General features: G+C 37.9%; 10 protein-coding genes, 3 non-coding genes and 3 pseudogenes across 48 annotated transcripts; 8 read left to right on the top strand and 8 right to left on the bottom strand.

Moving 5' to 3' along the window:
• Window positions 1–55,983: 55,983 nt before the first annotated feature.
• On the bottom strand, window positions 55,984–97,888 carry PTGFR (prostaglandin F receptor). Of its 2 annotated transcripts, none has more exons than XM_012787316.2 (3): window positions 96,881–97,888; window positions 94,542–95,411; window positions 55,984–59,856 (listed from the first exon to the last, which is right to left on the bottom strand). In XM_012787316.2, exons 2-3 carry the CDS (start codon window positions 95,337–95,339, stop codon window positions 59,566–59,568), a joined length of 1,089 nt encoding a protein of 362 aa, XP_012642770.1. In that variant the 5' UTR covers window positions 95,340–95,411; window positions 96,881–97,888; the 3' UTR covers window positions 55,984–59,565. The 2 variants fall into 2 exon arrangements, with proteins under 2 accessions (XP_012642770.1, XP_075855684.1); XM_075999569.1 differs by lacking the exon at window positions 96,881–97,888 and adding an exon at window positions 95,983–96,094.
• A 245,692-nt stretch (window positions 97,889–343,580) lies between these two features.
• On the top strand, window positions 343,581–354,140 carry LOC105868661 (E3 ubiquitin-protein ligase RNFT1-like; annotated as a pseudogene).
• Window positions 354,141–378,809: 24,669 nt separating this feature from the next.
• On the bottom strand, window positions 378,810–462,726 carry GIPC2 (GIPC PDZ domain containing family member 2). Its single transcript, XM_012787336.3, has 6 exons — window positions 462,117–462,726; window positions 429,629–429,814; window positions 418,937–419,117; window positions 396,296–396,402; window positions 390,847–390,928; window positions 378,810–379,333 (listed from the first exon to the last, which is right to left on the bottom strand). The coding sequence occupies exons 1-6, from the start codon at window positions 462,351–462,353 to the stop codon at window positions 379,188–379,190; spliced, it is 939 nt and encodes a 312-aa protein (XP_012642790.1). The 5' UTR covers window positions 462,354–462,726; the 3' UTR covers window positions 378,810–379,187.
• LOC142869726 (U6 spliceosomal RNA) lies at window positions 424,228–424,332 on the top strand. The gene has a single exon (XR_012918299.1). It is a non-coding gene; the product is annotated as a U6 spliceosomal RNA (small nuclear RNA).
• Window positions 443,939–444,505, top strand: LOC105883878 (peptidyl-prolyl cis-trans isomerase A pseudogene; annotated as a pseudogene).
• Window positions 462,727–488,047: 25,321 nt separating the features above from the next.
• On the bottom strand, window positions 488,048–531,029 carry DNAJB4 (DnaJ heat shock protein family (Hsp40) member B4). Of its 10 annotated transcripts, none has more exons than XM_012787470.3 (4): window positions 530,912–530,994; window positions 499,811–500,098; window positions 491,371–491,939; window positions 488,048–490,000 (listed from the first exon to the last, which is right to left on the bottom strand). In XM_012787470.3, exons 2-4 carry the CDS (start codon window positions 500,019–500,021, stop codon window positions 489,767–489,769), a joined length of 1,014 nt encoding a protein of 337 aa, XP_012642924.1. In that variant the 5' UTR covers window positions 500,022–500,098; window positions 530,912–530,994; the 3' UTR covers window positions 488,048–489,766. The 10 variants fall into 10 exon arrangements, with proteins under 10 accessions (XP_012642924.1, XP_012642951.1, XP_012642942.1 ...); XM_012787497.3 differs by having other exon boundaries at window positions 499,811–500,052; window positions 530,912–530,932; XM_012787488.3 differs by lacking the exon at window positions 530,912–530,994 and adding an exon at window positions 530,587–530,873 and having other exon boundaries at window positions 499,811–500,052.
• Window positions 503,782–503,886, top strand: LOC142869776 (U6 spliceosomal RNA). Its single transcript, XR_012918339.1, has one exon. It is a non-coding gene; the product is annotated as a U6 spliceosomal RNA (small nuclear RNA).
• A 47-nt stretch (window positions 531,030–531,076) lies between the features above and the next one.
• FUBP1 (far upstream element binding protein 1) lies at window positions 531,077–570,078 on the top strand. Of its 14 annotated transcripts, XR_012916023.1 has the most exons (24): window positions 531,077–531,320; window positions 538,915–539,005; window positions 539,848–539,910; window positions 540,699–540,737; window positions 541,222–541,261; window positions 541,771–541,823; window positions 541,916–541,987; window positions 542,120–542,177; window positions 545,175–545,337; window positions 545,435–545,533; window positions 545,655–545,756; window positions 546,004–546,106; window positions 546,213–546,313; window positions 546,915–547,056; window positions 547,918–548,078; window positions 551,216–551,367; window positions 551,452–551,531; window positions 554,612–554,740; window positions 557,325–557,399; window positions 564,686–564,745; window positions 564,826–564,971; window positions 565,342–566,665; window positions 567,539–567,585; window positions 568,505–570,078. XR_012916023.1 is itself a non-coding variant. In XM_075999514.1 (22 exons), exons 1-22 carry the CDS (start codon window positions 531,201–531,203, stop codon window positions 568,533–568,535), a joined length of 2,064 nt encoding a protein of 687 aa, XP_075855629.1. In that variant the 5' UTR covers window positions 531,077–531,200; the 3' UTR covers window positions 568,536–570,078. The 14 variants fall into 14 exon arrangements, 10 of the variants coding, with proteins under 10 accessions (XP_075855629.1, XP_075855611.1, XP_020138081.2 ...); XR_012916020.1 differs by having other exon boundaries at window positions 567,539–570,078; XR_012916021.1 differs by having other exon boundaries at window positions 565,342–567,585.
• Window positions 570,079–571,110: 1,032 nt separating this feature from the next.
• NEXN (nexilin F-actin binding protein) lies at window positions 571,111–614,573 on the bottom strand. Of its 7 annotated transcripts, XM_075999516.1 has the most exons (15): window positions 614,436–614,573; window positions 600,011–600,115; window positions 594,497–594,575; window positions 592,111–592,302; window positions 591,831–591,909; window positions 591,591–591,739; window positions 586,887–586,928; window positions 585,443–585,640; window positions 585,176–585,352; window positions 581,926–582,114; window positions 578,141–578,338; window positions 574,849–575,070; window positions 571,902–572,087; window positions 571,298–571,655; window positions 571,111–571,208 (listed from the first exon to the last, which is right to left on the bottom strand). In XM_075999516.1, the coding sequence occupies exons 3-15, from the start codon at window positions 594,521–594,523 to the stop codon at window positions 571,195–571,197; spliced, it is 2,031 nt and encodes a 676-aa protein (XP_075855631.1). In that variant the 5' UTR covers window positions 594,524–594,575; window positions 600,011–600,115; window positions 614,436–614,573; the 3' UTR covers window positions 571,111–571,194. The 7 variants fall into 7 exon arrangements, with proteins under 7 accessions (XP_075855631.1, XP_075855645.1, XP_075855636.1 ...); XM_075999530.1 differs by lacking the exon at window positions 592,111–592,302; XM_075999521.1 differs by lacking the exon at window positions 600,011–600,115 and having other exon boundaries at window positions 614,436–614,564.
• Window positions 614,574–624,245: 9,672 nt separating this feature from the next.
• Window positions 624,246–705,830, bottom strand: MIGA1 (mitoguardin 1). 2 transcript variants are annotated; one of them, XM_012787437.3, is made up of 16 exons: window positions 705,697–705,830; window positions 702,818–702,931; window positions 686,726–686,903; window positions 683,986–684,122; window positions 679,949–680,075; window positions 676,157–676,290; window positions 675,212–675,335; window positions 646,526–646,626; window positions 637,653–637,771; window positions 637,325–637,397; window positions 636,576–636,662; window positions 635,326–635,424; window positions 634,055–634,189; window positions 632,354–632,407; window positions 627,325–627,441; window positions 624,246–625,295 (listed from the first exon to the last, which is right to left on the bottom strand). In XM_012787437.3, exons 2-16 carry the CDS (start codon window positions 702,914–702,916, stop codon window positions 625,077–625,079), a joined length of 1,803 nt encoding a protein of 600 aa, XP_012642891.1. In that variant the 5' UTR covers window positions 702,917–702,931; window positions 705,697–705,830; the 3' UTR covers window positions 624,246–625,076. The 2 variants fall into 2 exon arrangements, with proteins under 2 accessions (XP_012642891.1, XP_012642882.1); XM_012787428.2 differs by lacking the exon at window positions 705,697–705,830 and adding an exon at window positions 705,408–705,690.
• A 4,972-nt stretch (window positions 705,831–710,802) lies between these two features.
• On the bottom strand, window positions 710,803–711,370 carry LOC142865925 (small ribosomal subunit protein eS26). Its single transcript, XM_075999479.1, has one exon. It carries the CDS (start codon window positions 711,343–711,345, stop codon window positions 710,998–711,000), a length of 348 nt encoding a protein of 115 aa, XP_075855594.1. The 5' UTR covers window positions 711,346–711,370; the 3' UTR covers window positions 710,803–710,997.
• An 8,063-nt stretch (window positions 711,371–719,433) lies between these two features.
• USP33 (ubiquitin specific peptidase 33) lies at window positions 719,434–784,787 on the top strand. 2 transcript variants are annotated; one of them, XM_075999476.1, is made up of 24 exons: window positions 719,434–719,637; window positions 741,643–741,774; window positions 741,959–742,012; window positions 742,452–742,514; window positions 744,113–744,265; window positions 747,909–748,011; window positions 749,742–749,811; window positions 752,385–752,498; window positions 753,167–753,245; window positions 755,034–755,451; window positions 758,261–758,401; window positions 760,570–760,682; window positions 762,201–762,373; window positions 762,501–762,571; window positions 763,194–763,227; window positions 769,713–769,758; window positions 770,326–770,506; window positions 770,950–771,076; window positions 772,193–772,362; window positions 773,130–773,211; window positions 774,157–774,265; window positions 781,110–781,212; window positions 783,117–783,185; window positions 783,600–784,787. In XM_075999476.1, exons 2-24 carry the CDS (start codon window positions 741,694–741,696, stop codon window positions 783,755–783,757), a joined length of 2,712 nt encoding a protein of 903 aa, XP_075855591.1. In that variant the 5' UTR covers window positions 719,434–719,637; window positions 741,643–741,693; the 3' UTR covers window positions 783,758–784,787. The 2 variants fall into 2 exon arrangements, with proteins under 2 accessions (XP_075855591.1, XP_075855587.1); XM_075999472.1 differs by having other exon boundaries at window positions 762,477–762,571.
• LOC109730404 (sal-like protein 2 pseudogene) lies at window positions 765,510–769,139 on the bottom strand (annotated as a pseudogene).
• A 2,149-nt stretch (window positions 784,788–786,936) lies between the features above and the next one.
• LOC142869740 (U6 spliceosomal RNA) lies at window positions 786,937–787,041 on the top strand. The gene has a single exon (XR_012918311.1). It is a non-coding gene; the product is annotated as a U6 spliceosomal RNA (small nuclear RNA).
• A 4,579-nt stretch (window positions 787,042–791,620) lies between these two features.
• Window positions 791,621–902,910, top strand: ZZZ3 (zinc finger ZZ-type containing 3). 4 transcript variants are annotated; one of them, XM_020282460.2, is made up of 14 exons: window positions 791,622–792,625; window positions 833,246–833,373; window positions 835,130–835,283; window positions 840,966–842,521; window positions 885,302–885,440; window positions 887,675–887,822; window positions 887,912–888,024; window positions 888,719–888,790; window positions 889,845–889,946; window positions 890,583–890,678; window positions 892,788–892,940; window positions 899,182–899,316; window positions 901,226–901,326; window positions 901,624–902,910. In XM_020282460.2, exons 4-14 carry the CDS (start codon window positions 841,017–841,019, stop codon window positions 901,766–901,768), a joined length of 2,709 nt encoding a protein of 902 aa, XP_020138049.2. In that variant the 5' UTR covers window positions 791,622–792,625; window positions 833,246–833,373; window positions 835,130–835,283; window positions 840,966–841,016; the 3' UTR covers window positions 901,769–902,910. The 4 variants fall into 4 exon arrangements, with proteins under 4 accessions (XP_012643035.2, XP_020138049.2, XP_012642987.2 ...); XM_012787533.2 differs by having other exon boundaries at window positions 887,909–888,024; XM_012787542.3 differs by lacking the exon at window positions 791,622–792,625 and adding an exon at window positions 792,898–793,277 and having other exon boundaries at window positions 887,909–888,024.
• Window positions 902,911–906,536: 3,626 nt separating this feature from the next.
• AK5 (adenylate kinase 5) lies at window positions 906,537–1,145,688 on the bottom strand. Of its 2 annotated transcripts, none has more exons than XM_075999468.1 (14): window positions 1,145,292–1,145,688; window positions 1,140,793–1,140,979; window positions 1,134,496–1,134,591; window positions 1,131,452–1,131,621; window positions 1,131,238–1,131,351; window positions 1,099,430–1,099,621; window positions 1,032,673–1,032,763; window positions 1,026,404–1,026,480; window positions 966,355–966,397; window positions 963,485–963,529; window positions 936,907–937,070; window positions 934,510–934,626; window positions 928,290–928,481; window positions 906,537–908,469 (listed from the first exon to the last, which is right to left on the bottom strand). In XM_075999468.1, exons 1-14 carry the CDS (start codon window positions 1,145,349–1,145,351, stop codon window positions 908,401–908,403), a joined length of 1,617 nt encoding a protein of 538 aa, XP_075855583.1. In that variant the 5' UTR covers window positions 1,145,352–1,145,688; the 3' UTR covers window positions 906,537–908,400. The 2 variants fall into 2 exon arrangements, with proteins under 2 accessions (XP_075855583.1, XP_012643073.2); XM_012787619.3 differs by having other exon boundaries at window positions 1,134,496–1,134,663; window positions 1,145,292–1,145,687.
• Between the last annotated feature and the right edge of the window lie 7,640 nt (window positions 1,145,689–1,153,328).

Below are 1,153,328 nucleotides of genomic sequence, written 5' to 3'. Positions count from 1 at the left end.
TTTTCTTTTAGTTTTTATTTTTGAAATCCATATATCTTATATGTACAGCATTATTCAAATCTTTAGGTCTAGAAAAGCCTACTTACAAAGAGAACTAGATTATTCTGGCAGGACCTAGTTTTGACTAATTTATGATAGTACCTGATGATCATTTATTTCCTTCTTAGTTTATGCATTCATTCATCTAATCATTCATTTACCAAACATATATGGAGAGTCTTCAAGGTGCTGGGCACTTTCTAAGAGCTAGGGATATGGGCTCTGAATGTGACAGAAAAAGTTTCTTCCTTCATGGAGCTTTATTTTCAGTGGGAGAAAAATGAAAAAGAAACAAGAGAATACATTAGCAAGATAATTTTACATAGCAGAAAAGTTCTGTTAAGGTAATAAAAGCAAGCTTCTGTGGTAGACAGTTACAGGGAGAAATGATAGTTTAGATAGAGTGGCCAGGAAGAATTTCTTTGAGGAAGGATCATTTGAATGAAGACTGGAATAAGGAACTAGCCATGAAAATGACAAGAAAAAGACTTTTGGGAAGAGAAAACACCAACCAAAGGGAGATTTTGAAGCAGCAAGAAGCATGACAGGGAAAGTAAGAAGGCTGAATGTATAGGGAGCAACAGGGGAAGAATTACAGAATGAGGTAGGTGAGGTTGGCAAAGACCAGATCAGATGTGGCCTTAATAGGCATTTTAAGGAGTTTGGGAGAGATTTTGCATGTAATTCCAAGTGTAATGGGAAGTCACTGAAGCTTTTCAATGGAAGAATGATATGAACTGGCTGATAGATTTTTAAAAAATTACTGTGGATGCTGGGAAAAAAAACAGATTGCAAAGGAAGGGGGGTGCAAAAGCAGATGATAATCCAAGTGAGTTATGATGGACTCGCCTAAAGTGATGGGGGTTAGGATAAAATAAATGAAGAGATAGGAAAAATATTTGTAAGTAAAACCAGAAGAACTTGATGATGATTTGTTTATGGGACTGGCAGGAAGAAAGAAACAAAGAACAACTAAATGTTTGGTTTAAGCAACTTGTTGTATGGAGGTGCCATTTTCTGAACAAAGGAAAACTGAAGAAACATCAGATTTGGCACAGGGACCCAAAAATTCCATTTGGGATGTACAAAGTTAGATGCTAAACAATCAGGTAACATTTGTTAGGTGGTTGTTGAACATAGAGTTTAGAAGCTACTTAAGAGTGACTCTCACTGCATGATTTGTTCATTCCATTTGTCTTCTCCTCCCCTCTCTCTACCTTTGAGCTGGTTTTTGAAAGTTCCATCAGAATGCATATCCCAGGTTATATTTAGATAATGTATAATAAGTCCTTCCTGTAACCCTACAATCTAATATGCCTCAAAATAGCCATTGCTTAAAACAGAAAGAGACCAGTTTAATTTCTAGCTTACACATGGTATATTTATCTCATTTTTCTCCCCAGAAAGTAGTAAGTTGTCAGGGATCAGGAACTATTTCTTGTCCAATTTGCATTACTTGAACCAATCTAATATTTATGTAAAACAGGTAAACTAAACAGAGATTATATAATCAAAATGTTATGATTTTTAAAAAACACTTTTTAAGCCAGCTCAAAGAACAAAACTTTGACAATTTTTTATAAGGTAGATACCCATTGTTTGCCTGACTTACATTTGTTTTCTCCACTAATCTAGTAAGTCAAGCCAAACGTAGTAGCCAAACCAGTTAGGTAAAAATAGATGCAGATTTACCTAAACTGAAATTAGACACTACTTAAATATCATTCTTAACAGATGACTTCACTTTCTGATTTAAAGAAAAATACTTTTAAAAATCCACATTTAACTTTTAGTCAGAATGTAAACTAATGAGGAGGGGGGGAAAGAGAGAAGAAGAGAGAGTCAAGAGCAGAGTATATGAGAGAGAGAGAGAGAGAGAGAGAGAGAGAGAGAGAGAGAGAAGGAAAGAGATTACAGAGAAATATATTCCCATGTCTACATTTACATCTACAATAACAAAATACCATAGAGTGGTGGCCTTCAAACAACAGAAATTTATTTCTCAGTTCTGGAGGCTGACAAGACTAAGATCAAGGTGTTGACAGATTCAATGTCTGGTGAGGTCCCACTTCCTCGTAGACAGCTGTGTTCTCACTCTAACCCCACAATGTGGAAGGGTCCAGTGACCTCTCATGGGCCTCTATTACAAAAGTGTTAATATAATTCATGAGGGCTCTGCTCTCATTACTTAATCATTTTCCAAAGACTCCACCTCTTAACACCATCAATTTGGGGATGAGGGTTTCAACATATAAATTTGGGGAGAACATAAGCTTTACTAAATAACAAATGTTGAAAGAATTATGAATATAATTCTCTTTTCTTCTTTAAAATGGTCATGAATTCATACAGTTCTTGAAATTAAAGAAAAGCATCCAGAGTCTACCAGATCAGCAAATATGGCTCCCTACAAGTGTTCAAAAATTAAAAATGAGGACAAGATGGCAGACTAGAAGCAGCCCACATATGTCACTCTCAGCAAGAGGATCGAAAGTTACAGGCAGATGCCTACCTGTGAATAGCTCCTCTTGGAAGGACCATTGTAAAACGCTGGAGAAACAATGAGGGACATTCAGAGTGAAGTAGAAGGTGACAGGCTGATTCATTTGGCAAGGACAGATGGAACTTTTCAGGAGGCATCCACATATGGGGAAGATGGGGAGGAGGAGCCCTGGGGCTCCACACCTGCAGGCTCTGCGGCTGAGTTGGGAGGGGGGCCCCAACACCACTATACACCTCTTGTCTAATCAGTGAGCTGCTCAGAGTCTGAGCAACAACATTACACCAAGTGCCAGCCAAGCAGGGATCTGGTGACTACCCATCAGGGTTGCTGCAACTGATGCCATTCTGAGCTCTCAGGTACAGGGCACTTGGTATGCCTGGGGCTCAGCTTTGTGACAGCCACTTTCATATCACCCCTGCCTGGCTGGGGAGGAAGCAGGTTGAGTGAAAAAGGCCCTGCACTGTGCCCTGTGAGTGGGAGCTGTGACCCCTACCACCCAGTGTGGGATCTGAGCAGAAGGGGTGCGTCAGACTCCACAGGAACCACCTGAGAGGCCTTGCAGTGACTACCTCCAAGAAACCCAGGTTGAGGGACAAACTCTGGCCTCCTGGTGGCCCCAGACTGCAGTACCACCTCACATGACCTCCACACTGCTGCCCACCATGTGTAGCACAACCTCTGAAGTTCCTACACCGCTGGAGCCATGGTCCACTGGACAGCTCCATCTCCACAGTTTCCATGCTGCCAGAGTCAACACCTACCCAGCCAGTTCCACCTCATGGTTCCAGCACTACTTTCTGACCCCATAGCCCCTCCCACTTGTTTCCTGTTCTGCCTCCAAACCGCAACTCTGGCTTCCAAGGCTTCCACTGTGCCTAAATCTGTGACTCCACTCCCAAGACTTCAGTGCTTCCCCTGCTCTGCCTCCGAGGCTCCTGCACTTCCATAGGCCCCAGGATCTACCACTGAGGCTTCACTGCAGTTCCCAGGAAGATGGTTCCACCCCGAAGTCTCTAGCACCACTCTCAGACCCTGAAGACTCTGCCCAGGAAGCTCCAATGCTAATCCTGAACCCACAGCCCTACCCTCTGAGGCTCCAGCACTGCCCTTGGCTCCCCTAAACCTCTGCCCCTATGGCTCAGTGCTCCCACCAGGCCTACAACTCTGTCCCAGACGTTCCACCACTGTACCTGGGTCCTGAGACTCTAGTCCCAAGGCTAGACCACTGCTGTTGGGCCCACAGAACCATCCTGCAGTCCAACACTCCACCAGGGATCCTATAGCCTAGAGCTGCCATTATACCTGGACCTAATTTGAGAAACAACTACAGCCCAACAACCATGACCACTACCTAGATAGCCACTATCACCTCCACAGGAAGACCCCAAGCAGAGCAATCCCCCACAACACAAGCTTCCATGGGGAGAGTCTCACTGAGCCCCAAAGTTGAGCTTCCAACAATAACCTGGGGAATAACGCACCACTCCACATGAAGATCATCCTGCACTGGCTTAACCTGTAACAATCACAGGGGAATGGGATAAAACAGAACAGCTGCATTCCAGACTTTCACCATGCCCACTCCTCTACTGCTGGGTCAATTGTCCAGATTAAGACACAAAACCGCCCTCTAGAGGCCTCCCCTTCTTCTCACTAAGTAGGAGATTTCCCAGCAAAGAACATGTGCTTTGCCAACCAATAACAGTGAGCTGAGAGAAGAAGGTTCAGACTGGAGAAACCAGCAAAAGAACTCTGGCAAATGAAAAAACAAAACAGTTAGACACCTTCAAGGGATCACAAAGGATCTACAGTAGTGGATTCCAGCAAAAAGAATATTGTCAAAATGTCAGAAATGGAAATCAAAATATGAATGGCAAACAAGGTGAAACAGAATTGAAGACAAAGTTGAACACAAATTTTAAAAAGGCAAAAAAATATTTCAGGTCATCAATGAAGAAAAGAAAAAATTCACTAAAGAGCTAGACAACATAAGAAAGGATATAATAGAACTTAAAGAAATGAAAGGGTCATTTAGGAATTTTTAAAATACATCAGAAAGCTTCAACAACAGTCTAAGCCAAGAGAATAAAGAATCACAGAGCTTGAATACAAGGCTATCCAGCAAACCTAGTCACTCAAAGATGCAGAAAAGAGAATAGAGACTGAACAATCACTCAGAGAAATATCAGGTTATGTGAAGTGAACTAACATACAAATCATAGGTATCCCTGAGGAAGAACAAGAAAGAGCAAAAAGCATGAAAATCTATTCAATGAAATTATTAAGAAAAATATCCTAGTTATCACTAGAGATTCAGACATCCAGATACAAGATGGTTATTAACCGGGAAGATTCATAGCAAATAGGACATTTCCAAGACACATAGTCATCAACTTGGTCAAAGGCAAAATGAAGGAGAAAATTCTGCAAGCAGTGAGATAAAAGCAACAACAACTAACTTACAAAGTAAAACTCATCAGGCTAAAAGCAGACTTCTCAACAGAGACCTTGCAATCCAGAAAGAATATGGGCCCCATCTTCAGTCTTTTTAAGCAGATCAACAGCCAATCAATAATCTTGTATCCTGCAAAATCAAGTTTCAGAAATGATGGAGAAATAAGGCTTTTCCAAGCAGACAAGCATTGAGGGAATTTGTCATGATGAGACCTATCCTATAGGAAATACTCAGAAGAATATTATAAATGGATCAGCATATGCACCAGTATAAAATAACCCAAAAGCTAAAGTTTACAGCTTATGTAAACTTTATGAGAAGGACCTAATGGACATTTACAGAACAGCATGAGAGAGACCCAATGGACATTTATAGAACATGCTACCCAAAAACTTCTGAATATATTAGGTCATTAAATATGACATTTCTAATTTCAAATCAAAAGTGTAGTTTATTATATCTCAAACAAGAAGCAATAAAATGAATTTTAGTACTTGCCTAAACTATTGACAAAGTTTTGCCATCTTAAGTTTATTTATGCTAGCAGCCAAGAAGCCCAGAGAGTGAGTGGCAATAAAATCACAGAAGGCATTTTCCACAGCTTGTTGAGAATTGAATATTTTTCCTTGCAAGTGGTCCAAAGCCTAGAAGAAGTGGTAATCAGTTGGTGCAAGGTCTGGTGAATATGGTGGATGGCAGAAAGTTTCCAAGTCTAGCCTATGTAATTTGAGCAGCATTGTTTATTGTGACATGTGGTCTTACAAGAGGATTAGCCTGTCTCTACTGACCAATCTCAGCTGTTTAATGTCAAGCATCCTCATCATTTCATCCCACTGGTTGCAATAGAGATCCACTGTAATCAATTGACCAGGTTTCATGAAGCTGTAGTGGATAATACCAGCACTGGACCACCAAATAGACACCATTAGCTTTTTTTAATGAATATTTGGTTTTTATTATGTTTTGGCACTTCTACTTTATCCAACCATTGTGTTGAATGCTTACAATTATCAGAAAGAATATATTTTTCATCACATGCAACAATACAGTGTAGAAATGGTTCACCTTTGCGTCATAACAGCAAAGTAAAACAAATTTTGAGATAATTTCTCTTCTGACATTCATTAAATTCATGCAGTACTCATCTATCCAGCTTCTTTACCTTGCAATTTATTTCAAATGGTCCAATATAATTGGAATAGTAACGTCAAACCTTGCTGCTAATTCACACATAGGTTGAAATGGATTCTCTTCCACTACAGCTTCAGCTCATTGCTAACCACCTTGGTCTCAGATCATCCATATGGCTCAATTTCAAAATTAAAATTAAAATCACCAGAATGGTGATCTCAAACCATCAACATACTGTGCATTCTAAGATTAGCCATATCCTTCCTAAACACTTGGATGATATTTCAAGTTGTCTGCACTGCATGGCTTCTCATATTAAAAAATAACACAAATTTTTTACTTATCCATAGTTTTAAAAAAAAATGCTTAAAAAAATGTGAAAGATAATCACAAGCCAAAATGTGCATTTGAAAAACTGAGGATGTACCTGTACAATAGGAAAAAAAAAAACCAAGAAGTGTCAAAGTGAAATGCCAGAAATTTCAACTGTCAAACTTAATATTTAAGGAAATCAGACATTTCATACTTAATGACCTAATACATTCTGCCAATAAGCATAGGGGGCAGTCTCTAAGACTGATCATATCTCAGGCCACAGAAAAGGTCTTAACAAATTTTAAAAAATAGAAATAATACCATGGATCTTCTCAGACCCCAGTGGAATATAACTGCAAATCAATTCCAAGAGAAATACTCAAATCTACATAAAGTCAGGAAAATTAAACAACTTGCTGCTGAGCTAGCCTTGGGTCTATGATGAAATTAAGATGGAAATCTAAAGATTCCTTAAACTAAATGACAAGGAGGACACATGCTATCAAAATCTATGAGAAGAGACTCCCAGAGTTCAATAAATTAGAATGGTAACAGAAAAAAAAAAAAAAAACCTATGAGATTCAGCAAAAGAAATTCTAAGGGGAAAAATTCATAGCCTTAAATGTCTACATCAAAAACACAGAGGAAATGGGTGCCCACTGTCACCACTTCTATTCAAGATAGAACTAGAAGTCCTAGCCAGAGCAATTAGGTAAGAGAGACAAATAAAGTACATTAATATTGGAAATGAGGAGGTCAAATTGTTTTTCACTGATGATATGGTGTTGTATCTAGAAAATCTCAAAGACTCCACCAAAAGACTCTTAGAATTGATAAATAAATTCATCAAAGTCTCAGGTTACAAAATCAACGTACAAAATCAATATCATTTCTATACACTAATAACAGTAAAGCTGAGAGTCAAATCAAAGAGTCACTACCATTTACAATAGCTAAAAAGAAAATAAAATACCCAGGAATATACTTAACCAAGGAGGTGAAAGATCTCTACAAGGAGAATAATAAAACACTGATGAAAAAAATCACAGATGACACAAACAAATGCAAAAATATCTTATGCTCATAGATGGGTAGAATCAACATTGTTAAAATGTCCATACTGCCCAAAGTGATTTACAGATTCAATGCAATCCTCATCAAAATACCAACATTGTATTTCATGGATCTAGAAAAACTAGTTCTATACTTTGGAGCCAGAAAAGAGCTCAAATAACCAAAACAATCTTAAGTAAAAAGTAAAGATCTGCAGGCACCACATTACCAGACTTCAAAGCATACTACAAGGTTATAGTAACCAAAACAGCATGGTAAGGGTACAAAAATGGAGACATAGACCAATGGAACAGAACAGAGAACCCAGATACAAAACCATCTACCTACCACCAACTGATCTTTGACAAAGCAGACAAGAACATACACTGGGGGAAAGAATCCCTATTCAATAAATGGTGCTGGGAAAATTGGATAGCCACATGCAGAACAATAAAACAGTACCCCTATCTTTCACCACTTACAAAAATTAATTCAAGATGGATCAAAGATTTAAATGTAAGGCACAAAGCCATAAAAATTCTGGAAGAAAATGGAGGAAAAACTCTTCTAAATTACCTGCATAGGCAAAGAATTTATGACTAAGACACCAAATGCAACTATAGTAACAACAAATATAAATAAATGGGGCTTGATTAAATTTTAAAAACTTCTGCACAAGGAGTAAATAATCAACAGAGAAAATAGACAACCTATAAACTGGGAGAAAATATTCACAAACTATACATCCAATAAAGGGCTAATATCCAAAATCTACAAAGAACTCAAACATATCAGCAAGAAAAAACAACCCCATTAAAAAGTGGGCAAAACACATGAACAGAAGCCTTTCAAAAGAATAGACAAATGGCCAAAAAGGTATAAAAAAATACTCAAAATCACTAACCATCAGGGAAATGCAAATTAAAACCCCAAAGAGCTATCACCCTAGCCCTGTCATAATAGCTATTTAAAAGCCCAAAAACAATTGATTCTGGCATGGATACAGAGAGAAAGGAATGCTTATATACTGTTGGTGGAAATACAAATTAGTACAACATCTATGGAAAACAATAAGGAGATTCCTCAAAGAACTAAAAGTATACCAATCATTTGATCCAGCAATCCCACTACTTAGTGTCTAACCTAAGGAAAAGAAGTCATTTTATCAAAAAGATACCTTCACTCGAATGTTTATTGCAGCACAATTCACAATTACAAAGATGTGGAACCAACACAAATAACCATCAATTCCTGAGTGAATTAACAAACTGTGGATACCATAGAGTACTACTCAGCCATAAAACAAAATGAATTAATATCTTTTGCAACAATTTGAATGGAACTGGAGACCATTATCCTAAGTAAAGTATCTAAAGAGTGGAAAAACAAACACCATGTGTTTGTATTATTCTCTAATAATTTGGAACTAATTGATGGGCACACATGGGCACAGAGAGAAGTAAAGTTCATTGGAAATCAATGAAGGGAAAAGGGGGGAGGAGGGGAGGAGTAAATCCTACCTATCAGGTATAATGAATACTATTTGAGTAATGGACACACTAAAAACCATGACTTAAGCATTATGAAAGGTATCCATGTAACAAAAACATTTGTACCCCCTTAGTATTTTGATATAAAAAATTAAATGATAAATAATTATAGTATAAAACATATGTATATAAATAAAAGGTCCTCCTATTATTGGATGTCTGATTTTCAATAATATATTGCAGGAAACACTATGGTATGTTGAAAATAATTCTCTGGAGCCAGTAGGACTTGCATTGGAATACTTAGTCCCATATATTTCTGTTTAGTTCCAATCAACAAATATAAATCCTATCTCATATGTCCACTGCAGCAAATCATTAGAGTTCTATTTATTAAATCTCCTGAAAAACTTCCAAGAAACTAGAGTATAATATTAAGAGGATAATATTGATCAAGTTTTTTTACTGTGTTTCTGGAAAGCCAAATTTAATAGCATCTTTTCATTATTTTTTATTCATATGGTTTCTACTATCTTGCATTATATCCCAGTAAATCTAAACTATACAATTACAGGTCAAGACATAAAGAAGTAACAGCTGATAAAGAATGTCAGATTTAGATAGAGAAAAATTAAAATTATTTTTCATTATTATTGATTTATCAAACCTTTAAGAGACTATCTCTTATGTGCCTTGTTACTGAGCTAAGCTAAGCACTGAGGGGAGACTGCTAAAAAAATAATTACGGTCCCTGTCCTCACAGAGCACTTTCCATCCAATCAGGACACAGATCCTGACAATACACTCACACAAGTATTTATAAATTATAGATTCTGGTTAGTATGATGGTAGTCATAACTATTTAAATCTCCAACTTTTTTCATTATCCAATAGAATTGTTTTTAATGTTTGTGTCAGGGTAAGGTTGAATCCAGTTAGATGGAAAATATGCAAGTTTGGACACAATGAGATCAGATCACACATACTCATAGAGAAAGAAGAGGAACAACATGTAGTCAATTGGATTGTGGTGCTTCCAACCACATACTAGCCAGTAGCTTTAAAATATCACTTACAAATCTCTGGCACTTGAAAGATATGTACAGGTAAAACATTACATCTAAGTATCTTTTACTCTCCATTTTTTTGAGTTTCCCAAATCTTAGTCACCAATATTATTTCTGATTTACCATACAATCCTACATCTAGGAAATATGAAGTATAATCTGGCATAGAACTTATTCAGAAAAATTTAGTTTTGTATAGTAGGCTACATATTTGACATTGTGTAAACATTATGTTTATTTTTTCCCAAACACAATAGATTAATTTACAAAGGCTTAAGATCCTTTAAAATTCCATTTTATGGGCACATACACTCTCCATCTTCTTAATATCTTTGCTAATATCATATTAAATTTATTTGACTATGTTTGATACAACTGTACTAAAATTTCAATGTTATCAATAAATTAATTGTCTTATACTTCACAATTCTTACTATTATTTTTCAAAGTAGGAATGTTACTTTTTTCCCTTTCTGTATAAAGTAATTAACTTTGGTGAGAATCTCCCCATTCACTTTCAGAATAGTTTTCATTTCATACCTTATCTTAAATTTAGAGATATCGTTCTCATGATTGCATAAATCCTTGATTTTATTTTACTGGCTTGGCTCAAACTTGGCTCAAAGTCATTGGTTAGTTTCCAGGGAGAATGCTAAAGAAATAGTGAATAAATTGTGTATGTAGGGTGGGGGGTCTTTTCGCAAAGTACAGAGTCTTATTCAAGTTATTTCATTTAAGGAGGATCTAATTGGTAGAATGAACACAGAAATAAGAAATATACGAATCCTAGGTATAAATGTCAAGGGAATTCACAAAAAGCCAAGAACACAGACACTACAGAAACAAGAGATACCACCGTGCTGTTGGCCCTCTTGGACCAGAAAGTTCTTCAGTAGATAAGGCAGCTCTAAAAACCAGTCATCTTTTCCTCTCTTCCACAGCAGAAGTTCCTGCACCCCACTCTGTTCTTCTGCCACCAACATCACTCAGTTACTATGTCCACTTAGCCTCTAGCTACCAATTAACTAATTTTCTCCCCACTTCCCTATTCCAATTCCTGATAAAGAAAGAATCTAGTTGGGCCTGCTAATTACCATCAAACTTTTCACAACATCTTAATGTGTTCATCCTTGTTACAGAGATACATGGGCGATAAGTTTCCATGGCCTGGAATACGGGCACCACTGCTTTCTCAGCTAAGCTTTAGGAAACAGGTAAATGGCCAATGTTGGAACAATCACCTTGCACTCATGAAGAAAAAATAAGAAGAAAAACCACTGTAAATGATGATCATAAAAATGGAGTCATTCATGTTACCCCAACTAAAATGGAGTCAGGAGACCACTCAGGTCCCCTATTCCAGGAGCTGTTTTAGCAATTCAACAGTAAAACCATAAAGACTGTAACTTTAAGATTGCAACTTACCTAGTAACTGCTGTCACCCAATGATCAGAACTCACCAGTGTCCTCAAGACACCAACAGCACCAATGAACTTTCTTAAAAATAAATAAATAAATAACAATTTATCCAACCTTCTTCCTTTCCCCCAGTAAAAGCCCAGCCTTTTTCTTTGTTCTTCAGACACATCTAGAAGTTACTCTGGTTTGTGTGCACTAAATTGCAATTCTTCTTCTTGTATATTATTCCCAAGTAAACTCCTTACTTGGAGAGTCTTCCCTGTATATTTTTATTTAAGGTTGACACCACATTCTAACAATGGCAGAGAAGAAAACTGGAATCTTCCTCCAGCTTTCTGCTAGGAAGGAACACCTCCCTCCCATCTTCTCATTACCTGAGAAAAATAAACATTTTAAAAATTAGTCATTGTTAATTTGGTTTTCTTTATGCAGCAAAATATATTTCGCAACTGATACTGCTAGAATAAAACATCCTCTTGAAGCAATATGATCCAGCATTCATCTGACACCCAATGTCTGTATACTACCTTTGAAAAATTATACTCCTCCATTATTTCATTTAAAATAAATCATTTAATTGATATTTTATCCTCTGCTTATTAATAGCAATGTTCCCCTGAGCATATCCCTTGGATTTAAGAAATCCCATCCATTCCCATGGCTTTAATTATGCCCCATATGTTCAAAGCTGTTATATTACAATAGGACAGACCTCTCCACTAAACTTCAGACTTGTATTTAGGTGACAAGTGGATACATGAACTTCATCTTTAGTGATATAAGGCACTTAAAATTCATCATTTTCCTCTCTAAACCTGATCTTCGTCTGGTCTCTAACTTGAATAGCATAGGCTTCCATCTAGTGTACCTAAATCAGTGTCATTGAAATTAAACTTTTTTCCTCCCTCTTCCTTGCCTTCTAAATATAATTGCCACCAAGTCCTGGTAAACTGCCTTCTAAGTATTAGCTCTCTGTTCTGTCCTTCCCTCTCTATCCTTATTGCTACTGTCCCTGTTGTGATCATCAATGGGCTTAACAAGGCTCAGGCCATTGCCCCAACTAGACAAGGGCAACAGTCCCTCCAATACATTCTGCTCACTCTTGCGAGGGAGTCTTTCTAAAATACAAATCTCATATGATTTTCCTTTGTAAAATATAATAGTTGATGACTCATCATGGCTTTCAGGATGATGCAAATTCAGTGAAGCCCAGGTTCTATAAGATGCTCCAGACAATGCATACCTTTTAATAGACTCTTCCTTATGCCTGGACTAAGCTTTCCCTATCATTTCAATTCTGTTCTTATCCTAGTCTAACTTCCAGAAGACTACAAGAATCACTTCAGATGTCACCAATGGAAATAATGATCATATGTGAATATATTATATATCATTATTATTTATTAAAATATTGAGCAATCCAGGAGATGTCATGCTATTCTCAGTTTATAAATGAAAGGAAATGCTTCCAGAGAGTTTAAATGATGTGCCAAAGACCAAATAAATTAAAGATATATTCATATTTTGTTAATCAATGAATTTTATATTTTACAATAAAAAAGCAAAAGCAATGTATGCTTAAGATTGCCATGTGTTATTAAATTAATAATGCCCAATATAGGCTTCAAATTCCCATTGTGTTTTTTATTCTTATGAAGGTAATATTGACCACTCAATTGCCATGGCCTTAATGATTAATATGTAGTTTTAGTACACATACAGCTTTTAAAATTAGGAGATATTGAAAGGAGTTTAGCAAATATTTGTGAAACAGGAAGGAAGGATCAGTTTTTCGCACGAAGATGATATTATGTTACAATTTACACAAGGTGATTAGCCGCAGGAAAAGTAAGCACCTGTTTTGAAGAACACAAAGTGCAGGGATCAGATGTTGTTTCTTTCATTGTACAAAGAGCCTGATAATTTTCTAATGCTCTATTCCACTGCCATACCTTTATGCCTGATGACTTCACTAGAAATATTAAGAAGTTATGATTTGCCTTTCATTATTTATGCCCTTTGGGAACTGAGCTCAAATGCAGCCCTTCTGTCTCACTGAAGACATTTATTTTAACCCAGCTATCCAGCTGAGACCACTGAGGCACAATACATTCTAGGGAAGCTATGAGGCCAAATAAATTTATGCTGACGCTTTGATACTTTATAGGAATAAGTGTATATTTGAGTATTTACAATGAAACTCCAAATTATCTCCACCATAATAACTAGTAAACTGCTTCCAGGAACCTTAAAAGAGCTTTGCAAATATTAGCACGCTTATATGTATAACATTCTATGAAAGAAGAGGTTAAATATAGACAACATATAGATAGATTAACAGATAAAAAGATAGAACACAAAGTTATTATTAGAGAAAGGGAATGGAGACAAAACAGCTAAATGATAGATCAAATAATGTTTTGACAAAATTAAAATAGTAATAGAGTCTAGATTGGAAGTTTAATTCAGACTGTGTCATTATAAAAGACTAAATTACATTCAATGTATGTTGAAATAGGAGAAATTAGGCTGAATAAAAATAATCAATTTTATCCAGTTTTTTAATTTTGTTAGCATGAAATTAGGTGTAGTATTTTCCTAATTTTTAAAAATAATTTAGACATATGTTTGCTTTATCCAATTTCTTATTATTGATTTTATTAACTTTCTCCTTTTTATCTCAGTTATATTTGCCATAATTTTCAAGACAAGTAACCAATTTCTAAATTTCTCAATTTTCTTGTTTTGTCTATTTTCTAGGTTATTTCTTATTGGCTCTATACTCTTTTGATATAGAAGCCACTCTTCTTTTATGATAGGAAGCCACTTCCTCAATTATTGTCAGTTTCCTGAGTGGATCATTTTTGGCATTATGCTTTTCCTCTGAGCTTTTGGAATGAGATTACTTTTACCTTTCCCACAGAAATTTCCCATTAGTTCACAGTCCGTTCAAAAATTTTCATTGTTTTTTATTTTCATATTTCAATGGTTATATGTTTAATTCAACTATTTTAAATTATATGTTTCAACAATTTAAATACTTTACCTGAAGGAAAAAAAACATTCTATAAAAAAGACACCTGCACTTGAATGTTTATAGCAGCATAATTCACAATTGCAAAGATGTGGAAACAACCCAGGTGCCCATCAATACATATGTAGATTAACAAAATGCGTTATATTTATGCCATGGAGTATTACTCAGCCATAAAAAATTGTGAACTACTATATCAAATATAATAGATATATTCTTCACTGCCTGATAGGACTTTATCTCTTATCAAGCTCACTCTCCTCCATGGCTCCAGCTTTCACTGGACTCTGGTGACACTTCTCTTGTTTCCTTAAGCCCCCTCAAGTCCTAATGGTTTACCATTGCTGCTAGGCTCTAGAAACCTCAGTATCAGTATCTCGGTATGCTTTCAGTATACCTCTCAGTATCATGTGTTGGTTCCCTTAACCCTATTCCCACTTTTGTTAAAGTCTTTTCAGTAAAACTATCTCAGTCGATTTCTATTTTCTACCAAAACCCAACAATACAGGAAGATTAAAAATAATGGGTACAAATTGCTTACTAGAGTACGTTGGTACAAAGTATACAGCTATTAATAACAGCTATTATAATTGTGAGCTAGCACTCTACCTTTCCATAATTTTCAAGAGAGCAAACTATTTCTCCAGAGGTAGACTTTTAAGCTTATTTTCTTCTCACATATGCAAAAAAGGCTTGAAATTATGAAAGAATCTTGATATAGCACTAATATTTAATGATAGCAGTTTTTAATACACATTAATAAAATGATGTCTAGGCCAGTTAAATGGAACTACTCATACAAATCACTTTAGCATTGAGATAAATATTATTTATAAAAGCTTTTAGGATAGGAATCTGTTAAACATATTTTATTCTACCAGCATATAAAAAGTTGAATGGCATTTATTGGAATATTAGTTATGAAGCATGCAAAAGTTAAATAATCATACCCCCAAAATATTTACTGTGGTTTCCAATAGTCAAGTGCCCTAAATTACACAGATTTACAAACGTTAAGAATGTGGGTTAATTGAGCAAGCTGCTGCATGACCTCTAGCCCATAATAATCCTGCATATTTATCTGTTCTAACATAAAAAACTAAAAATCAGTTCCCTTGTATGTGAACTTACCAGAGCCTATTTTATTTCTTTCTCTCACTCTCTTAGCACACTCCTCAGTCACCCCAGCACCGGCACATGTGTGTACATATACACATGCCTACACGCATGGTGACTGTTCTGGAGAAGTCACCCAACATAGATTAGTTGAAAAATAAGAATCGGTGAGGCCATTAATTACTATAAAATGGAGTCTTTCTAAGCTACTTATATTAGCTTTCAAATTATACCAAACACCAACTTTTTGAATGAGCTAATGAATAAATAAACATTTACAGAGCACCTACTGTGTTTTGTCCAGTGAAGGTATGGGAGTGGGTGGGGTTCAGTATTTTAGTTGAAGGATTGCTATGGACTGAATGTTTCCTCAAAATGTTTCCTCAAAATTCACATGTTGAAATCTAATCCCCAATGTGATGATATCTGGATGTGGTGACATTCAGAGGGGACTATGTCATGAGTTAAGAGCCTTCATAAGTGGAATTAGTGCCCTTATAAAAAAGACCCCGGAAAGCTCCCTGTCCCTCAACCACGTGAGGACACATGAAGAAGACAGCCATCTATGAACTGGGAACTGAGCCCTCACCAGACATCCAAACTGCAGATTTCCAGCCTCCAGAACTGTGGGAAATAAATTTTCGTGGTTTATAAGGCACCCAGTTTATGGTATTCTGTTAAAGCAGCCTCAACAAACTAAGACAGTGACCAAAGAAGGCCTCTCTCAGGAAGGACCACTTACTCAGAAGGATCAACTTGAGAAACTGGGCCTACCAGTACTTAAAGATCTAGGGAAAGGGCACTCCAGGAAGAGATGCCCCTTTAAGGTGGCAAGACTGGCTTATCTGAGGGACAGAAAGAAGGCCAGTGCAGTTCATCATTGTGAGCTGAGGTCAAAGGATTCTGGGGGCATATCAAAAGGACCTTGTTAGTGAATGTAATGAACCTTTAAAAACATATTAAGATTTAATGCCGCCTCTCTTATAAGTCTTTATCTGGCAGAAATGACGTTGTAACCATACAGGGTAGGGTTCAAACTCACCTAAATTATTTTTCAGCTTAATATGAAGTCCCATCTCTCAGGAATGCTGTAGAATTCAAATGAGATTGTGGAAGTAAAGCCCTCTCTACCTACTTACTAATTAAAAGAATGGTTTTACATATTTTTGTCTCTGCAGCCATGTTCAAGAAGGTTTGGGTTATGGGAATTCTGACTATTGAGCAAATAGAAAGTTATAACTGTCATTATTTATGATATAATTTTTATAATATGCACACATAAATGCTTACATAGTGATATATAGGTAAATAGAAAGATCAATAGTGGATAGTGGATGGAAGACTGGTGATTGGATAGATCCTGACCCAGGGTCTACAATAACTAAATGAGGGTGAATATGAAATAAACTAACCAATGGAACTCAAGAATATCAATTTGGTAAAAAAAAAATTATATAGATAAAATTGTTTAGTACAGTACCCAACACATGGAAGTGATTCAACAAATGCTATTTTTTCTTCTTGCTTTTTAAATATTAACTGATATAAATCCTCCCCAAATTCTTGGGATTCCTAAATGTTATAATTTATTTAAAATTTTTTCCAAAATAAATTAAAGTACCTCAATTCCCTTTTACAGATTTATAGATAGTCCAGTAATTTCTTTCTTTCCTTCTTTCTTTCTTTCTTTCTTTCTTTCTTTCTTTCTTTCTTTCTTTCTTTCTTTCTTTCTTTCTTTTTTGAGATATAGACTTGCTTTTTCACCCCAGATAGAGTGCAGTTTCTTCATCATAGCTTCCTGCAATCTTCAACTCCTAGGCTCAAGGGATTCTCCTGCCTCAGCCTCTCCATTAGCTGAGACTACAGGTGCACTCCACCAGACCCAGATAATTTTTCTATTTTTAGTAGAGAGGGGTTCTCGCTCTTGCTTGGGCTGGTCTTGAACTCCTGACCTCAAGCAGTCCTCCTGCCTCAGCTGCCCAGAGTACTAGGATTACAGGTATGAGCCACTGTGCCCAGCCAGTAATATATTTTTGAGCTACACTCTTCATACTACCATTCCACCCTTCCCTCCCCTGCTCTCAGAATTGTCAGAGAACCCAAGGAGCACATACAATCCAAACACAAAGTTCCTCATTTTTTCCTCTCCTGGTATCTATTATCATTCATCTATTTGTTCTCATTGCTTCTAGATGCTGCAAGGGTGTCAGTGAATGCTTGTTCTCTACTTTCTGGCCTCTGCTGCAAGGTCACAGTAATCCTTTGACTCAGCTCTGGCACAGGCAGACACAGTTCTTAGAAGAAGTATGACCCAGTATGTATACTCAGTCCTCAGGGTGAGGTGTTAGGCCCAGGAGTAGATCTTGGTGTCCAGTAGATCTTCATATATGTACTGTTCTTCAAGGTCTCTCATTTCCCAGAGCCACAGAAATCAACTGGTGCAGGTATCTGAGCCTTGAGTTGTTCATGGCCACTGCCTCTCTTTTGAGTTCCAGGGAGGACTGCTTGATTTTTCCATCTGGAAAAAGACACGATCTTATTCCATTCTCCCTCCTGCATAAAAGATTTCCTCTGATACAGTCTGAATTTGTGAAACCCAAAGATCTATTTCTAGATTTTCTTGATGAGAGAACAACCTCCTTGTGTTCTCACTGTCACCCACACATAAAAGCTTGACTCACCCATCCCCCCCCCACTGCCTCAACTTTCTGAAGAGTAGACCTTGATTATCTCCAAGGAAAGCCAGACCTTTGACACTTCTCCTCCCCAGGATGGAAGCTTTTGTGCTTCAGAGGTGGGAATTACCTTCCCAAAGGCAGCCAGGAGGATACCAGGGATGATGTTGGTTGGAGCTGAATTAGAACTCCCTAGTGTAATGTTCCCTAGACATCCCTTTACATGTGTATACAATGTGTTTGGCATTCTTGCAGAAAAATATGAAGCCAGTGTGATCAAACCTCTTCCAGTGGCATTATAATGGATCATTCACTGAAGAAAACATTCATAATTTTCTCCATAAGAGCTAAAATCTGGCCTATAATCCTAGCATTCTGGGAGGCCGAAGCGGGCGGATTGCTTGAGGTCAGGAGTTCAAAACCAGCCTGAGCAAGACCCCGTCTCTACTAAAAATAGAAAGAAATTAATTGACCAACTAAATATATATATATATATATATATATATATATATACAAAAAAAAATTGCTAGGCATAATAGTGCATGCCTATAGTCCCAGCTACTCAGGAGGCTGAGGCAGTAGGATCACTTGAGCCCAGGAGATTGAGGTTGCTGTGAGCTAGGCTGATGCCACAGCACTCACTCTAGCCTAGGCAACAAAGTGAGACTCTGTTTAAAAAAAAAAAAAAGAGCTAAAATCTTTCTTTTTTTCAGAAATATATCCCAAGTAGCTAGAACAGTGCCTACCACAGAATGGGTATACAATAAATATTTGATGAATAAATTAAAGTTGGCAGGGTACTCTGCTACTAAGGATTATTTCTATACATATTACATTATATTAGTTGTTTTATTCAAATTAGAGAGAAATCTTCATTCAAAATTTGATCACGAACTTAAGAAATGGTTATGATTGTCATATCTTTGGGACTCCACACTGCATTTGAATACTGAGTTTTGCTAATCTGTCTTTGTACAACAATTCTAAAATGCCTGTTTGTTTTGAATGTGCACTAAGGATAGAAAGTCATGCTGAGCTGGCAGCACTGAAGCAATTTGCAGGAAAAGAAGACTCAGCTTCTCCAGATGAATCTGGAGGAAAGTTTCTTTAAGTGTTGAAGCTCAAACTGTATACCATGGTTTTTCATGCATAATGAATCATTAAAAAGCAACGTGAAGCTACAATAGTTTGCACAAGATGATTAATCACAAGATTCAAGTTATCATCATTTTCTCTTCTTGCAAAGGATGCCTAGGTGTTTTATTACTCACAAGAGTGCAGCCAGTTTTTCTCTCCCCTATTTTTTATTTTCTTTCTTTTTTCTATTTAAGTTTGTTTTAGTGATACCTAATATTAGTATATATTTGTGGGGTACATATGATATTTTATTACATATATAAAATGTGTAATGATCAAGTTAGGGTATTTAGAGTACTCATCACCCAAGTATTTATCATTCTATGTGGAGAGAACATTTCAAGTCCTCTCTTCTAGCTATTTTGAAATATACACTACATTGTTGCTAACTGTAGTCACCTTACTATGCCATCTAACATTAGAACTCACTCCTTCTGTCTAACTGTATGTTTGTACCCATTAACTAAACTCTCTTCATTCCCCTCCTCCTACACACACACCCTTCCCAGCCTCTTGTATCATTTTACACCCTACCTCCATGAGGTCAACTTTTCTAGCTCCCACTTATAAGTGAGAACATGTGATATTTGTCTTTCTGTGCCTTGCTTATTTTATTTAAGATAATGAACTCCAATTCCATCCACATTGCTGCAAATGACATGATTTCATTCCTTTTTATGGTCAAATAGTATTTCAGTGTGTAAATATACCATATTTTCTTACTCCATTCATCCATTAATGGACACTGAGGTTGATTCTGTACCCTTGCTATTGTAAATAGTGCCGCAATAAGCATAACGGTTCAGGTATCCTTTCAATGCACTGATTTCTTATCCTTTGGATAAATACTAGTAGTGTGACTGCTGAATTGTATGGTAGTTCCATTTTTTGTTTGTCTCCATACTGTTTTCCATAGTGGCTGTACTAATACATTCTCACCAAGAGGGTATAAGTTTACTCTTCTCTGCATCTATGCCAGCATCTGTTTTGTTTTGTTTTCCCCACAGACAGAAAATATTTGATAGCCCCTTTTCTAAGTATTTCAATTTGTTTTAACAGTGTCTTTTTTTTTCCTCATAGGTCTTGATCAGTATTTTTATTTTATTTCTTTAGTGAAGTAGAACACAAGGGAATAGAGTGGACTAGAAAATATCAGAATGCACTACACACAACAAGAATAAACACTGCTTTGTGAAACTTTCATTTCAATTAAATATGTGTGTGTACCTTTGTATATGTCATGATTAAATATATTTCTTATCACAGTTGCCCTAAAGAACTAGAGTTTAGTGTCTTTTTACAAAGAAAAATCTTTAATTTTGATAAAGCCCAATTTACTAATATTTTCCTTTTATGAATCATGTTTTTGGTGTTGTATCTAAAACTCATTGCCAAACCAAAAGTCATGTGAATTTTCTCCCAGAAATCTTATAGTTTTCCATTATACAGTTAGGTATATCATCCAGGTTGAGTTAATTTTTGTTTCAGGTGTGAAGTATGTGTCAATGTTCATTTTCTTGCATATGGATGTCCAGTTGTTCCAACACTATTTTTATTTTTAGCAATAATCAGTTGATTATATTTGTGTGGGTCTATTTTATGCAGGACCACCTACATTACCTATGGGGTCCAATGCAAAATAAAAATGTAATGCTCAATGTTCAAAAATTATTAAGAATTTCAAGGCTGTTACAGAAGAGCATTAAGCCAAGCATAGGGTGCTTCTGAGCACAGGGCCCTGTGCAACTGGACAGATTATACACCTATGAAGCTGGCTTCATTGACATGTCTGTCTTCATTACTGTAGCTTTGTATTAAATCCTGAAATAAAATAATGTGAGTCCTTCAACTTTGTGCTATTCTAATTCTTTGCTTTTTCGTATATTTTAGAATAACCTTGTTAATATCTATAAAATAGCTTGCTGGGATATTGGTCAGGATCACATTGAATCTATAGATCAAATTGGGAAAAACTGCTATTGTAACAATATTGAGTCTTCCAATCCATGAACACAAGATATCTCCCCATTAATTTAGAGCTCTGAAATTTTCCTTCATTAGTATTTCTAGTTCTTGGCATACAGATATTGTCCATATTTTGTTAAATTTCTAAATAAAGGTCTCATTTTTGTTGGTGCTATTATAAATGGTATTTTTTTAAAATTTCAAACATTCATTGCCAGTATATAGAAATATGATTGATTTTTATATATAGCTCTTGTGTCTTATAACATTAGTAAACTCACTTAAAAGTTCTAAGAATTTTTCTGTAAATTTTTGGGAACTTTCTATGTAGATATTCCTGTAACCTGAAATAGAAACAGCTTTATTTCATCTTTTCCAATTTTCTATTTTTAAGTATATCCTTACTATCCTCCACAGATCTCTAACTCCATAGGGGTTTTCTGGCATATCGAAATAGAGATTGTTTTCAATATACTATCATTACAGAAATTTAATCTATGTGATTTTGGTCCTCTTAAAGAAATTAGCAATTATCTTAAAGTAGACTAAATTTAACAAACAGGTATCTATATCCTTTCATTCAGTTCTTACCTCTAATTCAATATTCTATTCATCTTTATTTTATACATGTATATTTATACATTAGACAGCAATTTCTAATATTTGTGCCTGCCCTCATATCCAAACTTTTGTTTAATTAAATTTTTAAGAATCAAAAACATCATTACCCACTGGAAATTTAAATTATCCACAAAAATCTTTTTTTGATGCAGCCAGATATCTTCTTATTAATCTACCATAATTTGCTATAGGGACTTCCAGTTTTATCTTCTGAGTGGTCTGAAGGATTTTTTCTGCCTCTTTTTTGTACTAGAATATATATATATATATATATATATATATAGTCTATAGAATACAAATTTTTATAAATCCAGTTATCCAAATGTTGTGGAATTATCATTTTAGTGAATAATGCTAAAAGAGATGATTATTTTTTCTAGGTTGACTATATGACCCTATTTGCCAGGTAGCTGTTTATCAATTCTTCCTAGACCTAGACTTCCTTAACTCATTCAGGAAGGGAAGTACTCTACTTAGATTATACTGTAGGAATAAATTATAAAGAATTTGAGGAGAAACTATCTAGATGATTATCCTTCCTCCTCAGGAAGTCACTTTCATTTGAACTATTCATATAATTGAAGTAGAAGTGATTAGCTTACCCTGAATCATCAAGAAACTATCTCAGTTCTCCATTTCACCTGCTTCCCCAAGGATTCACCCACATTTGTTTCACAATCTTAGATCTTGTATTAATTCTTTATTTTCAGGACTGCTCGTCTTAGTTCGGGCTGCTATAACAAATTACCACAGAATTGGTGGCTTCAACAACAAATATTTATTTCTCACAGCTCTGGAGGCTGAGAAGTCCAAGATTAAGGTGCCAGTAGATCCAGTGTCTAGTGAGGGCCCACTTCTTGGTTTGCAAATGGCTGTCTCCCCGTTGTACCCTCACATGGCAGAAAGCAAAGAGAGGAATCAAGCCTGCTCTTGTTTCTTCTTAAGACACTAATCCTATCCTGAAAGCTTCATCCTCAGGGACCCATCTAACCCTCGTTAGCTCCCAAAGAAAGGACCTGCTCCAAATACTGTCACATTAAGGATTAAGTTTTCAACACATGAATTTGGGGGGAATACAAACATTCCATTGATAGCACTGCTATAGAAATTACTCAGTGATATTAAAAATAAAAAAAAATTGTTTTGTAGCTTCTCTAGAAACAAAGGATTTCTGGTTAAATAGATAGGATACAGAATTATTTGGGGTGAAATGTGCGCTAAAATCTGGTTTTATAGATTATCGTCCAGTAAAAAAGGTAAACGTGTCACTGCCATAGCTGAGTAAATTAAAGGAAAATGAAGGTGAGTCAAATTGCTAAAAATTGCATCATTTCTGTTGATGCTATTATAAATGGTATTTTCTTTTTTTAATTTCAAACATTCATTGCCAGTATATAGAAATATGATTGATTTTTGTGTATAGAAAGAATATGATTGATTTTTGTATATAGCTCTTGTGTCTCGTAACATCAGTAAACTCACTTATAAGTTGTATCAATACATGAAGGGAGTTTACAAATACAAACAATTCAGGCCTTTGATATTCATAAAGTTGTAAAGATAGTGAAGAACACAAACGTACTGAAAAGTCCTTCAATCCCCACTCTCAGCCCTTATGGATTGAGGAGTAGCTTCATATATTATTATCCATATATTATTTTGAATTATTATATAAGAAAAATTTTTTTCTCTTCTCCCTCATTTATTTATTTAATCATTTATTTATGTCAGTATGGACTCATAAATATTTTATACTTTGGGTTATAGTCCAATACTGTATTTTCTATTTGTTGCTCAAAATGTTCTAGTTTTGATCATTATATGCTCCCGTTTTCCTCTGACATAACCCTCAGCCTTTGTTTTTTAGCACTTCCTTAGTTTCTATAACTACAAGATACTGCTGGTTCATCTTGTGTTTATCCTGCCCCAGCCCTAGAAACAATCATTTCTCCAATGATTCCTGGTTACTTTCATTTAAGAATGACACAGAGAAACCAATATCTGAGTCCTTGGTTAGAATCTGATATATACTGAAGGAAGAGCCAACAGGATTTGCTGGTGGATTTAATAGAGGATATGAGATCAAGGATGATTTAACCTGAATAATTAAAACACTGGAGGTGCTACTAATTGAGATAGAGACATCTGGGATGAGCAGGTTTGTGGGACATGGGGGGAATCATGACTTAAGTTTTGGACATAATTAAAGTGCTAGATGTTCAAGTGGAACTGCCAAGTAGACAATTGTATGCTTCAGTCTGAACTTCCTGGGTGTTCTCTATCTTTAGATGAAGGGTTAATGTTTAGAGCCTGGTGAATAGCTTAATACACACACAATCTATTTCCATTAGTTATATGGAAGAAATTCTTGATGGTAAAAGTATTTTAATTATTGGAATAAATTACTTTTAAATGGTTATTAAATTCAATTTTAGAGGATATTTTTAAATATAAATATTCTAGAATAGAATAGAGAACAAATCAGAGATCCCCAAAACAAAGCCAAGCACATATGGTCAACTAATTTATGACAACTACACCAAGAAGACACAATGGAGAAAATATACTTTCTTTAATAACTGATGTTGGAAAAACTATATATTCATATGCAAAAGAATGAAATTGGACCCTTATCTTTCACTATACAAAGGATGAATTCAAAATGGATTAAAGACATAAACACAAGACCTGAAACCATAAAACTCCTAGAAGAAAACATAGTTGGAAAGCTCATTGACATTAACTTTGGCAATGATGTTTTTGAATATCACCCCAAAAGCTCAGGCAACAAAATCAAAAATAAACAAATGAGAGTACTGCAAACTAAAAAGCTTCTGCACAGCAAAGGAAATAATCAACAAAATGAATAGGCAGCCCATGGATTGGGAGAAAATATTTGCAAATCATATACCTGATAAGTGATTAAGAGCCAAAATATATATGGAATGCACACAACTCAATATCAAAAAATACATAGCCCAATTAAAAATAGGCAAAGGACAAGAATAGACATTTTCCAAAGAAGAGATAACAGTGGCCAATAGCTATATGAAAAGGTGCTCAATAACCCTAGTCATCAGGGAAATGCAAATCAAAACCATAATGCGGTATCACCTCATACCTGTTAGGATAACTATTATCAAAAAGACAAGAGTTAATAAGTGTTGGCAAGGGTATGGAGAAAAGTAAAACCTTGTACACTGTTGGTGGGAATGAAAATTTGTGCAACTATAATGGAAAACAGTATGGAGGCTCCTCAAAGAATCAAAAAATAGAACTACCATATGACTCGGTGATCCTTCTGCTGGGTATATTCCCAAAGGAAATAAAATCAGCACCTTGTGGAGATTATCTGGGCTCCCATGTTTATTGTACTTTATTCACAATAGCCAGGATATATAAACAACCCAATTATTCATCAACAGATGAATGGATAAAGAACTTATAGTATGTATATATGTATCTATTATAAATATGTATATATATATATATATAAAATTGAATATTATTCAGCCCTAAATCAGAAGATCTTACCATTTGTGACAACACGGATTAACCTGGAGAACATTATGCTAAGTGAAATATGTCAGACACAGAATGAAAAATGCTACATGAACTCACTTATATGTGGAATCTTTAAAAAGTTAAATACATAGCAACAGAGAGTCGAAATGTTGTTACCAATGGCAAGAAGTGGGTAGGAATAGAGAGATGTAGATGAAAGGGTACCAAGTTTCATTGATATAGGATGAATAAGTCTAGATAACACATACAACATGACTATAGTCAATAAGATTACATATTGCACAATGGAAATTTGCTAAGAGAGCAGATTTTAGGTATTCTTACACAAAAGGTGGGGAATTGTGTGGTGATGGACAATTATGTTAATTTGCTTGACTGTAGTAATTATTTATATATATCAAAATGTTATGTTGTATACCTTAAATATATACAATAAAAATAAATTAAAGTTGATGACACTGTAATTTTATTAATAACAATATAATAACAATACAAATATATGACATTATTTTAAATCTAAAAATGTGTTTTTGTCTGATTTATTGAAATTTTGTATTTAGAAAGGGAAAAATAAAATGAAGAGTTATGAGATTTTACATTAATTTATTTTCTGGTACTCCTAAAACAGAAGATCATCCAATTTTACCTGAAAGATATTTTAAGTTAAAACTAAACATAATGGAAGATTCATTGCTGCAGAAATTTTATTCATTGCTATTTTTGTCTTAATATAGACATTAAAATCATATACATTTTAATAAATAAATAGTTAATTATATTTATTGTTCAAAAAATACTTTGAACCAAATGAAACAGCTTTGCCTATTCATTGTTAAATTTTATATTAGCCCTTTAGTACACTAATATATGATATTCACAATCTGTATTGAAGTAAAAATCCATTCACACAGAATTAGTCTCTTATCCGGGATAGCTTAGCTTTTTCATAATAGTAATAAATACCTAAAGTTATTCTTGCAATTACTTTTTTTATATATCTTTTGCATTGGTCTCCAAAAAAATGTTCATGTCTATAATGATGTGAAATTATTTTAAGGTACAAATCTTAGTTTAAAATATACTTATATTTATTGTTTAATATTTGCCTTTGGAGCTTAAGATTTTAGACAAAAAAATAATAATAATAAACACTTTAAAAGCTATTTTCACAACATGTGGAATTCTTCAGTATGATTTAATAAAATATCCAACATACATATCTTTCTACATGTTCTTTCTGGTTGCAAGATCTAAAGGACTGGCAAAAGTATTTTGCATTTTTTTGAGAATTTTTTCACTCTCAAGTGGCCAAGAAAGGGAATACACCAATGTCTCAAAAGAATGAGTTCTACAGAAAAAGTTGGATTCTTTCTATCCTGTATATTATATATGGTATATGTAGTATATCTGTTATTCTTGGTATAACAACAATCAATCATGTTAGGATTTTTACTATTTCACCAACAAAATTATTTGTTTCAAATAAATAATGTACATATGTCAAAGCTAAGGACAAAATATAACACAGAAATTTCTCAATCCTTCCTCCTCCCCAGACATGGAATGTTCTAAGATTCTTCACAGAAAGTGAATTATTTCATTAAATCCTGATATACAACAGGCTTTTCTGGAGGCTTACAAGCCTGCAAATTGGTGTATAATCTATCACATTTACAAGTTACTGGATGTTATCTAAAATCAAAATAGAAGGAGACAAGACAGTAATTGGTCATGTCATCAAACAATAAAATAACTTAGGCATTTTATTGGTCTATGCCCTTCTCTTGAGCTTCCCTAGATTTGTAAGTCAAAGGAAATAAAATATCTCTTATAAACAAACCAGCAGCATGATGAGAAAAACTACTACTCTTGACAGCAAAATGCTAAATAAAATATTTTCACAATTCAGAGAAACCATTTCTCTGTTTCAAACCAGGACTTTAGCAAAACCATTCCTGATCAAAAGAATATAAGCCATGTTTTTAAAAATCTTCACAGAAGTAAATTTCATCACTGCTCTGGGGAAGACATTTTCCATTAACAAAATACCAGTCCAACAACAACGTTTCCTCTGGCCACTGAGTTACGTTCTGTGTTTTCTGTTTTCTATTAAATATTTCTGAAGTTGTCACCTTAGTTTTAGTCTGGAAATTTGGTGACAGAAAAGCAATAAGAACACAAGAATATGTTAGAGGATAAAGGGTAAAATTGAAACCTACCCTGATTCTTGAAAATCTAACAAAGCGAAAATGTATTTACTTAGACAAATTCAGTTGATAACATAGATAAAACAATAGTAAGTACTCAAACAATATTTGTGAAATAAATAAATGTAAAATATTTATACAAGATCACCATAATACAGATTTCCCCTATTAGCATTACTCTTCATATTAGAAATTTATGTATGTAGCACCAAACAGAGATGGGAATTTCAAAGTATAATATGTTTTCTTTTAGCCTATGATCAAAATGGCACATAAAATCTGATATAAGTGATATTTTACATATCTTAAGCTTTTGAAAAAGATGGATTAACACAGTATTATTATTCAACTGGTTTTGTTCTTGCTGTTGAATTCTTTCCATTTTTAATTTAGTATTTATTCAAAATTATGTGGCAGGGAATAAACTTATTAATTATGAGGTAAGTGGAGTATCAGAACTGATTAACTGTTGCTTTCTGTTTGTATACATTTTTTACAAAAAGTTTATAAGGATTAAGAATGTATTAAAATTCAATATTTTAGTTCTAATTCTACCTTTTACTCAATAAACTTGGCATCATTTTGGCCTCCTCGGGCCTCCTTTTGTAGAAGTGTAGTAATAATAATACCACACAATTATTATACTGATAAAATGGATCATTTGAAAAAATAAAGCTATTAGTGGTAGTCATTAATGTTACTTTGATATGTCACATGTGCTATTCTATGTTATGACACTATTCTGAGCTCTTTTCATGCATTATCTATTTCCCACTTTTAAAGAACTCTATAAGTAGATGTTATCACTTTTCTCTCACCAGTGTCACTTCAGTGCCTTGTTGTTTCCTTTAATATAACATTAATTGCAATATAACATGATCATTTCCTTAAATACCTGCTACTCTTCTATGGCAAGAACCTTCAGAGAAATTAATGCACCTTATTTATCTTATTCTTAGAATATAGCCTCTTGTTTTAGGGAGCACATTTTCCATGCTTCTACTTGTTTTCTGACTGACTTAGACAATTAAGTCAGCATTGAGTTGTTTATTATGGTTTCTTTGAAAAAGAGTAAGATCTTTCTTCTAGGTTTATTCTTCTAAAAAGCAGCAAGTCCAAAGGATAGTATACTTAATATTTTAGCCAGTTTGAGACTACTAAAACCAGTTTCCCATTCCTTACCTATCAATTAAAAAATTTGTTTCCTTAAACTGATCCATTTTCTTGTAAGATCCAAATTTCTGATTAACTTGCTAAAGTTAGATTATGTTGTCACCAAAAGAGAAAATACATTTGTCAGACTACCTGACAGGTCAAAAATAGCATAGATACAAAACATCACTGAGAGAAATTGGAGACAATGTATATAATAGATATATTATCATGTTCATAGATTAGAAGACTGTTAAGATTGTAAATAAATCCTTGCTAAGATTTGTTTTCATTCTTCCAAATCAATCTTAGAGTCAACACAATCATTATCAAATTTCAAAAGGATTTTTTGAGAAATTGATGAGCTGATTCTAAAATTGTGTAGAAATATAAAATTGCCAACAAAATCTAGAAAAAGAAAAAAGTTAAAGGACTTACACCACCTGATTTCAAACTTATATATTTTAAAGCTACTGTAATGCAAACAGCGTGATATTGACATAAGGATAGAGTAACAGGAAAAAAAAATTCAGTCTAGGGATAAAACTACACACTACACATTCAACTGATCTTCCACCAAGATGCAAACACAATTCAATGAGATGAGAAAAGTGTTTTTAACAAATGGCATTTGAACAACTAGATATTCATAAGAAAACAAACAATCCTTGACCCTTAAGTACCCCATACAAAAAAAAAAATTAATTTAATAAAGTCCATAGACCTAAGATAAAACCTAGAACTAAAAGCTCTTACAATAAAGCATAAAGAATTGAGGAGACAAAGATTTCTTGGATAAAACATAAAAATAAAAATAAATAAATGGGCTTCATCAAAATTTAAAAGTTTTACTCATCCAAAGACACCACAAAAAATTAATATGCAAATCACAGATCGGGGAAACTATATTTGCTGTACATATAACTGACAAAGGATTTGTATATAGATTATATGGAGGATTCTTATAAACCACAATAAAAATACAACCCAACCAGAAACTGAAAAAAGACTTAAAGAGACACTTAACAAAAGAAGACATATGAACTGTCAATAAACACACAAGAAGATGCTTAACATTCCACACCCATGAGAATGGCTAAAATAAAAAAGGTTGACATACTAAATTTTGGTGAGGATATAGAAAAACTGACACTTTCATATATTACTGGTAGAAGTGAGAAAATTTCACATCTTCTTTGGCGAACAAATATGACAATTCTTAAAAATGTAAACATCCATTCTAGGATCCCTCAATTCCACTCCTAGTTTTTTACCTAAGAGAAATGAAAACATATGTCAACAAAATGACTTGTACTTGCATATTTGTAGTAGTTTTATTATAATAAACAAAAACTAAAAGAGCCCAGATGTCCATCAACAAAAAAATAGATCAACAAACTGTGATACATTCAAACAATGGAATACTACTCAGCAATAAAGAGGAACAAATTGCTGATACAGGAATCAGTCTCAAAAACATTTGGCTGAACCAAAGAATCCAGACACAATAATGTACATGTATGATTCCGTTTATGTGACTTTCAAGAACAGACAAAATTAATCTGTGGTGATAGAAATCAGAAAGTAATTCCTTCCTGGGGACAAGGGGGTTGACTGGAAAAAGGCACAAGGGAATGTTTGTCTGGGGTGAGGAAATATCCTATATCTTGTTTTGGATGACGGTTACACACATATATACACAGTTGTCAAACTGAGAGTTTAAGATCTGAGCATAGATTATTATATGTAAATTATATTTAAATTTTAAAACTGCACACACTTTTCTAGAGTAAAGGAGACTAAAGAGACACTGCAACTGAATGCCACAGATGATCTAGGATTTTCTTTTGTTACAAAACATATTGCAATGATCCATGAAATTTGAATAGGGTCTATGGATTAGATGGGACTATAATATCAATAATAATTTTCTAATTTTGATAACTGCTCTGTGGTTATGTGAAGGAATATCCTTATTTTTAGAAAATGTATACTAAAGTACTCAGAGGTCAAAGGGTCCATTTTAGCAAGTAAAAAGGTTATACAAGAACTTTTTATACTATTTTTGCAACATTTTTCTCTGAAATTATTTCAATATAAAAAGATAAAAGAAAAAAATGCATGCAAAGTTTTTTTAGAAAATAGTTTTTCTCATGTGAACTCAAATATGAGTTCATGCTTTAGGTTGAGTTTCTGTGCATTTCTTCTGTGCTCGCTCCCTAAAATATTCTAACATATCCATAATTGTTCATAATGCATAGTCATATCTCTGATAGTAGCCTATAAATCTAATTTGGTTGGGTTTATTTTCTGTCTTTTTTTTCATTTATTTCAAAAGATTTAGGGCCTACAAATATTTTTTTGTCACATAGATGAACTGTATAATAGTAAAACCAGGCTTCTAATGTACCTGTCACCAGAATAATGGACATGGAACCTGATAGGTAATTTTTTATCCCTATAAAAAATTTATCTCCTATCCTCCCCTTCTCAGTTTTCAATGCCCATTATACTACTTTTGTATGACTATATATGTACACACACATACACACACACACACACACACACACACATTGTTTAGCTCCTATTTTTAAGTGAGAACATGTGGTATTTGTTTTTCCATTCCTGAGATACTTCACTTACAATAATGGTCTCAAGTTCCCTGAATTTGCTGCAAAAGACGTTATTTCATTCTTTTTTATGGCTGAGTTGTACTCTGTGGTATATATACACCACATTTTATTTATCCACTCCTCAGTTGATGGGCATGTAGTTTGATTCCATCTTTGCAATTGTGGATTGTCCTGTGATAAACACTCAGGTACAGGTGTCTTTTTGATATAATGACTTATTTTCTTTTGCTTAGATACCCAGTAGTGGGATTGCTGGATCAAATGCTGATCAAACTAATTTTAGTTCAATCTCAATACTCAGTCTCAATACTGTGTGCATTGAGGATGTACTTATTTATATTCCCACCAACATTGTGTAAGCATTCCCTTCTTACCGCATCCTCACCAATATATATTGTTTTAATTTGGTTGTTTTATGACTGGTAAGTCTTAGAGTCTGGATCACCTTTAAGCACTTGATAGGCTTTATGGTGTGAGGGTGTTTTTCAGTTTTATTCAGATATGGTGGGGATCATTGGCCCAAGCAGATCATGGTAAAGTCTGTTTTTATCACTGCTATGATCTCCTGCTACAAGGCACATTCCCCGGGGCCAAAGGGTCTTCAGCAAAGATATGCATGTTAAAATATTAATGGTTCAGCTCTATATTAGAAAGGCAATAATTTTTCAGTTTCCAAAGAACTTATGAAGCACAAAAGAATGAAGGGGGAAAAGAGAGAAATGACTAGAGAAGTAAAAGAAGCATGTGTTAAAAGCCCATCTCTGAATTCCAGGAAAATAAGAGTAAAAAAGTGAAGGTCCCAAAGAGACTGGCCCTAAGGACAGGGCTGACCTGTATTCCCCGTATTTGGGGGTCACAAGTTTTCATTTTAATCTGACACATTTCTCTTGCAACAACATGACAGTAGCTATACTTTTTAAATACTCAGGAAAATAAATGGTAAAATGTTAATTTTAAAAAAATCAGTTATTTTAAATGGATTATTATCTTACTAATCAGACACCTAAATTTGGGGGAAAAAACTTTCTATGTGAAGACCCATATTTTGTATTCAGCCTCCAAACAATGCATTATGTGGATATAGATTTCTTTACAAAGATGCACAGCCTCCCCCAGAATCAGGAAGCAGCCCTCATGTTACAAAATTTAAGACTTGTTCACTCCATAGTTGTTCAATGTTTTCTTCCAGCTCTTAGGTAAACAACTTTCCTCCAAAGCAAAATGAGGTCATCACAAGATAATATTAGAGTTAAAAATTATAATCAATAAATATTTTTGGAGTATGCATTTCTTTCATGGTGGTATATACACTCATGGAATACATTAATCAGAAGTCTTCAAGGTTAAAGGTCATAATTTATTTTTTACATAACAAGAAAAATTAATAGCATATTTAAAATTAAAAGGAAAAATATTTCATTACATAAGCCAATTAATACATTTTGGTAAATTTGAAAACACTGAATTTGACTCTATGTGTTTTCAGCTCAATAAGAAAAGTAAGAATATAAAACTACTATTTTGTGAGCAATATATAGTTTTTTTAAAAAAGAGTCATCTTTGATGATATTCAGAACCATACCTCAGTAGGAAAGCAATTGAATATTTGGTATAGTTGATGATTTTCTGTGACTAATATGACTCATAGCAGAGGAAGAGCAGAGAAAGCAGGCTGGACAATTAGTCAGAAGACCTGTCATCTCTTAACCACCAGTGGTGTGATTCACTAGCCAAGGGACCTTGGGCAAGCTTTTAACTTGTCTGGGTCCCCATCTAGAAACAGCAAAGAATACCCTTTGGCCTATTTGGTTCACAGTTATTGTGAAGATTTCTTCTGCTTTCATCCATCAATCACTCTTCACTCAGTAGACACATACTGAACTCTAGGAGATAGGTACTGGAGGCATGCAAATACAAAGCAAGGAACTTTTCTTCCAAAAGGAAAGATTTTTTAAAATGTATATAGATAACCAAAGTAAAACTACAATAGATAAGCAATAAAATGATAAGGTAAAAGACCATAAGCATTAGAAGGATGGAGAAATTATACACTTAATAGTAGTATTGAAGGCCTCAAGACAATGGCTGTGCCAAGCTGAAGATGGATGAGATTCAAAAAATAGAAATGAGAAGAGGGAGTTTTAGGTAAAAGGAAGTGCTTGAGCGGAATCATAAGGATGACAAATTTTTTAAAAAGGATGAATTTGACAATGGTGACTAAAGCAATATATTCAGAAGTGTAAGGAAGCCAGATGAGTAATGTAAATGACCTAACCTGGCAGGGAACCATGTTATACAGAGTAGCTGGAACGGGGGTGAACTAGACAGCACACATGCTGTTAAAGGTTTAAAATTTTAATTTTAAAAAGTAAAAAGAAACAAAGTGTGAGCTAACTCAACCATCCACACTCTAAATTCAGCCTGTGGAACGTTCTGAACTAGAAAGCAAGGGCAAGGGACAAAAAGTCAAAGCACATAGTAAAGGAAATTATGGCCAGATCCTACATAGCTTTGAACACCATACTTAAGAGTTCTGGCATAAGGGCTAAATCGAATGGGAGAGACCACTAATCCCACACCACTAAGAATGATACCTGCCATCTGCCAAGGACTGCTCTAGATACTGGAGATATAGCAGTGCACAAAACCAACAAAATCCCTGCCCTCATGGGGCTCCCATTCTAATGGACAGCAACAAATGACATATATAATGTCAGGTGGTCCCATGAAGAAACTAAAACCACATAATGAAATAGAAGTGTTGAGGTGAGATGCTATTTTAGATAAAGTGGTTCTGGAAGGCATCTTAGATGAGATGAAAGTTGAGCATAGATGTGAAGGAAGGGAAAGGGCAAGTCATACAAATAACTGAGAGCAAAGGCTACCAAGAAGAATAATAGCAAGCACAAAATCCTTGGGGTGGCATCTTGTTTAGCAGGTGGCAGAACAGCAAAGAAGCTCATGCATCTGGTGAGGAGTTAACAAGAAGAAAAAATAGTCGGGGCTCAGTTCAGGCAGGGCCTTGGGAAAATCATGAAAAAGACTGGGTTTTATTCAAACTATGGTAGATGTTCATTGAAGGGTTTGGGGTGAGGGAATGACATTTCATATTTACATTTTTAAAGGCTCCCTTTGGTTGTTGTGTGGGAAAATAATGGATGGTGGGGAATGGCAAAAGTGGAAGCAGAAAGACAGTTATAGGCTACTGTACTACCCAGCTGAGTTGTAAAAGCATATATTAAGCATCTACTGTGTCCTAGATACTGCATAATCAGCAGAGATTTTAAAATAAGAAAATGGGATATGTTTGGCCTCCAGGAACAGAGAATAAATGTAATAGGATCTTAGAGTGAAGCACAGTGTACCTTTTGTACAAAAGGTACAAAACAAAATGGGAGAAACATCTCAACTCTTAAAAAAAGAGAAAGCAAGATGACAGACCAAAGACACCACCAGCCAGAGCATCTCTGTAAGAAGGAGAAGTTTTAGATGAAAGAGAAAAAACAAACAGGTAAACATAGATCAGAAAAGGCTCCAAATGGTGCCCGAATCTACAGAAGACTCCATGGGAAGAGGTTATGGAGCAGAACAGGAAGGAGAAAGGCATCAGCAGGGATTAAGCCCTGAGAGGTTCAGAGACCAGTGAGAAGGGTAGGCAGATTTGTTAACATTCCCCTCCCTCACATCGAAGACTGTTGGTAGGTTCCAGAGCTTCTGGAGATACATTCTGCTAACACAAGCTTAGAGACTGCTGCTGCCAGTAAGCAGAGAGCTGCTTGTGGACATGGCACCAGACTCCCAGCCCAATCCCCCAGGACACCTCCAGCCCCACAGACCTGAGCCATATGGCAGGTGCCATATTGCTTCTCTACCCACCATATACCTTTGTCCTTCCCAGGAGCCCTTAACTCCTTAGGTTCCATCTTGCTTATCTCCACATAGACATTTCCCAACTCTGGAACAGACTATAGGAGCCACAGTAGTCCATTGGGTACTGGGTGACCTGCATGACTCCAGAGCCCCATCATTCTGGGCAGATTGCCTACAGATAGAGGGTTGGAGATTACCAGAGGGCAGACTTTCCTCCACTTAGACTATTTTTTGCCCTTCCCCTACCCTACCTGCAGCTGCCAAGAGAGATAATTGAGCCACCACATAGAGGTTCTCACAGGGAACAGGGCTCAGACCTCTCCTTTTGGAGTCCTGCAGCAGATAGAGGGGTGTTCAGACTGTGAGCTCCCTGCCTGCCAGCCCTCCCTGGTGCTGCTTTCACAGAAACTCCAGCAGAGTGGGACACACCCCAAAGTGGATGGACATTGAACCAGCTGGGGCACCCCATGAGAGACTTGGGACCAGTATCCTTCTCCTGGCATCATCAGAGGTTGATCTCTGGGGCTGAGGGGATGTGCCTCCAGGCCAGAACCTGTAAGCTCAGGACTTAATTGCATCACCTGGGGGCACTGAGGGGATATTTGTGAATTAGTCTCACACGGTGTTGGTGTCTGCAGGGGCAGATCTGCAGTGAGAGTTCAGTGTGGCTCCTAGCTGCAGCATGCTCACGGGGAACTGCTGCTCTCACAGGAGGACTATACTCCCAACTCAGGCCAGGATCATAGGCAGGAAAACTCCTGGCCCACATCACAGTCATGAGGGAGCTCAATTGGCTAGAGGTCCAGCCTGCTTACTGGCAGAGGCCCAGGAGAAACCAAAGAATAGTGGAGGGTAGAAAGGAGTGAGGCTTACTCCAGACTGCCAGATTCACACAGCACTTCCTCCACACAAAGACATTCTGGTTGAAGGAACACTTCAACTTTGTCCTTGGCAGCTTTGTCCAGAGGTAAGAAATAAAATTTTGACCCCTGCTAAAAGCATTTGCAGAGGTTGAGGGCAGGATCACCCAACATAGCCCCACCCAGCCTCACTTCCCTACCTATACCTGCTGAGGTGGAGAATAAAGACACACCTGGAAGTCTTGGGCCCCACCTGCCTGTTCTCAGGAGCACAGCTCCCGAGAAACTAGAGCTGGTCACAGGAACCAAAAACAACATTGCAACTTCTTCCTTCTGGCAAGAGGCACCTACTGACAGGCAAGCCAATTTGCATGCCCTTTTACAGCAGTTACTGACTCATCATACAGAGTATGGTTGATTCCCACCCACAAACATCCTCTACTGGCTCAGAGATTAAACTGGGTGTGTCATTATCTAAACAAAAGAAAATCCAAAGGTAGGAAGCAACAGCTGCCCCAGATGTGAAGGGATCAGCAAAAGAACTCCAGAAGTATGAAGAATCAAAGCAATAGGACACCAGCTCTCTAGCAATGGAAACCAACCAAAATCAGCAACTGAAATGACAAATGAAGAATTTAAAAAATGGATTGCAAGGAAGTTCAATAAAATGCAAGATAAAATGAAAACCCAAGACAAAGAAACTACAAAATGCAGGAAACGAATGGAAAAGTCACTAAAGAAATTAAAATATCAAAGAAAAATTAAACAGAACTTCTGGAAATGAAGAATTTATTCAAAGAATTATAAAACACAGTGGACAGCCTCAAAAATAGGGCAGATCAAGCAGAAAAAATAATCTCAGGGACTGAAGACAACACCTTTCAATTAAACAAGTCAGTGGAAGAGATAGAGCAGAGAAATAAAAGAGCAAAGCCTACAAGAAATGTGGGATTATGCAAAGAGGCATAACATATGTATCATAGACATCTATGAGGGTGAAGAAGAAAATACACAAGGGTTGGATAAACTATTTCAGGATATAATGGAGGAAAATTTCCCTGGTCTTCCTAGAAATCTAGATATCCAGGTACAAGAAGCTCAAAGGAATCCTGGGAGATCATTGGAAACAGGAAGACACCATGACACATAGTTATCAGACTGACAACAATAAACACAAAAGAGGCCCTCCTACAAGCTGTAAGGCAAAAGCAGAAGGTAACCTGCAAGGGAAAACCCATCAGACTGACTGCAGACTTCTCAACTGTGACCTTACAAACCAGAAGGGACTAGGGCCCCATTCTGAGTCTTCTCAAACAGAATAATGCCCAGCCTAGAATTTTGTATCCTGCAAAACTAAGCTTCTTATATGAGGGGGAAATAAAGTCTTTCAGACAAGCAAACACTGAGGGAATTTGTCAAAACAAGCCCTCACCTGCAGGGAGTGCTCAGAACTGTGTGTATTCATAAGGATTAGCACAATAGACACTCATCAGTGTAAAATCACCTAATTGTTAAAGGTCAAATGTCAGATATGACAATGGTTCAAGAGATAAAAACAAAGTAACAATGTCCTACTCAACAGGATGAACAGAAATCCACCCCACTTATCAATTCTTTCAATAAATGTGAATGGCTTGAACTACCCACTCAAGAGACATAGGCTGGCCAAATGAATAAATATACACAAGACAAGTATCTACTATCTTCAGGAAACATATATAACCAACAAAGATTCATTCAGACTTAAGGTGAAGGGATAGAAAATAATATTCCACACAAATAGAATTCAAAAGAAAGCTATTGTACCAGATCTCATATCAGAGAGCTTAGTCTTCAAATCAACAAAAGCAATGAAAGACAATGATGGTCATCATATAATGGTAAAGGGAACAATTCAACAAGAAGATATAACAATTTTAAATATTTACCCAACCAACAGAAGTGCCCCCAAATTCATAAAGAAAATCCTAAACAAAATGACAAAGAGCAGCACTGTAATAACCATGGACTTCAACACCCTTTGACAGAACATGACAAATCCTCCAAACAGAAAATAAGCAAAGAAACAATGGACTTAAACGGAACTCTAAACAAATGGGCCTAACATACACTTACAGAACATTCTACCCAAAACCCACTGAATATACATTCCTCTCATCAGCTCATGGGACATTCTTTAATATTGACCACATCCTAAACCAAAAAACATGTCTCAACAAATTAAAAAAAATAGAAAGTATAATACATATCTTCTCAGACCACAGTGGAATAAAATTAGAAATTAACTCCAGCAGACACTCTCATCTTTACCCAAAGTCATGAAAACTAAACAACTTTCTGCTGAATGATTATTGGGTTAAGGAGAAATCAAGAAGGAAATCAAAAGATTCTTTGAACTAAATGATAAAGGGGACACAAGTTATCAAAATCTGTGGGACACAGCTCGAGCCATCCTGAGACAAAAATTTACAAAAATGCCTACATCCAAAAGACAGAAAAATCAACAATCTAATGAATCATCTCAAATAATTGGAAAAGAATGAGCAAACTAACCCCAAACCCAGCAGGAGAAAAAAAATAACCAAGATCAGAGCAGAACTAAATGAAGTCAATAACAAAAGAACTATACGGAATATTAATGAAACAAAAAGTTGGTTCTTTGAAAAGATAATAAAAATTGACACACTTCTCACTAGATTAAACAAATCAGAAAAGAAAGTGCTCTAAGAAGCTTAATCAGGCCGGGTGCAGTGTCTCATGCCTGTAATCCTAGCACTCTGGGAGGCCGAGGTGGGTGGATTGCTCGAGGTCAGGAGTTGGAAACCAGCCTGAGCAAGAGTGAGACCCCAACTCTATTATAAATAGAAAGAAATTAATTGGCCAACTATATATATATATATATATATATATATATATATATAGAGAGAGAGAGAGAGAGAGAGAGAGAGAGAGAAAATTAGCCAGGCATGGTGACACATGCCTGTAGTCCCAGCTACTCAGGAGGCTGAGGCAGGAGAATCACTTGAGCCCAGGAGTTTGAGGTTGTGAGCTAGGCTGACTCCATGGCACTCAATCTAGCCTGGGCAACAAAATGAGACTCTGTCTCAAAAAAAAAAAAAAAAAAAAAAAAAAAAAAAAAGAAGCTTAATCAGGAATAAAAAAGGGGAAATTACAACTGATACCACAGATACAAATAGCATCTATGAATACTATAAAAATCTCTATGACATAAACTTGAAAATGTGAAGGAAATGGACAAATTCTTAGAAACACTCAGTCTCCCTAGGCTCAATCAGGAAGAAATAGAATTCCTGAACAGACCAATATCAAGTACTGAAATTGAAGCAATAATAAAAATCCTTCCAAAAAAAAAGTCCCAGACCAGATGTTTTGACACCTGAATTCTACAACACCTACAAAGAGCTAGTGCCTAGCCTGCAGAAATTATTCCACAACATCAAGAAGGAAGAAATTCTTCTCGACATGTTTTACAAAACTAACATCACTCTGATATCAAAGACAGGAAACGATGCAACAAAAAAAGAAAACCATAGGCCAATATCCCTTATGAGTATACATGCAAAAGTTCCAATAAAAATCCTAACAAATCAAATTCAGCTGCTCATCAGAAAAAATAATCCATCATGACCAAGTGGGCTTCATCTCAGAGATTTGGGAATGGTTCAACATATGCAAATCTATAAATGTATTCACCACATAAATAGAAGTAAAAACAAAGACCATATGATCCTCTCAATAGACACAGAAAAAGCATTTGACAAAATTCAGCACTCGTTTATGAAACACTTAACAAAGTAGACATAGACAGGGCTTACCTCAAAATAATAAAAGCCATATACAACAAACCCACAACAAACATCATACCAAATGGGGAAAAATTAAAAGCATTCCTGATTAGAACTGGAAACAAGCAAGGTTGCCCTCTATCACCACTTCTATTCAACATAGTGCTGAAAGTCCTAGCCAGAGCAGTCAGACAAGAGAAGGAAATCCAAAGGGCATCCAAATGGGTGCAGAAGAGCTCAAACGCTCACTGTTTGCTGACAATATGATACTATATCTAGAAAACCCCAAAGATTCTGCCATTATACTACTGGAATTGATAAATGCAGCAAAGTCTCAAGTTACAAAATTAGTGTATACAAATCAGTAGCATTCATATATGCCAACAACAGTCAAACTGAGACTCAATACATTTCACAGTGGGTACAAAGAGAATAAAATACCTAGGAATATATTTAACTAAGGAGATGAAAAACCTCTACTAGGAGAACTACAAAACACTGAGGAAGGAAATAGCAGAGGACATAAACAAATGGAAAACAATACCATGCTAATGAATTGGCAGAATCAGCATTGTTAAAATGTCTATACTACCCGAAGTGAACTACAGATTCAATGCAATCCCTATTAAAATACCAATGTCATATTTTGCAGATTGAGAAAAAATAATTCTATACTTCACATGAAACCAGAGAAGACCCCACATAGCTAAAGCAACCTTAAGCAAAAAGAACAAATTTGGAGGCATTAATTTACCAGACTTCAAGCTATACTACAAGGTTATAGTAAACAAAAGATCATGGTACTGGCACAAGAACAGAATTTTTGGGTATTTTATATATGTACCTACAGAGTATATTAAATATTCTTCCAGCTTCTCCAAAATTATTTTTAATTTCTCTCACCCACTAGAAATATGAGTATTCATTTATCTATGTTATTGCCTCTACTTGGCTTCATTTGCTTTTTAATTTTTGTTGTTTTAGTGGGTACATGGTGCCATTTCATCATCTCTTGCTAGGAATATGCAATATGTATCTTTAAATTAATATTTTTAAGTCAAATTCTTTTATCTAAAAAAATGAAAATAATAGGGCCTACTATGTGCTAAGCACTCTACAATGAAATTTTCATACCATTGAAAATGAAAATAATAGAGCCCACTATGTGCTAAACAGCCTACAATGAAATTTTCATGTCACTGAAGTCTTTAAAATCCCTTAAAAATATGGGTGGATTTTTATCTGTATTTTTTAGTTGAAGAAACTAAGGCTCAAATTGTTAAAGAAATAAACAAGGTTATAATACAAATAATGTAGCTGAATTCAAACTCACTTTGATTCCAAACTTCTCATTCTGTTTGCAAAAGTATATTTTCCTCCTACAATGCCTCAAAACATAAATAAGTGCAAAGTAGACAAGCATATGTAATGTATGTGACTTCATTTTTTTTCACCCTTAGTTGTTGGAAGATCATTTTCTATAATGAAAACTAAGCATTCCTTAAGAGATTATTTTACAACTAACCTCATGCTATTTTAGAACATTAAAAGCTGAAACTCTGGATTAAAGCAGGTCTCCAACACCAAAGGTGTGAGCAAAGCAATAAAAGGGAAAAATAAATCACATTGAAGTGTTAGCAACAGTCTAAGGAAATAATGGCCTAATTTACTGACAGCCCATGTGATCCATCCTTTAGTTGTTATTAATGAAAGGACTGGTGTGATTTGGATGTCATACAAATACAGGACACCCCTCTCTTGAGAGGAGCTGCAGTTCATGGCCCAGGTACCTATTCTAAGCCCCTGGGGTATTAGTGGTCCCTCAGTGGCTGCCCCAGGCAGCCCAGTGAGTTTGGGATCTTTAGAGCAAAACTGGGAAAGAAGCTTCCCAGACTGATTTTTACACCACCACCCCCACCCCCCCATATTACAAACGCCAGTTTGGGCGTGCTGTGTGTGTTCAACCGTGTCTGTGACTGTGACAGGCAGGGATGTCACACTGGGGGGCCTGGAAAGCCAACTCCATGTCTGTCACCCTCTACTAAGTACCCCAAGAAAATACATTAATGCCTTTCAAATCTGTTGGGAGGCAAAACATAAAGTCAATCTTTTTATTTCACACCAGAAACATTTCTTGGGTGTTTTGAAGTCTCTTTAGTGCTGAAGGAGATGACTCTGCTCCCAGTGGAGGCAAGGTAGCTCATCAGTGATAAAAATGGAACCCCACATCACAGCCCAGTCTGCTCCCTACTAGCGTGCGTGACCTCTCTGGCTCTCAGTCTCCTCACTGGTGAGACAGAGATAACAAGAACACCTGCCGCCTAGGTTTGCTGTGAATATTTAATGAGATAGTATATGCATTAGTTTGCAAGAGCTACCATAACAAAGTACCACAAGCCGTGTGGCTTATACCACAGAAATATTTTGCCTCACAGTTCTGGAGGTTAGAAATCCAAAATCAAGGGGTGGGTGGGGTTGGTTCCTTCTGCAGACTTTGAGGGCAGGATCTGTTCCAGGCCTCTGCCCTTGGCTTGCAGATGGCCGTCTTTTGCGTCCACACATCGACTTCCTTCTATACGTGTCTCTTCTCACATGGCATTCTTCTCATCAGAACACCAGTCATATGGAGCTAAAGGCTCAGTCTACTCCTGCATGATCTCAACTTAACTTACTAATTGCATCTGCAAAGACCGTATCTCCAAATAAGGTCACATTCTGAGGTCCTAAGCGTTAGGGTTGCAGCATACGAATTTTGAGGAGATAAAATTCAACGCATTACAAGGCATATACAAAGTCCTTGGTTCATAATTAGGCCTTATTAAACATCAGGTATTTATATTTTTATTAATAATATCTATCTAGAGCCAATAATTAGTCTTCGATAAAGAGTGAGTTCTAAAATATATCATCATGGATGGAAACAGTGGCTGCCTCATTACTTTTGTGTGAGGCCCCTCAGTCATTAATTCTTCTCTGTAGCAGATTTTTATTCACCAGTTTGGAATATATGAACAAGAACAGCTTGAATACAATTGTATTACTTTATAAATGGCATGAAGTCATGAAATTCAGAGAGAAACACAGTGACACTGTATTATATGTGTGTATATAGTATATGTACACTGATGCTATAGGGACAGGCACATGGTGTGTGAGGTTGAGTCAGGCTGAAGTATGCACAAATCCTGGTTACAAGGTTATTAATATCTCTCATCATTTGATTCATCATTTGTAAAACAGGACAACATCCCTATCTCATGGTGTTGTAAATATTGAATGAAATAACATATCTAAAACAAAGTCATAGTTAAGAATAAGCCACTCTTTAAATGAAAGCTACTGTGAAATAATTATTAATATTATTTCAGTAGAGTCACATTATTTGCACAGTTAACATGAAATTGAACTACAAATTCAGAAAAAGAAAAAAAGAGGAAAAAAATGTAAATAGTGATGGAGATTATGATCTCCATAATATTCTTATCTGATTTAGTGTGTTTGTGCTGCTATAACAAAATGCCTGAGTCTGGTTAGTTTATAAACAACAGAAGTTTATTTTCTCACAGTTCTGGCAGCTGGGCAATCCAAAATCAAAGCACCAGTAGGTTCAGTTTCTTGTGAAGGCTTGTTCCTCATAGGTAGGTTCTGTCTACAAGTTCTTGCATGGCAGAAGGGATGGGAGAGGAAAAAGGGCCTAAGCTAGTTCCCCCTAGCCCTTTATAAGACACTAATCCATTCATGAGGGTTCCGCCATGACTTAATCACTTTCCAGAAGGTTTCACCTCTTAACACTACCACAATGGGGACATGAATTTTGGAGGTGACACAACACTTCAAACCAAGTAATTCTTTATTATATTTGACACACTTCCATAGTTATTATGTAGACATATTACCCTGTATTGTTGTATACACTGAACCTCAAATACTGTACTTCATAGGTGATATAGCAGTTTTTCAAGAACAATTGAAAGTTTTTCTCACTTTAGAAACTAGCCGGCCCTTGAGAAGCCTCTCCCTGGTGTTCTCATCATCATAATATCAGTCCTTTGTCATTGTTTGCCAGGTCTTTTTCTGCTCCAATGTAGAAGAGCAGGCATCTCAAGAAATGGGAAACTATCCTGGCCTTGATTTACACTGTCCTCATTCTTGCCTTTCATTGGAGTGTTAAGCTTTGCAAAACTTGGCAGAAACCCTTGGGTTAGCATAACCCCCAGCACTGCTTGGGAATGCAGCGCTCACTCTCCCACCCTGTTCTAAGGTCCACTTCTGTCTTGGTAGGAGTGTCCTGGTCACTCCTGCCAGAGGCTGCACTGTCCTCCCAGAAACAGATGTGTCAAAGTGCTTAATCTCACTGATTTGTGGGGTCCTTCATGTACTTTAATTTGACAGATTTCCATTCACATCTGAAACAGCTTCAGCTCTAGCTTTGCAGACTCAGGATTTGAAGCCATAACTTGAGTTAATAAACATTTCTTTTCATCAAAACAGCTTGTTTATCCCCAGTGCAACAGCATTCCTGGCCTAATCTACGGAGTAAACATTATTCTTTAATTCCCACTTATTGTATCAGTGCACAGCACTTCAGACTTGTAAATAAAAAACACATTTCCAATGGATTTTTCTGAGTCAACTCGTTGATGCCTTCATTTACACTTTGAGGTCTCCACATCGATTTCTAAAGTATCTAGTATAATACTCTTCACCTAGTGAGCTGGATAATGTGCTGTGACAATTAATTAATATTGAAGAGGTACACGTCAACAATATTGGGTTCATTTTATTAGTGACTAATGTACTTGATTACTCTATAAAGAGTAGGCCTTCTGAGACTGATATTTTTTAAACTTCTTTAAACCATCATAAGCATAGTCAATATCTCCAAAACATCAACCACTTTGATTCCAGGAATACACTACTAAAGCGTTCAAGAGATGAGTGGCCAATGGTTAAAAATCTTTAGCAAAAGATCCTCCATAATGGATTTTATTTAGCCAATTCCTGAATACAGGGGGGAAAAAATCCTCTATTTGTCAAAGCGTTTAATGAAATCAATGGATTTACAAAGTAATGGTAAAAGCCGTAAGAACAGAGCAGATCTTCTTGGAGCATTGCAGAATAAATAAGCTGTAAGCTGTAGAGTAGAAGAAATAACATAGTTAGCCACACGATTCACTTTTTTTTCTTCTAGAAATATATATTATCTGAAAATCGAACTTAGATTGAACAAAGGCATTTTAGGAAAAATGATGACAGAGGAAAAGAGGGAAACGACAGAGAAAAAAACAGGGAAGCATTTCTGTTTTTCTTCTAAATTAAAAAGGGGTGGAGAGGAAAACTGAGAGGGTGAAATCTAGAAACCATAATGAGCAACCAAGGTCACTGGTGCGAACTCAAGGTCAGGACACAAGTCAGTCTCACTGCAGTGCACTTTCATTTCAGTAATCTCCCAAACCTGGATTTTTTCTCATCCTTTGTTTTTATTTCACTTGCTATTCCATCAACCCCCTTTATTTCACTAGCTTTTCCAGCATCTTTGACAAGTGTCAAGGGTTTTTTCCCCTAAAACTATGAATATCATTTTTAAAGTCAATTACATTGTTTTATATGGTATACGTTATTTCTGTGAAATCATTCCTTTGGTAAAGGAGTTTGTCAGTATGACTTCCTTCTAGAAAAAGAAAGCCTATTAATTTATTGGATATTATTTAATCTCCTTTTAAATCTGCGTAAATATCTTTGTTTGGATACCTAGTGCCCTGATATCTTCCAGACATTAACTTTGTTTTATCCTTTGTGAAATGCATGATAATATTAAAGTTCTAGGCACAACATGATGCCAAATGGCATTTCCAGCAGACACTAAAATCTTGATTCAGAATCTTTCATTTCATGGAGCCCTATCTTCTGTTTTCACAAAGGCACTTTGCCCCTACAAGTTCTTCCTTGCAAATTCACAAGATTAACACCAAACTGCAACATTACTGATTACTCTGTTAATCAGATGTGAATCTAGTTTAGCTGTTGTTTAAAATTTAGGTGAAGGTTGTGTTTTAAAATTTTCTGTGGTAAGACAATTAATTTTCTATGCCCTAAAAGTTCTGTTTCTCTCGTACTAAGCAATGGCGGTATGTAGTGAGCTGCAAAGTTTTTGGCAGATGCACCACAACTGCAAAGAGAAATGCTATTGTAGGTAAGTCACAAAGAACTGTACTTACTAACTGATACTGTACTCACTAACTGATATTTCCTATTGAGTAGGGAACACTTTTCTTCCTCTTCAAGAGTCACTAGAAAAATGACCCGGTTCTAATTGAATACTTTCTGTCTGGTGAGTTTGGCCACCAATGTGATAATGCCATTGTATTCATTCCTTCTTTCTCTTTCTGCTTCAACCTCATGGGAAGAGTTCACAGAAGTCAGACAGAGGGGCAGCCATTTTTTGAAAACAGTGCAGTATTTTGATCCTTCAAATACCTCAAATTGTGTAACACTGCAGTCCCCAACTCCTGGGCTGACCAGTGCCATCTGTGCATGGCCTGTCAGGAACCGGGGCCACACAGCGGGTGAACAGCAGGGCGGGCAAGTGAGCGAAGCTTCATCTGTATTTACAGCTGCTCCCCATAGCTCACCATCCCTCCTGTCCCTAGTCCATGGAAAAATTGTCTTCCATGAAACTGGTCCCTGGTGCCAAAAAGGTTGGGGACCACTGGTGCAATAGGCTGAAATCAGTCATTCTACTTCTCTAAGTAATTGACAAATATCAAAGCACCATAGCTTGATATGATATTACAATTGTGATGGAGATTTTCTTTTGGCTAGCTTAGACTATTTTCATACACCTGACAGTCTGTGAAATTTAATTTTTGATATTTCTAGGGATGCATAGCCTAAAAGAATGTAAAAAGAAATCAAATAGGCATATAAGAGAAACAACTAGTTAGCCTGAGAGAAACACATTATACCCCTATTACTTTTTCCATTCTCTTTGCTTTATTTTCCGCTTAATTAGTAAAAGATATTTAATACACTGTGCCTTACCATTGGGTAGCCCTCAGTTATGACTAATCCTGGGAACCTGATTTCCTGATTTTACAGGCTAACTCTTCATATTTTCCCAACTAATTGATGCTTGGATTTACTTAATTTGCTATTGAAAAAGCGATTGGAAGTATCAGAGATGGCTAAGAGAGGACCATGGACATTATATATTTGGCATTGGATAAAAATTTTCTTCAGGACAGAAGAAATTTCTTAAATCTGTGTCAGAGAATGGGAAAATTTTCCTTATTGGCTAGTTTCCATACAACACCTTCTCACTTAGTTAATAACTGTCTCAGACATTCAAGGATAAAACCACATCAAGCATTTCTTTGGAATGTGAAGACAAGAAATATTATTTCTCTTAAGGAACAATCAGGTAAACATTGGAAAATGAAGCAATAATGTAAGCATTACCTCATCTAGTCCCCCAAATGATTTTATTTGGTCCTTCCTGGTTATCCTCTTTTTGATGACTGTGATTGATATTTCAGAAGTCAGTAAGCTATCTTGAGTTATTCTCTCAAAGATCAAGAATGCATAGCAGCATTGATGATTCTTTGAATTTTTATTATTTTATGGCTTTCTGGTCTAGAACTTTCCTTATTTTATTAGTGCCTAAGGTAACAGTACTCAGAAAAAGGTCACAAATTATAGCTAGAACAGCAAGAAACTATGTTCTGGTTCTCATCAAAGTCTGTTTCCCAAAATAGTGTTAAGGAATTTCAGTAAGTATGCCAAACAAAAAGTTCTTACCCTAGCTAATATATTTTCAAGATATTAAAAAAAGTTAAACAGGTTTTTATCCTATTGTCGATTTTGACATGCCCTAAAAATAGTTTAGAATGAGTTTCTCAAATGTATTTGACCAAGGAAAATTTTGCTTAAGCAGCATCAATTAACAGCTATTCTTTCATTATATTAAAGTTTCAAAGAAGCTAGTATATTATGAATACAGAAATTCTGAAGGCACAAAATACCAAAGTTAAAGACAGAACATGAATATTGCACCATAGTCCTTCCCTGTGCACAAGAAGGTCTCCAAATATCTAGGACTAAGTGATTGCTGTAACTGTTATTTTCTGCTTCCTGCCCCAAAAGCTGAACTAATCAATTCTGTGATTTTTCTCTAGATAGCCATCTACATCAGTGAAAGAAAGTGGTGCAGATAGTTTTAAAAACTAGATTTGCAAACTTTTTGTATCACACTTGTATGCCACAGTTCAATAATTCACAGAGTATAGTCATTTAACATTCCCATAACACAAATTAAATTTGGATGTCACTGGAGAGACTTGACTGTCTTAGAATCTCTCTTGTCTTCGCTACCAATATTTTATCAGTGCAATTCTCCTGGTATTTGTTTTGTTTTGTTCTTTTCTGGTGTGTGTTGGGTGGGGGGGGGTTGTTGTTTTGGTTTTTGGTTTTGGGAGAGGGGTTTTGCTAACAATTTTCTACACCATTAACAGTAAAGTTGTACTGTGATAAATGCACAAAGCCCTTTAGAAACCTCTAAGACACTTCGTCTTTACTTCAGTTTCATTGTAAAATACTGTTAATAATACCTGTCTCATGGGGTTTTTGAGTATTATGAAAGGTGCATCTTGTACAATGCCTGGGATAGAGTATACCCGAAAAATTGTATTCCCCACCCATTTTCCCTTTACACACATGTCCCCTTTTCCCAGCTTCCCACTTGCAGTTGATATAGAAGTACATTTTCATTAATAATGTCAAGTGACTTTGTTGCTCAAAAACTTCTTAGGAAGGAAAGTATGAACTGGAAATAAATATTTTTTAAAAAAGTACACTCATCCTGGTTATTTGTTTATGAAATATGCTTGCAATGCAGATTAGAAGTGGTTAGGCATATTTCTGGAAAAACAAAAAACTTAATGAGTAGTATTTGGGGTATGCATATTAAACATAGAATACTTTAGTCACTTTTAAATAACATTAGACAAATGGAATTCTTATTGATGGCTCCAGTGTCAAGCCCTATAAACTAGGCTCTTAAATTATATCACCATATTTTAGAATTTTTTCGTGGCAGCAGTGTACCCTGGATTTTAAGAGGCTAGGATTTTAATCCTCTCTGTGTTTTTAAGCAAATAGTTTCTCTAAGCTATATTTTTGTCTACTTAAAATGACAATACAATAGTATAATAATACTACAGTAAAAATAAAATTAAAATAATTGGTAAGTTTATGAATCTAAAATTTCAGGCAAGAGAATCTGATTTTCACAACTGATGAAGAGGCCTAAACATTGTCCAATACAGTCAGTCTCAGAATACAAGCATAGCCGTTGGTTAAACACCCCTAATAATAATAGAAGACTCAGAAATCTCAGAGAAGAAAGAATGGTTTACAGGCTGATTAGACTTCCCAGAATGGATCCACTAAAAATAGGATAATGAAAGACTTTGTCTATCATGCTAAGTAGTTTGGACCTTATTCTGCAGGCAGTGAAAAATAAACATTTGAAAGCATGTAAGTAAAATGGACATAATTATTTTTTCAGAAGAAAATTCCAAACTCAATGTGAAGGGTCAAAGTCATGACCCTTTGGGGAACAATGTGATAGACACATTATGGACAGACTAGTTGGGGGAAAAAACCCAACTAGAAAGCTATACATCAAGTAAAATATGATGATACCTGACCTACAGTGGCTAATGTAATGAAGAGCCAAATTAAGAAGCTTACATGTTGGAACTCAACAACCATCTACCACCTCTTAATAAAGCACAATGTAAGCATTATTTCATGTAAGTCAGAGCAAGGAATGGCTCATATCTATGAATATTAATAAAAATGTATCATTAGGCAAGTGGAACTCCAACCACAGACTGCTTCTCAGATGATGTCAATATTTTAAAGTTTGATAATGACATTCTTACCTACTGCAAAATTTACTCAAAATTATAATTGAGATGTTAATTTCAGGAGGCAGTCATAATCTTGCAAAGAATTACTGGTAATACTCATGAGATTTAAATGATTTCCAATGACAATGTTGTAATATCTTGATAGATCATCTTCCATTCTTGAAATCTGCAGAGATTTTTCTTCTGAGGCTTCCAGACATTAAAATCCTCTCCCTTCTGTCCTCATATTTATCCCCCTTCCCAAATCAGGAATCTGGAAATTTCCTAAACCCAAGTACAAGTGAATGATAGCAGTGCCAGCCCGTAGGCTAAGTGGTTGATGTTGCTTCACTAGTTCAAAATGAACTGCTGTCTTGATTCTGAATTGAATCACAGTCCATCATAAATTCTTTTGGTGGGTTTCAAATATATTTATAATTTAGTTGCACATAAGCCATAAAGCAGGTTAAGTCAGTAAAGGACTAAAAACCTATCTTAACAGGCAACCAGTATGGGCTAACAGCATGTTTAGGGAACATGGAAGACAAAAGTCACAAATGCCATCATTCTATAGTCGAACTACATTATAACACAAAAGCACACCCACCTCACAAATCCAAGCTCCTCCTCACCTCAGGGCCTTGGCCCATGGGGTTCCTCTTGGAAAACTCTTTCTGATCATCACGAGTTTCTGAATAGAGTGATTAATAAGGGTATGTGCCACAAGTCAGAAAAAGGGTAAGACCCTCAGGAACTAGAACTAGAGCTTCTGGAGAATTCTATTTCATGGGAAATGCCATTATTTCTTAAAGTATCACTAAAAGCATCACTAAAGCACAATGTTAATATCTGCTTAACCACAATTTAGAAAGGAAATAGCTATGTAGTACTTCTAATTTTAGCTTCTTTAATACTCAGGACATTTTTGAGCTCTCTATTTTATATTTTCTTTTGAGTATCCCTGTGAGGAAATCACTAATCTTATAAAACCAAAATCATAAAGTCATGACAAATGTCACAATCTTCAGAACACTGTCTTCTATTGCCATTTTCAACTCTTCTAATAACTCAAGTCTTATAAATTAGCATATTTGGCACTGAGATTCAGAATGACACATTTAAAGAAGTGACTACTTAAAACATTTTATCTATTATATATTTACATTTGATATCTTTTGTAAATCTCATGGTAACCAATGATACTAATATATTCTTCCTTGGAAAGTGAGAAACTTTTCTGGATAGAACTATGCCTTGAAAAAGCACAGCCTGAGCTTTTGCTTCTTCTTCTTTTTTTTTTTCCTCTTACCTTGGAAATACCATTTATTTGGACTTGTATAAAAGACTCAGTATTTTTAATGCTTTCAGAATGGGATTTTGTATTCAGGTTTTTCAATTTGGTTTTGATCCATTTATTCTCAACTGTCATTCTAAATTGTTTTTTTTTTCTTGTTTTTTTATTACTTCATATTATGGGGGTACAAATATTGTTAGGGTTGCATATATTGCCTCTGCCCCCCTACCCCACCCCGCTATGCCAGAGCTTCTAGCGTGTGCAGCCTCCAGGTGGTGCGCACCACACCCACCGTGTAAGTACATACCCCTCCACTCCTCCCCCCTTCCACCTGTCCACTTCCCGATTACAGATTTTTTTTCCCAGACATTTTGGTTACAATGTATATCTTTCTAAATTGTTTGAATAAAATCCCCTTATAATTAATTTACTTCTCCCAAAAGAAAAGGATTAGTGTTATATTTTATTTGGAAAATAAATACCCATTATCTCCCTGAAAAGCCAAGAACTGATGAAAGATTCATTTTACTAGAGTAGGAAATTATGTTAAGAACAACTTGACTCAAACAATAGGGGAAAATACAAGGATCAAAGAAGATGATAAACATTGTAAGTGTAAGGAAGAAAATGTAAAATTAATCCAAATGGCCTTGAACTTTTTCTTTAAAAAAAAAAAGTTTTAGTTAGAATAATAAAATGTAAGCAATATTCCCAAAGACTAATATGGGAATTTTTCCTGTCTATATGATAACAAAAACCCTTTTGAAACCAGCAAGAGATTTGAGACCAGCTAACCCATGGTTCACTTACATCTGCTTTGGCTTTTTTGTATACAAATTTTATTGTCAATCTGTGTCATCTCATGTTCTTCTAGCCCCTTTATGTGCAGCTTTTACATTTTTCAGATCCAATTTATCTGGAGTTGGGGTTAAAAAAAGAATTAGGGAAGGAATAAAATTGCCAGTACTAAAAAATAGTGGTACAACTCTGCATTGTCAAAAAACGTCATGGTTCTTTGTATGTTTCATACCATGTCATATGGCTGGTAAGCCTAGTTGATTTGGCCAGTGGGTCTCAAAACATGTTCCTCAGACTGGCTTTGCCTGGGATCTTGTTAGAAATATAACTTCTCTGGCCCCACCCCATACCAACTGAACCAGTCACTGGAGTGGAGCCTAGCGATTTGATTTAGAAAATTCTCCATGTAAAAGGGATGCATGCTAATGTTTGAGAACATGCATGCAACATCATAAGGTGTTATAACATGCAACTGGATAAGCTGGTGGGCCAATAAACTCAAGTTAACAGGCTCAATCCAAATGGACCAGTTACTGTAGCTTTGTCTCAACATCACTGACTAATATACTCTTGTTAGAGACTGAATTGTGTCTGTCCATAATTCGTATGTTGAAGTTCCAACCCCCAGTTCCTCAGAACGTGACTGTTTTTGGTGGTATGGTCTTTACAGAGATCATTTAGTAAGGTCACTAGAGTGGGTCCTAATCCAGTATGACTGGTGTCCTGATGAGAAGATAAGATTGAAAAATAGACACACACAGAGGAAAGACCAGAGAAAGACAAAGGAAGAAGATGGCTAGACATCTACTAGACAAGGAGAGAGGCCCCAGAGGACATCACCCTGCCCACACCTTGACCTCAGACTGCTAACCTCCAGATTTGTCAGGAAATAAATTTCCGTTGTTCTAAACCATCCAGCCTGTGGTACTTTGTTACAGCAGTCCTAGCAAACTAATACAACTTCTAATTAACCCACTTAACCATCTGGAAACTTTATACTGTTAGGCACAGCAGACATCTGACAAAAAGGGAAAATGGCATCACATAAAATTATGTTCTTTGCTAGAAAAACTGGTGATTGCTTTTAGTGTCATTGTTGAATATTAAGTATAGTATTATTTTTATTATTTGATGGCCTAGTCTAGCATTTCTCAGTCTGAGTTAACAATAGAGGCCAGGCAAGCTAAGTTCAGTATGTCAAAAAGACTAATGGAAACCTACCCAGGATAAGATTTCAAGAATGTAATGAAAAAAATATTGGGTGAGGGGTGGGGAGGGGTATCTATTGGCTATAAATTTGGAGAGAAAAAGTTAAATAGTGACCTCATATACAGGAAGTAAATTCCAGGAAAACTAGAAAATCTAAGAATAAAAAAACCCTCTAATTGTAGAAAATGACAAGGGGGATGTATTTATAATCTGAGGAGAGAAAAATCTTTCTAAACAAGAAACAAATCATGGAATCCATAAAAGATTAGTCTGTCTGTGCAAAATATAAAACTCTGATGTGGTGAAAGACATCCTCTATACAAAATAAAATGACAGTCTGGAAGAAAAATATTTGTAACATATAAAAAATTAATATCCTTAATATACACAGTCCTCCTGCAAGTCAGTAAGAAAAAAATAAACATATTAAAATAGACAAAAGTCAGAAATAAGATAGAAGAAGTACAAGTGACTAACAAATGTATGAAAAGATGCTCAACTTCATTAGCAATGGGAAATACAAATAATATAAAGTGTAGTTTAAATATGATTTATTTTTGCCAATCAGCTTGGTGAAAATAAAAAGACTGCTAAAATACACAGTAGGTGATATCAGGAATCAGCCATTTTCTCATAGAAGAGAATCTGAGTACACATTGAACAGCAGTACATATCAGCATTGAAAATGAACATGCCTTAATCTAGTGATTCCACAAAACACAAAGATAGAAATATAAGAACATACATATTGAAACAGAATTCTTTGAAAGAGGAAAATAACTGGAAACAAAATGACTACATCAATAAGAAAATTGTTATTTAAATTATGGTACACTTATATTAGGTAATACTATCTAGCTGTTAAAAAGAATATTCTTATATACTGACATGGATTGACTACAATAAAAAGTTGCAAAACAACATTATGTCTAGTACAAATTCAATCTTTAAAACTAAAATTATATAAGTATATACTAGTATGTAGAATTGCTTCATTTAACATGGGAAATTAGCACTAGTACACCAAAATGCACATTGTTAATTTAGTATTTTACAAATCAGATATTAAAACTAATTCAAATAAAATTAAATATTAAACTCTAAGACTGAATTCATATCCTTTTTAAAGTGAAAATTTTAAGTGCATTTAAAATCAACATATAGTTCCTTTAGATTCCAATAATTCTGCCTCCACTTTACTGTAAAATAAATATAAAATGAAATTTTCACTATTCTTTCATAAACTATCTAGATTGTTAGCTGAAAATATATTTTATCAAATATGAGATTGATAGCATAAAAGCCTTCAAACTACTTTCTCATAATCACATATCATATTGTTTTCAGTTGATATTTATACAGGGCAGAAAGACAGCTCTGACAGAAATTCTGTGCAATAACTTCCTATAGAAGCTTAGAAACAAAATATTAGTATAAATGAACTTAAATCTCAAGATTGCTAAGATTTAATTTTAGTCAGGTTTCTGACTTACTTCATGTACTGTCATGTGTGGGCTCAAAATGAAGAGCCAATTCTGTCTGGAGAAAAAGAAATGTACAGTTTAATGTTGTTCCAGTGCTATTACACTATTTCAGGTTTTCTGACAGTTTGCTATCAAACTGTCATTCATTGACATAGAGTATATCAAGGTAAACATAAGCTATCATAAGGAAATTAAAAGTAAAAGGCAAAAAAATTCATTTTAGTCATTTACATTTGTTAGAAAAGCGACTATTGCAGACAATACTGCTGTTTAGCATTGTACAGAAATACTTCAGTCTCCTGAAATTTTAAGAACCAAGATTCCCCCTTTTTATTCTATAGTGTTCTTAATCATCTAAAATTCTATTAATTATAAACAGTGAATGTGGCATTCATTCTGTCTTACTTTTATAGATTACAAGAGCATGTTTCTATAGTAATTATGAAGAATGAGTCCTAAATGTGTTCATGTCACGTTCCTAAATAAAAAAAATAAATAACTAAAAAAAAAAAAAAAAATGGTTCCTGTTTAAGTGCTATTAGGAAAGCAAGAATTGAAAAAGGTTTGTTTACCTGCTGGGGAAATCATTAGTGCTATTTACCAACTTTCAGTTGCCCTCCTGGGGTATCATAGCATTGCACTCACCTGCCCCCCTTGAAGTTAGTAGGGCCATATTGTTGGTGTTAGCTGGAGAAGTGCGAGCAACTATTTATTCCCTCCAGGTGAAAGCTCTGAGAGCCTGTGTATGATTCACCATGCTCTGTGTTTTCCCCTCCAGCACAGGAACAGCAACATATGATGGTGGCTGCTTTGTCACCTGAGTTCTCTGAGTGATTACAAAGAGCAGAGTTCACCTTCAGAGTCGACAGGAGACACAGGTGAGGTACAAACCTTTGTGGAGCTTACAGCACTGAGATTTGGGGGTTGTTTGTTATCGCAGACTTATCTAGGCTGTTCTGACTGATACACCTAGGACACCAGGTTTAGGAAATGGGTCATATGCCTATCTGAATTATGACCTGCCTAGGTAAGGCAAGACACAGGTTAAAGAAAGATAGCAGATGTCACAAAAGAGTAGGCAGGGGAGGAATAGCAAAAGGTAATCATGGAAAGCAAGTTGATATTTTTCCCATCTAATAGCAGATAAAAATAGGAATTTAGATTCAAAAGTTCCAAGTTTATACGAGCTACCTAAAAATAACCACTCTTGACAAACATTAATCCAAGTTTATTATAAATTCATTTGTTTGACATTTTAAGCCAGTCAAAGCACTAAAATTACATGAGTTGCATACCAACACAAGCAACAAAATATACATATCACCACTGAATATCTTATACAATCCAACAACTATGAAGAGCACAAAATACATTTATTGACATAACAAAGAAAAACACATTCATCAACTATTAAAATGCGTAACAAGTTGAAGTCCAACCTTATTTACCAGGAGGTAAAATCTTTGACACCTAGATGAAGAAGTAATAAAATGTGCATTCCCAACCTTCATATTCTGACCCTAAACAGTTAATTTGTAACTATGATGGTATACAGGTGAAGCTTACAACAGTTTTCACAAATATTTCACTCTCTATTTAAAAGTGCTCTTTTCTGGGTTCTAAACTCAGATTAGGCACAAAACTAATGCAGGTTTTTCTTTTTAAGTATGAAAATGAATAAACAAGATGATCTGTCACATGATACAGATACATCTATATGTGCCTATATTAACTTTTAGGTATTTTCCACTTTAGATAAACAGATAATTAGAAGCAACTTTTCTAGAAAAAAACTTTAAAACGGCATATTTCTATCACCTAGTTAAACCCATTAGTAAAAGGTGTGATGTTTTTGGATGTACCCACAACTAATTAATTACAAGTCAAAATTACCTGTCTTTGTATTCATAATGATAAAAACCCATGTGTGCAGTATTTTATCTCATTTTTTTAAAAATTCACTAATACTTGGAAAAAGCCTGAAAATTTTTAAGTCATTTGCCCAGTATAATATAATTCCCCAGAAATTCCATGCTCAAATAGTATGTGAAGTTCCTTGGACACTACTTGACCCAGTTTGAAGGAAAATTCAATTACTCTGAAGGTTAATTATGAGTTTTACAATAGGACTTAACACAGTCACATTGGTAAACTCATTGAAACTATTTGTACTATTTATTTCCAGATATCTGAACAAATATATTTCTATGTTGAACATTAATATGAAAGTTGATGCTCCATTCTATTATTCATTATACAGTAAATTACCAAACTACATGCAACACACATAATAACAGAAATAAAATTCTAAAGTCAGATATGCACATTTTTGTGTTCACTTTCTTTAATTTTGTTTTCCTTGGAAGAAAAGCCTAAAACAATGCAAATACATATTTTTGTACTAATTTTTTTCAATTTTTGTTGACTACTTCTTTGGTTTAACATCATTTTAAGACTAATTTGGTTGTCCCAAACCTATGCACAGATAATATAGATAACCTTTCTAGGATATGCACAGAGTACCTTTCCTCTCACTCCCCAAAACTTTGCATGCTCACGCATTCTCACACATGGTCATGCCACAAGATCTCCTCAAGGCCAGGGTGACATCATGGCAATAGAGCAAGAATTCTGCCATTCATTTAGAAGTCTCAAAGAGAATAGGCCTGGGGCTCTTGGATGAGTTTCTTCTCCATGCCTCTCCCCAGTCAAAATGCATGGGCATGTTCACTGCAGCATCCTATCCCCCACGATGAGGGAGTATAGAGATTTGGTTCCTTGTTCCTTAGTTTACAGGACACCAACACTACTAAGCAGCTGTACAAAATAAATATCTCCTCTGAAAGTAAACGAACCATCTGAAAGTTTTTCTAAGCTTTAAGTGCTCTTGAGACACATGTGAAAATTTATGCAATGTAACCACAATCATAAATTGCAATGACTTTTATTTTAAGCATATACATTGGAGACATACACACACGTACATGCATATATACATACATACACACATATATATACACCACAGTAACATATAAATGTCAGTTTAAATTAAAAATCCACAAAAACTTTGCAATTCCATTCGATTTTGTGGCAAGAAACTCTTGCCTATAATTCAATCTGGCAAGTATTTATCAAGCATCTACTATGTACTCTATATACAAAAAATAACCTAAACTTGTGTGATTAATCATTTACTGGCCTTAAATTAAGAATATCATGTGCCAGTGTGTGTTTCTCTTCTTTAAACTCACTGAAAAAAAAAAGATTGCTTTTAAATCTTCAATGAGGCTATTTGATTAATTTCTTTTAATTTACTGTAAGAATTTACCAAAATTCACAAAAGTTAATAACAACTTCCAATGTAAATTGCCAATCAAAAGCAGAAGTTTATGAGTATGATAATTTAAATCTAGTTGAATTGCACATTTCCTAGAGAATGTGAAATCAATCTAACAGGGCAGATTAATTTTTAAATGGATTCAAGTTAATAAAAGCAAAAAAGTCTCATACAGAAATGCATTTCCCTATTATAAAGCAGAGCTATTTACCCTATTCTGTGATGGACGTAGGATATTTTGAATGAATACTAAAAATTCTTTAGATTGAATTATACAAAGAAAATGTCTGAATTATTATTGAGAAATTTGGGGGAGAGATTATTAATCCTTGATTTCCTGTTATAATGATCCCCAAATGCTTGGCTAATCACCAATCTTCCTCCCTTGATTCAGGTAGCACAGGCTTTGGGAGATGCAGTTTTATAGATTTAACAAACATACTGTCAACGGAATTTTCTGATATGCTTGCATATGTGTATGTATGCGTGTAAAACAGAAACACACTAGCTTCTGATAATCTTTGAATATTATATGTTGATTCAGTTTCTTTTGTTCTCTGACACAAATGACAGCTCAAGGTAAAACACCTTTAGTCAATGCTCTTTGCACCTACCACAGGGTTTAGGGTCTGTTTGCATTATCTATGGTAGAGCTGCTTAGAAACTGCTATAACTCAAGTTGCCTGTATAAGTGCTGAGATAGAGCCTTTGTTTCTCTAAAAGTTATTTATTATGTATCAGTGCACTCAAATTCTCAGAAGAAAATGGAATTATTTGAAAACTGCAAATCTATGACTTAAAAAAAAATCCTCAAAACACAATTGACCTTCATAATAATAAATGCAAGCGGTCGTATTTGTCATATAAGGTAAGCTGGGTCCATGCTAAACAGGCTTGCAAGATCAGGCAACCTGTCAGCCAGACCTGGCATATGTGGAGATTGTTATAAGTCACAGTGAATCACAGATGTCATGACCGTGCATTCATGTATTGACAGAGGCTACATAATGAGGGGTAAAAACAGACCAGATCAAAATATGAGGGGGCTCCATTTCACTGAGCCTAGTCTATAAGGAATAGCTACAGAGCAGTGACCCCCAAATAGCCATTTCACTGTGCAGGCACCATTAAATGTTCTCTGGCAAATAGGCCACGTAAATACATTTGGCCTCAACAGATTTACTCAAAGCACAAATAACACAGATAAGCTCAAAAATGCTTTCAATTTGACTCCCATGACATTATTTCATTGCATCTACCTCCAGTTGACAAGAGCAAGTGAAAACGTACAATTATACTGTTAATTTAACAAATTTCAAATGCTGAATCTGACCAAAGTACCCTCAAACCACATGCTGAGGTCTGAAATTTCCAGTTAGGCTGTATGTATCTAATTAACTGAAATATTGTCAAACATTTCTTAATTTTGTTCTAGCCCTACACTGACTTACTGTCCTATTTAACTAGGTGCTTGCTGATTTGTTTTCTCTGCAACTGGCGACTCCGAAATAGCAGCAACCTTTAAGGAATTTTTAATGGAGCTAAGCTCCCAAATATGTAAGCTGATGACATGTACTCCACAACAGCGTCTGGCAAGCTTGTAGAGATTCTTAAGGACAGCCTTCCGAAGAAGAATATATACCCAAGGATCTAAGATTTGATTCCATGTTGCCATTCGGAGAGCAAAAAGTATTGTTTCGCAAGTTTCCAGGGAATTATTTCCATTTATTCCAATGTTGGCCATTGTCACCTAGAAAACAAAATAAAATAAAAATAAAAATAAATTTTAAAAACCAGGGAAATCAGTTGATACAGAACATTTTTCAGTCCTATGGGTTTTTAATTTAACTAATTTGCAAAATACTGACAAAAAGAAATAAAGGGGAGTAGGAAAACTGATGCAAACACTTAAATCCTTTGAATTTGAATTAATATCAGAATTACAAAAATGATAACTTCTATGCTAATTAAACTGCACAAATAGAATGACCCAAGGGAGAACAAACACTGATCTCAGTAACTGACTTTCTCATACATGTGGGAATAGTAAATTCAAAGCCAATGCACATTTTTATATTTCAATGAAAAACTAAGTATGTGTAAGTAAATAAATTATAGATAAGCTAACAAATAGTTTTTTAAAATTAATTTAGAGCATCTGATATTAATTTGCACATGGTATGTGACATTGTTCTGGAATGTCACTTTTAGAATTTTCTATTTGGTACCCACAATGATACCAATGTCTTCAATTTCATATTCCCTTTCCTGCATCTTTCACCCTAGCCTTAACTTGGGTAAAACATTATAAAAAGTATGCAATGGAATTTTCTAAGGGCTTTGAGGAAATAGTTCCCCTCTACATTGTCATTGTGACTTAACAATAGCAATGTATATTTTGATTTCATGTATCCATTTCCTGGCCACCCATGATTTTGAAGAGATCATTTTGTGTAATCAATTCCATAAATGGCCTCAGCTACATGTTAGAAGTAGGCACACCACTGCACCCAGCTTTGACCTCCAAACAAACAGCTGCAGAACAAATAATGGGGCTTTGAAAACCTCTTAGATATAAAAGCAAATACGAAATAAATGAACAAAAGGTAAAACTGAAAAATTAAGCAAAGCCTCTTGGACCACTGCACCACTAGGATTCCAAGATTAAGAGAGGATGTAACAAAGCCTAAAACCCAATAAAAGGAAAATCAACACCGTTATCACAAAAAATATCTTACTATGCCTTGATGATACCAATGGTTGGTTGAAAGATAAATGTTCCTTATCAAAACCTTCATTGTCTACACAACAAACCACAAACTCCTCCGCTGCCTCCTTGATGCATGTGAAATCTACCAATCTAATCTCATCTTCCCAGCAAATACCCTATGATCCAACTGCTGTGAAGACCTCACCTGTCCCAGATGCACCGTTCCCCTCTGAGCTTTGTAACTCCCTTTGGTTGGAACTCCCATCACCCCTTTCTCTGCCTGACAAACTCCTATCCATACTTCAATCTCCATGTAAATACGGGCTCCATGAAACCTTCCCCACCTTCGCAGAGATGAATTAGCAGTTGTTCCCTCTTCTGTGTCCCCACAGCACCCTACTCATACCCAGTTACATCTCTTACAACACTACATAATAATTATGCATTTATCTGTGTATCTATCTGTATATGAGCTTCTCTCGGTTTTCTTTTTATTTCTAAAACCCAGTAAAAAGCTGGCATTTAGGATGTACTCAGTAAGTGTTTGGTTATTTTTTATTCAGCAAGGTTATCATCACACACACGCACAACTGATCATCAGAGAAACACTTGACCATCCATCACAAGAGTCTAGTGTCTTTAAATGTTTCTAAAAGTTTTAATACAACAGCAGCCACTAGTGAAGGTTTCCAGGGTGGTCTCTTGACACTTAAAATGAACAGGATCTTGTAGTTCATGCAAATCCCTTGGGAAATGTTTCCCTCAGGGTTCATTTCCTGGGGAAATAATGTATCAGACTGAAGCCTTAAATATACTGTAGCTAAATAATATAAAAATAAAAATAGCAGTCCCTGCACAATAGTACCTGTGTCAGATACAGGTTTGAGGAAATACACCTATATGGGAAAGCAGGGCCAAAACCTGATTGGCAGTTGCATTGTGATATTTCCACTTTATTTTTCTTTACTCACCAAATATTTGCCAGTTATCTGCTGTGTGCCAAGCAAATGTGCTAGGCACTGAGAATATAATGGTGAACAAAGCAGACACTGTGCCTGCCTTGTGGAATTTATAATCTGTTTGCTAAAATGTGTATTGCTGTTCAAGGATGAATATTTCTCTTGCTTCATGGGTATTAAATGTATGCATTTCCTATTAATGACTAGGTGTATTCCTGGAGATCTCACAGTCCAGCCAAGACACTGCTCTATATAGATGGGAATAAACATGCTCAGTATAATTGCATGGAGCAGCTGGCCCTGCTTTAGAGATGTGTAAATTAAAAATGCCCAATTTACATGGCACACACTTCTCTGATTCTGCTCTATCCCCTGCAAACAGTAGTGTGGTCACCAGCTGTGAAAAGACATTGAGTTCTCTTCTGAGGGAGCCCAGGCCCCAGGCTTCTCTCCATAACACCAGGGCAGCACCCAGGCACTCAGAATCGCTCTCTCTCCCACGTTTAACCCCCAACCCCAGCCTTCAAAACAGGTTGCTCCATAGATTGGCTTGAAAAAAACACTAATCATTTAGCCACCAATAAAGATCTGTGGAGACTTTTTCTGTAAAAGAAACATCATTAGTATATTATTGATAATAGTATATTTTTGATAATTCAGGACTACCTAAGTATCCAACAAAAGATAAATTATGATATTTTCACATAATAACGTGAAAATATACAAACACTAATGCCTGTAATTCAGTGTTAACTTTTGAAAAGCAAGTTAGCAAACTGTGATTGTGGGATCCAAATTAAAAAAAGAATAAGTGATTTTGTGCATAAAAAAGACCTGCGGTGTATATCAATGTTTTCATTGGTTAATTCTAAGCAGTAGAACTACAGAGGATTTCTATTTTCTCCTTTAGTTTGTCTCTAATAGTTGTCTCTAGTTTTTTAGATAGATCATGCATTGTTGTGTGCGTATGGTTTTTCCCCTAAAAATTTGTGGAAAGATACTATTTTACTAAAGAATCCGGACTAATGTGGATTATTTATGTACATCTATGTACATGTGAGTGAGGCAGCACTGAAGGGACCACAGAATTGCCTAGAAAACTGAATCCTTAGTAAGACCAGCCGGAGACCAACAGGAGCTGGGGTCAGAATGAGAATGTCTGCAAGCCAGACCCACAAAAGCAGTCTGAAGTCATTTTCCCTGGACTCTGGCGACAGTCACTTCACAAGTGTTGAGAGCAGGCAGTTTCCTCCGACAAGCCCACCTGAACTTGCCTTCCGGGTAGCTATGTTCAGATTCTCATTATACACGCAGCCTTTCATCGAGTCTCTACGAATTACCTGACACATGGAACTAAGGGAATATGTATTGTTTTCTAAACTATCTTCCTTTGGACCTTGGCACATTACAGTTGCTCATCTTTGTTAATGACTAGAATTCTAACGGAGAAGTGAACAGGACCAAGTATTTGAATATTCTGTGGAAAAACTAATTAATTCACCTGATACCTCCAAGGCACTCAACACTAAGAGAGAAATAGTGAGGTGAATGAAGTATATAGGAAGGAGAATCTATGTTCATTGTTGGGTCGCAAAGAGCAAAATAAGTAGGCAATACAATAAAATCTCCACACTCCTTTAAGCCACATAAAACAATTTTATCAACTGTAAGGTCGCCAAAATTAATGAACCTGCCGGGATACTTTACTCATAGATAACAGAAACCGTGTTTCCTAAAGTTCTATTCTGGAAGTTTTATTCTATCATTCCCTGCCCTGTTGGCCAGAGCCAGGACTCCAGTGGCTGTTTATGATTAAAAGCAATGGTACATTCAAGGATTATGCTTCTGTTCCTTGGAGTGTTCATAGAAGCAAATCAACACATCAGTGAATAGGTTCTGAGTGCTTACTATATCTAAGCCTTGTTCTGGATGCCAGCGATGCAGACGAGAATATTTAGAGAAATCCTAACATATGACATATTCTCCTTATTCGTCTAGTTCTTATCTCTGTCTCCGACACTAAATAAAGTCTAATCTTCCTGAAAACATATATATCTTTGATTGGTTCTGTGCTGTATCCACAGCACCTGGCATGCAGTAGGGCAGCCAGTATTTGTTGAATGAATGAAGTCCCTATGAGGAGCGACCAACAAACAAGCAAATAGAAAGTTGTATTTAGTATAATAAAGCCAAGTAAAAGGTGCCAAAGGCAGGTCTATTTACTGTTACATGATCACAGATGCAATCATTCAAAAGTATAAGATTTGGCAATTTTTCTAGTACATCAAAACTTCATTTATTCAGACTTGACTAATTTTGAATGTATGGTGATTCTGCTGCAGACTGTCCGAATTTCTCCTTGGCACTCCTTTTTAAAGGAAATTTAAGTGAATACTTAATCAAAATCCCTTCTGGGAGAATATCCAGCTTCTTTAAATACCAAACCACCTTCTAGAATTTTATCAACATCTATTTGCATATGAGTAATACCTATGAAAATGACACTCAGTTCTCATACAGTTATTGAAGCAGATATTTTCATATGTAGTTCATCTTACTCCAAGGAGCAAACCATTCTTTTCCAACTTTCTGTCATCAAGAAAGAAGACTAGTTTGGGAACAGTCTTTTGGGAAAATATGTACACAGAAGTATAACTCATGACTTATAAGTTATTGCCCTTATAACATTATCATACAAAGACTAATCTATAAGTTTGGCACTTGAATAACCACAGAGATAGGGGGCTAATTGTGATTACATAATTACAACCCTGCATTACTGTATAATGAAATAGGTTCATCTGGGGGCTTTGCCAAAGGATTATTCCATGAAGTCTCCACGTTCAGAGAAGTTTATTCTAGGTGTTAATTGGGATAATAGCATCTGAAAAACTATGTGTAAATGATTAATTTTGAAATGTCACAGCACCTATGAGTATTTGCAAGTGATAAATTTCATTTTAATTTAACTTCAATGCCAACTTTGGAAAAGTCATATTATATAAAACACTGAATTCATCTCAGTTCAACAGGTTACTTTTAGAATTAAGTATATATGTGGTGATTTAACTCTATAGATTATACTCTTGAGCATAGAATATTTTATCTCTGCATAGTGACTACAAGAAACTTCATAAAAAAGATCTCATTTTGTGCAACTCCAGAATAATATGCTTTTTAAAAACTCCAAAATAATGAAATGTAGAGGCTCTGATAGGATACATCTTTTCAACTATGAACTTTTCTATGCCTACATTGTTGAATGGAGAAGGTAATAATATTTTCATTGTTTCTCATTGATTGAATACTCATTAAAATTAAGACAATTTTTGTACATGGTGAATGATTCAGAGATAAGTAAAACAAATATTACAACTGGGGTAAAAAAAAAAAAAGGACATAAGTACTTGACATTTCTTATCTCACAACTTTAGAACAGCTATGAAATATTACCCGTACCCACAGTACACAGCAGTGTTGCAAAATACAAAAATTTGTACAGATTAATATTTTTCTGCTTGATTTGTTGGTAGAGGATTTCCCAGTGGTCCAACTGGCAGCACATTGCTGTCTGCCGGAAGACTTTCAGACTTACAAAGACATGAGAAAACAGGACACACCATAAGGATGCTGCTCCCATTGGAATGGGACAATCCCAAATCACACTACTGTGCTTTACATGCATCCTCACTCCTTACACCAGCTAAGGAGAAGTCTAAAATGAACCATGGGAAAAAATTTTAACTGTACATAGAGAAGAAAATATGTGTGATAGCTGAAAAATCAGAAAATTACTCTTTCTAAAGAAGGTTCATTTCTAGAATCCATGCATTTTCCTTTGCTCTTCTTCCAGACCTGCACTCTTTTTGAGGCTTAGTGGGAAAATTTATGGCAAAATCCTAAGAATAATTATTTGTGGTCCTTCTATTGCTAGTCCTTAAAATATGATGTAATATCTTTTTATGACACTTTTCATGGGAATAAAATATAAGCATTTATTCCAGAATACCAAATACTAGCAAAAATTAAAAATGAAGATAGAAGGAATAAGTTCTGTTTGTTCTGTTTGTTAGCAGAGTAGGGTGACCATAGTTAACAACATTGTATTATATAGTTCAAAATAGCTAAAAAAAGATGACTTGAAATGTTGCCAACACATAGAAATAATAAATACTCAACATGATGGAGCCCCTAAATACCCTAACCTGATCATTACACATTCTATGAACATAACAAAATAACATATGTACTCCATAAACAGGTACAAATGTAATTTAATATGTGTTAATAATTTTTTTAAAAATAAATATTTATATATTATATAGAGAGTCACCTTTCATGTCATTTAAGAAAAATAGGAAATGAAAAACGAATACTATTGAAAGATATGCCCTACCGACCAAACAGAGACTGTACCAGGTTATAATAAAAGTAAATTATTCATAACTGAATGAAAACAAACTATATATTTAAAAAATATCCAGATTAAAACTGCAGACTCTATCATAGAATTTGACTGCTATCGAAACACTGGCTAGCATGAATCCACAAGAAGTGATCATTCCAGCAATTATGGGAGAGCTAGTCTTAGACCCTAAACATGGGAAAGGCAGAAACTCCTCTTTAAACCAGAGCCACATGCTATGCCACCTAGGAATGAGAGACACAGTAAATAATGACCACAACTAGAACTGAGTATTTCTCCAGGCTAAGAAGGCTCTTTTTATACATGAGGCTCTTTTTATATATGAGTGTTTTTATAACACTCACAACAACCCAATGACATATGTATTCTTGTTATCTACATTTTACGGATAAGGAAGCTATGGCTCAGCTCGATAAGGAACTTGCCCATGGTAATGTCAGGGCCTGAATAAAAACCTGTCCATAGCCTGTACTCTTAATTACTACACTTGACCCCCTAGGGGCCCTGCAGTTAGTTTCCTGAATCTTCTTACCAAACTTTGCCAGGAGAGTAGAGAAAACTTTCTAAGGAGTGGGAGACATTCAGAGAGGAACTTGCCTAGAGGAACGGAGACCTCACAGTGACCAGGCTTAGGGAAGGATGCCCTTGGAATCTGCAGCAATGTCAAGAGAATGGCTTTTCCTGGCGCAGGTCCTGCCTCTGCTCTGGCCAATATCTCCACCCACACCAAGGCAGTGGTGGGGATAGAAGGGGAAAGCAATGCAGATTTGAAGTCCTGCCCCAATTGTAAAAATACTAGGAGAAGCTCTTCTCTTTCTCCCACCAGATCAACATAGATACACTCCCTTTGCCCTGGAGATAGGCAGAGGATGATAAGGCAAGCACAACCAGGCAAGGTTTAGGATTGAGGCCACCAAGTCAGAGGGGTCCAGGAAATTCAGTTCAAATTTCTCTGCCCAAAGCTAGTCAGGATCTACAGTAAATGATTATGTGTTCGTGTGATCACTACCACCACAACCAAAGTTCACGTGAGTAAAGCAGAAATGTAACTAAAGTGATTCTGAGAAGAGAGGAAAACAAAATGTGCTTCATTTATTATGCACACACAGGATTGTCTACATAACTTCCCATGAGAAGACAGAATCACAAATCTTAGAGGATGCAGGAAAGTTTTATCCAGTCTTCCTCACCAAGCAAAAATTCCTTACAGATATCATTTAGTATCTGCTGTGAAAAACTCAACACTACTCAGGAGAGAATCTGTTCCATTTGAACTTATGAGCTCTGTTATCAGGGGCTAAAACCCGAGTTTTATTCTCAAAAGAATCATGGAATAAGTCCACTTGCTAAATGTCAGCCTTTCAGGTGCTTTAAAAATAACACTTCTCTTACATATTTCTCCATCTCTTCAACTGTCCTTCATACATCATGGTTTGCAAACCCCTGGGTGTCTACCTTATACTCTACTTCTTTAATATTCCTTTTAAAAAAATACACTGGCCAGAAATAAACTTAACATTCTACATACTATCCAATGAGTACAAAGTTCAGTGGAACATCCCTTCCTGTGATTTGGACAAACTACTGCTAGCTGTGCCTCCAGGATCATATTAGCTATGTTCTCCTTTTCACATTCCCTTATGAATTGATCCTAGCTCATAGTACCTCACAGGAAATTAGCCTCTTACCTATTAATTTCACTCTTAGTGAATATGCAGAGTAAGGAAACCTTCACTTTGCCTTGCTTATTTTTCCAATTATTTAATGACTTTGATATATGGATATGTAAATATTTATACCTAAATATGCAGAGTTACAGTCACATATCTGTATGGACTTAACTTGATGGTATAAACATCCAATTCTGGAGCCCCAAATGTCAAATCAGAGCCAGTGCTGTTTGATCCACTTTCCTGATGCCTCTCAAATCTACACCTTGCTTCCTCTGCCCACTCTTGTTGAGTGTCTTATCACTTCTAAACCAGACATTATATTAAGGCTCCTAAGTGGTTTTCCAGATTTTATTTATTTATTTATTTATTTTGACTTATTTATTCTAGTTATCAAATATTTCATAACTGCCAAAACATCCCATTTTCCCTGTCCTTCCCTCACTAGGAATGACCTATCTAAATCCTGCCTTCCTGCCTATGCCATCTTCTCCCTAATCTCTCTGCACTCAGTGATCCTCATTCTACATTCCCATCATGCTTTGCATCACTCCTTTCGCATTAATGGACATAATATCAGTATTGTATATAGAATATACTATAATGAGGTAATACCAGTATATGTATGATAGTCCCTCAATTATATTGTCAGTGTCTTCAGGGTAGGAGCCATGTCCTTAACTTTCTCAAATCCTCCTCCTCTGCTTCATACAAGATAATCAGGAAGAGACTCCTGCAGTTGAGGCAGGAAATACAAGAAGAAACAGGCCGTTACAAGTACAAAAGTTAGGAGGGTTAGACATAAAGCAGGCCAGACAACCACAGGTCCAAGGAATCAAGGATTTAAGGTGAAAAACTAGAGACAAAAAAGAAGCTTTTGTCTCAAGGAACGCCTCAGGCTCTTTGAGACCTTTAACCTCTAGTCTGCCCCAAAGTGCCTCTTCACTTAAGATTAAAGAACCTGGTAAAGTCAAAGTGTGTTTTCACTTTTCTAATTTTTTTAAGGTGATAAACCATACATCTCCCATAGGTCTTTACTGTCCTTAAGGAAGGGTCATGACTGAGGACCACTGGGGTGGGTGAAGAAGAGAGCCACAGATGCAGAGAGACCCACCTGGGCCAGATCCAGGAGGGACATTCAAGGTGCTACAACAGAGATGTCTCTGTCTTAGGGACTTTCTCTTAGTTCAAGGACTTCTGCCATCCCTGCATCTTCTGCATATAATAGTTTAATATATTCAATCTTATTAAATCAAGCTCACTGACTCATCCATTAGTTTGATTTAACTTTAAAGAAGCTTTGGCCCACCTACTCCTGTCCATGGAATATTCCTGTTGGTATCTGACACCTCCAGCCACTGGGGCAGTGCAGGACGACCAGGGCCACTGGGGCGGCTTAGGCACGGTAGGGATCATGGAACCCTTTATCTCAGCGTGTCTTCAAGGAGAGGGAGACGAGGGAAGGGAAAAGTCATGTTGGCATCCTATGTATTTTAATTCACTTGGTCCTCACAAAATCCCTGGGGCAGTTGCCTTTTGTCTGACATTGCCAATAAGAAAACCAAATCGCAGAGGCATTAACTGGCCCATGTTCACATGTCACATGTCACATGTTCACAGCCACAAGTCAATCTGGCTGCAAAGCTTCTGATTTTTCACCCCACCACTCCCAGCAATGAGAACAGTGTGGTATGCTATATTTATGAACAAGATGTTTAAAAAAGAAAACAGCTCACATTTATTGAGGACTTACCATGTTCCAGGCACTGTTTTAATATTTTACTTCTATTCTCTCATTTAATCCTGTTAACACCTCTGGGAGAAGGATTAATAGTATTATCCTTCCTTGACGAAGAAGCTTCAGACCCTTCTCTGAAGAAGAAGAGAGATTAACTTGCCCACGGTCATCCAACTAGAATGTGGTGGAGTCAGGATTCGAACAGTGGGAGATGGTGGGTAAGAATCCCTGTGCTGGCCTCCTTAGCACTGGTAGATCTTATTGCTAACTCTCTCTGTTTCTAGTTTTGTCTGCCTATGTCTAGTAGAACCACTATTGATAGTGATTCTAGCACTCTATCACCAGTATTTCTATTATTATACCTTTACTAGTATATATATATTTTACAATAAGGAACCTATGCTAATACATATTTTGGTCCAAATCTCTTGTGCCATAACACAGATATAACCGACAAAGGGCCAGCCAAGGTGGCTCACACCAGTAATCCTAGCACTCTGGGAGGCTGAGGTGGGAGGATCATTTGAGGTCAGGAGTTTGAGACCAGCCTGAATGAGAGTGAGACTCTGTCTCTCCTAAAAATAGAAAAAAATTAGCTGAGAAACTAAAAATAGAAGAAAAAAAAAAAAGTCCCAGCTACTTGGGAGGCTGAGGCAGGAGGATTGCTTAAGCCCAGGAGTTTGAGGTTCTGTGAGCTAGGCTGACACCACGGCACTCTAGCCCAAGTGACAAAGCAAGACTCTGTCTCAAGAAAAGAAAAAAGATATAAGTGACAGGAAAATCAGCTCGGTTGAGAATCACATAAACAAGGTGTCCTTCAGAAGAATGCTTGTCAAAATAATGGAAGGGCAGAAGAGAGCTATCTGTCCCAGAATGGAAAAGTAATTTCTAAAAAGGCATTAACTAATAGATATAAGTGATTAAAAAAATAAGACAATGCTCAGTAATTTTTGGGGTTTTTTTGCTTCCTTTTTCCTACCTATCCTATAATGAGTGCCATGATTTTCATTTCAGTAGTCTCTTTTCTCTCATTCTTTAGATCCTTAGATAACAATTCACCAAATTGTTACCACTGTTCCATCATTTCTGTTCTCTGGCAATGATGGAAATTTAAAAGAATAGTAGGCAAAAAGTTTAAAGTGGTAGAAGAAGAAAACACGTGTATAAAAACATATATGTTTGTATATATGTCGTGCCTTGTTTCAAAAAGAATTTGAGGCATTTTATTTTATGCTTTCAACATCACTGTAAAATCTGGCTTTTTCCAGCTATTATTATCAACATCAAACCCATAGTTAAGGTAAGAAAATTTATGCTCCAAATATTGACAATGATAGATGCATAAGATGTTTTCATCCTTATCAAGAAAGGTTTATCTAAAATATCATAAGAAAGTTATCATCAGCATATCTTCTATGAGAAAATGAGAACATAACTAGTCAGAAATTAATTGTAATATTGGAGGTACACTATTTCAGAAACAAAAGATGACTTTGTTTGACTGCTAGCAACAGAGTTTTAATAGAAAAAGCAGATTATACTAGTAAAGTGTTTCAATAACCACCCATCCTGAAACACATTGTTTTTCCAGACAGAAGTTTCCAACTGGCCCAGTTGGTTTATTACTGCAGTAGTTTGGAAAGATTTTCCAAAGCATTTTCAAAGTTGTAGTACAATAATTTATTATTTAGTGAGAATTTTTAGTGAAATGAGCATCCCTTTAAAAATAAAGGATATACATAAATTTTAGGGAAAACTCATCTTTGAAAAAGCCAACCTAAACCTAAAGATAAAACACAAAGTTAGGTAAAGACAAACAAATCGAGACACACAGAGTACATAGCTAGGAACACACAGGAAGAGGCGGGGGCAGAATTAATAACCAATGTCTACTAAACTCTAAAGCATAATATGAGTATAATTAAAAATGAAATCAATCTATACTTCTGGTCAAGAAAAACTCAGCCCTTCGTGATTATCCAATGAATGTAATTAAAAATAATTCAGTTTCATGGTGGCATTTGAGTCAATCTGGTAGTTTGGTCACAGAAATAAGACAACTTGAGGTTTTTTTGTGTTTGACTTTTCTGAACATACTTCTCAGGAGTTATACTTTTAATTTTTCTTCAGCAAACCTAAATAGCAACTTGAAATTCATCTTTCCTAGGTATAAGTCAATGTATACTAGGTAATAGCCTAATGGCTTAAGTATCTGATCATATTCACCCTCTCTCATGTAATTTTCAGCACTTTGAACACATATCCTATCTCATGACCTAAAATACTGGCCTCAAACTCAGTTCCAAGTTCCTTTCCTCTACAAAACAATCTAGTGCTATGACTATACCCCACATGATTTTCTCTCGACAGTTTTCCATGGATTATTCATTCTTCAGCCATTCCAGAAGCATGTGGCATGGCATGATTTTGAGGATGCAATTACAATGACATTTCCATATTCCATTAATCACTGCTTCCCTAAGACCTCAGAAAGGCTGTCATTTACTTGTGTATTTGCATAATAAGGATTATTAAAAAAATCACAGTAAATCTTTTTGTTAGTTTAATAGACAATTAAGACAGGCCATCAATCATTCCCTAAAAATCAAACAATTTTACTACAGTATGAAAACTCGCTGTCTTTATGTCATTTAAACTTTTATATTAAGATTCCCGTAGCTTTTTAAAATCACAAACATCCAAGTTTTAAATACAAACAGATATTTAGCTTGAGCTGACATTCTTTCCAAAAAACATACTAATCACCATATTGTGATGAATAGTCTTTTATGAAGCATTTTATCTCACCCTAAAAATTCATAGTTGGTAATTTGAATTATATCTGCTGCCATTGTGGCTGAAGTCTATGGCTTGTGGAAAAGTATAAAGAGAAAACCTTGAGAATGTGTCAAAGTGGTCTATTAGAAAGGAAACTTTAGCCATGCTGACTATTACCTATCCTTCATAATGCCTACCAGGTCCAGACAGATCTGCCTTCTATGAAACAGATTAAGTTCTCCATCTATTTTATGGATAAGTCACAGTTAGTTCTCCAATGAGCACAAGGGCATTCTGTCCCTTTTAATGAGTGACTGCAGCCCATGTATGAAATGTCTTCTTGATTCACTACTGCCCCAAACCTTTGCTCCACCGAGGCACCTCATTCCCATTACTCTCTCTCTCTCTGGTCACAGTCTCTGTCTTGAGTATTTCCTTGCCATGCTACTGATTAAAGATAGCTTACTGCCTCACTTGTAACTTGCTAAACAGTGATATGCATGGTTGACCCCATTCTTTTTTTTGGGGGGGGGCGGTCCAGTCTGGGGAAGCTATATTATAGAGCACAAAGAAAAATGCTGGTGACGTGACTTTATTCCAATAAAATCACTGTATTCTTGCCCTGCCCCTTGATGTTCAGGAAGATCTATAGGCAAAACTGTTAGGGACCCTGTATGTTTGTGGCTATGGTATTAAAACTATACAGGTTCTCTCTACTCTGTCAATTTATACCTCACATTTCAATGGTTCCCTGCTGACAAATGACACCAAACATAGAGCAAAAGGCAAGTGCACTAGAACATGATTAGTAGGATCCAGTCATCTCATTTAAGACTCTCTCTTAAAATATATCAGATCTCAGCTCTCAATGAGGTGTTGATCTTAATGCTACAGTAACCCTACACTTCACAGTCTCTAGAAAAAAGTATTGGTTTGTCTTCAATTTCTGTCTCTGAATAAGACACCACTTTGGAACAAAGATCTAGCAACAAATTTTTAATTCCAGTGAATGACTTAAATTGTACATAATTTTTGCAGTACGGGGGAGGAACTGTTGTGTGTATGTATGAGTGAGTGTGTGTGTGTGTGTGTGTCTGTTTTGGGATTTAAAAGCATATTGTCAATCTAGTATACAGACTCAATAACAAACCAAAATCAACTAAAGGTCTCCTTGGTATAATCATTACGTAAAGAATTATTATATAAGAATAGTGCTAATTCCAGAAGACTGCTTCCAATTGGAACAGTTTCTAAGATTTCAAAACAATAAACAAAATATTCTGATACTATGTTTAATTAAGTCCTACTGTATGATAAAAAAATTAATTAGCTGGCCATTGTCCCTGGTTCCTGGAAGGGAGCCTCTAATCCCTCAGAATTTCGTAAGTGATAGGAGTGTCTTTATTATTTATGTTGGACACCTTGGACCATATCTGAGTTTATGCTAATAAGCTGACTGAGGGTGGACTCTAGATAATTTCAGGATGGAAGCTGGCCTTACTGGAAAGACTAACCCTATGATTAGAGATTTAGGGTTTTGAACCACATGGTATCAGCCTGAGCTACAAAGTGAATTCAGTGACATGGTCAAGGATTCAATCAATTAGGCCTAAGTAATGAAACCCAATTAAAAACTCTGGACAACTAAGGCTCAGGTGTACTTCCCTGGTTGGTGATGCACATTCATGTAATGGGAGGGGAAAACATCCTGAGGACATGGAAGGTTGGTGTTTAGGATGCTCCCAGACCTCATCATAGAGATCTCTTCTTTTGGCTGGTCCTGATTTATGTCCTTAACAATAAATTGTAACTGCAAGTATAATATTTTCTGAATTCTACAATTCTAGTGAGTTATCAAACCTGAGGAAGTAGTGGGAACCCCTGAGTTTGTAGCCAGTTTTTAGAAGTGCATGTGGCCTGAGGATCCTCAAACTTGTAGCTGGTGTCTGAAGTTAGGGGAGTCTTGCAGATACTGTGCTCTTAATCTGTGAAATTTGAACTAACACCAAATAGTGTCAGAGTTGCATTGAAGGTCCCTGGTACATTTTTAAGCATGGCAGTACCGCAAAGGTTAAGCAAGGGTGGAGGTATTACAACAGCCTTGGACTGCTTCAATTTATGTATCCTGATATTCATCTGGCATCTTGGAATTCTGCTCTTACTTGAACTCAGCCTTGTTTAGATCCTCTTAGCAGAGAACCTAGTTGAATGTACCCAGACTTCTGACCTACAGAACTCTGAGATAATAAAATGGGCACTGTTTCATGCTGCTAAGTTTGAAGGAATCTATTCCACAGCAATTGAAAACTAATAGAGTACTTATGAGTGACTTAAAATTAGGAAACAGTGAAATGTATACAGTATATCAAAAACCTACAAGAGAGTCATTACACTTAATGGAGAAAGTATAGATGTATTTTAAAATATGGAACAAGGATGCCCATTATTATTACCATTGTTTAACATAGCATTGTAATTATTTTCCAATGCTATAAAAAAATTATAAAAAGTCAAAGAAAAGAGATAAACTTTTGTTAGCTAGAAAAACAAACTCAATAAACAATTGCAACCAAGGAGTTCAGCATGTTGCTGAATTAATAACGATCAGCTTAGAAAAATCAAAAACATTTATCTACACAAATAATACTAACTATAGAATACACTAAAAAATACCACTTAAAAAATCAAACAGATTATAAATTACCTAGGAATTTTCTTAATCAAGAAATAAACAAGACTATTAAAGGGACGTAAATTTTTAATTTCTATTTTTAAACTTGTATATAAAGAAGATATATTACTTTGTTAGTAAAAATATATTCTACCAATAATCATATTCAAAACATTTAGAACACTGACACCAATCAGTCAGAATGGCACGGGCCATAAACAAGTAGTTCAGCCATAGGGGTATATGCCAGCTGATCAAGAACCTTGTACCTTACCATTGTTAAGTGGTTATTACACTTCTCTCCTTGAAAGAGTGGGAAAGGGCAAACTTTAGCCTTCCACCTTCTTCATGAACAATTTCTTTCAATAACTTTTCCTGTAGTCAGGGAAAATGGAACATAGCACAATTAAACCAACAAGGCAAGATGGCTTACTTAAAACATTGCAAGAAGCAAAGAACACAGCTGGTACAGAAAGGAGAAGAAGTGTCCACAGAACTAGTGAATAGAAAATAGTCCGTGTGGCCTGCATCAGACCAGCACGCTGGCCATCCTATCCTGTCTGATGGGACAAGGTAAAAAGTCTAGCTCAGATTGGTTCTCCCTGCATGAACTCAGAGTTTTTCCAAGAATACAAATGCTGGGGACTTCACCATTACCTGTCATCAAATTATGAAATGACAATGTTAAAAATCTATTATGGAACTTGACTCTCAGACCCCCAAAAGGTAATGAAAAGATAGCAATTAAAACACATCAATGTACTTAAATAAGTACCTTGACAAAGTCTGCCAGAATGATAGGTAAATTTAACATAGAAAGCAGTTTAAGGCGTCAGATTATTTTTGCTTTATGAATATATTCAAGATAGGTAGTAGAGACACACTCTATATACTTTAACCATAATCAATGCCAAACTGAAACAAACCATTGCCAAATTGCACTAATGAGTCACTCAAATCACTAAGAAAGGCCTAAGTAATCCTGGGTAGGTCTGAGAAAATGACCACCAAAGGTTATCCTCCTGCCCTTAGGAGATCATCAGCAAAAGCTCAGGAATTTTTTTTTCTTTTTTTTCTTTTTTTTTTTTTTTTTGCACTACCATAAAACTACAGCTCCAATTTCACTGGTCTCTTTCCAGCTTATTTTTTCCATCAAGCTACCAAGTTTTGAGGTATTATTTGCAATACCAGAAAGCCAAGCCCATCCTCTGTGGTTATATGGAAGAGATTGTATTTTTAAGATGCTTTGCAAATAATACCACAAAAATGGCCTCACTTAAACGAACATGACTTTTTTCACAAATAAAGGAGAGGAGATAAAATATATGTGATCAACAAGAAAAGATGCTTTGTATTCAGATGAGTTGTTTAATAAAGAAGGTGAGCTGACCTAACTCTCAAATTTTTCTGGTTGGGTTAACCAGTGAAAGATACAAGGTCCAATATCCCCTAACCTTGAACTTCAAAAATCCAAAATCTCAAAAAATATTGGTGTCTGGTTGGCATCTTAGAGAAGAATTGACCTTATTAAACACATTCATATTAAGAAGCACATCATGAAAAGAAAGGAGGTGGTATAAACCTAAAATGACATTTATTACAAGTTTATGGAAAAGAAATCAGTGTGAGGAAAAGATGAGGTAATTTAACCCAAGGAAGAAAAGACAAAAAGAAAATTTATAAATCAAAAGACAAGAATTGCATTTGTAGAAGAGGATCCAGTCTCATAATTGATAGGTAAGAACCTGTTCCACTATACCCAAAGACCACCAGAGAATGCAATGTACGTGAACTCAAGGGGGCTTTGGTCAAGAACTCTCTTCCCTTAGTCTTCGGCATAGATTAAACACAGATGAAGTTTCTTAGCAAAGCTTTTTCTTGGAAGGCCATAGGCACTTGGTCATAGGGTTCTTTTGTAACAGACCTGGTTCTGTTCATGACTCCCCAAATAAACTACAAATTCCTTTGGGGTTAGGATCCCATTTTAATCATGTTTATATACCCATGTAGCACATGTGTAAGCACTCAGTGAATGCTTTCATTTATTACCACTGAATTTTACTAGAGTAACAAATGGAATCACGGTGATAACAGTTATAATAACCACCATGCAGCATCTTTTACCAGATGTTTACCAGACATCATGTGAAAACTCATGGTACCTGATTAAGGCAGCGATAAGGTCAGTATTGATGTCTATATTTTAAAATTGAGCTTAAAACTGATGCTCACACACATAGGTACTACAGTAATAGGGTATTGGGCAGGTGGGAGGGGGGGTATATACATACATAATGAGTGAGATGTGCACCATCTAGGGGATGGTCATGATGGAGACTCAGACTTTTGGGGGGAGGGGGGAAATGGGCATTTATTGAAACCTTAAAATCTGTACCCCCATAATATGCCGAAATAAAAAAAAACAAAAAACTGATGCTCACAAAGATCCTTAATGTTTGCCAAAGGACATATGGTTAGTGTGTTCAAACTTGGGCAGGGAGAAATTTCTACGCACTACAATAGGCTCGACAAACTTATCCAATTTTAAGTAGAGGTTCAAATGTAGACTAAAGAGATTGGTGTTTTACTCTCATACAGATGGTTTCAGTACAGTGTATGTTGTGGAGTCACCATGGATGAAGATGCTCATTGATTCAGACAACATAAATCAGGATACCTTGGCATATAGTAGGAGCCTGATGAAAATTTGGTAGGTGAATGCAGAACCAAAGTAAGAAACTCAATCAGCTTCCCAAGTCAAAGCATCCTGTTCAAGTGGGAATAAATGCTGATTCTTTCTTCCCAGTAACAGAAGTTGGAGTATAGTTAAGCACTTTGAATCAGAAAGCACAGCTTCTTCTCAAATCAGAATTTTCTGAGGCTATTTACAGTATAGTGATGTCTCTTTTTCTACCCAGAAAGATTAATTTCTGCGGGGTACTCAATTTTTCAAATATTTTAAGTCCTGCAGAAAAGGCACTGCGAAATAAAATGATACGCACTGCTCATGTTTCACACAGTTTAAACAGTAGGAGATGCGGTGTTAAAATCGAAGGTGAAAAAAATGTTGCTTTTTTTTTTTTATTGCAGAATCAAATCCTAACTAAACCCCAAACAAGAGATGTCTAAACTCCTAGTCCATGGTCTATCTGATGTGTAATATATGCTTCTCCTATAAATTTATGTACATGTGTATCTTTCATACTGTAATTACAAAAGCAATAATGGCATAGTCCTCTTTTATATTAAAATAATTATTATGGCACTTCAAAGCTCATTTCTCTAAGGTCAAGAATCCATTTGTGACTAAAACAGAGTTTACTAATTTTCTGTGTGTATAAATCTGCATAAAACCAAAACCAAAAAATTAATAATAACAGAGAATAATAGAGAGCCAAATAACTTCATCTCAAATAGAAGAAAAATGCAGATACACTCAAGCAAATGAATGCCTCTCAAACTATTCTTTGCTAAATCAGCAGAGAAGTTATCACATTATTAACCAAGTAGAAGAGATAAGATATAACTAAGTACATTTCCACTGAAATTTTAGCCACAAAATATAATTGTGTTTTAAGCCATAAGGAAAATTATTTTGAAAGTATTTCCTTTGTTACTCACAAGCTAATCTTTAATAGCACTTTATTATTTGCTTGACTTCCCAATATAAATTGTAGAAAAGTAATCTATTCATTACTTATGCATCAAATGAAATGTCCAGTAAAAAAACTTTCTGCTATAACTTGCTCCATTATAATCCATTCTCTACCCAGAAGTCAAAGTAGTCTTTTTAAATCGTGCATCATATCATATCTTTCCCTTGTTAAGAAAGCCTCCAATAGCCAAACAAAGTTTAATCCAAACTCACCATCGCTTGCAAAGTCTTAGACCATCAGACCCCTACTACTGTCTTTTGTTTCCTCAAATCCTACTACCTTCACCTGTGCTCCCTTGCTCCGGTTAATAACCTGTACTTTGTCCCTCATTACAAGAAGCTCATGCCCGCCATCAGGTTTTTATGCTGGATTTTCCTTCTGTCCAGCCACCCTGCCCCTGTATCTTCCCATGGCTGGCTCCTTTCTGTCACCTCATCATGAGGACATCCTTGACCATTCAGTCTAAAATAGCCCCAATTCCCCTCACAGTCACAGCACTTATCACTTTTTTGAAATCATCCTGTTAATTGACGTTACTTATTATCTATCCTTCTCCAAACCACCCCTAACCCCCCTGCAATCATCACCTTCAGAAGGATGCAGCTTGCATGGGAGAAGGAATATTGCCTCTCTTGTCCAGTACCATAGCTCTAGCACTAGAACAGTATCTGACACATGGAAGATACTGAGAAATACTGAATAGCTGAATGAGTATTTCTAAGCATATTATATTTGTGGATATATTTTAATTGTTTTTATACAGTGAATTCTTACTAAGGCCATTTATCTTTGATTCCTTAAAAATCAAGAACTATGGTATCCTCCAGCTGCACATATGCCTGGATATGACTGAAAACAGTAGTATCTAGATAGCAAAAACATCAGATTTTGCAGGACACTTGGGATAAACAAGCTGTTCAGTGACGAATAAAATTTTCAAGATAAAAGTTTGCTTTGTTGAAATGAAAATTCCAAAACTGGCTCTTCATGGCACCTTCTGGTTTTAATCAAAGCATGACTGGTCCCCTCCCAACACTCACCGATGACTTCTTTCCCCAGGATAGGACTTTCTCCTTTCAATGGTAGAAGAGGAGAGAAAAACACTTCTCAAAGGGTAAAAAAAAAATATATGTACAAAATCTATGTTATTGTTAATACCCAATGCCTAATAATAAAGCTGCCATTTTTAAAAATTTGGAATTTTTAAATTTACTCAGATAAATTAGGACTGATTTAGGTTGGGAGCAGGGGAAGGCAGGCAACAAGGGCATTGTCAATGCTCTGAAAGGAAGAAAAGAAACAAGATCATTTTTTAAAAAAATTATTGGAGGCACCCTTTTTAGCAAATTTGCTCAAAGATTGCTGTCTATCAGGCTGATGTCAGCGTAATAACAGAATGCAAAAATAATCCTCCTTTTAATCATGTAATATCTTCCTCCACAAACCATAGCCAACTTAATATCTTTGAGTTTTCTTCATGTCATAGCTCTTCCTCATGAATCATGATTTAAATCTGAAGATCTTTTAATTTTAACTAAAATTTCAGTTATAATATATGATTAATAATGTTGTACAACTACTCATGATGCTAAATATAAACAATGTTGAGTTTAATATGATTTAACCTTTGGGTAAACCCTCTGAACATGTGTATTCATAAATGTTTTCCATGTCTGAGGAATTCTACAATGGGAAATGTAATGAAGATTCAATGGTTAAATATCTGTAAAGCACTTACAGCCTGTCTGGCACATAGTAGGAGCTATACAGGTGTTTTTTAATTAATCAATTCTTACAGTACAAAACAAAATTTCTAAATAAGAACTTTAAATTTAGTTATAGTCACATTTCAAAATACTTTATGCTTTTTTAAAAAAGTAATACATAAAAATAAAATCCTTTTGTGACATTCATATGTACTTAATGACCACAGCTATAAGGATGTTGTTTTATTCTCTAATTTCATTTGTGATGAAAGGATTCTAAAGGGAGAGCTGCATTTTCCTTGGACCTTTCCAAGAAGTGTACAAAGCACCACAGGAAACAGTAGAAACATATGACGTTAACTTTTTCACTAAGGAGCTCCCTATCCACTAAATAGTCACAAAACAAATATCATGAATTCTAGGATTATACAGAATTAGACACTATATTTTATCCATAAAAAGAGAGATAAATTCAAGATAGAATAACCAGAGCAAGTTTCATGGAGAATATTACAAATGTAAATAAAAACGAGTCAAGAATTTCAGAATCATAATTCCCCTAATAAAAAGAAAATCAGATTGAAATCAGTGTAATATGCTATATAGTAAATATATATATATATATTCTTCTTAGAGAGATGATTTTTAGCCACCAGCCACATATACATTTGACTACACTTCATGTTAAGCCATGCAATTTGGTCCTTTTATTTAAGAAACTTTGGATTTTCTAATTTTGGAGGGAAAATGTTTAGTTACTTAACCAGCAATTACAAGAGTGCTCTGATTTTAATTATAAAATCATTATTTAATAAATTGTATCTACCTTTCTTAAAGTAATGATAGCATGTTAATCACCCTCCCTTCTTCTTCTTCTTCTTCTTTTTTTTTTTTTTTTTGAGACAGTCTCACTTTGTTGCCCAGGCTAGAGTGAGTGCAGTGGCGTCAGCCTAGCTCACAGCAACCTCAAACTCCTGGGCTCAAGCAATCCTGCTGCCTTAGCCTCCCAAGTAGCTGGGACTACAGGCATGCGCCATCATGCGTGGCTAATTTTATATATATACATATATATATATATATATCTCAGTTGGCCAATTAATTTCTTTCTATTTATAGTAGAGACAGGGTCTCGCTCTTGCTCAGGCTGGTTTCAAACTCCTGACCTTGAATCACCCTCCCTTCTTCAGGCTGGGTGGAATAGGTCTGTCACTGAGAAGGAAAGCCTAAGGCTAGGCTTCTCCCTCTACTCTCCCTAAAGAAGCCTCCTGTTTCCCACAGATTACCGTGGACTTCAGTGGACAGGAAAATGAGGTTAATTCCAAAAGGGAGAATTTCAGCCTTTGAGCTGAAAGATTTTGAAAATGCTTCTGGGGAGCAAGAGGTAGCAGACAAATTCCTCAGCACTTACTGGGTCCTATTCCTTTGCTCAGTGCCTGAATGCACAGGACATCATTCAGATACATCAGTGCGATGCATGATTTTTAATTGATTGCTGCTTGTTTCTTTGTACTGTTTAGCAGATAAATATCATCTAGGTGAGTTGAATTGATTTCAATTTGAGCTTTTGGCAACCATATAAAACAAACCAAGAAGTCCAAGAGAAAGGTGGCACCAATGCTGTGGTTACATCTTAATGTCAATTCATATGCCAGGGAGGCATTTGAGATAAGGCTGTTGATAAGAGGTGAAACAGATCATTCATTCATCTTTACAGTCAAACATAAAATGTCTTGCTAAATAGACTATGTGGAAACCCAAATCAATCTAATACTATCTAAATAAGCAAACTGGCTTTTCTATTATGACCATTTAGCTTACATAGACAACCTAAGGTGGGCAATTAGAAGAAGTTTAATAACACACAATGGAAATTACTCCTACTCAGACTGCTATCTTTTCCACCATCCAGGAAAGCTAGGTTTCCATCATAAAATATGTATATGTCATTATAGAAGCACATAAAGATTAAAATGTATCAGAAACTAATTCTCTGTTCACCACAATGAATACATGAATAATGACAGAGATATCAGCTGCTACTTTTTTGTTGCAATTTGAAAATAAGTCTTTATACAAGGAAATGAGGAATAAGAAGGCATTCATCTTGTTCCTTCTTTCTTTATGCAATTCTAGTCCAGCTTTTCCCCATAGATGCATTTATAATTTAGGCAGACACAGAGGATATGCTAGATTGAAGGAATATTCTCAGTTTCTTCCAAATGCACAGGTCTTGAGCAACTCCGAACCAAAAGTAGAGAGTCCTAGATCAGGAACAGGCAATTACAAACTGAAGATCACCGTTGTCAACATCACATTCTTGGGACTAGGCAAATGGACCTGCTTTCTAAACGATAATTTAGTCCTGCTCTTTCATCCACTGACTCCCTTCTAAATCAACTTCATGCTTCTAAATTAGCAGAACTAAAACGACTACCAGAATATAGACAGGAGAATATAAGCATAAAAGTTACACCCCACATTACATTTTTTTAAATATCAGAATTCTGGAGCCCAACAAAGAGGTACTGTGGGCATGAGAAAGAATGAAATAAAATATTTACTTGTTCTGTTTAAATTATATGATGATACTGTATTGCATTAATAAGAATGGCACTAAGTTTCTTAGACTATACCCAAATACCAAAACATCTCACCAGTCCAATTTTGAAAATCAACTCAATAAAAGGAATTGATTATATTGATTATACCACTTATATCAGTATCTTGTAGACAAGATACTGTAGACAAAATTACTGAATGGCAAAAAAGTTATATGCTAAATTAATTTTCCATGTTAAGGCTGGTCTTTATTATTTATACAAAATATTATAAGAAATACAAGTTTCAAAGTAATAATGACCACTCTGGTTTGAGAAAGTAATTTGAACTTCATATGTTGCTTTCTTCCCACCCAAATTCCCATTGGAATGACCAAATCATAAACAACATATATACCTACCAATGTTGGCAAAGCCAAGGCAAAAAGTTGAGGGTGGGTCAGAGATAGATAGCAGAGAAATGTTTGAGCCACATGAAATTCTCTGAGGTATAGAGCGAAAGCTGCCACATGTGGCAGGGGACAATGACATTCATTCTCAGGCTGAACTTGGTACAGGAAAGGGGGCATGGATGTCACCCACTCCTCATGAGGGCCATGATGATTCAGAAGGAGGACAGTGAGCCAGGTAACTGTGGACTGAACTAACACTCATAGAAAGGAGCTGTACAGCAAAACCATGAAGTTACAGCCACATACCAGAGGAAAAAATGCAACTGCCAAATTCCCAAATAAGAGGAATGCAATAAAAGGAGAATACCAAATTTGTCTATACAATTTTTGTAGAACTTTTTGTAGAAAAGATTAAAGATACATGAAAGATAAGTATTATGAATAATAAATCAAGGATTTCTGATATACTTGTAGTAAGTATTTCATAAGGAAAATCAAAGTAGACAAAGTAAAAACAGAAAAAAGAAATTTCTCTGAAGTAAAAAAAAAAATGAGTCACATTAAAAGATTACCTTGAGTACAAGCAAAAAAGTAATAAAAGTATGCCCATACTAAAATAAATTCCAAGGATAATCCTATAAGCAACCATACAGGAAGGAAAAGGATTATTGATTTTTGGACATCTTTATGGCACTAAATGAAGAAAACAAAACAAAATAAGGTTAATAAAGTCTTTAAGGTAAAATAATTTTGATGTAAAATTCAATAACCAGCAACACTATTGACCAAGAGAAATATATTTTCAAACATACAATTTTGAAAGCAAGCCTTCTCCTTATTCTTCACATTAAGTCTTACTTTATAGTTCAGCTGATCTAGAAATCAATCAAAATAACTAATATTAGAAATGAGATAATATCATCAAAAAGAAATTATAGCAATAGCAATGCCAATAACACAAAATGGCAGTCAAATTCTACATAATTTTTAATTGTTTATAGCATAGTTATGAAACTTACTGCATTCAACATTTAACAAATTTTATTGAATACCCTGTGTCACAGATACTGTACTAGGCTTTGCAAATGCAATCAATGATTACCAAAATGAACATAGTCCATATCCTCAAGGAACTTCTTAAAATGTCAAAAATAATTTTATAAAATGGAGAGACATGAATTAAGAAAAAAATAACAATCCAAATCTAAAATGTAAACGTGGTGTTCCACTCCAGTACAGTCAAATAAGCTCCTACAGAACCAACCTTTATTCAAAGCTATTTAATATAAATAAATAGCCACAAACAAAAACAAAATAAAAACACTACCTGAAGACACTGAAGAAACAACCCAAAGCAGGCAAATTCTAGAGGAGAGTCAATGCTTGGAAAAGAATAAGTTTACCATTTTATTGTTTCTAGTCTGAGCGCATACCCTGGTCTGTGCCATTCAGAGTAGCTAAAACTCTGATACTAAACTCACAGTCTTTCTAGCCTAAAAAACCAGAGGATAGAGTTCCCTTGGAAACAAGAGCCTTAAAGTGATACAAGTGTATCTACCATTTGATCCAGCAATCCCATTACTGGGTATCTACCCAAAAGAACAAAAGACACTCTATAAAAAAGACACCTGAACTCGAATGTTTATAGCAGCACAATTCGCAATTGCAAAGATGTGGAAACAATCCAAGTGCCCATCAATACATTTTAGTGTATTTCTCTGTTATCTGACCCTGACTCTCAAATTGTAGCAGAAAATATTTCTCCTTGGCTCCATTACTTAGGAATGAAGACTATATTCATTTTTGTAATAAAAAAAAAACAGGGCCGGGCGCTGTGGCTCACGCCTGTAATCCTAGCTCTTGGGAGGCCGAGGCGGGCAGATTGCTCAAGGTCAGGAGTTCAAAACCAGCCTGAGCAAGAGCGAGACCCCGTCTCTACTATAAATAGAAAGAAATTAATTGGCCAACTGATATATATATCAAAAAAATTAGCCGGGCATGGTGGCGCATGCCTGTAGTCCCAGCTACCCGGGAGGCTGAGGCAGAAGGATCACTCGAGCCCAGGAGTTTGAGGTTGCTGTGAGCTAGGCTGACGCCACGGCACTCACTCTAGCCTGGGCAACAAAGCGAGACTCTGTCTCAAAAAAAAAAAAAAAAAAAAAAACATGAGTGGATTAATAAAATGTGGTATATGTATACCATGGAGTTCTATTCAGCTCTAAGAAACAACGGTGATATAGCACCTCTTGTATTTTCCTGGATAGAGCTGGAACTCATTTTATTAAGTGAAGTATCCCAAGAATGGAAAAACAAGCACCACATGTACTCACCAGCAAATTGGTATTAACTGATCAACACGTAAGTGGACATACAGGAATAACATTTATCGGGTGTTGGGCAGGTCGGGGGGTGAGGGGATGGGAATATACATACACAAAGAGCGTGATGCACATCATCTGGGGGATGGACATGCTTGAAGCTCTCACTTGAGGGGGTAGGGGGAACAAGGGCAATAAACCTAACCTTAACATTTGTACCCCCATAATATGCTGAAAAAATAAATAAATAAAAAAGTCAATGAAAGGAAGTCCCAAATATTATATATAAACTCTGACCAAACCTTGGGCTGACCCTTGAACCATGCATTTGTGGAGTAGACGCCATGTATACTAGCTAAAGATTACTTTTTTTTTTAGAGACAGGTCTCACTCTGTCACCCAAGTCACCCAAGCCAGGGTATAGTGGCACAATCATAGCTCACTACAACCTCAAATCCCTGGGCTCAAGTGATCCTTCTGCCTCAGTCTCCTTAGTAGCCAGGACTACAGGTGCACACCACCACATCCAGCTAATTTGTTTTATTTTTATCATAGAGACAGGGTCTTGCTATGTTGCCCAGGTTGGTCTCAAATTCCTGGCCTCTTTGAGTGCTTTATCTTTTGCTCCTTGGTACTACTCACAATTTTGAGTAGTAGTGCCTTATACCTTATGATATGTGATGTACCTTATCATATATATATATGATACCTTACAGTGCCTTATACCTTATGATCACAATACTTTCTTACTATGTTTAACTTGATTCTAATTATTTATAAATTATTACCTTATAAATTATTACAATTATAAATTATTAGGATGTTTTAATTAGAATAAAATGCAAAAGATAAGCAGGCAATATCTTTACTTCTAATGAGATACTGAAATAAGAGGCAATAATCTGAAACTTCAAATGGAAATGTCCAAGAAATTTTTCTGAAGCTATTAGCTTCTTTCTGCCTTTGCACTACAACCAACCTTTCCATAGATGGAGAAGAAAATGAAACACATCTGATAGTGGACAGCAATAATACCAATAGACTTCTTGAGTATTTTCAGATTTTCTTGTGCATTTACTCTGTGCCAATCACTCTGTTATGAGATTCTAATCATTTAATCGTATGGTACCTCTGAGTAAGTACTGTTATTAGAATCACAGATGTGACTTTAGAGTAACTCCAAGGTCATAGCTAAAAAGTGATGAGGCTGAGATTCGTGTCCCCAGCCTGTACTCCAAATAACTATGCTATTCTCAAGGGAAGGCCTGATTTGGGACTGTGCACAAAAAGCTAAAATAGTTCCTTTCATATAATCCAATTGTCTCTGTCTCCTTCACCATCACACCACAGCCACACTCCATTTCAGCAACCCATAGTCTGAATTTTATTTGGGGACTCAGTAACTGAGGAGGAGTGAGAAAAGCCACCACCCTGTCTACATAAAACCACGACTGTATCCACTCCTTTGTGGCATTAGCACTCTTACACCCAGGACATAGGGCAGATAGAATGACAGGTTTACACAGGCTTTGAAAGGTATATTTACAAGTATCAAAAGACAAATTTCTCCTATTGGATGAAGTCCTCTATGAATACAGATAAATGACATTGATACACCAGGTAAAATTGGTGTGGCTATAAATGCCTTCCAAAGCAAATATAAATGGAATGCATTTTATATATCTCCTATAAGAATAAGTCTAAGCAAATAAATTAAAACTGGCAACCCAGAGGGATTTGGAACACATTAACATCTTGAATTGTTCTTCAAATGTTTTGAGGCTTAATAAAAAGCCCAAAACACATTAAGCCAGAAGATTTTCATATCCATGAGGGTATAAATTTAATCCACATGTTTCTGATTCATTTACACTTAAATCATTCAAGTAATGTTTTGTAAGTGCCGTCTCAATGTCTATGATATCTTTGGGCATTTTTATAACTCTTTCTCCTTAAAAACAGGAAGTCATGTTTTCCCAAGAGTAAATGAACTTAAAATAACAAAGTACTCCAGACCACCGTGCTCATCCAAAACAACAGATTTTTGTGTAAATTCTCAACCTAGCAGTGTCACTTCTTAATTGATTGACCTTTGCTGGGCCAGTTTTACACCACGCTCCCATGGAGGGAATGCAGTTATATTCCGTGAGTTCAATTCCACATACAGCCTATGCATAGCTCACTCTATTTATCGAATCACACTCCAAAAGTTTGTGTAATACACTTTATGTGTAGACAGTATATGGACTTCTGAAAAATAGTCCTGAGGTAGATTCTGCAGGCAAGAGACTTTGAGGCTGAGATCTGCACGCAGCAGGCTTTCTGGGGGTCGTGAGGAGGATTGGGAAGGAGAAGAGATGCAAAGTCCTTGGCAGATGCTTCAGCAAGTTCTGAAGCACCAATGGCCCTTCAGAAATGTCCCAAATGAGGCAAAGGGCAAGTGCCTTGGATCCCCACATCTACCCGTCACTGCACACAGACTGACCCCAGGCACGGGGACACAACCCCAGGCAAGGCAGTTCCTTCAGCTGAAGAAAATTTCCCAGAGCAAGACTCACCCACAGGAAGATCTGGGCGGGGTACCACAGTGTCCACTAAACAGGCCTGTCAGATTTTTCTGAGAATTAATCCTCGGTGAATATAAAACCTACTTAATCTTTAGTCTCCTTAACAGTACAAATTGAGGCATATGCATTCACTCAATCAACTGGTAAAGACATGATGTACACACGCCCATTTTTCAGACAAATTTCAACATTTACCATAAAGATTTCATTTTATGACAATAAACATGCAATATCTTGAAGTCTTTACTCGAAGTAATTTTCTCCTCTTGTCCCCTGACTTGATTCCCTCAAGGATAAAACACCACTAAAAAAAATACATTATTAAAAAATTGTGTGACTATAGAGAAAAAGGCAGTGCTAAAAACTCTCAGGCAAGGTTAATTCAAATTTCTATTACCTAATATTTTCCTATGCCTTCTATACTTCCCATTCAATACTTGGTTCATCAGTATTAATTTAACAAACACTGATTAATGGCCCACTATTTTTAGAAACTAAAACACAAACTAATAACATTGAATCAAGCCACCAAGGACCACTGAGACTAACAGAGGAAATGACGTGTAAAAAAAAAAATATTATGATATCATAAAATAAAATACCCAAGTCCAGTTTATCCATGAAATTCCTCTAGATGCTGACAAAATGTCTAAATTCTAACCCTGGGTTCCAACTTTAGAATGTCCAGGATTCCCCAGGACTCCACTCCCAACTGATGCTCTTAGGAAACCTCTGAACAGAGACTCGCCTCCTCTCAGATTTCTTTAATACAAATCACAATTAGAAGTATTAAAAGTACTCCTGGGACCTACCAAATAGGTCCTGACCTCCTCAGCAGAATGAGTCCAAATCAGATATGAGGGTACTAAAGGGGCCCTCCTTTACATAACATTCATTTGGCAAATACTTGTCAACCCCAACTATGTGCCAGGCACTGGTCTAGGAACTGAGGATATAGCAGTCAGCAAGATCTCTTCCCTCAAAGAGCACACATGCTAGGGGCAAAAGCCAAACAACCAAATAAACAAAGAAATGTAAACACTGTTATCAGATACTGCTAAGTGCTATGAGAGAAATAAAGCAAAGAAAAGAGACAAAAAGAGAAAACATACTTTTTAAGATAGGCTAGATAGAGGAGGGGATATTTGAGCCATCAGAGGCATGAGGGAGAGAGCCACAGGGGTGTCAGGAGGAGAGTGTTCCAGGCAAGAGAACGCCAAAGACCGGGGGTGAGAACATGCTCCCAAATCTCTCAGAACAGCTCCTCTGCCAGCTGCAGTCCTTGACCCCATGCCACTTACTCCATGCCCACTTGACTGTGAGAAAGCACTCTGAACTCCCATAGTTTAAACTACATTAACATATCTCTAAGGTGTGCCTTTTCTTCCAGATATGAATGTTGAGTTTTATGTGTCTAAATTGTTTAAGAACTTCATAGAAGTAGAACCCAGGTGACATCAGGTCCTGTACCCAGATGATTTCTATGCTGCTTCCATATTCCAAACAAAGGACACTCCCACTTCACACACACACAAAATAAACTATAACAATTTATGACAATATTGCCTCTAAAATCAGCACAGATCCAGGAATAAACCAAAAGATCTACATTCCAATATCTAAAGCAACTGTATAAAAGAGTCTATTGTGTTTTTAAATTTTAGAATGCCGCCCTTTACAAGCCCTCTTATTTGGTATAATCAGATCCAATGCTGGATTGGTTAATTTTTTAATTTGAGGAATAATTTAACAATAATGTGTGTGCATGTATATATATATATATGTATACTGATACATAGGTATATACAGAAATACATACACTATATATATATACACACACATATGTACATACAGAATATATATACATGTACATATTTAATGTTTATATATTTTTTACATTTTCTTTTCACTTAAAACATATAAATATACATCTATTCACCATTCTTTGGGTTTTGAGGCATGCACTCAAGACACATACACAGATTCTCACTACACCATTCTTAAATATGACAAAGAGGGTCATCTTTCAAAGAAAACAATCTTCACTAATATCAAAATGCTCTAGATGTCATGTTCCTCCATCACTTGCCATTAGCCCTCTAAGATCTGGTCATTATGATGCCAATATTGTTAGTAATTTCAGTCAAAGTTCAATTAGCCACCCAGTTACTTGATCTATATCTGACAAACACCTTAGTGACCAAATAATGTTTAACTATGTTGACTGGAAGTATTAGCATAAAAGTAACCTTAGAAAAACCCACACTTAAACTCTGCATATGCAAGAGAACATATTTCTTGGTAAACTCACCCACATAGCCTTCTTTTCCCAATTCAAAATGATTCTCTATGCATGAAGAAAAGGTAAAACAAATGTATGGCCTACTACTAAAAGACAGCTGAAGTTTAATAATGTCTGAGGTCTACAGTTGCTGATTAGGGAACAGATTAAAATTACTATTCGATTTCAGTATTTGCTTAACTCTTACCTACAAAACTCAGAATCCATATTCTGGTCAATCATTTCCAATCTCTTGACATCCATACTACGTAAGTTTCAGTCAACCAGTCAACAAGTATTTATTGCTCTGCCAAATAGGTGAGATACTCATAGCAATAATAATTAATTCTTTTTAAAGTTACACATTCTAGAAATGGAGCATTAAAAAGAATCATTACCTGCATAAAGGCAGAAACAAAGATTATTAAGAAAATATTTCTTGAAAATGCTGATAAACACCTTTTTTTCCCCTCACAATGAGAACATCAAAAGAATGTCTTCAAGATTTCCTTATTCAGGAAAAGTGATTGACCTATCATGCACATGGAACAATTTTATAATTGCTGTTTCACTTTGAAAGATTTTTGGATTTAAATTGTTGCTAAACAGAACCATAAGCTAATAAGTAGATGTTGTAGTTTCCTGCATTTTTCAATTGAGATTGTAATTAAATGAATTTATATGCATTTACTACATTTAAAACTATAAAACTCAGATATCATAAAATTTAAAAGTCCTTTGCATGTTATAGTTTAAACAAATACTATGTTTTACTACATTCCTAAATGTCGTTTACTAGGGGGGGGGAAGCACATTTTTCCCTTTCAGGAAAATAAAACATATTAAAGATTTTTTAAGCTGCAGGGGATATTCAGGGCAATGACACTTCTGTATGATACTTAATGGAGGACACATGTCATTATACATTTTAAAAACCCACAGAATATAAAACATCAAGAGAGAACCCTAATGTAAACTATGGACTTTAGTTAATAATAATATACCAGCTTTGGCTCATCAGTTGTAACAAATGTGCCAAAGCAAGATGTTAATAATACCTCAGGTGAAACATTTCTCCTGGGGTGACAGAGGAATATGTAAACTCTCAGTGACATCCACTCATTTTTCTGTAAGCCTAGAACTACTCAAACTATATATATATATATATATGTATATATATATATATATATACTTTATTAAAAAGAGAGCATTCAAAAAATCATTCATAAGTATCCCCTTCCAAATAAATTTAGGTAGTTTGAGAAATTATGCCAGTACTGATAAGTTTTAACACACTACATTCTGCCAAGCACAGACATCATCATCTGCACCTTTCTGATTTCTTCCTTTTAGCATATGCACCTCTACCTTTTTTCTAGTTTGAGGCTAGAAAATGACAGTGAACACAGGCCAGAGTGTGTGCAGATGCTCATTCAAATTACAAATCCAACAATTCATGCTTATCAATTATAAAGAAAAGGCACAGGGTATAAAGTAGCACATTGATCTAAAAGCTGTCACTGTCATTGTATATCTATGAGGTTCTAGAAGCTTGGTTTCAGAGGTATTTTTAAAAGTAAGAAGCTTTTAAAGTACAAAGTGGGCAGAAGACTGACAGATCAGTTATTAAAATCCTCCTAGATATTCCTTGGGTGGGAAAAGAGAAATGTTTCACCTGAGGTCTTAGTGTTGGGTGTTATTTTGGCATTCTCAAGCCTGAGATTTTTTACTAGAGTTCCATTAATACCTGTCTGATGACCCTAACTTAATCCCCAAGGCACTTGTGCCCAGACCACAAAAGTTATAAATCTTTCAGTCAGAAATTGCCATGAAGACCCAAGTCTCCACAAAAGAAACCAGGAATGCAAAGAATGCTTAAAACAACTCAAATTATGAACCCATCAAGGAGTTTGTATCATGTACCTCCTATCCATCTAACACAAAAATACTTTTCACAGTAAAAAGCATTTTAGAAATATTGCTATATTGGTGTGATAGATGTATCAATAACTCATAAATAGAAAATAGACCTTAAAAAATGTTTTATGAAAAATGAAACTATGTTTCCACTAGGAAATAGGTCCAAAATATGAATTAAATTGTTGTATCTATCCTAACAGTGAAGGAAACCAAAAATCCAGGAAAGGAAATTAGGGAAAAACATAAACTCAAAATATTCATGGCAAGAAACTAAAATTTCACTTTCTTCCATGGTCTTACAGTAGTTAGTCTATCACTTTTATTTCTCAAAATCAAAAACCAGAACTAAACAGAATTTTTAAGATACCTCAGAACAAAAACCAAAACATAACTGATTACCTCAGTTGTCCAGAGTGTCTGTCTCTCATTTAGTTTACTATTTCATCTTTTAAAGGTTTTTCCAGAGCTATGGCCTTCCTGTGAAAAGTTTTCTTAAACATTTTTCAGCCACTTCTTTTCTCATTTTCTTTGTATTCCTTTTACAACCCCCAAATTAGTTTCAATTCACTCAGATTCACTTTTTGTTTTGAAAAGCTACTTTATTTCAAAACTTAATTTTAAGGAAAACAAAGCATTACCCTCAGGAAATTCCTTTTGTCAAGTGGCATAAATTAAACTCCTCAAAAATGAACACTGAAGTGGTTCCAGTGTTGTTAGAACTGGTCTCTGTTATTCACTTCAAACATCTATACTATAAGCACAACAAATCAGAGCCTTGTTGGGCTTACCTAAGGCCTCGTAAAGTGACAATAAGCAAATCTCTAAAGGTTGACTAGCCACTGATAGAACAACCCTCCCCCTGGGTGGGTCCCTAAGATCTGGCCAACTCAAGAACACAAAAAAATATTCAAATAATTTAATAATTCAAGAAGCTAAATTCAGATTGTGAGGCAATAATATTAATAGAAATAAAAAAATATTAGAAAAGTAGAACTCACTTTGTAAATCAAATTGACTTTATCGTAGCATCTGTCTGAAGCAGCAGCTCTCACAAACTTTTATGTGTATAACAATCATCTGAACTGTTTATTAAAACTTCAATGGCAACAATTTTGGGGCCATAGACTTGTTTGAGGCTTAGGAAAATTCATTAGTAACAAGCACCTTCGTTCAACCAGGTAAGGTATGATGGCAACCTTTGCCTCACCTCTACCTTTGTCTGATTTCCACCTTTGCATCACCTATATAACTATTTGTGGATGCCAGCCCACTTCCCCACTGTCACAGAAATAGGAATGAAAACATCTTTGCTGTCACTTGCTCCCTACAAAAGAATTTTTTTCTCATTCATATCATGTTGTCGCTCCTTCCTTCATAAAGTAAAATGTTGGAAGAAGTTGTCCTCTATCTGGAAGGTAATATGAATGATTTATGTTTGTTGCTAATTCCTTAACCTTAGCCTATTTTCCAAATAAAAATATCAAGCCATCACATATACCTGCCAGCTAACTAAAAAATAAAAAACTGGCGGCATTGTTCCTGGATTAGTGAACTCATGATTTCTTACTTGAACTATCCAACTATCTCAACTCATAACCACCCCTTGCTAGTTGAGGCCTGGATGTTACAGGTTTAGAAGAACTCCGTAGCAAATGTGCCTTGTCTACAAGTTAAAAGTCTGTGTGACTTTCTACCAAGACATACTGGAGTCCATTTCAATGTTGTATTTGGTAGTTGGTCACTTTGTTCACATTTTAGAAACTAATCATATTCAGTACATTAAAAATGTTACTTCTACCAAAACTACTTTACGAGGTACTGCAAGCAGATAACACTATGGCTAGAATTATTTAGCAGTACATTTCTTTCAATTCTAGACTTGTGGGAAAATAATCATGTGTACCATAGCACCCATGGCACATTCTAAGCCAGAGCTGAATGCTGACATAAATTTTGGGTAGGAGTAAAAGCTGGTATTTAAAAGATTGAACTTACAGACTAACAACTTTGAAAATGACAACAAATCTTGAACTGGACATGGATAAACCCAAGAAAGCCAAAACTGTCAAAACACCAGGCTCTTACCAGAAATGGACTCCAGCAAATGCAGGAGACACACATTATAGCCACGAGCTGGATGACCATTTCGAAATGATGAGACCTGCCTTGTCTGTGCTGCTGACTTTTAAATTTAACTCTTAAAAGTGTAATTCCTGTGATGGCATTGCATAATAATGAAACACCAAGGGCTAAGAGCCCCAGAAAAGAAAAAAGTAGAAGGTAGAATCTATCTTCCCAGTCTTTGATGTTCTCTGTGTTGTAGAAACACCAGGTCCTCGACGCCTGAATTTTATAGTCCCGATGTCCAAGGATGGGCAGCAAAGCTATAAAAACAGCAAACAAGCACACGCCACTCAGCATCATTTTCACATGTTTGGATGTAATTTTCGTAGAATGAAATATTGGCTTGGTGACTCCAATACACCGCTCAATGGCCATCACACTGCCTAGAAAAAGTGGGCACAGACCAGAGAACACCATGCAGATACCAAAAACACTGCAAAGAATATTTGATTGGTCAAAGCGAATCCAGTCTTTATCAGATGCATATACAAATACTGCTATAGCTCCATTGATGAGATGGCCAAAGAAGTCTGTGATTACCAGGCCACTAGCCAAAAGCAGAAACGATGCCTTGGACTTCTGTCTAAATCTCTGATATGCCTTCATGAGAATGGCAATGGCAAGGCTGTTTGACAAGATTCCCACTGTCATGAAGATTATTGAAAAAAATACTGAAAGCCGGTTTTCTGTCTGGCAGGTTGTGTTTGAAAGGAGCCCAGCTGCAGGAGACACTGGCTGCTTGGAATTGTTCATGGACATTGTTGTAGAGATAAAAGCCGGCCACTCAAGTCATCTCCCTCTGAAAACCGTGCAGCCTTGCAGTCCAAACATCTGTAGCATAAAGAGGAAGGAATTATGAACACGGCATTACTGCTCCTCTGACATTTATGACTGAAGAGCCCCAGCACCCTGCGGCGGGATTGGATTTATCTGGCCTATCATAAGCAAGGTTGCATCATACTGAAAGCAGCACACATCTGCCTGTGGTTCCACATTTCATTTTCAAGGTGAAGAAGCCGCCAAAATTGAGACGCCTTTGGTTAACCTCTGTGGCCTCTCTGCAAATGGGCACCTCCTAAATGTCTTCCTGACACTTCACTGACACCGTAAAACTTTTAAATTTTACAAAATCGCCAACAAGGTTAGATTTAAACCCAATAAACTTTTAAAAACCATAATAGCCTACTGATATAACTACATGCCCTTCCAACATCTCTGCTCTTTTCTATGATGGGCTTTGTCCCCAAACTGCAGATTATTCCTTAGCTGAACTACCTGTTTGTCAGGCAGACATAATCTCCTCCAAACTTTGGAAGGGGACCAGCAAGTTTACTGATGCTAAATGGAGCTTTTCTGAATACGTTTCTAAAGCCTAAATCACGTAATAGCAACCCGCACACACATTGGAGGCATGGAAGGCAGAGTGGTGAGGATCTAGAAAGGTTTTCTGGTCTCGCTGCCACCTGAGCAGAACTGGTTCGCGATGGGGAAGGGGGCGGGCCGCACTCACTCTGCGCACCACCTCTGCCTACAAGCTGTTAAGTGACATCTTTGGAGTAGCAACGTGCAAGGCGAAGTATTTATTTGTCACTCTTTCCCTAGGGGGAGGGGAATTGAGGCCTGAGTCACAGACACTCGATACACGCGACTACAGCCACCCTGCCCCGAGCTAATTGAATTGGCGTTTCCCAAGCCTCTTTCCGGGAGGCTGGGGGTTCCGAAGCCAGCCTTTGCTGGGACTGGCCCGAGTGGGACTGCGTGGACTGCCCGAAGGGCGGCCACCTCCTCCAGGTCTTACTCACAAATTCGACTTTCGCCTGTTGTTACCCCCACCACCCCCAACCCTCGCATTGCGACATCCTCCCCAAACCTACTAACTCCCTGAAACTTTCTGCAATTACTCAAACCCCAGAGAGTTGTTTTCCCTCCCACCCTGGGGGGCGCCAAAGGTCTGCGCCAGCCCGGGGTGAGAAACTCGAGGAGTCGCCCGGCAGGGAACCACACGGGGACAAGGGGATGGAGTTCTTTGCCTATTTCCCTCCCCTGAGACCCTTTCCACCCAGTCCCCATCCGCACAACTCAGAATGGGGATGAGTCGGCCCAAGTACCCTTCTGTCTCTGCGGGTCTCCCCAGCGTGGGAATCTGGTCCAAACTTGGTGCCAAGCGCAGCCTCAGTGCCCTCCAGCGTTGCCGGCTGTGGCTGCCGCCGGGCGCCCCGGGAGTGGGTTTGTTCAACCTGGGTCGGGTTGGGCATGCGGAAGCCGAAGTCTGCGGATCCAGCCACCAAAGGGGTGGTTACCTTGGCATCCCCGGCCGCCAGCCCGGCTCGTTGCGGAGCAGAAGAGCGCGCCCCTCTGTGCGCCATGGCGCGCCCGACCTCGCGTCGCCGCCGCCGGCGCAGCTGCCACGGAGCGCCGCGCCCCGCTCCCGCTCCCGCGCCGGCTCGCGTCCCGCCGCTCGTCCCCTCGCGCGGAACCTGCCAGCTGGGCCCCTCCGATCCCTCTGCACCTAGCTGCGCTCGCAGGCTGGGAGGGACGGAGGGCGCGGGTGACCTCCGCCCCTTCTTCTCGCTCCTCTCCGCCCCCTTTTCCGTGGGCACAGAGCAGGACTGGGAGAGGCGCGGGCACCGCGCTCGGACGCTACGGCCATCCCATCAGCGGCGCAGCTGCCCTCTCAGCCGTGGGATCAGCTAGGGAAAGTTTTGTTTTAAAATCATTTGCAAAGGAAAGGAGCCACCTCTGAGGATGCGAGGTAGGAGTCTGGAGAACTGAGGAAAGCTTAGAGAGAGTGTGTTGGGCTGTCAGTTTGTAGCTTGCGGACTGAACTCATTCCAAGTCCAGCGCGAAAAGTACACAGAAATCAGGTAGAAAGAGGTAGTGTATTTGTGGGGAGGTTTTGTGGCAGATATCCCCAGGGAGTTAAAAAACAAGTATTCAAGCCAAGTGTTCTAAATGGAAACACTCACAGCCTTAGGGTTCCCCGCCACACAGAGGACTGGACTGTTTCCAGCTTTCTAAGGAATGTGAGAAGGGAGAGGGGTGAGTTGCCTTCTTTAAGAACACCTACAGATAAGGGATTAGTCACATTATACTGATTTTTCGAGTCCATTGGTGAGAGACCTTCTAGTGGTATATATACCCAAAGAGATGTGCATCTAACAAATTTCGTGGAGATGATTTTATGATGAAGAAAAGAAATATCCACTTTTTCATCAAGAATTATGATTTGAGCCATTTTTATACAGTGATTGCTTTTTGCTCCATACCTTTTTGATCCATATCTATTAAATGTGTCTCATTTTTCTAGCGAACCACTACGTGAATCTATTACTAACTTTTGCTTTTCATTTTAGTAAAATGATGCCACTTGTGTAAAAAAAAAAAAATACAGTGCCACACAGAAACAAACCTTGTTTCTCCATTCTAAAATCAAAAGGGGCCTCTAAATTCCTGAAAATTGGAAAGGATCATAAAATGCAAAAGTGAGATAAAATAAATTAGCCATTAACTGTAGAAAAGAATGATTGCAGTTTTCTCCTGTGGTAGATATTGAGATATGATCATAATGTATAAAATAAACTGTTACTCAAATATGTACAGGGAACTAAACATTTTGGTTAATCAAATATCCTGGTTAGTAGAGAACTATTATACCTAGATGGCAAATAGACAAAGAACAACTATGTAATAAGCCACACTGAAAATGTGAATTACACTGAGAATTACTCTTTCCTTTAATCATTAATAATACTTAATCACATTACATTATGATTATCAGTTTACGTATGTCTCTCCCACTGAAATCCCCATTGAAATTCCTGCAGAGGTCTTGTTCATCTCTTTATCCTCACCTAAGACAGTGCCTGGCCACTCACCAAATGTTGTTTGCACTGATAAATGCTATAGTGAGCATTTCAGTATTATACTTCAGGGTCCTAAAAACTTTCAGGCTGTCACTGGAGCAACTCACTTAACATCAGCTGTTTTAGCTACTGTGAAAGAAAAAGAATAAGAAATTCTTATTAATGTAATGTCAGATCATAGCATTCATTGTGTAGTATATTCAAATTAACATAAAATTCTTTCACAAAGTACTAGATAATTCTGATTTTTAAAGAAATATCAACTGTACATGTATCCTTGTTCCTTTTTTAGAATTCGTTCCTTAATCAAGACATATTTCATCTGAGCATTAATAAAAGATTCTAAAACACCTACATCTCTTCTCCTCAAGAGAGAATACATTACTATTAGTAGTAGAGCATGTTACCAGTCTCTAAGGAAGAAGGAAGAATAAACAATTACCTTCAATCGACAAATACACACACACACACACACAAGTGTTTGTGCCTGGCCTTAGGGGACCCAAAACTGACCCCCTATGTGAAGTCCCCAAAGACAGCCCTTGAGTGTTTATATGAAGAAAAAGAACTGGCGAATCCGCAGATGAAGGGAACTAACAGACCAAAAAGTAGTAGAGGGCGGAGGATAATTGATAAACTCTTTTGAATAGTACAGTTTGTGTTGTTACTTCTAAGAAGTGTACACTCTAATAGAACTATTCATTTATACATTCATTCAACAAATTCACTGGGCACCTACATTGTGCCAGGCACTGTTTCCAGGAGGCAGAGATATATCTGTGTGAACAAAGCACCCAAGCCTCTGTTCTGGTATGGCTTCTAGGCTAGAAAAATGCACTTACCTTTGTGGCATACATGCCCAAAACCTTGATGTGATTTTAGATGTCCAGGATTCCCTTTATGTTAAACAAAGGCAGAGCTGATGCCAGCCTGTCTACAAGAAGATAACATGCCATGACATGTGTGTGCTTGGCAATCGCCTTCATTCAGGATTAGAGGAAGGACACTTTGTTCAAGAGGTGTGCCACTATATTTAAACTCAGAGAAACAGGGGCTCTGTGTCACTGAGGTTGAAATAAAAACTCTGTAAAATTCAAAGGGAGTTTTGGAAGTTGATTTTTATAGTTTAAATAAATTGTCTGAATTCATTGATCAGTTCCAGGAGTTTCTTGGTTGAATCCTTGGGGTTTTCTAGATACAATATCATATCATCAGCAAACAGTGAAAGTTTGATCTCTTCTGCCCCTATTTGGATACCTTTGATTCCATTTTCCTGTCTGATTGCTGTAGCCAAGACTTCCAGCACTATGTTGAACAGAAGTGGAGATAGTGGGCAGCCTTGTCTGGTTCCAGTTCTAAGTGGGAATGATTTCAATCTTTCCCCATTCAATATGATGTTGGCTATGGGTCTGTCATATATGGCTTGTATCATTTTTAGGTATGTCCCTTCTATGCCTATTTTCTTAAGTGTTCGTATCATGAAAGGGTGTTGAATTTTGTCAAAAGCTTTTTCTGCATCTATTGAAAGAATCATGTGGTCTTTGTTTTTGCTTCTGTTTATGTGGTGAATTGCATTTATAGATTTACGTATGTTGAACCATCCCTGCATCCCTGGGATGAAGCCCACTTGGTCGTGGTGGATTATTTTTTTGATAAGTGTCTGTATTCGGTTAGCTAAGATTTTGTTGAAAATTTTGGCATCTATATTCATTAGGGATATTTATATTTTCCTGGTTAGAGCTGGAACCCATACTACTAAGTGAAGTATCCCAAGATTGGAAAAACAACACCAGATATATTCTCCAGCAAACTGGTATTAACTGAGTAGCACCTAAGTGGACACATAGGTGCTACAGTAATAGGGTATTGGGCAGGTGGGAGGGGGGAGGGGGGCAGGTATATACAGTGAGATGTGCACCATCTGGGGGATGGTCATGATGGAGACTCAGACTTTTGGGGGGAGGGGGGGAAATAGGCATTTATTGAAACCTTAAAATCTGTACCCCCATAATATGCCAAAATAAAAAAAATAATTAAAAAAAATAAATAAAATAAATTGTCTGGAAAAGCGTCGTTGGAATTTGCCATCAAGGTTAATAGTAAAAAACATGCCCCAGTTCGGTAGTAATAAAAATAATAACAATGACTTTTTTATGTTTATTGTTATTCTGTAACTATTTGATACATAAAAGTAATATATGTAACACATTTATAAGTTGTAAATTGTAAAATAAACACCCATGAACCCACTACCTGATTTAAGGACTGCATTCATTTTCTAGGGCTACTGTAACAAAATATCACAAACGGGATGGCTTTGAACAACAGAAATTTATTATTTTATAATCTGGAGGCTGGAAGTGTGAAATCAAGATGTCAGCAGGGTAAATGCCGTCTAAGAGCTATGAAGGAGAATCTATTCCATGCCTCTTGCCCAGCTTTTGATGATTTCCTGGCAATCTTTGACATTCTTAGGCTTGTAGATGAATCACTCCAACTTCTGCCTTCATTTTCATATATGTTCTCCCTGCATTTGTGTCTTGACATGGCTTCAGTCATATTGGGGTGGGTCCGCCCCACTCCAATATGATCTGATCTCATCTAATTATATTTGCAGCTACCCAATTTCCAAATAAGGTCATATTCTGCAATATGCGGGGTAAAGACTTCAAGAAATCTTTTCAGGGGGAGGGAGCAGTTGAACCCACAAAAAGGACTATACTAGAACATTACCAATATTACATCTACCTATATGCCTCTCCCTCCATTCCATTTCTTTGTCTCCCTCCCCCAGATAAACACTATCCTGAATTGTGTGTCATCATTCTCTTATAGTTTTATCTTGTTTTATCACATAAATATACAAATGAATTAATACATTATTTAATTTTTCTTGATTTGTAACTTAATCTTCTACAACTTGCTCTTTTCAAGCAAGATTTTCAAAATTCATGCACATTGATGTATTCAGTAGTAGTTTATTCATTTACAAAATTCCATAATATCCTAACATTTGGATATTCAAATTTTTGGAATAGTATTCTGGCATAGTTACTAGGGCTGTTTTCCTAGATTTTTGTCTTTATGAAACATTCTGCTATGAATGGTCTTGTATTCATTACCTTGTATAGGAATTTCTTTAGGACATGTACCAGAATGAAATCATAAGAGTTCAACTTTATAAGATAACGCTAAACTATTGTATCAATTCGCATTCCCTCAAGCTACATACATGCGTTCCCTTCATCTACATTCATGACAATGCTTACAATTGCCTAGCTTCTTAATTTTCACTAACCAGATGGTTGTAAAATGATTTCGCATTGTGGACCTAAATTACATTTCCCTTACCATTCATTTTTCTTCTTCTATGAAATGTCTGTCCATCTCTTTTGCCCAATTTTTTATTGGGTCATCTTCTTATTATTGATTTTTCATGTGTTCTGAACACTAATGCTCTATAAATTATATGTTTTGCAAATATCTTTTTCCAAATCACAGCTTGCCTTTTCCTTTTCTTTATGCTGCCTTTTTTTTACAGTTCTTAATTTTAATATAATCAAATTTGAATATTTTAAATATCATCTTTTGTGTTTTAGCATTTTGTATTGCATTTTAAAATTTCTTTCAGACCTCTAGATTATAAAGATATTCTACTATATATTTTCTAAATATTTTACAATTTTTACCATTCACATTTAAATCTTTAGTATTTAAATAAGGATTTTTGAATATAATGTGAGGTAGGAATTCAGGGGTTTATTTTCTCCTTAAGGATAACCAATTTCTGTGATGCCACTCATAAATAAATAATTCTATTATGGATTGAATTTTGTCCCCAAGAAATGAAACATTGCAGTGCTAATGCCCAGTACCTCATCCAGCACTAATAGGATTAGTAGTCCCTAATCTAATATGACTGATGTCCTTATAAGAAGGGGAAATTTGGATACACGCCCAGGTAGGGAGAACACAGTGTGAACATGAGGATGGCCATCTGCAAGCCAAGGAAAGAGAGAGACCTGAAATAGATTTTTCCCTCAGAAGGAACCAAACTACCAACACCTTAATTTCAGAATTCTAGCTTCCAGACTGTAAGGCAATACATTTTTTGTTTATTTGTTATTTGTGGTTTAATCCACCTAGTTTGTGGTACTTTGTTATGGCAGACCTAGCAAACTGACACACCTTGCTTTCCCCACTAATTCAGAATATATATCCTCATATGTCAAGTTTCCATATATGCATGGGAACACTACCATTTTTGACTACCTACCATAGAGTAGTTAGTCAAACACTATACTAGGTGTTTTAATTATGTTATAATATTTAATCCTCTAAACAGTTGTATGAAGTCCAAATGCACAACCTCCTCCTAATTGTCTTCCATCTTGTTGGGTTCCACTGCTCTCCTGTAGTCAGACTGATCTATTAAGTACAGGTGCCAAAGCAGGCCAACCAAGGTCATATTCAAGCTCTTCCCCTTATAACCAGTTCTGTAATTAGGAAGTTGCTTAATTCCTTTATGCCTCAGTTTCCTAATTTTAATAATGCAAATATCTGCTTCACAGACTTTTTATGAGAATTAAATTAGTCAAGCACTTTGAAGAGTACCTGAAGCTCCATATGTGGCAGGTATTATGATATCTTTATAAAATGCAAGTATGGTTATGCTGGTCCCCAGCTTACAACCCTGAAATGGCTCCCCATTTGTCATCATTCCCCCCAAGTGGGTTCTCTGGAGCCTTACTTCATAAAAGCATAATATGTTTATTTAAATAGGAATTCAGTTTGGGAAAGCTATTAAACAAATGTTAAATAGAATTGTTTACTGTAGAAAATTAACAGATACTAATGCATATGTGAAGATCCTGGAAGGGAGAGAATGTTCAGTGGGTCTCATTGAACTCTGGAAAGTACTACTTGGGAAGCTCTATTATCAGCCTTAGAATAAACCCAGAATTCTCTAATTTCTCACACCTAGAACTCTATGCTTCAGCAACATTGACATTCTTGGCTCCTGAAACTTTTCTCCTGGCCTTCATGCATCTGATGCCCTGTATCTTCAACAACCTTCCTTCCACCCCTTACGTATTGCCTGACTCCTATTCAGTCTTCAGGGCTCAGCATGCCATGAGTTAGTGTGCTCTTCGTACCCCACCCATCTGCAAGTCTGTCAACATCATTGTGTTTCCAGCACCTTTCACATACTATGGTAAGTATTCAGGAATGAATGCATGAATAAATGAATGAGCAAATGAAGTAGATATGTTGCAGACGTGGAAACCCAAGCACAAAGAAGTTAAGTAAGTTAGCTGGTTAGAATAGCAAGCACATGTGACAAAATCAAGTCATCTGACCACAAAACCCATACTCTTCCCAAGTCTTTATACTGCCTCTGGGTTTAATAAAACATAAAATCCTGTCCTTACACACAAGGTTGTTGCTGCTAACTCTACCACCAGAAGGACAGATGCCTGCATTATTTTTCATTCAGTGCAGAAGGCTTTTTAATAATACATCAACATTCTTTCACAATATCCCTGACCAACAGTGGCACTTTTTTTCTTATTTGTTAATCACAGAAAAAGAATATAAATTCTGAGAGGTGGAAAGGAAGGAAATGTTTGGAGAAAGCTGAATACAAAGATAATATTTATTGGTTTTCTACCCTGTACCAAATACTGTGACAGGCTCTTTTAATGCACACATTAATGCCATCAGATGGTTGTGTTTATTCTCATTGTGTGGAACAGAGATAAGGAAACTGAAGCTTAGAAGTGTGATTTGTTTGCCCAAGATCACACAGCCATGATGATAGTGAGACACAGCCCAAACCGTGAAGTGCTGAGCTCTTTCTGCTTCACTCAGGGGATACAAGGGCAGTGCGGACCCTCTTAAACTTACCATCTATTCCCCCAACCCCGCGTCAGCCAGGGCCCTGCTCCCGGTCACTCCCTTCAGCGCCCTGGATTCTTGTCTCTATTTGCTATCTATTCTACCAGTTGTTGAACTCTTAAAGTTAGCAAGGCATTGTGCTAAGGATATTGAAGATGGAGGGATGTTGTAGCCCCAGTTTCTGCCCTCAAGAAACTTACAATCTGGTGGGGCTTGCTAGTTCTTGTTAACAGCTCCTATTTTTTACTTTCCTTTCTATTTTATCTTCCATCCATTTGCACTTTTAGAACATTATCTTCCTGACTTATTTGACTTCAATATTTAACATGGCTATCTAGATCCACCCAACAAAGAAACAAATTCAATCTACTCAGTTAACTTTTTCTAATGGCCCTGACCAGGAGAGACATAAGATATACACAGTTCAACAAGGGTGAAAATAACAACCAAGTTTGTTGCACAGAAGGGAATGGACTAAACGTAGCAACAGAAATGCCTAGAGGCACTGGGTCTCCCAGGAAGGGTGCCAGAAATGAGACAGTGCTGCGGAAACAAATATTGCTACTTTCATTTATTTTGTTCATGCTTGCATATTAAAAGATATAAAATTTACATCTATTGGACACTGTGTCTCATGCACCATGCTAAATGTTTTACATGTACTATCCAATTAACTCTCACAAGAATTCTATGAAAAAAGGCAAAACCATAATCCCCACTTAGCCCATGAGGCAACTGATGCACAGAGAGAGATTAGGTGGTTAAATCACATAACAGTAGAGTCGTAATGCAGTCCTGGGTCTATTCAGCTCCCAAACCCATGACCTTAACTCCTGGCCCAGACTGCCTCACTGAAGAAGCAAGACTCCCCTGCACACTCAATCTGGACACAGCGGGTTATCCCAGTATCGGCAGCTTGGGACAGCCCAGTAATGCAGTCCCATCATGGCATGTTCTTTTGTGGCTAAGTGATTGTCAGGGGTCATCTTGACTCCTTGGCTGTATGCCATCAACACTTGTCTGCAATTTTCACATGAACTTTACCTTAGTGAAGCTTCAAAATGCCAGTATCTAAATCCAAAATGAATCTGAAATCACCATGAAGGATGATGATAGCATCCTTGGAAAAGTAAAGAAAATCACCTCTTTAAAAAAAAACATTAAAACTTAGTCTCTTGAACTGTAATTCAAGTAAAGAGAGCTTGAAGGGGAAGATATTGATAAGCTTCCCATTCCTCTAACTCCACACAAAGAGAAAACAGTTTTCTGTGAAAGATGGAGCCCTCACAGCTGTGTAAACAATAATGTGAAAAGAGCTGAACTTGAGAGTAGAGCTGACTTCTTGGGTTGTGCAACCGAGAAAGTCCCACAGGGCCCAGAGCTCAGATGGACTCCACAGTTAAGGTCAGTGCTTTGCAGCTGCTATCTTGAAACTGTTAATAATTTAATCTTTAAATTTGTGTTTTGTAAGTAAAATCCAATAGCACAATGGAGCATGCGCCAGGGTCTTGGAGCTACCTGCTGGTGCACAGCTCTGCTTCCCTGGGAAGGACCTCCCTGCAACCAGTTCTCAGCCACTCATTGCCCCTTCCCAACCCCCTGAACCCCCATCACTTCTGCTAATTTCCCTTCTATACTTCCACCCAGTGACTGCTGCCACCCTTCACCAGGAAAGGGGCCTGGTCTCAAGCTTGGATGGGGTTGGGCCCAAGACACCTTGTGCATCCTGTAGTGGGGCCTGGGAGCTGCCATTCTACAAATGAGACATGTCTGGGGAGGGAGCAACAAGCCTCTCACCCACTCTCATCCTAGTACTGAACACTCCTGGCACAGACATGTTTAGGGGTCATCCATCTACCAAACGGTGGGGCGGTGGGCCCAAGGCAATGGGAGACACCTGGCTCGACTCCCCTGCCCCAGCCCTCTGCACTGGTGGGCACAGCACATTGGTCCCTTGACTGATATGAGAAAGAACCCAGAAGCCATTAGGTCCAACCCCAAATCACAAAGCAGAGCCCTTAAGAGCCCCTGAGGGTCCACACTGGCCTCACGAGTATCCCTATGCCCTGAGCACCCACCCCCTCAGCCAGCTCTGTGCCCTGGGGATCCTCCTTTCTTCCTTCAGTCTTCCTGATTCTGTCTTGAGTTTGTCTCTTCTAACTAGTTAGAGACACCCTCCCAGGACAAGCAACAAAATACAAATTGTGTACTTTTGGTGATTCCAAACACAAGTGGAATGTTCTGACATGTGCATTTAAATTGGCATTGCACAATATAAAGATGAACAATAAAAGTAATGCTAATAATTTGGCATTTTAATTTTATTTCCTTAGAACGTAAATAAATAGAAAATAAAAAAGACCATGACTGATAGTCCAGAGAGATACCACAAAAGAAAGGAAACAGTTGTATGTTTCTGTACTTTAAGACACTTCTATTCTCTGCTTTTCATAGTTCTCTTTTATCTTTCACACACTGAACACAGCCACTGGGTCTGAGACATCTACGTATCCTTTATCATAGTGCCCAAGCTGTAACGTCTAATCAATAAATATTTGATTAGTGAATGGATAAACTCCTATAGCAATTTTTCCTTCCCGTATGGCACTAAAAACATTCTATCAGCTAAACTGACAAAGATACTGTGTCCTCTTTGTATTTGCATCTTCTGTGAAAATTAGTACAATTCTCATGTTGGTGTCATTAATGTGTGTTGAATAATGACATACATTTGTATTTTTCCCTTGTCTCAATAACTATGCCTCTCTAGATAACATGAAGTGGAGAATAAAAAGTATAAAATGAATAAGTAAAAACAAAAACATACTCTCAAATTATCCAATGAGGTAGGAAAAAATGAGGGGAAAACTCATTTTCAGCCTGAATTGTGCAACTAATTACTCACACTCTCCATGTTTCATGACTAGGCATAGCTGAAGCAGTGCATCTTATTTTCTGAAAGCCAAGGATAACTTACTATAATATGTCTGCCATTATTTCTTTTATTATAAAATTTCAAGAAATCAAATTGAAAATTAAAAGCACTATATTGTCATGAATATTTAAAATGTACCAAAAAATATCTTGGCTTTCTGAATGTGACTTCTCTAACAGTAAGAGGATCCCATCTTGTGAAAATGTCAGTCAGAACCAATTATCACTAACCAGCGGGAACAAAAGTGCTGTGAGAACATTGTGTCTCTGACACACATGTGGAAGTTTGTTCTTTCATACAATCAAATTTTTATGCTCAACAGGATAATCATCACACAGAAATTTCTCCCTTTCCAGAACACCTCGCTTGTGCATCTAATAGCTTCTGCATATCTCTGCTACAGCCGATGGTCTAAACACAATTGAATGAAGGCAAAACTTTCCTTAAAATATATACATTCCCTCTATTCCTTTAAACAATCTCATGTTTCCAGTGGGTCAATGTATTAGTCATCATCGATGCACCCTCTCTCCCCACCCCACCAATACCTCAGCATGCCAATCAGTCATGATTATCTTAGACAAGTCACTTGACCCTTCTGAGTTCCAGATGTCTCATCTACACACTAGAAAGCAACAGGGAAAAGAAGGAAAAAAAGGAGACATGAGTAGGCTGGAATGGTCTTTAAGATTATCTATTAGGGTTCTCCAGAGAAAGAGAGCCAATAGGGTGGGGGTATGTGTGTGTGTGTGTGTGTGTGTGTGTGTGTGTGTGTGTGTGTGTTGTACATACAGAGAGAGAGAAAGACAGAGAGAGACAGACAGACAGACAGAGGGCTCATGCAGTTTTGGAGGGTGGCAACTCCGAAATCTACAGTGTGGACCAGCAGGCTGGAGAAGAGACAATGACGCAGCTCCAGTCTGATGGCAGAGCCCCAGGACATGTTCCAGTTCCAGCCTGAAGGCAGTCTGAAGGCAGTCTTCTGGAGGATTCCTTCTTGCTGTGGGATACTGGTTCTTCTGTTCTATTCAGGCCTTCCATTGATTAGATGAGGCCCACCCATGTCCTAGAGGGCAATCTGCTTTGCCCAAAGTTCACCAGTTTAAATGTTAATCTCATCCTAAAATATTTCCCAAACTAACACATAAAATTAAGCATCATAGATTCAAGATAAATTCTTTCAAGCTAAGTTCCCAGGTCCAACTGATTCTAGTTCTGCAGAACTTCTTGCATCTATCTCCTTCTCTTCAGTTTCACTGGAAAAACCCTAAGACTGAGATTTACTTCTCACTTAGACAAATATAGCAGTCTCCTGACTAATTTCTCTGCTTCTTCCTACTTTAAATCATAATACACACTATTGACAGATTAATCTTCCCAAAGTATAAATATGGGTTTAAAATCTTTCAGTAGATAAATCATTAATCAATCTTTTATCAATTAATCATTAAGCAAAAATTTCTGTAGTTTCTACAGAGGTTTCTACAAAGTTTCTACAGAGGTTTCTAACAAAACCTCCTCAGTCTAGTCCTGTCTTCCCTTCCCTTAATCTTTCTTTGACCCAACTATCTTCCAAATACACACTGTGCTTTCTCACCTCAGTACCTGAACTCCCACCATCTCCTCATACCTCAATTCTCCTTATCCAAATCCTACCTATATTTTAAAGCCCCATTCAAACACCATTTCTTCCATCAAACCTTCCTAAATGCCCCACTTCCTACCTTGTTCTGAGCTGGAATTCTATCTCTTTTAACTACTAGAGAAATATTTTTTCTTTCTTCTAAAGTTATCATTCTCTATCTTGCATCATGCATATTTGTGTTCTTATTCTCTCTGCTCACTATTAATTTCTTAAGGACAGAGTCATCAATCAAATGGTTTTAATGAATGAATGCACACATCTCTGTAAGTGGATATACAATGGACTTTTTGAACTGCCAGACAAATCTGATAAAATGTTTTGTCCAACTATTTTTAGTTCATTGGTGAATTCTAAATAATACAAAACTGTAATGAAATGGTACATAAAATTATAAGTAGCCTGGACTTAGTCCAACCATTTTTGTTCTGGAAAAAGAGTCTCATGAGAAAAGGTGAACGAAAATGAATGGAGGTGATAAAACACCAGCCTTTGCTTGGGACCCTCTAACTTAAATCATTGTTGTCAGCACTTCATTGTCCTTTAGGTATGTAGGATTTCAACTCAATGCTCTAATTGTCACACAGACAGAATGTCCTATGCACAGCTAAACTTGGCACGGCTATGCAAAGACTTTTGCAAAAACTTTTGCAACAAAAAGAAAATAATCATGGCACATAGATATATATATAGCCTGTTTACCAATTACTGACCCCTTGGCTAACTTAGTCCCAGGGCTCAAAAATCCTCTCTGACTCCACCACTGTGATGCTTAATTTCATGTGTCAACATGACTTTCCATGATGCCCAGATAGTTGTTCAAACATTATTCTGAATGTTTCTACAAGGGTTTTTTTTTTTCCTTTGGATGAGGCTTACATTTAAATCAGAAGACGTTGAGTAAAGTAGATTGCCCTCCAAAATCTGGGTGGCCTTCATCCAATTAGTTGAAAGCCTGAAAAGAACGAGAGTCTGACCTCCCCCTAGCAAGAGGAAATTATGCCAGCAAACAGCCTTTGAACTTGAACTGCAACATCAGCTTTTCCCTCCGTCTCCAGTCTGCTAGCCTGTGCTGCAAATTATGGAATTTCCAGCCTCCACAATAACATGAGCCAATTCCTTAAAATACATGTATCTTTCTTCCCCATACATACATATATAAATTATATATTAAATGTATATATATTTATATATGCATATATTTGTGTATGTGTGTATCCTATTGGCTATGTTTCTCTGGAGAACCCTGACTGATATAACCCTCCTAATCCTATCCTTTGGTCTACTAAATGAAATTGGCCCTCCCATATACCATGCAGGTTGTCAGGGAACCAGCCAAATGGAATAACATTCCAGTCACACAAGCAACTAGAATACAGAATAAGAAACCAAGAAAGAAGCTCATTTGTACAGAATGGATGAATGTAGTGGGATTAGTAGAAGATTCAGCTTACAAGACATGCAGGTGCTCAGAACTCATCCCAGCTACCCCATTTACAAGGTCTTCTCGCATTTCCAAAGTCTAGAACACAGATATACCTCCATCTCATAACAGACTCAGGAATCTTCAAAATCTTAAAGTGAAAAGTAGCTGGGTAAGTCAAGGAAAAACACTTCAGCTAATTCTAACATTGGTTTATTCAAAAAATATTTACTTGTTCAGCTTGAACAAAATTCTGGATGTAATGATTCTAGACTGTTTCTGGAGTGAGTTTGCCATCATGTTATATGGTCCAAATTTAAGGCGGCAAGAGACTTTGATAGAACTGGCATGGTAAACATAATCCAAATATTACATGAGGAAAAGAAAGAGAAGTTGAGTTCAGAATCACACCACATCTGCAGGTGATTTAAGACTTTAACCACATCCAGGGAGTGGAATGGAAAACACATTGGGTAAACCTTGCTTCTGCTGAAAGGCTGAAGGTGCTTGGAATAGGAAATGAACCACTGGGCCAGGGCTATGCTGGCAGTTACTGTGTCATTGTGCCTTCAAAATGCCAGGACATCTGCTCAAAGCAAGCATTTCAGCCTGTTCTGCTATGTAGTACTGATCCTTCCAACTGAAATTTAGTCACTACTTTTTGATATCCCTGCTTCATACATAGAATCTGCCACAGTTTCAAAGACATTAAACCCATATATGGATAGCACCAAGAGCTGGTTCTGTAATTCAAAACTATATGCTGAAAGAAGAAAAAAACATTTAAGAAGAAACTATTTCATCAAAATTATGAAAGTTTGACTTTAAAAGAATCAATCAAACATGTACAAAATAGAAGGAAAAGGTGATATCAAATGAACATTTTTTAGTTTCAAATAGATTATTTATATGTTTACACTCAAATTTAAGGAAAGTTTTGTCTCACACACATAATCAATTTGTTGATTGATTTCATTCTTCCAAACTATTTGGTGTTCTGAAACTAACATAGAAGACATCTCTGTGTCTATAGTTATCCTTTAGTTTACCCTGTCAATTATTTTGCAATTGAGACCTATTGAATTGAATTAACCAGATATTTATTATCATCCAAAGGATGAAGGAACTTCTAGTAAATCTGTAAAATGACTTCTTCCTAACAGTAGACTTTACAAATGGCCTACATAATCAGCCTGCAGTTAACTCTCTAATTTTCTTTCTTGTTTGTCTCTTACTTTAGCCACCTGGCTTATTTCCTTAAACATACCAGGCAGACTCCTGCTTTAGAGCATTTATACTGTCATTCCGTCTGCCTGGAATAGTTTTCCCACGGATGTGCACTTAGCTAACTCCTTTACTCAACTTCTCAATGAGGTCTGTTCTCAACCAACCTCATTATTACAACCATTTCTCTGCAGCACCCCTGAACAGATGAGGGACTCTCGATTCCCCTTACCTTGCACTACTTTTCCTCTTTTCCCGTAGCACTTATTAGCTTCTAACACACTATATGATTGACTGATGATTGATTGATTGTAATTATTATTTACTCTCTGTCTCCTCCTCTAAAATGAAATCTTCATGAATGTATTAGTTTGTCATGGTTGCTGTAACAAATTACCACAAATTTGGTGGCTTAAAACAACATAAACATGTCCTCTTACAGTTCTGAAGGTCAGAAGTCCAAAATTGGTTTCACCGGACTAAAGTCAAGGTGTCGGCAGGGAGGTTCTGAGGGAAGAATCCATTTCTTTTCCTTTTTCAGCTTCTAGTAGCCATTCACATTTCTTGGTTTGTGGCCCCATCCCACCTCTTCAAAGAGCATGACTTCAATCTCTGCTTACACCATCACATTGCCTTTTCCTCTTCTGAAGTAAAACTTTCCTTTTTGCCTCTTATAATGACATTTGTAACTACATTCAGGGCTCACCAGCATAATCCAGAATCATCTCCCATATCAAGCTCCTTAACTGAATTATATATCACCTAAGTCTATGTAATATTCTATATCCTTTTTGTAATTTCAAAAACATTTACAGCATCTTCCCCAGGAGTAGATTCCATTTCAAGAAAACTTTTTCTTTGCTCATCATCATAAGTAACTCATCATTCATTCAAGTTTTATCTGAGATTATAAAAATTTATTCACATCCTTCTAATTCTGATTCTCTTGCTATTTCCAATACATCTGTAGTTACATCTTCCACTAAAGTCTTAAATACCTTGAAGTCATCCATGAGGGTTAAAATCAAGTTATTCATAATTAATGTTGATATTTTAACCTCCTCTCATGGATCACAAATGTTCTTAATGGTATCTAGAATGCTGAATCCTTTCCAGAAGTTTGCTATTGCCCAGATTCATCAGAAGAATCACTACTGATGGCACTACTGATGGCCTTACATGATGTAATTTTTAAATAATAAGACTTGAAAGTAGAAATTATTCCTTGATCTGTGAAATATGATGTTGGCATTTTGATGGAGATTGCACTGAATCTGTAAATCACTTTGGGTAGTATGGACATTTTAACAATGTTGATTCTACCAGTCCATGAACATAATATATTTTTTCACTTGTTTGTATCATCTGTGATTTCTTTCATCAGTATTTTGTAGTTTTCTTTGTAGAGATCTTTCACCTCCTGGGTTAAACATATTCCTAGGTATGTTATTTTCTTTGTAGCTATTATGAATAGTATTGAGTCTTTGATTTGACTCTCAGTTTGACTTTTATTAGTATATAGACATGCTACTGATTTGTGTACATTGATTTTGTAACCCAAGACTTTGCTGAATTTATTTATCAATTCCAGAAATCTCTTGGTGGAGTCTTTGGGGTTTTCTAACTATAAGATCATATCATCTGCAAAGAGCAATAGTTTGACCTCCTCTTTCCCTATTTGAATACTCTTTATTTCTTTCTCCTGTCTGATTGCTCTGGCTAGGACTTCCAGCACTATGTTAAATAGAAGTGATAACAGTGGCCACCCTTGTCTTGTTACAGTTCTTAGTAGGAGTGCTTTCAACTTTTCCCCAATATGATATTGGCTGTGGGTTTGCCAAACATGCCTGTTATACTTTTGAGGTATGTTCCTTCTACGCCTCATTTGTTGAGGGTTTTTATCATGAAAGGGTACTGAATTTTGTCAAATACTCTTTCTACGTCTATTAAGATAATCATATGGTCTTTGTTTTTGCTTTTGTTTATATGGTGAATCACATTTATTTATTTACATATACTGAACCATTCTTGCATCCTTGGTATAAAGCCCACTTTGTCATGGTGGATTTTTTTTTTTTTTTGATGTGCTGTTGAATTCAGTTTGCTAATATTTTATTGAGGATTTTTGCATACATATTCATAAGAAATATTGGGCTGTAATTTCCTTCTTTTGTTGTGCCCTTTTCTGGCCTTGGTATCAAGGTGTTAATTCTACACTTCATTTGGAACCAGAAAAGAGCTGAACAGCCAAATAAATACTAAGCAAAGGAACCAAATCAGGAGGCATCATAGTACCAGACTTCAAACTGTACTACAAGGCTATAGTAACCAGAACAGCATGGTATTGGCACAAAAATACAGACATAGACCAATGGAACAGAACAGAGAACCCAATATAAAAATATCCACATACAGCCAACTAATCTTTGACAAAGCAGACAACAACATACACTGTGGAAAATAATCTCTATTTAATAAATGGTGCTAAGAAAATTGGATAGCCTCATGCAGAAGACTGAAACAGGATCTGCATATCTCATCTCTCACAAAAATCAACTCATAATGGATAAAAGACTTAAATGTAAGGCATGGAACAATAAGAATTCTAGAAAAAAAGTATGAGAAAAACTCTTCTAAATATTGGTCCAGGCAAAGAATTTATAAAGAAGTTCCCAATGGCAATCACAGCAACACCAAAAATAAATAAATCAGACTTGATTAAATTCAAAATCTTCTGCACAGTAAAGGAAATAATTAACAGAGCAAATAGACAACCTGCAGAATGGGAGAAAATATTCAGAAGCTATACATCCAGTAAAAGACTAATAACCAGAATCTATAAAGAATTCAAGCAAATCAGCAAGAAAACATCAAACAACCCCATTAAAAAGTAGACAAAAGACATGAACAGAAATTTCTCAGGAGATAGACAAATAGCCAATAAACATAAGAAAAAATGCTCAATATCACTAATCATCAGGTAAATGCAAATTGAAAGCATAATGAGACGTCACCCCAGTCAGAATGGCTTCTATTAAAGAGTCCAAAAACAGTAGATGTTGATGTGGATGCAGAGAGAAAGGAATGCTTATAAACTTCTGGTGGGACTGCAAATTAGCAAAACCTCTATGGAAAATAGTATGGAGATTCCTCAAAGAACTAAAAGTTGGCCTACCATTTGATCTAGCAGTCCCACTACTGGATGTTTACCCAAAGGAAAAGAAATCATTTTATCAAAAAAGATACCTACCTGTGAATGTTTATTGCAGCACAATTCACAACTGAAAATATGTATAATCAACTTTCATGCCCATCAATTCATGAGTTGGTTAACAAAATGTGTGTATACCATGGAATACTAATCAGCCATGAAGAAAGATGACTTAATGCCTTTTGCAACAATGTAGGTGAAACTGGAGACAATTATCCTAAGTAAAGTATCTAAACAATGGAAAAACAAACACCACTATTAAATTGGAACTAACTGATGAGCACACATGTGCATAGAGGGAAGTAAATCTCAATGGAAATCAAACAGGTAGAGTGGGAAGGATGGGATGACTGAAAACCTACCTAACAGGTACAATAAACACTATCTGGGTGACAAGCACACTTTTAACCCCGATTCAAGCATTATAATAGCAATCCATGTAACCAAAAACATTGTTGGAAAGTAGTATAGAGATACCTCAAAGAACTAAAAATAGAACTACCATTTGATACTACTGGGTTACTCAAAGAAAAAATACATTCTATAAAAAAGACAACTGCAGTCGAATATTTATTGCAGCACAATTCACAATTGCAAAGATGTGGAAACAACCCAAGGGACCATCAATACATGAATGAATTAATAAAATGTGGTGTATCATGGAGTACTACTCAGCCATAAAAAATGATGAACTAATACCTCTTGCATTATCCTTGATTGAGCTGGAGACCATTCTTCCATGTGAAGTATCACAGGAATGGACAAACACCATGTGTACTCACCATTAAATTGGAACTAATAGATCAACACTTACAATCACACATGGAAATAACATTCATTGGAAATCCAGGAGGTGGCAGGAGGGAGAAAGGTATGAGTAAATTCACACCTAACAGGTACAGTGCACACTGTGTGGGAATGGGCACACTTATAACTTAGATTCAAACGGTATGAAAGCAACTTATGTAACCAAAAAGTTTATACCCCCATAATCTGAAATTTAAAAAAAAAAAACTTTTGTATTGCCATAATACTTTGAAATTAAAAAAAAGAAAGAAATTATTCTTTGACCTATAGGTTGCAGTATGGATGTTGTGTTAGCAGGCATAAAAACAACATTCATCTCTTTATATGTCTGCATCAGAGCTATTGGGTGACCACGTGCATTGTCAATGAGCAGTAATGTTTTGAAGGGAATCTTTTTTTCTGAACAGTCAGTCTCAACAGTTGGCCTAATATATTCAGTAAACCATATTGTAAACAGACATGCTATCATCTAGGCTTTGTTGTTTCATTTATAGATCAAGCCATAGTAGATTTAGCATAATTCTTACGTGTCCTAGGATTATTGAAATGATAAATGAGCATTGGCTTCAACTTAAAGTACCAGCTGCATTAGCCCATAAAAAGAGAGTCAGTTTTTCCTAGGCATCCAGGCAGCAAAAAAAAAAAAAAAAAGAGAGTCAGTCTATTCTTTTAAGGCTTTGAAGCCAGGTATTAACTTCTCCTCTCCAGCTTTGAGAGTCTTAAATGGCATCTTCTTTCAATAGAAGACTGTTTTGTCTACATTGAAAATCTGTTGTTTATTGTAGCCACCTTTATCAATGATCTTAACTAGATCTTCTGGATAATAATGCTGTAGTTTCTACATTAGCACTTGCTGCTTCACCTTGTACTTTTGTGTTTTGGAGATGGTGTCTTTCCTTAAACTTCATGAACCAACCTCTGCTAGTTTCCAGCTTTTCTTCTACAGCTTCCTCACCTCTCTCTCCTTCATAGAATTGAAGACAGCTAGGGCCTTGCTCTGGATTAGGCTTTGGCTTAAGGGAACGCTATGGCTTTCAACATGCCTGACTCACTAAGTTTACTCATTTCTAGTTTGGATATAAAGTGAGAGATTTGCAACTTTTCACTTAAACAATGAGAAACCATTGTAGAGTTATTAATTGACCTAATTTCAATATGATTGTGTCTCAGGGAATAAGGAGGCTCAAACAAAGGGAGAAAGATGGTAGGACAGCCAGTCAGTAGAGCAGTGAGAACACACGCAACATTTATCCATTAAGTTTGCCATCTTATTAAGGGCACAATTTGTGGTGCCCCAAAACAGTTACAATAGTAACCTCAAAGAACACTAATCACAGATCACCATGACAGATATAATAATAAGGAAACAGTTTGAACTATTATAAGAATTACCAAAACATGACCCAGAGTCAGAAGTGAGAGCATGCTGTTGTAAAAATGGAGGCAATAGACTTGCTCAACACAGGATTACCACAAACCTGCAATTTGTAAAAATCACAGTATCTGTAAAGCATAATAATGTGAAGTACAATAAAATGAGGTATTCCTCTATTTAGAGTTCTTAATTCAAAATGTTTAGCTAGCCAGTCAACAGTTATCGAGTGACATATTAAACTTAGCATGTGCTTAAAGGTATTTATTCCATCTTGCTTTTATCTCTTGGTTCTAAAAAGAAAAGACGTTTATTGCAGATAATAACTCACAATACTGACTCTCAAAAAATATATATTTTATCACTAAATTTTTGGGTAACTCTTTATTAATAATTACTGGATCGTTAATCCACCCTATGGAGCAATTTATGAAGCTATGAACATATGTTTTATTCATTCGTTGTGCTCCAAAAACAATCTGATTGTGACTTGAAGGGTGAATTAAAACAAATTGTAAAATAAAAATACAAGTTTAGAATTAAAAATCAAGGCCAGGCACAGTGGCTGACACCTGTAATCCCCGCACTTTGGAAGGCCGAGGCAGGAGGATCGCTTGAGGCCAGGAGTTCAAGGCAAGCATAGGCAACATAGTGAGACTCTTGTCTGTACAAAAAAAGTTTTAAAAACTAGCCAGGCATAGTGGTACATGCCTATAATCCCAACTACTTGGGAGGCTTAGATGGGAGGAGAGACAAGAATCCCCCTGAGACCAGGAATTGGTGAGCTATGATCATGCCAGTGCACTCCAGCCTGGGTGACAAAGCAAGACTCTGTCTTAAGGGGGAAAAAAATCAAGACTAAGCAAAATACAAATAAAAGAGCAGGATATCAAAACCAGAAAAGTTTAAAACTGCAATTCGTAAGTGTTATAGGATTACTATAATTGAGCCTCATATTTGGATCTAAGCTTCTTAGCAGGTTTCTTCTTTGTGTAAAAAAGGAAATAGTTATATGGTTGTTGCAGATACAGAAGGGAGGAAGAATGTCAGGGGAGGGTGGGAACTGTTCCTGGCAAATTGGTGAGAGATACCACAATGTATCATTACATCTATGGAAAACATTATATAACGTGTAAAACACAATGGTGATTAAGGATACTGGAGTCATAAAGATCTGGGTTTGATAATTAATCCCACTATTTAACCTCTGTAAACTTCTTTTTTCTCATGTGTTAACAAGGATTTTTTAAAAAAAAAAAAAAAACCTATTATAAAAAGTAAATTATGAGATGCATGCTAAGCAATTGACCATGGACAGCAATACCTACCTTAAAGCGTTGCTGTGAGGAATAAGTGATAGAAGTGGTGCAAAGTAATGCAGCATTAAGTGGGGGGGGGGGGGAGAAGGGGAGTGAGAGATAGTCAATAACTGTCTAGGGCTGAGAGAGCTGTGACTGATGGATGCATCCAAATTTATGATGAGAATGGTTCTGCTATTGCTGTGCTGCAGCATGCACTTGACTTTCAAAACAACTGTTGTATGTAATTCTCTCACGCACAACAGTTTTATAAAAATAATTCATTACAGTTAATGAATTAAAATCAACTACAATTAATTATTAAATCAGATGACTGTGTTATAGTAGCTCATTCGATCAGCTCATTAGGCAGAGCCGTTGTCTTGTTCTCCTCTAACTGGGTCATGAAGCACAGCCCTGAGCGTCAGGAGCACCAGCTTTCTCTTTGACCACCTTGTCTTCACCTCCTGCCCTGTGATTAATAACATGGCAATGACTAGATCCCATTAAATGAGAGCAGTCTCTTCATTTCTCCTGAACATTTATCAGGTATTTAATGATGGCTTTCGTGGAGTATTGTACACTTTGAAAACTCTTGACATGCCCAGTTTTTATAATTAAAGAAAACTTTTACTTTGTTATCAGCATGCTTGGACTTTCTGAAGAAATCAACATTTTTGAGCATTTACTATGGGTCCATGCACCATTTTAAGTACTTTACATATATTAACTTATTAACACATTTTATCCTCCTGGCAGCACTCCGGGGTGGATACTATTATTATCCCAGTATTGAGGACAAGGAAACTGAGGTACAAAGAAGGTAAGTGACTTGTCCACGTTCTCTAAGTTAGTAAATGTAGGTTGAAGGCAATCTCAGGCAGTAACGAGCCACAGCCCATATTCTTAATCAAATTCTGCTGACTAACCCTACACCACAGGTACCAGAGGCAATTGGAATGTAATGTCACTGCCATTTCACTCTAAAAAGCTGAAGTGATGAGATAAGAAAAGAAATATGTAAGTATGGAATTTTTCCTCACTGAAGAATTTGTATAATCCCTGTCCCCAGAAAGGATAGCTCATCTTCCTCTGTGCTCATCCCAAATCTTCAATCCTTTGTACTTGGACCAAATATTTATAGAGTGCACATCAGCTCGAGACCGTGCTAGATATGGAATGCATTCTTATTCTCTCATAACTGAAGAATCCATGAGTTAGGACATTAATTGGCCCTCACTTGGATCTTGATCTCACAGCAGCTGAACTCTCAAGCCTAATAAAACCAGTGTGGGATCAAATTTAAAATAATGTATTATCAGGAATATTAAGAATTAAAGGACCTAGCAAAACTTACAGCACATTTACTACATGTTGTTACCCATTTTATGATATATAACACTTTATTCATAACATTTTCTCACATTTAAATTTTATATATGTAAATACTTTTATAATATACATATTTTATACACTTTAGATTTTCAAAACATTTCTCAAATCTCAATTTTATTAAACACTTTAATAACTTTTTCTCATTGCTTTTTAAATCAGCCTGCTTCCATACAAAATATATGACTGCATCAATACTGTTCCATACTTTTCCAAACTGAAAAACTGCCTGTATATACCCAGGCAGCTCCTATTGCAGTTCTCTGCTTCATGGTTTATGGTGGTCACCAGAACACCTTAGTTACTTATAATGTCACCTGGGATGGCAGGTGCTTATTTTAAAATATAGGTTATACTTCCACTCAAATCCCTACACCGCTCGTTTTGACCAGTAAGCAGAGTGCATCTCTAGGAAGTCGTATGACATACCGAAAATAGCTCAGGTCCTGGCACCAGTGTTCCTGGATCAACTCCAGCTGCACCACATATTCATTGTGACTTAAGCAAATTGCCTGTTCTCTCTGTGCCTTGATGTCCTCAACTGCACATTGGGAGTATGAAGTACTAGCTGTAGCACTGATATTCCCTGGCATGCACCACTATGAAGCTCTGGTTCTTAAAATATTGAAATACTTTCACACCAGAAGATAAACAGCGGCCTCCTCAAACACCCCAGGGCCCCGTCATACACAACCTCCACCCGGGCCTCTCCCCCAGGGTCACGCCTGTGCCCCACAATGCTGCTAATAAAAAGCTAAAGCCTTAAAGAGCAGGGACCTTATGGCACTGCTACAGCTCTGTGGCCTGAATTCATTCCAATAGGCCAGAGCCCATACCTTATAGTTTGTGAAGTGTTTTGAATTTTACTTCTGCCTATTTCATAGGGTTGTTGTAAGGAGTAAATAAATATCACACTTATTACAGTTAATGTTCAATAAATGTATATTATTACTTTGATCAACAATAATAGGTAATGTACAGTGACAACCATATGTACAACTTGAATATATCAGCCACTAAATGTTTTCTTAGTTATCACATAGCATCAATTCTTAAAGCTATTTGAACTACAAAATTAGTGCTTCTCAGATTAGTGAAAGTTAAGCAGTGAAAAGAATCTCTGTGGGAAAAAACCTCAATTGTATATATCTGTGCTTATTAATATTAATAATACAAAACAAATAGCTTTTCTGAGAATTACAAATTTGAAAAGGTTTAGGAGTATATCCAATAATAAGTGATGCTTCTGTGTGTGGATACAGTTATACTTCTCCCAGTGTAAAACAGGAGCTTTTCTAATATAATAAATGCTTTTTGAAAATGTCTTTTCTCTGGAGTCCAAGAAGAACTTAATTAAATACTAACAGCTCTTTAATAGCATTGCAAAATGAAAGCAAAGTTTCAAAATAATAGTCCAGAGGGGTTTTTGTAAATTACATTGAACATTTGTTTGAGGGGGAAAAAAACAATTAAATTCTATAGATCAATCCCTAAAAACATTTCATTTTAAAATCTCATTAAAAACTATATTTATAAACTGAAATCTTTTTCTTTCTGCTAGTGGTTTCCAGGGATCTAAGTTCAAAAACAGCCTCTGCATATGTGTGTGTGCATGTGTGTGTGCACAGGGAAGCAGTAGGGTGCACTGAAACTGCTCCAGGATGAACTAACCAGCTGTGAATTAGAAATAACAACCAGTAGCTCAAATAAATTCACGTTCTTTTAAAACCAAGCAACAACTAAGAAAAAGATTTTTAATTACTAAAATATTAACAGTCTTAACTGGGAATGAACTATTGCTTTGCCCCACCAGCATTTTTTCTCTACAGACATTGGAGACAGGTTTTAGGATTCAGCCCACGAAAATTTCATTCTTGGTATTTTTTTAAATTACAGAATAGGATGGGGGTACATTTTGGTTACATGAATTGCTTTTGTACAGTTTGAGTCAAAGTTATAAGTGTGTCCATCACCCAGATAGTGTGCATTGTATCTGTTACGTGGGAATTTACCCATCCCTGCCTCCCCACCTCACCTGCTTGGTTTCCACTGATTTTTACTACCACATGTGCACAAGTGTTGATTTATTAGTTCCAATTTAGCAATGAGCACATGTCGTGTTTGTTTTTCCATTTCTGTGATATTTCAAAGTATGGTCTCCAGTTCCATCCAGGTTGTTAAAAAAAGTGTTAGTTCACCATTTCTTTTTAGTACACATATACCACATTTTATTAATCCACTCATGTATTGATGGGCACTTGGGTTGTTTCCACAACTTTGCAATTATGAACTGTGCTGCCAAAAACACTTGAGTGCAAGTGTCTTTTTTATATAAGTGACTTATTTTTTTACTTTGGGTAAATACCCAGTCAGTAGTGGGATTGCTGGATCAGATGGTAGGTCTACTTTTAGTTTTTTCAGATAACTCCATACTGCTTTCCATAGAGGTTGTACTAGTTTTCAGTCCCACCAATAGCCTATAAGTGTTTCATTCTTTCTGCATCCACACCAGCATCTATTGTTTGGGGATTCTTTGACAAAAGCCATTCTCACTGGAGTTAGGTGATATCTTGTTGTGGCTTTGATTTTCATTTCCCTGATGATTAGACATTGAGCATTTTTTTCATATGTTTACTGGCCATTAGTCTATCTTCTCTTGAAGAGCTTCTGTTTATGCTTTTTTCCCAATTTTAATAGGTTTTTTTAAAATTTTTTCTTGCTGATTTGCTTGAGTTCTTTGTAGATTCTGGTTATTAGCCCTTTATCAGATGGATAGCATGCAAATATTTTCTCCCACTCTGTAGGTTGTCTATTCACTCTAATGATTATTTCCTTGCTGTGCAAAAGCTTTTTAATTTAAACAGGTCCCATTTATTTATTTTTGTCATTGCTCTGATTGCCATTGGAGTTTTCTCCACAAATTCTTTGCCTAAGCTGATATCTATAAGAGTTTTTCCAACCTCTTCTTCTGAAATTCTTATAGTTTCATGTCTTAGGTTTAAGTCTCTTATCCATTGTGAATTAATTTTTGTGAATGGTAAGAAACACAGATCCTGTTTCAATCTTCTACATGTGGCTCTCCAATTTTCCCAGCACCGTTTGTTGAATAGGGATTCTTTTCCCCAGTATATTTTTTGTCTGCTTTGTCAAATATCAGATGGCAATATGAGCATGCTTTTATATCTGGGTTCTCAGTCTTGTTCCATGGGTTGATGTCTCTGTTCTTATGCCAATCACATGCTGTTTTGGTCACTATAGCCTTTACTATGGCTTGAAGTCTGGTAAATTGATGCTTCATGATTTGTTCTTCTTGTTTAAGGTTGCTTTGGCTATATGGGGTAGATCCCATAGCTCCCAGGGGTTTGCTTGATCTCTACTCCCCCTGAGGTGAGGGAAGGAGCAAGACAAATCATGGCTGGATTGTGGGAACTTGAAAGGCTTTGTAAAGCCTCAGTGGGGCACAGAAGTTGCTACCCAGCCACGAGGGGGAGCCACTGGTAGGTGGTGTAGAACAAGCTTCCCAAGCCAAGAGGGCTGTTCATAGGGAAGGGACCACAAAACTTTTGTACACTAAGGCCCAAGACTGGTATCTTTCTGCCCATATCCAGTAGTGCAGTTTGTCTGTGGGAAGCGGTCAGTACTCCCCCCAATAGCCACTTCTTGGACTCATCTCACATCCTGTAAAATTGAGTCAGTAATTGCTGTAAAGGCTATGCAAATTAGCCTCCTTGTTAGTGGGTATTGCTTGCCAGAAAGAACAGCTGCAATGTTGTTTTTGGGTCCAGTGATAGCTCTAGCCCCTCAGGAAAAGCACTCAAATGCCCCAGGTGGTGGGTGGGGTCCTGGAACTTCAGGTGACTCCTTATTCTCTGCCAAGGCAGAGACCAGTTGGGGAGTGCAGCTGGGTGGGGCTGGGTTGCATAAGCTTGGCCTGAAGCTCTACAAAAGCTAGCAAGGTAGTTGTTTTGGGACAGGTCAAAGGTCTGCTCCCAGCTTTTGGGCAAAACCACCAGGGAGGAGCTGAAGTGGCCCCACCCAATCGGCAAGTCTGCTTGTGGAGGAGGGGCCACCTGAGATTCACAATCTGGCAGTCTGCAATGGGCCTCTCTCCTCTCCCTGCTCTCTATTCCACATTCCACAGTCTCCCCTAGGCATCTTCTGGCAGGCAGGAGTTCAAGCCAGCCCAGCTCCCCCACAACTCTGCTGCAGGCTAGGAGGTTCCCCACCTAGGATCCTGGCCTGAGATGAGATTGTGGCCCTCCCATGGGGGAAGGGGTGCACTATGAGCATACCACAGCACTCCCCCCAGATCCACCTATGTGGGCTCCATTGCCTACCAAGACCAGGGTTATCAATCCCTGACTATACCAGGGAGGAGCACACTGGTCCCGAGTCACCCACAGGGTGCCTGAGCAGAATCAATGTCCCTCTGCCTTAAGGTGTGCCACACTCTGATGGAGCAAACAGGTAAGCAGTACCAGGGAGGGCTGCTGAACAGGGAGCTCACAGACCAAGCACCCCTCAATCCTCTGCTGAGCCCCGAGAAAAAAGGCTTGAGCCCCACTCACTGTGGAAGCCCCAGTGTTGTGGCTCAATTGTCTCTCTTGCCAGCCACTAGTGGGGGAGGGGAAGGAGAGGAAAAGAGTCTGGATGGAGGAATGCTAGTACTCTAGTCATCTCCAAGCCTCTTTCTGAGAGTCTACCCAGAATGTCCAGGCTCTAGAATCACTCAGATCACCTGGGACCCACTGGACCCCTGTAGCTCCTGCAGTCTGGGTCAGAGTTGAAAAATGTCTGTGTGGGAACAAGCAAGGTGAAACCTGGGGAGTTGAAGCCTCCTGGGAAGGACAAAGGCGTAAGTTGGTAGAGAAGCAATACGGCACCTGCCATCCTGGCTTGGTTCTGTGGAGCCTGGGGTCCTATCCATAAGAAGCTCCCAACTCACTGGTGACAGTAGCCTCTGGGTTCATATGAGCAGAAAGTCACTCCAGAAGCTTGGGAACCCACCAATTGTCAGACATGTTTGGGAAGGGAAAAACAAACCACTCCACTTGCTAGACTCCAAGCCCCTCCAAGGTTGATCTTTGCTGATATCTTGCTCCTTCTTGTTCTGCTCTGCAACTTCTTCCTATGGAGTTTCTTGAAGGTTGTGGCACCCTTCCTTCAGACACACATCCGATCTATGTCTGTCTGTTCCTTTTTTTCTCTTTTATCTAAAATTTCTCCTTCTTGCTGAGATGCTCTGGCAGATAAAATATGTCTTCATTCTTGGTATTTTTATGAGGTTTAAGGTAATTTTATAAAAAGTGAAACCTAGTTGCTAGATATCTTCTAGAAAAGAACTGTTTGGGAAAAATGTGAAAAATTAATGATAGCCATCTACCAGCGTCCTTCTAAAACCCAGAATCAGTGATTCAGAAGGAGGGACAGGAAGCTGAGGTCCAAAAATTCTGTTTGTAAACCTAACAATATTTGTACCCCCATAATACGATAAAATTTAAAAAAAAAGAAAATAATTGACTCTTATGGTTCAAGTCATGTAAAAAAAAAACTCTGTTTTTCTTAAGTGCACATATAGTAGTAACATTCATCGCATGTCGGGCAGGTGGGAGGGGTGAGGAGGGAAAGGGTATATTCACACCTAATGGGTGCAATACACACCATCTGGGGGATGGACACGCCTGAAGCTCTGACGCGGGTGGGGCAAAGGCAATATATGTAACCTAAACATTTGTACCCCAGTAATATGCTGAAATAAAAAAATTTTAAAAATAAAATTAAAAAAGAAAACTCTGTGAGTAATGCCTAACTCAAGCTGTTCCCAGCAGCCACAGGCAGCCAGCTGTGCAGAGCAAAGTCTGGCACTGAATGGTCCTCTTCTCACCATACAAAGGGTCTGCAGGGAAGAAGTGAGTATTAAACTACTCTGAACCACTGGGCAGAAAATTCTAGATAAATATTTGAGTCTTACTGTCATTTTCCTTATTAAAAAAGAGACAAGACAAAAAGCTTCCATTTGAAAAAGTCATTGTTTATCAAAGGAAAATCTGAAAATATGTAAGATTTCAATTAAATGTTCTTTTTTTCTTTCTTTTTTTCCTTTTTTTTCTTTTGCTATTAAAAAAAACCACAGTTTATCAGTGGAGACTTAGGATTTTAAACTAATATCAATATTTTTTTATTTTTAAGTATAAGTTTTCAAATTTTCAAATTATAAATATGCAACATCATTAAGCTAAAATCATTTCCCAAGAAATGACAAGATAAATGTTCATGAAGGAAAAAATTTATAAAGATAAATTTTTGTAATTTTTCCTATTTTATTTTAATGACTATTACAACTCTTAATATATACACATAAGAATAAAATATTAAGTTGCAAAATAATTGGATCACAATAAAGAAGAACCACTCCCCTACTCCCCTTTCCTTCTCTTCCAGAAATGAGAAATAGTTTGTAGAAAGATCTTAGAAATATGAAGCATAACCAAAAGGTGGCATAAAAAAAACACAATATTCAAGGTAGAGAGAGCAATAGTGACAAATATAGTTATTATTTATAAAATTTTCATAATTTTATAAAAATAGCATACCAGAGATCTATAGGTCCCCTGCCATGAGAAATTATAAAAAGTGAAAATTCACTTACTCAACAAATAAAGTTTGAAGTGATGCTATGTCATTGTTTGACATTCTGAAGATGTATCAGTGAACAAAGCAGACCAAATACCCTTCCCTCACAGAACTTACATTGTAATGGGAGGAGACATTGGGCCCTTGAACTATCTGCTCCCTCTGTCATAAATACTCTCACTGCATTCTCTGTTGACATCTTTTCATGTTTTAGGTTTCCAATTTTAAAAATTCTATTTTTTTTTAATTACAGACAAAAAATATTGTAAAGGAAGCATGCAATCCACTAAGGATTTTGATACATGCTCTGAATAAGAGTGAGGTCATCTACAAGTCAACATCTGGGATACCTTACCAATAGCTACAGATTTCAATAAATTCTGAAATTCTCTCAGTAAATTCTGTTCTCTTAATTGTACACTGCTCCCTTGTACAATGTACAAGAAACAATTAGTTTTAAAAATAAAAGAAAAAAACAAAAAAGACAGCATGAGCTTTAAGGACTGACCAGGAATGATACTATGGTGTGTAGTGAGGGCAGTTATCACTTAGTTTTTGCTTAAATGTGCAAGGAACCATGTTAGCTGCATACAGTAACTCATCTAAACCTCATAACAACCTTATGAAGAAGGTGCTATTCCCATATCCATTCACAGAAAAAGAAGTTTAAATTAGTGGTTCAGTAACTTTCTTAAAGTTACATAAGTAGTAAGCAGAAGAATTGAGCTGGGATTCATACCCAGATCTTTCTGACTCCAAAGCCCAAGTTCAATTGCTCCCTAAAAGAGCACTGTCTTAGTCCTTTTGCACTGCTATAACAAAATACTACAGAGTAGACAGTTTACAACAATAAAAATGCATTTCTTACAGTCTGGAGGCTGAGAAGTTCAAGATCAAGCTACCAGCAGGTTTAGTTTCTGGTGAGGGTCCATTCTTTCTGCTTCCAAGATGGCACTTTGTTGCTGCATCCTCCAGGAGGAGACAAACACTGTGTCCTCACGTTGTGGAAGGGACAGAAATAAAAAATAGGCAAAAGGGAGAGAATCAGTTCTCTTGCATCTCTTTCATAAGATCATTAGTCCCATTCATGAAGGCTGAGCCCTCATGACTTAATCCCCTCCTAAAAGCCCCACCTCTTTCTACTATCACATTGACTGTTAAGTTTCAACATATGAGTTTGGGGGAAAACATGAAAACCATAACAATCCCACTGGGAAGCTGAAACAGGGACCTTATTGAAGTTTGAGATACCTAAGAGGAGACACCCAAATGGAAATGTCAGGTGCATAGTATATATATGAGTCTGGAGGTCAAATGATAGGTCTGATATGGAGATTGGAGATTGTTGGCATGTAGGCAGTGTTCAAAGCTATAGAAAAGAGTGAGATAACCTTGGGAGAGATGAAGATAAAAGAGGAAGGCCACTGAGAAGATGAGCATGATAGAAACTAGTTCAGTTGATACATAAGGATATCAAGGTATAAACCAAACTAAAAAACAATAATGAAATGATGTTTGCAGATTACCACCACAAACACAACATCTATCTTGCCTCTTAAGAAAGTCCTCAATATCATATGTGAGGCCAGGCATGATGGCTAACACTTGTAATCCTAGCACTCTGGGAGGCCGAGGCAGGTGGATCGTTTGAGCTCAGGAGTTGGAGACCAGCTTCAGCAAGAGTCAGACCCCGTCTCTACTAAAAAAAAAAAAAAAAAAAAAAAAATAGAAAGACATTAGCTGGACAACTAAAAATATATAGAAAAAATTAGGCGGGTATGGTGGTGCATGGCTGTAGCCCAGCTACTCGGGAGGCTGAGGCAGCAGGATTGCTTGAGCCCAGGAGTTTGAGGTTGCTGTGAGCTAGGTTGATGCCATGGCACTCTAGCCTGGGCAACAGAGTGAGACTCTGTCTCAAAAAAAAAAAAAAAAAAAAAAAGAAAAGAAATCATATGTGAATTGTCAGTGTCAAAGCACAAGTGATCTTCAATAACAAATTATTAGAATAGTTACTATTTTATATACTTTTCAGAAAAGAATCATCTACGAACTTTACAACTACCAGTGAAGTATCTTTTGTTATTTTACAGAGAAGGGATTTGAAGATAACATTGGTTAAGGAATATGTGCATTAACACAAAACCATGTGTCATGTCAGAGCTTCCCAAATGTGCCATGGCATGCTGGTGTGCCATGAAGGTGTGGCAAGATATTGATCCTTCACTCTTTAGCTGGAAGAAGTCTAGGGCAGCCAAAATAGTTGTCTAGTTGCTTCTGGCATCAAGCAAGCTGGTCTATTTACCCAAGTCTAAAAACTATAATTTTTTACTGTGCTATATTATGAGAAAGTTTAGAAAGCAAGTCACAGAGTCAGGTCTCAAACCTAGGTCTTCACACTTGAATTTTTGTTTTCTTTTTACTATGCTATACACCTTGTTAAATTTAGTTTGTCTGCCAGGCTGAAGGCAGTCTTTATCATAACATCTCTCTAATGGTTATATTATATTTCTTGAATTTGGCAGTGATTACTTTGTGAAAATTTATCAAGGTATATACTTAGGATTTGTGTGTTCTTCATTATGTATATTTCAATTTTAAAAGTTTACTAAAACTTAATTTTATGGCTTCAGTATGAAAAATGGTTTGACAGGAATGAAACTGAAAACACAGAGACTAGTTACAAGATGAATTCACTTGATTATAGATCATTTTCTAGTTCTACAGATGGAAAAAAGAGCAAATTGATTCCTCTAGTTATATGAGATTTTATAAGTACAGACTCCCAAAAGGGAAGTAAGCCAAGAGCTGGCCTTAGTGCCTCCTACCAACCCCCTAGAACCAGTGAGCAGGAAAGGAGAGGGGCTGGGGCAGGGCCTGGGACAGCCCATACAGAGGGAAGAGAAGGAGGATGGACACCATTCTGCGAGCTTGGAGTTTCCAAAGAGGCTGCTCTTTGCAAGGTGGTTATCTTGGTGCCTCTAACTTCACTGGAGACATTGCCAAGGAACCCTTGTTTTATGGGCCTCACTGGGTGTCAAGCTGGGTGTCCTATGGAGAGAAACTAGGCACTCAGTGTGCCTGTGCAAGTGCAAGTAATCCACCAATCCTTTAAAAATATTTTATTAAATTCCAACAACATCCTTACATTGCAAACATAGCATTTGCACCTAAATTCAAAGAAATATGTTATATTGTTAATTTTACTTCTAGGTCCATAGGCTTTATCTAATTTAAACGATGAAAAGTAGAAAGTGCCATTAAAATCTGGCATTTGGATGAAATGCAGTCCTCAAAATACATCTGCTGATACTGGAGGCTCTATAGAAACTGGATGAGAGATGATAGACCAAAATGGTGGCAGTGGCAATAAAAAAGAATGGACAGATTCAAAATACATTTGAGAGGTAGTAAAGACTGAACTATATGAGAGGTGAAGAAATGGAAAAGGAAAAGAGTAAATCTCAGGTTTCTAGATTTCATAACTGGGCAAAAAATGCTACCATTTTTTGAGAAAGAAAATACATGTAGACTCAGGTACAAGTATATCAAGAGTTCTCTTGGGACTTTGTAAGATTGAGTTGTCTATGAGGAGATATCCAAATTGAAATACCAGGTAGGCAGCTGGATATTTGAGTCCAGAAGTGGGAGGCCTGAGATGGAGATATACACTTGGAGATTGTTGGAATGTAGACAATATTCAAAGCCATAGGAAAGAGTGAGATAAACTTGCCAGAGATGAAGATAACAAAGGAAGGCCACTAAGAATTGAACATGATAGAAAAAAAAGAGAAATCTACATAAACACAATATGAAGGTCATTAATGAAATTAACAAGAGCAGTTTCCCTGGGTGACAGGGCTAGAAACAACATTAGAGTTGGTTTAATAGTAAATGGAATTATTACGTATTAACAATAACTTTCTTAAAAGAAAAGTTAATGGAGGTAAAGAGAGGGAAATCACAAGTGTTAAAATGTCTTTCAGGAATGCTGTTTTACATGCATTGACCCATTTCATTCTCTCACCAAGCTTATGAGACAGATATCCTTATTATCCCCATTTTACAGATGAAGAAACTCTGGCTTGGAGAGGGTGACACTTGCTTAAAGTTACACAGTTATTAAGTGCCAGAGTTGGAATTTGAACCCAAGTCACTCTAACTCTTAAGTCCATTCTCTTAACGACTGTTCAATATGGTAAGATATATAGTGCCAGATAAAATAAAGATTTGGGAACTCAATGAATCATCTGTTCAATGAACAAGAGTTAAATCAGACAACAAATTCAGAGATGTTAATCTAAAACAGGAGCAATTTTAAATACCTGAAAATTGGATTTGGCATTTGATATGGTTTTGATGTTTGTCCCCTCCAAACCTCATGTTGAAATTTGATTCCCAATATTGGAGATGGGGCCCAGTGAAAGATGTTTGTGTCATGGGGGCAGATTCCTCATGAATAGATTAATGCCTTCCCTTGGAGGTAAGTGAATTCTCTATTAGTGCCTGTGACAACTGGTTGTTAAAGAGGTTGGCACCTCTGCCTCTCTCTCTTGCTTCCTCTCTCACCATGTGATCTCTGCACATACTGGCTCCCCTTCGCCTTCTGCATGAGTGGAAGCAGCCTGAAGCTCTCACCAGATGCACATGCTCAATCTTGAACTTTTCACACATCAGCATCAGGAGCCAAGTGGAACCTTTTTTCCTTCATAAATGCAGCCTCAATTATTCCTTTACTGCAGCAAAATATGGACTAAGACAAAAAAAAATGTTCATCTACAACAGAGGTTATTTTAATGGATTGAAAAACTGGATTTGGGCCAGGACCGGTGGCTCATGCCTGTAATCCTAGCACTCTGGGAGGCTGAGGTGGGCGGATCACTTGAGGTCAGGAGTTCGAGACCAGCCTGAGAAAGAGCAAGACTCCATCTCTACTAAAAATAGAAAGAAATTAATTGGCCAACTATAATATATAGAAAAAATTAGCCGGGCATGTTGGCGCATGCCTGTAGTCCCAGCTACTCAGGAGGCTGAGGCAGAAGGATTGCTTGAGCCCAGGAGTTTGAGGTTGCTGTGAGCTAGGCTGATGCCATGGCACTCTAGCCCGGGCAACAGAGTGAAACTCTGTCTCAAAAAAAAAAAAAAAGAAAAGAAAAAGAAAAATTGGATTTGGTGCTCAAAAGCAGGTATTTATAATTGGGGACTGAAGTGTTATTTAAACATTAATCCATCAAAAAATGCACTTAGCACTTCCTATTCACTGAACTTAGTGGTAAGATAACACTAAGTACAGTATAAGACCTGTCTCTGTCCTCAACTAGCTGAGCACACTTATCTACTACATTGATCAAGTGATAAGCCAAACCATTAATGCTTAGTGCAATCTAGATAGTATTTGCTGATATTTCTGTGTGCAACAGTAGAAAGAGATATTTCAAAGCTATTATAAACCCAATTTAAATATTCAAATACACTTACTTTTTCAGGCATTTTTAAATCTGTGAAAGATTAATATTACATTGCTTGCTTACCCATTTTTTTCTTTGTTCATCTAATTACTTCAAAATCCTATATTTTATCAGATTATATACACGCACTTCAAAGAGCATGTGGTTATAAAATATTATGTACTACTACATTGCTAAAAGTACAATGATTCTTATGTCTTGACACTTCAATTTGGACTTTAAGAGGCATACAACTGAGTGTTTTATTTCCATTCCTGTGCTCTTCAGACAAACTTCCTTCAGCATTGGGCCATTCCAATGATCATTATTCTATAATATGTCCCTTCTTCTACATCAATCAAAATCATAAAGTTACTTTATTAAATAAATCTGTGAGTTTGTACATTCTTCCTTGTATTGCTCAAATGTTTTTTCCAGATCTTTTTATTTTATCACAGAAGTTTTCCATAAGTCAGCTTCAGCCAAATTCCTGAGATTCATACTTGGTCTTTATACTACATTGCTTCCCAAAATCTCCATGAGTGATTTACTACTGAACTAACAAACTATCAAATCCCCTAGGAACTTATATGTACCTACAAATATTTTATATAATATACATATAGTGTGTATATATGTATTAATATATTTAAACATATGCATTCAACTTTATGAATAATTAGAAATATATATAATATATACTTTAATATATGGCAATATATTATGATATGTTATATATATGTATATATTCTACTAACAGCTGTGTTTTTCTACCTTGATTTAGATTTTAGGTTCTTACCAATTCTATATTTTGACTTATTTTCCAAGAACACTTGTTATTTATCAATCAATAAGTGTCAGAGAACTTGATGCCTCTATATAAACAGAATTTTGTTTGAGCATGCAGCCAGATCTTGGCACAGTCCTTGACTGAGGGATGTTGCCAAACTTCATCAATCAGTTGAGCAAGTAGCAGCTAAGCTTCTGCTGTTGCTGAACACTCCACGCACACCAAAGACCTTTGACGTGACTCCATTGTCTTGCAAACTCTTTCCTGGTAAGGGATCCATGATCACATAACTTAGTGAACACTATGCCCATGAATCTATGCTCAGCAAATAAAAGATAATCCTAGAACTCTATTGAGAGTTAGCAAGGGATCTTAGTCATCTTAGCATCCTCAGTTCCTAGCACACAACCTGTCACACAAATGTCTGTGGAATGGATGGGGATAGTGGAGACAATGTTAACATTGTTTTAATATTCCATTATAATTTTGTAACTTCTTTCCACCAATCTAATACTTTGAATTTTTTTCTGTTTCCTTAATTCTTCTCACTTCCCAATCTCCCTTATCCAATCCACTTGTAAATTTAGGGGGTCCTGTTTCCAATATAAATCATGAATCATCAATCCTCTTCTCTACTTCACAACTTAGCCCAAGTCACACCATAAATCTCACGTGGAATAGTGCCATAGCCTCCTTACTAGTCTCTGCTTCCATTGCCTATCTCCAATGTTCCATACAACATTCAGAATAATTTTTTAAAATATAAATCTTGTTAATGTCACTCACTTGTCTAACATGCATCATTGAGCACCCAATATGCTTCAAATGAAATCCAACCTCTTTCCATGGCCTCCTAAATTCTGTATGATCTAGGTCCTATCTATCCTATAATATTAAATACAAAAATAAAAAGAAAAATATAAAACTCAAGTTAACTCATTATTCTTCTAAAGGATGTAATAAAAAATAATTAAGACAAAAAGGAGTCAAAGAAGAATTCCCACAGGTAGAAGCAAAAATTAATAAACTAGAAATGTAATATTTCTAACAATTGCAAGATGATATGGAAACCTTTTCTAGTGCCAATGAAATATACAAATATCTAAAAACTCTAAATAAGAAGAAAAAAGAAAAAGAAAACTTAATATGCAAAGTTAGGAAAAAGAAAGGCAATATAATCATAGATACATATGAAATTGAAAAGACTAGGCTAAAAAATGAAATCATAAAAAAATTGTCAAATTTGCATGATCTTAAAAATCACCAGGCTTTTAACAACCACCATTATTAATACTCAACAGTAAGCAACAGGTATTGTTAGCAATTAGCCTTGATTGGGTGCCTGCTATTTGCCAAACACTATTCCAAGCACTTTACAGTATTTTGTTAGGTGACTGAAACCTCACTCCATTTTTATAAACAAGGAAACAGAGACAAGCGAAGTTAACTTGTTCACTTTTACACAGCTATTAAGTAGTAGGCCTAGTATTAGAATATGGACTATAAAGAGACCATGGAGCTCATCTTCTTAATCTCTATATTATAAGCAGAAATGATTTACCATTGACAAGACATTATTTGTAAGAATTAAAGAAGAAAAATTATATGATCAGTTCAAGAAAAGTGCAAAAGACACTTGATAAAATATAATATGAATTCCTGAGTTTAAAAAAAAACACTCAACTTCCTTCACACGATTAAAAAAAGTATTTCTGAGAAGCCAACTGCGCACAAGGGTGAAACAATACTCAAGGGTGAAACAAGAGAGCAGGGTTTTTCCAATGGGCATTAAGGGGAGGAGATGTCCACAGGTATGTTCAGAAAAAAATAGTATTCCGAAGAGCAAATAAGTTTAATAGCTAAACAAATTAAACAGATTTTTTTTACTGAGGCTTTAATATACTAACATGTTTTTTCTGTGACTCTCCTGAAAGAGAATTTAGCATGCTATTTCCCAAGCTTCTTTGTTTAACTGAACCCTTTGTTGTCCTCTCTGGAAACTAGTGTCCATAGTTTGGAAAAGGCTGCACTATAGCGCTGAAGGCATCTGCACTGAAACAATCCTTACTGATACAATAAGGATTCCCACTCTGATAGCCATGATTCAACATTATTCTAGATGATTTAGCCAATGCAAAAAAGGGAAAAAATAAGAGTTAAATATAGGAAAGGAATAAAAAACATTATTTGTAAATAAGATGATTACCTACATAGAAAATTCAAGATCAAGATAATCAATTGAAAACTAAAAATAATAATAATAACTAAGAGTGCTAGATACAAAATAGATATGTATATAGATTGATCTCTACCTTCAATGGTAGAGACAGTTTGTCCAGACAGATTTATATGTAGTTAGTGAGTAGAGAAAATAAAGATAAGAGGGGAAAAAAATCACTGAAAATGCACAAATTATTTAATAATTCCCCTAGTCTTATCTCAAGGGTAGCAATAATGATTGGAAGAACAGTACATATCCCTAGCTCCTGAATTTCATTTGTCATAGAGAATTGTGTCAATTGAGATGGTATTGGATAATAAAATTAGAAATAACTATGCTCATAATTAGCTATGTGACCTTTGACAAGATAGCTTTCCTGGGTCCAAGATTTTATAGAATCTCAGTATTAAAAGGAAAATTTTATATCACATAATGTGGACCAAAAAGCCTTATAAATATTTATATCCATGATAAACTGTCCATGTCAGACAGTTTATCATAAGAAAGAAGTCAAAAATATGCACAATGCTGTTCACATTACACTTTAAGAGTGAAACTAACAATGTCATTGAGCACAAAAGCCTGTTTAAAGAAATTATGGTACATCCATCTTATGGAATACTAAGCTGATCTAAAAATGTATGTGTCCACACATGAGAAAGTGTATACTATGTGGGAACAGAGAAAAGTAGGTTACAAAACAGTGTACATGGTGTGATTCCAGTTTTGCAAATATACGTACACTCAGGACCCTACTTCCTTGGCTGTCTACATTTGAACAACCACATATATACATACCACATACCTATATGTCCTATGTGCAAAATGTTACTGGTGCTTATTTCTGCTTAGTAAGATTATACAATAGATGATTTATATTTTCTTCTCAGGCTTTCCATGCTTGCAAAATCTTCCAAAATCTCTGTAACCTGAAAAAAATTCAATAAATGGTATTTTAACTTATCTAGTTTAATCATAAAAGCCCTTTTTTAATCACCTTGAATAATATTCCTCCTAACTTGTTTTTCCATTCCATGCTCAAAAGCGTTCTATAAAATGGTCTTAGAATCTGTAGAAAAAGCTGCAAAAACTAAGAAAATTTGTCTTCACACTTTGCTGTAATCTGATTTCCCTATAACTTCCCTTAAGTGGTTATGAAAGGTAAGTTCATTCCTGTTATGAAGAATAGACCTTCAAACGTTTTTAAGATACCAAACATTTTTCCCATGACTCTTCTTTTTTTTCCAGGTTAAATATCCCCCAGTTCTCTACTTCATTCCATTTTGTGGCATAGATTTGTAACATTTCCCTGAGCATGTAGAAAGATCCTCTAAGTTGTAGGATGAGAAAGAAGTGGATACTGTCCGGGTCACTGACTAGTTTCAAAACTGGGGTAGGCATGATAAAAGCAATAGCTGAAGTATCACTTTACGGTGTAGCATTCTTGCTCAAAGACACTGCCTTTGCTAATTTAAAATAGCAATGTTTTTCAAACAAATTGCTCAAACTATTAATCTATTTTTGGAAGAATCGAAGCCTGCCTGTCAATTGTCTAAAATGGAGTTAGGGTAAGTTACAACCTGAAAGTTATTCAAGTAGCAAAACATTATGTTTTTCATCTCCATTTTGTTCTGTTGTTCAAGAAATCTCATAATGATTCCACCTACAGGATAAGGAGTCAGAAAAACAACTATTCCAACCCATCTTTCTATGGGAGAGAGGAGAGAGATTAAAAAAAAAAAAAAGAGGCCCATTGTTAATGAGAAATTTCTCAGTCCCAAGGATTTATAAAGATTCCTAGTAACAGAATATCTTAACCAAAAGTTCCAATAAAAGCAAACAAAAGCATATAAATCATCCATGCAGGCTTATAAAAGCTATTCAGTCATACGAGCAGACTTACAGTGGAAAAACAAGTAGACAGAAGAAAACAAAAGTATGAAATCGAAGTACAGGATTGAGAAAAATGTGGTAACATTCAAATATGATGAAGGCTAAAAGACACTACCACAGTCACATCTACAGACAAAGGATTGCGTGAGAGCCCGTGGAGGAGAAAGGAGAAAAACACAGCAGCCCTCTCTCATGCTGAAGCCCTGGGCTCATCTACTGGGACACTTTGGTGTAGGGGGAAGATGATTCTACAATGCAATGTCCTGAGTTGTCCTCAGCTCTCTGTGATAGCTTTTTTCAACTAGTGAGTTAAAAATACAGAAATATCCCTGAAACTTTGTTTCTGCAGTTATCCCCCTGTCCTGCATTGTTAATATCTCCCCCTCTATTCAGTCATCCCAGAGCATTAAGGCATGCTGTAAGAACTCCCGTTGTGGGCTCCAAACCCTCCCATAGCTATCGTCTCATTTTCCCATTCCACTTTAAAACAAAGCTTAGCAAAATAGTTCACAATACTCTGCCTCCACTTCTATACTTTCCAATCCCTTTTTTTATTAATTTTTAATTGCATAAATAATACTTATTCAATGTACCTGGTGAAGAAATGCAAATAATATATAGATGTTCTATAGAAGATAACCAATGTTAATAACATAGCTTGTATTCATCTACATCCTCTTTCACATGTATGCAGATATATATGCATGTATATGAGGGTTTTGTTATTGCTTGTCCTTATAAAGTGAAATTTTATGGTATAAATTATTTGCTACATACTTTACTAATTTGACAATTTATTGTAAAATCCACTCCAACCTGGCTTCTGTCCTATCATGCCGCTAAAATTTCTTGTTAATATTAGTATATATCTCCTTGTTACCAGCTTGCTCCATACTGTCAATTACAATGATTATGTTTATAGTTCTTATCTTACTCTAGTGCATGATGGTGTAAGAGGTGACTACCTCTACTTTCTTTTAAGAAGCATCCTTACTTGCTTTTATGATACATCAATTCCTGATGTTCTTCCTATCTCACTGGGTAACTCCACAATCTTCTTTGTTGGCTTCTCCTCTACTGACTCCTTGATGTTCGAAAATTTTGGGCTCCATCCCAGGTTCTTTTTACTTTTCTACCTCTACAATCTCGACTTTATATTTCATAGAAATCTCAAATCTCTCATGTTCAATATTAAACTGATCTTCACCTCAACTACCCATTCACTCCATCAAACAGCCAATGTATCATCAGGTGGGTAGTTGGATATATAAGTTTGGAGAACAGGAAAAAGTTCCAGATGGAGATATAAATACATGAGTCATCAGTAATAGATAGTATTCAAATCCATGGGCATGAATGAGATCACTTAAGGAGAGATTAAAGCCAGAGATTTCCACACAAGTATTTTTTTTTAATTTTTAATTTTTTTATTTCAGCATATTATGGGGGTACAAATGTTTGGGTTACATATATTGCTTTTGCCCCATGCGAGTCAGAGCTTCAAGCATGTCCATCCCCTACATGGTGCACACTGCACCCATTAAGAGTGAATGTACCCATCCCCTCCTTCCTGCCCCCATCTGCCCCACACCCAATGTGGAAACAACACAAGTGCCCATCAATGCATGAGTGGATTAATAAAATGTGGCATATGTTCACACAAGTATTTTGAAGAAATTTTTTAAGGGTATTTTTATTAATTTAAATTTAGAGTGTTTTTTAAAAGGAAAATGCAGTGTGAGGAAAGCAATGGATTATTTCATGACTATCGATTAATACTTCAGCCCTAACAAGGAAGAGATTCTCCTTGCAGCTATTTAAATGGCTCAGAGGGAAAGACAATAGTCTGGAGTTATAAAGGTCTGCAGAACCCAAATTGAGTTTAGCTGTGTCCAGCCAGAGCAGCATTTGCAATGTCATGGGCCTGTGTTTCAGCTCTTATATACAACCTTTATCTCAGGTGCCCTTCTTTGTCAAAAAACCAAAGATTAACTATCTGTCCATTGTCTCTGTATTAGCCTTAGAAGGAAGCTCACACCTTGAGTTACATGTTGTTTTCAGAAACATAAAAATGGAAAGTTAGTTACTCCAGGTTTCTTATCTGAAAATCAAACCCACTGCTAGAGCTGTCGGAACCAACTAAGCCAGATGAACTAGTAAAATAAAATTACTAACATATAAAATATGTGAGCTGATCAAGTCACATAAAATCAATAAAATAACCATGAACTTTTGTCTCTGTCAGGTAAAATTAACTCTTCAGTCTTAAAAAATATAGTCACCATAAACATTGTATATGATAGTGAACACTCTGTTTAAAGAGGATAATGTGGTGATATATGTAGTTTGGCAACTGTGTCTCTATCAGTTATGGAACAACACAGCAATTTATCATGAAACTGAGCCAACAGAATAATACTTGACCCAATAATGTGTCCAAACAAGTGTTTATTGGTGTATATTCCAAGCATCCAAAGAATGAACCAGCTCTTTGAATGATGTTAGGTTCTATGTGAGGGAGTCACACATGTTACCTCTGAGTGTTCACATGTATTATCTATGAGTGTTCAAAAACCTTCATGGTCTCTCTTAGCAGTTCATTCTAATTTATTATCATATGAGATATCAAGTAAGTTCTTGAGTGGAAAATCTAAGATCTAGTTATTGATCCAAAGGAGTTACACCTCCAAAAGTAACACTCATTTTTTTTTGTTTAATCTCTAAATACTGATTCATACCTACTGCATGTCAGACACTCAGCACTGGAGAAACAGAGCTGCATAACACATAATCATTACCCCAAGGCACTTATAACCAAGTGAGGATACACTTACAAACACAGAATATTGTATATACGTTCCTGAGCTGTGTGTGTACTATGGGAATTTGGGTTTGTTGTTTGTTGTTTGTTTGTTTGTTTTGTTTTTTTACCTTCAATTGATTAGAGAGGAGTTACAAAATACTAAAAAAGGAAATTTTAGAATAATAGTAAATTGATAATGGTGAAGAAAGGATCAGCACAAATCATTGAAGCTAAGAATTTCAAGAGCAATTCAAAAAGGGTTAACATAGAAAGAGTTGAATGTAAAGAAAGTTCAGCCATGTCAGAGTTGAGAAAAGTTAGCCAATCCTTAAGAAACAAATGCTTGAGACATTTGCTAATTTGAAATAGAAAAGAAAGAGAGGGGGAAAAAAGGAGAGAAAAAAAGGAAAGAAGAGGAGAAGGAGAAAGATCAAGAGACGATGAGATGATCTCTTCAGTTCTCTTCAAACTTTAAGAGGAAACATGAGCTGTGAATGGAGACAGGCCAATTTCTAAATATTATAACAACTGTAATAATATTGCTGTTGCAGATTTTTAAAAACAAGCAAACAACATGCCTGTTAAATTATTGGGTTTTCAAATTCTAGCAGTTCACTGGAAAAAGAAAATTTGATCTCCCTTGGATTTCTAAGTGGATTTTTTTCTTATTTAAAAAAAAAGATCAATCATCAGACACCATCACAATAAAAAGTTTCTGTGGAATGGGCTAACTGAGAAACACTTTGGGTTTGGTGATTATTTCAAGATATTTTTCAAATATCTGTGGCTCTACCAAACCCAAAACACATTTTGTGTTCTCCCAAATGCCAAAGAAGTTTTGCCAAGTGCTTTTGTACATTTAATTTTTTAAGTCATGTGTATTTTATATGAAATTTAATTCATATGTTTTTTATTTACTTATATACAAATAATCAAAATTTTGTTTTGTAATAACTACTTGATGTCCACAGAGGCATTTTACAAACTATTTTAATAATTTTTTAAGTCTTTTTTCCTAGAAATAAGTGATTTCTTTTTTTTCCTTGAATTCACTTAAAGCTTTTATTCCCCACTTTTATGCCCCAACAGTAATTAAAGTAGAAAAGCTAGCATTTTTGTTTCATTTTTAATTACAAATATAACAAGGTTCCATGTTTTCCCTAGTAACATGAAGATAGAAAACTGGGGGGAAAAAAAATTTTTTTTTGCTGACATCTTACATTTTGTTATCCTTTTATTTCCTTTTTTCTACATATTATTAGTGGAAAAATGTATATGTGATGGAATAACTTAATGCAAGGAATTTAAACTCCCAGAAAAAGTGGCAACTTCGGCAAATTCTGTTTAGCATAAGCAATGGTAAATAATAATTAAATAAAGAAGTAACCATACAGCACTATATTACTACTGACAATGCTAAAAACCAAAGAGACACCAGTCAAACTTGGCAAAAAGCAACTGTTCGATGGTTAGTGCTCTAAAACAAGATGCAATCAAGGGATCTCATTAAAATATGCTTGCATCCTATCCACTCCAGTCTCTCCTTCACTTCCCCATCACACAGACACACATGCACACACATACACATGCGTTTCAAAAATTAGTCCTTAAAATTTAACATTTGCAATCACAGTATAATCTTTTCCATCTTTTCTTCTGAATAACTGGGAGAATTATGCAGACTATCTTTAATCATTTGGAGAGGCTCTGCCTCTTTATGCTATAAAGGGTAACAATAATAAAATGTTTATATTTAATTTAACTTAAAATTTAACTTGATTACATTTAAAATGTTTACATTAATTTAATTTAAATGTTTTACATTTAATTGGAACATTTAATCCTATATAATTATTTCTATTCTTATGTTAATAGTTTATTCCTTTAATATTCTATTCCTGTGATGAAAATTCTTTCTATTCTAGCATTACTAGGATTCAACTTCTTTTTTTTTTTTTTTTTTTTTTTTTGAGACAGAGTCTCGCTTGTTGCCCAGACTAGAGTGAGTGCCGTGGCGTCAGCCTAGCTCACAGCAACCTCAAACTCCTGGGCTCAAGCAATCCCGCTGGCTCAGCCTCCCGAGTAGCTGGGACTACAGGCATGCGCCACCATGCCCAGCTAATTTTTATATATATATTAGTTGGCCAATTAATTTCTTTCTATTTATAGTAGAGTCGGGGTCTCGCTCTTGCTCAGGCTGGTTTTGAACTCCTGACCTTGAGCAATCCGCCCGCCTCAGCCTCCCAGAGTGCTAGGATTACAGGCGTGAGCCACCGCGCCCAGCTGGATTCAACTTCTTAACCTTTTATCCCTTTACCTACATATTTTCATTCTTAAGCTCTTTATAATTTTACCTGATATTTGTGCACTTTCCCTAATGTTTACATCAAAAAATATAATGAATAAACATTAGGACTGAAAAACCACAGCCCTGACATCTCTATGAATATTAAGTGCTACTCATATTTCTGCCTGTGTAGCATATCATCCTATATGATCAAGAGACTACTTAAAGGATTCCACATATGAAGCCTTAGAGACATCACATTCATTCCATTACACAAAGTTTTGGATGTCAAATTCCCTCAAACTTAACCTCTATGTATGGATTTGGAAATACCTTGTTAGTGGGAAAACAGCTTGCTTGCAGCACTCAGCTTGCAAAGATTAAATTAAGCATTTGCAAAACATTGTACTTTAAGAGTAGGAGAGGCGTAAAGGCATACTGTGAGGCATATAGCCTTCACAGTAACTATAAATTATTCTCACAATAGATTTTATTTAATAATAATACATTTTTGCTTGGAATTTCTGGTTCCAAATCCTTCCTATCACAGGCATAGCAGACAATATCTATCACATACCCTGTTTTATAGTCAGCACAGTGCGGCAACAGGAGTAAGCACTGGGGCGGGGTCAGTCCTGGGTTAGAACACCACCTCAGCTACTTATTAGCTGCGTGACATTCACCAGGTCACTTTAACATTGTTAAGACTTATGGGGTCATTGTGAGAATTTAATGTACCAAATACTGCCCATTTTACCTCATTTAATCTTCACCAAAATCCTGTCATAATTCAATCGGTAACACTCAGTAATAACTTAATAGGTATTTTAGAGTTGAATAAATATTTTAAAATGTTAAAATGTTCATCATAGTACTTGGCACACAATAAACATTCATAAGTGAATTCCTTCCCCTGCTATATGCTAGTGCATAAAGCTCCACGTATGCATAAGGAGAGTAAAAGGTAGATACAGCTGTTTAGTTACTAAATACTTGTCTTGGTTTTAATAAGCTCTGTTCATCCTGCTTACAATTAGCTCTTGTATCACTAAGAGCCGGTTGTGAAATATAGGTCCCTCACCCTCTCCTGGTTAGAATTCGCTTTGCTGTCCTTTCATAAGTCAAAACCAGCAAGGTTTATTGTAAAGAGTAAAGATGAATGAGCTTAGTTATCTCACATTCCAGTAGATTCCTTTCTTTTTTTTTTTTTAAATTGGTATCTCTTCAGGAGAACAGCCTGAAAGAAAAGCCAATTCTAAAAAGTACCATCTTTCATAAAGAAGGATAGGTGGGCTTGTCTTTACTAAATCTCTCTTTTCTCTGTCCCCTTCAATAATGCTTTTATTGTCCATTTTGTTCAAAGTACCTAGGATGGATGACTACCTGCATTCTCTCTTTTTCTAATGCAAAGCCAAGCGCACACAATAATTTGGCTGGTTAGGAAGTAAAGAAAAATACAAAGAGGAGACAGAATCCTCCTCCCCTGGCTAACAGACTAGAGCTTTCCTGCAAGGAGCTAGTAGAACACTGATGAAAATGCCTTGTGTTATTTAATTGTTGTTGACTGAATTCTTAGTCACTAACTCACAACATAAACAAATGCACCCACTGGAGAATCCTGAAGAATCAGATGCTAGGACAAACAGCCAGGCAACATCTCTTCTTGCCTGACTCACTGCTGCTTCTGAAGTCTTCAGTCCTGGTTACTGAAATCCCCGGGCCATGGGGACCACCTAGAAGCTTCCTTTTACTACAGACTTTCCTTCCCATAGTTACAGTACTCACACATTAAGCCATATGGTTTCTCTGGTTATACTATTGTACTTGTATTCTAAGTTTAAACTTCTTATATCTGGCAACCTACTTGTATAATTGGAAAACTCCCCTATTCTGTAGAGAGGTATCTTAATATTTATAAAATATTTTTTCTTCAGACGCATATTAACTTCTAATTCATGTTTATAACGGAGTCCTCTGTCTGTATACTTAAAAAGTCTTTGATATTTTAAACATGCTAACAACATTTTAAAATTAAATTCTTATTAATGGTGAGTAAGCTTCTGGCACCTATTTTCAAGTTTCAGCCTTCATTAAGCTGTCTAAAGAGTTGCTGAATTGTTAATACACATTTATCGCAACTCAAGAAACATTGAACTTCTATATGTGCACAGCACTGTGCTAGGTACTACAATATGGTAATATATTTGAGATTTAAACCAAAATAACTGCAGCAATGCCTATGTATTATTAATACCAATAATAATAGAACCTCTATAATTTGCTTAAGAATGTAATTGCATATAATGTAATTATTATTTTTCCCTATACTAAATCTTTATTCCTTTAGTATTTTAAAATCCTTTCTACTCCTTCATTGTTTTAGTATAACTCTTTAATATCTTATGCCTTTGACTGGTATACAAATTATCTGCTAAACTAGCAAAACATGAACACAGTCTTATTTTTTTTAAAAATAAGTGATGGCCATATCTCCCACTTCTCTGTAATATATTATAATTGCTTTAATAAGAACCTGTTTTCAACATGCAGTTATACTATTTTCTTCAAGCAGCTGAGTAACTTGTTTTTATATTTAACACTAAATGTTTCAACAGTTTATTACCAATATGAAATTCAGTCATAAAATTTAAATCATCTGCATAGTACAGTCCAGTTCTCTGGCAAAAGCAATAAATATATTGGAAGCTTACAATTTTATATAAAATTTAAAACAGTTCTCCAAGTAAATAACCTTAGCTTGTTTTACTAGATGATTACTTTAACATTCTCTCCAACTTCATAAAACCAAGTAATTGCTCAATGCTCCACATCCCTTCATGTTGAAAGGCCCAGTTCCACCATCAGCATAATACATGCAGTGCTATTTATTGCTCACCAACCCAGGTACAGCGTGAAAGTGTATAAGTTGGTTTTAAAAAGCAATGAGTATCTCATATAAAAAGTTAATATAAATGCCAAGTTATATTACATCATCAAAAATAAAGTTGCTTGAGTGAACTAAACAAATGGAAAGGGACCTTGAGAACATGCCACTAGATTTTCTTCCCTCTCCCTAGAGCTAAAGCCATACTGGCCTTCTGCCTAAGTTTCTCACTTCTAAACATTCTCATTAAGACCCTACTAAGTTTCATAAATTTGTTGGCTAGGCTGTCTAGTAGAATTCATTATATAACCCTGGGTGAGGACCATGTTTTCATTTACAGGGGCTTCATTCTTTATACTTGGAGGAAAGACAATGAAAAATTTCTTTTTGCATAAATCATGGGTTTGTTTATTGTTGTTTATATTAAAGAAGCTATAAAACCAAAGCTATATTCTATTTATTATAAAAGGTTAAAGCATACCAACTGAATGATCTAAACAACAGGTGCCAATACCAGACTACAGCAAGATCCTGGAAGTAGAAGGTTGCTGTCTCCACTGTGATGTTTGTAGTGGAACAACTGGTGGGGAGTCTGCAACATTACATGACATATTGGTCACCAGAATAATTACCCTCAACTTCAATGCAGATATAGGAGAAACACTGATAAAATAGCAGGTTCCCAGTGCCCCTGAAACTATCACCTAATTGCAGGCATACACGCTGGTTGAAATTGTCATTATCTCATTTGTCTCCTGCCCAATCGAAGTTAAAAGGGAGGCCCTTGGCATCAAAGCAAGATCATTATACAAATATTTATTAGCTTGCTCTTTCTACCCCTTCCATGTTACAGATGAATATCACCCACATACAGATTGATTGCTCCAAAGGATCAGTTTAAATAAATGTTCATTTCCTGGGCCCCACTCCTGACTGCTGCCTTTCTGGATCATTCTTTCCTTGCAGTTAATATGTAACTATCTGAACACTCCTTCTCAGGTTCTCTTTTTTCCATACCAGAAGAGCTAAGGTAAAAAGTAGGAAGATGTCCAGCAGCTCCTGAATCAGCTTTTCCCAGAATGACTTTGTTACTTTGTTGAAAGTGTTTAGAACCCTAGAAACACCTATATACAACTCTACATCAAAGTAAAACAGAGATTTTTCAGATTATCTATATCCTTCTCTTTTTCAATTAACGGTAATACTCATGAGCAGTAAAAGAAAGAATGATTAAAAAAAAAAAGAAAGAAAAAAAAAAAAGAAAGAATGATTATAAAATCAGCCAGACTTGGATTGAAGCCCTGCTTAGACCCCTCTGTTAATCATTAGCAAGTTGGTGAACCTCTACAAACCTCAGTTTCCTGGTTTGTAAAATATGCAGAATAATGACCACCTATCAAGAAAATTGCTAAATATTGTAACTCAAGTACCTAACAATAATAAGTACCCAATAAATATGAGCTATTATTCTTTTTAACTTGCTATAAAATTGTCCACTGAACCTTTTTTCCTTGGACAGCATCCTGATTCACTTGAGCTACCCACGCTCTAATGATTTCTAATGATTTCCCCCTCATGTGATAAGAAAGGCAGTGTGGTTCAGAGGCAGAACGCCCACTGGCCATTTCTTAGACTTGAACTTTAAAAATAAACCTACTTTATTTCTTCTTCTTCTTCTTTTCTTCCTTTCCCTTTCTTTCTTAACTCAAAAATGGGTTGACCAAGGTAAGCATCTGCACAGGGGCTGCAGGGGAAAGGTGGGGATCCCAGAGGAGACATTGGAGCCCAAGCTGAATGAGGAGAGCGTCCACCCAAGGAGGAAGTGATAGTGGCAGCCCAGTGAGAGGTGACAGAGCCCTGAATAGGTAAAAAGGATGTTGTTGCTGGGAGACAGCCCAATGTAGGTTGCTAAAGCTACAGCAGGGTTCGGAAATTATCCATGTAGAAGGCTGACCAGTCACCAGATGTCAGAGGCAAATGGAATGTGAAGATCCTCCATATATGGGGGCAACCCAGCATGGGGTGTCAAATCCCAAGTGGGATAAGGAGCATATCAAGTCAAAGCCCAAGCAGGGTGAATAGACCACCCTCAATAGAAAGGGTGTTGGCAGCAGCAGATTTGTTATATTCAAGCAAACAAGTGAATATATTGAGCTATAGAAAAGTAGATTTCTTACAGTTACTACAAAATGCAAATATGGAAATATGGTAAAATAAATTACATATATAGAAAGAGAAAAAATAAAATTATCCCTTCCATGTTGAATTGGAATTGGAGATATCTCTATGAAAAGAAAATACAGATACTGTAGATTATCTGTCTATATATTCTGTAGTTCTTTCAACTCAAAGGGCCTTGGAGCAGCAACAGTACAGTAGCAATGAGCTCACCCAGCACCAAGAGTTTGCTTCTAAATACTTTTCTGTAACAAAAAGAACTAAAGGTTCTTATAGAAATGGATAATTCCAGGGCTGGGGGAGGGAAAGGACAAAATGAGCCTGGAACCTCTTGTGCCAGAAAGACAGGAAGTGCTCAAAGGACGACCGGGTATGTCAGAGAACCTAGAAGTCAGCTTGAAGGAGATTCCCTCAATCAAATGAGAGTAACAATTAGAGCTTGAAAATAATTAATGATAGAAAGGGATCATAATCCTTTGAATAAAATAGGGATCTATGAGTCCATGCTGATATAAATAAATTAAATAAATAAATAAGAAGTTTGATAAGGAATGAAATGTCTAGCTAGCCTCAAGTACTTCTCCACAAAACACTTATTAATTATAAAGAATAATTAATTATAAAGGGAAGCTGGCAGAGACCTCCTTAATCAAATGATCACTGTGATCATCACCAATAATGGGACTATTAGAAATCTCGATGGAGCACAATGAGACGAACCCAGCACTACTTCTGTGATACGCCTACCAAAGACACATAAACTGAATCTAATAAATACGAGACATAAGAAAAACACATTGAGGACATTCCACAAATAACTGCCCTATAATTGTCATGGTCATGAAAGTCAAGGAAAGAATGAAGAGAGATTGAAGAAGATTAAAAAGTCACACAGGGGGACGGGCACAGTGGCTGATGCTTGTAATCCTAGCATTCTAGGAGGCCAAGGCGGGAGGATTGCTTGAGCTCAGGAGTTTGAGACCAGCCTGAACAAGAGCAAGACCCTATCTCTACTAAAAATAGAAAGAAATTAGCCAAACAACTAAATATATATATATATATGTATGTATATATGAAAAGTTAGCCGGGCACGGGTGGCGCATGTCTGTGGTCCCAGCTACTTGATAGGCTGAGGCAGTAGGATCACTTGAGCCCAGGAGTTTGAGGTTCCTGTGAGCTAGCCATGGCACTCTAGCACAGACAAAAGAGTGAGACTCTGTCTCAAAAAAAAAAATGTCACACATGACAACTGAATGGTAATCTGGGCTATTGATGTGAATCCTTTTGCTATAAAGGGCATTTTTCAGATAATTCATAAAACTTGAATGGTATTTGATGATTAGATGGCAGTAACGTATCAATGTTAGTTTCATAATTTTGATGATTTTATTGTAGTTCACTAGGATCATATCCTTAGTAGGAAATACACACCAAAGCACCCGCAGGTAGGTGATAGGGCATCATAAAGGCTAATTGCTCTCAAATAATTTAGAGGAAAAAAGAGTTCTTTGTATTCTTCTTTTTTTTTTTTTTTTGTAAATTTTTCTGTAAATTTGAGATTGCTTCAAAGTAAAATTTTTTTATAAATAAATACACTGATATAAATGCACTGAAATATGAGAACTTTTAACACATCATGAAAAGATAGAAGCAAAGATCTCACAATAATTCAATGGCTGCTGCAAGCTACCTGACAGGTTTTATGCATGTTTTTGTAAAACATGGCCATTTCATGTTTGGCAGCCAGCCCTGCTGGTCCTGCCACTGCTTTCCAAGTGCAGCATCCAGAGCAAGCACTGGACCAGGAAAGCGAGCTGCCTCTATCCAGTAAGAGCAAGGGCACAAGTTGCCACTACAGCTCTGAATGCTGAAATCCACCACCGGAGCCCACATCTTTGTTTACTGGCATGGGAAATCCTTTATGCCAGCATGAGTTCATAATCAAGTTAATTTTAAAACCAAAATTGGAATTCTATTGGCTTATTTCAGTACCCGACAGACAGCTTGTGATACACGTGGTTTTAAGAATGTGCCTTTGAAGAGGCAGCAGGTACCCCAAACCAAAGTGGCTGACAAGTTGACAGCCAGCAGCACAAAATACACAACCTAGGTGGTATATAAAGGCTAGCACTCGTGCCATTATTTATAGAGTGCAAAATCCCACAATATAAAAACTGTAATAAAATAAAATCTTAGCTTTACGTCTCTGATGATGAATCATTTGAGAGTTTTCATATAAAAAAGTATTCTAAATTAGTGGTCTGATACAAAACATTATCTAGGTTTGGGCCACTCCAAATATGAATCTGTGTTCAGTAACCACACAGATATATTCATATCTTTAGGTCAACTCAGAAAGTTCTGCTGTTCTAGCTCTGGCTCCCAACTCTAGCAGAGGGTTTATTACACATCACAGGAAAAGGCAATCTCAGCCATTTGCAATATTTTTTTTCTTGCTGTGGTTTGCTGCTCATCAATCCCTCTTCCCCCACCCACCCAGGGAATATATTCATTTTGTTTTCATTTAAATGGTATCTACTCTGTATACTTTTTGGTCTGCTCATTTTCCTTTTAGCAACATAGTAATATAGTATGATTATTTTTTGATGTCAACCTTTTCCAGAATCTGGCTGCATAATATTCTCCTATATTAATGTGCCTATTTTTTTTAACTATTTCCCTTTTAGTTGACATATAGTTAACACTTTTTATCTGCATCTCTGCTTGTTAAATATCCTTTGGATAACTCCCTAAAAGTGAAATCACTGAGACAAAATGTGTACATCCATTGTGAATTTCGTTAGAGTTAACAAATTGCCCCCAGAAAGGGTTTAACAATTTGTTCTCCCACTAACTTTTGCCGCCTTCTTCCCCTTGCCAGCACTAAGTATTATCACATTTCAGTAAAAATGAGTTAAATCATTTAAAAATAATAATAATAATTGTACCTAATATCATAGGCCACTCCTTAAGGGGAAACACGGTGCTTAGAAAGTCAGCATATTTGAGCACTAGGTTTTTGTGTTTGGTTTTTGTTTTTCAGAGAACACCATTGCCTTAAAAGGATAGTTATCTGCTTGTCTCAAAGAGAATAACCTTCTGGATACTACCATCCTTCGCATAGTTGTCTGGCTAAAACAAATTGTCTGCAAAGCAAAGAATATTTACTTCCCTGGACTTCTTTCTGAGTTCTGCACCAGTCATTCAAGTGTTGCAACTCATTTCTTTTTGCCAACATCAGCCCATTCACCAACTGTTTTCAATTAGCTATGGTGTTGAGATGGTGTTTGCATTTTGTACCCCCTACCTTTTCAGAAACATAAATTTCCAAAACAATTACCTATTAGGCTGGAATCTCATGCTTTTGAGGGTGATTTTTTTCTTTCTTTACTGTTCTTTTATTTTTTTTCCACCCGGTTTGTGCTTATTTTGGAAAGTTTATAAATTCACTTAGTTCTGTCTGAGAATCAGATAGCCAAATAAACATAGGTGCCATTTTTGGCAGCATAGCTATTAAAATATCATGCATTCTTTTGGTTATTCTACTGGATTTTAACTTTCATTAATACTACTACAGGAAACATAAGATTATTCCCTCCATTCATATTATTTTTAAAATAAAGATGCAGAGACACAAGATAAGGCAATTGGATTTAGCTAATTGAATATATTTAGAGAAAAGAGTTCTTGAGATGTAAATGAGCAAACATCAAAGTTACTTACTTGGGTTTTTCAAAACCACATTACTCTTTCTCACATTGCCAACAAGCAGATTTCCTCCCCTCAGTATTCCATTATGGACTTTTTAAACTTTGAAATATATTATAATAGAGAGAGTAATGTAAAATGAACAAAGACATTATAAATGCAGTAGGAGGGGAAAATCACTATTGTTATATCACTATTATTATATAGCCCTTTTGATTTTAGTATGTGCTTTCATATAATGAAAATTTCAAACTAATGTTGCATGAAAGATTACTGTGCATTTAAATTTCCTTGCTTTTAGACAAATCCATTTATAATGAGGAAAATGAAGATGGAACTTAGCATTAATTAATTTAAAAGAATGATGCTTTGTAAATGATTTGCAGGTGCTATTACAGGTTCAAGACTGCGTCTGTTCCATAGTTTGGTCTAGTCACACAAGGGGAGATTAACCAAACAGTTATCAGTTTTGAGAACTCCTAGACTGAGCAATAATGCTAAATCAGGAAAGGAACTTTACAATTTAGGAGAATCCTCAGTATTCAGTTTCACTCCTGTAATAGCTCATTTAAAAAAAAAATTCAGTTTCAAATGGAGTTTTGTTTTTTGCACACATCCTTTCTTTCTTTTTCTTTTCTTTTTTCTTTTTTTTTTTTTTTTTTTCACTTCTGGAGGTCCCTTTATTTAACTCTCTTGAGAAGGTAAGTGGATATTCCTTTTGCCAATGCAAATAATTCTGGATACTTTAGAAAGAACAAGCTATTTGTTAGCTGGGTTCAATGTACTGACCTATGACCCCATCTCCACGTACTGTGGGAACCAAGTCCTGCAGGCGCTCTGCCCACCAAGCTCAGGCTGAACTCTTGTCAAAACAGACAAGCAGGATTTTAGGATGTAAAGTCAAAGAGACCTGTACTCTAATCCTGTCTCTGCCACTTGCTGGCAATGTGACGTTGGGCAAATCTTTCCACCTTCCCGTGTCAGTTTTCTCATCTGTAAAATGAGAACGATAGCAGTGCTTACCTGACAGCGTAATTGTAAAGATTAAGAAACACAATGTAAAGCACTTTGAAGGTCTTGAAACATCATAAACACTGTAATATATAAGCTATTTTTATTATCCTTTTTATTTTACTCTGCATATAGTCCAGAAAATGTAAACAGAAAACATAAAAACTGAATTATATTCAAAATTTAAGCTTACTGGAATCTTGCAAATTTTATTATTTCTCTTTCTTTGCCTACTCATGATATAGTTAGTTTTATAAATTATAGCATTTCGTATACTTATATATAAGATTCAAATATGTGATTTTCTTACAAATGCATTTTCTCACATTTAAAAAAATTAATTAAAACAATTAAATCAATTAAAACAATGAAAAAAATCAAATGTTCATTTGAAAAGATTCAGAATAGCTTTTAAAGCTATTTTAAGTTTCAAGTACTTAAAAAGTTTTTGAAAATCTTAAAATTATCAATGGGAAAACTTATTTTAAAGAGGTTCAAGGGATATTTTTCCATACTAAAAGGGCTGCAAGTGGTGGCTCACAGTTTATAATTCCAGCACTTTGGGAGGCTGAGACCAGAAGATGGCTTGAGGCCAGAAGTTGAAGGTTGCAATAAGCTATAATGAGATCACTACATTCCAGCCTGGGTGACAGAGTGAGAGAAAGAAAGAAAAGAAAGAAAAGAAAAGAAAAGAAAAGAAAGAAAGAAAGAAAGAAAGAAAGAAAGAAAGAAAGAAAGAAAGAAAGAAAGAAAGAAAGAAAGAAAGAAAGAAAGAAAGAAAGAAAGAAAGAAAGAAAGAAAGAAAGAAAGAAAGAAAGAAAGAAAGAAAGAAAGAAAGAAAGAAAGAAAGAAAGAAAGGAAAGAAAGAAAGAAAGAGGGAAAGGGGAAAGGAAAAGAAAGGAAAGGAAAGGAAAGGAAGGAAAGGAAAGGAAAGGAAAGGAAAGGAAAGGAAAGGAAAGGAAAGGAAAGGAAAGGAAAGGAAAGGAAAGGAAAGGAAAGGAAAGGAAAGGAAAGGAAAGGAAAGGAAAGGAAAGGAAAGGAAAGGAAAGGAAAGGAAAGGAAAGGAAAGGAAGGCAGGCGGAAAAGGAAAGGAAAGGAAGGAAAGAAGGAAGGAAGGAAGGAAGGAAGGAAGGAAGGAAGGAAGGAAGGAAGGAAGGAAGGAAGGCCTCATTTATTTATTTAAAAACCTTATTCTTTTATTTATAAAAGAAAAAACAAAAATCTATAGAAGTTTCATTTAACAATGAAATAATATTATTAAGTACCTACTATATCAAGTACCTACTAAGTAGGTATTATGTAGCTACTCCAAGCAACTGTTCTTGGTAATGAGCCAATAGGAGCCACCTCCGGCTTCCTCACAGAGATTGGCAATGCTAGCATTATTCAGCTCATATCATTCATAGTCCTGGCAAACTTGATATGTAGGCCCCAGGATTTACCTTGTCAATAATACACCTGTTTAAAAATGAATAAGCAAAACATTGAGATTTTATTTATAACTGTACTTTTCCGGGAGCTTTTTCCCTTTGACTAGAACTGTAATATCTAAATTTGTGAGGAGTGTTGAATTAGTCTAACTTATTTGTATAAAAATCCACTAGATATGACTATGAAATGACAAACTCAATTTTTGAAATTTTAATCTCAGATGAGCTTATTGTTTTAAATCATTAAACTACCCCTTACGATAGTTTTGAAGATTAAATGACAACATGTTTGTACAATACCTAGTACAGAATAAGAACACAATAAATGGCAGCTATTAGTATTATTATTTACAGCCAGGGCAAAGGCAGGAAGATTCACATCCACACATTAGGCTGCTTAGCATTACTCTTTTGCATTGACTAGTGTGCTTCACAGTGCAAATTTAGCCTATGTAATAACAACTTTCATATTATATTTTTAAGTATTTTCTAGTTTTTGAGAGGCCTTCTCTGATCTAAATCTCTATACTCTGATTTCTCTAATAATTCTGAAGGGTATGTATTCATTTCATCACTTTACACATAAGGAAACTGAGGCTCCAGGAGTGAAATGGTCTGGCCAAGTTGGCACGGTTAGTAAGCGACAGAACTAGGACCCAGACCTACACTTGTCTGCAGTCTTCCCATTTGTCATGCTGCACCTACTGGAACATTTTTGCTAATAAAACTGAATTTATAAAATTGTCTTTCAAATCTTTCTTCTTGAATCCAGATTTCCTAGAGACTCCAAAAAGATGTCTGGGAGTTGCTAACCACTATTCCAATGAAACTATACACACACAAAAAAATTTCAGCAGTTTGTATCTTGTTACATAGAATTATTTCCCAATGTCAGAAAAACTGAAGGTGATTTGAGAGTGACAAAAGCATCACCTTGACAGATTAATGTTTGGACTGATAACGTATAGTTCCTTTCTCTCCCCATTTTGTCTCCTATATAACAAGAACTAAGAAACAAAATGAGACTTTTGGGGGGAGGAGGGGAAATGGGCATTTATTGAAACCTTAAAATCTGTACCCCCATAATATGCCGAAATAAAAAAAAAAAAGAAACAAAATGCAGGAATCTCGGGTAGAAGTGTCCTCTCTGAGCATCAGCTGAACATACGTACCTCTCTGTGATACCTGCCCTGCTCTAACATGGTTGACGACACTAAGACAACTTTAGAAGCCAGACCAAAATTGGGTGGCAAACATGTCCCTGCAGCGAATGGAGAGTATAAAATGTCTTTTACTAAAAACAGTCAAAATTACCACCAGCTTTACAGACACATGTCAGCTTCTAGATTGACAGGCAATATAGCGGGGTAAACTGATGGTTCAAAAGTTGGTTCCCATTAGGGACTCCAAGACAGATGAAAAGGCAAGCTACCTCTGAAATAAATAGAAGCATATAATTAGGACAGTCAAGACACCTCCAGGATGCACACAAATGAACAGGACTTAAAGTACTATTTTTTTTAAGCAGAAGATGAAATTTTAAAAACTAATATAATTAATAGTGAATCCATGACTTTCTTAAATCACATAGTGGCAATTTTAGAGGCAACTATTCATTTAAATATTCTGAATTTCCTTCTAATCTGAATCTTCATTTACTTTCTGAATTAAGCAATTTCTTAAGATATTTAACATATTGGCCAATGCTTTATATTTTGTACAATATCTTACTTAAATGCAGAATCAATTCTATCATTAATCTGCTCAGTCCTCAGGAGTCATGGTGACTTGGAGAGAATACCCTTAGAGTTATTTTGCTTGGTCATTCTAATCAGCCCTGCAACCTCAAGCGGAGCTGATTGAGCCAAACACATATCAGTACAAATAAAACATTGCAAGAGACTTGGCAGATCTTTGTGGTGGTGTCTGACTATTTTCCACTAGGCAACGCCAGCTCCACCACCACTCAGCTGTTCCTATTCTACTTGCAATCAAAACTCCAACATCTGGAAAGAATAATCATTATTTTAGTATGTTGGTCCTTAGAGGGCTCATGAAAGTAGAAAAAAAGAAGAAGCCCCCAAAGATGTCTCAGTCACTTAGAAAGTGAAGTTGTAAAAAATAGGCTTTCTTTCCCCTACATTAGTAGTTAAGAGGGAGAGCAAAAATTAAATATGCTCAGGGAGCTGTCTTTTATTGGCATTTACAATTTCTTACAAATCTTATAGAATTTTTTTGGCACATATGGCAATGGCAGGATTAGTCTCCCAGTAAACTCAAATGCTAACTTCAGTGTAATGTCATTCTTGCTTGTTGAATCCTCTGAAGTCTTAAGTGACTACAGATCTACAGTCTAGCACAGTGCCTGGGACATCATAGGTGCTCAATAAGCATTGGTTGAAATAAAATCAAATGAAAAATCTACATGTATCTGACCTTTAAAGCCATTGGAAAAAAATAATGAAGAGGACTGTGGATATAATGTTCAAGATTAATTCACTAACAATAAAAAACAGGGGCCCTATAGGAAATTCCCACCAAAATATAGGAAACTCACCCAAAAGGAGGAGGATGTCACTCTAAGTTGATCACTGCAAGAGGAATTCCACAGGGGTGAAGCTCATCCTGTCCTTGGATTACATTTTGTGGGGCCCAAATCTTATACCCTGGGGAAGAATATTTCCCAGTTTTGAGAACTAGACCACTGACACTGCTACTAGGGCAGTGGCAGAAATGGAGACACTGACAGACAACAGCCCTGTGGTCAAGGCAAGAGAAACAAGGCAGCAGCAATGGTGCAAACCACAGCCCATAGCCAGGAGCCTAAGGACCCACAGACTAGAGGCAAAGAAAGACCAGTAATATTACATGGGCAGGCTCAGAGCACAAACCATCACCACAACTGCCCACCCTCTTGGTTAACTTAGAAAGGACTATATGGAGGAATCCTATTTTATTCAGTCAGTATTTATTTCATCTGGTATAGAAGCCATGGCTTGGCTTCTGATATGGCTACAATTTTTCAGCAAGGAAAGTAATTCTCCATGTGGACAAAAGCCAGAATGGATATAAATGGGCAGAGGTAGGAATGGTAAAATAATCATAATCCTAGCACTTTAATTATTTTGAAGCAAACACTTCATAAATCTGAGCTTCATAATTCTTGAGTGTGAATTGGATACAATTCCACATGCTCTGAATGCTCCACAAAGCAGTTCTAAGTTTGTAATGGCATCTTATACATGAAAGTACTTGGGAAGGTGGGACAGTAAACCAAAGCAATCTTAGGAAGTAGGATGAAGTTCCAGTGTTAGAGATAACTCAAGCATAAGATGCGTACAGTTTAGAACCTTCAAGGACTTTGTCATCCAGCCTAGAAGTCTCAAAAGTCACAAAAATAATTATAATAAAGTAGGTAGTAGATGAGTAGACAAAAGTGCTATAGAAACATAGTGAATTATGCTTGGGAGGTCACCAAAGAGGTGATATATGAGTAAGAGCTTGATGAAAAAACCAGTGTGGTAGACATGTGTGTGCAGGTAGTGGGGGTAGGACCCTCCAGGTAAAAGAAACTGTGTTTGCAAAGGCATAGAGGCATGAAAGCACATGGACACGTTAGGGGATCAACAAGTACTCTTGTTTGGCCACAGCTTAGGGCACATGGGAAGGAGTAGAGACTGAAAAATTTAATTTAAAGTCAGAGTGCAAATACATACTAAAGAATATGGCCTTCTCTCTCAATCAATGAGAATGCCACTCGATGTTTTTAAGCAAGGAGCCTGACATAATCAGAATCCTGCCTCAGAGAGTTCACCCCTGCTGTGAACAAAACAAATTGGGGACATTCTTTTTTCTCATGACTGCTTTGGCTATTTGGAGCCTTTTATGGTTTGATACAAATTTTCAGATTTTTAAAAATATTTCCATGAAGAATGTCATTGGTTTTTTGATAGGGATTGTATTGAATTTGTAGATTGCTTTGGGTAATGTGAATATTTTAATAATATTAATTTTTCCAATCCATAAAAAAGGAATATTTCCCCTTTTTTGTTTGTTTGTTTTCTTCTATTTTTTTCATCAGTGTTTTATAATTGTCATTGTACAGATCTTTCACTTATTTGGTTAAATTTATTTCTATGTATTTTTTGTAGTTATTATAAATGGGATTGCTTTCTTGATTTCTTTTTCAGATTGTTCACTGTTGATATGTGCAAATTCTACTAATTTTTGTGAACAAGGCTGGAGGCATCACACTACCTGACTTCAAAATATTCTACAAAGCTATAGTAACCAAGAAAGCATTGTACTGGGATTAAAATTTTTTTAAAAAGACACATAGACCAATGGAACAAAATAGAGAATCCAAAAATAACTACATACATATGGTCATAGCCAATACATTTTTGACAAAAGTGTCAAGAATGTACATTGGGGAAAGGACAATCTCTTCAATAAATGATGCTGAGAAAACTGTATATCCATATGCAGAAGAATGAAACTAGACCCCTATCTTTCACCATATACAAAAAATCAATTCAAAATTGATTAAAGATTTAAATGTACTACTGGAAGAATGGAAGAAAACATTGGAGAAATGCTTCAGGACAATGGTCTGGGAAAAGACTTTTTGGGTAATACCTCAAAATTATAGGCAACTAAAGCAAAGATTGACAAGTGGGATTACATCAAGGTAAAAAGCTTCTGCAAAACAAAGGAAACAATCAATATAATGAAGAGGCAACCTACAGAATGGGAGAAAATTTTTGCAAACTATCCATCCAACAAGGGATTAATAATCAGGGTATATTAGGAACTGAAACAATTCAACAGCAAAAAACCCCAAATAATCCAATTCAAAAATTGTCAAATGATCTGAATAGACATTTCTCAAAAGAAGACATAATGGCTGGGCACAGTGGCTTATGCCTGTAATCCTAGCACTCTGGGAGGCCGAGGCGGGAGGATTGCTCAAGGTCAGAAGTTCGAGACTAGCTGGAACAAGAGCAAAACCCCATCTCTACTAAAAATAGAAGAAAATTATCTGGACAACTAAAAATATATATAGAAAAGTTTAGCTGGGCATGGTGGCACATGCCTGTAGTCCCAGCTACTCGTGGAGGCTGAGGCAGGATTGCTTGAGCCCAGGAGTTTGAGGTTGCTGTGAGCTAGGCTGATGCCATGGCACTCTAGCCCAGGCAACAGAGTGATATTCTGTCTCAAAAAAATAAATAAATAAATAAAATAATATAAAAAAGAAAGAAAAAAGAAAAAGTTAATAAATAAAAAATAGAAGACATGCTAATGGTCAATAGGTATATTAAAAAATGCTTAACATCACTAATCCTCAGGCAAATGCAAATCAAAACCACAGTGAGATATCATCTCATCCCAGTTAAAATGGTTATCATCAAAAAGAAAAAAAAACAGATGCCAGCAAAGATATGGACAAAGGGGAGCTCTCATACACTGTTGGTGGGAGTGTATATTAATACAGCCACTGTATAAAGCAGTATGGAGGTTCATCAAAAAATAAAAATGGAAATACCATATGATTCATCCATCCCACAGCTGGATATATATCCAAAAGAAAGAAAATCTGTATGTCAAGGAAATACCTGTGCTCCCAAGTTTATTACAGCACTATTCACAGTAGCCAAGATACAGAATCAACCAAAGTGTCCATCAGTGGATGAATGGATAAAGAAAATGTGGCATATAAACACTATGGGATATTATTCAGCCATATAAAAAAATAAAGTCCTATAATTTGCAGCAACATGGATGAGCCTGGAGGATTATATTAAGTGAAATAAGCCAGGGCACATACAAACAACTATCACATGTTCTCACTCATATGTGGGAGCTAAAAAAGTAAATCTCATGAAGGAGAGAGTTGATTTGTGGTTATCAGAAGCTGGAAAGGGGGTGAGGAAGATGAGAGATTGGTTAGTGGGTACAAAAATACAGTCCGAGAGAAGGAATAAGGTCTAGCACTCAGTAGCACAGTAGGGTGACTATAGTTAGCAATAAGTTACCATATATTTAAAAATAGCTAGAAGAGAAGATACTGGGAATGGAATGTTCCCAGTATAAATAAATGGTAAATGTTTGAGGTGATAGATATCCCAATTACTCTGATAGGATCATTACACATTGTATGCATATATCAAAATATCACATATACCTCATATACGTCTACAATTACTAGGTGCCAATAAAAAATAAATCAGAGACAGTTACAAAGGGCTTCATTTTTTAATGTCAAGTGTGTGTCACTTAAGTGCTTTGTTTCAAGTGACCTGGAAGAGCACATGTCTTGTTCCCTTCTGTATCTCGTTGGATACACAGTATCAAACACAGAACCTGGCATGTGACAGGGCTTCATGAATACTTGTTGAATTAATTGATTGTTATTGGAATCTGTAATTGTGTGAAGATTTTCATAGAATCACTTTAAACTTATTTAACCCTTAATATGTGATATTATTCTCACTTATGTGTATCCTATACATCTTTATATTTCCGAGAGCTGGCATATAACCAGAGTCCAATCAATCCCTGTGAACTGGACTGAACACAAGAGCACCCACAAGGCCTGACTCACTGAACAAAGGGATGTAAGTTCTGTTGAGTTTTAGCAAAATAAGGGAGTTCAAATTATTATTGACACTTTTCATTTGTAATTTATAAAATAGATAGGTGCACTCCTGAAAAGTTAAAAAAAAAAAAAGTTAAAAAATAGCCTTAAAAATGTATGTTTTTACTGATATGTGCACTATGAGTGCTATGGTTTGGATGTGGTTTGTCCCCACCAATACTCACGTAGAGGCTTGACATCTAAGGTGGCAGTGTTGGGAGGTGGGGCCTAGTGACAGATGTTTGGACCATGAGAACACCGACCTCATGAATAGATTAATGTCTTGTCAAGGTAGTGAGTTCTCACTCTTACAAGACTGGACTAATGCTCGAGGGAGTGGATTAGTTACTGCAAGAGCAGGTTGTCCTAAAGGGAGGTTCCTCTTCACATTTGGTCCCTCTTTGCACATGCCACTTGCCTTTCAACCTTCTGCCATGTTATGATGCAGCACAGAAGCCCTCATCAGAAGCCAAGCGGATGCCAGCACTAGTCCCATTGAACTTCCCAGCTTGCAGAACCATGAGCTACATATTAATATATTGCTTTTCTTTATAAATTACCCAGTCTCAGGTATCCTGTTACAGCAACACAAAACAGACTAAGACAAAGAGTTACAAAAATGTGACAAATCGGCTAACTAGATGATAGCAGTAGCCCATTATTAACCAAATCAACTTCCAGAAGTTAATGAGCACAGTGCTTGAAGTTCCAAATTGTGATAAAAATATTAAATTTAGGGGGGTAATTAAGAGTTTATGAAAATAACTATTGGTAATATTAGTTGCCATTTTTGGAGGTTAAAAATGGCAACTGATATGTCAGTACCCATAGCTTAAGTTAATGGTTTACTCAATACAAGACTATCATGATTTTTTAATAACTCTTCATGACAAAGTGTCCAAATGAGTCCAAAGATAATAAAAAAGTAAACACTGGTCTTTCTTGTTATACATGTGGAACAAAACTATTTTAGGAAACATATTACAGACTAAATTCTAAAATCTATTAGCAATGTTAGGTAGATTAAGGTACCAAGACAATTTTTTTTTATTTTTTTTATTTTTTTTTCCAAGACACATTTTATTTACTCTGTGGTAAAGATTTTTAAAGTTTTTTAAACTTTCAATAAAATTTTTATATAAGCTAAAAATTCTTATAGAGCATATCTACATGGGACTAAATCCAACAGTCAAAAATTTGAAAATGCCATTAAACCAGTTATTTGTTATTACATAGAATAAAGAAATCTAATTATTTTTGCTGAATTGAGTCAAATTTACTTGCATGTATGGATACAATCATATTGTGAGACACACTTGCAAATATTATTAAGACTTATGTCCTAAAATGACTTTTCCCTGAAGGCAATTGACTTGGTAAACAAATAAGATAATTTATAAGCAAATAGAGGTTAACAGTCCAAGAGTTGCTGCCGAAACACAGAACAACTCATCAGCAGAAAAAATATAAAACACAATGCCAGAGAAAGAGGACTGTGGTTGGTTATGGCAATTGATTTCCAACACTCAGGCAGGGACGTGTGAAATATGAGAAAATAAGAACAAACAGCATATACATCCCATGGAACAAAAGGAAAGCAAAAAGGACCCAAAAGTTATCTTCCCTATAAATCCCTAAGTTTCATCATTAGCAATTCCGTCTGTTTTGTTAAATTCCAGTGCCTTCTGTCCAGAAGTGCTTTAAGAAATATTATTCATGACATGAATATTATTATTCATTCCTGGGAGGGATAATACAATACATGGCAGAGTCATGACTTAAAAAAAAATAAAAGGATACAAATCCAGACTTTTCTGAATCCAAAGCCAAATAACATTATAGTGGACATGCATAAGATTTTTATTTTTATTTTTTGTTCTTTAAACATAATTTCCTTAGGACATTTTTCTAGGAGAGGGGAAATATGAAGCCATGGGTGGGCCATAAGGAATGGGTCAAAAAACATGATGTATGTTACCAATTCATCTTTCAAAAGTGTAGGCAAATGCTTCTTTTACACCATCACCTCTTGATATTAGAATTTACCATTTTTTAATCTTTATTAATTTAATAGGTAAAAGTGAAACCTCACTCTTGTCTTAATTTTCACTTATTTGATTATTAGCTGTACCAAAGATAATTTCATATGTTTATTGGTCATTCATATTTCTTCTTTTAAGGAACTTTTTCCTGTTTATGCCCTTTAACCATTCACTACTGAGATCTTAGAAATTATATCATCAATTTCTATACACACTGTATATATTATGAATACTACTACTTTATCCTATTTGTTACAAATATTTTCCCATTTGCATTTATCTTGTTTATTTTTTAAGTACATAAGAACATTTTAAATACTCATGTTTCAAATCTATAGAACTGTCCATTTTCTAGGAGAATATATTTTAAAAAGAAACTTTATCCTATCCCTCAGCTCATTTGGGGTTAAAAAAAAGTGGAAACATGTAATTTAAGATTTTGTTTTCTTTGACGAACAGAGTAATTAATCCTAAAACATGACCTTCTACAGGAAGAGGTTCAAATGGTAGCATCTAAAGTACAAGATAGAATAACATTCATTGTCTCAGATCAGTCAGTTAATTAAAGGTATCAGTTGGAACCAAAAAAAATGCATGCCCAGTACTTTCCAAATCTAAGAATCTCTCCACTATTTTTTCTGGGAAATCTTGCTCTTCCAAAAGACCACAAACCACTTCTAGGACATCATAATAGCAGGGAAATTATGCCAACCAAGCTTTGAGATTCACAGTGTATAAATACAAGATAATAATCACAGCAGGGCAACCACACACCACCATCAGTATGCTTACTCAATTGATTACAAGGAAGAAGACAAAGCTATTCTAGAGAGAAGGCCATTCCATTCTTTCTACCTGAAATATCCTTCTACTTTCTTCCTCGTTATCTCTATCTATTAAAATTATTCAAGATCCAGGTCATCATCCCTCTTTTGTGAAGTCTTCCATGATCACTGTGTTAAATATCATCTCTCCTTCTTCTGAAAGCCTTATTGTGTATCCCACGTCTGTAGCCCTTATCATAAAATCTTTTTTTATAGTTTTTGCTATAGTTGGCTTAGCTCTTCCTTCTTATGACACACATCATCATCATCACCACCATCTGTAATCAATACTAGATTATAGCAACAACATCATACAATCTTTTATTGCCCCTTGAATATAATACTGACAAAATATCTTCTGAATAAATGAGATTGAATAAATGAGTTTTTTTAAACACACACTCTTTTTGCAAGTTCCTTAAGAATCTCAAATAGATGGTGATGGGCACACTAAAAACCTCAACTTAAGCATTATACAAAGTATCACCCATGTCACAAAAACATTTGTAGCCCCTTAATATTTTGAAATTTTAAAAAATGAAAAAGGAACCTCAAATAGAAAATATGAATTTAGCATATGACAAAATCAGTTCCTTTATGACAAAAAGAAGCTCTGTGGATAATTTTCTGCAACCATAGTCACTGTTAAGTCATCATAGTCGTAAAAGGATTCAGCCACTGATTCCTCCTCTAGTCCTCTAGGCTGTTATAGAAGTGCACTCCACCTTATTATGGTGAATGATTGCAGAAGGCAAAATTTTTATAGAGATGGGCTAAATAACAGACACAGAGGTGAAAATGACTCAGTTTAGCAAGTGTTTAAAATAAACATGTCTTTCAACCTTTTCCCCACTCTTTGATCCTGCTGGACATCAAGCCTTCCTTAAGCCTCAAACGCTCCAAATTTAAGGAAGAATGACTTCCTTACTAAGTCACTCTCCTGTCCTACCCATAAATCACATTTGGTTTCAGCTTTCTTGGTCCTTGGAGAAACAGAGTTCTTTTCTGACTCTGCTCAGGTCCCTAAGTGTTTCTTCATTATTTTAGGTTCTATACTTCTTAAAGTCAGCGGAACTTTCATTCTTCCAAACTCTTCCTGAAAAGGTTATCTATTTGATGACCTTATGACCCCACTCAGCTTACCTGATTACTTATTCATCTTTGAGCAAAAATTTATTGAGTATCAGCCATGTGTTCAGTATCAGAGAAACAACTGTGTGTATGAAGATACAGTTCCTGTCTCCGCAAACTTAATAGTCAGGAAAGCCATCCAATTAAACAAACCTAACCAGAGGAATTAGTAAGAAATTAATTGATGTCATATAAATAATATGTTATATATGTTTATTTTTTTCTTCTTTTGTCTCACTAGCCAAATTAATGTTGATCTTCCTTGTATAGGAACAGACCTCTGTGTTCCAGAATTTGGCGCTTGATTGATGTTTGTGTATTTGAAAGTGTACATCAAATGAGAAAACCAAGTCAGGTAAGCTGAGAAGGTGATAGATAGAAACTGATGCTTCCCAAACGGCAGCAGTGGTCCAAACCCACAAGTAAGTGTGTGTGTGTGTGTGTGTGTGTGTGTGTGTGTGTGTGTGTGTGTGTGTTTGGGGAGAGGGATGGGGACAGAGAGAATAAGGAAGGAAAAAGAGAGACAATTATAGTCAGTTCATACCCAACACCCTAGATATGGCAGGACATTCATACCCAACACACTAGATGTGGCAGGACATCCATACCCAACACTCTAGATGTGGCAGGACATTCATACCCAACACTCTAGATGTGCCAGGACATCCATACCCAACACTCTAGATGTGGCAGGACATTCATACCCAACACTCTAGATGTGCCAGGACATTCATACCCAACACTCTAGATGTGGCAGGACATTCATACCCAACACTCTAGATGTGCCAGGACATCCATACTCAACACTCTAGATGTGGCAGGACATTCATACCCAACACTCTAGATGTGCCAGGACATCCATACCAAACACTCTAGATGTGCCAGGACATCCATACCCAACACCCTAGATGTGGCAGGACATTCATACCCAACATACTAGATGTGGCAGGACATTCATACCCAACACCCTAGATATGCCAGGACATTCATATCCAGCACTCTAGATGTGGCAAGACATTCATACCCAACACCCTAGATGTGGCAGGACATTCACACCCAACACTCTAGATGGGGATGGATATGAGAATGCCTAAGATTGAAGCACTAAGCACCTTGGCTTCAAAGACTGAGCTTAGCATGTAAGAACTGAGTAGCCCAGCCAAATCACTGCCTTTGAAAGGGTTGTGTGGAGCCTGGACAAGAGGCTCTCACAAAAAATTCCTGACCTCTCCTCCATTTGTTTCCCCCCATACTTCATAAGCCCCAAGGACCTGACTCAACACAAAGGAGAAGGAAGGAATCTAAAAAAAAAATCTGAAATTCTTCCTCTTGCCAACCTTGGAACAAGGGCTGGAAGCTGGACTTTAGCAGAGAGAAATATGATATTTCTTACACTCTATGCGTCACAAACAGTTTGCAACCATTTATCACACAAGTGATTCAGATAAATTGTTCAAGGTGAGCTAACTCTAAGAACTAAATCTTGGGGAGTAGCCTATCCCAGATTTTCTCTATGTATATCTCTCCCCCTTCTAAATTCTGTTTCTTCACAAAGTGTCATTAGTGTCACCAGTGTCATTAGTCCATGGAGTTGCCCAGAATTCATCTCTGCCAGTCCTATTAACAAATTTGAAACACTCATTCAGTTCCTTCTTCTTGCCCTGGAAGAAGTCTTCTTGTGGGTCTGTTTGTTTTCATAGTGAGTTGTTTATTAATTCTAGCAAGAGAGCACAATTTTCATGCACAATACCAAAGAAAGGTATTTTTGTTGTGTGGATGTTCATTCCCTTTGTATAAACACAAATTTTTTAAGGGATGCCCATAAAAAAATGACGGAGGAAAAGGATCCAAACCCAGCTAGCAGATCAGACAGGTCCCTTCTGGTGAGCTCTGCGATGGCAAATACTGGAACCACACTAACCTTAAATTCTGTTGCAAACCTGAAACCTTACATTTACATGAATTACAACTCTCCCCAGGTGTTTGAAATCCCCAAATAATCCACAGCAACTTGAAGAAAGGAAAATCTATCTTCATAGTTACCCTCAAAGTGTTCACAATTATGCAATCCAGTGGGGCCATCCATTATCACAACTCAAATCATTGGCAATATCTCTCAAATAGCACAATTTTTGTGTAATTGCCTGTCATCCAGCCATTTATCATAGTAAACTTTTTGTTTAAATTCAATTAATTACAGACAGACATTGTCATGACACTTTGAAGTTTTTTTAATCCAAGCTTTCCAAAGAGTTTCCTAAAAGAAATTGCCATTTAATTGTAGGTTGTTTGTGTGTGCTGGCCTCCAATAAATTATTTTTCTTCTTTTTTTTTTTTTTTTTTTGAGACAGAGTCTCACTCTGTTGCCCAGGCTACAGTGCCATGGCATCAGCCTAGCTCACAGCAACCTCAAACTCCTGGGCTCAAGCAATCCTCTTGCCTCAGCTTCCTCAGTAGCTGGGACTACAGGCATGTGCCACCATGCCTGGCTAATTTTTTCTATATATTTTTAGTTGTCCAGCTAATTTCTTTCTCTCTTTTTTTTTTTTTAGTACAGATGGGGTCTCACTCTTGTTCATGCTGGTCTTGAACTCCTGACCTCGAGCAATCCGCCCGCCTCAGGTTCCCACAGTACTAGGATTACAGGCATGAGCCACCATGCAAATTTTTCTTCTTAACAACATTTAAATGAAGGAAATTTAAGAACTCCACCATATTTAGTATGGAAATTATTTTCAGATCATCTCCCATTTAACCTCTTTGTTACTGCTATTTCTTTGTGAGGCAAATGGTAGGAGAAGAAAAAGAGGAGAAGGAAGAAAAGGAACCGTGGAACAAATGTGTACTATACTGTTCTCTTCTGGGCTTTTATCTGATTTAATCCTCACAAGGATTAACCTTCAAGAAAGATAACAACATCCCTCTTTTACAATTGAAGAAATTCAGACATAGGGCCTTTAAATAGATTGCTTGCCCAAGGTCAAAATGAAAAGTCCAATGTCAGTAATTTTTTTTACTGCTTTCCCCTCACTCAGTCAACCAGTAAGTGGTTGAAATATGGGTCTGAATCCAGGCTTGTCTGCTGCAAAGCTTAGGTAGGTATATTATGCTTTGCTCATGAGTCATAGAGGACCAACCATGCTGGGAAACAATCTCTGCATAATCCTAGAACGTTCCATGTTTTAACTAGAAACTAGACTTAGTAAGGCACTCCTTCATTTTCTTATCTGGACTTGATCAAGTCCTCTAGTATTATTTCCACATCATTTCTCTGTCCAATACAAAAGTGCATGCCAAAGAGCCAATATTTTACCAAGAGTTTTAAAAATCTCATGACCTCATATCCAAAAAAAAAAAAAAATTATTGTACTGAAAAGGTTATCATACTGAATCTTCCTTTCAGTATTGGCAAGCTCTCTAGTGTTTTAGCTAAAACCATAAAGCAGACAGAGCTGTGTGATGAATAGTCTTCTAGAACTCTTTGTCACTGATAACGGAGGCTTCCATTATAAATGGCTAGAAAGCACTTTTCCATTATAAAGTATTACATAAGTACTGACTGACAGTAATACAAAACTATGCCAAACTGCAATAAAATGGCCCTTATGAATTATATAAGCAAAAACAAGATCAAGCACAGTCAGCCACATTTTTCCATATCCTTCACAAACTTCAAGTGTACTAACAAGGACTGTTAGATACTTTAAAGAGAATTTTAAGACACATATCCTTCTAAAAGGCTTTAAATAAGGCTCTTTTGTTCTAGAGAAAAAAAATTCTATAACAGGTAAGATGAGAAGGATGCTTTGGGCCTAGATTTTACTGGCTAGAAAGGTGAGGCCTCCATGGTAGATAATGTAGCTACAGCCTGGAAAAAGTGTGCAGAAAGTAAGTCAAGACACACCCTCAGAACCAAGGGTTTAAAATGTACCAGAACTTCTCACATCTGCTCAGTCACTTAGATTTTCTACAAGATCCTAAGAGAGCAGGAACGTAGATTTTTCAAGTTCTCCTAATAGACAACAGTGGAAAAAGGATAAAAAAACAAAGATTTTTTTTTTTCCTTTGTTAAGAGACCTCACCATAAGTCAAAACAAAGCCAGGCTGCCAATAAATAGTTGAGCCATCTGTTTCTCAACGTGATTCCTTTTAGAGAAAGGAAGGCCCTGAGCTTGCTGAGTTTGGAAATAAAATGTAAAACCAACTACTCTTCTCAACCCTCTTCACAAATATATTTATTCACTCAGGACTATTTATTAAGCATCTGCCATGTACCTGACACTGTGTCAATTGCTGGGGACCTAACTAAAAACAGACTTCCTCTGACAGTTTGGCATTTCTGTTACCACCATCATCTTCTGAAAAGAAGACTGAGGTTCAGAGGAGTCAAGTAACCAGCCCAAAGCACGCGGGGAGGGAGTCCCAGGACCGGTATCCCAGCCCCCCAGCCCCACCCCACCCTGGCCTGCCTCCTTAGCAGGCGCCGCTCTCACCAAAGACAGCGGGGGGCGGGGGGTGATTCACTTTCTCCTCCCAATCTCCCCGCCACATCTCAGACACTGAGAGAATTCTGGGTGGAAGGGAGATGACGTGAAGAGCCAGACACACCAACCTCTCCCACAAAGAATAAACTTCAAATGACCTATCCTGCTAATAAAGTGGTTCTGACCTCTAACTACTCAAATATTCCACAAATGCAAACTGCATATCTGAATTCTTATCATTCATTTTTTCATTTCCATGTCTAAGTACTCCCTACTTGGACAGATCTTCACTCTACTTCTCTTCCACAATCTGTGATCTACAAGCCCATGTCTCTGTCTCAGAGAGACTGGTTATCGCCAATCCCTTCACATAAAATAGGCCTCCTCCAATTCTATCCTTTCATAACATTTAATACAATACGTAATTACATATGTATTTGTGGGTTTTATTTAACATCTCTCTCCCACATTAAAATGAAAGCTCCACACAACCAAGGATCAAAATCCCTTTTTCCTAGCCCCTGACATAGAGACTAGAATATAGTAGGTGCTCAATAAATATTTGTTAAATTACTGAATGAATGAGTATATTAAACCTATAATCTGTGGCTATAACCAAATATTATCTGCACCCAAGCACCTATTTAACATTGTATCTTATCTCCACAAATAAAAATATCTTGTTATCTTTTCATTTTTTTTTCATGATTACCATTTTCTCATATCTTAACTTACATATTTATTATGTCTTATCATTTATGGTCTGTTCCTACCACTAGAATGTAAGTGCCAGAATGATAAGTATTATAGGATTGTGCTTGCTCATAGTAGATACTCAATAAATATTTGCCAAAGGAATGAATGAATAGATAAACTCTCTTAACATTAATCATTCAAAGATACACTCTTTTTGAGCTGACTCTATTGAAATACTTATAATGTTATTTAAAGGGTTAAAATATAGAGTATTAAAATACATATATTTTCTAAATTTCAATTTTGATTTCTAAAAGGACCTCAATTATTAGTGTCAAAGGACAGTTTTACAATAATATTTGGGTATCTCTTAACCTAGTGCCCCTATTGTTTCTAAAGTTCCAATAGCTATTTAAATCTGTTTCAACCTCCAGGTTTTATTTTTCTAGCTAAGTGATCTAGATGCAACTTCAGATTTGTATATTTATCATTGCCCCTTGATTAATTAAAATAGTAGAATTTTAGGACAGGAAAGGAAATATATTGATTACCTGCTCTCTATCTCAGTATCCAAGTAAGGGTACCAAAGCTCAGAGAATTCACAATAAATTTCCCAGGAGCATACCAGTGTGCTGTCAGGACAAGACTTCTACAGCAGACCTCTCTATACTTCCACTTCCAACAGCACATTTAAACGTATGCCTTGGGTATTCTAAACTATACACAAGGAATTTTTATTCTCTCACCATGCTTTTTCCCCCCAAGTAATTAGCTTTTCTCATAGTCTTCTTAAACATTCAGCTATTGTTATGAATTATAAGGGATTTTTCCCTTCTTGAGTAATCCTGTTTACCTAATGTTATCAAAGATATCTTTAAATGTGAGTTACGCAGCTTTATCCAAAGAATTTTGCCCACTGTGGTTAGTAGATGGAAATTTCGTAATGAAAATATTGAAATTTCTGGGAGTCTAGAGCTTTGTGGTCTGTTAAAGTGCAAGGTCGCTCAACTATCGAACTGTATTGCTTGAAGGCACTTGTTCAATTTGAATATTAGCATTAAAATACTACAAACAAAATACCTAGATTAATAGTATTATGATGTTCACATGGCTTTAATCTTTATACACTCTTCCTTCACTGAGATTGCTAAGATACCTCTGATAAGGAAGTTTCCTTGACTTCATTCTCAAGCACTTAGAAATAGCATGAAATTTGAATCTTGCAAAGCTAACGCATTACTTTAACCCTTAATGCTGCAATATGACACAATTCTCATATATTCATATTCTATTCATGTTAATATTCTTTTTTATTGAGCTATAATTCACATACCATGAAATCCATTCTTTTCAAGTATACAGTTCCATGGTTTTTGGTATATTCACAGAGTTTTTCAATCATTAACACTATCTAACTTCAGAAAATTTTCATCATCCAAGAAGAAATGATGTCTCATTCTTCTGGTGGGAACTGTTTCCTAAATAAAATAAATTTCTATTTTCCTAAGTAAAACAAAAAGTATAGCTTCTAAGACCTTCTCTACAAGGACTTAGTCTTTGTTTCATGGTTGATCTCTAGCATAATTGCTCCAAAATCTTCCCACTGAGGTTCTAGAACTTCTTTCGAAATAAAAGAGCTTCTTAGGTATATTTTGAAAAATAGATATAGAGAAAACTGTGTATTATCTTCCCCAACACTTTCAGTTGTTAGTAATGTGGACTTTTATATACTAGTAAATTATCCTACACTAGTCATCCAGTAAACTAATATTCATTGAATGCCTACCATGCTTTTGGTGCCCAGATTGAAGCATCCAGAGTAACAAAATCAATGTGAGTGAGAGATGTTTAATATAATAGTAGATCCTGTCTATATATCAACTGCTAAATTAGCATCAGAGAATAAAGGAAAAAGCAACATAAAACTCTCTCATGTTACATTATTAGGATCTCTCTCTCTCTTAGCAACTCAGAGATCTATCACTTATTTATCCAATATTTACTATGAATCTGTAAGATTATAATATGGTTTAAAAATTACTGTACAGATAGAACAATCTTGTTCCCAAAATATCTAAGTGTACCAAGAAATAATATGACTACTAAGGTCAAAAATGTCTTTGCTGATGGTGTGATATTTTTACCCGAATGCAAAAGTGATGATTCTTTATTGTAGTACCATATGTCTTATTTTTTCCTATGCCCTCCCTCTAAATTGACATAAAATATATGTATAATCTCATTAAGAAGAAAACAAAAATAGAGCTCATTCAGATAATAATAGTTATTGAACACTTAAATAGACATGTGTTTTGTATCTCTTCCCTTGTGCAACCACTGCTACCCTTTCCATGAAAATCCTGCTCAGTCCGTGCTTCCAATAGAACTAACCTCAGCCCCTTCACACCCTCCAGACCCAGACCTCTGTCCATGAGCTAGCACTGTCTTGGACAGTTTGAACAGTCTTGAGTCATTTGGGTGACTGGGAGTTCTTCAATTTTGCAGTAAATTTCAAATTTCTGAAAGAGCTCTGATAAGACACTCTTTAAAAAAATCACAAATGTCAATAGGAATAAAATTGTATCCACCTGTCAAGATTAATGTCTATTTAATGAGGAACTGCATCATTGTCAAGCAATACAAAATACTTAAGGGAGCATGAAACATTGAGCCAAACTTCTCCATTGCTGGAGAGACAAAACAGCATGTCAAGTTGGCTCAGCCCTTGCCACTTGATATGTTTACACAAATATCTAGCACTTCAGATGGTTACACAAGAGAGAACAGCAGGATCACTTCAGTCTCGTGGATATGACCAGACTAACAAGATTGCATCATAAATTCACACAATAGCAGGTCTAGAGCCATGAGCTGTTTTAGCAAGTCAGAGGACTTGTTACACGTCAATCTTAACACTGCCACCCTCAGCAAACGAAATTAGTGCAATTATGACTCTAGGGGAAGTTGGCAAATGAGATAACTGTTTTTGACTTCTTTTATTGAAAGAACATTTTTACCTTGTATAATTATTATTAGTATTATTAAAATATGATTACTTTCCACATTAGGGCCAGGTTTGGGTGTTAAAGTTTTCTTTCCCCCTATTGCCTTTTCATAATCCCTTGTGCTACAGTGACAAGGAAGGCAGGAGACCCATGCTGGGGGGTGATGAACAACTGTGCCTTTCTCCTCAGCCTGTACCTTCTCCCATGCATACATATGGTCAATTTGATGAGAAACTCTTCATTCGACTATCTCAGCACCCACTTGAAAATTGTGACTTTTACAACAAAGTTCAAGGGAGTTCTGTGATAATTTTATCAACAGGTCATTAGCACACAGCACCAGAAATATTGGCAGCTACAACAAGGCAGCCAGGGAACTAGGTGGCTTGAATGAAAAAATGATTTACATTTTCTGGAAAAAATGTAAATCAAGACAATGTATTATCAGTTATCAGTTTATTAATAACAATATGAGTCATATTATTTATGCTACATGTAAGTTTTGAATTGATAAAGTAACTAAGGAGAAAGATATGAAGCCTATTTTGCATAAATATAGGTATAGATATTAATAGCTAATAGCTAAATAATAAGACTATTTTGGATAAATATGAAAGTGACAGAAAGATTTTTAAACTAATTTTTTCTTGTTTTATTTTATTAAAGTTCGCTTCAAAATTATACCTAAGTTTATCTTGCTCCTATAACTCCACTAGTGAAATCCCAGAAATCTTGATGTCTTTTGAACTTGAAACTTAGAGTATTCCTTAAGTCCTATTTTAAGAAATGATCTTTTATCTTATCTCTTGAATAATGCTTCTGTTATTTTCTTCAGTAACCTTTCCACTTTGTGAAACAATAAAATCTCTAAACTATAACCACCGCTGAAGGAACCAAACCTTCCTTCTTTACAAATATATTCAAATAATATACTATTTGAATATTAATTATAGTGATTATAATTACTATAATTTATAGTAATCTTAATTACTATTAATTATAGAATTCTTATTTAAATTTTCAGTTCTATTTAATCTCCATTCCCTCACTGGACAATCTGATCCAGTCCTATTTTATTCAATTATTAGTCATTCAATAACTGGGAACATAAAGATGAATAAGAAATATGTTCTTACTTACAAACAAGTAAGCAAATAACTGAAAAACAGGTGTTATGATAGACATAGCTAAAGACTATTGGGCAGAGGAAGAGGAAGGAAGCACCAGAGAAGTATATTTTATTATAGAGTGAGGCTGGGGCAAAAGTTAGGGCAGACTGCCTAGAGATAGTGAGAAAACCTACCTGTAGAACAAGACTTATTTCAGGTAAATCATTATTCACCAGGAGACTGGGGAGGAAGAGAAGAAACAACATGAGCAAAAAAGCCTGGCTTAAATTATCATTTGTAAGTTAAAATAACACCATATGGAATTGATTGCTACATTGTTGCTGATTATGTTCATTGTGACTTGGTGTTCTCTGTATAAAATCCATTAAGACATCATTGCTGGCATTGTTGTTAGTCTGTCACTTATCTTCAGTCCAAGTAAAAACTGGTAACAGTATGTTAGAAGTCCACATTTTTAAGTAGACATATCCTATGATTCAGCCATCATTTTTCAAGGAATCTATCTTACAGAAATAGCAGCATGGTTACATAAATATACATGAACAAAAATGTATAGTGTACTGCATATGCATAAATATAAAATTTCCATTGTATCTGACTTTAACTAAAGGATTTAGAGCATTGGAGAACTGCAAGCAATATAGCAAATGTTCTGCTTTCTTTCCATGTACCCACTCCAAGACCTCTCTCAGATAGTTACTGAGAGTCTTGCAGCCCCATCACATATAACATAAGAAAGAAAGAAGATAGAAATCTGAAGACAGACTAATTTACTTAGTTCAAGCAAAAAAGCAAAAAACAAAGACAGTATCATCTCCCTATTTCAAAACTTGCTTTAAAAAAACACAGTAATCGAAACAACTAGCATGCTGGCATTAAGGACAGACATAGAGATCAATGAAATAGAATTGAGCATTCAGAAAGAAACCCTCACATCTATAGTAAATTGATATTTGACCTAGTTGTCAAGAGCATCAAAGGAGAAAATAATAGTCTTCAAAAAATGGTGCTGGGACAACTAGATGCAAAGGAATGGAGTTGGACCCCATACACAAAAATTAACTCAAAATGGATGAAAGACCTAAATTTAAAGGCTAAAACTTTAAACTTCATTTAAAACTTTTTAAAAACATAAATCTCTTAGAAGAAAACTTAGGGGTAAATATTCATTACCTTGGATTTGGCAATAGTTTCTTGCATAAGACATCAAAAGTAAAAGTGAAGAAAGAAAAATATGTAAATTAGACTTCATCAACAGTAAAAACTTTTGTTCATCAAAGATGACTATCAAGAGAGTGAAAAGACTATTATAGAATGGGAAAAATGAATGCAGATCTTATATAGTAAGGTCTAGTATACAGAATATATAAAGAACTGTTACAAATTAACAACAAAAAGAGAAACAACCCACCCAATTTTGAAAATGGATAAAGTACTTGGATAGTTCTCCAAAGAAGTTATAAAAATAGCCAACAAGCACAAGAAAAGATGCTCAAAGTTATTTGTCATTAGAGAAATGCAAATCAAAACCACACAATACTATTTTACACCTACTAGGATAGCTATACTCAAATAAATGAAAAGTAACAAGCGTTGTAGACAGGAGAAAAAATGGAGTGCTTATACGTTGCTGGTGAAAATGTAAAATGATGCAGCTGCTGTGGAAAACAATTGGGTGGTTCCTCAATAAGTTAATCATGAAATTACCATTTGACCCAGCAAACTCAATCCTGGGCATATACCCAAAAGAATTAAAAACAAGTTTCCAAATAAAAACATGTACATGGACTAAGCACAGTGGCTCATGCCTGTAATTCTAGCACTTTGGGAGGCCAAGGTGGGAGGATCACTTGAGGCCAAAAGTTTGAGACCAGCCTGAGCAAGAGGGAGACTACATCTCTATAAAAAAATACAAAAATTAGCCAGACATGGTCATGCATGCCTATAGTCCCAGCTAGCTGGGGAGGCTGAAGCAAGAGGATCACTTGAGCCTAGGAGAGCAAGGCTGCAGTGAATTATGATGAGGCCACTGCACTCCAGCCTGGGCAACAAAGTTAGATCCTGTCTCAAAAGAAAAAAAAAAAAAAGTGTACGTGAATTAGCCAAAGGGTAGAAATAACCCAAATGCCCATCAACTGATAAGTGGATAAAGAAAATGTGGTATATCCGTACCAGGGACTATTATTAGTCAGCCATAAAAACAAAGTGCTGATACATGCTACAACATGAATGAACCTTGAAAACATTATGCTAAGCGTAAGCTAAATGAAACCAGATACAAAAGACCACATATTGTAAGATTCATTTATATGAAATATACAGAATCGGCAAATGCATAAAGACAGAGAGATTCATGATTTCCAGGAGATAGAAGGAATGGAGAATAGAAAGTGACTGCTTAATGGGTACAGAGTTTTCTTTTGGGGTGATGAAAACGTTATGCAACTACATAGCAGCAATGGTTGCACAACACTATGAATGTACTAAATGCTGCTGAAATGTATACTCTTAAATGGTGGAAATTGTTCATTTTTACTTTATCTGTATTTTATCACAATAAAAAAATGCTAAAAAATTGTCATTTATATTTTGCAGATCACAAAAATGAAACAAAAAACTTATTAAATGAAAAAATTATTTATTAAATGAAAAGGAGAGTATGCATCTTAAGCTGAGAGGCTGAGGACTCAGTTCTTTTTGTGTGCATATAACAGAATCCTAGCTATTTAGATGCACATAGAATAGAGAACAACAGCAAAAGCAAGCCAAGAAAGGACACAGGAAAACATACTAAGTGATCTAGTTGTGTGTCTCCCTTGACAAAACTATTTGTTGAAGTATTTACCTACAACAAAGCATACTTCACAAGTCAAGCAAGAACTTCCTTTTTAAAATTTTTTTTTTATTTCCAAATATTAATTAGTGGCATATAAGTGTTTTTGTTACATGGATATCGTCTATAATGCTTAAGTCAGGGCTTTTGGTGTGCCTGTCATCAGAATAGTGTTCATTGTACCCAATAAGTAAGTTTTTATCCCACGTCCACTCTCCCACCCCACCCACTTCTTAGATTCTCATGTCCTTTATATTGCTTTGTGTTCATCTGTACCCATCTATTAACTCCCAAGTATAAGTGAGAACACAGTGGTATTTGGTTTTCCATTCCTTAGGTAGATAGTTCACTTAGGATAATGATCTCCAGTTCACTCCACGTTGCTACAAATGACATTATTTTATTCCTTTTTATGGCTGAGTATTATTACTCCGTAGTGTATATATATATATATAGATATAGATATAGATATATATAACATATTTTCTTTATCCAGTCATGAATTAAAGGATATTTAGGTTGATTCCACATCTTTGCCAATGTAAATTGTGCTTCAATAAAGTGTATTCAAGTGCAGATGTCTTTTGAATACATGACTTACGTATGCTTATTCATGCCACAGTGCTACATATGGGTGGAGATGTATGGTATGTCTATCATTAAAACACAGCATTTAAAACCTAACAAAGCCCCTACAGTGTCTGACCCATTGTAAATGCCCCAAATTTTATGTTGAATACTGCTAAATATATTCTTACTCTTGTCAGAAGAGTATCTCTCTAGGCAACAAGTCATGTGTACCCAAGACCTGAAAAATCCAATCTCACCTTGGTGATTGTCAACTTGGTAGCATTCGTACCTTTCATAGATTTCTTCAATCAAAGTGGCATTTAACTCAAAAGAAACATAGAAATGTATATTTAGATTGAAAGTTGTCCCATTTAAATGACCACTGCAATAGTCATGTTTCTCTCTCTCTCTCTCTCTCTCTCTCTCTCTCTCTCTCTCTCTCTCTCTCTCTCTCTCTCTCTCTCTCTCTCTCTCTCTCTCTTTCTCTCTCTTTCTCTCTCTCCTTCCTCTCCCATAAATGCAAAAACTCATTAAGCACAACAATCATAATTTTTTCTTAGCTATCTCTTGTCCAGAGTTTCTCAACAGGGCAGTATTAACATTTTGGGCCAGGGAACTGTTTGTCTGGCAGAAGAAATGTCCTGTGCACTGTGGGATGTTTAGCAGCATCCCAGGCCTCTACCCACTGGAGGCCACTTGCAGCCAGTCACCCCACCCCCACCCCACCCCTGCCAGTTATGACAACCAAAAACTGTCTCTAGACATTGCAAAGTTCCCTGAGGGGTGGGGGGCACAAAATCACTTCCTGCTGGAGAACCACTACTCTGGAGCACACCAAATTATGGGCACATGATTCCCCTTGAGTAATGTCATGAATGCAAGAAGTTTGGGGATCACTTCGAAGCCTGAGAATGCTGATGCACATTTGTTTTTATTTATCATTTGGAGCAGTTTAACTTAGCCAAACCACAGATCCACTAAATTTTACTGTCTAGTTGATAATATCCCCCCTAATAAGTTTCCCTAAGTGTCCCACAGAATCATCCAGGATTCTAAGTTATCTTGGAAAATGTTCACTTTGCTTTGGAAAATAGTACTTGAGTTACATGCCATCAGGACATAAAGTCCTTCCTCAGTACCTTACTAAGACATCTTTTGAAGAGGCCACATATATATATAATAAGTTTTTAAACCTCTTTAACAAGAACTCTACGGTGCTGTGTAAAAACAAGAATAGAAGACTACACCCAGCATAGCAAGAATTAAAGATACCACAGGGCTGGGGAACTTGAGAAGAAATAAGTGAAATCCCATCAATATGCCTTTTCATCAGATTTTATTGACATAGCCTCAAACCTAAAGAGTTTCATCCAAAACTTTAAATGCAGTTCAGCAGGAGCCAAACCACACAATTGAAACATTGAACTTCATGTAAAGTGAAACCGGGAGAAGTTTTGCCAGCTCAGACCAGAGCAGCACTCACAAAGAGGGCCAGATCAGTCAGAAAGTTAGCGTGAAAACAGGGTTTTCAGCATTTCTGCATTTGCCGGTACTGGTTATCAGTCTTGCCAAGACTTCAGTCCACACATTTAAGCTCTTGAAAACTTAAAATCCTCTGGGATTCTAGAGTGTCATTCATATATTGTTCATCTGTTATTTGAGAACACTAAATAAATACTACAGCAAATCTTTCACAGTTATTTTAATAGTGATAGACTTGAGAATTTGGAAGGAACTGCTACAGATAATTTTTGTCAAAAAAACTTAGTTGCACTATTATAATCTGTTTCTCATTATATTTGTGCTATTCAAGTCATGCATAGCCCATAAAATCTCAGAAAGGGCTACAAATAAAATTATAAAGAGTCAAAAAACATAATGGAGTTCCATATTCCCAAAATTTTTGTAGAAGGCAGCTGCAAAAGCAGACAGCTCTTATTTGTCTCCCTGTGGATCAAGGTCTAAATAATTATTCCAGTAAAAATTTCTCCCCATCCTATAAGAAGAACAAATGACAAATAGTCAGAAAATAACAAACAATTGGGGTACTTAAGTGTCCATTTGAATGCACGGACAAGGCAGATACTGAATGGGGTAACCCCTTCTTGTGTTGTCATGATAATATACAGGGTGAGACATGGAGATGTCACAACCTCAATTCCATCAGAAAAAATGTATAGGAGAGAAATATTAGAAGCCACTTCAACAGACTGTCTCCATTATAGGTTTACTATTTATTCTGTTAAGAAACATTTCTCAAATACCTACTGATGTGAGACATGTTTCCTGTCTTTAATGGCTTGTGGTATAAAGGAGAAATAATAGATTCATTACAATAACCTAGTAGATGAGGTATAACAACAATAAGCACGATAAAAAATATTAGATAAATTGCCGTGGAAATTTAGAGGAAGAACAAATTGATTCCTGCTGTGGGTATAAAAGGAGGCTCTATGGAAAAGATAACATTGGATGTGAAACCTCAGGGCCTAGCTCAGACATATTTCTATGTAAAGCCCTATAGGAAGACATTCCTGCTGTCGAAATACTTCCCAGAGACACTTTTCCAGTCTCTACCATAGCTTTGTCACTGGTAAACAGTGTCTTTGTTCCCCGCTAGGGGAAAGCTCCTTGAGGGCTATGGCATGTCTTTGTGATATTTGTATTCCCTCTGCTGTAGCACAGTCTCCTCCTGCTATACCTGCCATGGCTACTTAGTAATTGTAGATTACTATACCCCCCACTATACCTGCCATGGCTACGTAGTAATTGTACATTACTATACCTCCCACTATACCTGCCATGGCTACTTAGTAATTGTAGATTACTACACCTCCCACTATACCTGCCATGGCTACTTAGTAATTGTGGATTACTACACCTCCCACCAGACCTGCCATGGCTACTTAGTAATTGTAGATTACTATATGTCCCACTATACCTGCCATGGCTACTTAGTAATTGTAGATTACCATACCCCCCACTATACCTGCCATGGCTACGTAGTAATTGTACATTACTATACCTCCCACTATACCTGCCATGGCTACTTAGTAATTGTAGATTACTACACCTCCCACTATACCTGCCATGGCTACTTAGTAATTGTGGATTACTACACCTCCCACCAGACCTGCCATGGCCACTTAGTAATTGTAGATTACTATATGTCCCACTATACCTGCCATGGCTACTTAGTAATTGTAGATTACTATACCCCCCACTATACCTGCCATGGCTACTTAGTAATTGTAGATTACTATACCCCCCACCATACCTGCCATGGCTACTTAGTAATTGTAGATTACTATACCCCCCACTATACCTGCCATGGCTACGTAGTAATTGTACATTACTATACCTCCCACTATACCTGCCATGGCTACTTAGTAATTGTAGATTACTACACCTCCCACTATACCTGCCATGGCTACTTAGTAATTGTAGATTACTATATGTCCCACTATACCTGCCATGGCTACTTAGTAATTGTAGATTACTATACCCCCCACTATACCTGCCATGGCTACTTAGTAATTGTAGATTACTATACCCCCCACCATACCTGCCATGGCTACTTAGTAATTGTAGATTACTATACCTCCCACTATACCTGTCATGGCTACTTAGCATTGTAGATTTGATCTGATCTGAAAAAAGAAATGTTGTGTGGAATATTGCTGTTACCTGTGTGATTCCATGGAGTGGAAGCTCCCTGCTCCTTGGTTCTTACCTGGCCTTGGAATTCTCACAGACCATCAAGAGCAATAAAGGACCCATCGCCAACAATTATATTTAGAAGGGAACATGGTTGCCCTATACCTGTAACACTCTATAAGACTTTCCTCATTTCTCTTCTCCCCTTTACTCGCTTCATCCCAGGGACTATAGAATAGCCCATCAGACTGAGGGGTTTGGTAACACTCGGGCATTCTCTCCACTTTTTTCCTCTTTGGGAGCTAGTCATTGGCACAGGTCTGCTCCTACCTTGAAGAGGCCTATCTTAGTCCAGCATTAGCAAGGAATAGATGGGAAAGTCCAACTAATTCAGAGATTAATTTTAAAGATGATCTAAGTCTCACATGAATCTACTTCTTCCAACTAACCTTTGTTATTGATAAAGATCATCCTTTGTGTTTTGTCGATTCTTAGTAGAATGTAAATACCACATAATCAGGAATTTGTGTCTGTTTTGTTCAATGACTGTATCCCAGCTTCCTAGTGCCTGGCATATAATAGGCTGTCAATAAATACTTGATGATTTGTTGAACACATTTGTTCAGAACCTGGTCAAGAAAAAGGGTACTATTTATTAATCCCCATCAGAGACCCCAAAACTAACTTAAATAGATATTTGGCAAATATTTGCTAAGTGAATGAGTCAATGATCCTCTCACCACAATCACAACTTTGATGAAGATTTGCAAAAGTCTGTTTATGGTATTTAAAAAAGATATATGGTTTAAGATATATATTTTTTCTACATTCTCACATAATAGTTTTATTTAGGTAGAGGAAATGTTGAACTTTGCCTATTACAGCAAATTATATAGCAAGTGCTCAGTGCTAGAAGTCTAATTAGCACTCAAGCTCAGATCCAATTTTTGACCTGTGGAATAGATTTAGCCAGGAATACTTGTTCTCCTATTCAGCCAATCAATTGTATCCTCATGTGCTGCGAGAGTATAAGCTATCCAGAGAAAAATAATATGTGTGTTTTTAACTAATAGGGATCTTAATTCTATGATGTGATTCTAATCTAAGGGTTTCATTTTGAACATAAGTAGTAAGAAGATAGGAACATGTACTTCTAGAACCTGACCTTCAGCAAATAATGATGTGAAACAACCTTGTTATCTTGTTATCTTTTTGCTTTTGTGTAATTTGTTATTTAGGGAAAAAATGAGAAAAATGGAGACAGAAGGAAAATTACTTTTTTCTTCCTTGAAAATAAATCTTTTTGGTAAATTAAGATGAAAATAAGTATCCAAAAATGAATATATTGTCAATGAAAAGCTTTAAGATAATTATTCAGTGTTTTAAAGTTTTTTATATCTAGAATAATTTAAGACAAATAAGTCCAATTTTATGTTTAGACCAATTTAAGACTGCCCTGTGGGCAAGAACTTGGATGCAATTAACCAGTGCTCCTTAACATCTTCACAAATTTAAAACTGACAAAGAGCTCCAAGATGCAAATAAACAACTGAAAGTATGCTTAACATACTTAACTATCACAATAGTATCAGGATGCCTGATAAGATAAATTATTTTAACAATAAATGCCTTTTGATTCAAGGTAATAAGGTGTTCCCAGCTGAGTTTTTTCCCCTTATGATAAAGCATTTGAAATCAATTATGTGTCTTCTCAATACGTTCTTTGAGAATCAAATTAGGTAGCCAAAAATGTTCATCACATATGTAACTTATTTAATTATAGAGAAGTAAGTATAAGGAGATAAAAGAAGGGGAGAAAAGAGAGCTGATTGTATGGACTAAATGAATGGAGAAAATACAATCATCAGTTTCGGAAATGAGCATAGAGCCTAAATAGGAGGGGACACAATTAGAGTAGTAAATGGGAGGGAACAAAAGAGGATTCTAGAGTTAGCTTAAGAAGGAAGCCTGGAAAGAAAGACAAAGGAAAGAGGTAACAACTGCTAGAATAACAAGTGCACTGAAAGTGACCTGAGAGGAAGCTTTCCCACCCCTTCCCTCCATCCCTATGACCCTGCAACAGCAAAATCATTAGCATTCCTTGGGAAGAGCAGTACTAATCAAACTGCACCAAAAATTACTCATGGAAGCAATAGGCTACTGCATCTGGATTTATCCCTCTAGCTCAGGTATTTCTCCACTATGTTTGGCTTCATAGCTCTCATTGTGCTTAACAGTGACAGACATAGTCTTGAGCTTTGGCCTTTGTGGTTGATTAAAGATGTCCACAAATGCTTCAATCCTCCTCCCATAGAGAGGTGGGGTCTACGTACCCTTTTCTTGAATGTGGGTGTGCTCTGTGTCTATTTTGACCAATATATTATGAAAGTAACACTGCAACAGTTTCTGGACCCAGGCCTTAATAGACTGGCAGTTCTATTTCCTGTCTCTTGGAATAGTTGCTCTTGGGACCCAGCTACCATGTTTTGAGAAAACCCAAGCATCCCAATGGAAAGGCCCAAGGCCTCCAACCTTGTTTCCCAGCTGAGCTACCAGGCAACAGTTAGCACCAACTTGTTAGCCACTGAACAAGCCACCTTGGAAGTGGCTCCACCAACACCAGACAAAGTGGCCCAGTTGAAATCATGTGGAAAAGAAAATAGTCATCCCCACCAAGCCCAGTCCAAATTGCAAATTTGTAAGCAAAATGAATAGTGTTATCTTAAGCCACTAAGTTTTGGTGTGGTTTATTACACAGCAATAAATAATTGGGAGAGCCATTGAGCAAAATAAACACATTTCATGTCAGGAAAGCATTTCTTAAAGTAGGTAAAGGTTGAAGGAGGAAGGACATTTTAGCCTCTAGATGAAGTAAATAAATTCTATCTCTCTCACTCTCTCTCTTTTTCTCTCTCTGATCATTAGGGTCCTGTCCTTCAGTCTTTTGTTTTAATATTGTGAAAGAAAAAAACAAAATAGCATTCAGCCAGGACCTTCTGTTCTTGGTTATTTGTGGTTTGTTGACTCATATAGTTCTTTGAGACCTCAAAACATTAGAAACAATGACTAACCTAAGCAACTGAAGAGATGTTCACATGTTCTCATCAATTTGTTCCCAAGATGCCTGTTTGCCATTTGTAGCTGAAGCCTTCAGAAAAATCTTACCAGCAGAGGTGTTCATTCAGAGTTTGTTTAAGCTGACCTATTGTGGTAAATAGCTAGTCAAAGAAATTCATATGAGCAATTTCCTAGATATTTGTGCATGGCCCACTTAGCTTTCTTTATTAGTTATCAATTTGAAAATCAATGGCAAGATGGCAAGAATCAAGTGAATCTGGTAAATTCATTCAACAGTTTGTTTAGCTTCTGCCTATAGAAACACTGCCTCTTTGCCCCAATCATGTGGCACTATAAGTTTCCTCTGTCATGGCATTTCCCACTCTGCCCTGCAACATGCATTTGTCTGTCCTGGTACCGATCTGCCCCTGCCTAGAAAGAGCCAGGCCTCATGGTCTTTGTATGCCCTGTTGCTAACAATGTGTAGCATATCCTAAGTGCCCAATAAGAGTCTGTAAGTAAACTAAGTAGTAAAATGAATACCGGGCATATTTAAACATGGGTATAAGTTGCCCCCAAATGAGCAGTGGACTCTCAGTGGAGAAATTTTTTTCCAGAACTTTTTTTATTGATTCTTCCTAAACACAAACATGAATCCAAAATTCAATTTTGCAATTTTGAACAAAACAAAATGTTTATTCTGGGTAATATTTAAGTTTTAAAAATTGGGCCACTTCATTCCACTCAAAGCCAGAGAGGATGAATTAGACATGAGAGAAGAAGGTTAGACAAGCAATTCCACATTTAATGGGTTCTTGGCTTCTTTTTAGACTTTACCTTTCATAGATAATAATGTTCGTTGACCCAAGTATGGGAACATTAAAACTTCAGAATATTTTTCAATGGAAGAAAATTTTATCTATGAAAAGGTGATTCCCCTTCTTTGTAAAATAGAAGTCTGAATTTTCAGAGATAATTTCCATAAAGGAAGAAAATGAAGAGATAATATACAGCAATGTGCTGTCTAATGATGTTTCTGTCAATGACAGACTGTTTATACAACAATAGGATTATAATGTAGCTGAAAATTTCCAATCAACTAGGAAATCGATGTCTTGATGATCCTGACCCTGTGTAGGCCTAGGCTACTGTATGTGTCTGTATCTTAGTTTTGGTGGTTTTTCTGGTTATTTTTTGTTTGTTTGTTTTTTCTTTGAGACAGAGTCTAGCTTTGTTGCCCAAGCTAGAGTGCCATGGCATCAGCCTAGCTCACAGCAACCTCAAACTCCTGGGCTCAAGAAATCCTGCTGCCTCAGCCTCCCAGGTAGCTGGGACTACAGGCGTGCGCCATCATGCCTGGCTAATTTTTTCTATATATATTAGTTGGCCAATTAATTTCTTTCTATTTATAGTAGAGACGCGGTCTCTCTCTTGCTCAGGCTGGTTTCAAACTCCTGACCTCGAGCAATCCGCCCGCCTCAGCCTCCCAGAGTGCTAGGATTACAGGCGTGAGCCACGCACCCAGCCTGTATCTTAGTTTTTAACAAAAATTTTCTTTAAAAAAATTTAAAGGTTATAGAATAAGGATATAAAGAAAGAAAATATTGTTGTACAGCTGTATAATGTATTTCTGTTTTAAGCTATTCTGTTTAAGCTTTTTGTTATTACAAAAAGTCAAAAGTTTAAAAAATTTTAAAAATTATAAAATAAAAAAGTTACAGTAAGCTAAGGTTAATTATTGTTAAAAAGAGAAAAATACTTTTTATAAATTTAGTGTAAGTGCACCGTATACAGTCTACAGTAGTGTACAGTAATGTCCTATGACTCCACATCCACTCACCATTCATTCCTGACTCACCCATAGCAACTTCTGGTCCTGCAGCCTCCTTTTATGGTAAGTGCCCTATACAGGTGTACCATTTTTTTATCTTTTATGTCATATTTTACTGTAGTTTTTCTATGTTCTATATATTTAGACACAAATATTTACCATTGTGTTACAATTGCCTGCAATATTCAATAAAGTACGTGTTTGTAACCTAGGAGCAATAGGCTACACCATTCAGCCTATGTGTGTAGTGGGCTGTATCATCTAAGTTTGTGTAAGCGCACTCTATAATATTACCACCACAACAAAAACATGTAACAATGCACTTCTCAGAACATATTCCCATCATTAAGTGACCTAAGAATGTAGTTCTAAGAGTGGACCATGCAGTAGAAAGAATCTCAGAACTTGAAGACAGGTCTTTTGAAATAATCCAGTCAGACAAAAATAAAAAAGAATCAAACAGAATGAGCAAAGCCTTCGAGATGTCTATAACTACATAAAGTGACTGAACCTATGAATTATTGGCATTCCCAAGGGGGAAGAGAGATAAAGAAGCTTAGAAAACTTATTTAAGAAAATAAGTGATGAAATATTCCCAGGACTAGGATGACAGACATTCAGATACAAGAGGCCCAATGATCCCCAGGCAAATAATACATTGCAAAAAGGACTTCACTATGGCATATTATAATCAAGATTACCAAATTCAAAGTGAAAGAAAGAATTTTAAAATTAGCAAGAGGAAAGCATCTACTCACTTATAAAGGAAACCCCATGAGACTAACAGCAGTCTATCCAGTAGAAACCTTATAGACCAGAAGAGAATGGGATTGCATTGTCAGCCAAGAATTTTATATCCTGACAGATATGCTTCATAAACAAAGGAGAAATAAAGTGTTTGTTGGCCAGTGTTTCCCAGGCCAACAAACACTGAGAGAATTCATCACCACTAGATTGGCACTACAAAAAATGCTAAAAGGTGTCCTAAATATGAAAATGAAAAGTCAATATTCATCATCATGAAAACACATGAATATACAAAACTCAAAGGTCTGATTTAAAAAAACTCAAAGGGTGAAGAGAAAGGAATTAAATGGCAACATGACAGAAGATCAGCGAACCACAAAGAAAAAAATAGAGAAACAGAATTTATAAAACAACTAGAAATCAACTAACAATATGACAATAACTAAGCCTCGAATATCAATATTAACCTTGAACATAAATTGACTAAATGCTCCACTAAAAAGGTATAGATTGGCAGAATGGATTAAAAAGCATGATCCAACTGTATGCTGCTTATAAGAAATTCACACATAAAGACACATATATACTGAAAGTAACACAGTGGTAAAAGATATTCCACAAAAATGGAAACCAAGAGCAAGCAGGAGTAGCTATACTGATATCAGATAAAACAGATTTTAAATCAAAAACAGTAGAGAAAAAAAAGAGACTAAGAAGGTCATTATATAAAGATAAAAGGATCAATCCAGCAAAAGAATATAATGATCCTAAACATGTGTGCACCCAACATTGAAGCACCCAGATTCACAAAGCAAATGTTACTAGACCTAAAGAAGGAGATAACACAATAACACAATAATAGTGGGGAACTTCAACCACCCACTCAGCACTAGACAGATCATCAAGACACAGAATCAACAAAGAAACATTGACCTTAAATTGGACTTTAGACCAAATGGACTTAAAAGACAATTTACAAAACATTCCACCTGACAACTATAGAATATACATTTTTTTCATCAGCACATGGAACATTCTCCAAGATAAACCACATGATAAACCACAAAACAAGTCTTACCAAATTTTTAAAACTTAAAATCATATCAAGTATCTTCTCAGACCACAGTAGAATAAAGCTAGAAATGAATACAAAGAGGAACTTCATTAACTATACAAACACAGGGAAATTAAGCAATATGCTCCTGAATGATCACTAGTCAACAAAGAAATAAAGACAGAAGTTCAAAATTTTTGCAAAATGAATAAAATTGAAAATACAACATACCAAAATCTGTGAGATACAGCAAAAGAGTACTAAGAGGGAAGTTTATAACATCAAATGCCTATATCAAAAAAGTGGAAAGATCACAATTAACAACCTATTGTTACACCTCAAGGAAATAGAAAAATAAGAATAAACCAAACCCAAAGTTAGCAGGATAAATGACAAAGATCAGAGCAGAAATCAATGATAAAGACCAAAAAAAAAAAAAAATGCAAAGGATCAATGAAACAAAAAGCTACTTCTTTGAAAAAATAAACAAAAACTGATAAACCACTAGCTGCACTAACCAAGAAGATAGAAAATCCAAATAAATACAATCAGAAATGAAAAAAGTGACATTAAAACTGATACCAAGGAAATACAAAAGATCATCAGAGACTAATATGAACCTTTATATGCTTGCAAACTAGAAAACCTATGGGAAATGGATGAATTCTTGAAAACATATAATCTCCTGAGATCAAACCAGGAAGAAATAGAACTCCTAAATAGACCAATAATGAGTAATGAGATGGAATCAGTAATTAAAAAACAAAAATCTTCCAACAACAAAAAACCAGGACCAGAGAAATTGACATTTAAATTCTACCAGACATAAAAAGAAGAACTTGTGCCAATCCTACTGAACCTGTCCCAAAAGATCTAGAATGAGGGAATCCTCCCTAACTCATTCAATAAAGCCAGGAAAAGAGTAACAAAAAAAAAAAAAGACCAGTATCTCTGGTGAACATAGATGCAAAAATGCTCAACAAAATACTCACAAACTAACTCCAACAGCACATCAAAAGCATAATTCATCATGATCAAATAAGTTTCATCCCAGGGATACAAGGATGGTTCAACATACACAAGTCAATAAATGTGACTTACCTCATAAACAGGATTAAAAGCAAATCCCATGATCATCTTTAATAGATATGGAAAAAGCATTCACTAAAATTCAGTACCTCTTCATGATAAAATCCCTCAAAAAACTTGACATAAATAAAATATGTCTCAAAATGATAAAAGCCATATATAAAAAACCCATATCCAACATCAAACTGAATGGGGAAAAGTTGAAAGCATTCCCCCTAAGAATCAGAACAAGACAAGGATGCTCACTGTCACCACTTCTATTCAATACAGTACTGCAAGTCCTAGCCAGAGCAATCAGGCAAGAGAAAGAAGTAAAAGAGATCTAAATCAGAAAAGAAGAAATCAAATTATCTTTGTTTGTTGATGATATGATCATTTTTTTCTATTTTTTTTATTTCAGGAAATTATGAGGGTGCAAACATTTTGGTTACATGTTATGACTTTGCCACATCCCAACCATGATTTGAGATGTGCCCTGCCCCTCTCAACGACACTCACCGCATCCATTCATTGAGAGTTTACCCACCCCCAATCCCCCTACCCCAAAGAATATTACTATTGTATGAGCACCTTATTGTTGATAAGTCAGTGCCAGTTTGATGGCAAGTACATGTGGTGCCTATTCTTACATTCTTGTGATACCTCACTTCAGATGATAGGCTCAAGCTCTATCTAGGAAAATATAAGAGGTACTAGATCACCGTTGTTTTTATATTTGAATAGTATTCCATTGTATAAATACCATATTTTATTAATCTACTCATGGATTGACTAGTACTTGGTCTTATACCTAGAAAACTCTAAGTACTCCTGCAAAAGACTCCTAGATTTGATAAATAAATTTGGCAAAGTCTCAGGTTATAAAATCAAAATACAAAAATCAATAGCACCTCTATATTCCAACAATGACCAAGCTCAGAACCAAATCAAGAACTAACTCCATTTATAATAGCTGGGGAGGAAAAATAAAATACCTGAAATAAATTTAACCAAGAAAATAAAATATCTCTACAGGGAGAACTACAAAACACTGATGAACAAAACTGTAGAAGACACAAACAAACGGAAAATCATCCCATGCCCATGAATTGAAAGAATCAATATTGTTAAAATTACCATACTGGCCAAAGCAATCTACAGATTCAGTGCAATTCTTAAGACCCCAAAGCAAATACAACAAAAATAAAAATATACAAATGAGACTTAATTAAACTAAAATACCTCTGCACAGCAAAATGAATAATCAGCAGATTAAATAGACAACTTACAGAGTGGGAGAAAATATCAGCAAACTATGTGTCCAACAAAGGACTGATACCAAGAATCTACAAGGAACTCAAACAACTTGGCAAGAAGAGAACAAACAACTCCATTAATGACATGAATGGGCATTTTTCAAAAGAATATATACGAATGCCAAAATAAAATCAACATGAAAAAATGCTCAACATCACTAATCATCAGGGAAATGCAAATTAAAAGCACAGTGACATAACATCTTCCTGAAATTAGAATGCCAATTATTAAAAAGTGAAAAGAGGCCGGGCGCTGTGGCTCACGCCTGTAATCCTAGCTCTTGGGAGGCCGAGGCGGGCGGATTGCTCAAGGTCAGGAGTTCGAAACCAGCCTGAGCAAGAGCGAGACCCCGTCTCTACTATAAATAGAAAGAAATTAATTGGCCAACTGATATATATTTAAAAAATTAGCCGGGCATGGTGGCGCATGCCTGTAGTCCCAGCTACTCGGGAGGCTGAGGCAGAAGGATCACTCAAGCCCAGGAGTTTGAGGTTGCTGTGAGCTAGGCTGACGCCACGGCACTCACTCTAGCCTGGACAACAAAGTGAGACTCTGTCTCAAAAAAAAAAAAAAAAAAAAAAAAAAAGTGAAAAGAAAAAGAAATAGATGTGGCACAGATGCAGTGTAAAGGGAACACTTATACACTGTTGATGGGAATGTAAATTAGTAAAAACCTTCTGGAGATCAGTATGGAGGTTTTTCAAGGAATTAAAAGTAAATCTACCTTTCAATTCTGCAGTCTCACTTCTAGGTATCTATTCAGAGGAAAAGAAATCATAATATCAAAAAGATACCTTGTCTGAGCACAGTGGCTCATGCCTGTAATCCTACTATAAAAAAATAGAAAGAAATTAATTGGCCAACTAATATATATATAAAAAATTAGCCTGGCATGGTGGCACATGCCTGTAGTCCCAGCTACTCGGGAGGCTGAGGCAGGAAGATTGCTTGACCCCAGGAGTTTGAGGTTGCTATGAGCTAGGCTGACGCCACAGCACTCAGTCTAGCCTGGGCAACAAAGCGAGACTCTGTCTCAAAAAAAAAAAAAAAAATAGAAAGCAATTAGCTGGACAACTAAAAATATATAGAAAAAATTAGCCAAGCATGGTGGTGCATGCCTATAGTCTTAGCTACTCAGGAGGCTGAGGCAGATAGGTTGCTTAAGCCCAGGAGTTTGAGGTTGCTGTGAGCTAGGCTAACACCACGGCACTCTAGCTAGCCCCAGTAACAGAACAAGACTCTGTCTCAAAAAAAAAAAGATACCTGTACTCATACGTTTACTGCAACACAATTCACATTTGCACATTTGCAAACATATAGAATCAACCTAAGTGCTTATCAACTGAGGAGTGGATAAAGAAAAGTTGTGTGTATATGTGTGTGTGTATATATATATATATATACACACACACACCATGAAGTACTTCTCAGTAATAAAAAAGAATGAAATAAAGTCTTTTGCAGCAATTTGGACGGAGCTGGAGGCCATTATACTAAGTGAAGTAACTCAGAAACAGAAAGATAATCAACTATCATAGGAGTAATTTAGATGTTTATTCCAATGGACAATATTTCATTGTCTAGAAGAATAGTGCCTGGCTTCTGTTGAGGTGACGGATCCATACTAATCTTATCAAAGGGTTACTTGGCTGCACCTTAAGTGTTCTCATTTTTCTCAATATGGATAGGCTGAGAATTTTCTAAATTCTTAAATTTTGCTTCCTTTTTGCTTAACAATTTAATCATTTAAGTCATTTTTCTCTTTCATACTTTACTATAAACAGAGGAGCTAAATGCACCTTCAACATTTTGCTTAGCAATATCTCCAACTAAATATCCAATTTTATTGCTTGCAAGTTCTACCTTCCACAGAACACTAGAATATACACACAATTCAGCCAAATTCTTTGCCATTTTATAAGAAGGTTCACATTTTTTCCAATTTCCAAAGCTACTTCCAATTTTTTTAGGTATTTGTTACAAAAGTACCCCCATTTCTTGATATCAATTTCTGTATTACTCAGGGTCTCCAGGGAAACAAAACCAATAGTATATATAGAGACATATAGGAAGAGACTTATTACAAAGGATTGGCTCTTGTGATTATGGAAGCTGAGAGGTCACACTATCTACTGCCCACAAGCTGGAGGCCCAGGAAAGCGAATGGTGTCTGTCCCTACCCCAATCCCAAGGCCCAAGAACCAGAAGCGCCAATGTCCAAGGGCAAGAGAAGATGGAGTCTCAGCTCAAGCAGAAAGAAAATTAATCATTCCTCCACCTTTTTATTCTATTCAGACCCTCAATAGACTAGAGGGTGAGTGCAAACTTCCTTACTCAGTCTACCAATTCAAATACTAATATCTTCTGGAACTCCCTCACAGATACACCTGGAGATTATCTTTCACCAGCTATTTGGGCATTCCTTAGCCCAGGCAAGTTGACACATAAAATTAACCCTCATGGGATAAGTAACACATCTAAGGCCACACAGATAGATAGTAGTACAACTAGAACTAGTTCTCATATCTTCAATCATAATCAATCATAATTAATAATATGATATATATTTAATAAAATTTTTAATATAGAAAGAATATAGTGACATATTTCAGATTTGCCTCCATCCAACATGATAATATGGTTAAGTAAGAGGATATAAAGATTTTGTAATCATGAAGGAAAAAGAGAGGACACTGCATTATGGATAAAGCTTGCACTAAAAGGCCTCCTTTCAGTAGCAATGTAACAACATAAACTTGGGCAAATCATCTCCTTAGCCTCAATTTCTTCATTTGTCAAATTAAGACATTGAACTAGTTATTTGCTGAGGCTTTTTCCAGCTTTGATTTTAGATCATGACTTAGAATTTTCAAAATAGAGCACATCAGTTATTGGATTTCAACCTAAACACATTACCACCGTGGCTTAACTCCATAACCCAGCTAAAATCAGGAAAAAATGTGAGGTCTGGGGTCTGGAAATGAAATAAGGACAATGTTCTATAGCTGAAAATCAGGCTTGCTCTCCATTCCTGGTAATGTCTCTTTTCCAGTGCTCACAATAGGTGAGCATTCTCATTTCTTTCCCTGTCCCTTCATCCGTAGGCATCCACACCTTTCCATATATCAGTAAGCCATCCCCAAAAAAACCTTTTATGAAATCAGACCACTGAGTGTCAGCATCAAGCTCTGGCCTAGTTTTGACCTGCAATTGACTGAGTGAGCTACTTTTGATCATCCAAGCAATCAAAATGTATCACCTTTGAAAATGATGCCTGCTCAGGACCCAATCAAAAGCCATCACCTGAATTTTTTTTTCATTTCCACTGACAAGTAAAGGAGAATTCTAACTACCACCAAACTTTTGAGCAAGAGGTTTTAAATTTGGCTAATTTCAGGTATGTCATCATGCTTATAATAAGCAACATGTAAATTCTGTGGGCATCCATTTCCTAGTATAATAAAGTCTCACTATGCAAGACAGGAAGCCCTGCTATTATTCTCTCTGGAGCAATTGTTTCAATGGAGAAGAATCCAAAATTCTAATGCCAAGAGTCACATTAGTGCTATTATTCTACCTGAAAATAAGTTTCTACCATCCACAAGAAGTACCCTTTTGACACACACACACATAAGAAAAAACCTTCAGCCTTAACACTCATATTTTTGTTTTCATTAGTTATAAAATTCTATTTCTACTCCTTCCTTCTCTGGATTGTTTTCATTCCCTACTTGCCTGTAACAAAGTATCACAAATGGGGTGGTTTAAGACAACAGAAATGTATTCTCTCACTGTTCTGGAGGCTAGAAATCTAAAATCAAAGCATAGCAGACCCATGAATACTTCTTAGGTTCTACAGCATGATCCTTCCTTGCCTCTTCCTGCTTCTACTAGTTCCAGGCATTCCTTGTTTTGTGGAAGCATAGCTTTAATCTCTGTCTCCTACTTCGCATGACTGTCATCTCTGTGTCTGTCTGTGTCCAAATTTTCTTCTTCTTATAAGGATACCAATCATATCGGATTAAGGCCCACCTTAATCCAGTGTGACCTCATCTTAACTGGATTGTGTCTGTGAAGCCCCTATTTCCAAATAAGGTCACAACCACAGGTACCAAGGACTAGGGCTTCAACATATCTTTTAGGGAAACAGAATTCTGCCCATAACCCTACCTCTTTCTCTGTTTATATTGTCAATGTGAATGTCACAGCATGAAAAGTGCAAATAGCAAGGAAGGGGTTGTTAAGTAATTGAACTTAGAGGGATCACCAACTCATCATGTTGTGAGTGTGGACAGTTACTTGTCTGCTTGCACCACTGGACTATGAGTTCCTACAGGGCAGAGATTGGAAGAGATGGAATGGCAGGGCTGGTGGGGACTAGGGAACCCTGAGAGAAGAATTGCATCCCACTTCTTAGAAAATTAGTCAGGCTAGAGCTCTAATTCAGCCACTTCTGTATTCTCTAAATAAAGGTGGTTTTACCTCCCCAAGCAGCTAAGTTATCGTAAGGGGCTGTGGCCCCAAACCATCTGGTTAGATAGTGAACAATCACAATTCCAACAATAGTCATCTTCTGAATACTTACCGTGTGCCAGGCATTTAAATCTTATATGATCTACGTTATGTCATCCCGTCCTTAACAAATTATCATTAACTCTCAAATTGTAATGACTCTATCCATTTCTCCTGGCACAAAAACAGCAAGAGAATGCACTGTTGGCTTTTGATTAGTCGTCCCATACACAGTGGTGTTGTCATCCTTTGTCCCCACTTCCACCCTCCTACATGGTGATGTGCTGTGTATGGGGAATAGCCAAGAGAGATGTGTCATGCTCTAGCCAGCCTTCCCCGGTAAGTGATCTTAGGAGGCCAATATGAATGAGCCATGGCCTTCCTCGGTCATTATGGATTTTTAAAACTGAAGGCAGCAAAGCAGATGGGGTTTTTGTTCAAGAAACTAAGGTTACTGAAAGGATTAAATAGATTGAATGCTAAAGCTGTAGTAACAAAATTTATAAACAGAAATTAAGATTCTTTCAGACTGCAGTTAATGCAAGTATTTCAGAATATAAACTTGCTACCTTGAGCTATTTTTTCACACTTGCCATACTTGTTATGCTTACCATACTTGCAAGACTTGGCTTCTATTAGTCATCTCTTCACATGCATGTGGTTACAGAATCAGCAGCAAAAGGCTAAAGTTTATCTTGTGACCCAGAGGTCTGGGCAGCCTGGGCTGGTTCCAGGGACAGGCTTTGCATAGTTTCCTTAGAGTCTCTCAGCCAAGGAGACAAGTCACATATGCTAGACATGCAGCCTCCTTTCTTATTAGATGAAGCCAGCAGGCTTAAAGAAAGCTTTTCAGTGCTGTCATGTATTGGAAATACTTAAAAGTCCATTAAGTTGTAATCCCATATTTGAAAAAGTCAGCTAGGCAAGCTATTCATCTGTCTGTATCATTCTTGGCCAAGTAATAGCCTGTAACTACCTTCTTCTCCAATTCAGAGGAGCTCTATAGAATTCTTTGTGCTGAGTTGAAACCTGTCATCTAAAAACTTCCCTCCATTGGATCTAATTTTACATTTAACATTTTATGGCTCTTCAAATGTTTGAAGACACTCTCATGTTTTCTCTGAGTCTTCTCTTTCCATGTGTCTCCAACTATGGTTTCTAGTTCCCCTTTCCTGGTCATTTTCTCTCTTGCTATGCACCAATTTCTCTTTTTGTGTGGTTAATACTTGGCTCCACAGTACTCCATGTGCAATTTCACCAATATTAAATAAAGAATGACTGATATTAATACTTCCCTAATTCTGGACATGATAATTTTACTAATGCAACAGCTAATGAAGCTTACTTTGCATTGGTGACAACATTTTGAATCACATTAAAATTACTGAAATCTTCTAAATAAATTTTAGATGAGCTTCTCAATCATATTTCTTAAATATAGTATTTCTGCAATTTATTTGGGTAAAAATATAATTTATATTTCTCCATCAGACTTCATGTTAGTAGATCTTGCCTATATTTTTATTGTTTCACACAATATATTCCTACTACTTATCTAATACAAACTCACTAAATATCAAATATCCATTCTGAGGTCAATCATAAACTTGAAAAGCTTAAAACTAGTGGAAGAATTTTGCCACTGTTCCCCTTACGCTCAAACTAATCCATTTGTACATACTTTCAGTGTGGTCTATCAATTACACATTCATCTAATTTTACAAATATCCAACTCATATCTCTCCATTATATCTGAAAGAATGTGGTGATAAACCTACCATATACACCATTTCTCTATTCTAATTTTCAATTTATTCTGAGGCATGTTTCATGCAGAACCTTTAATTTGATGTATTGTTAAGTGTTTTAATACTTGTATGAAATGTAGAAAGATGTATAAGAAATAAATTAGGAGAGACTAAAAAAAATAATTTTCAATTTAAAAAAGTATTAACCAAAGCCTAATATGAGCTGTTTTAGTAAATCCACACTGGCTCCTAGCAGTCACACAACCCATCCTTTTAATGATACATTCTGGAAATTTTCCTGAGATTAAAACCAAGCTCATCAGTCTATCATCTGCAAAACTTCCCTTTGAGCCCTTTTCGAAAATTAAAACCACATTTTTTCTTTGCCATTCTTTATACTTTTGTTCTTCTAAGACAAAGAAAACTAAAATTAGGGATTTTTCCCCTATTTCCTTTGCTGGTTATCTCAGGATTCTGGGACCTAATTCATTGAGGCAAAAAAAAAAAAAACCCCTAGAAGTCACTTAACCACTTACTTCAGTCTTCCTGAGTTCAGTTTTCTCTGTAGTGTACACTTTATATTTCTAGTCCAGAGTGCACTTTCCTCAACAAAGATATTAAAAAACAAAAAGACTCTCCTTTCTTTAACACTCACAAACATTACACTTCTATTGATGAATATTCATGCAGAAAAATGAAGGAGAGGCAGATATTTCTATGCATAGCACCAAAAGAAGACATCATAAAGAAAGCAAATTGCATACTTAAAATTACCAAAACCTCTATACATCAGAAAATACATATAAACAAAATTTTTAAGCAAATGTCAATCTTTGAAATATATTTGTAAATTAATATTTTCATAAATATTTTATAGCCTTATATATAAAGAGTTATTTAAAGAATAGTTGGAAAATATAGCCATACCAATAAAAAAAACTGTATAAAATTCAAAAAAAAGGAAATTAAAGGAGCAAAGAAAGTAGGAACCAATAAGCCTATAAAAATATGCCCACACTTACTAAAGATCAAACAAATGGAAATGTAAGCAAAACATTTTACACTTAACAAACTAGGAAAAGTGTTTTGTTAAATACACAATACTTTGACTTTGTTAAAAGTCAAAGATCTAGGGAAACTGACATTCTCATATACAATACTATAAATTGGAGCTCTAAGAAGTAATTTGTCAAGAACTATCAAAATCTTATACTAATTATTTTTTTTATTTCAAAATATTCATTAAGGGGGTGTAAGTGTTTTTGTTACTTTAATATCTGTGTAAAGCTTAATTCAGGGCTTTTGGTGTGCCCATCACCAGAATAGTGTTCATTGTATACAACAGATAAGTTTTTATCCCATGCTCACCCTCCTGCTGTCCCTCCTTCTTAGTTTCTCATGTCCTTTATATTGCTTTGTGCCCATGTGTACCATATATTAGCTTCCACTTATTAATAAGAACATATAGTATTTGGTTTTCCATTCCTGAGATACTTCACTTAGGATAATGGTCTCCAGTTCCCTCCATGTTGCTTTAATTGAAATTATTTCATTCCTTTTTATGGATGAATAGCACTCCATGGTGTGTGTGTGTGTGTGTGTGTGTGTGTGTGTGTGTGTGTGTACACCACTTAGATTTATTCCACATCTTTGCAATTGTGAATTGTGCTGTGATAAAATATTCATGTGCAGGTGTCTATTTGATAAAATGACATCATTTCCTTTGGGTAGATACCCAGCAGTAAGATTGCTGGATCAAATGGTAGGCCTACATTTATTTCTTTGAGGAACCCCCATACTATTTTCCATAGAGATTGTACTAATTTGCAGTCCCACCAGCAGTGTATAAGCATTCTTTTCTCTCTACATCCCCACCAGCATCTGTTGTTTTTTGACTTTTTAGTAATGGCCATTCTGATAGGGGTAATGTGGCATCTCACTGTAGTTTTAATTTGCATCTCCCTGATAATCAGTGATGCTGAACATTTGTTCATACGTTTCTTGGCCATTTGCCTATCTTCTTTTGAAAAACTTCTGTTCATGTCATTTGCCCACTTTTTGATGGGGTTATTAATCTTAAGTAAAAAGAACAAATCCAGAAGCATCACATCACCTGACTTCAAATTATACTACCAAGCTACAGTAACCAAACAATATGGCACTGGTAAAAAAGTGGAGACATAGAACAATGGAACAGAATACAGAACCCAGAATTAAAACCATCTACCTATAACAAAACAGACAACACACACTGGAAAAAGGAAGCCCTACTCAACAAATAGTTCTGGGAAAATTGGGTAGCCACATGCAGAAGAATGAACTAGGGTCCCTATCTCTCATCACATACAAAAATTAATTCAAGATGGATTAAAGACTTAAATGTAAGGCATGAAACCATAAAAATTCTAGGAAAAAATATAGGAAAAACTCTTTTAGACATCAGCCTATTCAAAGAATTTATGATTAAGACCCCAAAGGCAAATATAGCAACAACAAAAATAAATAAATGAGACTTAATTAAATTAAAAAGCTTCTGCACAGCAAAGGAAATAATCAGTAGAGTGAATAGACAAACTACAGAATGGGAGAAAATATTTACAAACCTTACATCTGACAAAGGACTGATGTCCAGAATCTACTAAGAACTCTAACAAATCAGCAAGGAAAAAAACATAACCTTATACTAATTGTTTCATATGCATTATCCTACTTAATGTGTCTCCAAATAGTCACTTCACATATGGCTAAAGTTAATCTTATGAACTAAGCCATCTGGGCACCAAAAGATACTAAGATGACAGGGTCACTTAGTCATATAGTTCTTGCTATTTCATTAATGACATCAATTCTCATACCTATTGGGAAATGAAACTGTCAGCGACACAAGTTAAACATTCTTCATTAGGTGCTTTTGATTTAGCCTCAGAAGACTTCCAGAATATATTTTGACAGTTGAAGCATTCCTGACTATTAAAATGCCACCTCATGTTAATATTATTTGGAATTAGAAGCACATTATCTATTATATTAGCCTGCATTTCTAACACTTGGGGTGGAAAAAAGGCACATTAATCATGTCTTTCTATCTTCTGAGATATTAATAGTTTCTTATATGATCTCAAAATGGCAGTTCTACAGTCCTATATTTTTTATCTTAGTTATAATTTTCCACATGGGTACTTTATGTATAGGATAGTTTTTCTCTCCTTTTTCGCAAATCCGTGTCTTTTCTAACATAGATTCTTAATTTTAAGTTCCAAATCACTGTATAACATATTCCCCTATTTATAACTCTGTTATAATGTCAAATGCATTTCGTATATTAGCTATGTTTACATAGCTGACAAAACTATTTGGATGACTATTTTCTTAACAATTATTTTTTAGATGAATTACTATAAACAATTCTATCCCTACTGATGTTTTTATTTTTATAATAAACTGTTTCATAGCTTTACTTGGATAGTGTTCTCCCTCCTGTTCCACATCCATCTTGAATTCCCCTTACTTAAGAGAAGGAAATCATTCAGGAAAAAAAAGCACTAGGAGACAGATAAGATTCAAAAGTCAAGGTACAGGTGAGTAGAAATTTTTGTGCAAAGTTAAAAGAATTGAAGAAACTCAATTCTTGTATTCTAGTATTGGCATGATTAAATAAGAGTAAAATATTACCCATGGAATATTAATCCAGACCTTCCAAGTAAGAGCCAACAGCCAGTTCTACATAGAAAATGAAGCAGACCTGACAAATAAAGAATAAGGGAAACATTCTATTATCATGTCAAGATGGAAGTAATAGGTCACACAGTAGCTAGTTAACTTTCTACTGAAAAATACAGAAGTTGTTGGAAGCAGTTACTATGGCTAACAAAGTAGTATATTATCTTACTAGGGCAAGTATTGATCTGACATGTATCAGAGGAAAAAAAATAACATTCTACAATATTTCACAAAACACTTTCACATCAGTATTTCACTAAATCTCTCAAAACCCAGCCAAGGCATGTATTATAAGATAACTTTAAAGTTGTTAGGTTGCTAAAGCTAAGCACTAAAGCTAGCTAGCACTAAACTAAAGTTTAAATCACTTAGCTAAAGCTAAGCACTAAAGCTAGCTAGCACTAGACTAGTTCTAGCTAAAACTAAACTAGCTTAGCTAGAACTAAATCTAGCTAAACTATAACCCATGTTTATACTATTATAATACTATATCGGACTGTCCCTTAAAAATCAATATTGATAAATTGATAAATGATTTTTTTAATGTAGTTGCAATTTTCTCACCAGCTACCTCTCCCACATAATTCATCAGCAGTATGTGCACAAGCAATACAATCAGTCAGAATGACAAGCTGACTCAATAAAGTGGGTAGGTTTTGGATACATGCTGTTTTTTTATCTTCATTTTCTACTGAAAATGAATCAGTTCATTTGGCAAGAAAATTAGTTTTCTAAAACCATTAGTTTTCTTGATGAAGGTTCTTGCTGAAGTTTCCAATATCCATCTATAATATTTGAGCTTTTGGATAGATAGCCTGAGCTAAGTAGTTTTACTGTGAGTGAGTGTTTAGTGTGGACTGAATTTGTTATCCATATCAGTGGTCTCCAGCTTTTTTGGCACCAGGGACCAGTTTCATGGAAGACAAATTTTCCATGGATGGGAGATGGGGGGAGGCAGAGCTCAGGCAGTGATGTGCGTGACAGGGAGGGGAGCGGCTGTAAATACAAATGAAGCTTCCTTGTCTGGTCACTGCTCACCTCCTGCTGTGTGCCCCCCCACACACACACACACACCACACACACCCCACCCCATTCCTAAGTTTCATAAAAGACTATTTTTCCCTGGACAGGGGAGTGAGGGGTGGTGGGGCTTTGAGGCCCAGCCCCTAACAGGCCACAAACTGGTACCAGTCAGTGGCCTGTGGGTTTACGGCTGCAGGTGTAGATAATAGACACACTTTGCTTAAAAACTTAGAGTATAACCCTAAGATACCACATTGAGTATGACTATGAAAAATAATTACAGGTTTACTTTTATGCTCGTTCATGAAATAATTAAATAAAATATAGCTTAGCCTAGAGTAAATGACATTGGTTTCATGACTAGTATCCTATTAGTTCTATGCTAATTTTGGACAAAAGGCAGGCTATTTCTTTGGACTCTTGATTTTTTAAGTCAGAAAGGAATGAAGTTTTGGGTTTCAGGGCTGTTCTAAACTAAAAATGCTTTTATAGCATAATTTGGCAAGCAGTTTATGTTGTCTCTTTTGTAACACCTCAGAGCACCTGGTAGAGAGAGAGCTCTGACTCTGGAGTTGAAAGGGAAATCAACAAAGACATGTGGTCTCACCAAGCCTGCTAGGGCAGCAGAAGTCAGCCACACTCTGCTTTGCAAGCATTTGCCTTGTCCTACCAATGTGTGCTGAGATTTTCATCAGAGCTCAGGTCTCTGGAACCTAAATTCAAAACCCTAAATATTTGTAGAGAACCCCAAGCTCTAAACATAATTTCTAATATTATTGAGTTGAAGAGAAGCTGTTTCTAATCTAGCACATTTCACAAACAACATTCCTCTTATGTGATGCTGATGAAGCGCCAAATTCTGTACTTCTGAGAACTGTTTTGCAGTATACAAGACCACAGTCTGTGGCAGGGGAAGGCCCCTTTTACTTTTGCCATAATTAAGGATATTTTGCCTTAACTAAATTTTCCAAAATTCCTCATTCCTCTAACAGCTTTCTGGTCATCCCACTCCACCCAACCTCCAGTGTGATACAGGGAGAAGTATATTGGACTGAAAATCAGGAGTGCTGAATTCTGGTACCTGTTCTTCCATTGAGTAGCTATGTAATCTTGGAAGTCACTTAACCTCTCTGTGCCTCTTTTTCTTCCAGGGTAAACTGGGAGGTCAGACTGGATCCAAGCTTCTGAGTAGTTATCCATGGATATATATAGATATAATGGGCCCTGGAAACAGCAAACAGTTGTCTGCCAAAAAGAAAAAGAGGAAGAGCTCCTATGTGCCTGCTGTAAGGCATAAACATCAAGTAACTGACAAAGGAAAACCCATAGGGCTAACTACAGACTTCTCGACTGGGATCTTACAAGCTAGAAGGGGTTGGGGCCACATCTTCTATCTTCTTAAACATAACAACTGCCAGCCTAGAATTTTGTATCCTGCAAAACTAAGTTTCATATATGAAGGAGAATTAAAGACTTTTCCACTAGCTTGAGCAAGAGTGAGACCCCATCTCTACTGAAGGTAGAAAGAAATTAATTGGCCAACTAAAAATATATAGAAAAAAATTATCCAGGAATGGTGGTACATGCCTGTAGTCCCAGCTACTCAGGAGGCTGAAGCAGAAGGATTGCTTGAGCCTAGGACTTTGAGGTTGTTGTGAGCTAGGGTGATGCCACAGCACTCTATCCCAGGCAACGGAGCAAGATTCTGTCTAAAAAAAAAAAAAAAAAAAAAAAAAAAGACTTTTCCAGACAAGCAAACATTGAGGGAATTTGTCAAAACCCGGCCTGCCATGTAAGATACTCAGAACTGCGTTATATACGGATCAGCACAATAGTCACCCACCAAATTAAGGCCACCCAAAAGCTAAAGTGCAGAGTTCATATAAAACAATAGTATAAGAGGTAAAACAAAGCAACAAGGTACTACCCAACAGGATCAACAGAACAGCATCCAACATATCAATTCTATCAATCAACATAAACGGTCTGAATGCCCAACTCAAGAGACATAGGCTATCTGAATGGATAAAACAATACAAGCCAAGTGGCTGCTGTCTCCAGGACACGGATCTAACACACAAGAACTCATTCATACTCAAGATAAAGGGATGGAAAAAATATTCCATGCAAATGGAAACCAAAAAAAACAGGTGTACTCATTCTTGTATCAGATAAAATAATAAAGACAAAGATTTTCATTATATAATGGTAAAGGGAGCAATTCAACAAGAAGATATAACAATCCTAAATATGAGGGAGGGAAAGGGCATTTATTGAAACCTTAAAATCTGTACCCCCATATGCTGAAATAAAAATAAATAAATAAATAAATAAACAATCCTAAATATGTATGCACCTAACACAGGAGCACTCAGATTCATAAAGCAAACCTTACTAGATCTAAGCAAAGAGATAAACAGCAACAACCTAATTGTCAGGGACTTCAATACCCTGCTGACAGAACTGGACGGATCACCCAAGCATAACATAAATAAAGAAACACTGGACTTAAAGGGGACTCTAGAAGAAATGGACCTAACAGACATTTATAGAACACTTTACCCAAAAACTACTAAATATACATTCTTCTCATCAGCACATGGAACATTCTTCAAGATTGATCATATCTTAGGCCACAAAACATGGCTCAACAAATTTAAAAATTTAGAAATTATATCATATATCTTCTCAGACCACAGTGGAATAAAACTAGAAATCAACTCCAAGATATCAATCAATACTACAAAAGTCATGGAAATTGAACAATCCGCTGCTGAAAGATTCTTTGATCAATGAGAAAATTAAGTTGAAAATTAAAAGATTCCTTGAACTGAGTGACAAAGGGGACATAAGTTATCTAAATCTATGGGATACAGGAAAAGCAGTCATAAGGGGAAAATTTATAGCCTAAAATGCCTACATGAAAAAGATAGAAAGATCACAAATTAACAATCTAATGACACATCTCAAGGAACTAGAATAGGAAGACCAAACCAAATCCACAGCCAGCAGAATAAAAGAAATAACTAATGTCAGCATAGAACTAAATAAAATTGAAAACAAAAAAATTACACAACAGATCAACAAAACAAAAGTTAGTTCTTAAAAAGAAATAAACAAAATTGATAGACCTCTTGCTAGATTAACGAGGAAGAGAAAGAACTCAAATGAGCTCAATCAGAAATGAAAAGGAGATATTACAACTGATACCACAGAAATACAAAATATCATCTGTGAATATTATGAAAATCTCTATGGGCATAAACTCAAAAATCTAGATGAAACAGATAAATTTTTAGAAATGCACAACCTCCCAAGACTTAATCGAGAAAAAATAGAACTTCCAAACAAACCAATAACAAACAATGAGATTGAAGCAGAAATAAAATATCTTCCAACAACAACAACAACAAAAAGACCCAGACCAGATGGAATTTTACCAGACCTACAAAGAAGAATTGGTACCCATTCTGCAGAAATCATTCCATAACAGTGAGAAGGAAGAAATCTTCCCCAACTTATTCTACAAAGCCAGTGTCACCTTGATACCAAAGGCAGGAAAGGATACAACAAAAAAAAGAAAACTACGGACCAATATCCCTTATGCATATAGATGCAAATATTCTTAATAAAATACTAGCAAACTAAATTCAAAAATGATCCACAATGACTAAGTGGGCCTCATCCCAGGATTTCAAGGATGGTTCAACATATGTAAATCAATAAATATAATTCACCACATTAAAAAAAGCAAAAACAAAGATTATATGATCATTTCAATAGATGCAGAAATAGCATTTGTCAAAATTCAGCACACTTTCATGACAAAAACCCTCAACAAACTAGGCATAGAAGGAACATATCTCAAATTACAAACCATTTATGGCAAATCCACAGCCAGCATCATACTGAATGGGGAAAACTTGAAAGCATCCCCACTAAGAACTGGAACAAGACAAGTATGCTCACTGTCACCACTTCTATTCAACATAGTGCTGAAATTCATAGCCAGAGAAATCAGACAAGGGAAAGAAATTAAGGGCATTCAAATTGAGAAATAAGAGGTCAAAATATCACTTTTTGCAAACAATATAATCTTACATCGATAATGGAAAACCCCAAAGATTCCACCAAGGGACTCCTGGAATTGATAAACAAATTCGGCAAAGTCTCAGTTTACAAAATCAATGTACACAAATTAGTAGCATATTTATTGACCAACAACAGTCAAGCTGAGAATCAAATAAAAGACTCAATACCATTCACAATGAAAATACCTAGGAATACACTTAACCAATGAGGTGAAAGTTCTCTACAAAGAGAACTACAAAACACTGAGGAAAGAAATCATAGATGATACAAACAAGTGGAAAAACATATCATGCTCATGGATCAGTAGAATCAACATTGTTTAAATGTATTTGCTACCCAAAGTGATATATAGATTCAACGCAATCCCCATCACAATTTCAATGTTATATTTCACAGATCTAGAAAAAATAATTCTATGCTTTGTGTGAAATCAGAAAAGAGTCCAAACAGCCAAAGCAATCTTAAACAAAAGGAACAAATTGGGGGGGCCTCGCATTACCAGACTTCAAACTACACTGCAAGGCTACAGTAACACAAACAACATGGTATTGGCACAAAAATAAAGACATAGACCAATGGAACAGAACAGAAAACCCAGATATAAAACCATCCACATACAGCCAACTGATCTTCAACAAAGCAGACAATAATATACACTGGGGAAAAGAATCTCTATTCAATAAACAGTGCTGGGAAAATTGGATAGCCACATGCAGAAGAATGAAACAGGACTCCTGTCTCTCACCACTCAGAAAAATTAACTCAAGATGGATAAAGGACTTAGATCTAAGGCATGAAACCATCAGAATTCTAGAAAAAAATGTGGAAAAAATTCTTCTAGATATCAGCCTAGGCAAAGAATTTTGAAGAAGGTCTCAATGGCAATCATAGCAACAACAAAAATAAATAAATAAGGCTTGATTAAATTAAAAGGCTTCTGCACAGCCAAGGAAATAATTAACAGAGCAAGTAGACAACCTTCAGAATGGGAGAAAATATTTGCAAGCTATATACCTGATAAAGGACTAATAACCAGAATCTACAAAGAACGCCAGCAAATCAGCAAGAAAACATCAAACAATCCCATTAAAAAGTGGGAAAAAGACATGAACAGAAGCTTCTCAAAAGATGATAGACAAATGGCCAATAAAAATATGAAAAAATGCTCAGTGTTGGCCGGGCGCTGTGGCTCACGCCTGTAATCCTAGCTCTTGGGAGGCCGAGGCGGGCGGATTGCTCAAGGTCAGGAGTTCAAAACCAGCCTGAGCAAGAGCGAGACCCCGTCTCTACTATAAATAGAAAGAAATTAATTGGCCAACTGATATATATATAAAAAATTAGCTGGGCATGGTGGCGCATGCCTGTAGTCCCAGCTACTTGGGAGGCTGAGGCAGGAGGATCACTTGAGCCCAGGAGTTTGAGGTTGCTGTGAGCTAGGCTGATGCCATGGCACTCACTCTAGCCTGGACAACAAAGTGAGACTCTGTCTCAAAAAAAAAAAAAAAAAAAATGCTCAGTGTTACTAAACATCAAGGAAATGCAAATTGAAAGCACTGTGAGAAATCACCTTACCCCAGTCATAATGGCTTTTATTAAAAAGCCCAAAAACAATAGATACTGGTGTGGATGCAGAGAGAAAGGAATGCTTATACACTGTTGGTGGGACTGCAAATTAGCAAAACCTCTATGGAAAATAGTATGGAGATTCCTTAAAGAACTAAAAGTAGACCTACCATTTGATCTAGCAATCCCACTACCCAAAGGAAAGGAAGTCAATTTAGCAAAAAGACACCTGAAGATGAATTTTTTATCACAGCACAATTCACAGTTGCAAAAATGTGGATCGACTCCAATGCCCATCAATTCATGAATGGATTAACAAAATGTGGTATATGTATACCATGGAATACTACTCAGCCATGAAGAAGGATGACTTAATGCTTTTTGCAGCAATTTGGATGGAACTGGAGACCATTATCCCAAATCAAAATATCTAAAGAATGGAAAAACAAATATCGAATGTGCTCACTATTAAATTGGAACTAACTTTTGGGCGCATGTGTGCATAGAGGGAAGTAAATCACAAAGGAAATCAACTGCGGGAAGAGGGAAGGAAGAGATGGGTGAAAACATATCTAATGGGTACAATGCACACTATGTGGATGATGGGCACACTTTTAACTCTGACTCAAGCATTACAAAAGCAAATCATATAACCAAAAACATTTGTGCCCCCATAATACTTTGAAATAAAAGGAAGAAGAGGAAAAGGAAGAAGAACAAGAGCAAAAAGAAAAAAAAAAGGAGGAGGAAGAAAAGGAAGAGGATAAGGAAGAAGAGATGGAGGAGGGGGAAGAGGAGAAAGAGGCAGAGGAAGACAAAGAGAAGAAGGAGGAAGAAGAGGATGAGGGCAAGAAAGAAGTGGGGGGAACTTATACCACTTAAGGGACCTATCTATTGCTTTTATCTTTCTCATGGATTAAGGTTCTACATGAGGTTCTACATAATATTTTATTGGGGACTATTAAAAAATGTAGTTTTACTGCTAAAAAAGGTATAAAATCACTGGATACAATGATTTTTGAAAGTCTCTACAGCTTTAAAATTCTCTTAGTCATTGTGATAGTTATGGATTATCCTTAGTCACCTTTTATTTAGTGTCTCCTATGTGGCAGGCACTGCACTAAGTCCTTTTTGTCCACTGTTTCATTTAATTCTCATGACAACTCTGCAGAGTCCATATTTATTATTCCATTTTCCCTCCCATGGCTTACAGCTTGTTACATAAGGAGTCAGTGTTTACACCAGGATCCATCAGGTGGATCAAAGCCCATGGTTTTTTATTCTTACTACAGGACTCCATAACTGAAGCTAAATTAAAGTTATCTTTAAGAAAAGTACTTGGAAAATTGGCAGAGTGTGGTAGGCAGCATAACGGCCTTCTAAAGACGTCCATATCCTAATCAAAACCTATAAAAGAAACTTTGCAGGTGTGATTGAGGATATTGAGATGAGTAGATTATTCTGGATTATCAGCTTGGGCCAAATGTCATCACAGTAGTCCTTATGAGGAAAGAGGAAGTACAAGAAAGTGAGAGAAGGAGATATGATAATGAATGCAGAGAACCAGAGTGATGCAGCATGAGAAAGACTCCACCAGCCATTGCAGGCTTAGAAATGGAGGAAGAGGCGGTGAGCCAAGGAATGAGGACAGCTTCTGGAAGCCGGAAAAGCAAGGAAACAGATTTTCCTCTAGAACCTCCAGAAAGAACACAGCCCTCTGCCAATACTTAGATTTTTAGCTCAGTGAGAACACCTTGGACTTCTAACCTCCAGAACTGTATGATAACAAATTTGTATTGTTTAACTCACTAAGTTTGTGTTAATTTGTTACAACAGCAGTGGGAAAGTAATACACAGAGTAATACTGAGTAGTTGCCTGTAATTTCCTTTGAAGAACTTCAGCATAGACAGTGGGGTATCACATCTATTAGGTTGAGTTACAAGCCATGTAATTGGATGCTCTAATCAAGAATTTGTGCTGCGCAGGTCAGCTAGCTGCATACTGTAAGGCCACACTCCAGAGGTGGCTATCGCAAGTGCTTCTGTCCCCATATCACTGACCATCAGCAGATATTTTATTAATTAGTATAATTAATGTCAAAAATACTGTTTTATTGGTGAAATCAGTGGCTTGTTAGTTAGCAAAGTAAATATTAGAAATGCTTTTGTATGTGGTAAATTTAAAGTATTCAATATATGTAGATTGGCTAAAATATTTTGGAGATATTCCCCACCCTTGCCTGAACAAAGTATTAAGAAACTCATGAGCATTTTAGCCTGAGTCCTTCAAGATGGTTTTTGTTGCTTGACCTCTAAATGGTCCTGGGTCCAGTTACTGAAGGATTTCTGGTTTCCTGATATCAACTGTAAGAGAAGCAGCATCCTGCCTCTAAAACATCATCATGTCTTCCTTGAGAGAGCCATTCTTGCATGGTGGTGTCAGAGCACCAAAAAGATCAGAAAGCTGATTTTCATCAGTACAGAATCTATGACCTATTTTGTGCCTCCTACTAATAATTATTTCAACCCCTGAAATTTTTCAACAGCTATTATTAATTACCAAAGAAACTTAAACACAGGGTATAATTAAATTAGCCTAGGTCAGTTTGCAACAATAGTCAATTTACAGTAGCTACATACCTTGGAAAACATAAAATGAACCTTTCTATTCATTTGCAGTAGTAAAGGCGTATTCTATTACTAACGAGATCTGCAATGATAACTGTGAAAGGCTACTGTTTATTAACACAGAATAAATTCCTGGACTTTCTTTCACTAAATTATATTTCAGGTGTTGCAACAGAAGAAAAATGACACATATCTTCATCATAGAACATACTCTTCTAAAAGTACCTTCAAAGCTATCGCTATGATTGTTTGAGATATAACCTTCTATTACAGGCTGTGGTGAGATCATCAACCTTTGTCCAATGATCTCAGTGGAAAATTTCTACTCAGTGTACAAGCATGAAAGTCAAAAGGCCAAAAAAGTTGTCAAAAAGCCTACAAGTAGTAAGGAAAATGGGGCAACGAAGAAGTGAGTTATAAGAAAATGTGGTACATGTGAGTGTCTGCCAAATTTCTGAGAACCGCTTTCCTACTCATCTCACAGACTCCTGGGGGAAAAAAATCAGAAAGAAAATCCAGGTGGGATAAAATATCTTTGGCAGGGCCTTCACCTGTCAGAGGGCATACTGATATTTAAGAAAGGATGAAAGTAGGGCAGATAAATAGAGGACATAATAAATCAGATTTTTTCGTATGCACATGAAAACCACCCAAACAAATGTTTCATTGCAACATGTTGTTTCAATTCTCTATTCTCTGCAATATGTTGAGGGGAAGTTTCCAGGCAAAATGCCTCATGATGGGTACCGATGAGCCATATGGGAATGATGAACACAATGTCTGTTTGCTTCCACACACATGAACCAGTCTAAGTGATTTGATTAACTCTACCAGACTTCTCAGTCAAAAAGAGAAATTGTAGAGTCAGTTGCTTGTTTGTTTTGCTTCACAGAATGTTAGGCTAGAAACTCCATCTATCCCAGCTCTTTTATTTTACTAAGACATTAACACATAGCCAGTTAGTGGCAGAATAAAGCGATCATTCTATACCACCATTGTTCTATCGTATCTATTTGATGTGTGTGTACTATTTGGATATTTTCCTTTTATTAATTTACATAAAATGATAGTGCATGTGACAAGCAGTCTAAATAAGACTTCTTTCTTAATCTGTTGACATTTTGAGTAAACAATAATGCTATTTTCATTGTTGACGCATTCTTTTGCTTCTATTCAATTATTACATGCAACATGCTCTTTCCTAGTTGCCTGCCTTTGACTATGATTTTCCATCTGCCTGTGATATCCTTGACCCAGTTATCTGCCTGGCCAACCCCCTTCCTCACAAAGACCCAGTCACCTAGACCTTCTGCGAAGCCTTCCCTGAGTAGCCCAGGAAGAGGCAGTCAGTTGCACCCCCTCTGCCCTCCCTTTGCATTCTGCACAGTCCTCTTTGGCCATCCTCATGCAGGGATGTAAATAGCTTTATGCATCAGCATCTCCCATTAAATTATAAACTATGTGAAGTCTGGGATTATTCCTAAGAATTCTGTTTTCTGCTTACACTCTATTAGACTTTCTTCCCTAGCATCTAGCATACAGTTGATTGTATAACAAGGCTCAAAAAATGAATTAAATCTTGGAGATAAAGAGACACATTTTAATGTCATTGCAACAATTATCAACACTTAAAATACATCCATTCATTTATTATGCAACATGTGAGAAAAGGAAATAAGGCAGACCCTCCCCCATAGAAGCTCATACTCTAGTGGAGACAAGTAAACCACTGCAAACATTTGTAACATGGGTAATATCACTTTAAAACTAATTTCAAAATCTTTTCTTTTTGTTTGGTTTTTCTTCCATTATTTTTACCAGAACTTGGTGACTATTTTCTAAATTGGCTGGCCAACGGTATTCTTAAACAGAATATGCATTTGAGCATATCCACATGTGATATTTACATTTGCATGATTTCTATTCCAAACTTCCATTAAAAACTATTTTAGAGAATGGGAGAGCACAATAATGGTACCCAAAGATGCCCATGTCCTATTCCCCAGAACTTGTGAATATGTTCTATTAAGGAAATTAAGGTTGCCGATGAAGAAAGTTTTTTAAACAGCTATGCTTGAGATGGGAAGATTACCCTGGGTTGTCTAGGTGGACCCAGCGTAATCACAAAGGCCCTTAAATGAAGATGAGCAAAGCAAAAGAGTCAAAATAAGAGAAATGGTATCATGAGAAAGACTCAACCAGCTAGTTTGAAGATGGAGGAATGGGGCCATGAACCAAGGAATGTGGTGGCTTCTAGAAGCTGGAATTGGCAAGGAAATAGAATCTCCCTGGAGTCTTCAGAAGTACAACCCTGCTCACACCTAATTTTAGCTCAGCAAGACTCATTTCAGATTTTGGACCTCCAAAATGGTCAGAGAATAAATTTTTATAGCTGAAGCCTCTAAATTTGTAGTAATTTGTTCCAGTAGCAACAAAAAAAATGATACAGTGAGAATGTAGCCATGTGAAAACTGTCATGTATATACGCACTTTCAGAACTGAATAAAAAAGGCAGTCAGCATTTTTTGAATGACCGCATTTCACAAATCACTAAGATACTTTTGGTCTTTTATTTTTGCCAAGGAAATTTGTTAAATTGAACCCAATCTCACTTACTATGGCAATGCTTCTAATTTCCCTAATGAGGGTTAAGTTATAAAGCTAATATAATGTCAGTGATTTTAGATGTAACTAAGCAATGACCAGGCACTCCACTGCTAAATTTTTGCAGAGATATTGAAAGAGGAAAAATGTTTAAGAGTAATTATGAGGCCTACAGATTGGGTAGTAAAAGGAGCAATATACAAAATCATATTTTATTATTGATAATTTTATTCTATTAAGAAACAATGTTCCTATTTGAGCTATTCTGATATGATCATTTCCATAGATTTTTTCCACAATCATTGATACATAGCAAATATAATAGAGAAAACCTAAACAACTTCAGTAACTACAATATATATTTCTGCTTTCCTGGCCAATGTTGTAAAAATGGTCTCCAAAACTTTTTAAGAGAAATAATCCTGTGAAAATGACACGGCTATTTTTTAAGGCACACATGACTTGTCGACTTTCAAGAGGAAATTTTTGGCCTTGGCTTCGCAATCCAAGTACATAATTATGTGAGTTTGTAGATAATAAGAATAATTGAGTCCTGACAGCAAATGTTCAACTATCATTTTCTGGAAGTAAATGCGTCAATAATGACAATTACTTTGATTTCAAGGTTCTGGATCCTAATATCCAGTTATGTTGATCTAAAAGAATTCATACTTAACCTTCATCTTCTAAGTATGTCAAAAGCCACTGACATTTGGTATTTAAGTATTACATACTAGCCAACAGTATTATACTAGTCAGCATAGGCTGTCATAACAAAATACCATAAACTGGGTGGCTCAAACAGAAATTTATTTTCTCGTAGTTCTGAAAGCTGGAAAGTCCAACATCAACGTCTAGCCATTTTCACACTTTGGCAAAGGCTGTCTTCCTGGCCACCTTTCTGCTGTGTCTTCACATGGTGGAGAAAAAGGGAACAAGCTTTCTGGTGTCTCTTCTTATAAGGACATCATCTAACCCTAATTACCTGCCAAGGGCCCTATTTCCAAATATTATCACATTGGAGGATAAAGTTTCAACATACAGGTTTGAGGAAGATAAAAATATTCTGTCTATATCAAGCATTATCAACTTCTTCCTCCATGTCACCCTGTCTCTATGTGAGATCTATCTCCATCTCTCATCCAATAAGTCACTGTCAATTCACATTTGCACTATCTTTCCAATCTAATCTCCAAGTTCATCCCCATTACCAATGTTTTATTTTAAGCTGTTATCTTCCCTCACTTCTAACTCTCTGATCCTGCCCATTGCCCATACTACCTTCAACATCATTTTCCTTTTCTACTTTGAAACTTCTGTTGGCCCCTAGTTTCCTACAGATTAACCATCAAATTCTTTATCTTAGCATTCAATACCCTCCACAGTGTGGGACCAACCTACTTTTATGGCGTTATTGCTCACTGTTCTCTACTTCCTACCCTTCAGGCAAACAAAACTTCCCATTATATCCCTCAATAAATCACACCCTTTCACACTTCAGTGCTTCTACAGTTGTTCCAGACTCGTGCATTCCCTGCCTGGCAAATCCTGTCATCCTTTTAAATACCTAGGACATCCTTGAGGTTTCCCTAAGAATCAAATCCCTTCTCTGTGATGCCATAGGCTTTTGCTAATATACCATTACAATATTTATCACATTGAATTATAATTATCTTTTTACATATTGTCTCAATGAAATACAGAGGTTTTCAAATTTGTGATTCCTGCGAGGCTCCTGTACACTGAAGCTAAATACCAAATAAACTTTTACATCTTCCTTCTAGATCATGCAAAATACAAAGGGTATATGATGGGATACCCTAGTGTACAGATGCCAAGCCAAAGATTAAATTTGTGGTCTTTTGTGCTTCTCTTCATCTTTATTGGTAAAGGAAGTGACAGTTACAACTGTATTGTATGTGAAGAAAATTATTTATAGGTCAGAAAGTCACCTTGGAATCACTAAAGGTAGCTTCTTTTATAGGACAGGAATAGATGAAATAAATAGCTCAGTCATCTGAGAGAAGGGGTATCAGTTTCCAAGGGCAACCATAACAAATTGCCACAGATTTGGTGTCTTCAAACAATAGAAATTTATTCTGTCAAAGTTCTGGAGGCCAAGGTCTGGAATCAGTTTTGCTGAGCCAAAATCCCAGTTCTGGCTGAGCAGCACTCCCTCCAGAAGCTCTGAGGGAAAATTTGTTTTTTGCCTCTTCCAGCTTGTGCTGGCTTCTGGTTTTTCTTGCCTTGTGTCCACAACACTCCAATCTCTGCCTCTGTGGTCACATTGACTTCTCCTCTGTGTGTGTCTTTTAAATCTTCCTCTCCTGTCCTCCTACGTGGACACACGTGATGGCATTTAAGGCCTTTCTAGATAATCCAGAATAAACTTTTCTTGTGAAGATCATTAATCACATCTGGAAAGACTCTTTATCCTTATAAGGTAACATTTACAGACTCCAGCAATTAGATAATTATATCTTTGGATGTCATTATTCAGCATAACAAAGGATTTAAAAAAAATCCTGATTAAGAACAAAAAGTAGGAACAGGTATTATCATCAAAAATGGCAGGGGCCGGTGTGGTGGCTCACACCTGTAATCCTAGCACTCCAGGAAGCCAAGGAGGGTGGATCGTTTGAGCTCAGGAGTTCAACACCAGCCTGAGCAAGAGTGAGACCCCCATCTCTACCAAAAAAATAGAAAGAAATTAGCTGGACAACTAAAAATATATTTTAAAAATGGCAGGAACACCAATATTCTATTCTTCCCCAAAAGCAATGAATAAACTGTCAAAAAATGTCAGAATCACTTTGGAACTCTGGAATATAATCAAAAATATACAACAACCAGGGGAATGCTTAGTGAAGAAAGAAGCTGCTAAGTTTCAGTGTTTAAGGAAATCTCTGTCAAATCACTAGCTGACAGAACAGAACTTAATGGCCACATCCAACAAAAAATATAACTGTAATACACTGTTTAAAAAAACTATTAATATAAAACTCTTAAGAGGAAATTTAGGGGTAAATCTTCATACCTTGGATTTGGTAATGGTTTCCTAAATATGACACCAAAAGCACACATAACAAAGGGAAAAAAGTAACAAATTAGACTTCATCAAAATTAAAAACTTTCATTCATCACAGAATGGAATCAAATATTTGCAAGTTATGTAGCTGATAAAGGTCTAGTATCCAGAATATATAAAGAACTCTTACAACTCAATGACAAAAAGGCAAAAAAATAAAAAAATTAAAATTGGGCAAAGGACTTGAATAGACATTTCTCCCAAAAAAGTATGTAAATAGCCAAAAAAACACATGAAAAATATACTCAACATCATTAGCCACTAACTAAATACAAACACAAATTTCAATGAAATACCACTTTAGACCCACTAGGATGATTATCATTTTAAAAATGGAAAATAACAAGTTTTGGCAAGGATGTGGGAAAATTAGAACCTGTATATATTGCTACTAGGAATGTAAAATGGTACAGCCACTGAGGAAAACAGTTTGTGGTTTTCCAAAGAAATTAAATATAAAATTACTTTAGAAATAGATATTCAGACAAAACTGGCACACAACTGTTCATAGAAGACTATTCATAATGGCCAAAAGGTGAGAATAACCCAAATGTCCATCAACTGATGAATGGAAAAACAAAATGTGGTATATACATGCAATGGCATATTATTCAGTCATTCAGTCATAAAACAGAATGAAATACTGATTCATGCTACAACATTGAAGAACCTTGAAATCACTATACTAAATGAAAGACTCCAGACACAAAAGACCACATATTGTATTGTCCATTGATATGAAATATCCAGAATAGACAAATCCATAGAGACAGAAATCAGATTAGTGGTTTCCGGGCACTGGAGGAAAGGGGAAATTGGAGTGGCTACTGGGTGGGTGCAGGGTTTCCTTTTGGGAAGAGGAAAATGTTCTGGAACTAGATAGTGGTAATCGTTATAAACATTGCTAATATACTAACTGCTGCTGAATTGTACATTTTTAAATGATTTAAATGGCAAAACTTAACACTCTGTGAATTAAATAAAAGTAAACAATTTTTTAAAAATAGAAAATTCACCTCATCCCCTAGGAAACTGATACTGAAAGAGAAAAGAGGTCAGTGGTTCTGGATCCATTAAATGTTAAAACCAGTCCCAGCCCCACACCCCAGGACTGGCTTGGCCCCGAGAAGCCGACTGTGAATCTGAAGTGACAAAGCTGACAGGGAGGACTCCAACACCCTGGGCAGATGCCCGACAGGCATGAGGATCCCACAGCAAGACATTATACTGGGGGAATATCTTTTCTCCCTGACTTCCACCCAAGGATTACGGTAGCAGCTGCAGCAAAGGAGCTAACCTTTGCCGTTGTGCTGGTGGCCCAAACTTTATGACTGGTCTGAGGAGCAGTGTCCCTTGGCTCACATTTGCTGGAAAGACTCAACTGCCACCACTGTCCTGTCTATGCATCTAGATCTTCTAGTGGAAGATCTAGTGCATCTTCCACTAGAGAGATTTATCCACTCCCGTGTTTCTGAGCTGTCTAGAGTGTTGCCCAGCAGCGCTGGCTCACTCCTGCCTTTAAAACTCTCTTGTTTTCACCCAAAATAACACTAGGTATGTGGGAAACCTGTCATCCAGAAGATTAGCTTTTGCTGAATGAATGTTCTAGCACTCACAGCTGACTCCACAGTAGCCCAGGATTCCCCAAGACCAGTTTCTGCTCAGCCACCACAATCCCTCTGCCGAAAGCTACACATCAAAATTAAAAAGAGCGAGACTTAGTTTCTCCTTCAAGATACTCAAAAGCACAAGGGGCCCTGGATTTCGGGGGGGGGGGGTTGTTTGTTTGTTTGTTTGTTGAATCTTCTTTCTGGTGAGGGAGGTACTCAAGCTTTTGCACTTCAGAAACTTAAAGACATTGCTATGCTTAGATTGTGTATAGTGACACCAAGTGACAGGAAGTCAAAGTCCCTTTTTGCTATCAGTTCTCCAACTGATTGAGCCTGCTGTTTTGTGTAAGTATGTATCTTTCCTTTTGCAGAAGCTGTTTATAAAAACATCACATCTTTTCTGAATTGCTTTCTGACATTTTATTATCACCAAGGTCAAATTGCCCTAAGGCTAATCACAGCAACAAAAACAGAAACTCAGGAGTGGGTAAGATAAGCTTTCAGTGTCCTTTCCAACTAGTCATCAATTTTGTAAAAGTTGATATAACCAATAACCTCTACCCAAAAAATATGGAGAAAATACAGCAAAGGATGAAGAAATGACTCAGTATGCTGTTTGGCCACACTCAGCCTTCAGGGAAATCCAATTGAGGAGATTGGGAGCCATACTCAGGAAGACTCCCACACTGCCATTTCAAATTGCTTTTACTGGTTCGCCCTTCCCTGGGGCAATCTAAGCATGTTTTGTTTTGCTTTGCTTTGCTTTGTTGTTTTTGTTGGTGGTGGTATCAGCAACAAACATAAGAATAAATATAAATGTAATTTGACAATCATTCTGATACTTTACTTCTGGGTTTAATAATAGGATGAAAACATTATTTTTCACAGCCTGGTACATCAAGCACTTGTATAAGAATGACCTGGAATATTTGCTATTAATGTAGACCCAAGGGCTCTCCCAGCCCTGCCAATCAGATCTCTCTGGAATCTGCATATTTGCTCTACTTCATAGACCATCTTATTATATACTAAAGTTTGAACTAAGGCAGAAGGCATAAAAGACATTCCCAAAAATAGTTTTTTCATGTCCTCCAAACCATCTATCTAACACACTGGGGTATAAATTCCTAGAGAGCGGAGATCATGTATTTATTACTTATCTGCCACTCATTCATTCACCAATCTATTATCCAATATACCTTTGTTAAGCACCTATTATTTACCAATCATTGAATTAAATGCTGATTAAATAAAGCAGAATGCACATAACAGACACTCAATAAATGTTAGTTGAATGAATCAACTAATGAATGAACAAACCGAAGGAACACTTTACCTTATTGGTAAGAATCTTAAAAACAGGTTTTCTTCCTTATCTGTTGGGAAACCAACACATTATTAATCTTCTAGTCAACCATTTATTTCATTAGGCATCATTCCAAATCATTATGCTGAATAAAAATAGTAATTGCATAAGAACATATATCACAAATCTCATCAATGTTTCATTCTAAATGTCTATATGAAAATGAGCATTGCTGTTATTTATGAAATCAGTTATCATTCTAAAAAGTTTATATGGATAATACTAACTAGCATTGTTCTTCATATTCTGAAAGGTAGATGTCACTCATCCAGAGATCTTTTATTATCATGTATGGACCAAAATTAGCCCATGCTTTTCCAAAAGTCGTTCCTGTGAGGAGCCGTACTCTCCTCCTCATTCTATTCCCATTGAGAATCACATGTCCCTGGGTTAAATTTAATGAAAAATGTCATTCTTCCGTATATGTTGTTTACCTTAGCTAATATCTGAGTTCCTAGAAAGTTCCCTATAAATTGATTCATTTAAGTGGAGCACAGCATTTGAAGGAAATCTGTGGCAAATCTTTCTATAACAAAGAATTTAATATTGATTTAGCACTTAGTATGTGCCAGGTATTAAGCTAAGTGCTTTGCATACATTATCTCATTGAATGATCCAAACTTCTCAATGAGGTAAATGATATTATTAAATCCAGTTTATCAATGGGTAAAGTTAGATAAAGAAACATTCAAGAACTCATCCAAAAACCCAGCTAGAAGAAAGAAAAGCCAAGGTTTAAAACCAGCTCTGTCTGCTCTTGGACTATAGCTCTTCTCTCTTCTAGAACATTTTTATAACTGATTCCTTTTAGTGAACTACACACTATTAATCATTATCTCAGTTTAACTCAATAGCCAGATAAATCTTTTTAAATTAATAGAATAATGCTAGGCATATAGTATATCCTAAATAAATTTTAGTGTCTTTTTTCTTCTATTTTTGTAAAACACCAAGTTTCAAGCTATTGAAAACATAGTTTTCTAGTGGACATAAAAAATGAATAAAAAAATTTATGATGGAGAAGACCATCTTATACTAATTCTCATTAAGCCATCTGGAAGACATATGATTACTGAATTACTTAATCACTGCAATAACTTTCTCATAAATGACTATGGCTTTGTCACCACAAATATTTGAAATTTTGCTATAAATTTTGCCAATCAGCAGCCCAATTGCCTTTCTGCATGGCATACAACTCACGGCTCAATAAATCTGGTTATACTTTATTCCTCAGTTATTCCCAACCCAAATATCTACCTGCTTCTAAAAGCACCTCAAAATGTTGTATTGTCATCCAGCCACCTGCTTCATAGGTGACTTACTGTTTGACCTGCTAGGAAAGTTTTGAATTATAAGCATAAAAAAAAAAAAAAAAAAAAAAAAAAAAAAAAAAAAACACCAGTATGTACTTCTATGGAGGAAATTCACAGTAAATAAAGCATTTGCTCCAGACAAAATCTTTAATGTGCCACATAATGATGTTGCTTGATGACTACCTTGGAAAATTTTTAAGTCATGACCACCTTCCCACTGTTATCCAAAAAAACTTCTGAAGTGGCTTCTCTCACTGTCAGACAATGACTTCTCAAAGAAGTACAGGCCAATCTCCATTCATTCACTTTACAAATACTTACTACATGTACAACACGCCAGGCACTGCATTAGGTGCTGGGGATACAGTGGTGAATAAAGTGAACATACATGCTACTCTTGTTTCCAGAGAATCTGCCCACATAAACAAGGTAAGAAAGATCCTTTTAGCAAATAACTTCACCCAAGCAATCCAAATGACTGCTCTATTCTTTTTCAAAGGGTTTCTCCCTCAAGACCTTTGGTAATGACTTCATAAGGCTGATATTGTCAAAAAAAAAAACTGTCCACCCACCCTAAAAGTTAACTAAAACAGAAGAGGCAAGCCTTTTTTAACTGACCCTGAACACCAAAGTCAGGCAAAATGACTGTCAGATGATCCGACAGGCTGCACAGATGAATGACTTGGTTTGACTCAGCCTACTGAGTCATTCTTACTATAATAAGTCACTCTATAATGCTGCATTTCTTAGTTTACTCCAGGTTTATAATAATACCACGACTCTTCCAATTTAAATTCTTTGAGGACACACCATTGAGTCAAAGTCTCCTCAAAAAGAGTCAGTCACCCAGAAGAGCCACTTCAATTTTTCCAGGCTGTAGATTAGTCCAAGATAGCTCTTCTCCAATTCCTTTCTTCTCCTTCCCCCTCCTATCCCTTAAGTATAAACACATAAACATTCCTCCCAAGATACTCTTTAGTCGCCTCTTCTTTTCCTTCACTTTTTCTTTGAATAACCTCTTCCATGCCTGTAGTTTCTACAGTTACCCCTCAGAGACAGCCCTCTCTGTGGTATCGCTCACTGTATCTTTTTCTACTGGGGATGGTTGTGGTGGCTACAGAAGCCGCTTGAGTCAGAAGAGACCTGGACCTGAACTGCCATCAGCAGCAGCCTGGAGGTGAGGTGGGGACATAGCCTGGGAAGGGGGAGCCAGAGGCATGTTGTCATGGATATGCATCAAGAGCAAGCAAACCACAAACAGGAGTTGGTAAAAAACCAGGATAAACTGGCAAGACGAATGACTGGATGAGTTGGCAAGATGGGTATGGTTGATCAGCATTAGAGGCAAAAACTGGGGTTAGGGATGAATTCCAATGAGTCTAATTGTCCACTTCCTTTTTGGTTCCCTTCCTTTCCTGAACAATTCGGTTTTAAAGCCATTAGTGGGAGCATAGCATAACAATATAGTTTTTGCTGAAAGTAAGAGGCAGCCATGGTGGCCTTGAGCAGGATATCAGAGCACAGCCAGGGTGAGGAGGGGAGCCACCATGGGGGGTGGGGGAGGAAGGTTGCTACGGTTTGCTATGATGTCAGCACCTGAGCAGGGCAGGGAGGGCAACCATGTGGAGGGGAGATGGAATGAGGAAGGCATCCAGACTAGAGGGAGACCCAGAGTGAGATTTCAAAGCCCAAGCAGGGTGAAGAGGGTATGAACAAGGTGGTACAGACTGGTGTGCGCTGTCGCAGCCCAAGGAGCTTGAGGAGGTATCTATACAGAGTGCCTAGTGCAGGAAGTCAGTGCCTGAGCAGGGTAGAGAGGGCATCCATGGCTGTGGGGGGAGGGAGGATATACTGACATGTGTTACTAGAGCCCATGGAGAGATAAAATAGGACATCCGTGGGGAGGGGTGCCTTCAACACGTGGTGTTGAAGCCTGCGTGGGCTGGGAACACAACCATGCAAAGGAATGGGTAATAGTTGAGATGGGAAATTAATTAGTTATATGCAGGAAAATTGATCAAATAAATAAATATACTAAGGTTAAAGGGATCCAGGTTTCTTGCTGTCAGTGAAAGAAGATACAACTGTGGAAAGAGGAGATTGGAATGAACCATGTGGTACTGAATCAAAATCAGAGATATCTGTGTAAACACAATTTCCATTATCTAGATGTATATCAAAATATTAATGTAAATGTGTATATGTATTTATAAATATATAAATATGTGTACATATGAATGTAAAAATGTGTGTGCATATATATCACACAAAAACACATACCACCTAGCTCTGTCACTGAGAAAGTGTGGGAACAGCAATACTCCAACAGCAATGAGCACCCCAAGTGCCCAGATCTTGGCTTCTGAATACCTGTCTCCACTCAAAAAAAATAAAGGCCCAATGAAGAAATGGGGATTCTATTAATAGGATTGGGACAGGAATTTCATATGCCAAAATGTGAGAAAGTGCTCAAAGAATGACGGGGACAGGTCTAAAAATATGAAAACCAATTTAAAGAGACTCATGCTGACCAAATAGTTGGTAATCTGAGAATCAATAGAAATAGTAATAGTAATAGATTATTATAATCCATTAAATAAAAATTAAAAATCATCAAACCATCCTAAGATAAATAAACAAATTAAAAGATTGAAGAGGAGGGGGCATGGGCAATATATGTAACCTTAACACTTGTACTCCCATAATACGCTAAAAGAAAAAAAGATTGAAGAGGAATGAGATATTTACATAGTTTCAAATTATCTTCCCACAAAAACGTTATTAATTGCAAAAATAAAAAGAATAAGTTTACAGCAAGGAAGATCGACAGACACCACCCAAATCAAGTGGTCAAAATGATTAATTATAGAACAAATGGCAATCATAAGCCAACTAATAGGATGCAATAAGAATACAGCATCACTTCTGTGATCAATCTTTTTTTTTCTAGTTAACGAGTAAAAATTGTGTATATTTATGGTATACAACATGTTTTGATATATGTACACATTGTGGAATGACTAAATCAAACTAATGTATGCACTACCTCATGTACTTATTATTTTTTATGATGAGAACACTTAAAATCTACTCAGCCATTTTCAAGTATATATAGTTTTGACTATAATCACAATGCAATAAATCTCTTGAACTTATTCCTCCTACCTGAAATTTTGTGTCCTTTGACCAACATTTCTCCAATCCCTCTGCCCACCACCACCAGCCTCTGGTTATGAAGGTAAATCAGTCTTGAGTCTAATCCTAGGGACCTTGATTACCAAAATCCTTCTGGAAATATCAGCCTCTTGGGCAATATGATGTTGCAACATGGAATCTACCAGAGAGCCACAGCAAGTTTCCATCTACTTTGGATAATCTGCAAAGCAAAGTTCAGCTTCTGTGTGGGCTCAGGAGATACAACAATACCATGAACAAATAGAGAGAGGTGCAGGCAATATCTCATGCTCTTCCTGTACATTATGTCAGCACTCCTCATACTAAGCCTGTGTGCTAGATATTGTTATTGCCCCATTTCATAGAGAAGAAAACTTAGGCAAAGAACAAGTAAGTCACTTGCCTAAAGTCACACACCTAATGGGTTGAAGAGCTGAAATGCTCAATCTGACTAGAGTCCCTGCTCTTGTTCATTCTTATGTTTCCTCTAAAAAAGGAAGGAAAGATGAGGAAGTATATTTAAATAGGGACAATTCTGAATAAATCCTTATGTGATGACCTTGGTGTTCTGAGTAAATGAGGAAATACCATCTTAGCTAAAGGTCAAGGATGAGGCTGGGAATTAGAAAAAGAAGTTGTTGTTTACAAAAAGCTTTATTTTTCCTCCTCCAGGTTTTTTTTTATTTCAGAATATTACAGGGGTACAAATATTTAGGATACATATATTGCCTTTGCACGTGTAAGACTGGAAAAGGAAGGGACCCTGCTATGGGTGAATAAAAGACTTGCTAAGCATCATCAGAAGCCCAAGCGAGTTTGGAACGTTTGCAGTAGGAATGACACCAGCAGCGTGGTTATGCAACTTTCTTGAGCACTTCTCAGAAACCCAGAAGCAGAAATCAAGAAAACAGATCATTGATCCATAGCTGGGGGCCTGGAAAGAGGGTGAGATGGACAGTAAATGTGTTAAGGGAATTGAGGATGATGGTTGAGAATTGTTGAAATACTTGATCATTGGGTCTAGGCCAAATTGGAAAGGAAGCAAAGCTAATGAATGTCTCTTGAGTCAAGTAATAAGAATGAAGGCACTTTCTTTTCAGCATATAAGAACTTTAGAAATTTGTCTTAGCCATTTTATTTTACGTCTTTAACTTCATAAAGCTAGAACAAGTTCCCTACATTTTATCCTTTAGTTGAAAACCACATATGTCTGTTAAATACTAAGTATACTAGATCAAGAATCAGGAGACTTAGGCCGGGCGCGGTGGCTCAAGCCTGTAATCCTAGCTCTTGGGAGGCCGAGGCGGGCGGATTACTCGAGGTCAGGAGTTCGAAACCAGCCTGAGCAAGAGCGAGACTCCGTCTCTACTATAAATAGAAACAAATTAATTGGCCAATTAATATATATATATATATAAAATTAGCCGGGCATGGTGGCGCATGCCTGTAGTCCCAGCTACTCGGGAGGCTGAGGCAGAAGGATTGCTTGAGCCCAGGAGTTTGAGGTTGCTGTGAGCTAGGCTGATGCCACAGCACTCACTCTAGCCTGGGCAACAAGCGAGACTCTGTCTCAAAAAAAAAAAAAAAAAAGAATCAGGAGACTTAGAACTAGTCCCAGCTCTGTACTAGTGAGATAACTAACCAACTAAGTCACTCAGCCACTCTGTGCCTCAGTTTATACCTCTGTGAAAGAAGAAAAAAGAAGATTGGATTTAATGACCTAATATTTAATGCTTCATTTCTTCTTTTCATTGCATGATGAAAAATAAATTGCGTAAATCTCCAAGCTAGTTTTCTAGCTTTAACATAATTGAAACTTTCTTTCCTAAAATGTATGTTCCATAAAATGTTTTTTAAACCAAACAGCTTCACATCTTTCAGTATCAGCTGCATAGTTTCAACAAGCAGACAGTGAAATGATGTACAAAATACAATAGAAGCCATTAACTGCTCAACACCTCCATCTTCAGGGTCTCAGAAGTCTTAAAATAGGATGGTGATCCACATAGTATCACTTAAGACAATCTCTAGTCTCACAGTAGACCCAATTAGGTATTAATGTTGGCACCATGCCCAACAAGTCTGCATTTTTCAATTATTTAAGTTCAATTATTTTTCTTTCTTTCAATATCCTCTTCACTCCTTTATGTCATATGGTTCTTACCACCTAGAACTATAGGCTTTTACTAATCAATATTTACTAAATGTTTTCTAAATTCAGAATTATTTTAAGCTTGGAATTCATCATTCCTTTACAGCAGTGCTCATAGAGTCCAGAGCTTCCTGGAGAGAAGATATATTCCTGGCTGTCTGAATAGTGCCTGGTATCTTTTTTTTTTTTTTTTTTTTTTTTTTTAGAGATACAGTCTCACTCTGTCACGCAGGCTGGAGTGCAGTGGCATCATCATAGCTAACTGCACCCTCAAACTCCTGGGCTCAAGCGATCCTCCTGCCTCAGCTTCCCTAGTAGCTGGGACTACAAGGATGCACCACCATGCCAGGCTAATTTTTTTCTAGTAGAGATGGGTACTCATTCTTGCTAAGGCTGGTCTGGAACTCCTAGCCTCAAGTGATCCTCATGCCTCACCCATCCAAAGTGCTAGGATTATGTGTCTGCTACTGTTGATGGAGCATGTGCTTTGGTTTGAGGCAGATCTGATTCCAAATCTTAGTCCAGTGGCTTACTAGCATTGGTGAGACCTGTGTCAACTTTCCTTGCGTGTCAGGGCTCCAGTTTTCTAATTCATTTGAACAGGGAGGGTTTTGCCTCTTTCCAGCATTGCCATAGAATTAAAAGAGGTAAAGTTACCAAATACCAAAAAATAAATATTTGTTCCCCCCTCAATCTTTCATGAAGGAGACAATAAAATGTTATCTCTACAAGCATGAAGATTTACGCCCAGGAAGCTAGCAGATCTCTTAAAGCATGTGCTGGGAACACCACCAGGTAGAGCTTCCACGAGTTCAGGGTTGCCTCTAGTGGATTGACGATGAAAGCACGTGTCACAATTACACAATGGGTTAAAATGTCAAGAAGTGAAATAGACTTTATAATGAGAAAAAAAGGCATATCTATGAGGAAGAGATTATAAATGGACTTATTTAATCAACAAGTGTGCATGCAGTTGCTCCTGTATGCCAGACTAAGCATTGAGAATATGAGACAATTTTATCCTCAAACAATCTCAAGAAAATCATTTTAGCATTCCTACTTATACAGGTAGGTTTCTAACAGCTGTATCAGGAGTTATGTTGGGAATAACAGCTGGGAATTTGAGTTATGTCTACTTTAGGATTCAAATGTGTTTAGGATATGAAGTTGGATATGAAGAATTGGGGGACTCAGCAGAAATCAATTTATATTATGGAATTGAGGAGCCTTCTTGAGGGAAAACTCACCTAAGCTGGCACCAAACCTGGTCCAGGGAAACTAATTCAGGGTTGGACAGGGTGTGATTTTGAACTTATAGCCGAGCTTATTCTCTGTCCCCAGAGCATATAAACTAAAACCTGAATTTCAGAGGAAAGGAGGCTGTAAGAAAAGAGCAATTAATAAGTAAAAGGGCTATTTCACTGAGCTTTCATTGGAATATTTTGAGGGAAAGGTAACACCACTGAAGTCAACAGTTTTGAGGGGGGAAAATCTTCAATTCCTTGTACAAATGTAGATTTAGCACCTAGCCTAGTTCCTACCACATAGTAATTGTTCCATAAATACATGTGAATAGATGAATATTGAGTTTCCTCCTTTATGTTTTATCAACTCTGGAAAAAAATGAGTAAGATAGTCTTCATCTTTGACAGACTAACTACAATTAACACTATAAAAATAGTGTATGTGCAAATACTTATGGAATCACAAAGCCAGGAGAAATTCATTTGTCTGGTGGGTTTAGTGTGGACTTCAAGAGATGAATTTACAGCAGAGCAATGAAGAATAAGGAGATCAGATGGGCAGAGGGGTTGCCAGGTAAGAGAAGGACACCAGTAGGAAATGAAAATTTTGATGAATTAGGAGCAACAGTAGCACAACAATGGGTGCTAAGGATTAGAATTTCCTTCTTTAATGGTGAAAAAAATAGAAAAAAATATTTGGAATGATAACTCACTTTTTCATGTTTTCCTCTACTGTCCTAATATATTTCATATTATTTACTATCTAAATATTCTGAATTTTCATGTTCTAAGCTTACTAAGAATCATAGAGCCCTTCATAAATAGGAGTTATGCACACTGTTCTAAGTCAATGTGTCTCAATTCTTTTTCCTTTGGAAAAGGTTTTATCCCAGAAGGCACTTCCATCCCTCAGGAGAGTAAACCCCTGCTAGGCCCACTTTGCAGGTTTTCCAAGTAAACCGCTACAAATGGATAGATCAGGGTCACCTGTTTCCTTATACAGTAGACTCTTAGTAATGTTGTCAGCACAGCTGACTCAAAGACCAAAAAGAATTGGAAGAAAATGGAGAGAAAGGTAGGGAGGAAGAGAGAGTGAAAGACAGACAAAGAAGATGGGAGAGAGGGAGATAGACAGATAGAGATAAAGGAAGAAAAAGATAAAGGAGAATGAAAGGGAGAGAGAGAAAGAAGAGGGAGGTAGAAAGAGGACAGGAAAAGATGGAGGAAGTGAAGGAGGAAGAGAGAATAGGTGTAACAGAAAGATATAGATAAAAAAGAGAGAGAAAGGGAGAGAGGGAAAGAGGAAGACAGAAAAAGAGGAAGAGAGAACAAACAAGATGATAGGAGAGAGACAGGGAAAGAAAATAAGATGGGAAAGAGAGAGGAAGAAAAGGAGAGAAGAGAGGAAAGGAGAGAGGATGAGTGAGAAGGGAGAATGGGAGAGGAAAAAAACAGAGTTGATCTGATGAGGACTAGTAGCTCTACCTTTGAAATAAATCCATGTTTCTGTATATAACATGAATTGGTGAGTAATTTCAGTATGATACAATATAGATGACTTTAGGATTTATTTGCTAAGAAAATTAAACGTCTGCCTAATATTACACACTTGCGTTGGGCATTATATTTTAGTAAACTTTAAATTTTAAAACGCATTCTTTTTTTTTTTTTTTTTCTTTTTTGATGTAGAGTTTTGTTCTGTTGCCTGGCCTAGAGTGCAGTGGCGTCATCATAGCTTACTGCAACCTCAAACTCCTAGGCTAAAGCGATCCTCCTGCCTCAGCCTCCCAAGTAGCTGAGACTATAGGTGTGCGCCACGACACCCAGCTAATTTTTCTATTTTAGTAGAGACATGGTCTCACGCTTGCTTAGGCTCCTCTCAAACTCCTGAGCTCAAGCAATCCTCCAACCTCGGCTGCCCAGAACGCTAGGTTTTATAGGTATGAGCCATGGCACCTGTCCAAAAAAAATGCCCTCTTAATGCTAACACATTTTGGTAACACATGTTAACTTTTTCATTGCCTTACATTTTCTATTTTTGCCCTTTTTAAAGAGAAACATTTTCCTAGATTTTTATTTCAAAGAATTTTGCAGAAAATATTTTTGTCTTAGATTAACTTAAAAATAGATTTTATTCTTCTTACATCTTGCTTTAACAATTTCTCAGGTTGTACATGGGAATTTTATGAAACTTTAACTTTTTCTGGAGAACTCCATTGAGAGATTCTACATGCTGACACTGATAATCTTTTTATGTATGTGTGGTTATACATTATTAACTAATTTTTATCAGCCAACAATTCAAAGAGATGATAGTGAACTAGCTTTCATTGTAAAATGTATTAATTTATTAAATCAGAAAATGGAAACATTCTCCAAAGATAGTTAATGTAAAATCTAGGACTTTCTGCTACATTTCACTTAAAGTCTATCTCAATGCTTAAACACTATTTCACTTATAAGCATCTAGGAACAAAAACTAGAGAATTTATTAAACATTGTAAGTTATAATAAAACAATTCACAGTAACTCAGTCCAATTCAATAAAAAACTCAAATGGTTCTGTACTACTACCAAATAATCATCCATAAAAATAACCATTGCATCATAAAAAAATTTTTGTTGAATCAGATAATTATTTTTATTAATTCAAAAGCAATTGACCTTTCTACTCTATTTCAAAAAAATTTAGAGGCCTAAAATAGAAACCCTCATTCAAAAAAGCATATAAATAGATAGATTACTCTGTCTGATTATTTTGCATCAAATTAGTACTCCCTCCAAAAGAATAAAATAATTATAACTATTTGACTCTAATTTTAAATTTTTGATTTTTTAACATGGAAAATATTTAATGGTATTATGAAATCCTATCTCCAACAATGTAGAAAATTATGACAACCATAGAAACAAATATCAGCAATGTCAAAAAAACACTGACACACCTATAAAGAAATCATGAAATTCACTTCTCTTTTCAGAAGGATTTTTATCCTCTAAAATACACTGACTAGTTTCCATACTCATTCATATCGACATCACTTAGCCAACTTGTTATTGCATAGTTTTGACTCTAATATCAGAATCTAGTGCCAGTGAATATCCAGATTACTCTTTGGAGTGAACATGGAAAACAACTATTTGTCCAGAGATGTCTCATCATTTTGATTAATATTTTGCCATACTTTACAAACGTCCAGATTTTTCAGGCTTCATATAATTGAAATTTAAAATGAGATTCCAGGATTAAAATCAGTTCCCATTGAACCCAACTGATCCCAAATATGCTTTGTACAAAAACTTTATTTTATTTATTTATTTTTTTTTTTTCTTGAGACAGAGTCTCACTTTGTTGCCCAGGCTAGAGTGAGTGCCGTGGCATCAGCCTAGCTCACAGCAACCTCACACTCTTGAGCTCAAGCAATCCTGCTGCCTCAGCCTCCCAAGTAGCTGGGACTACAGGCATGCACCACCATGCCCGGCTAGTTTTTTCTATATACATTAGTTGGCCAATTAATTTCTTTCTATTTATAGTAGAGACAGGGTCTCACTCTTGCTCAGGCTGGTTTTGAACTCCTGACCTCGAGCAATCCACCCACCTCGGCCTCCCAGAGTGCTAGGATTACAGGTGTGAGCCACCGCGCCTGGCCTGAACAAAAACTTTAAATAGGTCACTCAAAGGGCTATTGTCATCATGATCAAACAATAATACACCTAGGAGTAAGATTTCTGGACCATATAGCAATTCCATGTTTAAAATTTTGAGGATATACCAAGCTATTTTCTAAAGTGGCTATACTTTGAACAATAGAATTCTAGCAATGTTATTAGCACACCAAATTCAAAGAACACTCCTACCAGCAATGCATCAATATCAGAGTTCTAATTTTCCAATTTCTCCACTTCACTTCCAACACTTGTTATTGTCTGTGTTTTCTATTATAGCCTTTATGGTGGGTGTGAAGTCAAACCTCATTGCTTTTAAATTTGCATTTCCCTAATGACTAATGATGTTGAGCATCTTTTTATGAGCTTATTAGCCATTGGTATATCTTCTTTAAACAAATGTCTTCTAATCCTTTACCCATTTTTAAATTGAATTGTCTATCTTTTTATTATTAAGTATAGAAGTTGTTTTTATATTCTGTATGCTAGTAACTTATCTATATAATTTACAAATATTTTTTTCCAGATCTGTAGGTTATATTTTCACTTTCTTTTATTTGTTTTTACTCTAAAGGAGTTTGTTCATTTTAATCTGTTTCTAATTCATTGGTATAAAGTTATTCACAGTGTCTGTAGGACCTATAGTGATTTCCTTTCTTTCACACCTGGTACTGATAATTTGTGTTTTCTTTTTTCCTAACCAGCCTACTAGAGGTTTTTGATTTTAATGACCTTTTCAAAGAAAAAACTTTAGTTTCATTGATTATGGTTTTCTGTGGCAATTCCACGAATTTTGGGCTTTATATTTATTATTTCCTTCCTTCTGCTTGTTTTGAATGTAACTGGCTATTCTTTTTCTAGTTTCTTACGGAGAAGATTAGACCACTGATCTGAGGCCTTTTTTCATGTCTCCTATGTCTTAAGTTTTTATTTTAAAATATGTAACTGACAAGTGAAAATTTTATATATTCAAGATATATTACATGGTTATTTGATATGCATATACATTGTGTAATGATTACCATAATCAAATTAATTAACACATCCATCACCACCCATAGTTACCATTTTGAGAGGACACTTAAAATCTGCTCTCCTATGAAATTTCAAATTTCAAATAAACAATACAAATTTTTTTTTTTGAGACAGGGACTCACTCTGTCACCTGGGCTAGAGTGCAGTGGTGTCATCATAGCTCAATGCAAATTCAAACTCCAGATCTCAAGTGATACTCCTGCCTTAGCCCCTCAAGCAGCTGGAACTACAGGCACATGACCATGCCAAGCTAACTTTTTTTTCGTTTTTTGTAAAGACAGGGTCTCGTTGTTGCCCAGGCTAGTCTTAGTCTTCCCACCTCAGCCTCCCAAAGTGCTAGGATTACAAGTGTGAATCACTGTGCCTGGCCAAACAGTATCATATTATTAATTATAGTCACCATGCTGTACCTTAGATCCCCAGAACTTATCCATCTTATAACTGAAAATTTGTACCTATAACCAACATCTCATCTCCTCCCCCAAGACCCAGGCAATCACCATTCTGCTCTCTGCTTCTATGAGTTTGACTTTTTTAGATTCCACATCTGTGAGATCATACAGTCTTTGTCATTTCATGTCTGGTTTATTTCAGTTAACATAATATCCTCCAGGTTCATCTATGTTTTCACAAATGGCAGGATTTCCTTATTTTTTATGGCTGAAGACTATTCCATAATATACACGTGTGTGTGTCCACATACCACATTTTCTTTATCCATCCATCAATCTTGGCAATAATATTTTAGATATGACACCAAAAGCACAGGCAACAAAAGTAAAAATAAACAAGTGGGCCTACATCGAACTAAAAAGTTTCTGCACAGCAAATGAAAAGGCAACCTACAGAATGAGAGAAAATATTTGCAAACCATGTATCTGATAAGGGATTAATATCCAAAATATATAAGAATCTCACATAACTCAACAGCCAAAAAACAAATAGCCTTATTTAAAAATGGTCAAAGGACCTGAATAGACATTTTTCCAAAAAAGACATACAAATGGCCAACTGGTATATGAAAAGGTGCTCAACATCATTGATCATCAGAGAAATGTGTATCAAAACCACAATGAGCCATCACCTCACACCTGTTATAATGGCTATTACCAAAAATACAAGAGGTAACAAGTGTTGCTGAGGATATGGAGAAAAGGTAACACTTGTACACTGTTGGTAGAAATGTAAATTGGCACAGACATTATGGAAAACAGCATGGAGTTTCCTCATAAAGTTAAAAAGAGAATTACAATATGATCCAGCAATCCCACTTCTGAGTATATATCCAAAGGAAATTAAATCAGCATCTTAAAGAGAGATCTTTTTTTTTTTTTTTTTTTTTTGAGACAGAGTCTCGCTTTGTTGTCCAGGCTAGAGTGAGTGCCGTGGCGTCAGCCTGGCTCACAGCAACCTCAAACTCCTGGGCTTGAGCGATCCTTCTGCCTCAGCCTCCCGAGTAGCTGGGACTACAGGCATGCGCCACCATGCCCGGCTAATTTTTTATATACATATCAGTTGGCCAATTAATTTCTTTCTATTTATAGTAGAGACGGGGTCTCGCTCTTGCTCAGGCTGGTTTTGAACTCCTGACCTTGAGCAATCCGCCCGCCTCGGCCTCCCAGAGAGCTAGGATTACAGGCGTGAGCCACCACGCCCGGCCGAGAGATCTTTTTTTACATAGGCAATTAATGGCTAAAAATTTCTTTCTAAGTACTACTTAGAAAGTAGTACTACACTCCCCAAATGTTTATGTGTTGTGCTTTTATTATCATTGGTTCAAAATATTTTATAGTTTTACTTGTGACATCATCAGAAACTTGCAGAATCTCACCCTTGGTCCTCTATCTCATGGAATGAGAGCTATCACGGTAGGAAAGACTAAGTGAAAGCCTAAAAACAATGCTATATTTCTGGAGGAATTGCAGAGATCAGTTAGATTAATTGTATCATAAAAGATTGGAAAGATGCACATGTAGTGATTCCTATCACATCCCCATTCAACTCACGTAATCCGGCTTGTATAGAAGACAGACAGATCTTGGAAGATGACAAGGAATTTCAAAAATTTAATCAGGAGATGACTCCAAATCCAACTGCTGTTCCAGATATTGTTTCTTTACCGAACCAAATTAACACATCCTCTGACATGCAGCTACTGCTTTGTCAAATGTTTTTATCCCTATACCTGTTAATGAAGACAATTAGAAGCAGTTTTCTTTCAGTTGGCAGGGCCAGAAATACACCTTTATGGTCCTACCTTCAACAAAACACAATTGCAAAATTAGTGAATGGGAGATGTGGGGGATATGAAGGAAGATATCTCCAAATGGACACAGTTGTGTCCCCTATGAATTCTCACCAAAGAGCAACCTCAGCAGAGGAGAATCTTAATAATCAGATGAGTGAGGTAACCCATTCTGTGGATCTCAGGAAATTTCTTTCCCCCATTGGACACATGAACAAAGGAATGAAAGTTTCACTTGAACTCAGTAATGTGGACATTCACTCACCAAAGCCTATTTAGCTATAACAGCTGCAGAAATGCCAAACCTGCCAACAGCAGAGACCGACACTGAGCCCCTAATATGTCACTATCTCCCAGGGGAACTAGCCAGTCACCAGGTGGCAGATTAATTACCCTGGACTAATTCTATCAAGGAAAGCTCAGAACTTTCTTCTCACTGGAATCGTTTCTCTGAATATGAATTTTCCTTTCCAGTCCTCAATGACTTTGTCAACCTTTGTCAAGGTCTTAAATAATGCCTTATTCACCATCATCATATTCCACACTGCATTGCTTCTGACCAGGGGACTCATTTCACAGAGTATACCCATAGGCTCGTACTTACATAATTCAACAGTGCTACCATTTTCCCCAATACTCTGAAACTGCTGGCCTGATAGAGCTATGGGATGGCTTTTTAAAGACTTAGTTACGAGGCAAGCTATGGGGCTCTCAAGTGATGTCATTTAGGATTCAGTATTTTCTCTGAATCGGTAACCACTATATAGCCAGTTTCTCCCATAGCCATGACTCATGATTCCAAAAATCAAGAGATGGAGATGAAAATGACTTTTCTCATTATTATCTCTAGTGAGCCGCCAACAAAAATTTGTTTTGCATTTCTGCAGCGTTACTGATTTAGAAATCTGGCTTTCCAACAGAGGAGTGCTTCTACCAAGTAAAACATTAATGACACACCTGACCACTTTGAGTTCCTCATGCCAGTAAAATAACACACAATTGAGATAATAAGAGTGATTAATCTTGGCTTATCAAGAGAAACTTGGTTTGCTACTACACAATGAGAGCAGGAATAAGTAAAATGGAAGAGTTCTTTTGGAGTGCATCTTATTAACTCCAAATCCTGTAATTAAATTCAGTAGAAAACTACAGCTTAATGCAGGTAGGGCTGCTGATGGCCAGACTTTTCAATTATGAAGATTTGAGTCACCACAACAAATAAAAATCTATGACCAGCTGAAATGTTATAAACTATTTTTTTCCTTTTTTTTTTTTACCCCTTTCCCTAGTACTGAACATAATATGTATTCACAGTGATTAATTTTATATTTCAGCATTTAAGATACAGGGTACTAAAGGAGAAGCATGACTCAAAAGAATGAGCATCATTCAAAGATTGGTAAAGTGGGACTTTGTGTATACTCTGCTAGAAAAAGTGTTAGAATTAGGTTGTATGAGGAATGATTGCATTATGTTAACTGAAGGAATGGTTTTGCTATTGAATTTATTTGAATGTTAACCATGGTTTTAAAAATGTGTGTATAAATGGCAAGTTAACACGAGGTGAACTGCACTGGATTATGCTCTCGTCAATTTGGTTAAACTATAAATTTCATTTTCCAAAATCCTCTTCCCAATGGTATGGAAAAGAGAACTTAGCAAGAAATGCAAGGTAGAAGTGAAGCAGGAACCATTACTTTCAGAAATTCATCCCAGTCAGACATAGTGAGAAACAGATGCAGAGGTGTCCAGCCTGTGACTTGCTCTTATCTGATCCTCATCCAGCTTGTCTTCCAACCTATTGGCCCTACTGGCCAAAGGAAACCCCAGGCCTAACACCACAATCTTGGCTGTGGAACTACAGAGGCATCCAAGGAACCTCTCTACAAACTCCTACTTTGAGATCTCACTTTGACAGCTGGATGTGCTTGTCCTCTCATATTTTCCTGCAAGCTGTGACTTCTCTGCCCACTCCAGTGCTTCAGAAGGACTGCTTAGTGACTGGTCTGTAGGGCTCGACAGGTGCACTCCCCCTTTCAGATCTTCACTTCCTTAGCTTTCCCATATTTGTATGTCTAATTCCTAAAATAAATTCCTTATTCCCATAATATTCATAGAGCTCTGGCTTCCCTGAAAAACCCTGACTATTCCCTAACTGATCCCGTTTATAGCCACAAGAGCCTAATTGCTCACAGATAATTCCAGGAGTTACATTGGGTGGGCAAGGGACAAGTCTTTGTGTAGCAGTAAACTAGCTATTCCAGCTTTGAGCTTCATTAGCATGTTTTAAACATCTAGGCCGGGCGCGGTGGCTCACGCCTGTAATCCTAGCACTCTGGGAGGCCGAGGCAGGCGGATTGCTTGAGGTCAGGTGTTCGAAACCAGCCTCAGCAAGAGTGAGACCCTGTCTCTATTATAAATACAAAGAAATTAATTGGCCAACTAATATATATAGAAAAAATTAACCGGGCATGGTGGCGCATGCCTGTAGTCCCAGCTACTTGGGAGGCTGAGGCAGAAGGATTGCTTGAGCCCAGGAGTTTGAGGTTGCTGTGTGCTAGGCTGACGCCAAGGCACTCACTCTAGCCTGCGCAACAAAGAGAGACTCTGTCTCAAAAAAAATAAAATAAAATAAAAAATAAAAAAAAAAATAAACATCTTAAGAATCACTTATATATGGTTTTCACGTTTACCACGACTCTCATAAGAAGATATCCCCTCAATCCACAATCACCTTTTGGAGAGAATGTATTTTTGTCCAGTACCTCATGCCACTGAATGATTCATGTCTAGAATGCCATATGAAGTAAATGGGGATATACTATTTGATTGGCTTATCATTACAATTCATGTTTCTTAATTTCCTCAATGTTTTTTCCATTTTAAACCAAGAGTCATTTTGTAATATATTATGCAGTTTCTAAACATATGGTAGCCTTAGGGTTTTGTTTGCTTTGTTTTGTTCTTTTTTGAGCTTTTTGTTAATGATTTCTAATTTTATTACATTACAATCATAGAACATAGCTACTATTATTCACTTGAAAATTATTGAAACTTCCTTAACGGCCTAATGCAATATACATTTTTGTAATAGTATTTAATTGCTCAATAAATGTAGTCTGTGTTTATTGTGTGTATATTCTTCAATATATTTAATAGAATTTATTAATTGCATTTTTAATAGATTTTATCTTTCTTTTTGGCTGTTTACTCTATTAGTCTTTATACCAATACTATGCTGTTTTGATTGCTATAGCTTTATATTATATTTCAAAGTCATGTAGCGTGATGCCTCCAGCTTTGTTCTTTTTGTTCTGGATTTCTTTGGCTATTCAGGCCCTTTTGTGGTTCCATATAAATTTTAGAATTGTTTTTTCTATTTCTGTGAAAAATGACACTAGTATTTTGATAGGGATGGCATTGAATCTGTACATTGCTTTAGGCGATATTCTTCCAATACATGAGCATGGGGTGTCTTTCCAGTTGTTTCTGTCTTCTTCAATTTCTTTAATCAAAATTTTATAGTTTTCCTTGGAGAGGTCTTTCACTTCCTTGGTTAAATGTATTCCTAGGTTATTTTTGTAGCTATTATAAATGGGACTGCCTTCTTGATTTATTTCTCAGCAAGTTTATTATTGGTGTATAGAGATGCTCCTGATATTTGTATGTTGATTTTGTCTCCTGCAACTTCACTGAATTTATCTATCAGATCTGAGAGTTTTTTGGTGGAGTCTGTAGGTTTCTCTAGCTATAAGATCATGACATATGCAAAAGGGACAATTTGACTTCCTCTTTTGTAATTTGGATGCCTTTTCCTTCTTTCTCTTGCCTGACTACTCTGGCTAGACTTGCAATACTATTTTGAATAGGAGTGGTGAAAGTGGGCATTCTTGTCTTGTTCCAGTTCTTTCTTACTATTATTATTTCAGCATATTTTTTTTTTTTTGAGACAGAGTCTCGCTTTGTTGCCCAGGCTAGAGTGAGTGCCGTGGCGTCAGCCTAGCTCACAGCAACCTCAAACTCCTGGGCTCGAGTGATCCTTCTGCCTCAGCCTCCCGGGTAGCTGGGACTACAGGCATGCGCCACCATGCCCGGCTAATTTTTTATATATATATCGGTTGGCCAATTAATTTCTTTCTATTTATAGTAGAGACGGGGTCTCGCTCTTGCTCAGGCTGGTTTCGAACTCCTGACCTTGAGCAATCCGCCCGCCTCGGCCTCTCAAGAGCTAGGATTACAGGCGTGAGCCACAGCGCCCGGCCTATTTCAGCATATTATGGGGGTACAAATGTTAAGGTTACGTATATTGCCCTTGTCCCTCCCCCCCTTGAGTCAGAGCTTCAAGCGTGACCATCCCCCAGAGAGTGCACATCTTCCAGTTCTTAGAGGAAAGCCTTTCAATTTTTTCCTATTTAGTATGATGATAGCTATGGCTTTGTCATATATGCCCTTTATTATGTTCAGGTATGTTCCCTCTATTCCTACTTTGTTGAGAGATTTTTATCATGAAGGGATGTTGAATTTTATCAAATGCTTTTTCTGTATCTAATGTGATGATCATATGGTTTTTGTCCTTTGCTCTGTTGATGTGATGTATCATATTTATTAATTTGTGTATGCTGAACCATCTTTGCATCCCTGGCATAAATCCCACTTGATCATGATGTACTACCTTTTTCATGTGTTATTGTATTTGGTTTGCTTGTATTTTGTTGAGGATTTTTGTATCTATCTTCCAGGGATATTGGCCTGTAGTTTTATTTTTTGTTGCATCTTTGTCTGGTTTTGGTATCGGCATAATGCTGACCTTGTAGAATGAGTTAAGAAGAATTGCCTCCTCTTCAATTTTTTAGACTAGTTTGAGGAGAATTAGCATTAGTTTTTTGGGGGGTGTTTTTGTTTTTGTTTTGAGAAAGAGTCTCACTCTGTTGCCCAGGATAGAATGCAGTGGTGTCATCATAGCTCTCTGCAATCTCAAACTCCTGGGCTCAAGCAATTTTCCTGACTCAGCCTCACAAGTCATTGGGACTACAGCCATGCACCACTAAACCTGGCTAATTTGTCTTTTTCTTTTCTTTTTTCCTTTTTTTTCATAAATATGGGGTCGCTTGCTCAGGTTGCTCTCAAATTCCTGGCCTCAAGCAATCCTTCCACCTCAGCCTCCCAGAGTGCTAGGATTACAAACATGGGCCACTGTGCCCAGCCTAGTTCTTCTTTTAAAGTTTGGTATAATTTAGCAATGAAGCTATCTGGTTCTAGACTCTTCTTTGTTGGGAGACTTTTTATTACTGATTCAATCTCGTTACTCACTGTTGGTCTGTTCAGATTTTCTATTTCTTTCTAATTCAATCTTGGTAGATTGTATGTCTAGAAATGTATCCATTTCCTCTAGGTTTTAAAGTTTCCAAAATACGGGGAATCTCAAAAGTCACCATACATAAGGAAAATGAAAAGTGGTAGCTAAATGTACCTTTATTTACAAAATAGTAATTATGAAATTTTACAAAAATTTTCCTTTTAATGCTAAAGCCCATACTAAGGGACCTGATACACAGAAAAGAGGCAAAACAGTAGAAAAATAAACAAAACCACAGTGGTTTCCTTGAAAAGATCAACGAAATTGATAAGCTCTGAGTTATTCTTAGCAAAAATAAAAAGTTACTGAGAGAAAAAGAGATGAATAGGATCTTCCATTATAAGGAATGAAAGAGTGGTTATCACAGCAAATCCTATAGACATTAGAAGAATAATGACAGACTACCACGAGGGACTCTATGACACAATGTTTATTGGCATATAGAGACATTTTTCCTCAGGGCTGTAGCATCTGTTTTGTTTTTGTTTTGTTCTGTTTTGTTTTATGGGCTTGTAAACTGGAGGGTACTAGCTATTATTCTGTCCAGTATTGTGTAATGAGAATGGCTGGAAGGCCAGTCTCTAGTCTGTCTGTCCCGGTGAGTTAAATGAACAGCGATGAAAGTGGAGTCTTAGGCACACAAAACCATTATTTGTTGCCATTCCACCAGGCAAAACCTGTGAGTAGGGTTTCGCCCTTACATACCTGGAAGAAGCACTGTTGGGAGAAGGCAGTCTTCCCGCACTAACCATCCCATGGCGTTTGGAGAGGGAGGGGATGGAGGAGTGAGAATCCAAGGGCAACTGGTCACTCTGGAGACTACTTCCCGCCATCTCATCCCAGCAGAGCTTTTGTGCTATTCCGTTACTATCTTTAGGCTGTTGCTGGCACTTTCTGTGGTGAAGAGGTAGGCATTGATTGTCCCCAGGAAACAAGGAGGAGGCAAGAGCATTATTTACAAACTTCCCTGCAACCTCTCACTGCCTCTGGCCGCCTGCCACCTGGGACCGCAGCCACTACACGCTGTGGCTCAAGATAGCCTCAGCCCCAGCCCCTCGTTTTATATTTTCCTCAGGCTGATTTCTCCATCTTGACGGGAACCAGAAACATTTTCAATTCTTTCTGGAAGCCTGTGCTTTACACCAGTATTATTCTTGACCATCGTCCAAAAGATAATTCCCTCTTGTCCGCTGTCCTCCCCCACAGCCTCCTTCAAATTTTGCTGTGGGCTTCTTTCCTCTAAGCCAATCACACTGCTCCCTTCCCTCTAAAACCTATTTATTGTGTCAGAGAGAAGAATCTCCTCTCAGAGCAAAAGTATCTTTACAACATCCTCAGTCTCTTCCAATGCCCTGCCTGAACTGAGTCCTGGATGCACCCCAAGTACACAGCCTCCCCCACAGCCCCCTCAGGGGCCGACACCCATTCTGCCATACAGAGCAGGCTTAGGTGCTGGGATCAGCCTTGTCCTGTTCCCCACTGCTGTGTCCCACTCTTTTCTCCTCCTCCTCCAGGTAAAAGTCACTGCTCCTTTAAGGATCATGTCTCTCTTACTCCTCATCACCGCTGCTGACCAGCAACTTGTCCAAGGTCGGTCACACAATTCATTAAAAGAGCCAAGATTCAGGGAGATTCGAGCAGGAAGAGAAGACAGCACACTCGAAAATTCCAAAGTCAAAAATATATGGATTTTTATCATATTATCTATACTTTTCTCTCCTCCCTTTGGCACTAAAAAAGTCAAGAATTGATGCACCACCAACGATTTGGGAATCTTCTGTATCAAAAGCAGCTGGATAAGTTGTTGAGTTGGCAAGTGAAGTGAATCATTAAAGAAAAAAGTATAAAACACAAATCAGTCTATTTTAATTTTTATTAGAAAATAAAGTTATTTTGCTAGAAATTCCTGGTGCTGACACAGTTATTACTAGAATATTTATGAAAGTTGAGCAATGTTGGTCCCAAGATAGTTAAAACAACCTAACTAAAGTGCTAAAAAAAGAAATTAAATGTCTTCCAAATCCTGATTCATGAGAGGAATCTAAGATACCTTGCCCTTACTTCTTCCTTTTCAAAAGTAATGTCTAATAATGCTTTATTCTATGATTGTAACCTTTTATTAGTTTTTCAAGCATTATCTAATGACCACATCTACATAATATTTATAAAGACAGGCATGAAGAAATAGAACAAGAAAGTCATTAGTATATATTTCCAAAGCAATATATAATTGTATGTATATAAAATCTCCTGTTATGTGCTGAAAAACCCTAATACACATATCATATCTATATATACACACACACACACACAAACTTCTTAAGCTGGATGGTAAGTGCATGGATATTGTTTTGCCATTATTCTTTGCATATTATTATTTCTATATATTAAATATGTGATATAACTAATTGATTTTACAGGGCAACACAGGCTTGGGTCTTATCTCCCAATGGTTTTCTCTGTTTCTTGAGCTAGTGAGATGAAAAATCATGCCGCAGTCCCCATGCTGCAGAGTGGACAAGAGTCTACTATAAGCACGCAGCCCCAAGGGCTAAATTTGGGGCAGAAAGTAGCAAGCCTCAGTTCAGCCCCAGGCCTAAGCCTTGTTATCAACACAGTCCATGGAAAGCCCTATGTTTTGGGGTAATGAAGTGATGCCTTGGGTTTTTTGTTGTTGCTGTTTTATTTCTAAGTATTGCAGGGTAAAAATAATTTTGGTTACATGAATCGCTTTTGTAATGCTTAAGTCATGATTATGAGAGTGCACATCACCCTGATATTTTTTGTTGTACCTGTTCGGTAAGTTTTCACCTGTCCCCTCCTCCTGCCTCCCCTGTAGTTAATTTCCCTTGAGTTTTACTTCCTTCTATGCACATGCTTGCTCACTGGTTAGTTCCAATTTAGTAGTGAGTACATGTGGTGTTTGTTTTTTCATTTTCAGATACTTCATTTAGGATAATGGTCTCCAGTTTCATCCAAATTGCTGCAAAAAGCATTAATTTATCCTTCTTATGGCTGAGTAGTATATAGTACTCCATGGTATACATATGCTACATTTTGTTAATCCACTGATGTATTGATGGGCACTTGGGTTGACTCCACATCTGTACAATTACGAATCGTGCCACAATAAACATTCAAGTGCAGGTGTCTTTTTGATAAACTGACTTCTTTTCCTTTGGGAAAAGGATACTCAGTACTGGGATTGCTGGGTCAAATAGTAGGTCAATTTTCAGTTCTTTGAGGAATCTCTATATTATTTTCCATAGAGCTTGTACTAACTTGCATTCCCAACAACAGTGTATAAGCATTCCTTTCTCCCTGCATCCACACCAGCATCTACTGTTTTTGGACTTTTTAATAAAAGATATTCTGACTGGAGTAAGATGATAGCTCATCGTGGTTTTAATTTGCATTTCCCTAATGATTTGTGATGTTGAGCATTTTTTCATATGTTTATTAGCCTTTTGTCTGTATTCTTTTGAAAAATTTCCGTTCATATCTTTTGCTCACTGTTTAATGGGGTTGTTTGATTTTTTCTTGCTGATCTGATTGAGTTCTTTGTAGATTCTGGTTATTAGTCCTTTGTCAGTGTATAGCTTCTGAATATTTTCTCCAATTCTGTAGTTTGTCTATTTTCTCTGTTAATTATTTCCTTTACTGTGCAGAAGGTTTTTAATTCAATCAAGTCCCATTTATTTATTTTTGTTGTTACTATGATTGTCATGGGGTCTCCATAAATTCGTTGCCTAGGCTGAAAATTAGAAGTGTTTTCTCCACATTTTCTTCTAGAATTCTTATGGTTTCATGCCTTACATTTAAGTCCTTTATTCATCTTGAATTAATTTTTGTGAATGGTGAGAGATATCGATCCTGTTTCATTCTTCTGCACGTGGCTATCCAATTTTCCCAGCACCATTTATTGAATAGGGATTCTTTTCCCCAGTGTATATTGTTATCTGCTTTGTCAAAGATCAGTTGGCTGTATGTGGATGGTTTTATATCTGGGTTTTCTGTTCTGTTCCATTGGTCTATGTCTCTATTTTTGTGTCAATACAATGCCAATTTAGTTACTATAGCCTTATAGTATAGTTGAAAGTCTGGTAATATGATGCCTACTGATTAGTTTTTTGTTTTTGTTTTGTTTTGTTTTTGCTTAAGATTGCTTTGGCTATTCAGGCTCTTTTCTGGTTCCACATAAAGCATAGAATTAATTTTTTCCAGATCTGTGAAATACCATGTTGGTGTTTTCATGGGAATTGCATTAAACCTGTAAATCACTTTGGGTAGTATGGACATTTTAACAATGTCGATTCTACCAATCCACAAGCGTGATATGTTTCTCCACTTGTTTGTGTCATCTGTGACTTCTTTCCTCAGTGTTTTGTAGTTCTCTTTATAGAGATCTTTCACCTCCTTAGTTAAGTATATTCCATGGCATTCACCACATTTAACTTTCAATACAAAGCAATTCTTGATGAATGCTATAAAATGAATGTACTTAAGTTTCACATTCTTGTAAAATGTTGTCATCTTAATTTAAATTTTATAATAGTATAATAAATATAAATGAATGCTGACCATTAGAAGAGTCCCATCACTTAACTAATTTTAACCATTCTGTATTAAACTTTTTTTTTTTTTACTAGTGTCTGTCTTGTGTTATGTATTAAACTTTTGAAGAGTATTCTCAACATACAAAAATAAATCCATTTTTTATGTTATACTGGTCATGAGTACCATCTACAAAAGTTCTTCAGTCAAATGTAAATTTTCATGAATACCAAGATAAATATAGACTACTAACTGGTATTATTTATACCTGTATTCTCATCAGCCACAATTGAAAGAACTCTACAAACACTCCTATACATACTTTCAACATATCAAAAAATGATATTTCTACAGGGGCTTATATCTATAAAGGCTTGCTTCTGTTTAGTAGACAATTTCTGCTGCTCTCAGTACATGATCTTCTCATAAATTCACCATCTAAAAAGTTTTGACTTCTTGTCAATTTTTTCCAATTAACCTATAATTGCTTTCTATAGCCTCTGCACCTATTTATTTACATTCCAAAGTAAGCCCTATTGAAATTTTGGGTTCTTTATAAGATCCCTAGGTTCTTCTTCTTATCAATCATCTTTACCTTATATCATTCATAGTCATGGTATGGTTTGTTTCATAATGATGTTTTTAAGCTGTATTCTTTCAAAACAGATGTTCTTTGAATATTAAAGCATGAAATATTTTTCTCTTACATGTGTACACACAAAATATTCCCTGTTGCTCTTCTTCATTTTTCTTGATGTGTATAGGCTTCTTGTTCTATCTTTTAGTTTGCCACTGATGCTAGAGGCAAGGATACAAGAAATGTTTCATTTCTCTCTTAATAAATAGTAACTGACACTTAGTGTCAGAAAGACCATATAAAGAGGCAGGGTCCAGAGTAACTCCAGTATTCACCCCCAGTCAATAATTGTGATCCAAAAATGTGAGTCCAGTGTTGTCAAATAGCCTGATGTTTCAAGAGATGCCAGAAATACACACTCCAGGGGGAAAAAACTTGAAATTAATAATCTTCAACAATGACAAATAATTCAATTTTGTCTAACACTGAGCAGCTAAGATAAAACACATTGCTGGCCAGGTATAGTCTACAGTGGATCTATATGAGACTCCAGAAAACACTTTGGTGTTTCAGTTGTTGACTTGACCTTATCAAATTGAAAGGTAATTTAAGATACATAAGTTTAAAGAACTCCTAAGGAAACATAGGATTCCAGTGGCAGTTAATTAAATTCTAGATTCCTAAGCTCTGCAGAAATATTCCTGTACTTACAATTAAATGGCAAAACAACAGGCATCTGGCCCACCATCAATGAATGCAAGCTCACTCTGGGCAGTATTTAAATGAAAAGATAATTGGAAAAAGTTAAGTTACCTTTCTCCCTTCAATCTTTACACACAGTGATACTGACATTCTTTCCTTTTTCCTCCCTTTTTCTGCCTTATCAAATCTGAAAGTGTGTAATGTTGTGCCATTTTATAGTTTCCCAATAGTAAAAATACCAGAATATCTACAATTATCAAGTAAAAAAAAAAAAATCAAAGGAGATAAGGGAGATGATTAACTCAATATTTAAATTTAATAATTTAGTCAAAACGTTAAAGGAAATTCTATCCTATCTGAAAAAGTAGCAGAATAAAACAATTTCTGAAAAACTTCCTGGTGACTGATGGTTTAATTGCATATGGTTTTGCAGAATGACTACCCTTGTAGGAGTTAATTAACAGTCATTTAATGAAAATTTTAAGATGTTAGCAATTCCAGCTTTAATTTCATTGTGATTAACATAATTTATTCATCAACATTGTCTTTTAATTTTTAATTATTGTTAGTCTTAAAACACATTCTGATCGTCTATTTTACCAAATTAACCTTTGTGATGTAATGAAAAGGTACAAGTCATAGACTGCATTAGGAAATTTACAGACACTGATGATAATATTCAAAACCTCTTAACATTGTTTCTTAGATCAAGGCCCCTCATAAGTTTTAAAAGCTCTTAATTGACTTGCTATCATAGGTCACACAGACTCAATAAAGTGTGCAAAACTAATGTTAATGTCTGCAAGTAATGTTCTGAAAAAGAGACCGAGGAAGCACAATAATTCTACCAATTTACTCATTGATATATTACCAGCAATATATAATACTTATTCATTTCATAAATGTTAGTTAAGCACCTACTATGTGCCTACCAAGCCCCCTATACTAAGTGCTGGATATAAAATGATGAGCAAGCACCCAGAGAGATTATATAATTACTCTTTATTAAAAGCTGCATCACATACAATACTGTTATAAAAAGATATGTCAATTCAAATTGCAAAACTGAAGCATAGCCTACTATAAATACCCTTATAGTCTTTCTACATTTTCTGCTGAAACAATTAGAAGTTTCAAAAGTGTAGAAATGATACCCTGTTAATAGCACTATGCACATATTAGAGGTAATTGTGCATTGTTATATCAAGTATTCGAATGCCCTAGGGATTCATTATTTAATCAAGTGTTTCCAGAGTTAGCTAGCATATTATTAACCAGCTTCTCTATTCTGCCTCATGCACATTGCTTGTGTATAAAAAACAAGCACTAAACTTGAAATCCCATGAGATATTTTATTTTAATAAAAAACATATATCTGTATATATATAAACAAACATGTACACACACTTTATATATGTATGCCCTACCTGTTCACTGAAGAACCCTAGAAACTGATCAACATAGTAGCCAAATTCCCATTAATGCCATTAATTCTGATTAAAAGAAGCCAAGCTTTCTTGAAGAAGTTGCTAATTCCAAGTTGGTGGCAGGAGACATACAAGAAGAACATGGACTATATTGCCATATGATACAGCAAGGAAGCTATCAACAGGATTCAAGAGCCAACTGAAAAGGACATCAGTGGTCAAAGAAGGGACAATCTGAGCTTCAACGAAGAAAAGAATTGCAATGGGTTGAAACTTAGCAAATATGTATAAATTCGTGAGTTCATAATAATATTTTTTAAAGTCATAAAATGATAGAGAATCAATTACCATTATAATGGTTTAAAAGGAGAAAGGGCAATCCAGCCTTGATAAGATAGCAAAGGATTTAGCCTGCCTTTCTTGTGTAAATTGAAACTGGGCAACCTAATAGTTGAGGAGGAAAAGCGTTTCTTTATTAAGTATTCCAATTATGAGATGAAAATGAAATTACGGAATTAGAATAATTCCATTTGAATTCATAAATTAAGGCATTATGCATTGACAGCTTCTAATATTAAAGAAAATCAAAACTAGGCTTGATGTACCCCCAATGCAGAAAACAGCACCACCGGTAGTCTTGCTGAAGTGTTAGGACCTTAATTTGATCATTTATCTGGATCTAACTGCCAATTTACAGGAAATACAGGGAACAAAGGGACAAGCTGAACTGTACCATGAGAGTGCAATCAGTAAACTCCAGATAGTGGGAAACTTTAGAGGTCAAAAAAAGCATCAGTTCTTCAGAAGAAAATATGTAAGGGAAAGGTAGAAATTCTCAATAAGGGGCTTGAGATACATGATCTTATTGCCATTTCCCAAAATCCCCATTTTATACCAAGAGAAACTTTAGTTCCTCTAAGAAAATGAGTAAGCTATCTAGACTGGAAAATCTTTTCATGGTTCTAATTAATCAAATACTTAGATACATGTGATGTTAAAAGAATGTATTCACAGTAAGATTGACTTTTGAATGGCATGTGGCAGTTTGAAAGCAGTGGAGTTAAACTGACCAAAATAAACTATGAGATTGTGGATAGTGAGTTGGGATTCCATTCTGCACTCTTCAGAGCCAACTTGTGAGGCCTTGGATAAATCCAGCATATATATGGTCCAAAGGTTTCATATGTAGTAATGCAAAAGCATGAGCAATACAAAAGAACTGTAAGCACAAAACATCTTTTAAAAGAAAGAGGCTAGAAACGTTTCCCTGGTTCTGGCTGTAGACCTCTACAGGTACACAGCTACATTTTCTCAGGGTTGTGCCAAAAACTGGTGGTAGGTGGGGGTGAAGAATGAGTCATACTACCAGGACAGTCATCCAAAGAAAACTCTGTGCCAGGAATGAGCAAATCATTGACTGGGAAGTGATGCAGAAGGTCCGAGAGCCAAAAGAATTTAATTGAGCTAAGTCTCAAGCTGGAAAACCCAAACAGACAGAAAGTTGAAGAAATATATTATAGGTCAACGCTGGGTGGTCAGAGATGACACCAAGATACAAAAAAATTAAGGCCAGTATAGATGCTGAATTTAACACAGCCCAACAGAAATATGCCAAACAATAGGCAAGGACACCTAGTACCTTTAAAATCAAAAAAATATTGTTATGTAATGCAGCTTTTATTTGAACACTAAAAGTAGCCCTAACTTTTTAACAAGTATGGCTAATGGAAAAAAATTCTTTTGAGGGAGGTTTGGAGGGATCCAAACAAAAGCCAAGATTAGTTATTAGTAGTAGATGAAAACAGAATCTTGAAGATCAATTTTTATCAGATAATGAAGAATTACCCTCTGTCCCACTGTCTCAGTTCATCTTCTGGTGCTATAATAGAATCCCATAGATTGGGTAATTTATAAAGAATAGAAGCATATTTGGCTCACTGTTCTAGAGCCTGAGAAGTTGAAGAGCACAGTGCCTAGAGCAAGGCCATCTGGCAAGAGCCTTCTGCTGCATTAGCCCACAGAGTAAGGCACCTCATGGCAAGAGAGCATGGGAGACAGACAGAGAAAGAAATGGGACCAAATTTCATCCTTTTATCAGAACCACTCCCACAATAACTAACCCACTCCCCCGATAATGGCATTAAACTATGTATGAGAATGAGGTCCTCATAACCTAATCAGCTCTTAAAGACCCCAACTACCAATACCATGATATAGGTAATTATATTTCAACATGAATTTGGAAGGGACAAACTGTAGCACCACATTGTTTTATAAATCAAGGGAGAAAAAAGTACCCTGTTTAGTGTTAAATAAATACCTCAAATGATAATAAAATTTAAAATGATCACTTCTGTCTGAGAAAGTAAAGTTGGTTGGGCTTGTTACAGCTCTTATTCATTTGACCAGAGAAAGAACCGAGTGGCACACGAAAAGACAGAGAACAGCCTTTATTCTTCTACAGCAGGCTCAGCACACCTACTGTTACAGCTCTCTTCATGTCGTCCTACTTTCTCCCCCTTCCTGCCCTTCTGCCCCTACTTTTATACCCTTGGTAGGGCTCAAGAAGCATCCAATTAACTACAAGCTTTAACATCCAATCAGCAACAAGCTTTAACATCCAATCAACAACAAGCTTTAACATCCAATCAAAAACAGTGGGATTCAAAAATTACCCAATCGGGATCACGCAAACAGCTTGGCCGGAAACAGGCAGGGAACTTGTGCCTGGGGGCATTCCGGCAGGCCAGGTCCCGGTGGCACACGGGGGTCCCAGCGGCTGTGTGCCACAGGAGTCGGGGTAGCTGTGTGCCTCTAACTGGCCACGCACAGCACTGCCCCCCCCAGGCGGCAATTAGCCGAGTCCCGGCGCCCCGACATTTTCCGCATCATTATAATAACACAGGAGGGCAATATCTGGGTAAACTAAGAGAAACTTGTGAGGCCTACATATGTTCCTCAACACATATTAGAACCAATGTCAATCTTTCAGATAAAACCATTCTGCAGTGAAAACTAATTATTGGTCAGAGATATTTCTTTCAAGAAGTCAAGTACTATCATAACTAACTTTTTATTCTTTCAAACTGCTTTACTGTAGATCTTCCTGAAAAAACTACACCTTTTTTTTAAATCGCTTATCATGAGAAGAAAAATGTTCTGTCAGAGGTTTAGATCTGGAAAGAGATAGAAAACAAGTTATTCTCATGGCAGGACTTTGTTTATATGTTTGAGAAACAATAAATTCTAAGAATACTTGTGGGAAAACATATTACTCTTAGCCATCAATCAGAAATCAACATGTTGGGAACTTTCACTTCCAGCCAAGATGGATAAAGAGACTGGTTTACCCTCCCACCTTAAACAACTAGAAGACCAAACAAAATAGAAACACAGAAAATACTCTGTATTTCTTTTTCAATAGGAAAAAAAAAAAAAGTGGTTTCCATACATTGTACAACAGGCAGCATGAGACTTGGTCCCTGGGAAAACAGAAACAAATGAAGTGAGTTTTACTTACTGCCTAGAAGAATTTCCATCCTGCCGCACAGGGAGGAGGTAACCCAAACAGAGATCAATGATATCCCTGGGTTAAAGAGACAGAGCTTGGAGTACAGGGAAGTGCAGGGAACCAGAATGTGTGGGAAAGAATACTAGGAGAGGAGCTGCACAGGGAAAGTGCAGAGGGGCCCCTCCACTCTCCATAGTTACAACGTGACTATCTTGGCATGGGTGAAAGGAAACTGCCCCAGGCCAAGCAAAGAACCAGTAGACCAAACAATTCCCTGAATTCACACAGGGCTTGAAATATTTTGGGTTCCCACTAGCCAGAATGAAAAGACATCCTAATACCCACAATATTGGATAAAGTCCCCAGAAGGGTAGAGTCTTAGTAGTGAGACTAAATTAGCCCTAGACTAAATACTGGATCTTCTTTTAAAAAGCTTAAAACAACCCCAAAAGGCTCAAACTGACTTCTAGTAACTTACCTGCATGCCAAAGCAAAGCCCAACAACCTTTAAAGGATTATAACAAAATCTAACATAAAATAAAAATTTAGTATCCAATCAAAAATTCCCAATACTATATGACCCACAGCCAAGAGAAAAATTAAACAATAGAAACAGATCCAGAAATTATAGAGATGGCAGAATTAGCAGAAAAGGACATTAAAATAACTATTAAATGATTAACTATTAAAACTTTAACTCATGTTAAAGATAGGAGAGGAAAACCTGAAAGAGGAGTAAAAAGAGGGGAGAGTATTTTTTAAAACCCAAATGAGACATCTTGAGATGGAAAATACAATATCAGGCGATGAGGGAGTAAACATGTTTCAAGAAAATTTGTTATGAGGTAAAATCCACAAAAATCTGGTTCTGTACTTTAACCAGAGGGGCCATTTCTGTAGATAGCAACTACCAGGGCTCTATAATCAAATAACATAATGATCTTCATTGTAATAGAATTGTTTCCCAAACTTCTTTAAGACACATTCCCAATAGCCAGAATTCATGAATCTTGTTTCATCTTAAGACATCTCTCGTGTTTGCCATCAAATAGCACCATCTTCCCTATTTCTATAGGTTTCAGAAACTATTCTAGTGGGAGCAGGAGGGGAGACACAAACTATTAATAATAGAATATATTTGCTCATGTACAATGAGGTCAGCAGTGACCTACCAGGATGCTTTCCAGTCCTTACCTTGCATAGGTTCTCTATGGAATATGCTACTGATGGCTGCTTCTTCCTTAAAACTCTGGAGATCCTCAGCTTTTCACCATCATTTCTCTTGCTGTGTCTGCCTTCTTTCCTAACCTCTTCCTCTCAGTGTCCTTTGCTGTGTTGATTTAAGCTAAGAAACCTTAAATTTAAGGACCCCTAGCAATGTGTTCCCTGAGTCAGATATTTTTATAAAATTTGTAAGAAATTTTAAAAGTGAGATATGTTCCCTGCATTTTGGAATCCAGTTAAGGGAATGCCTAGTTAAAGATATATTTAGAGAGGGCTTAAAGTGATCACAGGCATACCTCAGAGATACTGTGGTTTCAATTCCAGACCACCTCAATAAAGTGAATATCATGATAAAGCAAGTCATAAGAATTTTTTTATCTTCCCAATGCATATAAAAGTTATGTTTACAGTATACTGTAGCCTTTGAAGTGTGCAATAATAACATTGTTTAAAAAATGTATTCACCTTAATTAAAAATGCTTTATTGCTAAAAAATGACAGTGATCGTCTGAGCGTTCAGTGAGTCAAAACCTTTTTTGCTGGTGGAGGGTCTTGCCTCAATGTTGAGGGCTGCTGATTGATCAGGGTGGTGATTGCTAAAGGCTAGCATGGCTGAAGCAATTTCTTAAAACAAGGCAATAAAGTTTGCTCATCAATTGACTCTTCCTTTCATGCAAGATTTCTCTGCAATATGTGATGCTACTTGATAGCATTTTACCCACCACAGCAGGACTTCTTTCAAAACTGGAGTCAATCCTTTCTAACTGTGCTGCTGCTTTATCAAATAAATGGAATATTCTAAATCCTTTGTTGTCATTTCAACAATGTCCACAGCATCTTCACCAGGAGTAGTTTCCATCCTAAGAAACGCTTTCTTTGCTCATCGTAAGAAACAACTTTTCATCAATTCAGGTTTTACCATGAGATTGCAGCAAGTCAGTCATAGCTTCAGGCTCCACTGCTAATTCTAGTTCTCTTGCTATTTCCACATCTGCAGTCTTGAAAACTTCAAAGTCATTCATGAGGGCTAGAATCAACTTCTTCCAAACTCCTGTTAATGTTGATATTTTTACCTCCTATGAATCATGAATGTTCTTAATGGCATCTAGAATGCTAAATCTTTTCCAGATGTTTTTAATTGACATTGTCCAGCTCCATCAGAGGATTACTATCTATGGCAGCTATAATCTTACAAAATGTATTTCTTCAATAATAAGACTTGAAAGTCAAAATTACTCCTTGACCCATGGGCTACAGAATGAATGTTGTGTTAGCAGGAATAAAAACATTAATCTCCTTGTACATCTCTATCAGAAGTCTCAGGTGACCAGGTGCATTGTCAATGAGCAGTAACATATATTGAAAGGAACCTTTTTTTTTCTGAGCAGTAGGTCACAACAGTGGGCTTAAATATTCAGTAACCCATGCTATAGCAGATGTGCTATCATCCAGGCTTTGTTGTCTTATTTATAGAGCATAGGCAGAGTAGATTTAGCATAATTCTTTTTTTTTTATTTTAGTGTATTATGAGGGTACAAGTGTTAAGGTTACATATATTGCCCTTCCCCACACACACACAATTTAGCATAATTCTTAAGGGCCCTAGGATTTTTAGAATGGGAAATGAGCATTGGCCTCAACTTAAAGTCGCCAGCTGCATTAGCCCTAAAGAGAGAGTCAGCCTGCCCTTTATATCTAAGAAGCCAGGCATTGACTTCTTTGCTCTAGCTAGGAAAGTCCTAGATGGCATCTTCTTCCAACAGAAGACTGTTTCATCTACACTAAAAATCTGTTGTTTATTGTAGCCACGTTGATCAGTGATCTTAGCTAGATCTGGATAACTTGCTGCAGCTTCTACATCAGCACTTGCTGCTTCACCTTGTACTTTTGTGTTCTAGAGATGGATTCTTTCCTTAAACCTCATGAGCCAACCTCTGCTAGCTTCCAAATTTTATTCTACAGCTTCTTCACATCTCTCAGCCCCTGTAGAATTAAAGACAGTGAGGGCCTTGCTCTGGATTAGGCTTTGGCTTAACAGAATGTTATAGCTAGTTTGATCTTCTATCCAGACCACTAAAACTTTCTCTGTATCAGCAATAAGGCTGTTTTACTTTATTACCATTTGTGTGTTCACTTTTAATTTCCTTCAAAAACTTTTCCCTTGCATTCACAACTTGGCTAACTGTTTGGCACAAGTTGCCCAGCTTTTGCCTATCTCAGTTTTTGACATGCCTTCCTCTCTAAGCTTAATCATTTCTAACTTTTGATTTAAAGTGAGAGATGTGTAACTCTTCACTTGAACATTTAGAGGACAGTATAGGGTTATTAATTGGCCTGATCTCAATATTGGTGTGTCTCAGGAAATAGGGAGGCCTGAGGAAAGGGGAGAGACAGGGTAGCAGCCCATCAGTGGAACAGTCAGAATATACGCATTTATCAATTAAGTTTGAGTGGTCCATGGTGCCCCAAAACAAGTACAATCTCAACATCAAAGATCATTGATCACAGATCACCACAACAGCCAGGATACTAATGAAAAATTTGAAATATTGTGAGAATTACTAAAATGGGATTTGGAGGCATGAAATAAGCACATGCTGTTAGAAAAATGGCTCCAACAGACTTGCTCGTTGCAGGGTTGCCACAAATCTTCAATTTGCGAAAAATGCAGTATCTGCAAAGCACGATAAATGAGGTCTGCCTGTACGTTTATGTGGTCTGCAGTCACTTCCATGTATCGTCAAGTATTGCTCACCACTGCAGAGCAGGAGCTCTCCTGCCAGCCACAGTGCCAGCTCACCCAGCATTAGGACACTGAGGTGCAGCGCCAGAGGCCACGTTGTGATATGAACATGTCCTATGACGCCCAGCACCAGAGATATATGAGAAATGAAGGAAAAATAAGGTTTGAAATGTACACAGCCAGATAAATTTTGTAAAAAATTCTTCTAATCATCAGTTGGGAAAAATTATAATTGGAGGATCCAGTTCTCAGTAACACCTAATCTAAAAGGAATTTCTCTCCTGCCAGAAATATACTCAATAAGGCAACATGCACAATTACAACTATACATACAAAAGAAAATATATTCCTGTTTTTATAGGACACAAACCCATCACACTATTACAAACAGTAAATTGTCTATATCTGATGTTTCATGGGTGTTTTTAATTCCAAAGTATTATGGGAGTACAAATATTTCATGTTTTATGCATTCCAAAATGTAAGTTTACATCTTACCATAATGGATACATCTTGTCGTGAGCTAGTATAGGTCAAGCTTTGCAACATAGGTTACAATAGGGGTGGCACAGCTGGTATGGTTAGTAGGACCAGGGTCAGGGATCCAGCAGGTTATGGCTAATATGATAGAAGCAAGGCTAGAACCAGGGATCCAGGCAATATGATCACCAAGGCCAAGGTGGTCCATGAGATTCACAAGACCCATGCAGCCAGAGTGGGTGATGTGGCAGAGGCTGTGAATGAGGCCAACACAGCTGCCATGCTTACCAGGGACGGGGTTGAAGACTCAACCAGTCCAGTCGCCTTGCTTAGTGGACCTGCACCAGTGATTCAGCTGGCATGGCTGATGTGTTCAGCAGGTCAAGGATTTGGCAAAAGCAAAGGGAAGCTTAACCCTGTGATTGCTTTTTTCTTAAAATATTATTGAAATGCCCATCACAATGTTTTTCAACTACCCAGGAGGGCAGTGAACGAGAAATAAATTTCTTTCATGTTTGAGCCATTATATGTTTTGGTTTTATTGTTATAGCAGTTTACCTATTCTAGGTTACACACTCACACACACACACACACACACACACACACCACCCTTTGTATTACCTTCAGAGTCAGAGAACTATTGTACTCAGCCTGGGGGGCCCTGAAAGACAGGCCATGTTCCTATCAGAAAGGTGGGTTTCTGTTAAAACAAGGAACAGAGATGGAATATTGTAGAGATGTGTGAGACAGAGCAGAGATTTTGATAGAAGAAAAAATATTTCTAAAAGACACAATGGACAAAGTTGCCAGAGAGGGAAGCAGGATAAATCTAAGTTGGGAGCAGAAAGCGCACAACAGTATTGGGACGAACACTGACACTTCAGAGATGACTAGATTGGCTTATGTTAGGAGTCTTGGCACCAGACTAGGATGATGGCATGGCAGCATTAACCTCAAGGCTCTGGTTAAAACTCTAACAGATGACAACCATCTGCCACCCTATTAAGCCTATAACCTACATGGATCAATCCCTGAGCAAAGTTTCATTCAAAAAACATTACCCACAGCTGAAAAATTAAAGAAATTCCATTTTTTACTTACATCTCCTAAAGAATGTTAAAAGAATCTGATACATAATGCACAGCAACACTTCTCACATCCCTTTCGTCTTGGTTCCCTGATTATTTCATATGTGTCTTACACAGGAGGAAAAATGCTCAAAACTATTCAATGAGGGAAGGAGCCAGGCTTCAGGGTAGAGAAGCCTGGGCTTGAGCTGGAGTCAGCCTTTGATTTCTGGCCTCTCAGTTGTAACCTGTGACGTCAGCTAAGTGTTCTGAACCCCCTTTCCAGGAGAAGGGAGGAAGTTATCTACCTCGTAGTTTTGTCATTAGGATTACATTTTTAACTGAGATAGGGTTCATGCAATAGGGCTCAGGAAAATACCAACAAATGTCACTTGGGAGCAGGATGGAAGTCACAGGCCTCAGGGGCAGTGGGGTCTCAGGTTCCCCTTTCTTGCAGCCTCCTATGGTGCTCAAGGGCTGGAGCAGAACTAGGTGTACCCTGAGCTGTGCTCCTCGTGTGGGACCCCACCCACCTCTCTGTTTTTATGCGATAAGCATGTGATGTCATTAATAGGGAAAACGAACACCCAGGCCCAGGCACCAGGCAATGTAAGCGTAGATGCCAGCTGGTTAGGAGCTTGTGGGGAAACAGCAGCTGCCCAGAACGTGGAAACTGAGGAGCACTGGATGCTGAGGGAAGTCGAAGCCAGAAACGGCCACTGTCACTGAGGGGAGAGGGAGCTCCTGGCCCAACTACTTCAGATCATGCAGCTCTGAATCCATCTCCAAAGCAATTCAAAACACTAATCAAATGCTTGTCTCCACAACAGGATATGGGTAAAGACTTTGAAAACCATGTGTACTCTCCAAATGTTTGTAAAGTCATCACTGATGATTTATACTAACTTTCTGATCCATGTAACCTAAAACATTTGTACCCCCTTAATATTTTGAAATTTAAAAAAATAACTGGTCTTTGGTACTAGCCACTAAGAATACAAATGAACAAATGGGGGTGTGGAGATAAATGTCCCTTCTTCACTCCCAAATGCCCTTCTCTCTACTCTGAGATTGATAAACTTGATAATACCAAGTTTTATCAATTATTGTTAACCTTTTTGATTCACTAAGCTCTTTGAGAATAAGGCAAGCTATTCACCCTCAACTCTAGAAAAGCTGATGTATATGTATGCACATCCAAAAACGGCATATAATTCCAATGAAGTCCAAGTAGACTCCAAGCTAAAATCCTGTGAGATAGATTACTAGCTCCCTTTTTCTATGGGAAAACTCAGTCTTAAAAAAAGTCAATTAATTTTCTCAAGGTGGTGAATTGATTAACAGAAATGTGAACCCAGATTCTCTGATTCCAGAGATGCTATTCCTATGCTATTCCTATGACCAATGCTATTCCTATGACCCACACAGAGCTATCTCAGTTCTTTACAAACATACATCCATCAATAGGTTGGGCTCAGCTGGCTCACTTCTCACAGTACTTCAAAAAGATAGGAGTTAGGCCAGGCGCAGTGGCTCATGCCTGTAATCCTAGCACTCTGGGAGGCTGAGGCAGGCAGATTGCTTGAGGTCAGGAGTTCAAAACCAGCCTGAGCAAGAGCGAGACCCCATCTCAAATATAAAGAAATTAATTGGCCAACTAATATATATAGAAAAAATTAGCCAGGCATGGTGGCACATGTTTGTAGTTCCAGCTATTCAAGAGGCTGAGGCAGCAGGATTACTTGAGCCCAGGACTTTGAGGTTGCTGTGAGCTAGGCTGACGCCACGGCACTCACTGTAGCCTGGGCAACAAAAGTGAGACTCTGTCTCAAAAAAAAAGATAGGAGTCACTTGTAAGCATCCAATTGCACCTTTCACTTCCTATGAGGGTACAACTACACAAATTCTTGATATTGGTCTATTCGTTCTACAAATATATAAGTCTGCCACTATAAGCTTCAAGGATAAGGAGCTGAAATATGTATGGTCACTACTACAATCATGAAGCTTATGACCTAGTTTGCTATCTCTCCTCTTAAAAGCAGAAGACCCCTGAAATGGTCACTTGTTTATATAACACTCTATATAAGAAAACGTCTAAATTACCACCAATTTTAATATTCAAATATATACATTTGCATGCATGTGTGTCTGTGTGTGTGTGTGTGTGTGTGTGTGTGTATATATATAGATAGATAGGTAGATATTTACATATATAACCAGCTTTAAGCTGGTTCGTTGGCATATATATTTTACCTTAAAAGTAAGAGATGTTATTGGTATTAAGTCAGTATATATGAAATGTCTGATTTTGAATCAAAAGTGTAATTTATTATGTCTCAAACAAGAAGCAGTAAAATTAATCAAAGTATGTGTTTAAACTATCACCACAGTTTTGCCATTTTAACGGTAGCTTGCTTATGCCAGCAGTGAAGAAGGCTAGAGAGCAAATGGCAATAAAATCCCCAAAGGTGTTTTCCACAGCTTGTTGAGAATTGAATAATTTTCCTTGCAAGAAGTGGTCCAAAGCCTGGAAGAAGTGGTAGTCAGTTGTGCAAGGTCTGGTGAATATGGTGGATGACAGAGAGTTTCCAAGTCCAGTTTCTGTAGTTTGAGCAGTGTTGTGTGTGTGACATGTAGTCAAATATTATCTTACAAGAGGATTAGCCTGTCTCTATTGACCAATCGTGTCTGCTTAATGACAAGCATCTTCATCATTTCATCCATCTGATTGCAGTAGACCTCTGTTGTAATTGATTTTCCAGGTTTCATGAAGCTATAGTGGATAACACCAGTGCCGGACCACCAAACAGACACCATTAGTTTTTTTTGATGAATATTTAGTTTGGGACTCTGTTTCGGTACTTCATCTTTATCCAACCATTGTGCCAAATGCTTGCAATTGTCAAAAAAGAACCCATTTTTCAAGACATGTAACAATACAGCGTGGAAATGGTTCACCTTTTCTTACAGTGTAGAAATGGTTTCACCTGCTTTTGTGAGAGAAAAGAAAGGCAAGCTTTGAGACGATTTTTCTTCTGACGCTTATTTAATTCATGCAGAATCCATCTACCCAGCTTCTTTACCTTGCTAATTTGTTTCAAATGGTCCAATATTGTTGGAATAGTGACCTCAAACCTTGCTGCTAATTCATGGGTAGGTTGAGATGGATTTGCTTCCACTACAGCTTTCAGCTCATCATTATCCACCTTGATCTCAGGTTGCCCACGTGGCTCATTTTCAAGATTAAAATCACCAGAGCAGAACCTCTCAAACCATCAACATACTGTGCATTCATTAGCCACATCCTTCCCAAATACTTCATGGATATTTTGAGCCATCTGCACTACATTGGTTCCACGACGGAACGCATATTGAAAAATAACGCAAATTTTTGACTTACCCATGATTTCACAAAAATTGCTCTAAAAAAAATTTGAAAGATAATCACAAGCCAAACTATGCATTTGAAAGAATAAGCATGTACCTTCAGAACAAAAATAAAACAAGAAGTGTCAAGGTGAAATGTCAGAAACAGTGACTATCAAACTTAGTACTTCAGGAAATTGGACATTTCATACTTAATAACCTAATCATTAATGGTAATATGCAATTGACAGGTTGGTTAAATTTCCTCTTTTAACTCTCAAAAAGCAAACTATGGTTGACCCCTGAACAGAGACAAAAGTTAGGAACACCAACCTTTTGGGGTTTTTTGTTTGCTTGTTTTTTGTTTTTGAGACAGGATCTCACTCTGTTGCCCCAAGCTAGAGTACAGTGGCCTTATCATAGCTCACTGCAAACTGAAACTTCTGGACTCAAGCAATCCTCCCACCTCAGCCTCCAAAGTAGCTGGAACTATGGGCACCACCATCACACCTGCTAATTTTTTAATATTTTGTAGAAATGGGGTCTCACTAATATTGCTCAGGCTAGTCTGGTCTATGAACTCCTAGCCTCAAGCAATCCTCCCACATCGGCCTCCCAAGGTGCTTGGATTACAGGCATGAACCATTGCACCAAGCTGCTGTGTCAAGCTTTGTGCAGTAGAAAATTCACATATAACTTTTAACTCCTCCCAAATTTAATTATTAATACTAATAGCCTACTGTTGACCAGAAGTCTTACTGATAACATACCCCATCAATAAATAATACATATTTTGTATGGTACATGTATTATATACTGTATTCTTAAAATAAAGTAAGTTAGAGAAAAGAAAATGTTATTAAGAAAATCACAAGAAAGATAAAATATACTTACTGTCCATTGAGTGGCAATAGATCATGGTAAAGGTCTTCATCCTCATCATCTTCACATCGAGTAGGCTGAGGAGGAAGGGGAAGAGAAGGGGTAGGTCTTGCTGTCTCAAGGGTGGCAGAGGTGGAAGAAAATCTATGCATAAGTGGACCCACACAGTTCTAACCCATGTTTTTCAAGGGTCAACTGTAATTGGCTTGCTCTTATTGAAAAAATATATATATATTTTTTGAGACAGAGTCTCACTTTGTTGCCCAGGCTAGAGTGAGTGCCATGTGGCAGCCTAGCTCACAGCAACCTCAAACTCCTGGGCTCAAGCAATCCTACTGCCTCAGCCTCCAGCTAGGACTACAAGCATGTGCCACCATGCCTGGCTAATTTTTTTTTATATATGTCAGTTGGCCAATTAATTTCTTTCTATTTATAGTAGAGACGGGTCTCGCTTTTGCTCAGGCTGGTTTCGAACTCCTGACCTCGAGCGATCCGCCTGCCTCAGCCTCCCAGAGTGCTAGGATTACAAGTGTGAGCCACCGTGCCCGGCCTGAAAAAATAACTTAAAAGAGATTTTGAACACCTTCTCCTTCATGACTCCAGACTCTCTACAAATTTATTATTCAATGACTATGATATTATGGTCACATTATTTAAGAATATTGATTTTAAGGGTGCTATAGGAGGAAAATGATGTGCTAAAAAGGAGTAATAGCATTCCATGGCCTTGTGGGAACTTTTTGGAAATTAAAGACGTTATGCTAGCTCAATACATGCAGTTCTGTCTTGAACTGGTCAGGTTAGACTAGGTGGCTGCAGTAACAAACAATTCCAAAATTTCAGGGACATAAAGCAGCAGAAGTTTATTTCTTGCTCAAGCAGAGCCCATGGCTGGTCCAGGATGCTCTCCAGAGCAGCTGTCCTCCACATGTTGGCCGGGCATTCTCAGCTGCTTCAGTTTAATGGCATCTCCATCTCAACATGTCCCTCCATTGTTGCCAAAATGAAAGAAAGAGAACATAGAGAACACACCCAACTCTTAAATGTTTCCACTCAGATGTTCCCTCTCCTCCTGTTTCATTGGCAACGGCAGGTCACATGGCCATACCTACCTTCACTGGAGCAGAGAACTGTCCCTCCTATCTGGCCACAGGGAGAGGGTGAGAATCAGATGCTAGTGCACAGAAGTAATATCGAACATGGGTATCTTTGGACTTAATATCAACAACACGATTGGACAAATAGTTTTCAATGTGGAAAGTTTAACTGAAACTATTTTTCTTTTGTTTTATTTAAGAAGGGAAGATGATATATCACCTTTTTTTCATTATAACTTTTAGTAGTATTTTAAGCTAAGTCACTGTACATGACAGGAATGCAATATTTTAATTATTTCAAATGTTTTCATTAGATTAAATCTAGACTAGAGAAGCCACCACCTCATATTCATTCTGAAATAAAACAGACAAATTTACACAGTACATGCTCAAAGTCACAAGCTATTAGTCATATCTGAGTGTCATTGGTCTGTCTGATTTCCCGTTCTAATTTCACTCGCACTAGCCAAGGCATTGAATTAACTTTTAGAGGCGGCTAGTTCAGTAACTTTGGGACAATATGTCTCGAATGTTGACCTGATGAGCAAATTAAATAATAAAAATGAAAATGCTGTTAAATCTCTAAATCAAAATGAGAATTAATGTTATTTTAAATACACATAATTTGCAAGGCTTGGTTAAAAATAATCTACCCTAGAATTTAAATTCCAGGTAGTAGTCAAAATATATGATTAGCTCTTACCATAATATCCAGCGATATGGAAAAAAATTTGGTAGGGTTTTTGATTATTTTTCACTATTACTTATTTTCTAGTTTTATTAGCAACTGGGCATATCCACTCAAGTTCTTAAAAAACTCTAATGAGTAGCATTTATGCAATCCCTTCTATGGGATCACTCTCATTTTTGGCTCCCAGGAAAAAGCAAGAGGTGGTCCAAAGTGAAAAATTACTCAAATTAAACCCATCTGCTGATACTAACATAATAGAGCTAACTTGGATGTACAAAGGAAAAACAATCAGGGTTTTATGTAATGTATCTTGTCCCAGAAAGAGGAAGGGCATGGGTTCTTGTTACTGAACTATTTGGCTTTGCATTTAATGTCCACGTTATGTGAATTATCTAGTTATATTAAAATCTCATTTTAAAACTAAATACTGGTCTAATGTTTTTAAAACTATTTTTAATAACAGATTCAAGCAAACAAAAAAGGAGAATGAGAAAGAGAGAATGGGAAGTAGAGAAGGAGAAAGGGAAAAACGAAAGAAATAAAAACAATTTGAAATGTGTTAGTGATCAGTCTGACAGATAAACTCCCATTTGAAGTGCATATATTTGTAGTCTTATGGTTAGATATCTACAGAAATTGCTTTCCCAAGCAATAAAATTGAAAATGTTTTCTCCTTGGTCAGGAACTAATGCAACAAGCCAAAGAAAAAAGATTAGGCCCACAGATAACCTTATAATTCCTTGGAATAACTTTTTATTAATTTTATTTAAGCTAAGAAATTATTTCCTTCCCAAAAAATGCCTTCTCCACCTTTCCCCATTTTTCCCTCTGACTGGACAGGACAATGTTTCAAAATAAATTTTCCTTTTTGACACAGCCTTTCTAGTCTCTTTGATTCTTACCAGGTGTATTCCTCTGAACTGTGTTTTCATTCTGACTTGTGATAAGACAATCCATTCTGTATCAAACCAAAGAAACCAAATCTCTAAAGGAGCATTATACTACTGTTCAAAGTTTTGTCAAGAGATATCATTTTAAAAGCTGATCATCACTCAAGAAGAATAAACACTAGGGAAAAAAATAGTAATGGTCCAGACTGAACTTGGAACCCTGAAAAAGCAATGGAACATTTCTTAAATATGGTTTTCATTTTGGTCACCAGAATACAACAGCGTCTTACTAATGAGCCACATTTTCTCTGTACCTTATATGTGGAAATTCAGTTTTGTGAAATACTTTGACTCATCGGTTCTTTTTCTCCTTAGCATTTTTTGTAAAAAAAAACTACACATATCCACATATGTACTAAGTAGCCAAAAATTTGTTCTGGCTCTGCCAGATATCAGCATGTTTCAAATTAACAGAGTTGGCATAAGACACTGAACATATGGACCATACTGACTGCCTGACTGCCTAACAATTAAATTAATACAATTTCTCCTATGGCTACGAAGGTTTGAGGCAACCCGCAGATCTCGAAATTCAGAGTGTTATCAAGCATGCCTACCAAACACAGCTTATGCTGGCAAATAAAGCCATGAAAAATAAACCATAAGGCAAACAGTGTGGAATTTGAACCTGAGATGTAGCCACCCAGCACCGGGACGGCAATGCAGCCTGGTAGTGGGAGACACACTTCCTATGAGATGCATGACAGTCCCAACAAATGGAGCCCTAAAGTCGTCAGATGGTGCAGCTCACCGCTAGTCTGCGCATCCAAATCTGATCATGAAAGGAGCGCTTACTTTTCATACCGCTTTGAACTTGAAGTTAGAATGATTTGGTTGTCACCCCATTTGTTTTGAGTTTTAGGCCTTTTTAGATGGACTCTTCTCTTATCCAGGAATAGGGTGGGCCTTACTCAAACGCGATAAATATAATTTGAGGTTAACTGGAAAAATTCTCTCTGCCTCAAAGTAATCTTCCCTCTGACATTTTGCTGATTCCACAAATTCCACTACAAGAAATTGGTTCATGTTAGATGAAGACTACTCCCTCATGATCCCCTCAAATGTCAAGTACTGTAAGAAAGGTATGGTGCTGTGCTCTAAAGGATCTTTGGGTGGATTTGTGAAAGTGCTTTTATTCTTTCCAGTAGGGGGTGGTAAACTATGGCCGGTGGGCCAGAGTGTTTGGGAGCATAGCCATGCTCATTCCTTGACCTACGGCTGCTTTTGTGCTGCAACGGCCAGTGGAGTTGAGCAGTTGAGACAGAGACTATACGGCCCACAAAACCTAAAACATTTACCATCTGGCTCTTTAGAGAAAAAACTTACAATTCCTGATACAGAGCAATGGGCCTCTTTGGCACCCAGAAGTACGGGGGAAAAGAAAAAGGAGATGGGGAATATGAAGTAACTCTGCCTTGTATTTAGGGAACGTGCTGCTTTTAAGGAAGGATCTTTGCATAACTAATTCTCACAATATGATCTGCAGAGATTGATATCACAGACTCTAGCACACAAAGGTGCTCAAGAAATATCTGTTCATTCACTCAACAAATAATGTATCAAGCCTTATTATGTGTAAGGTACTGTTATACAAGATGTGGAAAGAGCAGTAAGCCAAAAAAAAAAGTAAGAAAACTCTACGCTCGTTAGAGCTTTTGTTTTAGTGTGGGGAGAATAAAACAAACATATAATTATACAAATGATTAAATAATAATATGTTAGTACAAAAGAACAGTGGAGAGGTGTAATTTTACAGAGCAATCACGAAAGGCCTCCCTGATTCCAAGACATTTGAGCAGAGACTCGCAGGAAAGGAAGGAAGGTTGTGGGCTACCCGAAGGAACCAAAAAGGCCCTGAGCTGTTAAGAAGCTTGGTGGGTCCCAAGAAGCCACTATGGCTGGAACACAGTGACAGAAGGGTCATGGCATTTCAGAGGTCAGAGGGGGAACCAATGCAGCAACAGTTAGGACCTAGAAGGCCACAGTGGGAACTTCACATTTTACTCTGAGCTATGAAAACCATTAAGAAAAGGAGACACAATCTCAGTTGCATTCAGAATAATCATGGAGCATGAACTGTAGGGAGACCACGGTTAATATATTCATAGAGTAAACCAATTGCTATAAAAACAGACAAAAATTCTACATACTACATTCTTTCTCCATTGGGAAAACACCTTAATTGAACTCGTCTGGTTGTTAAAGGTAAGCTTCACCAACCCCATCTTGGACATATCCTAGAAGGGAAAGGTTTAAAACAGGGAAAATTAAATTGCCAATTGCCTTTTATAATAAACTGATGAAATTGTTTTGTATTCCCCTGCAAGGTGGGGAAGACACAGATTTGGGCTACTCTGAGGGGAATCAAAAAGGAAGATGACAGGAGAAAGAAGCAACTTGAGCCACAGAGCTGCTGGCAGGGACCTGAGAAGATCCCAGTGGGCGGAGATGGCCAGAGAATTGGACCACAATGATGTCTAATATCCAAGTTTAACTTGTTTACTTCTGTGTTGGGATGTAATAACCCCACGCACACTCTCCATCACTCCCAAACATTCATGAAATATATCCTGTTACACATGACTGATGTTAGAGATGTTTTTAGAAAATTTTAAGCAGTAAAGAAACAGATTTCATTATAACCTACATCAGGAGAAACCTAAGCTCTCCCATTCTCTCCACCAAGAAAGGAAAATTGCTCAAATAAAAATACTGGTGACAACATGCTCATATTGTGTGGGTTAGGAAATCAAGATACTTTATTCAGAAGATTTTTAACTCCAGAATGCTAGAAGATTTGTGGTCTACCATCCTAGTAGCCAAAACTTGGTTGCATATGCAAGTTCAAATTAAGGATATTGAGGCACTAATAAGATAGGTGACCTTGCATACCTATTAGATGAAAGTCATGAAATGAGTTCCATAATAAAGCTGGGGCCCAAGCCCAGTCTTTAACTCCAGGTCCATTCCACCACACGCCAGCTGCCTCGCTAACACAACTTTTCCCAAGCCCAGCTGTGCTGATGGTGTATTGAGCCAGATGTTCCAAAGACTCAAGTCACTTCCTGAGAGAAATTACTCATGTAGAAAAGGAGGCTAGCAAACAAATCTAAGACTCTAATCTAAAGAGCAAGTGTGCCTCCCTGAAGGGCATTCTCCAAGGTAAATAAATCCTTTGTGCCTAAATCTACATTTTAGCAGATGCATGACCATTTTCAATTCATCGATCCAGAAGTGAAAAAGGAAAGAAAAGATCAACCAACCAAAATGGGGTACTTTAAACAGACCCATGTAAGGTCAGAGTGGCACAGGGTGGCTCTGCTTGCCACACCCCAGCCTTCACCAAAGATACACTCACAGCTGTAGTCACCACACATACCTACCACCTCCGGAGCACCAGGCCTGAGGAATTATCACATGCTCAGAAAGGCCCCAGAATTAGGCACATTCACTGGGAAAAGTCTTCAATTTCCCAAACATGGTATACAAGAAGAATTAATAAAATTCTGTGCATTTTTAAAACTTTTTATAGAATTATCCATTGCTAACAGTTGAGATACAAGAAGGAAACGCACCAAGTTTTAACTGACTTAATTTTAGGACCTGTACAAGTTACCTAACCTCTCTGAGGCCATTACCAATAAAATGGAAATCATCGTGTCCACTTTATACAATGGTTTTCAGAATTGGAGATAATACACACATAGTGTGTGGCACTATACCCAGCACAGAGATAGGGCACAACAAGTAGCGCCCATTATTAATAATGAATAATAATAATTACTTGAAGTAAGCAGAAGTGATCCCATGCTGAGGCAGTGGTGAGGGCCACTGATATGATTTATGGAGCATATTAGAGTGCTTGCTGGTAATAGTCAAGTTTCAACCTAAGGGTGCCACATGCTTCCATATGTAATTTCTCTTTTTAAGGATATAAGGACTGGCCAGGTGCAGTGGCTCACACCTGTAATCCTAGCACTCTGGAAGGCCAAGGCAGGAGGATCACTTGAGTTCAGGAGTTCGAGACCAGCCTGAGTAGGAGAAAGATACTGTCTCTACTAAAAATAGAAAAAAAATTAGCTGGGCATCATGGCACGCACCTGTAGTCCCAGCTACTCAGGAGGCTGAGGCAGAAGGATCCCTTGAGCCCAGGAGATTGAGGTTGCAGTGAGCTATGATGATGCCACTACACTCTAGCTGGGGTGACAGAGCAAGATGCTGTCTCAAAAAAAAAAAAAAAATACAAGGATCCAAGAGGCACAACATGTTCAAGACAAAAATAGGACTTCAAATTTCCATAAGCAGCATAAATGCCTCTCATCACTATAATCTGTTTCTGTCCCCAAACTAAGATACTGTATAAATATCATAGCCTCAGTTATGCTGAAGAAGACCTTCACAATCACCAGATTTGAGAAATAGAAACCACAATTTACTTGCTCCGTATCAGCCCAAACCTTTGCAACCTTTATTTAAACAACAAATGTTGACAATGCAAGGAGCAATTCTGGGAATGTGTAGGTCAGGATGGCCAGGCAATAGAAGGCCCTGGACAACTGAGCCTACACCACTCTACTGGGAAACGTAAGAGGCAGGTTGGCCCAGAAGACCTGCACCACCACTAGTCACAACATGTGCAAATCAAAAACCTTTCCCGAGATTCAGTGTCCAGATCTGTAAAGAGGGGATAACAACTGACTCACTTGCTTTATTGGAATATTGAAATGATGTACATGAGTGTGCTTTATAAACTATGAAGAGCTGTGTACAAGCTATTTTAACCATTGTTTGTCAATCTGCTTTATACACAGCAAAACAAACTTTTGGTTTATGGGTGAGCAGTAAGCTAACAATTAATGTGGGGGGGTATTTTCTGGATTTCATTGTTGTTATTGATGGTGGTGGTGGTGGTGGTGGTGGCGCTGGTTTCCTTCTTCATTTCCAGAATGACCTTGATCCTCCTTTATAGGAATTCCTAAACTGGAGAGTAAATTAGGCAGCTGGGACTCTCATAGATCACCAAGTGACTTATGTATAGTAAATTTTCATTGCACCCATGGTCTCATTACAGGCATGGGCTTTGCCCTGGGCAGGAAAAATAGGGCTCCCTAGATGTAACCTTGAGCTTGTGATTGGTCTCTGGTAATTCCTCCTCTCCTCTGTAGCTCTCCCTCTTTCAGTAATATCCTAAACTTCCCCAGCAGTCAAGATTCTCATATTGTTCCCTGGTCACCCAGAGCCCCCACCAGCACCCCATTCTAGCCCAGCATCCTGAGGAAAGACCCTCAGTTTGGGCCTTTCTAGTCCTGCATCCTCCCCTCTCATAGCAAATTATACCTGGTCCATGTTGCATCATTCTTTATAACACCTACCCTCTGCCAACACGCTAATGAAAGACAATGAGGTCTCTCCCAGGGAAGGGATTTTCATTTGGATCTTCTCAGATAATGCTTGGATCCCAAAGGAGAGACTATAGTCTTAGGAAATTGAAAAACCAGCACGACAGCTATTTGAGGCACTCACACATACTGTCACTTATTCATTCATCAAGCATGTATTTAACAACCACAGTTGCTAAAAAATCAGTTGGAGAAAAAAGGGATTACAAAGGCCTTGAATGCAGTGTGCAATGAGGGGCCAGGTGAGAGATAATTGGCCTGGGTACATAAGCCAGGGCTAAGGCTACTCTCAGCCAAAGCCCAGCATCTCTAACTAGGTCACCCCATACCCACTACATCATGCTGCTACCCAGCAACCAAGTTCTAGCTGCAATAAAGCATTTCAAGTTGCAATTAAAAATTCATTAAAAAATGCAGAAGATATAATTCTTGCCTTCAAGGATCACCCAATCAGATGGAAAAGACAAACAAGAAAGCAGTTCATTATAATACAAGGAGATATTGGCTTATAATTGATCTAATCAAATATCCCTAATACCAAATAAATACCAGGAACTTAAAGAATTTTATTCCCTACCAACAGAATGCATATACCATATAACACTGATACCATGTACTAAAAGCCCCTAATGGTAATGGGAGTTAGGGTGTGCCCTTCAGAAGCAAAATTCCAAGGATGCTCTCAAGTTAGAAACTCACAGTCAAACTCCTACTCCTGACAACAAATGGGACGTTTAAAATAACAGAGCTCAGCCGCATTTTCTTCACCAGCAGTAGTAATTGCTCAGCAGTAACTCAGCTCATTAGATCAACTTATTTCCAGAAAGCCTATGATGTAAATCCTTAATTGTGGTCATTTTAGACAGGACAAATAGAAAAACAAGGTATTTGTCCCCTTTGTCTTAATTAGACCGTCTTTCGCTGAGCTTTAGGATTTACTAAGGTGCAGTAACCACCTGACAACAAGGCTATCAATGCACCATTGGAATTAAGTAATCAAATGAGACCAAAAGGGGACTCAGTGAGTGCTAATCCAATCAGCAGCAGTGAGGACCTGCCTCTCTCAGTTAATCCAAGAAAGGAACTGACCAACCAACAGGGGCCACACACAAGGCAACAGGTTAATGCTTCAATCATGGGCAACACTCCCTCTCTTTAATATACTTTAACATACACACCAATGAATACAAAAGTGCTCTATCAAGAAATTGAGTGTTAGGGGTCTTTAACATGCTGCTCCCATTTGAGCTCCAGGCCAAGAGGCAAATGATTTAGACTTCCATTCTTGTCGGTTCTCCTTGATGGTTTCAATCTGAAAATGTCTAGGGAAGCCCCTTCAATAACAATAAATATGGCTGAATAAGATTTCAAAAAATTTTATTTCTCTCGTCTTTTTCTTCCAACCCCTATCTCTGATGACAGAAGAACTGTTTATTTTAACTTGTTTGTTTCAGAATCTGGATTATGTTTTCAATCTAAATGGAAGCCAAACTTCTAGGAGAGGAATTGGTTCAAATCTTGTTGAAACAGAAAAAGACAAAACTACATTTGAGAAAGAATGTTTTTAAACAAATAGTAAATAACAATGAATATCTTTAAAATGTCTTTAGAATGTATAAGTAAAGAAATCACAAAGTAGAGAATAAAAGCAGCAGGGATTCTGGATATTAGCTCTTATAAAATGTCTGATTCAAAACACACAGTGGAAAAAGTGGAAGAAAACAAGACACTTTATCACCTGTGCCTTTGTTCCAAATGAACAGAAAATACTGATTACTGAGACCTTGGTATGTTCTTGTAAAAGTTAGCTCAGCTTGCACTTCTATAAAATGAAAATAACAATAAAACCTACCTTAAGGTACACCATAAGGGTTAAAGGAGGTAATACCTGAGAAGCATTTAATAAAGTAATCAATAAATAAATACTTGTAGGCTGGGCTCAGTGTGTCTATAATACTATAATACTCTGGGAGCCTGAGGCAGGAGGATCACTTGAGTTTAGGAGTTCAAGACCAGCCCAAGCAAGAGTAAGACCCTGTCTCTACTAAAAATAGAAAAAAATCAGCAGACAGAAAAAATTAGCCAGGCGTGGTGGCACACATGTAGTCCCAGCTACTCGGGAGGCTGAGGCAAGAGGATCACTTGAGCCCAGGAGTCTGAGGCTGCTGTGAGCTAGGCTGACGCCACAGCACTCTAGCCTCTAGCCTGGGCAACAGAGCAATACTGTCTCAAATAAATAAATAATACATGCTCTTATTTATCCATTTGCTCACTCAGTTTAATGACAATAATGTTTAATGTTTAGTAACAGCCCACTACATGTTGGACAATGCACTGGAAATACAGTAACAACCAAACCAGTCACAACCTCTACCCCTATAGAACTTAAAGCCTAGATAGGCTGCCCAAAGTTCAGTGAACCCAAAAACAAAAACAAAACACAAAAAAAGGCAAAAAACTTTGACTCATAGCAGCCTCTTCTTATGTACCTGGATGGATAGTGGGTAGTCACTAGTACTGTTTATAAAATATTTCCAGCTTTCCTCCTTCCAAATACATGCTGGGATTATGCTACCTCTTTGAAATTGGGTGTGCCTATATGACTTGCTTTGGCCAACAAAATCTGAATGGAAAGGACATGTGTCATTGCTAGGCTGAGACTTTAAAATTTATGACATATTCCCCAACTTCTCATCTCTCTGACATATATTAGTGGAGTTTCCATCAACCTCAGCTCTTGAATGAGTGTGGTAAGTAGAGTTTCCCTCTGGTAACCTGGGCTGGAAATGTAGCATGAAGGAGAAATATATTTTTATTGTGTTAAGCCACTGAGACTTGAGGTTACTTGTGACTGCATTATGTCCTCTCCTACCCTAACCAATAGGTGCGTTGTTGTCATTCTTTTAGAGTCTAAGTTGTGAACTACCTATGCCAACTAGTCACCCAAATGTCATTACAACCTGTATGCAGTGCATTGAGACAGGAGGTATAAAAGTAAACAGCTAAACAGTGGGGTAAGGGTGGGAGGGAGCTGAGGGGACAATGACTTTAGACCCAAAGAACAATGAGTGTAAAAAAAAAAAAAAACCCTGAAACATCAAAAAAAGTCTTATGAAGAAATTTCTAGAAGGCCATGATGGCTAGACTTCAAGGAGCAAGGGAAATTTAGGCAGGATCTAATTATAAAGCTTTGCAAGACACGGTAAAAAGTTTGGCTTTTACTTACTATATGAGTTTACTAGGCTTGCTATGACAAAGTCCCATGACTGGGTGGCTAAAACAACACAATTATATGCTTGGTTTTCTCTGAGGCCTCTTTCCTTGGCTTGTAGATGGCCATCTGCTCCCTGTGTCTTCATATTTTCAATAAATTTTATTGTGTATATTTAAGGTATACAACATGATATTAAAGGATACATATAGATATAAAATGGATACTACAGTGAAGCATATTAACATATCCATCATCTCATAACCCGTCTTATCTGTATTTGTGGCAAGAACAGCTAAAATCTACTAATTTTGCAAGAATTTCAAACACAATACAATATTACCTGTAGTCCTCATGTAGAACATTAGATCTCTAGACTGGTTCATTCCAACTGCCACTTTTATCCTCTGACCTCCATCTCTCTAATTCCTTTCCCCACCACCTCTGTTTTATTCTCTATCTACGTATATTTGACCTTTTTTTTTAGATTCTGTATATAAATAAGATCATGCAATATTTTTCTTCCTATGTCTGGTTTATTTCACTTAGCATAATGTTCTCTGTGTTCATGTGTGTTGTGGAAAATGGCAGGATCTTTTTCTTTCTTAAGGCTGAATAATATTGCATTGTTTATGGGTGTGTGTGTGTGTGTGTGTGTGTGTGTGTGTGTGTGTGTGTGTACACTTAGGTTGTTTCCATATCTTGGCTCTTGTGAATAATGCTGCAATGAACATGGGAGTGCAGATATCTTTACAAGATGGTGATTTCATTTCCTTTTGAGTATATGCCCAGAAGAGGGATTGCTGGATCATGTGGTGGTTCTATTTTTAATTTCTTTACAAGCCTCCATAGTGTTTTTCATAATGATTGCACAAATATACCTTTCCACCAACAGTGTACAATGGTCCCCTTTCCTCCATATCCTTGTCAACATTTGTTTTCTTTTGACGTTTTGATAAAAGCCACCCAAATGGACATGAGGTGGTATCTCATTGTGGTTTTTATTTGCATTTCCCTGATGATTAATGTTGAGAACCGTTTCATATAAATGTTGGCCATTTTTAGTCTTCTTCGGAGAAATGTCTATTCTGGTCCTTTGCCCATTTTTTAAATGAGTTATTTGTTTTTCTACTATTAAATTGTATGAGTTCTTTATAAACTTTAGATATTAACCACTCGCTAGATATATGGCTTGTAAATATTTTTTCCCAATCCATAGGCTGCCTTGTCATTTTGTTGATTATTTTCTTTGCTGTGCCTCCCTATATCTTTACATGGTCTCCCATCTGTATCTGTGTCCTAACTCTTCTCGTAGGGACATCAGTCTTATTGGATTACACTTCACCCTAATGACCTCTTAATTATCTCTTTAAACACCCTATTCCCAAATACAATCACATTCTGAAATATTGGGTGTTAGGACTTCAACATACAGATTTGGGGGGAGGACACAATGCAGCCCATAACACTTGTGCAAATAAGGAAGTCATTAAAAGGATATAGTGGGGAAATGATACAATCCAATTTATTTTTTAAAAGTAGTGGGACTACAATACACAGAAAAGATTGAAGAAAAGGAAAAGTGGTGATAGGGAGATGAGTTCAGAGATTATTTCAGTAATCCAGACCCCAACCAGACATTCTTAATCTGGAGTCCACAGGTAGGCTGGGGTAGGGAGTGACCCAAAATTTTCCCAATGCCATATTTATAGAGTCGCATGAGGATGCATATTGACCCATAACATGATTTAGTCTTAAACCCTTACAGTCCAACAGCCAACATAAAGAAGAAATTATTAAGAAACCCCATGAAACTCATAATATTCAAAGGGATTCAAGCACAAAATACATAAAAGCACTTACTAAAATACCTTTGTTCTCCTGCCCAGTTTGCTCCTTTCCTGCAGGTATTCCAGCATCCCTCTCCTCAAAACTCCTCAGGGAAAAATATTGCTCTATCACTCCTCCACTGCCAAAAGGGTTTTCTTTTAAATCCTGATATTTGCAACAATAGGGATGGAACTGGAGAACAGTATGTTAAATGAAATACGCTAAGCACAGAAAGAAAAATCTTGCATTGTCTCACTCACATGTGGGACCTAAATATTAAAAACAATTGAACTCATGGAGAAGGAGAGTAGAATGATGGTTACCAGAGATGGAGAAGGGTAGTAGGGGAGGAGGGATAAAGTGAGGATGGTTAATGAGTATAAAAATATAGTTAGTTAAATAGAATGAACAATATTTGATAGCACAACAAAGCACTTATAATCAACAATAAGTTAGGGTATACTTCAAAATTACTAAGAGTGGAATTGAAATGTTCCTAACACAAAGAAATGATAAATGCCTGAGGTGATGGATATCCCAATTATCCTGATTTCATTAATTTGCATTGTATGTCTGCATCAAAACATCCCATGTCCCCTAAAAAGATATACAACTATTATGTACCCTTAATAAGTAAAAATAAATAATTTTTTAAAAAGTGTTTTCTCTTCTTCCCATCCTTTCTTTCCTTTCTCTCTAAGAACTTTATTATTTACATCAAATTAGCTTCTCTTCTGTAAAAAGAAGTATTTAGAGGGAGAGAAAAATTGCTTCACTTAGACTGAGGATTCTACTAGGGAAAATCTCTGAGCATTCCCACATGAATCATTTTTTTCCGACCTCATGCATTTTCTTAACAGTCTTTGTTTTCCTGAGATTCTCAAAGCGGTTAGTAAATATCTTTGATGGTTACTTAAACAAAAAAATCAAAAGAAAAAGAATGTGTGCGGGCGATGACAGAGAGATTGTGATTGTCTAGGAACTGAACAAGGCCATCTGACCATTCTCTAACAGTCAGATGGCCCGCAAATAGGCCATCACATCTGTGGCTATCCACCCTGCCTATACTGCATCCCAAAACCAACTGTGCACTGATGAGACTTCAAACAAAGCTAACAGAGTGCCTAGGTATTACCTCAAAGGACAAGACTCTTGTAAACAAAGGTATTCTACTTTGAGCACAATCCATTAAGAAATCCCAAGTAAACTGGTGATTTAGGTCAGCCAACCCAGTACTAAGTGATCTTGCCATTCCAACCAAATAAGAAGTTAATGAAAATATGTAAACAGTGATTCTATCAGAACACAAACCTGCTGTGTGTAGACCATTAAGAGACATTGTGATGAGACACAAAAGAAATGAAACACAGACTTCCATAAGGGAGGGAAATAAATTGTGCCCTCACTTTGCCTTCCTTTCCCACCTAATTTCTTCCCAACCTCCAAGTCCCAGCTGAGAGCTTATTCCTTTGTGAGTCCTCACTGCAGGCTTAGCTAAATGTCTCCTCTCTTATTCCCACAGCATCCTGTGGGTTCCTCTATCATTACCATGTTGTGCTTAATATTATCTGTCTCCTCTACTAAATTGTGAGCTTCCATAGAACAGAAACAGGATCTTATTTTTTTGCTTTTAGAGCACCTAGAAATTCAATACTTTGAACATTTACAAAGTAGGTAAATACTCACTGATAAGCCTGGCTTCAAATTTTATGCCATTTCTACAATATTAACCTGCATCATGGAATAAAAATAACTAAGTAATTTGCCTATGATTTAGAGTCTGGAAATTTTTTCAGAGAAGCTAGTTCTGAACAGGAATCATAGGTATCCTGGCCCAATTTCTGCCTAAGGATTAAGTAGTACAGCCCCATTTCCTTGGAAAGCAGTGGAGGTTGGGAGCAGGAAGTTGGTGGAGGCTGGTGGAGAAATGAAGGCAAGGCAGTTTTGCCCATTCTTCAGTCATCTATGGAAGCATGTTCTCATATTACTCAACCTTTCAAAGGGAACTTCCCACACTCCTTCTAACCATATCCCATCCAAAGTTTCCCTCTGAATCACTCAAGAGCCATCTAGATGTGGGTAGAATAACACCAAGTTATTGCAATACTGTTTTTCTTAAATATCGTGAGTATTACATCTCAGTGAGCCTATTAATGGTTTGAGCCTCCTACTTCAGGATATATAGAAGAACAACATCAGAAATACATTAAGTGGAATCAAAAAATTAAACCCTTCTATGAATCTACCTGCATCAGAACCACCAACCAGGCTATGTGAAATGCAGATTTGGGGGTCTATTCCAGACCTAGTCAATATGATTCTCTGAGGTTGGAGGCTAATGAGATATCTCTTCTTAACAAGCCCCTGAGTAATCCCATCTATTAGAAATTCAGCTCAGAGATTCTATTTTCAGGGAAGTCTTTTTGCACCCTCGCCCAGGCTTGTGAGCTTCCCCCAACAGTTCCTCTCATTGTGATTGCCATGTTATCTGTCTCCTTTGCTACACTGGGTTCCAAGAAGGCAGCAGCTTTATCTTCTTGTTTACATCTAGTCCCCAGGGTTTCGAACAGTGCTGATGAATTGAATGAATGATTCCTACGCACTATAAGTTGAACAGCCAGAACCCTAGGGCTAAAGTACCTTCTAGGGCATGCAGGTCTGGCCCCTGCCTACCTCTTCATCTTTTCCCCCATAAATCTCTGCTTCACACTCAATATTCAAATGACATTCAACTGCTCCTTACACACTCTTTCACTTCCCTGTGCTATTTCTCAATTTGTTCTTTCTTCTGAACTCCTATCACTATGTGCCATCTCCTCCATTCACACACTCCCCCAACACACCTCCCAACCACTGGATAATTCCTACTCATTCTTTCTAAGTTGCTACTCACGCATCTCCTTCTTTTAGTTTCCACACTCCCACTACCCTAGAAAAACCTCTCTTCCTGGGATCAGTGGCAGCCTATGCATATTTCCACCTTTGCTCCTAATAATTACCTCTCTCTATGTTGATCACCTACATTAGACTATGAACTCCTTGAGGATGCAGATGATATCTTATTCATCTATCCATTCCTGGTTTATATTCCACTTCTTGGTACAGAGTAGCCATTCAAAAAGTTACTGCTTAAAGAATGAATGAACAGACAAGCAAACAGAGCCAAATACTCAGGCACAACTGTGAACAAATGCCGGAACATGTGCATGAACACTTCCCAAAATGGTGGTTGCATTAGTTGATTCCAATAGGGTCCCACGAGTTGAGGGACAAAGCCAGCCATCTTGTCAGATTTGCAAGGCTGGTTATGCCAGAAAGGACTGATATGTGCTCACACCCCAAGCCAGGTAGACAAGAAGCTAAGGATTCTAAGGCTCATTAACTAAATCAGAGCAAGAAACAAGCTCCTAAGCCTGGGTGCAGGTCAGTGACCAGCAGCACAGTGGCCAAAGAACATGGAGGAAAGTAAAGGAAGCAGGGAGACAGGGGTCCAAGATCAAGTCCATAAGACAATGAGTCAGTCACGGTGGCTTCTGGGTGAGCAAGCCTCACCAGTTTTGGTAAGCCTATCACATCCTCTTAAAGTGACAGTGCTCTCTGGATAGGACCCATCAATAAGTTCCAGGTTAAAAGAATAAAAATCCTGTTGTGTTTTCTACTAAAAATCCCAGTGTTTTAGTTTCCTACTTCTGCTTTAACAAATCATCACAAACTTAGTGTCTTAAAACATCATAAATTTATTACCTTGCAGTTCTAAAGAAGTCCAAAAATGGTTCTTACAGGGCAAAAGTCAACATATCAGCAGTGCTGTGTTCCTTCTGGGAACCCTTCCTCCCCTCCCTCTCTTTAGGGGAGAAACTATTCCTTGCTTCTCTAGCTTCCAGAGGCTGCCCTCATGCTTTGGTTCATGGCTTCTTCCAGCAATGGCATCATTCCAACCTCTGCATCTGTCATAGCATCTCTTTCTCTGATTCTCTCTCTCTCTCTCTCTCTCTCTCTCTCTCTCTCTCTCTCTCTCTCTCTCTCTCTCTCTCTCTGCCATCTCCTTCCTCTTATAAGAACCCTTGTGGTCTGAGGCTTCCACAGAGAGGGGGGCTCAAATCTTTCCTCTTAAAGACCTGCAAAGGACTAAGTGGTACTTGGACTGTGAACTCCCTGCCCATCAGCACTCCACAGTGCTGCTCGCTTGGCTGCTCCATCAGCCAGAAGCAAAGGGACATAAAACCTGTCTGAGCACCCCATAGGTAATTTGGGACCAGCATGCTTCTCCCTGGCACAGTTAGGAACTGATCTTCAAGGACCAAGGGACAGGCCCACAGGCCAGATCCTACATCCCCAGAACTCAACCATGTTGCTCAGGGGCACAGAGGGGAGATGTGTGAGTTAAGCTTGGGAGATAAGACAGCCCACATGGAAAGAACTGAGAAGAAAGGGCAACATGGGTCCCAGCCATAGTGCCCTCACAGAGGACCCCTCTCTCAACAGGAAGACTGCACTCTCAGCCCAGGGAAGGATCCTGGATAGGGAAGCTTCCAGCCCACAGCACCATTGTGGGGAAACTCAGCTAGTCTGAGCTCCTACGTGCTGGCAGATGCCTTAGGGAGACCACAGAGTAAGAGAGTTGGAAAAGGGCCAAACATGCTCCTGACAGCCACATTATGAATCTCAGATGGCCTATCCATGATGATCAGACTTTCTGGCTGGGTATGCCCACTTCTGCCCCTCCCTAGAGGTCTGGGAGTAGACCTTTGACACCTGCCAAGACAGCTACCTTACCAGTTTTTGGTGAGCCTGAAGTCAGGCTCACCCAATCCAGCCCTACCCAGCCTCACTCCCCTACTGCCTCTGCTGTGATGGAGAATATGGACTCACCTGGAAATGCCAGAGCCCTGCCCACCATCTGGGGCATTTACGTGCTTCTCCCAAGTGGCTAGAGCTAGTCACAAGTCCAGAAAACAATACTGCAGCTCATTCCTTCTGACAAGCACCACCTACTGACAGAGAATCCAATTTACTCAACCCATTACAGCATTTACTGATCCAAAAATATAGCATGTGATTGATTATTACCCACAAGCACTACATACTGTCTAGAGATTAAACTGGGTGTGCCAATACAATTCACACCATTAAGAAAACCACAACCTTGGGCTGAAGAAAGAGAAAGGAATTCAAAGACCTCCACCCTCCCTCATCAAATAGAGACAGAGAATCTACCCACACACATAGCTTACCACTGCTACAGCCTACAAACAAGTAGCAACTGAGAAAAACACCATGTTAAGGTTATCTATAACCAAGGCATTCATCCAGAACCTAAATCACCATCAAAGTACCCACAAGCAAAGCCAAAGGTTCTTATCCAACATTTGCTACAATCACACTCTTACTAGTGAGGGGGAGGAAGAAAAGAAGCCCCATCTAAACAAAAGAAAAACCAAAAAGAAAAATCAGAAGCCACAGCTGCGCTACATGAGAAGGAATCAGTGAAAGAATTCCGGAAGTATGAAAAATCAAAGTGAAAGGACACCCCTGAAAGGGAACACCAGCTCACTAGCAATGGATACCAACCAAAATGAAAATATTGAAATGACAGATTAAAAATTCCAAATATGTATTGTAAGGAAGTTCAATAAAATCCAAGAGAAAATGGAAAACCAACTTAAAAGAAACCAGAGAAACCATTCAGGAAATAAATGAAAAATTCACTAAAAAGGTCAACATACTTTTTAAAACAATAAATACAACCTCTGGAAATGAAAAATTCATTTAAGGAAATACAAAATTCAGCGGAAAGTTTTAAGAATAGACTAGACAAGGCAGAAGAAAGAATCTCAGAGCTGGAAGACAACTCTGTTGAATTACCTCAGTCAGTCAAAAATAAAGAAGAGAGAATTAAAAGGAATGAACAAAGCCTATAAGATATATGAGATTATTTAAAAATGGCCAAATGTAAGAATCATAGGCATCCCTGAAAGTAAAGAAAAAAAATGCACAAAGGCTGGAAAACCTATTTGAGGGAATAATGGAGGAAAACTTCCCTGATCTTGTTAGAGATTTAGACATCCAGGTATAAGAAGCTCAATGAACACCTCAGAAATTCATTAAAAAGAGGCAATCACCAAGACACATAGTCATCGGACTGGCCAAAGTCAACACAAAGGAGGAAATCCTGCAAGCCATGAAGCAAAAACATCAAGTAACTTACAAAGAAAAACCCATAAAGTTAACTGCAGACTTCTCAACTGTGACCTTATGAGACAGAAGGGATTGGGGCCACATCTTCAGTCTTCTTAAACAGAACAGCTGCCAACCTAGAATTTTGTATCCTGCAAAACTAAGTTTCATGTTTGAAAAAGAAATACAGACTTTTGCAGACAAGGAAACACTGAGGAAATTTGTCAAGACCAGACCTTGCCTGCAGGAATACTCACAACTACATCATACATGGATCAGCACAATAGATACCACATCATCATAAAACTACCCAAAAGCTAAAGCTCAGAGCTCATGTAAAACAATAGCATGAGAGATTAAACATACCAACAGGGTACTACCCAACAGAATGAATAGAACAGCATACAACATATCAATTCTATCAATCAACATGAATAGTCTGAATGCCCAACTCAATGGACATAGGCTAGCTGAATGGATGGAAAAGTACAACGCAAATATCTTCTGTCTCCAGGAAACATATATAACTTACAAACACTCACACAGACTCATGGTGAAGGCATGAAAAAAATATTCCATTCAAATGGAAACCAAAAGAAAACAGGTACAGCCATTTTCATATCAGATAAAATTGACTTTAAGTCAACAATAGTAAAGAAAGACAAAGATGGTCATTATATAGGGGTAAAGGGAGCAATTCAACAAGAAGATATAACAATCCTAAATATTTATGATCTAACACAGGAGCACCCAGATTCACAAAGCAAACCCTACTAGATCTAAGCAAAGAGATAAACAGCAACATCATAATTTCCAGGGACTTCAACACTCCACCAACAAAACTGCACAGATCATCGCAGCAGAAAATCAATAGAGAAACACTGGACTTAAACAGCACTCTAGAACAAATGGACCTAACTGACACTTACAGAACATTTTACCCAAAAACTACTGAATATACATTCTTCTCATTAGCACATGGAACATTCTCCAAGATAAATGATATCTTAGGCCACAAAATATGACTCAACAAATAAAAAAACAGAAACCACAGCATGCATCTTGTCAGAGCATGGTGAATAAAACAAAAAATCAACTCCAACAGAAACACTTAATTCTACATAAAATAATGGAAATTAAACAACCTTCTGCTGAACAATTATTGCATCAATAATGAAATTAGGATGAAAATCAAAGGATTCCTTGAACTGAATGACAAAGGGAGCATAAGGTACCAAAATATATGGGATTCAGAAAATACATTCTTAAGGGGAAATTTCATAGCCTTAAATGCCTACATCAAAAAGACATAAAGATCACAAATTAACAATCTAATGACTCATTTCAAGGAACTAGAATAAGAAGAGCAAACCAAACCCAAAACCAGCAGAATAAAAGAAATAACTAAGGTCCAAGCAGAACCAAATGAAATAGAAAACAAAAAAAATACAAAGGATCAAAGAAACAAAAAGTTGGTTCCTTGATAAGACAAACAAGATTGATAGACCTCTTGCTAGGAATAGAAGAGAAAGGACCCTAATAAGCTCAATCAGGAATGAAAAAGGAGATATACAACTGATTCCACTGGAATACAATATATCATCTGTGAATATAGTGAAAATCTCTATGCATATAAATTTGAAAAGAGACTAAATGGACAAATTCCTGGAAACACATAACCTCCCAAGATCCAATCAGGAAGAAATAGAATTCCTGAACAGACCAAAAACATGCAAAGAGATTGAAGCAATAATAAAAAAATCTTCCAAGCAAAAAAGCCCCAGACCAGATGGATTCACAGCTGAATTTTACCAGACCTACAAAGAAGAGTTGATACCCATACTTCAGAAATTATTCCATAACATCAAGAAGGGAATCCTTCCCAACTCATTGTATGATGCCAGTATCACCTTGATACCAAAGCCAGGAAAGGACACAACAAAAAAAAAAGAAACCACACACCAGCATCCCTTATGAATATAGATGCAAAAATACTCAACAAAATACTAGCAAACTGAATTCCACAGCACATCAAAAAAATAATTCACCATGACCAAATGAGCTTCATCCCAGGAAGGCAAGGATGGTTCAAAGTATGTAAATAAATAAATTTAATTCACCACATAAACAGAAGCAAAAACAAAAATCATATGATCATCTCAATAGATCCAGGAAAAGCATTCAACCAAATGCAGCACCCTTTCATGATGAAAACCTTCAACAAACTAGGCATAGAAGGAACATAACTCAAACTTATAGAAGCCATATATGACAAATCTACATCCAGCATCATACTAAATGGGGATAAGTTGAAAGCACCCCCAGTAAGAACTGAAACAAGACAAGGGTGCCCACTGTCACCATTTCTATTCAACATAGTGCTAGAAGTCCTAGCCAGAGCAATCAAGCAAGACAAAGGAATAAAATGTATCCAAATCAGGAAAGAGAAGGGCAAACTATCACTTTTTGCTGATGATATGATCTTATATCAAGAAAACCCCAAAGAGTCCATCAACAGACTCTTGGGATTGATAAATAAATTCAGCAAAGCCTCAGGTTACAAAATCAATGTACACAAATAGTAGCATTCCTATACACCAATAACAGTCAAGATAATAATCAAATTAAAGACTCAATACCATTCACGGCAACTACAAAGAAAATAAATAGCTAGAAATATACTTAACCATGGTAGTGAAAGATGTCTACAAGAGAATTACAAAACACTGAGAAAAGAAATTGCAGATGGCACAATCAAATGAAAAATATAGCATGCTCATGGATTGTTAGAATCAACATTGTTAAAATGTTTATACTATCCAAAGTGATTTCCAGATTCAATGTAATCCCCATCAAAATACCAACATCAAATTTGATAGACCTACAAAAAATAACTGTATGCTTTGTTTGGAACCAGAAAAGAGCCCAAATAGCCAAAACAATCTTAAGCAAAATGAACAAATCAGGAGGTATCACATTACCAGACTTCAAACTACACTACAAGGCTATAGTAAACAAAACAGCATGATATTGGCACAAAAATAGAGACATAGACCAATGGAACAGATCAGAGAACCCACATATAAACCATCTCCAACTAATCTTTGACAAATCAGACAATAATATACATTGGGAAAAGGAAGCTCTATTCCGTAAATGGTGCGGGAAAACTGGATAGCTACATGCAGAAGAATGAAACAGGATCCATATCTCTCACCATTCACAAAAATTAATTCAAGATGGATAAAAGATTTAAATGTGAGGCATGAAACCATAAGAATTCTAGAAGAAAATGTTGGGAAGACTCTTCTAGTTTTCAGCCTAGGCAAAGAATTTATGAAGAAGACCACAATGGCAACCACAGCAACAACAAAAATAAATAAATGGGACTTAATTAAATTAACAAGCTTCAGCACATCCAAGGAAATAATTAACAGAGAAAATAAACAACCTTCAGAATGAGAGAAAATATTCACAATCTAAACATCTGATAAAGGGCTAATAACCAGAATCTACAAATAACTCAAGCAAATCAGCAGGAAAAAATCAAACAACCCCATTAAAAAAGTGAGCAAAAGACATAAACAGAAGCTTCTCAAAAGAAGATAGAAGAATGGCCAATAAACATATGAAAAAATGCTCATGACTAATCATCAGGTAAATGCAAATCAAAACCACAATGAGATATCACCTTACCCAAGTCAGAATGGTGTTTATTAAAAAGTCCAAAAACAATAGATGCCGGCATGGATACAGAGAGAAAGAAACACTTATACACTGCTGGTGGGACTGCAAATTAGTACTTCTATGGAAAATAATACGGAGATTCCTCAAATAACTAAAAGTCAACCTACCATTTGATCCACAAATCCCACTACTGGGTATCTACACAAAGCAAAAGAAGTCATTTTAGCAAAAAGACACCCGCATGTGAATGTTTATTGCAGCACAATTCACAATTGAGAAGATATGTAATCAACCCAAGTGCCCATCAATTCGTGAGTGGATTAATAAAATGTGGTATACGTATACCATGGAGCATTACTCAGTCATAAAAAAAAAAAGGTGATCTAGTATCTTTTGTAACAACCTGGATAGAACTGGAGACCATTCTTCTTAGTGTAGTATCATAAGAATGGATATATTCACATATACTCAATACTAAATTGGAATTAATTGATCAACACTTATGTGCACATATGGAAGTAAAACTCAAGGGAAATCAAGTAGGGGGGAGGGAGGAGGAAGGGATGGGTAAATTCACACCTAACGGGTACAATGCACAGTAACTGGGTGAAGAGCACACTTATAATTGACTCAAACTGTCAAAAGCAAATTATGTAACCAAAACATGTGTACCCCCATAAAATTCTGAAATATAAAAAAGAAGAGATATATGTCTACTATGGAATACTATGCAGCCATTAAGAAGGATGAATTAAGCCCTTTTGCAACAATTTTAATGGAACTGGAGACCATTATCCTAAGTGAAGTATCTAAAGAATGGAAAAACAAATACCACATGTATTAACTATTAAATTAAATTAAATTGGAACTAACCAATGAGCACATATGTGCACAGAGGGAAGTAATACTCAGCAGAAATCAAGCAGGACAGAGGTGGGAGGAGGGGGTAGGCAAAAACCTACTTAATGGGTACCATGAACATTGTCTGAATGATGGGCACACTTATAACCTGGACTCAAACATAACAAAATCAATGTATATAACCAATAATATTTCTACCTCCATAAAATTTTGAAATAAAAAATACAATAAAAACCCTTGTGGTTACATTGAGCCTGCCTAGATAATCTCCTGTCTCAAATTCTTAACTTAATCACGTTTGCAAAGTGCCTTTGCCATGTAAGGTAACCTATTCACAGGCTCGAGGATTAGGACCTGAACCTCTTTGGGGGGCCATTGTTCTGTTTACCACATTCAGCCATAGAAAGAAAAGTTTTTTTAACTGAATCAAATTTTGATAGAATAAGCATATAACTCTAAGCTTCCTATCAGTGACAGGAAATAAATAAAGTGACACAAGAATCTGAAAACCAGGGAGTGAAGAAAGTAAAATTAGAATTGTGTCATAATTTATAGTTTCAATTGGTTTTCCTTGATTAAAAATTCTTATATAAATACAATACTGTCACTCCTAAAAGAAGACTACAGTTAAGCACTGCCACCTTTGCTTTCATTTGGTTATGCATCTTTCCTCTCCAGGTCCTCTCTTTGTGAGCAAGGATGTGCACCTCAGAACCATAGTGATAACCAGTGGAATGCATCGCTGCCAGCAATTCATGTAGCACAGGGATTCAACTGAGATATATGAAAAAGAAAAAGGTCAAAAAGGATTCAATCCAAGACATGAAAAGATGAAGAGTCTGAGTTTTCTAAAAAGAAAAAAAATATAGCCAATGCTTAAAAACACACCTCTGCATTTTATTAAAAGTAGAAATTCCCCTAGGGCTTTCCATCTATAAATTATTGAAAATAAAAATGGAAAACATTTTCAATGCCATGTATGACCATAATGGGAGTCCATATGTTTTGACCAGCTTAAACAAAGGCAAGTTACACACTCACTAGCAAATAGCAACAGATGACACCAGGAGGGGCCAATGCTGAGTAAACCAGGCAAACAGGGATGGAAGATTGTCACTGAAAGATAAACAATTTACCTTTGGTTCCAGCCAGAAGAGAAGAAAAATCATTATCAGCAAATAGCTGGTAATGTTGGCAAACACTCAGTATGTTTCTCTAATTTGCCTATTTTCCTCCTTGCTTAAAATGGAAGAGAGAGAAAAAAAAGGTTCAGAGCTCTTTTCAAAGCCTTGATTGAAAGTCTGCCATTTTTTTTAAGACAGCTTAGTTTATCCCTGCAAAATTGTTCTTACTTTAATAGACCATGTCACATAATTTTACAAGTGGCGAGGACTTCATTTTGTTTAAAACAAGGAAGATGTCAGCATGTTTATCAGCATTAGAGAGCCCACAGAGAAAGCTAAAAATATGATAGAAGAGGAAATAACAAATTGAGTCCTGAAGGAGATGAAAAAAGGAAGTCAACAGCACAGAAGGAATGAGTGGATATGTCTTTCTTGGAAGCTGGAAGCAAGCTGAAGCTGAAGCTGAAGCTATGAAACTTGGTGACGAAGGGGACAGGAAGCTGAGAGATGTTATCCCTGAGATCCTTGAAGTTTCCCTCATGTTGGACAAGGCAAACATATCTGTTAATGTGAGAGGGGTTGGTGCAGCGCAAAACAAAGTATAAGAACTGTAAAGTCAAAGATGGAGGTTTGGGATAGTCACTGAGGACAACTAGGAGAGGAAGTTTTCCAGATATTTGGACAGTTTTGAAGGCCCATCTAAGATTATGGACCACAAATGTAGAGGAAAAAAATCCACACAATTATATTAGTTTTTCCAATAGCCTAAATGTAGAGGTAGAGAAAGTGGATGGCTAGATTGATCCAAGTTTGAGGGTTTACAAGACCAATGGAATAAAAAAGGGGGGAAGGGAGGCCAGGATGAACAAGAACAGGCATCAAAGCTATAGGAGAAGAGACAGTCTGTGATAAGTGAAGGGAATTAGATAGATTTAAACATGAAAAAGATAAGGGCAACCTGTGTTTTGGCTGTAATTTCTCTGGCTACAGGGCAGAAGATGCAATTTAAGACAGCTAAGACTAATAAAACACTGGCAAGCTTTCTCACTATCCAAGACAAAGATGGCAAGTTTCTGAACTGGCAATGGTAGATTATTAGATTCCTGTGACTGCCATAACAAATCACCACAAACTGAGTGGCTTAAAACAAGATGCATATACTCTCTCACAGTCACATATTTCTGGAAACCAGAAATCCAAAATCAAGTTTTTGGCAGGGCACTCACTCTAGAGCACACAGAGGAGAATCCTTCCTTACCTATTCCAGCTCTGGTAGCTGTCAGCATTCCCTGGTTTCCTTGGCTTGTGGCCACATCGCTCCAATCATCGCCTCTGTCCTCACCTTCACATTGCATTCTCCTCTGTGTGTGTGTCTTTATTTTCCCATCTTCCATCACAATTTGCCCTCTGCCTTTCACTTGTAAGGACACTTGTCATTGGATTTAGGTTCTATACAGATAATCCAGTATAATCTCAGCTCAAGACCCTTACCTTAATGACATCTGTAAAGACCCCTTTTCATATAAGGCAACATTCACAAGTTTCAGGAATTTGGTGTGGACATATTTTGGGAGGATTACCATCCAACCCATTATAGATAATAAAAAGTGGGAGAGACAAATCTAAAAACTATTTGAGAAGTTTAGAAGTACAGCCAATAGAACTTGATGATTAGTTGACTATGGGAGTGAAGGAGAGGGAGAAGTCAAGAGTAACTTCCAAATAAAGTACCTAGACAGTGCCACCAGCTGCAATAGAGAAGGTGAATGGAGATACCACTTAATGAAGAAGAGAACTACCTTTTGAACATGTTGAGTTTGAAGTGTCCATGGGACATCTAGATGGAGATGTTCAGCAGATAATGGGATCTGTGCATCTTGATCTCAGGCTGGGAATAGGGATTTGTGAGTTTAATGAACATTTAAGTGGTAATTTGAAGCCTCAGAGAGGATAATATTGCTCAAGAAAATAATAGGTGGCAAGAATTACTAGAAATGGACAGCTGACAGTTAAGAGGTAGACAGAGAAAGAGAAGCTCATAAAAGAGATCAAGAATGAATGGTTGAACAGGTACAAATAATTCCAAGATGATATGGTGTCCAGAAGCCAAGAGAATAGTTTCTAGAAGCGAAAAACAGTGATCAATGTCCAATAGAGCACAGAGGGTGAGATGAGTAAAGTATTGAAGTAGATGACAGAGGTGGACGGGTACCATGTGGGTGTCCAAGGGAAAAGCAGTCCAAATGGCATGCTCGGTGAATAACAAGGAAGCCACTGGGATAGAACAGAGTTGCAAGAGAAGTCAGTAACAAAGCAGGTAAGAGGTTACAGATGTCCTGGTAGTGTAAGACCTTTGCAGTCAGTGTAAGGACTGTGGCTTTTATTCCGAGTGAAAATGAGAAGCTTCCAGAGGGTTTTCTGCAAAGAAATGACATGATCTGACTTCTTTTTTTTTTTTTTTTTTTTTTGAGACAGAGTCTCACTCTGTTGCCCTGGCTAGAGTGCCATGGCGTCACCTAGCTCACAGCAACCTCAAACTCTTGGGCTCAAGCAATCCTTCTGCCTCAGCCTCCTGAGTAGCTGGGACTACAGGCATGCACCACCATGCCCAGCTAATATTTTCTATATATTTTTTAGTTGGCCAATTAATTTCTTTCTATTTTTAGTAGAGACGGGGTCTCACTCTTGCTCAGGCTGGTTTCAAACTCCTGACCTTGAGCAATCCTCCCGCCTCGGCCTCCCAGAGAGCTAGGATTACAGGTGTGAGCCACCACGCCCAGCCCTATCTGACTTCTTTTTAGCAGGATCTGGAAAACTGTGTGAGAACGAGAGATGAGGCTCAAAAGATATGTTGGAGATAGACTGTAGAAGCGAGGGTGTAATCAGGGAGATAGTTAGGAAGCGATGGCAACGACTTCAGCAAGAGATGATGGCAGCTTAGACCAAGGTGATAGCTATGAAGGTGAGAGGAAGTGATGCAATTACAAATATTTGAAGATGGAGTCAAAAAAATAGCTGAAGACTTGGACATAGAGTGATAAAAAGACAAGTCAAGGATAATTCCAGAGATCTTGGCCTAAGTTCTTGAAGGCTGGAGTGCCCATAAGGGAGCAGCACACCTTCTGTACAAACAGTGGGTTCACTATGCACATGAAACTTCAAAGTAAGGGTCTAATGCCAAGTAGATTGCCTACCCTATGTCCCTTTTGTGTAATAATTTTGGTGCAGCCACTGTCTGTGCTGCTTCAAGGGACATGTCAAGTCACTAAAGCACAAAGTGCAAAAGCAAGAACAAAAGATGAGGCTCAAAATAAATGTTAAAGACAAATTGTAAAGAGCTAGAAAAGAAACAAAACAACTCCTGAAGAATCTCACTTGATTGTCTTAGAGTATGTTGCATTGCGTACTACAAACTTGAAAATGCACAGATGTTCCTCCCATAATCCACCAGAAAAACTGGTGATTCACTCCTTAGCAAGAAAGATACTGGAAAACATTGATTAAATTGAACCCACCAGTACAACATCATTGCTGAAAAATTCATACTTAAGGGGAAAGAAAAATAAGGATGTTCTTCATGAAAAAATGAGCCAACTACATATTCTTAATATCCCCCCTACATTGGAGAATCATGAGCTATAAATATTGTGAAATGATGCTAGCGAATTGAATAGGTTTGCTTCCCGAACTCTCTGGGTGTTGTCTGAGACATTTAAAGGGTCAGAGCTTGGCAACAGCTCAGTACTGTGTGGAAATTCATAAGGGATGTACTCTATCTTGGGAGCCTTTCAGTCACTCAGGAAACTCTAAATTATGGGAATAAGATATTGCACATGCAAATTATATTCACTCTGAAATTTATTAGTGTTGCTCCAACATCTTCTATTCAAAAGCAGCCAGACTCTCTCCCATGGGCATATGACTTCCACTGAATCCAAGAGGGATTAGGCCAATCCAAGAAGAGTACAATGGAGCCTTCAGAATTGGGGAACAGAGTTAACATTTTCCTGCTGAAAATAGACATGAATATCCCAGAATTCTTTCACCTAGAAGAAACATGTTGTACCTGGAGGTTAGATTCCCAGGTCAGCCCACAAACATTTATTTAATCCACACTTTTCCTAAAACACTGTATAAACAGTACTCCAAGACCTGTCAATTGAGAACCTTGTGTCTGTTGATTTAATGAGGGAGTATTTTTGGAACGCTCGTTAAGTGCCAGGAACAGCGCCTATACTGAGGTTACAAGTTTTGCAGAATACACAGGCTCTTGCCCTCAAAGAACTCACAGGGAGTGGCACAGACAAGGAGAACATGTAACCCAGCAGAGAACTGTCACTATTAAGACAAAACAAGCACAGGTGGGGGTGTGGGAAGAGGGACGTCTAGTGTTGACACCTGAAGGAAAATGGGCTTTCAAGGTAGGTGAAATGGCTGGGCAAGAGCAGAGCTGCAAAGCGCAGTCAAAGCTCCAGCTGAAGTCATATGAACGCATCTCTGCGACAGTTGTTACTCTCCCTTGCTCTCAGAGCTGGCAGCCCACCAGACTGGGAGCTCCCAGTGGGGGTTCTGCTGGCTGGTGCAAGACTTCTAGCAGAAGAGGAAGCACTGAGGAGGGTGAAGAGTCACAGCCAGTGCTTTGGGGCATGGAGCAAGCAGGGCAAGGCCAAAAAAGGAAATAACATCTCTAGGACATAGGTATGAGGCACTTTGGAGAGGGCATGTCATAGGTGAACCATTATGAAGAACCCGTCCTATTCCTAAAGCTATCCAAGTTCTGAGGACATAAGAATCCATAAAATATGTTCCCAGCATCATTTAATAAGGAACATAAAATATGTTCCTCAACATCTTGAGGTCTTCCAGGGAAACCAAGTGCAGTAGTAACGTGTTGTAAAATGGTGGACATGATAGTCTCTACCTCAGATGGTTATTACAAGGATTGTAGAACATGATGCACATACGTAGTAATTGGCACATGGTAAAAGCTCAGTAAATGTTAATATGATTAAATGCAATTCTGTGCATATGTTCAGGTACAATGTATAGAGTGAAGGAAGAAATGGCCAATTCTAATGAAAGGAAGACAGAAAAAGCATGAAGGCTCTACCAACAACAGTGTTCATCACACAGGCTGGGACATGGAGGCTGGAGGATATTTAGACAGAGAAAGCTAAGACAAAGAGGCAAAACTAGCCTGCACTGCTTGGCCTCAAGCAGAAACTCAAGACCACCCTCTGCTTCCCATCCCCAAACGACAATTCTCAAGGAAGAGATGCTGCTACAAATCAGCTAGGGATATTTATTAGATAACAATAATAATAATCACAATTGCAAATATTATTATTACTAGTTCTTACTGTATCCCAGATACAGGGTTAAAATGTAACAGACATTCATGTCAGTTAATCCTCACAGTCAGGATGAAGGTATGGTAATGAGTCCCATTTTACAAGTGAGAGGTGTTCAGCTTTCAAGAGCCATAATCTTAACCACTACTCTGTATCACCTGTTATATATGAGGAAAGCATGAGTCAAGCATGCATATTTTGAAATTACTGTTCTTAAGTTAGGGACTTGCTGTATAGTGCTATACACATTTCTGGATTTTCTTTAAAGTTTGTAGGGTTAAAGAAGGAAAAGAGGTGTATTTCTTTCCATTGTTAAGAAAAAGAAACAAATGACAACAAAGGGAGCCCATACTGTCAGCCTTTCAGTAGATGGTGTTTTTCCCATTTGTATCTTCCGTGTACATTAGTGTAAATCTTTCCATAATCACGTATTCTTCAGTGCATCTGTTTTAATGGTTGAATAGTATTTATTATATGGGTGCACCATGGTTTATTTAATTAATCCTTTGGTATGTGTGTATCTTTTGCTATTATAAACATCCTTGTATATGCATTTTTGTACATATGCATAGTTATTTATCTAGGATAAATTTCTAGATGTGGAATCACTGGTTCAAAAAGTATGTACCATCTACTGAAAGACTGACAGTGTTGGGATTACGTGGTCGGGGGGTGGTATTTTCTTTTTTGTGTTTGTATTTCCTAAATTTCTATGATAAGAATGTGAATAATTCTATACTAAGAATGCCTTTCAACGAAAATATTTTCATTCTTCAACCTCCTCTCATAAAAACCATTGCAAAGAAAGTTCCTACCATGTGTTAGGCACTTTTAATCAGTGTCTCTGATTCTCATTATAACCTAACAGAGTAGCTATTATCTCTGCATTTTAAATGAGGAAACTGAGGTACAGAGCAAGTAATAACTTTCCCAAAGTCACTAAGATACTAAAGAGCAAAGCCAGGTTTCAGCCTAGAACTACTTGACATTAGTCTTTATTCTTCAGTACATCCAGCTGCCTTTAAAATTACTGAATTCCTGACCATCTATCAAAACCCCTCTACAATAGTGAGAGAGCACTGGCTCCTAACCACCACTGGTGTCCAGAATCTAAAAGTTGCTGAAGCAAAGCAAATATTTTGAAATCTTTGTATTAAAAACAAGCTTTTATCAAAGGTCTATTTGGAATCACTATAAGCTGCACAGAACCCAAAGCCAGACAACAGCCAGTAACTCTCCTCTGAAAACTTCATTAACACAACCATTAAGAGATGGAGAAAATCCATCAAAATCCCAAGATGTCAAAAAGTTTGACACATGATGGAGAATTATACTACACTCTTCTTCAAAAATGCTGACAGGATTACAAGCATTCTATCTTCCTGTCTCATTTTCTGTCTACACTTAGAAGCACAGAGGCATCACAAGTACTAAAGCTGCCATTTTTAAAATGTCTTGATTGATAAAACTGGTGTTTTGCCCTTTGGGTCCTCAGCTGCCAGTAATGCCTGTCATACCCTATATAGATCATCCTCATATTACCAACTCCAGATGCTCTGGACCTAGCCCAAATCATCCACTTCCCTCAATAATTTCATTATGGCTTCTTCACTGTATTCATATATTCAGCTACTTGAAGTAGTAAATTCCGCAAGTTATCACCCTCTGAGTGGGCAGCATTTTCCTTAAGTAATTTTTTAAAGCTATACAAAGAGTTTCCTTTTGTTCCAGTGTAGAGGACATAAAAAGTCTATATTTTATATTATCCATTATTTCAAACTTCAACCTTAGCTTTAGTCTTTCTGAAGTCATCAACGAATAAAAAGTCACATTCCAGCCTGGGCTTGGTGTGGCTCACACCTGTAATCCTAGCACTGTGGGAGGCTGAGGCAGGTGGATCGTTTGAACTCAGGAGTTCAAGACCAGCCTGAGCAAGAGCAAGACCCCATCTCTACTAAAAAAATATAAATAAATTAGCTAGACAACTAAAAATATATGTAGAAAAAATTAGGTGGGCACAATAGCACATGCCTGCAGTTCTAGCTACCCAGGAGGCTGAGGCAATAGATTGCTTGAGCTCAGGAGTTTGAGGTTGCTGTGAGCTACACTGATGCCACAGCACTCTAGCCTGGGCAACAGAGTAAAACATTGTCTCAAAACAAACAAACAAACAAACAAACTCACATTCCATTACAATAGAATATTGTTCAGCCTTTAAAAAGAAGGAAATCCTACCATTTGTGACAACATGGTCCAACCTGGAATACTTCATGCTATGTAAAATAAGGCAGACACAGAAAAGCAAATACTGTACTTAAATGTTAACTCTAAAACAGTCAAACTCATAAAAATGGAAAATAGAAGTGTAGTCAGAGGTGGAAAAAATGGGGAGATAAAGGTCAAAGAGTACAAAGTTGCAGTTATAAGATGAATGAAGTTGCGGAGACTTAATGTATAGCATAGTGACTATAGTGTACAGTTAATGTATTGTATACTTGAAATATGCTAAAAGAGTAGATCTTAAGTAGGCTCACCACACACACAGAAAAGTGCATGAGGTGTTGGATATGTTAATTAGCTTGATTGTGGTGATCATTTCACCCTATATATGTATGTCAAAATATCACATTGTGCACCTTGAATATATACAATTTTTATTTGTCAGTTATACCTCACTAAAGTTGAGGAGAAGTTAAATAAATAAATAAAAACAATATATCTGCTGGGCACAACCATGTTGCTTCTTAAATTGCTTAAAGCAAAAAGCATCATCTAATCAACTTTGTATCAAAAAGACCAAGAAATTGTTACAGGAAAAATTTATATAGGGAAGAGTAGCACAAAAACAAGCATCCTTGCATGAATTTTCCAGAAACCTAGTAGTTGTTCCATATCTTTTCAAAAGCTTTTCTCAAAACTGCCTACCAAATCTCACTACAACAAACTCTGAATCTGAGCCCCAGATAAAGACCTTTCCTTTCATCCTAACTTGATGCAAAGAGAAGAATGGAGAAATTAGAAAGATAATAATATCTGTGAACTATACTGTGATCCTGTATTATATTGAGTCAACAAATGCTTTAAGACTAGTTACTATAGTGCCCAGTTTACTCAACTTACCTAGTGTTTAGAAAGCTTTATTCAAAAAGGAATATAATTGTATCTCATTTATTGTTGATTAGATATGGCAATTTGTGGTCATCGATACTGGAAACCAGGTCCATTTTCAGGAGGCTAATCCTCTTCTCTCTACTGTAAAATAATATTTTATTATTTCAATTTTCAGTCCCATTTAACCACAATAGCAGTCTCCGTCAGCAATATCAACTATACTATTTCTATATCTTCTCTCTCTTTCCTATCCCTCAGCCTACAGGAGTTAACTAGTTTCCATTCAAAGAGAAGAGATTCTAACGCTAAAACAAAATGATCCCACCCCTGTGGAAACCCTCATTAAGAAAAAAATTAACTCTCCAAAAACTGCAAAAGATACCAGCAGCTGTTCTGTTACATAATAATACAAGACAGTTTTCTTGAAAAACTTGGGTCAAAGTCCAGGAAACATCTAGAATGATTGTCTTTCTGAAGTAAACATCTGTGTTGATGGGAAATTAAGACATAAACACACATGTGTATTCAGAATTCAAACACAATTCCCAAGTGAAATGTTAGAATTCCACTGGTTTTTATAGGGAAAAAAATAGATCTCCTAAGCTTTGTAAAATTTTGTATAACAGCAGCCAAATTCAGCCACACAAGATTTTTATTTGTGTTTTTTGGGAAGCAATTAGGAAAATTAAAACTGATTTTTTTTTAGGTCTTTTGAGTAACTTGAGCACCTTCACCAACCCCTGCATTAAGCCTATGGTCCTTTTGTGCAATTGACGCCAGCCACGGTATTTGTCCACGATGATGGTTTCTTTCCCAGGCTAGTCATTGATTTTTCCATTCTACAGAACACTTAGTCATGACTAACTGCTGTGTTTATATGCTCTGTTACAGAAACATTCCTCACACCACAAGCAGCAAGGGCTGTCACTCTTGTGCCACTGCCTTCCCTCCTATTCCTATTCTCCTGTCCAAGGATAGATCACAATGGAAAGATTACTTCACTGGTTTTATAAAATACACTAGAGCAATCCCACTTCCTAAAGGAACCACACCCTTGTAGTCAAAAAAAGAGAATACTGAGGCACCACAAAAATAAGATAGCACATGTGAACCCACCCTGTCTCATTTTGGATGTGCATCTCCTTAGGGCAGGAAACATTTCTTCTTGGTGTTCTTTCTGGTGCCAAATTTAGCTTTATAGAGAAGTAAATTCATAAAAAAAAAAACAAAAAAAAAAACCTAATGATGAGACCCGAACAGCTTTTCTTACTGTTTCCTTTTCTTTGTTTATTTTTAGTATCTTTTTGTAAAATCACATTTTAAAAAAGAAAGGGATACAGGAGCAAGACAAATGAAGGAAAATATGAAGAAGTTAAATAGCACTTTATATACCCCATCTCCAAGCCTCACAGACAGCCTGCAAGGTAGGCACTACTATCCCCATTTTATAAAAGAAGAACTTGAGGTGTTTAAGGGATTAACTTGTCCATGGCACACAACTAGTAATTAACAAAGACAGGTTTCAAACTCACTGACTGATGAGTACCTGGAATTCAGCCTTTCTGCCAGGTAAGTGCAGAGCTCTTGACAATCAGTTGAACTAATAGTCAACCAGAGAGAAAAAAACCACAATACTATGATGGAATCATTTTATTCTTGAAATAAAATAAATAAAGCTGATACAGCCAAAAGCCCATCTTGGCCATAAAGCAATCTTAGGAAAGCATCCATAAAATGTCTAGTTTTAAGCAATATAACTTCCTAGCCTCATCAGGAAGTTATGTAATAAAGTAGCGGCAAGATGTTTATATAATGAGGCAACTTGTTTTATGAGATTACTACATATAAACTGGTAAAGAGTTGGGGGTCTGTATTACTTTTCTATTGCAACAAATTACCGCAAATCCAGCAGCTTAAAAAAAATAAATAACCACTTATGGGCGGGGTGCAGTGGCTCATGCCTGTAATCCTAACACTCTGGGAGGCCAAGGCAGGAGGACTACTTAAGCTCAGGGGTTTGAGACCAGCCTGAACAAGAGCAAGACCCCATCTCTACAAAAAATAGAAAAAATTAGCCAGGTGTGGTGGCACATATAGGTAGTCCCAGCTACTTGGGAGACTGAAGCAAGAGGATTGCTTAAGCTCAGGAGTTTGAGGTTGTTGTGAGTTAGGCTGATGCCACAACACTCTAGCCAGGGCAACAGAGTGAGACTCTGTCTCCAAATAAAATAAAATACCACTTACTAGTACACAGTTTTATAGCTCAGAAGTCTGGCATGGCATGGCAAGGTTCTGTACTCTTGATTTTATGAGGCTGAAACCAAGGTGTCAGCTAGGCTAACTTTTTGTCTGAAGGCTCTGGAGGAAAATCTACTTCCGAGTGCATTTTTGTTACTGGCAGAATTCAGTTCCTTGCAATTGTAGGACCTAGGTCCCCATTTTGTTGGTAGCTACTGCCAGCCAGAGAAGACTGTGCTCTTACAGGGATCATGTGACTAGTCCAGGCCCACCTGCATAATCTCCCTTTCTGAAGTCAACTGTGACATATAACAGAATGTAATCATGGGAGGGAAATCCATCAAGCTCCCAGTCTGGGGAATTAGATGGAGCATTTATACCAGATGAAGGAAAGTGATATCTTGATAATCATCCTAGAATTCTGGGAGGAAGTGACATAGACTGAAAATGTATACAAGATATGTTGAACAAAAGAAGCCAAACACAAAGTATTACACACTGCTTGATTCTGTTTCTATGAAGTTCAAAATAGATGAAACTAATCAGTTCTGTCAGAAATCAAGATAGTGGTGATCCTTAAGGTCAGGAGGGATAGAAACCACAGTATACATGAGAAGGAGGAATTCATTCAACAGGCACATGCTCAGTGCCTACCAGATGCTAAATAAAGGTGAATCCATGGCAATCAAGACAAGGACTCTGTCCTCATGGGTTTAAAAAATCTAAATAAGTATCTACCATAATTTCTGATAAGCATCATACTTGGGAAAGTAGGGAGGGCTCTGACAGTATACAGCACGGGGAACTAAACTAATCCAAAGGGTCAAAAACTTATATTTAAACTGAGACCTTAAATCAAATTAGAGAGTAGGCAGGCAAGAGAGGGGTAAAGTTCACTTAGTGATGTTAGCAGACTATGGACTGATCATGACTTACCTATAAGACGTAGCTGCATAAAGACCATGTGGTCTCTTCTCCATCACTGTGAGAATGGCCTCTGGAGCAATGGAGACATTAGTCCTCCTCTATCCTGTACTGGTCAAACAACTCCTTTAGTGTGTGATCATTTCTGGACATTCTTTTTCAAAAGGGATATTTACAGGCTAGAGAGTGACCTAAGGGTAAACACCATGATGATGCAGGAGCTTGAATCCAAGTAAAAGGATTACAGCAGAATGGCACCATGGCTTCATGCTCACGTTCTACAATCAGACTGCCTGGGTTGGAATCCTGACTCCACCACTTGCTGCTAATAGAATGTCCTCGGTCACTTACTTTCTCTAAGTCTCTGTCTCTTTATCTCCAAGATGGGGAGTGGTGATGCCACACTGCTAAGAATTCACTGAAAGGATAGTCTCTTTAAGAAAGGAGAGAGGACTGTCCACATGTCCTCAGGTGGAAGACGCATTAGACTCATTTTGTATAGGCAGTGTTGACAGATTTTGAATGTGGAAAAATGCATCTCCTGCCACCCTCTGAGACTCACCAGCCACACCTAATTATCATTGCCCAAACACACCAATATCTCTTAAGTGTCTATGCCTCCGCTTATTTTGTTCCTTTCTCTGGTATACCTTATTTGCTTGAAAAGCTTCTGTTAATACTTCTCCTCCAAGTCTCATCTCATGCATTGCTTCATCTAGAAAGATTTTCCTGACTGTCCAAGACAGAATTGAGTGATCACTTGTCCATAATAATACTTCCAAGCACTTGTGAATATCTCTGACGGAACCCATATCACGTTGCACCGAAATTGCTTATTCATACATTCATATCCTCACTCTTTTGAGCTTCTTGAGTAGAGAGACCATACATGGCACTTGGCACTTAGTAGACAGCAAAATTGTTCACTGAGTGAATTGAATGAATGAAGACCAACGCCCTAAGAGGCAATGAATTCCTGCCAGCAGAAATATTTAAACAAAGACTAGACAATTATTTAGCAGGAGGTACAGAGAGGATTGGAGTATCTGATACTGGGCCACTAAATTGGACCCTCCAAATCTTAAGTTTCCTTGGAGCTAAATGAAGAAAACTAGCAATGGAAAAGGCACAGAGAAGGGAACTGATGTATCCGGGGAATAGCAAGTGGCTCTGTTTGCCTGGGCAAGAGCAGACAGGATGGAGGAAGTCAAGATTCCAGCAAGAAGAGATGACGCACCCAAAAAAGTCAAGGGAACTTATTTAATACATGTATTATTTAAGAGGAGTGGGCAAACTATAGTATCCACCGTGGGATGATAAAGCCCACAGGCACGAGCACTAGCAGGCAGCCCTTTCCACTCGTGGGTCTGAAGGGGCAAAGGAAGGAAGTGGAGTTGCCAGAACCCTGTGACAGATGGGGTGGCTTGATGTGAGTCGTGGCCTTGGTAAAGGAACAAGATTTAGTAACGGCCAAAATCAGGGACCAACAGGAAGAGAAGGGAGGAGTAAATATCCAGACACCCCACCTCCCTCTGTCACCCTCCAGTAGGCTGACAGTGCCTGCCGATGGCCAAACCCAGTGAAGCCAGAGAGTAAGGAAGCTGGGGTGAGGCCACCTGTAGCAGGCAGCCTCCTGAACCCCAGAGCAGGAAGAGCAGCGTGCCTGGAGGGCCCAACAAAAATAAGCAACATAAATCTGGAAAGGCAAGTGGAGATGGGCTGTAGAGGCCCTGCGCGGCAAGCTGGTGGCCTGAGCATCACCCGGGGACCGCTCAAGAGCTGCTACAGAGTTTGGGGCATGAGGCCACGTGATCCGGGCTTTGCCTGAAGGTGATTTGTTTGGTGGCTGCAATCAGAACGAACTCTGAATGGAGAGAGGGAACAGGAGGCAGGGAAACAAGCTAGGAAATCACCGATGTGGCTGAAGCAAGAGGAGAGGTGCCTTGAAGACGGGGCGCCCTCCTCATTCGCAGCCTCCACTTCAGGACTCCTTATTCTCCAGCAGAGGCTGCTGGCCTTGCTTGTGGGCCACCCACGCCGCCACAGAGGTGGAGAAGACATTTCTCCTCTAACCTGAGAAAACATTTCTGACCTGGGAGTTTCCCATTGATGTTCACTTCACCTCCTTTCCTCGGTGACTGAAATTACACTGAGCATCACGAGAGGAAGACGGCGGCAGCAGCTGAAGGTCACACCTAGAGCAGAGGGCAGTAATTGAGTTGCTTACCGCAAAAAGCCAAAAAATGAATAGAGATCCAAAGGAGGAAAGCTCTCCCTCAGTAACCACCTCCCAGGGATCCTGATGTCCTGACGCTTTTCTGGTTCCCCAGCCTCTCCTCACACAGTGACCAAATGCACCCTCCCTGCCTAGCCCCTTCCAAAAACTGCCTTCCTTGGGCCTCATCTCAAAGGACCTCATTCTCAGTTTTTCAGTTCACAACCAATCTGATAACTTGATGGGCAATTAGCAGGGCATGGAAATGGCCAGAAGAGTAACATCTGCTCCGTGACGCTTTCCCTTCCTGCAGGAGCAGATTCCTCCTTCCGTCTCATCCCCCTACCTCCTTGCAGCTGCATCCCACGCTCCAGGTGGGCGCCCTGCTTCAGCGGGCGGAGCCAGAGGGACCGCTGGGTAATTCCTTTCCCCAGGTGGATGGGAAATAGCTCCAGCTGTATTTCTTGTTTCCTGTTCAGAATGAGAGTCTTTGTTTTTATTGGCATTATTATACTAAGTTTCCTGAAATAAAAAGAGCAGCTGCTCCTCTGAGTTCTTAGCTGCTCTCTGGCACTCTATGCAACCAGGCCTCATTTGACTGGGATTTACATCTTCTTTTCTCCACTGCCTCATTAGAAGCTTAGCACGGCTAAGAGGATTATTCACAATACGGTATCGCTGAACACATAGCTCAGCTTTAAAGATTTGTCTCTCAACAAACTCCTTGTCAGGCTCTTCAAGATCAAGGCGTAGAAGGAAAGAGCGTCTGAAAGAGAAACAGAGTTCCACACACTCAGAAGCTCTTCCCAGACTTGCGACATTACCATGTATCACCAGCAACGTGAATCAACAAATCCTGATAAATAAGTTTCTATTTCAGACTGAAGGGTAAAGTAACACAAAGCAGCAACACCAGGTGGGTGTGCCCCCACACACTCTCACTCCCTCTCTCTAACCTGTTCTAAAACAATCCTCCTTCCACAGCTAGACGCCACAGCCATACACCACACTCCAACTGGAGTTCTTACAACAAATAAAGTGTCCGTGAGAACCTTCCCCGCTACGCCTGCACTCGCGGTGCGTCCATTCTCAAGGACAGCAGGAACACCCGTTGGCCAACCCAGGGCTTTTGCTTAGACCCAGGGCTGTGGTGGAGACGGTCAGACGCCCCTCAGTGGAAACTAGCAAGGCCAGTTGAAGGCCAAAGTGGCAAGAAACCACTTGGAAACCACGCGTGCCCCTGAAACAGTAAATAACGTCGTGTGGATTCAACAATTCATTCTGTTAATGAATCCAGCACACAATTATTTATCTTGCTACAGATTTGTTTTTGTTTTCTGACATGTTTTAAAAAACCAATGTTGATGACGGGGGGGGGGGGGGGGGGGGGGGACTACTTTCTTAAAGTCTCCTGATTTCTGTAACCAAATCTGTTTTCTATAGTGAGAACTGCACAAATAAATTATTCCCATCACTACCCTGATGCAATCTAAATCTCGTTTCTAGAACTAGGCTTGTTTTCTTGTCTTTCAAATAGACATACTACAGCTGCCTTCCCAGTGGAGCCCTGTGCAAAAAGAGGAGGCACAACCCAAAGAGGGCTGGCAAAGGGAAAACTCCCCAGGTGGGTGGGAAACCACCAGCTGCAGCAGGGTGGTGAGGACTGCATGGACAGACAGGATCCACGCACTGCAGTGACCATCGCTCATGCAGATGCTTTTGCTTTTATCATCTGAATCGTGGCTCTTTAGAAGGATGGCTGTTGGCTTAGCTTTTAGAAAGCACCCCACATTCCCAAGCTTCATGGATCAGCTCCTAAATTTGCATCCTATTTTCTTGAGCAAAAAGGGAGATAATCAGTACTGAAAAGCTCTGAGAACAGGGAAAAGTGAGTAAACAGCTTATTTGGTTTTCCCCCAGTAGAACATAAGTTCTTCAAGGGCAGAAGCATAGTGTCGGTGGTTCAGTGTGAACCATCAGTGTAATAACAGAACAAGCCAGTCAGGGGAGTGGTGGGCTCCTTCTCAAATCGGACCCTGCTTAAGCTGCAGAGGAAGAGAATAACAGAGGTCTGGACTTCTTTGTTTTTTCAACCAGACATTGTTCTGGGATTTTTTTTTTTTCAAAGAAACGTCATTTTCCCTGGCTGGGAGATAAAAAGCTTCATTTTATCAGCCTGCACTAAGTGGTTCAGCTTATGAACATAACGGTCTCTGGCTTTTGTCATTAGAATGAGTTGTTCAAGTATACAGTACTCAAAGATGATGTTCTCAGACCATTATAAGCAGGATTCTTTCATATAAACATGTCTCAACTAACTCCTATGGGTCTGGCATGGGCAAGGGATGTTGAGTCATTTTTCAAATAGAGGTTTGTAATGATCTCCTCCTCTCACCCTACCAGTTAATAATGGCATGTGCTTGAGAAGCAGCTGGCCAGGGTCTCACCTACACGATTGCATATCTTAAACGGAGAAAGCTGACTGGCATTAATGTACGTAGGAGAGACTATATACCACAGTGGACTATATACCACAGTGGTTAGGCATACTGACTCTGAAGCTAGCCGTCTGGGTTCAATTCCCACTGGGTCGACTAGAACGCATCATCTAACCTCCACAGTAATAAAGACAAAGGATTTAGATAAGGACTTGGCATATAGTAAGTACTCTACTGTTAGTTATTATTATTACAACCCTGGTTTAACAGGGTTAAAGCCACCAAGAGGAATCACTGAGGATCCAAGGCCTACCCTTCCTCCACCTGACGTGGCCCGAGTCACTCCATACACTACTCATGAGCCTCGCTGACGCTGCCCTGTCTTGCTAGTGACACCTCTACGAGGCAGCCTTGTCCAGCCTCTCAGTGTGGCCACACCAGTCTCCTGTGTGACCCTGTTGCCCTCACAAACATAAGGAGGACTCTCTCCACCATCGTTGCATCTCTTTATCAGATTCCTAACTGTAACTTTGATTGCTCCATGTTTTAATCAATCTCCCATAAAGCGTAGCTTCGCCGTTTTAGTTTCCTACAGGACTATCTTCCAAATAACTTGAAAAAAGCTATTCCCTGGGCTAAGTCAGAAAGCATTTGAATGGCAGCTCAAATAACCTGCTCAAAATGTCTCTTCCCACTGGTTGTAAATTACTGTTCCACTGAAGTAGTTAAGGCATCTTAACCCCTCCCTATATATCAGTATCATTATAATTTATGGACAGAAGTCCCCCCTTCATCTGTGGTTTCACTTTTCATGGCTCAAAAATAGATAAGTTTAGGCATACCTCATTTTATTGCACTTTGTTATATTATACTTCACAGATATTGCACTTTTTACAAATTGAAGGTTCGCAGTAATGCTGGGTTGAGCAAGTCTATCGGCACCATTTTTCCAACAGCATGTGTTCACTTTATGTCTCTGTGTCAGCACTTTTTAGCAATAAAATATTTTTAATTAAAGTATGTGCATTGTTTTTCTAGATACAATGCTATTGTACACCTAATAGACCAAAAGTTATGGTAAACATAACTTTTATATACACATAGAAACCCAAAAATTTGTGTGACTCGCTTTATTGCAATATTTGCTTTATTGCATTGGTCTGGAACCAACCCTGTAGTATCTCTGAGTTATTCCTGTACAGAACAATGAGATATTTTGAGAGACACAGAAAAAGATCACATTCGCATAACTTTTACTATAGTACATTGTTATGGTTGTTCTATTTCATGATTAGTTATTGTAGTTAATCTCTTACTGTGCCTAATTTATAAATTAAGCTTTATCATAGGCATGTAAATGAAAAAACATAGTATAATATAGGGTTCAGTACTAGCCACAGTTTCAAGTGTCCACTGGGGGGTCTTACAAGTGGATCCCAAAGATAAAAGGAGACTATAGTACATCCCCCCACATCCCATATAAACACATACGCGCACACACACACACACACACACACAGCCTTGCACAACACCTTATCGGAGAATTTTAGTCTCCTTTTCTTGAGGACCAATCAACAACTCCACATTCTCTTTACCATATTCTGAGGGCACCTATCAAGTTCTCATGCAAATAGAGTTCTGTTTGAGAAATGTTGAGGTTCTTGAGGTTTCTATATAGATTAGTCCCTCTCTAGGGCTACAGACTTCTTTGACCCTGTATCTTTCCTGATGTTTCCATGTTAGTATTTCTTAAATTATGATCAAGGCCCATTGACATCAAAATTATTGGGCTGTCTTGTGAAACACTTGTATCAGCTGGGTCAGAATCTGAGAGTAACAGTCAAAATTTTGAATTTTTATAAGATCTTCTTTCTATGTACTCTAAAGTTTGAGAACTACTGTTCTACATAATTTTGAAATCTACATCATTTTGAAATAATCATTAAGTATATTAACAACCATTATGTGTCTCTCTGACCAATTGAACGGTTGGAAGCTATTATAGTGACATTTAACATGAAATCCTGTATATTGTCCTTTATTATTTAAAATATGATCTTGTTATCACTAAGACAAAGAATGTCTGCAAGGCAGGACAACCTCCAGTCTCAGGAACCAATGACAGCAATGACAACCTCTGGTCTCAGTTTGCCTCCTTCAAAGTCAAAGGATTGTTATAAATATACAGTTGAATCCCAAAATAGCAAGTCTAAACAGCCTATAGGTATAGCCTAGTAGTTTGGTGCCTGAAGTTTGCACTCAGAAAGACCACAGTTTAATTCTCAGTATGGGCACTAATTCCCTGTGTGGCCTTCAATTTTCTTAACCAGTCTGTGCCTCAGTTTTCTCATCTGTAAGATTTAGATACTAATATTGATCTCATGGATTTTTGGTAAGGATTAAGGGAGAAAATGCAGGCAAGGCATTCACTACAATGCATAGTAGGCACATGCTAAAAAGATAGAATCAACATGGTTAAAATGTCCATACTACCCAAAGTGGTCTACACATTCACTGCAATCCCCATCAAAATACCAATGTCATATTTCACAGATCTAGAAAAAAATAATGCTATGCTTCATTTGGAACCAGAAAAGAGCCCAAATAGCCAAAGCAATCTTAAGCAAAAGGAACAAATAAGGAGACATCACATTACCAGATTTCAAACTATACTACAAGACTATAGTAAACAAAACAGCATGGGATTGGCACAAAAATAGAAACCTAGACCAATGGAAAAAAACAGAAAACCCACATATAAAACCATCCACATACAGCCAACTGATCTTTGACAAAGCCAATAATAATACACATTGAGGAAAAGAAACCCTATTCAATAAATGGTGCTGGGAAAAATTGAATAGCCACATGCAGAAGAATGAAATAGGATTCGTATCTCTCATCACTCCCAAAAGTTAATTCAAGATGGATAAAGGACTTAACTGTAAGGCATAAAACTATAAGAATTCTAGAAGAAAATGTTGGAAAAATTCTTCTGTATATCGGCCTAGGCAAAGAATTTATGAAGAATGGCAATCATAGCAACAAAAAAATAAATAAGTGGGACTTAATTAAATTAAAAAGCTTCTGCACAGCCAAGGATAAACTAACAGAGCAAATAGACCACCCACAGAATGGGAGAAAATATTCACAAGCTCTATCTCCGATAAAGGACTAATAACCAGAATCTACAAAGAACTCAAGAAAATCAGCAAGAAAAAAATCAAACAACTCCATTAAAAAGTGGGCAAAAGACATGAACAGAAGCTTCTCAAAAGAAAATACATGAATGGCCAATAAACATATGAAAAATGCTCAATGTTCCTAATCATCAGGTAAATGCAAATCAAAATCACAATGAGATATCACCTTACCCAACTCAGAATGGCTTTTATTAAAAAGTCCAAAAACAATACATGTAGAGAGAAAGGAATGCTTATACACTGTTGGTGGGACTGCAAATTAGTACAACCTCTATGGAAAACAATATGGAGATTCCTCAAAGAACTAAAAGTCAATTTACCATTTGATCCAGCAATCCCACTACTGGGTATTTACAAGGAAAAGAAGTCATTTTATCGAAAAGACACCTGCACAAAAATGTTTACTGCAGCACAATTCACAATTGCAAAGATGTGGAATCAACCCAAATGCCCATCAATTCATGAGTGGATTAACAAAATGTGGTATATTCATACCATGCAATACTACTCAGCCATGAAGAAGGATAACTTAGTGCCTTTGCAACAATTTTGATAGAACTGGAGACCATTATCCTAAGTGAAGTATCTAAAGAACGGAAAAGTAAACGCCACATGTACTCACTATTAAATTGGAACTAACTGATGAGCACAAATGTGCATAGAGGGAAGTAAATCTCAAAGGAAATCAAGTGGGGGGGGTGGATTGGGCAAAAACTTACCTAACAACTACAATGAACACTATTTGGGTGATGGGTACACTTATTTAAGCTTGACTAGAATATTACAAAAGTGATCCATGTAACAAAAAACATTTGTACTTCCATAATACTTTAAATTTTTTTAAAAGACGTTATTTCTGCATAGAAATCATTCCCAGTGGATTCTGACTAAACCAAACTACTCTCATCTAAATAAAATTTTCAAGGTTGTTAATGAGCTACTGGCCTGATGCCACTTTTCCCTCTTTCCACATACCTGGATACCTTGACTGCAAATACTGTGGTCTGCAAAACACAAGGGAGCAAGGCAACACAAATCACAACAGCCGGATCTTCTGCCAGACAACTCCAACCCTAGAGAGGAGTCTAAGGAAAGTAGGTTAAAAACCAGAATATGAAACAGAGTCTTCAAAGGTGGGACAGACTCACACAATAAATACTTAAAAGCACATAAATCAGGCACTGTTTGGTGCTGGGATTATAGCTCAGAACAGAAACTCTGCCCAGTGGAACTTATACCCCAGTGCAGGGAAGCAGACAATAAACAAATAAATTAGTAAAATATAAAATATACAATATGTCTGGTAATTAAATGTGCTATACAGAAATAGAAAACAAACGTGAGGACTAAACAGAGTCAGGGTGTTAATCAAGATAAAGCAGAAGGGGGGAGGCCGGGATGAGTGTATACAACCACAACGAGTAAGATATGCAACGTTTGGGGGATGGACATGCTTGAAGCTCTTACTTGAGGGTAGAGGGGGGCATGGGCAATATAAGTAAACTTAACACTTGTACCTCCATAATACACTAAAATAAAAAAATAATTAATTAATTAATTAAAAGAAGAGATAGGAAAGAAAAAAAAGATAAAGCAGAAAAAGCTATTAAAAGAGATGGGGGGGAGTGTTTTGCCTACTCTCTACTCACTACTCAATACTTCTGACATAAGATGGGGTGGGGGCATAATAACCTGTTGATTATAGAGGATATTTCAAAGGATGCAGATGAACAGCCAGATGGAAAAGATGCATAAGAAGAGGCATGGGGGAAGGGACTTACCATCCTCCAGGAATCTCCATGTGTTTAGCTATCCAGAAGCTCCCAAGGCCAGTTCTTCTGGGCTTTTGTGGAGTCTTTATTACATAAGCTTGATTGGTTAAATCATTGGTCATTGATGATCAATCCTTTAGCCCCTCTCCCTTCCCTGGAATTTGGGGATGGGACTGAAAGTCTCAACCTTCTAATCTTGCCTTGGTCTTTCTGGTAACCAGCCCCCATCCTGAAGCTATCTAGGGGCCCCCACCACCAGTTATCACATTAGCATACAGCAGACACTCATCACTCGGGAGTTTCCAAGGGTTTTAAGAGCTGTGTCAGGAAACTGGGACAAAGACCAAATATATATTTCACGATATCACACCTGTGCATTACTCCATTGATATTATCTCCCCTTGCCCTAGGTCCACGCCCACAACTGAAAACAAGTGACCATACATGTAATTAATACTCAGTTATTATTAATATTTCCTGAATGAATAGCATGCCTCAAGAGGAAACCAAAATATAAGAAAATAAAGCAACCTTTACATATCTGTTTCAACTGGATAGAGTTAATATCTAGCATGCTTACATAATAAATAGTTGTTGAGTACATCAATGAATAAGTGAAGATATTCCAGCCTTTAGGGAAGAACAATTACAGCTCTATTTAGACAGACTGGCCATGAAAACAAGGGCTAATCTGTTTAGGCCTGCTCAACTTAACCTGCACTGCTTAATTTTAGGGACTTGCTTTTTGTTGGTTTTTAAGTCTATGTACCTATAAGCCACACTAAACACTATACATTTAAACCTCCACTAGCTCCCTTACAGATAACATCTCTGGCGTATATATCACCAAGGTAATGGCTGCTTAAGTTGTCTTTCTGGAACTTAGGGCCAGCTCTTGTCCAGTTCAAACCAGTTGAGGCATATATTGAACCACCCCTGCATTTCTGGGATGAAGCCCATTTGATCCAGCAATCCCATTACTGAGCATCTACCCAAAGAACAAAAGACATTCTATAAAAAAGACATCTGTTCTAGAACGTTTATAGCAGCACAATTCACAATTACAAAGATATGGAAACAACCGAAGTGCCCATCAATACATGAGTGGATTAATAAAATGTGATATATGTATGCCATAGAGTTCTACTCAGCCACAAAAAACAATGGTGATCTAGCACTGTTGTGGCAAGGTGTACAGCTAGTGTTACAGCTCTTGTGTTACAGCTCTTGACCAGGGAAAGAACCGAGCTGCAAACGGAGAGTCCGAGAACAGTCTTTATTCCTCCGGCAGGCTCAGCCAACTTCTGACCTGCCCCCTTCCTTGTTCTCCTCCTGCTTTTATACCCTTGGTAGGACTCAAAAAGCATCCAATCAGCAACAAGCTTTAACATTCAATCAGCAACAAGCTTTAACATCCAATCAGCAACAGTGGGATTCAAAAGGTACCCAATCAGGATGATGCAAGCAGCGCTGCTGGAGGACAGGAGCAGGCGGCCAGCATGGAGCGAGGGCCCAGACAGCCGACGTCTGCACACAGGGTCTGGACAGCAGGTGTACATGAGGCCCGGCCCCAGCAGCGCACACCCCACCGCGGCCTCCAGCAAGCCCCCCACAGCACCAGCCCTCAGGGATGCAGAGCAGTGGAGAGGCGGCAGTGAGGGGCTGCCTCCCAGCGCCCGATGGTTTTCTGCATCAGCACCTCTGTATTATCCTGGGTAGAGCTGGAGCTCATTCTACTAAGTCAAGTATCCCTAGAATGGAAAACAAGCACCACATGTACTTGCCATCAAGTTGGTATTAAAGTAATCAACACTTAAGTGCACATATAGTAATAACATTCATCGGGTGTCAGGCAGATGGGGGGTGGATATATACACACCTAATGGGTGCAGTGCGCACTGTCTGGGGGATGGACATGCTTGAAGCTCTGACTTGGTGTGGCAAGGGCAATATATGCAACCTAAACATTTGTACCCCTGTAATATACTGAAATAAAAAAAAAAGAAAAAAACAGGTTCTAAAACAAAAGTAAGATTAAAGAATCAATATTTAACATTAGTTGAAATGTTTGCTTGGCGCAAAAATATTATCATTTATTAAGAAGACATATTTTTTAAGAAACAAGGTCTTGCTCTGTTGCCAAGGCTAAAGTGCAATGACATGATTATAGCTCACTGCAGCCTCAAACTCCTGGGCTTAAGCAATCCTCCTGCCTCAGCTTCCCTAGTAGCTAGAACCACAGGCATGTGCCACCACACCCAGCTATTTTTTTTTTTTTTTTAGAGATAGGGTCTCACTATGTTGCCCAGGCTGGTCTCCAGCTCCTGGTCTCAAGCAGTTTTCCCACCCCAGCCTCCCAAAATGCTGGGATTACAGGCATAGCCACCATGCCCAGGCAAGAAGGCCCTTTAACTTATTTAAATCACAAGCTATTCCAATGATGTAGTTATTTTCCACATATGCCAATCAGGAGATATTAAGACATATACTCAAGGCTTCACGCCTTGTAGTAATAAAGACATGAGTAAAACCATTATGTCTGATTCTAAAACCTATGGTTTTTCCATTGCATAACACTACCTCAAATAAACTGAAATACTGTTCAAATTTGAATATGCTGTTCTCAATTTGGGCATCTGGATTGACAAAAATAAAAATATAGCACATGTGGAATTGAACTAATTGTCACATTAATAAATCTAGAAACATTAGAGAAAATACAACTCTATACGGTTCAACATGGCAGGAAAAATTACTATATCCAGATTATTAAAATGTATAGAAACTATGGGCAAAGGTGCAGAAAAGAGCAAAGAGCTTGCAAAACTTTGAGGGAGACAGAGGTGGAAAAAAAGGATAATCATCTCATCTTATTTTCAAACCTGAGGACACCACTGGGAAAGAAACAAGCTCTGTTCTTCATCATTTCTTTGTTCACTTTTGGCTCAAGTAAATTGAGGTCCATGCTGGGAATAAATGGGATGTGCTTTGAGGTAGTTACCAAATCAGCAGTGGCACAAGGAGTACTGCTCATGAAAATTATTCCAACTGTCTGACTCGGATGCCAGTTCAGATTTCAACTCCCTGTGGCCATTTTGGTTAAAAAGGATCTCATACTGATTTTCAAGGAAGCATTTAAGGTTTGTATTTCATCTTCAGGGGAAAAAAAAAAAAAGGATGCATTTGTTCTCTGCCTTGGATCAGAAATGTGCTTGCCTTTGTAAAGATTGCATAGAGAAAGAACACTCACCTGGAATCTCTTAAAACTTATTTCTCATTGCTTCCCTTTTTCTGTCCAATTTCCCAGCAATTGTTTGAAGACCAACTTGGTAACCTTTCCTTGCTTACTTCTGCAATAGTATATTCTGAAATTATGACATCAGAGCTAATTATTATTTGATAGTATGCTGAGATACTCAGTAAACTCCTGATTATTATTCATTTATTCAGTAAACTTTGCTTGGGAATCTATTATATGCCAGGCAGTATGTTAGGTACTAGGGATCCAAAAATGAATAAGACAGGTCCTTACCTTCAAAGTGGTTATGTCTACTGCGAATAGAAACAGATAGGTAAGTTGTCTATGTCCATATCACCCTGAATGTACCTGATCTTGTCTGATCTTGGAAGCTAAGCAGGGTCAGGCCTGGCTAGTACTTGGATGGGAGACAGATAGGTAGGTAGATATATATTTCATTGATGTGTTCATGTTATCAACAAATATCGAGCAGCTATTATATTCTGGATATTCATGTTATCTGCCTGGGATACAAAGATAAAAATGTGCACCTCACCAGAAAAGTAATACTATCCAGGTAATGCAAAGAAAAATTCAGAAGAAAAAAAACATAGTTTAGAAATCAAGAGAAATGAGTGTTCTTAAATGAGCTATATGGAAATGAGATAAACTTGGCCTGGGATAAACTTACACTTTTGAAAATGGGATGAAAGAGCACAAAAAAGATGAGCAGGGAGGCAGAAAATGGGAAGGGAAGAAGGACAATAAAGAATCTTCCAAATGTATGGCTTATTCCTCATCCTTGGCACTGCAAGCTTTGCGGGAATTAACAGCCTGAGCATGGCCCTATCTGCCCTTAAGGAAGTGGGCCAGTGGAGGTTAACAGTTTTCCTTTGAGCCTTTTCCAGGAGTTGCCACAAAGCTACTCACTAGCAGACTGTCTATGTGACAATTGAGACTGGCTATTGATGGCTGGAGATGAAGGGAAGTGCTGGTTATTATTAGGTCATTAAATATGAAATGTCCAATTTCCAGTCAAACGTGTCATTTATTATATCTCAAACAAGAAGCAATACAATTAATCAATGTATATGGCTAAACTATTGGCACAGTTTTGCTGTCTTTATGATAGCCTGTTTATGCCAGCAGTGGGAAAGCCTGGAGAGCAAGTGGCGATAAAATCATGAAAGGCATTTTCCGCAGCTTGTTGGGAATTGAATATTTATCCTTGCAAGAAGTGGTCCAAAGCCTGGAAGAAGTGGTAGTCAATTGGTGCAAGGTCTGGTGAATACAGTGGATGACAGAGAGTTTCCAGGTCCAGCTTCTGCAGTTTGAGCAGCACTGTCTTTTGCGACATGTGGTCTTATAAGAGGATTGGCCTGTCTCTATTGACCAGTCTCGGCTTCTCAATTGCAAGCATTCTCATCATTTCATCCAATTGGTTACAGAAAATATCCTCGATTGACCAGATTTCATGAAGCTGTAGTGGATAATACCAGCACTGCACCACCAAACAGACACCATTCGCTTCTTTTTTCCAGCATATTATGGGGGTACAAATGTTAAGGTTATGTATATGGCCCTTGCCCCTCCTCCCCCCTCGAGTCAGAGCTTCAAGTGTGGCCATCCCCCAGTTGGTGCACATCACACTCATTATGTGTGTATATACCCATCCCCTCCCCCCACCTGCCCAACACCCAGTAGATGTTATTCCTATATGTCCATGTAGGTGTTGATCAGTTAATACCAACTTGCTGGTGAGTACATGTGGTGCTTATTTTTCCATTCTTGGGATACTTCACTTAATAGAATGGGTTCCAGCTCTAGCGAGGAAAATACAAGAGGTGCTATATCACCATTGTTTCTTGTGACGAATATTCAGTTTTGGACTGTGTTTCAGGACTTCATCTTTATCCAACTGTTGTGCTAAATGCTTGTGATTGTCAAAAAGAATCCATTTTTCATCACACATAAAAATACAACGTAGAAATGGTTCGCCTTTATGTTGTGACAGCAAAGAAAGCAAGGTTTGAGGCAATTTCTCTGCTGATGCTTGTTTAATTCATGCAGAACACATATATCAAGCTTCTTTATTTACAGTTTGTTTCAAATGGCCCAATATTGTTGGAATAGTAACATCAAACCTTGCTGCTAATTCACACATAGGTAGAGATGAATTCGCTTCCACGACAGTTTTCAGCTCATCATTATCCATCTTGGTATCTGGTCGCACATGTGGCTCATTTTCAAAATTAAAATCACCAGAATGGAACTTCTCAAACCATCAAATTACTGTGCGTTCATTAGCCACGTCCTTCCCAAATACTTCATTGATAGTTTGAGCTGTCTGCGCTGCATTGGTTCCATGACAGAACTCATATTCAAAAATAAATCAAATTTTTAACTTATCCATGGTTTCACAAAAATTGCTCTAAAAAAAAGGAAAAATAATCACAAGCCACACTGTGCATTTGAAAAGACGAGAATGTACCTTCACAATTTAAAACAAACAAAAAAAAAGCGTCAAAGTCAAACGTCAGAGATATCAACTGTCAAACTTAGTACTTAAGGAAATCAGACATTCCATATGTAATAACCTAATAGCTAAGTGCAAAAGTACCCTAACATAACTATTCTAGTGAGAAATACCAACTGCTTTTTGGACTCACTCTTTTGCCCATTTTGTTTCCAACCCAGCTCTATCTCTATGTGCTAAGCTTTGGGGTTTATATTGACTTTCAATTATTTCACTTGAGTAATACTCCTAATTAGTGCAAGCACAAGTCTTTTATCATCTCTGAAACACTGCCAAGCTTTGCTCTCCCCTCAGCAAAGGAAAACTTAATTAACATTTTGTTAATTTCTAAAAGTGTTTCAATTTGTCCTTCTCTGGGGTTTCCACCTGCTCTGAGAAACGGGAAAAAATATTCATAAAGAATACAGTAGATGAGGCATAAAAATTTACATGGAACTAATCCAATTGTCAGCATGATTCAGAAAACCTAGATTGTTTTGGAAACTACTGTGGCAGGTGGTATATAAAGTATTAACCCATAAATAACAAGTGGGGAGAGATGTGAGACAGCATTGCAATCCCTGTAGCTCCCACCCCCACTTTAAACTAATCCTGGCATCATCTGCTGCCCTCAAAAAAGCTGGGCCATACTTGAAATGCAAATAGAAACAAAAGAAGTTAAATTTTAGCTTTTAAACTTCCAGAGCCAAGGACCTAGAATAGGCAATAAATTTGGAAGACTATTTAACTAGCCAATCCTTCTATCCCTCCTCCACCCCACAACAGGAAGAGCCAGAAAGACCTTTATAGAATAGAGGAGGTAACAAGAGTTTGGAGAAAAACAAAAGATGAGTCCTGTTCCTTGCCTAACCCTACCAGGGACTTGTAGCATGAAAGGGAGGTGGTTGTCCCTGTCAGCCTGAGGACATGAGACAGGCCCCTGTGAGAAGGCCCTCAGCCCTGCAAGTTCCTTTGCTACAGAGAGGAAAGGCAGACTGCAGGCAGGGCTGGAAAGAGCCCTGACTTTTCTCTCTGTTCTTGAGTGGCACAGGAAAGTGTCTGTAATTGCCATGCCCCAAGGGAGACACAGAAATTAGCAGAGAGAGAGAGAAAGAACTAGAACTCCAAGGGCCCCACAGTGGGATTGGCAGAGTTCTGAGATACTCCCAAGATTTCCAGCCCCTGGGGTCAGCCCTCAAGTGTGTCAGGACTTTCAAATATAAGATTCCACAACAGTGATTAGGCTATCTTATATGGCAAAGGTGAAAGGAATTTGAAGACTTGATTAAGGTGCCTAATCAGTTGACCTGAGTTAATCAAAAAGGAGATTATCTAGGGTGGGTGTGACCTAATCAGGGGAGCCCTGAAATTGGAAGTGAGAAGGATTCTTCTGCTGGCCTTGAATGAGCCAATGGCTGTGCTGTGAGAGGGTCCCCGGGAAGGTCCTGAGGGCAGTCCTAGGAGCTGAGAGTGGCTCCTGACCAACAGGTAGCAAGAAAGCAAAAACCTCAGGCATACAAATACAGGAAACAAATTCTACCAACAGCCCAAACGAGCTTAGAGGCAGATGCTTCCCCAGAACCTCCAGGTGAGGACACATCCTGGCGGCCCCTTGATTTCATCCCTGTAAGACACTGAGCAGTGGACTCAGCTCAACAGGACCTGGATTTCTGACCCATAGAAATTGTCAGATAATATACAGGTGTGTTTTTTTTTAAGCCACTGGGTTTGTGATCATTTGTCAGGCAGCCATATAAAATGGATACACATGACCAGGAATAAGAATTTCAGCTATAAGAAACAATGGTGATATAGCACTTCTTGTATTTTCCTGGATAGAGCTGGAACTCATTTTATTAAGTGAAGTATCCCAAGAATGGAAAAACAAGCACCACATGTACTCATCAGCAAATTGGTTTCACTGATCAACACCTAAGTGGACATATAGGAATAACATTTATCGGGCATTGAGCAGGTGGGAGGGGGGAAAGGGGATCGGTGTATACATATATAACAAGTGCGATGGGCACCATCTGGGGGATGGACACGCTTGAAGCTCTGACTCCAGGGAGGAAAGAGGGGAAAGGCAACACATGTAACCTAAACATTTGTGCCCCATAATATGCTGAAATTAAAAAAAAAAGAATACAGAGATGAAACCATGAGGCTAGGGACAAGATGGGACTCTGTGGGTACCAGCTTGGAGGGGAACACACAAGGCTCAGCAAGATGAGCACTTTTGCAGGATACAGCAACAGAGACCTGGACACTTTTAAGGAAGACACAGAAATCTCCCACCTGTTTGAGGTGGCATTTGTACCTCTCCCCAGGCCAACCTCAGCAGCAACCCCAGAAACAAGAAAATCAGGAGGATAGTGTTAAAAAATCCTAAAGTTAACAGTTTAAACCTGAAATGTGTAAGAAAAATATCAGAAGTGCCTGAGTTAATTTCTAAGTGGTTGGATTAAGATTTCTGTCTCAGACGGTACAGAAGTTCAAGATAAAAATTTTTGTTGTGGGAGGAGGGAGAGGTTTCGTTTTTATACAGTAAGGTTTGGGATGTAAAATCCATTTCCGCCCCAACATCTTCCACTGGAGTTTTGCATGGACAGGCAGGACCACATTACAGAAACACAGGGCCAAGGGTAAAAGGAATCTTTTCTCTCCAACATAGTTACCCTGTGGAAATCAATTTAAAATTAACATCAAGGGCAGCCTTAAAAAGTAGCCCCAGAGACTTTTAGGGTAAAATGAATAAAAAGAATAAAGCCAGAACACAGACCCCTGCCCACTCCAAACCTAACAAAGTGAATACCAAACAAATGTCAAGAACCAGGAGCACTCAAGGGAGCCACATAACTCCAAGGCTATGATTGAAACAGCGACTGGACAAAGAAAAATAGGAAGATTCCAGGAATCAAGCTATATTCCTCCCCTACACTCTTGTCTCCCCTTCACCTACCCCCAAACCCACTCTTCGAGCAATACATGGGACCAAAGGTGAGGCAACAAAGACCTGGGAAAGATTCACTGATCCTTCAATGAGGCAAGAAATACATGGAGAAGGGAAGTAGCAGCCAGGAAGATGCCCAGACGTTTCCTTGACAAGAAAAGCTTCTTCACTGTAAACTCACCATTTTATTTTTTCTAGCCAAAAGAAAGTAAATGAAGATTCTACCCAAAATATACAAATAACATCACAAAAGCTATAAGAAAGATAAACAATCCAATAGAAAGAAAGGTAAAATTCAGAAGCAAATGTTTCAAACAAGAGGAAACAAAAATTGCCAATAAATATATAAAAGGATGCTCAACCTCATCGGCAATCAGCAAAACGCGTGAACAACACAATGGGATTTTATTTTACACCCGACAGATTGGCAAACATTAAAAGATGTAACAATAACCAGCGCAGGCAAGGATGTGAGGGGCTGGGGGTTCTCATAAACTGCCAGTGGGGGCATAAATTAGAAGCCCTGGAAAGCAATCCAGCATTGTTTTGGGGATTGGAGGCAACTGATCCCAGATTTGGATGTGCTGCTCTGACCCATTTACAGAATAGCCCTAATGCTGCTAGTTTTGAGTAGGGCCAGAGCTACAGAACTCTCTGCAGGAGGTCTGAGCTTGGATGCACGCCACCCTTGTGACCAGTAAATACAGGGGAAGTCCAAGTGTCTGTGATAAACAGAGATGTGGTTTGGAGTCTTTGGCATGCTGTGATAAAAGAATCAGAGCAAAGACCCCTGGGGTCCTCCTCTGCTGATAACTTAATTTCACCTTTTAAGAAACAGCTCCTGGTTTGCTAGTGGACTTAACTGAAATAAAATGCTTGAACAAGACCCCAGCTACCCATCAGGAATGTGAATGAGGTGCTATTTGATCCATTGTTTCAGTTATCTCTTGCTGCATAACAAATCACCCTAAAACATAGTGGTTTAAGACTACAAGCCAGATAACAGAGTTGACTATGCAACAGTCAGAATGGAGAGATATACCCAAATGGTGATTTTTAAATCCCCTGATCATTTTAAAATTACATTTACAGACTTTAATAATTCAACTAGTGAGTAACTTCTACCTCACTTTGCAAATAATTTCCAGATTTTTATTGACTTAAATAGCTGTGTCTATAAAGTGTAGGCATGGGGGACTGTAGGGACTACAGAAACAGACCGTAGTAAGAAGTGGATAAAGTATTTCCTGTATAAATCCTCACTTTCCCAGAATTATGATACTTGAGAACATTTTGGAATGCAGTTATTCTGAAATCATAATGTAAGCAAAGTTAGTGTTACTGCTTATTCTCAAGTGAATTCTTAGTAGGAAATCAACCTGACAAACCTTGGCTGCAGAGAGAGATGGCAAATACCTCTAGTTTCTGGTAAATACCATTATTCTTTCAGCTGTATCTTCCCCCAGACAATCACAGAGATGGGTCTCCTAAGAGTGCATTTTAAAGAAAAAGTAAATCAAATGACAATAACCAGAACTGAACTAATAACTGATCTTCCAGCTCTCTCAGAGGAGCTATGTACCTTCTTGCACACCAACATCCAGAGAGCACATTCGTGTTACACGTGTATAGCCAGACATTGCCAGGCAAGGTGAACAGAATAAACCAATTTACTCTATCTCTGAGTACCCCTCAACCATGAAAAAAATCTTTGATGAGATTTCCAGTTAAGACTTAGAATAATTATGAATGACTTCTCTTCTAGCTAACTGGAAAGAAAAAAGTATTTTAAATTAATTTAAGATGCTATTAAAAATATTATATATTAAAAAAAAAAGATTTAGAATATTTACTTAGCCAACTTCCAAAAATGTTCCCAAACACACCAGTGCACCAGAATTTCCAGAGTAAGAAGTAGTTCACTGCCATTCCTCCTATCCCATAAAACTGGCAAAGATTTTGATTCTTCTGTGGGTAAATCTTATCCTGCTCTCAGTTACAACCAACAGAAGTTTCATAAAAACTGCACAGGCATGGTGGCTTGCACTTGTAATCCCGGCTACTGGGGAGGCCGAGGCAAGAGGATTACTCACGCCCAGGAGTTTGAGACCAGCCTGGGCAGCATATCAAGACCCTATCTCTAAAAAAAATAAAAAACCTATAGTCTCAGCTACTGAGGAGGCGAAGCAGGAGGATCGCTTTAGCCTCAATGAGCTATGATCATTGCACTGTAGCCTGAGTGACAAAGCAAGACCCCCAGAAAAATAAAATTAAAAAAAAAAAAAGAAGTTTCGTAAGAACTATTTCAAGTCACTAGAATCATTTAAATAATTTCTGCTTCAAGTCAATGAAAACAAGGTCAAAATTTCAGTTCCTGATGGGTCAAGCAGTAACCCTCTGTTCTTTGGGCAGTGTCTGGTTCTCTAGAGAGCATCCCATAGGTACTATCAGAACCAATTTCATTACCATCCTTGATTTGTTTCTTACCCCCTTTAAGGACCAGAAACAAGAGAGATTCGGAACACATTTTTCACTGCTAAACCCACAATTTACCTTCCTATTATTAAATGTTTCATTTCATTCCTGGCTCAGATGTGGCTTTCTGGAACCCTCTGCCTCTCATTCCTCTCCCAGAAATATAAAAGGACTATCTCTCCTTCACCCTCAGATCCTTTCACCCTTTCCCTGCTTAGTACCACTGTGATAGCACTTACCACACTGTGTTGTAATAATGGGGCTCCCTTTCTAGATTTATAGACTCCCTGGGGCACTTGCCCCACTTTGGTAAACCCAGTGCTTGCCATGGTGCCTGCACATGGAAGCTTCCCAATCCATGTTTTTTGAATGAGTAACCTGGCTTCCTGTCTATAGCCCTGGATTATGTTTTTTAATTTAGCTTCCAACCATAATTTCTTCCACCAAGATTGGGGCCTTTTGCTTAAACACTGGTCTGGACTTCCATTAGCAGCCCAGCCCAGCTGCAGAGCCTTCTGATCAAGGTAGTGTGACATTCTGCTGCTCCCTCCTGGCCACAGCCGGTCTTGTTCCACCCAGGAACCCTTTCCTCTATTCCAAGTGAGAAATAAATTAGTGTCCTTGGACACAAAGGGACAAGATAAAATAATGCAAATCTTTTTCTACTATTTGAAATACAATTCTAAGAAATGCTATCTGATCTGCTAAAGACCACAGACACCACTGAGCACCCATCAGGTAAGCAGGCACTATGCTGCACTTTACACATACCATCTCACTCAATCCTGCCAATGCTGTGAGGAACAGATTATTGTCTCCATTTCTTTATTATCAGAATATTATGGACAGCCGGGTGTGGTGGCTCACACCTGTAATCTTAGCACTCAGGGAGGCCGAGGCGGGAGGAATGCTTGAGGTCAGGAGTTCGAAACCAGCCTGAGCAAAAGCGAGACCCTGTCTCTACTAAAAAATAGAAAAAATTAGCCAGTCAACTAAAAAATGAAACAAAAAAATTAGCTGGGCAGGGTGGCTCAAGCCTGTAGTCCCAGCTACTTAGGAGGCTGTGGCAGGAGGATCACTTGAGCCCAGGAGTTTGAGGTTGCTGTGAGCTAGGCTGATGGCACAGCACTTACTCTAGCCCAGACAATAAAGTAAGACTCTGTCTCAAAAAAAAAAAAAAAGAATATTATGGGGATACAAACGTTTTGTACATGAATTGCCTTTATACAGTTTGAGTCAAAGTTCTAAGTGTGTCCATCACCCAGATAGCGTGCATTATACCCGTTAGGTGTGAATTTACCCACCCCCTCCTCCCCCCATTGTCCCCATTTTAAAGATGAGAAAGCTAACATTTAAAATGTATGCAACTAACCAAAGATAACATAGCTAAGTAAATAGTAGGGCTGGAATTCACACCCAGGTCTGTCTAACTCCAATGCCAATGTCAATGCTATTTCCACTATACCGCTAAGCCATACTACAGTGGACCTGAAATTGGCCTCTACCAAGTATACCTAATGAACACACTTGAAACAATGAAAAACATATCTTCAAGACAGAAGATACCAAGACTAAGAAAAGGGTGAGGCTTGGAAAATATGAAAAAAAAAATCTTTTGGTCAAAGGAATTTGATGACAGTTAAGACAGATGTAGCAATGCAAAGTGTTGTAACTCTGGTTGAAAGACATGCAACTTTTTAATGAATCATATTAAGATTCAAAATAAGGCCAGGCTCACGCCTGTAATCCTAGCACTCTGGGAGGCTGAGGTGGGCAGATTGCTCGAGGTCAGGGGTTCGAAACCAGCCTGAGCAAGAGCAAGACCTCGTCTCTACTATAAATAGAAAGAAATTAATTGGCCAACTAATATATATAGAAAAAAAAAAAAATCAGCCAAGCATGGTGGTGCATGCCTGTAGTCCCAGCTACTCGGGAGGCTGAGACAGAAGGATTGCTTGAGCCCGGGAGTTTGAGGTTGCTATGAGATAGGCTGACGCCACGGCACTCACTCTGGCCCGGGCAACAAAGTGAGACTCTGTCTCAAAAATTAAAAAAAGATTCAAAATAATTAGGAAAATCAGGCCTTCATCAATAAAACTCTCTCTTCATAAATAAACCATATGTCAATATGTTTTTAAACACATATAACACTATGTGAACAGAGAATGCTACACAAAAACCAAGAGTTAATTGTAAAGTTGTAATCTTTTTTCCCACCCTGCTTTTTCAAGCACACAAACTGTCTCATTAGTTGTTGTAAATATTAAATAACCCGGGCCAGAAGTGACTAGCATGCAAATAACTGTTCAACACAAAATGTTCTCCTACGATCAGATAACGGAATAAGATTAATCAGAGAAAGTATTTTCACTTCTAGATAATCTTCGACTACTTACCCAGAGAAAGTATTAACTATTTCTTTGATCAAATGACAGATAATAGTGCAAACAAAATTTACATGGGGGGGAGGGAATGATGTTTGAGAAAGAGCCGGGGTTTTAATATATAAATCCATGCTGCTAATCTAGCTTCAAGTTACCTATGATTCGCCTCTTTTCCTCCAACTCCCCTCCCCAGCCATCTGACTGCCTTGATTTACTGCAAGCCATTAAAGAAAAATGTCAACTCATTCAAACATTACAGACCATTGCATTCATCAAACATGCCAGCACTTTCCCACGTCAAACCCTTCACTCAGTCTCCCCAACACATCCCTTGCTTAGCTGCCTCCTCATCCCTCGGGGCCCAGCTAAGTGTGTCACTTCCGTGGAGAGGTCTTCCCCAACCTCAAACTGCCAAGCCAGTCCCCCGAGCTCTTCTCTCCTGCTGCATCCTTCTCTTTTCCTTCAAAGCCCTGGCCACTCTTTACAAAGATGAGTTTATTTGTTTAGCTCTTTCCCACACGAGCTCCATGAGGCTAGGAACCTTGCTATTTTGTTCATTACTGTTTATCCAAGATCTAGCACAGTGTTTAGAGTTAGTGGGAGCTCAAAAATATTTGCTAAGTGAATCAAATTGAGTCAAAATATGTAATATCCTTATACCCTTTACCAAGTAAGTCCTCAATCGAAAAAAACCATCCCTAAACACATTTTTCATGACATTGTGACTAATTCTAAACAAGCCATCCAACCAGGTGTGGTGGCACGTGCCTGTAGTCCCAGCTACTCGGGAGGCCGAGGCAGAAGGATCGCTTGTGCCCAGGAGTTTGAGGTTGCTGTGAGCTAGGCTGATGCCACGGCACTCACTCTAGCCCGGGCAACAGCGCGAGACTCTGTCTCTAAATAAATAAACATACAAGCCATCCCTTTCTAGTACTGCTCAGTGAGCTTCAATTAAGGTGGATTTTATTTAAAATTAAACTTTACTTCAATTTTACCAATTACCTTCTTTGATAAAAATCTTAATAATTTTGGTAATGATAACTGACCTTGCTGCACATGCAACATTTTTAGTGGTGCTTTACATATTCTGAAGCTGAGACTTAATGTGTTTTTGTAATTACTTTTGCAACAATATCAGAAAATTTGTCTGTCCATGTTCAGTTCACCCTTTTCCAAAGTTACCTTCTTCAAAGGAAACTTTATTTGTAGTTTAGTTTAGGTTGTACAACCACATCTGCCCTTTTTTGTTGCATTGTTTGCTGTTTTAGAACCATCTGATGCACTCACAAGAGGATTTCATGAAACTACTGTCCCTCATCCCTTCAGCCCCTCACCGAGTCCTGAGCTCTTACTGCCTAAATGTCTCTGGAATCCCTTCACTGTTCTCCATCCCTCTTGTTTCCACCGTGGCCACCATCCTTTCCTGGATAGGGAGGACTGCAGTAGCTCCCAGAGGTCTACCTGCACCCATCCTGGCTCCCTCGATGCACTCTCTCCTAAGCCAGAATGTTCTTTCCAGGCTCGTAGCACTTTCTGGCTCACACGTGCTCTCCCTACTGTGCAACCACGCTGCCCTCAGAGACACGCGGACTGTGCACTCTCCCTCCCCACACAGGTCCTTCACACATGCCGTTCCCTGCTCCCTGGGCCAGAACGTTCCTCTTCACCTCTTTCTCTAACTCCACCTTATCCTTCAGTTTTCAACACAAGCTTCTCTACCTCAGGGAAAACACCCTGATCGACTAACTCAGTCAAGTCCCTAGATCTCACCTCATTCAGGCTTGCAGAGGACCATGTGCCTCTACTTTGGAGCACTCACCGCAGTTGTGCAGGTTGGTTATTTTCTGTAGCCCCTGCTCCCAACAAGGCTGTGAGCCCATGAGACCAGGACCGGGTTGGCATGTGCTCACCTTCCTATCCCCAGCACTGAGCCCCTCAATAAAATATTTTGGGGAAGCTCTTATTACTCCCATTTTACTATTTTATGCAAAAGGAAACAGAGGCTTAGAGAGGTTATATAATTTTCCCAGTGCCACACTGCTCCTGACTAATACAGCTAACATCCAAACCTAAGTCGCATAAAATGCAAAATGGCATGAAAAATATGACGACATCTTTATTAGGAATACACGCGCAAGTGGGCTAGAACTGGAAGGTAGCATGCAAATACCAGAAAAGTTACGTTAAGGTGATAAGATTATAAAGTGGGGTTTTTTGGACTTTTTTAACTTTTTTCCAAAAAATAAAAAGTTTGCCATTTTAAAAGAGTTTAATGGTCATTCAGGGCCACTTTCCTCCATTAGGGAAAATGGGGGTGCACTCATGGGCAGAGCTGTCCCCTCAGCAGTTGCTCCTGCTTTGCTGCAAATTCTCCTCCCATCTGCTCTAAGCCCCCTGCAGGCCACAGCTGAGTCACAGGCTCCTTGATAGGATGCTCCTACTTCCAGAGAGTCTCAGCGGAGAGGACTGTGAGGCAGGCCACACATCCTTGTATTGCCCCCATCCCTTCACTCTCCACTGCACTGATAGATCAGTCTTTGCTAACAGGTTAGACAGAGCCAAACAAAATTGTAAAGTGGGAGTGGATGTTCTTAACCCTATGCGAGATAAGGTTGTCATTAAAATCCATGGGGAAAGCATTAAGAAGCTAAAACTCTTCACAATGGTCATCATCCCTGTCCCTAATCTGGTTCCCCTTTCCTCACCAAGCCTCCAGCAGTGGACTCTCCACCTCCCTTAGAAATAACCTCACTCCCTACCCAGTGGGAATTGGCCAGACTCTAGAGTATATTGTCTAATTCCCCACATCCCTCCAGCTCTGTGTCGTCTGTGGGATGCCGTAATCACTCAGGAGAACATTTCCCTAAACCTGAGTTATTCAGCTTAGAATATCATCACTAGGGATTACTCGAAGTCAGCTCAGGTAGGCTCTAGCAGTCTCTTGTCTGATTTTTTGGAGATCTCCCCACCACTGTGAAAGGCAGTTGTGCTTCTTCACCATCCAGTGGTTAATTACTGGATCAAACACAGATACATTCACCTTCCAATGACAAATTGTAAGTCTCGGGGTAAGTACAACCCAAATCCCCACAAAAGAACACTAACGTTTTGCGTGCTATATATAATCTGCACCCGTGTCTGTCCCTGCCCACAACACAGAAAGCAACTTGCACTATCATGCAGAATAGTGGCAATGACCTTCTGTTCATCTTCTTACCTTCATTCTATGCCCTTGAGTTTACCAATGAACAAAAACCACCTAAGAAACAAAAGCTATTAGAAAGTCACCTAATCCTTGTCAGTACTCCTTAGCTAAACAAATTTCTGACTGAAACCATGAAATGAAAGAATTTTAATTTACTTTATGGATCAAATTTTTGAGATAGGCATTCTCCCAAACTCATTAAATTACAGTTTAGCTGAATATACAGACTCCTAGGTTAGCATCTGTTATTTCCCCTCAGCATTTTGAAGATAATATTTCATTTTCTTCTGAAATTAATTAATGTTGATGAGAATCACCATCAGTTTAACTGACCTTTTTAATAAGTCATCTCTTTTCTCTGTAAGACTTTGAGATTTTTCTTTGTCTTTGATCTATAAACTCTCCATGATGTTTCCAGATATAGATTTGGCTTTATTTATCTCAATCCAGACTAGATAGTCTCCTTTAATCTGAATATTTATATCTTTTTAATTCTGAAAAATTAATGGTTATTTTGCTTCAGATATTACCTCACCCTCATTCTCTCGATTCTGTTCTTCTTGATCCTATTAGATACTTGAAGTAACTTTTCAGTCCAATCTTTCTAAGATTTTTCATCTCTTTTCTACACACTGTATTCTGAGTGATTTTCTCTAATAAATCTTCCAATTTACTGATGTTATCTTCAACTATGTTTAATGTACTATTTGACCTAACTCTTGGGTTATTTAAATATCTCTATCTTTTATCTTTTATTTGCAGAAGTTCTGCTTGATTCTTTTTCTTCTTTCCTGGTTCATTTTTTATACTCTCCTGTTCTTCTCCTATGGGCTTCACTATGGGCTTTTTAAGTCCTTAAAAATATTAAATATACTAATTATAAAATATACTTCAGATTATTTTATTGTCTCCAGTTCCTGTGGTATTAATTCTCTTGTTAGTTGTATCTGCTGACTCCTCATGGTGATTTCTTTCCTCATGTGATTTGCAATTTTTTATCTGGAGCAGAGAGTCCCATGGATGACCTCTGGTCATCTCTATGGAACAAAATTTCCCATTTTTCTCTGCTTTCTCTAGATCAGTGCATATATTAATTTTTCAGCTTGGCATTCCACAAGAGTGATAAAGCAGGATGCTACCCCCACTTTCCCTGGGCCAGTGAGCCACACTGGTCCAGTCCCTTTATGGGATGGACAGTTCTATGAAGCTTCTTGCTCTATGCCATGGTCTCAGACCTAGTTTCCTACCTTGCACAGTCCTAAGACCTCACTTTCTGACTTTGTGTAAGTGTTAGAATCCCAATCCCAGCCAAAAAGGGCTTTATCTGGCATCACCATCCCCAAGGTCTACCTTAGCCTCACCTCGCCCTTCTGGCTTTGAGTTTTTTTATACATTTCTTACAAATTTCTTACATATGAGGATTTTCATCTATTTCTTTTAAACATGGCTCAGTTCTTTTTAAAATTGTTTTAATCATTTTTAATTTATATTACATTTCTGGGTTTTAGAGTAAAATTTTCTTTATCTCATTATATTACATTATATTAGCCAAAAATCATTTCATAATTTCTGTATATGTGGAAAGACAATGGATGGACTGCTCTCAAAAAATAAATGTTTCCTATAGTTGGAATAAAATTTAGTGGAAAAAGAAGGAACCACGACACATCCCTGAGTGAGAAGGTCCCGAGGGTCAGGCTGGACAGGTAGTCAATCATTGCCGTCCAGCATAACTGAGGGCTGTAGATCCAGACCTCCTGGCTGCCACAGGAGTAAATGTCCCATGGCTTGTGACATCCTCAGGACTACGAAATGGTGTTCTCAAATGCTAGGGGGCTTTTACTAGCCTGTGTCACACAAGATTAGATCCAAAAACAGAAGCTACAGTAGGTTTTTGAGTGAGAAAAAGTTTAATACAGGGAAATAGAGGTTTACATAATTGTTGGAAAGCGGGAGATCAAAGGTCAAGAATGTCACCTCTGAAGAACTACAAGTGTAGAGATTCCAGAAACTTCTGGGACAACAAAATAGGCAAATCTCAGGAAGTTGCTGGAGGCTGCTGGGAGCCATCACCAGTACTCCCAGGAGGATGCTTAATAGCTGTGGGCAGAAGCCACACCTGCCATCAGCTGAGGACTGCAGTCCTCTGTAAAATAATGGCATCTCCTTCCCTCCACCTTGCAAATGTCAATGGAGCGCCTCTCAGCAGACTCTACCCAGAGCCATGCTCTTAAGAGAGTCTGGAAAATGTGCTTTCCAGGATTGACTTCCTGTTGCTGAGGAGAGATATTAGAAGGGAGAGGTTGGTACTATCTACAACCATAAAGAACATATACCTCCATAATATGCCGAAATAAAAAAAAAAAAGAACATATAGCTCTTCCCTTTATTGCACATATTCTGTGTGTGTGTGTGTGTGTGTGATCCCCCCACTCAACTCTCCAATGATATAATAAATCCCTGTCTATCTGTTTAATACCCAGCACAAAGCCTGTAACAAGCACTTAACAAATACATAAGAAATAAATGAATGCATGGATAGATGAAAGAATGAATGACAAAAATTAACAGCAGGATATATAATGTGTCATGAGACCACCAAGGATAGATTTACTACATCTATCTAAAAGGGGAATGCATTATTTCCATTTCTTTTTTTTTTTAAGTTTCCTTAAAGTAATGTAGTTTTTATAATGCTAGGGATTTTTTGCTACATAAATAAATACTAAGCTGTTTTCTAGAATTTTAGTTTTGTGATATTATAGATTTAATTCTATGATATTCTTTTTCTTTCTTTAGTCCTTTGGACAATTATTTAATTATTCTCATTTCCCATGTCTCTTGAGGCATCTTGCTAGATTGATTTATTTGAATATTTCTTCCACTATAATTTTCCAAGTATAACTTTTGGTGGCCAAACTTCTGAGTATGGTTTTATTGCTACTATCATTTAAATAATAATATCACCTTTGAAAATATGAATGCTAAACATAGTGGGATGTGGGGAAAGAAGACCAAAGGATCATAGTGACATGAAGTCTTATTAGAGAGAAAACATAGATATTGGGCATCCCATTTCTTCCCACCAATATTTCAGCAATTTTCTCCACTCTCTTTCTTTGCTGAGGTTGAGGTCTAGGCTGGAGGTACACATTTAGGAGTAATCAATACCTAGATAGGATATAGATGGGACTTAAGTCATGAAATTGAATGAAATCACCAAAGAACTATAAATAAAAAGCAAAAATAGAAAAAAAAAATACTAAGCTGTTTTTTAGTCTCCCAATCTTTTGGCAATATATCTACTTACATAGAAACACTCAACTTTCCCAGAATCTCTTTCAGAACCTCCACCAAAGTCTTTAGCTTTCTGGAAATACTGGAAACTAGGAGGCTTGAGTCCTGATTACCTACATAAATCATTATATTATCCTGAATTAGATTACTTGAATAAGTCATTAAAATTCTATAAACCTGAGTGTGCATCCCTGTTTACTCTGCAATTCTGGCAACAATGCTATTACTATATTTCCTCTAATTAAACCTACTTTTCCTCAAAGATAGAAAGTTAAGCTTCTTTTTAAAGAGTTCTTTCTAAATATTTATATTTTCCCATTTATTCATTCTACCAACTTTAAGTACTTTTTGAGAGCCTAATGTTGTATTAAGATTAATGACACAATGGTACCATGATATTAATGAAGATACTACAAAACAGCAGAAGTTCCTAACAGAAGTGTGTTCAGAGTCCCGTGGAATTTCAGAAGAAGCAATGGTCACTTAAGAGGATCAGTATCATGCTAATAAAAGAGATGATACTGGAGCTCAACCCGGAAATATGAACTACAACAGGACACAGAAAGGAAAAAAGACATTCCAGATAGAGGAAGCAGTGCATACAAGGACTTAGAGTCATTCTATCAAGTAGGGCTCAATCAGGGAAGCAGAATCACTATGACAGGCATGAAGTAAGAGATTTATTGTAGAGATTAAACCTTACACAATTGTAGGAGAAGCTAGGAAAGTGAAAGTCTGGAAGGGGAAGGATGGAGGATCACAGAAAAGTCACTGACTTGGGACAATGAAAATGGGAGCTAGCAAAGAAATCAATGGAAGGCAGTTGCTTCTGTGCCTGTGCTCAGTCTGAAGTCACTATGGGTCAGCAGGTCTGGCAGATGAGAAAAAAAGCCGAACATGAATCATGGGAGAGCAAGGACAAACCAGAACCTGCAAAGATAAAGAAGAGTCTGTAAGTACAAGGTGGGACATACAAAGACAAGCTGGACCCAGTATCTGTCTCTAACTCACGATGCAGGTGCCTCGTGGAAGAAACTGGTATCCTTCATCACACATTGCACTTATTCCTGGCTGAGGACTCAGAGACATTGAGGAGGAAATTTGGCAAGAGCAGGAGGAGCTGTGTGTCCAGTGGCTGCCCCACACCTGCCAGGTCAGGCCTGGGCCCTGCACTGCCCTCCTGGGCCTGATGCCTGCTGCTTTACTTGCACCTTCATATCTCGCACCAATTTCTCTTATGGCCAACCCTAATGCAGAATCATACAGGGAGGTTGATCCTGAGATGTGTAGCTCCAGTTTGGCTAAGTTGACACAGTCTAAAACCCCACAGACAGGAAAAAATTATTCAGGGAGCAGCACATAGCTCATTTTGTTGATAAGTGAGAAATAAGTTGGGGGAGGGTGGAAGAGGAGAATAATGAACCTATAAAGAAGGTTGGTAAGACACAAGCCTATGACGAAGGTTGGTAAGATCCAAACAGTAAGATCTCTATTTGTTCCATAACGGTTCTAAGTGTTCTAGCTGAGCAGTAATAAACTATTGTGGCAGAATGGCTAGTTGTTCACCAATCTCATCTCCTCTCCCTGAAAACACAGAAAATCTACATTCCATGCTGTCTCCTGCAGTTAAGGACAAGGTCCCATGGCTGAGTTCTGACCAGTGAAATATGGGCAGGAATGAAGAATAGTACATCCATTCCTGTCAGTAAAATGTCCCACAAAATCTTCCATGTTCTCTCTCCACTGTGTTCTTGCTCTTCTGTGTTTCTGTCTATGTTCCCAAAAGTTAAAGACTCCAAGATGCTAGAGCCACATAATGGAAGGAACCCAGATCCACTGAGTTACTCCTTGGAGGAGAACTATTCAACCTGCATTGCATTGCGATGTGTGCTAAAAATAAATCTTTATAGTGTTGGGCCACTGAGATTTGGAGATGGCTTACTATAGCAGCCTACATTGCTTTACCTTGACTCAACAACCAAAAGACTTTTTTTAGCATAACTATGATCTAACTGGCCTAGACTAATTTGTCTAGTCTGGCCTAGACAAATTAAAAGAATTCAATATTCCAAAATCTTTTAATTAATAATTCTTCACTTTCAAACTGACTTGTAAACTATCATTTATCAAATACTAAATTCCTATTTTCTGGAATTTAAAGTTTCAATTTAAAGTTGAATTCCACTGATCTATCCATTCCAGGACTTATATCTTTTTGTTAATGTAATTTCATATTATATTTAACTTCTTAGAAGATAACACCTTATTTTTTCTTTTCATAATTTATCAGCTTTTTCATTTAGTGTCCCAAGTGAATTGTTAACTCAATTTTTTTAGATTGCTCAAAAAATTCAATTGTTTTTTGTATTTAAATTATGATAAACCCATAAATTAATTAATTTGGAATAATTTATGTCTTCAAAGTTTTTAGTACTCCAGTCAAGGAATAATATGTATCCCTTAATTATTGTTCTTTAATTTTTCTCAGAAGAGTTGTTACTATATTTCATGCAAGTTCCACTTATTCTTTAAGATATTTTTACATCTTGTAAAGTTCTTATGAGTGGGATGCTTTCTTCTATTTTTTTGTCTAATTTTTAATAGGTATGTCTAGCCACTTTATTAAACTTACACTCTCTAATCCTAATTGTTTACACCTTATTTCTCTTGGAATTTCTAGGTACCCAATACCTTCTGACTATAATAATATCATGTTTATTCAGCATAATTTTTGTTTCATGTCTGATTATCCATAACTTCTAGAATAATGCTAAATTTAAAAATGGTAATTAGTAGGCATTCTTGCTTCATTTATAATTTTAATACTATTACCTCCAAAAATTTGGTGTTAAATAGTAAGATAATACATCCATGCTGTTTTAAGCCACTAAATTTTTGGTAATTTGTGGTAGCAGTAATAGAAAACGAATCCACTTTCGCTTGTGCTGCTTGTTCACTCTCTGGCCTGAGAATTGATGCACTGCCTCCCACACATGTTCAACCTCAGGCCCAGCATATCTGCACATTGATACCCAGCAACAAAGCAATGGCATGGCTAAAACACGTAAACAAGACTTGAGCAAAATTTGTGGGATGCCAGCAGCATTACCTTAACTGAATACCATAATTTACAAACCGACTTCTACTCCATAAATGTATTGTGTTAATTAAGTGGCATAATAGATGTTAAGTACTACACAGTCTGGCCTAGACAAAGCAGTCAACAAACATTAGCTGTTATTATTATGGTGATTGTTGTCGATAATCCCCTCGGCAAAAAGGGAGGCTTTGACTATAAATACCTGAAGAAGCTATAGCAACTGATTGACCATGTTGACACAAACGAAAGAGATGGGTCTGATTTTGGATGTAGATGATATAAAGAATGTGAACGGGGCTGGGCATGGGGGCTCACGCCTGTAATCCTACCACTCTGAGAGGCCGAGGCAGGAGGATCACTTGAGGTCAGGAGTTCCAGACCAGCCTGAGTGACAGCAAGACTCTATCTCTACTAAAAATAGAAAAAATTAGCCAGGTGTGGTAGCAAGCACCTGCAGTCTCAGCTACTCGGGAGGCTGAGGCAGGAGGATCGCTTGAGCCCAGGAGTTTGAGGTTGCTGTGAGCTAAGCTGACACCGAGGCACTCTAGCCCAGGCAACAGAGCAAGACTCTTGTCTCAAAAAAAAAAAAAAAAAGAATGTGAGAATAAAGGTCTGCAACACAAACCATAGCATAGTGACACCAGCCTTCATACCAGAAAACAGGCCAAATTGGAACTTAGTACACAAAATAAAAAGCACAAGTGAATTATTCTTTCACAGATTTTTTTCAGTTAACATACATTTGCCTATAATGGTGTATCAAAGAATCATGTTAGAGAAAGACCTAGAGAAGAAAGATGTAAAGGAAAATACTTTATTAACAAAAATAATAATGGCCGACATCTATTGAACATTCATTCTGTGGCAGATTGTGTGTTAAATGCTTTCCAAATAATATGAGCTAATTGGGGTCATGATTATTAGAATTAAGAAAATATTTAAATGGATAACATCCTCAATGCCCACAGTTCTTGCCTGTCAAAATGTTTTTTTTTTTTTTTTTTTTTTTGAGACAGAGTCTCACTTTGTTGCCCAGGCTAGAGTGAGTGCCGTGGAGTCAACCTAGTTCACAGCAACCTCAAACTCCTGGCTCAAGCAATCCTCCTGCCTCAGCCTCCCAAGTAGCTGGGACTACAGGCATTCACCACCATGCCCGGCTAATTTTTTGTATATATATTAGTTGGCCAATTAATTTCTTTCTATTTATAGTAGAGACGGGGTCTCGCTCTTGCTCAGGCTGGTTTCGAACTCCTGACCTCGTCAAAATGTTATTTTAACTCTTTTAGACTATGCCAAAGTATTTGGAATCACAGGCTACTCGTGTCTACTGTGACAAATTTAGGCTAGGGTTTATCAAATTTTTACCAATTTTTAAGTGGAGATGGAAATCCACAAGCCTAACAATGTTGCTTAGAAACTATAAATCAGCAAAGAACAATACTCTGAAAGGACATTGAGACCAAAACAATCTGACGAGTTCTGCAAAGACATAGTCCAGCACACTTTGGATAAATGCATCAGGGATAAAGGCTTCTCAGAACTCTCTCTAAATGCCCTTATCTTCACTTCTTTTAGGTGGAGGAGCAGTCCCAAAATGATCACCTTCTAAAGTGGAATTCACAATGTAAAAAGTCATAAAAAACAAGAATGGAATATAATTATAAGAAAAATAAGAAAGCCTGAGAACAACCAGAAGGGCTTTGTTAATTTATGTTTAGGACAGGAAAAACAGTGATAAAACCACTTGGGAGCAGAGGATATAACATATCCATTCATTTATTCCTTAGGTAATAGAATAGATGGTAAGTACCAGGCTATAGTAGATGATTAGAATGCAATGATAAATAACACACTGTCTCTGCTCTGGGGAAGCTTACATTCTAGCATGATAAAGGGACATAAAATGTAACAAAGGTGAACTGAATTATTCATCTATTTTGTTTCCATGAAACAAAAATGGGCTTTGTTCTGCACAGAGCCTATAATGTTCAATAGCTCTTCTAAGAAAAACCATCCAGGACCTTCTTGCAGATGCACAAGCTTATTCAGCCTTGTTTTGTATTGCATATACCTGTTCCACCATATCCAGGTAGCTCCAGTCAGAAGAGGGCACTTAGCCCAAGGGCAGTTCATCTACAGATTGACTGCAAGAACTGATGCTAACACAATCCACACAGAAAGACGAGTTTGAGGTGATAGATTTGGTAATTACCCTAATTTCATCATTATACAATGTATACATCAAAACATCACATTGTACCCCATACATATCTACATTATGTGTCAATTACAAATAACATAAAACACTTTTTTAAAAGATGAAAGCAACAATAAGAAAATCACAGTGTTGGCCGGGCACAGTGGCTCATACCTGTAATCCTAGCACTCTGGGAGGCCGGGGCAGGCGGATTGCTCAAGGTCAGGAGTTCAAAACCAGCCTGAGCAAGAGTGAGACCCCGTCTCTACTGTATATAGTAAGAAATTAATTGGCCAACTAATATATATAGAAAAAATTAGCCGGGCATGGTGGCGCATGCCTGTAGTCCCATCTACTCAGGAGGCTGAGGCAGCAGGATCGCTTGAGCCCAGAAGTTTGAGGTTGCTGTGAGCTAGGCTGACGCCACAGCATTCACTCTAGCCTGGGCAACAAAGTGAGACTCTGTCTCAACAAAAAAAAAAAAAGAAAAGAAAAGAAAATGACAGTGTTAAAGAAAGTGAAATAATGAGGAGTAAGAAAAGGCTATGAGTAGTTATAAACCCACCACAGAAAGAAAGCCAGATTGGTAAGAGAAGAAGATACAAAAAGACACCTCTAATAATTTTAACATCTGGTCAAGATGGAGTAATAGGGACCAGATTTACCCTCACACCTGAAACAAATATATTTGTTTGAAAGAAACAAATAAAGAAATAAAGAAAAACAAATATATTAATGGTTTTCAGCGTGCTGGACATCAGGCGATGAGGGACACTGATCCCTGAAAGAGGGAAACAAACAAGGTGAGCCCAACAATTACTCCCTGCCTCTGAAGCTGAGAAAAGAACCACCAGAAATTATCAGAAGTAACTGTGTTAGTCAAGGTTCACCAGAGAAGCAAAACTGACAGGACATGTATACATATAGCATGAGATGTTTATTTTAAGAAATTGGCTCACGTGACTGTGTAGGCTTGGCGAGTCTAAAATCTGTAGGCTAGGCCAGCAGGCTGAGACCCCGAGAAGACTTGCGGTGTGAGTCCCAGTGCTGCCTGCTGGCAGGATTCCTTCTTGCTCAGGGGAGGCCAGTCTTTGTTCTGTTAAGGCTTTCTACTGACGGGATGAGATCCACTCATAATACGGAGGGTAATCGGCTTTACTCAAAGTCCACCCATTTAAATGTTATTATCTTCCAAGAAAACACTCTCACAGAAATATCCAGAATAATGGTTGCCCAAATATCTGGGCACAATGGCCCAGTCATGTTGACACATAAAATTAACATTACACAACAATACCTGGTGCTCACACAGGTCCAGGAATCATGCCTGTTTACACTAGCCAGACTGAAAAAAATAATACTCAATTCCTAGGGCATCATAGTACTCACAGGGTCTTGCCTCAGGAAGGGGAAAAATTTAGCCCTAGACTGAGCTCTACAATGGTTCTATCTAACAAGGACGAAATGCAAGACCCACAAGGATCATTATGTTTCCAAGTAACTCAACTGCATCCCAAAACAAAGTTCAAGAATATTTATAGGAATACAAAAATATCTAGCACCTAGCAAAGTAAAAGTCACAACATCTGACATCCAATCAAAAATTACATGGCATGCAAAAAAAAAAAAAAAGCAGAAAGTATAATCTATAAGAAGGAGAAAACATAAAAACTGGTGCAGAACAGACACACATAATAAAACTAATAAGCAAATACTTTTTTTAAAGTTTTTATAACTATATTCCATATGTTGGAAAAGTAAAGACTGAACATACTAATACTAAATATACATATGTGAGATGTTTTTTGAAATATCTAAACTGAACTCTAGAAATGAAAAAATGAAATGTCTGAGAAGAAAAATACACTAGATGAGATTAATAGTATATTAGACATTCCAGAATAAGATATAAGTGAACTTAAATATTGAATAAAAAAAGCAAGATCCAGTCATACACTGGCTACTAGAAACTCACTTTAAATATAAAGATATAAATAGGTTAAAAATAAAAGGATAGGAGAAAGTATAAAACATTAACACTAATCAAAAAAAAAGCTATAGTGGCTGTATTAACATCAAACAAAGTATAATTCAGAGCAAAAAATATTACCAGGGACAAAGCATGTCATTGCATAATGACAAATGGGTCAGTTCCTCAAAGAACATAATAATCATCAAAGTTTATACACATTAATAATCGAGCACAATTCAGGAAACAAACTGGTAAAACTATAAGGAGAAATTAACAGATCCATGAATTACAGTCAGTTTTCAATATCCTTCTCTCCATAACTGATAAAACAAGTACACAGAAAAATCAGTAACAATAAGGAAGACTTCAGTGACATTACTGTGGCCTGAATTGTGTCCCCCAAAAAGATATGTTCAAATCCTAATCCCTGGCCAGGCATGGTGGCTCACACCTGTAATCCTAGCACTCTGGGAGGCTGAGGCGGGCTGATCATTTGAACTCAGGAGTTCAAGACCAGCATGACCTAGAGTGAGACGCCATCTCTACTAGAAAAATAGAAAGAAATTAGCTGGACAATTAAAAATATATATATATACATACATATATATATTAGCCAAGCATGGTGCATGCCTGTAGCCCAGCTACTCGGGAGGCTAAGGCAGGAGGATCACTTGACCCCAGGAGTTTGAGGTTGCTGTGAGCTAGGCTGATGCCACAGTACTCTAGCCTGGCAACAGAGGGAGACTCTGTCTCAAAAAAAAATAAATATCCTAATCCCTGGTACCTGTAAATGTGACCTTATTTGGAAATAGATTCTTTGTCGAAGTAACCAAGTTAAAATGAGTTCATACTGGATTAAGGGGGTTCCTAATACATGACTAGTGTCCTTATCAGAAGAGGGAAATTTGGACACAGACAGGAAGAATATCACGTGACGATGGAGGCAGAGATTGAAGTGATGCGTCTTCAAGGTAAGGATTGCCAGCAACCACCAGAAGCTAAGGAAGAGCAAAGATCCTCCCCAGGAGCCTTCAGAAAGAGCATTGGCCCTGCCATCATGTTGATTTTGAAATTCTAGCCTCCAGACCTGTGAGAAAATAAATTTCTGTTGTTTTAAGCCACCCAGTTTGTGGCAATTTTTTACAGTAGCCCTAGGAAATTAATACAACTACCAGCCAATTTGTCCTAATTGACGTTTATAGAGCACTCTACCCAACCACAGCAGAAAACACTTTCTTGTCAAGTGTAAGGTATCAAGAGATGGCCTATATCCTGGACCATAAAACGAGCTTCAATAAACTTAAAGGGATTCAACTCATACAAAGTATATTTTATGACCACAAAGGAATTAAATTATAAATCAATAACAGAAGGACAGCTGGAAAATCCTCAAATATTTGAAAACTAAACAATACACTTTCAATTAACCCACAGATCAAAGAAGACTGAGAGAAAACATTTGGAAATCACATCTCTGATAAAGATCTTGTATCTGGAATATATAAAAACTCTCTAAACTCAATAATAAGAAAAGAAAGCCAGGCGTGATGGCTCCTGCCTATAATCTCAGCTACTCAAGAAGCTGAGGTGGGAGGATCTTTTGAAGCCAGGAGCTCAACATTAGCCTGGGCAATGCATGGAGACTTCATCTCTAAAAAAAAAAGAAAGAAATTCTCTACCACTGTGTAGAAAAAAAAAAAAAAAGAAAGAAAGAAAATAAATAGTCTATAAAAATACAAGGGGCAAAACATTTTAACAGAAACTTCACAAAAGAAGACATATGATTCTGAACTGTGCACATTGTTAAAAGAAAACCAAAAAAAAAGTAAAAAAAAAAAAAGAAGACATATGAATGGCAAGTAAGCCCATGAAAAAAAATGCTCAACATTATTAGTCATGAGAAAAATGCAAATTAAAATAACAGTGAAATATTACTATACTTGAATAGCTAAAAATTAAAAGACTGACCAAACCAAAAGATGGTAAGTATGTGAAGTTCCTGGAACTCTTGTATACTATACTGCTCTTTTTAAACGTTATAATCACTTTGGGGAAAGGTTTGGTATTTTCCTTAAAAAGCTTGGCATACACCTAACATATGATCCAGCTATTCCACTCCAAGTTATTCACCCAAGAGAAATGAAAGCCTATGTCCATATGTACAAAGACTTATACACAAATGTTCATAGTACTTTTACTTATAAATGGCCAAAATCTGAAATAACCCAAATGTTTGCCAATAGGTGAATGGATAAACAAAATGTGAAATAACCATGCAATGGAATACTGCTCAGCAATAAAAAGGATAAACTATTATACATACAATAATATGGATGAATCTCAAAATAATTATCCTTAGTGATAGTAGTCAGTCAAAAAAGTATTAATGTTGGGTAGATAGTGAGGGTTTCTAGGTCTCCTAGGGATGAAAGTGGGTGCTGCTGAGATTCACCCCCCATGGGCTTTCAGAGAGGCTGATGGGATATACTCAGAGGCATTAAGACTCAGGTCATGCAGCTCCCAACTGTCCAATCAAACTGGTTCCATGGTGACATCTGAGTCACGAGGGAGGTCCCAAGCTGGGCACTACAAAACAAGATGCAAACCATAACCAACCCCTCCCTTTTTTTTTTTTTTTTTTGCATCCTTCCTTATGCTCTCTCTTTGCTGTGACAGTGGGTCCAGTTGTCATCTGTGGTGTATGCATCACGCTCTGTAAACCTATATCTTGCTCTTGCACCAGAATCCTGTCTTTCTCTCCTCAATAAACCTCATTTTCATGCTTGCCTTACTTTGGCATGTCTGGTCATTCTTCAGCCATGAGCACGCCAAGAACCTGCACACTGAGACCTGACATTAATCATACTGTATGATTCCATTTATATATATAAAAGCCTAGAAAATGCAAACCAATCTACACTGACAGAGAGCAGATCAGTGATTCCTGAGGACAAAGGCCAGGGAGTAGATAGAAAGAGAGGACTAAGAGGGAGGGATTACGAAAGGGCATGAGGAAAACTTTTCTTCTTGTTAAAAGTAAAATAAGCTCAGGAAATAAAATTTAGCTCCTGTTCAATTTGCATATCAGATTTGGGGAAATGCTTACATAACTCCTCAGCCAGACCTGTAGAGCCACCAGTGTGCAACACCAGCCTGGGAAAGCCACAGGCATGAGACTTCAGTACATAAGAACCAAAGTATGGATGGTGTCCAGGAAAAGCATGAGAGCCAGGCTGCCTAAGGCCTTGGGCTCCAGGCTCCCACCCCAGTGGGAGTGTCTGGAAGGCAGGACATGGAGTCACAGATTATTCTCCAGCCTTAAGATTTAATGTTGTTTGCCCTGTTGGGTTTTGGACTTACTTGGGACCTCTTACTCCTTTCTTCTTTCTTATTGGTTCCTTTTGGAATAGGAATGTCAATCCTATGCCTGTCCCACTATTGTATTTTGGAAGTACATAACCTGTCTGATTTCACAAGCTCACATCTGGAGAGCAATTTGCCTTGAGTCTCACCCATATAGTGATTTAAATGAGACTCTGGACTTCAGAATTTTAAGTTGATGCTGCAGTGGTTTAAGATCTTTGGGAGCTATTGGGATGGAATTAATGTATTTTGCATGTGAGAACATGAATTTCGGTAGCCAGGGTGAAACGCTATGGTTTGAATGTGCCCCCAAAGTTCATGTGTTGGAAACTTAATTCCCAATGCAACAGTGTTAAGGGATGGAACCTTTAAGAGATGATTACATTATGAGCGCTCTGTCCTTATGAGTGGGTTAATGCTGTTATTAAAATGGATGGCAAGAGCAGGTTCTCTCTATTCTGCTCTTCTGCCAAGTGAGGATATAGTGTTCATCCCCCGCTTGTCCTTCCACTTTCTGCCATGTGAGGACGCAGCAAGAAGTCCCTTACTAGATGCCATTGCCTTGATCTTGGACTTCCCAGCCTCCAGAATTGTGATAAGTAAATTTCTGTTCTTTGTAAATTATCCAGTCTGTGGTATTCTATTATAGTAGTCCAAACAGACTAAGACAATGAACTTCCATGGGTTTGCTGGACCCAGCCCATTCTTCAGCCCTCACACATTGAAGTTCCATGCCTGTGGTTTTCTCAGGCTGCAGTTGCACACTGGTGGGATCTTGGGGCAAGCCCCACTCCCACAGCTCCATTAGGCATTGCCCTAGTGGGGACTCCACCCCTGTGGCAGGTCTTTTCCTAGGGCCCATGGCTGTGCACAGTGTCCTTTGAAATCTCAGTGAGGTAGCCATGCCACCACAGCTCATGCACTCTGTGCACCTGTAGAGTTAGCACCACATGGATGTCTACAAACCCACCACTTTCCTCCTCCAGAACAGCAGCCTGAGCCATACCTGGGCCCACTGCAAGGAATGCTGTACTGGAAGCTGGGAGCAGAAGCTTGAAGTGGCCCTGGGCAGCAAGCTCCAGGTCTCATGGGTGCCCTGGGCCTTTCCCTCTAAACTGCTCTGCCCTCAAGGCCTTAGCATTCTCAGTCTGTGATGAGTGTGACAGCCTCAAAGATCTCTGAAATACTATCAGGGTCATTCTTCCATTGTCTTCATGAATAGCATTTGGTTTCCTTCTACCTATACAAATCTCCTTATCAAAAGGCCACTTTGCTACATCCTTGTTTTCTCCCCTAAACTCTCTTTTCTATTTTTTACATAGCCAGGCTGAGGAGTTTCCAAATCTTTACGTTCTGCTTCCCTTTTGATTATAAATTCTGCCTTAAAATTGTTTCTTTCTTCTTGCATTTTACTAAAAGCACAACCACACACATACACACAAAAAATCACAGATTGGGTAATTTATAAAGAATACAAATTTATTTCTCACAGTTCTGGAGGCTGAGAAGTCCAAGATCAAGGTGCCAGCATCTTGTGAGTCCCTTCTTGCTGCATACTCACGTGGCATAAGTGGGAGGGTGAAAAGGGCATGATCACTGTGTTGTGATACAGCAAAAGAGCAGAAGAGAGTGAGCCCACTGCTATAGCCCCTTTTGTAGCAGCATTAAGATGGCACTGCCCTCATGGCCTAAACACATCTCATTAAGCCCCACCTCCCAATGCTCTTGCATGGGGGATTATGTTTCTAACATATGAATTTGGGGGGACAGATTCAGACCATAGCAGTATGACTGAAGAGGGGTGTGCAAAGGGGGAAGCAGTAGACAAGTTCAGAGGAGTAGCAAGGTCCAGATGATGTGAGACCTCATAGGCATTGTGAAGCCATTGGCTTTTACTCTTAGTGAAATGGGGACTCTTCAGGGGATTTTGAATAGAGAAGTGACATATATAACTTCAAATGTGAAAGAATCACTCTGATTGCTATGTTGAGAATAGACTATAACGTGGCTAGTACAGACACAGCAAAACTGATATGGAGGCTATTGCAGTAACACAAAGGAAAGATGAGTGGGTTCTGTTGCAGAATAGAAATAGTGGAGGTCAAACTCCAGATACATTTTGAAGGTGGAGCCAACAGGATTTGCTCATGGGTTGGATGCAGAGTATGAAAGAGAGAAGTTAAGTTTGCCTCCAAAGTTTTTAGCCTGACCAACTAGAAGAATGAAGGTGCCATCAATTGAGAAGAAAGCTGAGGATGAAACAGATTTATTAAGGAAAACCAGGAGTTCACTTTTAAACATAAGCTGGGAGACGGAGCTGTCCTGGGGACTATGATTTGGGAGCCATTGGCACATAGATGGTATTTTACACCATGTGACTGGATGAGATCTCCAAGGGTGATTGTAGATAGAGAAGAGAACCGAGGACTAAGAGAGCTTGACAACAACGAAGAGCTTAGAGAAAAAAGGAGCCAGCAAAGTGAGACTGAGAAGAAACAAGTAAAGTAGGAAGAAAACCAAGAGATTGTGCTATCACACAAGGCAAATAAAGAACATATTAATATGTCATGGAGGAGGGTGAGATCCTCTGTGTCAAATGCTGCTGACAGGTTAAGATGAAGACTAAGAATAGACTATTGGATTTAGTCATGTGGAGGCCATTGGTAGCTTCAACTAGAGCATTTTCAGTAGACTTGGAGAACAGGGCGGGGGAGAGCCTGATTGGAATGTATTTAAAGGGATTTCTAGTTTCTTTTTAGGACCTAGAACACTGGAAAAAGCATTGCCAAAAAAGGAAAAAGAAGAATCTACAAAATCACAATGTTTCTTAAACTCATCAGAAAGCTAAGGTTGCAGAACAGCAATCAACTATCCCAAAATTTAGGGATACAGAGGTGCCTTCGATGAGAGAGGAGATGCAAGAACTTGCTTACCTGAGGCAGATACTAGATGTTATATAAGCCAATAAGGATCCAACTAAAATTTTTAACAGATTGCTAGGTGCATACTGTGGCCAATAAGATGATATAGAAAACCTGGAAGGCACAAACACAATGGGGAACTTACAGACTCTTTTCCACAGACCTCACTGGGCTGGCAGCACAAAGGGAGACCTGAAAGAGACTTCTTGTGGTACAGTCCTGAGGAGGGGAACAGCAGCCTCTGTGGAAAAGGCACAGAGCCCTGATTAGATCCTTCTACCTGTCTCCTTGACAGAAATATGGAGGGAGAGTGTGGGAGCTTGTGATTAATTCAAACCCCTACAATGTATGCCTAGCAGAAGGATAAGTATGCCCATTTCCAGATGTCTGCCTTTCAATCAGAAATTTTGAATTGAAGGAAAATGAAAACACAAATATCAAAATGTGTGGTATGCAGCTAAAACGGTATTTAGAAGGAAATTTGGAATATTAAATATGTTAGAAAATACGAAAATTCTCATATTAATGATCAAAGTCTCTACCTTAAAAAACTAGAAAAAAGTAACAAATTCAAAGCAAGCAGAAAGAAGGAAAGAATAAAGATAAGAGAAGAAATTGACAAAAATTAAGAACAGAAAATTGATTTTAAAAATCAACAAAACAAAAAGTTGATTCTCAGAATACCAATAAAATTGATAAACTCTTAGCCAAACTGATCAAGAAGGCACTTTCCCATCTCATCCTTCCATCCATCCTGCTTTACCAATCACCCAGACTGAGGCAACTAAGAGGCAAGTGCCTGGGAAGCATCCAAGAACCCGAAGGAACATTGGAGCACGTAGGGGAGAGATCCAGGATTTTCCCTAATGACCATAATGCAGATCACTGCATGGAATGGCCCCAAGTGTCTACAACAACAAACTCCCTCTCTTTAAGAAGTTGGCTAAGTCAAATCGAGCGGAGCAACCATTCTAGAGTTGGACCAATCCACTGGTTAAAAGATGTAACTCAAAGCCAAAGTAAAGTGCTGCTTTTCTCCTGTAATTGACTGGCAAAAGTAACATTGTTAATATTAGGTTGTAACAAACCCCCTTTCCAGAAAAAGGGCAGAGTCCTGGGGTTACATGAGGAAAGTGGATCTGCAGGAAACTCAGCGGATTGGGACATTTTGCCCAAAGCCCTGGGTTCCGGCCTCCTCACAGCAATTAGTAACAGGGAGTCTTCTGAGTTTCAATGTCATGTCTCACACAGTTCTTATTTTACCTCCCAAGAGACAAAAAAAAAAAAAATCAGAAGAGTTTTTCTCTTTTTTATTATTCTTTTTTTTTTTTTTTATAAAGTCAGATTCTAGGAGACATTTTTGTCTTTTTTTCTGCCAAGGTTTTTCCCTCAAATGAAAAACACAGCTTTGTCCAGCCAAGAGGACAAAAAAAAAAAGAGGTCATCTGAAAAGCCTTATTCCTTGAGTAAATTATTTCAGGCATCTTGACTGCTAACACACAGATATAGTCTCTTGAAAGCTCAAATAACTCTTCCACATCAGGCCCAAGAATATTGCCCTCATAGACAACAGGCCTTCAGGGAAAGTCAACACCTCTGAGGTTTTCTTGCAAAAAGAAATTTGCTTTTTGCTGATTCCAAACGCTTGTGTCTCTGACCTCAGTGGCCCTCAATATGCAAGACCCCATCCCTTTCAATAGCAAATATTTCTCAGGGCTCCCTTTACTGTCCTAAAACGGACTTCATAAAAAATTGTAACCTTCCTACACATGTAATTTTTCAACATAACAGTATAATATCCTATAATACAAAGAAGAAATGAAAATAATGGAATTTATAATAAATAATGTACATGCAAAGAGACTCAGGCACAACTATACCAAAGACACAGTGAAGTACTCAATGCATCTACACAGAGAATTAGTGGGAATTTGACATCTACAAAACAGACTAATTTAGGTGTATTGTATTGGTGATTGAAAGGCCAAAAGCAACATAGCTATTGGGTAATGTGATTTCCTAAATAGGGAAAACTCTTGATAAAATTCCAAATAAATCAGGTATACTCTTCCATCAATTTACACAGTAGTTGTAGTCATGGAAAATTCAGCCTATTTTGAAAGCATGCAAAAAATACTGTGAATGCATATGTTATTAGTCCTAGATTAATAATTATAAAGAAGTTTCCACTTACCTAAGTGACTGGAGAAGACTTCAAATTATGCAAAACATGGAACAACTCTTCCTTGTGTGGGCCTGTCCTACAAATTGCAACTTACTAGCAACCCTAGCCTCAGCCCCCTAAATGCCTCCAGCACCCTCTTAGACAACAAAAAACAGTCCCCCATTGTCCAAAATGCACTCTAGGGGACAGTATCATTCCTATTAATGATAGGGCACTCTTTTATCTGTGTGCTTAAGAAAACAAGCATATTCTAAAAGAGATCTCACTTCGAAGTTCATGTTTTCAGACTTAGCTTTGACTTTAGTACATCTGAATCAGAAGTGTGGAAACAAGTCTGAGTTCTAGAGTCACACCTTGATTTAAATCTCAATTTCACCACTCAATTTGCTAAATTTCACCTGGTATCCTTGAACAATCCCTTATTCTCTCCGATTACCAGTTCCTCTTCTATAAAATGGAAAAAATTACATCTTTATAGCAGGACTACAAATTTAACTTGCACTCAACTCAGTAATGTCTTCATTGTTCACAAACTAATCTGGCATCTCTCCCAAGCCCACGTTCACACTTAATGGGGAAAGAATTAACTGTATGTCTGATGCAGTTTAAATATAAATCCAATTTGATCATTAAAACAATCCCTTTGGGTAATGTTGAGAGTCTCTAGGGGAAAAAATGTTTAGTCTCCCAACTGGACTGGCTTCGTGGGCATGTGAACTGTGCAGTTGCACATGGCCCTACACTCCAAAGGGCCCCCCAAGATTTTGAGATCTTGAAATTCTTAACTTTTGAACAATGGACTTGCATTTTCATTTTGTACTGGGCCCAGCAAATTATGTAACCAATAGTGGCCTTTAGACAGCTGCCTCCTTCTCCCGCTTCTGTCCTTAAAGATGGCATCTGGATATCTGAAGAGAACGGGTGTGCATGGGTTCTTGTAGCACTGGGGTAAGAGCCTCCTGGCCCCATGTGGGTCATTAGCATGCATTGGGAAGTTACTACTGGCCACCAGGACAATGACCATTATTCACCAGGGGCTCCTTGCTGGGTTGGGACCTCGTAGCACCTCTGCATGATTCAGCCTTAACCCTGCTGTGTTGGCTGCAGGAGTGACTGTTCTGTCCCTCACTCAATCTATAGGCCTGGCAGTCCACCCTGCCTCAGTGAGGCAGAGTGGCAAAGGATATCTGGAAAGCCTACTAGCTCTCATCACACCATCTGTAAAACATGGAAACTGAGAGCAACTTAGGAAAACAAAGCCACAAGATCTCCTTCTGTCTGACCACGCGGCATGGCCAAGTTGTTGCGGTCATAGCCCAGGCTGGTGAGGTGGGCAGGACGAGACATGTGCTTTCTAGGGCCATCAACTCAGAGATGGGAAACAGCTCACCTTTCTACCCTTGCTCTTCTTACTCTCACTCTTGTAACACAGCTTCCTCTTTTCAAGCCAAGAGAAAAAATTAAAAGACACTTCTCGTCCTATTCCATTACACAATCTCCTTAGCCAAAAAAGGAAAGGAATGAGGGAGGTTTTTCTTTACTTTCCCTGTATCGTATCCTCTGGCTTCCTGATGCTAATCTTGTAGTTAAGCTTTAAATATGTACAAGGGTGTCTTCTCTATATGATGGGGACCCTTCTGTGATCTGAGTTTTCTAGGCTCAGCTAGTAATGTGAGAAATGGGAAATAAAGCAATTTAGCAAACCCCCTCTCTCTACAATACCTAAGAGATCAAGATCTCATTTCCTCTTTCCCTGGGGCAATAACCCTCATGGTGCCCCCTTAAAGGCCTGCCTTTTGCAAAAAATAATAATAAAAATAAGAGGGAAAATAAAATGCATCCATTTAACATTTGCAAAAATTTTAAGCCAAACTCAACCACAAAAAAACAAAAAATTCAATTAAAAAGCATGCCAAGGACTTAAATAGACATCTCTCCAAAGAAGATATACAAATATCTAAGAAGCATGTGAAGATAGTAAGCATCACTAATCATTAAGGAAATGAAAATCAAAACCATAATGATCATACTCATTAGGATGGCTATCATCAAAAGCACAGAAATAACAAGTGTTGGCAAAAATGTGGAGAAATTGGAACTTTTACGCTTTGCTGGTGGGAATGTAAAATGGTGCAGCCACTGTGGCATTTATTTACAAAATTAAACCAAAATTAAACATAGAAATATTATATTTCCCTGTAATTCCACTTCTAGGTATATACCCAAAAGAATTGAAAGCAGGGACTCAAAAGATATTTGTACACCAATGTTCAGAGTAGCATTATTCACAATAGCCAAAAGGCGGAAACAACTCAAATGTTCACCGACAGATGAACAGATAAGCAAAAAATGGTGTATACATACAGTGGAATATTATTCGGCCTTAAAAAGTAATGAAATTCTGATACATGCTATACCATGGATTAACTTTGAAGACACTGTGATAAGTTAAATAAGCCCAACACAAAGGTACAAATATTTTATGATTCTACTTAGATAAGGTACTTAAATAGTCAAATTCATAGAGGCAGGAGGCAGAAATGGGGAGTTATTATTTAATGGGTACAGAGTTTCAATTTGGGATGAGGGAAAAGTTCTGGAGATAGATAGTTGTGACGGTTGCACAACAATGGGAATACACTTAATATCACTGAACTGTACATTTGAAACTAGTTTAAATGGTAAACTTTATGTTATATATATTTTACCACAATAAAAACAAAGTAAGCCAGGGAGAGGGATGAGGTGATGGACTAGCAGCAGCCTGCACCCACTGCTCTAGGGATGGGCCTTCTTGGAAAGAGCATGGTAAAGCATCAAAGAGGTTATGGGGGACATTCAGAGTGAAGGAGAAGGTGACAGGTGATTCATTCTGCTAGATCGGCAGGAACCTGGGGGAGGCATCCACACGTGGGGAAGGACAGGAGGACAGAGTTCTGGGCCTCCACGCTCCCCCTTGCAGGCACTGGGGGGAAATTGTGAGGGGGGGCCCCAACCCCGCCACAGACCTCTCGTCTGGTCATGGAGCTGCTTGCAGTCTGTGCAGCAACACTGCACCGGAGAGCAGGTGCAGCAGGGACCTGATGGCTACTGTTTCCAGGTTACTGCAGCTAACATTGTTCAGAGCTCCAGGTGTGCAAGGGGCTCAGCTTGGCTGCAGCTGACTAGGTGTCACCCACACTAGGCTGGGAAAGGAGGAGATAGAGCAGGTGCTCTCCGCCGCGTGCCCTGTGACTGGGGGCCAAGCACTCCTCCACCCCAACAGGGTCTATTTGACTAGACCCTGGCACCATAGACACCACCTGAGACACCTTGCAGGGACTGCATTTGCAGGACCTGGGCAGGGGGAAAGCCCTCGTCCAGCAGCCTCACCCCTGCGACCCCCATGCTGCCCCTCCACCTCAAGGTTACTACCCTACTGTCTGACCCCATGGCCCCACTCGTGCAGCTCCGGCCCTGCCTCCAGGCGGCAGCTGCGGCTCCAAGGCTCCAGCACTTCCCCAGTTCCCCCTCTGAGGCCCCAGCGCTCCTGCTAGGCCGCACAGCTCCACCTCTGATGCTTCAGGGCTCCTGTCGGCCCCCAGGCTCCACCCCAGTGCTGCTGCTGGGCGCAGGCTCTGTCTCCAAAGCTCCACTGCAGAAGCGGGCCACGGCTCAGCGCCACCTTCTGTCCCGAGGCTCTAACCCTGAGGCACCACCATTGCGGCTGCTGGAAAAGCAGCTCCACTCCGGTGGCTTCAGCACTGCTCCCAGGTCCTGAAGCTGCCCCTGGAGCTCCAGCACTGCCGGACCGCTCCCATCCCCGGCTATGACGCTCCCCACAGCCATGGAGCTTCACGGCCCACCCGTGGGGCTCACACTGGCCGCCTGGAGGGAACAACCCCAAGGTCCGACGGTCCACAAGCGACCCACCAACATTGAGCCTCCATCACATCTGGACCTGGTTGGAGCAAACACCCACAGCGTGGACACCTGTGGCCACTGCCTAGACGGCCCCCCCTTTATACCTCCGGAGGTATAAAACAATACCTCCAACAAGATCTCACCCAGCCCCCAACTTGAGCTTCCAACAGTGGTGTCGGCAACAACCCACCTCCACATAAACAGCATCAAGCATGGGCTTTCACTATGGTGATCACAGGAAAATGGGATGAAACAGAACAGCTGCATTAATGGCTCTTGTTGGGCCTGCCAGTCTCCTGCTGGGTCAATCTTCCAAAGTAGGTCACAAAGGCACCATCTAGGAACCTCTCCTTCTTCTCACTAAATAGGAGAGTTCTCAGCAAAGGAGAACAGCTGCCCTGCAAACCTATCTGCACTGAGCTGAGAGAAGAGGATTCACATGAGAGGAAATCAGTGAAAGAACTCCGGCAACATGAAAAAACAAAACAGTTCAACATGCTCAAGGGATCACAATGGGTTTACAGCAAAGGAAAGGAAATTGTCGAAATACCAGAAAGAATGCCGAATATGGATGGAAAGTAAGATGAATGAAAGTGAAGAGAAAGTTGAAAACCAACAAAAAGAAGCAAAAAAAATAAATAAAATACTTCAGGATATCAATAAAAAAATGAAAAGGTCACCAAAGAGCCAGACAACGTAAGAAAGGATATGATAGAACTTAAAGAAATGAAAGAGTTTAGCAAAACTCTTTAGCAAATTTAACATTTAGCAAATTTAAAAATACAACAGATCATTAATCATGTAATCAAACTAAAAAAAAAGAAAGAAAAAGAAAAGAAAATAAATAAATAAATAAAATACAACAGAAAGTTTCAAAAACAGGCTAAACAAAGCAGAAGAAAGAATCTCAGAGCTTGAAGACAAGGCTCTCGAACTAACTCAGTCAGTCAAAGATCCAGAAAAGAAAATAAGGGAGAATGAACGATCACTCAGGAAATATGGGACTATAGGAAGCGAACTAATATATAAACTATAAGTATCCCTGAGAGAGGAGAAGAAGAAAAAGCAAAAAGCGTGGAAAATCTATTGCAGGGGGTCATTGAGGAAAACTTCCCTGGTATCACCAGAGATTCAGTCCTTAGATCCAAACAACTTAGTAAATGTGTATGTTATAACAACTTAGTTATCGCTTGAAATATAATACATATAAATTTTTTAAGATAATGTTTTGTTTCACTCTTAGCTGCGATAATGGGATACATGAACCTGTTGGAACTGCAGAGCTTCTGATATCTTGAAATCAGATGGGACATCACCACCCTCATCTCCTGTTCCATACTCATTTTCATGCAGTACTTGCTTTTTTTTACAGCAACCACCAAAATCCAGCTTTGCAAAAATATGACAGCTTCAAAAGCAATATATCGGTATGATGTTAACACTGCGAACTACATCAAGCTAGTAGCTTGTGTGATGTCCAACAGTCAGAGGGTATAACTATGCTTCCCTCGAAATTTTAAAATATCCCACAACCCCCTGTGAATTCACCCTGACATCCCAAGGCACCTCAGCCACAGTTCGAGAACTGCAGCATTAGAATGATAGTTTGGAATGTGCTGTGGTAGATGGTTGGGGTAACGCCCCCGTGAATCATGCCTTCCTGTACCCATGCACTCCCATAGCCCCCTCCACATGGGCACAAGCCAATGTGACTTGCTTTGGCCAATGGAACATTAGCAAATGTGACACAGGCAGAGATCTGAGAGGTACGTATGCATTGAGATTTGCCCTCTCTCTCTGCTGGAAACCCTTCTGCCACCATGTGGCACACTCAGGTGAGCCCCCTGGATGATGAGACTTCATGGAGAGAGGCCCCAGTCATCCCAGCTAAGACCCCAGACATGTTAGTGAGGCCAACTTAGGCCATCCAGCTCCAGCCAAACCAACCCAGACCAAAAAAACTGCTCCCTGAACCATGTAATCATGAAACATAATAAAACATTTTTTGTTTTAAACCACTATGTTTTGGGTGCTTTTAGGCAGTAAAAACTAACTGGTACAATGTTAAAGATATTGAGCTTTACACTTTAGGCAATGGAAAACCAATAAAAGAATCCATTTCTTAATTAAGTTGAATAAGAGTTATTAAATGGATGGATGCATATTCATTCAATTGTCCCCTTGGAGTTCTCTTAGAAAGAGCTTGTGACTTCCAGTCTTAGAGCCTCAGGAACAGATCCCAAACTTCATCAACATTTCATTGTGAACAGGATTAGAAAATTTCACTTCATTTGTTTGAACCACATTTCCTAAAATTATAATGTCAATGATCATTAATCTGTAAGGAAGCCTGTTTGTAAAGGAAAATGTGAAATTTTAATTTGCTTGTTAAAAAGCTGAATAGAAGTCCTTATTGTAAGAATGGCCTGTTCAGCCAGAGGTCAGATTGCTGACCACCATAACCACAGTTATGGCCAACACCCAGCAGCAAACTCAGAAACAACTCTGGCCTCACAGTGGCAGAGAGATATCTGCCACAAGATGCTGGACCTTGATCTAATCAGAGCTTTTCCCAACCAAATGCTTGCACAATATAGTAGGGTCTCAAATGAACCAGAATACACAGGTTCCAAGATGGAACATTTTCAGCAGGGGAAGTAGGCCAACAATCTAAAAATCACAGGCATGACCTTGAAAACACAACAACCGGGAGTGGCCTTCAGGACTCCATGGTTTAATGAGCTCAGAGAACATCACCACTCTCTAACACAATAAAATATTCTTTATGAAGATAAGACTGAGTCATCAAGAAAATGTTAAATGTTTATTGAAATGAATTGAAAACACTTCAATAAGATTTTCATTAAAAATGATTGATAAAAATAGTTTAGGCTCTTAAAGTAGTAAATGCTAGCCATCTAGAAAATTCAGATATGTGGAAAATTCCATTTCCCAGGAGCCATTACAAATAATGATGTTTTTGGCATCTCCATAAATTGGAGGCTACTCTGTACACCAGCTCACCCTGACCTTGTTATGATCTACTGCTTTATTCTCTTGAATGGGAGAATTCTCCCAGCCCTCAACAGCCCCAGGATGACTGAGGCACTAGCTCTCCTCAGACAGCAGCTTCAGCTTCCTGGGAAGGAGACAAGGAGATCAATGGGGCAGTGGAGGAAGAAGATGAGTCTTGTCTCATTTGGGCCTACAGGTGAGCTTCCTTCTGACCAGGTCAGGCCCTGCAGGGAAGGTGAGCGTAGGGGTGTATCCACAGATCGCCATGAGGCCATGTCCTGTGAGTGGTGTCCATGTAAAGGAGGTGTCCAGCTGGGAAACGCTGATCCAATTCTAGACCTCTTACCTGTGACCAAGGTCCTGCTTACCTCCACCAAGGAAACTTCCTGAGAGACAGAAGAATAAGCAAGGTAACGCAGGCACCAGACACCATAAACATAGCAAACAGCAGCAAATACCGCCCATGCAGAGGAAAAAAGTCAATTAACCCGTTTTTACTTTACTTTTAACAAAAGTATTACAGATGCTTTAGAAAATACAGATGAGAAAAGAAGAGAGAAAAAGAGAGAGGAAAAGAGCAGACTATACACATAGATAAGTTGTGAAGCCTCAGGTTAATTGCTTTCTTTTAGTTTATGTATATTGCTTGTTTTTAGGAAGTTGGGTTGAGCAGCCGATCGCAGTAAATTTTTGGGATGGAACAAAAGGTCAAGCGCGTGGACAGGTTATGCACCTAGAGTATAAAGGGCTCCGTCCCACAGTGCGCAGGGTCTTTGTCCCAATAGAGGCCGCCATATCGGTGCTCTGGGACTTAGACCCTAGCTCGAGCTAGTCAATAAAACTCCTTTTGATGATTTCAGCCTCAGTGACCCTGTCTCTTTGTTCTGTGGTCCCACGGTTTCCTGCTCTAACAAAATGTGTTGTGTTCATATGCAGATGCTGTGTTAGAATCCACTTTTCTTTATCAGTATATACATCAATGGGATCATTTTTAATAACTGCATCATATTCAGTTTTATAAATATATTTTTAATCAATCCCATGTTTTGAGATATCCAAATTTTGTTTTGTTGTTACTTCTTGGGATGTTCAATACTAACTGAGCAGTAGAGGAGAGTCAGACAGATAGAAATCAACATATTGTCCTATCTTGAATTGCAAAAATAAAGACTAACAAAAAAAAAAAACAGAAATCAACATATCAAAAAATGTATACTTTTTTTTTTTTTTAATGAAAACAGGATGGATGACATGACTCAGGTGTGCAGTCCTAACACGGTCCCTGGAAGTAAACAGAGTTTTCCACACAGGCACAGGCAGAGCGGGAAAACTGCAGGCCTGGGGGGGGGGGGGGCTTCCCTATCACAGCACCACTTGGCAGCAAGCCCAGATAAGCACAAGCTCTCTACAGCAGATAGATCCCAAAGTGGAGGACTGGAGGGACAGGATCCCCGACTCATCAACTAAACAAGTTACTTCTTTTCCGCGGGAGAAAATTATGTGGTGGGAGAGGGCCCGGAAGTATTACAGAAGCGGCTGTCCTTCCACACAGAAACAGGGTGCCAGACAGAAGAGGTTACCCAGCCAGTGTCATTCTGTAAACCAGGCTACAGTAAATATCCTTTCCTCTACGACTTTGTGCATTTGTCCTATTATTTTCTTAGAACAAATTTCTAGAAGTGGGATTCTAGAGTCAACGCTAAAAACATTTCTAAACCGTTTCCCACATGCTATCAAGTTGCAGAGAAAAGCCACAGATTTACACTCCCAATACCAATGGATGAAAGTGCCCATTTCTTCATGCTCTGCTATTGCAATAGGTTAAAATATTATCTCACTATTGTTTTGGTTTGCATTTTCTTACTTGTGAGATTAAAATTTTTTCATATAGTTATTGACCATTTTTATTTCTTCTTTACTGACTCCTTTGAAAAGTTCTTGCCCATTTCTCTAGTGAGATTTTCATTTATTCTTATTCATTTGTAAGATGCAAAAATATTTAAGCAAGTCACTCTTCTTAATCAGAATTGTGATGCACTGGGTGGCAGTTAGAATCATTAAGCCTAATAAAACATGACACTGGTACTGAGAGTGATCATTTCCATATTTATTAAAACTTTTACTTACACCAATGGAAGAATATATTGGCAGAAGAGACAAGTTTTTAGAAGTCAATATCTACAGCTCACAGAAGTGCTTAGATTTAATATCTTCTGATATTAAGTTATACTCTTGCATTTTTATTACAAATTTTAAGTTATTGAATGATTATTGATTCAGAAATTTCTAATGTGAAAAAATCCTTATAGATGTGCTTTATTTCCAGCATATTCCATACATGGAAATATGAGATTTATTTTAGAGATTAAAAAAAAAGACCTCAGAGAGTAATTACTTGTTCTCTTTATTACAAGTCCATTATCAGAAACTTCAAGAATAAACTACTCTCTGAGTAACTACTAACTGACTGTTAAAATGATTGAACTCATATAGACATTATATAATTTACAGATAGCTGCCAGGATGTTGATCCAGAATTTGCCATTGATAGCACTTTTATATTTTTAAGTATTAAAACTGTTCATAAACAATATTCTTAAAGAACTTTTTATGGATTATTCAATAATATTTTTGTAAGAGGTCTTAAAGGATATTGAACAAATTCTAGTAAACAATGCCTTGACAAAAATGTCCTTATTCATTCTATTAAAAGAATTTCCATTCTTTTTTTTTTTTTTTGAGACAGTCGCTTCGTTGCCCAGGTTGCCCAGGCTAGAGTGAGTGCCATGGTGTCATCCTAGTTTACAGCAACCTCAAACTCCTGGACTCAAGCAATCCTGCTGCCTCAGCCTCCCGAGTAGCTGGGACTACAGGCATGCGCCACCATGCCTGGCTAATTTTTTCTATATATATTAGTTGGCCAATTAATTTCTTTCTATTTATAGTAGAGAAGGGGTCTCGCTCTTGCTCAGGCTGGTTTTGAACTCCTGACCTCGAGCAATAATCCGCCCACCTCGGCCTCCCAGAGTGCTAGGATTACAGGCGTGAGCCACCGCACCCGGCCAAGAATTTCCATTCTTAACAAAAACAATTATACTTTAAAATCTACTAAATTGTTAAATTCTAAAATTCCTGGTATTATGCATTGTCTTTACATTTCTCAATAAGTATGTCAATACCTGTTATCTCCCTTATAATTCATTATCATTCATTAATTCAATAAACATTTTTAAGAACTTGCTAACAAACATTATCAGGAACTTTGTGCCACATTTGGAGCTAAGAATACAAAGATAAATAAAAAGAGATCCTACCCTCAAAGAAAATACGAAGGCTGTCCAGAAAGTATCCAACCATTGTTAATATAACAAGAACAGTTATACGGCTGGATACTTTCCGGACAGCCCTCGCTCGTATGTTCTAGAGTTTATGGTCTACTAGGGGAGATAGTCCACAGCTAATTGTGATGGTTAATATTTATGTGTCAACTTGACTGGGTTAAGAGATGCCCAGATAACTGGTAAAACATTATTTCTGCATATGTCTGTAAGAGTATTTTCAGAAGAGATTAGCATTTGAATCAGGAAGCTGAGTAAAGAAGATGCCCTCACCATTGTAGGCAGGGATCATGCAATACAGTGAGGGCCTGGATAGAATAAAAAGGTCTCTCTTTGAGCTGGGATATCTGTCTTCTCCTGCCCTCAGACATCAGAGCTCTGGGTTCTCTGGCCTTTGGACCCTGGAACTTATACCATGTAACCCACTGGTTCTCAGACCTTTGGCCTTGGACTACATTACACCACTGGCTTTCCTCATTCTCCAGCTTGCAGATGGCATATCATGGGCCTTCTCAGACTCCATAATCACATGAGCCAATCCCCATAATAAATCTCTCTCTCTCTCTCTCTCTCTCTCTCTCTCTTTCTCTCTCTCTCTCTCTCTCTCTCTCTCTCTCTCTCTATATATATATATATATATATATATATATATATATATTATTGGTTCTGTTTCTGTGGAGAACTCTGACCATACTTTATATAGTGGGGGAAATTAGGCAGGTAGCAGAAAAACAGAATCCATTGTGATACAATCAAGCATTGACTGACCCCCCAAGGGAACAGCCATTAACTGAGGCTGAGGGGTCTTCTAGGAAGAAGTGACAGTGAGTCATTGAGACCTGCAGAATGAGCAGGTTCTATCCAGGGGAAGAAACAAAAGGTATTCAGGTGTAAAGGCACAAAGGCAGGATGGATAACCATGGGGAGCACTGTGACAAGGAGTTGGGTTTGGTCAAAGCATAGAGTTGGGGTGGGGATAGACAGTAGTAAGAGATTGCACTATAGGCCGGGCGCTGTGGCTCACGCCTGTAATCCTAGCTCTTGGGAGGCCGAGGCGGGCGGATTGCTCAAGGTCAGGAGTTCAAAACCAGCCTGAGCAAGAGCGAGACCCCGTCTCTACTATAAATAGAAAGAAATTAATTGGCCAACTGATATATATATAAAAAAATTAGCCGGGCATGGTGGCGCATGCCTGTAGTCCCAGCTACTCGGGAGGCTGAGGCAGAAGGATCACTCGAGCCCGGGAGTTTGAGGTTGCTGTGAGCTAGGCTGACGCCACGGCACTCACTCTAGCCTGGGCAACAAAGCGAGACTCTGTCTCAAAAAAAAAAAAAAAAAAAAAAAAAAGAGATTGCACTATAGAGGGAAGAATAATATTTCCATATTTATTATTGAAAATTTAGCATGTACCAGCCACTATCTTAAGTGCTTTCTATTTCATTCAATCCTAACAAAAATTGATGAGGAAAGCACTATTCTTACCTCCCTCCCCCATTTTACAGCTAAATAAACAGAAGCCCAGTGAGATTAAAACACTTGTACAAGGTCATATATTTTACAAGTGGCTCAGATAGTATTCCAACTTAGAAATTCCAAATTCCAAATTCCAATTCCAGAGTCTGGGCTCATCTGCTAATTATGAATGGATTTTATGCTATGCTAAGGACTTTGAACTTTACCTTGAAGGACATTGGGGGGCCAAGAAGAATTTTAAGCAGGAGAATGACATGGTCGGTTTTCTTTTTTAAAGGATGGCCCGAATTACTGGGCTGGGGAGGAAGGAGGGTCTAGATCTGAAATAGGACCACCATGTACATATCTGCAGGTTGTATCCTGTACAAGTCTAGGAAGGGCTATTATATTGTGATTTGTCGATGGCAACCACTGCTGTTGTGCAGTGCACAACCTACATGGCCGTACTTAATGGCCTTGCAAGTCAGGAAGCTATTAGTCTATTTTTGTTGCTATAACAGAATACCTGAAACTGGATAATTAATAAAGAAAAGAGGTTTATTTAGCTCACAATTCTGCAGGCTGAGAAGTTCAAGGGCACAGCCTTGGCTTCTAACCAGGGCTTTTGCACTGAATCACAATGTGGTAGACAAGGTCAAAGGAGAAGGTGACATATGCAAAGAACAGAAAAGCTGAGGGAAGTCCTGGCTTCATAACAACCCACTCTTCCAGAACTAATCCATTCCCACAAGAACTAATCCAGTCTCAGGAGCGTGAGAATTCATTCACTACCACCAGAAAAACACCACTCCATTTACGAGAGATCTGCCCCCATAACGCAAACACCTCTCACTAGACCCCCGACTTCCCAATACCACCACACTGGGGATCAAATATTAACATGAGTTTTGGTGAGGACAAACCCCATCCAAACCACAGCATACAGTAACGTAGGCATAAAATGTATGAATGCTGGAACTGAGGAAGGGCAAAGGCAAAGAAGGGGTCATAATCCAGAGGTGTTAAGATGTAGAATCAACAGGAGATGATGACTAGGTGGTGAAGGTGGTAAAGCAAAGAGAGCAGTCAAAGATAAAGTGGTTCTATTTTGTATCAATCTGGCTAAATGGTAGCTACATTTTAAAATCCCCTTCCCTATTTGGTTCTGGGTTAGGTTAGACCAAAAGAGAAACTTGTATGAGATTCAGAAAGTGAAGTGGACCAGCAGCCATTATGCCCTGAAGGTCGTCGTGGTCACAGATGATGAACCAGAGACACAGGTGCTAGCAGGTGTCAGTCTGTCCTCAATTTTCTTCCCAACTCTATATCCTCTTCTGCCTCCATGCCCAGCTGTTCTTTTCATTGGCAAGCCCTGCTGACCCACAGCAACCTGTGACCAGATGCTACTGCAAACTCACAAGGCAACAGCTAGGAACAGTCCACAGCCTCCCATAACTTCTCCAATAGCCCCATTTGTGGTCCCTCCCCAGCAGATTGCCCTGGAGCTCTGACTAGTCAGCCAGGCCGGAGTTTCAGTAGGGTTACCAGTCACTCTTTCCTTATTCACCAACTCTTCTTACTAAATTCCTGCTTTCCCAGTTCCTGATCCCAGCAGGCTTTTTTGTACCAATTAAAAAGACTATTCTAAAATTCATATAGAACTGCAAAGTAGCCAAAATGACTTTGAAAAAGAACAAAGTTGGAGGACTTTTCACCATTTGATTTCAAGACTTATTATAAAGGAATGTATAACAGAACTGTGAAGATGGACAGCCAAATTATACAGGAGCAAAACATTTGGTAAAACTGTTGCCTTCGTTCTGGAGATGTTTATATCCAGATAAACTTCATGCCTACAGAATGTGCTGAAAACCCAAGATCCAGAATTATAAGGAATTTCTCTTGACGCTGGACTTCTAACAACTTTTATATATGCAAACAAAAGCATTATAAATCAGACCTTTCTAAGAGAAAGGTGCTCAAAGACTCAGTACGCTAGGTTACTGGTACTTGTAGCAGGATTTTCTGTTCTTTCTCATTCCCAGTCACTTCATGACAGCTTAATCTTTTTAAATCCTACTTTGGATCATTCGCGCCTCTAAAAAGTACTTTGGATTGCTGGAATTACAGACTTCGTTCTGAAATTTCTTTTTATAGCTCAAAAGGTATTATTTTAGTGGTGCCTTCTTTCATCATCCCTTTTAAATCTAAGAGTTACTGGTATATGCTCTTAAAAGAATTATGTCAGTATCTCTGAATTTTGTTCCCATACCAGTGTGGTCTTGTTACTTTATTGGCTTTGGGGAGTCTGGTAACATAACTAGATAGGTTCTTGGGATATTACTAGCCTTAGTCTACTTCATTTTAAAGTTTTTGGATTTTTTTTTTTGTACATCTGAGAACTTTCAAATAGATTTTGTGACTATTTTTTACACAACCGAATTACAGATTGGTTTGTTCAGATGTGGGTAATTTGTTCTGTGTGTCAAACTGAATTTCAGAAACCTATTCATTCCACCTGCTAGCATATATTTTCCAAAAAGAGTCCATTACCTTAGGGTTTTACAGAGAGAAAACATGTCCACTGTGCAGAACTGTTTTCAGACCACATAAACAAATGGAAAGATGGAGCCACTTTATCACACCCTCAAAGATTTTAATTTCTATCAACTATTAAAACCACAAAACACTAATTTCATTTAGTTACAGTGGCTATTGCTAGAAGCATTAGGCTGGACTTTCAGTTCTATAAGTTAGGAAAAATGTCTCCAAACATTTTTAGAATATTAGAATATAAGTGTTTATTTCAATTGAGCATTTTTTAAAGATTTAACTGAATGAAAAAGCACTGTCTTTTTAAAATTTATAAGTAATGGTCAACCTAATGTGTATTTCAACAACATTTATTCTACCCAAATTACTCAAAAATGTTTGCAGTATAAAATTATAAATGCATTTTTTCTTAGTGTAACCAAAACAGCAATTGGATACTAGAACTAATGGTATTAGAAGAATTTAAGTATTCTTTTCTGAACATTGTTTACATGGTGAAAACATTTTTCATAGAATTTTAAGATACATCTTATCCAGAAGTAGAATTTTCTTTAGCATCAACTTTTATAATTTCCATTCTCAAAATTTTTTTAATTTTTATAAAATTTATATTTTAATGAAAGTCCTCTATGCTATATTTTACTGCTAACAATCAGATTCTTAAGTGAATAATAATTGATTAAGGATATTGTACTTTAATATTACATTATTCTCTGTAAAATGATTAGCAATCTATGAGAATCAATCATTTGAATTTTTGAAAAACCTCAATGTTGTTGCAAAGATTACATTAAAGGTAGCCTTTCCACCCAAACCTACTGGCCTCAAAGTAGCTACCATTAAATTGAGAAAGAAGAGGGTGCGGGCAAGGAGACAAATAAATAAGTGAGACTTGAGAATGACATCTAAGCAAAACTTTGGATATATTTACAGGCATGTGAAACTGTCTGAAAGCCAACTAATCAGAAATTTTCTAAGTTTCTGCATAAATTTTATGCCAAATAAACATGATCCCAACCTGAAAAATCCTTTGACTATTTGAGCACCAGAGCATTCCTCGGGACCCCACACTTGCATAAACAGGTGGCCGGCTGTGAAAGCTGTATGGCCTTCAAGAAGAATACACTCCCAAATGTCATCTTCAGATGTGGCCTTGGAGGACAGGACCTGAAGACCCTCCCAGGGAATGGGCCAAGCACCCTGGGCAATGCAGTTCCTCCCAGAGAGCAGAAGGAAGCAACTTCCCCACCCACAGGGTAGAAGACTTTCATAATGCCTGCTCCATAGGGTTTCGTGAGTTCTAGCAACCAGTAGTTGCTGAGTGTCTTCCACTCTTCTCTTTTTCAAATAAATTTTTATCCCAGTCATCCTTGCCCTGCTCCACCATTGCAAATTGAGAGGGGAGGGGACGAACAGCTTGTCTTTTTATTCCCAGGTCGCCACAAGAAGCCCCATCCAGACACCATGGAGAAGGTTGTGCATCATCTGGAGATCCTAAACTTAGTGCTGCTGCTGCTGCTGCTACTCTGACTTTGTGGGTCCCTGGGCTGCTCTGAGGGTCTTTGCTTTGCCTCCCAGGGGGAAAGGGTGAGTCTTTTCTGTGCAAAAGAGGAAGAATGAAATAGATCATTTGTGACCAGAAAGAAAGAGTATGGAAGAAACTGGTTAGCAAGTCCCCCAGAACCATTCCCTTTTTCTCCTGGGCACCCTGCTACACTCTGCTTCCCAGTCTCCCTTGCAGCTGGCATGTCATGTGTCTCCATCCCAACCAATGAAACGTGGGCACCAGGTCTGGTCTATTTATCCTCTGACTCATGACCCTGCATGCTCTCTCCCTTCCAGCTGGCTAGACTGGAGATGACGAGGACAACCTTGGAGTATTGGTGTGAAGACAGTGGAGCCATAGGACAGAGAAACCTGCGTCCCTAAAAATGTGGAGAAAGGCCACTGTCTAAGAATGTCTACAGCTGACTATAAACTTTAACCATATTAAGCCCCTGAGATTTGGGAGTTTATCTGTTACCATCACCAGGCTTCCCTCATCTATATGCAGGCAGAAGGAACAGCACAGGGAAAGAGAGAAGATTGCAATTCCTGAAATAGCCTGAGGAGGCCAAGGAGTTCTCGCAGGCTGAAATGTAGACTCAAGGGAAAGAGTATCAGAAGACGAACTAAAACGTTTCCTTTGGACAAACTGCTGCAGGTCTTAATGCCATGTAAAAATTGGGACTTTATTCTATAGAAAATGAGGACCATCAAAAAAATTATTTTTTCTTCAATTTAAAACCTCTATAGTAAATGCTGCCAGTAATCTGCCTTTTCTGAAGCAATTAAGAATCCAAATTTTTCACACACTGTTGCTCCCCAAAATTGAAAATATGAAAAATGTAATCACCAAGCTGACAACAACTTTTGCAGTCTGTTAAAGCTGCAACTCATATCAAAATGAATTGTGCCAAATTCATTAAGGAAATTGAGAAATCAATAACCTTCAGAGAAAAACTCACCTTGTAAAATCTGCTTCATGAAACTGGGGGCTGTATGTGTGCATGCATGAGCGTGTTTTGCAGGCTAAAATTACATTACTTTTCTTCACACAATTACTTGCTCTCACATCTATGCTACAATTTTCCGTCTGTGCTTTGCTCTGTGCCTGGAATTCTCTCTCTGCCCCATTGCCAGCCATTGGTTATGATGCCACTAAAACCCCACCTGTGCAATCTTCCCTGGTTCCAGTGGGGTGTGTTCTTTCCCTTGTTTGTAATCCCATCATCTCTCTCTCAGGAAGTTACCACTCTCCACTTTGCATCATAGCTATTTTCTGACTTGCTGGTCTTGTCTTATCCCTGCTCTAAACCACAACCCTCCTGAGAACAAAGAGTATTTGTTTCTATTCCTTTTTTATATTTCCAGTACCAAGTATAGCAACTTATATGTACATGATGGATATTCAATAAGTATTTTCCAGCTGGGTACAGTGACTCACACTTGTAATTCCAGCACTTTGGGAAGCTAAGGCAGGAGGATCACTTGAGGCTGGGAGTTTGAGATCAGCCTAAGCAATATAGTGAGACCACACCTCTGCAAAAAAACCTTTTAAAAATTAGCCAGGCATGGTGGCACTTGTCCCAGCTGCTCGGGAGGCTGAGGCAGGAGGATCGCTTGGGCCCAGGAGTTTGAGGTTGTTGTGAGCTAGGCTCGTGCCACTGTACTCCTGCCCAGGGCAAGTCCCTGTCTCTAAATTAATTTAATTTAATTTAAAAAATAAGTATATTCTGAATGTTAGAATTTTAAACCCAAAGTCACCTGGGGACGCTGACTCTACACACACTAATCATCACTATAACCCACTCTTTGATCCAGAGCTTAATTGTAGGATGATTTTGATGTCTTCTCAGGGAAGGCAGGCAATTTTTAAGACAGTTAAATGACGATGTGCAAAGAAAGTAAAAATAGAAAACTACACCCCTGGTTCCAAATAGTGCCTGGTTGTATCACAAAAATTAAGACTGTCCAATGAACCAATATCTTAGCTTACTGACTAAAAGAGATCGAAATCTCCAAGTCTTCTTTATTGCAAAAAAACCTTTTTATAAAAAAATCTCTATTAACTTTTAAAACACCATGTCAGCATTCTCTCTTACACAAGCCAGCAAGGAGAAAATGGGCAGTTGCCTCCCTTTCTAATATCAATACCATTTGCTAATGGTATTGATGTGGGGGATCTGGGTGGGAAGGCAATATCAACTATCTATAATGTTCCCACATTGGTGCCATAAGAGAGTTGGAAGCTAAAACACAGGGACAAATCAGCATTATTCGGTAGAGAATGGTCAAAGCCAAAAGTAGAAAAGATCAATGTCTATAAAATATTGAAGTATACCAAATTTGTTTACTAAGGTCTGGAATCTAATAAAGAAGGAGATATAGGCTTGAAGTTCAAGTGGAAATGAATTTAGGGTAAGTAAAGGTATGCTCAAGTTTTTTCTAAGTGGGGTAAACCCTGGATTTTTATTGTTGTTGTTGTTAACTAAAAGACAAGAACAGACCCAAATGAAAATAGAAATGAATCCATAGACGATGTCTCCATAAAGTTTATTAATAACAGATTTTTGTAGGAGTAGTCCCCAACATGTTGGGTTCTGACACCTGGTGGCCGCTGCAATTATTATTACAAAGAGAACTTAACTACATACCCACATCCAGCCGTGTCTAGGGGTTGTACAATTGCAGTGCCTAACACGCACATACCACCATTCGACATGAATATGCACTCCACTGATGAGTGACAGGATGCCAGGCAGGTTGGGGGGCCAGGCAGGCTAATCCAGCAGGGACACACTCCGTGGGAGAAGCCGCCCAAGGGAAGGAGAGGACTCCACTCCTCAGGGAGGCCCTTGATCCATGGAGGGATCCTGGCGGGAGCACCAGCTTTGAAAGGCCCTGAGTAAAAGGAAGAGAGAGAGGTAGAGCTGGCGAGATGATGTAAGGCTCCTCGGGGGGGAAATGGAACCTCTCAGAGCTACAGGAAAATTACGTCACAAAATTCTGTATGTGGTTAAATTTTGTGTGGGAAATGGTTAAGGGGTTGAAGCTTCTGGTTGTGACACACAGCTCATCCCAGATAGCAAAAAAGCAGTAATAAAGCAAAACATGAGGAGTTAGAGTGGGAAACTCAAAGAAACACAAAGAGCACTTTGCCTGTTACAGGCCCTGGAAATGGTGTTCAAGCCAACTTTCATCTGACCTTCAGGGGCATGGGCATCTTGAGTAATCCCTTAGTTTCTTAAATAAGTTCTCTTAAAAATATTCCTGAATCCTTGAAAGATTTTTTTCCATTTATTGCCTTAGTTGATAGAATAAAATAATTTTTACAACTATTACACTAAAAAAAAAAAAAAAACTTTCATAATAGAAGATTTAAGAACCACTATTTTCAGAGCATTAGCCGATTATGGTTGATGTCAAGAGGAACGAGTTGTTCACCTCATCACAGAGGGAAGGCTGACCGAGTCCACTGCAGGACATTGTCTGTTTGAGAGCATTTACAGACACTACATCCCTGCCCCATAGGCTGTTGGATAAATAAGAACACTGGCCGCAGGAAGGCCCAGAATGGGTGTACATCGAGCTTTCATCAAAACTTCTGCTTTCCTTTCCTTGCTCCACCCAATTTAATCCTCACAACAACCCTATATGGTAGTTAATATTATTATTTCAATAATAAAGATGAAGAAACTGAGGCACAGAAATGACTAATGTCACGCAGCTAGTAAATGCAAATGTTAAATACGTTATGTTCAAAAATGAACTTTTCTCTCAACCTTTTCTTGTCTTTATAGTAACTTTATAATTTATACACTTTATCAGTCTGAATTTAACACAAGTACTATTTAGTCTCAAATATTTAAGAATCTACAATTCCCTTTATAGCAATTAGGGGTATAATTTACATTTGTATCTCTTATTTTCAAACTTGGTAATTGCATGTCTAATTTTAAATCTAGACTGTCAATTACTATGTCTTCAGGGAACACCTAAACTTACTAAGACATGGATTTGACATTCATTCTTTTAGAGTTACTCTCCTTTCTGATAAAAATCTTACTTAAGTAAAGGTTATTATTTTTTACATTTACCATCTAGACAAAGACAAGGAAAAAATGCCTGAGTGAGGGAAATGAGTAGTGAGGAAACAGAAAGGACAACTTAAATCAGGTGGTGATGATTATTAACAAAATTACAAACAGCAGCTAATAAAATGCCTGGTGAAAAAAAGGAAATCAAACTTTAGGACAACAAGAATGATGTCCAGAACAAATGACAATATCCTACCTTCTGGTCCAGAGCTGAGGGTTAGAATTAGGAGAAGGTCTCAAAGCTAGGCTTCCCTGACAGCAAGAATCACATCCGTATGTCCCCAGCATAAGGTATAATGCAAACCTACATAATAAGTGCTCATTAAAATTTTTAAGCTGAGAAAGAATGGATATTTTTAGAAAAGCAATTTAGCAGAAGGAAATAAAAGGAAAAAGAAAGGCATGTGATGTCCAGGCATGTGATGCAGCCTGGTTACAGGTTTATTAGCTACAGAAGCTGAGATTCCAAGACCTTCTCTTTGGATTATCAATTGACAAGTTCCCAAAGCCTCATACACTTGCTTAGTTCAAGAAATACTTACATTCTTGCCTAAGTCAATAGAATATATCAAAAATTGGATATTAAGAACCTCCACTACATTTTTTTTTCCTAAAAAGCTAGTAACTTTTCCCGGTTAATTAGGAAAAAATAATGTTCACATTCATTTCAAAGTCTTCTTTTCTGATATTTCTTTTTTTTTTTTTTTATAGAAGTAGATCCTGCAGATTCTTTTCTGATATTTCTATCACCTTTATACATTTGGACTTGTCTTTTAGCTTGAAAAATCTTTTTCTGAAACATATACAGTAGGATTTATGTTAATTTCAGTCCTGATTAGAAATGCAAAGTCAGGGCCAGGCTCAGTGGCTCACGCCTTGTAATTCTAGCACTCTAGGAGGCTGAGGTGGGAGGATTTCTTGAGCTCAGGAGACCAGCCTGAGCAAGAGCGAGACTCCGTCTCTACTATAAATAGAAAGAAGTTAGCCAAACAACTAAAAAAAATAGAAAAAATTAGCCAGACACAGTGGCACGTGCCTGTAGTCCCAGGTACCTGGGAGGCTGAGGCAGGAGGATGGCTTGAGCCCAGGACTTTGAGGTTGCTGTGGGCTAGGCTGATGCCACAGCACTCTAGCTGGAGCTACAGAGTGAGAATCTGTCTCAAAACAAAAGAAATGCAAAGTCAGCTTCACTTTATGTATAACATTGTGGAATTCTGATGCAATCAGAGGTTAGACACTCCTTCAAAGCCATGAGAATTCTCCCATATGTATAGCAATACAAAACCTTTTCACTTCATACAGTACATTTTCTAGGAAGAAGCCCCAAAATTTCACAATCGATAGCTGTATCAATAGAACATCAATTACATAAAGACTTTTTCTCAAAACTTTTAGAGCAAGAGCATAACTGCTGGCCCGGGTCACAGGGTCAAGATCTTTGCAACTGGAAAAAGTGCCTTGAGATCCTTCAAATTCCAATACTCTATTTGAAAGAATCAGCACAGCCAATTACGTGGACGCAGAGTCAGCTCGCTAGGAAGCACATATAGAAAGGGCAACTTCATTAGGATTGAGGTGTGGTCAGAGAAGAATGAACACTGTTAATTAACCCTGGTGTTAGATGTCAGCCAATAATTTTTCTAACCACTCTTACTGATGAAATTATAAAATCATAGAAATTTAGGATTGGAAAAGACATTAACATATCTAGATTCTAGGGCAAAACACTGCATCAGATGCATGACTACCCATATTTTGTTAATTCATTTCTTATGTTTAATAAAAAGTATTTGGAGGAGAGTGAAGAAAGTCTGAATTGAGCACTTTTAAACTTACTGGCAATTTTACTTCCAACTTGAGTTAAAAAATGACTTGCCAAAAACCAAGGAACTACAGTATAAAACATTTAGGAAGACAGTTACTTGGGAAATTCTGACAGTTTTTTTAAATGTTTAAGCATCTGTTTTAAAACTGATTTTAAGCAACTTAATGGAGAAAAAGACAAGATTAACAATCAAAAAGAAAAAAGTTGAAAAATATGGACACTACTTCTCGGTCAAATGCTGAAACTATGGTCACAAATATGTGTCTCTGCTATTTATAGTGGAATCTGTGTCACTGGCATAGGTCAGTCACTTGATTTTTATTCTGACATTTCTCTATGGCTTTGTAGCTAGATTTCATAAGATAATATCTTTTCCCCTGAAGTCCAAGACTTTGTTTAAATGATGAGTCCACAGATGCTAAACATTTCCCAAACTTGTTACCACTAGTCAGTCACTTGGTTCAATTATTTAAGACCTTTCACCTAACACAGGACATAAATGACCATGAGAGACTTTCTGGAGAATAATGCTCTGCAGTCCATCTAGAAGAGCCAGCTTTAAAAATTATGTCCTCCTTTAGCACTAAAAATTTATCACTTACGTCTCTGAGATGAAGCAAAGCCTGAAACAAAATACAACTGTCATCCATGCAACCTTGATTTTCTAGGATACTCTAAATTCCATGTATTTAAATATAGTATAAAGTAATAATAGAAGTTTGGTTAAATAAATTGTAATATATAAACAATGGGCAACCATACAGCTATTTAAAAGATGTTGTAGAAGAATATCAAATGGAAAATGTCTGTAATATGTAATTAGATTAGAAGACAGTATACAAAACACAATTAGAGTACAATCCTGATTTCGTAGAAACAAAAGAGAGAGAGAGAGGGAGACAACAGATATATACCAAAATGATAATTGTAGTTATATTAATGTGGTAAAATTATGAAAATTTTATTTTTACTTTGAACTTTTCCATATTTGCTAACTTTTCTATAAAAAGTATTATTTTATTAAATAGATTGAAGATAATTGTAAAAAGACAATACAGTCACTATCACTTATTCAGCAAAAGGTATCCTGGAAAAATGTAATAAAAGTTGCAATATTTTTCTATAATCTTCAGTATAAATAAGCATCTTTTGCATGGTCTTTGAATTTGCTGTCACCTATTCTTTCTGGTCAAATCTGTGTTCTTTAGTATTGCTGCATAACAATTTACCCCAAAATCAGCAGCTTAAAACCATACACATTTATTATCTCAGTTTCAGTGGGAAATGAATCTAAGGACAGCTTATCCGGGTCCCCTGCTTCATGGTGTCTTTGTCAAAGTGTTGACCCATTGTCTACAGTCTCATCTGAAGGTCTGACTCCAGAAGGATCAACTGCCCACGCTCGCTCAGTGATACTTCACAGCAATCAGTTCTTCACAGGCTGTTGGACAAAAAAAACCTCAGTTTCTTGGTAGCTGGTGGCCAGAGGTTGCCCTCATTTCCTTAACAATGTACCTCTCCCACCTGGCAGCTTGCTTCATCAAAGCATGCAAGCCGAAAAGATAACAGAAAGCCTCTGCTAGCAAGAGAATCTCTTGCTAGCAGAGAAGTCACAATATTTGATAACCTAATCACAGATGTGACAGCCTATCACCTTTGCCATATTCTATGGCTAGAGCCAAGTCATTAAGTCCAGCCCACACTCAGGAGAGAAGATTACCTAAGGATATGAATACCAGAAGATGGAGATCACTGGGGACCATCTTCAACATCTGCCTTCCACATCATGCTTTCCCATTAGCCTTTTTGTCAATTTCTCTGCTATACCTTGGAATCAGTTCTACTCTTTTATAACCTGCAATTTCTCTTCCTTCATAGTCTACAAATTTATACAAATAAATACAATAAAAATCAAGTTCTGTATCAACATCATGCTATATTTTTTTTATTTCGGCATATTATGGGGGTACAGATTTTAAGGTTTCGATAAATGCCCATTCCCTCCTCCCCCCATACATTTTAAATTAATTGATAAAATTTAAGCATGATTGGGCATGGTGGTTCACACCTGTAATCCCAGCATTTTGGGAGGCAGAGGCAGAGGATCACATAAGGCCAGGAGTTCAAGACCAACCTGGGAAACATAGTGAGATCCCTGTCTCTATAAAAAAATAAAAATTAGCTGAGCATGGTAGCATGTGCCTGTAGTCCTAGATACTAAGAAGGCTGAGGCAGGAAGGATTGTTTGAGCCCAGCAGTTTGAGGTTACAGTGAGCTATGATCACACCATTGCACTCCAGCCTGGGTGGCAGAGCAAGACCCCTGTATCAAAAAAAAAAAAAAAAAAAAATCAGCATGATGTATTTATGCAACAGTTTCTATAAAACAGGAATTCTCTCTTTCTAAAACAAAAAAATTCACATTTCCTAACAATTTGCACATAGCATCATTTGGGAGCTGGGGCAAATTCCTCCATAGTTACTGAATTATTTAGGTTTTCTACCCATGTTGAATCAATTTGGATCATTTTTGACCAAAAATATATATATTTTAACTGCAGTTGACTGGCAAGAATTCCTTCTTGAGTCAGGCAGATGGTTGCTGAATATTCTAGTTTTCAGCATATTTCAAACTTATTTAAATGGAAAGGTGGGAGAAGGCAATCAGGCACTTCTAGCTAGCTGCCATCACATTCAGAACCCTCTCCACCAGCTTTTGAAAACTCAATGTCTGCCTGGCAGTGTATCAGTAGTCATAATAAGTAAATGTATTGCATACTATGTTCTAGATACTCTGCTAAGTGCTTTAGGTATAATGTAATCTTTACAATAACTTCATAACAAGCAGGTATTACTAATCCCATTTAAGAGATGAGGAAATGGAATATTGAAGAAGTAATTTATCCAACCGGTAGGTGACAGAGGTAGTTAAGTATCCAAGTCTTTATGATTTCAACCCATTTCTTTAACCGTGATGCAATTTTGTCTTCCATCATGAGCCATTTTTCTCTGCCAATCTTCAATATATCACTTAATTGATGTTTACAAACATTACCTATTTCTCTCACCTGTCACAGATGGTGAAAGAATCTAAACTGAAAAAGGAAAAAAAAAAAAGGAGTCTGACTCTATAAGATACAAAAGTCTTTTACTACAATGTTGCAAGAGGCATAGGCTTGGGAAATCCTAGGATTTTCCAAAAGCTGAAAATGTTGCACATTTTACAACATTTTCTTGCCAAAATGAAATTCTAAGTGCAGGGTTTGTTCTATAATATGTTCAATGATATGGCAACGCTATCAGCAGCACTTACACTGCTGCTTTTATGTCTTAGAGCCAAGAGATTTATAGCAGCATGAATCTCCCCATGTATGGGACGTGGAAACATTACATTATCTACAGTTATTAAAACAAAAATGAAGATATCTATTATGAGAATGGCTGAACTAGTGCCTCAACAATCGATCAGGGACAGAATTATACTAATTAAGAGTCAGTGATTAGAATAATTAAGGGAGAGTGAGTATTCATTCAGATCAGTTCTTAGAGTAAATAAAGGAAAATATTACTATCATTTAGCCTTGCTTGTGAAATCCAGCTTGGAAAGTAAATATGTAATTTATTGGGAAGATGTTTTAGCATGGACAAGAGGGAGGCAAAAAAGCCATTTGCTCGTTTAGATCAGTTAAAAGCCTATTAGTTCCTTAATGTGATTTGTCTGTATCCTTTGCATTGAGATATTCTTTAATAGTGAAGTTAGCTTAATAAAGTTATTCCGAGTGAATCGCCATTTGCCTTAGAACAAAGGGATGTTTTTAAGAAAAATAAGAAAACTAGAACACTTCAGTCCCCCAATAAGGCAGGTAAATACAACTGAAAGAAAAACACAGTGGCTGGTCTCCACTCACTGAGTCCCATACTAAAAGCAGCCCTGATGTGTGCCCTATCACCAAAGACGGAAATGCAGACAGAGGAGTGTACCAACAAGTTGCCTCGTGCCACACAACTCAACAGTTAGTCTTTGAAATTCACTTGTACTACATGTCTTTGAGAATAACATCCTCTAATGTAGATGATTTTGTCTTGAGGCAATAGTATCTGCTTGAATGGTATTGTCGTATCCTGTGTCCAATAGTTATCTTCACCAACTCTCATGTAAGCCTCAACAAAAGATGTTAGCTAGTTCTTATTCATTTAAGTACTGATTTTACTTAAAAGTAGAAGCATGGCCACATAAACAAAGGAAAAATAGTTTACCAATCTATATAAATATGTTCTGGCTATCTGCTTACTATCTATCATGCCAAAACATAGTCTGGAGGGATGGATTTTTACCAATTTGGAAAATAAGTTTGGGTTGGTCTGATTTCAATACAGATTATTGGCTGGGTGCGGTGGCTCACGCCTATAATCCTAGCACTCTGGGAGGCCGAGGCGGGTGGATAGCTCGAGGTCAGAAGTTTGAAACAAGCCTGAGCAAGAGGGAGACCCCCATCTCTACTATAAATAGAAAGAAATTAATTGGCCAACTAGTATATATAGAAAAAATTAGCCAGGCATGGTGGCGCATGCCTATAGTCCCAGCTACTCAGGAGGCTGAGGCAGAAGGATCACTTGAGCCCAGGAGTTTGAGGTTGCTGTGAGCTAGGCTGATGTCACGGCACTCACTCTAGCCTGGGCAACACAGCAAGACTCTGTCTCAAAATAAATAAATAAATACAGACTATTGGTAATGACAAAAAAAAAAATGTGGATTGGCATGCACATCATCTATTTCAATCTCTTTGTGTTATTCTTCTTATACCATCATGACCAAAAAGCTAAATTACCTTTCCCAGATTTCCTTTCAGCTATGAGTTCTGGATATGACTTAATTCTGCCAACAATGTGCACTTAGCATTTGAATTCAAAACCAAGTTAATCATGACAGAGACAGGACATGGGGCATAGTTCATGCTGGTGCAGACAGATAGGAAGTAGTATGGACCCAGAGTCGGTACCAGTTTAGCAGAAGCAGCTTTGGCAGCCCAATTGGGAAGCAAGGCTTGGGAATTCATTCTAGTGTCTGCCTCCTCAGCTGAGAGTCTTCCCTGGAGTCCTTCAAACAATTCTGAGGCCTTTTTAGTCACCTATACAAAATCTCTTTCTGCTTAAAACAGAGCAGATTCTGTTCTCTGTAACTGAATCCTGACTAACAAGATAGTTTATATAAAATTCAGTTTCTAGGGCCCAGGAACAATGAGAGGTTCAAGACTGTCAGGGGAGGCACACTGTCTCAAGGGCAATGAGACTGATACTCAAAGTGGAGATTCTTTGTGCCCTCAAAAAGATGAGTCATAATCCTCCAGATCCACAGAAAACGAGGCACAGGCACCATGGCTCATGCCTGTAATCCCAGCACTTTGGGAGGCTGAGGCAGGAGGGTCATTTGAGCCCAGAAGTTTGAAACCAGCCTGAGAAACATAGCAAGATCCCGTCTCTACTAACAATTAAAAAATTAGTTGAGCATGGTGGCACACACCTGTAATCCTAGCTACTCATGACACTGAGATGGGATGATCGATTGAGCCCAGAAGTTCAAGGCTGCAGTGAGCTATGATGGGGCTGCTGCTCTCCAGCCTGGGCAACAGAGCAAGACTATGTCTCAAAAAAAAAAAAAAAAAAAAACAAGAAAAGAAAAGAAAAGAAAATGAAGCACATAGATAGGTCCCCATGACTGTCAATCAGGAGAACATGATCTCTCACAGGCAACTAAAATCCAGGTCCAACATTTGGTTGGGATATTTGGTTCTAATTAGGAGGAACATGCCATACCTAATGAAACACTGTGGACAGAGAAAACAAACGTCAGTGCAAAAATGAGCCACAATCAGCTATGTTAATAATTTCTAACAATAATTCTAACAATTCTAACAATAATTTCATGTGTGACATTCACCACCTAACTGTCCATGCTACTCCTGAAACCAATTACTAAGCTCCAGAGATAATGAAATCCTTATTATCAAAGTAACATGAAGAATTCAGACATTTAAACTAAGAAAATGCTTATAACACTGCTTTCCAGTAGGTGTAGTGAAGAGAAATTCTCTAGTAGCCATAGTTTCCTTTCAACTTCCCCTTTGCTTTTACATCTCTGCTATTCCAAAGATAACATTCTGAATTGAGGGTGTTGATCTGTGATTCAGCTGCTTCTCTTATGGGCAACTCAATCTCATACAGCAGCAGGAAATCATTCATACAGGCCCTGGACCAAGCAAGTATGGTCTATATTTTTATAATTATAGGAAACTATTAATATTCCAACTTTAAAAACTCTTATTTCTAGCAAATGTCATTTAGCTGTAGCTAATGAGTCTCCCAAGTAACATCAGGTGATAATAGAGCTAATACACACTAAATAAGAGGAAAATTTTCACAGTATCATAGCTCAAAAACATTGGTGAATTGCTTAAATGTGAAAAACGTCAGAAAGAAGAAATAGTTCAACTGACAGCTGTTGAAACAGTAATATATGAACCAATGCCTGGCCATAATTCTATCTCAATGGAAGTCTTTTCCTAATGTGAATTATCTACATAATATTGATTGCTAAATGCAAAGAAGTTCAACTTGCTTTATTTATTCAAGCAAAGAACAATTTAATTCACAATCCACTGTTTGCTTGAACCTCATTTTAAAGTTTTGAAGTCATGAATAGGGCTTCAAAGTTTTTAATGTACCTATTTAATTTTATGCTTGGTATGAAGTCATCTATAACTTTCACAGGATATTAACCATAATCACCTCTGCAGCACTTCAGTGCTCAGTCATTTCTTCGCTTCTCAGGTCCACAGGAACGTCGGTTGGTTTGGTAGAATTAGTCATTCACTTTGAATACCCTCTGGGACCACATGATGTAATCCCCCAAGTTCAGAAAAGAAGCTATCTGGGTATGAAAGATGCATTAGCTGTCATGGGGCTATCCTTACTAGGATTACAGATGACCTCAAAAATCAGACTGGACAAATCAGAATGGATACAACAAGAATATAACAAATACTCGACTGGCTATTCAGGTTCTCAAAAGAAGAAAGTAGACTTGAGGAAGCAGCCAGGGCAAGCAATGCCACCTACTGGTCAGCCAAGGTAGAAAAAAGAAAGAGCCTAGCGAATTCACTTCTGCCATATTGGGCGATTTGGGGTGGTGAGAGTGGGAGATCCCCTTCTAATCAGTGAAATAAACATTAGATCACCTGGAGGAAACTTTCTGGAATATAGCTAATTCATTTTAAAAGATTAAACCAAATTGATTAGCTATGCTTATCAAGAAAGTTGAGAAAGGAGAATCACAAATATACTCGACAGAATTTCAGAATGATCACTCTCTAAAATGCCACTGTCTTGATTTCAGTCTACCTACTTCAGAATTTCCCTGGACCATATTTAAATTGGAAATCAATAAACATATTCCCATTACAAATGAATATTTGATTCTCTGGAAAGGAACATGATTGATTTCATTTTTTTTTAAATCAACACAGTTACAAATAGAGTTATTTTGAGTTTAATATTGAGGGAAGTCTCACAAGTATTCCTTATTCATTATCTCACAAGTTAATATGTTGAAATTGACTGATTTTCTGTATAGGAAAGAATTGAGCTGGAAATATATTAAGGAAATTTATAATCACTTCTATAAATTCACCCCTTCAGCATACAAATTAGAGTTTTAGTCCAGAAATGGGCCTTCTGAAGCAATATAACTTTCCAATTCATTCCTCAGAACTTAAATATCTCAGAGCTTTAAAAGTGGTTAATAATAAGATTCCATGGTCCATAAAACCTCAAATGCTAACGCCATTTTCAAACAGTAAATGGCACACAAGGCATTTGATAACAAGCTGTTACTTCCCTAAAATTTCTCTTTCATAAATTAATTGGCCAACTAAAAATATATAGAAAACATTAGCCGGGCATGGTGGTGCATGCCTGTAGTACCAGCTACTGGGAGGCTGAGGCAGGAGGATTGCTTGAGTCCAGGCGTTGGAGGTTGCTGTGAGATAGGCTGACACCACAGCACTCTAGGCCGGGCAACAGAGTGAGACTCTGTCTCAAAAAAAAAAGAAATTCTCTTTCATACTATCAAAAAAAAAAAAAAAAAAGCTAAAGAACACAGCAATTTCCCTTAATCGTTTTGTGAAATATAAACTAAACAATAATGACTCCAGAAAGCAAAATACCCACAGAAGCTTTAAAGGATTCCAAGGCCAGCCCTCATCCTCCTTCTCCAACAAAAGGTCAGGACCTTTATATGTCGTAATCTTTTTTTTTTTTTCTTTTAGTCATACTGACAAGAATTTATTATTCCAGTGACAATGTTTTTTAAAATTCTAGATTTAATAATCACTAATTTTATTTTTTTACCTAAAGAACCACTAAAATCCTTCAGCATATGGTTTCTAACCTAAAATCCATCACTTAGCCATTTGAATTTACTTCTTCCTGGCCTGACCTCTGCGAAGCTGTTGTCTTACTCAGGCTAAAGAGAGCAGTCATTTGAACCTATAACTTTGCTCTCCAGGCTTTAATCCCCTACGCCACTTTCTTCGGTTGAGTGACTAGTACATTCTACATTGTTCTGGTAAAAAATTAACAGAATCAGCTTTGGAGAGAGCTCAGGACTTAAAACTGGGTTCAAATCTTGCCTTTGCCACTAACAAAATACATGCCCTAGAGCAAGTGATTTAATTTCTCTGGGCCTGTTTCTTCATCTTTAAAGTGGGGGTAATCATCCCCTACCGCAAGAGGTTACGAAAGATTAGGTGAACTGATTCCCTGTGACTAGGCACAAAGTAAACATTCAACAAATATTTGCCAAAGTTCCTCATCAATAATTGTTTTAAGTGTTTCATATACACCAGGCCATATGTTAAGTGCTGGTGATACAATGTTGAGAAAGACAGGAACAACCCATCCCAAGAAACATATTAAAGTGCAAAATAACATAAAATAAAAGTATAGACCAGGCGCGGCGGCTCACTCCTGTAATCCTAGCACTCTGGAAGGCTGAGATGGGAGGATCGTTCAAGGTCAGGAGTTCAAAAACAGCCTGAGCAAGAGCAAGACCCCATCTCTACTAAAAATAGAAACAAATTAATTGGCCAACTAAAAATATATAGAAAAAATTAGCTGGGCATGGTGGCACATGCCTGTAGTCCCAGCTACTCGCAGAGACTGAGACAGAAGTACTGCTTGAGGCCAGGAGTTTGAGGTTGCTGTGAGCTAGGCTGGCGCCATGGCACTCTAGCCCAGGCAAGAGAGTGAGACTCTGTCTCAAAAAAAAAAAGAAAAAAAAAAAAAGTATATAGGGCTGGGCACAATGGCTCATGCCTATAATCCTAGCACTCTGGGAGGCCAAGGCGGAAGGACCTGCTTGAGGTCAGGAGTTCAAGAACAGCCTGAGAAAGAGTGAGATCCCATCTCTACAAAAAATAGAAAACTTAGGTGGACATAGTGGCACACACCTGTAGTACCAGCTACCCGGAGGCAGAGGCAGGAGTCTCACTTGAGCCCAGGACTTTGAGGTTGCAGTGAGCTAGGATGATGCCAGTGTACTCTAGCTAGGGCAACAGAGCAAGACTCTATCTCAAAAAAAAAAAAAAAAAAAAGCATAGGAATAGAGTCATTACTAATAGCCATGTGTTATGATGGAATTAAACAAGGGCTGAGATGGAGAATACAGAGAATAAGGGGAGGAAAAGGTAAAGAATGGCTGCTCCAAAGGAGCACCATTTAAACTAATAACCAGAGTGGGCCCTAGAAGCAGACAACTATAGTCCCAGCTACTCTGGAGGGTAAGATGGGAGGATGGCTCAAACCCAGAAGTTCAACTCCTGCCTGGGCAACATAATGAGACTTTGTCTTTAAACATAAACAAACAAAATAATATAAAATAATAGCCAAAGGATGACAAGGATCTGGCTGAACAAATAAAAGGAAGAGTGTTCAAGGCGGAGAAAATAGCAAGCAAAAAAGCTCTGAGAAAGGTAAGAGCGTGGAAGTGAAAGAAAGTTCAATGTAACCACAGCATAGAGCTAGGGAGAGTGTGAAATGAAGCTGTCAGGGCTTCAAAGGCCACTAAATGAGCTTGAAGGGGAGTGATGTGATCCCATTAATGTGTAACAGGAAGGGTCACTCCCTCGTGTCCTAACCAGGGGTCTCATGCTAGTTCAGGCCAGCCTCCCCACGTACAGGTGTGAAGGTTTCTCCCACCATTCCCTTGGACTCCTAGTCCCTTCTAAGGCTTATGCATGTGAGTCATGTCATTGCAAAAAAAAAAAAAAAAAAAAAGTGTCAGGGAGCAGAGCATCCATACATATAAACCAGAAAGGTTTGGGCTGATGGGGTGACACTCCTGATGGACAATAACAGGCAAGGCTGCTGACAAACAAATCCTCACCAAACATTGATGATAGGAACAAGCAGGGGATGGGAAGTGCTGGTACTGTAAATGCTGTCAGCCAATGAGTCAAGCTTCCACAAGGGGCTTGGGTACTTGCGATGATTAATTTTATGTCAACTTGACTGGACTAAGGGATGCCCAGGTAGCTGGTAAACATTATTTCTGGGTGTGTTTTAGAGTGTGTTTCCAGAAGAGATCAGCATGTGAATTGATGAACTAAGTAAACCAAATGACCCTTCCCAATGTGGTTGGGCATCACTCAACCTATTGAGGGCCTGAAAAGAACAAAATAGGCATAGGAAGGCAAATTCTCTCTGCTTGAGCTGGCACACCCATCTTCTCCTGCCCTTGGACATTGGTGCTCCTGGTTCTCAGACTTTCAGACTTAGACCAGGACTTACCCCATCATCCTACTAAACCTTCATCCTCAGGCCTTAGGACTCAAATTCAGACACGCCCCCAGCTTTCTAGGTTCTCCAGGCTGTGAATGACAGATTATATATATGTATATATATCTCCATCCTGTTGTTTCTGTTTCTCTGGAGAGCCCTAATGCGGTGCTCAAACACCTCCCCCACTGGGGTCACTGTGGGCCTGAATGCCTCTGTGCCATGCTAAGAGATCAGGGATCTTTTGAAGTCTTTTGTTCCGGTCAATCTAAACACTCCATCCATCTTTTTCACCCAAAAGTTGGAAAAAAAAAAAAAATAAACACTCCATCCAGTTACAATATGCCTGTGGGAAAACAAGGCACAGTCCTCCTCTGCTTGAACATCTGAAGACATCGCTCTCTCCCCATCCAAAAGACGCTCACAAACTTCTTTATAGCCTTTAGTCTACACCTGCGAAATTCTCCCTTTGCCTTTTCCATCCTCCTAACTCTCTCACAGTAGACTCTGTGGGCCCTTTGGTAGCAGAAGTTCAATAATCCAAAAACTGGTGCCCCTTCCCTCAGAGACAAAAAGGGCTTAATATCAAATTCTCCGAGAAAAGAAAGAAATGAGATATTTACATTGTCACTTAGAAAAAAAAGCTGCACCTTCAGGTCCCGCCACAGACATCTTTAGAGCACTCTCATCCTGCGTAAACTCCAAATTGCAGGAGGGCAGGAGTGGGGGCAGAGGAGCAGCCGGAGCCTGCTGCAGCAGCCCAGATGAGACACAAGGGTGTGGACTCAGGAGGTGACAGCAAAACCGGGAAGAAGCAGAGATAGATATTGGGGAGATATTTTTGGAAATACGATGAAAAGGACTTACTGATGAATTTGATGGAGCAGGTGAAGAAGCAGTGAGGGAAAGTGTGATGCCACTTCCTGCCAGAGAAAATTGAGGAAAACGAGGCTTTTAAGAAAAATCTAAAGTTTCTTCCTGGACACGTTAAAGTTTCAAGACACCAAGTGGAGATGTCAAGGAAGAAGTTGAATATCTGAGTTTGGAGCTGAGAAGAGAGGTCTGAACTGTAGATATAAATTTAGGAGTCATAAAAATAAAAATGTTTAAAGTCACAGGAACAGATGAGTCACCCAAGAAAAACAGGTAATGTGAGGGGTAGGAACCCAGAGGCCTGAGGAACCCCACAGTGGGGGTTGCATGAGAAGACAGAGCCAGTAAAGGAAGGAATCAGAGGAGGGAAGGGCATTGCAGGAATAAGGCCACAACTGCCCTCCCAAAGCCAAAATATCACAGGGTTCTTCCACCACTCTTGCAGTTTACAGGATTTCCTCACTTTCCCTCAGTGCCACTCCACAGTGGTCATGTTTTGTTTTATGGGGAAGAAAGTTTCTGGTTTATTTCATTTTTATGTTTCCGTTTACTCATCACTGAAGAGCTGTTAAAATTAAAATTAAAACAAATCGAATTATGTATATAATAACCTATCTGAACCATAAGGGGGTAGAAATGCTAACTTTTAGGGAAACCACTTTTCTAAGGCTGATTTAATTCATCAGATCTATAATTTTTAAAAATCATAAACATTATTCCCCATGTATTTTTAGATGACTCATAAGATAAAGCATAAATTGTGTTCAATACTCTACCCCCTACATGAAGGGACTCTTGCTAACAGAATATCTATACAAGGAGATTTCAAAAAACATTTTTATAAGCTTAGCTCTTCCATAATCAGAACCTCAGCACCCACTGAAGTTCCTGTCATTGAGAGAGGCTAATCTTCTTACCATGCATGTCAATTCCACTCTATTAAAAGCAAAAAAACATTCTTTAAAAAACATAGTTTCAAAGGATCCTCATCTGCAAAACTATAGGATAAAATACCTAACAATGGAAAGTAAATAGCTAATATCTATTTATATCATCAGTAAGCATCAAACACTGCTTGTGAGGCAAAGCCATCACTAAAGTGAGGCAAAGCCATCACATGGGTTGATCTACAGTGTGTCAATCAAGAAGTCTATTTCATTAAGGTAACAAACCCTTCCAACATACCAAGTTATATTTAGAAAATCAGCAACTTTGTAAAATTAAGAGAAGTCCCATCATAAGTAGCTTTTTCCCACACTACCTGATGTTCATGTTAGCATTTATCTAATTGTATTAGAAATCTCTTTCATGTCTTTCCCTACCTTGATAGATCATAAGTTCTTGAAGTCTTACCTATCTTTCCACCCCAATGATAGGCCAGGGCCTTCAGAGACCTCAAAGGAAGGGTCCATGATTTACCTAGAGGATGTGTCAAAATGTGATTGCTGGGCCTCACCTCCAAACATATGGAATTACCATGGTTTCTCTAATGATTCCCAACAGCACTGACTATCAAGAAGATAATAAATCCAAAGGGCATAACTACCTAAGAGCTATGGGTTGGTACTTCTACTTCTTAACTCACACAATTGTTTGGAAACTACTCACATAAAATTTGATGAATGAAAAAATAAAGGGGAAAGTGTCACCCAGGGTAAACCTTCATCTTGTAACAGAAACAGCTTATGACTTTTATCTTAGAGCATTAAGAGCAGATCCATGCATTTCTACTGAATCAAAGCAAATAATTTTGGGATTTTAAAGCTAGAGAGTCCTTATTATACCTTGCACAAAATACATTAAGAAAAAATATACCAAAGATATGTTAAAAACATAAAGGCTTAAACAATACCTTGTGTTATTCCTGTTATTTATTTAAACAATATTAAGAAATCTAAAATTATTAAACCCAACTTTTTTATGACAAAAATATCCATCACTTTTTTTCATGAAGAGGTATATAAGAAATATAAAATTATAGCTTTACAAATAATTCACTTTTTGATCAACACGTAACTAAATATGTATATCTATAAGTAGAAATATAATAATATATTTTAGAACAGTATAAAAATATAATTTATACTTTTATATATTGATTAATAGATCCCCAAATTTCAGCCTTAAAGAAAACATTTTAAAGTAATGCTATGATTTTTATAAAAAAGAAAACCTCTTTTTTTCCAAAACAAATGTAGAATGTCTTATCTATACATAGTCCATACTATTGCATGGCAAAAATGGTTCAAAATATAAAATGTTTACTCAAAACTACCTTTAGAAAATAGTCTTTAATTTCTCCTTTTTGTTACTGCTTGGAAAATATCTATAGCTATACTTAAATCTTACGACGACTAATGTCTCCAATTGAAATAAAGATGTGATATCCAATTTTCACCCTCCTAGCAGATAATAGCCATGAGTCATTTCTTAGAACTAGGTTTTCAGGTAATAGGGTAGGGACAGACTGTGCTATTTTGTACACTTCACAACTTTAGAAACATTTTATAACCACGATATGTGTAAGAACTTGTAATTACTCTATCTCCTTCAATCTATGTCAAGAAGATAATAAATGTGCATTTTGCACAGGGCACTAATACTTGGGTCTGTGAGTTGAATAGCATCTCCCATCTCTGTATTCACTAATAGCTTGGGTAAAACACTTAAATGTTCTTCTAACTTAGTACCTCCACCAGAGTAATAGCAACGCTATTGGTATATTTTTAGGTATATCAGAGAGTGAAAGGGCCATTATATAATCAATCTTTTACATCTTTGGTTGATAACTGTGCTCTATTTAGAGAACCATTATGTTGATAACTCCATTTCGCTGATGAAATTCATTTTGCTATTATGCTAGACGGGCAATGATAACTGAAGGAGACCAGGGAGCCTCTAGATGTGATAAAGATCTAGTAATAAATAACAGGGAACTAAATAAAGTGAGTTACTTGGAAAATGTCTATTTGCTAAAGTTACCAAGGGAAATATTACATACTATACATCATTTGAAAAAAATAAGTTATCTCTTTTTACTTAATTATCAGTCACATTATAATATTGGATATAGCAACTCCAGAGGTTAACTGATTACTGCTTTTATAATTGAATTCTTAAAGAGTTTCACATCTTAAAATTATCTAATTATATTTTTGAAACACCACAGAAACCCAAAATGTACCTATCTGTAATTATCAGAATGCATACATCCAATCAGGACCCAGCTATGTTCAAAGCCACAATGAGCCCAATTTTCAATTATCTGCATTTCCTGCCACAATCTAAAAAAAACACATTGTGTGTGCTCTTATTAGTGGTCACTGAAAGAAGATGCTGTTTTCAATGGAAGAAAATCAAGAACAAATAAATTAATCATCCTCCACTGGAAAAAAAAAAAAAAAAACAAGGGAAAACAACACAGTCCTGAAATCGTCTGACAGTGCCAATAAAATGGAATGTTTAAAAAAATGGTGTGTCTCATAGCAGCAAAAGAGTACCCCACACTTAAAGATTATGTGACTACACTAAAAACAGACCATTTTTGTGCACTGAGAGTTACAAAAAGGCACAAAGTTCACAAATAGATGGCATTTTCAGGTATGGGAGCAAAATGGCATAAAGAAACTGACCTTATTATTAGTTTAGCAATAAAAGTGAAAGAGAAAAACATTTCAAAGGAAAACCTATTACAGGTTGTATATAAAGCAGTTGGGCCCAGCTGAAGCCCTTAGTAATGACAGTGGTCCACTGAATGCTGACAGACAAGAATAGTTACAGTTATGCATGGATATTGGCACCTTATACAGAAAATTCTAGAAACATCATTGTGAATATGACATTCCATAAATCACAGGGAATCAGCACATGATTTAGTTCAGCCTTTATGCAAGCCCAAAAAAGGAAGAAGAAACTGACATCCATCAATAATAAGTAACGACTCACTTTAAATCTAGTATCTAGTGCCAAAAAATTTATTTATTTTTTTGCTGTTCAAACTGTTTCCATGGGCCTCCTAAGTCAGCCGATAACTTTCCTATCCCTAAATATATAGGTTCTTTTTCTATGTCTTTCCAAGAGAAGTGGTATTAAGAATAAATATTTTGGCTGGGCACGGTGGCTCACGCCTGTAATCCTAGCACTCTGGGAGGCCAAAGCGGGCAGATTGCTCGAGGTCAGGAGTTCGAAACCAGCCTGAGCAAGAGGGAGACCCTGTCTCTACTATAAACAGAAAGAAATTAATTGGCCAACTAATATATATATATATATATATATATACATATATATATATATATAAATTAGCTGGGCATGGTGGCACATGCCTGTAGTCCCAGCTACTCGGGAGGCTGAGGCAGGAGGACTGCTTGAACCCAGGAGTTTGAGGTTGCTGTGAGCTAGGCTGACACCACAGCACTCACTCTAGCCTGGGCAAGAAGCGAGACACTGTCAAAAAAAAAAAGAAGAAATATTTTGGAACCTCAAAAAGAAATCCACTAAACAAGCACCAACAAATCACAACCTGAGGGGGTTCTATTTTCAAGTGATGAGCAGGAGCAATGGGACAATCTTTGTTACGCATTAATGACTGAAACAGCTCCTGTACAGGTTTCAAATTAATCAGACAAAGAATATCAGTTTCACAGCATTAGACTTGTGAAAGGGGAGTGGATAGCAGTAACAGTAAAGTTTTCCCCAAAAAACAACAGAGTTATCTAAGCAATAACCCAACAAGAAAAGGGAACTACTTCTGATTTCCTAAACTATGTCCCTCACAGGTGCTTATTTCTGATTACCATGGCAGCACACAACGTTTTTCATCTAACACTTGAGAAGAATGCTTGGTCACACCACGCTCTGCCTTATTAAATGATCTATGTTGAAACCATTCATTTCCATTTCTCTTACCTCTGTAAAATGTCAAATAAGAATGATAAGACAGTCATTTACCCTCAATTTTCTCAAGCATGTAAGGTTTAGAGGGAATGTGCTAGAACTCTAAAATAATAGGCTAATATATTTTCTCAATTCTCCCATCCTCCTTTATTTCCACTTGGAGGAAATCTATTTCTGATAGTATCTCCTCTAAAGATTAGGGGCAGAAAAGGGCTGCTGTTTAACCCAAAAAGATTTTTTTCTCAAACATAGTTATTTTGAGTAAATACCTTTCAAAAGATAAATTCTATAAAGGACATAAGACGTTCCCTGGAGTGCTTACAAAAGGTAACACGAAAGTAGCTATGAGTGAAAAAAAATAATGTTTTAAGTACCAAAACAAAAATGCAAGTGGCTCTACCCTACCTGCCTCTTCTTCACCCTTCTTGCGCACATGCAACCACGCACACACAGCACCGTGGATTCCAACCACAAGTTTTAAAAGCAATTACAAAGAAGGAAAGAAAAATCATTCAATCCTCATTTTACAAAGCAGGAACGTGGGCCTTAGAGATCAACAGGCCATAAGAATCTTCCTTCCCTTACTCAGTGGGTCAAAAAAAAAACCAAACAATGCTTCTAGACCTGTGGGAGGCATAATTCACATTTCATTTCCTGAACATGTCCTGTTCAAACCAGGATAACAAAATGAAGATGCTATGAAGTAAATCATACTCCAATTCTAATTTTCATTACATTGAGATTTTGCAAAAGAACTACAGAGCTATTGCAATCAACTACTCATATGTGGGAAACAAGCATGGGAGTTAATGAGGAGCAAAATCATCTCTCTAGAAATACTTCTTAAAACTTTTTTAAAACTTTTGAAGGAATATTAAAAGTGATCATATTTTAGGTAATTTATTTCAAGAATACTACAGAAGCAATTGCATTTAAAAATACCCAGAAATCAAAATTATATTTTAAAGAATGTATTCCATACACATACAATTAAACCAGAGTTCGTGCAGTGTCCAGAAGCAGATCTTAGGGGGCTTTTTTTAAACAAGAACAATGGCTCATTTCTTCAGAGGCGGATCACCCACATCATAATCATCCTCGTCTGGCATCACCAATGGCTCCCCAAAGATCAAAGACAAATTCATCTGGGAACGCAAATTCTCCAAGAGTTTCGTTGAGTGCCATAGAAAATTCATCTGGATTACTTTTGTCCTTTCCAGCTTCAAACATTGTGGTAGCTGTCAAAAATAATTTTAAAAAATTAATAATAAATGGAGATAGCAACAAGGGACTGAAAAAACGGCAATAAGAAAATTACTTTCTAAAATTCATATGCATATGTATCATATATTTCTAGTGCAAATGAAAACAGTAAGATATCCCTCTCACATATCAAGGTAGTAGAGGTATTTTTCAACAATCTGTCCCCTGCACTCAGGTTTGCAGCTGCCACCCCTGCCCTCTACCCAACCTTGAGGCCCATCATTTGGGGACCTCAGGCATTCCTGTGGGTAAAACAAGATCTCCTGAGAGAAAACCCTGTGGCTAACACTGGCAGGAAACTTAGAGTACTTCCCTCATCTCCCTATAGTCACTAGTTCTCTCTGCTTCCTCCTCCCATTCCCAACTATGATGGAGTCTAGTCCTCCCTCCCCAAAGGAAAAAAAAAGAAGACAAAGGATGGCAGCTTACAAGAGAGCAATAAAGCTAGGGAGAAGGAGAGGAAGACATACATCCACCCATGGAATCAAGGTATCTTTTCTGAGCTCCTCTCCTGTTTAGGACAGAAAGTGAAAGTGGTGCCCTTGTTCTGTTTTTCTAGTAAGCTGCCTAGCCCCATATTCTACGTCTGGGAACCAGCATCTTCAGGAGTACACATTCCCATGGGACTTGCCCCGAGGTGGCTGGGAGCCCATGAGGTTCAGCTGGTTTTTGCTCAGCCCCCTATAAGCACCAACAACCAGAAAGAGACAATATGAATGTGACTTGGGATTTGGGTGAAGAACTTCCAGGTGAAAGGGAAACACCAAATCCCAAGAGAAATACTCCAGCCTCTCTTTCCTCCCAGGTTAAGAATGAACTAATCAAAGTTCATACGATTTCCCTTAATGAGCACAAGATCTGGTCTTTCAGCTAAATCCAGTAGGGCTCTTCAGAGTAGATAAGAGCTGTTTCTCTTCCCAGTGGTTCAGTACTAACACAAGGCTAGGAAGAAAGGAGAGATGTGGCCCGTGGCCCACAAAAGGGCCCCATGATCAGAGCAGAAGCGGGGTGCGGGTGGAGTGACCAGGTACAGGGACCAAAGTTCTAGTAAGGTCAGGAGGGCTTCCATCTTGAGTAGGACAGGACAGTACAGACGTGGTGAGGAGGATATGGGGGCAGGAAGGAAGGACAGCAGTCCCAGCAATGAGAGATTGGTTACATACATGGAAATTCATCACAGGAGTCTATATATCAAGAACAATGGGAATCAAGTTTGTCACTGCTAGAGAAGGATAAATAAGGAAAGGGAAAAAACAAGAATTATTCCTAAAGAATTGTAATGCCAGATATCAGAGGAAATATATATATATATGTATATTATATATATATATATTCAATTGAGAGATTCTAAAAATATAAATGCATGAATACACACACACACATTTCTCAGTCCTGGAAGCATGACACCTCAAGAGTAATGAGAATACAAGGCACTCAAAATTTGGTTCTTAAATATCATTCCCCATTAAAAAGAATGAGAGTTTCTTGGAGAAGTGGTTGATTCCAAGGCTAGAGCAGGCAAAGTGCAATATGAACCGAGAGCATCTTGTACCAGAAAGAAAGTATTGTTTAAAAAATGATAGGAACATGTGAAAAGGACACAGAAGTCAGAGTGCAAGAGCTCCCACTGACAAAATCAGGGATAACTTTAGCATCAAAATAAGTAGGAACAGTAACAGATTATAACTCCACTGAATAAAATAGGAAACCATGACTCCATAATGAAATAGATGATTAATTGATTGATTACAGATAGATAAAAGAAAGAACTAAAGAAACTGATTCATGAGGAACAGTTTATTTACATAGTTTCAAAACATCTCCCCACAAAATACTTATTAAGGAAAATAACTTTACAATACAGAAACCTAACACCACCTAAGTCATCAAAGTGAACATAAATAAGAGAACAAATCAAAAACCTGTGCCTCCTGATAAGATGTAATGAAAAAAAGACAACACCACATTTATGATATTCCTGACAAAGAAGTGTGAAAACTTGAATGTAATTATGGGAAAAAAATTAGACAAACCAAAATTGAGGAAGATACTGGGGGAAAAAACCCTGACTTACACCCTTTCATGAACATCAAGTTCATGAAAATCAAGTAAAGAACAGGGAACTATAACTTGCAATCTCTGGTTTTGGTTCCTAGTCACAAGATAAGAAAAATGCTCTTCAAAATTCTCATACTCTAACCTTACAGTCCAAAATATACAAGCTCACTCATTCTGGCATAGGAGAAAAGTGAAGAAAACCCCCAAACTCAATACAATCCCAAAGCTGGTCAGACTTCCATACTTCTACGTGTTCTATCTCCACTATCGCAGCCGTTATTACTAGTAATAATTGCTAGTGATCATTACTAAGAATGATAATAGCCACATTTATTATTTGTGACGTGACAGGAATGTATTATTTAATTTGATGTCGTGGCAACCTTATAAGGTTGTTAATATTATGCCCCTTTTAAAGACATGGAAATTAAGACTCAAAAAGAAATTAAGAATAAAGCATGCACTTGAACATGTTATAAATTTTTGCTAATGCATTAAATATAAACATAGCTTTTAAATGTCCTTACAGGAAAATTAATGGTATAATTTTATACTTTTTGATAAAACATTAATCTCTGATTTAAGAGAAAAGCCAAAGAAACTTTAGCAAAATGAAGTACTTTTTAGAAAATTATAGCATATTAACATAGACAGATATTAAAATGAGTTTTATCCATTGACTATAATAGAGCTGCAATAATATTTAATATCTGACTACAATCTGGCAAAAATATTCCACTAAAAGAGAATTTTATACCCCATATAGTAGCTAAGTTCTGACCTCTAGTGGCAATTTTTCATTACTACCACTGAACTTTTTTTTTTTTTGAGAGAGAGAGTCTCGCTTTGTTGCCCAGGCTAGAGTGAGTGCCATGGTGTCAGCCTAGCTCACAGCAACCTCAAACTCCTGGGCTCAAGCAATCCTGCTGCCTCAGCCTCCCAAGTAGCTGGGACTACAGGCATGTGCCACCATGCCCGGCTAATTTTTTCTATATATATTAGTTGGCCAATTAATTTCTTTCTATTTATAGTAGAGACGGAGTCTCGCTCTTGCTCAGGCTGGTTTCGAACTCCTGACCTTGAGCGATCCGCCCGCCTTGGCCTCCCAGAGTGCTAGGATTACAGGCACGAGCCACCATGACCGGTCCACTGAACTATTTTTACATTATTTTAATGACAAATCTATTTTGGTGATGTAGATCAACGTATAGTTTCCATTAAGTTTTTAAATATTTAAGCAGAACTTTTAGATATAAAATATTACTACATGGTTAAAAATTTTGGTATCAAAGTCCCGGAATTAAATCTTAGCTCTTAACTTGTTAGGTAAACTTTGGGCAAATTACCAAACTTCTCTGAAACTCACTTTTCAAATCTATAAAACGGCAAATAACAGCATTTAGATAAATATTAATCATCCCCATTGTTAATTTAATCATGAAATCTGTAACTGGACCTCATTTTATGGAGGGTCTTCAGCCCTTATCTTCACTAAGACTTTTCATAAATAATAATATCAACCCATTTCCAACAAGTCACATAAGTCAAACTGCAAAAATCACAGCCAATTTAGAATACAATCTCTAATGAAAATCTATTTCCAGAATTTCATTGGCTTTATCTGAGAAGGATGACTTGGATAGTGTTCATTTTTTTTAATTTGTTGAAAAAAAAGAAAGTGATCCTAGGAAGAAATGTAATTATCCCTGTTAAAACACCATTAGTGTATACTTTTTCAGCAGTCATAAAAGACTTTATGGGAAAAATGACTGGGAACTATCATTTAGATTTCTTTTCCACACATCTCTGGATCTCTTAATAAATTAGAAATCCTAATTTTATTAAGAATGAAACAAAGAAAACTACTAAGCATTGATGAAAGAAATTGTAGATGACATAAACAAAACATAGAAAAACATCCCATGCTCATGGATTAGAAGAATCAATATTGTTAAAATGACCATACTGTCCAAAGTAATCTACTAATTCAATGCAATTCCTATCAAAATATCAACATCATTTTTCACAGAATTAGAAAAAGCAATTCTAAAGTTCATATGGAACCAAAAAAACAGCCCAACAGCCAAAGCAATCCTATGTGAAAACGACAAAGCTGGAAGCATCACATTACCAGACTTCAAATTATACTACAAAGCAAGAGTGGCCAAAATAGCATGGTGCTGGTATAAAAATAGACGTATAGATCAATGGAACAGAACAGAAAACCCAGAAATAAAGCCACCAACCTATAGCTAATTGATCTTCAACAAAAACATACTGGGCAAAGGACACTCTATTCAATAAATGGTGCTGGGAAACAAATGAAACTGGACCCCTATCTCTGACTATATACAAAAATTAACTAAAAATGGACTAAAGACTTAAATGTCTCGGTTCTTCCCTGGTCTATAAAAAAAAATAAATAAATAAATAAAAATTTTAAAAAAAGACTTAAATGTGGCCAGGCTCTGTGGCTCACACCTGTAATGAGCACTTTGGAGGCTGAGACAGGAGGATGGCTTGAGGACAGAAGTTTGAGACCAACCTGGGCCACATAGCAAGATCCCATCTCTAATAAAAAATTTAAAAATTAGCCAGGTGTAGTGGTGCATGCCTACAGTCCCAGCTACTCAGGAGGCTAAGGCAGGAAGATCGCTTGAGCCCAGGAATTCAAGATTACAGTGAGCTATGATCACACCACTGCTCTCCAGCCTAGGTGACAGTGAAAAAAGGGGTGGGGGGGACTTAAATATCTAAAACTATAAAAATTCTAGAAGACAATCTAGAAAAATTCTTCTGGACATTGACCTAGGCAAAGACTTGGCCGGGTGCGGTGGCTCATGCCTGTACTCCTAGCTCTCTGGGAGGCCGAGGTGGGAGGATCGCTCAAGGTCAGGAGGTCGAAACCAGCCTGAGCAAGAGCGAGACCCTGTCTCTACTAAAAATAAACACAAATTAATTGGCCAACTAAAACTATATAGAAAAAAGTTCGCTGGGCATGGTGGTGCACGCCTGTAGTCCCAGCTACTCAGGAGGCCAAGGCGGGCAGATTGCTCGAGGTCAGGAGTTCGAAACCAGCCTGACCAAGAGTGAGACCCTGTCTCTACCATAAATAGAAAAAAATTAATTGGCCAACTGATATATATAGAAAAAATTAGCCAGGCATGGTGGCGCATGCCTGTAGTCCCAGCTACTCGGGAGGCTGAGGCAGGAGGATTGCTTTAGCCCAGGAGTTTGAGGTTGCTGTGAGCTAGGCTGATGCCACGGCACTCACTCTAGCCTGGGCAACAAAGTGAGACTCTGTCTCAAAAAAAAAAAAACAGAAATAGACAAACAAGACATAACTAAAAAGCATCTGAACAGCAAAAGAAATAATAGAGTGAAGAGACAGCTTACAGAATGGGAGAAAATATTTGCAAACTATGCAAAGGACTAATATCCAGAATCTATAAGGAACTCAAATAACTCAAAATAAATAAATAGGCCGGGCGCGGTGGCTCAAGCCTGTAATCCTAGCACTCTGGGAGGCCGAGGCGGGCGGATTGCTCGAGGTCAGGAGTTCGAAACCAGCCTGAGCAAGAGCAAGACCCCGTCTCTACTATAAATAGAAAGAAATTAATTGGCCAACTAATATATATATGTAAAATTAGCCGGGCATGGTGGCGCATGCCTGTAGTCCCAGCTACTCGGGAGGCTGAGGCAGAAGGATTGCTTGAGCCCAGGAGTTTGAGGTTGCTGTGAGCTAGGCTGACGCCACGGCACTCACTCTAGCCTGGGCAACAAGCGAGACTGTGTCTCAAAAAAAAAATAAAAAAAAATAATAAATAAATAAATAATCCTATTGAAAAGTGGGCAAAGGACATAAACAGACATTTTTCAAAAAAAAGACATACAAATGACCAGCAAGCATATGAAAAAATGCTCAACATCACTAACCATCAGAGAAAGGCAAATTAAAAGCACAATGAGATACCATCTTACACCACCTTACACAGCCATCTTAACAGTCAGAATGGCTATTATTAAAAAGTCAAAAAATAACAAATGTTGGCAAGGATGTGGAGAAAAGGGAACACTTATACACTGTTGGTGGGTATAGAAATTAGTACAACTTCTGTGGAAAACACTATGGAGATTCCTCAAAGATCTAAAAATAGAACTACCATTAGATCCAGCAGCCCCACTACTGGGTATCTATCCAAAGGAAAAGAAATTTTTATATCAAAAAGATACCTGCACTGGAATGTTTATCACAGCACTATTCACAAAAGTAAAGACATGGAATCAACCTAAGTGTCCATCAATGGATGACTGGAAAAAGAAAATGTCACAAACACACATACACCATTGAATGCTACTCAGACACAAAAAAAGAATGAAATGGACAAAACTTGGGGGCCATTATCTTAAGTGAAATAACTAGAAACAGAGGCTGGGCGTGGTGGCTCACGCCTATAATCCTAGCACTCTGGGAGGCCAAGGCGGGCGGATTGCTCGAGGTCAGGAGTTTGAAACCAGCCTGAGCAAGAGGGAGACCCCGTCTCTACTATCAATAGAAAGAAATTAATTGGCCAACTAATATATATAGAAAAAATTAGCCGGTCATGGTGGCACATGCCTGTAGTCCTAGCTACTCAGGAGGCTGAGGCAGGAGGATTGCTTGAGCCCAGGAGTCTAAGGTTGCTGTGAGCTAGGCTGATGCCATAGCACTCACTCTAGCTTGAGCAACAAAGCGAGACTCTGTCTCAAAAAATATATATATATATATATATATATATATGTGTGTGTGTGTATATATATATATATATATATATATATATAAAACTAGAAGCAGAAAGCCAAATACTACACATTCTCACTGATAACTGGGAGCTAAACAATGTGAACACATGGACATAGAAAATGGAATAATAACATTGGAGACTCAGGAGGGTAGCAGATGGGCGAGGGATGAGGAATTACTTAATGGGCACAATATACACTATTTGGATAATGACTACACTAAAAGCCCAGATTTCACCACTATGCAATATATCCATGTAATGAAACTACACTTGTGAACCTTAAATTCATACAAATAAAAAAATTTAAAAATATATATATATATATATACAAAACTGAAAAATAATTAAATAAAAAAACTTAAGGGAATAGAATCATTCCCATTTTGCTCTTCTGCCTTCTGCCAAGGAAGGACACAGTAAGAGGACCCTCACCACACACTGAATACTGGCACCTTGATCTTGAACTTCCCAGCCCACAGAACTGTGAGCAATTAATTTTTATTGTTTATTTTTTAATAATAATAAATGTCTCATAATCCTTTTTGAGGATAATGTTTTAAATCATTTATTGTCATATCACTTTTTATAATTTTTTTTTTTTTTTTGAGACAGAGTCTTGCTCTAGAGCACCATAGCTCACTGTAACCTGAAACTCCTCAGCTGGAGTGATCCTCCTGCCTCAGCCTCCCAAGTAAGTGGGTCTACAGTAGCTGGGACTACAGATGCATGCCACCACTCCCAGCTAATTTTTCTATTTTTAGTAGAGATGGGGTCTCACTCTTGCTCAGGCTAGTCTCAAACTCCTGAGTTTAAGCAGTCCTCCTGCCTCGGCCTCCCAGAGTGCTAGCTAGGAATCCAGGCATGAACCACAACACCCAGCCTATAATTTTTTAAATATATGTTTATATTAACAAGTCCAGAATAATGTGATATCCACGTAATTCATATTAAGAATTAACATTTCTGAAAGCTAAGAAATACTAGGAATACATACAAGTAAATGTATTTATTTGTATGTTAAATAAGTGCCACATTTGTGATTTATATTTCATGCTAATCAGATCTGAATAATGAAAGAAATTCCCAATTTACCAGTGGTTAACATTCTTCAAATAATTATTTTCCTTACATTTTACCTCCCTAGGCGACTAATCACATTGCTAATCATGTGTAATAATAACAACTTTTCATGCCAATTGAAGGAATTTGCTACAGATGATTAATTAACCTTACAAAGGAATTGGTGGTTAATTTACAAGGAAATTGTGAGGAGTGTTTAGTGCCCTGAGTTTCTCAGAGTAAAAGAAAACTGATTTTTAAAAAATTATTGGCTGGATCCAGTGGCTCATGCCTATAATCTCAGCACTCTGGGAAGCCAAGGTGGGAAGATCACTTGAAGCCAGGAGTTCTGGATCAGCCTGAGCAAGAGCAAGAATCTGTCTGAACTAAAGATAGAAAAAACACAAAGAATACAAAGGAAAAATACAAAAATTAGCTGGGTGTGGTGGCGCATGCTTATAGTCCCAGCTACTCAGGAGGCTGAGGCAGGAGAATCACTTGAGCCCAGGAGTTTTAGGGTGCAGTGAGCTATGACGATGCCACTGCACTCTAGTCAGGGCAACAGAGTGAGACTCTACCCCAAAAAAAAAAGAAAGAAAAAAAATTGTTTCTTAATTCATTTATAATTATTTGTACTATTGTCCAACACTCTACCCTGTATACTTATATATTTTAATAACAAAAGGGCAAACTAATTTATTTAACTATTAACTATTCTCAATTTATACTTAAGTAACTATAAGGCCTGTATTCAAACATAAGTTCTGAAGCTGAGAAGTGTTTTAAGTTCCCATGTTTCAAAGTTGTGGTTCGCCTGAATTTGAGCTCAAAATCCAGCAATTGTTTGGATCAGAATTCCACTATTTTCACAGAGTTCATGGGAATGCATTAAAACTTTGTTATATTCTATCTTGCCACTAGGAATCATGATATATTTTCTTACCTTCTTTTAAATGAAGCTCAGGGAAAAATTATCTTTACTTACAAATTGCAAATATATTGATAAATTTGTATTTATGAAATGTATCAATTTTACTACATTTGTGATATTATAAGGACAGAATGTCTAACTCTTTAGGGCCACTAATTATTCTATATTATCTGTGTGTCTACTACACTTTCTGAGCTTTCTTATGATTTTTACAGTTGAGCCTAATGTTGTTCCAGGGTAATTGTATCAGATGAAAATATCATTAATTTTTGGTTTATTTTTTCAAAGTTTATATCTTTTTGGTCCTGGTGCTGTTTACTCTGATTGCATGGCTACTGCTTCCAGGAAAATATTGAGTAAAATACTTTTTACTTGGAAAAAAAAAAAATCTAGCAATTGATATGTTAGTTCCTGAATCTTCTAATAGTCATACAGTTATGCTATTTGAAAACTTCTCGACTGAATAGAAATGCATTATATTATTCTGCCAGTAATACTACCTCGTTAAGTAGAGTTAAAGGGTACTACCATTCCTAAATCCCATATACCCTCATTTGCACATGCATTTGCACATCCGTCACAGGCCCATCTCACATATGCACATCCTGATATTTTTCCAAATGCAAAAGAACTGAGAAGAAAAATTGTAAGACACTGGTTTTCAGCTTTAACATCTTGTCTGCTTAGAGCACAAATTTGTTACATGCAAATTTTTTATTTTTCTTCAAGGAGGAAGAAACAGAGTACCAATGTTTTTCAGTTACAGACATCATCTGTACATTCAGTATAAAAATTCTAAATTTCAAGCAGGCAAGAAAAAATAAACAGATTTTGTCAAATAAAATTTATAGGAGGCCATTGGTTTGGACTCCTGCACTAGGCCCAACAGACGAAACCAAAATGGAACTACTCATGCTGAAGTTCCATTCACCAAGCCACAACTAAATTGTTTATCTGATCTAAGAAATCAGGAAAGGGAGATATCATAGCCAAATCCCCAAACAGGCCAGTTTTAGCTGGCATAAGCAAGTCCCCTCTGCTTTAACCTTTATAAGGAAAGCAACCTTAAAATGGCCAATCTGCTTCTTGCTCTGTTTCTGCTTTTTTCAGCAGTTTTCTGTCTATAAAGCCAAACTCCTCTGCTCAGCTCATCAGAACACCCATTCTATTTTATAGAACAGGCTGTTGCCTGATTCTAGAATTGCAAATAAAAGCAATTTAAGATCTTTAAGCTAAATTGGTTTTAAATCTTGTCTTTTGACAATTCCAAAAGGAAAATGGAAGATGAGTGGAAATAGAAAAGAGAAGGATATCATAGCTGAGGCCTGTGTCTAAAAAAAAAGGAAAGAAAGAAAAAAGAAAAGAGAAGGATGAATGAGCTTCAGCTACTCCAACTGGTAGCAGGTAAACAAAACAGTCAAGTCCTTGACTTTAAAAAATGTATTAAGTACCTGATTCAAACACACACCCACAAATGCTTACAGGTACAAACTCCTCCGCTGGGGTATACATTTACTCTTTTCCCCACCAAGCATCCCACTTTCCCTTCTTAAGGGAAGGGATATCTTGCTTCTACACAGGAAATGCCAGGCCTTTCATCCTCTTGACCCTTGTATTTCAGGCTTACTCTGAGCCCCAGAGGTAGGGCATTTGACCCAGACCTAACCCTCTCCTGACATCAGTGGGTCACTTCAGCCAACCAGAAAAATCAGAGACAATCTTGGGCATTTTGTTTGAATGGCTCAAGTCATCTCTCTTAAGAGAGGTCCTCCCTCTTTCCCATTGTCCTTGATGCCAAGAGGATGTAGAGGGTGGAGCCATGGCAGTCATTCTGGCTCTATGAGGGAGGGCCTGAAGGGACCAGGGAGGGATACCATGAGGGCCTAAAATGAAACCAGAATTGAGAGAAGAGAAATCACATCCTGATAACAGCATGAGAACTCTGGATCTAGCTTCTTGATGCCAAGATCTATCTCAGTACTTTTCAGTTATAAGAACCAATAAATTTCTCCTTTTTTCCTTAAACTTGTTGGAGATAGGGTTTTTTTGTTTCATTTTGATTTTAGTTTTTGTCATTTGTAACCAATAGAGTATTCACTAATAAACCAAGACCCTGACATCTTAATAATGACATAAAAAATACACAGAAATTTAATTGCTCAAATGCCCATATTAGTCATATGCCAAATGTGTCTTCTTCATATTTCTGATTCATTGTTTTATGGGATTTCAGTAGCTCTATTTAATGGTGCGCAGTTTTAATATCATAATAAATATACAATTTAATCAGTATAAATTTGATTGTATCAAATAATTATGCTTTTCATATGTATCATTTATAAAATTATTTTCAAATATATTTTTTAAATCCATAAAACATGACTGGAAAAGATATTATTAGTCACAGTTTATAGACTAAGAACTAACCAAAATTTTTAAGTGTTGACCTGGCCCTAAGACCTCATACCTAGTAAGTGATAAGGATCAGGACTTTTTTTCATTATTCTTTATTATCTTTATATTCATCATTCATCACTCCACAAATACTTTTTATCTTGAAAAGTATAATTGGCTATAAGTGCAAACAAGTCATAAGTAAGCATTAAGTTCCATCAAAGTAAGAGATATAAGACTTTTTAAAATAGTATAATCTTACCTAAATCAATATCTCGAATTCCCATGTACAATTCAAGAAGATCATCAATCTTTTCAATTGCCTTTGCTTTGGTTTCAGAAGGCTGTATCAAAGAAGAGAGAAATAACATAATACATTACATTTATATTGAAATTTCATGATTTGTGGGGCATATATAAGGAGAAATCTGATGTGCAGCCAGGTCATAGTTGTATACTTCAGCTAATTTTAATGGAAATAGATCTTCTACAATGTGCTCTGTAACTAAATACAAATCAATACAGCAAATACTTATATTTAGTGTCAGCATTAAGTGTTACAGATTCAAAACAGAAAAGCCAGGAACACAGTTCTTAAGTAGCTAACAATCTAGAAATGAGGAGAGATGTGAAAATAAATAATTGTATAACAATTTTTAAAGCATAAAAAAGGTACAGAAGCATCACAAGGGAGGAAGCAACTTTATTTCTCTAATAGTCATGGAAGATTTCCAAAAGAAGGTGACTTAACAACTGCAAGATGAACAGGAGATAAGCAGGGGAGGGCACGTCAAGCAGAAGGCAATAGATAGGCAAAGTCTACCTGATGTAACAGAGTCTGAGAGAAGATGACATCAAGTCAGAGGGACTGCAAGAAGTCCCATGTGACTGGAGAACACAGTGACAAACATGACTAGGTCGGAAGGGGTCCTTTGCCATGAGGATTTTGGTCTCTATTGTGCAGGCCAGCATCTCCAAACTTTTGATGGCTCACCCTAATAGTAAAACATTTCTGAACATATATCCTTATGATTTGTGTTAGTTAATTTTATTGTACCACTTATAAATTATATACATGTATTACCATATTGATATGTTGTATACATTACAAAAATACCCTTAAAAAGGGAAATTTTATAAAAATGAGATAATAATGAAATTATTTATTTTTTGTTTATTTATTTATTTATTTATTTGGTGGGGTAGAGATGGAGTCATGCTATGTTGCCCAGGCTAGTCTCAAACTCCTGGCCTCAAAAGACCCTCCTGCCTTGGTCTCTCTAAGTGCTGAGATTGCAGGTTTGAGCCGCCACACCTGACCTGAAATAGCATTTTTAAAATACTTTTTGTGTTAGGCATCAATGGTACCAAAACATTTTTGCTCTTCCTAAAACTATCATTAAAAGTTTCATAAAAAGAAACATGATTGTATAAGTCTTAATATTCTTTTAAATTTTGGGTTTACTATTGGATACATTCTGATTCTAAGTTCAGTTGATTTCAAAACTTGGTTTTAAATGGTTTCATAGCTAAAAAAAGGAATTGCCCAAAGATGTTAAATACTCAACTCTAGGTGCAAATATAGAATTCGTGATTAGTTAGATTGTAAGAATTTCACATTACTTTTAATATTGTTATAACTATATGTTGCTTTGTAGTCTCAAAATGTATTAAAATCAGGCATTTTTTTTTTTTTTTTTTTTTTTTTTTTTTGAGACATAGTCTCGCTTTGTTGCCTAGGCTAGAGTGAGTGCCATGGCGTCAGCCTAGCTCACAGCAACCTCAAACTCCTGGGCTCAAGCAATCCTTCTGTCTCATCCTCCCAAGTAGCTGGGACTACAGGCATGAGCCACCATGCCCGGCTAATTTTTTTATATATATTAGTTGGCCAATTAGTTTCTTTCTATTTATAGTAGAGACGGGGTCTCGCTCTTGCTCAGGCTGGTTTCGAACTCCCGACCTCGAGCAATCCACCCGCCTCAGCCTCCCAGAGAGCTAGGATTACAGGCGTGAGCCACCGCGCCCGGCCTAAAATCAGGCATTTTATAGCAAATGAAAATTTATTTCCTTGAAGATATTAGTACAATTTTCTCACATTTTTATTTACAAGAACTAAGCCTTAAAAACAATAACAGAGACGACATATTGCTCTTGCCTTCATTACAGTGTATTTTGAATTGTCTGTGTAAAGCAACCGGCTATGCAAAGTAATCTAGGTATTAACCTTTGTATCTATCCAGTCATATTATAAGTGATGGTCACAGGTGTCAGTATCCTTATACACAATGGCCACCAATATTTCACCATTTGAATAGCTCCTATTAGCTATTGATTAGCTCTTGATGTATACCTCTTCTCTACCCACGTTCTGTTTGCCTGGGTTGCGTCCTCACCTTTTCTGGTTTGCAGAGGTTTCTTAATTTGTCTCCCTGCCTGCAGTCTTCAGGTTCTCAAATCCATCCTGCTCCACAACCAATCCCCTAGAACCAAGGGATTTTTCTACAACACAAAATTGACTGTGTTGCTCTCCTTGCAATTCCTAAATGGCTCTCTCATGATGCCCAGGCCCTTCACCTCCTAACCCCAGCCTAAACCTTCAGCCTTATCACCCCCAACCAGATACTCCCAGTACCCGATTCCCCAATCTCATGGGAGGCTTACAAGGCCCTCAAGCCCATCATTGTTTCATGCCTAGAATACTCTTCTTCTTCTCATTTTGAACCCACTCACTCATTTCTTCTAGAAGGAAACTCTCCCTGACTTCCTTTCTTTCCCTATCACAGATAACAGTTGATGAGTCCCTTCTTCGTGACAGTGTATATCCTGTACATACTTTCATTAACCCTGTCCCGCTGGCCTGTAAGAGCTTCTTTTCATGCCTCTCTCCCTTTAGAGGAGAAACAAGGTCGTTATGCATCTTCGCATCATCAGCACCTAGACTGTGCCTGTCTCAACAAGCACATATTGAATAGAGTACGAGGTATGCAAGTGCAGTATCTTATAGTTTTCAGCATTTGTGCTAGGTTATAAGGGAGTGATTTGTTTCAAATCCTGTAAATCCTTTAAATCCTTAAGTGTTTGAAATTTAAATTGTAGGTCATTTGTATCAGATTTAATATTAGCACCAAACCAGCTTTTTCCTTTCATTATGAGCTATTTTTAATTGCCCTATTTAATTAAACAGGCTATGAAAATAGGAATGGATTTTTAGATGTTTATCTTTGAATGAATCTTTCCTATGTCCCCAGATAGACTTTAAGCTACTCTTTTTCATCCCAGCAACTTATATGTGGCTTGTGTTTACATAAGTAAATATTTATGAATTATGCTATTAGAACATGCAGACGCTTCTTCCTTTGCGAGCTGTTTAAAGGTCTGCCCATTTTTCCTCGAAGCCCTGAGAAAAGACAGAGTTGAGCTTCTCCTTGCTCCCCACTGCTGGCCCCTTCCCTCTATTCTTCCACTGGGGTTTGTCCGGTCCTTCAATAGACAGTTACTGGCCCTCCACAATATGCCAGGCAGTGTGTTGGGCAAGTGGGAAAGCAAAGGCTCAAAATGACCAGAAGTCACTGTCCTGGGTTTTCTTCACGTGCCTCATCATCTGATTTGCAAAATGCTTTTGGCTTTCCCAGGTCTCTTAGCTGCCATTTGCTTCCTGATCAATCCTTTCTTTCCCCCAGAACCAAAGCACCCCACTCAGAATCTTCCTCCGGATTCCCCAAAGCTGATAACACCCTGAGTGGCTCAGATATTCCTAAGGCTACCTTGGCCTCATGGGCGCTTGAATGTCTGCTCTAACCAACCACTCCCATGGCTGACCCTGGGGCACTGTCACCCAACCAGCTCTGGGATCCCACTCTGTGAGACAGCCTCCCGACTGCTCACCTGTGTCCTTTGTTCTTCAAACACATGGGAATCCTGGGAGAGTGTCACACACACAGAGGCCTGTGCCCATGCCCGCAGGAGTTCCCGGCCCTCAGACACCTACCCAACTTCCCTTCACCTGTGGGATGACTTCATTCCCATTTCCGTCGCTGTTGCGTGCGGACCTGCTGCTTGTCACTCAGAATCTTCACCACTGCCACCCCAACCCTGCTGTTCCCTTCTTCCACCCTTCTTGCCTTCATTTGTCTCTTCGCCTTCTAGTGTTTTTCACTCAAACACTGACTTTTATACAGACACAGTCAGTCCATCAGCAAAACCCTTGCTTTTTTCAAGCTAAAATGAATCCTTAATTAATTAATTAATTCAGCAAAGATCTGAGTTCCTTTGATATATCAGGTCCTATTCTAGGTGGTGGTGACACAGCAGCGAACAAGACATGAGCAAAGGAGCTAGGCAACAGACAAAATTAAATAAATAAAGACATGAGTCCTACGGTATTTAGTGCTTTGAAGAAAACAAACAGTCTGGGCGTGGTGGCTCAGGCCTGTAATCCTAGCACTCAGGGAGGCTGAGGGAGGATCGCTTGAAATCAGCAGTTCGAGACCTGCCTCAGCAAGAGCGAGACCCCATCTCACTAAAAAAGAAATAAATTAGCAGGGCAACTAAAATAGAAAAAAATATATATATATTAGCCAGGCATGGTGGCGCATGCCTGTAGTCCCAGATACTCGGGAGGCTGAGGCAAGAGAATTGCTTGAGGCCAGGAGTTTGAGGTTGCTGTGAGCTAGGCTGATGCCTCGGCACTCTAGCTTAGGCAACAGAGTGAGACTCTGTCTCAAAAAAAAAAAAAAAAAGAAAGAAAGAAAAGAAAACAAAGGCATGGGAAAGTGGGCAGTAGGAGGGGTGGAGGAATTGCTATTTATACAGGACACTCAGAAAAGGCCTTTGACGTGAGCACTCAGGCCAAGAAAACAGCAACACAGAGACCCTGGGGTGGGGATACAACTGCAGCATTTGGGGACAGGGAGGAAACTGATGTGGCTGATGCAGAGGAAGCCAGGCAGGAGTGGTAGGAAGTGAGATCAGAGAAGAAATGCGGGATCATGTTGGTCTCTCTGAGGAATTTAGCTTTTATTCTGAAAGACATGGGAAGCCACCAGAGGGTTGTGAACAGAAAAGTAACATAACCTCGCTTGTATTTTTAAAGGATAATTCTGGCTGCTGCTGAGCATAAATGGAAAGAGGGCAAGGAGGAGCACGAGGAGAGTAAACAGAAGGTGACAGCAATACACAGGGTGAGATGATGGTGCCTCGGGCCATGGTGGTGGGACAGAGGAAGAGAGTGGAGGTTGGACTCAGGTCTCTCGATGAGGTAGATCCACCAGGATTTGCTGATGGAAGCGATGTGGGATGAAAAAGAGAAGGGTCAAAGATGAGTACAAAATCTTGTACTTGAGAAGAGGAATTTATAAATATAATCTTTCATTATCAAAGTCTTCTTAAGTATCTTTAGTCCTACAGGTAGCTCTGAGACGAATTCTGCTCAGTTTTTGAGACAGTCCAGATGTCTACGGATTCTAGAAAAGTCATCTGCAGGCAGCTGAGAATTTCTATAGGTCATAATTTCTCACACACTTAGTTTCTATATTTCCTTTAGCCTTCAGTAATTTCCATATTGCTTAAATAATGAACTAAAAGTCCATGTTTTAATTAGAATGAATGGCATTTTATTTAACTTTGTCATTTTTGCCTTTATTTCCAACTCTAATAAACATGAATATCTATACATTTCCAAGCAGAATAGGAAGTAAATAAACATAACATACCACTTCTTCTATGGTGGCATGACCTTTTGGCCTCAGGCGAAGAGTTTCCCTTCCGGTACCAATTTTTTCTGCTGATGACTTTCCAGCTTTTGACCTTGGCCCTATTTCTATAAATATACAAAGAATGCAGAAAGGTACATATATTCAAGAAGAATTCCAACAGATTGCTGTGAAAGCTACTGTAGTTCTTATCACAAAACTATAGATAATTATTGTAGAGATATGATAAAAGGCATGCCTTCTTATAGAATTTCCCAAACTAAAATAAATTCACCTCTCATCCATTATTCTCATGTGGGAATCTGTATGAGAGAGTTCTGACTACAAAAAGAAAACGGATTACGTGAAATGTACAGATGGGAAAGACTGAAAGTTATAAGTAAGAAAAAATAAAACCATTAGCTATATTAGAAGAGTAAAGAAGGGTAAGTGGCAAGAAAGCAGCAGAAAAAGTTCAGCTGGACTTCATCAAGGTCATGAAGAAGGGGAAGAATCAGGTCTTGAAAGAACAGAGGACAGAGGCACTATAATTTGAGGACCTGCCCTCTACCTGATGCTTTATGTGCAAAATTCCATTTATTTAATACATACCAACCTACAAGGCGTGTTATAACTCTCATTTTTCAGATAAGGGACTTAAACTCAGTAAGAAATGAGGCTGGGATTCAAAACCAGGTCTTACGGGTACAGACCACATTCCAGATCCTACTATATGTTTTCCTCAACAACACTCGAGCCCCACACTTCTTGGAAGCAATTTTATCACTTGGAAGTAATAAAATCAGAGATGGCATACTAAGAGAGCCAGATTCCTAAAGGAAAAACGCCTGGGAGCAGGTTCCAAGGCAGGAATTCTCCAACAGCAATGATAAAGAAAGGAGTTAGAGTCCACATGAAGCCACTCCTTTCCTTATGCTTGTTTTTTCTGTTGTGTATTGTTTTTTGTTTTTTTTTCAGTGCACCAAGAGTCACCCCCAATACCAAGCAGAAACATAAATGAGTGAAAGGGAAGGGCAGGGACCAAGGATAATGGAAAGGATAATGCAGGCCAGTCCCACAACTTACTACCCTGTGGGAATGCAGGCCCTGCACACCCGGATCTACTTTTTTGCAAAGAAACTGGATACTCAAGAGTCTTTTATGAATCTCTCGATTTTTAAGTTTTTTAAGTTTAGGCAATTAAGTCAAACTTTTAAAAACAACATGTTGGCAAAAATAAAAGAGATCTATGGGTCAGATTCCAATTGCAGGCCACCAAGATTTCAACCACAGTCTCTTGAAACATCCCTAGACCCCTTAACTGAGGACTCTATGTGGCAGCAGTTTGGGGCAAGGCAAGAGGTGGATGGGGAGAGGGATGCCACACCAAAGAACTGGAAACAACTGAGCTCCGGTGAGGAGACACAGGCAGGTCAGAAAATAAGAGTGGATGGTGAGGTCTATGCAAAGCTGTCAAGAGACAGACATAGAGGCCAGGAGCGGTGGCTCACACCTGTAATCCTAGCACTCTGGGAGGCTAAGGTGGGCGGATTGCTCAAGGTAAGGAGTTTGAAACCAGCCTGAGCAAGAGCAAGACCCCGTCTCTACTATAAATAGAAAGAAATTAATTGGCCAACTAATATATAGAGAAAAAATTAGCCGGGCATGGTGGCGCATGCCTGTAGTCCCAGCTACTCGGGAGGCTGAGGCAGGAGGATTGCTTGAGCCCAGGAGTTTGGGGTTGCTGTGAGCTAGGCTGACGAGACGGCACTCATTCTAGCCTGGGCAACAAAGTGAGACTCTGTCTCCAAAAAAAAAAGAGACAGACATCGAGTGGCCCACAAGAATGCATTCTTGCTTACTTAGAACCTAGAATAATTCTCATCTTCAGCCAAGTACTGTTTTGCTATTGGGAATCTATGCCAAAGCGATCAAGGATTTTGCATATCAGTTTTAACCTACATTCAGGAAAAAATTCACTAAAACATTAAGTTTTCCTCTGAGAATGAAATTATTAAAAATTATCATGCAATGAGTACACCAGGTCCCCCTAAGCAAAAACCTATAAATGGTGGCTGATGAGTTCTGGGAACACCCAAATGCTACTCCTGGTGATTGAATGGATTCTCAGGAGACTAGAGCTGTGTCAGCAAGCCTCCAGCACGGCCTTGCCGGTTACATTGCATCCTGAGGGAAAAAGGATTCTCATGTGCTCGGCATAGAGTTTCAAAAAGAGTGCCCAGAGAAAACGATTAAGTCCATCTGTCATCAGCAGTGTGAGTGCTGCCAGTCTAGAGTCACGTGTACGTCCCTAAAGTGGTGAAGACAGCCACAGCTTAACAGTACTAACAATAACCTAAGCAGCTCCACCCCACACTGACCCCGCCCTCTGAGAGCTCACCAAGCAACCTACCCTTTATAATTCATCCTCTCATATAAATTTCCTACAGGGTGGAAAATGAACAGCCCATCTAACACCTGTGTTTTTGTCCACCACTACATATACATTTCTATAATAATTGTAAAGTGGCCGGGTGTGGTGGCTCACGCCTATAATCCTAGCACTCTGGGAGGCCTAGGCGGGCTGATTGCTCGAGGTCAGGAGTTCGAAACTAGCCTGAGCAAGAACAAGACCCCGTCTCTACTATAAAAAAAAATAGAAAGAAAGAAATTGGCCAACTAAGATATATATAAAAAAAAAATCAGCCGGGCATGGTGGCGCATGCCTGTAGTCCCAGCTACTCGGGAGGCTGAGGCAGGAGGATCGCTTGAGTCCAGGGTTTGAGGTTGCTGTGAGCTAGGCTGACGCCACGGCACTCACTCTAGTCTGGGCAAGAAAGCGAGACTCTGTCTCAAAAAAATAAATAAATAAATAAAATAATTGTAAAGTAATATATTGGCATTCTGACTTACCAACATGTGCCTCTTATAAGTTTGGTGAGTATGATACAGCCCTGAAAAAATGAACAACTCTGATACATTGAAAAAAAAATAAAAAACCTTTTTGAAACTTACAAAGCTGACACATCATTATTGCCCAAAGTCCATAGTTTACATTAGGGTTCACTCCTGGTGTTGTATATTCTTACAGGTTGAAGAAATATATAATAATATATATTCACCAGTATAGGATCACATACAATACTATTACCACCCTAAAAATCCCCTGTAATCCACCTATTCTTCCCAGATTTTTTTTTTTATCATTATGTATTTGTATGTATTTGCCAAGCCGTCTTCTCAAAAGTGGCACCTCAAAACTAACCACTTGGTGGCACCAAAGCAAAAGTTAAATTTTAAGGTCTGGCCTAGACCAGCATCCAGAAGGGCAGTTTTCACCTACAAGGAAACAGAAGGCATGTTTCTCTATGATCCGATGATTTAGGTCCATAAATCAACTTGTTTATACATGAAAACAGGCAGGAAAATCCTGTTCATCCACAGGGGGGAGAAAACAGGTTTAGTGTTTTGAAACATTTTGAAAATCACGACTATTTTATAGTCTGGCCTACTTTTGGGGTGCTGGCCTGTCTAAGCATGTCTGACCAACTAGGCCAAGCCCTGAATCAGTCACTTCATGGTAATGGATGTGGTTTATACAGTAGACATTGGTAACCAGCCTGCAGCTAGCTGATTCACTAGCCCCTATCCCCACCAAATGTACTGGTCACTAGGGCTCAGGAGCACTCAGCTCATGGGTGCCTCGCTGCTCCCATGCTGGAGTTGCACATTACCTAGAAATAGTCATGTTTATTCCCACACCTTTTTGTGGCAATGTATCTGTCACTCTAATTATGTGCTTTAATGTAAAAGTACATGAGCTGATGAAATGAGTGTAAAATAAGGAGTTATTATTGCTATGAAAACTAGGTTGACTGCTTTGGAAAAACTCCATGAGGGTGAGTTGCAAAAAAAAAAAAAGAAAAAGAAAGAAAATTAGGTGTAGGCAAGACTCCTCTAGGAGCTTAGGAAAAATATCTTTAAACATCCTTCATTTCATATAAATGGGTTTTTTTCATGAAATAAAGCCCATAGATATGCATTAAAGTTTGGATTATATAAGAAAGAGGAAAGAACTCCAATTTGTGATCTCTACGCAAAGAAAAGGCATTTTGCATTACGAGTGGTTTTTTTTTAAATGTATATTTCTGTTTTAAATTAAAATGTTTATACATACATGTATCATTCTTTATAAGACCCCATTTAACTGAAACTTTTTTTTTTGAGACAAAGTGTCACTCTGTTGCCCAGGCTAGAGTGCAGTGATGTCATCATAGTTCAATACAACCTCAAAGTCCTGGGTTCATGCTGTCTTCTTGCCTCAGCCTCCCAAGTAGCTAGGACCACAGGTGTGTGCCACAACATCTGGCTCATTTTTCTACTTTTTTATAGACAGGGTCTCACTATGTCGCTCAGGTTGGTCTCGAACTCCTGGCCTTATTCAATCTCCCTACCTATGCCTCCCAAAGTGCTAGGATTGCAGGCATGAACTATTGCGCTTGGCCTGACACTTTTCAGTAAACAGGTGAACCCCTAGCCTCTGCTATACAGTGAAGCTCAGGAAGAGAAATGGGGAAATGGAGAAGACAGAAAGGTATCTGTCCCATCCCAAAAGCCTGCGCCTGAGCCGTAGGGAAAGAAGAGGTGCTGAAAGAAATGAAAAGCTCTGTTTTCAGCAGGAACACATGCAACATGGCTTAGATCCTCTACAGGTTGACCCAGTGGGGAGCCTGGGTATTCTCCCCACTTCTGCACAGAACAAGCCTTGTTCTGGTCCCATCAGGGCCCTTGCTGGCCTGGAGCATCACCATAAGAGCACAGGCAGAGACCACGATTCCAACATGAGGTGGGCACAGATGGACACAGCTGTCTCTAAGGTGTTCAGTGAACAAGAGCTAGCCCAAAGATGCCCACAGGAAAGAATGGAATGGTTAGGATACAGAGAACCAACAAGGTGCCTAACAGGACCAGTTCTTTTGAGCACATGTAAAACCCTTGGGAACATTTAGAAATAGTTGTAAATGGGTATGCTGCAGTGGGCTGAGGGCCTGTTTGAAAAGGAGGCAAGAGAAAAAATAAATCAGTGGCATTTTGGTGACAGAAAGGAAACCAACCAACCACTTTCCATTCAAAACAGTGGGATAAAAGTTCTTCTAATATTTCCCATCAGGTTTCAGCTGAAAGTAAGACCCCTTTCATTTTCCTGACTTCTCAAAAACATTATCTGGCCCTTTTAAAACATCTTGCAAGGACTTTACTACTGAGGTCTGATCATGTCTGCCTTAGCGCTCAGTTTCAAACATGGTGTGATAATGCCTGTGAGTCATGTGCTCAGCTGCATTCTGATCATTTATACCTAATGGCTTTCCTAGGAGGAAATTAATATCTTGATTTAATCTACACTGTTATCCACCATGTCGTGGTTAACAGTGTGTACTCTAGAGTCAGAGGACCTGAGTTAAAACCCCAGCTCCTCTGTTTACAAATTGTGTGACCTTGAAGACTATGTCCCTACCTGTGAAGTGAGAGTAACACCCATTTACAGTGTGGTGTTCAGCACTCAAAGGGCTACTGTAAGAAAGGAGCTTAGCCCGGCAGCCTGGATCGCATTAACAGGGTGCCACTGCTGGAGTATAGAATTTGCTTCTACTGGTGTATTTCAACCTGCAGAGACAGGAATCTGCTCTTCCACTCCCTCCCTAACAAAACCACTTATATCGGTTTTCTCTCTGAAAATGAGAAACATGCAAAGGTCTCTCTTCAAATGTTCAGAAAGTTGTCACTTCAAATACCAGGGGCAAAGGTCTCTTTTTTATTCTATTTCTCTCTTCTGTAAAACAATCTCTTGTCAATTTAGGAGAGAGTTGAAACAACCAATGGCCCTCCCATGGCTCCACTCAGATTCTCCAAAGAGGATGAGGGCTCAACGCCCTCCAGCGTCCATCTCTGTGGTGGCAGGATTTAAAGGGAAGGGGAAAAAGAAGGGTCCACTGAGGGGCCAGAGAACACAGAGTGAAATCTGTGGACTCTGTAGTCCCTTTGTCCCCCCTTTCTACCTCAATATCCCCTATTAAAGTCATGTGACACCATGTGGGCAAGGGACAGACATATCGTCACTCCATCCCGGAGAAGTGAACATACAGCCCACTCCCCTAACTGCCTGTGTAGGGCGAACTCATTACCTCATCAAATTCAACAATCAATTCCTGTAATTCCATCTCTGAAGTTACACAGCATCAAAAGAGTGAGCCAGCTGGCAACTCAGGCAGGACTTTGCAGGATGTGCACACCAACAACCCTCAGCATCGCAGGCCCAGAAATGCTTATATTGGTAGTGTTCCCAGAGCTGATCTAAATCTTAGGGATCAATTCTCACCAACAAAGCTTACAAAGAACAGATGTCATCAAATCCGTTTATTGATCCATAGGGAAAGATGGTATCAAAGGTCCAAGTGGACTCCCATGCTTCCTTCTGAAGAGCCTGAAACTTCCTGCAGAAATTGATTTTTAAGCAGAGACCCAACCATCAGGGTAAAGACAGCAAGACTAATGGGGAAGAAAGGAGGGGAGGGGAAAGTGTTCCAGGCTACAGTTCAGCAAGTGTAAAGGGCCCCAGAAGCAATGAGTGGAGAGTTTACATTTCAGAGTCCCTCCTAACTGGGTGAGTCTCAGTTCACAAGTTCTGTACCCCTCCCAGGAATGATTCACTTAGAATTTTCTTCCCGTTGAGTACCTGAAAGTTGAGTGTGCATGGAACCAGAGCAAAGGCCTTGGGAATGAAGGACAATTCTCTGCAAACAGGTAATTCACAAATACGTAGTACACAGACATATTTGTTAGATGTGCAGTGTTTTCAGGTGTTTTTAATTAGTTGCCATCTTTTAAAAAATTGGGTGATTTCTTATAAAAACTTAAATTTTAGGTTTCTCTTGGAGACTGACATTTCTACAAAGCAATAATAGTTAGAGTCAATAACTGTACCCTGGGTCTGGAGCTCCCTGCCCTCATTTTCAGATAAACTCTCAAGGTGGAGTGGTTCCCTCTACAGATGGCTACTAGCAAGTATGATATGTTGTTTCTTACATTAGTGTTTTTCTTAAAGAAATTTTATTTCAAAGGAATATACACATATATAATATTCATTTAGGGATAGTGATGTAATTCACCTGGGGAAAGTCAATTTAAAGGTAACGACTTTTTTAAACCAAGTAGTTAAAATTCTTTATATGCTCTTATTTATTCCGATAGATATTGTTATTATCCTAATTTTATTACTGAGGAACTCAAGGCTTGAGGAAGTGAGATGATTTCACCAGGGTCACAGACAATTGGCAAGTGGGCAGAGCTAGAATAAAAAGGCCTGGCAGGTCTACCCCAGAGACACTACTTGATTTTGCGTTCTACCAAAAATCACGGGTGGCCATTGATAACAAAGTTGTCTTAGTACCCACTGGTCATTTAAGGACCGCTGTGGTTCGGGAGAAGCTGACTCCTCCCAGCTTCAGATATGGGACACATGAATGCACCAAGCCAACTGATCCCCTTCATCACAGTGATTATTTCAGCGGTGAGCATGTGATAACAGTCAGGTAGGTCAGAATAAATCTCAGGACTTTTGCTAAAAATTCTGAGACAAGGACACTCTCCTTTTCTGCTCTGTGAGAATAAGGAAGCAGATGGTCCCAGCAATTGCTGATTGCTATCTTGGGATACAACGTGAAGCTAACCTTATAAGGATACTGAATGACGGAGTTGATCTGTCAAACAGAGAAGAGAGAAAATGAGTCAAATGAGTCCTAGTCACATAGTATGGGCCCTCCATAGAGCTTTGCTAATGCCAGCATCACTCACGGACTGCTGATAAATAAGATTCCCTTTTCTGCGTAAGCCAGTTGGTAGGGTTTTCCACCGTCTCCAACTGAAAGGCATCTCACGGATACGGAATTCTGTCCAGTGAAGCAACCCATCTAAAAAGAGCTTCCAATGCATGGACACACTCAAATGGCACCGTCTGTAACAGGCCACGTGCTTTCTACCCTGCATCCACCCTGAACATACACAACACACTTCTCAGAATAATTGACACACAATCTAGCTGTGTCCCAGAATTTAAAATGTTAACTATGCATTCCCTTTTTCTATGTGTCCTTCTCTCCAAAATTTCTCTGACTTCTTCAGAATAGGCTTTAAAAAAAAAAATACAGCTAACAGGGTACTTGGACAAACAAAAGCAAGAAAAAGGAGATATATACTGATGCCACCTGCATGAAGATGTCAGTTGTTGTCTATTGGATCAAAAGCGCTGCCGACACATGAATGAGCCCCGCAAGAACACAAAGTTCACTCTTAACTGTTCCTTTGATGAGACAGAACAGTGCATGTCAAGTATCAGAAGTACAATACCTATGCCCAAAATCTTCTTGTTCTTTAGTTAAAGGGTAATTTGAGGAAACCCCAACTCTGTTTTTATAACTCCCTAAAACTGCAAGCAAAAGTTAATGTGCATCTCTGGGGAGAAAGTTCATAGCTTTAATCCAAAAGAGTCTGTGTTACAACAAAAAATTATAAACTTAAGGAAAATTCCAATTTAAGGAAGTAAAGGATAATTATGGTTTTTTAAAAAAGTAACTAAAATATTTTTATTCTTTTACTTATTTTACTCTATAGTAAATATTTATCACGGGAATTCAAGAAAAAAATTATCATGGAAATTCAAGAACTAAAAATTATCATGGGAATTCAAGAAATGAAAGTAATTGTTCATGTTTATTACTGACATTTATTACACACATTTCCCCCTAAACTTTAAAAAGTTAAGTAGTTCAAAACCACAATGAGATACCACCTAACCCCAGTGAGAATGGCCTGTATCAAGAAATTCCAAAACAACAAATGCTGGAGAGGATGTGGAGAGACAGGAACACTCTTACACTGCTGGTGGGACTGCAAATTAGTGCAACCTTTATGGAAAAGAATTTGGAGATACCTCAAACAGCTAAAAATAGAAATACCATTCGATCCAGCAATAGCATTGTTAGGCATCTACCCAAAAGAGCATAAGACATTCTATTCTAAAGACATCTGCACCCGAATGTTTATGGCAGCACAATTCACTATTGCAAGGACATGGAAACGACCCCAGGGCCCGTCAATTCATGAGTGGATAATTAAAATGTGGTATATGTTCACAATGGAATATTACTCAATTCTAAGAAACGACAGCGAGCTAGCACCGCTTATACTATCCTGGATTAAGCTTAAGCCCATTATCCAAAGTGAGGCGACACAAGATCAGAAAAATGGGCTCCACATGTACTGGCCATCAAATTGGTACTGACTGATTAAAACTATAGTGCTCAAATGGTGGTAGTGTTCACCAGGGATTCAGGGGTTTGGGAGGTAGACCCACATCTTAGGGATGTGATGAGCACTGTGGAGGAGAAGAGCATACCTCTAACCCTTCCTAAGGAGAGGCAAAGATATAAAATGTAACCAAAATGTAAAAAAAAAGAAAAAACATTTATCAGGTGTGGGGCAGGTGGGAGGGGGAGGAGGGGAGGAGTGTATACCTACGTAATGAGTGCGATGCGCACCACCTGGAGGATGGACCGCTAGAAGCTCTGACTCAGTGGGGGCAAGGGGGTGGCAAGGGCAATATATGTAACCTTAACAACATTTGTACCCCCATAATATGATGAAATTTAAAAAAATTTTTTAAAGTTAAATAGTTAACAGATACTGCCAGTTTAAAGAGTTGATACAACATACTATCCTACCACATTTCTCACTATTGAACTATTATAAATAGTCTCTTATTATGAATAGTTCAATTAAAGAAAATTGTTTAATGAGGAGAATCATGGAGTTGAAAATTGTAAAGCCATTACATGTAGAATAATTAAGTTTCCTCTATTTCTTAGAATTCTAGCCTTATTAATAAATAATTGTTTTCTGGTTACGAAAGTTAATATGTTTGTTTTATTTTTAAAATTTGGAAAACACAAGAAGCCTAAAGAAATAAAAGTTATCCATATACTCACCACCTAACAATAACCACTGTTAACACTTGACAATCAGCAAGTCATTATTCTCTACACTTAAGTATAGTTTTTACAAAATTGGGGTATTACTATACATTGTTTTTTAAATCTGCTTTTTCACTATTTTGTGAAATATTAACTTTGAGAGCACAATGCCTAATAGTTCATAAGCAAAAATTTTTAACTATGTAGCCTAATGTTTTTATATAGTAATTTGTGATTTTGTGAGGTAGTTATTACTACTTTATGTTGCAGATAAGGAAACAAAGATTCAGATTCAGACTTTTTTTCCCTTTCTCTTTTAGAAACCAGGTCTCACTCTCTCACATAAATTGGAGTGGAGTGGCATGATCATAGATCACTGCAGCCTCGAACTTCTGGGCTCCAACAGTCCTCCTGTCTCAGACTCCCAAATAGCTAGGACTACATGTATGCACCACCACGCCCAGTTGATTTTTTTTTTTTTTAGAGATGGGATCTCTCACTATGTTGACCAGGCTGGTCTTGAACTCCTGGCCTCAACCAATCCTCCCACCTCAGCCTTCCAAAGTTCTCGGACTACAGGCATGAGCCACCATGCCCAGCCTGCCTTTTCACTTAATATATTATAAGCAGATAATTCCATTTGTGTTGAAAAACTTTTAACTTTTCCTGAAAACATACTCTGATTATAATTTTGAGCATAATTTGTGAGATCCATTTTCCTATAATTATATGACAATTCCCATTGTGAAAATACTCTCTGTGGGTGTGATGGCTAACACCTGTAATCCTAGCACTCTGGGAGGCTCAAGAGGAAGGATCCCTTGAGGTCAGGAGTTTGAGGCTAGCCTGAGCAAGAGTGAGATCCTGTCTCTACAAAAAAATAGAAAAATTAGCCAGGCATAGTGGCGCATGCCTATAGTCCCAGCTACCTGGGAGGCTGAGGCAGGAAGATCATTTGAGCCCAGGAGTATGAGGTTGCAGTGAGCTGTGATGATGCCATTGCACTCCATCCAGGACAACAGAGTAAGACTCTGTCTCAAAAAACAAAACTCTCTGGCAGAATATGTATTATTTGTATAATTGCTGTTTTTCTAATAAGTTATATTACATTCATACTATTTTGGTCAGATTAAAGAAGCCATTTACATTTTAGCATCACCTTTGACCCCTTCATTTCACATTGCTATTTTAGTTACTAAGCTTAAAAATAGTTGAAAACTATGATCTATCTTTTTTCAGGGTTGTTATTAATTCCAAATGCTCCTTAAAAAACATTATATTCTAAGAAATTAACCACTATATATAGGGTAAATGTCTTGAAAAATATAGCTTACAAAGTTTTTAGTATTATAGATTATAATAATTTCACTTTTCTCAGATTAAAAATGTGAGCATTTAATAAAACATTTTACTAGTGGAGAGAGTCCATATTTTGATAACCAGCTGGGCCTTTACTGCGGTAACATATTTATCAGTCACGCTCAGCATTGGTCTAACACATCTGCCCACCCCACAGAAGGGATCTTGGCTCTTCATTCATCTTCTCCCGTAGTATCTTTGTGGCAAATGCCAAACCAATGTCTAGCTAGATATGGGAAGAAGAACCAACTCTACAACACAAAAAGATGATTAGTGACATGTTCCATCCCCCAGAATTTGTCATTGTGAGTATTTTAAACCTCTGCCCAAAAATACATGAAGGAATACCACTGTCAGATAAAAATGCAATACACCTAAAACTGGACTTCTCCCCCTAACTATCCTCTAAACCATTTCTGCAGCCCAACTGCCTCATTTCCAATTATAGCATCATTATTATCACAGGCTCCTAGGATAGAAATCTTGGGAGTGACATTTGCTTCTGAAACTTCTCTCCTTTCCCCTTTAACTAAGTGTCACCAATCCACCTCCCAACACCATTTTTTTTCCCTGCTTACTGCTCAGGTGTTGTTCTTTCTTTTGAATTTCCACTGCTGCCCCCACTCCCAGGACTGATCATTTTCTTCCTAAACTGTTACAACAGCCTCTTACATGGTTTCCCCTCTAGTCAAACATAGCCATGTCGGTCTTCCAGGCTTACTTCCCAACACTCTGTTTCATCGTGTCATTACCCCCTAAAACAGGGGTCCTCAAACTTTTTAAACAGGGGCCAGTTCACTGTCCCTCAGACCGTTGGAGGGCCGTTGGAGAGTGCGGCGCACATTCCACACATGTGCACTGTGGGCCCAGGACGAGTCCGCTGCTAAGCAGGACAGGCAGAGGTACCAAGAACACCCGCTGGGCCGGATAAATGTCCTCAGCAGGCCGGATGTGGCCCGCGGGCCGCAGTTTGAGGACACCTGCTCTAAAACAAGCTCAGGTCCCCCACCTAGTTTTCAGAGCTTGTCTTAGTATGGCTCTGAGGTGCTTGTGCAGCCTACTTTGTACAATTTTCAAGGCTAGGCTCCTCCCTGTCCCGAACACTTCTCATAGGAAATCTTCCTTTCCTTGTCTGTACTTTCCTTCCCAACCTCCAAGGCCACATTCAAGTGCAATCTTTTCCAGGAATCTTTCTCACCTAGCCCATCCTACTCATATCTTTTCCTTCTCTGAACATCTATCTGAATTTCTGTAGTGGCTTTTAAATTTTACTTCACAATTCTGGATAAAAGAAATGTCAAATTGAATTTGACTTTCAACCTCCCCTCACCCTCCATGCCAGAGGTGTGGTGAGAAATTCAGTCTTGGTTTTGTTTTCAAAGTCTCTTTCCCTCCCAGGATCCAGAGGGCTGATGTCTTACTGGGGTCCTCATAGGGCCCACCCTGAGGCTCTATATCCAAGTCAATGTGTTCACCTGCAGGCCAAACTCAAGGTACAGGTCTTTCAACTTAGTGAAGCCACAGCATTTAAAGCTCAAATATTTCTATGCCCTTCTATCAGATATACTGTCACCTCTCATAAGAATGGGACACTTGTCCCTGATATTGGTGGGACCTGCCATAAGCTACCTGCCCCACAGCTTTCTCTTTGGGGAAGTCCCTTTCCAATCTTACCACTTCTCTCTGCCCCCATCACTCTCTAAATTTTAGAACCCCTCCCAATAAAGCCCCCAGCTAAGTTGTACTTTAAGTCTGCATTACAGCACATATCATAGCCTACATTATATTCTGAAGAGGCAGTAACACATTAATGTTAAGACCACAAGCCCCAGGAGCAAACAGGACTGGACTGCTATGCCCGCACGAGTTATTTAACTGCCCAGATCTTCAGTTTACTTATCTGAAGAGCCCTCATAGGAATGGCATGAGGATTAAATCAGGCTATAATAGCAGAAGTCCTAGTAGTAATGGCTTACACTTATCTAGGACTGTCCCCAACTAAGTACATTACATATATTGACTCATGTCATCCTCACAATATTTTATGGATAAGTAAACAGGTATAAAGGAATTAAGTAACACCCAAGATTACATAGTTAATAAGCAACAGAGAAAGGACTCAAACCCAAGCAGTTTGGCACAGAGTCTATGATCTTTATCACTACACTATATTGCATTCAACAATGGTAACTATTATTGTTAATAGAATTACTTTATTCTTAATATAGCTGCCTCCTTCACCAGCAAATTGGTATTAACTGATCAACACATAAGTGGACATATAGGAATAACATCTATCGGGTATCAGGCAGGTGGTGGGCGGAGGGGATGGGTATATACATACATAATGAGTGTGATGTGCACCAACGGGAGGATGGACATGCTTGAAGCTTCGACTCGAGGGGGATGGGGAGGCAAGGGAAATATACGTAACCTTAACATTTGTACCCCCATAATATGCTGGAAAAAATTTTTAAAAAAACGAAAAAAATATATATATATCCCTCTTTATGTAAGCCATAAGTTTCCTAAAGACCCCAAACATGCTGGCTCATCCATACAGCTGTCAGAGAGCTGGCTCTGAAAGCTGACCGCATGGCTTAGGAGCCTGCCTCCCCTGCTCACTAGCTCTAGTCTTGGGCAAATTGCTTTATGTTTTAGGGTAGTTGTGAGGACTAAATTATCTCCTACTTAAAAAGTACTTATCGGCCGGGCGCGGTGGCTCACGCCTGTAATCCTAGCACTTTGGGAGGCCGAGGCGGGCGGATTGCTCAAGGTCAGGAGTTCGAAACCAGCCTGAGCGAGACCCCCGTCTCTACCAAAAATAGAAATAAATTAATTGACCAACTAAAAATATATATACAAAAAATTAGCCGGGCATGGTGGCGCATGCCTGTAGTCCCAGCTACTCGGGAGGCTGAGGCAGTAGGATCGCTGAGCCCCGGAGATTGAGGTTGCTGTGAGCCAGGCTGACGCCACGGCACTCACTCTAGCCTGGGCAACAAAGTGAGACTCTGTCTCAAAAAAAAAAATAAATAAATAAATAAAAAATAAAAAGTACTTATCTTTTCAAAGAACCAACTGTTTGTTTCATTGATCTTTTGCATTGTTTTTTAGTTTTCCATTTAATGTTTAGTTCTGTTCTGGCCTTAGTTATTTGTTTTCTTCTGCTGGCTTTGAGTTTGGTTGGCTTTTCTTTTTCTAGTTCCTTGAGATGCTCTTCCTTTTCTAGTTCCATTAGATTGATAATTTGTGATCTTTCTGTCTTTTTGATGTAGGCATTTAAGACTATGAATTTTACTCTTGGGACTGCTATGCTGAATCCCATAGATTTGGGGGACTTGATTAAATTAAAAAGTTCTGCACAGCTAAGGAAATAATCAACAGAGCAAATAGACAACCTACAGAATGGGAGAAAATATTGGCATGTTACACAACCAATAAAGGGCTAAAACTAGAATCCACAAAGAACTCAAGCAACTCAGCAAGAAAAAAACAACCCCATTAAAAAGTAGGCAAAAGAAATTAACAGAAGCTTTTCAAAAGAAGATAGACAGGCCGGGCGCGGTGGCTCACGCCTGTAATCCTAGCTCTTGGGAGGCCGAGGCGGGCGGATTGCTCAAGGTCAGGAGTTCAAAACTAGCCTGAGCAAGAGCGAGACCCCGTCTCTACTATAAATAGAAAGAAATTAATTGGCCAACTGATATATATATAAAAAAATTAGCCGGGCATGGTGGCACATGCCTGTAGTCCCAGCTACTCGGGAGGCTGAGGCAGAAGGATCGCTCGAGCCCAGGAGTTTGAGGTTGCTGTGAGCTAGGCTGACGCCACGGCACTCACTCTAGCCTGGACAACAAACCGAGACTCTGTCTCAAAAAAAAAAAAAAAAAAAAAAAAGAAGATAGACAAATGGCCAATAAACATTTAAAAATATGCTCAATGTCACTGATCATCAGGGAAATGCAAATTAAAACTACAATGAAATATTACCTTACTCCAGTTAAAATGGCTCTTATTAAAGTCCAAAAACAATAGATGCTGGCATGGATACATAAAGAAAGGAACATTTATACACTGTTGGTGGGACTATAAATTAGTACAACCTCTATAGAAAACACTATGGAGATTCCTCAAAGAACTAAAAGTAAACCTACCATTTGATCCAGCAATCCCACTGCTGGGTATTTACCCAAAGGAAAAGAAGTCATTTTAGCAAAAAGACACCTGCACTTGAATGTTCATTGCAGCACAATTCACAATTGCAAGGATGTGGAATCAGCCCAATTGCCATCAATTCATGAGTGGATTAACAAAATGTAGTATATGTATGGAATATTACTCAGCCATGAGGAAGGATGAATTAAGCCCTTTTGCAACAATTTGGATGGAACTGGAGAGCATTGTGAAGTATCTAAAGAATGGAAAACAAACACCACGTGCACTTGCTATTAAACTAGAACTAACCGATGAGCACACATGTGCACAGAGGGAAGTAAAACTCAATGGAAATCAAGCAGGGCAGTGTGGGAAGGTGGGGATGGGTGAAAACCTACCTAACGGGTACAATGAACATTATCTGGGTGATGGCCACACTTATATAACCCTGTCTCAAGCATAATAAAATTGATACATGAAACCAAAAACATTCATACCTCCACAAAACCTTAAAATTTTCAAAAAGTACTTAGAGAAGCAAATGGCCACTACTATTATGGTACACTGATATATTTCACTATTTGATATGAGACGTGACATTATCTGTCTTCCCAGAATCTGGAACAGTGCCAGAGCTCTCAAAAAATACTCTCTAATGACCAACTTATCTGCATTGTTCTTCCTGTTTCATGTGGGTTTATCTTGTTTCTAAAATCGCACCTTAAAGGTAACACCTTAATAATAATAGTAATAATAATAGCTAACTTTTATTGAAGACTTGCTATGCACCAGGGACTGTTCTATGATTTTTTTTCATGTGTTTAATCATTTAATCTTCACAACCGCCCAATGTGGTCGACACAGCTTCCCTTTGGTATAAAGAAACCAAGGTGCAGAAATATTAAATATTAAATATTATATTAATATATAATACATGTTATGTGACCCAATGTCACATATCACACAGCCAGTACCTGGCAGAGCCTAATACTTAAACTACTGCACTTTGTTATCTTTTTTGTAACTTTTCATATTCCCTAGTATATTTGATAGACTTCAGTATATATGAAAAGGTACCAAAAGCATTTGTTGATTAAAATATTTTTCTTATTCTGATGCTGAATGAACTGTAAAAAAAAAAAAAAAAAAAAAAAAAAAAAAAAAAAATAAAATATTTTTCTTAGAATAGAATGAAGAATAAAAAAATTTTAATGTTTGAAATGTCTATCTAAAAAAGTCAAAATCTAAAAGCCACAGTTTATCTCAACATCAAATAGGCTTAGCTTTTGAAATGAGTATATCAGTTAAGCTGAATCATGAAGATGAGGTCCGACTTTTCCAGCTGTGGATGACTCAAAGGACTAAGATGTACTTCGCATACTTAACATCCTATTCTGATGGATACATAGCACAGAAATGATGCCTCTAAAAGAAGACATAACCCAGAGATCTGTTACAAAATCTAACCCCAAAACAAAGATTATAAATGTTTTAGGAGGTAAGCTTTTCCTTTCAACTCATTTCTGATTTTAAGGACAGAAATATTAGGCCTCCTTTCACAAACCTCTTTCCACAAAGGGTAAGAATCACAAATTGAAGAAATTCTCCAGGATAAATGAAGTTGAGACTCATTTAACTAAAACTGAATTAAAGCTTCATAGATTTAACACATATTTTTCTGCAATTAAGACTTCATAGGAAAACAAACGAGTTAGACTGGTCTGGTTGTAGAGTTATTTCAATGGAAGAATGGATTTTCATAACCTTGGGAAAATCTAGGCTTACAAGGCAAACCTTGCAGGGCTGAGCTCATCATGAAGACATGTTCCTTTTCATTGGCAAAAAGGGAAAGGAAGTGAGCCATGCCCTAAAAAACACCACTAGAGACATTCCAGCCGATACTTGATAAGGACTGGGAATGCTGCCATCAACTCATGGCTGGAAGAAGGAAAATTTGGATCAGAGAGCAGCTGACCAGGAGAAACCGTGTTAGGTATGGGAAAGATTTCCCATTAAACTTCAAACTTTCAACAAGGAAGTCATTTAAACCAGTGGTTTTCAAATGTTCTTTTTTGCTGCGACCTATAGTAAGAAATATATACATTATATCATGACCCATAAATATATACAAACATACATGCAAACTGAAACATGCATATTTGTAACTGAAACAATGCTTAACCTTACTATGTACAAAGCACTATGATATTTTCAATTCTATTCTACTATGTATTCTAAACACACTGGTTGAGAAAAACAGTGTTTTAAATTCTGACCAGCACAGGAGATTCTGAGGATACATCTTATAATGGCCATTATTCCTTCCTCAGAGCCCCACAGCCAACTTGGGAACGCTGTAATGGAGCATCTGCTCTTGAGGCAAGTGACTTGATCTTGAATACATGGATAAAGGCCACTCAGAAGGCTGTCTCCTCCATGTCTGGCCATCCCTCCCTATGCAAGCTCCTCCTCTTTCTGTCCCTTCAATGATGATTTGTTCCCCCCAACAGCTGTGTTTGATCCTTTTATCACTCTGAGTCTATTTCCATGGCTTTCCCTAATTGAAAGACAGCTGCTCATATACCCCATTCACTCCAATTCTCAGTGCTCATCTACCTCTTATACATTTCCCACTGAATTGTCCCACAGATTTCAAACTCATTAGGTCCAAAATTGTATTTATAATCTCTCTTCCCTATCTCCTCACCCAAACCTATTTCTTTTCCAGCTTTCCTTATCTCAAAGAATGGCACCTCCTCATCTTTTCTGTTTCAAATCAAATCCCTTCTTTAGGAAGCTTTTCCTGAACTCCTTAGATAAACTTGACACCTCCCACTTTTACACCTCCAGTACATTACAGGACCTCTAACATCCCTTATTGAACTTATTTCTTTTCATACTCATCTCTCCTCACTAGATATGAGCTTCTAGATCTGGATTTTATTTATACACGTATGAAGCATATAGTATAATGATAGCATAGAGTAGGCTCTCAATAAATGGTGACTATTATTTTCTAGGGCAACTAGGACCTTAAGATCAGCATACACTAATTAATTGTTCCATAAGTGTCTGCTGAATGAAAATATAACCAGTATGTTCTTGCCATCTATCTGAGGTCAGAGGACTGCTAAAGTATTAACACCAGTACCTTCTAGATTGTTAGGAAGCCAAAAATCTACTTTCATAGTCAAAGAAATGTAATATATATATATATATATATTTTGGCCTGTTGGCCTCTGTGTTAGCTTACTAGGGCTGCCATAACAAACTACCACAGATATGGTGGCTTAAACAATAGAAATTTATTTTCTCACAGTTTTGGAAGCTAGAAGTCTGGGATCAACGTGTCCCCAAGGTTGATTTTTTTCTGAGGCCCTTCTCCTTGGCTTATAGATAGATGGCTATCTTCATGTTCAAATGGCATTCTCCCTGTATATGTGTCTGTGTCCAAATTTCCTCTTCTGACAAATATACCAGACATGTTAGATTACAGCCCACCCTGAAGACCTCACTTTAACCTCATTACCTCTATTAAAGAGCCTTTTTCCAAATACAGTCACATTCTAAAATACTGGAGATTAGGACTTCAATATACGAATTTTGAAGGACACAATTCAAGCCATAACAGCCTCCTATTAGACAGTGAGCTCCTGAAAAGGCAGAAGCTATAGCTTAATCTTCCTTCTTAGTATCTGCTAAGGCTAGCAGAGTACCTGGAACAAAGCAGACTCTCAACAAATAATTTGTGGGATACATAAACTAAGGATCTTCCCAGAAGTACAGTCCAAATCTGTAGATAACTGTCCCCTCCAAATCTGGTGGTCAGCACCAAGAAAAATGTGGCTTTGCTCTTCCCTGAAAGTTTGATGTCATTGTTTCTAGACAGTCCATTGCTGAACAGCTAATTACATGGCACCCAACACATAGCAGAAAAATAAAACTCGTAAGACCAGATATCCAAAACCATTGACAGTATCCTTCTCTCCAGATCCATTCCGATACTCCCAGACTGACGGCCGTCATACATAGTTACAGTCAGATTCAAAGTCAAGAGAAAACTAACACTGCTCTGCCTGCGGAACAAGATATAGCAGCTTAGGAGAAATAGTAAAATGGACATCTGCTACTTTTTCCCTATCCACAAGGAAACTTCCCCCTTACTGTTCTGTATGATTTCAGTAAGTTGGTGAGAAAATGTCAAAATACTGGAGTGTGTGGCCATCTCGGACAGCTTTTGGTAACACCCTAGAAATGACTTAGCTACAGCCAAGGTAGCCTGTATGAATGTAGAGAAAATTCTGTCTCACTAAGACTGGGCTTTCTCCTGGTAGGAATGCAAGGCAACAGCAAGTCAGATAATCATGAAAGACTGTGAAATTTGAATTCTTGGCCCTGAGTCAATGATAATGCTAGAAGACACAGAAGAAAGGAAGGAAACATAACAAAAGATAAGATTGGGACCAAGAGAATTGGATGATTGCCTGATCCCCCACTTACGTCTTAATATATTCTCTTTTCCTGGTAAAGAGTGAATCACTGGGATGAAGCCACAGAATGAGGAACAAACTCAGAGGCAAAAATAAGCAAAATTAAGAGCTGAAGGATGGACAGAGCAGCAAAGCTTACTTCTAAGAGAGAAACTCCCAAGCCAGTGCCCCAAGTCCAGGATCAACCCCCAGAGTGAAAAAGGCACACAGACCAGCAGCTTGAGTTAAACTTTAATAATGCCTTGGATAATAAAAACCTATCACTGCTCCAAATCAATCTCCAGGTATCCTAAGCCACAGCACCACCAGAATTTAAACCCCTATTAGGAAAGTCCTACCGAAAATGCTTCTCAAATGTGTCCATGGATTTTGTGAGGGAACAGAAAACAGGTTCAATACTCAGCTAGGTATGTAAGGTAGTGAAGTATATTAACTATTGATACTACGTATGTGTCTGACACTGAAAGGAAAACTCTAATCATGGAACAATAGTGGCTAAATACAATGACCTCTGTAACAATCAAGGCTATCACCAATCTAGCATTCATGTTAAAGTGTATCAGTAACTTTCTACAAAGACACAGGGACCAAAAGACTTAGATGGAAACAACAGAAAAAAAAATAGGAAAAGATTAACTCTGGAAAACAGATTAGGTGGTAGAGATAAACGCAGGAAAAATTATATTCCTTGAATTGTATTAAGAATGGCTTTGAGGCCGGGCGCTGTGGCTCACGCCTGTAATCCTAGCTCTTGGGAGGCCGAGCCGGGCGGATTGCTCAAGGTCAGGAGTTCAAAACCAGCCTGAGCAAGAGCGAGACCCCGTCTCTACTAAAAATAGAAAGAAATTAATTGGCCAACTGATATATATATAAAAAAAATTAGCCGGGCATGGTGGCTCATGCCTGTAGTCCCAGCTACTCAGGAGGCTGAGGCAGAAGGATTACTCGAGCCCAGGAGTTTGAGGTTGCTGTGAGCTAGGCTGACGCCACGGCACTCACTCTAGCCTGGGCAACAAAGTGAGACTCTGTCTCAAAAAAAAAAAAAAGAATGGCTTTGAGCTGGGCATGGTGGCTCACGCCTATAATCCTAGCACTCTGGGAGGCTGAGGCGGGAGGATTGCTTGAGCTCAGGAGTTCAAGACCAGCCTGAGCAAGAGTGAGACCGTCTCTACTATAAATAGAAAGAAATTAGCCAAACAACTAAAAATAGAAAAAATTAGCCGGGCATGGTGGCAAGTGCCTGTAGTCTCACCCACTTGGGAGGCAGAGGCAGGAGAATTGCTTGAGCCCAGGAGTTTGAGGTTGCTGTGAGCTAGGCTGATGCCACAGCACTCTAGCCCAGGCAAGAGATTGAGACTCTGTCTCAAAAAAAAAAGGCTTTGATTTACAAAATCAAATAAGAATATTTATCTCAAACCACCTACACCCTATCAGTTTATTCACCACACTAACTGGGGAGCTGGTTACTCAATGAAGCCATTTCAAAAGGAGCTGCTGGGTGGAAACCTGACTGCTGCGTGCCTTCCCCTGTGAGAAGCGACTCCTCTGCGGCAGTACACCAGGCTGAATGGCGGTACCTACAGCGGCGGCTCCTAGAGAGGGCCCTCCAGGAGCAGCACTGCTATGAGGCATCCTTTTCTTATACCTTCTATGGAACAGTCTCCCACAAGTAATATAACCTACACTGCATTTCTATTAAATGGCACAGAGTCACAAAGGACCAGAGAAAAATTTCTAATTCCATGTGGCTGAGATCTGCCACTTACTTGCTGAGAGAAAATGTAATTTCCCAGACCCAGTGTATCCTCCCAACCTGAGAAAGCAGCCTTAGAGCCCAACGGGAAGGAATATTTAGGTTCTGTGGGCAAAGGAAAGAACACAGGGTAGGTGGGGCCACGATGAGCAAGGGCAAGCCTGGGATGATTCTGCCAGAGATATTTTAACACTGATGAACACGAGGCTTTCGTTGGCTTATTAAAATAGCGCTGTGTAGTGAGAGAGAAGCTGGCACATTTTCCCATAGATGAGATGCCCCTGAGGGTTTGAACAACAGTTGGAATACAGCTGCCATGGCTACGACCAAGCAAGTACAGATGTCACACTAAAGTGCAAAGAATTTCATACCATCCCATGGTGCTAAATTCAAAATGCCAAAGGGAAAAAGTACTGGTGAAAGAGTTCTTTAAAATAGACTAGATAACAATTTTAAATACCAATTCTATGTGTAACTAAAATTTTTGCTGCTGAGGTCCATGAGCAACAGTTACTACAGTTTAAAGAGTTCAATCAAAAATCTTACTGCTCAGCAATAGGAAAACAATACAATGTGCTATTCTCAGAGACTGGAAGAGCCACATCAAATTCAGTCACTAGACATTAGACTTCATAATCCCAAATGTATGGAAAATGTCCTTTTACAAAACATTTTTCTTTTTTCCTCCTTTAATAGTTTTTTTTCCTTATAAATAGAGCTGTATATCATTTAGTATGTTCTTAACCAACATGTTAGATAAGAAGATAGACTAAATGCACATGCCACCACATCACGGTACTCATTTCCTTTAGAAAGATAACAGGGAAAAGGGAACATTATACATACATACACACACACATACACACACCCCACAACTTACCAAATTCCTTCTTAGGTTCTATTAACTTCAAGGTAAAGAGTTCCTCTTTTTTCAATTCCTTTAACTTCTTAGCAACCTCATAGTGACGCTGTCCAACAACACTTTCTCCATTTATAGATTCAATATGATCCCCAACACAAATGGTTTTAACTGAGTCAATGATGCCACCATCTTTAATTCTCTGAAAGAAAATTAATGATAAGATAATGCAAAAAAAATTGTATAACATTATTTTTCATGCTTTTGAGGCATTATATAAAATGTACTGACCTACTAACAATGCAGTTTACTGCTCCCTTAGAGATGGAAGATGAAACCACCAAGGACCGCCATCTTACCTCCATCCATTCTTCATCTTCCTTATCATTCAGAATTCAGCTCTGTCACAGTCAGCACCCCCTCTGGGACACTTTTCCTGACAATCCCCAACCCACTCCCCTCCCCCTAAATGGGCAAGGTGCTATTCTCATGCTTTTACAGTGTCTTTTGCTATATATGCTGAACCCTGAGCTAAGCACTTTTCATTCACTGTTTCATTTAATTCTACCAACCTTTATGAGATTCTCATATCATAGATCTGGAAAACTGAGGTGTGGGAAGATCAAGTAATTTGCCAGATTCAACATGGCATAGTGCAACTGTTCATTTACTCCTCAGTCTCCATTACTAAGCTACAATATCCATGGGGACAGAGATGGTCTTATCACCACTGTATGTCCTCTGCCTAGCACAATGCCTGCACAGAAAAGTCCCTCCATAAATGATTGTTGAAACATTTCAACATGAAGCCCACTACATAAGAATAGTGTGAGCTTTTTCTACATTTAATTACAAATGCAAAGACTCAAAGAATGGCATGATCTTAGCGTAGAAGACCCATACCTAATAAGAGACAAATATGGTTACCATTTCAGAAGTCAGTAAGGGTGATTTTATATTACTGCTTTTCATTTGTGTATTTTTCTTTTTTTTTTTTTTTGTTTGAGACACAGTCTCACTCTGTTGCCCAGGCGAGAGTGCCGTGTTGTCAGTCTAGCTCACAGCAACCTCAAACTCCTGGGCTCAGGTGATCCTCCTGCCTCAGCCTCCCAGGTAGCTGGGACTACAGGCATAAGCCACCATACCTGGCTAGTTTTTTCTATATATATTTTTAGTTGTCCAGCTAATTTCTTTCTATTTTTTTAGTAGAGACGGTGGTCTTGCTCTTGCTCAGGCTGGTCTTGAATCCCTGAGCTCAAACAATCCACCCGCCTCTGCCTCCCAGAGTGCTAGGATTACAGGCATAAGCCACCACACCTGGCCTCATTTATGTATTTTAAACGAGGAGAACATAGAACCCAAGGAGGAACTTCAAGTTGTTCTTTCTTAAACCTATCTTACGTCTCTATAATACATCTATAGTGTAGAGTCTCAAAATAAGATCTAAGATCCCTAAGACGGCACCAAGAATTTCTGTAAGGCTTTTCAGAAGACAGCTCTAGAAAACTCTACAGGTGTAAAAGCCCTGCAAAGGATGTATATAGTTCTTCCACAGTAAGAAGGAGAAGGGCAAAATGAAGGCCACAATCTGCCTCAAGAGTCATAAATCCGTCATGGGAATGATAGGATAGAAATTTTAGGAGTGGCTGTGATTATGTAATAAAAGCATGTGTATTTCCCACCCTTGCCAGGTGGAAGTATAAGGTTTTCTGAATCAGCAGGGTGATTGATCATTGGGTCCAAGAGCAAAAAGAAAACTAATCTCCTGTACCCCCAGCATCTTCATAATATTATCATCCAGGAAAAAAGAGGGGGAAAAAAAGCTGGAAAGGACTAACCTGGCAAGGTTGAGTATTTTTAATCTTTAAATTGTATTACTATATACCAAAACTCACAATAGATTTCTTTTTTACCCCCAAATTTTAAGACTATTGCTATGTTCATTGTGGCAAAGGTTACTTTGTACCAAGTGTTAACATACTATATACAAATGATACAATAATGTCGATTTAAACAGAGCTCATTATTTATCATTACAAACAGTTAATTACAAAGCAAAGAACCCAGAAATTTCATAATCTACTTGACATTGTTTTATTAGAAACCCACACTAGCTTTATATAGTGAACAGAAACAAACAATGGTAACCACAACACACCACTCAGTACAACTAGAGTTTCTAAACTGTTGTAGAAAAATAAACAAAGTTAAACAAATGACTAGAGTCTACAGAAGAAAAAAACACTATTAAATATTCTGTTATATAACCATTCCTAAGCCATTAGAGAATTTGAAAATCTATATTTAACTGACTTTTTTTATTTTTAGAATTTTTATTCTAACTTATTTCTTGGTACATCTTGTGCCTATTTTTTTCCTTTGATCAACTATGCCATATAAATTTCAGTGTCCCATTACATATCATTTTTAGTTTTTAAAGACTTATTATAATTTTATTAAAAATGAGCATTATATAAAAATTAAGTGAAAGACTTTAAAGACACATATGAATCTTACCGGTGAATTACAGGTCAGAGTGACAGAAATCTAGGGTTGCCCAGGTCTACAAGTAGCCACAAAGGTCAGGAGAGAGAGGAAAGGCAGTCACCAGAAGTCAGAGCACACATCAGGGTACGAATCCAGGTGGCCAAGAGAAAAGTCAAAGCATATGTAATTAACAGAAGCAGCAGATAAGGATCTGGGATGAAGAGACAGGAAAACCAATATAAGAAACTTGGAGATAAAAACCAGAAGATGAACTAGACTTAGAAGCAAAATTGGAGACATCAATTAGATATTTTATGGGTTACGTGAGACTTCTAGGTGAACAGAATAAAGAATGAGGTAGCAGTGGAGACAAGTTTCTGAAATCTAATTTACATTAATAATCATATAACTTGATAATAATATTGCTAAAAGTGCTACTCAGACCCAAAGGACTAAGAGGAAAAAAAGAGAAGTAAGTATAGCATTAATGCTATACTTATATTTCCTGATTAACTTATACTATTCTCCATAACACTTAGGAACTTTCTCTCATCTAGTTTTGGAGTTTGATGCTGCAAAAGGCAGATAAGACTTTTTTTTTTTTTGGAAGATAGGATTTACAACATTATTACACATAGAGGTTTCCAAACGTTTTAGATTATTATAATGTCTTCCGTTATATTCATATCATATTTCAGAGAATTCTGCCCTATCATCACAGTATCTGCAGAGCTCCAGGGTGGCATCCTACTCTCCCCAAAATCTTAAGCAGCAGGCTAAAGGTTGTTAGAGCTGCATTTCCCACCACCACACTCAGCAACTTTGATCTTGCTTATAATAATAAACATTCATAAAACAATTATAAATAGTTATCTCATTTAGTCCTCACAATAAAACTAGGAAAGGAATATTTGTTATTCCATTTAATGAATGAAGAAATCAAAGCACAATGATTACATGGCTTGGCCCAGATAATAACTAAAGAGAACTGGGTATCAAATAGAGGTGGTATAATTATAAAAATTAAAAAATTGTAAAAGAAAAAAAAAATCAGATGTAGAATCCAAGGTTTTCTGACCACAATTTGCTGAGTTTGGGGTTATAAATGTCCAAAATGATCTATCACCTTTGAACTCTGAAATTTTTTTTGACAAAACCTATCTTTTCACTTTCATCTCCTTACTTCTACTAAAGCTGTTTCTTATCAATATCATGGCCTCCAGATCTCATATATCACCTATTTTCTCAAATCATCACTTTTATTCTGGCTTTATAGGCCTCTGCTCCGACCTTAGCTTCCATCCTAGAATCCTCTATCATCTACATTTCCAGGCTTGCTGATTCTTAGTTTGGGCAACTGAATAAGCAAAATATTAGAAATATATGAATACCATATTTATCTGAATAATGATCACTCTAGAATGTGACAAATTTGGTTCCACTAAAGTAAAAGTATGCCAAATCATAAAGATCTACAAGAGGTATTCTGAGAATGACTGTTTTGAGGTTAATCATAAACTATTTCAATTCAAAATGAAATCAATTTTTTTTAATGTAACCTAATTTCTACTTCTGTTTCTTTTTTTTTCAAGACAGAGTCTCACTCTGTCACCCTGGATAGAGTGCAGTGGCATCATTGTAGCTCCTACAACCTCAAACTCCTGGCCTCAAGAGATCCTCTTGCTTCAGCCTCCCTCCCAAGTAGCTGGGACTACAGGCACACATCACTATGCCCAGCTAATTTTTCTATTTTTAGTAGAGACATGGTCTTGCTATTGCTCTTGCTTAGGCTGATCTCGAATTCCTAAATTCAAGCAATCCTGACTCAGCCTCCCAGACCCTATCAACACAAAACATTTTAAAAAATTAGCCAGGCACAATGGCACATGCCTGTAATCCCAGCCACTCGAGAGGCTGAGGCAAGAGGATCACTGAGGCAAGAGGAGCCCAGGAGTTTGAGGTTACGGTGAGCTGTGATTAGGCCACTATACTCTACTTTGGGTAACAGAGGGAGACCCTGTCTCAAAATAAGTAAAAAATAAAATCACAAATGTTTAAGTCTGTTGTCTTTCACCTGAAAAGTTTCATCTGCGAGAACAATGTAGAACTATAAAATGCATTTTTCTGCCATCGATCTCTCTCCCAATTATGTTATGATTATTGCTATCATTATTAAAGTATTAGCTATCAATTATGAGCACTGTCAGGCATTTTATATGCGTCATTATATTTATACCCAAAATAATCCTATAAAATAGGTGCTAATATTCTCACTTGAGAGAAGGCTCAGAAAGGTTTAATGCCTTGCCCAAGGTCACACAGCTGGTAAATAAGTCGTTTGACCGACACTGACCGCAGCTCTTGTTCCTATGCATCCCACTGCACCACCTCCCTAATCACAAAATCCTCCCCCTGGTCTGAATCCCCATCACACTACCCTACTCTGACTTCCATCTACTCTTACTGCCAGCCACTGTTTAAAGCATATCAAAGCCGGGCGTGATGGCTCACGCCTGTAATCCTAGCACTCTGGGAGGCCAAGGCGGGTGGATTGCTCAAGGTCAGGAGTTCAAGGCCAGCCTGAGCAAGAGCGAGACCCCATCTCTACTAAAAAATAGAAAGAAATTAATTGGTCAACTAAAAATATATAGAAAAACTTAGCTGGGCATGGTGGTGCATGCCTGTAGTCCCAGCTACTTGGGAGGCTGAGGCAGAAGGATTGCTTGAGCCCCAGGAGTTTGAGGTTACTGTGAGCGAGGCTGATGCCACGGCACTCTAGCCTAAGCAACACAGTGAGACTCTGTCTCAAAAAAAAAGCATATCAAGTACTTACTGCAACAGCACACACTCTAAAATTGTAACCATACAGAGAAGATTAGCATGGCCCCTGCACAAATGACACGCAAACTCATGAAACATTCCATTTTTTTCTGCTTGTCTTGGCAAAAAGATACACAGGAAGGATGAGATAGCAGTTAATGAAATTGCTTACCTCTAAGGAGTAGGGGAAGGGAGTCAGGGGCAAGAAGGGATAGGAGAGAGAGTGGCACATCTCTGAAGATATGTTTAATATAGTTTTGACTTTTTGAATCATGTTAAGATTTTACATATTCAGAAAATAAAATTAAATCAACATGGGTAAGGAAAAAACTCCAACAGAAGCAGATGGACTCAACAGTATTTCATCACGCTTGAAGCTCTGACTCAAGGGGGGCGGGGCATGGGCAATATACGTAACCTTAACATTTTAGGCATGGGCAATATACGTAACTGTAACATTTGTACCCCCATATGCTGAAATTTTTTAAAAATGTACATATAGGGTTTAAAAAGTCACAGATAAGTTTTATAACAGCATATGTAACACATAAAAACATTTGATTGGTTTACATCTGTGTCCCCTTTGTGAAAATAAAATCTTAAGGGCAAGGATTGCATTTTATTCATCTGTGTATAGTACAGTACCTGCTTTATGGTTGGGGGTCAATAAATCTTTGTTAAATGAATGAAAAAGAAAAACAGCATTTCAAATGACTAACCATCACCCATGGTGGGGGTTAGAGGGCAGGAGCAAACCATTCAGCACTTTGAATCTACATATATATTTAGTCTAAAGACAAAATGAAGTCCATACAAATTCTGAACTCTTAATAGGTTTATTTTTCATAGTATTATGGATATAGCAATTCTAAAAAACTATTTTGCATATATTGTAGGACCAAGCAAATGAGTAAGCATTTTAATGATTTTAGAAATAAATATTTTGATGGGGAAGCCATGGAAGAACCCTGTAGGGCATAATGAGCATTACAGGCAAAGTTATGAATTTATAATTTCTAATAATATGTTTTCTAATCCTACCACTGAAAGGACCTAGAAATAACGACACGCCAGTGGCAATGAATAAGCACAATTAACATCAGAACTTGATTTTGAAATATCAATCCCTGTTAAAAAAACATCGGAGCTCCTTAGAGAAAGGTTGATTCCAGGCCTGGAAAGGTTGATTCCAGATCTAAGATGACTCTAGAACATCTTCCACTAGAAAGAAAGAAACTGCTCAATAAAATGATGGGAGCCACGTCAAAAGGACACAGGAGCCACCTTAAAGGGATTCCTGCAGGCCAAATCTCAGGGAATTTGAGCATCCAAATAAATGATAGTAACGGATTATAACCCACTGAGTAAAATATGAAATTATGTGTCCATGTTGATAATAAGGAGCAGGGGTTTTTTTCTATAATAAAATGTTTTCTAAGAAATATATAAAAAGTGATAAAATTAGGAAAATCATCATTTTGCCATCATAAACAAGACTCATCAACAGATGGTAAATCTCTGGTGTGCAAGTAAGAAAACAGGATATTTTCACAATATCGAAGTATCTCTCCACGATTACTTACTATAAAGGAAAATATAATAACTGCAGTGAAAAAGACTAATGGACACTATCTTAGACAAGTGACAAAAATTAACATCAAAAATAAAGAGACAAACCAACATCAGGTAAATTCTGATGTGGTGCACTGAGAAGGACACAGCATTACTGACATAATTTTCCTGCTAAAAATGCACAACCTATTTCTCAACATGAGGAAACACCAGAAAAACCCAAATTAAGGGATATCCTGTATAAGGCTTAGCAGCTATTCTAGGTTAGAGTAAATTAAAAAGTGAAATGCATGATCCTGGGCTGGACCTGTGTCAGGGAAAAATAATGGACACTGACAGAACTGCAATATGGACTATAGTTTAAAAGTATTTTATCAATGTTAGATCTTCTGAATTTCATATCTGGACTGTAGTTACGCATAGGAGAATGTCATTGTTCTTAGTAACTACATTCTGAAGTACTAAGGGGCAAGGGTATGTGTGTGTATAGATGAGAGAGAACAATAAAGCAAACGTGGCAAATGGTAAGATTGGAGATTTGGGGCCCGGCGCGGTGGCTCATGCCTGTAATCCTAGCACTCTGGGAGGCCGAGGCAGGCGGATAGCTCGAGGTCAGGAGTTTGAAACCAGCCTGAGCTAGAGTGAGACCCCGTCTCTACTATAAATAAGAAGAAATTAATTGGTCAACTAATATATATAGAAAAAATTAGGCGGGCATGGTGGCGCATGCCTGTAGTCCCAGCTACTTGGGAGGCTGAGGCAGTAGAATTGCTTGAACCCAGGAGTTTGAAGTTGCTGTGAGCTAGGCTGACACCACGGCACTCACTCTAGCCTGGGCAGCAACGTGAGACACTGTCTCAAAAAAAAAAAAAAAAGATTGGAGATTTGGGTAAATGATGTACAAGAGTTCTTTGTATTATTGTTGCAGTCTTTCTATAAGTATTAAATTATCCCCTCCCCCAATTTTTAAGATATTCTATCAACCATATACACATATGCTATGCATCTAAGTTGAGCTCCATGTTGACAGATTATGCTCCACTTTCTCCTTTGATTCCATGTCCTATGTCCCCACAGGGCTAGTGACTAGTACTCTGAGGCAGGCAAATGTTTGACAAGTCATTAAAATAAAAAATAGAAGTACAAGCTCCAAACGTCAGAGGCTAAGATCTAAAAAATCCACACATGTTTGCAAAACTTCCAAGTCCTTCTCTGCTGCATGTGCCTCATGTCCTGAGCTTCCCTTGGATAATCCCACATGACTTTCCCAACTCACAGATTTTCCATTTGGTCACCCACTCAGCCTCCAGCACAGTCATATCTTTCACAGAGCTAAATATAGCCATTCTATCAAGTGGGAAGTTAAAGTACCATTTACAGTTAAGAAGATAACTTCCCCAAGACTATTTCTTTAATGATGACAATGCATCACCAAATCAGGATTTGGACAAAATAGAGGCATAAAACATGCTATGTTGCATGAAGTCTACAAATAATTCTTAGCACAGTGAATAGGAATGCCAGCTCTGAAGTTAGACCTCTTGGATTCAAATCTTGAATGTGTCCAGCTGTATAACTTTGGGCAAGCTACTTAACCTTACTGATTCCTGCAGGCCAAATCTTAGGAAATTTGAGCATCCAAATAAATGATAGTGACATCCTGATCCTGTTTCTACATGTAAAATAAAGGTTGCCCATAGTACCACCTCATAGATGAATCTCACAGACATCATGTTGAGCTAAAGAAGCCAGAAATAGGCCAGGCACAGTGGCTCTTGCCTATAATCCTAGCACTCTGGGAGGCCGAGGTGGGAGGATTGCTTGAACTCAGGAGTTCAACACCAGCCAGAGCAAGAGTGAGAACTGTCCCCCCCCTCCCTCCACCCCCAACCCCACCACTGACCCTGGTCTCTACTAAAAAATACAAAAATTAGCCAGGCATGGTGGCGTGCACTTGTAGTCCCAGCTACTCGGGAGGTTGAGGCAAGAGGATCACGTGAGTCCAGGAGTTTGAGGTTGAGTAAGCTAGGATGACACCACTGCATTCTACCCAGGAAAACACAGCAAGACTGTCTCAAAAACAAAAGTCAAAAATAGTACATAATCTATATTATATGAAGTTCAAGAACAAGCAAATGGTATCAGAGGTCAGAATAGTGGCTACTTTTGTGGAAGAAGAGTATTGACTGGGAGGGGGCACAAGTAGCTGTAACAATAACAGCAGTTTCATATTGAATGCTTACCATGTACTAGGCTCTTTGCATACATTTGCTCATTTAATCCTCACAACAATTCTATTTTGTTTGTTTTGTTTTCTTATTTACTTTTTTTGAGATAACACATTTTTTTTTTTGAGACAGACTCACTTTGTTGCCCAGGCTAGAGTGAGTGCTGTGGCATCAGCCTAGCTCACAGCAACCTCAAACTCCTGGGCTCAAGCAATCCTTCTGCCTCAGCCTCCCGAGTAGCTGGGACCACAGGCGTGTGCCACCATGCCCGGCTAATTTTTTGTATATATATTTTTAGTTGGTCAATTAATTTCTTTCTATTTTAGCAGAGACAGGGTCTCGCTCAAGCTGGTTTTGAACTCCCAACCTCGAGCAATCCGCCCGCCTCGGCCTCCCAGAGTGCTAGGATTACAGGCGAGAGCCACTGTGCCCTGCCTAAGATAACACATTTTTAATGTATACCTTAATGCCTTCTGGGTGGCAAAAATGCAACTTCCCTTGATGTTTACATACTCACCACCTGGTTATGTGTGAGTATGTAAACATCCATTAAGCTGTACATTAAAAATGTGTTACCTCAAAAAAAGTAAATATAAAAAAAATAAAACAAAATATAATTGTGAGGATTAAATAAGCATATGTATACAAAGAGCCTCATACATGGTAAGCATTCAATATGAATCAGCTGTTTTATTATTACAGCTACTTATTACAAAAATAGAATTATGATTTTTCAGAGATGTGTCTACCTTTCTTTTTACCACTCCTCAATTCTTACAATTTCGTACAATTTCAAACTTTTCTCTTTACAACTTGATATTGCTCTCTTTGTATTTAAATAAAGGAATTACAGTCATCCCATCCCTGAGTATACATGGGGGATTGGTTCCAGGACCTCCTATGAATACTAAAATGTACAGATGCTCAGGGCCTTGCTGTAAAATGATGCAGTATTTGCATATAACCTATGCCCTCTCTCCTGTACACTTTAAATCATCTCTAAATTACTTATAATACCTTATACAACATAAACCCTATGTAAATAGTTGTTATACTGTATTGTTTAGAAATAGTGACGAAAATAAAAGTCTTACATGTTCCCCACAGACAATTTTTTAAAAAATATTTTCGATCTGCAGTTGATTGAATCTACTATGAAACCCACAGATACAGAGGGCTAATTATATATAGTTCAGAAAATTCTGAAGAGCATTTTTAAAGAAACAAGGTAGCCAAAAGTATGTAGAGTTGGAAGTAACGCTAACTCAATGGCAATCAGCCTGAAAGTCATCAGAAGTCAGAGCTACAGACCTGGGAAAGCTTACATGGAAAATGAGTAGGCACCAGGCCCAGGCTTTGCTTTTCAGTTAGTTCTAAATTCTACAGAAGTTTAAACTAAAGGGAAGAAATTCTAGGAAATGGTAAACAAACAAAAAATAATAATATCTTCAGATATTGTTAAAGTGAAAGTGAAACATCACAGATTCATCCATCCCTGCAGAGCCAGCTCTCACACTGAAAATCATTTCTAAAATCCTTTGATCTGGTAGATTTTCTTAAATGTTGTCCTCAATTAGGTCACACCGTGTTAATTTTTAAAACTTACCTTTATGAAAGCATAGCCAACACCATTGTCTGTAATGGTGAGACCAAGTGAATCCTCAGATTTATACACATTCACTTCTTTTTTGATTCCTTTCACATGGGCAAAGATCAAATCCTGCAGTCCTATTTGTCCTCCTAGGAGTCTGTCCATGTCAATTTTAGGCGTGTTTAAAGTACAATATAAGATCTGCAAAGAAAAAGAAACATTTTAGGTCAGTTTCTATCATGATTACATTCTGTCATTAATTTATTCATAAATATTTCAGTGAAATTGTGCTCAATTTAAAAGGCTACATCATAGTCTGAACAACATAGCAAGACTTCATCTCTACAAAAAATTGAAAATTAGCCGGGCATGGTGGCACATGCCTGTAGTCCCAGATATTCAGGAGGCCGAGGGAGAAGGATGGCTTGAGCCCAAGAGTTTGAGGTTGCAGTGACCTAAGATGACACCACTGCACTCTAGCCCAGGCAACAGAGTGAGACTATGTCTCAAAAATAAATAAAGAACAATTTAATGTTATATCATAAAATGTATTTTTATGTTGGCTGGATAGAATTTGGCAATGTACATTCATTATCTCATGTAATCCTCACAATAGTTTTATAAACTACATTATTATCCCTATATTGCAAATGAGGACATCAAGGGTTGGCAAGATTAAGTAATTTGCCTAAGGTCACACAGACAGTACTTGTCAGAGCCAAGGACTTGAGATCATGTCTCAGCAACTTCAAAGTATTCAAAGTGGTTTAAACTATGTGGCCTATCCTTTATAATGCTCAAATCAAAGGTTATATTCCCAAAGGTCTGCAAGCTGCTATATACTGCATGATGTGTACACTACAATGAAAATACAGGCAAACCTATAAGCCTATATTTGAAAACTGGTAAATACGTTTTCTTTTAAGAGCTAGTATCTCGCTCCATCTTCCAGGCTGGAGTGCAGTGACACAATCATAGCCCACTGTAACCTTGAACTCCTGGGCTCAAGCAATCCTCCTGCTTCAGCCTCCAGAATAACTAGGGCTACAGGCATGAGCCACTATGACCAGCCCATTTTTTCTAATGTGGAAAATTTTATTTGTCTTGCTATCTAGTCCTTGAAAAAAGCAATTTAATTAGTGAATGAGGTGTTAAAATGAAAGCGTTTGGGAGCTAAAAGGGACCTTAAAGACTAATTCATCTAAATCCTTAATTTTAAAAAAAAAAAGGGAACTGAAATCTGGAGAAGTTAAAACAACTTGCCCAAATTCACGTGATGTAGAAAAAGAACAAAAAAGAAACCAAACAGTGAAAAGTTGTGTGGAGATTTTAAAGAGATTTTTTTATGCTTTCCAAGTCTTTGTTTGACCTTATTTTCCTTTAAAAATATGGCTCATTCGACTAAAATGTGCAATGCAACTCCTAATTTTGGCAATCATAATCCGAGTAATTTGTAGGGCCCAAATTATAGTAGATAAGGAAGACTGAGAACATGTCATTGGTTAAAACATTAAGTTCAACAACATTTAGTGAGTACATTCCACATACCAAACCAAAGAAGGGCATTTTAGTATGCTGTTTCACGCCAAAATGGCTAAATGTAATTTTTGTTAACTTTTTTTTATTATTGAGCAATGTTGACCACAGATATTGCTAGCCTTTCCTCCACCCCAGCCTCACTTCAGCCCTCACTCTGTCACCTCTCTCCCCATATCCCTAGCTTCACACCAATCCTAATTCCCACCCAAACCTTAAGCCTTAGCACATCCATAATCCTCATGAAGCTCAAAAACAGGGTGCAATTACTACTTACTGAATGGCTTTTAGGCCATCTCAAAACGTGTCAAAATTAGAAGAGCTTCATAAAATAAAACTCTCCCTGCTATACAATTAAAGGTTCAGAGTGGTCAGCCAAGCTCAGACCAGATCTTTGGAGGTATGTCATGGGGCACAAAATAATGAAAGCCTTCGGGGGGGGGGGGAAACTACCACCTTCATCCTTTTTCATCCCAGGCTTTGGTGAGCCTTTAAGTTGACCCCTCGTGTTCCTGGGTAGGGCAAAATACATTCAGCTTTGTGGACAGTAAATTTTCACAAACATTCTCTATCGTAAAAATCTGTGATATTCCCAGGGGGAAAAGAAGTTAGTTAAGCCAAGAATAGCACCCAACTCTGATTCAAAATAATTAACTCACTGACAAAAATTATGATGAGCAGGTAGAGGGAGAAGGGACTAAGCAGAGAAAACAGCTTTTCTGACTTTTCTTCTCAAAATAATGGGAAGTAAGTAGAAGAAATAACAGTTTTCTCCTTGGTTTTTGTTTTTTTTTTTTCCTGGTGTATCTGTCAATGGTAATCATAGTAGATCCCAAATACCAGCTTACCATTGAGACAGGAAATAAAACTTTCAAACATAATAATGGGGTAACAGGATAAATTTCCTGTTAAAGATTTTCTTAAAAAAAAAGAAATCTCACACAAACTGAACTAATTACTAAGCCACTTCCTTTGCTTCCTTTCTTTCAACTTTTCACATGCTTCATCACTGTAGAGCAAATACTAGATTTCCTGTAGGTAGAACCCTTTTCCATCATGCTTCCTCCCCTGCAGAATAACATTCCACTCCAGGCAGCCAAAAGTTGGCAGGCAAGGCACTTTTTTTTCCTGGAAGGAATGGAGCCAACTATATCTTTCACTGAATGGAGCTCCATGGGAAGCCATGCTGCAAACCTGCAGGAATGTGATGGCCTCTGGGAGGTGGAGTAAGAACAGCAGGTCACTAGGGCTCCATGACATCACAGGAGAATAAGATCAGTTCTTCACGGAAGAATAAGAACCTACCATGCACACAGTATCACTGCACAACTATCATCTCTAAAGATGTGATAAAAGCCTAGACATTCAAACACATCCTCAAGGATACTGTATTTTGAACTGCAAAATAAAGTGATATATTACCTTAACGATGCAAAGTCCTGCTCATTCATCTACTCATCAAAAGTCATGAATATATAAATCAAAAGAAACCTCAAGTACATACTGTGAAGTTTTCCACCCTCATTCGTACAGTTCCCTCAATCCAAAAATCTAAAATGGCTGTCCACTCTCCCCACGCCACCCCAATGCCCTTGTCCATTGAGACCCTGCTCGAATGTGACAGCACAGGTAGACTCAATCACTCTTTCCACTTTGCTCACATAGTATAAAACTAGTACCTCATTGAGTACCTGAGTCACCTTGCCTTGAAGTCCAATTGGCTTAACACACCTATTTGTCACTCTCACTCTGTTAAGAAAAAGGAGATCTTAGTCATCATTGTCCCATAATGTCTGACATACTGCCTCACTCAGTTTATATCTGAATGGCATTTACAAAGCACATTCACTTACCTCATTCAATACGGCATACCCATATACTAGGTCTTATTATCCATATTTTGTAAATGAGAAAACTATAACTTTATCCAATTAATACAATTAGTAAATGTTTAAGAAAACATGACAGATTCAAGGTGAGAAAGCTGACTTTAAAAAAAAAAAAAAAAGAATAAAAATAAACAAGAAAATTAACAGTGAAGTGGTCATATTATCAATGTTCCTCTAAGAAATATTTGCCCCAGAGTCTAAGTATGCTGGATAATAGGCAGTAAAATGCAGTACTTAACATTGTGGCGGGGGGGAGTTGTCTGTTTTTTTACACTCTTTGGTGGATGAACTAACCCAAATAAAAAGTAAATGTATGGTGGCAAGGTATTATGCAACATAAGGAAAATGACTGATCCACTAGATATAACCTTAAGGATTCATTTTATAACCAAAAACATCATTAACACCTTCCAGGGTATCTACATTTGTTGCTTAGCTACCATCACTGCCTATTTCCATAAAATAGATGAAGTACTCATTCCATTTTCTAGAGCATCACTGCACAACAGAAATGTAATGTGAGCCACATAATCTTCCATTGTCTAATAGTCATACTAACAAAAGTAAAAATAGGTAAAATTCATTTACACAGTTCAATTATATAACCCAGTATATCCAAAATACTATCATTTCAACATATAATCAACATGAAAATTAATAAGATAGCTTACATTTTGTATTACATTTTTAAGATCTAGTATGTATTTACCCTTATCTCTTATTTCCATTTCTCTAATCACCCGTATTTAAAGTGCTAAGTACCCATATTTGGCTAGTGCCTACAATATTGGGCAGCTCAGTTCTAGAATTTCATGTCTTTATCCATTTTATACTTTTTATTTTGCCCATTTCTATAATATCTGCTCATGTTATTCCCTTGGCCAAATATGCCATAGCTTGAACACAACTTCTATGTCTGTCAAAGTCTTCCCCATACAATGATGCCTAGCTAATTTTTTCTATTATAATTATCCCAGGGTAAAATTATTTCTTTATCTTATATATACCTAATAGACTTCACACATCTCGTGTGGGACTTACCACCACATATCACTTTGTAAATTTTTAGGAAGCAGAGATTTTATCTTATTTATCTTATTGTGTCCCTATCGCTATACTTTACCTATAGGGAGAGGTTGATTAATTGAAGGAGAAAGCTATTGCCCTTTGGGGCCAGTGATGAGGGAGGGCTTTGAATTGTTACTATTGTGTTGGACATCAATATCTATAGTACCTGTATCCTTTGTCCCTAATTTTCCTTTGGAAACTTCTCTTCCTCATTTTGAGTCATAGGGTAGCTTGGATAGGAGTGACGTCGTCCTCAGTTCCATTGGGAATGAATCATGATTAGGTTTAAATCATTTAGTGGTTGATTCATATTCCAATTTAGGTAAGCTAAATCCAAGAAAAGAATTTGTTGAGTTTTCTGGGTAAAGACTCTTCTCTTTTCCACAGAAGCTGCTGGAAAGGTGACTGGCTCTAAATTAAGTGAACTCTAAAACTACTACAGTTACGGTCCTTGCCTGCGGGAGTGACCACTGCGTTGGTGCTCTGGGGCTCGGACCCTGGCTAGCCAGAAAATAAAGCTCCTCTTGTGTGATCGCAAAATAAATAAATAAATAAATAAAACTACTACAGTTACCTCTGTAACCATTAGAGGAGTGGGCCTGAGAACAACGCTGACACAAAGAAGTGCAGGGCCTCTGGGTCCAGACTGACGTAAAGATAGTCAGTAGTGGACACTGCAAGTTGTCCGCTCTTTCCCACTCCTAACACAATCCCCAGATATCCATGTATCCCGTGAGCTTTGGCGCTGCGGTCCCCAGCCCTGCCCCTGCCAGGATACCAGGCCACACAGCATGAAGACAGCGAAGCCCCACCTGCACCCACGCCGGCTCCACATGGGCGGCATCAGACTCGCATTGGAGCCGGAACCGCACCGCAAACTGCGCATGCGCGTGCGAGGGATCCAGGCCGGCTCCCCGTCAGAAGCCAACGCCTGATGGTCTGAGGTGCAGCCCAGGCGACCCACCTCCACCCCCACCCCTCGACCGTGGAAAAACTGCCTTCCAGGAAACCGATTACTGGTGTCAAAAAGATTGAGGGCCACTGCTTTGGAGGAAAACTATTCATATCCGCTGTTAAAAGATATAAAGCTGAAGTATTCTAAGTGGTGATTTAGCGGTAGGCATGTGGCCCAATGCTGGACAATAACACACAGGAGGAAGATGTCCAGGAAGCTTCTGGGAAAGATGTTTTACTCCTAACAAAAAAACGCAGAGAGTCACTTTCTTCCCCTAGATGTTGCCTTATCTGTGTGTGATCTAGAAATCTCCACCACCACCTTACTGCCAGCCAAGGAAAATAGCAATGCCAAGAATGGCAAAGCAAAAAGATGGAATAAAGCTAGGTCCTGATGACACTGGTGAGTTGCTCTGTTAACCAACTCCGAGCCCACTCTCCCTATTTTGTGTAAAATAAGTCACCTCGTTTTAGCCAGTTTGAGTAAGTAGTTTTCTGTTATTTGCAGCTGATCCACCCCACCTGATGTATAGTATTCTACCCCAGAATGTTTAGTTACAGGAGCCAACAAATTTCATCAAGACATCCTAGGCTGGATTTTATGTTCCTTCCAACTAAAAGATTCCTAATTGATGGAAACACTATACCTTGTATCTATATAACTCTTCATAGTTTAAAGGTTTTTCTGCCTACTATCTCATTGTATCTTAAAAAAAAAAATCTATTAAGTATATGGTGAGTTTTGTTTCTTTCAAAGCACTGAGGTATTATGGCATCCTAATTTCGTATTCTATCCTTTCTAACAAAAATTTCAGACAGGGCTCCTTCCTTACTTCCGATATCAGCAAAATAAATCTCTAGAGTGGAGCTATCTCATCCTTGTAATGGTTGTTAAGTAGAAAAGCAATAAAAGGAAAGACAAGAGAAGAAAATAATGGAGGTCCTGGACCTAGTCCCAATTCCATACCCTTCAATCTTCAATCTCAGTGAGTTTAGTGGAGTCACATGACCTCCTTAATCCTCATGTAATTGTGGCATCAGTAAAGCTTGGTCTACATCAAACAGTTGTTACAAGAATTCAATAAGAGACTATATATAAAAGTACTTTTTAAACTAAAAAGCTCTATTTAAATATAAATAGATATTATTTATATTATTAATAGTTTTTATTATTCCTTGAATATTGATGCTTCTTAATGATATTTACACCTATGTTTGATAGCTTCTTAAACTGCATGAATTTTCCTGAATATATCAGATTTTGCTCCTTTAATATCATAACCAGGATAGAATTAATTTCTCCCCATAAACTATGTTATCATTTGACTTTTTTGTGATTGAAGAACAACACATAGGCCGGGCACGGGCATGGTGGTTCACGCCTTGTAATCCTAGCACTCCGGGAGGCCGAGGCGGGTGGATTGCTCAAGGTCGAAACCAGCCTGAGCTGGTTTGAAACCAGCCTGAGCAAGAGCGCACTCACTCTAGTCTGAAAGCGAGACTGTCTCAAAAAATAAAAATAGGCCGGGCGCGGTGGCTCTCGCCTGTAGTCCTAGCTCTCTGGGAGGCCGAGGCGGGCGGATTGCTCGAGTTCAGGAGTTCGAAACCAGCCTGAGCAAGAGCGAGACCCCGTCTCTACTATAAATGGAAAGAAATTAATTGGCCAACTAAAAATATATACAAAAAATTAGCCGGGCATGGTGGTGCATGCCTGTAGTCCCAGCTACTCGGGAGGCTGAGGCAGGAGAATTGCTTGAGCCCAGGAGTTTGAGGTTGCTGTGAGCTAGGCTGACGCCAAGGCACTCACTCTAGCCTGGGCAACAAAGCAAGACTCTGTCTCAAAAAAAAAAAAAATAAAAATAAAAATAAAAATAAAAAAGAAGAAGAACAACACATAGACAGTAGTATTCTTACTGCCTATTTATATTTCAATTGTTATTTTCTTCAGTATTTTCAAATTCTTACCTCATAGTTATTATGATTATTCATCACTGCAATTCAACATGGCTAGGATCATAAAAGTTGGAATTATTGTATGGGGCCATTAATATAAATTAATATTGTTTTTTCTCTTGTGGCACCATTATACACTCCACAAATGTGTTTTGTGAATAGTGTTAAATAAATCATTTGTCATTACTGCTTCAAAAGATATTCTGGTCCACAAGCAGGTTAACAAATCTCTCCCCAAACACATCAAATTCATGTTTAAAACTCCAGAAAGTTCACTTCCAACTTTCTTTTGTTTAATGCCTTGCTTAAATAGGAACTGAGCTGGCCAAAGATTCTACATGTCCAAAGATATCTGAAAGAAATTATTTGTGGATATGATTTTAAATGCAAGCAACTGGAATCTTTTGTGGTTATCTAAAGTAGCAGTATTACTAAATATTTTTATATGACTACTTTCCTACATTTCAATCTTCTAAGAACTTTGCTTACTTTTTACACTTATCTCAAATAAACATTATAGAAATATCAGCCAGTGAATTAAACCATACTTTTTTTTTTTTTTTTTGAGTCAGGGTCTTGCTCTGTTGTCCAACTTAGAATGCAGTGACATCATCATAGCTCACCACAGCCTCAAATGCCTGGTCTTGAGCAACTCTCTTGCCTCAGCCTACCTCGTAGCTGAGACTAAGGTGTGCGCCAACACGCCCAGCTAATTTTTCTACTTTTTGGAGAGACAAGGTCTCACTATGTTGCACAGGCTAGTCTCGAATTTCTGTCCTGAAGTGATCCTCCTGCCTTGGCCTCCCAAAGTGCTAGGAAAACAGATGTAAGCCATTGTGCCCAGCCTAAACCTTTATTTTTTTTCTGCTCAGGGTTGATTGCTTCTAAACCATACTTTTATCAGGAGTTAATACTACATATTTACATACAAGAAAACCACTTGGATTATGTTTCCTTTGTTAGTGCTTACGGTTTTATCTGGATTGTTCTTATCATCTAAATCTCAAAGGCTTTTTCTCATAGGAAAAAAAATGATTATTTTACACCCACCTAGTTAATAGTCCTTAAAATGGCAGAATTAAAAACAACCTGAAACTAAGAACAAAATAATTATTGGGGAGAAAAGATTACTCACCTACCCTGAACAGAAAGGATCAGCTTTGGCCAAGCCACAAGGACAGAATTACATCATTCAAAACTCTTCCAAAAAGCTCTGTGTGTCTTATGCTACCTAACACACTTCACCAAAAATATTTTGTAAATGTGTTGTGTCAAGGAACTTCTAAAATTCAAACTATTCTTCAATTATTTTAACAGACTGGGGCAACTGCTCGTCCCTCTGAGTTGTATACAGTTTTGATACTGGTTCCCACTCCCAGTGAAATACCGTACTGTGAATGCAAAGGAGCTGGGGAGATAAAGGTCAGCAAGGATTCTTTTTCATTTAATCAATATTAAAGTCCAAGAAACATTGATTACTTGTGCATACCAGCTATTTTCATAAGCCAGCTCACCAAATTCTTACAACTCTGTATGAGAGGTATCATTATACCATTTGTTACAGCTCAGAAAATAAAGGCTTATAGGCAGATAATGGCTTGCCTAGGGTTACATATTTACTAGATGATTAAATATGAAATGTCTGATTTCAAATCAAACATGTAGTTTATTATATCTCAAACAAGAAGCAGTACAATTAATCAAAGTATGGGCCTAAACTATCAACGCAGTTTTGCCACCTTAATGGTAGCTTGTTTATGCCAGCAGTGAAGAAGCCTGGAGAGCAAGTGGCGATGAAATCATGAAAGGTGTTTTCCACATATTGTTGAGAACTGAATATTTTTTCTAGCAAGAAGGGATCCACAGCCTGGAAGAAGTGTTAGTCAGTTGGTGCAAGGTCTGGTGAATACACTGGAGGACAGTGAGTTTCAAAGTCCCACTTCTGTAGTTTGAGCAGCGTTTGTGCAATATGTGGCTGAGCGTTATCTTGCAAGAGGATTGGCCTGTCTCTATTGACCAATCTCAGCTGCTTAATGGCAGGTGTCCTCATCATTTCATCCAATTGGTTGCAGTAGACATCTGCTGTAATGGATTGACCAGGTTTCATGAAGCTGTAATGGATAATACCAGTGCTAAACCACCAGACACCATTAGCTTTTTATTTATGAATATTCAGTTTTGGACTGCATTTCAGCACTTTGTTTGTATCCAACCATTGTGCCAAATGCTTGTGTGATTGTCAAAAAGAATCCATTTTTCATCACACGTAACATTACAGTATAGAAATGGCTTGCCTTTATGTCGTGACAGCAAAGAAAGGCAAGCTTCAAGACTATTTCTGTGTTGACGCTCTTTTAATTCATATGGTACCCATCTATCCAGCTTCTTTACCTTGCCCATTTGTTTCAAATGGTCCATTATTGTTGGAATAGTAACATAAAACCTTGCTGCTAATTCACAGGTAGGTTGAGATGGAGTAGCTTCCACTACAGCTTTCAGCTCATCATTATCCACCTTGGTCTCAGGTCCCCATGTGGGTCCTTTTCAAAATTAAAATAACCAGAATGGAACTTCTCAAACCATCATTGAACAATGCATTCATCCACATCCTTCCCAAACACTTTGTTGATATTAATATTTTGGCTGTCTGTGCTGCATTGGTTCCACAATGGAACTCCTCATATTTGAAAATAATGTGAAGTTTTGACTTACCCATAGTTTTACAAAAATTGCTTTAAAAAAAAAATTTGAAAGATAATCACAAGCCAAAACACATTTGAAAGTCTGAGGGTGTATCTTCACAATAAAAATAAAACAAGAAGTGTCGAAGTGAAATGTCAGAGCTATCAACTGTTAAACTTAGTACTTAAGGAAATCAGACATTTCATGCTTAATAACCTAATAGTATTTGGTACGCTGGGATTCCAACCTTGGTTGTCCAACTCCAACCTCTTTTCCCTGCAATGCCTGACACCTAATATCTGCACGGGGACATCTGAGTTACTGGTCACTGCCTAACGCATTAGCTCAACTAATCCTTGCAAATCCAGTCATGAAGACAAATATCAATATGCCCTGCACAGAGGAGAAAACCAGCTCAGACTTGTTAAATAATTTGTCTAAAGTTATATAGCTAGTGAATGACAAAGTCAGAACTAGAATTCAGACTCCTGGGCTTTTTCTAACCATGATGCTATAGCTGTGATGTAAATATAAATTCAGCTTTTAATTAAAAACTCCTAGAAGACAGAGACTATACAGTTTTATACTTTATATGAAACCATATACAGTGTGCTTATTTAATAAAACACCTACTTCCTAAAAGGAGTAAGACAGCTTGCAAAAAGGAGCTATTTGTAATTGGACTTTAAAAGCCAAACATATTAGATGGTTTAATAAATATCAAACTAGCAATAATGTATTATTGTTTAACTGAATTACTATAAGTAATTTTTAAATTTCTTCCTGTTAATTTTATTTCTTTTTTTTTTTTTTTGTACCTCTTCTGCTACTGGAGACCAGAAATCTTCCTGTTAATTTTAAACGGACAAGTTATATGCAAGTGTTTGTATTATAAACACAGTCATTTAAAATTTCATGCTTATTATTTTCCCAGTATAATACATATGCTAAATTTCTAAGATTTATTTCAAAATATACATGATTTTATATATACAGTGCCTTTGCCTTCACCTCGTCAATAGCTACAGTCATCTAGAAACAAGTTTCACAGATTGGAAGATAAAATTGGCAACAAGACAGATATTTAGAAACATGACACTGTATGCTCTATTTAGACCTCCATGAGGATATTGTATAAAGCCCTGCCTTGAACCGTGTAGAACTTTCTATAAATGATTCACTTCTAAATTAGCTACCCTGGGTCAGCAGTGGCAAGCCTTAAATAAAAAGTGAATCACCCTTTGTACTCTTTCATCTCCTCCAGGACAATTGCTTTTTTTTTCAGTATTTTTTTTTTATTTCGGCGTATTATAGGAGTACAGATTTTAAGGTTTCAATAAATGCCCTTTCCTCCCCTCCCCCTACAAGTCTGAGTCTTCAGCATGACCATCCCCCAGATGGTGCACATCTCACTCATTTTTAAGGAGTAAAATAATATGACCCAAAGAATTCTATTCAAAAAATTAGAAAGACAGTCAAATTCATATTTTGAATCTACTGACTTCCTAGAATAACCAAAAGAACTTAGTTTTTTTACTAAATAACTCTGCTAAAGGCAACTACGTACACAAGACAATCAAAATCCCAAAGCAATCCTTGAAGCACAAGAAAAAGGGATAGGTTTTAGTCTTGCCTTTGTGGACATTACACAGACACTAAACCAACAAGATAAATCAAATTTGCATAACTATATATATCATCCTCTCCCACACTATTCTTACAGTCAGAGGAGCTATCTGAGCTTATCCTAGTCTAATAATTCTGCAAGGTTACATGCCAATTTGAAAGACATCATAAATCACTGCTATTCCCCCTTGTCAAGTGCAGTTGCAAATTTTCCAGCTTTCTGAATCACATGTATTCCTAAAAGCCTCCACTTGTTTGATACTAAAGTTGGAAGAGAACCTAACGAGGCAGTGAGAGATTATAACAGGAGACATTTTACACCCTGGAACAGTAGAATGTTTATAAAACATAATAATTATACATGAAAATTATTAGTAAAGAGATTTGTGAATTAAACATTCCAGTTTACCAAACAAATATATAAACATAATTTGCAAACAATACCCACTAGACCTCAAAAGATCCTTAAACAGGCCGGGCGCGGTGGCTCACGCCTGTAATCCTAGCTCTTGGGAGGCCGAGGCAGGCGGATTGCTCAAGGTCAGGAGTTCAAAACCAGCCTGAGCAAGAGCGAGACCCCGTCTCTACTATAAATAGAAAGAAATTAATTGGCCAACTGATATATATAGAAAAAAAAAAATTAGCCGGGCATGGTGGCGCATGCCTGTAGTCCCAGCTACTCAGGAGGCTGAGGCAGAAGGATTGCTCGAGCCCAGGAGTTTGAGGTTGCTGTGAGCTAGGCTGACGCCATGGCACTCACTCTAGCCTGGACAACAAAGCGAGACTCTGTCTCAAAAAAAAAAAAAAAAAAGATCCTTAAACAAAACTTTCAGATATGTTTGGCAGAAGGCTTACGTAGCACAGTGTTCCTGTTGGCCCAGGAGGCTGACTTCTAACCCGTACTGTGAAATGTCTAAAGAGCATGCGAATATTTAAGAACCACCCAAATGAATCGTGGAAAATTGGAAAGCAAGCATGGTGAGCCATTCCGATGTCCAGACGGAGCAATGGGGGAAGATGGTCTAATCCTTACTATTCCCTAGAACAGAAATTCTGACAGAAAGAGATGAGCACTTTATGGGGAAAATATGGGCCACTTGAGAAACTATCAAACATCTTAGGAGAAAATACGAATTGATTTCTATTCAAAACTAGGACATTAGGACACTTGAAAGACAGCAGGAAAATGTACTACAGGGTTCCCTAGATGAGGGTGACAAAGGACTCAGAAGAAGGGAGTGAAGGCAAACCCACTAGCCACCTTAGATACTTAAATTACTCATGAGGAAATCTGGGAGCATAAGAAAATGCACCTACGGGTAGGGCTGGTGTGACTGAGCACACAGGTGAGGTTAGCCATGAATCTGGGGGCTGTGTGACAGTTCCTCCAAGCTCGGGTTGCTCAATTTTGAACCATCTCCTGCCCAGGGATAGACAGCCCAATAAACTGAAAACGGGAAAAGGTAGAGAAGAGCTGCCAAGAATAGAATTCTGTCACTGACTTGGAGACACCACGGGACAGCCCTGGCTGAAAGATTGACCTTTGCTCGGAGTTGTTTATTATAGCTCCCCGCTCCCCGCTCTCACTAAGCAGCTTCTCCCCACCCTCTGCTGCCAACATTACTGCCACGCCAGTGTCCGGGCAGGCAGAGCACTCAGGGAAGAGAGGGAGAGGACCAAGCAGGGCCGAAGAAACTGACAGGCTACCGTGGGGCTCCATCCTCGACCCAGAATGTGTCACCAAGCCAGAGCCAGGACGAGAAGTACCAGTCTGCTGGCTCCAGGCCGGGTGCTGACACTGAGCCCTCACTACCTGCTTCTATTTTTATGACCACACCAGTGCCCCTGCCATCCCTCCCCAAATACTTATAAGGTGAAACCTTTCTTATTGCCCAGGAAAGGGCTTATGTATTGTTGGTACTTAATTAGCAAGTATATGATAAACTTTCTCACATCATATTTTTTTCTTTCTCCTTTTCTTTTCTTTTTTTTTTTTTTACTTGTTTCCTTTATTTTTTCTTAGAAGAAATAAGCAAGCAGATTCTTTCTCCTTTTCTAGCAGGCAATTTGGTTATAATTAGGATAAATCCAGGTCCCTGTTTATCCTTGTTGTCCCAGAGTAAATATAAATACCATCCCTTTCACTCTATGAAGTATCTGAGTTTGGAATATAATTTGTATGGTCATCCTTTTTTCCCCCCTTTTAGAGATAGACTCTTGCTTTGTCACCCAGGCTGGAGCACAGTGGCCTGATCACAGCTCGCTGTAACCTCAAACTCCTGGTCTCAAGTGATCCTCCCAAGCAGCTAGGACTGCAGGCCCGCCAACAGGCCCAGCTGATTTTTTTTTTTTTTTTTTTGCAAAGACAAGATCTCACTATGTTACCCAGGATGATCTCAAACTCCTAGCCTCCTACTTCAGCCTCCCAAAGTACTAGGATTATAGGCATGAGCTACCATGCCCAGTCTGCTCACATATTTATAATGCATTTCCTGTTAAGCTGATCAAATAAGCATGTTCCTATTTCTGAATGCTGAGATGAAGACAGCGTGAAATAAAAAGAAAATCAGATGGCTTTGCAGACACTGCTGCTTCCCGGAATCACCTGCTACCAACCATGGTCAACCCCACCGTGTTCTTCGATATTGCTGTCAACGGCGAGCCCTTGGGCCACATCCCCTTTGAGCTATTTGCAGACAAAGTTCCAAAGACAGCAGAAAACTTTCATGCTCTGAGCACTGGAGAGAGAGGATTTGGTTATAAGGGTTCCTGTTTTCACAGAATTATTCCAGGGTTTATGTGCCAGGGTGGTGACTTCACACGCCATAATGGCACTGGTGGCAAGTCTATCTACGGGGAGAAATTTGAGGATGAGAACTTCATCTTGAAGCATACAGGTCCTGGCATCTTGTCCATGGCAAATGCTGGGCCCAACACAAATGGTTCCCAGTTTTTCATCTGCACTGCCAAGACTGAGTGGTTGGATGGCAAGCATGCGGTCTTCGGCAAGGTGAAAGAGAGCATGAATATTGTGGAAGCCATGGAGTGCTTTGGGTCCAGGAATGGCAAGACCACCAAGAAGATCACCATTGCTGACTGTGGACAACTCTAATAAATTTGACTTAAATGTTTTATCTTAATCATCATACCATTCCTTCTGTAGCTCAGAACACCCCTCTATCCCATTTGCTCGCAATATCCTATAATCTTTGTGCTCTCGCTGCAGTTCTTTGGGTTCCCATATTTTCCTTATTCCCCTCCACATCTAGCTGGATTGCAGAGTTAAGTTTATGATTATGAAATAAAAACTAAATAACAACAACAAAAAAAAATCAGATGATGTACATGTTAGAGAAAGGCAGTGGCAGAGCTCCTCCTCTATCCCTTGGTGTTGAAGTAATCTTCCCCACATGCCCCAATCCTGGGCTTCTTGGAAGTAAATATAAGTGCCCATGACTTGAACACAATCACCAAGATTCTAGGAGACTCAAAGAGTGTGGAGAAAGTTGGAAATTAGCTCTAAATGTTCAGTGGCGGAAGAGAGTAGAACAGAATTATATGCTGAGACAAATTCTGTCACAGGCATTCTCTATGCCTAAAAATATGACACAAAGAAATCTTAATACATGTATTAATAAAAAGTTATGTTTGGCTCAGCAGAATAAGCATTGACAAATGCAATACAAAACAATTCTGAGTAAAATGGCATATTTACTATTTCTGAAGTTTAACTGATATATTCAACTTTGTTGACTGAAATAGTTTATTAGGCTTACATTAAATTATATTGAAGCAGCCTCAGAGGAGTCCAGATTAGTTACTGTAATCAAATTCGACACTGAGATGGTTTTGTTTGAGGATCATGTATTTTTTTTTCTTTCTTTCTTTTTTTTTTTTTTTTTTTGAGACAGAGACTTGCTTTGTTGCCCAGGCTAGAGTGAGTGCCATGGCATCATCAGCCTAGCTTATAGCAACCTCAAACTCCTGGGCTCAAGCAATCCTCCTGCCTCAGCCTCCCGAGTAGCTGGGACTACAGGCTTGCGCCACCATGCCCAGCTAATTTTTTCTATATATATTAGTTGGCCAATTAATTTCTTTCTATTTATAGTAGAGATGGGGTCTTGCTCTTGCAGGCTGGTTTCGAACTCCTGACCTTGGGCAATCCGCCCGCCTTGGCTTCCCAGAGAGCTAGGATTACAGGCGTGAGCCACTACCCCCGGCGAGGATCATATATAGAAATGGGCTTTTAAAAGATCCATTAAAAGTCCATCATGCTAATTTAACAGGGAAAATTTAATAGATTGCTGTTGGATAGCTTCCACTAAATTAACGTAGGAGAATTATAACCAAAGCCTCAGCTGCTATCATTAACAAACAAACAAAAACTGTAACGATATATTAGTTACAAACAGAAATCAGTGGTAACCTTAGTGAGTGAATTTAAACATTTATCTAAAACAAAATTTAGTAAAACATTTGGTTCTTATAATTCATTGATATTTGGACTCAGCATTAGCTAATGCATCTCACTCATTGTATGAGTGTACTAATTTGGAATATTGTAGGGGTAAACCATTCTCATTCCCTTACTTCTGAGAATATACATGGATATCAGATTTTCTCCTTATTCCTCTGGTGGCAGGCTCTTTTGCAAGGGTGGCTGGCCCAAAGGAAGTCCTTCTATTTCTATGAGTCCAGTTAGGGAAGCAATTTTGATTTTTTTCATTGTATCTTTCCTCTTAATATAACCTTTATCAGCAATAAACAATATATTTTGTTTCTCTGTATGCTGACCTTTTAACCTTGCTTTAATCTGTTCAGGATCCAGGCAGGGATGGACACACTCTTTGTTGAGTTTCCTCAAGAAACCTAACCTACAGCATTCTGTCATTGGGTGTATTGAGTTGGCCATTCTGTCCTCATCTTTCCTAATGAAGAGTCTTTCTTTCTTTTTTTCCCCCTCAAAGTCATTGATTCTGGTTCTCTAATAACTCAAAATTCATTATCAATAAATTCTATGCTGTTAGCAAGAAAAATTACAAGTGAACATAGATTAGCTCACATTTAACAAGATTTTTAAAAATAAGCCTTTTAGGCCGGGCGCGGTGGCTCACGCCTGTAATCCTAGCTCTCTGGGAGGCTGAGGCGGGCGGATTGCTCAAGGTCAGGAGTTCAAAACCAGCCTGAGCAAGAGCAAGACCCCGTCTCTACTATAAATAGAAAGAAACTAATTGGCCAACTGATATATATATAAAAAATTAGCCGGGCATGGTGGCGCATGCCTGTAGTCCCAGCTACTCGGGAGGCTGAGACAGAAGGATCGCTCGAGCCCAGGAGTTTGAGGTTGCTGTGAGCTAGGCTGACGCCACGGCACTCACACTAGCCTGGGCAACAAAGCGAGACTCTGTCTCAAAAAAAAAAAAAAAAAAAAAATAAGCCTTTTAGTCTGGGCGTGGTGGCTCACGCCTGTAATCCTAGCACTCTGGGAGGCCGAGGCTGGTGGATCGCTCGAGGTCAGGAGTTGGAAACCAGCCTGAGCAAGACTGAGACCCCGTCTCTACTATAAATAGAAAGAAATTAATTGGCCAACTAATATATAGAGAAAAAATTAGCCGGGTATGGTGGCACATGCCTGTAGTCCCAGCTACTCTGGAGGCTGAGGCAGGAGGATCGCTTGAGCCCAGGAGTTTGAGGTTGCTGTGAGCGAGGCTGATGCCACGGCACTCACTTTACCCTGGGCAACAAAGTGAGACTCTGTCTCAAAATAAATAAAATAAAATAAGCTTTTTAAGTAGATAATCTAAACTTTTTACTATGATTCCAATTCTATGATCTTTGCCAATAAAATATAGATAGAAGAGGTGAGATTTGATTTCACATTAGAGTATATTAGATGGGCCATTTATTTGTATTTATAAATGTCATGTCTTAGAATCATGTGTTCAATTATTTAGATCACCCACAAAGGCAAATTTCAAGGAGTTTAATTTAACCTAATTTCAAAATGGCATCTCCTCTGAGATATGGATTCTTAAGACTGTCATGTACAGCCCACAGCTATTTCCCTTCGCTTCTGTGGAAGTAGAAAATTAGAGTCCTTGATTTTGTGAAAACAGGAGAACCTCAATAATTTAACCTGGTTTGTATCATGAGAGAAAATTGCTAAGCTTCATGCTTAGAATCTCCTATGCTATATTTTAAAGAAACTTCTGCAAGTGGGTTGAAAGTTGTCCTTTATGCAGCTGTGGTAATGGAATGAAAATTGCTTATCTTGGGAACAATGATTATATCATCCTTATATTATCTGTACTCAAATAGTTTACACTGCTGTAGGGGTAGGCAGGTGCATTGTTATGTTTCCTTCTTGCCACCATCATTTCCTATAAGCATACAGTGCAGAGTATACAGTGCAAGAAAAGCAAACGGCATCACATTTTTTGTTTTAAATTTTCATTACGTTTTTATTACCTATGTAACAATGTCACTGAAGAAAAAATAAAATACATATATAAAGACAAAAAATAGACTTTTAAGTTTGTTTTCTTTATTTTCCAGGTTTAGGCAAAGGTTGGGAGAAGGAAAATTGTACAGGTCTAGAGTAGAAAAATCATAATGAAAACTTGCAAAAATAAGGGTCATCAAAAATCTTTTTTGAGGGAAAGAACACTAACACTGAACCATGTTCTGTTCACTTAACACACTATTTAACTTAATTCTCACAAAAATCCTATAAGGTAGGTATTTTATTTGTACATATTATCAGCAAGAAAAATGGAGGCTAGAAAGTGGCATCTCTAAAAATCAAAGCCAGGACAGGCCACCCTACCCTGAAACTCATCTCCCCATCTGACTGAACCTGAAGCCTGTGCTTTCCTATTATGCCACCCTGACTTTCCAGCTGCCTGAGGCCCCTTTAAACCTGTTAAATAGCCACAGCAACAAGTGACACTTCAGGATATTACAAAAGATTGGAATATCACAAAGTTAACAAACCAACCTCATGCTTCACTCTGTATACTTACAGTCCTATAAGATCAATCCTAAAACTAAAAGTATAAAACAAACAGGTGGTCTTTCACCTTGTGTTCCATTCTTGTTGCTTTCCGCCCTTTTTTCTCACCTCCTAATTTCATAGTGTAGAGCAATTACTTAACCTCTAACAACCAGGTGTCTGATAAGCTTAAGAATCACTAATATAATGGAAAGAACAAGGGCTTTGGAGCCAGACAGACCTAGGGATCAAAGACATCCCTCTGGGCTTGGGCTATATAACTTGAGTAATTTACCCTTTATTTGAGCTCTAGGTACCTCATCTATAGATTGCAATAATTTCTGGGAGTTTGGGTGGGAATTGCCATTTCAGTTAAGATAGCAGAGGTTAAGTGGTGATAGATATTCCAGAATAATTCCCTTCAACTTAATTCTCGAGATATGCTTCCCCTCCTCCACACACCTCTACACAGAGGCAGGAAACTCAAGATAGGAAGGGGAAAGTCCAAAGAATACAGAAGTAGCAGGAATCATGACCTAACCACACCCAGAACACACAGCTAGTATCAAATGTGAGCAATTTCAGGAGGTTAAATTAGGCTCTGACCCTGGATCATAAAGGACATAGTATTAACACCAATCATACAACCACTAATACATAATGAAGTACACAGACGTCTAAATTGGATATGGAATTATTATTTCCTCAGCCTTGTTATTGTGTATCCCTTTAACACCATTTTAAACATTGTAACTTAAGAACCTGAGACTTTTATAGACCAAGATACAGATCTTGGATTTAAGCCATCAAAATAAATAAATAAATAAAAGGTTGGAACTGTCACTCTACATGTGCTTTGATTTATCTCCAGGGAGATTTTTATACACATAGCAAATATATTTCTGAATGCCTGAGTTCTTAAGTTTCTTAGCCACTACTTACAGAGGGACAGAAATGTTTCTAAAACGCAAACATTCTATCACTGACAAGCTTTTATGTCCCTTCTTGCCTTTCATTTAGCCATATAAGCCGCAGGACCTCCCTGGTATTAGTCCATGGCCAAGTTCAACTTCGTATCCCTCATTTTAATCAACAAAACCTCAGAATCCTCAGCACACCCCAAACAGCAGACTAGAGTTTCTAAGGTGAGTGAGGAAGGCCTGTTTCTTGGATCTCGACCCAGAGAAGCAGTAACAGCCATCCACCTTCAGCAAACACCTCTATCCCAAAGGTATCTGTTAATTAATTACTGCTCTCTGAAGGAGTAGTTTCAAGGAACACCTTTGTTTATCTCAGGTGATGGAGGTTCATCCTAAGGAGACACAAGGAAGCAGAGGAAGCAGAGGAAACCCTTTCAGGAATTAGGTAGACTTCTTAGAAATTATTAAAATTTGGTGCATCTCTTGTATTATCCTACATAGAGCTGGAGCCCATTCTACTAAGTGAAGTATCACAAGAATGGAAAAACAAGCAACACATGTATTCACCGTAAAATTGGTATTAACTGATTTAACTGACCAACACTTAAGTGCACATATAGTAGTAACATTCACTGGGTGTCGGGCAGGTGGGGCGGGGGAGGAGTGGATGGGTATGTACACACGTAATGGGTGCGGTGCATTCCATCTGGGGGATGGACACGCTTGAAGCTCTGACTCGGGTGGGGTAAAGGCAATACATGTAACTAAACATTCGTACCCCCGTAATATGCTGAAATTTAAAAAAAAATTTGGTGCATCACCAAAAACACAGTAGCAGCTCTCCTGGCACAAAGGACACTCTGGTGGCCCTCTGAGACACTTCAAGGATACTAGTGACTGCCATTCCCAGGCCTCACTGTCTTCTTCTTATATCTACTTCTCCTCTTCTCCCACTACCAACTATATAGCACAGAGGTACAGTATGCTCCTAATAGGGTTTTAAAAAAGTATGGGGGTATACCCACACAGATATGCACATATTTACATATATACACATTTATAAATTCAGAGTATTTTTCTAGAAAAAGAGCCCAAAAAAAGTGCCTATAGCAGATACTTCTGGATTTGGGGTGATGTCACCCACATATTTTGAATTTTTATCATGTGTATATAATACTTTTCAATTAAAATAATGTCATTTACTCTGTAGCTCCACTGTGGACTTATGCTTTACCGAATAATTTTTGCTAGTAACTTCAGTGAATGAAACACAAAAGCAGAAATCTCTTTCCTTTGGTGGCCTCTGGGCAAACACTATGGATACCCTCATTAACTGAGAGCCAACAGGTGATGGGAAGAGGAGGATCCGAGAGGAGAGGAGAGTCGCAGTTAACACCAAGATAAAGTCAAAAGATGAGACAGGTTAGATTAGGAATAGATCTTATGAACTGATTACAGCTATCCTACCCATGTCCTATACCTATAAAGCTTTGAGGCAACTACAAAAGAACTTGCGTGATACCACCATTCCAAATGTCCAAGCATTACATTTGATGTCATAAAAGCAAAAAAGATGCCTTAGCTTCTGAAAATTTCTTATTTCAAGTTTATGTTATTATGCCTTACTGAATTATATTCATAGAATTCTATTTTCCAAAATTCTTCATTGAGTTAAAAAACACTTCATCTTGATTTTATTTATCTCTAATTGATAGAGAGTGCTATTAGTACTTCAGTTTTAAGCTCTCTATCCAGTACTTTTCTAATAAGAAAGAAGTGATCTCCAAACGACAACTGACACATTAACTGCCATGTGAGTTGTATTTAACTCATGCTAGTCTGGGCCTTGTGAAGTGTATATAACTCACATGTCTCTTTGCCTCTACCCTTACGAACTATTTTTCAAGTTACATGTAACTCATGTACAGAAAACAATAAAAAAACAAATTTTTAATTAAATTAGAAAGGAACATTTTGTTTTCAAAGTTTTTACTCTATTTTCATAATAAGACACTGTGCCCCCAGGGAAAATTTTCTTTTTTTAGTGTGGCAGTCAATGTGTTAAATACACATGGGTCTCTACCATTTGAAGGATTTCTAGAGTCCATCCACTAGCAAAACACTGTCAAAATACCCTTTTTATGCCCCTCAATAATTTGTGCATAAAAATGACACTCAGATATTTTTAATTGAATACACAAGCTCTGGAGGAACATTCAGGCTGGAAAGGAACTTGGATCTCTTCATTTAATCCAGTAGCTCCCAAACACACATCTACCAATGGATGACAGGCCAGCTGTCTAAAGATATCAGAGAAGCTTTTAAAAATTACAACATTCTCAGGCCCCAATCCAAATCTGTAAGGGTGAGGCCTGTGTTCTTTAAAAAGATCACCAGATCTGAGATGCAATCAGCTTTGGGAACCACTGATCTAGTCTACCCAGCCCATATAACCTATGAAGAAACTGAAGCCCAATGACATGGGAGACTTGCCCAAAGTTGGATAGTGAAGAGAACAGAACAGTAAAAATATCAGAAGACAAGGACAAACTGGAAAGTATCTGGCAGAGTTCTTTAGTATGAGATGACAGAGATAAGCATTCACTAATCAGAATGTTATTAATTATCAGAGAACTTTTTTAATCACAGAATAACTGATGAATAGCTTTTGAAAAAAAAAATCAGCATTTGAAAAAATATATATCTTGGTCCAAAGAGTGTTACGCAGGAAAAAAAGAGTTTCATACAGAGTTTCATAGTTTCATTAGTATGGGAAATGATAAATACAAAGATTCTTATTTTTTTTAGCTTTTAGTGGACTTCTCAAAGCCTTTAATACATATTATGAACTTATAAGATATATTTCCCGAAATTATTTGACAACTGAAGGCATTTTTCTATAGTTCTAGCCAAAAATTCAGAGGGCTGTAAAAAGACACAGTTGCTTCACTGTATAGACAACTGAAACAAAGAATAGAGAAGGGACTTTTCAAAATGGGCTAGAGACTATTCCAGAAGAAATACTGACAACATTGTAAAAGGTAAGACTTATACGTTTTCCCTGTTGATTTTATTCATTCAATCAATAAATAACTTTATACTTTTGATATTGTCTCATCACAAAAAAAATCAAACTTCATTTGATTAAGCATTAAGATACAGCTATCAATTTACAGGAAATACAATAATAGACTAAAGGAATGCAATCAACAAAAAACTGAAAAATTATACAAGATAAAAGATCTGGCTTCTTCAAAAAATATACTGGAAAAGGAAAAAAAACAAGATGAAGGGTAAATCTACAGATTGGGAGACTCAAAAAATAAGTCTAAATTATGGTGATTAGGAAAGCACATTTAAGTGATAAAAGTATAAAGAAAAGTGCGGGTTCATTACCATACAAGTAAAGATAGTTACTCTTGGGGGAGGCAAGTGAAAGGGGGAACATGGAAGGTTCTCTTGTGGCTAGTAAGGTCTAACTCCTGACACAGGTGTGGTTACAAACATGTTCAGCTTATCCTTTAAGTTGTACATTTGTTTTATGTGCTTCTTTCTACCTCATTATATTTAATAATAAAAACTTGTAAATGGGGATGAAGAGAAATGTTGGCAAATGTTGACAACTGCTGAAGCTAGGCACATGAGAGTTAATTACATTATCTCCTTGCTTTTGCACAAATTTTCTGTAATAAAAAGTTTAAATTTTTTAGAAATAGTTTTACTGCATACTAACTGGCAGCACCTGCCCAGACAGAGCAGCTCTTAATCTTATGGAAGAGACAAACATTAAACCAACAGTTACCATGAAGTCTGATAAGCGTCGTGGAAGCTCAGAGGAAAGACACAGAACCCAGTCCTGAGGTGGCAGCAAGGCCTTGAGTAGCAACTCTCGAGTCCTGAAGCACAAGTGAGAGTTAACAGTGAAAGAGTAAGGGAAAAATTTCCAGATAAAGGGAAGAACAATGAATAAAAGTCACCAAGAACTGCAAACAGTTTCATGTTCGAGACAGACCACGGAAGGTATCTTCCATTTACATTCCCCTAATTCAAGAAGTTTCAAAATACTTGTCATGTCCACAGTCCTCTCCTGCAGGACTCCTTATCCATTGTTCACCTCTGTACGACATGATCCTGGAGGCTGGACCAGAGATGAGTCCCTGACCCACAGGCCTGAGGGTCCTGTCCCACCTGTACTATGCCATGACACGAACACTCTCTCTTAGAGAGTTTAAGACACATAGAGCAGGGTACAGAAAGTAGACAGGGTTGGCCGGGTGTTATGGCTCATGCCTGTAACCCTAGCAGTTAGGAGGCAGAGGCAGGAGGATTGTTTGAGGTCAGGAGCTCAAGACCAGCCTGAGCAAGAGCGAGACCCTGTCTCTACTAAAAATACAAAAATTAGCCGGTGTGGTCACGTGCACTTATAATGCCAGCTACTCAGGAGGCTGACACAGGAGTTTTATGTTCAAAATACCTGTCATGTCCACAGTCCTCTCCTTGAGATATACTTCTGATATCGAGCCCAGGAGTTGGAGGTTGCTGTGAGCTAGGCTGATGCCACGGCACTCTAGCTTGGGCAAGAGAGTAAGACTCTGTCTCAGAAAAAAAAAAAAGAAAGAAAGCAGAGAAGCAAAAAAACACAAAGATACAGGGGGTCAAGGTAATAAGGGACTGGGAGGAGCAAAGTCAAGAGGATGAGAAAAGAGTATCAGTCAAGAGCAGAATAAGGAGGAGGGGGGAAGAGAGGGAGTAAGAGAGGTAGAGGGAGAAAGAGAGAGAGGCTGAGATGGAGGGTAAAGGACAACTAGACTTGTTCTCCAAAGTTCTCCAAAGTCTAAAGATACTGCCTTAACTTGGACACGATGAACAATATTGTTCACGGAAACTGCACAGATGTAGCTGTCCTGAGGTTATTTTCCTCTATATTTTAACAATAAACACTGCTACAGACTAAATGTTTGTGTTCTCTAAAATCCATGTGTTGAAATCCTAAACCCCAAGGTGACAGTATTTAGAGGTAGGGTCTTTGAAAGGTGACTGGATTATGAAGGTGGAGCCCTCATGAATGGGATTAATGCCCTTATTTATATATATTTTTTAAAAAATCCCCAGAGAGCTCCCTTGCCCCCTCTGTCACATGAGGGTGCAACATGGCGGTGGCTGTCTATAAACCAGAAAGTGGGCCCTCACCAGACACCCAATCTGCTGGCACTTTGATCTAGGACTTACAGCCTCCAGAACCGTGAGAAATTTCTGTTGTTTACTGGCACCTCAGGCTATGGTAGTTGCAGCAGCCAAACAGACACATACATACACGTAGAAATTTCCCAAGGTAACCTGAGTTCCTCCATTGCTTGCAACCTGTGGACAGCCTTCCTCTCCACTCAGGATGGCTGGAATGGCAGGAGCAGGGGAGGGAAGGTGAAGGGGCCAGCCGTCGGCCTACAGGGTAGCAGGAGCTTGAACAGGAGTCTACCCCTGCCCAGGGGTTTGAACTTTATCCTAGGGTGGTTAATACACCTACTTCAGATGACTTCCAGCACAAGAGCAGTCTTATCCATTTCGTACCTTCTTGATAGCAGTGAAGTCTGTAAGGCAGCTGGGTGGATTCTCTTCCCACTTCTCAAAATGAGTCATGTTTTTCTTGCTTGAATTTATCATAAAAATGATGCTGATGCTCATGAGAGGATATTAAGCATACACAATGATTATATTTATAACTTTTCAGATGGTACTACGTAAATCCAGAAGATACTGTTATATTCCATTTAAACTGAATATTTATAAAGAAAACAGAACGAATGGTTTATTGTGCTTCTACTTTATAAAACACATGCCAGGGATCATTGCCTCTCTGAAAAACATTTGAGTTATTCTTATCACCTACAGAATGAAATCTGTACAACTTCAAGGACATCTGTAGTCTCATGACTATATCTGCAGTTTCGGTCTCCTACTATATCTACCTTCCACCTTTATTTGGCAAATGTTTATGGAGCAGCCTAGTCATTTAGCAACTCAGGGAACAAGATTGAAAAAGAAAAAAGTCCCAGCCCTCAGGAAGAGGAAATAGTAACTAAAATCAATTTAGTGTGCAAATGTTATGTTAAAAATCGCGCATTAGTGGTTATCTAGATTGGTGGATTCACAGGGAAGGTTCCTTGGAAGGACGACAGTTGAGACTAGAAAGGTGAGTAGGAGCTATTGGAACAAAGATATAAGAGCAGCATGAGAAATGAAGAAAGAAGCAGTTAAATATCCTTGAACGTAAAGGGGACTGTTAAGAGATGAGATTGGAGCAGGAGGCACAGGAGAGGACTCAAGCAGCAGGCAGGAATATGAGACATTGCTGGCGGGGGTTATTTGTAACTAGCTGGGAGCTGTGGACGTTTTTAAAAACATTGGTATGATCAGCATATCAAAATATTAAAAAATCAAGAATGGGCAGAGTCAGGGCAGCCAAACTCAGGGTGCCCCTTTAGAATTTGCATCGTAATCATCCCCCAGTGACAACTGACAATTGTCAATACCCTCCAGCCAAAGACCCCCAGGTGCAGTTTACTGCTCCTTGCAACTAGGGTGAGAGTGCTCCATGGGAAACCCTGGGGGTCTCAAGAAGTGGTGTTAGAAAGGAGTTGGGCAGGTGTTAGGTGACTTGGGGGAGGGTTTGTTCTGGATACAGTGCTGTCAGAAAGTGAGGATAATTCTATGAGCAAGTGTCATAATAAACCTATCTATAAGATGGAAGAAATTATCACAGTCCCAGAGTAGTCTTACCCGATGTGTTTTGTTTTGTTTTTTTCTGGCATATTATGGGGGTACAGATTTTAAGGTTTCAATAAATGCCTTTTCCCCCCCTCCCCCCACAAGTCTGAGTTTCCAGCATGACCATCCCCCAGATGGTGCACATCTCACTCACTATGTATGTATATACCCGCCCCCTCTCCCCTCCCCCCTCCCCAATACCCTATTACTGTAGTACCTATGTGTCCACTTAGGTGCTGCTCAGTTAATACCAGTTTGCTGGTGAGTATATGTGGTGCTTGTTTTTCCATTCTTGGGATACTTCACTTAGTAGTATGGGTTCCAGCTCTAACCAGGAAAATATAAGATGTGCTATATCACCGTTGTTTCTTAGAGCTGAATAGTACTCCATGGTATACATATACCACATTTTATTAATCCCTTCTTGGACTGATGGGCACTTGGGCTGTTTCCACAGCCCGATGTTGATGTCCTAGGCAATTGTTTATGTCTTAGCTCCCAGGTCTCAGGGACTGCTTTCCTCTTTCTCACACTTTTTCTTCTGATTTTAGTGGGCTTACTTCATAGTCCTCAGAGCTTGGTAGTTAAATTCACACCAAATTCCCAATTCCTTCATTTTTATGGGGTTTTCTTGTTTATTTTTCCTGGGGGAGGGGACTGTATGCAACTCAGTAAATCCCATTTTGCTCTCTTCTTCCCAGCTTCCCACTTCTGAGCCAGAAAGACAACAGCTCCACTTGCCAGCTCTCTGCATTGCTGGGAAATTATAAAGTCTGCAGAGCATGTCCTCTAGAAATACCACATAAATACAGAATATTGACTTTCATCAGAGCTCAGTGCTGCTGTCAGCAAGTTGAGAAGAGACACCGGTTTCTGGGAAGCCTCACAAGGCAGTGCCCCATATGCTCTAACTCATTTAGGAATTGACTTTGCTTGCAAACAGAGTGTCAAGTTTTATTATTTCAGAGATGGATATGTTAATTAGCTTCACTGTAATAATAATTTCACTATGTATGTGTATATCAAAACATCATCTGTATATGTTAAATATATACAACTTAAAACATTTTTTTAAAGATGAGTGGTATTCATCACTGCCCCCCCATCAAACAGCTAGTCCCTTTCCTCATAGTACAACATAAAATTAACCCCTACATACCAGTATTTTAACCAGTACTAAAGCTATAAAGATACAGAATTTTAAGTAGTGAATTTGTGAGGATTCCTTTATTCAAGGAATTGTGGGGTTTTTTTTGTTTTGTTGTGTTTTTGAGACAGAGTGTTGCTTTGTTGCCCAGGCTAGAGTGAGCACCATGGCTTCAGCCTAGCTCACAGCAACCTCAATCTCCTGGGCTCAAGTGATCCTTCTGCCTCAGCCTCCCGAGTAGCTGGGACTACAGGCATGCACCACCATGCCCAGCTAATTTTTTCTATATATATTAGTTGGCCAATTAATTTCTTTCTATTTATAGTAGAGACAGGGGGTCTCACTCTTGCTCAGGCTGGTTTCGAACTCCTGACCTCGAGCGATCCGCCCGCCTCGGCCTCCCAGAGTGCTAGGATTACAGGCGTGAGCCACCGTGCCAGGCCAAGGAATTGTTTTTGAGCTCCATCTATGTTTCAGATACGGTCCAGGCCCTTGGGGCTACATCAGTAAATAAAAAAGACAGAAATCCTTGCTTGCCTTGCTAGCTCATATTGTGGGAAGACCATAAAATAACTTAAATATATGTAGGATGTTAGTCTGCTATGGAAAAAATTAAGCGGAGAAGGGAAGAGGGGGTGCTATACTTCTAGACCGGATGATCAGTGCCAGCCTCACCAAGAAGATGACACCTTAGCAGACTTCGGGAAAGCATCCTGTAGGAAGAGGTTCTGGCAGAAACAACAACCAGTGCAAAAGCCTTAAGGCTCCTGCGGTTCAAGACATAGCCAGGAAGCCAGACTGGCTGGAGCAGAAGGAACTGATTTTAGAGAGGTAACAGGGCTACAGCCTATCATATGATTTTGGCTTTTGTTCCAAGTGAGATGTGAAGCCATGGAGGGTTTTGAGATGAGAATGAGAAACAAACTGTATCTCATTGGAGACAGCAACTTTTGAGGAGTTTTGCTATAAAGAAGAAATGAATGGGGTGGTAGCATAGGATATGGGAACAGGTGGCACAAGAAGATTGGTCTGTTAGTTTTAAGATAAATAATAGCATGCTTTTAGGTATAGAGTGTGAAGTTAAAAATCATAGTTCTTATCTTCTCTGCTTCTCAAGTACGATGCTTTATTTAACTGCATTATGTATCCAAAGAAAATGAGGCCCGGTGTGGTGGCTCACGCCTGTAATCCTAGCACTCTGGGAGGCCAAGGCGGGCGGATTGCTCAAGGTCAGGAGTTGGAAACCAGCCTGAGCAAGAGTGAGATCCTGTCTCTACTATAAATAGAAATAAATTAATTGGCCAACTAATATATATAGAAAAAATTAGCCGGGCATGGTGGTGCATGCCTGTAGTCCCAGCTACTGGGGAGGCTGAGGCAGGAGGATCACTTGAGCTCAGGAGTTTGAGGTTGCTGTGAGCTAGGCTGATGCCACGGCACTCACTCTAGACTGGGCAACAAAGCGAGACTCTGTCTCAAAAAAAAAAAAAAGAAAAGAAAATGAGTTAGTGAATGATTCATTCAGTCAGTGAACTATTTGGTATCTAATATCATGGACATACTAACATAACCATGTCAAAAGAAATAATTACGGAATTCTATAAAGAAACTAAATCCGAGTTTCCAGTTCTGGAAAGCTTCTGACTACAAACTGATTTATCTATTTCTTAAAAAGTTTTCACATTCATTATCTTTTCCTACCATCTTTCCACATAATAGAGAATATGAAAACATGCCACGGCACAAACTACTTGCCAAACAATTACAGTAGTCAAATATTCAAAATGCCCCTTCAACAAAATTTAGGACTATATCTCAAGGGCTTTTATATAACCTGAACATTTTAAAAGATAGCATTAAACTTTTTGAAAAAACAATCCTGCATTAACATTATGAGTTAGCTGTTCCTTAGATGAGATTAATTTACAGGTACTTTTTTTCTTTTTACTGAATTGCTCGTTTAGTTGTTTTGAAAAAAGACATCAGATATAAAGGCTTTTTGTATAATTGGCCATCTGTTTCAACTTAATGATAACAATAAACTGCACCCTGCCCAGACTTGGTAACAAATCTTAAGTGATTCATAGGCTTCATTAGCTTCTTTCTTCAAGGACCATGAAATCTACAACAGCATCTTTTTGAAGCGATAAATATTTTTTTGGTTGAGACTGAGGCTTTAATTGAAAAAAAAAATCTGCTTAAAAAGGAAGTTTTTCTGGGTTTGCATTTGGTATTTGAATGCAGTTACCAAGAATCTCTCAGCTGCTATGTAACAGACTTGGAACCAGGGAAACTGAATTCAAGTCCTGACTCCACCACATATGAGCCTGTTTAATTTTACAGAGTCTCACTTAGCTCAACTGTAAAATGAAAAAATTCTGGTGCAGATGGAATGACTACCTTGTAGGCTTCCGTGCCTAGCACGGTTGTGGACCCATTATGGGTCCCCAGTAAGTTTGTCTGTGTCTACCCCACCTGACATCAAGCCCTTTCCTTTTTCCCCCTCAGTAGAGAGCTCCAGAGAAGGGTAGGACTTACCTATTCACTCCTATGAAGAGGGGGGACATTTTTGTTTTGTCCCCACTAACATCTCAAAAGTTACTTACACCATTATTATTGAGAAAACTGCTTGCTGGGGGAATGAGATAAGAAACAGAATCTCCCTGGTATTCATTTGATTTTAATAAGTTACTTCTGTTTCAAAGTGAACTAGTGAGATGCTTATGATGTACTATACTATCATGACCAATACTTTCTCCTAAAAATACTTAACTCTTTTTAATACAGATGGAAAACTTTCATTAATGTTGGTTACATGCAAAAGGATGCTAATATACATATATAGAGGTTATGAAAATTTATTTGTGAACTTTGATATAACACATCAAAACAGCTTGTGTTTATTATCTTGGAATTTTATCTTGCAAATCAGTGCACTGAAAATGTTGAACACAGCTACCCAGCTATTGCAGAGAGACTCTGGAAAACTTAGGAAGCAATATAGCTTCATGGAATTTGGAGTCAGGAAAAAAATACTGGGTTCAAATCCAGGCTCTGCCACTTGCTATGTGTAATTCTGAAAAGTTCCGAACTTCAAAGCCTCAGTTTCCTCTCTGTGAAGCAGAGATAGTAATAATATTACCTATTAAGGATTAAGTGAATTGAATAAAATCAGGTATCTTGAGCTCAGAATAATGTCATATATAATGATGAGGAAAACTGTTAATGCAAAGTGCAAATGCTCCTTGACTTACCAAGGGGCTACATCCCAATAAATACATTAGGCAAAAATATCATTAGTATTCTCCAGTAAATTCACGGTAAAGTATTAATAGAAAAATCTTAAATTGAGCATATCGGAGAGCATCTGTAACTAAAACTGGAGTTCCTGGTTGCAGGAGAGACATTTAAAGTTGTCAGTTAAGTATGCTAATGGGCTCACAAGCTTAGACATCAGAAGATCCAAATGTAAATAGCAACCCAGTTTTTTTCTTGCTAGTTATATTACCTTAGCCAAAGCAATCACTTGGCACCTCAGCCTCTCATTTAACTGTTAGGTATTAATAGTATTAGTTACAATTATCAAGCACTGGCCATATACCATTCAATCTGATAGGTTTACATAAGAACTCCATCCAGTATTCGCAATACCCTTCAAGGTAAGATATCTTTACTAATATTTTGTAGGTGGCTAAAACTGAAATAAGTTAGAATTGTTCAAGGCCACAAGGCTAGCTAGTAAATGGTAGAATCTGGCTCCACACCCAAGTTTATTGTATTTAACCTGCCACCCACCTCCCCTAGAGAAGATTTTTAAAAAATTATTCCTGTGAAAGTGCTTTTTGAACTGAAAATTCCCATACAAATATAAAATGTTATTTATATCCTATATCAATATAAACAAGTCACAAATGGGTTTGTGGTTTTTCTCTTGGTGCCTGGGAACCCTGAAAAAAAAGGGTTATACTTTTGGCTCTCTTTCATCTCCTCTTGGAATTTTGCCTTGACCTCAATTTCCCTGGAACAGAGCTGACAAACAACTAAACAACAGACATCCAGATGCCCTGCTCCGACACTCCAGGGCAGCGCTCTGCACTGCTGGGAGTCCAGGGCAACAAAATCACGTGCTTTTCCTAGAAATGTGGACAAAATATTTCTTGAGCTAACTTCCCACACGAACACTTGCAGTTCACATGGGTGAGCACAAATAAAGTAGTCACATAAACGTCCATATCAACTAGTGCTTTCAAGATCATGCCTGCACCAAACTCCAGTTCCAGGCCCACACACCATCTAATTAAGGGAAACTTCAGTCCCTTTTTAGCATATGATGTAAAAGTTACAGCTGATCTCTCCCATCAAAATTATGATTAGTCTCATGGGATTAAGTATGATTCTCTAGGTTACCTACTCTTGGAATAACAGCCCAGCTTTTTAAACATCTTGGAAATACCACCAAAGGGTTTCCGGGTGTTGATGTTAGAAATGACAGATGAGGGGCAAAGTGGGCCTCGGTTTGGTATCACCTGGACTGCACTTCAATCCCCCCTCCTTAATTTACCAAGATGCCCAACGTGACTCTCTCACGCCTGCGGAGGAAACAGAAGGGTAAAGTCCAGAAGAGGTGGAGGGTATTTGCCGGGCCAGATCTTGACTCTGGGGAGTTGCTCACGCCCTGAACCATTGAACCTGAGACGTCTGGAGCAAATGCATTTGCCTGCGGAAGAAAGGTTGCCTCGCCCGCAGTTTCCCAAAGGCCAGATCTCCGAGGATGTGGCTTTCTCTGCTCCTGGTACTCACCTTTCCCCTTCCCAGTAAGGCTCACTCACTGCCCCTGGGACGCTCCCGGAGGACCCTACCCTGCATCCGCCCAGGCTCAGGGACGCGCCGCTCGACCAGCCTCGGCCAATTTAAGCCGGCGCGTCGGAGAGACGGGGAGCGGGGCGGAGAGGCTGCACCCCCGGCCCCTTACCTCCGACGGCGAGATCCCATACACGCCGGCGATCCTGGCGTAGAGCTCCTGGATGCTAGAGAAATCCTCCACCCGGCCCGTGGGGCTGCCGTGCGCCAGCTGCGTGTGGAAGACCAGCCTGCGCGCGGGAACCGGGGGGCCGGGGAGGCTCCCGCCGCCCGCGCCCATCTGCTCGCCCTCCACCAGCTGGGCGGTCTCCTTGGACTTCTTCTTCTTTCCCCGCAGTCCCAGGGGCATCTTGCCTGGCCGAGAGCGCGGGCCCACCTAGGCCGCCGCCAGCCACCGCCTCCGCCCCAGCCCCGCGCCCCGGACTTTGCGCCCCGGGTCCGTGCAGGTAAATGTCGCCGCTGGGCCAATGGCAGTGGCGCTTCCGCCTGGAGCGCGAGTCGGGGGCCCCCTCCTCCACCTGCAGGAGCCAGCACCTGGACGGAGGCAGCCGCCGCGCTGCCTTGGGAAGGATCTGGGAGAAGGAAAGTTATGCAGAGTCCCTCATCTCATCTCCAGGTTATGCCTCCTCCTTGAGAAAAATGACTGGACTTCGGTGAAGCCCTGGGGATGCCGAAAGTACAGAACGTTACGTCTTAGAATGCAAGCACGCTGATCCTTCCGTGCTTTTCATAAATTCCTAGGGGGCACTGACACACGATGCGGCCACAGGGCTTCAAGTCCGCACGTCTGGGCCTTTGCGGACAGAGATTTAAGCAGAAGTCAACCTTCGGCTGCCTTCTCTGGGTCTTACATGCTGCAGGGCAGAATTAGAAGGAAGAGTCACCACAACCCTGAGCTTGGTGCCACGTTCAGTTCATAGTCAAACAAACTCAGCACCTCTCAGTATTTTTTCCTGGGCAGCTTTCTCTCCCAACGTTCAGCACCCTTCCCAAGTCATTTGCCCCACCTCTGCCCTTCTGTGTCTCTGGTGAGGACCATGCCTCATATTCCACAGAGAAAACAGGTCATTTGGTGCGAAGCGTGGACTCCCTCAATTCCCCACCTCCTGTCTGTAACTCCACCCACCTCCCCTCTCCAAGCTTGGAAGAAATCTCGCTTTATTTGACCCTTGATCTGATCACGCCACTCAAGGATCTTTCTTTCTTTCTTTTTTTTTATTAACTTGAGAGAGTCTCAGTCTGTCACCCAGGCTAGAGTGTCGTCAGCCTAGCTCAGAGCAACCTCAAATTCCTGGGCTTAAGCAATCCTTCTGCCTTAGCCTCCAGAGTAGCTGGGACTACAGGCATGTGCCACCATGCCCAGCTAATTTTTTTCTATATATTTTTAGTTGTTCCGCTAATTTCTTTCTATTTACAGTAGGGGGGGGGTCTCACTCTTGCTCAGGCTGGTCTTGAACGCCTGACCTTGAGTGATCCTCCACCTTGGCCTCCTAGAGTGCTAGGATTACAGGCGTGAGCCACCACCGGCAGCCAAGGATCTCTATTTTTAAGCTACCTCCCCAGCCCATGCCACCAATGGTCAACATTGTTGCATAGTTTTCAAGTCCTCCATCTTTGCAGTCCCATCTGGCTGTTTTTCACAACAAAGCAAAAGTCTCAAATTAATAACTGCATTTCCTCACTTCCCCCATTGCTCTTGGACTCACTGTGATCAGACTTGGCCCTGCACTCCACTGAAATTGTACTTAGTATGGTCTCACCTCTTAATCACCAAACATAACTGTTTTCAGTCCTTATCTTACTTGATTTTTTTTTTTTTTAATAGAGACAGGGTCTCTCTCTGTAGCCCAGGCTGGACGAGGGCAGAGGCCTGATCATAGCTCATTGCAGCCTGGAACTCCTGAGTTCAAGGGATCCTCTCACCTCTACCATCCAAGAAGCTGGGACTACAGATGCCCACCATCACTCCCAAATAACTTTTTTTACTTTTTGTAAAGACAGGTCTCACTATGCTGCTCAGGCTGGTCTCAAACTTCTGGCCTCAAGCAATCCTTTTAGCTCAGCCTCCCATCTGACTGACGAACAACTAATCATTTTATTCTTAAATTTTGCCTCTCTTTTGTCTTCCTTACCACCCCCACCTACCCCCCCCCCCCAAACTGCTACTGTCTAGGAACTGTGTTCACTAAGGCTGTTTTCCTCAGCCATCTTCTCTGTTTGCATATTCTCCCTCAATGACCACATCTGCTATCTTGTTTTCACAGTGTTGACTTCCAAATTTATATCTCCAGCTCATTCGACCAGAAAGAGAATTACTGCAGGAAACTCACAATTGAGATTGTACAAAACTGACCTCATCGTTTCTCCTGAATGTATGCTTTCTTTTTATTCCTAAAGTCAGTGAATAGGACCACCATGCACTCAGTGGCCCAGACCAGACACCGTTAAGTCGTCATACTAGGCTTTTTCCCTTCCCCTCACCTCTCACTTCAACTCAGTTCTGAAAACCCATGTGTCTGAAATTAAGGTTAGCAGATGCACTGGGGGAGGAGAGAAGAGTCCATGAATTCTTTAGGATAACTTTAAAATTTTTGTTTTATATTTCTGTGACTTAGAAAAATAATATAAACATATTCTGATTCATCTAGAAAATTAATATAAACATGTTCCTAAAAATGGGATACTGCCACAGGATCTCAGGTCAGGTCTCGAATTTGCCTTCAGGTTATGATTGCTGTAGCACCAAATAGTATTACTTTAATTGTCTTGGGCTAATGGGAAAAGAGTAGGAAAAAACCTAATAAGCAAATGATGCATTCCCATCAAGTGAAAGCCAAAAGGCTTCACAATGCATTATATGCACAAAGAGCTCACAGAAATTTGATTAAAGAAAAGTAGGAGGAAAAATGAGTCACTGTGAGGTACTGACAGCTATGTTATCAATACTGAGAACATAGAAAGGAACACAGGAGGATGTGAAATTAAGAAAAAATTCAAAGAGAAGAATAACTTTGAGTTGTGTCAAATAAAATATCAAATCGTGAGGGCAGAAGTGTTGACGCAGGGTGGAAAGATTGGATTCTATAACCCTTTGAATTTCTTTAATTTCTAAATCCTATTTTTGCTTGCCTAGAAAGTGAAAGTTTGCCTCAAGGCCTACATCAAGTTCACCTTTGCTGTGAAATCTCACTTAAGTAATCAGCTGTTTTGGGTATGATGGCTGCAGTAAACAGATGGTACACTCAAATTAAGGTATTTGGTGATGGTTTAATAAAGAGACTGGGCAGTGGTAGTCAGGGTAGGTATAACTCTAACATATAGTACCCCAGGGCTGTTTCTATCCTAAAATCCAAAGGATGAAGAATTAGAAAGTTCTGTAGAGAGGCCTGGGGCAGTGGCTCACGCCTGTAATCCTAACACTCTGGGAGTCCGAGGCTGGCGGATTGCACGAGGTCAGAAGTTTGAAACCAGCCTGAGTGACAGCGAGACCCCAGTCTCTACTAAAAATAGAAAGAAATTAATTGATCGACTAAAAATATATATACAAAAAATTAGCAGGGCATAGTGGTGAATGCCTGTAGTCCTAGCTACTCGGGAAGCTGAGGCAGTAGGATCCCTTGAGCCCAGGAGTTTGAGGTTGCTGTGAGCTAGGCTGATGCCACAGCACTCACTCTAGCCTGGGCAACAAAGTGAGACTCTGTCTCAAAAAAATAAAATAAAAATAAAAAAATAAAGTTATGTAGAGAGAATCACCTTAAGAAGAGCTATGACATTTCCTTGAACATCCTGCCAGAAGCAACCTGGAAGAAAAGCACCTGGGGAAATTAATAGCCTGACCCAGTATTACCCTTAGACCCAGGCAGAAGGGGCTCCTGCTCTGGACCTCCCTCAGCTGCACAACATCCTACGAGATAGGGAGTCGACAATGCCAAGGGGGCATGGCCACCCAGAATTCATACCCTCCTTTCTAGACCATGTTATAGGTACACAGGATCCTGGATTTCCCTGCCCAGGTGGCCCCCAATATGTCTCCAGAATCTGTATAGGCTTTTCCAGGGTCCAGGTAGCCAGCATCCCTATGCCTGAGGTGTGGGTAATGAGCAGCTCTTTGCCAGGGTAGAGCGAGGATGTGAGGAGGGTGAGGAGCACAGGACAGAGCTGGGTAGAAAAAGAATGTGGTAGGCTGCAGGCAGAGGCCTGTCTCTCACCATGTCCCAATATTCCAGTGTGGAACTCTGACAAATTACAAAACCCTAAATTTGAACTTGGCCTTTCAGGTTATTATAAAGACATATTGGCCAAAATAGGAGCATAGAATATATATTATTTGACAGTTCGTTTATAAGCAATTAGTATTAAACAGGCATATGGTATCTGAGCCTGCATTTGTAGTCTCACCCCAGGTCCTGTTGGGAGTCGACTACCTCTCACCACCCTACCCAACGGAGAGACAGAGACACCGAGGATGCAAACACACAAGAGGAGTTTATTTTCTGGCTAGCCAGGGTCCAAGCCTTGAGCACCAACGCAGTGGCCACTCTGGTAGGCAAGGACCCCGACCAGGGTTGCAGTGTGCCTTTTATCCCTATGGTGCATACGCTATGCAGTGGCTGATCACGCGTGGATCATGCATTGACCTTTAACATGATTGGTTGGCTGGTAGCCCCACTATACAGGGGTTCAAACGATGCAAAGTTGGTGCAAGCAAGCAAGCAAGCAACAGTTTCCATGGCACAGGCAAGCAAGCAACAGTTTCCAGAAGCCAGATGTTGCTTCCGGCTTCACTGGGGGTGCGGGGCCTTGCAGGTGTGCAATGACTCGACCCCTCACAGTCCCACAAATGTGCCTACCCTGACCTCATTCTCCTCCCACCCTCAGATTACCTACCTAGACTCAACATTGAACTCAACCAGAGGACAGAGGGAAAAGAGTCTCCAGGAGACATGAGAAATGTAGAGGTTAGCTAGAGAGAGAAACGGAAGCTAGCTGGCACACCAGCCCACCTAATTCCTCATTTTCCTGAATTCTTAATACACATCCATTGTACTAAAAATGGTTCTTTAAAACAAAATTTTGTGTTTGCATATATGCTGACTTTTTTCACATATAGTAAGTTGTGAAATCAAACTAGATAGTTCCTTGATGGTGGAAACCAGGTTCCTTATTCCTCTTTGTATCCTGTTCAGATTCTCCCATAATGTTATATATGTAATAGATATCAGTAAATATGATTGGATAAAATTGATTAACCTTTGTTACTATTAACACCTAAGATATATGAATTAAATATAATTAATTAAAAGCATTAGGTCTTCACTTTACATCTAGGCTTAGGGTTCAACCCACATTTTCAATCTATAATATTTCTATTCAGTAGCATTTGGTGTTTCTAACAACCTTAAAGTATCAGCTATAAAATCAAATATTAATATAAGTGAGTCATTTAAAAAATTCTAGAATTTGGCAAGGCATAGTGGCTCACATCTGTAATACCAGCACTTTGGGAGGCCAAGGCAGGAGTATCACTTGAGGCCAGGAGTTTGAGACTATTATGGGCAACATAGCCAAACCCTATCCTGTCTCTACAAAAAAATTAAAAAATTAGCCTGGCCTGGTGGTGGAAGCCTGTAGTCCCAGCTACTTGGGAGGCTGAGGTGGAAGGATTGCTTGATCCCAAGAGTTGAAAGCTGCAGTGAGCTATGGATCATGTCATTGTACTCCCACCCGGGCTATAAAGCCAGACCCCCATCTCTTAAGAAGAAAAACAAAACCTAGAATAAAACTAACCTAACCTTATACATATATCTGCCAAAATCAATATTACCTTGTTTATAAGAATACATGTAGCTATCAAATGAATTATAAATTTACCAACTTGTTTTTCCCAGCAAATATAGACTCTAATTACATGTAACATTAGGAGTTCTGGAGAAACACACACTGATCACCTCCCTCCATCCATCCCCCCACCCCCATTACATAGGTATGCAGTAAGCAAATACTTGGGAGAAAATAAAACACAGGATTTGTTAAACCATATGCAGTTTTTCCTAGGACTAAAGATAGCATGTTTTATAGTTGCGTGGCAACAACGAACAACTGAAGGTGGCAAATGGGGGAGGAAATAACTCTTAGCTAAAATTCAAATGAATTTTGTTCACATAATTGGAAATAGAGAACTAGAAAATGGAAAGAGGGAAAGGAGGTGAATTAATGGAGTGGGAAGAGTAAAGTTAATAATCAGTAAGAATAAATATTAATAGGAGATCATTGAGTACCTACAGTGTGTCTGGCTTAGGGCTCAGGATTTTACATACCTTATTTTATCCGTGGGTACTCAGAGGAAACCTGGCATGAAGTCTAAATTACTCTACATCTCCAAGGTTATGGTAAATAAACATTAAAGAGGCAAGAACACATGTGAACGGTGAGCCAATTTAACATAAGCTCTCCTACAGTAACATAAATATGGAAAAGCTGCATCAGGTTTAGAGATCAGCCACATCCATAAGGTCATAATCATTCAAGAACTATATACAAAACTGAAAATTGTAATAGTAATTGATTGACATATAAGCTTTTGATGACTCTTTCAGAGTTAAGCAAATAATTTCCTTTATGCAGAGAGAAATGCATAAAGATATAGCAATGACAAAAAGAAATGTAATTTCTTTAAGGAAAAATAAACATATAAGAGTAGAAATTTTTTTACCATGAATGGAGCTTGCAAAAAAAGAAATAAAAAGAGAAAAAAAGTAGTAATAAAAGTTTAAAAAAATAAAAAGAGTAGAAATTTTTGAATATTTCTATTATAGGCCAAACATATGAAATCTGGAGTCAATCTATTTTCTACTTGCTGGGGGGGGAGGGAGGTAAAAGATTGTCAGCACCTGAGAGTCATTAGCTGGTGATGAGATAATTTTCTCTAACTGTTTCATTTTAAACTTGAAATAAATGCAAATGATAGATTCTTGGACATGGCCAAATATTTTTCATTTTGTTCCTTAGTTTATTGGAAAAAATTATGCTAGTAAATGTTATCCAAAAATATTTTGCCACATTTGGTCATTAATTTTAAAACATTGAACTTACCCAGTAAATTTTTTTAAATTAAGAATTTGGGCCGGGCACGGTGGCTCGCACCTGTAATCCTAGCACTCTGGGAGGCCAAGGCAGATGGATTGCTCGAGGTCAGGAGTTCGAAACCAGCCTAAGCAAGAGCAAGATGCCGTCTCTACTATAAATAGAAAGAAATTAATTGGCTAACTAATATATATAGAAAAAAATTAGCCGGGCATGGTGGCACATGCCTGTAGTCCCAGCTACTCGGGAGGCTGAGGTAGCAGGATTTCTTGAGCCCAGGAGATTGAGGTTGCTATGAGCTAGGCTGACGCCACGGTACTCACTCTAGCCGAGGTAATAAAGTGAGACTTTCAAAAAAAAAAAAAATTTTTTTTTACCTGAAAACTAATTATTAAAATATAACCTCAATAAGTTGAGATGACGTAAAGTTTTGCTATAATTTTAGCAGAGGCAGAGATGAAGTTTATATCTGCCAAACTGAATGCAAAGAATTTGATTTTTGTGGAATAGAAATAACCTGAAAATCTAAATGGAGTTTTTGAGTGGGTATCCTATTTTCCTTTCAAAAGCCAAGTAAACAAATTGAGATAGTGAGTTTATGTATTGAAAAAAAGGAAAAAAATCAGTGATAAGGGAATGTTATAGTATCAGTGCAGAGATACATTATTTTCTATGCTTTCTGAAACTATTAAAATTAAGGGAAGCTGTTCAGGATATCAAATAAGAGCATGAGTTTTAGATCAAGAGACCTGGTTTAAGTCATTGTGCTATTACATGCTAGTAGTTGACAGTGATCTTGGGCAAATCTTTTCATCTCTTTTGGCTATTAATAATTTTTCTAAAATTATTAATCTAAAAGTATCTAAAAGTACTCCTTACAGTTCATACAAGGATTATATAAAATAACATTTATAGATCAGGTGGCATAGTGCCTAGCACATAGTAAATGATTTTTTTGGTTTTTTTTTGGAAACAGAGTCTCACTCTGTTGCCCTGAGTAGGGTACCATGGCATCAGCCTGGCTCACAGCAACCTCAAACTCCTGGGCTCAAGCAATCCTCCTGCCTCAGCCTCCCAAGTAGCTCCGACTATAGGCGCACAGTACAACGCCTCGCTAATTTTTCTATTTTTAGTAGAGATGGAATCTCGCTCTTGCCCAGGCTGGTCTTGAACTCCTGAGTTCAAGCAACCCTCCCACCTCAGCCTCACAGAGTGCTAGGATTACAGGCATGAGCCACCACACCAGGCAGTAAATGATTAAGAAATAACAGTTTTGGGGGATGGGCTCGGTGGCTCATGCCTGTAGTCCTAGCACTCTGGGAGGCCAAGGCGGGTGGATCGTTCATGGTCAAGAGTTCAAAACCAGCCTGAGCAAGAACGAGACCCCGTCTATCACTAAAAATAGAAACAAATTAATAGGCCAACTAAATATATATATATATGTATATATATAAATTAGCCAGGCATGATGGCACATGCCTGTAGTCCCAGCTACTTGGGAGGGTGAAGCAGAAGGATTGCTTGAGCCCAGGAGTTTGAGGTTGCTGTGAGCTAGGCTGACACCACAGCACTCTAGCTCTGGCAACAGAGTGAGATTCTGTCTCAAAAAAAAAAAAGTACTAGGAAGAAGTTTGAATTTTATTTTTCACAATTGATAATAACCAATAATGTGGTTAATGCAGAACACCAGACCAGCAATGAGGAACCCTAGACCAAGCTCTACTAACCATTAGCTTGTGGGCAAGTCATTCACCAGGTCTAGGTACCATTTTTTTCACTTGCTTAAAAAAAAATAAAAAGCTGAGAATTGGACTGAATGATTCCTTTACATACAAAAGTATTACAATTCTGTGATTCAGTATAAAACTATGGAACTATAACTTTTATCATTATCATGTAGAAGGTGAAAATGGATTCTTCCTACTTAAATAGAAAATTTAGGGCTGGGAGGCCGGGTGCGGTGGCTAGCGCCTGTAATCCTAGCACTCTGGGAGGCCGAGGCGGGTGGATTGCTCAAGGTCAGGGGTTCGAAACCAGCCTGAGCAAGAGCAAGACCTCGTCTCTATCATAAATAGAAAGAAATCAATTGGCCAGCTAATATATATAGAAAAAATTAGCCAGGCATGGTGGTGCATGCCTATAGTCCCAGCTATTCGGGAGGCTGAGGCAGGAGGATTGCTTAAGCCCAGGAGTTTGAGGTTGCTGTGAGCTAGGCTGACGCCACGGCACTCACTCTAGCCTGGGCAACAGAGTGAGACTCTGTCTCAAAAAAAAAAAAAAATTTAGGGCTGGGCACGGTGGCTCACACCTGTAATCCCAACACTCTGGGAGGCCGAGGTGGGAGGATGGTTGAAACCACGAGTTCAAGACCAGCCTAAGCAAGAGCAAGACCCCATCTCCACTAAAAAAATTTTAAAAAAAGAAAAAGAAAAACTTAAAATTGTATTATCCTGTGGTGGTTAAAAGATGATTCAGTTTTGCTAATATCTGGTTCTAAGTTTATAACAAGCAGACATTTTCTTTCTAATGATTAAATCACATATACAACTAAAGAAAGTTCATCCCATTCTCTGCTATTATAGCACTTTCTTTTCTGCCAGGATCTCAAGGCTTTGAAAATATCCAGAATGACATAAAAATTCAAAGCAAAGTATTTAGGCACGATACCTGGCACTTTAATAAGTGCTAAATATTTGTTGAAATGAGTTTTTCCCTACTTCTCAATTCTATTGCTAACTTTAACTCAAGCCCTTTAATCTCTTAACATGATCATTTTAATTGTCTTCTAACTGGTCTCATTTCTCCTGTTCTATATCTTTCCCATCCATCTGCCATACTTCTACCTGTGAGTGATTTTTAGCAAACTTAAATCTGATTGTGTTATTTTCCTGTTTAAATCTGCTTGTTTTTTTTTTTTTTGAGACAGAGTCTCACTTTGTTGCCCAGGCTAGAGTGAGTGCCGTGGCGTCAGCCCAGCTCACAGCAACCTCAATCTCCTGGGCTCAAGTGATCCTCCTGCCTCAGCCTTCCAAGTAGCTGGGACTACAGGCATGTGCCACCATGCCCGGCTAATTTTTTGTGTATATATTTTTAGTTGGTCAATTAATTTCTTAGTAGAGACGAGGGTGGGGAGGGGGGTCTCGCTCAGGGTGGTTTCGAACTCCTGACCTGGAGCAATCCGCCCGCCTTGGCCTCCCAGAGTGCTAAGATTACAGGCGTGAGCCACCACACCCGGCCAATCTGCTTGTTTTTTGTTGCTTATAGCAGAAATGCTTAAAGTGTGGTTCCCAGATCAGCACACAGGAACTTTCTGCAAATACAAATTCTCAGGTCCCACCCCAAGCCCACTATCCATGTTTTAGCAAATCTTCCACGTGACTCTAACACACACAGAAGTTTAGGAACCACTGGCTTACAGGATAAAATACAGATACCTTAGGATAGCGTACATTCAGCACTCATTCCCTTCATATTCCTCTTTCTCTCTCCCAAATTCTATATTCTAGCCCTGTTACAGTGCTGGCAGTTCCCTAAACACCACTTCACCCTTTGCTCACGGCACTCATGGAAGGCACTTTCCCAACACGGCAACCTGACAGTTCTCTGCTCATTTTTCAAAATTCGGCTCAAGGGTACCTGAAGTATTGTGGCAAATATAGCTAAATGGAGCCTCTGACAAACCCCAACAAAAAAATCAGGGTGCAGAGCCCTAGGATTTGGGAGTAAGGGCATGTCCTCTGCTGCCAACAACCATTTTCCCTTTGAAAAGCAGGTCCTGACTTGATGATGGGTTCTGGTAGAGACTGACCACCTCATCATGGGACACCAAGTGATTATGCAAACTGAGCTACCCCACATGAATTGAATGCTACTTAGGCAACCAAATCTTAAAGTTGAAACACATACTCCATTATTAATGGAATAATGCATTCCATTATTAAATAGAAATGATATGTGCAAGATTGGGCCCAGGTTATGATGAGTTAATAAAGGAGGAAAAGCACAGGTCTGCACATTTTGCTGGCACAGCCAGAACTGAGCAGCTGGTATATTACATCCCACTTGTGGGTGGCCCTGAAAGACATAGTGATAGGAAATTCCCCCACTTCACTTGGAGCAGTTCACTTGTTTACTTCGAATGAACAGAGAAATGGTCTGGTATTTAATTCCCTTGGCCACATTCCTTTTACTCCTCTAGCTGATAAGGTAAATTGAGGAAGGGCCTACAAGGGCCCTAGGGTAATCAGTGAGTTAAAGGGCTTGCAAGATGAGCCCAAGGGCACCACGGAAACACTACTGATCATTCTGCCTACTGCAAGAAGTAATTCACCAGCCTAAGGGCTTTGGAAAAGAAGGAGGAAGAGGAATGAATATGCAAGGACTACAAGTCAATCTACATTTTTTGCTTGTTTTTTCTTTTTTTGAGACAGGGTCTCACTGTGTTACCCAGGCTGGTCTGGAACATCTGGACCGAAGGGGTCCTTCTGCCTTTGCCACCCCTATATTTGTTTTCATTATCATCTCTTGCCACCAAGGCTTTTGCTTTGCCCTGATAATACTCTGCAGTATCAGCATTTGCAGACTGGGCTGTTGCCTTCAATTCTGGCAACGAAGCTGCAGGTAATGTCTGTTATGAGACAACGCTAGAGAAAGTCAACAACAGACTTAAAGAGCTTTCTTCCAACAAATCCTCTCTCCAGACTGCCACTCATATAACACTCAACATGGTTGAAAACAGCTTTGAATTTCTACAGTGTTTCTACTGCTTCCATCTAGCCCTGTGGGTTCTATAGGAGCTGATTATGAGAGAGGGAGCTTGCAGTTCCTGCTGCTTTCCTATCCTGGCCAGAAATTGGAAACCATCAAATTCTCATGAATCTAATGCTTGGTATATAGTTTGCTCTTAAATGTTTAATTAGTTTACAAACCAATAAATTCTAGCAACTAAGGTCTGAAACCAGGATTCTAAGTCCTCTCTTAAATGAAGATATGCTATGAGTAATAATAACTAATATTTATTATTCAGCCCAAAACTATTATAGGTGTTTATTTCTTTAAAAGAAGGAAAACATATAATAAATGAAACAACTATGATTTCCTTTTGTGTTCTGAGTAACAAGAAAAAGCAGCTTACTTCTTTATAATAACCACATACAATTTAAGTGCTCACTGTGTATAATGATTTACCTAATAGGTTAATATCTTCCAAACACATTTAGTCTACTAGTACTCTGATATTTTTTTAAAAAAGCTTTTAATTTTTCTGAAAATATGTTTTCATGACTTTGAAAAATATATGTATACGCACACACCACTTAATGCAAATTAATTTTCCAATAATTTCTAATTTTCTTATAACAACAGTTATTAGATAATTTCTTCAGCTGTTGCTTTAGAGATGTATGTATGTGGCCCATTTATTTATATCCCAGAAACACATTTTTGGCTGAAATAGTAGTAATAAAGAGGACACTTACCTAAAAGTCTATGAATTCCAGCAGGCTACACACAAATACTATGTATACTCTCTTAAAACATTAAGATTACACTGAATGCTTACAAATGAAAATCATTTGATATAACAACTTGGGAAACATACTTTCCCCTACATTATATTTGTGGTCCCTAATGATGACCATAAAATTAAGAAAGAATATGAAAATAGAATTTAGTCATATACTTTTTTTTTTTTTTTTTCTTTTTTTTAGAGACGGGGTCTCGCTATGTTGCCCAGGCTGGAGTGCAGTGGCTATTCACAGGCGCGATCCCACTACTGATCAGCACGGGAGTTTTGACCTGCTCCGTTTCCGACCTGGGCCGGTTCACCCCTCCTTAGGCAACCTGGTGGTCCCCCGCTCCCGGGAGGTCACCATATTGATGCCAAACTTAGTGCGGACACCCGATCGGCATAGCGCACTACAGCCCAGAACTCCTGGGCTCAAGCGATCCTCCCATCTCAGCCTCCCGAGTAGCTGGGACTACAGGCGCGCGCCACCGCGTCCGGCTGTCATATACTTTTAATGATATTTTGTTTTCTCCTCTATAATGCTGACAGGAATGGTTGTGATGCTGGCAAACAAAATGTAAATTTTTAAAAGCAAATTTTAAGTTTATTTTTAAAATTTAAAGTAAATTTTAAAAAATTTTAAAACGTGCATCATTAGAAGTTTTTTTCTCTTTAATCAGGGTAAAGCCACCCATCAGAATTAAGCTCACTCAAATCCATTCTGAACTAAAATATAAATAAATCTAATGAGAAACTTAAGACATTTCTATATTTCTGATTAAAACACCCAATCTCTTTATATTAAACCTTTATAAAATCTTTGGTTTATAAATTTAATTTTTTAAAAATGTTATTAGCATGTGTTTGCTAAAATAATATATAAACAGAATTTGGTGTGCTTTTATTTTTACAGCTATAAACAAAATTTGAAGGAAATCAGAATGTTATTATCACAGTTAATGTGGGCCTTTAATAACACAAATTTAATACAAATTAATTTTCCTATCTATAATTATCTTTAGTTGGAGAGGGCAATAAACTTCATCTATAAATTAATTAAAATAATAGTCTTTTATTAGAATTTGTCTTATGCTAAAAAAATAGCTAAATACTGCTGTTCCAACAACCAAATAAGAAGTAAAAACCTCCCAGTTAATGGTTTAAAAATGAATTAAACAAATTGACAATTAAGGTTTAAATTTTAGCATTTGCTACATTTATATCTATAAAGAAGTTCTAGGAGTGTTTTTCAAACTGTAGAGCTATTTCATAAATGTAGATCATGAAATAAATGTGGTCAAATACAATCAGAAAAAAATTGATAAACTATAGTAAAATTAAAAATATCAGAGTTGGCCAGGTACGATGGCTTACTCCTGTAATCCTAGCACATTGGGAGGTTAAGTTGAGAGGACAGCTTGAGGTCAGGAGTTCAAGACCAGCCTGAGTAACAGTGAGACCACATCTCTACAAAAAATTAAAAAATTAGCTGGGCATGGTGGTGCACATCTGTAGTCTCAGCTACCAAGGAGGCTGAGGTGGGAGGATTGCTTGAGCCCAGGAGTTTGAGGTTGCAGTGAGCTGTGATCACATCACTGCCCTCATGTGTCCAAGCAACAAAGCAAGACTGTCTCCATATAAAACAGAGTGAGCAAAAATATTACTCATTAAAATATTGATCCTCTTTCTCCAAAGACATGAATATGAATAACTTAAAAAGTTATAGAAAACATACCTGTCATCCCTTTGAAAAGCAAATTTCTTCTGTTAGGATTTACATTCTATGGTTAATTTATTTTAAAAACAACCATTTAAAGTCCCTGGAAATGGTCCTAAGGACATACAGCAAATGAAGAAAGATTTATTCAAAAAATCTAAAATTTGGTAATAACAGTGGTAGTCTATAGTATCTGAACCAAAATCCACTGCATCTCTCCTTCTCCCAACTCAGCAAGGTGGGAACTCCAGACTGCCACAGCCAAGAATATTCCCATTATTCCCCCAGTCATGAGAATTATAACCCAATCAGAGGATTATCTTCCTGGGAAGGCAGAACATCAGCATTTCTCATCCTGCACCAGCTATTTATTGCTGGGGTTAAGTTCTAGGTGAGTGTAGGGGAAATTTGGGAGATCCCTTCTTCCATCCTTACATGTGTGATGGAGGGTCTACATTGGGCTTGCCACTGCTGAGAATACTAGAGCTCTTGGTGCCCTTATCCTGGCTCATGGTACAGGTGTTCCATACTGGGAGAGACAAACTGAAAATACTTGGGGCTGCTGCCAACCTCTGCTCCCAGCATTCAGCTCTTAAGGCAGAGGTATCACTCAGAAAGTTACCGTTTTTTCCCCCCTCTCCTGTCCTTGTATCTAAGGCAGGAAACAAGAACATCATGCACCATCCTCTCCCTAATTAGACAGTTAGGGTTGGATGTTGTGTATTGCAGGGTTTGTTTATTTTGTTCTGAAATTAAAGGGAAGGTGGGGGGTTGGGGAGGGAGGCAGGGAGAGAGGAAGAAATCTTTTTTTTTTTTAGAAGAAGAAATCTTTGTCTTCATCCCCAGCACTAGTTTGTGAAGAGATAAGGGCAAAGAGACAGCTGGGAGGAGCCCTTCTGGGGTCAGAACAAATCTCAAAATTTCACAATTATTCCTTTAAAGGAGTCCAAATTGCCCCAATTTCTGGAGCAATTTATACCCCATGACATTGTTTTAAACAAAAACAGAACAACCAGTTGGCAATTTGTGAAGCTTAACATCTGGGTGTGGTCAGGGAAAGAGCCAGTCAGAGAGAGACCTGTCCAAACCACTGTCATCCCGGGGTGACAACGGACATCCCCAAGGCCGTGTCCCCTGAGGAGCAACCTCAGAGGCTTCGCTAAAACAATTCAGCCAATCACTAAACAAGTAAATAACAACGATAAGTTCCAGAGGTTGATAGGGACCAGTATCTAGAGTTGCTATAATATATTACCTTAAAAAAAGTATGGCACATACACTGGAAAAAAAGAAGGCAGCAGAAACTGCCTGGCAATTGACCAGATGTTGGATTTCACAGACAAAGACCTGAACGTAGCCATTATAAATATGTTCAAAGAACTAAAGGTAACCATATTAACTAAGTAAAGAAATATATGGTAATAATGTCTCATTGAATAGAGAACACCAATAAAGAGATAGAAATCATTAAGAAAAAGAAGAACCAAATGGACATTCTAGAGCTGAAAGGATAATAACAAATAAATTCACTAGAGAGGTTCAACGGTAAATTTGAACTGGCAGAAAAAAGAATTAGCAAACTTGAAGACAGATTTATAAAATTATGCATTCCAAAGAATAGAGGGAAAAAAAGAATGAAGAAAACTGAACAGAGCCTCAGAGAAATGTGGAACATTAAGTACATCAATATATGCAAAACGAGTGCCAGAAGGAGAGGAGAGACAAAAAAAGCAGAAAAAGTATTGATGAAGTAATGGCTGAAAACTTCACACATTTGTTGAAAAATATTAACCTATACATCTAGGAAACTCAAAAGCTCCACATATGGTAAGTGCAAAGAAAGCCACAGAGAGACATGTCATAGTAAAAAATGCTGAAAGGAAAAGAAGAGGAAATTTTGAAAGCAGCAAGAGATAAATGACTCATCACTTAAAAGGAACCTGAATAAAGTCAGCTAACTTCTAACCAAAAATAACAGAGGCCAGAGGCAATGGGACAACAGAATCAAAGTGCTTAAAAAAAAACCGTCAACCAAGAATCCTATATCCAACTATAGGAAGAAAAATGAAAGCAAAATAAAGACATTCTAGATAAACACACACACACACACACACACACACACACACACATATAAAAAAACAGAGGATAAGAAAACTCACCTTACAAAAAACATTAACAAAATTTCTTCAGGCTGAAAGCAAATGACCCCAGGTAGTAATTCAAATCCATGTGAACAAAGAGCACTAAGAAAGCCAATTATGTAATTATAAAATGCAATGTATATGCATATTTCTTGTTCTTCTCTTAACTGATTTAAAAAGCAAATGTATAAAACAATCTGTATATAATGTATTGTTGGCACTATAATATTTAGAAATGTAGTGCATTTATCAATAACAGCACAAAGGTGATGGGTGAGACCAATGCTGTATTGAAGAAATTACTCCAGATGGTAACTCAAATTCACAAGAACAAATGGAGAGAACCAGAGCTATCAACAAGAAGGCTAATATTACAATAGCTATAAGTATATATTTGCTCTCCTATTTTCTCTCAGCTCCTTTAAGAGACATAAAATTATATAAAGTAGTAGTTATAAGCATGTACTGTTGGGTTTATGACAATTATAGATATAATATGTATAACAACATCACAAAAAAGAGGAAAGGAAAAATAGTGCTATATAGGAGTAATGTCTATATCTCACAGGAACCAGGTTAATATTAATCAGAAACTAAGCTGGCTAAGTTGTATATTGTAATCCCTAGAGCAACTACTAAGGAAATAATTCAAAAATATGCAGTGGAAAAAATCATTAAAGAAATTAAAATGCTATGTTAGAAAATATTCACTTCATGCAAAAGAAAGCAGTAAAAGGAGGAATAGAGGGACCAAAAAAAGAGCATATATAAAGCAAAAAAGTGGCAGATGTAAGTCCAAGTATATCAATAATAACACTAAATGTGAATGGATTAAGCCAATCAAAGGCAGAAAATGTTAGACTAGATTTTAAAAAAAAGTTCCAACTCTATGCTGTCTGTAGGAAACACAATTTAGATTTAAAAGTATAAATGGATTGAAAGTAAAAGGATGAAAAAAGATACATTATGCAAACAGCAACCACAAGAAAGCTGAAGTGACTATACTACTATCAGACAAAATAGACTTTAAAACAAAAAAATCTCAGGCCGGGCTCAGTGGCTCACGCCTGTAATCCTAGCACTCTGGTAGACTAAGGCGGGAGGATCACTCAAGGTCAGGAGTTCGAAACCAGCCTGAGCAAGAGCGAGACCCTGTCTCTACTAAAAATACAAAGAAATTAATTAGCCAACTAAAAATATATAGAAAAAATTAGCCAGGCATGGTGGCACATGCCTGTAGTCTCAGCTACCTGGGAGGCTGAGGAAGGAGGCTCGCCTAAGCCCAGGAGTTTGAGGTTGCTGTGAGCTAGGCTGACGCCACGGCACTCTAGCTTGGGTGACAGAGTGAGACTTTGTCTCAAAAAAAAAAACATTAAATAAAACAAAAAATCTCACTAGAGGTAAAGATGGGCATTTTATAATGTTAAAATGTCAATGATATTTTATAATAATAAACAGATTAATCCATCAGGAAGTTATAACTTATAAATGTATATGTACTAGGAAACAGAACATCATAAAAAGAAAAAAAAAAAAGAAACAGAACACCAAAATACTTGAAACAAAAAATGACAAATGAAAGGAGAAAAAGACAGTTTAACAATAATAGTTGGAGATTTCCATAGTCCACTTTCAATAATGAGTAGAATAAGTAAGTAGAAGATCAACAATGAAACAGAAGACTTGAACAACACTATAAACCAACTAGACCTATCTGACGTCTATAGAATACTCTGCCCAACAACAGTAAGATGTGTATCATTCTCAAGTTCACATGGAACATTCTCCAAGATAGACCATATGCTGATCATAAAACAAACCTCAATAAACTTAAAAGTATAAAAATAATAAACTCTATGAGGACAGGGATCAGGTTAGTTAAATTCATCATTACATCTAACACAGATCTTGGCACAGAAGAGACATGAATTTTTATTTTATTTCAATCAAAACTAATACAACAAATTTCCTCTGTCCTCAATTTACACAAAGCAGGAGAAAAGAGATATATCATAATCATAAAACTAACATAATTTAGATACAAGGAAAAAATAACTTCAAATTCTTGGTTCTTCCCTAAATGACGTCTAGGCAGAAACAACTACTAACTGGTAGAGAACGCATTTCTCATAGGCAGAGGGCATATGGTGCATTTCCACTGACATGCTTTCTTGTGTATTATGTCCTCAATCCTAAAGCTTATAAAAACCTTGTAAAGATAATTCTTATCTCTGACCCCGGCATGTGGCCTAGGGTACTATACAAAAATTTTCCTGGCAATACCAACAGCTAAGATGGCCTTCGTGTAAACAAGGCATCACAATGAAGTTGTCACTATCCATTCATTGAAATAAATTCATGGCTTTTGTCGATCTCCTAAAGTTATTATCTTAATTTAGTGGATATGGAGAGATTGGTTCAATTTTTTGAGATAGAACAAATGAAGATAACTATTAATATCATCTTCATAACCATGTAGCCATGAATAGTAGAAATAGCAGGTCAAAAATCACTAACTGGGCTTGAATCTGTTTCATCTTTTCTAGCTGTGTGACCTGGGATAAAGGTCTTTATCTGAATCTCTGTTTCCTCATCTGCAGCATAAAGTAATAATAACTACCTCACAAAATTATAAATTACTATACATAAATATTAGGCCACATAGTTGAAAATGTTGATTATGAACTAAGCCTTAGGCACTGTGCTTTCAGAAAGTTAATATTTCACAAACTAAAATCAAAAGTAAGCACGATTTTTACTTTGAATTTAAAAAGTACTTACAAATTCCACAATGTATACGTACTTCAAAACATCATTTTGTGCACAACAAATGCATATAATTTTATTGATTGATATAAAAAAATAGTACTTGCTGCAGTATATAAGTAGACATAAGATATCTGGTTCAGGCTTTTCAGAATAGTCACATATTCACAGTAATATATACTCAATATTCAAATATCTAAGCCTAACTACATTCACTAGTTTGAATTGTGTGTTGCTCTGATTTCATGCCTTTACTTTTTGAAAATATTTTAATTCAAATGTTTAATAACAATAACAAAAATACATTTTTAAAACAAAAGCCTATGTAAAGAAACTATTGAGATTCACATAGCACATATATGGTCTCTATTCCTTTTTTTTTTTTTTTTTTTGAGACAGAGTCTCGCTTTGTTGCCCAGGCTAGGGTGAGTGCCGTTTTGTCAGCCTAGCTCACAGCAACCTCAAACTCCTGGGCTTGAGCGATCCTTCTGCCTCAGCCTCCCGAGTAGCTGGGACTACAGGCATGCGCCACCATGCCCGGCTAATTTTTTTTATATATATATCAGTTGGCCAATTAATTTTTTTCTATTTATAGTAGAGACGGGGTCTCCCTCTTGCTCAGGCTGGTTTTGAACTCCTGACCTCGAGCAATCCGCCCGCCTTGGCCTCCCAAGAGCTAGGATTACAGGCGTGAGCCACCGCGCCCGGCTTTTTTTTTTTTTTTTTGAGACAAAGTCTCACTCTGTCACCCTGGCTAGAGTGCTGTGATGTCATCATAACTCACTGCAACCTCAGTCTCCTGGGCTCAAGCAATCCTCCTTCCTCAGCTTCCCAAAGTGCTAGGATTACAAACATAAGCCATTGCACCTGACTATATTCCTTTTTGTTTGTTTGTTTGTTTGTTTTAGCTACACATAGGTCTTGAAAAAATTCAAACTCATTACAGTTGTCAAAAATACAAGTAAGGCCGGGGTGCGGTGGCTCACGCCTGTAATCCTAGCACTCTGGGAGGCCAACCCGGGTGGAATGCTAGAGGTCAGGAGTTCGAAACCAGCCTGAGAGAGACCCTGTCTCTACTAAAAATAGAAAGAAATTAATTGACCAACTAAAAATATATATAGAAAAAATTAGCTGGCATGGTGACACATGCCTGTAGTCCCAGCTACTCGGGAGGCTGAGGCAGTAGGATCACTTGAACCCACGAGATTGAGGTTGCTGTGAGCTAGGCTGATGTCACGGCACTCACTCTAGCCTGGGCAACAAAGTGAGACTCTGTCTCAAAAAAAAAAAATACAAGTAAAACAATAAAGTATTTTTATATTAATTAAAAGATTGGTAAATACTGAACACTTCAATATTCTAACTGTAAATAAAAATAAGATACCTCATTAGAGGAAAATGTTGGAAACACTCTCCTAGACATTGGCCTAGGCAAAGAATTTATGAAGAAGACCCCAAAGGCAATCACAGCAGCAACAAAAATAAATAAATGGGACCTGATCAAACTAAAAAGCTTCTGCACAGCCAAAGAAACAGTCATGAAAGCAAACAGACAACCTACAGAATGGGAGAAAATTTTCTCATCCTACACATCTGATAAGGGGCTGATAACTAGAATCTACTTAGAACTCACGAAAATCAGCAAGAAAAAATCAAACAACCCTATCAAAAAGTGGGCAAAGGACATGAACAGAAACTTTTCTAAAGAAGACAGAATAATGGCTAACAAACATATGAAAAAATGCTCAACATCTCTAATCATCAGGGAAATGCAAATCAAAACCACAATGAGATATCATTTATCTCCAGTAAGAATGGCTTTTATCAAAAAGTCCCCAAAACAATAGATGTTGGCTGTTGGCGTGGATGCGGAGAGAGAGGAACACTCCCACACTGCTGGTGGGACTGCAAACTAGTTCAACCTCTGTGGAAAGCAATATGGAGATACCTTAAAGTGATACAAGTAGATCTACCATTTGATCCAGCAATCTCACTACTGGGCATCTATCCAAAAGAACAAAGGACAATCTACAAAAAAGACACCTGCACTCGAATGTTTATAGCAGCACAATTCACAATTGCAAAGCTGTGGAAACAACCCACGTGCCCATCAATACATGAGTGGATTAATAAAATGTGGTATATGTATACCATGAAGTACTATTCAGCTCTAAGAAACAACGGTGATATAGCACATCTTGTATTTTCCCGGATAGAGCTGGAACCCATACTACTAAGTGAAGTATCCAAAGAATGGAAAAACAAGCACCACATATACTCACCAGCAAATTGGTATTAACTGATCAGCACCTAAGTGGACACATAGGAATTACATTTATTGGGTATTGGGCAGGTGGGAGGGGGGAGGGGGGGCAGGTATACACACACATAATGAGTGAGATGTGCACCATCTGGAGGATGGTCACACTTGAAGCTCAGACTTGTGGGGGGAGAGGGGGAAAGGACATTATTTGAAAGCTTATATTTGTACCCCCATAATATGCTAAAATAAAAAAGGACAAAATAAGGATGCTGTTATATAGTGTAATTTGGAAAGTTCTAGGAAATTCAGTAATTGTTGAAGTATTGTAAAATTAAAATATTAATATAATTATTTTTGAAATTAAAAAATAAGATTTCTTAATTTCATTCTAAAATGTTCAATATATTTTAAATTACATTATTTTGGTTAAATGATCTGGGTACCACAATGAAATAGTTTATATTATATATATTTTATGGCTCATAAGTCTACCTTTGGTTTTGGTGCCAAAGCAGAGATAATATAACTTTATACACTCTCTTCAAACTTTATGAGAATAAGCGCATATAACCTAGCAACAAATTTTTAAATAATACTGAGGCCCCATTATCAGCCTGGTTTCCAATTTTAATTTCTGAATAATTGCCTCCAAAATTTACACATTAAATATTCTGGAAAAAAGCACAAAATGTGTAAGTATTCCTATTGTGTAATTACTATGCTGAAGTTGCCCGTGCCAATTTTCAAGCTTGCCTCCATAAGTAAAAGAGTGTAATTTATAAAAGCCACAGTAAAATATGAATATTTAATATAATTTCCCCATCTGAGAAGATTATGTTTCAGAAAGCATTGTGGTAGAAAAATGATTAGGAATTTAAGTTGTTAAGGACAAAAACAGTTTTAGGCAAAACTCTAAAAAAACAGTTTTTAGGTTCACTAAAATGAAAACTGTATTAAATAAAGAGAATGATAGTCTATATATTCATTATTAAAAATAGATACTATGTAGATTTACCATTCCTTGCTCACTAGAAACTTTTCAGGATCTCTCAATTCTCACAGCTTCAATCAGATGCTTGCAAATTTATTTTTGCTTTGTTAGACATAATAAGCATATCAAGAAGGCAATTAAAAAAAAAGAAAGCCTAACCTCATTCCAAATGTTTAATGCTTTTTAGATCTTATGATTTTCAGTTAATTCCATCTCTTGAGCCCCTTCATCCTCAGTCCAGAGATGGAAAGTGTATACTTGAGGAAAAAAACTTGTGCAACTTTTGTTTAACCTTCTCAGATAAGCATAACTAATATTTCTCATGCCCTTCTCTAATACAGGACCTTCCATTATAACTTCATGTCACAAAAGTACTTCCTGTCCAGACTTTTTGTATTCATTTTAATGCCATCCCTTTAACAGAAGCAGCAGCAGAGTTCTTTGCCTTTGGCTTTATTTCTCATGTTTAAGTCTGTAGCCAAAATTTGAAATTTTCCTCTATCACTCACTTTATTGCTCATTTTCTTTTTCCAACCTTCAGTTTCCTCTTTTAAAAATTAACTCAATTACCACATGTACTCACCAGCAAATTGGTATTAATGGATCAACACCCAAGTGGACATATAGGAGTAACATTTATCAGGTGTCAGGAGGGTGGGAGGGGGGAGGAGGAGAAGGGTATATACAACCACAACGAGTAAGAGGTGCAATGTTTGGGGGATGGACACGCTTGAAGCTCTTACTCCTGGGGGGAGAGGGGCATGGGCAATATATGTAACCTTAACACTTGTACCCCCAGAATACGCTAAAATAAAAGAAAAAAAGATCACAAAAAAATAAAAATAAATAAAAGATAAAACTATATCCTAAAAAAAAAAAATTAACTCAATTAAGAATGGCTCAAGGCCAGGCATGGTGGCTCATGCCTGTAATCCTAGCAATCTGGGAGGCTGAGGTGGGAGGATTGCTCAAGGTCAGGTGTTAGAAACCAGACTGAGCAAGAGCAAGACCCCATCTCTACTATAAATAGAAAGAAATTAATTGGCCAACTAAAAAAACATATAGAAAAAATTAGCCAGGCATAGTGGCGCATGCCTGTAGTCCCAGCTACTGGGGAGGCTGAGCCGAAGAATTGCTTGAGCCTAGGAGTTTGAGGTTGCTGTGAGCTAGGCTGACGCCAAGGCACTCTAGCCCAGGCAACAGAGTGAGACTCTTGTCTTAAAAAAAAAAAAAAAGAAAAGAATGGCTCAAGAACTATTATACATTCACACAAACCAAAATTCTATCAGATAAGGAGATGTCCCAACAAATTTTTAGCTTGGGAAGGATTACTATGCTAATATTGTAGAGCTTCCACATGTTATTACTCATTACAAACTTTTCTCCTCAATAAAATCTGCAGGGTTTTCTCTTCCTTTCTTCCTCCTTTGCTCTCTCCCTCCTTCTATCCCTCTCTCTCCTTTTCTTTTTTATAATGATATTTCACATTTGGATAGGACCTTTTACTTACAAAAATCTTCATTTATATTGTTCATGTAAAAGCTCAGGTATGACCTTACATTATTTTGAGAATAACATTGCAGTAGTTTTTAAAATTAATGAAGGGTATATCCTAATTATGAACTATTATTGCTATATTAATTTCTGATTTTTTAAAAGCCTGGTTTTGTAATTAATATTTCAAAGTCTTTCTAGTCAGCACCATCAAGTTATAACTTTAGAGTCTATTAATATATGCATAAATGACTCAAAATATTTCAAATAAATATGCTGAATTACAGACTTCACAACAAAATAGGCAATTTTTAAAAATTTATTATAAAAATTATTTTTTAATTTTCATTTTTTTACTTTTTTTTTTTTTTTTTTTTGAGACAGAGTCTCACTTTGTTGTCCAGGCTAGAGTGAGTGCCGTGGCGTCAGCCTAGCTCACAGCAACCTCAAACTCCTGGGCTTGAGTGATCCTTCTGCCTCAGCCTCCCGAGTAGCTGGGACTACAGGCATGCGCCACTATGCCCGGCTAATTTTTTTTTTATATATATATATATCAGTTGGCCAATCAATTTCTTTCTGTTTATAGTAGAGACGGGGTCTCGCTCTTGCTCAGGCTGGTTTTGAACTCCTGACCTTGAGCAATCCGCCCGCCTCGGCCTCCCAAGAGCTAGGATTACAGGCGTGAGCCACAGCGCCCGGCCTCATTTTTTTACTTTTTGAGCAATGATTTTGCTAAAGAAAATAGGCAAATTAACTTTAAAAGAATTTGATTTTAAAATCAAAAGAGACCGGGTACGGTGGCTCACACCTGTAATCCTAGCACTCTGGGAGGCCGAGGCGGGCAGATTGCTCAAGGTCAGGAGTTTGAAACCAGCCTGAGCAAGAGTGAGACCCGTCTCTACTATAAATAGAAATAAATTAATTGGCCAACTAATATATATTCAAAAAATTAGCCAGGCATGGTGGCACATGCCTGTAGTCCCAGCTACTCAGGAGGCTGAGGCAGCAGGATTGCTTGAGACCAGGAGTTTGAGGTTGCTGTGAGCTAGGCTGACACCACAACACTCACTCTAGCCTGGGCAAGAGAGTGAGATTTTGTCCAAAAAAAAAAAAAAAAATCAAAAGAACTCTCCTAATTGGGATAAATAAGAAAACTTTAAAATTCTAAATTTACAACTACTTTTAATTGAAGAAATAAAAATTTAGTACTTACTACATGCTAAGGCATCATCAGTACCCTTTTTAAGACAAGAGAGATATGAGTATACTATTTTTGTATAGCTATGTAAACTTATTTTACTACTAGAATAATAATCCTCCACTTAAAAAACACATTTCAGGCCAGGTGAGGTGGCTCACGCCTGTAATCCTAGCACTCTGGGAGGCCTCGGCAGGCAGATCGTTTGAGCTCAGGAGTTCCAGATCAGCCTGAGCAAGAGTGAGACACTGTGTCTACTAAAAATAGAAAAAAAACGATTGGCCAACTAACAGAAAAAATTAGCTGAACATGTAGGCGCATGTCTGTAGTCCCAGTTACTCAGAAGGCTTAGGCAGAAGGATCGCTTGAGCCCAGGAGTTTGAGGTTGCTGTGAGCTAGGCTGATGCCACAGCGCTCTAGCAGAGCAACAGAGTGAGACTCTGTCTCAAAACAAAACAAAACAAAAAAACCACATTTCAATCCAAAGATCATCCATGCATCTAATCTCTAAATCCTTTGTTTTACCTGGGAGAAAATGCTTAATCAAGAAAATTGCAATAAATAATAATGGGTTTAAAATAGAAACTATCAGGCACCACTCTGACTGATGCTTTTCAGCTCCAGCTCTTTAGACTTATGAGAAAATTTCCATGATGTTCACACTTCCAGAGGGAGTTTTAACTGTCATTCAAAGAAGTAAAATTATAAAAGAACCATTTATGAATTAGATAGAATTATAAGTATGATTATCTGAATTCTCTGGTATTCTTTCAAGCATTTTCCATTTGCCACTAAAGTATGTGGTTATTCTCAGAGATTCTACTCATAGGTACATAACCAAGAGAATTGAAAAATTATGTACACACAAAAACTTGCACACAAACGTTCATAGCAGCAATATTTATAATAGGCAAAAAGTAGAAGTAACCCAAATACCTATAAACTAATGAAAGGGTAAACAAAATGTGGTATATCCATACAATTTGCCATAAAAAAGAATAAGTACTGATACATGATACAACATGGATGTACCTTGAAAATATCATGCTAAATGAAAGAAGCCAGACCCCAAATGGCCACCTATTGTTTGATTCCATTTATATGAAATGTACAGAATAGACAAATGCATACCGACAAAACAGAGATTAGTGTTTGTCAGGGGCTGGAGGATAAGAGGAATGGGAAGTGCGTGCTAATGGATATAAGGTTTCTTTTTGGGGTGATGAAAATATTCTGGAATTGGAAAGTGGTGATGATTGCACAACTCTGTGAATATATTAAAACCACTGAATTGTACTTTAAAAGGGTAAACTATGGCATGTAAATTATATTTCAAAGCTATAAAGTATATGGCTATTACAATATATTTATATTGAATTTCTAAAAGAAGATTTCATATTCTGCTAAAAGGTGATAGGACCCAGTATACCTGTGTGTGTGTATATGAATCATCCTGAAAATAACTTAACCAAAAACTTTGTTTTAAAATATCATTCTTACTATAGTTATAAAACAGGAAACAAAATAATTTTTAAACATAAATATATTTTAAAAATTAAAACACCTAAGAAATGCAATCTATACATATGAAAAAGTAAAATATTTATATGCATAACTAGTAGCAACATTATCCATAAGCAGCAGTTAGTGTTTATTTTCCCCATATTTTGGTTTAACACCATAGTGTAGTGATAGTTTATTCTTTTTAGGGAAATTGCATAAGGTACATATAGCATATTATGAGTAAGTTATAGAAGACTGTATAATTGGAAAATTAATTCCAAGTAACAGTATTTCCTCTAAAAACATATTTATTATTAAACAAATAATTTTAAACTAGCAGACAACAAAATGAGCCTATAACTTATTAAGTCCAACATATATAGTCAACTTGCATAAAATTACATATGGCATTTAAAAAGTCTATATCTAAAATATCAGTAATTCAGGCAATTGGGATTTCCACAGGAGATAAACTGCTATTAATTTTCTTTTTATGAAGAAAAAGTCTGCCCTAAGAATATTACAACTATGTTATTAAGAAATGCTACAGCATACTTTAAAAATTAAAATGGTGAAACATATGCATCAGGATATTCTTTTACTGGTGTCAGCCCTATAGCAGCATTTCAGAAGATGATTTAAATATAAAAACTATATTTCCAAATGACTTGGGTTTTTATTCTCTTCTAGAAATACATATTACATGTATACTTTAGTTAAGAATTTTAATTTCCATTATAAATGAGAACCTTTCATACTGATCATCTAAAGATATAAGAAATAAAGTACCTGGACAGTCCAGTACTTTATTAGAAATATATCCACTGACTTCACAAAAACAACTTTTACAAATAAGCAAATTACTAAAAATTTCTGATTTGGGAGGAGTGAAATAAAATACAGTGAATGGTTTTCTCTTCATCTCTAACTGTAAAAATCCCTTTTGCCTATTTATTTGACCCGTCTCTATTCATGCAATTTAATGAACCCTTAAAAGAATTTACACATCTTTATACAGAATTCACATCTACATCAGTAAACTGCCAGTCCTTTTATATTTTCAGTGCCTTATCAAAATATGGGTAACAAAGTTCTTCATTCTATGAGGCAGGAAGATGTTTCCTAAGTATTTCTTTGGATGATGAGGATATAGTATCTGGGAAGGACACCTCGAATTCTATTAGAAGGTCACCGCGTTGCTCAGGATTTTTTGGAAACGGCAGCCCATATCCAATAATTCTTCTCCTCATTCCAGGTTTCACAATATCATTTATTGACATGGGTATGTTTCTTCCATCCATTGTTGGCACAGTAATTGAGCAGCCACACAATGCCTACAATGGACCAAATACAATAAAATTAACATATTTCAAAACTTAAAGATCAAAGCAAAAATATTACCAGGTGATAAAGGATCATACCACTAAGGCAAAATTTTAACCTCTAAGACAACCATAGTTATAGAATTTTTTCCCCATTAGAAAATTCCTTTAGGACATGAATAATCAGATATATTACAAAAGAAGAAAAGTAGAAGGAAAGGGAAAGAAAAAGAAAAAGAGAAGTAAAGTATGTCTTCCACACTGCTTTGGAATGAAATGGATGTTTGAAGCTGTTGTTGTAACATTCAAGATACAGGAATTGGAATGGGAGAAGAGGGAGAAACTCAGGACTGGAAAGAACAGGATAAGAGAAACTACCTACTTCAGAAAATAGGACAAGAAATACATTTGTTTTAGTCAATAAATATTTACTGAGTGTCTATTGTATGCCACACATTTCTGGTAGATGATGAGCCTTGAAGGGACCAGGAACACAGACTTCATCTCAAGGTATGCACAAGGAACTCACAGAACCATATAAGCAAATTAGCAATTATAATACAGTATAGTGTTGGCACAGAGGTCTTTTGTGAAAGAAAGGGCACCAAACTTAACCCCTTAGCTTCTGGGAGTAGAGGATACCCGAGCTAAACACTAGACCAGGTATTGGGACAGGGTTAGAAACAACAGTGCTCTATAGAGTAGGGGCTCAAATAATGACACAGAAGTATACAAGATAATAAGAGAGCAAACTTAGGGAAATGTATCTACATTTATGACTAGAAATCAGATTTTAAGTGATCTTTTATTTTAAGCTAAAGAGTTTGGACTTTTCCATAGATGCTGTGTAGATAGAGCCATTTAAGAATTTTAAGCAGGGACCTATGAGGGTTACAATCCAATTTGAGAAATAGTACAAATAAGAACTCAAATAAGAAGTATAGTAAAGCAGTATCAGTATAATTTGTGAATTTGTAAAAATTTGTTATTTATAATAAATTATGAATTACTGTCTTTTAATACTTCCAAATGAACAACTTTAGCATAAATCTTACACGTGGACGAATGTGATGAGATTATCACTACAGATCTCATAAACTACACGTGTAAAAATGGTGTAAAAACAGTCGCAAAGGACATAATCCAGGTAGCACTTAAAATTGACATTTAAGTTATCAGTGTAAGTAACTAAACTTAGAAAATATAAACTTATCCATAAAAGTGGTATAATAAAATAGTTGTACTACTTCAGAAGGTTATTATGAGAATTTTTAAAAATGTATAGTAAGGTTGAATAAATGTTAGCTATTACTTAGATACATTCCCTAAAATCAGCTGCATGATTCTGTTTGGTCTCAGAATCCCAGATCCTGCTAACTTACCTCTCGTAAACTAACTTTAGCAGTATAAATTATATTTGATCCATCCCTTTTAAATTTGGGGTGATCTTTGTCTTTAATGATAAAAACAATGTCTGCTGGAATACTATTTGGTGTTTCATCTCCTTCCCTTGGAAAGGTAATTTTGGTGCCTTCTTTCCACCCTTTCTTAATCTCAATGGTAAGAATTTTGTCCTCAGATCTATAGCTCCTTCCATCAGAGTTTAGCCTTTTTCGGGAAATCTTCATACGTTTGGTACAACCACTAAATATTTCTTCAAGTGACACTCTAAGTTCATGAATAACTGGAGGATCTTGTTTGAGTCGGGATGGCCCCACAGAATTCCTGTCTCTTGGATATCCATTCATGCTGAATCCAAAGGCACTAAAAGGATCTCCATCTATTTCCATTTCTTCAGTATCTCTACCACCAGCCATCCGTCTTCCAAAGAAAATTTCAAAGGGGTTGGACCCTCCGAAGAATGCTGCAAATGTGGCATGAGGATCACCATGGAAGGTGTACCGGAAGGTACCCCCTTGTCCATCAGTACCTCCTGCTCCTCCTTTCAACCCTAAGTGAAGAGACATGAATGATTAGAAAAAAGCTTGCAACTCTCAGAAGTTAAGCTTTCAAAAACTGTATTGCTAATAAACTTTGGCCACTTAGGCTATAATTTATTAATATTGGCCAGACATACCATTATCATTAAATACAGAACAGCTATAAATTTTTAGCTTTCAAACTCTTCTTCCAAATCCCCATTTTTAATAATTTATTCCTGAATCTTTGTTCCACAGGTAAATAAGAAAAAAATAAAACTGTGAACATCTTATCTCATAAACTACTAGTATGGCATACTAAAGTATGTAAATTTAAGTTTTTTAAAAGATGTCAGTTAAAAAGGTCTTCAGTAATCAATGTAAAATGCAGAATCTAAATCTTTAAGTACCATTATAATCAAGAAGTACAAACAATTTAATGTAAAATACAATATTCATTGTATTTGTATTTGTATATTCATTGTAACTATTAATAGCTTTTTTGGAGGGTCATCTTTTACTGTTTAAGAATTAAAATAAAACACTGTGGCAGAGAGGGAAAAAATTCTAATAATGAGGATACCCTATGAAAAATATTTTTGTAGACACTAAAATTGTTATTCCTATCCTAGATATCAAAGTTGTTTTTATATAAGCATACCATATCATAGCATTAATTTGTTGTGTTTTTTTTTTTGAGACAGAGTCTCACTCTGTTGCCCAGGCTACAGTGCCGTGGCGTCAGCCTAGCTCACAGCAACCTCAAACTCCTGGGCTTAAGTGATCCTTCTGCTTCAGCCTACCGAGTAACTGGGACTACAGGCATGCGCCACCATGCCCCATTAATTTTGTTCTATATATTTCAGTTGGCCAATTAATTTGTTTCTATTTTTAGTAGAGACGAGGTCTCATTCTTGCTCAGGCTGGTTTTGAACTCCTGACCTTGAGTGATTCTCCCGCCTCGGCCTCCCTCCCACAGTGCTAGGATTACAGGTGTGAGCCACCATATCCGGCCCATCATAGCATTAATTTCAAAGCATGTAAAAAGAAGACTTAAATCAAGAGCAGAAAACCTTCTTGACACATATGGCCCTTTGGACTGGTTATTTCTGTCTGTTGTGAACAACCCACTTCAGGCAGCAATATAGTGACCTTCTGGCCCTTTGCTCAAAGGTTCAACTAGGTAATATTCAGCTCACAAAAGAGTACATATTTGAAAAAGCATTTTCCACTGTGTCAAAAAGATTCTGCTGAAACCCACAAAACAAGAGTATAGTGATGTTTTAAGCAGTTAATACTGACAAGGATTTCGACCGTTATAGTATTAGCAGTTTCTGAGTGAGCCTTAAAAAAATTCATAACCAAGGAAACAAGCAGTAAAACAATCTAAAAGTTGTAAAACCATGAAGAATTCAAGAGATTAAACAGAGAGATTCTAATATCTTTTTTTTATTATTATATTAAATTAAATTAAGCCTGAAGACCTACCAATATATGTCTCTAAAAGAATAACTAGGACAGAAAAAAAGAGAAAAAAGATTTTTGACTTGTCTCTATCAAACTATATGGAAACATCAGCATCATTCTCTAAGTATGGGATTTTTTTTTTTTATTTCAGCATATTATGGGGGTACAGATTTTAAGGTTTCAATAAATGCCCATTTCCCCCCCTCCCCCCAAAAGTCTGAGTCTCCATCATGACCATTCCCCAGATGGTGCACATCTCACTCATTATGTATGTATATACCCGCCCCCCTCCCATCTTTTTTTTTTTGACAGAGTCTCACTCTCTTGCCTGGGCTAGAGTGCCGTGGCGTCAGCCTAGCTCACAGCAACCTCAAACTCCTGGGCTCAAGCAATCCTGCTGCCTCAGCCTCCTGAGTAGCTGGGACTATAGGCATGTGCCACCATACCCCATTAATTTTTTTCTATATATTTTAGTTGGCCAATTAATTTGTTTCTATTTTTAGTAGAGACAGGGTCTTGCTCTTGCTCAGGCTGGTTTCTAACTCCTGACCTTGAGCGATCCTCCTGAGTGCTAGGATTACAGGCGTGAGCCACTGTGCCTGGCAGATTCTAATATCTTTAAACAGTAATTTGAGGGCAGGAAATATATTTTATTCATTTTGCACTGTTCATGCATATGGGGTTGGAAATGGTGGGCATTCATGTTTATTGAATGAAGGGAATGAACTAATTCTTCAAATCTTCCTAAATCGAAACTAGAAAGGTGTTTTGAGTATCAGTATAGAGAAGAGGGCAGAGGCAAAAGCAATATAAAATGTAAACACACATACTCAGATATGAAAGATTTAGTCATGTAAAATGCCACTGGAAAAACTCAGCATGCTTTCAAAGAGACTTAGTTTTGCATGTTTTATTCTACATTTGGCTTCTTTCATTAAAATACATATATTAACACGTATTCTACATCTAACAGAGTCTCAACTGATGTCTAAATTTTTACCTTTATCCATGCATAGAAATCTGGAGAGACCAAGAGAAACCTAATAAACTAAAAATTGTCAAAATATATAATGAATGATATATTTAAATGGCAGGGAAATTCCCTGTAGAAACTAAATGACAAGTAGAAGCAGGACAAGAACTTTTAATATGCAGCTCATCCAAATCTTTCTTTTGTAAATTTTAGTAGTACAATTATAACTCCCAATGTTAAAAAGCTAATGACAGATTTTTTTAAATGGTAGAGTATGTATACAACTTCAAGATCATGATCAAGGTTACTAAACCAATGCTTAAATCATTTTATCCTTCATCCCACAGATTTAATAAAATATAATAATTTACCACAGAGTTAAGTAAATTGGGTAAATTAGCTTGCCCAATCTAACCCTCTACAAGACAAAATCAAAGTGCTTTGGACTCATAATGAATTCATGAAAAGAAAGAATAACATTGTAAGTTATTACATCATGGGTTTGGCTTTTCCCTAAGACCCCTTCCCCTCCTCTGCCAAAAATAGTAACTCAGTCAGAATTACAAAGTCCCTGAGAAGATTTACACAGTCTAAAGTATTTATCAAAGCTAACAAAAAGCTTCCAATGCAGCTCTGAAGTTTTCCTAGACACTATAAACAGTCAACTATGTAGCTGAGATAAAGAATGATGTTACTCTAATAACTGAGAAAATCCTACCAAAATTCATGCCAATATACTAAAACATAAATTATTGTCCAAGTATCACTTGCATTGCCTAGCATTTACATTATAACAGGCATATCATCAACGACATAGCCAATTCTTAATTACATACATTTTGATGGCTAATGGAAATTTTTAATATTAATTGGATTCCCTCTGCTATCCAAAACATTTTCTAGACACTCTGTGTAATCAAGAAATGTACTATAGAATCAACAATTGTCTATGTTTTAGCAGAACTGTTATTGTTTTAAAACCAACTAACAGGCCAATTTGCAGCCCCAAACCAAATATGTGTTTGGAATGCTATATATAACAATGACTTTTTCCAGTGGTTAGTTAAGTTGATTAAAGTTCATCAAAAGAAGAAACTCTGGAGAAGTAGGATTTCAAAGAAAAAAATGACAGTACTTTAATAACTCTTACTTTAAGGAGATCTAATATGTAAAATGTAAATTTATAGCAAGACTTCAGAGAGTTATAAAATAATGAGATACTTTAAACAGTTTTAATTCACAAAAATCCAATTTACTTACATATTTTTAGAACACATAGTAAATAAAAGAGGTCCAGGTGATTAAATATATAAGTTATAGAAAAGAAAAAGCAAATTAGTAACAAGATCAATATACTAAACACAAGTTTTATCATATAAACACTACCTTTAGCATTTGAAGCTACTGAGTAAACTACAAGCAATAAACAAAATAAGGAAGGCATAAACAAAGAAAATGTTAGAGAATCAGAATAAATAAGATGTGTTATTAAAAATCTTTTTAAAAATCTTTTAATACAAACTTCTGTTGACATCCACTAAACCATTCAGAACTAAGCCTAAAACTTTTGGGGAAAGAGTGTTTCAAAATCCAACTTTAAATTTCTATAGTTCTGTTTTTTGTTTTCAAATTATTCAACTATGGAGGAAATTTATTTTTAAAAATAGCCTACATATTATAAAATTAAACCATTATAAATATATAATTCTGATTTTAGTAAATTTATAGAGTTGTGCTACCATCACCACAATCTAGTTGTAGAACATTTCCATCTTTCCAAAGAGTTCTCCAGTTCCTATCTGTAACTAATCTCTTTCTGCTCCTACCTCCAGCCTTAGGCAAGAAAGATCTGCTTTTTCTATAAATTTGCCTTTCTCAGACATTTCATACAAATGGAATCATACGATATGAAGTCTTTTACATCTGGCTTCTTTCATTTAGCAGTTTTTGAGGTTCATCCATGTTGTAGTATGTTTCATTAAATTGGTCATTTTAATAGCTAAATAGTTCCCCATTGAATGTATGTACCACATTTTGTTTATCAATCACTAATTAGTAGTATTTTTAGATTGTTTCCAGTTTTGGACCATTATAAATAATGCTGCTATGAGCACACAAGTATGTGTCTTTGTGTGGGCATATGTTTTCTTTTCTCTTTTATACATTCCTAGAATTGCTAGGTCATATGGTAAATTTAAGACATCTCTATTTTTATCCAACTGTTTTTTTTTTCTTCTTCTTTTTCTTATTTTTTGAGAGACAGTGTCTCACTGTGTTGCTCAGGGTGAACTCAAAGTCCTGGGCTCAAGCAATCCTCCTGCCTCAGCCTCCCTAAGTAGCTGGGACTACAGGCGTGTACCACTTCACCCACTATCAAGTGTTTTTCAAACAAAGCATTTTTAAATGGTAGATATTAGAAATTTTTAGAATACAAATAAACTAGATCACTGGTTCTCTTATTCCTAAATAAATAAATTTACCATATCCAACTCATACACTTCTCAGTTCATGGTTCCTTATTCCCACTGTCCCAGCTTAAAGTCTCAAGAGTATAATAATTAGGGGGAGGGGGTAGAAAGGATATCAGGTATATTAGTAGTGTTTCCACAGTCCTAAATTCATTGTTTTGGTACTACTGGAGAAACTTATGGAACCAGGACTGCAGGTACAAAGATCAATGAAAGGCAAAGAGAAAAAATGTTTTCATTTTCTCAGTGTATCAAAAGGGGATTTTTAAAAGAATTAATGAGATATTCTTAATAAAGGTAAATAAATATAATAATTCTCTTTGAAGGAAGAATAATTCTAAAAAATAATTCAAATAGGGCCAGGCATGGTGGCTCACTCCTGTAATCCCAGCATTTTGGGAGGCTGAGGCGTGAGTATTGCTTGAGGCCAGGAGTTCAAGATCAGCCTGGGCAAGATAGTCAGACCCTGTCTCTACAAAAAAATTAAAAACTTAGCCAGGCATAGTGGCAGGCACCTGTACTCCTAGCTACTCGGGAGGCTGAGGCAGGAAGATCCCTTTGAGCCCAGGAGGTGGAGGCTGCAGTGAGCCATGATCGTGCCACTGCACTCTTGCCTGGGCAACAGAGAGAAACCATGTCTCTCTAAAATAACAATAACATTCATTCAACTTTATTTTCAAGTAACCTACAACTAGAGAATGATATTTCTTTTTTCTTTTTTTTTTTTTTTGAGACAGAGTCTCACTTTTGTTGCCCTGGCTAGAGTGAGTGCCATGGTATCAGCCTAGCTCACAGCAACATCAAACTCCTGGGCTCAAGCGATCCTCCTGCCTCAGCCTCCCAAGTAGCTGGGACTACAGGCATGCACCACCATGCCCGGCTAATTTTTTGTATATATACTTTTAGTTGGTCAATTAATTTCTTTCTATTTTTAGTAGAGACGGGGTCTCGCTCAGGCTGGTTTCTAACTCCCGACCTTGAGCAATCCGCCCGCCTAGGCCTCCCAGAGTGCTAGGATTACAGGCGTGAGCCACCGCACCCGGCCTGAGAATGATATTTCTAAATAATATAGTTCAATGTTTTAAAAAACTTACTTTCTCCTAACACTTTCCTCCTATTGTTTATGTCAATTATCTGAGTCAAGAACAAAAAAAGATTCAGGGTATATATAGATGATAATTTAGTTTTTTAAAAATTCACTCACTGGTAATGAGTGAACAAAAATCAAATAAGAAAAATTACTCAAGAAAAGCACTATTAAGAGGTAATGTTAAATCAAGAAAAATGTATCATTTGGTGACTTTCAAATTCTGAAGACAAATATCCTTTAACAAATCATGAATCCAATAGCTTAGCCAAAAACAAACTTGAGCTATCGGTGCGATGTGGGCAAATATCTTAGATTTAAAGCCATGGATATCTGCTTTTTCATGGGAATTTATAATATTCTTCCATGTTTATGGATTTCTTTACAAAATTACAAAGTCAGTTTTTCAGAAGAGTAGTATATTTATTATTGGTAGTATCTCAGAATTCTGCTTAGCTTTTTGAGATGAACCAAATCATGCTATTTTGAGTAGTAAAGCCATAGAAAACATGCAGGATTGAATTGCCCATTATTTGCCCATATATTTTTCAATATCTACTCTGTAAGAACCTGATACTGCAGGTTCTCACCATACCAAAACCAGCAGCATAAACTTCAATTTTTGGCAGCTCACAGACCAAAAAAGAAAAACAAGGGGAAAAAAAAATCCTCTACATATAGTCACCATGCTTATCTACATTTAATTTGTTTAATTCAAAATGAGCAGTCACTGCTTAACTATATTTAAAGGATATATTTCTAATTAGAAAAATTTGATGTTAAATGCCATAAAGGAAGCAAAGGGATAACAAAAAAGTTTTCATAGCTATAATGATTTAAAAGATAGTATTTTGGGAGAAAAACTAATAATAAAACAACTTAGTCTTGATTTTTAAAGTTGAAAATCCCAGAACCTGTAAAAACGAAAGCTTTTTTTGTTATTATTAATTAGAAATTTAAAAGTCTTACTCTATAGCCACATCTATGTGGAGGTAATGGACAGACCTGACTTAAAATCCAGAATGATAAAAGGATAATCTTAAATTACCCCCATTTACTTTGTTCATTAGTTTCTGATCTCCCAATGCAAGAAACAAAAGTATGACAGGGAAAGGAAGGGGAAGTTGTCAGGCTTTGGTCTGTACCAAGACAGTAAAATCTCAAAAGAAATAATATTACCTAAAAGTAAATCAATGATTACTCTAATTAGGTGGCCATTTTAGGTCAAAAATTATATTTCTGGGATCTCATTTTCTTGGCACACAATTACTGTTTACAATTAAGCTAAAAACTTGTTCTGGTATTTTATGACATCACGAAAATTCTTTCCTCCCCAGGCAGAATGCCAAAAACAACTAGAAGCTAAATGCCTGCGCCTTCTGCTTCTGAGAGAGACAACTCTGTCTTGTTTCCTCTAAACTAGCCTTGCCATAAGAAAGGCAAAAAACTTCTTTTTGTTTTTGCAAATAAAATATAAACTTCCAGAATCTCAACTGCCAATCTTAAGATTTTACATGACTGAAAACTCTTTATTGGTTCTGACAGGAAATTCACTAGAAAACAAAACAGGTTGCATAAGACTTTTGACACAATTCATTAATGAGTATGGGAATTTAAGGTTTCTTTTAAATGTTAATATCTTAAGTCTAATGGTACAATATATATAATACAAAATGCTAAAATTTTTAAAAAAGGAAAACAAAGACATTTCATTCATAGCTATCCAATGTTCATTCATATGATCAGGGATGAAATCTTGTTTTTATCCATTATTTGTTTTTCTACTTTTGATATGTCTGAGGATCCAATTTAAGCATAACAAGGAAGGTGGAAAGAAAAAAAAAGATCGGGAGAGGGAGAGAAAGAGACAGAGCCAAAGAGGCAGAAAGATATACACAGGATACTTACCTTCCTCTCCAAACTGATCATATATTTCTCTCTTTTTAGGATCACTCAATACTTCATAAGCTTCTGCGACCTCTTTAAATTTTTCCTCTGCCTGAGGAGATTTGTTCTTGTCCGGATGAAATTTGAGGGCTTGTTTTCGGTAAGCCTTTTTAATATCTTCATCTGAAGCTCCTTTTTCAATTCCCAAAATGTAATAATAGTCTTTCCCCATTTCGAATTCCTTGAAATGAACTTAGATTTCCCTTTGTAAAAGAAAACAGCGTCCCCAGTCTTAGCAATACACCGATTCTAAGAAAAATAAACCAAACTGGGTATTTTAAAAGTTAAAGCAAATCAGCAATTCAGCTAGCAGTCTTAAGGCAACAAGCAGACAGCGTCTCTGCATTTAATTCGTTCACCAACAGCTCACTTACAGATAAATATACGCTACACAGGAGACGGCCTCCTTCTAGATCCTCCCATTTTCACTACGTGTCTCTGTACTTTCTAGAACAGCAAATGCTACAGGACGTCACTTTCCCAGCTGCCTCTAGTCAAAATACTGAGCTATGTTTTCTCCTCCTCCTCCACGATTAACTATTCATTCTCCTTCTGGCTCTACCATTTTTATTTCCTATTTAAGAGGCCAAGTGGATTAACAAACCAGTATTTCAACACAGAATGTCATAACTACATATTTATTTACTCTATTCTAGGTGAAAAAACAATAAAAATGATTATAGCCATTAAGCATCCTGTTAAAAGAAGTTAAAATTATTATACAAATAAAAGTACCTTTGGATTTATTTTAGGTATTTTAATTTCAAGTTATTCATCTGTATACAATACTAAAATATGGGCTATTTAAATTAAAATTTTCAAATTTATATCATTTTCAAAATTCCTGGGGACTATTAATCAGAAATGCCAGGAAGTCAAGATAACATCTTAACATTATAAAAAGGATATCTATCATAAAATTGAAAAGCACTATGTTAAAATAAGGACTTAAATATGATTTTAGCTAATGATTTTAACTAGTTCTTTTTTATAGTATACAAGAGTTTATAGTTTTAGCAAACTAATATTTATCTGTAAAAGCTTAATATCTGAATTTAGTTACTTCAACTAAAACAGAATGAGACCTCAATTCCCAGGGACACTATTTAAAGAATTTTTGTGCTGCAGGAAAGCTAGTAGAAAAGTATCAGGTTACAGACAGTACATATTCATGTTCTTTATAAGACTTTAACTAGATCAACTTAAAAGCTGGATATGCTATTTAAAGTAATATGAGAAATATTTTTTTTTAGAAACACATTTCCCTAATTATAAATATATACTCATTGTCAAAGATAGGAAAAAAATCAAATAAAAATTTCCCTATCATTCCATTTTAGGTAGTCTCTGTTAAATGGTATATATTTACTTCTAATCCTTTATTCTATGAATATTTACAGTTATTTCTGTAGTTTTGTAGCTTTTTTATTAACAAAGTTTAGATCGTAGCATTTATATACCCTTTTGATGCCTGCTTTTTTCATATAACATGTTTTGGATATTTAGGAGGCATATTTTCAATGTATATAACTCATCTTTTATCTCTGATATGGTTCCTTTCTTTTAAAAAATATTCCCATTTCTAATATTGAAAAGATGGATTAATAAGAAAACGTCAAAAGATTTGCATGCATCTTACAGTGAAATATCTTACATCTGTAAATTTAAAAAAAAACCTTTATGAGGAAAAGAAAATGCACATATATGTTTAGAATGTAATGAAAGGTGATGATCATATGTTAACCTTTAAAGAAATGGGAACACCTACTCTGTATGCCAAGCAATGATGATTCAGCAATTCTTTATGAATGTTCATTTTTGTGCACTTTGACAGCTATGATTTCCTATTCCTCAAAACTCTCTACTTTTAAAACACCTTGACATTAGAAATTTATAACATCTATCTAGCCTACCTACGAGTTACAGAGGTTTGTCAGCTATTTAGCAATTTTTTTAGTACCACCAAGGAATACTCAATGTCAAAAGATATTTTCAAATCCAAAAAAACTTAGGGAAAAATGCTAATATCCAAAATCAACTTAAGAACTCTTTTAAAAAGCATATTGCCAAGTTGGAATCCAGTGTGAGGAGCAGCATCAAATAAAGTAAAAACATAATAAATATCACCTACTATAAAGTTAATTTCCAAGGGAATTTCTTTAAATATTTATTACCAAAGGAACACTGACATTACTACCTATGAAAAACATGAAATTGTTCTGGAAGGTAATGTTGGGAGAAAAAAATAGATACTTATCTGATTCAATCATTTTCAGAGAGCTAGAAATATTATCAGGACTTGACATATTAAATGATTTTAAAACCTGAAGACTAGGTCTTTCACCTTTGGAGAAATTGCATTATATATTAACAGATGGAAAGAATCTGGCTCTCTAGACATCAAGAAGGATGAATAGGGATTTGCACATTTCTTCAACTATCACACACACACACAAGAATCACAGAAGTTGAAAGGCCTGAATTCACTCAACTTGGACATTTCAAGTTAATAAGGAAGCAAATATGATTTTGATTAATACTATTAGATAATAAAACATTCTGGCTAGGTTTTGGTAAAACAAGCAAATAGTTTGCACACTTGTAGCCTTGTAAAGCTTTGTAAATAATTCTTTCAAATATTTGAAACAGTTATTAAAAAGCAGTAACTTCCAGAAAAAAGCAAAAAAAAAAAAAAAGCAGTAACTACTATTTTAGAAGCTCTATAAATACCACATCCAGAAATTTATCCTTAGAAAATAATTCAAAGACAAAAATTATTATATATACAAATACACTCATTGAAAATAGATGAAATAGAGTAATGGATCAATATGATCATCATTAAAACCAGTCTCCTGAATACCCTGCTATGTTATATCTGATCTCTTTATAATACAACTATAAACTATACCTTAGTCTCTATATATTCTTTTATTTCTCTCTATTTCCTATCAATTTCCTTATCCTCTGTGGCGACCCCTATCTTAAAGACTTGGCTCCATGGGGAAAAATAGCTAATCTCCTCGCAGGCCTGCCTCAACTACTCTCCCCTGCAAATGAAATAGAGTAATGGATCAATATGATCATCATTAAAAGTACATAGTACTTTGGAGACATTTTACTCTTACAGTCACTTTTTCAAATTGAGAGGTCTCCTCTACTACTTAGGGGTTGAAAATCCATTATACAAGCACTTCACATTAAATTTTGGTCATCCAGGTTTATACGATATGAATGTGGGGATTTTTCTGTGGAGAATAGTCATCCCTGCAAATAATTATCATGACAAAAGTAGGAAGAGTATGTGAAGGGAACAACATTGGCAGCCTTTAGGGAAAATGGAACACAGAAGAGCTGTAATCAAAGTTTATTTAATATTAATAAATGTGTTTCTAAAAGTAAAAATAAAATAAAAAATGCTACATAGAAAATAGTCTATTTAAAAATGTTATTTAGAAGTCATATAAATCCCTGTTTATTTGATGTTATGTGTATGTGTGACAGAAGATTTGGAGAGAACAAAAACTAGTTCAGGTTAGTAAATGACATACATTTTTCTCCTCAAATTAAAATTAAAGAATGCTATAATATTTTTTAACCAAGATATAAAATTGGTGTTTGCATTTTTAAATTTTTACTTTACTATACAAACATTGGTGAAATTATTCCATGAAATCATAATTCTCTTCCCTTTATTAAAAGAAAATTACAGAGTCTCAGATTTCTCCTCCTCTAAATATTTACAATTTACAACATGCAGTTCTCATGCTGGGATAGGGTTGTTCATTTCTAACTGATTGGAAGTTACAATGTATTTTAAAGAAATTCTTTTAATTTTTTCAACCACATCAGAAAACATAAATTTGTTTATTACTTTGTTTATCCAAGTTAGTAGCAACAACATTTTTGTGCTTAAGAATATCTTGTGGGGAGTGCTCACTTCAGCAGCACATATACTAAAATTGGAACGATACAGAGATTAGCATGGCCCCTAAAAAAAAAAAAGAATATATTGCGGGGAAATGTGTCATTCTATTTTAGGGAGACATAGGCTAGAATTAAGTAAAAATTCTAATGAAATTTACATTGTTTTCCCATAGTGTAATGGTGAGCACTCTGGACTCTGAAGTTTACATTGTTTTCAACAACTTCAATGGAGCTTCCTTATTTGGAATATTATGCTTTAATAATATAGGGAAATTATTTTTACAGAGGTATGAGTTCCTTATTTTATGATCACAGTTTAACTAATATTTTATTTTATTTATTTATTTATTTTTTTTTTTTTATTTATTTATTTTTTTTTTTGAGACAGAGTCTCGCTTTGTTGCCCAGGCTAGAGTGAGTGCCGTGGCGTCAGCCTAGCTCACAGCAACCTCAAACTCCTGGGCTCGAGTGATCCTTCTGCCTCAGCCTCCCGGGTAGCTGGGACTACAGGCATGCGCCACCATGCCCGGCTAATTTTTTATATATATATCAGTTGGCCAATTAATTTCTTTCGATTTATAGTAGAGACGGGGTCTCGCTCTTGCTCAGGCTGGTTTTGAACTCCTGACCTTGAGCAATCCGCCCGCCTCGGCCTCCCAAGAGCTAGGATTACAGGCGTGAGCCACAGCGCCCGGCCTAACTAATATTTTTAGATAATAAGAATGGGAACTAAAGATAACATTTTAACCACACAAAAAAATTAAAAATATAACTAGTCATACCACTGATGCCATCTTCATCGTTTACTTTGGCTTTATTCATATATGATAAGTCTTCTTTTTTCTTCTTTTTCAAATAATTTCTCAGTTATAATAAATTAGTACAAAGGAAGATAGGATGCCTTCTAGAGTCTCAGAAGAAATTTCTATTAAAATTCTGATTGGCCGGGCCTAGGGGCTCATGTCTGTAACCCTAGCACTCTGGTAGGCCGAGGTCAGAGGATCGCATGAGCTCAGGAGTTCAAGACCAGCCTGAGCAAGAGTGAGGTCCCATCTCTATTTATAATTTAAAAATAAATAAATAAATACAATTCAGATTACTGCTTAAATGCTTGAGGACAAATGACTTCTAATGTTTTACCAATGCACCTGTTGAAAACTTTTTCTGGGGCAGAGAGCGGTGGCCCACACTTGGAATCCTAGCACTCCGGGAGGCCAAGGTGGGAGCATGGTTTGAGCTCAAGAGTTTGACACCAGCCTGAGCAAGAGCGAGACCCCGTCTCTACTAAAATTACTTAAAAAAAAAAAAAAAGAAAAGAAAGAAAACTTTTCCTGCCAATACTTAATTCTTAAATGGATCACATTTAGTCCTGAAATTTCTCATAAGCAATTCATATTAGAAAATTATGACTTCTATTCCCTAATACTTCATATCCAAAAATAAGCAAATAAACTGAGGCTCTTTTATATCCTGTTAATAGTGCTTTAGATAATTGAATATATAACCTCAAATCTAAGTAGATCACAGTGATTATAAAACTGCCACGCTGGCACCAGCGAATACTGATAGTGCAGTGGTTAAAAGCACTGATTCTGGAGCCAGACTGCCTGGGTTAGAATCCTGGTAACTCTATGGCCTTGAACTTATATCTTTCTGTGACTCAGTTTCCTCATTTGTCAAATGGCTTTAACATTAATACCAACTTTGTAGGGTTGCAGTGAAGATTACGTGAGATCAATGTGTGATACACTTAAATGCAACTGGCACATAGTGAAGACTATGAAAGTATTATTCTTTTGATGACAATAATATCATATGCAATAGAACAATTTTTATAGGAAAAAATCACTATACCATATGTATAACAAAATGTCCTTGTTTATAAGCATATACACACACAGAGCTTTCCATCTTCTTCCATATATCCTAGTTAATATTTGCTATGTATTCATCTTGACTGTTAACATTTTAAATCATTAAAACTTCACATAGGTAGCATTCATTGTATTTCAGTTCCAATATTTATATTCTTAAAATATATATCTTTGACTTTGGAGTCAGAAGAGTTCACAGCCTTTCCAGCCTTAATTTCTGTCAATGCCTCAGATACCTCAGTCTTACTGAATTACTTGAAAGTTGCCTAAGGAAAACTATTATTAACATTTATTACTGAATCTTCAATTCCTGTTAGAGGACTAGCATAAAGGGGATACAAATGTCTAAAGAATAAATTAAAGAATAAAGACCTAAGAATTTGAATGCTTGGTTTCTAATCTCAGCTCTGCCACTTAAAAGGAAAGTAACTTAGTTTTGTTTTGTTTTGTTTTTTAATTTCATTATACTGAAACATCCTGGTCTGCTAAAGTAAACTGTTTAATGTCTCTGAATTCCTAGCTCACAAAGGTTATCATGAGAATCAGATAATACATGTGAAAACAGTAAAATTTATATTATGACACACATGTATAAGTTATTTTCATTATTTTAAGTTATACAAACTATTTTGCTACTACTTGGAGGTTATTGACAAATAAGTTTTCTTTTACTCAGTATGTTTTACTTGATAGAAAGCATTAAAGTAACTACCAGATTCATCTCTGAAGGACTCAGGCATCCTCCAAGATCATGCCCTTTCCCAAGTTCCCTTGTCAGACCTTTATTGCACTGAATTTTAGTCTCTTTTCACACAGCGCTAAAAAAAAAAAAAAAAGTTCTATGCCTTTCCCATAATAATAGCATTTATATAATACTTTAGTTTATATAATGAAACACTTCCATATGCTTTCTCACATGCAATCTTTATATGTGCATACACATCTGATACTCAAAACAAGAGAGGATTTCAAAGAAATTTTCTATAGCTGCAATCTAATTATGAGCCATGATATTCTTAACAATACCTAAATAGACATTGTCCCAATATTAACATAAAATTAAGGAGGATTAAACTATGTCTATTTTAATATTTGACCTGATTTTTAGATATTGTCTAAGTAATTACAATAAATTTAACTATTGGCTATTTAATAATGAACTACATCTTACCTCTCCATGTTATACTTTCCTAAAAAACCTTCAAACACTAAGGCATCATTACCATAGATTTCTGTGCAGCAAATGCTTATGCCTAAGTTCGGAACTCAGACTCCAAATTTTCATTCCTGTGGGAAAGCTTCAGACTTTGAGCATAATAATTACAATACATATAAATTTTATAATGGTTACAAATGCAACTTTATCTTTTTTTGTTGCTTTTAAAATTTTTTTCTTTTCTTTTCTTTTTAATTTTTTTTTTTTTTAAAGGTGAGGGTATTTTTCAGAAGTGAGCATTTGCATGTGTAGCCACTTTATTCCTATGAGATAGGTGTCAGATGTTGTATTGATAATTAATTTTATCAATCGCTGTGCAGACTTTTTTTGCCTCTTTTTAATTTTTAATTTATTTTTTCCTCACCAACCCTGGTCTAGCAACTTTATCTTTAGTGGAAAAACAGAGAAATTTTTAAAGAACTTCATTTCTTATCCCATCTGGGTTACAAGATTAAACCCCATCTATTTAAAATTAAATTGTTTAAAAAATCCTACTTTTCCTCCTTATATTTATAAATATCCTTCTTTAGGCAACTGCAGTACTTTGGACTCATTATATTTGGAATTATAATGCTATTATAAATGCTATTGACCACCCATTTTTATGGTATTTGATGGGTACTACATAAACTGTTTAGAAAGATGGTTATCACAGTACACTTTTCCTATGAATAAAGTAACTCAATCACTCAGTAAATATTTACTCAGTGCTTACTAGGTGTCACACACTGTTTCAGATGTTATCAACTAGACAGATAACATCCTTGCTCTCATTCAATTTATATTCCAGTAGGAGAAGACAAACAATAAACAAGTTAAATAAAGAAATGGGATAATTTCGGCCAGTTTTAAGAGCTTTAAAGAAAATATTACTGGCTGGGCGCGGTGGCTCATGCCTGTAATCCTAGAACTCTGGGAGGTCAAAGTGGGTGGATTGCTCGAGGTCAGGAGTTCGAGACCAGCCTGAGCAAGAGCAAGACCTCATCTCTACTGTAAATAGAAACAAATTAATTGGCCAACTTATATAGAAAAAATTAGCCGGACGTGGTGGCGCATGCCTGTAGTCCCAGCTACTCAGGAGGCTGAGGCAGGAGGATCGCTTGAGCCCAGGAGTTTGAGGTTGCTGTGAGCTAGGCTGACGCCACGGCACTCACTCTAGCCTGGACAACAAAGCGAGACTCTGTCTCAAAAAAAAAAAAAAAAAGAAAAAAAAAAGAAAAGAAAAGAAAAAGAAAATATTACTGAGATGGAGCTTGATGGAGAGGGGCTATATAGTCAGAGTGATCAGGGAAGGCCTTCCTGTTTAGCTCTGCCTTAAAAATTATACCAAAGTTCCACAAAAAGGGAAGTAGTTATTTTGGCTAGAGGAATAAGAGTAATTCTGGATGCCATACATATATATTTTTTTTAAGAGACAGGGTCTTGCTCTGTCACCCAGGCAGGATAGGAGTGCAGTGGCATGATCATGGGTCACTGTAACCTGTAACTCCTGAGCTCAAACAATCCTCCTGTCTCAGCCTCCTGAGTACCTGGGATTACAGGAGTAAGCCATCAAGACTGGCCCTGGATATCATATTTTTTAAAAGATATAGGCAGATTATAAACTTTCAGAAAAGTAAATGGGCTGATATGGAGCTCTCGATGACCTACTTAGATTCTATTATCAGGAAGAAATGTATTCAGTTCTCTTCACTATTTCCATTTATTCCCTTTCCCCATGTACAAATCTAAACACAATCCCTTCAGGCCTAAAGCTAACAGTCAAATTCAATAAAGTATAATACAAAGACAGTGAGCAATTAATGGCCAAATAAGTGCTACTTAACTACTACAGGAGTTGAGACAAACATGGCATAGAGGAAAGAGCATAAACTTGAAATGAGAAGATTTGGTTTAGTATTCCAAGTGTCCCCAACCTATGGTGAGTTGTATAAATATTTCATTATATATTATGATGTTATAGTAATAATCATAAAGTGCAAAATAAATGTAATGCACTTGAATCATCCTGAAACCATCCTTTCCCTCCCCAGTCCATGGAAAAATTGTCTTCCATGAAACCTCTCTCTGATGCCAAAATGATTGGAGACCGCTGCAGTATTCTTAGCTTTGCTACTTTGTATCCTTATGAGTTCTGGAAAAGCCATGTATTTTCTGACTCTCAATTCTCTTATGTATAAAATGGATGACATTGTTTACCTCATTAGATTGACAAAAAGAATCAGAAAATATATGAAAGAGCTTTACAAAGAGTGAAGTATTATACAAATGTTAATTATTTTCCTAATCTTGGGCTGGAGAGGTAAGGATGGGAAAGGCTTCAGAAAAGAAAAATATGAGCAACATCTTAAATGATTGGACGATTTTGAAAGAAAGAGAGGAAGGCGGGGAAGGTTTGTGATTTGGACCAGGAACACAAAGCCTAGAAGCAAAAGAGCGTAAAATGTATTTGATAAAGCAAAAAGAGTGGTTAGATTAACACATAGGAGCTAGAAAAGCTCACCCTACAAAGGTGAGAGAAAAAAGTTATGGTCAGATTGTTGAAAGTTTTTAATGTAATACTTAATGACTGCTCTTTCATGCTTTTCAAAAAGTGCTAATTCAATTGTTTGGCCTTTGAAACAAACATTATTTTAAAAGCTTGCTTCACTTCTTAAATGTCAATTTATTTCAAAACTAGTGAAATTACTTTTTTTGGTTGTCTTAGTGAGGTAAACAGTTCTTCAAGTTTTATTAATAATTTTAAGTTTCCATGAGCACCAATAAAAGATGCCAAGCTAACCTAAAATGTTTGATAGAAAGAAGAGCTTTACTAGTCTTAATTCTCCTTGGACTATTGTCTCTATCACCTAAATTTCCCAGTACTTTTATCACTGTAGTTATAGTAATAATTCCCCAAATTTTCAAATTTTGATACTGTGTCACTGCTTGTTTTTATACTTCCCTGCACAAAGCATTATAATAGAATATACACATTTATTTTATTGATCTAATGGTCTTTTAAAAAGACGTAAAATGAAATTCAAAAAATTAAAAAGTACATGTCTTCAAAAAATTGGCAAAATAAAATTGCTTTAAAAAGTTTATAAAAGTTAGTAATCTGGAGATAGCCAGGGATCAGAAATATTTTATACTTACAAAAATCATTTCCCTTTTTTGGAGTATAAAATTTTATTCTAACAGTGATGACATAAAATGTATCCTAATAGGCCAGGTGCGGTGGCTCATGCCTATAATCCTAGCACTCTAGGAGGCCGAGGCGGGCAGACTGCTCAAGGTCAGGGGTTTGAAACCAGCCTGAGCAAGAGTGAGACCCCGTCTCTACTATGAATAGAAAGAAATTAATTGGCCAACTTACATAGAAAAATTAGCCGGGCATGGTGGCGCATGCCTGTAGTTCCAGCTACTTGGGAGGCTGAGGCAGAAGGATTGCTTGAGCCCAGAAGTTTGAGGTTGCTGTGAGCTAGGCTGACGCCACGGCACTCACTCTAGCCTGGGCAACAAAGCGAGACTCTGTCTCAAACAAAATAAAATAATAAAAAATAAAATGTATCCTAAAATATCCAAGTAACAACTAGCCCTTCTTTCTTACCCTCTTTTATAAGAAGTCCTGGAAAAGATTACTAGTAGACTAGTGAACATACAGTGAGTTAATCTCATGCTTTCCTAACATTTTGGAATCATTTAAAATAAAGTATTCTTTACACTAATTTTAAACATTGAGTAAGATAGCCAAAAGAAACTATAGAATTTCTGGATCAATTTAAATGGGTTCTGATAAACTGATATTTTTTTTCTTTTTTTCTTTTAATTTTTATAAATTTATTTTTACTTATACTTATTCTTTTTTTTTCTTTGCCTCTAAAGGGAGTTGATACAGTTGTGGCTAAACTGATATTTGATTGTGATACTCTGACTATGTTGAAAGATTACACAAACTTACTAGACCCAGTGCTGTCCAACAGAAGAAATATAAAGCAAGCTACAAATGTAAGCACTTGTAGAATCTACACTTAAAAAAAGTAGAAACGTGAAATTAATTTTAATAATATATTTTATTTATCCCAGTAAATCTAAGATATCATCATTGCAACATGTAATTGATATAAAAATTATCAATGAGATGCTTTACATCCTTTTTTTGGTACTAAGTCTTCAAAATCCATTGTATAGTTTAGACTTACACAACGCTTCAATTCAGATAGCCACATTTCAGCAGCTTAACAGCCTCATATGGCTAGTGGTAACTTAGTTGGACAGGGCAGATCTAGTGGTGCCTTCTAATCACCAGTGCTATGATCCAATTTTTCAGAAACCTCAGCCTATGAACCTCAACCCAAGTATATTATCAATATATATATACATATCTCTCAGATGCATACTTAGGGGGAATAAAGTCTTAACTGGTGAACTCTAAAGAGAAGTTCATTTTTACTAATAATATTCCATTTTTCACTTACCTAAAAGATATGAGGATTCTTTTGAAATAATACTTTACATTTAAAGTAGCGGGAATAGCTTTATTTACATATGCTCAAAGTATACTTTTTTTTTTTTTTTTGAGACAGAGTCTTACTCTGTTGCCCAGGTTAGAGTGCCATGGCATCAGCCTAGCTCACAGAAACCTCAAAGTCCTGAGTTCAAGCGATCCTTCTGCCTCACCCTCCCGAGTAGCTGGGACTACAGGCATGCACGACCATGCCCGGCTAATTTTTTTCTATTTTTGGTAGAGAGGGGGGTCCTGCTCTTGCTCACGCTGGTCTCGAACTCCTGAGCTCAAATGATCCGCCCACGTATACTTTGTTAATGTTGAATGTAAAAGCAACATTAAGAAATGAGGAATTTATGTGATTTTCATTCTCCTCTTTTCTAATGTTTCTCTTATATGTGGCCAGAGAAAGCAACTTAACTGGCTCGTCAGAAAGAGAGCAGCAGTCTGTGGCCAAAATGAAATCAATAACTGCTGAGAGTAACATAAATAATACCGAGAAAAAAAATGTCTGTAGCATAAGAGGTGAGGCAGGGGTACAAGAGGACATACTGCTATTTCACTGAACTGTTAGGCTCTTAGCCAAGACTGCAACAAACTGATTATCTAGCAAGTTTGTTTAGCTCTTCAATTGTTTATAAGTCTAAAATGATTTCTTTTAATTTAAATCAGTACCAAATTTGAACTATGAATTATCTTTATGTTGTATCCATGAAGGCATATAATGAAACTACTGCTACTATGGAGACTTAACTATAATTCAAAGATTTTAATGACAGCTATCAAATATAAATAAGTATTAGAACATTTATGAAAATAAGCCAGCCAGGTACAGTGGCTTACACTTATGGTCTCAGCCACCTGGGAGGCTGAGGCAGGAGGATCATCTGAGCCTAGGAGTTTGAGGTTGCAGTGAGCTATGACGACAGCACTGCACTCTAGCCCAGGCACCAGAGTGAGACCCTGTCTCCAAAAAAAAAAGCCAACATGTTCTATAGTATTCACCAACTTCTATAAAACTAAGTCATTGACTGCCTAATTCCAAATGCAATGAGCTCCAACTATTATAATTGCCTAAAGAGGAATATTTATAGATAAAAGAGTTAGGATTTCTAAAGTAATTTAATTTTAAATGGATGGGTTTTAATGTTTGAGTTTTCAACATTTAAAAAAATGTAGGCTTTTTATTATCTAGGACAAAATCTATGTATCAAGGCAAATTATCGACACTCTACTGTGTTATATACTGTTATATGTGCCAAGAAGGATAAAACAGAAGGCTAGTTCTTCCCCTCAAGGAGTTTATATTATAAATATATAAAAGTTCTTGTCTATTGCTGTTTTTGTCATATAGTGGTAGAATTTGAGTAGTTGCAGCAGAGACCATATGGTCCACAGGCCCAAAATATTTACTGTCTGGCCTTTAATGTTTACTGAGTCTTGCTTATACAAATTATTTTTGACTGGAGGGCGAGGACAGTTTAAAAAAATTACTAAACACAATAAAATTTTATTGTATCAGGCAAACTTTAAAGACTAGAGTTTCTATTATAAGCACTCAGAAAATAAAGATCATCTTTTTATTTACGGTAAAATAAAAGTTGTCACTGATTCTTAACCTGGACATGCCTGCTAAGGGGAAGATATTAGAATATTTGGGGTCTAAGATGTTTATCAAAAGGAGGAACATGTGTTTAAGAGGTTGAGAAACACAGCTTAATAATCATATCTCTGTGTTGTTTGGCTTGACCATTCCCATCTAACTCATGATGCCTGGCCATAAATGACTTTGGCTGTTTCCCCAAATCAAATTTTCCCTGAAGTAGTTGATTCTGATTTGCCATAATTATGTTCTATAAAATCACTACAAATACAGAATTAGCAACTACTGAATCATCACCCCTAAAGGAAATATGTAAGTTAGGTTTCTGTCAGACTCTGCTCACATTTTCATGAACTGATCAATACATAACCTCTTTTATATGTATTTTTCTGGCTAAAGGCATCCCATTTAGTATATTTTCATTTATTGAAATTGAACTCATGACCAACAGCACTGTAACTCATGCCTGAATGATGCTTATCTAACACATGTATTTTTTCCAAAGGAAACATTATAGACTTCTTGTGCTTAGGAACACTAGGCAGCACTTCAGCATAACCTTGGAGGCCACTTTATAGTGAAATTACCAAAAAAAAGCACAAAAATGCAAAACTGTGGCACTAAATAGATCATGAAAAGATTTGTTTACATTATGAGAGCTAAAAAGAGGGCAAAACACTGACTTATTCCACCTCAGCTAGTTCATATCATTCAAGTTTTTGCCACTCTGCACATGCACATGTGTGCAAATGACATCAAAAGCATGAGTATTGGAGGTCGAGGCGGGCGGACTGCTCGAGGTCAGGAGTTCAAAACCAGCCTGAGCAAGAGCGAGACCCTGTCTCTACTATAAATAGAAACAAATTAATTGGCCAACTAATATATAGAAAAAATTAGCCGGGCATGGTGGTGCATGCCCGTAGTCCCAGCTACTCGGGAGGCTGAGGCAGAAGGATTGCTTGAACCCAGGAGTTTGAGGTTGCTGTGAGCTAGGCTGATGCCACGGCACTCACTCTAGCCTGGGCAACAAAGTGAGATTCTGTCTCAAAAAAAAAAAAAAAAGCATGAGTATTGAGTTTTGAGGTTACAAATAAATTGCAGTGGCTAGGAGAATTCACAAATACGGAATTGGTGAAAAATGAGAATCAACTGTATAATGATGTGCCACTACTGAGAATCTTCTAAATTAACTATAGCCAGTTAAAATATTGGTTTTGATCTTCTATATTTTCTTAAGAAACAAAACAAAAACAAAAAATTATTGTGGAGCAACAGTAAGTACACAGGCACCAAAGGCAATGTGTTTGAAGTGATCCTTGTTATATACATGCAAAGTGGGGGGTGTAGCTGTATTGCCCTCTTCTCTACTCCAGGAGCCCTTCACCCAGCTTACTTTGCTTTGAGACCCAGGCTCCAGTTGGGCTTCTATGAATCCCAGCTTGGGTTAGGTTCCCCTGACCTTGATCTTTTACACTTTTCCCCATAGCTCCGCTCTATCACATATCACCCTGCATAACCATCTGTTTGCTTATGCCTTACCCACTGGGTTATAACCTCCCCGAGGGATCCTGTTTTATTCTCTTTTTTATTTCTGGAACAAGGCCTTTACAATACATTGCTGTTTAATAAATTTTACTGAGTGAATGAAAGAGATGAGTAATTTCTAGAACCTAAAGTAAGATGACTATAATATAAAGAGACAAATAGGTAAATTTAATAAGAAATATTACTTAAATATAATCTGTACAATTTACCAACCAGCTGGATGTGGGGATAAGCATTTCAGATTGCCCATTTCTAGACTGACAAAGGTGTATATAGTTCCTACTAATGAAAGTATAAAATATAAAAGCACATTTGAAGGGAAACACAAGTTCCACTGTGAACATGCTTATCACCCTATTAAATTACCCCTTCCTCTATGCTTCCTTGATAGTAAATTTTATTGCTTTAAGACAACATTCCTAATTACTACTGTGTTGTAATAACTTGCATCTCTGGCTAAGTCCCCCAACTAAAATGTAATACAGGGCAAGTTTTACTTAATTTTTGACTCCCCAAAACCTAGCATGACATTCACTTGCATTGAATGTGGATGATGTCCAGGAGACAGATATTCTGAACTGAAGCTTAGACAAGAAATCTTGGCTAGAGGTAAAGATTTAGAAAGGATCCTAACTCAAATGGTATTTTATAGTGTGAAGGAATAATTTTTGGAAAGAATCAAAGACAGAACTTTGGGATGAACAGCATTTGAGGGGCACATCAATCAAGAGAAGACAATGAAGACTGAGAAGGAACCATCAGAGATCAACCAGGTGAAAATGATATGGCAGATACTGTTGGTTACCTACCAAACAGCCATTCATATCTTCTTTCTGGCTAACAGCTATCTAATTTCTTCCAGGAATAGAGTAATGAACTCAGGGAAGATGGGAGCTTCCGCCAGTCCCTGGAGAATGACTCAAAGTTGGTTTAAGTCAATCATAGCAATCACATTTCCTTAGGGTAGTGATTGGTGGAGGGCTAAACATGTAACATGGTTCTGGCCAATGAGATGTAAAAGAAATGCTCTGGAGATTTTCCTCCCAGGAGAAGCCCCAGCACTGCCTTCCTGTTTTCAAATAATGAAAATTCGATGCTTGCTATCTTACAACCCTGAAGATAGACATCTGTGACACAGGAGAATGGCAGAATACAAAAATAGAAAGAGCCTGAGTTCTTGATAGGTTGTTGCAATATCTGAATTGATCTTGGAACCACCCATCACTAGACTTCTTAAGAGACTGTTACTTGGGGCTGAAAGCATCCCAATATCACCAGTGTCCCCAAACCAAAAGATAGAAAGTAAAAGATACAGGGAAGTAAAGAAAGATGATAGAAAAGCACCCATAAGCATGAGAATGATTCTGGTTTCAGTACTAATAGCTAATTCTGGTAAGCACTCAAAAAAAAAAAATATTAACTGTGTGCAAGTACTATTCTAAAAACACAGAAAACCTCATTTAATCTTTCACAATTCTAGAAGGTAGACAGAATTGTGAGCAATAAAAGCAAATGCCAGAATGCAGTGAATTTAACATTAAGAGGGAAATGAAAATGGAACAGTAAATTTAAATATTTTGAAAAAGCTGTCCGAAGGAAAGAAGATAAAGTTGCAATAAGGAAAGGATAAAGGAGGATTTAAAATAAGGTAGACAACAATATGAAGAAAGATGAGATATGAGAGAGAGAGGAAAATTGCAAGTTGAGAGTAAAGTAGGGTGTTTGATAACAATGGTGATAGTTTGCCACAGCAATTATGGAAAATAGGGAAGAAGCTGCTCGGAAACAAGTAAAGAATTAATATATCCCACTAAGAACCCAGCTGAAACCAGAAACCATGATGAATAGACACTCCATTCATTTCTTTTTTTTTTTTTTTTTTTTGAGACAGAGTCTCGCTTTGTTGCCTAGGCTAGAGTGAGTGCCGTGGCGTCAGCCTAGCTCACAGCAACCTCAAACTCCTGGGCTCAAGCAATCCTTCTGCCTCAGCCTCCCAAGTAGCTGGGACTACAGGCATGCGCCACCATGCCTGGCTCATTTTCCTATATATATTAGTTGGCCAATTAATTTCTTTCTATTTACAGTAGAGACGGGGTCTGGCTCTTGCTCAGGCTGGTTTCGAACTCCTGACCTCGAGCAATCCGCCCGCCTCGGCCTCCCAGAGAGCTAGGATTACAGGCTTGAGCCACCGCGCCCGGCCTCACTCCATTCATTTCTTCACAAATATTTTATTATGGACCTTCCACATGCCTAGGCACCTTTTTGGGTGCTAGGGATACAGTATGAACAAAAATCCCTGCCTCATGTTCCTTACATGCTAGTGGTGGTAGTGGAAATACAATAAAAAAAGATTTTTTAAAATACTATAATAGATGACAGTAGAAGCTAAGAAAAATAAACTAGAAGAGGGAAAGTGTGGATTACATTTTTAGCTGGGGTGGCCAGAAATAACTTCACAGAGAAAATGGCATTTGCACTATAACCTGGAAGGGGGAAAGCTGTGGATGTGGTAGAATATACCAGGTAGAGGGAAATACCAAACACAAAATCCTGGAAGCGAGGGAATGCCAGGTATCTTTGAGGAACTGTAAGGTGGCTAATGTAGCTGAGTCAGAATGACAAGGACAGTGAAGGGGTTGAAAGGTGGTCAGAGGAATAATTGCAATATATAGCCTTATAAGCCACTAAAGATTTTGACTTGTATTCTGAAGAAAGGTGAGAAGACATTGGTGAGTTTTGGATCACTTTGGTTTCTAAGTTAAGATTAGCATAGGATGGTGAGCAAGAGTGGAAGACTAATAAGAATGCCTTGTAATAATTCAGATAGTTTGGACCATGAGGTAGCAGTGGAGGTGGTGAGAAGTGGTCAATTTGTGGATCTATTTTAAAGGTATAATCAATAGGATTTCCTGGTGAATCAGACATGAGATGTGAGAGAAATCAATAATGACACCAACGTTTTTCAGCTATAGCAAACTGAGAATAGAACTGCTATTTACTAAAACTAGAAGAGAAGGGGGAAATTAGGGAACTTAATACTGGACATACTAATTTTAAGATGCATGGAAATTCTAGTAAACAGTTGGATGAGTCTGGTATTCACAGAAGCAGTCTAGACAGAAGATAAAAATTTGGGAATAGTATAGAAATCTTTAAAACCATGAAACTAAATGAAATTACTAGAGTGAATGTCTAGGGATAGGGATAAAGGGAAAAAAGATAGGGAAAAAAGGGTACAAGGATTGAATTCTAGGACTGACAAATGTAGTAGTAATAACTAATACTAGGAAAGTGTGGCCTCTCCTCTCCCTCCCTCACCCTAGGAGATGAATCTTATTTATTCAAAACCAAGTATGGGGCCGGGCGCTGTGGCTCACGCCTGAGGCGGGTGGATTGCTCAAGGTCAGGAGTTCAAAACCAGCCTGAGCAAGAGCGAGACCCCGTCTCTACTATAAATAGAAAGAAATTAATTGGCCAACTGATATATATATAAAAAAATTAGCCGGGCATGGTGGCGCATGCCTGTAGTCCCAGCTACCCGGGAGGCTGAGGCAGAAGGATCACTCGAGCCCAGGAGTTTGAGGTTGCTGTGAGCTAGGCTGACGCCACGGCACTCACTCTAGCCTGGGCAACAAAGCGAGACTCTGTCTCAAAAAAAAAAAAAAAAAAAAAAAAAAAACCAAGTATGGGCTGGGCACGGTGGCTCACGCTTGTAATCCTAGCACTCTGGGAGGCCCCGAGGCGGGCGGATTGCTCAAGGTCAGGAGTTCAAAACCAGCCTGAGGGAGACCCCGTCTCTACCATAAAAATAGAAAGAAATTAATTGGCCAACTAATATATATATATATATAAATCAGCCGGGCATGGTGGCTCATGCCTGTAGTCCCAGCTACTCGGGAGGCTGAGGCAGGAGGATTGCTTGAGCCCAGGAGTTTGAGGTTGCTGTGAGCTAGGCTGACGCCACGGCACTCACTCTAGCCTAGGCAAAAAAGCGAGACTCTGTCTCAAAAAAAAAAACAAAAAAAAAAACCCAAGTATGGCACTTAATAGAGTAAGGCTGTGACTCAGCTCTAGTCAAGACAAAGTTAATCTGATTGGTAGTTGGGGGTGTGGGGATGTCAGTAGAAGAAACTTTCTTCCAGCATTTAACAATCATGACTGCATGACACCTAGAACTGTGGCAACCATTATACAGTCATTAGGGGAGCTAAGCCAACAAGCTGAGGATGGCAGAGGGGAGCTAAGCCAACAAGCTGAGGATGGCAGAGGACAAGGATGAAAAAAACATGGATACCTCATAAATTGAATTACTAAATCAATCAGTCTTAGAGCCACACTGCTTCTGGATTTTTAGTTATTATTTAAGCCACTAAATAAGGGGTTTCATTATTTGTGGTCAGAAGTATCTGGATACAATCATCTCATTCAATTTTCATAACAATGCTTAGTGTATGAAAGAGCTAATAGACTCAAAAAGGTTAAATAACTTGGTAAGGTCACTTAAGTAGCAAATGGTGAAATGAAGCTCCTCTGACTCCAATGTCTATTTGAACTGATTAAGAGCTGTGGATTTAAAGAGTAGACACAACTGGAAGGCAAAGGGGACTGGGAGTTGAGAATTACTGCAGTTACTGGCAAATTTAAGCCAGGAAGTAATAGAGATTGAAAGAAAAGGGAAGTGTCAAAAGACTAGAGGAACAACAGATTTAGTACAATAGTAAACAAGCTAAACTGACAAGAGGTCTTCTTGAGAGATTATCAGAGTTGAAGATTTTTATTGTTTGAAGTCTGGATGAAGTCTGGGTGCAGGCTGTGGCCATGAGTAGGAAGGGAATTGCATTTTCAGTGGCCAAGGATTAACACAGTAATATTTACTAACATCTACTACATGGCACACATTATCTTGTACACACCTGGGATATACAGGGTATCCCAAAAGTTTCCATACAAAGGAAAAATTTTGTAATCAATATTTTGCACATAAAGGTACATTTAGCTACTATTTCCCATTTTCCCTATGTATGGCAACTTTTGGGACACCCTGTAGCAGTGACTAAAATAGACAGGGTGCCCTGTGGAGTTCACACTTAGTGTGAAGAACAGGCAATAAACAAGTAAACTAGAACTTTGGTATACAGAGTTTTAGGCCAGCACAGTCAGAGGCACTCAATGGTATCTAATCTAAGTTCTCTGGTTAAGGCCTGGCCAGCAAGCTGAAGCCTTTACTCACAGTTACAAACAGAAGACTCAATGACTAGCATTCACGAGATTATTTCAAATAATTTAACATACACTAGGAAATAAATGTTTAATGAAGGAATGATATATTGATCATTCATTTTCTCCCATTCCAACTCTTCAATCTATTGCTTCAAAGATTATGACTATTATTTATTAGACTGATGCAAACTGTCTGAAAATAAATAGGGAGTCTTTGCAAAGTGATTCATGATTTCTTTCAATACTGACTCCCTAGTATGTTTCAGAGGGTGGGACATTTGTCTTTTGTTTACTACTATATCTCCAGCACCTAAAATAATACATAGTATTTTTGTTGAATTGAATCAATTAATAAACAAGCACCTACTAGATGCCAGACATTATGCTAATCTCAAAAGTAAGATAGCTCTTGCCCTTAAGAATTTACCATTTAAAGGCTCTAACTAAAAAATCTCTTGATCTTTACTGGTATCAAAGTACAGAGTTTAAGGAGCAAAGTTAAGAATCTGAAAGTAATTTCTGTCCTGGCTAAAAGGAGTTTATTTTAAACTACATGCTTTTAAGTTAAAAAAAAACAAAAAAAACTACAGTTCTATCTTGAAAAATTAGTATCATTAGTTGCTACAATTAGATAACCAGGCATAAACAATGATCACGATAAATCACAGGAAAACAGTACCTTCAGATGTTTCTTAAAATTTTAATTCCTTTTTCTTCTCAAGTACATATCCCTTCAAATACATTTTTTAAGATGAAATGAGAATATCAGTTAATGTGAAGCCACATGAAAGAATGGATTCAGAAGGCAAATTCCAAAGAGATCACTTCTATAAATAGAGACATGGAAATGTCAGAATAGAGGAACAAAGTTCCACTAAAAAACAACAACAAAATTGTTATATCAAATGACTCTTACATCTCATACACACTCATCTTTAGTTAAGGATTTCATTGGCAAAGATCCTTCATCTTTCAACAATATATTTTCAGAACAAAATTTAAGTAAAGATAGATGTCCTGATTACAAAAATCAAGATGTTCTTGGTTCTGCATAGATTCTTCTTGCCTTTGTACCTAAGGAGCAGAAAACCTCCATCTGAAACACCCAAACCCGCTGCTTCATATAAAATATATTTCATGAAATAGGGAGGGGGGGGTATATACATACATAAATAGTGAGATGTGCACCATCTGGGGATGGTCATGATGGAGACTCAGACTTTTGGGGGGAGGGGGGAAAATGGGCATTTATTGAAACCTTAAAATCTGTACCCCCATAATATGCCGAAATAATATATATATATATATATATATATATATATATATATATATATATTTCATGAAATAAAGAGCACTGGATTAGGAATCTAGTCTTTGCTCTGCAATTAATCTTGTCATTTTATATTAATACAAGCCACTCAAGCAACCTATGTCAGTTTCCTTTACCATAAAAATGAGAGAAATGGACTAAATGATTTTCAAGGTCTTTCCAAGTCTTATATTCTTTTTTCTTTTTAGAAAGAGTCTCACTCTGTTGCCTGGGCTAGAGTACCATGGCCTCAGCCTAGCTCACAGCACCTCAAACTCCTGGGCTCAAGGGATCCTCCTGCCTCAGCCTCCCAAGTAGCTGGGACTACAGGCATGTGCCACCATGCCCGGTTAATTTTTTCTATATATTTTTAGTTGTCCAATTAGTTTTTTTCTATGTTTAGTAAAGATGGGGTCTTGCTCTTGCTCATGCTGGTTTCTAACTCCTGATCTTGAGCAATCCTCCCGCCTCGGCCTCCCAGAGTGCTAGGATTCTAGGCGTGAGCCACTGCACCCGGCTGCAAGTCTTATATTCAAGAAAAGTTTGAATGAACCTACCTCTCAGTGCCATCTGGCCTCAAAGGTACCCAACATTCACAACCATATATTCAACAATTTGTTGCACTCTATCTTTGTATTAATAGAAAAATGATAAGTAGAAGAATAAAGAATTCAACTTTATGTTTAATGAGCTTTCACCAACATAAACGTACTAAGACATAAGGGGCAAACCAAAAAGTAAGAACCAGTCCTTGACCAGCCCTCTTTTATACGGAGGGAAAAAGGAAGAGGACAAGGTCTCTTGTCCTCTTCCTACAATCTAGCTGGGGAAACACATTTTAATTCGGTTTAATTTTCCAAATGTTTATTAAATACTTTTTATGTAAAAAGGGCAGTTTTCAAACCTTGATGAGCATAAGAGTCAGCTATGACACTCACTTTCTGAAAAAAATGAAATGTAGATTTCCTAAAATATGATTTAGTAGGTCCAAATGGAGCTCAGGTATCTGGATTTTTCTAAAAACCACCCCAGATGACACTGATAGCCCTTGGTTAAGAAACACTGTCCAGATAACAAAAAGTTGATAGGGTTCTGCTAAAAGATCAACTTTCAATTGATTAATGAATTGGGCAGCTCCAAATTGAAAGTGATTCAATGGTTTAGAGCTGAAGGAGCAGGAAGGAAAAGCTTTCATAGGATGAATACAGAAGCAAGGCAAAGGAAATATTTGATTGGTTAAAGTGGAGCAGCAGCATGATTTGGATCATTCCAGTGAAAAATCCCTAGAGGTTAGTTAGCAGTTTCTAATTGGTTGACAGTTTACATTGAGTAAGGTTTCAGTTTCTTATTTAGGAACCCAGGGCACTGGAGCCACCTCAGTCTAATGGCTTTGCATTTAATTATTTTAATAGTTCAAAAACAGACAATGTTTCTAGACCTTACATTTATCTCAAGACTATATACTATAACTAGAAACAAACTGAAAGCCATTAAAAATAAAAGTCTGCCAGAGCTTGTAGACTTCAGTTGTATTTCAGTGGTTCTCAAATGTCTGCATTTAAGGGATTAAGAAAGCTTTACAGGAAGGTTTTACAGATTCAAATATAAACCAGTTAGAGCAGTCTCTGGGCAAAGAAGTTGAGGCAACCCTTCAAATTTTTAAAAAGCTCCCTATAATCAATGAAGACAACCAGTGAGTAAAAGATCACTGGAATTGATTAGTCAGGTTAAGTTTCATGAAAAAAACATGGTTTTTTTTTAATCTGAATTTTTTGTTTACCTAAGTTAATAAAAAAGATAAGTGTAACAGAAGGAACTGATATCTAAATACATGATCCAAGTATGGAAAGGAAAAAATAAGTATGTTTTTGATCACAAAATAAGAGGAGAATAAGAATAGTAATAAACATGTAAATTTGTTTTAGACATTTGGTTTTGATGCAACATGTAAAACGAAAGTCTTCTAGATAGCTGTGCAGACACAGCTTTGGAAACATCTGGGGAATTAGTATAGGACCAATTTAAAGTAAATTATATGTATTATTACACCTATCTAAAGCAGTTTTATTATTGTTGGAAAGCATGCTATAGAATAAGCTAAAATCACTCAAGAACTAGGTGGTAAGGCCACTTTCTTGAGACAGATCCTTTCAAGAGTCCCAAATATTCAACTTAGTATTATTACCTAAAATAACGGGAAGCTGGACTGTTACGTCTCACCAGCAGGGGCAAAGAGCTCTAAACTTTGCTCACTAAAAAGTGATAATTCAACTTCTTATAAAGCCTATAATGCTGTGTTATATCTCCTATGATCCTGTTCAAAAGACAGATCCTACCAAAGAATGTTTGCAGTTAGCCAAACACTCTATTTATATTCAAAGAGGCCTTTTGTGTGATACACTAAGAATGTTTCTACTCTATTAGATTTGAAGAATACTATAAAATTGAGAATGACATTTTAATGACCTCCTAGGTATTCTTTCCATCTTTCCTGAAGAGATCCTAAAAAGCAGAAAAAAATTGTCACATTTTCATGAATAGAACTTTTGTCTCAAACATTGTCCTCAAAGATTAAACTGTAAAGCATTTTACTCAGAATTCTCATAAGAGTCTAATCTAGAAACTCTTAGTGATATGCTTCATTTGGTAGACCAGCTGTTTTGTAAAGAAATCGAATATACAAATAGTACAAACACTATCATAGGTACATAGAAAGAAAATTAATCAATCCTATCCTTGCCTTGAAGAGGCTTACAATCTAGTTAGTGATGTAGACTACAAACACATAAATCCCCTGAACAATGTATTTGAAAAATGACACTAATTGTCAATCATCACCATGTATGTGTGTATATACATACATATACTTTGATGTATGCACACACATACCATAAAGCAGTATTAAGCAGTATTTAAGGCATATTACTAACCCATCCAATGCAATTAACAATACAGAAACCTCACATGTTATACAACACATGGGTTCTTTAAGTTTGAAGTTAAATCTATTTTTATTTCTTTACATAAAAAGCTGACTTCCCAGGCCGGGCGCTGTGGCTCACGCCTGTAATCCTAGCTCTTGGGAGGCCGAGGCGGGCGGATTGCTCAAGGTCAGGAGTTCAAAACCAGCCTGAGCGAGACCCCGTCTCTACTATAAATAGAAAGAAATTAATTGGCCAACTGATATATATATAAAAAAATTAGCCGGGCATGGTGGCGCATGCCTGTAGTCCCAGCTACTCGGGAGGCTGAGGCTGGAGGATCGCTTGAGCCCAGGAGTTTGAGGTTGCTGTGAGCTAGGCTGACGCCACGGCACTCACTCTAGCCTGGACAACAAAGCGAGACTCTGTCTCAAAAAAAAAAAAAAAAAAAAAAAAAGCTGACTTCCCATGAAGAATTTTGGCCTAGTCTTGATAAAAACTAATGGAAGTATTTTAACAATCCAAATAAAAAATACTAAATTGTGAACCAGACCCTATAAATTACAAAGAAATACATTTCATTACCTTTTTACAGACAATTCTATCCTTTCAAGTCAGGCTGCCTGAGTTCAAATCACAGCTCTGACACTACTATGTGACCCTGAGCAAGTTAGTTAACATATCTGTACCCCAGAGCAAAAGACATAATAGCACCTATCTCATAAAGCCTGTTATGAGAATAAATGAATAGATTAATAGATATAAAGCACTTAGAACAGTGCCCATGATACAGCATTAGCTATTATTAAATATTAGCTATTGCTGTTTCAGTATGCTACCCAGGGAAGACAAAGACACAGCCCTTACTGTCATGGACCTTACAATCTAGTGGAAATCCAAATAAACAATAAGGGATATTATGGTATAATTATCATGATATGGTACAAGAGAACAAAGAGGAATCTCTGGAGTTCTAGACAGGCTTTCTAGAAAAAATATGGAATTAACAGGCAACAGTAAAATGGAACAGGTCAGAAATATGTACCTCACAGAGAAAGATTATGTGCAAAGGCCCAGAAGTTCTATGAACAGGTAGAAATGGCAAGGATAGTAAAAGGCAGGATTTAGGGTAAATCAATGGTCATGAGCAATACCCTTAAGTCCTCTAACAGTCCTTCAATTAGGAAACACTATCAAATTTGACATCCAAATCAGAGAAGAAATTTCTGGTAACTCAGGGTGAGATGACACTATGGCAACTTCTGAAATGGAAACAAAAAACACTGTAAAACACAAAAATTTTTATTATCTTTTAATGATTGGCTACTTTTCAGTAACAGAATAAATTGCCCTCTTTTGGTATGCTGGTGAAAAAGAGAATTGAGACTTACCAAAGGGCACACGGGTCACACTTGAATCTAGATCCTCTGGAACCAAGTTCAGTCTTTTCCACTACATTGGGCTGCTTCAAGTTTTAGACACTGGTCAAACTGTTATTTTTTACAATGTTCCAAAGTTACATTTGTATTAACAACTTTGTCCTTTAAAATGCAAATATCTCCTCGTTCCACTTGTACCTTAGTCTGAAACAGAATTCTAGAAACTCAATTGAAGAAGGGAGGTAAAAGTCATTAAGACCAATCACTCACCTAATAATCAAATATCCTAACAACATCCTGGACCATCACTTTCATTTGAAGTTGCTGCTTCCCTCCTATCTAACCTGTATCTGTTATGATTGTGCACTGGAAAAACACAGACCTGGTTTAAATGACAGAACACAGCTTAAAGTTATAAGGACTTCTGGCTAGGAATTATTAGGAGGCAAGTGATGAGTATAAAGTGAGGAAAAGAACATACAATTTTGCCACTCTAAAATGCCTGTTGAAAAAGTCCTAACGGTTGGGAGTCCAAAATGGGAAGATTGCTTGAGGCCAGGAGTTCAAAACCAGTCTGAGCAAGAGCAAGACCCTGTCTCTACAAAAAATGGAAAAATTAGCCAGGAATGGTGTTGCGCACCTGTAGTCCCAGCTACTCAGGAGGCCGAAGCAGGATCACTTGAGCTCAGGAATTTGAGGCTTCAGTAAGCTATGATGACGTCACTGCATTCTAGCCTGGGCAACAGAGCAAGACCCTGTATCCAAAAAACAAAACACCACATAATGGTCTATTTTTCTCCATTAGCTACAAATAAGAAACTGTCACTATTTCACAGATTTAGTAACTCCAACAATGAAAAGTTACGCTAAGAAAGAATCACTGTTAATTTGATAACCAGTAAATCGTAAGGTAAAAGGAAGAATCCTACCAGTATCTTTCACAATCTACCTTTAATTATGTTTATTAATCTTTTTTTTTTTTTTGAGTCAGACTCTCACGTTTCACTCTGTTGCCCAGGCTAGAGTGCTATGGCATCAGCCTAGCTCACAGCAACCTCAAACTCCTGGGCTCAAGCAATCCTTCTGCCTCAGCCTCCCAAGTAGCTGGGACTACAGGCATGTGACACTGTGCCTGGCTAATTTTTTCTATATATTATTAGTTGGCCAATTAATTTCTTTCTATTTTAGTAGAGACAGGGTCTTGCTATTGCTCAGGGTGGTTTTGAACTCCTGAGCTAAAATGATCCTCCTGCCTTGGCCTCCCAGAGTGCTAGGATTACAGGCGTGAGCCACCTTGCCCGGCCCTTTATTAATCTTTTCATTCTGTCATTTGGCAAATCTAGATGCTCCCTACTAGACTTCTTTTTTTAAAAAAAAGAGAAAGGGTCTTGCTCTGTCACCTAGGCTGGAGTGCAGTGGTGCCATTACAGCACACTGCAACCTCAAACTCCCAGGCTCAAGCAATCCTCATACCTCAGCCTACCAAGCAGCTGGGACTATACATGTGCGCCACCATGCCCGGCTAATTTTTCTATTTTTTGACAGTCTATGTTGCCCACGCTGGTCTTGAACACCTGGCCTCAAGGGAGTCTCCTGCCTTGGTGTCCCAAAGTAGTAGGATTACAGGCATAAGCCATTATACCTGGTCCTTACTAGACTTTTATAAGCCCCAAAACACTGACTTTTGCTTCATCCTGAGGATGAAATATAGGATATCTATCAGAAGTTAATTTTTTAATATTAAAGGAATTAAATTTTATTTTTTTAGGCAATTGTCCAAGTTCTTTTTTTTTTTTTTAAGACTGGTCAAGTGGAGCAGTGGGAGTGGAGAAGGAACAAAGGAATCTGTAACTGGTTGTGATCAATTAGTTGTAAACAATTATCCAAGTTCTAATAATTGATTCTACAATTTCTGTAATAAGAGTGTGACTATAAGATATAATTTACCTCTCAAGACACAATAAAATTTAGACTATTAGCTATGACATATTCACTTTTAAGAGGATTTATATTACAAAGAGGAATAAATTTAGTCACCAAAAGTCTGCTTTCATCAGTTATAAGAAAATTAGCTATAGTAACCAGCAAAGTACAAATGGCTTTGAGAAGATTAAATGAGCTCAGATCACATATTTCGCCTAAGAAAGTCACTGGCTACAGTTTTCCCACAATTTGGTTGTTTTTATAGGATCCCAAGTTTTACCAAAACCAAGATTTGAACATAGCTGTTTAATACAAAAAATTTACAGAAGTGGAATATATTGATTATCCTTTTATCATGAAGTACCACAAGATGAATTGCCAATTTGCATAGTACTTTATGATTTCTGAAGAATGCAGATATCTCCTTTGAGGATGACAAGGCAGGTTATGGTCATTATGTGGATGAGAAATCTGAGACACAGACTCAGCCATTTGCCCAAGGTCAAAAAACCAACTAAACCATAGCAGTACATTATTTTTCAATACTCATTCATTCAACAAATATCTGGTGTGTCAAGACTCCGTATTAGGCACTGTTCAATAGTGGAAACAGAGAGGGTCCCTGCTCATTAGAAGTTTACATTCTAATAATGGGAGACACAATAAGTAAACAAATGGAACATAGATAATTTTGGATAAATGCTATAAAGAGAACATGGTAATGAAATAAACTGCAGAATAGCATAACCACAGTAATCAAGAGTGGTCTAAGAAAGGTAACATCTGAAGTGAGGCCTGAATAAGGACAAATCATGCAGATGAAGGCCTTTAAGAGTGTACAAGACAGAGGCAAATACAAGTGTAAAGTCTCAGAAGCAGGAAAGATCTTGGACAGCAACGTGGCCAATTACCTAGAGTGGAATTAGAGGGAGGAGCATTTAGAGACAGCAGCCTTAATGTGTGGAGCCCTAAGGCCACTCTAGGATAGGATCTAAAGTGCAGTATAAGTGAGATGATCTAATTTATATTTTTAAAAATGATGATCTAATTTATATTTTAAAAAAATTATCAAGCTGCTATATGAAGACTGCACTGTAATACAATCAGATACAGGTACTGTATCTGAGCTTCAAAAGTACTGATAATGGTCTATTCCTTGGAAAATATTCCTGGAGAGTGGGAACATCAGTACCTGTTACTTTTGAACTGTTACATATATACATTTTTCTGTACAAAATTTCAGAATTTTTTCAAATGGAAATTGTAGGCCGGGCACAGTGGCTCACGCCTGTAATCCTAGCACTCTGGGAGGCCAAGGCAGGCGGATTGCTTGAGGTCAGGAGTTCGGAACCCAGCCTGAGCAAGAACGAGACCCTGTCTCTACTATAAATAGAAAGAAATTAATTGGCCAACTAATATACACAGAAAAAATTAGCTGGGCACTGTGGTGCATGCCTGTAGTCCCAGCTACTTGGGAGGCTGAGGCAGTAGGATTGCTTGAGCCCAGGAGTTTGAGATTGCTGTGAGCTAGGCTGATGGCCATGGCACTCACTCTAGCCTGGGCAACAAAGCGAGACTCTGTCTCAAAAAAAAAAGTAAATTGTAGAGATGTAAGGGTAGAATCAGAGAAATCAATAGGAATGGTACTGTAACAATCCATGAGTAAGGTAATGGTAACTAGAACTAGGATGGGAACTAGAGGAGGTGAAAAGTAATGGAATTTAGAATATATTTAAAGTATATATAGGCAGTATGGTCAATAGGTCTTTCTGCTAGATACAAGGAAGAGGCAGGGACAGGAATTAAGGCTGAGTGGTGGTTCTCAATAAGGGGTGATTTTGCTCCCCAAGGCCCCAGGGCAAGGTCTGAAGACATTTTTGGTTGTCACATCTAGCAGTGGGTAGAAGAGTGGGAGGATTGGTACTGGCATCTGTGGTAGAGTCCAAGGATGCTGCTATCTTAAACATACTATAATGCGTAGTTGTACTGCAAAACAAAGAATTATCTGGTCCAAAATGTCAATAGTGCTGAAGTTGAGAAATCCTGATCTACACTGATTCCAATTGGTTCCCATTCTAGAATACCCATACTTCCAAAGAATCTACAAAAAAAAAAAAAAATCAGAAATGGAGGTCTTTACTTATTTTCAATATTTAGTGACAACTAAAATAAACTGTAGTATACATGAAATAAAGTTTGTTTTGAGAGTAAATTATATCACTCTGGTAAAATTAAGTTGATCAAAAGGTCTAATTAGCATATGTGTCTAATTTTAAAAGTATGAAAAAAACCAAAACATTCTCAAGATAGAATTGGAAAATTTCTATGTAGCAATACCACCCAACACTCCTTTTACAGTTTTTCTATGCACTGCTGCGATTAAATCTGTATTCAGTCCAATACATTTACTGCTTTTTCAATGAAAATTCCACCAAAATTCAAAGGGATAGATATGAACACTGAAAAAGGTGATCAGAGCTATTTGGATAAGACGATAGGAAAAGCTGATTAGAAAAAAATGATGGTCCATGTGCATCTATGTGCATATAACTGTTAACTAACTTATTTTGGGGCTTGAGCAACTGGACAGTGTTAGGTTACCAGCAAGACTGCAGCACACATTTTTCTCTCAATTACTCTATGAGGAGCAACAGGAAATGTGTTTCTTAGACCTAATACAAAGAGGTCAAAATGCCACAACGTTGGGAAAGTTCATTTAACCTCATTCTTTGTTATTTAAATAGAAAGAATTTGGGGGGGAAATCACTGTGATACACACAGTGATAAACAGAATATGACTTCTAAAGTACTATAATGATTCCTGGAACTACTAGTATTAACACAGTAAATTACATGCCACAGTATGTTCGGAAAAGTCTGAAGAAATATGAGATTACCTGGTAACTGAAGTAGATCACAGAAAATACCAAAAAAAAAAAAAAATCTAGCCCCGCTTTGACGATTCAGAACTTTAGATTCGACTGACTACTCACAGGTTGGAGCTGGGAAAAACTACTTCTAAGAAGCCACAGTCAATTCTAGTCAAGAAACAGATGCTATTCTTAATTATAAGGACCTCACTAAAAATGGTCACAGACACGTACAATAATAGGTTATTGAGTCTGGCTACCACAGAATTTTAGGAACGAGCACGTTTTTAAAAGATAAAGGAAAGGGCAGTCATACTGTCACTGCCTGATCAACATTATTTTAAACAAAAATTTAAAAATCAGCTCTAGAACTAAAAAGCTTCCAGCCTGAATTCATCCCCACTTACGATAATACTCAAAAATCTGACAGTCTAGAAGTAAATACAGGGACACTTTACTACCCTGAAAATCATGCTGGGTTCCCACTAGGCCAGGAAGACGTTTTCAGGTGCATAATCGCGCGCTGTCCTCGGCGCGCTCCTCCAGGCGCCCACAGGGCGGAAGCGCTCTCGAGACACTGTTGCGTCAACGTCACGCCCGTCGTCGTCACGCCCATCCCCACGGACACACAGAATGACCCCCGGCGGAAAATTCTACCACAACACCTCCCTGAGGCGGCGACTGGTAAGAAACTTTTTTTCTTCAGGATTTCTAGAACCCAACCCCAACCGCGGCCGTAGCACCAGTCTCACCCATCACCCCGAAAGAACAATTACTCGGCCTCACCCCAAGAACGCGCGGAGAGGAGGCGCCAAAACAAACCCCATTCTCGCGAAATCTGAAACTCAATTCTCACGATAGCTCTCAGCTTTTCGTGTCTCAGCCCCACCCCCGCACCAGCGCGTTGCCTCAGAAATATCGCGAGATCTCCGTCTTTTAGTCCCCGCCCCTTTACGGCACGATGGTCGCGCAAGAATGTGATAGAGCTTCGGCGGCCGCCATTTTCTTTCTTTCTTAGCTGTTAGCTGAGAGCAGTTCTCTGTGGAAAAACGGCAGTGGCTACTGTAGTGTAGCCATGGCAGACTATTCAACAGTGCCTCCACCCTCTTCTGGCTCAGCTGGTGGTGGTGGTGGTGGCGGTGGTGGTGGAGGAGTAAACGATGCTTTCAAAGATGCGCTGCAGAGAGCCCGGCAGGTAAGTCTGGACCGCGCGGCGGGATCCCGAAAGCTCACGGTAATTGGCCGCTGGCTGAGTAGGCCGCTACCCCTTCGCGCGTGAGGAAGAGGAAAGGGCTACCCTTCCGGACTGAAATAGAAGGAGGCCAACGTATCCCTGTTGGTAATACTGACTGGAGACCAGAGCCCAGCTTTGTGTTCTTACAGTCTAAGCTACTTAGAAACCCAACGCGTGCTACGCAAAGATGGCCTTAAGTCTTTCTCCTACTTCTGCGGCACTCGCGTTTCTCCAAGGAGTTAGTTTAGCTTCTTTTTCTCAGAATGAATATTCTTTTCCACGTAAAGCGCGCTTAGTTTTACTCAGTAATACGGAAAGTTCTGGTAATGAGTTTGGGGAAGGACTAGGGTCTGTCTGCTGTGGCCATAGTAAGGAAAAGGATTTATTAGTCTTCACTGCTTCCAGCTCATTTGAGTTCTCCCTCGCAATTAAAGCAGCTTTCGATCTCATTCACCTTCACACCACTGCAAGGAAGAGACTTAAGCAGCCTTCCTCTGGGCGGGATTTAGGTGTCAGTCTGTTCTACAAGTCCTTCCCCCTTATTTTTCAAAATGGCTTCAGGCCCATTATACCCGAGGTTTCTATTTGAATCTGCCTCTCTGTTCAGAGTCGTAAACTGACCCGACCTCTTTGTATTACGTAGGTGCACACATTTGCCCTGAAGGCACTTATTTCCCAGGTGAAACCTGTTTAAAAGAAAAATAGTGCATGTACTCCAGGAAAATTAAAGGTTTCTTAATTCGAACTTTTTATATAGTCTCCTAATATATTTATAAAAATGTGTGATGATACCGACTTTTATGTAAGCAAAAGACTCTTATTCTGGTTATGACACTAGCGCATGTTGTGCTAGGTTCTAGGCATTTTAGAATAGATAAGGAAATGGTTATTAGAAACCAGTTTTGTGATATGTTTTGATTGCAGTAGAAGTTCACTTCAAGTTTTTATCCTCCAATAATGATTAAAGGATTATTGAGTCAATCAAAATTCATAAAATCTGTGGCAATATAATACATCACTCTTATTTTTCCAACCTGAACGCATTATACAGATGTACCTGTACTTGTTTATAACCAAAAATATTAGGATTAGTCAAAATAGGGTCATCATTAATACGGTTTTTCCCATGTATTTTTTAAAATTCTGAACATGTTTAGAATAGCAGCTGAAATATTTATATAACTCTGACAGAAACTCTTAGCAGGCTCTATTAGATTGGATTGGAAGACTTACCTGAACTATTTTATTCAACCAGCACATTGAACTAATTTGTGTCACATGGTGTAGTAGATACTGGAGATTATTTTAAATGTGTGAATTGGAGTCCTGCTTTCTAGGAAGCTGTGATAGTCAAGGAACCAAATGCCAAATGAACATGATTATCTGATTAATGCTTTGATTAATGAGGAAAGAGACACACAATATGGACAGTTAATTCATAGGCTTGTTCTGATAACTAGAGTTTCTACTTGTCTATGAGTCAGGCACTTGTTCAGGACACCAGGGAGGAGGGTGCCCAACTGCCTGAGTAAAGGGGTGACACTTGAGCAAGACATTAAAGAAAGAGTGAGAGTGTGACCAGTATGGAAAAGAAGCAACATGTGCAGAGGTATGGGGATTTTTGGAATGACAACCCTAGAATGGAATCAGTGGAGGATAGTATTGGTAGGATAAAGAGGGTAGAAAACAAGATGAGAAAAAGTATAGATGGATCCAAAATGACCTGCGGTTGCTGTACTTTAAAATTGGACTTCATTATTGAACTAAACCATAATTTCCTGCTTTAGACTTTTTTAAATGGAGAAATTGTCCTCAAACTGTGGAATTAGTTATATGCCAGTAGATCATCTGTACTAATGTCTTTGTGTAATGATTTGATTATCTCTTACAGAATTGATCTTAAATTTGAGATTACAAGTTTAGCTTTTGAGTGGAATTGCCCATTTGAGAATGTCTCTAAATATTAATTGTAGTTGCTTGTTTAATTATGTAAGTGCAGAATGTACAGAAGGGTAGTTACTAAAGGAACAAGTTAGGTTAATATCTGAACTACTTTTTCGTTATCTGTTTATTAAGAGGACATTGAATTGCATTTCCAAAATCCCCATCTAACCTTAAGTTTCTTTTCTTTGTCCAGAGTACTATGCTATGAAGAGGTATAAGAACAGCTTCTTGCTCTCAAGGAGCTTCAAGAGCTGTACCAGTGGGGATGCTGTTGGTATTTTTAGCTGGACAGTTCTTTGTTACCCAGTAAAACAGGGCAAGTGGTTATGATCCCTGGCCCTTACCTAATAAATGCCAGTAGTGCTTACTATAGCTGGTTGTTGCCATCTGATAATTTAAACCAAGTTGCTCAATCTTCTTTTTTTTCCCTAGAGAATCCTGATAGCCTATTTTTATGTGAAATTTCCAGATTTTTTAATGCTCTGAGCTGCATCCAGCAAAGGGACACCAGATTGCTTCTCTAGTGTAGGGTTTCCAACCAGTACACTTTAGAAATTTATTTTTGCGTATTTTAAGCTGTAACTCCAGAGAATGGGATTGGGATTCTTTAAGTCTTTGGCAATCATACTGATAAGTTCTGTCTTTAGAACATTGGAAAATTAAAATATATTTACTTTTTTTTCCTCGAGATTATATGAAAGTAGTCAATCAGAGACTGAGACTAGTGGTAGATTTACAAGCTAAGCAAGACTATTAACCCTCATTCCTTCCCCTCCAGATAACTATGAAATTAGGCATTACATACTCAATTATACTTGAAATCTCTTCTGTCATAATTGTAAAATTGATTCACGCTGCAGTATGTTATTTGGTGAAATGAAAATATAAAATAGAGCTGTTGGGTTTTTATTACCATAAGTCTCTTCAGTGAAAACTAGCATTTGAACATGACTTTAAAAAAAAAATTGTGACAGTATAGCAAGGCTTGATTGTGATAAATAAATGGTGGTATAGTAATATATCTAGTGTCTGTACCTCTCCACATTTCTATTGTATGGGAACTAATTCCATCTGGACTTTGTCCGTAGTAGGTACTCAATATTTACTGATTTTGTATCAATAAATGTTTTTAATGAGGTAAAGCTGCAGTGGTCCCCATCCTCTGGGCCATGGCCCAGTACCAGTCCAGTGCCCTGTTAAGATATCACCACCTGAACTCCATACCACCTCCCCCCCCAGACTCAGTCCGTGGAAAAATTGTCTTCCATGAAACCGGACTTGAGCATCTGCAGATTTTGGTATATCTGCATGGATCGTGGAAATCAGTCTTCCATGGATACCAAGAGACAATTGTAGTTAGTCATATCACCTGATTTTAGAGAGTTTTTTTTTTTTTAAAGCTAATTCTCATAAGATAATTCAGTAAGCCATAATACCCCCACCTTATCCAAGGGGGATACTTTACAAGACCCATACACATACAGTACCAAACCATGTATATATACACGGTACTGTGTTTTTTACTATACATACATATGCTAAAATGTAAGTTATAAATTAGGCACAGTATTAATAATAATGAAATAGAACAATAATATACTGTAATAAAAGTTATGTGAGTGAGGGCTGATGTGCTTTCTCTCTGAATATCTTATTGTGCTGTGCCATGGGTAACTGATACCATGAAAAGCCTCAGAAAAAGGAGTATTATTGTATCTCCTAAGTTTCTTTTCAATTCCAAAATTTCTGGATTCTAGGAGTGGTCAATGGAGGTGAAAAATGCTAAAACAATGAAAGCAGGAAAAAATACTTATTCAAGAAATAGAGCAAGGTCCAGATGGAAAGCTTGAATTGTTTCGTAAATTGAAATCAAATAAGGAAGTTGCCCACACTTAATATATGTCTGATAAGATTTGGATAGAGGTGTAGCTTGGTTTTTAGGAATTATTGTTTTTCTTAATCCTCCTTGTAGTGACCTGGAAAGGGTGTGTTTTCTATTGCTCTTGGAAAATTGGTGATCATATATATCTGTGGTGGTGGTGGTAGTGTTTTAAGAGTTGGGGTCAGGCTCTGTGTGGTGGCTCATGCCTGCAATCCTAACACTCTGGGAGACTAAGGCGGGAGGGAGGATCACTTAAGGTCAGGAGTTCAAAACAAGCCTGAGCAAGAACAAGACACACACACCCCCAACCCCCCACCCCAGTCTCTACTAAAAAATAGAAAAAATTAGCCAGGTATGGTGGTGCATACCTGTAGGCCAAGCTACTTGGGAGGCTGAGGCAGGAGGATCGCTTGAGCCCAGGAGTTGAGGTTGCTGTGAGCTAGGCTGATGCCATGGCATTGTAGCCTGGCCAACAGAGTGAGACTGTCTCAAAAAAAAAATGTTGCAATCTTGTTATCTTGGCTGGTCTGAAACCCTAGCCACCAGCCTGAAAGTAGCTGGGACTACAGGAGCTTGTAGCCACAAAAACTCTTCTTTAATGTCCTTGTATTGATCCTCAATTTTTGAGATGTAACTGGTTCTTTTGAGTGAACCTAGATATCAACTTTCATTTTTCTTTGGATAGTTTTTGACCTAGTCAATGAATAAGGAAATATTTTAAGTGTCTTCTCTTTGTAGAAGTACCTTGGGGTTTATTTAAGAAGTGCTGCTTTGCAAACTCAAGAGTGTCTGTAAAAACTAACTGTAGAAAGTATTCACAGCCTAAAATGTAATTGGTAGTACCATTTTCTCTGGTCTGAAATACTTTCTAATACCAGTGTCTGTCAAATAGGGTAGTGTATTTAAATTCTAGGGGAACAATTTAAATGCTAAGTGCTTTAAGACCTAAGGGTGAAAATGCAGTGTTTTCAAGTATGATTAGGAAAACTTTAAGAAATAAGATTTGGGCCAGATGCGGTGGCTCACACCTGTAATCCCAACACTCAGGGAGGCTGAGGCGGGAGAATAGCTCAAAGTCAGGAGTTCAAAACCAGCCTGAGCAAGAGCGAGACCCCATCTCTACTAAAAATATGAAAAAATTAGCTGGGCATGGTGGTGCATACCTGTGTTCCCAGCTACTCAGGAGGCTGAGGCAGAAGGATCCCTTGAGCCCAGGAATTTGAGGTTGCTGTGAGCTAGGCTAACACCATGGCACTGTAGCCCGGACAACAGAGTGAAACTCTGTCTCAAAAAAAAAAAAAAAAAGATTTGAATTAGACTGCAAAGACAAAATGAAGCTTTTAATTGAGAGAGTGAAAGATGATTAAAGAAGGTAGATTCACCAAAGCTGTAGAGAATCAGGAAAATCAAGTTGTATGCCTTTTTTTATCAAGCATTTTAATACTTGATCCTAATACACTTTGTAGTGTTTGCATTTACAGATTAAGAAGAGGAAATCTAGGAAGTATAGTTATTAATAGTGTATGAGTACTCATAAATATTAGACTTAAGGGATCCATATTGGATTTATGACTCAAGTCCTTGCGTATACTCTTCTCCAGTTTTCTGATTGTTAAAAAGCTTGAGGGCTGGGCGAGGTGGCTCACGCCTGTAATCCTAGCACTCTGGGAGGCCGAGGCAGGATCGTTTGAGCTCTTGAGTTCGAGACCAGCCTGAGCAAAGAGTGAGACGCCATCTCTACCAAAAATAGAAAGAAGTTAATTGTATAGCTAAAAATATACAGAAAAAATTAGCAGGACAAGGTGGCGCATTCCTGTAGTCCCAGTTACTCAGGGAGGCTGGGGCAGGATTGCTTGAGCCCAGGAGTTTGAGGTTACTGTGAGCTAGGCTGACGCCACAGCACTCTAGCCAGGGCAATAAAGTAAGACTGTCTAAAAAAAAAAAAGCTCGAAGCAGTTGGATTATGCACATCAGGATCTCTTTGGGGAATTTTAGTCACCAAAAATTTGGTTGCCTTTAAGTTTTTTGGGGTTTTTTTGTTTTGTTTTTTTGAGTCAAGAGTCTCACTCTGTTGCCCAGACTAGAGTGTTGTGGGGTCTGCCTAGCTCACAGCAACCTCAAACTCTTGGACTTAAGTGATCCTACTGCCTCAGCCTCCTGAGTAGCTGGGACTACAGGCATGCGCCACCATGCTCGGCTAATTTTTTCTGTATATATTCTTTTGGTTGGCCAATTACTTTCTTTATATTTTTAGTAGAGATGGGGTCTCGTTCTTGCTTAGGCTGGTTTCGAACTCCTGACCTTGAGCCATTCTCCCGCCTCAGCCTCCCAGAGTGCTGGGATTACAGGCATGAGCTGCCTTGCCTGGCCCTTTAAGTTTTTTATCATGGAAAATTTCAGGTATACTCAGTAGAAAGAATGATATAATGAATGCTCATGAGCCCATCACAACATCTTCAGTAATGAATATAAAACACAGTGTGGAGTTTGGCCCATTGCTGACACTAAGCAATATTAGTTCCATTTCTCTTATCATAGAAAAATGCAATAAATATTCACTGGCTGTGCCTTACTTGTGACTTATAGCTGGTATTTCTCATATAGCATTTGTTTAGTCTAATGCAAGCAATTATTTGCCCCATTCTAAAAGTTAAAAATCTTCTAAGAGAGAAGTGACTTTAATAGAATTATGGTTCTGTAGCTGAGGCTTTCTTAGACTAGAGCTTTCCAGGCTCTCCTACATGTGTAATTTGAACAGCATTGTCCAATAGAAATATGATACAAGCCACATGTTTTGTCTAACCCAACATATCCAAAATATTACTCTTTTGACATGTGTTTAGTATAAACATTTTTGAGATGCTTTACATTCTTTATGTCCCAAATTTTCAATATTGAGTACATATTTCACACTTAAAGCACACGTCAGGCCTGACACGGTGGCTCACGCCTATAATCCTAGCACTCTGGGAGGCCGAGGTGGGTGGATTGCTCAAGGTCAGGAGTTCGAAACCAGCCTGAGCAAGAGTGAGACCCCATCTCTACTATAAATAGAAATTAATTGGCCAATTAATATATATATATATAAATAAAATTAGCCAGGCATGGTGGCGCATGCCTGTAGTCCCAGCTACTTGGGAGGCTGAGGCAGGAGGATTGCTTGAGCCTAGGAGTTTGAGGTTGCTGAGAGCTAGGCTGACACCATGGCACTCAACTCTAGGCTAGGCAACAAAGTGAGACTGTCTCAAAAAAAAAAAAAAAAAAAAGCACATGTCAGCTCAGGCTAGCCACATTTCACGTACTCAGTAACCACATACACCTAGTGACTACCTTATTAGAGTCCCACAAAGTGTTCATATTCTCTATACCCATGCACATCTTTTCAAGTGTCATAGGAGAGAGCCATGGCAAGAAATCTGCCTTCTGATAGAATTGAGATCCAGATTTTCTTTAAAGCTGTTTGGTCTCTCCTTAAGATTCCTAATTAATTACTTCTTTGTTGGTTCTTATGGGCATCTATCAGAAAATTCCAGGTGTTGATTATTTGTTAACTCCCTTGAAGTATAATGGTAATAATAAATTGAACTGTAATTTAAATTTGTCAAGTGAGTTTTCTTACTGAATATTTAGCATATATATGTATTACAAAATAAAGGAGGAAATTTAGTAATGAATAACACATAGTAGTTTGTCTTGCTGTCCTTAATGATAGTGTGTTTTTGGTTTAAGATTGCAGCAAAAATTGGAGGTGATGCTGGGACATCACTGAATTCAAATGACTATGGTTATGGGGGACAAAAAAGACCGTTAGAAGATGGAGGTAAGTTATAGCCATAAGTATTTTGTTTTATACAGTGTTTAGTTGAAGTGATTTTCAGTGTTTTTCAAATGTTATTTTATTGAGATAATACTTTCATTATAAGGTTTTTTAAAACTGTGCAGTTTATATTAGCCTCAGAAGAGGGGAAAAAAGAGGCCTAGACAAGGTAGGTAAAATTTGAATCAACCAGAAACTTTTGTCTTTTTAGAAAACAGCCTATTTTCCTTTTCTTAGTATTATACCAGATTGACAATTTGCACAGACATTTTGTTAATAATATTGGGGAAAAAACCCAAAATATAAATTGTTTAGGAGATACTTCACTGTTTTTTCCCATATATAAATGAATCTTTATATGCTATGTTTTCTTTTTTTTTTTTTTTTTTTTTTTGCTGTTTCAGATTTTACTTTAAAGGTGGCAGTTGGTATAGTGTGCTATAGTGTGTTGCAGGTTATATCATTTTTTGTTATTTGTTTTGTTTTAGTACATTGTGTTTCAGGTTTAACTTTAAACATGTGGATTAAAACAGTGGATTTATAGTGCTTTATATTTTTTTAAAAACATAATTGTTGAAGCTTCTGAACTTAGAAGTCTGCGCATGTTTTTTGTTTAGGTTTGATGTATGAATTTTGATACATTTTCTTTTGGCCCTTATTTTTCTAAAGGAAAAGTCTCACTGAGCCTTTAGAATATATTTGTAGCTGTTGACCCAGGAGTACTTAGTTTCCTTTTATTTAAGTGTCTTTTGTATTTATGGTGAGGTTTTCAATATACAAAAAAAAAATGAGCTAATGATGCTTCAGATGTTGTGTGTAATGTATTCTTTTTATTTTATGTGTAGATGGCTCTTGGACAAGTACGAGCAGTACAACACACTGGGAGGGAATGCCCTCTCCTTTTAAAGGCAGGAATTTTTATTTATTACCTGTGTTTAGTATGTAAACATGAAATAAACCAGTGGATTCTTAAATGGACACAAATATTTCTTGGAATATGTGTCTGAATTTTTGCTGCACAACATTCTTATGTTTAATCATTTAAGTTTGAAGGGGGGAGGAGAATGTAGTACTTTCAGCTATAGGTTGTCTATTCCAAGATATGACTTGTATTCATCTGTGCAATGGATTTAGATGAAGGTAGTCATGTAGTTGCTTTGAATTTTGCTGTTGAAGTTTTATGCCATGAAATGTTTGTTTAGAAATAAAGAACAGTTTAGATTGAGATTGCCTTGTAATGTGGGGTTTTGTTTTGGGATTTTTTTTTTTTTTTGGTCATAGCTTTGTGGTCACTGTCAGATACATTCTACTTTTGATATATTTTCATATTTTGATAGTTCCCCCCCCCAATCTTCAGTTCCTGCAATGGAAGCATCATTAGCCTTTAACATGTAATAGTACTGGACCTAAATATTGTCTTGTATCATTTTAAAGTGCTTAGCATACATTAAGATTAGTGATTTGGTAACAAAGCGAATTATTTTAAATGTCTGTGCATTTTTTTAAAACAAAAGAATGAAAGAAATATAGTTTTTCTTATAGATTACTGAGTTTGGGTTGAGGTTTGGTAACAATGATAAACCAGATCCTAAGATATTTCAATGAATGCTTATATTGATATTTATTCTTGCTTGGGAGGGGAGAAGCTTTGTGGGATTTTTTTTGGCAAAAAATTAAAAGACTCTTAATTTTGCAGATCAACCGGATGCTAAGAAAGTTGCTCCTCAAAATGACTGTAAGTATTTATTTTAAACTGGGTTAAAAAGTAACTGAATTTTAACATTAAGGTTTTGTTCTTATTTTTGATGGATATCTTTGAAGTTAGTTGATCATATTCTTTTGAATGTCCAGCCTGAATTTCTTTGTAAATATATACCTTTTGCTCCTATTTTACGATCTCTCACTTTAGTTATGGCCAAGTATAAATAAAGATTGGTTGCTGAGTTATTTATTTATTTAACTATAACATTCTTAAACTATGTTTGTACCTCTTGAAAAAGAAAGAATTTCTGTGCTATGCTGTTGCTAATACAATGTCTGCTCTTTCACTGGCTTTTTTACTTCTCTCAATGCTGACTTAGGTATTCTGTGTAAAATTTTACTCTCTTCAAGGTGTTGTCTGTGCATCAGGGAGAGACTTAGAATGCTTGATGTGATTGTGCTGTTAAATATATAAGTAAACCAGAATTTTGAATTTTCATTTTTATTTCTTTTGGTAGCTTTTGGAACACAGTTACCACCAATGCATCAGCAGCAAAGGTATAGTCAAAAGCTTTTCAAAAAGTACTTTGCAGGTTTTAGTTGAGCTATATTTGTAGACAGAACCAAGTTAGTGTTTAGTGAATCTGTGTCTGCATAATTTTTTGTATATATATGTAGTTTATTTCCTTTCACATTGGAAGATAACATAACAATCATTTTTCTTTTTTGAGTGAGATACATTTGTAATTTGGAAGGATAGGTGGGACATTTTAGAAGAACTGGAGTAATTAGTATAACTATTAAGATGATATTCTCTGAACTCTAACTCCTTTGCGGTTCATGTCTTCAGACTGTTCCATTTACCATTCCTTCCTGACTTGATGTGTATCATCTTAATTAAGATTCTTAGTTTACCTAATAAGAGCCATAATTTTGCCATGAATGTGTACTTAGAACCTTAGTTTAAGCCATTAGGAGACATTAGACTTCCATTTTCATTAGTAGTTTACCTTTTATATGTAAATAAGTTAGCTTTGAAGGAAAATGTTAGTTTCTGTTATTCTTAGCAGGTCTGTAATGACAGAAGAATACAAAGTTCCAGATGGAATGGTTGGCTTTAGTAAGTAACCTGATTTTTTTTTTAAAGTTTTGAAAATATAAAGCATACTTTATAATCTTTCAGCAAATAATTTTTTTTTTAATTTTTACTAGTAATTGGCAGAGGAGGTGAACAGATCTCACGCATACAACAGGAATCTGGATGCAAAATACAGATAGCTCCTGGTAACATTATTCTCTTGGTATTTTCAAAGTGACTACAAAACTAGTATTTTTTTAGGTTTCTAGTGATAATGATGCTACCTATTAATCTTTTGACCTAAAATTTTCTTTCCCTTTTTTTTTTTTTAATTTTAGACAGTGGTGGCCTTCCAGAAAGGTCCTGTATGTTAACTGGAACACCTGAATCTGTGCAGTAAGTATGAAAATCTGAAAAGTCTTCTTATAGTAATATGAACTTTGTCTTTGTTCTTCATTACTGCTCTCTTTAACACCATCATCTCCCTGCCCACTTCCTTTGAAAGTCTAGTAACTCCAAAGTTCATGCCCCATACCTTTCTTAATTCAGGTTCATCATTTGTACCATTGGACACAGAAAATAATTTAAACCATCTTTATATCTACTCCAGTCTCTACTTGAGAAGCCGAATGTAGTAGCCTGGAGAAAAATGCATGATCACATTAACTGTCACTAAAACTCAAAACAATTAAGCTCAAGTGAACTTTTGTGTTGCCTTCATTTCTCTAGGTTCCATTCATTCTGTGCCAAGGCTTGTTAGTACTATATGCCCCCCTCCTCCAAATCTTCAGCATCTAACCCCCTCTCTCCCACTTAAGCTTATTTGAGATAATAGAAGCAAATAAGAAACAGTTCTACCTTTCACTACCACTAAATCTCTGAGCCTTCATTTGTTTCCTATACCCATAGTACTCAGATATTTCCTTTGTGTTCATGTGCCTAAGGCCAGCCCTTCCTTCCTGCTGAAGGTCATGTCCCTGCAATTGAGCTTTCTCTTGAATTATTTTCCCTTCTTTTCTAGATAATTTATAGCAGCATACCAACATGCTTCAAAATCTTATCTGAACAAAACCCATCCCTGAACCCCAGATTTTATTTCTCTGCTCTATTTTACAATAAATTTCCTTTGATAAGGTGGCTGTACTTGCCATATCATCTGCCTGTTTTTTCTCTTGAACTCCATGTCAGTTAGGCTTTTATTTTCAACCTTTTCATTGAAATTTCTCTTATTAGAAAATGAATGTCATGTCGTTCAGCCTGTCAGCAGTGTGACAGTGAACCACTGCCTCCTTAAAACACTTGATTTATTTGTCTTTGGGATACCTATGTGACTGGCTGCTCTTTCTCAGTCTTGGCTATTCTGCTTTAACTTCTGGTCTCTCATTATGAGAGTGCTCCAAAATTCAGTCCTGGTATGGTATGTTGACACATATCTATCAGATGATTTCATTCAATCTATTAAGCTGAATTTAATATATGGCTTTATATACCATGAGTTTTATATACTCTTGAATTTTTATTTTCAGCCGTAATCTTTCCCCTAAGTTACAGATTCATATGTTTGCTGCTCATTCAGTATCTCCACTTAAATGTCTGTTAGACATCTACAACTTTGATCATCAAAACAGAATCTTTGACTTCTGCCTTATCCCCGAGCTACTCTTTTATTCAACTTATTTATCCTCATCTCTCTGAATGGGCAAATCTGTTTTAATGTTTTATCTTTCTCTCATGCACCATTTATCCATAAGCAACTCTTGGTCATTTTTTCCATAATTTATTCACAATCCAGCCTCTTCTTGCCACCTTCTATACCATGACACCATTTGCTTGTATTATTGCAACATGTTTTCATTCTTTTTACCCTTGTCCCACAGTAGTCTATTCTTGTAGTAGTCTAGCCATAGTGACCCTTTTAAAATGTAAATCAGTTCATATCACTACTTTGCTCAAAATCCTATAATGCCTCCACATTTAGTGTAAAAGTTAATGTCTTTCCATGGCCTAGCCTATCTGCTACCTTTCTCACTTCATTTTTTACCATTCTTCCATCAACTCTTTTCTAACCTCCTGTAGTCTTTCAGCACACCATGCATGCTTTTTTTGAGTTCTTTGCGCTTCTTGTTTCTTCTGTAACATTTTTTTCTCAGATATTACATAGTCACTCCCCCACTTCTTTCAGGTATTATCTCTATTAGTAAGGCCCCCCCATATTGGTTTTGTATTGAATAGTATTCCCTCTCACAAATGCATGCATGTGTATTCTGTCCTTATCTTGCTTTGATTTTCTTTATAGTACTTACCAAATGACATGTTATTTATTGAAATTCTGTTTTTACTTAATTTAATGAAGTTAATCATTCTAGCAGAAACTTTATTTTCTTTAGTCCTCTAACCCCATTACCTAGAAGATCACTTAGTTGATATTTAAGTATTTGTTGAATGAATAAATATTAACATTTGAGTGAGCAATATGGTGCTTTAACATTTAATTCTTGGAGGAATTAGCTTAGTTCTGAGATAACTTTATAATATTCCTTAGAAATTTGTATGGTTCTCAAAAATTAAAATTGTATACCTAGAAAGTTTATTGCATAGTCACAATCTTTGCCTCCTAATTTTTGGTTTTGTTTTGTTTTCATTTTAGTTAACAGCAAAGCCATTGTTAGCAGCCAGGCTAGGTAGCTCACACCTGTAATCCCAGCACTTTGGGAGGCCAAGCTGGGAGGTTCACTTGAGGCCAGGAGATTGAGACCAGCCTGGGCAACATAGCAAGATACCATCTCTACAAAAAATTTAAAAATTAGTTAGGAGTGTTGGTGCACACCTGTAATCCTAGCTACTTGGGAAGCCGAGGCAGGAAGAAGCGCTTGAGCCCAGGATTTTGAGGCTGTAGCAATGAACTTTCATCAGGCCATTATACATACTCTAGCCTGGGCCATGAAGACCCCATCAATAAAAAAAACAAGGCCAGGTGCAGCAGCTCATGCCTCTGTAATCCTAGCTCTCTGGGAGGCTGAGGCGGGAGGATTGCTTGAGGTCACAAGTTTGAGACCAGCCTGAGCAAGAGCAAGACCCTATCTCTACAAAAATTAGAAAAATTATCCTGACATGGTGGTACATGCCTGTCTCAGCTACTTCAGATCTGCTAAAGCGAGAGGATGGCTTGAGCTCAGGAGTTTGAGATTGCAGTAAGCTATAATGACACCACTGAACTATAGCTGAGGGGAGAAAGAGAAACTCAATCAAACAAATAAATAAATGAGTATTAGCTTTAAGGTACCCAATCTTGAATTGGGATAGGAGTACTTGGTTATATTATTTTATATTTCTCTATTTGGAAAAGCTTGAGTGTGCTACCCCTTATTTTTTTAATATTAATTTGTTAAACAGATCAGCAAAACGGCTACTGGACCAGATTGTTGAAAAAGGAAGACCAGCTCCTGGCTTCCATCATGGTGATGGACCAGGAAATGCAGTTCAAGAAATCATGATTCCAGCTAGCAAGGCAGGATTAGTTATTGGAAAGGGAGGAGAGACTATTAAACAACTTCAGGTATTGTTATATTTATAACTGATTACTTTTTGTCTGTTTTGAGGTCAGTTTTCTTCCACTCTTTTGTTAATAAATATGATTTCTCTGATTATAACAGGAGCGGGCTGGAGTTAAAATGGTTATGATTCAAGATGGACCTCAGAACACTGGCGCTGATAAACCTCTTAGGATTACAGGAGACCCATATAAAGTTCAAGTAAACTTAATTTTCTACTTTATAAAGGAGTTTGGGTTGGACGAGATTGAGCAAAACGTGCATGAATAGTTAAAATGTTTTGAGACATGCTTTCTAAATTAGCTAACTTTTTCTACTTTAGCAAGCCAAGGAAATGGTGTTAGAGTTAATTCGTGATCAAGGTGGTTTCAGAGAAGTTCGAAATGAGTATGGGTCAAGAATAGGAGGAAATGAAGGGATAGATGTAAGTAAAAATCATTCAGAAATGGTTGTATACTAATCTATAAGTAAAATTATAGTGGTTTTCCTATTTTGTATTGGATAGCCTTCTCTAACATAGTTCTTTTCTCCTAGAATACAGAATTGTATATGTTGTATCTTGTTGCTCTTTTGAAATAAATATAGCATTGTATATATTAATACTTTTGTGATTTGATGCAAATTAACTTTGAGGAAATAGCTTTCCTAATACTTAGTCTTCTTTACATAAGGTTCCGATTCCAAGGTTTGCTGTTGGTATTGTAATAGGAAGAAATGGAGAGATGATCAAAAAAATACAAAATGATGCTGGTGTTCGAATTCAGTTTAAGCCAGGTGAGTATGTCTGTTAATCTTCTAAGTGTGGTGGGAATTATTATTATTGAATTAACCCATATACATTTATTATTTAATTCACCCCATTTCTTTCTTTGTTTTGAAGATGATGGAACAACACCTGATAGAATAGCACAAATAACAGGACCTCCAGACCGTTGCCAACATGCTGCAGAAATTATTACAGACCTTCTTCGAAGTGTTCAGGTTTGATAAAAAAAATTTAACATTTTCATGAGAAAGTGTTTTCTTTCATCTAATCTGAAAATTCTCCTCCCACCCCTTATATTTTTATGTAATAGTCTGCTTAATAATGCTTTAATGGCTAAAAAAGTAAAATTGCTTTAAGGTGAGTAGGAAGAAGTGCTATATAAATGCACTACCGTATTCACCCCAGTATAAAAAAATAAATAGTAGCAGGAGCTGGCTGAGGTGACTCAGACCTATAACATCGCAGTTACTTGAGAAGCTGAGGTAGGAGGATTGCTTGAGACTAGGAGTTTGAGACCAGCCTGGACAACATAGCAAGACCTCATCATCTCTTTAAAAAATTTTTATTTAGTTTTGCATGGTGGCACACACCTATAGCACTTGTAGTCTTAGCTAACTCAGGAGGCTGAGGCAGGATGATCACTTGAGCCTAGGACTTAGAGAGAGAGAGAAAAAATCATAGCTGTTAACTGATGATTGTTTAGGCCAAGTCATCTCTAAATTTCTGGCTCACAAATAGTCACAATAATTTTACCATGGAAAGAAAGGTTTGTTTCTGTTCTGACTTTTCTGCTTGTCTTTCTTTTCCTCTCCTTAGGCTGGTAATCCTGGTGGACCTGGACCTGGTGGTCGAGGAAGAGGTAGAGGTCAAGGCAACTGGAATATGGGACCACCTGGTGGACTACAGGAATTTAATTTCATTGTGCCAACTGGGAAAACTGGATTAATAATAGGAAAAGGCAATGTATTTTAAATTATCTTAATGTTTAACACATAAAAAGAGCAGGATTTGAATCTCACTGACTTCTAGAGAAAAAGGACCAACAGTTAATTATTAGTGTAAGGAAACTTCTTTTGACCCAGAAACTGGTTTGAGTATTTTTCTTTGTTCATTTTGCTTTTTCCTTCATATTTATTAAAATTTGAACATGTTGGTTTATCTTTACATTGCTTTTTTTTTTCTTTTTAAACAAAAGTAAAAGCAAGATTTACATTGCTTTTAAAAGCAATTTATTTAAAGCTAATATTTTGGTAAATTATAATCCACATTAAGATTATATATAAGCATACTAAGTAAATGTATTTTTAAGAAAAGCATGAAATATTTTGTATAATTTGATTTAAAGTATGGAATATTAAACGGAAAACCCTAATAGAATATTGTTGAATAGGATACTAGCCAAAATTTTTTTTAGTGGCACATTTATTTATTTATATTTTTTTAGAGAGAGGGTATTCCTCTGTCATGACCAGGGTGGAATGCAGTGGTATCACCGTAGCTCACTGCAACCTCAAACTCCTGGGCTCAAGGGATCCTCCCATTTCAGCCTCCTAAGTAGCTAGGACTATAGACGTGCAATACTATGCCTGGCTAATTTTTTTTTCTTTTTTGTAGAGATGGGGTCTTGCTATGTTGCCCAGGCTGGTCTCGAACTCCTGGGCTCAAGCAATCCTCCTGCCTCGGCCTCCCAAAGTGCTGGGATTACAGGCATGAGCCACTGCACTCAGCCAGTGGCCTCTTTAATTGTGACCATTTTCTTCTGAATAGCTTCTCTTACATCCTTGGAGCCTTTAGAGAAATTACTGTCTTTTGGTTTTAGGAGGTGAAACCATAAAAAGCATAAGCCAACAGTCTGGTGCAAGAATAGAACTTCAGAGAAATCCTCCACCTAATGCAGATCCTAATATGAAGTTATTTACAATTCGTGGCACTCCACAGCAAATAGACTATGCTCGGCAACTTATAGAAGAAAAGATTGGTGTGAGTATACTTTAAACTTTTAACTTACAGTGTAGACCCCATTAAATAACATTAATTCAGGTATACCACAGGAAAATGTACAATTTTTAGTCTGAATTATAGGTTTTGTGATATAATAGATACATAAAACATTAAAAAGATTTTCCAGCTATAAAAGTAACCTAATTAAATATGCAGTGACAGATTTTCAGAACTACCTTATATTTGGGTAGCATTACTTGCAGGCATGATGTTAGTATTGGTGGAAGGTTGTGAAGCATAGTTGAAGGAGATAGTTATGGGAATTCATTATTTATTAAGGTCTTAAATGCAACCATGGGGAAGTAAAAAAGATGAATCAGATGTGGACTGGCTCACAATCATTTGGGGGTTTTAAATGCAGACTATTTGGGTCTTTCCCACTTCTACACAAGTATATACATAGATACTATATGTGCACATTTTTGTAAGATGTACTTTAGACAGATGTATTAGGTGATTCTGGTGCACATCCAAATTGGGATGTTTTTGCTCTAGAAAAGTTTGCTTGTAGTAGAACAAAAAAGTATGAAGAGCCTTGATGGCATTTTTGTAAATGAGGCAGATAGTATTTTACTGGTTTTTTTATGATGATGAATTAGTTAACATAAGGTGTGAACATCTTAATAATAATAATTAGAATTTCTTGGGGAAACTCTTCTTTAATTTTTTTTTCTTTTCTTTTTTTTTTGAGACAGAGTCTCACTCTGTTGCCCAGGCTAGGGTGCTGTGGCATCAGCCCAGCTCACAGCAACTTCAATCTCCTGAGCTCAACCAATCCTCCTGCCTCAGCCTCCCAGGTAGCTGGGACTATAGGCATGCGCTACCATGCCTGGCTGATTTTTTACATATGTTTTTAGTTGGCCAATTAATTTCTTTCTATTTTTTAGTAGAGACGGAGTCTCACTCTTGCTCAGGCTGGTCTCAAATTCCTGAGCTCAAATGCTCCTCCTGCCTCGGCCTCCCAGAGTGCTAGGATTACAGGTGTGAGCCACCGTGCCTGGCCTTAAATTTTTTAATTCATTATTTTATTTTTATTTATTTATTTATTTATTTATTTTGAGACAGAGTCTCACTTTGTTGCCCAGGCTAGTGTGAGTGCCATGGCATCAGCCTAGCTGACAGCAACCTCAAACTCCTGGGCTCAAGCAATCCTTCCGCCTCAGCCTCCCAAGTAGCTGGGATTACAGGCATGCGCCACCATGCCCGGCTCATTTTTTCTATATATATATTAGTTGGCCAATTAATTTCTTTCTATTTATAGTAGAGACGGGGTCTCGCTCTTGCTCAGGTTGGTTTTGAACTCCTGACCTCAAGCAATCCGCCCGCCTTGGCCTCCCAGAGTGCTAGGATTACAGGCGTGAGCCAGTGCGCCCGGCCTATTTTTATTTTTTGAAAGAGTCTCACTGTGTCACCCAAGCTGGAGTACATTGGCCCAATCAAAGCTCACCTCTACAGTCTCAAACTCCTGGGCTCAAGGGATCCTCTTGCCTCAGCCTCTGGAATAGCTGGCACTGTAGGCACCACACTTGACTAATTTTGAAATTTTTTGTAGAGCTAGGATCTTGCTTTGTTGCCCAGGCTGGTCTCAGACTCCTGGCCTTAAGTGATCCTCCCACCTTTACCTCCCAAAGTACTGGTATTACAGGCATGACCCACCCCACCTGGCTCTTAGGAAAGTCCTTTTTGGTGTTTTTCATGCTATGAATGGGGTGCAAAAATCAAGTTTGACACTGTGTCTACTTAAACAATAATAGATGTAGAAAAGACATTTAAAGTACATCTTACAAAAATGTATACATTCATTGTATGTTCTTTTGTACAGGTATTTAGTTTAATTGTTCAAAAAATGAAGCTATTTGTGGACTCTCAGTGAAGGCAGACGCTGAAGCCAAGCAGAAAAATGAATAGCACATCTTGGGTTTTGATTTTATAGTATTAGCCTCACATGTATGGGTTAGGATTTCTGTTGGATTCATGGAGAAATAAGATAGATTGTTTCAATTTAGTTAATTTAGTATGGTGGTTAAAAGCATAGACTCTAGAGTCAGGCTGCCTGGGTTCAAAATCCCATTAATCATTTACTGGCTACGTGACCTTAGAGAAGTTATTTATACTCTTTTTTGGCTCGGTTTCCTTCTATAACATGAGGATGATGTTAACTATTTCATAGAGTTGTAGGGATTACATGAATGTGCATGTATGTGTGTAACTTAAAAGAATGACTGGCTTATATGCTAAATACTTTTGAGTATTTACTATTTGGAAAAGATGAGTCATGGATAATAAAAGGGATAGCAACAGTCAGTGACTTAAAGAGACAAGTTAATAAAAGGGACTTTAAACATAATGAAGTCTTAGTTTAATTATTTTGCAGTGAGAAAATTGACAAGTAAATGTAGTTTAAGCACTTTGGTCTTTGCAAGTTAGCTTACCAAGAAAAATCAGCTAAGTATTTTTAATTAGAATGTGGCATAATAATAATAAAATATCCTGATTTGTCGCATGAATTACAAACGGAGTTTTCATGCTATTAGAGGACATTGTTTAAATTATTGACCTAAATGGAGTTCCAGTGACAGAAAGAGAATGGTTGTAAGGACTTTCGTTAGGGAACTAGTTGTTGTGTTATAGGTGAAGTGTTCAGAAGACAATTCATGATATGGGACCTAAGCAATTTAGGAAACATTGCCAAGATTGTCATCCAGTGTTAGGAGAGTGGAGGTAGAGTAGATACAGAGAGAACAGCTAGAGAGTGTCCTCTAGAAGAGCTAGAGATAAGGACCTAATATGTAGTAGACTTGCATGATTAAGATAAAAAAGTAAGAATACAAAAGGAAAGAGAAATAGTGCTGTCTGAAAAAAGTAGAGTAGAAGCTCAAGGATGTGTATCACTATTTGCATTTAGTTGTGAAATGCTATTGATTTTAATGAATTTTACATGTCTCATTAATATGGTAGTGTTAAAATAATTTTTGTAACATCAGTGAGGAAAGGTAGGAAAATCTAAAATTTGTTCCTTATGACTGGAAGAGGCTAGAAATGGAAGATAATTTGGCCTTAGAGTTGTTAATTACTCTGTTTTCCTGATTTTTGTATGTCATCTTACTTTTTTGCAGGGCCCAGTAAATCCTTTAGGGCCACCTGTACCCCATGGGCCCCATGGGGTCCCAGGCCCCCATGGGCCTCCTGGGCCTCCCGGGCCTGGAACTCCAATGGGACCATACAACCCTGCACCTTATAATCCAGGACCACCTGGCCCGGCTCCACAGTAAGTATTGGTTTTGGTTCTGGGCTTTTCCTTAAAGATTCTAGCTTTTGGTAAATTGTATTTTTATGCTGATTTTCTTTTCAGTGGTCCTCCAGCCCCTTATGCTCCCCAGGGGTGGGGAAATGCATATCCACACTGGCAGCAGCAGGCTCCTCCTGATCCAGGTAAAAAAAAAAAAAGATAGTTATCATTATGTGCTATCTGTATTGTTTGTTTTCCACCCCTGTTACATTCTTAAATGTCCTAGTATGGATTCTATATTGTATGCTTTATCTTCATTAATTTTAGTCTTTTGGCAGAGTATTAGGCACTGCTTCTACGACAGCGTATAAGACTTACATGAGTATGTTGTCTGCTTTTATGAAACTTTTTTTCTACCTGCATTTGGCTTTCTCTAATTATGAATTGACACAGCAGAATGCCAAAAGCTGCAGGAAGAAGTGCAGTATCTTAGGTTTTAGGTACCAGTGCTGTCAGTTGTATAGCATGTTAAATGTTATAATATCCATGAAAGAATAAGTTACATTTATTTATAAAATTATGTGAGAGAGTAACAGAGTGTTAAAATACTTGGTCATTAAATTCCCAAGTTATCAAATAAGATATAAATTGTTTTAGTACTTTTGATAAGGCAACTTCATGTTAGTAAAAATCAGTCCTATATTTAATAACTGCATGCTAGAACTCTGAAATATACTTAAATATTTTCTATATTCAGATCTGGATTTTATATATATTACATTCTATTCTACTCTTGCATCTTCTCATGCTCCGTAGTTTGCTTTCCAACTTGGTCGAAGAGTCATTCTTTGAAATCAGTTGACGTTTATTTATGATCCTTTTTTCTCACCTGCTACCTACCTTTTAAGTCTCTCACTGGAGAAGTTTCAAGGAAGGTATACTGAATTATGGACTACTTTCTACACATAGTATATTTATCCAAAAAAAAACCAGAAGTAATTGATTTAAATGAAATTATTATGTTGCATTTGATTGAACATTTTGATATTTAATTGTGGCCCTGTATTATAATATACTTTAATTTCATAGGAAGTATGCTCTTTGGAATATGATGACACAACATGACAGTCACCAAATAACCACAACTTCTACTTGTTCAAGAAACAACTTGAGTTGTGCTAGGATCTGGGTATGCAAAGTGAGGTTCATGTGCTATAGCAGAAGAATGCACTCCCAGCGTAAGCAATCCTGTGATAGAAGGGTTCACAGGGTACAGAAAAAGTATCAAATATGATTTATTGTATAATATTCTGAAAGTTCATCTTTTGAGAATGAAAGGACTTTTCTTTCTCTCTTAAGCTAATTAGGAGGATGTGATTAAGCAAAGGAATGTGACTTAACAGTTTGAGTAGGTTAAGGGGCAGATTTATATTATGTAAGTTGGAATTGCCAGGATTTCAACTATGAGAAGTGTTTGAGTAGGGAGCATGATTGAGAAAAACAATGAAAATAAGGAGTAGTCAGTCTCTGTTTCACAATCTGTTTTCAGTTTGGAGTAGTAGTGAAGTCACCACTATGAGAACCGGTCAATGAACGTAGCTTTCAGCATTGCCTTTGGGAAAGAAGTAACCCATTTAGTTAAAAGATAGTCAGCTGGTTGGCCCACCTCAGAGTTATGATGGGTTACTGTGAGTGCTTGGGTTAGATATTGCTTATATTAGACTTAGAATTGTGGAATATTTTATCATCAATATTATCTGAACTAAAATCTGTTTTTATAAAAAAATGTTAATGGTCCGTTGTAGATTTATGTAGTGGTCAAGAATTTAGACTTCAGAGTAAACAAACCTAGATCAGTCCTATGTAGATCCCACAACTTACTAATTGTGGGATGTCAAGCACGTTTTTAAATTCCTAGGTTTCTGTTTTCTTACCTATAAATGGTAAATGAATGATTATTAAGTTCTTAGTACATACTCGTTATATGTAACTATGAGTCTGGTTTTTTGGTATGGTTTACACATTTGTGAATACAAGTATCATCACTTCCTAAAGTCTTTTAATTTCTTTATCCAGACATTGCGTCAAGTGAAATACTTGTATTTCTAAGTTAACAGAGATAATGACACTATTGAGATATATACATATCCAACATAGAAAAGCAGTACAGTGAGCAGCTGAAAGTTTCGAGGGTGGCTTAATAATACCTTGTAATTTTATCATCTTATAATTTTCTTTTTCTAGAAATCCTTGCTCCTTTTTCTCAAACTTCACTAACCTTTGTTAAGCTGCTGAGAATTGCTGCCTGTTTGGGATGAAGGCTAAACGGATACACAGACTTTGGCTAAGGAAATTATATTCTTGGGGATATAAACTAATAACAATACACCTGTAGTGTTATATGATATTCCTAGTATAAAAAGGACAAAATCAGCAAGAGGATTTCTGGTTTCTAGAAGACTGAGAGGTCTCAAACGGTTCCCACATCAGTTGATACATTAAGGATGAGCCAAGTGTGGAGGAAATGATAACATGGCCAGAGGCCTAGACATGAACATGTTGACTTCTGAAAACAAGCAATGTGTTACGGCTGGAACTGGAGTGTTGAGATAGTGACAGAGGAGGAGATGAGGCTGGAATCGAAAGGATAAGCCAGAGGGTCCAGATTGTTAAGATGTTGAATATGTTGTATTTAAAAGCATTGACCATTCGGAACATTCTAGGGGATAAATGAAGAATTTCCAGTAGGGTAATGACGAGTTTATGACATTTACTGTGAAATAGAATGAAATGTGGCTAATCGCTTTCTTTTTTCCTAAAATTTTTTTCTCTTCGTTGGAAATAGTACAGAAGAGCATTCATAGTTCTAAAATAACTCTTTCTTTACAAGTGTTACACCCTAGAAATCTTTTCTGTTAGTCATCTGCCACATAGAACTGTTATACTTGAGGGGGGGAAAAAACAAGAGCACAGGATGGTTTAAGCATTGGATTCAGAGCCAAAAGATCTTTATTATTATCATCCCAATTCTGCCACTCACTAGTTTTGTAACCTAGGAAAGTCACTTGATCTATGAACCTCGATTTTCTATAATAAAGGCTAATGGTGACAATGAAAAGAATAGAAAATTTGTAAGTTTTCATTTCCTATTTATTTTTGATATTCTAGTTAATTTTGGGTTCTGCGTATTTGCCAAAGAGCTGTGTGTTTGTATGTGTGAGAGAGATGGAGAGAGATTACAGACTTTATATGCAAACCTTGAACTTGTGTTTATTAATTCCAGCTAAAGCAGGAACGGATCCAAATTCAGCAGCCTGGGCTGCTTATTATGCTCACTATTATCAACAGCAAGCACAGCCACCACCTGCAGCTCCTGCAGGCGCACCAACTACAACCCAAACTAATGGACAAGGTAACTAAAGAGCTTATTTTGTATGTGAAAGCCAAAACTTATATTTGGAATTATATGTGCGGTACATCACTGTTAATACCTAAAATTTCTAGCATTCAATTATAACTTCAGTAAGCAGATTTTTCTTTTGTTAAAAAGTTACTTGGGGGCTGGGCTCGATGGCTCACACCTGTAATCTTAGCACTCTGGGAGGCTGAGGCTGGAGGATTGCTCAAGGTCTGGAGTTCGAGACCAGCCCAAGCAAGAGCAAGACCCCGTCTCTACTAAAGATAGAAATTAATTGGCCAACTAAACATATATAGAAAAAATTAGCCAGGCATAGTGGCGCATGCCTGTAGTCCCAGCTACTCGGGAGGCTGAGGCAGGAGGATTGCCTAAGCCCAGGAGTTTGAGGTTGCTGTGAGCTAGGCTGATGCCACGGCACACTAGCCTAGGCAACAGAGTAAGACTCTGTCTCCTCTCCTCCCCAAAAAAAGTTACTTGGAAATAATTTCAATTTTTCAAAAGAGTTGTAAGAATAATACCAAGAACACCCAGATAGCACAGCTGTTAGTTTTATTTCCTCATTTATTCCATTATGGTCTCTGTGATATGTGTATGTTCATATCCATTATCATTCTGAAAGGAACCATTTAAGACTAAACTGTAGACATGATGTCCTATTAACCTTAAATACTCCTTTATGTATTTCTCTAAAAATACATAACCATCATGTGCCCTTCAAATCAGTTAATATTAACGTATCATTACTGTGTGAATGCATAGCCCTTATTCAGATTTTACCAATTGTCCCAACATTTTCTCTCTCTTTTAAACTAGTGTCCCATCAGTAACATGTATCTTATTTACTTGTCAGATCTTATTAAGTCTCACTGATCTGAAATACTTCCACATTCTTTTGTTATAAAATGTATAAACCTTTTGTAGGATATCAACCCAGGTCCCTTCAACCCTTTATCATGACTGAGGTCATGCTTACTTGGCAGGAAAAACTCAAATGATGCTGAGCTCTACTTAGTGACTTAGTCTGTTATATCAGAGGTGATAAAATAATGAAATGAGTTCCATCCCTGGTGATGGTAAACTTGATTATTGGGTCAAACTGGTGTCTGCTAGGATTCTATACCATGAAATCACAATTTTTGTGTATGAAATTAATTAGTATTTTCTGTGGTCTTCTACTGAGGTTATGCCAGTATCCTGTCCTCCTCAAACTCCAACCTATCAGCCTTAGCCTTCATTGCCAACTCTTGCCTGATTTAACTACCACTATGATGATAATTTTCTATTTCCATCATTGTACCTTTATTAGTTGGTATTTTACCATAAGGAGGAACTTTCCTTTTCATCCTATTGAGTTTTTTATGTTGGTATGGATTTCTCTTTTTTTCCCTAATAGATTATGCTTTTAAACTATTTTTTATCGATAGATTATCCTAGATTTGGCCAACAGGAGTATCTTCAAGGTGGCTCCTTTATCCTTCTGAAATACTTGTCATTCTTTTTTATTTCAGCATATTGTGGGGGTACAGATTTTAAGGTTTCAATAAATGCCCATTTCCCCCCCTCCCCCCAAAAGTCTGAGTCTCCATCATGACCATCCCCAGATGGTGCACATCTCACTCATTATGTATGTATATACCCTCCCCCCTCCCACCTGCCCAATACCCTATTACTGTAGTACCTATGTGTTCGCTTAGGTGCTACTCAGTTAATACCAGTTTGTTGGAGAATATATCTGGTGCTTGTTTCTCCATTCTTGGGATACTTCACTTAGTAGTATGGGTTCCAGCTCTAACCAGGAAAATATAAGATGTGCTATATCACCATTGTTTCTTAGAGCTGAATAGTACTCCATGGTATACATATACCACATTTTATTAATCCATTCTTGGATTGATGGGCACTTGGGCTGTTTCCACAGCCTTGCAATTATGAATTGTGCTGCTATAAACATTCGAGTGCAGGTGTCTTTTTTGTAGAGTGTCAAATACTTGTCATTCTTGAAGCCCTTCTTTACTGCTTGATAAGATGCATATTTTGTGTTTTCTGGGCTTCATCCCTGGAATCAGCCATTTCTACAAAGAACCCTGAGTCCTTTTAGTAGAGGATGGTATTTAGAAACCAAACTAAGTGTGCTCATTACTGCTACCTCCTTTCAGCAAACAAGACAGCTAGGAAATTCATTTGCATACAAATATGAAAAACACGGCAGCATCCATTATCTTTTTTTTAATCTAATATATCACCTGCAAATTCATTTCAGCACTTCAAAGTTTTCTAGCCTTTTCTCTTTTAGAACTTAAAACTGGTGAGAAACCGTTATTCTCAGTGTATTTCCTTATTTGACCCAATTTACTTATGCTTAATAGTAAAAGTCTTCCAAACACATTGGTTGTCTTCTCTGTCCACCACCTCTGTATCCCCAGTGCCTTCTTGTCTTTGGCACCAGCAGGAATGCCAGTACCATGCAGCACCTCCCTCCTATTCTCACTGCTAACTCTTATACTCAGCAGAAAGAAAGGCCAAAAATTGCCTTTTAAAAACTTTAACCCTGTTTTTCATTTTGTTTTTCTTGAAAAAGGAGATCAGCAAAATCCAGCTCCAGCTGGACAGGTTGATTATACCAAGGCTTGGGAAGAGTACTACAAGAAAATGGGTATGTTGTACCTTTTAATTTTTAATTTTTTATCTTAAAAAATAATTTATTCTTTCCTACCCTCTCACTGCCTTTAACATTGCACATACATTTCTTAAAAATACGTATTTAAGTTGAAACACTTAGTAAATACATGTTAGAATGTTGAAGATTTTAATAAAAGCATGTTGGTACCACATTTTTATTACCTCAGGTGACTTTCATCCATTTATTAACTTGTAAAATCTTGAGGAGGAGAATAATTGAATAAGAATGCATTCTAAAGTTACTGGACTTGGAGACATATGAAGACCTTTTCAAATAATAATTTTTAAATTTGTGGTTACATAGCAAGGAAGTCTATTTCTAGTTGCATTTGTCAACCAGTTATTTAAACTAGAAATATCCTCACTGGCACATATGACGTTGAATATTACTAGAGTGCCGGGCAAAAGTTGGTTGTGTGCAGTATCATATTTGCTGCAAAATAAAGCAGGTAAAAAGTAACCTACAGTGACAGAGGGAGTGAATTAAATAACATTTGCATATATGAAAAAGGGAAAACAATCACTTAGAAAAGCCATTTTCATTGAGCAATTATAGTGTACATACTATATACAAAGCATAATTATAGATTCTGAGAATGCATTTATGGGCATAATAGCTAGGAATCCTGCCTTCTGTTTATATGCTTGTGACAATTACAGCTGTTTTAAGAAATTTGTAAATACATTACTATAAATTGCTGTGAAGGAAAAGAACTGTATCTTCACTGACATTTAACATGTACTGATTGGGGAATATTTCACACAACTGCTAAATTGTGGAACCAGAATTTGACTTTTAAGAGGGTCTCGGTCCCAAGCATGTGCCCTAGGTCTGTCTGTTTTGAGGACCATTGTAACCTATTGTTATACTCTGGAAAAAATAGTTATTTTTCAGATGCTTCTGCTCTTAGCCATTTATAATTAACACACAGCACAGCCAGTTATCACAAATGAAAGGCTAAGTAAATAAACTTGCCCATCTTCCACTAGCATAGAAAGAATCTATAGATGGTAGAGTTTTATCATAAGATATAGTCTACATGTAATTCTCAATGTAAGTTTTAATACATTTCTTTGTAAAGAAATGTTTCTCATTTTCCACTGAAAGAAAAATTTTCAGAAGGATAATATTAATCTTTTTTTGTGTAAAAGTATATATATCTCGTTATAAAGATGTTCTACATAACATTTCTTTTTAAAGAAAGAAAAAATGGCTTTTCAGAAGAATTATGCCTCATCTTATTTCTGAGGCTATAACAGATTCATTGATTTATGTTTTGGGGAGCCAGGTTATTATCTTAAGCAGATCTACAGTAGCTAAAATTCTACAAAAAGAAATTTTTAACTTCAAAACAACATACTCTAATTTCGGTGACTACATAATTTGTTTTCTCAGCTGGGATACTTTTGAGAATGAATGAATAGGGGATACAATTAATAATTATGCTCTGACAACATAGTAGTCAGGACCCTTAGTCACCTTAACTTCAAGGAAATAGCATCACCATTTTAAAGAGTTGAACATGAGTCCGGTATGGTGGCACATGCCTGTAGTCTGAGCTATGTGGGAGGCTGAGATAGGAGGAGACTTTGAGCCAGGAGATCAGGGCCAGCTTAGGCAACATAGAGCCTCTGTCTCTAAAAAGAAATGTTTTTCTAAAAGGGGTCAGATATGTTCAGATTAAAAACCATTAACTCTGACTTGTATTTTTATGATGGATAATATGCCAGACATGTTCTCTAATTATTAAGTAGCTAAAAACAAAGGCCTATTGATGGACTTTGGTAATTGAGGAATGAGTTTGGATTCTGTCCTCTATCTTATTGTTTCTTTGCAACATGGCCATTAATAAATTCATTATTTAGCCTTTACATTTTTTTTTTTTGGAGACAGAGTCTCGCTTTGTTGCCCTGGCTAGAGTGAGTGCCATGGCGTCAGCCTAGCTCACAGCAACCTCAATCTCCTGGGCTCAAGCAATCCTGCTGCCTCAGCCTCCCAAGTAGCTGGGACTACAGGCATGCGCCACTATGCCCGGCTAATTTTTTTTTTATATATATATATATTCATATATATATGTATTGGCCAATTAATTTCTTTCTATTTATAGTAGAGATGGGGTCTCCCTCTAGCTCAGGCTGGTTTCGAACTCCTGACCTCGAGCAATCCGCCCACCTCGGCCTCCCAGAGTGCTAGGATTACAGGCGTGAGCCACCACACCCGGCCTAGCCTTTACATTTTATTTGTGCAAAATGGGTGGATGTGTTGAATTCTAATTTTTATTGTTAAGGATAGACATTTCACTTTGCCTTCGTTTTAATTTTTTATTGTCTACCATTTCCCTGCCAACTATTTTCTAAATGTCTAGTTTTGGAGATACTGTGCTGTACTGTCTTGAATCTTCGGTCCGAACAAATGCTGTAGAAATAATTAAATAACACTGTGTGACTCAAGATCTTCCGTCCCCCTCCTTCTTTTCTGTTGTATATTTTTCCATAGTACTGCAGTGATCACCTGTTCATAGAGGAAAATGGACAGGTAGGGTGATGATTCCCTCTCATATGTAAATCTTAAAGGAAATAATGCTAGGTAATTTAGTCAGGTGTTTAATGAGCATTTTTGTTGTATGATAGCTACTGGGTCAATTTTTATCTTTTTCTATAAAAACTCTTTTAGAGGCTGGCCACTGTGGCTCATGCCTATAATCCTAGCACTCTGGGAGGCAGGAGGATCGCTCAAGGTCAGAAATTTGAAACCAGCCTGAGCAAGAGCAAGACCCCATCTCTACTAAAAATAGGAAGAAATTAATTGGTCAACTAAAAATATAATAGAAAAAGGACGCGCGGGCTCCGCCGCCTCGGCCGCGCGCGGGGGAGGGGGAAAAAATATAATAGAAAAAATTAGCTGGGCCTGGTGGTGCATGCCTGTAGTCCCAGCTACTCGGGAGTCTGAGGCAGGAGGATCGCTTGAGCCCCAGGAGTTTGAGGTTGCTGTGAGCTAGGCCGACGCCATGGCACTATAGCCCAGGCAACAGAGCCAGACTGTGTCTCAGAAAAAAAAAAAAGCTCTTTTAGTAAATGATTAGTTGTGTGTGACTGCTCTAATGTCTGCTATTAATAGGTAACTTGTCCACAGAAGCTTTTTACCGCAAGTAAGAGACCTAAAGACATAAAACTTAATGTAGTTCAGTCTTCAAGTTTCTTAAAGGAGAAAAAGGAATAAAAATATAGAGACATAAAAATCTTAATTTCCAAATCCAACTCCCTTATTGACTCTTCTAGTGGCAGGGCTAGGATTTCTTAGGACTCCAGATTTCCTGATTCCTCATCCAGGTGCCCTCTTCACCAAACTAGGAGGGCTGTCCTGGCTTTTGAAGCCTAATTTCAGTTTTTCCTATTAAGAAGGGAAAACCCTATTATTAGTCCTGTAAATTTGTTATTTGCTTATTAGTAAATAAACCTCAATTGAAACAGATTTAAGTTTCCAAAATTAGTTTTGGAATTTTTAAAAAGCATTCTAAATTTCCTAGGCTAACACTAGGAGAACTGAGGAGAGACAGTGATTTTAAAGATGAAATTATAGAGGGTTTAAAAGGGCGGGACGCGGTGGCTCACGCCTGTCATCCTAGCACTCTGGGAGGCCCAGGCGGGCGGATCATGTGAGCTCAGGAGTTGGAGACCAGCCCAAGCAAGAGTGAGACCCCGTCTCTATCAAAAATAGAAAAAATTAGCCAGGCATGATGGTGCATGCCAATAGTCCCAGCTACTCAGGAGGCTGAGGCAGAAGGATTGCTTGAGTCCCAGGAGTTTGAGGTTGCTGTGAGCTAGGCTGATGCCACAGCACTCTAACCTGGGTAACAGAGTAGTGAGACTCTTGTCTCAAAAAAAAAAAAAAAAGAAAAAGAAAAGAATTTTAAGTCAAGGAATGGCAGCAATCTGGAGGTGGGTATTTTTGAAGCTAGAAGAGATAAAGACCCTTAGGAAACAAATGAGGTTTCAAAGTAGAGAGGGGTAATTCTGGTTTGCATGAGGCTAAGCCGAAGACATTTTAGGGAAAGTTTGACTTAGGGAAGGCCTTTATAATGTTAAGCACTGATATAGGTAGACTTTGAACCCCTTAACATCTTGTACCTTCAACCTAAAGGAGGAGATTACGGGAAGTATGCCAGGTATATAGGGATTCTTAGTGGAGGAATTTATTCAAACAAGGCCTGTCTCTTGGGCTGTAATGTTACAAGTAAACTAGAGAAAGTTCATTTTATCCTTTGGACAAAATAAAATTAGAGCAAAACTTCATATGTTATAAAGCTCTATGTAAATATTAGATAATGTTCTCCTGCGGTATAGACTAAAATATCTGGCATCAAAACAGTAACCAAAGAGGAATAAGGGGAGCAAGATAAGGAAGTGTACATGTCTAAAGGAGGTTAGGAGTTACAGGAGGCCATGGGAGAGAGCCTAGTCTTAAGCCTAGTCTTTTTTTTTTTTTTTTTTTTTTTTTTTTTTTTTTGAGACAGAGTCTCGCTTTGTTGCCCAGGCTAGAGTGAGTGCCGTGGCGTCAGCCTAGCTCACAGCAACCTCAAACTCCTGGGCTCGAGCGATCCTTCTGCCTCAGCCTCCCGAGTAGCTGGGACTACAGGCATGCGCCACCATGCCCGGCTAATTTTTTATATATATATATCAGTTGGCCAATTAATTTATTTCTATTTATAGTAGAGACGGGGTCTCGCTCTTGCTCAGGCTGGTTTTGAACTCCTGACCTTGAGCAATCCGCCCGCCTCGGCCTCCCAAGAGCTAGGATTACAGGCGTGAGCCACCGCGCCCGGCAAGCCTAGTCTTAAGAAAGGATAGGAAGAGTTCTTTCTCTACTTCAACTGGGCAAAATGAATCACATTGTGTCCTTTAGATTTGGAAGACTGAAGTGAGTTTTCCTTAGACATCTTTTAAGATTGGAATGTCAAATGTTGACAACTTATTCAACAAGTGTTTGTTTTTCTTAGAGTATAATGTGTTTACTATAAGCTTCCTATAGGGATATATCAGTTTGGGAGGGTTGTGGTTTTTTAGGGAATATTTGACAAATTTCCTTGATGCATCTGCCTGTTTCAACCAAATTATAATTAACACATTAACTGCTATGTGAGTTGTATTTAACCCTCGTAATGCGGCGGGCCAAAATATCAGCTTTTGCGTCTAGGGCAAAAAGTGAGGTGAGCCGATACATCTGCCCGTTGCACTAGACACAAAAGCCGATATTTCAGCCGGCCACACTAAGAGGGTTATTAACTCAGGCTAGTTTTGAGCCCAGGGCCTGGTGAAGCATATTTGTAACTCACACGTCTCTTTACCTTAGGAACCACATGATGCACAGGCAACTCACACTGCCATGCTGTAGCATACATGTTACGTGATGGGTGGCCCCTGGGCAAAACCCTGCAATTGGTTTGTTAAAATCTTGCTTGTTGATGTTCTTGTTGTTGCAATTAATATCGACAGTTTAATAGCATGTAACACAGAAAACAATATAAAAAACCTAATTTTTCATTAAATTAGAATCGTTTTCGAAGTTTTTATGCCATTTTTGTAATAACACCCTGACTCCAAGGAAAAAAAATTTTTTTTCTAGTGTGACAGTATGTTAATTTGCCTTGAAAATGAGTATCTCTTACAATGAGGCTTAGTTTTTGTTGTAAACCTAAAATGGAAATTGTTGCTACTTTTTTTAAAGTGTGCAATTTTTAAGAGACATTGTATGGTTTTGTTGCTATTGTTAGTGGGGTTTGGGCAGTTTTCTAAATATTGAAACCTGTTTCAGATTTGCTTAAATTGTGTCTCTTCATTATGATTAAATTGTTAAACTCATTTCTTCTTTGAAAAGAGTTATTTATTAGAAGACAAAGAAAAATATGGGAATTTTTTAAATAGTGTATGAGATTTCTCTGTTGTTACCCAAGGAAGAGAGGGTTTTTTTGTGTGTGTATTTTTAAAGTTAATAGTCATAAATCTGAAATTTTTATTCAGTGACCTGTTTTACAATGGTGATAGACTGCTTTCTGAAACTAAAAAGTTGCCTTACTGACAATATCAAGCAAACATAAAAACAACTTCCTGTTTGTCTTTGCTCCTGTATTTTTTGTCTATAATAATTATTTCATAAAGCCAAGTAAATTACAAACTAAATGAAAATAGTGCTCAAGTAAAGGGGCTGAATAGAGAAATACATGTTCTGTTCCCTCTTCAAGTTTTATTTAAAAAATTTTTATGCCTAGAGAAAATTGGGGAAAATGCTACAGCAGACACCCAGTTGCACTGTTTTCTAAGTTTGCCATATATACTTTATATGTATATTATGTTAATTGTTTATGAACCATTTCAAAGTAAGTTGCAGACAGCTTGCTCTAAATACACTCAGTATTATCACCAACAGACAGACCTTATTTAAATTTCCATAGCTGTCAAGAAAGTGTCCTTTTTAGTTGTGTATGTGTTTTAAATTCACAGCCCATTCAAATTTATGCATTGCATTCGGTTGTATCTCTTTAATCTTTTAATTCAGGAAAGTCACCCTCCCTAGAAAAAAGATTTGATCATGAAAGCTTTGTGTATTTCATTGATCTTGTTCTTTATAGCCTTTGTCAGGTTACTTTCAATAAAATTATGTTGTAAGTTGAACACATCCTTAAAACTTTAAACGTCTAACTAAAATGTATATGGAAGGCTAGTCTTTGTACATAGTTTATAGGTTGCTAATCAGGAAAAATCATGGCCTTTAAATGGATTGTTTTTTTTTTCCAAAAATACTCTTTATAATCCTCCATTGAGGACTTGCCTTTTATTTAAAACCTATAATTATCCAAATGTTTCAGAGAACAAAAAAATCATGGGTTTTCCCCTCTCCCTCACTCTCTTCATCATCACTGCCAGAGAACCATCTAAAGGACTACTTATTGAAACATATGCCAAACTGGTTTGGAACATGTAACAACAGTTCAGCACTGCTGGAATTGATCACTATGCCTAAATCTTTTGCCCTTCAAAGGTTAAAGCTATGTAGATTTTGGCTTTGGTTGATTTATGATTACTATAAGGCAGAAAGAAAATAATGTGGTTTTTTTTTTTTTAATTGCAGAGTGGTTTTCTGACACTACTAATGAATATTTAAAATAAAACAGGAGCAATTCTGACCCTCTACTTTTATCTTTATAACCTTTACTTAACAGTGGATATATAATTTTGTATTAAAATTTAGGGGGTTTTTTTTAGGTCAACAAGGGCAGACACAAGATTATTCAAAGGCTTGGGAGGAATATTACAAGAAGCAAGGTATTATTTTTATTAGAAATGAGATTCTTTTGGGCTTTTAATTGTGGTTACAGCAACAAAATTCTTTTGTTTTTTCAAAGGTCAAGCAGTTCCTGCTCCTACTGGGGCTCCACCAGGTGGTCAGCCAGATTATAGTGCAGCCTGGGCTGAGTACTATAGACAACAAGCAGCCTACTATGCCCAGACAAGTCCCCAGGGAATGCCACAGCATCCTCCAGCACCTCAGGTATAATAAGCTCGTTAATTTGTTGGTTTCTAATCTAATCATATTTTCTGCATGTTTGCTGTTTGTCTGTTTGGGAGTATGTTTGCCTTTTAAATTTTTACCTGGCAAAGTATAACTATTAAATGAAGTATTGTGGTATATTGTTTGGGTTTTTTGTTTTTTTTCTGGCAACTGAGTGCTGAATACTTCTACAATGCCTTTGATTTTAAAAATAAATTTTCTTCCCCCAGGGATTTGCAAATCATGCAAGAAGCCACCACCATATATATTAACCAGTTTTTCTTTCTTAAAGGATTCACTCCTGAATTAGCTCCATTTCAAGGATTTTCTTTAACTTTTTGTGTATTTCTTATGTATCTCTTCTGCACAGGGCCAATAATAAGAAGTGGACAATACAGTATTTGCTTCATTGTGTGGGGGAAAAAAACCTTTGTTAAATATATGGATGCAGACGACTTGATGAAGATCTTAATTTTGTTTTTGGTTTAAAATAGTGTTTTTTGGTTTTTTTTTTTTTGAAAATGTACAAAATATCTATCACTACTGATAGGAGGTTAATATTTCTGTGTAGAAATGAAAATTGGTTTGTTTTTAGTATTTAGTGTAGATGTACACATTCCAGCAAATGTATTTGCAACTATTATGTGGTCGATGCTTTGTGATATAAATGTACTTTTTCAATGTATACTTTCACTTTTAAAATGCCTGTTTTGTGCTTTACAATAAATGATATGAAACCTCCTGTGTCGGTAAGTTGGATATGTGGCTATTTAAAGGATTCATAATTTCTTAGCAATGATAAATTAAGATACATATACACAAATATATAAGCTTTCCCCGTGAACTATTGAGTTTAATAAACACTGGCATGTTTTTTCCCCCTTGCAGTATAGTGATAGATTGGAGAATCTTTTCCATTTATTGTATTTGGCTGTTTCAGCACAAGTAATCCTGATATCTTCATTTTTTTTCCTTCTGTTTGATTAAAAACTGCATGTGTGTACAGTGATCTTTTGGCATACTTCCATTGCATTAACAGTGAAATTTCCTTTTATACATGACCACTGTTTCAGACCTGTACTGCTGCTATAACAGTTAACCTTTCTGTTCTTAATTTCATAATTACTTGATTTCCAAGACTGTTTCAGCATAACTAATTTTAAACAGTTTTCAGATAGTGAATATGAGCAGCCTAATAAGAACAGTGTTTTTCCATGTAAAGCAACTCTTTCAATGTATATAATATTAGTGTGTTTCTTTCTAAATTTAGGGTAGAAAAGTGAATAGTGTGCAAAAAGTATAGCTACATTGCATCTGCCATTGAAACATAAATGGGGTATGGAAACGTTCAAGCTTTTTTTTTCTTTTTGCAGTATAGATAAGCTTTGTTTTGTAAATGCACAAGTCCAGTCATTGAATCAACTTAATTTTTTTATGTATTTGAAATCATTTTATTACTCTTTAACACTCATGCTGAAGTTCTGATATTTTGTTGAAATCCATTGTTTTACTCTTTGCATATTTGTTGGCTCTTTGCATATTAATATATTAGACTACATGCAAATACAGTCTGTCTTGCCATTGTCTGTTGAAGTGCAGGTTTGATCCAGCCAGTATAGAACTAGCTCTGTAGGGGTGAGGAGGACTGTGCTGTGTATCATCCTTGATTGTGTTCCTTCAAGGAGCATTGCACTGTAAGTACATCAGAATGACAAATTGATGAACTGCAACAGTATCTTTTTGTCAATGTTCCACATAATGCAAATGCCATAGTTTGTTTGAATATTATGTTGGAATACAGTGCTGATATCTTGGAAAACCATAACTGCTTTTTAATTTAACATAGAATAATACATAGTTTTGTATTTTTTTTTAAGTGAGCTTAATGGGTAAGTATTTTTGATGTGCTTTAGCTATAGCTAAAGAAAACTGATCATTAACAAAGTTGAATAATATTACTCACTGGTGCTCCTAAAATATTGTTTTTCAGTGTAAAATATGCATCTTATATATTAATATGAAAGACTTGAAATGTATCAAACAGAAGTGGATTTCAGTTTGCAAATAATGAGCAATGTAGCAGTTTAACACCATTTCATAGATATATATTCTGTCATTGGTGGAGAGCACCATTCGTTGTTTTGAATATATTTTAAAGGAAGATGTACAAGGACATAAATGTTGAGATTGTCTACAGGATGGAAAATACCAGTACAGTTCATTGTAGATAATTTTGAAATGTTTTTGCTTGTTTTATATAACCTAGAGTGACTTCCCTTACCCTTATTTAGATCTGGATATGTAGTTCTAGTTTGAAGGTTAATAGTTAAGGAGTTAGTTATGTTATCTTTAAGAGTAGGGTATTGACATGAACAATTTCAGTATTTTGCATGATACTGTTTTATAGATGATCTTTTTGGAAGTGGTGCATTTATTAATTAAACTGGAGAAATAGTTCAGTTGAATTTCAATATCATAACTCACAAATTGGAGGCTGTTGATTTTGATTCATTTAAGGTTTAAAATCTTTATTAATTGCAAACAGTGCAATTATTTATACTTCACAGTGCCTTCCCAGACCTTCCACCTTAGGTTCTGCTGCAAAAAGCAACAGGTAAGCACAACCTAAGGACATATATAAATAAATATTTCAGTACATTAATGTTGTCCCTGTGAGGTTTTTGTGGTTGTGTATTCAAAAGCAATCTGCTACTGCTTCCCCAAAGTGTATTTTGTTATTTATGCTACCATTTTAGTGGAAAGTCTGTAAGTTGTTCAAGCAACTGTTTACATTTCTGGGTTATGTTTTTTACTTTAGTTGTTTTTTTTTTTTTTTTCCTAAACAAGAAAATGATGAGTAGATTGCTGCTGTAAGTGAACTACATCCAACCAAATATTTTTGTATTTTTCCCCAAATACCAGAAGTGTTATAATTAAGAAAGGACAATTACCCAGTTTTCAAAATTTAGAAAATCACTTGTTCAGAAACTTCAACAGCCTTCACAATCTGTTTATATGATTGACAGAACATTTCTTTGCCCTCCAAAGCTATGACTTCTTTATTTTTTTTCTTATTCTTGAGCTATAGTAATTCAGTAGGAACATTATGGGTCAGAGTTGTATTATGATTTTTTCTTAGATAATTCAGTTTTCATTACTTTTATATATGCTGAAAAAGGAAAAAATTATAAGGAATACTGGCAGTATGTTTTCATAAAAGGCATGTGCATCAGTGAAATGTTAACTGTATAGCAAATAACCTTTCATAATCTGTAGCAACCAATATTTTTCTGATTTAATATTTTAATAACTGACGCTGCATTTATTTTATTTTTTGCCAGTTTAAAATGTTTGTGTGTTTTTATAGATGATTTTAACTGGTACATATTTTGAGTTAAGATGAATGTATTAAAGCAGCATCATATCAGTTTTGTTTATTCGATTTCTAAAATGTGCTGATCCTTGTAAAACTCCTGCTTATCTCTGCAACAAAGAAAAATATTCAAAAATACTGCCTTCATTTTCACACACAGTGCTGAAGATGCTGCAAGCACCAAATCATAGCTCATAAAATCAGGTCCTGAGATAGTTACCCATAAAGAGGAATCCTTTGAGTGTATGCCATTGGTGAGCCGATGAGCATGGACCATAGAAGGGCTCAATGTAGAAGGTAAAATTGGCAAATCATAATTGAGAAATATGAAATGTATTCCCATACATAATATGGTATAGGGTGTAATGTACCTGCTTTTGATCACTTTTCCTTTTAAAGTGCTTTTCACTTTGATCTTAAATGTTCCGTGAACTGTTAAATTTCTTAAGTTATATAGTTACTGCACCACATTTATATATATGTATGTTTTAATAGTCAATGATAGGTATGTAAGATTGATAATATAAAGGGGCTCTTTGAACATTAAGAGCCCATCAGGTTTTGGTTAGTTGTAGTTTGCATTTTATAAAAGAACATATAGATGAATGCTAATAGATATTGGGGCATTGTTTCTATCTCATGAGAATTTTTTATTCATTACCATAAGCCTTCACTGATACTATAAGTGTTATTTTAAATGGCACTAAAGAACCTTGAAATAAATGGAAAACAGAAAAGGTGAGCCAGTTGATTTGAATGCAGTGGATATTAGTTTAGAACAATGTTTAGTTTAGATTGAAATTGAACTGATTGATTTTCATTTAGCACTTAAAAATTTGACAATATGTTTTTATTTTTCTTTAAGACATCTTAGTGTGGTGATGCTTAGAGTTCTATGGTTTGATGTTTCTTTTAGAAATGAGAAATATAGTTTTTTTTAATTAATGAAAATGGTTTTAATACTAAAACTAGTAATTTGATACTAGTTGTTTATAAACGTTGTAAAATATATCCTTAACTTGGTAGCTAATTCATAGGGTGGGTTTGGGTAGGAGAAGCAGAGTACTTTCAGAGGGAAATAGGACTAATTCAGAAGTGGTACCATTTCATTTGTTTGAATACTCTGCCAGTAGAACCAGTTCTACCTAGAAAGTTACCTGTTGTGTGGAATAATGATAATAGAGTTTATTAATTAATGAGGATGTCTTATTTTTATTTTCTGCAAGTTCTGCCTCATTTTAAAATGCATTTTAACAATACCTAGTTAAAGATAATTTTGACTCTGAAAATAACCTTATTTTTTATTTAGTTAGTGACTTGATTTTTCTTGCCACAATATAAACTTTTAAGGGATTTTTAAATTGGTGCTTTTAAGAAGCAAATGAATCCCAGGGTTTTATTTCCTTCAGTGATACCCCTATAGAAACTCTTAAATGTATTTGTGCATATATATATTTTTTCTTATGCATGCTCGATGCATTTTCGTCCTGAGAAAAATGTTCTCTACAGAAACTACCCGTGTGTTAAAAGAAGATTGGCTTAAAATGGCTACTGTGATGGGAACAGTGTCTTAGGGAGATGCAGCTTGGACTTGAGGTAAATTGAATACTTTACAAACTGTGGTTTAGAGTTTGCTTTAATAACATTGTATGTAAAAGGGCACATGATTGCTGTAATTTTGTATTCATTATGGTTTCCTCAATAAATAAATGTACATTGGTGAATATTATCAGAGTGCTTTGTTTCTTTTATACATGTAATACTCAATAAAAATAATTTTCTACTTTTTACTTGACTTTTTCATTAAAGGTTTGCTGTGAGAAAATACTGGGATGATAAAGAGGTAAACATCTGCACAAGTCTTTAAAATACAAAAAGACTTTTTTAAATACAGAAATGACTTTATTTTGGGTTTACATTGTAAAATAAAATTGTCTTCCAGAAAATTAAAATATAAAACAACTTGATAATAGAATATGGTAGCTAATTATTTACAAACTCATTTTAAAGACTATAAATTGAAGGTTGTGCCATTATTTTCCTAAGTCTAATATGCTTAGATCTTAAAACCTTCAATTATGTTAAGTATTTTCTCCTGTATGATCTATTAATACAAAGTTTTCTCATTAAAATATAATTTGTTCAGGCAAGATCACAACATAAATTTGCTTTATAAATTTGATTATATATTACACACATTTGAAAAAATACATGTTCAATATTTTCAGCACTCAGAACACTGTATAGGCAGTGGGTTCTATCAAATTTTCTCCGGCAATTGTTTCTTTAAAGTCCTACTTAAATTTTGTTTTTCTCCATGGCACTCTCCCCTCCCCCCCCTGCACCGCCCCAAATATATCTGCTCAGAAAGACTTTGGAACTACAACCACCCAAATAATGTGCTACTAAGGAAAAAGCCCACTCATTGACAGGTTCCAAATTCATTGTCTCAGCTATTTCAGACTAATTTTAGGTGTAAAGGCTCATAAATGACATTCTTTCATGCAAAATAACGTACTGGGTTTTTAAAAACATAGTTGCTGTAAATTCTCATGGGAAATACACAGCCTTTAATAAGTTTTGATAAAATAGTTGAGCAAATTTTCCACTGACCTCTCCCCCATTAAATACATTGTTTTGACTGCTACTGTATATACGATGGCAATAAATTTGGTGCTCATTTAGAAAAGAACATATTCTTTAGATGAGCTTGTGTTTTGAAGACTTATGAAAAGGAATAAGAAGTCAACATAGTGGCACTTCTGGTTTCCTTTTTGGCCCCGCCACAGAGAAGATGGATGTAGTAAGAAAGTTGGAGAAAAAGAAAGTTCCAGGGGGAGAAGAGGGAAACTAGTAGTCATCAGCTAGAAAAGAGAAAAAGAAAGGTGATTTTTTTTTTTTAAGGGAAAAAAAACTTAATAGTATGTAAGTTAAAAGAGTGATCAGTTCTTACTTTCAATGGTAAGAATACAGGTACTAGCTGCAGAGCCTTTATTGTTGACTGCTTTACACATATACTCTCCTCCATCTTCTGGGAAAGTTTCTGGTAAGTAAAGGCAGTAAGTTTCTCCCCTTTCAATATATTGGTAGTCTTCTCCATCCTGCAGTATTTCTCCTTCAAACCACCATGTCACTTCTGGTTTGGGTTCTCCTGTTACTTTAACAGTAAACCTAACTGGCTCACTGTCTACAACAGATGTGTTTTTAAGAGGCTTCTTGAACCATGGAGCTCCTAATCTGGTTGGTTCTTCATCTTCAGTAGTGGAGCCATTCATGATGCTACCCTCTTCTTCCTCATCCTCTTCTCTTTTCTGTATTAAAATATATGCATTCAGGTTAGTATTTAAAATACAGTATTTTGGGGGCAGTGGTTTAGTAACAGAATTTTGAAGGTAAAAGTGTTAGAACATGTAAGTATGCTTACTAAAAGTGTACTTAACAACATTCCAGTGACTTTGAAAGCTATTAAAACTTTTTTTTTTTTTTTTTTACCCTTCACATAAAACTGGTTTTTAAGAGAACATCTTTGGAAAATAAAGAATATGTAAGCCTGATACCTTTTGTAGTGCTGCATCAATTTCTCTTTGTTCAAATTGCATGCGTAGTAACTTTTGTTCTTCAATTCTTCTTTGTTCTTCTTCTTCTCTTGCCTTAGCCATTTGTTCAAATCTAGCTTTCATATTCACTTTATGAGTAAACGGGGCCTCACTTTTTTTTGCAGGCTTGATATCAACATCTTCTTCCTTCAAGAAAGTGGGCCAAGAATAATAATGGCTTGTTTTCTAAAAACCAAGAACTAAAGTATCAGTAGTTCTGAAAGTAGTATTTGTAAGCACAAAATAAACATGTTTTGATATGCATATTTGTGCTACACTGCAGACATGCATATCTTCACTATTCCCCAATTCAGGAAAAGTGACTGGTATATTTAAGAAGCATTCGTCTAATTACACTCTTTTTCTCCCAATGTAAAGGTAAACTTACTATCACTGGGATCCCAGCCTATTTACCTAACCAATTCAGTACTTGGTTTTGATACTGAATAATAGAAAAAGGTCAGAATACTATATGTTCTTATAATTGTTAAAATACTTTCTTACAAGAGACTCATTACTCTTCACCCTACTACTTAATATGAGAAGTGTTTCTTTTCTATTATTTCTCACTTCATGATTTTCCTTCCTTATCCTTGAGACGAATTCCATCCAAATTTACTGATGGTCAAATGCAGGGGTGGGTGTTTATAGGTAGAAAAACGTGGAGATAATTGAAAAAGGCAATGGTTGGAACATGAAGTCATTAAAGTGAAATATGTGAGTCATTCAGGGATGAGAGTTGGAAGCCATGGAAATAATAAAGGGAGTGATTTAAGAGCAGAGTGTCAATTATCAAATAGAAAAATGCCAATTTGGTAATGATGTCACTGATGACCTTTAAGAGTAATTTTAGTAGAGGTTAACACCATGGTTTCTAAAAGTACTTTCGCTGTAGTTGACTCTTGGTTTCTAATCTACTTTGGCTTTTGTGGCTCTCTGTAAATCTCACCATTTATATATAATACTATGGGGAAGTTGTTTCAGGGTATCCAACTAAAGGGAAATTTTGAAACAAGCTGCAGATTAATTGCCTGTGTAAGAAAAATCTTGGTTCAGGGATGTTTTCACATCCGCTTGAGGGAGTTGCACCTTAATTCCAACTGAAAGGAGCAGAAAGGGGTAAAAGAAAGTTGGGCAGTTTTTCTGGTTCTGAATCAGATTTTTATTTGATGTCTGAAAGATAGACTAAGAAAAATACATGTTAAACAGCAGTTTGATTACTTTTAGCTCAAGTTTTTCTGAGACTTAAAAAACAAGACCTCTTCACACTATACATTTAATTCTATTGTTTATCACATGAACCTTCAAGATAGAATATTTCAACAACTATTATAACAGTCCCTCCCCATTAATAACTTGCCTTCTAGCTATTAGCATAAGTTTATATATGTTTATAACTTCATTTAGCTGCCTCAAACCTGCATTTATAAAATACAAAATTTGGTGCTGGTCACAGTAGCTCACACCTGTAGTCCCGGCTACTTGGGAGAGTGAGGTGGGAGGATATGTTGACCATTGACATTTTCTCAAGTCAGAAACTAGATATATGATCAGATTTGAGGAAGGAGGATTGCTTGTAGGGGTTCAGATTGTGAGGTCCTACAATATAAGTTGATTGCACTGTACCAAAACTATGTGAACATAAGTTTTTAAAGCTATTTCAATGACCTTTAATCCAGGAAGGTATGATAGGAGGGACTTAACGTCCTCCACAGGAATCCATTCAGGACATCCTGAATATAAGAGTTCAGCCATGTCCTAACCTCACATCCATTTACGGGAAAGAGCCAGTAAAAGCAATAAAACGAGGTCACTTAACTACTTCCATTATTCTTAAACCTCGTTTTGTAGGGATAGGTATGACTGCTCTGAGGTTCCACTTTAACCAAAAAGGGAAGCAAGTGCATGCTGACTGAACTGAACTTTCTGTGACACATTTACATCCCTAATCTCAATTGATGTGGCCATCCGTCCACTAAATATTTGTGTTCTCTAGGGTTTTATCATTCACCTTCAAACTATTAACTTTCTGAGTGACTTTTACTTCTATACTTTTAGCTACTATCCATAAAAGTTACAATGATAGCTCTTCTCATCTGAGCTCAAGCCCTGTTTTAGGTCTTTATCCAAATATAGCTCAAACTTTACATGTCCAAAATAATTTATTCACCCCGCCTTTCCAGATATGATTTTTTCTGTAGCTTCACCTGGTTTCCCTGGTAATCCTGAAGTAATGTTAGGTACCTCACCAACCAACTGCCCCAAAAGCAGCCTGTTACCCAGTTTTGTTAAAGTTGGGTGTATTTTTCTCCCTTGGCTCCAACTTCATGCCTTTGTGCTTATCTTCCAGCTCATTATCCATGATCCCAGAATTATTTCATAAACATAAGTTTTTTATTACTCTGCCCTAAAAATATGGTTATTAACATTGTTCCCCAGATCGTAGTTCCTGCAAGGTTAAAATGGCCATTCATCAACTATCCACAACCTACTTTTACAACTTTATATCCTATCACCTGTGAACCTTGCCTTACGCCCTTTGAACCTGTTTTCTTATAGACCTCATCTGTAAAATTAGTATGAATTATCTCTGGAGTTTAACTCAAATACACTGATCTCCCCAATTCACTAAAACATATCCCAATTAATATTTTTGATCCATTTTGCTACAGTGAACCATTTGATGTTCACTATGGGTTTTAACACTAATAAGGGTTGTTTTGAAACTGTTGGAGTGTGGAAGTCTGTCAAAGTCTCTTGAGATCTTGATGTGCTGTTAGTTCCCAGATTACTATATGCACCAGTGGTTAACTGTAAGTATTAAAAGTTACTTCAAAGCCAAATGTTATTTCTATTAAATTCATTATCATTGCTGTACCATAGTATGTTGATTATAAAAGTAATATACCTCATGAAAGTTTTCTGCTTCTCGCTCTTTAATTTCAAGGTCAATTGCTCTCCTTCTTGCTCGTTCTTCCTCTATCTTTTTCTGTATTTCTTTTTCAGACAACTGTCCAATTTTTTCAAACTTGCTTTTTAGATTTTTAGCCTGAATAGAGCCGCTCCTTTTTAATTTGATTAATTCTTCATATTCTTTGCTCAATCCAAAGGTTTCACTTTCTTCCTCTTGCTTCAAAAAAATTATATTTTATATGTTGAATATCAGCAAGTTAGTTTGTATAATGACCATCCAAAAAGTGTGCATTTTTTCCCATTTGAATCCAGAAATAAAGCTTAAGTAATGTCTTCCCTAAATACAAGTAAATACAATTTACTAAGTAAAAGTATTGCTACAGGCCAGGCACGGTGCCTCACACCTGTAATCCTAGCACTCTGGGAGACCAAGGTGGCAGGATCTGTCAAGCTCAGGAGTTCAAGACCAGCCCAGCCTGAGCAAGAGGGAGACCCTCCCCAGTCTCTACTTAAAAAATAGAAAAATTAGCCGGGCACAGTGGCACACACCTTTAGTCCCAGCTACTTGGGAGGCTGAGGCAGGAAGATAGCTGGAGCCCAGGAGTTTGAGGTTGCAGTGAGCCATGACGCCACTGCACTCCACATGGAACGGAAGGGAGACTGTCTCAATAAAATATATATATACACACACACACATACACAGATTTACTTAGAGCTTTAGAAAACATTCCATTTAAAATATTTTCATTAGGGAATATGGCTAAAGTCCTAACATACCATAATAACCTGCTACAACTAAAATATGCATGGCAAGATGAGTTTTTACTATGTTGTAGAAAGATCTTTGTTGGGGAAAGGCAAAGAACACTGGACTAGGAGTCAGATATGAGTTTAGTTCTGGCTCTGATACTGTGTGGTCTTTTGTGTAAACTGCTGGGTATGATTTTCTTCATCTCTAAATAGAGCCAGAGCATCTCTAAAATTTCTCCTGTTTTTGATTTTATGGTAGTCTTATAAAGCTACATTAATATTCAGGGTAACAAGCATTTCTGAAGATACAGTCTGGTAAAATCCCTACATTTCTCTACATAGTACTTTTATCCTCAATTATATATTCTGTACGGAAACATAGAAAAGAAGTCAACCAAGACTGGGCTGCAGTTCTTTATTCCATTTTAATATTGTTCTTTTATTCAGGTTCCCTTTCCCTGACTTTTCACAATTTATTATTAATACTATTCCTTTGTAAGTGACTTTGCTACACTAAATCCTAACCTCACTATGTGAAATGGTAAAATATTGCAGTTATTCCTATTATACTTTTCCTAGAGAAGACCTAGAGTTCTAGGCAGGGTTTAAAAAGGGGGGAATAGGGGTTGTCACAGTCTGTGATGTGACATGAGGCTTAATTTCTTGGCTTATTAACCAAGGGGTAAAAGAGAAAACGTATTCCTTTATACTACTTACACTTTTCAGACTATGTGGCTGAAAATACTCAATAAAATGCCAGAAACTAGCACATTTATGATACACATATCACAATGTTTTCTAAATCATTCTGTTCAAAATTAACCATTGAACTAATAAGCTACAGTGTAGTAATATTGGAATTGCCTTGCTACTTGTCTTGAAAACACCATACATTAGGTTGAGTCATTTAATAGCACCAGAATGTCTTAACAGTTGTATACTGCCCTATATTACCTAGATTATATCTCAATAATACACTAAAATATACACTTTAGAAGTGAGTTTTCGTAGACAATTCATTTTTAGCTTCCTATATAAAATGCCTCTAAATTTTTTGAGGGGCAAGAAGAGGTTAGACCTTGGAATGTTCTCCTACAGCATTTTCATGGTATTTTATTCATGTATTTATATGGCATTTATATTCTCTGGGCCAGCTAGATAATTTGCCAGCCACAGCCAGGGCAGAGAAGTAAAACTCCCCTTCCCACAGGCCCACTGCCCCAACCATGACAAACGGGCAACTTCCAAGAGATTGCAGCCTATGCATAGGGATCCCATCCACAGAGTTCTTAGAAGTTTGTAAGAGGACCCCACCAAGTCACCTACCAGTCTGAGGCTGGGACAGTTGCTGCTTACTTTGCCCCAAGTCATCGGGCTGAGTGCTGGACCCTAACCCTTTCAGTGCACATGGCCTTGTCCCCTGCAAGGCAGGAGTAAAGACAGGTCCTTTATTTTTTTTTTTTTTTTTGAGACAGAGTCTTGCTCTGTCACCCCAGTGAGAGTGCAGTGGTATCATCATAGCTCACCACAACCTCAAACTCCTGGGCTAAGGATTTTTCCTGCCGCAACTTCCTAAGTAGATGGGACTACAGGTATGGGTTACCATGCCCAGCTAATTTTTTTTTCTATTTTTAGTAAAAACAGTCTCCCTGTTGCTCAGGCTGGCCTTGAACTCCTGACTTCAAGCAGTCCTGCCCCTCAGCCTCCCAGAGTGCTAGGATTACAGGGATAGGCCACCACGCTTCTTTCCCCCTCTCTTCCGCTGTCCATGCCCGGGCATCGTGGCACATGCCAATAGTCAGTCCCTTCTACTCTGGGGGCTGAGGCAGGATTGCTTGAGCCCAGAAGTTTGAGGTTGCAGTGAGCTGTGATGCACCACTACACTCTACCCAGGGTGACAGAGTGAGACCCTATCTCAAAGGAAAAGAAAAAGACTTGCCAAACTGATGAGCCTATTAGCATCTGTGATACTCCTGTAGTTTGATCTTATTTTGATTAAATTTATCAGTTTCTTTGTTTCAAGGAAAATCAGTATAAATGGGTATATTAAGTACTCTAGAACAACAGTTCTCAATCATGGTGTACTCACATAATTCTGAGGTAAATTGGAATAAATATATACTTAAGGAACTACAGTAATATCACAGTCACTTGCAAACCTATATATTTTTTTAAACTAGCAAGGGAGGAATAGAGAGTTATATAGTACACTAGAAAGTACACATAACTGCAGAAGCCTGTACCAAGTAAGCACCTCAGGAGTATGCTGAGTATCATTTACGTGAATAATAATTATAAGGTTATTATAAGATAATATACTTAGCTTAATAAATACAAATATAAATAGATAGGTTTTTTTGTTGTTGTTTTTTTAGAGACAGGGTCTTGCTCTGTCATCCAGGCTGGAGTGGTGCATGGCTCACTGCAGCCTTGAGCTCCTGGGTTCAGGTGATCTCATGCTTCAGCCTCCTGAGTAGCTGGGACTATATAGGTGTGGCCCACTGTGCCCAGGTGATAGCTATTACTTAAAATCTTACCTCTCCCATTTCTTGTCTCAGTTGTTCAAACTCCTGTTTCTCCATTTCTAGTTTATGCTTCCGTTCCTCCTCTGTTCGTCGTTTTTCTTCTTCCATTTTTTGTTTTAATAATTCTTCAAAATTAATTTCCAGTTTTCCCGGTGTAAGAGATTCTTGAGAAATTGTTTTATACATCTCTGGGGAGTCATCATCTACTACCTATTTAAAGTAATTTTTTAAATCACTCTTTCTGAAATTATACATACTAGAAAGGGAATATTTCTTGAAGAAACTGGGATATCTTGAATAAAAATGTTTCACATTGAACTATAAACCAGGAGACATAAATTAATAATAAACAAGGGAGGAATTACTAGAAAATGTAAGACTGAAGTATTTTGTGGTTTTGGAGGAAATGGTAACTATTCTCCATTCCAGTGAACACAAAGAAATACTTTGACTTTATACTGTAATTTGAATTAGACATTAACATTTTCTAATATTGAGAACATTTTTAATCAAATTAAAGTGAATCTCCATTCTGATAATTAAAATAGAACATTTCAGTTAAATCCTGGTCTTGTCTGAATGAATGAGATAACCCATACGATCTCTTCATAATCAAGTAAAAATCACTCTTAGTACTATGATTTTATGTATTTGCTGTCAGGCTAACTATCAAGAAATAATAATAGTTAACACTTAGAGCTGCCAAGTATAGTTATATGTACTTTACATGTATTAATTTATTTAATCCTCTAACCCTATGAAGTAGATATTAATATCCTCATTTTACAGATGAAACTGAGGCACTGCCAAGTAACTTGTCAACACAAATACTATGTGGCAAATTATCTGCCATTTAGCTGTAACCTTGGGCAAGTTACCTAGCCTGAGTCTGGGTTTCCTTATCTGTGACAACTTTCATAGGGTTGTCATAAGGATTAAAGAAAGTTTAGAAACACTTGGCAGTGTCTCTAACACCATGGTAAGCTGTCAAAAGGTAGTCCTATCCTTACATTATCATCCCTTATATATAAGCAATCCCTAAACTGCAAATAGAAACTTTCTGATTTTTTTTTTTTTTTTTTTTTAGACAGAGTCTCACTTTGTTGCCCAGGCTAGAGTGAGTGCCCTGGCGTTAGCCTAGCTCACAGCAACCTCAAACTCCTGGGCTCAAGCGATTCTCCTGCCTCAGCCTCCCGAGTAGCTGGGACTACAGGCATGTGCCACCATACCCGGCTAATTTTTTATATATATATATATATATATATATATATATATATCAGTTGGCCAATTAATTTGTTTCTATTTATAGTGGAGACGGGGTCTTGCTCTTGCTCAGGCTGGTTTCGAACTCCTGACCTTGAGCAATCCTCCTGCCCCGGCCTCCCAGAGTGCTAGGATTACAGGCGTGAGCCACCGCGCCTGGCCAAACTTTCTGATTTTTAAGTTGTTGACAGCAAATACATTTGACCATGAAAAACAATTTTCTAATTCTGTTTTTCTGTCCACTGAAAGTATATACATAAACCTCAGGTCTGAACTGTGACTCTGTGATTGAAAAGGACCTAGGGGAATGAGAGAAGCAAGGGGTAATTATTCATTGGCTCCAACTTTTTTTTTTTTTTTTTTTTAAAGCCAGTCAAATTTAGCAGTGGGGGGTTGAATACCAACTTTAGTGGCTCCAACTTTTATCAAGACTTTAAACCCACACTTTACTACAGAACTAGTTTAACTCAGAAACAACATTTAAACCGTTTTGCAATCCAAAGATTGCCAAAAATTTTAAATTTTATTATATGAGTTAACTGAGCTATAGTGTGAAATTACAATACTTGGTCCTGGATAAGAAAACAGTATAAATGAAGAAGTTTTTCTCTCTTGTCTGGATAGAGAAATTTCTCTAGGAAACTTGGTTTTGGCTTAACACAGTTTTTTTCCCCTGCACTTTTTCCATTAGTGAATCACAGTAAAGAGCAATTTTGGCCTAAAATCTGCCCCCGGGACTAGGTCTCCTGATCTTCACAGCTACTTCTCTTCTACCACTTCTGAACCTACTTATTTTCTAAAAAATAAGTCCATTCACAATGTCTGTAGGGTTTCTATGTAGAAACCATTGGTGAATCAGGGATTTCCTAATACATGCAAGATAGTTTCACTATCACATACTCCATAAATATTGGAGGTCTCTTATACTAGGTATCCTACCACATGCTTGGTGAAAATGGTCTTGGCCTCACCAAGTGAGAAAGACAGCCATGAGAGTTAACAATATAGCATTAGTGCTATACTAGGGGAGTACTAAATGCTGTAAGAATTCATAGGATGTATTTATTATCAGGAAAGGCTTTCAGAGTAAACAGAAGGTTATGAATAGAAGATAGCAGAGCATAGGTAAAGGAGAAAGGGACACATTTCAGACAGTATTTATGAAGGCGGAGAGATTCTCACTTCAAAGAAATAGAAACAAATTTAATATATCTGGAACAAAGCAGATTAAGGGGAATGATCAAGAAATGAAACTGAAGTAATATACTATGGCAAGATTATTGAAGAAATTTGTTTTAAAAGTTTTTGGATTGGCCGGGCGCGGTGGCTCACGCCTATAATCCTAGCACTCTGGGAGGCAGAGCGGGCAGATTGCTCAAGGTCAGGAGTTCGAAACCAGCCTGAGCAAGAGGGAGATCCCGTCTCTACTATAAATAGAAACAAATTAATTGGCCAACTAATATATATAGAAAAAATTAGCCAGGTATGGTGGTTCATGCCTGTAATCCTAGCACATTGGGAGGTTGAGGTGGGAGGATCACTTGAGGCCGGGAGTTTGAGACCAGCTTGGGCAACATAGTGAGACCCCTGTCTCTACAAAAAAAAAAAAAAAAGGCAGGTACAATGGCAGATGCCGGTAGTCTCAGCTACTCAGGAGGCTGAGATAGGAGGATGGCTTGAGCCCAGGACTTTGAGGTTGCACTGAATTATGATGATGCCACTGCACTTCGGCCCAGGCGACGGAGTGAGACTCTATGTCAAAAAAAAAAAAAAGTTTCGAGAAGGGGATGCAGTATTCATATGTCAAATTGCTTAAAAATAGTTGGCAAGGAAGGGATGGGTATATACACACATAATGGGTGCAGTGCGCATCGTATGGGAGATGGACACACTGGAAGCTCTGATTCGGGTGGGGCAAGGTCAATATACATAACCTAAACATTTGTACCCCTGTAATATGCTGAAATTTAAAAAATTAAAAAAAATTAAACTAATATGGGAAGTACAGTTATAACTTTGTGATGATTAAGTTAGATATCAATATTTAGGAGTGATAGGTGAGCATTTTAGAGAGTTAAGTAATTGTGATTAAATGACTGGTCATTTAATATATACTGGATATGATAAAAATTTAAAAGAAAGAAAGGAAGGAAGAACAAGGTAAAGAGGGAATGTAGGAAGAGAGGGGAGGAGACAATGGAGAGGAAGAAAGGATAAGTGAGGGGAGAGAACTCCCTGCTTCTTCTTAGGCATTCAGTTCTGGAAAACATGCCTTCCCAGAGAAGGAAGATAATAGTCAATCCTTTATGCCAGGCACAGCAATTTAATCACGACCTTCTCAACGCTAAATTGGAGCAAATACCTTCAACCAGCTGGTGTTATTATTCCATAGGAGACTTTAAAATCGATTTGCCACTCCTACACTTGGCACAGATTCTAGGAATAATAGGGTGTTCTCCAAAGCCTAATAATTTCTATTAACATACTCTAAAAGCTAAATTCTAGTGGCAATCTCCAGTTAGGTTCTGTCTTACCATGCTTCTCCTTGCTTCAGCAAATGCCTTCTTTTCTTCCTCTATTCTCCTTCTGGCTTCTTCCTCTGCTTTCCTTTTTTCATCTTCTCTCCTTTGCCTTTCTATTTCTTCAAAACTGAGTTTGAGTCTACCTGGGCGGTATACTTTTAAAATTTTTTCTGTGTCTTGGTTTTCTTCCTCTTCATTTACCTAACCAAAGAAACACTTCATTATTGAGAATTGAGATTCATCAAAGACAGAAATGAATTAGCAATCAAAAGACTCAGAGAAGTGTTTCAATGCCCTTAATATACTGTGTGTGTGTGTGTGTGTGTGTGTGTGTGTGACAGAACAAGACTCTGTCACCCAGGCTAGAGTGCAGTGGTGTCATTATAACTCAACTACAACCTCAGATTTCTGGGCTCTCCTGCCTCAACCTCCCAAAGTGGTAGGATTACAGGCATAAGCCACCTTGCTCTAGCTTTTTTTTTTTTTTTTTGAGACAGAGTCTCACTTTGTTGTCCAGGCTAGAGTGAGTGCCATGGCGTCAGCCTAGCTCATGGCAACCTCAAACTCCTGGACTCAAGCAATCCTGTTGCCTCAGCCTCCCGAGTAGCTGGGACTACAGGCATGCCCCACCATGCTCGGCTAATTTTTTCTATATATATTAGTTGGCCAATTAGTTTCTCTCTATTTATAGTAGAGACGGGGTTTCACTCTTGCTCAGGCTGGTTTCAAACTCCTGACCTCCAGCAATCCACCCGCCTTGGCCTCCCAGAGTGCTAGGATTACAGGCGTGAGCCACCGCGCCCGGGCCTTGCTCTAGCTTTTAGTGAAGTATATAATGGGTAGGGCCAGGAGTTTGAGACCAGCTCTGAGCAAAAGCAAGACCCTCTCTCTAAAAAAAAAAAGAAGAAAGAAAGAAAAGAAAAATTAGCCAGGCATTGTGGTAGGTTGGCCACCTATAGTCCCAGCGGCTCAGAAGGCTGAGGCAGGACAATTTGCTTGAGCCCAGGAGTTTGAGGTTGCTCTAGCCAGAGCCATAGAGCAAGACCCTTTCTCCAAAATAAATAAATATTTTTTAAGAACATTAACTCTCCCAGAACAAAGATAAAGTTTGTGTGTGTACTTAAACTAAGTTCAAGTATATCTACACAGAGTCTCATTTGGTACCAAAACAAAGTTTTCATTTTGTAATTTTCATGGATTTTTTTTTTTTACTGTGGTGTTTTTCCTTATACTAATCAGATAAAAGATTATTATCTAGAATTATTTTTATATAAAATCCAAATTTTATGATTTTATAATTATAGTTTTATTAAATTAAAATATTAATTGAAAATTATTTTTAATTAACAATATTTCTTTGTTTTTTGTTTTTAAAGCTCAGACAAGCAGTTGGATAAATTAACAATATTTCTATTTCTTTATTAAGTTGACCACCAGTAATATCTAAAATGTGTAGGTATTATGTAACTATAATTACCCAAAAGTAATAACATTTTTAAGTAAAATGTTATTTTATTAGAAAATTAACATTTTTGAGATATAATTCTTAGAACATCATTAATGAAAGCTGATCAAGAAGTTCTCAGCACCTAAGTGGACACACAGGTACTACGGTAATAGGGTATTGGGCAGGGGGGAGGGGGGGGCCGGGTATATACATACATAATGAGTGAGATGTGCACCATCTGGGGGATGGTCATGCTGGAAACTCAGACTTGTGGGGGGAGGGGGGAAAGGGCATTTATTGAAACCTTAAAATCTGTACCCCCATAATATGCCGAAAAAAAAAAGAAACAGAAGTTAAAAAAAAAAAAGTTCTGGTAACTTAAAAAATTATAAATGTTGTGTCCGGGTGCCATGGCTCCTGCCTGTAATCCCAGCACTTTGGAGGCCTGAGGTGGGAGGATTGCTTGAGGCCAGGAGCTTACCAGCCTGGGCAAGTAAGACCCTGTCTCTAAAAAAGATTTAAAAAATTAGCTGGTGTGGTGGCATGAGCCTGTAGTCCCAGCTACTCAGGAGGCCGAGGCGGGAGGATCATTTGAGCTCAGGAGTTGGAGACCAGCCTCAGCAAGAGACCCTGTCTCTACTAAAAATAGAAAAATTAGCCAGGCATGGTGGTGTGTGCCTGTAATCCCAGCTACAGGAGGCTGAGGCAGGAGAATAGCTTGAGCCCAGGACTTTGAGGTTGCTGTGAGCTAGGCTGACACCATGGTACTCTAGCCCAGGGGACAGAGTGAGACTCCATCTCAAAAAAAAAAAGTTTGAGGTTCCACTGAGCTATGAATGGGCCACTGCACTCCAACCTGGGCAACAGAGCCAGACCCTGTCTTTAAAAAAAAAAAAAAAAAAAGGCCGGGCGTGGTGACTCACGCCTGTAATCCTAGCACTCTGGGAGGCTGAGGCAGGTGGATTGCTTGAGGTCAGGAGTTTGAAACCAGCCTGAGCAAGAGCGAGACCCAGTCTCTACTATAAATAGAAACAAACTAATTGGCCAACTAACATTTAGAAAAAATTAGCCGGGCATGGTGGTGCATGCCTGTAGTCCCAGCTACTCGGGAGGCTGAGGCAACAGGATTGCTTGAGCCCAGGAGTTTGAGGTTGCTGTGAGCTAGGCTGATGCCATGGCACGCACTCTAGCTTGGGCAACAAAGCGAGACTTTGTCTCAAAAAAAAAGACAAAAAAAAAAAAAAAAGCATAGAGAGATTAAATAACTTGTCCATGATTACATAGTTAATAAATGGTTGATAACTGAATCTAGGTAGTCTGGCTCCCAAATCCATGCTGTTAACCACTATGCTACATATAAATATATATACAAACATACATCCACATACACTCACACACCCACCCCTTATAGAGCAAACTGCATATTTGAATCATAATAAATTGTTATTTTGATATATTCAAATATTTTAAAACTACTAAAACCAAGTACATTTATAATTAGACTTAAAAATGTCTCACCCCCATGTCATTAAATACATTTCAAGCTGAACTTACAGATGAAGAGAAACCAGATTCACTGAGTAATTATTTTGCTAATTTATATATTAATAAAAATTTATAAAAATAAAAATTTAAAGCATCTTGGGTAAAATGCTCCAAAATGGAAACAAACAATACAGATGCATTTTATATATGAAATATATACACAATTTCAAAATCAGGCCCTTTTATATATAAAATCTTTTTGAATTTATATTATCTAAAGCCAGCTACCTTCCCTATTATGCAATGTAAGGTTTCAGTGTAAGTATTTACCATTTGCCGCCTTGCTTCTTCAAAAGCACGCTTCTCTTCTTCTAAACGTTGTCTTGCTTCCTCTTCAGCTTGCTTCTTTCGGTTTTCTTGTCTTTGTCGCTCCAATTCTTCAAAAGTTAGTTTCAGTTTTCCAGGAGAAAGTGATTCTTTTTTTGCCTCACTTTCCATTTCATCATCCTAAGAAACATTATTAAAACGCATCTTTTAGTCATAAAGAGAAATGTTAATTAACTTAACTGCTTTGACTTGTTCCTTAAAAAAAATTACCATGACCAATGAAAGACACTTTGCTTCTTTGAGAGATCGTAGTTGTTCTTCATATCTTATTCTTTTATCTTCTTCATGCTTGATCCTGTCTTTCTCTTCTCGTTCTTTTTCTAGATCCTCAAAATTCTTTTTCATTTTTCCAGATGCTTTGTATGATTTGACAGGTACTACTGTTATAAGTAGTGAATCATCTCCTTCCTATTTTATAAAATAGATAATTAGCATGTTTCTTCTTAATCAAAATTTAAATTTCATGGGACTTTACCTCCATCATTGGTGAATTCCATTACATTGCCATCCATGTTATCATGAAGAACAAAAAAGTATCTTTTTACAGATTACTATTAAATATCTCCTCTAAATTCATTGTACATTATGAGTTAATCTTATTGAAATTCATTGCTGACAAGATTCAAGAAGCATTCTATTTCCCAGAAGATGGAGTTAATACAGCTGTTCAGATAAGAAAACTGCGGTGACATTGCCTGAATTTAGTTATCCATGCACTAATCCCAGAAAAGGTGCATGTGAGTGTAAGCTAGATCAATTTGATGGTGGATAGATTCAGTTTAAACACAGACAAAAGTTTCTCCATATGATTTTTCTCTGCATGTAATCTTTTAAGTACTTAAACTAATACTTAGTGAGGAAAATACCACAGTATTTCCAAGTGATTTATTAAACATTTATATTATAGATAAAACTCTTTGGCATTTGATCCTATTAAAATATTTTTAATTTATTTTTTAATTCATTTTAATACATTTAATCTGTTACATAATCTATTGTTGCCTCTATTACATAATCTATTGTTGCCTCTAACTTTTCTCAAAATTAAGGACAAGAGTTATAAAATATAACATATGCCCCTAAAAGTTGCTCCCAATTTATGTGGCTGTAGTTTTAGGAACACCATCAAATTGTTTGATTGATTTTTAACTTATTCTGTTAGATTAAAAGAGATGTCTAAAATTTTTGTGGTTGTTGAAGATTCCTGCATGGTAATAGATACTGCACTCTATACATAGTATGTGAAAACCAAAACACAAACTCTCAGGAACTCTGAGGAAAGAAAACAAATGATGAGAAGAAAACTGCCTTTTAAAAATGTTAGCTTTCAACAATCTCAACTGTTAGTAACACAGTTCAAGAAATATATATAGTCTTGGCAGAGTATCCCAAACTGAGACTAAAGAGATTTGTCTTTCTAATCTAACTATGAAAGCAAAAACATACTTTTCTTTAAAAACACTAAGGTATAGTGTTTGTAAGTGCAAAAGTATGATCTTGCTTTGAGAAACATACATCTGTCTTTTTGTTGTTATCGCTATATTTATAATAAAAAGAGTAAAATAAAAGCCCTTTTTATATTTTCTTAGATTAAAAGAATGTGTGAATCAGATAATTTTAGGTGAATGTTTCATTAAAGGAAATGTCTGTTTACCTCTGATGCTGATTCAGTTCCCGTATTGTTTATGTCCTCAATCTATTGAATGAGAATTTCATATCATTACATTACATCAGATTTCTGCTTTTTGCTTTTAAACATACAAATGAAAAGTAATTTTGTTGTGACTTATAGTAAATTTTCAAATTTATAATTTTTGAAATGTTTTATGTTGTTCCAAATTAGGCAAATGTATCCTTTTAAATGGAGGTTAAGCCTTACAGTAGTTGTTGCATATTGATACATACCAATATCCAGGAAATAACATATTAAGAAAAAATTAAGATAAAGCCTACCTTAATAAATCTGGAAATTGAATAATGGACCAAACTCTTATGACCAGGCTGTGAGCTTATAAGCAGCAATTATTAATTTAATTAGCAATTTAAACTGAGACACACAGAAACATTTCTCCATTCTCTGTCCCTGCCCCGGCAAAAGGAAAACTTATCATTAACAATCAAAAAATTGTCATTATTACATTTTAAAACATAAATATATGGCAAAAATATGACTTATACAATAACAAAGTGTGGTAAAAGATGAAGCTAGTTTAGAAGGAAAAATAATTCTGGTAGTCATAATGGTTTCTCTATATTTTGATCAGATCTAAGTAGGAAAGAGCTTCATTTAAAAAATGAGAGCTCAGGCCGGGCGCGGTGGCTCACGCCTGTAATCCTAGCTCTCTGGGAGGCCGAGGCGGGCGGATTGCTCAAGGTCAGGAGTTCAAAACCAGCCTGAGCAAGAGCGAGACCCCGTCTCTACTATAAATAGAAACAAATTAATTGGCCAACTGATATGTATATAAAAAATTAGCCGGGCATGGTGGCGCATGCCTGTAGTCCCAGCTACTCGGGAGGCTGAGGCAGAAGGATCGCTCGAGCCCAGGAGTGTGAGGTTGCTGTGAGCTAGGCTGACGCCACGGCACTCACTCTAGCCTGGACAACAAAGCGAGACTCTGTCTCAAAAAAAAAAAAAAAAAAAAAATGAGAGCTCAATTTGGCCATTACTAGTAAAAAACCACCATTAGGTTAGCTTGAGGGAAGGCTAATGTACTGTTCTTAAACAACTGAGATTTGAGAGATGATAGGTGGTTTAAATAAAGCAATGTCTGAGATCTCAGGAAAAGAAAACATAAGCAATGGGAAAATGGGAACCGTTAGAAAGTAAGAATTCAGATTGTTGATTGATTAAGATACCCAATTTCTTTCCTTTTTTTTTTTTTTTTTCTTTTTAAGACAAGATCTCACTCTATCACCCAGGCTAGAGTGCAGTGGCATGATCAGAGCTCACTGTAGCCTTGAACTCCACGGCTCAAGTGATCCTCCAAACTCAGTCTCCCAAGTAGCTAGGACAATAGGCATGTACCACCATGCCTGGCTAATTTATTGATTTATTTTTATTTTTTGTAGAGATAGGGTCTTGCTCTGTTTCCCAAACTAGTCTCCAATTCCTGGCCTCAAGCAATCCTCCTGCCTTGGCCTCCCGAAGTGCTAGGATTACAGGTATGAGCTACCAGGCCCAGCCTAAGAGCCTAAGGTGCCCAATTTCTTAAAAAACAAATTATTCTGAATAGTTTATTAAAAATAAATCTATTTTACAATGGTTTATTTTTAAAAGTTTTATTCAGAATAACTTTGTACACTACAAAATAATTTATTTTGTTCAGAATAATTTTGTTACAGACTTACTTGTTAATATTGATTCCCTATGTAAATGGTGAAGGTTTTATTGAATGATGTATTATACTAAGAAAATTTTAATGGATCTATAATAAAATCATTACAAAATTACTTCCCCCAGCATTGTTTCTTGGCCTTTTGGCTAAGATCAAGTGTAGTACAAAATGACTTACCTTTAAAAGAATACTGACAACTCCTCTACAAGTCATTTTAATTTCTCAATAAAATGATCTAGGATATATGGTAAGAAGCCAGACATTAAGAATATAGGAAATAAAAATACTAAATTTCTTGATCCCAACTTTTTCTTACTGCTACAACCTTCTCAGATCTTTATTAGCTTATAGTAAAATAATAAAGTATATTTGAAGATTTTTTTTTTTTTGCTTGCTTCTTGGCTCATTTTAAGCTCTCACCCAAACAACAAAAGATAGAATACTTTTTCTTCCCCCAACAAAAAAGGATGAAAATTAATTTGTCTAAGTGGCCATGGTGTCAGTATATTAATAGAGAATAGATAATCAGAAGTTCAGTTATACTATTGATTTTGAGAAGCTATCAATGAAGAGCTACTTCTCAACTATTTCTTTTGCTTTATGGAAAGGAAACTGCTTTTGCTCCTTCCCAAATCAACTTCCTTTTCTCCCCTCTTTTTTCAACATCCCCACTAATAACTTCTCTTTTTCTAAGTTGATAGACTTTAACTTTGCCCATCAGGGTATCTTCAAAGATAACCAGATAATACCAAATCAAGGTTCTTCCCCAAATTTTATTGGCATTTGAGTCTAATATCCAGTACACAAAGTATATCCATTTTTAATACATTTACTCCCACACTAGAAAAATTTTTTTTTTCCTTTTGGGGCCACGGTGTTTTATTACTAAAATAGAATAATAACTTTGAAAACAAAACAATCCTTTCTAACTTAATGAAAAATTTGTTATTTCTTATTGTTTTCTGTGTGTGAGTTATATGCAACTTGAAAAATAGTTCACATGACTCCCAAGGTGAAGAGACATGTGAGTTACATATGCTTCACAAGACCCCAGGCTCAAAAACTATCATGAGTTAAATACAACTTATATGGCAATTAATGTGTTAATTCATTATAAGATCCTAGAATCTCAGAATCTTGGATGTCAATAAGACTCCCCCTGACTCAGGAATCCCTTTTATAGCATTCTTGCTTATGGATTTGTAGAAGAAGCTTTAGCAAAAAAACATTAAGACTCTTTGAGCTGGACATAGTGGCTCACACCTGTAATCCCAGCACTTTGGGAGGCCAAGGCAAGAGGATCACTTGAGGCCAAGAGTTCAAGACCAGCCTGGGCCAGACACAGCAAGACCCTGTCTCTACAAAAAAATTTAAAAAAAGAAAAATTAGGCATGGTGGCACATGCCAATAGTCCCAGTTGCTTGGGAGGCTGAGGCAGGAGGATTGCCTGAACTCAGGAATTAGAAGCTACAGTGAGCTATGATGGCACTACTGCACTCCATCTAGCCTAGGTAACAGAGAGATCCTATCTCTAAAAACAAAAACAAAAAGACTCTTCTTGACTACCTATACCATATTCCTTATATTTAAAGATACATTAAATTACATTATATTTGAGTGGAAGATATACTTAATTGCATTTTAAAATTAGACTTTACATATTTACAAGATAAAATTACTATTAATAATTTACTTTGCTCTGCCTTCATATTCTTTTTTTTTTTTTTTTTTAAATTTGTAACCAAAAACATTTGTATGCCTTCATATTCTTAAATAATTTAATAGGCAAAAAATTTCATTAACCAAGGTTCTACTGCACCCTGCCACATAGCAAGTATTTAGAGTTACTAAAAACGTAGTCCATTTTCATAATCATGTTGTGTTTCTGTCTCTGTCTGAGAATCCTATGCCTTTACCATACTCTAACTCACCACTTCAACACACACACAGGTTTTCTTTGAGAAACCACTGCCTGCCTATTCCATTATTGGGGATGTAGTGAGTCTTAAGTCTAGGAAATAATCAGTGCTGAAAAAGGACACAAGATTTAAAAGAAGACTAACCCCATGTACATGCTCAATGTTTTCTGCCAAACACCATATATTTTAATTATATATTTTATTATTATTTTATTTCCTAATTTTATAATTTATGATATAATTACAAATATAATTACATATCTAGATATTTTATATTTATAATATATAATTTATAATAATTCTCCTATATTAAAATTTTAGTCCCTTGTGAAATTTTATTACAAAATTAATGCTAAAGACAAAAAAAAAGGAAAAAAAGAAAAAATTAATGCTAATCTTTAATGACCGGAAGTGGCAGTAGTAAAGTATATAGCATCCTTTCTTCAGATAAAGAAGTACAAAAGGAATAAAATATAGGAAATTCTCATTCTTTTTTTATACGTCAGCAAGTATATGTCATCATTTGCCACCATACTAGTGGCTATTTGTGTCATAAAGTGGTCATTTGCAAAGCCAGGGTAAATAAATTTCTTTGGCCTGAAAGGATAGCATATGCTTTGCTTTCATTGTCACTTTTCTTTTTAGAAAGATAGTGGAAACTGAAGAGCATAGCAAATAGATTTAAGACACTTAAAGTATTGCTTTAAAAAACCAGCATTTATAAGTATTGCTGTTAAAAGACTAGTATTTTGTTAGGTGCTTGTGAATAGTTTATGTATGAAATTGCCTAACATCTTTGTATAAAATCTGCTAATATGTCAAGAAAAATAAGGAATGTGGACAGTGTGAGGAAATGTGGACAGAATAAGATTATCTATAACAAAATCATGTCAATATTCTGTCTTAAAATAGGCACATTCTGCCCTTACCTTTCTAGGTATCTGACATTAAATATTTTCACTTAAGATCCTGTTTCCAGGTTAGCTGCTATTTAATTGGGTTTATGTTGTATTAAAATAGTTTAATTAGGCAACATACTGATTAGTTTTATTTTGTACAATTAGTTGCACAAACAAATACCAACTTAATATTTGGCGATGATACCTGCTCAGCCCTTTTTGCTAATTCACGCTCAATTTTCCTCTTTTCTAGCATATCCTGCTCAATTCTGCGTTTTCGTTCCTCCTCAGTTCTCTTCCTTTGTTCCTCTTGTCTTTGTTTCTCCATTTCAGCAAATTTACCTTTAACAGTTCCTAAGAATATATAAAAGAAGAATTTGATACTTTGTTATATGTTTCTCTTTTTCTGCAATTTAATTTACAATTTACCCCTCGAGTTTCTTACCTATTAGCTTTGGGACATAAGCCTTTTCTACCTTAGAAGACACTGATTCCTCATCATCAGAAGCAAGCATTTCTTTAATCTAGACAATTAAATAAATTAATATGAGCACATGTCCAAAAATTAGACTAAATCACAGTATATGCAGAGTTTATATTAGCTTATAAATACAGAAAAGTATTTTAATTATAGTTAATATAAAATGTGATTAATGTGAATAATAAAATATAAATAAAAAAATGAAAATGAATAGTTTCACAAGAATAAAGTAAAATAAAATAACCTCCTGCTTTCTCCTGTTCCATTCTCTCTCTCTAATATATTGTTCTTTTCTTCTTTGTTTTTCGTCTCTAGATCTCCTTTGATTTCTTTCTTCCCTGGCTCTCTGCATGGCTTCAAACTTATCCTTTACATCACCCTTGCCAAGTTTTGGCACATAGGTTTTTGGGATAGGTTTAGATGAAGAAAGCAGAATCTTAATTAGAAGAAAATAAAGAGAAGAAAGCTTAAAAAAAGATAAGAAGAAATTAGATAAAGATATATGAGAGCAAACAATGTAAAAAATTTTATTGAAACAGAAAACAGAAATGAGTTTGAAACCTTAATTTGAACCACCACCACCTGATAAGATACTTTCTAAAATCTAACTATGAAAAATAAAATTACAGAAAACATGAGAGTAGAAATTTCATTAACATATAGTAATCAAGTTCCATTTTGTGGGTAGTATTCCACTGAAGCTGAAGACCAGTAAAGTATAAAAATCAAATACTGAATTCTAATTAAAAAACAATCTGTATTGTGTTGCCCTACTTCATTATTAAACATTCAGGACATCACTTTCTTAAAAGGTACCATGTCTAATTTCAGCAAATTTGGTGACGTTGAAAACAAAGCAAAAGTTTTGAGGCTTTAAACTTGAAAGCCTAATTTGCATATTACATACTTGCTGGTTTCTATATCTAATATAAGTAAAAGTGACAGCCAGTCCTTTATTCCCCATTTGTGGTTGAGGTTGCACCATGGTCTGTGTGCACAAGCAGTGATTTATGTTGGTAGTACTGCTGTGCTGCCCAACTATAACTTCCTTAAGCCATGTTAGAAATGTGTAAGAAGACTGTATCATTCCATGTAGGATGTGGATTTTAGGATTTTCCTAAAAGGAAAATTCCCACATGGCAAAAGAGGTTTCCAGAGAAGAAGAATCTGGTAGAAAACTGTAAAACTAGGAAGACAAATTATTTTCATTATTTTGAAAATTAAGCCAAGCTCTAAAAGAAGTTTCAGTAAATAAAACTTCAGTGCCTCAGGCCGGGCACGGTGGCTCACGCCTATAATCCTAGCTCTTTGGGAGGCCAAGGCAGGCGGATTGCCCGAGGTCAGGAGTTCAAAACCAGCCTGAGCAAGAGCAAGACCCCATCTCTATTATAAATAGAAAGAAATTAATTGGCCAACTGATATATATAGAAAAAATTAGCTGGGCATGGTGGCGCATGCCTGTAGTCCCAGCTAATTGGGAGGCTGAGGCAGAAGAATTGCTTGAGCCCAGGAGTTTGAGGTTGCTGTGAACTAGGCTGACGTCATGGCACTCACTCTAGCCTGGACAACAAAGTGAGACTCTGTCTCAAAAAAAAAAAAAAAACTTCAGTGCCTCAGAACATCAAACCCTTTCTCCTACTGAAAATGGCAGATTGTTTTGTAATCTACTATATGTCATTGACCATTTAAGTATTTTTAACTTTATAATTTTGGAGTATCAGCAACTGACCTCTTGTTACTACAACCTCAGTAACTATAGTCAAGAACCAGGAAAATGCTAAGAAAAATCTTATTGCAGCCACTGGAAGAAAGAGCTATGAAGAATCCTCACCTGAGAATTAATTATCTTTTCCCTGTGAATATAGGTCAAATTTGTTGGGTTTTTTTTTAATACTAAAATATTTTTTTAATACTGAAATACTGTTTTTTTAATACTGAAAGAATAATTTCTAAGACTTATCAAGATACTTAAAATTCTACTCAAGATGCTAGCCATCACATTCACTTTACTGTCATTCACAAATCATGCCTCCTAGCTTAGAATTCAAATGAAAATACTGGTCTCAAACCAGCTGGTGAATTGTATCTCTTCTTGTTTTACATCTCAACATTATGTTATTATTATAACATATTATTATGTTAAAGTTATTATGTTATTATTAACATATGTTAATGTTATTATTATAACTTTTTTTTTTTTTTTTTTGAGACAGAGTCTCACTTTGTTGCCCAGGCTAGAGTGAGTGCCATGACGTCAGCCTAGCTCACAGCAACCTCAAGCTCCTGGGCTCAAGCAATCCTCCTGCCTCAGCCTCCCAAGTAGCTGGGACTACATGCCCAGCTAACTTTTTTTCTAGATATATTAGATGGCCAATTAATTTCTTTCTATTTATAGTAGAGACGGGGTCTCGCTCTTGCTCAGGCTGGTTTCGAACTCCTGACCTCGAGCAATCTGCCCGCCTCGGCCTCCTAGAGAGCTAGGATTACAGGCGTGAGCCACCTCGCCCAGCCTATAACATATTATTATGAACTCCTAAATATTACCTTTCCACCAAACAACTGCCCTCTCAGCAATTCTACAGTTAACCCTACATTTCCCTCATTTGCTTTTTTTCACTTTCGAGACTTACCTCAGCTTTTTGGGAAATATCATTCATGTTTGCTCTATGTAGTCTTGAGCTGATTATGAAGTTTTGTATATTTTTGCACCTGAAAAAAAATTTTAATATTGTATAAGAATGCTTAATGACTTTGTTTTTAGTATGTTACATATTTTTATAAATAAAAATAGCAGTTAATTGCCCCTCAAAAATATTGGCATAATCCAAGCAATTAATAATTTGTAATAACCTTTTGTAATAACCTTCAGCTCCTTTTCTCACGATTCATAGTATAGGAAATACAAGGTGCATGGTGTTAAAAGATCCCTGAAAGTTTTTGAACCAGAATAACTTGGTGAATATATCAAGTGTACTTAAAAACAATATGTATTTTGCAATTATTTGCATTATTCTATAAATATCAACTAGATTAAGGTAGTTGATATTAGTTGTTTTGGATTTTCTGTATCTTTACTTTTTTTTTTTTTTTGGCTCGTTCTATCAATCTTTTCTTTTCCTTTTTTTTTTTTTTTTGAGACAGGGTCTTGCTCTGTTACCCTGGCTAGAGTGCAGTGGCACCATAATACCTCACTGCAACCTCAAACTCCTGGGCTCAAATGATCCTCCTGCCTCAGCCTCCCAAGTAGCTGGAACTACAGGCTCACCAAATCTGGCTAATTTTAAAGATTTTTTGTAGAGACAGTCTCACCATGTTGTCCAGGCTGGTATTGAACTATTGGCATTAAAAGATCATCCCATCTCAGCCTCCCAAAATGCTAGGATTACAGGTATGAACCACCACGCCTGGCCTACATGGAATTTTCTATTCTCCTTGTAATTCTGTCATTTTTATTACATGTATAATTAAGTTTATTTAAGTGCATACACATCATGATTGTAATATCTTTCTTGAATTGACCATTGATCAGTATGAAATTTCCCTCTTCTTACCTCATTGTCTTGAACTTATCTGATATTAAAACAGTGACATCAAACTTTCTTAGGTTTATAGTTTGCATGGTCTCTAATTTTCTAGCTATTTACTCTCAGCTTATCTATATTTTTTATATGTGAAGTATATCTCTTGGATACAGCATAAAATTGCACCTTGCTTTTTAAAAGAGATCAATTCTGATAATTTTTCTTTTATTTACAGTGTTTAGTTCATTAACATTTAATGTAATTATTGATGTGAATGGATTTAGGTCTACCATTTTACTATTTTAGGGTTTTTTTGGTGTGTGTGTGTGTGTGTGTGTGGTTCTTTTGTTTGTTTTCTCCTTTGGGATTTTTCTAGCCAAATTTTATTTTCATAGACTTTATTTTTTAGAGCAGTTTAGGTTCATAGCAAAATTGAGTACAAGATACAGAGGTTTCCTATATATTCTCTTCTCCCATGCATGCATAACCTCCCCATTACCAATATCTCCCACCAGGGTGGTACCTTTGTTATAACTGATGAACCTACACTGGCACATCATTATTATGCAGAAACCATAGTTTACATTAGGGTTCACTCCTGATGTTGTACATTCTATGGTTTTGAACAAATGTGTGATGACATGTATCCACCATTATAGTATCATACAGAGTAATTTCACTACTCTAAAAATCTTCCATGTTCCACCTACTCATTCTTCCCTCCCCTAAGCCTGGGCACCACTATTCTTTTTATCATCTCCGTAAGTTTTGCCTTTTCCAGAATGTCAGATAGTTGGAACCATATATACAGCCTTATCATACTGACTTTTTCCACTTGGTAATATGCACTTAAGTTTCCTCCATGTCTTTTTATGGCTTGATGGCTCATTTCTTTTTGTCATTGAATAATATTTCATTGCCTAGATGTACCACAATTTATCCATTCACCTACTGATTGACATATTGGCCGCTTCCAAGTTTTGGCAATTATGAATGATTTGATTGTTTTTTTAAGAGACAGGGTCTTGCTGTTTTGTCTAGGCTGGGTGCAGTGGCCCAATCATAGCTTACTATAACCTCAAATTCCTGGGCTCAAGTGATCCCCCTGCCTCAGTCTCCCCATAGCTGGGACTACAAGCACACACCATCATACCTGACTAGTTTTTTTTATTTTTATTTTTTGTCAAGAGACAGTCTCACTATGTTGCCCAGGCTGGTCTTGAACTCCCAGGCTCAAGCAATCCTCCTGCCTCAGCCTCCCATGTAGCTGAGACTACAGACACGCACCACCATGCCTGGCTAACTTTTCTTACTCTTGCTCAGGCTACGGTAGTATAGAACTCCTGGCCTCAAACAATCCTCCCCCTTTGGCCTCAGAAAGGGCTAGGGTTACAGGCATGATCCACTGCACTCGGCCTTCATATCAATTTTAGAATCAGTTTGTCAATATCCACAAAAGAACTTGCTGGGATTTTGATTCAGATTGCATTGAAATCTGTAGATGGATTTGGGGAAAAATAGTAGATATCTTAATAACATTGAGTCTTCTCATCCATGAATATAGTATCTCCTCCCCTTTGTGTGCATCTCCTATAATTTCTCAGAAATATTTTGTAATTTTCAGTGTGCAGGTCTTCTGCATCTTTTGGTAGATCTATCCCTAAATAATCTCATGTTTGCTGATACTACTGTAAATGGTATTGTTTTTTAGATTTCCATTAATGATTGATTGTTGATAGTACAAGTTGAATATCCCTTACCTGAAATGCTTGGGACCAGGAGTGCTTTGGATCTCAATTCTGGGGGGATTTTGGAATATTTCCATATACATAATGAGCTATCTGTGGGATGGGACCCAAGTCTAAACACAAAATTCACCTATGTTTCATATACATTTGTTTCATAACATAGCCTGAAGGTAATTTTATGTAATATTTTAAATAATTTTTTGCATGAAACAAAGTTTTGACTGCAACCTATCACGAGGTCAGGTGTGGAATTTTCCACTTGTGACATCATGTTGGTATTCAATAAATTTCAGATTTCAGAGTATTTGGATTTTGGATTTTCAGATTAGGGATACTCAACCTGTATATAGAAATACAATTTTTAAATTCTGGTATTACTGTGTTGATAGATGAACAACAACCCTGCTAAAGTAACTTAGTTCTTTTGGATTTTTTGTAGATTCCAGTAGATTCTCTACATACATAGATCACATCATCTGTGAACACAGTTCTACTTTTTCTCTCCAGTGTGGATGCCTTTTACTTCTTCTTCTGGTCTCACTATACTGCTAGAACCTCCAGGACAATGTTAATTGGAAGTGGTAAGAGCAGATACCTTTGCCTTGTTCCTGATTTTAGGAGAAATATGCTCAGTATTTCACCATTAACTAAGATGTTAGCTGTAGATTTTTCTTTGATGCTCTTTATCAGATTGAGTAAATTTGCTGGAGTAACTAGGAGGAATGGATATTGCATTTAATCTAATCCTTTTTCTTTATCTGTTGAGATAATCATATAGTTTTTATTTTTAGTTTATTAAAATGGTAAATTACATTATTATAAATTAATATGGTGAATTAACTGATTTTGAAATGTTAAATCACCTTACATTCCTAGGATAAACCTCAATTGGTCATGATGCATTATCCTTTTATGATATTGCTGGATTTAACTTGATAAAATTTTGTTAAGTTTGTATCTGTGTTTAGGAAGAATATTGGTCTGCAATTATCTTTTCTTGTAATGTCTGCTTTAGGTAACAGAATAATAATGCCTTCATAGAAGGGAAGTATGGGAAGTATTCTCTCTTCTTTAATTTTCTGGAAGAGTTTATGTAGAATTTAGTATTATTTTTTCCTTAAATGTTTGTAAGAACTTCCCAGTGAAGCCATGTGGGGCTGAAGTTTTCTTTGTGGGAAGGAGACAATATGATGGAGTGGGTGGGACATAATTTCATGTAATTATTAACAAGATTCTAGCTTTTTTTTTTTTTTTTTTGAGACAAGGTCCCACTTTGTCACCCAGACTAGAGTGCAGTAGCCTGACCATAGCACACTGCAACCTTGAATTCTTGGACTCAAACAATCCTCCTGCCTCAGCCTCCTAAGTAGCTAGGACTACAGGTGTGCACCACCATGCCCAGTTAATTTTTATTTTTTGTAAAGACAGAATCTCACTATGTTGCCCAGGCTAGTTTCAAACTCCTGGCTTGAAGCGATCCTCCTCCCTCAGCCTTCCAAAGTGCTGGGATTACAGGCATGAGCCACTGCACCTGGCAAGATTAGTGGGTCTGTGGGTGTTTATTATATTATTAAAAATAATTAAATAAAGAAAAGTGTCCATGCATGATGAGCATGTGTCATGAACCAAGGGTTATGAATAATCTAGTTTTATGTGCCTGAGATAAAAATAAAACATAGCTTGAGTCCTATCCTCTTTCCTGAACCATTATATCATTTGGTTACCTATTAAGTATTTCTTCTTGTGTAACCAACAAAGCCTACCCTGCATTCTCATAGCTTCTCAAACCTTACAGTTATTTCTGATTCATTCTTCTTCTATATCTTCTAGATTCAAGATTTATGAATGTGTCTTTCAAACTTTCTTTTACTTCACCATTTCCATGCTTCTATATAATATTATACAAGCCTTTATCACCTCGCACTTGGATTACCACAATTTGGTAATCAGACCTAAATTCCAAATTCCAGATCTGCTGCTTCCTAGTGAGGGTTAGATAAGCTATGTGAAAAATCCTAAAATAACATTAGTAGGAATAACACCTAACATTAGTAGGTATCAATAATTTTGATTAATTTTATTACTCTTGGTGTTTCTCATTAGAATTTACTCAATTCAGTAAAAACTTATATTTCCCTGCCAGTGAGCATATATAACATATTACTTGTGTAATTTTTTTTTTTTAGACAGGGTCTTGCTCTGTTGCCCAGGCTTAGAGTGCAGTGGCGTCATCATAGCTCACTGTAACTCAAACTCCTAGGTTCATATGATCTTCCATCCTCAGTATCCCAAGTAGCTGGGACTACAGGCGTGTGTTACCATGACTGGTTGGTTTTTCTATTTTTTGTAGAGACAAGGGTCTCATTATGTTGCTCAGGTTGATCGAACTCCTGGCCTCAAGCAATCCTCCTGCTTGGGACTCCCAACATGGTAGAATTATAGGCATGAGTCGCACGCCTAGTCTTGTGTAGTTTTTAAAAGAGTAATGCCAAAGGGTATGAGAAAACTTTGAGCAACCTCACACAGGATTGTAGGGACTAATAATTTTAGCTGAATTAGCCAGAGGGAACCTCAAGAAGTCTTTTTTTTTTCCTCCTGGTGAAATGAAAGAAAATTGGGTGGCTTGTTGACAGTGAAGAATTAGCCTGTCAAGAGTAGTCCTGGAAAATAAATGAATCAGCTAGCTCTATTCATTTAATTTTTTAAAATCCTCAAATTATATCTTGACTTAATTATAGATTTAGAAGAAAAATAAGATTGATTTTTAAAATTTGCTATGAATAAAATCACTTAAAATAGTTTTTTAAAATGTCATTTCAATATTCTGAGCTCTCATTTTGAAAGTCAGTGAAAATTTGAACAGCACTAGCCTTACCTTTTTAGGTTAAAATGTAAGTAAATGATCCTTTACTGGCAGTTTGCTCTGTTCTGGCTTTTGTTTGTTTTCTTTCTTAGAGGAATGTTCCAGGATATGTTCTGCCTTTTGAGCATAAAATGTAGCAAAGTAAGTTCATTAGCTTTTTGCATTATAGAATTGCATTTTAAGGTATAGATTACAAACCAATAGGACTTGCATCTCTTAAATATTTTTATGTTAGAGGAGAAAACTTTTAATACATACAGGATTCCTTTATAGTTAATTGAAAAGAAGTGTGACACTGACTTAGTAGATTCTCATGATTATTATTATTCTCATGTAGAGAATAATATCTTAGAGGTTATCTAATAGGATCTGAAGTCTTACATAAATTGTAACAAATGGGAAAAATGAGACTTAATAAAATCAAGTAGTCTGCCCAAGATTACACAACAAATGAATGGTGGACATGGGATGAAAATAGGCAGTCTGACTACAGAGTCTGCACTCTTATCCATTATACTATGGTGATACATGAAAGCAGTACAACTAGGAGGGGAAATACTAGTCAGCTTACACTGTTTTACCTACTGGTGTAGTCAACAGGAGCTTTAATCCAATTATTTTAGACTGACAATACTGAGCAGTAGACATATGTTGGAAGCCAAAAAGCCATGATTGATAGTATTCTCTACATTAAGTGAATTTCTAACCTTTAGCCAGCAATTGGCAATAGAACATGGTATTATTGGGTAAGTGAAAAACAGGTATCTTACCTGACATGACATGTGAACAACAGAATTTTTATTTAATCAAGCTTATTTCTTTTCCCTTTTTTTGAGACAGGATCTCACTCTGTCACCCAGGCTGGAGTACAGTGGCCTCATCATAGCTTATTGCAACCTCAAACTCCTGGGCTTAAGCAATCCTCCTTCCTCAGCTGGAACTACAGGCACATGCCACCATGCCCAGCTAATTTTTCTATTTTTTACTGAGACGGCGTCTTGCTCTTGCTCAGGCTGGTCTCAAACTCCTGGCCTCAAGTAATCCTCCTGCCTCAACCTGTAAGTGCTGTGATTACAGATATGAGCCACCACTGAGTGTATACCATTGTATCCACAGCAACGAGGACATGCCTGGCAGAGAAGAAACGTATAATAATTGTTTGCTCAATAAGTAAGTCTTGCCAGCTTCAAGATGAAGTATCTTACAAACAGTTAAACATTGTCTGGATATAATGCAGGACTATCATGATTATTATTATGAAGGATATAATATAATAAAACATACGGTTTATTACACAAATATTTATTAAGCATCTACCCTGTGCCAGGCACTCTGCTCAGCACTGAATTGCTGAATGGACAGACACTGTCTTTATTCTCATGTTGTTAACAGTCTCTTGGCAAAAACTCTCAACAAAAGCCTAGGAACTGGATTTTTCAATGGTCTAATCTGATTTGCTATCTGTAAACACAGGTAATGCTATAACATCAAGTATACCTGATAGAGAATTGAAAAGCAGTATACAAGATACCACAACTTCCAATTAGATGCCTAAGACCAATGACTTCCATTTTCAGTCCACATTTTGCACCTCTCTTACTCTCTGATATTCATCTGTACAGCTGGTAGACTCAGTGCTGCCTTCCCAGATTGTAGGGGATCTGTTACTGCCCAGTGCTTAGCTCAACTACATTATAATTTAACATAAACCCTAGAGCCATCATGAAAAGTTTTTCAATATGCAGGCAAAAACTGATGAGTCTGAAAACACCCCCTGTTCCCTTGATTCAATTTTTATTCTCTTAATAAACTGTCTTTACTACATTTTAAATCTTTTGTAGAACATTTACAGAAGATTATTAAATTAGTCTTTTGGAAACATATTCTCAATTCCAAATATCATACATTAAATATGTATAGCTTTTTAGACATCAATCACACCTTAATGATGTTGTTTTTTAAAATTCCAAAAATCGCCTGGGCGCAGTGGCTCAAGCCTGTAATCCTAGCTCTCTGGGAGGCCAACGCGGGCAGATTGCTCAAGGTCAGGAGTTCAAAACCAACCTGAGCAAGAGCAAGACCCCATCTCTACTATAGCAGAAAGAAATTAATTGGCCAACTAATATATATAGAAAAAATTAGCCGGGCGTGGTGGTGCATGCCTGTAGTCCCAGCTACTCAGGAGGCTGAGGCAGGAGAATTGCTTGAGCCCAGGAGATTGAGGTTGCTGTGAGCTAGGCTGACGCCACGGCACTCACTCTAGCCTGGGCAACAAAGTGAGACTATGTCTCAAAAAAAAAAAAAAAAAAAATTCCAAAAATCCACTTAATCTTTGTCTCATTTTATCGTCTCTTCCCACTTTCATGCTTACATATATTAATCAATTTCACCTTCCAGTCTATAAACATATGTGGAATTTGCTGCTTTATTTAGCAAAGAGGCCCCAGCTCCTCCTCCAATTTAATGTAATTATGCTGACCAGAAATATTTGTTTCTATTTAGTATTCATATGTATCACTATCATTTTGATAAATAAACTTAAAAAATGAGAAGCTATAAAATTCAAACTATTCACTTTAACAGTTGTCTTTCCTTCAGAATCCTGATAAACATTTTCCAATCATCCAGTATTTTCAAAAGGTACTAGAATCCAACTGTGATGGGGACATAGTTACTTCAGTTACTAAAGGAAAGGTGTTCTAATGTAGTTTCCTCAAAACTCCTAATTGACACATATTATTAATAATACAGTACTGATTATAAGTATGCACTATTATTAATAGTCAAGTTAGATTTTAAAAGTTCCAGAGTAACTTCTAGCCATGATTCTTCTGATTTCTTTTTTTTTCTTTTGATTTATCATCAAGTAGCAGTCCCCTAGGTTCTCAACTACTGCAATCTCTACCTCTCTGTGCTCACTAAAACTCTAGTCTATCACTCTAATTCCGAGGATATTAACTGTACAATATATAGTTATATATTATATACTCCAGAGTTGGAGTATAGTGCATCATAGATCAGAATTAAAATCCTTATCTGCGCTTGATGGGCCTTTTGCAGATTCCCGAAGATTCTCTCGTTTCCCTTGTCTTCTCCCATTCCTTCGACCTTCCACCTAGACATATATATTCAGTAGCCTTTTTCCACCTCCAAGACCTTTCTTAAGTCACTTCTTTACCAACGAAGCGTCTTCCTAAACTAATTATAGCTATCCACTTCACTCTAAAAATGGTTGTATTTTTCTCTTTCAGTCTCAGATCTCTAAATGTTCTTAGGTTCCTAGGTATAGCTGGCATAAACTTACAATTTTTATATTGTTAAACATCTCAAACACATCATTCTAATATATCTTCTTTATTTACCTTTTTATTATGAAAAATTTCAGGGCTCACAAAATTAAAAAGACTAACAATAATGAACCCCATACACCCATCACCAAGTTTCAACAATTAGCTTTTTACACTGTCTTAAAAATACAAAGTCTGTTTCATTTATTTATTTATTTATTTTTTGAGACAGAGTCTCACTCTGTTGCCCAGGCTAGAGTGAGTGCCGTGGCGTCAGCCTAGCTCACAGCAACCTCAAACTCCTGGGCTCAGGTGATCCTCCTGCCTCAGCCTCCCAAGTAGATGGGACTACAGGCATGCACCACCATGCCCGGCTAATTTTTTGTATATATTAGTTGGCCAATTAATTTCTTTCTATTGATAGTAGAGATGGGGGTCTCACTCTTGCTCAGGCTGGTTTGAACTCCTGACCTCGAGCAATCCGCCCACCTCGGCCTCCCAGAGTGCTAGGATTACAAGCGTGAGCCACCGCGCCCGGCCTGTTTCATTTATTTTGTGCAACACCTATTTCAGCCTAACACACACAGCATAAACCCATCTTATAGATGTTTTAACTCATATTCCTGCTGCATCCACCACATCCTCGAGTCTTTGTAGTGCATCCTCCTATCCCCTCAGTATTATGAACAGAATCGCAACCCATAACTCTTTCCTTTTATTCTCCTTTGGGAAGACTTTATTTTTTAAATTATTATTTAAGTAATTTTTTTTCTTTTTCTTTTTTTTTTTTTTTTTTTGAGACAGAGTCTCGCTTTGTTGCCCGGGCTAGAGTGAGTGCCGTGGCGTCAGCCTAGCTCACAGCAACCTCAAACTCCTGGGCTCGAGTGATCCTTCTGCCTCAGCCTCCCGGGTAGCTGGGACTACAGGCATGCGCCACCATGCCCGGCTAATTTTATATATATATATATCAGTTGGCCAATTAATTTGTTTCTATTTATAGTAGAGACGGGGTCTCGCTCAGGCTGGTTTTGAACTCCTGACCTTGAGCAATCCGCCCGCCTCGGCCTCCCAAGAGCTAGGATTACAGGGCCTTCTTTTTCTTTTTTTCTTTCTTTCTTTTTTTTTTTTTTTTGGTCACCCAAGCTGGAGTGCAGTGGTGTGATCACAGCTCACTGCAGCCTCGAACTCCTGGCCTCAGGTGATCCTCACACCTCAGATTCCCAAAGCGCTGGGAATATAAGGGTGAGGAAGATTTTATTTTATTTTTGTTTTTGAGAGAAGGTCTTGCTCTGTTGCCTGGGCTAGAGTGCAGTGGCATCATCATAGCTCACTACAACCTCAAACTCCTGGGCTCAAACAATCCTCCTGCCTTAGCTTCCTGAGTAGCTGGGATTACAGGTGCACACCACCACGCCCAGCTAATTTTTCTATTTTTCATAGAGATGCGGTCTCAAATTCCTGGGTTCAAGTGTTCCTCCTGCCTTGCCTTCCCAAAGTGCTAGGATTACAGGCATAAACCACTGCGCCTGGCCTTGAAAGACTTTAAAGTAACCACTCACTTAAAGAAAACTGGTATAAGTTCTCATTTGAAGTCATTAATAAAGTAATAAAAACTTACTTATATAAATACATGTGAGGGTTGTTTTTTTTTTTTTTTTCTTTTAAACTATCATTAAGCCAGGGAGGTGGCCTGTAATTCTAGCACTCTGGGAGGCCAAGGCAGGAGGATCCCTTGAGGTTAGGAGTTCGAGACCAGCCTGAGCAAGAGCTAGACCCCCGTCTTTACTAAAAATAGAAAGTATCGGCCAGGCATGGTGGCACACGCCTGCTACTCCCAGCTACTCAGGAGGCTAAGGCAGGAGGATGGCTTGAGCCTAGGAGTTTGAGGTTGCTGTGAGCTAGGCTGATTCCACGGCACTCTAGCCCAACAGAGGCAACAGAGCAAGACTGTCTCAAAAACAAACAAACAAACAAAAAACCTATCATACATTAAAGGAAAGTTCTGGAGCCTCTAAACTGAACAAAGGAGAAGGAGGAAAACTCACAATTGAATCCCATTATGTGCCGTGTACTAAGTGGTTTGCATGTTATTTTATAAATTTAGAGCTAATGAATATGATAGAACTAATAATAAATAGGAAAAGATAAAGAAATTAGCTAAAATGATATTTATTAATTCAAGAAACATTTATTGAAAATCTTTCTACAATGTGCTAGATACAGCATAAGGTACTATGTATACAATACACAATGATGAATAGGATAAAATATCTATTCTCATTGAATTCATAGTCTAGATGGGATGAAATATAATTACCAAAAAATATAATAAGGCTTACATGTTTAGTTTAGAAATGCTTTATTTAGGTAACATCTAAACCTACATAAACACATATAAAAGTAAGCTTTAGCCAGGTACAGTGGCCTGGATCTGTACTCCCAGTTATTCAGGCGGCTGAGGCAGGAGGATCACTTTATCCCAAGAGTTCAAATCTAGCCTGGGCAACATAGTGAGACCCTATCTCTAAAAAAAAAAAAAAAAAAAAAAAAAAAAAAAGTAAAAATAAGCTCTGTAATGTTAAAGAAAATGTTCCATTAAAAGAAAGGCCATTGGCAGGGCGCGGTGGCTCACGCCTGTAATCCTAGCTCTCTGGGAGGCCGAGGGAGGCGGATTGCTCAAGGTCAGGAGTTCAAAACCAGCCTGAGCAAGAGCGAGACCCCGTCTCTACTATAAATAGAAAGAAATTAATTGGCCAACTGATATATATAGAAAAAATTAGCCGGGCATGGTGGTGCATGCCTGTAGTCCCAGCTACTCGGGAGGCTGAGGCAGAAGGATCGCTCGAGCCCAGGAGTCTGAGGTTGCTGTGAGCTAGGCTGACGCCACAGCACTCACTCTAGCCTGGACAACAAAGCGAGACTCTGTCTCAAAAAAAAAGAAAGAAAGGCCATGAATTACATGAATGGGTCTCAAACGTTTTGGGTTCAGGGCCTAAAGTCTGTGCCTATTACTGAGGATCCTAGATAGGTTTTGTTTATATGGATTATAGCTATAGATATTTAATATATTAGAAATTAAAACAGAAAGTATTCAAATAGACACACAAGTCATTTAAAACAAGAACAAGCCTTTGTTTAAACATAAAAACATTTTATGAAAAATAACTCTATTTTCCAGAATAAAAGTAATTAGTAAGAAGAGTGACATTGTTTTACATTTTTGCAAATCTCACTAGTATCTAGCTTAACAAAAGAGAAATATATCCACATATCTACTTCTGCAAACTATTATGACATGTTGTTTTGACTGTATGACCTCATACAAATATGTAGTTGGAAAAGGAAGGACTTTATGGACCCCTAAAGGATCTTGGAGACTCACAGGGGTTCTAAGACTACATTTTGAAATTTGCTGAATTACAGGAAAGAACATCCTATCAAACCATATCAGTTCCCACACTAGAAAGGGAATAGTTAGACTGAGCACTGGCTCACTGCATTTTAGAATACTAATTGAAGACTGGTTTGACAACTTAATTCCTATACTCAGATTAAGAAAAATCTGTGAGATTCCAGACTTTTCTTAATCTAGGGTTAAGTGATTTTTCTTCTGTCTGAGCAGGTAGATGCAATGTCCTTGGCCACCTTAAAAGAGCAGCAGCAACATAACAATTCAGCTCCATTGCATTTTCTAAGTGTCTAAGGTCCAGGCAAGCTAATTGAATCATTATCAAGAATAAGATTAGAGGAAAAACACTAACCAAAAGATAAGGTTGAATTGATGGAGTTTATCAACAAGAGTTTGGTAATAATAAAGAAGGCTGGAATGATAAAGGGATTTAGTGATACCATTCTAGCATAGTAAGCATTCATGCTAAATGAAGACAATTAAGGGGCCATCACAGGTTTTAGAGGGAATACTGCAATATTGCTATTGCTATGGGGCATGGTTTATCCAAAAAGTTGCAATTTTTCCAAATATGACAGATTAGGTCTGTATTTACAATATAATATTTTTATAAGAAGGAGAATCTGCTGTATGGGAAACATTATGCCTGGCAAAGGGATACAAAATGAATAAGAGAAAGCCCTTGAAATCAAATAGCCTTGGTGAGAGAAATAAATGGAACCACAGCTAATTATAATACAAAGTAGTAAGTGCTATAATAGCAGTATTATAACAGGGCTATAGAAACATGGAAAAGACTATGGTGTGATTAAGGAAGGGGTTGGGTTAAAGATGGTTTCACAGAGGATGATAACATTTGAGTTAGACCTTGAAGGATGAGTAGGATTTCACACAGAAGATGGTAAGGGCATCCAGGCAAAAGAAACAAGGTGAACAAAAATGCCAATGCTTGAGATCCACTGTAAATTTGAGGAGCTATAAGTTGTCCAGTGAGGCCGGGTGCAGGGGCTCATGCCTGTAATCCTAGCACTCTGGGAGACCAAGGCGGGCAGATTGCTCGAGGTCAGGAGTTCGAAACCAGCCTGAGCAAGAGCGAGACCCCGTCTCTACTATCAATAGAAAAGAAATTGATTGGCCAACTAATATACAGAGAAAAAATTAGCCAGGCATGGTGGCGCATGCCTATAGTCCCAGCTACTCGGGAGGCTGAGGCAGCAGGATTGCCTGAGCACAGGAGTTTGAGGTTGCTGTGAGCTAGGCTGACGCCAAGGCACTCACTCTAGCCTGGGCAACAAAGTGAGACTCTGTCTCAAAAAAACAAACAAAAAAATTGTCCAGTGAATCTATGGCAAAACTAGAAAGACAAATTAAAAAGAATTCTGAATGTCATATTAAGAAAAAGTTTAGATACTATCTAATAATACTATAGGCAACAGGAAGCCAGTGAAGTATTTTTTTAGGCAGGAACATAATCAGATATGTATTACAGAAATAAAAAAAGAGAGATTCTTATAGCAATGTAGAAAATGGAGTGAAATGGGGAAAGACTAGAGGGAAAAGGACAAGTACAGTGATCTTGGCAGGAGAAGATAAGGGCTAAATTAGGACACTGGCATTACAAATGAAAAGCTAGAAGAGACATTTTAGAAGTGGAATTGACAGGACATGGTGACCATTATTTATTTAACAAATATGTATCAAGCTCCTCCTATGTGCCAGGCACTATCCTAGGTGGTGAGAAAATGAAAGTGAACAAAAAGACAAAGTCTCAGTCTTCACGGAACTTACACTGCAGTGGGGACACTAGTGCGAGAACTTTGGACAATTTGATCTGGAGGGGTAGAGGTGAGGAAAGAATACTGTCAAAGATGAACCCAAGGTTTCTACTCTGAGCAAATGGGTAGACAGGGTAGCATTAACTGAGATTAAATTAAAAAGCATGTTTGAGTCAGAAAATCAGCTTAGTTTTGAACAGGTTTTACTACCTGTCAGAATTACATTTGGTGTCTGATTACACCTGGATTAAGAATAGTGGAATCTTAGAGCTTATTTTCTAAGCACCTTAAAGATCACTTAGTCCAATAGTCCTACCCCTTCATTTATCATATGACTTATCCAAGGTTATAAGTTGTTCAGAAGCAGAACAAGGAATTAGACTCCAGGTTTCTTGGCTTTTAGTTAACTACTCATTTCACTCTATAATTCTTCATTTTTACCTATTTTAAGTACATCAAACAGTACATATATATAAACAATGTGCCAAATATAATACTAATGGTGTCAAACTAGCATAGTAATTAAAGAGGTAGGTTTCAAGAGGTTTTTGAAAATAATTTAATGGCTTGATAAAATAGTTTCAAGAATAAAATAATTCCCAGGTTGGATGTTAAGATATGAAGCTCAAGCTGTGAGAGAATATATAAGACTCTCAGCAGAATATAATATTAAGTACAACAGATTTTTCTCAAATATTCATGTTAATACTTCTGTTCTAGAATTTTATTGGTCCTATGTTTAACCTCCAAATTTTCTAAATTTAATTAATTTTCCTTGACTTTTTCAGATATGTAATTGAAATAGTTCAAGAATAGCAAATAGTACAGTAGCTCACAACTGTAATCCTAGCACTCTGGGAGGCTGAGGCAGGAGGATCACTTGAGCTCAGGAATTTGAGACCAGCCTGAGCAAGAGCAAGACTCTGTCTATACTAAAAGTACAAAAAATTGACCAGGCATGGTGGTGTGTGCGTGTAGTCCCAGCTACTCAAGAGGCTGAGGCAGAAGGTTTGATTGAGCCCAGGAGTTAGAGGTTGCAGTGAGCTATGATGACGCCAATCAAAACAACAATTTGAAATCGTAGCTTTCTATCATTTACAATGACTGTTTCATGGTGTTAATGTATTATCCCCTTTCCCAAGGAGAAGAGAATTGTCAAGACAGTGATAGCTTTAATATGCATTTCATTGAACTCAAGCAAATTCTTGGTCTTAAATGTAACACTTAACTATATACTATAAGTGTATGTTAAAACATAACTCTTAGTCTTTGTAACAAACAACAAAATTGTTTTGAGCTTCATAAACTGTGAGCCTAAATTTTTTCATTTTTCCCTTGTATGAGAAACATAAACTTAAGTATAATGTAACTTTATTACATTTAATTAATGATGATTGCAACCTTATGCTTTAAAAAGTATACTATAAAACCTGTCATAAACCTCATCACAATTCAAAAATACGAAATTAGGGCCGGGCGCGGTGGCTCACGCCTGTAATCCTAGCACTCTGGGAGACCAAGACGGGCAGATTGCTCGAGGTCAGGAGTTCGAAACCAGCCTGACCAAGAGCGAGACCCCCGTCTCTGCTATAAATAGAAAGAAATTAATTGGCCAACTAATATATATAGAAAAAATTAGCCGGGCATCGTGGCACATGCCTGTAGTCCCAGCTACTCAGAAGGCTGAGGCAGAAGGATTGCTTGAGCCCAGGACTTTGAGGTTGCTGTGAGCTAGGCTGACGCCACGGCACTCTAGCCTGGGCAACAAAGCAAGACTCTGTCTCAAAAAAAAAAAAAAATACAAAATTATATCCTATTTTACAAACTATTTGAAGTAGTGATATTTTCCACTCCTACCAATACACAATTCATTGAAAACCAATAATCTTTCTTTCAACCTGCCTTGATATTCTTCTATAATAATTTTATATAACACTTTGCCTTCATATTACAGTATATGATAACTTTTCAAAGTATACTCACCACACTATGAGACCCTGAAAGATAAGAACTGCTCTATTCCTTTATTTTTATTTGTTTCACACAACACCTAGGACATAGTACAAGCTTGATTCCTATTCCAGCTAGGGAATGACAGAGATAACAGGAAAACTGTCTGATCTAAAGTCAGCCCAAAGACTCATGATGGATATCTACAAAAGGAGGGCTGATGGCACAGATGCACTAACTAAATAAAATAAGAACAGAAAATAAAATGAAGTTTAGATATGCTAAACTAAATATCATGAACAACCAGAAACTGAGGACTTCAGGAAGTCGCTTCCCAAGAAAATGGATGGATGTGGTAATCACTGGAAGAGTCCAGGCCTCCTCACCCTCTCTGCAAGTGGAAGGTGGTCTTTCAATGAAGGACACAGCTGGGAATAGGAAGACCCAGGCCTCTGGCTCCAAACAAGTCAGTGTGGCAGGGAGGTAGAAGAACAGTAATTAATTCCTCCCTATGGCCAAGTTCTAGGGGGTCACAAAATATCTCCTAAACACTTCTTGAATGGAGAGGAAATAGAATTATTAATATTTTAAGAGATTCTAGGAAAGATTTCTTTACCAGAAATATCTCCCCTATGCTTCCTAAAATACCACCAGTGAAAATATTTGATTTGTTTTGGTTAGCAATGCATGATCCCTTCAGCTCTAATGGACACTAACAATTAATGTCAGTGAATGCTAACCTCTTCTTCCCACTCCCATGATCACATTAAGAGGTTTGCAATCAAAATACATCCATATTTAAAATCCAGGTTCCCAACGCTAAGTCCAGCAGACTTTCCATCCTATCATATACTATATGTTCTTGTCCTAATATTTAGATCAGGGGACTCCATACTCACATGTCTAGGGTCAGGTAATGTAAATGTAATGTAAGGTAATGTTAAGTCATACTATTGACAGGTAATGTAAATGAGATAACTAGTTGTATTAATAAAACAGTAGGGAATCCTGGAGATTACTTTCACAGGGAGTGTGTGGCCTGTTTGTGGGGCAGCCACTACTTAATTCCAGGGCATTGTTGCTAGGCAAAAATGTAGACCCAATTTTGTTCAGATCCTCCAATTTTCAAGAGAGGATGTAAATACATATTTTTTAACATAAAATGTATCAATTTTCAAACATGTCTGTGGCTAGAAGTATCATTTTGATTGTCAATCTGTGGCCCAGATCTAAAGGAATAGACAGCATTGAGAAAATGGAAAGAGGCAAAGGGAGGCCTATTCACCAACCTCGAACCTAGCCTAAGGAGCCCTGCCTAATCTGCTTGTCTTCCAATCTGAGAGCAAAAAGGAAAAGATATCAAGAAGGAAAAAAGGGCGAAGAAAAAAAATCACCTGTTGATCACTTACTAGATGGCAGACGCTGCAGCAGATGCTTTCACATATGTTGTTTCATTGAGATATGACAATGCAAGAAAAAAAACTTTATGCATGGGAAAAAGACCAGAGGGGGAATATATCAAAATACTAACAATAGGGGTGTCATTATGAAAGCCACTTTTGCCATTCTTCATAATTTTTAACCATAAATATAATATGGTTGTATTAAGTTTATAATACAAATTACTACTAAAAACTATGGTGGATTTCTAGGTACAAATCCACCCATCCTAGAGTATAGAAAGTACACTACCATAAATTAAGTGAAATCATATATTCAATATTTAAGTGTATGTAATATATATGCAATTATAAAGCCAGAAGAAAGAGAACACAGCAGAAACTACACAAGTGATAGGGATCACAGATTGACTAAAGAACAGAAATGTGTGAAATTGTTAAGAATGTTGAAGTCATTTTCTCTCTAAATGATGAAATTACCAAGATTTTTGTGCGTGTGTTTGTGGCCTGCATAGTTATAAAATACAGTAAAAGTCCTCTCTTCTGTAAAAACTAAATTTTAGATATTTTCCCCTCTGTTACATAGTTTTCCACATTCATTGCATTGTTTTATTTTAGGCACATAAAAATCTCATGTTTTTATTTAAATAGTATTCCTTTTTTGAGTTTATGGTGTTTCAAAGATAACATATAGATTTTATTCTTTTCATAAATGAAGTATGTCAATATAGGCTGCTTGGGTTCTAAACAATCTAAATCTCCAATTAATCTCTTCCAAATATATGCATATAGTTTTCATTCTATTCATAAATGAAACCCTAACCTAAATACTTCAAGTGAAATTTCAGGGGAAAAATACTGTTCAAAAACCTAGATAATGCATTCCTCTGTTGATGCTAAATATAGTCATCTCAAGATGACATACATTTTGACAATGATCAGCCTTACATGTCAAATTTTCAAAAATAGAACAGATTCCATTTTAAGGTGAGCAGGAACAATTGCTATTCACATTTCAATTTTAAATGGATTTAAAAGTGCAAATCTTCCATTAAACCTGGATTATATCAATAACTATAATGAGGAAAACTAAATTTAAAAGAATTTAATTATAGTTTTTGCTTAGGGATCTTTAAGAGAAATAAAAAAGACTTGCACGCATTTTTCTTTAAATTATTCCGCAGAAACATCAGTGAAAAAATAAAACACCTTCAAAAATAGGGGGACAATAGCAACCAGGAAGAAAAATCTTAACTAGCTACACTGAATATTATACTAAACTTATACTAAATATACCTCTCCCCAATAAACCTTTCTCTCATTTGATTAATTACACATTTTTCTTCCCTTACCAATACCCCAAAGCTCAAAAGAATTCCAGAAACGTGTATTTTGAGTTTTCTTATGCAGCAATTTAACCTGTAAAAGAATAATATTAAAGGGGAAAATTACGTGGCCCACTCAGCAACGTGTGACTAAGATGGTATAAATACTTAAGTTTTTAAGTACTTAATCACACTACCCAAGACATAGTTATGTTGTGACGTCCAGGCCAACGGGCTCCTGTTACATGAATTCATTAACAAAATTTAGCCGATGAATGATGTTCCCATTGCTTTGGTCAGGGAACTAATTTCTTTCATATTATGGCTCACTTCTTTTCCCCACCTGCCTCTTTCCCAAGGACGGACATTTTGTTAGAGCATACCCTTAAGCTATTTTTGCCTTGTTATCTATTTCTCTGCCTACTCTCTTTGTTCACGTTATGGCCTTTAGTAAATGCAAAAGGGATATCTCAAAGTCATTGCAATAACCACCTAACCTCTCAACTTAGTTATTTTCTTTTACAAATGCCAGCCATAATACATTTTTTTAGCTTTTGCAGAGCGTTTCACAGTTTGCAAACAGTTGGAATGGCTTGGCGTTTTCCAAAGCATGTAGACAAGGAGTTCCCGAGAAGGGACTACATTCTTCACTCCAACTTCCAGCTCTAGCTGTTCAACCACCAGCATCCCACCTCGGGTAGAATCGCGGAAAAAACAGTGTGGACACAGGGGTTGGGAGGTGGGGTAGATGCCAGGCTGTTAAGTCCTATTTCACTCGCCACCCTCCTCCACGGGGGCCGCTCCAGAACGCTGTCTTAAGAATAACCGGCACTGCCGGTGGAGACGGAGACCGTGACGGAGGCACGTGGTGGGGACGACACTCAACTTCACCCGCCCGGACCCCAAGGGCACAGTAAGGGGACCGACACCCACTCATCCATCTCACAGAGGGCTCTTCCCCTGCAGTAGGGAAAGCACTCAAAACTCGGCCGACAAGGCAAGGCAATCGCAACCAGGAGCCGAAGGCCAGCTGAGGCGGAGCGACGGCGAGGCAGACCCTGGCCCGCACCCTGCCCGGCCCGCAGGACGCGGCTCCGAGGCCCGCTGCGCTCAGGCCGGCCGCCAGCGCGCGGCCACCGCTGGACGGAGCCGGGCGCGCTCCGGTGCCGCGGCGCAGCGGGCCGGGAGCCGGGGCTCCAGGCGCCTTTCAGCAGCCGCCGTCGCCGCCCCCTCCGGGGGTCCCGTACCTCCATCTCCACTGCCCCACCCCACGTTCCGCAACTCCTCTTACCCGCCAGGAGCCGGTGACAAGCGCAGGTCCTCCTTTCGCTCGGAGAGAAAGGGCGCGTCCGCCAGCGGGGTGCGGGTAGGGGTCTGCGCGCTCTGGCCGCTGCCACTTCTGCTCCAGCCGCTGGGAGCCTTCTGGCTGCCGCCGCCGCCGCCGCCGCCGCCGTCTCCAGCAGCAAGTTTCCATAAAAGTCCTGGTGCGCAGCCTGTTCCCGCATTCCAGGCGGGCCCAGCGCCGGCTGCAGCTGTTCCAAAACACAAGGCCAGTTCCCCCAACCCCCACCTCCGCCGTATCGCCGGGACAGGGGGGGAGAGTCGGGGAGAAAAGCAGGGGAGGGGGAACAGTGGCTGCCAACTTTCCTCCAGAACTTGCCTGTCGCCTGGCCTCAGGTGCCTGAGTTGACCCTCTAACCTTGGGCCTTGGGCCCGCCTCCACCTCCGAGAAGGCCCCGGGAAGGGAGGCTGCCCCCCCCCCCTGAAGGAAAGGAATGATGCTGGAATGGGCTTCTTTACCAGGCTGAGGCTGGCTCCCCCCACCCAAACCCGTTTGCCCTGGGGCCCACCTCTCAGCTACTCTACCCGTCCTAGTTTCCAATCGAGAAGCCAAGCCTCTACATTATCTTCGCCCAAAGTATTGACCTTTGGCCAACTTTCCCTATATTAGCCAGAGTGTGGGGCAGCAATCCGGAACACTTCATCTATTGCTCCCCTTTTCTTGGCTCTGGTTTTCTTTTTCTTTTATAGCCGCTAGACCACTGGGATTTGGCTCTGGTCTTTAAATCCAAAGAGAGCGGTCTAAAAGAAAAAAGTTGAAGGCAGAAAAGGAATAAAAGAATATATGTTCATGTGTGTGTTTATATATATGTAAATTTTCAGCCTGGCACTGTGGTTCACACCTGTAATCCTAGCACTCTAGGAGGCAGAGGCAGGAGGATCGCTTGAGGTCAGGAGTTTGAGACCAGCTTGAGCAACAGCGAAACCCCCGTCTCTACTAAAAAATAGAAAAAAATTAGCCGGGCAACTAAAAATAGAAAAAAATTAGCTGGGCATGATATTAGCTGGGTATGGTGGTACAAGCCTGTAGTCCCAGCTACTTGGGAGGCTGACGCAGGAGGATCCCTTGAGCCCAGGAGTTTGAGGTTGCTGTGAGCTAAGCTGACATCGCAGCACTCTATCCTGGGCAACAGAGTGAGACTCTGTCACACACACCAAAAAAATCTCCCACCTTTCCTTAACTGAAGGCAGATCACCTCTGGTCTTCCTAAATTTTCATAAAGGCATCTTTAAATATTAGGCACCCACAGATCTTTTTCAGCTTTGACCACCAGACTGTCAATTAAATCCATCAGACAACACCATAGTAAAACCTGAAATGTGCACCCAGAGGGGGTATTTTTCAGTAGGGGAGATCCTCTGTTCTTCACAGCACTTTAAAAAATAAAATAAGATCAACTGGCATCCAGACAGATAAATCAAGGAGAACGGTAACCACTTTCAACTTCAGGCCCTAGGCAGACAGCAGTGCTCAGGGTGTAATTCGGGGATCTTGAAAAGGCCTTCTGCTTTTAAACATAACTATTTCCCAGTCCCTTCTCCACACTCTTTACTCAGGATGGAAATTCTTTTAAGAAGGGTAAGCCATTTATTCCTCAATTAGAGAAAAGTTCTAAATTGGTCATTGAAACAGCTATTTAAATGTACTCTAGTGCAAATGGTGATATGTAGTCAGGATGGTCTAGCATATGTCCCAGTTCCCTTTGATACAGTCACCTTGGCCTTCTTCGGTTCGTGGAAATTTCCAAAGTCATTCTGGTTGTAGGGCCTTTACATAGGCTGTTCCCTCGACATGAAATCCACTTGCCCTACTCTTTCTTCACCTAACTTCAACACACCCTTTCAATCTCTGCTTAAATGCTGTTTCCTCAGAAAGCCCTTCCTTGCACCCAAATCTGTATCTATGATACACTCTGATTCCACCCTTTTCTTCCCCATACTTACCAATTTATAACTAAATATTTTGTTAAAGGAATAGAAGCTTTCTAATTTTTTACTTTTTTATTTCTACCCCAACAGATACACCAGATTAAACAAAGTTCTGATTCTGTCTATAAAACACTGATAGCTATCCATGGCATGTGAGGCCTACTTATTCCACCACCAATTCATCATTCATTCATTCAATAAATACTCAGTTTTAGATACCAAGGATACAGCAGTGACAAAACGAAGGCAGACAATGAGCAAATAAATGAACTATGTAGTGCCTAGTGATATCACTGTGAATAAATCAAAGTAGGGAAGTAGGGAATGCTGAGGATGGACTTCCAGATCAAAGTCCAAAAACCTCTTTTCCTCATACTTCGCAGTTACCAAAATCCTACCAGTTCTACCTAAAAAGGTACCAAGAAAAAAAATATGCCAAGCATTTCTGGATGTTGTAATTTTAGACAGAATGGCTAGGAAACCCTCAAATGAGTAAAAGTCTTGAGGAAAGTGAGGCAGTGAGCCATGTAAGTATCTGGAGATGCAAATATCTGGAGGAAGACCAGTCCAGGGAGAGGTACAAAGGCCCAAAAGAGCCTGTCTGACATGTTCTAGGAAGAACAAAGAGGCTTGTGTGGGTGAAGCTGAGTAGGTGAGGGGTAAATAATAGGAGGTACACTGGGGCAGGAGACAGACTGTAGGACTCATTTTGTAGAACACTGTAAGTACTTTGTTTTTTACTCTAAGATCAGTGGCCATTGGTGGATTTTGAACAAAATAGTCACATTATCTGACATGTTTGTAATATGTAATACACTCAGTGGGGAAAGAAAAGAAGCAGGGAGACCAGTTAGGAGGTGTCACAATTATCAGAATGAGAGGTAACAGGGTTTGGGCCAAGGTGATAGCTAGGAAGGTAATGAGAAATGCTTGGCATATTTGTGTGTGTGTGTGTGTGTGTGTGTCTGTGTGTATGGTACCTTTTTAGGTAGAACTGGTAGGATTTTGGTAACTGAATTGAGGTGTGAGGAAAAGAGGTTTCTGGACTTTGAACTGGAAGAATCGAGTTGTCATTTACTCACATGCAGAAGACTATAAGAAGAGGTTTAAGCAGGGGTAGTCAGGAGCTGTTTTGACACACCAAGTTTGAGATTACTAGAAGTCCAAGATCTGCCAATGTGTATAAACATTCCTTATATATTTATAATGAATCAGTAAGGTTTATAATAAATCAGTAAAGTTTGTTCTAAATTTGATTATATCAGTTGCATGTTTTTGAAATTACATAAACATTATAAAAATGAAGAAATATAAAAGTAAAAAGAAAGTTGTAGTTATTATAAAAGCTAATGCTTTTATTTTAAAAAAAGCCTTGATAGGCCGGGCGCGGTGGCTCACGCCTGTAATCCTAGCTCTCTGGGAGGCCGAGGCGGGCGGATTGCTCAAGGTCAGGAGTTCAAAACCAGCCTGAGCAAGAGCGAGACCCCGTCTCTACTATAAATAGAAAGAAATTAATTGGCCAACTAATATATACAAAAAATTAGCCGGGCATGGTGGCGAATGCCTGTAGTCCCAACTACTTGGGAGGCTGAGGCAGGAGGATTGCTTGAGCCAGGAGTTTGAGGTTGCTGTGAGCTAGGCTGACGCTACGGCACTCACTCTAGCCTGGGCAACAAAGCGAGACTCTGTCTCAAAAAAAAAAAAAAAAGACTTGATAAAGGGAAATAGCTTACAAAAACTACCATCAAGCTGGGGGCGGGGCACAGAGACAAATGTGAAAGATTTGGTACAAAATTATAAAAATCTAGGGAGGTTCTACACTCATTACCTTTCATGTGTCTAAGTTTTTTTCTCTTTTAGAAGTAAGGAAAACTTGGCTGGGTGCGGTGGCTGTAATCCTAGCACTCTGGGAGGTCGAGACTCCACTAAAAAAATAGAAAGAAATTAGCTGGACAACTAAAAATATGTAGAAAAAATTAGCCGGGCATGGTGGTGCATGCCTGTAGTCCAGCTACTCAGGAGGCCCAGGCAGGAGGATCACTTGAACCCCCGAGTTTGAGGTTGCTGTGAGCTAGGCTGACACCATGGCACTCTAGCCCGGGAAATAGAGTGAGACTCTGTCTAAAAAAAAAAGTAAGGAAAACTTGATGATTCCGGGTATAGTTTATGTAACAAACATATCTTGAAATACTGAGTGAATCCAACTGAAGGCCTTGATGCTATATCAAAAGATTGGCCAAAGAATGTATATTTTTTCATTTAAAATTAAAATGTCAGCCGGGCGCAGTGGCTCACGCCTGTAATCCTAGCACTCTGGGAGGCCGAGGCAGGCAGATTGCTCGAGGTCAGGAGTTCGAAACCAGCCTGAGCAAGAGCAAGACCCTGTCTCTACTAAAATAATAAAATAGAAAGAAATTAATTGGCCAACTATATAGAAAACTTTAGCCGGGCATGGTGGCGCATGCCTGTAGTCCCAGCTACTCAGGAGGCTGAGGCAGGAGGATCGCTTGAGCCCAGGAGATGGAGGTTGCTGTGAGCTAGGTTGACGCAATGGCACTCACTCTAGCCTGGGCAACAAAGTGAAACCCTGTCTCAAAAAAAAAAAAATTAAAATGTCTATGTCTATATTATCTATCACTTATTATGATTGCCTGTCATGGTATCCAGCCACCGATAGGATCCCAAATGATCCTACCTTCTTGTATTCACACACTGTAGTTCCTTCCCACATTTTGTCAGGTTTGGCCCATATGACCAATAGACTATGGCAGAAGTGATATCACTTCCACGTCTAGGTTATAAAAAATATTGTGTCTTTTACCTTGCTATCCCTTGCATTAGTCATGCTGGGGGAAGCCAGCTGCCATGTCTTAAAGACACTCAGGCAGCCCTATGGAGATGTCCAGTTGGTAAGGAACTAAAGTACTTTGCCAAAGGCCAGCAAGGGACTGAAGCCTCCTGACAACAGACATGTGAGTGAGCAGATCTTTGAAGCAAATCTTCCAGCCTTCATCAAGCCATCAGATGGCTGCAACCTCAAGAGAGTTGGAACCACCAGACAGGCTATTCCTGGATTCTCGACCCTAAGAAACTGTGAGCTAATGTTTGTTGTTTCAAGCTGCTAAATTTTGGGATAATTTGTTATGTAGCAAAGGATAATGAATATACTTGCTTTAACCTTTTTTATTATCCATCTTATACAACATGAAATATGTGGTCCTTTTTAAAGTTCTTGGGACCATTCTCTCACACAGAATATTTATTAAATAAGAATTAACAAAGTTGTGGAAGTCTTATATTTTAAGTGCTTTAAAATCAAAGTGCTTCTCTATATTTAAATACTATGGTGTCATTTCAAACATAGCAAATTATAAACGTTCTATAATTTCCTATATATAAATGTACTTTGTGAGATGCTTCTGTGACACACACGAGATAGTTAAAAGCAAACTGTTGAGATGTTGGGTGATATTTGATGTACCAGTTGCTTTGCTGTGACTTTTAAGTAGAGAATAAAAAAGTGTCATAGAAGGAAGGTTTGCTTTTTTTTCTTTTCTTTTCTGTACTGGAATCTAGTCCTTCCCTGCCCAGATGATGAAGGTAACTGTAGGGTTTTCACTGCTCAGATGTAGAAAAGCCAATGAAAGAACTTGAGCAGACAAAAGAGCTTGTGCAACCTGATCAAAGATGTCAGTAGCATAAAGAGAGAAAGACATCAAGGAGGAAGAAGTGGCAGGGTAAAGTATCAGAGAATACAGGGCATGGGAAGAAACAGTGCAGAAAAAAAACAGAAGTCAAAAGCAGCATAAGCACAGTCAGTGAGTTTATAAAGATTTCCAGAAAAGCTCTACAAAATAGTGCAACAATAGGACATACATAAGAACTCACAGAGAGATGTTGAAAGTGTAAAACATTAAGTTCAGATAGTGGGATCAAAGAAGATGCATGAGACAACACAGTATGGCAAATAATGACCAAAAAAAACCAGATGAGATTAAGATGCGAACTAGTTTTCTATCCTACATCCTACCTAGGAAAAGATTCAACTCATGTTTGCATGATTTGCTCATTAAGTAATATATTTCAGTTTATGTGTTTAATAATTTTTAAAAATACAACTATATATATCTGTCTGTAATATTTAATTATTCTAAAATAAACTTATTAAGTTCCACACTAAGAATACTGTTTTTACATCCCGGTGAACGCTTTCCACATGTGGTGACTACAGCAGTGTCCAGGAAGCATCCCTCTCCGCGATTACATATATCTGAACCCAAGTGAATGAGAAGGGAGGTTCAGATCATCAGTGTGGTAAATTTATGTCATGCTTAATGGCATTATTCACCAAAACACTTTAATTAAAACACAAGTACTGGCCGGGCGCGGTGGCTCACGCCTGTAATCCTAGCTCTTGGGAGGCCGAGGCGGGCGGATTGCTCAAGGTCAGGAGTTCAAAACCAGCCTGAGCAAGAGCGAGACCCCGTCTCTACTATAAATAGAAAGAAATTAATTGGCCAACTGATATATATATAAAAAAATTAGCCGGGCATGGTGGCGCATGCCTGTAGTCCCAGCTACTCGGGAGGCTGAGGCAGAAGGATCGCTCGAGCCCAGGAGTTTGAGGTTGCTGTGAGCTAGGCTGACGCCACGGCACTCACTCTAGCCTGGGCAACAAACCGAGACTCTGTCTCAAAAAAAAAAACAAAACACAAGTACTTTCACTTCATGTGTCACATTAGTACACAAAGGTAACCTTTTATATTCGATTCCAATGCCTCTACAGTTGTCATGTTTTCTGTGCCTATCTATGTGGTCTTATGGACTGAAAGCTCTCATAAGGTAGGGTTGGATGAGCAGGCGTGACCTCGTAATTATATATAAACTTTGTTTAAAATATTCCATACATCAGTAAGATGTGCCATCACTCTTTTATTTGGCAGTAATAGAAATACATCCATGTTACAGTGCTTATTTTGGCTAGAACCAAGTGCTATTTTTTTCTGCTACTGTAGTGTTTTACTTTTCTACAAAGCAATGAGTGCAGTTCTTACATTTAGGAAATAGAAACATTTACTGATATCAGCCAAGTGAAGCTAATACATGGTTGTTCTCAAACTAAACAAAACAATAACGTAACATAATCACTAGGAACAATGTAAGAATGTCCTTATTTCCATTAGTCACAGAGTATATAAAGTCTTAATTCTCACATACATATTTCTTAATTTGATTAATCCAAGCAAAAAACCAAAAGATTTGAATTCAGCCTAATTCTTATAATTACTTTGAAATTTACATAAAATAATTTCTGAATACATGTTCACATTAAAATAAAAGCAAATGGGTTATACACATAATTCAAAATTTCTGATTATAAAAGGTACACTAAATGTTACTTTGGCATTCCTATTTTCTAGGCTTAAAAGAATGATAGATGAAGGAAAAATTCTTTCGTAATACAAATAATCACTCTTCGAAATTATGTACCTAGAAAATGTTACAGTCTTAAGGCAAGAAAACATTTGTAAATATTTTCATAAAGTCAGTTAATTTAACAAATTAACAGAATCATAGTAAACAGATGTAAATAAAGAATATTACTTGATGAGAAAGAAAGTTCTTTGGAGCTTACTGTAACAGTATGGAAAACTTCTTTTTAAAAAAATAATGCCATTTTTACATTAAAAAACATATTGTTAACTTTTTACCCTTTTTACCCTAACTTATTAACCTTTTAGTTGAATAAAAATACAGAGAAAACAAAATACAAAAAAGAAATACCAAATATAAATCACCTGAACATTTATCTTTTTTCTTCCAGAAAGGAGGAAAAAAGCCATTTTCTCAGGACTAATTCAAGACCCTCTTTTAACTTACATATGGAAATGGATGGTAGGGCTCATGGTAGCAATGGCAATTTTATGATAATACTACCATTAGTAAGTGTTCAACAGGGTTTTACCCTAAAAGCCTCTAAATTAGTTTAATCATTTTTTATTTTTTAAAACATTGCTTTTGCTGTTTAACCCAATTTTAAGGCAAATGGAAACTGGTATATATGTCTTAAATACCCTTCTGCAGTCAGAAATGCTCTTTTTTGGAAGATGTTTCCTTTAAAAGTTCAAGTTTCTTCTCTTACAAGAGAGGTTTTTCCTATACTTATTGCCCTGCAATTCAATTTGGTCACTCTTCTCCCTTTTGTGAAAGGCCACAAAGAAAGCATCTTGCTAAAGTAATAGCTATCGAACAGACCCAAAATTAATCAAACTAAAGCACTAAATTTACAAGCCAACCTTCTCAATATGAACAACTTTTTTGAAAAAAGATGAAATGTAAAAGAGAAAAAAAGATACCTTCTAGAAAGTCATTCATCATATCGGATAAAATAAATTCCCTAGAGTTATCATATGTTATAGCAGCATTATTAAATAGTGCAATTCTTCAAAATTGATTTCAAACAATAGCCCCCTCAAAAAAGTAATTAAGTTTACTTATAGCTTTGCCTATAAAACCACAGCTTAAAACATTTAGCCTTCAAATGGGTAAATTAATATAAGCAATAACTGTCTTCCCTGCATGGTAATGGGAAGTAGTATGCATGCACACATGGGTATGTGTGTGCTTCATTCAAGGCCAGTGATACCTCAACAACAGTGGAAAAACTCATAATATTAAATTAAAAGTAAAACAATATAGAATGGAATTTTTAGTTTTTATACATCTAATCATATTGCTCCATCAATAATAAGAATTATGGCTAGGTAACTATTAAATTAAGACTCTATGTAAGAAAAGTCAAGGAGCTACATACTCAAAAGCAGTTATAGCAATATTTTGTATGTTTAATGCTATAACCTACACAGTACATGCAAAACAGCATAAAGATTCTGAATTTCCTATTTTATAATTAATTTACATAAAGGTGGCACAAACATAAATTTAATATCTTAAAAGATTATGGTTTTTTTTTCACACTTCATTTTCTATTCATTAATCAGAAACTAGGCACTTTAATCTAAAAATGCACTTGTAAAAAATGCATTTTAGGTCCATCTGTGTAACTCACTCCTAAAATGAATAAAGCATACTTTAGAAGCAAAATCAACAAATCTAACCATTGACATACCCAATCAGCCACTCCAAATAAGTGGTTTATGGATTCAGGAACAAAATTAATGCAACTCTGAAAGTATATTATACTCTATAGAAAAGCCTTACTCATAACAACCACCCATTTGTTCACGTATTTATCATAACAGACTATTTTATTAAAAATATTTTTGTTGTATATTCAGAGGAAGAAAAAAAACCCTTCTGCAAAACCTCACTAAGATTCAAAGTATAAATATTTTTAAAATATGAGAATATGACAAATTCTTAGTATGCTGAGTTCTCTGGGGGAAGAACTAAAAGCCAGTTTTGTAAAAGGAGAAATTATTTTACTGTACCAAGTTTAATACCTTCAGATGTTGGAAGAAAGTCTCAAAATTACACATAAGATGGCTCACGCCTGTAATCCTAGCTCTTGGGAGGCCGAGGCGGGCGGATTGCTCAAGGTCAGGAGTTCAAAACCAGCCTGAGCAAGAGCGAGACCCCGTCTCTACTATAAATAGAAAGAAATTAATTGGCCAACTGATATATATAGAAAAAATTAGCCGGGCATGGTGGCGCATGCCTGTAGTCCCAGCTACCCGGGAGGCTGAGGCAGAAGGATCACTTGAGCCCAGGAGTTTGAGGTTGCTGTGAGCTAGGCTGACGCCACGGCACTCACTCTAGCCTGGACAACAAAGTGAGACTCTGTCTCAAAAAAAAAAAAAAAAAAAAAATTACACATAAGAAAGGTAAATTCTTAAATGCTTTTCTTAGTTAATAAATGTTATCTTTTAAATCAGTATTCATTCAAGGGAAAAAATGCTCTACTTTATCAAAAGATAAAAGAAAGTTCTTCAGTCTCTCTATTGTAACTTATAGGACCAACATTAATATATTTTGGAAACTATAGTTATTATAATATAAAGTTATAAACTGTAAACTTCTCAATGTCAATTCATTTAAATGTTTTGTAACAATATTCAGTGATTACAATGTCTTTGATTCAAATACATAAGCAAATGCACAAGCAATAATGTAAGCAGTACATATTAAACACCATTACTGCCCGAAACTTGATAAACAAGTGAATAACTTTGTAATTAAAAATATATTTTCAGGCAAAGTTAAATATGTTGACAGTAGCAGTAATATATTCTTGCATGTGTGGACCACAAAGGTCTTGGCTAAAGTGTGTATTTTCAAGGTGCAAAGAATAAAAACGGCTTTTGAGACTGACAGTGAACATTTCGGACAGCTTCAAGACAACAAATCAATTCACTCCCAAGTACTGGGTTCAATTCAAGCAATATTCCTGTAAAATCACAACATTTCACGAATTAAATTATTACCTACAGATTGTAAAAAGCCACTCTGGATACACCACACAGGGATTCAAAGACAGACTAACTTCTGTATAAGTACAGTACAGTCACTAATTTTTTACTAGATTTTTTTTTCCTGAGTCCACACCCACCAATTCTGTTGATTTTGTAATATATACAAAATCAATAGTTACCTTAAAATTTTTATTTCATAGCACACTCAAATTGTATGATTTTCTCCATACTTATTGCACTTTGGCTTCCAACAGCCCACTGGACATAACATGACCATGACTGCTTATACAACTACTTGTATGCCTCAGGGCATCTGCTCCAAGATAGGCCATTAAAAGTTCAGTGCGGCGCCTGAGTAACTGCATGAGGTCTTCAGCCAAAGTCTCTATACTTGAATAGCGAACCTTCTCGAAGTCAAAAATGTCTTTGAGAAAGAAAAGAACTTGATTCTGGAAAATGAACACAAAGCAAATTGGCATTTATTAGACCAAAATTATATTAAATCTGATGAGTTACTAATATTGCAAAAAGCACTGAATCAGGAGTCAGAAGACCTGAGTTCCAGTGCATTTTATGCCTCATTGGAAAAGAGACTATGAATATAAATGATTTAATCTTTTGGAGGTCTCACTTTCTTTTTCTGTAAAATAAAGAGATAAAACCACCCATCCTACTTACTACTTGGGGCTGATGTGATGGTTAAAAAAGATAATGTTATGGTAAGTGCCTGTAAACCCCAAAGCACTGTATAAATGTAAGGAGCTATTTTTAATCCTCTCCCTTCAATGTTACCTCTAAGAACTGGTTCTACTTTAAGGTAGAGGAATAAACTATTTCAATAATTATAAATTATAATTTTTAAATGTATACTTTCCTGTACAAATACAACCTTAAGGCACATGTAAAATAAAAATAATTTCAGATCTTAAAACAATGGAAGATCCTGAAGGATATTTCATTTCAATAAGTTAATACTTACACTGAATCCCATTTTGAGCAAGTTGTATACTACTAAGTATTAAGTCTCAGCTATTAAATCTTCAGAATGGAAAAAAAGTAATTCCAAAGAGTAAAAGACTGACATCTAATGTCTATCCTCCAGAAACCAAATGTTAAAAAGTACTAAGAAGGCATACTTCACTGATTCACTAGATTTTATATATGGAAGGGTCAATTAGCAATTAGCAATCAACCTGCCAAGCCCCCTCACTGTACATATGAAGAAATGGAAGATCAAAGAATGATTGGCCCTGAGTAAGAATATTCACTAATGAAAGACTTAATTTTCAGCCTCAGTTTTTTCCACTAAAACACCCTTACATTTGGGTGGTCAAGGATACTAGTCAGGGCCGGGTGCGGTGGCTCACGCCTGTAATCCTAGCGCTCTGGGAGGCGGAGGCAGGCGGATTGCTGGAGGTCAGGAGTTCGAAACCAGCTTGAGCAACAGCGAGACCCCGTCTCTACTATAAATAGAAAGAAATTAATTGGCCAACTAAGATATATATAGAAAAAAATTAGCCAGGCATGGTGGCTCATGCCTGTAGTCCTAGCTACTCAGGAGGCTGAGGCAGTAGGATTGCTTGAGCCCAGGAGTTTGAAGTTGCTGTGAGCTAGGCTGACACAATGGCACTCACTCTAGCCTGGGCAACAAAGTGAGACTCTGTCTCAAAAAAAAAGAAAAAAAAGGATAATAGTCAAAAATCAGTGAGTTCTGAATGATACTAAAATATATATTTCCTAAACCATTTATACAAATATTAATACATTAACAGCACATAAATATAAAAATATAATTTTTATAATTAATGCTATACTAAACATACAAACTTTCAAACATTCAAAACTTTCAAATTCATACTTAATTGTGTTTACTTTTATTTATTCCTTGAAATTCAGCCTGAACTCAACTATTAAATAGAGAGATTTTTCTGGGCACTTTGCCAGCCAGAAAATTCTGCAATGAGCTGTAATTTGTGTTTTGGCAAACTTAAACTGCTGACACTGGGACACAACTTTAAACTCCCATGCTATTTCTCACAACTTGGATTTTATAATTCATGTTATCTTTAACCAGAATGTTATTCTATATTACCATATGTGCAATACAGATATTGTTTTTTTTTTAATTGTAAAGTGTCCAGAAATGAAGAACAAACCAATTACACCAGTTCGATTGTAACGTGGCAATACCATACAAGACCATGTATCCACTGCATAAGGAATTGATATGGTCAATGGGACTTGTTGCATCTAACCCAGAATAAAGCACCAAATCTATAAAAACTGGTTCACTATAATAACAGTGGTATTATAAAATGCCACTAATATAATACTGGCATTTAAACACTGAATTTAGATGACTTTTATAACTTTACTTTTAAATAATATTCTTCCATTAATACAAAAGCAAAAACGAATAAAACCTTACCTGCTTTTTGATTTAGGAAAAAAAAGAAATGATTCAATGACTGAACATACCTTAAAGAAGCAACATAAATCATAGAGAGAATTTCTAGGACCCAGAAAGCCCCAGGCTAGGACTGGGCTGATGTGTTCACAAATGGCATAAAAATGGGCAAAAAATCCATCTGGGATCTGTTGGGAAGTAAAGGAGAATCAAGTTACTTTTACCTTCTTGTTTTGGCTTTCTCAAGTAGAGAAACTGCAATTACTATCCATTATATGACCAGCTCTTTTTGAGGGCAGACCAAGGGTTAACAAAGTTAATAAACTGCAAATAACTTTTAGAATCATAGAATATTTTATGTAGATTTCATATCCTAGCAAATAGTTTCAGTGCTGAGAAACACTATTTCTCTTAAAAGGCATTTTCACCTCATAAGAATACTTCATTAAAAAAAGCAATAGGCCGGGCGCTGTGGCTCACGCCTGTAATCCTAGCTCTTGGGAGGCCGAGGCGGGCGGATTGCTCAAGGTCAGGAAGTTCAAAACCAGCCTGAGCAAGAGCGAGACCCCGTCTCTACTATAAATAGAAAGAAATTAATTGGCCAACTGATATATATATAAAAAAAATTAGCCGGGCATGGTGGCGCATGCCTGTAGTCCCAGCTACTCCGGAGGCTGAGGCAGAAGGATCACTCAAGCCCAGGAGATTGAGGTTGCTGTGAGCTAGGCTAACGCCACGGCACTCACTCTAGCCTGGGCAACAAAGTGAGACTCTGTCTCAAAAAAAAAAAAAAAAAAAAAAAAGCAATCATATCGGTGTCGTAACCAAGCAATATTACGAATGCTACAGTGTTCCTTAGCCATGGAATTTTTAGGATTATTAAGAATAACATAGTTTCAGCTGTTTAAAAGCCCCACTCAATCAAATAATTGTATTAACTGGAAAAGACTAACATGATTTTAAAATGATTAAACACTAAATTATTCTTACTAGAATCCTAACCTTTAGTTAGGAACCTGATATTATTTAATCATTTAATTGTGTAATTGCCTCTTCTTGTGAAATATGAGTGCAGATAGTTGTGTTTATTAATAACTTTCTAAATTTCCCTTGTTAAATAACACCCACTGGGATTTGTTATACAGACTAGGGAAAACTATGCCTTAAAATTCTGTCTCTTGGAGGAATTAGTTCCTTTTCTACAGTCTCCAACAGAACCTTCCAAACCTCAATTTAAAAAACATAAGGCCAGGTGTGGTGGCTCACACCTGTAATCCTGGCACTCTGGGAGGCCGAGGCGGGAGGATTGCTCGAGGTCAGGAGTTCGAAACCAGCCTGAGCAAGAGCAAGACCCTGTCCCTACTATAAATAGAAAGAAATTAATTGGCCAACTCATATATATAGAAAAAATTAGCTGGGCATGGTGGTGCATGCCTGTAGTCCCAGCTACTTGGGAGGCTGAGGCAGTAGGATTGCTTGAGCCCAGGAGTTTGAGGTTGTCGTGAGCTAGGCTGACGCCACAGCACTCACTCTAGCCTGGGCAACAAAGTGAGACTCTGTCTCAAAAAAATATAATAATAATAATAAAAATCATAAGATGGCTAGGAACAGTGGCTCATGCCTATAATTCCAGCACTTTGGGAGGTTGAGGTGGGAGGATTGCTTGAGGCTAAGAGTTTGAGACCAACCTGGACAACATAGCAAGATCCCATCTCTACAAAAAAAATTTTTTTAAATAAAATAGCAGTTACTATTTAATGAGTACCCATTATATACCAGACAATGTGCTAGGTTCTATTTAATTTACTAAAACATTCCTCCAAAAGTATGTTATGTTAACATCATTTTATACACGTAAAAAATGATACTTGAAAGGGGTTAAATAACCTGCCCTAAATCACACATAGCTAGTTAGTGAAAGCCAAAAAGTTATCAGGGATATACTGAAGATATTCTACTGTAAGATATGTTCTACATACATTAAAATTCTAAGCCGAGTGCAGTGGCTTATGCCTGTAATCCCAGAGATTCAGGAGGCTGAGACAGGTAGATTGCTTGAGGTCAGGAGTTTGAGACCAGCCTAGACAACACAGTGAGACCTTGTCTCTTAAAAAAAAAAAAAAAAAAAAAAAAATAGCCAGGCCTGGTGATGCACACCTGTAATCCCAGCTTTTGGGGAGGCTAAGGTAGAAGGATCTCTTGAGCCCAGGAGTTTGAGACTACAGTGAGCTATGATTGTATCACTGTACTCCAGCCTGGGTGACAAAGCATGACCCTGTCTCTAAAAAGTAAATTAAAACTTAAAAAGTATTAAAATTCTAAATCCCATACAGACTCAAAGTGTATCAGGAGTTCAGAGAAGTAGGAAGTTAGTATGAACTGAAGTAGAAGGACATACTTCAGCTAGGAATACTGTAATCAACTGTAGGTAAGATTTATTTAAGTACAGAGGGAGTCTGGCATTCCAGGTATAGGAAATAGTTCCCCAGTAGGTGAGACATCTGTATCTGTAGATACAAAAAGAAAACTACTAGAGGCCGGGCACGGTGGCTCACGTCTGTAATCCTAGCACTCTGGGAGGCCGAGGCAGGCGGATCGTTCAAGGTCAGGAGTTCAAGACAAAAAGAAAACTAGACTAAAGCACATTTTATATTCTAAGAAATAGGAAATAAAGTTAAATATATCATTAGTAACAATTCTTTCATCCTTATATTAATAGCAGTCCTGTAAAGTAGGCATTAACTCCATTTCACAAAGGGGAAAACTAAAGGTCAAGTGATGGTCAGTACCATGTTTCCCCCAAAATAGGACCTACCCATAAAATAAGCCCTAGCAGGATTTCTAAGCATTTGGGCAATATAAGCCCTACCCCGAAAATAAGACCTAGTGATGGCTACACAGTGTATCTGCACAACCCATGCATTTTGTTGCAGAGCGGTAAAGAAGACAAGCAGCCCTTCTCATCTGCTCCATGAAAGCTCTATTGCTAGACATGAGAGATTGGGGCCAATGGTTCTAAAGGAAACAGAGTTGCAAGAAATTCAGGATAGAATTCGGTGTTTGGAGAGTTATGATGATGTTCCAGAAGACGACGACTTAATTATATTTGAATAAATGTAGATTGTTGTACCGTACTTAAAAAAACATAACATATCCCCTAAAAATAAGCCCTAGGGTGTCTTCTTGAGGTAAAATAAATACAAGACCCTGTCTTATTTTTAGGGAAACATGGTAACTTGCTATGATCATGCTAGCTAGTGTAAGAATCAAATCCAAGTCTACAAGTCTGTTCTCAGGTTCTAAACCAGTTCTCAAACATTAGAGTTTATAATCATCATTAAGGAACTTGTTTAAAATATAGGGTCTCCAGAATCATTTGTAAATAAGAATTATTCAAATATAAGACTTCCTTCCCTTCCCTCCCTTCCCTTCCCTCCCTTCCCTCCCTCCCTTCCTCCCGTCCGTCCGTCCTTCCTTCCTTCCTTCCTTCCTTCCGTCCTTCCTTCCGTCCTTCCTTCCTTCCGTCCGTCCTTCCGTCCGTCCTTCCGTCCTTCATTTTTTTTTTTTTTCAGACAGAATCTCACTGTTACCCAGGCTACAGTGCTGTGGCATCAGCCTAGCTCACAGCAACCTCAAACTCCTGGGCTCAAGCAATCCTTCTGCCTCAGCCTCCTGAGTAGCTGGGACTACAGGCATGCACCACCATGCTCGGCTAATTTTTTCTATATATTTTTAGTTGGCCAATTAATTTCTTTCTATTTTATTCTTTTAATAGAGACAGGGTCAGGGTCTTGCTCTTGCTCAGGCTGGTTTCGAACTCCAGACCTTGAGCAATCTTCCAGCCTCAGCCTTTCAGAGTGCTAGGATTACAGGCGTGAGCCACCACGCTCAGCCTGTAATTATTTCTAATAGCGCTTTCTGAAAATGCTATGAGGACTATAATTTAGAATCAATGTACTTGCTAAAACTGTCTCAAAGTTATAAGTATCAGATTAAAAAATATGAGTATGATAAAACACTATAGGTCCTTGGACAAATAATAATAATAATGTAGTAATAGCCAACACTTGCACAATGCACTATGCCAAACCATGTTCTAAGCACTTTACACTGAATCTTCAAAAAACCTTATGAAGTGGATACTATTTCTATACTTTTTTTTTTTTTTTTTTTTTTTTTTTTTTTGAGACAGAGTCTCGCTTTCTTGCCTAGGCTAGAGTGAGTGCCATGGCGTCAGCCTAGCTCACAGCAACCTCAAACTCCTGGGCTCAAGCAATCCTCCTGCCTCAGCCTCCCGAGTAGCTGGGACTACAGGCACGAGCCACCATGCCCGGCTGATTTTTATATTATATATATTAGTTGGCCAATTAATTTCTTTCTATTTTTATGGTAGAGACGGGGTCTCGCTCAGGCTGGTTTTGAACTCCTGACCTTGAGCAATCCGCCCGCCTCGGCCTCCCAGAGTGCTAGGATTACAGGCGTGAGCCACCGCGCCCGGCCTTATACTTTTTTTAAGAGATGAGAAAACAGGCATAGAGAGCAACTTGCCCAAGGTCACATAGCTAGTAATGGCATTTGACCCAGGCGGTGTCACTTCAGAGTCCAGGCTCTTTAACACTAGGAGCATATGGATGAGATGGGTTACAGGGTGTGGAGCATGGAAAAAGAATATAAACTTTGATACTGTTTTTGGTAGGGGCTTGAACTGAATTAAAACAGCTATTAGAATCAAATCTTTATTTCTCAGTTGGTTTACATAAAGTGGAATATACCATTATTAAAGAACTTTTAAAAATATTAATATCATTAAGAGAAAAGACAAAAAATCTATCAGAGCTGTTTCCAACCCTAAACCCTTTCACACTTAGTTAAAACACCATGCATACCTCAATACTTGCTATACTGAACTACTTAGAATATTAAGGAAGAGGGAGAAGCCATTTTAAAAGAAGCCAACCCACTACCAATTAGTCACTCATCTAGCTTGAGGGACAGTCCCTCTTATCAGCTGCCATCCCCACATGAGAACTGACTCAGAGGTTTTCCTGACAGGATCCTCACATTATTTAACACAGGAGTCCAGGGCATAAAAAATTTTACCTTCATCTGTTGTCTTTTCTGTTTCAGCACTGACCAACAACTTGAAGCTACAGCCTACATATATGCAGGGGAGAAAAACAAGATTTAAATTTACAGCTACATAAATGTTTCCATTTAAAAAACAGTGGTTTTTATTAGAAATTCAAAGTTTAGGGGTCTAAAAAGTTTAAAACATTAACTACTAATAAAAACTAGTCTAGGCTCCTTAAAAGTTATTTCATTTTTATAAATTTTAAAATTAAATACAAAGCCACTGAAGGAAAAAGGTTGAACTCTGCTACCAAGCAGCTTGATAATTAAAATTCAGTTCTCAGAGTTCTTAAATTCTGTTCCCAACGTAAAAAAGTGAAAATATGTATACATATATATAGATGCACAAATAAATGTTCTAATGTGTAATAATAAAGACAAAGTAATATTTTTTTCCTTCAAGGATAGTACTGCTGGAATATTTGTGGGTAGAGCTAAAAATTTTATTCAAATGAAAAACTAAGATATATAATCATGACAAGACAAAAACACCCAGCAGATCCTGAAGAAATCTGACCCTGCTCTGGCATGACCCAACTTTGATGAATGTCACTTTACCAAATCAATTACAGAAATGAATAACATGTTTGGACCACAGGGAGGAATATTAAAAAAAAAAAGAACATGTACTTTTTATAATTCAAACATACTTAATTGAGGAAAAGGTGGATGTATTAAAAATGCTTTAAAATTTAATATCAAGGCCGGGCGCTGTGGCTCACGCCTGTAATCCTAGCTCTTGGGAGGCCGAGGCGGGCGGATTGCTCAAGGTCAGGAGTTCGAAACCAGCCTGAGCAAGAGCGAGACCCCGTCTCTACTATAAATAGAAAGAAATTAATTGGCCAACCGATATATATATAAAAAATTAGCCGGGCATGGTGGCGCATGCCTGTAGTCCCAGCTACCCGGGAGGCTGAGGCAGAAGGATCACTTGAGCCCAGGAGTTTGAGGTTGCTGTGAGCTAGGCTGACGCCACGGCACTCACTCTAGCCTGGGCAACAAAGCGAGACTCTGTCTCAAAAAAAAAAAAAAAAAAAAAAAAAAAATTTAATATCAAGAAATTCCAAAATAATTGTGAATTGCCATTTGGAACATTTTTTTAAAGGCATTCAAACTTCATCATCAAACATGATATCCACCCCGCCTTCCTTCCAGGTACACATTTAAATCCCAACAAAAACAAATTTCAAACAGAGATTTGAGTCAAAAAATAACAGAAACTGAAAACATTCAAAATACAGAATATAGTTTAATCTTTTTTTATTTCTGCACGTGCCTAATTTTCTCTCCTAAGTTTTGAGAGAATTTGAGAAAATGAATCTCCATATTTTCCTATGAAAGATATATAGTCGCTTTTTAAAAACTATAACTGCTATATTTCAGTTTAACCATTCAGCCATTTCAGTTATAGGCAATATTTTGTTAGGCCTGAACTAGTCTGAAGCCCAAGTTTCTTTAGAGACCTGGAGAAAAACAGGTCAAGGCTGGGACTGGTTGACGGGCCAAGAAAGAGAATTTCGTCTGAAGGTGTCACCCCAATACCAAAGGCTGAGCTCAGCTTCCACACTAGTCATCTCACAAGGAGGTGTGTATGTAAATCTTATTGATCTTCCCAGTTTGACCATTTTAAAATCATAGTTAAATGGCTAAGAAAGGTAAACCATCACTTACTGTTTCTTTGAAGGAAGAGTTTAGCCATCGATTATTTACTACATTCTGTATGGATGTGGGTGGGTTTTCTAAATCTTCAAAGGAATCCATTAATATAAAATCCAGAACAACATCATAAAAGTTTAGATTTTTCACCTGCATTAAATTATGAGTTAAAACAGAAATTATTACATAGAGCTGAAATAAAATCTGACCCAAGGGGTTCATACTTTATAATAACAGGGTTTTTTCTTTTTAGTTGAATCAGATTATTAAAAAAATATCAAAAAAAGAGCCGGGCATGGTGTGCTGGGAATTATCTGTTTTGAGGTGTTGCTACTCCTAGACCCTCTTAGTAAATAGAGCTAGGAAGTATACATATGTTTCTGTACACATAAACCTCTATATTTGTTTTTATTTTATTTTATTTTATTTTATTTTTTTTTGAGACAGAGTCTCGCTTTCTTGCCTAGACTAGAGTGAGTGCCGTGGCGTCAGCCTAGCTCACAGCAACCTCAAACTCCTGGGCTCAAGCGATCCTGCTGCCTCAGCCTCCCGAGTAGCTGGGACTACAGGCACGAGCCACCATGCCCGGCTGATTTTTATATTATATATATATTAGTTGGCCAATTAATTTCTTTCTATTTTTATGGTAGAGACGGGGTCTCGCTCAGGCTGGTTTTGAACTCCTGACCTTGAGCAATCCGCCAGCCTCGGCCTCCCAGAGTGCTAGGATTACAGGCGTGAGCCACCGCGCCCGGCCATATATTTGTTTTTATACCTATAATATATTATAAACTATGAATTTACACTGACAGCTCCAATTCCAATCCTAGCTTTTTATACCTTCCTTCTCTGACAGTGAAAATTTGGCTCTGATTTTTCTCGGTATATTGATTTATTACATCCTGTATACGTAGCCAATCCTCCACCCCCACCAAGCTGCCCCTGTTGTCTCATCCTAAACTGTCCCTGTATAGGCCACCATTACTCTTCTGCTGGGGCCTTGCCAATTGACCTTTGGATAGAAGGAAGGAAAGAAGGGAAGGAGGGAGACAAGCAAGGAAAGGAAGGCTTTTTAAAAGACAATTACTTAAAATTGTTGCCTTAATGTATAAAAAGTGTGGCTGCTATTGTGTTTGACTCTGTGAGAAGAATGATGTTGCCCTACCACCAAACAATTGGCTTTATTGTCATTTAACAAGGACAAGGAAACGGTGGCCTCAACTCACAAACATTACATGCAAATAGCCAACTAAGAAGACTAAATAATATAAAAAATTTGAATTTACCCCTCTAGCAGCAAGTTCCATTTCAGTACTATCCCAGTGATCAGTCTGCTCTAAAAAATAGATCATTTCATCAAAAACATCTTCAAACTTCTTTGGATTCTGCAGAAGAAAACACATTTTAATTCTAAACTCAACCTTATAACAAGGCTAAAGCCTACAAAGTAAATAAGTTACTCTTCAAGTAAGTTTGTCAGATCTTAATTCTATTAACTGAACTAAAATACATTTTTAAGGTATGCCAAATTTATTTGGTCTATTTTGTTCCAATAGTTTGCAGAAGCTAAGACTAAGAATGTTAGTGAGCTGTACAATCAAACTACTCACTACTCAAATATGTATGCCTGTTTAGGTCAGTCCTTAAAATAAAAACTTGGTTTTAACAGACATTATGTGATGCTTTTATTACAGTTCTGCTCCTTCTGGTGGAACTCTATTTCAAATCATTGGGTTTATATGTCATGCGAAGGCTGAGAAAGCAACATAAAATTTACTTTGGGAATTGCAAGTAGTTAATATGACCTTACATATACTCAACACTTTACATTTACTTACCACTTTATTAAGGTGCTTTCTCACTTATCATTTATTTAATCACAACAATCCTCTGAAATAGGGTAATATAAAATCCTATTATACAAGTGAGGAAACTGAGGTTCAAGGGGGTTGGGTCTGAAAACCAGGTATGCAAATGGGTCCATGAAGGCCTATTTTGTTTTATTTTCTCATCATCTGGACAAACCTTGCATAAAGTAAAGTGGTTCCTTAAAGTCTGAATGAAGTTCTTGTCATTGCTTCTGCCTCATTCAGATCCATGAAGGTGAGTAAGGGTAAAAGGGAGCTCAATTTATATTCCAGATTTCTGAGACCTCTATTTCCTGTAACCCTCTTCTTGAACAGGATTGAGGAGGTATTATTAATAGTAATAATAATAGTAATAGTAATAATAGTAATAATAATCGTGCTGGTTATAGGAACAGATCTAATGATGATCCTCACCATGACATTCATAGACTTTATGGCAAACTGGAAATAATTTATGAGAAACAACTTGGTCAAAATGGTATGAACTTTATATTATACATAGAAAATAATGCAACCCAAATAGAAGTCAATGCTCTTTGGGTTATTTATTTTTAAAATGTGAACCTTCGCAACTACTCACAGAACCTTTTCTTCTAACAAATATGTACTGTATTTTCATATTCAGTTCAATAAAAATAATAAAAACCTTGCCAATAAAACAAGTTTACCTTTCGTGCTTTCACAATTAAAGCTGATAAAATTTTCCTTCCACTCTCAGCAAGGAATATCCTGTTGGCTGTTTCTGAAAGAATTACCTGAAAAAAATTCATCACCAAACAAAGAAAAGAGAGACTTATGATGAGTTTGAACGGACATTTATAGCACATCTATGCATAAATAACCCTAATCCAGTTAATGCATTGCATGTGGTACTATTTCAACAGACAGACCACAAAGACAATCCAAATTTACTAAAATAAAAAGAGCTCTTGAATCCTATAGTCCAAAAAAGATTAAAGAGGAATAAATTTGAATTTAAATTCTGTTGAACGTAGTGTTAGAAAGTCTAAAATAAATTTTATATAGCCCCAAAACATAAGAAAACAAAGATATTTTATTAAATGACCTTATTTCTTTTTAGGAAATCAATGATTTTATAATCGATCCAAATTTAATCTAGAATACACACTGAGTGATAATATGAGCTTTTATTTTAAGCAGCAATTTTTACACACCTGCAGCATCAAAATATCCTGCTTTGACAAAGTATGGCAGAGGACCTGGGAAGCCGTGGGAGAGAACGATGACACATGGACAAATGAAGGGAGGTAGTAGGGAGGAAAAATAAGCTTAGCAGACTTTATATCTGCTATTGGGAATAAGGGTAATAGGCAGCAAGGAGCTGTCCTTGTTTACATACAATGGACTCTTCAGCATGAGGGTGGGGATGAGTGGCTGGGTAAGTTAAAAAAAATACCTGAAAAGCCTGTCGAATACAGTGAAGTTTGGCAAGAAAATCACTGTCTCCTAGGCACTCCAACATTTCAGTTCTATGTAATAAACAAGGAAGACAATTGTTAAACTACATTCAAGTCAAGCCTACTACAAATTTGGACTCAAACAAGGCTTAACCTCAGGACCTTAATATAAAACACATGTCTTCTCGATACTGACAGAACATGTAAAAAAAAATTTTTTTAACTTGGACCTAAAAACATTTTTCCCTGTTCTCACAAACATTTTCAATAAATATCATACTACAACTGTAATATTCTTCATAAACATAAGTAAAACTGAAATGGTACCTCAGTACTCTTGAGTAAATTTTTCCTTCTTCCACTAAATGCATGGCTTCTTCATAAAAAGGGCAGTGACAAAGAGATTCCAGGCTGTAGGTATGCCGTACTTCTCTGTGCTCTGCAAGCTAAGGAAACAGTGGATTAAAACAGACTATACTGATAAAAAAGAAACATTATAAAAGAAATAAAATAGGATTTCACCAACATCAAAATACACTAAATTTGATTAAAGTATAAAAACCATTCAATAGCATTTTATAGCTATTGAGTTTACTTTATTTCAAAATTCAGTTGTTGAAAAGAGTAAAATTTTATAACCAGCTTAGTTCATTTTAAGTTCAATTACTTAAATTCATAGAGTGCACAGAAAAGTGATACTTTATCTTATAGTTCACTGGTGAGAATAACTAAAAAGGAAGCATTAAAAAAAAAGAGGATTTCATCATACATAGAGTACTTAAAAGTATTATAACTCATTATAGATGAAGCAAAACTTTCTACAAAAACATTGAAATAAGCTCACTTTGGCTATTCTAAGGGTTTTTTTTTCTTACATGTATCTTTGATTATAACTGAAAAACAGTCATGTGCTTCTGGTTTGCATAACAACTCTACAAATGGAATTCCAGTCTTCTGACAGTTCATTAAAAAGCAACAGTTGTAAACACTGTAGAGTAGCCAGCTAAGCAAAAACAAAACAAAATAAAACACACACCAGAAAAACTTATGGAGTGATTTTATCTTTTAATACCAGATGATCCATTTAATGACACACTGTACTTTTTGGCTTTTGTTTTTTAAAAAATAATAGTTTTGAGATACAATTCACATACCATAAAATTCATCCTCTTAGAGAACACAATGCAGTTATTTTTAGAATATTCAGAGTTGTGCAACCAGCATCACTTTCTAATTCCAGAACATTTTTATTATACCACAAGAAACACCCTCTACACATCAGTAGTCACTCCTAACTCCCTCCTTGCCCTAGTCCCTGGAAACCATTCATCTACTTGCAGTCTTTATAGAGTTTCCTACTACGAAAATTAATGTAAATGGAATCCAACAATATGTGGTCTTTTGTATTTTGGCTTCTTTTGCTTAGTGTAATGTTTTCAAGGTTCATCTATGATGTAAGTACATTATTAGCACTTCAGTCTTTTACAGCTGAATAAAATTCCATTGTATAGATATACCACATTTGTTTATCCATTCCTTAGAAACTGATAGAAATTTCGGTTGTTTCCACTTTTTGGCTATCATGAATAAGGCTGCTATGAACATTTGTGTACAAGGTTATTTTTGTTTTTCAGGTCTGACAAGGCTAATAGTGTGTACAAGTTTTGTGTAGACATGTTTTAAATTCTCTTAATATGTACCTAAGTATGTAAGGGTCAAATGGTAACTCTATATTTTACTTTTTGAGGTACTGCCAAACTGTTTTGCAAAGTGGCCACCCATTTTCCATTACCACCAGCAATGTATGGAGATTCAAATTCCTCCACATCCTCAATAACAAGTTATTGTCCATCTTTTTGATTAAGCCCTTCTAGTGGATGTGAAGTGGTTTGCATTCCCAAATGACTAATGATGTTGAGCATTTTTTCTTAGGCCTGTTGGCTATTTATATATCTTCTTTGTAAAAATGTCTGTCCAAATCCTTTCCCCATTTTAAAGTGGATTATTTGTCCATTTATTGTCGAGTAGTAAGAGTTTTTTATATATTCTAAATACAAGCCCTTTATCAGAGATACGATTTACAATTATTTTCTTCCATTCTGCTATCCTTTCACTTTCTTTTGGTGTTCTTTGAAGCACAAAAGTTTTTACTTTTAATACAGTCCAATTAGTCTATTTTTTCTTTGCCTTAACTTTTACTTCCTGCTTGCAATGAACATCAAGGTCAGCCAAAAGTGAGATTAGGGACTTCTAAGGTTTTTCCTGGGCATGTGCATAGCCCTGTACATGCATATGCCCTTCTAGATTCCCAAAAATATGTTGCCACTTTTCAAAGCCTTCTTTGAACATCTCCTTGCTCAGTTTTTCCTTTTGAGCTTTTTGTTTAGCCCCTGTTTAGCCCCAACTGGTACTGCCACCTCAGGCAGCTGGAATGGTAAACAACTGCCACTGACTATTTTCTACAAAGGCACTAGGGATAGCACTGTATACACAGAGTGAGCTCTAAGTCAGATCATATAAAGACAAGCCCTGAGAACAGAGAGCTTTGCAGGCAGTTGCTATACAGGTCAAACAGTGACAATTCTTTAGGATTGGGCCTTTTGGGAAGTGCCAAAGCCATTAAGTTCCTTTCAGTGGATGCCAGGCTGCTGATTTTCACAGCAACCTGTGAAATAGGTGCAAGACTTGGATTTCAAGACTACTATGAAGAGGGAGATAGAAATAGAGCAAATTAAAAATCCACAAAGTTCACTGCTCTTATGGAGATTCAGCCATTTTTCTCAAATATTTTTGCAAGTCTTTTGTCAATTTTCAGAGTTCTAAAAATTTTGATTTTTGACAATTTTTGCCAGTGTTCTCGATGCTTTTGCGGAAGAGATTTTTGGACATCTTTATTCCACTATTCCAGAAGTACCTCTCCAGGCTTTAGTTTTGGCATTTCACATCAGCCAGCACTGTGCTTAAAGATTTACCCTGATTACATTTAATCCTTACAACAACATATAAAACAGGTACTATCATTATTAACATTTTACAGATGAAGAAACAGATTAAATTAGCAGGAACTTATTCCAAGTCCCACAACTAAATGGCAAGATTTAAACCCAGATATATTATTCCAGAGCTTATACTCTTAAGCACCAAACTATACCCTCTCTATTAGCCTTTTCTAACGAGCCAAAGGATAAAAAGTTTCAGTGTCAGCAATATTTAGGATAATATAAATATACCTATTAGGCCAGAAGGGGAGAAAAAGATATATGAAGATGAAAATATCTACCATTACATATTCCGTGCTTTCAGTAACATTTTCCCTCACATTTCAGGGAACATATTAACACCAATGGCAAAGTCTTTTTGTGGTTTAAAAAAAATTTACTGGCTTTTGAAAAATAACTTAGAATGGAAATTCTTTAGATTCTAAATAGTTTTGAAGTTTTGTAGCACTGTTAAATAGGATTCTTGTATACCTACTAATAGAGAAAAATTCTAAGAAGGAAACTGGGTGCCAATTAAATTCTCTACACAAAATAATTTATACTAATAAGAAGTGAACAAATCCAACAATGAGATATTCGAGAGTTAAGTCTTGATTTATTGGTCTTCCCTGCTTATTTGTTAGTTCGGCTGACATGATCGTCTAAATAAGCCTCCTAAAATAGGGTTGCAGCTGTGAAAATATATCATATTGAAGATTTGATACTAGCTAAAATTATCATCAACTGATCTTAAGACACAATGACAACTCATAAACATTTATTTAAATCATTAATCTTAAATTTTTTAAAGCAAAAATCAACTCACTAAAATACTGGCTTAAATTCTCATTTTAGAATACATTTTATAGGAATAATTTTTTCACAAAATCCCAAAAACTCTTTTAAAGGTTTCAGAAAAAGATTAACTTCACTAGAGCTGAGATGTTACTTCAGAAGCAGAGGTCAATGAAAACTATGGAAACATGCAATTTGCCATGAAAAAAAGTCATTTTTTTGCATAGTGAAATGTCCTATATTCTTAAATTATTCTTCCTCTAAAAGGAAACATTTCAAATAAAGGACATATTTTAATATTTCCAAAGAGAAAAATGATACTATATTAGCTTACACCAAGGCATCATCTTGCCTTATTAGTTACCTCCGATATTTCACAAGTACCATAAAAATGACCACAGAAGAAATCAAAGAAGTCAGTAACAACAGCAACAATAAAAATTAATAAAATACAAATCCTACAAATAAAGCAACTTGTGAAAACAATGATTTGGGATTAGTTAAGGATTTCAAACATCCTAAATTACTTCTCTTGCCCTTCAGGAGGTACAAGAGGGACTGGGCCTTATCTTCCTTGGCATTTGAAGATTTTGCTAAATGTGAGTATTTTTTAAAAGCCTTAATTCATTTTTCCAGACCAGGGCCTCTGAATGACCACACACAACATGTCTGAAGCCTCAAATCAATTATAAGTGGGGTTAGGCTAAGTTCCATTTTTTTTTTTTTTTGAGACAGAGTCTCGCTTTGTTGTCCAGGCTAGAGTGAGTGCCGTGGCGTCAGCCTAGCTCACAGCAACCTCAAACTCCTGGGCTTGAGTGATCCTTCTGCCTCAGCCTCCCAAGTAGCTGGGATTACAGGCATGCGCCACCATGCCCGGCTAATTTTTTCTATATATATCAGTTGGCCAATTAATTTCTTTCTATTTATAGTAGAGACGGGGTCTCGCTCTTGCTCAGGCTGGTTTTGAACTCCTGACCTTGAGCAATCCGCCCGCCTCCGCCTCCCAAGAGCTAGGATTACAGGCGTGAGCCACAGCGCCCGGCCTAAGTTCCATTTTAATATGGACTAATTTTTACATGTTTATATTTTCCTTTCAAATCAATCACCTAAAATCATAAATAGGACTTACAGTTAAAGAAAGCAGGCTACTACCTATCTGTATCCCCTAAGAGAAAGCAGAAAAGAAATTTAAAAATGGAATAAACTAGCCGGGAGCTGTGGCTCACACCTGTAACCCTAGCATTCTGGGAGGCTGAGGCGGGCAGATTGCTCAAGGTCAGGAGTTCCAAACCAGCCTGAGCAAGAGCGAGACCCTGTCTCTACTATAAATAGAAATAAATTAACTGGCCAACTAAAAATATATAGAAAAAGTTAGCAGGGCATGATGGTGCATCCCTGTAGTCCCAGTTACTCGGGAGGCTGAGGCAGCAGGATTGCTTGAGCCCAGGAGTTTGAGGTTGCTGTGAGCTAGGCTGACACCACGCACTCTAGCCCAGGCAACAGAGTGAGACTCTGTCTCAAAAAAAAAAAAAAAAAAAAAAAAAAAGGGAATAAACCTATAATAGCTATCCACCAAACTAAACTGGCCCTCCGTGATTATCTTATCCTGGTTGCTCACATCCCATCCCACATTGAATTATTGGTGTAACCAATAGCATATCGCAGAAGTGAGGGAGTGCAATTTCTGAGGATAGGTCAAAACAGTCATTGCTTCCACCTAGCTGTCTCTTGGATCACTTCCTCTGGGGAAAGCTAGGTGCCATGTTGTGAAAATATTCAAACAGTCCTATAGAAAAGTCAATATGGTGAGAAACTTAGGTCTTCTGCAAAATAGGTAGCAATACTTTGCCATCCATGTGAGTGAGTTATCTTGGGAACAAATCTTCCAGCTCCAGTCAAGCCTTCCTACTTTCACAGAAGAAAAATTTTAAATGATAGATATATAGCCCTTCCTTTCCAGATTATGATTTTCCTAAATATTTATCTTTGTCCTTTTATATATTTTTATTAGTGAATTTTTTTGGATTGCTAGAAACAAATGCTGTCAAGTGAGAGAGATGGATATAGCAAAAGCTTTCCAAGCTTCCATTCAGAGTACAACTAGAGATATCTGAATTATAAAAAATAAAATCTTCTCTTTATAAGAAAAGCCTGTAACTTATATGCTAAACACATATACATGTTGCAGAGTGATAATTCTAAGAAAAATGGAATCTATAGCTGAAAATGGCTCTCTTTGCAATATTAGTTTCTACCTATTAAATGACAATCTCTTTAACAGATGGAAGAGTTAGGAGTACAATGCAATGGCATCCTGACATTAAAAGACTTTTCAGAACTTGAAAGAAACCATTATGCTAAGTGAAAGAAGGCCAAACACAACATATCACACTATATAATTCCGTTCATATGCAATGTCTAGAATAAGGTAAATCCATAGAGTCAGAAAGTAGATTACTGGTTGCCAAGGGCTGAGGGGCAGAGGATTTGAAGGGTGACTATTATGGGTAGAGATTTATTTTGGAGGTAGTAAAAATGTTCTGGAATTAGAAAGTAGTGCTGGTTGCACAACTCTGTGAATATACTAAAAACTACTGAACTATATACCTTAAAAGGGTAAATTTTGTAGCATATGAATTGTATTTCAAAACCTACTGTATTTTTTAAAAAGCCTTTTCTCAGCTGTGATTCCAAACCAATGTTTGGCAAGGCTTATAGAGGAAAATTGTGTTAATCACTTTCACAAACGATTGACCTAGCTTAGAGAAAAGCCTATGCCAGGAATTGTTTTTTCTAAATAGGCAAGAAATCATTTTGGCAATTTTGAAAAAAGTCTTCAAATAATCAAAAACTGTTAACTTCCCAAAGAGTTCTAATGTTACTGTCTTAATAATTTTCATCATTAAAATAGTTTTCCCTAATTTAAGTCCTTGGCATATAATAAATGCAGTTAAAAATAATCTAACATAATAATATTATAACCTAAAAGAATTTACCTTGGAACATTCACATTACGAGATCATACTTTCATACCCTAGAAGCTTTCCTAAGAATGTTGCTTAGATATTGAATCCTTTTAACGTATATTCATACATTTTGTTTCTCATGAGGATTTAAAATTTTTTATTAAATTTTATTAAACAACAAATTTAAAGTGAGTACAATAAACACTTGGCAAAAAAAATTTTTTTTTTCTTTTTAGAGATGAAATCTCACTCTGTTGCCCAGGCTGGAGTATAGTAGTATGATCACAGCTCACTGCATGCTTGAACTCCTGGACTCAAAGAGATCCTTCTGCCTCAGCCTACCAAGTAGCTGAGACTTACAGGTATGCACCACAGTGCCTGGCTAATTTGTCTAATCTGTTGCCTGCTTGGGCTGGTCTCAAAATCATGGCCTCAAGCAATCCTCCCACCTCAGCCTCCTAAATTGCTTAGGATTACAGGTGTGAGCCCCTAGCTGGCAAAATATTTTTTTCAAGTTGCATATTATTAGTAGAAAGAGACTTATTTTTTAAATTAAATTTTATTTTATTTTTTTTAGAGACAAGGTCTTGCTGTCACCCAGGCTGGAATACAGTGGCACAATCTCCCAGGCTCAACCTATCCTCCTGCCTTAGCCTCCTACAGTACTGATATCACAGGCATAAGCCACCACACCCAGCTAGAAAGAAACTTTAGAGCATTTAGATATATTATTCCTCAGAGTGGAAAACAATGCAAAGTGAATAGAAATTTTTCTCCTTACAAACTATCTAGGACTTAGTGTCTACAGAACAGAAAGATAAACATGTGTTGAACAGTAAGTAAAAGGAAGAGGAAACAGCTTTCCCATAGAACAAGTAGATATATTTTATTGAAATTTATAACTGCAAAAAATTTTTCGAACTCCTGACCTGGAGCAATCCGCCCGCCTCAGCCTCCCAGAGTGCTAGGATTACAGGAGTAAGCCATCGCGCCTGGCCAAAAAATTTTTAAAAATATAAACAATTCAGGAGATGATACAGAATGTGATGGCTAAGATATATACATACAGAAAAATGTTGAGAGGATGAAAGAGATTATGGATCAGTATTGCTTTAAAAAAAAAAGGCAAAATCAAGGTTTAGGGTATAGGTTTTGGAATACCTAAAGCTTTCCACCTTAAAGATTAAATTCAGGCCGGGCAAGGTGGCTCATGTCTATAATCCTACCACTCTGGGAGGCAGAGGTGGGAGGATTGCTCAAGGCCAGGAGTTTGAAACCAGCCTAAGCAAGAACAAGACCCCGTCTCTACTATAAAATAGAAAGAAATTAATCGGCCAACTCATATATATAGAAAAAGTTGACCGGGCATGGTGGCGCATGCCTGTAGTCCCAGCTACTTGGGAGGCTGAGGCAGCAGGATTGCTTGAGCCCAGGAGTTTGAGGTTGCTGTGAGCTAGGCTGACTGCCACGGCACTCATTCTAGCCTGGGTAACAAAAGGAGACTCTAAAAAAAAAAAGAAGAAAAAAAAATTCACACATCAATTACAGATGTATAACACTATTTAATGAAATAGATAGCATCTAATATCCAAAGTCTACCATACAATGCAAATACTGAGATAAAATTGGCCATGTGTGATTTTTAAAGCTGTTTTAAGTAGAAAAAAATATAAAAAGATGACTTCTTTGCAAGCAGTCTCTTTGGGCACAAAATTTAAATCCCAGTAGAAAATAAATTGCCCACAGATTTATAATTCTGTGATCATCACTGTTTATACACTAGTGTATTTATAGCTAGCCCTTTTTCCTCCTCCTATATATTTATATACCACACATCTTTTTTGTTTTCTTTTTATAATACAAAGTTATAATCATACACTATATATAAAACTTTATATACTACTCTTTTCATTTAACATATGTTCCCATGTCATTAAAAATTACTATAAACATGTTTATGGCTCTATAATATTTCAAATTATGGATGTACTATAATTTGTCATTAGACTGTTTTCAGTCTTTCATTATTTCTGAAATGTCACAGTGAGTATTTTTATAATTTCTGAATCTTAACACTTCCTTGGAATAAGTATCTAGAAGTAGCATTTCTGAACTAAGGAATCTGAATCTTTTTAAGATTCTTGGAAAAAAAAATCCAAGATGAAGGTGCCAGCAGGAAAAAAACAACTCTTGATATGAGTTGAAAAAGTGCTTTTCATTAAGATATTAAATTATATGCCTCACCCATAATCTACAACATATGAAAGTACTCACCTAAAGTATGTGTTTACATGCTTAAAGAGACTATAAAACTTATTTTCCTGTTATACATCTTTGTATCCTAGTATCTCCCACATGTAAATGCCAAATAAATGGTGACTGAACTGAATTATAGTACAAAGCTAAAACTGTTCTCTCCAAAAAAGAAAGAGTAATCCTCATGAGGAAACACACATCTCACCTCTGCCGCTGAAGCAAAGGAATCCGTTGACCCGACGCTTAACGTGTCTCGCAGGCCAAAGTCATCCACATTCCCCTTCATGGTAATATCTGTATCTTTATCTTAAAAGTGAAAGGTAAAAAGTTCAGAAAGTGATATTCTTAGTCACTGCCATACTTCACATTCTATAGCTTGGTTTTTTTTCCCCTTGTCTTTATTTAGCCTACTAGGATCTGAAAGGAAAATACAAATCAATGGAATATAATCTGAGGAGACTCTCAAAAGTATCCCTTGTTTAACTGATTATGAAACACTGCAGAACAGAGAAGAAGGTGCTAAAAAGCAGATGTTTATTTTTAATTTAAAAAGGGATTATGCTTTATTTTGGTTTAAAAGGGCTTTTGAGTATGCCATAACCAAAGTTGGATTATCTACTATACATAGTATAATCAGTATATACCAAAGCTAGTTTAAAACAGAGCAATTATTTGCAAGTAGTCTTGCCTTTTGGGAGAACTGATAGGTTCATTCAAATCAACTGAATTATTAACATGAAATATTGTATGGCCAGTCACTTGTGATAAGCTGATCAATTAAAACAATTCAAGAGGAAATTTGTGAGTTTTTAAGGCTTTAAGGCCTACTTGAAAAGACTGAACAGCTAAAAAAAGATCATATCGAGGTCACTGATGTTTACTCTGCTGACTTGGGGGTCAAATATAACTGCCCCAATAATTTTAAAGAGCTGTAAAAATGTAATTGTTTGGAAATTGTTAATCTGGCCATACCAAGACAGGCTGTCTATTAGCAATACATAGCATTTTGAATGTGGGTGAGAATATCTTCACATACTATTATTAGGAATCTGTTAACATTAAAATTTCAAATCAATACTTTACTTGCCCACATATGTAACTACATTGTAGCAAACAAGTGATATACTTCAAAATTTCTCACAACTATGAAAAAGCAAAGAATAAAATATATACAGACTTTTGAAATTTTGGTTCTCAATCTGCTAAATTAGTCAGACACTTTATCTCCTTTAAACGAAACCAGAAATCTCCTTGGTTTTCATTTATTCAAATTTCCATTCCATCATTTTTCCCAAAATAAAATTCATTACCTTTACCAGAAATCTTTCAAGTTCTGTTTAAAATCCCTAAGTATCAGAAAATACAATTTGTGACTCTATACAGGAAGTGTGGAGTTTTTTTAATCCAAACCATTAATTTAGTTTAAACTCAAAAGTTGTACAATTATATTCCAAGCTCTAAGCCAAGCAGAAGAGAGAATAAGCCACAATTGGTACAAGGTTCATTCTTACTATCCTCCATGCAGCATATTTTTTCCCTACTTTATGTTTGGTGGGACTAGATTTTACATTTTAAATAGTTGCCTTCCAAGTTTAAGTTATAATTGTCTTCAAATGAAGTTTACATCAATCCTTTTAAAGTACCTAAAACTTTCGAGCTTAAAAATTCCTCCAACTATTAAATGACTAGTTATAGGACAAAATCTGAGGTTAGGCTGGGCTAGATGGCTACTGCCTGTAATCCTAGCACTCTAGGAGCCTGAGGGGGAATGATTGCTTGAGGCCAGGAGTTTAAGACCAGCATGAGCAAGAGTGAGACCCTATCTCCACTAAAAATGGAAAAAATTAGCCAGGCGTGGTGGTGTGTGCCTATAGTGCCACTGGGGAGACTGAGGCAGGAGGATTGCTTGAGCCCTGGAGTTTCTAGTTGCAGTGAGCTATGATGATGCCACTGCACTCTAGCCTGGGTGACAGAGCGAGACTCTGTCCCCCACAAAAAGAGAAATGAGGTTAAATTATTCTATTTCAAAAATATTTTAGAGGCCGGGTGTGGTGGCTCATGCCTGTAATCCTAGCACTCTGGGAGGCCAACGCATTTGGATTGTTCAAGGTCAGGAGTTCCAAACCAACCAACCTGAGCAACAGTGAGACCCCGTCTCTACTACAAATAGAAAAAAAATTAATTGGCCAACTAAAAATATATAGAAAAAATTAGCCAGGCAGGGTGGCACATGCCTATAGTCCCAGCTACTCAGGAGGCTGAGGCAGAAGGAGTGTTTGAGCCCAGGAGTTCGAGAGGTTGCTGTGAGATAGGCTGATGCCATAGCACTCTAGCCAGGGCAACACAGTGAGACTCTGTGTCAAAAAAAAAAAAATTTTAGAAATTTATACTTTGCTATCAAACTCGAGAGTAAAACAAGATAATTATAAATCGTATAAAAACTGGAGTTTCTGGATACTCAATTATCCAGAAAAATTCCCATAATTCTCTTTTCAAAGTGTGCTAAAATACACACTTTGAGCTTATTTACAAAATTTTATCAGTATTTACAACTTTCAAACTTTCATCATCTTAATTATTTTCCATTCTTAGTATTACTGTGCAAAAAGAAATCACAGTACAATTTTCATAATACCAAAGCATTATTAAAGTAGGATTAAATTTACAAGTGAATTAACTCTTGGTTCCATTGCCTTTTGCTATTTTCACAGTGGAACACAGACGTTCATCTGGTGTCACTTTACCTTTCAGACATTACCCATAAGCTGTTAAAAATCTGTTTTACTTCAGTCAACAGTAACAAGCTACTCAATGTCATCAGATCAGTTACTATGGTTGTACTTTATTTTTTAAAAAATCTAACAAAGAAAAATGGCTCAATTCCAGAGGAACTGGAAAGATTTACTGATTAAATTCAAGTCCATAAACCACAGACCATACCTCTTACACTTCAGTAATTGTTATGATTCCTGGAATAGCATTTTTAATAGTTATGAAAAGAAATAATGCATCTGTTTTTTAGGTAAGCCAATAAAAAGTATAAAGAAAGAATCTTGGGCAACATCCCAAACTAACTGCTTTCAATGCATCCAATTAAAATTTAAAATACTCTTTCTAAAAAGTATCATCAACTCTAGATTGTGATATTGAAAGACAGGGACAGCATAAAAATTAAAAACCAAAGGCTTCACCTTATTTCATATTTTCAGATACTTCTTGCCAAATTTTTCTTAGCAGGAAGAAATGCTAAAACCACAATGATGTACCATTATGCATCTACTAGAGGACTAAAAATTAGGGGGAAAAATGACAATTTTTTGTCAAAGATGTATAGCAGTAGAAATTCTCACACACCACTGGTGGATACAACTGGTAGAACCACTTTGGAAAGTCTGGCATTATCTAGGAAAGTTCAAGATTGCATTCCCTATGACCTAGCAATTCTACCTTTGGGTGTATTTTACAAAAATGCAAACTTATATGCATAAGAATAGTCATAACAATACTGTTTATAATGGCTCCAAACTGGAAAAAAAAAACAAACAACTGTCTATTTACCATAGAATATATAAACAAACTGTAGTATATTCATATAATGAAATACCATAAAACAGTGAAAATGAATGAATTGCTGCTACTTGTAAGAATGTGGATGATCTGTTTGCTGCTTCTGGTACCAAACAAAAAAGAAAAAAAAAAAAAAAAAAAGAAGAAAAGAATGTGGATGAATCTTGAAATATGTTGAACAAAGAATTATATTCATGATTTCATTCATACGAAATTCAAAACCAGTCAAAACTAAGCTACAGTGATCAGGGCTACACGTTTAGTTGATAAAACTATAAAGAAAAGCTAGAAAGCATTATAATAATTAGCATGAGCATCAGGACAGTGGTTAGCTTTGGGGATGAGTGGCAGGGGTACTGATTAGGAGGGGGTAAAAGGAGACCTGTGGAGTTGGCAATATTATATGTTTTGATCTACATGACAGTTACACAGGAATGTGTGATAAATCACTGTACATTTTATTTTGTGCACTTTTATGTAAGGGTTTAACAGAAGCAAAGAAAAAAAACCAATACTGGCTATATGTTTTGGCCCCAAAGGGCTGAGAATAGAAAAGGTTCAATCAGAGCTTCCAAGGTGGGGAGAAGGATGGGTAAGACAATAAATGCATCCTGTATTTCAGTGTTGGCAATGAAGCTATAAATTATTATATTATTAGATATGAATTTTATTCCCTGATTGAGGAAGCACCTATAATGATGCTAGATTCAAAAGTCAAAAGACGTGATGTGTTACATATAATAGCAAATTGAAAACAATTTATCTGCACCCTGTGGGGAATACCAATAGCAGCAGCAGTGCACAAATGCCAAGCAGATACCACTCAACCTTTTTTTTTTTTTTTTTTTTTGAGACAAAGAGTCTCACTCTGTCACCACAAGTAGAGTGTAGTGGCATCATCACAGCTCACTGCAACCTCAAATTCCTGGACTTAAGCAATCCTCCTGTCTCAGCCTCCCAAATAGCTAGGACTACAAGTGCGCATCACTACGCCCGGCTAATTTTTCTATTTTTGTAGAGATGGGGTCTCCCTCTTGCTCAGTCTAGTCTCAACTCCTGAGCTTGAGAGATCCTCCTACTTTGGCCTCCCAGAGTGGCAGGTTTATAGGCATGAGCCACCACACATGGCCCCCACTCATAACCTTTTTCCTCCTACCTCATCAATCATTCTTTGCTAGTTACTGATTGGTTTAGAATTTTAAGTGAGAATGTTTAGGTGGGAATGATCAAATACTTTCAGGAAGGAGAAGACATAGAAACTAAGAGATGCATGCTATTTAATAACAATAAAAGTGTGATGGAATTCATTAAAATACACAATTATTTTGCATTCACTATTTGCCAGATACCAAGTTACATATATTATCTTATTTAATTCCCATATCCTTTGAGGTAGATACTATTAGTTTTCTAATTTTATGTATCAGGAAGCTCAGGCATAAAGAGGTTAAGTAACTGTTCCATATTTAGAAAGAAATACAATGGCAGGATTCAAACTCAGGATACCAGATTCCACATTATAAAACTATGGAGTCCTGGTAGCTATTAGCTACATGTGTCTATTAAACACATGAAATGAGATGTGCTATAAGTATAAAATCCACAATGGCTTTTGAAGACTTAGTACCAAAAAATATAAAATATCTGACTAATACATATTGTTAACAGGTTTGAGGAAATACATTACTAAAAGTAATTTTACCTGTTTAATTTTAGCTTTCAATGTGGCTATTAGAAATCTTAAAATTACATTTGTGGCTCACTATATTTCTCTTGGACAGTGTTGTTACAGCATTCCTTTTTCATATCTTATCTGTAGTACAAAGAGATTACAAGTTCTTTAGAAGATTCAACTTACTTTTTTTTTTTTTTTTTTTAAGAGACGAGGGTCTCTGTTGCCCAGGTTGGAGTGCAATGGCTCGATCATAGCTCAATGTAATCTTGAACCTGGGTTCATGTGATCAACCCGTCTCAGCCTGCCAAGTAGCTAAGACTACAGACATGTAACACCATGCCCAGCTAATTTTTTTTTAGAGACAGGGTCTTATTATGTTACCCAGGCTAGTCTCAAACTCCTGGTCTTGAGGAGGCCTCCCACCTTGGCCTCCCAAAGTGCTGGGATTATAAGTGTGAACCACTGTGCCTGGATTCAACTTACATTTGTTGAGTGACTACTATATGTCCAGGCATTCTAATACTTTCACAGACCATTCAATTTCATTTAACATATGGAATTAGTAGATAAGACTAGCCTAATTATGCTCAATGAATGTTTTATTGTAACTAGGAAAAAAAGCCACTTTCTAATCAAATGGCTACTGCTCTGGCTTCAATGGCTCCTCATCTGGTTTTTCAAAGCTTTCCATAATCTCTGACCATCGAACTATCCAATGTTATTTTCCAGTAATTACTAAAACAAACAAACCTCTCAGTTCTAGCTGGGGGTATGGCCACAACACTCCCACTTCTCATACAATGCAATGGGTAAAGGCCTGGGCTTTGGAGTCAGCCAGCCAGCATTTGGCTCACAACCCTAAGACTTGCCACTTACTATCCAGATATACTAAGGATAATATTATTGATTTCACAGAGTTGTTGTAAGGATTAATTGAAAGATCTGTGAAGGCACAGTACTTGGTACATGGTGCAAAATAATTTTCACTATTATTATCATTGTCAAATGCATTCTTTACTCAAGGCTCTAGCTTCTGTGTCTTCTGTACATATAAACTACTCTTCTGCTCCCTTGCCCCATGCTACCCGGGAACACACATTCTCTTTTTTAACACTCAGCTCAAGTATTACCCCGTAACCTTTCTCCAAAAAATTATCAAATTTGTTGCTTCTATGAAAGACAGTGTAGCAAAGCTGAAAATCATGGTTTTTGGAGCCAGATGGCTTGGATTCTAATACTGACTCTGCTATTTATTATAATAGCTATGTAACCTGAGACAGTTTATCTTTTCTGCTCCTCAGCTGTAAAATGGGAATGAAATCAACCTCATAGGGTTGTGTGAGAATTAAATGAGTTAATGTATATAAAGCATTCAATAAATAGCTCTTCATATTATTACTCAAAAGAAAAATATGTACATTTAATAAATTACATTTTTATTAACTATTGCCTGAATATATAACCTTTCTGTTTAGCTGGACTAAAGCAACTTGAGTAGAGGGACTTTCTCATTTCTTCTTTCCTTTTCTTCCTTTTTTCTGATGGTTCCTACAGTCCTCAGGAGAGCACTGAACACATTATAAACATCTAAATATCTATTCAACTCTAGTTTAGAGAGCCTGTTATATATTTCCTCTGGGCCATTTTGCCTGCAATATAACTTTAACTTATTTTCAGAGCCCTTTTAAATTCTTGATATTTCCAAAACCCAGCCCTAAATTAACTAAAATTACGATACTATCTTATATACCTGAAATATGCAGTTTACACCCCTTAATGAATGATAATTAGCCTAAGTAGTGCCTAAAAGAAAGCTTCCTATAAAATGTTGATTGTACATTAAAAATAGCCCATATATATTGGATGCTGACTCACAGCAACAACAACAAAAAAAAAAAAAAAAAAAGAAAGAAAAAGAAGAGAAAAACACCCCATAAATTACCACACTAACTCTCATGGAGTAGCTTTTTATTTTCTTGTAACCTTTTGAAATCAGTAAATATAAATTTTTAAAAATATGTTTTTAAGCTGGGGGCGGTGGCTCACGCCTGTAATCCTAGCTCTCTGGGAGGCTGAGGCGGGCGGATTGCTCGAGGTCAGGAGTTCGAAACCAGCCTGAGCAAGAGCCAGACCCCGTCTCTACTATAAATAGAAAGAAATTAATTGGCCAACTAATATATATATAAAATTAGCCGGGCATGGTGGCACATGCCTGTAGTCCCAGCTACTCGGGAGGCTGAGGCAGCAGGATCGCTTGAGCCCAGGAGATTGAGGTTGCTGTGAGCTAGGCTGACGCCATGGCACTCACTCTAGCCTGGTCAACAAGCGAGACTCTGTCTCAAAAAAAAAAAAAAAAAATATGTTTTTAGCTGTCTCAATCACCCAAAACTTTTAAAACATTCATGCATAGACATAAACGATGTTCTTCTTTGGAAGAACACTGAAACTATAATGCTTAATTTTAACTAAATTGTCACATATTTTAGGCCAAAAATCTGACTGGATTCAAGCCTTCCCTCTTCTTTCACAATCTCATAATTCACATATTACTTAAGTTCTTCCAAAGCAAGATTTGCTCTAAAAGTTTAAAAGAAAAGAAAACTAGAAGACACTTCAGCCCTGGAACTTGGAACTTCAGGCCTGGATCCTGGATCTATTTCTCTAGGGCCTAGACCCACCCAAGTGGGTTTTCTGCGCCTCACTTTTGCTATCCCTAGGCACATTCTATTTTTTGTCACTTAGAAAACATTGGGTCTATTTTAACCTCAGCAGGTTCTAGTGAAGATTCCAAAGATGCCACTCTTCTTTTAAAATCCAGGCTGTCCACTGTAGATTTTATAACACCAGTAAGAAGCAGCAGCCTGCCAAATGTCTCAATGTCATCTGACTTTGATGTCAGCAGCTATTCTCCAGGTGATTTTCAGCAGTTTAAACATGAATTGGAAGCTTGTCCTTTTATGGTTTTATTAAAAATGGAAAAGCTCCTGCAGCCAACAAGGTTAGCTATTTTCCAAACAGAATCTACTATAATTTGTTTTAATTTGTTTAAATAATCAAGAATCTAATAAATTACTGTTATTCTTTGCATATTTTGTATGACTATCTGCCCATCCATACTGTGGATGATTTTTTTTTTCCTGATTTGTTTTAAAATGCTAAAGTATAATTTGAGAGAAAGAACAAAGTTGAATACCAAAATCAAAAACAACACAATTTCAGAATGTGAAACAACTAAGAGAGCAATAACATTTTCTTGATTTTTAACCTCCATGTGCCTCAAGATTGAAAAGAGTAACAATAAAATCCATTGGAACAAAAGAAAGGAGAACTGCTAGGTTCCTGATGTGCTATGACTTACACATAACAATATTATTATGTAAAATAATAATATATACACAAAAACAGCCTGACGCTACCTAAAAGAAGATTTCCATAACAGTTGTCTCTGGTTTTCCCTATTTATCAAAACTTTTATATACCATCATCAGCCAACAACACAACTGTGACTCCTAACTGGGAAGTACAGCTGTCAAGGCAAAACGAGTGACAGAAGGAAAGAGAAAGAGGTCCACTCATACATTTTAGGTGAGTAGCAGCATTTTCTACCTTTTTTTTTTTTTTTTAAGAAGAAAGAAGTGACTGGATTAACGCAAAGTGGAACAAGAAGAAATTAAAATTAGGCCTGCAGTTGTAGAGACTTTAGTAGGGCCACTAGGTACAACTGGTCATTCTGTATACTGTGCAAGTACATACAGTATACACAGTATACAAAGGAACAAGTCGAGACAGAAATCCAGCTTATATACCAGGCCTGCATCTTCCTGGAGGAAGGTGAACCTTTTTCATAGAACAAAAGTGCCCTTCCTAAGGGGCTTACCTTTTTATAAACCACACAAAGGCCTTGAATGGGCCAGTGATGGTCCTCAGCACAGAAATCCAAGCTGTTAAGATCTAATGAGAATACAAAAGTGGCAAAGGCAAGCAGCAGGAATTTCCGTTGTTTGGGGGGGACCCTAGCAATTTTTATAATATTGCTTTCTTCTCTGAACCTATTTTGACCTGCATGTATAATACCAGTTAGGCTTCATTTCGTGGTATTATTAAATCCTTTGAAATTAAGATTATGAGCCTTAACACATGAGAGGAAATTACTCAGCCGAATTTCTCTTATGTTGTGCAATTTGTACTCTGTATATTTAGAGGTCTGAGTATATAACTTAAGCCTGTAATTCATATCACTGCCTAAAAATAAACCCTCAGGGAGTTTATCCTCCAACCACAGTGATTCTGCAGGAAAGGAAGAGGACAAGGTCTTAGCTTAGCTTAGCTAAGATGAAGCTTAGCTTCATCTCTGGGCTGACATTTGACGCAAGGTATTGGGTTAAGGTATTTCCTCTTGCTGCCAAGCTCATTCAATATTTCTAAATGTTCTATCTGGCTGTTTACCAAAAAACAGTAACATGTCTCTGCTGGTCAGGAGGTCCAATTTTACAGCTTTTCCTATTCTCTGCCAGACAAGTTACGTAATCAGTACGAGGCTGGAAAAAATCTCTAATTTTCCCTTAAAGGATGTCTCATTGACTCAATAAAATCCTATGCATAAAGGAGCCACAAGAAAGATGGATGAAATATTTAAACTGCACCAGCAACACTTCCAGAATCTCCTTCAAACACATAAATTTGGTTATGACTTCTTATAATCCTTCATAACTCCCTTTTGCCTAAAGGTGTGATGCAAAGACCTTCATGTTTTACCTCATGCCCACCCTTCTAGATTCATCTCCCACCACTCTCCTACATGTATTATGTTCTCAAGACATATCAAACAATTTGCAGTTCCCTAAACAGGCTTCACTCTGCACCTTCACTCATGTTCCCTCTGCTTGGAATGCTCTTTTCTCAACTGTCTTCCTGGTGGACAAACCATCTTTCTTTGAGCACCATTCCTTCTGTGAAACCTTCCCTTGAGCCTCCCCACTCCCCAAAGATAATAATATGCTTTTTGTTCATTTTAAGAGACACTGTCTTGGTCTGTTACCCAGGCTGGAGTGTAGTGGTACAATCATAGCTCCGTGCAGAGTTGAACAGAATATCTGCTCAAGCGATTCTCCTGCCCCGGTCTCCTGAGTACCTAGGACAACAGGTGTATGCTACCACATCCGGCTTTTTTATTTTTTGTAGAGACAGAGTCTCATTATGTTGCCCAGGCTGGTCTTGAACTCCTAGCTTCAAGCAGTCCTCCCACCTCTGCCTCACAAAATGCTGGGATTACAGGCCTGAGCCACTGGCCCCAGCCCAATCATACACTTTTTTTTGGTGTTCCCAAAGTACTTTATAAACACATTACTATGTACTTATTCCACTCTACTATGTAATTTTTTAATGCCTGTCTCTAAAACTAGACTCTGCATTGTCTAACAAGAGGGATGAAATCTACTTCATTTTTGTCTCTCCAGTGCCTTATACTATGTTTGACATATACTAGGAAGTTAAATGTTTGCCAAATAAATATTCTAGACCTAAGATTCTACAAGTTCATTCTGTTCAAAAACTAGATTATGAAGAGTCAGCCTAAACACACATCTGAAATACGCAAAGCAAAGCTTTTAAACTTTAAAAATTCTTGGTTTGTTTTTAAGAACTAGATTTGTTCCAACACATCAGTATAAAAGAATCTCAAAGTCTTTTGTTTCGGCCAAAAAAACAACATTTGTCATACTTATGGCTTCAGAATTGCCTGCTAATAATGCTATTGCAAATACATACTACTCTTCACAGAAAATATAAGCACAGAAAACATAAAGTCCAATTAATTGTAGAAGGCAACTACAGTGTAGAGTAATAAGCTTGAACTTTACTCATTTAAATCATGTCAACTAAATAATGTTCCCCAGAAACTTGTGAACAAGCTCCATCTGTTGTTAATCAGGTTTATTTTTAAGCTAGTATTATATTCAACAATTTGGTCCTGCCCAAATATCTTAACCAAAGTGAATAAAGAATAATCTTAATTCTTGAATGTACTGTGACTGAAATAAACTACCAAAGCATGTAATGACACATACTCTACATGATATGATGATAACAGGAGTCTCCTAAATAAGTCATTCCTTAGTGTTAGATTTTAATCTCACATTCTACCAATCTTTCATTAGTTTTTGTGGTCAATTAAAGCCTAATTTCTACCAAAATAATTCATATAATACTAATCTGTTTACTATAAAAGATACAAATATATACTTTATTGTGTCATATGTGACACATATTATATACATAGCATAGATGTGTATTTTGAATCAAATTAATAAACATTGTTGAATCTATCATGCATTTATAGCCACTTTTTTTTTTTTTTTTTTTTTTTTTTTTTGAGACAGAGTCTCACTTTGTTGCCCAGGCTAGAGTGAGTGCCGTGGCGTCAGCCTAGCTCACAGCAACCTCAAACTCCTGGGCTCGAGTGATCCTTCTGCCTCAGCCTCCCGGGTAGCTGGGACTACAGGCATGCGCCACTATGCCCGACTAATTTTTTTTTTTTTATATATATATATCAGTTGGCCAATTAATTTCTTTCTGTTTATAGTAGAGACGGGGTCTCGCTCTTGCTCAGGCTGGTTTTGAACTCCTGACCTTGAGCAATCCGCCCGCCTCGGCCTCCCAAGAGCTAGGATTACAGGCGTGAGCCACAGCGCCCGGCCTTATAGCCACTTTTTAAAGCTTACAAAATTATTTACTTATTAAGGAAAAATAATATAATCATGCATAAAAACACTACTGTATACATCGTCATCTTACCTAGTACTCCTGACATTTGGGTCTTCAAATGAATTTCACAGATATTCAGCAAAAAATAGCCACAGATAACCAAAGAATTAACTTGCATGTCTTAAACAAGATCTGTTTACTTTCAAGTTCTTATCTTAGTCTCCTAAACAGGCTGAGGGCACTTCAGTTGTGAGTTATGATAAAGAGTGGAGGAGGGAAGAAAAAGTTAAAAGGATCTTCTGCTTTGTGGAGGGAATTTAGACCCTGAATTTTATGCAAACAGCTCAGTATTGAGGAATATACTAACATATATTGCTTTCTCAATGTTTTATAAGGGTAAAAATTAGCCAATCAGATCATAAGCAACCTGAAGACAGGAGGACTTTAGCCCTTATTTCATCTGAATCTCACTGCACATAAGGCACACAGTAAACAGTTAAATAAATACTTATGAATTGCTGGTTAAGCTGTATTTGCCTTAGTAGTCTTCGTGTGTCTCTCTGCCATTAATGCTTCTCTGAGAGGCTATAGCCATACGGATATAGTCTTTGATTATGTGAGTGGGCAAGCTAACTTATCGTCCTTTAACATAGCTCTTTTCAGAGGTAAAAAGATTATAAGAATCTATCCAGGGCAGGAAAATGGAGGGAGGGGAGGAATGAAAGCATAGGGTTAGAAATAAAAATAAGTGTGTTATGATTCATTGATAATATGTGGTCTCATGAACTAAAATAAAATCTTAAGGCTCCCCCACACCAGCTGACCTCCTCTTTGCCAAGGGGATATCCTAAAACTAAACTGCCTGCCATGAGGAGGGAGGTCAGACATGCCTCATCATGCCCCACTCCCTACTTGGAGGCATCCTTTGTAACCTATTTACAGGCCTAAGGGTATGCAAGACAAACCAGCAGGTTCTCAATGTACATGACAAATATATGTCTGGTGGCTGGCCTCTGATTAACAGAGCTCCTTATCTTAAAACATTCCAAGCCTTTAGACAAAGCTTCATGTCTTTAACCAATTACAAGTCAAAGAATCTTTAAACCCACCTATAACCTATAAACCCCCCACTTCAAGATGGCCCACCTTTTTGGGCCAAACCAAAGTATGCCTTCCATGTACTGATTTATGACTCTAACTGTAATCTCTGTCTCCCAGAAATGTAGAAAACCAAACTGTAACCCAACAATAGCGAGTCTACTTGCTCAAGGCTACTTGGGCATGGCTTTGGGTCATGCCTCATATTTGGCTCAGAATAAATCTCTTTTACAGTGTTTGGCTTCTTTCTGTTGATAGTCTAGATAAAAAGTCTAAAAGAACCTAAGACAAATTACTGGTAATAGAACTAAGAAGAGTTCACAAGGGTTGTTAATATTCAAATGCAAAAAGCAGTAACATTTTAGATACCAGTAATAAAAAATTAGAAAATGTAAATTTTAAAAATGTACCATTTAAAAACAATTCAACTATAAGAGGCTTAGGAAAAAGATATGTAAGATATTTATGGGGAAAATTATAAAACATTATGAAAGACATAAATGAAGACGTAAATAACCAATGCCTGTAATCCTAGCACTCTGGGAGGCTGAGGAGGGAGGATCACTTGAGATCAGGAGTTAAAGACCAACCTGAGCAAGAGCTAGACCCTGTCTCTACAAAAGTAGAAAAATAAGCTAGGCATGCTGGCATGTGCCTATAGTCCCAGCTACTCGAGAGGCTGAAGCAGGAGGATCAATTGCTCCAGCCCAGGACTTTGAGGTTGCAGTGAGCTATGACGCCACTGCACTCTAGCCCAGGTGACAGAGCAAGACCTTGTCTCAAAAAAAAAAAAAAAAAACCACCCAAAAAAACATGTTCATAGATGGAAAAATTAATATTACGAAAATGTAAATGCTCCTGCAGCTGACCTATTAATGCAATGCATTAATCAAAATCCTAAGAGAATTTTTCATGAAATTTGACAAGCTGTCCAAAACTTCACATGGAAAAGCAAAGGGCTAAAAACTATCAAGGAGAGTCTTAAAAAAGAATACAGTGAAAGGACTAACCCTGCCAGGTGTCAAGACATATTATAATGGCTGGGCATGGTGGCTCACGCCTATAATCCTAGCACTCTGGGAGGCAGAGGCAGGAGAATCATTTGAGCTCAGGAGTTCAAAACCAGACTGAGCAAGAGCGAGACCCCCGTCTCTACTAAAAATAGAAAGAAATTAGCCAAACAACTAAAAATATATAGAAAAAATTAGCCAGGCATAGTGGCGCATGCCTGTAGTCCCAGCTACCCTACCCGGGAGGCAGAGGCAGGAGGATTGCTTGAGCCCAGGAGTTTGAGGTTGCTGTGAACTAGGCTGACGCCATGGCACTCTAGCCTGGGCAACAGAGTGACACTCTGTCTCAAAAAAAAAAAAAAAAAGACTTATTATAAAGCTATATAAAGTTATAGTAATTAAGACACTGAAAAATCAACGCAGGAACAAACAGGTTAATACAACAAAACAGAGGGCCCAGAAACAACACATAGAGAAGGAGACTTGATGTGTGACAGAGGGGACATTTCAAATCAGTGAGAAAAGAACATATTATTCAATGAGTGGTACTGAGGCATCTAGCTATCCAAATATTAAAAATAAAACAATAATATATAGTTTAAAAATCAGCTTCTGGAAGATTTAAAGACCTAAATATGATCACTAATGGGCTATTACCACCAGTTTTAAAAACTGCCCTAGAGAACACCTTATAAATTTACACAAGGAAACACCTGCAAGAATGTTTACTTCAACATTATCTAGATATGTGTATAAGTGTAAGCACAGGTTTATGATAAACATCAAAATAAATACCTCTGGAAAAACAAAGTGAGAAATAGAATCATGGAAAAGGTTCATAGGTTCCCTCAACCATATCTGCAATGGTATAGTTCTCAGAAAATCTGACGCTTATGTGGCAAATTATTAGTTTTTGATAAACTTTAGAAAATATATGCTTTTTTTTGTGCTTTCATTTTGTAGAGAAGAAAAAGGCATGGGAAATTAAAAAAAAACCAAAATGACAATCATCACCAAGAAACCTTAACAACTACAGAGGATTAAAAATCCTCTATAGAGAGGAAAGGAGGATAGAAATAAAGGCACCATTAGTTTTTTCAATTTCTATATAGAGAAATAGACTTACTGGCAGTGATACTATATGTTTGAGGCTTAAATGAAAACAGATATGAACCGTACATGATATTTTCCTCATGTCCTTTAAGGAAATTAATTTTGGTTAATTTTCCACTTCATTAAAAATAACATTCTATATTTCATAATAAATGTAAATTATAACATTAATTTAACTAAACTCATTGCAGAAAATCTTACTGTTACCCATTTTATCTATCTATCCAAATATCCATTCATATATCTGTCATTCAAATATTATTTCAAGGCATTTAAGCAAAAATGCAAATGAGAATTACCTGCTGAACTATGAAATACAACCCCAAAGTTTCACAGTCCCAACCCCAAAGTTTCAATTTAGTAGGTTTAGAGTAAAGCCTAAGAATCCATGTTGTTTAAATGCTACAAAGATGATTCTGATAAACATCTTATGAGACCCACAGACCTACTAGTATCTGTACTACGATTAAATGACAGTATCAGACATTGAAAAGAATGGAATAATTAAATATGCCTTCTGCCCACAAGGAGTTTAAGGTCTAAGAGACTAAATATATACATATTATATATAATATATACATATATATTATACTGTATTGTTGAAAGTAATTAATGCCACTGAGGAAACCATTAAACCTCTCCACCTTGATATTTTTTTTTTTGAGACAGAGTCTCGCTTTGTTGTCCAGGCTAGAGTGAGTGCCGTGGCAGTCAGCCTAGCTCACAGCAACCTCAAACTCCTGGGCTCGAGCGATCCTTCTGCCTCAGCCTCCCGAGTAGCTGGGACTACAGGCATGTGCCACCATGCCCGGCTAATTTTTTATATATATATCAGTTGGCCAATTAATTTCTTTCTATTTATAGTAGAGACAGGGTCTCGCTCTTGCTCAGGCTGGTTTTGAACTCCTGACCTTGAGTAATCCGCCCGCCTCGGCCTCCCAGAGAGCTAGGATTACAGGCGTGAGCCACCGCGCCCGGCCTCCACCTTGATATTATATATAGAACATCCACTCCATTCTCCAAGAAGAAGCTATACCAATTTTAGAGTTTTAAGTTGCTCCCTTTACCTTTTCCCTATGGGAAGAGTAACTTAGCTAATGCTGAGAATCTGAGTACCATACAGTGGGTAGAAGAAAATCAGATAGTTATTATTTATTTGCTCTTGGTGTGCCCTAGTTTTCTCTCTCTCTCAGGCCTTTTAGAGCAGCAGTCCCCAACCTTTCAGACACTAGGGACAGGTTTCATGGAAGACAGTTTCTCCATGGACGAGTAGGGGTGGAAGGTGAGAGGAGAGGTGGAGCTCAGGCTGTGATGCGAGCAATGGGGAACAGCTGTAAATCTGTAAATACAGATGAAGCTGCCCTCACTCACCTCCTATTGTATGGTACACCCCCCAGCCCCCATTCCTAAGTTTCATGGAAGACAATTTTTCCACAGATGGGGGCAATGTGGAAATCTACAGCCCAATTCCTAACAGGCCACAGACCAGTACCACAAGGGTTAGGGACCACAGTTCTAGAGAAAGGTATGGGTCTACAAATGCATCACTTTTGTGCTGGATTCTCCTGAGCAGGACAAAGTGTTGGCAAGAACTGTAAAGCAGGCAGGGAATCCCTAAGCAGCTGTCATGGTAAGTGTGCTGGGTATTTGCTCTGCATTCCCAATTCTTCTCCAGAGAATTGGTTCTCTTTTTTTTGGAGAGATAGGGTTTCACTATGCTGCTCAGGCTGGTCTCAACTCCTAGGTTCCAGTGATCCTCCCACCTCAGCTTCCCAAAAAGCTAGGATTGCAGGTGTCAGCTACCACACCCAGGCAGGAGAAATTTTTTGAGGGGAAAGGAGGAAGTTATAAAAAGCCTTATCATATTATCCAATCCAGCTATTGGGAAAAACATTTTCAAAGTACAGTTAATATTATTTTATAATTTTAAAAATAAAATTGGGGCCGGGTGTGGTGGCTCACACCTGTAATCCTAGCTCTCTGGGAGGCCGAGGCGGGAGGATTGCTCGAGGTCAGGAGTTCGAAACCAGCCTGAGCAAGAGCGAGACCCCGTCTCTACTATAAATAGAAAGAAATTAATTGGCCAACTAACATATATATGTATATATATATATATATATAAATAAAAATTAGCCGGGCATGGTGGCACATGCCTGTAGTCCCAGCTACTTGGGAGGCTGAGGCAGAAGGATTGCTTGAGCCAGGAGATTGAGGTTGCTGTGAGCTAGGCTGACACCATGGCACTCACTCTAGCCTAGGCAACAAAGCCAGACTCTGTCTCAAAAAAATAAATAAATAAATAAATAAAATTGGCTCTTTTTGTGTTCTCAATTTATTCAGCACCCAGAGACAGATGAGTCTTTGTTCCTTGACAATGGCATTTGTTGGTCTTTGAGGATACTATTCAGAGAAAAGTATGAGAGGTTTCCTCTGGCTTGAAAAGCAGATACAAATGCATGGAAGAAGGAACTCTCAATAGAGTTGTATTCTATAGGCAAAAACAAAATATGGTTCAGAGCATACTGAACTATGCAAAGGAACATCAGTAAAATAATGAGAAAAGAAAAACAAGGAAAATTTACTAAAAAGCTGGAGTTAATTATATAACTAAAATCTTAGAGAAGAATTTCAGTTCTGGAAGAGACTTTGTTCAGTGTGGGTAGAATATGGTAGGGGAAGAGAAAAAAAAAAGATTGGAAAAGTGGTCTGAGAACCTGGGAGTGGCAAGATAAGAGCTCTGCACCAAGAGGTAACTCTAAGAACAAGGTGCAAATGTACCACTAGGAAAGAGACTGTAGGAAGGAACCTAATTAGGACATTATTAAAACCAAGCAAAATATACTGAGAGTACAGAGAAAAGATAGTGAATAAAGCTATGTTATAGAGGCAAAATTGACAGAATTTACTAAAAAATTAGATGTGCTAGCAAGAGGGAGTACATCCATTATCATTTTTTGTCTTCTTCCTATGCATGGTTAGATCAGGGATTAAGGAAAGCCAATAATCTTAGCTGTATCTAGAAAAATTACTTTGCAAACCCTTCATATGACATTTTCTTTTCTAACAGAGAAAAAGTAGATTTATAAATAGCATCCTTTTTTTACTTTCCTAAATAAATACCTTTAAACATGACTTAAATACTTTGTTTCAGTAAATGCAAAATTGTTATTACTATGAGAAAAACAACATTAATTCCCAGAAAAAATGAATGTCATCTGGAGAGCATGACCAAGTATCACTGTAAAATAAGTTATGAACTTATGACATCCACCTACCTGTAACCTAGCTAATTTTTAAATTTTCTTAGAACAGGCCTCTTTAAACTGATAGAATATAATTACAATAATGAATAGATAAGTGTTTACCATGTGTCTATGCTAAATATGATATATTAACTCATTTAATTCTCATAATTCTATGAAGTTGGTCCTAATGTAATCCTATATCTTATAGATAAAGAAGCTGAGTCTAAGAAAAGCCAAGGCTTGCTTAAGGTCTCATAGCTAACGAGAGGAGTAGACCCAGGATTTGAACCCATGTTTGTTTGACTTCAAAGTCCATCTTCTTAACTACTAAGTTATACTATCTATAACTGATATTATACTAGAGGTTTTGGATTGAGTCTTCAAAAATTATGATAACAAAATTATAATTTGAAATAGTAATTTAACAATCCTCTGAAAAATAGAAACTACAAATAAACATAACACTCTGGCTGTTGTTGGCTAGAAGAACTTTCACACTAATGGAAATTTACACTAATGTTATTTCAAGTCCTTTGCATAACCTCTATGCTCTTTCTCACGATGAGGTACAGTAGCAGGTGTACACAAAAGTGCCAGAAAAAGTGTTGGCCTAAATTTAACTCCCAGTGCAAGAAGCAACACAGAATGGCATTTATGAGTCATAGGATCCCAAAATGTAGATAAGATGTGCTGCCCTCTAGTGATTCAACACCTCACATTTAACATTAAACAGTCTCATAAGTGAATAAGGAAAACATTTTTCATTATTAGAGAACGAACTCAAATCTTCATTTCATTTGTTTGTGACTGTCCAACTCCTATAATAAGTGGAATAGAAGAAATAACTATTGTTTAAGCCAGGAATAAACTTTCGGTGCATAAGAGCTTAGAAATATATCCAGTAATGATTCACTAATTCAGAATGGTTAAGGAAATGTCATCACAGAACATGCCAAAAAGTAATTACATTTTATGGGAGGAACTCATTCCTTAAAACATAATTCAAACCCTGCTATTTTCTCATCATAGGAATAAATGTAAAGAAGGGTTGAAATACATTACAATTATTGTTCTGTATTTTTTTTTTAACTTGAGAGAGCCTCACTCTGTCACCCAGGCTAGAGTGCTATGGCATAGCCTAGCTCACAGCAACCTCAAACTCCTGGGCTCAGGCAATCCTCCTGCCTCAGCCTCCTGAGTAGCTGGAACTACAGGCATGCGCCACCATGCCCAGCTAATTTTTTCTATATATTTTTAGTTGTCCAACTAGTTTCTTTCTGTTTTTAGTAGAGATGGGGTCTCACTTTTGCTCAGGCTGGTCTCCAACTCCTGACCTCAAGCTATCCTCCTGCCTCAGCCTCCCAGAGTGCTAGGATTACAGGCCTGTGAGCCCCCACGCCTGGCCTATGTTTCTTTCTTTCTTTTTTTTTTTTTTTTTTTTTTGAGAGAGAGTCTGGCTTAGTTGCCCAGGCTAGAGTGAGTGCCGTGGCAGTCAGCCTAGCTCACAGCAACCTCAAACTCCTGGGCTCAAGCAATCCTACTGCCTCAGCCTCCCGAGTAGCTGGGACTACAGGCATGCACCACCATGCCCAGCTAATTTTTTCTATATATATTAGTTGGCCAATTAATTTCTTTCTATTTATAGTAGAGACAGGGTCTCGCTCTTGCTCAGACTGGTTTTGAACTCCTGACCTCGAGTAATCCGCTCGCCTCCGCCTCCCAGAGAGCTATAAATAGATTACAGGTCAGGAAATTAATTGAAATTAATTGGCATATATATATACATATATATATATATATATACATACATATATATATATATATATATATATATATATATATAAAATTAGCCGGGCATGGTGGCGCATGCCTGTAGTCCCAGCTACTCGGGAGGCTGAGGCAGAAGGATTACTTGAGCCCAGGAGTTTGAGGTTGCTGTGAGCTAGGCTGACATCACGGCACTCACTGTAGCCTGGGCAACAAGCAAGACTCTGTCTCAAAAAAAAAAAAAAAAAAATAGATAATTACAGGCATGAGCCAGCGTGCACATTTAACTGAATGACCACTTGGATGACAATGTTACAAAATATTTTTTTACAAGTTTCAAGTTAAAATTTAAAGGATAGTTGACATTTCTGGTTACCAGCTGAAGTGACATTACCACTGTGAAAACAGAGTAAACACAGTTTATAATTCAAGAGGCCTATCAGCTTTGAAGCTAAGTGATTCTTAATACATTTAAAAAGAACAATTTGGGATTCATATAAAAATTTTTAGTATAAAATATTATTTTGCACTATTTCCAATTTGTGAAAATCTTACTTAAACTTATCTTAACAGCACCATACTGTATTTTTTTAACTCCTTTATCAAAGTATAATTTACATACCATAAAATTCTCCCTTATTAAGTATATAATTCAGTGAATTTTAGTTTGTTTTCCCCCTGGGCTCAAGAGATCCTCCTGACTCAACCTCCCCAGTAGCTGGGACCACAGGCACATGCCATCATGCCTGGCCCAATGAGTTAGTTTTAAATGGATAGAGTTGTGCATCTGCCACCATATCTAATGTTAGAAACATACTATATGTTTTCTATTTATTTATATACTTTTGAGACAGGGTCTTGCTCTGTTGCTCAGGCTGGACTGCAGTGGTATCATCATAGCTCACTGCAACCTCAAACTTCCTGGGCTCAAGTGAACCTTCTACCTCACCCTCTCTAGCACATGGGACTACAGGCATCCACTATCATGCCCAGGTAATTTAAGAATTTTTTGTAGAGGCAGGGTCTCATTATGTTGCTCAGGCTGGTCTCAAACTCCTGGCTTCAAGCAGTCCTCCCGCCTCGGCCTCCCAAAGTGCTGGGATGACAGGCATGAGCCACTGCATCTGGTTCATACTATATATTTTTTAAAATCTATGTTATTAATTTCAACCTAAAGTAACTCCAAATAATTCATAATACTGACAACTCAAAAGGTTTGGGGTCTGCTTTTTTTTTTTTGAGACACGGTCTCACTCTATTGCCAGGGCTGGATTGCAGTAGCCTCATCATAGCTCACTGCAACCTCAAACTCCTGGGCTCAAGCAATCCTCCTACCTCAGCCTTCTAAGTAGCTGGGACTAGAGGCATGCACCACCATACCCAGCCAATTTTTCTAGTTTTTGTAGAGCCAGAGTCTCACTCTTTCTCAGAGTGGTCTCGAATTCCCAGCCTCAAAAGATCCTCCCACCTTGCCTCCCAAAGTGCTAGGATTACAAACACATGCCACGAGCTAGCCCAGGATTTGCTAGCTTTTAAAAAAGAAAATAGATATCACTTATTTTCAATTGTTATCTAAAAAGAAAAATGCTAAGACTATTTTAAACATGCTAAAATAATCATGCAGAGTATATTTAAACAGTCCCCCTATAATCTTATCCATAATGTTAAGTTGGCAAACTGCTCTTCCATAGCTAGTACTAATGTAGACAGAATAGAGACTTTAAATTCTGAATTCCAAATTAGTGAAATGAGTTTTCCTAGTCTCTACTATAGTCAATAAAATCTGACACAGAAGTCTTACAAAACTAAGATAATCTGTCTATGGCCGTACCACCCTGAACATGCCTGATCTTTTTTGATCTCAGAAGCTAAGGAGGGTTGGTAGTAGTTAGTACCTGGTATGGAAGACCACCTGGGAATACCAGGTGCTTTTAAAGATAAAAATAATTAAAAAGAAATAAAACTAAGATAATTTGCAAATGAGTGTAAAACCCACCATGAACACATGATGGCAGATAACTACCTGCAAAATAGCTCAGTATCAGCAATATTTCTAGAAACTGTTAATTGATATTACCCCCTCTTTCCAAAAGAGTCTACATTTTCCTAATTTACCAGTTAAATAGACAAATAAATAAATTTTTGCATGTCTCTTCATAATCAACATGAAAAAATGTGAAAGTTCAAACAAGTTGAATTTATAGCTGGTTGAACAACAAGGGATCTCCTTTTTCACGGTTTTTTTTTTTTTTGAGACAGAGTCTCACTCTGTTGACCAGGCTAGATTGAGTGCCATGGCGTCAAACTAGCTCACAGCAAACTCAAACTCCTGGGCTCAAGCAATCCTTCTGCCTCAGCCTCCCGAGTAGCTGGGACTACAGGCATGCGCCACCATGCCTGGCTAATTTTTTTCTATATATATTAGTTGGCCAATTAATTTCTTTCTAATTATAGTAGAGACGGGGTCTCGCTCTTGCTCAGGTTTCGAACTCCTGACCTTGAGCTATCCGCCCGCCTCGGCCCCCCGAGTGCTAGAATTACAGGCGTGAGCCACCACACCCGGCCTCTTTTTCACAGTTTTATGGTATCATGACATAGAAAATTGTATATATTTAACATATACAACTTGAGGTTTGGATATACCTATACATTGTGAAGTGATGACCACAATCAAGCTAATTAACACATCTATCACCTCTACATATTCAATAGTTATCATTTATGTGTGTGTGTGTGTGTGTGTGCACAGTTAAAAGATTAAGATGTATCCTGTTAGCAAATTTCAGGTATACAATACAGTATTGTTAATTATTGTCACCATGTTGTATATTAGATCTGCAGAACTTACTCATCTTGAATAACTGAAACTTACAAACTATCTTAATAATTCTTTGTGACCTAAGGAAATTTGAAAGTACCATGCCTCAGTTCTCTGAGTCTGGCTTTTGTCCATTTTAACATTTTTTTTTATTGATGGTTTTAATAAGAGCACTGATAACCAACTATATGAAACTGACCAAACTAGAGATACAAAGCTGAGAAGGATAATACATTAGACGTCAAATTAAAATTTAAAACTATCTTAATTCAGAATGATGACTCAGAACTGACAATTGAAAAAGAATAAATAAATAACATCTAAACCTTGGGTTGCGGAAAATCAACTGCACAGGAATAAATGAGGGAAATGTGGCTTAACAGTAACAAACTAACAATAATAAAGAACTTAGATGTTTTAGTTAACCATAAACTCAACATTAGCAATGTTACAAAATGTAATCATTAGCCTTTATCATTAAAATGTCTAGAGTTTCTAATTCAAGATGATAGAGTAACTTCTAGTTCAGGAAGGTACTTCTGCTTCTTCCCAAAGGCCCAATGAAAAGGACAAAAAAACATTTTTTTAATGGAGAAAATTACAGCATAACTGAAAACATGAAAAGTGTATCAGTGGACTTGAAATTTTAAAGAATATCTTGAAATTGGCAAATATAGGATCAGGTAGGTAGAATAAGAACAACAAAAAAAATACCCTAAGATTCTAGAAATCAAATGATGGTCCTTCCTGAGAGTGTCCCATGGACGTTCCAAATTCCAAGCCAATAAACATTGCTATTCTGTTTCTAGAACTTTATATGTATTATTTCATTGAATCCTCACAATCAATCCTCACAAACTATATGTCCATTTTGTGACGATGAAGCTCGCACTTAGACAGGTTACATAATCACACAGATAATAAATGATAATGTCAGGAGTGGAACGCAGTTAGTCTCAATCTGGAGTCTGCACTTTTTTTCTTTGAGACAGAGTCTCATTCTGTTGCCTTGGGTAGAATACAGTGGAGTCATCATAGCTCACTGCAACCTCAAACTCCTGGGCTCAAGCAATCCTTTTCCCTCAGCCTTCCCAAGTGCTGGGATTACAGGAATGAGTAGCTGGGAATACTGATGCATGCCACCACACCTGGCTAATTTTTAAAATTTTTGTAAAGATGGAGTGTTACTCTTGCTCAGGCTGGTCTCAAACTCCTGTGCTCAAGTGATCCTCCCTCCTCAGCCTCCCAAAGTGCTGGGATTACAGTCATGAGCCAACATGCTGAGCCTACTGGTTTATTATAAAGGATATTATAAAGTATACAGATGAAGAAATGGGTGGGGCAAGGTATGGGTGAAGAGGCACACATATTTTATGCCTTTTCTGGGTGTGCCAGGAACCTCCACGTGTTCAGCTATCATTCAGGTTCTCTGAACCTAGTCTTTTTGGGTTTTTATGGATAACCTAGTCAAAATGTGATTAGCCTTTAGGGTGTGGAATGAGGGATCCTAAACCCTCTGGAATGAGGGTTTTAGGATCCACAATCAAAAAAGCGAGGGAAGATTATAGTCCTGCCTTGGCACAGGTGAAAGTTACAGAGATTTTGTTTCCTGACACCTGTTCTTCAGGCTTAATATATTTAACATTATAACAAAAGACTATAATGAGGGCTATGGGAATTATAAGCCAGGAATTGGGCATGAAAACCTATATATATTCATATGTTACCACAATTTCCTACAGTGAATTTTTTTTTTTTTTTTTGAGACAGAGTCTCGCTTTGTTGTCCAGGCTAGAGTGAGTGCCGTGGCGTCAGCCTAGCTCACAGCAACCTCAAACTCCTGGGCTCGAGTGATCCTTCTGCCTCAGCCTCCCGGGTAGCTGGGACTACAGGCATGCGCCACCATGCCCGGCTAATTTTTTATATATATATCAGTTGGCCAATTAATTTCTTTCTATTTATAGTAGAGACGGGGTCTCGCTCTTGCTCAGGCTGGTTTCGAACTCCTGACCTTGAGCAATCCGCCCGCCTCGGCCTCCCAAGAGCTAGGATTACAGGCGTGAGCCACAGCGCCCGGCCATCCTACAGTGAATTTTGTGTACAGACATACTCTGCCCACAAAGAGTTCACAGTTAACCCTCCCATTCAAAGAAGATGCCTGTCTTATAAGTGGTAAGGCAATAGAGCATCATAGTTAAGAGAATGGACTACAGCTGGGCACGGTGGCTCGCGCTCTAATCCAAGGCACTAGGAAGGTTGAGGTGGGAGGATTGCTTAAGGTCGGGAGTTCAAGACCAGCCTGGAAACACAGGGAGAACTTGTCTCTAAAAAAAACTTTTTTAGATTAGCTGGGCAAGGTTGCACACACCTACAATCAGGAGGCTGAGGAGGAGCTGCAATGAGCTATGAGTGCACCACTGTAGGTGACAGAGCAAGACCCTAACTCTTAAAAAAAAAAAAATAGGGAGAACAGACTCTGAAGCTAGCTTGCAAGGGTCTAAATCTGGGTTCTTCCACTTAATAGCTGTGCCTGGAGAAGCCACTTAATGTCCCTGTACCTTATGTTCCCCATCTGAAAAGTGGGGAAGATAATTGTATTTATATCATAAAAGCTGTTGTGAAGACTGAGATAATTTTCTATGATGGCGCCCTTGCATTCTAGCCTCAGTGACAGAGTAAGGCCTTGTCTTTAAAAAAAAATGCTATTAAGCATAGAGGGAAAGGAGATAAATTAGATGATGGCTTAGACATCTTCTAACCTTGAAAGCCTATGACATCTTTAAGAGAAAAACATTAATTTAATCAAATAAGATAAAGCAGATTCTAAAACAATGAAGTATTAACTGAAGCCAGATCAATACTTGGTTTAAATTCATCCCTAAGCCTCTGAAGACATTTGTTAGACTCTCTTGATTTATGATTACTAAGTTGCCTCTCAATAAACTAAAGATACAAAATGAATTTAGATGTACAGAATGAGATGAGGTAACTGATTTCTAACCAATTTTGATTAATATCAAGTAACAGTTATAACAGAGCTACTGAGTTCAGCCATAGATTCAGCTCTTTCAATCAAGAAGTATAAAAACGGAAACATGCAATATTCAAACAATTCCCCAAAAGGACCAAAATATAACAGCTTCATGTCAACTGGAAATTTGAAGGCAATAGTAGGCCAAGGCACTGCTAGGCTACAGGGAAAAAAGCACATCAGCCTAATAACCAGTGACAGCCCAGGTTAAGACACAAATGTGGTCAGGAACTTATTCCAAACCTAACTAAATGTATAGATTGATTAGAGGTTCTGTTCTAAAAAACCTATCCATTTAGAGTTCTAAATTAATAATAATGTCCTCTGGAAAACCCCAGAAATTAAGCCACTGCCCAGGGGTCTTCTGGTCTAGAAGTAACATGGACCTAAAAGCAGACCTCTGTAGTAATACCCAAGTAACCTTTATAACCTGAAGGAATCAAAGATGAACTCCACCAACTTCTATGGTAGGCTATAGAAAAAAAGAAACTTTGGGCATTTAAAACAGAACCAAATATGAGATGCATATTATAAGCCAAAAAGAACAAGAACTACATATCTACATAATCCTTATCATGAGACTAGAAGAAACTGCTAGTAGAAGATTAGAACAGTATAGGCAAAGCCTCTCTCTATTCCTAGAATAAGACATTAAAAGTCTCAGGGTCCTCTTTCACTTTCCTCCTGATACCGATAATTTTTTTCTACTTGTTGTCTGTGGCTTTCCTTGCCACTTAACCACTCTCCTATCTTTTCTACTTGTTCCACTCCCATTCTACATGGGAGGTTTTTAAAAATTCCTTCTCTCGGCCGGGCGCTGTGGCTCACGCCTGTAATCCTAGCTCTTGGGAGGCCGAGGCGGGCGGATTGCTCAAGGTCAGGAGTTCAAAACCAGCCTGAGCAAGAGTGAGACCCCGTCTCTACTATAAATACAAAGAAATTAATTGGCCAACTGATATATATATAAAAAATTAGCCGGGCATGGTGGCGCATGCCTGTAGTCCCAGCTACCCGGGAGGCTGAGGCAGAAGGATCACTCGAGCCCAGGAGTTTGAGGTTGCTGTGAGCTAGGCTGACGCCATGGCACTCACTCTAGCCTGGGCAACAAAGTGAGACTCTGTCTCAAAAAAAAAAAAAAAAAAAAAAAAAAATTCCTTCTCTCTATTCTGTGTCCTACTTGCTATCATAAATGGCATTCTAATAAAGTTACAAAAGAAACTGTAGAAAGAAACAAATATAAAAATAAGGCTTTGACAAATAATATTTGTTATGAATACTGCCTACTTTTTTTCTGGCCTATAATCTCCTATATATGTCAAAACATTATACCTATGCTAATAGCAGAGAAACTATTTAAAATACTCACGTCTAATAAATAATGGTTGATGACAATAGTAGGAAAAAGCAAAGACCAAAGTTAATAGAAAGAGATTTCATATAACCCTGACTATGACATATAGACAGTAATTCGTAATTCTAATACAAACAAAATCTTTTACCTAAATTCAACATATATAGGGATGTAAATACCTAAAAATGAAGCCACTTTTAGTATTTTATGTTCAGAAACAAATGTGGAAAAACTTAAAACCCCTTAACTTTTTTAAAAATTAAAAACAACAATCCTCTTCACACTAAAAAATACTTAAATTATTTTTGACAAAAAAAGATAGATATAGGCCGGGCGCGGTGGCTCACGCCTGTAATCCTAGCACTCTGGGAGGCCGAGGTGGGCGGATTGCTCAAGGTCAGGAGTTCAAAACCAGCCTGAGCGAGACCCCGTCTCTACCATAAAAATAGAAAGAAATTAATTGCCCAACTAATATATATAATATAAAAATCAGCCGGGCATGGTGGCTCGTGCCTGTAGTCCCAGCTACTCGGGAGGCTGAGGCAGGAGGATTGCTTGAGCCCAGGAGTTTGAGGTTGCTATGAGCTAGGCTGACGCCATGGCACTCACTCTAGCCTAGGCAAGAAAGCGAGACTCTGTCTCAAAAAAAAAATAAATAAATAAAAAAGATAGATATAATTTGGTCTTATTTCATTCTTTGGGGACATTTACAGAAGTTGAGAAAGCAATTTAGTCATTCCTTCCTTCCAAGACTTTATTCAAGAAGTATCTTCAAAACACTTGTCTGGGGCTGGATGTGTGGCTCACACCTGTAATCCTAGGACTTTGGGAAGCAACCAGCCTGGGCAACAGTGAGACCTCGTCTCTACAAAAAATAAAAAATTAGCTGGGTATGGTGGCATGTGCCTATACTTCCAGCTTCTTGGGAGGCTGAGCCCAGGAGTCTGAGGTTGCAGTGAGCTACTATGATGCCACCACACTCTACCCAGGGCAACAAAGCAAGAATCAGTCTCAATGTGGGAGGGAGAAGCTCTTTTCTCTTTAAAATAGGAAGTAGAGGTAATGGTATATAATGTATATATTGACTACTTACATCAAAAGCAATCAAAATGGGGTCCAAGAACTATTTTAAATGTGTGCCATTAACTACATGCACGTTTCTCAGGTGGTAGGCGTTTGTCCCATTTTTATATTATTGTTTATTTTTTCCCTCCCTCCAACACTTTAACTGGGATTTTTTCACCTAGAATATATTTTTAAAATTCCTACCCATGATAAGTACTTGAATTTATATCTTAAGGACATCAAGTTCACTTGAAAAATAAAACTACAAAAAAGAAATATGATAGAACTTTTTTTCTCTTGGTTATTTTTTTAAAAATATGTAACCTATACATACATGAGACACTTAAGCAAATGATTCTTAGAAAAGAAAAAAATCATGCAATTCATAAAAACTACATGAAATAACCATAAAACCATTTCATAAAAACCATATGAAATAACCATCTTACCAATATCATTTGCAAGGGAATGAGGATCAGGTGCCCCAAGGGTAGCTTCAAACTCCTCTTGGAGACGATACGCTCTTTGCAGCAGAGCTTCAAGTTTATGAATAAATTCAGAACTAATAATATCCTACAAGGTGAGAAAAAGTACACACAGCAGATATTAGATTCTAATGTTAAAAATCTAAACATTTCCCACTTTCAAATAAAAGGCAGGGAAAGTGAGGGATATAAAAAACTACTGTTAGGCAGTGGAAAGAGTACTGCAGAAGTCAGAAGGCCTGGGTTCTAGCTAGACCTTTGGCAAAATCATCCCAGTTCTCAGGGATTCAGTTTATCTGTAAAATTAAGAGTTAGACTAGATTAGGGGTTAAGGTCCCTGAACCAGAAGCATCATTGTCACCTGGGAACTTGTTAGAAATGAAAATTCTCAGGATCCACCCCAGTCCTATTGAATTAGGAACCCTATGGGTGGGGCCCCCAAATCTGTATTTTAACAAGCCCTCCAGGTGATTCTAATGCATATTCAAGTTTGATAACCACCAGCCTACCAACATAATCAGTAAGGACCGGTTCAGGGGCTATAATACTCTTTGACTTTTATGAATATAATGGCACTTAATCTCAAAGCACAAAACAGACTTTTAAAAATTCCAAGCTGGGTGCAGTGGCAACAGCCTGTAGCCCCAGCTACTGAAGAGGCTGAGGCAGAAGGACTGATTGAACCCAGGATTTCAGTCCTGTAATGCACTATGATCACTCCTGTGAATAGCTACTACACTCCAACTGGGCAACACAGTGACACCCCCATCTCTAAAAAAGAAAAAAAAAAAAATTCCTTTAGAATATCTGCTTATTCTATATATCCTAGAGAATTCAGAAAAGTTGATGAATGGTAAATCTGGCATTTAACATTTAACAACTAAATGAATTAAAACAGATAATCCTTACATCTACACTTTCTTCAGCAATGGCATCTCCTGCACCCAGTTTAATTGAACTGCAGGCTTCATCTTCAGCCTGTCTATTGCGAAAGGTTAGAGCTTGTTCCCATCGACGCAATGCCTCTTCAAACAATTCCATACCTAAAAATTAAGAACAGAAAAACTGTAAATAAGCAAAACCAATGCCCAAATAAAATTATCTGGGGTCTGAAATGTTTTCATACAGTCATCAGCAGTGGCCAGCCTGACTGTAATTTTGATACTAAAGAATCATTTTATCCTCCTATCATTGCATAGTTAAATCTTAATTTCCCCATATATTCTGGACCTACAGTTCCGTTTAAACAAAAATTAGAGACAAAATGGCCAATATGTTTTCATTTTTTAAAAAAATGCAACTCAAATATATATGGTGCTTAGAATTTTCCTAAAACAGCATCATGAATTCACTATCAAAACTTCAACAGTAAAAGCTAATTTTTATAGTCACGCAACTACATTTCAAAATATCCTCCAGAATTAAAAAGAAAATTGATAGGAAAATACAATAAACTAGTTTACAAGAAGCTATCAGGATTATAAGTTGTCAGAAGGAGGCAGTAAAGCCAAGAGGAAAGATAATATCATAGAAGTCCAAAATGAAGTCTTTTCCATATTTTTTCCCCCAAAGGGTGTCCTAAACCACTATGATGCCAACTTGCTGATTTGGATGGAAAAACTGGTGAGCTAGAGTTAAAAATCAGCAAGATGCCACATGTGTTGAACTGAAAACAAACAAACAAAAAAAATCAGCAAGTTATTGAAGATACCCATAAAGCTATGATCCCAACCCCTGGGCCATGGACCAGTACCGGTTTGTGGCCTGTTAGGAACCAGGCCGTACAGCAAGAGGTGGTGGGCTGGGTGAGTGATCAAAGCTTCATCTGTATTTACAGCTGCTCCCCATCACTCACATCACTACCTGAGCTCCACACTTACCACCCACCCGAACCGTGGAAAAATTGTCTCACATGAAACCCGTCCCTGGTGCCAAAAAGGATGGGGAACACTGCCATAAAGGCTTAGTTGTAGTCCAAGTAGGAATTTCATATTCCTGCTGAGAGAAAGCTTTTGTGGTGAAAAAAGTAAATATGTGCCTGTCTTTCTCTAAATATAAAAAAAGTATTACCAAAATAATTATGTACTTTAAACAAAACCAAAATATTCTAAATCTTCAGCTTTTTTTACACATATAAAGGAAAAAAATCTTTGAAAACTGCTTAAGGACCTGAGCATGTTATTCTTTTTTTTTTTTTTTTTTTTTTGAGACAGGGTCTCGCTTTGTTGCCCAGGCTAGAGTGAGTGCCGTGGCTTCAGCCTAGCTCACAGCAACCTCAAACTCCTGGGCTCAAGCAATCCTCCTGCCTCAGCCTCCCAAGTAACTGGGACTACAGGCATGTGTCACCATGCCCGGCTAATTTTTTCTATATATATTAGTTGGCCAATTAATTTCTTTCTATTTATAGTAGAGACGGGTCTGGCTCTCACTCAGGCTGGTTTCGAACTCCTGACCTCGAGCAATCTGCCCGCCTCGGCCTCCTAGAGTGGTAGGATTACAGGCGTGAGCAACCACGCCCAGCCCTGAGCAAGTCATTCTTAAGATGGTTTTAAGATATGGTAGATAAAGAATATCTCTCCTTGAAAGTCATTTCTTTAATTATCTGTAGAGCCTAAAACCCTGAACAAATAAAATTTCTTTAAATGCAATGTAGGTCCTTCCTTCTTGTTTAATTTTCCATAGCAAAGAATGGCTTTTTGTTTTTCCTCCTAAAAATACTTATGCACATAAAAGGCAATTATATCACTACCCTCCTTTCTCCAAGCAATACAACTCTAATTCCTTTATCCTTTCTAACTCTATCCCCTCTCTACACAGATTGTTTTAGATGAACACTAGAAAAAGTATTTGACAGCAGAGTTGTCCAAAGATAAAAATTGCCTCCTTTGGAAGTACCGTGTCCCATCTCATTATAGAATGTAATCTAGACCACCACACATCATCAGTTTTATAGCCAGAAGTCAAATGTATGTCACCGATCTTTTTTTAATGTCATCAATTTTGTAAAGAAAATTGAAACCACAGATGGGTGATTGGTCTAGGTGATCCATGGGGCACCTACCAATCTTTTTTTTTTTTTTTTTGAGACAGAATGTCTTGCTTTGTCACCCAGGCTGGAGTACAATGGCACGATCATAGTTCACTGCAACCTCTAACTCCAGTGCTCAAGCAATCCTCTTGCCTCAGCCTCAGCCTGAGTAGCCAGGACTATAGGCATGTGCCACCACACTCAGCTAATTTTATTTATTTTTTCCTGTATAGACAGAGTATCACTATATTACCCAGGCCACTCTTCAACTCCTGGCCTAAAGCAATGCTCCTGCCTAGGCCTCCCAAAGTGCTGGGATCACAGGTATGAGCCACCATGCCCAGCCCCAATCTTAATTCCATAATATGACTCCCTACAGCATCTCTAGCTTTGCTCTATTTCTCTTCAATTCAAACTTTCAATATTCTAACAGAAGTTGTTCTAACATAAGTTACTAGACAATTAGAATAATCTAGAAATATAGTGAGCTTAATTCTCTGGAGACTTTTGGAAAAGGCAGTAAAATAACTATTCTTCCTTCTTTCCCAAAGGAGTACCTACTGTGATAGCACTGGCAATGATATAGTCTAAATATTCAAAAGTGTGGGAATGCATTCAGAAGCATATGGTCCTTTTGCTAAGTCAACAACCCCTTTACTGCTCACTGGCCAGGGCCACATGAAGGTTTTTTTATTTTGTTTTTTATTTTGCATGCATTTCCATTAAAAGAAAGATAGCCTGAAATAGAGTAGAGAAAAACAGGGGAGAGCATTTGAATCTTCTGATTCAGCGATAGGTTCATCTGGTTCTTCTCCAAGCCTCCAGCGAGGCCCCCTAGATATGCTCATAGTCAAGCCAAAAGGACTACTGACATGTAATACACAGAAGGCCTTCCTTCTATCTTTCTTTTTTAACTGACTTGTATCAAGTATGAAGGCCTTCTATTTAAAATTGTTTCTGGAATAAAAAATATATAAATGATAGCTAAATAAAGTAGACCAAGTAAAGTGGATTCTGATAGATTCATTAGAAAACAGACAACAGCTTAGGTAAGATTAGTGTAGTAGGCTGAATAATAGCTACATAAAGATATCAGATCCTAATTCCTAGAACCTGTAACTGTCACCTTATAAGGAAAAAGGGTCTTTGTAGATGTGGTTAAGAATCCCAACATGAGGAGATTATCCTAGATTACCTTGTGGGCCCTAAATCTAATCAAAAGTCTCCTTGTAAGAGAGAGGTACAGGGAGATTTGATACCACAGAGGAGAATGTGATATGAAAATGAAGGCAGAGACTGGAGTGATGTGGCCACAAACCAAGGAATGCTGGCAACTACCAAAACCTGGAAGAGCCAAGGAATGCATTCTTCCCTAGGCCTCCAGAGGGACCATTGCTCTAATGACACTTTAATTTCAACCCAGTGATAATGATTTTGTACTTACGGCCTCTAAAACTCTGACTAATAAATTTCTGTTGTTTTAAGCCACCAAGTTTATGGTACCTTGTTACAGCATCCACAGAAAACTAATACAATGGGCTATGTTATGTAAACTAGATTCAACAGACAAAAGAACATTTTAAAATTATAGTTGTTACTCTTAGAACAATTCAGTTTTAGTTTCAAATTAAATGTGAGTACAGTATCTTAAAACTTTATCATATTATTCCTACCCATTAAGTATAAGTTCTCAGGAGTGGTCACAGGAATATTAACAAGTTTGATATCATCTTCATCAGCTTTGTCCCAGGAATTAGAATTGCCACAAGCACAGCTATGACAAGAATTGACACTCTGGACCTAAAATTAAGATAGAGAAAAGTTACTTCAAAATCTCTCTTATGATAGAATATTGTGTTTTTGTTGTTTTTTTTCTTAAGAGTTGGGGTTCTGCTCTGTTGCCCAGGCTGTAGTACTGTGGCACAATCAAAGCTCACTGCACTCTCAAACACCTGGGTACAAGCAATCCTTTCACCTCAGCCTTCCGAGTAGCTAGGACTACAAGTGTGCCACCACACCTAGCTAATTTCTGTATTTTGTGTAGAGACAGGGTCTTGAACTGGTCTTGAACCCCTGGCCTCAAGAAATCCTCCCACCTTGGCCTCTCAAATTGCTGGGATTACAAGCATGAGCCTCTGGGTCTGGCCAGTATGTTGTGATCTTTTATATTTACAAATTATTTATATAAATCCTATTACTGGTAAAACAATCTATGAAATTTCCACCTGAAGAAGTAATTCTGATTGTATTCAATCAAATTTAGGGGTCATATGACTCTAAATATTCTGAGCCTGTTTGCTCAAAAATATACAAGTAGAATATCTTGAACATAAATCACGTATTTCCATCAAAAATCAGTTATTTTTATATCATTTACTGTTTTTAAGTATTTACTTATAAATTTTATCTATACCTACTTTGATGTAAGGTAGATAGTTTACTTGGTTTATTTATTTTTTAATTTTTTTATTTTTTTGAGACAGAGTCTCACTCTGTTGCCCCGGCTAGAGTGCTATGGCATCAGCCTAGCTCACAGCAACCTTAAACCCCTGGGCTCAAGCGATCTCCTGCCTCAGCCTCCCAAGTAGCTGGGACTGCAGACACATACCACTGTGTAGGTGTAATTTTTTCTATTTTTAGTTGTTTGGCTAATTTCTTTCTATTTGTAGTAGAGATGGGTTCTCGCTCTTGCTCAGGCTGGTTTCGAACTCCTGAACTCAAGCAATCATCCTGCCTCAGCCTCCCAGAGTGCTAGGATTATAGGTGTGAGCCACTGCACCCAGCCTTATATTTTTTATTTTTTTAGAGACACAGTCTCATTCTATTGCCCAGGCTGGAATGCAGTGGCACAAGCTCACTATAAACCTTGAGCTGCTGGGATCAAGTGATCAACTCTGCTGGCTCTCCCTCTCGAGTAGCTTGGACTACAGATGAGTGTCACTACACCTAGCTTTTATTTTTCTTTTTAAATATTTTACAATGCTGACTCTCTGCTAAATGATAACTGAAAGTGAAAATTCTCTATCATCATTGTACATGCCCTCCCTTAGCAAGTTTCACAGAGTCAATTTTTTCAATCACTTTTATGCAGATGATTCTCAAATCCCTAACTCCAGTTCTGTCCTCTTTGAAAAATCTAGGCCCACATTTTCATTTGCCTATTAAGTCACTCCACTTGGCTCTCTTGCTGGCATCTCAAACTGACCACAGTTATGCACCTCATAATGATATTTCAGTCAACAATGTACTGTATATATGACAGTGGACCCATAAGATTATAATACCATATTTTCACTGTAGCTTTTCTATGTTTAGATATACAAATACCATTGTGTTACAACTGCCTTAGTATGCAATACAATAACATGCTGTACAGGCTTGTAGCCTAGGAGCAATAGGTTACACCACATGGCCTAGGTGTATCCTAGGCTATACCATTTAGGTTTGTGTAAGCAAACCTCCTGCCTCCACAGGAGGCACACAGTCTCTGATGTTCGCACAATGAGGTAATCACCTAAAACACATTTCTCAGAACTATATCCCGTTGTTAAGGTATGCATGACTGTATATCAAAACAGGGGCTTACATGTCCTGCTCTGCCCCCATCTGAGGGTGCTCTGCTTAGGGATGGGGCAGTAGTGCTGCACCCAACCTCCCTGGGAAGCAGAGATTCAGGAAATCTCTAGGGTACTGTTTTCTTGTTATGTGATTCCAGGGGTGCACAAGGGCCCTGGGGGGGTGTCTGAGCAGAAGGGCGTAGGAGACAGGGCTGCAACCCTGCAGTCTTGCTCTGCTGGTGTAACAGGCAGCTGCCCACCCCCGCCACACCCTGTACTGCAGGCTCCCGAGTCAGCAGGTTAAGCATTTTATAAATTGCATTTTAAATACCTGTTTTAAACTTGTCAAAAAAACCAAAAGACAAATAAACAAAACAAAAACAAAATGCTTAGCATCTTTCCACAAGAAACTCTTCCTCCTCCTAAGTTCACTAATACACTTCCATTCCCAAAAATTCTCCACTAGAAAATACAAAGTCATCTTAAAAGTCTTTCCCATATCATTCATATCCAGTCACCAAATGTTGTGCACCCTGTCCCCTCCTTTCCACTCCTGTTGTCATGACCCTAATTTAGGCACTCATTATCTACTGCCTAAGAGGCAGAAAATCCTGGCAGTTCACAGCCCTGGCAGAACAATGACTAGGTGTGCTAGACAAGTACAGTAAAATGTTTCTAAAGACTTGTTATTCACACTATTATCATAAAACTCAACTTTTATCTACTTCTAGTCAAAAAGAACAGCTTCAGTTTTTAGTTGAGAAAATTCAAAATAGAGACAATTCTTAGACACTGAGAAAATTCACATTTTAGAATAGACATATTCTTCATTATCCTGTTCAGTTTCACAAAGGAATTTTAAGTCTGCAGGCCTTTGTACCCAAGCAGAGCTTTTTAAAAATTTCAGATTCTTTTAGGCATTACATAATGGTAAGCTATATATATTCCAGTGAAATACAGAAGTAAGGTACAGAATATGGTGTTCTACAAACTACTAAAAGAAAAAATGAATATGCACAATGGTAGTGGCATAAAGTATACATAAGAAACTGTTGGCTGGGAGTAGTGGCTCACACCTATAATTTAGCACTTTGGGCAGCAAAGGCAGGAGGATCACTTGAGCCTAGGAGTTTGAGACCAGCTTGAACAATACAGCAAGACCTCATCGTTGCAAAAAATTATACAAAAAACATTAAAAAATTATGCAAATAATTTTTTATTGGGCATAGTGGCACACGCCTGTAGTCTCAGCTACCTGGGAGGCTGAGGCAGGAGGATCATTTGAACCCGGAAGTTCGGGGCTGCAGTAAGCTATGATCACACCACTGCACTCCAGCTTAGATGACAAAGCAAGATCCTGTCCAAAAAAAAAGAAAATTTGTCAATGTTGTTTATCTCCAAGAAGGAGAATTTACGGGATCAGGAACACATTTTCTTTTCTTTACAATACAAGGTCTCATTATGTTGCCCAGGCTGGCCTAGAATTTGGAACTCTTGGGCTCAAGTGATCCTCCTGCCTTACTATTCCAAGCTTGTAGCTGGGACTACAGGCATGTACCACCACACCTGGTTCTCAGTGTCCACTCTTTTGCTTGTTCTGCATTTAGTAGCAAGTACATATCCTATCTACATTTTAAATCAATGTTTAAATTACATTAGATTTAAACAAATGCTAATTTCATTCCTTGTCAATTAATATTAATATTATATTAATGCTCCAAAAAAGAAGGGAGGTCTTCTGTTTGACAGTCAACATTACATTAATGCTCCAAAGGAGGAGGTGAGGAACTTCATAAGTGGCTTCAGCAAGCCAAACACTTTTACCTAAAGAGGCTCATCAAGTGATAATTGTGACTTAGCACAAAGTCTGGCTGCACTGTCCAGCTTCTTGCAGAACATCTAATTTTGATGTACTACTTCCACATCAATACCATTCTCACCTGCACGCATGGGACCATAATCACATATTCAAAAAACCTGGAACCAAATTGGCTGACTATTTAGCAAAAGGATACTTACTTGCCTGATGAGAGCAGATTCAACCAGATGATTTCTTAAGGTTCTTCCCATACTAAGAACTCTAAGTTTATGACACTTAACTAATTGCATGAGACAGATAAACAAATATAAAAAAATATTATTTCTTTACTTACGGAGGCCAAACTCTGTGCAGAACCTGAGTATTTACTGAAAAGTCCTCCATTAGCATAGTTACAAGACTGAGATCCTTTGTCTTTGTTGGAACTTAAAGATAATGTCAAATTCTGTCTACTACTGGAACAACTTGAACCTATTAAACAAACATACTAATATTAAAGGTATCAATAACCTCAATATTAAATTTTAGGTAAAATTTCAAAGTTCATATTATATTCATTAAGAAAGCTTCTGATTTTAACCCTTTGCACTCGGATGTTGAGTGTGACTCAACACTCGACAAAAATTATAGACATGAAAATTATTCTTTGAATGTATCAATAATTTGAAATATAAAAAAATCCAAATAAATAAGTTTGTATGAAAAGAAACTCCAGTTTTTTATTCTATTGCTGCGCTTTGTAAAATCTGGGGTATTTAAAAAATTAAATCCCGAATAGAATAAAGGAATTGAGAAAAAAGAAAGCCAGTGCAAAGGGTTAAAACACCTCACTCAGTTGTGTAAATGATTAAATGTACACCATTATTAAAATTGATACCTCTATATGTTTTTAACACTGCTAAATTCGGCTGCTGAAATGAAAAGTAAAACATTCACCTAATTAATTAGGGTGGTATGTGAATTGTCTCTTATAATCAGTATAAAACTACTGGCAACTATGAATTTTTAAATTGTAAATTTTTTTTTTTTTTTTTTTTTTTTTTTTTTTTGTAGAGACGGGGTCTTGCTCTTGCTCAGGCTGGTTTTGAACTCCTGACCTTGAGCAATCCGCCCGCCTCGGCCTCCCAAGAGCTAGGATTACAGGCGTGAGCCACAGCGCCCGGCCTTAAATTGTAAATTTAACAAAATATAAATACTTCCTTTCAATTACATGTAAACTTTTTGCATATTGCATAATGTTATAATTAGCTTATTATTATTTTTTTTAGATAGAGTCTTGCTCTGTTTCCTGGGCTAAAGTCCAGTGGTATCATTACAGCTCACGTACAACCTCTAACTGCTGGGCTCAAACAATCCTCCTACCTCAGCCTCTCAAGTACCTGGGACTATAGGCGCGTACCACCATGCCCAGCCTATAATTAGTTTTTTATACTTCTCTTTCCTCTACCCATCTATCTATCCATTCTTCTAGGGCAGATATCATGTCTTAGTTTTTCTTAATGCAGCAGTTAAGCCATTCGTGGATTCAAATCTCAGCACTTAAATGACCTTGGACAAATCAGTCAACTTTTCCATATCTCAATTTTCTTTTTTTTTTTTTTTTTTTTTTTATTTTTTTTTTTTTTTTTTTTTGAGACAGAGTCTCGCTTTGTTGTCCAGGCTAGAGTGAGTGCCGTGGCGTCAGCCTAGCTCACAGCAACCTCAAACTCCTGGGCTCAAGCCATCCTCTTGCCTCAGCCTCCCGAGTAGCTGGGACTACAGGCATGCGCCACCATGCCCGGCTAATTTTTTCTATATATATTAGTTGGCCAATTAATTTCTTTGTATTTATAGTAGAGACGGGGTCTCGCTCTTGCTCAGGCTGGTTTCGAACTCCTGACCTCGAGCAATCCGCCCGCCTCGGCCTCCCAGAGAGCTAGGATTACAGGCGTGAGCCACCGCGCCCGGCCTCAATTTTCTTTATGTAGAAAATGGGAAGAATAGAGTGGGAGTATAGCCCTAATTCACAGGATTGCTGTAAGGTTAAATAAAGCACTGAATATACAGCACTCAGCTGAGACCTAATAAAAATCTCAGTAACTTGGATCAGCCATCATTACTGTTATAATGTTCACTATACTTGGCATGATATAGCAACTTTTTAAATTATTTGCTGAACTAATGAATCACAAAAGCATACCATACACTAAATAGCAAAAAACTAAGAAACCTAGCATGCTCAAGAAATTGTTTTTATTGATTTGACAATATATACCACATCTCTAACAAAATTTATAGGTACTTTAAAGCTACAGTCCCCATCCCCCAGACCAAGGCCCATTACCGGTCTGTGGCCTGGTCAGGAAACGGCCGGGCATCGCTGTGTGAGCTCCGCACCACATCCTGTCCCACTCCACACACACATGGCATCCCCCATCCCCAGTCCGTGGAAAAACTGTCTTCCATGAAACCAGTCCCTGGTGCCAAAAGGGTTGGGGACCGCTATTTTAAAGGACAGCAATTTTACTTCTAGATCATTATATACTAAGGAAATAGATAAGTATATGCAAGAAAAGAAAAACACAAACATCCTAACTGGGACAATAGGGAAATAATTAAATAAATTAACACTAATTATATTAGTCTTTAAAATTTTTTTTATTAATGGCAAGGACCAGACTAATTGTATATTAAAAATAATAGCACACAGATATATTTATTGACCTAGAAAGACATTCTTATACACTGTCAAATATTTTAAAAGCAGGTTACAAAATGATCACAATTTTACTTAAAATATATAAATAACTAACTTGTATACAAAATTTTATGTCTCAATATTAAATGCAAATATAAATGGACTGATAGACAAAAGTATTATTAGTAGTTATTTCTGGATAGCAGATTTCAAGTGATTTTAATTTTTTCTATTTGCTTATCTATGTTTTTTAATCTTTCTAATATGAATCAGTATTACTTGTGAGTTAAATAATAAGGAAGAAAATTTTGGAGACTAAAACACTGAAACCACTGCACTCAGTTATGACATCACATAAGATTATTTTTGTAGACTTAATTCAGCTATTTCCACATACCTTTGTCTGAAGCTGCTCTTTTAGTGTATTCAAGGATGAGGTGCTCTGGTTCCCACGGTAATCGTTTTCCTTTCTTTTTTCCACGTTTTCTTTTAAAGTGATGAGCCAGAAAAATTACAGATATAGCACTCACGGCTGTTACCACAAACAACTTTTTAGCTACTGGCGAAAATCTGATCTGGAAAAGATGCAGTTAGATTGAAAAAAATCTTTTATTTGTTCACTTAAAGTACGGATATAAGAACTAAATCTAACCTGTTTCTAAATACTACCAACTGAATATGATTTCACTCTTTCAGTGACAGCTAGCCCATCTGATTTTAAGAAATTTTTTAAAAAGTAATAATTTATTACCCATTGCTCTGAAGTTCTCAGGTAAACAGTATTACCCAATGAGTCAATAGGAGCACAAAATAATTCAACCTCATTAAAGTTTTTGAGCAACTAATGAATAACTCATGCAACTGAATCTTCTGTCTGAATCACAGTAAGACTTTTAATTGCAAGAATGATTAAATTAGACATTTAAACTGAGCCTTTTTTTAAACTATCTGGAAATTCAGGCAAATAGAAGTTAAATCAATTTCTAAACACTGTCAGAATGAGCCATTTTATTCATAAATTATTCAAAATATTTACTCAGAATTTTACAAGGTAGCAGGGCTGTGCTGTAAATTAAAATCTTAATGTAATTCTATTTAACAAGCATATAATGAGTACCTACTACTAATCAGAAAGCAATGGGTATAATGAAGGTCACAGATCTTACTTCTTTCAAGCAGTATGCTAATAGTAGAAAAAGATATGGTGGAAAACAATTACAATATAGCGTGATAAATACAGTTATACAAGTACTAAGTACTAACACCAGAACAATAGTGATTAATCTTCTCTTCAGAGACAAACACTATTAATCACCTAAAATGCAGAGGAACTCTAAAAGTCAATGGGATACAGAGAGCTGGAAAGAGTGTCACTTCCAAACTCCAAAAACGAAATAAAGCCATACAAATTGCAATTTTTCCAATTTTGTTGATCCCATCCGAACACTGAGGTCAGATGGCAACCAACTGGACCCTAAACTAAGGAGATAGGTATTTGAAGAGAGAGCTAAGACATAAACATTGGCTTACACAGACAAGACACAGCAAGATATAAGTAAGAAGAGGTCAGCTACCAAAGTCTGAAAAATTGGTGGAGATTGGGTATACACTGTTGAGAGATGGGGAGAGGTGCTGCAAATTTTGCACGTTTTATCTTCATGAATCACACCAGGCACTCACAGAAAAGACTGAAAGAGTCCAAAGAAGGTCTCCCTAATGGTACAAGAACTAGGAGACGGAAACAGCAGCTTCTGCAGAGGGCATGAAGCTGAATCAGTACCTTTTTCCTCTATTCCTACTAAAGGATAAAAGCCTTAAACTGTGGGATGCAGCTCTAACTTTAGAGAGAAATTTGTACCACTAAATGCTCACATTAAAAAAGAAGTAGCCAGGCACTTGAGTCTGTAATCCCAGCACTTTGGAAGGCTGAGGCGGGAGTTCAATTGAGCCCAGGAGTTCAAGACCAGCCTGACCCTGTCTCTACAAAAAATTTAAAAATTAGCTAGGTGTGGTGGTATGTGCCAATAGTCCCGAGCTACTTGGTAGGCTGAGATAGGAGGATCACTTGAGTCCAGGAGAGACCTCAATCCAATAGATTATCTTCAGAAGAGATTTAAAAAAAGGACACATAAAGACACAAAGGTGAGCCTGGCGCGGTGGCTCACACCTGTAATCCTAGCACTCTGGGAGGCAGAGGTGGGTAGATCCCTCGAGGTCAGGAGTTTGAAACCAGCCTGAGCAACAGTGAGACCCCATCTCTACTAAAAATAGAAAGAAATTAATTGGCTAACTAAAAACATATAGAAAAAAATGAGCCAGGAGTGGTGGCACATGCCTGTGGTCCCAGCTACTCGGGAGGCTGAGGCAGGAGGATTGCTTGAGCCCAGGAGTTTGAGGTTGCTGTGAGCTAGGCTGAGGCCATGGCACTCTAGCCTGGGCAACAGAGTGAGACTCTGTCTCAAAAAGAAAAAAGAAAAAAAAGACACAAAAGGGAAGGCCATGTAAAGAGACTGAAGTTATGCTGCCACAGACAAGAATGCCCAGAATTACCAGGAGCTGAAAGAGGCAAAGAAGGGTTCAGAGTAAGTGTGGCTCCTCTTATCACCAGTGCGAAGGTTCTTGCCAACATAGCAGAAAAGAATTTCAGGATGCACACAACTGAGCGATAGTGGCTAGTTTACTGAGTGAAAGCGGACAGGCTTATGCAAAGCAAAAGTGCAAGCCCAAGAAAGGGAGTGGGCAGGCTGGAAAAGAGCAACTGCCATGAACTGTTGCTGTTTTGTTTTGTTTTTCTTTTTTCTCGTCAGCAGGACAATTTTTTTTTCTGTAAAATAACTTAAAGAGGTTTATTCTGAGTCCCATTTGAGGACCATGACCCAGAGCCATACCCAAGAAGCCTTGAGCAAGTAGACTCACTGTTTTATTTGTAGAAGTCTGAGAAGGCTGGGCAGTCAGTGATCATTCTGTTCTTATTCATAGTTCCCCTGTTTTTCCAATAAGGAGGGTCAAAACCACAATGTTAACTTATTACAATTGTGATATAATGGGGGGAAGATCATTTTGTACCTGTGCAATGCTGGGATATTAATGGCTATTTTCTTCTCCTGTTCTTTAAAGGGCTGTTTGTTCAAGCCAGTTGACTAACTTTTCCATTCCCTCCTCCCTTGCTCATACCTAACTGACTACCTATTCTATGGTGTCATTCTATGGTCTGATTTCAGCCTCCATAGCTGTAAAAGAATAAATTTCTGTTGTTTTAAGCCACCAAGTTGTCGTAATTTGTTATGGTAACTCTAAGGAACTAATACAAAAGGGAAATTCCTCAATCTGATAAAGTATATCTATAAAAAAAAAAACTATAGCTAACATCACACTTAATAGTGAAAGACTACATGCTTTCCCCATAAGATCATGAACAAGGCAAAGATGTCTTTCACTAATGTCATACTAGAAGTACTAGCCAGTGCAAAAAGTCAAGAAACAGGAATAAAAGAAATACATAGTAGAAAGGAAAAAATAAAACTCTATTCACAATTGATACAGCTGTCTATATAGAAAGTTCCAAAGGATCTACAAAAAAGCTCCTAGAGCAGGTAGGTAAGTGAAGCAAGATAACAAGACACAAAGTCAATCGATACACATTAACAGTATTTCTATATAATAGCCATCAGCAAGTGGAATTTGAAATTTAAAAAGCAATACTATTTATAACAGAAAAAGATAAAATTAGAGCTAAATCTAAAATAATTTGTGCTAGATAATAACAAAACACTGACAAAAGAAATCAAAGAGGATAAACGGAAAGATACACCATATTAAAGGATTATAAAATTTCATTTCTCTCCAATTTGATCTATATAAACAACATAACCCTAATGAAAAGCCCAGGCTGGGCACAATGGCTCATGCCTATAATCCCAGCATTTTGGGAGGCTAAGGCAGGAAGATTGCTTGAAGCCAAGAGTTCGAGACCAGCCTGGGCAATACAGCAAGACCCAGTCTCTACAAAAAAATAAGAAAATCCTAGCACTCTAGGAGGCCGAGGCAGGCGGATTGCTCGAGGTCAGGAATTCGAAACCAGCCTGAGCAAGAGCGAGACACTGTCACTACTATAAATAGAGAGAAATTAATTGACCAACTAATATATATAGAAAAAATTAGCCGGGCATGGTGGCGCATACCCGTAGTCCCAGCTACTCAGGAGGCTGAGGCAGTAGGATTGCTTGAGCCCAGGAGTTTGAGGTTGCTGTGAGCTAGGCTGATGTCACAGCACTCACTCTAGCCTGGGCAACAAAGCAAGACTCTGTCTCAAAAAAATAAAATACAAATAAGAAAAATTAATCAGGTGTGGTGGTGTGTGCCTGTAAGTTCTAGTTTCTTAGGAGGCTGTGGCAGAAGGATTGCTTGAGCCTGGGAGTTTGAGACTATAGTGAGCTATGATGATGCCACTGTACTCTAGCCTAAGCAACAGAATGAGACCCTGTTTCTCCACAAAAAAACAAAATAAAACAAACCCACAAACAGAAGAACCTTTTGTAGATATTGATAAGTTTATTTTTTAAAAAATTAGGAAAAGGCAAAAGAACTACGGTAGCCAAAATAATTAGTTACACTAGTCAAATTTAAGATATAACTATAAAGCTACACTAATCAAGATAGTGTGGTATTGGTGAAAGAATACATATGGATCAATGCAACAAAATAGAGAGCTCAGAAAGAAATCCACATGAATATAGTCAAGCTATTTTTGTCAAAGAAAATCCAAGGAAGAAATTCTAGAAGAAAACATAAGAGAAAATCTGCAAGACCTGATAATCACCTAAAACCAGAAACAACCAGAATGTCCTTCAACCTGTGAATAAAGAAACTATGTTATATTCATAAAATGAAATACTACTCAGCAATAAAAAGAGGCAAACTATTCAGATACATGGCAATGTAAATGAATTTCAAATGCATTATGCTAAATCAAAAAAAGCTGGTTTCAAAAGATTATATAGTGTATAATTCCTTTTGAGACAGGGTCTCACTCTGTTGCCCAGGCTCGAGTGCTGTGGCATCATCACAGCTCAATGTAACCTCAGACTCCTGGGCTCAAACAATCCGTCTTCCTCAGCCTCCCAAGTAGCTGGAACTACAGATGTGTGTCACCACACCCAGCTAATTTTTCTATTTTTTGTAAAGATAGGGTCTTGCTATGTTGCTCAGGCTGGTCTTGACCGCCTGGCCTTGAGAAATACTCCCACTTCAGCCTCCCAGAGTGCTAGGATTACAGGCATGAGCCACCATTTATATGACAATGTGGTAAGGGCAAAACTATAGGGCAGAAAAGAGATTAATGGTAGTCAAGGGTTAGGGGATGAGGATAACTACAAAAGGGCTACACAAGGGAATTTTGGGGGTGACAGAACTATTCTATTTGGTACTATGGTGATGGATACACGATCATTTATCTGTCAAAATCCTAGCACTAAGCACAACAAAAAACAGATTGTACTATAATCAATTTTTAAAAAGTAACCAGGATGTGAGATCTCAGACTTTGACAAATAAACTATGTTACAAGTGAAGGACATAAACACACTGAAGAGGGTGGGGAAGAAAGGCTCTGACTTAAGTAACAATGTTTTGACTAGATACTGTAAGACCAAAGACAAAAAAAATTATATTTAAACATTGTAATCTAGTTGGTAAATTCGTTTCTCAAAGGGATACTGAGGTAGCAATTCTGAAACTATATGTGAGAGCCAAGCGTCTCACCACTGGACAAAAAGCCAAGTAAGAATGCTAAAATGAAAGCTCTGTTATTGGAATGAAGTTGGAAGTATCAATAGGAATTTAGGAATTCATGCTTTGGTGGGTTTTTTTCTTTTTAAAATGTATATATGCAAAGAGATAAATTCAGAAATAAAGCTAATTTTGAATACATGGATTAGTATGCATTCACATATTTCCTAGCCCTGTTTCCTAAGAGGATCTACAAACAGTGACATCCAGTAGCAAAGTACACACCTGGCATCCAGATCTTAATTTCTAAATGCCATTCTCCACTAAAGAGAACCAAAGCTCTCTGGAGAAGTGGTTGATTCCAGGACTCAGGCAGAAAAGAATGCAAGATGAACCTGGAGGGGGATAAAAGGAAGAAAGAAAGAAAAAAAGAAGAGGGGCTGTCAAAAGGACATAGGAGCAACCCTGAAAGAGCTCCCAGTAGCCAAAGATGGAATAATTTGAGCACAAATAATTATAGTATTGGATTATAACCCCCCAAATAAATATTCAAAATGATATGAATAAATAACTGAATAAATAAATAAAAGAGGGAGAAGGGACAACTCTTCCTTATGGAACAATTCCAAATAATAAATGTAGAAGGAATGATAGAAATAGAAAATCACCAAAAAATACTTCAGTAATAACTTCTGAAAGCAAGATCTAAATAAATACTAAAGCTAGTGGGCAAAATTTGAGGAGAAACAAGACATTTATGTAATCTGAAAGCATCTACCTCCAAATGTATTATTTATTAGTACAAAGGAGAAAAACAGTGGAAAAAAATCCCTAACCAAGTGATCGAAGTTACTATCACCAGTAACAAGGCATACAGAAATCATCAGGTATGCCCTGAAATTGTGGTATCTTGCCATAAATGAATAACTTCAACCTAATCTTAAGAAAACATAAGGCACATAGTAGCTCACACCTATAATCCCAGCACTTTGGGAGGTTGAGGTGGGAGGATTGCTTGAGGCCAGGAGTTTGAGACAAGCCTGGGCAACATAGTGAGACCTCATCCCTACAAAAAGATTTTTAAAATTAGCCTGGCATGGTGGCACACACTTGTAGTCCCAGCTACTCTGGAGGCTGAGGCAGGAGGATCCCTTGATCAGTTGGAGGTTAGAGTAAGCTATGATCGTGTCACTGCACTCCAGTCTGGATAACCAAAATACTATTTCTTAAAAAAAAAAAAAAAAGAAGAAGAAGAAGAAAGAATAAAAAAAGAAAAAGCATGAGAGAAACTCAACTGAGGGACATGCTATGCAGCCGTCCCCAACCTTTTCCGCACCAGGGACTGGTTTCATGGATGATAATTTTTCCACAAAGTGATGGGGGTGGGGTGTGGACCTCAGGCAGTGATGTGAGTGATGTGGGGTGGCTGTACATACAGATGAAGGCTTGCCTGCTGTGCACCTCCTGCTGTGGCGCCGGCTTCCTAAGTTTCATGGAAGACAATTTTTCCATGGGAGGCTTTGTTAAGGCAGGGGAGCTCAGGTGCAGGGGATGGGAACTGAAGTTCTATGGTGTTCTTAAAATGACAAAACTATAGATGGGGAAAACTGGATGAAGAGTACACTGGGCTTGCTCTGTATAATTTTTGTAACTTTCTACAAGTCTATAATTATTTCAAAATAAAAAGTTTTGTTAAATAAAGTTGTGCCAACACAGTTTCTAATCCAGATTTACTCAAATCAATGAACCTTTGGTAGAATTTTATGAGATCATTTTCCTTCACACAGCCATTCAATTTAATCTGAATTGAATCATGGTATACAGTTTGTTGTCTTTAAATATTATTTTACACCAAAGGGTTCCTTGGAAAGGTGGCTAATTCCAGGGATGGAACAGGAAAAGTACAAGATGAGCCTGTATCATTTATACCAGGGAGCAAACAAGCTATCACCACGCTTGTATCAAAAGCACTTAGGAGCCAACTTGAATAGGATCATTTGAGAATAAATAAGGATAAATAAAATGCAATTGTTTTAAAACATCAAATACCATTAAATCCATGAAATTAGAATAATGTTTTTTTGCTTTTTTTTTTTAGACAGAGTCTGGCTTTGTTGCCCTGGGCAGAGTACAGTGTGTCATCAAAGCTCACTGCAATCTCAAACTCCTGGGCTCAGGCGATGCTCTTGCCTCAACCTCTCCAGCATCTGGGACTACAGATGCATGCCACCATGTCCAGCTAATGTTTCTGTTTTTAGTAGAAACGGGGTCTTGCTCTTGCTCAAGCTGTTCTCACACTCCTGAGCTCAAGCAATCCTCCTGCCTTGGCCTCCCAGAGGGCTAAGATTATAGGCATAAGCCACTGTGCCTGATCCAGAATGATTTTTTAAAAACCTTCATTGATCCAAAACCTTCATTGATGAAAACCTTCATTGTGAGGGACACTAGAGAACCATCTCATTATTTTAAAACCTGGTTTAAAAAAGGGAAAGAATCAAACAATTATTCTGCCTTTTCTATGCACACTGTATCCGAGTAACAAAATGGTTAATGACACAAAGTTTCTCTTTATAGAAATATTCTAGCTAATAAATTAAAAAGGAAGAAAAGGCCGGGCGCTGTGGCTCACGCCTGTAATCCTAGCTCTTGGGAGGCCGAGGCGGGCGGATTGCTCGAGGTCAGGAGTTCGAAACCAGCCTGAGCAAGAGCGAGACCTCGTCTCTACTATAAATAGAAAGAAATTAATTGGCCAACTGATATATATATAAAAAATTAGCCGGGCATGGTGGCGCATGCCTGTAGTCCCAGCTACTCGGGAGGCTGAGGCAGAAGGATCACTCAAGCCCAGGAGTTTGAGGTTGCTGTGAGCTAGGCTGACGCCACGGCACTCACTCTAGCCTGGACAACAAAGTGAGACTCTGTCTCAAAAAAAATAAAAAATAAAAAAAAAAATAAAAAAAAATAAAAAAATAAAAAGGAAGAAAAGAATGATGTCACCTTGAATTGGCATACCTAGGCTATAATCATTAAAGATCTATATCATAAACATCACAAAGAGAGCCAATCAGACATTATGTACTTTCTATGATCTAGCTTGGGGGGAAGGGGGAAACCACCTGAATCTGATTGATACTCTCTGATCTAACTACCAATTCATAAGAAATACAGTGAAAAGAGAATGCAATTAACAATATCCTGTCACAACAAAGAACCTGGTTTCTTCCACAGAAAATGCAAACAATAAAGAAAGATGGAGCCTACAGATTAAAAAGATCCAAGAGTTGAAAGACACCTAAGAAACTTAAGAACTATCTCAATTCTATAAAAACAAATACTATCTCAATACTATAAAAACAAATTCTATAAAAAAAAATACTTTTAGGCTAATAGTAGCAATGTCAACACTGACTGGATGCTGATAATATTAAGAAATTACTACTGGTTTGGGAAGATGTAATGTTTTGGTAGTTACATTTTAAGAGGTAAGATATACAAAGAAATATTTACAGATGAAATAATATGATGTATTGCATCTGTTTCAAAATAATCCAATGAGAGGGTAAGGGAAAGTGGGTAGAACAAAGGAAGTAAGATTGCCCAAGAGTTGGTAACTATTGAGGCTGGGTGTCATGTACATGGGTTCATTAAACTATTCTATTTTATATGAGTAAAATTTTCCATAATAAAAGTATTTTAAAAAATGAAAAACTGAACATAAGCTTTCAAACTATAATGTATTAGTAGAATAAAAACATTTATTACCATTCAAAAACACATGATCTGGCCGGGCGCTGTGGCTCACGCCTGTAATCCTGGCTCTTGGGAGGCCGAGGCGGGCGGATTGCTCAAGGTCAGGAGTTCGAAACCAGCCTGAGCAAGAGCGAGACCCCGTCTCTACTATAAATAGAAAGAAATTAATTGGCCAACTGATATATATAAAAAAAAAAAAAATTAGCCGGGCATGGTGGCGCATGCCTGTAGTCCCAGCTACCCGGGAGGCTGAGGCAGAAGGATCACTCGAGCCCAGGAGTTTGAGGTTGCTGTGAGCTAGGCTGATGCCACGGCACTCACTCTAGCCTGGGCAACAAAGCGAGACTCTGTCTCAAAAAAAAAAAAAAAAAAAAAAAAAAAACACATGATCTATATACAAAATATAGAATTTACAAAAAGCTACTAGAATAAGTGAATTTAATAAAGTTGTAGAATACAAGATCAATATACAAAAATTCCTATTTCCATACACTAACAAGTAACTGACAATTGAAATTTTAAAAATACCATTTACAATAGCATAAAAATATGAAATATATAAGAATAAATCTTACAAAAGACATATCCTGAAAACTAGCAAACACTGCTGAGGGAAAAGAAAGAAAACCTAAATATATGGAGAGATGTAATGCATTCATAGGATGAAAGATTCAATAAAGATGTCAATTGTCCCTAAATTAATCTATAGAGTCAATGAAGTCCCAGTGGTAATCCTAGCAAGCTTTATTTTTTTAAATTTGGGTAGAAACCAATAGCTGATTCTAAAGTTCATATGGAAATACAAAAGGACCTAGAATAGCCAAAATAACTTTAAAAAAGAAACCAAAGTTGAAGAACTATACTACCCAATTTCAAGACTCAAAAAGCTACAGTAGATAACGCAGTGTCATACTGGCATAAAGAGAAACAAACAGATCAATGGAACAAGAGAGAGAAATAAAAAACACATATATCCACAACTGATTTTTGGCAAAGGTGCAAAAGCAATTCAGTCTCTACAACAACTGGTGTTAGAAAAAACTGGTTATCCATATGCAATAAATATGGAACTTCAATCAGAACCTCATATAACATATACAACAATTAACTCACAGATTACAGACTTAAATATAAAACCTAAAACTGTAGACGTTCTAGAAGAAAAATAGGAGAAAACTTTTGTAACCTTTGGTTAGGCAAGTATTTCTTAGATATGACACCGAAAGACTGATCCATTAAAAAACTGAAAATTAAAAAGTTGATAAATTGGACTTCATAATTAAAATCTGCTATTTGAAAGGTACTGTTAAGAGAATGAAAAGACAAATCACAGATTGAGATTAATATAGTTGTAAATCAAATATCTGATATAAGATTTTCCTTATTCAGGGCACAAAACAAACTCTCAAAACTTAATATGAAAACAAAAATCCAATTTAAAAATGGGCAAAAGCTTTAGATAGATACATCAACTAAGAAGATAAATAGATGCCAAATAAGGACACAAAAACACACTCAACATCATTGGTCTTAGAAAATGTAAACTAAAACCACAATACGATTCTACTATATACCTATATTAGAATGGCTAAATTTAAAAGATTGGCCATAACAATGTTACAATCACATTTGGGAAAAGTATGGCATTTTCTTAAAAATTTAAATGTATACCTACCTTATGACTCAGTCATTCTACTCCTAAGTATTTACCCAAGAGAAATGAAAGCACATGTCCACATAAAGACCTGTATGGGAATGTTCTTAGCACCTTTATTTATAATTAAAAATAGAGAAAACGGGCCAGGTGAGGTGGCTCACACCTGTAATCCTAGCTCTCTGGGAGGCCGAGGTGGGCGGATTGCTCCAGGTCAGGAGTTCGAAACCAGCCTGAGAAAGAGTGAGACCCCGTCTCTACTATAAATAGAAAGAAATTAATTGGCCAACTAATATATATAGAAAAAATTAGCCGGGCATGGTGGTGCATGCCTGTAGTCCCAGCTACCTGGGAGGCTGAGGCAGAAGGATTGCTTGAGCCAGGAGTTTGAGGTTGCTGTGAGCTAGGCTGACGCCATGGCACTCACTCTAGCCTGGGCAACAAAGTGAGACTCTGTCTCAAAAAAAAAAAAAAAAAATACAGAAAATGATCCAAATGTTCATCAATGTGTGAACAGGTGAACAAACTGCAGTACAAGTATACAATGGAATACTACTCAGCTACAAAAAAGCTACTACAAAGTACAAAGCTGAGTACAAAGCTGTACTCAGCTACTACAAAAAGGAATTAACTAAGATGTAACAAAGAAATTAAAGATGACCTAATAATATAAGCAAATGGAAAGAGGTTGCCAGAAGAAAAATTAAGCTCTTTTTTCCCCTCTCCTACCACACAGCCACAGACTCAACACACTTCTGATACCAGCTGTGGGAAGGTTTCCCCACATACCAAGCAATTCTCCAAGGGACAACAGCTGGGTGTCCTATAACTTAACTCAGTTCAGATACTATCAACCTGGAATTGGCAACAGATCCCACAGGTTGAAAGCTCAGTCCCACAAGACTGAGCTCCATCTCAGATACCAGAGGGCTATGAAAAGGACTCCACTATCCCCTCCTCAAAGTCTATTCATTTGCTAGAACAACTCACAAAACTCAAAGAACCACTTCATTACATATGCTCATTTATTTTAAGAGATATGACAAAGGATACAGACGAAGAGCCAGATGGAAGAGATGCATAGGGTGAGGCGTGTGGGAAGGGGGCAGAGCTCCCATGCACTCTGCAGACACGCTATCCTTCAGGCACCTCCACACATTCAGCTCTGAACCCTGTCCGTAAGCGTTTTCATGGAGGCTTTATTACCTAGGGATGATTGATTACATTATTGGCCATTGGCATCAATTCAACCTCTAGTCTCCCTAGAGACTGAAGGGTAAGGCTGAATGTCCCAACCTTCTAATCCTGCCTTGATCTTTCTGGTGATCAGCCCCATCCGGAAGCTACCCAGGGGTGCCAGCCACCAGTCAACTCAATAGCACAAAAAAGACACTATTATCACTATGGAGATTCCAGGAGCTGTATGTCAGGAAATAGAAAGACCAAATATATATTCCACAATATCATGGAGATACCATGGTTATGTATTGGAAGAGTCAATAAGATGGTGTAAACCAAAAATAAAATCCTAAGCCCTCTGCTAACTAAATAGACCCCTCTCCGCCAAGAGGACCCCAGAAACACCTTAAAACTGAGGTCCCAGCGATGGCAGGGTAAGAGAGATATAAAACACAATTACAAATACAGGATTTACCCTTTATAAATATTCATGACTTCTCCTATAGCTTGTTGAATATATATTTTTGCCTACCATATTCAGTATAAAATCCTGTTCCCTTATGTCTCTTCTTTGAAACACATGTGCCTGGCTTCTGGCTGGGGCTCCACTTTCCAGTCTGTTGAAATGCCCACCCAACAGATTGCTAACCTTTATAAAAAATAAAGCTCTACTTTTTCCAAAGTATAAACCTTGTTAGTTTTTTTTTAGTTAACAATGGCAATTTGCTCAAATTGACCCATATATTTGACACAATCCCAAAGTCTCAGCAGCTTTTTGGGTAGAAATCTACAAACTGATTTCTAAAATCTCCATAGAAATGTAAAGCACATAGAATAGCCAACAATAATTTTGAAAAAGAACCGGTTAGAGTACTTACACTGACCGATTTCAAGACACTCTACAAACTGCCTTAATTGAGACAGCAAGGTATTGGCGCAAGGACAGACATGTAACTCGGTAGAACTGAATAGAAAATTCAGAAATAATTCGGCAATATACTGTTCACTGCAAAAGAGTCAAGGTAACTGAATGAGAGAAAGAGAATCTTTTCAACAAACAATAGTAAAACAATAGGATACCTGTGGGAAAGAATGAACCTTAACACTTATACTGGACACAAAATTTAACTCAAATGGCACATAGATCTATGTATAAAAGCTTCTGGAAGCTGAGGTTTGGCAGGGGTTTGGCAGAGTATTAACCATAAATGAAGAAAATTGATAAATTAGACTCTATTAAAATTAAAAACTTTTACTCTAAAAAGACACAAAGTGAAAATGCAGACCATAGACTAGTAGAAAATATTTGCGATAGGTATATCTGACCAAAGACGTGTATCCAGGACACATAAAGAATTCTTACAGGTGGGGTGCGGTGACTAATGCCTGTAATCCTAGCACTTTGGAAGACCAAGGTGGGAGTATCACTTGAGGCCAAGACTTTGAGACCAGCCTGGGAAATATAGCAAGACCTCATCTCTACAAAAAAATTAAAAAAATTACTGGGGCATGGTGGCATGCACCTGTAGTCCCAGCTACTCAGAAGACTAAGACAGGAGGATCCCTTGAGCCCAGGAGTTCGAGGCTGCGGTGAGCTATTACTGTACCACTGCACTGGGCCAAAGAGTGAGACCCTGTCTCTAAGAAAAGAAAAAGAGGCCGGGGGCGGTGGCTCACGCCTGTAATCCTCGCTTTCTTGGAGGCCGAGGCGGGCGGATTGCTCGGTGTCAGGAGTTCAAAACCAGCCTGAGCAAGAGCGAGATCCCGTCTCTACTATAAAGAAATTAATTGACCAACTGATATATATATAAAAAATTAGCCGGGCATGGTGGCGAATGCCTGTAGTCCCAGCTACTCGGGAGGCTGAGGCAGTAGGATCGCTTGAGCCCAGGAGTTTGAGGTTGCTGTGAGCTAGGCTGACGCCATGGCACTCACTCTAGCCTGGACAACAAAGCGAGACTCTGTCTCAAAAAAAAAAAAAAAGAAAAGAAAAAGAATTCTTTGGAATCAATAAGATGATCAGATTAAATTTTTAAAATGGTCAGAAGACTTTGAACAGATACTTTGTAAAAAAAAAAAGACATATGAATAGTAAATAAGGACATGAAAAGATGGTCAGCATCATTAGTCATTAGGGGAATACAAATTAAGACCACAGTGTATTACCACTGCAAACCCAATAGAATGGCTAAAATTAAAAAGACTGACCATCCCAACTGTTGGCAGAGACATGGAACAACCAGATCTCTTACACATTGCCAATGGGAGCAGAAAACGATACAGTCACTTTCTAACTACTCTGGCAGCTTTTTACACACTTACACTATGACCCAGCAGTTCCATTCCTAGATATTTTACCCAAGAGAAATGAAAACATGACTTCACAAAGACTTGTACAAGAATGATCACAGGAGCTTTATTCCAATAGTTAAAAAGTGGAAACAACACATTGTCTATAAGTAGGTGAAGGGATAAATGAACCATGGTATGTCAACACAATAGAATGCTGCTCTGCAGTAATGCATAGACAACTGCTATGTGCAAAAACATGAATCTCCTGCTGAGTGAAAGAAGCCAAACGTATTGAGTTTATACTGTATGATTCCATTTATTTGAAATTTAAAAAGAGGCAAAACTGACCAGTAGTGACAGAAAGGTCAATGACTCCTTGAGTCTAGGGTTGGAGTATGGTTGAGGAAATGAGGGAGTCTTACGGGATGCTGGAAATATTAACTCAATGGAGGTGGTGGCTACATAGCTGTATGCATGTCAAAATTTTACGACGATGTATCTCTAATATAGGTACATGTTATATTGTATGTACAGCATACCTCAATAAAGCTTGTCTCTAAACAGTGAAAAAAAAGGAATCAACTATTGATATACAAAATAACATGAATAAATGTCAAAAATAATTAGGATGAGTGAAAGAAGCCATTCAAAAGAGAGTATGTACTATATGATTCTATTTATATAAAATTCTAGAAAATGAAAACTAATCCATAGTGATGAAAAGCAGATCAGTGGCTATCTGGGGACAAGTAGGGGAGAGGAGCTGGAAAGGGGGGTGCAGAGGGAGAGACTATAAAGGCAAATGAGAAAACTTGGAGATGATGGGGATGTTAATCATCCTGATTATGGTGATGATGTCACATATATTTATGTATTTTTATGTGTGTGTCAAAACTTAACATATTACATACTTGAATTATTCTCTTCAGAACCTCTCTTCAATATCTCTACTACACTCATTATCAATTGTTATTTTTTTTTCCATTTCTATGTTTTTCCCTCTAGTGCTCACAGAAACCAAATGAGATTCAGGGGGAAAAAAATCAGCTCCTTCATTTTGGATGCTAAAGATTCAATAATAAAATAATTCTAAAAATAGCATTAAAAACACCTTACTTTTCATTATATTTTATAAACTTGCATGACCTTATTATCAAAAAGAAAATACTCTTCTTGGATCAAATTTAAATATATTAGTATTTAATGTACATGTGAATGTAAGACTATACACTATAAGAAGGATCTCAAAACAACTTCACTTTACAACTTAAGGAACAAGAAAAGAACAAACTAAACCCAAACCTAGCAGAAGTAAGGAAATAAAAAAGGTTAGGGCAGAGATAAATGAAACAGAACAGAAAGACAATAGCAAAAGATCAATGAAACCAAAAGATGCTTCTTGGAAAAGATCAACAAAATTGACAAGCCTTTAGCTAGATGGACTAGAAGAAAGAAGACTCAAATTAATAAAATCAGAAATGAAGATAGGGACATTATTATTGATTCTATAGAAATAAAAAGGATTATAAGAGAATAATGTCAACAAATTGAATAACTTAGATTAAACAGAAAAATTACTAGAAACACTAAGCCTACTGAAACTATATAATAAATAGAAAATCTGATGATTGGTTGCACAATGTGAATGTGCTTAATGCTAATGAACTATACATTTAAAAATGGTTAAAATTGTCAATTTTATGTTATGTGTACTTTACCAAAATAAAAAGGATTATAATAGTGAGAACAGGTTTATTGGAATAACATAATTCACTGAAAATAATTGTAATAGACTGTGTAAATTCACTTAAGATAGGAACTTTTTTTAAAGTAACACAATCCCCTTTTAAGAGTTATAAACATGATTATTCAACTTCTTTTTTTTACCTGGGAGAGAGAATAATACCAAGACAGAGGAAGATCAAACACTCTTAGTGCTGCAGTCTTCAAGGAAAACTGTGATTCGCTTACTGTTTCTTCTGACATGACTCCTCTTCTAACCTTCATTTAAATGAAACATAAAAACATATTGGCCACAAAGATTTCTGGTTACTTTACCAATGAAAGACACAAATTGAAAACTTAGCTCGCTCTATCAGCCTTTTTTTTTTTTTGGCAATTATTCATGATATTACACTTGAGCTGAAATTATATTTATTAATCACCAAAGCAGCAAAAGTGAGATTTAAACTTTTAATTTAGGTAGTAAACATTCCTAGAAAATTACAGTTTCCAGATCCTCTCTTTTTTGGTTAAATAAAAACGTGTCAGCCTTTAGTTAGTAACTTAAAATCTACTTTTTCCTACTCATTTCTTTCATATAACAGGAAAGGGGTGGGGGGAGGTTGCTGAATAGAATCTGGAACAGACTCCTGGTCTGGAGAGGAGCCTTAGACTCATTCATTTATTTTACTACTGTCCAATTTTAAATATCATAAAAGAAATGCCACATATATGCCATATAATTTTGATATTGCTTTAATGCATGCTAATTCTCTTGCAACCAAAGAAAGAAAAATCAGATATCTACAGAGGAAGCAGCTGTCACTCAAAGAGAGATTCTTAAGGTATTAGAACCTTGATAGAAACATAATGCTTCAGGGTCTGGGTCTCTGCTTTGTAAAGCCAGAAACTCAATTTTATCCGTGTACCCAACTGAACACACACTAAACAAATCCACATGGTATTGGTGTATAAATCAGTTTACAAATTAAATCATGTATGATAAAGAAGCACACTGTCTAGTGACCAGATTACTTACATATTCTTTTAAAACACACCCTCTCTGAAATTAAAATACTGTGGGAAGCTGAACTAGTAAGTCAAAAACATTGTCTGTTGGGCAAGAAATCAAAGGGTCCTGGGGAATATTTCATCCCCACCAAGAAAAAGCCTGAAAACTATCTCTGGTAAACAAGACAATAGGCTTCTCCAGTAACCAGAATGTCTATGCCTACCAAATTCAGTATTTCTTTTCTTGGTATAGCGCTCTGTATCACCGAAGAGAAAATTTAAATTACCAATAATCCCTCTATAAAAGCTTATTTGCTGTACTTTCCTTAGGTCCTTTATTTCTGCCTATATCTCTGTGCTCTCTTTTTCTAGACTCCAGTAGACTACTTCCTTCTGGTTTTTGTTTTTGAGACAGGGTCTCACTCTGTTGCCTAGGCTAGACTGCAGTGGCATCATCATGGCTCACTGCAACCTCAAACTCCTGGACTCAAGTGATCCTTCTGCCTCAGCCTCTTGAGTAGCTGGGACTACAGGGGTACACCACCATGCTGAAACATTTTTACTAATTAAATAGATTCTAAATCATTAAGCAATCTATTCTACTGCACTTAAAACAAAAATCAAGAGTAATTCACCCAAAGTAATTTTCCCCATAAATAGGGCATTCCAGATTTTTAAGCAAACACTTCAATTTGCTGCAGTGATTTTCTTAAAAGAATTTCAACAAATCTCCATTTTTTGCATTCTAATTATCCCATTCCCTTTCATTTAAAATCAGTGAGGATGCTGACTGCAAACTTAACCATTATTAATTGAATATCTTTTTAGAAACCTGTCATTTCAGCTGCTTTCAGAAGTATAATTAAAACAAACATGAAGGTAGTTTCATGATTATTCAAATTTGTAGAAGGAGTCTAAAACGTCACCAAAAATACTGTCCTGTGTAATATTACTTGCTTCTAATATTTCAACCACTTATGAATTAAAAATAAGTGTTTTAAATAAAATTTGCTGGTGTGTTGTTGTTGTTTTGAGAGAGGGTCTCTCGCTGGGTGGCTGGGGCTGGAGCGCAGTGGCATCATCATAGCTCACTGCAACCTCAAACTCTTGGCCTCAAGGGATCCTCCTGCCTCGACCTCCCAAAATGGTAGGATTACAGGCGTTACCCACCGTGCCTGGCCTTATAATCTGCTTCTCAAACATTTTAAAATTGTAAAACTTTGACTTTATAATCCAACCAAGAATGAAAGTCTGAAATACCAAAAAAAAAAAAAAAATGACGTGAATCATAAATCTACACAAACAAACTCTGAGAAGATACTTTAAACAGAGCAAAAATGCTTCGTTGCAACAAAAATAAAATAATAATGATAGAGGTCTTAAAGGTCCGTGCAAGAGCAAGATCTCTGGGAGTCCTCCGTCCAGAAAACAGATGTTTAATAACTTCACAGAAGAACCCGACGCCACAATACTGCCAAGATATATCATTCTCTGAAAGTGCCTTCCAAGAAGCGTAATCTACCATATCCAAAAACCACTCCCTGCTCAAAACCACCGACATCCAAGCCGAACATCGGACCTCACCTTCTGCCCCACCTCCAGCACTTTTCTTCCCCCAGCCCCTCACCGTGCAATCCTCCGCAGTCTTCCCTTTTTTTTTTTTTAACACGAGGACCAGAAAAGGGGCTTCCTCCCAGCCCGGCCGCCGAGACCCTCGCTAGACTCAGAGCCTCGGATAACTCACCCCAATTCAGCGCTCCCCTTGCGGGCCTCCCTCGGCGTGGGGCCTTCCGCTTTCCCATCCAAGCCCTAACCAGACCCGGCCCTGCCTGGCCTCTGCGAGCAGACAGGATGCAGCGGGCGCAAGGTAGTACGGCAATGGACCCTCCGGTTTTCCGTTGCCCCACGGCGAACTCAGGAGTCTCGGTCGCTAAAGCCAGCGCTGGAACCTGCGCCTCCCTCGCCCCGCGGCCTTTGGCCCAACAACTTTGCTACCCCACTCTGAGCTTCGGCCGGTCCCGCCACCCACGTACCTGGAGCTCCAGTGCAGGTGCGGCCTGCCCGCCCACGCCTGCTTCCCAGCCGCAGCCCGACGCGGAGCGGCAGCCTGGCCGCGAGAGGCGGAGTCCTTCCGGGGTCAGGAGTGCGACTGTGGAGAGACAGTGGAGGTGCCCTCTCGCCTTTCCGCGTGAGGGGCCGCGTGTGAAGCAGCGCCTGCCATTTTTGTTGAGGGTAGAGTCTCCAGTCTTTTCAGGTGGACGTGAGAACGAGATAGAATAAATTGCGTTCTTTTACAAGCGTGTGAAGAACTGTTATCGTAGTTCCTAACCTTTTGGGGGATCTAGGACGATTGTGAATCTGGTGAAAACTATGGAGCCTTTTCCCAGAAAAATGCACAGAGAAATGCTCATACATTATTAAAAGAAAAAAATGTATTATACAATTTCAAGCCCTCAAAACCAATCCATGCATCCCAGATTAAGAACTTCTACCATGGACCCTCAGCCTTCAAACGAATGTGTCTTAAGAGGCATTCCAACCGTGTATAGAGGATACATTTATTATTGATTTCAATTTAATTTTAGCTTTTCTCAGTGTTTCACTCTGAATTAGGCAACCAAAGAATTGTGAATGTGGCCAATTATTAGGCGGGATTGTCACTGCTCTTAGGTTCTGTCTAATACACAGCAAACTAATAGGGAGATAGGGCAGGAAAAATAATAACAAAAAACCCACGATGCTGTTTCTATGTGCCACCCTTAGCCAAAATATTCCGTCAGACTCAGAGGTTTAAGAATTCCAGTTGCTGAGCGTATTTGTGGTGAAAAGCCAAAATAATGTTGCAAAGCTAGCTAAAACATGAGAGCAAATGTTACTATTGTTATCTAAGGAACAAGAATGAGCAATCCTTTCTGTTTTCAGAATTCCCATTTAGTCAAATGGAAAATAGGGAGAATGGCAACTCCAATGTGTGATGTTACTAGATGAGTAATAACTAAAAATGCACAGACTGAGTTTTATGTGAAAATATTTTGCACTTATAAAGTAAATGGAGCTCTTGAGACTTGAATCTGGAATTGGTAAAGCTAATTTTGCTTATATCCCCAATTTCCTCTCTGCTGTCTCCTCCCTTTTGCCACAACTTCCAAACATTCAACCTAATGGGAAGAGCAGTAATGGTGATGACTACCACTTAAAGCAACTTTCCTGAGAACATTATCTCCTTTAATTCCCCAATAAACATTATGAGAGAGATACTATTACACAATGAGTACAGATTTTACTCTTCAACCAGAGAATAAGAAATGCTGCATTTCATTTATTTTTCTAAACCAAATGTAATTTGCTCCAAGTCTTTCTTCTGGGTTGGCGGAGTACTGTGCTCAATCTTAGCCATTATTGGGTATATTAGTTAAGATGATGTTAGCTACAAGTAAAAGAAAAGTAAACAAATAAAAAACAGGGGACTCAATGTCTTCTGCTATCCTGTACCAGGGAAAAAAAAGTAGAGCCTGGATTGATTCTAAAGGCCTGTCCCTCCCCCAGATAACCAAAGTGGTCATGTAATACTCAGTAAACCAGGGAGTGGAGTTCATGAACAATATCAGTTGTTACCACTGTCCAAATACTGCGATACCTACTACAGGGACCATTAATGAATTTAGGGCATCTTATATGCATAGCATCAAAACAATGCTGTGGAGTCAGACTGCCTGGGTTTGAATTCTTTCTCTGCTGCTTCCTAGATGCATGATTAAAGGGGGAAGAAACTATTTTTCTATACTTTCAACACCTCTGACACTAAATAAATAGAGGGTTTTTTCCCCACCAAACAATTCTCTAATTATCTGCAGACACCAACTGGGTGTCCTACAATTCAATTAAAGTCCATAGTATCTACCTGGAGTGCACCAGACCTCTTAAGGGCTCAGACTCACAAGATTACCCCTACTTCTGATGTCAGTCACAAGTCCCAGGTTGTCACCTGTACTTCTGACTAACCAGGTATAAATCAGAGATTCCCCAAATCCCCTCCTCACACACAATAATTTGCTATAATGGCTTACAAAACAGAAGGAAACATTTACTTATGTTTACTAGTTTATTACAAAAGATTTTACTAAGGATACAGATGAATAGCCAGATGATGAGTTACATATTGCACAGTCTGGAAGGGCCCTGAGTACAGAAGCTTCTGTTGCCATGGAGTTGGGGTGTGCCACCTTTCCAGCATATGGATGTGTTCACCAACTCAGAAGCTGTTAGAACCCCATACTTTAGGGATTTTTATGGAGGCTTCATCATGTAAGAATTATTGATTATTAATTCGATCTCCAGCTCTTCTCCCTTCCACAGAGGATGGGCCATGGGACTGAAAGTTCTAAAATTCATGGTTTTAGAACTTTGGTTTTTCTGGTGACCATCCTCCATCCATCCTGAAGCCCATCAACAGTCACCCCATTAGAACAAAAGTCACTCCTGTCAACCAGGAAATCGCAAGAGATTTAGGATCTCTGTGTCAGGAACTTAGGATGTCACAGTGGTCTTAGGCAAGATACTGACCCTCTTGCTTTATGATTCAGTTTCCTCCTGAGGTGTTAGAAAGATAAATGTAATAATTCTTGTAAAGCACTAAGATTCTTATGTTAGTTTTTTTGGGGGGGCGGAGGTTGTTGTTTTATTTTGTTTTGTTTTTAAAACAGGATCTCATTCTGTCGCCTGGGGCTAAAGTGCAGTGGCATCATCATAGCTCACTACAACCGCAAACTCCTGAGCTCAAGCAATCCTCCAACCTCAGCCTCCTGAGTAGCTGGGACTACAGGCACATGCCACCATGCCTAGTTTATTTTTCTATTTTTTGTAGAGACAGTTTCATTATATTCTAAGGCTGGTCTTGAACTCCTGAGCTCAAGTGATTATCCCACCTTGGCCTCCCAGAGTGCTAGGATTATGAGCATGAGCCACTGTGCCCAGAGTCCAAGGTTGAAACTCTATTTCAATATGATTGGTTTCCTTTGTAATCCTATGTGTTTTGTTTTATGCACATAGAAGCATTACGTTGAGAAAGGGATCCATAGACTTTACCAGAATGTCCATAACATCAAAAAAAGATTAAGACCATAGAACAATCCTGGTACACATTTTGAAGGTATATTTCATATTAAATGGGACTCTTCAGTGTCTTTTGGCAGAAGCTCCAAAGCTGAGAAAAAATAGATACCAACTATCCTAAGAATTTTAAAAAGGGATGCTAGGCCATCCACACAGGACATGCTGGAAAAATGTGTAGCACATTTAGCAATCCTCAGTTCTTGTGTACCTCCCTGGAATGATATGGCAGGATTGATGAAGGAAGTTTAGAGAATGAAAATGCCTACAAGATAGTTTTCTGGAGTGCTTTGCATTCTCCTTCTCCTTCCCCTTCCCCAGGAGTGCAGAAAGGAGAGGGCTTATCTCATCCTATCCTCCTTTCAAGCCAAGTAAAGGACTTTAAGAAACTCAGACAACTCAACCTCTGTCCCCTGGAGTTTATGCCAATTGGAAAAGTCTAAAAGCAATATACTACCCAGAGAGGCCTTTGATGGCGGAACAGTGAGAATGGCCTGCAGCAGAAGTGGCCTGTACTTGCAACTTTGCAAGAAAAATTTTCCTGTGGGTCATATGAATGCCACTGAATGTAATCTTATATTTTATTTAGGTTGTTCAGGATCACTTTTCACTACAGCTCGACAATATGTGGCCAATGTACTTCATGAGTGATCAGTGGAAACAGCGCTTATCAAGTGACATTAAGCCTGACCAAGGAAGTCTAGCACATTTAGGATTTAAAAACAATTATGTCACCTAAATAGATTAACACTTTTAGGTAATTCATATCTCCAATTATCTTTTACATTAACTGCTAAAACCTGGCAGAGTTCCCAGAAATACTTCAGGGCCTCCTTTTAAATTAACACAATGATATAAGGCAGGTGTCCTCAAACTACTGCCCACGGGCCACACACAGGCTGCCTAGCACATTTATCCGGCCCTCCAGCTGTTTTTGCCGCTGCTGCTTGTCCTCCTTAGCAGCCGACTTGTCCCGAGCCCACGGTGCGCACTCTCCAACCGTCTGAGGGACAGTGAACTGGCCCCCTGTTTAAAAAGTTTGAGGACCCCTGATATACGGCATATATTGGCCATTGTATGTCTGTTCTCATCAAGTGTTTTACAGGAACCTTCTACAAGTCCTGTAAAGAACTAAGCCAAATAAGGCACTAGAACTCAGAATATGGTTCTAGATGCTAATTTAGAACATCTATCTGGAGTACAGTGCTTCCATATACATATCCAAATAGTGCAGATTCAGTTCTTCAAAATGTTAAACATAGAGTTACCATATGACCCAGTAATTCTATTTCTAGTTAATACCAAGAGATATGAAAACATACATCCACACAAAAACTTACACAAATATGCATAGCAGCATCATTCTTAATAGCCAAAAAGTGGAAACAACCTAAATGTCCATCAACCGATGAATGGATAAAATAAAATGTGGTATATCCATATAATATTATTTGGCCATAAAAAAGAATGATGTACTAATAAATGCTACAACATGAATAAACCTTGAAAATATTATTCTAAGTAAAGAAGCCAGTAATAAAAGACCACATATTGTATGATTCTATTTATATGTAATGTCCAGAAAAGGCAAATCTATAGAGACAGGAAGTTGATTAGTGGTTGCCTAGGGATGGGAGGCTTGAAGGGAAATGAAAGTGACTGCTAAAGGGTACAGAGTTTCTTTTGGGGGCCGTGAAAATGTTAAATGTTCTAAACTTTTTTTTCCTTGAGTGTATATGGAAGCCCTGGCTGGAGTGCAGTGAAGCAATCATAGCTCATTACAACTTTTTTTTTTTTTTTTTTTTTTTTTTGAGACAGAGTCTCACTTTTGTTGCCCTGGCTAGAGTGAGTGCCATGGCGTCAGCCTAGCTCACAGCAACCTCAAACTCCTCCTGGGCTCAAGCGAGCCTCCTGCCTCAGCCTCCCAAGTAGCTGGGACTACAGGCATGCACCACCATGCCCGGCTAATTTTTTTTGTGTGTGTGTATATATATATATATATATTTTTTTTTTTTTTAAGACTACAAGAGTTAAAGTTTAATTCACACAGATTAGCTTTCTTTCAAAGGAAAACATTATGTGACAATTCACACTTGAACACCTAGTGTAACACAAACTTCCACTCTATCTGGCACAGACATATTCAACATGCTATATTAAGTATAATCTCCATTTTATTTTTTTCCAACGGGTAGTTTTTCTTCAGTCCTTAAGGACTCAACTCCTTACATAGGCTTTGGTGGAGGTCTTGGAGCAGCACCCGCAGGTCTAAATCTGGGTGGGGGTGTTCGGTCCTTGCGGGCTTCCCGAGAACGATTCCTGACTACCTTGCTGTGAATGGCACAACTCACACAGTAATGTAGCTTCACATACAGCTTGGGAAGCACATAGGCATCGAAGACACTCGCTTCAGATATGTCCCTGACAGCTGCAGCCTCCACTATGTTCCGAATGACAAACTTCTTTATGGCCTTGTCTTTAGGCACGCATCGGGCGCAGTTCGTGCAGCGAATAGGCTGCACATGGCCACGGCCCTTTTTGGCACGACCGTTGTTTCTTCTTTTCTTTGTCATCTTGAAAACCAGGACGCGAAAAAGGTGTGTATATATTTTTAGTTGGTCAATTAATTTCTTTCTATTTTTAGTAGAGACGGGGTCTCGCTCAGGCTGCTTTCGAACTCCCGACCTCCAGCAATCCGCCCGCCTCGGCCTCCCAGAGTGCCAGGATTACAGGCGTGAGCCACTGCGCCCGGCCTCATTACAGCTTTGAACTCTGGGACTCAAGCAATCATCCCACCTCAGCCTCCTAGGTAGCTGGGACTACAGGCACATGTCACGACACACCAAACTATGGCTAATTTTTAAATTTTTTGTGGAGACAGAGTCTCACTATGTTGCTCAGGCTGGTCTGGAACTCCTGGGCTCAAGAGATCCTTCCACCTCAGCCTCCCAAACTGCTGGAATCATAGGTGTGAGCCACCATGCCCAGCCTATTCTAAATTTAGATTGTGGTGATAGTTGTGTAAATCTGAATATACTGCAAACCAATGAAGGGTGTACTTTAAAAGAGTGAATTGTACAGTATGTGAATATTTCAATAAAGCTTTAGAGAAAAAATTATTATTGCCATTTTTGTAGAGCAAGAAATTGGGGCTTAAAGAGATTATAAAAATGGTAAGAGCTAGAGATCTGAGACCAGAAAATGATATAGAGCATGCTTTCACTGCACTGCCCAAGCAATTATGAGAATATATAAGAAGCACATATTCTATTTACATTGAAATGTATTTACATCAAAATATAAAATAAATAGTAAACAACACAGATATTTTTCTAGTAAGAGCTTATATAAGTAAGTTTATTCTAAAGTTATTTTACTATATAAAGAACAATAAAATTTAAATTAAACTACATGGAAACAAGAGTTCATATTTTGCCCTTCTAAAAAAATCTTATGACAGTTCAAAAGTCTAGAAAACCATGTGCCATTTCCAAATTTAATTTAAAAAAGAGCTGCATCTGCTGTGCATATATTTAAATGATGGAAATTTTGAGAAGTACAAGACAATTACTCTCTTTCCTAGTTAGAATATACATCTTTTTTTTTTTTTTTTTTTTTTTTTTTGAGACAGAGTCTCACTTTGTTGTCCAGGCTAGAGTGAGTGCCGTGGCGTCAGCCTAGCTCACAGCAACCTCAAACTCCTGGGCTCGAGTGATCCTTCTGCCTCAGCCTCCCGAGTAGCTGGGACTACAGGCATGTGCCACTATGCCCGGCTAATTTTTTTTTTGTATATATATATCAGTTGGCCAATTAATTTCTTTCTGTTTATAGTAGAGACGGGGTCTCGCTCTTGCTCAGGCTGGTTTTGAACTCCTGACCTTGAGCAATCCGCCCGCCTCGGCCTCCCAAGAGCTAGGATTACAGGCGTGAGCCACAGCGCCCGGCCTAGAATATACATCTTATACTTATTTCATGTTTTCCCATTCATTTGTCTTTTTCAATAACAAGTTTATTGATTTGTTCATTTCCTACATTGTGCCATGTACTGTACTGAATGCTGGAAATACTATAATGAGTAAGAAAAATCCCTTCCTATAGCTTAGTTCAGGAAATAGAAAAGTGAACAAATCATGGCTATGTCTAATGTCTAATAATGACTTTACAATGCATATTGTATGATCAAGCAGCAGTAATCCCTAGACACTTTTGAGAGAAAAGGCAAAAGGGCATTCCATACATAAGGAAAGCAGCACTCAGTAGAAGAGGCACAAGCTAATGTTTTGCATTTCAGGAAAATGAAATGTAGGCTAGAATAGCTTGAGGACAAGGTGTTTGGGTGTAGCAAAAGAGAAAGTAGGTGGAGTTTATTTGGGTCAAACTAAGGTCATGAGAGAGATTAGGATGAAGCAAGCAAGGTGCCTACGGCACACAATTTGAAGAGGTACTCTCTAGTTTCTGCAAGTGCATGGTTCTTCGCTATTGCATTCTAAGCAACTTACTTGCCTCATCCTAGGCCCTTGGTGACAAAAAGGAGTCTTTGGGGCAAGGAGGAGTCATTAAAGACCTCTATAATTGGATTTGTGTTTTAGAAAGAATGATGTTTAGCCTAGAAGTATGGCATTGGACTAGAGGACACTGAGACTAGAATAAGAAAGACTTATTAGATAACTGTTAAAATAATCGAAGAATGACGAAGATCTGTACAGAGGAGCCTTCCTAGGCTTCATCTCCTATGTAGTCAATTGAAAGTCTATTAATTTTATCTCCTAAGTAACTTTCATTACCATTTCCACTGCTAAGCCTTTACCTTTGCTTGTCTGGGTTCTGCAATAGCATGTCTCTACTCTATGCCAGTCACTGCTGTCCAAGTAATCCAATATATAAATCTCATCATGTTGCTTCCTTTCTCAAACTTTTTCATGGATCTCTAGAAGGAAAACTACTCAGCAGATAAGATCACATATAATCTGTCCCTCTCCATCTAGTCTTTCCCCCTATTTCCTGCTCTCAATCTTTGCTTTAGCACTACTGACTCCTTGTAGGTTCCCAACTGGAGCATATTCTCTCTTGTTGATGTGCCTTTGCCTATGATATTCCCTCTGCCTAAAATGTCCTTTCTCGTTTGGTCCATCTGGGATCTCATTCAGCCCTAATGCCAGTATTGGCTATCCATTCATCCACTTAATTGTTATTGGAGGTGCTTTGTTCTTTGATATCTAAGAGCTGAATGCTCTTACGCACTGGACCCAGGTGAAGATAATAAATCCATTCTTTGGGATTATTTTAAAGTAGGATCTCTGCTTTTGGAGAGAACTGTAAGATGGCAAATTAAGAAGTGGTGAGTGATTAAGAGATCATGAGGGAGTCCTAGCAATGTTGAGACTCTGACTTTAGCTACCCTTCCATGGATCAATAAATCCCCCCTTTTATCCCAGCTCACAAGTGTGTTTCAAGTGCCAAGACAGTGATTTCTGCTGGAAACCTCTAATTGCAAGCATTCTTGTTTATTGATCTCAGTGTATTATAATTTTCTTAATGATCTGATGTGATAATTTGAAAAAAGTTTGAGAAGCACTAGCCTAAGCTAGAGTGCTGATTCTCAGCTGGGGGTGATTGTGCCCCCTGGGGGATATTTGATAGATTTGGAGATATTTTTGTTTGTCACCACTGGGAGGAGGTGCTACTGACATCTAGTGCACCTGTCCCCAACCTTTTTGGCACCAGGGACCAGTTTCATAGAAGACAATTGTTCCATGGACTGGGGGTAGGGAGGTAGGGATGGTGAGCGATGGGGAGAAGCTGTAAATACAGATAAAGTTTTGCTTACTGACCCGCCGCTCACCTCCTGCTGTGTGGCCTGATATTCCTAACAGGCCATGAACTAGTACCGGTCCACAGCCAGGAGGTTGGGAACTGCAGATCTAGTGAGTAAAGACCAAAGATGCTGCTAAACATCCTATGAGGCACAGGAACCACCCTCCACAACAAAGGATATTCAGTCTAAAATGTCAATAGTGTCATTTTGAGAAACCTTGAGCTAGGTAACGTGAACTGTTACTCTATGAGTAAACAAATGAACAGATGGTAAGAGATTCTTGGCAGAAGCTTCAAATGCCAGTGCCAAATACTTCTGCATCCAAATTAAAGTACCACCTGGAGCTGGGGAAATTGCTTCCCCCTCATGTCAGGCCAAGTCTGAGGGGCTTCGAGAGGACCATTTGGAAAAAGATGACATGTGTCCACTGGAATCTTGAAGAAACGAGATCTGATAACTGATTCAGGTCTGAGAAGTCCTAAGACAAGAGGCTGAGGCTGCCTCTGAGCAGAAGATGCACACAGGGCTGATTGGAAACAGCTCACACTTCTGTGCAAGATACTGGTATGCTTTTTGTGGACCAAGTGAGAGCCCTGTGTAAGCTGGACTGAGTCATCTTGAGAGCAGCTGTCCAATAGAACTGCCAGTATGGATGAGATGACTGTAACATAGGGATGGACCCCTGGAAACCAGGAGACTGAGGTGTATGTCATAGGTAGCCAGCCAGAAGATACATGACTGAGCCAAGAAACTATGGGTGAGGGTTCCCCAGTGAGGCACTCCATGAGAAAAAGGGTCAGCTTCACACCGCAGCTATATCCAAAGGGCACTAACACCAGGCTAAAACTGTTTCAGTCCAGAAAGATTCTTTCTGTTTTTTTCTTCTCCAACCCTGGTGAGGCCCTCCCAGAAAAGCTAGTCAGCCAGGGAGAAGGAAGAACAAGCTGGAGAGAGTGACAGAGAATTTTTGAACTGTATATATAAGTCTGGGATTTTTGACATTGCACTCAACAGGATATTTTTGATACTAGGGGGAAAGACCATTATTTTATTACTAGAAAATGATTGGATGACTTTTTAATTAGATGAGATTGACTGGAAAAGCAAAATGCTTTGCCTCAGATTTTGTACTAGGAGAGGGATCCTCAGAGATTTTTAGGGATAATAATGGGATAGAATAAAGTTGGTTTCTGCTTGCCCCCTGCCAAATCTAGCTTGTTCACCAAATTAAGAACAACAGTTATTTGGGTTGTTCACTAAATTAAGAACAACAGTTATTTAGGTTTCTGGCACTTATAACCAAAAACATATTTTTTTTTTCTTTTTTTTTTTTTTTTTTTTTTTTCGAGACAGAGTCTCGCTTTGTTGCCCAGGCTAGAGTGAGTGCCATGGCGTCAGCCTAGCTCACAGCAACCTCAAACTCCTGGGCTTGAGCGATCCTTCTGCCTCAGCCTCCCGAGTAGCTGGGACTACAGGCATGCGCCACCATGCCCGGCTAATTTTTTATATATATATCAGTTGGCCAATTAATTTCTTTCTATTTATAGTAGAGACGGGGTCTCGCTCTTGCTCAGGCTGGTTTTGAACTCCTGACCTTGAGCAATCCGCCCGCCTCGGCCTCCCAAGAGCTAGGATTACAGACGTGAGCCACAGCGCCCGGCCCCAAAAACATATTTTAAAGACTCAGTTTAATTCAGGGTTTAACCACAGGGGGACTAATGATGTCACAGCAATGCAAAGGAAAGAGACTAATGCCTTCTTCCACCAGTCCTTCTCAGGAATATTGCCAACTACCCACCCAGAGGACAACAACCCACCCCAGTTGAGAACAAACGAATATTTGAGTTCTTCAATGCTAAGCTCTGGGAATATTATGAACAAGACATATAGTCACTGTTCTCATTGAGCTTAAGTTCAGAGGAGATAAATAAAAAAATTATGTACACAAAAAAATCTTAAAATAATTACAAATTATAATAAATTCTCTAAAAGAAACAAGTAGGATTCTGAAATGGGAAATAATGGAGTGATATGCTATGTTAAACAGAGCATATATAGGTAGGAGTTAGCTAGGTGAATGACGGATAGGGGTTGAGAGTGTCTGTAAAAGTGTCTCTGACTAAGGGATGGTATTTGCAAAGGCTTATTTAGTCTTGGGTATGTGAGCAAGAAAATGTATCTTTTGTACATTGCTATTTTTCACTTGCCATTACTCAGTTGCAAAAGCAAGAAGGCATTTGTTTTGATATGACTATTCAATTGTCTTCTTCTTTCCTCCCTTTTTCTACCCCTTCTTCTTTTCTCTTTTCTTTTTTTCTGTGCTGTCATTTCTTCTTTTACCCTCTTGCATTAGAAGAGACTTCAGTACCTGGCCTGATGCACAACTCTAGGTCATACAATTCATATTATATTCTCCATGAATGGCACCTCTAGAATTCTACTCCAGAACCAGTGTGACTTAGCTGGGCGTCCACCATATGGAATGTATAATCTCTCCTCTCCGAGAGGGAAATTAATTGATTTCTCAATGATAGTATTCTTCATTATAATCCATCCAGAGATATTATTTGAAGAAAAGTAAAAGAGTAAGCATTCTGAATTGAGGTATACAAGGAAAAACACAAACAGCCAAGAGTGAAGGGGCAGGAATCTGTGGAAGTTAAAAGTGGGAGAGGTATTGCATTGTGTCAGAGTGCATTTGTTTCATGAGGACTAGTCCACAGCAAGGACTTTACCTGGTGTCTGCATGAGAGGTACTTGCCTGCTATCATCTAGGCATGAGTCACACCTGCTTTGAACAGGCATGTCAGTTGCTGTCCCTGAACTGACAGTGCCCTAGAACCCCTCCACAATAGGTAAGCCCAAAGAAGACATTGATTATCAAGCAAAAGAAAGGGGGTTTTGGGGGTTGAATTGAATTTGCTAGAACAATGTAAGAACAGAATACCCCTGATACATTTTCAATGCAGGAATTCTGGAGAAGTGACTTTTGCCTGTTTTTCTATTTGGTTGCCTGTTTTTCTTATTGATTTGTGGAAACATATATGTACGTGAATCTTTATCAGTTATATATATTTCAAATATCTTTTATTTGCTGGATTGACTTTTCATCCCTAATGATGTCTTTTGATACAGAAATGAGTTTTTGTAGGTGACACATAAATTTTTTTTTTTTTTTGTAACAGAGTCTCGCTTTGTTGCCCAGGCTAGAGTGAGTGCCATGGCGTCAGCCTAGCTCACAGCAACCTCAATCTCCTGGGCTCAAGCAATCCTGCTGCCTTAGCCTCCCGAGTAGGTGGGACTACAGGCATGCACCACCATGCCCGGCTAATTTTACATATACATATTAGTTGGCCAATTAATTTCTTTCTATTTATAGTAGAGACAGTGTCTCGCTCTTGCTCAGGCTGGTTTTGAACTCCTGACCTCAGCAATCCACCCGCCTCGGCCTCCCAGAGTGCTAGGATTACAGGCGTGAGCCACTGCACCAGGCTGACACATAAATTTTGAAGCAAAATTATTTAACGATGAAAACATTTCCTAACCCCATTTTTCAAAATGCTCTCTCTGTTGCCCTGGTCTTTCAAATGCAGTTATTTTCTTACTTGTTTTTAAAAATATCACTTTTATTTTGAAGTGACAGTTTCAATGTATACATTACAAATTTTTTTGTGTTAAGTACCATATTGCTGATAGCCACTTGTCATTACAGGAAAGGCCAGAAATTTAGAACACCTGTGTTTTCTCAAACAAACGTATAAAATTCTCATTTAAGTCAGAAAGTTCTTTGCCACAAGACGTCAGGGAACAAGTGAGTTCATGAACATTCTCTTATTTCTTTACAAAGGAGTATAAATATTTAAAACATTTAGACATTTGATTTTTTTAAAATAAAAATTAACTCCCTTGCCGACATCCTGTAGCTTGTAAACACTCATATTTTGAAATAGGCTGAAAATAAATGGAGGAGTACCATCATGAGTACCATCCAAATTGTGAAACTTAAAGCCAGGATAAGTGATCATTTGCGGTGCAAACTGAGGCCTCAGTGTCAATGTCTACATAGAATGTTGTGTCATGGTTAAATTCCTTCATGTTTAGCATAAAAATAAGTAGAAGCTCCTGTATTTTCTACTTGTTCCTGATGGAGATTGACCATCTTGCACAACACTTGGGTACATGCTCCCATTTTGGAGACCAAAGAATTAGAGGTAATGAGATAGATTGAAACTGACAATTTTAACAATTTTTATTAATTTAGAGGTTTTTATTCACGGATTTGAACATCAATCGAATGAATTAACCGTTACGTAATTAAAAGGCAAGTCTCTTCCAATGTTTCAGTCACCAATCAGATGCTAAAGTTTCTATAAATATTTTATTTGATCTTCTTGATTTGGACCTAAGGGGAAAATGGTAGAGATACATTTCTTCTGTGCATATGTGGAAAAGGGAAACATAGTTGCATCCGGAGAATCTAGGTCCTAAGGAGCTGGGAGAAGAAAGATGAGCGAAAGGAATACAGTGTCGAATTGCGATCTGTTAAGTATAATATTACTTTGCACAAGGTCGAAAACCTGATGCCCTTCGGTGGCCAGCCTGCATGGGATTCCGTAATGCATCGAAACAAGACCTTATAATGGTCATAGTGTGACCGCAGAAGAGGGGGAGAACACACGTAAAGACGAAAAAAAAAGCCCCAAACTTCCAACTGCGGCAGGTACGCGGGCCCCGCACTGTCAGCGGGCACCTGGGCCGGGCCCCACCCCCGGGGCGGGCTCTCCTCGGGGCCCCGCCCCCTCCCGCCCTCCGGCGACGCCCCAGACGCCTGCGGCGGCGGTGGAGACACCGGAAGGAGCCGCGGCTACTGCGGGAAGTGGCTAGTTCGGGAGGCGGGGACCCCACGGGCTGCGCTGCGGCGCCGTTTTCCGGCCCTCCCGACGCGGCGCCGCCGCTTTGCCAGGCCGGGGTGCGAAAGAGGCGCTCGCGGGGGTGCGGCTGCAAGCCACGGTCGGCCGCGCCGGCGGGGCCCGCGGGGAAGGCCGAGGAGGTGAGCGCTGCGCCGCCGGGAGGGGCGTGGGGCCAAAGGGCGCTGCGCTCGCCGCCGCCGGGGAATGGGCTCGGTTCTCGCTTCCGCGCGCCGGGGGTGCGGCTGCTGCAGCGGCCTCTTTTCCTGGTCTTGGGCGGTGGTGGGCGCGCGGGCGGGAAGCAGGCCTCGGCTCCCCAGCCTCTGCGTTGCAGAGATAGTGTGGTGGCCGCTCTGTCAGGGGTCGGCGGAGGACGCCAGCCTGTCGTTGATTTGGGGAAAGGTCCCTTGGAGGCTCTCCCCTGGGAAGCAGGAGGCGCGAGGGATGAAGAGAGCCCGGGAGAGGGGCTCCGCTCCCTTCCTCGGTTTCCCCACTCCGGCTTGCCAGTCTCTCGGCGGGCGCGGGCGACTGCAAGCCCCTCCTGGGCACTGGGTTCTGGTTTCGCTTTGCGGCGCGGTTGGGGTGACGAGACCTGGTCTTGCAGCCCCGTTATTTATTATTGTGAACGGAAAAATCGAGATGTCATCGTCCTTGGAATTCTTTTTTTGACCTCACTACGAGATTACCCCTTACCGTCTGTCCATCTGCTGCTTTTGTTTGGATCAGATTTCCATAGTGTGTGGTTTCACAGACCTTTACTCTGAAATATGTCTCACATACAAAATGCTCTTCATTTGAATATTTACAAGACGAAAGTTGAGTTTTTCCATGGATGATGAGATTTTTTTTTAGGTGTTGTGCACTCAACTATATTGAGGATTTACATTCTCATATAATTCCTATTAGGCCTGGAAAATTGAGCCAGAGGGTGAAATACTGGCAGGAACATAAACTAAATTGAGGATGAATTTTGCCTCAAGGATCCCTAGACTTCTTGCTTAATAAATAAATGGAATTACAGAATTTTTTAGTTTAATCATATTTTTCTTTTAAGAAAAACCTATTACAAAAAGTAATGAGGCCGTCCTAGTTCCATTTCTGGTTGAGACAAAACAGTAGTATCATCTGAAAAGGTTGGACCAAATCAGATTATTATAATAGGCTATTTGACGTGAACACAATCCAAATATTGTTTGTGAATTCATACTATTAATATAAAAGGGAAATTAGGAATCTTACTTAAAGACAATGCTAATTTTAAGAAAAAGTAATAGTTACACTGTGCTAGGAGCTATATATTATTTCATTTACTTTGGCAGGATTGAAAAAAAGGACAGTATAAAAAATATTCCTGGAATAAAATATTGAACTGATATGTGTAAGAGGGAAATTCTACTTAAGATTGGTTCTTATTTATGACCTGGTTTATTGCCAGCTTTCACTTTTTCCTGCCTATTTTGAGCTCTTTTTTACAAATCTTTTTTACATGGTTAGTTTAATGGAATTAGTCTGTAGTAAATAGATGATTTTAAATATTTGAAATTCAGAGTTAAGTATATGATAATTCTTACATTTATATTTTGCTATTAGAATTTTCAGTGACCTTTCACATACACAACCTTATTTGATCCTCATACTAATCCTCTTAGTCGGGAATGCCAAGAAATAAAGTCTTTCCCCATGACAGAAACATTTCAAGATTGTGTAAGGATCAGAATTTCCTTAAAGCTGAAATAATGTTGCTAAAGCAGCCTTTGACATAAATTGAAATTCAGATAGATTAAGATCAGGGCACTGTGAACTATAACATATGACTGAGTATAGATTCTTCATAAGAAAATGAAGTACATAAAATGCTGACAGATTTTTGGTGAGAATGTGAAGTGCAGTCATTTCTAAAGAGGAAAATAACAAGTAACAGCTCTATTTAATGTAATTTTTTTTTTGATACAGAGTCTTGCTCTGTCGCTCAGGCTAGAGTGCGGTGGAGTCAGCCTAGTTCACAGTAACCTCAAACTCCTGGGCTCAAGCAATCCTCTTGCCTCAGTTTCCCGAGTAGCTAGGACTACAGGCATGCACCACCATGCCCGGCTAATTTTTCCCACATATTTTTAGTTGTCCAGCTAATTTCTTTCTGTTTTTAGTAGAGATGGGATCTTGCTCTTGTTCAGGCTGGTTTTGAACTCCTGACCTTGAGCAATCCTCCCTCCTCAGCCTCCCGGAGTGCTTTGATTACAAGTATTTACAGTAATTTTTTTGAACTCCTGACCTCGAGCAATCTGCCTGCCCCGGCCTCCCAGAGTGCCAGGTGAGCCAAGTATAATTTTTAAACTTGTTGAAAGTCCACATGTGATTGCAGGAACATTTCCATAAGTAGGAATCCTCCAAAGAATCTCAAATGAGAACTGTTGGTTTTAACTGTTTACAAAAAGGCACATGAATTATGTATAATATCATATACCTAGAACTAGTATTTAAGAAACAATGGTGCATCCAAATAAATGTTGCTTTCAAGTGTTATTTTGGAAGGCTAAAGTAGGTCAATGTTTTTAAGTCTACCAGGGCAAGGCCAGTTGGAAATTAAAAAGAATGAAACATGGTTTCTGCCTTTAAGGAACTTGTGGTCAAGTGAGGCAGTTTTTTCCACAATTACAGTAAGTGCCTTAGTATTATAAAAGTTCTTTAGGAATTTAGGTGAGAGAGGCATTACTTGTGATGGGGGCTTGGTAGAGATAATATTTGAGATGAGTGAGCTTTGAAAGGTGAATATTGGAGGACATTTCTAATATGAATAGATTAATGATTTCCTGGAAAGGTACAATTTATATTTGAGAAAGGGTCAGTAGAATCCTTTGGCTGATAACAATTCATAGTTCATATGTTAGTAATAGCAGATAAAGAAGACAAATTATGAAAGACTTCACTGAAGGCGTTTGATCAGAAGAGGTTTGTGATCCACATGAATTCTTCTCTGTAATCAAGAGAAGATTGAGATGGGAAGACAACTTGGGTGACTTTATGTTAAGCTAGACCTTGACAGCATTACCTTTATAGCCCTTGTGGTTTCTCTGTAGTACTTCTTGAACTCAGACCTTGAGATAAGGACATGGGGTGCAAGTGAGCTGCTAGGAAGCACAGGTGAGGGAGTAGGTAGTCAGAAGGGAAAAAAGTCAATAATGGAAAGGTAACTGGGGCTTACCCTTGTCCATGTTCTTGTATAACTGCCTTAGAATTGTCCTACCAAGTAAGTGAAAGGGGGCTGAGGTCTTTTGCTACCTATAACCAGTCTTCATTGATTGAGATTGCTGCTAAACATGCTGCCAGCACTTAAGCATTCCCTGGTTAGGGATGGGCAAGCTCCTGAGGTGCTGCAGAACTTAGGAGAGAAGTGGTTCAGGTGGGAAGTTGTCAGTATGCCTAGAAACTATCCATACCAGCTACAAGTGAACGTTGAGGTGAACTAAGGCCAAGTATCAACTGTGTTTGTTAACAAGCATTCTTATTGAGCAATCCAGATGTGAAATAAAAGCCTCGGCTGGAGATCTAGAAGAAATGTGAGTTGAAGAGAATTGGTGAAAAAGGCAGTAGAATTTAGTAACTGATAGAAAGTAAGGATGGGAACTTGGTATGGTGGTGCGTACCTGTTGTTCCAGCTACTCAGGAGGCTGAAACAGGAGATTCATTTGAGCCCAGAAGCTTGAGTTCAGTCTGGGCAACTTAATGAGACCCTGTCTCTAAAAAAATAAAACAAGAAAGTAAGGAGGGAATCTGAGATGGTACTGAGGTTTGAAAGTTAGATAATTTGTGATAGAGAAGGGTTGGCAGAAGATCACTGACTTTCAAATTAGTTATTTAAGGAGAATAAAAGAATTACAAGGTGTTAAGGGTGATAATAGAGTGTAGATGAACAGTCATTCAAAAAATGAAAGCTGGGTGGAGATTTGAACAGTGCTGCCACCCCGCTAACTTAAATTGTCTGGCTAATACTTGATTGTAAGTGTTTGTTAAGTTAGTCTCTGTTCCTAGTGCTTAACCCAAATCCTAAAATATAGTAATGTGTTGAAAATTTGGGACCAAATGTGACCTAAAATAATAACACCATTTCCTACAGTTTTCAACTGCTTATAAAATCCTGGTGGAGAAATTCCTAATTTTTTTTATTTACCCATTTATTCTTTTTTTTTTTTTTTTTTTTTTAGCCAAAAGACCTCCTTAGTCCAAAATTCCTAATATTTTTAGTGGAGGCATTACTGTATTTGTTTGTTTATTTCAGAGATGAGGTCTTGCTCTGTAGCCAAGGCTAGGGTGCAGTGGCACGATCATAGCTCAGTGCAGCCTTGAACTCCTGGCCTCAGGTGATCCTCCCAATTTGGCCTCTCAAAGTACTAGGATTACAGGTGCAAGACACCATGCTCAGCACATTACTGTATTTAGATGAATAAATTTTGGTTCATTTTATAAGCCCTAGTATTATAGTCCAGTAAACAACAAAATAAAAAGATTGACATTTTCTCATATAGTATTTCTCATTTGAATATGGTGGTTGCATTTGTTTTTGCATGATTCTACATGGTCTACATAAGTATTCTTAATGACTGTCCTGTTATGCCTATGTACTGTTCTTTAACCCTTTAGCTTGCTTAGAAGTGAGACTTAAGAATCAGTTTAACTCAATAACTTAAGTTATTCCAAGAAGGAGGGGATACTCCCAAACTGATTCTATGAGGCCTATTTCACCCTGATACCAAAACCAGACAAAGACAACAAAAAAAGAAAACTATAGGCTAATATCTCTAATGAACATAGCAGTAAAAATCCTCAACAAAATACTAGCAAACCAAATTCAACAACACATTAAAAAGATTATTCATCATGATCAAGTGGGATTCATCCCAGTGACATAGGATGGTTCAACATATTTAAATCAATCAGTGTGATACATCATATCAACAGAACAAAAGACAAAAACTATATGAACATTTCAGTTGATGCTAAAAAAGCATTTGATAAAATTCAGCACCTCTTCATGATTTAAAATACTCTCAAAAAAAAGTATAGAAGGAACTTAGCTTAATACGATAAAAGTCATGTAAGACAAACACAGAGCGAGTATCATACTGAATGGGGAAAAATTAAAAACCTTTCCTTTAAGATCTGGAATAAGACAATGATGCCCACTTTCACTACTGTTATTTAACATAGTACTGGAAGTTTTAGCTAGAGCAGTAACACGAGAAAGGGCATCCAAATTGGAAAGGAAGAAGTCAAATTGTCCTTGTTTGCAGATAATATGGTCTTGTATCTAGAGAAACCTAAAGACTCCACCCAAAAACTATTAGAACTGATAAACAAATTCAGTAAAGTTGCAGGATACAAAATCAACATACAAAAATCAGTAGCATTTCTATATGCCAACAGTAAACACTCTGAAAAAGAAACCAAGAAAGTAATAGCTACAAATAAAATAGAATACCTAGGAATAAAATTAATGAAAGAAATGAAAGATCTTGATAATGAAACTATAAAACATTGTTGAAAGACATTGAAGAGAACACAAAAAAATGGAAATATATTCCATGCTCATGGATTAGAAGAATCGATAGTGTTAAATGTTCATACTACCCAAAGCAATCTACGGATTCAGTATAATCCCCATGGAAAGATATTCCATGCTCATGGATTAGAAGAATCAATAGTGTTAAAATGTTCATACTACCCAAAGCAATCTACAGATTCAAATGTAATCCCCATCAAAATACCAAGGACATTCTTGACAGAAATAGAAAAAATCTTAAAACTTATATGGAACCATAAAAGACCAGAATAGTCAAAGTCTTCCTGAGCAAAAAGAACAAAAAAGAAGGAATCACATTACCTGACTTCAGATTATACTACAGAGCTGTAGTAAACAAAACAGCATAGTACTGGTGTAAAGACAGACATATAGATCAATGGAACAGAATAGAGAACCCAGAAATAAATGAACACATCTAGGCCAGGTGCGGTGGCTCACGCTTGTAATCCTAGCCCTCTGGGAGGCTGAGGCGGGTGGATCACTCAAGGTCACGAGTTCAGAACCAGCCTGAGCAAGAGCGAGACCACATCTCTACTAAAATTAGAAAGAAATTAATTGGCCAACTAAAAATACATAGAAAAAATTAGTCGGGCATGGTGGCACATGCCTATAAGTCCCAGCTACTCAGGAGGCTGAGGCAGAAGGATCACTTGAGCCCAGGAGTTTGAGGTTGCTGTGAGCTAGGCTGATGCCACGACATTCTAGCCCAGGCAACAGAGTGGGACTGTGTCTCAAAAAAACAGAAAAGACACGGTTAGGCCTTGCTTCCGCTGTAAGGTGTTAGGTTTTGAGGGCCCCGAGAGGGGAACACTCCCGCAGCGTAAGGATATCCCACCGTGGGTGAAAGTTCCTGAAGACCTGAAAGATCCAGCGGTGTTTCAGTCCAGACGCGGCTGCTGGGAGCCATGTTTGGCCCAGACGGATCTCGCATCCCCTACATCGAGCAAGTGAGCAAGGCCGTGCCCCAGCTGAAAGCTCCGGAATCCTCGGACCTCACCGCGGTCGCGGTCTATGGCTCCTACTTGTACAAGCTCCGGACCAAGTGGATGCTCCAGTCCATGGCCGAGTGGCACCACCAGCGGGAGGAGCGAGGGATGCTCAAACTTGAGGAAGCCACGAATACCCTCCACCTAGGCCCGTGGATGAAGTGAAGCCCGTTTCCAGACAATGTGTGACTGAGGCCAGGATGTCACAAGATTAGGTTGCAGTCGGAGCTGGAGTGGTTTCAGCTTGATTTAAACTCTGCTCCAGCCTCATGAGTTAAGGAAAAACCATCTGGGTTTTTTTGTTTTTGTTTTTGTTTTTGTCTCTGCCCTGAGTCCTGATGTAGTTGTTAGTTAAAGAATAAAGTTTTAAATAAGTAAAAAAACAAAACAAAACAAAACAAAAACGAAAAGAAAAGAAAAAGAAAACTGCAATGAGATACCATTTCACCCCAGTTAAGATGGCTTTTATCAAAAAGGCAGGCAATAGCAAATGCTGGTGAGGATGTGCAGAAAGGGAAACCCTTATACCCTGTTGGTGGGAATGTAAATTAGTACAACCACTATGGAAAACAGTATGGAGGTTTCTCAAAAAACTAAAAATAGAACTACCATATGACCCAGCAGTCTTACTGCTAGGTATATATCCAAAAGAAAGGAAATCAGTAGTATATTGAAAAGATACCTGCACTCCCATGTTTGTTGCAGTACTATTCACAGTAGCCAATATGTAGAATCAACCTAAGTGTCCATCAGCAGATGAATGAATTATATAAATTGTGGTACAAATACACAATGGGATATTAATATGTAGCCACAAAAAAGACTGAAATCCTGCCATTTGCAACAACATGGATGGAACTGGAGAACATTATGTTAAGTGAAATAAGCCAAGCATAGAAAGACAAGTCTCACATGTTCTCACTAATATGTGAGAGTTAAATGTTAAAAAATAATTTATCTCATGGAGACAGAGACTAGAATGATGTTACCAGAGGCTGGGAAGTGTAGCAGGGAGGAAGGGGATAAAGTAGGGGTGATTAATGGATGCAGAAATATAGCTGGATAGTTAGGTAGAATGAACAATATTTGGTAACACAACAAAGTGACTATAATCACCAATAAGTTAGGGTATATTTAAAAATAACTAAAAGAGTAGAATTGGAGTATTCCAACACAAAGAAATATTAAATGCCTGAGGTGTTGGATACTCTAGTTACCCTGATTTGATTAATTCACATTGTATGCCTATATCAAAACATCACATGTGTCCATAATAGATGTACAACTATTATGTATTCATAATAAAAATATATATATATAAATAAAAAAAGAAGTGAGACTTAGGGTGAAAATTACCATCCCCTTGTTTGAGCCTGTATTAGAATTCTCTTATTCATTAATTCACTTATATTTTAATTCATTAATTTATTTTATGTTCATTTATATATTTTTTTTTTTTTTTTGAGACAGAGTCTCGCTTTGTTGCCTAGGCTAGAGTGAGTGCCGTGGCATCAGCCTAGCTCACAGCAACCTCAAACTCCTGGGCTCAAGCGATCCTCCTGCCTCAGCCTCCCGAGTAGCTGGGACTACAGGCATTCGCCACCATGCCCGGCTGATTTTTATATATATATATTAGTTGGCCAATTAATTTCTTTCTATTTTTATGGTAGAGACGGGGTCTCGCTCAGGCTGGTTTTGAACTCCTAACCTTGAGCAATCCGCCCGCCTCGGCCTCCCAGAGTGCTAGGATTACAGGCGTGAGCCACCGCGCCCAACCCATTTATATTTCTTATTCATTAATTCACTTATATTTTCTCACTTTCTTTCTGGCATTGGTCACAATTTTTCAAGGGTAAATTGACCATATTTTGCCATTCATTGGACAGATTTTCTTTCCTTTGTAAAAAATGCTAATTTGTATTTACAAATCTCAAAGGATTTGATTTGGAGTTGGGGTTGCCAGATTGAAGTTATGCTTTAGGATGATTGTGGCAATGTTTGTTTTTTTTTGAGACAAGAGTCTCACTCTGTTGCCTGGGCTAGAGTGCTGTGGTGTTAGCCTAGCTCATAGCAATTTCCAACTCCTGGGCTCAAGCGAACCTCCTGCCTCAGCCTACTGAGTAGCTGGGACTGGAGGCACGTGCCACCATGCCCGGCTAATTTTTTTTATATGTTTTTAGTTGGCCAATTAATTTCTTTCTATTTTTTAGTAGAGATGGGGTCTCACTCTTGCTCAGGCTAGTTTCGAACTCCTAACCTTGAGTGATCCTCCTGCCTTGGCCTCCCAGAGTGCTAGGATTACAGGTGTGAGCCACCAACCCTGGCCAAATTGTGGGAATGGTAAGATTAGATTCTAGAATACATAGATTGTAGATAGAGAAATCAGGAGACCATGTATTTCTCTTAATAGATTTAAGGCTCTTATTAATTATAGTGTTAAGGTTCAATGAGGGGGAGGAGAGAGGAGGAGAGTGGTAAAAACCTAATTTAACAGGTACAATGAACACTATTAGGGTGGTGGACACACTAATAACCCTGATGTAAGCATTATAGAAGCTATCCATGTAACAAAATCATCAGTACCTCCTTAATATTTTGAAATAGAAAAGAAAAGGATCAATGAGACATGTTTTTAGGAATAAGGAACTAAAAAGATTAGTACCAAATTTCTTTTTCTGTGTTATGGTTCAAATGAAATTTAAGGATTTTGTATGCTAGAATAGTTGTTTAAAGGACAAGAAACAGTTCTTTAAAATGCCCGTCAATAGATTTCATAGGTTTAAAGTCTCTGTGAACACTTACTATGGATTGATTTAGAATAAAATAAACTTTTCTGCTTGTTATTACACTCTTCACTGATACTTCCATTAGTCAGTTTTTTTTTTTTTGGCTTGCTTTTATTGTGTAGCAGTAAGCTTATTATTGTGTTGTAATTTTTCTATTAAATCTAAAGTGCAATATTTCAAATGGTACCACTGGACTAGTACTAATGGAACCATAGTCTAGGTTGACATTGTTGAAAGACAAATCCATTTTTCTATAATTGTAGAATTTTAATTAAATTCTGAGTTTTTAGTGCAAAATGCTATCCTTTGAAATACCTCTGACAGTTGGTCATCCAGCCTCAGTGTAACAATTATAGGGAACATGCTACTTCCTTGGAAGTTCATGTGTATTTGAACCAGAATCTTCACCATTGATTAGATTTGGTATTCTAACTTTCTCAAGTTACATAGAAAAGAAAGGATCCCTCTTACTTTGGTCATCCTGTTCGAATAATTGGTACATGTGTCAAATTCTGCAAGTTTTGTCTTCTGCTATGTAAACATAGCAATGTTCAATTGTTGCTCATGATAGTTGACATTTATTGAGTACTTGCTATATCACTTGTCTTCTAAGTACTTTATGTGTGTTAATATGTTAATATATTACATGTAATTGTATAATTATAATTATATATTAATAAATATATTGACAATATATGTTAATCTTCCCCGAAACACCATGAAGTAGATATTTATAATTGTATCAGTTTTGTAGTTGAAAGAACTGAGGCACAGAGAAGAAACCTTCCTGTGGTTACAAACCTAGGAGATAGTGGAGCTTGGATTTGAATCCAAGCAGCCTCTCTCCAGAAACTCAACTTTTAGCAGCAACGGTGCTGTCTTACAAGATACAGTTGTCACATTATTTCTTTCTTTTTTTTTTTTTTTTTTGAGACAGAGTCTCACTTTGTTGCCCAGGCTAGAGTGAGTGCCATGGCATCAGCCTCGCTCACAGCAACCTCAGTCTCCTGGGCTCAAGCGATCCTCCTGCCTCAGCCTCCCAAGTAGCTGGGACTGCACCATGCCCGGCTAATTTTTTGTATATATATATTTTTTAGTTGGTCAATTAATTTCTTTCTATTTTTGGTAGAGACGGGGTCTCGCTCAGGCTGGTTTCGAACTCCTGACCTTGAACAATCCGCCCGCCTCGGCCTCCCAAAGTGCTAGGATTACAGACATGAGCCACCGCGCCCGGCTTTTTTTTTTTTTTTTTTTTTTTGAGACAGAGTCTCACTTTGTTGCCCAGGCTAGAATGAGTGCCATGGCGTCAGCCCACATTATTTCTTTTAAGGCTTTCTATGGGAGCCACTCTTATTCTATAGCTTTTAATATTCTTAAATAAAATATTGTATTCTATCTATACTCTCCTTAGTTTATGAATACATTGAGAGTGGCTACTTTTTTATTCTGAAACCTATTCAGTTGATTAAGAGTTGTAGTGTGACATACACCTGGATTCTAGAATCTAAATACCCAAACCACTTTTTTAGGCCTCACTTGATATGGTAGATTTTTTTGAACCTCAATATAGAATATTACCTTTATCCTCAATTATATTTCATCGTGTTAATTTTAGCTTATTTTTCTAAATAGTTTAATTTTTCTCTAAAAACTTATTTTTTATAATTTAAAGTTTATACTTAGATTTCACTGGCCTACCTTCTGTATCTTTATCCAGAGTTTTGTTTAAAATATTGAACAGTTCTGTCACCTGCTAGTGAAGACTTCCTTCTACATTCATATTAATTTTATGTATAACTGTTAAATAGCTACCAATCTTCTGTCCAAATGACACATCAAAAAAAAAAAAAAATAGCTACCAATCTTCATTTTCTTCTTTGCCATGTAAATCTGACTTTTTATGAATAGCTTTACTTTTTGGAATAGACTAGACAATGAAATAGAGGCAGTTTCTCAATATTAAACAGTTCTCCTTAGGTTATCAACTATGCCCTATGCCCAAATATATTAATGGCATGGGTCCCTATGCTTTTCCTAATATTAAAATTTAAATATCTGATTATCTTCTTTTTTCCCCACCTACAGCTGCATCTGATTATCTTCTATTAGGGTCAGAATTTCAGGCCTGGGTGGGGGTGGTGGCTCACTCCTGTAATCCTGGCACTCTGAGAGGCCAAGGTGGGAGGATTGCTTGAGCTCAGGAGTTCGAGACCAGCTTGAACAAGAGAGAGACCCCTTCTCTACTAAAAATAGAAAAAAATTAGCTTAGCATGGTGGTGTGCACCTGTAGTCCCAGCTACTTGGGAGGCTGAGGCAGGAGGATGGCTTGAGCCTAGGAGTTTGAGATTGCCGTGAGCTAGGCTGACTCCACGGCACTCTAGGCCAGGCGACAGAGCAAGACTCTGACTCAAAAACAAACAAAAAAAGAATTTCAAACCTGGAATATTCCCCCCTTAAAGTAATATCTTTAGAAGCAGTTATTTATTTATTTATTTATTTATTTATTTATTTATTTATTTATTTATTTATTTTGAGACAGAGTGTCACTTTGTTGCCCAAGCTAGAGTGAGTGCCATGGCATCAGCCTAGCTCACAGCAACCTCAAACTCCTGGGCTCAAGCAATCCTGCTGCCTCAGCAAGTAGCTGGGACTACAGGCATGTGCCACCATGCCCAGCTAATTTTTTGTATATATATTAGTTTGCCAATTAATTTCTTTCTATTTGTAGTAGCGACGCGGTCTTGCTCTTGCTCTTGCTCAGGCTGGTTTCAAACTCCTGACCTCGGGCAATCCTCTCGTCTCGGCCTCCCAAAGTGCTAGGATTACAGGCGTGGGCCACCACGCCCGGCCTAGAAGCAGTTTGATTCTACTTAATGCAGATGGGCAATTGAGCCCCCAGTTCATATATCATAGAGCATTGGACAAAACTGTATTTAATGGAATTAGAAACAACAGAACAAAAGTAGTGGAAAGGATAAATAAATCCCAAAGCTGGTTCTTTGCAAAGACCAGTGAACTAAATGAATTGTTACAGAACTGCAAATTCTGGCTCATACACCTGATGTGCAGCTAAAGCCAACCATTGTGATACTGGTGCTTGGAGATTAAATTTGGCGAAGGCAAGAAGACGGAGAGAGCAGAATCTTTCAGATCTATCTTAATAAAAGGATGAAGCAGGGAGCTTTTCCTATGTTGTTAGGAAGAGGGGGAGTTTCGGAGTACTGAAGCGGGTAGTTTGTCTATGTTGGTTTTAGTTTCAGATAATACCTTGAGTAACCCAGATTTCTGGGCATCAGCAGTGAGTCACAACTTTCTCAAGGGCATTCATTCCTCCTGCAAAACAAACTCGTAGATTTTCCTCGTGATGCTGGAGTTTTTGCCACCTGCTTGACAAAGAAACGATACATAAGCAGTTAATAATTTCTGTGAGAAGGGATGCTGACCAGGAAGCAGGCAGTTAACATGTGCAAGCAAAGAAGGGTCTAGTGAAGTTTTATATTATTTCAGTCATTAAAAAAATGCTGGGGCACTAAAATGTCAAGGGGCACAGCTATAAAACCTATTTCCTGAGGGAAAAGAATAGAGTCAAAATATACAAGATTAGGAGTGAGGAAACACCATAGACCCCAAATATAGAAAAAATTAATTTTTTGCAAGTTTTCTTGAGAAAATACATATAATGCTATGGTGCCAAAGTTATTTCAAGAGGAAATGGGTCATGTTATAGCAAAATACAAATGAGTAAAATTGACCTGAGAAATAAAAACTTGAATTGACCAGTTCCCATGAAAGGATTCAAAAGATGATTAAAGATTTGTCCTTGAAAAAAGCAGTATAGCAGATGGTTTTGCAGCTGAATTTCATTTAATTGTTGAAGAAGAAACACATCATCATCATAAGAACAAACCCTGTTCTCCACTATCAAACATGCAGAGCTACTTAGTGCATTCTGTGAAGCACATAAACCTCTTTTTTTTTTTTTTTTGAGACAGGGTCTTGCTCTGTATCTGGGGCTACAGTGCAGTAGTGTCATCATAGCACTCCATCCTTCAACTCCTGGACTCAAGCATTTCTCCCACCTTGGCTTCCCAAAGTGCTAGAATTACAGACATGAGCCACAGTGCCTGGCCTGTGAAGCACATACACTTTTATCTCTGATCAAAATGCTGCTAATCCTGATAGAAGCATCAAAGAGAGCAGAATGAAAAAGAAATGCTACCAATGAAGATCAACCTTACTTTTGTCTAGAAATATAAAATTTCAAAATACAATATTAGTCAATGGAATGTAAGTATGAAGCAACAGATTGATAATGCACTTTGATCCAGTAGAGTATATTGCATCAATGCAAGGATCATTAAGTATCAAATCTTAATGTAATGTGAACAAATGAAGCAGGAAATTTAGTAAGCCATTAGTAACTGTTGAGAAGGCATTTGATAAAGGTCATCAAGACTTTTTCTAATAAAATATCTAAGTGAATTAAGAATAGAGGGAAATTGGCCGGGCGTGGTGGCTCATGCCTGTAATCCTAGCACTTTGGGAGGCCCAGGCGGGTGGATTGCTCGAGGTCAGGAGTTTGAAATCAGCCTGAGCAAGAGCAAGACCCCGTCTCTACTATAAATAGAAAGAAACTAATTGGCCAACTAATATATATAGAAAAAATTAGGCGGGCATGCTGGCATATGCCTGTAGTCCCAGCTACTTGGGAGGCTGAGGCAGCAGGATTGCTTGAGCCCAGGAGTTTGAGGTTGCTGTGAGCTAGGATGACGCCAGGGCACTCACTCTAGCCTGGGCAACACAGTGAGACACTGTCTCAAAAATAAAAAAAATAAAAAAGAAAAGAATAGAGGGAAATTGTAGCAAATCCCCTAAATATCAAGATCACTAAAATTAAGAACTTGATGAGGGTGCCCATGACCACATTTGTATTCAGTGTTTTCTTAGAGATTCTAGTAAAGGCATTATAACAGTAAAGTTAAATAATTGGTGTTGTTTTTTTTTTCTTATTTTCTTTTTTCTTTTTTTTTAAATTTTTGGCCCATTCATGTACTGGTGTTAATATTAGAGAGTAAGTAAACACTATAATTGGTGTTAATATTAGAGAGTAAGTAAAACTCATGTTTTCCAGTTTATTTAGAGAATAGCCAAGGGAACAGAAAAGGATTAGTGAGGAGATGTGTCTTATAGTTATAAAAATATTCTGTACAGAGGTAATTAATATAGTATTTGCATGGACAGTCTAGCAGAAACAAAATAGAGAATCCAGAAATCTATTATATGTGCAAATTTAATAAGTGATAGAGGTAGTATTACAGTTCAGTGGGAAATGAGTAGATTATTTAATAAGTGGTGCTGGTACAACTGCCTTGCCCATCTGGAAGAAATAAAATTGGGTTCTTGTCTTAAGATAAATTCCAGGCCGGGCGCAGTGGCTCACGCCTGTAATCCTAGCATTCTGGAAGGCCAAGGCGGGTGGATTGCTCGAGGTCAGGAGTTTGAAACCAGCTTGAGCAAGAGCAAGACTCCTTCTCTACTATAAATAGAAAGAAATTAATTGGCCAACTAATATATATAGAAAAAATTAGCCGGGCATGGTGGTGCATGCCTGTAGTCCCAGCTACTTAGAAGGCTGAGGCAGAAGGATTGCTGGAGCCCAGGAGTTTGAGGTTGCTGTGAGCTAGGGACTCTAGCCCAGAACAGAGTGAGATTCTGTCTCAAAAAAAAAAAAAAAAAAGATAAATTCCAGATGGATTAAAACCTTGTGAAAATTTGTAAGGATATTCTACAGATTTAGTTATACAAACTAGGATGAAGGGAACTTGAATCTCAGAAACTCAGAAGCTATTTTAATGGTAAAGGATACCATAGGGAAGTCAATGACAGTATTGGCCTTAAGACAGACATAAACCAGTGGAATAGAATAGATAGCCCCAGATATCAACCATCATGTGCTGTATGTGGTCAAATGATTTTTGACAGTGATGCCAAGGCCATTCAGTGGGGAAAGGACAGTCTTTTCAACATTGTGTTGAGTAAACTGTATATCCACATGGAAAGGAATGAAATGGGACCCTTACTGTGTACCACATACAAAAATTAACTCAAGTGGATCAGAGACCTAAGACGTAAAGAGGCAAAACTAACTCTTAGAAGAAAACATAGGGAAAAACTTGGATCTTGGATTTGGCAGTGATTTCTTGAATATGACACCAGAAACATAGGCAAAACTTTCAACTGGCTTCAATTAAAGCCATATTTATGGCTGGGTGTGGTGGCTCATGCCTATAATCCCAGCACTTTGGGAGGCTGAGGTGGGACAGTTGCTTGAGGTCAGTAGTTCAAGACCAACTTGTGCAACACAGCAGGTCCCCATCTCTTAAAAAATTTTTTTTACCATGTTCCATTCTTTCCTTCCTTGCATGTTCTTTCCATGTGGCAGGTGTTCTGCTAGGTGCCTATGATAGGAAGATACATAAATCATCAGGACTTCAAATTGCTCACTGTCCGATATAAGAGGTAGGCACAACTCCTAGAAGAAAACATAAGGGGTAACAAAACTCCACTTGTATGCCCTGAATCTACTGAAATAAGAAAACATAAGGGAAAACTTCTTGACATTGGTCTGGGGAATGATTCCTTGGATATGACACTGAAAGCACAGGCAACAAAAGCAAAAATAGATAAGTGAGACTACATCAAACTAGAAAGCTTCTGTACAGCAAAGGAAACAGTCAACAAACTGCAAAGGCAACCTAAAGAATAGGAGAAAATAATTGGAAGCCCTATATTTGCTAAGGAGTTAATATCCAAAACACATAAGGAAAACTTGTACAACTTAATAGGAAAAAAATTAAATTAAAAAATCAAATAACCTGTTTAAAAAGTAGGTAAAGGGCTTGAATAGACATTTTCCCAAAGAAGAGCTGTATAAAATGGCCATCAAGCATATGAAAAGATGCTCAACATCACTAATCATTAGGAAAATGGAAGTTAAATGAAGTATCACTTCAAACCCAAGTGTCCATTGACTGAGGAATGGATAAACAAAATGTGATATACAGTAGAATGTTATTCAAACTGGAAAGGAAAGAAATTCTGATACATACCACAACATGGATGCACCTTGAAGACATTATGTTAAGTAAAATGTGAGAGTCACAAAAAGATATTCTGTATCATTACACTTGGGAGGTACCTAGTCAAATTCATAAAGACAAAGTACAATAGTGATTGCCTGAGGAATGGGAGGTTAATGACTGTAGAATTTGAGTTTTGCAAGATAAAGAGTTCTGGAGATTGGTTAACAGTATAAATGTACTGAATGCTACTTAACTGTCTTTATGCTTTTAAAGATGGTTAAGATAGTAAATTTTATGTATATTTTACCATAATTAAAAAACTAAGTTTGAAAAAATATTCTGCAACATACAACACAGAGGATTAATTTTACAAGAAAAGGCTATGGATCTGATAGTAAAAAGCACAAATGATTTAAAGAAGCAGTTTTTTTTTTTTTTTTTTTCTTTCTTTTTTTTTTTTTTTTTTTTTCTCTTTACCTCCAAACTCCAGGAAGAAGGAAGCAGTTTTTAAAAGAGCAAATCCAGGAGGCCATAACATTCATGAAAAGACACTCAGACTTACTGGTTGTTAGGGTAATGCAAATTAATTTAACTACTAGTGAAATATAACAATATGTCCATCAAATGACAGAATTTAAAAAACAATATCTTTTGCTAGTAGAGAAAATGGTGCTGTTGTACAGAACATGGTATTCCCTCATGATGTTAGTGAAATGCATGTCAGTATAGTCCCTTTGGAAAGTAATCTTGCAAGACCAACCAGCCCATGTAAGATTATAGTTACAAGGATATTTTTCCCATCCAAGTACTAACCAGGCTGGATCTGCTTAGCTTCTGAGATGAGAAGAGATCGGGCACTTTCAGGGTGGTATGACTGTAGACTACAGGGATATTTTTAATGATAGAATGTGGAGACAAAGTGGCACAATGTGGAAACAGTAAATGTCATGAATAGAAGAGTTGATTGAGGCCGGGTGTGGTGGCTCACGCCTGTAATCCTAGCACTCTGGGAGGCCGAGGTGGGCGGATTGCTCGAGGTCAGGAGTTTGAAACCAACCTGAGCAAGAGTGAGACCCCAGCGAGACCCCGTCTCTACTATAAATAGAAAGAAATTAATTGGCCAACTGATATATATAGAAAAAATCAGCCGGGCATGGTGGCACATGCTTGTAGTCCCAGCTACTTGGGAGGCTGAGGCAGGAGGATCGCTTGAGCCTAGGAGTTTGAGGTTGCTGTGAGCTAGGCTGACGCCACGGCACTCTAGCCTGGGCAACACAGTGAGACTCTGTCTCAAAAAAAAAAAAAATATAGAAGAGTTGATTGAATAATTTATGCAGTGCAGGCATCATGAGGTATTGCATATCCATGAAAACAACATAGGAGGATGTCCATTAAAGTATTACTGAAACAAGAAAAGCAGGATTCAAAAAAGTGGTAAATGATTGCATGTTTGTTGAAGTAACAGTGACAAATAAGGCGATGTATATTTGTGTATGACTATGTGACCATAGAAAAATGTTGAAGGATATATACAGGTTTTATGGTATGGATATGCTGATGATAAATTCAGCTTTTGTATGCCTAAAGAAGTCTTTATTTTAATTTTGTTCTGTAAGATATTCCCCAGGTATGGAATTCTAGGTTGACAGTGTTCTTTCAGTACTTTAAAGATGTTGTCCCACTGTTTTCTGGCTTGCGCTATTGCCAGTGAGAAGTCTACTGTCATTTCTTGTTTCTCTGTACATTGTGAGTCTTGTTGGCTGCTTTTAACATTTTTTTTCTGTTCCGGTGTGGTTATAGACCTTTTCTTCTTCTCTTTTCTTTTCTTTCTTTTCTTTTTCTTTTTTTTTTTTTTTTTTTACTAATTTTAAGCAACTTGTTTTTGATGTACCATAGTGTAGTTTGTTCATGTGTTTTGTGCTTTGAGTTTGACTTGCTTGTGAAACTGTAGGGTTATAGTTTTTGTCAAATCCTGAACATTTCCCCATCTATCTCACTAATGCTCTGATTTAATTCTTTAAATCTTCTCTATGTGTTTTAATTTGGATACTTTCTTTTGCTATGCCTTCAAGTTCATTATTCTTTTGCATTGTCTAATTTGCTGTTATCTCATTCACAGTATTTTTCACCTCAGATATTGAGTCTTTAATCTGTGCAGAAACTTAATTTGTGTCTTTTTTTCCTGTCTTCCATGTTTCTCCTTAACATGTGTATGCCAGGGCAACAGAATGAGACTCTGTCTCAACAAAAAAAAAAAAAAAAAAAAAAGCTCAAAAAGAAGTCTTAAGGCCGGGCATGGTGGCTCATGCCTGTAATCCTAGCATTCTGGGAGGCCGAGGCAGGCGGATTGCTCAAGGACAGGAGTTCGAAACCAGCCTGAGACCCTGTCTCTACTAAAAATAGAAATTAATTGACCTCGAAACCAGCCTGAGACCCTGTCTCTACTAAAAATAGAAATTAATTGACCAACTAAAAATATATATACAAAAAATTAGCCAGGCATGGTGGCGCATGCCTGTAGTCCCAGCTACTCAGGAGGCTGAGGCAGGAGGAGTGCTTGACCCCAGGAGTTTGAGGTTGCTGTGAGCTACGCAGATGCCACGGCACTCACTCTAGCCTGGACAACAAAAGTGAGACTGTCTCAAAAAAAAGAAAGAAGTCTTGAAAGGAATAAATTGTTCCAAAGGAACTGTGTCCTAGAACTAAGCATAAGGACATTTAAGGAAATGAAAAAATTTAGTACCCAACAAGGTAAAAATCACAATGGCTGGCATCAAATAAAAAATCACACACAGGCCAGGTACAGTGGTTCACACCTGTAATCGTAGCACTCTGGGAGGCTGAGGGGGGAGAATCACTTGAGGTCAGGAGTTTGAGACCAGCCTGAGCAATAGCGAGACCCTGTATCCACTAAAAAAAAAAAAGTAGAAAAAATTAGCCTGACGAGTGTCTGTAGTCCCAGCTGCTCAGGAGGGTGAGGCAAAAGGATGGCTTAAGCCCAGGAGAATGAGGTTGCTGGGAGCTAGGCTCCTGACCTTGAGTGATCCGCCCACCTGGGCCTCCCACAGTGCTAGGATTACAGGCGTCAGCCACCGGGCCAGGCCGCTTTTTGAGCTTTTTAAAGGCAGAACCAAAGTAACCTTTAGGTTAAAGACAATTTTTTTCCCCATTACTGAAGTGATATCCTTCTTAGTACTCCTCTCTATTATGAAGAATTTCAGCTCTGGCTAGTGGGAACACAAGTAGCCCTATGTAGGCTTTGAGACTTGTTCTACCTACTCCTTTCCTGTGGTTCTTTCACTAGCTTGGGGGTAATCACATGTATGTGTTCACCTGTGCTCAGCTGAATGAATATTTAATGGTAGCCCTTTACAGATCTCCAGAACTCATTCACTGTCTATATGATTCTTTCCTCTCTGTTATCGCGATCTAACCGCCCTGGCCTCCCTAAAGTCTCCACTCAAGGAGACTTGCCAGATCTGTTTTCTCCTACTGCAATGTGACCTAGACATTCTCTCCAGGCAATAAGTTGGGGTAGTCATAGGGCTCACCTTGTTTTTATCTTCTTAGGACCAGTGTCCTGCACTGCCTGTTGTCCATTTCCCGAAAAACACCGTTTTATATATTTTGTCAGTTTTTTTAGTTATTTAAGATGAGAATGTAAATCTGGACTCTGTTTGTTACTCCATCTTGGCCATCAGTGACAGTAATTGGGTAGGAGGGCAGAGAAACCTAACCAAAAAAGGAAGTGAGAGGTTAGGTGGGAAAGATTGTCAAACCTTTCCCCAAACATAAATAGAAAATATTAGCAAATATTGTAAATTTAACTTCATGCTCTGAAAGGCTGGGGCATGGCTTATTTAATATTACGTAGTAATGTAACATTACTAGTGAAAACATAGAAATGTTTTCACTGTTAACCCTAGAGTGGTTCCTGGTGAATTTTGTGAGTTGCAGTATAATAGTGAATTGATTATTTGATTTTGCTTAACATTCCTTTTTGTTTTTAGTGGTTTACTAATGTGTTAATATTTCAACAAACTGCCGACAAACGCTATTTATAGGCTATGGGGTAACTAAGGGGTTGTATACAGCATAAACTATTACATCCACCTGCAGGTTTATTGAATAACTTACAAACCATAAAAGAAATTAACTTGAGAACACTATTTGGGAAAGAGTTAAGGAACTTACCAGTATAGAATGAAACAGTATGAAAGTTTTACATTCAGAAATATTATATGTTTATTAAATATTATATATATATAGTGTTCTTAAACCCCAAAGATGAACTAAGGTCAAGAAAAGCCCTGTTACTAAAAATGTACAACCAAAAGAAGATCTGGAAATACTGAATTAGACTTGCGATCTTTATTCGGAAGTCACACACTTTACTGGAACTAAGCACTGTGAACGCAGTAAAGTTTGCATTCTGTCTAGGGATCCTGGTCTTCTGAGCTCAGACTGGTGATGGGGGTGTTGTAGCTTTTGTGGGTAGAAGCAAGAATGTTGCTAAATGTCCTGCAAGGCATAGGACAATCCCTTGCAACAAAGAATTACCTTGCTCTAAGTGTCAATAGTGCCAGGATTGAGAAATCCTGATATAAAGGGCCTCTCCTGGTATAATGCCAGGATTTCTTTTTTTTTTTTGAGACAGAGTCTCACTTTGTCACCCAGGCTAGAGTGAGTGCCGTGGCGTCTGCCCAGCTCACAGCAACCTCAATCTCCTGGGCTCAAGCAATCCTGCTGCCTCAGCCTCCCGAGTAGCTGGGACTACAGGCATGCGCCACCATGCCCGGCTAATTTTTTCTATATATATTAGTTGGCCAATTAATTTCTTTCTATTTAATAGTAGAGACGGGGTCTCGCTCTTGCTCAGTCTGGTTTCGAACTCCTGACCTCGAGTGATCCGCCCGCCTCGGCCTCCCAGAGAGCTAGGATTACAGGCGTGAGCCACCGCGCCCGGCCTAATGCCAGGATTTCTGATGACTGCTTTTATATTATCAGTAGGGGCTGCTGTTAGTGGGAAAAATGAAGCTTTCCATTTGAAGTTTCGTTTCACTTCCTATTCCACCCTAAGGATATCTTTTTTAAAAAAAGATAAAAAAAGCTTCAAAATTGAATGACTTGCATATTCCCCCTTTAATTTATCCATAAAAAGTGAAATAGAATAGAGGGAAAAAACAGCAAGTCATGGAGAACCAAACTTATATTTGTTTGTAGGTGTCAATTTTAATAAAATGTTTATTTGGTAGAGAAATTTCTAATGTTCAAATTAACTTCAATTATGAAAACTTACTTAGGTATTTGAAAACATACTCTTTTCCAGGGTAAACTTGTAAACATGTGTCATTCTTATGTTATCTTTTATTTAAATTATTTTTAATAAGTTAGTTTTTTGGGTTTTTTTTGAGACCGAGTCTCTTGCTCTGTTGCCAGGTTTACAGTGCAGTGGTGTCATCATAGCTCACTGCAACCTCATGGGCTCCTGTCTCAGCCTCTTAGGTAGCTAGGACTATAGGTCTGTGCCACCACACCTGGCTAATTTTTCTATTTTTTGTGGAGATGGCATCTTGCTCTTGCTCAGACTGGTCTCAAACTCCTGGCCTCAAGCAATCCTCCCACCTCGACCTCCCAAAGTGCAAGGATTATAGATGTGAGCCACCTCGCCTGGCCAGAAGCATCTTTAAATTAATTTTTTGTGTCACTTTTCCTACAGGTATTACCTCATTTTGAAAGCTTTGGGAAACAGGACAAAATTTCTAACAAAATGTCAGCTTTTCGAAATTATTGTCCACATTTGGATTCTGTTGGTGAAATAACAAAAGAAGATTTGATTCAAAAATCTCATGTAAGATATAGATTTTTCTTCTATAAAACATTATATTCACTTTTCTTCCAATTATGCATTTTTTCCATGAATTACTATAGTACTCTATGTTCATCAGTCCCTTTTTAAAATATGTGTGATATTATTAATGAATTGTGTTTGGTTGTGTCAATATAATAAATGTCATTTCGATTTCTTTTCATAGGGTACTTGTCAGGATTGTAAAGTCAGAGGACCAAATCTTTGGGCATGCCTGGAGGTATGTGTATGTTTTTTCCTGAAAAGTTTGCTACAGTAATAGTAAATGTAAATCTGGTTAATGATAACCAGAGTAAATTTTGACACTTAAAGGGATTTTTGTAAATAAACAATAATCTTTTTTAAAGATCATTATTGATAACAATGAATTAAACTTTGGAAGGATTTTAACTTGTAGTGGTTCTGCAGAGTTTTTAGTAAATCATCCTGAGATACTTTACTCTTGCCTTTTATTAGAAATGTTGTAGCTTTTAGCTTAGAAATATATATTCTGGTTGTATTTCGTGCCTTGTACTTTTTGGTTAAATTAGTTAACAATGGAAAGTCATTTAATTATTGAGTCAAAACATGTAACCAAAACTTAATTGGAAATATAATTGTAATGCTATTATAAATATACCCATGTAAAATATCTTATTTTTCTTCCTGTATAATTACAGAATAGATGTTCATATGTTGGCTGTGGTGAATCACAAGTAGATCATAGCACCATACATTCTCAGGTATGTGTATAAAAATGTTTCACACAAGACATTTTAAAAAGAGAGCCTGAAGGAGAGGGACTCAATATAACATTATTAATTCATGTTGCAATTCAAAATTTTGTGTTCTTTTGAGTTAAAACTTCACTTATACTTTTTGTGAAAGATAGAAGGGTGCTATTAGGATAATTTATAATTATGAAAGTATTGATTTAAAAAGTATGCATCCAGGCCTGGCTCGGTGGCTCACGCCTGTAATCCTAGCCCTCTGGGAGGCTGAGGCAAGGGAATTGCTCGAGGTCAGTAGTTCAAAATCCAGCCTGAGCAAGAGCGAGACCCCGTCTCTACTATAAATAGAAAGAATTGGCCGGGTGTGGTGGCTCACCCCTGTAATCCTAGTACTCTGGGAGGCCGAGGCGGGCAGATTGCTTGAGGTCGGGAGTTTGAAACCAGCCTAAGCAAATCTCTGCTATAAATAGAAATAAATTAATTGGCCAGCTAAAAATATATATACAGAAAATTAGCCGGGCATGGTGGCACATGCCTGTAGTCCCAGCTACTTGGGAGGCTGAGGCAGTAGGATTGCTTAAGCCCAGGAGTTTGAGGTTGCTGTGAGCTAGGCTGATGCCACAGCACTCACTCTAGCCTGGGCAACAAAGCCAGACTCTGTCTCAAAAAAAAAAAGTATGCATCCAGATATATGGAGGTGATAGCTGGAATATTAGAAGGTTATGGAGGTTGAAGTCAGAGAGTGGATGCTTAGGTTTGTGACACGGCCTGGCTAACTTGAAGTCTCAACTCATATCCTATTGCCTTTTCCTGCACATCATCCTAATTAGAGTCTCCTTTCTACTTTGCTCTGGTTATTTGGTACTTCTCATGTAACTGTGGCATGCCTATTTTATAGTGTAAGGTAGAGCTCCCATTATACACTTAAAGTTTCTCAAATGCACTGTTTTTAAGATGCACATTGATGTTTCTACAACATCGACTGTTCTCAACCAGGATTCCTCAAGAGACTTAATTAAGCCCATATACCCAAAGCTCTAAGGCATCATTGTGCATGATTTGCTTCTCCTTTGTGCATCTAGAATGGTACTTGCTATGTATCATCCTTGGGAGAATTGTGAAATCAGTCACTCAAGTCATTTTCTGTAGGGTTTAATTATCTTGCAAAATTCTGGTTGAGAAAGGCTGGACTTTTATCTCTTCATGATCATATATTCCCTATTACTTGAGTTAGTCTATGCTTTGACCCATGTCATTTCTGTTCTTTTGCCATTCTGATTTCCTAAAATAGTTATTTGCTATTGTCAATTATTTTCTTGTGTTATACTTACTTGTGCGATGTGGAGATACTCTTGCATTTATCTTTGTATAATGAATAGTGGGAGGAAAATGACAATAGAATAATTTTTAAAGTGGGCTTAGATATTGTTACTATTCTCTATACTTTAGCAGTTTATCTAAAAATGTTTTTTGGTGCTCTAAGTTACCTCTTTTGAATATGTTGTTGTTCATCAAAGGCCAGCAATTTATTTTCTATGATCTTTTGAAGAAATGTTTTCAAGTATGTCTAATTTTGGCTCCTCTTCTCCCTCTTCTATGAAATTCTGCAGGAGACAAAGCATTATCTGACTGTGAACCTTACCACTCTTCGAGTATGGTGTTATGCTTGCAGCAAAGAAGTATTTTTAGATAGGAAATTAGGAACTCAGCCTTCATTGCCTCACGTAAGACAACCTCACCAAACACAAGAAAACAGTGTCCAGGTAATAATCTAAATCCATTTAGTTAAGGTATCAAACATTCAGGTAATAGTTTCTTAATTTGTCAGATAGTTGAGATTTATAAGAAATCCTGCCTTATATGTACTTTTTTTTTTTTTTTTTTGAGACAGAGTCGCGCTTGTTGCCCAGGCTATAGTGAGTGCCGTGACGTCAGCCTAGCTCACAGCAACCTCAAACTCCTGGGCTCAAGTAATCCTTCTGCCTCAGCCTCCCAAGTAGCTGGAACTACAGGCATGCGCCACCATGCCCGGCTAATTTTATATATATATATATATATATATATATATATATATATATATATATATACCGATTAATTTCTTTCTATTTGTAGTAGAGACGGGGTCTCGCTCTTGCTCAGGCTGGTTTCGAACTCCTGACCTTGAGCAATCCGCCCGCCTCGGCCTCCCAGAGAGCTAGGATTACAGGCGTGAGCCACCGCGCCCGGCCCCTTATATGTACTTTAAAAATTTTTTCTGATGTGCCTCTGTCTCCTTAAATGAAGCACTGTGCTCTTCTTTCATAGCATACAGTGATAGATTAGGGTGAAATTGAAGCCCACATGTCTGAAGATGAAAAAGTAACTCATGAATTTTAAAAGCTTTTTTAAAAAAGCAGTTTAGGTAGTCTTTATTTTTTTCTAGTAAATATGATTGAAGGAGAGAGAGGAGATAGGCCATCTTTGATAGGGAATGGCAGGTACTATCAATAATTCAGCTTCTTTTCCTTTTCTCCACTCCCTTTTGTATTACTGTGAACATTTTACTAATTATGGAAAACCATATAAAACATAATAAAGTTTAGCATTGGTCTTTGGTTAAAGACTTTTCTCCCTTTGGATCAAGAGACTTATAGAACATATGTATAAGCTTACTTTTAAAATTGATCACTTAATTTCAGAATTTTCCAGTTATATAAAAATAGGAAAAAGGGTCTGGGCATGGTGGCTCACACTTGTAATCCCAACACTTTGGGAGGTCAGGGTGGGATAATCACTTGAGGCCAGTAGTTCAAGTCTAGCTTGGACAACATAGTGAGACCCTGTCTCTACAAAAAATTTGAAAAATTAGTCAAGTGTGGTGGCGCACACTTATAGTCCCAGCTACTTGGGAGGCTGAGATAGGACTGCTTGAGCCCAGGAGTTCAAGGCTGCTTTGATCTATAGCCATGCCACTGCACTCCAGCATGGGTGACAAAGTGAGACCTTGTCTCTTGAAAAAAGGTAATAGGAAAAAGGAATTGAAGAAATTAGAATAGTTGGCTTCTAACTTATTCTGATCATCTTTTGTTTTTTTGAGACAGTCTTGCTCTGTTTTCTGATTAGAATGCGGTGGCATCATAGCTCAGGGCAATCTCAAACTCTTGGGCTTGAGTAATCCCTCTGCCTCAGCCTCTGGAGTAGGTGGGACTACAGGCCTGTGCTACCATACCCATCTAATTTTTCTATTTTCAGTAGAGACAGGGTCTTGCTGTTGCTCAGGCTTTTCTTGAACTCCTGAGCTCAAGCAGTCCTCCTGCCTGGGCCTCCTAGAGTGCTAGGATTATAGGTGTTAGCCACCACACCTGGCCTCTGATCATCATTTGATTTGAGTAACAGCAAATTTTTCTCATGTATATTATATTAATAGAAATAACATTTTTCTGTTCTCGTTCCTTGATACCAACTCTTAGATTTTTCTGTTGTATCTTTGTATACCATTCTTATGGTAGACATTTGTGATAGTAAATTTGCTTACCTTACACATTATGTAACTTAAGGTGGCTAGATGTTAGACAAGGAATATTTTACATTTCTAGCTTCACAGTTGAATACACCATTCCTATTTCTCCCTATTTATCGTTCACAAATGTGTTTAGTCTTTTTCAGAAGTCCTGATAGTGTGAAAATAAGAATTTTCTTGAGTCCTCTTATATTATTAACAAAAGTGTGATGTGATGACTCAAAGTCATCCTTAATCACATAAGGAACTGATAATCTGTAAGGGCAAAATTATCAGCATACTTACTAAAGAAAAGCAAGTTAAATAAGCCATCTGTTGCCATTTCTGCCAGAAGAGATTGAGATTGCAAACTCCAGTGAATGTTGAATATGATGGAATATGTAATAAGTATAGTGACACTTTCCTGATGGCTTGTAGATAGTTTGCTGGTGACTTATAAATATATTATCACATAAAAGGCATGAACTTAATTTCATGCAACTTCCTTATGATCCCATTGTTGAGAAATTAAGAAGAAAAAAGTAACTCATATTTCTTTAGAAGTGCAAAATTTATAAGCTGTTTGAATCCAGTTCACTATAGCATTACTTGTAAGGAAGCAAAACATTGGAAACCATGCAAATGTCATTAATAAGATTTTTCAAATGGAAATGTTTTCTAGGTGGTAACATTTTGAATGATTTCTTTTAAGCCTCTGTACTTAAATATTTTGTAATGAACATGTACCATCTTTATAAAAACAAAGTTAGAATACAGGACCTACTTAAACTTACAATATCTACAGATGTCAGGAATGTGAAAGTATAAAGTGGGTGGATGTAAGTGCATATGCCTGCATTGTAGGGGTGGGATAAGGCTATAATAATCTGGAGAACTGGAGTACATGCTAAATGCATGCTGCTCTTCAGTTTCCATCTCCATCTGATTGTTGCTGAATGGGTGCAGTTTATTTCGATCTTCTAATATTTTAAGAGAACTTGCAAATTCTAGTTTTTCTGTTCCTGGTGATTTTTTAAACTTTAGCTCTTTTTGTTGTTGTTTTTAAACTGTGGGCTATTGCTCTGCATAATCCCCACTAATACGAAGAGGGGAAAGAAATTAAATTTAAAAAGTTAAAAATTTGGCTGGGCATGGTCGCTCATGCCTGTAATCCTAGCACTCTGGGAGGCTGAGAGGCAGGAGGATCACTTGAGCTCAGGAGTTTGAGACCAACCTGAGCAAGAGTGAGACCCCATCTCTACTAAAAATGGTAAAAATTAGCTGGGCGTGGTGGCGCACGCCTATTCTCCCAGCTACTCAGGAGGCTGAAGCAAGAGGATCACCTGAGCCCAGGAGTTTGAGGTTACTGAGAGCTAGGCTGACCACCATGGCACTCTGGCCGGGGCAACAGAGGTGAAACTCTGTCTCAAAAAAAAAAAAAAAAAAGTTAAAAATTTTTAAAAATGAAAAAAAAAAGTGTGGGCTAGCATTTGGCTAACAGGTCACCAGTTGTAACTTCTGAATGAAGCCAGTTCTTGGAAATTAATTTTAAAATATTTTTTGTTAAAATAAGAGACAACGTGGTATCGATAGTGTACTTAGGAGTTCTTTTTAGCTGCCTTGTGATGCCATTTAACTGGCATTAGTTGTTGGGTTTTAATTTTAAAAAGTTATAAAAAGTGGGTTTGTTACTCAAGTACATATGTTAACAAAACTTAGGATGACATGCTGTTTGTTACCTAATGTAGATCCTTATTTCCTTCAAAATATTAATGTAAATTTTATACTCTTATTGCTAATACAAATTCTTAGGGTTCTACTATTAAAGTAACATTCCAATTATTTCTATAGTGTAGATGTTATATAAATAAAAGTATGCTTTTAACCTAAGGATTTGTTCAAGTGTACTATCTTTTTTTGTTACCAAGGATTTTAAAATACCTAGTAATACAACATTAAAAACTCCTCGGGTTGCTGTATTTGGTGATCTGGATATAGAAGTGGAAGAAGAAGATGAATTTAAGGCAAGAGGTAAAATAATTCTTCTGTGTAACACTCCTTTATATGGCACTGAAACTGTATAATGGGAAAATTTCAAAATATGGAGGTGAAAGGGACTTGATGATAAAAGAACTCTGAAATTTGGCCTAGTAAATTGTATTTGCAAGCAAACTTTTGATTTCTGTGTTATCAGTTTACCAAAGCTGGGATCCTAATTACTCTTTGGCATTTGAGCCCTATGGTCCTTTTTGCTTACCTTGCCTTTTGAAGTCTGTTTGCACAGTGGTTCTCAATCCATTTTTCTATTCTTAACCTGTCATTCATGGGGATTGGTGGGAAGTTATTAGGGTATCCTCTTAGCAGAATTTCTTAGAGCTGCGGTCCCCAACTCCTGTTAGGGAGTAGACCACAGAGCTCTGACACCCTCACTGCCGTGACCCCCCCCAACGCCAAATTGTCTTCCATCAAACTTGGCACGGGTGTGGAGGGGTACGTGGGGTGTATGTGTGTGCACAGCAGAAGGTGAGTGGTGGACATATGAGTGAGGGAAGCTTTATCTGTATTTATAGCCACTCTCCTTTCCATTGCATCACTGACATCACCACCTGAGCTCCCCTCCCACCCCTAGTTCATGGAAAAATTGTCTTCTATGAAACTGGTCCCTGGTGCCAAAAAGGCTGGGAACTGCTGTTTAGGGGTAACATTCATTTAGAAAAAGAATCAGATGATTCTGATACTCTGCCTTGTTCCCCATTCACTCTCTCTCAACCCCTACATTGAGAACCGGTCTATTAGAATTTTCTGTATTCTTTTAAGCCTATAGTTCTTAGTATAAACTTACATTTTTCAGCTTTTCAATTGTTATTAGGTATATATTTAGTGTGTATATAGATATTTATCTGGAAATTAACACTTTGGTATAAGTTTAATGTTACTTGAGATAATTTATAAATACTTTATATATTTCTGTATTTTAGCCCATTAATTTAGCCTACACTATTAATTTTTTTGGTTACTTATCAAGTGTTAATTCAGCCATGTTTCAGAGATTCCTAGAAGTTTAAATTTTCTTTGTATTGCTGTAAATTCAAATAGCATTTATAATTTTATTTTTTAAGTATAAGTATGTTATTTTTAAGTATAAGTATTTTAAGTATATTTTTAAGTATAAGTATGTTATTTCATCTTTTAATAATGGAGTGATGAAAGTGAACTTGAATATATGTGGAAGAAATAACAATAGTTCAATGACTTCTTTATTGTATTAGCTTGAGCCATATGAAATTGCCATTTTTGTAGGTTGAATGTTAGTCGTTTCCTATGGTTCAACCTAATATTACTTTCAATTCAATACATTGAAATGGGAGGGGAAAAGATGCTTATCATTTATCATGATGTGAATTTTTTGCATTGTCATTAAACTACTTTCTCACAATAAACTTCCGTTTATAATGGGAAATATAAGTCTCCGCTAGTGCTCTTTAAAAATGTCTATTCTTAGTGAAATGAAAGGCTGTTCTTCCTGTGTAAATATCAGAGGTTGAACCAAGTAATCCTTGAATTTTATCTAAAGCTCAAAATTTTGGTGATTATAATTTTGTGATTTTGATTTCCAGAAGTGTGACCTCTCTGAGTTGTTCAGGTTACTATTTTATATTTATATGGTCCTTATTGTCCTTTGGGAACCATGTTATTCACCCAAAAAATTGAGTCATTTTGTATTATTGAATGATGACTTAATTTATATTCTTTCTTAATAGGTCTTACAGGTTTGAAAAATATTGGAAATACTTGTTATATGAATGCAGCTTTGCAGGCTCTTTCTAATTGGTAAGTAGAGAAATTAATTTTGGTTTTTTGTTTATATAATTTTTAAATTCACTTTTTGAGCAGAAAACTATGCTATTGTAGTAGTTGACTAACTCTCAAGGTAAAGTATACAAGAATCTGGTTTGGGACATAATCTGTTGTTGTCCCAATGGAGTTTACTCTGTGTATACCTATAGTTTCTTGAGGCTGTTGGGCCTGGCTTAGCCCTTAGGTAGTTGTGTGTCTTTGAGCAAGTTATTTGTTTTTTATATCTAGAAAATGAGGAACTGGAACTAATTAATTCTTCAGATTACTTTTAGTTCAGAGATCATATGGAAATATTTTATATTTTTCTGTGGGTGGAAAGCTTCTAATAAATTATTCAGATTTTTTTTCCTTATTGTAGCCTCTAAAGTAGATAGGCCAGGTGGTATTACTCTTAAGATTAGATGCATTGAGTCAGGACCAGAATTCAGAAATCACTAACTTTGACATTACCTTTTCTAGTAGATTGAATTTTAGAGCAGTGGTTGGAAACTGAACATATTTGTGAAAAAATCCCAAGCACTTCTGGTCCCAAGTATTTCAGATAAGGGATACAGGTTGAGTCTGAAACACTTGGGACCAGAAGTGGTTGGGATTTTTTCAGATTTTTGAATATTTGCGTTATACTTACCAGTTGAACATCAGTGCCTAAACTGAAAATCCAATATTTGAAATGCTCCAATGAGCATTTTCTTTGAGCATCATGTCAGCACTCAAAAAGTTTCAGATTTTAGAACATTTTGAATTTTGGATTTTGGGATTAGTGATATAAAACCTGTATATCTGCCCAAAATAGTTTCATTTTTATTATATATAACCCTTTATAAATGCTTTATCTTTCGTTGTCTTATGTTTCATAAACCTTTAAAATAAAGAGAACTCAATTTTTATTAAGTGATGAGAGAGCACCTCTTTGAAGAAGTGACATTTAATCTGAAACCTGAATAGTGAGTATGAGCTGTTTGTATGAAAAGATGGGTAAAACATTCCAAGCAGAAAGATCAGCACTTTGTAAGCAGCCTTGGGGTAGAAAAGAGCTCTATACCTCTGAGGAACTGGAAGAAAATCTATATGACAGGAGTATAGTAATGGAGTGAAGAATAGGGGTCTAGGTCATGTAGGCCACATTACTTAGATTCAGTATAGTAAGACACTATTGAAGTGTTTTTACAATGGGGTAGTCAAATAATCTAACTTACATTTTTAAAAGATTACTATGGTTGCCGTGTGTACAGTGAATTGGTAGAAGAAGAGAATGCAATCTAGTAGATCAGCTAGGAGATTATTACAGCAATTCAGGCAAGAAATGGTGGTGGCTTGTACTATTTAGGGTGGTATGAAAGAAGAGGAGGAATTGAAGATAAACATTTTTAGGAGAATGATTGGTTGATAGGATGTGGGTTAGAGTAAGTGGAGAAAGGGAGAAGGAGATTCAAGGTTTAATAATATAATCATATAATGAAAGAACTGTAGGTTAATGCTATTGTTATTTTTATACATGTAAGAAAACTAGACATAGAAGTTTAAATAACTTTGCCAATTTAACCAGCTAGTAAGTACTAGGGTAGAATTCTAAATTTGAGGTTTATATGTGTGTGTTTGTTGCTCTAAATCCTTTGATGTTGATTGCCGTACAATACTGCTTCCACAGATTTACTTTGCAACTTCTTTGATTTCATTGGAAAACATGTAGCCGATAAGGTTACATTGTTTGTTACATTGCAAAGAGATGGCTTAGTAACTATCCAAATGCCTTCAAAGGATGGTTAATTTATTGCAGGTCAGGATTTGGTTCTTTGCCCACGTGGTTTCTTATAACTGAATAGATTCATGGAGGTTCCCTCAAGCTAATCAAACTCATAAAAGATGATACTGCCTTATAAATTGCTAACTTGAGTCACCAACAGATAACAGTACCACATACTAAAATGTAGAAGCTTGGAGGAAGAGCAGGTTCACTTGAAAGTTATATTTTGCGCATGTTAAATTTGAAATACCATGATGGCCTTCAGTTTGGGCATTTATAAATCTGGAGTTCAACTAACATGGTTCACTTCATATAAATTCGGCCATAATTGACATATGGGTGAAAATTTTAGATAACCTAGGTGAAGGAGTATATAGGGAAGAGGAAAAGTTACAGAATCAAGTCCTGAGGAACCTTTTTATTTAATATTTAGATGTCTGAGAGCAGAAGGAGCAATAAAGGAAAAGGAGTTGCCAGAGAGGTAAAGTAGAAAAGTGCATCACAGTAGTCCAAAGATTTGTTCAAGAATGAGAGAGTAGTCACTTGTAACAAGTGTTACCGAGAAGGAACTGAAAGGTATCAACTGGACCTGGCAGCATGGAGAACTTTGATATATATGGTGGGGCCAACTCTGATTTGAATGATCAGTTGAGCTCTTTTAGAATATGAAGGTGAAGCTGTAAAAGGCAGCAAAGGAATAACAGATACAGAGATATATGTGCTGTCAATTCATTTAATGACCTGAAATTAATCAGTGTTAAACTTTGATTCCACTCTGATATTTTTCTCTTTTTTAAATTAGCCCGCCTTTGACACAGTTTTTTCTTGATTGTGGAGGACTAGCTCGAACAGATAAGAAACCAGCCATTTGTAAAAGTTATCTCAAGCTAATGACAGAACTGTGGCATAAAAGCAGGTATGTACTTACTATATTTCTCTTCTTTTATTTTTAACTATTATAAATATTAAACAGGTTCAGTTCTATTTATAGACCTGAAAAAAGTGGAAGAGAGACAGATTTGAGAGAGTTCAGTTCAGTTTCATGCATATTATACTTGCAACTGAAAATCCAAATGAAAGCGTCATAGGAGTTGAGAATTATTTGGACTGGTAGTACAGCGTTGAAGTGCTAAATCTGCGATTACTGAAGCTTTTGAATTTTAATGCAGCAGTAGGCATTCTCACAATACTAAAATCAGACCCTATATTCCTATGTTAATGTTATCCTGTTTATGTATATTCTTTGTTATGTTTATACTTTGTTCTAAGGTTTAGCATTAGGATAATTATTTGCTGTAATATGGTAATAATTTTGTTTAAGAACTATTCAGGAAACTGCATTTTTGAAAAATCTTACAGTGGAGCCTGATCATTTATTTGGGGGAGGAGAGTAATAAAATATCAATTAAAATATCACTAATGTGTTCTCATGTACTTATGAAACATAATACTGGGCAGATTTGAATGATTTTTTGGAAATATAAATAATTTTCAATTTATTTAGCATTTTGAATTCTTGGTTGTTAATTTCTAAAACAAAAGTTAAAAATCCCCAAAATTTCTCTTTAAAAATGTATTCTTCAGGCCAGGATCTGTTGTGCCAACAAATCTGTTTCAAGGAATTAAAACTGTAAATCCAACATTTCGGGGGTATTCTCAGCAGGTTAGTATATTGCTTTTCATTCATAATTTTAATGATCTTAAATAAATTTGGAAAATGCTATTAGGCTTTTTGTCTGTTTATGTCATTACTTCTTCGTCCTTATTTACCAAATTAGTAATCTATTATCATGTTTGTTTATGGTTTTCCAACTTTTAGTTTCATTATATATTAATATTTTCATATAATATTATTTATAATTTTTATATAATATATATTATAATTATAATCAATAATTATATAATATAATTATTACTATAATATATTAACAATTAATATAATAAATATAATGATATGACATATTATATTCTTAGTATAATATTAATATAATATAATGATTGATATAATAAATATAATAATTAATATAATATAATTAGCAAATATATAATATAATTATATAATTATAATATATATTATAATTATAATTATTATATAATGTTATTTATTATATATTTTTCTAGAAACTTTTAAATGTGGGGTGGGTAGATATATCAATATATTTCTCGTAGCTTTTAGCTTTGAGTTACATACTCAGAGATTAGAAATTTTCACCAATATTTTCTATATTTGATGCTTTCATTTTTTACATTTAATTATTCAGTACATCTGGCATCTATTTTGTATCACAGTATCATTCAAATTTCATTTTTCTTTTAATTTTTCTTTTTTTTTTTTGAGACAGAGTCTCACTCTGTTGCCTGGGCTAGAGTGCCGTGACATCAGCCTAGCTCACAGCAACCTCAAACTCCTGGGCTCAAGCGATCCTTCTGCCTTAGCCTCCTGAGCAGCTGGGACTACAGGCATGCACCACCATGCCCAGCTAATTTTTTCTATATATTTTTAGTTGTCCAGCCAATTTCTTTCTATTTTTTTTAGTAGAGGCTGGATCTCACTCTTGCTCAGGCTGGTCTCGAACTCCTGAGCTCAAACGATCCTCCTGCCTCAGCCTCCCAGAGTGCTAGGATTACAGGCATGAGCCACCGTGCCTGGCATCATTTTTATTTTTCATAAACAGTTTAGAAATTATACTAAACTCTGTAAATGTAAGAGTTATCTTCCTATCTGATTTAAAATTTTCTTTGTTAATTTTTTCATTTTTCTGTTAATATATGATAGGATCTATTTCTGGGCTTTCTAATCATTTCATTGACCTATGTTTTTGAAATAGTATCACATGGCAGTTTCAGTTATTGTGGGTTTTTTATATAACATCTTCTAATATTAATACCTAGTCCTCTCACATTTTTCTATTTTTTCAACCCATTACCTATTCCCTGTTCATTTTTTCCCATGCAAATTCCTAGATCTTTAAAGATTATGATTTGGTGGTATGAGTTATTGTGTTTTCATTAAGTACTCCAGGTTAGTCAAGGTTTTTTCTTTGAAATATAGTATAAGATTGGGGGAAGCTCTAATTTAAGCCAAACATATAAAATATTTGAATTTAGGACATCTCTCTGAATTCTGTTACATGAGGCAAATCTTTATTTTTTTCTATGTCTTATCTTTCTAGTTTATTAATACAACACTACTAAAAGCTGACCTCCAGATCATTTTCAGTTTATTACAACTTTTATTTACAAAACTTTTTAGAATTTAGTGTGTCCTATCCCTCTAGCACCTTATGTTCTACAAACTGATATTCTTCAGTATAGTGCTACAGATTTATAAATCAGTTGATAAACGTATTTTATATATTTTCCCTTAAGTTTCTCTCTCTATATATGTATATATATATATATACACACACACATGTAATGAAGTAATAACATTATGTTGCTGATACATTAGGATGCTCAAGAATTCCTTCGATGTTTAATGGATCTGCTTCATGAAGAATTGAAAGAGCAGGTCATGGAAGTAGAGGAAGATCCTCAAACCATATCCACTGAAGAGACCATGGAAGAAGACAAGAACCAGTCAGATGTAGATTTTCAGTCCTGTGAATCTTGCAGCAACAGTGATAAAGCAGAAAATGAAAATGGCTCCAGAGGCTTTCCTGAAGATAATAATGAAACAACAATGTTAATTCAGGATGATGACAACAATTCAGAAATGTCAAAAGATTGGCAAAAAGAGAAGATCTGTAATAAGATTAATAAAGTAAATTCTGAAGGAGAATTAGATAAAGAAAGAGACTCTATATCTGAAACAGTTGACTTGAACAACCAGGAAACTGTCAAAGTGCAAATACACAGCAGAGCTTCAGGTGATAATTTAATAATTTAATCATGAAAATGATAGTATTCATTTTTGGACAGTGGGTGTTTAAATAATTGTTACTTTGGGAATTTCTTATTGAATGATTGATTGATTGATACAAGGTCTTGCTCTGTTACCCAGGTTGGAGTGTGATGACCCAGTGACAGCTCACTGCAACCTCTAACTACTGCGCTTGGGCCGTCCCCCTGCCTTAGCCTCCTGAGTAGCTGGGATTGCAACATGCTCCTTTAAACTATAGCAGTCCAAGTTACTTCAGGAGCCTGAGGCAGGAAGATGGCTCGAGCCCAGGAGTTTGAGGTTGTGACACCACTGCACTCTAGCCCAGGCCAACAGTGACACCCTGTCTCAGAGAAAAAAAAATAGAGTTATAGTTTAGCAATATTTGCTTGTGAGTGTTAAGTTAAAGCCATAAAATTATAGAACCAGAGGATAACAGGAATTTTATGGGTCATTTAATTATATAAGAAATTTATCCTTCTTTTGAACTAAACATTTCATCAAAAGTCTTTTATGTAGTTATGTAGTAATCTAGAAAATTGGGCTTCTCAGAATTTTCCCTTTTAAGCAAATTCTGTTGATTGCCCAGAAAGAAGTAAAATAACCCAAGTTGCAATTTTTTAATTATATACACTATTATATTTAGATTGCTGTCATTGGAGTCACATCAGATGTGTTTTAGTGTAGGAGTGTAACTATACTGAGGCCAGGCGGCATGGTAGCTCATATTTGTAATCCAGGCACTCTGGGAGGCCCAGGTTGGAGGATTGCTTGATGCAGGAATTTGAGACCAGTCTGAGCAAGAGTGAGATCCCTGTCTGTACTAAAAACAGAAAAAGTAGCTGGGTGTTGTGGTGCGTGCCTGTAGTCCCAACTACTTGGGATGCTGAGGCAGGAGGACTGTTTGAGGTTGTTGTGAGCTGTGACTGCACTCTAGCTGTGGTGTCTGAGCGAGACTCTGTCTCTGTTGTGATAGATTATGCTATAATATACTAGTCAGTGTTTCTTTGAGAAAGAGCGAGTGGCCAAATGAACTATATTTGAGTTAAATTGCTTTGTGTATTACATATATCTCTTTAAGAATTAACTTATCTTGGCTTAACGTGGTGTTTTAGTTTTCTAAATCACACACAATTGGATCATCAGAAGTTCAAATTATGTGATCTTAAAATAAGTGGCAGACAAGTAACATAAGAAAGTTCATCTTCTGTAATTACTGAAGATAGTTACTAAACAATTTATTTAGGAATTTAAATGAATCCAGAATTCTTTCTTGAGGAATATTTCCTTAAATGTACAAAGACTAATGGTTCATCTGTGTACAGTGCCTTCTGGTCAGAAAAACTAGGAGTGTTAAGTTCCTTAATTATACTGACCTTGTGTAGAAGTTGTTGAGTCAATAAATTTGTCAAATGTCAATATTGAAAGAGCCTTGACACCAGCCCTTTCTTGTTAAAAGCCCAGTTAAACCTCATTAAGGGGCATATTAGTCCTTTATTGCTCTGTAACAAGCTTGTTCTTATGCATAGCAACTAGAGGGTGACCTAAATCAGGAGGCTGAGCTTTTACGTGTTTTAAAGCTTGATGAAAAAAATCTGGCAAAGTTTACATGGCATAAAACCTAAAATATTTACTACTGGGCCTTTTCTAGGAAAAATTTGCCACCCCCTAACCTTGATCACATTAACTTTATTCCCTTTAGAAACTCCTAGAGTGAGTCTTTTTTCACCCCCAATAATATGCAGTCTGATTTAATCATGATTGAAATCTTCAGAAATGTCTATGTGAAAAATATTTTGCATTATCTGGAAAAATCCTTGAAGACATTCTGTTTCAAAGTGTCTTATGAACATTTCTCTTTTCTTCACTCAAATACTTACTGAATATAGTCCTTGCCCTGGAATACATGTTAGGCAATAAAAATCCAACAACAAACTATCGAAATAGCTCTCACGGAACTTATATTTTCTAGATTCATCATATAATTTAATTCTAAAAAAGATCCTTTCCTGATGAATGTGTGTTTTCTTTTATCACAGTAAGAATAAAATAACTTATGATTACCTTATGCTTAAATTTCTTTTTATTTTTTAAATTATTATGTGTACATAACAGTTGCATATATTTATAGGGATATGCCTCAATTTCTTGTTTGATCACCCCCACGCCAGCAAAGTCTCATTCTGTTGCCCAGGCTACAGTGCAGTGGCACAATATAGCTCACTGCAGCCTCAAACTCTTGGGCTCAAGCAGTCCTCCCACCTTAGGCATGTGCATCTATGCCTGGCTAATTTTTTTAAAATTATTATTATTTTTTGTGTAAGCAGAGTCTCACTAGCCTGGTCTCTTGTGATCTTCCCACTTTGGCCTCCCAAAGTACTGGGATTGTAGGCATGAGCTACTGCACCCAGCCTTTTGTTTGATTTTCATTACCACATTAATTTGAGAGATTAATCTCTCTTTTTCCCACATGGTTTTTAAACTGTCCTGAATATCTTTTTTTTTCAAATATTGTATTTGTACAAATAAGATCCCCTTTGGTTTTGTGTCTAGTTCCACTGCTCATTTCCTGAATTGCCTATGAAAGTAGTATGTTATAAACATTAATTGGAGTTCTATGTGGAAAGCCAGTTATTTTGCTTAGCAAGCACTTTGTCTATCAAGTATTCACCTGACATTTGTTAATGTGAATTGTGTTCAAAATGTCAAATTAGGAAACCTTTAAATTAGTTAACATTATTGGACAGGTGGAATAACTTTATTATTTAATGTAATAATACAAAATTTGAATATTCCAGAATATATCACTGATGTCCATTTGAATGACCTGTCTACACCACAGATCCTTCCATCAAATGAAAGTGTTAACCCACGTTTATCAACAAGCCCTCCTAAATCAGGCAATTTGTGGCCAGGATTGGCACCCACACACAAAAAAGGTAAAAAGTTTCCCTTATTTAAATTCTTTTACTTTGGATCTTAGTTTAAATGCTGGTTTTGATATTTGATAATTTGAAGTGTTATTTATGAAATATTATTCACTTTTTTAAAACTGACAGCATAATTTTATAACCATGATTTAAAATTTTGTATGTTCTTTCTCAATTTTTAAAAATTTACTTGCAGTTGAAATTCTCTTTTTCTTGTGTAGAGTTTTAATTAGTTTTAACACATGAATAAATTATTGTAACACCACAACAGACAGAATACAGAATGGTTCTAACAGCCAAAAGAATTCCCTCATACTAGTCCTTTGTAATTAGATCATTGTCCTGTCCCTAAGCCCTGGCACCATTGATCCTCTTTTCCTATTGTTTTGCCTTTTCCCTGAATGTCATAGATGGAATCATAGTCTTTTGAAGTAGGCTTCTTTCACTTAGCATAATGTGTTCAAGATTCAGTCATGTTATTACACGTCTGTATAATTTGTTCCTTTTTATTACTGAGCAGTATTTCAAATTGTTTCTAATTTTTGGCAATTATGAACAATACTGCTGTAAACATTCAAGTGCTGGTTTTTGTAAGAATATAAATTTTCATTTGTCTAGGATACATACCTAGAAGTGAGTTCACTGGGTTCTATATTCATTTTATGCTTAACATTATGTGAAACTGCTGAACTTTTCCAGAGTGTCAGTACCATTTTGCGTTCCCTCCAGCTGTGTACGAGAGTCCCAGTTTTATAAAATGTAAAACTATAAATCTTTGAGAAGAAAACATAGGCAAAAATCTTCATGACCTACCTTGGGTTAGGCAAAGAATTCTTAAAGACAGCAAAGACATCAAAACTTAATCCATGGCCAGGCGCGGTGGCTCACGCCTGTAATCCTAGCTCTCTGGGAGGCCTAGGCGGGCGGATTGCTCGAGGTCAGGAGTTCGAAACCAGCCTGAGCAAGAGCGAGACCCCCGTCTCTACTATAAATAGAAAGAAATTAATTGGCCAACTAATATATATATATAAAAAATTAGCCGGGCATGGTGGCGCATGCCTGTAGTCCCAGCTACTTGGGAGGCTGAGGCAGAAGGATTGCTTGAGCCAGGAGATTGAGGTTGCTGTGAGCTAGGCTGACGCCATGGCACTCACTCTAGCCTAGGCAACAAAGCGAGACTCTGTCTCAAAAAAAAAAAACAAAAAACAAACAAACAAACAAAAAAACTTAATCCATAAAAGAAAAGATTACAAATTTTTCTTGGCAGTGGACATTGTTAGGAGAATGAAAAGATAAGATTGGGAGGAAATATTTAGAAATCACATAGTTAACATTGGACCAGAAATATATAAAGAACTCTGAAAATTTACTAGAATTTACTTTCCTCAAATAAAACCTTACTTGGAACGAAAAACAGGTAAAAGCAGAATTACTCTAAAGTCAAGATGAGGAGACTGAACCCCACCTATTTTGTGTTTAGCTTTTACTCCACTTTTTAACCTGTTTCCCTCTTCTTTTGACTTGGAGGACATAAGTAAACATCCCAGTGATGAGGCTAAACTCTTCATTTTGCATATGGAAAAAATGCCCTGAATATTGTGCTGATTAAGGATTTTTTCATTTTCCCATATGTACGTTTATGGTGGGCAAGGATCATACATGTTTAAAAACAACAGCAGCTTAAACCGTGTCTACTTGGTTTCTCTTTTTTGATTGTTTTTTTTGTTTTTTTTTTTGAGACAGAGTCTCGCTTTGTTGCCCGGGCTAGAGTGAGTGCCATGGCGTCAGCCTAGCTCACAGCAACCTCAAACTCCTGGGCTCAAACAATCCTCCTGCCTCAGCCTCCCGAGTAGCTGGGACTACAGGCATGCGCCACCATGCCCGGCTAATTTTTTCTATATATATTAGTTGGCCAATTAATTTCTTTCTATTTATAGTAGAGACGGGGTCTCACTCTTGCTCTGGCTGGTTTCGAACTTCTGACCTCAAGCAATCTGCCCGCCTCGGCCTCCCAGAGTGCTGGGATTACAGGCGTGAGCCACCGCGCCCGGCCTAGTAAAGCTGTTTTGAATGCTATTTTGAAAATTTCCCTTCAGTGTAGTAATTTTTACTAGAGAAAAATGTTAATGTACTTTGATTGTTTTTTAAAATGTTGTTCACTTATTTTTCAATCCTAGCTCAGTCTGCATCTCCAAAGAGAAGAAAACAGCCCAAGAAATACAGAAGTGTTATTTCAGACATATTTGATGGAACAATCATTAGCTCAGTGCAGTGTCTGACTTGTGACAGGGTGAGTATGAGGGAGTTAGAATACGTAGAACATTTCTGTAAAATGCTTTTTTTAAAAAAACCTGACAAAATGATGTGAAAAATGTAATTCCTTCTCTTTGTTACTGATGTTCATACATGTATTTCTTACATTTGCAGTGATATAAAATGGTTCTAGGAGTAGAGTTTAGTTTTTTGGAAGTAATATTAATAGGAACATCCCTTTTAAAGGATGGGTCTTGACCCATCATTGGACAAGACATGTGTATCATAAGGAAAAATTACTAAATTCTCCATTTTGGTTACATATAAAGGTGAAAAGTTGCTCAGCAACAAGAATTGGTAACACACGTATTCTACCAAGGCTGATGAAATAAGTATGATTAGAAACTGTTGCTATTCACAGGGCACAAAGCTGTGAATGTATCTCTTACATTTAGTTATACTTATGCCTTATACATAATTCCCCATTTTAAGGTTAGAACTCTGATAATAAAGGTAATGTCAAATGCATAGACAGTAATAAGGACATAAATTAAAATCATCATGAGTTCTTTAATTACAGTTAACTCGCTTAAAGTTTCTTTGAGCTTAAGAATGGTTTTACTTTAGTGAACTAATGAGTATAATTAATGAATATGAAATAATATCTCAAAAACAAAACTAAGTTTTCAATTATTATATTAGAATATTAAGTCCAATCTAAGGGCTTTCAATAGGGTCCTTTTAAAGTAGGTTATTTTGGTGCTAAATATTTAAATGTAATTATCAGAAATGTTTGCAGCTGTTTAAAATTAAGTGCCAGATTTGGCTCCCACTCCCTTTAAAAAACTTTTTAAAACTATTCTTAAGGCCGGGCGCTGTGGCTCACGCCTGTAATCCTAGCTCTTGGGAGGCCGAGGCGGGCGAATTGCTCAAGGTCAGGAGTTCAAAACCAGCCTGAGCAAGAGCGAGACCCCGTCTCTACTATAAATAGAAAGAAATTAATTGGCCAACTGATATATATATAAAAAATTAGCCGGGCATGGTGGCGCATGCCTGTAGTCCCAGCTACCCGGGAGGCTGAGGCAGAAGGATAACTCGAGCCCAGGAGTTTGAGGTTGCTGTGAGCTAGGACGCCACGGCACTCACTCTAGCCTGGGCAACAAAGCGAGACTCTGTCTCAAAAAAAAAAAAAAAAAAAAAAAAACTATCCTTAAAGGTCACTTTTTAAAAATAAATACAATATTGCTTAAGAGTTTGGACCTTAAGCTATAGTGACTGGATTTGGAGTGCTTGATGCTGTAATGTCTATTACTGTAATGGAGATGCTAGTACCTACTTTACTGGGTTAATATGAAGATTAAATTTGAAATAGCATCTAGTACAGAGCTAGTGTTTTTTTGTTTTTTGATTTTTTTGCTGTTACTATAAACACAGTTCATTTTTTTTGTTTGTTTTTACTTATCATAACTTGCTTTGATCTTTGGAATCTGAAATCTAACCTTATAAATGTGCTGGATTATTTTTATCCCATTTTTAAAACATAAAACAATTTTAGGTGTCTGTAACCCTCGAGACCTTTCAAGATCTGTCCTTGCCAATTCCTGGCAAGGAAGACCTTGCTAAGCTGCATTCATCGAGTCATCCAACTTCTATAGTCAAAGCAGGATCGTGTGGCGAAGCTTATGCTCCACAAGGGTGGATAGCATTTTTCATGGAATACGTGAAGAGGTATGTATTTATTTTCTTTATATTAAATGATTATTAAAGCTACTGTTTCTGCTATAGTGGCAGAACACTTCCTTTTTTTTTTTTTCTGTCAATGATGTTTCAGGTTTGTTGTCTCATGTGTCCCTAGCTGGTTTTGGGGTCCAGTAGTAACCTTGCAAGATTGTCTTGCTGCCTTCTTCGCCAGAGATGAACTAAAAGGTAAGACATAATAATATCTATGGCTAAATTGTTATAGGTGAAGCTAAAATACTAGTGGGACTAAATTATAAAATGTATTCAAAAAGCTAAATTTTAAGACAGCTTTAATAGTACTTGCCCATTGGTATAGTGTCAATATTTACCATGACAATATAACTACAAGAAAAAATCACATCCTAGAGGAATTTGTACAAATTCTTATGTATAAGACAAAATGATAGGTGAAGTGTCTTAAAACTATTCGTAGATTCAAAGAAGGTCAAACTTAACCAAAATAATGGACTTATTTATGTTTCTGGAATTGTCTGTGAACTCTGTATCATTTAAGGTCCTTCACTGTTTTTTGTGTCTAGCACCTTGCTTGAACATGTGACAGGCAGTCAGTAAATTTTGTTGAGTGAGTAAATAGAAAGGATATTTATTATTTGAAGTAGGCCTTCAAGGTTGAAAGGAGTAAAGGGAGGGGAAGGTAAACAATGATCTGACTCATCAAAAACTTAAAAAAAAGGAAACTTGTTTTATTGAGCTGTTCAGCTTGTGGCAAAATCAAATAGTTATAGAAACAAAAGAAAATAATTTGCTGTTAATTTGAGAGGAATGACCAGATCTGTTCTGTCTGCAGGTGACAATATGTACAGTTGTGAAAAATGTAAAAAGTAAGTGACATTGATGATACTTTTAATTGCATGTTGTATATTTTTCTTGGTCATATGAATTGGGCATATAGAGTTAGATTTGCCTCTATATTTACAAAAATATAGGTCAGAAAGCTTTGGCCTTATTATAATAGAGTAAAAAGACAACTATTCTAGGGCCAACACAATTTTGTTCCTGAAGAATCAGAACAATTGTTTCCAGGGTGCTTGATGCTGCTGTTCTTGACCTTAAAAGTACAGTGTGCTGCTTGCTACAGTGTTCTCATGGCACTAGTGTTGAGAATCCACTAGTGCCGCATCTAGAGACTCAGTGTTCATCTTGGTGTATGGCCCTGGCATGCTGATTTATCCTGGTCACTTTAGAGTTGGCATCCCCCCCCCAACCCCCCAATGGGAGGATTTTTTTTAAATGGCAGCATATAGAGCTGGAGCTCTGTTTCCATTTATATGACAATTTAGGAGCTCATCTTATCTGGATTCAGCTTGTAGACCGGCAGCTCTCCTAATGCAGCTGTATAAGATGTTCACCTGTTCATGCTGAGATAAAAATGTAACAAATTTAATAGGCTTGTCTAAGCTATGAAAGTATATATTTTGAGGGATGAAATAAGTGATTTTGCATAAAACATTTTTTAAAATAAGGCAATATTGTCTTCTGAATTACCCATTTGACAGGCTAAATTCAGGAAGAAAAAGGTATATGGTTTCAGATCTATATAAAATTCAGAAAGGGTATACCAACTTTGATGTTATCTGCTGTTATAATGGCAGAATAGGACAACTAAAGTCTAATTTTATTTATATCTACTACCAGCTGCCTTTTAATATCTTGTAATATGGACTTTAATGCTTCTTGGTGGTAAGTCAGAAAAAAGTGACTGGAGACTTGATGAAAGAACTGTTTTGAGGTAGAGTGAACTGGGAAATTTTTCTGAGTCTTTGTAATAGAAATATAATGGCCACCTAGTAAGATCCACAATCTTAATACAGACTTCTTATTCTTGGCAGTAACCTCAGGGAAAAATTGATCTTGGTCCTTTTCCTTGCAGAAAGGAATGGTATACAGTTTGGTTGATAAAGATGAAGAAGCTGCCTTGTACTTCTGGAAAGATTCTATCAGTTTGTCTTTGAAGCCCTACCTGACAGCTAAAAAGGGAGTTGGCCTAGAGAGGGATAGAGATCCTTCCTTTTAAAGCAGAGCAGACTAAGAAAAAGATAATAGTGAAGATGGAAAAGAACTTTGCATCTACCCCCAAATCCAAAGTAGATTGTCAATTGCATATTAATATTGATTATTAATAATAACTATCCTTTATTTCAAGTTTTTTTCCAACAGTAAAGCTGGTTTTTTGTTTTTTTTTTGGTCAAAACACCTTTAATGATGGAGGGAAAGATGCTAATACCTTTGCTGTCTACTCTTGACATTTTACTATGATAGGAAGCTCTGGAGCCTACAACTTTGGAGGAGAAGCCATCATTCAAGTCAGTCAACAGCAAACCCTCACTCTTTCCTCCTCAGAACTCCTGTTTCAGATGATCCTATATTAAGAGTAAATACTACATCTCATTACAAGACAGAGAGGCAGAGAGGACACTACCTAGAATTTGTCTCCCAAAGTCTGGGAGTCATAAGACAGTGGCAAAAACACAAGCCTTGGCCAATGGATAGGCAAAATGGGGAGGAGAGGGGTTTTGAGAAAGGAAGATGAGGATATACAAGAGGCCAGGGAATAACAGAGGGAGTTACTTAAAACTAGAAGCACATTGGTGCTAGGAAATCCTCTGTGATCCCTGGTTCACTGCTGCATACTGTGTCATTAGCCCAAAAGAATATGTTTGAGAATGTTCATATTGACAAGAATTTGAGGCTTCTCCCTTTCATCATGTCCCTTTCTTAATCACTCAGGTTCCCAGCAAGCCCTATGCTTGAGCAACATTCCTCAACTCTCCTTCATTACTTCATCAACCACCCTCACCAACAGTACTCATTAAAGATAGGAACTAATTTTGCATTTTCTAAAATATCACATGTGAGACCTATTGGCAATAAATCAGTTTGTTTCCCAGCTTTGAGAGGCCATGCTGAATGAGAAGTTGGAGATGGTGTGGCCTGTTGACCAGTAACACCTATGCCTTAATGTGACTGTCAAGGGATTTACTGGGGAAATTGTCCTAGGCCTATGATTTCTCCCTACCTCCTAGGATTGAGCCACCAATTAGTGGAGCATCTTTATTGCCGGCATCTTATGGAGCAAGGGGAGGGAGAAAGAATATACAGTTTGCTACTTATTGTCAGTGGTGGGCTTCTCAGGCACTACTGTGGATGCAGGAGGCTGAAGTAGGAGGTGGGGAACTGTCTTCTCCTTAGCCTCTCTGGATCCTGTTGTTGGAGATACCTTCCCAACCATAGCTCCTGGGCCAAACAACACTGTTGGAGCCAGGCCTAAAGTGGTAGTGGAAGTGGCGCTGTAACTCCAGGGTTTGGTGTGTTGGCCACTTGACAGGAAAGCTGTGTACTAGTTCTGAAAAGATAGGAGACCCACCCCTACCAGCTGAGCAGGGTCTTGGGACAAGAAGTCTTGCAGGTTGGCCTGCACTGTGCTCTTCAGAGACAACTGCTGGCCCTTTTGGGCTGGGCTACAATTCCAAATGTGGGTCTCAGGTCCCTGGCGAAGGGAAAGGGAGAAGGAAAGAGAAGAGGGGAGAGGGTCACCAGGGAAGCTGGCGAGGGTTCCCCTTAAGAGTGTGAAAACTGTAGAGAATCTATTTTCCTCAGGTATAAAGAATGAAGATGGGAGATTTCCTTAGGGGACCATCCCCTTGCAAGCACAATAATTTCCAAGCTCAGGGACTAGAGAAAAGCCACCAGGGACAGACCATGTAAGAACTCAGAGGAAAACACAAAAGAAGGACTCATAAATCTTGGGCTCATAAATCTCCTGTGGAGCTCTCAGTTTCTGCTCCCTGGGTCAAAAGGCAGCAGATACAGAAAAACAGGCTCATGGAATCATGGAGTTATCTTTCTGGGGAAAGGAGAGAGCCCTGGGAAGTAATGGAAGGCGAATAACCAGGAACCAAGGGAAGAGCAGCAATATTCTGCGGGCCATGGGGACAAAGAGCTATACCTGGTGGTGAGCCAGCAGCATATGTTTCTTGAGAGTGTCCCGTTTGAGAAAGCCCTCCCCACAGGAGACGCAAGTGAACAGTGGCCCCCTCTTTGGGGAGGGTCTCCTGATATTCCTCCAGAGCTGCCTTGGTGGGAAAGATGTGGCCACACACGTCACAGGCCTTTGCTGCTGCTCTCTTGGCTCCTTTCTCATTGCCTCATGCAAGCTCAGCTCTCCCACCGAGGCACTGCTAATGCCTTCCTCTTCTGGGGTGAGTGCTGATGCTGAGCATGAGCCCTTCTGCAGTTTGCCCGCCTCTTCCTTGCTTCCTGAAACATCACTGCTTCCCCACTCCATCCTCTGAGGCTGATCTAGTTTTTCAGGTGGTGGCAGCAGCGGGGAAGACTGTTGAGTTGCTTTCTCCTAATGAGAAAGTCCATCTCTGTCCCAGCTGTGGCTGTTAGTGCCACTGTCTCCACTTCCTCCTCTGCCCCAGATGCCTCTTGCAAATCACCTCACACTGATACTGTCTTCTCATTTGCACTCTTTGAACCTCTTGCTGTCAAGAAATCTTCACCAGTCACATCTCATCTTCTACCTCCTCCTCAGACAACTCCTATTCTGGTCATGGCTGCTGAGACTGCCGCTGGGGGAGGCGCCCGCCCCAGAGACTAGATTGCTCAGAGCCATTCTCCTGGGCAGCTGCTCCTCTTCAGGAATGTGGTACCACCATTGGGGATCTAACCCACCAGGTGCATGCGGATGTACTGCTTCAGAGAGACAGTGTTGGTGAACTTTTGGCAGATGGGGCAGGAGTTCTGGGCTTAAGCCGCTGGACTGGCCTTATGGCCCACGAAATGTACACTCAGATTGCCCTGAGTGGGGAAAGCTCTGCTATACACTTTGCATTTGAACGGTCACTCACCTCCACGTTGGCCATAACACAGGCGTAGGGCCCAAGGACAGCTGAGCACACAGAGGCAGATGACACACTGGTTAGGTCCAGAAGGGGCTGACGATGAAGGTGCAGGGGCAGAGGTGGTGGAGGCTCCTGAGGCAGTGGGGGCCACTGCCATCACTCCTTGTCATTCAGTCTTTTCTACAATTGCTGCGACTTTGATGTCTCAGAGGGTAAGGGCTCTAGCATATAGGAAAAGGAGAAGCTGCCAGTGGATTTAAAGTGTTTGGTAAACACTGCCCAGCTTGGTAGTGAAGACACCAGCTTACTTAGTTGCATGTGGGTTGCTGTGCTACTTTCTGCCACCCCTCACTACCTGGTTAGGTGTTTTCATCAGCTTTGCTCTTCCACTGCCTTCATGAGCACAAACTTACTGAGAGCAGGGAGCCCTGGAGCTGCAGCTGTGCCTGCGCCAGTGGAGAGCGGTGTCAGGCTCTCTGGCACGGAGTGGAGGCCACCAGAGGCTTGCACCTGACACTTCTACCTGGTGTGGCTGCCCCTTCCTTGGCCTTCTTTGGTGGCACAGGCATACCAGCATGGCAGGCCACTGCTGGTGATTTCATAGTTTAGGAGCTCTGGCACTGAGTGTGGGTTCACCTCCATGAGTGGGTACTTCTCATGATGCTGGTGAAAATGTACTTTGAGGTTGCCATGGGTGATAAAGCAGTTGCCACAAACATTGAACTTATAGAGCCTCTCATTGTGTGGGAAGGAAGGTGGATCTGCAGGGCACTGCCACTGCCAAATACTTTGGCACAGAAGTGGCATTTGTGCCCTCCACCGGGCTTCTTCATTGCTTCACCATAGCCCAGCTTACCATTTCCATTCTTTGGTTTCAGGAGCCCTGGGGAGGCAGCCTCAAAGCCTCGGGCCGTCCCAAGACACTTTGCTGCCAGTCGGTGGTGCTTGGGAATGCCAGATGAGGCAAGGCAATCAGCTGATCTGTGCTACCTGGCAGGGCTGGGGAGGGGGCAGGGTGGGTTGTGGCTTCACTCAACCCCTCCAGCAGATAAAGGATGCTGTGACCCTGGTGTGTGGTAAAGGTGGAAGAAAGCCTGCTTGGGTGTTTCTGCCCCTGAGGAGGAGGAAGAAGATGCCAGTGTCTTGACAGTTTGGACAGGCTTGATGGGGCTGAAGAGGAGTAGTAGGGACTTGGTGGAAGAGGCAGTCCCTGTCCCAGGTAGCTCTGAGGGACTGGCAGGAACACCCACCGTCTGGCCTGAAGAGCTGAGCAGTAAGTAGCACTTGCCTGTAGATTTGCATCTGATGGATCTGCTGCTGCTACAACACCCATAGCTCTTCCAAGATCAGGGGAATGTTCAAGTGGCCACTGCCTATATGTGGGAGTAGAGGTGGGAGTGGAGGAGGCAGGGGTGTAGGGGTAGATTTTGGAGGTAATGGCGTTGCTCCCAGCTTGGGACTTTGCAAGATCAGGTTCTTAACTCCCCTAGCTGGTATACCTGTGGGAGTGACCAGCAGATGCCCTAAAGACTCCTCTCTGCTCTGAGCCCCAGGTGGGATCCATGGGCAAGGGAGGACCCAGATTCTGGGGGGGTTACCGTGCTTTTTTCCATAACCTGGGAACTATTGTGACCCTCAGGCTTAGGTAAGAGGAGGCCAAAGAGTTCAGTTAGAGTTCTCCTGGCCCCCAATGACCACCGTTATAGGAGGGTCAGTAGAACCTACGTTTTCTCTCACTCACTTACTACATACACCCCCCTTCCTTTTCCTCTCCCTCGCCCCCCTCTAAAGGTTTTAATACATTGACCTGAACTACAGATTTTATAAAATTGAGATTTTGCTTTATCTAGTTTTACTTGGATGTTAGAAAGGCATGGCCAGACCATAGACGGTAGCACACTTGTTAAAACGTAAAATAGGCCAGGCATGGTGGCTCATGCCTGTAACCCTAGCACTTTGGGAGGCCAAGGCGAGAGGATCATTTGAAGCCTGAACAACATAGTGAGACCCCATCTCTACAAAAAATAGAAAAATTAGCTGGGCATGGTGGTGTGTGCTTGTAGTCCCAGCTACCCAGGAGACTGAGGCAGGAGGATGGCTTGAGCCCAGGAGTTTAAGGTTGCAGTGATCTGTGATGACGCCACTGCATTCTAACCTGGGGAACAGAGCAAGATGCTGTTTCAAAAACAAATGGAAAAAAACCAAAATAATTTCCATCAAAAAACTATACAGCTCTCTAAATTTTTGTTACTGGTATCTTGGTTTAAATTATTTTTTACAATAAGGGACTCTAGTGTTTTGATTATTAAGATATTTACTATATGTGTGTAACATAATTCAATAATGAGCATTTCTAGTCTGATAGCATTTGTCTCTGCATTTTCTAAAAGAGTTTTGCTATATATTTAAATACACTAAGTCTTTTGTAGATTCATTGGTTTTCTATTTTCCTGCCTTAGGTTGAGGAATGGAGTAAAGTTTTGTAAAGTTCAAAAGTTTCCTGAGGTATGGGCTTTTTATTGTTTATATTATATGATAGGAACAAACATAAAGTATTAATGAACATAATGTTGTAATAAATTCTTAGCCAGGTTGAAGAATGGAGTGGTTCTATTGAGAAGTTGCTTTGCGTACCTTATTAGAATTATTCACTTTTAAAATATTAGGTTAAATACTGGATGTGCCTTTAACAGTGTGCTATGTTGAATACAGTTTAAGCAGACTGTAGGATCCTGCAAGTATAAAGTATAGAATTAGAAAATAAACACCAGTGAGCTTAGGAAGTGCCATGTTCCAACATTTCCCCATTTTTACATTTCTAGAATGAGGTTATAAATTGCAGGTTAATGTTTAACCTTGATGCTTGAAATTCATTATGCATATTTGATAGACTCCTTTATCTGGCATATAAAACTAAATAAAATTTTAAATAACTTTATAATTTTATTTTGATTGAACACCTCAATTTCTTGTTTATAGAATAAAAACCTAGTGTTACTAAGTTTTACTACTTAGAATACTTTTAGTCTTTTGTAATGACAAATTAGAGTTGTGAATTTTATTCTCTTTTAGATTTTGTGCATCCACCTTAAAAGATTCAGACACGAACTGATGTTTTCCACCAAAATCAGTACCCACGTTTCATTTCCGTTAGAAGGCCTGGATCTTCAGCCATTTCTTGCTAAGGATAGTCCAACTCAAATTGTGACGTATGATCTTCTGTCAGTCATTTGCCATCATGGAACTGCAAGTAGTAAGTATACAGATTTAACATTTGTTACTATATTTAAAAAAATAAAATAAAACATCGGAATTGAATCCTTAAATGAGACCTGACTGATCAAAAGATGAAAGTATTTAAAAACAGATTTTGCTGGTGGTTATTAAAAAACATGTCAGACAATTTTAGGAAATTGAATACTTTTTACTATGATACTTGGAATATTGGAAATGATGTTGTATAAAGTTAAATAATAAGGACTTTAAACAATCATTTTTATACTGGGTTTTTAAAGATTACGTGTTCTGTCCTGTATTTCCTTATGTGGCATCAAGAATACACACTGAAAAAAAAAAATAAGCACAGTTCTTGCTGTATCTAAGCTGCTGTGCTAGGCACTGGGGATACAAAAACATTATCTTCATTGTTGTTTTAATTTTATATTACTGTAATGATTTCTTTTCCCTCAAATTCAGGTGGACACTATATAGCCTATTGCCGAAACAATTTAAATAATCACTGGTATGAATTTGATGATCAGAGTGTCACTGAAGTTCCAGAATCTACTGTACAAAATGCAGAAGCTTACGTTCTTTTCTATAGGTAATGGAAGTAACTATTTCATGGATAAGTAATTTTTACAAATATGAAAGAATATCTCTCACTTTGGGGTTATTAGTGACTACTAAGACTTTCAAATTGCTGAGTAAAGATTAGAAATTGTTTTCCTCTCATATCATTAGACTAAAATAAAGTAAAAGGCTATATGCAGAATGATTCTTTGTTCAGAAAACATTAAGTCATTTACTTGGAGGTCAAAGGGATGTATTTTGTTTTAGAAAGATTAGTTTTAATTAAAAAATTAGGGCCGGGTATGGTGGCTCATGCCTCTGGGAGGCCGGAGTGGGAGGATTGTTTATCTCTGGAGTTCAAGACCAGCCTGGGCAAGAGCGATACCCTGTCTCTACTAAAAAAAATAGAAAGAAATTAGCTGAAAACTAAAAAAAAAAAAAAAATATATATATATGTATATATATATGTATACACATATACATACATATGTATACATATACATAAATACATATATACACACACACATATATATATAAACACACACACACATATATATATATATATATATATATAAATAAAATTAGCCGGGCTTGGTGGCACATGCCTATAGTCCCAGCTACTCGGGAGGCTAAGGCAGGAAGATTGCTTGAGCCCAGGAGTTTGAGGTTGCTGTTAGCTAGGCTAATGCCATGGCACTCTAACCTGGGTCACAGAGTGAGACTGTGTCACAAAAAAAAAAAAATAGGTACTGATAGTAGGAATTAAGAATGAAAATTTCTCCTAAAATAGCAAATAAAGGAGGTATTACTATTAAAGTTTTTAGTATTTTTTAGTATCTTATAAAAGAAAATGCTAGCTACTGAAACAGAAAAATAGATTAAATATTTAACTTCATCTTATTAACAGACATTTTCCTGCTACTGTGTACTAGTAGTTATGTGGGTACATACCAGTAATTAAGATACATTATCACCCCTACTGGTGTAGAATGTATTTAGTGGATGATACAGAGTATATTTTCTTTTGCAATTCCCAAGACCTAGTAAGGTTAGTATTAATATGTGTGCTATGTCTAATAAGAGGAAAAATTCACTTGTCTATTGTAGTAAATGTATATTGAATTTAATTAATCATTGTCCTTAATAGGAAGAGCAGTGAAGAGGCACAAAAAGAAAGGCGAAGGATATCAAATTTGTGGAACATAATGGAACCAAGTCTCCTTCAGTTTTATATTTCTCAACAGTGGCTGAATAAATTTAAGACTTTTGCTGAACCTGGCCCTATTTCAAATAATGACTTTCTTTGTATTCATGGAGGTAAGAAATTCTGTACTGTAAAGTGGTGATAGGAGTTTGCTGTTAAAAATTTGCACATTAGGAAAGAGTCAATAGTTTTCCTCTTATGCTTATTCCGTACTTCCCCAACTGTAGTCCAACTTAATGCATTTAATTACACGTAGTTTCAGAAATTGGCCTTTTCTTTCTAATTATAGGCAATCTGTAGGCTCTTTATTGAACATATATTTACTAAGTACCTATTCTAGAGCCTAAGGACACCAAAGACCCTATTTCTGTTCTCCAAACTTTAATAATTTAATAGTAGAGTCAGATACACAAACAGCTAATTACAGTACAGTGAGCTCTTTCTATTACACATTACTTTTCTTAGCTGAAAGGTATTCCTTTGATAGTGATTTCAGCTACCAACTATATTCATGGTTCTTGTGCCTTTTGTTTAAATGAATTGCTAGCTGTTTTCCTAAGTATGGAAATATATCTAGGTTTTAACAAAAAAGATGCCTCATAGTTAAATATAATATATGCCTTTGTGATTAGCTATGTTAGTGTTTGTTCTACAATAAATAGGATCTTCATATAACACTTTGATTAAACTTCATTGTTGAAGACTCAGTATTCTTGTCAATTATGTTTGTAGTAAAACCACAAAGGTTAGGAATATCCTATATTGGATATATAAGAATAGTTATTGACCAGTCATTGGTCATTATTTAAAAATGAGTTTCATCTTTGAAAATAATATAAACGAATTAAAGAATGAGACAGACATGTCTACATTTTTTTAGGTGTTCCTCCAAGAAAAGCTAGTTACATTGAAGACCTGGTTTTGATGCTTCCTCAGAACATTTGGGATAACCTATATAGCAGGTTTGTTTTTTAAGTCAGTTAATAGAGTATTGTGAAAACAAACTGGTTAAAAGGAGATTGGATTATTTCACAGATGTTCCTTGTTCTGTATGTTGCTTATGTTCTGTATGTTGCTTATCCCTTCTTTTTCCTTCATTTATTCAATCTGAAGTTTGAGTAGGAAGACTTTGTAGCTAGTGTAACTATAGTCTAGATAATTAATTCTAATTTTTTTGTTCTGATTATCTGTCTATAAAGGTATGCTCCCATAATATGCCAAAATAAAAAAAAATTAAAAAAAAAAAAAAAGGTATGCTGTGATATTTAACTTTAAGTACCTTGTTGGAAAGATTTTGCATAACCCAGCACTAAAATTTTATATGTGTATATATTCACACACTTGAATATTCCTACTCTTAAATTTTATAATTTTATTTTAAAATGTTTTATATTATAATTTTCTTATTAATTATGTTTTTCTTAGTTAAATATTAAAAATAATTTATACCTTGAGTGCTTCTTACTTGAGAGGCCAAGGGAAGGTTTCATCTGATTCAAACCTGACTATAACTATGTATGTATAACTAAGGTTTTATATATTGTATGCTAATTTTTTTTCTTTTTTCTTTTTGAATCTGGATTTCAGATCATTGTATGCTAATTTTTGAAAACCACTTTTACTTTGTTGTGGCCTCTAACATTTTGGAACAGAAGTAGCTATAAGGGCAAGTTGAAATATAGATAAAGCAAGTTAGGCAATAAACTACAAGTCATTGACACTAATAAACATAAAATCAAATCTTTGTATGATTTTTAAATTTTTACAATACTTTGAGATTTTATTGTGTGGATTTATTCTTCACTGGGGATTTAGCCATTGACTTAAAAGTTAGAAACAAATTTCCTAGAAGATTAGCTTTCTTTCAGATTATCATGATTTTAATTCTTAAATGCTTCATGCTTTAGGTATGGAGGAGGACCAGCTGTCAACCATCTGTACATTTGTCACACTTGCCAAATTGAGGCAGAGAAAATTGAAAAAAGAAGAAAAACTGAATTGGAAATTTTTATTCGGGTAAAAAAAGTGATGCTTTTTAAATTGTAAATGATTTAGGATAAGGATGAAGACCTGACAGTTAACACAACTGTATGATGTTAATGAAATGATTGGATGAAAGCCTTATAGTAGATTCCAAGTTTTCTGGGTACATAACAGTAAGTGACCTCAGGCACTTTAACTCCAGTGAGATAAGTTCTCTCTTTGTAGGTTTTTGTTTTTATGGATTGGCAATAAATTTTGTGAATTGGTACTGATAAGAAATTTCCTCATATTCAAATGGAAAATTACAGGTTTTCTTTTTTTTTTCTTTTTTTTCCCCCAAGAAGTGGGAGAAGTTTTAAAGGTTTTCTTGAGTTAGTGTTGTCTACAGAATACCCAGACTACATGCACTACCTCCATCCCTTTGTGAAATATAGTATTGTTTTGTCTTTTGGGGAACTCTTGGTACTTATAAATATACCCATTTCCCTCAAAATGAGTATATTATGAGATGTTCCTTGATTGTAAACAACAGAAAGTTTTGGTCACAGAATTAAAAAGCTGAACAACCAGGTTTTATGGACAAGGACTAGTACAGTTTCAACTATCTAGGTAGCAAGAGTCTTTTCAAAGTGCTGCTGTCAGTAACACAGCTCCAACTATTTAAGACAATCTAAAGTTTGGGTTACCTTAGAGCAGTGGTTCCCAATCTTTTTGGCATTGGGGACTGGTTTCATGAAAGATAGTTTTTCCACAGACTGGGGGTAGGAGGTAGGGTGTCATAGGTGGGGGTGAAGGGACTGATACAGAGCTCAGGGGGTGATGTTTGGAACATTTCCTAACAGGCCATGGACTGGTACCAGGCTGTGGTCTGAGGGTTGGGGACCACAGCCTTAGAGGCACATTCATGGACAATCTTACTAAGATAATATTAGGGGAGGGATAATACCGCAGGAAAAAAATTGAGATTCTTTTAGTAAAAGCAGGAGAGAAGATATTGAGCAGACCAAAATAAGATGTCCAATACCTTCCATATTATGCCTTCCCAGTGCATGTGCAGACACACACACATCTGCTTGTCATTGATTCAGGGTTTTTTTAATGCCCTTGCCTTGAGTAAAGAAATTTTACATCAGGGAAGATACAGGTACGGATTTTATTTATTAATTTTACATGGCCATCTTTTGCTTCCTGAATGTAAGAAAGCAAGTTTTAGTTGAATATTAAAAATAGTTCATTTCACCAATGCTTAAATAATGGTTAATAACTGTATCTGTGAGAGTTTGATTAACAAAGCCATTCTAAGTATTTTTAATAGAATTGGAATACAGGGAATGAGAGACTTATATAACCACTGAAAGGACTGGGCAGTGAAAGTCAGGATGACAAGTGCTAACTTCCCAGAAGTTTTGGAGTGAGGTAGGCTGCCTCACTGGCAGTAGGAGTAGGGTAATGGCCAGGAGTGTGGTATCTTAGCCAAGACAGGGTGAAGAGACCTAGACCTTCTGTGTAGTGAGTAGCATGAGCCAAATCAAGGGTGTTGGAGCCCAGCCAGGATGAGAAGGGATGCCCATGTTGGCCAGAGATTGGTGGCTATAGGGGTGCAGCATAGTGGCAGTGAGAGATTGATTCCAGATGGGCAATTGATTAAATCTGGAGTCCTCAAACTTTTTAAACAGGGGGCCAGTTCACTGTCCCTCAGACCGTTGGAGGGTTGTTGGAAAGTGCAGTGCACATTCCACATATGCGCACTGTGGGCCTGGGACGAGTCGGCTGCTAAGCAGGATAGGCAGCAGTGGCAAAAACACCCAGCAGGCCCGATAAATATCCTCAGCGGGCTGCATTTGGCCCACAGGCCATAGTTTGAGGACGCCTGGATTAAATAATAAATGTAATGAGTGTTGAGTTCCTCATTATCAGATAAGGAAGTTTCAAGTATGGAAAGGGAGAAAACTAAAGTATACTTTGTGTTATTAGATTGGATTTGTAGGCATCTTTGTGAGCTCATGGTGATAACTAAGTAAATGTGGAGGTGTAATGTATGTGTTCTGTGTGTGTGTGTGTGTGTGTGTGTATTTATAGAAACTTGACGTTTCTTAACTCTCACTGTAAGGACCTGGGATCAGTGATTACTCCAGAAGGATTTATTATACCTAGCTGTCAGATCTTGGCTTCTAAACATCTTTTTGTGCTAAAAGGAACCATCCTCCCTTGGAGAAATGGCTGATTCCAGGGCCAAGCCAGGGAAATTATAAGACGAAACTGGAACATCCTATTGTGCTAAAAAATAAAGAAGTTCTTGAAAAATGATGAGGAGCAGTCAAAAGTACACAGAAGTCAGCTTGACAGGGCTTCTCTTGGCCAAATTTGAGACAATTTGAACTTCAAAATGAATCACAGTAACATATAATTCATTAAACAAAATAGGAGATGTTGTACCCATGTTGATATAAATAAATAAGTGAATAAATAAAAAGGTTGGGGAATAGGATATTTACATCATTTCAACTTTTCCACAAAATGCTTATTAATTACAAGGGGAAAGGCTGGATATTATAGCTCATGCCTGTAATCCCAGCACTTTGGGAGGCTAGGATTGGGAGGATCACTGGAGGCCGGGAATTCAAGACAAGCCTGAGCAACATAGCAAGATTCTATCTCTGCAAAAAAAACCAAAAAAAAACCAAACTTAGCAAGTCACAAACCCAAATTGAGGAATATTTTATAAAGAAACAAGATATTTGCAGGAAAGGAACATCTGTTCAGCAACTTGTTTTGAAATTGGACTAGAAAAAGAAAATTCTTCATATTGTAGTTGGTATTTTCCTCTAAGTTTGAGATTGCTTCAAAGTTAAAAAAATTAAAAATTGCATAAAGTCTCTGGAAATAATCTGAGCTCCCTGCTTGTGGCAGTTCTCAGGAGAATGCTCAGGAACCTGAGAAGCTGCTGCTAATGATGTCAGGACCCAGGTGGGTTAATTTGGAGGATGCCTAGAAGACACAAGATGCCGTTATAAAAGATCTTAGCTGCTTATGATGCTAAGTGGAATTGGATTTTTGGGAAAATGCTTGGAAGTGGCAAAACCATATGTGGATGCCCCAAGCCTGCCCATAGCTGCCTGCAGAGGGAAAGAAACGGTTTTTCTTTTGTACCTTTTATATATTACATATATTATTGGCAGTATCTGATCTGAAGCACTACCAGCAAGGGATCCTGGAAAATATAGGCTTCTCTTCAAAGAAGCGAGTATAAGAATGAATGAAAAATGATGGCCATTAAAATAGATACTACAAGGCCGGGCATGGTGGGTCACGCCTGTAATCCTAGCACTCTGGGAGGCCGAGGTGGGCGGATTGCTCGAGGTCAGGAGTTCGAAACCAGCCTGAGCAAGAGTGAGACCCCATCTCTGCTATAAATAGAAAGAAATTAATTGGCCAACTAATGTATATAGAAAAAATTAGCCGGGCATGGTGGCACATGCCTGTAGTCCCAGCTACTTGGGAGGCTGAGGTAGCAGGATTGCTTGAGCCCAGGATTTTGAGGTTGCTGTGAGCTATGCTGATGCCACGGCACTCACTCTAGCCTGAGCAACAAAGCAAGACTCTGTCTCAAAAAAGAAAAAAAAAGAGTTTGAAACCAGCCTGAGCAAGAGTGAGACCCTGTCTCCACTAAAAATAGAAAGAAATTAATTGGCCAACTAAAAATATATAGAAAAAATTAGCCAGGCATTGTGGTACATGCCTGTAGTCTCAGGTACTCAGGAGGCTGAGGCAGAAGGATTGCTTGAGCCCAGGAGTTTGAGGTTGCTGTGAGCTGGGCTGACGACACGGCACTCTAGCCCGGGCAACAGGGTGAGACTCAAAAAAAAAAAAAAAAAAAAATTTATTGCCAAACCACTGAGCCTCACAGTGCCAGTGGGTGGCTTATACCTTACTAAAGTTGTTTTTTTAAAAAATGCAATTGTCTGATTATTCCATAACACTGGGGTTTTTTGTTTTATTCAAACCTCTCCCCCCCCCCCTTTTTTTAGAGATGGGGTCTTGCTATGTTGCCTAGGCTGGTCTCAAGTTCCTGGCCTCAAGCAACCCTCCCATCCCAGCTCCTGAGGGGCTGGGTAGCTGGGAGTATAGGTGTGAGCCACCATGCTCCTCCCCACCCTTTTTTTTTTTGAGACAGAGTCTCACTCTGTTGCCCGGGCTAGAGTGCTGTGGCGTCAGCCTAGCTCACAGCGACCTCAAACTCCTGGGCTCAAGGGATCCTCCTGCCTCAGCCTCCCAAGTAGCTGGGACTACAGGCATGCGCCACCATACCTGGATAATTTTTTCTATGTATTTTAAGTTGTCCAGCTCATTTCTTTCTATTTTTTTAGTAGAGACAGGGTCTTGTTCTTGCTCAAGCTGGTCTCAAACTCCTGAGCTCAAACAATCCACCCGCCTCGGCCTCACAGAGTGCTAGGATTACAGGCATGAGCTACCTCACCTGGCCCGTCTCCACCATTTTTTAAACAAAGCAAGTGCCTTAGTATAAAAAAAGAACAACACTGGAGTACAAAAATAGGTGTCCTTGGTGGATTGGAAACGAAGTGAAGTTTCTGAAAAACTGAAAAAGCAGATAGGATCAGATTGAAGAAGCAAACCAACAGCCACAGGAAATGACTACATGGCCTTCAAACTTGAAAGTGGCAGATACCAATGATGACCTCGTCATTCTACCTGCTACATTGTACCAGGCAGCAAGGATAAAGGCATTTGCCTGGATAGAGCAGTGATTATGGATACATGAAGTTTGATTCTCAGGGAGATGCATAAGGATATTGTGTCCCCCAAAACAAGACAACATAAACAAAAAACCCTTAGTAGATGAGTTGATTGAAGAACAGAATAAATACTGCTAGAAAGCAAATTAGTGTGCCGAAAGACCTAGCAAAAGGATTTCTCCTAGAATGAAACATAAAACAATAAGCAGAAGGAAAGAAGAAAGAAAGGTTTTGATATGTGGGATAGCTATAGGATCTAATATTTTTCAAATATATATTTTAAAATCACATAGAGGAAAAGAACTATGTTTAGAGCAACATTTAGATAAATTTCCCAGAATTAGAAAAGAACAGCTCTTTAAATTAATGGGGTAACTGTGTGTAATTTTTTAAAAGCCCCCACCTAGGCACATAAGGAAGAAACTTCCTAATACTAAAGATAAAGTACATCCTGAAAGTGTCCAAACCTGTTAGTAGTATGAATTTAATGGATATTGTAAGTCAGCATCTGGCAGAATCTGTCTGACATTACATTTCAGAAATCTCAGTTTTCTAGGGACAAGTTGTACATCACAGAAAGTCCTAAGTTTAATTCCATGCCTTGAGACAAACATGCCTTGATTTCTTTGTTAAGTGTCAGAGACAGCCACAGCATTTTTCATTTCCTTTCATTGTTCTATTGCAGCAGATACCTTGTGTCCCAGAAAGATCTTTGTCTTCACAGAGCTTGCATTTAATAAATAAGTTATATTAATATAACATATTAAAAGATGATGAATACTATGGAAAAGGAAAATATTGAACAGAGTAAGAGGGATCAGGACTACAGTGGTGAAGGGGGAAGTACAGGTTGCAGTTTTAAACAGAATGGTCCAGGATGGTCAAGATAGGCATCATTGAGAAGGTGACATTTAAGCAAAGACTTGAAGGAAGTGAGGGAGATAGTCATTCAGATACCTGCAAATAGAAGGAATAGCCAGTGCAAAAGCCTTGAGAGGCAGGAATATATTTGGTTGGTTCTGAGAATAACAAAAGAGGTCAGTAACCATTGGTGAAAAATTAGGAAGAAAATATTAGAAGATGAAGTTAAAATGTGGGGCCAGATTATGAAGATAATTTGGGGCTGTTACAGGGATATTTGTGGAAGGCCACAGGATTTTGGTTAGATTTGATTAGAGGAATGACATCATTTGAACTTGGTTTTCTGTGTCCATAGGTAGTAGGTGTCATGGGCATTGAGTTGCCCATCATGAAATATTTTTAGGAGTCTGAAACACTACTATAATTAGATAAATTCCAAATACCCTCCATTTCCCTGAGGCTCTGTTACCTACACTTCTCTTTCTATACCAGCTTTTCTATCAGTTGGGTTTCTTTAATTATAAGTGGTAGAATCCAGACTGGCTAACTGAAGCAAAAAAGAAATTTATTGAAGATTGAAAAGCAAACCTCCAGAAATTTGAGAACCATAGTAGCCCTGGGTATCTAGCTAATAGGAATTGACATTGGAATGACTCCGTTCTAACCATTAGGTCACAACCCTGGAGATTTTATTTCTGGCAAAGTTGTATCTAGTTTGAGTTACTTAGCCATTCCTTAGGACTGGAGAAGCGAGCAGAACATCTTCAGAGACTGTCCTATCACTTTTGAGTACTTTTATTTATTTTTATATATGTGTGTGTATGTGTGTGTGTATTTTGCCTGTGAAATGACATGTATAAGATTATTAATTGCAACATTGGTAATAGCAAACTGTCTATCAGTAACTTAGGTTATACTAGATAGTGGATACAGCATGCTTAAATAAAGTTTACACATTGGATTTTTAATAAATGATGAAGTATTTATTGTTTTGAAGACTTTGCCTCCACTCGCCCAATCTTTATGCCCCTTTTATGTATACTTGTTAAATTTTGAAATATAACCTAGGATTGTTTATTAATAAATGCTACCAAATATCCTTCTACTAAGATAACTTAGCATTACTGTACATCTTACTGTGACACCACATTTTATGTGTATAAGAAGTTGCCCTTATCAGATGCTGAAGTAGAATGATTGTATTGTTTTGCTACCAAACAAGTTCTAAATATTAGGCGACTGATTTCTTTTCCTCTGTGTAGCTCAACAGAGCATTCCAAGAGGAGGACTCTCCAGCCACTTTTTATTGCATCAGTATGCAGTGGTTTAGAGAATGGGAGAGTTTTGTGAAGGGTAAAGATGGAGGTAAGTGATTACCTGATAATTAAATTTTTTGTTATATCATTTGACAAATACTTCTTGAATATCTATATGCCTCTGGGATCAGACCATTGAATGATAGAGAAAAAGATCCCTGCCTTTCTATTTTATATTCTGGTTGTTTAAAAAAAATGTAAAACATAATATATTCTACTTTATATTCTGATTGTTTTAAAAAATTTTAAGCCTATTTTATGAATTGTAGCATATTCATAGTAGGAATAAAAGAACTGAACAAAATTAGTCTGTGATCTTAATATTGAAAATAATTTAGAAATCCAGACAATAAGAGGTTGCTTAAATTATGGTTTATTCAGTACAATGGAATAGTATATGGACTTTTAAAAATAATTCTGTATGATAATACTTGATAATATGAAAATAAGATGTTCTTGATGTATGGAAAATGTTGCAATACAATATGAATAGTTAGAATCTTTTGTTTTTTTAAAAAAACAAATATTATATTTTGCGAAGACAAAAAGACTGCACTAATATTAAAACAGTTTCCCTATTCTTGTGTAGTGGGATTACAGTATTTTTTCTTCTTTGCTCCTTTTTAAGAGCTTTTTTTCCCCAAGAGATAGCTTCTTGATATGTTACCCAAGCTGGCATCAAATTCCTGGGCTTAAGCAATACCTCCTGCCTCAGCCTCCTGAGTAGCTGGAAGTATAGGTGTGTGCCACTGCACCAGGCTTTTTTTTTACAGCTTTTGATAATGAACATGCACTGTGTTTTTGTATTCAGGGAAAAAACAAATAAAATTTTTTTCCTTTAAATTAAAAAAGAATGTATTTGACATTTTCTTTCTTTTTCTTTCCTTTTTTTTTTTTTTTTTTTGAGATAGTCTCGCTTTGTTGCCTAGGCTAGAATGAATGCCGTGGCATCAGCCTAGCTCACAGCAACCTCAAACTCCTGGACTCAAGCGATCCTCCTGCCTCAGCCTCCCGAGTAGCTGGGACTACAGGCATGCGCCACTATGCCCGGCTAATTTTTTCTATATATATTAGTTGACCAATTAATTTCTTTCTATTTTATAGTAGAGATGGGGGTCTCACTCTTGCTCAGGCTGGTTTCGAACTCCTGACCTTGAGCAATCCTCCCATCTTGGCCTCCCAGAGTGCTAGGATTATAGGCGTGAGCCACCACGCCCAGCCCTGACATTTTGTTTTCTAATGCTTTAAACTTACTTTAAGTAATGATAATCTGAAACAAATTGAGAGTTATACCATTTGCTTGTTGATTCTGTTGCCTAGGCTATAGTGCCATGGTGTCAGCCTAGCTCACAGCAACCTCAAACTCCTGGACTCAAGCGATCCTTCTGCCTCAGCCTCCTGTGTAGCTGGGACTACAGGCATGTGCCACCAGGCCCGGCTAATTTTTTCTATATTTTTAGTTGGCCAATTAATTTCTTTCTATTTTTTAGTAGAGACAGGGTCTCACTCTTGCTCAGGCTGTTTTGAACTCCTGACCTTGAGCGATTCTCCCACCTTGGCCTCCCAAAGTGCTAGGATTACAGGCATGAGCCACTGTGCCTAGCCTATATAATTTCTTTTTAAACCATAAAGTAATTGTTATTTTTTAACATAAGTGGCACATTTTGACCTGTAATCCCCAAATGGATAGGTAAGAAATCATTTCTGTTAGACCGTCAGTGGTTGTGAGAGAGCCTCTCTCATCTTCTTTCCTGTTTCTATTTTGGGAAAACTAAGGCCCAAAAAGGAAGAAGCTCAGGAGAAGATACTAAGAATTGACTATAATAATTTGGTTAAAAAACGCCTAATCTGATTGTTAAAACTCTCAATGATTTCAAGCACAAAATTTTGCAATTCTTTGGTACATTTCTTTGAAAAATTTGCATTTTAATAATTTTTTTCCTTTTGACTTAGATCCTCCAGGTCCTATTGACAATACTAAAATTGCAGTCACTAAGTGTGGTAATGTGATGCTAAGGCAAGGTAAGTTTGATTCATATTTAAGCCTTTACTTATTAGTGCTTTGTCACTGTTAGGGCTATGTCATCTGTAGCCATCTATGGTACTTTTTTTGCCCAGCTAAAGAATATAATTCATAAGTCAACTAGGATAAAGTCAACTAGGATAGTGGAAAGCAGCCAATGTTTAATTTTTATCTGAGGAAAGGTTTTCAGGCTCTTGGTAGGAGCTCTAGGAAAAAGTATCTTTAGCTTTTTAACAACAGATCATATGTTGTTGCTTATAACAATATAGGCTGGCAGTCTGCAGATTCATGTTCCAAAAGTTCTCAGTTATCCCTAGAGGATTCATGCGGGGGCAGGGGGGGGATACACTATGAAAGCTTTTGCAGTATGAATATATAGATTTGTTAATATTATTCTTCCTATGTAATTTTAGGAGCAGATTCTGGTCAGATTTCGGAAGAAACATGGAATTTTTTGCAGTCTATATATGGTGGAGGGCCTGAAGTTATCCTACGACCTCCAGTTGTTCATGTTGATCCAGATACACTACAAGCAGAAGAAAAAATTGAAGTAGAAACTCGGTCTTTGTAATATTGAGGATATAGAGAATTCTAATGAGAAATCATTTTCACTTCCTCTGATATATACACATGCAAAAACATTCCTAAAAGCATGTTTCTTTTCTTGATTTTTCATCTTTTATCCCATTTATTCCTTCTTAGTGGGCATTATGGAAGAATATATTAAAATGTATAATATACTACAAGTGGGTATATTTAATACTAAATACTTAGCGTAAAGTCTTTCAGTGTAATATTTTTGAAAGAGAAGGGACAATTTTGATCAACTGGTAATCATGAGGTTATCTTTGTTCTACGTACAGATCCATAGCATCCTTTGTAGTGTTGTAAATACTTTTGCTTTGAAAACTTTTTCATTACTCTAAATCATAATTCTGACCAATCTTTTCAGTTCTCCAGAGCTTAATTTAATTCTGTAGTTTTGACATGGCTTCATATAATGAAGAGCCTATTTTAAATTGAGAACAGTAGTTGGAAAATTGTTGTTAATTTCCTAAAGCTCAGGAAATGTAGGGTGTTACTTCTTTTGCACTGCAGCATATAACTAGCATATTAAAATATACAAAATGTCTTTTTTTGAATGTATCAAGGATGTATTTAGTTCGAGTGGAATTTGTCAGCAGATGTCAGTAACTTATTGCCGCTTATATTGTAAAATGTTAAACTTCAATTCCTGTAACCCTAGCTAGAATTAATTAATGTCATAACTAAAACACTTAGGGTTAGTTTTAGGGCACTTTTTATTTTGCGAGCATGAAGTGTGGAATGTGTCAGTGAGATTGTTGATAAAGCTGAAGCCACTTGCAAATTGATTTTTTTAATGAAATACATAAAGTCTTTTTGAATAATATAGTATGCACTGCTATTTGCTTGATTATGTAATGTCAAAAGTTTAACTATATTCCAAGTACAAAAACATACTGGATTACATTAAGGATGTTGAATAGCATTCATGATGGCTTTGTTTTGGTTTGGGGCAGCTGTCACCTGCCAAAGCGATGTTAAAATTAGTTCAATAAAAATGATTTTAAAATACATAACTTGAATGTTGAATTTATTTGATAAACATTAAAGGTAAAGGGCATAATGTTTGTGGGTTTTTTTGTTTTATTTTGAGACTGAGTCTCGCTTTGTTGCCCAGGCTAGAGTGAGTGCTGTGGTGTCAGCCTAGCTCAGGTCAACCTCAAATTCCTGGACTCAAGCAGTCCTTCTGCCTCAGCCTCCCGAGTAGCTGGGACTACAGGCATGTGCCACCATGCCTGCCTAATTTTTTCTATATATATTAGTTGGCCAATTAATTTCTTTCTATTTAGAGTAGAGGGGGGGTCTCACTCTTGCTCAGGCTGGTTTCAAACTCCTGACCTCGAACAGTCCACCCGCTTTGGCCTCTCAGAGTGCTAGGATGCATAATGTTTGTTAATATTACAGTGCTCTTGTTATTTCTTAATCAGAAGTATGCAAGTAAGTCATTCAGTTTAGTAAAGTTTTGATACTTAATGAGATGAATTTATTAATCAGCCATTTATGATCTATTTTAAATTTTTAAAAAATATATAGTTTTTAGTTTTCTTCCTCATAATTGATACTATAGTCCTCCTCAAGAATTGAGTGATGTTACTGATCTGGGTATGAATCACCAGAATTTAGTGTAATGCTTGGTATTTGGTATTAATCAAAAAGGTTTGTTTTTAATAGTGCTTGCCATTTATTGACTATTACAATGCTTCAGTCACTCTTCCAAGTGCCTTACTTACATTTAATCCTCCTGACAACTCTATGACATAGGTTAAGTGGCTTGCCCAAAGTTATAACAGCAAAGAAGTGGCAGATATGTGACTCCACCTCAAATCACTTATACACTGTAATATATTGTTTCCCAGTGAATTCCTTTGAAACTTGAGGTATCTCACAGTCATTAATAATAACATCTGGCCGGGCGTGGTAGCTCATGCCTATAACCTGGGAGGCCGAGGCGGGCGGATCACTCGAGATCAGGAATTTGAAACCAGCCTGAGCCAGACCCCGTCTCTACCAAAAATAGAAAGAAATTAATTGACCAACTAAAATATATATATACACAAAAAATTAGCCGGGCATGGTGGCGCATGCCTGTAGTCCCAGCTACTCGGGAGGCTGAGGCAGAAGGATTGCTTGAGCCCAGGAGTTTGAGGTTGCTGTGAGCTAGGCTGACGCCATGGCACTCACTCTAGCCTGGGCAGCAAAGTGAGACTCTGTCTCAAAAAAAGAAAAAAAAAATAGTAACATCTGTTATTGGAATATATAATATGCTAAAGAATACTGATCCCTAAGAGCTTATATGTTTATTTTTTTACATTATAATTGTCAAAATACATAAATGGGTAGCAGTACCATAGAGTTTTAAAGGTTGGCATGTTGGCAAATGTGGGATAAAAAAATAGTTTCTGTGAGGATGATTTTCTTAGAAATACTTAAACTGAGAAATAGGAAAAAGGCTGAGAAATAGGAAATACTTAAACTGAGAAATAGGAAAAAGGCTGCAGTCAAAGGCTGAGAGCCTGTGTGTTAAGTCTTTTGATTTTTTTTTTTTTTTTTTGAGACAAGCTCTCACTCTGTTGCCTAGAGTAGAATAAAGTGGCAGAATCATAACTCACTGAAATCTCAAACTCCTGGGTTCCAGTGATCCTCCGGGCTTAGCCACCCTAATAGTTGGAACTAAAGGCATGCACCACCATACTCCTCTAATTTTTCAATTTTTTCTTTTTTTTTTTTTTGTAGAGATAGGGTCTCTACAAAAGAGAGATACAGGCCTGTATCTGTACAGGCCTGACAAAAATCTCTGCCAGCTGGCCCCATAAGGAGATCTGAAGCTAAGACTGCCCATTGGAGGAGTCCTGCATTGGGCAGAAATGGCCAGGCCCTTGTACTGTTAGTAGGCCTTGTTCTGTCACCCACTAGTGGCTACCTGGAAAAGAAAGTTAACTGAGTTTGACCTGGATGGAGTTAACAGAGGTTGTTAGCCAACCACACTATCCTTAGCTAGGCAGCAAGTGCTTTCTTGAAGAGGGGTCTGAACAGCAAATCTCTGCCACACTTGATCATAGGATTATGATAATTATGTATATTATATATAAAAATACTTAACATAATTGGTAGTCAATGATGTAACCCCTTATTCTCTTTCTCCCTTTGACAGTGTGTAACTTCTGTGCTTGTTTCAGCAGTGCACATACTAAAATTGGAACAGTACAGATAAGATTAGTTTGGCCTCTGTACAAGGATGACAGACAAATTCATGAAATATTCCATATTTTTAAAAAATAGAAAACAAAAATGTAACCTCTAAGGACATGTTATCCATGTAAGAGTTCTGTGAAAAATATTTAATCTGAATATTATCATGATGGGGGAAAATCAAAATAAATTTTTAAAAGGCACATTATATAAACACAGCTTTCTTAGACTCCAAAAAAATAGTGTTATGATAGACAAGAAAGGCTAGATAAAAATTAAGAGAATATGACAATGCAAATGTGATCCTTGATTGGGTCCTGGATTGGAGGAAATAATTTGTAAGGAACAATATTGGAACAGTTGTAAAAATTTAAATATGGATTATATATTAGATAATAGTAATAGTATTGATTCTATCAATGTTAAATTATGGTAACTGGTAAAAGAATGGCGTTGTTACGAAATGTATGCAGATATGCTAAAATTTTTAGGGTTGAAGTCATGCTAATTTGGAATACACATACACACACACACATCAGACCATAAGAGTTTATTACCTAGCATATGCTGTTCACTTCTTCCAAGCCTATAGAATTGCTTCAGCCTAAATGGAGAAATACTGTAATAAAGAAGGAGACCCATACAATTGATTATTAGGTTTACTAGAAAGATGCTGTCAAGGATACTGTTCACATGATCTTGTAATCAGAAACTGTGGGAGAAATTTATGTTTGGTCTTTGTACTAGGAATAGTAAAGCCTCCTTTGGGCAAATCATTTTTTATTATCCTATGGATGCTGCAACTGTCATAGCTTATATTATTTTTCCTTGTTACATCTGCCAGAAAGCTTAAAGCAAATATTCAGACCTTAGAGCATATATTTCTGTGCATCATTTTCTTTTGCCCTAATTTCCCCATTTTAATTATTTTGAATCCTATTTTGGCCATTATACTGATAATGTTTGGTAAGTCACGTAAGCCTTTTCAGAAATGAGCACAATGTACTGGCCTTTGTGGTGATGTACAACAATTTCCCACTACTCATTAAACACCAAAAGGTTTTGTCTTGTTTACCTACCAGCGCTTGACATAGTATATGAGATAAAATAGATTCTTAGTAAATTTGTCCAATAAATTCATGTTGAAGACTCTCTTTTTCACATTTCCCCCCTCCCTGGTTTTTGGGTACCATTCTATCCAATTTCTTTGGTATTGTTCTAGTCCCTCATTTCTCCTCTGATTTTCATTTTCTCTCCTTCTCCTGCAATGTCAGTGTTTCTCAGGGTTTTGTTCTTGATTTTCAGCTTTCACTCTCTCTAGGTAACGAAATCTAAATCAAAGGTTCAACTTACTATTATATTTGTAAGCTGAAGACTCATAAATCTGTATGTCCAGCTTGGACCTGGAGCAGCATCCTAGACATACATATTCAACTGACTCCTGGGCAGCTTCATTTGGATATACTAGGGTTACCTCAAACTCAGTATACCTTAATGGAACACATCATTTCCCCCCTAAACTTGCTCCTACTTTACTATTTCCTATGGTCATTGATGACCTCCATTTCCCCTGTCACCAAAGCTGGGAATCCTAGACTCTTTACTCACAAATCCAATTAACTACCCAAATCATAGAGATTCAGCTCCCAAAATATCTACATATACTGTATTTGGACATCAGACGCTCATCAAACCAATCATAATAGTATGAAAGTGCTCCCAGATGGAAAAAATGGTTAAATTATATAAACAACTCTTGGGGTTTTTGAAGAATATTTACTGACATAGAAAAAAGTGTATCTTGTGAATGATGATGAAAGGCATTAGATTAAAAAAAGAGAAAAGACAAATCAAGTTTTTAAAAATACTTAAAATATTTATATAAAAAAGAAAAAAGTGTATGATCTAATGAAAGAAATTAGGATACATGATGTCATTACAGATTTTATATACCCATAGGAAAAAAACTATTGCTTGGTTTTTTTCAGGTAATAGTAACTAGTAGCAGTGCCAAGTAATATTAAGTTCCAGTCCATGTAGGGGGCTTTGTTCTCCTTCTCTGGAATGTTTTCCCTGCCTTTGCCTAACTTCCTAACTGCATTAATACTTTCAGTGTCTCTCAACCTAGATGTTACTTCCTCAGAAGTACTTTAGAACATGTACTTTCGGGCATATGGACAGTTTCTTATGGTGACCTGCGCTTTTCATGCATGGTACTTACCAGTTAGAATTTATGTACAATATTTATTTATGTGATTATTTCTTGAATGGCAGCCTCCCTCCCGAGACTGTAGGCTGTAAGAGTAGGGCTTATGTTTGGTTTGTTCTCCAGCATCTTGTATAGCACTTGGCATATTTGTTGAAAGAAAGAATGAATGAACTACATCAGTGATTTTCAAAACATGTTCTGAGGCAGTGTCTCATTTGCTGTGGTAAGGGACTGAGGGAAATGTCAGCTAGTTGCCCACTCCCAGGTCTTCTTTTATTTGGTTCAAATATTGATTCTGGAATAAGACTGGGATTATAACAGCAGTGCTTCAGAAAATGTTATACAAACTCCTGAATTAGCTGATCTTGAAGTCTCTTCCATCGTCAACATTCTGTGATGAAAATAAAGGCTATATAGGAATATGTAATTAGGGAGTGGCATTTGCCTGAAAGTTTGGGAGCAATGAAAGTCTTTTCCATCCTTGGATAATTGAGGATTTCAAGGGCTCTATCCCTTTCCATTCAGCTGAGATCTACTCCCAGGCCTAGAGTTTTCTTTTCTTAGCTACCCTCTTTACTATCACTGAACCGGTCATTTCTCCTTATCCCTTAGGGATTACTCCAAAGAGCTTGCAGTCCAGCCACTTGGGGTTACTTGTAGTTCTCTCCCTTCCCGCATTCATGCAATCACCTCAGCTTAGAATGGACTTTTTCTCTCTGCTTAGCAAAGTCATCCTGTAACTCAAATGCTAACTATTGTAAAAAGCCTTTCCAAGCTCTCCTCTGCTAATACAATACTTTATTCAAATATCTATATAGACTGGGCACGGTAGATCATGCCCATACTCCTGGCAGTCTGGGAGGCCTAGGTGGGAGAATTGCTTGAGGTCAGGAGTTTGAGGTTACAATGAGCTATGATGACACTACTGCACTCTACCCAGGGCCACAGAGCGAGACTCTGTCTCTAAATAATAAGATAAAATAATATCTGTAAAGCCTTCTGCAGTTCAAATGGGCAAGTCACTTAATCTGTTTTATCAAGAGAAAAATATGAATAGTGTCACAGGTTGGGTTTCCCAGGGAGCAGACTCTTATGTGATTAGCATGCAGGAGATTTACTAGGGAATGCTCTTGGGATCATCACTTATGAGAGGGAAGAAAAGCAACACTGGGCAGAGGGAGAAGGTGAGTTTCTATGAAGTCTCAATGAAATGCCTCAGTCGATCTTGAAGCAGGAGATGAGATGACCCATCAGAATTGTCCCAAGTTTAGGTGAGAGGGCTGGGCCTTTTATCCCTGCATTGATTATTAGATGTGGCCTCCCTGAGAATATTATCATGTTGTGTGACACTGGCATGCCAGAAATGGGCTGACAACTGATGGCTGGCTGTGGGCAACATTTCCTGGCAGCAGATGATAAGTACTTCATTCTTTTTTTTTTTTTTTTTTTTGAGACAGAGTCTCGCTTTGTTGCCCAGGCTAGAGTGAGTGCCGTGGCGTCAGCCTAGCTCACAGCAACCTCAAACTCCTGGGCTCGAGCAATCCTTCTGCCTCAGCCTCCCTGGTAGCTGGGACTACAGGCATGTGCCACCATGCCCGGCTAATTTTTTTTTTTTTTATATATATATCAGTTGGCCAATTGATTTCTTTCTATTTATAGTAGAGACGGGGTCTCGCTCTTGCTCAGGCTGGTTTTGAACTCCTGACCTTGAGCAATCCACCCGCCTCGGCCTCCCAAGAGCTAGGATTACAGGCGTGAGCCACAGCGCCCGGCCTAGTACTTCATTCTTGAACAAGGATCTGAGAAGTACATCTCAGGGCCCAACACAAATAGTATCTATCTCATAGTATTATCGGAAGCCTAAAAATATATAACATATTGCCTGGCACATAGGAATTAAGAAGCCATGGTTGTTATGGTTATTATAAATAGAATTTGGCTGTATAAGAATATGGGCAAGGTAGGGAATCTTTGTGTTTATTTTTGTGTCTCTAGCCTTAGTATAGGGTCTGGCACCAAATAGATTAAATAAAGGCTTGTTGATGTGTTGATCAGTATAAAAATATGTCACCTTTTGTCTTGAAGCAGATGTTACTTTGAGTTGGAAACTGAAACAAATTCAAAAAGCCATTTCAACCACTTAGTAACTTTTATTAGCAACATAAAAAGGCACATGTATCCACTTTTCTGGAAAAACAACAACAACAAAAAAACAGTTGCAAAGACCAGAAAAAAAGCAATGAAGTAGTACTTGAAGGAAGTAGTAGTCAGGAAGAGCCCCAGTTAATGGCTTCTACCACTGCATTTGATATTTTTGGAACATAATCTTCTAATTATAATCAGGGAAGGAGGTTTAGCACAGTTTCTCCACAGCTCATAAACAGTGCAGTTGTCTGTGGTACTATCAACCCAATGGAAGTGCTTATCTTCATTAATGTGCGTTGGGCTTTATTTACCTGCATGCTTTATACAGTTGGTAGATATGTTTTGATAAAGTATTTATTAAGTACTGTTTTGTTCCAGACACATTTCTGAGGCTAGAGCAATAAGCAAAAGTTACTAAGTCCCTGCCTTTAAAGAGCTTTCATTCTTGGTGGCGATGACGCCGACAAATAAAGTCTGGAAGTTAAAACTGTTATGAAGAAATAAAAGCAGGTAAAGAGAGTAAAAGCAGTGGTGCAGGCGTGCTCTTTTGTATAAAGTGGTGTAGGCAGCCCTCTGATACAATACGCATCGAACATCGATGAGTTAAAAGAAATCTGGAGGAAGTGTTCTAGCCAAAGAGAACAGCAAGCGCTAAGGCCTGAAGTGGTTCGAGCTTGCGTGCTGTAGTAACCGCCGCAAAGGCAGAGGTGAGCGAGGGGGCTGCAGAGCGGATGGAGATGAGGAGACAGGAGCATATATAATAATATACATATACGGGCATTTTTCTGGGCTGAGGCCACACTGCTAAGGGAGCTAGGGTTTACAAGTTTCTCAAGAGGCCACAAAGAGCAGGATGAGGCGGATTTCCAACAGCGGAGCTACAAGGCCGCCTTCCTTCCATTGGTAGGGCCAGGTTAGGCCGTCGCAGGGGATGGACTGCCTCCCGCCCTCGGAAGACCAGCCTTCGCCCAAGGGCAGGGGCGGGCCGCGGGGGTGGGCCTCGGCGGCCCCCGGCCCTCGGGCGCTGCACGGGCCGCGGTTACCAGCAGGCGGTGTAGTGAGCGCGCCCGCAGCGGCCGCCGCCGCCAGCCCGTCCCAACGAGGAGCAGAGAGGAGGGGACCGGAAGGAGCCGCTGGTGCTGCGGGAAGTGGCAGGAGCGGGAGGCGGGGACCCACCTGGAAGCGCCGCGGCGCCGCTGTTGAGCTTCCTGCGGCAGCGACCACCCGAGCAAGTGCCGTGGCGGGGGCGGAGAGCGGCCACGGCTGCGGCGCCTCCCCAAGTGGCCCATGGTGCCCGGCTCCGCGCGAAAGGTGAGCAAGCGCTCGGGGCACGTGGTGGGGGCCAGACGAGGGGGAGTGAGAACGAAGGAGGAGGGGTCGGTGGGGGAGGAAAACGATCGGCTCTGGGACCCGGATTTGGAGCCAAGTACCGGGAGGGGGTGGGCTGACGGTGGCGACTACGAAGCCCCCACGTGGGGCGGGGGTGCGCGCGCACGTGTGCGCGGGCGATAGGGGGCGGGGAGGGCTTTTGGGGGCGACGGGCGCGCGCTCGCTCAGTAGTGGCCCACGTGACTGGCACGCTGAAAATGCTTCCACGTGACTGGGAGGCTGGCGGAGGCAGAGGGATGCACTGTCTGGTATAATGGTCAACAGAGATTTATTTTTTTAGAATTGCTTGCAGCACTTGTATACTAGGAGAATAGGAAGAGACATGTCAGATGGAAGAGGCTTCCTGCTCTTTTTGTGGTTTAGACGTCCTCCAGTTCGTTGATGAAACACTTTGAGTTCCGAAATACTCACTTTTCTGTGCCGCCATGTTGGTTCTAGAAGAAGCTCGCGAGATGCTAGTGGGTTTGTATCGCGAGATCTCTCGATTCTCGCGGGACCTTGTTGGCAGAGCAGTTGTCCTGGATGGCGGAGCCTTAGCTTCCGGGGGCCTGGGACCCGCAACTCTTTCTACAAGGCAAGTCGTTAGGGAGGGGCCCGGGGCGAGTGCCTCCTGGTGCCGGGAGACGTGCTATATCAGTTTCCCCTAATCTTGAAGGGAATACAGTAAACCCATTGAGGCAACACTGTCCTCTTCCCCATCCCCCTGCGGGCGCTCGGCCACCTGCAGAAGCGTATGTGCCCCTCAGCCCGGCTACTTCTTCCCACGCAGTGATAGTTCCACCCCCGTCCCACTCACTGGAAGTCCGGAGCCGAGCTCGAGCAGACGTGATGATTCCATTGGATACCGTTCTTCTTTCAAACGTTCTTCCCGGTTTTTTTTCCTTCTTGCTGTTTTCTAAAGTATTGCAGACCTGTTAACCATTCTGTCGCGTTCTTTGCTGCAGTACCTTTTTCCAAACGCTTAAAACAGAACGCCTTCCATGTCCTCTCTGGGTATCATGTACTCGGTCATTGATAACTTCATCACTCTGATTTTATATTTACAGTAACTTTGGCGGTATTTGGAGGGTCCCTTATGTCTCTGATAGTACCTGAGGCAGGATAAAATCATTCTTTTGATCTTTTTATACGTACTTACTAATTCAGTTATCGTTAGGGGTTTGAGTACTACTGTGTTACTGAGATGTTAAGGGATAGTTGTTTTAGGTTATATATTTAAGGTAATAGTGATTTGTTTTGGGTCAAACGATTTATTAAAAGCAAACTTACCATAAACTTCGGTATCCAAGTTGGAGTTTAGTTTTTTTCTTAAATGAGTTTGAAATACAATTAATTTCTCTCCACTTCCTTAATGTCTTCTCAAAAATGAATTTACAGTATACCTTTGCTTTTTACGTATTACTGAGCAGTATTTGGATTTTATTTAGTATTCGGAGTAGGAAGTTAATTACAAAACTAATCGGGTAACTAGGTAATTCATTCATAGCTTATTTTTTAAACTACAAAGGTATATTTTGTTACACATTTAATACAGAGAGATATACTGTATAGAGTAACAACATATTCCTGGTTACACACTTAATCCCTGCCCCTAAGTAACCGCTGTGTGATTGTTGTGTAGTATTTCAGATATTTTCTGTTTTAGTTTGATTTTTTTAAATGAAGGGAAGTAGTGAAGTGTTTTACGATGTATTGCTGCCACATTGACAATCAGTAATATTTTTCTGTTAAATTTTTATTTAATGATATTTGACTATTGTCAGGATTCACGTATGCATACAGATTTAGATAAAAAGCAGATTTTTTTTGTTTGCACAGATTTTTTTTTTTTTTAATCGTATAGTCCTTTGAAAACATCTCAAGTAACAGCATTATTATTTTTTGCAGCTCACAGCAACCTCAAACTCCTGGGGTCAAGCAATCCTTCCTCAGCCTCCCAACTAGATGGGACTACAGGCCCATGCCAAGACGTAGGCTAATATTTTTACTTTTAGTAGAGACCAGCCTATTGCTTAGGGTGGACTTGAATTCCTGAGCTCAAGCAGTGTTTCTGCCTGGGCCTCCCAGAGTGCTAGGATTATGGGAATGAGCCAGTAAGCCTAGCCTATATTGTATATTTAAACTGAAACCGAAGTATGTCTATAGTATATTTTCAGCTTTAAAAGTTTATCAGCTTGGGGGAGGGGAAAAAAAAAAGTTTATCAGCTTGATTAAAATAATAGTTTTGACCATACAGTTTAGTGAACTCTTCTGGAGAGTGGTAGATATATCAGTAGTTAACACAAACGTATGTATACTTAAATTGAAAATTGCTTAACAGCTATCATTTTGTGATTTTAAAAAGTTTTTTTCCACTTCAAACCGGCCAGCAATATTATTTATTAGCCCTGTTACATGAAAAAGTGGCCACTTTTTGGGCAATGTGGTTTTTGTTCATAGTGCAAGTATTAGGAATAAAAGTGTGTTGAGGTGTAATGTAGGAAAGAAGGAAAGGAGTATATAGGTTGCTATTGAGATGGAATTAGAGAAGTTGCAGTGAAAAGAGGAATGTAGAAGGTTGCCATTATGGCAGAAGTCCAAAAATAGGCAGCTTCATAATAGTTGGGAGGACAACCTGAGTTTACCAGAATTTGGAATCAGTATTTGAGGCAATTTTTTCCTCTTACATAATTTTTTTACACAATTCTGCAGTCCATCCCCCAAATTAGTAGGTGTCTCCTGTCATAAACGTCAGCAACTTAAGTTGATATTTAATCGAAACTTTGTGAATTCTTTAAGTAAAGCCATTCTGTTAAATAACATTTGTCAAGTACATTTTATTATTTTTGGAAGTAGGAAATTGTAAAAAAACGGGGACAGTGAGTTTGAAGTTCTCAGTTCTGTGGCCTCTGCAAAGGTATCTGTGCAAATTTAGCTTGATACTTGGGCCTTTGGTAGTCTTGTGTGCCTCTAATCTACATAATAATATATGTTCCTTACCCTTACAACTTTTGCTTTAAAAACTGGTTCCGGTAGTGGACCTTGGGAATTACCGGTCTTTTACTGACACTAAGTTATTCAAAGTTCTTGGTAGAAATATACTGAGGAAATCCAAGGAAGAGGAGAAATGTCTTTTACATGATTTGAGTTTGCTTGAGTAAAACTTAACCAAGAAATTTTATTTTTCTTTTATTCAGTTATTGTCATACAAGTGGTGAAGGCTGATAGGCTCGAGTGATCAGAGGAAATTAATTGGTAACAGTGATAGTATTGATTTGTCCTAGCTTGAATTTTTTTTCTTAAGGTCTGACACCAGGCTAATTTCCATAGACCTGTAACTTTGTGAGCTGTACAGTGTGATACCTGTACATATTAATTATATCAATAATATAAATTTTATTTCTTACCTCTTCTTGAATCAGCATGCAAGAGAGATTATAGTAAACTATTTAACCAGAAATATAAATCAAAGTATGTTATAATTGCTTTTTAAAAAAACTAATTTCATATGAAAATTCAGTTTGGAGTTATCTACAAGGAATAGTTGCTGGAGATTTTTTGATTTTTATAACAGTGTTTAATATAGATAGATGTGGTATATACTGTGGTGCAAATTGCTGTAACTAATGCTCTGATAACCACTGTAATTAAACTCTACAGAACACTGTCAGTAAATATTTTCCAAAGTCCAAAATCTCAATTTGGTTATTTTGTTTGAAACTAGCCTTCTCATCTTTTTTTTCTTTTCAGCTGTTCTTTTTTTTTTTCATCTAAGTAATTTTTGTCTTGTCAGAAACAAGTGAGTTGAGTAACTTTCCCTGAAGATAATATCATTTTGTGATTAAACTATTCAGTTATTATTACTACTATTGTTTGGAATTTTGGTGTATTTATAAGTTAGAGTCAGTAATTCAGGTAACGTTTTTGAGTGCTAGTGATCTCAGCCATTTGGAACATAGCAGAAATCCTGAACATAAAAAGGTCTTGGCCTTCAAAATAAGTATAATCAAGAACAATAAGCCAATGGCCTTTGTTAGGAAACTACTAATTAAAATTAGCTCACAGATTAAAATCCACAGTGTTGACTATTGGAATTAGGAACACTGACAGCTGAAATGGCATCTTATTTTAAGGGAAAAGGAAGAACTATTAAAAAGTAGATGGAAATATAGAGTAGTGTTTTAAAGCCATTACATAAAGACCTTCATAGAATCATTAACTTCTGAGGGAATCACAATGTTGTAGAGTAGTATAGTAAATTGAAAAGATTGTTAATAAACATTTTCAAAGCTTTGTCATTATGTTAGATTTCAGTTTTCTGGAGAATTCACTTATAGAACTCCTTATTTTATTATACCAAATAAAAATGGTGCTATTGTGTATGAGATTTTCTTTATTTTAATTGCTTTTATCCATTTATCTTTCTACTTATTTATTTTATATTTCAAGCAATTATTCCCAAACAAGGCTCAGTTATATTTTATATTTGATACCAGTACTAAACAACCAGTTTCCCAAGATTAGCACAGTTGTTAATGAAGGAAATAGAAGAACAGGTAATTAGAATTTGTAAATGACCTGTCCATATGATTCAGTTTTGTAGTATTGAATCCTGATATTGAGTCTCTATCCTTAGCCCAGCTAAATGTCCTGGGGTGAGAAGTGTTTCATTTTGTTGTAAGTTTTCATTGTTGCATTGTTGGCCTTCTCTCTTTTAATGTTAATTTAAACTTTGTGCTTCCTTCACTGGTGGAGTAATAGTATTTGACTGGGATAGTATTTGACTGTGTGTATGTATTTTAAGGATTTTTAAAGCTGGCTTGAGCACTTTAAATCTTGGGAATTAATATAACCATTATTAACATTTTGATATATTTCTTTTGTTATTTTAAAATATGTTTTACATACTTGCAGATACAACATTTAATTTTATGTCCTTTTTAACACTTTCCCATTCTCACAGTGAGTCTTAACAACTGTCATCACAAGTGGTTGCTTATTGTTCTATGCAGTGAACCTATCCTATTCCTTATTCAAATTTTTTGCATATATAGCTGAAGAAAATATTTATACATGTTTCTTATAAATAGGATTATCTCCTGGTATATTGCCAGAAATAATGTTTAGGTACATTTTAAAGGCTTTTAAAACATTGTACAATATTTAGCAAAAGGGATAAATTTATATTCCCATTTGAATGGCTGTTGCTCTATACTTTGTCAACATTTAATATTATTTATTAAAACTGTTAATAGGATGTAGGACATACTGTACTGCTTTATTTCTTTAATTATTAGTGAGGTGAAACTTTATGGTTAATATATGTATTTCTGTTTTGAATTTCTAACATAAACAGAATTTTAAAATTAATGCTATCAAATATCTTGATAAAATTTTGTTCTCCTGGTCTTATGAAATTCCCCTCTTTTCCAGAAATGTAATAAATAAACAGTACTGATTTAATACTATTTCTTTAGTTTTTCTAAGTTAGATTTAAATAAATTTAGCTTTTTACCTTATCTGGTATTGGTGTGAAATGAGAATTTAAATGTTTTCTTCCAAAGTAGTAACCGTCTCTACCTTTTATTAAATAATGCTTTATTTTCCTATTGTTTTGTTATGCTTTAGTTTCATATTTTAGTGTTACGTTTTGTATTATCTTTATCTCAAGCCTTAAAATATATTAGTATGTTTTTAGATGATTTTTATGACATATTTAATACCTTTTGCCTTATCTTTCTTTTTATTGTAGTGCTTGTTTTCTTATTGATTTTTAAGAGCACTTTATAAATTGAGGATAATAAAGTTCATTTTTTACAAAACAATGTTTTATAATTCTTTTTCTTGTCAGCGAAAATTGAAATATTCTTTTTCCATACCCCAGGATTTAGTAGCATTGAATGGAGCAATTTATTTCTTTTGAGCAGGGGTAAACTATGAAACTACTTAAAGGTATAGTACCAGAAGATATAAAGAGAAAAACTACATAGGTAGATTTTGTGGAATTAGAGCAATTAACTTCTAAGAGCAACAATTTAGGCTGTGTGTTTAAGGTATTTCCTTTATTAAAAACAGTAGTATACAACTTGACATCATATGCCTCTAATATATTTAGTGAGAAAGTGTTAATTAGCTTTTGTAGGATTTGGGGTACAGAATCACAATACTTTTTTTATTCTTCAAATGTTGAGAATGGCGATATGATGCATTTACTGAAATTTAATAATGAATAACATAAATTCAGATGAGCATTAGTATCCATGCCAATGAGAGCACTTTTAATACTGAAAATGCTTATTATTTACTATGGTGTGTTTTTTCTCTTATGAAACAATAATTCAAGCCCAGGTATGGTGGCTCACGCCTGTAATCCTAACATTTTGGGAGGCTGAGGCAGGAGAATCGCTTGAGCCCAGGAGTTTGAGGTTGCAGTGAGCTATGATGACACCACTGCAGTATGGCCCAGGGGACAGAATTACAGCTTGTCTTTAAAAAACAACAACAACAAACTATTTGAGATCTTAAAAAACTTTGAGAAAAGGTATTTATATAAATTTACATTTTAAAACTGATGGCTCCAAAGCTATTGTTTTATTAAATAATGACTTTAACATTTCTTGTTTATACATTGTTGTGATTACATTAATGCTAGTAAGAAAAACCTGATTTAAGTAACAGTGTGAAACAGTAATAAGTATTTCAAAAACTATGTGTCTTGTGTTTGGAGAACACCTAAAGAAAATTGAAGATGAACTTGTTGTGATGAAATTTCCTTCTATCTTAGGTTGTGATGAGATTTAAAGAAATTGAAACATAGTTTATACCTTTTGTTTCTTTCTTTTCTTTTTTCCTTTTGTTTTGAGACAGGTGTAGTGGTGTCCTCATAGCTCACTGCAACCTCAAACTCATGGGATCAAGAGATCCTTTTGCCTTAGCCTCCCTAGTAGCTGGGACTACAGGTGCACGCCATAATGCTGGACTAATTTTTCTATTTTTAGTAGAGATGGGGTCTTGCTCTTGCTCAAGTATTTCTCCCACCTGGGCCTTCCTGAGTACTAGGATTGATTACAAGCGTGAATCACCTTGCCCGGCCTGTACCTTTTGTTTAAGCTGGAATTCTGTTACCACTTAAGGGATTAGTTGCTTTTTCAAAATGCCACCGAAGTCCAGGAAATAGAGTTGCTAATTTTGGCACTATTTACCCTCCTTACTAATAATTTTTTTTATTGGTCAGAAGTTCAAGGAAAATAGATCCTGCCATTCTTACATACTTTCCCATTAGAAAGCAGATTGATGTGTTTCATAAATACAATGAATTAACACTTGTAGTAGGCTTGCCTATATTATAGAGGGAGTTACCAAGATTGTTTCTGTTGGAAAAGGTGTGTGTGTGTGTGTGTGTGTGTGTGAGATTTGTCCATTGATAGCCCTTGAATAATTTTGTAATACTTCTCTGTATTTACTCTCCACTCCCTACCCCAAACCTATAATTCTTATCGGAACTGTCCCCACTGAATATACATTTTTATGTTGTTTTTGCCATAATGTTTCTTTTCCTGAGGAGAAATTTCCTTTTTTTCTTCCTGCCTTTTAAAAAAATGTAAGTATGACCAAAGTATAATATACAAAGTTCTCATAAGTGTATTATAGTTCAGTGAATTTTCACAATGTGCACACATTGGTGTAATCACCACTAAGAAGCAGAACATTATCAAAACCTCAGAAATTTGTACCCTTATTCTTGTCATTAGCAGTCCCTGCCCACCCCAAGCTGCCAAGGGGAAATCACTGTTTTGGTGTCTAGTACCATAGGATAATTTTATTTGCTTTTGAATCTAAAATCATAAAATATGTACTGCTTTTTGTCTGCTTTTTTTGCTCAACATTGTGAGATTCAACTACTTTATTTTAGTTTCATCTTGTTTTGATATAAGTAACCTGAGAGATCCTATAACTCAATCTCATTTATATCAGGCAATCTCAATACTTAAGGCATTTTTCTCATGGTATTCATAGCTTTGAAGAACTCCTAGGAGGGCACATCAAAGAAAAGCCTTTGCTTGTAGACTGTGTGTTCTAATGTTATTTGGGTAAACAGTATATTTTTTTATTTCTATCATTGATGGCTTATGCAGTACCTTAGCTGCTTTTTTTTTTCCACTTAAAATTTTGTTTTGAAAACTTTGGCAAAGCATTCCTGACCTGCTAATAGCTTTTTGGATTTCTATCTTATGACTTAGTGGCTTTCTTTTCATTCTTTGAATTCCTCAAGCAGTGATTCCCATTCTAATTTTTATGATACCCTGTAGTATCCTCAGTTGTCTTTGAAAGAATGTAATGAGCCTCTCCATGAAGGAAAAGATTCTAATGTAAATCTAGGCCATTTTACTTTCGAAATACTTGTATTTATGGACACTACAACATTGTGTTGTGAAGATTATAAAATAAAATAGGCGGCCGGGCGCTGTGGCTCACGCCTGTAATCCTAGCTCTTGGGAGGCCGAGGCGGGCGGATTGCTCAAGGTCAGGAGTTCAAAACCAGCCTGAGCAAGAGCGAGACCCCGTCTCTACTATAAATAGAAAGAAATTAATTGGCCAACTGATATATATATAAAAAATTAGCCGGGCATGGTGGCGCATGCCTGTAGTCCCAGCCACTCGGGAGGCTGAGGCAGAAGGATCACTCGAGCCCAGGAGTTTGAGGTTGCTGTGAGCTAGGCTGACGCCACGGCACTCACTCTAGCCTGGGCAACAAAGCGAGACTCTGTCTCAAAAAAAAAAAAAAAAAAAAAAAAAAATAAAATAGGCTATTAAAAAATTGGGAATCAGCCAAAAGCCTTACCTAGTTAGTATCCCCTTTCAGGCAATCTTTAAGTGTAAGTACAACTTTCTTATCAGAAATTCTCCCTTTGTATTTTCCTCCCATTTTACTTTTTTTATAGTGAAGTAGAAAGTCATAGTGAAATGTTGATTACTGTATTTCTGCACATAATTTTTCTTTCAGTTAAGTCCCATGGTTAACCTAGATGATACATTTAATTTTATTTAGAAGTGAAATGTGGTTATATTCAGTTAGTAATTTTTAGGGCCAGAGTATTATAAATAGCCTATAGTTGTTGAAATTAGATATTTTGTTTAAGCATAAGAGTAACATGTACACTTTGGAGTCCTGTACTTTTGACTATATTTTTTATTTACTGAGATTTTTTTTGTGTGGTTTTAAATCTTTTATTGTTTTACTAATTGAAGGGAAGAATATTCAAGACCAAGGGGTTATCTTTTACTAAGAATTTATGTAGTAATTCTTAGAATTGGGTTCCCTTTCATTTTCACAGTTTACATGGTTGTCTCAGAACTGTTATGGTGATTTCAAGGGTGGAGAAATTTAAAAACCACAATGCAAATGATGTAATTAGCAAAAGTTCATGTAAGGTGACAGAGATAGCTGACAAGCTGGTTGAACTTGATTCTTGCTACCAGTTACCGAACGCTCTAATCAGCTTCTTTGGGGGGTTGTTTAACACCTGCACCCAATCTGCAGGTCCCTGCATCTGGTCTCATCCCTCTTAGTCTCGTTCTCTAGCAAATCTATTTACTGAGATATTGTGGAAATTAAATGAGATGCAGAGTTTTAGTCTAATTTGAAAAAAAGTATTTTGTTTGGAGATTTTAAATGTCTGATTTTGGGGGAATATCATGTTGTAGAAGAACATTATCTCATGAAGAATGGGAGAGTAACTGACTTGTAAAAATTTTTCAGAAATCCTTTTTTATATAGCCCAAGTCATAGAAGCCTAAGTAAGTTCCTTTTGTAATGGTTATAGAGTGAATTCTAAATTTGAATAAATGCTGTTGGTACCTAGTGAACTAGTGAGAGCATTTTCCAGTTTGACTTCAGTCACATACATTAGTAAACACTTTTTTTTCTGTAGTTAGCAGTATTTCACCAAGGAAATTTTGATTCATTTGTAAGTATAAGGCAGTGGTTCTCAAAGTTCTCAAAGCATGCATCAATTATAATCACCTGAAAGATTGGTTTGTTTTAACTAATAGGTTCCTAGGCACCACCACTGTAGTTTCAGTAGGTCTGGAGACCACACTTTGAGAACCACTACTTAGGGTATAATCAGGGCACCTGCATTAAAAAACAAACCAAATACCCCACACAGGTGATTCTTATACATCCTAGCTGAGAACCTTTGATCATTAGTTATCAATATAGTATATGATTTGGGGCATAGCGTCACTTGGGAATGTGTTACAAATGCAAATTTTCTCAAACTATGGGGACAGAACTTAGAAATTTGTGTTTTAAAGTTTGAGAACTATCCTTGTAACTTAAACATATGGTTCCTTGGCACCTATGAGGGAACTTACTAGATTTCAGGCTCCACCCACACCTCTTGAATGACAGATTCTGAATAACAGAAACTCCTTCCTTTTTTTTTTTTTTTTGTAGAGACAGGTTTTTGTTTGTTTGCTTGTTGGGATTTGAACCTAAGCACTAAAACCCTGCTCTTGGAGTTTGAGGTGCTATCTTCAGGACCATTTCTGTGCATATGTGTCCTTCCTTGTTTTTCTAGCACCATGATGTATATTATAATTCTCCCATCCAAGTACTAACCAGGCCTGACCCTGCTTAGCTTCCGAGATCTGGTGCATTCAGGGTGGTATGGCTGTAGACAATATATTGTAACGAATTTTTTTGTATCACATTTTGCAGTGGCATTTGTTTGTTTGCATTTTTGAGACAGATTCTCACTCTGTTGCCCAGGCTGGAGTGCTGTGGTGTCTGCCTAGCTCATTGCAACCTCAACCTCAAACTACTGGGCTCAGGTGATCCTCCTGCCTCAGTCTCCAAAGTGGTTGGGACTATAGGCATGTGCCACCATGCCTGGCTAATTTTATTTTTTTTAGTAGAGACGGGGATCTTGCTCTTGCTCAGGCTGGTCTTGGAACTTCTGAGCTCAAATGATCCCCCTGCCTTGGCCTGCCAGAGTGCTAGGATTATAGGTGTGAGCCAGTGCGCCCGGCCTACTTTTTTTTTTAAAAGCATTTTCTCTACATGATATGTTTCAGTAACTAGGTTATGAATAATAGCTCCATATGCTGAAAAGAGTATCCAACTACCTGACTTTTATATCCCTTTGGTCCTTGGTTTTTATGGGTGTGCATAAGGCTGTTTTTAAACACAAAAGTAGATTAACTGTGGCTTCCTCAGTGTGTCCTTGTCCCTCCTTAGACACAGTTTTTCTCAATTCTGAAAAACCTTACAGGGTCCCAGTCTCCCCCGCCTTCCCACCTCTCTTCCTCCCCTCCCAACCCACCCACTATCACCCCTCAGGCACTGTCACTCCCTGCTTTATCAGATTCATCTGTGACCTCCCAATTACCAAATCCAGTTGTTTGTTTAACAGTCCTTTTCTTCTTCAATGGCTCTGTAACATTCCATTGACTTGGGATACTATCACTGTGGGTCTTGCTAACTATCCTATACTTCTCCCTTCCCTCTCAGTGATATAAGAGTTGCTTAGTCTCAACTCTAGAAATGTTAGTTTTCCCTAATATTTTCCCTTTCTCCCCATCTGTCCCACTGCCCTTTCCTCAAAAAAATAATAAAAAAACCAAGAAAAAAAACCCCACAAAAGTACCTGAAGAATATTTGGCATAGTTTGATGTAGTTTTTGGTTTTAATTAGCAGATTAATTAGTCACTGCATTAACAATAAAGATTATCACAGTTTTGGATAAATTCTCATTTTTGCTTGAAGTTTAATCTCCTGAAAGTTGAAAAGAATTGCTGGTATGAAGTTGATTCTGACTAAAAAGGAAGAACAGTGAGGCACATATAGAATCAACCATTACTGAATATCTGTTTTAAGCAAATGGACCCTTTGGATAGTCACTTTTTTTGTGGTGTAGCAAAAAAGAACATAGACATAGAGTCAGATAAACCTGGATTTAAGAACTGGCTGTAGCACTTATGGAATTCTGAAACTGTAAGCAAGTTACTTACCCTAAGCTTTGTTTTCCTCATTCTTTTTTTTTTTTTTTTTGAGACAGAGTTTCACTTTGTGTCCAGGCTAGAGTGAGTGCCATGGTGTCAGCCTAGCTCACAGCAACCTCAAACTCCTGGGGTCAAGCGATCCTCCTGCCTCAGCCTCCTAAGTAGCTGGGATTACAGGCATGCGCCACCATGCCCGGCTAATTTTTTCCATATATATTAGTTGGCCAATTAATTTCTATTTTTAGTAGAGACGGGGTCATGCTCAGGCTGGTTTCAAACTCCTGACCTCCAGCTGATCTGCCTGCCTCTGCCTGCCAGAGTGCTAGGATTACAGGCCTGGCCTGTTTTCCTCATTCTAAATATAATACTTACTACTTATATAGAGAGTATATTAAACACTTGATATAAAATAGGTGCTCAGTAAGTGCTATTTGTTATTTTATTGATGTGGAAATGATGATTCAGAGAAGTTTGTTGCAATAGTAAGTGACAAATACCTAATTCTAAAGGCTATGTTTTTCTGTGCCTCCTAGCTAGAAATGAAAATGATGGGAATCAAAAGGTAGTGCCCACATCATCTTGGAGTTTATATTAGGTAGAAATTCACAGAAAAGCAGGTTTCAGAAAGTTCAGAAAAAAGATTGGTAATGACCACAGGTCACATAAGCAATCAGTTTTGATAGAAGAGTCTTAAAAATGAAACCTATTATTAAAATTACAAAAAGGGGAGAAAAATGTGTGAGTAATCTAAAGAAATTACGACTTCCACATAAGTAATTTCTTTTTTTTTTTGAGACAGATTCTTACTCTCTTCACCGGGCTAGAGTGCCATGGTGTCAGCCTAGCTCACAGCAACCTCAAACTCCTGGGCTCAAGCAATCCTCTTGCCTCAGCCTCCCGAGTAGCTGGGACTACAGGCATGCGCCACCATGCCCAGCTAATTTTTTAAATATATTTTTAGATGGCCAGTTAATTTCTTTCTATTTTTATTTTTGGTTTTTTTTTTTTTTTTTTGAGACAGAGTCTCGCTTTGTTTTCCAGGCTAGAGTGAGTGCCGTGGCGTCAGCCTAGCTCACAGCAACCTCAAACTCCTGGGCTCAAGCGATCCTCCTGCCTCAGCCTCCCGAGTAGCTGGGACTACAGGCATGCACCACCATGCCCGGCTAATTTTTTTATATATATATATCAGTTGGCCAATTAATTTCTTTCTATTTATAGTAGAGACGGGGTCTCGCTCTTGCTCAGGCTGGTTTTGAACTCCTGACCTTGAGCAATCCGCCCGCCTCGGCCTCCCAAGAGCTAGGATTACAGGCGTGAGCCACAGCGCCCGGCCATCTTTCTATTTTTAGTAGAGATGGTGTCTCGCTCTTGCACAGGTTGGTCTTGAACTCCTGACCTCGAGCTGTCCTCCTGCCTCAGCCTCCCAGAGTGCTGGGATTACAGGCGTGAGCCACCATGCCTGGCCTGGGCACTGTATGTATTAAGAAAAAAATGTATTGCTCTGTTCCTTCAAGGAGCCTATAGTGAAGTAGGGAATATAGACATATCAAATTATACGTGTAAATTCTGTGATAGAAGAATTAAGCATTACGGGAGCAATGGAGAGAGCATTTAATTCTGATGGTCATTGAATTGGGCTTTGAGGAATGAGGGTTTTCCAGGAATTGAATATGGGAAGAAGTAATTATGTCCTCCTCTCTCCTTCTGTTATAGGACTGAAAAATCACTTAAGGCCGTGTTTATTAAGATGGATATATTCGTGAGCAGATAAAGAATAGATTGGGGCCGGGCACGGTGGCTCACACCTGTAATCCTAGCACTCTTGGAGGCTGAGGCGGGCAGATTGCTCGAGGTCAGGAGTTCAAAACCAGCCTGAGCAAGAGCGAGACCTGTCTCTACTATAAATAGAAAGAAATTAATTGGCCAACTGAAAAAACATATAGAAAAAATTAGCCAGGCATGGTGGGGCATGCCTGTAGTCCCAGCTACTCGGGAGGCTGAGGCAGCAGGATTGCTTGAGCCCAGGAGTTGAGGTTGCTGTGAGCTAGGCTGACGCCAGGGCACTCACTCAAGCCTGGGCAACAAAGCGAGAGTCTGTCTCAAAAAAAAAAAAAAAAAAAATAGATTGGAATGGGAGACTAATTAGGCTATTACCATTATTTAAATGGTTTGATGATGGCCTGAACTCGAGCAATAACAATAGAACAGAAAGAGTAGGCAGCTTTTTTCATGACATTTTGGAGGTAGAATAAGAAAAGTTTATTGACTATATATTGTTAGAAAAAGGAAACAGTTAAGATGTTCTAAATTTTTTAGTTTGGGTAATGAGATATTTGTCACTAATGTTATTGATATAGAGAAGAGATAATTTTGGGAGGGTCTGGAAGAAAATGACTAGGGAGTTTGCTTGTTAAATAGAAAGTAATTTTAGGACATATAGATTGAGAGCTCAGAATATGCTGGTCTGAATATGAAGTTTGGGGTGGAGGTTGGGAATAGAGATATAAAACTGCTTATAGGTTAAAATTATCTGAATGAGAGTTAATGACTTTACATATAAGCGAGGATTAGAAAGAGACATGTACATTTTGGGGGAGAGCAGAGGAATCATGACTTGTGAGACAAAGGAGGGAAAGAGGCTTGATATTTTATCTTAGAGTTAGGAAAACTAGAAGGAAATGGAGGAGTTCAAAGATGGGAGTTTAAAAGGAAGGAGGGAATGATGACTTGGTTAAAAGTTTCAGAGGGATTTAATGGTGTGGGGACTGAAAGGGGGAACTTGTATTTAGGGGAAGAACTAGATGGATTTGATAGAGACTTTCTGGATTTGATAGAGACTTTCATGAGTTGGTTTTGTATAGTCTAAGGTATCCAACAGTGAGTTGATTTAAAAAGAAAAAACAAAATAAATGAAGTACCATATTGCATTAATAGGATTCTGTTCAAAATAAGGGATATAATACATATTCTGTGTTGGTTAGAATACATTTACAATGTTGGCTTTATTTCCATAAGCTACACTTTGAGATCCATGGAGCAGAATTAGATCCAGGATAACACCAGACTTTTTTTTACTAAGAACTAGGATATTCTCCTAACTACAGTTACAGTTGTCAAAATTAGGAAATTTAACATTAATATAATACTACTATCACATGTCTAGTCATTAATTTTGTCAATTATCCTATAATAGCAATTACTTTTATAGTGTTTTAAAAATCAAAGACCACATATTGCATTTAATTATCATATCTCTTTAATCTCCTTTAATCTGAAACAGTTCCTCAAATTTCTTGACCTTGGCATTTTGAAAGAGTTTAGACTAGTTATTTTGTTGAATGTCCCTCAGTTGGAGTTTCTGATGTTTTCTGTGGTTAGATTCAGCTTAAATATACTGATACTTTTCATTTCCAGTCACTACAGTGTATATGCAGATTTTCTACTTTTCCATATTTGTAATAATTTAAGATTGTTTGCTTCACGTTTAAAAATAACTGAACCATGCTCAAAAAATTGAAAAGGGGTGTCTTGTGATATAAGGAACTCTCCCACATTGGAAAAAAGAAACCATTTTGAGTGCTCAATTTATGCCAAACATTTTTCATTTTATTCATATGATAATTATTCAAGATTGGTATGCTTTTCTTTTTTATAGAAGAGAAAAGTAGTTGGTCTCTCCTTGGAGAGGTTGTAGTTTTTACTAGCTATCTGACTACTACTTTTCTGTCTGTGACAGGGCAACTAAATGTCAGAAAAACCAGTAGGGTATATCCTGCAGGCTTCTGAGGGCCCAGTCAACTATTGTATTGGAAATTTACTTGGGTTTTCTGTGTGGTTATGAACTGTATGGTTTTCTGGGTGATTTTTATGAATAATAAAAGGAATTCAATGATTTTATTTTTGCATTAAAGCAATTGAAACTCAATTTAATGATGACAGATTAGAATAACAAATGCACTTAGGGTATGTTCAGAATTTGTGTGATTGAATTTTCCCAGAAATATTTTTATAAATGAAAAGTATGTGTATATATTGTGTATTCATAAATATGTGATTTCTGTTAGATCAACTACTTATAGTTATAAAGTGGGAAAAAAAAAGATCAGCCCAGGATTGTAGAGAGATTAGATTTAGTCATGATGGTAGTTTGAAGGATAGGGAGATGTAGTATGAGAGTTGGGGTCTAAAATAGTGGGGTAGAAGTAGTTTGGTCTCTAGCAATTCCACATCTAGGTTATGCCCCAAATGATTGAAAGCAGGGTCTTGAAAAGATATGTATACACCCATGTTCATAGCAGCACTATTCACAATAGCTAAAATGTAGAAGCAACCAAAATGTCCATTGATGGACAATGGACAAAATGTATATATATATACAGAATATTATTTGGCTTTAAAAAGGAAGGAAGTTCTGACATATGCTGCAACATGGATGAACTTTGAGGATATTATGTTAACTGAAATGAGCCAGTCACAAAAAGACATATGTTGTATGCTTCTACTTATATTACATATTTATAGTAGTCATACAAAAAGCAAAATGGTGATTTCTGGGAGGCTGAGGGGGTAGGAAATGGGGAGCTATTCTTTAAGAGATATAGTTTCAGTTTTATAAAATAAAAAGTTCTGGAGATGGATGGTGGTGATTGCATAACATTATGAATGTATTGAGTTCTACTGAACTGCACACTTAAAAATGATTAAGATGGCAAATTTTATGTTGTGTATTTTATTACAATCAAAAAAAATTTGGGAGAGGAGAAGTAATTGTGGCCTCTCTTAAGAGGCATGCGTTTACCTGCTAGAAAATAAAATATGTGAAGTACTTTTGGTCCCCTGACATCTCTACTATAAATTTAGTTTTTTGGCTTGTTTATAGTACTGTTAGTTTCAAATGTAATTAACCTTTTCAGAAGCTTTTTATTGAAATATAACTTACATACATAAAACATATCATCATAAAGTATTTATAGCTCAGTGAATTTTCACAAACTGAACATTCTCTGAGTAACCAGGAAGTAGATAAAGAGAATATTAGCAGTACCTCCTTTCAATCATTTCTACTTTCCCATCCCAAGGGTAACTTTTATCCTGATTTCTGACAGTATAGATTAGTTTTTTCTGATTTTGAACTTCATGTAAATGGCATCATATAGTATTAACTTTAGTAATTCATTAAACATAAATATTTTTACTACTTTTGTTATATGAAGGTCAATACAAGTTTTATCCTTTCTTCTAGGAAAAGATTATCTTTTGTATTTGGTGTGATTAGTTTAAAATGTGAGTCTGCACTGATTCATCCACTTATAGGAAGTTCCATAGCTCTGTATGATGAAATTGACACTGACATTTCCTGAGAAGTGATCAGATATTATGTTGATTTATTTCTCTGGATAAAGACAAAACTTTTTAGTGGAAAATAAAAAATAATTTAAAATGGTTTAGATATAAAGCAGGATTAAATTTGGAATACACAGCTTAGGCATTTCTAGAAGATTTTGATGTTGGTATGTTCCAAGGAGCATACTGATGAGAAAAAAGGGGTAGTATTGTAGAAAGAAATATAAAAGGACTTTAGAGATGTGTATCATACTGAAGTCAGACTCTGTTAAGGCAGGACAGCATGAAACTCTTACAGTAGAGAAGCCTGACAGCACTTGACTTTTTTATTTTTGTGATGTCCTGTGTTCCAGGGTAAATAATTTTCTTTTTTTTTTTTTTTCTCCCCTGTTTAAGAAGTTTGAGTAAATAATTTTCTTACACTGTGGATTTTCTTAGTGTGAGAAGTTGGGCCATACCCTAAAAATAGTGGAAGAAAGTGGCATGGCAGTGGTTCTTGCCAGGTATGTTTGGTCTGAGGATAATGAGGCATTTGGCATCTGTGTGTTACTCTTATATGCATGGCTGCTGCTTCTATGTTAAAATATTCTGTGGTTCTTTGGATACGAAAATTTTCCTTAGCTAAATTGAAATAACCTAAAAATCAACATTATTTTTTTAGTGCCTAGTACGCAGCTAAAAATCAGCATTTATAACCATCCTATAGCCTTGAGTAGTCAATATCAAAATGCCGTGTTAGAGTTTCCCTTTTAACCATTGTTGATTTCCGCCTTATTTATAACATACCATCTTTAGGTTTGATTTTTAAGATGGGCAAGAATTTTGAAAACATCTAAAACCAAAACATCAGATTAAACTTTTTATTTTTATTTATTTTTATTTTTTTTATTTTATTTTATTTTTTTTTGACACAGAGTCTCGCTTTGTTGCCCAGGCTAGAGTGAGTGCCGTGGCGTCAGCCTAGCTCACAGCAACCTCAAACTCCTGGGCTCGAGTGATCCTTCTGCCTCAGCCTCCCGGGTAGCTGGGACTACAGGCATGTGCCACCATGCCCGGCTAATTTTTTATATATATATCAGTTGGCCAATTAATTTCTTTCTATTTATAGTAGAGACGGGGTCTCGCTCTTGCTCAGGCTGGTTTTGAACTCCTGACCTTGAGCAATCCGCCCGCCTCGGCCTCCCAAGAGCTAGGATTACAGGCGTGAGCCACAGCGCCCGGCCTAAACTTTTTATTTTTATTTATTTATTCTTTGAGACAGAGTCTCACTCTGTTGCCTGGGCTAGAAGTGCCATGGCGTCAGCCTAGCTCACAGCAGCCTCAGACTCCTGGACTCAAGCAATCCTGCCTCAGCCTCCCGAGTAGCTGGGACTACAGGCATGAGCCACCATGCCCAGCTAACATTTCTATATATTTTTAGTTGGCCAATTAATTTGTTTCTATTTTTAGTACAGATGGGGTCTCACTTTTGCTCAGGCTGGTTTCGAACTCCAAACCTCAAGTGATCTTCCCACTTCGGCCTCCCAAAATACTAGGATGACTGTGCCTGGCCCAGACTAAACTTTTTAAAATTAAAATTGATTATATTTATTAGAAAAATTAAATGAGATAATAAATTGAGTTAGTTAACCTAAACTTAAAATTGTCTTTAATTAGTAATATTAAAACACTTTAAGCTACAATGAGCAATAGCAAATTAGTAATGCATATTACAAGGCTTCTTTTTGTGTAAAATATGCTTCATAAGCTATTTTAATAAACTTTCTTATGCAGTCCCTTAAAAATGAATTTAGAATTTTTCTTAACAAATGCAGCTTTATCATAAAAGCAACCTGACAGTGTTTGTGAGGATGTAAAAAAATTCATATTCTGTGACTCAGTGAGTCTCTTTTAAAGAAATAATCAGAGATGCAGACATGCAGTGTACAAGCATATTCATCACAGCATTTTAAAAATAATGAATACTAAAATAGCAGAAGCAGCTTAAATGTCATAACAGAATGGAAATGGTTAAATCAGGAACTATTTATAAGGTTTTTATATAGCCATTAACAATTTTAAATCCTTAATCATGTATTGTTAAGTGGAATAAAAGCAGGATGCAAAATTGTGTGTGTGAGAATTCTGATTTTAAAAATGCATGTAGAAATAAGAATGGAAGGGAGTATACCAGTATAAGTGGTTGTTGAAATGAGATAAGCTATATTTGTACTTTATATTATGGATATGTCTAAGTTACTGTATTTTGTATAATCCTTATTCATGTAACAAATATTTATTGGACACCAAGTACTAGATTAGGCTCTGGAGTATAAAAGTCAAGAAGATAAAGTCTTTCTAGTGGAGCTTATATTCAAATTGTGGGAGACAGAACAAATAAATATTTGCTTGAACCTTATTAAATTGCTGTTATTTGACCATTTTAAACCTATAAAATTGGCAGTTTCATGAAGTTCAACTTAATATATATGTCAGTTGGTGAAGAAACTGAAAATAGGGTTAAAGGGCTAGAGATTGTGGTTGTATGGAGGCAGGGGTTGGCTATGAGGGAGTATCAAAGGTAGGTGGTCATGTCAGCTTTCTTGGATATGGTGATATTTAAGCAGAGAACTTAAAGTGAGGGATCTAGCCAGAAAAGTATTCCAGGCAAATGGAAGAACTCCTAAAGTCTTGTAGTTGTGTGATGCTCTATACTTTCTGAGAATGCTTTAATATGTTTTTGCAGTATCATGTATTTTAAACACATAATTTAGCTTAGGCCAACTGTATTAGCACATTAAATTTTTCTAGGCAGAAGCATAGAGTTAAGATTTGATTATCTCTTTTTTTTCATGTATGTATTTTCTGGATAATAGGTCTCAACGTTTTCCCTGTAAAAGATCTCATTTATTATTTTCCTTCACAACTTACATTTTCAAAGGCTGTATTTCCTAAACAGATTGTGTTAGTACTTCTGATTAGCATTGAGATAACTAGTGTTTCTATATAATTTTCTGTCGGAAATCAAGAATTGTAGGTGGAACTGTTGATTACTGTACAGTGTAAATATACAGTTGATCCTTCAACACCAGGTTTGAAATGCACAGGTCCAACTATACTTGGATATTTTTCAGGAAGTACAATTGGCCATCCATATTAAAGGATTCTGCATGACAACCAAATGTGGTTGAAAAATACAGTTTTTGTGGCATGTGAAACCCAGTACAGGGAAGGCTGACTTTTCACGTAGGCAGGTTCCAAAGGGGGCTGACTATGGGACTTGATTCTGCATGGATTTTTCTATACGAAGGGATCCTGGAACCAATCTCTACATACACTGAAGGATGACTACAGTCTGTTCTCATTATTCTTGGATTCCATATTTGCAAACTCATCTACTAGCTGCAATTTATTTGTAATCTCCAAATCAATACTACTGGCACTTTCACAATCACTTTCACAATCAGCAGACATGTTTAGAGTGGTGAAAATTGAGTCGCCTGATGTGCACATTCCAAACTGAGGTTGAACAGGATGATGCTCTCCTCTTGTTCCCGTTTTCTTACTATGAACAAGTGTTTGAGGTCTTTTTATTTAGTGCCATATCTTATCCCTTTTGTGCTTTTTTTGGGAGGTTATTTCATTGTATAAAATTACCCCCAAGTGCTGAAGTGCTGTCTAGTGTTCCTATGTGCAAGAAGGCTGTGATAAAAATCCACGTGTCAGATAAACTTCATTCAGGTATGAGTTATGGTGCTCTTGGCTGTAAGTTCAATGTTTTTGAATCAATATATTTTAAAGTATCTTTAAATAGATACTTTAAATAATAGATACACATAAAGCAAGGATATGTGTTGATAGGTGATGAAAATGTTTTGATTAGAGGCTTGCAGGAACTTAACCTTGGTGTTTTTTTTTTTTTTTTGAGACAGAGTCTCACTTTGTTGCCCAGGGTAGAGTGAGTGCTGCGTCAGCCTCCTAGGCTCAAGCAGTCCTGCTGCCTTAGCCTCCCGAGTAGCTGGAACTACAGGCATGTGCCATCATGCCTGGCTAAGTTTTTCTATATATATTAATTGGCCAATTAATTTATTTCTATTTATAGTAGAGACAGGGTCTCACTCTTGCTCAGGCTGGTTTGGAACTCCTGACCTCAAGCAATCAGCCCGCCTTGGCCTCCCAGAGTGCTAGGATTACAGGTGTGAGCCACTGTGCCTGGCCAGGAACTTAACTTTGGATTTCCCTTGGTATTAAGCATTTACTAATTCAATGTGGCAACTCTGTAGAACATAATAACTACCATGAATAATGAGAATTGACTACATATGATTTGTTAAGGCAATTAATGTTTTTGAAATATTGAAAATAACAGGAGAGCTCCTTTACCTGCTCTGTAGACTCTTAGAGGTGGTAGAGAATCCAGCTTAGACGTTGATTAGTATGCTGGTGAAAAATTTTCGTGTCCTATCGGAGACAGTAAAACTGTAAGAATTTAGAGGAATGCTACATGTCTGATAAGATTTAAGGTCTCTGTATTTTGATATTCAGACCTTGACATTGATATTAAAGCATATTTCTGGGAAGACTCTGTCGTATGGGAGAGGAATGGTAAAATATCCTAACCGTATGAATCTTTACCTTGATTTGTCTCCTCTTGATTATTTTATTTGCTTTTAAGACTTTGTAGTCTTACTTGTTCTTGATTGTTGTGTTGACAAAACTACTGAGAATTCTCAAGACAGATGAATCATGGCTTTTATAAAGGATTAAGTAACCATTTTATTACCTGTGACTGGTTTTTGAAAAAATTGACATTAAATAACATCCTTAAAGACAAGAATTGCTGAATATAATTTATGGAAATTTAGCCTTTTACCTAAATTTAACTAACTGACAAATGCATAATCACTAAATACAGCATTGCAGAACTTGATTTTGAAATTATTATGCAGCTTATTTTTAATATTTTAAAATGGGCACATAAGAATCGTAATTTTTTTTTTTTTTTTTTTTTTTTGAGACAGAGTCTTGCTTTGTTGCCCAGGCTAGAGTGAGTGCCGTGGCGTCAGCCTAGCTCACAGCAACCTCAAACTCCTGGGCTCAAGCGATCCTTCTGTCTCAGCCTCCCAAGTAGCTGGGACTACAGGCATGCGCCACCATGCCCGGCTAATTTTTTCTATATATATTAGTTGGCCAATTAGTTTCTTTCTATTTATAGTAGAGACGGGGTCTCGCTCTTGCTCAGGCTGGTTTCGAACTCCCGACCTCGAGTGATCCGCCCGCCTCGGCCTCCCAGAGAGCTAGGATTACAGGCGTGAGCCACCGCGCCCGGCCTAAGAATCGTAATTTTTTGGTAAGCATTTTAAAAATACTGTATATAGTTAGGCAACTATGGAAGATAGCTTTTGTGAAGAAAACTGCAAGTCGATAAAAGTCAAACATACTTTTATAAAAATTAAAATATCGAGGGATCTTTACATCAGGTATCTCACATAGGCCTTGCTGAATTATTTATGCTTCAATTGCAGGTGTCCATTGAGGATGAGTGGTTGTCCAGTATTGAGATCATGTCTTGATGATAAATACGTAGGACATAGTATACACTCAATTAATGCATCTTGAAATGAATCAGTCTTGCTAGTCTAAGAGTCATTTTCAAGCTAGTTTGTTCCAGGATTTAACAAGCTAATTTGGACCTAAGAATGATACATAGTGCTTTCTCTTCTCTTCTTCTAAGTCATCAGTAAACAAAGGGATTTTTTTTTTTTTAACTTATGAAACTGAAAAATCCAAGATGGATTCAGGCAGAGCAAAATCAAAGTGTTTAAATCTGCAGTCCCCAACCCCTGGGCCATGCACTGATACTGGGTCCGTGGCCTCTTAGGGACCAGCCATAGAGCTCTGATGCACCCCTCCTTTCCCTATCCATGGAAAAATTGTCTTTCAGGAAATTTAGGAAACAGAGGTGGTGGGATCCGGGGAGGGGGGTGCACAGCAGGAGGTGAGCCTCCTTGAGCCAGCTAGTGAAGCTTCATCTGTATTTATACTGTTCCCCACTGTTCCCATTACCACCTGAGCTCCATCTCCTGGGCCTTGCCCACCTAACATCCGCAGAAAAATTGGCTTCCATGAAACATCCCTGGTGTCAAAAATGATGGGGACTACTGGTTTATATGATGTCTTTTTTTTTTTTTTGGAGACAGGATCTTGCCCTGTCTCCTGGGCTAAAGTGCAGTGGCATCATCAAAGCTCACTACAGCCTCAAATTCCTGGGCTCAAGAGATCCTCCTGCAATCTTCCTGCCTCAGCATCCCTCCTGCTTCATCATCCCCCCTGCCTCAGCCTCTAGAGTAGCTGGGATGACAGGCATGTGCTACCATGCCCACCTAATTTTTCTATCTTTTGTAGAGATGGAGTCTTCAGTCTTGCTCTTGCTCAGGCTGATCGAACTCCTGGCCTCCAGCAATCCTCCCATCTCTGCCTTCCAAAGTGTTAAGATTACAGGCATGGGCCACTGTTGCTGGGCCTACATGATGTCTTTTTAATGCTCTGCTTCTTTCTTTTGCTTGGTCATTGACGATTTTAGCCTTATATTTTGAGAGTGAGTATTGTCTGTCTGTCTGTCTGTCTCATTAGCCATTATCTTAGTCTCTTTGGCTATTATAACAGAAAACCATAGATTGGATAGCTTATAAACAACAAATTTATTTCTCACTGGTACAGACTCAGCCTTCTTGGCTTGTGAGGCTCTGTGCCACCTGGGAATTCTTCAGAGAGTCCCCACTGGCAAGAAGGCTCTCACCAAAGGCATCCCCTCGCCCTTGGGATTCTCAGCCTCTGTAACTGTCGGAAATATTAATTCCTTTCTTTTTTATGAATTACTCAGTTTCTAGTATTCTGTTATAAGCAACAGAAAATGGACTAAGACAGATTGCCTCTCTTAAGTTTTCTATTATAGGAGATAAATAGGAAATAAATACAACTGGCACTTTTGATATCAGGCCTTATGTGCTGCCTTGTGTTCAATCCTATGCCTCTCCATGGATAGATGAATATCCTTTTCCTCTCTATGAACAAAGGAAGGGAATGACTTTGCAGGAGAAAAAGTATAAAATTCTCATCTCTAGTTCTCTCCTAAATTATTAATGTCATTCATCAAACAAGAAACATACCACAGAAAACAGTAATAGATCTGTCAAAATATATTCGCTTCTGCTTCTGATTAGCACTGAGTTTTTCTCACAAATTTCAAATAAGTAGTGTAAAGTTGTTATTGATATTCTGAAGTAAATTTATATTTTAACTTCTGGAAAACTTGAATGTTGACAGCCATTGGGAGGAAGTCTTACCATAGATCATGTATCACTTACATTTCAGACATACCCATCTTACTTTCTCCTGGAAGAAGTTCTTTATTCAAAGTGTTTATAAAATTAACATGATGCAGAGAGTCACAGAGTTTCTTGGATTGTACTCTGGTTTAGGTATTAAGACCTAGGTTCAAATTCTGGCTTAATTAGTTGTGTGATCATAGGCATTTCTTGAGTCTGTTGCTCTATACAGTATAGGATATGAAGATGATGCCTCACCTGTCTACTTTGGAGGTTATTGTGAAAGTACAGTGAGAAAGTTCTTTGTTATTGTAAGCACAGCATCTGTAGAGTGGTTAAGACTGTATTTTGCCATTTAATTAGCTTTGTAATGTTGGGTAAAATACTTTCTTAGCCCTCAGTTTTCTCATTTGTTAAATGGGGGTGATATTTTATAATAGTACCTATCTCCATAGTTTTTTTTTGTTTGTTTTTTTTTTAAGGCAGAGTATTGCTCTGTTGCCTGGGCTAGAGTGTGGTGGCATCAGCCTAGCTCACAGCAACCTGGGCTTAAGTGATCCTCTTGCCTCAGCCTCCTGAGCAGCTGGGACTACAGGCATGCACCATCACGTCTGGCTAATTTTTATTATTTTTTTTATTTTTAGTTGCCCAGCTAATTTCTATTTTTAGTAGAAAAGGGATCTTGCTTTTGCTGAGGCTGGGCTTGAACGCCTCACCTCAAGCCATCCTCCTGCCTCACTCTTTCAGAGTGCTAGGATTACAGATGTGAGCTACCATGCCTGGCCTCCATAGGTTTTTGAGAGTTTTAAATGAGAATGTATATAAAGTATAGTGTCTAGTATATTGTACATAATAAATATAGTAATGGGAATAAATGTATGTAATGGGAATACTTTATATGATTTATTTCATTTAATTCTCAGGACAATTCTATATGATAGGAATGCTTTTTCATTTCACAAATGAGGAATGGGTGTCAGAGGTTAATTACTCAAGGTCATATAATAAGTAAGTGGTTTATTTGGGATTGAAACCCCAAACTTGTGTTTTTTAATTAATAGTATACTTAGATGTCTTTCAAATATATGTTCTAGGTGCATCTGAATTATATAAACAGATCACCTATGACTCATGTTCATAGAATTTTTCAGATTGAGTTCTGCGTATTTCCAGTGTTTTCAAATATATTCTATTCTGATCTTCCTAGGTTTCCTTAATTTGCTCAATCAGCCAGGATTTTTGCAGAAATAAACATGCTTTGTTGATATATAATTAAGAATGGTTAATGGTTTGTTTATAAACCACTAGACTCCTTGTGTCTGGCTGATTAAGCTATTAGAGAGTGACTTTAGATTTTACCTCTGTAAAGGGAAAAATACTCTGATTTTATTTTGTCTTTGTAAGGAGCTTACTTCAAGCTAATATGTAAAACTGTAATGACTTCATAGCAAAGGGAAAAAGGCCAGCATACCCAGAAATGAAAAAATACCTATCCTTAAATATTTCTGAATGAAGTTTTTTGATGCTAAGTCTGAGGAAATAGAAATAGCCATTGTATTAAAAAAAAATTTTGAGAACTATATTGAAGTTTTTTTTCTTTCTTTTTTTTTCCGTTTTTCTGTAGCAGTCCATTTTTGGAAAAATAATGGGACACCTTTAAAATATTCTTTGTCAAAGTACCTTCTACATTATGGCCATTCACAGTTTACTCCATTGCTGTAAAATGGGCAACATTCAAATATAATCTTTCACTTGGTGCTATATATTTATTCAAAGTCCACTTTTGAAAGATAGTTAATGTGGAAAAGTTTGTATATTTGGGACCAACTATTTTTCTACTGATAGTTCATCTGTGAAGTTTAATTTGTAAACCTTTGGGAATATAAGATATAATTGTATTATCCTAGATGGAGCTGGAGCCCATTCTCCTAAGTGAAGTATCACGAGAATGGAAAAACAAGCACCACGTATACTCACCGTCAAATTGGTACTAATTGATCGACAATTACATGCACACATGGAAGTAACATTCATTGGGTGGGAGAGGGGAGGAGAGGATGGATATGTTCACACCTAATGGATGTGGTGAGCACTGTCTGGGGGATGGCCACGCTTGTAGCTCTGACTAGCAAAGACAATATATGTAACCTAAACATTTGTAGCCTTATAATATTCTGAAATTTAAAAAAAAGATATAATTTATAAATTTTATGAACAACTTGAAATTTATCTTTTATGAAGTTAGATATAGGTATTTACAAAAGATAATTTTTGTTATTTGTAGGTCATAGTAAAACTGTTCTCTAAACTTTAATCTTTTTCCTGTAAGTACTGGTTTTATTGTACCTGGATAGAATCTAAATACAATTCTTTACTTCATGTTTTGCTTTGACAAGAATTTTTTTTTACCTACCTTCAACTTTAAAATTTTTAATAAAATTATTGATTTCATGTACTAGTTACTCTTTTCCCTAACACTCCTTCAAATAAACACTACTTAAATAAATACTCATTCTTTAACTACCTGAAATTATCAGTATAGGAATGAATAATATACTTTGAGAAGTGTGGAATATACTTTGAGAACTGAGTTATATATAAAATTAACATATAACTGAAAGTCACAGGAAAAAAGTGGGAAATAGTCCCTGATGCTTAATGGGTCAGCAGCTTATAGGAAAATGGGTTCTAAATGAGCCTTTTAAACTCCGTTTATTTCCTTGAGCTTACTTGTTTTTATATTTTTACTTTATTCTTTACGCCTTTAATTCACAAATATGAAATAGAATTATTGAATAATATTTAGAAATAACAGTCTAATAATTCTTTGTCTTTTTTTTTTTTTTTTTGAGACAGAGTCTCGCTTTGTTGCCCAGGCTAGAGTGAGTGCCGTGGCGTCAGCCTAGCTCACAGCAACCTCAGACTCCTGGGCTCGAGTGATCCTTCTGCCTCAGCCTCCCGAGTAGCTGGGACTACAGGCATGCACCACCATGCCCGGCTAATTTTTTTATATATATGTCAGTTGGCCAATTAATTTCTTTCTATTTATAGTAGAGACGGGGTCTCGCTCTTGCTCAGGCTGGTTTTGAACTCCTGACCTTGAGCAATCCGCCCGCCTCGGCCTCCCAAGAGCTAGGATTACAGGCGTGAGCCACAGCGCCCGGCCTCTTTGTCTTTTTAAAACATATTTTTTGCCACTTCATTGTGGTTCCAAGTTATTGTTAAAAGTTTTAGAGACCAGTATAATTTTCAAAAAACTTTGAGGGAATCATTGTGGGGTTGCCAACTTTTTAATTTTGTTAAAAATAATTTTAGAGGCTGGATGCAGTGGCTTACACTTATCATCCCAGCACTTTGGGAGGCCAAGGCGGAGGACTGCTTGAGTCCAGGAGTTTGAGATTAGCCTGCGCAACATAGCAAGATCCTGTTTCTACAAAAGTAATAAAAAAAAATTAGCCAGGTGTGTTGGTGCATGCCTGTAGTCTCAGGGTATTTTGTGTCATTAAGAACTAGTTTAAGGCCGGGCGTGGTGGCTCACGCCTGTAATCCTAGCTCTCTGGGAGGCCGAGGCGGGCGGATTGCTCGAGGTAAGGAGTTCGAAACCAGCCTGAGCAAGAGCGAGACCCCGTCTCTACTATAAATAGAAAAAAGTTAATTGGCCAACTAATATATATATGTATAAAAAAATTAGCCGGGCATGGTGGCGCATGCCTGTAGTCCCAGCTACTTGGGAGGCTGAGGCAGAAGGATTGCTTGAGCCAGGAGATTGAGGTTGCTGTGAGCTAGGCTGACGCCACGGCACTCACTCTAGCCTAGGCAACAAAGCGAGACTCTGTCTCAAAAAAAAAAAAAACAACAAAAAAAAAACTAGTTTATTAGGGCTAAAGGGAATATGGTGAATTCAGTTTTGAACAAGTAGAATTTGAGGTTCTTATTGAGTCCAGCGGGTAGTTGGATACTAGGAACTGAAGCTCAGAAGGGAAATGTTAGATTTAGGATCCTTCCGCATCGTGAAATGATTGTACAATGATGAAAGACAGCAGGAACAGGAGGAGGACTAGGACAGAATCTTGAGGAATACTGCCTAGGCAGAGGAAGAGTGGTTTAAGAATCTTTGATTTACTCTCTCTAAAAGCCTCAGATACAGTGTATTAGCAAATTCTGTTGGGGCTGCCTTCAACATCTAAATTTCTAAAGTGAATAATTTCTTACCACTTCCACTGGTCCTACACCATTATTTCTTCTATAGTAATGACAGCCTCCTAAACCATGTTCCATTTAGAAAAGACAGCTCTTTTGCTGTCTACAAGTCTGTTCTCCACATAGCAGTCTGAATGATCCTTTTAAAATGTCAAATCATTGTTTTTTTTTCTTTTTGAGACTGAATCTCACTCTGTTGTCCTGAGTAGAGTGCCATGGCGTCAGCCTAGCTCACAGCAAACTCCAATTCTTGGGCTCAAGCGATCTCTTACCTCAGCCTCCAAAGTAGCTGGGACTACAGACATGCACCATGATGCCTGGCTAATTTTTCTATTTTTAGTAGAGACAAGGTCTCACTCTTGTTCCGGCTGGTTTCGAACTCCTGACCTTGAGCAGTCCACCCGCCTTGGCCTCCCAGAGTGCTGGGATTACAGGCGCGCCCGGCCTCATCCTTGGAATTCTTAAAGAATATATACCTCTACATTTTGTGATAGTTCATCAAGCTATACATTTATGATTCATGTACTTCTCTTTATGCATAATTATACTTCAGTAGAAAAGTTAAACACAAACATAAAATTTTAAAAATTATAAAAATCTACAGCTAGACCTAATTCTAGTCCCATGGAATCGGAAACTCCCATTATCTTTTTTTCTTAAATGTAATAGGTGATTCTAATACTTTGCGATGGTTGAAAACCTCTATGATTGGAGATTACAATTTCAATCTGGTTAGCTACTAGGGAGGATTTAGAATAGAATTAGGTAGCGATGGAAAAGCCAGGTACAATTTGCACACTTTTTAAAATAGTTAGATTTTAACCTGTGTCCTTGAAACTGCTATGTTTCTTGGGTTTATTTTGGAGTAGTATTATTGAGGAATAATTGGCTGTAAATATTTAAAGTATGCAATTTGCACTCTGGGAGGCCGAGGCGGGCAGATTGCCTCGAGGTCAGGAGTTCGAAACCAGCCTGAGCAAGAGTGAGACCCCTGTCTCTACTATAAATAGAAAGAAATTAATTGGCCAACTAATATATATAGAAAAAATTAGCCGGGCATGGTGGCACATGCCTGTAGTCCCAGCTACCCGGGAGGCTGAGGCAGAAGGATCACTCGAGCCCAGGAGTTTGAGGTTGCTGTGAGCTAGGCTGATACCACGGCACTCACTCTAACCTGGGCAACAAAGTGAGACTCTGTCTCAAAAAAAAAAAAATAAATAAAGTATGCAGTTTGTTAAATTTTGATATATGTGTACACTGTGCAACCATCACTACAGTCAAGATTATGAACATATCCATCTCCCCAAAGTTTCCTCAGACCATTTTCTAATCTTTCCAAACTCCTGCTACCCTCTTTCACATCTGGTGGTAAACTACTGATCTGTTTTCTCTCACCATAGATGGATGTTGGATTGTTGTCAGAATGCCTTTTCTGTATTTGTATAGATGATTTTATGGGTTTTGTTTTATTTTCAGTCTGTTAATAAAGAGTGAATTGCATTGAACCAACTTTATGTACATGTAAACCAATCTTACATTTTGGGGATAAATATATATTGGATTTGGTTTGTTAAAATTTGTTTAGAATTTTGCATCTATGTTTATGAGGAATGTGGTCCTTGGCCTGGAGTATGTTAGTAAGTTTTTAAGTGTAACTTAAATTTCTTTAAGAATATTTAAGAGATTTCTTCCTGGGTAAGTTTTGGAAGTTTGTGGTTTTTCAAGTAATTTGTCCATTACATCTACATTGATGGCTTTATTGACAAGAAGTTATTTATAATCTCCTGTCTTTAAAAAGTTGAGATACACACCTACCATAAAATTCACCCTTTTAATGTGTATAGTTCAGTGATTTTTAGTATATTCACACAGTAGGGTGACCATCACCAATACCTAATTGCAGAAATTTTCATCACTCTAAAAGAAACAGTCCTCTACCTTGGCCTCCCAAAGTGTTGGGACTGTAGGTATGAGCTACTGCATCAGGCCAAATTTTAAAAGATATTTAAAAACTAGGAGGAAAGTCTTTTATGTTTACCTTTACTTTTACCATTTATTTATTTATTTATTCAATTTTCTTTTTTTTTTATTTCAGCATATTATGGGGTTACAAATTTTAAGGTTTCAAATAATGCCCTTGCTCCCCCCCCCAAAGTCTGAGCTTCAAGCATGACTACCCCCCAGACAGTGCACATTTCACTTATGTATGTATATACCCACCCACTACCCAATTAATGTATTTCCTGTGTGTCCACTTAGGTGCTGCTCAGTTAATACCAGTTTGCTGGTGAATATATGTGGTGCTTGTTTTTCCATTCTTGGGATACTTCACTTAATAGTATGGGTTCCAGCTCTAACTAGGAAAATACAGGATGTGCTATATCACCGTTGTTTCTTAGAGATGAATAGTGCTCCATGGTATACTTTGTTAATCCACTCATGAATTGATGGGCACTTGGGTTGTTTCCACAGCTTTGCAATTATGAATTATGCTGCTATAAACATTCGAGTGTAAGTGTCTTTTTTGTAGAGTGTCATTGAATCTTTTGGGTAGATGTCTCAGTAATGGGATTGCTGGATCGAATGGTAGATCCACTTGTATCGCTTTAAGGTATCTCCATATTCCTTTCCACGGAGGTTGAACTAGTTTGCAGTCCCACCAGCGTAGGAGTGTTCCTGTCTCTCTGCATCCACACCAACATCTATCGTTTTGGGATGTTTTGATAAAGGCCATTCTTACTGGAAATAAATGATATCTCATTGTAGTTTCGATTTGCATTTCCCTGATTAGAGATGTTGAACATTTTTTCATATGTTTGTTAGCCATTATTCTGTCTTCTTTAGAAAAGTTTCTAAAGTTCATGTCCTTTGCCCACTTTTTGATAGGGTTGTTTGATTTTCGTGAGTTCTAAGTAGATTCTAGTTATCAGCCCCTTATCAGATGTGTAGGATGGGAAAATTTTCTCCCATTCTGTAGGTTGTCTGTTTACTTTCATGACTGTTTCTTTGGCTGTGCAGAAGCTTTTTGGTTTGATCAGGTCCCATTTATTTATTTTTGTTGCTGCTGTGATTGCCTTTGGGGTCTTCTTCATAAATTCTTTGCCTAGGCCGAAGTCTAGGAGAGTGTTTCCAACATTTTCCTCTAGAATTCTAATAGTTTCATACCTTAGGTTTAAGTCTGTTATCCAGAGTGAGTTGGTTTTTGTAAGAGGTGAAGAGTGTGGATCCTGCTTCAGCCTTCTACAAGTGATTATCCAGTTTTCCCAGCACCATTTATTGAAAAGGGATTATTTTCCCCAGTGTATGTTTTTGTCTGCTTTGTCAAAGATTAGATGGCTATATGAGGATGGTTTTATATCAGGGTTCTCAGATCTGTTCCACTGGTCAATATTCCTATTTTTGTGCCAATACCATATTGTTTTAATTACTACAGCTTTGTAGTATAGTTTGATATCTGGCATATTAATGCCTCCCATTTTGTTTTTATTGCCTAGAATTGCTCTTGATATGCAGGGCCTTCTCTGGTTCCAAATGAAATGTAAAGTTACTTTTACCATTTCTGATACTTTTCTTTTGGATAGATCTAGACTTCCATCTAGTATCTTTTCCTCTACTGGAGAACTTTCTTTAACATTTCCTGTAGCATACATCTGTTGGTGATGTATTCTTTTAACATTTTAAGTTTGAAATTGTCTTTATGTCATCTTATTTTTTAAAAGATATTTTCTCTGGATATAGAATTTTTGCTTGACACTTTTTTTCCTTTTTTGTCTTTTTTTTCTTAATACCTTAAAGATATGTTTTCTGGTTTGTGTTTCCATGGAGAAGTCTGCTGTTATTCTTAGTTTTGTTTTTGTTTTGGAGTATTTTTCTCTGTCTGCTTTTAAGATATTCTTTTTATTATTGATTTAAGCAATGGGATTATAAGGTGGCTTACTGTAGTTTTCTTGATGTTTCTTGTGCCTGGGTTTACTGAATTTCTTTGATCTGTGGATTTATAATTTCCATCAAATTTAGAAAATTTTGGCCTATTTCTTCAAATATTTTTTCTGCCTCTCAGTCATTCGTAGATTCCCATTACTCATATGTTAGGCTTCTTGATGATGTTCTACAACTCATTTATATATATGCTGTCTCCTGTCTTGTTTCTCTCTGCGTTTTATTTTGCATGGTTTCTATTTGCTATGCCTTTGGTTTCATTAGGCTTTTCTTTCCAGTGTCTAATCTGCTGTTAATCCCAACCAGCATATTTTTCACCTGAAACATTGTGTTTTTCTTAACAGAAGAATTAATTTTAGTTTTTAAAAAATCTCATATCTCTACTTAACATACTTAATCTATCCCTCTACCTCTTTGAACATGTGAGCAAGAGTTATAATAACTGATTTAATGTTCTTCTCTAGTAACTTTGTCTTATACAGGTTTTTTTCTGTTGATTGAATATTCTCATTATGAATGGTATTTTCCCACTTCTTTTTATATTTGGTAATTTTTTTTTTTTTTTTGAGACAGAGTCTCGCTTTGTTGTCCAGGCTAGAGTGAGTGCCCTGACGTCAGGCTAGCTCACAGCAACCTCAAACTCCTGGGCTCAAGCGATCCTTCTGCCTCAGCCTCCCGAGTAGCTGGGACTACAGGCATGCGCCACTATGCCCGGCTAATTTTTTATATACATATCAGTTGGCCAATTAATTTCTTTCTATTTATAGTAGAGACGGGGTCTCGCTCTTGCTCAGGCTGGTTTTGAACTCCTGACCTTGAGCAATCCGCCTGCCTCGGCCTCCCAGAGAGCTAGGATTACAGGTGTGAGCCACCACGCCCGGCCAATATATTTGGTAATTTTTGATTAGATTCCAGGCATTGTCAGTTTTGCCTTGTTTGGTGCTGGATGCTTTTGTATTCCTGTAAATATTCTTGGGCTTTGTTCTGGGATATATTAATAGTTAAGCTCCTTGGAAATGACTTTATTCTTTCGAGGCTTGTTTTATAAATCTGTTAGGTGGGACCAGATAGTCTTTAGTCTAGAGGTCACTTTGTACCACTACTGAAAGTAGTGGTGTACTGAGCATTGTACTTGCTGTACAGTGAATTATATAAAGTTTTCCACTATAGCTGGTAGATATACAAACTATATCTGGCCCTGTTTTCTGCCCTGCAAGGCAGTTGTTAAAATGTGAGGAAGTTTGTGAACTAGTTTAATTCCTAATAGAATTGAATTATGCAAACATAATTGAATCAGGCCAGGCGCGGTGGCTCACACCTGTAATGCTAGCACTCTGGGAGGCCAAGGCGGTGGATTGCTCCAAGTCAGGAATTCAAAACCAGCCTGGGCAAGAGCGAGACCCTGTCTCGCTTTCTATCAATAGAAAGAAATTAATTGGCCAACTAATATATATAGAAAAAATTGGCCGGGCATGGTGGCACATGCCTGTAGTCCCAGCTGCTTGGGAGGCTGAGGCAGCAGGATTGCTTGAGCCCAGGAGTTTGAGGTTGCTGTGAGCTAGGCTGACGCCATGGCACTCACTCTAGCTTGGGCAACAAAGTGAGACTCTGTCTCAAAAAACAACAACAACAAAAAACACAACACATAATTAAATCAATCACACTAAGAACAATAGTAATAAATAAATGTTGAAAATTCATATATTACTATTTCTGTGCACTCATGGTAATTTACATCTATTATGTCCTTATGGTAGAAATATAATGTATAATACACTACCATATATTCCTTATCAACTTCTCATTCATTGATACTATGTTAATAGCTTGAAATTAGCCATAGTGGAAGTATCAACACCATTAGTAACCCTGTAAACTAGGAACTAAATACCAGTAAACCTTCCGTTGTTACGTTTTCCAGCATACTCTCACTGATGGGTGTCTTTCCTTTGGATACTGATCAGTATTTAAACAGTACTTCTGAAGATCTACTGAGATCTTGTTCCCTCTCTGAATCTTTCTTTTTTTGTTGTGGAGAGTGTAGCTACGTTGGCTTCCCCAGATTCCTCCCTTCCTCATTTAACTCAAGGAAACCACTGAGGTTGCTTTGGATCGCCTTCCCTACTCTGCAACCTAGAAACTATCCAAGTAGTAAGCTTGGAAGCAATTATAGGCTTTATCTTATTTAGATAGGAGAGTGATATCTCACTTGGTAGACCATGCATTTTTATGGGACAAGATGTAAGTAGAAGGAATAATTAAAAGGCTTTTGGGTTAGATCAAATGAGAGATGATGAAGGCCTAAAGTTGGTCATTGATGATGATAATACAGAGATATGAAACAATTTGAGAAATATTTAAGAGGAAAAATCTAGTGCAGGGCTTATTTACTCTGAATCACCTATATAATAATAAATGAAGGATCTGTGCTCCATCCTAAGTTTATTGAATCTGAATTTCTGGGTGAGGTTTAGAAATTTGCATTTTAAATGAGTACCTAGGTTAACACTTAATGAACACTGAAGTTTTTTTATTTTTTATTTTTTTGAGACAGAGTCTCGCTTTCTTGCCCAGGCTAGAGTGAGTGCCGTGGTGTCAGCCTAGCTCACAGCAACCTCAAACTCCTGGGCTCAAGCGATCCTCCTGCCTCAGCCTCCCGAGTAGCTGGGACTACAGGCACGAGCCACCATGCCTGGCTGATTTTTATATTATATATATTAGTTGGCCAATTAATTTCTTTCTATTTTTATAGTAGAGACGGGGTCTCGCTCAGGCTGGTTTTGAACTCCTGACCTTGAGCAATCCGTCCGCCTCGGCCTCCCAGAGTGCTAGTATTACAGGCGTGAGCCACTGCGCCCGGCCAACACTAAAGTTTTAGAAGATACAGAGTGATATACAGCGATTTTATATATATAATATATATGATATAGAGTGGTTTTTTCAGAGTATGAGCATCATTGGGAAGCTCCTACATTGGAATGATGTGAAGTGCTTAAGTAAATATGAAGATTGATGCATTCATGTCCAGGCCTGCTGAATCTGAATTTCTGGGGCGATTGGGTCCATTGGTTTCTTAGACACACTAAAGTTTGAGAGTCAGTATGCTGAAGTACTTCACCAACATGATCTTTTCTGAACCTCACAATAACCATGAAAGGTACTAGATTGATATTATATCTCTAATTTTATAGATGAAGAAATAAAGCACAGATAGGCAAAGTGACTTGCCCATCCTGAGTTAATTATTAAAGACAGAGATTCATGCTTCCATCTCCTTCCACCAAATCTGATACTTTTCTTGCTGTCTTTCTGTTAACTATGAAATAGGCTTATCTCTAAAACTGTAGAAGGCATCCAAGACATTGAACCTATGGTTCTAAACAATTTAGGGAGCCAGGAAAATGTGTTCTTCTTTGGTCATGCTTTGTACCAAATAAAAATTTGGTTTGGCCCTTTATAGCAAGTAACTGTTAATTGTCTAGGAAGGGTGTTTCTGTCTTTGACCATTATCTTAATGCTTTTTACAAGTGACATTGAACATCTCTTTCTTTTAAAATCATTGTATAATACACATATTTGGTATTTTCACTTGTAACAACTGAAGAATCAGGAACTTAATGTGTGTAGTATAACCTTTCTTTTGATTTTTTCCAAGCTCTTATAAAACTAAAAAAAATTTGTAGTGTCTCATAATTTTGGTTGCATTTAGCTTGAACTTCACAGTTTTATTTATTTTATTTTATTTTTTTTGAGACAGAGTCTTGCTTTGTTGCCCAGGCTAGAGTAAGTGCCATGGAGTCAGCCTAGCTCACAGCAACCTCAAACTCCTGGGCTCAAGCAATCTTCCTGCCTCAGCCTCCTGAGTAGCTGGGACTACAGGCATGTGCCACCATGCCCGGCTAATGTTTTCTATATATATTAGTTGGCCAATTAATTTCTTTCTATTTATAGTAGAGACGGGATCTTGCTCTTGCTCAGGGTGGTTTCGAACTCCTGACCTTGAGCAATCCGCCCGCATCAGCCTCCCAGAGTGCTAGGATTACAGGCGTGAGCCACCGCGCCCGGCCTCACAGTTTTATTTTTATAGTAAATTGTGTGTCTTATAACTTTGCTATATCATTCAAACTGCTAATATTTTCTAGTGAAATTTTTGGTAGTCTTTTAAAGTGATTATATGTGTGAATCACTAGTTCTGTAATCTGAATCTCAAGTTCTATGAATCTCAAGTTCTGTAATCTGTTAAATGTAGTAGTACCAGAGTAGATTGCAAGTAGTAGGAAAAGTAATTATTTTTAGTGATGATTGGTTTTGGGGTTTGCTTTTGGAATGCTTGAATAGTCGACAAATTTTATTAGTACTTGAAAACAAGCAAAACTTTGTACTAAGGAATAAATAAGAAGGCTTTAGTAATAGGACTTAAATAGTTTATTTTCCATTTTGCCTGCTTTTAAAAAGACAAAATAGTTAAGTTTTTTAAATTTCTGGAAATAAGTTACTATAGTTAAATAATTCAAATAAAAATTATTGTAACTTGTCATAATTCAAAGTATGTGCTACAGAAAGCATATAGCATTGTTGCTGAATGTTTAAATTTGAAATGTATAGCAAATGAAATGAACACTATAGGGACTGTTAGAGTTTTGGCTAGTTTAATTTTTATGCCTATTACAAGAGAGGTGGTGACAACCTTTAAATTTAGGAATACTTAGATCTGTGTTAATTTTTTTTAAATTTGTATAAACTTATAGAATACAAGTATAATGTTGTTACATGGATATATTGCATTGTGGCAAAGCAAGAGTTTTTAGTGTATTCATCACTGAAATAATGTACCCATTAAGTAATTTCTCATCATCCACCTTTCTTACACCCCCTTCCCTTCCAAATCGTCATTGCTTATCATTCCATACTCTACATCCATGTGTGAACATAATTTAGCTGCTATTTATAAGTGAGAACCTGTGGTATTTTTCTGTGTCTGAGTTGTTTCACTTAAGGTAATGGCCTCAGTTCCATCTTTGTTGCTGCAGAAGACATGATTTCATTCTTTTTTGTGACTGTGTATATATACCACATTTTCTTTATTCTGTCATCTGTTGATGGACACTTAGGTTGATTCCATATCTTCCCTATTGTGAATAGTGCTGTGATAAACATACCAGTGTATGTATTTTTATGATATGATTCTTTCCTTTCCTTTTGGGTAGATACCCAGTAGTGGGATTGCTGGATCAAAGGGTGGTTCTATTTTTAGTTCTTTGAGAAATCTCCATACTGTATTCCATAGAGGTTGTACTAATTTACATTGTCACCAACAGTATATAAATAAAGTCCCCTTTTCTCTTGTGAACTAAAATAAAATCTTAATCTTCCCCCACAGCTGACTGAATGGACCCCCTGTTGGCCAACGGTCAACTGAGTTGCTAGCCATGAGAAGGGAGGTCAGATACGCCTCATCATTTTCCCCTGCCTTCTTGGAAATATCCTTTGTAACTCCTTAACAGGCCTAAAAGGCTATGCAAAGCTTAAACCATACCTGCAGGTCCTCAATCCACATAGCAAATCACTTGAGTCTGGGTATATGGCCAGTGGCATGTCTCTGATTAACAGACTTTCTTATTTATCTTAACTTGAAGTATTTCAAGCCTTTAGACAAAACTTTTTTTAATACAAATTTTTAATTTAATATTTATATGAATTTAATTACATCATTTTTATTATTTTTTTTCAAAAATCATGTTTTGCTGGAAAGACAAAACTTCATTTCAACCTACTTGTAACCTGTAAGCTCCCTGCTTTGAGATGTTCCATCTTTTCAGGCAAAATCAAAGTACACCTACAACTTTACATGTAATTCCTGTCTCCCTGAAATGTGTAAAACCAAACTGTAACCCAACCATAGCCAGTCCACTTGCTTAAGGCTTCTTGGGCATGGCTGTGTGCCATTGTCATCAAATCTGGCTCAAAATAAACCTCTTTAAGTTATTTTATAGAGTTTGGCTTCTATTCTGTCAACAATTTGCATCCTCGCCAACATCTGTTATTTTTTGTCTTTTTAGTAATAGCCATTCTGATTGATACAAGATGATATCTCATTGTGATTTTAATTTGCATTTCTCTGATGATTGGTGATGAGTGGCATTTTCTCATAAGCTTGTTGGCCATTTGTTTGTCTTTTGAAAAATGTCTGTTTATGCTCATCACCCACCTTTTAATGGGATTATTTGTTTTTTGTTGTTGAGTTCCTTGTAAATTCTGAATATTAGTTTCCTTGTCAGATGTATAGCTTGCAAATATTTTTTCCATTTTGCATGTTGTCTTTTCACTCTTTTGATTATTTCTTTTGTTGTGCAGGAGCTTTTTAGTTTAATTAAGTCCCATTTGTTTATTTTTATTTTTGTTGCCTGTGCTTTTGAGATCTTAGTCATGAATTCTTTGCTGAGATCAGTGTCCAGAAGAGTTTTCCCTTTGTTTTCTTTTAGTGCCTTTATAGTTTCTGGTCTCACATTTTGTTAAATTTTTTATGGTGCTAATTTAAGATATTTTTTAATGGTTCAGAACAAATGAATAGAGAATTATGTTTGAGGATAAATATTGGTGTTTCTCAATCGCTCTATATTGTTAATGAAACTTTTGACTGAGAATACCTTCTTTTTATTGTGTAGAATTTGGAGCGACACACCATGGTGAATCATTTTAAAATACCATTCATAGGCTTCTTTTTGTATGAATCAACATTTTTTTGTAGCTCGTTTTTTTCACTGATAAACTGGCTAAAATGACTTAAAGTTGGTTTTTTTTTTTTTTTTTTAAGACAGAGTCTCACTGTGTTGCCCGGGCTAGAGTGCCAAGCTCACAGCAACCTCAAACTCCTGGGCTCAAGCGATCCTTCTGTCTCAGCCTGCTGAGTAGCTGGGATTACAGGCATGCACCACCATGCCTGGCTAATTTTTTCTGTATATATTTTTAGTTGTCCAGCTAATTTCTTTCTGTATTTTTTTAGTAAAGACGGGGTCTCACTCTTGCCTTGGCTTCCCAGAATGCTAGGATTACAGGCGTGAGCCACCTCGCCTGGCCTAAAATGACTTAAAGTTTGATATGATGCTTTTTGTCATCATTGTAAACACATGGATGTGTTTCTTAGACTTGTAATCAGCAACCAAGTTTGTTTTTAAGAAGCTTGCTTTTAAAGAATGTTTGTGCAGCTACATTGATTTCTTTTAAATCACATTTATTTTCTATTTACTTCCAAAATACCTTTAACAGAGGGATAATTTGTCTATAGAGGGATAATTGAAGGCACAAAAGATTACTTTAAAAGATATCAAATATTTTAAAGTCACATTTAAAGTCATGATCTTTTTATACTTCATTCTTAAGCATTATAGATGCATTCCTTAATAAATCATAAAACATAAAAAAAGTACTTTTCTGTTAATGTTGAGCAATTACAGACTTCTGGGAAATAAGATATATCTGTATTGGTAGTAAGAAAAGGAATCTGAGGAACTGTCAACTTTGTAAGAATTTTAATTTAGAATTAAATTTAGAAAGCTTGTATATGAGTACTCTCTGAGAAGAATTTGTGTTAGCAAATTAGTTTGTTCAAGATAACATGTATTTCACAATTAAATGTAAGGAATAGTTTGTGAAATTTATTAGGAAATGAAGTGTGCTGTTTAAGTGTTTAGAAATATTACTGCTTTTATCCACAGATCTATAAATAGTAACACATCCATAGTGACTGTATTGTGGTTTCCCTTCACAGATACCAAGTTGTGCTAGTACAACCATATAAATAATTAATACCTGAAGTCTCAGTGTAACATGGACATTAACAGTGATGACAGATAAGACGATTGGGAATCAAATACTAGGCGAAACACTTTAAAAAAGGTAAGAAAAAAATGTGATCTTAATTAAGGCCACGTGGGGTTTAGTTAGAAGTAATTGACTTAAGTTTCTTTTTCAGTGTATCAGGCTTTTAAGAAACACATCTGCAGGATCCTGTCTATCTTAATGCTGGTAGAACTGAGCTGTAAGTATCAGTTCTACTGTGAAAGCAATAGTTGCAGATGTTCTTGCCTGATAAATATCATAGTAGATGATGTTCCTTTAGTGAACCCTATAGGGGTTCCTATAGGGTAGTAGTAAAGGATGTTCTTATAGTGAACCCTATAAGAACCCTATAAAAACATATAGGGTTCTTATAGGGTTCACTATAAGAACATCATTTATACCCTATAGGAACATCATCTATACCTTATGGGAACCCTATAGGAGTAGGGTAGTAATGTGGCTGACTAGAACTTGATAGAATGTTAGAATGGGCACATTCCTGTATGCTCAGAGACATATTTTACGTTGTAGAGCCTCTTTGCTTCTGACTTTTGCCACCACCTTCTCATGCTATAGAATGTAGTGTTTTACCATGTTTGTGAAAGGCTTCAGAGTTGGGTACAAATGAGTTAGTTGTCAGTTGGCCTTTTTGTTATAAGAAGAGTGAATTTTCAAGTCAGGGGTTACTTCTTTTAGGATCATGTTTTTACTGTGCTTCCCCTTCGCATGTTAACTGAGAACATTTTTTAATGTACTGTAGTATTAAATGGCTATATTTAGATAATTTTCTTACCTTGTGCTTTTAAAAGAATTTGTAAGGCATATTGGGAGAGGTTGCATCTACAGATATTAGCCCTATTCCCCTTCTAACTAAAACAGTAATCTATTTTTATTATACAATAACTTTAGCTTATAAGGTTTTATAATTGTATCAGTCTTTAAATTGTAACACTTCACCAAAATAGTGTCACTTTTAAAATATCTACTTTAATGCTTGTAATAAAGTGACAATTTCCATCATAAACATGTGCTGGTCTTTTTCCTGGTATTCTTCCTTGTTTCCAGATGGGCATTTATAATAACGCATTTACCCAGATTGTACATTCTCTGAAGAGGATATCATAACACATTATTATAAAGTAAAAATTTAATTAACCAGACTGTTCCAAGCAATGAAATGTAATTAGGTTAATTAAAATATCTGGCTAACTAGGTGCTAAAACAAGAAAATTCTTACTGTTTTCGTCCTTGTTAAAAATACATATGTCAAAAGTAATAGAAATTTTCTTTTTCATTTTTATCTTTTGCTACTTTAATAAGCAGCAAGGTTATTCTGTAGGTATAGAAGACTTGGTTGATTCTTTGGTGCACATAACCTAAATGATTTTTTGTGGTTCAGTTTCCAGTTTTGCATACTTAAAGTCCAAAATTTGGAAAGTCCTCTAAGATAAGAGATTATAAATTGTGTTATGAAAAATCTATCAAGGCAATCTTTAGGTCATAGCAAAAAAAATATTGCCTTAGAGCAGACTGTAGAAGAGAACTGAGTCATATTTTTACTCAAGCTAATAACTGAGTAGTTATAAGTATTTGGTTTATTTCAAGCTCTTTTTGGTTTGTTTTTGTTGATTTCCAAAAATCCTATTTCAACTTCTTAATATCCCTGAGGCTACAGACTTACCAGGAAGCACCGAAGATATCATTATGAACAGATTCTCTTACCTGCTTTTTCCTCTTATTATAGAAGGAATAAATCTGTTAGCATAAGTTAATTTTCTTCTTTAATTCTTTTTTTTATTATTTTATTTTAAAGAAAGGAATTTAGGAGGTTCTAGTATTCTCCATGGCTGAAGCTGAGAGTCTGACACCCTGATGCTTAAGCTCTATTCTAGATCATAGCTCCAACTCCTTCAGGATATAAGGAAAAGAGATACTATTACCACAATGATAGATCTTTGGTTGTACAGGTAAGTTATTTAGTTTTGCAGTAGTGAAGATAACTGTATTTGTTTTTTTTTCTTTTTGTGGGAGGGGTTTGCTATTTTTCTATACTTTATCCTCTGTGGAAAATTGTATAGTCTGGCTGGCTGTTTATAGGCATGTAGAACTATTTTCCCACTTTTTTCCCAAAAGGGGATAAATGAAGTGATTGAGTATGTTGGAATCTCTAGATCATTAAATCTATCTTTGATACCTTAAGTATTTTTGATTCAAAGGGCATTGTGAAATTCCTTGAATTCTCTTTCCTCCCAATTGTCTTTTTAAGTGTATATTCATTCACATTTATCTATCTGTCTGTCTATCAATCATCTGTCATATATCTGCTTCTCTTAATGGGAAAGAAAGAAGAAACCCCCTTATGTAAGACAGTACATAATAGAGTTCCCAGACTTAAAAAAGGTGAATGAATATTAAGAACCTTAAGTTGAATTGCATGGGTGGGTCCCTAGATTTTACCCTTCTACTTTTAACCTTAGTTATGGTGATAACTGCACAGCTGAAGTAGTTTAACTTAAAAGAAGTATATGACATGCATAGCCTGAACATTATTCAACACTTCATGTTTATGTTCTAGACAACTAGAAAAGTAATCATTGGTGACACTTCCCAGTTGCTTTTATTCTCTTTTTACTTTGGTTTGTCTATGTGACTATATACTGGTATCATGACTAGTTTCCTAAAAATTGTCACTTAGTAAAACTAAATATTATGATAATCAACATCAACTAGAACATTGGTATTGATGGAGATTTCCAGCCCCTCAGTTAAAATAAAATATACCACTTTGGTGATGATAATAAGGAGCAAAGCTTACAGCCAGGGTCTTTGAAATATCTTTTTGAGATTTCTTTCTCTTAAGTAAGTAGCTGGAGCAGTGTGTCACTAGGTGAGCCTTTTTTGTTTAATCATTACTCCTTTTAGTTGTTATTGATACAGTTCTACAGATGTGATCACAGGGGCTAGAAATTTATCATTTGAAATATAGCGGATTGTGTTTTAGAGAGTGTTTCATAATCCTGTAGTTAGATTTGGGTAACAGTAGGTTCAAATTTAGGGGAGGGTAGTTTAACAACAAATAAGTGGGTAAGATATGTGGAATTATGGGTAGGATATGGGGCTGAAATTTGGTTGACTGGCCTATCTGAGATATACCCTCCAGTATGATGAAAATTTATGAGGATGGAGAAGAGAGGAAGGGGAGTCTGGTCACTTCTAGTGGTTGATCACATTCTCTTCCTTCTGTATTTTATTTATTTTTTATTTTATTCTTTTTGGCTCATAACAGACCTGGAGATCTTCTGTATTTTAGAAAGTCTCACTACTTACTAGTTGGTGGATAGCATACAGGAAAAATTTCAGTCTATTTGTTAGATTGGGTTTTGTCCATATGAATATATTAACTAATGATTTCCCCTACTTCTAAAACTAGAGTGATTGAATTTCTATTTCCAAATGGGCACTGGCTAGGGTTATCAGAGTACCCTCTATTTAGTCAACCAGCAAGGGTATTTTCTGAGATAGTTTGTAAATGAGTTCATTTCTCTTCCCTTAGCAACATAATATTTGGCAGGAATATAATTTTGTGCTCCAGACCTCTTAATTGGATTCTTCAGTAACTTTGTATTATTTAGCTAAAATGAGGAAAACAACTCCTTTAGTTTATAATACTTTGCTGAGCATGGCAAAACAGTGTTGAGACTTGCCTGAGATAATGTAGATTTTCTTTTGTTTGTTTAATAGATGAGGTCTTCTCTATGTTGCCCAGGCTATTCTCGAACTCCTGGGCTCATGTGATCCTCTAGCCTCAGCCTCATGAGTAGCTGGGACTGTGGGTGCATGCTTCTGTACTTGGCTAATCTAGACCTTTTTAATCCTTCCCTCCTCCCCTCCCCCTGCTTTTTATTGGAGACAGAGTCTCACTTTGTAACCCCAGTACAGTGTAGTAACATCATAGCTCATTGCCGTCTCAAACTCCTGGGCTCAAGTGATCTTCCTCCCTCAGCCTCCTGAGTAGCTTAGGTGGGCTGCAGGTACCATGCCATGACGTCTGGCTGATTTTTCTATTTTTTGTAGAGATGGGGGTCTTGCTCTTGCTCAGGCTGGTCTCAAACTCCTGAGCTCAAGCAGTCTTCCTGCCTTGGCCTTCCAGAGTGCTAGGATTACAGGTATGAGCCACCAGTCCTAGCCATTAGTTCCTTTTTGTTGAATTTCATGCTTAGTTTATTAGCTAACTATATAGAAAGTATATGCCTTTAGGTATGCCTAACCAAAATAGAAAAGATACGAAGAAAAAGATTAGAATAGTAGAAAAGATCATCAAAGGGAAGATTGGTAAAATTTTATTTAATGCTAATCTTAATTTTAACCAGTTTAGGTTGGGCACAGTGGCTCACGCCTGTAATCAAGCACTCTGGAAGGCTGAGGTGGGAGGATTGCTTCAGATCAGGAATTCTGAGACCAGCCTGAGTAAGAGAAAGACCCCATCTCTATTAAAAACAGAAAAAATTAGTCGGGCATGGTGGCATATGCCTGTAGTCTTAGCTACTTAGGAGGCTGAGGCAAGAGGATCACTTGAGCCCAGGAGTTTGAGGTTGCAGTGAACTAGGCCACAGCACTCTAGCCTGGGCAACAGAGCAAGACTCTGTCTCAAAAACAAAAACAAAAACAAACCTTTTAAAAACTAGTTTAATACGTCAAGTGTATGTAACGTGTTAATTTCAGGCAAGAGATTTTTATAGTCCTCTGTTTGGTGCTTCCTTAGCCAGAGGGATCATGGCATATTTATAAATTTTTAATTATTAGGATCCAATAAGGAATTAAAGAGAATTATAAATAGGTCTCATTTAGTTTGAAACTGTTGATGACTATTATTTTATTAGAATTCTGTCTGAGTGCAGTGACCTAAGGCAGTACATATGAATCATCCAGGAATCTGACTCAGTGGTAGGTAGGTCTGAGGCAGGGCCTGATATATTCTGCATTTCTAACAAGCTTCCAGGAGATGCCCATGATCGCGTTGCAAGAGTTTGAGGTATTAAAAGGATCCTTGGTATAAAACAGGTTCTCTTTAAATACAGATCAGTAGTATAGGACTTGAAAATCCTAAAACTTGGACTTCGTGGTAGTTGTTGAATGAAATAAAAACATTTTTAGGGAGCAAAAGAAACAGAAATTTAATCTTTATTAAACTATATTAATCAGTGTTTTGATATTTAATCTTTCATATTAATCAGTGTTTTAATATTTTAATCACTAGAATGATGAAGAAATAAGATAGGCCCTTCTTAGGTGGTATTTTATACTGATTTTTATGTATACTCTATTAGAGGTTCTGAGCACTACTAATAATACATTTATTTCATCCAAAGTAGTCTCTTGAGAAGTTTATACTTCTAGACAGAGATTTTCATTTGGATTGGTGTGGAAAGAAAAGGTCCAGGAAGCCCTCTTATTAGAATCATTTAAGAAGTTTATATGCCCTTAATTACCATTGCATTTTAAAAAGTTAAAGATTAACAGATTTTTGTGTGTGTGTTTATAAAATATTACTATTGCTAGTATTCACTTTGAACCATAAATTGTGAACATAATTGAATTAGCATAAAGATACTTGTGTTACATTTTGTAAGTAATTTATAAAATTAACTTACTGTTAACATTTTTTGTGTGTATTTGCATATGTATTTAATATTTAAAAATCAGGAATCTTCAAATTTGAGAACTACAGATTTGGGTACATGAAACAAATACATTGTTTTTAATATTTTTCAGTTTTTGTTCTTTTAAACCATCACTTGAAATTTAAGCTTTTTGTAACTAAAAGTGGAAATTTATGGGACATCCAGTGTTTGTTACTTATGGATAAAAACAGAAAGATTATAATTTTGATTACAGGATATTAGCAAAAAACAATTACATGTCAGAGGTTCCTTTAATGAATCCCAAAACAAGTGAAAGTTTACTATAAGAAACGTATTTCTAAGTTCTAATTACTGTTGCGTACTTATTTTTCACTTTATTACTGTGAAATTCTCTAGAATAAATAATCATGCTTTAATTCCAGGGCTGGTTTCGAGAATTTTGTAAGATTTTTAAAAGTTGTTAATTAAAAATTTCAAAGTTTGCCATACTTTGAAACAAAACCAAATTCAGCCAGCTTAAATATTTTACAAGGCACTTTCTCAATTCATTTGTCTGCAGGCAAAGGGAGACAATTTCCTTTATTGTTCCTTTTTTGTATGTGGTAGCATTTTGCTTTGTCTTCTGTACTTCTTCTAACCTTTCCACTACTAGATGCTCAGTTGAGGCAAAGCATATATATGAGGAAAGGAAAGATTTTATTTGATTTTCAGAGAGAGGAGATAGAATGGCATTTGGAGGGTTATATGAGAGGAGGGAGGCTGTTGGAAGGATGACCAAAGGCAGGAGAAGGGGATTTTGGAACTTTGTACCACAGCCATCAGTGACCTCTTTCTCTTAACAACCATCCTGTCCCCTAATTCAAAGCTAGGCAGTGGCCAAGTATCTTGTGAAAGCTGAATAGAAGAGGAGCAGGGGAATAGAGACTTGAAATGTTAACAACTCCTTTATTCTGCTTCTTGGGAGAACCTTTGGAAAACATCACTAAATCGCTTAGTGTCTATCCAAATGGATTAATCTGGGCATTTTTCAATATCCCTCACGTTTCTGTCTTATTAACACCAAGCATCCACACCACAAAACCTCTTCATCCCCCAAATCATGCATCAAAACTGGCATAGGAAGGAGTTCAGAGAAGGAAAGAGTGGGATTGTGTGTGTACTCCTGATTTCTTAAATGTAAATGTTTACCTCCGAGGCTTTTGTTCCATTTTCTTCTATCCTCTTTAGAATACTTCCTTTCACTTGCTAATTTATGGCTTTATTTCTAGAGAGTTGGAAGGCTTGGCATTGCTTTGTTTTGCTTTTAGCCAGTGCAAGCTAGGATTGTGATTTCTGTCCATCAGTTGCATTACAAAAATTCTACAACCAGAATTTTTTGGATTCCAGATTGTTTGTTATCAAGGGATTTGACCTGAAACTCATTTTGTAAGAGTGAATGAAGAAGAGGAGAGCTTGCCTATCTATCTCCCAGGAACGTTTTGAGAAAATATGAGAAATGATGAGAATAGTTTTTCAAGATAGCTGCTATATAAATTTAAGATTATTGTTTTAATAACCAAGATGAAATTGCATGTTTAAGATAGATCTTTTCTGGATACTTTGTGCCTATTTGAGAGGCAGATAGATATACAGTGAGGCAGATAAGGAGCTTGGTCTCTAGAGCCCTTGCCTACCACTTACTAGCATTGTGACAATGGACAGTTTACTCAAACTGTCTTTGCCTTCTTCATCTGTAAAGTAGTGATAATAGTAGCATCTGTCTGAATTGTGAGACTTAAGTCAACTAATATATATAGAAAGTGTATAGAAAGATTCATGGAATATATTAAATGCCATAAAATTGTTAGCTATCATTAATAGCATTATAGGAAATGTTAATAAAATAATTTTTATCATGTAATTTATTAATATTGGCTATACTTGGATTAAAAAGTTATAGTTTCATGCTTTTGTTCTAGGTATATTAACTATTACCTTTTTCTCATTATTTTGTTTACGTTTTTGAAGGTTTCCCAATGAGTGGATCATGATGACCGTATTGTAGGGACTTGCCATAGTATGGCTGCTTCCCGATCTACTCGTGTTACAAGATCAACAGTGGGTTTAAACGGCTTGGATGAATCTTTTTGTGGTAGAACTTTAAGGAACCGTAGCATTGCTCACCCTGAAGAAATCTCTTCTCATTCTCAAGTACGATCAAGATCACCAAAGAAGAGACCAGAGCCTGTGCAAATTCAGAAAGGAAATAATAATGGAAGAACCACTGATTTAAAACAGCAAAGTACCCGAGAATCATGGGTAAGCCCTAGGAAAAGAGGACTTTCTTCTTCTGAAAAGGATAACATAGAAAGGCAGGCTGTAGAAAATTGTGAGAGAAGGCAAACGGAACCTGTTTCACCAGTTTTAAAAAGAATTAAGCGTTGTCTTAGATCTGAAGCACCAAACAGTTCAGAAGAAGATTCGCCTGTAAAACCAGACAAGGAATCAGTAGAACAGAGGAATACAGTAGTGGACAATGATGCAGATTTTCAAGGGACTAAACGAGCTTGTCGATGTCTTATACTGGATGATTGTGAGAAAAGGGAAATTAAAAAGGTGAATGTTAGTGAGGAAGGGCCACTTAATTCTGCAGTAGTTGAAGAAATCACAGGCTATTTGGCTGTTAATGGTGTCGATGACAGTGATTCAGCTGTTATAAACTGTGATGACTGTCAGCCTGATGGGAACACTAAACAAAATAGTACTGGTTCCTATGTGTTACAGGAAAAATCAGTAGCTGAAAATGGGGATTTGGATACCCAAACCTCAGTGTTCCCTGATAGTAGGAAGGAGGACAGTTATATAGACCATAACGTGCCTTGCACGAATTCAGAAGTGCAGGTCAAGTTGGAGGACCACAAAGTAGTAACTGCCTGCCTGCCGGTGGAACACGTTAATCAGCTGACTACTGAGCCAGCTATAGGCCCCATTTCTGAAATTCAGTCATCTTTCAGAGATTCTGAGGAGGAAGTAGATGTGGTGGGAGATAGCAGTGCCTCAAAAGAGCAGTGTAATCAAAACACCAATAACGACCTGGACATAAGTCTTGAGAGTATGCCAGTCTCTGGAGAACCAGAACCATCTTCAGTTTTAGACTGTGTTTCAGCTCAAATGATATCTTTATCGGAACCTCAAGAACATCGTTATGCCCTGAGAACCTCACCACGAAGGGCTGCCCCTACCAGAGGCAGTCCCACTAAAAACAGTTCTCCCTGCAGAGAAAATGGACAATTTGAGGAGAATAATCTTAGTCCCAATGAAACAAATGCAACTGTTAGTGATAATGTAAGTCAGTCTCCTACAAATCCTGATGAAATTTCTCAAAATGAGAAAGGGATACGCTGTGACTCTCAAAATTATGGAAGTGAAGGACTCAGTATGCCACCCTCAGAGGCAAGACTCAATATTGGACATTTGCCATCTGCCAAAGAGAGTGCCAATCAGCACATTACCGAAGAGGAAGATGATGATCCTGATGTTTATTACTTTGAATCAGATCATGTGGCACTGAAACACAACAAAGAGTATGTGTAAATATGGTAACCATGACTTCTGCTTTGTTTATTATTCCCCAAGTTTTTAGTATCCATAAATGTCCATTTATAGTATTTTTATTACAGCTAAAAATTAATGTTTTAGCTGAAATTTTAGGTTTAACATAATGATTTTCTCAAATCTTAAAAAAGAAAGCTGTGAAAAAAGACAGACTTTAAAACTCTATTACTCTTCTCGGTGACATAATCTTGCCAGTTCTGGTATTTCACACATCTCGATTAGAAAAGACATGGTTGGTGGTGTTTTTGTTCTTTAATAAGTTTTATACCATTTGAGTTAATTTATAAAATGGAAACATCTTGAGTTATCACAGTACGCTTTTATAGTTCCATATAATGGAGAACAATAAGTGCTTAGACAACATCTAGATATGGGAGATCTAGTAGGCTAGAAATCTACTTTTATCTTAGTTATATTTAATTCTCAATTAAAAAAAATTTTTTAAATGTGCTTTATGCATCTTTGATTTTTGTGACTTAGAGAAGTAAATATTACTGATCACACTATGACAGTATGTTTTAATTAGCAAGAGTTAGTCTACAGTCATACTATAGTTTACATAAAACATTTAACACAGCCTTTTCTGATATTAAATATAAAGGAAGACTGTCGCTTAAAATGGTATCAACTCTCAACCTTTGCTCTAAAGGGGTTTTTGAAAATAAAGAATTCTGTGTCCAAATTCTTCACAGTTTTGCTTAGATTTCTTTTATTCTAGACAGTAACACAAATGAATTGGAGCTATGTCTAAATATTCCTGAAAGGAAATGTATCAAATAGCACTCATCATAAATATGAGCAACAGGAAAAGATGGACTTATAAGTTAATCACCTTTACTATCACAGGATAGGCTTTTAAATTAATACCGCAATCAGATCATATGTGCTGCGCAAAAATACTTTGAGGAGTTTTTTTCACAGTTTTCAAATTTTTAAAAATTATTTATTTATTTATTTTTGAGACAGTCTTGCTCTGTCACCCTGGGTCACAGTGCAGTGGCGTCATTGTAGCTCATCGCAACCTCAAATTCCGGGCTCAAGCAATTTTGCCTCAGCCTCCTGAGTAGCTGAGACTACAGGCGCCCCACAATGCCTGGCTAATTTTTCTTTTTTCTTTCTTTGTTTCTTTTTTTTTTTTTAATTAGTAGAAATGGGGTCTTGCTCTTGCTCAGGCTGGTCTGGAACTCCTGAGCTCAAGCAATCCTCCTTCCTGCCTCTGCCCCCTAGCCTCCCAGAGTGCTAGAGTTACAGGTGTGAGCTTCCACACCATTCTTGAGGAATCTTTCTAATGTTTTTGTTGCCACAATTACCGTACTCTGGTATATATGGGATCAAAGTTTCGAATCTTGATGTGGTATATAATATTGATATGGTAATAATGGTGGCCTTTTAGCATAGGCCTCTTTTCTGAAAATGTCTTTTTCTTTCGTTCTTTTTTTTTTTTTTTTTTTGAGACAAGATGTTGCTCTGTCTACCAGGCTAGAGTGTACAACGTCAAACTCCCAGACTCAGGCAATCCTCCTGCCTCAGCATCCCAAGTACCTGGGACTACAGGCACATGACACCACACCTGGCTGATTTTTCTATTTTTCATAGAGACAGGGTCTTGCTCTTGCTTAGGCTGGTCTTGAACTCCTGACCTCAAGTGATCCTCTTGCCTTGGCCTCCCGGAGTGCTGGGATTACAGGCTTTAGCTACTGCGTCAGGCCTTTTTTTAAAATATAATATTTTAGTATTGGGTTTAATAGGTCATTTTGAGCATTTTATAAATTTAACTTTGTGAAAATATTAGGAGTCTCATGTATTTGAAATCTTTGAAGTCCAATTTGAGACAGAAACCTCACAAATGAAGTGTTTTTTCAATTAGAAACTGAGTTTTGTTCATATGTAATATTAGCTTTAAAAAGTAGAGTTGTTTACCTGCAGGCACAGGGAAGCAAAGTATATGTCTTGGGAAAATGCCAAAAACTCAAAAAGTGCGAAATTATCTAAAGATACTACCCATAACATTCAAATGGTGATTATTCATAACCCTTTGAGGATGAGAACAATACAGCTTCATGGGTGCTTTTCTACATTTCATACAGTGTGCTTTTATTTATTTATTTATATAGGTATATTTTTTATTTCAGAATACCATGGGGGAACAAATGTTTTGCTTACATAAATTGCCTTTGTACTGTTTGAGTCAAAGTTGTAAGTGTGTCTATTATATATTTATTTTTCTTGGGTTTCTTAGGATATATAGAATCCTTTGGAATTCGGATTCTAGTTGCTTAGTTAGGACCGTATTCTCAAATTAATGCCTCATTTTGATGACTTTGGGCAAAAACAAACACTCATTCTTGCTTTTTTTTCCTTGCTTCAAATCCTTTGATTTTAAAAGAAACAAATCAGGAGAAGTGAGATGGAGAGGGGGCATCAATATTAACATCCTGGTTAGAGATAATTTAAGGAAAATGAGGAAAGGGTGTTTGATCATGTCACATGTAATCTCTTTCAGTAAAATCTCTTTCTCCTCCCCCACATCTCCATATGCATTTTATCTAGAGTCATGAGATGGTTGGATATAATGTTGGCTCTTTTTACCCAAGTTGTCTTTGTTAAAAGTAGCATCATGATACCTGTCTAGTGCTTTTAAGTCTCAAGAAAATTTCTGGCAGTTCAAAGATGATGTTAAAAAACACTTGGAGTTAACAATAAAAAGCATCTGGGGGAGATGGATTATTATCCTCCTGTACACAACAGGTACACATACTTTGTCAAATATTCTTTCTTTTCCTTATTGTCCCTGTGCTAGAAAAGTTCTCCAGGCAATTGCCTTTTGAAACTGGGATTGGGCATTGCCTAGCCTAAACACGAATTTCTTTGCCAGTAGAGAATGAGTACTTTCTGATAGCAGGTTTTAAAAGTAGGCTGATAATAGAAAACACTGAGCCATGGATTTTTGTCTACAGCCAGGAGGACATGGCCTTATTCTAGTTGAAACTCCCCTCTAAGCTAACAATGATCATTTAATCAGCAGCCTTTTATCCTAGCATTCAGCTTATGATATGTCTATCTTACTTGCAAAAATAGCACATATAAGGTCATCTAATCATTTATAAATGTTTGAAACGATAATGTGTGGAGTTCTAGCCCTAGATTTGATTCATGGTAAATTAGGCCACAGGCCAGGGAAATAAATCTGCAGATATTCTGGGTAGTACCCTTTTGCTGCTGTAGATGCCATGCCTCTTCTCTAGCACATAAATCTACAGTGTGCTTTTATATATTATTTTTCCAAATGGAGAAAACCACTGTGTAAAGGAACTAGAGTGTCTCTTTCTCAGGCAGGATTCCAGCTGTGGATTATTTTATTAGACATACCATTTCAGAGATTAGGGGTGGAGTATCAGAAGAAATGTATTTCATCTCAAAGCTCTGTGATCTTCAAGGTTGACAGATTCTGTTAAAGTGATATAATACAGTACGTAGTAATTCCTTTTTTGGCCTAAATAGCCTTATAGATTGAGATCATTTACTTAATTGTGCTTGCCTTTTCTCTTTGGGAATTGACCTTTTTGCTGATTTTGAATCAGAAGCAGTGGACGGATCTCTCAATTTTGAAGTTCTGGCTCTAGGAAGCACAGGCATGGAAGATTTCAGGTCCTAGGCTTTAATATTCAGAGCTTTTTTTCCAATTCAAAAGGTAATCACTACTTAAATAAATTTATACTTGAGAGATCTTGGATATTTTCATTTAAGGATCTTTGGTATTAATTGTAACCTTTCATAAACAGATAAGGGTGTGAAAGGTCAAATTTAGGGTTCCCATATTCTTGAGATCTTGAAAAGATTAACTCATTGATAACAATTGCTAACAAATCAATTTTCAAGTTTCTAGATAATGAACGTGTAAGATAGTTATTGTTTATCTAAGAGTGTTGCTCAGGTACTCTGCAGGTGAAAATCTTATTTTTAAGCCACATTAAAGAGTATTGCTAAGAATTGTAGTTTTAAAACTTGGTTTTCTGAAAATGTTAATGATACTGAATAATTATAACATCCTTTTGTTATAACATGCTTATTTAATACCTGATGAAATATTTGATATTTTCATCAATTTCAGAAGCTGCATAGAGAAAATCGTCATCTGTTCTTATAGATTTACATCTTGAGAGTCTACTTTTACTGTTAGTCAAAGTAATTTCTTTTAAGGAGTTGAAAAAACTCTAGGACCAGAGATGGGTTTTGCTCAGAAAGCACTAGAGGAGTCAACCTGCCCTGGATAAGAAAATTTTGCATTTGTATTGTGCTTCATAATTTACAATTTAATATAGTTTCTCATTTGACAGTCACAGCAAATTGAAAGTAAACATGATAGGTGGCATTGTACAATTTCCATTTCCTAACTTGTAATTAAGGTTTTTTTTTTTTGTTTTTGTTTTTTTTTTTTTTGAGACAGAGTCTCACTTTGTTGCCCAGGCTAGAGTGAGTGCCATGGCGTCAGCCTGGCTCACAGCAACCTCAATCTCCTGGGCTCAGCGATCCTACTGCCTCAGCCTCCCGAGTAGCTGGGACTACAGGCATGCGCCACCATGCCCGGCTAATGTTTTGTATATATATATATATATTTTAGTTGGTCAATTAATTTCTTTCTATTTTTGGTAGAGACGGGGTCTCGCTCAGGCTGGTTTCGAACTCCTGACCTTGAGCGATCCGCCCGCCTCAGCCTCCCAAAGTGCTAGGATTACAGGCGTGAGCCACCGCGCCCGGCTGTAATTAAGGTTTTTGAGTTATTTAAAGTATTGTAATGAATTACTAAATGGAATCAAACTTCTGTCGTTTAATTCCTAGTCTGAACTATACTTGGTTACCTCATCTAATGAGGACTTATTCAATGGACTTTTGCATTTCCAGGTTGAGAACCCCCATAGAACCCCCATGGAGCATATCTTGGGTACTCAGTTGTCAAAAATTCTTTACCTTGAGGTTAAGCTCTGTAACTGTAGTCATAATTATCTGGTATTAATTTGTCAGAGAATCATCATTATAGGTAAGTAATACGCTTTATTTATTGAATGAAATACTTTCATGTTCGCTGTTTTAAATAACTTCTTGTTAGTGTGTCTGTGAAGAACAAATTGGGGAAATAAAAAAACTATAGCTTTAGCTTGACTTCAAATACAGAATTTGATAATTTGAAAAGAATACTCTAGGGGGTTTTAGAATGCAGCAGGTATCTTTACGTCAGCAGTAACTAGGAAAAACTTATGCTTGGGGCACCTTCTCAACTCACTGGAAAAGACTGTAGAATAATAGCCAGTAGTTTGACACAAAGATTAAAGAGATAGCTACCTAAATTATGCAATTTGGGATTGTAAGTGGAGTAAGCCATTGTCTAACCAAAATATTTAATTCTTTGCTTTTTCCTTTGAATACCAAAATCTTTTGTTTCAGCTACTGTGGATAGTGTCTAAAAGTGATTCTCTGGTGTAATCAAAGAATATTTGTACTCAAGTATAATTTAATCTTTTCTTCTTCATCTTTGCTGATGAAGGTTATATTGTTACACTTTTCTGGCATCATTGCCAGAGTAGGTATTTTTTTTCATATGTTAAATGATTTTGGGCTACTCTGCTTTTTATGTTCTTATAAATTGGCTGCTTTTCTATGTTCTTTTCTAAGTTCTGTGACTTTTTTATTCTTCATTTTTGACGGCTTCCATTAGTCACTTGTGCTATCATAGTACCTTCCTCTAGTAACTAAGACTTCCTTTCTGGTTGATTGCTTTTAGTTTTCTTTGAACTTCGAAATCAGAGTAAGCACACTTGTTAGAATTATGTTTCATGATTCTTGAGTGATGACTGAGGAGTTTCTCTTTGAATACATAAGTGTTAGTATATGGGAATATATAAGTGTTAGTGTATAGGATTTTTATTTTGATTGTATGTTTTCTTGTTTGTTTGCTTTCTGGTTTGGAGGCTGTGTTTCTTATAAGCTACTAGATCTAAATTCTAAGTAGAGAAACAATAATTGTTTATTTATGGTTTTAAAAGACTCATTTAGCAATATAACTCACCTAAAATAATTGTTTTTTATTTATCATTTTGAGACTAATTGAAGCTTACCCTTTAGATGCAGAAACTAATTTTTTATACAACTATACAGGAAAAACAAACTTTTTTCCTTGTATACTCACTCCATGCTCAATACTTCACTTCTGACACTAGATGTGTAGGAAAAACCAACTGTTTTTCTCTATACTCGCATTCAGCACTTCTATGACCAGATGTGTGGTGGTTTTTCCCACACTGACCAATTCTTTGACTCAGTTGTGTGTCCTACAGTTCAATCCAACAGGTTAAGGGGCTCAGTCCCACAAGACTCCCCTCCACTTCAGATGCCAATCACAAGTAGTGGATCTTCATGTTACTCACAATTTCTCTCTGACTTAGATACAAATTGGAGGTTCCCAACACCCCCTCCTCAGGTTTGATAATTTGCTAGAGTGGTTCACAGACCCCAGGAAAACAGTTTAGTTATTCTTACTGATTAATTATAAAGGATATTTATATTTTTTTTTTTTTTGAGACAGAGTCTCGCTTTGTTGCCCAGGCTAGAGTGAGTGCCGTGGCGTCAGCCTAGCTCACAGCAACCTCAAACTCCTGGGCTCAAGTGATCCTTCTGCCTCAGCCTCGCGGGTAGCTGGGACTACAGGCATGCGCCACCATGCCCGGCTAATTTTTTTATATATATATCAGTTGGCCAATTAATTTCTTTCTATTTATAGTAGAGACGGGGTCTCGCTCTTGCTCAGGCTGGTTTTGAACTCCTGACCTTGAGCAATCCGCCCGCCTCGGCCTCCCAAGAGCTAGGATTACAGGCGTGAGCCACAGCGCCCGGCCGGATATTTATATTTTAAAGGATACAAATGAAAATCCAGATGAAGAGATACAAGGTCCGGAAGCACAAGATTCTGTGGAGTTTGGGTGTGCACAAGATTCTGTGGAGTTTGGGTGTGCCACCCTCATGGCCCATAGATGTGTTCACCAGCCTACTAACTCTTTGAGCTGTCTTTGAGGGATTTTTATGGCGGCTTCATCACTTAGGCATGATTGATTATTGACTAAATCTGTAGCTCTTTTTACCTCTCCAGAGGACAAGGGTTGGGGCTGAAAGTCCTAAGCTTCTAATCATGACTTTATCTTTCTAGTAACCTGCCCCCACCTAAGGCCTCACCCAGAGTGACCTTATTAGAAGAAGACACTCTTATCATCCAGGAAATTCTAAAAGATGAAGGTGTTCTGTGTCAGACACTCCTGTTACTCAGGAAATTACAGAGGCTTTTGGAGTTCTGCATCAAGAATTGAGGTCAAAGACCAAATATTAGAAAAGAAGATTGTCCTAGCACCCCTGTTTACAAGAGTTTTTAGAGGAGCTCTGTGTCAGGACCTGAGGGTCGAGACCAATATATATTTCTTATTATTTCACAAGTTGGCTCAGAAATGTATTTTTATGTTAGTAAGCAGAATATACCATATATGCTATTTTTATATTGATTCATGTCATCAGATATTATAATGTATGGTAATAAACAGGAAGATCTTTGAGACCTTTCTACTTCTCCTTTCTGTTTTTTCTTTGTCTCACTTTTCAGTAAGGCCCCCCCCTTTTTTTTTTTTTTTTTTTGAGACAGAGTCTCACTTTGTTGTCCAGGCTAGAGTGAGTGCCATGGCGTCAGCCTAGCTCACAGCAACCTCAAACTCCTGGGCTCGAGCGATCCTCCTGCCTCAGCCTCCCAAGTAGCTGGGACTACAGGCATGCGCCACCATGCCCGGCTAATTTTTTATATATATATCAGTTGGCCAATTAATTTCTTTCTATTTATAGTAGAGACGAGGTCTCGCTCTTGCTCAGGCTGGTTTTGAACTCCTGACCTTGAGCAATCCGCCCGCCTTGGCCTCCCAAGAGCTAGGATTACAGGCGTGAGCCACAGCGCCCGGCCTAGGCCCCCTTTTTTTAAAGCTTGTATTTCTTTTACATTATTATAGAAAGCTACCTCTGTTTGTGTCTTTAATCTCTGATTTTCACATAGAGAAAAATCTGAATGTGGCCAGAGGAGACTGAGTAATTTGTTTAGGGCCCTTGTAGTAGGCAAAATTTTCTGTGGTGTGCAATGATTGAATTTTCACATGTCTAATAATTTTGGATTGGATGCTAGACATTGTAAATATGTTGTTGAGGGTCTGGATTTTGTTCTTTTTCTTTAAAAAGTCTTGAAATTTGTTGTGACAGGCAAATTTATAGACAGTAAGCAGAGTGGTGTTGCTGGGGGAGGATAGAATGAGGAATGACTGCTTAACTGGTATGGAGTTTTAGAGTAATGAAAATGTTTTTAGAACTAGGTAGTGGTGATGGTTGCACAACATTGTGAATGTACTAAATGCCACTAAATTATACACTTTAAAATGGTTAAGGTCAACTTTATATTATGTGGATTTTACACAATAAAAAAAGATGCAAAAAATTGTGTGAGGAATTATGTACATATCAGGGTTATGCTCTAGATTATCCACTGGGAGAAAGGGGGAAAATGCTATTCAATGGTTTTTTTCATTCTTAATTTCTGGGTTTTTTTCTGTATATACTTATAATGTATGTAAGTACAATAAAACATAATTTGTAATTAAGTATATATGTATTGGGAGCATGCCTACAATTGTTATTTTTTTGCCAGCAGAGGTACTTATAGCAAAAAATAGGGAAACCATTGTTTTTAACAAGGAAAAGAGAATTACCGATCAAATTTTTGCTTTAGTATTTAGGGGAAGTTCTTAAAGATGATACCAGATTCTCTTAAAGTAGATAGGCTAGAGAATCCTAGCAATACATTTAGAGAAACCACAGAGCTCAACTGGTATTCACTTAACAGTTTTGAAAATAACTTGGGTTACTTTTAGCTAAATTGTGTGATCTATTATAATTGCGCTGACATTTTATTTTATTTATTAATTTTTTGAGACAGAGTCTTACTCTGTCACCTGGGCTAGCGTACTCTGGCATCAGCCTAGTTCACAGCAGCTTCAGACTCCTGGATTCCAGTGATTCTGCTTCAGCCTTCCGAGTAGCAGGGATTAACAGGCATGCGCCACCATGCCTGGGTGATTTTTCTATTTTTAGTAGAGATGGGGTCTTGCTCTTGCTCAGGCTGGTCTCGAACTCCTGACCTCAAACAAGGCGGATCCTCCCACCACAGCCTCCCAGAGTGCTAGGATTACAGGTGTGAACCACCGTGCCCGGTCTGCATTGACATTTTAAATGTGACAGTTGTTCCTAAGTACACCACAAAAGTGGTATTGGGCATTAGAGACTTACAAATATTCTTTGAACTGGGAAGCTGTGAAGCCAATAATGCTAATGATAATAAATATGAACACTAGTTATTTAAAGAAAAATCAATGGTTTGGGGGAAAAGAATCACGATTTCCTCAAGTGTAAGAAGCATGTCTGACCAATTAATGGAAATTCTTTAGGAGATAAATTATTAGATTAAAAAAATTTCAGTATATCATGTATATAGATTTTTAAAGCCTTTGGAATGGTTCTGTTACCATGGTTATTTCCTTTTTAGTTTGTGATTAAAAAGAAGTACAAAACAAGTAGAAGTATTTTCCCACTTACAGGAATCAATGCCTCACTTTGCTGGATTCTACCACTATTGCCCAAAATGTTTTTGGAACTCAACTTTTGAGACGGTTCGCAGAGTATTCTCAATGGTAGAAATTCTTTATAAAGGATATTTAATATCTACTAGAATTTTTAATCAATTTTGGTACAATACAACATGTCAAAAATGAAATTACAAATAATGGAACTGGTTTTCTTCATCCCTAACTAACCTGAACTATTAACAAATGTAACTAAAACTTGGGTCTGAAGAATTCTGCAAGAACAACTCCATAGGCATTTTGCATATGCATCATATAGCATTTAAAATTTAGTGGAATAATTGTTAATTTAACCATCTTCTTTCCTAGATTGTGAGTTTTTTAAAACGAGGGACCAAGTTTTTTGTACATGATGTAGTTTCTCCACATTGATTTAACCAGTGCTGTCCTCGTTAAAGATTCAGGATATTTTATGGATTTTTTTCTGGATGCCTTTTTCTAATCATGATAGGAAAAAATTCTGGGAAATCATACTGTTTATAGACCACCCTCATTGATTATATTTTGTAACTCTGCATCTGTTGAATTTTGAATGATCTTTGGCTATCCCAGGTTCATTTACTGTGATGATGGTGTTATCGCTTCCCCCACCCACCCAGCCCTCCCCCCTTAGGTGAGGAGAAGGCTTCCTTTTGAATTCTTTGGTCTGTTAATAAATAACTATAAAAGAGAAAAAGAAGAGGGAGCAACTGGCTTGCGCCAGTGTGGAGGTAGTGATGGTTCTGGATCCCACTGCTATTGATGCCACCACTGTGTAGTCTGTACCCCTGCTACCCCATTCAGTTCTGTGAAGAATGAAAATTCTTGTTACATTTCCTTTGGTAATGTTAGAATTACAACTTCTGGTGTCATGACCGTAGTTAGAACCTGAAGTCATGTTTTGATTTGAAAGTAGATAAGCATCGAGTGGAGTTCGGAACTTTTGTCTCTTCCTCTTGTATTACCCTCTCCTGTGGTAAGACTAGTCCTAATTTTTATGTTCAGTCATCCTTGTTATCTTTGTTTCTTTGCTACTTTAGGATGAAGATACTATAGTTAATAAATTGTTTAATTATAAATAACTGGAGTGGATATAGGGTTCAGAATGATAGGAGTTAACTCCTTGGGGAGAAGTGGCAGAGCTATTATGTTAATTGGCCATACAATTTGGATTTTATTTTTCTCTTTAAAAGGTACAGCAAAATTCTTTGTTTACTGTTATCAGATATTGAATAAAGAGATTTATTCTAACACTTTAACATTGGTGTAAAGGTAAAATAATTGTTTCAGTGGCTGTTTTATTCTTCTCAATTTATAAGTGTAGAAACCTAGACCAGGAAAGGTGAATCATGTACAAGATTGCCCAGTTAGTGGCAGAGTTGCCACTTGCTCCACGTTTCCTGTCTTAGGTCAGACATTTTCTACTCATGATACATTCTTTCTTTAAAGACAATGTCTCCTGCTTTTTAGCTCAGGGTAGTCTGGAACCTCTGGCCTCAAGCAGGCCTTCCTCCTTGGCCTCCCAGATTGCTGGGTTTACAGGCATAAACTGCCTTGCTGTACCCCTTCCTCACTTTTTTTTAAGAGGCAGGATCATGCTTTTCTGCCCAGGCTGGAGTGCAGTGGTATGAACATAGTTCACTGCAACCTTTGACTCCTGGGCTAAAGCAATGCTCCTGCCTCTGCCTCCCATGTAGCTAGGATTGCAGACTCAGGTCACCATGGCCTGCTTTAATTTTAAAGGCTTTTTGGGGAGTGCTTAAGGAAAATGTTGGTAATTTCTAAATCAAAGAATTTTTTTGCATAATTAAGGCTGAGCGTGGTATTCCTAGGACATTGAGAGGCTGAGGGCTGAGGATAGCTTGAGGCCAAGAATTGGAGACTAGCCTGAGCTAGAGTGATACCCATCTTTACAAAAAAATAGAAAAATTAGCTGGGCATGGTGGCGTATGCCCATACTCCCAGTCACTCGGGAGGCTAAGGCAGGAGGACCACTTGAGCCCAAGAATTTGATGTTATGGTGAGCTATGATAATGCCATGGCACTCTGGTCCAGTGACAGAGTGAGACTCTGTCTCAAAAAAAAAAAAAAGAAAAAAAAATAATTTTTTGCGTAATTAATTCCTTTGTTTTAAATCTGTTCAAAGTCCTTTCAAAAGTAAAGCTTTTGTTATAAGAACAATCAGATTTTTATTCTGAGAACAAGAAATTTATCTAATAACATAATTCCCCTGTATTTTGACTTACTTACATAATAACCTTTTAAAATTTATTTTTCTCAGATTAAAAAAGTGATAACTTATTTCATGGTGGTGGAATTATTGGGACTTTATATTGCTTTTCATGTTTCACATTTTTTGCAGAGTTTGAGTTATCTAATTTGAAAATATTTAAATAATCAAATATATAAAATTTCTTCTCATAAACCTAGGAGATTTTAAAAATAATTTTAACCAAAAACCAACTTTCATTTTCTTGTGCTAAGGAGGAAAGAGCATTAAACTATAGAATCAAGAGACATCAGTGTGGGTATTAACCCATAGCTGGACAATATGAAGTTCACCTAAGTCTCTTTGAACTTAATTTCTTCAACTGTGAGATGAAGAGATAGTGCTTATTTGAGGTAGTAACTTCTAGCTCTTATATTCTATGATTATGTGGCATTGTAATTGCTATTTTATTAATTTTGCTTTAGGTTTCTCCTAAGCCTGGACTATAACCCCCTCTACAACATTGAATGTGTCTTGATAAGCTATCATCAGAAACATTCAGTGGCTAAATGAGAGTTGAGTGTCTTACTTGATAGCAATCTGTGTATGTTTAAAGAGCATATTTGTTTTTTCACTTCATATTTATTAGTGCCATGTCATTAATCAGTGCATGTATTACTGGAAGATATTAGTTGTTATGTACTTAAATAATTTTCTGTTTACTGTTTGTAGCTTTTTGGGTAGTATTTGCTATATTTTTAAAAAGATGTCACGCAGCCTGTGCATCAGCACTGCAGAACTTTAACTCCTTTCATATTTGTTATTTAGTTATTGTGGCATTTAGTCTAAGGGCCCTTTGAAATTTTTGATGTGTTAAAAATGTCTTACACAGTATACTGAAAGATATCCTATTAATAGTTACTTTAAAAAATTTCAGTGTGTATTCAGAATAGGTGAAAAGTCACTATGTAGGATATAACCTCTTAGTATATCAGGTATGAATAGCATTCTTGGTATGTGTTGATGTGGGGCCAGGAGGTGTGCCAAGGAATGGAAAAGGTCAAGAGAAAGAGAAAGGTCCTTGGCTGGATGTCTTTATTTTATTATACTAAATGGGTAATTTTTTTTTTTTTTGAGACAGAGTCTCGCTTTGTTGTCCAGGCTAGAGTGAGTGCCCTGGCGTCAGCCTAGCTCACAGCAACCTCAAACTCCTGGGCTATCCTACTGCCTGAGCCTCCCGAGTGGCTGAGACTACAGGCATGTGCCACCATGCCCGGCTAATTTTTATATATATATATATATATATATCAGTTGGCCAATTAATTTCTATTTATAGTAGAGACGGGGGTCTCGCTCTTGCTCAGGCTGGTTTTGAACTCCTGACCTCGAGCAATCTGCCCACCTTGGCCTCCCAGAGAGCTAGGATTACAGGTGTGAGCCACCGAGCCCGGCCCTAAATGGGTAATTTAATTTCATTTCCTCCTTTAAAAAGTCTCTTTACCTACTCTTTTCTATGCGTCTGCATAGCAACACTAGAGGTGAACCATTTTGATTCCTCAATCTCTAGTCACCCAGACATATGTTAATACTAAGAAAAACTTTAATTATATATACCTGAGATGCAGGGTTTAGAAATAGGTGTTTTTTTTATTTTTTATTTTATTTTTTTAGAGACAGTCTCACTCTGGTGTCCAGGATGGGGTGTGGTGGCAGGATTATAGTTCATGGCGGCCTCAAACTCCTGGACTGAAGTGATAATCCTGCCTCAGCCTCCTGAGTAGCTGGGACTATAGGCACAAGCCACGGCACCTGACTAGTTTTTTTATTTTTTGTAGAGATGGTGTCTCACTGTGTTGTCCAGGCTGGTCTTGAAATCTCAATACCTCAAGCGATCCTCAAGTGATCCTCTTGCCTCCTGAAGTGCTGGGATTACAGGCATGAGCCACTGTGCCTGGCCTGCTTTGGTTTTTTTTTTTTTTGAGACAGAGTCTCACTTTGTTGTCCAGGCTAGAGTGAGTGCCGTGGAGTCAACCTAGTTCACAGCAATCTCAAACTCCTGGGCTCAAGCAATCCTCCTGCTTCAGCCTCCCAAGTAGCTGGGACTACAGGCATGCGCCACCATGCCCAGCTAATTTTTTCTATATATATTAGTTGGCCAGTTAGTTTCTTTCTATTTTTTTATAGTGGAGACGGAGGTCTTGCTCAGGCTGGTTTTGAACTCCTAACCTTGAGCAATCCACCTGCCTGAGCCTCCCAGAGAGCTAGGATTACAGGCGTGAGCCACCGCTCCCGGCCTTGGCCTGCTTTTTTTTTTTTTTTTTTTTTAATTTCGGCATATTATGGGGGTACAGATTTTAAGGTTTCAATAAATGCCCATTCCCCCCCTACCCCCACAAGTCTGAGTCTCCAGCATGACCATCCCCCAGATGGTGCACATCTCACTCATTATGTATGTATATACCCGCCCCCTCCCCCCTCCCTACTTTTTAATTTTTTTTTAAAGAGTGGAATAGCAATGGAGGATAATGGGTTTCATTTCTCTTGATTCTAATAACAATCAAGGTATTTATTATTTAAGACCCGGTGTTCACAAGTTAATTCTGTGGTTAGGAGTTAAAGTATAACTTGGCTAAATGCTAGTGAAAGCAAGTTTTTTTTTTAGAGAAATTTATGATTACATTTTTCTGGAAGTAGAAAAATTATCTATTCTATTTTATGTTAGGGTTTTTGCGTTCAGTACTGAAGACCAGTCAGTAATCCATGAAGAAATTACCAGCAGCTAGATGATGTCTTAATGATTTACTGAAGTCAAAATGTATCAAGTATAACCCCCTAGAGAATTGGTACAAGTAAAGATCATTGCCACTTTTTTTTTAAAATAAATTTTATTGTATATGTGGTTTACAATCCTTTGTTATGGGATACATATAGAAAGTAAAGTGGTTACTATAGTGAAGCAGATTAACATATCTATCATCTCACATAGTTACATTTTTGTGATAAGAACAACTATAATCTTATTTAACAAATCTCTAATATTGTACAATTTTATTTATTGTAGTCATATTGTATGTTATTTCTCTAAACTTCATCCTACATATTTGCTATTTTGTATCTTTTGACCTACATCTGTCCATTTTCTCACCCCCTATTCTCTGCCCATGGTACCCACTATTTTATTCTTTATACATTGAGTTCTCTCTACTTTTAAAAAATGTTCCACATATAAGTGAGAGCATGTGTTGTGTTTCTGTGTCTGGCTTAATCCCTTAACATAATGCCCAGGTTCATCTATGTTGTGCCAAATGGCAGGATCTCCTTTTTTGAGGCTGAATAATTTTCCTGTGTGTGTGTGTGTATCATACTCAATGGTGACACACACATGTGTGTGTATGATATTACGAAGCCACTGGCTTGTCATATATGGCCTTACTTATGTTGAGGTACATTCCTTCTTAATTTGTTGAGTGTTTTTATTATGAAGGAATGTTGAATTTCATCAAATGCTTTTTCTGCATCTGTTGAGATGATCATATCATTTGTATTCTTAGTTCTATTAATGTGGTATATTACATTTATTGATCTGCATATGTCAGACCAGCTTTGCATTCCTAATTGATCGAGGTGAATGATACTTTCAATGTGCTGTTTAATTCAGTTTGCTAGAATTTTGTTGAAGCTCTTCACATCTGTGTTCATCAAGGATATTGGCCTGTAATTTTCTTTTCTTGTAGTGTCCTTAATTTAAAAAAAAAAGGTTGTGTGTGTGTGTAATTTTAATGGATAGTGGATCTAGTCTAAAAACAATGACAAGCATTCTTTTAGAAAATGTTAGGCACAACTTAGGAGACATCGGAATGTGTTTAAGTATAATGGGAGTGAACTGATACTACAAAATGCTTATTGATCTGTTTTGAGGTGTGGTAAGCCTTAACTGAAACATATTTATATTCAAAAGTAAATATATTCAGCAAGCTTAGCAATCCAGAGAATGGGTTGCTTGAACTGTCTGTTCTCACATAGCTTACCAGATATACTACTTCTGGTACATGATACAGATAATTACAGATACAAATTATCTGTAATTTGTATTATACAAATTGTAATTTGTAATTACAAATTATATTGTAATTTGTGATCTGTAATACAGGTACAAATTACAGATAATTTTGCTTTCTTGATTTCTGAATATTTAAAAAATCTCACAAAGAATTTTTTAGACAATGTATCAGAGTTACACATTGTTTTTGCACCTTCGTGTTTAGAGTTATTTCATTTATTTCACTTGTGAATTGCAGTTTCTTCTCCAATATTAGTAATTCCTAATGAATCCATTTCTTTCATTGATGTAGCATAGTGGTTTTCAAATCTAGCTGTCCATTAGAATCACTCGGGATATTTTAAAAATATATGAATGTGGCCAGGCAGGCAGTGGCTCATGCCCTATAATCCCAGCACCTTGGGAGGGCGAGGCAGGTGGATTGCTTGAGACTGGGAGTTGGAGACCAGCCTGGGCAACATAGGAAGACTTCATCTCTACAAAAAATTTAAAAATTAGCTGGGTATAGTGGTGTACATGTATAGTTTTAGCTACTCCAGGTGGTTGAGATGGGAGCATCGCACGATCCCAAAAGTTCGAGGTTACAGTGAAGCCCGAGTGACAGAGCATGACCCTGGCCCTTGGGGAGGTGGTGGGGAATGAATGTCTAGTCCTGCCCCACAGAATCTAATTTAAAAAATCTGTGAAGCCTCAGTCATCTCTTACTTTCATAAAGAGCTTTTAAAGTGATTCCAGTGTTTAGGCAGGGTTGGAAACCGTTGCTAACATACAGAATAATTGGAAATCCATCCAAAGCTTTTACTGCTGAGAGTTAAGTTTTTGTTTTTTGAATGATTCAATTTAAAAAGGGAAATTTTAGTCTGGTTTTTCAGTTAAAATATTTGTGCTGTGAATTTATTTAGTTTTAGGGGAAAAGCTTTGAATATGTATTTTTTCTTTTTTTTCTTGACCCTTTAAAGTGAGTGCTAGTGTTTAATTTGGTGTCTAATAAGATGTCTTCTGACATTTATTAAGCACAATTCCATTATAATCTATTGCAATAATAAAATATCCTTTTGCAGGAAAGAATTTTAAAATGGCATTCAAAAAAGTTTATGTAAGCAATACTTTTATAGAAATATGTTGTACATCTATCATTTTTATTAATTTGGTCTTAAATTTTAAACAGTAACTAGTAGATATGTATCTGTAATTTAGCAGATATAGTTTTCTTTTATCTTAATATATGTAAATCTTCATGTGCTGAAAGCTAACAGAAAAATACATTTTATAATATTAATTTTTTTGTTACTGATTATTTTAAATTTTATTTTTTGTTCTCACAGCTTACACTATGTAGAATAGTTTATTCTCATAGTAGTTTAAAATCTCTTTAAAACAGATCATTTTAAAACACAGGTTTTGGCCAGGCACGGTGGCTCACGCCTATAATCCTAGTACTCTGGGAGGCCGAGGTGGGTGGATTGCTCAAGGTTAGGAGTTTGAAACCAGCCTGAGCAAGAGTGAGACCCTGTCTCTACTAAAAGATAGACTATTAATTGGCCAACTAAAATATATAGGAAAAAAAATTTAGCCGGGCATGGTGGCACATGCCTATAGTCCCAGCTACTCGGGAGGCTGAGGCAGGAGGATTGCTTGAGCCCAGGAGTTTGAGGTTGCTGTGAGCTAGCCTGACGCCGCAGCACTCTAGCCCTGGCAACAGAATGAGACTCTGTCTCAAAAAAATAAAATAAAATAAAATAAAACAGGTTTCTAAGATCTAATCCATCTATAGAGTAGATTCTGTCATTTGGTATTTATTAATTCAGCAAATATCTGAGTGCCTTCTTCATGTTAATGGATTGCTGGTTTCTGGGGATAAATGAGCAGATAGGTCACCTTTAACTAAATGTGTGTGTTGCAAGTAATTGTTACAAGGCCATCTATATTTTTATGTGTATAAGACTTTCTGATTTATTTATTTTTCTAAAATGTTTCCTTTTGTAAAAAGGGAGACAGGAGTATAAAATGTTAGGTGACATCATCACTTGAAGGTCAGTGTAAAGTGATAACAAATGCGAAATGTTAATTAAGCCAGTAAGAAAATTAGTGTTTACTAAGATCATCAAGATTTCCCTCCCCTTTTCTGTTAAGAGTGTAATGCTGGAAAAATGCAAACCTCATGTAAACTAACATTTGGTTAAGTTAATCCTGATTAAGAGTTTGAGAAAAAAAATTTTACAAAGATCAGATAATGTATTGGCAGTGGGTGCTGGATGAGCTTGGAGCCTGTGTGCTGTGGCAGCACCCTGTTCACAGGCAGATGTAGTTAATTTTAATCTCTGCGTTCACAGTCCCAGGTTTTACTAATGAAGTAATTTAAAACTGTCTTAAAGATAGAGTGAAAAAATTGCAGTACCCTGTTAATCATGCTTATAAATCATGTAAAAATAATAGTTTTGTCCAAACCTGTATCTATTTTCAGATCACTGGCATTGTGATTTAGGGTTCTAAGTATTTCACTGCTAGAGTAATTACCTTTGCTCAGTGTCAGTCCTGTGGTAGTATAGATTATTTAAATTTAGTTTTGTCAATCAACAGATATGCACTCTGTATTGCTGTTGGTTTACCCTGAATAGGTAGACAACTGATAGTTGAAAAATAAATATATAGAATACACAAATTCTTTGTTTCTTTTACAGCTCTACTTTTTCTACACTTGCCCTTATCTGTCCTTGCTTCCTTTATTTATCTTGCTTAGATTTCCTGGTCTTTTAAGTACATAGCTTTCTTGCCAACAGTTTTTCCTCTGACCACTCCCCCTCCCCCATTGCCTTTACTTTGCTCCTGCCACAGCCGGCACTCATAGTCCGCTTGATAGTTTGTACTGTGCATTGATGACGAGTCCGTTTTGCTCTTGTGTGATGAGGAAAGCTTGTTTTACTTTACAGGCAGCTTTACTTGTAATGTAAATCAGAATAGGTAACATATACATATGTTTTCATTATGTTATTTTTAAATGTTCACAATCTTATTTTGATAAATGAAAAATTAGAAAAGTCATACCGTAGCTGTCGGCTAAAGTAGATGCTCAGTTGTGTGCCTTCATATCACGGCTGTTGGCTAAATTCGCTGTGCGCGTTCATCTGTGGCTATCAACTATAGTCGACACTTGTACCGAAGTGGTTAAAGAAGAAATCACATACTTCTGTGTATTGGTACCACTGAAATGCATGGTTTCAGTTTATTGTTGGGGACCTCTTAGGTGACCTGTTCCTTCCATGTTTCTCTAGCCAGCTTTTTCTTTGTATCTATTTAAAATCTTCTCCCCTATCATTAAGGTACCATGTCCTCACTCAGCAAAGGGGTAGAACAGAACTTCTTTAGCCAGCATCTTGCTACAAAACCTAATTTATCTATATCTCTCCCCATCCTTGGTGAATGAGCATATATAACCTATTGATTATACTCTTGGGAATCAGGGAGTCTTAGTTGGCTTCACATCCACCCTTGAAACCTTGGTTAGGTTAGTTAACCTCCTTAAAGTTTTGTTTCCTCATACATAAAAAGAGGGTAATAATACTTATAGGACTCCTAGGTGTTGTAGGACTTAACATAGTATCTTACAAGTACTAAACTTTCAATGCAAAATGATAATAATAAACAATCTTTTAAACAAGTAAATAAAGGGATCTCTTTTTTCTAGTGGAGGCTAAATCTTCTGCCAGTAAGTTGGGGCTCATCCCCTCTTGTTTTAGAGACCTTGTTCTTTTTTATTTTTACTCTTATTTTTCAAAATCAACTTTTCTGGTGCCTCATTCCCATCAGCATTTAAACATGCATAAATATTTCCTGATTTAAAAATCTTAACATACCCCTTTACTTTTGCAACTACTGTTCTACTTAAACTTTCTTCCATTCACAGCTAAATTTCTTGAATAAATTAATTCTGTTTTGTTTCTTTTGTTTATCTTTCACATACTCCTAAACCACTGAAATCTAGTTTTGACTCTCATCGTCCCACTGAAGTGACTTACCAGTGATTTCCCTGCATGAAGTCCAGTGGAGACATCTCATTGTTTTATCATAGATTTTTCATTAGAAGTTGATTTTGTATGCCATACTCTTCTTCTTGAAACACTTTTTCAGTTTGTGTGATATTTGTCTGGACCAGGAATGGGAAAGCTTTTCATGTTGGAAGGCCTCATTAATTTAGCTGTAATCAAATAAGGCCACATTCAAGAAACTTCATAGATTTACTTAAAAATATACATTATTTTATAAAAATCTGACTACTGTGTACTTAACAATTTAAAAAAAGACAACTATTAATTTTAAAGTTAACTAATCTTTTAATGACTTTGTTGTGTCTATTTTTTGTTGGAAAGCATTTGGATATTTGGTTGCAGCAAGGAGGCCCACAGTTTCAGTTGATTCTCTAGATGGGTATCAGTCATTTGTGACCTTAAAGGCATCTTGATTTGGGTTAGGTAGGACAATGTAGATTCATAGCACTAAGTGGTTGAAAAGCAAGAAAACATTTTTTGGGCATGTTGCTGAAGGCGTGAGTATTCTGCATTTTTCCGTATTTCAATTGGATCTTTCTTAGCATCAAACAATGACTTTAAAATGTCATCTACTGAAAACTCAGTCGATTCCATCTGTAGTTCTTTAAGCCTGGTGATATCAACCAGGTGAGGCTGAAATACTAATTTGAGTGTGATGTCATGATTCTCAGATTCAGTGAACCTTTCATTGTATTTTCCAATTAAACAGGTCTATTCTTAAAAGTGATTTGCATTTATTATCCTGCCCATCAGTGTGACCTTTGCTAACTGGGGAGAAGATTCATCCAAAATTTCCCTTTGAAGAAATGTTCTGCAAAAAAACCCTTTTGAAATGGTTGGATTTTTTGCCACATATCATATATGGACTTAGTTTTACCTTGCAAAAATGTTCCAAGTTGTTTTGATTTGAACATTCCTATAGAAATCTTTCAATAATTCACATTGCTGATTCTGTTCTCACGGAGACGGAATTTTGGCTAACACATGTCCCTGTGATAGCCAACATACTTTAGAATGATACAGCAATTCCACATTGAATACCTCATCTTTCAACTTTAGCATGTTATGAAACTGAGGATGGCATGTTGCATTTGCAGAAATATAGTTAACAGTAGTTATAACTTATTGCAAAGTATCACTTAAAATAATAGTAGCTTTAACACAGATTTTGCCGAGGGGAGATGCAATCAAAAGAAATGAGAGCATCTGGATCTGTTAATACTTTTTTATAAAAAATCTATGTAATAAATCCTTCTGTTTTCCTGCCAGTGCACCGTCTGTACGTACACTCACTAAATTTACCAAATTTAGTCCAGCTTCATGACATTTATCTTCAAAGTTGTTGAAAATATCTATTCCCTGTTTTCTGTTTTTAAAAGTGCCCAAAGCAAGTGAGTCTTTGTAGCAAAGAAAATCTTCTTTTATGACCCGAATGAAGTATAAAATCTGTGCTGAGTCAGTAGTAGTAGTTGATTCATCCATCCAAAGTGATTGAATAATATGTATTTTCCTTTTGAAGTATCATGAAGTTGTTAAGTTGAAGGCAAATTCATGCTGCTGATCAGTTATGGTTCTCCTTGAAAGAGGCAGTTGTTTGTACTGTGAAACCGTTATCAGGGTCTAAGCTTTGACAATGCATTCTTTCACAATTTCTCATCACTGAATGGCTTCTCTTTTTTCCCAAGTATATAAACTGCTTTATAAGTTGCTTCAGTGGCATTATTTCCAGGTCTTACTGCTGCTTGAAAGACTCGTCTTTGCTTTTGCTTTTCATCTTTTAATTTCCGCAGTACAACCTTTGGTGCCTTCCCTCTAATTTAAAATATTTATGGTCTTAATTAGTGTTATAATGCTGATGAGCATTGAGTTTCTTTAACGTTGATATTGTAATATCATAAAGTAAGCAAATCATCTTATCTTTAGCAGACAAGATAATACTGCCGTTCCTGATCCTCATTGACAAACCTATTTTTTTCTTTTAGCGTTCCATTGGTCTTTGACATGATGGGCTGTTAAGCAGACAGAATTTAAAAATACTGTTGAGCTGTGCAACTATCCACACATTTCACTTCAAACAGAAACACAGTTTGCACCCTTGTCAAAAGCTGATACGAATGGCCTACTTGACCCCCATAAACTTTCACCAACCAGCCTTGTGCAGTAGTGGTGCCAGTCAAGAGTGGGAAGTGAGAACTAAATCATAAGTGTAGCAGCCATCAATTTAGCTCTTATGACTTGCTAATGTTCTGATTGTGCTGGTCAATCTGGGAGGATTATTTTGTTGAAACTTATTTTGTTTTTTGCTATTTTAAATATGTTCATTTTAAAAATAAAATAAAAATATAAAAGACGAACAAAAATGCATTAACAAAAATAAAAAGATTTTATTCTGTAAATTCCTGTAATGTTCTGTAAATTGTTCTGTTAAATTTTGGATTCAATCAAAAGGCCGCAGTTAAGGTCATAGAAGGCCACATGTAGCCTTAAGGCCGCAGGTTCTCCACCCCTGTTCTGGATGGTCACCAAGTCTTATCTCACAAATTTCAAGGTCTTTCTGTCTGTGTTTTCACTACCTTAATATAGTCCATCTTTCCGCTGGGTTACTACAGCTGCTCATTAAATTGGTCTCCCTCTGTAGTCTTGCTCCTTTCTAAACCATTCTCCTTGTTCTGACATAAGTGATCTTTGTAAATTGCAAAATTTTTGTTATTCTCCAGCTTAAAACTCCTTAGGAAGTCCAGTCTTGGCTTTATGGGTCCCTGTATAATTGATTGACTTCTTCTCACAAGCTTTAACCAAACCTTTCTGGTCTTAAGTGCTGTAGTTTGCTTAGAAGCATTTCAGTGTCTGCATGATGTCCCTTCTTTTTGGAACAACCCTTGAACTTCTCCTTCTACTCCCTTTTCCCAGCTAATTCTCTGTCTCCTTTCTGGTCTCAGTTGAACTTCTTTTGGGAAGCCAGACCCTGAGAGATTTTTGTTTAATGCCCTCCTGCATTGTGTGCTTATGTCTTTATAGCACTTTAACACCGGTTATTGTAATTGTCTTTTTCCTTATTTGTGTTACTCCCTTGACTGATAGATACCTCTGCTAGGAAAAGCCCTTTTCCGCTTGGTTCACCATTATATCCTCAGTGCTTAATGTAGTACTTTAGCCTAATAGGTAAGTGACTAATGAATAAATGAGTGAGATCTTGCTGGTTCTCCAAGTTTGTGGAATACAAAAAATGATGTTAAAAATTATACTTCAGAATATAGAAATATACATATGGTTTGATTTAAGCCTTCTCTTTCTCTTTAAATCAGACCAAGTGACTAATTTTTCATTACTGATTTTAAGCTACACAAACAAAAATGCTAAGAGACAAAGAAAAAAATACAACTTAGCTGTTATACTTGATTTTTTTTTTTTTTTTTTTTAAGTTTCGTTGAGATATATTGTAGATTGCAAAGTAGATCTAGTCTAGGTAGCTTCCAAATACTAAGGTAGAATCTGGAAAGAAATCTGATAAACTTTTTAATAGAGGCCATGGAAAGAGCTATATTTTCAGGATTGTTGATGAAACCTTTATGCAAGAGAATACCTCTTTGAATCACATTAGAAAATGTACTTCTTTCAGAGAGCTAAATATGTAGAGAACATACCTAATGAAGACTTTTGGTGAGGGGCAAGTATTTTTGTACAATTGTTTGAGGTGGTTCAAAATCCTTTTAAATTAAGTATGACACATTTTCTGCTGTGAGTAGGATACATTTAATTTTTTAAAATAATATCTCCTGGTATTCCTCTTTCTCTGCCTTTGTACTCTGTTATTGGATTAGTATTTGTACTGGTGGATGAATAGGAGCAAAAGAGTTGTTAAATAGACTAGTTTTATTACTGGTTTTGCTATATTTAAAAGTAAAGCAGGAAGTTAAGGCCTCATGTTAGGTTTTGGGTCATATGAATTTTAGCTGTTAAGCTAACTCCCAGTATATAAAATCTAAGCTCAGGTAATCCAGATAAATTAGGATGTGTAACTAATCATATTATGGAAAGAATTTTATGGCAGGAATCTGCCACCAGTACTTAAGCCTTCTATCTTTTGGTAACATATGTCATTGGTAAAGTGGTAACAGTACCTATTTCAAAGGGTATTTTTTTTTTTTGAGACAGTCTCATTGTGTTGCCCGGCTAGAGTGTGGCAATCAGCCTAGCTCACAGCAACCTCAAACTCCTGGGCTCAAGCAATCCTTCTGCCTCAGCCTCCTGAGTAGCTGGGACTACAAGCATGCACCACCACGCCCAGCTAATTTTTTCTATATATTTTTAGTTGGCCAATTAATTTCTTTCTATTTTTAGTAGAGATGGAGTCTTGCTCTTGCTCAGGCTGGTTTCCAACTCCTGACCTTGAGCGATCCTCTTGCCTTAGCCTCCCAGAGTGCTAGGATTACAGGCGTCAGCCACCGCACCCAGCCTGTTTCAAAGGGTTTTTGATCAAGAATAAGTGTGGGTGGGCTTGGTGGCTGGTGCCTGTAGTCCCAGCCACTTTGGAGGCTGAGGCCAGAGAATCACTTGAGCCCAGGGGTTCAATGTTGCAGCGAGCTATGATTGCACCACTGTACTCGAGCCTGGGTAACAGAGCAAGACACCATCTCTTTAAAAAAGAATAAGTATGATTATATTTGTAAACATAACTAATATGTGCTCAGTAAATATTTGTGAAATGAGAGTATAGTTAGGGTAATAATAACTGTACAAAGAATGAAATTAATAGTAGCATAATGAGTAATATTATAAGATAGCAATAGCTATAGAAGAATTTTTTAAAAGTTTTTATTCTATCTTGCAATTTTAAAATTTTATATAAATCTAGCCCTTACCAGATGCTCATACACCTAAATATACTACCTTTACCGCTCATTTAAATACTCTTTAAAAACCACCATGCTATAAATACTTAAGTTGATCTAATATGACTATGTAAGAGAACTGCCATTACTAAATTGAAGGAACTATTGGCCTTAAATTTTTTCTCCCTCCAGCCTCCTCATCAGAATGTATTAAGAGTATATATTAACTGTGCCCAGATATAATAGTGCCTATTTTAATAGTGCCTATGTTACTACTGTGCTTAAAGCACTAAAATTGAAAGAATAGAATCGTACTTATTTAATAGCTTGTTATATAACTGTAGTAGGTCTGGAGATGAGATTTATTTGACACAGTTTTTACAATATTGTAAGTGCTTTAGCAACTATCACTCTTAAGCAGAATAGAGATGGTATCTAAAAAGGTGTTTTGAATAAATCTCCCTGTTGAGCATAGGTAGCAGCTGAGAATTATTTATAAACTGGTAAGTTCTGGAACCATTGATTGGAATGATTGCTCTGTGTAGTAAAATTTAACCAGGAATAAATGGCAGTAAGTTTGCCAGCATAAAAAGTTTGATTTTATTAATAAATTAATCAGTTGGGATCTCTTAAATTCTGATATGTCAACTGATGGGGTCTTATAAACATACTTCAACTAAATACTTTCCCACTTGCTATCCCAAGATAAAGCAATAGTAGCTACAAAGAAGGTTGAAAAGTTTGTTTATATTTACAAAATCAACATAGGTTTGAACTGTGTCTCCACTTTTAAAGCACGGATTTTCTTTTGCCTTTGCGGTCCCTGAGACAGCAAGACCAACCACTCCTTTCTTCTCTTCAGCCTACTTCACATGAAGACAATAAGGATTAAGATCTTCATGATGATCTATCTCCACTTAGTGAATAGTAAATATATTTTCTCTTCCTTATGATTTTCTTTTCTCTAGCTTACAGTATTGTAAGAATACTATGTGTAACACATATAACATTATAAAATGTGTTAATCACCTATTTATGTAATTGGTAAGGCTTCCTGTCAGTAGGCTATTAGTTAAGTTTTTGGGGTGTCAAAAGTTGTAGGTGGATTTTCAGCTATGTAGCGGTGAGGGTGTATCTGTGCTCCTAACCCCTGCATTGTTTGAGGGTCAACTCTTTATTAAAAAATAAAATTTTGTAAATAATAGTTCTAGATTTATGGAAAAATCTCAAACATATGGCAGAGAGTTCCCATATGGCCCCTACCCAGTTTCTCCTATTATTAATATCCTACAATTATATATTATATTTGTTATAATTGATGAATCAATATTAGTATATTATAATTAAATAAAATCTATACTTTATTGAGTGCCTTCGTTTTTACCTAATTTCCTTTTAATGTTCCAGAATTCCATATAAGAATGCATTTAGTTTTCATGTCTTTTTAGGCTTCTCTTGGCTGGAGCAATTTCTTAGACTTCTTGTTGATAAGTTTGGTGGTTCTAAGGGGCATTAGTCAGGTATTATAGATGCCTCTCAATTTGAATTTGTCTGAGGTTTTCCACATGATTAGACCAACATTATGGGTTTTTGGGAGGAAGACCACAGGATTAAAATGCCATTTTTGTCATATCATACTAAGGGCACATGCTATCAATAAGATTCATTGGTGTTGATATTGACCATGATCACCTGACTGAGATAGTATTTGTCAAGTTTCTTCACTGTAAGATTATTCTTTTTTCTTTTCCTTGTATGCTGTATTCTTTGTCAGGAAGTCACTATGCACAGCCCACACTTAAGGTTAGAAATTGTGTTCTGCATCCTTGATGACAGAGTATCGACATAAATTATTTGAAATTCTGTATGGGAAATTTTTCCTTTTCCCTGGTTTATTTATTTATATCAATAGGGACTCATAGTTATTTTATATTTTGTGTCATAATGCTGTCCTACTTTATTTTTGCTCATATTGTTCCAGCTTTGGCTGTTGGGAATCTTTGTTAGGTCCTGTGTCCCTTTGACATACCCCCATCAAGGTGGTGTCTTTTTTTGTTGTTTCTGTTTGTTTGTTGAGCACTTTCTTACTTTCTGGCATTACAAAATACTTCATGCTCATTTTGTATATTTCCTAGAATCAGCCATCTATCCAAGGAAGCCCAGTTCCCTTTATTGGATAATGGTATTAAAAACTAAGATTTGAGGCCGGGCGTGGTGGCTCACGCCTGTAATCCTAGCACTTTGGGAGGCCAAGGTGAGCGGATTGCTCAAGGTCAGGAGTTCAAAACCAGCCTGAGAGAGACCCCGTCTCTACCAAAAATAGAAAAATAAATTAATTGACCAACTAAAAATATATATACAAAAAATTAGCCAGGCATGGTGGCACGTGCCTGTAGTCCAAGCTACTCGGGAGGCTGAGGCAGTAGGATCGCTGAGCCCCGGAGACTGAGGTTGCTGTGAGCCAGGCTGACGCCACGGCACTCACTCTAGCCTGGGCAACAAAGTGAGACTCTGTCTCAAAAAAAAACAAACTAAGATTTGGTTGCTAAATGTGCTTATTGCTAATGGGATGTTATTATTTTTATTTAGCTGTCTCAGCTAACAGAGCAAGAAAATATGTGTGTGTACCAACCTATATATATATATATATATGTATATATATATATACATACACACACACACACATATCTGTAAAGATTATTCTATATGTAATCATCTATATCTGTACTGATCTAAGTATGAGTTCATTTGATGACTCCAACTCTAACCCATTTGCACATTGATCATTCTAGCCTCTTCCCCTTCCTTGTTTATCTGGGAGTTCTCACTCTAGCAGTGGCAAACCAGGCCATCTATCACTCATTTATTTAATTATTTAGTCCCATTATATATGGACATCCATATCAGAATTTTAAAACCATATCCCTGTGGGAAACAACTGTATCAACTAGAATACAGTGCTTTGGTGCAGTTCCTTTTGCATTTAGGCTTATGGAGGCTGCTCATTTCCAAAGTTGCTTATTGCTAAGGTTAGCACCTTTTCCTCCTATCCACTCAAATGAGGTTGTTTCACATAATTGTAATACAGTTAGATTTTCTTGTTGCTATGATCCCCTGAACTTCTAAATGACTTTTTAAAGATCTGCATATATAAAGGTTCATTTTTTTATGCTTAAAAGGTTTATGTGTTTTGATAAATGTGTGATGTTATATATCAACATCATGTATTTAACTCTCTTCCTTCCCTGCTGAACTTCTGGGAACTGCTGTTCTTTGTACTGTCTTTGTACTTTTGCCTTTTACAAATTATCATATGATTAGAATCATACAGTATTAGCCTTTTAGACAAGACATTTGCCTTTTAAATGCTCTTTTTCTAGTATCTTTAGAAACTTTGTTTTGGAATAACTTTGATGTAAGTCTAGTGCAAACTGCAGTTTAATATATCACTTCCCTAGACTGTCCTTTGATGGTAGTCATTCAGTATATGTTTGAATTTATCTACATCTAGGAAACTCACTACTTTATGAAATAGCTCATACCATTGTTCCTTTTAATTTGACAGAAAGTCTTTAGTTGTTGTTAAGCCTCAGATTCCTCCCTAGAACTTTTTACTCAACGATTTGAGTTTGAATTTGGGAGGGCTTGAAAAACATAGCAGGCTCTCTTATCTTAAAAACAATTTTAATATGCCCTTTTGTCAGGAAACTTTCTTTAACTTGCTGCTTTTCAGAACCCTAGTTGGTTAACAATAGTATACTATTTAATGACCTAGGACCAGCTGGTCCCTTTATAAACCACAATCATTATATTCCTGGTAATTTCCCTTTAGAAATAACTTCTATGAGAGAAAAGCTATTAGTGCCTCTAACTGTGAAGCAAAGGAAATTATTTTATAGGTCTTTTAAAATATCTTTCTCTCTGAGGTCACTTACTTTGCATACGTCTAGCTATAGGCAGACTGACAAACTTAGGTCTTAGATATGATTTTTTTCAATGAAATAAAACAGACTAATGTTATGTTTATGTATACAATATAAACTGCATCTATTTATAACTTAGGAAGAATCTATAGTAATGAATGACTATAGAGTAGAACAAGTGTCTATTAATCCTAGAATGTTTCGCTAAGAAAAAAGCTTTTGCAATCACCTATCTGGTTCATTCTTCTCATTTTAAAGCTGAAGAGAATGAGGCCCAAGGTTTAATGACTTGAATGAGGTTAGTTGTTGATAGAGCTGGGACTTGGATCTTAAAGTTCTAAAAGAGTAGAAATGATCTCTCTGTAACATTTTCTTCGTAGAAAACCTATTTTCCCTTTAAAAAAGCTTGTACACTGCCCACATACATACGAGAGTAATGAAATATTTACATGCAGTTATAATTATGAAATCAAATACCCTATAATTGCATAACCATTATCCAAGTTACAAAATAAAATATTGATAGCACTCCAAAAGTCTCCTGTGGATAGTTTCAGTTATACCTCACCCGTGTTCTCTTCTCATAGGTGACCACTATTTCACCTTTGAAAAACGTCATTCTTTGCTGTTTTAAAAGGTTTTAACCAGGCCAGGCGCGGTGGCTCACGCCTATAGTTCTAGCACTCTGGGAGGCCGAGGTGGGTGGATTGCTCAAGGTCAGGAGTTTGAAACCAGCCTGAACAAGAGCGAGACCCTGTCTTTACTAAAAAAAATAGAAAAATTTAATTGGCCAACTAAAAATATATAGAAAAAATTAGCTGGGCATGGTGACACAAGCTAGTCCCAGCTACCCTGGAGGCTAAGGCAGGAGGATTGCTTGTACCCAGGAGTTTGAGGTTGCTGTGAGCTAGGCTGATGCCACGGCACTCTAGCCAGGGTAATAGTGAGACTCTGTCTCAAAAAAAGAATGTTTTAACCACCTGTGTGTAACCCTAAACAATAAAGTTTAGTTTTTCATGCTTTTGAACCATACTACATATACTCTTTTATGATACATTATGTTTGTGATAATCATCTGTGTTGATGTAAATAGATGCCCATTTTCATTGTTGTATAATATTTTGTTATTTACCCATGCCATAAAGTATTTTGATTAGATGGACATCTATCAAATGTCCTCGTTTGGGTTGTTCCTAGTTTGGGGTTTTTATGAATAAGGCTGCTGTGAACATATGTCTCTTGTGTATATTCAAGAGTTTCTTTTTTTTTTTTTTTTTTTTGAGACAGAGTCTCACTTTGTTGTCCAGGCTAGAGTGAGTGCCGTGGCGTCAGCCTAGCTCACAGCAACCTCAAACTCCTGGGCTCGAGTGATCCTTCTGCCTCAGCCTCCCGAGTAGCTGGGACTACAGGCATGCGCCACTATGCCCGGCTAATTTTTTTTATATATATATCAGTTGGCCAATTAATTTCTTTCTGTTTATAGTAGAGACGGGGTCTCGCTCTTGCTCAGGCTGGTTTTGAACTCCTGACCTTGAGCAATCCGCCCGCCTCGGCCTCCCAAGAGCTAGGAAGAGTTTCTTGAGGTTACATACCCAGGTATGGGATATGTGGGTCTTGGAGTATATACATCTTTAGCCTTACTAGTTAATTCCAAACTGAAATATTCTGGTCCAGTCTGAGAGAGCTCTCTATTTTCTGTTCACCCATATTCCTAGATTACAGTCTTTAAGGATCTCAACCCAAAGCCTGGCCTGGTTTCCCAGGGCCTCTACCCTAGACTTCAACTTTGATCTTCTACTATTTAAAGCACTGCTCAGCCCCTCAGTCTACTCTGGGATCAGTAAATTGCTGTGCTTTCCAAACATGCTTCATCGCTCTGATTTCCATCTTGTCGATCTTGAGGTAGTAATAACCTCACAATCTTGTTAGCTCTTTGCGTTTAAGAACTTTAAGAATTTTTTCCAGCTTTTTATCGATTGTCTTCAGTGAAGAGTTTGTTATGAATTTGTCTAGTCTGTATTTTCTAGAAGTCTAAATTTGTCCCTGTTGAGCTTTTAGTTTTTAAATATGTTTTAAATAATTTTATTTGCTTCCTTTTCAAAGCTACATACTCAGTTTTTGTAGTTTGCTATTACCTGTAAAATTTCCTTTTTCTTTTTTTTTGAGACAGAGTCTCACTTGGTTGCCCAGGTTAGAGTGCTGTGGTGTCAGCCTAGCTCACAGCAACCTCAGACTCTTGGACTCAAGCAATCCTTCTGCCTCAGCCTCCCCGAGTAGCTGGGACTACAGCCATGTACCATCATGCCCAGCTTATTGTGTGTGTGTGTGTGTGTGTATAATAGATAGATTTTTTTTTTTTTTTTGTCCATCCAATTTCTTTCTATTTGTTTAGTAGAGACAGGCTCCCACTCTTGCTCAGGCTGGTCTTGAACTCCTTAGCTCAAACGATTCTCCATTCTCCTGCCTCGGCCTCCCAGAGTGCTAGGATTACAGTTGTGAGCCACCACGCCCGGCCCCCTGTAAATATTTTCAAGCTCATCTTTTATTCTTATTCTTTATGTCTTACTTTCTTGTATGCTTGATAATTCTTTAATGTGAGCTATTCACTTTCTTTGGAAAATTATTTATGGGTTGTCTTTGAGGCCTGGAATGAAGATGTATTCCTCCAGAGAGTATGGCATTTGCTCCTGTGGGTATCTTGGTGCAGGGTTGGGAGTTAGAAGCGGTTGTGTACCAGTCCAGGACTCCTGCCTTAAACTATAGTCATGGCTTGAGGTTTTTTGAGCCACCCAAGCAATATGATTTTGGGCAGTAAATGTGTGTTCTTTCCTTGGGGGTGGGAGTGAAAGATAGGGTAGCAGCTTGATAGACTACGTATCCTGGTGACTTTGTGTTTTGTTTCCTGGCCAAATTCTAGAAACTTGAGCTCAAGCTTTCATGGTTCAGTAGCTGCCCTCAAGCCAAACACAGTTTTAATACTTTCTTTCGCTTTCCCAGTTTATTCTTTCACTTAGATTTTGGCCTGTTAATAAAACCTTAGTATGTTGCTGGTTCTTCTTTTAAAATAAAATACTTTTAAAATAACTAGTAAATGTGATGGTTTTTTGTTGTTGTTGATTTTTAATTCAGTATTTTAGTTATTTTCAGTACAGCGTTGATCTTTATAACTGAAAGATATATTATTGGAAGCTGAGTTTCTAACACAGAATATCATAAAAAGGATTTTGATCATACTTTAATAATTTCTGGATTTTCATTGAAAGTGAATGGCAGATTATTTGTGAGTCATTTAATTTGCTGTTCTCATAGAATTTTTCAGCTTTTCATGAAGGAAGAAAAAGAATCATTATACATCTCCTGTTTCACCAAATAGATAATTTTTTTAAATTGTATGTTCTGCTTACATACATTTATTTTTATGTCACCTCTTGTCATCTGTATGTTTAATCAAGCTCAATGTTCATAGTGTAATCAAATGGCTCTTTTCTAGTAGCAAAGTATAGTGAAGGAAGTGCTTCTTTATTTCTCAGCTCTTATTTAGGAAAACTATAAAAGTTAGAAAATTTAAGAGAGTAGTGTGATAAACATCTGTATGCCTTTACCTAAATTCATTAGTTGTTAACAGCTTAACATTTTCCAACATATATTTTCTCCTTTTTCCTTATTCTTCTTATCTGGCATAGTAAACTTTTCTTATTGCCGAGTCATTTAAAAGTACATTGTATAGACTCCTCACTCCAATACTTCAGCATATGTCTCCAAAAAAGAAGGGCATTTCCCTGTATAACCTTAAAATTTTTCCATTTATCCACAAAAATGTCCTTTATAGCCATTTTCCCACTTCTGGGATTTAATCCAAGATTATGCATTACATTTGCTTGTCATGTCTCCGTATCCTTTAATTTAGAGCAGGGCTTGGCAAACTTTTTCTTTTTAAATTTTTAAATTTTATTTTCTTGGAAAACGTATGATCACTACTGGCAAACTTTTTCCTAAAGGGACAGGTAGTAAATATTTTAGGTTCTGTGGTTAATGTGGTTTCTATTGCAACTACTCCACTCTGTCATTGTAGCTAAAAAGCAGCTATAGACATTATGTAAACAAATGGGTGACTGTTTTCCAATTGATAAAACTTTATTTATAAAAACAGGCAAGGCATAGCTTGTAGACTACTGATCTAGAATAGCTCCCCATCTTTTTTGTTTGTAGTGACATTATTTAATGACTATTTTGAACAATCAGGCCAATTTTGGGGCAGAATTTTCCCTATCAGGATTTTCAAAAATGTTTTCTCATTAGTATGTTAAGATTACAAATACCCATGTAATCTTAAGAGTTGTTTCCACAATAGAAATGGAAATCTGGTTTTTTGAAAAAGATTCTGGTGCAACTAAAAGTAATATTTTTTCCTCTCTTTCTCTGTTAGCATCTCCCTTCTTCCCTACCTCCCTTCATCCCTCTCTCTAATGATTATTGTGTATGTAATATTACTGCCTAGAAATTGGAATAAAATTAACTTCCAAATTGCTGACTCTTTGGTATTCTCCTTCAAACATCAGGGTTTTTACATGTATGCTCTTTCATGTAAATGTTTTTATATTCACAGATGTGAATAAACAATTCAAGAGGACTTGGATACTGAAAGGTAGTGAAAATAACTTAAATATAGACTTGAAAGGGTATTTATATTGTAGCCAAAATAATTCCATAATGTAAAACCTAAAAATGTCTCTATGTTGGAGACATGTTATGTAAAATGAACGATTCTTTGCCCTAGTTAGCTCACTATTCTTAGCATTGTGTAATATTCAGCTTTAGAAATAGATAACAAGTCATTTTGATAGGTTTAATACAAAACTGTCCTTAAGAAAAAGCTGTAATTATACTTAGATCTATGTAAAAATATGTGTAATTTTTAAAGTTCTTTCTTCTTGCTTGGTTTGGTGAGTAGCAAAAGTGAAAGTAGCATGTTTTACTGGAATTTAAGACTTTCAGGAGTTTTAGTTTCCTTTAAATATCTGTCTGAACATTGGTGGTGATGGGTGCTATCCTACCTTCTTTTATTGGTTTTGACTTAGACAAAGTTTTTCTTCATATTGTGCTTTTATCAAAATTTGCTCCTGGTTTCACCCTTTATACCATGTAAAACAGGTCTAGTGCTTTTTTTCTACATAGGTGTTTTAAATAAAGATTGACATGATATTCTATTGGAGGTTTTCATTTCTTGACTAAATATTCCCAGAGTCTTTAACCATTCCTCACATCACACCCTCACCATAAATAACTGGTATGATATTGGCAAATTATTTTATCTGTGCTTTGCTTTTCTTATCTTTATAAAAGGATAATAATATCTGTCTCAATTTGTGAGGGTTGAATTATTACACTTAAAATACAGCAGTGTCTAATATGTAGTACAGTCAGTGAATGTTAGGCACTACAGTTGATTCTTGAACAACACGGGGATTAGGGACGCAGATCTCCCCTGTAGTAGAAAATTCACATATAACTTTTGACTCCTCCGGAACTTAACTGCTAATAGCCTACTGTTGACTAAGTCTTACTGATAACAGAAATAGCCAATTAATATGTATATATTTTTTTTTTTTTTGAGACAGTCTCACTCTGTTGCCTGGGCTAGAGTGCCATGGCGCCAGCCTAGCTCACAGCAACCTCAAACTCCTGGGCTCAAGCGATCCTCCTGCCTCAGCCTTCCCAGTAGCTGGGACTACAGGCATGTACCACCATGCCCGGCTGATTTTTTCTATATATTTTAGTTGGCCAATTAATTTTTTTCTATTTGTTTTTAGTAGAGATGGGGTCTTGCCCTTGCTCAGGCTGGTTCTCCGAACTCTTGACCTTGAGCAATCCTCCCGCCTTGGCCTCCCAGTGTGCTAGGATTAAAGGCGTGAGCCACCATGCCTGGCATGTTATATGTATTAAATACTGTATTCTTACAGTAAAGTAAGAGAAAAGAAAATGTTGATAAGGAAGAAAAAAATGTATTTACTCTTCATTAAGTGGTAGTGGGTCACCATAAAGGTCTTCATCTCGAGTCTTCTGGTTTAGCAGGCTGAGTAAGGACAAGGAGGAAGTAGAGGGGTTGGTTTTGTTGTCTCAGGGATGGCAGAGATGGAAGAAAGTTTGTGTATAAGTGGACCCACACAGTTAAATCATGTATTGTTTGAGGGTCAACTGTATTGTTACTTCTTATTGCATTGTTTCTCATCCGTCTTGTCTGTGTATGAACCTGTTTGTCTTTTTCAAAGCCCAACTGAATGCAGTGGCAGGTGTGATCTGATTATCCCAGAGGAATATAATAGTCACCTCCCCAGTTCATTTGGACCAAAGTTGGGGTTTTGTTTTTTAAAAATTCATTGTGCAAAAATTGAAACATACATAAAAGTAGACAACTTGTGTGAATAGACCCTCACATACCTACCCTCTATCCCCAATAACATGGCCAATCCTAACCCATTCACACACTCCATCTGGCTCCTTTTCTCTCTGGTATATAGTTCCTCTGTTGTATCTAAGTGCCATGATTTTTCTGATTTATCTTGATAATTACTCAAGATTTTAGGATAATGCCTATTTTCTTAATAAATAATTATTAAATTAATGAACAAATGAATCTTGCCTTGGATTCATGCTTGGATCAGCCTCTGTAGTTTGTTTTTGAAGGTGGAGTGGGTTGGGTGGGTGAGATAAAAAATAGATTTGTTGATAGCATACTGTTTGTGTGGTTTTTTTTTAAATGATTTCTTTCATATCTGCAGAAGGATATATATGATAATCTTATTGGTAAAATCTCTGAGTACTCTAGGAAATAATTCAATGTATCTGGGATAGAAGACTGAAATTCACTATTTTCTTGCAGTCTTTTCATTATTCTGGGCTTTAAGACTTTAGCAGTGTTTAAGCCTTCCAATCTGATAATCATTTTGTCTTAACTAAAAAGAAGCAAAATTGGAGTTGAAGAATTATATTTCCTTTGTCACCTTTGTTGAAATTATTTTTTAAAGCCAGATTTATTATGGAGTAATTTACATACAGTAAAATTGTTAATGATTTACTGGCTTCAAATAGAGGCCTTTCTTCCCAGTGTCAGTTTGCTCCAAACATAACAAAGGACAGTTGCCTTTGTAACTGTAGCACTTTTTTTTAAGCCTCAGCTTAATTTTTCACAATTGTGTTCTTACACCTTGTTTTTATTATGCCTCCAGCAGTTTGCTAAAAGTTGAATAGACTCGCAATTGTTTTTCTTTTTTTTTTTCTTTTTTTTTTTTTTTTTTCTTTTCTTTTCTCATAGCTCTTTTCTGGGAACTCGCAATTGTTTTTCAAGTGAAACTAAAGTGTGTAACTGCTACCTAAAACAGGGATAGAGACACCATGGCAATTCTTTATTTGTATTTAGATAGTGGGGTTGGAATTCTGGAGGTGAAGTATAACAGTTAAGAGTATTATAGAGAAGATAGCTTCTAGCACTGAGCTCACTAGTATCATCCTGAAATTGAGCCTAGGTGAGCCTGCCCAGTAGTAACAGCCAGCTGAGGCACGGTTTGCCTACTCCATACACCTCAAATTAAAAGGAGGATTGGCCGGGCGAGGTGGCTCATGCCTGTAATCCTAGCACTCTGGGAGGCCTAGGCGGGCGGATTGCTCGAGGTCAGGAGTTCCAAACCAGCCTGAGCAAGAGCGAGACCCCGTCTCTACTATAAATGGAAAGAAATTAATTGGCCGACTAAAAATATATACAAAAATTAGCCGTGCATGGTGGTGCATGCCTGTAGTCCCAGCTACTCGGGAGGCTGAGGCAGGAGGATTGCTTGAGCCCAGGAGTTTGAGGTTGCTGTGAGCTAGGCTGCCGCCACGGCACTCACTCTAGCCTGGGCAACAAAGTGAGACTCTGTCTCAAAAATAAATGAATGAATGAATGAATGAATGAATGGAGGATTAGTGAAAGTGAGTTTAGCCTTCACCTCTGTAACTAAGCCGGTAGTGCCTTAGTATAGCCCTAGCTAGTTTTTGCACTCAGTACTAACGTTTAAGTAAAGTAACTTTAGCTTGAGAGGAGTCTCACCCTTCAATGTTAGCAGTTTTACCTTAATTATTAAACATTTTATCAGGAATTAATTAACAAGAACTTAAGAGCCAGAATAAGATGTTTTAGACATGAGACTGAGAAAGTGTTCTGATAGAGCACATCATGTAGCAATTATATCATGGCTGTGAACCTCAAAATTGCTTTTTTTTTTACCTTTGATATTTCTGCTAGTTTGCTGACTTTTTTTTAAAATTTTTTTTATTTCGGCATATTATGGGGGTACAGATTTTAAGGTTTCAATAAATGCCCTTTCCCCCCTCCCCCCACAAGTCTGAGTCTCCAGCATGACCATCTCACAGATGGTGCACATCTCACTCATTATATATGTATATACCCGCCCCCCTCCCCCCTGCCCAGTACCCTATTACTGCAGTACCTATGTGACCACTTAGGTGCTGTTCAGTTAATACCAATTTGCTGGTGAGTATATGTGGTGCTTGTTTTTCCATTCTTGGGAAACTTAATAGTATGGGTTCAAGCTCTAACCAGGAAAATATGAGATGTGCTATATCACCATTGTTTCTTAGACCTGAATAGTACTCCATGGTATACATATACCACATTTTATTAATCCATTCTTGGATTGATGGGCACTTGGGCTGTTTCCACAGCCTTGCAATTATGAATTGTGCTGCTATAAACATTCGAGTGCAGGTGTCTTTTTTGTAGAGTATCATTGGATCATTTGGGTAGATGCCCAGCAATGGGATTGCTGGATCAAATGGTAGATTCACTTGTATCGCTTTAAGGTATCTCCATATTGCTTTCCACAGAGGTTGAACTAATTGGAAGTCCCACCAGCAGTGTAGGAGTATAGAATTTTTTTATTTCCATCTTGATTTCTTCATTTATGAAGTAATCATTTAGTAGGAGGTTGTTTAATTTCCACGTTTTTTTTTTGTTTTTTTTTTTTGTTTTTTTTTTTTGAGACAGAGTCTCGCTTTGTTGTCCAGGCTAGAGTGAGTGCCGTGGCGTTAGCCTAGCTCACAGCAACCTCAAACTCCTGGGCTCAAGCAATCCTTCTGCCTCAGCCTCCCGAGTAGCTGGGACTACAGGCATGCGCCACCATGCCCGGCTAATTTTTTTTTTATATATATATCAGTTGGCCAATTAATTTCTTTCTATTTATAGTAGAGACGGGGTCTTGCTCTTGCTCAGGCTGCTTTTGAACTCCTGACCTTGAGCAATCCGCCCGTCTCGGCCTCCCAAGAGCTAGGATTACAGGCGTGAGCCACCGCGCCCGGCCTCTATTTTTTTTTTTAATTTCTTGAGATTTACTTTGTGTAAATCTCTAGGATATGGTCAATCTTAGAGAACGTATATTCAGTGGATTTTGGGTAGAATGTCCTGTAGATGTCAGTCAGACCCAGTTGTTCCAGGGTTTTGTTTAAGTCCATTATTTCTTTATTAATTTTCTGTTTGGAGGATCTGTCTTGTGCCGTCAGTAGGGTGTTGAAATCTCCGGTGATTATGGAGTTGCTATTAATCCTTTTGCTTAGATCCAGTAAGTTTTGCATTATGAAACTGGGGGCCCCTAAGTTGGGTGCATATATATTTAAAATTGTTATCTCTTCTTGTTGAAGTGTGCCCTTCACCATTATATAATGACCCTCTTTGTCTTTCACTACTTTTGTTGGTTTAAAAACTAAATCGTCTGAAATTAGAACTGCCACGCCAGCCTTCTTTTGGCTTCCACTTGCCTGGAATACTGATCTCCACCCTTTTACTTTTAGTCTATATGCATCCTTGCAGGTTAGATGTGTTTCCTGAAGACAGCATAGACTTGGCCTGTATTTTCTTATCCATTCAGCCAGCCTATGTCTCTTGAGTGGAGAGTTTAAGCCATTCACATTTATTGAGAGAACTGATAGGTAAGGTAGATTACTGTTCATTCTGTTGGGTTGGATGTTGTTGCTTTGATTTCTCTCTTGAGCCATTGTATTATCTGGCCTTTAATCTTTGGGTTTTGGTTGTTTTTATATTCGTGAGTTTTTATTATGGTGTTCCGTGCGTAGCACTGTTTTGAGTACTTCTTGTCGGGCTGGTCTTGTCTTGGTGAATTCTCTGAGACTTTGCTTGTTTGAGAATGTCTTTATTTCTCCTTTATATATGAAGCTTAGTTTTGCAGGGAAGAAGATTCTAGGCTGGGCATTGTTTTGTTTCAGAAGAGTGAGAATGGGGCCCCAGTCTCTCCTTGCTTGTATAGTCTCATTAGAGAAGTCTGGTGTTATTCGAATTGGCTTTCCCTTGTATGTCACTTGCTTCTTTTGTCTTACAGCTCTTAGAAGGGCCTCTTTAGTTGATATTTTGGTCAGTCTGATGACTGCATGTCGTGACGTCTTCCTGTTTGCATTGAATCTCCCAGGGTTCCTCTGAGCTTCTTGAACTTGTATATTGAGATTTTGAGCAAGGCCTGGGAAATTCTCCTCTATTATATCTTCAAATAGCTTGTCTAACCCTTGGGTGTTGTCTTCTTCCCCTTCTGGTAACCCTATGACCCTCACATTAGGTTTCTTCACATAATCCCACATCTCTTGTAGGCTTTGCTCTTTTCTCTTGTTTCTCTGCTCTATCTCTGTGATGGTTTTATTTAGTTGGAGGGTGTTATCTTCAAGCTCTGAGATTCTTTTTTCTGTTTGATCTACCCTGTTCTTGAGACTTTCCACTGTATTTTGTAGTTCCCTGAATTGATTCTTCATTTCCAGGAGTTCGGTTACACTTTTCTTCATTGTGTCCAATTCTTTTTCCAGATCCTGGAGGCTTTTGTGGTTTCTTTGTGTTGGTTATTGAGTTGTTGTTGCAGCTCGGTGAGTGTTCTTATGATCCACATACGGAATTCCTCTTCTGTCATTTTGGTTGCCTGATTTGGGTTGGTGTCCGTTTCTCTAGGGGGCTGGTGCTCCTCTTTGGGGGTGTGTTTTCCATTTGGTTCTTCATATTTCCTGAGTTCCTTCGCTGATTTCTTCCCATGTCGATCAGTTGTTGTTTCTTTCCTTTAGGTTTTTGTTTGGATATTCACATGCCTTGTTTAGTTTCTGAGCCGTTAGGTGGTGTCTGTGGGTGAGATTCGACCACTCCCTGTATAATGAGTCAGTGGGTGCCGTGATAAGGCTGTGCAGGATGCCGTCCCTGTCAGTGGGTGGCGCTTGCTTGGAGGAACAGGCTATGCTGTTGTTTTTGTGTCCTGTTATCAGCTCTTGTTCTGGGCGGAGCTGGGTTGGGTAAGCCTGCCCTCAGGCACCACCAATGCAATTAGCAGGGGTCAAAGTTCTGTTCTCTGCTTCCAGGAAAAGCTGTCAGGGCAGGGCTGGAATGGTCCCGCTCAGCCAGAAAGTCTGCTTGTGGGGGTAGGGCTGTCTGAGACCCGCAGTCTGGAGCGGCCCTCGCTTCTTTCCACCCTCCCCAACTCCGCAGCTACTCCTGGGCCTCTGCCAGCAGTCCAGATCACACGTCACCAGGCCTCCCCGATTGTGATGCCTGCGGGGAGGTTCCCTGCGCAGAAACGCTGCCTGGGCTGGGCGCATGGCCTCCCTTTGGTGGGAGGTTTGCCCTCTAGGACGCTGATATGCCCCTGGAGGCACACACACCTCCGCAGGCTGTTCACAAATATCCCTTCTGTGCCCCGGGCAATGCTAGACCTCGTTGCACGGGATCTGGTCTGCAGGTCCGACCTCTGGGTCCCAGAGGTCAAACTGTATCCCCACCAGGGAGGGGAGTTCCGGTCCCAATTCACCCACAGGGAGCCCAAGCTGTGTCTGTGTCTCTCAGCCTCTGAGTCAACACCGTTCTCCTGGGAACACTGTGCCAGCAGCACCTGGGAGGGCTGGCGGGTAGGGAGCTCACAGTCTGAGTTCCCCTTAGTCAGCTGTAGGGTCCCAAAAGGGAAGGTCCCGTTCCCTGCAGGTGCCTCCGGCTGGTGGCTGTATTGTCTCTCTGGGCAGCTGCAGGTAGGGTGGGCGGAGGGGAGAAGGAGGCAATATGGCGCCTGCCGCGCTGCTCGGGTCTGTGCACACGGAGGTGCACAGGGATTTGGGAGTCTGGTGCCATGTCCGCTACAGGCTCACCACTAGCTGGCGGCAGCTGTCTCTGGGCTGGTGTCTGCAGGTTTCTCCACCCGCTGGGGAGCCCACCAGCAGTCCCAAATGCAGGGGAGGGGAAAGGTGATTTATCCACCTACCCTTTTCGCTGGTCTCCAGTCTGCTCCGGCGGTCTCAGCTTCCAGTTCTCCTCCGCAGCCTCCTCCTGTGGAGTCTCCCGGTGTCTTAGGTACCCCTCCTTCCGGCCCTCATCTGCTGTATGCTCGCCTTCTTGCTTCTTTTTTCTAATTTCTGCTAGAATCTGTCTTTTCTGCAGAGACTCTCTTTCTGGCGGTGCTTCTCATCCACCATCTTGATCCTAATCCATTTGCTGACTTCTTTTTTTTTTTTTTTTTTTGAGACAGAGTCTCACTTTGTTGCCCAGGCTAGAGTGAGTGCCGTGGCATTAGCCTGGCTCACAGCAACTTCAATCTCCGGGGCTCAGCGATCCTACTGCCTCAGCCTCCCGAGTAGCTGGGACTACAGGCATGCGCTACCATGCCCGGCTAATTTTTTGTATATAGATTTTTAGTTGGTCAATTAATTTATTTCTATTTTTGGTAGAGACAGGGTCTCACTCAGGCTGGTTTCGAACCCCTGACCTTGAGCAATCCGCCTGCCTCGGCCTCCCAAAGTGCTAGGATTACAGGCGTGAGCCACCACGCCCGGCCTATTTGCTGACTTCTTAACTTAAAAGATTCAGTGTACTTCTTGGTTCAACAGAACATCTGTCCATTCATTTATTTGTTCAGAAAATACTTATTGAGCATCTTAATACTGGGAAGTGTGTTGAATAGTGGCTAAACAAAACGTGAACAAAACAAATGTGCTTGCCATTTATACAGTTTACAGTCTAGTGGGAAACAATGAAATTTATTTGAAGCCATAAAGAAAAATTGTGCTTCACTAATATTTTAAGGACTTAACTGCTTATTTTAAAGGGAACTTGGAGTGACTTTTTCTGGATTCTTTTTGGAAAATGTATTTGAGCATTGAGAGCTTTTGGGTTAACATGTTTCTCTGTGTATTGATAAGTGAAATTAGACATTAGAGGGAGACAAGGCAATTTGAAAAGTGATAGAGAATATTAATTGGAATATGTGAACTGTAGTGAGATTTCAGGATAATGACAAGTAGTAGATTTGTGTGGGTAAACTGTATGTTAAGTGTGCTAAATGGACTCTTGTAGACATGAAAGTGAAAATGTCTTTATTATCCTCTTTCTATAAATGCTCAATACTTAAGAATTGAACATTGGTCTTTATGCTGAGGAAAAGGAAAAAAAATAATAGATTTGTTGATGGAAAAGTAACTCTACAAGGGGGAGTGAGATGTAATAGAAAGCAAATGAAAACCGTGAGACCTAAGATCATGTTGGAATTATGTGACAGTGTCTTGTGACTCTGGGCGAAAAAAGATCTTGTATTCCTATTCTAGCAGAGTGGCTGAATTTGGTGATCCCTCCTGTTGTTATGATTTTAATTATTTTTATTTAGCAGTTTCTTAATGACTTTGATTATTAAAAAGTCAAGATTCTCTCTTATTTTCAGTACTTATTTAGGCTCAAGAATTTAAAACTTAAGATGGGGGAAGAAGGCTTTGCTTTCTCTAACTGATATTTTCTGACTAGGTACTTCGTAACTCAGGAAGACCTCATTTATTCCCAGTAATATGTATTACTAAACTCTTTCAGGTAACTTTTAAAAGACTGTGTGACTTAATAGTAGATCATGGCTTGAACTCAGTTTTTATTTATTGTTGTTACTAGAAAATTTTAGTGAGATATTTTTCTTTGTGTCTGTAGTTATCAGAGACTGTTACAGACGATTGCTGTACTCGAGGCTCAGCGTTCTCAAGCAGTCCAAGACCTGGAAAGTTTAGGCAGACACCAGAGAGAAGCACTAAAAAATCCCATTGGATTTGTGGAAAAACTCCAGAAGAAGGTATATATTGAGCACTTTTTAAAGATTTACTAAGATATATTTGGTTGTAACTTCAGAGAATTTGGTTTATTCTTTTTATTAGTACATTGTATTTACTTTTTAAAATGTTTAATTTTTTTCTTCTGTAATTCACCATACTATTTAAGACAGGATACCACTTTTTTTTACTCCCACCAACCACTATAAAATATACCAAGTGAAAATAGCTGGGATCTTTTATTGGATATTTGCATGGGATCTTGTCCTATTCTTTAGCCATTTTTTTCTAGCTTTTCCTGTTACCTTACCCATCTTATTTTTCCTGCTTTCAGGACTTCAGGATTAGTAAAGGTAAAAGAAAACAAGACTTCAGCATTTATTAACTGCTTTTATTTTGAGTTCCTTTTTTTGCACATCAACAATATTGAGATAGAAAACAATGGTAGTAAAAACAACAACAATAAAATTATTTTATTTTTGTTTGTTTGTTTGCAACAGGGTCTTACTCTGTTTCCCAGACTGAAGTGCAGTGGCATGATCACAGTTCACTGTAACCTCTAACGCTCAGGCTCAAGTGGTCCTTCTGGCTCAGCCTCCCAAGTAGCGAGGACTACAGGCACATGCCACCATCCCGACTAAGTTTTTAAAAATTTTTCTGTAGAGATGGGATTTCACTAATGTTACCCATTCTGCTCTTGAACTCCTGGCCTCAAGTGGCCCTCTCTACTCCACCTCCCAAAGTACTAGCCACTATGCCTGGCAAAAAATTCTACTCTAAATGTCTTTAAGGTTAAGGTAGCCAAGTCCATGAGGAAGAAATATAAATTTTATTTAATCTTAAAATTTGTTTTTTTATGGTGTGAAAATTCCTCATAATTTTCTGTTTTTGTTAAACTGTTAACTTACATGTTTAACAGTTAACCATTTAAAAGTGATAAAAGTTTTCATAATAATTTTCTTGGCATGTAAATATGGAGATAATCTTGATGTGCATTTGTATTGTATTAGGGAACCACTAATTGCTCAATAAGTTTGAGAGGAGTACCTTAATCAGCATTGTATGAAAAGATTAAAACAAAAACTATGAAAAAGAATCCTCTTCTTGGAAAAAAAGCTTGTGTAATATGACAACTTTAGTATCTTTATGAGTTACATATTTTTAGTTGAGTTACAAAAGTCATCTACCACATGTTGGGGGAGCAGCCCTAGGGACTTTATTTTAGATTGATTTATTATTTGAGTTTTTCTAGCTATATTATTTACTTGATAGTCATTTTCCATGGTTTCAAAAAACATTGAATATCATAATAGATGTAGAATCTATATATTGATTTGTTGAAACTGCAAAGGTTTTTAGAGCCCTGTTGTACTTTCTCTGTTAAAATGTGATCCCGTTAAGTGTTTATAGATTCTGCCTTGCTGGTGTGAAAAAGATGTAGTACTTATAAATGGTTATTTGTAATGGATTCAACTAAAACAGATGGTGTTAGAAAAGTAAATATTAATAAAATAAGTATTAACCTGAATCTGATTTCATTTATATTGCTGGGTAGGCAAAAACATGAAGTTGGCATACACACTAGATTTGTATGCAGTTGGTTATTTGCTGGTTCTTCATCTCCATTTTTAGTTTAGAACTGAATTTTTTCCATTTTATTTCAGAAACAGCTTTAATATTGACCATCTTAAGAATTTTTTACAAAAATATACAGAAGTGTATTAAATTCAGATATTTTAATAATTATGGAAACTTATGTTCTTTGGAAAGAAATTTTTCTACTAGATTTAATTTAGAAATTTGATTCTTGTGTTTTTCTGTGTTTACTCACACATACTTAATTTGCCTGTTTTCTTTCTATTTACCATGTCAGTTACGTTGTTGGCATGTTATCTTTTTTTTTTAGTGGACATCTAAAATTCCCAGTTGAAATGAATGAAACTTGTGATATATATTGGTATATAGAATGCAGGGAACATGGCTGCTTAGTTTTATTTGATATTACTGTCATAATATTTTAAAAGATAAGATCTTCTGTCTAAAAGTAGTATATACGTTTTACCAAATTCATTTCTTCTTTACTTATTATCATCTTGAGCATTTAGACAGTGTTATCTTAATTGATTTATTGTCTGTTGGATTTAAACAGTGAATAAAAATGCCTAACTGATGATTATTTGGATTTCGAGTCTTCTGAAAATTTGACTATAGTTGATGCTTTAAGTTTAGACTGTTACTTTGTTTTTGTTTTTTGCAGGCTGATATAGGGCTTCCTTATCCACAGAGAGTTGTTCAATTACCTGAGATTGTATGGGACCAGTATACCCATAGCCTTGGGAACTTTGAAAGAGAATTTAAAAATCGTAAAAGACACACTAGGAGAGTTAAGCTAGTTTTTGATAAAGGTAAGAAACTACATGATAAGAATTTAAGTAGAGAAATATCTGACAATGTCTTGCTTTAATAATTCTGTACATGGTCTTATTTTCAGTAGGTTTACCTGCTAGACCAAAAAGTCCTTCAGATCCTAAGAAGGATGGAGAGTCTCTTTCATATTCAATGTTGCCTTTGAGTGATGGTCCAGAAGGCTCAAACAGTCGTCCTCAGGTAAGGAGTATGAAATATTGGAGGAGGGAAATTTAAATTGTAGACAAAACGTTTTAACATTTTGCTGGTTCGTGTTCTTAAAATTAATGCAGTCTCTTTTACTGTAAGATAATGAGCACATGAACTTTGAAGTTAAGAGAAACCTGGGTTGGCATCCCAACTTACTAGCTAGGGAACTCTAGACTTGTTTATGTTAAAGTCTCCAAGCTGCAGTTGCCTTTTATATAAAATGTAACTAATATTATCTATGTTGTAGAGTTTTTGTGAGGAATAAATGAGTAGTACATCTAATGTGCCCAGTACAATGTCTGACACATAGTATATACTCTAAAAGTAACTTTTTGTGTGTAGTGGGATGGGACTAGGATTTGAGTCCTGATCTTGTACTGTTAGTTAGATGAACCTCAGTAGACATGTTATTTTTCCCTTCTGAACCTACAATTCCTTTTTTAAAAATGAAGTTACAGTACTGTGATACAGTATCTATATTACAGGATTGCTAGCAGTATAAAACTGAATGAAATAAGAGAATGTGATAGCATTTTGTAAACAGTAAAAAATTATACATTAAAAAATAAATTTAGTAAATATTTTCAAATTCACAAAAAAATTCCACAATTTGTATACTATTTGGCTATATCAAAGGGCAATCTTTGTTATTTTTTCTTTGACCAAAGCCTTGTTTTATATACAGATGATAAGGGGACGCCTGTGTGATGATACCAAACCTGAAACTTTTAACCAGCTGTGGACGGTGGAAGAGCAGGTAATAGATATTTATAAGTTATGTAGGTTAAAAAAAAGTAAACTGTTAACATTAGAATCAGTATTGTGAGTCAAGCGTATGTTTTATGTGATCCCTCTTACCCATGGGTTTAAAATATTTAGACTTATTTTTGTACACCTTTTTACACACTTCAAGAATTTTAGATTTTCAGAAGATATGAACTCCTGTTTGGGGATAATTTTTAAAGAAGGAACCTGGGTTTTAAGAGAGGGATAGAAATGGATGGTATAAAGTAGATGTTTTTCTAAGGTAGCTTTGGGAGAGAGAAAAACCTGAGGCCAATAAAGCTGAGCCTCAAAGCGCATTCTTATTTTTGTTGTGGAAGGGAGCTAAGGAAGCCAGATCAGAGTGTTCTGTTGCATTTTGGCACACAGTTAAGATTGTTTTTTGGTATATGACTAGGATTTTTTGTGGGTGAAGTTTGAGACATATCTCTGTCTCGTGAGTATTAACCCCACAGCTATAATAAATTCAGCAGTTTATAAAACACTTTAGGAAACCTTTATTTATTTCAAGTATCGTATTTTTCTGCACCTTTAGGACTATGGCAGGATTTAGGAGATAGAAGATAGAACAGAATATTAAAATCAAATATTTGAATGGAGGACCACACAAAAGAGGGAAAACTCTCTTTTAATAGTCTGGATTCAAATTAATTTACACATGTTTTTGTGAAAACTGTAGGGGAGAGCCTTATATATTCTAGCAAGAAGAGATAGTGGAAATCACAAAGATGGGTCAAATACCAGTTCACTTATTTATTTTCTATTTTCTTGTGCTATCTTTTTACTTAAGTGAATAGAAACTCTTTATAAGGCCTTTCATAGATTTATCCTCTAATCTCATTTTTCCCTGTGAAGTCTTAAGTTCCTAACTAGAAATTTTTCCTTGATGAGTATTTCTAGTAATGTAACTTTCAAAGTTGGGAAGGGAATATTATACTTTGAAATGAAATTAGAATGCATTTATTTAGAAATTCAGTATTTTTAATTGAATATTTATTTTCTTAAACTTGGTCTTGGGTTTGGCTTAGAAAAAGCTTGAACAGCTACTCCTGAAATACCCACCTGAAGAAGTAGAATCTCGACGCTGGCAGAAGATAGCAGATGAACTGGGCAACAGGACAGCAAAACAGGTAAGTGAGGAGATGGCTGCAGATTGCTGGCATGTTTTTAAAGAAAGGATAATGTAGCTAACATCAGCAACCTGCCATATCATTTTCAGCTGGGATGCTGTAGTACATCTGTGAGGTTTTTCTTTTTTTAATTTGTTAATTGTATATATCTTTGTTGATTTCAGAAACAACTTGATAATTCTGCTTTGGATTATTACAAAATATTTAAAAGTAAAGTAATGAACTTAGTGTCTCTTGAATGCTTAATTAGTATCCTAATTATGTACTTTTTGGTTAGACTGTGCTAATAGATTTGTTACATTGCCTTACTATTCATTCCTTGGTTGTCTTTCTAAAAATATATCTTGCAGTTTCCTCCACATTCCTATCTATATTAATAGATGTGTTTTTATGTTGCAAGTGTGAGTGTTCACAAGTTGAAATATGTGCTTAGCTTTGAATTTAAATTTACTTGAATGACTTTTTTGGTCTAGATTTTAAAATGTGGGTGTATGTGGTAGCAAAGTTATTTCTAGATTTATGATGAAATTTAAATTGTTAGCATTCATTAGATACACATGTACATGTTAATTTTTAAAAACTACTCAAGTATTGTATGTCATCTCATTATGTTAAAAGGTTGTCATGTTTCCTTAGGTTGCCAGCCGAGTACAGAAATATTTCATAAAGCTAACGAAAGCTGGCATTCCAGTCCCAGGCAGAACACCAAACTTATATATATACTCCAAAAAGGTAAAAAGAAAATAGATGAAAGTAAACCTTAAATTAGATTAGTGAAAGAATATTATGTAAAAATGTACATACTTGTCAGAATAGTGTTTAATTTTAAAATTCTGTTCATTCTAAGAATTTTCTTATATTGGGTATAAATGTAGGATAGGATTCCATTATTGCTGTTTAGTGAAATTCTTTGAGCTTTATGAGTCTTACTTTCTTGGGAATAATGTGAATGAGTGCTTACTTAAGAGATTTTAGATTGAATATATATCAGAAAGTTCTTTGTGAAGTTAAAGTTTTAGGATGTTTGATTCTTTGATAAATACAGTCTATTTCTGTTTTGTAGATATGCTACATAAATCTAAAAATAGAAAGGTTTATTAAGATATTTTAAAGCCAGGCACAGTGATATACACTTATAGTCCCAGCTACTCAGGAGGCTGAAGCAGGAGGATCACTTGAGCCCAGGAGTGTGAGTCTACCTTGGGCAACACAGTGAGACTCTGTCTTTTTTTTAAAGAAAGATAATTTTATTTAATCCTTACTACAATTCTTGAAGTATAAGTTGCATCACCTTTACTGATAATACTATATTAATAGCTGTCTTAGTATTGAGTACGTTGGGCCAGGGACTGCTGTTATATAACCTTTTGTTAGATAAGGAAAGCTATATTCTCTTCTGTTTTCTACAGTGAAAAAGCTACTGTCTCTTTTCTATACAGAACACTGTATTTCAGTTCTGTATAGAATCGAAATTGTAGCCAGTTTCTTATTGTAATTGCAAAAAATAAAGGTACCTAATTGGCTTTTTTCATTTCCTTAATAAATCATCCTGGTACTTCCCTCCCCTACCACTGCCATCCTTGTCATAAAGAGAAGCTAATAGTATATCTATTGGTGTTGCCCTTTCTTATTGAAGCTATTTTATATAATTTTACATTAACAACATTGCCTGTGCAGCTCCACATTTTACAAGTTTTAAAAACTTTCTTTTCTTTCTTCTTTTTTTTGTTTTACCAAGCTTTAGAAGCTTGTTTTAATTTGCCAGTTGTTTTAAATATTTTAGATCCGCGCGCCCCCCATCCCCTGCCTCATGTAGCATTACCTGTGTTACATATATAGAGTTCCTCCTGTAACTTTGGAATGTTGAAACCTTGATAACCAATGTTCAACCTAAGAGCTCTAATTTTGATGATTAATTTCTAAGCTGACTTTGTAGGTGTGTTGTGTACCTTATGTTTTCACAGCTGAGACTGGATGATGATAGGAAAAGGAATATTGGGGAAACCTAAATATGTTCCTTCCTTTGGGTGTACTGCATTTTGGCTATGAAGATCTAGTATAGCTATAGTCACAATGATTCCTTGCCATGGGTAGAGTTTAAAGTTTGGAATAGGTTAAATGATAGTTCTCCATGTAGTTAAGGATATTCTTCCTGGCTGTGCTATTAATCAAGACAGGGCGTCTGCATAGTGGTTGAAGTGAAGGCTTTGGTGTACCACACAGGCCTAGTTTATAAGCCTGGTTCTACCACTATCTAGTAGCAACACAGTGAACAAGAAACTTAGCCTCCCTGTGCCTCAGTTTTTTCATCTTTCCATTAGAGATGATACCAACTACATAGGAATGTTGTGAGGATTAAATGACATTGGCAAAGAGTAAGCAATCAGTCATTTTTAGATAATGATTTATTTTCAAATATTTATAATGATGTGGAAATTTTCCTTTTCCTGGATGGTTTTATGTCTGGCTTAGGCCATGTCATCCTCTCTGATCATCTATAAGGTGACCATAGGAGGAGTTCAATGCAGCCAACATTTGAATGCCAAGATTATGATGAATGCTAGAGATAAAAATATAAGCTAGATATTGAGCATGTGGTCCACTGTCCTGTTGTTGGAGTATTTCCCCCTACATTTCTTTTTTTCTTTCTTTATTTCTTTTTTAAGGCTAGTTGTGCTTTAAAAATCCAGACAACATAGAAAAAGCAACAGCATAAGAGTATGCGAAAGGATAGAAGAGAAATCCTTCTGATAGACATGTTGGAAGTAACATTTATATTTTTGATTTTTTTTTTTTAACGATTTTCTACTCTCCCAATTAAAAATATGTTTTCTCACTTAGTCTTCAACAAGCAGACGACAGCACCCTCTTAATAAGCATCTCTTTAAACCTTCCACTTTTATGACTTCACATGAACCACCAGTGTATATGGATGAAGATGATGACCGATCCTGTTTTCACAGCCACATGAACACTACTGTTGAAGAGGCATCGGTAAGTTATCTATTTAGTTATTATATGGATCAGGGTATAGAATGATAGTACCAGGATTTTCTAATTATTGCTATCCTTCAGAGATTGTTGGTTTCCTCTCTTTTTAATTAAGTCAAATTTATACTTTTTGTAACAATATGCTTTAAAATTTTTTTGTAAAAGAAAATTTCAAACGTATACCAAAGTAGAGAGAATAGTTAATGAACCCACATGGCACCTATCACCCAACTTTAACAGTTATCAGTCAACTAATGACTATCTTGTTTTCATCTCTACTCCCTACCCAACCCAACTCCACTCTGAATTATTTTGGAACAAGTCCTAGATATTATACAATATTATTATCATGTTTATATAAAAAGGTTATTCTTTATGTAATGAAATATACACTGTTCACATTTCCCTAAGCATCTTACTTTTCTTTTCCCTGCTAATTTTTTTGTTTAGAACTGGACCCAAATAAAGTCCATAAATTATAATAGGTTCATTTTTCTCTCTTCTCTTTTTGCATTCTCAGTAATTTTTATGTTACAGAACTAGATCATTTGTCTTATAGAATTTATCAGAATGTGGATTTTATTGATTGTATCTCCCTGTGTCATTTAACCAGTTCCTTGGTTTTCTGAATTTCTGTAAATTGAGAGTAGGTCTAGAGAATTGATCAGATTCAGATGTGTTTGTGTGTCTGTGTTTTTATTAGGTTGGGCAGGACTACTTTACATGTATTAGTACTATCATTCATCAGTCTTATTTGTCTCTTTTTGACATAGCAGCCATTTTGATCATTGCCTAGATCCATTAATTCATTAGATGTTATAAAATAGTGATATTTTATCATTTCTTCTTCATTTATTTGATGGACTATTCTATAAATTAACCCCCTCCCCCAACTACTTGGTTACTCTAAGGTATATATAGAAAAGGTAGGATAACTGCTCAATTCTCCCTTTATTTTTTTCTGTGTGTGTATTTTTTATGTTTTTATTGTTGTTTTGAGACAGGGTCTCATAGCTAACTGCAACCTCAAACTCCTGGGCTTAAGCAATCTTCCTGACTCGGGGTCCCCTGAGTAGCTGGGACTATAGGTGCATGCCACCCCAACCAGCTAGTTTTGGGGGGGTTTTTTGGTAGAAATGGAGCCTCACTCTTACTCAGGCTAGTTGCAAACTCCTGGCCTCAAGCAATCCTCCCACCTTGGCCTCCAAAAGTACTAGGGTTATAGGCATGAGCCACCATGCCTGGCCTCCCTTTATTTTCTTGTTTTTAAAATGATGAGTTTATTATATCCTCCAAAGATGAGGTTTTAAACATTTTTATATTCTTATGAACTATTGGACCTAAATATATTTAATGTATATCAATTTGTTCATGTTAATGTCTTCATTAGTGTTCAGATTGACCCATCTTTGGTCAGTTGTGGCCTATTTAAATTGGCTTCTGAGTTCTTTTGATAAGACTCTAGTAAAGTTTGGAGCTTCCTTACTGTCTGTTTTAACGAGGAAAATCGAGGCTTGTATATTTCCAGTCTCAGACCTAGAGTCAGTCCTTCTTCCTTTTACTGTGAAATGGTATTTAGAGACTATATCTTGACTCTAGGAATGTTACTTGCTGTTGAGTTAATCATTTTTTCTAGGCCTGTAAGCTGGGACAGAGTTGGGAAATATTTTATATTTTTGATTAAGGATGAAGATATAATAAGTTTTCCTTTCAAATTCAACTTAAGGACTATAGGGTCTTTATTTATCCTCATTGTTCTTAAATATGTGTCTCCTTTCTCACATGCTTAAAATCGCAGTTCTCAGTGACATCAACATAATACTTTCTTTGTCTCACACTACTCACAACAGCCTCAGAATATTTTAATACCTATACCACTATCAATAATATGATTACTGAAAACATAATTTTTTTTCAGTTCATTTTTTGCCTTGGGATATATCCCACTACAGAAGTAAAGTCAAATTAGTTTTTAAATCCTCTTGGAATAATTCCTCTCAGTTTTGTCACCAGCTGGATACTAATTTAAATAAAAATTTTATTATATAGTAAATATAGTAAAATTCATTTTACTATCTAGTCATAGGGATTTCTTTTTATTGCTGTTAATACTTATTATTTTGCTATTTCTGAAACTCCATTTTTTAAATACCTTACATGGTTCTGATTCTTTGCTTAAATTTAGGACATAAAGATTACCTTGTATCTTTCTTAATACTCTGATTATAAGTAATTGGAAAAGGAGATTTTAATGAAAAGTCAGCAAATAAAATTAGGCTCCTCTGTTGTATTTCTAGATTAATCAAATGCTGATTATATACTTTAAATACTGATTATATACTTTACTGATATATCAAACTACCTTAACTATATTCCTTAAAAATTGTTTTCCTTTTAAACTTGTCTCTTGAAAAGTGGCTAATATCGACTATGTCTTAAGAAACATCATTTGTATGTAATCTTTTACTTTTGTAATTATTAGTATTATTCATTTGGGAACTATTTAAGCTTATTAAGTGTCAGGCTTTGCTAGGGGTCAGATACATAGTTATGAACCAAATATGTCTAATATTTGGGCTCATAAATCTTATGGGAAGAGACAAATGTGTAATCATATCAGTATAAATTATAAATTTTAAAAAGTGCTTAAAAGGAAAAATAGGTGCTATCATAATTGTTTAAGAGGTACTTAATAGATATTGGGAGTGTAAGATGACTTGAGAAGATGACAGTGAAGATGACATTTGAAGGATGAACAGCCAAGGAGTGGTGGTAAGATATTTAAAAGAAATACATTTGACAAAATTGGCATAATATAGTGAGTTGAATTTGATTTAACTTTTTTGTTTTTGATTTTATTTATTTTTAAATGAGTACTAGTTCAAATCATTCTAATTGCTTTAAAATAGCTATTCACAATGTGTACATATGAAGCCTCTGGTCATAAAATTTATAGATTTTAGTTTATCTTTTCAAAAAGCAAGAGCTAGAGAGATTACATGTATATAATTTACTCTATATTATTTTAGCCTCTTTTGAAATTAGTCCCCTTTAAGTAAATTTAAAATGATTATGACTAGGAAATCTATGGATGAGTGAAGTTTTTAAAATTTTTATTTTTAATTGTGTTAAAATACACATTACATAATAATTACCATTATAACAATTTTTAAAGTATACAGTTCAGTAGTGCTTAAGTTCATTCACATTATTGTGCAACCAGGCTCCAGAACTCTCATCCTATAAAACTCAAACTCTGTACCTATTAAACATTTCCCCAGAAACCCCTCTTCTAGTGCCTGGCAACCAATGTTCTACTTTCTGTATCTATAAATTTGATTATGTACCTCAAATAAACAGAAGCAGATAATATTTGTGTTTTTGTTACTGGCTTATTTCACTTAGCATAATGTCTTCAAGGTTCGTCCATTTTATGGCATGCATCACAATTTCCTTCCTTTTTATGGCTGCATAATATATGTATATCCACATTTTGTTTATTCAGCTGTTGATGGATACTTGTGTTGCTTTCACCTTTTGGCTATTGTGAATAATGCTGCTGTGAACATGGGTATACAAATGTCTGTTCAAGTCACTGTTTTCAGTTCTTTTGGGTGTACATCCAGAAGTGGAATTGCTGGATCATATGGCAATTCTATGTTTAAGTTTTTGAAGAACCACCATACTGTTTTCCACAGTGACATTTTACATTCTCACCACCAGTGTACAAGGGTTCCAGTTTCTCCACATCCTTGCCAACGCTTGTTATTTTCTGTTGTTGTTTGGATAGTAGCCATTGCTGTTGTTTTGATAGTAGTGTGAGATGATTTAACTTTTGTTAACCTTACGCTTGCTGACCAAATTTAATAATATTCTTAGACTTAAAGTGCAAATTAAAAATTTAGAAGTGTTTGTACTCCATCATTTGCTTAAAATAATCTGAATTTAGCAAATTTTATTATAAAATTCTTGCTATATTATTATTTGGGTCACATATATATTAATGTATACCATTACTTATGTTATTTTTCTCAGTGGTGACATAGGAAGGTAATATCATTTAACAACTTCGGTTAACAAGAGTTTGAAATGGATGAAAGATAAAGTAGATGAAGTGTGACATTGTAAAAAATCTTTTATCCAGCCAAGGACTTTGGTCTTGATGCTGTATGTAGGTAGTCAGACAGCCACTGGGAACTTTTAAATACTGGTGGGGGCAGTGGAGGGAGTGGATACTAGAGGACCTATTTGAAAGATATTGTAGAAAGTATTAGGAAGTGACAGAGTTTGTTAGATTAGATAACAAGAGAGAGTGAAAAATTTAGGATAACTCTTATATTTCTGCCTTGGGCTGCTGAGTGAATCAGGCAAATGTGGGTTCACATCACCCAGCTCTACAGCTAATAATGTGACCATAGGCACGTGTTATAATTTCTATAAGTTTTAGTTTCCTTGATTGTAAACTAAACATAATAGTTAATAATACCTGATGTTGTTGGAAGAATGGGAAGGGTAGGGGTTGTCTGGTCCAGTAGTGGAAATTAAGGGAATGTGGAGGTTAGAGAAATGGGGATGCTTTTAGGAAATTAGTAATCATGGGATCTGTCATTAGGTAGCAAAAGAAAGAAATAGATCCTGGGTGGCAGAGCATGAATAAATTGGGAGACTAGGAAACAGGATCAGAAATTTTAGTGAGGTTAAAAATATTAATAAACTGGTTATGTGGAGTGAGAGCATGAGAGAAATGGAAAGAAATAACATTGAAGGTGGGAAATCTAGATTTAATATTTTAGATATAAAACCTTGCCTGGTTGAAGGCAAGGTCCAGAGTATGGCTATTGGAGTGGGAGACTGAGATGGAATGGAGATGGAGGCCATTGCAGTAGAACCAGTCTGAGAATGGAGGGTAAAAATACGGGATTGGGCATCTATGAGGATCTTGAAGCTGCCCAGGATGATGAACAGTGTTCTCAGCCATTTTTAATAGATTTGCTTTTTTAGTATAAAATTACTAGTCAATTTCGGAGGGAAGTCCTGAACATATGTATCTAAAAGTTTGGAATTGTAAATGAACTTTTTATTTCAACTTAATATATTTATATAGTTATGACTATTCATTCTTTCAGTCTATTCTAAATAGTCCTCTTTGTAACTCAGTTCACCCTCCTGAGTAAGAAAAATGTACTATTTTGATTATTGGGAGTAAAGAGCAGAAAACAAAGGCAGAGATTGGTTTGCTTGTTATTAAGAAAATGTCATGTTTACAGAAGCAAGTGTAAAAATCTGTGGGAAAGAGAAACTTCTGTAGACCAGGGAGAAGTAGATCATAAAGAGTCACTCGAATGGCCATGAACGTGAAGCAGTAGGGTTGGGCTTGCATTTTAGTGTATGGGAGAGGTAGGAGTCATTCCATGTTCCCCTTGTACCTGCATTATGAGATAGTCTACTGCAATTCAGAATTATTAACCCTTTGCACTCACTTGCTTTTTTCTCGATTCCTTTATTCTACTTGGGATTTAAATTTTTAAATACCCCAGATTTTACAAAGTGTGGCAGTAGAATAAAAAACTGGAGTTTCTTTTCATACAAACTTATTTATTTGGATTATTTTATATTTCAGATTATTGATACATTCAAAGAGTAATTTTTTTTTTTTTTTGAGACAGAGTCTCACTTTGTTGTCCAGGCTAGAGTGAGTGCCGTGGCGTCAGCCTAGCTCACAGCAACCTCAAACTCCTGGGCTCGAGCGATCCTTCTGCCTCAGCCTCCCGAGTAGCTGGGACTACAGGCATGCGCCACCATGCCCAGCTAATTTTTTATATACATATCAGTTGGCCAATTAATTTCTTTCTATTTATAGTAGAGACGGGGTCTCGCTCTTGCTCAGGCTGGTTTTGAACTCCTGACCTTGAGCAATCTGCCCGCCTCGGCCTCCCAGAGAGCTAGGATTACAGGCGTGAGCCACCGCGCCCGGCCTCAAAGAGTAATTTTAATCTCTATAATTTTTGCTAACCGTATCGAGTCACACTCGACATCTGAGTGCACAGGGTTAATACATTAAAAAGTCCTCTAAAAGTATTAGTGTAAAATATTGCTAATAGCAGCAGTTTCTATAAGCCCTAAAAGGTGAGATATCTTAAAAGTGAAAAAATCTTATCAATAGAAAAATACTGTTTATTAGTATTTCTTATACTTAGTTCATTTTAATTATCAACTGACATTTTTGTTTTGTTCTCTTTAATAGGATGAAGAAAGTATTCCTATCGTGTATAGGAACTTGCCTGAATATAAAGAACTATTACAGTTTAAAAAGTTAAAGAAGCAGAAACTTCAGCAAATGCAAGCTGAAAGTGGATTTGTGCAACATGTGGGCTTCAAGGTAAATTCTACTTCATCTTAGTATTCATTTAATTTTTAAAAGAGTGATAAGAGACACTTTAAAGTGGTTACTGGAGTGTTAAACTCCAAAACTTCTAAGCATGTAGGAAAAAGTTTTCCTGTCCCATTAATTTATACAAAGTAGTGTACCTGATGTCAAGAGGTTTATGATTTAGTAGTGTGAAGACAAAATGCACAGATACCTATAATTTGAGATAAAATATGGGAGAGGTTTTTGTTTAGCTGTTTCTTTTTGTTGTTGTTGCTGTTGTTTATGGATCAGAAATGGTTTTTTCCCGTTTCAGACTGAGAGGCTAGTAAAAATACGTCCACTCGTTCAATAAAATTTTGAAATACACATTATGTTCCAGGCACTTTGCTAACTGCTAGAGATTCAGCAGTAAACAAGTCCAAACAATGGACTCAGTTCCTGCCCTTATGCTGTTTTCATTCTCATAAGGAATTTAGAGAAATTAAACAAATAAAATAGTTGAGTACAATTGGAAAGTAGTCAGAGGCTGCTGCGGTGCCTTGGAAATTTTGCTAAGGAGTTTAAACTATCTTATAACGGTGGGGAACTATTGAAAGATTTTTTTTTAAGCAGACAATAACATGCAATTTGCATTTCAGAAATATCATTCTAGTTTCTTAAACTATTAATATTGATAACCTTTACAAAAGCAGTGGGTTTAGAGTTGAACAGCTCTTACTTTCTGGCTATTACATTGTTAAATTCTGTAAAACAATAATATATTCAGGTATGTTATTTATATAATAAAAATTTAAGGGAGGGGAGAAGATCATCATTCTGGCCAATACTATGGAGACTGAATTAGAAGGCAAGACTGGAGGCAAAGGGACTGGTTAGTCATTCGTTTGGTAACTTATACAAAAGATGAAAGTGTCCTGAACTTGACGGGTGGCTGTAGACATAGAGATTGACAGGTTTGGGAAAACTTTAGACAACAGAATTGACTGTATTTGGTTGGACTGGAAGAAGTATATTGAGGCCATGAACTTGGTGGCATTGCTGGTATATATAAAAGGATTGATGTGTAATGTGACTGATAAACTAAATTGAAAATGAAATTATACCTCTGATCCTCTAGAGTAGCCATTAGCTATACTATATTAAATGATTTTTCTCTCTTGATCTTTCAGTGCTCCTATTTCTCCATTAGAGATTTTCCTAACTGGCAGCTCTGGCCTTCCAAGAGAAAACTCTGATCACTTGTCATAATTTTGCTGCAAGCTCCAACCATGGCCTATTTGCCAGTCTGTCAGCCACTCACTCTAGTTGGCCTCATAATCAAAGCAACTAGAAATGAGATTTATTTTTATTTCCAATATTGCATAGAACACTGAGGGCTCTTGCACCAAAGAAAGAGCTAGATCTGCCTTTTGGCATGATGGGCATTGGTCATTAAGAGCTTTTAGCCTTCAGAGAGTGATTCAGTAAGATAAAAGTTTAGAGAGGATTTTATGGTTGCCTGGGTTTTTGTTAGCTACAATAACCTGTTAAAACAGTTCTGCAACATATTTGAATAGTTTTAACTGTGGTATTGAGTCAGTGTTTCTCATTCACAAGCATGTACTGGTCTGAGTTGCCTTTCAGGTAAATGGTTACTAATAACAAGCTGCCCAAGTTAGAGATGATTTATTTAACTTTTTAAAAAAATACATAAAGCAGATTGAAGACTAATCTTTCTCACGTACCTATATCTTGATTTTGAGTAGATGAAATTTTACCTAGTTTGCTAGAAATTTTATCTAACTTATAACCATTTTTGTGTTATACCACTGTTCAGTGCTTGGGAAAGAAGGAGATGTCTATGTGTGTTTCCCAGGAGAAAATTTAAGAAGTCGTGAAACAATATAGCCTAATACTTTTTTCTTTGAATCTGTTATAGTGTGATAACTGTGGCGTAGAACCTATCCAGGGTGTTCGGTGGCACTGCCAGGATTGTCCTCCAGAAATGTCTTTGGATTTCTGTGATTCTTGTTCAGACTGGTAAATATTTTTTTCATTGTGAGTCTCAAATTTTGATAAGAAAAGAGCTTCTCAGCTATTAGTGAATTTGATTTCTAAACTTCTTAGAAAATAGTCACACTTAGTGAACTCAACGTTGTTGTTCTAAGCAATTAAATGTTTTCCTTAACATGTCAAATAACTTAGAGATTTTGATAGATTAATGGATTTAAACAAGTAGAGCTGTGAAGAAGTTTTGGAATATATAGACCAAAATGCATCCACTTCCATCTAATGATGTGTTTGTGTGTATGTGTGTGTGTGTTTTTTTCTTTGCAGCCTACACGAGACAGATATTCACAAGGAAGATCACCAATTAGAACCTATTTATAGGTCAGAGACTTTCTTAGACAGAGACTACTGTGTGTCCCAGGGCACCAGTTATAATTACCTTGACCCCAACTACTTTCCAGCAAACAGATGACATGGAAGAGACCATCATTTACTAGTCCTCTTCAACACATAGCAATGGTATCATTGTTAATTATGTGCACAGTTTGGAAAGATTCTCTGCTTTCCCTGAAATGACACTCAGCATGAGAGCTTCCTGAGTGTTCTCGTCAAGTACAGCTCTGCACCGTGTGGCTCTAGATCACTGTTCAGCAGCTGAACATTCCTGGTGAGCAAAGGGTATCCCTGGTGAATTTGTCACCACTACCTTAAGCCTTTTAGGTGGTGATCTTAAATGGGTGAGATGGAAATGAGAGCACACATTAAAGAGAGAGTAAATTCCAAAGGTTTCAAAGAACTCGGTCATAAATATGATAATGAGAAGACAAAGTATTTATATTAAAACAGTTTAGTAGCTTTCAGTTTTGTGAAAATAGTTTTCAGCACAGAAACTGACTTCTTTAGACAAAGTTTTAACCAATGATGGTGTTTTCTTCTAGGATATACACTTTAAAAGAACTCACTGTCCCAGTGGTGGTCATTGATGGCCTTTAGTAAATTGGAGCTGCTTAACCATATTGATATCTAATTTCTTTTAACCACAATGAACTATTCTTATTACCAACAGTGAAGCACTACAGGAAGCAGCTGTGGCATTGCTTCCTTAACCAGCTCATGGTGTGTGAATGTTATAAAATTGTCACTCAGATATATTTTTTAAATGTAATGTTATATAAGATGATCATGTGATGTGTACAAACTATGGTGAAAAGTGCCAGTGGTAGTAACTGTGTAAAGTCTCTAATTCACAACATTAATTCCTTTAAAATACACAGCCTTCTGCCTCTGTATTTGGAGTTGTCAGTACAACTCATCAAAGAAAACTGCCTAATATAAAAATCATATATATGATAATAATTTCCCTCTTTTGTAGTCTGCACAAGATCCATAAAAGATTGTATTTTTATTACTATTTAAACAAGTGATTAAATTTAGTCTGCACAGTGAGCAAGAGTTCACATGCATTCTTTTATACTGCTGGATTTTGTTGTGCATCATTTAAAACATTTTGTATGTTTCTTATCTGTGTATACAGTATGTTCTTGAATAATGTTCATTTGTCAGGAGAACTGTGAGAAATAAACTATGTGGATACTGTCTGTTTATATTATAGAATGCTTGTTGTGACTTCCTTTTGGTTAGATAGTGGATTTTTTACCAGTGTTAAAACCAGAAATTGGTTTTTTAAAGTTTTTGCTTCACATATATAAGGGTTTTCTCTCTGTCCTTTATAATATGGAATATATTATGGAAAAAAGGGTGAACTTGTGAAACCCTGCAAAAGATAATATTTTCTCAGTATGTGCTAAAACACTAAAGTAGACTAGCTTACAAAAAAGAAACACAGATTTGGTTAAAGAAGGTGGCAATTCTTATTGCCCTGATGTGAAAACTAATCTTAAGTTGAAAATTTTTATTATAATTGTTTTTGATAAAGATAAGTCCCATATATTTAGACATATGGTTTTTGAAAATCACCTTGTTTCCTGAAAATTATTATTGACTATAGGAAAAAATAGTATAAATATTCTAAGATTAAGTGTTATACCTGACCCAATTTTTAGAGTCATCTGTTTTTTCCTATTTTAAATCAAGGGAATATTATTTACTAATTCTCTTTAATACATAGGTACTAAATTCACACCCTGAATTTTTTAAATGAGAAAAGTAACAGAGTTTTAAATATAGAAATGAGAATTTAAAAGTAATATATTGATTATAGATCACTGATGATATAGATACAGTATATCAGATGGAAGTAAATGGACTTGAGCTTAACTTCTCACGGAATAATTAGTGGAGGGAAGGAGGGGAATTGTTAGAATTCTGGGGATTTTGATATTAAATGTTATGTGACTATGCCAGAACATCTTTCAACCTGTAATTAAGCAAGACAGTAGCAGTTGATGGTAACGTCTGTAACTTCTGTGTTTGTATAGAAATAATGCCAATTAGTTTTGGAGAACCATTTAAGATCCATTCAAAAATTCCATAAAGTATGAGGTATGCTTTGGAACAGGACTATGAGTGATATAATTATAATACAACAGAATAGACAAACCACTTGAATGCATTTTTAAGAGCAAATATTCTGAAACTTTGGTATAGAGGATTATTTTCTGCTTGAGCAGATGATGTGTTTATTTTGCATTTTTCAGCTCCAAGCAAATAGCCTTCATGGCTTTAAAAGGCCCTAAAGGTTAGTAGTGGGTAATATCTGTTGTTTTAATGTGAGGGTTGCTGGAATGGACAGGGCTGTCGTGTGCCAGTAGGCTTTCCATCTGCCTACAAAGAAGTATCAGCTGTAAGTGACAACAGACGTACGAGACCTACTTGTTGAAGAATTTCTTACGAAGTGGTATTCAGTAGGTTATTAATCTATTTCCTGATATATTGTGCTCAAGTTACTTGCTAATAACTGAAGAAACTTTTAATGACGTCTAAAACTACTGCTACAAGGTTTAGGCAGAGGAGATTTCCTTTGGTGTGATGCACTAATAATAACAACAAACACTGATATAGTGCTTACTATGTGCCAAGCAAGCATATAGTAACGAATTGTCAGCAACCCTGTAAGGCAGGTTCATTTATCATCCTGTTTTCATATGAGGAAATTTAGCCAGAGAGGTTTAAATAACTTGCCCAAGGTCATGTAGTTAGTAAATTAGGGTGATGCTTGGACTTTGGCCTAGAGAGATCACTCTATAGTCATGTCTGCCTCACTACCCTATTTCTCAAGCAAAAATATTTCCTTTGTGTCGGGCATCACTTAAGTGTTAGGAGTGGAGATGTGCAAGGTTTGCCGTACGTACATTCTTTTTTCCTGGTGTGGTGGTGTGTGGTTCCCAGAGTACAAACCTAAGCATATGTCCGGGTTTGCAGTACAGAATAGAGAAGCATATCTATGGGTGAGGAAAAAGCTGTGAAATGTTCTGCCATTGTGAATTAGAAAAACACATACATGTCATTTTCATATTCTAAGTTGGCAGCAAATGTGGTCATATGGCTTTGGGCAAATTTGGGACTAAGGCTTGTATCTCATGCCTTGGGTAGGACTTTTTCCATGCATTGTGGGTGCTTCTCACTTAATCTAATAGTATGCCTTGTCTGTTTTTCTCCCCTTCCCCCTTTTGTTTAATCACAGAACACAGTTTACTGAGGTGTGAGGAACATTTTTTAAAAAAATGACATGGAGAAAATGATACATCACATGTAGTAAGGATAAGTATTATTTTGTGAAATGTCTTTTTCAGTTATAAGTGTGGTATGCTATATAAACTGTTTTTCTTACTGTGGGCAACAAAGTTTGAAGTCCATTGTTCTAGGTGCACTGGATAGAATTGAAAGTCTCCAGATTCCAGTAGGTGTTTCCACAAGCTTCAGAAGGTATTGTCCTTTTTAAGCTGTAAAGTGTTTGTTTTTATTTCTTACTTTGACACAAAATGTGATTCTGTTTATATGATCCAAGAGGAAACATAATTAACCTCTTTTTCGCAGTTCATGTAGCTAGTTAACTGGATTTTTGAGAGTTATGTCACATTTAGCTCCATGAGAACAGAGATCATCTACGTCTCTTTGTGTCTCTAGGGCCTGACTTTTAATAGATTCTCGATAGATATTTGTTGGTTGTATGACCATACACCATTGGTGAGTTATATTTTTTCTCTTGGAAGTTAGGAGATACCACCTATGCCTGAATGTGTCTGTGAGATTCTTAGCTTGCCTCAGGAGATGATCTTTGCAGGGCTCTGAGGACAACGGAATTGGATTCTATCTTATCTGGAAAATGTGGTTCAACCCAGGTCGCTGAGAAGGCTTTTTCCCCTCTGTGGGACCCCAGTTAGGCCATGTGTCTGCCATGTGTTTAGAGTGATTTAATGGAAGGGACACTAGAGTGGAAATTCTGGTACTAGTCCCAGTTGTGAAAGTGAAACACTAAATAGATGTTGACAAAGGACCACCCTTCATTGAGCAGTAGGAACTAGTAAATGGTTTACATGTATTATTGACGTGTTTAATCCTCACAGCTCATCTGTGAGGTTGGTTACTATTATGTTCTCTACTATATACGTGAGAAAACTGGAGGTACAGAGGATTTAAATATGTTAATGCTGAGTAATAATTGCTGTGTGTGGGACTGGCGATACAAAGCCTTGCCCTTGTGGAGCTTATAGTCTATGCAGAAGACATGCAATAAATAAAAACTACTTAATTTTAAGCTGAGATAAATACTGTGAAGAAAAATAATGCTCAAAGAAAAATAATGGGAGAATGGGGAACAGTCTACCATTTTAAATGGAATGACCAAAGAAATCTTCAAATGACAAGGTTAAATTTGAACAGAGACCTGAATGGAGGGAATTTGCTGTGTGGATGCTCTATAGGAAGTGACAGGATGGTAGCAACAGCAGGGGCCCTGAGCCAGTGAAGAGTTTGGCTTGTTCGGGCAAGAGTAGGATGGCCAGTGAGGCTTGAGCCAAATAAGCAACAGTAAAAAAATAACAGTAGCTGATGGCATCAGACAGGGTGTGGAATCAGGTGTGGCCTTGAATATAGATCGTTGGAAAGGAGTTTAGCTTGTGTCCTGATGTCTTCTAAATACACACACACAGGCCTTTTGCCTTTCTTGTTTTAGAATCTTACAACTTTAAAGTAGTGATACCGTTTCAAGCCATTCAAATGAGTAATGTGTTCTGTAGAAGATCTGATCTTACTTGCTCTTCTAGGTACTCTTCAGGGGCAAAGCCATTCACTCCTGCTGACTTTTTTTTCAAGGCAGCTACCAACTACAGCCATAAAAGCCATGGCTGGGCCTCTCTGTTGTCTCATGTCTCTTACCTGTGCTGTCAGAGAGGGGTGGGTATGGACTGTGTTTGCCAATATGTGCTATGTGTTTTAAGAATGTTAATCCCTACAAAGAGTCATTTTATGTTTTCTGGCACAACTGATAATTTTCGTCCTGTAACCCCTCAAATTTGCTCAAATATTCCTTATGCTCCCTTGTAGAGTGTGACAACCTGGGGTAGTAACAAAAGTATTTGACAAGTGTGCGAGTTGTGGGAACATGCTCCTTTTTGTTAATAGAGGCATACTCATTGTAACCAAAGAAATTTAATTTCTTCTTTAGAGAACACTGACATTTCTGTTTAAGAATGAGTGCAAGAGAAAAAGGAAATACAAAAATTACCATGTATCATGAATACATTAAGAGTTTTCTGTGTAATAGTTCAAAACTGATCTATGGCCAAAATTAAAACCATATAAGCATATACCGTAAATCTTGACTATTACTGTGTTTGCTTCTGTTTGGAATAAGGCTTCAAATGCTTTCCAGAATGATGTGAGTTACAAATAAATAGAGAAAGAGTTATCCTGTCTTTCATTTATTTTATTTGTACATATCCATTTCAAGAAAAAAAAAGATTATTTTAAAAATACAATTCTGTCCCAGAAATGGATCCTTATCTGCACAACCATTGAAGAAAAAAAATCATGCAAACAGAAACTCTGGTCTTTTGTAGTAACTGAGTGGAAGATGCAATTATTCCAATAGAATATATAAGAAGCTCTGATTTGACAACTGATAGCACAAAAGAGAACCCAAATTTCAATGGTTTGATGCAGGGAAACACAATTTTGCATATGGGTGTGACAAGATTTGCAAACCCTTGGAAAAGGCCCATGTGAAACAAATACGACATTGAAATCTGCTAAACACCACTTACTGACATGCGCCTCCCACCCACATCAGTTTTGTTACTGTTTTGTTTACTTGCTTGGCAATAAGTAAATGGGTGATCATTTAAAATCAAAATTCTAAGTTGATACTTGCCCAATGAATTAAATAAATTGTCTCATGCTTTCAAATTACTTTTGGTCATTAATTTATAGTTAATGCACTACCATGTAGAGAGGAGACTGGGTTATACAATTATCAAATTTGTTCCCTTAGCCATTCTCATAGTATTCCAAGGAGCCAGTTTCCTAAAAATAAATGTTACTGATGACCTAGGTTCTGTTGCCTCAAAAAACCTATTCAATTTCACATTTTTAAGATTTCTGTCAAATTTTACTTGCTTGATGCCTCTACATGGCATATGTGACATTGTCTCATCAGCCCACTCTCTGGCTCTGAGCCATTAGTGGATGAGAGCTGAGGAAGCAAAGCCAGCAGAGAAGATGCCCACACCTGCCCCCATGGTCAGGGCCTTCATCAGGGAGCAGCTCGTAAATCTTGAGGAGAGGAAGGAAGATGTGGTGTGGAGTCAGGGATGCTTGATGAGAGCAGGACCACGTGATCAGACTCCAGCAAGGCCTGGGGACACAAATGACACAGGCTGGCACTGCACCGCTATTCATGTACTGACTAGCTCTGAGGTGCACCCTGCGTGCGCAGACAGCTCTCAAGTGTGAGGAAAAGGTTAATAGTCGCAAATACACCATGCATGATTTCCAGACACCTCTCACACGGATCTAGCCGAGAAGCAATAGTTATGTCAGGATTTAGGAGGACACACAAGGTTTCACTTGAAACATGTTGTGTTAAGGGATGAACCTTTTAATGTTTTTCTCTCCACTCTTCTTAATGAACTTGCATCTTCGCCTTCAGAAAATAGAGTCAATAGCTGTGCAGAGTCGAAGAAAAACTTCCTCTGGTGTTCCCTCTGCATTTATCTGTATTTAAAAGGAAAAAAAAAATGAGTCTTAAGAATTATTTGTAAATAAGATCATTTTTAATACTAAAAAAAAAAAATCACCTGCTTATAATTTGCTCTGAAAAATTTTAAAACACAACCCCCCCCCCAAAACCAGAGGAAAAAAGTGAGTTGTTTAAATACTAGGTGCCTAAATTAAAACAGCAGTGAGATACCATTACACATCTGTTAGAATGGCCAGAATCTAAAACACTGACAACACTAAATGCTGGTGAGGATGTGGTGCAATAGGAACTCTCATTCATAGATGGTGGGAATCCAAAATGGTACAGCCACTTGGAAGGTGATGCAGTTTTTTTTTTTTTTTTTTTGAGACACAGTCTTGCTCTGTCACCTGGGCTAGAGTGCGTGACATCAGCCTAGCTCACAGCAACCTCAAACTCCTGGGCTCAAGTGATTCTCCTGCCTCAGCCTCCTGAGTAGCTAGGACTACAGGTACACACCACCACACTGGCTAATTTTTTCTATTTTTAGTAGAGACAGGGTCGGACTCTTGCTCAGGCCGGTTTCAAACTCCTGACGTCAAGCAATCCTCCTGCCTCAGCCTCCCAGAGGATTACAGGTGTGAGCCACTGTTCCCAGCCTGGTATTATAATTTCTTAAACTAAACATACTCTGTAGCAAATGTTTCAGCACTTGTCCTCCTTGGTATTTTTAACTCAAATGAGTTGAAAACTTAACATCTACACACAAACCTGCACACAGATGTTAATATTAATAGCAGCTTTATGCATAATTGACAACTAAGATATCTTTCAGCATTTTAAGGGATAAACTGTGATACATCCAAACAATGGAATAATATTCAGTGCTGAAATGAAATGAGCTATCAAGCCATGGAGGAAACTTAAATGCATATTACTAAGTGACAGAAGCCACTCTGAAAAGGGTACATACATATTGTATGGTTCCAACTATATGACATTCTGTAAAAGCTAAAACTATGGAAACAGTGTTGGAGATACCAAAGTTGAACAAGAAACAATGGTCGTGCTCCCGGAGAGCTCACAGTTTAAGGTAGAGACGAACACATTTAACAGGAGTTTATGCTGTTAAGAGGTAAGCACAGAAGCTGTGGATAAAAGGGCACCTTGCACAATCTTGGGAGGGCAGGGGAGCTTCCTTAGAACGGTAATAACCATCATCATCTAAAATGATAAACATTACCAGTAATGATGCATAAGTGCTTTTTAAATAATGATCTTAGAAGACAGGTATTGTTATGCCCATTTACAGATGATGAAACTGAGGCTCTGAAAGATGAATTAAATTTCCCAAGGTCATATAGTTAAGTGGCAGAAATGTCGTTCAAATCCAGGTCTCTGACTGCAAAGTGTTTGTACTTACTACATTATAGTGTGTTGACACATTTGAATGGCTGGACGGTCAAATATAGGGTGGCATGGAGTAGCAAGCAGTGAAGCTGGAACTGTAAAAGCAGAAGTTGGGCTGTGAAGAGCCTTATGTACCCTATTACATGCCAATAACTGGGCCATGTATAAGTTTTTAAAGAATGGGTTGACATAATAAAACACAGGCACATAGCAAATCTTGGATAAACATTTGTTTAATCAAAAAGAGTTGCAGAAAGTTTGGGGGTAAGCCAAAGAACCTGGTACTGTCCTCATTGCACTTTAGGACTTGGACTAGCCACCCATCCTCTTGTGGCCTCAGTTTCTTGCTCTATTATGGGACTGAAGGAGGACTTGACAACCTCCAGGTTTGCCTCCAGCCTTGATGTTCTATGCTGTCCCCAACCGGACTCCACATTTTAGTGGGGATGAGACTCCTTTCAGGGGGCATCAGGAGTGTGCAGTGTAGTTTGTTTGGCATTGCCAGTGAAGCTGGCCTAGAGGGACACACACATGTATTTGATGGTAATAAAGAAGAAAGAGGCCTTCCCCAGTGAGCGAATGGCATGCACAAAGGCACAGAGGTCTGAAAGCACCTGGAGTTCTCAGGAAACAGCAAGTCATCTGTTGAGGACAAAGCAAATGTTGCCAGAGGAGGAGGAGGGAGGAAGAAAGAGAAGAGGCTGGAAAAATACGTCAGGATGAAGAGTCTCTAGATGTGCCCATTCAGGACATTTTATATAAATGCAATCATGACACATGGTCTTTTGTGATGCGCTTCTTTCACTTAGCACGATGTTTTCAAGGTTCACAGGTGCCGTAGCATATACCACATTCGTGCAGTACTTCATTCCTTTTTATCGCTGAATGCTGCTGTATTGCCCCTAACCTGAATGTTCAAGACACGCCTTGGGATGGCTGCCCTCCTCCCATCCCTTGTCAGCAGTTCTGTTCCTGCCCACAGCCCTGCTGAACAGTCACCTGATCTTGCCTTATCAAGCCCTGGGAGGAGGCAGGGGGTGGAAGGGGTTGCTAACTCACCCTCCTGCAGCTTCTCGGGTTTCCTCCCCTGCGGCCAGGGTGGGTGTGAATCCACAAACACCTGGTGTATTGTTTACACTGTCCAGGATCATATCAGTGAGAAACACATCAGGTCTCTGGTCCCCAAGAAGTTCCATGAGCACAAAGACTCAATACAACCCTTCTGTGAATAATGTAAGTTCTTCACCCTAGTGATCCAGTTCTTTGTCTTCTGCACAAACACTTCCCCAAATCCACCACAGGTCTTTCCCAGAAGAGAAAGCTGATTAGACTAGGGACTGACCCAGTCACCTCCTACTTCGGCTGCGTTTGAGTTTTCCCATTGCAGTATCGTTGCCCAGCCAAGCAGCACCTGCAGTGGCATTTTCAGCCTCAGTTATGCCCCCTGCCTCACTTGGACAAGCCCAGCTCTGTTCCTGGGCCACTTGTCCTCACAAGGTGGTTAATATTTTCTAGCGTCATCTTTATTTACCTGTTTTCCACTGTCTAGCTGGACTCCACTAGTTCCTTGCATTTAACTGACTTAACATGTTCCATTTCTACTAACTGGCCCTGAAACATTTCTCTTTTCCAATCCATCTTCTGTAACCAATACTACCCAACACTCCCCAACCTTATATGTTTTTCTAAATTTATCTTCCTTCCAAAAGGAACCCATGACTCTGTTTCCCTTATTCTTATCTAATACTTACGTGTCTTTTAACACGGACCAGTACAAAAAAATTTTTTTTAAAGAACATATGTTCTATTTTCCTCCATTTTTTTCTAATTGATAACTTGGTCAATTCAGCGTAATGTCAGTGTTAGACTCACATGCTTTGGGTTGATCACTATCCAGGATTTCTTTTAGACTGTGATGAAAACACATTTGTTCATTACAGCCTTTGAGTCCACAGTGTAACCCTCCTCTTTGCCATCACAGTGGACTGATGGCTCTTTCAACACAGTCAACTGGATGCAAAGTGATGTTCAGCTTCCCATTTCTTGACCAGATATGACCCAGCACTAACCCAAATATCTGTATGTTTGTTGTTGGAGAAAAAGCTATTTAGTGGATACCTTCTAAAGCACGGTTAAGGGAGACTTTATCGGGACCACGACGATAGGTAGAGGGACCAGGGCAACAAGACTGTGCAGGGGGAGGGATGGGGCTCGACTCTGAATACAGCACGCCCAGTGGGGACGTGCAGTCAAGGAGCAGGGTGGGGTTCAGTGGATGTAAAACTTCTAAAAAGGTAACATCAGGAGTAAGGGAAATCCTTGCTGAAGACAGGCCCTCGGGGTCAGATGTCACCTGGGGGTGGTAGAGGATGCAGGACCCGATATCTAGGGTGATCAGATACTGAGGATAAGGGAATCTTCCCAAACTGATGTAGCAGAGTTCTCTGCTAAAACTGGATTTTACAAGAAGTGCACAGATGAGCCCAAGGTTTGGGAGTCCGACTAAAGTTTGGTTAGCAGAGAAATGTGTGTCCAGCTAGGTGGCGAGCTCTGTGGGGACAAAGTCCGTATTCGGCACTGCAGCCTCAGCGCCCGGCTCTAGGTAGGCAGGCAAAAGAAAAGGTCAAACAAAAGAACGCATCCTCCATGCCCACGCTCCTTCCTTTCCTCACAGAAATGAGCTGTTGTGGGGGTGGAAATATGCCCTGGGAGCCCATTTTCTGGTCCACAAACTGGGCGTTATGGAAGGACAGGCGTTTCTCTTCTAAAAACCAGGCCACTTAGTCTCGGCATGGCGGGCTCAAGAGCACGAGGGCCTGGAGGGTGGCGCTTGCTGTCTTCCGTGCAGCAGCCAGAGCTGGCGTTTTGGGGAAAGCGGGGGCCTGGCCCCAGAGCTTTCCCGAGGCCACTGCCCACCTCCGTTTCAATCCCAAGCTTCCCTCATTTTACTTTGTGGCTTAAATGTGGCGACTTATTTAATGAAATAAAATTGCTTGTTGCTACCCAACCAGAGTCACGTGCTGTGGCATAGTGTTTGCCTCGGTGGAGTCCAAAGACGTGGGGAGGTTTAGTGACAAAATCAAATAATCAGGCTTTCCAGATGGAAAAAGCAGCCTTTTACTTGGGTTAGAGGAAATCCACGAAGCTAGCTCGGATCCTCGTTAGGCCCAAGGCGCAAAGTTTTGAGAATAAAATCTAAAAGGCAGTGTTGCAAGTTGGTTTTCCTAATATGTGCGTGTGCACGCGTGTGTATGCACACATGTGACAGGAAAGGCTTGGATTCCTGGATTGGATTTTTAAGGAGCAATAGAGAGCCCAGCTGGACGGATGGGACAAAAGCCTGCTGTCTGCTCTCCAGACTTCTCCTTTGGTTCTCCACAGGTTACCTCGACGCTTCCTGAATCTCAAAGCGGATTCTCCTTGCTCATCTAATTCCCATGTGGAGAATATTTTATCAGAAGTGGCTTTTATGTTTTCTTATATAAATGCAACTCAAAGGAAATGGAAAAGAATCAACTTACAAAATGCTTTCTAAGTTACAGGAACTTTTCTTGGTGCTCACAGCTTTAGCAAATCTAAACCAGTTTGTTTACAAGGTGCCAGTGTTTAATGTCTTGTGAACAAATAGGAGTCCCGTGCAATTAGCTTACTGTTTTGTGTGAATGAGACTTCCTCAGCAAGTGTGCAAACTTGACAGTAATATTCCTCCAATGTAGGGTGTATTCACGCTATAATCAATGCTTATAATATTAATTCACAGTAACACTTTTTCCAGGAATAGTCAAAAGTAAGCTTTATGATGTCCTTTCTCCAAAAGAGCTCCAATTCTGAATCAGCAAATTCAGAATGTGTGAGGTTTTGATGTATTATTTAACTGGAAACTAGGTAAGGAGATTTGCTTCTAACTTTAAAAATTTACCCTTTTGGTCTGAGACTTGATATAAAATCCTACAGTAAATGATGTCCTGACCAGTACAGAAAAAGATTCTTTTATTTCAAAAGCTACCAGCAAGTAAACAGGAAATAGTAAATTTTTCAGTTTTCACCTGACTTCTCGAAGGAAAAGCAGAACAGTCAGTGATATGATTTCTATCCAGCAGCCAACAGAACATATTACTAAATTAGGAAAGCAATTACACTGCTTTGGGAACTGCACAATTTGTGTACCCTTTCTCTTTAGTTCCACGAATTTGTAAATCACAAAACAGTTGGCCATTCCAAACACTGGATATGTCTAGTTGTGTTTTTCCTGAATTTTCCCGCACTGTTCAAAACACTGCTTGAGTTACATTTTTATTTTTCATTTATTGGCGCCACAGGGCTTCTGGGACAGACTCAAGCTGTCACAGAGTGGTTTAGAATTATTGTCTGTGCCACCACCTTCCTGTTTTAATCTTGTCCTCTGTTAAACCAGACACAGCCTCACGCCACAGGCACCCCCACTCCCGGCTAGAGGACAACAGCAGCGGCGCCGCTGCCTGTGCTTGGCCTGGGGAAAATTAGGTGCCTTTTTCAAAAGTTAAGGTTACGTAAAAGGCCATCCATTTCCCACATCCCGTCAGGACACACCTTCCTCCTCACTCCGAAGGCCATAGGAAGGAGGACTACATAGACGGGGACTTTAGAGAGACTTACAAACTTTAACAAAAATATAGGGATGATATATGATCAGTGCATTAATGGCTTCTCTATAAATAGGATTTCCCGCAGGACATGCAGTTTCACCTAAAATGTCACACGGCACTCTTTCCTTCTTGCTCTCCATCCTGTCTGAAGTTTTCATTATAGTAACGGATCTTTCTGCAGATATGAGAAAAAAAAATCCATCCTTTCTAAAAGTGACCTTTCCGAAACATCTGCTCACTCATTTTCCTGTTGAAAGTTACCAGCGATTCCCTGCAGGGCTTGCGGTATTCAATTCAAACTGCCCAGTTTGGTCCGGAACTGTGCGATACAGCGGCCACTAGCACAACTGAGGAGCCGAGTTTTGAATACTATACAATTAAAGTTTAAAACTGGTATTTGACCTAGTTAGTGGAACATTTAAAAATATATTTGGAACTTGGATCCATGAAATCTACTTTTTCAACTGTAAATTTTATGAAATATAAATTCTAGCATTTCTGATGAAAATTTAGCATCTGAATTGAGGTCTGCCCGAAGTAGATTTTGAAGACACCCATTCGAAAAAAGAACGTAAAAATATTTCATTAAGAACTTTTTATATTGATTACATGTTGAAATAATACTACTTAGGATATTAGGTGAAATAAAATATATTGTTAAATTAATTTCACCTGGAAAAACAAACAAGGCCAGCCATTACAGGTGTCTCACACCTGTAATCCTAGCATTCTGGGAGGCCGAGACGGGCGGATTGCTTGAGCTCAGGAGTTCGAGACTAGCTTGAGCGATAGCCAGACCATGTCTCTACTAAAAATAAAAAGTTAGCCAGACAACTAAAAATAGAAAAAATTAGCCAGGCATGGTGGTGCATGCCTGTAGTCCCAGTTACTCAGGAGGCTGAGGCAGGAAAAAATCGCTTGAGCCCAAGAGTTTAAGGTTGCAGGGAGCTATAATGACGTCACTGCACTCTAATCCTGGTAATAGAGTGACTCTGTCCCAACAATAAAAAGAATATGTATATTTAATATCATGTGATGATGAAACATGGAAACATATCTGTGGTCTTCCTCCCCAGAACACATAGCTCCAATCTATCTACTCATGACAAGAACATCAAATACCAATAAAGGGGCATCCTATAAAAGACTTGACCAGTACTCCTCAAAACTGGCAAGGTCTTCAAAAAGAAAGTCTGAAAAACTGTCACAGCCAAGAGGAGCTTAAGGAAATGTGACAGGTAGATGTAACATGGTATCCTTGATGGGATCCTGAGACAGAAAAGATACTAGGTAAAACTAAATAAATATGAATAAGCAATGGGCTCTGGTTAATAATAATATATCAATAGTGGTTTATTAATTGCAGCAAATGTATCATACCAATGTAAGATGCTAATAATAGGGGATATTGGTAAGAGGATGTATGGGAACTCTCTTTACTACTCAATTTTTGTATAAATCTAGAACTGTTCTAAAAGTTGAAGTCTATTTTTTAAAAATGAGTATTCTTGGCTGGTCGTGGTGGCTCACACCCATAATCCCAGCACTTGGGGAGGCCGAGGAGAAAAAAAAATTAATTTCACCTGTTTCTTTTTACTTTTTTATGTACTAAAGAATTTAAATTATATATGTGGCCCACATTGTATTTCGTTTGGACAGTGCTGGTCTAGCAAATTTACTGAATGGAGGAGGAATGAATGAATGGATTCCAAGCCCTTCACAGTCTTGCATCAATCTTGCTTTTCTCAGTCTAATTTACCACTACTTTAATTCATCTATTTGGCACTACCTCTCTTGCCAGCATTATGGGGCTCTTCCACATGTCAGCGCCTCTTTCCCTCTCCTCCAGCTGGCATGAACTTCTATTCCTACTCCAGGACCCAGCTCTAACGTCCTCTCCTCTGAAGCCTTTACCTCCCTTCCCAGGGCCAAGCTCTGTGCTCCCAAAGACCTGGAATGTTCTGTAAGTCCTAGAACCGCACATACTACCTTGCTGTGGGTACAGAGTTTGATGTCTTTTTCCTCTTTGAATTCCCAGCATTAAGTACCATCCATGCCTTGGATATTAGAGATGCCTGATAAATGTCTGCTATGTCAGTGGCCTATGTAGGACAGCACCAATTCTCTCCTGGTAGAAACTCTGACAGTGGCTCTGGAGAGGTTCTGAGTGAAAGTGGACCCCATTGAAAGGGGAGCCCGAGATTGCCAAAGGTGAAACTTGCCATGTGCTTAAAGCAACCACGGAGGAAGAAAATGGAGAATGGGCACAGATGAGTACAAGTCTGGAATTCTCTCCTGCCTGCCGTTTGGGGAGGACACAAGCGTGCACCAGGCACAACTCATTGCAGCAGGACCACGGGGGTGCAAAGAATATTGCACTGAACCAAAAGTTCTTTGCGGGAATCTGGTGAAGGTCTGACAATCAGGAAGGGAAGGAGGTGGGGAGAAGACTATTTCAAGCAGTATTATAAGAAATACATTTATGAAGCCTCTCAAAAACATATGGAAGATTTATGCTTCATTTGTCAAGTGAGAGGATTGAACCTCAGGGCTCCTATAAGTCAAACTCTCTCCTTCGTGCACTTTTCTCTTCATTGCACCAGCAGGAAGGGGATGGGGGGGGGGTTGTGTCTAAATCCAGGTTGCTAGCGGTCAGCCAGGGCAGATCCAGATTAAATCTAGGGGGCGTCAGACCCTAAAGTGGTAAGTAAATTCCACTGACATGGGGGCATTGCTGAAAGAGGCTAAGCATCAAGGAGCTGGGAAATCCCAAAACTTTTTTATATTTCAAAGAACTCTTCCCAGGGCCACATGGAGAGAAAGTAAAGTAGAAATGAATGAGTTAAAACAAAACAAAACAAAACAAAAAAAACCTAAAATAAAATAGCCTTTGCTTAAAATAGCTCAGCAGCCTTCCCTACTAGAAAAAAAACCTAATCGAGGATGTCTTGTTTTACTGCATGTTGTTAGTAGATAAAAACCAATCAAACTAAACTAGAAACAACCTAGTTGAATATCTATAGAATATCTATATTAGGGCATATTATGTAACTATTAAAAAGAAAACAATATTGTTATAGGCATTTATCTGGAGATGTTTCAGAGAAATGTGTATGGGTTGGTAATAATTACATGAAATTAGAACCATCCCCCCACCACAGTGGGCTGTGTGTGTCCAAAGTAGATAGAAATGTCAGAGGATGGGTGTGGTAGAGAGAGCAAAAGGGAGAAGAGGAGGAGCAGGAAGAGGGGAGGTAGAAAGAAACACAATAAACTGTTGGCATTGGTTATTTGGGTAAGGTTATAAGGAGCATTGTTACTTTTGAGTTTGTGTGTATACACACATATACATAGCCATGCACTGCATAATGATGTTTTGGTTGGTGACAAACTGCATATAGGATGGTGGTCTCAAGATAATGATGGAACTGAAAACTTCCTACCATCTAGTGACATCATAGCCACCATAACATCATAGCCCAATGTGCTACTCACGTGTTTGTGGTGGTGCTGGTGTAAACAAACCTACTGTGCTGCCAGTCATGAAAATATAGCACATACATGCATAGTACATAATATTTGATAATGGTAATAAATTACTATGTAGCTGGTCTATGTGTTTACTATACTTTTGGATTTCGAACTCCTGACCTTGAGCAATCCACCCACTTCGGCCTCCCAGAGAGCTAGGATTACAGGCGTGAGCCACCGCGCCCAGCCTACTATACTTTTTGAGACAGGGTCTTGCTCTGTTGCCTGGGGTAGAGTACAGTGGCATCATCACAGCTCACAGCAGCCTTGTATTCCTAGGTTCCAATGATCTTCCTGCCTTAGCCTCCCAAGTAGCTGGGACTATAGTAGCATGCCACCATATCTGGCTAATTTTTAAATTTTTTGGTAGAGATGGGGTCTTGTTATGTTGCCCAGGCTGGTCTTGAACTCCTGGCCTCAAGCCATCCTCCCACCTTGGCCTCCCAAACTGCTGGATACAGGCATGAGCCACCAGGCCTAGCCTATACTATCCTTTTAATAGTTATTTTAGAATGAACTTCTATTTATTAAAAAAAACCCAAGTTAACTGTAAAACAGCCCCAGGTAGGTCCTTCCTTGCAGGAATTCCAGAAGGCAGAAGGTGACAGCTCTGTGCATGTTACTACCTCTGAAGACCTTCCAGTGGGACAAGGTGCGGGGGTAGAAGACAGTGATGCTGATGATCCTGACCTGGTGTAGGCCTAGGCTGATGTGTCTGTATGTGTCTTAGTTTTTAACAAAAAAGCTTGAAAAGTAAAAACTTTAAAAATAGAACTAAGCTCATGGAATAAGGATATATAAAAAAAATTTTTGTACAGCTATATAATGTGCTTGTGTTTTCACCTAAGTATTACAAAACAATCAAAAAGTTTTTAAAAAATTAAAAAGCTTATAAAGAAAAATCTGTAGTAAGCTAAGGTTAATTTATTATTGAAGATGAATTTTTTTTTTTGAGACAGAGTCTCACTCTGTTGCCCGAGCTAGAGTGCCATGGCATCAGCCTAGCTCACAGCAACCTCAAACTCCTGGGCTAAAGCAATCCTCCTGCCTCAGCCTCCCGAGTAGCTGGGACTACAGGGATGTGCCACCATGCCCGGCTCATTTTTTCTATATATTTTTAGTTGGCCAATTAATTTCTTTCTATTTTTAGCAGAGACAGGGTCTTGCTCTTGCTCAGGCTTGTTTTGAACTCCTGACCTTGAGCAATCCACCCACCTTGGCCTCCCAGAGTGCTAGGATTATAGGCGTGAGCCACTGCACCTGGCCTAAAGCTGAAAATATTTTATAAATTCAGTGTAGCCTAAGTGTACAGTGTTTATAACATCTACAGTAGTGTACAGTAATATCCCAGCCTTCACATTCACTGGCTCACTCAGACACGTTTCAGAACATATCCCTGTTGTTAGGTGACGCATGCATATAAAGCATGATATATATCTATCTCCAGTTGGCCCTCCGTATCCTTGGGCTGCACATCTATGGATTCAACCAACCAGGAATAGAAAATATTGGAGGAACAAAAAATAATACAGTATAATAACCATTTACACAGCATTCACATTGTATATGGTATTATAAGTAATCTAGAGATAAATTATATGGGAGGACATGCCTAGGTTATAAGCAAAGACTATGTCATTTTCTATAAGGGACTCAAATAGCCACAGATTTTGGTATCTGCTGGAGTCCTAGAAGCAAAACCCTATGGACACTGGGGGACAACTATATACATCTCTGTACTTTTTGTTTATTGTAGTGAGCATTTATTACTTTGGTAATTTGGAAAAAACATCCTTCAAAATAAATCTAATATCAGCCACCAATGAGAACATTTGATCATTTTAACTCAGCTAGGACCACCGAGCCACCTGCTCATGCCCTCTGCTGTTTAACCTACTTGACCTTCACAGAATCTCAAGGGAAAACATCTCCCCTGCCCTTAGCTTCCATGGGATCTGGCTAGCATCCCCTGACAGCCTCTCCCAGCTCCCTACTAAAATAGCCACAAAGACCCAGAAAAAGGTGAACAGTCACAGGAATTCTGAAAACGTGGACTGTTACTTGTTGCCAAAGGAACTAGACCCCAGGCTCTGTTCCCAACTCCGAAAACAACCAGATTAATAGGCATGTGTCGTCTTGCTAAATGGCCCTGTTGAAGGCGAGGGCTGTTCTTCCTCTACTCACCACCCCATCTTTTTCTGTATCCAATTTAAGACTGTAACTAGCAAAAGAACAACCAAGGAGGGAGGGGGACCCTTCCTAAACTTGGAGGGCCGTTTCAGGACCAGGAGGGCAAGCACCCTGGGAGCAAGTGCGTGTGGGGGTGCTGAGGGTCTCTGCTTATCACACCTGAGCCCCTGGAGCCCCATTAGTGCACAAGAGCTGTGCATACTGTTTGCCTTCCAGCGCGAGACCTGAGCGTGGCCAGTACTGAGCGCCTCCCCAACTCGAGGGCACATAAAGTGAGATCAACAACAATCTGCACCCTCTGTGTTGACAGCACCAACCCTGGAGGATTCCTCCACCCCACCCCTAAAGTGGAGGGTGTGGCAGGTTATAGTTTGCAAAGATGGCTGCAACCATTTCTCCCATCCCACATACTCTTCTTAATGTGACTTTACCACTCACCCATCAAGAGAGGAAGTACAATCTCCCTCCCCTTGAACTGGGGCTGACCTTAGTGCCTTGCCCTTAACCAGCAGAATGCAGTAGGCGCCATGCCGCGTGACTTCCTAGGCTAGGTCAGAAGGAGCCTTGCAGCTCCTGCCTTGGCCTCTGGGAACATCCACTCGCTGATGCTCTCACTTGGGCTCCACCCAGGAGTGAGAAGAGCAGGCCATTCTAGAGAGGCCACATGTAGGCGCTCAGGTTAACAGCGAAGACATCCCAGCCCAGGTGCCAGACATCTGAATGAAGACCCATCTTTGAAGTGGACGCGTCAGCTATCCCCAGGTGGGACAGCTCCCAGCCTTTTGAGTCTTCCCCAGCCGTTCACTTGTTTCAACTGAGGCCCCAAACGCCGTGGAACGGAGAAGAGCCATCCCCACTGTGCTTTTCTCCAATTTCCTGATGCACAGAAGCTGTGAATATCAAATAATGGTGGTTGTTTGGGGCCACTAAATTTTGGGGTGGTTTGTTACACAATAGCCGACTGGTACAGTAGATGAGTAAACTTAATCTACACTTTCTGGGAAAAAAAAAATCACAGAAAATGGCAAAAGGCACACTATTCTAGTGACTCTGAAGGACAGATTTCTGAAAATCATATAATACAGAAACGGGGGTAATTTTAATGAAATTCTTTGGATATCCAACAGTGTACATTTATTGAGTACTTTTCCCCTGTGCTACACACTCATGATAAAGCTGTAAGCAAGACAGACATAATTTTTGCACCAGAGAATTTACTTTCTATTGGTAGATGTAGAGAAGTAAATATGTATTTGTAACAAAGCAGGATAAATACGAAGGTAGAGGAAGAAATAGATAGCTATAAAAACACACAGGAGGGACAATGAATGCATACTGTTGCTGGTTTAAAGTCTGTAAGAGGACATGGTTGATATGAAACAAGAACAGGCTGAGACTGAAAAGGCAACAGTGTGATGAAAAGAACAAGGTAAAAAACAAAAAAAATACATATAAGACTTAAAATACTGATGGCTAGAGAGAAGGAATGATATAAAAAATTGAATCAGTACTATTTTTTGAAGACAAATTTGGGATTCTTCCTGGAAAGCAGATAGTAAAAAAAAAAAAAAAAAAAAGGAAAAAGAAAGGAAATGGGTATGCTACAGATGTAGAACTGTGTTCTCTTATACAAAAGTCACTTGCCACATGTCTCACTTGAAATGTGGCTGGGATGTACATGTAAAATACACACTGGATTTCAAAGATTGATACAGTGTCATGTGTTTCTTTTTCCTTTTCTAATGTGGCTATCAGAAAATTTTAAATTACACATGGCTCACATTATATTTCTATTGGACAGTATTGGTATAGAAGGCAAAGAATGGAGATCCAAGAATTATGTGTTCTTGAGGAAAAACAAGAACAGTGGTACATAAAAATAATCAAAACATAAATTTCAGCAAATTTTCCTTAGTAAAAAGAATTTTTATCTATGCCAGTGAAAACAGAACTATATTTGGACACTTTTGAGTGACACAGAAAAAATTTTTAAAGATTTAAAGATACCAATTGGAAAAAAGTTAACTTCCAAATATATCTCTGCCTTTTCCTCTATAACACTAAGAACTTGAAAACAATGGAACAATATTTACTGAATTTGGTAGAAAAATAATTGTAATATTTTGAGTTAAATTATATACAGTGAAACTGTCCTTTGTGTGTAAAGCCACCACAAGGTATTTTCAGATATTCAGAGAAATTGAAAAAAATTAGTTTGAGTTACTTTAACCAACTGAAAGAAGAATTAAGAATTTAGTACAGAGAATTCAAGGTATAAGAATGATCTTGGGTTTTATTTTGCTTGTGTTAGGCCCCAAACTTAGGAATCAAGACAGTTATGAATTTTTAAGTGAATTTTGCAGGAAGGGTTGAAATTTGACCCAATAGTGCCTTCTGCTTCCACTTTTCTCAGTAACCAGAAACTGCATTTCTCACATTCTATCCCTCAATTCACACATCTCGTGCCAGGTTGGATGATCACCCAGAGCAATGATGGGGACTGTTGCATTTCAGGACTTAATGAAAATGGTTGAACTACTTATGAAGTTGAGACACTACAGAAGAATTGCTGAGCAAAAAAAGCTTATTTCTCCTTTGCAAAAGCAGTGTTGCCAAGGAACTTGATGTTTTACATGTGCAAAGTTCATGTTTAAAAAAATAAAAAGGCCAGTGATTCATTAATCAATTAATAGTAGTAAATAATGCAGGGACAGACATCATCTATTATAAGCCCTCTTCATCTATGCCCTGGGGTGTTTCTGAGCTAATTATGCCGTAAGCTAAATATATGTAAAAATGGAGAAAAACAGATGTAAGAAAATATATCAAAATGTTCATTAGTGATTATCTTTGGGTAGAATAATTCTGGATAATTTTTATTTTTAGCTTTATACCCTTAAATTTCCTAGTTTTTTATTTTTTTAAAAAATGTGTAGTTACTTGTATACTTAGAGAAAAAGAAGATTTGAATGTCAATTTATACAATTCTGTAAATGCCACTAGAGGTAGGTATTTCTGTGGTTTGTTCACAATGAATTCCTTGTCCTCCACCCACATCACAGGGAAGAGTCCATGTTCCTATCAGTCAGGCCTTAACTGTTAGCTCCTCAGAGAGACTTTGCAAACAGCCCCACAGCGCCTTCCCACGGCAACCCACTCTGCTTTGTTTTATCCTCAGAGATCATTAGCGGCTATTTTCTTGTCCACTGTTTTTCTCCTTTCAGTGAGGGGCCGTGTCTATCTGGTTTACAGCTGCGTCCCCAACACCAAGAATCCTATCTGGCATCCTATAACATGCACTCGATAAAATAGCAGTCACGGAACAAATGACAGAGCCCACGCGACCCCGCTTGCCTGTGCGTAGCTAACAGGCCCAGGGAGACCCTGAGCAGACAAGGCCAACAACCTCTCGGGGGAATGTGGAACTGCGAGTCAGAGACCGTGGGAATGTGTGAAGGTGGAAGCTGTCAGGGACCATGTGCTAGCTCCTGGGCCAGAGAAAGAGTCACCTGGCCTAGAAAGAAGGAGCAGGCGCGTGTGAGAGGCAGTGGGAGCAGCGGGGAAGTTTCCAGGGCCTGGTCCCACAGCCCGCAGGCCGGCTGTGTTTCAGCTGGAGCCATACTACCTTGGAGGTAAACTCTAGGGTTCGGGTTAGGCCAGCTGGAGTTGGAACCTGTTACCTACAACCAAAGAGTCCAGGTCAACAGTACCTATTGTCACCATCACGTTTTGTGAATTCATAGCAAACGGATTTGGGGAAAATACTCCAGTGGTGGGACAACCGGGCAGTGAAATGACTCACCAAAGTCTTCCCAGTTGTGCCTGGGGCTTTCTGACGCCCAGGCCAGGATCTTCTTCACAAGGGAGTCTTGGGCTGGGGATTGCGCTTTTCGTCCCCAAAATGCTGCATTGCAGTAATTTATTCCACAGTAAATTCTCTCACTTGAGGTGAAAGCGAGCTTCCTCCTGCGGGCGACCCTAGCCAGCTGGGCGTCACCCCCTGACTGCCGTCTTAAGACAGCTGCCGGGGCAGCTTCCGGGCGGGGTGGGAGGTGCCGAGGTTGATGAACGGCATCTGCCCCAAGTGTGCGTAGGAAGGAGATGGGATGGAGCAAAGTTCTGTTCTAAGTCTTTCTCACGTGCAAAGCAAAGCTTTGCTTTATGAGAGGGAGGAAAACAAAGTCACGGGATACACGTGTCACATATACCTCTACCCTTGAGTGTGTAAGAAGTTCTAACTTTATTGCCTAAGGATGGCATAGAGAGGACATAAAGAATAAGGCAGTGGTGGCCCAGCGCGGAGGCTCATGCCTGCAATCCTAGCACTCTGGGAGGCCGAGGCAGGAGGATTGCTCGAGGTCAGGAGTTCGAAACCAGCCTGAGCAAGAGCGAGACCCCGTCTCTACTATAAATAGAAAGAAATTAATTGGCCAACTAATATAGAAAAAATTAGCCGGGCATGGTGGCGCATGCCTGTAGTCCCAGCTACTCGGGAGGCTGAGGCAGGAGGATTGCTTGAGCCCAGGAGTTTGAGGTTGCTGTGAGCTAGGCTGACGCCACGGCACTCACTCTAGCCTGGGCAACAAAGCGAGACTCTGTCTCAAAAAAAAAAAAAAAACCAAACAACAAAAAACAAGGCAGTGGCTGTATAAACTCTGCTTTGCTTTTTAAATTATCCTCGTTTGAAATCTCATTGTGGCCAAAAGGGCTGTCATGGAGGCTGGTGGGGGAGGGAGGGTGGTGTCAGCTGACAGTTCCACATTGCAGGGCAGAGGCCTGATGGAGGTGCCTGTGGACCATTGCACCCTGTGAGTCTGATTCTTAAATAAATCTCACTCAGCTTCTGATTGTCTCGCTTATCTTCTTGATAGTGCATCCACACCCCCACCTGGTTTTCGAAAGCTCCTTAATTGATCCGAAGCTCACCTGGGTAAGCAGCCCTGTCTTGGGCTGCGTGAACCAGTGAGACAGGGAGGAGGGGAAGAGCCGCGCAGAACAAGACACAAGCAGTTACTTAGAAACCACAGGGAGATTAAGCTGATGCAAGACGACTGGGCACAAGCCCAGAGCCAGACAACACAAGGGGACAGGGGCTTTCTCCTCCAGCGGCAGCACTCCCCTGCCCTCCCCTGCTTCTCCCCCAGGCCCCTCATTGCCCAGCTGCTGGCAAACCCCACAGGTACAAGCAGGGGATTCTCAGTTTCCCGGGAAAGTGGTTTCCTCCAAGTGGGGGGCTTGTTTATCTTTGCAGCTGTGTGGGCTGCAGACAGCCCTGGGCAGAGGAAGTGGACAAGCAGCCTCCCCCAGAGGCCCTGGGGGGAGGGGTTCCTGAGGGCCAAAGCGAAGCCCAGGCTGCTCTGCCAGCCAGGCTGGAGTGGTTTGAAATACTTTCGACGTGGCTCATAAGTGTTACCTCACCATGGACCCAGCTGCCAGCATCTCCAAAACGCAGGGGAAGCTGAAGAGATGAGCCAGAGGAGACTGGAACCTTCCTTTCCCACTATTAAATAAAATTGGTAGGAGGCTATTGATTTGGTTGGGTCTCCTGCACTGGGCCCAACAGACCAAACCAATATGGAGTCGATCATGCTAAATGAAACTAATTAAGTAACTTGGGCGTATACTCAAGTAACAGATGGCTGAGTTTTGGGTAGGGACAGCAGCTGAGCTTTAGGCAATCACAGGCAGCCAGCTGATTCAAATAGGGCTGGAACCAATTAAGCTCTAGACCTCACTTCTGTTTCTATCCATAGACACTGCCTGACCACGTGGCTGGTTCTTTGAAATTTTTCTGCTTCCTGAGGGCTGCCCGATTCAAGATTTGTGAATAAAAGCCGCTTACGATCTTTAAACTAAATTTGTTGTACTTTTGTCTTTTTGACACCACTAACTTAGAAAGTTCTAAGGAAGGTTCCAGAAATCGGATTTACCTGAGAACACTGTTAGCTCTATATCCATGTGTTAGTCATTTGTGAGTTTGTAGAATTCAGACTGGAATAACACAAGTGAAAGATAAAACGGATTTTCTGACACCAAAAGTGGTTAAATCCAGAATTACTCAGGGATTTTCCCACCTTTACAAATCTTAAAAGTGGAAGAAACTCCCTTCTACCTGGATAATTTCTGTGTATGTTCTAGGCTGCTCGAAAGGTGGAAATCACTGACTATAATCTTGGAAAGACCTTTGCAACCCTGAATTCTTAAGATTTTGCTCTTATATAATGCACTTTTTGTTTGTTTGTTTTTAAGGATTCAAGTCTTTGAGTGGCAGCCAAAGTTTCCACGAAGCCCAGCAAATAGGTTTTATCTTGCACACTGAGTCCTATTAAGTGGTAGCAGCTGCCCAAAGTGCTGCGTTAACAAGCATCCTCCGGCCACAGCTGGGCGCCGCAGGAAGGCTGCGGGATGAATGGCAATGGCTGCCATGTATGTGGTGGCTGGAGACGATGGCTCTCATGCCATCTACGTGACATCCTGAGTTAAGTGCAGAGGCACCTTTCAGCCTTCTATACCGAGGGCTTCTAAGGATTCTGGAAAATGGACTATTAAAGGGGTTAGAAGGTAATAATTCATTATCAGTGGTTTCCTCCAAGGAATCGACAATCTAGCTGCCTCAGAGACAAGTTTGTGATTTACAGATGATGCCTCCTGCCCTGTGAACAGCAAGAGGCAGAGCCCCGCTCTCCCCATTCTGCTTTGGATCCTCAGGACTTTGTTCCTGGATGCTGTCCCAGCCTTCCAGGGGGCTCTAGACTCCCCTTCCTTAGATCCATTCCCCCAAGGCTGCTGGAGTGAGTTTTCTAGATCAAAACCTTCCTTAGAGCTTTCTAAGTTAGTGGTGTCAAAAAGACAAAATTACAACAAATTTAAAGATCTTAAGTGGCTTTTATTGACAATTCTTGAATAGGGCAGCCCTCAGGAAGCAGAAAAGTTTCAAAGAACCAGCCATGTGGTCAGGCAGTGTCTATGGATGGAAACAGAAGTGAGGTCGAGAGCTTAATTGGTTCCAGCCGTATTTGAATCAGCTGGCCGCCTATGAGTGCCTAAACCCTGGTTGCGTCTGTTCCTTCAGGAGTTCCCACAACTCACAGGACAATTATTTGCTCCTGCCTAAGGTTCATCTTGACCAAGCCCCCGCTGGCCTCTCCTTCCCCACGTCCTGTTCCTCTTTTCCTTCACGTCACAGCCCGGCTGAGTCACTCACCCCTCCTGACCGGCTTCCTCAGTGTGGGCAGCCCTCCTGCCCCCCCAGCACCCCCACCTGGGACTCAGCCGCGTCCTCCTCGGGCAGCCTTCCTGGATACCTTCGCTCTCCCCTCGGACTGGATGAAAGAGCCTCCCAAGCCACTCTGGGCCTGCTCTGACCCCATGTTACCACTGCATGTTTGTCTGTCTCCCCTACTAAGCTCTGAGCTCTGTGGGGATGGAAGAATCTTATCTCCATCCGAAATGTTAGCACAATGGAGACCACGATGCCTGGAACACGCTGGTGGAATGGGTGGAAGAATGGGGACTGGGTAGTTTCCCCAAACTCATGAAATTAATGGTGGCTCAGCATACAGCTCATGACTATGAAGTTGATACTACCCATTTCCCAACAGTATATTCATTGTTTCCCCTCGCTACCTGCTCTCCCGGCCCCATATGTGGCTTCTCCCCAAAACATTAGTTATTGCAAGAAATTGAGACAAAAGAGACAAGTGCCAATTGTGAATTCTGCAAAGCTCTAGAAATTCAAAGTCATTGAATCTTAGGTCCAGGAGAAACCTTTCGGACCCTGTTCAGCTGAGGTCCTAGAGGTCACTGAGAAAGTCCATCTCATCCATGCCTCCCTCTTCCTCTTTTGGAAAAAGTTGTTTTCAGCAGCTATAATGGCCCCTGTGAAAATTATATGACCAACTTTTTATGGTCCATATGATGACAAATACTTAATTTTGATGGAGCCAAAAGTAAAGTGAGTAAGGGACTCATTTTGGCCCCAACTCTGCAGCTGTGTGCAGCCCTAAATCCCAGATCCTTTAACCAAATGTTCCCAGCTTCTTCTATTTCTTGGGGGAGGAAAAAGTGGCTCATTTAGAGGGGGCAGTGGAGTGACTTGCCTTCTGTAGCTGCGTTTTCATCTCGTAGTAGGCGATCACCGGGATGGACGCGCGGTAGTAGGCCTCCAGGCGCTTGGCGACGGTCTTGGTGGTGGCGTCCGTGTGGGCGCTGCTCTGGCTCCTTTGCAGAAGGCGGTTGGTCATGGTGTCTGCCGAGCAGTCCATGCAGATCACCAGGTGTGGGTCTCCAATCTGGGGGTGGGGGGAGCAGAGCACAACACGGTCAGAAATGTCACTCTGTTCACGTTCTGGAGAGGCCTGGGGCCGCTAGTTCTTTCCTTTCTTGGACTTCTGGCTCCTGTCAGGGTCCCAGAGCTGCATTGCAGCACGGCTGGAACCGGACTCCAGGGCTCATCATTTCCACAGGCTGCCTCCGAGCCCCCGTCTTTCCAATCACCTCACATAACGTGGGTTATATGCGGCCCGGTGCAGCCACAATCTGTCCCCCACACCAAGGGGAGGGGAGGGGCGTGTGTGTGGTGTTTCCTCCTGTGTGAAGCCTTCCCTGACCTACTGCAGCAGAGCTGATCACTCCTTAGCACCACCGTGATACCTTCCACCACCAGCGTCGTGGGCAGCGGCTGTGTCACGCGAGCATAATGGCTGAGCACACAGGTTGGAGTCAGGCCGCTTAGGGTCAAACCCTGGTGTGATGACTTGTCTCTAAGACGGACTTCACCAATTCCTTACCTCACGTTACGTGTAAACTACGCCCCCACTCAGACGCAGAGCCCGTCCCTCCACCCCCTTGAAGCTGAGCTGACCTGTCACTGTTTATCTTTTGACCAACAGACTGTTCCGGTAATGCTGCCACATGATTTAGAGGCTTGGCCATAAGAACTTTTGCGGTTTCTGCCTTGTTTTGTGGACACTCTATGGTGTCCAACTACCCTGCAACTGCCAAGCAGTGAGGGAGCCCAAGCTGGGCACATGGACAGGCCACATGGACAGAGAGGACCGGCCAGCCCCCAGCTGATTTAATACATCCCAACCCCGGCTCTGGACGGTGTACCCAGCCTTAGCCACTGTCGACTGCAACCCGGTAAGGGGCCCAAGTGAGAACCAGCCAGGTGAGCCCATCAGCCTCCAGAACCATGAGAGGTAATAACAAATTGTCCTTTTTTAGATTTTTTTAAAAATTTATTTTTATTTTTTATTTTTTAGAGACAGTCTCACTGTGTTGCCCATGCAGGAATGTAGTGATCGTTCACAGGAGCAGTTGTGGCACATTGCAGCCTTGAACCCCTGGGCTCAAGCCATCCTCTCGCCTCAGCCTCCCAAGTATTTGGGACAACAGGTGCATGCCACCATGCTGGCTTATAAATCGTTCTTTTAAACTGGCTTTAACATTAACTAAAAGTGTCACCCAACTTCTGTGCACCTCAATTTTCTCATTTGTTCAATGAGATGATCACAGTTCTGTGAAGATTAAATAAAATTAAATGAGGTAATGCAAGTATGCTGCTTGGCACATACCAAATAGTAAGTATTCACTGTTAGGCTTCTTTGCACTATTGGGCTATGTTCTCTGTTTGCAGTGATAAGGAATCTTCTGTCCCTGGTCCTAAGTCTTGCTCACAGTAAGTAATTAAGGTATGTTTTAATGAGTGAATGATGGTGATATGATCTGTGACATGAATCTTTTCATCTCCACATCCTGCTCTGAGCTGCTTTTTGTCCCTGGTGTCCCTGGGGCATACCAACTCTGCCTCTGCTACCAACTCCAACCCTGGATCAAAAGAAACCATTACCCCCTCCTGACCTAGCCATTCAGACCATTCACGCAGAAACAATTGCTAGCAAGTGTTGATCAAACTTTGAGGGATGTACTTTAAGGAATAGTATGAGAAAATTCCCCCAAATCTAGAAGAGTGAAATAAAGCTCTCGACTATGTCATGCAACTTTTCTGAGAGTATTAATTGGAAGAAAAAAAGGAGAATTTGTGAGGGAGAATTTGTGAGAAAGGCCGAGGGCGGGTTTAGGAGAAAATGATGCTTATTGACCAGCAGAGGGCGAGCTTGGGAGGCAGCTTAATGTTCAGTCAGAGTTCTGCTTCCTGAAACAATTTCGGGTTAGGGCTGCATGAGGTGGCTAGGTGAGTTTTCCAATTGTGGGGTCATTTTTAACCACTTGTGGGGACAGGAAAGATAAGTCATTGACTCATCCGGGTACAAACAGAGATTATGTGTATTTGAGCAGGAGCTGGAAGTATTATAGATGAACCTCTGGACCAAAATAGGTGTGGGGCAGAGAGGTAGATCTGTCTTCCCCCTGGGTTCCCCGAGTGTAGCCCATGGACCAGCAGCATATCATTGAGGAGCTTATTAGAAATGCAGTCTCTGGGAGGCCGAGGCAGGAAGATTGTTTGAGGTAAGGAGTTCGAGACCAATCCGAGCAAGAGCCAGACCCCCTGTTCCATGTCTACTAAAAATTAGCCGGGCATGGTGGCGCATGCTTGTAGTCCCAGCTACTTGGGAGGCAGAGGCAGGAGGATAGCTTGAGCCCAGAAGTTTGAGGCTGCAGTGAGCTGTGATGACAGGGTGACAGAGTGAGACTCTGTCTCAAAAGAAAAAAAATGCAGAGTCCCAGGCACAACCTGACCTACTGAATTGGAGTCTGCATTTTAACAAGACCCCAAGGCGATTACTCACAACATAATAGAGAAGCTGCTCCACCACGCTATCTCCTTGTGCCAAAACTGGGGGGTCTGCTCTAACCTCTCTTCCCTGGAATCAGCGCTGTCTTCCTGCATAAAAAGCTACCAAGCAATCATTCCATGTGGATACGACTTGAGCCACTTGTTTTAATACTTAAATTTTTCTTGTTGTTTGGCAAGTCTCAAACCTGTGTGAGATTACCTAAAAATTTTTGGAACACGCCTGTAATCCTAGCACTCTGGAAGGCTGAGGCGGGTGGATTGCTCGAGGTCAGAAATGTGTAAAAGCACTTTTCAAGGATCCCATCCAAACTCCACAACAATCACTGAGTTAGGTATTTTCAACCCACAGTTTATGGAAGAGGAAATTGAGATCTGCAAAGTTAAATGACTGGCCTACCAGTCGGTAGGTTACAAAGGCAGGCTCTGAATCCAGGCATGTTTCCAGAGCCACTCTAAGCAGGGGATCCTAGCTGGGCTCGGGGATGGAGACGGTGATCAGAAACACTGAGTCCTCCCTCATATTCCTTCTGCCCCAGTCACACACACCTACATGCACACCCACCCCCCTTTCCCAACATGCCACGCTGGATACTGAAAGCACAGATCATGAATTCAATTGGGGGAAACCAGCCTTGGGAATAGAAGATAGGAAGGAAATAGAGAAACCACACACAGACTTGCCCCTAAGTAGTGGACATTAGTCTGTGTTTGATTCTTAGTGAAGTCATATACAGTAGCTGAGTAAATCCTCAAAGGACCTTGCATCTCAGAGAACTCAGCTATAAGTATGCAAAAGTGTCAGCCTAACTAACTGAACTGGATTTTTTTAAGGCAACAGATTAGTCCCGTGCATCAGGCATGCCAATCTCTGTGACACAGAAAGGCTGGGGAGATTCCTGGAGGCGGGTTAAAGCCTCGCACGGGCTTGAATGGGCCTCAGATGAAGTTGCGGGCCTGATGCACACACAGGAAACACTATGCTTTCAACCAAGCTGATTACTCTGAATCTCTGGGGCAACTTGGGTGTCCTTATCTGTCTTTGCCAAATTTCAAATTAATTTCTTGCCTGTAATTTGGAGGAGACTCTACAAATGAAGGGGTCCCTGCAGGGGATAAATGAGTCAATGGTAGCTCATTCTGTGTTTGTAGCATCTTTGTTCTGGTGAGATTTAAAGAAGGTGCTCATTTTGGAGGGTTGGGTATGTTCTCTTGCACACCTACTTAATTGATATTAGAATCTTCTGAAGTTATTATACCTAAGAACAAAGACTCTTGATCTCTGTAAGCTCCTCCCAGCAGCATGTAAAAGACTGTCTTTGTAGATGTCTAAACATCTCACTCAAGGATTGTAGGTTCAGCAATGAAATTGGGCCCTTTTATATTTTTTGAAATGGCATCATGAATTTTAGCATCAGTTGAAACTGTCCAGTCACCATATTGGTGACTCTTTCTCACTTCTCAGCTCTAGTTAGGTTTCTTTGCTACATTCTAAAACCTGTTTGAATGAGGACCACAGTGGGAGAGGAAGTTTTGCTTTACTTTAGGAAAGAGAACATGGATCATTTGAATTCATACTTACCCAAAGATCAGGGGATGGACCTGCCTGCATAGAGCCCTGAGCTCACCCTAACTAGGTTATAAACAAAGGAGAAAGAAGTGAGGGAGCAGGGATTTTAGAGATTTTTGTGAGGTGTGATTATTGACCCTAGCCAGGTACCGTGGCACATGCCTGTAGTCCCAGCTACCTGAGAGGCTGAGGCAGGAGGATTGCTTGAGCCCAGGAGTTTGAAGCCAGTCTGGGCAACATGGTAAGAACCTGTCTCAAAAAAAAAAAAAAAAGAAAAAAAAAGACCTTAAGCTAGGTAATAATTTATAGGCTTTTATAGCTTAGAAAACATATTTATATATGTTATATCATTTGATGTTCACAAAACCCTTTATTTTATTTTATTTTTTTGTAAAGACAGGGTCTTGCTATGTTGCTTAGGCTGGTCTCAAATTCCTGGCCTCAAGCAATCCTCCTGCCTCAGTCTCCCAAAGTGCTGGGATTATAGGCATGAGCCACTGTGCCCAGCCCACATAAAACTCTTTAAATAAGGTTGGCAGGAATTATCATCTCCATTTTACAGAGGTGGAATGTGAAGTCGAGCGACTTGCCCAGGGCCACACTAATATACAGCAGAGGTGAAAACCCAGATTTTCTGATTTCAGGGCACAAGTGTGACGTATTTTAAAGATGTTACCTTGGGAGGCTCCGTGTGGATCCCATAGAGCTATCATTGCTCAAAACGACTTTTAAATATTTAGATATTTAACTTCTGAGGAAGTTAAAAGAAACAGAGTTAAGGAAACACCTTAATCAGTGTTGCTAGATGCGAATGGAGATGGGTCCTCCGAGTCCTAGTCCTACCAGCAGGTGTCACTTACCAGTAAATTGTCACCAACTGTGTGACCGTGGGCGAGTCATTAAACCTCTCTGGGCTTAACTCATCACCTTTAACATGTGAGCAATATATATCTAAAAAGGTTATTTAAAAAAATATCAAGTGAAAGAATGTATGTGAAAATGTTTCAAAACTAGTCTAAAAAGATGTCTCTATAGGGAGTCTCTCTGGACCTATTCTGGTTCAGGGGTGTTGCCTGATTGTTTGTTTAAAGAGATATCTCCAAAGATATGAATTTCTTGTAGGTTTTGGAGTTAGTTCTTTGTTTCAGAAATGGGACAATTGTACTTTTCTTGCATGGACTTTGTAAAATTGCAGGTGTTGTGTATAAAGGGCAAGCACAGGACCTGGCCCAGAGTAGGTTCAATACACAGCAGCTTTGATGGTTTTTATTTCCTGCTGCTCCCTGAGTGACCCTGACCCACCCTCCACTCTAGGAGAGGATGGGGTTGGGGAGGTTGAGTTGGTGGGAGGATGAAGTGATTCTGCCTGTCCAGCGTCCATTCCCCTATCTTGTAAGGGCAGCCCTACTTTTCCTGGGGTAATTTTCTTTTCCACCTTCAGCCTGTGTGGTTCAGGTGCGGTGCCTGCACCACCTCCCCCCCTTCTCATCCGCCCTGGTCCTCGAGGCTGGGCTGATCAGCATATTCTCTCCCTTCCCCTTGGCTGCAGTGATTGGTTCAGTGATGATGGGGCCGTGACCTAACCCAAGACAATGGAGCACATCCCTGGGTCTTTTGCTGCACCCACTGGGGAACAGAAACATGCTTCTGTGAGGTCAGTTAGATGGCAGCATATAAGCCTGGATCAGGAAGAAAATGAGGCCAACACAATGGAAGTAAAATTCAAGAGATAAAGAGAATCATACAAGTGATGAATAAATTTGAATACCTAGATTCAAACAAGTCTGAATCTCTAATGGATGCTTTAGTAAGTCAATAAATCTACCCTTCTACCCCCCTCCCCCATTTTTTTTTGCTAGTTTGAGTTTCTTCCACTTGTAATGAAAAGTTTTGATTAATGTAGTGGGGAAAGGGATAGCCTTTGAATTTATCACCCGACCTCAATGAATCCCCCTATTTTCCTTCTAGAACAATCCCCATAAAGACAGCTCACCCTGCGTCCGAACTCTTCCCCTTGCCTCACTTCCCGAGGGTAGCCGTCAATCAGGAAGCCCTTGGCGCTGCTGAGCCTGGCCACCATGGCCTCCTTCAGGAGCTCCAGAACGATGCCCTGGAGCAGAGGGAGAGAGGTCAGGACCTGAACTCTTCCACAGGGCAACGCTAGAAGTACACAAGTCTCCTTCAGCCATCCCACTGAGGGAGGGAGGAACTGAGGGAGGGAGGAAGGTCCAGATAAGATTAACAGCAGACAGCAATGTGTCATATATCATCTCACCATATTTTAATGTCTATGAAATTGAAAGGTATCTTACAATCAGTGCTGGGTCATAGTTTAACTGTTAGTGTTCTTTCTTACTGGTAATTCTTAGCAGTTATGTTTTACTGAGATGTCTTAAAATAATGACACCTTAGATTAGATGAAATCTGACAGCCATATTTCATATGGTATCACTCCAAGAATTAGGCATAATGTCAGTTTAAAACTAGACAAAACAAAATGAATTTCACTGTTAATTTTTTTTCCAGTACATATTTTCTAAAATTTGATATCCATTGACTTTGGAAGACTTTCAGTAGTTACGAAGTAACTAGCATTTTCTAGCAACATGCTTTCTCTGTTAAAAGTTTTGATTTAACAAGTGCTTATGGAAAATAAGGAAAGAGGGATGTGTGGAAGTTTGGGAATGGGTGTAGGAAAAATGCAATCAGCTGTTAAATGGCGGAATTCCCTGTTTTCTGGCTTCCTCGCTTTTGGCAAGGGTTTAGGGAATGCAGCCATCACAAACATGGGCAGAACCTATGCCTGGGTGATCATGAATTAACTCCTCATGAAGTTTATAGTCTAACAAGGAAGACAGACAACAGATGAACAAATAGATGCATCATCAAGAGTCAGCTGGAGGCCGGGCGCGGTGGCTCACGCCTGTAATCCTAGCTCTCTGGGAGGCCGAGGCGGGCGGATTGCTCAAGGTCAGGAGTTCAAAACCAGCCTGAGCAAGAGTGAGACCCCGTCTCTACTATAAAAATAGAAATAAAGTAATTGGCCAACTGATATGTATATAAAAAAAAAAAAAATTAGCCGGGCATGGTGGCGCATGCCTGTAGTCCCAGCTACTCGGGAGGCTGAGGCAGAAGGATCGCTCGAGCCCAGGAGTGTGAGGTTGCTGTGAGCTAGGCTGACGCCACGGCACTCACTCTAGCCTGGGCAACAAAGCGAGACTCTGTCTCAAAAAAAAAAAAAAAAAAAAAAAAAGAGTCAGCTGGAGATAACTGATGGGCACAAAATTAAAGCAGGGCAGAGAGAAACTGAATGCTGGGGGTGCTATTTTAGATAGGGTGGTTCAGGGAAGGCCTTTTTGATGAAGTGTGACATTTAAGTGGAGATCTGGATGAAGTAAAAGAGGAAACTATGTGATTATATAAAGGAAGAGGACTCAGGCTGAGGAAATAGCAAGTGCAAAGGCCCTGAGGCAGGAACAAAGAGGAGGCCAGTAGCTGGGTGGGACAGAATGAGGTGGGAGTGGCAGGAGATAACCCTGGAGAGGAAGCTGGAGGTCAGGGCCACGGGAAGGACTCTGGATTTGATGCTAAGTGCAGTGCAGAGCCACTGGAAGGTTTGGAGGAAAGGAATAATGCAATTTGGTAAATGTTTAAAGAAATCACTTTGGCTACTGTGAAAAGAGGAGGCTGCAGGGGGAAAAGAGTGGGCACAGGGAGGCCAGTGAAGAGGCGATGGCAACGGTCTGTTTTCCTCTCATGAGGATTGTCCCAGCTTCCAGGCAGCTGGCTAGAGAGGACGTAGGAAGCTCTGTAAGCGAACAGGGATTGTATTGTGCAAGCCCTAATTACAGAGCCTAGCAGAGGACCTGGTGCGGCAGGAATGAATATTTTTTTATACCCATAGCATCCAGATTCTCAGAGATGGATGGTAACTTGAAAATAAATGATATTACCTTACTTATATTACATGAGGAAGATACCAAATTTCGAGATAATGCTATCATACCTCCCAGAAGCAGACCAAAACATTATTTTCTGTTTTCTGGGGTTTCTAATTCTAGGCTCTACTGCACCAGACTCACCACTATCTTGAAGATTTTTCAACTCTAAAGTGGGGATGAATTTGGGGGGGAAATGTGAAATAGGCTAACAGTTTAGGGGCTGTCAGAGCAACGAGACAGCAGAAGGGAACTGGGCCGCACAACTCGGCCGGGCAGAAGGGCTGCGTCCTGCACCCCTGCCTGCCTCTGGACTGTCGCGCGGGAGAGAAAGAACACGCAGCCATAGTCCCGTTGGGTTTCTCTGTTCCAGCAGCTCAGACTCATTACGACAGTCCCACAAGTCTCCCAGACAGGGAAGGCAGGTGTGTGGGGCAGGGCGCGTTGCTTACTGAGGGTACCAGGTCTCCACGTTCCATGACGTCTCTGATCAATTTGCTTCTTTCGGACTCTGACGCCAGCTCTTTACGCAGGAGCTCACCAGTCGAGAGATGTGTCAATCCATATTTTTCCACCAGCTTCTCACACTGTGTGCCTTTGCCAGAGCCAGGGCCACCTTGAAAAGAAGTCAGGTATCAGACATGCATCCCAGTCCTGGTGCCTCGTTTTTGACGGTAGTCACCACAGAGAGCAAACCTCAGCGCTTCATTCCCAAGCGGGTCCTGAGCACTTAGGCTGCACCAGCCTCCACCTACCGGGAGCTGAGCTGGGAGGGATGGATACAAGCAGGAATGGGAAACTTACTAACCAAGGGTGTGTGGGGGCATGTTTCAGACAACAGTTACTTGTTGTAGACCACTTGTAACTAGTGGTTACAAACAGTTGCAAGGGGTCTAATGGGGGGGCTGCTACAGGAGCACATTTCTCCCCTTGCTTTAGAAATGTGAGTCAGAGCAGGTTCCTGGGGCCCTGAAGCTGCTCATGAGCAAAGCACTGGCTGCAGTGCCTGACAGTGAGTGCTCAACACATGCTAGCTGTTAATTTAAAATAAAGAAATTGTTTTATTTTCAAACAATCACAAACTTACAGGAGTAGTGAGTAGTAGAGTACAAAGAACTTTCTGAAACATTTGAGAATAAGTTGCTAATTGCAAGTCTCATTACTCTAGAACATTTAATGTCATTTCCTACAAACAAGGAAACAAGCACATCCTCCTTCATAACTATATCCTCAGACCCCATTCACATTCCAATTGAATTGTCCCAATTGACTTAATAATGTCTTCTAAAGCCAACGGATCAAGTTCAGAATCACGTGTTGCCTTTAGTTGTCACGTCCTTTGGTCTCCTTCAGCATGGAACTGTTCCCCTGGGTTTGCTTGACACTTTTGAAGATTCTAGATGGTTATTTTGTAGAATGTCCCTCAATATGATTTTTCTGTTTTTTTTCCCTAGCCATTATTATTAACTGTATTCTGCCTTTGATGAATATAACATTTTTGACTTGCCTTCCAAGTTCAACCAGTTACGAAGTCGTAGGATTTTACACCTGAAAATAACAAAAGCTAACCTTTGCCAAGTGCTTACTGCACCAGTCACTGTTCTAAGCATTTTATGTGTATTAATTTAAAAGAACCTTAAGAGGTGGGAACTTTTATAATCTCCCTTTTACAGAGGGGAAGCAGAGGCACAGAGAAGTTAATTCCATTGCTTTAAGCTGCATAGCTAGTAAGTAGCAAGGTTAGGGTTTGAAGCCCAGGCTCTGACCCTCAGAAGTATTCTCTTCTTCTCCCTTCCTCGCTGTGGCCAGATGTTCTCATGTCCTCATGCTCTCTGCCTGGCGTGTGGCAATCGCTCCACCTTTGCATATGAGAGGGTGAGGCCTTAGAGTCCAACAGACCTGCCAGCAGGGGCACGTGCCTGAAAGACTGGTCGCTCTCCCAGCTGCACAGCATTCAGTGGCTTCCCATACCCCGCAGACTAAAATCCAAACTCCCTACAGTGGAATTTCAACTCTCCAGAATCTAGTCCATTTTATTAATAAATTCTCCAGTGCCTTTATTTTTACACTCCCCATCACTGTCATGCCCACTACGTGCAGTTCCTTCAACAACACAGACTGTTCTAGACCACCACGCTTGTACTCTTCCCTGTCCTGAGCTTGAAAGGCCCTTCCTTCATCCTCTTTTCTTCCTTCCCCAGCCCCAGCTTTATCGAGGTATGACTGACAAAACTGTATAAATTTAAGGTGTAAAGCCTGATGATTTGCTATACATATATACTGTGAAATAATTACCACAATCAGGTTAGTTAACATATCCTACAACTCACATAGTTACCCTTTTTTGTTTTTGTGGTGAGGACGTTTAACATTTAACATCTACTCTCTTCGCTAATTTCAAGCATACACTATTGTTAACCATAGTCCCCACGCTGCACATTAGGTCTCTAGAACACATTCCTTTTGACTAACATCTCCCCATTCCCCGCCCCCCTTCTCCCAGCAACCACCATTCTACTCTCTGCTTCTGTGATTTACACTTTTTTAGATTCCACACAGAGGTGGGATCATGCAGTATTTGTGTGTGTCTGGCTTATTTCAATCGTATATATCCTCCAGCTTCATCCATGTCATTGCAAATGGCAGGTTTTCCTTCTTTTTATGGCTGAGTAATTTTCTATTTTCCAGCACATTTTCTTTACCTATTCATCCTCTTTTCTATCTATCGAGGGCCTCCTCATCCCTTAGGCCAGGGCAGATGCTTCCCCCTTCGGCAGGAACTAGAGCTCTCACCCTCCACTCTCCTGGAGCGGGGCAGTGGGGGCGGTGTGAGCACTGCGTGGGTGGCCCTGCCTTACGCTGGTCTCCCCGCCATCTGCCCTGCAGGCCTGTCTGGTGCCCCCAGCACCTCAAACCGCACCTTGCACACAGCAAGTGCTCCAGAAATGCCTGATGGATCGAAGTTTTCCCGTTAGAAGGGAATATTTAACATTAAAATGCAAAGCATGATTGAGATTTTATTAAAAGTATGGTAATGAGAATTTACAACTTATTCTGTAATTTTCCTGGTCTGCCTTCCTTCATACTCAAAACTCCTTTCTCTGTGCAGTTGGCATCTTCCCTCTTAAGGAACAATATCAGTAGTTGTGCCTCTTTAGTAGAAAGGCCTCTTGTTTCCCCTTCTTTGCCTTGGCAGAAAATCCAGGAAAGGTCTGCATTTTCTATCTTCTGCTGATCCACGCAGCTTCTCTAAGCCAAATGGGGAGGGGTCAGCCCCTTCACAATATTGTCATGGATGGGCCAGGTGTAAGGGGAAAACAGCAAATTAGAGAGGCTCGAGAAACATAATGCAGATCACTGAAAGGAGCAGCCAGTTGCCGGCTAATGCCACGTGTGCTTTAAGCGCGATGGCTGCTGTCTCCTGATCTAATAGGAACAGAGAGTGTGGGAACAAGAGCAGGCCACTGGGGGCGTGGGGGTGGGGAAGAAGTGCTTCCAGATAAATGACTAAGAGGAGCAAGTGCCCGGGCGCCTGTAGAGGCCACCAGGGCTTCTGTGGCCGGATTTACCTAGAAACTCTTTTCCTGGGGTGGCTGGGAGCCAGTCATGTGGAAAAGATATTTTCAGACTTGGCTTACAAGGCAAAAAATGCCGTGTTCCAATTATTTTCTTCCTTCAGCATCCTGCTAATATGACTATTACAGTTTTTGTTCTCCTAAAATGTTATTTAATAAATCTCGACACAAAGGCAATTAAAAATCTTCAGCTCAAATTAACAACAGCTGTGTGTTAAACAGCAGCGGCTGCCCCAGTTAGAACCCTTTCGTGGGAGCAACAGCTGCAAATTCTTAGCATTCTTTGGCCAAATGTTGCAGGCACTGTGGAATTTTAAGTAATCTACACAATGGCTTGATTTTTTCCCTTGGCTCCAAACTGAAGAACAAAGTGATTTTTATCACTGCAGTGCAAGTGCAGAAACTGCTGGTGGGGACATGAATTTTCATTTACTGTCACTGACATGTCTTTGAGGTCTTAACTTGTAACTTTTAAATAAAAAACAATGGGGTCTTGATATCCCTCCAGGATAATTTGTTACGTAGAAAAAAATCTTCTGAGGCACCACAACCACCTCTCAGAATAATGAGTGGGCTGTGTTCTCTGGTGACAGGATGACTGATGGCAGACAGGAGCTGTCACGTTGACTGTCATCCTGCTGGCTCAAGGCTCAAACCCCTGAACAAACCCACACCCAATACCACGTGGTGTGACTCACAAACAGAGTCTGGGATATGAGATTCCATTTTAATGGGGTCTGTCAATACTTCAGAAAAAAAAAATCTTTACTCTCAAACTCAAATGTAGTTTACAAAATTTTCTGTCTGAGGCCAAAGATGCTGTATTGTGAAAACTGCAAATACTGTGAACACCCACTGATACAGCTCAGGATGCCCGCAGGCCCCCACAGTGCTGCCTCAGAAGGACGGGAGAAGAGACGGCAGGGGAATTGTGACCCAGGGAGCTGACCCCTGTGTGCTCTTTGGTACCCAGTGTCCTTTGAGGTGGAACTGAAATCTGCATCACCTTGGCAGCCCACATGGGTCACCTCTTCCAGTCTGCCTTTTATTTGTGGGAGCAATCCTCTCCCATGAGACACCTCTTGCGTTCACCAGCCCGGCTCTTCAAGAGAAGGGCCTGTCTCTTGAGCATCTGTTGCAGGTACTTGGCCTCAGGAAAAAAAGAATGAAATGGCAAAGCTGGTGCCTTTCAGCACATTCTGGACTCAGTAAAAAGCCCAGACAAATAAAGATGCAGGTAGATAATTAGCTGGATCCCAAATACAAACAAATGCCTGCACTTAAGTTCTGATTACACTTTTAAGTGTTTTACATAGTCATGGCAGCGCAGAGCTGATTATAATGACTTTCGTTGCCATTTTATTGTATCTTGCTAACTGCGGGATGCAACCTGGAATGAAACATCAGGCCTAATTAATACAGCTTGCCATTTGAAAAACATTTATTGGGGCAGCTGGTATGGGTCTGACACTGTCGTAGGCACTGGGAATAAAAAGACCCAGAACTGAGTCTTTTCCATCAGAGAAGTCCCAGTCTAGCAGGGAGCATGGGTGGGTGACCCGCCACCCCAGCAGTGCTGTGGGTGCCATGAGTTGGGGCCTGCCAACACCAACCTCACCCAGGCAGGGAAATGTGGGGGAAAAGGCACAAGGCTGACCCTCTTCCCTGCAGTACTGTGACTTGGAACATGAAAGGGTTCTGCAGAGACGGCGAGAGTGGAGGAATGTGACGTGTCACAAAGGGCACAGGGCAGATGACCTGATGATAAAGACTGCTGTGCCATTTGCTGGTCGTGTGGTTCTGGACCAGCCTTTTAATGTCTCTGAATCTGAGTTTCCTCATCTGTAAAATGGGGGGAAATAATTAGCCGCTTTCTGTTCATTCCACTTGTGGCTCTCCTTCCTCCGCATCTCCCATGCCTGGCCAGTCGCCAAGCTCAATCACGTCTACATTTGAAAAAGTTTCTGAAATCTACCCCGTTACTGAATGTCACTGAAAATTTCTCTTGCCCCATTTCCCTGTCAAAGAATTGGTTCTTGGTAAAAGCTATTTACAGCGGAGGTTACCCAGCGCTCCAGCTCTTCCTGAGTTACATCATCCAGCGCATCAAGGTTTGAATTAAACATAATCCAAAGCCATCAAAGAGTCTGGGGACTAGCCATCACTTACAGATGTCCAGACCACTTACTGGCACTTAAGAAATATCAGGCCGGGCATGGTGGCTCACGCCTGTAAGCAACTTCGGGAGAACAAGGCAGGAGGATGGCATGAGGCTAGGAGTTACATAGGAGCCTGAGTGACATAGTGAGACTCTGTCTCTACAAAAAATAGAAAAATTAGCTAGGCATGGTGGCCCACACCTGTAGTCCTAACAACTTGGGAGGGTGAGTCAGGAGGAGGGCTTGAGGCCAGGAGTTTGAGGTTGCTGTGAGCTATGATGATGCCGCTGCACTCTAACCAGGGTGATAGAGCGAGACTCTGTCTCAAATAAAAAAGACATTCAGTGCATGTGTGATATATCACACACATACACATATACATGTGACAGTACATGTCACATGTATCTGGTTTAGAAAACTCACAAGGTTTATTTTATCTAAGTTTCAAAGCAGAGAGGGCAACATTTTCTGGGTTCTATTGCTATCAGCAAAGCTCTCCAGGTCTTAATTAGCCTTCTACCTGTCTGAGGGCTCTTTAAACCTCCTCAGCACCAATGATCTTCAGAGCTCATCCAACCTCAGCCCCTGGTTGATCTGTTGATATCAATTGGACATCCATGGATGGATTCTAATATTTCCTCATTGTCCTTCAACATATCCTCATTCCTCTCACTCTTTTTTCTTTTTCTTTCTTTCCTTTTTTTTAGTATACTCACCACTATACAAATGAGGAAAACATTTAAAAATTTTTCTATTGTGTTTCCTTTTCTTTTTTTTTTTTTGAGACAGAGTCTCTCTCTGTTGCTCAGGCTAGAGTGAGTGCCGTGGCATCAGTCTAGCTCACAGCAACCTCAGACTACTGGGCTCAAGCGATCCTCCTGCCTCAGCCTCCTGAGTAACTGGGACTACAGACATGTGCCACCATGCCCAGCTAATTTTTTCTATATATACATTAGTTGTCCAATTAGTTTCTTTCTATTTATAGTAGAGATGGGGTCTCGCTCTTGCTCAGGCTGGTTTTGAACTCCTGACCTTGAGCAATCCGCCTGCCTCGGTCCCCCGGAGTGCTAGGATTACAGGCATGAGCCACCGTGCCCGGCCCTTTTCTTTTTTCTGATAGAGTCTTGCTCTGTCACCTGGTCTAGAGGGCAGTGGTGTCATCACAGCTCACTGCAACCTCAAGCTCCTAGGCTCAAATGATCCTCCTCCTTCAGCCTTCTAAGCAGCTGGGACTATAGGTACATGCCACCATGTCTGCTAATTTTTCTATTTTTGTAGAGATGGGGTCTTGCTCTTGCCCACGCCAGTCTCAAACTCCTGGACTCAAGGGATCCTCCCACCTTGGCCTCCCAGAGTGCTAGGATTATAGGCGTGAGCCACCACACCTGGCCTTCCTCTTACTCTTAACAAATACTTTTAATCTTCTTATTCACTAAGAAGATGAAGACTAACTCCTTTCCTCAGCATTTTCAAAACACTTATGTCTTCATCCTTTTTCCTCCAACCATCTTTTATCCTGTTTGGAAGACTTTATATAACTTATCTCTCTGCTTTGGCTCTTGTAGCTCCCTGGAATTTTCTTCACAGGTAGTTATTATACCAGGATGCCAAACCCAGTGCCTGAAACATAGTAGACACTTTATAACAGTGGCTGAAAGAAAAAACAATTTAATGATGAATGGCTCTTCTCCTGCCTGCTTCAAGAACTTGATCTTCTCTTTCTTGCTCATGTTAAATTTATTTCTCTCAGTTGGCACTTTCTCCTCTGTATGACAACATGCTTGGATCTCCCCAATCCAAATGAAAATATTTCTACCATTGTTTGCATCTTCTAGTTATCCTTATATTCTCTGTTTTTTTCAGTAGCCTAAGACTTCCTGTCTCCATTTCCCCCTCATTTATTGACTCCCTATCTTCTTGGAAACTCTTATACTCATCACTCTGTCAAGTGATGTTTTAAAATTCAGCAGTGATTGCATAGTTGACAATATTATTGCTTCTAGTCTTTAACATCGTTGACTCTTTAGTAGCATTTAAGCCCACTGACAAACATCTTCAAAATTCTCTCTCCCCCTGGCTTCCAGAAGAGAGTTTGCTCATACTGTCTCCCCTTATTTGCCAGGCTGCAGCTCAGAGAGAGCAGAAATGGTTTCATTCACATTAGTATCCCTATAGAACCTGGCACAGTGCCACAGACAGTTGTTAATTAGAGCCCAGTGGCCCCACAAAAGTCACAACTGTACTCCCTTTCACATAAAAGAAACATGGGACCGAAGGCCTTGAGTTCCAGGTTCACATCTCAGACCTTTCCCTATCTGGTTAGATGACTTTGATCAAGTCCCTTATCTGCTTTGAGCTTCAACCTCTTCGATTACAGAATGGATGTGGTCATAATGCCTGTTGGTTGTGAGGACAAAATGAGATCATGCATGTCAACTGCTTGGATCAGTAACTGGCAAAGGGAAACACTCAATAAGTGTCATGATTACTACCTGTAAAATGAGGCAGCTAGCGCTGATGATGCTCAAAAGTCCCTTTAGCTCTACCATTCTATGATTTTACAAAGACTGGACACAATATTTTTATACTGTGGTACTATCTGAACATCTTCAAAGATGGATAGTATTCACAGTTGTAGCTTGTGAGAGCATCAAATATCTTTTGCAAATCAAACCATCCTATTTCTAGACAATCTTCAAATTTGTTTAAAAATCTATCATATTTCTGCCTCTTGAAATATTTCTTTCTCCCTAAATGAAATTGGGTCCCAATGTTGGGTTTAGTTTTTGTGACCAATAACCCCTTTTGGGGAAAAGCTATGATGCTGCCATCATGAACTGACTGTGCCCCAGGAGCACTTTCAGGCGGTCTGGGTGCATGAGTCACACCAGGCATTCTGCATCTGGGATGACTGCATCACCACGCTGGGCTTCCGCAGGCTGCTGCTAAGAACTGACTCTCTCTTATCGAAACAATTATGAAAAATAGATCTTTATGCTCAAAGACAACATCTATATTAGTCCTTAAAGGCATTGACTGTTTCAGGTAATTTGGCAAATATGTTGAAATATGCCAGGGTCAGCTGAAGGTTATACAGACAAACTTTAAATGGGACTGGGAACTTCTTGCTAGCAGGGGCTGTGCCTTATTTATCACTGCCTGGTATACAGCAGGTACTTGATAAGAGTGAATGGTGAGCTACCTGTGAGCTTCAGAGCAGCAGTCCTCTACCTGGCAAGGAAAGTAATTAGGGGACCCAGGTTTTAGACCACTCCTGCGTAAACTAGCTGAGTGATCATGAGACAATCACTTTATTTCTTTGGGTACCAGCTTCCCTATCTATAAATTGAAGAGGCTGGATTAAATGAGTGGTTTCCTGTGTTGGATTGGATTACTCTTCCTAAATTTTTCAGCTTTTCTTCCATAATGTTATGGAAGGATTATTTGTCCCCATCTTTTTGAATTTAAGAGTTCCAAGTGCTTGCTTTGGTCAACAAAATGTGGGCAGAAGTGGATGTGTACCACTTTTAGGCAGAAATTTTTACAGCCAGTAAGTAATTGCCAGGTTTCTTTCCATGAGACTAGCAATATCTCAGATAATAGGGGCTCCATCAGCATGGTGACCAGAGTAAAGCTGGAAAGCTGCTTGAGAACATTCCTGAATTTGTATGTCTCTAAATCTCTGGGCTGAGGCCTGGGAATTTATAGCTTTAAAAAATTCCCCTGGGAAACTGTACAGATATCTCAATGTACTTTAAAACATGTAAGCAAAACAGACATACTCTGGATGAATAGGACAGATGTGTCCTTGTGATAAAACAAGATAGACAAGCTGAGTTTCCTTGTCTGAAATGCTTGGGACCAGAAGTGTTTCAGATTTTGGAATTTTCTAATTTTGGAATATTTGCATTGTATTTATAAACTGAAAACCCAAAATCCAAAATGTTCCAATAAGTGTTTCCTTTGAGCATGATGTCAGTGCTCAAAAAGTTTCCGATTTTGGAGCGTTTCAGATTTCAGATTCTTGGACTAGGGATGTTCAACCTGTAGTAAAATGTGGATGGTAGAATCTGGGTGGTGGGGATACAGTGTTCACTGTAAAATTCTTTCAGCCTTGTTGCATGTTTGAAATATTTGCATAATAAAAAAAGATAATTGTTAAAAAATTCCCCAGGTGATTCTGAGGATTAGCCTGATTTGGAACTTCTAGACTAGATAATTTAAGGAAGGCAATTTGCAGTGAACTCCCGACAGTCACTGCAGGAGGTCTTTGTTGATCCTTCTTTTCATGTTTACAATGTAATAACGCTGAGATAATGGTTTATCATGAATGAAACATTGTTATGATGGTTAATGAAAATCCTCAATGTTTTATCAAAAGCAGGGCTATTTCTCTCTTGCAGATGAAGGGAACTTTCTGTTTCCTCCACACCAAGCTACGGAGCATGGGAGGGGAACTGCGGCCTCTTTTGCCCCAGTGGAGCGGGTCAGAGGCCACACAGGTTTGAGAAGTCATTGCAGACTATTCAGATAAAAATCTCTGGTTCACCACATGTACTCACCAGCAAATTGGTATTAACGGATCAACACCTAAGTGGACATATAGGAATAACATCTTTCGGGTGTTGGGTGGGTGGGAGGGGGGAGAAGGGGATGGGTATATACAAACATAATGAGTGAGATGTGCAACATTTGGGGGATGGTCATGCTTGAAGCTCTGACTCGAGGGGGGAGGGGAGGGCATGGGCAATATACGTAACCTTAACATTTGTGCCCCTATAATATGCTGAAATTAAAAAAAAGTCTCTGGTTCATGATGCTTTGGGTTTGATATTTTATTTAATAAATACCTGTTTTATGTGTTTTTTGCAATCATTAATTTAATCCTTACAACAGCTATTTGAAGCAGGTGCTATTTGTAACCCTATAACACATGAAGAAACTGTTCTTCCTCTTCTTCAAGAAGGGCCAACTGTGCCCTGGTACCACTAAGCTCTATAGCCTCTCATGTGCAGTGGGGCCTTCTGCCCCTTCTTTCTGGAAATCAGACAGACCTGCCGTTCAGAAATGCACTGCACAGTCCTCAGTCTGTTGGAGTGGTCACCAGGAGCTGGGCTGTCATCATGGCCCCATAGGGGTGCCAGGGGAAACACAGGATGGCCAGTTACACACTGCACGAGATGGACTTTCACTAAACATCAAGTCATTGTTTATCTAAAATTCAAATTCAGCTAGGGGACCTGTATTTTTATTTGTTAAATCTGGTAACCCTATCAGATGCCGCCACTTATTAGCTGGGAGACTTCAGGGACGTGATTTCATCTCTGTTCTGACAACTAACAACAGTCCATGATTTTGTAATTCATTCAGCCAAAACTCACTATAGCCACAGTGAAACATGTAAAATGTCTCATTAAGACAAGACTCGGAAACAAAAATGCCAAGACTGTAGCTATTACATGGACAGAAGACCAAGTAAGTTCAGGTCTCAGGTGAGAGGGAACAGCAGGCACCATGGTGGTGACTCCCAAACGTTTCCACCCCGTGATGCTGGGTGAGCTCCTACAGCTCCTAGCACCTTAGCCCCATCTCCCCCTAACCCCATCTCCGGACAGGGACAGGGACAGGGACAGGATTTTCAAACTGCTTATGAGAAAACACCATTAAAACACCTGTCCTTTATTTCTTCACCCAGAGGTCTCCAGGGCCTTTTCCAGACCCAATGCACGAAGCACATTTATTTTTTCAAACCTATAGACCAGATCTTTTCAAAAGTTGCTTTGGTCAAGCTCTGCTTGTTTGAGTCTCTGAAGTTTGGAATTCATTTTTCTAGAGTGTTCTGCCTCTTCAAATCCTTCTTTTTTTTTTTTTTTTTTTTTTTTTTTTTTTGGAGACAGAGTCTCGCTTTGTTGCCCAGGCTAGAGTGAGTGCCGTGGCGTCAGCCTAGCTCACAGCAACCTCAAACTCCTGGGCTCAAGTGATCCTTCTGCCTCAGCCTCCCGGGTAGCTGGGACTACAGGCATGCGCCACCATGCCCGGCTAATTTTTATATATATATCAGTTGGCCAATTAATTTCTTTCTATTTATAGTAGAGACGGGGTCTCGCTCTTGCTCAGGCTGGTTTTGAACTCCTGACCTTGAGCAATCCGCCCGCCTCGGCCTCCCAAGAGCTAGGATTACAGGCGTGAGCCACAGCGCCCGGCCTTCAAATCCTTCTTAAACATACTAAGCCACCTTTTATTCCTATCTTGTAGCCCACTTCACACTAGAATTTTAGGCATGTATTTAGGAAGTGCTCCCCCTACCCGTGAAAGAAATACATGCTCCTTATTGAAGATTTCAGGCGTTCTCAAACTACAGCCCGCGGGCCACATGCGGGTGTTGTTGCCTGTTTGTTTTTTTACTTCGAAATAAGATATGTGCAGTGTGCATAGGAATTTGTTCATAGTTTTTTTTAAACTATAGTCTGGCCCTCCAACGGTCTGAGGGACAGTGAACTGGCCCCCTGTTTAAAAAGTTTGAGGACCCCTGCTTTAGATAATTCAGAAAAGCTAAAGAATAAGAACACTATTATATTCTCATTCCCCAATGGTAACTGCCAAATACACATTTTGTTTTGTTTCTTTGTACCTTTTTTTTCTACATGTGATTTTCTAGTTTGGTTTTCATTGGCAACCTGTGTGTTCTGATACCTCACCTTTTGGGCTTCTGTATTCTCATCTGAAAATAAGCTTGTTGAGTGAAAATAATCTTGGTATTGTTCCAAGGTCATTTCTAGCACCATCATTCTATACTTTGTCAGAGAACTTGGAGAATATTTGTGCTTTCAGTATATTTGTGTACAAATACAAAACAACAACAAGAAAAGGAAGTGAGGATATTAGGACAAGTAGGAACATTTGTGGTAGAATATGTTAGTTGGATTGCATCTGAGGTTTTGTGTTCATTTCTGGACCACACTATGGAAACTGAAAGTCTTACATGTTGTGATGGGAATATAAAATTGATACAACTTTTCTGAAGGGCAACTGGGCAATATAAGTAAAAAGTCTTAAAAGTTTTCACAGCTGTGAATTTATCTTAAAGGGAAAAAAATCACTGCTTTAGTTCTATAGATATTCATTACAGCATTTTTAATGAAAGCAAACTATTGGAAAAGATAATGCAGGACAGGAGGAATAAACTAAATAAATTATAATATAGCAATACACAGAAATAGGTTGCAATCATTAAAATGATGTATTGAAACAAGATATAAAAGAATACAGTATAATTCCATTTATATAAAATTATAAAATGTCTATGATAACCCTTATAGGGAGCAGTGATTTGAAAGGGGGCACAAGGGAGGCTTCTGGGGTGCTGGTTGGGTTCAATTTTTTGATCTGCAGCTTGGTAAGATGGGTGTATCCAATTAGTGAAATTTCATCAAACTGAACGCTTATGACTGTGCATTCTCCTGTTTTTCTGTTTCAGTTGAATTAGAAAAGAACTTTAAAAAATGATACAATATATTCAGATATACTGTCTGAGAAAGATGCCCATGAGATTTTGTTAAATACAAAAAGTAGGTTTTAAAATTGCATGATCTCATTCTGATGAAAATGTATATTTAAAAAATATACACATGTAAAAAAACTAAGAGGAATATAAATCAAAATGTTAATAGCGTTCGTCCCCAGATATTGAGATGGTGGGGGATTTTGTTGTTGTTGTTGATACATGTTTTCTAGAATGAAGATGTATTATTTTTATAAAAAGAAATCTTTAAATTAAAGAAAATTCTGTCCAGTCTATTTTAGGAGATATTTTGGCTGCATGTGACTGAAGAGACATGAAGGAATGGGAGATAATAAGAGTCCATTCATTCCTTCCATAAGCAAATATGGAGAATCCGTATGAGCCAGACTCTGTATTTAAGTACTGGGGACACAAAGTTGAGAATACAGCCCCTGTTCTCAAGGAGCTTACAACATATAAAATAACAGAGGAAACTGGATATTTTTAATCAGATGAAGATGTGAATCACAGGCAAGGTGCATATGTCTTCAAATATTTGGATGGCTATGATGATGGAGAGAAAGCTGAGCTGATTTGTTCTGTGTTGCTCTGCAGGGCAGGACTAGATCAAACAGTGGAAGTTTTGACAGACCAGGTTTTGACTCAGTCCTGGAAGACCTTCCTAAGGACAGTAGCTGCCCAATGGAAACATACCTGCTTCTGTGCAGGGAAGACCAAGCAGATGCAGCTAGTACCCGCCACTGGGGCTCAAGGCTAGGACTGTCCCATCCAAGCTCACCGACACCACAGTGGGTGTGAGAGAGGAGGGGTGGCATCGCTGGGCCTTTGGTGGATGCCCAGGAGGGGCTGCTGGGCAGCCCTAGAGGATGCACTTCAAAGGCAGGGCTGCAGCTTCTGCCTACCTGCTTTGTTTTGGCCTTGAGAGTAAACTGTAGGCTGCTGGGAGGCCCAGCTCATTTCTACTGTGGCCCTGCTCCACAGGTGAACATCTTCTTTCTATTGTTATTGTGAGCTCAATCTTACCACAGAAGATTAAAAACCAAAACTTGGGGCTGAGCACAGTGGCTCACACCTGTGATGCCAGCACTTTGGAAGGTTAAGGCGAGAGGATTGCTTAAGGGCAGGAATTCAAGATTAGCTTGGGCAACACAGTGAGACCCCATCTCTAAATGAATGAAAAAAATTAGCTGTGCATGATGGCATGCACCTGTAGTCCTAGCTTGGGGAACTTGGGGGTAGTAACTTTATCTGAACTCTCATCATCTTCCATTCCATTCATTCACGTTAAAGACATATATTACATGCCAGGCATCCTGATAAGTACTGCAGAAACAAACTGAAAAAAAAAAGGCATAATTTCTCTGAGTTTTAGTAAAAACCACCCTTCCTTTCAATCAACTGGTCACGACTGCCTTAAAGAAGAGGCTGGGAATGGTGGCTCATGCCTGTAATCTCAGCACTCTGGGAGGCTGAGGCAGGAGGATCACTTGCAGCCAGGAGTTTGACACCAGCCTGAGCAACATAGTGAGACCCCTGTCTCTAGAAAAAATTTGAAAAATTAGCCGGGCATGCTGGTGCGTGCCTGTAGTCCCTGCTACTAGGGAGGCTGAGGCAGGAGGATCACTTGAGCCCAGGAGTTTGAGGTGGCTGTGAGCTATGACCATACCATTGCCCTCATGCCCAAGCAATAAAGCTAGACTATATTTCAAAAAAATAAACAAATAAATAAATTAAATAAAAAAGAAAGGGATCTTCTTTGTACGTATGTCTGTTCACATACTTGCTAATATCTCCTAGAAACAGATAATTACAAATGATATTTCTGGGCAAAAAAAAAAAAAGAAAGAAAGGGGTCAACGGGAAAGGGTTCCCATGGGCAGATTCCAGGAGCTTGCTGTTGGCCTCGGCCAGGTTTCTCACTGATGAACATTCTCTTCCTTTCTCAGTAACAGTCTCAGTGCTTGCCTCCACAGTTCCATGTGGACCAAGCTGAGGACTTCCGAGAAAACAAAAGTGTGTTCTGGATGTCGCTATGCCACGCTAGCTTTCCATGTATTTGCTACGATAGTTCGTCCAAGCAGGGGCATATGTAACTGGGCCAAATAGATTCCTTCCACTCTACACTGAGGTCACTGAGTTGGTGCTGATGGGCAGGCGTGGCACTAACATGTGATCCGCTTCCTAGTACAAGTCATTCCTCGAAGCACGGCAGAACCGTGAGGAACACTCCCTCAGAGGCAATGCTCCAGACAAATACCAGAAAAAAACACTACCTGGGTCACAGCAACATCAGTCACGTTAAATCAAAACAGCTGCACTTTGTTGTAAGAGGAAAGAGTCTTTTATTGCCTTGACCACCTGATGGTTGGTTTAAGTAGGTTTCATTTGCAGCTAAGAAGACACTCAGACTCTTGGCTCAGAAGAGCCTGGAGCAACTGGGAAGGGAAATACTTTGTGAAGCTACATTTTGGAGGGCCCAAAACAGTCACTGTTCTCTTATCATGGCTTGTTACTCTGCTTCATTCTTCCAGGCAAAAAGTGTTCTCCTACAGTCAAATGGTCTCCTATAGTGCCGAGCTGCTGTAAACAATGGCAGGAATGTGTCAACTAGAGGAAATCACAGCATAGAGGCAGGGGTAAGCCCAAGGCCTAAGAGACTCATTCTCAGTCAACAGGCTGTAATTTCAGCCAACTATAGCTGGTTGAAGGTGAAACACCACTTAACAGCTCAGTCCCTTAGGGAGTGTTTAATTTTAACAAGAAACACCAAGAAAACAGGAACTTACACAACTTCTAAAACCTCAGCCATGGGTCCCCCATCTTGTAGGTGTCATTCCCCCCTCCTGATTCACTTCTGATCCCATCCTTGCCCCCCTTTTCTCAGCACCTCTCCCTCTTCTTGGTTGTCCCCCTGCCCCCACCACTCAGCATATAATGGTTAATGATGAAAGCCAACTCCTGGTGAATATTTCCTAAGAGCAGTGTTGCAGGTGTTAATTCCTTTCATCCTCACATCAGCCCTGTGATCTAGGTACTAGCATTACATCCACTATAGGTGAGAAGACTGAGGAACAGTGGTGGAAGGACAATGCCCAAGGTCGCAAGCCAGTACACGCGGCAGCTGGCATTTGAACTCAAATAGTTCTTGACTAGAACTTAGAGTCTGTACTGCCTTTCTCTTCATACAAATGTGCTCGAATCTCTCATATTTAAAAAAATACGCCAGCCTTGACCTTCCCTTCCTTTTTATAGTGCCCCACTTCCCACCTCCCTAACTTTTTTCTTTCTCTCAGAGTCAAGTTTCTTGAAAGTGTAGCTTGTACACAGCCTTCTGTCCTTACCCGCAGTCACCATAACCCACTGGCTTGCCTCCCTTCTGTTCCATGGGAACTGCTGTCCCCACCGTCGCCAATAATTCTCTGGTTGCCAAATCCAACAGGCAATTCTCATTACATTTTACTTAACCTTTCCCAGATGGAAACTCTTGCCTCCCTAGCCTTCTGTGACACCATTTGCTTGTGACATTCTGCTTTCCTCTCTGTCCTTGTCTCCTCTGGCTCGGGCACAGGTGCTCCTAGGGCTCCACGGCTCAGCTGTCCTCTGGCCTCGCTCTGCCCGAGCTCACTCTGTGATCGCTCGCATGCAAACGGCTTCAGCTGCCACTGATATCCTGGTGAATTCCACACCTGTGTCCACAGCCAGAACATATGTGTTGGGTATCAGATCTCCAAAACCTCTTGTTTAATGGACATAACTCCATGGATATCCCAGAAGCACCTCAATCTTAAAATGTTTAAAATGGAACTCATCTGTGCCTCAAAATCCTTTTCATTTCCACATTCCCAATCTCCTTGAATGGCGCTTCCAACCACGTGGTTGTCTAAACCTGCCACTTCTGAGTTATGCTAAATTCATTTATTCACCTGTGCACACCTGGGTCCGTATGTTCTGTTGACTCTACCTCCTAAAATCCCTCGGGTCTGTTTCTTCTTCACACCATCTGCCTCCTTTTTTTGCCAGAATGGCCATCCTGGTGGCCTTCGACTGGCCTCCCTGCTCCAGCCGAGGCTTCCTGTTGCTGCTGACATAGTGCTCTTTCTGAAATAGGAATCTGCTGACATGTTACTGAGTAAAAGCCTTGATGGCTCCCCTCACACAGTTGAAGTTCACACTTCTCAGGCCGGTGTGGCAGCCTCTCATGACCAGACTTTGCCTGCCTCCAGCTCTGCCCCACCCCACTTCCCGGCCCTCTCACCTTCCAGGCTCCCTCTCCTTGCCGTGGGCCCACCCCAACTTTCTTTCCACATAGCACTTGGCCAATTCCTGTTTTCCTTAGGACTCAGCCCTGACACCCCTTAACCCACTTCAGTCTTTCTCTCCATCACCTAGGATGCCATTGCTTGGACCGAGCTGTGCTATCTGCTTGCTCCCACCCTACATCAGGAGCTCCTTGAGACCAGGGAGCCTGGCCTTCATCTTGGTATGCTCAGGCCTATCACTGTGATGATCTATAGTAAAGACTCAATAGATGTATCAAATGAATTAATGAAATTCACCCAAAGGCATATATACCTAATGATGAATCTACTATAGCAGAGAGAGAATATCTTTATCATAAGGGGAGATTTAGCAGCCCCCTTTCAGTCTCTACATCCCCTGGTCTAGGCTAGTTTTCACTCTACCTCCATATTAAGCTATTGTTTGAGATCAATGTGTAGTTGGGTTGCTCCTTCCAATCCACAAAGACAGTCTCAGAATGAGCAGGTTCCTCAGAGCCAGCCAGCATCACATTCTCAAACACGTACTCACTGTTGCCCTGGGCCCTCAAAATAGTTTCGGTGATGCTCACAAAACAGGACCCATAATATGTCTTCACAGCAAAAGATGCAGCATTATTCTAAAATCAGTGCACTCTCTGTGATGGTTCAGAATATTTTTATGGATTCAAATTGTTTCCTGTTTTGAAGTTAATTGGGAGAAACATGGCTGGGGCACTCAGAGATCTATTCCATTAATATTCATTTGCTGTCTTATTTTGTCTTTGTTTTCAGACATCAATAGCTAGATATATGGGAACAAAGTAAAATAGAAAATTGAGGTAATTATTCAAGTAATTATGGCAAAAACTTCCCTTCCCCACTATATTCCCACAACTTTACCTACGGTTTGGCCTCCTTACTTACGTATCTACAGACACTTTTAGAGCATGGGCGTTGAAGTCTGAGAAACCTGAGTCTGAGTCCCAACTCTGTCACTTATTAACTGTGTAACCTGGGAAAGTTATTTAGTCTTTCTGAGCCTCAATTTCTTCAATTTCTTCCCTAAGAAAGTGGGAAAGACTATGAGTATTGATGATTGGTGTGAGGATTAAATAAGATAATATGTGTAAAAATAGTATCTGGAACATAGTAGGTTACCAGTATATGTTAGTTTTAATATTATTCTTAGGTAGTTAAAATGGATATTTTAGAGGTAGAGGATGGGGACTTCGACTTATTTAATTGCCTTCACACTGCACTTCCTTAAGGCTATGTTGCACAAGTTTTCAACTAAGAGAACAGTTAGCAGTGTGTTAACTCATTGGCTGCTCAAATTTGGAGTGGACAGAGAACAAATGATATTTTGCCATTTTAAAAGAAATCCAAAGAGGGTAAGGCATTGGCCCAAGCATACACAGAACCTGGATAGAAACACAAGACCTTCAGTGTTCTCTCCAGTGATGGGTCCTGCTAGAGTTCATAGCATCTGCCAATGTCCACTGATCATTCTTAGTGGGTCTCTGGACAAGCAAAAGAGGCTTCCAGTGAGTCAAGCCTGGAGATGTGCCTTCACTCAGTTGCTAATCAGTCAGCAGGAGGTCACGGACAACAAGCTCTTGCCTTTTCCTTAAATATACTGAGCCTTCATTGAACAGGCTGAGTACCTAAAACTCCATTGGCTGACTCAGTTGATGAGTTAATAACATTTCCAAAAAGATTTCAACCGATGGTGAAAAGATGATGAGGGTGAGGTCTCCATTCACTTTACCTGGAAAATTCATGCACTTGTGCCCCCCCTTTTATTTTAAGTAGTAATTTGTCCTTCTCGATGACTCTTAATTAACTCAGCAACACCTTTCTTTTGAGAAAATAATTTAAAAACATGAAAAAAAAAAAACCCCAAAACAAAAAACTTCTGCCGTGCCATGTCGTGCTCCAAGGACCATTTCATGTCTTTTGAATTTCACAGTTCTTTGAGCACAGTGAGCCCTTGATAAAGGGTTATTAATTTGGTTTGATTAAATGAAGAAAGCATTGCATTCTAGTTCCACATTACTTAGAGCCTTTCTGCAGTGAAAAGGTTTATATAATTAAGTATAATAGGTTCATTGTCAGCACATAACACCCTAATTTCTCCAACATTAGAAAGACATCTCACTGGTTTGTAAATGCATTTGAGGCTCTCTTGGAAAGTAGTCCAATGTCTCTCTTTCTTTTTTTTTTTTTTTTTTTTTACAGTTAAACCCTTGCAGTTATGTCTCTCTTTCTTGACTTTCCCATTCTGAATGGCCTGGACTATGAAAATACAGATGTGGGGCCTGGGAAGAGTGTGAAGAGGCCCTTAGTGTCTGTGTCCCTTCAGGGGAGAAAGAGCTGTGGCAATCCTGTGCTCGTGTACGGAGCAAGGACCATGCTCTAGTTGGGCCGGGACACAGGCTGGGGTGTCAGATAGAAGCTCATTCTCCATGTGAACTCAGCTGTATAGTCAGGCTTCTCCAGAAAACCAATAGGATATATATAGATATATAAGAAGGGATTTATTATGGGAATTGGCTCACTCCACTATGGAGACCAAAAAGTTCCACAGGAAGCCATCTATGAGCTGGAAAACAGGGAAACTGGTGGTGTCATCCACTCACTGGTGGTGAGTCCAAAGGCTTGAGAATCTGGGGGGTTGCTGGTGTCTAAGAGAAAATGGATGACTCAGATCCAAAGAGAGACAGCAAATTCATATTTCCTCTACCACTTTGTTCTATCCAGGCCCCCCACAGATTGTATGGTGCCCACCCTCATTGGTGAGGGTGGATCTTCCTTACTCAGGCCACTGATTCAAATGCCATTCTCTTCTGGAAACACCCTCACAGACATACCTGGAAATAATGCTCTACCAGCTATGTGGGCATCCCTGAACCCAGTCAAGTTGACACCTAAAATTAACCACCACACCAGCCTAGCTCATGAGCTGCGTGGTGTCACTTCATAGCAGTGACTCAGTCAAGTAGTCTTGGTTTTCTTAGTCCAATCCAGTGATTTCTAATAGCCCTGAAAGTCCAGTTCAAAGTTCAGTCTCCTTGTCAGAGCTATTCTGCCACCTTGAAGGTTTCTTTGCCCTTCCTCCAGCCCTGGTTCTTTGGGGTGCCGTTGATCCTCTGAGGCATGCCCCTTTCACCTTCCCTCCAGTACATGCTTTGGGGTCTCCGGAGGTGTCCCACTTTGTCTTCTTCTGACAGGCACACAGTCTTTCCTTTCAGACATCCCTTGCACCACTGGGTACAGAGAAATGTTCAGAGCTTTCCCAGGCCTACAGGAGCTCAGAGAAACAGGGGTTTTCATTTAGATGCACCCCTTTTTTGCTGACCCCTTCCTTACATTCGTAAGGTTATTTGCTTTTGAAAAGATAAGTGCAAGCCAGACACAAGGAAATCTCTCCCTTCAAGATCCCCTAAATGTCCAGGCAGAGGTCATGAGATTGTCTTAGCCAAAGATGGGATTAATCAGAACCTTTCAAAACTCTGTACTTCTGCTCAGAAACTTCTCTCAAAGTTGATACTTTGAGATGGGAGTCTGCCAACCACTCATTTGCTGGCAAATTAATAAACTCCTCTTTCCTTCTCCTTAAAAAAATATCCCCTAAATGCTAAATTTGGGGTTTCTCTCTGTCACATATATCTGTTCAATACCTCCAACTCCAGGTAACCCTAGAGTGGTAGTTTTCAAAGTGTGGTCCACAGACCCAGCAGGGGGTTCCCTGTTTTCATTACAACACTGAGAGGTTATTTGCTTTTACAGACAGTGCAGAAGTAATGGTTGTAAAACTGTGATGAATCAAGGCCGTGTATTACTCCACCTGGGTTAGTCACTGTATTCTCACTATCATGTTCTTGCAGTAAAAAGTAGAAAAAAAATGCTAATGTTATTTAAAAATGTCCTCCCTGTAATCCTAGCTCTTGGGAGGCCGAGGCGGGCGGATTGCTCAAGGTCAGGAGTTCAAAACCAGCCTGAGCAAGAGCAAGACCCCGTCTCTACTATAAATAGAAAGAAATTAATTGGCCAACTGATATATATATAAAAAATTAGCCGGGCATGGTGGCACATGCCTGTAGTCCCAGCTACTTGGGAGGCTGAGGCAGAAGGATCGCTCGAGCCCAGGAGTTTGAGGTTGCTGTGAGCTAGGCTGACGCCATGGCACTCATTCTAGCCTGGACAACAAAGCGAGACTCTGTCTCAAAAAAAAAAAAAATAAAATAAAAATGTCCTTGATGAGGCAGTAAAAAAGATTAATTTTATTTCATTTTGACCCCTTAAGCACGTATCCATTTAATATTTTGTATGACAAAATGGGAAATACATATAAAGCACTTCAGTACACCTACGTATAATGGTTTTCTTGAGAAAAAGCACTTGTGTGATTATTTAAGTTGCTGAACTAGCTGCTTTTTAAATTGAACAGCATTTCTACTTTCTGAAAGACCATCTAACACATAAACTATGGTTTTTTAGACTTGAGTATCTGGCAGACATTTTCCTGAAAATAAATAAAGCCTGTCACTTCAAGGAAAAAAAAAAAAAAAAAAAAAAACACTGGCAGCATTTGTTGCCAATGATAAAATCCAAGCTTTCATGCTCCAGATCTGCCACTTATTAGCAAATTATTCAACTCTCCAGCATCTTACTTGAAAAGTCAGGATGGCAACAGTGCTTCCTCCACAGTGTATACATAAGCATTCAATAAGATAACATTATGAAGGACGTTATGCAGACCCTAGTACGTGTCAAGTGCTCACTAAACATTGGCTGCTATTACAGTGATGAGTTAAAACAATCAGTTTTTTTCCTATTTAATTTAACGAAATATGTGAGTCAATTCCACCAAAAGTGTTCATGCTGAGCCCCAAGTAGATATTAATGCTTTAAAAAATTAATTCATAGTTCTCTAATAACCAGGGCAATAATGAAATGACAGCAGAGCTATAATGAAACAGTGACAGGTATGGAAATACTGAGCTTTAAGCAAAAAGTCTCATTTCTCCAGTTTTCCTCAGGAAACTAGGACTATGCAGTAGTTAGAAACACACAGAGTGTAAAATATTGTCAAAATACCTTTCCAAGCTCACTACTTAGAAACAGTTTATCATAGAACCAATGCCAACATACACAATGCCATCTGTGTCCCTGACACACTGCAAGCTACGGCCTTTGAATGATGTCTTGGTCATTATGCCATTAACAGTCACACCTCACCTGAAAAATCAGATGTGTTTTCCAAATAGGAGCACTTCTCCAAGGCTCTGGATATGAATTAATGGAAATTGAGCTTATGCCATATTTTGGGAAGAGGTAGGGAATAAAAAATGAAGAAGATAAAAAGAAGCCAAAATAGATTGGATAGGAACAAAATCATAATGAACAGATTAAAAAAAAAAGAAAGAAAGAAAGAAAAAAAAAGAAATGTACCAGAAAAGATTGTGAAAATCTGTAGGAGCCTGCTAGTGGGACATAATGAGGCTCTTTAAAGGATATTTTTACATTTTCCAAATAATTTTCTGTTTTTGGCGATGATCGAGTTGCAGTCTTGTACATCGGCATGGGCTCTCATGTCTTGTGTGTGAACAACCAAAGGCCATAGAACCTTTTTTAATCCTTTCGATCATCTGGCCCTGCCCTGTGTGATCCCTTTTCTATCTTTTGAAAGGGATTTCTCCATAAACAGCTACTGAGCTGCTTTCTTCATGGACAAAAAGGTAATATTCACACAACAGTCAAAGGGTCATCTGGGTCCATCCTTGCTGCCCTCCCCTTTAGTGCAGAGGGTACGCCTTCCTGGGGACATTTTTTCCGCTCAGATGGTGGCCAGGGCTGTCACCTGCTCCCACTCATAACCATTGCCTTGCAAATGAGCAGGAACCACCACCAGCTCTGGGGGAAAAGAGTTGCTGTTGCTTGTTCTTGGGGAGAAGGTAGCAGCTACGTGGAGAAAGGAGCATCTGGTTAGGCTTGTAATTAACCTGAAAATCATCCTGCAAGAAACAGCCACAGCAGCAACAACCTGCCTGGCAATTCCAGCCCAGGAATTCCAATTGCTTTTGGTTGTTATGGAAACGGGCCACACTGCTTCCTAAAGAATTCATTATTCTAACGAATATTTGTTGTTCCAGTCACCCCAAAGGAGGGATGCAGGCACTAGGGATGGAGGAGCACAGAGGGGGAAGATTTATCAGGGATCTAGAACTTCCACCTGACCTTGGGGCCTGATTAGATAGGAGAGACGGCATTTCAAGTGAGGCAAATTCAAGAGAAAATAAAGTCGAAGGTGGGGTGGGAGCCAAAGACTGACAGGAGTGTAGGGGGAAATAAGAAAGACACACTGAGGCCAGGCCAGAGAGAGCTCTGAAGGCCAGTCTAAGGAGTTCGGACCTTTCTGAGGACAAAAAGGAATTAACAGTTACTTTAAAGCAGGGGAAGAGCAGGGGAATATTAATTTTAAGACTAACAGAGAGGGTGTCAACTGAGGATCTGGCTAACACTATAGCCTCAATGTGGTTCTGTTAGATGCCAAAACAGTACTTGGATGAGTAAAAATTCAGTCATCATCTCATTTAGACAAAACTGCACCTGTTCCACTGAAACCAACTGACTTTTGTTTATTTAAAACTCATTAAAACAGCTATGGGTGTGTCTATAACATCCAGAGTATTTTTATAAGCTTCAAATTGACCCGCAATAATGCAATCCCAAAATACCATTCTGCCATCTGTCCAGGAAGTATTTAGAACCGAGGCCTTAATTTTTAGAGTCCAGTAAATATCCTAGAAGAAGAGCAGTCATTTCCCCTCGTATCACAGTGGCTTTGTACCTTCTGCTACCCAAACAGTAAGCTATAATCTTTTTTACTAGAGTAGTGACTGATCAATAAGTTGACATACAGGAGAGTTTGGTTAAGAAAAACCTTTTGATCAGAGCAGTGGTTCTCAGAGTGTGGTCTGTGGACATGTGGGGGTCTCAAGCTTTGTCTAATGCCAAAGATTTTATATTGTGCTATTTGACATTTTGAAGGGCACAGAACTTAGTAATAGGTGAGCCAAGGTCTGTAGTTATGCCTAGACAGACAGAAATGACATTTAAAACACATTTCAAAATTCAACTGTGAGTGCTAAACACTGTGCTAGAGACAGTTAACAACAACCACAAAACATACTGTACTGTTTTTAGAAGTTTCTTGGACTATATTATTAAATTAAAAACACAGATTTCTATGAATAATAAAGAGCTCCTACGTTGAATTCCTAGATGTCAAGTTTAAAGGATCTCTCCTTTTCCTAATTCGGTTCCTAATATAAAAGTTGATTAGGAAATATTAAATATAACACATTGTATATGGTCTGGATGCCAAGAAAACTGTTTATTGAAATTTATGTGGATTGAGGTCAGGAGTTCAAGACCAGCCTGAGCAACAGCGAGACCCTGTCTCTACTAAAAATGAATAGAAAGCTAGCCGGGCATGGTGGCATGAACCTGTAGTCCCAGCTACTTGGGACGCTGAGGCAGAAGGATTGCTTGAGCTGCACTGGGGCGATGGAGCGAGACTCTGTCTCAGAAAAAAAAATTATGTGGAAAGGGGAATATTAGAAATCTGTAGCACAACTGATTTTCCTTTGAAATTATGACACGGAGCTTCTCTTTGGTAAGGGATATAAGTAATGTAGCTTTTCTTTCTGAAAAAAATATATAATAAGTGTGGGAAGAGTCCCTCTAGTTCCCAAGCTTAAGGTCAACAAGAGGCAAGCGGATGAGAAACAGAACTAAGGAAGGTCTCTAAAACTCTCTTGAATTCTGGGCTGTTCTGCTTCCTCTCACCTCCCATTAATGCCTTCACTGGCCCCATGTCTCCTTTTAGTTCTCTGCTAAATGTTATCCCTCAGGGAAGCTTTCCCTGGTCACCCTCTCTAAAGTAATCACCCAATTTTAACCCAAACATTTGGCCCAGCTTGTTCCCTATTCCAGCTCTTTCTTTCCTTCCTAATACTCCTCACGATTTGAGGTGTATTAATTACCTTTTTCATCTAAGATGGAAGCCTTTGAATCCTGCTCACTGCCCAGCACGGAGCCAATATTCAATAAGTGTCTGTCAGACGGCTGAATGTGCGAGACAGTTGGAGTTCAGGTAACAGCACAGCTGAGCGGTGGAAGAGGGGGGACCCTGGAATGAGGAACTACAGCCATGGACCCTGGTGCCCTCTCTGCCACCAGGTGGCTGAATGACCTTGATGACACCCCTTAACTTCTCTGGGCTTCAGTTTCCTCATCTGACAATGAGGGAAATTTACTCAGAGATTTCCAAGGAAGTATCCTGACTTCAGTATGCAGAATTGTAAGTTTATCTGATTATATATTTCTGTGGTGTTGACAACCATTCTTTTCCCACTCATTGAGGAGGTGTGGATGTTTTCATTATTCCTAAATATAATTATTTTCTGGAAAATATACAGGTAGGTGGGTAGGTGTATTAATTTTTTGATATATTTGAATGATTAGAAGAAAAAATACTGAGTTTTGGGGTACTCTGATAATACTTGTGCTCTTTGGTGCATTTGTGCAATTTTTTTTTTTTTTTTTGAGAGAGAGAGTCTCTGTTACCCAGGCTAGAGTGCAAGTGGCATCATCATAGCTCACTGTAGCCTCAAACTCCTGGGCTCAAGTGATCCTCCTGCCTCAGCCTCCAGAATAGCTGGAACTAAAGGCATGCACTACCATGCCTGGTTAATTTTTCTGTTTTTTGTAGATATGGAGTCTCACTATGTTGTTCAGGTTGTCTTTAGTGCATTTTAAACTGCTAAACAATAAGTTCCCTTTATTTCCATGAGAAAAACTGGAAATCCAGCTCTCACACTCATTAGCTATGTGATCTTGGACAAGTTCCTTAACCTTTCCGAGTCTCGATTTTCCTGTCCATGTAATAGATATGTAATAGGGATAGACCACCCACCTATAGGATTATGTACAGATTAAACAAGATAACATAGAGAACAGTAGGTGCTCAGAAAATGATAGCAAACCCCAAAGGCATTTTATCCCACAATTACCAATGAGTTTCACTGTACTGGGGCAACGAACAAATTAGATTGTTTTTACTGTGTAGACTATAGGATATGGTATATTTGAATATGTGGTCAGTGATGCATTGAGTTTAGGAAGGAAGGGGTCATTGTTCAAACAGAAAACGTGTGTGTTAGATTTTAACATATGGCATTCTCTCACCCTTATAATGTACTTTATTATTATAAAGCTAAACTTCGAAGTTTGCCATTTCTTAGAGTCCTATGCTGAAAAGATGATCCACAAGCAATATATAAACTGCATAAATGAAAGCAACAATCTGGAAATCTCAGGGGTGTTAATTTGACTGAAAAAGGGACAAGACTTCAAAACAGGGTGAGAAATAAATAGCCTTTTTTTTTTTTGCTACCAAGTTCTTCTTATTAGCAATTGTATTAAAAAATGGGAGGTATGTTACTTACCAATCATGAAAATAATTTTACACTTCCTCAAATCTTCCACGAAGCCTTTAAAGCAAGAATAATTGAAGTTATTGGCAAGAAATATTGTATTAAAGCCCTGGTTTTACTCATGTTATGTAAAATCCCAAATCCTGTAGTTTTATTTGATAACAACAGCAGTCCCCAACTTTTTTGGCCCCAGGGACTGGTTTCACGGGAGACAATTTTCCCACGGTTTCAGGATGATTCAAGCGCATCACGTTCACTGTGCGACGAATGTCTCTGCTGATGACAGTCTGTATTTGCAGCTGCTCCCCAGCGCTCGCATCACCGCCTCAGCTCCACCTCAGAGCATCCGGCATTAGATTTTCATAACCTAGTTTACAGTAGGGTTTGCGCTCCTGTAGCAATCTAACGCTGCCGCTGATCTGACAGGAGGTGGAACTGAGGGGGTGATGGGAGGATGGGGAGTGGCTGTAAATACAGACGAAGCTTCGCTGCTGGCCTACTGCTCACCTCCTGCTGTGTGGCCTGGTTCCCAACAGGCCATGACTGAGGGTCTGTGGCCCAGGGGTCGGGGACCAGAGGATAAGATGCTTGAAGTTGAATAAATGTGTTAATAGGTTACAATTAATAGTCAATTGATGACCATTTCAGCCTATTCCCAGAGCCAAGTAATATACTATATTTTCATTTTAACACGCACTATTAATTTTAGGTGGTAAGACTGATGTCATTATATAGCAGGCATTATTACAAAGAAAGCTGATTTTAAAAATTACTTCTAAATCTTCCTAAGAATCTCAGTTCGGCGTTATTTCACATTTTTAAACATTTGCCAAACTCTTTTAATAAAGAAGGCTTAAAATCACAAGTAGAGTGTCTGGAAGACAGTATTTAAAAAAAATAGTTCCTATTCATAGAAAATAATGTAATTTTCCATTTAAGGTAGCAATATACAATTTTTAAAAAAATAACTATTTAAGTAACGCTGCATATTTTATGTAGATGATAACTACTTTTGAAAGTTAGATCATTGTTCTGATAGTTATAAAACTTATTTTTTAGGAAGATTGGGGTGGTTCATTTATATACACAATGTTACATTTTTGTAGGAATCCACAATTAGCTGAGTAAAAGCCTCAACTCTACAAAGAGACAGAGAAAGAGAGAGAGAGAGAGAGAGAGAGAGAGACTGACTAAGGGAACCAGGCATGGGAATTAGGTTGGGGACAGCGAGAGGAGAAAGACCTGGAGGCAGAGGAAAGAAGTGACTTCGAAATCTTTGGAACCATATGTTTTTCACAGAGAAAGATGAATTTTTTTGTTTTTCTTCATCAAGTCCAGTCTCTTTATAGAGTAGCCCATGGTGACTAGAAAAAACTTATGTTGTCTGGAGTTTTCTATTAAAGATACACTTTCTATTAAAGATATACATGTGATCCTAATACATGAGACCAGATGGTCATCTCATGTTCTCCAGGCTGGGAGTTTACTTTTATGAAGCTGAGCAACACTGAATCTCTTTGCAAGCTAGGAAAGTGGTCATGGTTGTTATTTATTCATTTCGGTATGGCTGTATCCTATTTGAGTTTTAAAAATAGTTATTTTTGAATTAATGATGGTACATTCACATAATGTAGTCACTACAAAATAAGTCTATAGAGCTTTTAATGGCATGGGAACATATTTGTGTTATGATATGTATACAAAATTTAGAGATAATACTTGTATATTCACATGTATTCTCAATTACATAAAATATATATATACAGGCAACACACTGACATGCAACATACTCTAATGTTAACTATGGTAGGTTAAAAGTCATAAGATTTTAAATGGTTCTTATTTTCTACTTTAAAAACATTTCTAAGTGAGTATGTGTTAATTTTATAACCAGGAAAAAAGAAAACTGTATTAGGCAATCAATCATTCCCTATCCAGTTGAGACTGAGTTGATTATTTGCACTTAGCTAAGTGACAGCTAAGTTATAGCTCATATTTTTGTGCTTCTTCCCATGAATCACCATGATGTCATTTGGTGACTGTTATTTTCACATACTGCTATTGCCATTAGCATCAAATGACACTTTATCTACCACCTCATGCTCATGGATCAGTGCAGGGTTAGTGCTGGGGTTATTTAAAAAGCCAAATCACTTACTTGTATGTGTTCAGAGTCAATTCTATAAACATATTTCCATGAACCATATCATAACAACTTTTATTACAGAGTGAAAATGTTAGATGGTAGGTATTTTACCTAGGACAAACATGAACCTTATCTTTTTGGAAAGTTTCAAATTCACATAATTTTATCTATTTTCAGCTACACATATAGCTAATTATGGGGGGAGTTTTTTAGTTTTCACAAGACTTTTAATATTACAAAAATTACAAAGCAGTATAACCCTGGTGAGTGTTTGGTTGGGTCCCAATGGTACAGTGCAGAATAGTAACTACTATACAGGAAAAAGAGTTTTGTGTTCTAATTAAGTTTGAAGAGCTGAATTAAAGTTAGACAGCTCTCTTTACTGCAAGACTCATGAGAGCCTGGCTATGCTAATACAGATGTGAATCTTCCAATGGGGATAGAATGTTAAGTGGTTCTCAACACACTTGACCAGAGCATCTTTTCAATGAGCATATCAGGAATCATAGTCTCTGGGCAGTTAGGAAACACAGCTCTTAGGGATGAACCCCTTTGGTTCTTTATGTGGACCAAGGCAGGAGAGAGAGATCCAAAGAGTTCACTGTTAGTCATGTTCCCTGGCTAAGGGAAAAGTATTTGGTACTGTTGGCATTTCATTATCTATTAGTTTAATAAAAAAGGAATGCTCAAAGGTACTAAAATGAAAACTTTGGTATTATCAGTAAGGGAAACTCACCTCCCATGGTATCCTCTCCAAATACATTTAACTGGTCATCACCCTGTTAAAAAAAATCACAATATCAGATGATAATAATAACAGGTATTGTGCTAAACTCCCGGCCAACATGAACATACTTAAACTTTCAAACAGCTCTGAGAGAGAGGCACTTCCAAACAATTCTAAGAGAAACAACATTTTATAAATGAAGAGACTAAGAAGTCTAGAAGTTAAGTTGTTGAAGGTCACACAATAGTGAGGGACAGAGCTCAGGTTTAAACCGGGGTCGTCTGTCCCCAGAGTCCACACTCTCTTTCTAACCAGTACAGGAGCCCGCCTCATCTTCTTGGTGCCCAAGCTATCTGTGTACAGAAAAGCTGACTTCACGAGGACAAAACCCTTCAGTATTAGCAGCTTACTGACAGGTGTGGTCACAGCTGTTTTGAGAATAATTCCATAATTTAAAGCTAAGCTTGGCAACTTTTTTCTGTAAAGGGCCGGGTAGTATTTTCAGCATTGTGAGCCACATGGTCCCCGTTGCAACTATTTAACCACTCACTGGCCATAGCTTGCCAATCCCTGAATCAAAGCATAAAATACGGGAAGTTGGAGTGACCGGCTTTTACTGATGCCTACCTTTAAAATTTTCATTTTATTTTTTCAATCAAATGGAGTAGTCCATGGTGGTTTGAAAAAAATTTAGAAAAAATTTTATAAAAAGGCATTTGGTGAGAATTCTTATTCCTACCTGTCTTCATCTATATTATTTTTCTAATTCCTTATCACTTATAGCTAGCCACTTATAGAAATTTCTTTCAAGGTACATAAAAAATGACTTCCAGATACTCAGGGATACACTTGAATATAAATAAATAAATAAATAAATAAATAAATAAATAAATAAATAAATGTATAGATATATATTTTTTGAGACATGATCTCACTCTGTCATCCAGGTTGGAACGCAGTGGCCTCATCATAGTTCACTGTAACCTTAAACTCCTGGGCTCAAGTGATCCTCCTGCCTCAGTCTCCCAAGATGCTGGGACTATAGGTGTGTGCCACCAGGCTTGGCTAATTTTTCTATTTCTTTGTAGAGACAAAGGCTTGCTCTTGTTTGGGCTGATCTCAAACTCCTGGCCTAAAGCTATCTTCCTGCCTTGGCCTCCAGAGTGTTAGGATTACAGGTGTGAGCCACCGTGTCTGGCCTAAATATTAATATTTATTCTTATGACCTCCATTTCTTACACACAAAAGTATCACACTTTTATGGTACATACATATGGGTATACTATTCTATAAAATACTGCTCTTCCACTTGCTTCTTTAGTTATCAATATATCCTGGAGAACTTTCTATATCAGTACAGAATGTTATGGGCTACATAGTATTCTATTGTATGGATGGAACCATAGTTATTATTTTTTTTAACTAGTCCTTTATTGATGGACTGTTGAGTTGTTTCCAATCTTTGACTATTTTGGAAAAAGTGGCACAGTGAATAAATTTGCATAAATGTCATTTTATACACCTATTTCTGTAGGCTAAATTCTAAGAGGGGGTATGGCCTGGACAAAGAGTAAATGTATTTATAATTTTGACAGATTTTTGCCAAACTGCTCCCCATAGAGGGTGTACTATTTTTCAGGGAAAGCTCTGGCTGGCGCTTTATACCAGCCTCTTGCCTCTAATCCACTTTGATGCAAGAGTCAGTTAAATGAGGTTGTTTGGTTGCATTAACGCTCTCTCCAGGTAAACTGCCATTAAAGCACTTGTTTAAAGACAGTCTTGCCATCCTTTTTAGATCATACACCTTCAGGGCAATTGTACTGCTTATCTTCTTAGATTTGCCTGTGTATCCAGAGCTATTCCATGTGAGAGAAGAGGTCTTTCATGGAGTGGTCATTCAGGGACGTATTTACATTAATTAAATCTCTTCCGAGATTAGAAAAAAACATTAATTACCCCTCAGTGAACCCCCTCCTGCCTCCTCCCTGCCACCCGCCCGCCACTTCCCTTCTTGAAATCAGTGCATTTCAGAGCTGGGCATATAGGGACCATCTAATGCAACCCTACCTCCCCACTCTCCCATTTTACAGATGAGGAAACTGATGTTTAATGAGGTCATGTGTGGGGCCCAAAGCCATGTCAACATGTCCTTAGTGAGGTTATGGATGGGCTGAGACCACACTATGTGGCTCTTAACAGAGTCAGCCCTTTAGTGCAGTGGTGTCCTCCTCCATCTCTGCTCACCTGGCCAGGGCACCCAGGTGAGGGCTCACAGCAGGCTAGGCCACTGCCTCAGCTGGGATGACTCCATGATGTGACATGAAAGCCCAGGTGAATGGGATATTTGGAGGGTGCTATTTTCTAATGACTTTCCATAAACCTCATGGTTCCAATGTGAATCTTCTGTAAATAAAATCCACCCTCAGTGACATGGTGAGACCCTGTCTCTCTTTTTTTTTTTGAGACAGAGTCTCACTTTGTTGCCCAGGCTAGAGTGAGTGCCGTGGCGTCAGCCTAGCTCACAGCAACCTCAAACTCCTGGGCTCAAGCGATCCTCCTGCCTCAGCCTCCCGAGTAGCTGGGACTACAGGCATGCGCCACCATGCCCGGCTAATTTTTTCTATATATATTAGTTGGCCAATTAATTTCTTTCTATTTATAGTAGAGACAGGGTCTCGCTCTTGCTCAGGCTGGTTTCGAACTCCTGACCTCGAGCAATCCGCCCGCCTCGGCCTCCCAGAGTGCTAGGATTACTGGCGTGCGCCACTGCGCCCAGCTGAGACCCTCTTAAAAAATAATGTGATTGTCCAGTCCCAGCCATTTCCAAGTCTTCTAATTATTGAATTTTAGGTGGGGGAGATCAAAACAGAACAACTTACTATCACAGATGAGTCACCAATTTTAAGAAACTATTAATATGTTCTTCAACCTGCTTTGATTACAGCATAGTGGGTGCTCCTGGTGACAGGGCCAATCCAATTTCACGTGGCTTTGTCACAAGCAGGTAGCTATTTAAACAGTGCTTACAGCTCTGAGAGCCTGCCTGCAGACACGCTCTCTCTGCACCCTCACTGCGGCCCTGTGCATGCAGAATCTGTAACTGAGGCTCTGCGGTGCCACGGGGTGCGGATGTGCCTGAGCTTCCGGGGTCCAGGAGGCGGGCGGAGCTTTCAGCTCAGCTCTCTGACGCTAACCTCTGCTCCTCAGCCACGTCCTCTTTTGCAATAGAATGTGGGAATCGTGTTTTCAGATATTCCTACTGTCCTTCCTTAATTAAATAGTTTTGGTTTTTAAAAATATTTTGGGGGGTCATGAAGTTAAAGTTCGCCAGGGAAGAATAAAGAAGTGGTAGGTCATTTGGGGGGTGTCTTCCTAGTTCATAGTACGTTGTTTGTATTAATCAATGTATGTGTGTTTCATGTTATAAAAATATGTATGGCTTCCAATGGCATTATGAGAAAGTAGCTTACTTGACAATAAAATTTTACACTAAAATTAATTTCTTGCTCTAAAATTCACAATGATGCCAAAAAAGACTTTTTTCTCTGATATTAAACACAGATAACAGCTTTAAAATTAAAAAAAAAAAAGGATTTCAAAGAGATTCCCTAGTTTCTGAGACAATGTGAGGAGTAGCCTGTTGAATTTTTTTTTTTTTTTTTTACCTTAACTAATTCTGAGCAGATAACCTATATTCTGGAAGAATCATGAACCATGAAATGCTAGCACATGAGGATTTTCCTAGATTTCTACTTAAATTGGCCTAGTGGCTCATGTCTCTGTTTATAAAGAAGTAACAGCAGGGTGGTGGGGCCCAAAAATGTCCTGTAGTTTGTGGAAAAGTTCACTTCACTGAGGAGCAGAATCTTAAAATGATAGAATAATAACTTAAAAAGAACCACCAAAAAGAGAGCAAGCTATTTCCCCATCTTGTAATCTGAAAGTGGTTTTTTTTTGGGGGGGGGTTTCTTTTCTCATGCCTGTTTTTTTTTTTTTTAAAGCAAACAATTCACACACAATTTTTATTTGTTTGTTTTGAGACAGAGTCTTACTTTGTTGCCCAGGCTAGAGTGAGTGCCGTGGCGTCAGCCTAGCTCACAGCAACCTCAAACTCCTGGGCTCAAGCAATCCTACTGCCTCAGCCTCCCGAGTAACTGGGACTACAGGCATGCGCCACCATGCCCGGCTAATTTTTTCTATATATATTAGTTGGCCAATTAATTTCTTTCTATTTATAGTAGAGACAGGGTCTTGCTCTTGCTCAGGTTGGTTTCGAACTCCTGAGCTCAAACGATCCACCTGCCTGGGCCTCCCAGAGAGCTAGGATTACAGGTGTGAACCATCGCACCCAGCCACAATTTTTGTTTTTTGCTTTTTGGTGGGGGAGACAGGGTCTCGCTTGGTTGCACAGGCTGGATGCAGTGTGTCCTCACAGCTCACAGCGACCTCACATTCCTAGGCTAAAGCAATCCTCCTGCCTCAGCCTCTCAAGTAGCTAGGACTACAGGCATGCAACACCACACCCAGCCAATATTTTATTTTTTTGTAGAGATGGAGTCTTGCTATGTTGCTCAGGCTGGTCTCAAAATCCTGGCCTCAAGCTGTCCTTCCACCTTGGCTTCCCAAAGTGCTGGGATTACAGATGTGAGCCACTGTGCTTGACTCATAAAAAAATTTTTAAAAAATGATTGCCAGAACTAATATTTAGGTAGTATTTAGAGTGTTTTCAACATGTGCAATCTCACCTGATCTCAGAAAAACACTAGGAAGTAGGCAAGTTTGATAGTTTCCATTTTTTAGATAAGGAACTGAGGTTCAGAAGGCTTATGTGACTTGGGCTCCCTTACTCCCAAGCTAGTCTTCAGCCTCCCTCCTGCTGCTCCAAATGGAATGAGATGACACGCTTGTGTATTAAGCGCAGGATGACAGGGTGTAGTGAGCGAGGAGGGGCGTCATTAGAAACGCTCATGCATGATGTGAATAGAAACAAAGATGAATTCATTTGCTAAAAGAGGCACTGATGCTGCCTCAAGATTAGCAAATGATCTGAAAGTGAATTTTACAAGTTTTACTGGTAAGCTATGAATGAAGTTTCTAAATCCCTTGTACCTTCAGCAGGAGAACATTGGAAAATGGAAACATAACTATATTTTGTCAGAAGGGAAAAGTGAAACCAGTCCTTGAAAATGTTTTGAGTGTTTACAGTTCTTTTCTAAATCACTTAAAGTAATGGGCAATTTGGGGGAAAAAAGTGGAAGGGAAGTGGTATGTAATTTAGTTACACCCAAGAATTTATTCTGCAGCAGGTCCCATTTCTCATTCACTGAAGTGCATGCAATTAGAGGTCTGCTTGCTGTGGAAGTACTTGTATAATTGAGTAAACAAGGATTAAAAAATACAGTGGATGCTAGGCTAACCTTTTCTGGTTGTATTAAATTGCAGGTTCTCTACATGAACTGCTTTAAACAGTGGTTTACAGATCTAGTTCTCTAGGAGGAATGGTATTTTTCTTCTTTTATGTATAAATTGAAACGTTGGTGTCTCTAATGGGAAATTTTACAGAAAAAATGTTCTCACTTCTTTCCTATAAGTTCCTATTTTTACCACCTCAAATATGTGTCCAACTCAACTCTCTGCTAGAATTATGAAAGAGACACTTTGATCTTGTCTTCCTACGCCAAATGTGGCACCATGGCTAGGCAGGGCTTTGTTAGGCTGGTGGTTTAAAGGAAGGGGCAAAGTTCCCATTCTGATTCTTTTTCATCTAAAGTTAATGTTGGCCACAGAGTCACCTCTCACTAGAGTCTCACCAAGGAGAGTTATTTGGCCTTTACCCCCTTGTTTTCCAATTCCTTGTAAAACAGAAATAAATGGCAAAGCTTAGATTCAACCACTAGGAATTACAGAGCATACACACACACACACACACACACACACACACACACACACACACACACACACACTTAGCAAAATGGAAAATCAGAGTAATTATAATGTTAGAATAAAACACACTGTATGTGTGTTCACCTTTTTTTCAGGGAGAAAAGGAATGACTCAGAGGCAGCATCCTTTGTCCCACCATCTTTCTTTGAAAAGGAAGTAAGACTGTGAGAAGGAAGGACTCAAGGGACTCTGGCAGCTCCTCCTCCATCCCATTTCCTTTTGAGTTCCTCCACCCCTCATGGTGTACCCTAATGGCGTCTCTGCGGCCTGAAGCACTTCTTGATTACCACTACTGTAGATGCAACAAACAGCTTTCCATGGGCCACTCCCGAATCTATAGTCCAGCTCTGACCTGGACTTTCATTATGCCTTGACTTGGATGTCTGTGTTCAATTCCCTGAGGTCCTAGAGGGGAGTGGGACAGGGTTAGTTAGTGGCTGTGGGACACAGAGCCAAGGAAGAATGAAAGATAACATTCAGGCTGAAGCTGGCAATCAAAGAGGCAGATCAAAAGAAATGTTCTTCCCACCAGAAACAATACCCAGGCCTGAGGTGATGGGGCTTTAATCAGGGTCTGCAAGTGTGAGAAGGGCTGGGGAGGAGACAGCCTGCAGAGAGTGCTGAGCAGTTGCTGTCTACAACTTCTCTAAAGTTCATGCTGTTTTGCTCAAGCTAGTGAAGATAAACTCTCCATGAGACAAATGAGTCAATTAATCTTCCTGGAACTTGACCCATTTGCTCTGGCCTCTGGACCTCTGCTTATGTTTGCCCAGCCTGGAATGCCTCCCTTTGCCCTCAGTTTGTTTACGTTCTGCCCCTTCTTCCACCTCCTCTCCTCCTGGAGCCTTCGCCAGTCACTGCTCCCTCACCAAACTCCCAGTGCATCATCCATTTGGCCCAGAGCATGTGTGGGCGGTAATAACAGCAACAAGAGCAGGGAACATTTTTGGAGCACTTGCTATATGCCAGGCACAATGCTAAGCACTTAATGAGATGATCTCATTTAAGTGTACTGTTATTTAACTTTCTCTGTATAGGATTCACTTTTCCAATATCCCCCTCAAAGACAGAGCTATCTTTTACCTTTCTGCACTACAATGATTAACACAGAGATGTGCTAAGTAAATATTTGTAAATAATGAATATAATAAGGTAAGGACAGGTGTGGTGGCTCACACCTGTAATCCTAGCACTTTGGGAGGCCAAGGCAGGAGGATTGCTTGAGGCCAGGAGTTCCAGAGCAGCCTGAGCAACATAATGAGACCCCTGCCTCTACATAAAATAGAAAAATTAGCCAGGCATTGTGGTGCATCCCTGTATTCCCAGCTACCAGGGAGGCTGAGGCAGGATGATTGCTTGAGCCCAGGAGTTCAAGGCTGCAGTGAGCTGTGATGATGCCGCTGCACTGTAACTCAGGCAACAGAGCAAGACTCTGTCTCAAAATAAAGAAACACATAAAATAAAATAATAAGACAGTTTTTTCCCCAGAATATGGTAAAAATAGTCATATAGAAGATACAGTCAGTAGATTTCTCCAAAAGGAAGAAGGACAGAAACAATATAAGGGAGAAAGGTTGAAATGTTCAAGGTCCACAGCTGTCCAGTCCTGGAAAGGTTGATTTGTAAGAGCCCCCTGCATAACAGGTATCTGTGCAGAGGCAGAATAACTATTCAGCAGTGAAGAGAGTCTAAGACCTTGCAGAAAGTCCTTCTCTAAAGAAGCTTCCAATGCTGAGATTCTACTGTTCGTTCAACAGTTCTATAGCTATTTATTGAGTTCTGTGGTAACAGAATAATACCCATACTCCCAAAGATGTCCATGTCCTAATCCTTGTAACCTGTGAATATGTGACCTTACATGGCAAAAGGGACTTTGCTGATGTGATTAAGTTAAAGATCTTGAGGCAGGAAGATCATCCTGGATTATCCAGATGGGCCCAATATAATCATAAGGGTCCTTATAAGAAAGAGGCAGGAGGGGTCAGAGTCAGAGAAGGAGATGTGATGCTGGAAGTAGAGGTGACAATGATGCCACTGATGGAAGGGGCCACTAGCTAAGGAATGTGGGCAACTTCTAAAAGCTGGAAAAGGCAAGGAACTGGATTTTCCCTTAGAGCTTCCAGAAGGAATGCGATCTTGCTGACACTTGATTTTAGCCCAGTGAAACTCACTTTGGACGCCTGACTTCCAGAAGTGTAGGATAATAAATTTGTGCTCTTTTTATCCACCAAGTTTGTGATGATTTGTCACTGCAGCAATAGGAAAACACACACAAACTTCCACTATATGCTAGGCACACTTCCAGGTGCTGGGAATGCAACAGCGAGCAATCAGTTTTGACTCACTGAGTATATTAGTTATTTGAGTGTGTGCCAAAACAAAGGTTTGCAAATGATTTTTATCCATAGAAGCTTTTATTCAAACAGAATTTCATATGGAAGCCTAATATCTAAAACAGACAAGAATGGAGCTACTGCTGGTGAAGGTAGAATGGGAGGCTCCTGAGCCCTGCCAGGCCCCCTCATCTGCCTCCCTGGATGATGTCTTTGGCAGACACTCTTGGACGCCCAGTCAACATCTTTTCTTGAGCATGAGAGACCATGTGGAGCAGAGTTTGGGTCCTACTGGCTGAGGCTATGCCCAGACCAGCGAGGTCCTGGTTGACACAGCTGCTGACCACGTACATCAGTAAGGATTTTATCAGAGAAACAGAACCGGTTGTCTATTTATGTCTATGTCCGTAGTTATATCTATGAGATTCATTGAAATAAACAGGCTTACACAATTGCAGGGGTTGCTCAGGCGAGCCTGAAATCCACAGGGCAGCCTGGCAGGTTGGAAACTCCTGAGCGAGAGCTGACACCGCAGGCCACATGCAAAATTCCCCCTTCCTCTGGAAAACCTCACTTTTGCTCTTCAGGTCTTTCAATTGATTGGATGAGGCCCAACCAGGTTACCAAGGATAATCGCCTTCACTTGAAATCAACTGATTGTAGCCGTTAATCGCATCTATACACACCTTCACAGCTACACCTAGATTAGTATTTGATTAAATAACTAGGTGCTATAGCTTAGCAAAATTGACACATAAGCTGGCCATCACCCTGTGAATGTGTGAGTGAGCTGAGATCAGCCGAGCTCAGCCTAGATCACTGGAACAGCCCAGCCAACCCCAGTTTCTCAAGAGAAATACTAAACAGATACTGTTTTAAGCAACTAAGTTCTAGGCAGTGACACAGCAACAGTGAACTGAATACACAGCACTTCTTATTTTGAAACGACATGTGAAAATCATTTAGCCAAAGGACTTTTACCTTTTCCAATTTGGCTCTCTGCTATAATTTTCCCAAGGCAATGCAGAAGACAGCTACCAGGTTGGTTAACAGAATGATCTGGCCTAGCTCTGTGCCTCTGGAAATGTGCTGAACTTGAAAGCCAGCCTTCATGGCTCATCTTTGTCTTAAAAATCTCAGCACAAAGCTTAAAAGCAGGTAAAGAGAAGCATTCTACTGCCTTTTGAAAAGCCTTTAGCAAAAGAGTATTTGGAGAATATTTAAATGGCACGATGACATCATCTGGCAAAGCACACATTCAGCCCAGTACCAAAGCACAAACAGACGCAGGAGCCAAGGAAACTGGCCTGCTCTTTTCTACTTCTGAAAGTCCCTCACATATGATGCGGAAACCGAAAAAAGAAACCACCACCAAATGCAGAAATAAAAGAGGCTCAGGTAAGACAGCCTGCATGAGAGTTAACCATTAAAACTGGGACATTCCACATGGAGGGCTGGACCCCTGCCTCGGAGCTAATCAGCCCTTTCCCCACAGCTTGAAGCTGGAGGACTGCCCCCAAACTGCAGTGTGCAGCTCTGCGGTTGTGCACGGCACAAATACTCTTAGATAAAGAGGCTGAGTAGAGATTGAATCCACTCACCAACCTGTATATCTCCACAGATGTATCTGCCTAGAGGGGGGTCTTTTTCTAATCTGTATAAAGGTACCACATGGGCTAGCAGTGGTGTGCCTTCAGGTGAAGTTTTATCAATTTTTTCCATATTAAATATTCATAATAGAAAACTAAAGGGAGTATGAGGGAAAGAAGCAAAGCAGAGTTTTACAGCTTTTGCAAATGCTGCTTCCATGGTTTCACATGCTGTAACCACCCACCCGCATCTCTCCTCCACAGTTTGAATAAACACGCTACCTATTTATAAGCCCAGGGCCTTGCTATACTATTATGGCCTCAGGCCAGTACTCTAAACTCCCCTGTGACCCAACCCCAGCAATTACACCCCTCCTCTGAAAACATTCTGGAGTGGCCACTGCTGTTATCTCCTTTGCTGACTCATGATAGAGGTATCACCATTCCTTTCCTACTTACGTGACGTGACGACGCTCTTGGGAGGACCGGATAAGGTATGAGGAGAAAGGGACGCTATAAGTGCAGAGCGGGCTTACTGTTTATGAAACCACTCTACCTTGGGAGAGGCCAGGACTGGTCTTCTCAGACACACCTTATGAGTTCAGAGTGGCCTCTTCTCTCTGAAGTTAGTTGCAAGATCCAAAACTTTAAATAACTGTGGGAATGTTCCACAGGATGGAATCAATCCTTCTCATCAATGCGTTTTCATGTCTTTTCCTATAGTATTAAAATTAAAGAATTACAAGCCCTAAAAAGGAGTAAATATGGAGACGATTTTGCCATGGATTTGATACATTAGTATTTATTTAGAAAAATAATCAGGCATGGAATTCCCATGTGTGAACTAAATGGTCTATAAAATAATTATTGTATGCTGAAAACAACTCATACCTTTGATCATCAGCTTCACAAAAGCACATTTATAAATCATCAGCTTTGGACTCCCAACATGTTTTCCCTGCTCATTCTACCCATTACTGCGCAGCACGCCCTGTGCAGAAAAGCCATGTAGAGGCTGGGCGAGGGATGCTCATTGCTGTGACTATGCTCTTCACAGAAACCCCGTGAAGGAGAAATCATGAGCCGCCATTTTACAAGGAAGGAAAGGAGGCTGGGGAGGGTGTGGCAGTGCCGGATGTCACACCACTGGCATGTAGGAGAGCTGACGCCTGGACCATGGGATCGGTCTCCAAAGACTCCTGGGCATTTCCGTATCCCATTTATTCCCTAATGAATAAATGAGGAAACTTCATATTATTTTCTACACAGGATTACGTCAATACATATTTGGGGAGAGTTATAGTTTGTTGCACGTCCACATCTAAGTTAACATGGTCCCACGGAAGCCATTGTATTTTCTTTAAATATCAATGTCTTGTATTTATATGGTGCTTTACACAATAGAGAATACTTGCATTTCTACTACCTGCAACATAGTGTGGTATGTTAGAAAAAGCACTGGACCTCTAAAAATCCCTGCACAGGGCGTGCTGCACAGTAACAAGTAGAATGAGAACAGGGAAAACATGCTGGGGAGCCAAAGCTGTTGATTTATAAATGTGCTTTTGTGAAGCTGATATGCAAAGGTGTAAGTCGTTTTCAGCATACAATAATTATTTTATAGACCACTTAGTTCACACATGGGAATTCCATGCCTAATTTGTTTTTTCTAAATAAATACTAACGTATCAAATCTATGGCAAAAATCTTCTCCATATTTATTTATCTTTAGGGCTTTTAATCCTTTAATTTTATTCTTTATTTAATTTAATTCTTAGAAAAAGCACTGGACCCCTAAAAACCTAGGTGCTATGGTTTGAATGTTTTTGTTCCCTTCAAAATTCATGTGTTGGAAACTTAATCCCCAATGCCAAAGCATCGGGAAGTGGAGGCCAATGGGAGGTGTTTAGATAATGAGGGCTCCTCCCTTAGGGATTATTGCCACTATAAAAAGGGCTTGTGGATGTGAGTTCTCTTTTGCCCTGCTGCCTTCCACCATGTGAGGGTATAGTAAGAAGGCCTTCACCAGATGCCCGCACCTTGATCTTGGACTTCCCAGCCTCCAGAACTATGAGAATTAAATTTTTGTTCTTTATAAATCACCCAATCTGTGGTATCCTGTTACAGCAGCACAAAATGGACTATGGATACTAGGTATGGGTCCAAACTCTGCTGTATGCTCTTGGTAACATTAGTGAGGCCTTTGTTCAACACTGAGGGCCTGTCAGGTACCATGCTCTGGGCTGGGGGCACAATGGCAGGCAAACAAACATAGCCCCTTTGCTCATGGTGTTGGTGTCTAGTTGACTGATATTAGGTACCCAAGTAAGTAATATATATTAAATATGAATGTGTATACCGTATAGGGTTCTAGGAAAATTTAAACTGGAGCTCTGATCTGGACTGGACTGGGGTGTGGACTCTAAGTTGGCCAAGTGGAGAAGGCAAAGAAGGGGAGGATGGGTGGGGAAAGACAAGCATGTCCCAGGAAGAGCACTCAGCTGATGCCAAGGCCAGAAGGAGGAGCACACACCTTAGAGAAGCTGAAATCAAGCCAGGGGCTCAGTGAGCTGGGAGGGTGGTGCACTGAGGGTCAGGCAGAGCCTCATGGGCTGTGGGGAGGGGCTCAGGTTTTATCCTAAGAGCAATGGCAAGAAAGACATTGGAGGGCTGTAAGCTGGGAAGCGACTTGATCAGTTTTGTGCTTTTTATAAAGACCACTCTAGACTCTGGAGAGCATGGCCTGGAGGTTTCCTTTGGTCTAAAGTGGAGAGAAGAATGGCCACTCCAGAGGCCATTGCTCAGAGGTAATGAGACACTGGAAGTATTTTGTAAACAGTAAATTTTCGTACAAATGTAAGATATTATTATATCCTTTGCTTCTTAGTATGGTCAAGAAAGGAGCTATTATTCATGTCTTCAGAAAAGTTATGTCTCTAGTTTAAGGTTACAAAACAAGTTTGGAGTCAAAATTAGTTCTCAAACCCACCAACTATTCCCACCTACTTTTCTGATGCAGGTTCCATTCCATCACCCTAAAATTCTGTCCATGTAGCCTTCCGTGGAAGCTGGGTGTAAGCAAACATTACCAAAGAGCATTCTGAGGTGAGATCTGAGGCTCATGTGTTCTAACTACTAATGACAACTCTAGCATTCAGTCCAGCATGGAGCAGATGAGCAGGACATGCTGGTTAAAATGCAAAGTGAAGAAATGCAGTCTTAGGAAAGCCTTTGGGAAAATAACTCACCACACATATTTCTTTTTTTCTTTTTTTAAAGAATGTTAAGCTCAAGAGCAACTATAGTACATTTATTTCTTCATTTTTTTTCACTTAATTGAGCAGTTGCCATGGTAACTCAAGAACAGACTACTCATTGCCTTCAATGAATTGCAAATACACATTTTTCATCTACTGAAAGTTGCAGCGATCTTTCAAAAAAAAATGGTAATCTTGAGCTGTTGCCTTTTTTTCCTGGCCTGGTATCAGCCTTCTCTTTTTATGGGACTGTGAAGTGGCAGCACTTCATTTTCATGAATGAGGAAAATATATCCTGGGGAGAGAGGGTTTGGAAATTTCATCAGGATTCAGACCTGCCAGCCAGCCAACAACAGTCAAATAACACAGTGTGCGGAGCAGGGGGGCAGGCACAGGGAGAAGCACAGAGGCAGACAGAAGAGGTGGCTCTCTCTTTCCAGAAGCAACCATAACATTAGCCCCTTGAGCTTTTAGTGCCCCAGTATTTTTTTTAAGGACTAAAATAATGTAAAATTTGACTAGGCCCTTGTTTACTTACACATGTTAACTGCTTGTTTTGTGCCCAACACCTCTTATTCTCAAAATAATCATTAACTGTTGGTGTGTTGTTTCTTTAGCCCAAGGGTCCCCAACCTATATGAGTTTTATAATTATTTCACTATAAATTACAATGTAATAATAATAGAAATAAAGTGCACAATAAATGTAATGCGCTTGAATCATGCTGAAACCATTCCCGTCTCCTCATCCGTGGAAAAATTGTCTTCCATGAAAACAGTCCCTGGTGCCAAAAAGGTTGGGGACAGCTGTTCTAGCCAACAAGAAGAGAGAACCCTAGGGTCACAAAAAAAGTTGAGTTTGTTTTACAAAAAGAATAAATGTCTTTAAAAAAGTTAGCTGCTGATACTCAGAAATCTAATTACTCAAGATGTTAACTAAGGCCACAGACTTCACCCTTGGTTCCCTGAAATCCCTTCCTTTACTCCCTAGCTACATAAAACCTCCCTATTTCTCTATCCTTTTGTTAAGACAGATCTGAGAGATCTTGTTCTCCTGCCTTCTCAAATCTAACAAACCTTTTTCTGTCTCTAAGCGCTGGTATTGTAACTGAGGGAATGGCCTGAAAAAAACTGGCAAAAATATTTTCTGTCTCTTTAAAACATCTTCCACTCCTTTTTGGGAGCTAAAAACCTGCATCCCTGCCTCAGGCCAGTGGTTGGGAGGGGTAGGGTAAGTCTTTTGTTATTTATGCCAAAGGAGAGGGCTCAGCCTAGATCTGAGAAACAGAGTTCCTGGGTGGATTGTCTTCAGCAGATGGGACCATCATCGGAATCATCAACAATAGTTGAACAGTAATTGCCTGAAGCTGACAACCCATCCTTTAAAAGCTCTGTATTTGTGCTTATTATTAGAACCATGGCATTTCAGGCAGGAGTCTCCATCCTCCTCTTTTGCTGGCAAAGTAATAAAACTTCTCTTTCCTTCCTCCTCAAACCACTTCTGGTTCTTCTGAGAACGGTCTCGATAACAAGTGCCAAGCTTTTGGTCACAGTATCACAGTGTCTGGCTTTAGGTGTGCATCTGGCACATGAGCCTAAATTTAGGATTCAACAATTCTGGCAACTATGGCAGGACACTGGGCCCATGGCTGGGATCTAAGTGTATGGGGGTCCCCGCAGCTGCTTGGGAATCTTGCCTAGGGGACACCCCTTGTTGCTTCCTTTCCTGCTGGTGTCAATTGCCTTTGGCACAAATTTGCTTGGAGTGGAGAAACATACCAGACCTCCGTCTGCTTTAAGTTTTACATTTGCAGGGTGAGTCACCATGACACTTGGAGATCATAATTCTCTAGCTCTCCTTTTGCATTTTGTTGGATATTGAAAAGAGGGACCTTCATTTGGGAGAGTTGAGGGAATTATCAGGCCTTACCCTTTTGTTCTGTTCTGTAAGAATTGAATTTTGTTCTTTGTGTGAACGTTTATGTTCATTTTGTGTGTGAGTGTGCCAGTTCTGGGAAACTCAAATTCAATCCCCGAATGCAGCCCATTTGGGTGCATTCTCCATGGGCTGCTTCCAGTTATGAACAAATAAAACGTAGAAAGATGATTTTCTATTTTTTTTTTGTAATACAGCCTGGGCACAATACTCCCTAGATTCAGGAGAAAAATGGCCTATACATGGATCTTTAAACTATGTTACTATTATGCAATTCAGTTTTGTATTATGTTTTGTAATAGGGAAAGAAAATGAGATAAAATTCGCTATGTATAGGCTTTTATGTTATTGCACCAAAATCAGTCTGTACAGAGAAGGTACAATATGATGGTGTAAAGGGCTGAAAAACTCAAGCCAAAAGTATTAGAGTCTAAGGAATTAGAGGAGGACGAGGTTTTGATCAGTGTTTTCAATCTTTCTGCCATGCTCCCAGCACCTCTCTTAGGCAACACCTGGTGAGGTACTTGAACACTTACCTCCTTGCCAGGCAGACCCCTCTGGACCCAACTCTGTCCAGGCGTCCGTGTAGAGAAGTGGGGCAAGGCCCCTGCCCATGGGTAAAAGTCAGGGAAGTCAGATATGGTCTATCATCTTGTACTCAACAGAGTACCCAGTTTGGCCAGGAGGCTGGGGCTCTTTGAGCAGGGCAGTTTCCACTTGGCCAATTCCTGATTGGAGGGCTAAATGCCAACAGACAGCCAGTGGGTATGATGTACATCCCCCATTTCCCACCTTGAACCTGTTTAATAGGAAAAACAATAACCCCTCTTATCAGGATGACCCTAAACACATGGCCAAGATATTTTCTTCCATCTTTTTAACATATCATCCTGCCTGGGCTGATATCTAAGCATTAATGAATGTTTTACTCATGGCTGAGGAACACTGTATGGTTATTGAGAAGGCAAGTGAGAAAGCCCATCGGGTTCACCTTGAGGATAGAAATAACAGCCCTGAATCTACTGATGCTGCTGTCCCTATGGTTGAGCCGAACTAGGATATCAACAATGGAGGGTTGCTCTGGCGTGAGCATTATAAAATTGTAATTTAGAGAGTTTTAAAAAAGAGCCCTGCAATTGAAAAGCCTCGATAAAGTTCAGGAGGTTCAACAACAGCCCCCAAAGGACTCCTCTCAGTTTTTAGAACAGTTATATCAGGCATATAAAAAGTATAGTGATGCCAATCTTGAGGCCCCCAGGAATCAGAGATCAGTAAATACGACCTTTACCAGCCACAGCGCCGCAGATATCAGGAGAAAACTGCAGAACGTAGACAGAGTCCTTGGGCTGCCAATTTCACATTTGACGGAGCTTGCTTTCAAGGTTTACAGCAATAGAGAGGATGCAGGGGAACAAAGGAAGATAAAGCAACAAGCTGTCCTGCTGGCAACTGTGCTTCATCAACCGCAAACCCACGGGAAAGCAGGAAAGGGGGGATCACAAAAGAGAAGAGAAGAGACCCTCCTTTGAAAAAGGATCAATGTGCACGTTGCAAAGAAGAAGGATACTTAAAAAAAATTGCCCCAAACTGGAGAAGATGACAAAGAAAGATAAGACCCCTCAACTCAGGTGGTAGAAGTGGAGGGGAGAGATACAGATGAAGAATAAAAGAGCCCAGGGGCTCCAGATGACCTGGAGCAATCTGTCACCAAATTCCCCTGGGACCCCCAGCTAGGAATGACAGTGGGTAACAAGCTGATTCACTTTCTTATTGATATGGAGGTGGGGTGGGGGACATATTCTGTAGCTAATGCCCACTTATCCCCTGCTTCAAAGGAGACTATGATGGTCACAGGAGTGTCAGGGGAAGCTGTAACTTGTGCCTTCCTGCAACCTGTAGATTGTCATTGTAGAGACACAAACCTAAAACACAGTTTTAATGTCCTGTTCCTAAATGCCCGGTTCCCCTCCTGGGTTGAGATTTACTTGCTAGGCTAAATGCCCAGATTGTCCCTTCCCCTGGCTGTCTGGAGGTGGAGGCTCCGCCTGAGCACGGCTGCACTTTGCAGATGCTGCTACTGCAGCTGAACGGTGGAACTCTTCGTGAGATACCTGAAAATTTTCTGAGCAAGGTAAGAGAGAGCACCTGGGCAGATGGGAAACCAGGTTGAGCCATTATGGCTGACCCAGTGAAAGTCATCTTGAAAAAAAAAACACAAACAAACCCCAGAAGATACCTAACCCGAGATGGTGTTCATTAAAGAAAAAAACTCAGAAGGAAATATGATCCCTACTGCCAGCTTTCCAAAAGCCAGGTCTAATCTGCCTGCTATTTCTAAAATGCAGATCTAATGGGATCTCTCTACTTCAAGGTTGCCAGGGGCTTTACACCACTGTAGCGTGCAGTGCCCTTTCCAACCCAGTCAGCCCATCCTCCTGGCCCATCTGTGTCATTGTTTGCTCACACACATTCTCCTGGCTGTTCCTCAATATGTGCTGTCATTTACTGGGCCTATTAGCTTTATTTAGAATGATGACCTGCCTAGCTACCTACCCAGCTCCTCTTATTGTTAATATAAGACTCGTTATAAGTCTGAACTCAAGAGCCTCTCTCCTTTCTTCCATTGGAATGATCCCCCTGGCCCCCAGTGTGCTCATAGAGCATGCTGTATCTCTGGGATGGGGCATTTCACATCATACTCTGTCCTATATTAGAGTTAGTTGTGTGTTTTATTCATCTTTTCATCTTTTAAAATGCCTTGAATATAGAAGGGGCAGAGTAAGAGGTTCCCTCCTCATTAACCCACAGCACTTCTATGATTCTCAGCATAGTGGACACTTACTGGACTCTGCTCAGCACCCACCCTGCCTCTATAATGTGACCCTGGCCACAGGTGATTGGATCAGGAGTACACCTGAACCAAGCTTGGACAATTAACATCCTTTCTTAGGAATTTAGAATGAAAGAGATCGGCCCGTCTGCTGACTGCACTGTTTGGTAGATACTTATACCACCACGTGAATGTGACTAGCAGAAGAAACAGGCCTGTGAGGAGAGAAAAATGGCATAATGCATAGAAGGGAACACACAGTGAATTGAAATTCTCAGTGGCCTTTCAGCACCTAGGTCCACATTGTTCCTAGGGCTCAGGTGCATTCCTTCTTGGATTTGTGAGAGGTCCCCAAAGCTTTTTTAACAAATTTATCTTTTTCCTGAAGCTAGCTTAAACAGGATTTTGTGACCTACAACTTGAAGAATCTTAACTAATACACATGGTGAGGAAATGCTTTTGTAACTTCTTGACTTTCCAGGAGACTAGGAGCTTTAAAAGCAAAGACTAAGTGAATCTGAAGTTTTGTAACCCCAGAATCTGGCAGAGTGCCTGACATTTAGTAAATGTTCAATATGTGCTTGTTGAATTGACATATTGACATTTTCCTGAATCAAATGAGAGGACATACAAAAATCGTAAAGCACTCAACCAATGTGGACCAAACTTATTATCGGACTAACTGTGCTGAGCCACGACCCCCACTTCCTGCTCCCCAGAGAAGAAGGAACTGTGCTAGGGACTTCTCAATTATCAGAAGTCAGCCAGGGAGGAGGGGCTGCTGGTCATTGGGCCCCCTCAAACATTAGAAGGGAAGAAGGTTCCCCTTCCAGCTGCTATAACTTATTTGTAATACCCAAGCAATCTGTGTTTATGACAGTCCCATTAGAACCTGGATTCTTTGCACACCATAAAAAGGTTTTGTACTAAATTGCAAATAAGCCAGAAAGGGCACAATTAAACTACTGAGGAGAATAAATTTCAAGATAACTTTAAGCATTGCAGAGCTTCAAGTTTATGCAGAATTGAAACAAATTACTTTTCTCCACTGAAGTAGGGTTCAAGTTATCAGTAATAATTACCTTCTTAGCCTATCTCAATAACATTTTCAACAAGTCCAGTTTTATTATTTTAACATACAGAGAATAATACCACTGTATTTATTCAATATGACTCTGAAATTGAGGCTTAAGAAAACTACAAAATACCCAAATTCTTGTGTTTTTTCTACTTTTATGTAGCTATTCAAAAATGATAGTAAGGAAGCATATTTATTAATATTGACAGAGATTCATAATATATTAAGTGAATAGATAGGTAATTAAATGATAGGTATACTGTGATCTCATTTTTATAAAAATATGTAGTTTATAATAAAAATCAAACTGTTCTGTTAAATAGCTTAAATTTGGGTACATGGTTATAGGTGCTTTTACTTTTAAATATCTATATTATATAACTTTTATAAAAAGAACATATATTGCTCAAGTAAAAATTTTTAAACAAAATTCAGAACTCACATATAACTCATCCATTCATCTATTCATCCATCCAACAAATATTTGTCAAGCACCCAGGCCTACTTAACTTAGATCAAGGTGGTGCAAGAAATTTTTGGCTTGCTCACCTTCTTATTTGGAAGATCTACTGCTAAAAGTTTATGATGTGGATAATATGGACCATTTATTCTCTTGTCTGTGACTTCTGAATAGAATAAGAGCTTGTGGAAATACAGGAAATATGTTTAGAAAGCAGAAAGTCTTTTCTAAAGACTACTGTTTGTCTATAAAGCAAACTTTCCATTCTTCAAATTATGTTGCTAAAACATTATTTATTATTTTATTTTATTTTATTATGGAATTAGAGGTAGAAGTAGTTTTGGTTGCATGAATAAATTGTATAATGGTGATGTCTGGGTTTTTAGTATACCTGTCACCAAATAACGGGCATTGCCCCTGATAGGTAGCTTTACTTCCCTTACATTCCTCTCATTCCCCGCTTCTGAGGCTCCAATGTCCACTGTACCATCCTGTATGGGTCTGCATACTCCTAGCTTAGCTCCCACTTGTAAGTGAGAACATACGGTATTGAATTTTCCATGCCTGTGTTACTTCACTTATGATAATGGCCTCTAGTTCTATCCAAGTTGCTGCAAAAGACATTATTTTATCTTTTTTTTAAATGCCTGAGTAAGTATTCCACATATGTATGAACCACATTTTTTTTATCCACTCCTTGGTTGATGGACATATCTTTGCAATTGTGAACTGTTGATTCCATATCTTTGCAATTGTGAACTGTGCTGCAATAAACAATTTCGGGTACCATTTTGATATAGTGATTTCTTTTCCTTTTGGTAGATACCCAGTAATGAGATCACTGGATCAAATGGTAGATCTACTGTTAGTTCTTTGAGAAATCTCCATACTGTTATCCATAAAAGTTGTGCTAATTTACATTCTGACCAACAGTATATAAGCATTCCCTTTTCACAGCATCCACACCAACATCTACTGTTTTTGACTTTTTCATAATGGCCATTCTGACTGAAGTAAGGTGGTATCTCATTGTGGTTTTACATGCAAACATGTCCCTGATGTTTAGTGGTACTGAACATTTTTTCATATGTTTGTTGGCTATTTGTATATCTCCTTTTGAAAAATGTCTGTTCATGTTGTTTGCCTACATTTTAATGGTATTATTTGTTTTTTTCTTGATTTGAGTTTCCTGTAGATTCTGGATATTAGTCCTTTGTTGGATTTATGAATATGTTTGTGAATATGTTTTCCCATTCTGTAGGTTGTCTATTTACTCTTTTATTTCTTTTGCTGTGCAAAAGCCTTTTAGTTTAATTAAGTCTCATGTATTTATTTTTGTTTCTGTTGCATTTGCTCTTGTGGTCTTAGTCATGAATTGTTTGCCTAGGCCAGGTGTCCTCAAATTACTGCCTGCGGGCCACATGCGAGTGTTTTTGCCTGTTTGTTTTTTTACTTCAAAATAAGAAATGTGAAGTGTGCACAGGAATTTGTTCATAGTTTTTTTTAAATTATAGTCTGGCCCTCCAACGGTCCAAGGGACAGTGAACTGGCCCCCCATTTAAAAAGTTTGAGGACCCCTGGCCTAGGCCGATGTTGGGAAGAGTTTTTCTTACTTTTTCTTTTTTTTAGAATTTTTATTGTTTCAGGTCCTACATTTAAGTCTTTGATTCATCTTGGGTTAATTTTTGTATATAGTGAGAGATACACATTCAGTTTCATTCTTTTGCATGTGGCTATCCAATTTTCCCACACCATTTATTGATTAGGATGTTCTTTCCCCAGTATAAGTTTTTGTCTGCTTTGTTGAAGATCAGTTGTTTGTAGGTATTTGGCTTTATTTCTGGGTTCTCTATTCTGTTCCATTGATCTATGTGTCTACTTTTATACCAGTACCATGTTATTTTGATTGCTATAGTCTTGTAGTATAATTTGAAGTCAGGTAATGTGATGGCTCTGGATTTGCTCTTTTTGCTTAGGACTACTTTGGTTATTCAAACTCTTTTTTGGTTCCATATGAATTTTAGGATTGTTTTTTCTTTTTCTGTGAAAAAGAACATTAGTATTTTAATAGGAATTGCATTGAATCCACAGATTGCTTTGGGTAATATAGTAATTTTCACAATATTGTTTCTTCCAATCCATAAGCATGGGATATTTTTCCTTTTGTTTATATCTTCTATGATTTCTGTCATCAGTGTTTTGGAGTTCTCCTCGTAGAGATCTTTCATCTCTTTGGTTAAGTATATCCTAGGTATTTTAATTTTTTTTGTAACAGCTTTAAATGGGGTTGAATTCTTGATTTGATTCTCAGCTTGGTCATCATTGGTGTGTAGCAGTGCTGCTGATCTGCATGCATTGATTTTATAACCTGAGACTTTATTGAATTCATTTATAAAATCTAGGAGTCATTTGGATGAGTCCTTAGGGTTCTCTAGGTATAAGATCATGTCATTAACAAACAGAGATAGTTTGATTCCTCTTTTCCAATTTTGATGCCCTTTGTTTCTTTCCCTTCCCTGATTGTTCTGGCTAGAACCTCCAATACTGTGTTGAATAGAAGCGGTGAAAGTGGGCATTCTTTTCTTGTTCTAGTTTTCAGGGGGAAGGCTTTCACCTTTATCCCATTCAGTATGATGTTGGCTATGGGTTTGTCATATCTGGCATTTGTTAATTTGAGGTACATTCTTTCTATGCCTAGTTGGTGGGGGGTTTTATCATGAGATAAAAGGATAATGGATTTTATCCAATGTTTTTTTCCTGGATCTATTAAAATGATCACATAGGTTTTTATTTTTACTTCTCTTCATGTAGTGAATCACATTTATTGACTTGCAGGTGTCAAACCATCCTCACAACCCTGGTGTGAAACTCACTTGATTGTAATGAATGATTACTCTTTTGATGTGCCGGTGGATTTGGTTTGCTAGTATTTTGTTGAGGATTTTCCTCTATATTTATTAGGGATATTGGTCTGTAGTTTTCTTTTTTTGTAGTATCCTCTCCTGGCTTAGGGTGATACTGGGTTTGTAGAATGAGTTAGGGAGGATCCCCTCCTTCTTGATCTTTTGGAACAGTTTCAGTAGGATTGGTATCATTTCTTTGAACTTCAGGTAGAATTCATCTGTGAAACTGTCTGGTCCTAGGCTTTTTTTGCTTGTTGTTTAGAGATTTTTTTTTTTTTTAATTACTGATTTAATCTCATTATTGGTCTATTCAGGATTTGTATTTCTTCCTGATTCAAGCTTGGAGGGTTGTATATTTTCAGGCATTCATCTACTTCCTCTAGATTTTCTAGTTTGTGTGTATAGAGATGTTCATAGTAGGCTTAGATGATCTTTTGTATTTCTGTGGCATCAGTTGTAATGTCTCCTCTTTTCATTTCTGACTGAGCTAATTTGAGTCTGCTCTGTTCTTTTTTTGGTAAATGCTCTAGCTAATGCTCTATTGAGTTTCTTATCTTTTCAAAGAACTCACTCATTTAATTGATCTTTTGTATTGTTTTTTTTTTTTTTTTTTTGGTTTCAGTTTTGCTTAAGTCTGCTCTCTCTTATCTTTGTTATTTCTTTTCTTCTGCTAGTTTTTTTTTTTTTTTTTTTTTTTTTGAGACAGAGTCTCACTTGTTGCCCAGGCTAGAGTGAGTGCCGTGGCGTCAGCCTAGCTCACAGCAACCTCAAACTCCTGGGCTCAAGCGATCCTCCTGCCTCAGCCTCCCGAGTAGCTGGGACTACAGGCATGAGCCACCATGCCCGGCTAATTTTTTCTATATATATTAGTTGGCCAATTAATTTGTTTCTATTTATAGTAGAGACGAGGTCTCGCTCTTGCTCAGGCTGGTTTCGAACTCCTGACCTTGAGCAATCCGCCCATCTCGGCCTTCCCAGAGAGCTAGGATTACAGGCGTGAGCCACCACGCCTGGCCTCTTCTGCTAGTTTTGGGTTTGGTTTATTTTTGTTTTTCTAGTTCTTTGAGGTGTGACATTAGGTTGTTAATTTATGATCTTTCTGTCTTTTTGATATAGGCATTTAGCCTTATAAACTTCCCTCTAAGCACTGCTTTTACTGTATCCCAGAGGTTTTGAAGACTTATGTTCAAACTGTTATCATTCATTACAAAAAAGTTTTAAAATTTCCATCTTGACTTCATCATTGACCCAGAGATCATTCAGGAGCAGGCTGTTTCCACGTATTTTTATATTTTTGATATCTCCTCTTGGAATTGATTTCTGGTTTTATTCCACTGTGGTCTTAGAAAATATTTGGTATGATTTCAATTTTTTAAAATTAAGACCTTTTTTTGTGGCCTACTATGTTGTCTACCTTAGACAGTGTTCCATGTACTTATGAGAAGAATGTATATTCTGTAGTTTTTGGCAGAATGTTCTGTGAATATGTTAGGTCTATTTGTTCTAGAATATAGTTTGTTTGTTTGTTTGTTTGTTTTGAGACAGAGTCTCGCTTTGTTGCCCAGGCTAGAGTGAGTGCCATGGTGTCAGTCTAGCTCACAGCAACCTCAAACTCTTGGGCTCAAGCAATCCTTCTGCCTCAGCCTCCCGAGTAGCTGGGACTACAGGCGTGCGCCACCATGCCCGGCTAATATTTTCTATATATATTAGTTGACCAATTAATTTCTTTCTATTTATAGTAGAGACATGGTCTTGCTCTTGCTCAGGCTGGTTTCGAACTCCTGACCTTGAGCAATCCACCTGCCTTGGCCTCCCAGAGTGCTGGGATTACAGGTGTGAGCCACTGTGCCCGGCCTAGAATCTAGTGTAAGTGTAAATCCAGTGTTTCTTTGTTGAATTTATGCCTCAATGGCCTGTTTAGTGCTGCCAGTGAAGTCCCCCATTATTTTTTTTAAATTTCAAAATATTACAGGGATACAAATGTTTTTGGTTACATAGATTGCTTTTGTTATGCTTGAGTCAGGGTTATAAGTGAGCTCATCACCCAGTTAGTGTTTGATGTACCTGTTAGGTAGGTTTTCACTCATTCCCTCCTCCCCCCACCTCCTGGTTGATTTCCACTGAGTTTTACTTCCCTGTGTGCACATGTGTGCTCATTGGTTAGTTCTAATTTAATAGCCAGTACATGTGGTGTTTATTTTTCCATTCTTTAGATACTTCACTTAGGATAATGGTTTCCAGTTCCATCCAAATTGTTGCAAAAGGATTTAATTAGTCCTTTTTCATGGCTGAGTAGTATTCCACAGTGTGTGTGTGTGTGTGTGTGTGTGTGTGTGAGGTGTGTGTGTGTATGTGTGTGTGTACACACCACATTTTGTTAATCTATTCATGAATTGATGGACACTTTGGTTGATTCTATATCTTTGCAATTGTGAATTGTGCTGCAATAAACATTTGAGTACAGATGTCTTTTTGATAAAATATGAAATCCCCACTATTATTGTTTTGTTATCTATCTCTTTTCTGAAGTCTAGTGGTATTTGCTTTATGAATCTGGGAGCTCCAGCATTAGTGCATATATATGTATTATTGCTATATCTTCTTGTTGGATTGATCTCATTATATAATGATCTTCTTTGACTCTTTCACTATTGTTGACTTAAACTCTACTTTATATGATATAAGAATAGCTATTCCTGCTCACTTTGATTTCCGTTTGCATGGAATATTTTTTTCCACCCTTTTACTTTGAGTTCATAAGAAGCTTTGTGAACTTTAGGAAGCTACTATAGAATATGCTCTAGAAAAGTGAGAGAATACATACAGAGGAAGATATCAGATCCCAGATAATGAAGAGAGGCTCTAACAGGACCACACAGAGGGAGTTTATTGGCTTTCAGAAAAGGCTGCATGGGGCAGGTGAGAAGACCAGGCTTCAGGTTTCAGTGATACTCTACATGCCACTCCTTCCCTATTCTGTGTGTTCTTTAGAACCAGGGTGACCAACTGTCCCTATTTTCTCAGGACAAAGGGGTCCCCTAGGATGTGGAACTTTTAGCTTTAAAAATGAGAAAAGTCCCAGGCAAGCTTGGATGGTTGGTCCCTGTACTTGGAACTGTGGTCCATCCTTATTCTTTCAAATCTGCCTTTGCACATTCTGTTCTCTCTTCCTGGGACCTGCTCTCTGCCCCATCAACTCCAACTCACTCTCTAGGCCTCAGCTCAAGTTTTGAGATGGAGAAATGCATCCATGTTAGATGGCTGTCTTCTCCAGCATGGCGTAACACGCCAGAACACAGCCTGTTAACCTCCTGAGACATTTCTGTTGGGGCAGATGTTAAGTGAAACCTCTCCATGCTTGGAATAGAGAGCTGCAGTCAGGGCGGGGTTTAGCCTCATTTTCCTGTAAGATCAGAGACTAATGTCCTTAAGCACAGGGGGAAAAACCCAGAAAGAATTCACCGCAGGCTTCAATTAGCCAAGGGAAACAACTGCAGTAGTAGAGTCTTATCATCATAGTTCACTAAAAACTATTAAATCTCACAGTTACTATTGAAGAATTACTTGCTGTTTTAGGGGTTTCCCCTGTTGGTTTTCTCCAAGAAACACTGCCTGACACTGCAGATAAAGGCTGAACTGAATAAATTTATGGAAACTGTAAAATCCCAGGCATCTCAGGTACACTTCTGTGACTCAAGCATCACTTAAATGAATTAGCACATTTTCTTCACATTTAAACTAATTTGGAAAGATCACACTTTCTTACACTTTGGAGACCACTGCTCCTGGTGCTTTTGATCTGTTGTATTCTTGTATACTTTTTCATCCCTTTCGGCCATCAGCCTTCTTAGCTACTTGCAGTGGGTCTCACCCTAGCTAAACATTAGAATTACCTGGGGAGCCTTAAAAACATAATTTTGCTCAGGCTTCACTCTCAGAATCTCTGGGGGTGGGGCCTGGATATGGGCATGTTTTATCAGCTCACCAGGCTCTAATGTACAACTGGGGAGATGACTACTGGGTTTAGAACACTGGCTTTTGTCTTCATCTGTTTGGGCTGCTATGATAAAATACCATAGACTGGGTGGCTGAGGAACAACAGAAGTTTATATCTCATAGTTCTGGAGGCTAGGAAGTTCAAGATCAATGTGCTGGCAGATTCTGTGTCTGGTGAGGGCCTGTTTTCTGGTTCATAGAGCCTTCTCACTGTGTCTTCACATGGTGGAAGGGGCAAGGCAGCTCTCAGGATCCTCTTTTGTAAGGGTATTCATCTTAATCATGATGGCTCTGCCCTCATGACCTCATCAATTCCCAAAGGCCCCACTTCCTAATACCATCACATTGGTAATTAGGTTTCAACATAGGAATTTTTGGGGAGACACAACCCCATAGTGGTTTTGGAGTCAGGGAGACTTGATTCAAGTCCTTCTTTGGCAACATACTAAGTATTTTATCTTGGCAAAGTAGGCAAAGTAGTTTTAGATTCTAAGTCTTAGTTTCCCAATCTATGAAATGGGCTTATGAATTCTGAACAGACAGGGCTCTGGTATGGATAAACCATGGGAAACCATTAGCTTAATGCCTGACCTACACTGAATGCTCAGCAAGTGTAACCTGGTCATTGTTGCTTGGGCAGTGGGAAAACTTCCTACCATTGAGCAAAAGGAAGGGCAAAATGATCAACCATCTTGCTCAATGTCCTTGTCCGGAGATGAATTGAGGTCGTAATTCCTGGGTCAAGACTGCAGTCTATAAAATAAACTCCACAAAAGAAAAAAAGCTTGAGAGAGATTATCTCCATTAAATGGTAACCTAGACTCACATAAGAAAACTTATAAGATTAATGTCATCCAATTACTTGTGTACCTGGTGGAATCAGTTAAAATTTTTCCACAGTGAAGAGCTGCAGGTAGAAGTGTTATCTATTTAACTTGACTTTGCCTGATAATGATTGTTTTGGTGATAAATGTTAATCTCCTGTTTTGGTGAATCTATTAAGTCTTTTTGGAAAACATAAATTAAACAAGCTAGCTATAATCTGGTCTACAGAATTTAAATATATGTTATTTGAATGCAGTTATTTTCAGAGTAAATAAAAGCTGATGAAAATAACAATGACTAAAACCTCTAGAAATAAAGCTAGTCAGATATGTGATGAGAAAGCAACCATATATATATATATATTTTTTTTTTTCCTGCTATTGGTGAGAGAGGGGTGGGGAACCTGTGGCCTCAAGGTTCCCTTAAGCACAGGCCTCAACCTGTCCTTAAATACAGCCTTTTGACTGAATCTAAATTTTATTTTAAAAATGCTTTTATTGAAAGGGGTGCAGCAGAGAAACATGAAGCTTTTCTTGCCTCCTTTGGCTCTTGAAAAAGAATGACCTTGAAATCAGAAGGCTGCAGGTACCCACCCCTTAGGATCAGCTTAGTGAGAGAACAATCTGGAAATATATAATAAAGTTGAAGAAGCACAAACCCATTAAAAGATTGGCTGGCCAGCTGGCCTTATCTTATTTGTGAGGAAGCTGACACCCAGAGAGCTGGCCTGATTCACCAATTTCCCATTCACCCCAACAGAGATTTAGAAGAGGAAAAGATTTGGCAGAGGCAAGAGCCAGCCCCTCTCCATTTTCTCCCCTGCAATTTATAATACAAAAACGCTTACACAATTGAACAAGGAGACAGGATCAGGATGTTTGCTGCACCAAATTTGCAATATTAAAAATTGGAAACAACCTAAATGCCTGTCATTAGAAGAATGGATAATGAAACTGTGTTCTAGTTTTACACTGGAATGCTATATTGCAGTGAAAATGAATGAAGCAGATTTACATTATCAGCATAGATTGAAAAAAAAAAAACTAAAGTTGCAGAAGGATATATACAACATGGGACAATTTATAAAGGGTTGAAAACATGAAAAAAAACCCTTTACATTGATCAGGAATATATTATTTATTCAATAGTCAATAAATATTTCTTGAATTCCTATCATTCCAGATGTTCTAGGCGCTGTTGACATATCAGTGAACAAAGAAAAGTACTTGCTTTCCTGGAACATACATTCAAGAGACATACTTACACTTTGGTAGAAATGTAAAGACAGATAAGAGATTGATAAACACTGAATTCAGAACAGTAGACATCTCTGGGGAGGGCCAGAAACTGTGATTAGAAAGGGAATGAAGAGGTATTTTCACTTATTTGCAAAGTTTTATTTCTTAAGCTGGGAAGTGTGTAAATGATGTTTGTCATATCATTCTCTATAGCTTTTAGTTTGTCTGAAATATCTTATAAAATCAATTTACTTCTGTTTCCTAGTTTTGCTTCTACAAATTTCTTTTGTTCCTGTAAAAACACGTTTTCCTCTACAGCTAGTAGTGAGATCAAATGAAACATAAGATTAATGGAGATGTTTTGGGCACTGGCTGTATTTAATATTTCAGAAAGCCTTTGTGTTTAGAAATTATAAGAACTTTTTGAATGTTTTGAACAATACTGTTGTTTCTAGAAGGGTGTGGAAGCACCAGCACACGGCCAGGCCCAATGAGACAGTAGTTGCTTGCTGAATGCAGGACTGAATGTGGAGCTAACTCATCTCCATGGAAAAGTATGAGAGGTTCTGCTTCGTGTGCTAGCAGCACCATTTAATCCAGCCCGGCCACACAGGTCACTGGTACTTCAGAGGACTAGCTTATTGATCAATGGCCTGCAGATATTTTAGCATTTAATATACTCTGCCTCCTTAGTCATAAGGGACTAAATTGGACCCAATTTGACAGCTCTTATTTTCAACAATTTAAATTCACAGCTGTACCTAAAAATCTTCCTCTTTAAAATCCTTCACCCCATCAATAATACTTACTTTATTATTGGAAGTATGTCTAATTAGAAAGAAGTGGAAATACTACAATACTATTCTTTATACTCTTTGGTCCTTATTACTCCTAGAGGGATAATCAGGGATTTAGGGAAAGTTTATGTGCAATGATGTGGCAGGAAAGCATTATTTATAACAGTGAAAAGATGGAAAGAGAAAAGGTGCCCTGCAGTAAAGGGAATGATGAAAATAATACAGTATTCTCATAGAATTATGTTTAGTGCCATTAAAATGTATTTAAAAATTATTTGATGACATGGGAAATTCTATATTACTAAATGAAAAAACCTGATTATAAATTTATTAAACATCTATCAATCAAGAAAATATTCCACAATGTTAATTTTCTTATTTATATTTTTTGCGATTTTTCAAATTTTTCATAGCATGTAGTGTTGCTTTTATAAATAAGAAAAATAATTAAATTTAAGAAAATAAGGAAATATAAGAATATTACACATTGAAAGAGATATAATCACAGATGACATTTCTCATAATCTTAGACATCTGTTTATATGGCTTGCTCATTTTATAAGCTTGTGAAGAGATTAACTCTTTTTTTTTTCTTTTGAGACAGAGTCTCGCTTTGTTGCCCAGGCTACAGCGAGTGGCGACAGCCTAGCTCACAGCAACCTCAAACTCCTGAGCTCAAGCTAACCTGCTGCCTCAGCCTCCCGAGTAGCTGGGTCTACAGGCATATGCCACCATGCCTGGCTAATTTTTTTTTCTCTATATATTAGTTGGCCAATTAATTTCTTTCTATTTATAGTAGAGACAGGGTCTCGTCTTGCTCAGGCTGGTTTTGAACTCCTGACCTCGAGGAATCCGCCCGCCTCGGCCTCCCAGAGTGTTAGGATTACAGGCGTGAGCCATTGCGCCCGGCCAAGAGATTAACTCTTATGACTACAAATACTAGGATAAAATGCAAGCTATTTTTTTTTGGTTGTAAGTGGGTTCCTGGAGGTGGTTATTATAGATTCTGGGGCAGCAGCATGCCTTATTGGAAAGAGATGAACTTGGAGTGAGGACATCATTAGTTATATGACCTTGGGGATAATGATCTTTTCCTTCCAGAGCTGTGAAGATTAAACCAGATCATGAGAGCTCTTGGCACAGGATAGGCACTTAATAAAAGCAGTTGACTCTGACTTTTCTTCAAGGTTACAAAGATACAGTAAAAAACTGGAAGTTTTAGGGTGGTATTCTAGGCTGGTTTCCTCTGGTCAAGATGAATTAAAAAGCAAAGGGGTTTTAAAAGGAGTGTGGTTGCATTTACTATTTAGAACCAAGTCTGTTCTTCATGAGTCTTCAAGTTTCTAAATTAAAGACAAGACACACTATCAAAAAGCCCCAGACCTACTACCAAATGGTATGCCTCAAAAGTCTATCCCATGTGTTCCTCTCTGAACCCATTCCCACTCCTGTCCTTGTTGGAGGTTCTAGCAAAATCATCAAACAGGTGAATGGGCTCTGACTGTCTTTGATTCCTCCTCACCCCAATGCTCTATCTTCCTTTGACTCATGGTGCTGACTGTGGCTCCCTGGTTTTCCAAAGTCCTTTGTCCCTCTGAGGGCTACCATGAAGTACAACCATAGTGTAGTGGGTAAAACTTAGTCTCAGTGATGTCAGAATGCCTGTTTTTAAATCCTTGACATGTTTGGGCCTCAGTTTTCCATCTGTAAAATGGGAATAATGATACATTCTCATAAGGTTGTGGTGAGGTTTAATGCACATAAAGTACTTGGAATAGTGTCTGAAAGATAGAAAGTACTCGAGAAATTTTAGATATGATTATTACTAGTCCTTCAGGTTCTTTCTCCAAAAATCTCTCACAAATTCAGGGATAGAAAGTAGTAACCTCCTAAGTAGGTAGGCCACATCTTATGGAGGTCAGGAGCACAGATTTTGGCATTGGATAAAGGTGAGTTGTGTGACATCCCTGCCACTGTCTAGTTGTATGACTTGAGGCAAGTTGCATACTATCTTTAAGCCTCCACCGAAACCTGGGGCTAGGGGTAGGGTTGCTAAGATAACTGAATAGTGCTTGGCATTGTGCCTGAGTTGGAGTAGATACTTAATGTTTTAGCTATTATTACTGCTTTGTATTATCACATTTAATCTTCAAATAACCCCCACTTTGCAAGTGAGGAAACTGGCACAGGGAAGTTTAAGGCCAGATAATAAGTAACTGGTACAATCCAACCCAAACCTAGGCAGTCTGATCCCTCAACCCATGGTCTTAACCCCTGGTCACCCTGTACATCACCACCTCTGCTTAAGTGATAAGGAACTCATTCATACTGCAGAGCCGATGGCTCACAATGACTTAATTTGTTTCTAGCCCTCCTAACAGGGTTACCTTTTAAAAGAAAATTGCTATGAATTCTTGGAATTTGATAATACAAAGAGTTTTACTAGTTTGATTTTAAATCTGAAATGGATTGTACAGAATTAACAATGTTCTAAGATGATGGAAATTTTATTCGGCTGCAGTTACATTTGGTTAAAAGATATAAATTAATGATGAAAAATTGATAGAGAACTTCAAATGACACAGTATCCCCCCATCTCAATTCTCTAGGGATGGGATTTCACGTACTGAGGCAGGGTAGTGAGGGCAATGCTCAGATATTTCTGGAATGGTGATGGTGGGAGTTGATGTTTAACACACACACACACACACACACACACACGCACACACACACGCGCGCGCGCGCCTTGGCCCTTTCTTAAACAAATAGACTCAGCAATGGAGGGAACCTTAGGAGGCATATAATTTTCTCATCCAATATAGAAATCACTTAAAAAAAGGCCTGAAGAATGGTTACCTAGAATTTGTTCAGGTTCAATGAGGTACTCAACTGGATAATACTAGTTAGAAAACTCCATGTTGGTCTGAATTTATACATGGATCAATTTATACATTTATATACTCAGATCAATTTATACATCATCCTGAATTTCCATCTCTTTGTAATTACCATCTGTAGGGCCCAATTCTCTGTTACACAGTAATACAGAAGTGTAACTCCCTCTTCTAGTGTGATAAGGGACTTTCTTTGTCAAACAGTTAACTGTTGAGCGTGAGTCAGCGACTGTGCCAATTAGGAGCAGAGCTGTGAACAAGACCACAAACTCTACCCACCACAGAGTGGCAGGCCAGCAGGAGCCGGGTCAGTCTTTATGCCCCCAGTAGATGTTCTTCTCCACTTAGAAATCTCCAGATCCCTAAACTACTTCTTATATGATAGTTTTCTGATGTCCCAACATCCTAGCTACCCTCTTTGAAAACATGTAAATTAAAAAAATTTCATCATTGTCATGTAAATTCGTTTTATCCCCTGGTCTCTGTTATGGTTTATAGAATGTCAGACTTCTTCTTGTATTTCCCTTTCTGTTTCTTCTTTATTCTGTTTATGGAACAAGTATTTCTGAAGGACCCCTTCTATAATTTGTCAAGCATTTCGCAAGGAATTGAGGATTATGGTGAAGAAGACATTTTTAGTGTCACTAGGTATAATTTACTGGGGGAGAAAGACATGTCCCCAAATTGCCATAATTCATGTGATATGTGTTATAATAGACATAGGAATAAGTGCTAGTGAAAGTAAGAAAAATCTGCCAAAAGTTTTCAGGATGGCACTAGAATCCCAAGTAAATTCCTTATTTGCACTTTTTTATTATTTTATTCCTCTTTGTGTGATTATTTAATCTATTTCTAGAGGGTCCTTTCAAAATCGTGAGTGGTAAAGCTGTTGTTCTATAATGTATTTTCTATATAAATTCAGAAGAGGGTATGAGGGACTTAGAGTAAATAATCATCATGCTAAGACTTTATGTTTATATAATTATGTGTATAGTGCTTTTCATTTGATAGAAAGCCTTGATAAGAACGGATTCTTAAATCTTCACACCTTCCTCTCCATTTTACAGATTTGCAAACTGAGGCTCAGAGAAGTAAGTGGATGTTCCAACAGCCCAAAGTCATTCAGTGGCAGAGTAGAACTCAAACCCATCCAGGACTCTAAGCCTGGGAGGCTTTACTTGTTCCAGTCACAACCATCGTCCCTAATAAAAACACAAATTCAACAGAAAATTGAAATGAGGATGTACAGTGTAACCCAAATCCCAGCAGGAAGAGAAAAATAATTTGTCTGTAGGTGGAAATGCTAACTTTGCTCCTTAGCAACCACCTCCGAGGAGCAAAGGGCAACCTCATCACATATCTCTTACTCCCCACATTTAAGTTTGTATAAGCCTGTAATCCTGTGTTTGTTTTTAGACTGGGTGTTCAGGTCTTTGCAATTTTCCCTACCCTTACTTCTGTAAACACATAATAATCCCAGGAGGTTATTTGGCTTCCCATTAACAACAGTTTCCTGTCTTTTAAGGCTCCAAGACGCATCAGATGATGGGTCACATCTCAGTTCTATTTCCTTGTCTTTATTAGGCATTGATAATATTGTGTTATCACAAATATTTTCATTTTGCCTTCAAAATGACATGGCATTCAAGGTTATTCCGGTTAATAAGATGTTACAGGAGCCATAAAATTAATTATAAAACCTATCTGACAAGAATAATAGGGTTTTTGAAAAGAGAAAAAGCAAACAGTCTCTACTGACCAGTTCTTCTTATGTTTTTACCCCTGGAGTATATATTCTATTTCTTTGAAATAAAGAATTCTATTAATTTTCATTTCCTTCTGCAAAGATTTCTCCTATATTCTTGTAATGGAGTATGCCAGACATGCATAGTGATGAGGCATTTATTTTATGTCTTCACAGTATAAATCTATTGAATTCCTGGCTCAAAATTGGCAACCTAAGTCATATAATTGTTTAATATTTAATATTTATACTGAAAATATGAAGGACATTCCTAACTTTGTAGTCAAGAATGGCAAAAATATAACCTTATTAATTTATGAGGTTTAAAAACGGGACTTGTCTTTCTTCTCACAGAATCAATTAGCCCCAATTCCTCATGGCCAAGGGAGACAGCCAGGAAGTGCTGGCTGCCCGAACCTGCAGGGAGCATTTATGTTTTCGTCTTTGGGGAAAGCTAGACTGACATCCCAATGACCTCTGTCTCTTTCCAAAGCCCCTGCTCTCATCCTTCCAATAGGCCACCAATGCCTTTCACCACCAAGTCCAAGTGCTTCCTGCAGAGCTGAGAGGCAAACCTGGCCACTCCCGCTTGCTGGCTTTAGCTGATCCTTGAAGGATTTTCCACAAAAACCTGACTTACCTGTTAGAGCAGGACTTAGTGTGTCAGCTACAACTTGCTAAGTTCCCCAGTTCTGATCAGCACTGTGTTATTGAAATACACTGGCTTGGGAATGGCACTATTTTAAATCAGCTTTCTAAATACAATGTAATACATGCTTTGGCTAAATGTAATAATTCTTGTCTTGGAACCTGAATAGCACTATGGAAATTCAATTAAACACACACACACACACACACACACACACACACACACACACACACACACACACACACACACAGAGACCCTGTCCCGCCACAATAAACTCTGTTATCTGTTCTGGCCAGGGAATGTGGCATTATTATTTTTTTTTGAGACAGGGTCTCACTCTGTTGCCTGGGCTAGAGTGTAGTGATACGATCATCACTCACTGCAACCTCAAATTCCTGGGCTTGAGATCCTCCTGTCTCAGCCTCTGAGTAGCTGGAAATACAGGCATGCGCCGCCACAGCTGGCTAATTTTTCTATTTTTTGTAGAGACAGGGTCTTGCTATGTTTCCCAGGCTAGTCTCAAACTCTTGGCCTCAAGTGATCCTTCTGACTTAGCCTAGCCTACTGTTGGTGGGAATGTAGAATGGTGCAGCCATTATGAAGAACAATATGGAGGCTCCTAAAGAAATTAGAAATAGAACTTCCATATGATATAGCAATCCCTTTTCTGGGTATATACTACCTTCTAAAGATATCTGCAGCATTATTCACAATTAGCCCAGATACAGAAACAGCCTAGGTATCCATCAAGGGACCAATGGATAAACTGTGATACACACACACACACACACACACACACACACACACACACACACTCATACACACTAGAATATTACTCAGCCTTAAAAAATGAGGAGATCCTGCCGTCTGCTATAACATGGATGGATGTGGTGGACATTATGCTAAGTGAAATAAGCCAGACACAGAAAAAATATATTACATGACCTCATTTTATGTGTGGAATCATTAAAAAAAGGTAAAATATATAGAGACAGATAATAAAACAGTGGTTACCAGAGTTGGGGTAGGAGGGAGGAAATAGGGAAATGTAGATCAAAGGATTCAAAGTAGCAAATATGTAAGATGAACAAGTCAAAAGATTTGATGTACAATATAAAGACTATAGTTAATGATAGTATACTATATTCAGAATTTTTGCTAAATGAGTATTTTACAGCTGCTCTTGCCACAGGGGTGACAAATGGGTAACTATGTGAGATGATGGCTATATTAATTTGTTCCCCCATAGTGACTGTTTTACTGTATATATGTATCTTTTAATATAATGTTACATACTGTAAATATATACAATAAAATTTACTTTAAAAAATTAAAAACTAAATGAGTAAAAAAATATTTTTCTTGGTGTAGAAACTGAATATCACATGGAAGTTGAACACACACACACGCACACACACGCACACCCTCCCCCATAGTAAACTCTCTTATCTGTTCTGGCCAGTGGATGTGAAGTTATGATTTTATTCATTAAGTCTACTCTTACAGTGTCCCTCTCATAGTACAGTGGGCACCAAAGAAGTCCATCATAGGGTCCTCTCTCTCAAGAAGGAAAGAAAGAAGAAATGCTACCAGATGGTCTACTATACTGGATGCTTTTACAGAGATTATCTCTTTTAGGTAGCCCTGCCAGTTATGTTCATGTTATAGGCAAAGAAAGTCAGGCTTGAAGAGGTTAAATACCCTGCAACTTGTAATTTGACCTAGAACTATCTCCATGCTCTTATAATGAATACATATAGGAGATAGGGAGTAATATGAGTCAGTACATAATGAAGTACTAAATTAAATATTAATTGAGCATCACAAATAAAAAAAATCCAAAATTCAAAACATTTCTAGTCCCAAGCATTTCAGATAATGGATACTCAACCTGTATAATTAATACATTAACTGCTGAATGTGAGTTGTATTTAATTCATGCTAGTTTTGAGCCCAGGGCCTCATGTAGCAAAACCCTGCAGTTGGTTTGTGAAAATCTTACTTCATGTTCTTTTTGCTACAATTAATATGGACAATTTAATTCTAAAAATGTGGATTGCATTGTATGTAACTTATGCACAGAAAACAATAAAAAACAATAAATTAGAAAGGATAGCTTTGTTTTAATAAAATACCAAAACTCCAGGGAATTTTTTTTCTAGTGTGGCATCAATGTGTTAAGTTCCAAGACTTAAAGTATAAATCTCAAACGCTAAAGGTGTTCAGTAGCAGGAAAATAATATTTACTCTAATTATATAGAAGATCTCAAGTAAGAAGTAGTAGGATTTAAAATGAGCTTTGCAGATGTGAAAGTTGTCAGAATCAAAATGGAGTTATTGGGTTTTAAAAAAGCCCCTGAAAAATGGAGCCAGAGAAGGCCACGAAGGGAGGGTTCTCACGCACAAATGCCTGATAATGAAATCTATTACAGATGACTCTGCAAAAACCACAACCTTGCTCAAAGGCCATTGCAACCTTAGACAAAAAAGTACTTCTGTGAGGACATCTGCTCAGCAACTGCCTGTCCAACCTTGGATTGATGCCACCCTTGTTATTGATCCTTGTAGCCAAGGATAATTATCTTAAAACAACTATGTATTAATAGATGGTGATGTCAGCAAGATGGCTGTCTGGAAGTCCCTAGTGCTCACCCCCTGACAAAGGCAGCCAAAACAACAAAGAAACAACTACATTTTAATGAAAAGAACTCAAGGAGAGTACTGGAGTACATCAAAGGAATAACAGAAAGTCTGGTGAACACAGACGCTCAGGATGGCCACATAGAGAACACAATGAAACACTTGGCCTCCACCAAGCCATCTCCTGGCTGGGATCAGCCAGAACCAGGAGGAACTTCTCCCTGTGAGGAGAAGGTAAGCAAGAGGATCCCAGCAGCCCTCATCAACACCTTGGACACCTGTAGTCCTTACCACTGGGGTCCCCTTCAGTCCTCACAGGTACTAACTTCAGCTGAGGGAGCTGCCTAGAATCCACACAGTTGTGTTTCCCGCAGAGAAGGAGCCCTAGTCTCCATGGAAACATGTGGCTACTGCCCTACCCAATCTCAGAACTGGGACCACTGTTGGGAGTGTATCTTGCTTTGGGGGTGAGCAGGGCAGCACCAGTAACCCTTCAACCCTGAGTCTAAACCACCCTTGAACCACCCCACCCCATGGCTTGACATCCCCAAGCCTAGCTGTGAGCAACTGTTACACCCTTCCCTGTGAGGCTGAGCAGTGGTGGAACTATTCCACCTACAGTACCCCCACCCCCTTGGACTGAGCTGAAGATGCACACTCCTTCCTAGGGAAATGGTGCTTTGGCAGAACTGCTTCATCCACTCCAGGGGCCTGAGCTGAAACTATGCACTATCTCCCAAGAAAACAGTGCTTTGGGGGAGCCTTGCATACCAGGGAAACGATGCCTGAGCTGCCCAAAACAGTCATGCCCATTGGGCCTAAGCTGAAGTAGCACATTACCCCCTGGGGAATCAGTACCTTGGCCAAGCTGAGAAGCTACACAGCCTAGGGCTGAGCTGACATGGTACCTCGCATCCCAGGGTAACAGAGCAGTGGCTGAGCTCAGACATCTTACCTTGCAGGTCAAACAACTCTAGTACCCCACTTCTCTGCTGCTGAAATAGACCCCCAGAGTCTGAGCTGCTGAGATACCCCTCCCCCAAGAGAGTGGAGTCATTGCCATGCTACTTCCTGTCTCCCAGGGCCACAAGCTGTGCTTGGCCATTCTGGGGTACTTGCTGCCACTACACCTAGCCTCACACAATCTGGGATACTATCAAGCTCCACCATCCCAAGGTCTAGACTCACCACTTCATGGTGCCTCATCCCTAGGGACTCAAGTTGCCACTGAGCTCTATTGGTTCAGGGTCCTGAATTACAGCCATTCCCTTCACCCTGGGCTCAAACCTCCAGAGCACTTCTTATTCCCTTAAGTCCAGCCAGGGCTGTGCCCTACTTCCCCAAAGTAGAATTACAGCTACAACCCAACCTCTGGATCCAAGCTGTCAGGGGATGTCTCAGAGTCACAGAACCCAACCATATGAGTAACCTACATCCAACCCCGTCACAGAGAGTGAACCTGCACCCCAACACCCAGGTGCGACAATAGGTTTGAACTTGAGCCTAGGCCTTGGCCCCATAACTGCTCTAAGCACCTGCACCTATAACCCAGTGCTACTGAAGCTGCTCAGATGGTGTGCCATACCTGAAACCAAGAGGGAGCTAAGTGTCCTGATTGTGGGGAAGATGCGACTCGGAGGACCCCAGAAGCCTTTGCCATCAAGGATATTAACAACCTACCCTGCTACTATTGCTACCACAGACTTCTATGGTCTAGGCCACTGAGGCACCCACAGTTGCTGCTGAGGTTGAATGCAGCTAAAGAAGCTGTACAGAGACTATACAACTGCACATACCTGGAAACAGAGTCACCACACCCTTCCCAACCAGCACATTAAGACCTAGCTGTAGATGAAAGTCTTCTTCTATAAAAGCCATTCTAGAAAGTTTGGAAGAGGTAATTGTTCCACTAGATGCACAAACATCAATTTAAACTACATTTTAGACCAAATGGACGTAACAGATATTTATAGAGCAAACCACTACAGAATATTCATCAAACCACTACAGAATACACATTATTCACCAATCACTACATAGAACAGTCTCCAGCACATAGAACATCAGAACACAAAATGACTCTCAACAAATCAAGTACCTTTTCTGACCACCATGGAATAAAACTAGAAATCAATTAACAAGAGAAACTTTGAAAACTGTACAAATACATGGAAATTAAACAACATGCTCTTAGATGACTAATAGGTCGATGAAAGAATTACAAAGAAATAAAAATTTAAAATTTCTTGAAATAAATGAAAATATAAACACAACATAACAAAACCTCTAGGATACAGCAAAAGCAGCATTAAGAGGGAAGTTCTTAGCAATAAACACCCACATTAAAAAAGTAGGAAGATTTCAAATAAACAACCTAATGATGTATCTCAAGGAAATAGAAGAGCAAGAACTAATCACACCAAAAATTAGTAGAAATGATAAAGACCAGAGCAGAAATAAACAAAATTGAGACTAAAATAATACAAAAGATCAACAAAATGAAAGTTGTTTTTTAAAAAAGACAAAATTGACATTTTATGACCATTAGCTAGAATAATCAGGACAAAAAAGAGAAAAATACTCAAATAAATATAATCAGAAAGAAAAAGGAGAAATTAAAACTGATACCACTGAAATACAAAGGATCATTAGAGATTGTTACATACCAAAAATTGGAAAACCTAGTGAAAATGGATGAATTCTTGGACACATGTAACCTATGAAGATTGAACCAAGAAGAAATAGAAAGCCTGAACAGAACAACTATGGATAGCAAAACTGAATCAGTAATTAAAAGTCTCCCATATAAGAAAAGCCCAGGAATGCTGAATTCTATCAGACATTTAAAGAAGAGCCAATACCAATTCTTCTCAGAATTCCAGAAAATTGAACAGGAGAAAATTCTTCCAAACTCCAGCATTATCCTGACACCAAATCCAACAAGGACACAGCAAAAAAAGAAAACTACAGGCTGATATCCCTGATGAAAACAGAAGCAAAAATCCTCAATAAAATACTAAGCAAACTGAATTCATGAACACATTAGAAAGATCATTTGCCAAGATCATGTGGGATTTAACCCAGGGATGCAAGGATGGTTCAACATAAGCAAATCAATTAAAAAAAAAAAGACATCACATCAACAGAATGAAGAAAGAAAACCACATGATCATCAACAATAGATGCAGAAAAAGCATTTGATAAAATTCAACATCCCTTTGTAATCAAAACCCTCAACAAACTAAGTAAGAAGGGGCATATCGCAACACAATAAAGACCACACATAACAAATCCACAGCTAACATACTGAACAGGGAAAAGATATAAGCTTTGCCTCTACAAAATGAAACAAGGCAAGGATGCCATTGTCACCACTCTTATTCAACATAGTACTTGAAGTCCTAGAAAGAACAATCAGGGAAGGGAAGGAAATAAAGGGCATCCAAATTAAAAAAGAGAAAGTCAGATTCTGTTTACAGATGACATGATCTTATTACACATAGAAAATCCTAAAAGTTCTATCAAAAAACTCTTAAAACTGATAAACAAATTTAGTAAATTTGCAGGATACAAAATCAACATACAAAAATCAGTAGCATGTCTATACATCAACAACAAACTATTAATAGCAGAAAAAGAAATCAAGAAGATAATCCATTTATAATAGCTACCAAAAAGAATCTAGGAATAAATTTAACTCAGGATGGGGAAGATATCTATAAGGAAAATTATAAATACTGATAAAAGAAACTGAAGAGAACACATGCACACACAAATGAAAAAACATTCCATGTTTATGGATTGGAAAAATTAATATTGTGAAATTGACTTGAAGCAATCTACAAATTCAATGCAATCCATTTCAAAATACCAAAGACATGCTTCACAGAAATAGAAAATATGATTCTAAAATTTGTATGAAACCACAAAGACCCCAAATAGCCAAAGCAATGTTAAGCAAAAAGAACAAAGCTGGAGGCATCATACTACCTGACTTCAAAATATACTACAAGGTCAAAGTAATCAAACAGATCAGATTCACAGATCAATAAAACAGAAAAGAGAACCCAGAAATAAATCCACATATTTATAGTCAACTGATTTTCACAAAGGCACCAAGAACATACTCTGGAGAAAGGACAGTCTGGAAAACTAGATATCAATATGCAGAGGAAGGAAACTGAACCCTTATCTCTCACAATATACAAAAATGAACTCAAAAGGGATTAAAGACTTAAAAGTAGGTCTGGACGGGACATGGTGGCTCATGCTTATAATCCCAGCACTTTGGGAGGCTAAGGTGAAAGGATCACTTGAGGCCAGGAGTTCATGATCAGCCTAGGGAACATAGAGAGACCCTGTCTCTACAAGAAATTTAAAAATTAGCTGGATGTGGTAGTACACACCTGCAGTCCTAGCTACTTGGGAGGCTGCAGAGGCTGCAGTGAGCTATGGTGATACCATTGCACTCCAGCCCAGGCAACAAAAGCAAAAATAGACAAATGGGATTACATCAAATGAAAAGGTTTCTATGCAGCAAAGGGAACAATCCATAGAATGAAGAGACAATCTGTAGAATGAAAATATTTGCAAAGTATTCATCTGACAAAGGATTAATATCCAGAATATACAAAGAACTCAAACAACTGAACAGCAAAAACCCAAATAACTAGATTTAAAAATGGGCAAATGAGCTGAATAGACAACTCTCAAAAGAAGACATACAAATAAAATGGCCAAGAGATATATTTAAAAACGCTTAACACCACTAATCATCAGGGAAATCTAAAAATCACAATTAGATAACATCTTACCGCAGTTAGAATGGCAATTATCAAAGAGATGAAAAATAACAAATGTTGGTGAAGATGTGGAGAAAGGAGAACTCATATACTGTTGGAAATATAAATTAGGACAGCCACTATGAAAAACCGTATGGAGATTCCTTAAAAAACTAAAAATAGAAGTACTATATGATCCAGCAAGCCCACTGCTGGGTATATATATCCAAAAGAAAGGGAATCAGTATATTGAAGAAATATCCTGTACTCCTATGTTTATTGCAGCACTATTTATAGTAGCTAAGATAGGGAATCAATCTAAGTATCTATCAACGGATAAATAAAGACAGTGAGGTATTTACACACAATGGAATATTATTCAGCATAAGAAAATGAAATCCTGTCATATACATCAACATGGATGGAAGCGGGGCATATTATAGTTAAGTCAAACAGGTCAGACACAAAAAGACAAATATCACATGTTCTCACTCATATGTGGGAGCTAAAAAAGTGAACCTCGTGGAGGTATAGAGTAGAATGGTTATTACCAAAGGCAGAAGAGGGTAGGAAGAGTGGGAGATGAAGAGAAAATTGTTTAATGGGCACAGAAATACAGTTAGAAGAAATAATTTCTAGTGTTTGAAAACAGTAGATAACTAGAGTTAACAAAAATTCGTTGCATATTTCAAAATAGCCAGAAGAGAAGGTTTGTAATGTTCCCAACACAAAGAAAAGATAAATGTTTGAGGTGATTGGTATCCTAATTGCCCTGATTTGATTATTACACATTGTATGCATGTATCAAAATATCACACGTTCCCATTAAATATGTACACCTATTATGTATCAATAAAAATTATATAATCCTCATTTTTCTTTTAAAACCTTTCCTTTTCTTTACCTCCCTGAATATGTATGTAGATTTCTATAGCACATGTATTCCCATTGCAATGCCCACTCCCAAATAAGTATCATTATCTTTTAAAGCGTTTCCTCTCTGTTATTTAGGATGCCATAGATGGTATCAGAAGTAAGAATAAAGCTAGCTCACTTAAGATAGCCCCTGAAATCCCGTGTGGTAATGACTGAGTCTTTTGCACTCTTTTTCTGAGTTGCCTTTTCTGTCTTGATGAATCTCTCCTGTCAGAAATTCTGACCCCCTTTGGTAAGTTCTTTTTGTACTTTACTCAGGATCTGATTTGGTTATAAGGGCACCTTAATAATGGACCTTGTATCTCTCCTAGGATGATAAAAGACTTTTGTCTTTTCTGGAAAGACCTTTCTGGTATAAAGACATTGTTCTTCTGGTTTAAGTACTATGGTTTCTACAGAATTTATATTCTTCTTGTAGTGCATGTCATTTCTGGTGAATTCACTTTTGGTCTGCACATCTGGTTTGATATTTTGATGGATCTGCATGCCTGGCTTAAAATTTTTGTGAGCACTCTGATTTTGGTTTAGTTATATGCATTTATAAATAATTTGTCCCTTAATAAATAATTTATCTTTTACTCCCCTACCCCTTGCTTGCTTTTGAACATCTTCTCTGAGCAAAAATAAACATTCTAAATGGGGAGTGTATATGCTAATTAAAAGCCACTAGAGTTTTTGCCACCATCTAAAATACTAGTCTAAACTCCTGCCACTCCCTCACAGAATTTATAGGATTTTCTTTGCTCTCAAGAGATTAGTAAGAAACAGAATGGGATTCTCCAACATTAAGGCATGCCAGGTTTTTTGGGACTCCAGCCGACTACATGGCTTTTCCTCATGCATGTTTTTAAATCAATGCCATCTTCAGCATAATTTGAACTACCAAGCTTGTTTTTCTTGATACCAAATTAAGAAACCACAACTATAGGGCTAAAATAAAATGTTGGTATGAGAGGCCCCTAACTTCTTTATCTTTCTATTTTTTTCTTTTCTTCCTCCTCCTCTCTGCTTACTCAGAATCTGTTGGCTTTTTCACTTCTATTAAGATAATCTATTTTTGCTAATTTCAAAAGCTATTTAAAAGTTTTTCTTGAAGTATTTCAGCAAGATAAGAGAAAAAAAGAGAGGGATTTCAAATTATGATAGCCACATGGCAACAAACAACCGAGATTTGTACACTTAAGAGTCATCTCTTTAAGAAATGTAAATTTTGTTTTGCCTAGGTACAATTGTTTAGGATGATTTAACCATCACTTTAATTAAAAGATAGTCTAAAAAGGAAAGAACTAGATAAATGTTTATAAAAATTGGACTCTTTGATAAAATAGGTCAAAATCTTGAGCTCAGAGCAATACTTTAAGGTAGATGTCTATTTTTATACCAATACCATGCTGTTTTGTTACTATAGCCTTATAGTATAATTTGAAGTCAGGTAGTGTAATGCCTCTAGCTTTGTTCTTTATTTTTTAAAATTTTATTTATTTTTATTTTTATTTTTTTTATTTTTTTTGAGACAGAGTCTCACTTTGTTGCCCAGGCTAGAGTGAGTGCCGTGGCATCAGCCTAGCTCACAGCAACCTCAATCTCCTGGACTCAAGCAATCCTCTTGCCTCAGCCTCCCAAGTAGCTGGGACTACAGGCATGTGTCACCATGCTCGGCTAATTTTTTTCTATATATATTAGTTGGTCAATTAATTTCTTTCTATTTATAGTAGAGACAGGGTCTCACTCTTGCTCAGGCTGGTTTCGAACTCCTGACCTTGAGCAATCCGCCTGCCTTGGCCTTCCAGAGTGCTAGGTTTACAGGCGTGAACCACCTCGCCCGGCCCAGCTTTGTTCTTTTTGCTTAGGATTACTTTGGCTATTCAAGCTCTTTTTTGATTCCATGTGAATTTTAGGTTTTTTCTAATTCTGTGAAAAATGATGCTGGCATTTTGATAAGTATTACACTGAATCTGTAGATTGCTTTGGGTATATGGTCACTTTAATGATATTGATTCTTCTGATCCATGAGCATGAGATGTTTTTCCATTTGTTTGTGTCATCTATAATTTCTTTCATCAGTGAGTTGTAGTTTTCCTTGTAGAGATCTTAGCTACTGTAAATGGGATTGCCTTCTTGATTTAGTTCTCAGCTTGACTGTTATTTGTGTACAGAAGTGCCACTGATTTTTGTACATTGATTTTATATCCTGAAACTTTACTGAATTCATTCATTCAATCTAAGAGGTTTTTGGAGGAGTCCTCAGGGTTTTCAAAGTATAAATCATATTGTCAGCAAACAAACATAATTTGACTTCCTCTTTTCCAATTTGGATGACTTTTATTTCTTTCTCTTGCCTGATTTCTCTGGCTAAGACTTCCAGCATTATGTTGAGTAGGAGTGGTGAATATGGGCATCCTTGTCTTATTCCAATTCTTATAGGGAATGCTTTCAACTTTTCCCCATTCAATATGATGTTGGCTATGGGTTTGTCACATATGGCTTTCATTATTTTGAGGTATTATCCTTCTATGCCTAGTTTGTTGAAGGTTTTGATCATGAAGGGATGCTGAATTTTATCAAATCTTTTTCTGCGTCTATTGAAATGATCATATAATTTTTGTCCTTAGTTCTGTTTATGTGATGAATCACATTTATTGATATGCATATGTTGACCTATCCTTGTATCCCAAGAATAAAACCCACTTGATTGTGGTGTATTGTCTTTTTGATATGCTGTTGGATTTTATTTTTTAATATTTTGTTGAGGATTTTTACATCTATGTTCATCATGGATGTTGGTCTGTAGTTTTCTTTTTTTGTTCTGTTCTTATTTGGCTTTGGTATCAGGGTGATACTGACTTTGTAGAATGAGTTAGGGAGGATTCCCTCCTCCTTAATTTTTTGAAACAGTTTCAGGATTGACATCAGTTCTTCTTTGTATGTTTGGTAGAACTTTCTAGTTCCTTGAGGTGTGACATTAGGTTGTTAATTTGTGATTTTCATATTTCTTTGATGTACATGGAACATTCTATAAGATACAGTATATCATAGGCCATAAAACTAGCCTCAATAAATTTAAAACAATCAAAGTCATATCAAGTATCTTCTCAGACCATATCGTAATAAAACTATAAATAAATACCAAGAGGAATTCTTGAAACTATACAAATACATGGAAATTAAACAACATTCTCCTGAACAATCTTTGCAGCAATGAAAAAATTAATAGGGAAATTAAAGAAAATTTAAAACAAATGAAAATGTAGACACAACATATCAAAAACCTCTGGTACACAGAAAAAAGGATGCTAAGAGGGAAGTTTATAGCATTAAATACCTACATCAAAACCAAAACAAAATAAAACTCTGTATCTTTAGTGCCTAGAAGAGTGTCTGCTACCTATGGGTACCCAATAAACATATGGTAAATGAATGGGAAAAAAATGAAAATGATTGATTGATCAAAACAAATTCTAGACACTAATGTCAATGAGCTCTTCATTTCACTAGAGTCAAATGGACTGTTTGGCAATGCTTCTGAGTTTCCTTAGCTCACTCCCCACTAAATTCCACAACAATCCAGTCCTCTACTCTCTTGAAACCTTAGATTCTCAACAGATGGCTTTGCCTCTGTAAGTTATCTGACAGGAACTCATTAACTTCCCACCATTAAACATACAAACCCACACTCCCATCCTATCCATGTTCCTTCTGTCATAATCCACATATGGTGCATCTTCTGGTCTCAGGCCAGCCCCTCCACCTGGGCTTTAGAACTCAGCCCTACCACATTCATATGGACTTTCCTCTTTCTTGTAGTTGTATAGTCTTCTAAACATGTTTACATGTCTTCCGTTACAAACAAAGAAACAAACAAGCAAAGACAACCTCTTCCAATAGCTCTTTGTAAGGTCATCAATTTCCTCCATGTTTCTACATATAATGGTTATTTTTCAGTCTTTCTCTTCCTTATCCTCTCAGCCACACTTGGCACTCCCTGCTTCCTGAAATGCTGTTTTCTTTGGCTTTTGGAAAATCACATTCTACTGATTTCCCTCCTGTCTCTCTAATGGCTTCTTCTACATCTTTTTTGCTGTCTCATCTCTACCTAGTGCTCAGCTATAGACCCTCTTCTCTTCTCAATTCTGTTCTCTATCTCATCTCTACTCACAGCTTCAAGTCCTATCTATATTCAAAAGGCTCACAAGCTTATATTTCCAGCCCACATGTATCCTTTGAGCACCAGACCTGCATATTTAATCACTCACTTGAATTCTCTACTTGGATGTGTTAAGGCACTTTGAACTCAGCATGTCTAAAATTACAGTCATGCCCTTTCCTTCCAGAACTGGTATTTTCTTAGTGTTGTTTCTCAGTAAATGCCACCACCATCCACCCAGGTGTACAAGTTAAAAACCCAGGCGTCATCTCCAACAGCTCACTCCTCCTTGGCTCCCATATCCATTCCAACATGAAGTTCTGTTGGTTTTGCCTCACAGGTTCTCTCAAATACACCACTTTCTCTCCATCCCTTCCTTCATTCCATTGCAAGGCACGATCCAGCATCTCTTGTCTGGACCACTGCAGCCTCCCCTGGACACCAATGTGCCTTCCTCCAATGTGTTCTTCACGCTGCCACCAGAATAATATTTTTTAAAAACACAAATATAATTATTTCAACATACTCTCCTGTTCCTTCTGTTCCAAAAGAGCTCTTCAAGGTTCCCCACTGCTCTTAGGATCAAGCAAAACTCCTAAGCTGCTCTACAAAGCCCTACTTTCCAGGTTTATCTTATCCCATCTGCCCATGCTACTCTGCGCTTCAGCTACACTGGCATTCCTTCAGATGCCACGCTTCTTCCTGCTTATACATGCTATTTCCCCTTTTTGTGCATCCCCTCTCCTCCCTCCATCCTTTCCTGTTCTCTCACTTTCTCGCACATACCTGGTTACCTCTTACTCTTCTTTCAGATCTCAACTCAAGCATCTCTTGCCTTCGAGAAGTCTTTCTTCATTGCACTGAGCACATCTACAGAGGGCACCATGAACTTCTCCCAAGCATTTGACACAGTTTTAACTTTATTTTTTTGATCATCTATTTCTTTTCTTTCTTTTTTTTTTTTTTGATACAGAGTCTTGCTTTGTTGTCCAGGCTCGAGTGAGTGCTGTGGCGTCAGCCTAGCTTACAGCAACCTCAAACTCCTGGGCACAAGCAATCCTACTGCCTCACTGAGTAGCAGGGACTACAGGCATGGCCACCATGCCTGGCTAATTTTTTCTATATATATTAGTTGGCCAATTAATTTCTTTCTATTTATAGTAGAGATGGGGTGTCGCTCTTGCTCAGGCTGGTTTCGAACTCCTGACCTCAAGCAATCTGCCTGCCTTGGCCTCCCAGAGTGCTAGGATTACAGGTATGAGCCTCGGCACCCAGCCTTGATCATCTATTTCTAGCAGAAGCTGTGTCTTCTTTTGCTCACCATTGTACCCCCAGCACCTCACATAGAGTCTGCACATTAAATTTTCTCAGTATTAGTTGAATGAATAAGTTAACTAATAAAATTGAAAACACAGGCTTGGACGGAGCATTGTTAGACAGAGACCTAACATAGAAATCAGTGATGGTAATTTAAGTGTATATTGAAAAAACAAAACAAAAACCAAAATGTAATTTTCATTGTCAACAACCATGAGGTGGAAGTAGGAGGGAATGATTTCACACAGGAGCACACTCTGCTTTCTGCACTGATACTAGAAACAAACATTTCCACACAGCAGATGCCTCCAGCCTTTAGGTATACCTCGTTCTATTATTGCACTTTACTTTATTGCACTTTGTAGATGTTGCATTTTTTTGCAAATTGAAAGTTTGTGGCATCCCTGTCTCGAGCAAGTCTATTGGTGTCATTTTTCCAACTGCATGTGCTCACTTCATGTCTCTGTGTCAGCATTTTTAAAGAATAAAGGTAGTATTTTTTAATTGAGGCATTTATAATTTTTTAGACATACTGCTATTATATACTTAGCAGAGTACAGTATAATATAAATATAACTTTTATATGAACTAGGAAACCAAAAATTTTGTGTGACTTTGCTTTATTGCAATATTTGCTTTATTGTGATGGTCTGGAACCAAACCCTCAATATCTCCGAGTTGTGCCCGTATATTTTCCATGAAGTACATACAGATTCCTCTCTTTTATTCCATGAAAAAGGTAGGCCAATCAAAGATGAGATATTATCTGTCCCTGTTCTCCATTTTACCTCCAGGGCTTCTGACAGTGCCTGACAAAAAGCAGGTTCGCTGTCTATATTGGTTGAATAAATGAATGAAAGATAATCCTTTAGGAATAATCCCCCCATTCCCCTGAACCCAACCTCTCTGCTTACTCATCATTTTCTGGTATGAACTCCATCCATCATGGCAGGATCTGTGATCCCTGTACTCAGTTTTATCCCAGCATCCCATGAAGAGCTGGCTCATAGTATATGCTCAATACACACTCCTAGAATGAAAGACTGTCCCTGAGCTTAAGTGTTGAGAGCACTGCTGGCCTGGGCTGTCAGCTTCAGTAGTGTATTTTTTTGTTTTTCTTATGGGGAGAGTCTCTACTGTTATTGATGAGGCAGTTGTTTGTTCTCCTGGACAGCTGAAGCTACAGAAGTGTGGCTTTAGGTCTTGAGAACCTAAGCAATAGTTTCCTCTGTGTTGAGCAAATGTTTCCAGTAGGCAAAAAAGTACACAGAGAAGCAAAGCAGCAGGCATTTTTCTTGGTGTGACATTTGTCAACCTGGTGCCATTTTCAGATTCAATGTGTGGGCTCAGCAGCTCGACACACTCTGCTCAACTAGAAGTTTTTAATTTTAATGAAGTCCAGCTTATCAACCATTTCTTTCATGGATTGTGCTTTTGGTGTTATCTAAAAAGTCATTGCCATACCCAAGATCATCTAGATTTTCTCCTATGTTATCTTCTAGAAGTTTAATAGTTGTGTGTTTTACATTTGGGTCTATAATCTATTTTGCGTTAATTCTTGTGAAGAGTGTAAGGTCCGTGTCTAGGTTCATTGGTTTACATGTGGATGTCTAGTTGTTTCAGCACTATTTGTTGAAAAGAGTATCTTTGCTCCACTGTATTGCCTGTGCTGCTTTGTCAAAGATGAATTAAGATCAGTTCACTATATTTATGTGGCTTTATTTCTGGGCTCTATATTCTGTTCCATTAATATATTTGCCTATTCTTTCTCCAATACCACGGCATCTTGGTTATTGTAGCTTTATAATAAGTCTTGAAGTTGAGTAATGTCAGCCCTCTTTGTTCGTATCCTTCAATATTGCATTTGCTATTCTGGGTCTTTGGCCCCTCCATACAAACTTCAGAATCAGTTTGTCAATATCCACAAAATAAATTATTGGAATTGCATTGATTCTACAGATCAAGTTGGGGAGAGCTGACATTTTGACAATATTGAACCTTCCTGTCCATGAACAGAATCTCTCTCCATTTATTTAGTGTTTCTTTACTATCCTCCATCTTTAATAGACATATACCTATTTATATTGTCTGTTTCTTCTTGTGTGAGTCTTGGCTGACTGTGGCTTTCAAGGAATTAGTCCATTCCATATCAAAGTTGTGGGCATAGGATTGCTCATAATATTTCTTTATTAGCCTTTAATATCCATGAGATTTATAGTGATATTCCCTCATCCATTTCTGATATTAGCAATTTGTATTTCTTTTTTTCCCTCAGTTAGCCTGATTAGAGGCTTATTGATTTTATTGATCTTTTCAAAGATCCAGCTTTTGGTTTTAATGATCTTTCTATATTGATTTCCTATTTATAATTTCATTTATTTCTGCTCTAATTTTTATCAGTCCTTTTTTTCCATTTACTTTGGATTTAATTTGCTCTTCTTTTTTTTTTTTTTGAGACAGAGTCTCACTTTGTTGCCCAGGCTAGAGTGAGTGCCATGATGTCAGCCTAACTCACAGCAACCTCAAACTTCTGGGCTCAAGCAATCCTGCTGCCTCAGCCGCTCAGGTAGCTGGGACTACAGGCATGCATCACTATGCTCGGCTAATTTTTTTCTATATATATTAGTTGGCCAATTAATTTCTTTCTATTTTTAGTAGAGACGGGGGTCTCGCTTTTGCTCAGGCTGGTTTCGAACTCCTGACCTTGAGCGATCTGCCCTCCTTAGCCTCCCAGAGTGCTAGGATTACAGGCGTGAGCCACCGTGCCTGGCCTGCTCTTCTTTTGCTAGTTTTCTAAGGTGGAAGTTTATATTATTGATCCAAGATTTTTCTTTTTTTACTAATATATGCATTCAACAACATAAATTCCATTCAAAGCTCTATTTTTGTTGCATCTCAAAGTTATATCTTCATTTTCATTTATTCAAAATATTTTTAAACTTCTCTTGAGATTTATTCTTTGATCCACATGTTATTTAGAAATGTATTGTTTAATGAACAAGTATTTGGGGATTTTCTATTATCTTTTTGTTACTGAATATTAATTTAACTCCACTGTGGTCTGAGAGCAGACATAGTATGATTTATATTCTTTTAAACTTGTTAGGGTGTGTTATATGATGCAGAATGTGGCCTATCTTGGTGAATGTTCCATGTGAGCTTGAGAAGAATATGTATCCTTCTGCTATTGAATGGAGTAGTTTATATATGTCAATTATACCTAGTTGATTGGTGGTAGTGTTAAGTTCAACTATGTCCTTACTGATTTTCTGCCTGCTGGATCTGTTCATTTGTGATAGAGGAGTTTTGAATTCTCCAACTATAATAGTGAATTCATCTATTTCTTCTTGAAGCTCTTATCAGTTTTTGCCTCATGTATTTTGACACTCTGCTGCTAGGCACATGCACATTAAGGGCTTTTATATTTTCCTGGAGTATTAACTTCCTTATCATCATATGCCTTTTTTTAATCCCTGAAAACTTACCTTGTTCTGAAGTCCGCTGTATTTGAAATTAATATGGCTACTCTTGATTTCTTTTGATTAGTGTTAGCGTGATATATCTTTGTCTATTCCTTTACTTTATCTATGTGTCTTTATATTTAAAGTAGGTTTCTTGTAGAAAATGTACAGTGGGGTCTTATTTTTTGATTTACCCTCACAAACTTTGTCTTTTAATTGGTGTATTTAGACCACTACCATTTAAGGTGATTATTGATATAGCTGGATTAATATCTACCATATTTGTGGTGGTCTCTTTTTCCGTTTTGTTTTGGTTTTTATTTGGAGATAGGGTCTTATTGTGTCACCCAGGCTGGAGTGCAGTGGTGTGATCGTTACTTGCTGCAGCCTTGAACTCCTGGGCTCAAGCAATCCTCTTGCCTCAGCCTCTTGAGTGGCTGGGGCTACAGACATGTGCCACCATGCTTGGCTAACTCTTTCTTTTTTTTTTTAATGTAGAGATGAGGTCTTGCTATGTTGCCCAGGCTGGTCTTGAACTCCTGGCCTCAAGTGATCCTCCCATCTCAGCCTCCTAAAGTGCTGGCATTATAAGCATGAGCCACCACACCTGGCCTGTTACTGTTTTCTATTTGTTGCCCGTATTCTTTGTTCCTAATTGTATGTTCCACACTTTTTCTACCTTTTGTAGTTTTTTTTTTTTTTTTTTTTTTTTTGAGACAGAGTCTCACTTGTTGCCCAGGTTATAGTGAGTGCCGTGGCGTCAGCCTAGCTCACAGCAACCTCAAACTCCTGGGCTCAAGTAATCCTTCTGCCTCAGCCTCCCGAGTAGCTGGGACTACAGGCATGTGCCACCATGCCCAGCTAATTTTATATATATATATATATATATATTAGTTGGCCAATTAATTTCTTTCTATTTATAGTAGAGACGGGGTCTCGCTCTTGCTCAGGCTGGTTTTGAACTCCTGACCTTGAGCAATCCACCCGCCTCAGCCTCCCAGAGTGCTAGGATTACAGGCGTGAGCCACTGCGCCCGGCTCCTTTTGTAGTTTTAATTGAGCATGTTATATGATTCAATTTTCTTTCCCGTCTTAGCATATCAATTGTATATCTTTTCTTACTTTTTAAAATGGTTACCCTGGAGTTTGCAATAAATATTTCCAGCTAATTCAAGTCCACTTTCAAATAACACTATATCACTTTAGAAGTAATGCAAGTACCTTCTAATAACAAAATATTCCTAATTCCTCCCTCCTGTCCTTTGTATCATTATTGTCATTCATTTCACTTAAACATAAGCATATATATATGAAAAGATATAAATAAGCATACATAATCAAATACATTGTTGCCATTATTATTTTGAACAAACTGTTATCTGTCAGATCAATTAAGAATAAGAAAAATAAGTTTCTATTTTACCATTATTTATTCATTCTCTGATACTTTTCCTTTCTTTATGTAGATCTGAGTTTCTAAACTATGTCATTTTTCTTCTCTCTAAAGAACTTTCATTAACATTTCTTGCAAGGCAGGTTTCCCTCAATTTTTGTCCTATTTCTCCTTCATTTTTGAAGAATTTTTGGGATACAGAATTCTAGGTTGGTGTTTTTTTCCCTCTCAACACTTTAAATACTTCACTCCACTTTTTTCTTGCTTGCATGTTTTCTGAGAATTTGAATATAATTCTTTTTTTTTTTTTTTTTTGAGACAGACTCTCACTTTGCTGCCCAGGCTAGAGTGAGTGCCGTGGTGTCAGTCTAGCTCACAGCAACCTCAATCTCCTGGGCTCAAGCTATCCTACAGCCTCAGACTCCTAAGTAGCTGGGACTACAGGCATGCACCACCATGCCCAGATAATTTTTTGTATATATATTTTTAGTTTGTCAATTAATTTCTTTCTATTTTTGGTAGAGATGGAATCTTGCTCAGGCTGGTTTCGAACTCCTGACCTCGAGCGATCCGCCTGCCTCAGCCTCCCAGAGTGCTAGGATTACAGGTGTGAGCCACTGTGCCCGGCCTTGAATATAATTCTTATCTTTACTCCTCTATAGGTAAGGTGTTTTTTTAATCTGGCTTTTTTCAGATTTTTTTCTTTATCTTTGATTTTCTGCAGTTTGAATATGAAATGCCTAGGGATTTTGTTTTTGTTTTTGGGGGCATTTACCTTGCCTGGCATTTTTTTTTTTTGAGTTTCCTAGATCTGTGGTTTTGTGTCTGACATTAATTTGGGGAAATTCTCAGTAATTATTGCTTCAAATATCAGTTCTGTTCCTTTCTCTCTTTTTTCTTCTGATATTCCTATTATGCGTATGTTACACCTTTTGTAGCTGTCCTACGGTTCTCAGATATTCAGTTCCGTTTTTTCAGTCTTTCTTCTCTTCGCTTTTCAGTTTCAAAAGTTTCTATTATATTATCCTTGAGCTCAGAAAATCTTTCCTCAGCTGTGTCCAGTCTACTAATGAACTCCTCACAGGCATTCTTCATCTCTATTACAGTGTTTTTGATTTCTAGCATTTCTTTTTGATTCTTTCTTAAAATTTCCATCTTTCTGTTTACATTACCTATCTGGTTCTTGCATTTTGACTACTTTTTTTCCATTAAAGTTGTTAACATATTAATCATAATTTTAAAAGTTTCCTGATCTGATCATCCTAACATTCCTGCCATATATATGTTTCTGGCTCTGATGCTTGTTCAGTCTATGCAGACCCTGTTGTTTGCCTTTTGGGATGTCTTGTAATTTTTTCTTGCTCAATGGACACGATGTACTGGGTAAAAAGAACTGCAGTAAATAGCCTTTAGTAATGCAGTGGTAAAGTATGAGGGAAGGGAAGCACTCCTTAGGCTCAGTCTTCTGGTGACCCTGTGGCCCTGGACTGTGAACTTCACCAGTGCTTCTCAGGCTTTTTCTCCCTTTAGGTGGGACACATGGCTAGAGCAGGCTGAAGCTGGCTATTTCTCTTCCCCTGGGTAGGTTTGGCTCTGGTAAAATAGTTTCTTTTGAGGACAGACCTTGTTAAGAACAGAATGCTTGGGCAAATCTCAGAGTGATTCATTTTATCCTTCCCTTGCTATGAAGACTGAAGGGAATTTTTTTTTTTTTTATATTTACTCTGAGGACCTGGTAGAGCTCTAGGAGGTGAAACTTACAAAAGTTGTGGGGGTCCCTCTTACCAGACACCTCTGGAATTTTTAGCTCTCAGACTTGTCCACAGTGAGCCTCCAGCCACTGTAACTGATCGGGTTTTCCTATCCTGGCAGAGGTCCCCATGGAGATTTCTGCTTGAGGGTTTCTAGTCAGTTGTGATTCTCTGTGTGTGCCTGTCTCTCTAATTCCTGGTGCAGTGGTTTGTCCCATAACCTCACTTCTCTGACAGATCTAAGAAGGGCTGTTGATTTTTCAGTTTGTTCAGCTTTTTACTTAGTAGGACACAGTAGCAACTCCTAAGCTCCTCACATGCCAGTCCAGAAAGTAGAAGTGCTCACACAATTAGCACTCACTTAGCTGAAGATGCGGTGGCCTCTGTCAGCTGCAGAAGGGCACTGGTTTCTGCAAAGTTCAGTTTAAGTCAGGTTTTGGGGGTGGGGAGGGAAGGGGACTCATGTTTCTAGAGCATTTGTTCTGTACAAGGTACCGCCCTACCTCTCACAGCAGCACTTCTAAGTTTGGTTATGGTCATCATCTAGAAGAGGAAACTGAGGCTCCAAAGAGGCTAAGCAAGTTACAAAAAAATCACACATTAATTAGAAGAACTGGAATTCATTTTCTTGGCTTAAAAATGGATATTTATTGAGCATATGCTATATGCCAGGCTCTGTAGCAGGCACTGAGGAGACACAAAGCAGAACACAGTCCCTGAACTGCAAGAGAATGTCGTAGCACAGGGTCTCAGGGGCCGGCTGAGAAGGTGAATGAGACATGTAACAAGAGAAGGGCTTCCCTGAGGAGAAGCTTGGTCCTGAAGGTGCACAGGGGTTATCTGGGACAGAGGTGATAGGGTTCGGGAAACTTCTACGCAGAGGAAAGTGCCTGTGCGAAGCAGAACCCTCTTGGGGGAACTGCAAATGGCTTGACGTAATCAGTGTGTTTTGATGATTGGCCAGGGATGAGTTTGGAGAGGAAAGGGGTCAGATTCAGATTTGAAAGTTTCTATGTACCAAGCTAAGAGGTTCTGATTTAATTCTGAAATCAACGAGGAGCCAAGAAAAGTGTTAAGCATTGGAATACCATGACTGTATGTGATTTCAGGAAGCTCAATGTGATGGGTGAGCAGACCAGGGCAGGGAGACTGGTTAGGAGGTTGTCCCTATGGTCCCAGGACCAAGGTGAGGGCTGTGGACTAGAGAGGGGAGGAGCAATTCCTGCACAGAACTGACCAGCTTCTTGATCAAACTGTTGTAGGGAGGAAGGGAAGGAAAGGAGGGTAGGAAGACGCCCTTGTTTCTGGCTTGGGCAGCTGGGGGGATGGTGGTGTCATTCACAGAAATAGGAAAAACAGAAGAACAGACTTTGTGGGGGAAGATGGTGAGCATGGTTTTGGACATGTTGAATTTGAGATGCACATGGGAAATCCAACTAGTGTTATTTAGTAGTTGGACATATGCAACAGGAGCTCACCAGGAAGCTCTAAGGGAAGCCCAAACCACAGCTGTGACCAAGCTTTTCAAAGGAGAATGTGTGCAGTGAGGAGAGAAGGGGCCACAGCCAGGATGCCAGGGAGCACACAGTTAAATAATAGGCTGATGCAGAGGAGTTCAGCAAGGGAACCAAGAATGAATGAACCGAGGAGGAAGGTGAACACATGGAGGCTGGCGTTGTAGCCTGTGGCTAGGAGCAGGAGTTTTGTGGCCTAGGCTGGCTTGGTGCTTACTAAGTGCCTCTCTCCCTTCTTGGGCACATAAGTAAGCTCCATTAGCATTCACTTAGCTGAAGATGTAGTGGCCCCTGTCAGCTACAGAAGGGCACTGATTCCTGAAAATTCAGTTTAAGTCAGGTTTTGGGGCTGGGGAGGGGCCTGCTTGCATCTGGGTAGAGCCAGTGACCAGGGCTGCTAGTGAGACAATATACAATTAAGCACGTGTACATCTTCCTCAAGTCCTTGTCCTTCCCATGCATGATTCCTTTGGAAGTTGCAAGTAAAAGGACCTCTGCAAGCAAAGCACTCAGATTTTGAATTTTATTTGCTATCCCAGCACAGTCTAATCTATCTTTTTTGATCCTGCCTCTGGATTTGAATATTGCTTTTACCTCTTGCCAGCTGTGTGAGCTTGTACAAGCTGCTTGATTTCTCTGTGCCTCAGTTTCCACATCAGTAAAATTGGGATGATAATAATATCTATCTTATGTAGTTATCTGAGGATAAAATGAGGCAATAAATGTGAAGCACCTATAACTGGGGGAAGGGTTTATGACAGGGATCAGCAAACTATGGCCTGCAGGTCAAACTCACCCTGTGGTCTGTTTTTGTAGGGCCTCTCAGCTAAGAATGAATTTTACATTTTCAAATGTTTGAAATAAATCACATGAAAATTACATGGAATTCAAATTTCAATATCCATAAATAGAGTGTTACTGGACCACAGCCATGCCTGTTTGTTTACATATTGTTATAGCTGCTTTTGTACAACAAAGGCAGAGTTTAAATAGTTGTCACAGAGACCATCTGGCCCACAAAGCCTAGAATGTTTACTACCTGGTCTTTGTAGAAAAAGTTTTGGTGACTCATGGTTTACAGTGTCAAATGCAGCAAAGGTCAAGAAAGATAGCTACAAAGTGTTAACTGGCACTGGCAAGAGATTACCAGTGACCTTGATAACAGCTTTTTTTGAGTGGCGAAAGTAGAAATTGGATTTTGGTGTCAGGTAAAGTTCAATTCCTGACTCTACAACTTAATAGCTGTGTGGTCTTGGAAAGTCACTTCACTTTTGTGGGCCTCAATTTCCTGAGCTGTAAATGAAGGATTAGCAGAGGTACTTTCTTGAGTTATTGTAAGGACTAGCAATGATGCATGTAAACCATAAAACACAGTGCCTGGTTTGTAGTAGGTGCTCAATATGTGCAAGTTTTTCCTTCATTTAATCTGTTGTCACCCAAATTGTTATTCCTGAAAAGATGGGTAATGTTTTTTCACCTTTAGTATTTTATTTTTGTCTTCTGTGCTCTGATGTTTTACATTACATGTTAAGTTGTTCATTTTTTAATTAGGTCATCCCATTAAATACTGACCATCCTGTTGAATACTAAAATTTGTCCACTGCCCCAGAATTCCTAATTCCTTACCCTGTTCTACTTTTTCTTTTGTCATAGAGCTTATCATCTCTGACAATCTAGAGAATTTACTAATTTATTATGTTTATAGGTTACTATTTGTTCTTCACTAAGATGTAAGCTCCTGTGGCAAGAGTTCTTGCTTATGTTGTATAATTATATATTCCAAGTGCCTAAAAAAACCTGGCATATAGTAAGTACTCAGTTAATATTGTAAATATTAATTATTAATTAATAAGTAAATGAAAAAAGAATAGGAGAGGATTTCTTAAAAAAAATTCTGCTCAGGACTTCAGGACTGGATGTACTCTTTCAATGTGGGGATGTGTCTTTTTTTAAATCTCTATAAAATTCTCAACTATTATCTGTTAAAATACAGCCTCTGCTCCACCCTTTCCATGCTTTCCTTTTGGAATTCCCTTTAGAATATGTTGGCTCAATCATTCTATCCTCAGTATGTCCTAAACTCTTTCTCAATTTGACAACTATTTAGCTCTCTGTTTTATTCTAAGGCAATTTCCTCTGCTTTATCAGCAAATCTCCTTTTAGCTGTGTCTAGTCTACTATTCAACCCGTTAACTGAATTTTTATTTCAATGACAACATTTTTTCTGCCTAGAATGTGTTTCTTCTCTTTTCCCTTCTGCTTCTTTTTTCCCTTTTGTTCCTGTTATTTGTTTCATGATTTTTGACCTTCTCTTTGAATATTTTAAATATTCCTATATTTCAATTTCTTTTGGAATTTTGTTTTTTTTCCCCCTCGTTCTTGGGGGCAGGGAACCTTCCATTCATTTAACCAGCTGGCTTCCCTGTTATGGTTCATTTCTAAGCAGTCTGTAATTTTAGATCGTGAGCGGTTCTTTGGCATTTGCCTCTGCTGTGGCCTTACAGGTTAGCAAATGAAAAGGCCCCCAAAACGCATCACTGAGTGGCCTGTGTTTGGTGGCTAGGATGGGAGGCAGTATATTGTGGGTGTTGGCAATGTGCCCTAAGTTCACATCCCCACTGTGAAGCTACTTGTGTAATCCTGAGCAAATTACTATTTTAGTCTTAATTTTCTTGCCTGTGAAGTAGATATAATAATTTCTATTTCCTACAGATGTTGTGGCACGTAGATGTATTGTCAACATAAGGAACTTAGCATGATATTTTACACTTAGTATGTGCTTAATAAATCTTAAAAATTACTGTAAATACGTGGTAGCTATTATAGCACTTGTCTGTATTGTCTCCTTGCTTTGTACTGTTGGAAGAAACTTAATGCTCAAGAAAATAATTTCCGAATATGTATATGAAATGTACAGCCAGCTATTGCATGTGGACACCGTTCAGATGTGTTTGCCATATTTGTGAGGAATATTAGTTGAAGAGAGGAAAAAAAAAAAAAAACGCCTACAAGAACATGTTTGCTTGGCTTTCAGCCACTGCTGAGGAGCACTGATAAAACAGGGAAGAAAGTTTTAGACATTATCCTTTCTTTAAAAATAAAACCTAATTAGGGAGTTGGATCATCTGCCAACTATTTGGAATCATTAAAATATAGCAGCAGGAAGAGTTCTTCTGCTGAGAGGAAAATGACCCAGAAAAATTTCTTCAGTTTTATTCCAACAGAAAATGTATTTAACGTCTTGGCTACGTTTTCCTCAGTCATCATTACCTTCCAAAGGTTAGAAATAGACTAGCAGAGCCCTGAACCTGTAGCTGATACTCAGTAAATATTATCAGTTTATTAGCGGTAAGAGACAGAGACACAAGCAAATTCTTGGGCAAGAGAACCTCGTTTCTATATCATCTAACCTTGGACCATAGACCTTTCCTTAATTAATGGCTATTTTGGATCTGTGAATAAGGGAAGACCAAAGAGCCAGCTGTAATGAATGAAAGCTGTAGACTACTATTGATTTGTCATGAAATATGTTATCAGTTATCTATAAAGATTTTACAGAATGAAGGTTTATAATTCTAATTTTCATAAAATATTTATACAGGTTAAAATGAAAAACATTTAAATAGAGAAGTATTTTTAGATTTTAATTACCTGATCTTCATAATCAGATCCCGTATCAATGATCTCTCCTGTGTCCAACATCATTGAAGGATCAAGGTCACCTGAACCTAAGATTAGGAAAGGAAAGATTAGCTGATGGAGGCTGTCTATGTATGTTTCTAAAGCAAAAAATCCCCCAGTAGGTTCCCATATTGTCCTATGGTTACATTAAATTCATAAACATTTCTAGACTCTTCCCACCTGCCAGGGCAATGTTTGGGCTGGAGGATAGAAAATGGAGATACTCTGGACACAGTCTCCACCTGTCAGAAGAAGTCTTTTCTCATCTCTTCTCTACTTTTATCTTCTCTTTTCTTATCATTATCCCTTCTGTCTACCAAATTGAAAAATTACTAGCCATTACTAAATTGATTAAATACTAAACAGTAATACCATTGTTTATTGTGTTTGTATCTTTTTTTTTTTTTTTTGTAAATGATGATGATGTTTTTCAAAATGGAATTAGAGCAGGATTCCAGTCCTAATGCATGTTGAGCACTTATAGGAAATACTTAATGTTGGTAGAGCGAGCGAATGAGAACAAGATCTATAAAGGTAAATATAAATGTTCTTTCATTAATTTTTCAGTTATTCAGTATGTATGTATTAAATGCCTATAATTTCTAAGTTTTGTTCTTAGATTCAGAGATGAAACACAGCCCTGCCCTCACAACGTAGCTTACAGTTTAATGGAAGAGACGGGACAAGGGAGAGATTGCTTGAACCATCGAACCATTTTGGAAAAGTAATTGTAGAGTTGCATAATGGGCCACAGAGTTGGGTAAATGTGTTTAGAACAGCTCTAGGCGGTGCCACTCACATGGTCACATTGTCAGAGCAGCCTTTCCTAAGTCCATTGTTAATAAGGTGGTTGAAAGAACAATGGTGGGAAGACTACCCACCATTCTATTAACAAAGATTAGAGGGGTGATTGGGGAAACTTTAATTTATACATATATATATTTTTAATTAGTGGGCTTATATATAATTTTTCTCCCTTTGTATTTTTGGTATTTTTCAAATAAAGAATTTTGTAAGCTGTATCTTAGGGCCAAAATGCTTGAGTGTCTTAAAGCACAGTTTGAAGTTCAGTTTGCACTCATAAGGCAGTGAAAATGTCAGAAGTAAAATTTATATTTTTCCATTATAAGATCACAGACATTTTAGAACCAGTATTTCACAGAATCCCACCCCCTCATTCTAGAAAAGAGGAAAATGAGATGCGGAGAAGTTAAATAACTTGGCCAAGGTCATGCAGAACATGCCTGAGATCAAAACCAGAACTGGTAGCTCCTACTTCTTCTAACACACCCTGTTGACTCTAGGTTCTGAGCAGTAGCAATCCAAATGGCTTTATAAATATTCTCCTTCCCCACAGTAGTGCGCAGCGGAGGAGCATGCTACCTATTCTACATTCTGAGAAAACAAGGAACAGTGAATGGTTGGTGATGAGGCAGGTCGAGGGGCGGCTGCCAAAATGGGAGAATCAGAAGTGGAATTAAGGATGCTCGTTCAAGCCGGTGACAATCAGTGCTCCTTTCTAGGTGTCTGCTATTGACAGCGTCATTAAATATAACACACATTTTAGTTAGCTTTCATTACTTGTACAATACAGTTATTATCTACTACTGACTAGTCAAAGTGGTAATAGCTCCTAGGATTCGAATGACTCCCGCACCTCAGCTGTGTGCAGAGTGATTCATGGGGAGTGAGGAACGTGATCAGAACATGAAATTTTATTAAACATATAGCTGCTTTTAGTTTTTGTGTCCTACTTACTTAATTAGAAACTGTTCTTTCGGTTGTTTTCAAAAAGTACAACATAAAGGGCTCTTAATCAACATAGTTAACAGATATGCATTAATATTTGAAACTGGAGCAGGATAATTAGAAAACTATCTTCAGCAACGGTAGAAGGAAAAGATCTTTGTTTAAAAGAAAATCTCATGCTCATAAGGAAGAAGAGATTGGCTTCCCTAATAAAATGCTTTTAACAGAAATTTTATTGTAACATTAAGGGATGCAATTCCTTGACACATTGTTGCTCCTGGCAACAGTAATAATATATCATAGACATAGGCAATAGACAAAGGATATCATTACCAGCTCAGATAATGATTGAATGGCTTTCATTTTCTTTTAGCATGGGTTGCTTGGTTCGCTGAAAATTGGACCTTTAATAATAGTCCAAGGTTTGACATACAAAATATGGAGGTAAATATAGACATATGTACACATTTTTGCCTTCTTTTGTTGGATAATTTAACACATACAACAACTGCAATGATCTTGTTACTCAAAAAAGACAGCAAAATTAGGACATTTAAAAAAGTATTAGTGTGGCTTTCATTTGCCCCTGTTTTGAATTTCTCAATTTCTTTTCAGATTTAAGAATATTTTTCTATAGATAACGGAGAAAGGTATGAGCTGAAATACAGAACCGCATAGGGAGCACTCAGTGCCACTAGTTTTAGATGCAGAATGGTCTTCAAAAATATTATTTTCATCAGGCCGGGCGCGGTGGCTCACGCCTGTAATCCTAGCACTCTGGGAGGCCGAGGCGGGCAGATTGCTCAAGGTCAGGAGTTCGAAAAATATTATTTTCAGATTGTCTCCTTAAATTTAAGTGGGAAGATGATACGAATTGACTTTATAGATCTTGTTCTCATTCACTCGCTCTACCAACATTAAGTATTTCCTATAAGAGCTCAACCTGCATTAGGACTGGAATCCTGCTCTAATTCCAGTAGGCATGGAGAGTGTTAATAAGAGTTTGCATCAGAATTCCTTTGAGGAATAGCACTGTATCTCTTTGGAACAATATCTTGACAATATTCGGGACTAGAAGGTGAACTCTTGGAGGAATAGTTGGTAGACTATTTCGGTGAAAAGAGGAAGGGGAGGATTTTTAAGTTCTCTAGGACAGGGGTTGAAGGAGAGGGGGAGAGAGAGAGGGAGAAGAGAACAGAAGTAGACCGAGAAAAAGGAGAAAAAGTTGTGTTGTGCAAGATGTGGTTCCTCCCTGTGAGCCCTCAAATCCTCAGCAAAGTTATGACCCCATGCATAGCCTTTTCAATGTCACAGACACATGCTTTACACACAGAAACCATTTGCTCTTCACGACAATCCTATAAAGTAGGTGCTATTATTATTCCCTCTTCATAGATAAGGAAATGGAGGCCCAGGGAGCTTGAGTGATATAGCCAGATAGTTATGCTAGGAGTGTTAGTGGAGGCCTCCCTAGGGGAGGAGACACTGCAGATACGGCTTGAAGGGTGCAGAGGTTAAAGGCAGTATGTAAGAAAATGTATGGAGGCCAAGAAAATACACACTCCACCCTGGAGCCAAAGAAGACCTGGTGTGCCTGGGAGTCACAGGGACTTATGAAAGGGCCTTGTCTGGTTTGGGAAGAGGCCTGAGAAAGCCTTCTTGAGGAAATCACATTTATACTGAGGCACAGGGGCAGGATGGGGCTATGGAGCTGGGAGAGTGAAGGATGCAAATAGGGCCAGGAATTTCTAAGCAACAGGAAGAGCAAGTGCAAGTGGCCTGAGGCAGGAAGGTTCTTGAGGCATTCAGGGAACCAGAGGAGTGAGTGTGGGTAAGGGGGAGGTGATGTGGCAGAAACAGTATTGCTGTAAGAGAGCTAAGGATTTGGGGCTTTCTGCTATGTTAAGGACACTGGTTTCCCAGACTACAAGAAGTCACTGAAGGTTTTGTCATTTTCTTTTTTGTGTCAGGGAGGCAGGATGATTAGAACTGCATTCTATGAAGATCCCCATGACAGCAACAGACAGGAGGGGCCAGGGATGAGGAAGAACAAAGCCTTTGATGAGCACAGGAGGAACAGAGAAGAAGGTCTGGATTCCCAAGTGCCCCCGAAGAATGATGATCAGTGTGGGGTGTGAGGGCAAGAACGTTCTTGCCTGGCTCTTGGCAGAAAGGTTAAGTAAGGCAAGGAAGGAGAACTACAAGTCACTCACAGGGAGGTGATGTGGGAGCTGTGGGGCAGCTGAGATTCTGCAAAGAGAGAGAGAGAGTTCAGAGAGAAGAGAAGAGTGGGGGGACAAAAACTGGAGGCTGACAACTCACAGAACACAGGCCACAGATATGATTTGTTTACTGAATGAGTCACCAATATTTGCAAGCCAGGAGATTTCACCTGCAAAAGCAGGTTTCTGTTTTCTCTCCAGAGAGAGAAGGCCCCAGCACCACTGGCCCATTCCTTCATGCAACACCGGCCTGAGCTGTGTAGAGGCTGCCTCCGACAGAGGAAGCACCACTTACCACAGTCCTTACCACAGTCTTTCCCAGGCTCACTGCACCCAGCAAGGTCTGTGACAGAGAAAGCAGGCTGATTTTTTCTTTTTTTTTTTCAGTCAGTGGAGGTTTCTTAAGCCAAAATTTGATGTGCCCAGGAAAAATACAAGCCACAGCATCTGTGACTATTTTTTCCCAAGTGGGATTTAGGAGCTTGGTATTTAAGGGGAGAGGGCATACAGAAAGAAAAAGGGGAAAAAGAAAAAGGAGAGGGGGTGAGTAGTGAGTCATATGGTTTTTGTGAGGCCCAGGAAATCGACATTTGATAAGGTGAATTTTTAAAAAGGGAGTAAAGGAAGGATTAATGGTCTAGATGTCCCTGTGTAGGTGGAAGAGGGATTGATCTTGTGTCTCTTCTGCACCTGGGAAGATAAACTTGTAATCAGCATTGCTAGTGTGGAATCATGTACCTGTTTATGGGAGGCCAGCAAAAATTTCCTTATGAATGGTCTGTGGGGGCAGTCCTTGTAAATGATCTGGCTAGTGCATAATGTTAGTAGCAGCTATTCTTTTGGAAGGGGTGTAAGCAGGCTGATTTGAAGGCTGGAGCAGAAGCCCAATTTCAGGGGTCTCAGGAGTAGAAGGGAGCTAGTGGAAGTTGAGGCTGTAGGTACAAGACTCGTCTGTTCATAAGCTCGGAGGTAGAGAGAGGAAAGAGAAGACACTTGGAAACCACTGCTATGGGCCAGGCACTATGCACTCTGCCAAGGGCATGTCAAGAGAATGAGGACACAGCACCTGCCCTCAGGCAGATTTCCTACTATCACAGCAGTCACCACAGTTGCATCACTGCAGGACAAGGCCACTAGTGAAATGCCACTAGTGAGCCACAAAACTCCAGGAGTTCTAAAGAAGCTTAAATCAACCCCTCCACTTCACTGAATTAGCAAACTGAGGACATGTAGCAGTTAGATATTTGTTATTAGAAGTAGCTATTTTTGAAGCAGGTTCTAACTAAAATATTAACTTGAAAAACACAGGAGTTATAGCATTTTTCAGAGTAGCAATAGTCTTATTTACGTGACTCTCAATATTCCATTTTTTCTGCAGTAGGCTAACTTTTTGTAAATCTCACCAGAAAATCAGGCAGGTGAATTTACAAGAGTTATCTGTGCTCTATGGGTCTTCCTAGAAAAACAATACCACCTTGTCCTTCTTATAATTCTGCCTTTGTTTGAAGCTACTCTAGTGGCTTCTAATAGTGCTTTAAAAATTTAAGTGTTAGCCTTTTTCTTTACAGCTTTTGGTCTTTATCCTTTGAGGCCACAACTCAGAAGAAAGATCAGGACTGAGGCTAAGATTGGAGAGTCAACCATATAGAACTGACAGCTGAAGCCATGTGGGACAATGAGTTGATCCAGAGTCAGAGACAGTAAAGGAGAATGAGGAGGTCAGATAGAACCTGAGCACTGCCTATGGAAGGGGGTATGATTTCTCTGCACCAACATCCAAAGGCAAAGTTCCAGGCAAGAGTGCTTAGGAAGACAAGGGGCGGTGTCAAAACAGGAACTGTTATTTGTGATAGGGGTGGCTTCCAGATTAGAGGGATGCTTTTCCAAGCAGCATGGGAGAAACCTGTGTGAGTGAGGGAGTTCTCAAGGAATTGTAACTTAATTGTTGCACAAAGTATGGGTTAGGTTAGGTCTTTTTTCTATTGTAGTAACAGAGGACCTACGTTGCCTTGTGACTCCCTGTTAATTTACATGTGCAATCACAGGAAGAAAAGCAGTGACTATAAGGAACTATAAGTGAATGTAAGGATTTATAACCCTTCTCTTCTTTCTGTAGCTTTATTTTTTAACGAGAAAGCACGAGACTCAGGACAGTGTCATCCTCATAACCTTACAGCACTCTGGTGAGCTTCATCCATTAATACAAAGCCCCAGACACTTGGCAGGTGATCATGGTGTACTGTTTGCCCAAAGGTCACAGTGACTTACCTGCTGTAGCCTCTTTGTTTGGAAATAACTTGTTGTCAACCGCCACACTGATGTCATAGAACACCTCATCCTCATCTCGGTCGGCATCAAACTGGGGGAAATCAGGACAGACAAGTTTGGAACATGAGAGTACATAAATTAATTCCAAAACGTAATAAGCATGCATCATACAATTGTATCTCTAATGAAGCAGGACAACAGGAATGAAAGCATCTGAGTCTTGAATCAGACATTTAGAGGGTTTTTAGCCCAAACCTCACATCAAACAGTGAACAATATTAGGCAATAAATGTAGAGTCGCCTATGTTTAAGAAAGATGCATAGCATTTTCTTAATTTATGAAACAAGTTTTAGAAAAAAACAACTGAAATTTACCTTGTGGCTTTCTAACTTAGTTTTTCTAATTGAAAAACCATGAAAATATCTAGTTCTAAACAATAGGAGGAAAGATTTTCTAATTTATTGCTAAAAAAAGAACAAAAGAACCCCCAAACCAAATTTGAAACACTACATTAGATACTATAGATACTATATTATAGTATAGGGACACTATAGTTTTAGGTGCAACAAAAATTATAGATTTAAATGTTTATTTTGCCATTCTTCAAAATTTATAAAATTCGAAATATTTAAAAATAACACATGGCTATTTTTATGAATTCTCTATTTTCCAAGTTGTTCAGTGGTTTAACACATTTTTGTCTCTTTAGGTTTTAAAAATAGCTTTACTGAGTTATAACTGATATACAATGAAGCACACACGTTTAGAGTATACAAATTATATGTCTTATGTATACACCTGTGAAACCATCATAAAAATAAAAATAGTTGACACATCCATCACCCCTCCCCCCAAATCTCCTCATGTCCTTTCAGAATCCCTTTTCCTTCCCCTTTCCCCAGGTAACTGCTGATCTGCTTTCTGTAACAGTATTTTGCATTTTATAGAATTTTATATAAAGTGAATAGTACAGCATGCAATCTTTTCTGTCTGGATTCTTTTACTCAAGCACAACTATCTTGAGATTCATCAATGTTGTTATGCCCATGTTCATTCCTTTTCATTCCTCTGTAGTATCCCACTGTATAAACACACTGTTAATCCCATCCTGAACATCTTTCGTCTCAGACATTGTAGTTTTCATCTCTAGATGTTTGATTTGACTTCCCCGCCCCCTGCCCAAATCTTTCATGTCTCTGTTTAAGTTTTAGAACCTCTGAAATACAATCATAAAAATTGTCTTAATGTCCTTCCCTACTAATTTTAACATTTGTGTCACTTCTGAGTTGGCTTTGATTGATTTTTCCCCCCCCTCATATTTTCCTGTTTTTTGCCTGCCTGGTAATTTTTTATTGGAGGCTGGGTATTGGCAACTTGCCTTTGTTGGGTACTGGATATTTTTGTGTCTTTACAAATATACTGGAGCTTTGTTCTGGAATGTAGTTTAGTTACTTGGAAATAGTTCGATCGTTTAGGTCTTCTTTTAAGATCTGCTGGGTTGGACCAGAGCAGTGTTGTGTTTAGGGCTAATTGTTTCCACACTGTTGAGGCAAGACTCTCCCCAATCCCTTGTGAATTAAGAGGTTTCCAGTCTGGCTGGAGGACACAGGCACTATTCCAAGCCTGGAGTGAGGACAGGTACTGTTCCCTCTAATCTTTTTGGGTGGTTCTTTTCTCAGCTTCAGGTAATTTTCTCACATGCCTGCACTGAGGACTCCGCTGAACCCTGGAGGGGCATCCTCTGCACATCTCCAGAGTTCTCTGTGCATCTCTCTCATCTCTGATACTTTCTTCCTGAGAACTCTAGCCGCCTTGGTTTCTTTTACTCAGCTCCATCTCTTCAACTCATGGCGCCCACCAACCTCCCAGGGTTTTCTTTTCCCTGCACTGCAGCCGGGGAACTCTCTGGAACTCTCTCTCTTCAACAGTTAGCTGAAGCAATGCTAGGGCTCACTGCATCTGTTTCCCTTCTCCCAGGGATCACTTCCTTGTTTGACATCTCATGTCCTGAAAATTGTTTTTATAAATAGATTTTTTTCTCTTTATATTTTCAATTGTTTTACATGGGGGGGGGGAATCCAGTCTCTTTTATTCCATGTTGGTCATGAGTGGAAGTCTCAATCCTTTCACTTTTAATCTCAGTTATTAATGTCTTGAAGATATTTCAGAAGATTTAAGTGATTTATTCCTATTTTCCTGCTGAAGTATTTCATTATTTGGGAAATATAGTGAGGGAAATTTGGGAAACCTAAGTTAGAAAGTTATTTCCTCACCTCCCTTTATACAGTCAAAGCACATATGTATAACACTTCCAAGTGCTTTCACTATGTCACATCCACCCACGGGAAAGGTGAGGCAGAGAGTCTTATTTTACTTCACAAGTGAGTAAATATCTACCCAGAGAGATGACTTTCTCAAGTCACACGGCTAATAAGCAGAGGAGCTAGGACTTGAACTTGGGATGACTAACACTTTCCATCCTACCAGGTGGCATATGATCATTACAGTAAGACAAATATATCCATTCTGCTCCAGTGAGTGTTAACACAGCCCTTTAGTCTAACAGCAAGGGGAGGAAAACAGGTGGTGGTTAGGGCAGATACAAGGTGGCCACAAAGGTACAATTAGTGCCATCTCAGCGCACTGCTTTTTACACCCATATACTGTGGTTAGTTTTTTCCTTCAAGATATAAGCGATCATCAGGACAGGGTAATATCTACTAAGAGAGGTTTCGTTTTTACTTTTTTCTTGGACTTTTGAGGGATGGGTTTCAGCATTGTCATTTTATAAATACAAGCATATAAGTTAATGTTAAGCCAGGATTCCCTAGAAAATGGAGACGAAAGCAAAACTTGTAAGTTAACATTTTATTGGGATGTATATGGGTGTGTGGGGAGGCAATGAGTGTGAGGGAAAAGGGGAAGTGAAGTTAAGAAGAAGGGAAATGTTACTTAGCGGGGCCCCAGCTTCACGAGAAGACGAGAAGACGCAGCTGGTAGCTTGGTCTCCAGAAAGGCTAAATGGAACTACGACATCTCAGGACAGTCCTCCTCATGAGGAGGGAGGGAGAGGACTTCATCCGCTGGCTCCTTTCAGCCTCCTGTCTTTCACTGGTCCCAGCTTTCCCTGCGAGGAGCTGTGCTGCCAGCCTCCCTGAGTGGCCGCTGGGAAGCCAGAGCCTGTGCCCCGGCGAGCGGCACAGCATCTGAATCTAGCAGTGCTGGAAGGAGCCAAAGCCTCTGGTCTGGTTGGGTCAGGGGCTCTGCAGCGGGTCCTGCCACAGCGGGGAGGGTGAGGCCCTGTCCTCGCCCTGAAAAGGCTGGCCGGGACCACCAGCAGCATTAGGAGATGCAGTGGTAGTCGGAGCAGTGGTGGACAGGGCTTTCCATTCAAGAAGCAAGCAAGGCCAAGGGGACACACGGGGCCAAGTGAGCCGGGGGAGGCTTGTACACTGGTCTCAGCTTAAAACTCAGCTGGGGCTTGATCTGAATTTCTGCTCTCCCCTTTAGCAGCTGTCTCTCTCCTGTTGCAGCTGTCTGACTTCGAGCAACTCATTTCTTAGCATCTATACAAGGGAGGTGATAATACCTACCTTAAGAGATTATTGTGAGGACTAAAGAGATGGTCTATTTAACACACCAGTGTAGAGCCTGATACAAATTGTAGTCCTTCTTTTTCTTCTCTCTTTGAGTCACTAGGGCTGAGGGAGTATGTCTGATATATCTTTGTTCTGTACTACACATGTACGTGCTCTCTCTCTCTCTCTCTCTCTCACACACACACAAACACATACACACACTTTTTATTTTTTTTTAACTTGAGAATGTAGAGTGAGGAATACAAGAAACTTTGAGGAGATCTGACATTCTTTCCAGGAGATCTGACATTCTCCAACTAATTTGAGCAAAGATATTTTTATTTCCAGCACAGATGAAAGTACCTGATTGTCCAAGAGGCAAAAGTAAAGTACAATTCACGAAATCATTCAACAAATATTTGTTGAGTAACTATTATGTGCTAGGTAGACTCTTCAACTGACCACCTGAACTTCTGGACAAACACAGAGCCACGAGCAACGAAGACAACATTCATTCACATAGTTACCTCAATGCTGGTATCATGCAGCTATTGCTGAGGCCAGTTTACACTCATATCAGGACCAGAGAATTAAATCACACTTCTTCATTCTCTACAACACCCTACTCCTACAATCTGGGACTCTTCTTGCCATTCTTTTGGCAAACATCATGACACGGGAACCCTAGAGAGCATCATGAGAGAATATTACCGTAATTGCCACATAATTGGCAAAAAAATTCTACAAAATGATGATATTCAGTGTTGGAGAGGCTTGTGTGTATGTGAAGGGAGAACTGGCTTTTAAACTGTTACACATTTCATTTGTTATTTGTTTTGAACAAACCATATACATCAATAGTTCTTAACCAGGAGTGAATCCTCCCCCTTCTCCCCGAAATTTGGCAAAGTCAGGAGACATTTTTGGCTGTCACACTTGCAGGGTGTGGGCAGGCTACTTGCAGGGATGCTGCTACACAGCCTGTAGTCTGTAGTACACAGCACAGCCTCCTCACAAGAAAGATTTATCCTGTGTCAGCAGTGCCCAAGTTGCAAAGCCCCGATATACACTAAGGCATTCCTGGCTTTGAGATTACTAAAAAATGTTTTGAAGCTCAAGTAGGGATACTTGTTTTATTTTAAAGAGAAAAATTTTGAGCTACAAGAACCAAGGCTGTTAACTTTAAAATACAAAGGGGAGCAGAAGTGGCAGAGCTGCAGTGGGAGCACAGGTGAAGAGTGACAAGGGTTCCTAGGAGTGAAAACCTATTTACATGTCAAGGGTCAGAAGAAGAGCCAGGGAGATGTAATTGTGTGGCAATAGACCAGATGATATCCAAAGTTGTTCCCAACTCTGAAATTCTGCGATTGGATGGGGCACTTTATATTTTGGGTGATTGTTATTTAATGTCTAGCAACCTTAAGAAGACCCTCTTCTTATTTTGAGGGACAGAACATGGAGGACATGGTCTGCCTAATCTGTTTTATGTCATTTAATGTGAGAGGGCTGGGGAAGTCAATTGGAAATTTCAAAATGAAATGCTTACCAAATTCCCTGGTAGTTCTCTCACAACACATTTTAATTTAAATAACAAATACTGTAACATCTTTCAAAAGCATACAAATATATCTAGATTAGGAAAGGAAATTATAGTAGAGGGAGTAGAATTATGCATTATCTGAGGAGAAAGTGACAATCACAGTTTGCATTTTTAACAGCAGAAATGAGTTTTTGTTTTTGTTTTCTTTTGGCTCTGATTTTCAGACCACAAAAGGCTGCCTAGATCTTCTCTATAGAGACAGGGCTTTCCACATAACTAACGATGTTAGGTCTATGAAACCTCCTAAATGGACCCAAAAAGGATGGTACCAGTTCAATCTTCCTTTCAAGATTCTGCCTTTGATGAAACTTAGGTCTGTTTCCCATTTTTTTTTCTTTTCTTCATCAGTTGAGAAAGAAATAAATTGGCTCTGTTATCAGTATTGTTTCAGTTTTATATATCCCGTAAGTATCATTCTCTAAGCACCAAAAGAGGGGCATTCCTTGTTTGCAACTGGAGATCCTTCCACATGTAAATAACTGATCCTTCACACTTTCTCTTTTATATATTTGGAGTATTCTCTCCCAAAGATTGATGGGTTGGTGTTCTCTTTGTAGTGACTGTTTTTCTCCATCTAAAAATTGGATGTTTCACTAAAATAGTAATTTGTATGGAACCAGAAAAAACCTCGTATAGCCAAAGCAATCTTAAATAAAAAGAGCAAACTGGGAGGCATCAGTCTTCCTGACTTCAAGCTGTACTATAAAGCAATAATAGTTAAATCAGCCTGTTACTGGCACAAGAACAGAAGCATGGATATCTGGAATAGATCTGAGATACCAGAGATGAAACCATCAGTATACGGTAACCTAATGTTTGATAAAGCTGACAAAAATATACAACTGGGAAAAGAATCTCTCTTCAATAAATGGTGCTGGGAAAACTGGTTAGCTACATGCAGAAGAGCGAATCAGGATCCCTGCCCCTCACATCTCATAAAAATTCACTCAAGATGGATAACAGACTTAAACCTAAGGCATGAAACCTTAAGAATCCTAGAAAAAGATGTTGGGAAAACCCTATCAGACATTGGCCTAGGCAAAGAATTTTTAAGGAAGAGCCCCAAGGCAATCACTGCAGCATCAAAAATAAACAAATGGGATCTGATCAAATTAAAAAGTTTTTGCCCAGCCAAGGAAACCATCAGTAGAGCAAATAGACAACCCACAGAGTGGGAGAAAATATTTGCTCTCTACACCTCTGATAAAGGTCTAATAACAAGAATCTATCTAGAACTTAAAAGAATTATCAAGAAAGAAATCAAACAATCTCATCAAGAAATGAAAATGGAAATGAATAGAAACTTCTCCAAAGAAGACAGAATAACGGCCTGCAAACATATAAAAAAATGCTCAACATCTAGAATCATTAGAGAAATGCAAGTCAAAACCACAATGAGATACCACTTAACCCCAGTAAGAATGGCCTATATCAAGAAATCCCAAAACGACAAATGGTGGCGAGGATGTGGAGAGACAGGAATACTCTTACACTGCTGGTGGAACTGCAAATTAGTGCAATGTTTGTGGAAAAGAATTTGGAGATACCTCAAACAGCTAGAAATAGAAATACCATAGGACCCAGCAATAGCATTGTTGGGCATCTACCCAGAAGAGCATAAGACATTCTATTATAAAGACATCTGCACCCGAATGTTTATGGCAGCACAATTCACTATTGCATGGTCATGGAAACAACCCAAGTGCCCATCAATTCATGAGTGGATAATTAAAATGTGGTATATGCTCACAATGGAATATTTCTCAATTCTAAGAAACGACAGTGAGCTAGCACCGTTTATGCTATCCTGGATTAAGCCTAAACCCGTTATCCAAAGTCAGGTGACACAAGGTATGGAAAATGGGCTCCACATCTACTCGCCATCAAATTGGTACTGACTGATTAAAAGTATGGTGCTCAAATGGTGGCAATGCTCACCTGGGATTCGGGAGGAGGGGAGACCCACATCTTAGGGATGTGGCGAGCATTTTGGAGCGGAAGGGCATACCTCTAACCCTTCTTAGGGAGAGGCAAGGTTATACAATGTAACCAAAATGTCAAAAAAACGAACAAACAACTTTTATCGGGTGGTGGGCGGGCGGGAGGGGGGAGGAGGAGAGGGGTGTATACTTACATAACGTGTGTGGTGCGCACCACCTGGGGATTGGACACACTTGAATCTCTGGCACGTTGGGGAGAAGGAGGAGTGGCAGGGGCAATATATGTAACCCTAATATTATTTGTACCCCCATAATATGATGAAATAAAAGGAAAAAAAATTCATGGTGCCTGGAGTAACATCTGTATTTTCAACAATGGAGTAATGACTGCTGGTGTTACTTTGCAGAGCCATGTTTCTAAAGCTTCATAATTAATCACAAAACCTGAAAGAGAGAAATGCCTAAGTGGATGTGGTAAATGAAGTGGGTGGCTACAACTCTCTGTCTCAGAAAGCCAAATTAATCCCATGTTTTGATGAGAATTCCTGTGGTTTGGCCCTGCTGAGCCAAGCCCTATAGAACAGATTATTCCTTAACGGAATGAAATAAGGGAAAAACATGCAAGAAGGCAGATCCAAAACCAGACATGGTTGGTATGCAAAGGGATGAGTACAGGACACTTGAAAGCTGTGACTATATGGGTGAAAGACTTATTTTCTCAGAGTTCTGTACAGAATCTTTAGATCACTGGATAATCAGACTATGGGCAGTATTTAGAAAATTTTGTTGGCAAAAAGTCAACACAACAGAGAGATTCCAGAGAAAATTGTCATGATATTTATGAAATGTTTTAAGAAAAAAATTCTCCCTTAACTTGAAGCTTTAACAATATAATAATGGCTTTGGTTTATTCTGCTACAGAAACCTAGAAGAGAAGGCTAGCTCAAGATAATTTTGACTACTCTTACTACATTAGCTCAGAGAATATTTTTCAGAGTCTTCATCAGCACTCAGCAGCAACAGCACTGTAAACACAGCACCAGGTAACCTTATCATATACTGAGCAACTACAATGTGCCACATACTGCATTAGAGGTTTTCTTTATACATTTTTATCAATTGTAATTTATAATTTGGATTATATATGGATTTATTCAATCCCCACAATAACATTATCAAAAGGGTTTCATTATCCCCATTTTAAAGATTCAAAACTAAGCCCCAGAGAGATTAAATAACTTGCTTGTCCAAGGTTACATAAGTAGCAGAACCAGGGTCTGAATCCACATCTGTTCACATTAAACTGTGAGCCCCACCAGTTACTAGGCTATCAGGATTAGCTCTCAGCTCCATCGAGGAAGCCTTAGATCTTAGCTGGGCACTTGCAGAACAAAGCAGGGCTTTTAGAAGCACTCTTAGGAAGGACCCCCAGGAATCCTCAGAAGCCACGCCACGCCAGGTCCAGATACAATACACTCAAATATTCTTTGTCTCGCTCCCAATTTTGGGGCCACAGTAGGTGATTTCATCTCTCTGCATGATGCATGTGCCCTGCTGACTGGCTGTGAGTGTTGGCAGAAGAACTTCCCTGCAGGTTGGCCGGGAGCATCAAGAGGAGAAAGGGCAGGTGACGTTGACCGCAAGAGGCAGATGACTTCCAGACTCCGTGTAGCGCTCTCTTGGTGGGTCTTCAGCTTAAAGCTGTCAATTGCACAGGGAAACTGGTTACTGCCCATTAATCCTCTTTGTCTGCTGTTGACTTTGGTTGCACTCCACAGCAGTCTTCTAAAACTTCTCTCTGCAAACAGCCCTGCTGTTTAGTTTGTGGAGAGGATTGAGGGCAACCAGCAAGGATGCGCTGTTTTTCTCCTCTCATCACTATTCATTGCCCTTCTGGAATCAAAGGAAGGGGAGGCCCACCTCCTTCTGAGAGCCTCTCTGCGGTGGGAGAATAGTTTTCTGATCTGGGTCCATCTCTGGTCTGGCACTTCCTGCAGAAGCTGCTCTGGTTCTGCTCCAGGGTTCCCGCCACCAGCACCCACTGTCATAGTCTCAGTTTGGTGGCCCCTCCTACCTCCCAGCCAAGTGTCAGCTCTGCTCAGTCCCTTTGCCTGCTAGGGCACATTCTAGACTCCTTTCCCAGAGCTCCTTGCTCTGGTTGTCTCTTTAGGGGATGGTAGATTCAAAGCCAGACTGTCTACAATCAGAAGGGAGAGGCTAGGTCTTAGGCCATAGAGGAGGTTGCTGTTGAGAGAAAAGGGCCTGAGTGTAAAGGATCCAAGTCAGTGGTGGGCAGCAGGTTCTGAAGGATGGGTGGCTGCACTGGCTGATGATTTAATAATTTTATAGACTCAGGTACAGCCCCAGAACAAACAACCTTGGTCTGACCAATGTCCAGATCATGAGTGGATATCAAGTGCCCAAAACTCTGCTCCCTGACCTTATGACAGGACACTTCTAAAATTAAGTTGCTCCAGAAAGCAGCATACCTTCTAACAGAGGTAGCTGAAATAAGCCCATATGTATTAAATGTTGAAAGGACTTAAGATTTTATCAAGATGATACTGACTGGATGATGCATTGCTTCTCACTCAAAAGTTAACTAAAGGCCGGGCGCTGTGGCTCACGCCTGTAATCCTAGCTCTTGGGAGGCCGAGGCGGGCGGATTGCTCAAGGTCAGGAGTTCAAAACCAGCCTGAGCAAGAGCGAGACCCCGTCTCTACTATAAATAGAAAGAAATTAATTGGCCAACTGATATATATATATATAAAAAAAAAATTAGCTGGGCATGGTGGCGTATGCCTGTAGTCCCAGCTACCCGGGAGGCTGAGGCAGAAGGATCACTCGAGCCCAGGAGTTTGAGGTTGCTGTGAGCTAGGCTGACGCCATGGCACTCACTCTAGCCTGGACAACAAAGCGAGACTCTGTCTCAAAAAAAAAAAAAGTTAACTAAGAAATTGATCTGCAGCCCAGAAAATAGAAATAGAAAATAGAGTTATATAATAGATTTTGTCACATAAATAAACTTTTAGAATGTGTCTCGCAATCAACATAGATTGTTTCCAATCTCTTGTACCACCTACATGCTGTGATCTAAAGTAAGAAAGATAGACTGAACAGGTATTTTGTGTAGGTATAACACGGGGCCCTGGAGACGCATGGAAGGAAGATTATTAAATCATGTTAGCTTTTCTGTATTTATTAAAGCACCAATGAAGACTCAAATACTTTGAAATGACTTGGTAAAGAAAGGATTAAAAGGAGAAAATGAAGAAAAGATACGCTCACTGTAGACAAGAATTAGACCCTTTATTTTCTCTACTACACCTTGCGGCATTCGCAGCTTGGCACTTAGACAACAAATACTCATCAAAATGAATTAACCAGAAAATTAAATTAATTAAAATACCCTTTTCTCCTTTTTATTTTCTCTTCTTCTCTCTCCCCCAGTGTTCCAGCAAATGAGGCTTCAGAAAACTACAAAGTAGTGGGAGAAGGATTTAAACCTTTGCCAAGAAAGCTTCCAAACTAAAGAAATTAGTTAGAACATCAGAAGTCAAGTTTCAGCCTCATGTGACATTTGGTACCTCTCCTAATTACAGGCTCCATTATTTCTAATGCTCAAGTGTCTCCCTGCTACAGAGCCCTAAGTGGTACCCTGGAACCCTGAAAAGACTGCTTCACTGCTTAAGCACCAGATGTGTGACTAGGGGCTAATTTAGGCCCTAGGAAGATCGGGCTCATTCTGTTTTATTTCTTTCTTTTTCCTTTTATTATTAATTTTTTTTTTTTAGTTGACATGATTCATCCTTTTATTTTTAAAGTTTGCTTTCCTGCAATGTTGACTTTAAGTGCCATGGCTAAATAGAACTAGATCATAATTATGTGGAAGATTCAATGGAGATCAAGTAGAATCAAAGGGACCAGCTTAGAAAATGGACAACTAAGGGAAATGGATCTTGCAATAGCAACACATGACGTGATGAAAGATATCACTAACAAAGTAGAAAAAGGATTCGGATTTTAAATTTCTTCTTAGTTAATATACGCCATGCAAGGTTGCCAGCACTGAGAGACTTAACATTTATGCCAACATATTTTATTGGAATAGTGAGTAATCATTCTGGATAGAAAACCAGCTGCTAGAATTGTTGTGCTAATGTTTCCCCCTGTTGGAGAAGTGGACACAAAGTAAGTATGACTTTGGGGAAATAATTTAATCTAATTCAGTAAAATGTGGCAATGGATCTGCCCTCATGGCGTTTGAGACTGATGAGTAAATCATTCCTAACAGTTCAACATGGAAGGGCTGTGATGGGGGCGTGCACAGGGGATCCTGGGGGTGGGGTGGGTAAGTGGACTGTGGGATTGTGGGGGTCGCCAGACAACAGTTCCTGGGGAAGCTGATGCATGAGTCCCGTTCTGAAAAAGTGGGATTAAGCAAATGAAAAAAAGACAGGAAGGGTGTTGCAGGGAGAGGAACAGCAGGGAAAGAGAATGAAGGTACAAACGCATAATTTCTTTGAAGAAAATGAGGGTGTCTCTCCCTGAAAATTCTGAGACTCTCCTTCTAAAAAGAAAAGGAATGATGCTCTTTCTTGCTTCCTGAAGTTATTTGAAGGCCTTCTTGTGATTTTAAAATCTGGTAGCTGACTACTGTCTACTAGAAATTCCCAGCCCTGTGTTTATAGTGAGTGAGTGCTGTTTTGGGTACATAGGAATGTGACAGGTGAGCTCACGTGTATAAAAGTAGTTACCATTTATTAAGCACTTACTGTATGTTAGAAAACAGGCAAAGCACTTTGCAAATATCTCAATTAAATCCCACAACAGCCCTCAGGTGACACCTTCCTGAGGAAATAGTTGGCTTAGAGAGTTAAGTACTTACTTATACAGGGGAGAACATGGCTTGGATAAGAACTCAGGCTCTTAGGAACTAAGCTATTTTAGATCTGGGAAGAACACATCCTATGTTCTTAGTTATCCCACATTCATTTATTTTTCCTCTCTACTTTTAGCTTGAGGGTCACTTCCAAATTCAGAGCCTTTAAACAACTATTCTCATTTTTTTCCTCTATTCACTATCCCCAGGTCTAGTACTTTGTGATAATGTTGCTTGTACCCAGTTCCCAAAAAGGCAAACTGGTCTTTGTTTCAGAATAATTAACTTATTAGCAAAATGGCTGTGACAGACTTGATGGTAAAAAGTTATAACAGAATGGAGGATTGTTTAACAACTTAATAGCCACTGAGTCCTTTGGATAATTGAGCAATTTTGCTCCAAATTTTAGGAAAATATAAATAAAGCAGAAAAGAAAAAGAAAAGTATGAGAATGGAAATCAGATGTATAATAATGGAATTTACATTTAGATCCATGGGCAGAGGAAGAAAATAAGTAGGCAAATGAATTTAAAAAATCCCTATAAATGCTTCCAATGCTAAGGCTTTCTGTGGATTTAGCTGCCTCAACCATAAGGACAGCTACTCTTACTCCTCTGCTAAAGTAATTTGAGCTTTGACATGAAGCAACATGTAGAAAAAGAGGTTACTTGCCATCCATGCCTACATTTTATTTGTTGAATTGAACTAAAGTGGATGATATAGAAAAATAATTCTACTGGCCATGTATCACTCAACCAACTAACACACTCAGTAAATTCAGATTTGTGCGTAGCCCAGTGTTGATTCTGTGAGTACAGTATTGATGGATCTTTCAGGCAGCAGTTGAGTTGGGCTGGTAGAGGGGATGAAGAGGAATCCAGGGATACAGATGAAGAATATGGGTCGGGTGTGGTAGCTCATGTCTGTAATCCTAGCACTCTGGGGGGCTGAGAAGGAAGGATTGCTTAAGGCCAGGAGTTCGAGCCCAGCCTAAGCAAGAGCAAGACCCTGTCTCTACAAAATATAGAAAAATTAGCTGGATGTGGTGGCTTGTGCCTGTAGTCCCAGCTACTTGGGAGGCTGAGGCATGAGGATTGCTTGAGCCCAGGAGTTTGAGGTTGCAATGAGTTAGCTATCATGATGCCAATGTACTCCAGCTCAGGAGACAGAGGCTCTGTCTAAAAAAAAAAAAAAAAAAAAAAAAAGAGAAAAGAAAAGAAAATGCCTCTATCTCATCCTATGGAAACTTGTTTATGTGTGTCCTGGCTCCATTCTATCATTTTTATTGGTTTGAGGTTATTTTTTGTTTAATTATGCCTCCATCCTTTTTGTTTTTAGATATACTTAAGCCCTGGAAAAAAATCCTTCCTAGCTTCCTGAAGACATTAGCAATGAGAGATTCTGTTCTACGAAGGTGTGACTGCACTCCAAGCAAAGTGAGCACAGCATCTGAAGAGGCTCTTAGCCACTGTGCTGCTGCAAGCCAAGCCTGCTTCTTTTTATATTTTCACCTCTGCGACCACCAGCACGGCCAGTCTCTTCCTAACGGGGATTGGAACCAGTAATCTTTCCTAAGGTAAAAAGGGTATACAATATTTGCAAAGCAACAGACTCTTTCAGATTTTTGTAGGAAAGATTCTGCTTGGTCATGAGAAGTATTATCTACATGTGGTCGATAATAGAGATGGAAGGCAACTAGAATTTGTTAGAAGCCTTGAGGCAAAAAAGCTAAGCCTGAGAAAAACAAAATTAATGCCAATTTCAAATGCAACCTTCAGGCTTTGTAGAATGAGGCAAACTTGATCACACAAAAACAAATGCAGTAAGTCAGCTTTTAAAAAAATGACAAAGTGACTTTACAGGACATCTAGGACATGTATCATATTTTACAGGATTCTTTTTTTTTTCTTCCCCAAACAAAGCTCCATTCTTATCCTAAAAAAAGAGAATCTACCAGCAGTGTAGGAGATCAGCATCATGATCTGAACTCTCCCAAAGTGTCCTCCTTTCTCACACTTCAAGCTTCACTGTAGGAACAGTTGAGGGACAGGAGGGCCCTCATCTTTACTTTTTGTCCTCCAACAGTGGATGGATAGAGTATATTGAGGGGACTCCAGACTTAAAGGCCTCTTCTCCTGGGTATCATTAGGTCCTGTGTCTCTTAAAAGCTATGTGAGTCACATCAGTTTCTCAGTCAATTTCCCAGCAAATTCTTGTATTTGTAAGCTCATTAGAAGTTTCTAATAGTTGATTGTGACTCAACCAATATTTTTTGAGCACCTAACATTTGTTGTGGGTAGTATTCAAAGGTGTTTTACTTCTGTATCATATATTAGATTACATTTTCATCTCTTATGAATGTCCTTTCCCTGTCCAAGTAGGAATGAACTTCCACTAAAGACAAGTGAGCAAATGATACTGTTAAATGTGTGGAAGCTGCTATTAATTAATTAATTTAAAAACGTTTATTGCACCCTTACCATGTACCATGCACTGGTGGTTTGGCGTTCAGTAAAATAGGACTCTTGTGCTATAAAGAGTTCATAAAGAGTTCACAATCCAGTGAAGGAGATATTCACTTAATACAGAATAAGGGCGGTCACAGGGCTATATAGAAAAGTACAGTAGGAGATCAAAGGAGCACGAAGGATTAATTGGTCTCAGAGAGGGAAGGAGGATTAAGAAGGATGTCTGGAGTGGGTAGCAGTGAGGATAAAAGAAAGTAAGCATAGGAGAAGGACCATGTGAGCCCAATCCTTGTTGGAATTTGTGTCTGCCCCCCAGGTCTAGTAAAGATACTCTTCTTTATCTGAGAACAATTTATGAATCACAAAGCACACAGCCAGATCTACATTATTTCTTCATCCAGATGGAGAATTTGTTTTCATAATAATGTCAACAACAATGCATTGTTTTCCTTTGACCACAGATAACACTCAAGGGGAATGATGAGGTCTAGAGCAAGACTACAGAGGTATATCACCTGGAGGTGTAATTCTGAAGGAGTTACTGATTTTCTAAGCTTCTCTCCTTATCTATAAAAAGGTGATAATAATAGTGTATTGTGGTTGTGGAGTACTGAAAGGGTTAAGTAAGAAAATCTATTATTAATATAGAACTGGTGCAAAGTAAATCTAAAAAGTTGTCTATTACTATACTGGGCAGTGGCAAATGGTTGTCTATGTAGAATCACATTTTCTGGATATATTTAAGGTGGGATACATTTTTTTTAAGTCCCAAATGATTTACATCTCTTTCTGATAACTTCTTAGGTCTCATCGTTGCTGCTTCTTTTTAAAAACCCCCTTGGTTTACATTTATTTTATCAATACCGTTACAATAATGATAAAAGAAACAAAAGCCATGATAGCAACAAATTGCCACAGTCTGTGCCTGGCTTTCACTTTTCTGCAATCTCTTTCAGACCAAGCACAGTCGCTGACCTAAACAAAGTGCTTTGCAAGTAAATAAATGGATGAACTCATTTCTCGATTGTTTTGCCTCAAAAAGAAGTATAAGATATCACAGAAATCATGCCCTAAGAACCAGGGTGGATTTCTATGTTTACCCTGAAAGTTGGTAATAACTATAGTATCAGAAAATGCTTTCCTGAATTTTAAAATGTTTAAAAGGAAATCCCACCACTATTTCCTGGTTGGAAAAACAAAATGAGAGATTGTGGGCAAAGTGTTGAATTTGGAATGAGAAACTACAGTAATGATGCAAATCCTAGATAACCAGAATAGGTTCCTATGGATTATAAAAAACAGCCGTTCCTTTGGCCACCAAAAGGCCATTTCCTTTTGGCAAAAAATCATGACCTACTTAGCTATCTTGTCACAAGAGTCAGAACTGTTATTGTGAATGTGCAGATTTGGATTCTGTGTTTGCCCAGTCATAATTAACACAGCTGAATGACAGCCGAGAGAGCTGAACATCATCCCCTGAGTACATACTGAAGAGAAATCAATATAGGTTCTCTTTTTAAAACTCAGATACATAATTTTTAAATATTTGTAAGTAGCCAGATACTTATCTCACTTTAAGATAATATTAGCATTCATTTAAAGTGTGTTATTTTAATTTTTTCTTTAATATATTGAGCAAATTACAAAGGGATTTTGGCTTAACCTTTAAGTCAGTTATCTCATTTATAGCATAAAATCAATTAATAATTACCCTGCAGAAGAGCTAAGCAACTCATTAGAAAGGCCACAAATGTATCAGAGGCTTTTCCACATTCTATTCGGGAGATTTTGAGTTTGAAAACTTGTGCTTTGGAGGAATACTGAGATATTAACATCTGTTTCCATCTGATACCTTCCAATAATACTCATAGCATATTTTAAACTACAGGTAGGCCTAAACATAAACAACCAATTAATTAGTTAATTAGTACAAATTTATGGGATACATGTGTAATTTTGTTACCTGCATAGATTGTATAGTGGTCAAGTCAGGGTTTTTAGGGTATCCATCACCTGAATAACATACATTATAGCATTAACCAATTTCTCATCACCCTCCCCTTTTCCACCTCTTTCTTCTTCTGAGTCTGTTATGTATCATTCCACTTTTTATATGCATGTGAGCTCAATTTTTAGCATCTACTTATGAGTGATAACATGTGATATTTGTCTTTCTGTACCTGGCATGTTTCACTTACGATAATGACCTCCAGTTCCATCCATGTTGCTGCAAAAGACATAAATTCATTCTTTTTTATGGCTGAATAGTATTCTATTATATATATATATGTATAGAATATATATAAATACACACACACATTTTATTTATCCATTCATCTGTTGATGGATACTTAGGTTGATTCCCTATCTTTGCTATTGTGAATTGTGCTGTGATAAACATATGAGTGCAGGTATCTTTTTGATAAATTGATTTCTTTTCCTTTGGGTAGATACCCAGTAGTGGGATTGATGGATTGAATGGTAGTTCTATTTTTGGTTGTTTGAGTTCCTTGTATATTTTGGATATTAGTCCCCTCTTGAATGAATAGTTTGCAAATATTTTATTCTATTCAATAGGTTGTGTCTTTACTCTATAGATTATTTCTTTTACTGTGCAGAGCTTTTTAGTTTAATTAAATGTCTTTTGTCTATTTTTGTTGCCTTTGCTTTTGAGGTGTTAGTCATAAATTCTTTGCCTAGACCAATGTCAAGAAGAGTTTTCCCTAGGTTTTCTTCTAGTATTTTTACAATTTCAGGTCTTACATTTAGGTTTTTAATCCATCTTGCATTAATTTTTTGTATATGGTGAGAGATAGGGGTCCAGTTTCACTCTTCTGCATATGGATATCCAATTTTCCAAGCAGGATTTATTTAATTAAATAGGATGTCCTTTTCCCAATATATGTTCTTGTTAGCTTTGCCAAAGTTCAGTTGGCTGTAAATATGTGGCTTTATTTCTAGGTTCTCTATTCTGTTCTATTGATCTACATGTCTACTTTTATGTTAGTACCATGCTGTTTTGATTAGTATAGGCTTGTGATATAATTTGAAGTTAGGTAATGTGATACCTCCAGCTTTGTTGTTTTTGCTTAGGATTGTTTTGGATATTTAGGTTATTTTTTGGTTCCATATGCATTTTAGGATTGTTTTTTCTAATTCTGTGAAAAATGGCATTGGCATTTCAATAGGGATTGCAATGAATCTGTAGATTGCTTTGGGCAGTATGGTCATTTTAATGATATTAATTCTTCTGATCCATTAGCATGGGATGTTTTTCCATTTGTGTCATCTACAACTTAATTCATCAGTGTTTTATAGTTTTTTTTTTTGCCCAGATCTTTTACCATCCTGGTTAAATCTGTCTTTAGATATTTTATTTTTTGGTAGCTACTGTAAATCGGATTGCCTTCTTGATTTCTGTCTTGGCTATATCATTATTGGTATATAGAAACACTATTAATTTTTGTACATTGATTTTGTATTCTGAAAGCTTTACTGAATCTATTTATCAAATCTAACAATTTCTGATAGAGTCTTTAGGTTTTCTAGATATAAGATCATATCATCAGCAAACAGGGATAAAAAACTGAGAATCTTCTGGATGTTTCCACTACTCTGTATTATCCAAAGATTCCAGAATTTCTAATTTTTATTTAAGGACCATGTTAGAGTCTACATGCCTGTCCTTTTAGAAGGAGGGAAATACAGCTGTTAATTCTATCTTCTAGAAGGAAAACAATGCCACTCAATGAAGCTAGAAATGACTCAGGATCAGTGGTTATCAATATTTGTTTTACCCCATTTATTTCACCTTCCTCATTCCTAAGCATTTGGTGTAATGAAGTAGTCAAATGCATAAGCTCTGATGTCACATCAGCTGTGTGGCTCTGGAAAACATCCATCTCAGTTTCTGAAGTTGTAAAATGAAGATGATAATATTAATAGCTCCTACCCGATGAAAATAATCCATAATCCATGTATTATGTCTGCACATGGAACATGTTTTACAGATGCTAGTTATGATTATCTATTTCTTATGATCTAGTTCTTCAGTATCTTTTCTGTAGCATGTATTCATGTGTTCATTCACCCATTAGCTATTAGTTGAAAATCTAAAACTGTTTATTCACCCATTAGCTATTAGTTGAAAATCTAAAACTGTTCTTGTGGTAGCCATAGATTCATCCTGTTCTTGAACTCCTGGCCTTAAGCAATCTTCTCACTCAAGCCCCCCAAAGTGCTGGGATTACAAGCATGAGCCACTGCACCTGGCCTCTCTATGCTTTCAAATATGTTATTATTCCCTCCCTATTTCCACCATTTTCTTCTCTCAGGCAGATGTGGTCTTTACTTGTACCAGTAGTGTATCATGTCAAAGTAATTCTGCTGTCTCCCTTTGGAACCAGAAAGTCATCCTTAAGATATCCAGCTTAATATCTCACAGGGCCCCCAAGTACAGTCCCTTGTAATTCAGGCTTCTATTTAGTCACAAATAAGTCAGTGACTATACTCAATGCCATAAGCTTCACAGATCCTTAATTACACTATTTGGTTACCATCAAGCCTTCTATCTTCCACACAAGACAGTCTGAATTCCAGGGGCTAGCTCCACTGCAAGCCAGTCTCTCATTCTTCTCTTCCACCTTCCTCCACATTCCTTGATATTCTGAATTTGTTTCCTTAATTTCAGACCTGTGACTCAGCCTGTCCATTACAACAGCAACATTTCCAGCCACCCCACCAAAAAAGCCTTAGGATTTCACATTCCCCCTTTGGCCAAGTGGAGAAAGTTCAAGGCTGTAATCAAGCCTTTTTTTTTTTTTTTTTTTTTAACAGATCTCATCCTTCCCACACTGTTTTCAGTAGTGCATAATAGTTCTCTTAAACATCAGGCTTTATGTAGCTGACAGGATTAACAAGTATTTCTCCCACATTTCATTCTAAATTATCATAGTTTCCCATACATTAGGAATGCTTAATGCAAAAAAAGAAAGGTAAGATCCAGGATTTTTTACATGGCTTTGGGTTACTCAGATGTTAAAGATTTGGTGACAAAGGCTCTGCCTGAATGCTGAGAATAGCTTACTGACAGAGAGATAGCATGCTTGGGGTGGTGATAATTCAGAAGCTAATGCACACATCAATTTGCTCCCTAAATGTAGCAGTTAACATTGAACACACACAGGTACAGAGAGATGCTGAGACTGCTGTTTCACTTTTCCTTCCCTTTAATGACAAACATCTGTTAATTACAAACATCTGCTGTTAATCTAGCAGCTTGACTTGTACCATCAAATATGCATGTCACTACAGAGACCAGTGGGGTTAGTCTGAATAAGCAATTAATACCCAACATTTGTGACATTGTATTTGCGGAGTTATGGAAGAAAAAAATATCATAGAGTGGAATAAGAAGTATTTAAACCCTGAGTCTGTGAAAGCCCCATTTATATATGTGCATAACAATGGAACTTTTAAACAATATGATTGTTAATATGCCATTATGTCATAATGGATCGAGAAATAGTAACACTTCCTCTTGTTTAAAACAGTAGGATAATAAGAAGAGAAGTAGCTGAGAAATCAGTATTAGAAAAAAGTGTCCAGGTGGTGGTTTTAGCAGCCAATTTTAACCCAGAAATAATGGTTTACCTTGTTTTAAGAGTAAACCTTTACTAATGGAAAAGCCAGTCTTAAATAAAAGATAAATGAGGGGACCATTATTTGCTTTTCAAATGACTTAGTTGTTCCCTAAAAGTGCTACTAGTCAAATAGCAAGTCCTATTAATTCTCAGCAGGATGTAACTAATTTTCAACAAGATGCAAGAGGTTTGTTTTGATTCCCTTCTGCTAATAACTTAAAAGATGTTTAGGATGCATTAGATTAAGTTTCTTCACGTATAAATGATGACATTCTGGGTTCAGTCAGTGTTTCCAACTTGGGAGTCTTCCTGGGATTTAGGAAAGCAGTGATAAGCATCCATAAGTTAATTTTCTAGGTCTTTTACATTTCAGAATGCCTAATGGACATTGTATTTTTATCTACAAAGATGCTCTATTATCTGTGGTCCCCAACCCCTGGGCCACAGACCAGTACAGGCCTATGGCCTATTAGGAATTAGGCTGCACAGGAGGAGGTAAGTGGTGGGTGAGTGAGTGAAGCTTCATCTGTATTTACAGCTGCTCCCCATCACTCAAATCACCGCCTGAGCTCTGCCTCCCGTCAGATCAGCGGTGACATTAGATTCTCATAGGAGCGTGAGCCCTACTGTAAATTGCGCATGTGAGGGACCTATATTTTGTGCTCCTTGTGAGAATCTAATGCCTGATGCTCTGAGGTGGAGCTGAGGCGGTGATGCTAGTGCTGGGGAGCGGCTGCAAATACAGATTGTCATTAGCAGAGAGGTTTGACTGCACAATAAATGTGATGTGCTTGAATTCATCCTGAAACCATCCACTTCTCCCCCACCAACCGCCCCCCCACTGCCCCGCCTGGGCCATGGAAAAATTGCCTTCCATGAAAACACTCCCTGGTGCCAAAACGGTTGGAGACCACTGCTCTAAATGCCAACTAAAACGTTGAGTTTCTTTGCTTTGCATTGTCAACTTAGTAAAGTAACAGTGGCTAATTCATGCAGACCAAAGGCTCTGATTTGTTATAATAACATTCTCGAAATTTCCAGTGACAACTTGGGTAAAATGATGTTTAACGTTCCTTGGAGATGAAAATATTGTGGGTCCCTAAGTTTTTCCATCTTTAACATTCTAATCTCCTTCCTCCCATTGCCACCGCCATGGCTGTAGTTAAAGTCACTTCCCTCTCCCAGCTGGCATATCGCAACAATCGTTTAACTCCTTCTCAGCCTCTGGTTTAATCTTCTGGGCACAGCATGCCACGTACCACCAGCAGGTTGATCTTGCCTATATTTTAATAAAAAATATTCAGGGACTAATTATTTCAGATAAGATCCACTCCTGGCATGGCCTCTCCAGACTGCCCTTTCATACTTACTTCCTCCCTTTTCCAACACAAATCTTACGCTGTTGCCAGCCTGGTTTACTACCCTACTCATCTCCCACTCACATACGAGCTGCCTGCTTCTGCTCCGGTGTGTGTCCTTCACCCCCAGAGTCCTCTGCACCCTTCTCCTTGGCCAAGAGCTTCTTCTCAACACTCAGCTCTACTCCTGCCTCCATGAACTGAAGTCAGTGCCAGTCTGTCACTCTTATTTAGTATTTGATACATGCTGCCTTATAATTTTGTCATCCAGAATAGACCATAGATTCTTGGAAGGAATGGAATTCATGTGATTCTCTATATTTTTCCACATGGCCTAAAATATTAATAATTTATTTGGCTTACTAAGGGCTCAAAGATAATTAATATTGATTGATTTACAAAAATTACACAGATTGTGAGGAATGCAGCTATTATATTAAGCAAGGTTGTGACTACCCCAAGCCTTTTTAAAAAAAAAATTAAAAATAATTTAATCAAAGTAATATATTCACAGAATTAAAAAGAAAGACAATTAAGCTATCAAAAGGCTTAATGAAAAATAGCAATCTACTCTCTCTTTCAGGCAACACATTTTAAATTTAGCTGTTTATTTCGGAAGTTATTGCCTTTATAAATAATGTACCTTTACTGCTATTTCTTGATTCCTCAATTTTAGGATTTATCTCTTACAACACTTTCCACCTCCCATTTGCTGTGATCTTCCAATACTATTATACCACTATTTTCCATGAAATGTTTAAAGGTCTTCCATGGCATCCCATTCCTGTTCTGTGGCATACTATTTCCTCATATTTCTCTCTGAAGACGTAACAGTGTTGTTAATGTTTTACCCTGTTTCCTGCATTATCTCTGTTTCTTCCAGGTTCATTATTTTCTGTTGTTTGTACTGCACCTGCTTCACATTGAAAGCTTTCCTTAAAAGGCCTTTTGGTTGACCACAGATATTTGTGAGTGAGGTTATTTTGCCAAGAGATCCCCCAAATGTCACCTTGCACTTCATTGAGGCCCATCATTGACCTGTCAGGACCTCGACCACTGGTGCTGTGGCGAGGGACAGAGCAGGGGCGGTGGCCCACCAGCCCCTGGGCAGGCTCTCAGTCCACTCTCAGCCTCTGGCTCCTGCACTTGGTGTGACGCACTAAAGTGTCAGCCCTAATTCTTATGTTAAAATCCTCACCCCCAGGACACCTCAGAATGTGGCTGTATTTGGAAACAGGGCCTTTAAAGAAGTAATTAAGGTAAAATGAGATCATATGGGTGGACCCTCATCCAGTATGTCCGTATAGGAAGAGGAGATCAGGACACAGACTGGTACAGAGGGAAGACCAGGTGGGAATACAGGGAGAAGACAGACATCTGCAAACCATGGAGAGAGATCTCAGAAGAAACCAACCCTCCTGACACTCTAATCTTGAACTCAAGAACTGTGAGGAAATAAATCTCTCTTGTTTAGGTCACTCAGCTTGTGGTGATTTGTTACGGTGGCCCCAACAAACCAATAAGCTTGGTGTTTTTGCATCTTGAGTTTTTCTTAGTTGATTTCTGTGGAGAAAAGCCCTCAAAATTCTTCCCAGGGCCAGGGGCATGAGTAACCGTGCTCTGCACATGGGCACAGTGGGGAGGAGCCAATTCCATACACTAATTTTTAGCAAATTTCTATTTGGCACTGAGCCTCGTCTTTATGTTCTGCCATCGCTGGTGCATCCAGAGCCTCGCCCTCTCCAAGGTTCTGTTTTTCCCCTTGTTAATAACCTCTTTTTATCAATATGTATTTTAAACTGATTTCCTCTTCCCTATTAAATCAGTTACTCATATCCCATCTGCCTTCTGTCTTCCAAAAAGTTATTGGAATCTCTTATTCATGGATGGTCTCTCTTGTTATCACTGTCCTTGTGGTTTGTACATTTTATATTTTGTTATTGTCATGTTAGTGGACTCTTGGAAGGGAGAGGAAATCAACATGAGTGAGTCTACTAGCCATTCTTTTTTTTTTTTGAGAGAAAGTCTCACTTTGTCACCCTGGCTAGAGTGCAGTGGCATCATCATAGCTCACTGCAACCTCAAACTCCAGGGCTCAAGTGATCCTCTTGCCTCAGACTCCAGAGTAGGTGGGACTACAGGTGTGCATGATTATGCCTGGCTAATTTATTCTATTTTTAATAGAGATGGGGTCTCACTCTTGCTCAGGCTGGTCTTCAACTCCTGGGCTCAAGTGATCCCCTCGCCTTGGCCTCCCAAAGTGCTAGGATTAGAGACATGAGCCACTGTGCCTGGCCTACTAGCCATTCTTAATCTGACAAAAATCTTTAATGTTAAATATTAGAAATAAAATAAAATCCATTTCTGGCTGGGTGTAGTGGCTCACACCTGTAATCCTAGCACTCTGGGAGGCCGAGGTGGGAGGTGCACTCAAGGTCAGGAGTTTGAAACCAGCCTGAACAAGAGCAAGATGCCGCCTCTACTAAAAATAGAAACAAATTAATTGGCCAACTAAAAATATACAGAAAAAAATTAGCCAGGCATGGTGGCACATGCCTGTAGTCCCAGGTACTCGGGAGGCTGAGGCAGGAGGACTGCTTGAGCCCCAGAGTTTGAGATTGCTGTGAGCTAGACTGACGCCACGGCACTCTAGCCTGGGCAACAGAGTGAGACTCTGTCTCAAAAAAATATATATATCCATTTCTAATTAACTATTTAAAATAGCAATGATGTCCCACTTCTGATTAAAAATGTTATTTAAAATTGGATCTTAAATTTTATGATTTCATTTTTTTGTCCATATATATTCATTTGAGGATTCACAATTAAATAAATAATAGTTATACTATGTAAAAATGAGACATCATTCTGAACTAAATTTGATCCCATTTATACGTATAATATATAAGAAATTACATAACAAATATTTAGAGCAGTTTTCTTATTATAGCATTTTACTGTTTTGTATTACAGTACCAGAAATAAGCATGATATTCACTAAAACTTGTTAATTGCTATTCAGTAGGTGGGATGGTCAGGGCAGGAAATTTATGTTCATGTATCAGTGATATTTTGGATATTCTGTCCTCATAAAGTTAAACTGAGACTTAACAGTATGTAAATGTGTGTTTCTGTTTTTGTTCTTTCCCCCTGCTCTGCCCCCAATAATAGATATTTTGGCCAAATTTTACCACTAGGTATCAAATTCCCACTGTGTATTAAACAGACTCTAGATTTTCTTGTGTCTTCTGAATTATGTGATATTAAATAGGTCACTAATTACTTGTAAGTTCTATTTCTTGACTGGCTGCCTTTTATGGGAACGTGTGAAGTGCCAACATTTTTTGTATGAACGGTTGCTAAGGAAGGTGTGTAAAATGGTGACAGTCATTATGGATTCTGCAATGTGTCTATTATCTCTAACTCTCTAAGAGAATTACTGTTTGAGTTCGTATTTACATTCTGTATAAGTCCTTGGTAAAATACTGCCTTTGCCAAGTTAAAGTCAATTTAAACAATTGCATTTTGAAATGTTACAGAAAGATACAAATGGAGCTTTTTCAAACTAAAACTGCGATGTTTCTCTGCCCTTCTGGCCCATTTTGAATGTGTCTATATAGTGCTTTGCGTATGCTTTTTACATATAATCCACGAGTGACCACATTTTGTATTCTTTTCCAATGTCACACATGGATCAGGAGCTGTTTTACCTACTCAGCATTTATCCACTCATTCAGTCCACCAACATCCCTATGAAGTAGGTGCTATCCCTCACCCATTTTATAGAGGAGCAAACTGAGGCACAGATGTACTGCTCTACATCTAGTAAGGGGTCGAGCCAGGACTGGCACCGAGGCAACTCATTTCCACTATAATATACTGCCTCATTCACTAATTTGTTATTATTTGATGTAGTTGTGTCATCATTACATAATCCTAGAAGTACTGGTGCAAAAAATGAATATGCCCATTTTGATAGCTGCTGTTTTATACTTTGAATTCTCTTCCATAGTGATTGTTGGTTATAGGGTTATTCCTAGTTTCCCTTATGAGGCATGCAGACTAGTATAAAAGTTTCTTATTTATTTTCTTTTCCTTTCTCTTTCTTTGTCCTTGTTTTCTCTTCTTTTTTCTGTTTTTCTTCTGCATTGTTTCAGAGGCAGCATGGAATGGTAGAGAGAGCTTGGGTAAACCAAGATTTGAATCTCTCTGACCTGAGTGATGCATTTAACCTTTCTAGGTCTCAATTTCCTCATCTTTAAAACACTGTAATGTCCACCTGCAGCATTTTAGTACGAATATGAAATAGTATTTACAAAGTGTCTATCTCAGTGCTTACTTGTTTTCGAGTAAGTGTAGTAGCTAAAATAATCACCATCACTACAGAGTTCTAGAAATATTGCTGCATAAAAAGGTTATGGTCATTTTGAAAGATTTTAGTATATACTTCTAACTATCTTTCATAATGAGACTATAAAACTTATATTACTGCCTGCAAAGTATGAGTATACTCTACAGCTCTGTCAATGGAGAGCTTCATTATTCTTGATAGTTTAAATAGTTGTGAAGTGGCAGCACGCATTTTGGTTAATTAATATTTCCTTGATTACCAGCCAAGTGTGAACATTTTTTTCTAAATGATGTCTGTTCACATCTAATCAGTGCAATGAGGGCCTGTTATTATGCTTTTGGGTTTCTTTAAATATGAAGTGAAGATGTGAAGATAACTGTCATATTCATACTGGTTTTGCTATATCTTTATTATAACATATTTTTAATATTTTAATAAAATTCATCTACTTTTTATTTATTTTATTTGTCCAATAATAAAGGAAAATACATTTTCCTCAATAACTGGAGGAATTATACCACTGCATTTTTAAAATGAAAAACCCCACATATTTAACTGTTTCATTCAACTAGGGTTTACTTGGGCCTGTGGTATAATGCTTGCATTAGTTGTTGTGTTTTTCTTTATACTGACAGCTATTCATTCCCCAGAGCAATATCACCATTTAAAAATACTTGATTTAACACATGTCTATATTTTTCATTTTATGATTATTGTATTAAGTTCTTTACATTTTGATATTTTGATTGGAATTGCACTAACATTGTTTTCAAACAATAGGTTCAGAAGCAAGGCATATGTTGGCTTTGATTAATATCCTTTATTTCTCCCATTAAGGTTTAGGAGAAGCAAATAAATAATAATTAATAAATAAATAATAAAGAAATGCCATATTAGCTTAAGTAGCATATAATTAATACTTGCATTGATATAGAGAATAGGATATCTTTTTTGTTCATTTTTCTTCATTTTATGACCATGATAGATTTTCTAGATCATCACAAATACCTTTTAGTTTACTACCCTGGATTTACACTATAAATGGTTTCTGAATGTGGATTTTTTTCTCTCTTTATTCCTGTATTGATTCCCATTTTTTTATGACTTGTCACAATGGCAGGAAAATTTAATAATATAGAAAGCTTGAGTATAATAAAGCATACCCTTGTTTTGTCTGGAAACATGTGTAATATGTCATTGTTAAGTATAGTGACTCTTACTTTCAAGTAAATATCGTTACAAAAGAATCATTTTATGTTTAAACTTTAAAGAATTCCATAAAAATGTACAATTTTATCAAATGTCTTTTTGAACAATCTATTCACATATTTATCATGTTGTTTTTAATAATTCTGCTGATATTTATCATAATGGTTTTTCTAATATGATACTGTGTTCTAGGGATTAAATTTAGTTATGGCAAATGAACCGCTAAACATATTCATTTATTCCTTTTGCATTTCTTTTACTTAGGCTCCACGTAGGGTTGCCTACACAAGAGTTTTACCTTTAGCAATAAACTTGGCAGTATATAGGTTCAAGATGATGGGTGCCTTAAGAATACTGTGATGCTGGCTGAAGGGGTATTATTATTATTATTATAACATCATAACATTATAAAATGTAAGATCTGTTGGAGAACATCTAGTAGCCATGTTAACTCTCGGTTAACAATGGAAGAAACTGAGACACCAAGATGATAATGACTTGTCCAAGAGTACACAGATGGTTGGTGGCATGAAATAGAATAAAAACATACAAAACTGTGTTTTATGTTCTTAGGAGAAATAGCAACATTGAAATCCATTAATTCATTATAATTCATTATTATCATTGACCCAGTATTGCACTTTGAGCATAATCTCTGAACACAATCCACCCTCCAAAAAAGATTAAAAGTTTACAAAATGGGTCTTACGAGGAGATGTAAAAGGAACTGAGTTCATCTAGTTTATAGGAGAAAAGACTGAAAGGACTTAATGTCATTTTTATGCAAAAAAAGAATTCTTAATGAAAGGAAAGCCTGAAAATCTGCTTTACAAAAGTTCATGGAAGAACCCCTGGTAAAAATAACTGCCTGAGATCTCCAGGCAATGCAGCCATCATCTTCAACTTGTGAGCATCTCCCTGTGCTACGCGGTGGGTGAAGAGGGGTGGCCATGCATGGTGGGGGAGGCCTGGCAAGCAGTCCCTGAACTTAATCATGGGTTTAAGTTTTTTTCAATAACCTACTACTTTGCTTATTTTAATGCTACTAGTGTCCTCATTGGCATTGTTTCCACATCAACATGGAATTTATTTTACTTAATAAGATGTTAGTTACTTTCAAATAATAGTGTGTTTCTAGGATATAGCTGAATACATACAACAAATAACTCTGGGTACCCTAGTTGATAATAATAGGAGAATAGTGGTAATGATAAGATAGAGTTACCTCGGAACCCCAAAAGTTTATGAGCTGAAGAAAATTGTTCAGAATCCCCTTTTTTCAAAATTCTGTTAAGCAAACCCTTGTGAAGTCAAAAATACTATACTATGGAGGACTTAGTAAAGACATTTTGTAACTGCCTCTTTGCCTATCTGCCTTGCCCTCCTATACAGGTTGTCTTTTAAAGCAGGACCATGGTTTTTTCTTTTTTCTTTTGTATACAGATGGTCTATGTTAAATATTTGTTGAAGAAATAAATGGATGACGGGAATCTGGGCTGTCTTAATCCAATTGGGCTGCTATGACAAAATACCACAGATTGTCACTTATAAAAAAAACAGAAGTATATTTCTCACAGTTCTGGAGTCTGAGAAGCCCAAGATCAAGGCACTGGCCGATTCAGTGTCTGGTGAGGGGCCACTTTCTGGTTCATAGACGACCATCTTCTTACTACAACCTCACATGGCAGAAGGGGAAGTGAGCTCCCTGGGGTCTCTTTTATAAAGGCACTAATCTCATTCATGAGGGCTCTGCCCTCATGATGTAATCACCTCCCAAATGCCCCTAACCCCTCCCAAAGGTGGTTGATGTGAAAATAACCTCCTAATATCATCACATTAGGGATTAGGTTTCAGCATAGACATTTTGGAAAGACACAAACATTCAGTCTATAGCATAGCATAAACTGAATCTCTTGCTTAAGAAAGAATTTCCTTTGTTAATATTAGGAGAAACCCTCAACCTTAAAACATTAATATTACATTGAAAATCAGAGTTAACATTTTCAGATTCGTGTCTTCCAAGTCTTCACCTCCTTCTAAACTCCAGGCATAACAGATTTGTTTCCTGACCATGCCATCCTCTTTCACTTCCAAGCTCTCTCTGGCTAGAATGCTCCAGTCCCTAGTCTTTACCCAGCTAATTCCTATCTTTCCTTCATGACTCAGCTCAGGACCACCTCTTCCTGGGGACTTTCCTAGACGGTCCTGTCTCTGTGGCACAACTCTGTCTTGATAGCATGTGGTGCCCAGGACCATCGAATGACTTATCTGTGCCCACCACTAGTCTGCTTTCCTTGAGGGCAGGGAGTGTGTCTCAGCCTATGTCTGCGCACCCAGTGCTTAGCATGGTGCCTGGTACACAGGAGGTGCTCCATAAATGCTTGTTGATTAGATGAGTAACTACACTAACCATTTTCCACTGGGGCTTAGCACAATGTGTTATATGCAGTAAATGCTTGATAAATATTTGAGGAACTGAGTGAACATCCTCCAGATGAAATGTGCTGAGTGACAGAGTGCAACTGGTTGGAAATGCAGGCTCTAGAATCAGTCTATCATTTACAAGTTGTGTGACCTTGGGCAGTTACGTAGCCTCTCTAAACTTTAGTTTCTAGTCTGCAACAACAGGGTAACAGTAGTGCTGACCCCAGGACGGCCATGAGGGTTTTGTGAGGACTGGCTGCACAGTACTTAGCACACAGTACCTGAGCCCTGGCAGGTACTTGATAAACGTCAGCCATTATTATTAGGAAGTGAAGCACTGAGAGCTCTAAACTCGGCTTTTGCCTGTTACTGCGCTTTCCTCCCAACCAACCCTGAAGGGATGGCGCACTCAGTAGCTCTTTCTGTCATCCCAGCCTTGCTGAGGAGGGTGCCAAACAGGAAGCCCACCCATGTAGCCTTCACATTTCAGCTGGCTCATTCAGGGGCTGCCTGCTTAACAGTTTCAAATACTCCTTACTCTGGGTGCTCAATGGGAGCCTTCAGAATGCTACCATTAATAATTATCAGTTCTTTGGAACCCTGCAAGCTGCTGACGTGCTACAGAAACAGATTTAAAACCCAGTTTTTCTATAAGAAATAATCAAATGTGTTTTAGATTTCATTGGCTTTCAAGGCCTGTGTAAAATGCATACTTCAAACTAAGCACTGCCCTAGGTCTGTTATTTATGTTTTTTTAGGTTCATGTCATATATAGGTTATAATCTGAGAAATGCCCATGCAACAAAAGCATCCAGATCAAATGGCACTAACAAATTAAATAAACTTTATTTATTCTCGTTTCTGTTCCCTACATTTATTCTGCTTTCAAATTGCAACTTGGAAACTTTACCTATGCTTTAAAGATAAATGTGTTCTGCTTGAGTTCAAATTCCTGTTTAAGATGTTACAGAAGTCACTAATTAAGCCATAAATTTACAACACAGAACATGTTCCTTCACCCTCACATTTCCTGCACTGTCAGGGTCTCCTACTGCCACCATAAAGGTTACCTGGATTACTAGGAACAAAGGATTCTAAATGAGACAATCAGTGGCCCTTTAAGTCTATGCAGAGAACCAGTTTGGACCTCTGATGCTAATCTGTAGGGCTGCTAAATCCAAAAGGCAAATAATCCTGCTGTCACTTGCTGCCAGCAGAGAAAGGAAGCAAAAAACCTAAAGCCTCCTCCTTTCTGGGGTCTGTCATAACGATGATGATTAATATGCTCTGTGAAGCACAGTGGGCAAGTCGCCAGAGGGGTGCTGACGATGCCAACTGCATCCATTGCAAGGGAGATATTTACCCATGGGGAAGACAGCCGTCTGAAGCTTCCTGCCAGGGCTCACCCACAGCAAAGGCTCTCTGCCATGCACTCCTCCTGTTTAACCACTAGTCCTTCTCATGCTGGATTACCCCAGACCCAGCCAGGTCAAAGGGCACATGACAGGTTCAGACCACAAGACTGTGGGACCATGCTACATAGGTGTTTGGGACCAGAGAGCAAAATTCAGAACCATGGTCTTTATAGTACATTCTCTCTTATGCTTGCTGTGGTGTGTTTTTCTTCAGACTTCCTAAGATTATGAAGCATGCCCACCCCATACGTAACAGCCAGAATAATAACCCACCTCAAACACTGTGTATTGTACCTCTGCTCTGTTCAGATCTATGGCAGTTTGCTGTCATAAGTATCTAAAAGCCCCATCAGCTTAGAGATTCTAAGCACTCCTGACACCAGAATTACATCAACCCTAGTCCTTGTTACCTTAACAGCGCTATAATCTTCCCTTGAGAGTGCCCACAGTTCATCTGCATATTTTTTCACACACCCTCTCTCCAGTTGTTTCATCAGTCCAACTTTGTTTTAATCACATCCTTAATTAATCAAAGCCTACCTTCAAATACTATTATACTGCTTCACCTATAGTGTAAGGACCTTATAACAGTATATTCCCAAGCCCTCCCTCTCATACCTTGAACTCAAACATTTTACATTTTACTTTCACACATGCTATAAACACAAAATATATGCCTATTAATTTTGTCTTAGACAGTTTTTTTTGAGTAATTGAAAACAAGAAAAATTAATTTTCCTTTATCTGCATTTATTATATTTCAAGCTCTCTTTACTTCTTTGTGTAGATTTATGTTTCTGTTTGATGTCATACTCCTTCACCTGAAGAAGTTCCTTTAATGTTTCTTGTACTGTAGGTCTGTTGGTTATAAAGGCTCTCAGTTTTTATTTGTTGAAGGAAATCTTTATTTCTTCATGTTTGAAAGATATTCTCACTGGGTACAACATTCTTGGTTGACTTATTTTTTCATTTTAGCACTTTAAAGATTATCTTCTGGCTGACAAGGTTTCTGACAAGAAATGTGTGGTGATTCTACCTTTCTTTCACTGTATGTCTTTTGTCCCCCCTGACTTCAATAGTTTATCTCTTGTTTACCGCAGTTTGATTACAATATGCTTGGGTGTTTTATTTCTTTATTTTTGTATTTACCCTGTTTGGTATTCTCTGAGCTTCATGTATCTGTGCTTTGGTGTCCATCATTAGTTTTGGGAAAATTATTTCTTCAATTTGAATTACATTTAAATTCTTCTGCCTCATTATCTCTCTTTTTCTTTCTGAGATTTCAATTACATGTATATTAGACCATTTGATACACTCAGTGTTTTTTTTTTTTTTTTAACTTTTTTCCCCCTTTATGTTATAGTTTGGGTACTTTCTTGAAGTTCTTTGAGTTTTTCCTTGGCTGTGTTGATTCAACTACTGAGACTGTTAAGACATTCTTTGTCTCTTATTGTTCTTCATTTCTGGTATTTCTATTTGATGTTTTTATACTTTCTATCTCTCTGCTGAAATTTCCCATCTGATTTTGCATGTTGTTTACACTTTCCATTAGTGTCTTTTAACATATAAATCTTATTTTAAATTCCTTGTCAAATCATTCAGATACCTGTGTCATATCTAGTTCTATTGATTGCTTTGTCTCTTGGTAGTGTGTTGCCTTGTCTTGTTATTTTTGTATGTCTCATAATTTTTGTTGAAAACCAGGCAGTCTGTGCAGGACAGTAGGGACTGAAATAAATAGTTTTATGCTTGGAAGTGGGTTTTTGCCTTTCCTACAGCTCAGGCATTACTATGGCTTTTGAGTTAACTTTGTTAGTAGTTAAACTGGGTTTGAGGTTTGTTGCTGCTGTGTGGGTTCCTTCAGGGCACCAAGGCTTCAAGTACCTCTAGGGATATCTGTTATGTAGGACATGGGGTGGTTTTGCAGAGAATTTTCCTTGTTGTCTGCTGCACCCTTAGAGTTAGGCCTTTCCTTTGCACTGTGTTTCAGAGATGGTCTATTTCCACATTCTTACAACTCTCCTACCAATATTCCACTGCCACTTGTTACACACAGTGCTGGTTATTCTGATGGTGGGGGTGGGGATAGGGAGTGTTCTGATATTTAAGTCTGAATCTGAGATGGGCACTGCATCCCTGGGTTTCAGAGTGTGATCTTCTTAGTGCTCCTGCCCTCCCACAGCTGTAGTTCTGGGCCCACCATGCATTCCTGCCCCTCATCCAGGCATAAAGGGTTTGTTTTTCCTGTTCCTTTCTTCTAGATACAATAGGTTTCCACCAGTTCCCCAAAGATATATTATTGTCCTTTTCTCTCCACGGATTAGGACTTGTGTTCCACAGGTAAAATACAGGAGAAGGGTCCTGGAGGGGTTTCATGTTCCTCCACAGCAGCTGCTGTTTCTCTCCTGAGAACTGCACCACAAGGAGTGCCTTTCTCAGGATGTCTGCCAGCCTTTTTTGTGAGTGCCTGGCGGGTAGGGGGTCTGTGGAGAAAAGTCTGCAAACAGGGTGTCAACACCCCCTGCATGTGGCCGCCCCAGAGGCGTCATACTTGGCCTTCACCAATTCATTAACTTTTCTACCTGAAATTTTCTTCTTTGCATCCAGTTGCCCATTAAGCCAGTAAACTTCTTCCTGCAGTTGTTGTTGTAAGGGTTGGACCAAAGTTCTTTCCAGATCTCTACATTCTGAGCAGAAACTGGATGTTTCTTTAATCCTCCTTTAAGACATGTCTACAATATCTTTCCTCAAGGAATCCTTCCTGGATAACCCCCCTCCCCAATGACTTTCACCTTTATTTACTACATTATTTGTATTTTTACTTTATTTCCTTAATACTATATGACATTTTAAAACCTTCATTTCATTGTATAAGTACAAATTGAACATTTACTGTGTGCCAGGTATTGGAAATACAAAGAAAAAGGGTACAGTTTTGACTTTTAGAAAGCTGGGACAGATAAGTAAAGCAATATTTAAAATGGTTACCACTGGGTTGGGGAAGGGTGTGAGATCAAGATGGGTCATGCACAGGGTTTCAAATGTATTGGTCTTGTTTTATTTCTTAGGCTGAGGATGGACATTCAGATGCTTGCTTTATTGTTATTATTCTTCAAATTGTGCAGATACATTATATTTGCTCTTTCGTATTTCCAAAAATGTCTCTCAATTAAAAACTTAAAGCAACACCGGAAGTCATCACATTGCAGAGGTCATCAATATGCACATATAGGAAGAATGAAAAATAATTAAATATTATTCAGATGGGTATTCAAGACTTGGGTTAAAATTTCCATGATAGCATCCTACGTGGATTTTTTAAGATGTCGTATCTCAAATGCTTATGTGCAAGTGAAGTTGGTGTGTTCTGGAAAACTGAGTTAGAGAACTTAAAGGATGGCTTTAATGTTGACAAATACGCTAATGTTGACAAATAGGAATGATATAAATAATTTGAATAAAATTGTTTCATGATGTTTACAAAAAATTCATAATAAAACAACATGATAAGTGCTGTCAAGGAAGTATTTATAGGTTGCTATAGGAACACAACAGAGAAAAGTTCCATAAAGATTGTGACATTGAAATTCAGTCTTAAAGAGTGAGTAGGCACTCTCCAAGGGTAAAAGGTATGCAAAAGAACATCTTTTACAAAACCACAGAGCTATGAAATTATATCATCCACATAGGAAACCACTGGCATTAATATTTCAGTACAGTCAGAAGGAAACATGATAGAGTAGCCTTAAGTGTCATGCTAAAAAATCCTCATTTTATTCAAGAGATAACAGGGAAGTATTGAAGAATTTTAAGCAGCTGGGTGACATGATGATACACATTACCTATGAAGCATGTGGATAATAGTTGGAAGGGACTGGGCTAGAAAAGGGGAAAGCAGTGAATCATCACAGAAATGTCAACAAAAAAAGGTGGCATGGGAAAGAGAATAATAAAAGTGGTTGTGTAACCAGTGCAGGCCCCATTTTGAAATTTTCCTGCCAGTTTCTTAATGAAGAAATATTGACCTTTACCCTCCTCTTTTTAGCTGGCACTTCCTTGCACAAGTTTCCTCTATCAAATTATGTGCTTGTTTAGAGTTCTGGAGACTGAGTCTGGAAGCAATGCAGACCCCCACCGGGAGATCACCTCAAGGCAGCCTTTGAGACAACATCAGCCCATTCACCAGGTGGAGCAATAATTCAAGACAGTCATCATGTTGACCAGCACCTCCCTGCCACTCCTGCATGACCTTCATGCCAAATTCCCTTTTTAAACCCTACCCTCAGCCCACGACTTCAAAATGGCTTCTTTGAGGCACGAGCCATGGCCATTTCCCCACTGCCAGCTCCAGAACAAAGTCACTTTCCTTTCACTCCACCTCCTCCCTGTCACTGGCTTTCCTGCAAGTGGCGAGGAGTCAGGCCTGTGCCTGATTAGGAGCAGCAGGAATACCAAGGAGGGCCCAACCTGAAGAGACACCTGAAAGTTGGAATGATGGGAACTTGGCCACGATGGATGTGGGGGTAAGTGAGGGAGTGTGGTCTAGGGTGACTGTGGTCTAGAGTGACACTGGGCTCCTTAGGAGATGGTCTTGATCTTTACTGAGGTAAGAAATGTAGGGAAGAAGCAGATGTGAGGATGCATAGAAATTGTCAACTCAGTCTTAGACAGGCTTTGTTAAGTTAATTGGCTGTGGGACAGACATCCAAGTAGAGAGGACCCCATTGTCAGGAGTCTGATGTATGGGTTTGGAGCTCCCACAGAGAGCACAAGGAGAAGAAAGGAGAGTCAAGAGGGAAACCAAGAATGACAACACAAAGTCTGAGAGGAGAAAACAGCCCACAAAAGACCAGAGAGGAGCTGCTTCATACTTGTGGGGCAAGTGACTGTCACATCGCTTGAAGTACTCAACTAGAGTGGTATAATTGCTTATTTCAGGGTAATGATGTTTAATGGTGTTACTTAATGAGAATGGGATTTGTGTTTACTTCTTATTTTACCCATATCTCTTTTACTTTGGCTGACATTGTGCAACCTCCCAGTAAATATAATATCAAAATGTCAATGGTTCTTTTTGAAAATCAAAGAGAAAAATAAATCAAAAAGAAGACCCACAGAAACATGTACCACTGATCAAATCAGTAATATTATTAAATAATAAAAAATAAGACAAGGTTTTTTTTCCCCCATGGCATTGAGTGCACTGAAGTTTTTGCTTTTTAGCTTGGTTTTGCATCAGCTGCACGCCTGGTAGGCTCACTTTCTCATCACTGGCAAGTGAGTGCTGTCAGTGCCTGCCTCAAACTACTTGCCCTCCCTCTTGGTTTTCATTAAGTGAGTATGAGGAGAGAAGGATGGAGCCTGACCTGTGGGGCTGCAGACTTTAAATCAAATTATTGTCATGTTCCCTAATTACTGTTCAACATCTGGAGTCTTAAGTGACACAAACCAGTGGTGCCACTTAGAATTTTCATGCAGCGCTAGGAGTCTGAGGCCGTGGTGAAGTTCAATACTGAAGCATGAATTTTACTGCTGTGTTTTTCATAAAAAACTGTTATACACTTAAAAAAATTAATCATTGGCTCTAATAGCTAAAAACCAATCTCTAATAGCTAAAACACATAGCTCTTGATAGTTTATAATACATTTATACCTGCATTCTCTCACTTGAACACCACAGTAACTTAGTAAAATAAATATTAATGTGATTTATCTATTTTTGCAGATGAGAAAACAGAGGTTTACAAGTTATTAGGTCACACATATAGCAAGTGGCAGGGTGCAGAGTCAGTCTCAGGTTTCCAAATTCCAAACCATGATCCTTCTCCTACACCACACCATCTCCCATATGGAACCATCACTTTGGATCTGTTTGATCATTGCAGCCTCACCCTCTCTGAATAGCCGCATCTTATTATGCAGACACAGAAGAAAAGTGGCCAGTGCAGCATTAAGATGATCCAGTGGGATCCAATTTCCCAGCTGTACAAATGAACTACTGCATCATACTCCCAGACAGGGAGCAGCATTATAGAACAGCTGAAAATCTAGTCCATCAAAATATTTATGACTTACAGAGACTGTAAGAAGAAAATCTTTTGCCACATTTAACAAGGCATGAGGAGAAGGCAGGAGATGGGGCACAATACATCAACAGCTCTAAGGTTGTTAGTTTTCATTTCCACTTGCTACAGTATTAATTTTTAGGCCTGGGATGGTAGACCCCCAGCATGCATGCCATCATCTCCTTTCCCTGCATTCACAGCAGACATTACTAAGCAAACATGACACTCTTTCTGATAGAACTCAAATTGCTCTCCTGCTTCACTTTCAGCATAGCATCTAAGTGGGCTATTGATCAAGACTGGCATGCCAGATAGAATATTTGGAATTCCTTCTTTAGGTCAATGATCTGCACCACTTTGTGTTATCACAAAGCATCACGAGCATAAGTTCTGAAGTGGTTTGAATCAAAGAACTCTTACGCTTTAAATCAGTGACTTGGTCAAGTCCCTTCAAGTCTCTCTAGCCTCAGTTTCCTCATCTATAAAGTGAGATTAATAATACCTTATAGTACAGTGTTATTGAGGGGACTAAATGAGCTAATAAATATGAATCACATAGCTCACTGAATCACATAGCTCATTGCCTGGCACATAAGTACAGAGTGAATGGTGACCTTGTTACTAAGGTTACATAAAGCCCACGGCAAAAGGAAGAATAATTAATTTTAAGAGTTTGATAAGAAGGCACTTACTAATACGATTAAAATTGAGAAATCAGATAAACTTAATGAACATTAAATAATGTATTAACTGATTTTTCAATGATAACTTTTAAGTTTCTCTATTATACATTCTCTCTTTAAAACAAATCTGTACTTACAGAAAAGGCGTCTCAAGAATAAAGCATATTTACAAAGGGTATTGCTAAACCTGACCTTTTGGCTTCCTTCTCTTGGTTCTTAACAAAAAGCATTACTTGGATTGGTATAAGAGAACTGAACTTAAATGCAATAGAGAACTTCGATCTAAAAGGAAATTCTTATTTGAGATGATTTAATGATAACTACATGGAGAATTAATTGGCTATTTTACTATCAAGCAAAGTAAAAGAGAAAGAGCAAAAGCAAGGCATTTTGCTTGGATAAGAAAACAAAACCGGGAATTGTTCAAGGAGTGGTTCAAGGAGCTTTTCCAGAATGGTTTTGAGTTTTAAAAGAGATTTGCAAATCTATCTAATATTTTGAATTATAATAATTCAAAATTAGTACTGAGATAGTACTGAGAGATAGTACTGAGAATGATAAGCAGGCAAATAAGCCACTAAAACTAAATTCTGTATTTTTGGTATATGCTTCAGTAAAGAAACTGAGATACCAATCTAATATCAGATGAATGTTTATAGACTCTAAGCTAGAATTCATTCAATTGGGAAATGACACTATTCTAAAAGGAAATCTCATAAATGATACATTTACTCCACATATGTATTTTATGGACTAAAAGACACATATATAGTTTCTTGGGCAATTTTTGATATTAGGATTATTTATATGTATAGATAAATTATACACATATACATATATCAATAAAATACATACATAAATAATTATGATATCAAAAGATATGTACATATACATACACACCACGCACACACACCCCCATACACATATATTTAGAGATGGGTTCTTGCTATTTGCCTAGGCTGGATTCAAACTCCTGGGCTCAAGCAATCTTCCTGCCTCAGCCTCCTGAGGAGCTGAGACTACAGGCACACACCATCACACATGGCTTGAATAATATTTTAAAATAGACTTTCTGATATACTGATTCAGTGTAACATTTAAGATTTAGGAGTTATTTTTAAAATAGAGAATATGCTCACTTCAAAAGCTTTATAATGTACTTCTAGAGTACACAATAAAATTTGAATAGTGATCTGACAATTATATGACTATCTGTTAAGCATGTCTCTTCAATCATATGTTTATTCATATGTTCACTCATTAACTAAACAAATATTACTCTATTACTATATATAAGCAATTGGGATTAAAATGATAGATGAGACAGAATTCTCCCCAAGGAACTTACAACTATAGCATTGGCAAAACAAATGATCTATTGAATGAAGGATTACACTAAATGGTATCTAAGACTCTTTCATCTTTGAAGTCTATGTCTCAACTATAAAACGTTTTTTAAAATAAGAGTATCCATGCTGGAAAGGGTGTTGTGAGGTGGGAACTCTTCCTACACAACTGGTGGGAGTATAAACTGTACAAGCTTATTCTGGAAAGTAATTTCACAATATGTATCAAGAGTCTAAAAAAGAACCAGAAATTTCACTTCTTAGCAACAGTTCTGAAAAAATAATTAAAAGTGTGGACATGGATAAACAAAGATGCTTGTCACATCTTTATAATGGTTAAAAACTTGGAAACCAAAACATCAAAGAATAAAAGAATGGGTAAACAAATTAGACAGATCCCTACAACAGAATACAAGGCAGCCACCAAAACGGTATTTATGTGAAATTTGTAATTGGTCAATGCTCATGTTAAAATTCTAAGAACAAAAATTGGGCATTCAGTCATACATACAAGACACTTTCATCTTGTATGTACACACACACACACACACACACACACACACACTCACTATATATAGTTATTTATATTTTATTTAGAAAGAACATCAAAATGTTTGGAAATGAAAGATTTTTGTCTAGTGGCATTCAAGTGGCTGTAAGATTTCCCAAAGTCCTTTTTAGCCAATGCTACTTTTTTGCATGAGTAATTTGGGTCCTCATATATCCAAAGTGATTTCATAATACTTCTCTTGATCAAAGAGAGAATAGGGTTTAGAAATTCATTCTGAAACATTGGTATTTTGACATTAGTAAGTTAAATGTATTAAGAATGACTAAGACTCATACTTCTGTTTTAGAATATTAAATATAGAGATTTAACCACAAGCCTAGCTTGTTAAAGATGATTTTTTTTTTATTCCCCAGAGTGCCGAAAGTTAATAATAACTTTTTTCCATGGAAAGGGTGAGGATGGCATGTGGGAAGTCTTCGAATGTCTAACTTTTGGTGTTTAAGTGCTATAAAAGAATTATTATCATGATTGGGTTAACTAGTTGCATTTCATGACTTACATGAAAGAGAAAGAGGCACACGTTTATCTGCAATTTTTGTTCTTAGAATTTTGTAAAGCACTTTTCTAAAATTGACTATAAAATTTCAAAGGAAATGTACTTTTTTTGTTTTAAATGTAGTGGTATTATTCAAGGTCTGATAAGTGTCAGTGATTAAAAATCTATGAATGTATGGGTTATTATTTGAAGTGATTTATCAAAGACAAGCACATGCCAACAGTATATGTTGCATTAGTAAGGATGGGGAATAAGAATGATAAACAAAATCAAAAGCCAAAGGTTCGGATGAGCCCATGCCTTTATGGAGGAGTGTAGGTTTCCCCGCTGGTCATTTCTGGGGTCATTAGGCAGCTTGATGGGACTAATTATATCGCATAATTCTGTTACTTCAATCGCTCTTCCTTTTCTCCCATGATGGACCCTTCCAAGGAGCATTAATAAGTATTACAACTTAATAACTAAAATTTTTATATCCTTTCCTTCCATTATTCTCTGGTTTGCACACTATATATGGAGTAGTGAAATAACAGAGACTTCCATTTATTTTAACGTTTATTAAATGCCAGGCTCCTTACAAGAGTTATCTTTTTAAATCCTTCTAATAACCCTGTAGAGTGGGAGTTATTTATTTGCTTTGTAGAGAAGCAAACTGACTCAGATGGATGGTAAACTGCTCCAATGTCAGTGAGTCAGAGGCCAGAACTTAACATCTGCAGGACTTAACATCTGCCTGCCTTCTTTGCACCATACCCGCCAGTGGATGACAAAATGCCTGTGGGGTAGGCGGCGATGAGAATAAAAGTGAACTGGATCAGGGAACACCAGACAGGGAGGGACTTACCAGCAGGCCTGATAGTGCCATTGGGTTGACTTCCAAACTTGTTGGTTTTGCTACCTCCTCCCAAACCCCCTTTCCAAACAGCACCTCCAGGGCTGTAAAATATTCTTTCTACCTGAAGATAACTAAGCTTCAAAGAAAATTTTAAGGTTGGGCCTAGGTTCCTCTTGCCTAGAGAATAGAAAGTCTAGAAAACCAGCTCCTGGACCAGCTAGGACTGTTCCTTTCAGATAACCCAAAAAACTATGTTCTTGGAAAACTCTAAATGGTGCCAAGAAGGGGTCCTGGTCATGTGAGAGTTACAGTTAGGAGCAAAAGCACATTATCATGAATCAGAGCCTAAGCAGAATTCTGACTGCAAGGGAGAAGCCCCTTAACTGCGTGAGGACACGTGCATGGAAAGGGATGTGGGTATTTATAGCCTCCTCATGCCCACCTCCTCTCTGGGGTCAGCATGGGATAGAGTCAGCAGGTAACGAAATGTGATATCCAGCCACACATAAATGATTTAAAAAGAAGAAAGCAGAACTGATAAAGGAAGACTTCAGAAAGGAGTTAGAGAACAAAGTATGGCACTCACCATTAACTTACGAAAGTAACGGACAGCCAGAATAATTCCAGAACTGCCCGAATGATTTAAAAGGTACCAGGCTGTTTTGAAGCTATGCACGGCTGGAGTGCAAGGTCCCAGAGCCTGGTTCCCAGGCTGCGGCCCTGCTCTGCTTGCAGGCTTGCTAAACGGGGCTGGGCCAGGGCTGGAGTCTGTCATTCACTCCTTGAACAACGTGCAGTAAAATCCTCCTTTACTTTCATGCTTTGAGGCTTTGCAGTGCAAGAGACTGTACTAAATGTGAGAATGGCCAAGAGGAAGAATGCCACTCAGTATTCCTACCCCATAAACCTCTTTGAGAATCTTCATCTATCTTTGAAGTTTTTAAACCTCATTCATTAAAACAGTGAATTATTCAGTTATCACGTACGAAGTTGAAAATAAATTGTAATCCAACCCCCAACCTTCACCCTGGTCTGTTTGCAGTTCCTTCTGCTTGCCGTGAAAGTTCACTTTGAGAGCGTCTGTAAGGCTTTGAGGCTGCTTGTGAGTTTGTGAGAGAGAATGTGAGGATGATTTGTTACAGGCTGGAAAGTAGAATTTGCTTCCTTTCAGCTTTGAGATTTGGGGCTTAATCACTTTCCAGTGACTTATGGGAAAAAGTGTCAGGCAGCCAAGCTCACTGCAGAACTCTCCCCGGGGCTGGAGGTGAAGTGTGAAAACAAAAGCTGTGTACCTGTTGTCTGCGGCAGGCCTGAGCAGGCAGAACCAGCAGGTGAGCAGGTGAGAACCAGCAGGGTGGGACCAGAGCCCTCAAGGAGACATCAGCCTAGTCCCTAGTCCCAGTCTCATGGCAGGCAGCTCCTGCCACTTCAGTCTTGGGCAGAATACAAACTGCTGAGAAAAGTTCTCCCAATAACACTGGATGTTGTTTCAGGAAGGAAAGTAGTATGGAGAAATTGCCTGGCTTTCTCAAAGCAGATATAACTGCCACGTCACATTAATAGTGAATGACATATTGGAAATGACATTTGCTGGCAGTGATATCAAAGTGTGTTTTGCAGAAAGGCATGGCTGCACTCTCAACTCCAAAACTTGTCTATTTTCCTTTAATAATTTATGATTAATTTATCCTTAATGCTTTTGTCAAGATGTTTCATGAAACTAAATGTTTACTACCTTTAAAAGGTAATGATTACTTCTAAAGTTAAATACTATTTCCTTATAATACAAATAGTTCTATTATTACAGGTTCTTATTTTAAACAATTTGCACTTATCATTTTTTCTGTAATGTATGTTATGCAAAAGGCAGTGTGGTCCCATTTTGTCTTCAGATATATTTAATACAAATGAGAGAGGTCAAAATTAACATAGCTCTCATGATTACTTGATATAGGAGATACTAAGATTAATACATGTGATAACAGACTAAATGGACAACACAGGATTATATGAACTTGAATAATTTGAGAAAGCCTACAACATTCCAAAAGAGATGTATATATTATTTATTTGAAGAAAAATATTATGGAAAAATAAAAGTAGCATTTGGTTTCACAGAAAAAAATTGCTAATATAACACTTCATTAAAAATTTAGATCACTCTCAATATTTTAAAACTAAATCTTGCTAAAATATATATTCTTCTGAATAAATTTGAGATTGTACATTGGAAAGAAGAACAGACTTTGGAATTAGGTCTTGGTTCAAAGCCTGGCTTTCTCACTGATTATCTGATTTTAAAATGATTATTAAGCTTCCCTGAACTTGAGCTTTCTAATCTATAAAGTGGATAAAAAGGCCTCCTTTGAATAAGGGTCTTAATAGGGATGAAATATGTACCACTTCAATGAATCAGAAATTTGGTAGATTTGACATGAACTGCAAATATTGTATGTTGACTAAGGAGTGATAACAACTTTTAATTGGTAAATGGAGCTGGATCATAAAATTGATTATACATACAGTTTGAACATTCTTAATATGAAAATCTGAAATCTGAAATGCTCCAAAACTTTTTAAGTGCCAACATGATGCCATAAGTAGTAAATTCCATACCTGACATATGGGATTTTGGATTTTTATATTAGGGACTCAACCTGTACAGGTATTCTGTGGAGATACTGTGCTGCTTAGTTGCACTGGACACATTTTTTCCACTGTATTAATGGTATGCCAATTTTTTTTACTGCTAAGTACTTATATGTGCATAGTGTAAGAAAATGATTGCTTATTGATAGCATATAAACTCAAAGTCCAGAATGATGGCTAAACTACCACAGATTGTCCACATGGGTGGCTGAGTTTGTCACATCTTTGCTTTCTGATGGTTCGATACACAAACTTTCGTGCACAAAATAATTAAAAATGTTGTATAAAATTACCTTCAGGCTATGTATATGAGGTGTATATAAGACATAATATAATAAATTTCATGTTTCGGTTCCATCCCCAAGGTATCTCTTTTATATATATGCAAATATTCCCAAATTTGAAAAAATCAGAAATCTGAAATAATTATGGTCCCAAACACTTAGCATAAGGAATACTCAGCCCATATACTATATTCATCTTTAAAAATTCATGTATAACTATTAAAGATTCATATATAACATTATTCAGACAGAATAAAAAAAGCACCCCCATAATATACCTCACAAGTTCACTTGAGAATAATTAATTTTAGAACCAAAGACCAACAGAAAATAGCTGCAGAGCCTTGGCATTTTTGAAGTGTGGTGATAGATGATACTACTCATGATAGATTGTTGATATTTAACAATGATGGGTACAGTCTAATATGCATCAGTAGCTATTATTTTAAAAATGGACAAAACACTAAGCCTTCTGCTTAAAATTTATATAAGCTAAAAGCCGTTCTAAATCACTGAGTAATTTACCAGCATTTTAGCCCAGTGACAATCCCTTGTCATTATGATTTGACCTTACTGAAGAGTAGAGATATTATAAACTAAAAATTGTCCATAAGATAAAATCACACATCCTTTCCTGAAAAATTTTAACTCTAAGGCATATGGTTCATGTTCACACATTCATCCAAAGTAGAATGTCAAAAATAAAGCGGCTGAGTACAGATAACTTGACACCATACTCTTTGGTACTCACAGCGAAGACGAAATTTTGCAGCCATTATTCCTGGCATAGAGGTACAATGGTGTGCTAGAAAAAGCATGGGCTTTGCATCTAAGCAAACATAGAACGAACTCCGGATCTGTCACTTACTTGCTATGTGATCTTGGACAAATTACTTGATCTCTATGAATTTAATAGTCGTATCCATATTATAATGAAAGTTTATTTAACAGATGGGAGATAACAATGACATTTGAAACAAACATAGCAATAGCACCTACAAATTATTGAGGGCTTACAACGTGCCAGGCCCTGGAACCCAAATGTTTTATGTACATAACCTCATTTAATCCATATAGAAGTTGTCTGGGGGTATTGTTAGGCTAGTCCACAAATGAGCAAATGGAGGCTTAAGGAGACTAAGTAGGGCCTAAACCTATCTGACTATAAAATTTGGTTATTCTATCTCCTTAACAACATGTAGAAGACCTAGCACTTTTACATAAAGTCTGACACTTTTAATAAATAGTAGCTATAATGATTATGATAATCCTGTTTCTATTATATGGTTTTTTGAATTATATGGCTTTTATATGGTTTTATGAATTATATGGCTTTTGAAAAAAATCTGTAATTATAAAAGCAATGTTTATGTGTGTATTTGGAAATGAAAGAGAATCACAAAAGAGATAACAGAAACTTCCTGCAAACTTATCACCTAGAGAATTCCAGAGTTAAAATTTTGCTATATTTCCTTCAAGACTTTAAAAAAGTATAATGTGTTAAGATAATTAACTTTTTACATGTCTATGATATAAAGTCTTTGAAAACATAATTCTTAATGTCCATGAATATATTATTTGAATGTACCATAATATAATAAACAATTTTACTATTGCTGGACTTTATTTTCTTTTCTGTTCTCATAAATGTATTAACTCATTCAAGAAAGTATTTATTGATCACTATGTACTATGCAATATTCTAGGCATTAAGATACGGCAATGAATATAATAGATTAAAGAAATCCCTGCCTTCATGGAGCTTACAATTTAACAACAAGAGGAGGTAGACAACAAATAAAATAAACAGTGTACTAAAAAGTAATAAATGTTCTGGAGAAAAGTAAAGCAGGCAAGGGAAAGAGAATGCCCTGAAAGGGTATTACATTTTAAATAGTGGGTCAAAGAAGACCTCAAAGAAGGTAAATCTCATTGAACAAAGATTTGAAGGGAGTAAGAAGCAAGCCATGTGGCTATCAAGGAAGGGCACGCAAGCACAGAAAACAGCAAAAGCAAAGGCTCTGAGGTGGGACTGTGCCTGGGGAATTCTGAGAACAGAGTGGGGACAATAAGAGAAGGGGAATAAACAGGTCAGAGAGGGAACAGGACACCACATCATACATGGGACCCTGTGGGCCATGGTCATGACTTTGGTTTTAACTCTGAGTGAGATGGTACACCACTGAAAGGTTAAAGCAGGGAAGTGACATCATCTGATTTGCATTTTATTAAAATGTTTCCCTGGGCTGCTATGTGAGTAGGCTGTGGGAGGGGCAAGGTTGAAGCAGGGAGACCAGTTAGGAGCATATTGCAATAATCCAGGAGAGAGATGGTATGGCCTGGACAAGGGTGGTGGTTGGTGGAGGTTGTAAGAGCCAGTAGGATTTTGTACATATTGGGATTGGCTGTGGGATGTGAGATTAGATGGAAATCAAAGATTACAAAGCTTTTGGCTCAAACTCTTATAGAAGGATAGAGGTGTCATCAACTGAAATGGAGATACTGGGAGCAGAGTAGGGTTGTATGCAGTGAGGGGATTAGGAGGCAGTAGATCAGTTTGTACATGTCAAGTCTGAGATGCCCATTAAACATCCAAGTGGAGATGTCAATGGGCAGTTGTATATAGGAGTCCAGAGCTCAAGGAAGAGGTCGAGCTTGGAAATATAAATTTGGGAGTCAGCAGCATACAGAGAATTTATAGACATGAGGGTGGATGAGATCACCAAAGAAGTGAGTGTGCATGTGATGAATATCCTTCTTTATAAACATTTATCCTTATCTATGGTCATTGCATCAGGACAGATTTCTAGAAGGGAAATTATCGGGTCAAAGGGCATGCACATGGCTATGGCTTTTGATTCATAGTATCAAATTACTTTTCAAGGTGGCAACAATTTATATTCCAGCCAACACTGAATATTATGTTTTGAAGTAATCTCTTTTAATTTGACACATAAAAATAGAGTCTTACTGTTAATTTGATTTTTACAATGACAGGTAAAAAGTTTTTATGTGTTTGATGATTTTTTTAATGCCACTGACCCAAAGGCCTGAAGATCATTTTTATTTCTTCTGTGCATTAACTCTTAATATCCTGCTTACAGAAAGTTTTCTGTTAGGGTACTTTTTCTTTTTTAAAAAAATAATTTGCATAATTTATAATTTTATTAGTTATTTTTAATCTTTTTTGGTATGTATCCATAAGATAAGGAAGTACAGGCTATGAAGAAGGACCATAAATACTTGAGGTGATGGATACCTCAACTACCCTGATTTGATTCTTACACATATATGCCTGTATCAAAACATCACATGTACCCTATAAATACATACAACTATTATGTATCCATAATAAAAATAAAAAATTAAAAAAAGAAGGTTTTTTTTCAAATTGCTGCTATAGTGGCCTTTCTGGTAACTCATGACATTTCAGGTCATTTTATATGCTTGGGCAGATAATGGCAATTTTAAAGTATTAAGCAGGCATCCTCAAACTACGGCCCACGGGCCACATGCGAGTGTTTTTGCACATTTGTTTTTTTACTTTAAAATAAGATATGTGCAGTGTGCTTAGGAATTTGTTCATAGTTTTTTTTTAAACTACAGTCCAGCCGTCCAATGGTGTGAGGGACAGTGAACTGGCCCTGTGTTTAAAAAGTTTGAGGACCCCTGTATTAAAGCATTGAACTACAATTGAGGAAGCATACATGATACAGCTCATTTTTAAACTACATAATAAAAATAAAAATCAAAAGAATGCAAAAGAAGTTTTTAAAAATCAAAATATTGTGCTCACTGAACTGAAATTATCTGAAAACTGGAAATGCCAGAGAGTAACAAAAAATTTAAGTAAACTATCTTTTACTGTCATAATACATGACAACAAAGAAAATAATAACAGTTAACATTTATATGTACTTACTACATGCCTGGTGCTGTTCTAAGTACGTTATGTGTATTGCCTCACTCGTCTCTACTGCCCCATTCTTCTCCACAACTCTAAGAGGCAGATGCCGGTTAGGAACCCCTTTTTATAGAGGAGGAATCCAAGGCACCGGGTTAAGTAGCCTGCCCAAGACGCCACAGCAGAGCCAGGCACTCAGCACACAACGTTTGAATCAAGAGCCCAAACTCTGTATCAGTTGCTTTATGCATATTATTTCACTTACTCTTGATCGCCACCTTTCAGAGGTGAATTTATCTCCCCATTCTAGAGATAGAGAAATGAAATACAAAACTTGCCAGGTCCTATGGACAGAAAGTGACAGAAGCTGGATTTGATCCAGGTCACTTTGAGATCAAAGTTGGAGCTCCTTCCCCACATTGCCTCCCAGTAAATATTTAAGAAACAAAACATATGGTACAAGTGTTAACTAGTAAACGAATTCAGAAACAGAGGAGACAGAAAAAGGCTGGAGCAGTCAGCCTAACCTTTTTCCTGTGCTGTTCTTGCATCTTCTAGATTCTGTTCAACTCTACTTGCTCCCATTACCAATCTATCTCTGAAAGGTGAAATGATGATTGACAGAAAAACATAGGATATCAAAGCTGGAGGGGAATAGAATGTACATCTTGGGCAAGCAACAAAGCTGGGGAGGGGAAACTAGAATGGCATGCTGGGGAGCATTAAAGAGACCAGACTAGAAGAGAGAGTTTGTGTTGGTTTGTGGGCTTGCATTGGTCTTTCTTATTTTTCTGGCAATTTTCTTCTGGAGTGGATTTTGGCACATTTTAATTATGTGGCCTCCTGCCTATTGCCCTGAACTTCCTTTCTATGATCAAGTTTCCATCAAACTGTAGCTTCTGAAAGGCAGAGAGTTTATCTTGCTCATGCTGGATCCCTGGCCTATGCGGACAATATGTACTTGTTGAAGTTAGTTGAATTGCTGAAATCTGTTTTAGACTTTTAGATAAGGTGCTTCCGTTCACAGATTCAGTCTGCCTCTCCCTTTCGAATCTGTCTTCTGTCAGCACTGAAGCACACTCAAGTCTCTCCATCTCTACAACAAAACCAACCAACACACAAACCAACCAAAAACTCTCCTCAACTCCATTTCCCCCTCAAACGACTGCCTCATTTTTTTCCTTCCTTCACAGACGTCTTTTCTTCACCTGCCCATCCAGCTCCGTTTTCTCACCTCCCACTTCTCTGCCTACTCCAATCTGGTTTGTGTTAATACACCAAACAAGCAATGGCTGATAAAATTCATAAACTCTTTTCCAGTTGTTAAAGGGAACAGGCTTTTTTTCAGTTGTCATCTTGCCTGATATCTCAGAGAAGCAGCTTTGGACACTTCACTCCACTCTCCCCAGAACACTTTTAATTTAGCGTCTGTGATATCCAATTCTCCTTTTCTTTCCCATCTTTGACCATCTTCTCTTCCCCTCCTTGACTCATCTTTCTTGACCAACCTTAAGATATTGCTTTGTCTCAGACTCCTCATTGCTCTCCAGGCAATATTATTCAATTACAATCTATTTGCCACTGACAATACATACATATTGAATTAATAAATGTACAAACAACCTAGTGTCTTCTATGGGCTGGGACCTAAGAAAACTCATTTCCCTTTCTTTGTGCTGACTGCTTCACTTGACCTTTTTCCTGTGCTATTCTTGTATCTCTTCTAGATCTTGTTCAACTCTACTTGCTCCCATTACCAATCTATCCTTAGACCCCAGCTAACCGAGGACCCAGCTTTTGGTCTATCAACTCAATTCCTGGCTCTGACAAAGTTCTTTAGCTTTGAACAATTTTTAATATCTTTAATTCCTGGTGGATTTTGTGAAGGTAGAAGAAAATATTGCCCCTGAATTTGACAGTCATTTGACATACCATGAAACCAAATAAATAATATGAAGTAAAGCCAGTGAATGATGGGGAAAGGCTTTACAAAGAGCTCAAATAAGCTCAGTATGCACTTTTCCCTTATGGAAAACATTTCACTGGCTTCCTGTAGATATCACATTGCTGTATTTTATTTATTTGAGCTGAATTCTCCCACTTCATATTTATTTGAATTGGCTGACTTACTGTTACTTTTGATCTTCAAGAGAATGCAGTTTTTAATAATTTTATTCATTTTTTCCAGACTATAAAAGAATACATGTTATAGTAAAAAATTTGTAGAAATGGAAAAGAAAAAATATAAAAATCATTCTATTTTCCAAGCATTACCAAACACGTGAATTTTTCATAGAAACATATTAATTATGTAAAAATATCCTTTATATGCTTGTGGCAAAAAGAAATAGTTTTAATTTTTTTCTTAGAACATAAATTAATATAATCTTAAGTGGCTCTCTGATTTTATAATTCTTTTTTTTCCTTTTGAGTTCAGGAAATTTTTTTCCTCAGTAAAAACACTGATTTTAATTTATAGCTATCATTAAAAATAATCTAAGTTTACAAAAATAGGCTTTTTTATTTCTTTTTCTTTTTGAGGGAATAGGAAATTTACTATTCAACTGGCAAAACACGTTATTGTGGGTAAATTTATAATTGTGTCTGAGGTAAGAAATATAATTCTCTGAAGCATGACTCATTTTAAAATGGAAAGAGCCAAGGACAGAAGGAATTCAGGATTTGAGAAACTTTTTAAATAATTAAGACAAAGTTCTATTTGAAGTTAAAAACAGAGCTTAATCTTATACTTTTCTCTCATGTTTTCCTGTTTTAGCTTCATGTCTGGGATCAGACTATACATTTTCGGATCAGAAGTTGTCTTGGTTTTTTTCTGGATCCCCAGTGTGATCTGCAGAGGGCTCTGTGGGTGCTTAACAAATATGGGCCTTTCGACTCCCCAACATGTGGGGATCAGAATACATAATTTCATTCGTGTGCTCTATAAGCAGCTTACAAAGCACTCTCACATGTTTTCTAATTTGAGTCTTATGCCAATTCTGTGAAGTAGAAACACTGACACAAGACTCCTAAGAGGGCAAATTGCCCAGCTGATATCTTGCAAATGTGTTCATGAAATAATTTTAACTTAAAAAAGTTAAAAGCAGAGTATGATATGATTTCAACTATCATATCGTCAAAACATAATAGAAAAACACTGCATGGGAAAATACTCAAAATGTTAACAGTGATTATTTCGGGTTACAGAATAATGGATGATTTTTACTTTCTCCTTATACTCTTTTGCATTCTTGACCCCAACACCCACCCATGCACAAATGTGCGCGCAGACACACACACACACACACACACACACACACACACCTCCATAAATACCACTTGCTTTAAAAAGAAAACATAAGATTTTTACATAAGAAGAATTAAAAACAGAAGTAAACAGACTCCATTTCTCCTCCTGATAGAAACTTGAAAGCTGCTCATCCTTCAGGCAGCTTGTGCTTGCCAATGTTGAGAAGCGAAATGATAGAAAATAACATGGCATGTAACTGCCAAGACAGATTTGTGGCTGACATTTCTTCTGAAAAAGTCTTCATTAAAATAAGTTGCTGTTGGTGTTGTCTCCCGATTTAGTCATTTTGAAAAGTAATGAGTAGCTTTCAGAACTGGATTTCAGATTTCTCATGGAACCCATCACTTTGAATGGATATACCTTAGATATGGCTGAGCATATGATAGAAGAGAATTTATCACCAGGCACAGATAATCTCCCTAAAACATATCCGCATAATGTTTTTTAGCAGAGTGAAGTGCTCAGCAAATATAAGCTATTACTTATCTTTATTTAGCACATATTTTAATTGGATTGTTTCTAAGTGTTTTGGGGTATGGGCTATAGATTACAGTAATAACTGTAGATGTCATTTATTTAGTTACCCATGTGATATGACTGCTTTATACATTTTATCTCTAATCCTTAATTAATCTTGCAAGTCAGTTATCTTCATTCTCATTTGAGAGATAATGGTATTTTAGCTTAGAGGTTAAGTAACTTGCTAGGATTCAAACCTTGGTCTTTGTGACTTCAAAGTCAGCCCCTGGCCCACTATACAACACTACGTTTTGCTTTATCTCATATTTACCATTGAGACTCTTGCAGCATTTCTCTAGCATAAGGTTTATTTGAATATATTAAAAATGGAGCAAGGTTTTTGAATGATATGGGCATGAACAAATTATGAAATTAGCAGTCCTACTCAACATCCTTGGTGTCCACTGAGACTATCCTCAGAGAGGGAGAAAAGGGGGAAAAAATCAACAAAGAGAGTGAACGTAAAATTGGAAGAAAAAAGAAGAGAGAAAAACCAACACCAAGAGCCTGCAAAATAGCTTCCGAAGGGCTTTTATAGCTGGTGACAGATTTGGCAATGCTGCTTTTGACTGTTAAGCTGCGTTCAATTTTCTCAGTTCACCATCTCAAAGGAGCTGCAGAAGCCATCTTCCTGAGATTTAAAAAAATGCCTCTAGAATACAGGAATTACTCTCTTGTCAGAAATCCAATATGTTGAAAGAATCAGGATGAGAAAGACACAGCACATGTGTTTGCTATAGCAGTATTAATACTTCTGGCCACTACAGGGGGCAATACCATCAAAATAATAAGCATAGACAGTCTGACTGGTGCTTTCTCTGTGCTAGGCATTGTGTTGAATGCTTTAATTAGCTTTTTCCACTCAATCCTTAGAGACTACCTATAAAATAGGCATTAGGAGATTAAGTCTTCAGATGGTAGAACTGAGGTCCTACGGGCTTCAGTAACTTCTGCAAGGTAAAGAGCTGGTGAATGACCTAGACCTAGAACCATGATCTGTTTACTTCTGACTTATGAGTTTTTAATCACCAGCCCTATTTTTCTCCTTCGATAGATGGTGCTGCTTTCACTTGTCTGGTCATGTTCATTTTTTTTTTTTTTCTAGATTCTTCTCTTTATGTCTCCAAATCCAGGATGTGAATGGAGTGTTGGTTTAAATCTATGTTTCACTCAACAAATATTTACTGAGTACCTACTTTGTGCCAGGTAGTATTCTAAGAGGTTGGGATATAAAAGTAACAAAATTTGTCAAAATATTTTCTTTCTTGGAGGTTTTATTTCAGTGACATTACACATTATTTCTATAATTGGCATTACTTGAAGAATTCTAATTTACTTAATGGGAGTGTGGAACCAAAAAAAATATCAAAATTTGATGTGTTATTTAAGATGAACTTTGAACTGAGAGATCTAAGACTCAAAAGAAAAACAAACTATGTTTATGACAATGTAAAGACTAGAAATCCTAAAAGGTGTTAGCTAAGGTCAACTACAGAGAACGTGTGAAAAAAAGGTTTCCAAGCTGAAACATCTTTTCTAGCTTTGTTTTTGTTCTTTCTTCCCCCATATATATTAAGTACACATATATAATCTGTTAAGTGCTCATATATATATTTTAAATGAGGTCATCATAAAATTCATAACTCATTAATATGGTATATTAATTTAGTAAATATATATTGAAGGTGAACTTACGGACTCTAAGCCAGGTTCTGGAAATAAAATATTGCAGGTGACAATAGAATTATAAAGAAGAAAGTAGACAGTGGAGTTATAAAGACAGAATTATAGTAGAAAGATGGTAGAGTTATAAAGAAGAAGTAGAATTATAAAATAGCATAATAACTGCCACAAATGGGATCAAAGTGGTGTGTTATGGGAGCTCATAGGTGGAACATCTGTCCCCATCATGGTGGCTTCCCAGAAGAAGCCAGGTCAAGGCAGAGTGGTGGAGCTGATCAGGACCGCAGAGAGAGGGAAAAGCTTGGGCAACAGCCCCTAGCTGAAGAGAATGCAATCTTTGAACAACTTCACATAACAAGATAATTTGAAATAACTGAAGTTTCCTATGTTGCTTCTCTTCTCTTACAATTTTAAGTGGGCTATCATTTCGCAGAATATGGAGTGGAGCAGTGCCATTATGGAATTGCCTACTTATGCAATTTTAGGAAATTAATTAGCTGATATTGTTAACATCAAATTTCAGTGTGTTAGGAATTCAGATTGAATTGATGAGATGAACAGGCAATCAGAAGTAAGCTACAAAAAAACAAAATAATAAAATAGTAAGCTATAGTCACGCAACACTGCTCATGGAGCCAAAAGGATTTCACCTAAGGCTTTACAAGACCTTCTGTGGAAGAGAGGGTTTATTTGGAAATTGCTGCTATACTAGTCATTCAGTTGTAAGGGATCATATCAGCCTTTTGGACTTCTGCCAGAATTAATTTGTCATGAACATATGAACTTTAAAGCTCTGATAGAAAAAAAATAAACATTCTCAAGTATACATCAAAGGATCATGATATCTGTATTCAGATTTTTAAGCAGAAATTTCAGAATAGAGGGAAAATCATATCTCACAACACATAACACTATTGATGTTCTGCGATTAAACTTTCAGGTAAGAAACAAGATTTTTGTCGCCAGAAAAATCTATTTTTTCAGTTTTTCCTTCTTGACCCTGAAGTTGACAGCAATTGCGGAAACTGTCTGAAACAATACTCTGCAGTATTTTCTGAGAAATCTCTCACGGCTGCTGACACCTTCAAATAACCTGTGAATTGGCAATGATTAGAGAGAGGCCAGGCTGCAGTAGAAAGCATGAATTTCTGAAAGCCCAAGTTTAAAACATTACCAAAAAGCGACTTATCCAATCACAATGAACGAAGGCTAAACAAGTTCTTGTTCACACTCAACTTATTAGAATGAAAATCATGCAGTCCAATTGATTAATTCATGAATTAATTCAACAAATATTTTTAAGCACCCATTATGTGCCTGGTACTGTGCTGGCTGCTCGAAGTAGGGTACTGAAGAGAATAGCCCCTCAAACTTTTTAAACAGGGGACCAGTTCACTGTCCCTGAGACCGTTGGAGGCCAGTCTATAGTTTAAAAAAAACTATGAACAAATTCCTATGCACGCTGCACATATCTTATTTCGAAGTAAAAAAACAAATGGGCAAAAACACCCGTGTGTGGCCCGCGGGTCGTAGTTTGAGGACAACTGGCCCACATCATGTTGAAACTTGCACACATTCAACCTTCCTTTCTACAAACATCCTCTTACATTCCAAATTGTGTTTTTTTTTTATTATTATTAATACTTCATATTGGAGCTCTGAAAGCCCCAAATCAGCATCTTCATTAATCTTTGACTACTCCATATTAGGGAGAAATCTCAGAATAATCGCCTAAAAAGAAATTGATGAATATATTCTCAAGTTTACTTTGTACTGTGGTAAATTAAATTCCTTAATGGGGAGGAGGAATCAATAAGAGCCTGGAATGGTTCTAGTAAAATTTATTTTATTTCCCCACTCCATCCCTGGCTGCCCAGCCGTTGATTCTGTCTTTTCTGTCCACCTATTCCCATTTCTAATCCTGAACTTGGTAACGACCATGACTCTTTACTCAGAAATTTCAGATGCCTGATCACTTTTTTTGAACGAATGGAGTACCCTCTGCCTGGGCACGTTCTGAGTTCATCCAGTCCCACAGGAGTTACTGTGGAGAAGGCGGGTGCCATTCGCTCTGTCTCGTAGCCCTGTGCACATCCTCCCATCTGTCACTGCTATGGTCAGATGCACTGAGGCCGCTCTCCTCTCTCCTCTCCTCCCCTTTCTATGCGGGCTCCTTCAGAGCAGGGACATGTCTGTGCCCCACCTGCCAGGTTGGGTTAAACTAGGTGGAAGCACCATTCTGGGGGCTGTGCCTGAGTAAGAGCTCTCCAGAGGCCAGCTGGGTGGGAGACAACGTGACAGAGGAGAGAAGCCTGTCACAGCAGAGAAGGCGACAGCGAGTCTGAAGGGTGAAGCAGGGCAGATCAGGAATAAATAGCAATGTCAGAGTGAGATGTGGAATAGGTGAGGATCTACCTGGAAAGGACAGCAAACTTCTGTCTTCACAAGAAATGAGATAACCTAAGTAGAAACAGCTGGCACGCACAAGGCACTACATAATTTTAATACCTACCTTACAGGATTAAGTGATTAAAAGAGGTAACAATTTATAAAGCTACTAGCAGAGCACTTGATAATAAATGTTCCTTCTTCTCCACTTTTCCTAGAATTAAATTCCTTATTTTATAAGATTGATTTTGTAAATTAAAATGGAGATTAGACCTGAGGAATCTCTGAGTAGACAGGGCCAGTCAGGCCTTATAAGTGACCTTAACTTTGATTTGCAAACATGAACAAAGCAACTTGGGCTATTTCTCGTTAAATGACTATATTAAAGAAAAAGGAAACTTAAGGCTAAGCAATCAGAAGCCACCAGCTAACTTATATAACTAGGGACTTTCCAGCAGGACAGACCAAATAAGGCAATTGTGTAACTGTAACCGATCAATTATTTCTTTCACTTTACTTCCTTGTTTGCCCTGTAAAAAGCCTTTCCCTTGCATTCCCTTGTTGGAGCCCCCAAACCACTTCCAGTTTGGAGTTGACTAATTCATGAATCACTGCTCAAATAAACTTTAAAAATTTTATTGTGCCTCAGTTTACCTTTTAGCAGGTATTATTGCTTCTCAGTCAGCAACAGCTTGCAGGTTATATTAATATGGAATTATAAATATATTTCCTGACTATTCTAAGAGGGGGCGTTAACTTTTTGCATGGACACAAGTTCTGGCTCAATTCTTTGTTATTAACTGAGTGGATCCTGTGAGGTAGAACCTATTTCAAATCTCACCTCCTTCATGTACTGGCTCCAGGATTTACGACATGTTCTTGAACCTCTCTGAGCCTCTGTTTTGTTTTTTTTATTGCCTCTTTTTTTTTCTCATTAACCTTAAAGGACTGTTATGAGAATTAGATATAAAGTGAATAAAGACTCTGGCATATTAAAGATGCTTACTGAAAAGTAGATATTATTATTAAACATATTTTCTATTTTTGTGATTTTTGATAGAATTACTTGCAAATGTATTTTACCATATCCTTTTAAACAGAAAAAAAGTGGATTTTTTAAAAACCCTTGTAATGGTTAGTGTAGGTTGACTCACTCAACATTTACTCTAGTTCCTTTCTTTTTTATCTTCTTCTGTATCAGAGGCTAGGAAGCTATTAATAAATACTCCATTTTGCAGCTTCTCTTGAAAGCAGCAAACACATAAAGGGAAAGCGAAAACACATTACTCAGTTGTGACCAGTAAAACCTAAGTGCCAGTCAAGAAGTGGGGGAGAAGGTGTTTATGGAAAAGCTTTGCTTTCCTAGTGAAGGGCAATTGCTGTGGCTTCCCAGCACTATGCTCTCATACCTTTGTCCTGTGTGGAATGTGGATTTGATGACCAGAGCAGCAGCAGCCATTTTATCACAATGAGAAAACATTAAAGATGGTGAAACAGAAAGACAGAAGAAGCCTGGGTTCTTAATGACACCATTTAGCCATATACCACCCCTGTGTCACCCATTTCTGCACTTAACTTCATACAAGTCAAATAAACCTGTTTGCTTAAGCCACAGTAATTCAGCTATTCTTTTATTTGTAATGAAATACATCCTAACAGATATAAACCTTTTATTTTTTGGCGAAAACTGATCACTTTGCAATGCTATAATGGAATTATATCCTCATGGCTATAAGATGCGTAGGGCTATCTGCCATCAAAATAAATGTTTCCAGATATATCTGTAATGATTGACTTAATTCATTAATTTTTTCACTCAGTGAACTATTTTGAAATAATCATTTGTGGAAAAAATTGGTGATTCAACTGGCTCTACTGTTCCTTTGCTTTATAGTTCTTCAGCTTGTCAGTCTTCGTTACATTGCTTTTCCTTCCCTGACCTCCTTCCTTTCAACCCTGCCATAAACACTATCTAAATGGGAAACCATTATGGTCAAATAGCTGAAATTTATGTTACATCTCGTATGCAGGTGGGTTGCGAGTGCTATTTTTCATCACAGCAAGAGTTACTCCCCCATTTTCCATTGGTTCCAGATCTTGCCTTCCAAAGAACCAAAACCTTGTGCCACACGGCCATCACCGCAGTCCAGGCCCTCATCAAATCCCTTCCAGATGCTTCCTCCATTCACTGTTGACACACAGCTGCCAGCATAATATTTCTAGTCATGTCACTCTCTTGCTCAGAGCTTCATAGCTGGCCCTTGCCCACAGAACAGCCCTTCCTCTTTAGCTATGCACTTCAGTGCCTCCCTCAGTGTCACCCCAGCACATCTGTCCCCTCTTGTTTCTAAGTCTCACTACTCCCTTAGACACCCATGTCCTGTGTCTGCTTATCATGCCCTTCTTTGCTCTTTCTGGGTTCCAACTCTTCGCCATCTCCCAAGGGCCAGTGTGTCCAGGATAGCCTTCCCTACGCCTTCCAGGAGGATGTCACTCCCCTGCCCTTGCTTCTTCCTGGCCTACTACACGTCCCTGTGGTGGCGCTTACCCCTTCCCGAGCTGTGTTCAAGTTCTCCATGTTTCTGTCCTCTGTGTACCTGCACCACAAACTCAGAAGGCAGGACCTGGCTCCACCTCAACTCTGTCTTCCCTACCGCACCTGATGTGGCACCCTGTATATGGGAAAGTGTTATTCTATGGCGTGTCAACAGACAGCTGTGGAGTGAAGGAAGGATCTCTGTTGTCTGACGAAAAGGGCACCATGAATACACAGGCCTTCAACAAAATTGCTTGGATGAATGACTACAAAAGGACTATTACAATGGGGAAAATGAACTATAAGACTTAAAGTAGACAAAGGCAGGGGCTTGCCTGCCCCAGAACTGAAGCCAAGGATGTACATTTGATTTGTGGAACTGAGCATGGCAAGAAGACGACGGTAGTAAGATAGAAATATTAATACAAGGTGCAATTGGCCATTGGTGCTAAAATATCCTTGCTTGTAATGTGTACTTGGATTAGCCAAATTTTATAAATTACCTTAATTATTTTGCATCAATTACCTAGTAAAAATTCCTTTTTTAAAAAAACCACTCACGGTAATGTACTAATAGAATTTTCTCATTTATCCTTTTCCAAAAAACAAAAATGAAGAGATTATACAGCTGAACAGAGATGCTTACCAAATGACAAACACCTGGAGAAAGCTGTTAATGGGGCTTTGTTCTTCAAGATTCAGGGTGCATAAGTGTCCTGTTTTGATGAAGGGACAAAACAGCGATCACAAGTACAGCCTTTGAGGTCAGGAGCCTGGGTTTGGCCAAGACTCCACTATTCTCCTGGGATCCTGCAGGCTACATATTCATGTGCTTTAGTTTTCTCATTTACAAAACGGAGATTTGGTGAGCAATAATGAGCTACCATATGTGAAGCATTTTGAGTAGTACCAGGCACATAATTCAGTACTCAGGAATTATCAGCTATTGTTTGTTAAGGTACCATCTATGCATAATATTTTCTTGTATTTTCCTGACTACCAAGTTTTAAGGGCCTATTCTTTTTCTTTTCTTTTGTCTTCTATTTTTTTTTTTTTGGTGGGTTGCTTAATTAACTACAGCACTACTCTCTTTAAAGATATTAATCAATTCCAATTTTAATAGGTTGTGCTTTAACATGAAAAAAATTTAGTCCAAGAACATTACTAAAAATAGTATTTTCTTACTCATGCTCCCAGTAAGTCTCATTGTAACATTTTAAAAGAAATTAAGACTTAATTTTGGAAGTCTGGAATGCTCATTGGCACTATTATCAAAATTATTGTTCTGATCACAGAGTGTCTCCTGGAAAATCGAGAGAGAGAGAGAGAGAGAGAGAGAGAGAGAGAGAGAGAGAGAGAGAGAGAGAGAGAGATTGATTGATTGATTGATTGATTTCCTGTCAGGAACTATAGGGTTGAAACAAGAGTTTATAGGAAGTTGTATGACATGACATTCAGCTACCAACTATTTACTAATCTGTTTTCTTTTACTTTATAAAAGTTACAAAGGCAAGCCGTTGCGAAAGCCAGTCCCATAGATATAGCACAGATCTTAGATAGATCTGTCAACGACAATCCTTGGAATTGTAACTTTCTTTCTTTGTTTTTTTTTTTTTTTTGAGACAGAGTCTCGCTTTGTTGCCCAGGCTAGAGTGAGTGCCATGGTGTTAGCCTAGCTCACAGCAACCTCAAACTTCTAGGCTCAAGCAATCCTTCTGCCTCAGCCTCCCAAGTAGCTGGGACTACAAGCATGTGCCACCATGCACGACTAATTTTTTCTATATATATATATTAGTTGGCCAATTGATTTCTTTCTATTTATAGTAGAGATGGGGTCTCTCTCAGGCTGGTTTCGAACTCCTTACCTAGAGCTATCCGCCCGCCTCGGCCTCCCAGAGTGCTAGGATTACAGGCGTGAGCCACCGCGCCCGGCAAATTGTAACTTTCTTGATGTGAATCTCCCAAATATGTTCACTTGAAAATTATCTTGATTTGCCTACATCATTTGTTCTGTGGTTATCATGTGAGGACACTGCTTTACATTTAAGATGATTAAAAGTTGTTGATGGGGCTTTTTGGTCTCTATTTTACAGGTGTCAGCAATAATAAAAGAAGTATGTTCATTTTTTAAGTTCCTCCTTATTTTTCCTGTGAACACCTGTCTATGAGACATCACAATAAGAATATTGCACTTGTTGGTGTGTGAGCTCTCATCAGCAGGCGCTGACAATAGCACTGCCATATAATCAGCATCAATTTCCAACTTGGAAAGGAGATGCATTCACGGAGTCATTTGGTTTTCTCCCTGCCTACAGAGTGTGAATAGGACTAGCACCGAGGGAGCTTTGGGAGTGGAAAAGTTGTGAGTCAGGACGTTTGCCTGTTACAGAGACAGAATGCCAGCATTAACTATAAATATGGTATCTGCTTTTCTTCCTATTGTTTTGATGCTGTTCAGGAACCAGCATAATTTGCCTCTCAGGCCCGTGGATGCTGCTCTGCTCTGTGTGGGTTGCCACTTTGTGAGCAAATGGCTTTATCTCTCAGTGCTTTATTTTCCTTTGCATACAAAAGATCAGAAAATGAAATTGGAGTCAAAGTATTTTAGTTTTTAGAGCCTGCAATAATGACTTTATAAAAGTAATAAGATTTACTTTTCAATTTAGTTCTGGACTTTTTTTTTTTTGAGACAGAGTCTTACTCTGTTGCCCTGGCTAGAGTACCATGGCGTCAGCCTTGCTCACAGCAACCTCAAACTCCTGGGCTCAAGTGATCCTCTTGCCTCAGCCTCTTGAGTAGCTCGGACTACAGGCATGTGCCACCATGCCTGGCTAATTTATATATATTTTATTTATTTATTTATTTTAGTTGTTCAGCTGATTTCTTTCTATTTATTTTTAGAAGAGACAGGGGTCTTGCTCTTGCTCAGGCTGGTCTAGAACTCCTGAGCTCAAACGATCCTCCTGTTTCTGCCTTCCAGCGTGCTAGGATTACAGGCGTGAGCCACCACGCCTGGCCTAGTTCTGGATATTTTAAAACCAATATTGCAAAGACCTATGTAAACAGGTAAAATAAATGGTAACACTGAGTAATCCACAGGGATGGTACCCTCCACTTAGGTTAGCATCAGCACTTTTCCAAGGGAGGCACCTTCTTGCCAGCTCTGTACACAGGAGGATTTGATAAATGCTTGTTGCTCAGAGGATGTGATTCCATTTAAGCTGCTCTTTATTTAAATAAAAAATGGAAACAGTATTTCTCATGTGACTTCTGGTCTTTCCACATTGAAGTTCTATCAGTATCAGGTTTCATGCCAGAAGGTACTGTCTACTTAGTTTAAAAATACTCTAGTAACTGAAACACTCTTTGGAGGGCCATATATCCAGGTGCATGTATACATCATTGTCACCCAGGTAAATATCTTCCAGAATACCTGCACTGCCTTTCCTATTTGTTAACCTTTGAAACTCCTCCTTGACTATTTTCTTAGTTGCTAAATCCATCAAATAGAAATTAGTGGGAGCTTCTGGTTACATTACAATGGGTATTGAAATAGGATACAATATGTTACGATACTTAAAGGAAATACAGCTTCACTATGGTGCACACTCAACAACCTCTTACCTATTAGGAAGCAGTAAGAGAATTTTATTCCTCCCAATTTTAAGAGAATGGGTTTGTTTGAGCAAACCGTTATTAATTATTACCTTTGCCTTTCTTATGGGTTGCTGAATCAGCTGAGAGTTTATGTCGATGCCGTTTAGATTATTTTCTCCTTAAGCTTTTTTTTTTTTTCTTTCCATTTTCACCACCCCGTGCAGTGATGCTGGTGGAGACAGTGATAATTAACCAATGGCTGTATATTTAAATTTAAATGTTATTGTTGACGCCCATGAAACGTGAAGTTAGTTAACAAATAATTATTCGGTAGTCTGCCTAAATTAACTTGTATAATACTATTACTACTTACTTTTCCTTAGGGTCCGAGGTCTGATGGAATGGGAATTACACTTAGTTCACCCTTAAACAACATGGGTTTAAACTGCACAGGTCCACTTATACAGAGACTTTCCCCTTCCTCTACCACCCCTGAGACAGCAAGATTAACCCCTCCTCTTCCTCAGCCTGCTCAAGGTGAGGATGATGAGGATGAAGACCTTTTTGGTATCCACTTCTACTTAATGAATAATAAATATATTTTCTCTTCCTTATGTTTTCTTAATAACATTTTCTTTTCTCTAGCTTGCTTTATAATAGGAGTATGGAATAGAATACATATACAAAATATGTGCTAATGACTGTTTATGTTATCTGCAAGGCTTTGGTCAACAGTAGGCTATTAGTAGTTAAGTTTTGGGGGAGTCAAAACTTATACATGGATTTTTGACTGTGTGGGAGTCAGTACTCCAACCTCAGTGTTGTTTAAGGATTAACTGTACATGGTTTTGGTGGTGAATTTGAAGTATATAATGAGATTCTAAAATTTGAAGGAAGTGATATGGAGCAAATTAAGCAATTATAGTTCAAATGGGGTTTTCTGAGGTTCAGGGACAATGTCTGATAAATAAACAATAGTGTGGTTTTAACAGGATATGTTCTCTACGTCAGTGGTTTCCCAGCACTGACAGTAGTTTGTGATGAAGTGTTCCCAATTTTAGGGGGAAATGAGAAAAATAAGGCAAATGTTGGGAGTTTTTGAAAAAGCCAAACACTGGTTTAGAGAATTTTTTGGAGCTATATTATTCTTAATTTTTTTGGTGTGTTAAAAATATCTCTTTCAAGCAAATGGCAAGAGTAGATAGTTCTTTTTTCTAATGCTTTCACTTTATAAAATTAAAAAAAGCCAACTTCATCTTAGCCTGATTTAAAAAAATATTTTTTTTTCTGGTCTATTAAGTACAGACATTAGGGAGTCACTGGTATATGTGGCCTTACTATATGCCAGTGTGGCCCTACCCACATTCTTTGTCCACTTCAGTAGGAAAACTGGCATTGGTGATTGAGAAACAATCCTAATTTTAACATTTCTCAGCCTATGCCTTTCCTGGCTGAAGAGATCCAGTTGGGAAACCTGGGTATGAATTAGTAGGCCTCTTCCTAGGACTACAGCTTGCTCTTCATTTCAAATTATACTCCTCTGGCTTCCGTCCACAAAAAGTCCAAAAGAAAAATGACCATTTGCTTACCTTATAGTCTAAATATGTATAGACATGCATAATAAAAGAATAAAAATAAAAAGGTCCATGTAATGGCAGCCATGTCAGTAAGATACGGTATTCAGCAAACAGCATATTTTCCCTGGCTATTTTTATTAGATTTTCTTTTTAGTCAAACTGGTTTTGTTTTTTACTCAAATCTGCCAACAGATACACAGTCCATGATGAAGGAAAAAAGAAAAAAGAGTGGATTGACGTCTATTACAATTCAACTACATTATTCACACACAGCCATTATGTAGCTTGATAACTTGGATAACATATTAATAGAAGTTAAAGAAAACACTGTGTCAATTTTATAACTGATTAACAGACACTTTTAAAGAAAAAGATGAATTTGGCACAAAGTTTTTAGAACCTAAATTATTCATTTTGGATTTCTACAATAACTTATCTATTGGAGAAAATGCAACAGAGTGCCCGCAAAGAGCACAGAATTGTTGTTAGTGGTAAGATGAGCGTTAGAGGGGGAAGGAAGAAAGAGGAAGAAATACAAAAATTATAAAATAATATCAATCATGTAAATTACTCTTACAACATTTCAGGCCCTGGCCTAAGCTCTTGACATCCATTTGATCCTCACAATCACACTGAGGTAAGACTGAGGATTATACCCATTATGCCTTTACCTGTAGCCAGGCATGTGAGTCACAGAGCACAGAAGTAACCTGCAGGAGGTCCCACAGGTGGTAGGTGGTAGAGCTGGAATCTGAACCAGACCATGAGGCTGCTTGGTGTATCTTAACTGCAATCTCAGCATTACCATCGCTTACCCTGTTATACACACGCTCTCGTTTCACCTGTACAACAACATTATGAGGTAGGTGATATCATCTCCACTTTATAGATAAAGAGACTATGTCCTAGAGGTTAGCTCTTTGTAGGGCATCATGAGATTACTAAATGTCAGTGGAGGTGAGATTCCCAGTAAGAGGATTCAGACACCAAAGCCCTAGAGAATAGGAGCATAAAGATGAAGTTTCTCAACTGGACTGAAGAGGGTCATGGTCTCTGCAGTCCTTAAGAACCTTGCACAGAGATAAACAATTAATCCTACTGAAGGGCGGGGAGAGTCTGTTTATTCACAGGAAGGTATTCCAAACCCTAACACAGTGCATGACATGAGAGGGCACCTGCATGTGTTCACACGTACTAACTCATCACAGTCATCACACCTAATAACAGGCATCACCTAATAACTTAATAACTCATTATTTAATATCTCTTTCATCACACAGGCTGTAAGCTCTGTTCATTTACTGGGAGCTTACCACATACCCAGCAAGTACTGTTCTAGGTGCCTGCAATAAATCTGTCAGTGATAAAGTAAAGATCCTTATCCTTTGCTTATTCAGGTTTGCACCTCTAGTACCTAGCAGAGTGTCTTTGTGTTCAATAAATACTCATTAAATGAGTAAATGAATCAATTAGAAAGGACAAGTAGAAGAAAAAGAAAGAAAATCTACAGAGAAAAGGAAGTATTTGGGTTTGACCTATTAAACCCTAGACTTTTATTAAAATTTTAACATGCCTGTGATTAATGAGAATGATCATTATAATTATTTAACTCATTTTTAAAAGTAGAAATGCTACCATATATATTTTAATTCCAAAAGTAAACTATGATCTAGGTTCTGAGAGAGGACATGTTTCAGAATGTGCACTGTTTCTTTGTCAGACTATTTTTTCAAAATTTATTCTCCAGAGTTCAGTCTGTATTTGTGTTCACTGCTTTCGAAAAGATGACTTTACAAGGCAAGTTTTCTCCCAGTAATTAGAGGCATTTATCTTAAAACTCATTTGGTTTTCGCAGTGAGGTTACAGGCTGTCATCCACACTGTTATTGACTCCCTCAATTAGAGGCAATGGCATTTCACCTCCATGCAAAATATTAGTAAATTAACAATCCCCACTCTGCATTCATTTGAGAGATTTGCTCTGCTTGTGATGACGAACGTGACAAGCAGGGAGTAATCAGAGACCTCCAGTAATACCTTTAAGCCTTGCAAATATCAATTAAAACTCTGGCCCTGCAGCTTACAGTTGGGCTTTGGATTATAGGGTAAATTTCTTTTTTCTTGACACAATGCAAAAGTCAGCTTGGTAATTGGCAAGAAAAACAACCCTCCAAAAATAGCCATAAAACGTATACCCTGATTTTCCTGTATCTTTCTTATTACAGTGTCTGTTTTTTTGGTACAGACCAAAAAAAAAAAAAGAACTCTGGCGATGTGAACAATTTTTAGATCAGATTTACAACTCTCTGACATGGTAACTTTGACTTAAAGACCAAAATATTTCTTTATAGTGCTAAAAAGACTGCAAAGAGATTATTCTTCAAATGTCACGGCTGTTTTTTTAGGCCTAAAGGCATCTTAGTCTAACGTAGGAAGTTTTAACCCAGGAATTGTTAGGTCACAGGCACTCTGGATGGGCTTCAGTTGATTCTCTATAATTTGTGAAAAACACCTGTGCATTTTATTGGGATGGGCATGCATTGCTTTCATCAGATTCTCTCCAGAGGCTTGTGACCCTACTGGGCTAGAATCTGTGGTACAGTGGGAAGGGCCCAAGGGCTGAGAAGGGGGGTCTGCCACTATCTAGCTGCCAAGGAGCTGCTGTGATTTTAGTACCCCTCATGCATGAAGTGCTTTCTTCAGTTGGCCTATTACTCTCTTTGTCTCCTCTATGCTTTCATAATGAATCTGATGTTGTAGGGATCATCAATGTAGCTGGACTCTCTACCATCTTAGACTCTAAAAACTGTATCAACTGATACAGTGTCACCCTTCATTGGCACATTGAATACAATTTATCACAAAACAAACTAAACATTTAAGAAAACATTAATAGTTACATAGTATCAAATGGAGCAGAAAGTTAAACACCTCCCATTTTGATATGTTATCACCCTCAGGAAATTTTTTTTGTAAAGTCAGAGTCTTATTTCTTTGTGTAGTACATTATGATAAACAAAGCCCAAGTTACAATTTAAATCTACTATAACACCACACCAACTGGGTGTTTATAAACCTGTCAGTTTTGTTAGTTTTTTAAAGACAGAAGAGGTGAGAAACTGGGCAAGTATTGCTTAAAATTACCTGAATATTAACAGTTATTTAAAAATACTTTTTTATTTGGGTGTTACAGAATTCTGCCCAAGGTAAAAATGTATCATATCTTTTGTAAAAATTAGTTAAACTAAAATGAATTTTTTTTTTTATCATTATAGCTTAATAGAAGCAAATCAGGTCAAACATGAGAGATTTTTTTTTTCCATTGGTTCACATCTCCTCCCCAAATCACATTTTAAGGTAAAGAGGATTTCTAAGTGAGAACCTAGGCCAATGAGAAATCTGAAAGATCATTCTTGTACTGAACGTGTAAAAGCAGAGCTAACTTACTGTCATGATCAGCCCCTTTTCCTGGAAGTATTTAACCAACGGAGCAGCATTCTGCTTGAAGTTCATTAGTCTCCTTTGGGTGGCTTTCAGATTGTCGTCTGGCCTCCCCTGCTGTTCCGCGCGCTTCTGTAATCTTTCTTTGAGCCTCTGATTGGCACAAGCCAGGAACACCACCAAGTCAGGAGTGCAGATCTGTAGAGGGCATCAATAAGCAGAGAGACATTCAACATACCAACCAACGCAAGTGTGGGCGGTGGCATTCATCTTCTTTGCTCTGTGGAGGCTGCTGGATATTACGTCCTCTACATTTTTGCCAGAATATTTCCAGGGCTGTCACGCTATATATACAAGGCCAAGAGTAGCCATTCCTGTCTTAGTCCAAGTAAATGGTATTTCCCAACCCACCTGGCATTCCCCACCTGTATGCAGTAGCCCCACATATTTCAGAAAACCACTTTTTGCTTATGCTTAAATAAGTTTCCAGGTTGAATTAAAAACAATCTAGGCCAAACTTTGCCACAAGTATTATGCGACCTGATTTTAGAGGGGAGATGACCACTGAGCCACAGATGTTTTCTATAACAAACAAGAACTACTGCTATGATTATTTGCTGCCATTTAAAAACTATCTACTGTATGCCAGGCCCAATGCTAAGTTATTTCCTTATATATTGCTAAACTTTAAATATGCAGGTAAATATTAGCTCCATTTTACAGATGAGCAAACTGAGGCTCTGAGAAATTAAGTACTTGTCTGAGACCACATGGTCAATAAAGTAAAAGTTGATATTTGAACCCAGGTGTGCCTGATCTAAGGCTTCTGCTCCTTCCACTATCACAATGCACCAAATGATCAAAGGGTATCATGAATTTCTGAAAATGCCAAAGAATGGCATGAAAAGAACCTGTGAAATAAAAAGTTTTTTATTTAACTAGATTAGAACTAGTATTGCATTTAAAACATAACATGACCATATGAAGTGAATGCAGTTTATTGATGAGTATGGGACAAGGCAAAAAGGTAGTTTCACTTAGTGGTTTGAAGCAATAATCTCCAAAATTTTTTGTTGCATCTTCACATTAGTAAATTTTTTGAGTATACACCCCAATAAACATATACCTAAATTATAAATTATGCATGTATTGCTATACTAGTATAGAATGCATTGTAAAAATAAAAGTTTAACAGGATGAGATACAATAATCATAATTTTAACATTTTCTTCCCAAACTACAGTGATTGCTTTGTATACTCTGGAGACCACTAGTTAGAAAATGGACTTTGGAAGCTGGGAGACATAGATTCCAGTATTCGCCTCAGGACTTACCAGCTGAGTGCTGGGCATATGGCTTAACCTTGCTAAACCTCTGTGTCTTTATCTGTCTAATAAAGATATATAAACCTGCCCCCCTAAGTTATTATGAAGATTAAATAAGATAAAATACATAGCATGAACTTGTTCCATGGTAGGTGCTCAATATATCTGAGACATATTTATTATCTCTTGGTTTTCATGACTCTGCCTGGTCCTGGTTCTCCTTTAACTTACTGATTTTTTTCCTTTGCTCACATTTTTTTCCTTCCTCAAACCCCTAACACGAGGTATTTCCTAAGGCTTAGATCATATATATTTTTTCCCCTCCTTGGGTTCTCATTCTCTCAGTGCCCTTCCACTGTTTTAGTTTCAATGACTACCTTTTGCTGATGCATTGTCAGCACCTCAGTCCTATATATTCACATGTTTATATGATAGCTCTGTTTATAAGTCTTCATGCTAGCTGTGACTTAGTAGGCCAAAAATTAATCTCAGCACCTTTCTACCTAAATGAAGTTCCCATCTTATTTGCTTATTTATTTTTATGGTAGCAACATTCCTTTCCTAAGTGTCTCAGCTGGAAGCCTTAATATCAATTCTAACCCTAACTCATTAAAACTGCAATCTATCACTGTTGCCTATTGATTTTGTCTTTGAAACACCAGTCAGACTTCCCTCCCTGCAGTTCTCACTGTCACTGTGTTAGCACAGGCACACACTAGGGAAAGTGATCAAGGGCATGCATTTCACAATCAGATCATCTTGAATTTGTATATAGAGTCTGCCATTGTTGGGCAAATTGTTCAATCCCTTTGAACCACAGTCTTCCCAACTGTAAAATAAGGGGGAAACCCCTAAGTAGTTTAGTATTTCTCAATTTTTTGAAAAACATGCAAATTGCTTTTGAGGAATCTTAAAAATTTATAAAATCACTTATAATTTTAAGTGATTCATGATAAAGATATTAAAGTTACACCTTTTATCAATATTACATTATAAAATTTATAATCAATATAATCTTCAGTAATATTCAGCCTCGCCCAACATAATAAAGGATAAATTTTAAAATTTACCTTAAATTATATAACATGGCTGGGTGTGGTGGTTCACACCTGTAATACTAGCACTCAGGGAGGCCCAGGCGGGAGGATCGCTCAAGGTCAGGAGTTCGAGACCAGCCTGAGCAAGAGTGAGACTCTATCTCTACTAAAAATAGAAAGAAATTATCTGGACAACTAAAAAATATATATATAAAATTAGCCGAGCATGGTGGCACATGCCTGTAGTCCCAGCTACTTGGGAGGCTGAGGCAGGAGGATCACTTGAGCCCAGGAGTTTGGGGTTGCTGTGAGCTAAGCTGATGCCACGGCACTCTAACCCGGGCAACAGAGCCAGACTCTGTCTCAATCAATCAATCAATTTATATAACAAGACAATTTTTGATAAATAAAATGACATTGTGCTTGGCTTGGTGATAATGTATATTAATATATAGGAAAAAACTGAACTACTAGCTCAGTATTGAATACAGATAAAAACTTCTTGCATTTTGAAATTATTGCATTTTACACTTACATTAAATGTTTTACTTTAATACATTTTGTGTTTGTTGCAGACTGTAACATAAGTGCTCCTCTCTCTATGGCACAATAAGGTCATGGATAGTCTTATAACCACGTGTGATTACAATCATCACTATCCTTTGTCTTTCACTCTAGGTATTGGCTTTTGAAATACTAAAGGCAGCTGAAAATTTATGTGATTTTTTTTATACTTTGAATAAACTTGCAATTTGTTTTTTAAATTAAGAGATTTTTTTCCAGCAGTTTTAGATTTATAGAAAAATTTGGTAGAATATATAAGACTTTTGATCAATAAATGCAACTTCAGGTCTGATAAAGATGACCTTGAAGTTAATCTGAAAAGTTGTTGAATTTTACAATTGTGATTAATTTGCTATATTTCCTTGGTACAAATTAAATAACATGACTTGAAATAAAAAGATAAATGTAAAATAGCTGAGACCACCATGGCAGCTGGGGATACTCAGCTCGCTGCCCAACTGCAGTCATTAGCTCATCAGACTGCTCGTAACCTCCACATACATCCACTCACTTGGCCTTAGTTCTCCAACAGTGCTCCACTATAAAGGGAAAAATAATAAATCGTTTGTCTTTTTCTAAACTTTAAAATAGCAGACATCATTCTATTTCAAAAGATGTGAAAACTCTAAAAAATTTTTCTGAAATCCACTTGTGAAATGTTGAGAAGTATCACCAAACAAGAAGGCTGTCATAAGATCCTTGGCATACCTTTTCTTAGCTCATATTCTCAAAAAATATGTGCTGATTGAATGAATAAATAAGTGAATGAGAATAAGAACTGAGGTATCACTTTTGTCTACATGGAAGTAAACTTACAAAATGCTGATATTGTTTCTCCTATGCAATCAACTAAATCAGTCCTTTTTTCCTGTCATTATAGAGACAATTCAATCTCCCTATATTCATTTTTCAAGTCCTTACTTGAATGATTGTTCTGTTAAAAAGAACCTATGACTGTCTTTGTATAAGCAAAGATGTGTTTACTGTTTCAGATTGCAAAGTGAGCTCATTTTAATGGTCCCTGTTCTTAACTGTCAGTACTTTTGACTGCCCTATTCTTTATGAAGAAATGTTAGAGGCCCTAGACTCCATAATTCATATCAGCAACATTGTCAGAAACCAGAAAGCAAAGTACTAAAGGAAAGAGAAGATCCCAATTGAAACAAAAACTAGAATCACAGAAACTAAGAGATGGAAAAATTTTAGAGGTTATCTAACTCAAATTAATGCCAAACCTGTAATCATCTCCACAGTCTCTTGACAAATGATTTTAAAACTTGAACATTTAAACTTGAATGTTCTGCCTGAGCATTGTGTAGTTGTACTTACTACTTAAGAGGCAGTCCCTTTCATTACTTGATGACTTTAATAACTGAGAAGTTCTTACTATTAATAATACTGGGATAAAATTTGCTTTCCTAGTCTATGTACAGGGAAAATGTAAAATAATTTTTTTTTTAGCAACTAAACATTTATTGAACATATACCATTATCAAAGAGGCTATACCATATCATTATAAAAGGAAAAAAGATAACTGTACTTCACTATCATTTGGCATGGAGATAATTTCTGGCCAGAGCTTTCAACAGACCATGGGGCTAGGGGACAAAAGCTGGAATAGGGGGCCCACCAAAGAGAAGGATCTCTGGAGGGTACCACCCCAATCATTACCCCAGGCTTGTAGTGGGAGGCTGTAAAGGAGAATAAAAATCTCAGTCCCCTTGTCTCTGCCACCAACTCCTTATACAAAAGGAAGGTCAAGCCTAGAGCTGAGTCATGCAACACCCCTTTCCAAATGAATAGCTGTTACTAACATTGTACATCAGCCAGATCCCCACAGAACAGTAAAAAGCTTCAGGCATCTATGAAGAACTGCCCCCACAGATCATTTATAAGGAAATTCTTTGCTGGCTTCCCATAAACAAGGACACGCATATTGTAATTTTAGGTCTGCCAGCTAAGTCCAGCTGCTAAAACTAAAGTCTATCTGATTCCACACTGATTAATGTTGATTACAAATTTATCTTCCCAGGTGCAGAACAGAGACAAGACCAGTCATTCCTCCACCTACCCAGAGAGGTCTACATAATTTATTTTTCCTTTACTCCCCTTTTCTCTTCAAACATTCACTTTATCTTATGTAAAGTGTAGATTTCTTGGGCACTAACTGAAGTCTCACAAGAATGTATTAATAAGTGTTTGCTTTACTGCCTATTTTGGGTTGTCAAACCCTAAAGGGCTATACCATCAGTGTATGTGTGAATCAGCCCTCACAGGCTGAATCTCATTTAGAATTAGGCTGTAGGCATGGTGGCTTATGACTGTAATCCCAGAATTTTCGGAGACCGAGGTAGGAGGATCACTTGAGCCCAGGAGTTTGAGACCAGCCTGGGCAACATAGTGAGACCTCATCTCTACCAAGAAATAAATAAAAAGAAATGACAGAATCATTTCAAATGCTCATTACATTAAGGCAATTTAATGTGTTTAACAGACACAGATGAAAAGAGAACTAATGAACTAAAGGGTAGAAGAAAATATCCAGAATGCAGCAAAGGGAAGAAAAGGGGAGAAAAAATATGTAGAAGACATAGACAGAAGGCTCTATAAAATATGAGCAAGAAATATTTGAAAATATAATAACTAAGAGTTTTCCAAACTGACAAAAGATATCAAATACTAGATGCAAGAAGCAATATAAAACCAACAACAATAAACACAAAACTCGGATCTAAGCATATCACAGTAAAATACCTGGAAATCTAGATGGACAAAAACCATCTCTAAAGCATCCAGAGAAAAAGAAATGAGAGATTACCTTCAGAGGAACAACAATCAGCCTAATAGCTGGAATTTTCAAAAGAAACAATGAAAGCCAGAAAACAATGAAGTGATTTTTTTTTTAAAAGTGTTGATATACAGTAACTGCTAACCCTAGATTTCTATATCCAGTAAAAGTATCTTTCAAAAACTAAGACTAAATACTGAAATTTTCAGACAAACAGCTGAGAGAATTTTTCATCAGAAATTCTACATTAATGGAAATGTTAAAGAGTATTCTTTAGGTAGCAGAAAATTGATCCAGGATAGAAAGTTGGGCCAAAAGAATGAATGAAGGGCAATGAAAATGGTAAATATGTGGGTAAACAGAGATAAATATTAAGCATATAAAAGTATACTAAAAGTATTTTGTGGTATTAAAAACAGAAAGAGCACGTAAGTCATGAGGCAGGTAAATGAAGATCAACTGTTCTAAGGTCTTTGACTTGTTCAGAAAGTGGTAAAACTACCAATTCCTACGAGACATTAGTAACCTAATGATGTATACCATAATCTCTAGAACAGAAGTGGGTAAACTTTTTCTGTAAAAGGTCAGATGACAAATATTTTAGGTTTTGCAGACCATTTGTTCTTGTAGCATGAGAAGTAGCCCTAGACAATACAAAAACTGATAGGCATGGCTGTGTCCCAATAAAATTTTTATTTACAAAGACAGGCAGCCAGTAGGACTTGGCACACAGCCATAGTTTGCTGAACCCAGCTCTAGAATAAGCACTAAAAAATTATAAAATAAAATATAATGAATAATCTAGCAGAAGGGGAAAATTAAAAATTAATTCAAGAGAAAGCAAGAAAGGAGAAAAGAAACATAAAACAGTGGGACAAATAGGAAATAAATTATAAAATAATAGATTTAAACCCAAATATATAAGTACATTCAATTTGAATAGAAAAAATATTTCAATTAAGAAAACAAAGATGGTGCTATGGTTTAGATATTTGACCCCTCCAAATCTCATGTCAAAATCTGATCTCCAATGTTGGAGGTGGGGCCTATCAGGAGGTGTTTGGGTCATGGGGTGGATTTCTCATGAACACCTTGGTGCTGTCTTTGCAGTAATGAGTGAGTTCTCACTATATGAGTTCCCATGAGCTGATTGTTAAAAAGAGCCTGGCACCTCCCTCCTCTTTCTCATGCCTCCTCTCTAGCCATGTGATCTCTGCACACACCAGCTCCCCTTCACCTTCCGACATGAGTGGAAGCAACCTACGGCCCTCATCAAATACGGATGTTGATGCCATGCTTCTTGTACAGCCTGCAGAACCACAAGCCAAATAAACTTTTTTATAAACTGCTCAGCATCAGGTATTCCTTTATAGCAATATAAATGGCCTAGGACAGATGGACTGGATAAAAACAAAACAAAAACAAAATCCAACTATTTGCTGTTCATAAGAGAGTGTCTTAGCCTGGGTTCTCCTGTGTATATGTGTCTTAGGGCAGAAAGCCAAACATGCACCATGAGTTGCTGCACATTACACTGGCACAAAGCTGGTCACAGCAGAAATGGCCAAGTAACAAATGGTCTCAAGGGTATGAGGTGGAGCATCAGAGGTGGTTGATATGGCAGTGCACCAAATACAAAAATGCAGAAAAGCTAAAAGCAAAAGGGTGAGAACAACATACCAGGTAACACTGTGAGACCCCACCTCCACAAAAAATAAAAAAATAACAAATTGACAGCACTTTTATACAGCAATTCTTAAAATACCTGATGTCAGTTAATATTTTCCCCCAAGTCGTCTTTTCTCCAGGACAAATACCATTTCCCCTCCCATTATTGTTACAATTTTATTAAATTACATTAATTAAATGAAATCTGTTCTACTCAATGAGGCAAACTCTGATATCAACGTGAAGAAGTATCTATACACCATGTTACTGAAAGGGTAGTCCTTGCACTACCTGCCCTTGTGCAGATATTCTCTGGAAGCTTGTTAGAAATGCAAATTCATGAGCTCCATTCTGTTCTACTGAATCAGAACCTCTAGAGATGGGACCCAGGAAAGTGTTTGAACCTCTGCTTTATATTACAAGAAACTCTTGATATAGAAATGAGTAATCAAGACAGGAGCTTTGTGAAGTTGTAGGGTCTTTAAAAGTAAAATAATATTAACAACAATAAAAATCCAAAATAGATCAATATGATTAAACACAAAAATGAAAGAAAACTGTTTTGTTTCACTTAGGAAGATAACTAGTATGTGAAACCTTATTTTGATAGTGTAGATATTTCTTGTTGAAAAGCTATTTTATCTGCTATGGCTTGAATATGTCTCCCAAAAGCTCATGTGTTGGAAACTTGGTTGCCATGTGGCAGAGTTAAGAGATAAGGCCTTTGGGAGGTGATACGTTGGGATGATTGGCCTCTCTAAATCTCATGTTGAAATTTGATCTCTAGTGTTGAAGGTGCGGCTGAGTGGGAGGTGTTGGGTCATGGGGGGCATCTTTCATGAATGGATTGGTATTCTCCTTGCGTGATAATGAGTGCGTTCTGGTCTTGCTAGTTTACATAACAGCTAATTGTTTATAGGAGACTGGCACCACCTCTTCCCTCTCTTTGCTCCTTCTCTTTCCATGTGACATGCTTGATCCCCCTTTGCCTTCCACCTTGATTGAGAGAGCCTTGAAGCCCCCACCAGAAGCAGATGCTGGTGCCATGCCTTTCGTACAGCCTGTAGAACTGTGAGCCAAATAAACTTTTCTTTGTAAATTACCCAGGCTCAGGTATTCTTTATAGAAACACAAAATGGACTAACACAGGAGGTGACTGGGTTAATGCCATTATGGCAGGAATTCGGCTCTCTTTTCCTGTCTTGTGCTCTTCCACCCTTCTCTCTTCTACCCTTCCACCATGGGATGGCCCTTGCCAGATGCCAGCACCATGTTCTTGGACTTCTCCACCTCCAGAACCATGAGCCAAATAAACTTCTCTTCTCTATAAATTAACCAATCTGTGGTATTATGTTATAGCAGCATAAACTGGACTAAGACAATATCCATTTCTATAATCCTGTGGTAATCTCAGGATTACAGCCCAAAATGCATAGTTTCTTTTACTATTTTAGTGCAGTAGTAGTTACCATGTTACTCTGTCCTTTCACAAGTCTAATTAATCATATCTACTGAACAAAGTATATCATTAATGATTTCAAAAATATTAGCATTAAAGTTAGTTTATGAAACATACATTTCTGTGGTTTGAATTTCAATCTTCATTTCAATAAAAGCAGTTAGGGTACATAAGGCTGCCAAGATGTAGGAATTTAATGAAGATGAAAAATTAAGGTCTTAGTTAATATTATAGATTATACCAGGTTGACAATAAGGAAATGAATCTAAACTTATAATGCTATTTTCCCCCAAGATGTCTTCTCCCCACCACTAATTTGATTATTCAGTCATCTATTTCATCAATTTATATATTCATTCATCTGATATTTACTAAGATTTTATTATGAGCTAGACGTTGAAGTTCTAGAAAAGTAGACTGAGACTAGATGGGCTGGCATTGTCTTCCATGCTAAGCAACTGGGTTTTTCTCTTACACACATGGAAGTAATATATTTTATTTTGTGCTTTAGAGTGAGTGCCAATGACAGTGTCGGCAGCAGATTGTATAGGGAGAGACTGGAGGCAAGCAGACAATCTGGAAGAGCTAATGAGCCTGAACTTTCTGCAAAGATGTGTCTCTTATGAGTAGAGGTCAAATAAAATGTAATGTAAAACATGATTCTTAATATTGTCTTTATAGGTGTATTTGATTTTAATGATCATTGAAGAAATGGAAGAACCATTAGTGCCAGCATTAGGCAAACAGCACTGAAATGAGCAAAAGCACTTTCTGAGATTGGACAGGAGGGAGAAATAAAGGCAAATGGGTAGAGTCCAAAAGTACATCACCTAATTCTACATCTGTGGGATGAGCCATACCTGCCTGGTTCACAGTGGTCAGTTCATGGACCCTTCATTGCTAGTGCATGTAATGCACAGTTGAGTAGATTATGGAAAACAGTATCTATTAAAAAGTGGTCATATGATTAGATGATAATGTTGGGCGATGTTGCCAGACCCAGCCAAAAAAATCACCATAGGGATTGTCCTCAGCATATTGTTAATGCCACCATTTAGTCAACTTCTAAACCAGCCCTCTCTATCTGCCTCCTTACATTTAACATTTAAATTCATAATATTGACAATAGGAACATTTTCTATGAGATTCTGTCATTGGTATGCAAATACAAATGTGAATTGTGTTGTCTACTATGTTCATAAACTCATGGAGGCAAAGAAGGTTGGGAAGAATCCTTAAAGGTCATGTGGTCCAAATCCCTATTTGATCTATCACATATCAATTAATTTTCACATTATTGGAACAAATATAAGATTTTTTTTATTACATCAAATAAGATAAAATGTATTCATTTAAAAAAGAAGTAACATTGTTATTTTTCCCTGACCTACCTATTTTAGACAACTGGATTTTTATGTTTTGAGACATACTGCATCTATTCAAAAGTATTATTAGAAAAGTGGTTTAGAAATTCATAAAGAAAGAGGCACATTTCAAATCTTTCAGAAGCATTTCTTAGAGAAAAATAAAATATAAGAGTTTATTAAATATAAACTGATATTGTGGGATACAAAAGATGAGAAATTATGTGATAGCTCCATTAATATTCCATGTACAAACTTACTGAATAGAAAATAGACTAAAAACTCACCACTAAATGTCATTATTAAAGACTTCTATTTGGAATTTAGATGGAAGTACATTTTTTTCTTTAAATTTGGTGTCATTCCAAAGAAAAATGGATATATTTTTCTTAGGGATAAGTTATCTTGATTTATGTGGCTAAGAGAAGCTAACACTTCAAAAGAAGATGCATGCTTAATATAGTTCTATTTCACACTTATCCACATTTATTGCTTAGCACTCAGTCAAACACAAATTTGTCTCTGAAGAAATTCATAAAAGACTATTAAGTTATTAATGGCTGGAAGAGGAGTGATGGTATTCCACTCTATTCATTAGACATTAGTATATATTGCTCTTTGGCTTATTTCAAAATAACTCTTCTCTTTCACATTGCTAATGAAAAAAATACTTTAAACTCATATTCTGACAATATTTGAGGCATTCAGTGAGATCCAAACAAATTCCATCCAGAGTTTGAGAACATAGCTTTAGGACAACTTGTTCTCAAGATTTTCTTGTGAATTCTAAGTATGAGAATCATTAAGGAAGATTCATTCATTTTTCTACTCAATCACAAGGATTCATTAACTATTTAATATGTGCTTCCACTGGTTAAACTAGGTCACTATTCACTTATTTCTTTTTAAAAATTTTCTGACAAGTAGGCTTCTAAGGCTACCTGAAAATGAATTTTTAGGTAGGTGTCCATATCAATTCAACAAACATTTAGTAAGCATCTATTAATACTATGAGTCAACTATCATACTAGATGAAAGAAATGCGAAATGGGCAAGACATAGTCCCTGCACACAAGGATCTCCCAAACCATTGTAGAAGCAGACACATAAAACGTTATCTCAATACAGTGGAATTCCATGGAAATTCCACTATATTCAAATATAGTTCCAAAATAGAGGCCAGCACAGGGTGCTGGAGAGGTATAGAAGAGGGCCTTGAGGTCTGGAAACCTGTGGTCCATGTGAGTACCACAGGACCATATGTGATATCTTCTTTCCCCAGCAACTTCCCATGGCTCAGCTTTTCCTGTGGGAAGTGTGTAGGGGGAGGAAGAAAATAAGGAGTTACATCCAAGTCTGTGTCCTGGTAGGCAAAAATGGGTCTATGAGAAACTCTGTTGATGTAGTCAAATTATGCTTCCATCATTCACACACTCATTCATTTACTCAGTGAGATTTTATTTGAATACTACCAGGCACCAAAAGTATAACAGTTACAATTCATATTTAAAAGGTAGCTCATAATCTGGCATCCAGCTCTAACTTGCTCAGATGTAATAGGGAAGGTGAGGAATTCAAGATTCATTTTAGAAGTTGATGGCCTGGTAACCATCATCACATCCAGAATAGCAAGCTAAGCTGAGAGACTACCCAGTGACGTGATCAGAAGAATATGTGAAATCAAGACTATTTTAGACAATCAGGAATAGTTTCTGCTCAACAATCCCCCCATCCCACCCCATGCTCCTTTAAATACAACCCACTTCCAGGAGGAGGATGGAAGTTTTGGTTTTTTTTCCTATAATGATCTAATAAGTGGCTTGGTAGATTCATAGTTCTAAACATCTGTGACGGGAAGTCAAAGTGTTTAACCCTCCAGTCTATATACCGGGGGGATATGGCCCCATCCAGGAGGGTTTAGACCTGAGATAGGCAGAGAATCATCATTGCTTATGATCACAGCACTCTGGACACAGCTTCAGCATCCTTCTCAGCAGAGCAGATCAAGGAGGCACTACCATTTGAATGAATAAATTTTTTTTGTCGCCACTGGTTTATATACATAAGCGAGGTAGCTCCACAAGGCACACATGAAAGTAGTTTTAGTTTTATTCTATAGCCATAATGAGTAGCCCACATTATTATGTTCCATACTCAACTAATTGAATTTTTAATACTAAGAAGTGGTGGACAGAAGAGGCATTTTTATTAAAATTAAATAATTTCCTAACATTGTTGATGTCCATTTTTATTAATAATATTCTACTCAGTATTTTTGGCAGGCTAATCTTTACCTTGCTTTCTCATTGGTAAATGGGTAATTTTCCAAGGCTCTACAGGGCAACAGCTTTTATAATAACAGGTCTTTTCAAATTGTGCTGGTTCCTTTGAGTTGAATCCAAACTTTCGAGCCTCAGTTGGCCACAGCAGCAGCTGCCTTCACCTTAGTCTTTCTGCGATAGCTGGGAGCCAGAGCACTGAAATATTATTGTTCTAACAGGATATTTTTAGATTATTAATTTAGTGCTTTATTGTTCCCTTATTTTTGGAAATGTATGAGTGATTTGGGAAGAAACTAATTTGAGCTGAAAACCCTTTCCAAATGTTCCTCTCCTCTATTTCTGTCTCAGTGTGTATGTCCGTTTCTGTTATATCTATCTGTACATACATGTATGTATACATACACATACATAAACACACATTGCCTAATGGATAATATTTGGTGGTTCAAGTAATATATATATTTGAGTGAATTTCCGAAAGGCTTATTATTAAATTGTAATATTAATAGAAAGCAAAGAATCACAGATATGGAAAGGCCCACAAGAGATTTTTTTTTTTAAAAAGAAGGAAAGAGAAATTTATTACTTTGCTGGCAAAGGAAGAAAATGGTAGACTTTCTTGCCTAAAAATCTAAATTCCTGAACATAAGCAGAAATACAGAGCTTTTAAGGGGAGGGCCCTCAATTCTAGGCTATTCTAGGTTAACAATTCTAATCTTCCCATCTCCCATCAGAGATTGCAAACAATTTTCTATTCTGTTTATTCACTTGCTTACTCATTTACTCAATCATTCATTCAGTAAATATTGAGTGTTTAATTTGAACAAAAATAATATTAAAGAATTTCTAAAAATTTCCACATAAGAAGAATCAATTGTTGGCTCTAACAATTTTCTCCAAAGCTTAACAATTAGTGCTTTTAAGGAGATTTTTCTCATATGAAATTCAAATTAACTTATTTTAAATAAAAATAAACTATGCATGCTTGGGAAACAGATATGAGGAGGTATTATAAAGAAAAACAAAGATTTTGAAGCTGAGCAGACCTTGTAAGATTGAATGCTCTCTCTCTTTCAAAACAGGCCATTTGGGAAATTAAAAATTCACTTTAATATGTTGTCCACTGTTCACAGCATCTTGGATCTAACTCTAGAGAGGTTCTTTTGAATGGTAAACCCCAGTCCTTTCAGACTTTTTTTATTGTTCAAGGAGATGGTATAGATGGGTGGTGAGAACACTGAAGAAAGGAGTTAGAGGTGCTTAGTGGCTACCAATCTTTTCAAATTCAAAGATTCTTTTTAAAAAGGTTTCACAAAATCCGAACAATCTCCATGTGGTAAAGCTGTACTTTGGTGTCAGTTGATTGAGAAAATGCTTATGTTTGCCTAGTTTTGTTTTCCCTGCAATGACTCAGCAATCACCAGAGACAGGGACTACCAGTTACAGATGCAGGATAAAGTAGCACCTAAGATTTGTGCTTGAGTTATTCTCCTATGAATCAATGTGCTCATAGAGAGCATGAGTTAAAGCATGAATGGGAAGAATTTCTTTAGGCCATGACTCACAGACAAAAATAAGTAAACCAAGGATTACACTCAGATTAAATTCAATAATCAAGGCCTACTCACCACATTAGAAAATGAGTCACTACTCACTTTCCTGATGCAAACATACCCTCCATCCCACATATTTAGGCAAGTACCCATGACCATGTATTTGAACAATGCTAGTTTAAAAAAAGCTGTTATTCTTCTAAGTCAATATTTTAAAAAAGAATCATCACAGAAAGTTAAACAACAGTCTAGAGGTTGCTCCTCCTATTTTTATAATACATAGAAATTTGCTGCTAATATATAGAAATACAATTGATTTGTACATTGACCTTTTATTGCATTAACTTGCTAAATTTAATTAATAGTTTTGGTAGTCATTTTGTAGACTATTAGGATATTCTTTGTAAATAATCATGTAATCCATAAATACAGACAATATTATTTCTTTCTTTCCTATATTTATGGCTTATATTTACTTCTCTTGTCTTAGAGCATTATTTAGAACTTCCAATACAATGTTAAATAGAAGTGGTAACAGTAGACATCTCTGCAGTTCTCAGGAGGAAGGCACTCAATATTTCACCATTTAAGTATGATGTTAGCTATAGGCTTTTGTGCATGACCCTTAACAGATCAAAAGAATTTCCTTCTATTCTCAATTTGCTGAGTTTTTTCATGACACAATGTTGAATGCTGTCAAATTTTTTTCTTGCCATTGTGGTCAAAGAACATACTCTATAAGATTTCAAGCTTTTAAAATTTATCGAGAAGCAGAGTTACACAGCAGAAGCGTGCTGGGCCCATAAAATTTATTAAGACTTGTTTTATGGCCTAGAAAATGGTTATTTCGGTGAATGTACCATAGGGACTTGAAAACACTGTGTATAATTCATTTGTTTGATATATGTTCTAGATATTGTTCTTCAGGTTATCTATATGCTTACTTATATTTCTTCCTAGATGTTATATTACATGCTGAGAAACAATTGTTAAATTTTCCAATTATGTATGTGCATTTGCTTATTTCTTCCTTTATTTCTGTCAATTTTTGATTCCTATTTTGAAGCTTTTTTATTAGGTATATACACATTTATAGTTTGTATGTCTTTCTGAGGAATTGACCCTTTTATCATTATGAATGTTCCTATGTCTCTAGTAATACTCTGTCTGAAGTCTACTTTAATATCAATAAAGTCACTCCAGCTTTTTTAAGTTTAGCATTTGCATGGTACATCTTTTTTTGTCCTTTAATTTCAACTTCTGCCTTAATTTTTTAAAGTGTCTCTTGTAAAAATGAAGTATACTCATTTCTACCCAAATAATGAAAATCCCATTTGAATCTTTTGGTAAAGGTGGGAATCCTTCTGTAGTGTAAACAATTACCCTGCTTATTCATTTTATAAATGCAGCATCTCTGACATTATTTTTCACATAACATGGGGCACACTTGTACACATATTCATTCTTCACAGAATGCAACGTGCCTATAGTCAGTGGAACTAAATTGGTAAGATCTGAGAATAGTATCTTGGACTTCTAAAATATATAACAGCCAGTTTAATTTGAATTTATATTTTTGGTAATTACTTAGGATACTTAAATTCTAACTGTATCTGCATTTTCTCAAGGAACTGGCCTTTTCTATTAAGGAAATTAAGGGAATTGTGCCTGGAAATTAAGGAAATACAGTAGTTTATGTTTGAGTGAATCACTGTGCAGAAAATACAAAATATTAACACTGACAGAACCTTTTGTCATTCATCCTCATCAAGTATTTGGGGGACATGTTAACCAATGCATGCTGGCATAAAAGGATGATGATATAGTTCTTGAACAACTGCTATATGCAGTACATCGTAGAGCTGTGAGAAAGACAAAAAGTAGATGAAAAAGAATGTGCTGTTAATGACTCTGTAGTTGTACTATGAATTTTCCCTTTGCCCTTCTAGCTCCACTCTATACCATTCTTTTGAGAAATCTGTGTGCTTGATGACTCTTCTGGAATGCATTGGTGGGCTCTCTTGACCTCTGGCTTCCAGTAGGCTTTGTTCAATAGTAAACACGAGCAGGAGACCAGAGGGAGGGAGGAGAGGAAAGCCTGGGCGTTTATCCCTCGGATATGCCTTCTGGAGATCATGAGAGGCTGGCTACCTCCCCAGTGAAGGTCAAGGCTTCTGTAAGGAATCCCTCTTCAAACATCTGTCTTTTCCTGGGTCCAAGTTACTGCTCTCCCTTCTTGAACCTATAGGCCAATGGATAGGAATGGATCCTACTTCCACCAGCCCTGTGCTACTGAATTATCTTTTGTAGTTTCTTCATGCCCTATGCACTTTTTTCCAAAGGTGTCCTATGTATACCATATTGTTGTTTCCTCATGTTCTATGCACATCTTTATTAAACACTCTTCTGTTTAGCCTGTTTGAGTGTGCCGCCACTTTTCTGCTGGAACCTGACTCACACAGCAAGCTGACGAACTAATAATTAGCAATATACAGTACAGTAGGATAAGGATCATATCAATGCTACAGATAGTAACATAATTTGTTGAACAAGTGGAGGTTATGGAGAAATCTCCAAGATTTAGGGTTCTAAAGGAAAGTATCCAAGAGAAGGTGAGGCTGGACAAGCAGTAAAAAATGACTACTGAGAAGAGACAAACAGAGAGGGAGCAAGGACTAAATGTGTGGAAGGCATGGTGGTGAAACAAGGCACGTCCTGCTCTGATCACCTGCGTGGGGCAGCGATTCCACAGAGACACAGGCACCTAATGACGTTAATGCTGGGAATGCATCTTATCTCCCACGCAAGCAAGTGTGAAGACTAGTGAAGGTGGCATTACTGGGATGACTGTGGCTGTGTTCCAAATTCAGTACCTCAGCATTCTCAGTGACAGGCCGCGTGTTCCATAACTATGACAACGTGCTCTGCCTAAGGATCTTGCTGTGTGCTGTCAGAGACTAAATTAAAGTTTGCACTTTGGTCTGTTTAGGAACCAACTTTACTAAAAGGTCGTTAATTTATAAACTTGCAGATTCTTGGGTTCTACCCACGAGAAATTCTAATTAAGTAATTCCGTCAAGGGACCTGAACAGTTTACATTTTTTAACAAGACATATACCTGATTCTGACATAAAGCATTTAGGGAGAAACATGTGTGTGAACAATAATTGACAATAAAGGTTTTTAATCGCAAGAGTGAATTAATGACAGTGGTCTTTTAGAAAGATTAATCTGGCCATAGGACACAAGACAGACTGGAGGTGGAGAGAATAGAGACAGGGAAGCTTGCTGAGAAAAGACTCTAGAAGTGCAGACAGATGGGACTGTGTACCTGCACAACAAGAAAGGAAATGAAGGGAAGCGACAGATATGAGCAAAGTGAAGGATGGGCAGGTATTTACTGAGCTTCGTGGTGTGGTGGTTTAAAACACATCAACACGTTTTTTGTTTTTACACTTCTACAAAAAAATAAAAGTGGATTCTAGTTTCCTTCCCCTTGAATACAAGCCGGCCCTACTGACTCCTTCTAACGAAAGTGGGAGAAGTGACACTGTATGACTTCTGAAGCTAGATTAGAAAAGGTGACAGGGCTTCCTTCTGGCTCTCTTGGGTTAATGCCTTTGGATCCCTGAGCTGCTATGAAGTCCTCTACCCTGAGACGTCCATGTGGAGAGAGAGGAAGAGATGCTTTCGGAGCCCCAGCTGCTCCAGTCCCCAGCTGTTGGAGTCTTCCCAAACCAAGCATCAGGCATACGAGTAAAGAAGACTTGGAGATGACCCCAACCCCAAACACCATTTTCTTTTCTTTTCATTTTTAGAGATAGAGTCTCACTCTGTCACTGCAGTGGCACTGTCATAACTCACTTTAACCTCAAAATCCTGGGCTCAACTGGTCCTCCCGCCTCAGCCTCCTGAATGGCTAGGGCTACAGGTGTGCACCACCACAACTGGCTAATTTTTTTTAATGTTTTGGTAGAGATGAGGTCTTGCTATGTTATGCAGGCTAGTCTCAAACTCCTGGCTTCAGGTAATCCCCCTGCCTTGGCCTCCCAAAGTGCTGGGATTACAGGAGTGAGCCTCCGTACCTGGCCCCAACCACGATTTAAATGCACCCTCAATAGAGACCTTGAGTTTCAAGAGAAACTCAAGAATAGCTGAGCAGTACTTGATTTCCTAATTCATAGAAGATATGTGAAATTATAAGTAATTATTGTTGTTTTAAACTACTAAACTTTGAGGTTGATTTCTTATGCAGCAACAGTACCTAATATTCATGGTAAGGTCAAAGATGATTCTGATTTTATCTTTGCACAAAATTTGGAAATTCACTCTTAACATAGAACAATTATAAAAATTGCATTTGCCTTTTAACTTTAATGGTCTTTTGTAGTATCATAGCACATTTCAATACAAATAAATGAATAATCATCATCTTCTAATATATTCTCAATTTTGAAACCCAATTATTAAATAATTATAAACAAGCTTCTAAGTCATTAGTTCCAGAAGAAAGCATTGACATTTTCTTTAATATTTTGCACTAAAGTGCTAATACTTAGGAAAAATATTGCCTATTTAAAACTAAATCACTTTCCGTTAGGAGCAAATCACATTTGTCCCCCTTAGGAAGAGCAAATCAAATTATAAGTCTGTCAAATCAATTCACTATGCAAGTAGGATGACAGCCCTCTAAGGGTTGATTTTATTTTATCTCTAAGCTTTTTTAAAAACATATTTATTTAGTTGAAAAATTTTCTTATATCCTATTTCACTCACTCAAATTCAGAACTTACGCTGTTTTAGATTCCTTTTAAAAATGGCAACACTGAGGCTAAACTACAGATCCTAGAGGAAATCACGACTAGAAAAAGAAAAAAAATTAACAGCCATATATACACCCTCCAGCAGGCCTCCTTCTCTTTTATCCCACATTGCAGGATGAATGGGGTTCACAAGGGCTGCATGTGCTCAAGGCCCACACCTCTCCTAAGCTTAATTCCTGGGGTCTTTTCTCTCTTACTCAAGAAGCCTGAAGGAATGCAAATGAAGAAGAGTGACATTCAAGGTGTCACGGTGGGCTTCAAAGTCCCCTCCCCATCACCTCTCTCATTATGGCCACTCTACTATGATCCAAGTAAAAATGCTTCATGTCTGGTACTAAGCATCAGTACTTAACTGTGAGCATTATACCTGAAACCTATGAATAACACACCTCAGAAAACAAAAGCACCCTCGTGAACTGCTGCTTTCAACATGAGTTTGAATTTGTGTAAAGGAGCCATTGTTTCAGTTACTCCCCCAAACAACCTCCGAGTGTCACGTATCAGCCATGTTTACTCCTCTAGCCCAGGGTTCCTTCAGTAGGATGTGGCACACAGGAGGACAGCTCAAGACGATGACTTGGGGTGCAGAAAGAAATATTTGAGTTTCTGTTTAAATTTTCTTTTTAAATTTAATAAGGAGAAGAAATTAAGCTTCTCAATCTTTAATATGCAGACTGGCATTGTGGTGCCCACCACGTCAAAGTCACCTGTCACCTATGTAGGATCTACATATTTTCACGAGGTATTTTTGGTGACAAAACAACAATTATCGCTATATAGTCGGTTTAGTTTTAATCAAATCTTTAAATCCTGTCTCATAAAGTTTTAACCAAGTTCTTCAAAACAGTTTATTTTAGGCCAGGCATGATGGCTCATGCCTGTAATCCCAGCACTGTGAGAGGCCGAAGCAGGAGGCTCACTTGAGGCCAGGAGTTCGAGACCAGCCTCGGCAACATAATGAGATCGCATCTCTATAAAAAAACTTAAAAAAAAAAAAATTAGCCAGGCATAGTGGCACACATCTGTGGTCCAGCTACCCAGGAGGCTGATGTGAGAGGATCACTTGAGCCCAGGAGTTTGAGGCTGCTGTGAGCTGTGATCACACCACTGCACTCCAGCCTGGGCGACAGAGCGAGACCCTGTCTCTAAAAACAGTTCCATTGTAAATCACTTTGTGCTCAAAATTTTAGTGAGAGAAAAATAGTTCTTATAGTGAAATAAAATATAAATTTCTAAAATTATTAGTTATTTTACCTTTATCGCACCGTCTTAAATATTCTCCTTCTGTGCATTTTATCATTTACATTATAATGTATAGTAGGGACTAATGCTCAGATAATTTTTACTGATGGTATACATGATAAAAAAAAAGTATGGAAAATAATATCCAAATGTATTAAGTGAAAAAAGAAAAAGGTAGGAGAAAGACTCTCTATAAATATTTCCTTGTGGAAAATATCTGTAGAAGGATACATTGTCCGCATTCTAGGAAATAACTGAGACGAGAGTTACAGACAGAGTTTCCAGTGCATGCAATTTTATATTCTCAAAACATTAAACTATGTAAGTATGTTGTCTATTCAAAATTAAGGTTTAAAATGAAGAGAGAGAGAAAGAGAGGGAGACAGAGAGGGGGAGGGAGGGAGAGGGAGAGAGACCACACATTAAACATTATATGTATTTTTACTCTATTATATATGATTATATGTATATGTATTTTCACCATGAAAAGGCACATGTATTCATTTACCTTTATGTTTTCAGAACAAAGTACAATAGCCTGGAACATGATAGTAACTCAATAAATATCTGTTGTTAGACGAAACTTCTCAAAGGAATACTGTAAAAAGCTCCCATCTCCTGAAATACCTGTGTCATTTCATAACCTAGGATACTGTGGACCTTCCCATTGTTCTCTCTCTCCCATTCACTTTATCCTCCTACTAGAACTAAATAGTCTCTTTATAAAGTTCCAGATAGATAGAAATAATAAGTTCTAGTGTTCTATACAACTGTAGGATGACTATAGTTAACAACAATATATTATATAGTTTCAAATAGTTAGGAGGATATTGAATGTTCCAATACAAAGAAATGATAAATTTTTAAGATGATAGATATACTAATTACCCTGATCTGATCACTATACATTATATGTATTGAAACATCACTATGTAACTTTAAATATGTATATTATGTCAATTAAAAAATTAATTAAAGTGTATTAAAAATAGTATCTTTAAGTGAACTGTATTTGTATCATTTGCACTTTCTGTCCCATCGTCTGGTTTTTTTATGTTTTTTGTTTTGGTTGTCCTCTATTTCCTTTAGTGTGAATCAATTTTAGGTTATAAAAGTAATATTGCAACAACTGTAGTTAGAGAATATTCTGGCAAATTAATCTATGTTTCTAAAGCAGTGGGCAGTGGCTTATAACTGAGCCTCAGGACCTACCTAGAATGCCTGGGTTCAAATCCCATCTCCGCCTCTTGATAATTTTCAGCAGATTTCCCAGGTTCTTTGAAAACAGCCTCCCTCTTCTCATGTGTTAAATAGGAACAACTGTTTTATTCATATCATAAGACTGTTTTGTCAATTAACATATATTAATATAACACATGGGCTCAGAACAATGTCTGGCACATAGTAAATTCTCAATATGTGTTCAATATTGTCAATACTAAAACTATTATTAATTTACTATTTCTCCCTCTCTTCCCCTGTGTCAATCAAGCAAGTAGCTAGCTCTGACCTTCATTGTCTCATGGAAGATGTGTGGCAGGTAGAGGCAAAGACCTCTGCTTGCCTACAGACTGAGTCTTTAGGAGAATCCTGATAGACTGGAGATGCACTGCAGGGAACAGCCTGAGGAGCTGATTCCATCGGCAGCTTTGTGTGAGAGCACAGGCTGCACTGAAAAAGTAGTAACAGGATCCTAACATGCAAGGCAGCTGCTGACAGGCATGACAGAGCAGCCCTTCCGACTCAGATCTGCCAGCAGAGGCTGCAGCTGAGAGAAGGGTAGGAAGAGGGGTGCTGTAAGGTGCAAACTCCAATGCCTTGTAAGGGCCAGGCTGGTGAAGAGAAGGAGGAGAGGGATGGGCAAGAAGCGGGGGTGGAGGTGGGGGGAGCAGTAGGGTGGCGGGGGGGGGTAATGAGAGGAAGGAGGAGCAGCTGTGAGCTGAGGGGCAGCCACCACTCAGGTGTAGAAACATGGATTCAAAGCTGCTAAATCTCTAAAATTTTCAAGAAAAGCAAAAGTCTGCTTTTTAATTTATAATTTCCCAATTTTAAAATGTGGCACACATACAAAAATGTCTGTAGCCCACACTCAGACTGAGGGCTGCCCATTTGTAACCTCCAGGTTTGAGAAAGCTAGTAGTCTAGAGCCTGTATTCCATCCAAGATTGGAATCCTAGCTCTGTTTTTGCCTGCTGGTGGCTTTAGGCAAGTTACTTAACTTGTCTGACCCTAAATTTCCTTACCTGTAAAGTGGAATAATGACAGCCAATGTTGTGGAGTAAAGTGATAACATGATAAGAATCAATGATAAAATATGTACAAATATAAATAATATTCGAGAAGTGATATACTTTGCTTGTACCAAAAATAGAATCAAAAGTATAGAAACAGTGGAAAAATCAGGCCAGTTTTACATCAATCAGAATCTATAAATATAATAGAAAGCAAAAGTCTGGATCTTCGTGATATTTGGGTCATAGAAATAGAAAAGTTTTTGGTATACACTTGGAAGAAAACTAACCAGCATTATCACCAAGGAAGGTCTGCAGAGGTCCCTGACAAGGCAGCTGGGACACCGAGCCACTCCTCATGCGAAACCACATGGAAGTGGGTGTAGAGGCCTAATTGGGCCAGGGTCAATGGCAGCACTGAGGGATCAACCCCTAGCGGGAGAAGCTGGGAGGAAAACTGGGCAGAGCCAAAAGATGGCACACAGAATGGAGGGAGTTTGGGTTTTACTTCAATATGTAAAACCAAACCGTGTATATTTGAGTACACCGCAGCTCTGTGGTTGTCTGCACTGACTGCATCAGTGGTCGTGTGAATCAGTCAGATTTCTTCAGGAACCTGTTACTTCTCCAGCAACCAGTTCTTAGAAAGTGGAGTTGACAAGAGATTATAGCGAAAGGCACAGAGACTTTATAACCCAACTGATCTCCCTGTACCTGTGAGGGGGGAGACTGCCCAACACTGAGGGACAGAGGGGATTGTCCACAGCCTCCTCACAGTGTTGACGCTAATGAAGATCATGTATTTAAATCACAGCACAGTGCCTGGCACTTGACACATGCTTCCTCAATGTTAGTTCTCCTACCACAGGCTCATTTTCGGATTCTGGATTAGCATCACCTCTGGCTTCAAATAATAAAGTATTAATTCTTTTTTGATTCAGGAGCAGGAAGGGAGGGGAGGATGAGGGAGACAGGGCGTGCTAATTAGCAGGCCTCCCAGTGCTTCCTGCCCAGCAGTGTGGATGTCTCAGGGCTCCAGCTGAGAGATCACTAGAGTGGTTTCCAGTCATTTTTAGCAGTAGAAAGCTTTCTTCAGACGAGTCTTATGTGGAGCCTCAGAACACAAAAACAGAGTTGTGCTGGGCAGTGTACTACCTCAAGGTGACTTCTAAGGGTTTCATTAATCAATTTGAAAAAACAGCCCCTACAAGGTCCCTTTGCCTTCAAGCCTCTGACAAAAGGGAGGGAAGAGTTGGCTTTTCCCCTTTAAAAACCTACAGAGTGTTTGTCCTTAACATGGTCTAATGGTAATAATCACATCTTTTTGTTGATTGTTTACTATGAGCCACAAACTATGTTAAGAACTATAGGTACTTTATCTTATTTGATCTCCATGACAATCCTATAAGGGATTATTGTCCTCATTCTTCAAAAGGAAACCTTGAGGCCTTGAGGAGAGATCAGTAAATTAATCAAGAACATGCAGTAAATGAGAAACAAAACCCACTATACTCCACTGACGTTATAATTAACTCCACTGATTTATACAAGGATCTGAGAAATTGAAGTCAACATCACTTTTTATGTAGTCACTCAAATCCTTCCTTTGTCTGGATATCAATGACACTAATGTCTATTTGCCACTTCAACATACATCTAATGAACTCAATATAGTAAAGGAATGTGCTAAGTTGGCAGGGCAGGTGTGAGGGTCCTGGGGTGGTAGTGAGAAGGGAAGAAGAAAGGAAGGAAGTTTACAACATGAACCAATTAGCTCTGCCTTAAAGAGAACAGAAAAGAAGCCCAACTGGAGAGACAGACAGACAGATAAACCCACAAACACAAACAATAATTCTGTAAAGATCAATTAAGCACCATGAAGAATTGGTTAGAAAAAAAGTAGCTCATTCATACATAAACTACCTAGGCACAAAACTAACAAAAAATGTATAAGATTTTTATATGGAAAACCATGAAATTTTACTTAATAAAGAACATAAAACTAGACTTGAAAAAGAGTGATATGACAATATTCATGAACGGAAAGATGTCAGTTCTCAGAAAATTAATCTATCGATATATAATATAATCTATATTGAAATTCATATCAAAATATCGATAGTTTTTTATGGGTCTGACAAACTGATACTAAAATTTATAAAGAAGAATAAATGTATAGGCATAGCCAACTTAATAAAGAAAAGAGGAGGGTACTGTCCTTTTGTTATCAGGATATAATTTAGATTTGTTAAATTGAAACCAAAATATTGATGCAGAAATATATAACAAAAGAATTAAATAGAGAAAGCATAGGCAGACCTATGTCTATACATAATAAGTCACTTCAATGGGAGAAAAGATTCACAAGTCCACAAATGATCTTTGGAGCACTGGATACATTTTTCATTTCTATTTAAAACATACAATAAAATTCTATCTCCACCTCACACTATACACAAAAATTAATGCAGATGGAATAAATACCTGAACCTTCAAAACAAAACTAAAAATACAGGATATTTTTATGAGACCATAGGTAACACTTTCTTAAAGCTCAAATGCAAAAGCTAAGGGAAAAATACTCATAAATATACCACATCTAAATTTATAATTTCTGTAGGGAAAAATATATCTTAAACATAGTTGAGGAAAGATATAAATGGAAGAAAATATTATGAGACACACAGCAAAGGATTTGTATCTAAAGTGCCCAAATCAATTTAAAAAACCTCAAACAATCTAATAAAGAAAAGGTGGAGGCATTTTAGCAATTCTCAAAAGAGGAAATAAAAATGGCCAATAAACACATTTTTTAAATGTTTCATCTCACTAGTAATTAGGAGAATGCAAATTAAAACAGCAATACAAAAACATTTCTAGTCCATCAGATAGCCTAAAATGAAAAGGTAAGCATTGATGAGATGTGGGAAAATAGGAAAAAAGTAATCATAAATTTACAAAACCACTTTTAATATCAAAATCTAAAATATAGATTTAAAACTATACATATATTCATGTATGTTGCATATATATTTTTTAGAATAGAGTTTTTCTTAAAAAATTCATTTCCAGAAATATTCCTTAGAGATCTCTTTGACATATGCAAACAGAGATGCGTCCAAGGATGTCGATCACAGCATTGCTGGTAACAGCCAAAATTTTAAAGTAACTTGAATGTCCACTAATAAAATATGACATATTGTTAGAATGTAATATTATGAAATGGTTATAAGGATGAGCTGTGTCCATATGTATCGACACAGATAAAGCTCAAAAACAGAATGCACAGTGAAAAAAGCAAGTTATGGAATGATATAAATAGTGCTGAGGAAATAGCAGGTGCAGGCCACTGTGAAAAATAGAAAGTTGAATGTGCAGATAGACATATAAAACTGGAAAATTACTTGGGACCAGACAGTTGAATATCTTGTTAATTACTGTCAGTTTGTGCCTTTTTTTTTTTTTTTAACAGATTTGGTGTAGACTTCCCTCCTTCATTTTCAATAATAGCACCATAGAGTTCTTACTGATTTCAGCTTTGCTGTTTGTTTGGTTCATAAATCCTCACTATGGAAATCTAGCTTTTTCCCACCCTCCCATTCCAGGAAATATGAAATTCTGCACCTTTTAAAAAACACTTTGTTTAGGTTTTCACTGTGGAGTCTGGGCTAACTAGTAAAATCTTGGCTATGCAGTCTGTTCAGTTGGTGGTGAAAAGATCTTAGATTTCCCACACTTGCCCACTTTGATTCCTTTCCTCTTACTAGTCTGTTTTTTCTTTTCATCGATCAGGCCCTCAAAGGTGAGAAAAAGATATATTTCAGATAGGAAGGAACTACTATACAAACCCAAGGAGTACAACCAGGGCTGTACTATGGTTACAAGGACAGTCTTATTTCCCTGTCTCCCCAACCCCTTGAAATGACAGGCCTGGGACTTGGAGAGCTCAGCTCTTGGGCTGAGAAGTAGGGGTGCACAGGAAAGATGGAGTTATGCACAGCATGTAGCTTGTGGTAGAAACTGCTGCTTGTTTTATCAAAATCTGTTTTCCTTTTCTTCCATAATGATGCTTCTGTAGACAGACCCATGACTGACTGCATCACTACATTTCCCAACCTCCCTCATAGCTGAGATGTATCCCTGTGACTTAAGTTGTCACCGATGGAGTGTGAGAAGTGATGTGTGTTGCCTCGAGGTCTAGGGCTTAAGAAACTGAGCACGTATCCTCTGCACTCTCTTCTCCCTTCCAACCAGCTGGAACCTGGGCCTGGCAGGAACCTAGCTTTCACCATGCAGATGTCAACAATGTCCTAGGGCAGAGGTTCTCCCTGCGTGCTCTTGAGACACATGGGGATCACCAAGACCCTTTCCAGAAGGCCACAGGTAAAAACTATTTTCATACTAATACTAGGGACATTAAACATGTGCCTTCCCCCCTCTGATTCTCTCACAAAGGTACGGTGGAGCTGTGCAGTGGCTACGTGAAGCGTAATATCACAGAAGTCTGAACACAAAACTGAGTACGAGAATTCAGCTCTCTCCTTTTAGCTAGAAGTTAAAGAAATCTGCAAATATGTAAAGCAATGTCTCTCTCATCACTTTTTTATTAAGGTTTGGAAAAGATGATTACTTTTCATAAAAGTTTGTTATTTAGGTAAACTTGTATGGATTTATCGTTACTGTTAAATGACTTAATAAACATTACTCAATTTCTGTTTTAATTTCTCATATGATGAATAGCTATAGATGTAGCCCATGTAAATGAAAGCTTTTAAAGGTCCTTCATAATTTTTAAAAGTGTAAAAAGGTTCTATGACCAAAAATTTGAGAACTCTTGCCCTAGGGTTGAAGGGACAATTACTTGGAAAAAACCTGCATCTCTGAATGAATGTGAGGACTGAAACTGCCCTGCTCTCATTCACAGTGAAGCTAACCATTATAAACAAGAGAAATAGGTTTCTGTGTTATGTCACTGCATCACTGTGTTTTTTTATTCTAGTACCTTGAATTTACTCTAAACAATACAGACAACAGCCATTTAAGTAGGATGTTACTATATCAAAAGACTAAAATATGTGGCATTGGTTTGCTTGGTAAGGGCACAGATATTTTAGGCTGAAAAGTTGATGGCCCTTGTTATGCCACTGCAAAATATTTGGCACCACTATTACTGTGATAACTGGAAAGGCAGGCCATGTTTCAAGCTTAAGAAGAAATAGCTAGAAAAGGCTAGAATGTCAGTATATTATTTACTGTTCTTTGCTGTATATAGCAACATATTATAAGAAATACATTCAAGAAAGAATTGAGCAATTTGTGAGCAGATATAAAATAAAATATCCAGTAATTTAAGATCTCACAAGGTAGAAAAAGCCAACTAATTCTATACCTCCAAACCACAAGAGTTAAGCAGTTGTTGCAAAAAGGGCCCCATTAACCCAACACCACCACCACCAAAAAGACACCCAGCCCTGAAGCAAAACCCAGACTTAGGATGTTGTCTTTCTACCCAAACCTGCTGTTTTAGATGGCCTCAAAGTAATTGTTATTAAATGAGAAAACAAAGAAATAAAATAGCTTAATAATGATATCTGTAAAAGAACTCTGATAGTTACAGGTACTAACTGGAAGCAAAAAGAGAGGAATCCTACTAAATTTGAGGTGGGGAGGGGGGATGGTTTTATCAAAGTAAACGTAAACCTAGCCAGAAAAGTCACATGCTTTTTTCAAACTTAAAATAAGTCCCCAGGAGGGCACAGTCTCCATCACACTACTTTGAGGGGCCATGTAGGAGTAATAGACAAGGAAGAATTCAGAGGGTCAGGGCTCCAGAAGAGAACAAAGAGTTGCTCCAAGATAGCAGAGCCAGGAGTTGCCAGTGGGCTAAACATGCAATCACTCCACTGCCAAGGCAAGGACGCTTTGCAATTCCTGAACAGGATTTGCTACTTGCTATGGTTCAGTGACCACTGCATATATTCCCAAACTTCCCTTTTATGAATAGGAGCTTTTATTTTACTTGTCCTGGTCTTGCTTTTCCATTGTTTATTGGTGGCAGAGAGGGAAGATAACTTGAAGTTTAGTTTACAGCTGGCGAGCATTGAAGAATCACATCTGGACCTGATGAAGAAAACTATACATCAAGTAGAGATTCTCGACTTTTGGACTAGATGGTGGGACTCTGAACTGTCTTCCTAGAGAGAGAGTGAGTACACTCCATGTGGGGGAAGAAGGGAGCAGGTAGGCTCTGCATGGCCAGAGGGGCAAATTGTCAGTTCTCCCAATTTTCCACAGTAATAAAATCGTAGCCAGGCACCTGGAAGCCCAGCTGGATATATTTTCCAGCCTTCCTCACAATTACAATAAGACTAAATTCTCAGAAATGCCATGGGAACAGAAGTGCCGGATGTAACTTCTCGATCTGGGACTTCAGACCTTCACGTTCTCTTCCCCTTACATGCCAGCTGGAACCCATCTGTGGTGGCAACCTGCTACAACCACGGAGCTGATGACAGCTGTCCCAGGAGATGGCAGAACAACAACTTGGAAGGAAGGAACCATGGTCCCTAAATGACCTCAAGGAGAAAAGCTGGCCAGCCAATCTGGACTATTCACAAGGAGACTATTCTCTAAGAGATAAAATATACCTCCTTATCCTATGAGCCACTAAGTGTTAGGTCTTTTGTTACAATGGTCTCGCCATCACCTGTATATGGCTGACATCAGATATCCACCATCTCTTCTTACGCCCTGGACCTGTGAAGAAATCTTGGGTGAAATGTCTGCATGTGTGTGTATATGTGCCCACATTTGCAATAGAAAAAGCTGAGTTAATGCAAAACCTTAAAGAGCTATAGTATAATAAAAATATCTATTTAGTTGTACTCTTTATAATAAACCAGTAAATGTAAGTAAAGTGTTTTCCTGAGTTCTGTGAGTCATTCAAGTGAATTATCCAACCTAGAGGATGCATTCTGGGCACCCCCAATATATAACACAGGTGATTGCTAAGACTTGCAACTCATGTCTGAAATGGGTACAATCTTGTGGGACTGAGCGCTTAACGTGTGGGGCCTGCTCTAATTCTGGACAGTTAGTGTTCAAGTTGAACTGAATTCTTAGGCATTCAATTGGTGCTGGAGGATTGGAGAATTGGTGTGAAAAATTCCACACGTTTGATGTCAGAAATGATAGCAGAAAAAAAGACATCACAGAAGCCTAAGCCTCCCAGAGTGTGGTATAATCAGGGCAGACCCTGACATTGCTTTACATAAACACTTCAGCTTTGCCTCTGCACGTGCTGAACTCCTGCAGGATCAGCAAGGGTGGCAGCGACCTCAGGCACGTCAGTACTGTGCCCAAGAACCTCCAGGCTGCCATAATGCCAATCTGAGAAGATGTTAAATCGGAATTTTTCAGCCTCAGAAGTGTGGTTGAAAACAATGAATGCAAGTGACTGCACATTCTACAGAGAGATCATCTTATAAATTTGCTAACAGATATCCCCAAACCAGTATTGTGATCCATGTCTAGGCTATGTAAGAGAACACAGAGATTGATCAGGTACTCAGAGAGAGTTACTGAAGAGTTGTGCTTTTCCTGCCCTGCCCTCTTCCCCAATTCCAATGCAAGTCACATGATTAAGATTTCAAGATTCCGAGACACCAGTTTAGATTTCTGAGCCTGAACCAGGCACAAACTGGGGACAGCAGAGTTGTTATATTGGATGAAAATTAAAGTTTCACTTTAGATAACTGAAAACAAGACTATATGTTAATGTTTTTTAAGTGACCAGAAAAAACAAGGGATCTGCCCGAATTATCATCCAAGGAAAAAGGGAAATACTCAAGATAGCATGTTTAAAAAGCAACAGAGAAACAATCAGGTAGCTTCATCTGCTTATACCAAGTGCAACTCATCTAATACATAGGGTGGACCAGGTTTGGGTGGCAATGCCAAGAATCACACAGAATGGCTGCCACAGCACTCATTTTCAACAATACATGCGGCAGCAACATCAAAAACTTGATCAGATTTTTCCAGTTTTTCTCTCTTCAAGGCCATATCAATTAGAACCAAGCCCTTAAACTAACTGAGTATCATACATTCTGGATTTAGGGTGGGAGGGGAAACCTTAGCAGGGGAGAAAGACATTCCAGCACAATAGGTGTTCCAAAACAGTTAATTGGAATATTCAAAGAGATGCCTTGTAAAGCTACCTCTTTCCTTGATCTGCTTAACACCAGGCCTCTTTTATGTGAGACATAAACGTACATCTTATTTGACCTAATCCTGTGTGATACAATATCTGCAAAACGTTAAAAAAAGACTTCAAATAAATAAGAAAATGACAACTCTGTAGAAAAATGAGTGAAGGAGAACACGCAATTCACATAGGGAGAAATACAAATGATCAATGAATATATGAAAATACACTCAACCATAATAGTAATCCAAGAAATGTAAACCTAAAAAAACAAACCATTTCATACTTATCAAACTGGCAAAAATTTTAAATATGAGTTATATCTGGTTGAAATGGATCTGGGGAAATATGTACTCTCATTCAATATTGATGAAAATATAACTTGGAAAAGTCTTTTTGAAGGATAGTTTGGAAATAGCTATGAAAATTTAAAATGCATTTGTCTATGAGCATATGTACACGTGTGTGTGTGTGTGTGTGTGTGTGTGTGTATAAGTACAGAAAAGGCCCAGAAGAATATATGACAAACTTAACAGTATTTCCATTTCTCAGGCAATAAGGGGAAGTGGAATGGAAGGAGGGTGTTAATGAACTTTTACTTTTTATGGCAGGACTTAACACCTTAATACACACAATAATGTATGACCATACATTATTTTGTAATTAAAAATAATAAATGAAAAATCAGTTGCCTAAGACTTTAAAATATTAGATATACAAAATATTTTAATTGATTTATTTCCCCTTAAAACAGATGTGTTGAGTGGGCATAGTCAACTCAAATTTGAGGAAATTTTGGCAACCAAACCCTGTCTTAATATAGGTTAGGTAAGTGGTGTGGTATTTCACAATCCAGTGAAGAAGGCTTCCTTAATTTGCAGAATGTTAAGTACAGGGTGATGTTTTACATCCATGGTTATAGCACTGTTTTTAGTAATTCAAGATAGGCTTGTTTTTAGTAATTAAAGATAAAAAAACCTTAGGAAAGTTTTTTGAAATAAATTTTAGAGAGATTTGCATATTTTAATAAAAGCAATACATTCTATTATTAGTTTTTACCTTTCCTTTTGGCAGAGACTGTCCTCAATTTTTAAGCATTTGCCAAGGAAATGACCTTCTGCCAACCCATACTGATGTATTTGCTCATTTTCAGAACAGAATTCATTCAGAAAAATAGCAAATCTTTCAAGAAATCTTGTCTTTTTTTTTTTTAAATCTTACAGTTTCAAGCAAAAAGTAGGTCATTTAAAAATATTAGGAGACATTCTTACTTGGTCCTCAAAAGATAGAGCCTGGGCAACATCTCTCGGAAAGCCATCAATAACAATGCCCTCTTCATCAGGTATTTGCATCAATTTTTGTTTTATCTCTGTAATTGTTGTTTCCTTTTATAAAGAAAAAGAATGAAAATGACAGTCAAACTTAGTACACTCACAACCTGTATAAAAAATTTTTACAGAATAGAAGCAAATCATATGGCAGTACCTGTGGGGCCAATTCTCCATTTGTAATTATCTTGGCAATAAGACTCCATTTCCTATTGCTGCTGGCACTATGGATCTTCTTTCTTAATAATTCTCCCACCGAAATGTATTGGAATCCATAACGTTCTGCAATTTTCAAACTTTGAGTACCCTTTCCACTTCCTGGACCACCTATTATTTAAAATAGGCAAAATTGTGACCTTATGATACAATAAGGAACTCTCTTTCTTTCTTTTTTTTTTTTTTTTTTTCTGTTTTAAGAGAGACAAGGTCTCGCTTTGCTGCCCAGGCTGGAGTGCAGTGGTGTGATCATAGTTCACACCACCGCAGCCTTGAACTCCTGGGCTCAAGCTATGCTTCTGCCTTAGTCTCCTAAGCAGCTGGGACTGCAGGCATGCATCATCACATCTGGCTAATTTATTTTTTATTAGGAACTTCCTCTTAGACAACTACCTCCTTCATCTGAGAGCAGATTCTGGACCACCTGTATCAGAGTGGGTAACTGTTCCATTTATGACATTCTCAGTGCTACTTCTGAATGAAAAGCAAGTAGAGTCTTAGCCAAGGAAAGGTTAGACTGTCTTGACCAACTGTATTAGATAAAAGAAACATTTTCTCTTAATACTTAAAAAAGTTTGAATAATGCAGTTGAAGGAAACCTTGACTATTTTAAAATGTAAAATCCAATAGTTTTCCCTCTGTAATTAAAGAAAAACCTGAGACTCAAAAGACAATGATCAAAACAGAAATGGGTTCCAGGCCAACAAAGAGTTAATGTATAATTTGGTGAAATGTAACAATTATTTTTTAAACCCAAGGCACACCAATATTGACACAGTTTATTTAAATTGTTTTTGAAATCTGTTTGCTCATGCATATCCTTGCCTTATCTCCTTTGAATTCAAAGGTTTTATGTAATTACTATGTGGAGTGAATGGAATAGATCCTTAAGGTAGAAAAATTCATAGAATAACTCTGAGTTTGTGATACATTAGTATGAAATAATCAACATTTTGCAACATAACTCATTAATCATTGGTAATGCCACTTATTTTTTAAAAATATAAATAATAAAATAATCATAAAATATTAACATGTATGCCTCAGATTTCATTTCCAAGTCATATTAATTTTTCAGTTAATTTATATTTCTAAACAATCTCAATTAGAATTTAGAGTAAGAATAAATTTTTAAATAAGACATATAGCAATCAGTGTACTTTATAGTTGTTTGATGGCAATTATCAAAAAGAAATATTTCCAAGTACTTAAGTGTAAATTATTGAACAAAGTCAACACATTTTTAAAAATCAGTGTCTAATAAACAGTGAAATGTTTTGGTAAAATTCACTGAAACATAACTATAATTTATTAAGCAATATTGAAAATAAAAATTAAAAGAAAAATGGGTTGATCCTTCCCTAATATCAAGATTTTTGCATGAAGTCATTTTATATCTAATTATTTAATAAATATTATCTCAAATAATATAAATAAAAAGAATGAAAAGTCTTTTTGTTTTGTTTTTTGTACAGAGTTCTGAGTGGGTAGATTTGGTTAGCAGAATTCTAAGATCAACTAATACAATGTGAGTCATTTCTTATCCTCAATCCCAAATAATGCCTCTAATAATATCTTCACCTGTAGCTCTGTCATTGAATAAAGTATTTCCTTATCTTCTAGGTAAAGACTCAAAAATTCAAAACACACAAAACAGTATTCCACTTTCAAAAATAGAGATTTATGGCATAATAGTGGCCACCATAAGCCATAAGAATATTGATTCTTTGAAAGCTCATTTCTAAACTCTCTTCTTGCAAGTTTGTTTTTAATAATTTAGGGCTAAAAATATTTGCAATCTCATTTTTGTTTCACTTTGAAATGTACAAATGTCTCTCCTTTTAGTCTGATGAACTTAAATTCTTATTATAGCTTGATGTTTCTTTGCATGCTTTTTTCCTAGTTGCTATCATCTTCTGTTCTTTGAAGCACTACTTCTCTGCATGAGGGCTGTATACATTTGGCACTCTGTTAATAGTTACTAGCTAGAATAGCTTTGAACATATTCATGCAAGATTTTTGCTTTTGGTCATCTCTGTGAAAGTTGAGTCTAATTGGTAAGTGAGACAATAACAACATATGTTGCACATTCACAGGTCTCTTCCTGACTTTTACATATTTTGAGAAAAAATTTGCAAGAGTGCCCAAAATGCATTTTTCAAAAATATTGAAAACATTTTCAATACCTATGCCTTGTAAAATAGCATGGAACTGACATTTCCATAATTCAACATAAGATTCATAGTAGCAATTTTTAAAATGAACTATTATCATTATTACTTTGGCTAATGCTCAGATGTGTACTCAGCATAAAACACTATTCTATTAGATTTGCTTGTCTAATAAACATGGAAACTTAGATTTTTATTTTAAGTGCCAGTTTGTCGTAAGGAAGATTCATGTATATGAATCTTTAGCAATATGTTATTATTTATTTTTTCCCTCTAAGGTTAATAGTAAGTAAAAATTCAATTTTTTGAATTAAAGGGGGAAAAAATCACATCATGTTTGGAAAATATTCCTTTTTTTCCTTTAGAGACAGGCTCTGGCTATGTTGCTTAGGCTGGACTTGAACTCCTAGGCTTGAGGGATCCTCTCACCTCTGCTTCCTGAGTAGCTGAGACTATTACTGTGCCCAGCTCTTAGAAAACTTCTAATGGACTCAGCTATCTATGTTAAAGATTATATAAATAAAACCACAGGACAATAAATCTTGAAGAGATTACTTACTTTCAATTCATTATAAAGAATTTGTATGACATTGTAATGGCAATCTATAAAAATGCAAAAGCCATTAGATTATATAACAATTTGTTTTATTGAAATTATTCTAAAAAGATTTCCATTTACTGTCCCTTGAACTTTTGTTTCTATTGCTTGTCATTATCCAACTGAGCATTTTCAAATATACATAATTGACATTTTTTGAAATATAAATATATAAACAAAGTTAGCCACAGTATGAGAATTCTGCTATCTTCATACCTATTACAAGAATGATTTTTGGACGAGGTCTAGTAGGATCAAAAACCTCATACTCCTCAATTAACTCTGCAGTCTCAGAAAGATCCGTGTCACTTTCTATGGAGAATTGATGGATTGGAGGGAGCCGATCATATCGCCGATATGGAAAGTTTGAATTTTCAGGCATTACTGCAAAAGAGTAAGATAACTTTGAAAAGGAAAAAAAGCATTATAAAACACTCTTAACACTTAACCAATTAGTAAAAGAAATTTAAAAACTAAATAGGTTTGATTTTTTTTTTAAACTGGAATAAGTCAGCAAACTTTTTCTTAAAGGGCCAGAGTCAATATTTTGGCCTTTGAAAGCCATGCAGTTTCATACTCAACTCAGCCACGGTAGCATGAAAGCAGCCATAGTCAAAACATAAACAAATGAGTGTGCCTGTGTTCCAATAAAACTTTATTTATAAAAACAGGCAGTGAGATGCATTTGGCTAATGGGACTTTGCTACCCTTTGCTCTAGAAGGACCTTCAGATACTGCCTAGTCTTGTTTGGTAGGTTGTACACATCTTGGCCTCTACAAATGGTGCTACCTGGAGTTGTGTAGTACATAACCTTCACAACCCTATGCAGCTGCCCATACAGCCAGTGCTTATGCATCATGCATTTCATTCACTCAACAATACAGATACACACTATGACCTAGGAACTCAGTGGAATGGTTTGGTGGCATAATGAACAAAAACCTAGGGTACTGTCACAAGTCAGCTATAATGGTGCAAACAATTTCTATAACTGAAATATCTTTCAGCATCATTTAATTTTACTTGCCCAATATATTTATTATCCTTAATCTACTTGATTTAAAAATGTAAATATGAAGATTTAAGTGCACAACTACAATGGTAACAAATATTTGCCATTGTCATTATAAATATTTATAAATATAAGACACCTTAGTGGGTTGAGGGTGATTCAGAAGAAGAATGAGATATAGTCCAGTCCGTTCAGTGTCTGCAAACTAGAACTTATATGCTTACGTCTGACAACTATATGCACAACAGTCAGGATAAGTGCTAAAATGCATATCTTCCATGGTAAACACCACAGTAATTCAATGAATGGGTAGATCCATTTAGGCTAGAGTGGTAAGAAAGTACTTGCCAAAGAGGCAGGACCTGAACTTTGAAAGGCAAGCACAGGTGATGAAATGTAGAAAGTATATATCAGTTGGAGGGAATAGCACAAAGACTCAAAATCAGAAAGACAAACGACATATTCAAAAGGACCAGAGGACAGGGCTAGCAAGTCTAAATCAAGCAGAGGGTCTCAACTAGTTGTTGATATATAGTTTGTGGCTCCCTCTTCCTCACTCCAGGTATCAGAGTTCCCGGAGGCACACAGAAACCCCAACTACCCAAACAGCACCTGCACAAAGGAGATAGAAGGCTGCCTGGACTTGCATCAGGGATTCTGCTGAAGGAACTACTGTATCTTAGCATGGCTTAAGGCTCACATCTCCTCCCAGAGGTATGATCAGTAAGAACTTCTCAAGCTCTGTTGATATGATAATTGAAGCCACTGATCCACTGGGACTCAGTTTTATGAAAAGAATAGTCTGCAGATGATAGTGGATATTCTTTAGAAAAAGCTGGGAAGGGATACAAGGCATCAACAACAACAGTATCCTGCTCTGCCTTGAAATTTAATCACTTCATCCAACACAAGGCAAAACTTGAAGCATTCTCCTGGATTACTTTCTTCCCTCTCTCTTCATATCTACTCCCATAGTCTTCATTTGCAAAACAAATGTATTCCAAATGCACGTATTTTCTAATACCACAACTCTTTCCCTACCACCATCATCTTTTACCTGGCCTACTATTACTGTCTACTGATCTGCCTGCTTCCACTCATCTCCACAATCTACTGCCTGAAATGCTCTTTCTTGTCTCATGGTTGGCTGCTTATCATTCACACTTCAGTTTAAATGTCATCTCCTGTAAGAGGACTTTCTAATCTAATATAGCCACCCAGTGAATCTCAAGGACACCACTCCAATGCTCTGCATGGCACCTACCACTTCACCCTCTGACAGTTTTCTCATTCTCCCATCCATCCATTCATCCATCCATCCATCCATCCATCCATCCATCCATCCATTGTCTTCTCCTATTAGATTGTATGTCCTATGAGAGCAGGGATATTATTTATCTTCTAGAACTCTGTAGCCCTGGAATCTAGAACTATACTTGACACAGTGTCCAATAAATACTTGTTGTACTAATAAGACAGACAACACTTTGTGGAAATAAACGGTTTCCCATAGAGAAAACCCAGAAGATAAAATGGGTAGGTATAGCATGGCCACAATGTGGAGGGTCTTAAAAACCAGGACAAGAGGTTTAATCTGGTGGAAGGCCAGTGGAGGTTTGATGGGTGGTGCATAGAGAAGTGACATAATGAAATATATTTTCTAGGAAAATTAATCTGGTGGTAGTTAGAATGGATTGGAGTAGGGAAAGATTAGGAGCAGAGAGAGTAGCAGCTAGGTGGTGGTTAAAGTAATCCACAGACAAGAAATGAGGGCTTAGGCTAGAGTGGTAGTTGGGGAAATGAAAACGAATGGCTGGATGTAAAGGTTATGATTAGAGTTGGAATATGAGAAATGAAAGGAGGTGACAGTTCAAAAACAATGTCCAGGTTTCAAGTCTAAAAGGATAAGGAACACACTGCATTTCCTATATTTTTCTGCAGTCTATTTTCTGCTCCAGAAATCCTGGGCTTCTCTCATTCCTGACCACATCACAGCCTCTTTCTCTACCTCAGGAACTTCTGTTATCTATTCCCTGGTACACTCTCAATCACCTCCACCCTTGTGTAGCTAAGACAGCCTCACCTTTGGGTCTCCAAGTATCAGCATATCACTTCACCCAGGAAGCCGACCTTGAACCACAGCCTAGGTTGGATCCAACCCCTTGTCAGTATGGTTAGTTCCTATTGCACTCAATGTGCTCCTAATTATATTTCTTAATGCCTGACTTCATTGCTAGTCTGTAAGCTCCCTGAGAAAAGGTGCCACGTCTGTTCTTTCTCAGTGACTGCATCCTTGGTCCTAAAAGAATGTCTGGCACATAGAACTACTTAATAAGTGGTTATTTTATTGCCCAACTGACTCACCGACTGACTTCTTGGAAACAGGAAAAGGAGAAGAAAGGGCTGGTTTTGAAGCAAACATAATGTATTTTGTTTTGGACATGTTGAGTATAAAATAACAATGAGCGATTCCAGAAAAGAAGCTCTATGGATGTTTGGAGCTATGGGACTAGAACTCTTATTCACAGATAATTTGTTGAACTGTATGCATATGGTAGGAAGAAAAAGATGCTCCTCTCATGTCTAATGCTTTAAAGACTATCAGCCAATAATTTATCCTTGCTTTATCACATTTTAACTTAGGAAAGTAATTTGATTAGATGATGAAACTGTTTTATTTCATAGACTAATTTTTCATTATAATAAAATATTAGCACAGTTATGTCAATATTTTTGCAAAAAATACACAGATAATTTTATTTCTAGAAATAATCACTATGTTTTAAGTTGCTGGGTAGTTAGCAATTTTGTTAATAAACTATTTCACACATTACAGCTAAAACCTACAAAATACAAATGAGTAAAGCATGTCTCATAAACAGAATTTTATTATTACAGGACAAATCAATTTAGAAACCATGTTCCATCTTTTAGCATATCTTCCAGATGCTAGACAATGGGATACAACATTATTGTCACCATAGTACATGGAAATTAAAAGATCTCTAGGTGGGAATTCTTGTAAAGTATTAGTAGGTATAGAGAACCTAAAATTAACAAGCAATTTTATTTTAATGAAAGTTATGCCTACATTTTCCATTCTTGTTTTAGCTTTTCCTGCTAGATCCAGAGTTCCTAATTAGTCATTTGTGGACCCAATATAGCCCATAGATGTGTGTTATTCAGCTTGACACTTTAAAATTTATACTTGACTGACTTTAGACGATGACAGTTCTCTCTAGTTCTGCTCTCTAGTTTGGCCACAGTCCTCACCATTCTCTATTAACACTAAACCTGCATAGCTTCTATGTGTAATCAAGCTAAGTAACAGTATCAATAGAGGCATCCAGATTTCATTTTGTTGCAGTCACTTTTATACCGAGTCTGAGATCAACTTTCAACTAATTGAATGTTATAACCTCTCAGATTTAATTTAAAAAGTATAAAAATATCTTGGACTAAATCCAGTAATATCTGAGGTTTATTAGTGCTTTAAGGTTTAGAAAGCAGTCCCCATATTTCTCTCTCTTGATCTAACAGGGCATGGAGTATGTATTTAACACTGAGCTAGATTCTAACAGTATGAAACACCTGGGAAGTAAGTTAGCCATTTTGGGAATGTGTATGAATTACTCAAACCCACCAAAATATCATTTCGTGCACCAAAGCAGTGCTAAGGTATGTGCTTCAGTAGCAACTGGCTTAAGGTACTCTGGTGACTCACAAGAGTACCTGCAGCCCACAGAGGTGCCAAGTCTAAGCTGTGTCTACACAGTTTGAATTGGAGCCCTACATTCCAATTCAGCGCACTCGCTACGCTGCATATCCGAGGCTGTTCTAAGTGAACCAGGAACCTCACTGATTTACAAACAGTAAACTTCACAGCTTGGGTCTCTGCTCTGTTATCAACCAGAAACCATGTCTATGAGTAGACTGCATGCGAAGAATATAATATCTTTAGCACTGGAATGGTTCTAAGGGTCAAATCAAAATATTGGGTGCAAATTCAATTTAGTGAGCATAGGAAGATACAACTTTAACCTTAGGACTTACCACAGAATGTAAACACATGGCTTTATTTTGTACTGAGTGATGTTTACCATCTATCTATGTGAGATGGATAGGGGTGAGAGACCTTATACAGTAATGAGATTAACAGCTCTCTAAAACATGGAATGCTAATCTTATTACCTTATGGTTGTACCAAGTATTTCTAATTATTTATTTGTTTTTACGTCTGTTATAACATTTGAAAGTTCCTGAAATTAGTTTTAAGTAGCAGTTTCAGATATCTTGGTTGCTTCTCAGCAGCACTGGGAAATTTGGTTGGTGGGAGGTGTCACATCAGCAAAACATCTGAATACTCGAATCCAAATCATCTAGTATTGACTCCTGCACAAACAGGGACTCTTCTCCTCTTTGGAGATATTTCTGGGGAAATGTTATTTCTGCCATTACTCTTTTGCTTGTGTTTCTTGAAAATTAGCTCATTATGACTTTTACCCATACTGTATTCCAATAAAATCTAAGTGGATCACGACTGAAAAAGGTTAAACAAATTAAGATTTGTTTCCTGCTTATATTCATTACAAGTAGAATTGTTGCCACTTCAAATTCTGTCTGTACAGCATAACTTTATGTAGTACGGTTTTGGAGAATGGTTTAAGTTTTGAAAATACAGTGATCTTGTCCACGGGATCATGATATTTTACAAAAGAATTTTAGAAATTCTTAGAAAAGAATTAACTTAGTTCTCCCTGATTGGAACTGATTCCATTTTGCACATACTATTATACTTCTCAACTTCCTCTAGAGCCTCAAAGGCTGCTTGGCTGATGTTGAACCCCTAATTTTGATAAGCACATATTTCAGAAAGAGATCAGAGCACCACAAATCTTCTCTAATGAACTCCAGTTTTAGTTCTAAACTCCTAAAATTTAAACAAGTTTACTTCTTCTACTTCTTTTATAGCACCCAAATGCCTAATCTAAACATTGCATTCAATAGCTGCTTAATACATTTGTATTGAATTAACTAGTATTAACTTTACATGGATTTATGCAGAGGCATTAATATGAACTCTGAACTTGGCAGCATGTTAATAAGCCAAATCTCTTTCCAGCTAATGTAAAATGTTGAATTGTTATGTAATAACTACCAATTTTTACCTTGTTTTCTACTCATTTATTTGGAAAAGTCTTATTTGCAATTTTAAGAAAAACTCGTGGTTTGCTAATGTCGTTTATTTTGCCAAATAATGAAGTAATGTAAAATTTCATTCACCTGTTAGTGAACTGCTGGACAATGGTATGTAATTTTGGTTGTCTTATGATGGAGGTGATTAGAATTAGTAGCACAGAGGGATTAATCATGTTCCAGGGACTCATATTCTTCCAGGCATTTGTAAACTCAATAAATTAAATCACTGCCTAAAGTCTATATATGTTTTACAGAGAATTGCTATAACTGTAAAACTGTCTATTATTCACATACACATTACCATTTCTTAGGAAGGATCTCCGTGGCTGTCCTCCGTTCAGAGGAGGTAAGGTCTTCTTCTCCTGGCTGACAAATGTATCCCATTTCACCTTGTCACAGCCACCTAGTTCCTTTACTTTCTGTAAACAACTTTCCAAGTACTCTACTGGGTCTTCCGGCTTAGAGCACATCAGTCCATTCAAAAGGCTCTGAAGTAAAACAAAATAGATACAAATACGTTTTTGAAAAACCTTTGTTAAAATAGTGTTATGTCCCATATTTGCATTCTGAGTTGTTCTGTCCTTTGCAGTTGTCTTTTAATAAACAATTAGAGTCAAAATTATGATTTGAATAATTAAGATAATCCCTTAAGTTCCTGATGAATTAGTTTTCAGCTCTGCATTCTCTGCCTTTTAAGCAATCCAGACTAGTTTAAAACAGAAAATCCTTATCACAGTGAGATAAAGTACAGCATGTGAAAAATGCCCTGTCGTTATTTATCTTACTCCTTCCCAGTCTTAAAGTCTCCAAGCCTCAGTTTCTTCCATAAAATGGGGGCAATAATAAATACCTCATAGGGTTTTTTAAGAATTAAAAAATTAGTATTGGCACAGTGTATATTAAGTGCTTACCATGTAGTAAGGATGCAATAAATGTTGGTGGTTTTAGTTATTATTATCAGGAAGTATCTCTCGAATTGCTAGGTTGGCCTTGGACTCCCCCTTCTGTGTTTCTGTGTTCCCATGGTACCAGCATGGAATATCACACTTGTTATTTATTCTGAAACCCTTGGTTTAGGTGTTGGTCTCCTTTTGTAAACTATAAACTCTTCAAAAACACAGAGCATATCTCACTTATTTTTCAATCCCAGCAATTGACACTTTCCCTGGCATATGGTAGGTGCATATTAAACTGTTTTCTGATTAGGAAAAAAAATCCCTCAAAATTCAAGCCTGAGACAGACTCAAAAACATTGAAGTCTGACACTAAAAAATTGCTATTTTATACACAGTAAGGCACTACAATATCCACTGAGGTGCCAGAGGCGGCGAAAAGCACGATTTTGCTATTACATTTTCTGTTCATGGTGTCCAATGTGTCACATGTACTAGATTCTAAAAATGCTACAAGTTTGGAAATGTTGACTCCTGGGAACTGGCCTGATGTGCAAAATATTTTCCTTTACAGTATTTCGTGGAAAAAGCATAAAGGATTATTATCACCAATATACATTATTATTAACATACAAAACACCCTTTGAAAGGCTGATATGTTTCCTAAATATAGTATTTTATATTTAAATTATTCTTGTGTAATTTGCCCAGAATGGTAGGCAATTCTTACTAAGTACATTTGTTTTCTGAAATCCCAAACAGAATGGGTAACTCCATAGGACAAGTCCAATTGCAGAGAGAGACTAACTCAGGCACCCAATCCCATTTGTGCGTCAAAATCTGTGCTATGTACACACACACTGCAGTTTAGCTTCTCACATTCCTCCTATACACTGAGCCATTGTTAGCTTTTTTGATACATAAAGACTCTGTGTCATATCTGCATTAGCCTACCCAACATACTCTCAGCCCTGTGTGACATTATTATTCCATTTTACTCATTAGGAAATCATGGGTCAGAGATGTTAGTGACTTGCTCAAGGTTACTCAGCTAGAAACTCCTATGACCAGGATTCCAACTCAATGTTTCTGATTCCAAAACCTACATATTCCTCTCTGTACATCTTGTAAAAATATGATAAAGGGTAAAAGAAAATACTAGATTCTCTGTGCCCTATGCATACTCCAACTACAATATGAATTACTCAAGCTTAGGTCTTTTACTTTTTTTTAATCCCTACTATTGCCTAAAATGGGTGAAAACACTTAATGAATCTTTTCTGACTGGAAAATATACATTTCCAGTCTCCCTAAACAAAACTGATTACCAAAGGGCATTGATTTTAAAAGTGGACAATGAGTTCTATTCCTTCTTGGATAATTTAAATCCTTTCTTCTAAAAGCCAGCCATCACCAGGGATTGAAGACAACCCAGAAGACATTATTACTCAATCTCTGAGTTAATCCTTTGAGAATTTGAATAATTTAACTTGACTTTCCATGATATTCAAATTAATTGCCAAATCTCTACTCTAAGGTACAAAATCAATATAAACATAAGGTTAGCTAGAAATAAAAACTCATGACAAACCAGGAGAAAGTTTTTGTGTTTTTTTTTTAGAAGAAAATTTAATCTAAAAACAGAAACACATTTCAAACATAAACCTACCAGAGATCGCTCGTATTCCATTTAGCCTACAGGATCTCTCAAATCAGAAAGAAATTGAAAAGATCATTTAGATATATCTACTTGTTTGACAATATGTAGATTCAGTAATCAGTGAATGGGTCTATAATGGTGTCTAATAACCATGGCTGGGACCAATCCAATGTTTTGGAGTTTGATGGATACCTAATTGCTAAATTTTGTATACCTAAAATATTGTGATTTTGATGGAGAAAATCCACTTTAGAAACCTAAAGTATTTAGTTTTATAGTCTATACTCATCACATGGAGAACTGCCAGGTTTTGCTTCCTTCCTGTACAGTGTACAACAGATTCGTCTTAGTGGAAGACAGACCTTCTGAAGGCCAGCAGTCTTCTTCCATCTTCCCCGTCATTCAGGATCGAATCTAAGTACACCGTAATACTGTATTTCACCTGAGCAAGTTGACTTCCTTTTCTGGGTGTGCACTGTTTTAAAAATTTCCCATTCAAATGCAGAAAAGTCAACAAAAAGCATAAAACCTGAACAAAAACACCTGCTATCACTTATTTGCACAGTGTAGATTTTCATGAACAAACTATCAAAATTCTTTGTGGCTACCTTCTATCAAGGAGGAAAAACAATATCCACATTTAATTTTTTTTTAAGACTCACTAATAAGTAGCATTTTGCAATCAGGTGGCCCTCTTACAGACATTTTAAATTACTCTTTTAGAAGTGTAGAAATGAAATTGAGCTCAGTAGTAGTATTTGTGAGATAAACCTTCAGCTCTTAATCTCCATGTTTACTTTTTGACAATTAAAAAGCAAAAAAATCTCAAGATTCCCACACGCTTCTAAGACCTGTCCTTATGCAACAGCACTTGTGTATTTTCACGCAGGAGTAACACATTTGCTAGATTTGGGCTTCACACACCACGTTTGATCTCACTGGGTGGTTTACCTGGAAATCTTGGCTTCAGATGACCTGAAAACAGTGGCATACATAAGTCAGAAAAAAATGAAGATCTGTAATTATGGCAGCCCATTTTTAAGGTCGTTTGAGGAAATTGGGGCAAATTATTTTTCCAAGTTGTGTTTTTAAATTCATATTAACAGAACAAATCTCCCAAACATGTAAAAGAACTCACGACCTTTCGTTTACTCTACCAGGTTGTCATTTTTCAGAAATGGGGGAGGAGTGGCAGTTTTGCAGTGAATGGATTTCCCTTTTCAGTGCTCGCCCTATGAAGCTTGGCTTGCTTTCATTCTTTTCTTTTCTTTCTTTCTTTCTTTCTTTTTTTTTTTTTTTGTAATAAACCTAAGCAAAAGCACTTAGGATTCAGGAACGTTTTTAAATTCAAATATCAAGAGAAGGAAAGGAAACAAAAAGACCTGAGACAGCGGCTGTGGCTTGGAACTAACTAAGGGTTTTTTTTTTTTTTCAGTTCATCCCTCAAGCCTCCTCTCTCACATTCTCACAGTGTCCCCTTCTCCCCTAGTGCAGACGACGCTGTGATGTGGTCTTAAGACAGAGCAACAGGAGTTGCGCCTGCCTCGCCGCACCCTCCCCAACCCGCCGTCTCTAGGTGGGTTGGAGAGCGCAGGCGAAAGCTGCGGCCGGAGAGGCGAGGGAGAACCATCCTTCCTAAGGCGACAGAAAAACGTGCTCAGGAGTTCATTCACCGAAAGCGCAGAGCAGCACAGGGTGCCTGTCACCGGGGAGGCAGCACTGCACTTGATGGGTTGGGATTTGTTTTTCGCATTTTCATCCTTCTCTTCCAAGCTGTCCCTGGCTAGGGCTGTTTTCGCCCACACCTCCCCTTCTCCGCAGGGGTCCCGACCCTCGCGCGTAGGGGGGCTAGGGCCCTGGACCCCTCAGTCTTTGCTCCATGCTGGGCGACAGTGTGGCCACCTGGCTTGGCCCCCGTCTCCAGAGAGGGAGGCCCGGCCAATGTTTGAAGCCCACCTGGGCGTCCACATCCGAGGGGTGAGCTGGGGCAGGCTGCTTCCAGAACCCCCTCGAAGACTGAAACTTGATCTGTGAGATTCGGGCTTCTAAGACCAGCCATCTGGCAGGGACCCTGGCAACCCGCGGGAAAGGCTACCATCCTCAGGCGCGCGGGCGAGTGAGCTTCTGCAAACCCCTTCACTTCCGTGCCCCGCGTGGGGAAGGTGGGACAGGGCGCGGCTGCCTCACCCGAGCCGCGGAGACGCCGTGCCCGGATCCGCCCGCCCCTCTGCCGGCCCTGGCCCCTACCTCGAAAAGCTGAGGGATTTCCCTCCGGGCCAGATACTCCTTGGCATCGTTGGTGTTCATGGCTGTGCCGCGCGCGCCTTGGGGCACAGGCAGGGAGGCTCCGGGCTGCGGAGCTGGGGCTGGCGGGGTCCGCGCCGGGCACGGGCGCAGCCCTGGCTCTCACGCCAGCACTCGCACTCGCGGCTCTCTGCGCCCAGGCCGGGGCCCCCCTCCGCCTCTCCCGGGGGCTGTGGTCTCCGTGCTCCCGCCGCCCCCGCTTCGGCGCCTGTCCCGGTGCCCGAGCTGCGGGCTCTAGCAGCGGTGCCAAGGCTTCCCGGGCTCCCAGGCAGTGCGGCCGCCAGGGGAGGGGCGGACGGAGCGGGGGAGGGAGGACGGCGCGGCGGACGCCAGGCAGCAGCCCGCCCGCCCGCCTCTCTGGCTCTGCGCTCCGCGCCTCCCGGAGCCCGGTCTGCAGCGGCGGCCAGTCACGCAGCGCGGGCGGGCGCGGGGTGCGGGGGTGGGGACGGGAGCGCGCGGGGGGTCGCAGTCAAATCCCCTGGTGCCGCATCGCCGCCGGAGCGCGGCGTTTCCCTGCGCGCGCCGCCCCCGGGACGCAGCGACCCGAGACCAGGTGGCTCAGGGAGCAGGGTCGGGGTCTCTAGGAACCTGTGACTTTTTCCCTTCTAGGGACCTTGTACACACACACACACACACACACACACGATTAGCTCCCGAGTCCCCCGAGGAGCTCCCTGGAAGAAACCTATTAATCACAGAATTTATCATTTGTTTCTAAGGTTACTGATCTTGCATGATCGGGAGCTAGGGAAGGGGAAAAGGGAGTCACGGTGCGGAATCACCCCCTTCAGGTAATTTTAAACTCCTGAGTATCTTTATCCTTCAGGAAAGTTTTTGCTAGCTGGTTTCGAATTTTTTTCCCTGCCAGTGTCACAAATCGTTACCTATTTTAGTATAAGACTTTAGTATGAGCCTGAAATCTTCATCAACAGAAGGACTAATAAGTAGTCAACTCGTTAATTACCTCCATGGAGAGGAATGAGAAGGGCGGGGTAGAGAGCTGGAGACTGCTGAAATTGGAAACGTGCTTAGTAGGGGGGCGTCATTAGTTAGATCTGAGGGGTGTGCAGTCAGTGGGCCGTGGGCCATTGGAGCACCCACGGAGGAGTAAGGGAGAGCATGGGCCGGTGTGCTAAGGCGTAATGCCTAATGGATCCACTTCCTGTGGCCGCTCATTGTCAAGGTGTACCCATCTTCCTCCTGGCTCCCAGGATGACTCATTTCCCCCATTAAGATGGCTTTTCATCTCCTGTTTAGGAGATGGTCCATACCCCCTGAGAATGTGATCTCTAACTTCGTGCAAAGCCTGACACGGTGGGAGAGTGTGTGCGAGAGAAAAGGACACGCCAGTGGGCACTGGAGTCTGGGGTCTGGCTGGAGAGAGAAGCAACGCTGCCACTGCTTTAAAAACAAAACAAAACAAAATAAAACCCCTGTGTCTGAATATCCATTACAAGTTCATCTTCGCGGATCTTTATTTATTGTCATAGGAGCAACTGCTACTCGGGCCTTAACAATACAGCTGCAGCTTTGTTTTACCCCGGGGGAAGGAATTCAAGAATTAATTAGTTGAGTTTTGTAAAGTAAATGAAGTGTTGTGAACACTTGTGAAACCATGTGTCATATGGTAGCCCTTAAATGAGGCAGGTATTTCAGTTCCAGGGAAATTGGTTTCTGCCTTTAGAATATGCCATATCATTACAGTCCCAGCTTCCAACATTTCTTTACCTTAAGATCAGCTACAGCATAAACACATGGATGTGCCTGGAAAAAAAAAGAAAAGAAAAAAAAGATCAGTTGGGGCAGTCGTGAAAGCAGTGTCTTTTCTCTATGCAGTGATGCTTGACAAGTCCAAGGCCTGAATGCTTACTTTGTGAGCAGGCACAGTAGTGGTGAAGCCTGTAGGCCTGAAGAGGCCACTTTCTGCAGGGCTTTTCAAGGTCACCCTTTATAGAGAAGAATCTGGAAGAGCACAGCTTACATCTCTCCCCTCCTGGTCCCAGTCTTTGAATGAATACATGATTCTAAATGGACTTTAGTTTAGCCGAGCAACTTGCTTGCAAAAAGAGATTGGATAAGAAAAACTGCATTGCACTAAAAGTTGGAGATAGCCTGGAAAATGTAGCAAATGGAGATATGGCAAGTTTTCAAGTAGCCTTACCCACTGACAATGAGTGCTTTTTGGTGTGTCCTAGGGTGGAGAAAGATGTAGGTAATATGTTCATAATTACTTTTGCAAAGGGTGTTGTAGTCTCGCAGGGAAGGGCTACATGAAAGAATTATATTGCTTAAAAGCCAGGCTGACGGTTTGGAAGAGAGGAAAGAGAAGGGACAAGGAACAGTAAATATACCCTTGCCATGGGAAAGCTGGCCTATTATTCCCTGTGATGAAATTTTAATGGTGGGTATATAAAAGGTCAAGGACTTTTGGCCTTTGTTTATTTGGGGATGCATTTCTGCAAGCTCTAACAAATTGAGATGATTACTGCATGTCTGGTCTCTGGGTAGAATCTCTTCTGATCACTCTTTGGGAGAGTATGCTAGGTTCTTAGTGAGATACAGCTGTGAATAAGGCAGACATGCTCCTTGCTGTCAAGGAACTTAAATTCTACTGGAGAGTATGTGTAAGAAGTGCAGATGGGTAATAAGCAAATACAAATGCATAAATGATCTCAGATAGTGATAAATGAAAGGCAGATAATAAAAAATACCCAAGAAAGAAATACACAAGAACATAACAGATAGTGAACATAAGAACATAAATATGATGATAAAAATCAGAGTTAACTGTGTTGAATTGAAGCAAAGGCACAGAGGGTCCAGATCTGTTCTGTGGAAGTAGCAGAGGACATGGAAGTGGGGATAACCACTGGAATGATGACTAGGACTTCCAAAGGGCTAGACATCCTTGAGGAGGAGGTTCTTGTGGGAAAGTTTCCCCAGGTCATCCCTGCAGCTGGCTCACTGCTGACAAACAGGCTATGTCTCAGCAAAAAGCCCAACCTGTCCCTATTATTCAAGTGTCTCTGAGTAGGGACCATTTGCCCCATCTACTCAAAGGCAACTCGAAGGGCTCTATACTCAGGACAACACTCCCCAAACCCTACAGAGATGTCTGGAGTGAGCCTAAGCCCAACCCCATTCACTCCTAACAGATATTTACACCATCTATAATCTAACTGGGGCAAATTTAACTATTAAAAATTTTAGCAATAACGTAGAAAATATTTCTCATGTTGCAGTTCCTCGCCCCAGGAGGGGAGCCTAATGGGATTGGCAGTTCGCACAGGTGTGGTTGATAGTAATGATGCAATGACAAGTTTGGCCCTAATGCAAGGTAAAAGTTTACTGAGTGTTTGTTATGAGGCAGGCATTATTCTAAGCACTTTACATAAAGCATATCACATACGTATACATATTTCTTATTTAATTTTTAGAACAACCTGTGAGATATGTACTCTCATTATGTAAATAAAATAACAGGCCCACAGAGCCGAATTTCAAGGTTATACTAATAGGAAACATCAGTCCAACTGCACCATTGTGCCATTTAATCCCTATATATCATCAACCCTCAGAGCATCATTACCATAATGCCTTTCAGGTTTACAAAGGCCCATAACAATTTTTTCTTTGTACCTTTCAGTGTTTTCTAAGATTCCTTCCATCCTTTCTTCCCTGTATCCTCCCTTCCTTTCTTTTTTTTAAAGCAGATGTTAGTTTTGTATTTTGGGGGAAACGTGTTGTTTAAAACATAAGCAATGTAACAATACATATGTAGCAACAAGTTTATCTTTATGGATTTCCTACTGTTCAAAGCCCTTTTCTGTTTGAGAGTTTTTGCTTGGCTCAAGAGGCTGCACAGGCAACACAATATTCCTATTTATTGAACTTTTGAGAGTTGTATTTCTTTCATGCAGCACAAAAAACCCAATAATCTCTCTTCTAATTATTCTGTGTCCCTCACTAATTGGTAATCCATTGGGCCATTTATATCTGTGGGAAATTTGAAAATATTTTCTTTCTCTGGAAAAATACTAAACATGTAAGGCCTTCCTTCCATAAGTTTGTATATGTTGTCTTGATACGTATGCACCTTGTTTACAAGTACAGTTGACCCTTGAATAACACCGATTTGACCTGTGCAGGTACATTTATACACAGATTTTTTTTCAATAAATACATTTGGCCCTTTGTATCAGTAGGTTCCGCATCCACAACCAAACACAGATTGCATATACAATATTGTGGGATTCAAATCCCAATACCAAGGGCTGACGTTTGTATTTAGGGGACCCACTGCACATATTTTGTTATATATGGGCTTTGAATCAATCCCCCCGATACTGGGGGTCAACTATATTCTTTTGAAAAGGTTTTTCTGGGACTTTTACTTTTTTGGTGAATGTGAAATGTATACACTAGTCTGTGAAATCTGGGGTAAATGCAGGCTGGAATAATGGTAGGTAACACAATTTTCCAGCCAAAGAGGAATTTACTTATGCTCTGTTTCTTTACCTTACACTGGCAGAATAGCTCAGACAGACACTTAGATTCTGGATCTCAAGGACTACTAGGAATTCTTGGGTTAGTGGTTGAGATCGAAAACTCTCATGAGGCCTGAAAGGATTAAGAAAATGTCCAAGTTAAATAATTTCTATACAAAAAAGTAGCTATGATTTGTAAAACTCTATATTATCTACATATGCATTAATTAATATATTCATTGATCAAGCATTTATGAAATAACCTTTTATGTTGCGGACCTGTGTTTGGAACTGGGAATACAAAGCACAAGACTGAAAATGTTCACTGTCTAGTAGGGAAAGACGGACTTGTAATAAGTACAGAGATGTGTTAGAATATATCCCAATAGTATGATAGAAGTAGATTTGTGGAGGAGGGTTGTTACCGTGGGGACACAGGGTACATGACTCACATAAGCATGTATATGACAAAAAAGTACTTAATAGAAAGTTTTAAAAATAGGCTTTCTTTCAACTTTTTTCACCACCTTCAAAAAACTGTATTTTAGCTGCTTTCCCTTCCAGCATTTACACATATAAAAAAAATTCCATCACAACTTAATTCTGATCTCCCTTGCTGAGTCCTACTTTCTGTCATTTTTCTTCTAAAGTGAGTCTCCTTTTTTCATAATTCCTTTTACCTCCATTATTTATTCTTTCGGTGTTCTGTCATGATCATGTTTTTGTGTATGACTCTATAATAGTATTTATATTCTGCCCTATAGAATGGTTATTTGCAAAACTATATCCTTTAAAAAGCTATCAAGGGCTTTTGGAAGGAATTTATCTTTGCTGGACACTGTGGCAGATACACAATGTCTTACACATTGTGGGGCTTAATGTATAAAGCACTTTGTCACATTGTCTCATTTAAATTGTACAGTAACTTGAAGTAGGCATTCTTTTCTACTTTTTTTTTTTTTTTTTTTTTTTTGAGACAGAGTCTCACTTTGTTGCCCAGGCTAGAGTGAGTGCCGTGGCCACGTCAGCCTAGCTCACAGCAACCTCAATCTCTTGGGCTCAAGCGATCCTACTGCCTCAGCCTCCTAAGTAGCTGGGACTACAGGCATGCACCACCATGCCTGGCTAATTTTATATATATATATATCAGTTGGCCAATTAATTTATTTCTATTTATAGTAGAGATGGGGTCTCGCTCTTGCTCAGGCTGATTTTGAACTCCTGACCTCGAGCAATCTGCCTGCCTCGGCCTCCCAGAGAGCTAGGATTACAGGCGTGAGCCACCGTGCCCGGCCTCTTTTCTACTTTTGAATCTAAAAATGAAACTGAGTCTCAGATCATATGAATAGTGATTGAAACATATACACAAATATCAATTCCATATGGATTTCATATCCAAATATAAATGGTAAAACCATAAAGTTTTTAGGAAAAAACAGGAGAATATGTTTATCACCAAGGAGTAGACAAATGTTCTTAAATAGAACATTAAAGGCATTAAAATGAAAGAATAAATGATAAATCAGACTACATTAAGAGTAAGAACTTTTGTTCCTCAAAAGACACAATTAAGAGAATGAAAATGCACCATGAGTGGAAGAGAATATTTTCAATACATATATATCAAACAAAGGGCTCAAATATATAAAGAACTTCAATAAGGAAAAGATAATCCAATAGAAAAATAGACAAAAGACTTAAGCAGACACTTCCCAAAAGATGATATCCCAAACCAAATTCAAATGACCAGTAAATATGTGAGAGCTAGTTATTTTATTAGTCATCAGACACATGCAAATCAGTATCACAAGGTGATACCACTATATACACTCCAGAATGGTTAAATTGGAAAACGCAAAACAAAACAAAAAATAGTACCAAGATAAGTGAGGTGATAGAGCAGTCAGAACTCACATGCACTGCTTGGGAAATGTAAAGTTGTCTGGGCGCGGTGGCTCACGCCTGTAATCCTAGCACTCTGGGAGGCCAAGGCGGGCGATTGCTCGAGGTCAGGAGTTCAAAACCAGCCTGAGCAAGAGTGAGACCCCATCAGTCTCTACTATAAATACAAAGAAATTAATTGGCCAACTAATAGCTACTCAGGAGGCTGAGGCAGGAGGATTGCTTGAGTCCAGGAGTTTGAGGTTGCTGTGAGCTAGGCTGGCGCCACGGCAGTCACTCTAGCCTGGGCAACAAAGCGAGACTCTGTCTCTAAAAAAAAAAAAGAAAAAGAAATGTAAACTTGTATACAACTACTCTGGAAAACTGTTAGTATGGAAACTGTCAAAACTGAACATATGTATGTATGTATATAGTCACCAAAAGATATGTACTAGACCCTTCATAGAAGGAGTATTTGAAATAGCCCCAAACTGGAAATTATCCCCAAGATTTACCAACAGTAGAATACATAAATGTGTTATATTCGCAAAATGGACTAGATAAGCCTGTGGTCCCCACCCCCTGCCTGGCCACTGGGGGCGCGGGGCAGGGGTGGGGGAAGGTGGACGGGGTGGGTGAACAAGGCTTCCCGTGTGTTTGCAGCCGCTCCCCATTGCTCACATCACCACGTGGGCGCCGCCTCCTGTCTGATCAGCAGCAGCATTGGATTCTCAAAGGAGCGCCAACCCTACTGTGGACTGCGCATGCGAGGGATCTAGGCTGCACGCTCCGTGTGAGAGTCTGGTGCCTGATGATCTGGGGTGCAGCTGGGGCGGTGGTGCAGGCGCTGGGGAGCGGCTGCAAGTGCAGATTGTCATTGGCAGAGAGGTTTGACTGCACAATGAATGTGGCGCGCTTGGGGACCTACCACCCTCCCCAACATCCCCATCCTTCCACCCCCACCCCCCATCAGTGGAAGGTTTATCTTCCATGAAGCCAGTCCCTGGTGCCAAAAAGGTTGGGGACTTTTGTTATTACACATAACAATATGGATGAGTCTAGCCAGACACAAAAGATACACACACACACACACACACACACACACACACGATGTTCCATTTATACGAAGTACAAAAACAGGCAAAGCTAATGTATGCTGTTAGAAATGAGGACAGTGATTACTTGTATGGGAGTGAAGTGACAGAGAGGGAGCACAAGGAGGGTTTTGGGGCTACTGCTCACGTTCTGAGTGGAGGTTCTTGAGTTGGGTGCAGGTTGCATGGGTATCTCAGTGAAAACTCATTCATCTTGACAAATAGGACAGACACTCTTCTGTATGCATACTATATGGTAAAGTATGAGATTCAAACCCAAGACCATCTCACTCTTACATTCCATCCCTTCCTAATGGTTCTGTGCTATTTTATCATTTAATAAGCAGATTTTAAAATAAATTTGCAATTTATGGCCCTTTGCTTGTACCTTTATCATTGTAATTAGAGTCACATTGCTGCTGTGAACATTATACTGCATGTAGTAATAATTTGTTTACAGTTTAGTCTCTCTCACTGGTTCTGAGCTCCTCACAGCAGGGGACCATGTCCCAGAAATT

The sequence above is a fragment of the Microcebus murinus genome, chromosome 2 (assembly GCF_040939455.1).
Source record: "Microcebus murinus isolate Inina chromosome 2, M.murinus_Inina_mat1.0, whole genome shotgun sequence".
NCBI classification, from domain to species: Eukaryota; Metazoa; Chordata; class Mammalia; order Primates; family Cheirogaleidae; genus Microcebus; species Microcebus murinus.
Note: the sequence above shows the minus strand (reverse complement) of the source record. Positions and strands in the feature narration are given on the sequence as shown.

Bases quoted from the DNA above. Each gene is read 5' to 3' on its own strand.
- PTGFR (XM_012787316.2), bottom strand. From the start codon at position 95,339: ATGTCCATGAACAATTCCAAGCAGCCAGTGTCTCCTGCAGCTGGGCTC. The intron at 59,857-94,541 runs GTAAGAGCCTGG...TTTGTTTTCTAG, and splicing joins TTTGCTGGAGTCCATTTCTG to GTGACAATGGCCAACATTGG.
- FUBP1 (XM_075999514.1), top strand. From the start codon at position 531,201: ATGGCAGACTATTCAACAGTGCCTCCACCCTCTTCTGGCTCAGCTGGT. The intron at 539,911-540,698 runs GCAGGAATTTTT...TTAATTTTGCAG, and splicing joins AATGCCCTCTCCTTTTAAAG to ATCAACCGGATGCTAAGAAA. The intron at 546,314-546,914 runs GTTTGATAAAAA...TCCTCTCCTTAG, and splicing joins ACCTTCTTCGAAGTGTTCAG to GCTGGTAATCCTGGTGGACC.
- ZZZ3 (XM_012787581.2), top strand. From the start codon at position 841,017: ATGGCTGCTTCCCGATCTACTCGTGTTACAAGATCAACAGTGGGTTTA. The intron at 888,025-888,718 runs GTAAGGAGTATG...TTTTATATACAG, and splicing joins GCTCAAACAGTCGTCCTCAG to ATGATAAGGGGACGCCTGTG. The intron at 888,791-889,844 runs GTAATAGATATT...GGTTTGGCTTAG, and splicing joins TGTGGACGGTGGAAGAGCAG to AAAAAGCTTGAACAGCTACT.
- NEXN (XM_075999516.1), bottom strand. From the start codon at position 594,523: ATGAATGATATTTCCCAAAAAGCTGAG. The intron at 591,910-592,110 runs GTTATTTTATTT...TTAATTGTCTAG, and splicing joins GGAACAGGAGAAAGCAGGAG to ATTAAAGAAATGCTTGCTTC. The intron at 578,339-581,925 runs GTAAGACAGAAC...TACTTTAAATAG, and splicing joins CTGAAGCAAGGAGAAGCATG to GTAGTAGATGATGACTCCCC.
- AK5 (XM_012787619.3), bottom strand. From the start codon at position 1,145,351: ATGAACACCAACGATGCCAAGGAGTATCTGGCCCGGAGGGAAATCCCT. The intron at 1,032,764-1,099,429 runs GTAAGTTAGCTC...GATTTCCCCCAG, and splicing joins AAAAGGGGCTGATCATGACA to TTTGATGCCGACCGAGATGA. The intron at 963,530-966,354 runs GTGAGTTTCCCT...CTTGCTTTAAAG, and splicing joins TGGAGAGGATACCATGGGAG to GCTTCGTGGAAGATTTGAGG.
- DNAJB4 (XM_012787470.3), bottom strand. From the start codon at position 500,021: ATGGGGAAAGACTATTATTACATTTTGGGAATTGAAAAAGGAGCTTCA. The intron at 491,940-499,810 runs GTAAGTATCCTG...CTCTTCACTTAG, and splicing joins TGATCAGTTTGGAGAGGAAG to GGTTGAAAGGAGGAGCAGGA. The intron at 490,001-491,370 runs GTAAGTTAGCAG...GGTCCATTGTAG, and splicing joins CTAAAGTTAGTTTACGAGAG to GCATTGTGTGGCTGCTCAAT.
- GIPC2 (XM_012787336.3), bottom strand. From the start codon at position 462,353: ATGCCCCTGGGACTGCGGGGAAAGAAGAAGAAGTCCAAGGAGACCGCC. The intron at 429,815-462,116 runs GTAAGGGGCCGG...TTTTCTTTGCAG, and splicing joins ATGGGATCTCGCCGTCGGAG to ATCTTATATTGTACTTTAAA. The intron at 390,929-396,295 runs GTATGTTATGTT...TCTTTGATACAG, and splicing joins ATGCCACCATAGAAGAAGTG to CCTTCTGAAACCAAAGCAAA.
- MIGA1 (XM_012787437.3), bottom strand. From the start codon at position 702,916: ATGTCAGAAGAAACAGTAAGCGAATCACAGTTTTCCTTGAAGACTGCA. The intron at 636,663-637,324 runs GTATTTTTTTTA...AATTTTTTTCAG, and splicing joins GTATTCGACAGGCTTTTCAG to GTAATTCTTTCAGAAACAGC. The intron at 635,425-636,575 runs GTAAACTTGTTT...TTTCTTCTGCAG, and splicing joins TAATTGTGAAAGCACGAAAG to AATCCAAAGAAGTTTGAAGA.
- USP33 (XM_075999472.1), top strand. From the start codon at position 741,694: ATGTCAGCTTTTCGAAATTATTGTCCACATTTGGATTCTGTTGGTGAA. The intron at 742,515-744,112 runs GTATGTGTATAA...GAAATTCTGCAG, and splicing joins ATAGCACCATACATTCTCAG to GAGACAAAGCATTATCTGAC. The intron at 758,402-760,569 runs GTAAAAAGTTTC...TTTCAATCCTAG, and splicing joins GGCACCCACACACAAAAAAG to CTCAGTCTGCATCTCCAAAG.
- LOC142865925 (XM_075999479.1), bottom strand. From the start codon at position 711,345: ATGACAAAGAAAAGAAGAAACAACGGTCGTGCCAAAAAGGGCCGTGGC.